The sequence below is a fragment of the Eublepharis macularius genome, chromosome 6 (genome assembly GCF_028583425.1).
Source record: "Eublepharis macularius isolate TG4126 chromosome 6, MPM_Emac_v1.0, whole genome shotgun sequence".
Taxonomy (NCBI): domain Eukaryota; kingdom Metazoa; phylum Chordata; class Lepidosauria; order Squamata; family Eublepharidae; genus Eublepharis; species Eublepharis macularius.
In genome coordinates, this window is record NC_072795.1 from 19,939,397 (window position 1) to 20,978,672 (window position 1,039,276).

The 1,039,276-nt window shown below is 43.2% G+C and overlaps 1 protein-coding gene and 1 non-coding gene across 6 annotated transcripts; one reads left to right on the forward strand and one right to left on the reverse strand.

Moving 5' to 3' along the window:
- Positions 1-4,236: 4,236 nt before the first annotated feature.
- Positions 4,237-640,060, reverse strand: NLGN1 (neuroligin 1). Of its 5 annotated transcripts, none has more exons than XM_054983053.1 (6): positions 639,568-640,060; positions 430,310-430,369; positions 408,112-408,264; positions 17,701-17,886; positions 6,491-7,280; positions 4,237-5,071 (listed from the first exon to the last, which is right to left on the reverse strand). In XM_054983053.1, the coding sequence occupies exons 1-6, from the start codon at positions 640,058-640,060 to the stop codon at positions 4,237-4,239; spliced, it is 2,517 nt and encodes an 838-aa protein (XP_054839028.1). The 5 variants fall into 5 exon arrangements, with proteins under 5 accessions (XP_054839028.1, XP_054839025.1, XP_054839026.1 ...); XM_054983050.1 differs by having other exon boundaries at positions 17,674-17,886; XM_054983051.1 differs by lacking the exon at positions 430,310-430,369 and adding an exon at positions 639,021-639,080 and having other exon boundaries at positions 17,674-17,886.
- Positions 640,061-781,374: 141,314 nt separating this feature from the next.
- TRNAA-AGC (transfer RNA alanine (anticodon AGC)) lies at positions 781,375-781,446 on the forward strand. Its single transcript has one exon. It is a non-coding gene; the product is annotated as a tRNA-Ala (tRNA).
- The last annotated feature ends 257,830 nt before the right edge of the window (positions 781,447-1,039,276 follow it).

Genomic DNA, 1,039,276 nt, shown 5'->3' on the forward strand with positions numbered 1-1,039,276 from the left:
GGTGGTTGACATGCTAATCTTATCTGCACCTCTGAAGATGCCAGTCATAGCTGCTGGCAAAACGTCAGGACCACGGCCATACAGACTGGAAAATCTACAACAACTAACATTCTCTGGTCGTGAAAGCCTTCGACAATATATTTTCTCCATGCATTTGAAATGTGCCAAAGACTTCATGATCGCACAGAAGCAGGAAGCAGAGGCAGTGTGCTTGTGTCCTCTCTCCCTCCCCATACAGTGAGTCAACGTGCAGGTGCTCCACCTGTACAGGGCCACCATTTTGACTGTATTTGAAAAGTACTTTTGTTAGTCTTCCAAAAAAATTATAAATTAAGGTGTAGGAGATTTGCTGGCTTTCCAAGTAAATGCTGATTTGCAATGTATGTTAGTGAATAAAACAACACATGCTCCATGGTTGCACTTGGGATTGCTATTCTGTTTTACACAAAGAGGGTTTCCTCTTGCATATGTTACACCTTGATCAAGTAGTTTCATACTCTCCTAGGAGCTGAGAGGCATAACATGGCTCCTTCAAAGGTTTCCCGTTCATTTCAATGGAGGAAGCAGCTCTGTGGGAGAAGCTGCTTGTAGTCCATTGAAATAAATGTGGTAGTCCACATTCCCAAGAGCTCCCTCTATGCACTGTAATACACTTTTGGCTCTATCTGGACTGGGGGAGAATCAGCAGGCCCCTACACATAGACTGGAAAGAGAAAACCCTACAGTTCATTAAAAATGGTGGACTGACAGTGATTTTTGAGCAGTTACACATATATCAACCTCATTGCCAATTGTGTGGGTTCATAGCCAATATCTTGTGAATGTATTAAAAGACAGTTATATTCATCGAATTTCATTATGATTCACACTTATAGTAGTATAATCAGCTCCCCCAAATAAACAAAAGATGTTTCATGTTCAATACACCTAAATGATTTATTTTAACTAATAAAAGAAAACAATGATCAGAGACCAGAGAGAGAGAGAGAGAGAGAGAGAGAGAGAGAGAGAGAGAGCTGTCACGAATCATATGGCCACCATTAAACTAGCATTTAACTCCATTTGGTGTTGATAATGTTAAGAAAAACACATTAACATTTCTTTTTTCACGTGTACTCTTGGCTGGTTGCCACCACTTATATTTCAGGGCTTTTTTCCTGTTTTGTTTTCATTAATCAACATAGCAAAATACAATCCTCTTATTAAACAATAGTTATCTGATGGCAAACAATTCTTTTTATTGGTTTACATTTGGCAGGTCACAGTCACAACCACGTCAGGCAGAAATTGCACATGGACCATCCTGAATTTTGAAGACTTTTTTCATTTTCAGCTTCTACGGGGAGAATTTTAATGGATAACCAGAAACACCAGTCTATGCTGTATTAGCCACTCTCAAAACAGATGCTAAAGGAAGAGCTTCCAAGTGAATATTAACCATTTTTCTGTTTGCTTCATCTAGTCCACACTCAATGTGCTAAGGAGAATTGCTTGTATAAAAGTTTATTCGCTGTATAACATTGCTTGGTAATTGTGCATTTCCCAAGATCATTTGTCTGAAGTAAGCCTGTTCTTTCTTTGTCCATTTTTAAAAGCAACTTCTTTATGACAATTCCAACGTTTTGCTAAATGGACGCCATGTTGGTCGGAAAATGTCCACCCCAATCTTAGTCATGTTTATTCGGCAGTAAGAACTTCTGTATTTAATAGTGCTTATACTCAAGGCAGTATTGGAAGGATTTCAAGTTGCTGAAATCCTAGGCCTGCATACCTTGGAGTAAGTCCAGCTGAATGCTATCAGGGCAATCCTAACCAGAATTACAACTCCTCTAAGCCCATTGACTTCAATGGACTTTGAAAGGGGTACCTCTGTTTAGGACTTCACTATCAATGACTTGCTGCTAGGACAAGGAGGTATGATTTGTATGTTCACAATGTCAGCATTTCCTCCCATAAGGAATTCAATGGTAGACTTAAACCCCAAAAGCAGGGAGACATTTTGACCTGTAGAAGGCATAGCGAAGTCTTCAAAAGCCAGAGCAGTCTCAAGAAATAACTCTTTATTCTGAGACAGTTACCATTACTTCATTTAAAAAAATGACAAAACAGCAATAAACATTTGAGCTCTTTAATGAGCAAATCTCTGGTCTCTTAGCATTGGAATAATTATGATATTCATTATCCAGATTAGCTTTATTTTTTTTTCATTCGGCGGCCAACACGACTGGCCCAGAAGTACAAAGAATGTTTTCCATCAAGTAGTATACAATTTTGCTGTGTGTGTAATAAGCGTTCAATCTTGAAAAAGAGTAACTGAAAAGAAACATTTCTGTTACTGCAGTTAGTTTGTCAGAGAAAGTTCTGCGCATTATCTTACAAACTATCAAAATTGCTAGTAATTTTTGAAAAAATGCAAAATAAAAAAAAAGATTCACATAACTTTACTCTAATAGAAATATAATACAGGAAAAGAGAGAAAGTACTCATCAGGGATGTGCTCTTTAGTCCATCTCAATTTTTTTCCTCATTTTTTATATAAATGTACATCTGATTACATATTACAAACATTTTTAAATGATTGTGACATACCTTTTTTAAAATTTGAAAATAACTGAGGGGGGTACAAAGACCTTTCTATCGTTTTTTAACCGTTCCTTTCCAATCAAAAGGACAATGTTAAAATAAAACAAAGAATTGGAACATTTCCAATGTTGACTCTTCCATTCTTCATATAGGGTTGGATTCAGCCAGCTTTTTAACCAGTCTTGCCAATTTCTCTTCCCTACTATATCCCTGTCGCATGTGGCTTTTCTCCATGCAGCTCCCTTGACACCCAGCTTAGCCATTTTGGTGGTCAAAGAGGACCCCTCTTTCCTTTGTCACCAGCTGACAAGCTGTTTGGATTCAACCCCATGGGTTCCATACCTCTATTTGTAGTCTGCAGAGCTCTCCTTTAAAGGTATTTCCCTGGCCTCTGGATATATACAGAGTAAGAAGGGAATAGCTTGGAAATACTATGAGCAAAACTTTATCATGGGCAAAATGAGATGCTGAGTGAAGGAAAGTTATAACCAATGTGAAAATTTTGGATTGGGGAGGGGAGAAACCTTCACATTTTGCAAAAACTTCTTGGAAATAAATCTTTGGATTTTTTCTTTCTTTTTTTTTTTTGAGAAATGACTAGTATAAGCCCAACAGATTGTAATGAAACCCCATCAAAATGGTAACTGCTTCATCAAAAATGCCCTATCAGCATTGTAAACACTGTAAATTAATTAGGTGGAAAGAGAACACGAAAACCGTACAGAGATGTCGTTTGTTTCCTTTTGGGATTCTTACCCACAGGTCGTTACTGCTGCACCTACAATATCATTAAACACCTTTTTAAAAACTACTGTAATGCCTTCTATTACTTGGAAAACTACCGGGAATTGCTGGGTTGTCAATTAAGGGTGTCTCCCCCTTTAAAATAAACCTCCTTTAGGTTGTGCCAATTGAGGGAAGAAGCTTCTATTGAGAAACCCAATGGGATGAGAAGAATTTTAATTACGGCTTAATCAGCAGCACAGCCACCAAGCATAATAAATTATCATGCACATCGTGCTAAAAATATCCCGTTTCCTTTATTCCCACAACGTTTATACTGACAGCGCTTACATGATAATGTCATATCTGCCAGGTTCTAAATTTCCCCCCCCCTTTTCATTGGCAGATCTCAGCATATGAGCCCATTTCTAAGGCCTTTAACAGCATCGGTGCTTTGTATACTTATCCAAATATGTAAATATGGTCTACACAAGAAAACAGTTCGAAATCAAAACTGGTGAAAATTTTCTGACATTCCATTAATGTGTCCCTTGTGCATATTGATAGAACTTTATTTTTTTTAATTTTCAGTCATCGTTTCCTTCCTGATTTTGTTGCACATGCCTAATTCCATTACGTAACTTAAATCCTCAAAAAATTAATACTTGAATGTGAATGAAAAAAGTATCATTCAGGACAATTGCTTCAAGCAATTGTAAAAAGTTATACTTTTTTTTTAAAAGTTCATTTGTATATATGTACAATTCATTTCCCCCCAAAATCCCCAAAGTTCTTGATATGTATATTCACATAATATTCCTCCATATTTAAATAGCAAGAGTCTTGTAGGTTGAAAGCCAAGCCGCGTCTTCCATAATTATCCCCCACTGTAATCCACCAAAAAATAAAAGTTTGTATCATCTTGTCTGGCTATACCCTAGTTGTTGAATGTGAATGGGGGTGTGGGTGTGGATGTGGGTGGGGATGGGGCAGAGTGTTATTCTGTCCACCGGTAAATGTATTAAATGTGTGTAGGGGCTGAATCCCTGGTATAGTGTTGGGAATCATTGTAATGGTGTTGGGGGTCATTAAGGGGATATCATCAGGTGACCGCCTCATAGCTAGTGTGTAGTCTGGGGGGCAGGTGGTCCTAAGAACCACCTCATGTGGATGGATGGACTCACATTCATGACCCAAGTCAGTGTGCTTCATTTGGAGGGACATTATTTCCTCTTCTTGTGCATGGGTAAGATCATTGGTAGTCGTGCGCTGCGGGCTACATCTCCGATGAACATCATGTCTCCTCTTGTCCTTTTTGTAATATAGAGCTGCAAAGGCTAAAATGTTCAGGAACAGCAAAGATGCTCCAACAGCAATAGTTACACTCAGCTCTGTAGAATAGTCTCTTTGATCCCCTGAAATTAGGCTTGGTGGTTGTTTGGGATCATCTTGCTTGGCTGTAGGAAAGGCTGAAGTTACGGGTACTGAATTTTTCCGTGTTGGCCTGAAAGTAATATCAGTTGATGGCACTTTAGTTGTCGTAGAGGTATACTGTGAAATGTCATTAAGATTGTGCAGATGAGGTACCAGTTCCAACCACAGGTTCACTTTGTTGGCCCTGTAATGTTCTTTCACTCGTGGTTTTAATCCAATATGAAGGTAAAGCTGGTCTTTCTGAGAGTATCTGGTCCATGCTACTTCCTCAAACCGATTTGGTTTTGTGTGAATGAACTTTGTATCTTGTGGGACTGGTTGATTTGGATCCCTGGGGAAGAAAAGCGGATATTAAATTTTTTTTTTTGAAAAATTACTCCAACTTCAAAATATGCTTTCACATGCTACCAGAAATTCACACCATGCAACATGCAACTGACTTCTGCTAAGCCCCAAAGAACACATGGAAGGCTCAGCTACAGAAATGCTATAACTTCCAATATAAGGCATATATCCTCATGTGGATGGATGGACTCACATTCATGACCCAAGTCAGTGCATTTCATTTGGAGGGACACAATTTCTTCTTGTACATAGCGTGTATCCTAAAATTCCACTGAGAAAAGTTGAATACCTGCCAGTAATTTAATGTTATGTGTAATAGGTGTTCATCCAGGCAACAGAATATAATAAAACATTGTTGTCAAAAAATCCACGTCTCCTAATTTTATATGCATACTCCTGTAGATACACTGAAGACCTTCAAAATATCAATACTAAAATTTACTGCACTCCAAGGCTGCTATCTATGCTTGCTGTTATATTAGTTGGAGAATACCACTACAAAGCTCAGTGGAACCCTTTTCACACATGCCACTTCTTGGATTGCACATGCAAGATATTACTTACAACAGACAATTTATGCACACCGTTTGTATAGCAAACTACCTATACCTCTCCTCCCTCAAAGCCTAGCCTACAAGTTATTGCTTCTTGACTTAAAGGTTTCTGTTCTTTCTTGCTTTCATTCCTCTGTCCTAGCATCTGAGCTGGTGGCTAAAACGTAAGTACTGTCCTGTAGGGTTGTGATGCCATCACATTAGAAACTAGACAATGTCTTAGTCTATGCACTATCAATGGGTGAGACTGTGGCTCAGTGTTAGAGCACCTACTTGGCATGCAAAAGGTCCCAGGTTCAATCCTTGGCATCTCCAGTTAAAAGTACTAGGTGTTACACAATGTGCAAGTCCTCTACCTGGACCCTGGAAAGCTGCTCTACTGCCAGTCTGGGTAGATAATACTGACCTCAATGGATCTGATTTAATATAAAGCAGCTTCATATGTTCATTTTGAAGTTGTGCTTAGTGTGATAGACTTAAATAGCATGCTAGTCAGCTGGTCTTGATGTGGGAAACCAGACCTAATGATGTCTCTGAAAGCATTTCTTAACCATTTTACCAATGCAGTTCTATGCAGTGTTACTCTAGTCTAAACCCATTGATTTCTATAGCCGAAACGGGAGTAACTGCATAAAATTGCACTGTGCATGTGTTACTCCTGGTATTAAACTGATTTCATGAGATACGAAAGGATAATAGAAAACGTCAGTTTCAACACATCAATATGGCAACTGCTGTCTCATTACATATTTTTTTTCCTAATGGCGCTGAGCACCGTTAGGAAGGACGGGCCTTGATTTGATCATATTCATGATCTTCATTGTGAAGCTATGTATCCACCAAGGACTTACCCAGTTTTTGCAAAGTTTGTCCAGTATGTCATCACGACTGCACTTAGCATGACATCGTTTTTGGAAAAATTACAAGGAAATAATTCAGTAGGACCGATCATTGGGATCCCTAAAACATAAGGGACTTCATCCCCGTGGGCAGCATCTGCCCACGCAGGTACCTGATCTGTTTGGCAATGATGGTAAAAGGCATAAAAATACGTGGGTGATCCAAAATTTGAATGAAGATCAGCTGTAGCAACTGCTGGCGCAACCCACTGATGGTCAGTAAACAAAGCCAACAGTGTTTTTCTTCTTGTTTCTGGATTGTGTCTATCTGCCCAGTCAGTGTACATAAATTTAATTGTTTCTCTTAGTATGTCTTTGCCTTCAGGGTATCCATATAAGTTATCGACAAAGTTTGAAACTGCAAAGTCAAAGTCACTGGCTGATATGCCATCTTCACTGTCGACAATGTTTTCAACAAATTTCAAACCTTCTCCTTGGTTGACTCCCAACATTATGTCATAGTTGAGGAATTCCCCTTGCTCCATCAATATCTGAGGGTCATCTGGTATCACATCCCCATCTATGACTGGACCAAAAGCAATGTGGTACCGGGCTGGTTGAATATCCTGGTCAACAAGTTCTCTATAAGGTTTCTTCTGCAGACATTCAACTAATTCGACCGTATCCGACACATTGCAACCAACTTTTGTTGCCAACATCCTGGCATATTTTGCCGGCTGAAAACTGACTGCCCAGCTGGAGAGTGCTGTTCCACTTTGAGCTATTGCCCGTTGGAAAAGTCCTGTGGACAGAGGACAAGATTTTAGAAAACGAAATGGAAGCAATAACTATTCGCTACATGCTTAAAATATCTGTATTAAGGCTGTTGAAAAGTGAAACATCTTACCATTAGATCACATGATTAAAGAATATACTGTTGTAGTTGTTAAGTTGACTATATAGGTAAGTCATGTAATATAGTTGTATATATATTAAAAATTAAGTATACGCAACATATTGCAAAGCAACAAGGAAACAAGGCAAGAGGATTGGAAAGGGATAGCCATATTAGTCTGTCCTTGCAAAAGGAAACAAAAATCCAGTGGCTCCTTAAAGGCTAACACCATTTATATCAAAATGTAGTTTTTGTGAGCTACAGCTCACTTAGAGTTGCCAGCCCCTACCCCCAGCCCATACCCATGCTACCGCTCACCTGGCTGGCACGGGAGGAAACTGAGGGAAATGGGGGGATTACTGGGTCACAGCAGGCCCTTCCAAGTGATGTTGTTACATCACTAGCAATGTGACAATGTTACTTCGTGTACTCCTGGAAGTGACATCAACACATCCTCTGGTATTTGGGCAAAACCCATAGAAGTTTTTCCCCCAAACCACAGAGGTTTTGCCTAAAACCAGAGCAGTTCCAGTGGGCTGGTGATGTGATAACATCACTTTTGGAAGTGCAAGGGCCCATCCCTGGACAGTTAGTCCCCCCCTGCCCTCCCACCCCCACTATTTCCTGGGGGGAGATCTGGCAATCCTGTTCACAGCTGAGGCTCATATTAAAGTTAATGTTGTCAGTCTTTAAGGTGCTTCTGGATTTTTGTTTTCTTTTGTTGCGGGGGAAAGTATCAATATAAAGACTAAAAGTCTGTACTCATATCGCTATAGGTTTCTTCCTGAAAGATTAAACTGGAGTGTGAAAAAAATTGCTCCAAAGGCACCAGAAAGAACTGGCTGCACATGAATGCTTTAGATGCCTGTGCATAGCCCCCTGAACTCTCTATAGATTGAATGGAGGTTGCAAAGGATTGCAGTGAATTGCTTACAGCATGTGATCTCATTATTTCTCCATGATGAATGTGGCTTCTTTGGAATCCAATTGTTATGCAGACTATTACTTTAGGTGGTGGGAAAACCTGACACATTTCTGCTGCCTGTATTTAATGGATGACATTCATCTCATTAGCTGCTCACTCCTATATCATGGTTTTAAAAATCATGATTTTAAAAATATTGTCTTCCCAAGTTTTGGCAGTGGCGCAGAAACAAATTGACTGCATTTGTTTAACCCACAGAAGGCTAACTGACCTCTTGTGGCATTCAATCAAAAACACCCAACCCAGGATTTGACTTGGTGTCATGCAGGCACCTTTTTCTTTTCCCAGAAAGTCATCACTGAAGTGGGCTGAACTATGTTTATTAGAAAGGGCCCCCCACTTTTAAATACCCATTCTTGCTGGGGAGAGTTTCGGTGCTTAGAGAGATTATCTGGGTACTCTCAAAAATAATGATAGAGCTTATTTTATTTTTTAAAGCAAGGTATTCAAAGCTCAAGGTTATCACCATGATACCAATTTTCCCCATAAGGTAGTACTTATAGCTTCCTATAGAAATACAGGCAATTGGTTTGCTAGTGACCACAGTATTCTATCAATATGTATATAAATAACAATATATTATTTAATACTTAACCTATATATGCTGTGACCTGGATAGTCCAGGAAGGCCACTATAATCAGATCACGGAAGCTAAGCAGACGAGTGAGCCCTGGTCAGCACTTGGATGAGAGACGATCAAGAAAGGCCAGGGGTGCTATGCAAAGGCAGGCAACAACAAACCACCTTTGAATGTCCCTTGCCTTGAAAACCCTACAGGGTCACCATAAGTCAGCTGCAACTTGACAGCACATATACACCCAACCTATATATATTTGGAAGCCAAAGTCTGTCTGTCTGTCTGTCTGTCTGTCTGTCTCTTTCTCTCTCTCTCCTGTTGCACTCCTATGAAGTGTCATTAAGGTTTATGGCAATCCCAGACAAACAGGAAAGAATAGTTATTTAACTTTTACTGACTAGTTTGCATTGCATTCTGAGTTATTGCACTCCTCTCCAAACTCCTATTAAGTATTTTACTCCCCCCCCCCTTCTTGATGTAGTGTGCATGCATGGGGTGTGTGTGTGTTATCTTGGGGAAATGGCTCAGGATGGGAAAGAGTTAGTCTCATCTACATGTCAGAGGCATGGTCCATTCTAAAATGTCTGTTCAGTTCAGTATTATCTCCAAGATCTAAGGCTGCCAGCCTCTGGGCGGCAGCTGATAATCTCCTGGAATTATGATTAATTTCCAGATGACAGAGATCAATTCTCCTGGAGAAAATGGCTGTGTTGGAGAGAGGACTCTATGGTAATATAACCTGCTGAGGCCCCGCCCTTCCCCAAACCCCACTATCTACAGGCTCCATCTCCCATATTTCCAAGAATTTCCCAATTCAGAGCAAGCACCTCTACCATGATCTTCTATCTTGTCCTTCCTCAAAGTTACAAATGAATGGCATTGTTCATTGCCATATATCATTATTTCCACATGTTATCTCTCTGGCCACCTGTCTGATCATCACCTCATTCTTTCCGGAGACTGTCTAGGTGATTAGGCAGCTATCATATTCACATAAACCAGGCCTAAATAATTTGTGACTCATCAAGATGACTTAGGCCTACCAGATGCTAAAGAATCCCTTCTTTTTCTGCAGTCCCAGACAGCTACTCAACCAGGTCTACCCTGCTGCTGAACTGCATTTGGTTAGTTGGAGCACATGGGGCCTGGCATGGTTTCCCAGGATTTCCTAGTACATCAATGTGAAAAAGGAAGTCCAAATTTTCAGGAGTTCAGCATGGTCAGCTCTCAGAGCTCTGGATTGCCATAAAGAAAACATTAAAGGATGATGCAACAGGTACATCATCCTTGTTGCTCAACTGTTCCATGACTCTGGAAGTAGTGGAAGATGAAAGAGATGTGTGGAGAAACCTCTGTGCAGCAGGACAATCCACTGGCTGGACAACAAAACAAAATGCGAAGCATACAACTTCTAGAGACAAAGTATTTATTGAGAGGAAAACAATGGAAGAGCTTAGAGAATAGGGGGAATGGAACCTGGAGAACAGGTAAACAAAATACGAAAATGAAACAAAGTAATTCAGGAACCTCATTCATACAGCTGAACATCTAGCCGATGCTGACAGCTCATCGCCTGCTGAGATTTAATTAAGTCCTGTCTTCCTTCTCTGCACAACAAGGAGAGCTTGAATTAAAGCTATCCATTCTCTCACAAAGAGGTGACCAGTACAGTCAAAGCTACTTGTTGATCAGCTAGAAGAATACAGTGCACAGCTACTGCTGAAAATGCATTTCTCTGGATCAAAGCCTTAGTGATTAGGATGGAAGCGTCATTTCCAGCAAAATAAGGAAGTGATGTGTCATGACAATGGCCAATTTTCTAAAAACTGGACCCAAATTTAGTGTTTGGGGTTGATTTTTAGAGAATCAGTTCCTGTGGAGACCCATCATTTCTTCATCACACTGGGAATGACATCATTTTCCATTGATGCGGGAGCAGGCACACCCATTTCAGCTGTGTGCCTTTCAGAAAGAGTGCATGTGGCCAGTTTGTTCCCTGTACCTTTTCCTCCCCACCAGCCAGATGAGTAGAGTCAGTTTGGTGTAGTGGTTAAGAGCATGGGACTCTAATCTGAAGAACTGGGTTTGATTCCTCACTCTTCCGCTTGAAGCCAGCTGTGTACCTTGGGTCAGTCACAGCTTCTAGGAGCTCTCTCAGCCCCACCCACCTCACAGGGTGATTATTGTTGGGGGGATAATAATAGCATACTTTGTAAACTGCTCTGAGTGGGCATTAAGTTGTCCTGAAGGGTGGTATATAAATTGAATGTTACTGTTGTTATTGTAAGAGGTGGGAGGTGGTGAGGTGAGGGCAGCTGGGTGTAGGGGATCCTCCACCCCTGGAGGTTGGATTGGCAACCTTAGAGCCAAGCCACAAGTGACGCCTGACAAAGGTTGGACTCTTGTCAGCTTCCCTCAAGTTTTGATGGGAAATGTAGGCATCCTGGTCTTGCAGCTGTAATGGAGAGCCAAGCTGTAAGACCAGGACGCCTACATTTCCCATCAAAACTTGAGGGAAGCTGACAAGAGTCCAACCTGTGTCAGGCATCACTTGTGGCTTGGCTCTTAGTCCCACCCTGAGGCTTAAAGACAGAGTGAGTTAAGTTACAAAGCAACATGCATAAAATCAACTATATTAAACAACACTTTTAGAATATGGGCCTGGCAGGGCAGTTATCATCAGGAGGTAAGTATTCAATAAGATTGATTAGGGCTGTCAAAAAATGAGACTTTTACATGGATAAATTTGCCTTTTAATATTTATCAATTAATTGTATTAAATAACTATGAGATGTTGAAGGACATATAACTGTGTATTTGACAAAGACAGCAATCAAAGCAGTTCTGCTCAAAAGTAATTTCAGTGTTCTTGAATGGGGCTTACTTCCAGGAAAGTTTATTTACTTTTCATTTATTTTATTTATAGCTCACCTTTCTCCTCCATTGGGACTCAAGTTGGCTTACGTAATTTTCCTATCCTCCATTTTATCCCCACAACAACCCTATGAGCTTGGTTAGATGGAGAATATGTGACTGGCCCAAGGCCACCCAGCAAATTTCCATGGCAGAGTGGGGAATCAAACCTGGGTTGCCCAAATCCTAGTCTGACACTAACCACTAAAGCATGCTCGTCCTTAGAATTGCAGCCAATTGTTAGAAGGTAACAGCATCTTTAGCATTTTCTTTTCCTTCCCTGTTAATACACCAATCAAATTCCTTAAAACTTGGAGCCCATGCTTTCATTCCCACTTGATGTCATCATATAGCTACATGTCACTGGCTATCATGATGATGCCCTGCAGTTCATCAAGTGTTTCCTGATTGGCTGGGATCTCCTATTTGACTGATCCGGGAAAAGAAAAAATGCAAAGCAGCAGCCAGAAACAAAATGGTACCATAGCAGCTGCTGCCAACAGAAATAACAACACCAAACAGGAATGAACAGAAATATTCACCCAGTCGCACGAATATTCTACAACAACTACACAGAACAGAACTCAGCTCAGAAATTCAAACCAGAGACTATTTGGTACATCTCTCCTTATGGGTCTTCCCACTTACTAAATAGAATCACTAGGGAGCAAATCGCTTCAATATTGCTAACAGCCTAATCCCTGGACTTTTTTCTGCAAAGGATCCCATTGATGACCACAGGGCTGCTGCTTAACTGGGTTATGGATTGTTCTGTAAGTCACCTGTTCAGAAAGAGCTGATATAAACAGCAGAGCTTGTTAAATGCTCTATTAAAAGCTGGATTAAGTTCAAAGTGGTCAAAGTCCTCAAGCCATAAAGCTCAATTCAGCTACTTTAAAGACAGAAATCTCTTTTTAAAAAATTATTATTATTGAACTGTGATAGTGAAAAACAGATGAAAAGGATGAAAGTAACGTTCCACTTCAACCTTTAAACCATTTTCTCTGAAGTAGTTCCATGGAAATCGGGACGTTATTCTAACCATTGTAGTCGTCATGCAGGAAGTAGCTGCTATTACAAAATAAAGGGCAGGCCAATTGCTGAGCCCTTCGAAGTCCCCTTATTTTCAGTAGGAAACAACTGAAATCAAGGGAAGATACAGCCAGTTCCAGCACATGTTCTCTCAACAGTGAGTCCCTGGGCGTGTAATGGGGCTTACCCCCTAACAAGCGTACCTAGAAGTGGCTGCTTGAGAAGTGAAAAGAGTATTGTGGCACTTAAAGGATCGTAAGTGCAATTCTAAAAACTTTTCTAGGCGTAAGCCTCATTGAATAGACCTGGGTAAGATTAGAATTACCAACCCCAAGGTAAATTCTGTGGAACTGCGACTGATCTTCAAACTATGGTGATCAGAACCCCCGGAGGAAATGACAACTGCAGAAGGCAGGCTGTAGGGTATCACGTCTCTGCTGAGCTCCCTCTACTCCCCAAGCGCCACCTTCACAGACACTGCCACCAAATCTCCAGGAACTGCCCCAACTGGAGTTGCAAGCCTAGATGTGAATCTGAGTAGACCTGCTTAGGATTGCATCGTAGCAGGTTTATGGCAGCACACATTTTCCTAGCCGAGAGTCCACAGCCACCAAAAGCAGATGCCACAATACATCCTAAGCAGAGTTGCACCTAAGCAGAGTTTAGATGGCTGGAACTCAGCTATGAATTGCACCGACAGTCTTCAAGGTGCCACAAGACTCCTTTTTTTAAATTTTTGCCACAACGAACTAAGACATCTTACCTTCTGAAATTTGTCTTAGAATTGCCGAATGAGGGGCTGAGCATGATTAAAGCCCGGTAGAATGCATTGTTATACATTCAGGGCCAGTAACTGTCCAGTCGTGTCTCCCTCCCATGTGCTCATATTTAAGTAGATTATTCCAGATTCCTTTAGCAACACTTTCTATTATTTAATATACTAAAATGACCTGTCATTATCAATGTTATGATTTTCAGCTCTCTGAATCACAAATGAACCACCTAAACTGTATAGCGCCGTTCGTGATTTGCACTGGATTTTGCGCCACAATCTCTCCGCAACCTATTGCATGGATTATGGGCTGATTCATATAGGCAAGTTCATCACTGGATGACTATACAGCTTTGAGTGCTGGACTGCATGTGTGAATGGGCCACTGCAGGCCAAACACCACAGGAAGGCAGAATTTTTAGGTCATCTCCCATCTCCTCATATATCAGGAGAAGGCAAATGTGTCAACAGCAGCACGCCAGACCATTTTGATTGATACTCTGCCCAGGCAAGTAAGCGATTTGCCAGCAGTGCAGAAACCAGTGGTGGGGGAGAAGGCAACAGGCATGCCCTATGCCTACGGCTGCCAACTCCAGTCTTGGAAATTTCTGGAGATTTGTGGGTAGTGCCTGTGGATTGGGGAATTGGGAGAGGGATTTCACCTAAAATCGATAGTATACCATAGAGTCTTGCTCTCCAGAGTTGTCATTTTCTTCAGGGAACTGATCTCTGTAGTTTGGAAATCAGTTGTAATCTCAGGAGAATTCCAGGCCTCACCTGGAGATTTACTTATCTACAAGATTTTTACACAGACACACACAGCCCATTCCATCCTCATAGGGTCACCAAGGCAGCTAACAAATTAAACCATGCAAATTAAAACCTCATCCTAAAAGCCATTAAAACCAGCACACAAATGCATCATTAAAACAATTTAAAACCAGAACTTCAGTTAGTATAATAGATAAAAACAATAGTTGCAACACTGGGAAGAGGGGAGGGATCATTGAGGGAAATTCCTTCTGCCTGACTGCTTTGCACTGATTGTATCTTCACTATCTTTTCTGCGTGCTCAAGACGTAGTGCAAGACGTCTGTTCTGATACCATTTCCAAACCAAATGAAATGAAAGCACGTGACCCATCTGTTGTACTTGCCATGTTTTCATATGCACATTGTTATTTTGTCTGAACTTACTGAACTGTGTGTTGCTGCAGCCCTACGGCTTGTGAAAGTGGAACTATTGCATTTTCCTTCTTGCTTGTTAACAAGTCCATTGTCCGTGTCTGGCCTTGCACATCAGCTGACAGAACCTTAGTGCACTGCAGAGATTTGAAGACTTATGCCAGGGCACATTTTCAAGGCATGTTTGGTTGCTGGGCCTCAGTCTTGCCCGCATGAGAGTGCATCCTAACTCATGCACAATGCTCTTATGCAGTCATACTTTGTAGGGGGAAACATATATTGGTGCTTAGGTAGGGAAGCTTGCTGGCACCACTAATCTCACTAAGGAATCACTAACAGAATTATCTGAAACATGGGTTGCAGAACCATTGTTCTGCAAAGGGACCCAAAATGGCCAGGATTGGTCCGCTGCAGGGTGGAGGAGTGTTCCCCGCCTGTCAGAGTCCCGATCCTGGCCATTTCAGGCCCAATCCTGGCTGTTTCAGGCTGTAAATGGGTCCCAAATGCCCCAAACCCTCCCCTGCCCTCCACCAGCCCGATCTGGGCTGTTTCAGCCCCGATCCAGGCCGTTTCAGCCCTGTTTCAGTCCGTTTTGATCCCTATATGGGGCTAAAATGCCCCCCAAACAGCCTGGATCGGGGCCGAAAAGGCCAGGATAGGGCTGTTGCCAGGAGGGGGAACCCTCCCCCACCTGGCACTGGCCCAATCCTGGCCAAATGGCCAAAACAGGCCATTTTTAAAATACATGACAACCAGTCACGTGGGTATTTTAAAGAGGTGCCAGAACGCCATTCCAGGGCATTCTGGCTCAAAAAATGCCCTGATGTCACTTCCCAGAAGTGACTTCATTATGCTGGTATGGGGCCATGCAGGTGTGAAGAGAGTCCACAAGCACCGGGAAGGTAAGCACTGGGTCCCCCGTCTCCAGCTGGGAGGGTACCCTAACAACCAGGCAGTGAGGAACAATACTGACCCTGGGCGACAAAAGATCTAACTCAACAAAAGGCAACTTTATGTGTTAAAATGAACTGTCTCAGAGCCTCAGTCTAACAAAGTGTTCCATGCCTTTCCCAAAAAAAGATGAGGGTGCCAAAATGGAAGGCCCATATGACCTCAGAAAGCATTTGCTTCCTTTTTCTCCCAGCCAACTGTTTTTCCTATTCTAGAAGTGCTAATGTTAGAAGGGGGAAATGGCACAGAAGAGCAACTTTGATGCTCTGACAAGCTTGGATCACACATGCAAAAACACTTGCTCTTTTCTTGGGTGGCACCAAGTGAAACTCATAACAGTTTCAGACAAAAGACTTCTGAACTAAGGGCTCGTTTTCTTCACAGCGGATAACAGTTTGCAACAACTCAGCCATTACATATGAAACAGAAAAGTGTGTCACTAACTTCCCCTCAGACATTCCTACTCATAAAAAAGAACTAAACAGGCTCTCTGTAATAGATGAAATACAATTGGTTTCATATATACTGTGAATGTCACTGATTCACTTTCTAAGAAAAGCACCCCTAGGAGAAAAGAGGCCCAAAATATATTGCAATGATTATAAGTTCTTCTAGCCAATGTCTAGCAATTACATGTTTTGTAACAAACTGGATGTGGGAGAGGAAGAAACTTGGGTTGTCAATCTCCTGGCGGGGCCTGGAGATCTCTCAGAATTGCAACTGATCTCCAGGCCATAGAGATCAGTTCCCTTGGAAGAAATGACTGATATGGGGGGGGGTGGACTCTCTAGCATTATACCACACTGAGATTCCCCCCTCCCCAAACTTTGCCATATCCAGGCTTCACCCGCAAACCTCCAGGAATTTCCAAACTCAGAGTTGGCAACCCTAGAAGGAAGCCATACCAGCAGAGAGCAGCTCAGGAAAATTGTCACAAGCACATTGTGGTACAAAACTTCTACATTTATAAGAAACGATTTACAAATTAAAACCATCATATCCCCCCCCACACACAATTTAGCTCAAACTTTTTAAAAAGGTTTATATTTGGTGATTACTCCAATGTAATGTAGAAGCAGAAGGAATTGTATTAAGCATTAACGACTTGGAAAAAAACAGCTGTCAGCAGAAAGTTCTGGCAAATGCAGATTTTACCTGCATTCCCTTCTCCCCATGGTCCCTGTGGACTGCTCGAAAGATCATTCCTAGAGTCACAGGACCTGTGTGGACAAAATGCCACATAGGGCAGAAGGAAGAAGGGGATGAAATGGTTTGTCCTCCTGCTTCCACCAGTAATCTTGCATTTGCAGAAGAGGAAAAATGGAATAATTCTACCTCCTTCCCTTTGCTCATGACTACAAAAGTGACTGCTGGAGTAGGCAGAAAAAAGCAAAAATCTATGCCCCTTCTATTGACCGTGTGTTGGATCTACACAACTGTTAGAAGTGCAGCTATAATAATATAATAATGTGAAATCCTGTGGGTTTTGATGTACTTTGTTTATACCTTACACCCTCTTTCCTTCAAACCAAAATCTCTCAAAATGCTTTTAAAATGTTCATCTTGATCTTAAATGGTGCATGAACAGTTTCATTTACCCCCATTCCCTTCAGCTGGGGTCCAACTGATGGCAGTGCCATAACGCTCAACACAGAGAAACAGAGCCTCCAATACTATTATTGTGGGGGAATACATGACGTATGAAGTTACCTACTGACATATTTGTGCCAGAAGTGTAGGAGGTGTTGTTGTTGTTGTTGTTGTTGTTGTTGCCTTTGGCATCCCTAGATGTAACAAAATACATATATACAAGAGCATCACATAGAAGTCATGGCGGTGGCATGCAGACACCAAAATCGTCAAAATTTGCAACCTGCAATAATACCTTTGGTTGAATTGCTCCAACGGTTACCTTCAGAATAATGGGATAAAGTCAAGAGATTGACACATGAACCGCCGGCGCCAGATCCAAAAACGGTGATTCTCAGCGGGTCCCCACCAAAGAACCCAATGTTTTCACTAGTCCATCTCAAGGCCTGAATGAGATCGAGGAGGCCATAGTTTCCTTTTGCTGCTTGGTCCCCCGTGCTCAAGAAACCTGCAAGTTAAACAGGGAGGAAAAAGGAAAAGGATTTAGAGCCTGGCTTCTTTCCCCCCCACCAGATTATGCACGTTGTACCGTTATCATCTCCCTTCTGCTTTCAAATGTAATAGGAGTTAAGTGCTATGTAAATACATTGTGTTCTTTATCCACTTGGCAACAATTTACAAGTGACTCATCATTCCCACTACAAATCCTTTGGTGTTTATTATAATAACGTTATGCATGATAAATGATGGCATACATTATGCAGGCCCTTTGAAGAATAAAGCCTGCATTTGGTATCAAACGGAATGTGAACTTCTCCCACAATCTCTTTTGCAGTAGGTTCCCGGGCTCCCAGTCCAGGCCCACAGGGATCACACCCAATGCACATGATGCATCCTGTATAGTCATCCAGTGATGACAGGGAGACCTTATTGGTTATAAAGCGAAGTCACTTTCATGGATTTGCTGAGACAGCTATGTACACCATCACGGGCACCAAGCAATTTTCTTCTTTGTTTGTAAGTCAAGAGAGGACCCCATTGGACTCAGAGCTAAGCTACAAGAGACGTATTACACAACGACGTGCACGTGAAGGGAGCTGCAATGTTAGCCAGGAAGCTGAGTTTTAAAAGAGATCAGAAGGCTTTGTCAATTTCCCTTCTCTACAGAGCCAGCAAAGATCGCTCCTCAGAGGGTTTCCTAATTTCTTCTTTGCCACCCAAAAGGTTCTGTCAGGTTCACCTCCCCTTCTAGGAGGTGAAGAGGAAATAAGCAAACCCTCTGAGGAGTGATCTTTGCTGGCTCTGTGGAGAGGGGAAATTGACAGAGCCTTCCAATCTCTTTTAAAACTTGGCTTCCCAGCTCACATTGCGATTCCCTTTCACGTGAGTGTCCTTGTGTAATTCATCTCGTAGTTTAGCTCTAAGTTGGTGACTGGTGAGTCATCTGTACATGAATGTCAGTTACTTCATTAAACAAATCTTAGTCAATAGTATTTGAATCAATCCATGAATTAAATTTTCATGAATTTGCACATGGATAGAATGATAGCTTTGAATAAAAAACACCATTCTTCTTTGCTTGTAGATGCATGCTTGTGTCTCAGCAAGCACAGTCTCAATAGAAGTATGCTTCATTGTAGCAAAGCCTCTTCCAGCAAGGCAACTGCTGTTCACAGATGTATATATGCCCTAACCTTGATCTCCAGGCTAGCACAATCGCATCACCTCTCAGAAGCTAAGCAGGATCAACCCAGGTTAGTACTTGGATGGAACACCATCAAGGATGTCTAGAGTGAGTATGCAGATGCAGGCAATGATAAACCACCTCTATTCATGTCTTGCCTTGAAAACCCTATTGAGTTGCAATAACTTGGCTGTAACTTGATGGCACTTGCACACACACCAGCTGCCTGATTCATAAGGGACACCTTTTTAATGTATCAACAATTATTGATGAATACAACCTTAGTCTTCAGTGACCGCTCTGTTTCCATGAACTTTCTATTTCCATCCTCCCCTAAAACAGAGTTACATACATGGCTGCGTCTGCTCTGTGGTAATTCATGGGATACACTCTACCCTCCTCCTAGAAGTCAAGTAGAAAACACACGGAGTGTGATCTGAGTGCTTCCGAATGCATTTCCCCAAAATACCAGTGACTTGTACCTGCAGAGAGTGCAGCTATATCCTTACATTGCAGTCCTAAGAATAGTTATATCATTCAGTAGGCTTAGAAGGGTGTTTAGGGTGGCGCTATTTGTTACTTGCCTTTTATCTCTGAGGTTATAAAGTGTTTTCCCATATTGGGAGTAATAGTTAAGAGTCTCTTATCAGTCTTAGACATGTCCAATCTCTCCACATTGGTGGCACATATCCTTGGCATCTGCTAGCATGGAAATTCCTGTATCTGAGCTTGATCCATGGAGTGGAGATGGAGGGTGCCCTCAAGTCATAGATGAGTTATGGAAACCCCTACTGGGGTTTTCATGGCAAGACTAACAGAGGTGGTTTGCCATCACCTGACTCTGTGATATATAAAGGAAGAGCTCTTTAATCCTAATTCCAAGGATTATGCTTCAGAAGCATAAAGTGACCTGCGCATTCTGACTGATGTGCAGAGCAAGCAGTCACAGGGATTTCTCTTCAGATTACAGCTGAAGAGGTTGCTCCTATGAATCTTACCACTCTTTCCCTGCATGCCTCGGCTGACCATAAAGAGAACTACTCCTTCCTGTGGCATAATAGTAAGAGTCCAGTAGCACCTTTAAGACTAACCAACTTTATTGTAGCATGAGCTTTCGAGAACCACAGTTCTCTTCGTCAAATGCATCATATGGCATATAAGCCTCCTTTTTGGGAGGAAATGGAGAATTGTGCCAACAGTGATTAAGAGCCAAGCTACAAGTGACACCTGACACAGGTTGGACACTTGTCAGCTTCCCTCAAGTTTTGATGGGAAATGTAGGCATCCTGGTCTTGCAGCTTGGCTCTCCGACTGCTGTCCAATGGACTTTTCAACTATCATTTGTCCAACATTCTGTCAAGCTGCCTAAATTTCCCATCAAAACTTGAGGGAAGCTGACAAGTGTCCAATCTGTGTTTTGTCACTTGTAGTTTGGCTCTAAGATACACTTTTCTAAAGACATACTAAATAAGGACTTTTACAGACCCTTAATTTGCAACACATAGATACAGATATATAGTTTTGGTCAACTCCTTCAAACACTTCATGGGCTCATTTTATTGTTTATTTGATCTTTTGACCCCTTTTTTTTGAAATTTTATAAATTTTTTATTTTTAATTACTAACATTAAAAACTACAAAGGGGAAAAAGGGAACGGGGGAAAGGAAAGAAACAACATATGAAAAACACACACTACATCTACAAGTATTGCATTCCCTTCATAATACAATTATTTAAAGTTAAACTTTCTAATATGCTATTAGATTGGTAGATCTTATAAAATACGAACTACAGTCAGGATCAGGTCTTCTTTCCCCCCCCCCCCTGCGTCTCGACTTCCCCGCCATGCGTCTCGCGATCTTTTGACCCTTCTCAGTTACTTGCATCAGTTATTGTATTGTAATTAACAATGCAGATATCTTATTGTTTCTGTATCATTATGAGGAGCAGGGCACTATTATAAGACATATAAATCAAGAAAACCCGGCTGTGGATAGAGTTGCCAACTCTAGGTTAGGACATTCCTAGAGATTGGGGGGGGGGGTGCCCAGAGAGGGTGGGGTTTGTAGAGGGGAGGGGCCTCAGCAAACTATACTGCCACAGAGTACATCCTCCAAAGTAGCCATTTTATCCAGGGGAACTGATCTCTGTCATCAGGAGATCAGTTGTAATTCTGGGAGATCTTCAGGTGCCACCTGGAGGTTGGCAGTTCTATTTGTGGAGAATGTCAGGAGCGTAATAGCTTTGGGTTAATTGGCTGAATGATGTTATTATACAAGGAATTGTATCATCCAGTGTGTCTGGAAGTCATAAAGCAATTCACAATCTCTTAATAATTAAGGTAGAGCCCATGCCATTGGTAAAACTCTGTTCTTATTCATAGAGTAGCCCGGGAAGACCCAATTTAAATGTCTGTTCCGCTATAAAACTCTCTGGGCGGCCATGGATCAGTCATTCCCTATCAGACCAATCTACTTCACAGTGCTGTGAGGACAATAAAGAAAAGAGGAGAATAATGTAAGCCATTCTGAGCTCCTTGGAGAAAGTCAAGATAAAAATGGACTAAAAGATAAATCTGCATTGTTTCAGCCTAGGTTCTGTTTCTTCATCATATTTGAGTTTCATGAAATGATGGGAACAGGTTTTATACATCATGCATATAGATATGAATTTTTTTGTGGCACTAAATACACAGCAGAAACTTTGTATGAATTCCTAGGTGAACACAGAATCTTGGGAAGGAGGCATGTCTGGATGGCAGAGCATCTCCTTTCCATGCAGGTCACAGTTTCAGTCCCCTACATCTTCAGTAAAAAAACAGTCAGTCAGTGTGGGCCAAGCTACACATGACGAATGACACTTGAACGGCAAGTGGATTGAGTGGAGGGCGAGTGAACAGGGAGGAATACACTTGCCGTTCAAGTGTCATTCGTCATGTGTAGCTTGGCCCACAGAAAGACAGACAGACGGCTTCCCAGGGCAATTCTTCCAGGGGTTTCCTCTTCACTGGGGCCAATTTTGGCCCCAAACAGTCTGAATTGGAACTGCGCAAAGCATGGGAACATGCTCACGGCCAGCCTGATGACATCACTTCCTGGAAGTGATGTCATCATGGCAGTGCTGGGAGTGTGTGCGCAAAGTGCACATGCAAAGAGAACACTCCTGGTAAATGCCAGGTATGTGCCAGATCCCCCCCACTCCTGCCGGAAGGGAATAGGAACCTGGCAACCCAGAGAGAGAGAGAGAGGATAATAGGTGCTGTGAAAGAGCTTGACCTGGTGCTCTGGAGAGCTGCTTCCAGTCTAAGAAGAAAACACTGACCTTGATGGACTACTGGTCTGATTCAGTGTAAAACAGCTTCATCCGTTCATGCTCTGTCGTTGAACAATTCTACCTGATATGCACAAACTTGCTTATGAATTGCAAATGCCAGTCTTTAACTTTCTCGAGACCATCTGTCAAAGCAGGAGTGTGCTTAGATTTGATCTCCGAATTTTCCAGAGGGCAACTGTCTATGGGCTGTTTTAGAAAGGCCAAAAATGCTTGAACTTTTCATTAGCTCAAAGAGGTACCTTAGTTCATTACTGGGTTTAATTACAGAAAATGGGGAAGCCACCTTTAATTAAGAGGAGGCGTGGACAACCTTTCCATACATTCTTTAATTGAAAAGTAGATGGCTTATGTACAATGCCCTTTCCACAATAGGTGATGGCAATGGAATCTTCTTAACAGGCAAAACATGTGGGGCCAATTCTGCCCTTAGCCGTCTGAAAGAAAATCTTGAGTCACTCCAGTAACTAACTGCATCACCCAAATGGCCAAAAATGGATTCAGTCTGACTTATAGCATATAAGTAATCCACAGTACAATCCTATGCAGAGTTATGCCTGTCTAAGCTCATTGACTTCAACAGCCTTTAATTGGAGTACCTTTCGTAAAGTTATGGGGTTTGGGGAGGGGGTTAGAAATAGAAAAAAATCAGAAATTCCAGTCCAGTCTATCTAGTGGTTCATAAGGGCTGTTTTCACACGCACCCCGGGAGACTCACAGAAGCACAAACTCACAGCATGAAGCGTCTTCCTAGCACGATCTCCTGGCATGATCCCCTTTAATGGCCCGATGACATCAGAAAAAGGGACATTAAACGGGATAATGCTGAGAAATTGCGCTAGGAAGATGCTTTTATGGTGTGAGTTTCACATGATCTTCCGGGCTCCTGGCCATGTGAAAACGACCAAGGCATTAATGTATGCATTCTTAGCTGGATGTTACATTATGAATACGCATGAAGGATAAGCATGTGACTCCCACAACCAGGGGTTCCCAAATTTTTTGATCCTGTCGGCATCTCTGGAATTCTGACAGGTGGCAGCTGTTGCCAAAAATGCAGTTACTTTAATTTGCACAGCCAACCAGATCTCTAGCAGCCAATCAGAAGCCCTGCTGTGCTGTAGCCCCACTTGTCTCACTCACTTTCTAAAAACTTTCTAAAGGCACTTGGCAGGGGCCAAGAAAGTTGTTGGCAGGCACCATGATGCCCACATTTAGCATGTTTGGGACCATTGCCCCAGACCAACAACTCTTTGAAAAAGCTGAAATGTGCTGGGCTAGGTCCAAATTCAGTTCCCAGCACCCTTTCAATGGGAGGTCATAGTGCTAGATGCCACTGCTTTGCTCTGTTGGATTGGGACCATGGTCTACAAGTAGTGGTGCATTCACTGAATTATTTAAGAACAGATGAACTGTCTGCTATCCTTCTCAATATTCTTGAGGGAAATTCTTAAAGGGTCATGATGATGCAGGTCCTACTGAAATAAAATTGGCCTGCAAGGACAGAGCATTTGAGGACTGCATCCTAGATCTAAAGCATCACCTGTTGGACTATTGAAAGAGCAAGCAGGAACCAAACTTTTTACTTAGTGCTGCACGGAGAAGTTTTCCAAGAGGACACACAGCATGAAGATGGAGCCTGTACTCAGAGCCGCTACATATTATTTCAGTTATGACGAAGCGATACAGCCATGGTTGTTTTTCTTCTATTGCAAAGACAAAACATCAACAAGAGAATGTTTCAGTCTAATTCTTTTTAAAGGCTGGTACTATTAATAACTGCTCCGATGCCATTTATCTGAACTAGTCTGGAAAAATAATAATGTGAGATCTAAAACAACAAACATACAATATATCTTTGCAGTAAATTGGCTGAAGGCCATATCTGCACAAGACAGATGAAGGCGGATGATGATTTTCATTAGGTGAAACATTTCCATTTCATTGTTGCATAGACATAAGAAGCCTGCTAACATTGACTGATCGTGTGTTTTCTCCTATATGCCCAGTCATATGAAGGAAGTCAAATAATCCTTCTAAGCAAACAAAATATTTTCATGCATGCGTTCAGCTCAAGGTGGTGAATACTGTCTCTTCTACAACTCATCCTCCACACAGCAATATTCTTTTTTTCTAAAATCAATACCCTGGCCCCACTAAAAGTAGAGATGGGCACAATCCGCATTACGATAGAAAAAAACTCACGATAATGGTGATCGCGCGATCGTGACCCAGTGGATCGTGATCATCCAACGATCCAGTGATCAGGAGAGGCCTGGATCGTTGCGTTCGGGCTCGGATCGGCGATCCAGACACTCAGGCGCCAGCAATCTACTCCCCTGGCAATGGAGTCAGGGGAAAGCCTGAGCTCTGTTTGCCCTCCTTCTGTCGCCCTGGAAACCCGAATGGAAGCCCAGCTTTCCTTGATCAGCAGGGCTTCCTTCCAACTATGGAGCAGCAAAGCAGTCACAAGTTGGGAGAAGACACCCACGGGAGGGAGGGGGAAGGGGGTGTTCTGTAGCCATGAGCACTCCAATCTCATCCCTGCAAACCCTGATAGGCAGCTCTGATGGCCAAACACAGACCTCCTGTGTTGCTGAATGGGACCTGAGGGGAGGCGGCTCGTCGCCGCCTCCCCATGCCCACCAGGTCCGGCGGCCGCTGCCACCACCCACCTTCCCACATAGCTGGGAATAGCAGCGTGGCCTGCTTTGGCCTCCACGATCCACGGATTGGGAACGGGAGATGCTCAGTGTGGATTGTTAATTTGGGATCGTCGCCGGTGCCGATCCACGATCAGCTGGATCGTTAATTTTTTTTGGGATCGTGCCCATCTCTAACTAAAAGTCACCATCTTGAACCAGCAGCTGAAACAGTATTAAAAAAATTTGGAATCCCATGGATCAGCTGATCAGAATGTGCAACAGGATCCTGTTCTTTCCCTATTCTCTCCTTGCATGTCACATAGCTAATCATTGAAGTTTTTTTTACAGTACAACATATCCACATTCCCATTAGTTTTACACATGTTCAGCAGGATGGTGGAAAAAGGTGACCAGCAGACGTTTGGAATTTCACATTGTTCAACGGTAAGTTCAACCACCTCCCTAGGCAGCTGATTCTACTTTTGAACTACTCTGACTGTGAAAAAGTTTTTCCTAATATCCAGCCAGTACCTTTGTACATGTAATTTAAGCCCATTGCTTTGGGTCCTACCCTCTGCTGCCAACCGGAACAGCTTCTTGCCCTCCTCCAAATGACAGCCTTTCAAATATTTAAAGAGAGCAGTCACGTCCCCCCTCAACCTCCTCTTCTCCGAACTAAACATTCCCAAGGCCCTCAGCCTTTCCTCGTAAGGCTCAGTCTCCAGACCCCTGATCATCCTCATCGCTCTCCTCTGCACCTTCTCGATTTTGTCCACATCCTTTTTGAACTGAGGCCTCCAGAACTGCACACAATACTCCAGGAGCAGCCTGACCAAGGCAGTATAGAGAGGGGCTATGACCTTCTGCGATTTCGACACTATGGCCCCTTTGATGCAACCCAAGATTGAATTAGCCTTTTTTGCCACCGCATCACACTGACTACTCATATTTAGTTTATAGTCCACTCTTACCCCAAGATCCCTTTCACATATACTACTGCCCAGAAGTGTATCCCCCATCCAGTATTTGTGCTTCCCATTTTTGTGGCCCAGATACTGTGCACTTGTCTTTGTTGAATTGCATCCTATTCACAGCTGCCCACTTCTCCAGAGTATTCAGGTCTTGTTGAATTTTAATTCTATCTTCTTGGGTGTTTGCTACTCCTCCCAATTTAGTATCATCAGCAAATTTAATGAGCAGCCCTTCCACTCCTTCATCCAGATCATTGATAAAAATATAGAAAAGTACCGGGCCCAAAACTGGTACTTGTGGTTGTGGGGGATCCTACGAGCTGAACATGCAGTGGCACCCAGGAATGCCAATCTTCCCATCTCCCTCCTTCCCCAGTAACTCCCTTTGCCCTCACCCCCCATCAGGAGATACTCATGAGGATGAAGACATGGGGGGTGGGGATGCAGGAAGGGAAATCGACTTCCTTCTTCTGCTGATGGAAGGGGCTTCATTTCAGGAAAAGAACAATCGAGATGATATCGCCTGACTCTTTCCTTTCACTGTAATCACCTGCACTTCATGGAATGTTGCCCAGGAGCTTCTCCTGACCCCCAGCCTCAGCTTGGATGCCACTGAAGGAGAAGGAGATGGAAAAGAGCTGCACTCTCTCCTTGTAGTTCATATGATCCAACCCATTAGCTTTGGGTATATATTATCTGAATGATTGTTTTGATTTTTTTTTTACAACACCAGAGGCTATAGTCTTTTCAATTGTAGCCTTCCACTTGGAAGCTCTGCATGAGTTACATTTGATATAAAGAGTGTGATTAATTTCAAAGAGCACATTTGCTTTCACTGTAGGCATCTATTCTGCGTAGAGAGCCACTCTCCAATCAGGGTTTGTTAGGTGGGTAGCCCGCCAGTGAACATTAAGGCACATATTATATTCATGAAGTGCAAGTCAGTGCCTGACTGTGCTGACCAGGGCACTTAAAAATATTAAGCATATCCTCAGCATACTATTCCATTAACTTATTAGGGATGAAACCATTGGTACATATCAGTGTATTTAAAAAAGAAAAAGCAGGAGAGTATCCAAGATCACCTGCTCCTTCACAGTTAGGTCTGTTGAATATATCATCTCACACAGCCTGCCATATCCTTTCCCTTCACCACTTCTGGATAGCACTGCCAGGCTGAACCTGGCAACTGGTGGGAGAAGTGTGGGGACATGGTGGTAAAACCATAGAGTTTCTGGAAATTCCTAGAGCTACCCACCATCACTTTTGGGTTTTCCCCGTGCTACCTTTTTAAAATTTCCCCCTACCATTGCTTGGAGCAGCGGAGGACAACAGGGGCTCCCACTGGGGGCTTGGGAGCACTGCTAGAGCCAGACGCTTTTTTTTTCCCAAAGATTTTAAAATGTTATAGAAAATACCTTATTAATGTCTAATGTTTTGGCAAGAGTAAAATAAGAGAAATAAAATAAGTCTTCTATTCATGCATTAGGATCCCTACAAAAGGCGGCACCACTGTGAGACACAGAAACTGAAAGGAAAATAGTTGTTTCTTTCAAGACAATAATTCCAGATGGATAGCCATGTTAGCAAAATACAACAGGAGTCCAGAGGCACCTAAGAGACTAACAAAATTTATTCCAGCATAAGCTTTCATGGGTCAAAAGTCGTTTTATCTGAAGAACTTCAGAAGACAAAGTGAGCTCTGGGTCACAAAAGCTTATGGTGGAATAAATTTAGTTAGTCTATAAAGTGCCACTGGACTCCTGTTCTGTCTTCCCAGACAGCAACTAAAAAAAGGCAAGTTTTACAATTAATAAGAAGCTCCCTTTGATTTTTCTAATAATAATAAAAAAGAATCTAATAAGAGTGTCACGTTGGCCGGTAAATGGTAATGCCCATTAGCAGCTTCCTTGAAGCAAGTCTCTGCCCTCTTCAGCTCAGGTGAGGAGATGATAAACAAGAACCTGGTTAAGGTTGCCAATTTTTAAACTAGTCCCTTGAGCCGCCCCTTTAATATCAGTTGCATCTGCAGGAAATACCAGGTGATGAATGCTATTTACCTCCATCCCATGAAAATGTGCAAGTGCCCATTTCCAAAGAGGACATTTTTTCTCCCAGAGAGTTAGCAACCCAATATCTGGACCTCACCAAACTTAGGCCGATTCCACATGTCCTTAAAGGGATGGCCCACTCACAGAACACTGCCATTTTTTCCCCTTCACGCCACCTGTCTCCGATTTCAAAATGGTAGCAGGCTGTTTTTTCTGTGCCTTTTCTGAGAATACTCTTTCCTGTAGTCCCCAAAAAGGTGGGGACAAAACGGAGCCAATGCCTGCTACCATTTTGAAATCTGAGACGTGGAGAGTGAAGGGTGAAAGCTGGCAGTGTTCGATGAGTGGGCAGTCCCTTTAAGGACATGTAGAAATGGCCTTAGGGTCACTTTACACATTCACATAATGGATAATTCCCATGAGATCTCTCTGTTTAGACATTTTTGCTTTCTTCCTTTTGATGTTGGTTGCATTGTTTTGTTTCCCTCCTCTTCTCCTGCCAGCCATGTTCTGTTCACACTGCCTCATTTATCTTAACCATTTCCTTAATCTACATGCCCTTTTTCCCCTTCCCCTTTCCAATTTACAGAGATTGTAGCACCTCACAGGGAGAGAACAGAAGGCATCATGAACACAGGTTATCTTTGGAACTCTGTTCCCACACTCCAACAGAAACCTGTGTTGGTAAAAAGACACAATTTTTGAAACCATGCTAATCAAATCCCACACATCCCATCCTGGAAATAATATCCTGAGAGACAATTAAAAAAAGATGTGGATACCCTTGCTCACATGTGGAACAGTGTTTATACAAACAGAACAGATATAGCTATTTTAAAAAAATCTTTTTCATTTCCATCGGTTTCAATTCACCTCGTGTTCTTTGCTAGTATTGATGATTTTGTCATTTCTCTTATGCTACTTAATGCCATTGATAAGCAACTGATGCAAAACAGTGTTGAAAAATGTGTTCATTTTGATGGGAAAGATTTGATGTGAGGAAAGAGAAGCCAGTGGGTTCATTTTCCACAAGGGAGGAAAGAAATTAAAATGGAGACATTTGAATTAAACCAGACTGCTTTTAAAATCATCCTCATTTAGCATATGGGGAAAAGCAGATCCACAAATTAGACCGAACACTTAAAGTAAAACCAGATAACATAAACCAATCCACTGTTTTTACATGGCAAAACAGGTTCAACAGGTTTGTATAGTGCTTCAAGAACCTGAAAGACTGATTTGGACAAAGTAAATAGTGAAACAAAGGGGAAATGTGTGAATCCGTGAAAAACAATTGCCTTGTTTTCAAATCTTTTAAATAATAATAATAAGATTCGATTTATATACTGCCCTTCAGGATGATTTAACGCCCACTCAGAGCAGTTTACAAAGTATGTCATTATTATCCCCACAACAAAATACCCAGTGAGGTGGGTGGGGCTGAGAGCACTCCTAGAAGCTGTGACTAGAAATAGGCATGATCCGCATTACGATCGAAAAAAACCCACGATAATGGTGATCACGCGATCGTGACCCGGCAGATCGTGATCGTCCATGGCCAATGATCCAGCGATTGGGAGGGGCCCGGATTGGGGCGATCGGGCTCAGATCGGGAAGCCAGACACTCAAGCGCCAGCAATCTATTCCTCTGGCAACGGAGCCAGGGGAATGCCTGAGCTCTGTTTGCCCTCCTTCTGTCGCCCTGGAAACCCGAATGGAAGCCCAGCTTTCCTTGATCAGCAGGGCTTCCTTCCAACCACGGAGCAGCAAAGCAGTCACAAGTTGGGAGAAGACACCCAGGGAAGGGAGAGGGAAGGGGGTGTTCTGTAGCCATGGGCACTCCAATCTCATCCCTGCAAACCCTGATAGGCAGCTCTGATGGCCAAACACAGACCTCCTGCATTGCCACCGTCATCACCCACTGTTCTTTTCTCGCCAGTGCGCTCCTCTTTGGCCTGGTGGGTGGGCACATGGGGAGTGCCACTGGCGAGCGGCCAGACCCCCCACCCCCTGAGGGGAGGCGGCTCGTCGCCATCTCCCTGTGCCCGCCAGGCCCGGCAGCGGCGGCTGCCACCCACCTTCCCACATAGCTGGGAATGGCAGCATGCCCCGCTTTGGCCTCCACGATCCACGGATCGGGAACGGGAGATGATCAGTGTGGATCGTTAATTCGGGATCGTTGCCAGCGCTGATCCACGATCAGCTTGATCATTAATTTTTTTGGATCGTGCCCACCTCTAGCTGTGACTAGCCCAAGGTCACCCAGCTGGCTTCAACTGGAGGAGTGGGGAATCAAACCTGGCTCTCCAGATTAGAGTCCCACACTCTTAACCACTACACCAAACTGGCTACATAGAATAAAAACTGATCTCACTGGACTAAGTAGACTGACTTGGTATAAGATAGTAAGGCTTGTTGATTTTAGTGAGACAGTGAGATACTTGAGAGGGGCCATGGTTTAATAGTAGATCACAGACTTTGCAACTTCTTTGCAACTACTAATAAAGCACAACACAGCTGGCCAAAGAGTCCGAAGAGCTGCTGCAAGTCAGACTAGACACTAGCGGGCTAGTTAGACCACATGTCTTGTTTGCCATACAGAAGCTCCTTGTCAGGGAAAGAGCCAGTATGGGGAGCTCAAAGCTGACAGGTGGCTAGCAGTGGCAGAATGAGCTGCTGAGGCTGCCACCGCTGCTAGGCTCAACCATCTCTTCTCACAGAGAGGGAAAGGGACGGTTGAGTCTAGCACCTGTGGCAGTGGTGGCAGCTTCAGCAGCTCCTTCTACCACCACTAGCTGCCTGTCAGCTTTGGGTTCACCTCGCTGACTCTTTCCCTCCTATCTTTCTGGCCCTGCTGCTGCTGGCCTGACTACACTTCCCAGGTAAACTTGTGAGAACCCACCATGTGTCAGGCGTCTTGTGTAGTTTAGCTCTCAGGCCTAGAAAGCTAATATGCTTTATTGTGCAATCCCAAATATTTACAAAAATAAATATGAATTCCTTTGTTGGGGTCTTTTGCTTCATTCCTTTCCCTGTACAGCTCGAAAAGACTAGTGTATTGGGGCATTTAAAGCAAAGACAGAAGCGTCCCTTCCTAGGAATTCATGAACACAATTTTTACTTTATTTTCTGTGTGTGTGCCTGTGCAGCAACAGAGGTGTAGTTACATTCTTTCTAACTCACCAGCAGAGACTGGGCATCCCAAGGCAACCAACATCAGTTTCAAAGCGATATCGATCTGGCTCACTTCAGCTGCATAGCGACCTCGTACAACCTTGCCTTCTTTTAACACAACCCAGCTTCCCTTCCCAGAGGATGTGCAGCATTGCTTTCGGAACAAGCAGCAGCTCTTTCTCTAAGAGCCTTCTGTTGTCTGGGGCTAAAGGTTTCCCCACCAAGAATGGAGGGCAAAGGTAAAACTGAAATAGAAATGTCTACATTTGGGAGCAAGGGGGAGATACTAATATCCTAATATAATATATTAAAGCCATAGATGCAGTGAAAATAAAGAAGAGTGGTATGTTGCTCAACATAAATATGTCACTGGCTCATCAGATTCCAGCAAACACAAGCAAACTACTTTAGTAGCAACACCAGATGTTGCTTTTGGCAAAATATAATGCTTTGAATGCTAGGGAAGGTCCACACATGGAATGGAGATGGTGGAGTGAAGGTCCACAAGTGGAGTGGAGATGGTGGAGTGAAGGTCCACAAGTGGAGTGGAGATTTTCATCCTTTCCTGATCTTCTTGTCATAGCAGCTCACTGAACTCCTCTGAAATGATGTTCCTGGAGGTCAGAAAGCCCTCTTGAATGGCACAGAAAGCACAGTGGGAGGGTCTACAGTGGGAGGGGAAATCAACTGAAATCACTCATCCCTGCCGATGGAAGGACCCATCCTTTGTCAGGATCAGACCATAGGACACAAGTGAGATTGCCTTGAAACCTTCCCCAAACACACCCACACAGGTAGTCGATGTAAGACCCTGGTGGACCTCAGACACAATAAGAGGTCTTCACTTAGCTGCTCTTACAAATACCACCATTGTACCACGTAACAGTAGCAAAGAGTGCCTTGCACTTCCTACCAGAATTTTTTTCTTCACTAGACACTTCCACCAGTTACTGTTTCTCTCCTCAGCTGTGTTCAACTGTCATACTCAGGTTTGGAACCCCATCAGGTAAATTCCACTGATGGTGGGGGAGGACAGACACAAAACATCTAACAGAGAAAAGCTGAAGCCTTCCCTTCATTCTTGTCCCTTTAAATCGCCCATTTCAAGCAACCACTGGGCTTTGGTTACATATTGGCTAGTAACCATGATATCACTGGATGAGTGACAAAACTTTGTTCCTTCCTCCTAGGGCAGCAAAAGTGGTTGATCCATCCCTGCCAATGTATAACCTTTCTTCCTTTGAAGTCCTGTAGGATTTTCCGATGGAGGAATACTTATGGAGAAATATCATGTCGTGATGGTAAATGCATATGAATTTTTGCAACAACAATTGCCGAGTTTGCTACTAAGCCTTGCTTTTTGCCGCCTCTTACTTGTAGATATTTGTGACCAAAAAAAAATGAGTGTGGGTTTGTCATTGTGCCATAATGTTTTCCACATGTACTCCTCCATGGGAAAAAAATCTAAACCACTGCTGTGGAGGAAATAAAAGAAAAATGGTAGTTACTAATTTTCTTGTATTGTTGTAATGGAAACTCAGAATTAAATTAAGACATGGTACAACTGAATTATAACAGTCTTACTGATGCAAGATCTCCCTTTTGTCCCATCAGTAGCCTGTGGTGTGATCTGGTTGTTGTTATTTATACTGTGTTGTTATTCATTGCCCAATATGACCAGAAAAATCACATTGTGCTAAAACAACAGACGAATCATCACGAAAAGAGTGTTCTCTCTGCCAAAGAAACTACAGAACGTGAAGGGCAAAGCAAAACCATATTTCAGCAAGCAATGGCTGACAGAAAGGAAAATAAGAATGTCTGGAACTGGTTTTTTCATAATCAACAATTAACTCTCGGGCCATTGATGTGAAAATGAAATCTTTAAAGCTTTTTACAGCAAAATTATATAGCAGTGATTCCCCAGACTGAATGCAGGTTCTTTCAGCTGCACAGCAGCTGCAGAGAATGGCTTTTTGAAAAAATAAAGGAGAGCTCAAACAGGCTTGGAATGCCATCACAAAGACAGACTTTTGGTTTCACACCTAAGTTCACTGTTGCTTTGCCTGGGAAGGAATTCATACTGATGTTTCATTTTATCTTAGGTGAAACTTTGGCAGCAATCTCTGGACAGCAGACGCATTCTCAGTTACATGAACTGTAAAAAGGAGAAAGGTGCATGACAAACCGATGCAATGAATGACAGGTGCTGGTGCCAAAAATATGTTTGTGGAAGAGGGAATTTCAGCAGCCTATCAACTCCAGGAGGTATAAGGAATTAAGCCAATATAGCAAAGGTCAGAAACTGGTAGTGCCTGGACCAAATCCAGCCCTATGAACAGTATCTTTGGTTAATGGTTTCTAGAGCAGAGGTAGAAAACAATATGGAGTGAGTCGTAGATGTGGGAAGAAGGCCATGTTGAAAGGTGGATGTTGAACTTCTAAGGTCTAATTAATGTTACACTTGAATTCTATAATTAGAACTCCACAGGAGGGCACAGCCTCCAGTTTGCAAGGTCTGAGCAAGGCCATTAATGATAGGACATTTGGAGGTCTCTCATTCATAGGGTTGCCACAAGTCGGAAGCAGATTGATGGCACTTAACACACACACACATGGACACGGACACACGGACACACATTATTTTAACCCCCAATAGCAGCTTTGGGTGCCCGATCTTCTAGTTAATGTGATATTCAGCCAAGGCAGAAAATAGTAACTTTGCCTAATGTTAGGTCTTGTTTTGTATTTTGTACTGGCTTTTAAATGTGAGCCTTTGTGATAGGGGAGATTGTGAATAAAAATGTATGCAGGCATCCCCAGCTGTATTCTTGGATATACATATAAATCCTTGACCTGGGCATGTTTTTCTTTGTGCCTTCTGGATTATATTGTGCCATAATGAATAAATATATAGTAATTTTTTTTTTATTTTGCTGAGCAAACCCTTCAGAAAAAAGCCATGGTAATATTTCTATTTCTGTGGATTAAGAGTGTGAGCTCTCCCACTTTAAAGCAACTCACCTGCAAATTTGTCTTTTATCAAAAATCTTGCCTTGTTGGCGGTTGCTCTGCTTACGGCTATTTCAGTTTTCACTTAAGGAGAAGGGGAATCACTTTTCATAAAGCAAGAGAGTAGATAAAGCATTGATTCAATTTCAGCTGCTCTCGTTTTAAGCATAATATAAGCCAAGGTGAGGCAGGCATAAGCCTCAATGCAAAAAGAACATAAAGCAGCATGGATGCTCTGCGTATAAATTATTCTCAACTTGGTCCCAGAGCATAGATTTAAAAAAAATCCCCTGAATGGGACCATATATGGAAAGGAGAGATGTATCTAGATATATAGAGGTTTATTTTTAAAAAATTCAAAACTGAACTAAAAACCCTTGAGGGGGGAGTAAAGAACACTAAAACAGAGAAGCAATGTCTGCAACTTGTGCAAATATTGCAATTCAAACAAAAGAAATGGCAACCGAGACCTCACAACATAATATATTGAGATCTTGCTGTGTTGTAAGATTTCCAAACCAACATAGCCAGGGGTGGCTCGGAGTGAGTGAGCCCTATGTGTTTTCTGCTCCAATTGCCATTGCTGGCTGGGTGTTGGCAGGTTGGACTTGAAGCAGAAAAAGCGCCAGACACAGGCCTACTGCTATACTTATCGGTTGTCTGTTACAAAACAGATTATTTCACCCGGTCTCTCTCTCTCTCATTTTCTGTGACCATGTAAATAAATACAAGATGTCAAACAATACTCCCTCATTCAGGGAGGAAGGGAGAGAAGATAAAGCTTTCGATTCCATTCCTGTTAATTGAGGCTCCAATCGCTCTTGCTACATGTATGGAAATTTCGCATTGGTGCACTTCAGTTAAGGAATAATAAGAGTGCAAAGTAATTTATACTCATAGATCAGGTGCCGTTTGTGAAAAATTACTGATTAACTCAAAGTGGGTCTCCGGAGCAATCAACAGCACAATCCTAAACAGAGTTACATCCTTATAATCCCATTGACTTCAGTGGATGTAGAAGAGTATTAATTCAGTTTAGGATCACACTGTTAGTAAGGATCTCAAGCTTGCTGGTCAATTCTGTTCCCCTCTTCCTTTCTCCTCCTCAAAGTGTATAGTTTTAATCTCCTATCGGTCCTTCCATTTTACTAAGATGGATGAAACGCAGGTCCTATTGATCGAGTAAACAAAATGTGTGGTGTTTGAATGCATTAAAAGGGAGACCTTCTATTTTCATTGGCTGTCATCATGGGGTTCATCATACCACCTGGTATGAAATCCTGGAAGCTGTAGCTCTTGCTTGTACCTGCCCAGCATCTGACTCACCAAGCGGAGTACAGTTCAGTTATCATAGACTTGTCAACTGCCTTGTTTCCTGCAGTCCCAAGCAGATAGCAAAAAACTGCATGCTGATCAAGTGCAAGATAGGTTTCCGTGCATAGCTGGCTGACTGCATTCACCTTGGCAAGTGACAAATTATGCAGGCTTGATATGGCCAGAATGGCTACATTCTTACAATTCCTGGCCTTCATCTTGTTGCCCATATCTGACCTGAAGGCACATGAAACAGAAACTTTCTTGAAGCAAAGCAGGTCTAGGTTTGTTTAGTGGAACCATATTGGTAGCCTAGAACCTTCAGTTCCATGAAAGTAAGGTGGGATCTAAATCAAATAATCATTTGCATTATCTCACACACAGTGGCATGGCACACTTTTGGGGAGCAACCCTAAACAGCTCTACTCAGAAGTAACTCCCATTTTATTGACATAAGTGTGCCAGCCTCCCATTTCTCCTGAACAGGACTAACTTCCAGGAAAATGTTCATAGGCTTGCATTTTTAGTGTACACAAAGTGTCTGCTTCAGCCACTGGCCGTTCCAAACTAGACATGGGCATGAACAGCATTACAAACAGAAAAAAACAACGAACAGCCTAATCTGCTGTTCTTGAACAAGCTGTTTGTGAGGCCCCATCCTAAAAGAACAGGTGGTCATTAAAAGCCTTGTTTGTTGCCTTTGGCAGCTGTTCAGTAAGCCAGACAGTCTGGCACCTGCTGCAATCAATCCCCTTGGCAACCAGAGGCAAGGAGGGACTGAACTCTGTCTGAACTCCTTCTGGCTTTAACCCTTCAAAGTACTTCCAGCAGAGAGTCCCGTTTTTGCCACTGTGGGGAGAAAATGACAGCCAATGGGGAGACCTGTGTATCATGCCTTTCCCGAGGTGCAATCTCTCTGAAACTTGTGGGGTCTTCAGAGGACAGTGAGGACTATGTCCCCTGCAAATTTGGTGGGTATTGGACATTGGTAAGGTCAGTTTGTGGGGTGTTTAAAGGGCCCTGCCCCTTGCACGTGGCAGGAAAGGGCCCTTTAAACCTGCCGCCTGCCAGCTGATAGTTTAAAGGGATTTTTAAAGGGCCAGGTAAGTGGGTTTGAGGGGAGGGGGGCTAATTGGGGGGGGTTGGGGGGCTCTGGCCCCCACGAACAACGAACATGTCCATGAACAGTTCATGTTCATCCATGTTCGTTGTTTGTTGTTCATGGATGGCACCGAACGACTAACAGGGTGTTCGGATTTTTTTCCCCCATTCATGCCCATGTCTATTCCAAACCAAACAATCTCAGGCAGCACCAAGAGAGAACTCCTCTGCTGATCTGAGCAGGGCTGCCGAGAGGAGAGTGGTTGGGGGTGCAAAATTCAGGGGGCCAAAATCAGCTCAAGGGCCTGTGAAGCCAGAGTCGCGCTACATTCAGCAAATGTATTTCAATTCATTTTACATTTAATGCAGTCGTGCACTGCAGCCACTAGGGATCGAGGGAAGACAGAGCCTAGTAAACAGCAGATGTATAACAAATGTCATGCCCTGTCTTTCTCCCCAATGGGGACCCAAAGCAGCTTTCCTTGTTCTCCAGTGCTCCATTTTATCCTCATGACAACCCTCTGAGGTAGGTCTGGCTGAGACTGTGTCAGCCCAGCAACCTTCCATGGAAGATCAGGGATTCGGGTATTAGAGACACATGACAAGTTGTTTAAGAGCTCTCTTATTACATCAAGATGGGTAGCTGTGTTAGTCTTTCTGTAGCAGTAGAAAAGAGCAAGAGTCCAATAGCACCTATAAGACTAACAAAATTTGTGGTAGGGTATGAGCTTTTGTAAGAAGTGAGCTGTGACTCACAAAAGCTCATCCCCTACCACAGATTTTGTTATTCTTGCTCTTTTTATGTGTTGCCTATCTTGGAGATAATGCGGCACTTACCCAGCAACTGCCCGGCAGATTTGCTGGGTGCCGGAATTTGCCCCCGCTGATGGAGGAGGAGGCAGACCTTGCTCCCCGGGCATCCGGGTTCTCAGCGGGGGGGGGGGAAGAGACATCAGCCTTAGTAGGCGTCTCCGCCCTCCGGCTTCAGTCTCTCCACGCGATCGGCCCACCCGCCTCGCCCTGTTTTAGTATGGGATTAGCCGGCTGCTTTGTGAGCCAGGTAGGAATTTTTTCCCATTCCCTAATTGGCCATATGGGTTTGGGTTTTTCACCTACCTTGTACTGTAGCAGGGAGAGAGGCTTTTGTAGGGTGGTGCTTAGTTGGTGTCATTGGCAGGAGAATAGTACGAGGGTAGGGAGCAGGCCGGTGAGCACCCCTTTTGGCAATTCCCCATAGGTGGGAAAAGGGGTCTGTCAGGAAGGAGGGTATGCTTCATGGCTACCACCACCTGTCTAGACCGCCTCCAGGGAACCCCGGGAGCAAGTCCTTCCTTCACGCTGTATGGCTGAGGCTTAAGGAACTTGATGGGGGGAACCCTTTGCCTGGCCGGCCGGGTCCAGGCCATTTCTGTAATGGCTCAAGCCCGGGGCAGCGGGGCTCACCCAGGCAGGTCAAGGCGGAGGTCCTGGCTGGACCCCGTGGCTTGACCTGTACCACAAGTTGGCCTTGCTGCAGTTTACTGTTGTTGTTTATTCAATAAAGCGGCCTTTAGTCCCAAAATGCGTGTCCGTCTCTTCCTTCCGAATGTGTGGGGCAAAGTAATCCAGGATGTTCCAATCCCTTCATTTTAGGCAATGCAACTCCCATCATCATCCCAAAGTATCCAATTTTCAAACACCTAGCATTAATTTTCAGGTGAGTTATTCCTGCCAAAAATGGACAGAGAGATGGACACATGGATCTTGTTATTATTACAGCTGCATGGTAACACGGAATCTTTGTCTGAGTGCCCAGATCAGTGCTGGACCTGAGAGCTGTGTCCACTGGAGTAGGTGACACTGGCCTGGCTGGACCAGTGGCCTGACTCATTACAAGAGAATTTCACGTGCCCAGTTTTCTGATTTTATCTGATTAGTTCATTGAGCAGAAATAAATCTTAGCTAGTTCATTAGCCTATCTCAAAAGTTCTACCCCCTGCAGCACATTGTGGCAAATGGGTTGGATTGTGTATGGATACACGTTGCTCAGTTGAAACTGCTTGTATATGTGGAAGACCCAGTGTGATGTAGTGGTTAAAGTGTTGGACTAGGATCTGGGAGAACCAGGTTAGGATCCCCACTCTGCCATGGAGCTTGCCTCCACTGGGGTGGAGGAATCCCCACCTCCAACTGCTACCCCCCAGCCCTGCTCACCTGACTGGGGGGGAAGGCATGGGAGGAGAAGTGCATGCACATGCTCCCATGCTCCCCTGTCATGCTGGTAACAGAGGAGCTGCAAAGCTTGCTGAAACCGAGCTCTGTGAAAACCACCCCTTTGGAAGCAATTTTGAGGCTGAGCTCAGCTTCGGTCCATACAGTGGTCATGGTATGCCCTGAAGGCAACCATAGTGAAAATTGCCACCAGAGGAACCATAGACTTCACAATTATGTTGCCTTACATATTATCTCTTGCTTTAAATATGTACTCCTATATACTACCTGTACTTCATGTTGTCTAATGTCAGTCCTGGAATTATGTTCTGTTTCAGCATTTCCTCAACTCTGTATTGGATCCTTGCTAATGCTACGTCTTTTTAAACTTGTATTCATTTACCCTATGACATTGTTTATGGAAATGACCTTGACACTGTGTGGAAATGCCTGCCCTTGTCCTTGCTACTGATGGTACTAATCTCACACTATGTAATCCACCTTGAGTCTCAGTGAGAAAGGCAGACTATAAATAACATAAATAAATACATACATTTTCACAAGGATCAGCTTCAGTGTGCACTACAACTCCTCCGTTGCACCGGGAGATGACATAATTTTCAAGTGTGACAGGGAAGCACAAGAGCACAGACATGGGAAGTGGGTACCCGGCTTCCCCCTGTCCTCCAGCCCCTTGCCCCCCCGGTCTCCGGGGTCCCTAGCAGCTCTATTGTTGGGCGACTTTGGGCCAGTCACATGCTCTAACCTACCTCACAAGGTTGTTGTGAGGATAAAATTGAGGAGAGGAGAATGAACGGAGCCACTTAGGGTCCCCATTGGGGAGAAATGTGGGGTATACATAAAGAAAATAAATCAAATAAAAATATCTGGTATCGATTTAAGAATTGTTAAGAAGATGAGTTAGTGTGTTAGACAAAAACAATGCACACTTGGCCATGAACAAACTCACCAGATGATCATGGCTCAGTTACTCTCTCATAGCTTGTACCTGCCACACAGGGTTGTGGTGAGAAGAAAATGGGAAGGGGGATTGTACACATTGCCCAAGCTCCTTAGACGCAAGGTGGAATGAAAATGGATATTGAAAGCCAAGCCTTCAATTGTCCAGGAAAATAGTGAAGGTTAATACCGAGAGATTAAGCAAGAAAGCAGGCTGGTGATATAAGTCCCGATTCATCAGAAACAATGCCAGGGACGCAGCCAACAAAGAACGTCAGTCTTATTTTCCTCTGGAGCAAATGGATCCAGTTGCACTCAATGCCGCAGAGCTATCCATAGGAAAGTATTGTGATATTTGTTTTGATGTATATAATTCTTAAGGAACTGTAGAGCTGGGATACTCCAAACAAGAGCCGAGGGAAGTAAAATATCATCCACTGTGCCAGCTCCCAAAATAAACTTTCCTATGTGAATACCATTGCAAAACTCATGTTTCAGGCAACTGTCAGTCCACGAGATGACCAAAGGCTGCACTAACGCGCTGCGCACGGCCTTTGGAAAAGCAAGAGGGGAGGAGGAGAGGGTGTTCTATTGCTAAAGCAGAAATTATTGTGGCTGCCCTTTCTTTCTGGACAGATCTTCCATTCCAAAGCTTTATTGTTCATAAGACGCCTAAAATGAAAAGTGACCAGTATCGTGGAGAGGAAAAGGTGAGCGTTCAGTTAAAGCTGGGAGTTGAGAGTCAGCGGCCGTATGCTTTATCAGAACCGGGGAGCCGGCAGCTCCATTGCTTAGCTCAATTTGCTCAGCCATGACAGATCAAAGACTACCGGTGGTTAGCAAATCATCCAGAGGTATCTCTTGCCTAGCCTTTTGCCCTGAACAAGATGACAACAAACCTTAAGCAGGCACGCCAGCGTTCCATACATTGCATGGCAGACGATTGTACCTGCACAACTAATGTGGCTTACATTTGCGTTCAGTGTATGGACTGTTTAGTGAAACAATGTGCAAAGTGAAAACGCAGGGTAATGAACAATTAATAATTATAAGACAATTACAAACTTTGCATTTTGGAAACTCAAGTCCCCTACCACACATGCTCATACTAAATGCGGTGTGACAATAACCTTCATGGAACCATGGTCATTTTGCATAAGCAACTTCAATCTACATATCTTATATTAGTTTGCAGGAGCATTAGAAACCTCTTTTTAAAAGCACCTGGGAATTAGAAGGGGAAATTGGGGAAAGGGGGATTAAGGACTTCACTCACCCCTAGCCCTCCCATCCGGCTGAGCAGCCTGCAGTTGAAGATTTGCACTGGAAGTCAGGTGGCAGGGCTGGTTCCATGTTTTGGGGGGCGGAGAATGCTCAGGGCCCCTCCTATACCCACTACTAGGCTCCTCTTCTTGCCCTCTCACCCATGTGCTCCACCTGCCTGTGCATCCTTCCTCTGGCCACTTGCAAGCTCTCCCACCACCTGCAGTCACAGCTGCCCACCCACACTGCCTGCATGTCCTTCTCTGGATCATGCTGGGTGGTCCAGATGCAGCTAGGAATGCTGCTGCCATGGCCACCAAGAATACAGATGCTTTCACCAGCAGTGCTAGGCGGCATCTGCAACTGGGAGCAGAGATGACAAAGCACTCACAAGCAGACAGTGGAAGGGTGTGAGTGCAGGCATCGGAGGAGATGCTTGAGTAGGGAGTCAGCAGCAGTGGGCTCCACCAGAAGGAATGGACCCTAGCTGTTGTCTTACTTCGCCATGTGCTAACGCTGGCCCTGCCGGGTGTCATTCTCTTCTCAGCGTTCAGACCAACAAGTGCGCATGGAAAACTGTAGCAGGAGCTGAATTCTCATCCCACCACTTTCTATCTTAGATACCCTTCCATTCTATTGGGGAAACGGTCCCCATTTGCAGCTGAAATGTGCTTCATGCATGAGGTGAACAATCGGCCCACTTAACTTCACCCTGTTAACCAAACACCCAAATATCCTGGAGCTAATGGAGCCTTTGCGTTGGCAGGTGAACGGAGGCGAAATTTCATCTGTGCTAATTTGCCCAAAACAGATGGCACATGAATTACAGTGTGCAAGAACTGCTCAGTGGAGTCTCTGTTTAGTCTCTTCCTCTATTATTTAGATTAATGATCGAGGCTTTCTCTCTGTCCTGCTCACTCTAAGTGAAGCACACAATTCATTGCGGCAAAGAAGAGGTCCTCCTGGAGAAATCTTATCTGCCTCATTAAAACAGAGAAGAAAGCATTTGACTGGGAGACAGTCCCTCAGTGTCAGTCTCAGAACGGCAGTTACCAACCTTCTGTAAAACAAAACAGCCAAAACATCCAAAGAAAGGGCCAAACCAGGGAAGATCTTAGAGAACCTTCATCGGGACTCCCTCTTCTCTAAATGTGGCTCAGAAGCCAATGGGAAGGTAGGATTAGGTCAAGACTACTATACGGGCACTTAAAAATTGTGCGACACTCACAGAATGCTGGAGGTTTCATGGTGCGATTTCTGACGTCAGGCAGTGATGTTTCCATTTTCGTGGCACTATGATGGCAGAAATCGTGCCATGAAGCTGCCAGCGTTCTGTGAGAGTTGCACGATTTTTAAGACGTGGAGAAACAACCATCTAATAAGCACAGTGTAGGTCAATACAATTGGGCCATACCCAAAATCATAGTTGTGTTTTTATTCACTATATACATATATATGTGCTATGTGCAGTCAAGTCGCCTCCGACCTATGGTGACCCTATGAATGGAAGACCTCCAAAATGTCCTATCATTAACAGACTTGCTCAGATCCTGCAAACTGGAGGACGTGGCTTCTTTTATTGAGTCAAGCCATCTTGTTTTAGGTCTTCCTCTTTTCCTGCTGCCTTCCTCTTTCCCTAGCATTATTGACTTTTCCAGAGAATCTTGTCTTCTCGTGATGATATCAAAGTATGATAGCCTTAGTCTTGTCATTTTAGTTTCTAGGGAGATTTCAGGCTTGATTTGATCTAGTACCCACTTATTTGTCTTTTTGGTTGACCATGGCACCACATTTCAAATGAATCAGTTTTCTTCCTCTCAGCTTTCTTCACTCTCCATCTTTCACATCTATACATAGTAATGGAGAATACCGTAGTCTGGATTATCTTGATCTTGTTTCCCAGAGAGACATCTTTATCTTTAAGGATCTTATCTAGCTCCCTCACAGCTGCTCTTCCAAGTCTCAGTCATCTTCTGATTTCTTCATTGCAGTCTCCCTTTTGGTTGATGATTGATACAAGGGATAGAATTACACAATTTTAAAATTGATGTACAATCTGGATCCTGGATTTTTCAGGGTTCTGGTCCTTGGGTACAAAATGAAAATGAACATGCATTCATTCACATTTGTAGAACCTGGATGTATGTGCATACAGTGAAACCTTTGCAAAGATCTCTAGACTCCCCCTAGGACTTCCCAATCTGCCCCAGCTAAAACCTGGAATCTGTGACTAATAATAATTGAACGTGACTCCATACATGTAGAGTGCAGTGTCTTCTGAGAGCCACAGCCAGGTCATTGGGAAGCATGACTTTGAGGTCACTTGCGAGCAATCTTGAACCTCAATACATGCCTCTTTTGCTTTTGTGCAATTCAGGGGGGAGAAATTAATCCATTTGCAAAATAAGACATCTTATACTGATGTTGTAAAATCCAAGAGAATAATTTCAGTCTTGATCCTCTTCCCATTGTGAGGCATTCAGAGAATGTATAGCTGCAGGCATTACCTAAGGGTGCGCTATGCAGGAGAGTTCATATTTCTCTTTGAGGGTGGTGAAGAAGAAATTGCTGCGGTTTTGAGCATTCCAGCTGACCTTGTAACATGTCTTTTGTTTTTCCATACATGGCTATTTCTCAAATGGTTAAATGGCCCATTCTGCATCCTTCCAATAATCTACCATGAGTTTTTGAACTTTGCAACATTTCAATATGTATTTTATAGGTATCATATACATCACGTAATCTATATTTCCATCACTCTTCCACCATGATAATTCTTATCTAAATGTGCATCAAATGCATACCCCTCCCTAGAAAAATCTGGAACATAGTTCAGAAAAGACAAAAGGAAATGCTTCTATTTGTAAAATCAAAAAGAGCCCAGTAGCACCTTTAAGACTAACCAACTTTATTGTAGCATAAGCTTTCGAGAATCACAGTTCTCTTCGTCAGATGCATGGAGGGCAAGAAGAAACTGGTCAGATACATAGGTGGAGAGGAGAGGGCGGAGTAGATGCAAACAGTAGCTTCTGATATGGAGATCAGTTTGCTTCTGTTAAGGAAGTCAGTTACTTCTGATAATGAGATAACCATTCATAAGAGACTATATCAGAAGCTACTGTTTGCATCAGAAGCTACTGTTTGCATCAGAAGCTACTGTTTGCATCTACTCCGCCCTCTCCTCTCCACCTATATATCTGACCAGTTTCTTCTTGCCCTCCATGCATCTGACGAAGAGAACTGTGATTCTCGAAAGCTTATGCTACAATAAAGTTGGTTAGTCTTAAAGGTGCTACTGGACTCTTTTTGATTTTGCTACTACAGACTAACACGGCTAACTCCTCTGCTTCTATTTGTGGAATTCATCACTACCACTGCATATAGTAATGGCCACTAGTTCAGTTGGCTTTAGAAGGAGACTGTGGAAGTTTACAAGAGAGGACCTCCCACCCAAACACATTTTGTGTTTGTCCCCATCCCTCCCAAACACCCTTCCTTTCCCCTCCAAGATCCTTTCTCTCTCCCTGCAGTGTCCCTTAACTGTTAGGCAGGCCTGGGCTGGGTCGAGGTATGTGGTCCCAGAGTCAGTCACCACAAGAGGGGTTGCTCAACCCAGCTTTGACTGGCACAGTTAGGGTTGCTGTATATGGACACCATCTGGTTCACCACAACCAGGGTCGCCAGGGCAGGGCTGGCCTCGGTCATTGTGGCCAGGGTGGCTGCAGGTGAGCCCAGCCCAGGTTGCTGCAGAGTTTGCTACGTAGAGTTTGCAGAAACATCTGAATTTTTGTGAAGTGGTCCCTGTTCTCAGATGTAAGGATTCACATACTCAACATTTTTCAACAAATACCCTTACCATATAGGGAATGAAAAATGCCAGTTTTTCAAGCTGGATTCAGGAAATGAAGAGGCACTAGAAATCATACTGCAAATTTACAACAGTTAATGGAGCATAACAGAGAATGTCAAAAGAAAACCAGGCCATGTTTTATAAATTACAGTGCAGCTTTTGACTGTGTGGGTCATGAAAATGAAAAGCTATGGATGATTTTAAAAGAAATGGGTGTGCCACAACATCTGATCCTTTTGATGTGCAACCTGTGCTCTGGACAAGAGGCTACTTTTAGGACAGAATATGGGGAAACAAAATGATTTCTAATTGGTAAAAGATGTACATTATCTGTTTAATCTATATGCAGAAATAGTTTTAGATGGTGAAACCTATATGCATATTATATCTCTATGTATATTATCTCTCTCTAGATATATTATCTATCTGTACAACCCATATGCAGAAATAATTGTAAATGGTGCAACCTAGACACAACTTGTTTAACCTATACGAAATGTATATGCAGAAGTGAGTGGAGTGAAAATTGGTGAAAAGAACATTAACAGAGTGAGATATGCAGCTGACAGCACATTACTGGCAGAAAATAGTAAATACTTGAAATGACTCCTAATGAAGGTTAAATAAGAAAGTGCCAAAGCAGGATTGCTGCTGAACTTCAAGGGAAAAAATGTCTAACAAGGAATTGCACAATTTTAAGGCTGACAATGAAGGAATTGGCAAGAGTCCAGTAGTGCCTATAAGACTAACAAAATTTGTGGTAGGGTGTGAGCTCTCATGAGCCACAGCTCACTTCTTCAGATACCAAATGAAGACATTGAAATTGTTAAAATATTTTCTATTCCTTGGCTCAATCAATGACCAAAAGGGAGACTGCAACACAAAAAAATCAGGAGATTAAGACTTGGAAAGGCAGTCATCAAGGAACTAGACAAGAGCTTATGCATTCTATGGTCTTTCTCATCATTATATATAGATGTAAAAGTTGGACAATGAAGAAAGATGACAGGAGGGAAGTTGATTCCTTTGAAATCTGGTGCTGAAGGAGAGTTTTGCGGATACCACGGACAGCCAAAAAGACAAATAAGTGGGTTCTAGATCAAGTCAAGCCTGAATTTCCCCTAGAAGTTTAAATGACAAAACTGAGGCTATTGTACTTTGCTTACATCATGAGAAGACAAGATTCTCTGGAAAAGGCAATAATGCTAGAAAAAGTTGAAGGCAATAGGGGAAAAGGAAGACCCCAAATGAGATGGCTTGACTCAGTCAAGGAAGTCACAGCCTTCCCTTTGCAGGATCTGAGCAAGGCTGTTAATGACAGGATGTTTTGGAAGTTGTTAATTCATAGCATCATAAGTTGGAAGCAGCTTGACAATACATAACATGCACTTGCCTGTTAGATATATGATGGAGAGAGGTTCGTAAGTGGCTATAAACTACATTGGCTTAATGGGACTTCCATGTATGAGGGGAATAACCTTCTCAATACTAGTAATGAGGGACAACAACAGGGAGAGGCTTTGGAATCTGTGCTCCTGCTTATAGGCTTTCTGGAGACAGCTGGACAATTGATCTGATCCGACTTAGGTATTCTACTACAAATGAGTGAAGAAAATATGCATATAGTTCAGTACTGTGACATGGCCCTCTCAAATCAGAAGAGCACAAGCCGGAGAGAATTCATACCAGGGAGTAATTTGAAAGCAATCCTATTGTGAAGTGCTGCATGAATACACAAAATGTGTGATTCAGCCCTCAGCGTATCATAGCAACATCTGTTGTGAATGTAACACTTACACTAAGTGTGATTTGTAGTACTGTCAGAAAGCAGGAATAATCAAGGATTTTACAGAAGGATTTTACAGAAAGCCCATTGCTTAGCCTTCAGTAAGTTCATGTGTATTCACTGTCATGTCATACAAGTGAGGTCCAGACCATTTACTATTATATTAAATCTTTCTTTTAGAAAACCACTCTCTTTTCTGAGGGTGATGAGTTAAGGAACGTCCATCCTCAGTGCGAGACAGACACTCCTGAGAGCCAGTGGGATTGCTGAGTTGGGCAGCTCCCTCGGAGGTCTTCCCTCCGTGTTCCACAGAGAACTCTGAATGGCATCCTGGGCATATGACCAGCAGACTCTCCTGATGTATTTTCAGATTCAGAATCTTTATTTCATGCTCACAGACCAACAGGTCATAAGCAAAACAGGTTCAATCGTTTAAAGTACAGAATAATACAATTCAATAAATTGGTTGATCAAATAGCCAAGTAATTAATTACAAAATATAAACTATGCCGCTAAAAGAGAAAATCATTAAAAATCATAGGTAAAACTTTTGCCACAGCAAGAGTTACGCTCCGTTCTGTATCTGTTAAAAGCTTTGTGACTACTTCTTGTTTCGACTCACACTCCCATTTCTGGATGTGTACGGAGATCCGTTGATCTCTGGCAAGTACATGCTTCTTGCAGTCAGTAAAGAGGTGCCAAATAGTATCTAGATTCCCTGATTTACCATCACAGAAACCGTCAGAAAAGGGGATCCCTAAAAATCTGCCTGTTAACTCTCCTTGTGGCAGAACATTTAATCTGGCTTTAGTAAAAAGTATTCTGTATTTAGGAACAGGTCTTTGGAATAGGGAAACCCAGATAGTGCAAAGGGCAAACCCTTCTTGCTCTACAGCTGGTGCTCCACTTATCAAAGTGTAACATTTTGGATTTAATCAGTTTAGATGCATTATTTGTATTTATTTAGTATATTTTCATCCTGCCCTTCCTACACAGAGTGGCGATCGTTTTCTCTCCTCCTCCTTTTATCCTAACAAAAACTATGAAGAAGGATAGGGCGAAAGGAGAGTGTTTGGCCCACGGATAGCCGGTTACCTTCCATAGCAGAGTGGGGAATCTGTAGATGAATCTTCCTTGCATAGAAAACCTATCATATTAGCAAAAATACTTTATCTAGATCCTTTTTGGTATGCTACTTTTCTATTTGCAAAGGGTTTTTTTTTAAAATGGGGAACCATTTAAATGTTCGTTGTTTGACAATCAAAAGTGCTACAGTTCAGGTGTGATGAAAAGTGAATGTAATGAACTACGTAGAATATTTTCATGTGCCTTTCCTATCTGCATGTGATTGAACTGTATGTCTACTCTTAAAAGGTTCTCTGCAGAAAGCATAAAGAAACTGACTATTACTGTTCCACCCTTACCTCAAGTTTGCAGAACAAAATGTTTTTATGCATGCGTGCATGTCCATGTGTGTATGTAATACTGACATACCAAATCAGACCGTATGCTGAAGATCAGAATATAGAGTATCATCAAGGAATTGAAATAGGTGTCAAAATATCCTCTATACTAATAGCCAAGTGCCCCCAATATGTAGGTAGTTAAACCTGTGGATTAGGGCCACTTGGGAACAAAACAGATATTTTATCAACCTTAACTCTACAGTTTCCAAAGAAAAAGGCAGTTGAAGAACTGAACTAATATACATTTCCATTCATTACACAATGCCACCCAATTTGGCTCATTTTTTACTTGCCAGTGAACCACCTAAAATTATCTCTCAGGGGTTTTTCTCACTCTGCTTCCCTCAACTTCTACAGCACTGGAGAAGGAATTAATGTCCTTCAATATTTTTTTAAGAGTGGCTCTTGGTTTTTTATTACATTTTTTAAAAAAATGGAAATCTGCAAGAAGGCATGAGATAATTTCTCCTAAAATGATTTACTTTCAGCTAAACATTAGGACGAACTTCCTGACAGTTAGAGCGGTCCCTCAGCGGAACAGGCTTCCTCGGGTGGTGCTGGGCTCTCCTTTGGAGGTTTTTAAGCAGAGGCTAGGTGGCCAACTGACAGCAATGCTGATGATGTGAACCTAGGCAGAGCCTGAGAGGGAGGGCAGAAGGGGTTACATCAGTGCTTGGTTTTTGTGGCCCCTCTTACATGCCCAGGGTATGCCGATTGCCACCTTTGGGTCAGTTAGCAATTTTCCACAGGCCAGTTTGGCTAGTGATCTTGGAGGCATTTTGCCATCTTCTGGGTATGGAGCAGGGGTCACTGGGACAGTTGGGGGGGGAGGTTTTGAAGTTCCTGCATTGTGCAGGGGGTTGGACTAGATGACCCTAAAGGTCCCTTCTAATTATGATTTTATGCTTCTATGATTCTAAGACAGTCACAGCAGAAGAAGTAAGAAAACACAGTCAGCACTATCAATTGCTGCTACAGGCTTTAGTAGTAACAGGGAAACACAGCTTGGTCTTCCCATTCCTGTCAGTCACAGCTGCGTCTTCCCTCAATATATAGAAATTGTCTTCACCTTCTGCCTATTCTCTTCATATCTAGGAAGCCCACAGCGCAAAACTATGTAGAGTTACTCCAGTCTAAATCCACTGATTTCATTCAGAGTCAATTTTGGGCAGCTTAGATCAGAGTAACTCTGCAGATGATTTTACTGCTAGAAACTTGATTTTTTAAAAAAATTGAAAACTGGCCATCTGCACCAGCTAATAGAGCAAACGGGTAGTTGGTGGCATGCCCAGAGTTCATGTAGATCCTGGCCAAATGGGCAACAGGGCAACCCTATCCTTGGGAGCCAGAAAGGGCTGCCAGAAATTTTGGAGTGGGATTCAGCTAGTGCTGACATTGTAACATTTGACCCAAAATTCACTTTTTCCCCTAATTGTTAATTTTGGCAGCCAGCACTTTGCTACCCGGCTGCCTGTAGCCTGCTATTCTTGCATCTGACTGTGTGAGTCACTCTTAGCAGAACACAGTTTGAGACTTATATTTGGGACCTGCAGAACTGGAAGAAAAAATGCTCTTGTTTCCAATTGGAAATAGACCCTTTCCCCTCCTCCAATCCCAGGGCGTCTCCTGATGCCTGCTGTTGCCTAAATATCATCCCCCCCATACATTTTATACAAAAGCCCTCAAGCCGTTTGTTCTGAGACGTGATTATTAGATTGAGGAAAGAGTTCCTTATGCAGTAAATAATTTATTATTTCATAAGCAGTCCTCTGCTTGCCCTATCCAATTATGCAGGGGAGGTGGGGAGGCGGTGAATTCATCAAGGTAGTGGTCTGCTTCATCCATTTTTAAATTAGCATAACAGCTGCCTCTGGTATCAACTATGTAGGGGGCCAAAAGAGTGAACTTTTCACCCATGGATCTTTTGGTATTCAAAACATTTTATTTCCTACCAGCCACAGCAAAAAGAAAAATCTAGCATATTTGCTTCCTCTGCAGGTACTTAATAGGGATTTCGGTATAATAAATGCATTTGGGTAAAGCTAACGTACCATAAAATCAAGTTGACTGTATGGGCAAAAATAAACAGCAATAGAGTCTAATTGAATAATTGTGAACATACATATCAACCTGTCTTCTACTAAGTCACACTGTTGGCCTATCAAGGTCAGTATTTGCTCTGATCAGCAGTGGCTCTGCAAGGTTTCAGTAAGAGGTCTTTCACATCTTTTACTACCCGATTCTTTCAACTGGAGATGCCGGGAATTGAACCTGGGACTGAGCATACAAAGCAGATGCTGTACTACTGCTCTACAGCAGATAGGGCTGCCAGGGAACTTACTGGAGCCAGGTTTAGGATTGTTGTCCCTGACTGATGACAAAACTTCCAGAATGATCTGGTTATGTTTAGTTGAGTGTTAAAGAATTGGCTCTGGAACGACACTGTCACTTCCTGGTCATGCCAGAAATGATGTCATCAGTTGGGGACAACAATCATGTGTGCCTCCATTTTGCCGCCCTGCCTTCTCCTACTGATCATCTGGGGATCAGTGGGCAGAGGCAGGGATTACTGGAAGATAGATAGCCTGCCATAAGTGGGCACCTGGCAAGTCTAACAGTAGATGCTCTAATCAAGCAACTGTCCTACCATGGTCTCATTCCAGATTGCACTTTGTGCGCTTAGTATGGGGGGCAACCCTGGTCAGTGTGCAGAAGCCAAATTTTTTAACATGAAGTTCTGGGTTCAAAGCTTTCTTAGCAACTATTCCTTGCTGATTATAGAAATGGAGTTGAGGTATCTCAATGAACTCTTTATATGCTCAGAGACACATTTTGCAAGGTCCAGGATTGAAACCATGCCATTAAAATTAAGCCATGGGCCCCTTAAATTAAACTATGGGCCTCGTTTTATTGAGTATTACTGGCCCCTTCTTCCAGACACATGTTCAGTATGGCCAGCAAGAAACTTTAAAACACTAGATCAACCTAACTTTCAGGTTAACATGATCAAGCAAAAGACAAAAAGAGCTCGAGCTCCAAATCAAAAAATCAATAGGAATACACTGAGTAGATGATCCTCAACAAACAGGTTACTGCTTTTCTTCTGAATGACCCAAGAAATAATGAGTAAATAAATAATATACCTAATGCACACTTAGAAATGTGAGACATACTATAATGGAAAATGAACAGCAGCTTGAGGCAGCTTCATCCTTTACCCAAGTTTTCATCTGGTATCTTTTCATGCTTTTAAAAATGCTGTTACATTTTCATATTTTAAACATTGACACTCACGTGTCTTTCTCTTTTTCAACCTAAACTATGTCATATGTAGGGTTGCCAGCCCAAGTTGCCTGGCAACCAGCTAGGAATAGTATTTGGGGGGTGTCAGTGTGAGCATGATGTTGTCACTTCTGGGAACTCTATGGAAAATCTGGAACTGATGTCATTACGCAGCCAACACCATTGAGTTTTTAAAAATTTTCCCCCACCACTGCCCAGGTCATAGGATTGATGTGAAGATAAGAGGAGGAAGGGATTCGTTTTCGTTTTCCCGGCCATGTCGGACGCTCCTCTCCACAGGTCCGGGAGGAAGCACCCGAGCAGCCTGACCGGGTGGTTGACCTGTGAGGGTTAACCCCCAGGACTTCCAGTGAGGGGGTCAGGGTCCGGAGCACTGCAGGAAGAGCCCCCTGAAGTCGATGCAGGGGGTAAATTGCCCGTTTGCTCCAACGGAGGCCGGCAGACATGCGCAGCACATTGCGTGCTGCTGGGCCATGGAGAACAAGCATAATACAAATTCACATCATCTGAGGATATAGTAGCAGTTCAATACATTTTTCCAAAAGTTAAAGTGCAAAGTGGCAATCTGCTCAATGGTGTCAGCCATTTATTGAAATGTCATCCATCAAAACTGTTTAAGTAACTGCTTTGATAAAGGGATTCCGGAACGGGAGTTCCTGCTGGCAACCCGTCAGCAGTTACCTTTATTATATTAGAATCTTGCACAGCACAACAAAAATTATATATTTGAATTGGGTTATGATGGATGTGGATCCTCAGATGATGTGAATTTGTATTATACTTGTATTAATGATTCTTATGAAAGTGCTTTATTAAACAAGTTGATATATTCATATAATCTAGTTAGTAGGGTGCGGTTTATACAGTTTGTTTGCTGATTCATCCCGCACCTCTCTCCTGTGTTAATTTCGGGGCCATGGAGAACGGCAACAAGCAGATTTAAGGTGAAAACCTGTAAGTAAGCGAATCTCTTCTGTTATTCCAAGCGTATGCGAAGGATTGGTGGGAGTTGAAGCTAAGAAGGCTCGGATATCTTCTCCTTCATTGACTTTTGAAACTTAGTTGGCGGACTCCCCCCCCCTAAGATGGCGACAAAAAAGCAGAGCCCGGCCGTGGGCAAATCGGTCTCGGCTGCATTGCAGGGGAAAGGAGAGTCTCTTGAAGAAGTGGTTAAATGGTCGATCGTTGAAGCTATGAAGCCCTTTGTTGATAAGCTAAATGAAATCGGTCAAAGGGTTGATACAATTGAGAACGAAGTGAAAACCATTTAAGATGTAGCGTCTGGGGCACAGCAATCTGCTTGGGAAAACGCAGCACTCATGAAAACTACAAACAAAGAAGTAAAACTTTTGGAGAATCAACTGATAGGGCTACAAGTGGAGCATGCTCAGACGGTATTGCGTCTTCAGAATGTAAAGGAGGAGGAAAATGAAAATTTAAAGGATTTGGTGTCGGAACTTTTGGCATCATTCGCAAAGGCAACTAAAGAAGAGTTAAAAAGCGATATTTTGGAAGTCCGCCAGACATCTTCAAAATATGCAATGAAGTGTCAGCTGCCTCGTGAGATTATTATTGACTTTTCATCTAAGAAGACTTGGGACACCATCTTATATAATTCGTATAATGTGGACTTGGACTTTCTGGGTAACAAGGTTAAGATATTGAAGGACGTTCTATTTCTAGCTCGGAAAAGAAGATTCAAATACAAAAGATTTGCAGCTTTTTTGAGGAAGCGTGAAATAAAATACAAATGGTTACTTCCGGAAGGCATCTGGTTCAGTTATAAAGATCAAGCCTACAAGATAACATCAGAAGCACAGCTGAGGGACTTTGTGTTTAATCATCAAGAGTTTCAGCAAGGAGAAGATCCAGAATCTGAAGGGGGGAGGGGGGAGGAGGCTGTGAGAGCAGCTACTATAGCTGTTCAGAGAGAGCTGCGACCAAGATGCAGGGGGGGGGGGGGGGAGAAGACCTGATCCTGACTGTAGTTTGTATTTTATAAGGTCTACCAATCTAATGGCATATTAGAAAGTTTAACTTTAAATAACAATATTATGAAGGGAAGGCAAGACTTGTAGTTGTAGTGTGTGTTTTTTATATGTTGTTCCTTCCCTCTCCCCTTGTTCTCCCTTTTTCCCTTTTGTAGTTTTCTGAGTTTAGTAATTAAAATAAATAAATAAATAAATAAAAAGATAAAAAGATAAGAGGAGGAAGGGAGAACCATGTACTCAAGCTCTTTGTCAGCCAGACAAGACTGCTGGGTTAATACAGCATAGAGATTGTGCTTGAAAATTTGCACATTTGTTCCCAGGTTCTATTATTTACTCAGGCACTAGTAAATTTTATAGTTTGCCTGGGAACATGGACAAGGGCAAAATGTCTATTTTGTAAGAGCACACAATGAATCCCTCCAATCTAGATCTAACAATCCAAATGTAAAGAGACTTATATCCTTCTAGAACCATTGACTTCAGTGGACTTGGTATAGCTCTGCTTAGGATGGGACCATAAAAGGACCATACTAAGACTATGTCCTACAGCCTAGGATTTAGATCATCTTGCTAAGAAATATAAAATATAAAATAGAACCAGTCCTGCAAATTCCAGAGGTTGCCATTAAGAAGTGGTGAAGAACTCTCACCTGGGATCTGATTGTTTCTGATAACTGAATTTTGAACCAATACTATGTTTTCCTAGAGGACAAAATGGCCTGCCTGTATGATCCACATTTGTTTTCAAAATAAACAGACTTCAGAATGAAGAATTTCCCTTTAGCATGCAACAAAAGATACTAGTGTCGTGGAAATAGCACAATAGGGTCCAGTCTACCATCTTGTCAAGGTGGGCCGGCAAAGTGGAGATCCATCATTAGAGAAATGGTCTTCTGTGAAGTGTGGGCAAGAATAAGTGCTCGCAGGGCTGCTCTGATGAGTAAAAAATTGAACAAGTTCCCCACAGTTTTAATTGGATTTTCCTGTGTTGTATACAACCCATGGGGCTCTGGATGGATAAATCCTACTTTTGCTTCCTATTTATTCTACATGAGTGACTCTATATAATAGACTTATCTGTAACAAAAAGCAATAGACAAAGAAAAAAATACACATGGTGTTGAACTCTTGCAGTGATCTCCAGAGACCATGGGCGTATTTTTTTTTATCTTTCCCAAAGCACTCAAGCCATTAACACACAATATTGTTTCTCAAACAACCACCTGGATATGTGGCAATAACATCTAGCCAAGTGTAAATGTTATATATAAGGGGAAGGCTGGGAAAGGAGTTTAGGGATGATTGGTAATGTTTGCTCCAACTTAGAGCTTTGTGGGATATGAACACAGAGCTCCTGTATGTGTTGAGCTTTATTGAAAATCTTTATTCCACACCTCTGCACATAACTGTATGTGAAGCAGCTAACAATACATTAAAATTACTATAACTAGAGATGGACACAAACTGGGAAAATTCTGAACCATGCGGTTTGTGGTTCATCACGTTTCATGAATCACAAACTTTCACAGACTTGCCCCAGTTCACGAACTGGTTTGTTCAGTTCATGAAAATATCAGTTCTGGGTCAGCAGAAGGTCTGCAGAGAGTCCATCCCCCCTGTTGCCTAAGAAACTGATTGATCAGTGCCAGGCTGTCTGCAGTGATGAACCAGAATACGAACCAAATGAACCAGGCTAAAATTCATCACAGTTCGTGAGAAATGAGCTCCCATGAACCACCGGGTTTGCAAACCACGAACTGATCCAGTTTGTGACGAACTTTGGTTTGTATTTCGGTTCGTGCTCACCTCTAACTATAACCAATTATCATCTTTAAAATGCCACTGTATCGCAATCTAATATATATCAGACTAAAAGTGGCATCTGAAAAAGAGATACAATCCCACCATCTAATAGATCAAAAACCAGCACTTATGATCTTCAGAGTTACTAGAGCTTAATATAAACAGCCATGGTAATTACAAACAATGACTTGTAGGGGAATAAAAAAATTTAGAGACTCAAAATGTCTTTGCTTGATGCCTAAAAGAATGTAAACTTAGAGTCAGGAGTGCCTTGGTAGGAAAAGACTTTAACAACTGGGATTTCCCTATCTATTTCAATAGAAAGGTTACAAGGAAGCAACATTCTCACCCCTGAAAGGAATGGTAGACAAGCTTTTCATGAATACTAGAATGTCTACAAGTGCCTAAGAATGCAGGAATTGGGGAAATGACTAACTGTCCAACATCGTATGGGTGATTTAAATTGGATTACCACTTTTACTGAATTTTGATAAGACAATCTTGAAAAGCACTAGATCCAATCCAGCCCTAGTCCTACTAATTCTAAGGGGAGAGTTAAGCATGCGCTTCCAAATTACCTGGTCTTGTTTCCCAAACAAAAAAACTCCCCAAAAACCCAACCCAGTGGAGATTTTTCACTTTTAAAAAAGTCTGAATTTTGTAAGATTTTTCTTTATCCAAGCTTTTCACTGAGGGGTTCCATCCAGTTTAGCTGTCTTACGATGGACTCACATCAACATTTGTTTTAAGCACTTTTATACTCTGGCTTGCTTTTATTGATTATTTTTATTGGTAATGTTTTTATGAATGTTGATTTTATTGATTATGCTTTTATTTGTTCATATTGATATAACTACTTTTTTATTGCTTTTACTGTTTTAACCATGAGTTGCCTCCAGCAAGTCTGGAGAGGCAGCATACAAATTTAAAAAAATATATAAACAGCATTGTCTTTGTGGACTTGGCTGCATTTTTTTGTCATTCTTTCAGTTCATTTCTAGCTTTTCCAGTGTACACGTGTATATTAATGTCACATTGATTGTGACATCATAGCATTGTATGTTTCCCTGCTGCCACCAATAGTAGCTAATAATGTACAGCAAGGATAGATAAATAGACATTACGATAACATCATGATAGGGGGTACTAGGGTCACCATCCACCTACTGAGGGTAATGGATCCCCCTGACCCCAGCTCCTCCTCCCCTCCTCCTCCACTCACCTGGCCAGCAGGGAGGAGGCACCTGCACACAGCGCGCACATTTTATCAGCGTGTCAGAAAAGACATCACTATCTGGTGCAATATGGAAGCTCTGGGTCATGCCAGGGGATTAAAAAAAATTGCTTGCAAACTTGGGGACAATTTTTACTGAATTGTCCCCCAGCACAACCTGCAGCTTGCATGATGCACTGGAAAATATTATTTTCCAGAGCAACTGGTGGGCATGAGAGTGCTCGGGTGCTTCATGTATGCATTGGGGTAAGTGCCCCACTGCCCTTCCACACTCACCCCACTGCCCCTCAGTTAGGGGGTGTCAGGGGGTGTCACCACCCTAGGGGGTAACAATGATGCATTTTATGGAGTGCAGGGAAAGAACCGAAGAACAGTCCATTTCTCTCTAGCCTTCAGTTCTGACCATAATTGTGAAATCCCTCCTGCTCCAGATTACCAGGGCTTAAAATCTAAAATGCCATAGACCCTTTGGACTGACTTCCGAGGAGATGCTGATGCTTGAAACAAGATCTGGAGAAGTTTAGGATTTTTAAAAAAGTTATGTGCAAAAGATGTCTAAAGAACAGCAAGACCACGAGTCACCTAGAAAACTATTACAAGATACAAAACTTTGAATTTGGAAAGTTCAGTAAGTGCTGGATAGGTTTTGGGTTACTGAAAAAGCAACCCTCAGCAGGTCTGCTTAACAAAATGTCTCATATTAGTCAACAGAATTTAATCTCAGGGAAGCATTCTAAGGATTGTAGCTTTAGACTCATCGTGGTCTGAGGATGGATATAGAAAACCACTTTTCTTTACAAGTCATCTTTGCATGACAGCAACTGAATTCATTTATTTAATGTATTTGTATGTCCATCTTTCTCCTGAGGAACTCAGGACTAGACGTGGGCATGAATGGGGAAAAAAACCTGAACACCCTGTTCATCATTTGTTGCCATCCACAAACAACGAACAACGAACATGGATGAACATGAACTGTTCCTGGACATGTTTGTTGTTCGTTGTTCGTGGGGGCCAGAACCCACCCCCACCCCAACCCACCCACTTAGGCCCCCTCCCCTCAAACCAACTTACCTGGCCCTTTAAAGATCCCTTTAAACTATCAGCTGGCAGGCAGCAGGGGGGATTCCCCCCTGCCACCTGCCAGCTGATAGTTTAAAGGGCCCTGTCCTGGCAAAAACAGCAGTGTCTGCTGGCAGCTAGTTTGAGGGGTTACAAAAGTGACCTTCCCAATGTCCAATACCCACCAAATTTGCAGGGGGCATAGTCCTCACTGTCCTCTGAAGACCCCCCAAGTTTCAAAGAGATTGCACCCCGGGAAAGGCATGATCCATGGGTCTCCCCATTGGCTGTCATTTTCTCTTCAAGTGGCAAAAATGGGACTCTCTGCTGGAAGTACTTTGAAGGGTTAAAGCCAGAAGGAAAGCCAGAAGGAGTTCAGACAGAGTTCAGTCCCTCCCTGCCTCTGGTTGCCAAGGAGATTGATTGCAGGTGCCAGACTGTCTGGCTTGATGAAAGGCTGCCGAAGGCAACAAACCAGGCTTGCAACAACCACCTATTCATTTATGATGGGGCATCACGAACAACTTGTCCAAGAATAACAGATTAGGCTGTTCATGGGTTTTTTTTCTGTTTGTAATGCTGTTCGTGCCCATGTCTACTCAGGACTCAAGACTAGTAAGAGCAATATAAAAATATAAAACAATTGGAATGAAATTGGGAGGTGGTGGGCTCTTCTTCTTTGGAAGACTTTAAGCAGAATGTCAGTCCCTGGCAGTCAGGTCCCTCAAGACCTCCACATGACACAGAGACTAGATGGCCATCTGACAATGCTGATTCTGTGAATCTAGGCAGATCATGAGGGGGGGGGACAGGAAGGGTTACATCAGTTCTTAGTTCTCTTCCCTTCTTACATGCCCAAAGTAAGGCCAATTGCCACCTTGGGGTCAGGTAGCAACTTTGCCCAGGCCAGTTTGGCTAGGGATCCCAACAATATTTTGCCATCTTCTGGGCATGGAGTAAGGGTCACTGGGTGTGTGTGGGGGGGGGAGTAGTTGTGAATTTCTTGCATTATGCAGGGGGTTGGACTAGGGGACTCTAGAGGTCCCTTCCAACCCTATGATTCTATGAAATATAGATTAAAACCACATTAAAAACAGCAAACTAAAAACATCCAATGTCCCATCCCCCAGTAGGATATGCTGATTTTGCCAGGCTCAAGGTGCCATGAAAGCTCTCCAGAAGAATTCTTTTTTACAGCTTCCCCAGTATGCTGGGACAACCCCTGAGGAAACTAACCAAACTGGATGGGTGCGGGGGAGAGGAAGAAACAAGAAAGAATATTCTGGAGCTTGACGAGAAATTATGTTGGACTCCAGGGCTGAATGGAAAGGTTATTATTATAGTCTATCGGCTTAATCAAGAAAATTTCTTGTATAGAATTTCTTAGGCTGAAGGGAGCAAGCGTTGTCATCGATCTCCTGTCACAATGTGGCTTTCTGCTAGCATGAACAACTGCAGGGTGCCACAGAAAAGTAGAAGCTGTAGTAACCTATTAGCATCTTGTGATAATTTCTGTGTGCGGAAGTGTAAGATGAGTGAGAAATGTATAAAATGCATTCCTTTTTTCTTCTTTATGTATCTGTTAGCCATTAAGGGATAGTCTCCCGGAGGCATTAAGGAGATTCTGAGGGACAAGCGTAATAAAATTTGGTGCAAACATTTCTTCTTTGTGTGCACCTCACAGCTGCTGAACAAAGTCTAAAAGTCCGGCACGTTATGGAGCTGGAGGAGAGGCCTCAAGAAAGGGAATCTGTTTCTCACATACCCTTCAGTTTTGAGCATCATCCCATTTTCATACATTCACACATCCAGGCCTGCTGATAATATTCACAGTTTCAGAAGCAATAAGGTGCTGGAAGAACCAAGAGGAGCTAGCAAACTGGGCTACGGGAGTGACTTTTCAAGCGCAGCAGTTTAAATACAAGTTATTAAGGATTCATTCAGGCAAGGGATATTGAGCAAGAAGCACACTAGAACAACAGCCTTCAACCCATTCACCTATGGGCTCACAAGCTTCTACCGAGCAGCTATTTATTTTGCTGCCTTTTGGAAGGGCCTGCTGCTGGTGCACATGCATAGAGAGTACTGGTGCCATACCTCCTGCCTTTCTTTTAATGTATGCCAAGAGGAGCAGCAGATGCTGAACCAAAATAACACAGCAGTGGAGAGATTCCTCTTCAGCAGCTTGAAAGACCCTTCCTCAAAAACTTGTGATGGAATGGGCTTTTAAATCAAATGTTTACTAAGTGCAGCACACAGAGAGTGGAAGAGAAAGGGTTAAAATACTGCCTGGAGAATGATTGACAGGCTGTTCCTCCTTCTCTGTGACTGGCCAGTGAGAAGGTAACAATTGGTGCTGACAGAATTGTTGTAGGAGTTGAAGTCTGGAGTCTGACAAGGAGGGCCAAACTAGTAACCCTCTTTGTGAGGAAAAAGTTTGCCCTAATGGGACAGCTTTAGGTTGAAAGAAGACTTTAGTTAAAGTACTTAAGCGTGAAAGCCGGCATTGATTTACACAGACAAGTTACAACTGGGGTGTGTTGTTGGCAGAGGAAGTGGAAAGCGAAAGGAGACACACACACACCCACCACCTTCAGCCAAGTGATCAGGGTTAGGTCTTCTGGAGAAGAATAATGCCTGTCCAGTGTCTAAAAGGTGGGGTTGGTTCTGAGGAGGGCCTTATGTCTGGTGTAAAGGGAAAAGAGTGCTGTAATGAAGTCGGAACACCTAAGCTGTAAAGTGAAATCTATGAAGGAACCTTGTTAAAGTAACCTAAGTCTGAAATGAAATCTCTCACTTTTAAGATCTCTAACTATTGAAACTAAGCTTTAAGAAGGTTATTGCACCTAATGCTTAATAAACCTGCTGTTTCCTTTTGAATTTTACTCAGCCTCTAATGCCATTTCATTTAAAGAAGACATAGGCTCTTGCGTCTCCAATACCAAATATTTAGGCTGGGATATAAGCCACACACACACACACACACATGTTAAAGTGTGGGACAAAATGACCTTTAAATTATACCCAGAGACACACTACCAGAGGCTGCCTAACCATCTTGACTATTTTGGAGGGAAAGATCTGCCTTCCAGTGGGGGAGTGAGTGGGTCTTACATCATACTTGTCCTTTCTTCTCTCTTCCTCCAGCCTGGCCAGCCCACACCCCATCACTTGGTCCACCAACATTCCACCCATGCTTTTGGTATGGAATTCCCTTCCATAGGGGTTAGTTCATAACATTGCCCCTGCCTCTTCCTGTCATGTGACTCTGATGTCACAGGACTGCCTGTCACATGCTTGCAATTCAGTGGGCTCAATGTTGCTGTCCGAGCTGTAAATGTGGGTCCTGCATCTGGACATACTCTAAGGACTTTTTCTTTTAACTGAGTCTAATCATTGAGTGCTAACCGTCCCAGTGAAGGATCCTTTGCAATTTAAATACATAAATTATCAAGGTAAGCAAATATGGAACTTCACTTTTCAATTTCTGCACTCTGTGGACCAGAATAAAATCTATAGGACACTTATATAACCAATGAGCTTGTAGCTGCTCTGCCCAAAATATTGTGGTTAGAACACTATTCAGCGCACCAATGATATGGGTCTTCTAGATGGAGAGGAACACTATATGTATGTATATATGTAAGTGCCATCAAGTCACAACCAACTTATGGTGACTCAGCAAGGGGCTTTCAAGGCAAGTGACAAACAGAGGTGATTTGCCATTGCCGCCCTCTGCAGAGTCTTCCATGGTTGTCCCCCATCCAAGTAATGACCCCGCTTAACTTCCAAGATATGATGAGATCCGGCCATACCATGATGCCTTACCCCTGGAGGAGCTCTTGATGACAGCAAGATGTGATGGATCAGTCACTTAACTGGCATTTGAAAATAATTACATGACTTTAGGTGGATAGTACCAACAGCTATCAGCAAATATGACTAAATGGAACCTTTCTGTTCAGAAATAATATATTATGGATACTATGAGCATAACCACAAGTGACAAAAGGCACAGGTTGGACACTTGTCAGCTTCCCTCAAGTTTTGATGGGAAATGTAGGCATCCTGGTCTCGCAGCTTCGCTCTCTGACTGCTGTCCAATGGACTTTTCAACTGTCACTTGTCCAACATTCCGCCAAGCTGCCTACACTTCCCATCAAAACTTGAGGGAAGCAGACAAGTGTCCAATCTGTGCCTTTTGTCACTTGTGGTTCTGCTCTAGATGTTTGGGAAGGAAGGAAAGATGCTGCCTGTATAGGATGTAGGTCTCCTGGGCCCATTTGGGAGAGAAATGAAAGATTAGATGGACTTTGGGACTAGCTTTGTATGTTCTTAACAATGAACTAAAAGACTCTCAGGGAAACTCCTTTCGGTTGAGAATCCTAACAGTCAAATGCAAAATGAAAAACCACCCGCAAAATCTAATGGATACACTCCCCAAACAAATAAATCTTCTTTGCATCAGATTTCTCTGATTCAGTCAGTGGCACCACAGCACAACTGATAAATAACCCTTTTGCTTTTCTTATTATTCTCATTAAAAAAAAAATTAGTGCCATCACCATCTTCTGGTTTTCCAATAACGAAGAGCTTTCCTTTGAAAAGCACCATAAGGGAGACAGTGAAAGCGGATCACTGCCAACTGCTACAGAGCCTGAACTGAAGCACATAATGGACCTCTAATCTAATTTTCCAAATGAGATTTTTTTTTAAAAAAAATCATTTCTATTTTAACAAAAGGAAGTCTATTGACACGTTTTAAATTAAAGTATTAAAATAAAGGAAATTCTTCTTGGCAAATATGGTATGCTCCTGTGCTTCAAAAACACCCCTCTTTCATTATTATATTGTAAAGGAGTTAAGTATGACTTTATAGCCATGTCAGATAATCATATTGAAAGTGTTTTGGGGGGATGATAGAGGTATTCCTTCCACCACTTTCTTCTATGTTCTGTCCTTATTAAGGAAACCAAAGGCTTCTCCCTGATTATGGAGCTCTCAAAGGGAGTGGCAATCTAGACCTTGCTTGGAGGTTATCTTTCCAAATAATTCAATGGAGAGCCAAAGAACTGCTATGAGAAATTGTTGACATGGACTCATTTTCCAGTTCTATGCTTCTCAAGAATATTACTCCCAGCTTTTAAAGGCAAGCGGATGGGGACACAAAGTGCATGTGGTGAGATGCAATCCTGCTCTAGTGGTATGCACACATTTTCTATGGATAGGGTTGCCAACTCTGGGTTGGAAATTCCTAGAGATTTGTGGATGGAGCCCGAGGAGAGCATGATTTGAGGAAGGGAGGGATCTCAGCAGGGTATAACACTATAGAATCTGCCCTCCAAAGCACCCATTTTCTCCAGGAGAACCAATTTCTGTAGACTGGAGATCAGCTGTAATTCTGGGAGATCTCAAAGCCCTACTTGGCAATTGGTGGGAGGCTTGGGGTAAGAACATGTAACAACAACAACAACCATTCCATTTATTTACTGCCCTTCAGATCGGTTTAGAAAGTATGCTATTATTATCCCAACAACAATCACCCTGTGAGGTGGGTGAGCCTGAGAGAGCTCCAAGAAGCTTTGACTGACCCAAGATCACCCAGCTGACTTCAAGTGGAGGAGTGGGGAATAAAACCTGGTTCTCCAGATTAGAGTCCCACCGCTCTTAACCACTACAACAAACTGGCTTCATTACTTCTGAGGAAAACCTGGAATTGATGTAGGATAGCGTGTGAACAGTCAACCCCGGCCTCCTTCACTTTGAAGAACACCAGTCTTGTCAGTTTCCTTGGGGAAAAATTGGTGGCGGTCCTGCTTGTTACCCCTCTCACAAAGCTGCCTCCTTGCCACTAATTCCCCCCCCTCTTACTCACAAGGAGTCCCATTCAGGTAACAAGCACAAGGCATCATAAAAATATAGAGGGCCCAGTGATTCCTAGAGCTACCCTACATCACTTCTGGGTTTTCTCCGGAAGAGACACAGCGGCACAGATGGCAGTGGCAAGTTTTTTCTAATTCTTTTCTGGTGGGCAAAGAGGGCTGCCAGTGGAGGCCTGAAACCCAGAACAAAAGCTGAGTAAACCATATTACAAACAAAAATATAAATCAATAGTTTCAAAAAAACTCACAAAATAAGAGAGTAACACAGTTGTATTTTAAATACTCTCACATATTAAAAACAATCATTTACATCTAATATAAAAATCCAAATCAAACTTTACACAGTACAATCTAACAGGTTGGCTTCAAGGTTATCACAAAATTTTAATGCAAATTTTTCTACCTTTTCTGTAGTTCTTTTGCCTTTCTCTGAGTTACAGGTTTTTTTTGTTTCTCCTTAATTCCAGTTGCGCTAGGGACATTTCTAGAATTTATGGAGGCATTAGAGTGCACTGTGTCAGAATTCCAAATGTGTCTACAGGCTTAAAAAGGTTGGGGACCCTGTCCTAGCCTTATCACTCTAGCCACAACACCATGGCTCTCTTGTGCTGTGTTATATCAAGGCACGAGTAAGAGCTGATAACATGGGGAGAAGACAACAATAAGCTAAAGGAACAGAAAATGAATGCATAATGCCCTGTAGTAAACTTGCAAATTATTTTTAAAAACCCACTTCATCAGTAGAAGATTCCTAATGGTTTGGATCCACTTTGGAAACAAAACTAGGAACTTGGAACTCCCAAATCCTCAGAGAAGCCTGCATGAAGTGCAGGAGACTACACGGGCATGAGGATAAGGAGGATGACTTATTGTATAACCAATATGGAATTGCTCCTGCCAATGCTAAGTGAAGGCTCCTAATGAATCCAGTGATGTCGCTTCAGTAACAGAATGGTGAAGAAGGGGAAAGTTCTGCTTGGCCCCTGAGTGGAACGGCTTGTCAACCTGCTCTTTGCAAGCTCATGCAGATACAGGGAGAGTAGGATTGCAGTCTCTTGGGCTTTTTGCCAATTACGATGTGCCCAACAGTTCCCAACAGCCCACAATTGCATTTAAGCAACAGCAGCAATGGCTGCGCGTCTCCCAAAGTTTCTGTTTCAGAGTCAAGTGTCCATCCACTCCCATTGATGTACAAAGGAGGCCAGATCAATCACAAGCAGAGATGCCAAATGACTTTCAAGCAAGTTTCTTCATTTATGAGCCTTTGGTGTAACAGCTCTATATCTGCAACTCAATTAAATAGCTTTAGTGTCAATTAAAGAGCTTTTTAAAAAGTGGTTATTTGGCACATGGCCTTTAAATTGCATCCTCAACAACTCTTTGCACCTCAAATGTCACACTTTAGATTGCCGTGGTTGTATTGGACAGTATTGGCAGTTGTGGCCATGTGTAAATAAAATAAAGTGAATCTGTTTAATCATTTTTAAAATCAAGTTTCTCTTATACTTTTTTAACCTACGGTAATTTTCTACAACCAACTCTAGAGCCATAGAGAAATTTTATATCAGTGATGTGATTGGTACAACTGAGGCCCTGAATTTCAAACATAGGGTGACCAAGCCCCAAACTGACTTTGGAAAAAAACAGGGCAAGTAGAAACAACTGGAATGTGCAGCCTAGTTAGCTGGAAAAATTCATTCATTCATTCATTCATTCATTCATTCATTCATTCATTCATTCATTCATTCAATTTTTATACCGCTTCTTAACAGTTCAGATCTCGAAGTGGTTCACAACAATTACAATGGTTAAAAACAATACAATAATGTAATATTCAATAAAATCACAATAAAAAGTCTAATACAATAACAAAAAAAATTCTAGTCCCAACCCCAAGCCTATAAAACTCTGTGAATAACATAAAAATTGCAGATAGATAGAAGAAGTATAGGGAGACTTAAGCCGTAGACATTAAAACTAAACCGCAGCTCCAACTACCCAGAGTTGTATATGATTTTTCAGAATTCCTTTAAAAAATTAACTATTTGTTAAAGTAGCCCTCACTTTCCCTCAATTGCCCACATTTGTCTTCAATGTAATCATCACAAAATCTGATTGGCTATGTGCATTATTGAGCCATGCATACTGTGATCCCTAATTGGGTAGGATTATGTAACTAATCAATTCACAAGAATGGAGCAGCAGCCAGAGAAGTACTGCCAAATCAGGAGCAGCTAGAAGAAACAATCATATAAAGGCAAAAATTTGCATAATCAAGGTGTTCTTTAAAGGGGGGAAATTACCCCCTCAAACCTGCTAGTTTCTTCTTAAAAATCAAGAGCGGTAAATATTCAGCAGATCTCTAATTACAATCCAAATAATGAGAAGCAAGAGCTGATCAGGCCCAATAAATGTATGAAGAATTTCCAGCCAATTAGTTTTCCAAACTGAAATCTAATCAGAGCCCTCAGCAGCTGGTATATTGACAGGGCAGCCTGGTTAACCTCCTAGAGCGGTGAGATGGATATTTCTGTCAAAGTTAATTAGTTGCAAACTATAGATGCCTATAGTGAACCTAGGAGATTTTATCATAACTGAAATTGCCAGGTCATAAGTCAGAGGTCGGGTGTCCTTGTTGTTGTTGCAAAATACAATGAGACTAAAAGCTTTCCTGTGTGACATCTAATAGAACAATTTCCGCTCATTGGGAAAGAAAAGGAAAGGACTGGGCAGGGTGAACAATGGCTGGATTGACCTCCGTGCTGCAAAGTTAAAGGATTCCACAGATAGACCAGGTTACAACCAAGCAAACTTTAAAAAATAAAATAAAAATTGTATTACTTAAAAGAAAACACCACAGTAACAACACTATAGCTATATACAATGGAAGAAGGGGAAGAGAAAACTAAATAAATTAAATAAAAGCCACTAACATATCCAGGACACAATAGCATCTTGCAAAAGGATCCATTCAAAATAACCCAGATTATACAGACTTTACTATGTCGCATGATTTGGGCCAGCAAGAATTCCTTAAATATTTGGTGATGAAGCAGATTTTCATTTGAAGCCAAAAAATCCATTCCATGATAAAATATATTGATTCCATCGCCCAGTTGTTTCCCCCCGCCCCCGTACTCCAGCTGCTATCTTTGCCATAAGCATTTGTTTCCAAAGTTTCAAATATCACAAGTCTCATGAACGGGGATCATTCTCCTTCCATTTAGTTGCAATTGTCAATTTTGCACATAACATAATTGCCACCAGGTCCTGTTTTGCCTTCAAAGATGGAGGATCTGTCCATAAGTGCAATTGTACAGCTGCTGAGATGAAGGCTAACTCATAGCCGGACATTAATTTAATTTGGGCAACTACTTTTTTCCAAGATGCAGAAATGTGTCTACAGGACCACCAGCAATGCAGAGAGGATCTGACATCCTCGCAATTTTTCCAGCAAACTTAATCAATACCATTTTTCTGCAATCTGAAAGTGCAATCTGATGGGGTGACTACAAATGACTTTCCTCACGTGGAGAACACTAGATTTTTCTCGCAAGGTTACCTGGGAAGTGAAGTCCGAGTGGTCCTTCCCCTCTCTGTTAGAATCGCTGCCTGAAGAGCCACAAGAGGGCTTCGTTTGGGGGCGGGCAGCTGCTACTTTCTCCCAGGGCATCCTGCGGGCTGCCTGCTCCCGGAGAGCTGCTCTGGAGAAAGCCACCACGTTGGTGAAGCTCCAGCTGCAGCGACAGTGGAAGGATCTGCTGCAGATTCTTCCATTGTTGCTGAGGCTGAAGCTTCACCGATGCAGCCACTTCCAGAGCAGTTCCCTGGGAGCAGGCAGCCCGCAGGACGCCCTGGGAAAAAGTAGCAGCTGCCCGCCCCCAAACGAAGCCCTCTTGTGGCTCTTCCAGCAGCGATTCTAACAGAGAGGGGAAGGACCACTCGGACTTCACTTCCCAGGTAAACTTGCGAGAAAAATCAAATGTTCTCCACGTGAAGAAAGTCACTTGTAGCTTCGCTCTGAGTTTTAATATCTATTTGACCTACTCTGCTAAGCAGAGGCTTCTTTTCTGAAGCTGGAATCAGACCAATATTAATTTAACAGGATTAAATAGGATCATTGTAGGCAAATACTGACTATGTGGGTCTTGAACACCTCAAAAGGCATTTAACAAAACATGGTAGCACAATTATTAAAATGTATATTTTTAAATATCTCTCTTTTCCAGATTTTTTTAAAGTTAGCAGGGAGAAGAAGGTGCTTTAGATTCACCCCTCTAGCTAACTGTATTTGGAGATAGGTTATAGATGATAGGAATATAGCAGAAAAATTTAACTTTGATTCTCAAGGCACTCCTTAAAGGAAATTACAAAAGGTTTCTACAGTTTAGGGAGAATATACTATGGCTGTTTTACTGTTTTTGTTTCCGATGCCCCTCTGAATAAAGCAATAAAAATGGCTTGCCAAAGGCCATTAGATGAATGTTCTCACTTTATAAACAAAGCTGCGGTGCACACAACATAGCTGCGTGGAGTCTCTTGCTTTCAAGATGGTTCGGTGGTATCAGGTGTGATCAAATGGATTATCTTCAAAATGCAATTCCCGCTGGCCCTTTTCTACCTGACACACTCAAATCCTTCCTTAATGAACCCCTGCATCCTCGGAAATGATGTCCAGGGGCAGGTAATCCTAATGGATTTGCAGGCGCTATCAAAAATAAATCTGTTTGAAGTTGAGTTAATCTGCATTTTAATAGTTTACAAGCCTGGAAAGTCAAGATTTTGGATAGTTGAAGGTAGATGGGCCTGCTAAGCTATATGGCAGTTTAAAGGCTGTACCCTTTTTTAAAAAAATGAAGTCCTGTATTCACAGAAATCAGGTGGCAGCCACAGATGTGTTATAACTCCTATGGACCACCACTTAGAGACTCAGAGGCAATCTAAGGAAGTCTAACACTGACATCTAAAGCACACTTCAGGGGATGCTCGGATCATGACAAAGTGCCGCAAAGCCCCGGGAGTTGCAATCTGGTGGGAGGTTTAGCAAAATCACCCCAGAAGTTGCAACTTGGCTTAGAATGCCACAGTAAATGATCCTTTTTGAATCCCTGGGGCTTTCTGCTTTCCTATGCTTGACACACACACAAACACACCACATTTTTCGGAGCCTTGTCCCTCCCTCAACAGCTGGCAATTGGTTGAAATCCAAGAAACCTACAATGGAGTTTTTCAGATGTGATGGGTGTGGGGTGGCTTTCTGTAGCTGGCTGGCAATAAAGAAGGCTGGAAGAAACCCAAGAGTTCCATAAAGCTGTTTCCTAGGAAGGTTTATCAATCCAGCTTTTGTGGATCACCTGCAAGGCTATAAAAATGATGCGGACTCAAAGGGTTAATGTTGGCTTTTCCATTCATATCACAGGAACTACATATTACATGCTAAAACATGTAACAAGGAAAAGCTACTTTGGGATGGGGGGAAGGGTATTAAACCAGAGTGATAGCGGGAAGGGACAAGGTGTTCCTCTTTCTCTGCTCCAACTTCCTCTCCCCCGTGATTTTGAATTAGAAATGCACTTTTGCAAAAGATTAAATGCTACCCTCCTACCCTGCTTCAAAATGTGCTTATGTCACACTGTAAATATTTATTTATGTCATTTATAGTTGGCCTTTCTCACCAAGACTCAAGGCGAATTACATAGTGTGAGATTAGCACAGTCGGTATCAGGAGGGCATTTCAATAAACAGTGCCATAGGTTAAAATAAATTGCAAGTTTACAAAGATATAACATTAGCAAAAATCTGATAAAGAGTTGGAGAAATGCTGAAACAGAGCATAAGCAATTCTAGGACTGACATTAGACAACATAGAACTACTCAGTAGGGTCATACTTAAAGCAACAGGTAGTACATAGGACACAAACTTAAAGCAAGAGATATGATGTAAAGCAATATAGTGAAGTCTGTGGTCCCTAACTCATTATTGAAGCATCTCTTTGAGACCCCCTCCTATCTGAGTAAAAAGCTCTTTTGAATAATTCAGTTTTGCATCCTTTGTGGAAGGTCAGGAGAGTGGGGTTTTTCCAGACTTCCTCAGGCAGGCTGTTCCATAGACAGGGGCCAAATACAGTTATACATATTAGTATGATCACATAGTTTGTCACAGGTACCCAACTAAAGAAAACTGATCTGCCATTCTAGCTTAAGCTGGATATTGAGCTATGGTTGATTTGTAGCTATCATTTGCTGCTGTGTGGACAAATTAATCCAATTGCAAATGATTTTGGCTAAACATTAGAAAGAACTTCTTGACACTTAGAGCAGCCCCTCAGTGGAACAGGCTTCCTCAGGAGGTGGTGGGCTTTCCTTCTTTGGAGGTTTTTAAGCAGAGGCTAGATGGCCATCTGACAGCAATGCTGATGATGTGAACCTAGGCAGATGATGAGAGGGAGGAGAAGAAGGGTTACATCCAGGGCCGGCGCGCCCATGGAGGCCAGGTAGGCGGTGGCCTCGGGCGCGTGTGCACGGGAGGGGCACTGGAGGGGGTGTTGGGGGTGGAGGCGCGCGCAGCGAAGCTGGAGTGACTGGGCTGCCTTCAGCTACTGCTGCAGCCAGCCAGCCAGCCCCTTGCTGCCGCCGCCGCTGCCGCCGCCACACACGCCAGCCGGGCACAGCCTCTGTGCGCCACTCAAGCAGCGGCTCGCGGCTTCTGCGCCCAGCTGGGGCGTGCGGTGGCGGCACGGAGCTGGCCACCTCAGCTCCGCTGCGCACTCCTCCGCCCCGGCCGAGCGCAGAAGCCATGAGCTGCTGCTGGGGCGGCGCGCGGAGCAGCCTCCGCGCGCCGCTCCAGCAGCAGCCCGCAGCTTCGGCGGTCGGCGTGCCGCCCAGCCCCCCTGTGGCGCGTGATGACGTCTGCGATGACGTCATCACGCCGCGCAGAGGCGCAAGGCACGCTGCCGCAGGCGCCAAAACCTCTGGCGCCGGCCCTGGTTACATCAGTGCTTAGTTCTCGTGGACTCTTCTTACACGCCCAAGGTAAGGCCGATCGCAACCTTGGGGTCAAGTAGCAATTTTCCACAGGCCAGTTTGGCTAGGGATCCTGATAGAGTTTTGCCATCTTCTGGGCATGGAGTAAGGTGCACTGTGTGTGTGTGGGGGGGGGGGTACTTGGGAATTTCCTGCTTTTCCCAGGGGGTTGGACTAGATGACCCTCAAGATCCCTTCCAACCCCGTGATTCTATGATTCTGTGGTTGCTACAGCACAATAATGCAATATGCAGTCATGTGGGGATACATCCTTAGAGAGTTGGATCCTTCAAAAGTGGGCACAAAGGCACTCTCATATGCATATCCTGCCCACCTTTTCCTTCCCCCAGCAGTCCCCTATGATTCTCATAAAGGGGAACCTAATGGACTAAATATCCTGGAGCACAGTGGGTTGCAAATGAGGAGGGGAATGGAACAAAACCACCTCCGCATGCTAGAATTGTGTAAACTACAATTCAGATAAAAATGATGGAAGCAAAAGACTAATTTCTCAAAGACAACTGACTAATATTACAGATTTTTACTTGGTTTTGGATTTCTGCAGTCTTAATTCTCTCTAACATGCAGAATCTTATTTTATACCGACAGCCAAGCTTTGTTTCATGAGACTTGTAACTGCTAGGTTACACAATCATGATCGGAGACAGGGGAAAGTTCACCTACCTCTGACTTCATATGTATGTTGGGAGAACCCTGAGTTGCACGTAAAATGTACATAAAACTCCAGCATTCTGCACGTTCACAGGACATTGTAAAGAATGAGCTCATCTTAGAATGAAGAGCAAGCAATGGCGTATATTGTCTTCTCAAATTTACTTATTAAAAATATGTATAAACTGCCTTATCTCCTTAGACTCAAGGCAGCTCATAGGCTGGTATCCGATCAATTATCACCGGAACACGGATTTAACTTGCGTTCCCTCCTGTGCTCCCTTTTGACCTCTGGAAAGTGGGGTTGCAGGACCCATGTGAGGGAACAGCCATGATGGTTGTGGGGCTGCAGGGAAGGGAATGAAATTCCAAAGAAGGGGACTGCAGAGCGGAGTGTAATGCAGGAACATTCTGCGTGGCTTCTTTTGTTGGCTGGATATGAGCCACTATTCTAGTCAACAGCCACAGCTTCCTAATCATAGTTAATATCAGTGTTGCGTTCATGGATGAATGAATGTCTTCAAGTGGGGAATGTGCATATTGGCGGGCGTTGTGTGAAACATTCTGTGTCCCCCCTAACATCACTCAGATGTTCCCTAACAAATACACAAAATCCTCTATAAGGGCTATTCATTTCTCCATAACATTCAGTAATTGTACACTATGCCCAATTTTTATAAACACACACATATATATATATAAATGAATGAATGAAAATGAAGCGAGAGGTCTAAGCCATTTTGCAATTTAATGGTAAAATTGAATTATAATTCCATGATCAGATGCATCACACCTTTTTGACCCAGACTGTGTCCCAGGAGTTGATAATCTTCTCCTTTGCTAATTCCCCTTGATATTAAAGTCACCTAGCTGTAAATTGGCTCCCCTCCCAGTCTAATAACTTAGAGTCCGTCTCTAAAACAAATGTAATATTAAAATGCAGACAACTGACCTAAAAATGGCCCTCGAGGGCAGGTCTGCAATTTCCTGAGCTGCACTTTCCTTATTCTCTCATTTGTTAAGTTTCGCAACATCAATTTTTATACTGTTGCTGTTTGATTCGGTCGAAATGGTTGTTGCATGGTAATGAGCTGTCTTCCCTTTGACAAATGAGTTAATGTTTGATAGATTATGTCAGGGAGGAAGAGAACAAACTGCTTTCAGATTCTAGGTATTTGTATAAGATGCATTAGCATAATACCTCTCCATTAGCATCATGACTTAAAAGAGGCTCCTGGTGATAAAGACATAGAGTATCTTCCCTTAAGCATTGGCCTTCAAGTGGTAGCTTATGGATAGTGTTGTCTGTCAACTTCCTAGTAGGCATTAGCAATTCCTGGAATTCTAACTGATCTCCAGACCTGAGACTATTTTCTGACCCAGAAGTGACATTTTCATGAACCAAATTAACCAGTTCGCAAACCAGGGGCAGGTTCGTGAAAGTTCGTGGTTCATGAAATTTGACGAACCACAAACCGCATGATTTGGGTTTTTTCCAGTTCGTGCTCATCTCCAGACTACAGACATCAGCTCCTTGGAGAAAATTGCTGCTTTGGACGGTGAACTGTAAATCATTATACCATGCCGAGGTCTCTTCCTTCTCCAGGCTACTTCCCCCAAATTCTATGAATTTCCCAACCCAAAGCTGGTGACCTTACTTATGGACCACACCTGAGATTCCATCCAATATTAAGTGGATTGTACAGAGAAACAAGTAGGATAAAGAAAGCAAGAAAAACATAGTGAGAAGTGAGCTGGTGGTTACAGAGAAGAATAAAACATTATGGAAGGGGATTGCTGAAGATGATACAAAAGGCAAATCCAAGAAAATAGAGAGTAGAAAATTCCCAATTCCAAACACATTTCAAGATTGAAGTCAATCAGTGAGAAGGGTGTAACCCTCTTTAGGCTTGCAATGTTAGACTACAAAAGGCACGACCTTTTGGAGAGACAGCTCCTGTATACATGTCTCACCAGGAGTTGCCAGGTGTCTGCTTAACTGCTGAACGATAGGCATATTTTTGTAGATTCCTTAGACACAGCGTGGGATCAGTTAAAAGTGGGGCTCCACAAGTAAGCTGCAGACCTGAAGAGGCAGAAGTGCTGTGCAACAGGGTTGTGTAAGGAAGACCCAAGCAGCAGATCGACAAGACTATAAAATGTTTTTTCCCAAAGAGAGAAATAGCTATTGTGAAAATGTCATTAAATCTATAGCGTGATCTTCCTAAGGAAGCAGTTGCCCTATGATTTCTTAATACTTGAGGAAATGGAGACCCTTTTATGATATCATTATTATTGGCCAACAAAATAAGTGTTTTGATGAAAGACAATATTAGTCAACAATATGTGTGGAACAGATATATTACAAACCATATCCATGTAGGCACATGTTAATAGAAAACCAAATATTTAATTTTTGCTAAGTGATAAATTAGATACAATTGTCAGTATGATCATTCTTTAGTTGGTGACATGATGAGGCTTTCGTTGCAATTAATTATGCCTAATCTTTATTGATATCCATATGCTTGGACTCAGCTAAACTGCAACTGATTTTGCTCTAGGAGAGACTGTGTCACAACTGTACCCTTTAAAGCTCATCAAAGCAACAAAAGGTTGCAGCCCGGTTAAAATGCAGAACACCAAGGCACTGAATTAGAAGGGAATTGTGGAAAATCCAGCGCAGTAGCAGTATGGGGAAAGCACTACAATATGAATCTCATCTGATTTGCAGGGATACAACAACAAAAACCTGCCAGATAGAAGTTCTGTTCATATGTTACAGTAAATGCATATACATCTCCCACTTACATGTGTACATGTGTTTGTAACAGCCGATGCATGTTTTCTGTACAAATGAATATGTGCACTGAATATAACATGAGAATGTATAAAGAAAAACGAAGAATACACTGTATAGATAGTACTTGAGTTCACTGCAACTTGGAAACATGATTTTTTTTTTAACTCACTAAAATTTTAAAAGGTTTAACGGCTCTTATAGCCCACAGTCCTGGTAAAATGAAGCCACTCATTCTTCCGACCCTCACTTCCAAATCTCTTAATGAAGAAAAATTCAGAAGTACAACCATGACTGCCCACACTTTGACTGAGCAGACTGAAGTGGTAGGAAGTTACTCTTGTCCTTCTTTGTTTAATGCACAAGGCGCTTACACATTTTGGCCAAACATTAAATGAGTCTGTGCATTCTAAATGACTATGCGGATGATGATGATGATGATGATGATGATGATGATGATGATGATGATGACATTCGATTTATATACCACCCTTCAGGACAACTTAATGCCCACTCAGAGCAGTTTACAAAGTATGTCATTATTATCCCCACAACAAAACACCCTGTGAGGTGGTTGGGGCTGAGAGAGCTCCAGAGAACCATGACTAGCCCAAGGTCACCCAGCTGGCTTCAAGTGGAGGAGTGGGGAATCAAACCCGGCTCTCCAGATTAGAGTCCTGCTCATCTTAACCACTACATCAAACTGATGTGCAAAAGATGATGTTGACAAAGCATGAGGATTTGTAGCCAGGCCTGGCATAAGAGTCTTTGTTGCCATAAGGGGTTCAGGACTTTGGTGCCCCCTCAATGTGACCCTAACATAACCTGGAGCCGCTGTCCCCTGGATGATCCCAATGATCTGGACACACATGGAGGCAGACAGGTAAGAAACATCACCACTAGCAAGACAGTATGGAGCCAGAAGCCACCTGTTCTTCCTCTCTCCCCCACCCTTTGTCATTGGGAGTGCAGCTTGGGGTGGGGCTGGGGCATGCCATTGGGGGACAGGGGTGAATGCAGGCCTGGCAAGCATACCCTGGTCTTCAGAATGGCTGCTGATCACATGGTACACCTGGAAGGAGGTGCTGGGGCTGGCCAGTAGGGCTGGCCAGTGCAGCCACTTGCCAGGACCTGCCCTGAGCCTCTTTTCTCATATACACCCCACCCATCCTAGCACCCTAGACAATCCCCTAGACTTGCCCAAAGAATGGGCCAGCTCTGCCTGTAGCCACAGGGCCATTGTGAGGAGTGCTGTATGTCTGAGAATGCTTGTGTGTTTTATGTGCCATCACATTGTCTGACTTACAGTAGCCCTATGAATGAATGAGTTTACTGTAAATGCAGTCTGTGGTTTCAAATCCTGAAAAGTAACTCCCTCCTTCTCAGACTATTCTGTCTGTCAGCGCCAGTCCATATTCTCTCTCTCTCTCTCTCTCTCTTTCTCTCTCTCTCTTTTAAGTGTTACTACAAGGAATGCATAGAATACAAACACCAAAATGTATGACAATGACCCTCCTCCTTACTATTCTATTAGTAAAGAACATTAGGTGGCCTAATTCATTCCCAAGCTTATTTTGGCTGCACAATAATTCCAACTGAGTATTTACTAGCACTGTATTTCTGAACAGTTCTTATTAAATACATTCCTGCTTCCTCATTTTTTATGAGCACATTATTCAATTAGTGCAGCTCTCATTTTGAAAGAATTGCCGGATATGATGCAAAAAGGCCAACTAGCTAAAATCCGAATGGAGGAATATGCAATTGGAAATGGGGTAACTGCTATATGAGTAATTGTATTGTCAAGCTAGGAAAGAGGCATTTCTCATTTTGCTTGTTACATGGGAAGGGCTGTGGCTCAGTGGCAAAGCATCCCCTGGGAACACAGAAGGTCTCAGGTTCAATCCCTGGTATCTCTAGTTAATGTTAAAGACCTCTACCTGAGATCTTGGAAAGTCACTACCGGCCAGGGTAGGCTGTCCTTACCCTGGTCTCTCTACACGAGACCTCTTACATGAGGATGTTCAAGCATAGGGAGACACAATGTTAGCCGGGAAGCGTAGTTTCACCTCTCTTCACAGATCTACACAGAGACCACCTCTAAGAGGGGTTTGTTAATTTTGTCTGATAGAGCCTTTGGAGAGGCGATGATAAAATTAACACACCCTCTCAGGAATGATCTCTGCCAGCTCTGTGTAGAGAGGTGAAATTGACAGAGCCTCTGGCTCTGTCTTTTTGAACTATGCTTCCCAGCTAACATTGCATCTCCCTATGCTTGAGCATCCTTGTGTAAAATGACTCGTGTACAAAGACAGTCAGTGTAAGGCAGCTTCATGTACTTAGGTGTACAAGATTTTTATTCTGAGACATTAGCATAGTTCAGACATGAACTGACACTATGTCTTAATTACATTAATTATGGTTAGTGTTCAAATGCAAATCACTCAACTGTAGTTAACTAGGGTGCTTCAAACCAGGATCTGAAATCACAGTTTGCAGTGGTTTTATCAGTCACCATTATAAATAAAATATTTTTAATTTGCAGTCTTTATACCCTCTTGAAGAATACATATGTTCAGACTCTTTACATTTGCTATTCCAATACATCAAAGAACTTGTCTACATATATAATTGTCCCCATACCACATTTTTAATAGTATGTTATAATCCAAATTTTATATAACCTCTCAGAAATTGTCGGTGCTTCCATGCTTTCTCTTTGCCACAATGCACATACATGCTACTATCAGCAGATTCAATACCATGTCAATGTCTTTTTACATACATTTAATATAACACAACAAAAGCCATCTTGGGGATTAATGGAATTACCTTCATTACTTGCATACAATGTTTTTTTTATGACTGGGCAAGTCCAGAATATATGAAATAGATCTGCACTTGGGGTATTACATCACCAACATAAATCTATGGGAATATTGTATATATGTCCCAGCATATATAGGGACAACACCAGCCAAACATAGCTTTATACTTTCACATGATGTGCAAATGTGGACATCCCAGCTTAATCTTTGCTTGTTACTAGCACCTCCCTCACTGCCATGCAGCACTGAATACTAGCTGGATCTCAGGGATGGAAAGAGCAAAAATATGATAAAGCATCTGTCAAGTAAAATCAGGATTTAAAAAAAAACACAAATGTCATATATTACAATGGTATTCACACACAAACCATGTATAAAACAGATACTATATGACTACATGATTTACAGTGGGGAAAAAACCAGGGAAAAATAAGACAGAAAGGAAGGTGAAAAAATGATGAGGAGACTAAGGGGAAAGGTAAAAGACTGGAAAAGAAAACGTCCAGTTCAAACATTGGCTTGGATCCCAACTAGCATTTCTGCGGACACAAAAATTTCTGCTTGTGAAGTACAATTTTCCCACCTTGCCTCCCCTGCAGGGGCCCCCAGTCCCTTCCATCCTGTTCTTAGGAGTCACCTGTTACTCAGAGATGAGATTTTGGGGGGAATTTTGAACATCCATAGGAAGGGAGAGGTGGAAAAAAATCATACTTTGCATGGGGAAGCCTTTACACCCATGGAAAAGCCGGAATCTAACCCATTGCACAGAAACATATTAATGCTGTGTAATAATGTCTAATGATATATCTTGACCATTACTGCTAAAAGTGCATCACTTTGCCTTTCCTACGATACAATATATGTTAATGAAGTTGCATTGAACCACTGTTCTATCTTGAACAAAACCATAACCTCCATTATTCCTTGCTAGGTATTCTAAAATCAACCAACAGTAATCCTTGGTATCCTATGTATGTGTCAGGGCTGGATAGTAAGGACAACTTGACCTCTCTGCCCAAATCCTTGCATAAACCTCTTTTAAAATGCTGCACGAAATTAGGCAGAGGAGGGTAAAATAGGCTAAGATTCAAACTACCAGACACACAGCTCTGCATGGAAGGGATTTTTGCCTTTTTACCCTTCTTGCTATGGCTCTATGCAACTTTCCAAAAAGCCGCTTTCAAGGATCACAGACCCAGGGCACTATGCATTATATCACCAGGGCTTTGGTATCAGATTTTAGCTAAAGATGGGCACGAACTGGGAAAAAACCGAACCATGTGGTTCGTGGTTCAGCAAATTTCATGAACCACGAAGCACAAACTTTCATGAACCTGCCCCTAGTTCATGAACTGGTTCATTTGGTTTGTGAAAACGTCACATCCGGGTCAGAAAACCATCACTTCCAGGTCAGCAGAAGGTCACTTCTGGACCAGAAGAAGGTCACTTCCGAGTCAGCAGAAGGTCTGCAGGAAGTCCATTCCCTGTTGCCTAGGAAACTGTTTGATTGGCACCAGGCTGTCTGCAGTCATGAACCAAAAAACAAACCAGCCTAAAGTTCATAGCAGTTCATCAGAAATGGGATCTGACGAACCACGGTTTGCGAATCACAAACCGGTCTGGTTCGTGCTTAATTTTGGTTCGTATTTCAGTTTGTGCCCATCTCTAATTTTAGCATCTATGTTAATTGTTTCCATTGTTTTATTAACAGGATAGTTTATGCTTAGGGATATGCAAACCTCTTCCAGTGGAATTTTATAAGTGTTACCAAAAGCTTTTTTGGCTTCCCCTTGAAATTTGTCAGACGTTTTATCCCAAAATGCTCTTCAGATGAAATCCTGTAAATACCCAGGAATGTGTGGAACCCCCCTAAGAAATTATGCTCCTCTTATTTGAAACTCTTGCTTTCCATGAAAAGTCTTCAAATGTCTCATCAGAGAGCAAATCTACAAACTTGTTTCCAGTTCCAGTTTGATGACAACTCTATTATTTTCTGTTACAAACCTTCAGTATGCAATAGTATATAAATTCCAGTAAGTAATAGTCTTAAATGAAATGAGTCAATAGCCCTTAAAACTTTCCTTTTTAGATAGAAGACTACTGGTCAGAAACCATCATGTCCTCACGTTGAAATGGATGTGAGTTGTTAAGAGCATAGCTGAATGGAAAAAGCTCTCAATGAAATGGGCCATATATCACATAACTGTTATGTCCTACACCTCAGCTTGAACACAAAGTGCAGTGCAATTTAAGCTCTCCATTTAGTTAAGGCAAAAACAGTGAGCTATAATGGACCTCAAGACCCCAGAGAGACTTGTCCTACAAGGTCGCTGGTAGTTCAGTACAGAAATGGCTTGGCATTTCATTTAGCCTTCACAGAGAATGAGGACTTCTTCATAAGTACTATCCATTTGAAGACTTTCAGGAGAACAACTTCTGAAGCTGTTTTCCCCATAAATAGCAAAAAAAAATGTGAAATATGCATCAGTGCTTTTGCTTGGACTTCCTTTGTGATGTTAATGCAAAACTGAATTTCCTAGCTGCTGCAATACTCACTAAATACTTTCTGAACTTTAAAAAATGTCATATGGCAGTTGCCCTCTAATGTTTCAAATAGGAAGAATTGTTTATTCTGAAATAGACTTTCCTTCAGTGATTTAAAAACTGCTGGGGAGAAAAGTGGGATAATAAATAAAAGCCAAGATCTGATTAAAGATATACTTGCAAACTATGCTACAATAATGAATCTCTAAAATTGCAGAGGGTGAAATGGAAGGCTGTGCCCTGTGTGAAACCCTGGGATGCCATATGTATGCATTGTAGAATTGCCAAGTAGAGTCTGACAACCAGTGGGAGGGCTGGAGGTGGGGACAAGGCAACATGCATGTGACATTGGTGATGTCAGCAATGTCATTACATCACTCATGAGTTAAATGTGGAAGTGACAAAGTGTAGCTCTAGGAATTGCTGAAAACTTTATGGTAAAAACAGAGTTTCCAGCAATTCTGAGAGCTGTCCTATGTCACTTACTCAAAAATAGTACAGAGAGGCACCCCCAGTAAGAATCGCAAAAGCCTTGGTCGTAAACTACACCTGGGGTATATATAACAAATACAATGCAAATAAATATGTATGGAAATTTAAATATAATTCCAAAGTGCAAAGTGACTAGTGCAGTAATCAGTATTCCTAAATGTTTAAAAGACATTACAAAAATCAGTCCACACCATTCTAGAAAGACAATAAATACATAAATGTTAGTTAAACAAATTACAGAGATGGCCATATATACTAGAATTACACAGTCCCATCCTAATATATCAACTGATGTTGTTCATAGTCTTTTTCTTCCAGGTAGCTGTGCCCGAGAAGAATGCTCCAAACAAGGACTATTAGTTCAACAGGTAAGTATTCCATAAATATGTTGCTTCAAAAATATGATCTGTTATTTTCTTGTATTCCAGGTGGAGTCGCGAAGATGGGGAAGGACCTGCAAGGATCCCCCAGCCCAACAAGTGGCCGGCTAGACAATAAACTTGGTTCATATATTGCACTTCATCAGGGGCCAATGAATCGGTCCACTGGACTAACAGGAGTTCACAATACAAAGCAGACAAGATTCAAGTGCATTGTTCTCGGAGTACCACAGACTTGGGCCTCATGTCCTGCCTTCATGTGATCACCAAATGGTCTGCATGGGCCAAAAACATAGAGGAAATGCCTTCACATACTCCCCCTCCCTGTGATGAGCAACACTGGGTTTGGAATGTTGCTGATCATGGAGAGAGGGTGCGCACATGGAAATTTCCTCCACATGTTCGTCCTATGCAGATGACTTGGTGAAAGCATAGAGGGAGTGGGCAGAGCCTATGCATTATAGTCCACTCTCCCTTCCTGCATGAGGAGGAAATGTGATCAGGGTGTCTTGGCGTTAAACTTTTACTGACCTGCATGAGGCAACTGAACACTGAAGAATAGCAACTTTCACAGATCACACCAAAATGTAAGATCCCTCAAAGGCCCAAATAGGGGAGAGTTTTGTGGTAGAGCACAAGGTTTGCATGCAGAAGGCTTCAGGTTCAGTTCCTAGTATTCCCAGAATCTCACATTGCAGTTGTCAGAAAAGCTCTCCCTCTGCCTGAGATCCTAAAGAACTGTTCCCATCAGGAAAGAGAAACCTAGACAAAACAATGGCTCAGTTCAGAACAGAGCAGATGTATATATTCATATAGGGGGACTGAGAATTACGTGGGACTGTGAGTGTCCCCGTTAACAGGAACAGTTGGAGCTTATAAAACTGAGGAGTACACTATCATCCTTATGCCCAAGAGAGATCTGGAGCCCACAAGTTTAAAATGATCAATAAACTCTTGCAGTCCTAAGGAAACTTGCTAAGAAGCATGTCCTACTGAATTCTGTAGAACTCGCTTTCAAGTGAACCTTCTTAGAAACATGTTGGTGGCTTACTTTCATGAGTGATTCAGAGAATGTACATTGGGGCAGAATCTAGAGACCTTCTTCGTAGGTGGCCAAGTCTTCCCGCATTCCCAATAGGACACTCAAGAAGACATTATTTTTATATTTTAACACAAAAGTGTTCATGAATCATGACAGCCTCTTGAATTTTAAAAGCAGCTTATGTGCTGTGAATACAGCAAGCTACTTTCTCTTGAAAATAAAAATCAAATGTGACTCAGGGTGCACTAAGTTTGTTGTTTGGATCATGGCCATTATACAGGCCTTTTATTAAAAACAAAATTGAATATATACAGGTTTTCATTTTTTTTTAATTCACGGGGCATCCTAGCTTTCTCACATGCCCCGGGATTCTCTCAGCAACTCTGGAAATTATTGTAAAGATGTCTTAAGCGCTGAGAGCTAGTTGCCACTATGATCCCAACAGGTCTGGGATTTTGAAAGCATGCTTGAACAAAGTCTATCTGAAGCACATTTCTGCTTGTCAGCCAGTGTTCCGATGAGGTAATACATCAACACAGTAAAGGGGCCCTGTTGATGAACTATGACAGTATATCTTCAAAGTGGCACTGTTCCCTGGATTGCACACTTTCTGTGATGCATAGGCTAGGGCTTTTTTGGTTGGAATGGGAGGCCTAAGAATAGGTGCTTTTTTTGCTGACTAGGTTAAGAGCCTGGGGGTTATATTGGATCCATCATTATTGCTGGAGGAGCAAGTTAATGCAACTGCAAAAAAACATTTCTTCCAACTCAGTTTAGCTCGGAAGATGGCCCCAAACCTTGCCTCAGCCAATCTGGCCACCTGGACCCATCCCATGATAATATTGAGATTAGATTATTATAATGCATTGCACATAAGTCTCTCCATGACATCAGCTCAGGGACTCCTGTTGGTGTAGAATGCCATAGCTCAGTTAATATTAGGAACTAGGTGGAGCTTGCATATTATTTCCATTCTGCAGTCACCCCATTGGCCGTCCATCGGTTACTAGGTTCAGTTCAAGGTATTGGCTAGCCCATACAAAGCCCTTCATGGCCTTGGACCCTCATGTCTACAAGCTGTCCTCTCCCCCTGTGTTCCGCCATGACATTTCAACTTTGCTCAACTAAGCATGGACATCTCTGGGTACTGCCTTGAAAATGGGCAAGATCAACAATGGCCCATTTACATACATTCTCTGTGGTAGCCCCCCACCTTATGGGATAGCTTGCCTGAAGAGGTCAGGAAAACACCCATTCTTCTGCGTGTGTGTAAAGCCAGTTTGGTATAGCAGTTAAGAGTGGAAGGACTCTAATCTGGAGAACCGGGTTTGACCCCCCACTTCTCTGTGTCAGTCACAGCTCTTCCAGAGCTCTCTCAGCCCCACTCACCTCACAGAGTGATTGTTGTGAGGTATGTAAATTGAATGTTGTTGTTGTTGTTAAGTGCCCTCAAGTTGCTCCCGACTTATGGTGGCCCCAGTGAGGGGGCTTTCAAGGCAAGTGAGAAACAGAGGCAGTTTGCCAGTGCCTTCCTCTGTAGAGCCTTCCTTGGTGGTCTCCCATCCAAATACTGACCTTGCTTAGCTTCTGAGCTCTGATGAGATTGGGCTGTACCATGCCGCTTTCTCTCTCACTCTCCTATCATTCTGCAATCTATGAAAACTGAATTATTCAGAAAGGCATTTTTACTAGAGATGGGCACGAACAGCAATACGAACAAAAAAAGAGCTACGAACAGCCCAATCTGCTGTTCGCGAACAACCTGTTTGTGAGGCCCCATTCTAAATGAACAGGTGGTTGTTGCAAGCCTCATTTGTTGCTGTTCGTCAAGCCAGACAGTCTGGCACCTGCAATCAATTCCTTTGGCAATTTAGGCAGGGATTGTCTGAACTCTGTCTGAACTCTTGCTGTTGCCCTGGAAACCCCAATATAAGCCCAATTTAGCTTGATAGGCAGGTCTTCCTTTCAAGTGTGGAGCTCCAAATTTGTTACAAAGGAACAAAGACCAGCGGGGAGGGGGGCTCCCAGCTCTGGCTAGTCTTTGCAGACAGTGGAGAGGGAGAGACAGCTGCTGTTGGCATTTTGATAGAGAGACAGGGAGAGTGCATTGGAGCTTGAATTTTCTTTGTGTGTGGTGGGATATGGATCTACTCCTTCAGGTTCCAGGGCTGCTGCCAGGCTCTGGGGCCAAGCTATTATTTACTATTGCCACCTTTCCTGCTGCCTGCTCAGGTAGGGGTTTCTGGGAGTGGTGCGGTAGGGATCTATCCCTTCAAGGTCCAGGGCTACTGCCAGGCTCTGGGGCCAAGCTATTTTTTATTATTGGTACCTTTCCTGCTGCCTGCTCAGGTAGGGTTTCTGGGAGTGGTCCGGTAGGGATCTACCCACCCTCAGGTTCCAGGACTGCTGCCAGGCTCTGGGGCCAAGCTATTATTTATTATTGGTACCTTTCCTGGTGCCTGCTGAGGTCAGGTTTTTGGGAGTGGTGCAGTAGGGATCTTGACCAAACTTGGATGATGGCTGGAGGAGAACTTGCTGGCCCCTACAAACAGCCCGCCATGAACATGTTCATGAACAAGGCCATGTTCGTGGTTGTTCATGAGTCCCTGTTCGTGGATGGCAATGAACAGTGGACATCATGTTCAGTTTTTTTTTCTGTTCGTGCCCATCTCTAATTTTTACACAGGTATCAGTGCTATACTACAAAAGAAAGGTTCAGAAAGATGATTTAAGGAGAAGGGACTATGAACTATACTATATAGTGCACACTATCTGTTGCTGCATGTATTATTCTAAAATGTAATTTCTGCATTGTTTAACATGTCATAGTAATACTTATGTCTTGTTTTAGGTCTATTTCAGATTTCTGCTTTGTTTAGATTTCTGCAATCCTAACTCTATACAGCATTGTTTATTGGATGTCCCATCCTTTTGACTATTTATTTGACTTTTAGCCCTCCCCCCCGCCCCCCGCAAGTGGGCTCAGGGCAGATCACAACAAAGATAACAGTAAATATAAAAATAAATACATTTCCACAATAAAACCAATAAAATCACGTCAACTACAGGACCCCAAAAATTGCAGCGCATTCTGACTTACACTATGTAATCTGCCTTGAGTTTCACTGAGAACGGTGCACTATATATAATGTAAATAAATTAAACAAATAAAATGTGTGAGCATTATTAATGCTTCACTAAGGAGCAGCATTGTTGTAAACCAGAGAAATGCACCAATGGTTTGCAGATTCTGGGAACTATTTTACTGAATACATAACTGCACCATCCAAGAGGCAATATGATTTTATTTAATTTTCACATAGAGGTACAAAGTTCAAGGTCTGTTCTAACCACATTGTATTTAACCATGAATTTTTATTTAATTCTATACTAAACATTAATGAATTAATATGCCTTGTGCCCTTGCCTGGATAGCCCAGGTAAGCCTGATCTCATCAAATCTCAGAAACTAAGCAGAGTCCATCTTGGTTAGTAATCGGATGGGAGACTTCCAATTGAGATGAGGTGGTTTGCCATTGCAGAGGTAAGCAATGGCAAACCACCTCTGACAGTCTTTGGCCTTGAAAACCCCACCAGGGGTCACCATAAATCAGCTATGACTCAAGGGCACTCTCTACCACCATTGTGACTTGTATGTATTTGTGAATGGTTTCAGTTCTTTGCTTTCTGTTGATTCATTTTTATGCATAGGCTTTTATGGATTGATATATATTTTAATTTAAGCAATTATATGTTGCTTTTTTCCCCATGAATGACAAAGTTGCTTATAATACAAAAACAAAATGTAAACAAAGAAATAGGAGAAGGAGAGAAAAGACTTCCCAGGGCAGGCTGGGGTGTGTGTGTCCCAACTAGAGATGGGCACGAACTGAAATATGAACCAAAATTAAGCACGAACCAGGCCGGTTCGTGGTTTGCAAACCACAATTCAACAGATCCCATTTCTGACAAACCACCACGAACTTTTAGGCTGGTTCATTTGGTTCGTTTTTTGGTTCATCACTGCAGACAGCCTGGTGCCAATCAATCAGTTTCCTAGGCAACAGGGGATGGACTTCCTGCAGACTTTCTGCTGACCCGGAAGTGAACTCCTGCTGGCCTGGAAGTGATTTTCTGCCCCATATGTGACGTTTTCACGAACGAAATGAACTAGTTCACGAACTAGGGGCAGGTTTGTGAAAGTTCGTGGTTCGTGCAATTTGATGAACCATGAACTACATGGTTTGGATTTTTTCTGGTTCGTGCCCATCTCTAGTCCCAACACTTATTAAGATGCCAACATCTTAATTGTTAATGGAATTAACTAGACAGATTGCCCCACCAACTAACAACAGCCATGCACCACTTCCCACAAAATCAAGGAAGAGCTATCCAGCAGTATCCCTACTCCTAGAGTCACTGCTGCCTAATCTTTTTGCATGCCCCTTCCCTAATGGAGCTGGGTGGTGGTGGGTACAGCTAGGAGTGCCAGAGTACTGATGCTTTGTGCATCACCCACATGCCCTTCTCCAGCAGTGCTATGCAGCATATGCAGCTGGGGCAGAGATGAAAAAGCACTCACAAGCAAGCAGTGAGTGCAGGCATCAGAGGGAGTCAACAGCTGTGGGCCCCACCAGAAGCCACAGGCTCTGGCAGCTGCCAGACCTTGCTGAGTGCTGCTGACACCAGCCTGGCATCCATTTAAATAAATATATACCCATACTTTCCATGGACAGGTAATAATAGTTAAAAATGAGATCTTATCAATATTTATATTAAGATCAATGAAAGATACAAATGTTATAATTATCTTATAACTATCTTTAGCAATCCATGTAGGAAGCCAAGGCAGTTAAAGCAGAGAATCAAGTGGGGCAGGAGATTTAGAATGAGAGAACCTAGGGAGGCAATTGTTTGGGGTAGGAGAAACCATCCCAATCAATCTCTCCCTCACAAAGAAACATAACCGTCTTCAATGTGCCAGGTTTAAGCCATTGTGACTTTCTCAGCAGTGAATGTTAACACAGAGCTAAGATCTTGCCAAGAATGTAATGCTAGGTAGGTAATTAAGTTCATTTATACCGTAACTTTCTCTTGAATGGGGACCCAAAGTAGCTTACATCATTCTCCTCTCCTCCATTATGTCCTCACAGCAACTCTGCGAAATAGAAGAGTAACATCCCAGGCCTGTAGCATCTTAGAGACCAATAAGATTTCCAGGGTATCGGCTTTCGAGAATCAAAGCTCTCTTTGTCAGATGTAAGTACTTCTATCTAACGAAGGGAGTTTTGACTCTCAAAGGCTTATATGTAGAAAATTTGTCAGCCTCTAAGATCCTACTGGACTCAAATCTTGCTGTTCTACTGCTGACCAACCCAGCTACCCTCCTGAAACTACCTGGCAGGTAGGTGAGGCTGAGAGTGTGATGGGCCCAAGGTCACCCAGAAAGCTTCCATGGCAGACCGGAGATCTCCCAGATCCTTTCCCAACACTCTAACCCCTGCACAATACTGGCTCTTTCCAACAAGGGAAGAAAGCTGGGTAGATTGGCAGGAACCCCCATGGGGGTTCCACACTCTAATTTACGGCAGGATTGGCCACATGGTATGATCATCAAATAAAGTATGGCTTGCAAGTCAGTTGGGAAGTGGTCCTCAGCTTGCACAATATAAAATTGTAATTAGGAAATGATGAACATGTAAGAGAGTGTGTGTACGTCTGTGTGTATACATGCAGGATATCAAAGGGGTCACCTGAGATTGTTTCCTGAAGCATAAAGTGGGAGTGCGGCACAGGGGAAACTAATGTCTGGATCATTTTTCAGTGTACTGACATGGATATACACATTTTCTGAATTTTTTCAGCGAAGCAAGGGGGAAGGTGTTTAACTCTTAACTTGCCTGCCAGCCACTCTTCTACTAGAAAGCCTGTCTGCCACTTTGCTCCAAGTAGAGCTCTAAATATAAGTTTCCCTTCACAATCACACATCTAGAAACCAACAGGAGAGAACAAGAATAGCCTCCCTGTGGTACTGCAGTGGAAAAAGTGGGGCAAGGTTTATGTTCCCCCTATGCCACTATTCTATGGTAAAATCACCCCTTCCCACTGGTGCTTTTCTCCCAAAGAAGGGTTTTGTTCACATTTCTGTGCAGTGTGTTGTTTGACAAAGGTGGAATCACATTGCAAGAGAATGACCTGTTGTGACGTTACATCCATCTTTACCCTTAGTTGATGAGACTTAAATATGCATGGCTTTATGTGATCCTAGTAACCCCAGTCTGTTATTTTACATACCCTGCCAGATCCTTAAACAAAACAGCAAGTCATCCCTAACACCACCCTGTGAAAAGGTTGCCATCATATCCACCTCCTCTGTATGCTGCTCACAAAAGCTCCATTGTCCCCTCTGACAAACGATCTGTGACAAATCGACAATACACATCCCTTGGAGTTGCTGCGGCTTAAAAAATTTATACCCTCAAATACGCTGCCTGCAAGCTAGAAGCCTAGCCTCAAAAATTCCAAATATTGCAGCCTAATAAATTTTTTAAAAGCCTGAGACCCTCTCCTGGGAACAGCTGTCAAACATCTTTTGAAAAGAAGAGATGCAAACTTCACCCTAGAGTTAGAATGCTTCAGCTTTTGGGGCGGGGGACAGGGGAGAGACACAGAAAGAGACTGCTTTCATTTTCACTGAATTAAAAAAAAACAGAATTCAAGATACGCGTTTTGATGTTAAAATGATGAGAGTTTTGATCTTCCCTCAAAGATGATGGCCTCATCCAAGCTCCACGATCCTGTTTATCATAACAAAAAGAAAGGAGAAGACACACACTAGAATATGTGTGTGTTCTTCTTAGATATCTACAGCATTGGTTGTTTGCTCTACAGAATCATATACATGCTTGCATTTTTGTTACAGAGAAGGGGTGGAGAAAATCTATAGAAATCTGTTTTAAGTTTGAACTACCCTGTTATGTTTCATAAGGGCTTGGTTGCCTGCAAGACAGAGATGGGTTCGTTTTAGTTAAGTAACACTTCATATTCCTCTGAACTTCTGATCAAACTTTGCCATAGAATTTTTGTTTGGTTTTCTAACCTTTCTAGAAATGCTCCCTGTGTGCACTGAATTAAAGCATAAAAGACCTTTGCTGAACTGCATTTTGTGGTTTCACACCTTGTTGACCCCAATGTCACTCTCTCTGCTCACTTATTTAACATTTAAATGACAGTAAAGTGTCTGACTTTATACAGAGCTGCTTTTGCTTTCTCGTATAAAAGTAAATAGCTTCCATTGACTTTTGTAGGTGAGAGTAAAATGGGGAAATGGGGAGGAGATACAGCCATGATTTGCTGCCAGTGGCAGGAATGTAGGTAAAAATTGCAGGATCTCTAATCAGAGAAGCAAAGCACTTACTGGAACCCTACCAAGGGCATTCTAAGAGGGTTTGGCTGCAGAGTTGCGGGGCCAGATGCAGTTCTGGGAACAAAGCCCATAGCAAGTCAACACAAACTACACTCCTCAAATATATAAACAGTCATACATAGACAGCCATAGGTCTTTGCTAAATGAAAAAAGTAGGCCAAGAACAGAAGAACAGACAGTGGGATATAATCCTACCTCTCAAGTACAGTAAAGCAGATACAAAAGCAGGAGAGGCGGATCAAGTGTGCTGAGTAGAGAGTTCTTTGGGACTGGTAAAGATGGAGAGCCAGACAAATAGAAGTGAACCTAGTGTCATGTTCTGTAGCTTCCCAGAACTTGAGACAGGCTCTGAAAAAGAGCCTTAATTGTTATTGGAATGAGACTCCTTGTGAGTAAGAAAGGGGAATTAGCAGCAAGGAGTAAGGCCATGTGAGAGGAGTAACGAGCAAGACCTCCATCAATGTTTACGGCATCCTCTCCCAAAGGAGACTCTCAAGACAGGTGTTCTTCAAAGCAAAAAGTAACTTTATTTGATGGAGAAAATGCATACACACAAGAAGTAATAAACTGTTGGCACAGACACATAGAGTCCTAGGAAATTAGCTTGAGGTTGGCGGCAGGAGTTGTATTTTAAAAGAGACTAAGTTTAAAGAAGTTATTACAAAAAACGGACTATTGTTTTGAATACCTGTGGTTTTGGAGCTGTGGGAAAAAGACACCATCGCGAGACCTGCTGTGGGAAGACGGGAGACAGGAAGTGCGTAACAACAATAGAGTGGCTGGAGGGAAGCGGCCCTTGCCAAGGGACAGGAAGTGGGGAATCGCCATTTTTGAAAGTGGAAGGGTCGTGGCTTCAGCGGAAGAGGAAGTAGGCCATCTTGGATTATAATAACATAGAGAAACCATAGAGAAAAGACGCCCGACATTTTGGATATAAAAAATTAATTTTGGCAAAGATTGGGACATTTGAAAAAAAGGAAAACGTTTAATTATACGCCACGGAGCTGAGGAAGAGAGCAGATTCGTGGGAGCGAGCTAAAGCAAGCCCCACGATGTCGAAAAAAGAGTGGCAATCGGCAATAGAAAATTTGGACAAAAAACTTATAGACATGATGAAAGAACTTAAGGATACGAAATTGGAGCTTATTAAAGAGGTCAAAGAAGTTACACAGACAGTAAAGTCGGAGCTGTCGGAAGTGAAAAAAGGCGTGGAAACGATTAGCAGTGAATTACAAGGAACGAAACAGAGAGTCAAAACAGTAGAAGACGCGATGGAGAATTTAATAGAAACGCAACAAACAGAGATGAGATTGGTAAAGGGGAGGATGTCAGTTGCAGAAACTAAACACATGGAGAAGCAGCTTCGTTTTCGTGGTCTGCCAGAAGTTGAAGGGAAGTCAGCGCAAGAACAGATGACTGAGGTGTTGGCTGAATACCTGGGGAAGGAGGAGGAGGAAATTGTGGCTATCCTAGATGTGGCGTATCGTGTGAACTCGAGAATTGCAACCCAGAGGAAACTACCAAGGGATGTGATCGTGCAGTTTACAACTAGAAATATGAAAGAGAGGATTGTGACAAAACAATTTCAAGATCCATTGGAGATTGATGGCAAGACGATTATTATAATTAAGGAATTGCCCAGATCAGTGTTACTGGACAGGAAAAAATATAGAGTGTTAATTCAGACTTTGAAGGACATGAACATTAGGTACAGATGGGAGTTACCGGAAGGAGTGTCCTTTGAGTTTGGAGGGGCAAAAAAGCGTATCAGATCTGAGCGGGAGATGGAGAGATTTATTAAGGACAATGAAAAAGACTTACCAACAAAACCATGAATATGGAGTGTAAAGTATTATCTTGGAATGTAAATGGACTAAACTCACCGAATAAGAGAAAAAATATTTTTCATTGGCTACTAAAACAAAAATGTGATATTGTTTGTTTGCAGGAGACCCATATTAGAAAACAGGATGTAAAATATTTAAAATCTGGAAAATTGGGCAAAGAATTTGTAGCGGCTTCCAACAAGAAAAAAAGAGGAGTGGTGTTGTATATAAAAGAGGAGCTGCAGCCAAAATTTGTTATGAGAGATGTGGAAGCTAGATTTGTAGCAGTGGAATGTAATTGGAACTTAAAGAGAGTGTTGGTAGTCGGACTTTATGCACCTAACGGTGCAAAGGAAAGCTTCTTTGAGGACTTAAGGAAGCACTTAGACGATCTTGTATATGACCAGATAATTCTTGCTGGAGATTTCAATGGAGTGACAGATTTGGAACTAGACAAAAAGACTACAAAAGCACAAAAGAAAAGAGGACTATTGCCAAAGCTTTTTTTTGAGTTGATTCAACAAGAGACTCTCGAAGACGTATGGAGGAGAGAATATCCTAAAACCAGACAGTTTACTTTTTATTCTGCAAGGCATTTTACATTATCAAGAATTGATATGATCTGGGCCTCAAAGGACTTAGCGTTATGGACTAAGGAGGTAGAAATAATGCCGATGGTAGGCTCAGATCACAACCCAATTATGTGGAAATTTGGAAAAAGGAGAAAAAGGAAAGCCTGGAGAATAAATGAGGACTTGTTACAGGAAAGTGAGAATATGGAAACATTGAGAAGAGAGACTAAGTTTTTTATACAATACAACGTGAATAAAGAAGTACCAACCAGTAAAGTTTGGGATGCGTATAAGGCGGTTGTAAGGGGCATACTAATGGACTTAAATGGTAGAGCAAGGAAAAAGAAAGAGGAGAAAAGACAAGAGATTGAGGAGAAAATAAAGGCCAAAGAAGTACAGTTAAAAAAGAGACCAGGGAAAAAGAAAATACATCAGAAATCAAAATTCTTCAAGAACAGTTAACAGCAATGAGTAATAAAGAATTGGAGTGGAACCTTAAAAGACTGAATCAAAAAGCTTTTGAGGGTGCTAATAAACCTGGGAAATATTTGGCATGGCAATTAAAGAAGAAAAGGGAAAAGAAAATAATAAATAAAATTTGTGAAGAAAACAAAACGTATTTGGAGCAGACTACCATTAGCAGAGCCTTTTATAAATTTTACGCTAAGCTGTATAATAAAAAAGAAGTAAACAAAGAATCAATAGCATCATATTTGGAGAAAACCAAACTTCCAGAGATCTCGGAAGCTTGGAGAAATAAGTTGAACAGTGAAGTAACTGACGAGGAAATAAGTATGGCAATACAATCCGCAAATCTAGGAAAGGCGCCAGGGCCAGATGGACTTACGGCTAAATTTTATAAGACAATGGCCAACGAACTGGCACCATTCCTAAAAGAGGTGATGAACGGAGTTTTTAGGGATCAAAGAATTCCAGACACTTGGAGTGAAGCGAATATATCATTGATCCCAAAAGAGGGCCAAGATCTGACTAGCGTGAAAAATTACAGGCCTATATCATTACTTAACAATGATTATAAAATTTTTGCAAAGATATTGGCGGAGAGACTGAAGGGGTGGCTCTCGGAAGTTATAGAGGAAGAACAAGCAGGTTTTTTGCCGGACAGACAAATAAGAGACAATTTAAGGACAGTGATCAATGCTATTGAATATTATGACAAGCGTTGTGACAAGGAGGTTGGTTTCTTCTTTGTTGATGCTGAAAAGGCGTTTGACAATTTAAACTGGGACTTTATGTTTGCCACTATGGAAAAGCTACAACTGGGAGAAAGATTCATCAGAGCAATTAAAGAAATATATAGGGACCAGACTGCAGCAATTGTAGTGAATGATGAACTGACCAAGAAATTGACGATTAGTAAAGGAACAAGACAAGGTTGCCCGTTATCTCCATTGTTGTTCATATTAGTATTGGAGATTCTGATGATACAAATACGACAAGACGAGGAAATACGAGGAATAAAAATAAAGGACTATTCATACAAGGTTAGAGCATTTGCAGATGACATAATGTTAATTGTAGAAGATCCATTGGAGAACATGCCAAAAGTGATAGATAAGATTAAGGAGTTTGGTGACTTGGCAGGTTTCTTCATTAATAAAAAGAAGTCAAAGATACTATGTAAAAACATGACTAAGCAGAAACAACAATTGTTAATGGAAACAACGGACTGTGAAGTAACTAGTAAGGTGAAATATTTGGGAGTTGAGCTGACTGCAAAAAATATAGATTTGTTCAAGAATAATTATGAAAAATTATGGACTCAGATAGAGAGAGACTTGATCAAATGGAATAGATTGAACCTGTCATGGTTGGGCAGGATTGCAGCAGTTAAGATGAATGTGTTACCAAGAGTAATGTTTTTGTTACAGACAATACCAATCATCAGAGACTCTAAACAATTTGAAAAATGGCAGAGGAAAATATCAGATTTTGTTTGGGCAGGCAAGAAGCCTCGAGTGAAAGTAAAAGTTCTACAAGATGCAAAGGAGAGAGGCGGAATGCAACTGCCCAATCTGAGACTTTACCATGATGCAATCTGCCTAGTTTGGCTAAAAGAGTGGATGACATTAAAGAATAAGAAACTATTAGCCCTAGAGGGATATAAAAAAATTTTTGGATGGCACGCATACCTATGGCATGACAAAGTAAAGGTCAACTCGATGTTCCTGCATCATTTTGTAAGGAGAAGTCTATATACAATCTGGAAGAAGTACAGAACTTACCTACAAGAAGGAACCCCCTTGTGGGTGGTTCCATATGAGGTGATAGATCCGAGAGCTGTGGATAATGAACAACAATGTTTAACGTACAAAGAAATAACTAAGATTGAAGTATCTAAACTTAGAATAAAGACGCAAGAGGAACTATCACCTAACTATGATTGGTTCCAGTATAGACAGATTAGGAGGGAATTGTTTGTAGTGATTTAGAAATGTGAAGATTTGCTACCTAGAGGCTCTTTGTCTTGGACTGTGAGTCAGAGACTTTCACCCCCATAAAGGTTGCAGTTCCCATATTCACAAGCCATGAACTATGAATGAGAACACCCTAAAGAAATCTCTGAGGAACCATTATCTTGTTGAGGAGAGAAGGGGCACCAACCTAAATAGTTTCAGATATGTAGCCATGTTGGTCTGCAGTTGAAGAGCAAAACCTGGGTTGAATAGCACCTTAAAGACCAACTAGATTTCCAAGGTATGGAGTTTCAAGAGTTAAAACTCCCTTCATCAGATCTGACAAAGGTATCTTGGACTCCAGAAAGCTCATACTAAGAAATCTAGTTGGTCTTTAAAAGTACTGTGGACCTGGATCTTGCTCTTCGATCTGAATAGATACACCAGCTGTATTTCTTCTTGGAAGCTGATGATCTTTCCACATTGGTCCATGCTGTGATGTTGTCCAGATTAGATTACTGAATTATGTTCTCCATGACACTGAAAAACTACAGCTGTTCAAAATGGGGTGGTCAAGTTGTTAATAGGGAGTCACCACAATGGACACATTAAGGGCTGGATATAACACAAGAAGGCCATGAGGACTGTGGACCTTTCCAGCTTTCCCCTTGCACAAGTAGTCCTTTCCACCCTAGGAAAGTTTACTCCTGGAGTTTCTGAATTTGGAGGGAGTAAAAGCCATGTGGGTTAGGAAGCCGTCATAGGGAGGAGGAAAGGGGTGACATTGGTCCCCTTTTTTCTTCTGCCATCTGCCTTTCTTTTTACTTTTTCCTATCTTCTGGGTGTCAGTCCTGCTTAACTGGATCCATGCTTTCATCCTATTGTTTATTGCTGTGCTGCCATGATCCAGGCCCTTCTAGAGACCTGAGGTCTACTTTCACAGTTGTGTAACAGTCCTCTGCAATGCATCCAGCCTTTACAGAAATTGCAGAAGCAGATTTGATGGCCCTAGATCATGAAGCCCTGGTACAAGCAAAGCATGCCAGTTCAATTCCTCTTGCAATGAAAATGACCTGGAAGAATTCCTACGATACTTCTCATATCACTGACTAATCCAAGATCACATGGAGAAATGTGTCAAGTAGGCGGCAGGCGCTGAAGTTCCAAACTCTCACCTAGCCACCTACTCGTAATCATCTCACTGTTTTCCTCTGTCACAGAGAATGTAAAACTACCCCAAGACTATTCGCTTCTGAAACGTGGGAGGAAAGTTTGAACCAACTTTTGGAATTCATATCAGTACCCAATAAATTATATCAGAGTGCTTCTTCCCTTAAAGTTGAAATGATGGCTGCCAAATACTATCTATCTCTTGCTAAGTAATAGAATAAGGCCTGCCATTTAGGGGTAATTACCAACTTCCACCTATTTCTAAAGATAGTGGCAGAAGGTTAGACGTTAGTCGTGCAATGATTCACTATGCAAGGACAGGTTGTGCCTTCCTTTTTCTTATATAACCTTCCAAAGTTGGAGAGAATGCTTTCTGCTGGTAAAATTAAAATTCTGCATTTACACAGAGCAAAGGACAGGTTCCAGAAAAAAAAATAGTGTTAACAGCTATACAGCTAGGTGAAGTGATGTGGCTTGTCTCTCACTCCCATCTTAAAATAAAAAAGCACCAAGTCATTACTGACCCATGGGGGAATGTTGTATTATGACATTTTCTTGGCAGACTTTTTGTTACGGGGTGGTTTGCCATTGCCTTCCCCAGTCATCTACACTTTACCCCAAGGAAACCGGGTACTCATTTTACTGACCTCAGAAGGATGGAAGGCTGAGTCAACCTTGAGCCGGCTACCTGAACCCAGCTTCCGCCAGGATCGAACTCAGGTCGTGCGCAAAGCTTGGCCTGCAGTACAGCAGCTTATCACTCTGCGCCACGAGTCTCATATCTTAAAATATGAAGCCTTAATTCTGGTTTGTGATCTGAGGGGCAGATACTGAATATTCCACCAGGGAATTATACTAATGTGTGGACAGGGAAAGAATTTCGTAACCAAGAGTCCAACAGTGAGCAACGCTGTGCTCTTCATAATTAATGTGTTCAGAAATTGACATACTATATTGAATCAGACTATTGGTCAATCAAGGTAAGTATTGTCTACTAAGACTAGCAGAAACTCTCCACTGTCTCATGCAGAGGTCTTTCCCATCACCTGCTAACTGATCCTTTAAATTGGAGATGCTGGGGATTGAATCTGGGATCTTCTGCTTGCCAAGCAGATGCTCTACCATGGAGCCATGGTCCCTCTCCATTACTTGCGCACTTCATAAATAATGTGTTTTCTCCCAAACCAACAATATTATTGCATTTGTTCACAACGTTGAGCAAACAGTATGTTGAATAACGTTGTCCCTGCACAGCTGGAAATTTTAGCAAGGTGCCCGTTTGGGCTGCTGCTTTTGAGCGTACGTTCACAGTTTACAGGATTGTTGGGGTTCCTTCGCCCCATGATCATTGTGGAAATGTCACACATGATCTAAAATCCACTACATTTCATATAGATGTGCTGGTTTTGTTATTACACATTGGGCAGTATTCATCACGCAGTGAAATCACCCTGCCTGCCTCTTCTGTCGCTTGAGCTGCCTTTTCCAATCCATGGTTTCTTTTTTATATATACCCACATGTCTTGGTAGGTGTTAGTATTAGTGGTAAATAATGGGGAGGGGAAAAGGTTTTGTAGTTGATGGAATAATGTCTCTAATGGTTAAAAAGAGTGACAATTGCAAATCAGAAGGATATTTAAAAGAACTTTCAGTAGTAAAATCTGGTACCTGGACTGTCTGCTTTTCAAGTTTCATGAGAGGGCAGTAGAAAGAAAAGGAGAGGAAAAATTGAGAATGACAAGGCAGTGAAAGTAGGGAACAAGAGGGAGCTAGTCAGTAGATCATGTAATTGGCAGGTACTTTGTCCAACCAAGAAAGTCATCTGATATTCCCATCAAAGCACACTGTGCTGATAGGTCTGTCTACGCAATGTTCTGCCAATGATTCCAATTTAACACTTGTTTAGGAAGGGCTCTGGCTTCTTCATAAACTAGCAACGTGGTAGATCTAAACCTTGTCATTCCCAGGCCTTACACTTTTTTAAAAAAAAAAATCACTTTTCTCCTAGCCCAGCCGACTTCCGATTTTGAAACTGGTCTGGAAAAAATCCTAATCCAATTTGTTTTTCCACACTCCTATTACCCAGACATGGTTGATGGTTTTGTAATCTGTAAAGTGTCAAAGGTCCACTAGCTGACATCACATTTAGGCCATCTCTGGCCTTTCCCCCTTTCTCATTTCTTAATGGAACATCCATTGCATGGTTGTTTAGATTGAAACACATAGGGGGAGGATTCTTCTTGACAGATGTATTTTCTTCAATGGGCTAGCATGTCGGTCAAGTTGGTTCACAAGCTATGGGCTTTTCCTGGAAAAAATGGACCTGGCTACAGTCACATATGCCTTGGCACATTCCAGACTAGACTACTGTAATTTGCTCTGCATGGGGCTGCCTTTGAAGACAGCTCAGAAGCTTCAGCTGGTTCAGAATGTGGCAGCCAGGTTACATCCAGACTACACTTTCCTTTAATGGAAGGGAGTGGAATAATTTCCACCAATTTCCCCTACTTGCTGCAGACTCCCAATACATCAGTCATGTGGTCTCCGAGGATCCCCTGATCCCCAGGAGCAACATTTCATGGAGATCAGTGGGCTGCAGTAGGTGGGGGGGAGCAGGGGTGTTCCAATCCATTCATAACCATGTCTTGGGTATACAGAAAAGTTAATCTAGCTGATCATTCTCAGAAGGTTGTACTGGGGGACTCCAGCTCTACCATGACCTAGGGAGTCCCACAGGGCTTAACTTTATCCCCCACATTATTTACTATTTACATGAAGCCAATAGTAGAGCCCATCAGGAGATTTGGACTGCATTGTTACCAATATGCGGATGATGTTCCAAACCAAATCTTGGGGTCAGTAATGGGCTGGATGAGGGTGAACAAGCTGAAACTGAACCCTGACAAGACAGAGGTTATCTGGGTTAGTAGAAAGGCTGGCCAGTGATGCAAGATCGCCCCTGTCTTGGGTAGGGTTACACTCCCCTTCAACAGTCAGGTTCAGAGGTCATATAGAAAACCAGGTGACTGTAGTGGCTTGGAGTGTGTTTGCCAAGCTTCAGCTACTGCGTCAGCTGCATCCATTTCTGGCTCAGTCAGATCCAGCACAGTGGCCGGAGAGGGGAAAAGAGGTGCGGGAATGCAGTGGGGAAGGCAAAATATGCTCCTGCAAGCTCCAGAGCCCTCCTCTGTGCCCCTCTCCAGCCAGGAATGATGTCACTCCTGGTGAAATGCCAAAGTGATGGGATGCGCCAGGGGACAATTGAATAAAAATTGGACCCAATTTAGTGTTTGGGGCCAATTTTTACTCAACTGGCCCCTGCAAAACCAATTGCTTCCATGCCACTCCAGGAATGATGTCACATCTGATGCACCAGAAGGGTGCACCCAAGTGTGTGCTTGCAAAGCCTGAATTCTCCTTAGAAGCTAAAATGTCAAAACTGAAGTTATCAAACTTGGTCACATCATGAGAAGTTAAGTAATTTTGCAGTCCCATCATCCCTAGGCTTTGCTCCTCACCTCCTCTCACCTGGCTGACAGGGGAGGATGCACCCACCACCACCACTTCCCCACCGTCCCCTGGCTTGGTATCCCAGGGGGGCATTTCCACACTACTCACCTTCATCCGGAATGGGGCGCAACATCGCAAAAAAAATGCGGAAGACAGCATCTTCTCGCACGAGTTTTGTGCGACGTCACACAAAACTCGTGCGAGAAGACACTACCTTCCGTGGTTTTTTCACGATGTTGCGCCCCGTTCCGGATGAAGGTGAGTAGTGTGGAAACAGCCAGGGACTGGCAACTCTATTCAGGAGGCAGATGAAAACTGTTTTATTTTGGTTAATATTTTAATTTATTTCAGTTGTTGTAAGGATCATGCTAAGACACATTTCCAAAAGTCTCCACAGGATTTGTAAAACTTTATTGAACTTGTCTAGTATCATAATCTTATGATGGTCATCCCAACATGGGCCGATTCCACACAGCTTACCTGAAGCCAGAACATTGCAGAACATGGCAGAAAAAACACGGAAGATCGTGTTTTCTCACACAAGTTTTGTACAACATCGCGCAAAACCCGTGCAAGAAAATGCGATCTTCCACATTGTTTCCGGCATGTTCCGCAACGTTCCAGCTTCAGATAAGCCGTGTGGAATTGGCCATGGTATTTGTTCAGAATATAAATCCCTCCCAGGCTAGTAGTCCTCCCCCCCCCTCCTCGCTGGGAACTATGTGTACAGGGGAGGATGTAGCCGCCAAGGCCACAGAGACTCCTTTCCCAGTGCTAGGAGCAGTTTAGTGAAAACAGCCAGTTCATGGGAACCTCCATCCCTCCCCCCCCCCCTGTATGGGGTATGGCAGATACTAGCATCCTGACATCTGTATTTTAACTGTTTTTAACTGCTTTTTAAAAATATTTTACATTGTAAACCTTCTTGACAACTTTTGGAGGAAAGGTAGCTATATAAATATTCTAAGTAGATAATAAATAAATGAAATAGTCTTGATCCAAGCATAGCAGCAAGCAGGGCTTTTTTTTTCTGGGAAAAGAGGTGATGGAACTCAGTGGGTTGCCCTTGGAGAAAATGGTCATACGGCTGGTGGCCCCACCCCCTGATCTCCAGACAGAGGGGAGTTTAGATTGTTTCGCGACACAGAGGGCTATCTAAACTCCCCTCTGTCTGGAGATCAGGGGCGAGGCCACCAGCCATGTGACCATTTTCAAGAGAAACTCCATTCCACCGCATTCCAGCCGAAAAAAAGCACTGGCAGCAAGCATGTCACTTCCATCCTGTGCCGATTATATGAATTGACCACAATAAGTCAGTTTAGGAGACTCGGCTTCAAATCCTGAAGTCAGTCATTGTTTCTTTCTCCCCCACACTCCAATCTAAATTACCTCATAGGGTAGTTGTGAGGATTGAATGGAAGACGGAAGAAGGACATATGCTGCCCTGCGTTCCTTGAAAGTAGGGCAGGATTAAAAAAAAATGTAACGGTTCTCTTTCAAATCTAGAATCATATACTTGGTTTCAGTGAAACAGATGAAGCAAATGTTTATCCTATTACCATTCTGCCTTTTTTTTTTGTTTGGATGCCACTAGGCTAATTCCAATACCATACATAATTAATTCTACCTCTGGAAGACTGAATTAAATACATTTCAAAAATTATGAGGAGGGAAGAAAAGAAATAAGCCACTTGTCAACATCTGAGCTAGTAATTCAACAGGATGAGAAAATCCCTATGGTGAAGATGAATAAACAATTCACAAAGAGCTGGTAAATTATATTTTAGATCCTGCTTACTGCAAAACTAGATACTAGCCAGATATGCTGAGCTTTATTGAATAATGACAATCCAGTGGGCATGAAACGAAGAGCGCTCTCCGAGGAATTCTCTCCCCTACAGAAAGGTCAGGCAGTCACTTCTGCCATCGACAGAGTCAATAAGAGGAGCAAGGTCTGTCCAAAAGGAACTGGACATGCATGGTGAATGGCTTTTAATCTAATTATTTTGTTTACTAAACACCTGCAGCCAAAGAGTTGGCTGATTATTTTGAGTCAGGAGGATCTGTGGCACTCAGCCCTCCTCAATCCTATTTTCCTCTACAACCCACCCTGGTTTTAGACCTAATGTGAAAGTTGCCCCTCATATCCCACCTGTCTCTACAGAAGCTCTGTTCCTTTGAAACCTTAAACTAATGATCCATTGCCTCACACCTTACACAATCTTATACCCTGGTTTCCTCAGAGAGTACACTGAGAGTCTCTACATAAGATGCCTCAGCACATGTTTGTCAAGTGTAGTGGGACTCAATATTAGCTGGGAAGCATAATTGAAAAAGATAGAGCCAACGGAGATCGCTCCTCAGAGGATCTGTCCATTTCACGTCTCTAGCCTAAAAATGTGTGAGATTGCAACTAGAGGGTAGTAAGGAATGGAAATGGGCTGGAGGCGCCTTCCAGAGCCAGGCTTGGACCTGGAGAGGTTGTAACAGGCTGACGTTTCCCTTTTGGCATTTCATAGCCCCTTCACACAGCTCCAGTATATGGCAAAGCCTTTGCTTTACCACCGGTGCTGTCTTTTAAAACTACCCTTCCCAGCTAACATTGCATCTCTTGACCCGTGTTCTTCATGTGCCAGATGTCTCATGTAGAGTGATTCAACCAGGAGCCGAGGCCAATCCTGGTTTTCTGGGAAGCATGCCTGGATGATACAAGACTTTATTACTTTATTAACAATGCAATACAACCCGAAGAACCCAACTAGTTCTAAGAGACCCAGGCCGAATCCACATTACCTTCGCGCGTCCCGGTGTTGCGCTAAATGTCCGCGAAACACCCGGAAGTATAGAGTCTTTCAAGCGCGATTTCAGAAATCGCGCTTGAAAGACGCTATACTTCCGGGTGTTTCGCGGACATTTAGCGCCGCGCGGAGGTAATGTGGATTCGGCCCCAAATAAATATGTAATATGTTTTTTTTATTTTTAACAAAGTGCAAGTGCTGTATGTGCAAGAACTTATAACATTATATTACTGCCGTTTCAAACACTGCAGATTCTCCTATATGTACCAATGCTATATTTTACTTTATACTTTATTAACAAACAGATCTTCATATGTCTGTGAATTTTTTAACTAAAATGAGAATTCCTATGTTAACATCTGAGAACCGATGCTTTGATTAAAATGACAATAAATAAAATGAAAGAAAAGCCATTTCCACTGGAAGGAATTTTGATATACTGGGGTGAAAAGTGTGGTATATCAACTGGAGATTCAGATACTAACCACACGCAGAGAAGGTGATTTTTTTAGCCCCTGTCAGATGTTCTGTTCGATTTGTCACTACCGGTGATGATACTGCACAATGACAGCATTAAATGGGTTACTGCGCTGTGGTATTTCACAAAGGTTCTTGTCACTTTTTATTTCAATGTATCACTTCACTACATGACAGAGCACAGTTTGATTATAGCAGGGTAGGGTATTCATATATATTATGAGGGGTGAATGCAGGGGTTATTTTTTATGTTTAAGTAAGCTCTCTCTCTCTCTCTCTCTCTCTCTCTCTCTCTCTCTCTCTCTCTCTCTCTCTCTCTCTCTCTCTCTCTCTGTGTGTGTGTGTGTGTGTGTGTGTGTGTGTGTGAGAGAGACAGAGACAGAGAAAGAGACAGAGAAAGAGACAGAGAAAGAGACAGAGACAGAGAGACATCTATAAAAAATGTTGGCCCTTACTCCAAATGTGTGGATATCCTCCATATTTTGAGAGGGAGAGCTGCCCAAGCAAAGTTAAGGTCTCTGTAAACAGTTCCTTAAACAACTCAATACCTATCTAGCACATTTTTATCCAAGCCTTCCTCCAGGGAACTTAGGCGACTTAAAGTAGTTCTCCCTGTGATTAAGCTGAGAGAACGTGTCTAACCAACAGTCATCCAGCAAGCTTTATATCAGAGCAGAGATCTGAATGTCGATTTCCCCAGCCCTAGTCTGACAGTCTAACTGCTAGTCGCATTGAAACTAAAGCTAGCACTTGCATGCTACTCATACTCTGGTTTCTCTCTTCAGATCTCATGCCTCTGACGCCACTCTATGTATACATCAGAAGCAGGGAGATGGAAGAATGTAGAGGTGGTTGAGTGGACTCTACAAGTTTAGACTGTACATGGTATTACTCCTGACTATTTCCCCATGTTATATGTAAAAAAATCTTGCAAGTAGAAAACTAATGCATCAGGGAGATGTAGTCTAAGCCAAAGTCTAAGCCAAGCTTTGCCAGTTGTTTTCTATTTCCAGGGAGTTCTTCATGTAGGGTAAAATACAAAAAAACCCAACTGCTGCATTGGTGGTCTAAAGTGGTTTTTGTTCATTTGAGAATCTCAGCATTCTATGACCTCATTCTCCTGCTCATAGGACCCAAGAATATGACAGGGGACCAGACATAAGGACTAATCAAAAGATCCTTGAAAGACGGAAGGAGACTGATAGGTTAGTCAGGCAGGTAACAACCTCCTTGATATCTTCTTAACCAAGCAGTCTTCCAGCAGTGTTGATGTTTGGTGCTTTCTGTAAGTTGTCCTTGAAAAACTAGTTAGCAGAGGAGAAACCTGCCACCACTTCTTACCATATATTACAGCTCTGTCCTGGTTTTTCACAGGGGCCTTGAAGTAGTGGCGGAACTGATCACAGGACTCGGTAGCAAGTAACTTCCATAGAACAAGCTCACAGAAACCATTCTGGGGAAATATATATGGAAGATGGCAGATAAAATAAAATAAAAATAGACCGCCCCTTATTTCATTGTCCTATCCTAGTTGTCTTATTTGATCAAATGATATTTAATGTCATCACTGTAGCTATATTGGCCATTTGCTTAGTAGTCACTCCAACAGCAGTAGTTTACATCCCCCACAAGCCTGTTAAATAAGCGGCTCCACACTATACTGAGTATACCAGAATACAAATACTAGTCACTATGGACTGTACTTTCTCTCTTAAAACCACATGGTGTTAGAGAACAGTACTTGTAAGTGCTTATACAGTCAAAAAGTCTCAGGGTTTAACAATATGTTCAACTAAGTGATACTACACTGGGACCGTTCTCTGCGAACAAACCATGACTGTATCAGCATTAGCCCTATGCAAATAAGGACAGCATCGCTGTGCCTTTAATAAGTGTACAGAAGAAGAAATTTTGTCCTATACATTCCTTGGCATGTGGTTGTCTCAGAGACAGGATATTACCACAGAAGCAAAAGACAACATGAACTTTTAAAGCTCTCCGAGTTACCATATTCCTCAGAGAAGCCTGGTAAATCTTAAGAGGCATTTGTCTTTTTAGCCTATAAGCAGTGATGGTTTTTAATTGGGTCTCCCACAGCACCGCATGTATCACCGTAATGAAATCATAATGGGCCAGTTGTGCCTTTAATGACACGGGTATAAATCTCGAGCCATTTCATAGACTTCAGAGGAGTTGCTCTAATTTATAGCAAAAGAAATGAAATACTGTCACTATGTTTCAGCATGCGTAAAGTTCTAAGTTAAGATTAAATTGTGAGGGGGAGGGGAGGCCTTCAGCCCTGCCAGCAAGCATACATTTTCCACTTTGTTTTTAGTTTCTTTTATCAGCACAATACATTTTGAGAGTAGGAAATAGCAGAGAGCATTACAGATCTTTATCAGGGGCCAAACTATTTGGGATAGTGCACGTGTGACATCACAATACATATTATCCCAGAACACTCTGTAACTAGACTTGTGCAGACTGTTCTCCAGTTTTTGGATAGCAATTAGCAGTTTGGGGAAGGTAAAAATATACAGACTTAATCATGAATGTCCGTGATGTCCATGGGCACCATAGGACCTTCCAATGGGTTTTCTGGTGCCTATTTTCTATTTCTCCAAAGCAAATAACTAGTTATGGTATACCTCCACTTCAGAGGAGCAAGAGGTGCTTCAGAAGAATCCAGGAAGAATCATTTTTGTATCTTCTGGGAGCCCCTATTTAGAAACAGCTGCCTGCACGGTAGGAGAACGCTAGGCTTTCAATCTCCCAATATATTGTGCTTCATCCCAGCATTCCATGGTAGCCAATTTGTGGTAGAGACCGCTTCTTGACCTCAAAATTCTGGAAGTGCCTACAGGTTCAAGAAAACTGGGAACCCCAGTGTACATCTTTACTACTTTCCAGTCCTGTTGAAACCAACTGTTTACCTCATCTGTTGCCACATTACTGCCAACTGCTGCTGCTTCTTCAATGTTCTGGTTTAGTCTCACCAGGGCTTTTTTTCAGCTGGAATGTGGTAGAATGGAGTTCCGGAACCTCTTGAAAATGGTCACATGGGCTGGTGGCCCCACCCCCTGATCTCCAGACAGAAGGGAGTTGAGATTGCCCTCCGCACCTTGCAGTGCGGAGGGCAATCTAAACTCCGCTCTGTCTGGAGATCAAGGGGCGGGGCCACCAGCCCATGTGACCATTTTTGCCAAGGGCAACCCACTGAGTTCCACCACCTCTTTTCCCAGACAAAAAGCCCTGAGTCTCACACATATAATCCCACCCAATGAACGATCATACAATGAACTACACCAACAAATAGACCTGGCTATGTGGTCAACATTATGCAAGGCAACTGAAACTAAGGGAAATATAAGTAAGTATTTCCACAAGGACTCCTGAACATTTTCAAAGAATACGGGGTGCTACAATACTTGTGGGAAAACAAGAACCTAATGGATAAGAAAGCTACATCAGACCAATAGCCCATCTAATCCAGCATCTTGTTTCACACAGCAGCCAACCAGATGCCCCTGGAAGATAGGTGTCCAAATTGCCCACTCCCAGTAAGAAATTCCCTGTGCCCAGCCCCAATCTCCTGCCTTCAAGAAATTGAGGAACCCCCCCCCCCACACACACACCAGAGCTGAATAGAGCTATAGGATTCATGGCCGTTTCCAGACGGCTTACCTGCCTCCGGAACGTTACGCCATCGTAACGCCATATCGCGTTACGCCATCGTAACGCCATATCGCGTTTTCTCGCGCGAGTTTTGTGCGACGTCACACGACGTCGCGCAAAACTCGCATGATAAAATGTGATATTTCACGTTTTCCCCACAAGGTGGCGCAACGTTCTGGAGGCAGGTAAGCCGTCTGGAAACGGCCCTTGTTTCACTACAAATGCTAATTTTCTGCATTTCCTCCGTGCTCTTATTAAGTTGATCACATTTTAATAATGATAATAACTGCACTTATATTCCACTCTTCTAGACAGATTAGTGCCTCACTCAAAGTGGTGAACAGTCAGTGTTATTATTATCCCCACAATACAGCCGGGGAGCTAGAGCTGGGAGGAGCGGCTTACCCAAAGCCACCTACTAAGCTGCATTGTACCTCTACATCCTAACTGTCTTGTTTGCAACATCCCTCCCACTTTCTGAATGGAATATAGGGCTCATGGATATCCAGTCCTACTTGAATCAATGAAGAGAGTTTAACTCTCAAAAGTTTATACCCTGGAAAATCTTGTTGGTCTTGGTGCTACGGGACTCAAATCTGAGACCCAAACTACATAAGATGAATTACAGGCATACAACACATGAATACACTTACACATGTTCCCCTGTTTCACTCGATCTTGTGCTTGGATTGTCACATATTTCTTCCCCATTCCTCCTAGATGAGAGATGGTATCCCATAATGCACCTTCTCTTCACACATGCACAAACCTTCCTCTGCAGCTTTTCTGAGAGGGAGACTTACTCTATGAGATGTATCAGAGGGAGGGAAAGCCACGTTTCCTGGGGGTGGGGGGCTAAAAAACCAGGGTGTTCCACACCTCTGCGGAGATCTTGCAGCTCGGCCTGCCAGGAAGGGGGGCACCTATGCAAAGGAGGTGGGCATTCCCCACTTTGGAAGCCATGGCAGCATTTCTTGCTGTCAGCCAGAATAAACTCTTTCCTGCCTGTTTGTCCCCAGCCACCTTCGATCTCCATTATCATCTTTGGGCAAAACTATGGGGGCTATCCAGGGGGATGGGGGTGGCATTTTGCAAAATATATCTACAATTTTTTTCAGGGGACCTACTGCTAACTGTCTTCTAAAGACCCCCCAACTTTCAGGGAGATTGGACCTTGGGCAGCCATTTTATGCCCCCCCCCCAAAAGGTGCCATCAGCCACCCCATTTTTTTCCTATTGTGGAGAGAAAATGACAGCAACTGGGGAAACTCATCGCTCATGCCTTTCCCAGGATTCAATCTTCCTGAAACTTGTGGGGTCTTTAGAGGACAGTGAGCAGTAGGTCCCCTGCAAATTTGGAGGATTTTTCTTGCAAAATGCCACCCCAGCCCCCTAGATAATGTCCTTAGTTTTCACATAGGGAATAATGGAGATTGGAGGTGGCTGGGGGCACCTTCCTTCAGGGCCCATAAAATGGCCCCATGAAGTCCAATCTTCATGAAACATAGGGAATCTTTAGAAAACAGCTAGAAGTATGTTCCTAGAAAATTTGGTAAAATTTGGTACTAAAATGCACCCCAGACTCCCAGAAAGCCCCAAATCGCATTTCTCATTGGAAATAATGTCCAAATTTTACTCAATTTGCTTTGTATTGCTGAGCCGAACTGGAGAACAAGTACCCCCACCCCATCCTTTTCATATTCATGTATCAAGCATGTTTCTGAACTTTTGCTCAAATGCTTAATCATGTTGCCACGATCTTTCCTCCCACCTCCTGATCGAAGATGCTGCATGAAGAGGAGGAGGACGAAGTTAAGGGGGGAGGAGGGTGCAGGAAGGAGTAGTAGGGAAGTGGCATCATCAACCTGAAAACTGGAGAATTTAAAACATGCCAAATTAAAAGCAAAACAGTTTGGGTGTAAGCCTGATCTAAGGGCAAAAAGAGGGAAGAGGGAAGCAGAAGCTGCCCAAAATCGACACCCTGCAATGATGACTCACTGATTATGACCATGGACACTCGCAACCACGACTACACCAGTTCCCTGACACGTGCACAGACTAGTACTACAGGACACATATTCACCCAGAGTAAAATGGACATGGTCAGGTAGGAACAGACATGATTCTAGACATTCACATAGCCTCATGTAATTCGCCTCGTGTAATTTGGCTCTGAGCCTCCTAGTGACACTGTAGGAATTTCTCCTAGTCTCCATGGTCATTAGCATAGATATTAAGAGGAATTCATAGAATGTCACCTGGAAGTGATATCACATCCACCCCAAACTTTCATCCTTCCCAGGTGCTCTCCCCCAAATCTCCTGGCATTTGCCTAAGCAGCGTTGGGAATCCTCCTGGAAGGCCTACAACAAAAGTGTGAAGGTCCATTCTTCTTGCTGATGTTGTACTTGTATTCAGAGATAAACAGCATCTGAACATGGAAGTGCCATGTAATTATCATGTGTAACAACTACTGATGGACCATGAATTTGTGTAATGCCCTTTTAAATTCAACTAACCTAGTAGTCATCACTACATCTTGGGGCAGTGAATTCCACCAGTTTCAAAAAATGCCAACAGATTTTACTTGGGTCTCTAATTCAGATAATTTAATGTTGATTAGTTATCTTTTAACCCACCTATTGTCTTCACCAAGTAGGCCTCAATTACCATTCAGCTGCTGATGAATTCCTCATCAGTATTAGGAATTGTAAGTGTGAAGCCAACGGTATGTCTGTGCATGTATATTTGAATTAATCTAGATTATTGAAGCAAGAGTAAAAGATGTGAATTTGTAAATGTGGCATTGATATTATAGCTCTTTGCATGAGAGATATTTACATACTGTGGATAGCAAATAATTCCATTGTTATACAGGTATTAGATGATATAAGTAGCATCAGAGAGCCCATTAAGTGTAGGATTGAAAGTTGGGTTAGGATTTAGGAGAGCAGGGTTCATATTGCCGCTCCGCCACGAAACTTGCTGGGTAACCTTGGGCCAAACAGCTTTACTTCCCCTCAAGGGTTCTTGGGAGGTAAGAAAGCAAAAGTTCATTTAAGCTGGCCTGAGCTCGTTGAAGGAAGGCTGGAGAGATGTGTTACTTAAATGCTGCAGTTTTCTATTTTATACAGACCTTGAAATTACAGACTCCTTGTCATGTAGTAAAGATGGTAATTCTATTTACTTGCTTTGAAGAGCCACATAGCTGGAAGACTTGCTTTTAGGGGCCAAGTCAGCCATGGCAGAGAGAGAAGCCTCAAACCCAACAAGCTTGGTAAAAACATAATAAATAATTGACTATGTACTACTTTTTAATGGTATCCTAAAATATGTTTCTTTAGCCTATTTAAATCCCCGGACTGGCCTTGCTTAATAGTAAATGCTGTGTGACTCCCTTGTATAGGTGAAGGAAATACGAGTCCCTGAGTCTGTGTTCTCTGTGACTGTGGCCTTGGACAGAAAAAAAACCCCAACAGCCGCTTACAAAAAGAAATCTCTTCACTTCTGAAGATTATCTCGCTGAAATATTTTCTCTGCTTCCTGGGTCTGAATCATCCTAGCACTTCCAAGTCAGCAAACATTTAAGAATTTCACTTCTCTCATCCTTCACTATGTGATTCATATTAGAGCTACATTCTCCCTCTCGCTCACCCCCCCACACACCAAATGAGCACAGACACAATTAAGAAACTCTCGCTTTAGCCCGGCGTGATGCTCCAGGCAACGCACAATCTGTGAAAAGGTCACCACTCTTAACATCCCTGTTGATGAACATGCTGGTTTTGGCAATGTCCAAGCTACCATTAAAATATATAACGATTAGGCGAGCACATCCAATTGCCCTATGGCAAATTATCTTCTTGTGCTTTTAAAAACCATATTAAGAAGAAAATTGTCTCTGATAAGGTTACTCGCTTTTGTATTGCTTAAGGACAGAGTAGATTAGAGTCTGTGCAGAAGGCCTTAGGCTCCCTATCTGGCATCTCCTAGGCAAAGAATCTCTGAGGTCAGAGTTGGGGAAGACCTCCATTTGAAGCCCTGGTGAGATGCTGTCAGCCAGATGTCATTAAGCTTTCCCAGCTGAATGAGATCCAGGCTGCGCTTCCACCCATGTGCAAGCTAGATATCTTCCACCCATGTGCAAGCTAGATATTCATTGCAGATATGTAGCTTGCACATGCCTAGAGGTTAAAGCCACAGGCCCTTTATTCGTGGCCCTGTGAGCTAGCCCAGTGGATACAGGACCAGTCCAGGAATTTTGAGTTATGGGAAGGGCAGACTTTATGTTTCTGGGCATTTGGGGGGTGGGGAGGAAGAGTCTTTGGAGTTACCAAATGGCAGCCTGGTGACCGGAGGCAGTCACAAAATGTACAAACATTAGAGAATTTCAGGGCAGATCTGCAGTATTCAGGAGGGGAAAACCTAACTTCTTTTGTTTTCCCAAAGCAAACCATCACCAGCAACCCAAAATGTAACTTGTCCTCCAGTGAGAAAATATACTGTTACCACTATGTTTTCCCTAGAAGAGGCAAATTCCACCTTTGATGGTATAGAAAAGTCAATAACATGCTCCTTTCCCATAAAGAGCAAGATGTGTGTGTGCATGAACATGAGTGTGTGTGCATGAGTGCCTGTGTGAAGGAGGTGGAGAGGCAGATGGTAATGAGAACTGGTGCTGTCCTTTTCCTTTACAGAGAAAGGTCTGCGTATGCATATGCCTTCTTCTCCTTCACAGGAAAGAGAAAGAGGAAATACCTTTAAAAGAAAAGATGAGAAAAAATTATTTACAGCAGCCCTGGAGGAGGGACAGAAAGCTATTTGACCTTCCCACGTGACCTTCTGCCCACTCCTGGACTCAAATATATTTTGTGTGTGTGCTTCTGTGTAAGCTATTTTAAGACTCTAGCGGGGAGAAAAGTGGGGCAGATCTACTTAAAACACACAGATTAGATCATACTGGGCCAATAGTTCGACATCCTATATGTTCATGACGTAATGTCCTTTTATATATCTATGCACAGCCCACATCACTGCTCCTTTATCAGAACTGGCTATCGTTTTATGGCTACCATTTTGTTTATTTTCTTTAAAGTGTTGGATTTGGGGGAAATGGCTCCACCGATCTGCATCCAGAGTGCAAAGAGGTCAAGGACCAGGTGCCGTTAATAAAATAGCTCCTGTATGATCAGCTGCAAAAGACACTCCCCAACATGAGTCCAGCCAGGTCGCAGAAAAGAAGTGGCTTGCTGCCAGAAACTTGATGGACAGGCGATCCTAAGCACTGCAACAACACTTTTCTAATTCCATTGAAATCAAAGGGCTTTAAAGGATGTTATTCTGTAAATCACTGAAAGTGCTCAAGCCTTTGCTTATGGTACATCCAAATGAATGGAGAGGTTGGCCACCAATATGTATGGTCACCATGTTGTCTGGGAAGGGAACACACACATATGTTCAGCTTAAATACCAGCTTTACCAAGCTCTGGTTTTTCAGAGTTTTGGTTCACATATACTGAAGTGCTAACTGCATGCAAAACAAGAAAGCTGTCCTTGTTCAGACCACATGACCACCACAAGTATTAAGAGAGCTGTAGGCAACATACACACTCAATACCTGTGGTTTCTAAAGTCCTGGTACATGTTGAGATAACATCTGAAAAGGTCAAACCTCTTTGTACTTTCTCAAGATCCCTTTAGCATATGGCAGCCATTGTTCTTGGTTGACTTACAGAAGTATTGGGATACACCGAGTTGGTTGTGTGAATGCTGGTGATGCACAAGGAATCCGGCACAGATTAGCCACCATCAGAAGAGAAAATAGCCATGGTGATGATAGACTAAGAACAGCATTGTGTCAACTTCAGCGTACAGTAGCAACGTTCACACACCTGACTCGGCAATTAACAGGCCAGCTATATTCAGCAGGACCAGAGTGAAAAAGAAGTTTGTAAGGATGATTAAGCCACAATGTCATTTCATTGTCTCAAACAAGAGAAATCAGTAGGAGTGCAATGGATATTTGTGATATTTTTGGGAAGGGAAAATTGCATATTTGTAACAACAGGTAAGTGTCCTGGGTTTTAAACATTTATCTCAGATGAAGGGAGATGTTCCACCCAGTGTCCCATAATTAAGCCAGTTGTACAGAACAGAGAAAGATAGTCTGATCCAACAGCCTGGAACCATGTGCAATTGCCAACTAATTAGCACCTCTGATTGGAGACGCAAGTCTATATAACGGTGCCTTCGTATGTAAGAGCCAAGAATTTTTCAGATGGAAAGTCTAGTTCCAGTAAATTAATGGTGAGAAACATAAAGAAACCCAGGCTTATATGTGGGATGATAAGCACAGGAAGAAGAAGATGTAATGACATTTTGGGGAAATAATCTTAGAATTTCAGCAGAACATTAAATTGCCCTTTCATAATGAAAATGACTAACCAAATCTTTTCACACCAATTACATTGGGGAAGAAAGGGGTTTGCAATAGCGTTCAAAAAGATTACTCAGACTCAGGTAGTGCTGGTCACCATTTCTTATTGGTTGCAGGTAGGGATTATTTTGGATTGCTCATCCCTGCATTTCTGACCTGAAAATTCTTCCCCCCGCTTCCAAGACCCCATGAGCCAATCATGGGATGAATATGACAATAAAGAAAAGCAAAGACAACTGTGCAAATCAAACCTATGAATCTTGTACCAAATTTGTCCCATAAAATGTTTGTACTTTCCATTATTTGTGCTTCACTAAATCCATGTAATGCATTATTTATATATTAGATGTATAAAAGCACACATTGTATTTATAAATACCATATAAACTGTGCATAAAAATTGTACAAACAGTGTACATGATAGAAAAGAAATGTATAGAATCAACAGCAAACATTGGAGGGTAAAAATATTGATAAAACTATAAGCAAACAGAAATGGTACATTTCACCCATCTCTACTTGGAAGTTGCATTGTAATTAGAAATGTTACTGAAAACAAGAGGTTTGTTAATGGCCAAGCCGGTGAGAGTGATCCAGCAGATGGCAGGAAAAAACAAGGCAGAAATTAACAGTGAAATTCTAAACATACTTAATCCATTCGAAGTGGATATAGAAGGGTGTAACTCTGTTTAGGATTGCACTGTTAATCTCTCCAGTCAACCTGTGTTTATGTATTATATTTTCCTAGACCGTGGTCCATAATTTCAATGGACTTCATCACTGACCTTCCCCCCTCAAAAGGACACACAGTCATTTTAGTAGTGGTGGATCTATTTTCAAAACAGGCTCATTTTATTCCCTGTACTGCAATCCCTACAGCCAAGAAACTAGCCAGCCTGTTCATAGAACACGTGGTCAAACTGCACTCCTTTCCTAACAAGGTAATATCCGTCCAAGGTCCACAGTTCGTTGCCAACTTCTGGTGGGAGCTTCTGAACATTGCTGGAATGGAACAAGGAATTAGCTCCACCTATCATCCTGAGAGCGACGGACAATCAGAACGCACAAATCAAGTGCTGGAACAGTTCCTAAGATGCTACATTAACTACCAGCAGGATGATTGGATTGATTTTCTCGATTTTGCCGAATATTCATATAACAACTCAATACACAGCTCTTCAGGAGCCACCCCTTTTAAAATAGTACATGGATATGAGGGAAAGGCCTTGCCTTTTGCTGCAACCCCTGAATCTCAATGGCCAGGAGATTTTGAGGAATGGTGAACTAATTTAACTTCCCAATGGGGAATCATCCAAAAGACTTTGGACAAAGCAAAAGAGGACTATAAAAAGTTTGCTGACAGAAAACGTTCTGAACAATGGAAACTACAACCAGGAGACTTTGTATAAATTTCCACCAAAAATATTAAGGGGGAGCAACCTAGTAAAAAACTAGGGTGGAGATTTTTAGGACCTTTTCCTGTAAAGAAATTAATCAATGAAGTAACTGTAGAAATTGAACTTCCAAATAATTTAAAACAAATCCACCCCGTATTCCACTTCAATCTTCTGAAAAAAGCTCCTCCCCCTGACCAGTGGCATCCAGAACGGGCCCCCCCACACCCAGTGCTAGTGGATGGACATATTCATTATGAACTAGAGGAAATCCTGGATTCTAAAATAAAACACAACAAGCTTTTTTACTTAGTCAGGTGGAAAGACTTTGATGAATCTTACAGGGAGTGGGTAGAACAATCCCATATGAATGCACCTAGACTTGTGTCAAACTTCCATAAACGTTATCCTGACACACCTGTTCCTTGAAGGGAGGCAGGTCTTTATGGGGGCAGAATGTCATGTCTGAGCCCCATCCATGCCAATGCTAATACTGAACCAATGTCTCATACTGTAACTTAATGTCATATTGTCGATGCCATAACAGACTTCGTGCAGGTGCTTATCTAACAGACTGTAAAAACTTTCAGTGTTCATGACCTTGTAGACCACTCACTCCCAGGCATTGCTATGTCTCGACTTTGATCTTTTGCTTTCTCAGTGACTCTACCGGATAGTACAAATATGCGAGATGTTCTCACACAAAGTGCCCATCAAAATCATGTTTATTGTTGGGAGGGGGAAGGAGCAAATGTATGTGTTAAGAGAAAGGGTTTTTCCACAACTTCCCATTCCTGGCAATTTCAGGCTTTTACTGCTTAGATGCTTACCTTGCTTCTAAGTAATCCTATGGACACATATATGGAAATGATTTGATTTCTGAATAAAACCATTCAACCAAAAGTCTGGACTTCTTGCTGAAATGGTAAAGGGATTTGTCTGCCATATCCTGTCATCCATAGCCTGGCATATTTATGCAAAATATTTATACACCCCTTAGTTCAAGGCAGCTGCTTGACCACTCCAGAAAAGGATGATGCATTTTAAGAGAAAACTTTTAATTAAAGCAGATAGCAACCCCATTGAACTAGACCATCCTTTATTAGTAGTATCATACTATGAGCTAAATACTGACTCTTGCAGATGTACAGTGAGGGCTTAGTCTTGAGAGAAGGCAGAGTGAAGGAGAAGCTATACATTACATGTATAACGAAGCTCCAACTTTTTCAGTTACTCTCAAGCCTAAAGAACAAACTACACAATGCCATTTTAATGAGTCAGATCTGGGTTCCTCAGACCCTCAAAGTTTCAAGCAAATTGGATCAAGGGATCCAGTTCTATCAGCCCCTGAACAAGTCAATAACTTGCACTTATATACCACTCTTCTAGACAGTTTATTGCTCCACTCAGAGTGGTGAACAAAATCAGTGTATTATTATCGTCACAATACAGCCAGGGAGCTGGAGCTGAGTGACTTACCCACCTACTGAGCTCATGGCAATAGTGGGATTTGAACCAGCAGAGTGCTGATTTGCAACCCAACTACTTAACCACTAGCCCACATTCCCAGCCATTCAATTTGTCTCCATTGTTTCATTTGGAGAAAAAACTCAAAGAAGCTGATAGCTGAACACATAATAACAACTACAGACCAAAAGACTCCAAATGCAAACAGAACCAACAAGCCCAGCAGAACCAATGTCAAACCTGAGAAGCCAACTTAAGCAAGGGATGCTTGAAAACCCAACAGGACCAATGTCAAAATATAGAATCCAAGCCAAACTAAACATGTTTTTTAAACTATATAAACCCCCACCTATAGTTAAATGTTATTAAAATCTAACCAGAAATTTTCTTCTAAACTTGATGCAACAATTTATTTTTTTAAAAGGAACAGGAATACCCCAAAATGCCATTAAATCACCCTCCAAAACGCACAACACAGAAAGATCTTTAAAACAACTATAGAAGAACAAGACTAAAACTGGAACCAGAAGATGCAAAAGTCTTTTTAAAACAGTAACAACTTGGAATCCCCACCTCAGCACAAACTCTTTAAAATTAAAAACCTTTTAGAAACAGAAAAAATGCAAAGTAATTTTAAAACAAGCTAAAAGGTCAGCATAAAAACAGCACAAAAGCACACAAGAAAAACTACTTTTAAAAGAACCAGAAAGAAAAAAAGGCTCTCCCTAACTACAGCCCACTCACCCACCCCAGGAAAACAAGCAGACACATACAAAATAAAAAAAATGAAATACTGCTTTAAAACAAACATATTAGAAAACCAGTCCTTAAGATGTCCCGTAGGCAGGCACAGAACATGAAAGTCTTACCAGGCAGGCAACACTCAGAGACTGGAGCACCAGCAGCAAACGTGACAGCAGCTCTTCAAAAGATCTAACCATGAAATGGAGTCCAGCTGCATGCTTTTAATCCCCTTTGCGCATGCTCAGACAGCCATGGAGGAATGAGAGAATCGTCATGACTGGTCTGATCCCATTGCCTGGGCGAGCTACCTTCCTTCCTCCTCTCTCCTGCTACCAGAAAGTCCCATAAAGTTGAAGAAAAACAGACCTAGGAACCTTAAAATGGCAGCCCTGAATATTCGCAGATACACCTGAATAGTTTCAGGACCTGGTTAAGTGGTATCCTGAAAAATCCTGAATACCATCTGGATAACAAATATACCAGGAAAATGGTGGTGGTGGAGAGTGCCTTCAAGTCATAGCTGACTTATCGCGACCCCTGGTGGGATTTTCATGGCAAGAGACTAACAGAGGTGGTTTGCCATTGCCTGGCTCTGTAGCCCTGGTCTTTGTTGAAGGTCTCCCATCCAATTACTAACCAAGGCCGACCCCGCTTAGCTTCTCAAATCTGACAAGATCAGGCTCACCTGGGCTACCTGGGTCAGGGTGCCAGAAAAACAACTTACTGGTATTTTAGAGGTATATATTTGAAACAGATATATCTGAGAGTGCATCCCCAGTAGTATTCCCTGCTGGCTTTTTCAGAACTCCCCAGCGGCTTCCCTTACCCTGAAGTTGTTTTCCTTAAAACCAATGTGGCTACTCTTATTGTGAAATTCAACAAGAGAGTGTTGGCTTAATAATTCTGACTATTATCATGGGGGAATCCATAGGGCATCCTAGAACATGTTCCAGAATCTTCTGCAATATCCAGGGCTTCCAATGAAGTTGTGCATGGATTTAGTTTGGTGTAGTGGTTAAGAGTAGACATGGGCATGGAACAAAAAAAAAATGAACCACGGAACTGGACCAGTTACGAACCAGTTCATGGGGTTTCAATGCCCCTTTCTGGCCTTAACAGCAGCAGGGGAAGGGGCATTTAACAGTTTAAATGGCCCTTTCCTGCCTTGCAAGCAGCAGGTCCCTTTAAACTGCCCAAACCCCAGCCCCTCTACCCCCTACCCCCAGCCCCACACTTACCTTATCCTGCAGCGCAGTCCTTCCTCTCCTCCCAGGAGGGGTGAGAAGGCCATTTTCAGCCTCTTCCACTGCCCTGGGGGCCTGCAGGGTGATGGAAGAGGCTGAAAACGGCCTTCCTGCCCTTCAAATGGCTGCTGCAGCGCTGAAAGCTTGAAAGCCTTGTGCTGGCTTTGCCAGAACTTGGTTGCGACTTGACAGCACATACATACACATCCACTGACCTACCTTAAAGTGTGTGTTGTAAGGTTTACTGACAGTGTAGAAGCACTCCGAATCCTAAAAACATGTTATATGAATGCTTTCTATTATTAGTAGTCCTTGTAACAATGCTGTATAGGGGATATATACATATATTATGAGTAGGGGTCATGGCTTAGTGGAGAGCATCAATTTGATGGAAAGGTGCCAGAAGTCCCTGGTATCTCCACTGGGAGCCCTGAACTGCTGCCAGTCCAAGTAGACAACACTGACTTTAATAAGTCAATGGTCTGACTCAGGGCGAAGCTACAAGTGATGAATGACACTTGAACAGCCAGTGTATTTCTCCCTGTTCACTTGCGCTCCACTCAATCCACTTGCCATTCAAGTGTCATTCATCACTTGTAGCTTGGCCCTGAGTATAAGGCATCTCCATGTGTTTATGAGAAGGAAATCTCTGGGGGAAAAGACTGTGCGTTATGTGCCAATAAGTTGTCTCCAACCTATGGCGACCCTTTGAATGAAAGACCTCCAAAACACCCTTTCATTAACAGACTTGCTCAGATCCTGCAAACTGGAGGAAGTGGATTCTTTTATTGAGTCGAGCCATCTCGTTTTAGGTCTTCCTCCTTTCTTACTGATTTCCACTTTTTCTAGCATTATTGACTTTTCCAGAGAATCTTGTCTTCTCATGTGACCAAAGTACGACAGGAGAAAGGAGAAACAATATAATTTGTCATTTTATTTTCCATTCCTTATTTCAGGCATTTACTTTCCTACCTTGTGATTTTTATTTCCTGCCAGCAAAGGTATCATGTTTGAAAGGCCAAAGAAGGGGAAGATCAAAATATTTTCATGCTGCACTTTTAACTCTCTCTGACGACCTATCCTTTGGCTTAACAGCATATTGATAAAAATCTGCAGCGAGCAAAGTCTCTCCAGGAGGTCTTGTGGAATATATTTTCCCCATTTTTTTGTATTCTAAGAAAATTGCCCTTAAAAGAAAAAAAAAAGCCAGAGTGCAATGCAGACAAAGCATTTAAGTGTCGAAGCCATTGTGTCACTGTGCTAAAACTGATAATTTCCTGAATACATGAATCCATGAAGTCACGTTACATCAAGCCAGAGCAGAACCACAAGTGACAAAAGGCACAGATTGGACACTTGTCAGCTTCCCTCAAGTTTTGATGGGAAATGTAGGCAGCTTGGCAGAATGTTGGACAAGTGACAGTTGAAAAGTCCATTGGACAGCAGTTGGAGAGCCAAGCTGCGAGACCAGGATGCCTACATTTCCCATCAGAACTTGAGGGAAGCTGACAAGTGTCCAATCTGTGCCTTTTGTCACTTGTGGTTCTGCTCCCAGACTACTGGGGGTCAATGCTGTCTACTCTGATTGGCAGCCTCTCTCCAGGGTCTTGGGTAGGGGGTCTCACATCACCCAGTCCTTTTAAGTAGAGAGATGTGCGCTTCTGTGTTTGTTAAATCACACAAGAAGACAACTGATTTCCACACATAAATAGCCTGTATTTTCATAGATAGGAAGATATCATGCAAATCCCCTTCTTCCCTGCTGAAAACCAAGGTCAGCAGTACAGGAGATGATAGCTTTTATTTGCACAGGCACTTCACTTATTTATGAAATCACAGAACATTAGAGCTGGAATTAATCAAACAAGCAACCTAATCTAAAGACCTGTCCCAAGCTATAATACTCCGTTGAAAGCTTTTCTGTTCTTTTAAAACCTTGAAGGAAGCAACAATTTTGTGAAGGCGCTTCTTTCTTTTTTTGAATGAACCAACAAAAGAATAAGTCTCTTAGTGTTAGCACAAAGGGCTTTTTCTCACTTTGCAACACAGCCACGATCCAACAGAGAACTAGGAATTTTGGAAAATCGATTAGCATAAGTGCAACCAAGTGTCCTGGATTGTAGTTCGCCGGGTTAAAGTGGCCACTTTAAACAATACCATCTGATTGAAGATCCAGAAAAGGATCCCCTACAGTTTTTAAAAGGATTTGATTTGGACTGAAGCTATAGCCCAGGAAAAGAATAGGTTAGCAGTCCCTTTCCCTGTACGAAGGACAGAGCATTGGACTGACATGCAGAAGATACTGGGTCCAATTCCTGGCATCTTCAGTTAAAAAGGATCAAGTTTTAGGTCACATGAAAGGCATATACTTGAGACCCTGCGGAGCCAGTGCCAGTCAGAGCAGGCGATACTGACAGTCCTAAATGCACCAATGATGTGTGATTCATTAGCCCTGTCCACACGTTACATGTGTACATCTGTAAGAAAGAACCAATGCGTGGTCAATTTACAAATGAAACCGTAGGACATGTGAGGTTTAGATCAAACATTCAGCTATGTATTGCATTGAATGTAACATGAGAATTACTAGACTCGTATACAAAGAATAATGAAATGTCCACTGTACACAGATCGAGCACTTGTTCACTGTAACTCACTTCTTCAGATATCTGAAAAAGTGAACTGTAACTCAAGAAAGCTCATACCCTACCACAAATTTTGTTAGTCTTATAAGTGCTACTGGACACTTGCAGTTCTCTATTGCTACATACAAACTAACATACTCATTTTGATCCAGGTACCCTTGTGGTATTTGTATATTTTCCACCTTGGGGTAAAGAGAAGCTGGAGGAAAGTTCGGACTGAACAGCACAAGTGGAGGTTTAAATTCCTCCCTTTTGACACTGCAGTCCCCATTCTGACTCATCTCAATGTGACCCATGGATGAAAACAGACAAATACTGTGTTTTCCCCTTGTGCAGAAAACAATTCAGAGACGGAAATTCCTTAATCTCTAGGAATGAAACTGACTGAAACTTGGACAATTCAATTTGAATAGTTCCCTTTCAATTTAATCTGTCTCTTGTGACAAATGAATCCATAATAACTCTTTTAACTTCACGCTCATTTCTTTCCAAGGGTCTGAGGATTGCCATCGTATGATTTACAACAGGAGGACAATATCAGTAGTTATGCCTAAACCGGAATTTGCATCTGTGAATCTCTAGCACTTTTTCCCTTTTACCCTACTCTTTTGTATAGTAAGGAACTGCAACTACCGTCCCATCAAAGTACAAATTCTTTTACTTAAGAGTCACCATAGGTAAGCCACATCAAACGACATATCTTATCTCCATTGCCTGAAAGGTTAATTCTTTCATCTTGCAGTATCTCTTAAAACAGGCTTGCAAGTGATCTTATCAAGGAAGTAGGCAAGTGAGTAAATACCTCAATCTTCACAGTTGTCAGTCACATATAAATCTGTCCTTTGTCCAACAGCCTCCAAAGACCCATTCTAGCGCCTTGATTTTGTGCACTCGGACTACCAAAATTATATCTGGAGATATACTAAAATATTCAGATCAGGAAAGGAAGCTACGGCAAATTATGCAACTCTCTGACCTCACCCTATGAGATTCCCCAGACTACACCACTTTGTGCCACTAACAGCACAATCCTAAGTAGAGTTACTCCAGTCTAAGCCCATTGATTTCAATGAGCTTAGAATGGTGTAACTCTTCTTAGGATTGTACTGTACATGCTAGTAGTGCTGGTAGATTCCAAGCAGGGCTTTTTTTTCAGTGGGAACATGGAGGAACGGAGTTCCGGCACCTCTTGAAAATGGTCATATGGCCAGTGGCCCCGCCCCCTGATCTCCAGACAGAGGGGAGTTTAGATTGTCCTCCATGCCGAGTGGCGCCACTTGGCGCGGAGGCCAATCCAAACTCTCCTCTGTCTGGAGATCAGGGGCCGGGGCCACCGGCCATGTGACCATTTTCACTGAGGATGATTTAAACTTTAAAAAACTCCCCCCTTGTTCCAGCTGACCCAAAGTGACATCATTGTGCAGTCCTGAGTTCCACCACCTCTTTTCCCAGAAAAAAAGCCCTGATTCTAAGATTTATAAAATCAGTTAATGGAAGTAGAAAATCCTATGGAATATATCTTATGATGCTAAGCAATGTTAAGGATGGCACTGGAAATGATGCTTCTCAATAGAGCTGCTGCCAAGTTCTCCCCCCTTTCACTTAATGTTTAGGCAGACTTTGGTTGGATCTAGCACAAATTTTACTCTTATGCTAGAGAACTTATGCAAGGGGAAATGCAAGAACACTTATTATATCCTTACTTGAGTTTCCAGTTGTAGAAGATATTGTGCAGCCGCTCCTGGGGTCTCAGTAAGTGAACCCAACAGCTTTATTCTCAAAATGGCTCCCCTGCGTACAATAGGACAGAAGGAGGAGATTGTTGCACAAGATCTTGCAAGTGTGTGCCGTTGTGTATATTAGCAAACTGGGACAGGACCAGGAGATGTTGCTTGAGATCTTGCACAATTCCTTCCAATAGCGGCACTGAGCTAACCAGATTTCTTTGTGCATTGTTGAATCCAGCCCATTGTTTATATCCATGCTCACTTCATATAATTGGCTGTAATTGTTATTGGCTTTAAGCATTTGGTTGGCCACCGTATGGAACAAGATGTTGGCCTAGATGAACCATTGTTTTGATCTTCCATGCTGTTGGAAGAGTAGGTGGGGGAGAACTGTGGCCATTTTCACACTGCTTACCTTCTCTCGGAACGGCCCGGAACTTTGCGCAAAAACCGCGGAAGATCGCATTTTCTCGTGCGAGATTTGCACGACATTGCGTAAATCTCGTGCGAGAAAATGCAATCTTACACATTTTTTGCGCGATGTTCTGGGTCGTTCCGAGAGAAGGTAAGCAGTGTGAAAATGGCCTGCGTATGCCATGCTAAGCTTTTTTTTAAGAAGACTAGTGGCCAAGCTACAAGTGACAAATGACACTTGAATGGCAAGTGTATTTCTCCCTGTTCACTTGCCCTCCACTCAATCCACTTGCCAGGCAAGTGTCTTTCGTCATGTGTAGCTTGGCCCTAGGACAAGCAACAACAACATTCGATTTATCTACTGCTCCTCAGGACAACATAACAGCCATTCACAGTGGTTTACAAAGTCTGTTCTTCTTATCCTCCGAAGGATAGATAGATGTAATAACTTAGGCCAACTTTCACTCTTGTATTCCATCCATCATCCTTCTTTACCCCTCTGCAGCTTCAAACCCAATGCAGTCATTTGTTTGCGGTCACCCATTTTTGTCTGGGAACAACGCTTGCAACAGAAAAGTGTTTCTAATGTTTTCTTCCATCACCTTTATTCAGGACACTGCTAAGCACAGGCATTGATTAATTGAATTTGAGAATATTTGGGGGGACACAAAAGAGTTTTGATCACCTTTGCCCCATTGCATGGGCTTTTCTCAATGCAAGAATTCCACAAGATTGGAGGGGGGCGGGCGGGCTGTAAATGGCTGTTTTCCCAGGTGGAAAGAAAGCTCAGAGTAAGCCTTATTGTCCAAAATGGGCTCATTTCATGATTCATTACCCCTCTTCTTAGACCTGCATAAGCAGACTTCTTTCCATTCCACACTGGAGACAAACAATAAGGGTGCCAAAAGTCTATGGAAAAGGTTCTACATATAGTAAAAGGTGCGATTCATTCATTCTGCAGAAGATTAAAATACCTCTCTTTTTTTTGCCTTTTAGCCCTAATTTTTTATTCTATACATAACTCTTTTTTTCTTTCTCCTTACACAAAATGACAGGATTTTGTTTCCAACAATACTAGGGTGTTGAAGATGGCTCTTATATTTGGTGCTTTCCTTTAAGATTGCTGTCATGGGCCGATTCCAGACGACTAACCTGAAGGCGCTGCATGCTGCCATGTTCCGGATCGCGTTTTCTTGCACGAGTTTGGCGCAACGTCGCACCAAACTCGCGCGAGAAAACGCGATATTTCGCGTTTTCCCCGTCGCGATCCGGAACATGGCGGCATGCAGCGCCTTCAGGTTAGTCGTATGGAATCGGCCATGGTGTTTGCATGCATTTTCCACCACCCATATTGAAGGTTTATTGCTCATGGGGAGGAGACGATGGTGTGCGAGGGAACCAGGGTCCTAAGTTGCAAGTGACCACAGGATTTGCGAATTTTATAACTGGATCACTCTTCCAGGTAGGTAGTCATGTTGGTCCATAGTAGAAGAGCAAATCCAGCAGCACCTTAGAGACCAATTAGATATCCATGGTATGAGTTTTCGAGAGTCAGAGCTCCCTTCATCAGCTACATGGATGATACGTGAATCAATGATATGTGGATCAATCTTGGCATTCAGTACAAATTTGTTTACAGATATGTTAAAGGAGGAGATGCCTCCTACCTTAGGGCTGGATGAAGTTCTTCCAGCCCAAAGAACCTTCCTCCAGTGTCTCCATAGGCTTGGAGAAGGCTTCAAACCTGGTTCAGTGCAGTGGTAGGATCGATGTTATCACTTTTTCATGGTATGCTAGATTGTCACATTATGTCAAGATGTGTCTACAGTAATGCCCCCATATGGAAGTGTTTCCCTCTCCTGGTGCAGGTATTTAGAACGTGGTCATGGCTGGGGGTGTGGCCAGAAGGGCAAGAGCCTAAAGACTCTTGGTTCTAAGCCCGTGACTCACATCTCATGGTCTTGGCCTTCACGGACTAACCCAGTGTACAACACCAAAGGATGTGTGGAGTACATTTTGGTTTTCTGTTGGTTCCGTTGTGTTTTAAGAAAATGTCTTTAAATAGTGTTGTTGTTGTTTTTGTCTGTTGCTTTGGATCCTCACTGGGGAGAAAAGCAGGATAAAAATACATTTAATTAATTAACTAATGAATTAATATTGTCCCTGTTCCTGTTATTCTAAATGTGAAATTTAAGTTCTGAATTTGACCAACCTGACGGATTTACCTCCAAAGCTTAAGGTGTCCACCTGGTGCTTTGCCTAGATGCACTGAAATTACAGGAAATTTGTCTTCAGATGATTAGTTCTCAGAGGGGTGAATCATACTGAGAGCCAATTTGTTGTAGAGGTTAAGAGCGGCGGGACTCCAATCTGGAGAAACAGGTTTGATTCCCCATTCCTTCACTTGAAGCGAGCTGGGTGATCTTGGGTCAGTCACAGCTCTCTTAGGGTTCTCTCAGCTGCACCCACCTCACGGGATGATTGTTGTGGGGATAATAATGGTAACATACTTTGTAAACTGCTCTGAGTGGGTGTTAAGTTGTCCTGAAGGGCAGTATATAAACTGAATGTTGTTTTTGTTGTTATTATCCCGTCCAAATTGTAGGAGATAGGCTCAAAAAGTGTGGAGTGATAACCACACACTATAATGTTCCTCTATTGCCATATCATATCTCCTTTAGACCATGTCCATACTCTTTACATGATAACATGTCATATCATAGCACATTCATGATGTTGGAAGATTACTCTTGAACAATGTTTATGAACATGTGATATGGTTGAAGCCATATTTATGATTTGCCAAGAAAATCATCTTGTGGAGTTGCTATCACAGGCCAAGAGAACTAATGATAGTGACAGGATCAAGATTTCAGTTTCAGGATGCTACACATTTAATATATTTAGAGTGGCCAGATTTGCTGTACCCAACCCCAGGAAAGAATTCATGGAGACTCACTGGTTGACAACCAAATTGGTGATCTGTATCAAGATCTATAATTTGTTAATATTTTCAATATTGAATTTTTTTAAAAAAAATATTTTATTGTGGTTGTAATAAATTTTAACAACAATTGAGCAATACCGGTGATCTGACATAACATTCTAATAACAAGTAGTTGAAAATAGCCATTATACATTTGATTATCAGATAAATGCTGATCTTTATACAACAATAATTAACCATGAGACATTTACAAATAGAACAAAAAAAGATGGTTTTATAATGGAGAAACTCTCCAGCCAGATTAAACAGAGTTTCAAACGATGGTTGTTTTCACACATTGTTAACGTCGTGCAACATTGTGCAACATTCACGGAATGGTGGCATTTTTATAGCACGATTTCTGACATCACCCCATCATGATTCTGTTTTTGTGGCACCATGACATCAGAAATTGTGCCAAAAAGACGCTAGAATTCCGTGAGTGTTGCGTGATGTTGGGCGACGTTAACGATGTATGAAAACGGCCTATAAATCTCAATTAATGGAACACTGGCTTCCAGTGGTGGATTATCTTACTGAAAGCGACTTGGGTGAAAAAGTCAGTCCCAACCAGTGAATATTTTATGATGCTTTAATATTGACTTTTGTACCATTTTTAACGTCTTACTCTTTTGTTATTAAAAGTGACAAATAAACCAAATTTGCCATACAGGTATTCCAGTATCACTGGGTAGGAATACACTGAGATATCAGGAACAGCAATGGTTATTTGAGTTGATCTGTTGGGGAAGGAAAGCAGCAACACTTGTCACTGACTAATCTGAGATAAAGCTCCTCCTCTTCCAACCATATACAGAACAGTTTAGAGCATCAAAGAGCTCTGCCAATTCAGCCTAAGGCCAAGCCAATTCAGTCTCCTGTTTTCAACAGGTGGTAGCCAAGATGCTTCTAGGAAGCCCACCAACAGCACATGACAGCAAGAACTCCACCTTCTTTTTGCTCCTACCCCAGCAACAGGTATTCAGAAACATATTGCCTCTGCACTCAGATGTTCCCATGGCTAATAGTCCTTAATGCCTGCTATTCTGAGAACTATGGCCCCTTTATATGGAGGTGCCATTTAGCTTTCATGGTTGCTAGTTGTTGATAATTTATCTAACCTCTCTTTCATTTTTAAAGAAGAACCATCTAAGTTAGTAACCTTTAACACACCTTGTAACAGCAAATTTCATGACAAATCACTTGGCTGTGCGAAAAACTATTCCTTTTTATCTATCCAATCAGCATCACTGGGACACCCTTAGCATTGTAGAGAAGGAAACCAATTTCCCATTTTTTTCCCTTTTCTCCTTGGACAGGGAGTCCTTCAAGGGCAGGAGCCCATCCTATTTCCTATGAAACCAACCCAGAGCCCTTGTGAGAAGGTGAACTGATAATCAAAACAGGTAAATAGGCAATTCCTAGTTGAGTTGCCCCCTGGCACCGCAGTTCTCCGACCTCCTGCATTTAGATGCTATATTAATGGGAGTTTTTATTCAAAGAGACTTGCCTAATCTTGGTTTGGTCCCTTCATTACTGAGTGGGTTTATTAGTTCTCCCTCTCATTAAACTAAGTGAAACCTCTTGTGGCCTTTGCATAGCAAATGCCCCAGGCCTGGTGCATCCTGGCAACTTCCTTATAGCTGAAGGAGCAAAATTGCTCTCCAATAATATCCAGGTCAGGCACCAAGCAAGGGCAGCTGATGAAATGTTGTCCTTGTCTTTCTTTTATGAGCATTAATGATCATCCATAAGAGGAATGCAAAAAGAACACTGCTGGCATTGCACTGGGAGGTCTATCCCCTTATAATGGTTAGAAGCAAAGTCACAACTGAACTTGAAGGGCAAAATAGGCATGCAATAATCAAGAGGGTATTACAACTTCCATCCCTCCCGTTTTTTTTCCCCCTAGGATGGGTTATTACTGAGTTTGACTATGGGATTACCAACAAGAAGTTTAAAATAAGGAAACAGAATCACTCCCTCAAGGTTGCAAACAATGAGAAAAACCTAAGTAAGCCTCCGTCCTTTTCCTCTCTTTACTTACATGGGCATGTGAACAAACCCAACTCTGATCAAATAAACTACAAGGAAAAAGAGACAAATTTTCTGGTAAGGTGAACATTCCAACTAGTGGAACGGGGTTCAGATCTCACCTCTGGATTTCCACATCATCTTCCAATCATGTATGCTGATCACATAGAAAAAGAGCCCAGTTGTCCTCTACTCATGATCTCCAAGTGCTGTCTATGCCTGGGAGCACAGAGGTGATGGGACACATGAAAGATAGCAACAGAGACAATGGGGAAAATCCTGTTCAACCACATATTCAGTCGATATATTTGGAAGGCCATGTGGAAGTACAATCTTGGACAAGCCACCTTCTCCCATTTTCAGTCCTCTATCCAAAAAGCCTTGGAACAACTGCCAACTACTACACAATGTGGTGGTGGTAATTCTGTCCACTTGCCAGTGCCCTCATAAGCAAGGGTACCCCTTTCTAAGCCCACTGAAATCAAGGGCTTAGAAGGGAATAACTTTGCTTAGGATGGCACTGCTAGTGGACTGTATGAATGACTTAATAGTAGAAGAGTCATTCCAGTAACCTTGGTACAATTACCAAAAATATACTTTAACTGATATACTTTACTACCTTGTGGTGTACCCTTTTATTTACAGGTGGAAAATGCCATATATTAGCAAATCCATTATATCTATGTGTTTGGCCTCTCATTCTCACTGGCTACCATATTTCCAGGAGGTGTGTGGGAGGGGAAAAGTCAATAAGCTAGGGTGCCCCATTCTTCCTCAATAATACATCTCTGCAGTAGCTTCCTGCCACATTAATCTTTCACCACAATACATCATTGTGCCATCTTTGCCCGAACAACATCTTTGCTTGTGTGTGGAGAAGAGGATCACAATTGTACTTATTGGCATTACTCTTAACCTTCACTTGTTCAACACGTCAGCTGAACAGGAATCAATGAAAGTAAAATTCATACTGTCCCTTTTTCCAGGTTATGGATTACTTGCTCAGACCTGGATAGGCCAGGCATCCCTGATCTGCCTGGGCTATCCAGATCTTGGAAGCTAAGCAGGGTCAGTTCTGGTTAGCACTCAGATAAGAGACCATCAAAGAAGTCCAGGTTTGCTGGGCAGAGGCAGGCAATGGCAAACCACCTTTGTTCATCTCTTGCCTTCCAGATCACCAGAGGTTGGCTGTAGCTTGATGGCACTTTACCCATATGGATCAGCCATAGACTTATGTGCAAGGAACATCTTGAACAGGTGGAGATCAAGGGCAGGGTCAGCAAGCATAATCTCAGTCGTCGCACTACATGTTGATTTGTTTGTATAGATGAAGAGCAGGCTTAGAGTATGCTGTTAAAGATCCCCTCAGGGTGGCCTTCAGGGCCAAACCAGAAGCTGTGTGGGAGGTCTGTGATCAGAAAGTCCCACTTAATTTTTAAAAAATGGTTAAAAACACAGATCTGAGCTTTAAAAAGGTTAAAAACACAAACAATCAGATCTGAGCTAAAGTACTAGGAAAAGGTTGATCCTTCTCCCTGGTAGTGTTTAAGTTTCCCCACCATGAAGCTCCTGTTTGAGCAGTAAACATGTGGGAATTATGCTGAAATTTCTATGATTTCTCTCATGGATCAGATAGCACCTTTGGGCTGCAAGATTTAAACTGGTAGAACAGCACAAATGGGACATCCCCTCACCTAGTGCCGCAGTCCCAATCCAATCTCCTCACACACAAAAGAAAGTCTGATCACAAATCTTTTAGGTGTCATCTTGGTAGGCCCTCACTCAAGTGGTAAACCTCTATCTGACCTTTTCACTTCAGAATACAGGTGTGGGGTTCCATAAATGAATCACCTTCCACTATTAAAAACAAGAATTCCTCCACAGAGATGATGGGAGGGGGGATCTAAACCAAAGGCCTTCTATCTTAGAGAGTCAGTTTGATGTAGTGGTTAAGAGTAGCGAGAGAATTGGATTTGATTCCTCATCCTGCGCTTGAAACCAGCAGGATGACTTTGGGTCAGTCACAGCTCTTCCAGAGCTCTCTCAGCCCCACCCACCTCACAGAGTGATTGTCGTGAGGATAACAACAACACACTTTATAAACTGCTCTGAGTGTGGCATTAAGTTGATATAAATCAAATGTTATTGTTATTATTATATTATTTTTATGTGGTGGGTATCTTTTGTGTGAGGATATGAGTCACCACCAGCAGTATGAAGTGATATGGCCTAGAAACCAGTTTATAGTCTCTGTGAGGACTAGGCCTACAAATCTTCCATCATCCCTTCCTACACCCATCACTCCAGTTCACCTTTTAACAACAACAACATTCGATTTATATACTGCCCTTCAGGACAACTTAATGCCCACTCAGAGCGATTTACAAAGTATGCTACTATTATCCCCACAACAAAACACCCTGTGAAGTGGGTGGGGCTGAGAGAGCTCCAGAGAGCTGTGGCTAGCCCAAGGCTTCAAGTGGAGGAGTAGGGAATCAGACCTAGCCCTCCAGATTAGAGTCCCACTCTCTTAACCACTACACCAAACTGGTTCTCTTTTAATGACTAATTTTTGCTCCTTTTTCTCCCCAGCCCCATGCGCACGACACAACAACCCTACACTTTGGCTGAATGCATGGGAAGGTAGAGCAGGCATAAGAATGCTGGCTCCATGCCCTTCCTCTAGGGTTACCAATCCCCCGCTGGGAATAAGGGATCCTGCCCTCCCACCTTCCACCTCCCACCCCTGCTTACCTGGCCAGTGGGGGAAAAGGTGGGGGAATGCCCCACCCAGGGTGCTCTTCTGGGCAGCGGCACACTGTGCACCCACGCTCCGCAGTGGGCCGATTTGAGCCCCAAAAGGGGCCCAAGCAGCACTCCCACATTCCACAGTGGGCCAATTCAGCCCACTGAGGAGTGCGGGAGCACTGCTGGGTGTGCCCTGGAGCACTTCTGCACTTCACAGCTAGCCAATGTAGGACCCAAATGGGCCCAAATTGGGCTGCTGCAGAGCATGAGACCACTCCCAGGGGTGGCACGAGGCCCTACGCAATGCCATCACTCCCAGAAGTGAAGACCACCACAGTGGGGAGTGCCAGGCCTCTGGCCTCCCACTTAGACAGTGAAGGGACCTGGCAACCCTACCTGTCTCCAAGCAATTGCCCATCATCTGCAAGACAGAAGGGGATCATGGGGTGGCAGGAGAGTTCATGCTACCACTTCCTCCACACAATCGCACACTGCAGAAAACCAGGAAATTGTGCAGAAGTGGGGGCGGGGCCAGCCCCCTCACACCTGCAGTCCCTCCCTATGCATTCTGTGAACATGTGGGGGGCTGTTGTAAGCACTAGGCTAAAGTCTTTCTCCCCCCCCCCCTGCACCACTGAAAAGGGACAGTCCTTTAGGACTGTCGTTTCTGTTCCAGGTGCCTTCCTTTTCCACATCACTACTTTAAAATTTAAAATTGCCCTGATAGCCCAGGCTAGCCCAGTCTCATCAGATATCAGAAGCTAAGCAGGGTCACCCCTGGTTAATGCTTGGATGGGAGACTACAAAGGAAGCCCTGAGCTGCTACACAGAGGCAAGCCATGCCAAATTCATCTCGCCTTGGAAACCCTACAGAGTCATCATAAGTCAGCTGCCACTTGATAGCACACACACACACAAAAAACCTTTAAAGTTAACTATGCTACAAATTCATTTATCATAAGCAGTCTGACTGAGGAAGGGGCAGGACTGTTATCTCGTTCAGATTAAATTGAGGAAAAGAAACAATGCAGAGCAAATTTGGAAGCACAGAGGGTCAGGACTCACAAGTCATTCATTCATGATAATGGGTAATGTGATAAGGATGTTACAAGCAGACATGTGCAGAGAGACCGATTTCTAGCCATCATTCTCATTCATCCTCTCAAGCAGACCAACAAACAGAACACTATTGAGTGTCCATAGCTCCTGAGTTGCTTCATGTTACTTTGCATATGGGCTACAAATTAGACCCCACTCAGGTAAGTGTATGAATAAGCCTTTTCATAGAAAACCAAGAGTTCTTCTTCTTACGTTTACTATCTTTTAGGAATTCCTACCTCACAGGGTTGTTCTTAGGATAAAATGGAGAGCAGAATGATGTAAACCACTTTGATTTAACCCACTGGAGGGAAAGGTAGCATATAAATGATAAATACATAAATAATCTTTTTTTTTAATCAATACTTCTAGATCTCAGCCATAGGAAATATTCAGTTAAGCTCCCAAATCACAACCCCCTACTAAATTACAAAGCCATTTTCCAGACTGAATTTTCTGATGTGCCCCCAAAGTTAGTCCAGAATGTTGTTTTATTTTATTTCCCTGCCAGAGCTCTGCATCCGGTAAAACAGCCCTGGGCAATGTGGCTTTTCAGTTAACCTGTGGGGCATACTTCAGGGTCGACTGAATTTATTTTACGAGGAGAAAAGCTTGGATTAATTCTCTGGTACTTCTCAAAATGTCCTTAAGGTTCTGAACTGCTAGTTCCCCTATTAGTCACCCGACAGGCTTCAGTGTCAATCAGTTTATTTTTACAAGGTTGATTGATGCTGTGCTCACTACAGCAGCTACCTGGGGGACCAAAGTTTACCTCCTCTCCTTTCTCAGTAGTGAAGTCGGAATAGCATTTAATAGCTGGATCTCTCCTGATAGAGCTGGGTCATGGAGGAATGACAGGCAGCCAGCACTGGGCTAAAGTTCTCAAGGGCTCTGAAGCCTCACCTAGAATTAATACATGTTTGTGAAGATTACATCTTTGCAGTCTCAGTAGGAGACTTGAAAGTGAGCTCAAAAAGGTGGATTCAATTAAAGATCAGTCATGAAAAGGGGGGAAATGCTCCCTCGATCACTTCCAGCAGGACTGCAAGATTTGTCTTTTAACATGCCCAAGATACCAGCTGTACTGAGGCCTGCCAAGCACGCCTCGTTTTTTCCAGTCTCAGGCAGTCAGGAGAAAGAGGTTTTTTGAAGCCCTGGTTGTGTGCTGTACCTGAGGGCCAAGCTACACATGACGAATGACACTTGAACAGCAAGTGTATTTCTCCCTGTTCACTTGCCCTCCACTCAATCCACTTGCCGTTCAAGTGTCATTCGTCATGAGTAGCTTGGCCTTGAGTAGTATGTGGCTTGATTGCTGAATGGCCAGAACCAAAAATGTCCCAGCTCATTTTGCTGGCGCTGGGGCCAATTCCCAGAACAGCAAAGGGAGCTTAGAGGTTGTTTTTTAGCTGTACATATTAGGTGAATTTTGTGCACTATCGGATTGTGAGAAGAGCACAACTGAAAAAGACTTCTGTGCTTAACTAGAAAGCACTTGTTTACAACACTATCTAGACGTTCCACCAGGAAATAAAAATTGTGCAAACAAATGCCCCCTGCCCTGCATGGATCTTTTCCCAGCTTGTCCTTTGGGGGCCTAACTCTTCTTGTGTCTTTTTCATGACATAACAATTGGTTGCTAACTGGTGTATCTTTTGGTAAATCACAGTAGTGAGAGCCAGTTTGGTGTAGTGGTTAAGAGTGGCAGGACTCTAATCTGGAAAACTGGATTTGATTCCCCACTCCTCCACTTGAAGCCAGCTGGGTGACCTCGGGTCAGTCACAGTTTTTCCAGATTAGGGGTGCCATTCCCCCACCTGGGGCAAGGGATCCCCTGCTCCCAGCCTCCCCTTGCACCTACTTACTTGGCTGGTAGGGTGGCATGCTCCCTGGGGCACCCCAAGGGGTGCAGCATACCCCTGGGCAGCATAGCACACTCTTTCACCCACAGCGGCCTGATTCGAGCCAAAATGCACCCCACAGCGGCCCATTTTGGGCCAAATCATGCCCTGCAGTGAGCTGATCCAGCCCCTTGGTGAGCGTCGGAGTGCTCGCAGGCTGCCCTTTGACCCACATGATTATGTCACTTCCTGGAAGTGACATCATCGCACAAGCCATGAGCCAGACATGGGATGCAGCAAGGTAGGTGCCAAGGTCCCAGTCTCCCGCCAGGGGAGTCAAGTGGGCATTAAGTTGTCCTGAAAGGTGGTATATAAATCAAATGTAATTATTATTAAAACCTAGAAAGGCTTCCACAATTGATTCAAAATGAAGGGAAGGTAATAAAAACACTTCCCGAGCTGGATCGGAGACCTTCAGATATTAGAGTGGGTCTGGTACACCTTTACATTTTCTTGGCTTGCTGTATCTGATAACTCTATGAGATCCAAAGGAGTACCATTTGAATCTAGAGTTGCCAACTCCAGCAGGAAAATTCCTGGAGATTTGCAAGCAGTGCAAAAAAAGGGACTCAATGAGGAAATGCTGCCATAGAGTCTGCCCTCTAAAGCTGCCATTTCCTCCAGGGGAAGTGACCTCTGTGGTCTGGAGATCAGTTGTAATTCCAGTAGAACTCCAGCCCCTACCTGGAGGTTGGCAACCCTATCTGAACCCTCGACAGACATTTCCTAAGAAGAAGTCATGCAGATTTCAATAACATTAAAATGCATTAAAATGAGTTATGAATGGTGGTTTGGGGTAGCTCAGGAGCTTCTATGTCCCTCAGTTCTGAAGCAGAATGGGGAAGGCAAAATTACACCACCTTCTCCACACCCACGAGGGGCTTTTTCTTTCTAGAGCAGACCTGGAATTTGCTGGGAAGTAGAACTCACCATTGTTCTATCATATATTCTGGTGGGAATGGAACTCTGCCCCACTCCTTGTTGCAGAGTCCTACATTACCCATGCCCACCTCCCCCAGAGCCTTGTTCAGGTAGCCCATGTCTCAAATACTCCAAACAGATGCTTTGAATCGCAGTGTGAATGGGAGGAAAACAAGATACAAACACTTTTAGAAACAAAGAAATGTAAGTACAATCGGCTGCAAGGTCAGCTGTGTTGGTATATCGGTGAAAAAAGTGATGCTGGGCTAAGCATGCCAAGATACCCAGTGTATCAGTAGTACAGTGTGTGTTGATGCCACTGTTGTCTTCCTGGGACATACAATGGTGGACAAAGTACCGTTATTTGGCATTATGATAAGAGAAACAGGTGTGAGCTGTGCATAGGAAAATCAGGACAGGCCAAGGCTAAAGACAATTCACATTCCATCTTAAAGATAGAGACATCCATACTGGCTCAGTGTTATCTCTATTCTACATTCCTGATCAGCAGGTAGTATGTGGGAAAACTATTTATGAGAGAGGGTGCACTCTGGATCCAGCCCCACAAGTAGACTAAAAACAAATAATGTATGGTGTGCATATCCCACTTTTCTTTCATCATAGAGCACATGGTGGCATATCTGGATTACACAAGCCATCTCCAGCCAGGTAGCATGCAGACCTGGACCTTCTTAGCTGCTGTAAGGTTACCGTATCATGCGCCTTCAGGTCATAACCTGGGGCAGTAGCAGGGTTAAATTCCATGGCCATCGCTGCACACTTGGTTCTGCTCTGGCATCTGGAGAGTAACTTGGTTTCAAGTAGGTACCCTGAAAACCTTGTTGGTCTCTAAGGTGCCCCTGGACTCAAATCCTGCAAGAAAGGAACTGGTATTTCCGAGGGGACCAGAGTTGTTCCTTGAGCCTGTCTTGCTTGCCGATATTAAATCCAAAGAACTTGTGTTTAGGATGAAAGCCTCTGCCTATTTTTTTTTCCTCGCTAGGGTAAAATATCAAGATCTGCAAAGCGAGGGAACAAAATCCCCAACATATCTCACTGAGAAACCGCTGGCATAAAATAATTTCCCTCTATCCCCAGAGGTTAGGAGACTTGTTCTTAATAGGAAAACAGACAACCTGCAAGATAGACAACTGGTATGCTGACCTCGATTCGGTTCTGTTTACTAGGTATACTGCATATTTAGCTGTATGCTAATGCAACCGGCTTCAAAGAAATCACACTCCTGATGATGGACTGGCAGACTTCCAAACATCTAATCCACAATGTGACTGACAGCCGTTTAGTTCCCAAAGGAGAAAGCATTTTAACACATTTTTTCTTTTCCTCTGAAGTTATCTTTGGATTCGATTCAAATCGTATGCTTTTCAAACGCGACCAGCTTAAAGAAGTTATGTTCATGTTGAAGGTTTTTGTAAAAGGTCCTTGTGTTGTTTTTCTTTCTTATCCTCATACTATGTATGATGGGAATTCTTTGCACATAGTGATGCCTTAAAACAGAGAATTAATCTTCGTTAATGTGCATTCACGTAGAACAGTCTAGGTGAAAACTTTCTAAATGCTCTCTATAGTTCAATTAAGCAGAGGTACCAGACTGCTCTACTTCGATTGCCAACTCATTTTTAGGTCTAAAGATCCAGGTACGTTGGTTTCCCCCTGCTGATTCTCAACTGTAGGAGCTGAGACAAAGGCAAGGGGCTCATTAACCCTTTCAGTCCAGTGCGGATGGCAACTGATGTGCTACACAAGTCCTCACTTCTTGCACACGTCAACAGGCAAATGAACACGTTGGATAGATAACTGAAGAAATCTGACAGCGCTTTTGTTCCTGTCTCCATTGGAGAGAAAAGGAGTTAAAGAGCCCTTTGGGTGCGTTTCAGGTCATGCAATTACTATAACACTCTTTTCCATATGGTATATCAAACTTTAGACAGTCTGGTTGCCTTTGTCAGTTCTCTGCCTACATTGACAGTTTTCTTGCCTTATGTTTGAGTTTTTTCTTGTTTACATTGTTTTCTAATTCTTTGCTGTTAGATGGAGATCTTTGCTGTTAGACTGAATTGTTATTATATTTTGTAATCCACCTTAAGTATCAGCAAGAAAGGCAGGCTATGAATGAAGTTGGTGACAATGATGATGATGATTATATGACAACAACAACGATGACAACGACAATGACGATGCAAGAGAAAGACATAAAGGGGGAGGGAGACCAGGATAAATGGCCAAGTTGAGTTCCAGATGGAAAACCTGATATAATATAGAAGCTTAAATGTTGCACTAGGACACCGAGACACAGATTCAAATATTGTCATGAAGGTCATCAGGTGATTTCAGGCTCCTCAGTGACTCTCCATCAGAATCTCACAGGGATGTGGTGGTAGGAGAGAAGCGTGTGTTCCATTTGGAGGTCTTTGGAGGATGAGTGGGATAAAACTAAATAGATCCGGTCTCATATAAACCATAAAGCCCAATTCTCCGTTGAAATGAATGGCCCCTGAGCAACAGCAGGGGTGCTGTAGAATCACTCCAACTGATTGTAATAAGCTTTGCTGAGATAAATAGACTGTGCCCACAGATGACTTTCTTTGACCTTGTTGGGCAGAGCTCATGTGAGGCTTGTCCCGGAGCATTTATTAAGCTGGTGGCAGGGTTCAAAAGCTTTGGTTTCAGTCATTTATTGAATTTCAAAGCTTGCACCGAGAATACAAGATTAGTACCTGATTCATCTGTTTTTCTCTTGTCTTTCCCCCAATCATTTTCTTAAGCAATCATGTTTTGCAGAATGCAGAAGTAGATTTGGAGATGTTCGAAACCCCCCTCCCCCGAGACTATAGACAATGAATACTGATTCTGTATGCTGATTGGGTACTGATTTTTGAGAACATCTTTGCCAAAGATCTAAAAGGCTAGACAGAATTGGAAGTGACATTGAATTATGAAAATGGGTATTATCGACAGTACACAAAGTGGGAAGGGGGAGTCACGTATCCATCTGGATTTGGACAAGGAAGATACAACGTGTCTAAGCAGTAAAGTACCGGAGAAAACTATTTCTGTGAATATCAGGGCACGTCCAACTGGACAAATTAGCTGATAGCAGGAGCAGAAAAAGGGGGAGTCTACAGAGACCCTGCCCTTCCTTGTCTTTGGATGTCTTTCTGTACCCTTTCACTGCCCTCCTGATAGGTGCAGGACCATTGGAGAGAATTATGACAATGACGTATTCTCTTTGTCATGCGTGAAGCTCTCATGTCAAAGGAAGGAAAGGCAATTAATTCCAGGGTACAGAAACAGGAATACATGAGGCTGTCTTATACTGAGACAGACCATGAGGCTCTCAAGGTCAGAACTATATTCTTGGACCAAAAGCAGCTATTCCTGGGAAGAAGTTTTTCACTTCAGACACCACCTGGCCCTTTTAACTGGAGATTCTAGGCTTTGAAACTCAGATCTTCTGCATGCTAAGTAGATACTCTGCCACTGAGCCACAGTCCTTCCCCCTAATTTATAACACCCAGTTGAGTTTCTAATGCTTTGCTCCCCTGCTACACCCTCCTTGTACAGCAACGCGCTGGCATGGAGGCTCTGGGCCAAGTTTGGCTGACGAGGGGAAAGGAAATGCTATATTATAGAGGCCCCCAACCCACGATCCTTGGACTGGGACCGGTCCGTGGCCTGTTAGCAACCAGGCCACATAGGAGGTAAGTGGCAGGCGGGCGCAGAGCCGGCTCCAGGGAGCCAGTGAGATAGGTGGTTGCCTATCACCCCCAGATAGGACTGTCTAATTGCAGGAAAACAACCTCAGGGCTCCCACGGATTCTGCATTGTTGCAAGTTGTTTAATTATTTTATTATATATTATAATGTTATAATAGAAATAGAGTGCACAATTGTATCATTCTGAAACCATTCCCCCACCCCCGGTCCATGGAAAAATTGTCTGCCATGAAACCGGTCCCTGGTGCCAAAAAGGTTGGAGACTGCTGATGTATTATTCAAAGACAGGCAAGCCAAGTGCTAAAACCTACACAATGCCTGCTTGTGATGATACTGGTGTGCTGGCAAACAAAACTGGGGAGGGAGACAAGTTCTCCCTGGGCTCACCTTGATCCTTTGGGGGAAGAATTGGGCCTGTGCCAAGCAGAAAGAGGTCATGGCATACTGGAAATGCCATATTCCTGTTTCATATATTTTTAGGGAAAGAATGAGTATGAGGGGAAGGTTAGGGTCTTCCCATATAACCACTTCTCAGGGCCCTTCATATGTAAAAGGTTACAAATATTTTAATCAACTGTTAACTATATAGACACTAAAAAGAATAGCAATTTAAGAGGAACTTTCCTCAAGGTATCAGTTCCCCATGGTCTTTTCAAATGCATTACCCTGAAGACAAACTCAAGGTCAGAATGGACATGGATTGCAGCCAACCTCCAAGAATGCCGCATACGAACCAGAGCACTAATAAACTGAATTGCATTAGGCATTACCTAAAGAGAATGTTAACGTCTAAAGAAAGATTTAGCTCAATACACAGCACCTCCTTGTCTGATGCACAGCACGATATACAGCATTCAATGCCACATGCATTCAGATAAGCATAATGAGATGGAATTTATTATTGTACATGCAAATTAGTAAATGCCTTGAAGATGATTTTTTCTTTTTTTTAAAAAAAAGGGAAACTTCTTTCTCCGGAAACTTTCCCACCCACCCCCATCCCCTTTGGAAATGAAAATCCACCACTGCAATATAACCTAAATTTATGTAATGGTGTATCTGCTAGAACAGCAGCTCCGCAATGCTGAAAGGATGATGTATTTTGGATCACTACATTCATATAGCAGTTCTCATGCCTGCACTATACTAAGGCCACAATCCAATCCCCAGTAAAATATTCTCACTTCCCTTAAGTTGAATGGGTTTATGCAAATTTAAATCTGTGTTGGGCTACTGACTAGAGATGGGCACGATCCGCATTATGATAAAAAAAACCCACGATAATGGTGATCGCGCAATCGTGAATCAGTGGATCTTGCTCATCCACAGCCAACGATGCAGTGGTCAGGAGGGGCCTGGATCAGGGCTGGATCGGGGCGATCAGGCTTGGATCGGGAAGCCAAACACTCAGGCGCCAGCAATCCATTCCCCTGGCAACGGAGCCAGGGGAATGCCTGAGCTCTGTTTGCCCTCCTTCTGTCACCCTGGAAACCTGAATGGAAGCCCAGCTTTCCTTCATCAGCAGGGCTTCCTTCCAACCATGGAGCAGGAAAGCAGTCACCAGTTGGGAGAAGACAGCCAGGGGAGGGAGGGGGAAGGGAGTGTTTTGTAGCCATGGGCACTCCAATCTCATCCCTGCAAACCCTGATAGGCAGCTCTGACGGCCAAACACAGACTTCCTGTGTTGCTGAATGGGACCCATGCTTATAAATAGCCTTGGGCTCCCAGGTTGGGTTTCACTTTCTGCTAGCAGTGGAGTGGGACAGAGCTCTTGCTTGCCACTTGCTAGCCTTTGGAGAGAGAGAGAGACTGAGAGAGTACAATTGTGCTTGGCTTTAGAGGACATGGATCTATTTAGTGGATAGGGATCTATCTGGCCATTGAGTGGCCAGACCCCCCGCCCCCTGAGGGGAGGTGGCTCGTCGCCATCTCCCCGTGCCTGCTGGGCCTGGCGGCTGCTGTTATCACCCACCTTCCTTTCCCGGTGGGAATACCAGCACGCTCAAGTTTGGCCTGGTGGGCGGGCACATGGGGGGTGCCGCCGTCGACCAGCAAGACCCCCCGCCCCCTGAGGGGAGGTGGCTCGTCACTGTGTCCCCATGCCCGCTGGGCCCGGCGACTGCTGTCACCACCATCCACCTTCCCACATCGCTGGGAATAGCAGCGCACCCCGTTTTGGCATCCACGATCCACGATCTATGGATCGGGCACGGGAGATGATCGGTGTGGATCATTTATTTGGGATCTTGCTGGATCGTTAATTTTTTTGGGATCGTGCCCACCTCTACTACTGACTGTAAGTGGTGCCAAACATTATATCTCAGTTCCATAATTGGATCTCCCAATGGATGGGAGCCATGTGGGAACCAACATGGATCTGTGCTGGAGGAAAGGGAGTTAACTCTTACCTACACAATGTTTTCCCAATCAGAAATGTCATCTAAGCTGCTTTTCATCTACCACATAAAGGAAGGAGGACAGTTACAGTACAGGTACTTGGGGTCTCACATTTGAGCTGTACTTGGGCGATGGTTCAACACTAAAATTAGTAAATTGAAGAGTAGGAAAAATTAGATGTAGCATTCACTCTACACAATACCAGATGTGTGTAAGTGTTTTTAGCTCAGGCCCATGTAGCAGAGAGTAGGGATAGCTTGGATTTAATTTTTAAAAATATTTGTATGCCACCTTTCCACCCAAATAGGGTCCCCATAAAAACAGGATTCCAAATAATACATAGAATAATCCGATAAAAAACATATAAACACACACAGCAATGCCCTTCCACCCTCTACATTGGACAAACTGGCCAGTCCCTTTGACAAAGAATTAGTGGGTCTAAGTCTGACATCAGAGACCACAACATTCAAAAACCAGAGGGGGGACATTTTAACCTTCCAGGACATTTAGTTGCTGACCTAAAAGTAGCAGTTATTCTACAGAGGAATTTCAAAAGGAGATTAGAAAGAGAGACTGCTGAATTGGACCTGATAATGAAGCTCAAGACAATGCATCTACCTGGACTGAATTGAGACCTAGGCTTCCTGTCTCATTACCAATGCTGATTTCTACACATCCGCTACCCCTCTACATACCCCATTCTATCCAATCACGCCTGCTATTCTCATTTACCGGCTATTATCATTAGACATCTGAAATCATTCCACTCTCCAAGATATAAGGACAGATGGACTCACATTCTAGCGGTATCTGAAGAAGTGAGTTGTGACTCACCCAAAAGCTCATACCCTACTACAAATTTTGTTAGTCTTATAGGTGCTACTGAATTCTTGCTCTTTTCTACATATAAACACACAAACACTCAACACCAAAACCAGGAAAGAGGGCCAATAACAGTTATTGGGGGTATGCCAAATTAAACTGGCAGAAGACAACAATAGAGGGAGACAGATGAATCTTCCTGGTGAGGGAGTTTGGCACCACAACTGAAAAGGCCTTTCTCAGGTTGCTAACTCTTTAGCCTCAGATAGTGGGGACACCCGAAGCAGGACCTCTGACTGGAGTGGATGGGTAGGTTCATATGGGAGAAGGCAGTCATTAAGGTATGCAATGGGGGAAGGCCAAGGACAAAGAGAATTTCAGCTCAGTGATGGAAGAAGCTGGAGACGGAGGTCTGGCAGAATGCCAGCAACTCTCCTAGAGAGCCCTATGACTTTTAATAACCGAAGGTGAAAGAGATGTTCAACACGGTGATGGGACAAGCTATACTGGCACAAATCCTCATCACCTTTTCAACTCTCAGGGACATAGAAGCTCACTTTGGGTCGAGAGTGGGTATCCCTTGAGGCTGAGAGGCAATGTCAGAGGCTTTATTGGTTCATCTCAAGTGTGTCCCACTGCAATATAAAATGACAAATCGTACAGGGAAAAGAATCAGGGTTACATAAAATAGATCAGAGCAAACAACTTCTTAAAAGAGCTATGCATCTTCCAGTTTTCCCTCTGCGGCTTGGCCTCTGAACCCAGAGAGATTGTCTCTATCAGGAGGAGAGAGACCAGTTTGAAGTAAACTCGCAATAAAATCATTACCTCCTTTAATGCAAGCTGGTTTTAACTAGAGCCAGTAATGGAAGCAAGTAACAATAGATTACGCAGTGTCAGAGCAACAAGGGTTTTGATATGAGGAAAAGCTAGTGGAATTCTTGATGGAGATAAACCCCAATAAGATACAATGCCCAGTGGAACTGAATTTAATAACTACAGAATAAAGGAGAAGCTCTAGTAAAGGGGAACCACACAGGAGTGCATTTGCGGCGGCTTCAAAGAATACAACACTTAGGTGCTTCCATAGATATTCCTGGCTTACGTTTTTATTTTAAAAAATTAAATCCCATAATAAGCAAAGTCTGGGAAGGGAAAACATCTATTTAAAAAAGGCACAAAAGAGAAATATAGCATAACAAATGCTATGCTTAATCTACTATATAAATAATATATTATATAAATATTATATAAATAAATAAAACATTATATAAATAAACTATACATTGTATGGATCTGTTCTATATCTACTGCAGGTTAGTTATCCAGTGTGGTAATGTGAAACCATAGTTTAATTAACGAACCACAGTTAACTGATTGTCTGAACCCATGCCACCACACTGTGGTTAGTTAGGGTACTGGAAGCTTTTCAATCACATTAGTCACAATTAGGCTTAACTATGGTTTCATGTTATAGTTGAACTAGGGTTGCCACATCCCCTGGTGGTGAAAGAGGGAGATGGGGGGGTATGGGAGAAAGTAGCACTGAGAGGTGCTATGATAACTGTCTTCAAGTGCTTGAAGGGCTGTCATATAGAGAATGATGCGGAGTTGTTTTCTGTTGCCCCAGAAGGTCGGTCTAGAACGAATGGGTTGAAATTAAATCAAAAGAGTTTTCGGCTAAACATTAGGAAGAACTTCCTGACAGAGGAATCCCTCAGTGAAACAGGCTTCCTCGGGAGGTGGTGGGCTGTCCTTCTTTGGAGGTTTTTAAGTAGAGGTTAGATAGCCATCTGACAGCAATGCTGATTCTGTGAACCTAGGCAGATCCTGAGAGGGAGGGCAGGAAGGGTTACATCAGTGCTTAGTTCTTGTGGTTCTTTCTTACATGCCCAAGGTTGCAAGGTTGCCAATCACCACTTGGGGGTCAGGAAACAATTTGCTCCAGGCCAGTTTTGCCACATTCTGGGCATGGAGCAGTGGTCACTGGGGGGTGGAGGGGGAGGTAGTTGTGAATTTCCTGCATTGTGCAGGGGGGTTGGACTAGATGACACTGGATGTTCCTTCCAACTCTATGATTTTATGATTCTAAATTGACTCCAAATACTAAATTGGAGGACAATTTTTAAAAATCAGCCATCAATTTTGTATCTGGGATCAATTGGACCCCCATTGTGATCCGTTTCATCACATTTTGCCAGGAATGATATTATTCTTGGCATGACACAGAGGTGCTCCAGAGTGTGTAAGAGCATGCTTTGCCCCCACCCCAGCTGTGTCCCTGCACCTTCCTCCCCCACCGGCCAGGTGAGAGGTGGAGGGGACGGTCAAGCCTAGTTTGGCCCTAAATCCTGCCATAAGCCTGGTTCGTTTACTGCCAATGCTCCGCATCTGCCCCGTGGATAGGGTTGCCTAGCAAGAGTGGCTCAAAAAGGAAGCTACTCATGCCTTCAGCTAGCTCTCTCTAGTGCCACGTTGCTCCCCACCCTTGTATCTGAGTCTTCCTGGGAACAAACTTCTCTCTGTGCCCCCACCTCATCTCTCATAGAGAAAAAGAAGTGGGGTTTGCATGGATCTGGAAACAAGACAGCCATATGAATAAGACTGGGGAAGCAAGCAATATCTGCTGCAAGCCTTAGAACAGAGACAGGACACTTGTGAGGGAGTTTAGTTGAATTTGCATGCAGGGGTTGCACCAAAAAACAGATAGAGTTTATTTTCCTAGGGTGTTGGTGAGGAAAGGATTAATGCAAAAGTCTGACAGATTCCTTGGCTAGCTTCCAAGGAGAGGGGCATGCCTCAGAGATTACTTGCCATTCCAAAAGTGGCTGAATATTCCCAAGAGAAGATTCCCCACCTTTAAATTGCTGACAGCCAATGGTAAGCAAATTGGTGATAAGGCTATTCTTTCCTTTGGGAACTGTGAGTCAAGCTGAGATACCAGCTAGGTCTCTGATGGGGAGGCAAAGGAATAATCGATAGGACTTGCTGAAGCAAGCCAGAATCCCCTGATCATCCAACTACAGTCTGAATCATAGTTTCACAAACAAATCACAATTAAAATAAAGAATGGTTTTGCATTACGGCTAACCCTATGTATCATGAGTGTATGCATATATGTGCCATAACACGGGTCACTCTAGCAAGCCTGATCTTGGAATTAAGTAAGGTTGGGCTTGGTTGGATGGGAGACCGCCAAAGACCAGGATTGCAGAGGTAGGCAATGGGAACTACCTTGCCCTGAAAACCCCAGCAGAGGTTGCCATAAGTCAGCTGTGACTTGATGGCACTTTCCACCACCACCATGCATATATCAGGATGTCATCCAAGTATAGAAGTTATATCCTATGAATTCCACCTTGAGTCTCAGTGAGAAAGGTAAACTATAAATAACATAAATGAATAAAAACACATAAGTACATAAAGCTGGTCTTAAGTCTTATGGCACGTTCATGAAAAAGATACCAAATTCTAAGAAGTCTCCAGCTTCCCAAATGCTTTTCTGTCCCCTAAAACCTGCCACAATTCACCTACGTCTCATCCCTCTTTAATTTCTGTTTAACAAAGAGAATTTCTACAAGTAACCATGGAACTGAATTATGCAGTTTGCCGCTCTGACTTCCTTCAGTGTCTCTGAATCTTTTTTATTGGGGGACAAACGGTGCTTTTCAAAGCTCAGCACAATGCGCTGAAAGTAGTATGAGCAGCCTCACAATACAGCACAATATGGCCAGCAGTAAGTACAACTGACAACGATGCGGTACAAGATTTATGGTCTGACATGGAGGTTTATTTTATAGCTGCCATATGAGATTTTATTTTAGGGTAGAAGCAGCATAGATAAAGAGGTTTAATTGTCTGCCGGCATGCCTGATGGTGGGGTTGCTTCATTTACTTCAATGTGAATCTCATTACTAGCCCAATTCTCCAGGCTACCCTCCATCCTAAGACCAGCCCTTAATTAGTGCAACTCTGGCAATACATAGAAATCTAGTGATCTCATGCATTTCCTCCCCTACGAATCTAATAGACTATTGATTTTCTATCCTCAAAGAGATCAGACTCCACTTTGACCATTCAATCATCAGATTAGCTGTCCATTAACTTGAATTCCCTGACCTGACAGCTTGTTGACACCTCCGAGGCCATCCAATCAGCCAATCAACATGGCGATAACAACTTCAATTATGTATCTTTTTGAAAACCCCAGTCAAGGGGTCCTCCCCTCTCCTCCAGCATGCTGAACTTTTTCCCCTACAGCCTTTCACAAGAAATGTCTCTTCCTACCTTCATTTTTTCCTGTTTAGCATCTGAATAGGCTTTTCATTTCTTAACGACTCTACTTGAAAGAAGATACAGCCTGTGATTGAAAGCACGATTGGGTTATCCGTTGGCAAGGCATAATTTTGTGCAAAGTGATTTCTACCTCTTTTTTTGCACCTGTAATGTTGAGGAATAAGCTGACACCATAAACATTTGGTGCCTGTCAAAGCAAACAAATTCATCAAGCTGAGGAAAGTTCTTTATTAATTTCAACGGTGCAATTTTTCTGCCATGTCAAAAAAGCACACAGATAAAGCGGTTCCATTCTGTTTTGTAAAATGGGATAAACAGCATAGAATAAGAATTACAATTCCAGGAGACAGGAAAACACGATTACAGACCACGGCATTTTCACTTTACTTAGGGACCAGTTTATGTGAAAACATAGCAAAGAAAAGGGTAAGGACTGACCTGATAGCCATCATTTTGGAAGACATGATGAAGCTTATTTTCTTGATTTAGACGAAGGAACTTTAAGGGATATGAACACCTGTGTATTTAAGGTTGAAATCCTGTGTCATTCCAGCCAACAAGTAAAAACTACACTACTTCCAAGATTAGGTAGTACTTGCTGAGCAGCACCATATCTGGATCAACAAAGCTGTCTCCCTGGGAAAGCTTTTTGGCTGCAACAAGCAGCTCCATGAGTGAACCACCACATGGTGGCAGTGCCAGGCAGCATGGCGTCATGTTAGGCCTAAAGCAGACGGTCAGACAGCAGGAGACAGAAGAGTCTGAGGCTTGGGCCTTAGGGAAAATCTATCAGGCAGGGATGCCCCCAAGGGTCAGGGCTAGCAGGTAGGGAAAATCCAGGGAACAGTCTCAAGACTCAAAAGAAAAATCCAGCAAGCCTGCATGCCCTTCCAAGAGTCACATCTAGCACTCAGGGAGGGAAAATCCAGCAGAGTTTCTAATATGGTTACCAAGTATGACTTGGGAAATCCCTGAAGATTTAGGATCTGTGCCTGAGAATGGCAGTGTTTGGAGCTCAGTGATGATGTCATGCCAGAAGATCCATCTGCTGCCATTTTCTGCAGGGAACTGATCTCGGAGGTGTGGAGACTAGTTACAGTTCCCGGGGAACTCCAGCCCCCATCAACAAGATGGCAACCTTAGACCCGTACCAGACCCATGAAAGGAAAATCCAGCAGGCTCACAGGCCATTATGCCCTGACGTCGGTAGCCCAAGGAAGCCCGATCACATCAGATCTCGGAAACTAAGCAAGGTTGGCCTTGGTTAGGAATTGGATGGGAGACTTCCAAAGAAGACCAGGGTTGCAGAGGGAGGCAACAGCAAACCACCTCTGTTAGTCTTTTGCCTTGAAAACCCCACAAGGTGTTCCATAAGTCAGCTACAACTTGATGGCACTTTCCACCACCACATAGGCCATGAAAGGGGTCAGATGGATCTAGCCTACCTGAACGAGTGGTAATCTGCTCCATACTCTCCATCAGGATGTAGCAAGGGAGAGATTTTGAGATTGCACTTACACGTTCAGGCTGTATTCCTGGATATAATTTTCCCCAGGGCTCCCTACAGCTTGGAGCCAGTTTTGATCAAAGCCTTCCCACAATGAACATCCAACATCCAGTCACCATTGGATCATCATACAGATGAGACCAACTAGAGCCGCTGTAGCATAGCAGTTAAGTAGTTGGGTTGCGAATCAGCACTCTGCTGGTTCAAATCCCATTACGTGCACGAGCTCTGGTCTTGGGATAGCCACTTCTCTCAGCCCTCGCTCCCCAGCTGTACTGTGGGGGAACAAGAATTGATCTTGATCACCGCTATGAATGGGGCATTAATCTGTTTAGAAGAGTGGTATATAACTGCAGTTTTTTGTTGTTGTTATAGTTCCAAAGGTTCTGTCTTGTAATCTTAGCAGCTCCAGATAAAATGCTACAGGGAAGGTCTTGGTGGCCATGTTTCTTATCCCTGCTTTAGAAAAATGTTTCTAGCCAATGTTCATTTTTGGAGCTGTGAACCGCCTCCATGTTCCAGGAGCTCATATCTCTGAGGTTACACAGGGGCAACTTGTTGTCTGATCAAAGTGAACTCTTTATGCACAGTTTACACCATTTGGCACAAAAGGCAACATGCCTTTCTGTCTCATCAAGTCTCACACTTAGGATCAACACTTTAACAAAAGAAGCATGACACATTTCTTTGCCAAGGAGAAAACAATCTATGAACATGAAGCCAACAAGACTTCGTTAAAGCTACAAAAGCTGACAAACGTTTTGTTTTCTATCTCTTTCCCCTCTTTTCACAGTGGACCATGACTCATATTATATTCTCCCAAGCTGTTTGCCTGCAAGATTTTGTAAAAGGACTAGGAACAACTTAGCATTTACGTGAGCTTGGTCTGCCACATTGCATTTTGCTCAGAGAACTTGTTGTTAAAATAAACTAATTACAAATTACTAATTACAAATAACTAATGTACACGTTACGTTTCAAATGCTGGATATTATTCCAGTTGGTTGATACCCAGAAAAAACATAAAAGTCTAATAACCTCAATTTTAAAATATGAAAGGCCAAATATGGGAAAGATGTAGTGTTTTAAAAATACTCAGTTTTCCTTTGTACTAGCATTTCCGAACTCAGCTGTAGTACCTCAAGAGGAATTTTAAACTGCAATATTCAAGTCCCCATTATGGGTCACAACCTTACAGCTTGAACCAGTGCTTTTGGTTGTTCATATTAGGGTTACCAGTCTCCAGGTAAGGCCTGGAGTTCTCCCAGATTTACAACTGCCATCAAGGCTACAGATATAAGTTCCCTGGAGGAAATGGCAGTTTCAGAGACTGGACTCTATGATATACCACAGAATCCAGGAGGAAAAAAGTTCTTGAATGACATCACATCCCCTCTGAGGTCCCCTTCCATCTTCAAATTTTGCCCTCCTCAAGCATCTCTCCCAAATCTCCAAGAATTTCTCAAGCCAGAGTTGGCAACCCTAGTTTATACTGATACTTGTGTGGAAAAATGAGAAGACTCCACCAGCCATCAGTCTTCCAACTCACAGATTTTCCTTGCAATAGCCACCACTCATTCCCTTCCTTTAAACTTAACTTCTCAAAAGGAAGTGGTGGAAGCAACATAATCTCTCTCCCTCTCTCTTTCCATACTTCATCCCCCACCCCTAGCTCCAGCACAGGAAAGACAGTGAGTAAGGTACTGACCAACCCTAGGAAATGTAGTCCTCCAGTCCTCCAAAATCAATCTTAGAAACCCTTCAAGTCAAGAGGACAGGGGGAGCAGAACGTGAGGCACAGCCAACCAGTACAAGGGTAACATCAAACAGAGAACAGCCCTTTCTTCAGAGTGAGTGGGTTTAAGGTGGCACCCTATCTAATTCTAATCAAGTCCCTATAAATGTACCATTACGTTGCAAACTAGGGTTAAAGGGGAGAGCTTAGAGCTCAAAGGAGTAATTGGCACTGATTCTTCTTCAGAAGTTCCAAATGATAAGAGTTTTTTTCTGCAGAATTGTTTTCTCCATTTCAGCAAGTGATTTAAAAAAAAAAAACTCTGCTGATTTCACCAGAGGGAGGAGAGAGAATTGCTGGCTATCTTTTAATGAAAAAAATTATACTTCATTGGCAGCCTTTTGTCATTTTCAACTACAGGATATTTCACATGTTGCCTTTTCTTTACCCCCAATTATTCAGTATAGCTTTGACTGCTCTTGCCAGGTTCAGTTTATTATTCTTAATGTGAGGATGACCATATGTGTACTTGATCCACCACCTACAAAGAACCTTCATAATTTCTCACTTTAAAATTTGCTCCGGTAATTTCAAGATTAATTTATCTCTAATGTCATGTCCTGTCCCAACTCCTCTTAAAGCTGCTACCTCCTGTACTTTGTGCTACAGAAGTCAATGTCATCCCTTGATGAACCTGCAAATTAATGCCCAGGCACCTCATCTTCCCTGCCTTTTTGATTGCGGAGAATAAAGCAGTGCTTAGAAAAAATTGCTAGCTATCATGGACTTTTGAAGAGTCTCTCTTCTACCTTCTGGTTGAAATGTTTTGCAAATATAAGGATAAATCTGGCTATTGAACACTAAAAGTTACTGTATGCTATAATATTGATCCCATTATAGCAAATCACAACAGTTTCAGCCACAGATGACTTATCAAGTTTTTAAGGTGGGGGGAGGTCACCAAAAACATGTGATCCAGTCATTCCATTGCAAGCTCTAATTGCTGCCCACATGCAAAGGTGATACACAGAGCACATTTCTTGTGAACAATGAGGAATATCCATAGGCACATCACAAATTTTAAATTTCTCATCTCTACGGTTTTGATCTGAATACCCACTTCTATTTTGCTTCTCTTTGTGCTAACCTCTTAACTCTATACTTTCATGCCATTTTTAAATTTCTAATTAAATGTACACATTTTCCAGCATTATTTGTGCATCAGTAAATCAGTGTTATACATATAGGTGACAAATACTGTATTTACAGCGCACAATACCAATGGGTCTACAGTCTTTTCCACATGGGGCTTTTTCATTGGTTCTGGCCCCATACTGCATCAATTTCTATCCAGAGTTCCGTATGTACAGCCAAAATACCCTGATTCAGTCTCCAACCCGCTTCCTAGAATCGATCTTTCCCCGGCTTTTCTGCAGCTTTTTTTCATGTGTACGTACCCCGTTTTTTTTCCCAGCAAAGTCAAACCAGGGCTTTTTTGAAGTGCAGAATGCTTACTTTGGTGTGAGGCCTGGCCCTGGTCCTACCTTTCACTCTCACCTTTATTCCTGTGCATCCTGATTGGTTGAACATCAATCAATCCAGTTTTTCCCTGATTTTTTAAAAAAAGAAATAGCAACATTGCAATGTTGGTGCCTTAAAGGGAAAAAAAAAACCATTGCCGGGGGGCGGGGGGAAGGGACTGCAATACTGCTGACACAGAAACTGCAGAGAGCCCTGAATCCCACTTCATATTTTAAAGTTTTCAGTTATGCTTCCTATACTTTTTAGTCCATTTTTTTTCTTTTTGGTATTTTTTTTAAAAAAAATTAAACCACAATGTTACAATGTTGCAACATTGATGCCATTAAAAAAGACCAAAAAACCTGACCCTTGTAAGTTTCCTCAGCCAATCAGCTGACGAAACTGACAAGTCCTCAGCTGATCAACTAACTAAACTGAGGTATCCTCAAAGCCCGCAGCAGAAATGGTATTTTTCTAGTGCAGAAATAAAAAACAGACACCACTTCTGTTTGATTCTCTCAAAGTGTAGAATTAAAGAATCAAAGCAGTACAGGGCCAGAACTGATGGATAAAGCCAATCAGATCCTCATAGGCTGAATAAACAGAAAGCCCAACGTAAAGGTCACCATGTGGAAGAGGCCTACAACTCCAACCACAAAAAAATGCAAAACTGAAATTGCTGACCCTTAAAGGGATATTAAAAAGAAACAGAATATTTGTGCATCCCTCTACATAGCATTTGACCTGATCTGGATAGCCCAATCTCATTGGAAACTAAGTAGAGTCAGACCTGATTAGTATTTGGATAGAAGAGCACCAAAAAAGTCCAGGGTCTTTACACAGAGCAGGCAATGGAAAACTGCCTCTGAATGTCTCTGGCCTTAAAAAGCCTTCGGGTTTGCCTTACGCTGATTGCAACTTGATAGGACTTTCCACTACACATAGCATTTGTAGAAGAAACTGGAAAGCCCTTGTATTTGGAGAGTGAAGAATATTATTCAACGGCTAGAAATTTTGATTTGCCTTTTCTTCCAGACCATCTCCAAAAGAAAACAAGGAATTACTCTTGGAGAAGGGAGGAGAGCTTTTCCAAAAGAGGATGACTGAAGTTCCCACCATATTTCACCAGAAATAAAATTCTAGGATAGACGTCGACATTCTCGCTTGGAATAAGGCTGTGTATATATAGGGAAATCCACACATACCTACCTGCCTCTACCTGAACTCAAAGAGACTTACTTCCAGTAAATGTTCTTAAGATCGGGATGTCAGACTTTTAAAAAAATTGTCCAAGATAAAGCTTCATCAAAATAAACCTGCACCCGGACATGTAAATAAGGGCTCAAGAAATCTACACTGAACAGAAGCTCTTAAAAGTCAAGTTCTCCATTTATTGCATAGCACTTAACTTCTTTTGCGTTACAGCCCTGAAGTTAAATGAATGACGATCATGCTCTGGGACTAGAGCAGTATGAATTTATATTAAAAATGCAGAAAGTACAGTATACACGAAGGTGCAATCTATTGACTGTGTCAGTAATAGCAGCTTTTTCATTTTCCCTTTGCAATAGAAGTCATCGCTTGCATTCAGAATGGATTCCCAGCTTTTATTAATCTCATCAAAGAAGCTGTCTTGGGTTTGGAATCCTATTGATTTTTTTTTTAAGAGACAGTATTTCTTTTTGTGGGTGTCTTGTTCACAATGCATTTCAAATCTGCTATTTGCTTCTTCTTCTTCTTCAAAAAAAGAGTCCTATAATGTATAGGGTGACTTAACCAACTTAATGATTACTGACATGTTTAGAAGTTTTAGAAACGTTCAGGGTGGAATTAGATGTTATAAGTGATGTGTGACGGTTACCAGAAACAACAGTCGCTCCATCTCTTTATCCCTATCTTTGTCATAAATTCTATATAGGTAAAAACATTCCATGTCATCAAACTTGACCTATCAGATCTGGGGTGGGACTGTGGCTCTAGGGTAACATTGCTTAAAATCCCAGGATTTATCCCTAGCATCTTCAATTAAAAGGATCTGGGAGCAGGCAATGTGAAAGACCTCTGCCTGAAACCCTGGAGAGTTCCTGCTAGCCAGAGTAGATGATACTGACCTTGACAGACCAGTCGTCTGACTCAGTATAAAGCAGCTTCCTGTGTGTTCAGATGTTATGGCGAGTGATGGAAAGAAAGATGCACATTTTGAGAACTGACTGACATCTCTTGCAACATTTGAAATTGAGGGCCAAGCTACACATGACAAATGACACTTGAACGGCAAGTGGATTGAGTGGAGGGCAAGTGAACAGGGAGAAATACACTTGCTGTTCAAGTGTCATTCGTCATGTGTAGCTTGGCCCTGAGTTTGGATAATTGAAGATCTCCTTCTGTTGTTCTTCACCAAGCACTGTGCACTGGCAAGAGTTCTTTTTACAGGTAACACAACTGCGTCAATCCAATGTGTCTGCGTGTTCAGGAGGGGAGGATTGAATTGCAGGAGCAGGCTCCATCCTTGACTTCTGAATATTCAGTAGACTGTGAGAACAGAACGTATGTTTGTATGGACACTTGTTGTGGTACTTTTTGCAGATTATTGTGATCTCGAGGAGTGAGTGGTGAGCCACAGTCCCTCCATCTTAGGCCAAGTTGCAGAACAGAACTTTCCCAGATGTTGGGGACATGCAGTGGGAACGTTGCAGAACAAGCCTGATGTACTTTACCAATGTAAAGTGCTTTTTTCTTAAAGATTTTATTTTTCACTCCCATGTCCATTGGTCTAACCATAGTGTCATGCTATTGCATTTAGAAATGAGGTATGAGAGTTTCAGGGAAGACAGTAACTCTGTTCATCTTGGATGCTTGCCAGACGCACTGCTTATCAGTTGGCCTTGCCTGCATCATCTCTCTCTCTGAAGACAGTTAGGAGAAAACAGGTACCAGGTGTAATTATGTAACTTAGTATCTACATAAGTTTTAGAAACCCCCAGCCCTGTTGAACCTCAGCACAGGCTGAACCATGGAGCAGTGCTGCAGATGCCACAATGTCACTTCAGGTGTGAACCAGAAGTGATGTTGGCACATCAACGCAGCATTTTAGAATTCACCAAGGTTTAGCTTTCATCACAGAGTTTCAGGTGAACCCTCGAGCTTTGTGCTGATGTGCTGATGGCATCTCCAGTGTGCCCCAGAAGCGATCTTGCAGCAGGGATGTGATGCCAAATCCTCCCCCCATTTTTTCCTGTCATCCTCTAAAGCACTGGTGGAGAACAGTGGGTCCACAGGACGTGAGGTCTCCTTATATTGGAACACCTGGCCACCCAATGTGTAAACGATGTTATTTTTCCTTTGTTACTTTATTTCTATAAAATCTTTAGAACTTAGGGAAATGGCTTCCATCAGTATGCATCCAGAGAGCAAAAGGTCACGGAGCATGAGCAGATTAATGACCGATTCTCAGTCAGTCTGAATTAGGAAAAAGAAGGCCTGGAGCTTGATTGAGGGCAATTGATTATTTCCTTGGACGTACAACCCCCTCAAGATCAAGTTGGTTCCTCCTAGTAGGGGCAGAATCAGTGTGTAAAGTTGAGCAGCAGAGTGGCGTCTGGTTGCTGGGGTGCTGGAGAAGAGTTTCTGAGTCCTCTTGTATAAAGAAAATGGAAAACTCTGTATGTGAAAAATGAATTTGTAAGGGTATAGATCCAGAGGAGTTAGCCGTGTTAGTCCGCAGTAGCAAAATAGCAAAGAGTCCAGTAGCACCTTTAAAACTAACCAACTTTACTGTAGCATAAGCTTTCGAGAGCCACAGCCATTCATGCACCTGACGAAGAGAGCTCTGACTCTTGAAAACTTATGCTACAATAAAGTTGGTTAGTCTTAAAGGTGCTACTGGACTCTTTGCTATTTTGTACGGGTGTGCGTGTATTTAAATTTATTATAACTGGTCTTATTGCTGTAATTATATTGTTACAGCAAGGTAATGTCTTTCAATATGCAACCAGCAGTCTGGTTATTGTGTTATCTCTTTGTTGGAACTGAATCCCTTTGACAGAGAAGTGAATTAGAAGAATCCAGCATCTTGTTATATCTGAGAAGTTTATCTTAACTCACTACTAAGTTTTGCAGGGAAGAAGCAGCTGCTTAATTGAACTCCAAGAGACCATCAGTTGCAATTCCCTGTTTACTGTGATACCTATGTGTTAGTTATATCAGTTTTTGTTGCATTGTTTTGTATGGTGGAAGGTCTGAATTAAAGAAAATTGTGTGTTGTGTTAATTTGTCTTGGAAGTTTTGTTCCTGTTTTAGACCCATAGCCCAGACTGAAATAAGTTATACAGGCCCAAGCAAAGGGAAAAGTATCCGGTACAGCAGCAAAGATGAGCACTTTAGACTGGTGATGTCCATGTGACACCTGTATTTATTCCCTTTCCCTTCAGGGCACAATTCTAGGTGATGGTTAACTTCCAAAGCCCTAAATGTCTCGGTATAAATTTTCTTTATTTATTCGGCACTAACCCAGCAGCTGCATCGCAGCTTAGCTGGGTGCCGGAGTTTGCCCCCACGGCTGGAGGAGGGGGCAGAACACTTTCCCGGGCATCCGGGTCCTTTGGGCTGGGGGGTGGAGACAGATGCCTTAGTAGTAGTCCTCCAGCTTCAGTCCCTCCACGCGATCGGCTGGGGCGGACGTGTTTCGCGCGCTCCCAGCGATCCATGGAGGTGAAGAGCGAGTGGCACCCGGCATCCAAGGAGAGTGGCGGCTTTTTGGCTGTGCGGCTCTTCGTCTGCTTCCAGCGGTCTGGAGTGGCCAGAGGACGCCAGGGAGTCGTTCGGCGGCAAAGGAGTTCGGCAGCAGCACGACGCGGAACCTGAAGGCTGCGCAGCAAGAGACCGCCTCAGGCTTGCTGCGCATGGTTTGCGCCGCTGTTCGCAGCTTCTAAAGTTTTTTCCCCTGGGTTTTAGCGGCGGCTTGCTTGCAGCGAGTCGCCCATTACCCTTGGCCTTGGGGAGGGGGGCGAGGTGGAAGAGAAGCCCCTACTTGGCTGCAGGGGTAACGACTTCTCGGCACGTCTCCGCCTTGTTCTGGGCACAATTGGGTTGTGGCTGGCACCATTGTAGATAACTTTAGTGACGCAGTTAGGTTGGGGGGACGCCATTTTGAACTGCCATTTTGTGTGGAGTTTCCTCTGGGCTATATCGTGTTTAGTGGTGTTGCTTCCAAGGCAGCTTTTAGAATGGAAATCTTAAAACGTATCTCTGCTCTTGAGTCCGCAGTTGGAGCTGGACCCAGTCATGAAGGTGAAGCTGAATCTACTGGAGATGTCGCCATGGTTGATGTGGAATCGACTGGGCAAGGTGAGGGGGAGCAAGTGGCTGTGGCTGTGCAGCCTGTCAGCATGGAGGGTAAGTCAGCCCTGCCTATGCAGGCTTGTACATGGCCATGGGGACCCTGGGGTCAGGCCACTGCCTCCGGGTCCCTAGGTCTTGCTCCACCTTCATACACAGTTAGCACTTCTACTCATCACACTTTGGGCCACCTTGGGTGGCCGGTGCAGGCTCCTGGTGGTGCCAATCAGCCAACAGGGGTGAGTCATCCCCAGCTAGCTTGGGGGGTTAGTGAAGGTCAGTATTCTGGTGCCCAGGTAGCTATTGGGCAATTGCCATCTTATTCTCCTTGGGGGTTTTCTCCGTATGTCATGTCTCCTTATGGATTGGTGCCTTACCGTGCTTTGCCCTTTGGTGACACGGCACTTCCCTTAGGTGATCATCTTACCCAGGCTACCAGGGATAAGGGGGGAGTATGTTGATGTCTTCAGCCTTCTCTTCAGGGAACTGGAGAAGAAGGACAAGGAAGACTTGGATGACCGGGATAAAGAAAAGATTAAGAGGAGGAAGGTGGATTGCAACTGGCACAATTGGCTGCCAGGTTTCCTAATTTATGCTGGGGTGCTAGGGAGAGCCAAGCCTTTATGGGCTGTTTCTCTTTTTCAGTACCTGAATATAATTTATTGATGGTACACTGACTTTGTTGGTGCTGCATGGTTGCAGTACGATGAAGAATTTAGGATGTGCGCTGCACTCCACCCTCAGTTGCCGTGGAATCAGATTCACCAGCAGCTATGGCTGCAGGTCATGTCCCCGGCAAAACCTAACTCAGGCAATAGGGCGGATAGTGGCCACTGATACATCGCCCCAGGTGACGTATTCAACCCGCTCTCAGGCGGGGCAACAGATTCAACCCCGGTTACTCTGCTGTGACTTTACGTCCAAGGGAGTGTGCAATCGTAGGTCATGCAAGTATAAGCATGAATGTCCCTCATGCTCAGGACCCCACCCCTACACATCCTGTCCTAGAAATAAACATGGAGGTGGAGGGAGGAGGTCCGGGGGTGGGTGGGGCCCAGCAGTCTGCTGGTAAAGGGCCCCAGCCCAGTAAAGGTGAGAGTTCTTGAGAACTTGTTGAAAGGTTACCCTAAGCATCACGATGCCTTGTATTTGTTGGAAGGTTTTAGGTTTGGTTTCAGGATACCGTTTCAGGGAGTTTGGGCCCCCTTCATGTCTGACAACTTGCGTTCTGTTGTCAGCATGGAGGGGATAGTTTGTGCAAAAATTTAGAAGGAATGCGCTGAGGGCAGGGTTCTTGGGCCCTTTCCTGAACTGCCCGTCCCGTGCCTTAGGGTCTCCCCGCTGGGGGTGGTCCCCAAAAAAGCCACAGGTGAATTTCGTTTGATTCACCACTTGTCGTTTCCTAAGGGATCTTCAGTGAATGATTTCATTCCTGGGGACCTTTGCTCCGTGCGTTACACCTCTTTTGACCAGGCGGTCAAGGTGGTGCGCAGGTGCGGGCAGGGAGCTGAGATGGCGAAATGCGACATTAAGTCGGCGTTTCACCTTCTCCCTGTGCACCCAGATGATTTTGAATTGCTTGGTTTCTGCTTTGAAGGAGGATACTACATGGACCGTGCCCTGCCTATGGATTGTTCAATTTCATGCTCGGCATTTGAGCGTTTTAGTTCGTTTTTAGAATGGGAATTACGTAGGCGGCTCTGCTGCCGCGACACGGCACATTACCTTGACGACTTTTTGTTCGTGGGACCGGCGGGCACTGCCCAGTGCGCCAGGCTGTTGGTGGGTTTTCAGTCCCTTGCAGTGGAGCTAGGTGTTCCTTTAGCGAAGGAAAAGACTGAAGGCCCTGCTCAAGTATTGACCTTTCTGGGCATTGAACTTGATTCAGTGCGCCAGACCTTTTGCCTCCCGGACGATAAGGTAAATAGACTTAGGGTGCATTTGGAAGAGATCAAGGGCAAGAGGAAGGTCTCCCTGCTAGAGTTACAGCAGCTGGTGGGTTATTTGAACTTTGCGTGCAGGGCAGTGGCACCCTTTTTGCGCAGGCTGTGCGATGCGATGGCATCTCTACATGCGCCCCACCACCGGCTTCGGATTGATAAGGGTATGCGAGCGGATATCGAGACCTGGTATGAGTTTTTAGGCTCTTTTAATGGGGTTACCTTCTGGAGGGAGGACCTCATGATGGGATAAGGTTTGCAGGTATCCTCAGATGCGGCTGGAACTGTCAGTTTTGGGGTCTATTTTAGGGGCCACTGGTGTGCTGACCGTTGGCCGCAGGAATGGATGGCCAGGGGATTAGGCAAGGATCTTACATTCCTTGAGTTTTTTCCCATCCTGGTAGTGGTTTTTGTCTGGGGTCAGGAATTGTCCAACCACGTGGTGCACTTTTGGTGCGATAACATGGCAGTGGTCCACGTAGTTAATTCACTTACCTCTAGATCGGCTAGGGTAATGCAGTTAGTTATGGCATTTACCTTGAGGTGTCTTCAACTCAACATATTGTTCAGGTCCAAGCATGTCCCTGGCGTTGACAACGGTTTGGCGGATGCTTTGTCTCAGCAACTGATGGACCGTTTCTGGCAGCTAGCCCCCGGTGCTGACAGGTTTCCTTCCAGAGTGCCCTCAGAGGTGTGGCAGCTTGGGAATCTGAGGTGAACAGAGCCATTCTGTTGGCCATTGCCCCCAGCATGCGAAAATCATACGGACGTGTGGTAGGATGGCTATGGGACTTTCGGGTTCAGGCAGAGTTGCAGCAATGCTGGCTTATCCCGGTTGAGCACCTGTTACAATTTTGTGTTGCTCAACGTCAGCGTGGTATGGTGGTCAAATCCATTAGGGGACAACTTGCTGCCTTTGCATTTGTTAGCAAGGCGCGGGGAGTGGCTGATTTTACTGGGGACTTCCAGCTGAAAAAAATGCTTGAAGGCTGGGCTAGGGAGTCTTTGGCTCCCAGGGATCAGAGACAGCCTATTTCCCCCGCAATTCTTAGGGGTCTGTGAGCGACTTGGGGAGCGGTTTGTAATTCTGATTTTGAAAAAAGGCCTTTTCACGCGGCTGCACTGACAGCGTTTTTTGGTGCCCTGCGGGTGAGCGAGCTGGTTGCCCAGTCACGGGATGATGATTCAGGCCGTGCCCTGCCGGCACAGGATGTGACATTTCTTGATCGGAAAGTGTCCATCCGAATTAGGCATTCCAAAATGGATCAGAAGGGAAGGGGGTCTGAGCTTGTTTTGGGCCCCTGTTCAGAAAAGTGTTTGTGCCCTGTTAAAGCCCTCCGGCGTTAGGTGGCTATACGGGGCAACAACACCGGATTACTTTTCCGTCATGGGGATCTTTCCCCATTGACGTGTTATTAATTTTGGTAGGTAACTAGCAGGGCCTTGCGGCACTTAGGCCTGGATGGGGTCAGGTTTGACACCCATTCTTTTCGGATTGGGGCTGCCTCCACCGTGGCCATTATGGGGTACCCAAGTGATGCTTTTCAGAGGGTGGGCAGATGGCATTTGTCTGCCTATCGGTCGTATATACGGCCTTTGCTGGTGCTTGGATTTTCTACTGATTGATTTTTTCCTTAGGTGTGGTGGGTCGTCCTGAACAGAAGCGGATCCTCATTGCAGGACACAGTATGGTGTTCTGGGCGGCCTTTCAAGCCAGGAAGTCCTCTGTTGGATCTCAGCTGGGGCTGAGCGACAGTGCCATTATCGAATGGTGCAGCCAGCGGGGGCTTAAATGGTCGGGGTTATTGCCTCTATTGTTTAGGGGGCAGAAGGGTCCTCCCCCGCATATTGCTGTCATTCACTTAGGTGGCAATGACCTAGGCTTATTGAAGGGCTGGGCCCTTTCACGGCAAGTGATTGCCGACTTCAGGGTAATCAAAGCGTGATGGCCAGAAACCTATATATTTTGGTCTGCAATGCTCCCTCGACGGGTGTGGAGAGAGACCCTCGGACCTAGGGGCATGGCGCAGGCCTTGTGCCGGGCCAATAGGGCCATTCAGAAAGCTTTAGCTGGGGGGCTGGGAATTTTCCTTCCGCATCCTAGGATTAAGGCCACTTCTGCCAACCTTTACAGGAATGATGGGGTTCACCTGTCTGTGGCAGGAAATGACATCTTTTTAGATGACCTGTGGCTAGGCCTCAGGTTGGCACTAGGCCACTTGTGGGGCGCAGGGGCCTAAGCAGAGGCTTGGCCGTCTGCGTTGGCAGGAGAAAGTGGGGAAGTAGGGAGCGGGTTGGTGAGCACCCCTTTGGCAATTCCCCATAGGTGGGGAAAAGGGGTCTGTCAGGAAGGTGGGTATGCTTCATGGCTGCCACCACCTGTCTAGACTGCCTCCAGGGAACCCCGGGTGCAAGTCCTTCCCTCATGCTGTATGGCTGAGGCTTTAGGAACTTGATGGGGGAAACCCTTTGCTTGGCCGGCCGGGTCCAAGCCATTCTTAGAATGGCTCAAGCCCGGGGCAGTGGGGCTTGTCCAGGCAGGTCAAGGCGGAGGTCCTGGTTGGACCCTGTGGCTTGACCTGTACCGCAAGTTGGCCTTGCCGCAGTTTATTGTTGATGTTATGTTTAATAAAGCGGCCCTTAGTTCCAAATACTGTGTCTGTCTCTTCCTTCCGACGGTGGGGGGCAATTCGGCACTAACCCAACAGCTGCATCGCAGCTTAGCTGGGTGCCGGAATTTGCCCACACGGCTGGAGGAGGGGGCAGAACACTTTCCCGGGCATCCAGGTCCTTTGGGCTGGGGGGTGGAGACAGATGCCTTAGTAGGCGTCTCCACCCTCCAGCTTCAGTCCCTCTACCCGATCGGCCCACCTGCCTCGCCCTGTTTCAGTGCAGGATTAGTCAGCTGCTGTGCGAGCCAGGTAGGAAATTTTTTCCCATTCCCTAATTGGCCAGATGGGTTTGGGTTTTTCGCCTACCTTGTACTGTAGCAGGACGAGAGGCATTTTACAGGGTGGGGCTCGCCCAGGCAGGTCAAGGCGGAGGTCCTGGTTGGACCCCGTGGCTTGACCTGTACCACAAGTCGGCCTTGCCGCAGTTTATTGTTGATGTTATGTTTAATAAAGCGACCCTTAGTTCCAAATACTGTGTCTGTCTCTTCCTTCCGATTGTGGGAGGCAAAACGGTAACCAGTAAACATAAAAGGTATAAACAATAAACAATAAACCTAAAAGATAAAAACCACATTCTAATGACATACTAACAATACATATAAACATACAAAAACAAACTAGACAAATGACTAATAATGTTAAAGGAAAAAGTTTAAAAAGATAGAGGAGGGAAAAGACTAAAACTAAACTACAAATTGAGTTCCGATTTTCTCTGCAACAAATATATATTGTTTTCAAAGTCTCACCTATTCTGTGTTAAACATACGAGCCCTCTTTTTTTCTATTGTTCGTGTTTCTTAATCCATAAATCCCAACCCCCACACACACACTTTTACACACACACATAATTGTTAACTTTGCACAGCTTCTTGGAGGGGATATGCTATAAATCAGAACAAAATAAACCGTATTTAAATCATTGACAATTTTTAAAAATGGTGTCTGTGGGTTGACCCAACAGTTCACTTCTGCTGAGGAGTCTTATTCCAACAGAGGAATTCTTTCTTTAATGGTGTGAGATTCTTCAATGGAGAGGTGGCATGCTGCCTGTTAAATGTTGCCAGAATACATTGATGAATGGACTAGCGCATTTTGTCTTTGATGTTCTGGATATGAAATAAAATTGCTTACGAAAACCAGGGGAAAGATTGCAGGAAGGCTGTGGCTCCCTAAAAAATATATACAAAGTTTGATCTTTTCTCCCCCACATTTCACTTGGTATTCTTAGATTAATTAGGTTTAGCTGGAAACAAATCTTGACTGACAGGAGATTTCCAAGAGGCATGCATCAATTATAAAGGGGAGGTGGGAATCAAGCACTCTAAAGTGGCTGACTCTTTGATTTACAATTAAAACTCAATAAGCATTTATGCAAAAAATCAGTAGTATTATCATAGGCTTGATTTCAAACTTGCTAAATATGGTGGTTAACTTCACAATGTAATCACAAGGATAGCTATCTTGTGGATGATAATAGGCAAATAATATTAGCAGGATCAGTTTGAGTGACATTGCATTCAGTCCTGGCACTGTAACCATGCATTGTAACAAATAGCTGACAACCTTCTTTTATAAATACTCTCCAGCATGCACACACCCCACGGCACAGTCTCACACAACACCTTGCACGCCCTCCCTAACTATGTAGCATGCAAATGGAGGATTCTTTTATCCTGGCCAACAACAGTCTCATTTATCACAGATCACCCAAGAAACTCAAATAAAAATGTTGGTGTGGTGGATACTTTGCAGGGTTTGGCACTTGAGCCAACGTTGCCACCATCTGCAGTTGGGCCTGCTCTTGAGCTCTGTCTGGTTCGGTGGGTCAAAGGTTGTACAGAGGCTTGGCACATGACACAATTGCTGTGTTAATCCCAGGTTACATGTGTAAAACAATAAGCATAGCTCAATGACAGAGTTCTGGCTTTGCACGCACAAGGTCCCAAGTTCAATCTCTAGTATCTTCAGTTAAATATGAGATGGTGTGAGAGACTCAAGACCCTGGAGGTTTGCTTCCAGTCAGAGTAGACTGTACAGATTCTAATAGAATTATGGTCTGACTCAACAGCCCTCTACACACATCCCCTCCAAGTGTAATGACTGAGTGCCCGGGGAGAGCAAATGGGTATGAGTGTACTGGCTCCATCCCCTGCCTCCACGTGATCACTGTGCCATCTGCGTGGGGTGAATGTCCACATGAACATTCCCTCCCCATGACTGGGGACTAGAGATGGGCACAAACCGAAAAAACCTGACCCATGGGTTTCATGAACCATGAACCACGAACTTTCACGAACCTGCCCCTGGTCTGTGAACCAGTTCATTTGGTTCATGAAAACGTCACTTCTGGGTCAGAAAAATAATCACTTCCGGGCCAGCAGAAGGTTACTTCCAGGCCAGTAGAAGTTCACTTCCGGGTCAGCAGGAGGTCTGCAGGAAGTTCATCCCCTGTTGCCTAGGAAACTGATTGATTGGCACCAGGCTGTCTGTAGTGACAAACCAAAAAACGAACCAAATGAACCAGCCTAAAAGTTTGTGGTGGTTCATCAGAAATGGAATCTGATGAACCGTGGCTCACGAACCATGAACCAACCTGGTTCATGCTTAATTTTGGTTCGTATTTCGGTTCTTGCCCATCTCTACTGGGGACACTGCTTCCCGAAATATTGCCAGTCTCAGAGCGGGAGTATACACACTTCCTCTGCACATACGCACCTTCACAGCATGTGTACAGTGCTAATATAAGACAGATTCATGTGTTTATATAAGCTATAAAAATAGAAAATTGGGTAGCTTAATTGGATTAGACATTCCTGTAAATGTAGAACTAATTCTTGACCTACAGATGAACACAACATGATAACTGATAAATCCAAAATTCTAGGATTACTAAATCTAGACGGTGGACCTAATTCATGGGTTTGGTTTCTTGTCAACCCCAGGAATCTGAATTTAGTTTCTTATAAATGCAAAACATATGCTTTACCATTGGGCTATGGGCTCTTCACCTTACACATCATGCAAGAAGGAAGAGACCATCACGGAACCAGTTGCAAAACAAAAGGCATAGTGCTTCCTTACTGCAGGAGTCTGACATATGAAAGTGGTCTCATTTTGCATTAGACCTCAGGCCCATGTAGTTCAAAACTGTCTACTCCAATTAGAGATGCCATATATTAACCCTGGAACTTTTTGTATGCAAATCATATGTTCTGTGATTCAGCTACGACTCCTTTCAAATTGGCTGCATGGATGGCCACTTGTTCAGACAGCTATAAAAAGACAATAGGCAAAGTTATAGTAGGTAGGTCTATCAGTGGTTATTAGCCATTGTGGCTAAATAGATCCATCATGTTCAGATGCAGTATACCGTGGTCTATCAGCTGCTGGAGCAGCAACAGGGAAGGAACTTTGGCTTCCATGTTCACTCTGTAGGTCTTGCAGGGACAACTGGTTAGCCGCTGTGGGAAACTGGACGATGGATTTGGTAGGCCTTTGCATTGATCCAGTAGGACTCATTTTGTGATCCTACAGGCAGTGCCATGGAAATCTGTGCGTAAAGGGAGAAGGAACTGCAAGAAGGTTTTGAAAGAAAACTATTTTGGTCAAGAGTTTAGTAAGTGGGCTTCAATGACTCATCATGCTGTGAGAAGCCTTTGTTCAATGGGTTTCCTCCACAGTTATGGGATCCAATCCATACTTTTTTTTGGTATTGGCGATATGGAGAGCTGTAGATGTTTGCAAATTTTTTATTTATTTTGAATAATTAGTTTGCAAGAGCAGAGATGTTTTGTAGAACTTGGACACCTCCCTCTCCCTCCCATCTCCTTCTGGTTTCTGAGATTTCAGGGATTGCTTACACTTTTCCAAGCCTACTTGCATATAAAGCTAGATTCTTGGTATTCCCTTAAAAAATGAAATTTGATAGGCTCACCATGCTTAATTCTGCTCTAAGTCCAAGCAGAGCTCACATGAAATTTTTTCATGCAATTAGAAATATTAGTCATTTCCACTGTACATTATGAAAATAAAACTCAAAACATTGGAAAGCAAGATGGAGTCCCCTGGCAGCTGTGTGGAAGAGGAACATTTTGGGAGAAACTAGGGCAGAGATACAACTTCAGAGACTTACAGTTCCAGAGTTCTGTCAAGATGGAATAACTCTCCGGTGAAGGAATCTGTGACAGAGGAGCTCAAAGGTCATCCAGTGCCTGACGGCAGTTAGAGCCACTGCTGAGTTGGTTTCATCCAGAACCGCGACTCAGCCCCCACAAGAATGTGCAAGGAATCAGATATAAGGATATTTCATCAGGGATGTGCTGTGCAAGGCAAGCCAGAGCATCTCAACACAGCAAGTCAAAGCATCTTGGTGAAGTACAGTCCAGCAGAGTTATAAATTAATCCCCCAAAAGCAAAGGAAAACAACCATCACTGCTGTGACCTTTGTACAGTTCTGGAGGAAGAGCACTAGGAACAAGGTTGTATTTGCACCAAGCATTCAATTGACAAGACAGATCAGAGGTCGGAGAAGAGCACCAGGTTATGTGCGATAGCAAGTTGACTGCACACTAGCTGTGGCACACAAAGAGGAGGCTGCTGAGGGGATGTGTGCAGGTGACATAGCAACTTGACTGTTGTACCAGAGCTTGTTTCTCATTCAGGAATCACAAATCAGTCGCTTTAACAAATGTTTTTGGAAAGCGACAGGAGGCAATTAATTAATGCTCCACTTTGTGTGAAAAGTAGGAATTGGAATTTGGTTTACTCTTATTAGGTGAAGGAAGATGTTTGCATATAAACATAGAGATGTTGATTGAAAGCAAGCATCTGCAATACTCAAAACTGAAATTATGCCCCATGAACTTCCTCTTCTTGAAGTTGTTTTTAATAGGGAAATCAAAAAAACCCTACAAACAAAATTTCAGGCTTCTATACCTGATTCAAATCAAAGGAGAGGCTGATCATAGTTTAAATTTCAACTGAGTGCAGCCCAGGACCATATTTGGGGGGGCACGGGGGTTGCTTGCCCCAGGCAACAACAAAGACAGAGGGGCAGGCATGTCTGCTGACCGGGAAGACATGGAGCTGGCGGCAGCAGCACAGGCAGCTGCACACGTGGGAGGCCTCGGAGACCACCGGTGCTGGCCTGGCTGCCTACTGTGCTGATGGGGCGGTCAGCTCACTGGGCACTGAGCTGGCCCTCCAGCTCCTGCAGCAGCAGCTGGCTGGGAGCACATGGAGCTGGCAGCGGCAGCATGAGTGGCTGTGCAGGAGGGCTGGGAGGCTGCTCGCGCAGCCCTAGGGGGCAGCCAGCTCGCTGGGCACTGCCAAGTTGGCCCAGCTGCTGGCTGGGAGTGCATGGAGCTGGTGGCAGCAGCATGGGCGGCTGTGTGGGAGGGCTGGGAGGCTGCCTATGCCGCCCTGGCCACCTGCTGTGTTGATGGGATGGCTGGCTCACTGAGTGCTGAGATGGCCCTCTGGCTCCTGCAGCACTGCCAGATTATGGGCGGGGAGAAGGGCGGCCTGAATTGTGAGAGTGCTCCCGGGGGTGGGCGCACCCTGTATGATGATGTAACTTCAGTGATATCATCATGCGGTCCTGGGAGTGCTCCGGGGGGGGCAGATGTGCCCATGTGGTGACAGGGGCGCCACCTGCCAGGAGTAGCCCCAAGTGCCTGCAACCCATGCTACACCACTAGTGCAGCCTCAGTTCATTATATAGGGGGCATTTCATTCTTCCACCCTCATACTTTTGTTAATTGAAACCACCACCTTCATGAGTCTTTTAAAGGAAATCAAGAAGCACGTCTGTCTTTTGCCTGTCTTGTTTATTTTAAAGAGCTAATAATAAGTGTGGAGGGGTGGCTTCAATGAGTAAAACGAAGAGGAGGGGGGGTAAGAGGGTTATGCCCTCTCTTCCCCAACCTCACATAGCCCCAGTCAGAATCAGGGCCCCACTATCTGAAATTGAAAAATCGCTGGGAGGATTTAAGCAATTCTCCTTATTCACTGCAAGATAACTGAAAAGTATGAAAAAAATAAATCTTACAGTGAAAAACAAGCTGGAACGGGTAAAGAAAGTTCTGAAATAGTTCCATCACAGGAACTAAATTATGAACAACTCTAAGAGCCGAGCGAATGAGAAGCAATTTGCAAGGACAAACTTCCCTATTCAGAGGGAGCAAGCTTTGGAATGCAATGGCTAGGAAGCAATATCAAGGGAAGACCCTGGACTCTATCAGCTGTTTCTTGGAAACTGGTTTGTAAGAGGACGTTGAACTAGGTAGAACACTGATCTGATACAACAAGGGTTATGTTCTTGTGTTATAGTCTCCCATCCTTAGAAGTATGTTATGGGGCTAAAACTAGCTACCGAACACTATATAATTGCCCAGTTCTAAGGGCACTGTCATTGTATGATATCCCCTCATCCTTAAGACACAGAAATGGAACCAGTGGCATTTTTAAAACTCAAAAATAACTAAGGAGTTTATTTACATGAATGGGGAAAGGTTAGGTGAAGTCAAGAGTAGAGATGGGCATGAACCAGAAAAAACCCGAACCATGTGGTTTGTGGTTCGTTAAATTTCACAAACCACGAACTTTCATGAACCTGCCCCTGGTTCGCAAACCAGTTCGTTTGGTTCGTGAAAATGTCACATCCAGGTCAGAAAATTGTCACTTCTGGGCCAGCAGAAGTTCACTTCCAGGCCAGCAGAAGTTCACTTCTGGGTCAGCAGAAGGTCTGCAGGAAGTCCATCCCCTGTTGCCTAGGAGGATCTGCTGAACTGTGGTTCGTGAACCATGAACCAGCCTGGTTCGTGCTTAATTTCAGTTCATATTTCAGATCATGCCCATCTCTAGTCAAAAGTTGAAGCTTGAGGTAAAAATTCAACATGTATATGTCTAGATAACTGACGTAACATTCAGAATATGCATAGACTTCAGTTTTTGGGCCCTTCATTATTACTTAACTCTTCACTGTTAACTCTTTACTGTTACTTAAGCCTTCTGTTGTTAGGCTTTGTTTCCCTTTCATCAGATTGGAGGGAGGTGTCCAGTGGGGTGCCGCAGGGCTTGGTTTTGGGCTCAGTACTTTTCAATATTTTTATCAATGATCTGGCTGAAGGGGTAAATGAGCTACTCATTAAATTTGCTGATGATACAAAATTGGGAGGAGTAGCAAACACCCAAGAAGATAGAGTTAAAATTCAACAAGGACTGAATACTCTGGAGAAGTGGGCAGTTGTGAACAGGATGCAATTCAACATAGATAAGTGCACAGTATTACATCTGGGCCACAAAAATGTGAAGCACAAATACTGGATGGGGGATATACTTCTGGGTAGTAGTGTATGCAAAAGAGATCTTGGGGTAAGAGTGGACTGTAAACTAAATATGAGCAGTCAGTGTGATGCAGTGGCAAAAAAGGCAAATTCAGTTTGGGGTTGTATCAAAAGGGCTATTGCATTGAAATTGCAGGAGGTCATAGTCCCTCTCTATATTGCCCGGGTCAGGTCATACCTGGAGTACTGTGTGCAGTTCTGGAGGCCTCCCTTCAAAAAGGATGTGGACAAAATTGAGAGGGTGCGGAAGAGAGTGATGAGGATGATCAGGGGCCTGGAGAATGAGCCCTACAAGGAAAGGCTGAGGGCCTTAGGAATGTGTAGTTTGGAGATTGAGGGGAGACATGACTGCTCTCTTTAAATATTTGAAAGGCTGTCATTTGGAGGAGGGCAAGGAGCTGTTCCAGTTGGCAGCAGAGGATAGGACTCGAAGCAACGGGCTTAAATTACATGCAGAAAGGTACTGGCTAGATATTAGGAAAAACTTTTCACAGTCAGAGTAGTTCAAAGGTGGAATAAGCTGCCTAGTGAGGTGGTGGGCTCCTCTTCTCTGGCAGTTTTCAAGAAGAGGCTGGATAAATCTTTGTCAGGGATGCTTTAGGCTCATCCTGCATTGGGCAGGGGGTTGAACTAGAAGGTCTGTATGGCCGCTTCCAACTCTGTGATTCTGTGATCTGTGATTTGAGTATACTTTCTCCTTCACTTCTGAGGTTATGTACCCCAAGACCCCTCTCTGAACACACAAGTGCTTTCCTTCCATCCTCAACTGAATCTGGAAGTCTCCTCAGGCAGTTTATCAACCACACCCAACCAAGAATTTCTCCTCTTTCTAGAGCTGTCTCCCTGTTTCAACTGGGAAGGAACAATCTCATCTCCTTTAGAAGATCTACCCCCTTCTTTTTGGCCCATTTGGGACTCTGCACTTACTATCCAAACTTCCTTCCAATGTTCCCAGTTCTCCTGCCCGTGTTGAAACTGCTTTCCCTGAGGGCTCCGTCTCTCAGCTCTCATCACAGAATCTTTCTCTCTCTCTGCCAGCACTCAAAACCCTCCTCTCTCAGCTACCCAATCAGAGGCCCTGGAGCAGCCTGCCACTCACATCTCTCTGACTCTGAGAGGGATTCACTCTTAACAGTCCTGCAAATGTGTGTGCAACCAGCCCTTCCAAGCGTCTTTAAAACATTCAGTCCATCATACATGGTCAAGATGTTGCTTTGTACATCATCAAATTATGCCCAGATCATTGACAAATGGTGCCCTTGTAACTAGTACCAACCTAGTTGGGATGATGAACAGCCATTGGAACTATTTCAAACCTGTTCAGTACCCATCAACCCAGATTCAGAGGTAGGAAAAAGTAAAGAATTATAACCTGAGTGAGCAGTCCCAGTACAAATGCCTGTTTCCCACAATCTGTTCTGACACATTCAGTGAAATTAGTGATGCTAAAATTAGAGAGAGAAAATGAAACCAAATGGGGAACAGACCCCAGCCATGATGCCAGTTCAATATGTATGCGCTGGGAATCATGGGAGGTGCTTTTTGTCACCCACCAAACCAACATGATGAGGCTCACGGTAAGTCATGAAGGCTCAGCCCTCTTCTTTACACCCAAGTGTCACTCGTGTAATGTGTGAAGCACTCAAAAGCACAAAAGAAAGAAATTTTCTCACCGTGAAAAACAAGCAGAGACGTAAGGATAGTACTGCAGCCAGGAACTAGTTATGAAGGAGAAGCAATTTGCAAGCACAATAGCCTTTGCATGGAGGGAAAGTGGCATCAAAAGACCTCTATAAATCATCAAGGTCTTTGGAAAAGCAGAAAACACATTTTTGTTCCCTTCCAAGTACCAAGCTCTGAATGAACTGCACAGCAGAGTTTCATCAATACCCAGTTATCTGAATTACTTTGTTTATGCCAATGCTGCTAATGGCACTTTAAGACCTACTAAAAGCTGCTCTAGGGGCTTTCAAAGGTCTGAATACAAAGAATGGGGCTAGCATTGACCAGCACTTCCCTATCTGCAGCGCTTCCTCCCTTGGATGAAAATCTCCAGGGCCTCTCGGTGGGGCACAATTTCCTACACGGAGTGTCAACACATGCAGGAAAGCACATGGTGGAAGTGCTGGAGAACTGTCTTGTCCACCTTAAGTACACAATGCCAGCATCTGATATGCATTGTGGCCGCCTGATCCATTTGCCCTTGGATTTTGGATTTGTCCTCCAAAGCTATCTTATCCAATTCTCCCAGTGCCTTCCCAAGTTTTGGACCCAAGAAAAAAGTCTTCTACTGATCCACTTCACTAATCCATCTATCTCAATATTGTCTATTCAGACAGCCAGCAGCTCTACAGGGACATAAAGATGAAACAGGTACAGGTCTTTCACATCACTTGTAACTTGAGCCTTTAAGTGGAGATGCTGGGGATTGAATCTGGGGTCTTCTGCATGTAACATGACTGCTTTTCCTCTGTGTCATCACCTCTCCACATTTTTAATCTAGTTGTGGTAAATGATTTTGCTCTGGAAGAGAGAATAAGTTCTGAATCACTATTGCATTTCATAGAAATGTCCTTTCTTTGTTTTCATGTGCATTCTGGAAAGGCAAAAGACTACTGTCCAGCCTGAAATGGAATTCAGGATTTCCGCCAAAGAACTGAGAATTACCTCAAGAAGAAAGAGCAACATGGCTCACTGTGCATATGCTGTAAACCTGGCCTATTAGGATATCAGGTTGGTCGGTATCTGATGGAAAGGGCCAGGAATGTTGAGCCGTTACTAGTGCAGCATAATCTGGGAAGGAGCATGAAAAAGGTGGTTGTGGATGAGCGTCAATGCAATTCTGATGTGAAATGGATGACAGGACATCTACCCCGACCTGGCTGCCATGTACCTCCCTCCCCCCGAACCTGTGAGAGATAATCCCACTCTACCCCATCTGCATACAGCAAAATACAGCAAACTCCCCATCTGGCCGGACTCACCCAATGCTGCTGTGGAGAATCCTAGAGGAGACTGCATTTCCAAATGGTGGTCCCTCCATGGCCCTGGTTCTGAGAGAAAGGGAGAGTCCAGCAAAGCAGGGTCCCTCTCAATCCTGTTCCTGGCCCACAGCTTCCTCTCCCAGGCCTTATGGGGCTCCTGGAGCCCACTGGTCCAATTGCACACCAATTTTTGGTAGTCAGGGTGAGCTCTGTGCTACCTCCAATGCCAGCAGCAGGGGCTGGCGGTACAGGGGAAGGACTGGAATGCCACTCCAGAGCTTCCAGTGGACCAATGCTGGGTAAATTCAGGGCAAGGATGGTTCAGTCCTTTCTTTTGTTTTCAAATTTAAAGAGATGGGGAGCTGACTATCTGCTGTTAGCTCACCTGTTTGATGGCACCCGGCCCCTTTAAAATTTAAAGGGCCATTATTTTCTATGACAGCAAACCCGGGTCTACCCTCATAGAAAATAATAACCCTTTAAAGTTTAAAGAGACCAAGCACTGCTGAATGCTAGACCGGCTTTTCTCCCTTTCTGCCCCATAATGTGAAACACTCCCCAAATTCCAGGAGACTAATTACCATTACTCCCAGTGTTTGGGGTATCCCGACCTGAAACAGTTTTCAGGGGTATTTTTGGCTCAGGTATATCTGAATATGCACCCCTAATGCCAATGTAATAGGGAAAAAGGGAATAGACCGTTGTGGTTAGATGTTTATTATTTATGTTATGAATGTTCATCCATTCATCATTTACAGAAAAGGAATCTTGGGAACATCCCCGACAGCTGTGTAAGATCTTGGCTGAGCTTCTGTTTCCCTTCCTGCTACCGGTATTTTAGCCTGGGTGTGGCCAGCAGTGTGAGCTCTTAGGCATGAGTGAAGGGCGAGAGTTAAAGGGCTCTTTGCACTTTAATCTTAGCTTATCCCATGGATCACGGCCTTGAGTCAGCCAACCTAACAGATCCAGGACTGGCCCAGGTGCTGAAGTTTTACTGTGCATTTCTTTTGTCTGAATTATATTTTCATTTGTAAGCCACTTTGAATCCACAGCAGAAAGAAAAGTGGGATAAAAATTTTATTTTAAATAGGATTCCTGTGACTTGTTCCTATTTTGAGAGCTCTGAGAACAAAGAAGAACAGATATTATAGATGGTGTTTATTAAGCCTTCCCACTCGTTCAATAGGACAAGGGCATCATCTATGATGGAGAACCTCCATGAAGGCAAAACAGCAAAGAACAAATGCATCTTTCTCCTCCTCCCTTCCTAAAAAGGGTTAAATACCCTGTGCAGTTATAAAGTGCAGTGTTGTTAGCAGACATTGCTGTGGATTATAACAAAGGAACCTGTATTTCTCCAACTCTGTTATAAATATATATGACCAGATTACCATACTTATGCATGGGTTACAATAGTCTCTTTGATGTACTATATGTTCAGTCCCATTGACATGGTAAGGACTGCCCTTCCACAATTTAAATAATTGCACAGCTTAAATAATGGTAACCCTAGTATTTGGTCTGAAATGAGAATCTAGCACGTTGAGAATTTCAAAAGGACATTGGAAGAAAACTTTGATCAGGCTAGAATAGACATGGCAGTAGCAGTTTTGTGCGGCTGAAGGCACTGCAACTCCTCCAGTGAAAGCAGTTTCAGCATTAAACCTCTGGTAGGCCATAGTTCCATAAGCGATTACCATAATTCAGTAAAGAAATTGCTGGTTTTTAATCAGGGAGCCAGAAGATTATCACAACGATCTGTTGCATTTTACATTGACAAATGACTTATTTTCTAAGCAATTTGCTACTTAAAAGTTTTATCAGGGAAATCTGTCTTGTTTTCTGAAGTCTGCTTTATTGCCAAATTTGGAAGAAAAAAAAAAGAGCGAGAAAGAGAAGAGAAGAATCCTCATAGTTCCAGGTCATCTCACTGCCAAGTTTGCAAGCCTCAAATGACTTTGGCGCTTTTCAGAGAGTTTTGAATAATTGGTCGCCCGTTAAGTGAACAGCTGTATGATCTTTGTTTATGCATTTTTTATAAAAATGTCTGCGGCTGCCTTCCTGAGTTCTGTCAGTCAAGGGGAGATGTGAGTGCAATTTATTTGAGAACGCCTCAAGCGCTGCAAATGAGGTTCTCTCTCTTCTCAGCGCTCTTCCTTTGATTTCTTCAGGCCTTCATTGTAAACATGGGTCCTTTGTGCGATAAGTGCGGAAATTTGAGTGATGGGGATAGATATCTTGTCACTGGAACAGCAGCTGCAATGTATTTATGGTTGAAAGCCATTTTAATAGTGCGTCACTTTGCATTACGTGCGCTAATTCCTTGATGTTAATCTGCTGTCTAGCTGAGCGTTCTTGAATCAGTTGAGTCTTCTTCATCTTGGCATATAAGGCTGACTCTTGCAAGGTCAAAGGCGCAGGAGACTTTTTTCCTCCCATATCAGCACTTAAAGGCTTAGAAAAGATTTGTCAAATGTGATACAACATCCCAACTGAAGGGATGCCCAGATTGCTTGGATGTGAGGGATCCAGTTTGACTATTTATTTATTTTAAAAAAATGATTTATTACATTTCCATTTTGGATGCTTTCAATCAAGCTGAGTGGCAAAGCTTCAGTTTGCGGGGGGGGGGGGGCTCCAGCTGATGTGGAGACCAGTGTGGGATGTGTAGTCTCAACACAGAGTGTTTATGGTTCAGCTGTGATTTGACTGAGAAGATCTCCAGCCAACAGTCTAACCATTGCACATATGATTTTTGAAACATCATTGGCACACATCATGCCTGCCTTTACACAACTATTTCATGGGGTCATAAGGCATTAAAGAGTCTAAAACAGGATCTCACTGACTACAGAAGATGGAAACAGGGCCAAACTACAAGTGACGAATGACACAGGTTGGACACTTGTCAGCTTCCCTCAAGTTTTGATGGGAAATGTAGGCAGCTTGGCGGAATGTTGGACAAGTGACAGTTGAAAAGTCCATTGGACAGCAGTTGGAGAGCCAAGCTGCAAGACCAGAATGCCTACATTTCCCCTCAAAACTTGAGGGAAGCTGACAAGTGTCCAACCTGTGTCAGGCGTCACTTGTAGCTTGGCCCTAAGACTATGAGGTGCTGTGGTGCACTGGAAACAACATACAAAAATAATAATAGGCAATCAGGAAAAATCACACATAACTCCAAGGATAGAAGAGCAAGATTATTAGACTCTTTATTAGAAGATAGTTAAGAGCTTTTGAGAGTCAGAACTCCCCTGCTCATACCCTGGAAATCTAGTTGGTCTTTATAGTGCTAATGGACTTGAATCTTGCCCTTCTACTACAGACCGACATGGCTACCCACCTGAAACTAACTCCAAGGATATGCACACTCCTACATGCAATTGGACTTTAATGTTCCCTAGTGGTTAAAGTGTTGGACTAGAACCCACTGTAGCAGCTTGTTGGATGACCCTGGACCACTCGCACACTCTTAGAGTTATTGTGAGGATAAAATGGAGGAGAAGAGAATACAAGCCGCTTTGGGTCCCCCCCCCCAAGGGAAAAAGGTGAGGTATAAATTAAGACAGACAGACAGATTTTTTTTAAAAAATCACACACACAGCTCCGCTCTCTGATCCTGGCCTGTGCTTGTTTAGCGTACAAACCTTGGCTTGGATCCAGCAATACGTAAGTGGAGATATAAACAGCTTTAGTGCCAGTCCACTTGTGCAATATCTTGAGCACCACCAGACACTTTCATCCCTATATGTTATAGTGCCCAGAAATGGGTTGCCCAAGATCTTGTGCTAGCATAGATACCCAGGGCTCATTTTGAGGGGAAATGTGCAGGAATGCCGTTCCGGCAGTTCCCCAATGAGGTCACATGACAGGTGGTCCCGCCCACCTGACTCTCAGCCATTTTGGGCCCGTTTCAGGCCTGGATTGGGGCCAAAATGGCCCGGCTCGGGCCTCTGATAGGTGGTAGATCACTCTCCCACTCAGCAGCGGCCTGATCCTGACCATTTTGGGCCCTTTTCGGCCATTTTCAGCCCCTTTTTGCCATTTTGTGCCAATTTTGGCCCTAAATGGCCAGGATTGGGTCCAAAACAGCCAGGATAGGTGACATCAGGGGGTATGACATATGCAAATCAGTTATGTTAATGACACACTGCCAGTGCTGCCAAGAGGCATGGCATATGCTAATGACTTATGCTAATGAGTTCCTCCAGCTCTTTTTCTACGAAATGACCCCTGTAGATACCCTAAGTATAACTTAGCGCAAGCAGCTATCACAGACCTTTAGTGCAAGTGAAGATTTGTGCTGGATCCTTGTGTGCAAGTAAGATTTATGCTTGTAGGCTTGTATGTTTACAGAGTCAGCTGTTTCCTGGGTTCCCAATCAGACATACAGAGCTCATGCAAACTTTATTCAAAAGGATCAGTGAATGCACTTTGAGTGGAGATGGATACTGTCGATGTGAAGTTGCTTTCACAGTCCAGGCTTATCAGCCATCGAGTGTACAAAAAAAGTTTCTCTCTGTCCCTTAAGTGCACTGGAATGGTTTTAAGTATCCATCTGTGCCTTCAATGCTCATTCCAGACCATGTGCTGGGAACAGTTTCATCACACTTAGAATGTAAGTCCTCACCCAGTGAGAACTATTGGTGTTTGCATGTGAGTGAGGGAGGCTGGTCTGTAATAGCAGCTTCAGGTCAACTAAAATTAGAGCTGCAGCTGTTGGCAACACCATGTTCTAAACCCGTTTGCCATGTGAAAATCTATTTGTGTGCAGACATCAATCCATAGTTAAAGTCTCTCAAAAAACAATTGATTTGAATTGTGCTCCGGTGGGAAATGAAACGACGGATGCTGCCATGCCGTCGTTTTTGTTTGAAACCAAATGCAACCCGATTTCCTTGGCTCGGAGTCTAATCTAATTAATTATTTATTACTCACTCATTTTTATCCTGCCAGGGCTATTTGTGGCAATGCTGCTGATTTCTTCACGGCTTCCTTCAACAGAGGAACGATCACACTGTTAATAACAGCTTCCACCACAAGAACTCTGCACAAATGGGACTCATGACAAAGTGTCACAAATATTTTAACGCTGCCACGCTCATACAAAATGTGCTGCATTCGAAGCTCTTTTAGGAGAAACCAAACACAAAAGCATTGCTCAATTAATTGACAAAATTAATTCATTAATCACAGATTTGTTCCCCATGAAATGGTAGTTTGGTGCTGACAGATGCCCCGCTGTAAAAATTCTCTGTAAATGACGATGATCCAGGAAATGTATCAGATGATTTTCCAAACTATAAATCATAGTCTGCATTATTCTTTTCCTTCTTTTTGCCAATCCTGTTCTAAGGCTCAAGACAGGTCACAATATTTCTGTCTTTTTACGTCATAGTCACACTTCTGTGAGTTTAACAAACTCTTGATGCTCTCCTTCTGCTGTCATTACAGAATAATCTTTGTGGTTATATACAGCACGTTTTTTTCAGTGGGAATGCAGTGGAACGGAGTTCCGGCACCTCTTAAAAATGATCACATGGCCGGTGGCCCCGCCCCCTGATCTCCAGACAGAGGGGAGTTTAGATTGCCCTCTGCTCCGAGCAGCATGGAGGGCAATCTAAACTCCCCTCTGTCTGGAGATCAGGGGGCGGGGCCACCGGCCATGTGACCATTTTCACCAAGGGCAATTCAAACTTTAAAAAACTCCCCCTTGTTCCAGCTGACCCAAAGTGACATCATTGTGCGGTCTTGAGTTCCACCACCTCTTTTCCCAGAAAAAAAGCCCTGGTTATATATCAAGTTTGTGAAACAACAGCTGAAGTGCTATTGTTGTACATTTGCAGTCCTATAGCTTTTTGACTTAATTGTTATCAGAACTCTTTACAAAGTCCCTTGAAGTCCCAGGTGCACCATAGCAGAAATGGACATCATGAACTTCATAATTCCTTTCATTTTTATTGCTGATATTCCCATAAAAATATAAGATGAGCCCTGTTGGATGAGACCAGTGGTCTGTCTAGTCCAGCATCCTGTTACACACAGTAGCCATACAGTTACCCCGGAGGGCCAACAAACAGGACATAAAGGCCAAGGCCTCCTCCTGACATTGCCTCCTACCACTAGTATTCAAATGTCCACTGCATCTGAATGCAGAGGTTCCATTTAGTCATCGTGGCTAGCGGCCACTGATGGACCTATGAGTCTCTCTGATTCCCCTTAAATCTGTTGATACTTGTGGTCACCTCTACATTCACTAGCAGTGAATTCCACAGTGTAATTCCCCACTGAGTAAAGAAGTAATTCCATTTGTCTCTTGAATCTATTGCCCATCAACTTCATTAGACACACTTGAGATCTAGCATTATAGCATTTATGACATTTTGTGCCATTTTATGCTATTGATATACTACATGACATTTATACACAATTAATTGAAAATAATGTTGGAAGTGTGGTTGTTTTAACGAGAAAATTTCGGCGTAACACAATAGAAAATATTGCAACCATAAAGACTCACAGGTTCAATTTGCACAAGGAAGACAGGAAACCAAAATGCTTTTTTTAAAAAAAAAAAAAGTCAGACTAAAGGAGATGAAAAGTTTGAGTGCATTCCTGCACCATACAACTGTTCTTCATCTTGAGAAAATGACTTGGGAATTCTAGAACATCTCCAAACCAACTGAGAATGTATCTAGGATTCTCGCAGCACAAGCCTATGCAGTTACAACCTTCAAACCCCATTGTCTTCAATGGATTTAGAAGGGCATAAGTCTGTTTAGGATTGCACTGTGAGAATTCTATTTTAAATTTATTCTTGCTGGCAAACATTCTCTTAAATACACAGTGAACAGAAATGTGTTCTCTGAATAAGCCATGTTAAGATACCACTCAATACATTTTAAATAGCCGATAATACAGCATAAATTATGATTTCTGCAATCGCCAACAAGATGAGCTTAATTTTCTTATGTGTTTTTTCTTACATTTTGTTTCAGTACACTGAAGTGAATGCCTGTATGTATTTTGTTTTTGTTTTGTTTCTCCATTTTTAATTCATTTCTATGTGTTTTTTTATTTATTTTAGTAAATACTTACATCATTGCATCTTCAAATAAACAACAAGCATACATATAATTCACAGAAATAGCGTAACTATTTCTTTGCTGATGGCTGCTTTTTGTGATACGGTTTTGTGCAGTGATGGTGTTGTATGTTGTGAATTGCTCTGCTGTTTGTATCAGATGATAACAAGTTTGGGTACTGCTGTATATATTCAGGGTTTCCCTCTCCCACTCTTGCATGTCAAATTAAGTTGCAATGAAGTTGTTGGTAGATGTGTCCCTTTACCAGAGTATGGCTAGAAGGCATGTGAATGTCAACTTTGGTGAAACTAAGCAGGCCTAGGTTTAGTCAATATCTGAATTGGATACCCCTAGAAATTCTATAAGTACCACCTTGAATTCCAAGATGGAAGAAAGGCAGAAAAGAGATGGAAAACATGATCATCATGGCCTGAGAGAATTCCATTTTGTTATTTAACATTAAGCCTGATGATGAGTTTTGGAGAACTCAAAAACGTGCAAACTGTTTCGAATAATTTGGGTCAATTGTTTTTGAGTTTTGTGTACCCAAAACTTTGGGTCAATTGTTTTTGAGTTTTGTGTTTTTGAGTTTTGGGAACCAACATGGCTTTAATTGTTAGCCAACTTGCCTTCCAGGTCCTAGTTCTCTCTCCCCACATATGCACTTTGCACATTACAACAAAAGGGTTTTTTGTTAGAGGATCACTCCATTAATTTTTCCTGGATATCCAATTTATTTACTCAAACATTGCAATCAAAACCAGCTTCCAACTCGTCCATTCAAGATCCATTCAAACCACTCCAAGTTTCCCATAAGCAACGACCCTCTTGTCTGTTGTGTTCCTCTTCATCTACAAGACATTAACCACTTCCAGGGGCTTTCCTGAGGAGCATAATGACTTTTCCTGTACTCTAGTAAAAATATATCCTCACAAATCAAGAGGAAGCAGATTCCGACTAAGTGGCTGAGAAGATTTACATTCTATTGCTAACCCAGTTATTACTCCGCTGAAAAGCCCACAGCATCAATATAATGAATCCCTCAACCTCTGCCGCCAGCGCAATTTTTCTTCCCAACCTCATTGGCTCCCAACTTTCTGCTTGACCTTTTACAATCTGTGTGCGGCAGAACTTCATTACAACCTTTTAATGATGCACAAATGGCACACAACACCAAGGTCACAGCAGATCCCAGGCGAGAACTTTTCAAGCGCCACTAGAACAGATTGTGACAGGACTTTGTTTAAAGAGACAGCATAACCCACGTGTAAGGATAAAACCATGAACATCTAGCAATGGTCCCACAGGCTACTAAAATGCTAGAAGATGGAGGGTTGGCTATCTGTAACAGAGAAAATGGTTGTTTGGCAGGGGAAAACAGGATTTCTCATTCTGACAGAAACTAAATTAATGCTACAGGTCATCTAAGGGAGCTCTGAGTGGCAGAAGGACAACAGATTTGGCATGGGAATATTTAAATCAACGTACATACAAATGAAGGCAAGGGGTTCTTAACTTTACATTAATCTTCTACACTTTGCAGTTCTCGTTACAAGTTTAGCTTGACAGTGACAACAATGAAGAGCAAACTTAAAGTAAAATAATTGTTTAATAGTTGAGCATTATCATTCATGCTTAAGAATAGGGTTTCCTCAATGATATCAATGAGGTTTTGCAGTGTAGTCCTAAGAAGAGTTACACCCTTTTAACCTCATGGACTTCAATAAACTAGGAGTCTCTTACACGGGGACACTCAAGTATAGGGAGATGCAATGTTAGACGAGAAGCGTAGTTTAAAAAGACAGAGTCAAGGGCTCTGTCAATTTCACCTCCCCTTTGGGAGGTGAAGATGAAAATAACAAACCCTCTGAGGAGCAATCTCCACTTTCTATAGAGAAGTGAAATAGACAGATCCTTTGGTTCTGTCTTTTAAAACTATGCTTCCCGGCTAACCTTGCATCTCCCTATACTTGAGTGTCCTCATGTAAGATGTCTCGTGTAGAGAGACCTTGGGTTGTAGATCTGCTTAGAAATGCACCATTAGGAACTGAGATAAAATGTTGCATTTAAACTATAGCTTATTTACCCTATTTACCTGAAAGGAAGACTGGGTTTTTTACATGTGCCACCAAGAAAAAGAAGGGATGATCTGCAAAGATCAAGGAAACATTAACCAACAGGAGTGACAGGATGCAAAAGTATTGGAAATATAGAAAAAAAAAGAGTGAACATGAAGCAAGATAGTTCCTTGCACTTGTTGCATTGCTCTTATATGTGGCAACACCCCGTTGCTCCACTTGCCGACACTCACTTTCTATGTGTCCGTTGTATGTTATTGTGTTTGAGGAAAAACTCAGTGGATCAATAATTTAGACTAGGAGGGGGGCTAATGGTTGATGCTGTTTTTGATTAAGTGCAAAAACAGCTGCACCAGAGCCTAGTTTCCCTGCCCTGCAAAAAAGAACATTGTGCATTTGCTCATGTGCATATGCAATGCGCCAAAATCGAAAAAGTGCATAGAAGAGCATCCTAGGGAAAACAGGAAGGGAAGGACCTCTGCAGGCTATAACAGTATGGTGTTCACCCACTAAAGCTGCCATTTTCTCCAGGGGAACAGATCTCTGTTGTCTGGAGATGAGCTACGATTCTAGGAGACCTTTGGGCCCCATCTGGAGGTTGGCAAGGCTAATGGGGAAGCAGGTTTGGGGTCCTTACTGGTGAGTAAGGTAGAAAACTTGTTTTTGTAATAGCTGTCTGAGTGCACACATTTATCAGCTAAAATTTCTTCCTTTGTGGAGATAAGAGTAAAAAATTGAGCAACTGTTAGATTGTTTTTCCAGGTTGGTTTGTTATATGGGGTTAGTGGCTCAGTCAGTCTTTCAATTTAATAAGTCCACGGTGGGGAAGGAAAGATACTCTATATGTGCTCTGTTCGTTCCTTATCGCTGGTTATCCTTGATAAGCTTTTTCTAGTGGCTTTATTGACACTACCACTGTCTATGCATCATCATTACTAAATGTCAGATCAACCCTGCTTAATTTTGTTGTGATAAAAAAAATTACACAAGTTATGACTTCACTTCTGTTCTAATTACAATTTAAGACCAATTTAAAACCAATTAGGTTCATGGTGGGTTTTCTCTCCATCATTAATAGATTTTAGATTTTACATCTCTCTCTCTCTCTCTCTCTCTCACACACACACACACACACACACTGCAATGCATCAATCTGCAGTCAAAATGCTTTCAGCGGTATCCTCACAAATTTACGAGAATAACAAAATAACTGAGTGTAAATAGGCAAGAGAAAAATAAGACCCAACTCAAAATGTCGATCAGAAAGCAATTAATCTTCATGAATGAAAACCATATTTTAAAAAGTATCTTGAATTTTCAATATTGTGCATGTACACACACACTCACACTGAGATAGATTAATAAAAGATAGAATAAAAGACAGCTGATTTCTTTGATCAATTTCCATGTTTAATACAATAAACATAAAGTTTCTACGTTTGTAAACAGAAGTCATAAAACTATAAAGCCGCTGTATACTGAATCAGACCTCTAGTCCACGTTAACTAGTATTGTCTCATCTGGCTGACAGTGTTTTTTTCCAAGGTCTCAGGGAGAGGTCTTTCCCATCTCACTATCTGACACCCCTAATTCTAGAGATGGGAGAGACTGAACTGGTGATGTTTAAAATTAGATTTCACTATTAGATGAGAAAGTTGCTCGGGATGGTTCACCCAAAATCCCCATCTTTTGTTTATGTACTTTCCCCCATCTGTTCTCGTAGAAATGCCCCCTTTTGTTTTCATCACTTACCCTTTATCTAAAGCAGCTCCTTCACTTCATGGAGCTAACCAGTCAAGGATCACACCAATAACAAGAGAACATCATGTTACTTCATAGCCAATGACCTTTGGACACAGGGCAATGCCACTGAATGGGTAAATAAAGTCCTAGGTTTGAAGAAAGGGGGAGAGGAGCATGGAACACATTGTGACTGCCCAAGCTGCCATTCCATACTAGAGATGGGCATGAACCGAAATACGAACAAAAATTAAGCATGAACCAGGCCAGTTTGTGGTTCGCGAACCACAGTTCGTCAGATTCCATTTCTGACAAACTGTTTGATTTGTTTTTTGGTTCGTCACTGCAGACAGCCTGGTGCCAATCAATCAGTTTCCTAGGCAACAGGGGATGGAATTCCTGCAGACCTTCTGCTGACCCGGAAGTGACCTTCTGCTGCCCGGAAGTGACCTTCTGCTGACCCGGAAGTGATATTTTTCTGACCTGGATGTGCCGTTTTCACAAGCCAAATGAGCCGGTTTGTAAACCAGAGGCTGGTTCATGAAAGTTCGTGGTTCATGAAATTTGATGAACCATGAACCACATGGTTCATTTTTTTTCCGTTTCGTGCCCATCTCTATTCCATACTGGGATGCTACACTGGCCATTCCATTTTCCATCAGTGCTTCAACACATCTTCTCTTATTGCTGCTATGCTTCATACAGAGTTCCATAACTGAGCATGTTCACCCAGAATGTCTCTCTGTGCACTTCATTATGGAATAAGGAGCAGTATTGTTAAAGGACTGTTTTTGATTGAATTGAAAAATCACCATGGGATCTTGTTGGAAGGACATACAGGATAAGTTATTTTTCATACTAATACCTAATAACAACTCTATCTGATTCTCTGATTCTTAGTTCAGTAATAACTTGACACTGTACTCTCTCTTTTTCTTTTCTTCCAAGCAACAATCCTAAGATGTGTTTTGATGGTCTTTTCATCCTTTCGAAACACTGACCTCTTCTATTCCTCTACACTCCAGTCTCTTCCAAACTTTGCACATTACTCATTGTAAATTATAAATCCGTCCCCAAGGCCCCTGCTTGCCAAAGAAACTAATAGAAAGAATCCTGTTAACCCTCTAATGAAGTCCCCAGATGGGGAAGCAGCATTCTGAAGAACAAAAGGAGAAACGCTTCCATGCGCTTCAGCGACGTAACATGCATGCTGATGGATTTGTGTCTTACCTTATTATAAATTATGGGTAAATTAGTCCATAACTGACAGACAAGATAGAAAGGAGCTTGAAGTGGCATCCACACTTTACATTTCCCAGTTCGCACTCCCATCACTGCTTTGAAGCAGGAACAGTGATATCTCAATAAGAGCCTGTAGTTGCAAGTCAAAAAGTGACATTAATAAGCCACTGTGGATCTGTTTCAAAAAGAGTTTTTGCCAAAGGGCAAGGGGGGGACTCTGGCTTCTGAAAATGAGGATGATTTTCAGACTACTTTATATAGGATGGTGGCTGTTTATAAACTGAAAACCCTATCCTTGACACAATTACCCTTCTCATGAAATATCAGATTCAGAGTTTGAAGGGCCACCTGGTCTCATTCCTAGGAATGCCATCGACTAGGTTAACCTGGTTTCTTTAGCTGCAGCCACACCTGGAGAAATCAGAACTGACTATTGTCACATATGCATTCACAACAATGGGTTGGACTACTGTAATGCACTATATATGGAGCTACCCTTGAAGACTTCCTGCAAACGTCAACTGGTACATAATATGGCAGCTAGTATTTTGAATGGAGCTTTTCCAACTGTCCTGGCTTCGGGGTTGTTTCCGGGTCCAATTCAAGGTGTTAGTTTTAACCAGGGCTTTTTTTCAGCTGGAACGCAGTGGAATGGAGTTCCGGCACTTCTTGAAAATGGTCACATGGCAGGTGGCCCTGCCCCCTGATCTCCAGACAGAGGGAAGTTTAGATCACCCTCCATGCCACAGCATGGAGGGTGATCTAAACTCCCCTCTGTCTGGAGATCAGGGGGCAGGGCCACCAGCCATGTGACCATTTTCGCTGAGACCAATTTAAACTTTAAAAAACTCCCCCCTTGTTCCAGCTGACCCAAAGTGATGTCATTGTGTGGTACCAGAAGCGTGCACACACTTTGCATGTGCACACATGGTACCAGGGACACCACCTCCCACCAGGAGTTGCCCCCTGTGCTGGCAACCCACTGAGTTCCACCACCTCTTTTCCCAGAAAAAAAGCCCTGGTGGTTTTAACATTTTAAAGTCCCAAATGGACTGAGTCAGAAGTCCCTAAACAGCCACCTCCATCCATACCAGCCAACCTGCTCTTTGAGGTCAATAGGGGAGGCTTTCTTGTGGAAATCATTTAGGGTTGCCTGGTAGGGGCGGGGATCCCCCACTTCCAGCTTCCTCCCCTGCTATCACTCACCTGGCCAGCAGGGGATAAAGTGCAGGAATGGGCCTCCCGGGGTGCCCTCCCGGCACTGCATGATAACATCATTCTTAGGAGTAGCATTGTGCAGGCCCCGGGATGGCCTTTTTTTGACATCAAATGACATTGAATAGGTAAGTGCCAGTCCCCCCTCCCACTGGCAGGATAAAGGGACTTGGGAACCCTGAAAGTATTACCAGAGGTGATATTGGCAAGGATTTCTGGGAGGTTGTTTTATGTAGTTCCAAAAATATATAGTTCGCCTCTCAAGAGATCCTCTAGAGAGAGCTAACAACATAATAACAACAAAATCATAAAAACATTAAAACATGTGAACAATAAAACCAGTTCTAAAATTAGGTTTAGTTCTTATTAGAAGTAAACAAATTGGGGCATAAAACCAGGGACTAGATGCAGGGTTTGGAATTCTCTCCACAAAGAAGTGAAGCTATCATCCTGTGACAGAGCTTCCAGAGTAGGCACAAGACATTTTTTTTTCTGGAAGGCCTGTGGATGGTTCTAAAACTTGCTGGTACTCATTATTCATTAAATATGTTTGTACATTGCTTTTCTCTCCAAAGGGACCCAAAGAGACTTACAACCAAAAAAGCTCTAAATAAACAAACCAGTAAAGAAGACATCAAACAAACAAAACAAGACCTTCCACCCCCCTCTTACTCATGATGAGGTATTACTGGTGATACTGAGGCACTTTAGTCTCCCCTCTGAAAACACTCAGCTGGTTCATCCTGTCTCTGAATATATTTTGGATTTTTCTTGGGCAAAACTGGATGACAAATCTAGGGAATTTCCACCTTGAAAGCATCTTCAGATGACTAGAGAGACAAGGTAGAGTTGCTAATCTCACATGACCTCACTTATTTGGGTCAAGGTATAACTTAGTTTCAAATTGTAGATATTTTTTTCATTTTGTGTATTGATTTATATGTGCATATATATTTGCTTATCCTGCCCTTCCTCTAAAGATGTTCAGGGCAGCGTACATGGTACTTTCTCTTCTGTTTTTATTCTCACAGCAACCCTGTGAAGTAGGTTAGGCAGACAGCAAATAGCTGGTCCAGGACCACCCACAGTTCTAACCACTACACCACGCATTAATGCTGGCGGTAGCTCGAAATGTATAAAAATACATCTTTGCCCCCTTCTAATTTTGTTCTGCTTATTTCCATACCACTTCACAATTCATTTCTCATTCCTGATCTTTTCTGTCTCTTCACCTATTTCCCCAGCACAGTGGAATGAAGTGATGCCTCAATGCTACTTTACTTGTCTAAAATATTGATGTTTCTCCTTTCCTGGAATCATCACATGCAATTTGGGCTGTTGGATATCAAAGAAGATTTTGTTCCATGTGTCTCTGTCCTCAGCTTTCACTTCATTGAGTATTCCTTTTCATCAGAGGCATCTGCCTTGTCTGTTAAACACTACATTAGTCTTCCAGACCTTTTCTTTAAAACTGCATTTGAGATTTGCGCTGACTCAGCCACATGCAAATTCCCCAGAAAAGGTAATGCCTCTCCCTAATGGTAGGTATCGGTAATGCCAGGTTTAGGCTATATCTTCACCTGCCATTCTTCCTACTTGGATATGCCGGGAAGCAGAAGAAAAAGTCACAACACGGCCATTTCTTATAGTGGAGAACAATCCAACATAGTTTTTCAAAGCGTGGAAATTCCTGCGGAGGGTAGGAGGCGATTGCTGCAGAATGGCTGCCAAAGCACGGTGCAGATCCCATGGAAGGTAATGGAATGACACACTACAATGTCAACATGCTACCCTCCTGCACAAAAACACTATGACAGAGATGCTATATATTGGCAGCATGGCAATCCATCCACCATACAGATCTAGGCAACCTTGTTACAATTATTGATCTGATTGCATTCTAGTTGGATTACCGCCATCTATCTAACCTAACACATTTGTATCTCAGCTTTCCTTCAAGGAGCTTGTGACAATTTGCGTAGTCCCCTTCTCATACTGGTTTACACCATCCCCTTCTCATACCTTTTTAACATTACCTCACATGTAATGGAGGCAGTTCAAGCAAGCTATCACCAGGCAATCGTCTTCATGTCGAAGGTCAAAGCATACTTCACAGAGATGCTCTTTGAGGAGGGACTGTGGCTCAGTGGTAGAGCTCAGGTGTTGCAAGCACCACAAACCAGAATGCATCACAGTTTAAGGGATCTGGGATTGGGTGACGTGAAAGACCTCTTCCTGAGACTCACAAGAGCTACAGCCACTCACAGTAGACAATGCTGATCTTGATGGTCTGATGTAGTATAAGACAGATATACACATTCAACAGCTTTCAACTTAGGGATGGCCATGGCTTAATGGTAGAGCATCTGTTTTGCATGGGGAAGGCCCCAGGTTCAGTCCCCGACATCTCCAATTAAAAAGATCAGGTCACTGGTGTTGTGAAAGTCATTTCCGTAAGACCCTACACAGCTGCTGCTAGTCAGAGGAGACTTTAATATGCTAGACCAAGGATCTGACTCAGTGTAAGGCAATTTTATATGTTCAAAAGCTAATTCTATTATCACACTTACTTGTCTTCTTCCACATTCTTTTAGTGCTTACCCTACTATACTAAACAGCGCATGACACATTCAGTGCAACAGATGGTTGCAAAATTCTTCTAAACGCTTCTGAATCCAACTTGCTGCTCAATTTTCATTCCATCATTTATTTTAATACATTTATACATCATGTGTGTCTATAATTGGAAATAACCTAAAGGCATATGAAGTCCTGAAAAGGCTTCCAAAGTCAATGGGAGTTGCAGGTGCTCAGCACTTCCCAAGATTAATGCTCTCATCCACCTGCTTGGGCCACAAAACCATCTCAACACATTTTATTGTGCTTCTTATTATTTAGGCAGTTATTGTATATTTTCCCTAAATATCGAATTCCAATGGCGGCACTCCTGACTCTAATAGGGGTTTTGTTTGTTTGTTTTTGCTAGTCAATTTGAAATCGAGATTTTTATACAGCAAGCGCAAGCTGGCCTTATAATACTGTCACAGTGGAATGACAAACTGCTGAAAGTTTTCCACTGCGATTTGCTCTCTTGTAGTAATTAGTAATGAGCGTTTTTGCTGGGTAGCATTATTTAAACTCCATTGCTTTACAGGCTGTTGCATTATTAAATCTTTATTCTCTGGGGGACTCAGTTTCAATTTCTGGTGCGACTGGAAGAAAACAGAACAGAGTATTTCTGGGTGACAAAGGGCAAATTTTGTTGAAGTCCAGTTGTGCTCATTGTGATCTTGGTGACTTGGAACATGATTGGAGTCCAATGGCTTGGAGTACAATTAGTTGTCTAGCAAGTCTGTAGATGGGAGGAAGATTAAAAGAGTCCACCATTTCATTTGGAACATGTCTTAAGGAGAAAAATCATAGATAAAACCTCTGAAGTGGCTAGATAGCCTCGTCCTCTATAATGCTAGACTGATTAATGCTATCTACATTTCATGGAGCATCACCCAGAGAGGTTAAGCTGATGTTTCCAACTAATGATACTCCACACATCAGGTCATGTACTACAGAATCTTATGACAATGAAGCCTCACATGTTGATTGCTTGTAGTGTCTTAAGGCAGAGAGGGCCAGGGGAGGCAGGAGAGTCTCTGGCTATTGTTGGTTGGTTGAAAAAATTGACAGATAAGCCAAGCGAAGGAGGCAGGACAAGGGAAGTAGAGGGGCTTATGACAGACAGTTTGGAATACAAAGAGGTCAAGAAGTATGAGGTGAAGAGCTGGGAGCCCCCTGCCCCCTGCTCTTTGCTTCCTTGTAACAAATCTGGAGCTTCACATTTGAAAGAATGATCTGCCTATCAAGCTAAATTGGGCTTAGATTGGGGTTTCCAGGGCAGCAACAGGAGTTCAGACAGAGTTCAGGCCGTCCCTGCCTCCGGTTGCTAAGGGAATTGATTGCAGGTGCCAGACTGTCTGGCTTGATGAACAGCAACAAACAGCAACAAACCAGACTTGCAACAACCACCTGTTCGTTTAGAATGGGGCCTCATGAACAGCGTGTTCGCAAACAGCTGATTGGGCTGTTCATGGCTTTTTTTAGTTCATATTGCTGTTCGTGCCCATCTCTAATAAGGAGTCTAAAGCTGACATTTTGGGATTTTACTAACTAGTCAAACTAGTTTGGGCTGATCATGCCAAATGAAAATAATACTAATGCATACTCACTGTTCTTAAAAATTCTCCCAAGCCATTATTATCTTCCCATTAAAAGGATCACAATGCTGAAAACTTTTGCTGGCATTTTGCAACCACCAGGAATTCAAACCAATGAATACTGCTTGTATTGGCCTTACCATATGAGTCTATCAATTATGCAGTGTTTCTCTACATCAGCACTGGCTGGCCTGTATATTTAGATACTCAGTGGGCTTACACAGTGGACTTGCACAACTGTCTAAGAACTATATATCAGCCACATGAGGAGCTATAATGTATGTAAACACCTTTCTTGGTGGTGATACTAGTCCTGTATCATATAGTTCACTTCTGATTGTGCACAAGTTCTTGTAGAACTAACAACTTCCACATTTCCCTTTCATCATTCACTAGGAGGAAAGCCATGAGTGGAAACTTAAGAGGTGATTTTGTCATCAATTCATTCTCTAATATAAATAAGAGCCAAGCTACAAGTGACGAATGACACTTGAACGGCAAGTGGATTGAGTGGAGCGCAAGTGAACAGGGAGAAATACACTTGCTGTTCAAGTGTCATTCGTTAGTTGTAGCTTTGCCCTAAGTGGTACATATAGGACAAAATTTAGAGAGTACAAAACAAGTGTAGAGAGACTTTGGGCCTAGCTACAAGTGACAAATGACACTTGAACAGCAAGTGGATTGAGTGGAGGGCAAGTGAACAGGGAGAAATACACTTGCTGTTCAAGTGTCATTCGTCACTTGTAGCTTGGCCCTTTGACTCAAGGCAAGCTAATTTTGGGAGGTTAAGACTTTAACAACGCCAAAGTTTACTATTCCTTGCATTTGGTAAAAATTACTAATATCTGGGCATGTATAGTGAAACAAAAATTAGTTAGAAAATACATAGATGTAAAATCTGAGGAGAAGATTGACGTGGCTTTGGGTAATATTCTATGTTCCCTTCTCCTTACATTGTTACATTGCAAACTTGGCTAAAATCGTCACCCTGCAGCCACAACACCAGCTCCCTAAAATCACCAATGGTGAATGCAGAAAATGTATGGATGCCAGACATGAGAAGCTATAAAGCAGAAGTCAGAGAGACGGGGGGAGAATGAGAACAAGAACCAATCCACAGGTTACACAGTCAACATGACCTCCCCTGAGGAGTCTGTATAGATGTGTCCTGGGGGTTCCCACCTGTGAACAATACCCAAGTGCTTCAAACAATTAAGTGGGCAAATTAAGTTTCCAATGTAGAACTCCAGATCTGTCTTACCCAATATGGATTTTGTACCATGCTAATTTGCCCTGAGGAAGAAAGACAACATACAGGCTCAGCTATAGACTTGGAATGAAAGTGGTGGGGGGATCATAGAATCATAGGGTTGGAAGGGACCTCTAGGGTCATCTAGTCCAACCCCCTGCACAATGCAGGAAATTCACAACTATCTCCCCTCGTTACCTCCCTAGTGACCCCTGCTCCATGCCCAGAAGATGGCAAAACACCGTCAGGATCCCTAGCCAAATGGCCTGGAGAAAATTGCTACCTGATCCCAAGGTGGTGGTTGGTCTTACCCTCAGTATGTAAGAAGGGGCCATGAGAAAAGCATTGATATAACCCTTCCTGCCTTCCCTCTCATGATCTGCCTAGGTTTACAGAACAAGCATTGCTGTCAAATGGCCATCTAGACTCTGCTTAAAAACCTCCAAAGAAGGAGAGCCCACCACCTCCCGAGGAAGCCCACTGAGGGACTGCTCTAACTGTCAGGAAGTTCTTCCTAATGTTTAGCCAAAAACCCTTTTGATTTAATTTCAACCTGTTGGTTGTGGTCTGACCTTCTGGGGCAGCAGAAAACAACTCTTTACCATCCTTTATATGTCAGCCCTTCAAGTACTTTAAGATGGTTATCATAGTACCTCTCAGTCATCTCCTCTCCAGGCTAAACATATCGAGCTCCTTCAACCTTTCCTCATAGGACTTGGTCTCCAGACCCTTCACCATCTTCGTTGCCCTTCTCTGGACATGTTCTAGCTTGTCTGTATCCTTCTAAAAATGTGGTGCCCAAAACTGAACACAATACTCTACGTGAGGTCTAACCAGAGCAGAGTAGAGCAATACCATCACTTTGCGTGATCTGGACACTATGCTTCTGTTGATACAGCCCAAAATCACATTTGCCTTTTTAGCTACCATAGCACAATGCAGTGCTGACTCATTTTCAGTGTATGATCTACTAAGACCCCTAGATCTTTTCGTACATACTACTGCTAAGACAAGTCTCCCCCATTCTACAATTATGCATTTGATTTTTCATACCTAAATGCAGAACTTTGCATTTATCTCTGTTGACTAGAGATGGGCACAATCCACATTACGATCGAAAAAAACTCACAATAATGGCGATCGTGCGATCGTGAACCGGCGGATCGTGATAGTCCACGGCCAATGATCCAGCGGTTGGGAGGGGCCTGGATTGGGGCGATCGGGCTCGGATTGGGGATCCAGACACTCAGGCACCAGCAATCTATTCCCCTGGCAATGGAGCCAGGGGAATGCCTGAGCTCTGTTTGCCCTCCTTCTGTCGCCCTGGAAATCCGAATGGAAGCCCAGATTTCCTTGATCAGCAGGGCTTCCTTCCAACCATGGAGCAGCAAAGCAGTCACAAGTTGGGAGAAGACAAGGAGGGGAGGGGGAAGGGGGTGTTCTGTAGCCATGGGCACTCCAATCTTATCCCTGCAAACCCTGATAGGCAGCTCTGATGGCCAAACACAGACAAGTGGCCAGACCCCCCGCCCCCTGAGGAGAGGCGGCTCGTCGCCACCTCCCCATGCCCGCCAGGCCCGGCAGCTGCCAGCACCACCCACCTTCCCACATAATACCAGCATGCCCCACTTTGGCCTCCATGATCCACAATTCACGGATCGGGAACGGGAGATGATCAGAGCGGATCATTATTTCGGGATCGTCGGTGGCGCCAATCCACAATCCGCTGGATCATTAAAAAATTTTGGATCATACCCATCTCTACTGTTGACATTCATTTTGATTTAGCCCAGTTTTCCAGCATGTCAAGATTATCCTGTATCCTGACCCTGTCTTCAACCATATTTGCTACCCCTCCCAATTTAATATCATCTGCAAATTTAATAAGCATTCCCTCTATTCCTTCATCCAAATCATTTATAAAAATATTGAACAGAACAGTTCCCAGGACTGATCCCTGAGGCATTCCACTTGTCACTCTTCTCCAAGAGGATGAGGAACCATTAAACAGCACTATTTGGGTGTGATCTGTCAACCAATTACTGATCCACTTAACAGTAATAGTATCCAAACCACATTTTACCAATTTGTCAACAAGGATATTATGTGGAACTTTATAAAAAGCCTTACTGAAATCGAGATAAACTACATTTTTCATACTGGCTGCATGAGAGTGGAGCTTTTTTGCCTACCTTGTGCTACTTGAATGGGTTGGCCTGGGTGGTGCTATAATTAGGTTTCTTGGCAGGATTAGGAGGGGAGAAATGAGCGGGCTCATGAGCACCTTCGGCATATCCCCATTTGGGGGGGAATTGGAGTCAGTCTGGATCACTGGTACAGCTTGCCAGCTGCCAGCTGAGAGGGCAGACTGCCTTGTAGCTCCCCTATATAAGTACCTCCTGCTATATGGAGAGGTGCTATAGGCTTGGAGTGGGGAGTCATTTGCCTGGCCGGCTGGGTCCCAGCCATGCATGTAGATGGCTCCAGGGCAGTGGGGCTCGCCCAGACAGGTCAGGGCGGAGGTCCAGGGGTGACCCCAGGGCCTGAGCTGTACCGCTAGTTAGGCCCTTGCCGTGCATATATGCTGTTGCCAAAGGTGTCAGTCTCTTCTTTCCACCTGGGGTGGCAAACTACATCTACAGGATTCCCCTGATCCAGCAAGATAGTAACTTTCTCAAAAAAAGAGGTAAGGTTAGTCTGACATGATTTTTTTCTTGAGAAACCCATGCTGGCTCTTAGTAATCACAGTCATCCTTTCTAAATGCTCAAGGATGGACTGATGATTTGTTCTAAAACTTTTCCAGGGATAGACGTCAAGTTGACAGAGAGGTAGTCACCCAGATCCTCCTTTTTCTCCTTCTTGAAGATGGGGACAACATTTGCCTGCCTCCAATCTTCTGGCACCTTGACTGTTCTCCAAGAATTCTCAAAAATATCATCTTGTATAGAAGGCACTGGATCACTGCTAGCAGGAAGGCTGTCTTGATGCAGCATACTCATCAAGAATAACAAGGTTCTTTTTAATGTGGGGGTGATTTAAATGTAGTTGCATCTGCTCAGTTCAGGAGATAGAAATAAGGAAACCTTCTGGACGATCTTACATATACTTCATTGTATCTCTGCTTTATTTTATTACTTTCTCAAGTGAACATCTGGAAACATGGAAGAGAAACAAGAGAAACAAAGTAACAACATCCCATTTTTTAAAAAAAAATGTGAAACAGATGCTTTGGGGTGGGTTGGATAAGCCGTGAGATCGATGTTTTAGTTGGTTAAGTGAAGCACTGGGGATTCAGGACTCAATGGTTATACTGTTTCTCAGCAGCTAAGAGAGAGCTACTGTATTTGCTAACAATGGATGTAACACCTGCGGTGTGCATGGTGCTTGACTTCTTCACATTTTTCATCACAACAAAGATTTAACCCCATTATTCTTGTGCTTTTGTCCAGTCCAAGAGGCGCTTTACTGATACAACAGGTTCTTCTGGTGGAAGAGTCTCTTGAGTTAGGGAAAGGGTCCTTGTTTCATGTGAAAGTGTTATTATCAGTAGAATAGCTCTATGGGATCCAATTCATTCCAAACTTATAATCCATCTCACCCAATTCCACTCTTTACTACAGCCTGTCCCACAAGGCTTTTTAAACATGCAGGTCGCATGATCCACAACATATCCCTTTTTGATGGTCCAAGGGAAACCCATCCTCCCTTTTTCACCAGTGGAAAAGCTGGTTTGATGTAACCCCTCATTTCCCATTGTGGAATGTGAGGGCTCTGTTCTCCATGGTCCAAAAATAACACAAGTTATTGGCAGAACAGAATTTGGATTCAATGGACAGAATTCAGGATTCATTAATAGAATTCCTTCCAATCCAGACTTTCTATGGGGATACATTAGGAAAGTCTATAAACCTGAACTATAAAATCCAGTCTAGGGTTTCCTGTGTATTAATCCTATGAAGATTTCTAGGAAAACTCCTGGATGTGCCACATAGCAGTGATGTGGGGAGAGACTGTACTTAGTGGCAAGATCCATCAAATGAACAACTCCAGATGTTACAACAACTGACAGGACACTCATCTTACAAAGGCTAGTCATGGTGGCCTCCATGTGGTGAGTATACTGTACAGATTCTCAGTTTTCATTATTGTCACATCAACACAAGTTTCTTTACACTGGAGGAAAGAACCACTCCAAGTAGGACAGATTTGCAAGATCCATCCCATTCAGTTACTACCTTGATCTGCATAATGGAATATGAGTGGGACTAAATTGCAATAAATAAAATAAAAATACATGTTAAAGTTGCTTATTAATGGAGGTGGGGGTCATAACCCCCTCTTTCCTATTCCTATAAATCACATGATAAGCAAGAGACAAATAAATCCCTCCACTTCCTACTCTTTCCTCGTGTTCTTTACTCTTTTTTAAAAGATTAGGATCTTTTAAAGCTGGAATTTATTTCATGTTCAAAGTGTCACTGAGTTACTGTTGTGATTTAACAAAGAATATTATGGGCACTGAAAGGATAATGTGGCAGTCACTAAATTTTTGTATCCCCAAACAAATAATGTTTTTATAGTAAACCTAGTGTTAAAATACACTCCACATTGGCATAAACATAAAAACTCTGTACATTTCTGTAGCACTTCCATATAAAAACTATGCACATGTTTCCCCTTAGCATTTTGTTCATGGGGAATCAATTAACAATAAAGTTAATTGCCACCTATAAAATTGCTAATTGAGTCAAATTACAAGTGATGGCTTTTTAATTTGGAGGAATGATTGGCTGAAATGGCTACCTCAAAACGTATATGAGATCCTACATTAGATTTTATGGACTGCATTCCTGAAAAGAAAAAAAACACACACACACTCAAGAATTCAAGATCTCTTAGATACTGAACATGATGCTCTGCTCATTACTAGCAAGGAGAAAAATTATAGAAATGTCCAGGTTAAAAAATAATCCTCAGGGGTTGGGGAAGAAAGGATTTATAGTAGAGGGGGTCTCTTTTCAAGAGATGCCCAAATGAAGTTGTTGGGTTTTTTTTTAAATTTCATCCAGCATACACAATAAGAAGATGAACCACAAGACAATCATTCTCGTTTTAATTTCTTGAAATACCATGCCTTCCAATGTTTATCATGGAGGCCCTATGTTCAAATCCTCACTGAACCATATGAATATATCTAAAGCTGCCTTATACCAAATTTGACCCTTGATCCAACTAACTCACTATTGCCTTACTGACTCTCCAGGGTCTTATGAGAAAAATCTTTACTAACACCTTCTATCAAAGAAGGGAATTTTAACTGAAAATGGCAGGGATTGAACCTATGGCCTTTCTGAATGCAAAATATGATATTCATGGGAAGACCTTGTGTCTGGCACACTCTCTCAGCCCAATATCTCTCACAAAGCTGTTCTGAAGATAAAATGGAATAATGTTCCTTGTCCAGACTGTCTGGGAGGAAAGGTAGAACTTAGTACGGCAAAATAATTGGACCATCTATCCCAGAGTGCTAAATTAAGATCTAGGAAACTTGAGTTCAAATCCGCACACTGCCAGGACGCTCTGTGGGTAAGCTTGGGCAATGATTCTCTCAGCCTAACCTACCACACAGGGCTGTTGTGAGGATAAAATGAGGAAGGGAGTTCCATATATACTACCTTGGGCTCCTTGGAGGAAGGGCAGGATGAAAATGTATTGGAGAGATGATGCACGTCCAATAACTCTTCTCAATTCAGGGCCCCATCTTTGAAAAACCTACAATTTTAAATAGAAACCGATTCCCTCTGCTTTCCAAACCACGTCATGCATTTTCACAAGCTTAAAGGGAAGTCTCTAAGAGCAACAGTAATATCAAAGCATTTTTAGTGGCGTCTGTGAAAGAGGTCTCTGCACTGCCCCCTCCGAATAAAAGCAAACCCCTAAGCCAGGGAAACAAGTACAGTTCTTTCCTTGCCTCTTCTGCCGTCCCAGTCCCTTGACAAAAGAAATCCACAAGCTGTGTAAAATGTGAATCCTGGAAACAGAATTGTGCAAATAATGCACATATCTTCCAAATCATGTTAATAATTTACACATCTTGCAAATCATCTTGATTAGCATCATTTCATTAAACGTATAACCCACGGTATCCCTTGGGCTTGGAACAGAATACAGTGGTGTTCCCAGAGAGAAAGACATCCATTTCGGTTCCCAAGGGGCTCACAATCTCATTAATTGAGCTAATTAAGGAGTTTAGAAAATAAAAAGACCTAAGATATTAAACATTGCAATTTAATGCTATGTAAGTTAAAAGTGATTAACAGAGTAATCCTTTGCAGAATTATTCCTGCCTAAGCATTAGAATTACTCTGCATAAGTAAATCTTAATTTTACCAAATTTACTTCTTTTATAAAAATATGTCACAGTCCTTCCCACATGTAAATTGTTTTTTTTCACTGGCTCAGGTTTTGAGTTCTACTCCCTTTTAGATATGGGCACGAACAGAAAAAAAAATGAACATGGTGTTTGTTGTTCGTTGCCATCCATGAACAATGAACATTGATGAACATAACCTGTTCATGAACATGTTCATTGTTCGTTGTTCGTGAGGGCCAGCAGGCTCTCCTCCAGCCATCAAGATCCCTACCACACCACTCCTAGAACCCCTACCTGAGCAGGCAGCAGGAAAGGTACCAGTAATAGCTTGGCCCAGAGCCTGGCAGCAGCCCTGGAACTTAAAGAGGTATATCCCTATCCCACCACACACAAAGAAAATTCAAGCTCCAATGCATTCTCCCTGTCTCTCTCTCAAAATACCAACAGCAACTGTCTCTCCCTCTCCACTGTCTGCAAAAACAGAGCTGGAAGCCCCCCTCCCCCCTGCTCTTTGCTTCCTTGTAACAAATTTGGAGCTCTACACTTGAAAGGAAGACCTGCCTATCAAGCTAAATTGGGCTTAGATTGGGGTTTCCAGGGCAACAGCAGGAGTTCAGACAGAGTTCAGGCAGTCCCTGCCTCCAGTTGCCAAGGGAATTGATTGCAGGTGCCAGATTGTCTGTCTTGACAAACAGCAATGAATGAGGCTTGCAATGACCACCTGTTCATTTAGAATGGGGCCTCATGAACAGCTTGTTCATGAACAGCTGATCGGGCTGTTTGTGACTTTTTTTAGTTCGTATTGCTGTTCGTGCCCATCTCTACTCCCTTTTCCAGTGAAAATCAAAATAAAAGTAAGATAACATTTTGGAACACCTGAAACGGCCTTATACTGAGTCAGGCTGAGTATTTTCTCTAAGCTGAACATATCAAACTGCCTGACTGTTGGTCTGTCTGTCTACCCTGACCAGAAGCAGTCCTCCAGGGTCTCAGGCAAAGAAAAGTCTTCTTCAGCTCCTGGTACTTAAATGGAGATGCCAGGAATTGAACTTGCGATATTCTGCATGAATGCCTCATTCCTCTTGTGCAAGATCTGAGTGTAGTATAACCTTAAAGACCAACAAGATTTAAAGCTCCCTTCATCAAATGTAGGAATGGAGATTTCTGCTTGTATCTGGTAAAGAGAGCTTCGACTCACAAAAGCTTGTATCTTGGACATCTTGTTGGTTTTTAAGGTGCTACTGATTTCAAATCCTGCTCTTCCGCTGCAGATCAACATAGCAACTATTCCTCTTGAGTGTGCCATTCCTGACATCCCAAAAGGACCATGGCTCTAGCAGGTTCCCTCTTGGCTGGGGCATCTGTTCTTCGGAACAAACTCACAGAGAAGGTGATGGGAATTCCCAATTTGGTCCATTTTGAAGGCATTCAGGTGGCTGAATGTATATGGCAGAAATGTCTTAGGTTAGTGTTCTGTCATTTGGATGTTTATTTTGTTTTTTTGGTTTGGGGGGGGGGTTCAATACTGAAAATGTTAAAATACGTTCAGATTTGTGTGGTTTGCATCAGTAATTTTAAACTGTCTCAAGACACCATTTCATGGGATAAACATATGTTAATTAATAAATAAGTATAAAGCATGTGTCCTACCACTGAGCCACAGACCCTGACCCACACAGCCACTCATCTATTCCCACTGTTTCCTTCACCACCAGGCACTCCAATGTCAGAGCCAGTTTGGTGTAGTGGTTAAGAGCGGCAAGACTCTAATCTGGAGAACCAGGTTTGATTCCCCACTCCTCCACTTGAAGCCAGCTGGGTGAGCTCAGGTCAGTCACAGCTCTCTCAGAGCTCTCTCAGAGCTTTCTCAGCCCCACCCACCTCACAGGCTGTTTTGTTGTGAGGATAATAATAACACACTTTGTAAACTGCTCTGAGTGTGTGTTAAGTCATCCTGAAAGGCGGTATATAAATCGAATGTTGTTGTTGTTGTTGTTGTTATTAATCCCAGCAACAATGAACCCCACAGGCTGAAATTCAAGGCTGATTATCCAACTTTCCACTTCTCGGCTTTCTAGCGCTTCACAGCCAGTATGTTGTAATGGAAGAGCAAGATCTGGATCCAATACTACCTTAAAGACCAACTAGATTTACAAGGTATGAGCTTTTGAGAGTCAAAGCTCCCTTCATCAGATACAAGGAGTGGAAAAAAGAAGGAGTCTTTATAATCCCGGCAGAGGGTGGGAAGAGTATTGTAAAACAAAGTGTCAGGAAGCTAGCTATAGTACATGTTGTAATAAGCTTGATAGAGCTGGGGGTGCAAAGTGCAGTAAATTCGCATTAGGAAAGTGATAAAACCCTGGAGAATCCATCATCTCAAATTTGCAAATACATTCAATTTCAGCAATCTCACATTGTAATTTTCCTTTGAAGTTTCTCTGCTTGAGAACTGCTACTCTTAAGTAAGCAATGGGATGCCCCAGAGATTAAAATGCTCTTCCACTGGTTTTTGATTGTTGTGATTTTTTAAAAAAATATCAGATTTACGTCCATTCATTCTTTTGTGAAGGAAATGACCTGTTTGTGCAATATAGAGAGTGGTTGGTATTCAACTAGGGTTGGAGAGACTGAGGTTCAGTCAATATTTAATTCACTGGGTGATTTTGGGTCAGTCATTATCTCAGTCTTATCTACCAAACAGAGTTCCTAGGACTATTTTTTCAGCACAGGATCCCTGCTGTTCGGATATATGGTAGCATTGAGGAAATGCAGACTATTTGTATGAATCAGTGGAAAGATAGGCAGGCACTGTTTTGGGGAGAGTATTAATCCAAATGGAATGCAAAGTGTTGATCCATTTCCCCTATATCCAAAATTGTTTCCTCAAAATATAAAAAATAAATTCCAAGGTCCCTTCTGCCTGAGCAGGGAGGTTTATTCCTGTTATTATTTGCCTTGGTGTTATTCTTAGAAAGCCTGGTTCAATGGTCCTTTATTTATTTGTTTCCCTATTTGTCTGAATCCCATTATTATTATCTGAGAATATATTTGGACAAATAAATTCCCCAAGCAGCAGAGGATACAGCCTCACCGGTCTGCTGCATTTATTCCTCACGCTTCCGCAAAGTGCCCCAGTGGATCTAATTTGCTTGAGTTTGGTAATGTCCAACTGCAGTGCTTGTTCCAACGGCAATTGTTTCAAACTGTCACAGATTTAAAGAAACAACACAGAGAGACTTAGGCTATATGCTCCCATCATGAAGCCCTTGGGTTGTTTTAACACCAAGCCTGTGGTGCCATTTCCTCCCCCCACTCTTTCTAATAGGTCAAGTTGGTGAAGAAACACTGCAGATAAAAAATGATAAACCGGGATCAGGTAATATTTACAATTCTGATTTCAATGGGCTTAGACTGGAGTAACTCTGAGTAGAATTGTACTGCTGGTGACACTCGCAGCTCTCTGCCTTGGGCACAAGAAATGAAGATAAAGAAGTGTTGTATATACAGGAAGATCTTAAGGCCAAACGATATGGGATGGCTTCCCTTGTTCTGACTTGTGGACACCGCACCACCGCCATTTTAAAGCCTAATGAGTTGATTTAAAAATGCTGATGGCCACATCCTGATTGGTCCTGCAACATGGCAGGATAAGGCACTCTTGCTTTCCCCCATTTGTGTCTTTTCAAGAGCTGAAATGGCCACACACTTGCACAGCTGTTTTGCTATTAGAAAAAACATGGGGAGAGGGACAAGAATACGCCATTCCACCACTTTGCAGGCCGAGTCAGGATCTGTCCCTCACAGCATTTTAAATTGCTTCATGATACAAAAAGAGAAGTTGTTCTCCTTCACTTCAACAAAAACACAACGGCTCCTCCCTCCTCCACACATACCCCATGCTAGAAACAGTACCCAAGGCAGAAGCAGAGATCTCTAGACATTGCAGCTTTCAGTTTAAGAATTCACATAGGAAAAACATTCACACAAAAATTCTTAGCATGTGTAACGAAGCGGATTCACAGACAGGCAGAACACGTAAAATGGCTGTTATGCTCACGGAGTTGTGCAATTTTTCTTCAAAGAGGGAAAACAGACAAGATAATAAGAGAATACTGGTAGGGTTGCCATTGGGGATGGGGGAATCCCCTGTTCCCAGGCTCCACCCCCTTGCCAGCACTCACCTGGCTGGTTGTGGGGGGGGGGGAGGTGCAGGAATGGGCCTCCTGGGGAACACTGCCGGCATGGCATGACAATGTCCCTTCCCGGAGTGACATCATTGCACAGGCTGTAGGCTCCCACATGCCAGGCCAATTTTGGCCTCAAATGGGCCATTTTTTAAAGAATCAGCCCAGCACAAAGTGCAGGACCGCTCCCATGGCCTGCATGATGATGTCACTCCTGGAAATGACATCATTGCATCACATTGGGAGTGCATGGGCACAAAGACTTACTAAAAGTGAGTGCCAGGTTCCCCCACTACCACCAGGAGGGTAAGGGGATCTGGCAACCCTAAATGCAGGCTATCAGTAGTGTCCCAAAAAACACTTATTCAACTGCATAAACAGTTATTTATTTATTTACATCATTCACACCCTGCCTTCCTCCCCAAAGCAGATTACATCAGTCTCCTTTCCTCCATTTTATCTTCATAACAACCCTGTGAGGTAGTTTAGAGTTCTGAGAGAGAGTGACTGTCCCAAGGTGACCCAGCGAGCTTCCATGACAAAACAGAAGAGAGATCTCCAAGGACCCAGTCTGATACATCACACTGGGGACAGCTGCTGGTGAAGAGGGGATTCTCCTCTCTTCTTCTTCAACGCAACACCTGCCATTCTTCAGAGGCACCAGCTGAAGCTGGCAATCAGAGAACCAGAGAGGTCAAAATGAGCAAAGGCCATTGATTCCTGTTCTCACTCTGGGATGGGGCCATCCGTCTGCTACCCAGCCCCATCCTAAAACCATCAATGTAGGCAGCCTAGAACAAGCATAGCCAATCACAGAAAGACTCTGGAACCTCGACATAGATCACATTGGAAAGTCAAATTCCATGCTGTGTGAGAAGGGCAAACTAATCTCAACCTCAATGAGCAATCTGATCTGGGAAAACTTCTCCCCTACATATTACCTTACATATGGTAATCAGACAGATCCTTCCTGAACATAAACAAAATCCATCTTCTAGATAGCCCCTTTACAATCTTAATTGCATAGCTAATCTATTCACTTACTTAATACCTATAATATATTGTACAGTCTCTAGAACTCAGTGACTCTTGAAGGAACAAACTCAGATTTCAGTAATGTGGCAAATTTCTGATTCTACGTGTTTTATGGCTGCGTTTTATGATATTTTACTGTAAGGCACTTCCCCATGTGCCTCGCCAAGCTGGCACCCGAATTTGTTCCATCCTTAGGCAGTGGTGAACCCTCTTTCCACTGTGCAGGTAACAGCTAGTGTCAACTGAGTGGTCCTTAAAAAGACTCACAGTGCAATCCTAAACAGAGTTACTCCAGTCTAATCTCATTTAAATCAATGGCCTTAGGCCTGCCTAACTCTGCTTAGGGTTGCACTATTAGTTGGTGAGATCTCTTCAAAAAATGCAGAATTACCTGGATGTTTGTGTGACATGCTTGGTTTATAATGTACATCATCTTGCAAGGCAATGGGAAAGGGTTATATTAGCATCTCCACCATGCAAGGCAGCAACAACCCTAACGGAATGCATGGGTTAGCAATGTCTGTGTTTTAGATATGTTGTGTAATATTTCAGTGTTAACTGCCAAAGGATAAGTACAGATAAGCAAGTGTGCATGTGTAAGAAGGAAAGTTAATATGTTCTTTTTATATATCTATTTGATTTGCAATTTCATATATTTTTCAAATGCACTGTTTAATGATCTGGTTCTTCAGATGTGAATATATGAAGCAGCCTATTAGATTATTGATCTACCTAGCTCCATCTACCACTTACTGGCAAGAGATGTGCAGAGACTCAGGTGGAGAAAAGATCTTTCCCAATATCTGTTTCCTGAGATCTTTCAACTGAAAATGCCAAGAACTGAACCAGGGACTTTCTGAACACAAAACATGTGCTCCAGTGCTCTCAGTGCATGTGTGTGGTGCAGTAAAACAAATGTTGCAATCAAAATGCTGAATGATTTCTTTCTGATGACTGCAACATCAGCATTTTCATGGCTAGACGGTAAGTAACTTCTCCATTATCATTTCTGACATTGCAAAGGCCATGAATTCAAATGCAAGTTTGCACAGAAGGACATAAATATCAATCCAAATGGGGAAATCAAAACGGGCCAGTTGATTTCAACATTATTGACCAATCTGTATTGATTTGTTCTCCTGAAGAGATCTAGGCCATTTTCACATGTTTCAGCATAGCGCTATACTCATGGATCGAGGGCATCTTCATCGCACGATTTCTGATGTCATCGTGCCACAATTCTGTTTTCATGGTGCGATGACATCAGAAATTGCTCCATGCTCCTTGTTCTGTGAGGGCCAAGCTACAAGTGACGAATGACACTTGAACGGCAAGTGGATTGAGTGGAGGGCAAGTGAACAGGGAGAAATACACTTGCTGTTCAAGTGTCATTCGTCACTTGTAGCTTGGCCCTGAGTCTACCGCTATGCTGAGATGTGTGAAAACAGCCCTACACACACGTGTGTTATTATTTTCAAATGTTGAAAACTTAATAACAAAACATGAAGCTTTTCTGCTGTTACAGGCCATTTGTCATGAATAAAGGCAATTGGGGGTGACATTTGGTCCCTCTGCAGTCAATTATTGCAGATGGGTGACAATTTGGGGGGTTAGTGTGGCCATGGGCATTGGAGGACAATTTATACAACTCTGAAAATGTAAGCAGGAATATCATAAACTGGAAACATTTGCCCCATACTACTGATTTATAATAATGATTAAAGATTGTAACTAAGAGGCAAGAGGAAATGCACTGTCATACCCCAGAAGGATCTGGCAGGGCATCTTGTGTTGTAGTGGGAGACAACCATCAGCTCTTGATGGGCTCTCCAAAATAAGAAAAGTGGACCAGGGTGTCTTACGCAAACCCAACCTGAGATTCTTTCTTCTTGTACCATTTCCCATTTCCTTATGCAGATTTACCCATATGTTTATTACAATTAAAAATATCACCATTTAAAACACACAACCCCTCAGGTAACCCTGTCCTCCTTCACATTTGGTCATTACACACGTATTGCACGTAAATGCAAACAAGGAATGACAGTCAGCAGTCATGTCCAGCAAAATAAAACAGGCACCCAGGGGGTCCTTAAAGACTGAGAAAATGTATTACAGCACGAGCTTTTGCGACTCAAACCTCGCTTCTTCAGATGCACGGGTGCGTAATTGTTTTACAGACACTTTTATAACCAAATTTACAAAAAGAGAGCAACACCAGTGGGAGTTGCAGTAGTGCTGTTAATCCCGTTGCAACTCATTCAAGTGAGAGTTCCTATGAAAGGGACTGAAATGGATATGGTTGTGACCCATAATATGGAAATCCTTGGTTTCAAAAGAGAGAAGCAAGGGTTTGAGATGCTCCAACCTGCCTTGGAGAATCTGTTTGGTTAAACACTCATCACAGCTGATAGGATGTGTTATTTTTCATTCAAGCAAGATTAAGATGATATCCCATGGTCTTCATACAACAGTTCTTATCTTCATGAGCAAAGAATCCCACAGTGTTTCAGTGACAGTGCAGTGTTTTTGACCATCCAGGGCGATTTGGTTTCTCTGGGGAATTTACCACAAATCTGGGCCCGGATTTTGTTTACATGACATTGTTTCCTGCCTAAGTTAAGAGGTCCTAATTTTGCAGAGGCTGTTGACTCTCTTACGCCTCACTTCAACTGTTGAATTATTCCACGGGCTGTGTAAACAAATCAAAGGTTGAAATGAGGCAGGGCCTGTTATCCGAGGATAACCGAGAGAATAAAGAAGCCCGTCGTACATCATCCCTTCAGTACAGATAATGTGGATATCCTTTAGTACAAAAGGGAAAGCAGACACATGGGTAACACATAATTAAAACAGCACAGAAGCAGAGTTTTAGTAGATACTAATTGATATGTTTGGTTCTTAATTACTAGACCAACTTGCTAGCTCTTGATTTCATGTTAGAGATTAGCATAAGAGCCTTTTCATGTACTTTAAGATTTAATCAAGCAGGGAGTGCTGAACAACCACTTTTGCAGATTGCTCTTTACTACAGTATGTTAAGCAAGACGTCTATATAGATTGGAATCGGGACTTGTGTGGATTTAGAACAGCTGATCAGAGTAGCGGTTAGAGTGTCTGACAAGGACCTGGGGGACCCAGGTTCAAATCCCCGTTCTGCTACAAAGTGCACTGACGCTGCAATCCTAAACAGAGTCATGCCTTTCGAAGCCCGCCAATTCCAATGGACTTAGAAGGGTGTACTTGCTTAGGATCAGGTTGGACATAACCTCAGACCAGTCATTCTGTCTCAGTCTAGTACAGCTCCCAGGGCTGTTGAAAATAAAAGAGGCGATTACATACACCACCGCTCGCCCCTTTAGAGAGGGGGCATGCCTCCGGGGTAGAGCATCTGCATTGCACACTGAAAGTCTCAGGTTCAACCCTCAGTACTTCCAGTAAATCAGTGATTTGAAAGACCCCTGCCTGAGACCTCGAGAACTGCTGCCAGTAAGAATAAATAATACTGATCTTGATAGAATACTACTGCGATTCAGTAAAAAACAGTTTCATGTGTTGAAAGAAGAGCAGAATAAAAATCTAAGTTGCAAACAGAAGGGTTTTTTTTTTTTTGGCACAAGCCCCCACCCCCTGAAGTTATCAAATGAGTTTTGCTCTGAAAAACAAAGATTTTCTAGAAGAGATTCAGTCGGGTTTGTCAAAGATCGGCAATTATTAACCCAGTGCGTTTTCCTGCCTGCTAGCTTCTTTCCAGTTAATAAATATTCAATATTCCACATTTTCACAAAACTGAAGATTCAGTCTTATGGGAATAATTGCTCATTGGGTTTATGTAGAAATGTCTGCAGAAATGGGCCTCTTCCATAAACCAGGCACTAATGAGCAAACAGGGAAAAAAATAAACCCCAAATAACTATTCTTCTTTTGTATTATTAGTCTGAGCTATGGTCATTGGAATGATGTCACATGGGAGAACCCGACAAGAGTGTGACCTGCTGCTCCATCTACTGACCAAACACTCCTACAGCAGTCAAAGAAAAAAAACCAGAAAAATCAATTTGAGGACCTTTTCTTTGCCCATTATATACTGTATTTAAAGCCTGTATTCTGGCATGGCTGCAACGTAGCCCAGATTTGCCACAAACGGTCTAATTTAACAGAGATGTCACAGTGAGAAATATATACTGAAGAACGTTCAATATAGTAGAGTAAAAGGGAGGCCACTGTCAGTGTTTCCAAAAAGCAAGAGTCTTGTCTCTGCTCACTCATCACAAACCATAATGTTCTAAAGCAAGGGGCATCTCTTTTACAGTGCAATGGGTACTTCTAATGCCAGGTAGCGGGTAGAAGATGGTGGCCCTGTAGTGCTATGAGGAGGGCAATTATGAGGAGGGGATTCCGCCCCCCCAAATTCACTTTTTATAGCCACTGATTCCTCTTATTGTCTCTTTCTCTCTAAGAGCAGGATTTCTCTTTCATTCCTCTCTGTAGAGAAATCAAATGAGAGCCAGTCTGGTGTAGTGGTTAACAGCGCGGGACTCTAATCTTCCCCGCTCCTCCACTTAAAGCCCTCTGGATGACCTTGGCTCAGTCACAGCTTCTAGGAGCTCTCTCAGGCCCACCCACCTCACAGGGTGATTGTTATTGTGAGGATAATGATAACATACTTTGTAATCCGCCTTTACTGTGTAATCCGCCTTAAGTCTCAGTGAGAAAGGCAGACTATAAATGACATAAATAAAATAATGAAAAAACCCTGCTTTGTGTAGATGTTAAGTCATTCTGAAGGGCAATATATAAATCAAATGTTGTTGTTGTTGTTGTTGTTGTAACGGCAGCCCTTGTAGTTGTTTTATGTCATATACCCCAGGGTGGTGCTCCAGCAGGAAGATAGGAAGGCTTTGGAATACGTGGCCTGCTTCTGAACATTGACAGAGCGGAATTCTGAAATTCTGCAGAACCTCCCTTCCGGCCCCTCCTCTCTTCAATTTCTCTTTGATCAAAAAGGAAATTGATTATAAACTGACTCCAACTTCCTAAAAATGGAAAAGGAATGTTTGAGTTCAGGGAGAAACTGGGTAAAGAGGAATTAAAAGAACGTCTCTTAACCCTAGCCATGAGCAGGGGTGTATCTCATTGCATGTACATCATTCCATGCTCTTGTGTCTGAAGTCATGTATCTTGTGCATTTTTAAATAGCTTGCTTTGCAGAGGACTGCTTTATCTAAGCCAGTGATGTTTTATTCATTTGTACAGATCTGTATACATGGCCGTGGATGAGTCATTGCAAGGATCTTTCTATGACATTTTTATCCCACCATTCCTCCAAGGAATACAACACCCATGGTTCTCCATTCTGTCCTCAGGTCAACACAGGTTAGGACGAGAGACAGCAACTGGTGAAAGATAATTCAGCAAGCTTCAAGACACAGCAGGGATCTGAATTAGAGGTGAGCACGAACCGAAATACAAACCAAAGTTCATGACGAACTGGGCCAGTTTGTGGTTCGCAAATTGGCAGTTCATCAGAGCCCATTTCTGACAAACCGCCGTGAATTTTAGGATGGTTCTTTTGGTTCATTTTTTGGTTTGTCACTGCAGACAGCCTGGCGCCAATTAATCAGTTTCCTAGGTAACAGGGGATGGGCTTACTACAGACCTTCTGCTGACCCGGAAGTGAGTATTTGCTGACCTGGATGTGACGTTTTCATGAACCAAACGAACTGGTGCTCTTATCGAGGCAGGTTCGTGAAAGTTCATGGTTCGTGGTTCGTGAAATGCGATGAACCACGAACTACACGGTTCATTTTTTTTCTGGTTCGTGCCCATCTCTAATCTGAATACTGGTCTCCCCAGTCCTCATTGGATAATTTAACCATTACACCACACTGGTTCATTCCAGCCTAGTAGAGAAGTAGCATTCTCTTGTTCTATAGTCTCCTTGGCTCCTAGCCTATGATTGAAAGGTGTGTGGTTTTCCAATTGCTACACCACCACACTTTGCATGATAGGATACCACTCCAAATCACTTCCACATTCCACAAATGACTTCCATGGGAGAAAAAAAGGAGGAGCATTCAAGACAAAGAAATTGATCAGCATGACACAAATAGCACTAAGTCTAGGCATACTCAAACACCCAGCAGTACAGTCCTGTTTACCAGTTACAAAAAGGCATCCTATGTTTTGATGGGCTGCTAGTTTGTTCTTTGACCTGTTTGTGGCTGTTTGGGAGGTTGCTTCACTGTAATCCTTTCAAACAGTACAGTACAGCACAATAGGTTTTTGATGCATGCATGTTCTCTCACAGCTTGATTGAATTCAACTCCCCCCACGGTACTGTTGCTCTGCTCGGCAAACCATTGTTTAAATAGACATGTGTGATCAGTCACAAATTATATAAATCAATCATAAATACATGCTGCTTTAAAAAACCCTATCATTTGAAGTTGCCTTAGTGGTCCTAAGTGACGTTAATAGATGCCAATCGGTTAAGATCAGCAGCATTTTTGTGCATATGGTTTTGAAAATCCCTGATGCAAACCTGCTCAGCAGGCAGTAAAGTCATTTGGGCAGCCAGTGATCAGCTCATGTCTGATCATTACATCTGAACACAGGAACTGTTTGCCATGACATTCTCAGCATCCCTAAGTCACATGGAGAGGCAGTGTGTGGCATTCCCAAATAATTCACACAAACAAAGCTGTCTTACACTAGCTCTGTTCACACGTTCCAGCAAACATCTGAGCAAAATATGTACAGTATACACTTGTTTTTCTTTACATGCACATGGAGTAATTCTCATGTTACATTCAACCCATGTACAACTGTACCTGTGATTGAAACAATACATTTATCCAGGTACTGGTCCCTGGTTTCATTTGCAAAGTGAATGCACACTTGTTCTTTCTTATAAGGAGATGCATGCACATAGATGCGGGATGTGCACTCACAGTAATGAGAGAAGAGAGCTGAGTCATTAATTTATTAAGGTCAATATTGTTTACTTTGACTGGCAGTGGCTCTTCAGGGTCTTAGGCAGAGACCTTTCACATCACTGACTGCTTTTTAACTAGAGATGCCAGAGACTGAACCTGGGACCTTCTGCGCTCTACCACTGAGCCACCACCCCATCCCCAATCACTATTCTGTGTGATTCCAATATGCGAGTACTAGGCCTGAGCAGTGAGCCAAGTGGCCTTAAGTAAGACGTTGTGCCACTTCCGTATTCTGCAGTCTGCAACATGGGGATAATAGTTGTTACAAGCCCCTTTCTTTTTCAGTTAGTTTTTTTCCTTTGACCTTCTTCTTACACCCACTGGGTAGATTACTGCCACCAGGAATTATATTCCAAATAGTAAATTTAAATTTCCCCTTTAATAACATGTCCAAGCATCAGGCTCCTTCGTGGGACTTCGGGGCCCTGAGAGTAGGAACGGGATATATAGGAATGACAGATACCCTGGGATAAAACAAAAATAAACTTTTATTTTTACAAGAAGTGTATCAGTTTCACCCTATTATATAAGCTTGATGGTTTCAAAGATAGTTCTCAGTTCTTAAAGTTTCCTCACATAGGCTCAGTCACACAGATATACATACAGTTTGCTTGCTTCAGATTTATCAATAACTCATTCAAATATACATAGACTTTCTCTCTCAGGTGCACACACAGTTTGCCTGTCAAAACCAGACAGCAAGATGAATGTTCTCTCACAGACACACACAGTTCAGGCTTCCTCGCAGGTTGCCTAAATGAACTAGAATGCGAATCCCCTCAGGCTTCCACACAGCTTGCCTGCTCTGCCCAGACAGACCCTTTCTCTGGGTTCAGTAATGAAAAACTGCAGTTTACTCCGCCCACACCCTCAGTCATCAACCAATCATCTCACTCACTCATCCCTCTCTTTCACCCCCACTCTTCATCTATGCCACGCCAAGCATTTAAAGACACACACACACTTAAAAAATCATCACAATAATGATGCTCACCTACCTTATAGGGCTGTTGTAAGATTTACTGGGATAATGTATGCAAAGTGCTTTTCACCCTCTAAAACACTGTGATAAGTGAACAAGAGGCAGAATATAAACTTGCAGTGTGATGATTACACTGTGACAGGATTTATATGCTGCTCGTAGTCGACAAAGTTCTGGCATCAGTGATCAGAATCCCATATAGCACCCAGGCCTTTGAAATGTGCATAGGGGACTCTTCTCCAGGTCACTCACCCCACTTTGCAAGACCAAGTGGATGCTGACCATGGAGGCGGACCACAGTAGCGGCACTGCATCTATCCCGTTCCTTCCCCAACAGGTATGTGACAGTGTGCGCTAACTACAAGAACCAGTTAAATGCTCCCCTGAGCTTTGTTTTAATTTTCCAGGGCTTGCATAGATTGATCTGTAGCTTGATGAATGTTTGTGGTTACTGATTTTCACCCAGCTTCATCTGTTTTGATGAGAGCTTTATCTGTTCTGTGGTTTTTCCTTCTTAGTTGAAATTTTCATTTGTTTAAATCTGAATTTTATTGCATGCTGCTTTGTGGACTTCCAAAGCAAAACAAGTGGTTTATAAACTCATACATACATACATACAAACTCATACATAAAAACTCATACACACACACACACAAACCATTTTACAATTTTAAAAAAACCAATGCTTAAATTGGGGTCCAGAGGAAAATTTCAGGAGTGAAACTTGTGAAACAATAAATAAAGAGCATGGCCAGAAAACCTTTTCCTTTCCCTGCTGGAAATTACTTTTCCCTATCCATATCTTAAAGAAATGGCCTTCTCAAATAGCTCTGGTTAACAGCTAAACAGTCTAATTTGAGTCTAGAACAGAGAAACTACAGGACTTCTAATCAAGGACTTTGGCACGTCAGACTTGCCTGACAGGATATTATGACGACAAACATATCAGGCTGGTGGCAACTCAGGCTGGGGGAGGGGGCAACAGATAGGGCAGCATTGCAATGGCACAAAACGTCACATTTAGTGCAAAACAAGAAGTGATGTCATCACGTTGAGGCAATGCTCTAGGATTTAACTTAAATTCTACAGTAAAACCACAGAGCTTTGGGTAAATCTTACAGCATCACCCCCATGCAATGGTATCATTTCTGGTTTCCCACTAGAAGGACATCACATACTGGCACGACACAGGCATGCTTGCTCAATTTTCCCCTGCCCTGTGAAGTGCCAGCAGGAAACAGAGACAATTCCTGGAATCTCTCCTGCAATAATGGGAGACCTGCCCCCCCCGCCCCCGCCCCCCCCGCTGACTGGTCATTATGATCCCCTTTGTTTCTCTAAGACACAAGTGGGGGAAATTAAACAGGAATCACTTGGAGTAAAGTTAAGTGTTGCTTATAAACTCAGACTCTAAATGCTAAGTGCTTCCGAGCATGTATGGAGCATTTTCCCCATCTAATTTTTTTAAAGAAACATGTTTAAAAAAAGAAAGTACAGAGTGCATCTGAACATGTGCTAAATGCTTAACCTCTGAAAGATGATGTCTTTTCTGTTTTAGAAGCATGTTTATGAAAACGGTGGAATCAGAATTACTGAACACAGAGAGCCAAGGATATGTGACAACAAAGCCACATTTGTTTTTTCACATTTCTGCCCCATGGTGGTGGAGAGTGCCTTCAAGTCATAGCTGACTTATGACAACCCCTGGTGAAGTTTTCATGGCAAGAGACTAACAGAGGTGGTTTGCCATTGCCTGCCTCTACATCCCTGGTCTTTGTCCGCCCCATGCATGTCTACTTTTTAGAAACACCTTAGTGTTCTCATCATTTCAGGTATTTTTGTAACCAGCCCGGCTCACTTGTTGTATTCACGCCAGTCTAGGGAGCAAAATGCAATAGAATCTGGGAAAATAAAGGTTCCTACTGGTCAGTCCAGTTAAAAATATGGCAGGATTTTAATAATAACTGAAGACTGACTACTTGAGTACTACTGGAAGGGTAGCTCTCTATATCCAGCTGAATCTCTTGAGTGTGTGTGTGTGTGTGAGAGAGAGAGAGAGAGAGAGAGAGATACGCTCTCAAGTTGCTTCTGACTTACAGTGACCCTATGAATTAACAACCTCCGAAGTGTCCTATCATGAACAGCCTCTGTCAGATCTTGCGAACTGGAAGCTGCATCTTCCTGCACTGAGTCATGCGATCTCATGATTACAGCCTGTGACCAAGACGCTAAAGCCCAGGGTTGAGCTGCACAGACAGAGGCTGGCTAAGCATTTCATGGCTTACCCTTGAAGACCCAAATGGCCCAGAAATGGAAAGGAGCTGTGGTTCAGTGGCAGACAATCTGCTTGGCACGTAGGTCCAGTAAAAAGAAGCAGGTTGTAGGATGTGTGAAAGACTTCTGCCTGAAACCCTAGAGAGCTACTGCCCACCAGAGAATACCAGCCTTAATACTGACTGGTTTGACTCAGGAAAAGACAGCTTCATCTGCATGTGACTTAAGTGTGTTGCCCAGTTACTGACAGCTTCATTAAGCCCTTTGTGTGCATCAGTTCTGGAGCATAGGGAGAAGGAAGAGGACATTTTCTCTCGCATCCCATCTGTGCAACTGTTTTCCCACTTACGTTTGCCAGTACCTACTTTTCAGAGTTTTGGGCCTATGAGGAAGAGATTGCTACTGCATCAGGCATTAGGTGAGAGACGAGATGTGTGTGTCTTTTGGATGAATGAAGACTGCCTCTGATTGTTTATAGGGCTTTTCAGATGTTACAACTGATGTTATAAGGGCTTTTATAGGGCTTTTCAGATGTTACATACTGGGGGAGTCCACAATGCATAACAAAGCCATATACTAACCACAGCCCTCATGATACCTGTGGTTGCCATGTTTTGTCAACTCAGCTTCAGTACATGCGAATGTGAATCTTGAAAAATCCAGTGGTTGGTTCACATGTTTATTTTTATTTGCTTTATTTATAGTCTGCCTTTCTCACTGAGACTCAAGGAGGATTATAGTCAATTTCAAAGATGTTTCAATAAACAACCTAATAGGGTATATAAATGCAAATTTGCAAAGATTTAAAACTAGCAAGAATCTAATACAGAGTTGAAGAGATGCTGACACAGAGCATAAGCAACTCTAAGACTGGCATATTAAACGACATAGAAACTATCCAGTAGGATCATACTTACAGAAATAGATAGTAAAATCTATACAGCAGTATTTCAGTCCAGTGACACTTCAGAAACCAACAAGATTTTCAGTGTGTATGTTTTTGAGAGTCAGAGTTCCCTTCTGACACCATCTCTTTAGTTATGCATCTCCTTGCTGTACAGCCCTCCTATCTAAATGAAAAGCCCTCTTGAAAAATTCAGTTTTGCAGTTTGCAGAAAGCCAGGAGAGTGGGAGCTTTCCTGACTTCTTCAAGTAGGCCAGTCCATAAAGTGGGGGCCACCACAAAGAATGCCTGTGTATGGGCGGGTGTTGGTTTTGCCCATGCACAAGGTGGCACCTGCAGAAGGCCCTGTTCAAATGAGTGAAGCTGCTGTGGTGGAATATAGGGAGGTAGGTGGTTCCATAGATAAAATGCACTAAGGCCATGAAGAACTTTGCTTGTGATAGCCAGCAAAGTTGTGATAGCTTGTGATAGCTTGAATTAAGCCCCATAGCTGATAGGTAGCCAATGGAGTGACTGCTGAATGAGAGTAATATTCATGCTTCTCCAGCTCCCAGTAATAACCAAACTGCTGCACTCTGCACCAACTGGAAGTCTCTGAGTTAGAAGGGAGACCTACGTACAGTGCTGTACAGTAGTCAAGTCTCTAAGTTACCATGGTATGGATCCAGGTGGCCAGATCATCCATGCCCAGGTAAGAATCAACTAGGTTTGATTCCCCACTCCTCTGACTGAAGCCAGCAGGGTGATCTTGGGTCAGTGACAGCTCTCTCAGAGTCAGGGCCGTCTCCAGCGTCACTGGCACCTGAGGCAGCTTAAGGGATGCTGCTGCTGTGCATGTGCACCGAACTGCATAATGACATCACTGCATGTGACATCATCATGCAGAGCTGGGTGCGCGCACGGGAGCCTTCCAGCCCTCCTGTTCAGTTGCTCTGCTGGCCAGACACAGCTGGCTGCCCTGGCTAGACTGAATTTGTGGGAAGCATTTTTGCTGCTGCCTTAACTTGCTTTCTAGAAGTAGTGCTGGTTCCAGTATAACTCCTAGACTCTTAACTGAGTCTACAAGGGTCAGATAAACTCCATTGAAAATGGGGAGTGCAATGTCCTTCAAGATCTCTGCCTATATGTGCTCTATAAATATTTATGTTGCTCTTGTTCATACAACATGGTGAACACACAAATCAGGAGCATACACTCCCATTATGCATGGTGGGTGGGCTCCTGGTACATCTTACTGTAATATTTGAAAAGGTCTATTCTTTAATTGCTTTTAAACGTAACTTGTCATTCTACTCTTTGAAAATGAACCACCCTGTAAAAAGTCTGCCAAGAAAACATCGTGATGCGATGTCCTCCCATGGGTCAGTACAGGGGGACTACCTTTACCTTTATGGATGAGTTGCATTACATTTTTGCTCTTATTGTACATAATCTTGGGAAATGTTATGCAACATTAACATTAATTGTGAGCCTACCACCACTGAACATGTTAATATAATGATAGCAAATGAGTTGCACTCAGGCAACAGGGGTCAGGTTATGGTTTGGAAGTGAATGCCTAGTTCTGTCTTGCTCTGTCTTTGGGAGTGGACTCAGAGCAGCAGAGAGGTTAGATCACCAAACAGATTAAGGTTCAAATACCCACTTAACCATGGAAGCTTGCTTGGGCCAGTCACATACTCTCAGCCTAAACTTCTTAATGGGGCTGTTATAGAAGAGGGGGGGATGATGTAAGCCTCTTTGGGTCCCCACTGAAGGAAAAGGTGGAGTACCAAGTAAGTCAGTCAATGGCTGCTTCCACACATGTTGGATAATCCACTTTCAATACTCTTTAGTGAAGATTTGAAACTGATTTTCCATGTGTGGAACAAAAAATCCACTTCTAAAGGATTACGAAAGTGCATTGAAAGTGCATTATTTAACGTGTGTGGAAATGGTCATTAAGTAAGTAGCAATAGATGGATTGGAAAAGGATTATAGCTTTCCCATCCTTTGTCTTCCCTCACCCATCCAGCCAGAAAAATAAACAGAAGTAGTTGTTATTTATATGCTGAAGTATTAACCCACAGCTGCAGTCGTCTCCCCACATGTCAACGTACAATTACCGATGGGGTTACTTCTTTACTGCATGTAGGTCACTCTTCATAACAATGCCACCATATTTCCAGTGACACTAGAAAGCTAATGAAAATGACTGCAGGGTGTCCTTTGCTTATTTACATATTTTAACAAGAAACAGGAGGAGAAATAAATTGCACTGAGAAATCGTTTATCTACAGGGACCGGAGATCCTTTTGTCCCACTAAACTATATCACCATTAATTTTAATTGTCTCACTTTGGTCGCAGGCACGAAGAAAACAACCCTTACCGAGAAAAGTAAGATAAATATACCGGAGGTGCAAAACTTTGCCCATGCCAAACATTGTGTACTTTTTCTTGTGCTTGCTCCTCTTGCAATCGTTTTTAAAGGCAATCGTTTTTTCTGAGAACTTGGGAAAGTGATAGTTCCCCTTCATACAGCCCTTGCATAATTGTATCTAGGGGGAGAAAAAGGATTCATTCCTGCTAACTTTAATATTATGAAGTGCTTAGCAAATTGGAGGGAACGAGAGAAGAGCAATTAACATAATTATGAATCTGGAGAGAGTGACTTATGAAGAAAGATAAGGAATCACGGATGTGTATGTTGAGCTTAGTCAGATCCAAGGGTACTAGCAGTGTTATAAACAAGCCTTTGCAGGATTCAGAGAGCATGTGAAAGGATATTATTGGAATGAATGGGCTGAATAAAGAGATATTTAATAGGCATGTTTAATAGTGGTACTTAATGACACTTTGCACAGTGTCAAGTACTATTGAGAAAAAGCAATCTAGGAGCCTGCTTATCTCGCAAGGGACTCATGTATGCTCCTCACTTGACATTTTGCATTAGGGTACACAGACCCAAGTACATAACACATTTGCCACACATCACTTCTAAATGGCACGCACACATTTTAAGTTGCTTCTGCATATGTTGCCGAGAAACGCAGCGAAACCAACTTGTGTGGTGCATTCTGGACACGGGAACCTTTGTGCTGATGGACCATCTAAGTCTAGGATTTTGAGTTCAACAACAGCCAAGCAGATGCGAGATTCGTTTTCGTTTTCTCAGCCATGCCGGACGCTCCTCTCGGCTGGTCCGGGAGGAAACGACCGGGCACCCTGACCGGGCGGCTGATCCGCAAGGATTAGCCCCCAGGACTCCCAGGGAGGGAGCCAGGGTCCGGGACGCGGCGGGAAACTCCCCGAAATCAATGCGGGGGGGGGGAATTGCCCGTTTGTCCCTATGGAGGCCGGCAGACGTGCGCGGCGCCTCGAGTGCCGCCGGGCAACGAGAAACGGCAAATAAAAGAAACAGGCGGAAGCCCGTAAACAAGCGAATCCCTTCTGTTCTACAAGCGTTTGTGAAGGATAGGTTGATCTGAAGAAGACTCGTTCTTCCCCTTCGTTGAGTTCCAGAATTTTGTTGGCGCCCCCCCCCCCAAAATGGCAGCAAAGAAGCAAAGTCCCGCTCTCGGTAAGTCAATCTCGGCTACCTTGAAGGGGGAGTCGCTCGAAGAGTTGGTGCGCAGGGCGGTGGTGGAAGCCATAAAACCCTTTGTTGACAAGCTGAACGAAACTGATCAAAGGGTGGGCTTAATTGAAAGCGAAGTGAAAACCATTAAGGCAGCAGCGGGGGGGGCAGAGAAGTCTGCTCTGGAAAGTGCGTCACTTGTGAAGGCTACAAAAAAGGAGCTGAAGCTGGTTGAGAACCAGCTGATCGGGCTACAGATGGAACGAACGCAGACAATTTTGCGTCCCCAAAACGTGAAAGAGGAGGAAAAAGAGGATCTGTGGGAGGTGGTCTCGGAACTATTGGCGATACCCGCGAGGACGACTAAAGAAGAGGTTAAAAGCGCCATTTTGGAGGTCCGTCGGGCTTCTTCAAAATATGCAACAAAGCGACAGTTGCCTCGTGAGATCATTATTGACTTTTCATCTAAAAAGATTCGGGACACCATCCTATATAACTCATACAATGCGGATTTGGACTTTATGGGTTTGAAAGTCAAGATTTTGAAGGACGTTCCATTTCTAGTCCGGAAACGGCGTTTTAAATGCAAAAAGTTTGCAGCTCTTCTGAGGGACCATGGAATAAAGTACAAATGGTTATTCCCGGAAGGAATATGGTTCAGATATAAAGATCAGGCCTATAAGATATTATCAGAAGATCAACTAAAGGATTTTGAGAATAAAAACCCAGAACTCTGCTGCACCGAGAACGAAGAAAAGGAGGAGCCGGAGGGGGGGGAGGAGGAGGAGAGCACCGCAACAGCGGTTGCACAGAGAGAACTGCGTCCGGGACCTAGAAGGGGGAGGAAAGTTTAATCAGAATTTGAAATGTTTATTCTCTGTATGATTAACCACTCCATCATTATCCTATGGAGCTATTTTTGTATTATGACAGTATGAAGGGAAACATTGAAGTGTAGTGTTTAGTGTTTGTAGTTCATTCTCCCCCCTTTTTCTTTTTTTCTTTTTCCACCCCCCCTTTGTCCCTTCCCTCTCCCCTTTCCTTGTGATAGTCTTGTGTAGTGCTGTGTAGTGTTTTGTAGTTATGAAAAATAAAAAAAATTATAAAAAACAAACAAACAGCCAAGCAGATGCCTATGAATGGAGGTAAGAGGGACATGGCTCAGTGGCAGAGATGCCTTGGTAGGGATGGGAACTAAATGCTACACTACTGGGTACTTTCTGCTGATGTAAATATGCACTTACTAGGGTGTTTCCACGCTGCTAAATGCACCATGGAAATTAGTTAGGCTGTTTCAGATAGATTTCATCTCTGTGCTTGGTTTTGTGCTTGGCTTTATGATTGTCTAAAATTGTTCTGATCCCATTCCCTATTGTATTTGTTTCCTTGAATCTCGTAACAGTTGTTCATTGTTGCACTCTGCTCAGTGAATGTTCTAGCTGTTGATTATATTGTACTTCCACTTGCACTGTGTAATTCGCCTTGGATCTCAGTGAGAAAGGGGGCTATAAATAATTATAATGATAGTAACAACAACAACAAACAACAACAACACAAGCATTTCCAATTAAAGGAATCATGCAGGAGGTGATGTGAAAGACCTCCTTCTGAGATTCCAGCCAGAGCAGACTTTGTTAGATCAATGGACTTTGATAGATTTACACCCACCACAAGGACCAGAAAACTTGCTCCTTTTGTTTGTTCCCAGCATGCCAGTAGTATAATGCCACTATATGTGGAGGTTTTGTTTAACAAGTATGGATAATAGCCAGGGCTTTTTTTCTGGGAAAAGAGGTGGTGGAACTCAGTGGGTTGCCCTCGGAGAAAATGGTCACATGGGTGGTGGCCCCGCCCCTGATCTCCAGACAGAGGGGAGTTGAAATTGCCCTCCGCGCTGAGGGCAATCTAACCTCCCCTCTGTCTGGAGATCAGGGGGCGGGGCCACCACCCATGTGACCATTTTCAAGAGGTTCCGGAACTCCGTTCCCCCGCATTCCCCCTGAAAAACAGCCCTGATAAAAGCTTTTTAGAACCATATCATCCCTGATTTTATAAACCTTTTATTTAATAAAATGATTGTTGACATTTTAAAGATTTAATTATAATATAAAATAAAACAGCCATTTCCCCCACCACCACCTCTGGCATTGGGCTAACTAGGATATGGGCAGATGTGACATCTCAACTCCCAATTCAGACACGAGAAATAAAATAAAAATACAGAACCAGTTATGCACAGATGAAATTATCTTCCACTAAAAATAACATAGAACATCCATTAACTTTCTGGTCTCACAGCAGTGAAACAGAAACTATATTAACCATTCCATACTTAACCCTACTTGCATGATGGGGAAAGAGGAATAGTAGAATTTCCCATTTGTTCCTCTGAAATGCATCCTTATGTTCTGACAGTCCCCTATTGATTAATTCCTCCAGATTAATTCATAATCATTAAAACTAAATAGAATCATTCTTTCCCTTTTAAACACTCATGACGTGAACTACAGAATGTCCAGCCAAAATGCCTGACTCTGTTTGGCAATTAGAATCAATCATTCTTACTGAACATGAGCACATATAGTGTTGGTAAGTATATTTTTCTCTCTTTTTTAGTACAAAAGGGCATCTAATGTCATGATCCAGGTGAAATAAGATGTTCCCTTTAAAAGGAAGTGCAATTTTTTTTTACCTTAAGCATTACTTCCAGTAAAATACAAATCAGGTATAGCACTTCAGGCATCTTGGCTTTGTGACCTGAGAAATCGGCATACTGGGCAGTCATAGTAGCCTCAGGGTTTGTTACTTGACTGAAGAGGACCCAATGAGGCATGACTGGTCTGACTTGCACTTTTAGCTTGCTGACCACATGATATTTCAATGCCAAGTGCTTCTTAAAGTCTCCCCAAATGCAGGTCAGCTGAAAGAACTGCTATGTCATCTGTGGAGTAGTATGCAAGGGTACAAGTCCACATACAACATCAACAATCTGTGGATTATGCAACCCCCCCCCCCACACACAAATCACTCCTTTGGCAAGGCATTACAACTAGACATGGGCACGAACCAAAAAAAAATTAATGAACCAGCATTTCGTGGTTCGGTGCCGACAACGAACCCAAACCAGCGAACGGAAATGAACATTACCTGCTGACAAACTGGTTCGAGGTTCATGGTTCATGGGCATCAGACCGGCCCCTGTTGGACTTAGAGAGCCCACATTCACAGGGAGTGTTTAGAAGGTTCTCCTCCAGCCAGCAACCAAGTTTAGTCGAGATTGCCATAGGGATCTTGGAGTTATACCCTCTCCAATCCGAGGCCACCAGGAAACTCCCATTTGATACAATTAGAGCCACCAGTTGATGTTGGCCCAGTATACAAGGGGTTGGCCATCAGAACTGCCTATCAGCATTTTCAGGGATGAGATTGGAGTGCCCATGGCTACAGAACACCCCCCCTTACCCCTCCCTCCCCTTCGGGTGTCTTCTCTCATGTAACCAATTGTAACCAATTTGCTGCTCTATGGTTGGAAGGAAGACCTGCCAATCAAGGTAAGCTGGGCTTCAATTCGGGTTTCCACGGTGACAGAAGGAGTGCAGACAGAGTTCAGGCATTCTCCTAGCTCCGTTTCCAAGGGAATTGATTGATGGTGCCTGACTGTCTGGCTTCAGGAACTGCGGGCGAACGCAATGAACTTAGCTTCCAATGAACACTGGTTCATTGGCCATGGACCCTCATGAACCGCTGGTTCGCGAACGGAAGATTGGACGGTTTGTGGGGTTTTTTGGTTCGTAATGCGGTTCGTGCCCATGTCTAATTACAACTGGAAGCTTTGTGTCCCAAGAGGTGGTTCCACACAAACATAGCTAGGCACAATAATTGTTCAGAAGTTTCCAAAGGTAACCAAGAGCTCTGGTGTGAATTCATGGATATAGGTACCTGCCTTATATTATGGGTTCATCTGGGTACATTATTGTCTACAATGATGGGCAGGTAGTCCTCCAAGATCTCTGCCAAGGCCGTTCCTGACTTTTCACTTGAGACACCAGAGATCTAATTGAAGTCCTGCTGCATGCAAGGATCATACTGTACCAATAAACAGAAAAACCCAATTGTAAACCATCACTGAAGTGTACTAGAAGTGTTTTTATCCCATATGTGGGAAACCAGCCCATAAACATTCCCTGATGTGGTAAAGTCCCATCTGGGTTTAGATCGCAAGGTCATATCCCTATTGAACACAGTCCTTTTAAGGAAAGCATTATGATTTCTAATACTAGCAAGGCTTTGAATAAGGTAGGAGACCTTTTTTGACAGATACATTTAAATCTAGTTCTATTGTGCTACAGTCCCAATCAAGTGGCAAGCAGGTGCAACAGTCTATTCTTCCACTTGAACATACAAAATGGTGTCTTTCAGCAACCATCAGGTCCAACCACAGTTCAAACATTTTACAAATAGTTCAGCTGACTAATGGTTACCCCCTTAAATGAATATACGATCCGTACGAACATTTCCCCACAAGGCAAGAAATTTGAGCCACATGTCACACATCACGTTTGCTGTTTGAAAAGTCTCAACAAGTGAATGAGAAAAGTAAACTATCAAGCAATGCATGTTATACAATTAAGGGAATGCTTCAAGAATACAGCATGGCCAGAGATTTTTAGTATATAACAATGGGATCTTGACTTCAATAGTTACTATTGAATATAGACCCCATGTACAATCTTCAGACATAGAATCACAGAGCTGGAAGGGCCCTTACAGACCATCTAGTCCAACCCCCTGCCCACTGAAGGAACAGCCTAAAGCATTCCTGACAAGTATTCGTCCAACCAATGAGGAGGAACCCACCACATCCCTAGGCAACCGATTCCATTGCTGACAAACCAGGAAAACTTCTTTCCTGTGATTCCTAGAAGCTATGAACAAATGAATGTATTGTTATTCTGGTCTTCCCATCACTCTTGCCACTAAACATAGTAGCAAAATCATTAAACCCATGGCTGTCAAATGGTGGGTTGGGGGTGTCATCTTGGCCAGCTAGTTAATTGCCTTTCATTCTAAATATTTATTCACTCATTTTATTTACAACATTTATATACTCCCTTTCAGTCATACTATCAAAGCACTTCCCAAATATACAGACAACACCATAAACATTAAAACCAGCAACAACAGATATAGACAATCAGCACAACAGCAAGTCAATTTCGAAAGGCCCTTCTATAATTCGCTCTCACATCTTTCCCCGTAAAGATTGCCAGAGGTTATGTTTCCTGTACTTCTCTACACTGCCTACTCTACAGAACTGAGGCTGCTACTGAAAAAAATCCAAGTGTGAGTTATAACTGCCCCACTTGAAGCGCTAATTCATCTTACCTAAGAGAATTTTTTTTAAAAAAAGCTTTTAAATTAGCGGCACACCAGATTCTTTGTGAAGAATAAGAGCTTTGTTTATAGAAAGAGAGATACCTCATTAAGAAGTTTATTTTAAAGGGGATCGGGCTATATCCACAAGCAAGGCTTTTTTTCTGGGAAAAGAGGTGGTGGAATTCAGTGGGTTGCCCATGGAGGAAATGGTCACATGGCTGGTGGCCCTGCCCCCTGATCTCCAGACAGAGGGGGATTTAGATTGCCTTCCGCGCCGCTCGGCGGAGCAGAGGGCAATCTCAACTCCCCTCTGTCTGGAGATCAGGGGGCGGGGCCACCAGCCATGTGACCATTTTCAAGAGGTTCTGGAACTCTGTTCCACCACGTTCCAGCTGAAAAAAAGCCCTGTCCACAAGTAGCAGAGCACCCCGTTCTCTCCTCCCCACCCACCTAGCTCTGTCAATGTTAGATTTGCCCAAGGTGGATTGTTTAATTGCACTTTCCACGGCGACAAAAGGAGTGCAGACAGAGTTAAGGCATTCTCCTAGCTCCTTTTCCAAGGGAATTGATTGATGGTGCCTGACTGTCTGGCTTCAGGAACCGCGGGCGAACGCAATGAACTGAGCTTCCAATGAACACTGGTTCATTGGCCATGGACCCTCATGAACCACTGGTTTGCGAACGGAAGATTGGGCGGTTTGTGGGTTTTTTTGGTTCGTAATGAGGTTCGTGCCCATGTCTAATTACAACTGGAAGCTTTGTGTCCCAAAAGGTGGTACCACACAAACATAGCTAGGCACAATAATTGTTCAGAAGTTTCCAAAGGTAAGCAAGAGCTCTGGTGTGAATTCATGGATATAGGTACCTGCCTTATATTATGGGTTCATCTGGGTACATTATTGTCTACAATGATGGGCAGGTAGTCCTCCAAGATCTCTGCCAAGGCCTTTCCTGACTTTTCACTTGAGACACCAGAGATCTAAATGAAGTCCTGCTGCATGCAAGGATCATACTGTACCAATAAACAGAAAAACCCAATTGTAAACCATCACTGAAGTATACTAGAAGTGTTTTTATCCCATATGTGGGAAACCAGCCCATAAACATTCCCTGATGTGGTAAAGTCCCATCTGGGTTTAGTTCGCAAGGTCATATCCCTATTGAACACAGTCATTTAAAGGAAAGCATTATGATTTCTAATACTAGCAAGGCTTTGAATAAGGTAAGTGGCTAGGAGACCTTTTTTGACAGATACGTTTAAATCTAGTTCTATTGTGCTACAGTCCCAATCAAGTGGCAAGCAGGTGCAACAGTCTATTCTTCCACTTGAACATACAAAATGGTGTCTTTCAGCAACCATCAGGTCCAACCACAGTTCAAACATTTTACAAATAGTTCAGCTGACTAATGGTTACCCCCTTAAATGAATATACGATCCGTATGAACATTTCCCCACAAGGCAAGAAATTTGAGCCACATGTCACACATCATGTTTGCTGTTTGAAAAGTCTCAACAAGTGAATGAGAAAAGTAAACTATCAAGCAATGCATGTTATACAATTAAGGGAATGCTTCAAGAATACAGCATGGCCAGAGTTTTTTAGTATATAACAGTGGGATCTTGACTTCAATAGTTACTATTGAATATAGACCCCATGTACAATCTTCAGACATAGAATCACAGATCTGGAAGGGCCCTTACAGACCATCTAGTCCAACCCCCTGCCCACTGAAGGAACAGCCTAAAGCATTCCTGACAAGTATTCGTCCAACCAATGAGGAGGAACCCACCACATCCCTAGGCAACCGATTCCATTGCTGACAAACCAGGAAAACTTCTTTCCTGTGATTCCTAGAAGCTATGAACAAATGAATGTATTGTTATTCTGGTCTTCCCATCACTCTTGCCACTAAACATAGTAGCAAAATCATTAAACCCATGGCTGTCAAATGGTGGGTTGGGGGTGTCATCTTGGCCAGCTAGTTAATTGCCTTTCATTCTAAATATTTATTCACTCAATTTATTTAAAACATTTATATACTCCCTTTCAGTCATACTATCAAAGCACTTCCCAAATATACAGATAACACCATAAACATTAAAACCAGCAACAACAGATATAGACAATCAGCACAACAGCAAGTCAGTTTCGAAAGGCCCTTCTATAATTCGCTCTCACATCTTTCCCCGTAAAGATTGCCAGAGTTTATGCTTCCTGTACTTCTCTACACTGCCTACTCTACAGAACTGAGGCTGCTACTTAAAAAATCCAAGTGTGAGTTATAACTGCCCCACTTGAAGCGCTAATTCATCTTACCTAAGAGAATTTTTTTTTAAAAAAAAGCTTTTAAATTAGTGGCACACCAGATTCTATGTGAAGAATAAGAGCTTTGTTTATAGAAAGGGAGATATCTCATTAAGAAGTCTATTTTTAAGGGGATCAGGTTATATCCACAAGCAGGGCTTTTTTCTGGGAAAAGAGGTGATGGAACTCAGTGGGTTGCCCAAGGAGAAAATGGTCACATGGCTGGTGGCCCCGCCCCCTGATCTCCAGACAGAGGGGGGTTTAGATTGCTGAGTGGCGCGGAGGGCAATCTCAACTCCCCTCTGTCTGGAGATCAGGGGGCGGGGCCACCAGCCATGTGACCATTTTCAAGAGGTTCCAGAACTCCGTTCCACCACGTTCCAGCTGAAAAAAGCCCTGTCCACAAGTAGCAGAGCACCCCGTTTTCTCCTCCCCACCCACCTAGCTCTGTCAATGTTAGATTTGCCCAAGGTGGATTGTTCAATTGCACTTACATTCTTATCATGCTTAAGTGATCTTGAAACAAATCTTCCGTCAGTTACTGCTATCACTATGAGCTTGGCAGGGTGCTTAAAGAGGGTAAAGGGTAATTTAAGGACATTGTTATTGATTTACAGAAGGTGTTCATTATAAGTAGCTTAAAGCTTCTGAACTTTAAAAACATGTCTTTATTCATTCCGACACTAGCCATTTCTAAACACTAGAATACATGCACATCTGGGCTTAGCATGAGGTTTCTAGAAGCTCCTGCTGACTATTGTTGATTCTCCATACATTTCTTTGAAGTCCCACAAGGACATATTGGAAGACAGTTCTCCAGTCTTGCAAATAATCACGTTCCAGGGAAAGTGAAGAGTAATGAACCACATCACAAAGAAATCCTTGGGTAATGTGGCCCATGCTAAGAATCAATTCACACACTTTCCAATATTTACATTCTAATAGCTATTTTGAAATTAAAACTTTAATACAAACTAATAATTTCTGTATACCATTATACAGAGAAGGTGCAGATCGGAATGTTTGGTGCTGACAATGCATATGGTAAGTATTTGGTCTTGTGATAGCCAGAAAACAGGGATGGAGGTATGGCTCACTGGCAGAGAATTTGCTTTGCACACAGAAAGTTCCAAGTTCAATCCCTGTCATTTTTTGTTGAATGGTTCAGATAGCTGGTGATGCGAAAAACCTTTTCCTGAAACCATGGGCAGCCAGCCACACACTGCCAGTTAATTTTTTTTTTGGCTCTAGAAGCCAGCTAAAATTTTTAGGAGCCAGATTCATATTTCAGCTTTCAGGATTATGTATGGCCATATTTTCTATTTATACCACCACCCCCACACACACACTTGATGCCACAAAGAAATCTCTAGGCACAATGGCAACCTGACACCTGGGATTTGCCAAGCCCTGGCTTTATGTACATGTTCAAATGAATCCACAAAAAAAAAAAGAAGTGAAAATTATGCTGCTCCAAGAGAAAATACATTTCAGCCTTATGCACTCTGAAAATCATACGCAAACTGCCAAAAGCCAACTGTGTTATTTGCTAAATATTTAGTTACAAAACACCATTTGCTTGTTCTTCTCCAAAACAACCAAATAAATAAAAAAATGTTGCTGCATCAGAGGTTCAATATCAAAAACCTGTTTTTTGAAGAAAGTACAGCTATGGGTTGTTTACTAAATCCCAGTTTCCAATCAAAGAACCATTATCTTAAGAAGGCCCCTGTACAGTTATAACTACCCTGAGATGGGCGATTAATCAAGTTGCCAATTGCGGAGACAATTGCGGTGATACTTGGAGAATCTGCACAGGGCAGGCAACCAAGATAAAAGCCTCATTACCATATTTTGTTCGCCTTCTTTAGATGCAAACATGCCTCCACCTCCCTCTGACAGTCAAAGGGGAAAAGCCATGCAAATATAAACAGAACTGTCAGGACTTTTCATACTTCTAGACTTCACTGTGTACACTCAGTCCGTGTGACACCACTATCCTGATGAACAGATTATTTATTTACTTAATTTATACCCCACCTTTCTCCCCCAAGCAGCATAACATCATTCTCCTTTCCTCCTTTTTATTGTCACAACAACTGTGCAATTTAGGTTAGGCTGAGAGTGTGTGACTGGCCCAAGGGCACTCAGCAAGCTTCCATGGAAGAGTGGAGAATTGAACCCGGGATATCCAGAGCCTCGTCTGACACTCAGACCACTACACCACGTTGAGTCTCATCGTTACGTGTGGCCTTCTAGCGGGAAGTTCCAGGTTGCGTTTGTCCGGGTAGGTTCCTTTTGGACAAGATTGCACTGGAGACTTAAGATTCTTCTGTAGTATTTGCTTTAAAAACAGATTTACAAGAAGGGCACACATGGAGTCAGAACTCAGAAGCACTCCTATAAGGCACCAGATCTGTTACCCCTCATCAATTTTCCAGAGAGTCTCTGCATTCCCGAGCGCTCCAGCCAGCTCACAGGTCTGTTTGGTCTTCTTTCTCATCTGGAAACTAAACTTTATTTAATTCTCTCTCTCTCCTTCTCTCAGTGCAATCCTAAAAAAGAGTTATTGCAGTCTAAGCCCACTGAAATGAATGGGCTTAGACTGGAGTAACTCTCCTTAGGATTGCATTGCCAGTCTCTCACTCACACACACCCTGAAGGGACCTTAGACGGAGCCATTTGTGTGTGTGTGTTTGTTTGCTTACATTTCAATATGATTTAATTGTGTTTCTATATGCATTTTAAATATTATTATAATGTTCTAATGATCTGTTGTTCCCTGCTGCGGGGACCCTATTTTTGGTGGAAAGGCAGCATATAAATGTCTTAATAAAATAGTAAAAAATTAAAAGCTATTGACAGTGTATCTACAGTCACTGGAAGTATCGCCATGGGTTCTGTCCACACCACCACTTACAGGCGAGCCTGTGCGGTAAACGAAGTCACAGCAAAGCTCGCAACAATATAAATCCAGAATATAAAGTCCAAGAATAAGGATATTTTGGGGCAGCCTGGCTCTCATGCACTAAACCAAAACATTAGCAGAGCCAAATAATGTTATCTGTGTGACACTAAGAAAGATATTCAGCCACATGCATGTAACCACTTAATTTCACTACTCGGTGGCTGTTAAATGAAGCAACGTATATGCTTACATGAAAGGCATGTGGCTCTAGTACACAAGGTAATCAAACATGTTAACGAGGGAAAGCTTCGTGTAGAAAATAGTTATTTGCTAGAATAGTATCTAATACTGCAGCCCTCAATGCTAGTCATGAAAGCAGCAAAACTAGACCACCCATTTGTGAGGAAGGGGTCTCTACTAACTTTGGAGATTCTCCAGAAAATGTGGCTTTGAAAATTAATCAAAAGAAAAAAAGGAGGGGGGAGACAAAAATGGCCTGACAAGGACTGAACAAGCTCCACAAGGCATGGGGAAAGGGGAGCTTGTTCAAGCCCTTGAAAGCTTATAAAATCTTAGAAAAGGAGATGTTCATTTATTTATTTACATTAATTATAGTCCGCCTTTCTCAAACCAACAGAGATCCATTGAAGAAATGCTGGAACGCAGTATGATCGACATATTAAACAGCATAGCACTACCCAGTAGGATCTCAGAGCAACAGATATTACCTAGTAGCATACATAAAGTCTATGGCTGCTATCTCTTTACTGACAAATCCCCCTTCCTTGCCACACAGACCCTCCTATCTGAGTAAAAAACCCTCTTCAATAATTGTGGAAAGCCAGGAGAGTGGGAGCTTTCCTGACCTCTTCAGGTAGGCTGTTCCATAAAGTGGGGGCCCGCTGTTGATTTTGTCATGTGCAAGGTAGCACCTACAGGAGGCACTGTGCGGTAGCGGGTAGCCAAATTGTTCCTCCTTTTGTCTTGTTGCAGGAAAGAACATGGGCAGGAGACTCACGCATTCCAACAATGCAGTGAGGTTGCTGGCAACACGTTGATGTCACTTCTGGATCATTCCAGAAGTGACACCATGGAATTCTATGATGCCAATAGACCCCTTCATTATCCACAGATATTTTTCACCTCCCACCCAGGTGAGTAGTGGTGGGTGGCACGGGTGGAGGGCTGGAGGCCAGCGGAAGGGCCGGTTTTCCTGACCTGTTCTGATTTCAAGTTAAACAACGAAGGGTTAATGAGCGGTGATTGACTCCTGCAGGGGATCCTGTCTGTTCTTGATGCCCCATTGTGCCAGGTGATGGCATATGAGAGAAGCAAAACAGGTAGGTTTGTTGGGATAGCCATAGCAACCTTGGCACAGGCAATTATGTGCCCCCAGTCCCTCTTTAGGCAACCCTGAATGAAGACCCCCCCCGAGACCCCCCCACACACAAAGAGACAAAAAGGGGTAATTCTTATGCTTGAATGTCATTACTAAGGAATCACTTCTTATGAAGAACCAAGATAAACTTCATAATATCACACTTCTGCATTCTTTGCCAAGGCCTTCCATTTAAACTCTGTAAGAACTCAAGTGTATCCTTCAGAAATTTTCTTTTTAAACTCTAATCATTGCTCGATCATACTTTTGCTTATTTACCCTTAGGCTCCATTATGGATTTTAACTTGTTTTTCCACAGTTGTAATTACCATATGTTTTCATTAATCTGATTCTGTTAGCTCTCCGTGTGCCTAAGCGATCACGGTGTCAATCAATTATTCTGCTAGCCCATGCGTCAACCCAATTAGGACAGCTTTTGGATTCTCTTGCTCTAGTCCTTAATGCTGAAGATTAGGTGTCTGTAAAATAATCAGCATCATTAGCGGATTTAAGAGAGAGAAGGACATTTAACAAAGAGGAAAACAGATTCCCCCCTCCCCTTCTGCATTTAAATGAATACAGAAGTCTGGTGGCAGAACCCATCAATATTGGCTCGGCTGACTAACTAAATAGATCCGCTCTGCTCCTTATTACAGGGTCCCTGGGTATGTTCGGAAGGCACGTGATCCACCAAGCATGTCAAAGCTAAGTAGAACAGGATCCCAGTAGGAGATCCTCAAGCCACCTTTTGTTCCATGACTTAAAACAGTCGAGATGGATTTTTTTAAAAAAAAATGTTTAGGGGTTAGAGAGCTGCGCTTTTAATTCATGCACATCTCCTTATTAGCATTCAAAATCATGAGGCTATGGAAGACGGACCCTGGTTTCATCCTGAAATGTCAGGTGAACAGCTTCAACAGCAATTCAGTTTGCATGCACTGAAAAATGGGTACATCACATTTATCATGGATGGTGTATGCTCTTGTGGTCAACTAACTGCATTACTGCTATTGTTGTTTGTTTAGTTGCTTATGTATTTATTTAAAATATTTCCTATAAAGAGAGATGTGTTCCAAGTAATCTTGATCTCAGATTTACTGTATGAGCAAAATCAGTGCTTAAGAATAGATGTAAGCTGCCTTGGATCCCCATTTTGGAGAAAGATGGGGGTATAAATGAAGCAGATAAATAATTAATATAGCTAAAGATGGGTGGGGGGCAGATAAAAGGTGGGCCGGTTGTTTGGTTGGTAGGAAGGATAATAAGAAACAGGGAAAGGTGAAGATTTGAGGGTTGCCAGAAGAAAAAGGAGAAATAGGGTGGGGATACAGAGGAAAGTGAGGGCCCTCCACAAGTCTTTGCAAGTTTCCTACCACTGGGCTGGGCAAGTTTCCTACCACTGGGCTGGGCCCAGTGGCATTCATTGTGCAACTGTTTTCCCAGGGAGAGCCTGACAATGGGAAGGTAAGGAGAGTAAATTGAAGACAGGGGGTAGATAAAAGTAGGTTGGCTGGTGAGTGAAATGCCATGCAAGTCCTTGAGGGTTCCCAACAACAACAAAAACAACAACAACAACAACAACCAACTCATTCTGACTTCCTTCATCCAAACACCTCATTCTCAACCTTCTGTTTCAGTGGATTTAGCATGACTTGAAGGGGCAGTGTATGGGCCCCTTCTGGTATTACCTTTGCATCTTGGCCACTGCTGCAGTGCAGATACATCCTGTACCATCAAGATAATGTCAGAAGCCCCAGGTCACAGTGGAGGAGTCCATGACATGGCTCCTACTTAGACCAGTGGTTGTTCCTAATTTGACGTTACCCGAGTGGTGCAAAAAGATGCCATGCAGTTGCTTCCATACAGTGCTGCCAGCCCTCAGTCCATAACACCCAGGAGATGTTAGGTTGCAAGGTGGGGCTGTAGTGGCTTCCTACCTCCATGGAAGGTAACACTGGAAGGAGCTCTGAGAAACACAGTCAAAAACCTCTCTTCTCATTTCCTTTTAAGAAGTACAAATAATCCCTTACTACCAAAGGATTTTACCAGCACAGTATTTCACAAGCAAAGGCCTATATCAGTGGTCATGGGGAAGCCAGACATGCAAATTGCCTTCCCCATCTCCCCCTACCTGCTTTCAACCTTCCCTGTTCCAAGTGACATATGGTATGTGCACGGGCTTGGATTGGACATTGATGACTTGAGACACAAGTGACAGAAACAATGCCTAGGGTTAAACTGCTCCCCTCCATCAGCCACGGGGTGCTAGCACAAGATCCTTTGCTCCACTGATGCTCAACAGTGGGTCACAGTCTAGCAGTGTTGCTGATGTTGTATATATAATTTTCTTACTCTTGTTTATTTCCCCCAATTCATGTTTTATGGATAGTTAATAATTTACTAATTATTGCCAATTAGCATTCATCACAGCAAATATAACAAAGACTCTGTTTTGCATAAATGAACAGTCAAAATATTTATCTTTCCATCAAGTTTTGTCCTATTTGAAAACACACAGAGAGAGATACACAACTGCAGCATGTTTGTTGTGACAGTAGCTACGTGTGTTTCTCACTGGGAAGTTAGCAACAAAATTATAGCTCAATTTAGACAATCCAAAGACTTCATTTGTTTGATGCAATTGTGCAGGGGCCAGTTCTAAGACTTGCTGGGCCAACAAATAAGTAGTAGGGTTTGAATATTTTAACCACTGAACCGGAACGCTGTTGCAAATTATGTTAGACTTGCCTGGAAGTGCTTGCACTCAGCTACTATAGACATATATGGTAAATGAAGCAATTAGAATACAGGTATAAAGCTTCTTGTGCTAAGCCAGCATTTTTCACACTAGGAAAACCCTTGGAGATCTGTGAGGGTGCTTCAGGAAGCCTGCAACATCTTTGCAAGGACAGAGAGCGAGCCCCTTCCACTCCCATCCGCTCATACATAAACACAGCCCTCTCTGTCTTCTATCAATTAGGGCAGAAACAGAGAAAGAAGGGAATGGGGTTCTTTCTCTTCTGAAATGTGGGGGCTCATACATCACCCCACAGCACTAGAAAGAGAATAAGCAGGTTGGTTGTCAGGATGTAATAGCTTAGACCGCAGAACTCCAATTGGCTAAGTGACACGAACGAAATACAGTGCTAACAGAGAGACGAATTATTTCCAATATAAAAATGAATCGGTTTTCACTCTATTTTCCACTGCAAAGGATTTTGCCATAGAAGCAGACAACAATGGCCAATGATTCCCGCCACCCCTCCCCAACGGAATATTGGGAGTTCAAGTTTTGTGTGATGCTGGTCTTTTTAAAATTTCTGTCAGATACCCTGCACATTGTTCCAGGCACCGCACCACTTCTGTTCAGTTGAGCGCTGGCTAGAAGTTATTCTTCTGGGAAATGAGCGTTTAGCTGGTTTTAATTATTAAAGCTGCTTTGAGCCCTGATGAATTGGGGAATAGCAAGGTATAAATATAAATAAATAAAAATTAACCAATAAAGAAGATTACTGAGGTCTCGGATAGAACGTCCCTACCAATCAAGGGATGAGAGAAATGGGATCAGGAGGACCTTTTTAAGCTGTGTCTATGGTTGCCAGGTCCAAGTTGGAGAATTCATAGAGATTTGGGGGGGTGGAGCCTGGAAAGTGCAGGTTTTAAGGAGGGGAGGAAACTTAGCAGGGATGTGGTACCACAGAGTCCACCCTCCAGAGCAGCCATTTTCTCCAGGGGAACTGATCTCTGTGGCCTGGACATTAGTTGTAATTCTGGGAGCTCTCCAGGTACCACCTGGAGGCTGGCAACTCTAGTCCTTATTAGAATCAGCTGTCTTCTGAGACCTGACCTTACAAGCCATACTCAGGCAACAAAAACGTTTTACTTGCTTTTAATGTTTAGATGAAGGGATTCCCCCTGCATTGTTCTGAGAATATGAGAGGCTGAAGGCTGGTGGGATGTTGCAGGGGGCTCTAGGGGGCAGCAGAGCACGATTTTCTTGCTCTCTACTTCTTGCACAGCAACTAAGCACTTCTCTCCTGGCAGCTATATCAGCATGTACAATTGGGGTGGGCTCTTCTTCTGAGCGGGGGAGGGGGGCTCAGGTGCTAGCTGCTCTTGCCAACCACTGATGCTGGTCCTCAGTTATTGCTACTGGTTCTCAGTTATTCCATCTGTCAACCAAAATTAGATACAAATTCACAGATGAAGACTTGCCAAAGCTGGTCAAAAGCAGATTTATATTCTCCTTGCCAAAGAGATGCACTGAAGACTGAACCCAAGTCATTTTTGAAGATATTGCAAGGACTTCTCTTTAGGCTTGGGCTACGACAGATTAGTCATTAGAATCCTGTTACTTAACTCCATATTTTATATGCATATGTACCCTGGACTAAACAGTATAACGTGGTGGCTACGTGGTCTATAATTTGCCAGCTGAAAAAGCAGCAGCCCTGGAATTGTCTCATTGCTCATATGAGTAGTAAAGAGCAAGAGTCCAGTAGCACCTGTAAGACTAACAAAATTTGTGGTAAGGTATGAGCTTTCGTGCTTCTTCAGATACTGAAGAAGTGAGCTGTGGCTCACGAAAGCTCATACCCTACCACAAATTTTGTTAGTCTTATAGGTGCTACTGGACTCTTGCTCTTTATTACTGCTACAGACAGACTAACACAGCTATCCATCTTGCTCATATGAGATGACAGTACACAAGTAGAAACATTAGCTTAATTCCAGTTTCTACTCAATCGATCACATGCACACAACTCTCACTCAAAGGTAACTTTAAAATATTGCAGTTTCAAGTGGGTAGTCATGTTGGTCTGCGATTGCAGAGCAAGATCTGGGTCCAATAGCACCTTCAAGACAATCCAGATTTTGAAGGTATGAGATTTTGAGAGTTAAAGCTCCCTTCATCAGATATGAGGAGTGGAAAAAGGAAGGAGTCTTTATAATCCAGGCAGAGAGTTGGAGGGGCATTGTAAATTAGAGCGTCCGGAAGCTAGCGATAATTCATGTTGTAGTTAGCTTGATAGAGCATGGGTGAGAAGTGCAGAAAATTAGCATCTGTAATGCAAGAAAAATCCTATGTCCTGACTCCCGATTCAACCCTGAGGGATCCAAGGTTATGTCTATCAAAAGCTTTTATAGTCAAGATGGTGTGGGAAAGGGCTTTGAATAAACAGATAAAATGATTTGTCGTTCTTTGCAAGTATGTGTGGGACTCCCATCCCTGTGAACTTTCATTCATAGTGAAACTGGAAAGCTATTTGTTTATTTCATTTTGTTACGCACATTATTTGCTGGTGGTCCTACAGCTATGTCTCTGTAACCAGCACCAGATTTCAAATAGGATATCTATGACATGAACAGCAAGATTTGAGTCCAGTTACACCCAGGGCTCACTTTGAGGGGGAATGCACAGGAACACAGTTCCGGTAGTTCTCCAAAAAGTTTGCATCAGGTGGCCCCGCCCACTTGATTTTGGCCATTTTGGGCCCTTTTCGCCCAATTCGGGCCCAAAATGGCCAGGATCAGGCCCAAAACAGCCAGGATTGGTCCTGAAACAGCCAGGCCTCTGATGGGTAGTGGATCACTCTCCCACTCAGCAGTGGCCCAATCCTGACCATTTTGGGCTCAATTCAGGCATTTTCAGCCCCTTTTTGCCATTTTAGGCTCAATTTCGGCCCTGAATAGCCAGGATTGGGTCCAAAACAGCCAGGATGGGTGATGTCAGGGGGTGGGGCATATGCAGATCAGTTATGCTAATGACACACTTCTGGTGATGGCAAGAGGTGTGGCATATGCAAATGAGTTGTGCTAACGTGTTATGCTAATGAGTTCCTGCAGCTCTTTTTCTACGAAATGACCCCTGGTTACACCTATTGCTGGTGAGATTCAGATATCATTCATAACAGAGTTTTATTATCAGCTTGCTTATATTTTTTTCCCCATGGTCCCAAGCAAAGATGTGTGGAACTTCCATGAGAAATTCTGCTGATCCTACATCTCCTTGCACGCATTAAAGAATCAGGAAAATTGACAGCATCGTGACAATGCTTTTTACATCTCTTAAAATCTCTTACAGGCTTAGTCAGACCAGGAACCTCTGAATGTGAAATTCCATGTCCGATGAAATTCCATGACAACTCCTTTTTTACATTCCATTTCCTTTGAAATATGTTCTAAGCAGTACTAGAAAAACCTTAAGCAGCATTACCATCAAAGCACTCTGGTCCAATGAGAAATCTTTGCCTGGCTTTTGTTTACAGGCTGAGAAACTAGTGATGCAAAAAAAAGAGATTATTGTGCAACTTCAGATATATGGTTGTGGAGGACTGGTGCGCATAATTCATGTTGGTTGCTGCAATAATGAACTACCCAGAGCACCTGCTCTCACACACAGCATACAAAGTGCATCATCTGGCTGTAAAATAGATCCTCCATGTAATGCACATGGCAAATTTCTGTACAGTTCACCTAGAAGTAGGTAGGTCCTGGTGCATTTTTAAAGACACTTAGAAAACATTTATATATATTTATATATTTATAAATAGGGACCCACAAGGACTTGCAGGTGACATCTCATTTTCCCCTCTCCCACCATGTCCTCTTTCCCTTCCCTGCCCCCCATAGCCTCTCCCCCCCTTTCCTGCTTCCTTCTCTCCCTCCCACCCACCTTTGTCTGTCCTCAAGTCTTCACCTTTCCCCCTTTCCCATCCCACCCCGCCCAGCAACTTCTCCCTGTGGCCTAGTTGCATGGTGGAGAACCTGCAAGGACTTGCTGGGAATATTTCACTTTCCCCTATATCCCCTTCCCCACACTATTTCCTGTTTCCCTCCTCCTGGTAGCCTCCATATGCTAACCTTTCCTTATGTCCTCTCCTTCAAACCCATTAAACAACTAACCTTTTATTTGCCCCCTGTCTTCATCTACATTTCTTAACTGATCTCATTTATATGCTGCCTTTCTCTGCAGTGGAAACCAAAAGCATCTCATATCATTCTCCTTGCCTCCATATTATCTTCACAAAAACCCTGAGAGGTAGATTAGGCTGAGAGTGTTCAAATGGTTCAAAGTAGGGTTGTCAGGTCCCCTTACCTTCTAAGCAGGTGGGGGGGGGACCTGGCACTCACAGGTACAATGTGATGCCCCTGGAAGTGCTCTTGCATTCTGCAGAAGGCTGAATTGGGCCAGTTTCAGGCTGAAATTGGCATACCGTGGTGCGCAGGAGCACACCGCACCACCTGGGCGAGCAGCCCAGGAGGTGGATTCCTCCACCTTTCCCCCCGCCAGCCAGGTAAGCAAGCTCAGGAGGTGGAGGGTGGGAGCAGGGGATCGCCCACCCACAGCCGGGGACTGGCAACCCTTGTTCAAAGTCACCTAGTGAGCTTCTACCACAGTGTAGTGATACAAACATGGCTCTCCAACATCCTACTCTGAAACTCTCTGCTACACTACACTGGCTTGGAGGGGCAGGGAGGCTGCTGTTGAATGGCAGTAAGTAGGCAGACCTGGGTGAGTCTTGCAGTCCATATTATAACCAGTTGCCTGGTGGTTGTTTCTGGGCCTGGCCCCAATGAGCCCTCCCTCCAAGACCAAAACAGCCCTGGAAAGAGCCCTGACCCCTCTCCTTGCCTTTTACTGACAGAAACCAAGCCTGGAATACTGGCTAAACCATTATGGTTGCCTAGTAACAGCCACTGAGGGCTTCTGCTTAAAGCTAATATTTGGAGGGGTTTAACCACCCTCATCAATGTATTTTCTATTAGTTTTTAAATTTTTCGGCAAACCTGGGGCATTTTTCATGTGTGTAGGAAGATCTGGCTTGCTTTTTCATGGCTCTAATCTCTGGATTTAAGTATCCCCATATCTTTGCCATTTGGCTATTAATATGTAAGATTTACAAAATCTTTACTGTGCCCCTCCAGAGACCAACTGAGACAGCTTAAAATTAAAACAATAAAACAAAACCATTAATGAAGGCAATTCCATTAAAACAATGGAATTAAAACAAGCTACTAAAAAAAACACACCAAGGCAATGCCATTAAAGGCATAACATGATAAAAGTCATAAACAGACATACTGGCCCACCAAAAGTCCAGAATAAGTAACAAAATTCATGTAATACCTTTTACTGATGGTAGAAAATGCTGTCAAGCAACAGCAAATAGTTTGCCATCGCTTGCCTCTATATGGCAACCCTGGGCTTCCTCCCATCAAAATACTAACCAGGGTATTATTAAGCAATCCCTGCTTAGCTTCTGAGATCTGACAGGATTGATCAACCTGGGTCATTCAGCTCAGGGACTGCTTTTTACTAGGGTCAACTAAAATGACGCAAAATATTTGTGATAGCTTTTGTGCTCATCAGAACTCTTCATCAAGCTAGATGTTACAAAAATTAAAAAATGAAGGCAGAAAAGAAGATTTTCCCAGTCCAGATCTTAAAACCCTGGCCCGTTTCATGGTGCGATTTCAGACATTATCGCAACACAGAATAAAGTCATGATGGGAAACTGTGCCATGAAGACGCTGTTGTTCGGTGAGTTTTGTGCGAATTTGCGGAGGGTTATAGACATGTGAAAACGGCCCCTGTCTTGTCAGCCTTTTTAAAGCCCACGTTTGAATGTTATTCACAGAGACACTAACCTGGTGTATAAGATGTGAGAATAATGTGACTGAATGCCATGAGGAGAAGCTGTATTTCAGTGACAAAACACATAGGAATTGCTAACAGATCTCCCATGTTCTGCCCAAGGTAGCTCCAGAGAAATGGTCTCAAGCAGTTTTACCTAAGAACATGGAGAGCCACTGCTTGTCAATGTCGCTAGATGGACCGGGTATGAGACAGCTTCATATCACACACATTGGCCTGGACTCATACTGTCCCATATTTCTCATTCCTTCTCTGATTATTTCCTTCCCCTCCATCTTCTGAGATCACTAAAAGAGGATGGGGTGGGTGGGTGCCACCATCAGCTGTGGCAAGGTTGTCATTGTCAAAACCATCCTAACCAGGTCTACTCAGAATCCAATTCCAGTCTACTAAATGGGCCTTACTCCAAGAAAATGTTCTCAGGATTGATCTATGCAAGTGGTAGCACTAAAGTGACTAGGATCCAGCTACAGAGGCACCTGCCCAGGACAAAAAAACTGTCATTAAACTGGCAGGTAATATACAGGCTGTTATTAAAAACAATATAAATATTACTGCATTGCATGTTTATTTTTAAATATGGAATAATGAGGCATATGATCACAATGGCATGTGCATCAACCAAATACATACATAGATTTTCAGGGTCTATCTCTGCAGCCTCACTTTGTAAATCACACTGAGCCACTGAATACTACTGATTGGAAATGCAATTTCCCCCCAAAAGCGAATCTATTGCACTCATGACCTCCATCTTGATAGGCAATATGCCTCTTAATAGAAGCTGCTGGGAGGAAACAATGGGAATTGCTATCTCCATCACCTTCACACCATCCTTCTGAGCTTCCCTGGCATGTCTAGCTTGATGCTGTTGAAAACCCGTACTTTGGATTGATGTACTTTGGGTTGATTCAAGGCTAGCGTTATCTTAGGTATGGAATGGGGTATTAATAGGCATTAATAGCCATTGCTCATGATCTTCTTGAGGCTCCAGACCCCTCACAAGTGCAGCATTTTGAAAGGATTTCAATCCCCTCCAAGGGTATTTTAGCATAGTTTCAGTTCTAGAGGGCTCAGCTAGCTAAAGGGATGGGTTAGTTAAAAGAGTAGCAGCTGGAAACTCATCTCTTTCACCTGTATCGCCCTAAACTACTCAGTGCCTTGTTAAAACTACAGAAGTTACAAATTTTCATCCCTTTTCTGGATTCTGAACTCTGCCATATTGTTAAACTCTTAAGGATTATGAGGAAAGCTGCCACTTACACACCAGCTCTTCTGCTAGAAACTTGAAAATGATATTTTATCATCTTGATCCATGTCTGCTCAGTCAATATTAGGGACTGAGGTGAGAAACTGTCCTGGAAAATCTGACAAAGGTCCCGATGGAGGTCAGGAATGGAGCCATAAGCTCAAAGCCAGCAGGTCACATACTCCAGGCCCAAGGGTGTATTGGCAACGTTGAGACAACAATTAATTCTCCCATGTAAGGAGACAGTGGTGTTGTAACATTTCTATTGGTTCCTTCCCCCCCCCCCCCCCCGCTCTTTTTTATGTAAAAAGTATAAAAGGTTATGAGGTGCTTCTGTGGTAGGAGACTCCCAGAGCCCGTGCACGTTAAAAATAAAGCTTTCAGGTTATAAGGAACAGAGCTGTTTCCTGTTTAGTCCACCAAGGATAGCCCGTCTTGCCTTAAAGAACAAGTTATCAGAACAAAACCTATCTGTCTCCCTTTTCTTTGCCTACTCTACACTAGAGATGGGCAAAAACCGGTGGAAAAAATGAACCGTGTGGTCCGTGGTTTGTTGCATTTCACAAACCACGAACTTTCATGAACCTGCCCCGGTTTACAAACCGGTTCATTTGGTTCATGAAAACGTCACATCCATGTCAGCAAATCATCACTTCCGGGTCAGCAAAGGTCACTTCCAGGACAGCAGAAGGCTACTTCTGGGTCAGTAGAAGGACTGCAGGAAGTCCATCCCATTGCCTAGGAAACTGATTGATCGGCGCCAGGCTGTCTGGAGTGACAAACCAAAACATGAACCAAACAAACCAGCCTAAAGTTCATGGCAGTTTGTCAGAAATGGGCTCTGACAAACCAACGGTTTGTGAACCACAAACCGGCCTGGTTTGTCACAAACTTTGGTTCGTATTTCGGTTCATGCCCATCTCTACTCTAGACCCTTAAATATGTGCGAGTTAGTGAAATTCTGATTGCATTTGTAGGTGAGTAGCCATGTTGGTCTGCAGTAGAACATCCAGTGGCACCTTAGAGACTAACAGGATTTTCATAGTGAAAGCTTTCGAAAGTCAGAACTCCTTTCTTCAGACACCTTGTGCCACTAAACTCAAATCCTAGTGAAATTCTGATGTGTGAGTGACTGCAAACACACAGGGTCAGGATGGAAGGAAATAAGGAGGAGGAGGATCGGGGAAAGGGGCAAGCACTCTGATTTCCTTTGCCTGCCCTAACCTCTCTGGTGTATGAGGATGAGTCTGTGCATCCTTCCCACCATTGCCTCAACCAGGGCATTTTTCAGGGGGAATGCGGGGGAACGGAGTTCCGGAACCTCTTGAAAATGGTCACATGGCTGGTGGCCCCGCCCCCTGATCTCCAGACAAAGAGGAGTTTAGATTTCCCTCCATGTCGCTGAGTGGCGCGGAGGGCAATCTAAACTCCCCTTTGCCTGGAGATCAGGGGGCGGGCCCACCAGGCATGTGACCATTTTCTCTGAGGGCAACCCACTGAGTTCCGCCACCTCTTTTCCCAGAAAAATGCCCTGGCCTCAACCCATTGCCTTTATCCTTATCTTAACAAGGTGAACTCTTGCAGCAACTCTAAATGGAATCTTTGATAAATTAGAAAGGCAGCTTCACCAAAAAGAAGACTTTTGAGGGAAGTAAAGAGATTCGCAAGGAACAAGGGTTTCTGTACATCTGCTGGAAATGTTATTAAGTTTTGAAAGATTGTTTATTTGAACAATATATTCACTGTGTGCCACTAACTTCTATAGACTGTGATGCCAGTTTTTCATGTATTCCTCACTAGAGAAGTAATAATGTGAACATGGAACAGAAGGGGTAAAAAAAAAAAACCACATCAAGTCAGACTAACAGAATTGACCAGCTCCAAAACATGTAAGAATGTTTATGTTTGCTTTATCTGAAGAGTAATACATGAACACAGAAACCAGTTCCACTGGCATCTTTTATAAAAAGAAAGATTAATGTGCAGGAATTGTGTATCTAGCAGAAGCTTAACTTAATATTTAGCCAAAGCAATTCTCAGGGCTTTTTTTCAAGGCAGTTCCAGCATGTCTCGAAAGTAATCATGTGTCTGGTGGCCCCATCCCCTGATCCCGTTTCCTCTCCACACTCAGTCCAAGGTGCCCGGCTCTTTCACAGCACACTGAGCCTCAGCAGTGTTGAAACAGGAGTGGGCCCTGTGCCCCAGCTTGCTGGAGAGGGGCTGCTTCTCAAGGGAGGCTTCTTCAAGGGCTTCCCCCCAGCCAGAGGCAGAAGGGAGCTTCCGCACCCGTGTGGGTGCACCAGGCAGCAGAGCAGCAAGCATGGCCAATCAGTGCAGGATATTTCCTGTCCCGGGCGCGGAGACCAGGCGCTGGCACTTCCCCTTCCCGGTGCTCCTCTGCTTCAGCCCTCTGCCCAGGCAACTTGAGCTCATGGGCTTGCTTGGGTTCCACCACCTCTTTTCCCAGAAAAAAGCCCTGCCTATTGCTGAAGAGAGAAGCATTTTTAAAGCCCTAAATAAAGGCTTGTCTCTTTGGCAGTAGGAATAGCTCCATCAAAATAGCAGGCTACACAAACAGACTCTCTCATATGTGACCATGGCTTTCTTTGGAGCCCAGCTTCTGGTAATAATCCAAACACGCAGACTCTTGCAGAAGCATGAGGGGAATGCTACTAAAGGTGAGTAAATCTTACTCTTACAGATGCTGAAATAAATCTTTCTCAGTGTAAGAGGGAAATGTCCTCAATTTCTATCCAGAAATGAAGCTCCCAGAAGTTTGGGAAATCAGTGTTCTAGTGATCATGTGTTACAGGATTTCTGCAACAGTAAAAATTCCACAGGAGAAAAAAAGGGCAACACAGAGGAATTACTCCTTGCACTTCTGTTCCTCGTCATCTCTTTAATAATGGATTTCTTTGCCCTGTTCCAAAACGCCCCAAAGTTTATACAACTCTGCATTAGGTCCTAGAAATAATAGAAGAATTTCTAGGTCATCACGCTGAATAAAACATGATCCATTGTGGATTCTGACAGGGATCATTATGCAAGTCACCTAGTCTGGCATTAGTGGTAAGAGAAAATTGTGAAATTCATACACTCACATGTTGGTTGCTCAGGAAGCATTGCTTCCTGTCCCTTTACATTCCTAGGCTTTGCATTCTGCATGCCATAAGCAAAAGGCATAATATATCTTGCAGCTAGCTATGCATAAAACACACACACCCCTTTCAGAGCACATTTAAAAAATGCACCTGGAAGAAAGATTCCAACTGGTTCAGAGGCAAAAATCTTAAATTGACACATCCCACCCAAAGGCTGGTGCTGTAGTCTGAGAATGTTTATACCTGGGATAGGAAGAGAATCAACAATGTCACCAAAGCCTATACCCATTCTGAAGACACATTTGCTGAAACTGTACTGCTCATCCGCATTACAAAAAGGAAGCCATCCCTCTATACCACTCTTTTGTTCTCCTCTGGCTTATACTGTGACCAAAGCCAGAGAATAAACCCACCTTTCCCTCTCTCATGGATGGAACACAGGAACATTAGTGCTACAGGGTAGGGAACCTTGGGAATGTAGATTTCTCTCGGGTTATGCCAAGGGGGAAAAAAGATCTGAGTCATCTTTGTCTTTTAAACAAAAACTTTGTCTTCTTTAATATCTGTTTTCAAGCTACAATTAGAGATGGGCACGAACCACAAAAAAAAAAGAACCATGAGGTTTGTGATTCGTGGATTTTCATGAACCAGGAACCACAAACTGCACGAACTGCGGCAAGTTTACGAACCAGTTTGTGGTTCGTCAGGTTTAAATGCCCCTTTCCAGCCGCTTAGCAGCGGCAGGGAAAGAGGCATGTGACAGTTTAAAGGGCCCTTTCCTGCCTTGCAAGTAGCAGGTGTCTTTAAACTATCAGCTGACAGGCAGCAGGGGAGATTCCCCCCCTTGCAGCCTGCCAGCCGATAGTTTAAAGGGACCTGCCGCTTGCAAGCAGCAGGGACCTTTAAACTGCCCAAATACCAGTCCCCAGCCCAACCCCCCAGCCCCAGCCCCAGCCCCACACTTACATTGCCCTGCATACCAGCAGCATCCTCCACCTCCTCCCACGAGGAGTGGGAAGGACATTTTTGGCCTCTTCTGCTGCTGCATGGGCCCACAGGGCAGCAGAGAAGGCAAAAAATGGCCTTCCCGCAGCTCAAATGGCGGCCACGGTGGCCTTTTGAAGGGCGGGGAGGCCGTTTTCGACTTTTTCCACCACCAAAAATGGCCCCCTGCCCTCAAATGGCCGTTGCAGCCACCATTTGAGGGGCAGGGAGGCTGTTTTTGGCTTCCTCCACTGCCGCGTGGGCCTGCAGGGTGGCAAGGGGGGGCCCACAGGTGGCAAGGGGGGAATCCCCCCGCCACCTGCCAGCTGATAGTTTAAAGGGACCTGCGGCTTGCAAGCTGCAGGAAAAGTTTATATGGCCATTTCCCTGGGGAAATGGCCATTTAAATTGCCCCTTTACGACCCAAACGAACCAGTAGACCAGTTCATGGAAGTTCGTGGAAATGAGCTTCTACAAACCACTAGTTTGTGAACCATGAACTGACCTGGTTCATGTGGTGTTTTGTGTCGTAATTCAATTTGTGCCCTTCTCTAGCTACAAGTACTAGTTCTAGTCGTATCTAGTACAGTTTAAAACATAATAGTACTTTTACTATAGTACTTGTACTATAATTTTAGTGGTTGTAGTTTTAATGTATACAAATGTGATCCACCCTGAGCCTGCCAGTGCAGGGAAGGCGGAATACAAATTTAAACAAATAAAATATAAAATAAATAAATAGTTAATTAATAGAGTGTCCTGTTCCATTTGTATCAGTGGGGATTACCTTATGTGGGTATGAATGAATTGCAATTGGAATTAAATTCTCTGGGATTGTTTTCCCTGCCTTAGGGATCCTCCCTGCCAAGTGGCTGAGAGGAGAAGTAGTTCCTGTATTATAGGCAATATACATTTATCTTGCAAAATGAGCATCAAGAAGCACAGCAACACTGGCATGTGAGTTTTCCTCTTTTCCCACTGGGCAATGAGAAGCATCTAATATTTTTTGTACAAGACTGGAACCTTGCAAGCAACAGAAGTGAAACCCTTCCTCTCTCACACATACATGCACCTTACCTTGCTGCACTTGATTAATTTTAGATTTTTCTTCCAGCCTTTCCAACTTTTTGTATGAGCCTGAGAGAGGCTTTGAGCAAAGATTTACTTACTCCTGTTCGGGGACAAAACCAAAAGTAACAAAATAGCTCATGCGAATAGAGCTTGTGTTATATTAGGATAAGGAAGTCCTCTCATAGCCACAGCGATCCATGCCTTAGTTACATATAGACTGATTACTAAAAAACAGAAATGCTGCATTCAGTGAGAAATACAGACTACAAATAACACAAACAAACAAACAAACAAACAAACAAATAAATAAATAAATAAGACCTAGTATGATCCTGTCTAACAGCAGCAGCAAACTCTTCAGGTTGGACAACAACCCTGCATTGGACATATCTACAAAGTTGCATTCTCCCCTAATTTTAACAAGGAAACTGAATGCAAACAACACTATAAGCTCCCAAAGCCCCCATGATAGCTTTGCACAACCGAGCAAGGCCTTCTGTGGGTGGCCCCTTATGAATGGGCGAGGTAAATTAATCACTGTCTGTATATGGGCATTCTTTTTGTGCCCCCCCCACCTTGTGGAATGCATGCCTAATGTGGCCAGGAAGGTGCCAGCAAAAACAGACTTCTTCGGGAGGGTATGTTTATAAAGGTAATTAGGTTATTACAAGGGGGGGTGTCCTGTGAGAATCATCCCCATGACACTGCGGCCAGTGGCAAACGCAGGGGCTGGCATGAATGCAGCCTCAGTGGCAGAGGTGGCAGGAAAGTTTTTACCCCACCCTGCTTCTCCTTTTGTTTGTTGCAGCCAGCCCATCTTCACTGCACCAGAGGTTCAGCTATGGGTTGCATGGAACATGGTCAATGCAGGCATCTGCAGCAGCCCCAAGCAGAGAGTCATCTACTCTTCCTCCTCATCTCTGTGGGTGAGAAGGTGAGCTGCCATATGGCAAGCGGAGAGGGAGAGAGGAGGGAGGCACTTGTTTTCAAAAGGTCATCAGGCCACCTTTAGCTTTGCTGCAGGTGCCTCCCTCAGCCTGGCCATGGTGGTCTCTTAGTTGCCACCATCGCTGCCTCCACTGGAGCCCTGAGTGGCTCCCGACCTTTGCTGTCTGGCCATGCAATGCTCTGAGGCTCTGCTGTTGCCAATCCCAGGGCAGCACATCTCTCAACTTTGAAGAAGAGAAGGGAAGTTGTGCATGCACAGATCATGTGTTGTTGGTTTGGGGGGTTGACTCCCTAGTGTAATGCTGCAATTTTTTCAGATTTTTTCTGCAACTCTTGGGAGAGGGGTCCCCAAGATTGCAGAAGCATATGATGTACAGGCAAGTGGAGCTGATTGGTGGATTTAACTATTCATGGGGGAGGGGTAACTTGGCTATTAGTATATAACCTACATTGTAAACCACATCAAGTGCTAAAGATGGTGGACAGTAGAGATGGGCAGGAATCTAAATATGAATAAAAAAACTGTACAAACCAGGCCAGTTCATGGGTCATGAACCAGTGGTTTGTTGAAGCTCATTTCCACGAACTGGTCTACTGATTCATTTGGTTCATATTAAAGGGCAGTTTAAACTGCCATTTCCCCGGGGAAATGGCCATTTAAACTTTTCCTGCCCCTTGCAAGCAGCAGGGCCCTGTAAACGGCCCAAACTCTAGCCCCAGCTCCCCACCCCAGCCCATACACCCCCAGCCCCACACTTACCTTACTGTTGGGGTGGTGGAGCTGCCCTGCGGGTCCGCGGCCGCCTCCTGCGAGGGTCCCTTTAAACTATCAGGTGGCAGGCAGCAGGGGGGAATTCCCCCGTCAGTTTATAGTTTAAAGGGACCTGCCCCTTGCAAGCGGCAGGAAAGGGCCCTTTAAATGATTAAATGCCCCATTTCTTGCTGCTAAGCAGCCGGAAAGGGGCATTTAAACATCACGAACCATGAACTGGTTCATGAACTTGTACCAGTTCGTGGGAGTTCATGGTTTGTGGTTCATGAAAACCCATGAATGACGAACCCCATGGTTCGGGTTTTTTTAGTTCGTGCCCATGTCTAGTGGAAAGGCAGTATAAAAGTTGAATAAAACAAACAAACAAATAAGTAAATAAATAAATACAAGATATAATAAAATGACTTATAATATCCAATCTGTCTTCATTATTGGCTAGAAAAGCGGATAATAGACAGACAGAAAATCAGACTGACTGACTGACAGACAATATACCAGTAATGTCCTTGGATGCAAGGTGACTAACAATGTAACAACAAGTTGCAAAGGCACAAAAACAACATTAGCGAGATAAAAAGAATAACTGTCAAATCAAAATATTTCTGGCTGTTACCATATGTCAGAAATTATTTTACATGAATTGCTTGTGTTATATATATAAAATAATGGAAGTTATTTAGGTCAAGTTTTTCAATGTTCATTATCTGTGTATGCACCCCAAAGCACTTGGGCAACTTAAGGAAACTACATTTCCCAGGAATCCCAGCATTAAGATCACTGACAGTGCCATCCTAAGTAATTCAAAAGACTTAAGAAGTACCCAACTCTGCTTAGAATGGCAGTGTAAAAGCCCAACTTTTTAGATACCAGGGAGCAAGAGAGAAGTTTTTGGGCACGAACCTCTTCCTTCCTTGCTGCTGGTGCTATCACACCCAATCTGGCCAGGTAAGTTTGAAAGAAAGGAGGATTTGGAGATAAGGGCATTTGGAAACCCTGTTGTGCTAACAAACAGAGTGATGAATTTTTCAGCGTGTGTAGAAGAAGTTTTGCCAGTCAAATGTTTTCAGTTCAGGCTATGGGTAGTTAACCCATTACTAAAGAGAACTCAAGAGTCACCCTGGAAAAGTACCCAATGACATACTGTAACATATATGACTCTCATCTAAAGGTAATAATAGACTAATGGTTGGCATTAGTACCCAAAAGCTACTGCTCAGGTCAGGGAATTCTTTGGAAATGCCTGGGGTGTGGAATCTAGAGGACAGACTGCAATAGAAAGGGGAAATGGGCGAAAACTGGGATCTTCCCTTGCACAATTAGAAGTTCCCAAAACCACTACTGTTCAACAAAGCCAATCTTGTTTTGATATCTGGCAAAGCTTTGACTCATGAAAACTTATACCCTGGAAAATACTTTTGTCATTAAGGGGCTGCTGGACTCCAGTTTTGTCTACTACTACAGGCTAACTCAGCTGCCCACCAGAAACTCTCTGTTTTGTCACTCCAAGTTTCCACTTGCTTCTTTGTTCCCACCACACCTTCTATCTGCTTGTCTGCCTAATCCAGGCTTTCTCGCTTACAATTTCAGCTTGCTTCTTAGGCATGTTGGCTAAAGTACTAGCAGAAAAAAGCATGGCCCTTTAAAGATCCATATCCTGCTTCTCCCATATTCTGTCTTCTTTTCCTGGGCATGGCAGTGCTATCAAAATCCACATGCAAGAATGGCCCGTCCTTCAATTATATTCTTTCTGCATGTGTTTCTCAAACTTGTGCTACACAACGTGTTTGATTGGCAGCCTGGGATATGGAATGTAAGCAGAAATACTTTGGAGTACAGTTGACCTAACTTTGGGCTGTGTGTGAAATATAACTAATGTGTAGTGTTTGGCTCATGCAGCCAAAAGGGATATGTAGCTAAGCAGTGGCACACAAAAAGTTTACTCTTCTTATGGGCAAAACTATAACCTTCACACAGAAAGGCCTGGCATACAGCTGGGAAAAGAAACAAAGATGTATTTTATCTCTTGAAACCATCACAGAGCCAGTGTGGTGTAGTGATTACAGTGTTCAAGTCAACTCCCTAGTAAGTAAATTAAAATGAAAAGGACCCAGAAAACATTATGCTAGTGGTGAAACATTTGCAAAGTAGTAGTAGAAGATGGAGGAGGAGGAGCCATCAAGTTGCAACTGACTAATGGCAACTCAGGACCATAGGGTTTTCAAGGCGTACATGTTTGTCATTTCCGCCAACCCTGCTCAAGCTCTGATGAGAGACGGTTAGTCAGGGCTAGAGATAGGCATGATCCACATTATGATCGAATAAAACCCATGATAATGGCGATCACATGATTGTGACCCGGTGGATTGTGATCGTCCACGGCCAACGATCCAGCGATCAGGAGGGGCCTGGATCAGGGCGATCAGGCTTGGATTGGGGATCCAGACACTCAGGCGCCAGCAATCTATTCCTCTGGCAACAGAGCCAGGGGAATGCCTGAGCTATGTTTGCCCTCCTTCTGTCGCCCTGGAAACCCAAATGGAAGCCCAGCTTGCCTTGATCAGCAGGGCTTCCTTCCAACCACGGAGCAGCAAAGCAGTCACCAGTTGGGAGAAGGCACCCGGGGAGGGAGGGGGAAGGGGGTGTTCTGTAGCCATGGGCACTCCAATCTCATCCCTGCAAACCCTGATAGGCAGCTCTGACGGACAAACACAGACGGCCAAACACAGATGCCGGCGGCATCACCCACCGTTCCTGTATCGCTGGGAACAGTAGGGCGCCCCTCCACTTTTGCCTCCACGATCCACGATTCACGGATCGGGAACGGGAGATGATCGGTGTGGATCGTTTATTTGGGATCGTTGCTGGCCCCGATCCACGATCAGCTGGATCGTTAATTTTTTTTGGATCGTGCCCATCTCTAGTCAGGGCTATTCAAGCTGCTAACATCAGCTCCAGTCCTGAGACAATTATCTTTGACTACAGACATGAAGAACTCTAGGGCATGTCAGCCATATATCTTGCTGACTGCCTTAGTGTGTTCAATTTGTTTGAGTGGCTTTGTAAACCCTACTGCTTGGGTTCCATCTCTGAAACCTGATGATGTGCCAGGTTCGAAAATGGTTGGTATTGTACAAAAATTAACTACTACACCAAACTGGCTCTGGCTTTTAAAAAGTCTGCCTTCAGACAATCTCACTCATCATTCTTTACCCTCGGTTTATTATCTCATTTAATTAATTCAACCTAGATTAACCTTTTGAGTATAAAAATAAATAAGAGTTTTAGGAGTTATGATGATAGCCCAGAGCATCTGGGTTAACAAGCCCTTTAAAATGTCTAGTTTGGATATGGATGTAACCGAATTTGTTGAACATGCTGATTCAGTTAGAAGTCCTAGTTACTTTTACAGTTTCTTCCCACATGGCATAAAACAGCAATCATTTTACCACATCCAGACTAATGAAATCTGATAAAAAGCTTAGCGAAAATTGATGCCAGTTTTTGTGTTAATTACATATAAATGGTGCATTACATATAAAGGGCATAATATGTTGTATAATGTCTAAAGGGAGTAAGAGAAACAAAACCAAATGGGAAATTTACCAGGATAAGTGAAGAATGAAATCAAGCCACACCTGACTTACTGTGACCCTGTAGGGCTTTCAAGGCAAGAGACATTCAGAGGAGGTTTGCCATTTTTTGCCTCTGCATAGTAATCCTAGACTTCCTTGGTGGTCTCCCATCCAAATACTGATCAAGGCCAATTCTGCTTAGCTTCTGAGATCTGACAAGATCAGGCTAGCCTGGACCATCCAAAAATACCAAAATACCAAAAAAATAAATAAACAGGATGAAAATGGTTTTCCCAAGTGTGTGTGTCCACACAGTGGAAAAGAACAAGAGTCCAGTAGCACCTATAAGACTAACAAAGTTTGTGGGTCACAGCTCACTTCTTCAGATACAGCTAGAATGTAAGTCCATCTTTCCTTATATCTTGGTGAGTGAAGTGATTTCAGATGCTGAATAACAATAACAGGAAAGTGACAAAAGCTGGTGAATGACAAGAGCAGGCATGATTGGATAGGCTGGGGTATGCAGACTGGTGGTGGTTGTGAAAAAAACAGCATTATTAATGAGACAGGAAGCTTAGGTCTTGATTCAATCTAGGAGGATGCATTGTCTTGAGCTTTATTACCAGTTACAATTCAGCAGTCTGTCTTTCTAATCTCTCTTTGAAATTCCTCTGCAGGATAACTGCTACTTTTAAGTCAGCAACTGAATGCCACCCCCCAACACACTCGCACAGGATTGGATCCAGCAAAAGTTTTGGCTCCATCTCACTGAATTTTTCTTCTTAATACAGCCCTGTTCCACAAGAGTTGTCATGCTGACTATGGCTAAGTTGGAAAACTCCTGTAGAATGGTGTGTTGGTGTCTAAGAAAGGTGGAATTTGGGGAGGGGAAGGAGCTCAACAGGGTGTGACATCATAGAGGTGAAATTGACGAAGACGAAATTAACAAACCCTCTGAGGAAAGATCTCCGCCTGCTCTATCTATGCTTCCCAGCTATTATGTCTCCCTGCACTTGACAAACATGCGCTGAGGTGTGTTGTGTAGAGAGACTCTGAGATGGCACCTCCCTAATCCTCCCTTTTCAACATCTCCGACAGTAAATGAATGAAAACACAATGATTGGGCCTTGTTAGAACAGTAAGTGACAGGAGACACTGTATCTTCCCAAGAAAATTAACAACAACAATAATAATAATTCTTTTTCTGCAGTAACGCCCCTTACTATTCCTCTAACCCTAAATTTGCCAACACTGCTCTTGTTCATTCTGCCACCATTTGATAAATTAACACACTACTCCTGCCAAGCCTGTGTACATGATCAACAATTTAATTGCAACACAGTAAATAATACTAAAAATCCATCCTGTTATTACTATTATTTAAAAACCAAAAATACATTTTGAATGGCCTGAAAGACTTCACATATTTAAAGAGTAAACATCTTTATGGCAGTAATTTATAGTTTTGCATTAGCCTCTCTGCCTTTTTTATATTCCTGACTTCTACAGAGGGCGCCGGACATAAAAAGGGTTATTATAATTGCTTCTATTTATGGACAAAGGGCAGCTATGCCTCAGATTTGTCAGGAGAAACAGTGCAGATGCTTAATGCCACCTATACAAGTTCACATTCTCCTTGAAGTTTCCACGATACAGTCCACCCCTTTTACAATCATGTGGACCTGGTCTAAAGAGGTAGAAACCAGAGTTAGTACAGTGGATTATACCATTTACCTGAAGAAGGAATGTCATTTTTGAATGCTACATTATGTAAAAAATTATCTCCAAATTAATGGCTACCAAAAACACCTTAGCAAATCCAGAAACACCATGGAGGAGCATGAAAAAATCTGGTCAGCAGTCTAAAGTGCTACCATCCATCCTACCACTGCAGGAGTCCACCTCATTCCTCCCTCATTTACTTTATGTGTACACCAGGCCGAAGTAGGGATGCAAAGTTGTATTTCACCACAGTGGAAGACCTTCCAGCAATCTCCCCCCACTGCCCACTGGCACCTCAAAGGCTGGTGGGGGAAATGGGTGAAATGAGGTGGGTGTGCCAGTGTCAGGCTGGCACACGATGTCATTTCCTGTAAAAACTGGAAGTAATATCATGATGTTGGGTTTAACCATAGTGTTTTGGTAAATCCCTGAAGTCATGAAGTCACTTCCAGTTTTTTGCCAGACATTAGCATGACACTAGCAAGCCTGTCTTCACCCCTGCTCCCCCAAAGTTGTTGATAAAAGAACAGAAATTTTGCAAATTTTAAATAAGTCAATCAGCAGCTTAGGAACAAAGAGTCAAAGATCTACCAAACTCCAAAGCAACATTTAATATTATTTTAAAGGGAATGTTTAGTTAGAGAAACCAGAGGAAACCAAAATTCAGGAATACAAGAAATCAAAACACAAAAAGCATTTTCACAAACCTAAATTAGAATTTAAAGGCTACAGGCAGGACTTCAGCTGTCCCATTTCTCTGTCACTGAATATACTGAATTAATTTATGGCAAGACCAACGTGCTGTCACTAGGAGAGGTTTATGCCACACGGACCATGTATACAGTATGGAGGAGAATTGACGGTAAATAGAGACCCCCACATACACACCTTTTGCCACTTTAGGATTAAAATAAACAGTTTTACTGTGGCACCTAGAACAATAACACAATTTCACTCTAGCATTAGCTTTCGTTGACTCAAGCCCACTTCTTCAGTTGCAGTGAGTGTATCTCACTATGTACAACTGGTCCCTATGGACCGCATATTTGTGTTGTTCATTCTAGTTGGTAAGTCATTACATCATAGCTCATGTATGAATGTGATTTTTTTTTAAAAAAAGGATAACTCAGTTTCACTTTGCAGAGAGTTGAAGTTATGAAGAAAAGTCAACTTTCTGCTACAAGTTTTAAATTTTCATCTCACAGAGGGCCAGCACTTTTCTTCTGGTGGCTCTTCCCAGTATGAGTACCAGCACCTTGTGGGGGGCTCTCCCCAGTCTTGAGGGGGGACTTGATAGAAATCAGTGCAACCATATACATGAATACCAGCACAACAAAAGAAGCATTGGAGAGGATTATGAGGAACTGCTGTGGTTTTAAAAAGTCAAAAAAAATGTATCTGATTGTCAAGTCTTCTGAAGAAAAAATATCCAGCAGATTATAGGGTATTAATGCTTTAAAGGACACATTTTACATTTCATACCTCAATCTGCCTTTGAAAAGGGCAGGGCTGTATGGGGGGGGGGGTTGCTTGCCCTGGTCACTGCCAAAGAGAGAGGACTGGGCATGGCTGCTGGTCTGGAGCGTGCGGAGGGCACACGGGCAGCTGCACAGGAGAGCTGGGAGGCTGTCTGCACCACCCTGGCTACCTGCCGTGCCAACAGGGGAGCTGCGGCCCAAATCATGGAAGCGCTCCAGGGGCAGCCACACCTTGTGCGATGACATCACCTCCCAGAAGTGATGTCATTGCATGGTAGTGGGAGCACATGCGCGCACGTGTGGTGGCAGGGGTGCCACCTGACAGGAGTTGCCCCGGATGCTGGCAACCCACGATATGGCGCTGGAAAAGAGAAATGATGCTTCTATATAGTCTAATGACTTAATGTCACTTTTTGAGCAGGGGACTACACTTTTCCCTCACAGCACCAGAGCATGTTTATGTGGGTACAGAAAAATAATTCCAAAATGCAGAGAGGTCAACTACTAGTACTGATTTTTTTTTTATTTGTCTAAAGTTTTAAACAAAATTAGATGGCTATTTGTACCTTCTCTTGCCTTCTATTTAATAACCACGGGGTCAAACATCATTCCGCATCCCTGTAAATTAAAACCTCCCTGCAAATGGATAGCTAACATCCCTCAACAGCAGGAAATAGAATTTATTAGAGTCCTTTCTTAAATGGCACTGCTGAGCCAGGTAATTGATGGTGCAATATAACAGATTATTAATGGTTCTGCCTCTGCTAATTCTATTGTATGCACATTTAAGGACTGTAGAAGTAATTCCATTTTTTGTCTTTCTTTGGGGTTTTTTTTAGTGTGTGCATATCATTTCTCTTCTGTCATTTCTATTAATGCATACTCTGGTCATTTCTTTCTAGAACATAGCAAAATACAAGCGATTTGTTAAACCATTACTTGTTTATCTTTTTGTTTCTCTAAGAAGGCCTCCCTGAAGTTTTCTTGTTTTAGCCACACAACAAGAGCAGTCTCCAAGTTTCTCCTAGAGAAAAATCTCAATGGGGGGTGGGTGGACTGTACTTTCCTGTTCAGGTAAAATATTGGGATTTCTGGGGGAAGCATGAGTGGGCTTTCAAGACTATTCAGAACAGACTTATGATGCAGTTCAGGCTGAGAGTCCACCTTCTGAGCCTCATTACAATTTGAACTTCAGTTTCAACATTGAATTGAGCTGCTGTAGCATAGTGGTTAAGTGGCTAGGCTGTGAATCAGCGCTCTGCTGGTTCAAATATCATCTTCATGAGCTCTGCGGGAGGCCTTGGGCAAGCTGCTCCTCTCAGGCCCAGCTCCCCAGCTGTATTGTGGCAATAATAATAACACTGACCTTGTTCACCATTCTGAGTGGGGCACTAATCTGTCTAGAAAAGCAGCATATATGCACAGTTGTTATTACTAGTAGTAGTAGCAGTACAAAACTAGCTCACATTAATCACAGAGGTTTTTCAGCAGGACATAGCCTCTTTCTTCCTGGTCTAGAATCTGTCATATATTTAATTTACCCATCGTCCAAGAGCAGCATGGATGGATCAGCACTGACTTTGGTGAACACTGACTTTGTTCACTGATCTGAGTGGGGCACTAAATTGTCTAGAAGAATGGAATATAAACTCAGTTTGTATTATTATTATAGCCCAACCTCTGCTTCACCTTGACCTAGATACCCAGGTGAGCTTGAACTCATCAGATCTCAGAAGCTAAGCAGGACCAGCCTTGGTTAGTAATTGGATAGAAGACCTCCAATGAAGACAAGAGTTGCAGAGGCAGGCAATGGCAAACCACCTCTGTTAGTCTCTTGCCATGAAAACCCCACCCCATAAGTCAGCTATGACTCGAGTACTAACCACCAACAACAACCTCTGCTTCCTCCTCACAACAATTCTATGATGCAGGCTAGGCTGAGAGTAACACACCCCAGGTGTCAAATGAGCTTTATTTGAACCTGGGTCTCCCCCATGCTAGTCTGGTACTCTGACCACCACATTATACCAGTTCTCTGTCATCCAAAGGGAATACGTTACATTGCCTCATGGTAAGATCAGATGAATTCATGTGGGAAAGTGATTGGTTTTTGCTTTTTTGCTTAAAACTGAGCAAAAAAATTTTTTAAACACACTTGTTTCAAGCTCATTGGGTGGGGAGGTTTTTCATAAGCAGTAGTTTCAGTATTTTAGCTCAAAATATGAAGAAGGTGATGAATGAGCCCTAAAAATCAGGAGCTGAGAACTAAACTACAAGAGACAAATTACACGAGGACACTCATATGAAGGGAGTCGCAATGTTAGCTGGGAAGCTGAGATTTAAAAGAGATTGGAAGGCTCTGTCAATTTCTCCTTTCTATAGAGCTGCAAAGATTGCTCCTCAGAGGGTTTGTTTATTTCCTCTTCTCCTCCTAGAAGGGGAGGTGAAACTGATAGAGCCTTCGGGAAGTGCAGAAGAATTTAACAAACCCTCTGAGGAGCGATCTTTGCTGGCTCTGTAGAGAGGGAAATTGACAAAGCCTTCTGATCTGTCTTTTAAAACTCAGCTTCCTGGCTAACATTGCGACTCCCTTCACATGCGCGTCCTCGTGTAACTCGTTCCTTGTAGTTTAACTCTGAGTTAAGTAATCATCAGATTGGAACACAAAGTGGCGTAGGCTTTTGTCTTCATATTAATTGCCTTGTGTATTGTGAGGCTCCAGGGCATGCCTCCACTGACGTGTATTTAATTGAATGGCCAGGTGGGCAGAATCTATTTAGTCTACCTCCGTAAGCCAATTGTTACGGTCTGAACTCCAACTCGGAGCATGATAGGCGTTAGGATACAGGCTGATTTCAACTGTCAGTCACCACCCATTAAAAATGCTGGGTACTAATTAAGCATATCAGCCTGGATGCCAGTCTTCAATAAGACAAAGACTTCTTCAGTTTGATAAGGCTCTGTTAGGAGGGCTTAAAATTAATCCGTAATTTCTTTTGTGTTTGTCATGTTTTGTGAAAATGAACTGCCACTCAATTTTTCATAAGCAGCGCATGCAAGCGGCAGAGGCTTAATTTCAGTCACTGCACTGACAGGCCTGGGTAGTTTGGTGAGCAAATTATGACGATGCACACAGATCGAGCCTCAGATAATTGGAGCAGCAACACTGAACTATCCAGCATGCAAATATTAACTGACATCTCCAAAGTCTCCCTGGGCTTGCAAGATCAGAGGAATTCCAGCTGCCTCACGTGGCTTCGCATCTGAAGGAGGCCATTATTTTGCACACAAACAACAGAGAAACCCTGTCCACCATTCAAGGCATCTCCATCTTTTATTGGTTTATTTGGAAAATGTGTGTGCTACCTCTCCAGATCAGCTTGAGATGGCTCACAACAATCAAACAAAACCAAGTATACAAGTAAAATGACAAAACAAGCATTATCAATAATACATTCCAAATTAATAATAAAACAAATTACCAATTAAAAACTGCCAAGAAAAACAAGCCAGGGCATGAAAACATACATAACAAAGAAATCTAAAATGATGTTGATAAATCAGTCCTCGCTCTAGGAGCAGACCATAAAACAGCTAAAAAAAAGATGGAACCCCTTACTTAAGAATCTGGGTAAAGAGCACCCCAGATCAAATCCTCATTTTGCCATGAAACTCTCTGGGATGACTTTGGCCCAGTGACTCGCTCAGTCTGGCCTACCTTACAGGGTAACAACAGAACATCTAAAAAAGAAGGGACCACGTATGCCAACCTGAACTTCAGAGAAGACCAAAATTCAAATTACATAAAGCATGACGTTTTATATCCACACAGTGCATCATCTCAGAGCCAATACAGACAGTTGCAGGTTTAGTCCCCTGTATAGCCAGTAAAAACAACAGAGAAAAGAGCTAGGAAAGGCTTCCACCAGAGGCCACAGTAGGCAATACAATCAGGTGGACCAATGGTAACTTCACATAAGTCCTTCCAAGTTACTTCATGGCTATCATGCAAGAAAACTAACCCATCTAGGACTACATTATGGGCTATGACCATTTATGTACACTTTATTAGTGATCAATGAATACAGTCTATGAAACAGAGCACATATTTTGCATGCAAAAGGTCCCACATTCAATCCCTGGCATTTCCTGTTAAAAGAATCAGGTAGTAGGTGAATGAAGGATTTCTACTTGAGATCCTAGACAGCCACAACCAGTCAGAATAGGTCTTCCTGACCATGATAAAACAACAGTTTTACTGTCAGTCCTAGGGTATCAGTCCCTGGCAGTAAGATCCCCAAGTCCCTCACAGCAGCAAACAGGTGCATTGGTTGAAGAAACTTTATTTAGAGATCTATTCAGTTCAGGTATTCACTCACAGGGAGAAGTTGGCAGAAGTAATTAGTTAAACAGTAGGATTACTGATATAGAGGGACGTTCTCCCCCCCCCCCTTTTGCATTCAGGCGTGAAAACCTAAAAAGTTACATGGGAAACAAGCAGTTTAGTCTAGACAAAGTACAGAGTGAAATCATTCTCTTCTGTGAAAAGATACATTTCAGCACATAGCTGCAGCTTCGGCCCAAGGCCGCTCAAAAGTGAAAGTGCATATTTCTTAGAGATAAGCAAGAGGCCGTTTGCTCCTTTAGAAATTAGTACTAGCAATCTAAATACCTTCAGATGAATTATATGAAATGCATAAGGTACAGTATGGAACTTAGGCATTATGGCAATATGTTCAACACAATGATGACATGGCTGCTTATATCATTCTCAGTATAAAATGCAATGGCATGCAAGGTAACACAGTAACGGCATATGACATATGAACGCAACAATGTCACGGATGCTGGCATACATGACATTTACTCATTATAAGGCAGCTTCATATGTTCATGTATAGAACACAGTTTATCGAGTCAAAAATAATATTTGTCATCAGTTGTTTAATTATGTTGATCAGAAATCGATCAGTTTTGGTCTGTTCTTTCTTTTCTCCAATGGGCTAGGCAGAGGATGGGGTTGCCAACCCCCAGGTGGGGCCTGGGAACCTCCCAGAATTGCAACTGATGTTCAGACTACGGCGATCAGTTCCCTTGGAGAAAATGGCTGATTTAGACCCCACCCTCTCAGGACTCATCCCCAAATCTCCAGGAATTTCCTGACCCTGGAGCTGGCAACTCTAGCGGGGGAATATTTTGTGAAATACTAAATATTGATCTACTTTTCACGCTCAGCAGTGGCAAATGTAATTCTCTTGCCCGCTGTTAGAACTTCATCACATTAAAACTGTAAGTAGAAGCGTTTATCATTCCAATACCAAACCACAACTGACGTGAGCCACAATGAAAATCAGGGCAACAATGGATTGGATACTCTTCTAACAATGTTCACTAAAAAGACGGGAAGCATAAAAATCCCTTGCTGCCCTTGTAATAGTTTTAGTAAAAGGAGGAAAGTAAAAACTCATTTTTCAACTTTAATATTACGGTGGCGAGGTGGGGGGAGGGATGTGTGAAGAGGAGGAGAGAATTTTCTGAACAGTCTCAAGGAGTTTGTTTTCGCCACTCTTTTTGCCAGCACTCCACAGACCAAGAGGCTTTCAGAGTCTTCTCATTAAGGCCTTCATGAGGCTTTGTTATTGATTGTTTCCTGTGGACCTATAAGCCTCACTGTGGCTTCACGCTAGACTGGGGAACTGTTGTGTGCAAACAGCCACAGGTGATTAGTGATCAATGAATTATTTTAGCGGACAAGATAAATGCAACTGAACGTGAACGCTGATGTAAAAAGGCTTCTTAGACTTCCTTCCTGGTACCTCAAAAGAGGATTGTTTTTCTCTAAAGACAGCAAAATAAAACCCCGTGAAGAATCAATGCAGCTTGTTGAGTTCGTTTCTGATTGTTAGGAACACTTTATATCCCGGTTCTCAATTAGAAGCCTTCTTATGCATTCTCAATTCTGATTTGTTTTGGTCTGAACTATTACAAAAGTAGGTAACATTATGAAAGAACAGATTTGCTGAGTGCTGCTATTTGATCTGTGATTACATCCTGAGGCCCAGAGCTCTGCTGTGGCACATCATATCTTTTGTCGGCTTCAACTGGTTGGCTAACTGTAACCCTTTCTGGAAGAAGGGAGTTAGCTTACAGTTATCCGTGCTCTCATCACATCCAAGCCAGACTACTGCAACGTGGTCTATGGGGGGCTGCCTTTGAAGACAGTTCTGGAGTGTCAGCTACTTCAAAATGTAGGAGAAAAATTTACTATCTAGCATAAATTACAGACCATATATTTCACTGAGATATCACTGATGTAGAATGATCCCCCACCTACCCAGAATCCTTCACGGGTCCACCGATATGTTTCTAAACAAATTAAAATGGCACATCTGTATCTAAAATCTTTCTTCTTAATGGTATTAATCTCCTACTACCAAAATATTAAAACACTATATCATCTATGCACTGTTTTTTCCACAAAAATACTCTATACATTTGTGCATGCTGTCTGCAAGGTTTGGAAACTTCTTCACGGATCGATTTGCTTCTTAGACTCTGACTGAAGACCTGCACACTAGTTTTGTCTTTTTGGGGTGGGGTGGGTGGAATTAAAATGAATCTGGCAAAGTAAAGTGGCGGAGGACTGAAAAGTTTCTGTGCAGCTTTTTGCTGACCTGCTAACAAAATTAAGCTGTTACATATTGATTGGGCCTGGAAAAGCTCCAGCCTCTCTCCATGCGGCAGCTCCCAAACCCGATTATCATCATGCATTCTCAGTCAAAGTTTCAGTCGCGGCTAAGCCTTCTCAAACAAGCTCCTTCAAAAGGAATTTGGATGACTATAGCAATACTATCTCTGTGTAACTGGCATCAGAAATGATTTGCATTTCACTTCAACCCAAAGAGGCCTCCTGTCATGACTGTGGCAACACAGGAAGGACACAGCACTGAGGCTGTCACCACCCCCAGAGGAAATACTCAAGGAGACCTACGGTCTGTTCCTCCACAGATATCATTACCAGTACCTATGCAAGGTCAGCCAGTAGAATGGACTGAACTAAAATCTGGATTCAAATCCTTTCTCTGCCATGGAAGTTCACTGGGTGACTGTGTACCTATCACACTCTTTCAGCACAACCTACTTCCACAGGGTTTGTTTTGATGATTAAAACGGGAGGAAGGGGAAACTATATGGGCTGCTTTGATAATAACATGGACAAGTCTACACACATCACGATCACTATGGTCTGGGTCTGAACCAAGTGTAACCTGATGCAGCAGCAGCACAGAACGAGCCACTGAGGTGAGCACGGGCCAAAGCTGTTTTAAGCTCCCACCCCTGCCAATGCGCATGTACATCTCGTAATTTGCAAGGATCTGCTGAACCCAAAGGCACATTGCATCCTTGGATGGGACCCTTGTTAGTGAAGGATGGGACTACCCAGTTTTGTAGAGTGAGCTTTCGTCAGAATATTGTCCCATATGGCTGCCTGTGGCATATAAGTAACTATTTGCCTTAGTCGGAATAATGAGACAGACACAAGACTTGGAACTAAAGGACTACTTTATTAAACATAACATCAACCATTAATATGGCAAGGGCCAACTAGCGGTACAGGTCAAGCCATGGGGTCACCCCTGGATCTCTGCCTTGACCTGTCAGTGAGAGCCCCGAAACCTCAGGTGCGAGCCATCCTATGGATGACTAAGATCTGGCCAGCCGGCAAAATGGATCCCCCCAACTCAAACTCCTAAGCCTCAGCCATACAGCAGTGAGGGAAGGACTTGCACATGGGGTTCCCCAAGGCAGTCTGCCCACGGAGCATGGCAGCCATCGAAGCAGTACCATCCACTCCTGGCAGACCCCTCTTCCCCATCAGTGGAGAAGTGTCTAGGGTACTCACCGGCCCCCTCCTATTCTCAAACTGTATCCTGCCAGTGACCATCCTAAGGTGGCTCCACCTTGCCAATTACCTCAAACCTCTGCAAGCAGTACAAGGTAGGCAAAAAAACACCTCTTCCCCATGCCAATTAGGGAAAAGGGGGATAACATTCCTACCTGGCTCTGTCAACAGCAGCCAGCTAATCCTGTACTACTACAGGGTGAGGTGGGTGGGCCGAGCATGCAGAGCAACTGCCAGCTGGCTGGGTGGAGTTGCCTCATAAGGCTCCGTTCACTGCCCTTCCGGCCTGAGACACAGATACTATGGAAATGCTCTGTCTCCTCCTCCTTCCAGGGAGGCAAAGTGCACCCCCCGGCCTTATCAGTGGAAGCTGCTGGCCGGGACGGCCATATTACGTACATGGGAGAAAGGAAAGGGATGCACTTGGTGATACCAATGGGTTGGAAAGCATACATCTCTTCTGCATTTGGACCTCAGTTATAGAGTAGGGTTGCCAGCCCCCATTACCTCAAAAGTAGGGGATGGTGAGGTCACTGGCAGCTGCGGAGGTGTGATCCACATTCTTCATGTGCATGCGAAGCATGAGCGCATGCTTCAGAGGCCCTGATGATGTCACTTCTGGTTGAAAAATGGAAACGACATGGTCGGAAAGGGAGCAAAATCTGCATTTTTGCTATGTTTGGGGTTAAGATCCCATAGCTTCCAGTTTTCAACCTGAAGTGCATCATCAGGGCCTCTGGAGCACATGCACACACCATTTCATTGCTTTCCCACTCCTACCCTCTTCTGGTAGCCAGCTGAGAAGGGCCAGAGGCAATATGTGGGGGTGGTAGATCCCCCATGGGGGAGCTGGCATACTTATTACAGAGTCATACCTGCTCTGGTAGAAAGGTGGAAGAACCCAGTAGCACCTATAAGACTAACAAAATGTGTGGTAGGGTATGAGCTTTCATGAGTCACAGCTCACTTCTTGCTCTTTTAGACTGCTACAGACAGACTAACACAGCTACTCATCTTGATCTATACCTGTTCCTGTTTGGGTAGCCCAATCTCAGTTCTGCTTCTTGTTCGTTCTAGAGTAAACTTGTCATTTGCACACCCATGGTGGCTGGTAAACCCTTGCCCTTGGCCCCAATCCCTCAACCTTGAGAAACTGAGGAGCAGGAGAAAAAAATGTCCAGAAAATAGCCTCCACGTGACACTCTAGGAATTTCCCTGTCGCTATATCTTACCATAGAGATTAGGGGAAATTCCTAAAGTAGCACTCAGAACTGACGCCACATCCTCCTAAAACTCAACCCTCCCACAGCAACGCTCTCAAAATCTCCCAGCATTTGCCAAGGCAGTGTTAGCAACCCTACTATAGAGTGTGTCTGATGGATTGCTGGCAACCACCTTTTCAATATATAATTGCCATTATCTATACACATCATCTATTTTATTATTTTTCAGAGCGATATAAGCAGAGAGGTAGAGAGAGGTCCCTGTCCTCAAGACCTTGCAATCTATGTTATCTAATCCAACAATATGACATAAAGGCCACCATACCTTTTGATTATATCATGTATTTTTTACAGAAGGGAGAGCCTATTTTAGAAGGTGATATAATCACATTGTTCCCCCCACCCCGGTTCATTACACCTCTGGATGCGCATTGTGGTCTGTTTGCCTGAAACATTTGTGAACTGCACGTTCTTCCTTTGCAAAAGCTCCTTCACTATCACAACTCTCCTCACTTTCGCTAAGCCAAACTCATTCTGACAGCTGCCACCAGAGCAAGCCCAGAGCTTCAGCTCCTTTGGGTACCTTAACAATTTTAACTGGGTGAGCGCTTCAAGTCAGTAGGGCGCCTTACGTTTTACAAGCCTAAATGAAGCTCATTCTAATGACACCTGCGGTTTAATTACTATAATAAAATAAAATGTAATCAGATTTTGATCCATGTGGCACATGGAATAAACTCAGCTAGATATACTGCAGACATATCTTTAACTGCATTGCTATTTGTTTTCCTGGGCACACTTTTAAACTTGGGCAAATAAAATGCCTTTCTTGCATTAACGGCTGGTTGGTTAAGTAAATTCCTTTTTATTAGCTCCTGCATTGAAAGTTTGGCAAGTGCATTAAATGGGAAGAACTAACAGTTTCCAGCACCCGACACAATATATTTGCCTAGTTAACAATCAATTCAGTCCTAACAATTTGATTAATACATTCAGTGAAGAAAATAACTCAATGAATTCAGAAGTGTCTTCTTCAGACATTTTAATCTTTAGTGCAAAACCCTGGGTTACCCTTCCACAGACGGTGGTCCCTCAGCAAATCTTGGTGAAACGAATAAAAGTATTACAGCGTTACACCTTTCATTCCCCAAACAGCATTACTGGTTATTTTATTCCACATGTTACATCCTGCTTCCTTCTTTGCTTCACTATTTCCATCTCCTGACTGGAATATAAAGGTTCAGGTATCTCCACTCCTCCTTGTATCCAAAGAAGGGGGTTTTGACTAGACATGGGCACAAACAGGAAAAAAAACCTGAACATGGTGTTCGTTGTTCGTTGCCATCCATGAACAATGAACAACGAACATTGACAAAAATGATCCTGTTCACAAATATATTCATTGTTCAGGGGGGCCAGCAGGCACTCCTCCAGCCATCAAGATCCCTACTGCTCCACTCCCAGAAATCCTACCTGAGTAGGCAACAGGAAATGTACCAACAATAAATAGTAGCTTGGCCCCAGAGCCTGGCAGCAGCCCTGGAACCTATCCCACCACACACAAAGAAAATTCAAGCTCCAATGCACTCACTCTGTCTCTCTAACAGTAGCTGTCACTCCCTGAAATCCAGAGCTGGGAGCCCCCCTCTCCCCTGGTCTTTTCCTCTTGTAACAAATTTGGAGCTCCAGTCCACACTTGAAAGGAAGACCTGCCTATCAAGCTAAACTGGGCTTAGATTCGGGTTTCCAGGGCAACAGCAGGAGTTCAGACAGAGTTCAGACAATCCCTGCCTAAGTTGCCAAGGGAATTGATTGCAGGTCCCGGACTGTCTGGCTTAACAAACAGCAAGACAAACAGCAAACGAACGAGGCTTGCAATGACCACCTGTTCATATAGAATAGGGCCTCACGAACAGCTTGTTCGTGAACAGCAGATTGGGCTGTTTGTGGGGGTTTTTAGTTCGTATTGCTGTTCGTGACCATCTCTAGCTTTGACTCTCAAAAGCTCATACCCTGAAAATCTTGTTCGTCTCTAAAATGTCACTGGACAACTCTAAACATCATTCCACATTGTGTTTTTAGGTACTGCCCCATAAACAGTCCAAAATGTGAGGTTAAAGTAATAGTCACTGCAATCCTAAGCAATGCTACACCATTCCAAGCCCATCGACCTCAGTGGAGTTAGAATGGTGTTAGTGTTTAGGGCTGCACTGAGCAAACTTCTTAAATAAAGGAGGAGGAAGAGGAGGAGGAAGTTGTGATAACTAGAACACAGATTATGCTTTAGAATACACTTTATGGGCCTGTGTTGATAGAATCCTTAAACATTATTTCTAATTAATGGTAGTATTGAGAACTTACACCTCACTAAAATTTGCTGCAGTGGGCATGAACACAGCTTGTTTCTCATGTCCTCTTGCTTCCCTAATTGTGGCTACACAATTATTACCTTAACCTTGGTTAAAATCCCAAATATTCAGACATTTGAAGAACATAGAGTAAATACATATACAGTATGTATGCGTGGAAAGGGAGAACAGGATGGCAACAGCAAGATTTAACCCAGACCTTTGCATGTTCATAGCAATGTATGCATAGGGTGTATGTATGAATAGATATTCCTCTCTCCGTGCGGTCAGGAACCCAGCTTTTTCAGAGTTTCCAATTCATACAGAGACAGGCATACAGAAGTACAATTGCAGGCAGGCAGGCTTTATGCACAATTTCCAACAAAAAATAGACCCATTCAATTCAGTTTATGAAAAGAGCTATAATGAAACCAGGAAGGAGCATTGACTCTCAAAAGCTCATCATGCCCTGAAAAGTTTTGTTGCTCTCTAAGGTGCCACTGGACTCGACTCCTAATGAAACCATGGTTTTACTTCCAAGCTAAAACCTTGTTCCTTAGGACAGGGAAGGGCCAGCAAGATACGTGCTCAAGGGCAATGCATAACCATGCTTAATGCACATCATAGGTTGAAAGCCCACAGCAAACTGTGGTTTCACATTCAGACCTTAACCATGAGAAACAAAACACAGTTCAGTATTTTGTCTTCAGAGGGTCTAGGCAGAGCTGCCCTGAGCATCAGCCTTCAACTGCTGTAAAACATGAATGCCTACTAGAGTCCTGGCTGAGATGGACCCCCAGGAGTATGCTATACCCATGTGTAGCAAAGTGCCTCTTCTTATATGGCCACAGCAATTTAGCTTCTTCTTGTACTAATCTGGTAACACTGAGATCCTGTACATAGGCTGGGGTTAGAGTTCCCAGCCTCTAGGCCACAGAGACTAGTTCACCTGGAGAAAATGACTGCTTTAGACTCTATGGCATTATACCCTGTTGAGGTCCCTCCCTCCCCAAATCCCGCTGTCTCCCAGCTCCACCCCTCAAATCTCCAAGAATTTCCCAACCTGGAGCTGGCAACCCTAGATAGACTCCAAACATGGTTATTTCCAACATCAGAGCCTTCCATAATGGAGCAAGCTAGGCTCTCACATCTATAAAATACTGGGCCAGTAAGACCACTACGGACAATTTTTCCCTTAAAAGTCTATTTTGTTACATAAAACATGGTGGTAATAACATAATGCAGTAACAAGAGTACCAATTTCCGGGCTATAACTGCACTGAGGAGAGCAAACTCTCTCTCTCAAGGCAATAACATCATTAACAGGAACGGCATAACAGAACTGTGCGCATACCTTAAAGGCCTGCAAGAATGATAGATGCAACGTGCTAATTCCTGCTGGCTAAAGAATGTTATTGCACCAAAAAGGTCATTTCTTCAATCTTCTGGAACATCCTCAGTTTGAGAACTGCAATTTAGAAACTTTAGTTACATGCTACAAGAAAAAAAATGTCAAGGACTTGGTATTTCCAAGGTTGCTCATCTGCATACACTGAAAGCATCTTTAAAACATAAAGGCTAATAACCAGTTTGTTTGTTTTTAAAACAAAATCGAAGACCTTTTGGTTTGTTTGGCTTAAAGTACTGGCAGGTTACTATAAATGTAGTTTGCACAAGTGATGGCCCACAAGAAAATTTTCATTTTTCTGTGTCAGATTATTTTATTTACACCCGAAAAATCCATATTCTCCTTTGGAAATGAGTGAATGATCATTTCCTTTTCTTGTATTTATATTTTGGTTGCTATTTTCATTTCTCAACTTTTCTTGGTAGGTACAGGTGATTTGTTTGCACTCTATAAACACGTGTTTTTAAATGTACTGCATAAGGTAGCGATACATACAGGGCTTGGATCCCATGCTAAATTTCCAATAACAGAGTGAGACTCTCATGCACAAACACACACATCCAGCTCAGCCCCAAATGCCCCCAGGCCTCAACTAGATAATATGTATGAAACAAAACAGGTTGACAGTTTCCCTTAACCCAAGCCTTATGGTTGCCAGCCTCCAGGTGGTAGCTGGAGCTCTCCCAGAATTACAACTGTTCTTCAGGCAACAGAGACCAGTTCCTCTGGAGAAAAAGGCTGCTATGACGGGCTGCTCTATGTGGCTCCTCCCCTCCCCAAACCCCGCTCCACCCCCAAAATCTCTAGGAATTTGCAAACCTTGACCTGGCAACCTTACCAACTCCTGACACAAATAACATTAGGGATGTAGTGTTCCCATATGCTTGGAGGCTGGAATTGACTCATAATTTCAGCCAGAGGGATCGAAGACCTTCAGCCTTCACTACTGCGCCATTTTTCCAAGCCAAAATGGCAGTAGTGGAGCTTGCTTGCCCCACTGTGGAACTGCACGTGTCGTAGCTGCAGCATGTGGCTTACCACATTGGAGTAGGTAGCAACCCCCCCCCAGGGTTGCTGGGCATGCCAAGCAATTGGCAGAAGAACTGTGAGAGGGGAATATGGGTAGTGATTTTCACTCAATCCCACCTACCTCACGTGGTTGCTACATACACTGCCTGGACCTCCTTACAGGAAGGGAAGGATAAAAAACAGATTGCTAAAAATGATGCCTTATCCAGTTGAAGAATCTGGCATGGCAGGGTATGGAATGACCTCAGAGACACTGCCAGCCACTGAAAACTATATTGGGCTATATGGTCTGACACAAAATAGGCAAGCTTCCTGTATGCAACTCCTCTTTATCTGCTTTGCTGAAGCACAGAATTAGCAACAAACAATGAATCTTCAGTCTTGGATTATGTTCAAGTAAATCCCACTGCTTTCAGCTAAGCTCATTAACATCGAGGTATTGAAATTGCAATACAGAGGAAACACATTATTAATATCATCTGAAGCCATAACCTGTTGTAAACAAAGTTGGGGTGAAGGCGGTGGATACACAACATAGGCTGCAGTCCTAAGAATGCTTTCATGGGAGCAAGCCCCACTGAATACAATCAGAATTACTGTAGATTAGGCCTGATAGCTCCCATAGATCTTCAGTGTTCACTGTGTCAAAGGAAACAGAAACAGTTTGCTTAACATACAATAGATTCCCTCACAACCAGGGCTTTTTTTCTGGGAAAAGAGGTGGTGGAACTCAGTGGGTTGCCCTCAGAGAAAATGGTCACATGGCTGGTGGCCCCACCCCCTGATCTCCAGACAGAGGGGAGTTTAGATTGCCCTCCATGCTGCAGCGCGGAGGGCAATCTCAACTCCCCTCTGTCTGGAGATCAGGGGGCGGGGCCACCAGCCATGTGACCATTTTCAAGAGGTTCCGGAACTCCGTTCCCCCGCGTTCCCCCTGAAAAAAAGCCCTGCTCACAACTGAGTAACTAGTTTAAGACAATAAGTTAAGTTTATTATAGAAATGTATATCCTAGCAGCCTGCTCAAAATATAGCTCTCATAACAGCCATTTCACTTTGATCGCTTCCTATATTATTCCCATCGTGATAATATTATTCAGACAACATTCACTGAACCTCATTTGCAATATAGATGAAGTTCAGGACAGAGTCCCTTATGCAGGACCCAATCCCCTAATGCTCACCAAAGCCAATGGAATTACCTTCAAGCACTCAGTTTCAGGAATAAAGCCATAACTAGTCTTTCAGTTACACACACTTCATCCGCATTTCATTTTTCAGATGACTTGACTCACAACAGCTTTTCCCTGAGGTGTACCTTGTAATTCTTTGCTGTGGAACACCACAGCTGTTGAAAGCCGAAAGAAAAGAAAAAAACCATATGAATTTGCACAGTAGGTATTAGCTTGCCTTTGGCATGTGAGAAAGAAATGGGCTTACTGGATCAGAGCCAAGCAGAAAGAGAGAAATACCACAGGCTCAGAATTCCCTAATCTTACTTTCAACAAGACATTCATGTCCTACATTCGGCAAGATTTTAATGCTATCCAGGTGAACAACGGATATTTCTCATATCTTCCAAATCTCAAAAAAGGGAAATAATAACTGTCTTAGGGAGAAGCTATTGTGAGAGTTGATTCTGCACAGATCTCCACCCACTGTTTTTCAGACAGACGTACTGTCTTCTTCATTTATCTCATGACTATCCCATATGTTGTAACTTGGGGAACCTTGAAAATTTGAAACATGAAAAGTATACAATGAAATCAAAAGTAAAAAGCCACAATCATTAACGGCAGCCCCCAAAAGATAAAACTATATGACTAAAGTAGAAAAGCAGCAAAAACAGCACAAGAAAACAGAGATTAAAGAACCCTAAAAACCCTATTAACAAAACCCCACAAGCAACGGCCATTCCCCCACCCAGCAGGAAACCCAATAAAAAAGTGGGGAACAGAGAAAAGTACCCTAGCCCAAATAACCTGGCAGTATCACACTGGGTCCAGCCCCCTTCGCAGAACATCTCTAATTGTTGGCCCTCTAGTGTTTGATCAGAGTACTGATCAGCCTAGGCTTGCCAACCTTCAGGTGGTGGCTGGAGATCTCCCAGAATTACAAGTGATCACCAGGCAACAGAGATCAGTTCCCCCAGAGAAAATGGCTACCTTGGAAGATGACTCTATGGCATTATACCCAGCTGAGATCTCTCCCCTCCCCAAACCCTCCCTTCCCCAGGATCCATCCCCCAAATCTCCAGGAATTTCCCAGCCCGGAGCTGGCATTCTTAACCAGCCCTTTTCAGGCAGGATCTTCAAAAGTTTGGTGGTTATTTGGCTAAAAAATGCCCTCTGTTGCATGATCATCAAGCTTAGTTCATTTAAGGCATGTAGAAAAGGACAGCAAAGCTAGCTTTAAGCTATGGGCTGGTTTACATGGGTAAAGGCAGTTGCTCATATCTTCCAAACTGAACTGAGCCACTGGTTCTTCCCATTTGCAAGCTGTACAGATTGCTGATTGGCTGACCTTCCTTTAGTCAGCATCAACAGGAACACCAAAACTAAAACATTAATCTTGCAATCCTAAGCAAAGTTACAGAAGTCTAAGTCCATTGGAATAAATGGTCTTAGACTGGAGTAACTCTGCTTAGGATTGCACTGTAAGTGGCTCAAATAAAAATCAGCAAAAAAAACCCCAATAAATTAATTACTGATCAGAGCGTTAAGTGACTTTGGAAAAAATAATTTTTTTAATAGTACCCGATAAATGTATAACTATTATGGGCACTGTTCGTTAGTTTAAAAAACTAGTTTAAAAACTAAAACTGTGCCTGGACAATAGGGGAATTCTGGGTTTGGAGACTGGTACATACATCTGTAAGAACAAGGAATGTGGTGAGAAGCAGGCCAGCAGAAAAAAGGTTATATGCAAAGTTGCTGGTGGAAAAATGGGTCTTCACTTGAGGTGGGCATGAACTGTGCAGTTCATGGTTCGTCATGTTTCATGAACCACGCACTTTCATGAACTTGCCCCAGTTCACAAATTGGTTCGTTTGGTTCATGAAAACATTACTTCCAGAGCAGCAGAAGGTCACTTTTGGGGCTGCAGAAAGCCCATCCCCCTATTGCCTAGGAAACTGATTGATCGGTGCCAGGCTGTCTGCAGTGATGAACTGAAAAACGAATCAAACAAACCCACCTTAAGTTCGTGGCAGTTCATCAGAAATGGGGTCTGACAAACTTCCGGTTTGTGAACCACAAATGGGCCTGGTTCGTGATGAACTTTGGTTCATATTTCAGTTCGTGCAAAACTCTAGTCTTCATTCTTTTATTTGGGGCCCCTGTTCACATTACATGTATGTCATATGGGATGCTGCTGCAAATATCCGTACACGTTAAAAGTAAAATCAGAATCCATGACTCTGTGAGAGCATTCCATGGCACAGCTTTCCTCACATCACTGTTGACTTTTCCAGAAACTGGGGCCATGCTGATATGGGTGAAAGCCACATTGTGGGCTCTTCTCTCATGGTCCTCTGGTTTTGCACTTTAACTTCATGGTGTGGGCAAAGGGCTGTATCAGTTTGCACTGTGTTGATGTAACGAGAGAACACAGCAACATAAGAACAGGCCTGCTGCATCAGCAAAAACAATTACCTAGCCTAGAACTCAGCTTCCATCAGAAGCAAACTAGAAAATCAGAGAGAAGGGCACAAAGGCAAACAGCTTTAGCATGGGTCTTAAATGAGGAATGATTTTGAATGCTGAAAATCACCCACTCCTATGCAGTCTGGTGGCAAGCTACACTTTTCTTTGAAAGTCGTTTGGTTTTAGCTATGGTCTACACATCTCAATTCATTTAACCCTACAATATTATCAACCTCAGCTTTTCGGCTGAAAACGAACATTCGCCTCCCACTCTTGTTTTGGTTTTTGTTGTTGGTCTCCTTCTGAGCCCTATTTTCTTAGCCCGTGTGAAAGAGCATCCCACCTACTTTTATTCCATTATCCTAAGTACTTAAATTTCATTTTCAATGAAGCCAGGCTTAATGAATATTTATGAGTAGGTCCTGCAGTGTTCATTCAGTGTGGAGACTTCCCCTCGCAGCAGGCTGCAGCTTTGCATTATGCCTTTTTATTACTAAAATGTTAGCCATACAAATTGATGTCATAAAGAAGAAAATAAGAAAATAACAGTTGATCCTGTAAGTTTAACACTTTCATCTGGGGAGCTTCATGCATCTGAGCCCCCCTCCAGACCTGGAGCACTCTCTAGACTGCACTTTTTTAAAAAAATAGCAAGATATTTAACTTATAAACTTTACAGTTATCCAGGGTTTTCCATTTGGAACTTCTGCAGTGGACCTTGGAAAATGCCACGCAATGTGATCTGGGAGAAGCCAGTGAGATCATCTATGATTTCTTAAGAAGACACTTTCTTTTATTTGTTATATCACAACCAAATACTTCCAGGGCTTCCAGTTACCATTTCAACAGGCATTCTCTCCAGGATACACTTTTCCAATCCTAGTTGTCCATGTTATGGAAGAAAACTGCATGCACATTCTTTTCTCTTATTTTACATTAATGTATCACAAATATATCTTTTCAACGGGCAGGGGGACACTTGATACAAATTCTCTATATGGAAGCACAAAGTACAGCACATATCAACGTGAATGAACCACCAATAAAAAAACAGACTGAAATGTAGATTTTGTGTGCATCCACATAAAAAAATTCACAGAAATTCACAGTGGATCATCAAAGAGATGCTGGACAGAATATTATGGGGCAGAATACGTGACATATATCCATCATCATTCATTGCTCAGTTGGAAAAGAAAGCTCATACATAATACTACATCCGCAGAGAAATCCATATTCTCAGAGCAAAATCCTATGTTGGATTTTCTAGGACCAGCAAAGATGGGGCAGGAAGAAGAAATATTTGTCTTATGGAAACTAGGTTTGAAACTTGAACAAGATCAATGCACAGAAAATGTATGATATTTTGAGCTGCACAGTCATTCTTCAGAGGAATAGACGATATTAAATGTAGACATTTGGAATCCCAGGCAGTTGGCTCCTCCAAAATATTCTCCTGGTAAAGGGCTGTACGATCTTAAATGGGATTATTCCTTTGGATAAACACACTTGCTGAATAACATCATAGTCTTCCCATCAAGCGCTGATGGCATCATTTCATTTTGCGGCTTCAAGTTCGAACACAAAAAAGATGTAAGGATGGCAGCTCACCATGTCATGGGAACTACCAATAACATGGGAGTTATTGGTGGACTTTGGCAGTGAAAGTACATTGTGCAATTGACATTCCCCTCCCCTTTCTAACTTTGCTCATGCAACAGCAGGGTCATTTCTTGACCTGAAAAAGGAATTAACTCCTGCATGCCTGTAGCTGATGACTCCTAGTAATGCATGCTCAATTTGTCTTGAGTGATCTCCTGGTTTTATCTACAGTACATGTTAAAAAGTGCATACAGTTTGAGACAGTGCATCTATGACCTGACTGTCCTACCTGCTCTGACTGCTGAAGAGGTATATATTTTTAATATCTTTGCTGCTGTTGAATATGGTTTTATAGTTTGAAATTGTATTTTGTACTTGGTATTGTATTATAAATTTTATACTGCATTTATTGTTATTGTAGTCTAACAATGTTGTTACCCACCCTGAGCCCATTTGCGGGGAGAGCAGGTTAGAAATTTAATAAATTAAATTAATTAAATAACTCATCCTCAGAAGATGTTGCTTCTAAAACAAGCCATGAGAGTTCCCATCAAAGAGAAGGGAGTCTGAGGTGGAAACCAAAGATCTACATTAATGGCGAAGCAAACATTTGAATGAAGCTCTTCCCATACAGACAGAAAGGGCCCCTTTTAAGGTCCCCATTAAATGTGATTATAGCAGATCAGTTAGAGGGCACATTTAAAGGGCTAGTGGGTTAACCTTTAAAGCCCTAAACGTCCTTGTGTCTGGGTATCTGAGTGACTGCTTGTGCCAATATGAAACTACCCACAGCTCATCTCAGGTGGTTGGTGTTCCCTGTGTGACAGCTCCACATGAGGTTAATTGTTAAGCACATGGGACAGGGTCTTTTCTAAATAGTCACCTAGGCTTTGGAATTCTCTCCCCCTGGAAAATTTCACTGACCCTTTCCTAAATAGCTTATGCAGACCAGTTCTGTTCCAATGGGGAGGTTTTATGCTGGTTTTATATACTCTGGTTTGGGCAGTTAGAATTTTTATTGAAGGATAAGGCTGCCAAGCCCCTGTTGTAGAAGGAATTCCCCCACTTCCAGCTCCCATTTCCTGCCACTGCTGCTGCAGAGGGCAGGAAAAAAATAAACTAAAACAATTGCTGTTAGGCAATGGCATGACATCATTTCCGAGGAGAATGGCATGACACCATTTCCATGGTATCAGTCCTTTCTAGAAATAACTGGGAACTCTATGGTTTTACCATGCCTGACAACACTATTGAGTGAATATGATTGTTGGTGGCTGATGTTTACTGCCAGTTGGTTTATTGTTGATATTGTTAATTGTACTCTTTTTATTCTTTCAAAATTGCTTCCCAGCTGTATTGTGGGGATAATAATAACAACAACTTTGTTCACCCCTCAAAGTGGGCACTAATCTGTCCAGAAGGGAGGGATTTAAGCACACTGTTGTTGTTGTTGTTACTAAAATTATTAACTTTATTGTGAGTCGTCTGAGTACATTTCTGTACCAGGGGCAGGGTACATATTTTATTAGTAAAAGGAGACAAACATATGTGGCTTAAACCTAGAGGGTCCCAAACACAGAAAGAGGAAGGGTACATTAATAGCAGAATAAGCAATCCTCTCTTTCCACTGCTGTTTTTTTTAACCCTTTTCCTAAATCCTTTTCTCCTAGCACAGCAGATTTCCAGAATTTCACCTCACCTGAGGATAAAAGTTTTGTGAGATGGGTGGCCTGAGAGAAGGCACACAGTGAATGAGGGAAGCCTCTGCATCCCTCAACTCCTACTGTGGTTGAAAACGGATCCCCCCCCCCTTTCATTCTATACAATGGGAAGAGAACTGTGGATCCATTACTGCCATTTGTAAGTTGGCCCTGGGGCCATCAAGAGAATGCTTAAATGAGCACAAGAGAAAAAAAGAGATTAGCATCAACCGAGATGTATGGGAACTAGTAAATTAGCCCATAAAATAATTTGCATAAATGCATTAAAATAAAGAAGCTGTGTAAAACTTTTCAGCAATGCCTCATTTACCATCCATGCTGCAACTTTTATGACTGAGTCCCGCTGAATATCCATAGACAACAGATGGCATATACAGAATCATAATCAGGTAACAAACTAATTAGTTATTACTGGATGGCATAATTTATTTATTTTACATTCGTAATCTATCTTACCACTAAGTAAAGCTTATTTGCCCTCAGTCTCATGCAAGCAGATAGTTACTTCACAAAGACTGGTGCAAATAATTACTGCCCCACTACAGTCAAAGAGTTCTGCTCGTATTGTACTTTTTTGCTATTCTAATTAGTTCCTGAGGTCAAATTCTCACATTACATTTTGATGGAGCAGTGTCAATAGAAGGCATCAGATTTCACAATTGTGCAACATTTCCCCAAAAGAATTTTTAATGCTGTATTTTTTTAAGTTTGTTAATTTTAAAATGTTTTAATGTTGTTTTATGTTTTACCATGTTATACTTTGTAAGCTATCCCAAGCAGGTTCCCCAGAGAGCCAGCTTAGCATTTTTCTTAAATTAATTAATTAAAGCAGATTTCAATTATTATATTTATTTCTTCACTAGCCCTAACTACACAAGAATATATTGATCTGGAAGTGGATGTTGATGAAGTTTGCTCAGTTTTTTTGCCAACCTTTATTTATTGATGGATTGATTTACTTTATATATTGCCTGACTTTCTCACTGAAATATAGGTGGATTACATGGTATGAAACATTGAAATCAAATAGCATGAGACATCTAATAGGGAATTCAATCGGACTAAGACATAAAAATTAGAAACAATGCACAAAAGAATCAGACATGATGTGTCAAGCAATGTATAAAATGGAATTTCAACAGTAGAAAACAAAGTAGTAAGAGCAGAAAAATACATACAATAAGCAGATAAAATAACAAGCAGTGCCATAAACTACAGTCCTGTTTCTTTTATAAAAGCACCTTGCTGCAACCATTCCATTAGACTACAGCCTTATCCTCTACATAAAAATGCTCTTCAAACCAATTCTGTTTTCCAAAGTTTGCAGAATGACAGAAGCATGGAAGCCTTCCAGATTACCAAATATCAATCCCATTAAATTGGGAAGATTAAGCAGTAGCGAATTTCTTAAGTATAGTTTGGAGCACCTAACCCTTCCTCCTCTGTAGTGCGCACGCTCCCTTCTTCTTTTCTATTTTAGCACAAATTATGTCTACCTAGATAGCTGTACCTCACCATTTCCCCTAGGCGTAGTTATTTCACCACACTAGGTAAAAGTGTGCAAACATCGAGGCAGTACTGACCCATGGGGGGATGTCGCATCACAACGTTTTCTTGGCAGACTTTTTGTTATGGGATGGTTTGCCATTGCCTTCCCCAATCCCACCACACAGCAGTTTGCAAATATATTCCCAGTGATGTGCAGATTTTGGATTGATGCTATCTATTGTTAGCAAAAATGCAAGTGTGGATGAAACACAAACCATAAAAGTGGATAACGGGGGGGGCAGGTCTCCTGCTATAACAGACCTCCCACCCACCCCACCTCTGGTAACCCACTGATGTCCAGTGCAGCAGCAGAAGAAATCGGGGTGGGGAGTGATGTCATAGTTGCATACTAATTTCCAGTCAAGTAACCAACAGTGATGGCACAAGTTGCCATGATGTCACGACCAGTAACATTACTACACATAATGGAGCACACTGCCTGGCCCCACCCCCAAAAGCTCCTGCCAGTTTTCCTTCGTTGGCAACCCTAGGAAAGATTGCTTGTCCTAGAAGGGAGGGTATATTAGGAGGGGCATGTTAGCCTGCAGAGAGTTCCAGTAGATTATGTCTGCACCACCATGTAACATTTTCACAGAGTGTACAGCAGCTCAAAATCATGTGTGCAATAACCCTATTTCAGGACAGATCTAGGATTGATTTCGGTGATATCATATGTCTTGTCAAAACATAAGCTCTAGATTGCACCTCTGCTCAGAGACAAACTCGTAGTGATGGTGTTGTCATGGTAATGAAGGGATTTTAAAATACTGTGGAGAGCCAATCCTGATCAGACCTGCAGTGGGGCATGCAGAGACATTTTTGTTTCCCCCCACCAGCCCCTTATCAAACACAGAAATGGCCCCAATGTCCACTCCAGCAGCCGTTTTGGCACTTGACAAGGTGGGAGGCGGGGACACACATAAGAAAAACATGTTGGATTTTCACTTTAACATGGTGGTGGTGTCCTCAAAGCAACCACAAGGATGTCGTCATGTCTAGTTTGGCCCTCACGGCTTTAGTGAAGTCCCTTCAAGTGATCCGCCGACATGTACGATGCTACTTATCGTGGCTTCAGAATTACAGCATGCCCAGCGAAGCCCTTTTTCAAAGAGGAAGCATAAGAGGAAACGCTGCCAACAACAATGATATCATCTTCATTGCTTAATCAGGATCATTTTAACATGTTAAATATTCCGGGGGAGAGAGGGAAAAGTTAATTTCAAGCACTTACTGTCAGCAAGGCTGCATAAAGCATCTTCTGGAGATAAAGCAAAGATTCCTTTTCAGAACACTGCCCTCGAGACGTTTGATTTAATGGATTACTCTATTAAACCGAGTTACTAAACATCTATCTTCCAAGCCTGTGATTTCTCTCGTGCACAATATGCAAACGTTATTTGTGTTGTGGAGTCGTATTTCCTAGTTGACAACTCCCCTGAAATAGCTTCGGGTCCCCCACTTGTACAATCCTGCACAGCTCCAGCGACTCTGCTGGGGTTCCTCGTTCCTTGTTAAGGCAAGAATTGGACCATGTTTCTCCCTCACAAGCGATGCCTTAAAAAACTCCAGGCCATACGTCGCTGAATTATTTATCAGAAGTTACTATGCAAACAAGGATTAAATAATTCTCTTTGAGCTTCTCGTGGTAAACACAGAAGCTACAGGCAGGCTGCCTATATGATATCTACATTCTTTACCAAGTTCTCAACAAATTGTACTTTTTTGCTCCCGATGGTAAGGCAGAGTTTCATTGTTTCTCATTATAAATAGAGGAGTAATAGTGTGTACCCTGGCTGACTCTTGTCTCTTGTTTCGAAGTGTGAGCATTTGACCTGCAATGGATCTTGAAGTGGTGATCTGGAAGGAAGTGGCTTAACTTGTGCCCCACCAGCCAGCTCTGGGGAGCATGAAGAGAAAAAGAAATCAAGAGAAAAATGGAGAGAAACTGCAAGAATTCCTCCTCCCAATTGCCACCCGTTGCCACCACCCTTCATTCCACATTGGAAGAGCAGATAAGCTGAGATGGGGAAGAAAGAGAGAAGGGTAATTCCAGGGAGAGCACTTAGAGCCCCAAGATGGCTCTAGCCCCAAGAACAGTTAATATTCCAGCTGAAATAAAATTAGTTTTTTGATTATTTATCCTCAAAGAAGTTCCATTGCCTACATGGGAATCCAAGGAAAGAGCTAAGAGGAGCTTGCCCATCTCTAATAGCAACCGATGTTTGCCACTTTCAAAGTGCTGGCTATGACAAAGTTCTGAAATAACATTCTCTGTGGCTAAATTCAGAGGCTTGTTTGCCTCAATGCTATCATCACTGGCAGACTTGCAACTCAGCCAAGATGACAGAGGTTTTGCTTCTTGTTTTGTACAAGGCACAGAAAGGGCATGAGGTTGTCAGGGACAGAAGTACAGGCTCTGTCCATGTAATAATTCCCAGGGATTCTCCTACATTTAATTCAAGATCAGTGTCCTGAAGAAACTGCCCTTCTCTGGTATCATTATGGCTGTAGCTAGTTTGCCATTGAAACCACCTTACGATTATCAGGGCTTTAATTAGTGTGATGCAAGAAGTCAGTTGCAAACATTACACTGCACACGAGGAGCTTGACAGTGCAGGAGCAATTTTTGACACAATGTTGTTTTTAAATGGCAAAGCTCAATACGGAATATACACATCTAGCAACAAAGCCCATTGTGGGGGGAAATACAACGGGCTCTAAAAAGGGGAGGGCAGGCAGGTGGGCATTGCCTCCTCCTCTGTGACTGATCCCGGCCGGGTGAAGGAGGGGCAGGCATTGCCACCTGTTCTGCGCCTGATTCCAACCAGGTGAAGGTGGGAGGCAGGCATTGCCACTTGCTCCACTACTGATCCTGGCCGGGTGAAGAAGGGGCAGGGATTGCTGCCTGCTCCATGCCTGATTCCAGCTGAGTGGAGGCAGGAGGCAGGCATTTCCGCCTGCTCCATGCCTGATCCCGGCTGGGTGAAGGTGGCGGGCATTGCCTCCTGTTCTGCTCCTGATTCCAGCCAGGTTAAAGGGGGCAGGCATTGCCGCCTTCTCCATGCCTGATCCCAGCTGAGTGAAAGCGAGGGGGGCATTGCCACCTGCTTGGCTCCTGATCCTGGCCAGGTGAAGGGAGGCGGGCATTGCCATTTATTCCACTCCTGATCCCAACCGGGTGAAGGCAGGCAGCAGGCATTGCCATGTGCTCCCCTCCTGATCCTGGCCTGGACTTCCCGCCACGGCACGTTCTCTGGAGGGACAGGCTACATTGCCTGGGCTTCCTGCCACGGCAGTGCTCTCTAAAGGCTCTCTAAAGGCATTGCCACCTGCTCCATGCCTGATCCCAGCTGAGTGAAAGTGAGGAGGGGGCATTTCCACCTGCCTGGCTCCTGATCCTGGCCAGGTGAAGGGGGCGGGCATTGCCATCTGCTCACCTCCTGATCCCGGCCTGGGCTTCCCACTGCAGCACATTCTCTGGAGGGACAGCTGCCTTGCCTGGGCTTCCTGCCATGGCAGCGCTCTCTATAGGTGCACCAGGATAAGAGGTGAATTGTCAGGAACATGGCTAGCCTTTTATATAATAGGATTTAAGTATTCCCATCATCATTCAATAACTACTCAAACTTATGCTCAGAAATACTTTAAGCAGGAAGAATTCATGGAACTTTTCCTCTTCTGTAGCTCCTGAACCACCTCTCATCATATGAGCCCTGGAGGGTATTTCGATCTTCCAGTAAACAGCTGCTGCTGGTTTCTGGCCCCAGGGAGGCTCACCTAGCCTCGACCAGAGCCAGGGCCTTTTCTGTCCTGGCCCCAGCCTGGTGGAACTCTCTGTCTGCTGAGACTCAGGCCTGGATAGACTTGTTATCTTTTTGCCAGGCCTGTAAGACAGAGATATTCCCCCAGGCATATGGCTGAGGTTGAGGCATGGGCAAGTTCTTCCTGCCAGTCTCCTCCCAGGCTTTCCCACCAGTTTATTTATCTTCATTTCTCCACCTCCTACTCCCCTGGGATGGGTTTAGGTAATATGGGTCTGCCATCATGAGATGTTTACTAAACTACATGTTTTTATTTATGGTTTTAAATGTGGTTTTGTTTATTGTTGTTTATCCGCTCGGAGCCTGCGTAAGCAGGGAGAGCATAATTCAAGATTAAGAAATCAAATCGAAAGCTAGGGATCCTCTTCAATAGAATGGGACATGGCTGGGGGGAGGGGTGGAATCAGCATTCAGCAACAATAATCCATTTTTTTCTCTTATGCCGTTGTTGGAAAATCTAATGCAAGAAGGTACTGAGTGTTATTTCTGTTAATTTCCTTTTTTCACTGCAGCTCTCTGCCTTGTATCCTGCCTTGCTCTTCAAAGTCCCTCCACTATTAAGAAGGACAGATGAATGATAATATATATATAATTAATGCAATGATCCTTTTGGGTTGAAAAGGGAAAAAAGAAAATCAGAAAGGTAACTGGAAAAAATGTGGATTTGTTATAAACGAAAGAAGCTGATTCTTTGTCAATGGGAAAATATTGTGATAAATTGCTGGGCACAAAGCAGTTACTGGCCAGAGAGTAGATAAAACAATCATTTTTTGTCTAAACCAAGCACAATTCTACCTTTATCACTTTACATTGCTTGTAAAGCGGAATGTAAAATTGGAGTCATGATTTTCTGAAATGAACTCCCCATGAGGATGGAGATTGCTTTTTTGGAATCCGCAAACTTCAAGCTATTTGGAAATATATAAAGAATTCCTGTGTTTTAAGCATGTTGAGACAAACTGATGGGAAACAGATGTTTTAGGACTCTTTGGTGTGAAAAAGTTGATAAGAGAGATAGAGAGGATGGTGCCATATAACATTATCTTTCAGCTAAGTTTACCCGAAGCAGGAAAAACATTTGGAAATACCCCAAACCTGAAGCGGCAAGCCACTTCGGATTTGCATAATTGAATCACTTTGGAATGCTCCGTAAAGACATGGAGCATTCCAAAGTAATTCAGCACCCCCCACTCCCAACCTCCCCACTTAGCCCACCCTCCCTATCAGCTTGAAGGCGGAAGGGGGGGATTCCCCCCTACCACCTACCAGCTGACAGTTTAAAGGGCCCTGTCCTGCCACTTGCAAGCAGCAGGGCCCTTTAAAAACCCCACAACACCCAGCCACCCCAGCCACCCCACTTACCTTTGCTTGGCTGCAGAGCGCCCGGCAGGGAGGTGCAGGCTGAAGCCTGCAGCCTCCCTGCCGCCTCATTTGCAGGCCGGTGTCGGTGTCGCTTGCCGGTGAACGGAGCGCCTGGTAGGGAGGTTGCAGGCTTAAGCCTTCAGCATTCCCGCCGCCTCGTTCACCCACTGGTGTCGGGGCCAAGGAGTTCCTCAACCCTGACATTGGCGGGCGAACAGAGTGCCCAGTGGGGAGGAGCAGGCTTAAGCCTGCAGCCTTCCCGCTGCCTCATTTGCCTGCCAGTGTCGGGGCCGAGAAGTTCCTCAACCCTGACATCGGCAGGCAAATGGAGTGCCTGGTGGGGAGGTTGCAGGCTTAAGCCTGCAGCATCTCCGCCGTCTCATTTGCCTGCCGGTGTCAGGGCTGAGGAGTTTCTCAACCCTGACATCTGTGGGCAAACGGAGCACCTGGCAAGGAGGTACAGGCTTAAGCCTGCATCCCCGCTGCCTCGTTTGCCCACCACTGATAGGGCTGAGGAGTTTCCTGGCCCTGACAGCGGCGGCCACACTCAGCCGCTCATTTGGGAAGCCCCCAATGGGCAGCTGATTCAGGGCTTTAAATGCTCCTTTCCCTTTTGCTCGCAGTGGCAGGGAAACAGGCATTTAAACCCAAAGCTTCCCGAAGCATTACGAATGCTTTGGGAAGCTTTGCTTTGGGATTTCCGAATCAGGGCCAGTTTCGGAAATCCCGAAGCTTTCTGGATTGGGTCCGATTTGGGTATTTTACCCGAATCGGATTCCCAAAGCGCACTCCCTACACACATCCTGATATTGACTGCAGGATTGAATTGGTGGGTCATCCTCAAGTTATCTGGATATCTCTTGGGAGAAATACAAGTTTGGGAAATCCCTGGAAATTTCAGGGTCGATCCTGGGGAATGCCTTCAGCAGGGAATAATGCCATAGGTTCCATCTTACAAAGCAGCCATTTTCTCCAGGGAAACTGATCTCTGTAGTCTGGAGATCAGTTGTAATTTTGGGAGATCTTCAGGTCCCACTTAGAATTTGGTAACCTTAACAGTTGTCTTTCAGAATCAGACAAAAGGTCCAGCTAGCCAAGGATTCTGTTTACCCACATGTCTCTGAGATGTTCAGAAGAAGAGCATTACTGTAACAGCCATATTTTTTTATAACCCCATAAATTAAGTTCACCACTTAATTACCTCTTTGATAACTCTCATCTTGCTAAGTTTGTTTTCTATGAAGCTGTTCCATGATTTGGTATTTTAGTGTGCCTTTCTCTGCCTTCCCCAGCTCTGTGATATTTTTCTGAGTTTAGGAAATTAGAACGACAAAAGTCTTTCTATAACACAGATTTCTTTAAAGTTATGATATTTGCTGTTTTACTTCACTAATAATTCATAATAGACTTGAGTTGCGTTTTTCACTAACACATGTATGTTTTATCAGAACACTATATAAAACCAGAAAAAACTGTTCTTCAACCAATTCCAGACGGAGCTGTGCAAATGCCCCCAAAGCCAGTTTTCAAGTTCTACAGAAGCTTATAGTTTTGAACACCCCATAGACCACAGACTCTCCCATTACTTGGAAGCAAGACTGATGTGTGTTCCCGAATTTGTCTAACTAATCTTGAAAAAAAGTCCTACCTGGCTGAGCTAAAACTTTTGCAAAATTCCTTTAAACTCTCTGTAAGTGCACATCTCTTGATGACAGATCCAGAGGAATTAGCTGTGTTAGTCTGTAGTTTCAAAATAGTAAAAAGTCCAGTAGCACCTTTAAGACTAACCAATTTTACTGAAGCATAAGCTTTCGAAAACCACAGCTCTCTTCTTCAGATGCATCTGACAAAGAGAGCTGTGGTTCTCGAAAGCTTATGCTTCAATAAAGTTGGTTAGTCTTAAAGGTGCTACTGGACTTTTTACTATTTTGCAATCTCTTGATGAGCAACTCTCATGATTATAGACAGGACAAGAGCAAGGTTGTTACCAGATACATAGACTATATTTAAGCTTTTGCTCCCTCTGGTCATGGGGTTTGGTCAAAGAAACTCAAGGACTACATAGCTTCATTGCTCCCAAGGCTCCTTCCCTGAACAGGGATCTACTTTAGGTGCTTCACAGTTCTCTGAATCCTATAAAATAATCTTTGAGAGCTTCTGTACTGCTCTGTCCGACTGGTCATTTGTGTCCAGGACTTGAACTCTCCAGAATTTAGGGCTAGTGGGGAGGGAAGATGCTTTGATGGTTCTTTTTCACAACCATAAAATTGAAAATTAAAAAAAAAGATGTTTTGACTCAACAAATACAGACATCAGCTTTTTTTGCTTCTGTGGCCCAGTTCAGTGATTATTTCCCAATGACGTTTTGTACAAAGAACCTGTTCCCTTGGTAAGGTAAATGCAAACAAATGTAAACCTTTTCTGAGTGAATCAAAATGAGAAGTTAGGATTTTTGTTTCACTATAAGCTACCTGATGTTTATTTACTTTACATCTTATCAGCCATTCTGTCACCTCCCAAATCCAGGAAGATCCTTTTAGAGATCTGCACTGTCTGCTAAAGACTAAATCACGTTTAGTATTTCTTAACTATAGTCTATAGCTTTCAAGGGCTAGTGATCCACATAAGCTCCTACAAGGAACAAGACCATTCTCTAGGTGCCAGGAGATGTTGACAAAAGGGCCCATTCTCATGTTGGATCATGGGGGCTGGGGGAGTGTATCCTATTAAGAGAGGCAAAAACAATTGCTGAGAAGTTACCCACTGTCAGAAATGGGCACATTTCCCCAAACTAAAATTCCCAGAATGTGACAGCCGCCCGGGATTTCTCCAGGATTACTACCTAGTGAAATCTCACATATGTACACATTACAGCTGGTACAGGTCAACTTGATAAGTTTATTCAGTGGACTCATCCTGAAGAACGAAAAAATAGCAACTTCTTAAAAGGCATATATAAGCTACATCCCAAAAGTTCTAAGGAAGAGAGAAAATGTCCTACTTTCCCATTAAAAGTTATTGGAATGACTTGGACTACATGTGTATCAAATTTTAGTTTTGTGCATGTTGCAAAAGTACATTGGCCATTGAAAGACCTCATCAGTAAATGGGTGACTGAAGCCTCCAACCCCCCCCCAACCATCTTTCTTTCTTTCTTTCTTTCTTTCTTTCTTTCTTTCTTTCTTTCTTTCTTTCTTTCTTTCTTTCTTTCTTTTTCTGCCTGCCTGCCTGCCTGCCTGCAATGTACATCTGCACTAAATAAAGAGATGGGTCTTATGGAGGGGGGAAATGGAGAAATCTCTCAGTGTCTACCCACCCCCTTATGAAAATATGGAGGTCACTCAATTAATTTGACAGGCAGCAGGTGCAGGACAGGTAGTAATGGAAGAAAATTAAATTATGGGATTCCTTACTGCCAGATGTGGTGGTGACCACTAATTGAGATGGCTTTAGAAAAAGGTTCAGACAAATCAATGGCAGACAGGTGTCACAATACGCTTGGTAGCTAAATGAAACCATTTGTGCACAGCTAGAATCCCCGTGATGCACTTGTTTCTCCAAGACAATTGAGTACCACATTATATGGTTGTATGGATCTAGGCAATTATCACCTGGGAGTTATTATTTGGTGTAATAGCAGCTCAGCTCCATTGACCTATCTGAAACGATAATGCTGCACCTTTGCTAGAGGTGTCTACCTTCATAATAACTGTTCATGAGCAAACCAGCTGGATACCAAGTTGAATGGCTCATTGAGAAGAGGGTTGTGCCTGCCCTTTCAAAAATTGTGACTGAATAGCATTTAAGTCCCAGTATTAAAGTGGATTGTATTAAGTCTTGAAAGTGTTTGTGGAGGCATCTTGTAGAATTATTATTTTCCCCGTATAAAGTATCATGCTGTTTTTCTTTTCAAGTACTGCTGCTGTTTATCTTCTTAGATTTTCCACACATTGTATTATGCTATTGTTGTCCCGAAGCATTCCAGTGACTTAATGTCTTTTTGGAAGGCTGAGCGTTTAAAAAGCAATATTAATTGGAACCTGAATAAGAACATGGATAAGACTGGGATTTACCAAAAAAAATCACAATATGTCCCGTTTTCCCATGTATTAGGTATATTGGGTGTAAGCAGGGCTTTTTTTCTGGGAAAAGAGGTGGTGGAACTCAGTGGGTTGCCCTTGGAAAAAATGGTCACATGGCCGGTGGCCCCACCCCCGATCTCCAGACAGAGGGGAGTTTAGATTGTTTAGCGGCTCGGAGGGCAATCTAAACTCCCCTCTGTCTGGAGATCAGGGGGCGGGGTCACCGGCCATGTGACCATTTTCAAGAGGTGCTGGAACTCCGTTCCACCACGTTCCTGCTGAAAAAAAGCCCTGGGTGTAAGCATCAGTATGCAGTTAATATGTTTATAATATTATATTTAAAAGAAAAAGGTAATCAAGGTGCTAGGAATGACGGATGAAATGAGGAAGAAGAATGATTTTTTTTCAGTGATTGCTGTGGAAAAGAGTTACAGATTTTGAAGATACAATCAGGCAGACATGTACTGCTGTTAGATTCTTACCATTAAAGATTTAGGCTATCGGTGGCATTCAAATTTCATGTTCAGATTGAGCAGCTACAAGAACTTATCATAAACTGAAAAATAAAAACACTTTATTGTTCCTTGCATGTTTTTGAAACTATGATTGATCCATATCCTGAGCATTTTCTTAAAAAATAGCAAAGCATAAATAACTATTATTGCAGCTTTCTGGGATTATTAAGAATACAACATTTATTACAGATGTGATTGTTTCTGTAGTTAGCTAAGATTCCTAATATAAATAATTCAGCCAAGTTATATGAACTATTTGCTGTTTTAAATAAATTATAGTAAAACTCCTAATTAATAATTAGAATAAAGTAACTTTTAAAAGCGTAAATTAAGAGTGGCTTTCATTGTATTAAGTATAAATTAATCTTGTTATAAAAGATAGTATGATTGTATTCGCTAGTTGGAGTTATCTGTGCTTCATAAACATTTTTCCCTGCTATTAGAGACAGAATTCTGGGTTAGACAGAACTTTTGTCTGATACAGAAATACAACTCTTTTTATGTTGTTATGAAAAGCAAAACCAATATTTTTAAAAAAGTAAAACCTTGTTTTCCTCTTCACCCCCTTCTTTCCTTCTCCCTTTTGTTCCGTTTCTGGCGCTCCACATGGAATCGTCAAACTAGTGAAGGCGAAATTAGGATTTTTGTTTTGGAATTTCTTACTCTTTCACAGGCTTTCAGATTGCCATAGGACACATGTTTAAAAAGCTACAATGAAGCGCTGAACAGATTCACAAATGAGTAGCAGAATAAAGTAACTATAAAAAATAATTAAACAGGATGTTGTGCCAGAGGCAACCCTCTCAGATAAGCATGTAGAATGACTATCAAAGCCAAAAGGAGGTATTATTTTAATACAGCCACGATGACAACTCCTACATATTGGGGCCTTGTTATTCCACGTGTGTATCTGACAGGTTGATTTGACCTCAGTGGCTTATTTGTTGTAAATTTTAAAAGAAACCTTAGTAGAAACTGTTTTTTCCCCCTCTCTCTTTGACAGAGAAGACTTCAGAAAGATTTTGGCTCTACCCACAAAGCTCTCTGCCAGCAAAAGTCTCATTCATTTCCACTGAGCTTATGCTGGTAAATTCACAGTTCCTTGGTGCACCGGCTATGAAACGTTCCTGAGAGAGAAACCTGCCATTCACAAGGCCCTGGAAGATTAGAATGGCATATAAACTCCCCTACCAATTCTATTTAATGATTGAATTCAATATTTTATCCTGTTTTTCCTCCCCAAACTGGCTCATAAAATGTGAAAATATAAGTGCTGAAAATACACGTTAAATAAATAAGCAGGAAAAAATATAGTACGTGACCACATCCAGGGCTAGTCCTTTATCAACAGGCCTAGTTCACTTAGGGTTTTGGGTTGCAAACTATGGGCTAAGGGCCAAGTAGCCAAAAGTCCTTTGGCTCTTTCCCCTTGGCTCATACCAAAGGCTTATGCCTCTGACTACATTGGACTAAAAGTTCACAAACAGAAGAGGAACAGACACTCAGCCCAGATCTTATTCAAGAGCTATAAATATAGTTCCCCAACCTTGATTGTGTGTGTGTGTGCAAAGTACTGTCAAGTCAGTGCCAAGTTATGGTGACCCCATAAGGTTTTCAAGGCAAGACATGATCAGAGGTGGTTTGCTATTGCCTGCCTCTGCATAGCAACCCTGGACTTTCTTAGTGGTCTCCCATCCAAATAATATCCTGGGTCAACCCTACTTAGTTTTCGAGATCTGATGAGCTCAGGGTAGCCTGGGCTATACAGGTGGATCTACTCTGCAGAATAATAATATAGCATTTGTTGTATCACCAATGCTAGCTCCAGGATTTGGTCAATCAATCAGTGAAAACTTCAGTCAGCTTCTTTAACCTGCAAAAGATGGGGCATGCATATTGAACATTCCTCTCACATGCCTCTGGCCTCCTTGCAAAGCCTGTGCAAAGTGAGTAATGTGCAACTCTGGGAACAATGAGCTCTTTGCCAGTCCTCAGCAAATGTCCAACTTCACCATCCCTTGGAAGCAACCTCAAGTAAGCAGAAAATGGCACCTGATCCTTCTGGTGAAAAGCTCAGTGGTTGCTCAATTAATATGCCTCGTAAAGGTATCATTAGAAGAGGCTATTTAGTTTATATGCTACTCAGCATTCTCAGAGTCCCAATCCAGATCTTCAGAGTCTCCCAAAACACTAAGCTACCTGCCATCAGGTCATTGTTTTTATTTATTATTATTATTTGTTATATTTATATTCCACATTTCTCCCATCATGAACTCAAGGTATGGCACAGAAGATTCCCCGATTTCCCATCCAGGTACTGATGTGCCCTGGATCTGCTCAGCTTCATCAAAGTTATCTATCTTATCAAGTGCCTTCCAACCACATTCAAATGGCAAGTCCCTCTGTAACATCAGTGCAACTAAGCTAATGACAAGCAAGATTGGCCATGTACATCAAGACAAATCCTCTGTTACATCACAGCAGATAAAGAGGACTGTCACAAGGAAAACTTTGATAATACTTACAGCTTATTATGCTTGACAGGCAAACAGAACAATGAAATAATGTGAAATTGTTCAGACTGCAGCATTCTATCTGAGGTGCCAATCAGTGGTTTAGTGGTTAAGTGTCAGATTAAGATCTGGAAGATCCAGATTTGAATCCCCACTCTATATGGCCACCAGCCTCTAGGTGGTGGCTGGACATCTTCCAGAATTACCACTGGTCTCCAGGGCTTAGAGATCTGTTCCCCTAGATAAAATGGCTGCTTTGGAGGGTAGACTCTATGGAAATATACCCCAATGCGGTCCCTCAACTCCTCAAACTCCACCCTCTACAGGCTTCACTCCCAGAATCTCCAGGAATTTCCCAACTTGGAGCTGGCAACCACTCTGCCATGCAAACTTGCTGGGCGACCTTAGGCCAGTCATACCCCCTCCTTCCAGGAATGTTTTGAGGATAAAATGGAGGAGAGAAGAACAATGTAAGCCACTTAGGGTCCCCACTGGGGGAAAAGGTGGAGTACAAATGAAGTAAATAAAATAAAATCAGAAATATACTTCACTTTAGTATGGGGGTAGAGAGTGCCATCACGTCATAGCTGACTTATGGTAACACACACCCCCAATAGGGTTTTCATCATAAGAGACTAGCAGAGGTGGTTTGCCATTTCCTGCCTCTGCAACCATGAGCTTCACTGGAGGTCTCCCATCCAATCACTAACCAAGTTCGACCCTGCTTAGCTTCCAAGATCTAATGAGATTGGGCTTGCCTGGGCTATCCAGGTCAGGGGCACTGCAGTATACAGTCCATTAATTTACAATTCAGCAGTTAATATATACAATGGCATCTTCTAAAATAAGATACCATTTGTAAACACAATCCAAAACAAGATCTTTAAATCTCTTCCAAATATTTTAAAATGCAGCGCATCTAGTACAAATTAGATCCTAGTTGCCCAAATAAGTACTTCATAGAGAACGTAACCTTCTCCATTCTCCTCTTTTTCCCCATCATGTTATCAATGAATGTGTTTGCCTCTATAACACAGAGGATCGGGAAAGACCCTGAATACACTGCAAGTAGCAAGCAAACAATACATGCAGCAAGTTCTAGGTAACATACGGAAATTAAAAAGAAATGAAGCAGTGAAGGGGGTGGACTAATTAGGTGGGGCAATTATGCAACAAAGAACTTTCTGTTGTGGTCCCTCAAAAACAAACAAGAAAAAAAGGATTTGTATTTGAGGTTGAGGGCAAAATTTGGATGTGTAGAGAGTGAGAATGGCATAAAGATAGAAGAACTGTATTTATTCAAATGCAATACTAAGGGTTTGAGGGTGCAGATATGGCATAAAAAAATAAGAAAAGAAGGGGTCATCTGCCATTTGCATGTAAATTGCAGTTATGTCCAAATGCTATTTTTTTGTGCATAATATTTTAAGGGGGGGGGGTCTTACATTCATGGTCACCTTCCTCTCGAATAAATATGGTGCTAGGCTAACTAGATTGCTGCTACACACTCTTTTGACTCTACACCTATGAGCCTTTTAAGTCTGTCGAAGTCAATGGGTTGCTTAGGATTTTACTGTGAGTGCTACTTTGAATATAAAATCAGGTAGTGTTGCCAGCCTCCAGATGGTGGCTGGAGATCACCCAGAATTACAACTGATCTCCAGACCACAGAGATAAGCTCCCCTGGAGAAAATGGCTGCTCTGGAGGTTGGACAGTGTGACATTATACTCTGCTGAGGTCCCTCCCCTCCCCAAAACCCGGTCCTTTCCAGGCTCCAGCCCCCAAATTTCCAGGAATTTCCCAACGTGCAGCAGGCAACACTTGGAAGTTCAAAAATGGGGAGAAACTCAAACAGGGAAAACACTGGAAGCAGTCTGGCATACTAGCAATTGAGTCACATAATGAGAAAACTGCTCTTGCGGCTACACATTGCGAGGTATGAAAGAGGTTTCTTCCGATAGCTGGCCCAGGCGGTTTTGCATCTCCAGAATTTGCGGCCTCGTCAAAGTAGTTGACATTCCTTCGGAGTAAGCAGAGAAACACATTTTTGAAGGGTGAATAAATAAGGGAGCTTTGTAAGGAGAAAAAAAAATAGGAGGGGGTGCTTTTAAGCTGAACAGAAACAAACATGGCTGAGACAAAGGGAGGCTTTCATGTGCTACAGTTTCGTGCCTTTTCAACAAGTATCAATGCTAGAGCCTTCTCTTTCACTCAGTAAACAGGGGAACCTTTACTGAACTGATAGTGAGTCAGAACCAGTCAACAGAAACTGCCTCGGGTCACATGATCACCGAGAACTGTTGTTGCCATAGCAACTGCACTATGACAAATTAGTCCTGTCTCTGCCAAGCATTCTGTTTGCCTAGATGTCTTAGAAGGTGCTGCATGCACTTATTTATTTATTTCCCCCCAAGCATTTTTCTTTGCTTTTCTTTCTCTTCCTATCTTCCCCTCCCCATTCCCCAAGCTTGTAACCTGATTGAACTTATTCGCTACGTTTGCTGACATTTACCCATCTTGCCCTGTAATACGTCTGCATCCAAACATACTTATTCCTGGTTGGCCGAGACGGGATCTTTGACTCCAAGCCATTTAATTAAGGACCATCAAAGGGGCCAGAGAGCTGCTTATATATTTAAAACACATTTGTGTGTGCGTGTGTGAACATTCTGACAAGGTCTGGCTCCTTGTTTTCAAAGCTCCTCCAACAGAGGTTAATATGGATTTATTTCAGGTCTAGTTATTTCCATATTGGTTAATAATTGAGATAAACTGCTAAACTTTCCAGCGCCAGAAGGGGGGAGTTACTGGCAACAGAAGCAGCAGAGCTTATAATGACTTAAACAGTTTCTTATAAATTAATACATCTTGAACATTTTTGCCTCCCTTTCCTTACCAATATACAGAATCTTTCTTAACATGTTATCTTTTCTTATGTAGATGAATATGACCTTTTCCGATATATTAAGAAGCATCCACATTTCTTTTTTGTGAGTAACTGTAGGAACTCTTGCATTTTTTTAAACAAGAGGATAATGAAATCAGGAAATATGCTTATGATTAGAGATGGGCATGGAACAAAATTCCGAACGGAACGGCTGGTTTGTTTTCAAAGAAACGAGTTTTGTGGGTCCGTGTTTTTTACAGAACAAATGACTTTTCCTACCGTTCCATTGCTGGTCCAGGAAGCCAGACAGTTTGCACCATTCAATCCATCACCCAGGCAATGGTGGCAGTCTTTTGGTTGCCCCCAATCTGAGGCCTCCATGCTTGATTGGCAGCTGTCCCTGTGAATGAGAGAGCTCCCACTCTGGCCCATCCAGCCAGGAAAAGGGCCAGTCCCTCAAAGAAGCTGCCAGCAGACACTCCAGTTTTTGCCACTGCAAAGAGAAAATGACAGGAAAGGGGGGGACCCACGGATCATGCCTTTCCTGGGGTTCAATCTTTCTGAATCTTGGGGGGTCTTTGGAGGACAGTGAGGACTATGTCCCCTGCAAATTTGGTGGGTATTGGACATTGGGAAGGTCTTGTTTAGTTTGGCTGTGAGCATGAAGGTGCCCATTCTGGGCTCCCTCGAACTTCGAACCAGCTCAGAACCAGCTCAAGTTTGGCTAATTCGTGGTTTGTGTTCTGTGAAAATGAATGAACCACTAACCACATGGTTCATTTTTTCCCCATTCTGTGCCCATGTCTACTTATGATACCTGAAAAATGAGCCAATATATTCTGGCATAAGCTTTAATGAACCAGAGCCGAGTTTGTCATGCTATGTGAAGTGGTCTATCTATGTATGGTCACCCTTACTATTCAAGGTGGGGTAGATGGATTGGACCTTGTAGTAATCTTAAAGTAGGTTAGATTGAGAGGGAATGACTGGGAGAGGTCACTCAGGCATGCAGAACAACTGGATCCAATTAGCTGCCATCAGAGAGCACTGCTACATATGGATTTTTGCAGTATTTCCTTCCCTTTAACAGTTCTTTCCAACTTTTGGAAAGTTGATTCCTGGTGTGACAGAACCTGCATGTACAAAGAATCACAAGGTGAGAATAGAGAAGGAGGCACTCTGCAATTAGGGTTGCCAATAGGGTTGCCAGGTCCCTCTAGTCCCCTGGCGGGGGACCGGGAACCTGGCACTCACTCTCCGTGGCATCCAGCATACCTGCTCGCACACACTCTCCTGGCGTGTGGGATGACATCACTTCCAGGAAGTGATGTCATCATGCGGGTCAAAGGGCAGCTCGCGCTTGCCGAAGGGCTGAATCGCCCCCGGGGGAGTGCCCCCACTGGCCAGGTAAGTGGGGTTGGGGGGAGGAGGTGGGAACAGGGGATCCCCCACCCTGGGTGGGAGATTAGCAGCCCTAGTTGCCAACCAGGCGGGGCAGGGAGATCTCCTGGAATTACAACTCATCCTCTGACTGCAGAGATTAGTTCCCCTGGAGAAAATGTCTGCTTTAGAGGGTGGACTCAATGGCGTTATACCCCACTGAGATCCCCTTTCCTCCTCAAATCCCACTCTTCCCAAATTCTATGTACAAATTTCGAGTGGCAATCCTAATCTGCAGAGCTGTGCTTGCAAAAGTGAAAGAAGGGAGGCAATTCTCTGACACCTTAACCCCCCCTTACTGCACCCCTCTTAACCAACTTTCTGGGGGTTGGAACAAACTACTATGGGAGGGAGAACATGACAAAAATCCATCCTGCATCAACTGGCAGATCCCTGACCCAACCCATAATGTGACTGGTACACACTCTTTGCTCATATTACATGATGAGCAGTAGTGGAATGTCTTGCATATCATCTTTTCTTAGGATTACTTTTATGGCACATTTGTGAGGACAAATCACATAAGATCTATAAAGAACTTTGCATACAAATCTGGAACCCTCATTTTAGAGCATTAAAAGTCTCCTTTGTTGTGGCTCAGAAGAACTCTCAGAAACCATGGGGGTGTGAACTCCAAAGTTAGAGCAAAATTGATATAACAGCTTTTTAAAAACTAATTAATGCTAATAGCAATTGCCTGGGGAGATCTGAAATGGACAGGGCAGCAGCACTAAGGAAGGAAGCTCATATCTTTCCTCTACACTGTTTTCTAATTTGAATTACTGTTTGTGAATTACTTATTATGGCTTGGCCTTCTAGCACAAGTGACTTACCGTGCAGGTAAAAAATTGCTCGGCATAGTACTGGAGACAAATTTTGACAAAAGACATAGAGGTGATCTAATTAGGAGGTCACCTGGCAATTGACTCTGTATCAAAAAAAGTATCTTTTGTTCTTTGGAGAAAGTAATGCTATTTAAACTGGCTTATGTCCAATATAAATTTGTCGTGTGTAGGGTTTGCCAAGCCTGGCAACCAAGCCTGGCAACCAGCAGAAAGGTTTGGGGTGGGGAAAGGGTAGGGGGAGGTATCACAGCTGTGATGACGTCACTTCCAGGCCATACCCAGGTGTAACCAAGTGCTACCCTAGGAACTGCCAGATACTCAGTGGTAAAGCCTTAGAGTTTCCACAGATTCCTAGGACTATCTGTCATCACTTCCAGTGTTTTCTCAAAAATGATATAATGGTGCACATCATGCTGGCAGCTTTTTAAAAAATTCCCTCAGCTGCAGATCTAAGTGGCTGCAGGAAACAGGACCTCAGGGCAGGGTATTCCCCACTGCAACCAGGGGAATAGTAATGCTACCTTTGTATAAGAACACATGCACACAATATTGTAAGGGGTCCCACTTGCTTGCCTTCTTCCCAAAATTGTCACATTCACCTGATCCTAAAATAGGTATAGCTGGCAAACCATATTATAACTGCCATTTGGAACAAATACAAAGATTACATGTATTGTTTCAGTTGAGAAAGCTATGTGAAATTTGTATCCTAAATCTTACAGCTTAAATGAATGCTTGTAGAAAAGGCCTGGTGCGCTTTTAATTTAAACCCAAACGTCTGATGATGCAAAGATGAACAGAGAGTAAAAATGAGATTATGATTTGGCTAGAATGTAGGGCAACCCACTCTTACCTGAAGTTTGCAAAGATTCAGAGTTACAGTTGTACAAAACCAAAGTCAAAATCCTTGTAGGAAGTATTATTATTTAAATTCAGTTCTATTTTTTGAAACAGTACTATTCTGTCATTCCATTTTTATCCCAAATATCCTCCAAAGAGCTCAAGGCAGTATACAAGGTTCTTCACTCTTTCATTTTATACTCACAATATCCCTGTTAGGGAGGAAAGAATAATTGCCCCAAGATCACCCAGCAAGCACCATGGCAGAATGGGAATTTGAACTCAGAGCTCTCTGGTCCTAGTCTTGCGCTCTAACCACTACACCACACTTGGACTCTGGGGAAGCAATTATTTCAAGGCACAGATCACTTACATTTCATCTTTGTCAAAAGTATCCTGCTTTGCTTTCCTGTATGGGTATGATGAACTGTATTTCCTGAATGCAGAAAAAAAAATCCCCACAGACCTCTTAACCGATTAACAGGTACTCACGCTTCCCACTGGCATTAACAGAAACCAAGACATGCATGTCAAGGGGGAGAATGGTAAGTGTGGAGAGCCTCTCTTAATTAGAATATTTTAATAAAAAATTACATTGACATTTGTGGAGGGGTAGCAAAAAATAGTATTTTATTGCTTTAGACAGATCTAGGACTTCATCCTAAAATGGATACTTTCATATGCAAACAGTTTCTTTTGCAGTAAATGGAGGTAGCTATTAAGTGAAACTTATCATTGCATACAGGATCAGATCCATAGACTCTAGAGCCACTTCCAATGTGCAAAGTTTTAAATACACACACATATACACATATATACACATATGCACACATTTCCATTCCGCCATCTCTTTACCATCTTTCTAGTAGGCTTGCCATGCCAAACCTGGCAATCATTGAGAGGACTAAGAGTGGGGACAAAGGGCCATGCATGTGACATCTGTAACATGGCTGATGTCACTACAGCATTTCCAGGTACAATCTGGAAATGACAAACGGTAGCTCTAGGAATTGCCAGAAACTATAATTTTACAACAGAGTACCCAGAAGTGATACAGCAATATCAGCAGTGTTGCTGGTTTCTTTTGTTATTTTTCTCTACTGCCAATCAAAGTGGCAGAGGGTTACAAAGATTTCAGGTAGGAGGCCTCCGGCAAGCCTACTTTCTACCTGAGGGTATTCACGGCAAAGTATAGCAACCCCTCCTCCCAGATTTACAAGTTAAAAACTCCTTTAAAATAAACCCACAGAATGAAAATACTGATTTCAGGAAGCTGCCTTATAGCTTTTGTCAGATCACTAGTCTGTTTATCTCAGTATTATCTGACTAATAACAACTCTGCAGAGCTTGAGCAGAGAAGGGCCTTTTCCAATACCTGCTACTTAAGATCTTTGAACAAGAGTTGCCAATAAATGAAACTCAGACCTTCGGCAGGCAAAGCATGTGCTGTACTTCAGACATAATTGTGCTCAGCCATGGCCCATTCTTTTCGATATTAAATTAGCAGTAGACTTAGGGTCAAATGACTGATGTAACAAATTATGTGATTGGGCTTAGATCATGTGATCAGGATATTTTTCAATGCTAATTAGCAATTCCTTGTGACTGATTTGAAGACCAGGGAAGGATCTTTGGAGGAGGTCATCTTTAAGCTTTATCTCTTCCATGATTTAAATAGCTCATTTGAAGCTACAATTAGCTCTACTGTAGTAAAAAAAAAAGACACTTTCAGTCAGCAGCACCAGATGTCCAATGGCATACCCAAGAGAAGACATGGCTCGGTGGTGCAGCCTCCACTTTGCGCAGAGAAAGCCCTAGGTATCTCCAATAAAAAGGATGGGGTAATAAGCTATGCAAAAGTCTTGGGATCCTGGAAAGAAGGCAATACTGACCTCAATGGTCCAGATTCAGTGTAGGATGTTTTCAAGACTCCAAGTCCCACAGATATGTAATGCTGGTACAAGGAACCTTTGTAATGGAGTAGTACAATGAATGAAGGGGTATGCTGAATGCTTTCCCTGTCTGTTGTTTTTTTCCTCTGAAAACTCATCCTTCACCACTATTACTTACTTAGCCAAGAAACCAGGAGTCACACATTCACTTTATATCATGGATAGTATCCATTTGTATCCATGCCATGTGATTCTTTCTCATGTTGATTGCATTTGAGGTCTGATCTTCTTTCCCTATAGACTGTATTGGTTTGTTCTATTCCGTTCTCTTGTCAACCATGATTTTCCCACTTCTTCCTTGTTGAGATAGCTCAATGCCCCTAGAGATTATTTGCTTCTCTAAGTTCCTGCCAAGGCTCTGCCAGTAGAACAGTGGAAGCAATTGTCCACCCAAGAGTTTTCCTTTTCAATCCCACTATCTATTCTGACAGAATTGTGATCTGACTACAGAGAGGTGTGTCAAGACTAGAGATGGGCACAAACAGAAAAAAAAAACCTGAACATGAGGTTTGTTGTTCATTGCCATCCACAAACAGGGACTCATGAACAACCACGAACATGGCCCTGTTAATGAACATGTTCATGGTTGGCTATTCATGGGGGCCAGCAGGCTCTCCTCCATCCACCATCCAAGTCAAGATCCCTACTGCACCACTCCCAGAAACCTGACCTGAGCAGGCACCAAGAAAGGTACCAATAATAAATAATAGCTTGGCTCCAGAGCCTGGCAGCAACCCTGGAACTTGAAGGGGTAGATCCCTACCACACCACTCCCAGAAACCTTACCTGAGCAGGCAGCAGGAAATGTACCAATAACAAATAATAGTTTGGCCCAGAGCCTGGCAGCAGCCCTGGAACCTGAAGGGGTAGATCCCTATCCCACCACACACAAAGAAAATTCAAGCTCCAATGCACTCTCTCATTCAAAATGCCAACAGCAGCTGTCTCTCCCTCTCCACTGTCTGCAAACTAAGCCAGAGCTGGGAGCCCCCCTCCCCCCTGCTCTTTGCTCCCTTGTAACAAATTTGGAGCTCCACACTTGAAAGGAAGACCTGCCTATCAAGCTAAATTGGGCTTAGATAGGGGTTTCCAGGGCAACAGCAGGAGTTCAGACAGAGTTCAGACAATCCCTGCCTAAGTTGCCAAGGGAATTGATTGCAGGTGCCAGACTGTCTGGCTTGACGAACAGCAACGAACGAGGCTTGCAACGACCACCTGTTCATTTAGAATGGGGCCTCACGAACAGCTTGTTCTTGAACAGCAGATTGGGCTGTTCGTGGCTTTTTTTTCGTATTGCTGTTCGTGCCCATCTCTGGTCAAAACCAGATTTTTTTTCAATTATTTGAAAGAACAAATCCCATGCTTCAAAGGAAACCACAGTAGGTAGAACAAGATCCATGTCCAACAGCAGCTTATAGACCAACTAGATCTTCAAGGTATGAGCTTTCAAGTGTCAATGTTCCTTTAGTCAGATACAAAGAGAGGAAAAAGGAGGAATCCTTATAATCCAGACAGATGGTGAAAGGGGTATTGTAGATTAGAGTGTCAGGAAGCTAGCTATGTGTTGTAATTATCTTGACAGAGCAAGGGTGCAAAGTGCAGAATATTAGCATCTGTAATGTGAGAAAAATCCTATGTCCACATTAAAGCCCAGGGGATCCATTGTTCCAGATTTGCAAATAAACCTCAGTTTCAGCAATCTCGTGTTGTAATTTTTCTTTGAAGTTTATCTGTTTCAGAGCTGCTACACTTAAATTAGCACTGGAATGTCCTGGGAGATTAAAATGTTCTCCCACTAGTTTTTGAATGTTGCAATTTTTTAATATCCGATTTATATCTATTTGTTTTTTTTTAAAGGGATTGGCTGTTTGTCCAATATAGAGAGTGGAAGGGCACTGCTGACACTTTATGACATATATAATATTGGAAGATGAACAAGTGAATGAGCCTGAGATGGTTTAGCTGGTTTATTGCAAGCCCTAGTCCCAGAGTTCATGCTCATGTTAGAATGTGCACAGTTGTGAGTGAGTTGTTTAAGGTCTGTGGGCAAAAAAAAGGTTTGCCACACAATGCCTGTGAGAGAGCAGTATCATTGTCTAGCATGGGTTACCAGTCCTTAATAATGAATTGAACTGGTTTGAGCTGGGAATTGTATGTGACTACCAGTGGTGTTTTGTTGTTGTTTTGTTTGGGCTTATCTTGTAGCAGGTTATCCCTTGGAATACAGTTCTGTTCACACATTACAGTAAATGGATGTAACATCCTGCATGTACATGCATACATCTGTTTGTAACCAATGCATGTTCACTTTACAAATGAACCTGGGGACCAGTACCTGGAGAAATGTGAGGTACTGGTGAGCCAGTTTGGTGTAGTGGTTAAGAGCGCGGGACTCTAATCTGGAGAGCCAGGTTTGATTCCCCACTCCTCCGCTTGAAGCCAGCTGGGTGACTTTGGGCTAGTCACAGTTCTCTGAAGCTCTCTCAGCCCCACCCATCTCACAGGATGTTTTGTTGTGGGGATAATAATAACATACTTTGTAAACCGCTCTGAGTGGGCATTAAGTTGTCCTGAAGGGCAGTATATAAATCGAATGTTATTATTATTAAATCACAAGTTCTATGTACATGTGTTGGATGTAACACGAGAATTACTCAACACACACACAAAGAAAAATCAAGTGTACAATGTATGTGGATTATACGTGTATTCAGAGTCACACAATAATTTTTTCTGTAAACTTTATTTTTAAAAATTAAAACAAACCATCCAAAATAAAAGATAAAAATACGACAACCAAAGAGGCAGGTCTACACGTAAGCATCTAAATACCTAAATACCTAAAAATAAGTTCGCATGCGATTGTATGCCATATGTTCAAATATTGATAAAGTTGTAAGGTTCTCAGTCCATTGAAGTACGAGAGGTGGGCATTTGTCTCTCCCGTGCTGCACTATAAATCTTTGAGCTAAGAGAATGGAGGGGGTATTTGATGCTTCCCACACATCAAATTCTAGGGAAGGTAGCATGAGCAATAAGAAGACATCTGTGGCTATCTCAGCCATGGTAATGAAACAAATACTTGGGAAATAATTTATGCTGTCTTGCCAGGTGAAAATGAGCAGAACAGGATGTGTGTGCAAAAATGAATCCTGCTCACATAGCCAGGCTAGAAGAAAAGAAGCCAGAGAGAGAGAGAGAGAGAGAGAGAGGCTGCAGAGGTATAGCAGCCAACTGAGAATTCCAGGTTTGCTACTAAACATTACCACCCTTGTCATGCAAAACTAAGCAGAGTTACAGAACTAAGCAGAGGTTAGAAAGGTGTAACTCTGCTTAGGCCTCCACTACTGGAGTGGTGGGGCAGAGACGTATGAGCAAATTCTGACTCTTTCAGCCTCAGGGGAAAAACAGTATATCCACGTTCATTTTCAGAAACTTTTGCACACATTTAAAGATGTTGCTTATAAAAATGGAACAGGGTTTTACATGCCCTCAAAGTGTTACCCTTCTACAGCCCACATACTCATTAAAATTGGATAAAAACTAAAGCAGCATTCAGTTTGACAGATTGCGCCTCTATAGTCACCTCGCTGGATAATGATTTGAGACAAATGACACAATTTGTGATGGAAGAAACTGTGTCTACGCACTTGGAGCAAATCAACACAGGACCTACCAAGGGCAGCATATAGTGACTTGTTCGGTTTAATACGCAATTGATTGAAACACTGTTAAGAGTTGAGGATTGCATGCACAGGATCTTTAAAATCATCAGTTTGTCTTATCAAAGTTCTAGGTATAACCACTGGGTTTCAGACCTTCCTGTTTCCCACTGAACTTTAGAAATCAAAAAAGGGAAAGCCCCATATTGAAAAGGATCTTGAACAGTTCCATTTTACCTAGTGAATATGGATTCATTGGGATGATTTGTCAAAGGACCTCCAGCGGAACTATCCAGAGGTAAATTTGCAAATGAGTTATCTCTAAAATTGCCGCATATCAGACTTTGCAGAGTGGGATTTCCCCACTTCCCCCTACTGCTGCAGCCCACCAAGTTCTGCAAAATTTTGTTTCTGGAGGTTAGCAAACCCCCAATAGGGAGGGGGAAAGCAGAAACTACCAATCCACTCTTCCACAAACGGAAATGCACCTATTTGTATAACACATAGCCCAAGCATATTGATTTTACAGTGAGTGAGTTCAATAGGACTTTTCCCCATGTACGTATGCAACAAAATGGACAGACCACATAAGAGGATATATACAGGCTGAATGGGGAAGGGTTGTGGCTCAGTGGTAGAGCATCTGAACTACATGCAGAAGGTCCCAGGTTCAATCCCCAGCATCTCCAGCTAGAAAGTAATGTGGAAGACCTGCTTGAGACCCTGGAGAGCCACTGAGCTTGATAGAGAGCCAGTTAAGAGTGTGGGACTCTAATCTGGAGAACTGTGTTTGATTCCCCACTCCTCCACTTGAAGCCAGTTGGATGACTTTGGGTCAGTCACAGCTTCTAGGAGCTCTCTCAGCCCCACCCACCTCACAGGTATATAGTTTGTAAATAATATAGTTTGTAAACCACTCTGAGTGGCCGTTAAGTTGTCCTGAAGGGTGGTAAATAAATCGAATGCTGGTTGTTGTTGTTACAAGGAAGCTTCATATGTCCAGTTGCACAGCATGTGAAGACTAGCGGTCTTTATGAATTCATCTACAATCAGATTCCAACCCTTCATCAACCAAGTTGTCATTGTTGCAAGATGGGACTGCAGCTGTATTCTTTTTGCCCATTTTTCAGGGACGTGCCCTGGATTGTAGCAGGACTCACTGGATACCAATTTGGATATGCATTACACATATGGGATACGTATGGAAATACTATAGAAGCACAGATTGTAACACATACACATTTTTCACTAAATAAATAAATTTTCAATAAAATGTGCACCATATGTACTCCTGCATATAAAAAGTTCACAGAATTTTGCAATACATCATCAGAATGATACAGAATGGAACATTTAACATAGGATAACTGTAGAACAAGCAAAGAACGTAATGAAAAAAATTCTTCCAAACCAAGTGAGAGAATAAGTGATGGGTACCCATTATCTAGCAGTACTCACTAGGTTTATTATTCCTTTCACCGTGAAATTCCTTGTAGCAAGTTTGAGTAAAGCAGTAGTTATACTACCCCCCTCCCCCTCCAGGTCAACAACAGAAAAGTAATGTAGTGCTCTTGCATTACTTCTTATGTACTTTTAATGGAAGGGGACTGTGCTTCAGTTCTTGCACAAAGGGGAGAAAACAATACAGATCCATTTGCTTGAAAACACTTCCCTTGCTTCAGTCTTAACTTACCAGCATGTTCCTCAAAGTTACATTCATATCTAAAATCAAAGGATGAAGAAATAACAGCCTAAGGAGGTCCACACATTTATCCAGAGTGGACACACTTAAATAACCCTTCAGTTCTGAGTACTTGCCTAGGGTGTGCAAAATTAAACAAACAAGCTGAAAACACACCTGGAAATTGCTGTTTAATTTTGTTAAAGCAGCTTCCAGAATGGTGAACCAAATCTGGGAAATTAAATTATAATGACAACCCTCACACCAAAACGTTCTCTAACAGCATTCACCACTCGGATCCCAAGGGGAGAGAGTTCTTACATTATTAATTATGTTGGCGGGAAAGGGGAATATGCACCATGCGCATGAGTGCATCTTTTTTTGCCCATCAAAGGCATTGTCTCCCTGCCAACAGGATCCTTGCAAGGGGAGACCTGTCACCACCTATCAGCTTTGAAAGCATTTGGCTGGGGAAATGTGTTCCAAAACAATGTTTATGCTGATGGAGATTCCTTAAGCAGCCATGACATTAGGCAGCATGTAGGATAGGGGCTCTTGGTAAACAAGTCAGGAACAGGAGTAGAAGTCAAGAATTGACAGTTGTCGATGGGGATTGACAGTTAGGATCAGTCAAGGAGCAGGTGAGGTAAGTGGCTCAAAAACTGCTTGGTTAAATAAATGCATTTTGAGAAAAAGACCTAGAAGTAGGCTTGCCCTCACCAGGTAGGAAAATTCCTGGAGATTCTGGGGACAAACCCTGGAGAGGGTGAGGTTTGGAGAGGGGCCTCAGCAGGGTATAATGACATAAAGGCCACCCTCCAAAGCCACCATTTTCTCCAAAGGAACTGTTCTCAGTGGTCTGGAGGTTGGCAACCCTACCTAGAAGAGGAGAGGCCAATTAGAGGGATTGGAAAAGTTGGACAGATGGTATGGAGCAGTGGATCATGTGCACACATGAGGATCAGTGGAGCAGAGGCAGAAGCATCCCATTTGATTCCTTTTCCCCCTGTGATTTCACTCTTGGATTGGTGGAGAAGATGCAAGCTCATCATTACATACAAGAGTCCGAGGAAAAGCAGTGAGGAGACTCAGTGTAGTTAAAAGGTTCGGGTTATAGTTACCATCAGAGGAGTAGAGAAGTCAACAGAGGAAGGTGTCATGAACAACCAACATCCTTTGGTGGGAGTCTCAGAGGAATCTGAGGATACAGCACTTGGATCTGAGTGAGTGTACACAATTTGGCTGGGGCAACACTCGATCAATTATAGGGCAAAATGGGCCCTGGGGCAAGAAGATGATTTCAGCCCGAAAAACAATGACTTTAATGGTTGCCTCCTGGGATAGACAAAAGGGGCTGAGGAAACTTGATTGGTATTCCAGGGTTTGACTACAAGAGCTAGAGACATTTAGATTAATCGCCCCCGGTACCAGACAATGAAACTACACTTCTGATTAAGTGTGTCTGGGGCTGGATAATGAACTTAAAGTTTAGATTAAGTTTTCCCAGGAAAAGTTTAAACTTATCAGAGATGATTGAGGGCCCTCAACTGCTGAATAGAATCTTAGTTGGGGTTTCCTGAATAGGGAAGGGAGGAGGGAAAGTCTGAGGGTTTGTTAAGGAAAATCCCTCAAGCTCCTCTATTTTCAGGAATGCTACATGTCCTGAGGCAGGGAGAGCAGGAACCAATAGCACCTAATCACTCTGCATTCCATCAACATTCTGTTCACATTCCAGTCTTCCATCTGGGAGCCGGCAATGTTTCATCCCACCAGGCAGCTTTCTACTGTGGCTTGAAGCACATTAGTGGGAGGGCTTATGATTCTGCTAATCATAAATGCATATTATACTACAGAGAGCTATGCGGACTGCTCACAGTGTGTGCAAAATAAAAAAGGAAAGGGCTGGCGCTGTGACATCACCGATGATGACATCAGTGATGAAAGTTCCAGTACTCAACAATCCCGACACATTTTGACACACTGCAGACTAAAAAGGACGGCCCCATACTAATCAAATATGAGAGGTGTGAAAAGGCTCAGACAAGCAGATTCCATGCCTTTTGGCTTGACTTTTGCATTAGTGAGTGGATGGGTGTGATAGTGAGTGGGTGGGTGGGAGAGAAATGGCTCATTGAAAAAAGGTGAATTTGCCCCCACTGTAAGTTAAGAGCAGCTTTACGAGGGAATGCTCAGAAGCAAAAGGGTCTTCATTGTTTATTACCTTGCCTTGTAATGCAATTTGAAACAAGTAGGAAGATGGGAAACAAACATGGCATAAGCAGATGCTAGGCTTGTTCATGGGCAATCCTGGTCTGGCTGGGAATGAAAAAGATGCAGGATGTGCTCCACGCAGACTCATTTTAAAGGAGGAAACATCATACAGTTGGCATAACGTGGCAACTCCAGGGAAATTTAGAGAAAAAGAAAACAAGCTTTGATTAGAGATGCATGAATGTTCCCTGTTCATTTCCTTTCTACATTTGTTTCCATTTTTGTCAGTTTGGGTTCTCTGCTTTGTGCTGTTGCTTTTGTAGATTTGTTTGTAATATATATGCATATTGTATGGTTTTCATATGTCATATATACACGCAATGCACGTCATTTGTACAGATCATATACATCCAGAGCATAATGTTGACATGCAAGTAACAATGAAATACGTGCATGCTGTACAGGAAAAAAATTGATGAAGGAAAGAGAAAATGGTGTAAAAATAATGAATCGCTGGCTTGATTTGCACAGGGGATTGAGGCTGAAAGAGCAGGAAAAGAAATCCAGAAGTTGTGAACAAATACATCCCTCGTTTGTATGTTTTCTGCATATTCCTACTTTTATGCTTCATCTTCCTCTTCCTTCCCACCCCACCCCCAACTTTTCCTCATTCATTTTTAGCTCTGATGAACATTTCTTGGTGATCAAAGACAGCCTGTATATTGAATGATGTCAAATCTATTCTTACTCCCTTATTTTGCCAGATAATTGAAAGCTTAAGCCATTTTTAAAAAAAAATGTGAGCAGAATCACTGTAATTAAAAAAAAGTGATGGAAAGTATTCACCTGCAGACCACGTTGTACTGAAGGGTGACTCTAATAATGTCCAGTTCTCATTTCTCAAGGCCTTGGCAGCATTTCGTCTATATAACATGTACTGAGTAGTTCAGATTAGAGGTGGGCACGAACAGCAATATGAACAAAAAAAGCCACGAACAGCCTGATCAGCTGTTCGCGAGCAAGATGTTCATGAGGCCCCGTTCCCGATAAACATGTGTTCGTTCCAAGCCCTGTTCATGGTGTTCATCAGCTGTTCGTCAACCCAGACAGTCTGGTGCCTTTCAATCAATTCCCTTGGCAACAGTAGGCACGGACTTTCTGAACTCCGTCTGAACTCCTGTAGCCCTGGAAACCCCAATCTAAGCCCAGGGGCACTTCACCCCCAACTCAGTCAGTTGTCAGTGAAAACCCTGACAAGGGCTGATTGCAGCCTGCTAGGGTTTAAATTTCCCTCTCCCTGCTGCTGTGCAGCACAGGAAGAGGGACATTTAAATCCCCCACTCAGCTGCTTGTCAGGGAAACCCCTGACAAGCGGCTGAGTGCAGCCTACCGGAGTGAAATGCCCTTCTCCCTGCTGCTGTGCAGCAGCAGGGACAGGGGCACTTCACCCCCAACTCAGCCGCTTGTCAGGGGTTTCCTGACAAAGTCTCCCCCCTCCCTCCAGCTGGCTGGAAGGAGGGAGACTTTGAAGGGAAGGAGGTTCCCCACGCTCTTTGCAAATGGTGCAGGGAACTTTCTTTCCTTCCAGTCTCCCCTTCCCTCCCACGAACAGCCAACCACGAACGTGTTCGTGAACAGGGTCATGTTTGTGGTTGTTCGTGATTCTCTGTTCGTGGATGGCAATGAACAACGAACATCATGTTCGGTTTTTTTTTTCCTGTTCGTGCCCAACTCTAGTTCAGATAACTTGTTTCACAGGCATTGATGTTTTCATTTCGTCTGTGCCTTGGGGAGCTTCTCCACATGACCCTGTTTTACCCCTTTCCTTTCAGTATCCCTGGCTCCAAACCAGGACAAGAGTGAGCCAAGCTGTCTCTTTCAATCTTGTATTGTGTTTAGGGAGATACAGCCTTTTTTGATTCTGTCCATTCTCTTGGTTTTTCACAAACTCTGTCAAACCAATTAATCAGGAGGACTTTTTATACAGATAATAAGGCTGTGCCATAAGAAAATGGTCCATAGAGATGCTTTGATAAAAGAATGTAGACTATACTACTGTGCACTGTCTGTTGTTGAAAGCAGGTTCCTGCTGAGTAGTTTCCACATTGTTTAATATGTCTTATCAAATTGCTTATGTTTTGTCTCAGCGTTGTATCAACTCTGTATTGGATTTCCTGCTTGTTTTCATTTACTGTAATCTATACTCCATTGTATTGACTATTTGAATGTCCCAGCTGCTGTTCATGTTGATTTACACTGTATAATTCACCTTCAGTCTCTGTGAGAAAGGGGGACTATAAATAACAACAACGATAAATAGTTTAAGAATGTCTTGGTTTGTATTCGGCTTTTCTCTATGCAGGGATTCAAACCCGCTTGCAACAGGGAAAACAGCAAATAAAGAACAACTACATCTTGGGCCAGACCTGATCATATTTCCCCTATGAATGGGGAAAGAATGAAAAGTGACTGACACTAACTACTCCCTCCTTTTTAAATATGCTTTAGTGATAACCTTGAAGAACACTGACTTAGAGTTATTGTATACATAAAGAGAGTAATGGTATGCTTGATAAACAAGTTATGGTTATGCTAGAAACTAATTTACACTAGAAAATTTATTTTACGTCTAATCGGATAAGAAATGCTATTGTATTAAGTTGATTATAAATGATTGGAGGAGGAGGAAGAGGAGGAGGAGGAAGAAGAAGAGGAAGAGGAAGAAAGGTTATATATATTCTGGTGTGCCTAGAGGACTGATGTAGCCATTTTTCTAAACTTGATCTAGTTAGGTTTAGTTAAGTGCTGAACAATGGTGCATCATTGCTAATAAAGAGAGCTCTTCAATATCATTCTGCTTCATCATTTGGAGCCCTTCCCAAGAACCCCTAGTTGGGTAAAAGAAAGGTTTCCATCCCCTGGCTGAAGACAGAGGTTGCCAGCCATGGGCTAAGAGTCTGTCGGCTCTTGCCCTTCAGGCTCACACCTCTGGTCTTGCTTAAAATTTAATAACAATAACTCCGACCATAGTATGCTTATATACCACACTTCTAGACAGGTTAGTGTGAAATTCAGAGTGGTGAACAAAGTCAGTGTTGTTATTCTCCCCACAATATAGCTGGGGAACTGGGGCTGAGAGAAGTGGCTTACCTAAGGCCACCTGCAGAGTTCATGACAGGACTGGGAGTCCTACCAGCAGAGTGCTGCTGACTCGCAGCCCAGCCACTTAACACATCAGAAGCATAGAGTAGCTGAAACAGAAAGGGGGAAAGCCAGTCCTCAGCAAAGCTGTTAAACAGCAAACAGATGTTAAACATATTCCATGCAAAACATGAGGATGGGACATATAATATTAGCTGGCTGCAAATGCGCCCACCCCTGCTCCACCACCATCAGTCCTCTCACAAGGAGAGAAGCTCCAGCATCAAAGTTCCAACTTTAAAGTACTTCCGTTGCAGAGTAAAGCACCAATGTATTCACAATTATGTTAGCACAGGGCATAGCTCCCAAACAGCGGTTATCTATTTGCATAAAAATAGCACCCAGCCTGTACTCATCACAGGTCATTCTTAAGCCCCTCCAAAGGACTAACTGATGCTCATTTGAGTTTTGCCCTTTGTGCTCCCCCAGCATTTTGTTAATGAAGTTGACCTGCTTCACAAGAGTGGAGAAGGGATTAATTAAATGTTTATAAAACTCTTTGGAAATTTTTTACATCAAAGGTAGTTTATAAATACATGCACAAGCTAGAAACCCCACACAACAGTTTGGAAAAACTCAATCCTGAGACTCACTGAGACAACAAATGGAAACTTGAAGGGGAGAAAAGGCTCTGGTATCACGAGGACATCTTAACAAAGTTGCAACACAATCTTTTGGATGAGGACAGCAATTAACTGGAAAACAATCCCTTGTAGATGAAACTAGGGTTGTCAACTCCCAGTTGGTAAACTTCTGGAGATTTGGGGTGGACCCTAGGGAGGGGGCCTCAGTGGGGTAAAAAGACATAGAATTGCCAGAGTGGTGGGTGGGGGAATAAAATAAATTTAAACATTAAAAATGTTTTCATTGATTCCTACAGAGATGTGGTATTTCTTTCTGGTTCTTCCTAGAAGTGACATCATGCTGTCACTGCTGGCTGCCCCCTATTTCCCTACTGCCAATCTTCTGCTGGTTATTAGCCCTGGCATCCTTATATAGGGTTCGCCTTTCAAAACAGCCATTTTCTCCAGGAGAACAGATCTCTGTAGTCTGGAGATCTGTTGTAATTCCTAGAGATCTTCAAGCCACATCTGGAGGTTCCTAGCTGAAAGAAAATTATCAGTCACTCGACTAAATTTCCATCGAGAGAGTACCACATGTCATACCCCAACACAAAGCTCTAAATGGTTTCAGAAAGTTGCATTAGAACAGACGTATGGACAGTCTTGTCAGGAAGAGAAGGTCATAAGTAGAGATGGGCACGAACAGCAATACGAACAAAAAAAAGCCACGAACAGCCAAATCTGTTGTTCGCGGACAAGCTGTTTCTGAGGCCCCATTCTAAACGAACAGGTGGTCATTGCAAGCCTCGTTCATTGCTGTCCATTGCTGTTCGTCAAGCCAGACAGTCTGGCACCTGCAATCAATTCCCATGGCAACTCAGGTAGGGATTGTCTGAACTCTGTCTGAACTCCTGCTGTTGCCCTGGAAACCCCAATCTAAGCCCAATTTAGCTTGATAGGTAGGTCTTCCTTTCAAGTGTGGAGCTCCAAATTTGTTACAAGGGAGCAAAGAGCAGGGGGGAGGGGGGCTCCCAGCTCTGGCTTAGTTTGCAGACAGTGGAGAGGGAGAGAGTTGCTGTTGGCATTTTGATAGAGTGCATTGGAGCTTGAATTTTCTCTGTGTATGGTGGGATAGGGATCAACCCCTTCAAGTTCCAGGGCTGCTGCCAGGCTCTGGGCCAAGCTACTATTTATTACTGGTACCTTTCCTGCTGTCTGCTCAGGTAAGGTTTCTGGAAGTGGTGCGGTAGGGATCTACCCCTTCAAGTTCCAGGGCTCCTGCAAGGCTCTGGGGCCAAGCTATTATTTATTATTGGTACCTTTCCTGCTGCCTGCTCAGGTCAGGTTTCTGGGTGCAGTAGGGATCTTGACTTGGATGATGGCTGGAGGAGAGCCTGCTGGCCCCCACAAACAGCCAACCACGAACATGTTCGTGAACAGGGCCATGTTCATGAGTCCCTGTTTGTGGATGGCAATGAACAACGAACATCATGTTCATTTTTTTTTCTGTTCGTGCCCATCTCTAGTCATAAGATCTGTGGACCTCTGAAAACATTAGAGGCAAAACCAGAGATATTCCAACAGCAGTGCCCGGGAGAACAAGGGTCTATTTGCAAAGCCTTTGGAACAAGTCATCTTTAGGAAATAAACTTTGCAGGGCTGATCAATTCAGTTTATTTCAGTTCCAGTCCAATGGCCATACACAAATCTGAATTTGTGGCTTCATATTACCTTTTTGGTACAAATTGGTACACTGATACAAATGAAAAGGTTGTATTATCAGTGGCAAAACGCTGTTGCAGTCAGTGTGCTTAAAAACAGAAGAGAGCAATTTGTTTATGTTGTAAAATCGATGATGTTTGATGATCTACCAAAAAGTTTAGAAGTCCAGGTCACCAGCAAATTAAATTGAGGTCCATAATAAAGATTGCAAGATAAGAATATGTGCAAAACAGACTCTATAACATTGGTCCTACAAGGACATACCTCCTAAGTGGATGGATTTGCTTAAATGTGCACTCCGACAAAACAAATGACAGAGCATTACATCTTCCTAAAGTAATCAGGCCAGAAGTGGGAAGCAGCATTCAAAGCATGAAGTTATTCAGGCATGGGCAGAAAAGAGTTTTATGACCAGGAGATTCATTAGAGACCAGTAGGAAAATGGAGAGAAGCCAAGTGTAAAATCTGAATGGAGATTTAGTGGACTTCCAATGAATTTGGCAGGTTGAAGCACTTTCCTGGGGAAAGGATTCGGAGTTTCACCAACTGATCTTGTGGGCCAGTCCACACACATAAGTCTTGCATAATTTCTTCTTTCACATAAATCTTACTTACATGATCACTTGGAGAAGTAAGAGTTAACCAGTCATGCACAGGGAGAGCAACCAGAGCCATTCAGTAGTTGTGGTCATACTTGTTCCAGCTACTGTTATCAAGAAAACCAATGCAGCTATTTCACAGAATAATAAACAGGCTGGATCCAAATCACAGGCTGGATCCAAAAGCATCGATTGACTCACAGCAGGGTTCCTTCTGCCAGCAAAAGGACACCATTGGATCCAAACCAGTGTTTCTTCTCTTGGTCGAATCACAATGGTGTAGAAAGTGCATGGATGAATCTGCTGTACGGCACTGTCTTTCAATCAATCCACATGAAGGGAGTCTTTATCCCAATTTATACTACTCTTCTTTTCCTTTTAAAAAATACCATGAAATTAAGACTCTATTTGTTCTTTGCTACTCAATGCATACACATGGATCTTGCAACTCTTTTTTTTTCAAAGGTCTGGTCTGAACATTTAGACGTAAATATTGCATTGGGTTTCATAACTTTCTAAAACTCCAACTCAAATGCCAGTGAATTTTATTTCTGCAGATCATTTATTAAATGTTTTCTTTCGGTACTGGTTTGGTATGTGAAACAGGGTTAAACCTTTCCAGGTTGGAAAAGGCATTGGGCAACCATAGCAGCTCTTAAAATCCAAAGATTTTGGCTCAGTGAGATCTCCTGTGTGGTGGGCATATGACTAGAGTTGCCAACCTCCAGGTTGCGCCTGGTGATTCAACATGGGCACAAACAGAAAAAAAAACGAACATGGTGTTCATTGTTTGTTGCCATCCATGAACAACGAACAACAAATATTGACGAACATGACCTGTTCACGAACATGTTCCTTGTTCGTTGTTCGTGGGGGCCAGCAGGCTCTCCTCCAGCCATCAAGATCCCTACCACACCACTCCCAGAAACCCTACCTGACCAGACAGCAGGAAATCTTCCAATAATAAATAATAGCTTGGCCCCAGAACCTGGCAGCAGCCCTGGAACCTGAAGGGGTAGATCCCTATTGCACCACTCCCAGAAAATTTACCTGAGCAGGCAGCAGGAAAGATACCAGTAATAAATAATAGCTTGGCTCAGAGCCTCGCAGCAGCCCTGAAACTTGGAGAGGTAGATCCCTCTCCAACCACACACAAAGAAAACTCAAGCTCCAATGCACTCTCCCTGTCTCTCTCTCAAAATGCCAACAGCAACTGTCTCTCCCTCACTGTCTGCAAAACCAGAACTGGGAGCCCCCCTCCCCCTGCTCTTTGCTTCCTTGTAACAAATTTGGAGCTCCACACTTGAAAGGAAGACCTGCCTATCAAGCTAAATTGGGCTTAGATAGGGGTTTCCAGGGCAAGAGCAGGAGTTCAGACAGAGTTCAGGCAGTCCCTGCTTCCAGTTGCCAGGGGAATTGATTGCAGGTGCCAGATTGTCTGGCTTGATGAACAGCACCAAATGAGGCTTGCAACAACCACCTGTTCATTTAGAATGGGGCCTCATGAACAGCTTGTTTGCAAACAGCTGATTGGGCTGTTCATGGCTTTTTAAAAGTTGGTATTGTTGTTTGTTCCCATCTCTGCTGGTGATCTCCCAGAATTACAACTTGTCTCCAGACCACAAAGGTCAGTTCGTCTGGAGGAAACGGCTTCTGTGGAGGTTGGAATCTATGTCAGTACATCCTTGATGAGCTCCCTCCTTTCCCAACCCTGCCCTCCCCAGGTTCCACCCCCAAATGATTGTTTTAATGATTTACATGCAGATGACTGCATGTAAATTATATTTACTGTGTTTTAAATGATGTAATCTGCCCTGAGCCCATTTGTGGGAAGGGTGGAATAGAAGTCTAATAAATATAATACAATACAAATCTCCAGCAATTGCCCAACCCAGAGTTAGCAGCCCTACACATGGCCTAAGATTAGACTGGGACCGGGGAAAACTCTGTGTTTTGTAAGTTTTATCTTCATTCTTCCTTATACTTTTTCATTACCTTTCTGAACACACTCCTTTTTGCCCCTTCCTCTCACAGTTTTGAAGCACTGGGGATGGAGAGGGAGATTGTTTGGCTCTAGCATTCCATATTGGACTGGATCTTTTTTGTTAAAGGCAACTTTTCCCCCAGTACAAGGAACCTTCAGCTACACTTGTGCCAGGAATGGTGTCATTTCCAGCACAATGTAGAAGCATTCCAGGGCACATGGGAGTGCACTCAGGAGGGAGGTTCTCACCCTGTTCCCCATGCCTTTCCCCTCGCCAGCCAGCTGAGCGGTGGCAGGGGGCAGAGGTTGGGAGTGGGATCCCCTACACCCACCAGGAGAATGAGATCCGACCTTCCACTGCTGCTTCTTACTGGAAGGTTCCTTGTGTGTAATTTGGGGAAGGGATCTATGAGATCCAGCATACTGCATTTAAGAATATTGTGATAAATTTTAAATACTTTGTCTAACCTGACAGGTTAGCAGGCTATGCATGAGATGCCTCAATGCATGATGTTTGAGATGTGCTGCACTTTAAACAAAATAGAGAAAAAGTTGCAATGTCCTTTTTATTTCATGGCAGGCCAGAGAGAGAGGTGCATTTGCTTGAAAAAAATGTGGTTCAGCTTCATGTACAGAGAGTTGGGGTTTACAGAATACAAAGCGAGAACCTCCCAGGATGAACAAACTGACCTCTAGCACTTTCTTTCCTTCTTCTTTTTTGTCAACGTCTCCTAAAAGAGAATGGATACATGTGGGTGAAAAAAGAATGCAGTCAGGCAGGGAGTAAGGTCAAAGAGACAAGATGGCTGCTGTGATACATTGACACACCTGCCAGTAACCTGCCATTTGTCTCTCCAGCTAATTCTTGTTGTCATGAAGCCTTGCACATGAAGCATACCATTACTGGCATTCTCTATTGCAAATGACATAGGTAAAAGTAAAGGTAGTCCCCTGTGCAAGCACTGAGTCATTACTGACCAATGGGGGGACGTCGCATCACAGCATTTCCTTGGCAGACTTTTGTTATGGGGTGGTTTGCCATTGCCTTCCCCAGTCATCTACACTTTGCCCCCAGGAAACTGGGTACTCATTTTACCCACCTCGGAAGGATGAGTCAACCTTGAGCTGGCTACCTGAACCCGACTTCTTCCAGGATCGAACTCAGGTCGTGAGCAGAGCTTGGACTGCAGTACTGCAGCTTACCACTCTGCGCCACAGGGCTCATGCAAATGACATGTTCTCAAATAAATGTCAAATTCTTCTAATTCTTTTCTTTAAGCCTTTATTCCATGTGTCCAGAGGAGTTAGCCGTATTAGTCTGTAGTAGCAAAATAGGACTGTGGTTCTCGAAAGCTACAGTAAAGTTGGTTAGTCTTAAAGGTGCTACTGGACTCTTCACTATTCCATTTGTCTGTCTGTACAGCAAGATATCAAGGGAGTACCCACATTCAGCATCACACAGGAAGAGCCTTTAGAGCTGTAGAGAGGCAAGACTGAGATTCCTGCGTGCCCAGGCATGGCTGCTGTTGACTAGGGTGCTCTGAGAACAAAGGTGACAGTGCAATCAGGCTATGATGTAGAATTTAATGAAATGCCAGGCCTGGACATGTAAGACCGTCCTCCATCATTTATTTCTGTTCTGAATGCCCCAGCCTACAGAAGAACTTTGTAATGGTCAAATATTCTGAAGAATTTTCAAAGAGCGAGTGGACTGATCCAATGAAAGACATGCTTGGCAATGCTCTTTAAAATCAGTGCAGAAAGACATATGGAGTCATCTGGGTCTTGCCAACTGGGAAAGGAGCAGGAGTGGATTAGCCATTATGGGCTCCAGGGCTTTTCCCAGTGGGCCAATGCCTTGCCCTCCCACCTTGACTGCCAAGTGATGAGAAGGATGGCAACTGCCCTGGTAAAGCCAAGTGAAGCACAGTGACAAGAAGTGCCCAGCTCTACTGAGCTACACACAGTGTGGAGACAGTGCCACTTGGCCAAGTCATGCAAAGTACAGGGACGTCAGCACACCCAGCCAAGTCATGGTGGAGTGGGCCTGCCTGGGCTGGTGAGGATTTTTCTCTCTTCCTTCTTTAGAGGGCAGGTGGGCCAAGGGGCAAGCCTTTTTGCAGGGCCCTTTCCCCTCCCAATCCACTTCTAGAAAGGAGGAGCAACAGTTGGGCACAAATGTTTAAGTTCCACTCTGCCCTCTCCCTCCCAAGGCACAAAAAAATGGGTCAAGCAGCCAAGTAACTTTCCAAGAGTTTGACCTATGGATAACCAACTTCAACAGATGGCCTCTTGGCGGAGGATGTTATTCTGGCGACTGGGGCCACAATTATTTAGATCAAGGAGCCCAGTTGTTTTGGGTAATTCTGGAGCTAGACCAAGCACAAAACATTCAGCTATGGCACACAACTGTAAATGGAGGAAAGATGGTCCTACCCTATGTATTTCTGGCAACTGCCCAAATGAAACAAAACAAGAGAGAAAATATTGAGGCTGGGGGGGGGGTCACCCCTCCCATAAGTCAGCAAGTTCTAGTGCTCCACTTCTTCTAGAATTAATATTATTCCTTTATGTACTTAAGTGCCGTCATCATCATCAGAACCAATATAGATGCAATATATAGCAACCCAAGCAAGGGGCTTTCAAGGCAAGTGAGAAGCAGAGATAGTTTGCTATTTGCCTTCCTCTGCAGAGTCTTCCTTGGCGGTCTGACCCAAGTACTGAGCCTGCTTAGCTTCTGAGATCTGACAAGATTGGGTTATACCATGCTGCCTTCCTTCCTGGAAGGTGCATGGGACAGCATTAACAACGTGTCTCTCCCCATCTACAGTCTACTCTTTCTGCTGTGTACATTGTTATTGTTATTGTCATTGTCATCATTATCGTTATTGTTGTTATATCAAGCATGCACCAGCAGTGTATAGATCACCAGGTCTGACTGTAACCCTCCACTTCCCCCTAAAAAAAATATGTCCAGCTGTTTAGCTTCTCTCCCTACAACCATGCAAACTACTGAGTAGAGTTAACAAACCAGTAGAATTATGCCTTTTCTTGTCTGCACTAAAACAGGCAGTGGGGGGCACATTTCAATGCTGCCCCCACAAAGAAAAACACCTCTCTGTGCACAGAAAATTGTGAATGACAAGGAGAAAGGTTCAGTCTAGTTTTCTTTGTACATAAAAGGGATTATTTATTTATTTTTAGGAAAGTCCAAATATGCAACCCACATACTAATCTCCCTTCTGCATCCATACCTTCAAGCGTCTATTTCTTGTGTCTACTATTTGTATAAAATCTCTCACTTCCCTGTTCAAAAAAGATGAGCCATTTCTATCCTAACCCTACATATAAATCAGCAATGTAAGGAGTCCACATATTAACAGACAAATATTATTGCACAACTGGCATGCTATTATGGCAGGAGTAAATTGTTGAATTACAGTGGTGTTTTGCTCACCCGAGGGCATCTAAGTTTTGGCATTACTGTCGGGCTTTTAAATAGAAACTTTGCCATCTTCCATTTTAACATTTTAAGACCTGAGGGCATATCCATCCCTGCATGCTTATTTAGCTAAAATCCTCTTGTTGTATTGACTTCACCTTTGCCATGGGGAAAAAAATGCTTGAAGGATAGGACTACTAAAGTGGCTGACATGGCAAAGAAAAAGGGATTTTTTCCCTTCTGACACTTAATAGTGATGTTCCACATCAAGATCAATTAGAATTTGTTTTTTCATGCTGGCTCGGTTGGTAACGCCATGTCAGGCCATATGGAAGGCGCAAAGCTTGAAAACATTGCTGGGACCTTAGATTTTTGTGCCAGCAAAAGCAAAACAGCAGTGAACATATGAGTTGGCTCCAGAGATTGCAAAACGCAGGCCACGTTCCTCTTTGATGTCCTCCGCTGGCTCATCCAGGACTGGCGTTGCGGCCCTCTGCAGGCATTTCTCCTTCACAGGCAGTCAGTTAATTACATAATTAAATGAGGCTTTTTTCATAATGAAGTCATAACTCTGCTCAAAAGGCAAGTTTAAATGTTTTTTTTCTCCCCATTTATTTTCTACACGTGTCAAGTTAAGTTTGAAAGAAGGTTCACTATTTTACTGGCCTTCATTCTGTCTCTCAAACAGCATCAATCTGGCTCACACAAAACGGAAGCAGGGGATATGGATTTGGGGTTGCCAACGCTGGTTTGGGAAATTCCTGGAGATTTGGGGGTAGAGCCTGGGGAGGGCGGAGTTTACAGAAGGAACTCAGCTGGGAGGGGATGCCATAGAGACTCCTTGCCAAAGCTGACATTTTCTTGAGGGGAACTGATCAGTTGCAATTCTAGAAGAACCCCTGGTTCCACCTGGAGGTTGGCAATCCTAATAGGATAGGAAAATCTCACCTTCTGTGTCAGGCAGAAGTTAAAAACAGAGGAAGAGGTTTAATGATGGGGTGAAAGCAACTGAAATCTCTCTCTCTCTCTCCGGCATCTTGAAATCTAAGACGGTTAGTGAACACACTTCAGCCACTTTCCTAGCAGTATTCTGTACCAGCTGGTACTGACTTACTTGCACTCCTGTTAAACGATGAAGGTGGTAGCCATGTCAGCACTCATAAGCGGACCATCAGGATCTCCCCCCCCCAAAAAAACCCTTCAGATTTTAAATATGTAAGATGATTTTAAAAAACCCCACTCTACAAGCAGGAGTGCTGGGGGAGGGGGGCAAAAGCTAGGCTCCAGCAAGGTTTTCTCAGTGCCAGATAGGAAGAGACACCTTGTTCCATTCAGCAATCAGGTGCCTGTTGACAGTCACTAGGTTATTGGGCAGCTAGGTTTTTGCAGACTTACCTATAAATAACAGTCACTTTTGAAAAAAAAAACAGCCATGAAAACAGCACAAACAAATGGGCTAAAAAATTACAGCGGCCTTGTTTACACTGTCAGGAAGATTTTTATTATCTTGACTCAATAGCCTTTTTTAAAACAGAGGCCAGGGCTCCCCTGGTGTTTCTGCCATTTCTCCTTTCTCACCAGAGTAAACTCAAGGTCATTGTGTATTTTGAACTCCACCAGTTTATCTGTACAGCAGATGATAATCATAATATTTCTGCACTGTAGACATGAGAGAAGCATGAGCACTGTGATTAAACCGCCATCTCATTACTAATGGATAAGTTTCAGTAACAGAAATTAAAACACACTGAGTAACTGCTGAGTAAGGGCGGAAACATATCCATAATGAGTCAGCATGGTAGAAAGGGTAGACTAGAGTTTAAGAAATCTGAGTGTAAATCCCCACGTTGACATAAAGGTATCCAGGCAATCTTGAACCTGGCACTAGGGTTACCAGGCCAAGGCTGGCAATTAGCTGGAGGGCTGAGGTGGAGGCATAACATTCGATTTATATACCGCCCTTCAGGACAACTTAATGCCCACTCAGAGCGGTTTACAAAGTGTTATTATTGCCCCACAACAATCACCCTGTGAGGTGGGTGGGGCTGAGAGAGCTCCAGAGAACTGTGACTCGCCCAAGGTCACCCAGCTGGCTTTGTGGAGGAGTGGAGAATCAAACCCAGCTCTCCAGATTAGAGTCCCGTGCTCTTAACCACTATACCAAACTGGCTCACCAAACTGGCACACTACACCAAACATGGCGGGGCAGCAGCATCAGCATGATGATGTCACTTTGGAGAAAATTCAGGATCGTTTTACTATAGAGTTTTTGACAATTCCTAGAACTACACACCATCACTTCTGGGTTTTCCCAGAAGTGACATTGTCATGCTAGACCCAGTGATTTTTTTTAATGTCCCCCATCACCACTTGGAGTAGCAGCAGTCACTGTCAAGTTGGGGCAGGAGATCTCCCAGCATTACCACTTTCAGCATAACCTACCTCACAAGATTGTTGTGAGGATAAAATGAGGAAGGGAGAAGTACGTAGGACTTGGATGAAGGGTTGAATGAAATGTACTAGATAAGAAATAGTAGCCTACAGCTAAAAATGGAAACTCTGTGTTTTGTTTCCCAAAACATGAAATTCAATTTATCTCATGCCCAGACTGGTTCACCGTTACCATCAGCACTAGCCACCAATGATGGAAACCACATAGCATAATGATCACGGTATATAAGGTAAATGGTATAAGGTAAATATGATGCAAGATGACATTTCTTCTCTTGCAGGGCTGTGTTTCTTATCACGTGCAACTCCAACATAACACCATTTTCACACATCACCTGGAACCAGTACGGTTGCCAAGGCATCTGCGGTTGCTTCCATACCACTCCTTGTAAGTTGTAGCCAGAATCTACAGCATGCTGTATCATCATCCAATCTGCCTTAAACACATGGTAGTGTAGAAAGAGCAGTCATAGCAGAGGTGGCAACCACACTAGGTGACATGTAAAGATGCCACAGTGATCTAGGTAAAGAGGAATGCAAATCAGAACAATGTTACAACACATCTTGGAATAGTCACCTTCCTTATCGCTCAGGACAGATCCAAACCAGCAAACTGCACAGCACAAAGCATCCCTAATAGCTGTATGGATGAGGAGGGGTCAGCACAGACTGAAGTCTGGACACACTGATCCTTAAATGAGAGCATTTTGTGTATGATCCAAAATGTTCAGCTGTTGCATGGTAGTGCATTAATGTGCATTTTTTCTTAATAAATCCAGCAAATTAAAAATCAAGCGTATTTCAGCCCTCAAAGGTGTAGTTCCCCCTCCCCAATAAATGTTATAAAGAAATCAAAGAACAGATTTGCAGGGGAAGCCATTTAACAACCATATTATTTAAGTAGCTACCAGCAACTTAGAGCAGAACCACAAGTGACAAAAGGCACAGATTGGACACTTGTCTGCTTCCCTCAAGTTTTGATGGGAAATGTAGGCATCCTGGTCTCGCAGCTTCGTTCTCTGACTGCTGTCCAATGGACTTTTCAACTGTCATTTGTCCAACATTCCGCCAAGCTGCCTACATTTCCCATCAAAACTTGAGGGAAGCAGACAAGTGTCCAATCTGTGCCTTTTGTCACTTGTGGTTCTGCTCTTAGTCAGTCTCCTAATAATAATGATGGTTTCTGTACAGATGTTTGTCTCTCAAATTAAAAATAAATGGATTAGTTTCAACATTTTTTTTACTGAAATACTTTACTTTTCAGTGGAAAGTCCAAGCAATTACTAATCAATTATTTTTGTGCTTTTTCAATTATTTCCAATTTCTGCAATCAAACCATAAAATAGGAAATTATTTTTTGTACATTTTCAGTCTCTTTTATAGGATGATTAACAAGTCTCATATTGTCACTAACTCAACTCAGCCAATATCATTAAAAGGGGAAGACTAATTGGACTATATTTCTTGGATTGGAGTTTAAATTTCCCTGATTGAACCACTTGGCCTCAACGACACCTGGACACATTGCCAATAAACAGTGCCCATAAAGGAGACTCCTGTATATGGCATATATACAACACCAGCAGGTACAGCGAGGAAAACTGGCAGAAATTTGAGAGTCAAAGACAGATTATATTGCTAGTAGGAGAATATGAAAACAAGGGGATACATGTATGGCGAAGGGGTAATGATAGCATCCCAAAACCAGCCTTCTTTACTAAGTGGGTCTGATCAGACAGGACTATCTCCAGCCAAGGGAGGAGGTACAGCTGATGTCACACCCTAGAAGGATCCACCCACCTGGCTATAAAAAGTCAGCCCTCTCCAATTTAACCCTTTAAGCAACCTACATTCATAATCATGGTAGCTTGCTTTTGCAAACAAGAACTGTTTTCCTATTCTAAAAATGAGTCCTAATCTTTAAATGGAAAATGCAATGATGCATTTGTTAAGTCTTAACACTGTTTTGAGTAAAAAAAATGCTCTAGGGAGTGATGCACATACTGGCCCCGCCCTGGCTACAGCCCTGAATGATACTCTGTCCACTAGTCTCTCCAATACTGATTCAAGGTCCAGTGACAGGGGTAAAAACATCACTTGTAAGACTCTTATCTGCTTGCACTTCTCTATATTGGGTAATCTTGGAGAAGTCACAGCAAAACACTACCTGTGGCCTGCTCTAATACAGAAACTCAGTTTTGCAATTCTCAACTTGTGTTACTTTAGGGATCCCAGGTGCCTGCCAATGGCGGGCAATCCTCCGGCAGTTTACCTGCTTGTTTGCCAGTCAGTGGTGACCAGTGGGAGGTTTCAGGCTGTTCAGCAATTGCCCACCACTAGCAGGCACCCCAGGAACACGCATGGTGCATGCGCTCCCAGTGGACATGACAACATTTCCAGAAGTGACATCATTGTGCCAGCTGTGGGAGTGTTCCTGTGCTTTGTTGGGGGCAGAATCGGAAAGCACTCCTGCAGACGATATGATGTCACTTCTGGAAGTGATGTAATTGTATCAGATCTTCCCCCTCCCCAACGGAAGGGTATGGGGACCTGAGAACTTTATGTTGGTTATGTGCCTAACTAGATTAACCAACTGTGTCCCATATTCACTCCAAAAACACCATCACTGAACCTAACAGCACCAGCTATATACCATCTCAGGCTCAGTCACTTGTTCACCTCCCAACATTATATATGCCATTAAGAGTCAGCAATGCCCTTCCTCTCTCTACACTGGATGAACAAGCCAGTCTTTTTGCAAAAAAATAAAAGGTCATAAATCTGATGTCAAAAATCACAACATTAAAAAACATTTTAAAAAACAGTGGAAGAACATTTAAATCTGTCAAGACTAGAGGTGGGCACAGACTGGGAGAAAATCATGGCCCATGGTCTGTTGCGTTTCACGGACCACGAATTTTTTCACAGACCCACCCCAGTTTGCAGACCAGTTCATCGGTCCATGGTCTGTCACACTCAGAGATGCCAAACTCGCAGCTAGTCTTCAGCAGGCTCTCCTCCAGCCACCCTCCAAGTTTGGCCAAGATTTATTTATTTATTTATTTATTTTATCACATTTCTAGACCGCCCTCCCCGTCAGACGGGCTCAGGGCGGTTTAACAACAGTTTAAAACAGTAAAAACATTATAAAAACATTAAAACATTATATCAACACAATTAAAATTGGAGGGTATAAAATATTAAAATACAGCATTTTCCTGCATGGGTGGTGGAAGGTCTTCAGTGGTATGGCCGGCGAGAGGACAGCCTAGCCCCCACCAAATGCCTGGCGGAACATCTCCATCTTGCAGACCTGGCGGAAAGATAACAAATCCTGCTGGGCCCTAGTTTCCTCAGACAGAGAGTTCCACCAGGTCGGAGCCAGGACCGAAAAGGCCCTGGCTCTGGTAGAGGCCAGGCGGACCTCCCTGGGGCCAGGGACCATCAGCAAGTGCTTAGTGGCTGATCGAAGCAACCTCCAGGGAACATATGGGGAAGGTATGCTGGGCCCAGTCTGCATAGGGCTTTATAGGTCAACACCAAAACCTTGAACAGGACCCGGTACTCAACCGGTAACCAGTGCAGCTGACGGAGGATAGGTGTTATATGAGCCATGATTGGTGCTCTGGCAACCACTCATGCATTTCAGATTGCATTTCAGATGCCCGAGTTACACAATCCCCCAAATTGGCCGCCCCCAGGAAACTTCCATCTGCTGTCAGATTTTTCCTCACAATAGGAAAAAATGGGGTGGAGGGGGGTGCCTTCTTTGAGGTGCTCTAAAATGCCCTCCTCGAAGTCCAAAATCAACCAAATTTGCAGGGGAGCTACTCCTAACTATCCCCTAATGACCACCCAAGTTTCAGGGAGATGTGACCTTAGGAAAGGCAGGATCTATGTATTTATACAGTTCCTGTCAGAATTTTCCTCGCAATAGGAACAAATGGGGTGGAGAGAGGCAGCTAGATCAGGTTGCTGTCTTCCTCCTGCATCTTCCTCGGGCAAGCTGGCTAATTAGCAAGCACACTCAACTAGGGCTGCCCCATTGTGCACCTGTTCTGGAGGGTGCCTCACAGCTCTGTGGTAAAAAAACTACAGATCAATTAAAAATGAAATCAGCTGACACGGGTTTAATTCTAGAAACTGAAAGCGCTAGCCCACCACCCCACAAACAAATAAGAAGAGAAGGGGGGGGGATGAAACAAGAATGAGCCCTCAGCCGAGGAAACCAAATAACTTATAATAAGCTTTCTCCCAGAGTGTTGCTGCAGCACAAGCTCCAAGCCTCCCTCTCATGATGTGCAATGCAAAAAACACCTCCCGCAACAAGCAATTCCTCACTTGGTAACTGTGGGCTGGAAAGTGAAAATGCGGCTCTGCCCTAAACACTCACATAGAGAATGGGAGCTTTCTGGTTGGCAGCCAGAGCTGCCTGTTAAGGTTTTCAGGGCTAAGATTGGTGTGTTCCAAAGGCAGCAAAAGGACTGCAGGTGACTCCTATGTTGCCTAGGGAATTGATTGCTCGGTGCCAGGATGTCTGCATTCACGGACCAATGGACCCATCCAAAAGTCATGGCTACATGGAAAATGCGCCTCCCAGGGGCCGCCGGTTTGCAAACACCAAATAGGGCAAATTCGTGTCAAATTTAGGTCCGTTTTCTGGTCCATGCCCAACTCTAGTCAAGACTGACCATGTATCCATGGTCTATCAAGCTAATTACAACATATATTATCCTTAGCTTCTTGACACTCTAATTTGCAATACTCCTCCCACTCTCTGCCTGGATTAAAAAGACGCCTACCTTTTCTCACTCCATCTATCTGACAAAGGGAGCTTTAATTCTCAAAAGCTCATACCCTGAAAATCTAGTTGGTTTAAGGTCCTACTGCATCCAGATCTTGCTCTTCTACTACAGACCAACACCTGACATAATCAACCCATTGCATCTTTAAAAAATGAATCCCAATATTGTTTTGGACTCTGTTCAGAGCAAAAGCCAGGTAATCTGATCTGAATTCATGGTGTAAGAAGCCTTGTGAGCATACATGGAATGCAGCTTCATAATCATGCTCACATACACACATTAAAATCAACAATTTGGGATCATGGTCATTGAAAACGACAGACAATTTTTCTGGCTCCTTTAAAAGTTGCAATCCTCATTGGACCCTGCACCTACAGGCACTTAAGGTCAATGTGTTTCCAAAGTGCAGTTTCAATAATTCATAGCAAGCTGGCTGCAGCATAGAACACTATGAGGCCACACTTTGAAATGGCACACTCTTTTGCTTTTCTCTGCATTGTTTCAACCCATCACTATGGGCTTCTCCTTTGAAAGTGTACATTCCTGACTGGAACTATTCTTTTCAACAATGGGCAATTTGTAAATGAAATTACAACAAAATGTGTGCATAATTGTTGATAATTCTTTCAAATGTCACAGAGATATCACAATTTCAAGTCTCGAGGCTATCTCATATAAATAGAATGGGGCGGGGAGAGATAAAAGTCGGCTGAACACAGAACCACAAGAGCTAGAGGCAAGAGTCTCAGATGACATGAACAAGAAGGAGAGAATGTGTAGAGTGCCTTTGGGCTGTAGAACTGGGCACGGGCTAGCAAAGGGGAAACATAACAAAAGAAAGCTACAACAGTCATTTAAAAATGTACAAGCCATCCTGTCCAGAGCCTCATTTGCTTTGCTCAACTCAGAGAACAAATCAGGAGCTAAAGCTTCCTTCAACTGAACTGAGAACAGAACCTACATGGCTAACCCAATGGCCCCTGCCCATGGGACGGTTATGTGAACACTACAGTGTTATATCATACAAATTGTGGATGGATAATCTTCTGGAATTTGCTAGTTGGCAGAGACCATCAAAATTAAGTGATCAATTTAGCTTTGGCAAAGATGGCCTTTGAAAAATAGTGATATCATGGCCAAAATTAAAACCAATGGGGATGCAATTATGAATTGAATTAAATAGGGCTGCATCAATGTTCACCTATTTTGTTTTCCCAGGGAAAAGAAACTCCCAGCCTTTGCTAGGTTCACTATTTTAATACCCATTTGCTGCAATGATTTTTTTTAGCTGGGTTCTTTTCCGGGGAATAAGGATACAAGGGATCTCAACTGAGAATATAACAACAACAACAACAACAACAACAACAACAACAAAGACAAGATCTTGTGGGATTTTAGAATACACACTGATCGACGCCTTGAATACAATACACCAGACATAACGGTTCTGGAAAATTGAAAAGTTTGGAAAACAGACATTGCAATTCTGGGGGATGCCAGAGTCGAAGAAAAATAACAAGAAAAAATTATTAAACCACACAACTATGGATGAAGAATACAACAGTAGTCCCCATTGTCATTGGGGCTCTGGGATTATTTCGAAAAATTTTGCAATTCATGTGGAAAAACTGTAGCTTTCTGTCATAACACCTATAGAATTGCAAAAGGCAGCGTTACTTGGAACAGCATTGCATCGATATCTGGCAGATACTTAGGTTTCTGGTGGAAACTCGTAGCAGCTCAGCAAGACTAATCAATGATAATATGTGATCTTTATTTATTATTGATTGTTTGGTGTGTAATTTGAATAATAATAATAATAATAATAGACCACTCTTCTAGATGAACTAGTGCCCACTCAGAGTGGTGAACAGTGTTATTATCTCCACAATACAGCTGGGGAGCTGGGGCAGAGAGGAATGGCTGACCCAAGGCCACCTACTGAGCTCATGGCAGTAGTAGGAGTCGAACCAGCGGAGTTCCAACCACTTAACCACTATGTAGTGAATGAGATGATGTCACAACAGGACGCAGCTTATCAAATGTTGCAACATGTCAATAAGGAAGAAGGGCTACCCCCCTCCAATACATTTGCCCTCTTTTGCTGCAACATTTGACGGGGAGGTCAAGTTCATATGAAACATGTCTGCCTTTGGAGTTCATGCCTTCCCCTAAGTCGCCAGCATTCTTTCCACAAAAAAGAAAAAGAAATTGATCTTGTTAAGAAAACTGACCTTTTAATGGCATCCAAAGTTCTCACTAGCTCAGGGGGGGGAAAAGATCACATGAAGCTGTCCTATGTGGCATCATCATAGCTTTGTTTACTGTGACTGGGCGCAGAATACCAAAGTCTCAGGCAAGGTTGTCTCCAATCCTGCTACCTATCCTGCAATCCTCCTAAGACCCTGTAAGCAGAGATGTCAGAGACCAAGGCTAGAACCATTTACATGCAACACATGTGCCCCAGGGCTGAGGGCCAAGCTACAATTGACAAATAACACTTGAACGGCAAGTGTATTTCTCCCTGTTCACTTGCCCTCCACTTGCACTCCACTCAATCCACTTGCCGTTCAAGTGTCATTCGTCACTTGTAGCTTGGCCCATGACTTTCTAGCAAGAAATCTTCTTTTTCACCAGCAAGTTCAATGAGTCCAGGTATTTGTGATTGGGACCCACAGTAGATCCATGGCTTCTGAATGCAAGAACCTACATACATAGGTTCTATACACTTGTTCCAGTGAAATGTACAGAGGCTGGGAGTGGAGCTTGCCATTGCAATCCCACACTCTCCTATACATGTTCATTCAATTCCTGAACAATGTCTTTTAAAAGCACTTTTGTTCACCCATTTTATTCTCCAGATGAAGAACTAGAAACATGCATGTCTTATCATTCAACACACTTTTCCAGATGCCTTTCTCTGGAGAAACAAAGAGCTGGTTCTTATTCATCACAGCCTCTTGATACAGGCGCCCATGAAAGTGTTGTTGCTGGGTTTTGGACAATTTAATGGTAGTCATCAAAATTGTTATTTTTTTTAAAATGTTCTGTGTAAAATCAGCAAAAATTACCATTGTCAATAAAAATATTATAAGCTTCAGGCTATAAAGCTAGGGAAAAGAGAGGAGAAACCAGACGCTAGAAATGTTATTGTATACTGTATCATCAGAAAGCATTTTGGCTTTATTTTTTTTAATGCTAGCTTTGGAGCAGTATCATCAAAGTTAATGGGGCTACTCTGCAATAAATGGTCTCCTTATTAAATGAATAGTGTTATCGCCTAAATTTGTATATTTGTACTTAAGTCAATCTGAGGTATGTTCATGCAAACTGGATGCTTTTCATAAATCCTTCAATGGCTCTGACCCAAAACAATCCCTGCCCCTACCCAGTTGAGCCAATTCCAACCCAGTAACCTTCTGCACAGCAGAAGGGTGCCATAATGGAACTAGCCCAGTCAAAATGCCTTGTCTCCCGTCCATCTCCATAAAATGATGGTGCATGACCCCCAATACTGCAAAGAAAGGGAAGGAAAAGGGACAGGTATGGATCTCAAGGAACTATAACCAACTGATTCTATCACACCATTAAGACTCAAGCTGAAATACTATGCACTGAATAGATTATGCTAATGTGATATATGACTGCCATTAAATTTCACCTTGACCAATAATTCTGGTGACTTTGAAGATCCCTGATTGAGTAATACTTCTAAGGAATTCCAATGGTAGCCACAATTAGGGCCTATTATTTTCCAATAACGCTAACACTTTTGTTTTTCAGGTTGCCACCAAATTAATCCTAAAGAGAAACTCCAGATGAACTTCAAAGTTCCTGCTGAGACAAATCTTCTGAGGAATTTCAAAGGAAGCCAAAAATGTTCATATGAGGATAATGACATTTCTTGGTCATATGGGAAGGTTCTGCATATTCTTAATCATGATAGAAAAGAGGGAAAAATGCACATGAGCAGAGAATGCAGCAGAGGAAGTGGGGGCATCAGGTACTTACCTTGTGCACATGTGCTCCCACGTCATCGGGAAATGACATCATTTCTAGCATAACACAGAAGTGATGGATCGGGTCAGGGGCTAATTCTTTAAAGCCTGGCTTCAATTTGGGGCTGATTTTTAGGGAACTGGCCCCAGCACAACCCATCACTTCCACATTGTGCTGGAAATGATGTCACTTTCCAGAATCATGTGAGCTTACGCATCCATGTTGGCTGAGTTCCTCCCAGGCAGAAGGCTCACTGCCAGCTGATTCCCCATGCCTCTTCCCCCACTGGCCAGGTAAGCATTGGCGGATGGGTAGCAGCTGACTGTGGCTGAAGTGTGGGAGGCTGGAAACCCTCTTTGTAAAATGCAAAAATGTCTCAAAATGCAAGTAGAACGTACTGCTGCTTCTTGACAAAACCCTCTTTCTTAAAACAATGTAAATATCAGTGCATAATGTTCATACTATATGATGAAGTCATTCATCAGTTATGGTAGCTTGGATTACCTTTCCTTCCCAGCCAGAACTATGGTGATGATCTTAGACTCCTAATATCACTGATCTCAATTCAGGGATGTAATTAACCTATCAGTTTGATTTGCTATTAGAGTTGGACATGAACTGGGAAAATACTGAACCATGCGGTTTGTAGTTCGTCACATTTCATGAACCACGAACATTCACAAACTTGCCCCAGTTCATGAACCACTTTCATTTGGTTTGTGAAAACGTCACTTCTGGGGCAGCAGAAGGTCACTTCTGGGGCTGCAGAAAGCCCATTCCCCTCCTGTTGCCTAGGAAACTGACTGATTGGTGCTAGGCTGTCTGCAGTGATGAACTGAAAAACGAACCAAACAAACTGGCCTAAAATGCATGGTGGTTCGTCAGAAATGGGCTCTGACGAACTGCCGGTTTGCGAACCATGAACCAGCCTGGTTCGTGATGAATTCTGGTTTGTATTTCGGTTCATGCCCACCTCTATTTGCTATCTATCCAGCTATTAACTGAATATTTGATAATCAGGAAAAAATAGTCATACTTCTTTGAGTTCAACATAGCAGTTTTAATACATGGTAGGACTGTTCTTTATAGGATACCATAACACCCTGAAAAAGAAAGAAATCCACATCTCTGTACTGTTTTCATGACCTTGAAGCAGCAGCGACTGCTATCCAAGAGGGACTGTGTGTGCATAAACAGTCAGCTGAAGTGTCAGATTAAGGCTCAGCAACTATAAAGGAACAGTATAAACAAGAATAGAAGGAGGGAAAGGAGGAAGAGGAATTTTAAAAGAAAATTTAACAACAACAAAAAGATTACCTGATCAGCATTAGAATTTTTTTTTAAGCTAGAAGTTGGAACAGATAGACACAAAGAAATGATGTGTTATTTCTCGGAGCATTATAATGCTTCCCAAAGGCAAGTAAGTCTTAAATAATTTACCAGATTGGATACTTGCTAGATTTGGAATTCACACTTCAACATCAGTCTGCAGCATCTGTGACTTCCCCAAAAGGAGAGAGAGGAGAAAATCCCATGAGAAATGCTTCAAATCTGATCTTGTTTTACAAAGTGAGCGCTCTGGTTTCCACGTTTTACTACCCTCTGGATACCATCACAGCCATCCCTGATGGTGTTTCCTATTGCCATGTTTAAAATTTCTCTTGCCGCATTCCTCTTGATTTCCGTCTTTCAGACTGTGTTATCCACCACAGATGATGCTGCAGACAGCTGTTGTTTAGCAACATGGACTGGAGGGTGTTTTTTATACACACTTTTAAAACACAAGCATGAAGTAGAGTCTGGCAGGTTTTATAAGAACAGCTCCCCACACCCATTTTCGAAGATATGAGTACACCTCTTGCAAATCAATGCCTCGTTTAAGGGCCAGATCACTCTGACTCCCACAACAGTACCAAGGGGCTGCTTAGGAGCTGCCAGCAGGTTCAAGGCCAGGATCCACCATACAGTGGCATCATAAGCAAGAACTGGGAATTTCAGCCATGGCAGGGCCTATTTATGCAGTGACATGATGTCACTGGTCTCAGCACTTCACTGTTTGCCAGTTCACAAACTATTATGTCTGTGTATATAACTCCCTCCCTTCAGGAGCTATAACAACAACAACAACAACTGTGCTTATATACCATCCTTCTAGACAGATTAGAATTCTGACAGAGTAGCTGGCACAACCATAAAATGGCTGCCAGAGGAGGCAAAACCAGTCACAAAATGGCTACCCTAGGAAGGGGTGCCAACCACACAGAAGAAGTCCGAGTGCAGAGGACAAGAGGGGCAATCTAAAAAAAACAACCTCTGGGAAAGAGGAATGAGAGATAAAGCCAACTATGGTGGCAGCTGTGCACCGAAACAATGTTATTTTAACCTTCACAGCCAACAACAGCAACAACAATAACAACTGTGCTTATATATCATTCTTCTAGACAGATTAGTGCCAAACTCAGACTAATGAACAAAGTCAGTGTTATTATTATCCCCACAATACAGCTCGGGAGCTGAGACTGAGAGGAGTGGCTTACCCAAAGCCACCTACTGAGTTCTTGGCAGTAGTGGAAGTCAAATCAACAGAATGCCGATTCAGAGCTCAACCACTTGAATCCAGACGTTCTTGCATGCCCCCAAAACAGTTGCTTGAGGGCCACAGCAAGCAGGAATAAGCATTAAAATAATGCAACTTCTTGATGAATTTTGCCCTGCTTCCTTATTAATGGTTGCTTAATTTTTCCTATCATCTTAGTGCCTGCATCAAATACACCGATGCCATATGGAAGCAGCCCTAGATTAGAAGCCTCATGGGCTCAGCGGGGGCCCTCCAGCTTCAGTCTTGAAGTATACATTACCATCTAAAAGAGAGCCTTCATGAAACCATTAAATCCAGAGTCTAAAATTACTTAACTGTATCACTGGACAAAAGTTCCATTTGTTTAATGGATAAGCTGGCCGTGATCAACCACGTCAAGATTGCTATAGCAGGAGAAGTAAATTAAAGGCCATTTAAAACATTCACCAAACATGTACAAGAGCAAATAAGGAAAAAAGTACAATATGACCCTCTGTTAAGGTGAAACAGGAAGCATATTATTGACATTAAAGGCAAAAGTCATTTTTACTTTCACAGGGTCAAACTACTTTTCACAGGGTCAAACTCCACACGCTACTCAGTCTTATCAAAATCACATCCCCAAGATGCTTTTTAACCATTTTTCTCCTCCAAACTGGACCTGTGATTTAATAAGGGGAATTATCTGTAAGAGGAGAGTTAATGACCCAAACCTTCTCCAAGCAATCTTCAGCTCCAAATTGCAGTCGCATGTGATTGCTTTGGTTGAAAAAAGTCACACAACTGAGATCACATGTACTTTAGATTCCTCACTAAAAAGAGTACAAGATGCTCTTCATTAAAGTATTTTTTCCTCTGAGTCATAAAAAGCAACCAGAGATATCAAATTGCACCAATAGGAGTGGCAAGAACAAGGCCGTAACAGATGCCATCTTCACCTGCTCTAGTGGCCCTGGTGTTCATTCATTTAGCTAATTTGTTTTTAAAGACCCCTATGGGGTCCCTTTTGTTCAAAAAGAAGTTGTTCTTCTCTGCAGCTTCCTTCACATTAAATCAGGGCCTGTTCAGAAGGTCTGACTAAGCTGAAAAGAAAGGAGGAGTTTAAAGTGCCCATAATGGACAGACTAGTTAATCAAATTAAGCACTTCATTAAGGGGGAAAAAATAGTTCTTTTGACTTCCTGAAGGTTTGGGGATATGAATAATGGACAGCAGCTGACGTTTCTCAAATCCCTGAAATAATTTCACCCGCATACACACACACAACACATTTGACTAGTGGTTTTACTACTGGAATACATGGTGGATTATATCTGAGGTGCTACTCTAGAGATCCGGAAAGCAATCCTAAACAGGTCTACTCATAAGTAAGTCTCATTTTATTTAAAGGACAGTGTAGTATGGATTGCAGTCCAATATGGTTTCGCCATACGTTATAAAGTGGTTTTGCACATGATAACATGTGGTGAAAAATGGATGCACCAGCATGTTCAAAAGTCTGTTTTTCTCTGCATGCTGCAATAGGTAAAACATTATGAAAGCTTGACACTCCTGAATTTCCTCTGCTAGTAGGAGAAACGGGCTACTCATTACATTTTCTGATGATACCAAATGGGGAGGAGTGGCAAACACCCAAGTAGATAGAGTTAAAATTCAACAAGACCTGAATACTCTGGAGAAGTGGGCAGTTGTGAACAGGATGCAATTCAACATAGATAAGCACACAGTATCACATCTGGGCCACAAAAATATGAAGCACAAATACAGGATGGGGGATACACTTCTGGGTAGTTGTGTATGCAAAAGAGATCTTGGAGTAAGAGTGGACTGTAAACTAAATATGAGCAGTCAGTGTGATGTGGTGGCAAAAAAGGCAAATTCAGTCTTGGGTTGTATCAAAAAGGCCATTGCATCGAAATCACAGGAGGTCATAGTCCCTCTCTATACTGCCTTGGTCAGGCCACACCTGAAGGCCTCACTACAAAAAGGATGTGAACAAAATTGAGACGGTGCAGAAGAGAGCGACAAGAATGATCAGGGGTCTGGAGACTGAGCCCTACGAGGAAAGGTTGAGGGCCTTGCGAATGTTTAGTTTGGAGAAGAAGAGATTGAGGGGGACATTATTGCTCTCTTTAAATATTTGAAAGGCTGTCATTTGGAGGAGGGCAAGGAGCTGTTCCAGTTGGCAGCAGAGGATAGGACTCAAAGCAATGGGCTTAAATTACATGCACAAAGGTACTGGCTGGATATTAGGAAAAACTTTTTCATGGTCAGAGTAGTTCAAAGGTGGAATCAGCTGCCTAGGGAGGTGGTGAGCTCCCCTTCACTGGCAGTTTTCAAAAAGAGGCTGGATGAATATTTGTCAGGGATGCTTTAGGCTCATCCTGTATTGGGCAGGGGTTTGGATTAGAAGGTCTGTATGGCCCCTTCCAACTCTGTGATTCTGTGATTGCTAACCTCCAGGTGGGGGCTGTAGACACCACCAGCGCCAGGGTTTCTGGTGCCCATGGCCACCCCTATGCACGTGCGTGCACACGCAGTGCGCGCCCATGCCCCCAGACTGCATGATGACATCACAGTGTGATGATGTCATCACACAGCAAAGCCGGCCCCATTGGCTGGCAGGTGGCTGGGACGGTGCATGGAAGGTGCCCGTGCTCTGCATGCCACCCTGGATGCCTGCCGTTCCTGGCCCGCAGCTGCTGTGCCCGGCTGGGGGTGTGTGGTGGCAGTGGCGGTGTGGGGTTGGCCAGCTGCAGCAGCTGCAGGCCAGGCACACCAGCTCCATGGTGCATGCCTCTGCCCCCAGCACCCCCTCCAGCTCCCCCCTCCGGCACCCCAGTGCCCGTGGCGCCCGCCTCACTGCCTCAATGGTGGCACCATCCCTGGCTGTAGATCCCTAGGAATTACAAGTGATCTCCAGACAACATAGATCAGTTCTCCTAGAAAAAATGCCACCTTTGGAGGGTGAACTCTGAGGTATTAAAGCCTGCTGAGGTCCTTTGCACCTCCTCCCTCCCCAAACCCCTGCCTTCCCCAAGCTCCACCCCAAATATTCAGGAATTTCCCAGTCCTGAATTGGCAACCCTACCTGCTGGGCAGCACTCAAAAGCAACGGAATCCACCCAATGAGAGGGGGGAAAGATAACAATCATATTCTATTCCCACATTTTAAAGAGAAGAGCTGCCATAATTTGATATTAAAATTGCAAACCAATCGGAAAAAAATCCATCCTGCTCTTGTGCCTTATGGATCTGGTTTTATATGTATTTGCCATATATTCAAATCAATATAATTGATTTTTAAATACCTGTTACCTCTGGTTCTGGATTTTTGAAGTCTGACCTAAAGCCAGTTTTCCTGTCACAAAGCTTTACAAGATGCTGAATTTTGGCATTTGTGTCAAGACAAGGCCTACTGTCAGTGTAATCAAAGCTTACTTTAGCTGGAGAAACTGTTTGTTACAGACAGATTATTCTAGCTGTTCTTGAAGAAGCGACTATTGTGAAGAAATCAAAAGATTTCCGTAGGTCATGCACTGATCAAAAAGGCATGTGGGTATAAAAAAGACAACAGGAACTATCTGCCACAAACTAATGTGTTAGCTACTTCAGGAGCTGAGAATACTTCCACTACAGCCCTCATGTCAGCAGAAAACATTATCCGGACATCCTTGTTTAAAAGAAGGTACACTGATGTTGTTTCCTGAAGGTTATTACATGAGTTTCTTTTATCCTTTCATTATGTTTTTATCCTCCTTCGAGGAGCTCAAGGTAGCATGAGATACATGATCGCCGTGCTCCATTCTATCCTCATAAGAACTGAGGCAAGTCAGGCTGAGAAAAAGTGATAATAAACACAAGGTGAGTTTCTTAACAGATCCAGAGGAGTTAGCCATGTTATTCTGTAGTAGAGTGCATCTGGCGAAGAGAGCTGTGGTTCTCGAAAACTTATGCTACAATAAAGTGGGTAAGTCTTAAAGGTGCTACTGGACTCTTTACTATTTCTTAACAGAGTTTCTTAACAGAGTTAGAATACCAGATTTGAATACCAGAGTCCCACAACTTATCCGACACACTAAACATTATATTATACCGACTTTAAGTAAAGTCTGCAAGACATTTGAAAATCCTCTTTAAATACAACTTCTTAAGTTTCCCATCTCCTCTCCTCAGCCAGAGAGAGAAAAAGTCAGAGAGAAAGACACAAAGAGCTCTGCATGTCAGATTAATTAGAATTTTCTGTTGGCTCGACTCTTTGAATCCTCAGTTCTATCCCTGGACACATGGGCTCCACTCCACCCTACCCCATAATCCCATACAGCACTAGAGATGGGCAAGAACTGGGGCGGGGGGACGAACCCATGAGGTTCGTGGTTCATCGCATTTCACAAACCACGAATTTTGACAAATCTGCCCCAGTTCACGAACCAGTTTATTTGGCTTGTCAAAACGTCACATCCAGGTAAGAAAATTGTCACTTCCAGGTCAGCAGAAGGTCACTTTTGGGCCAGCAGAAGGCCATTTCTGGGTCAGCAGAAGGTCTGCAGGAAATCTATCCCTTGTTGCCTAGGAAACTGATTGATTGGCGTCAGGCTGTCTGCAGTGACGAACCAAAAAACGAAACAAATGAACCAGCATAAAGTTCATAGCGGTTCATCAGAAATGGGCTCTGATTAACCGCCGGTTCATGAACCATGAACCAGCCTTGTTTGTCATGAACTTTGGTTTGTATTTCGGTTCATGCCCATCTCTATACAGCACTACCCCCTTGACACACTAGTTGTGCACCTATAGGGGTGGCCTACAGAACCGGGCTTCACCTTTGGGCAGCCACTGCTACATTTGTGCCTTCCAAGAGTTGGCAACTCCACAATGCACCCTAAACGATACAAGTGGGGTGATATTTTTATTCCATAGTTAATGATGATCTTTTAACTCGCAGCAGCTTGAAAAAATGCAGTCCTAAACAGGGTGACACCATTCAAAGCCCACTGAAGACATCAGGCTTAGAAGGGAGTTAGGAATGCATTTAGGAATGCATTTAGGGGGTTAGGAACACATTCCTAAAATGCATTTAGGAATGCATTGTTAGAATGGCAGTGGTTGAGACTGCAAAATGCAGCTCAAATTAACAGTCAGAGGATTAAGCAGGAGTATTTTCCTTAAATCATCTTAAAAATCCACACATTATAAAGGCGCATAAGTTTGCATTTCTGCGTATGCTCTTGATATAAATTCAGCAAGGTTATCAATGAGTTATTTATGTGATTACACATTTGAACTGCCACGGTTAAGTCTCTATTGCTCTGTCGTCATTCACTTGTTAATTTTCTTAAGATTTTTGGAATATTCATTCTTGGCTGATTCATATATAATTTTTATTATCGTAAATCACTTAAAGAGCCTTATGAGGCTGAATGGCCAAATGTTGGTTTTAAAATAAATAATAAATAAGATTTTACGATGATCATTTTTTAACGTTAGAAAACTAAAAAGCCATAAAACCATATGAAAATGTGAACAGTTGACTTTATGACAAAATTATAATGCAGTTGACATCTTTCATTAAATTATATTTTAAAAACACACACGGTGGGGATTTTTTGCAAGCTTCCACTGTCCAGTGTTTTGGATTTGAAACGGAGTAAATCCGATCACAGATAAGCGACAAGAGAGTATTAAAAATTAAAGATATTGTTTACTTATTTTTTCTAAACCCTGTATCATTTTTAAAGGAATCTTTTAAAAGTTCAGCCACCCTTTGGGAACTTATAGGATGCAATATCCTTACTGTAGCAACTTCTACTCTAACAGTGCAATCCTATAGCAGTAGAAAAGAGCACAAGTCCAGTAGAGTCCAGTAGCACCTATAAGACTAACAAAATTTGTGGTACGATCAGGGGTTTTTTTCTGGGAAAAGAGGTGGTGGAACTCAGTGGGTTGCCCTCTGCGGGGCAATATAAACTCTCCTCTGTCTGGAAATCAGGGGGCGGGGCCACTAGCCATGTGACCATTTTCAAGAGGTTCTGGAACTCCATTCCACCGCGTTCTAGCTGAAAAATAAGCCCTGGGTAGGATATTAGCTTTCATGAGTCATCTAAAGAAGTGAGCTGTCACTCACAAAAACTCATACCCTACTGCTAATTTTTTAGTCTTACATAAGTGCTACTGGACTCTTGCTCTTTTTTATTGCTACAGCCAGACTATGGTTATCCAACATGTTCTAGTGCAATCCTATGCAGAGTTACACCAGGCTCAGCCCATTGAAGTCAATGGGCTGCGACTGGAGTAACTTGCAAAGGATTGCACTGTAAATTGCTTAAAGCATGTTTGAACTTTACTTCCTAGCACCTCTGCACAGGGTAAGATCAGAAGCCATCCCTGGCTTCATGCACTTTGTCACTTCACTGTCAGGGGCAGATTAGGCATTAAGTGCCACCTCTGGGGTGGCCAAGCGAAGGATGGATCTACCCAGCCTCACCCTGTCCAGCTGCCTTGGCCAGGCACCTCCGCTCCAGGCTAGAGAGGCAGGCAGGTCTACTCCAAATCATATTGAAATCCACTCCGTGAAGTTTACTCCCAGGGAAGTGAAATCAATGAGCTTAGACTGGAGTGAACTCTGCTTAGAATTTCAGTGTTAGTATTTGCGTGATGCATGCCCTCTATTCTTCCATCAAGGATCACTTTGCAAGTTCTACTCACTCCCTCTGTTATTACCTATTTATTTATTTAAAATGTTTATGATCTACTGCGGAAAGCTCTTAACCACAGGCTTAGGCAGCATTCATTTACCCTGAAATAACACTGACTTAAAAGTCAAGAGGACGGTTGCTCTTTTGATTAAAGCTATACTGGAGGGGAGAAAAAAAAATAACTCACTTGGAATACATTTTCGACAGTTCCAAAGATACCACGGCAGCTGGGCTGTGTGAAATTGTGGGCTATGCTCTGTGCAGTGCTTTAGTGTTCATGATGAGCATGCATTTACATCCATTTGCAACAGAGACAAGATCCATCCACTCATGTCCTTAGAGATTCAATTTCCACAAAAACAAGTCCCAAGGAACAACATCGTAATAAACATATAAAAGCATCCCAAAAATTTACCAGGGTCAGGGACCAGAAAATGGGGATACTTGGAGAGCTGCAATGCCTAGATGAAGAGATCCTCTTGTTATTTGAAAACAGAAATCTCTCATCCCTGCCGAGCCTGTGTAGAAGCTTGGCACACCAGCGAAGTGGGCAGGCTTTGCTAGATCTGGACCAATGACTGCCGCATCAGTGTCTGCATTTGACAAAGCAAGCATTGGCTCTCAAAAGCTTATAGACTGAAAATCTAACTGGTATCTAAAGTGCTGCTGGACTTGAATCTTGCAGCTCTATGGCAGACCAACATGACTACCCCCACATAAAACTGGTACCCCATTGCAATCTTTGCCCTGAGCAGAAAGGCTTCAGCCCATGCGGATTGTTTCTGGACATTTGACAAAAGATTTAGATTATTTTCAGAATGGAATGGAGGGACCACACCCACTCCTACTTGTGTAAGCCTCACAGTGCCACGCCATGCCCACTGTCAACAGGAGTAATGAGCTCTGCTAAGTTCAGCACCAGTGGAATTTTATTAACACAGAATCTGGACCTCAGAACATAACTACATTTATGAGAGCTGCTCTTTAAATATTAACACAAGAGAACAGAACACATTGCAAAACCGCTGTTTGCTAGCAAAGCCCTAATGGAGGCAGCAGTGGCAAGAGACCAAAGACCTTGAAGCAAGCCGTAGGGCAATAGTGGGACAAGAAGAATTTCTTGCACATGCCCTGCAGCTAAGTTCACTAAGCTCCGAATATTTTGGCAGCACTGCACAGAGCGGTCACCTCTGCCAGTCTAGGAAACTTTGGGGCAATGAACAGGCTTTCTTTTTTCTTAATTCAAGCTGAAAGATCATTCTTTAACTCTCTTGTTATTTCTGGAACAGAATGGAAGTACAATATAGGACACCGCTGCCCAAGTAACCTTTCCCAGAGGTCCTCTATAGAATGACGAAATGTCGAGAGCAATCATAAGGCGGGCTTTCCTGTAAGACACGGAATGTTTGCAAACCAGGCAATGCCTGTAATTTCCCCAGATGTTTCTCTTGATGTGAGAGTCATCCATTTCAAAGCAGCACAAAATGGAGGGCTGCTGTGGAGCAGGTACCAATTCAGAAATCTGCCAGAGCAGCTGCCATTACCTGAGCCCACAATAATCTGTGCAATAACAGTGAAGCTTTAAAAGTCTTTCATGAGTGGTATGGATGGAAGTTAAATGTGGAGCATCTTTGCTTGCTTGCTTATAATTCTTCCTAAGCTGGCTAGGATGAAACCTTGCTGTAATGCAGAGGTTTATGTGTGGATGACATGGAAAACGTGTGTAAGAACTGTAGGCGACTGAGGACAGATCTGCCTGCTGTTTGGTGATGCCTCCATGTATACTAGAGATGGGCACAAACCAGGAAAATGGTGGTTCGTGGTTCATGAAAAGCGACAAACCACAAACCACCATGATTTTGCCCAGTTTGTGAACTGGTTCATTCTGTTTGTGGTTTGTCATTTCCGGGGGCTGGCAGCAGCTGCAGCAATTTTCTAGCTGTTTGCATTTGCAATCAGCAAAAGTTTTAAACTTCTCATCCCACCACTTTTTTCAGCTGAGGGGAGGAGGAGGGGAACCCGCTCCTCCCCCTCCCAATGAGTGAAAAAAGCTGTGCGGGAAGTTTGAAAGCAACACTTTTCTTGACGCTTCCAAGTGGCAAGAAAAGTGTTGCTTTCAAATGCCAGCTGCTTTTCAACTGATGGGAGGGGGCTCCTCCATCACCTGAAAAAGGTTGCTGGCATTTGAAACCAGCAACACTTTTCTTGCACGGCAAGAAAAGTGTTGCTGCTTTCAAATGCCCGCTGCTTTTTTTCAGCTGGGGGGAGGGGGGAGGAGATGATGAGGGGGAGGATGGGGATTCCCCTCCCCTCAGCTGAAAAAAGTGGTGAGCCTTTGAAAGTAGCAACACTTTTCTTGCCGTGCAAAAAAAAATGTTGCTGCTTTCAAACACTGGCAGCTTTGTTCAGCTGATGGGGGATCCTCCTCCCATCAGCTGAAAAGCAGCCAGCATTTGAGAGCAACACTTTTACTTGCTGTTTGCAAATGACAAGAAAAGTGCTGCTTTGAGCTCCACAAACCAAAAAATGAACCAAACAAACCGGTCTAAAGTTCATTGTGGTTCATCAGAAATCGGCTCTGATGAACCACTGCTTCGCGAACCACAAACCGGTTCGGTTCGTGACAAACTTTGCTTTGTATTTCGGTTTGTGCCCATCTCTAATATACACAGGCCATATTCTTCTGAGTAAAGTCATAATCTGGCAATGCAAAACTAAGCAGAGTTACACCCTTCCAAGTCTATTGAAATCAATAGGTTTTAAGGGTGTAACTTTGCTTTGGAATGTACTGTCAGAGTTCTAAACTCAGAAGGGCCCCTAGACATCACCTAGTCCTTATCCCTTCTCAATGCTGGAAATTGCAAGTTAGAGCAGATGGCTGTCCAGTCTGTGCTTGAAGACCCCTTCCCCCGATGGGTATCCTTCTCCTTCCAAATAATTGGTTCCATTAAATGCACTTACCATAAGAACGTTTCTCCTAATGTTAACCTGAAAATTATTCTTAAGCCCATCAGAGTCAATATGTTCATGTTAGTTACTACTGGGTGGCCAGGCGACAGATATTTTTGATTGTAAGTCAGGCTAGGAATGCTCCCGGAGTTGGTGGGGCTTGCTAAAGATGGATACCTGAATGAGACTGTGATAAAGAGCAGAGCTGAACCCCTGCCTTGTTGATGACACCGACCAATATTATAACAAGGAAATGGGTGTTGCAGTTCCATCCTCTTTCCCCACATTTCCTTCTGGCTGGGGCTTTCCCCTGTGCCCTGAGTGGAAGAAGCATTGCAGTTGCCATAGATTATGTAGGAATTGCTGTGAAGAAGAATAGTGAACTTGGTAGGTCATAGGCTAAACTTCTGAACTTCCAGAAATGTAATAATGCTCAGCTAGTGGGACCATGGCTGGATCAAGCAAGACAACTATGTGATGACAGTGAGGTTGTCGCTGCCTCCTATTCTTCCCCTGTGGAAAATATGTCTTACCCATCCCCAAGTTATAAAACTATCTTTGTCCACAGACACAATTCTGCACAAAATGGAGACTCTCCCATAGCCTTTCCTGCCCTTTTCTGATTTCTCTTGCCTTAAGCCTTAACTCTACTAACTGCTAGTTTCTGACACTGATTCAATTACTATGGTTAAATGCCTTCATAATGTCGGCATAATTAAATCAGGAAAAAATTATGAAAACACAGTATTACTCATCAAAAGGAGGGGTTGGGCTAGGCTGGCTTGCTGCATACTGCCAACCCCTCACTTTTTCTTGCTGCAAATGACAGACACTTCACTTTGTGTCCACTTTATTTGCTTTATCATTCCTGGTCACTTATTGGCACATTTAAGCGCTGCAGATTTTCACGAAGTAAGCAAACTGCATTTCAGAAGGAAGCTTAATGGCAAGCTGGAGGAGAATTCTATATAATGGATTAAGTATTACTCACTTAAAAGCCATTGCTCTTATGCCTTAAAAGAGGAAGTATACTTGCGAGGTAGCCACAACAAGACAAAATAAGGCATTTGGGCGGGCACCTGCAGGGATGTCAATGTTGTTGTAAAAGCAGTGTGAAAAGGGGAGAGTTGGTGCATTCTGTTTTCGATGTTCTTCTTTTGTGTGCACACTGAAAAACCTGAAGCAAGAACACAAATGCAAAATGTTTTCAAAGCCTTCTTTCACAGGTAAACACATGCAACACTTAGCTGCTACTCTGTTTATGTCACCTTCCTGATTCGCTTGCAAGGTGCTGCGGCTCAGTGGCAGAGCACCCGCTTGGCATGCAGAAGTTCCCAGGTTCAACCCCCAGCATCTCCACTGAAAAGGATCAGGTGGTAGGTTATGCTAAGAACCTCCCCCTGCGACCCTGGACAACCACTGCCAGGCTGAGTAGACTATACTGACCTTGATGGACCAATGGTCTGATTCAAGATAAAGCAGCTTCCTGTGTTCATGATGATCTAAACCCACCTTTTCAATGGACAGACATTGCCCGACCTAAGAACCATCGATCATAAATGACACTACCAATGCCACATGAAGAACTACTGTGGCTTCATGCCTAAGCAATCAAGCCAAGGAGTCCTGCTTCAAATCCTGCAATTATTTCATTGGCTAACCTTAGGAAAGCCACTCTCTTGGTCTTCATCTGCAATATAGACACAGAAAGAGTCCAAGGAGATGGGACACGGAGAGATCAGTGATCATCTCATCCTGGCATAGGGAGGTCAGGCTGATAATCATTCCACCCTGTATGGTTTTCTTTAGCAACACCTCCTTCATGGGTTTTTTGGGTGGGGGTGGGGAGTGCCATTCTATATTTCATTCTGAAGTTAGGGGCACAGGATCATGGTAGTGGTGCTTTTGCAGTCAAAACCATGCAGGATGAACATATATTAAACTGCCTTACACTAACCTGGTCAAGATGACTGGAGAGCGGGTGTGCTGGTCCCACCTCATGCAATCACCTGGTCATCTGCACTTTCTCCCTGTGACCACAGGGAGAAAGTGGCTGTGCTTACTCTTCTTCCCATGATCAGTAATGCTTGGAATGCAACGTTGCTGATCACAGGGAGGGGATGCCTGTGCAGCCACTTTGTCTGCACACTTGCACCCTGTAGCTGGCTGAGCAATCAAATGGAGGCAGAGGACAGGGCTGGTACGCTCATGCTCACTCCACCTCCCTGCATGTTTCGTAGGGGTGTGCATAACAGGAAAAATGAGCTGAAATAACAAACGAATTTTGCTGGTTCGGCTTGTTATAACGGATTCCAGAATCCTGAACCAAATTCGGGAAACAGTTGTAACGAAACCGCCCCTCTGCCTCTTCATGTGTTTTTGTGCTGGGCGTTTTGGTTCGGTGCTTATCATTGGGCTGGACAGCAGGCAGGCCAGCATCATTGTGGAAGGAAGGGGAATGAGCCAATGAAAACAAAGTTGTCCGTGGGGGGGGGGGAGGCAAGCCTTTTTTCCCCCCGCAAGCAGGAGTCCCTCCCAGGCAGTAACTGGAAATAGCATGGCAGGATGCAGAGGTAGTGCTGTGCACAAAACTTAGTGGGTCGATGGAAGGAGGACAAGGAGTGCGTTTGGTGCCATTTGGGACTCATTCTAAGCAAAGCTGGCTGCAGAGCGCCGTTTCCCTCTCCCCCCTGCCCTAGGAAGCATCATACATTTTCCCACTAGTGTGTGCACCTGCCTATTGACACTCGCTCTCCTCAGGGGCCTGTTAATGTGTGTGTGTGTGCATTCTGCTTCTGCAGAAAACTTAGTGGGTTGATGGAAGGAGGACAAGGAGTGTGTTCGGTGCCATTTGGGGGCCATTCTAAGCACAGCCAGCTGCTCCAGAACGCTGTTTCCCTCTCCCTCCCAGCAAGAACAGTTGGGGGAGTGGCAAAGCACATGCATTGCCACTGCTGAAATTTATGATATATAACAGTAACGAAACAGACAAAATCCAAAATAGCACCAGAGCAACTGAAAACAAACCTATATAAAGCTAGAAGCTTCATTCCAAAACCCCAGTTCCAAATCTAAAATGGCAAAATTAAAATTGCAAACCCCTAAAGTTTGATGCATAGGTGGGACTGTTTTATGGACCAGGCTACAGAGCCTGGCTATTGGTCCCTCTAGCACCATGTAATCTACTCTGACTAGAACGGATTCCTTGTACAATATGAGCTTTCATGAGCCACAGCTCACTTCTTTAGATGACTCATGAAAACTAATTCCCTACCACAAATTTTGTTAGTCTTATAGATGCTACTGGACTCTTGTTTTTCTTTTCTACTGCTACAGACAGACTAACACAGCTACCCATCTAGTTCAACAGGTCTCAGGATGAGATCTTTCTCATCACCTACTACCTGATCATTTCTGTTGGAGATGCTGGCGATTGAACCTAGGACCTTACACATCCAAAGCACATGCTTTACCATGAGCCATGGTCCAACCATGAAGCATTAAAACCCTCTCTTCCTCTTTACGTGCCACTTAACAAAACTGAGTCTCAATGTGGCTTTAGTTTAGCTGCATAAGATGCTAGAAATCCATTCATGAATCTTTGAGTGTCCTGTTCATTGTGATCCTAATAATAACCTACCTTAAAGAGCTGTTTAAAGGGTTATCTTGATGATCTATTAATGGGATTTAAATGTTATGAACCGCAACATGCTCAACCTCTTGCTCTGGAGACACCTTAAAACAATAAAACAACACTGGCAGCATTCCTAAACTCACATACGAATGCACTAAAGCATTAACCTAAAAAAATCTAAAACCACCAGAAGAAAATTCACTGAAAGAGCCATTCAATCAGAGCAATTAATCAAAGCCATCAACAGTGGGTAAAAATGGAATAAAAATCAAACAAAAACTTGGGTACAGAGAAAAGTGTTCTCCTGGCTCATAAAGCTAAATAAGATTGGTGCTGGGTAGGCTGTTGTGGGTAGGAAATTCTAGAGTCAAGGCATGTTTGTTGAGAAGGCCTGTCTTTAGCAGCCACTTTTGATAGCGTGCACAAACACAGCAGAGTCTCTGGTACACATCTCACTTGACAGGTAAGAATGTTATCACATCTCTCATCCTAGCCAGTTTGATTCAAAAATCTTTATTTTTTTTTCCTTTGCACTTTTTGAACCCTGGCATAGGTGGAAAGTGGGCAATATCTTGTGCCAGCCAAAACTGATCTAGGCCAAACTGTTCCTCCTGTGAAGATAATTTCAGGTAACTAGCCATGTTGGTCTGCAGTAGAATGGTAGGACTGGAGTCCAGTGGCACCTTAGAGACCAACCAGATTTTCTGGATGTAAACTTTTGAGAGTCAAAGCTCCCTTCTTCAGATGCAAGCAGACGAGGAGATTCCGGAGCCATTTAGCGAGGGGTGAAACAAAGAAGGGAGTGATGATGTTACCATACAGATGTTAATTTCTGCTCTTATCAAGCTGCATTCTTCCTTTACAACCTGACTCCTATCTTTGCTTCAATCATTCCACCTCCTGAGGCTCAGGGATTTTCTCTCCTCCCTGTATCTGGAAAAGATACCTTTGTGTAAAGGTAAAGGTGCAAGCACTGAGTCTTTACTGACCCATGGGGGGACGTCGCATCACAATGTTTTCTTGGCAGACTTTTTGTTACAGGGTGGTTTGCCATAGCCTTCCCCAGTCATCTACACCTTACCCTAAGTCTACCTTGAGCCGGCTACCTGAACCCGGCTTCCACCAGGATTGAACTCAGGTTGTGAGCAGAGCTTAGGCTGTAATACTGCAGCTTACCACTCTGCACCATGGGGCTTCTCATACCCTGAAAATCTTGTTGGTCTCTTAGATGTCACTGGACTCAAATCCTGCTGTTCCTCCTACATTTCAGGACTTTAGCCAGGCCATGGACAGAGCTAAAGGCAAAAGAGTGAAGGCTAAAGGACTGCAGCCTGTGGCCTTGAGTGAGCCATCCCAATAAATTCATCTCAGGACGTTTGAGCTGTATATTTTTTTTGTTTGCTTTTCTATATATTTCTGTTTCTTTGTAAGCCTCTTGAAGTCTCCATTCAGAAGAAAAATGAGATAAAAATTCTTAAATACATAAAAAAGCCAATGTATTTATTTGTGCACCAGTTTCTGTTTCTTTACAACATTTTTGTCAGTTGCATAGAAATGGCAGATAACATCATTGCATTAAAAATGTGTAAAAAAACTTTATAGAAGAAACATTAGGAAAACTGGAGAAATTTCAAGAAGGTCATCTTATAGTAGGGGGGGGACCTAAATTATATAATGGATTATAAATGGGACAGAACACATTTTGAAAAAAACTCTACCAAAAAGAACAGGAAGACAAAACTGCAATCCATCTTAAAAAGACATAATCTCATTGATATATGGAGGCAGCTACATGTAGGAGAAAAGGATTATACTTATTATTCTCAAAGGCATAACACATATACTAGAATTGACTTTATTTTGATTTCTGAATCATTGCTTGAGCAAGTGGTGGACTCCCAAATTGGACCATGTTTAATTTCGGACCATTCCTGGGTCAATGCATTAATAGCATCAGAAATACAAAAACAATGCCCCAAACAATGGTGCTTACCGAAACACTTACTTTATAACCACCAAGCAGCCAAAGAAATAGAAAAAATCTTAGAGAGAGTTATAGCTGATAATAACTCTGAAGAAATAAAGGCTAATATACTCTGGGATACGATTAAAACAGTATCAAGAGGGCATATTATAGCGCTCTCAGCGAGTATAAACAAAGAAAAATTAAAACACAGACAGGATTTAGTAAACTCAATTAAAAATTTGGAGGAAGAACATAAATTGACAGGAAGCAAGAAAATATACCAAAAATTAACTACCCAACGTAAAGTTTTAGAAGCGATTGACAGCAATAATGTACATAGAAGTTTAATTAAATCTAAGCAAAGATATTGGTTTAACACCCCTAAAGCCCTAAGATTTCTATCGAATAAAATAAAACAGAAGAATCTGAAAAATAATATTCATCTACTCCAAGATGAAAATAAAGCAAATTGTCATGATTCCCAAACGATTTTGCAAGTATTTAAAAAATTCTACATGAATCTGTATTCATCAACAAACCCCAAACAAATTAAGATTATGGATTTTTTACACTCACTTAAAAATGTAAAGAAATTGGAAGAAAATCATAGATTACTTTTAGAAAAACCTATCTCCCTGCAGGAAACCCTAGAAGCGATTAAGTTAGCTAAAAACAATAAAGCCACGGGACCTGATGGATTTCCATCAGAGTTTTATAAAAAATATGCTATTTTACTAGCTCAACATCTAACTAATACTTGCAATTTAGTTTTGGATGAATGTAAACTACCCCCTACTTGGAACATGGCCGATATAGTAGTTATACATAAACAAGGGAAAGACCCAACAAAAGCTGAATCATATAGACGAATATCACTTCTCAATCATGATTATAAATTATTTACATCAATCCTAGTTCGACGTTTAAACTCATTCATAAGCAAATATATTCATAATAATCAAGCAGGTTTTATACCTAAAAGAGAAATCACAGATAATATATATAAAACGTTAAATCTAATTGAGCATTGCAAAAACAACAGGACTGAAGCACTGTTCCTTTCATTAGATATCCAAAAAGCCTTCGATTCAGTTGAGAAACAATATTTAAGTAGTACCCTTCAATTCCTAGGCTTTGGTGAAAAATTTTTAAACACCATAGGAGCTATATATTTGCAACCTACAGCTAACATTAGACTGAACGGCTTACGTTCAGGAGAAATTGCAATTAACAGAGGCACTAGACAGGGTTGTCCGCTATCTCCCATGCTTTTTGCCATAGCTTTGGAACCTTTTGCAATTGCATTAAGGGAAAATGAAAATATATTTGGAATCCCCATTAAAGGTAGCTCTTATAAAATCTCGCTTTTCGCTGATGATATGTTAATCTATTTAACTAACCCAACAACCTCATTGACACATCTTCACCCCTTGCTAACGGAATTTGGTACTATATCGGGCCTGGTTGTAAATCAATCAAAATCACAAATCCTTTCTATTAATCTCTCCAAAAATACTGAAAAACTAATTTGTAAACAGTATAAATATCAATGGGCTTCAAATTATCTTACTTACCTTGGCATCAACATTACTCCCAATTTAAATGACCTCATTAAATTAAATCACCAAAGAATAGCAAACCAAATTAAAATAGAAATTATTAATTGGAACAAACTAAAACTTAACTGGTATGATAGGTTCCATTTAATAAAATCATTTATATTACCCAAATTTCTTTTTATTTTTAGAGCAATTCCAGTAATAATTCCTATAAAACTAATTATCCAATGGCAAACAATGATTAATAGTTTCTTATGGCAAAATAAGCATCCAAGGATCTCATTTTCCACGTTGAGAAGAAAATCTAAAGATGGAGGTTTTAATTATCCAGATTTGAATCTATACCAAGCAGCAATTAGACTTCTAAACTTACTCCAACTCATCTCCGTGGAAACTACAGCAGAATGGCTCACCCTCTTCAATACTTATCTAAACAAATTCTCTTTTAATGATTTAATATGGAACAAACAAATAAACAGACCCAAAAGCATTACCAAAAATATGTTTTTATCAGCAATTTTGCAGATATGGGATAAATTCAAAACTAAACTCATCCCAGAAAAATCCAGATTTTCCTCATTCCTTAATCAATCTTGGTTTCCTCCAGGTCAAGAATCAGATTTTATAAAACTATTCCAACAGGCTAAAATGACAAGGTTAATTGATATCGCTACAAATTGAGGCCTGATGGAAAAATCAAAAATTGAAGACAAATTAAAGCACAATCTGGTGTGGTTTAGATATTTACAGATTAAAAATATGATGGAACAAATAGGTATAAAATCAATAATGGAAACTCCCTTGACGGAATTTGAAATGATATTACGATCCTATACAACTCAAAAAAAGGAATGATATCCATATTATACACTGCATTACTGAACACACAGAACAAAAAGCAAATTCTTTGTCAATCTAGCTAGGCTAAAGATTTCAATGTAGAACAATCACCTCAGACATGGAACAAGATCTGGACCTCAGCTATATTCAAATCAAAAGTTACCTTAACTAAGTTCCAAACGTTTAAGATTATTCATAGGTGGTATCTCACGCCTAAGAAACTATCCTATATATACCCATCAGCTTCCCCAAAATGCTGGAAAAACTGTGGAGAGATGGGCACGTTTGCTCATTGTTGGTGGGGATGCCCTATCATTAAAAGATATTGGGAGAAAGTAATTGATTCAATCAAAACTATTACAGGATATGAAGTTCCCTTCGACCCTAAAACCCTTTTTTTAGATCAGTGGGAAGAATTACCTATACCTATGATTAGAAAAGAATTGATTGCAACTCTTTTAGTAGTAGCAAAGACTGAAATAGCGCTGGTCTGGAAGAAAGATCATGCACCCTCCATAGATTCATGGTTTGAAAAAGTATGGAATTACTTTATAATGGAAAAAACCCATAACGATTTATACATAGCTGAACAGTTTCCTGCAAACTCCAAGTTTATGGAGAAATGGCTTCCTTTTTTTGAATATGTTGATACAAATAATATTCAACCTAAATCAAAAATACTTCAAACAATTACTCTCTCTAGAACTTTTATGCTTTAATTTATATGCCTTGTCAAATTATATAATATTTGACTGTATGTACCTAACTCCCTCCTGTATCAAAATAGTTTTGTAACGGTTAATGTTTCGATTCATAAGTGTTCGTTTGTATGTTGTAATGGTTTAATTGTAATAAAAAATTATTAAAAAAAATGTGTAAAAAAACTGTAGGAAAGAAACAAACAAATTTAGCACACCAGCAACAGGAGGAGTGAAAAGGATAAGAAAACCTAAAGCGATCAAGGGGGGGAAAGGCATTTTCATATACATTCCTGTTGAAGGGCAGGTTTGTGAAAGAGCAAGTGCCCCCAGGCCATTTAGGGCTTTAAAAGTAATGCGTTGTGAAATAGCTGAAATGTTCTGAAATCCTATAAAATGTGTTGTTGTGGTTGTGGTGGGTGTATTAGCTCTTTTGCTTATCTTCAGATTGACTCATCCTCCAATTAACCTCTTGGTGACATAAACAAATCAGAACTGTAAGCAAGTTATGAGATTTCATGGAGTAAACTACTGTAACAAGAAACCTTTAGTCTGCCTCAGCTAAAAATAATTTTCTGTTGGTATTTTTTAGTCTTTCCCAGTTACATGGCTGCAACTGCAGGAAAGCCGTTTGGAGTGAAATATCTCTGATAGAGATCTGAAGATACAAAGCAATTACAGTACATGGGTTATATTTTGTAACTGCCACAAAAGGTTAGAACTGCTAGAAGAAACAGTGCCCTGACAACGATGATAAATCAACCATTTAAAAATCTGTTATTGCTCCAGTGTGAGCAGAAGTCAAATGCGTGCAAGAATGGGGTTTCCCTTTCAATGCATAATGGTGTGAGTGGGGGGGGGAAGCATCTTTCGATAAAACAAAACAATGCCTAAGGAGAAGACATTTGTGACTGTGATGCAGATCAAGACAACAGAAGATCACACTCTAATTCAAAAATGTGACAGTAAATGATAATCTGCTAAGCAAGTTGCCAATATGTACTTTTATTAGCCTATCATTCGTGACGATGAACTACAATAAATTCCCAAACTGTTGCTCATGTCTCATTTCCACAACTTAATTATTACTGCTGCATGAATTGGTGGAGCTCAAAAAGCTAACTTTTTACACTACTGAAATATGGAAGAAAACCTTTTAGAAACAAGGGCAACAGATTAGAGTATTTCTCTACGAGAGGGTAAAGACAGATGTGACATTCTTAACAGAACAGTTGCACTGAGTTCTTCCTAGTGGTGCGAGCCCAAATTTATCATTTGACATTAGGGCTCTACTAGAAAAGATGCAGAGAAATCTGTGAAGGGAATTTCAGAACATATTTCACTGGTAAATAGCAAACCATGAGATGCCTGAATTCAAACTGGGGACCTGATATTAGAGTGGGAAGATGTTTCCTGGGCTGAAACATTTGAACATTTCCTCTGAAGAGAAACTGTACAGCTTTAATTACTGTCTTGAAATCATGAAAAGCATGTGGTGGAAAAGATTAATTCTCCCCTATGCTCCATAGCATGATTACCAATTAGGCACCATAGAGCTGCTATTTTATTTATCAATAAATATGGTCAGGAAAGCCATTTATGGCTCTAGTATGGCACTTGCCTTCAAGCACCTATATTCATTTTCTATTTTTATTTGTATTTTTATTTATTTAGGGCATTTCTATAGCACCGTTTCAGGATCCTGCTTGAGGCAGCTACACACACAAACTTGGAAGTGCAGCCATGTAGGTGCTAGAAAAGATCCTTAAGAATAAGGATATATCGTTGGGGACCAAGATCAAGATAATAATGGTATTCCCCATGACTATGTAGGGATGTGAAAGCTGGACAATGAAGAAAGCAGAAGGGAAGAATATTGACTGATTCGAAATGCAGTGTTGGAGCAGAGTTTTACAGATACCATGACCTACCAAATGACAAATAAGTGGGTTGTAGATCAAGTCATGCCTGAACTCTCCCTAGAAGCTAAAATAACAAAACGGAGACCGCTGTACTTTGGTCACATCATGAGGAGGCAAGACTCATCTGAAAAGACAATAATGCTAGGAAAAGTTGCAGGCAGTAGGAAAAGAAGAAGACACAACATGAGATGGATCGATTCAACAGAGCAAGGCTGTCAGTTAAAAGACATTTTGGAGGGCACTCATTCAGAGGATCACCATAGGTTGGAAGTGACTTGACAGCACATAACACACACACACACTGTCTCTCATATGTGTGTAGACATACGAAGCATTAAGTGGTATCTTTTATGCCTGCCTTCTTTCTCAACCTGTAATATGAATACGTTTAATGATCTACATTCTCCACATTTTCAACAAATGTACAAATGGGTCGGTCCATGCTCTTCTTATATAATTATTAATTCCAACAAATTTAAAATTTTTCTCTCTACCTTTCCTAACCAGTTAGTCCCTTGTCATCATCTGCATATTTATTATTTCTGAATCCTTAAAAAAAAGCAATTATATTGTTTAAAAGCAAATGACATTTTCCAGTAAGAGAGTATACTCATTTTTGATCCTCTACAGTGACTAGCTAATGAATTTCTATAATCTTGAGTTACTCCAAGAAGTCAGCAATTCTCCTTATTCAATTTATCCAGTCTCAGTTTACTGTTTTTTCAAATTCATGAATTAATTAAGTTGTGTCCATGTTTTCAAAGTCTCTAAATTAATTTAATCCATTCAACTCTTTCAGGTTTATTGATTAACTGAAAGTCTGCTGAATAAGTATCTCATCTATGCATTTGTGCTCAGATCTACATTCTGCCTGAGGACAGGGAGAATGAATATAATACCTATACCTGGCTTGTAACTGGCAACAAAAAGAAAAGAGACAGCTCCTGAATTAATAGCACCTGGGATAAGACAAGAAGGGCAACTGAAAGATCTCTAGGGGAGGGGGATTTTCCCTTCCCTCTATTCCGCAATATTTTAGTTAATTTGCTTTCTTTCATGTTTGTCCACTCCTCTTTCTGTATGAACTCTCTATTCAATAGAACAGTAAATGACTGTTGAAATCTTGTGACAGTACCCTCATGAGAGCTCCACAGGCATTTTGAACAGCCTAGGCAACCTATGCTGTTTGGTTGCCAGAGCAAATCCAAAATGGCTGTCAATATCTTGAGAAATAAGGTTGCCAGGGGTCCCAAAGGGCAAAGCGAGGATGCAGCGGGCTGGGGAGACAGCAGAGTACTTACTGTGCATGCAAAGCAGACACACGGACCCCCGCCATGACAGAAACTAATGTTGTTTTCCAGTGTGACAGAGGAACCATGGGGTGCACTGGGGCCCAGTTAAGTAAAAATTGCCCATTTGGAGGTGATTTTTACTGAACTGGGCTTCCACACTCCCCACAACATATCTGTCACCAGACTGTCAGGGGAGTGCAGGAGTGAATACACACACTACTTTCTCCCATGCCTTTCCCCCCACCAGCCAGGTGAGGAGGGCCAGAGGGTAGCACATGGGGGCAGGGTTTCCCCGGCCTGGGCTGGGGGATGGCAAACCTAGACATAGTCTCACAAGATCTTAGCAGAAACTATTTTATGTTTTCTCTCCTCCTCCCTACCATTTTTTAAAAGATTTTTCTCCAAGTCTGGGGTTTACACTACGTTTCCAGAAATATCTCCACAGTCCTTACCTGACTCCATTGTCTGGATTTTTCATCTGCATGCCTGGGACTAGGTTCAAAGTTAGATATAAAATAGAGTTTTATGGAGTTTAACCAACTTGTGGGTGAGAAAATCCAACAGTTTCATTTATCTTCAGAAGGGAAAAGCGCAAGCAGCCTGGACAAATAGCCCTATGAGCGCCCCTGTGCCCCAGGAGAAACCTGGCAACCCTAATCCATTCCTGATCATTGAATTTTAGCCAACCTTCTAAGTAAACATGGGCACAAACTGCATTACGAACCAAAAAAACTCACAAACCATCTGATTGTCTGTTCGTGATCCAGTGGTTCATGAGGGTCCATGGCCAATGAACCAGTGTTCCTTGGAAGCCCGGTTCATTACGTTCACCCACAGTTCATGAAGCCAGACAGTCAGGCACCATCAGTCAGTTCCCTTGGAAACGGAGCTGGGGGAATGCCTGAACTCTGTCTGCACTCCTTCTGTCGCCCTGGAAACCCAAATTGAAGACCAGCTTACCTTGATCAGCAGGTCTTCCTTCCAACCATAGAGCTGCAAATTGTTTACAATTGGTTACATGGGAGAAGACACCCGGGGGAGGGAGCGGGAAGGGGGGTGTTCTGTAGCCATGGGCACTCCAATCTCATCCCTGCAAACCCTGATAGGCAGTTCTGATGGCCAACCCCTTGTACACTGGACCAACATCAACTGGTAGCTCTAATTGTATCAAGTGGGAGTTTCCTGGGGGCCTCGGATTGGAGCCTCGGATCCCTATTGCAATCCCTATTGCAATCTTGACCAAACTTGGGTGCTGGCTGGAGGAGAGCCTGTTAAACACTCCCTGTGAATATGGGCCATTCCGATGCCCACAAACCACGAACCGCAAACCAGTTTGGTAACGGGAAATGTTCATTCTGGTTCATTTGTTTGAGTTCATCGGCGGCACCGAACCACGAACCACAGGTTCATTAATTTTTTTTGGTTCATGCCCATGTCTACTTCTAAGGCTTGACTCAAGAATCTCATAGTTTAACTCTGGAAAACAGGTTCTAGTGACAAGACCCAGGTCCACTAAATTCATGAAACAGCTCTCAGAGGAAGGCTGCATGAATTCCCATGTCACACATGGGAAACAGGCTGAAACCAGCTTTCCAACAAAGGGAATGGCTGTGCATGGTTTCCCAGTCCAACACAGGGCACTTTGCTCTATGCGTCATTGTCTTACAGATCCATCATATTGATTATTATGTTTGATTTTTTTCTGATATTGGCGGTAAGAAATATACATGATTAACAAAAACACTTCAATATGCCTTGGCTGATCATAAAGCAATTCTTATGCCGGGAAATGGCTATTTCTAGAAGAACAACCCTGCCTTAGAATTGTACCCTTTCCCCTCACATATATGTTCACACATTCTGAAGTGCATTAACATTTCACATATTTTTTCCTCTATACATTTCCCCTGCCTATTTCTCCATCACTGAACTGCCCCTACATGTGTGATTCCAGTTCAGAATGAAGAGTGAACACATTTTCTCTACTGATTTTTTTTATATATATTCATTTATACTTAAATCATTGATTTTGGTTCTCTGAATTTTTTTCTGTTAATAGATTTTCTTAGATGGTGGACATATACAGGGCTTTTTTCAGCTGGAACGCGGTGGAATGGAGTTCCGGAACCTCTTGAAAATGGGGAGTTTAGATCGCCCTCCATGCTGCTCGGCCATCCTCTGTCTGGAGATCGGGGGGCGGGGCCACCCACCATGTGACCATTTTCTCCGAGAGCAACCCACTGAATTCCACCACCTCTTTTCCCAGAAAAAAAGCCCTGGACATATCCAATTTTATATTCTATACAATATACTTAATATATAAGTACAATGTTGATTTTGACAACTTTGAAAAATATTTTCAGGTGGGCAGCCGTATTGGTCCATAGTCGATTTGGGTCCAGTAGCACCTTAAAGACCAACTAGATTTCCAGGGTAGTAGCTTTCAAGAGTCAAAGCTCCTTGACTTGTCAAAGCTCATACTCTGGGAAATCTAGTTGGTCTTTAAGGTGCTACACTAATAAAGAACAAATTCGGTATGAAAATAGAAAATACTGCAAAAAAATTTCTGTGAGTTGGCTTCACAAAATGGAGAAGCCTGACTGAAAAAGGGATTTGGGGGCTTATAATAACAGGGAAGAGAAATTTGAAATCTGCACCTTCATGCAGGAATCAGCCACTAAAGAGACTCACTCCTTGAACTTTCCTTTCCCTCAAAGAAGAGGGCTACCTGGGCAGCCAACAACATAACATCCAGCAGCCTAAAATTATATCCATAAAACTGTCCTGAGACTAGAAGCAGACCATAAAAACAGCTTTAAAAGACAGAACCCCTCTGTAAAAAGCCTGGGTAAAAATAAATGTTTTGGCCTGACACCTAAAACAGTAAGGGAGGCAAGCAAGGTTTATGGAGGAACAAATTCCAAAAGTCAAATGCCAGTATTGAAAGCCAGGCAACCCTGGTTGCCTCCTGCCTCACCTCTGCATAGGGGGTAGAGCACAGGGTTTAAGAAGAGAATATTAACTGCATATATATATTATCATAGGGCTACTTTTGTAAATGGGACTGTTTGTTGTACCATCGATGGTGCACTGCACAGCTTTTGCTTAAAGGCTCTGTTAAGAACTTAGCGACCTTGTTGGAGAAACAGATGCCCGTGCTTTTTTCTAGCTACATTTAGTTAGGAAGTTGCTCCCCCTGCCATTTGCAGATGCCTCATCTGGCCACACTGATCTACGCTTCAATATCCTCAAGATCAGATTACTGTAACACCCTCTACCCGGGGCTGCCTTTGAAAATTATTCAGTAACTGCAACTGATGCATTTGTTACCTGGGGCTAGCTGTCAGAACCATGTTAAGATCTACCAGCAGCACCCTCCTTGTCTAGGACATGTTTAGCATCAGTCTGGGCTCAAGTTTTTTTCAGAGGCTGCCTCATACCTCTGGAACAGCTTCCTAGAAGAGGTCGAGAGCTTCTACCCTCTTGGCTTTCTGGCCTTCATGCCTTAAGCCACAGATCTGTTTGCCTCATCCCACTTGATTAAATGGGGCACGAGGTCTGATTGGTGGGGCTGAGGAGGCTCAGCCAATTATATAGGGGCAGCAGGAGAGGTCTCTAGCTGCCCCCTACATTCTGCAGGCATTGCCACAGAAATTGACGGGCCATTTCCACATATCTTTCCTTCACGGAAAATCGTGCGAAACTTACAGAACGACAGCATCTTCGTGGCGTGATTTCCCATCATGACTCTGTTTCATGGCACAATTGATGATATCATCGCACCAGGAAACAGGATTATGATGGGAAAACATGCCATGAAGATGCCCTTGTTCCATCAGTTTTGCACGATTTTCCGTGAGGGGGAAAGACATGTGGAAATGGCCAGGGACTGGAGCCTTCTGGAGCCTTCCCAGCAGTTTTGAGGCTTGAGGCTTTTTGAGTTGGGAATGACAAAGAAGTTTTAGGTTAGGGTTGATTGGCACTGATTATCTAGCTGCCCCCACCCTTGCATTCCCCCTCCCCAGCATCTGTTTCCTTAAAAATTGAATGAATACATAAATAAATAGGGGATAGCTGGGAGAGCAGGGGTGGGTCGTGTGGGGTCTTAAAAGAGAGAGAAGGTGGAGGGCGGTCTTTCTGACTCATGCAGTTGCTTTCAGGCATGGCTCTGACTCACCAGGCTAGGGGAACAGCATCTGCAGGGGATTCTGCTGCACCGTGTGTGGCGCCTAACTCCCTTGTTTTTCAGGAATAGGGTGGGTTGCTTAGGAGAGGTAGGGTTAATCAGCAAACCCTACCTCTTGGTGATGGGGAGTGTGTGTCCAGAACAGGCAATCAGGTGCTTTGCAGCGGCAGGCGCTGTGAAGGAGTGCCCCAGGTGCTGAGTAGCATCTATTGAAACCTGGTATGTTCCTTGCGAGCCGTCAAGGGAGGTAGATGAAGCTGGGCACCTCCCGGCACAGGAGGGCCGTGCAGCAATTTAAAGTTAAATGGTTAAATAAATACAAACTAGTCAAACCCACACATACTTGTCTGTGTAATTATTGCCTTGTGTCATATTTGGGTGCTGGAGAGACTACAGAACAGTCACTCTGCCTTTTGGAGCAGCCTGAGCTTGGGAAAAGGAGAGTACTAAGCTGGTGGGTGTATAAGGTGTTTTTAAATGGTTTTAAAATTTTGTTATTCTTTGTTTTAATGTGTGTTTTGTCAACTTGTTTTTATGTTGTTACCCACTTTGGGTCCTGAGATGCTCAAGAGAAGATTGGGCATACAAATATTAGAGAGAGAGCTATGATAGTAAATGTGGGATCTATTCGCTCTATGAGTGCCTTCAATAAAATTTCACTTAGACTCAATATTTTCAGGTTTAAATCTGACATTCAAAAAGATAATGAAAAAAGATATGAAGTCTGAGGATTACTGCAGGAATTCAAGTAAAAAGACACCTCTGAAAATTAAAGGTTTTGTGTTTACAGTAGGATAACAATCAGTGATAAAATCCATCTCTATTTTTTGCCAGTTTAGTCGCATACAACGGCACACAACATTTTATCAGAAAGCAAGCAATCTAAGTCAAGATAGTGAAAAGGGTTTGGTAACAAACAATATTGTTTTGAATTTTTATATCATTTTTTTGTCGAGCCATTAGGACCTGTGGAGAAACCAGTCTTGGAATTAACCAAAATTGGCTGTCTTTATGAAGGGGATAGAGATGATACAGTTTGCCCCCTTCTTCAGTTTCTTTGGAGGCTTCTTAATGCCCCCTGTTGTATATTGGGTATTGCTCTCCAAAAGCCAAAGCTTGGCTTTTTGTGTTTAATTTAAGGCTTAAGTAAGTCTTTAGTGAGAAGGGGCCTCTGCACATACTGGGACTGAACTCATTTAGATCTTCTTGGATGAAACTTTTGGATGGAAAGTTGATGGCCTTTAGTTAACATTAGACTTGATAAAAAGTTATGGAATTTATTCTCTGGTTAAGAAGTGTATTATGAAACTTGACTATAAAATTATTAGTTTCAGAGCATACCATGTTTGCTCTTACCAATATTTTGGTATCCCACCACCACCACCACCAATCGTCCATCATATGCATATTACTTGACTACCCCTTGATATGCGAGAGCCTTTTGCCTGGCCAGGTTAAATACTAATCCCTCTCATGTTCAGCAGAGTAGATTTATGAATATTCTGAATTCTGAACAACTCTGTCCATGGCCTCTAGGTAAGATTGACATTTCTTTTCATATTGTTCTTGAGTGTCCACTCTTTAAGGATTGGGGAGCTCTTTTTTATTACCCCCCTTTTTAGCTTGTCTTTCTGAACTTCCAATCTCAACTATTTTGTCTTTTCTACTTTGTGACAGAGACCCCCAAAATTACATTATCTGTTGCCAATTTTATCAGTTTCATCCTTTAAGTCATAACTATTTCTGCTGCTCAAGACAGGGTATTGTCTCATGGAGCTTTGATGGAAGAAAGGAAGGAAAGATGCTAAAATTGTGCAGCTTCAGGAAGCAAAACCTATATAACTGATAAAATCCTGCTCAGACATGTATGTTTAAGAGGAAAAAAAGACAGAAAACAGCTTTTTAAATGCTTTCAAACAACAAGAAGGCAAGAGAGGGTAATTAGTTTCATGTATGCTATCTGTGGAAGCCCAAACAATGTTTCTCCCGTTTGGGAGTTTTTAGACTCCCCTTTTGTTTGTTTTTTTAGTTTTTTTCTTCAGGTTTTCCCAAGTTTGTAGAAAGATCTCCCTTCTCTGTACATGGCCCTAATCTGCAGATTTATCAATCATCATTTAAAGCCATGTGGAGAATTAGATATATTGATGGACCTGTCCTTAACGAGTTCCTAATTCCCTTTTAATATATTCTTTTAGATTCCATGAGAAAAGAAGAGTATCAACAATACATACTTTGAAGTCACCTAGCATGGAAACTACTGAGGGGTGGGTGGGCTGAAAGAGTATAACTTCATGGCAGCTTCATGACAGATTGGAGGCTTGAACCCGGGTCTCCCAAATATTTGTCCAACACCTTAATCATTACATCAAGCTGATCCTAGGAAAATCAGAGATACTAGGCCCGCAGTGCCATCCCAAAGGCAAACCCCTCCAAGTCAACAGGCCTATAATGGGGCAACCCCACCCAGGATGACATTCTAATATTTGAATTCACTCATACCACATCCTGACACCAACAATATTAAGGACCATTTGGGTGCCATTACTATCTTTATTTAAGATTGGAAGTTCCAGGTTGGGAAATTTCTTGAGATTTGGGGGTAGAGTCTGGGGAGGAAGGAAGCTCAGCAGGGAATAATGCCACAGACGCTACCCTCCAAAACAGCCATTTTCTCTGGGGAACCGATCTCTGTAGTCTGGAGATCAGTTATAATTCCATGAGATCTCCAGGCCCCATCTGAAGATTGGTAGCCTTACATGGGGTTGCCAGGTCCTCATACCCCCCCCCCAGGAAGAGGGGAGGGGAGGGGAGCTAGCACTTGCCTCATGTCTTCTTTTGTGCACATGCGCCTCTGCTTGCACGATGACATCACTTCCAGGAAGTCATGTCATCATCACACTGGCCACGGGCATGCTCCTGTATTTTGTATGGGGCTAATTCTGGCCTGTTTGGGGCCACAACTGGCCCCAATGAAGCGCAGGACCATGCTTATTGTCAGCATGATGACATCACTTCAGGAAGCGATGTCATCCTGCCCCTCCAGCAGTGCACACACTGTGCATGTTTCCTGGGTGCCTGCTGGTGGAGAGTGATCTCTGCAGGCAACCAAAAACAAAGAAGATAAACCATTGGGGAAAACCTGGGATCCCTAGCCTTACATTCTCTGCAGATCAAGGTTGCTGCTAAAGGCAGAAATGAATAACAAAATTAGCATCTTCTCTCAGAGGGTTCCTTGACTGAGTGATGATCTTCGGAAATGAAAAAGTTAAACTGCTTTGCATATTAAATGTGTATAGGAACAGGAGTTTGTGGCAGGGCTGCAGATGTATTTGACCTACACAGGTGGATGCTGCCTGCTGTGCATGTTTCCTGTAACAAAACGGGGGGATAAGCCGGATCTCCCTCTAAAGAACCTCTGTACTGGCTTGAAAAGCTTGTGGAGATGAGGAGGAGTGTCAGGAAGCCTCGCCTTTTGCTAAAATCTTATATGCAGCTAGTATATATAATCTCTAAGGAGATTATCTCACACCCCGTGTTAGAAATATACTTTTAGAATATTAAACAGTGAGAGCCATATCAGAGCAATGAAGAGAGGAAAAAAACTTTAAGGCAAAAGCAATAACCTTATTTGATATGAAAAAGAAAGTCTCTTTTCAAGAAGAGATCACTGAATATTCTGTTTGAGTCATTGTTACTTTAATGAAAGAAGAGGGGGAGGGTGAACGGGAAGTGAGGAAATCCTTGGCGACTCAAAGCGATCATCAAATTTTAGTGCACTTCAGTATAATAACATCTTTCTGTATTAAAGGCACATACATTAAAAGTAATGAAATGTTCCATATTTACAAGTCACCTTCACAGAAAGTTCCCCCCTCCCATTTCTACCACATTCAGAAACGCCAGCTACATTTTAAACATTTATTTTTCTTGCTGTACCCTGCCTCCTTTCCCCCTAAGCTATATAGGCGGTCTGCACACATGCAACACCTGTACTTGGAGGCATCTTGTTTATTTTATACCTTACTTTTCACCTCAATGGGGATTCAAAGTAGCTTGCAACATTCTCCCCTTCTCTATTTAATGTTCACAACAACAACCCTATGAGGTAGATTAGGGTTAAAGTGTGTGACTGACTCAGCAAGTATCCATGATAGAATAAGGATTCGAACCCAGTTCTCCCAGATCCGGATTTATACACTACATCATACCAGCTCTTGCTGTCCAATCCGATCTTAAATTGTTGGGCTTTTACTACACTAATCTTTTCAGTTACTTCCTCAAAAAGAGTCTGATAGATTTGGAGACGATATTACATTTATTCATTGCTGCATGTGGTCCATGAGGGCATACTGGAAACAGATAAAAATTCTGACTATTTCAGATTGGTTAAACAGCACTGGAAGATTGTATTATCTGACAAATTTAATAATATTAAAAGTCTGTCTGATACTTGCTGTTATACCAATAGGATTATTGAAAGACGGGCATTTTTTCACTATGTTTTTGAGTAATATGCACAGATTCAGCCACATGCAGTTTTCATGATAAATGTATTATCAGAACTTCACTAAAGGTTGAGGGACTTAATCGTTGTAAATTACAGATTGTTTATTCTTGTATAGATTGTGTGTGTGTGTGTTAGGGTTGCCAGGTCCCTATACCCTCCTGGCAGTAGGAGGGGGACCTGGCACTTATCTTGCACTCCCCTGAGTCTTCTCTTCACATGCATGTGAAGCAAGCATGCACACATCCTCTCAGTGTTCACTGGGTTACCTTGGGCCAGTCAAATATCCTCAGACTAACCTACCTCACAGGGTTGTTGTGAGGATAAAGCAAATGAGAGCATAAGATGCTTTGTGTTCCTATTGGGGAGAAAGGTTGGATATTATGATGATCCATCTCCATGTGTTTGGATGCGATGTGTAACGATCAGGGCTTTTTTTCTCGGAAAAGGGGTGGTGGAACTCAGTGGGTTGCCCTCGGAGAAAATGGTCACATGGCTGGTGGCCCCGCCCCCTGATCTCCAGACAGGCAATCTAAACTCCCCTCTGTCTGGAGATCAGGGGGCGGGGCCACCAGCCATGTGACCATTTTCAAGAGGTTCTGGAACTCTGTTCCACTGTGTTCCAGCTGGGAAAAAAAAACCCTGGTAACGATCTTGGTAAAAATTTATCAGACACTAGGATTACAAAATTAGGACAGTCCCTGATAAAAAAGACAATTGCTGGGTATGTTGTGGATTTTGTATTAACTGGGCTAAACAGAACTGACAGACTTGTTTTCAACATCATATTCTCCATTTCTTAGTTATGCCTTATATTCATTTCTGTTCTGATAGCTTTCTTGCCTCAGTTTTTGTACAAAAGTATCTATAGCTGCAATCCTAAGAACACTTTCCTGGGAATTTGTCCAATTCAATAACATGACTTCCTTCTGAGTAAACCTGCATAGGATTGCTTCCTAAGTAATGCATCAGCCTTAAAACATCTCATTGTTCCTCACATGGTGGTTTATCGTGGTGTCATGATGACAAAGAAGTGAGAATACCATTTTAAAAAGAGCTGAAACTATAATTGAAATGAAATGGGATTTTTTAAAAGAGACTAGGGAATTTTATTATTAATATTTTTGATTTTTGAGTCAATAATTGAACAATGCAATTTGGTTACTGGGCGATTAATGTTCATTTCTGCTATTTACTTTTCTTGACATACTCAAGCAGAGCACCCACCTAGGCTAATTTCAAAATTAATCTGTAAAATAAAACAGTACCTCACAACAAATGGGCTACATCGCTATGTCTTTGCCACTCAGGTAAAAAAAATCAGAATTTTCTCCCTACCTCATAATTAGACACAAAACCATCTGCTTTCTCAAAAAAAAAACTGATATGGTTTTTTTTAAGGTTTAGGTAGACACAGGAGTTACTCATACCTCTATATACTGGGGGGAAAGCTGAACATATAAACCGAGTATCACTCCCAGGTAAATCTGCATATTGTGGGATTTGAACTCTAGAATGCAGTTCTAAATTTTAGGGTACACAGGGTAGAGTTTCACATTACAGAAAATGAGAGGGCTGCTGCCCAAATGGGAAACTTGGGTAGACTTCTCCCCCCTCCCCTTCTGTACCCCACTGTTGTCCTGTGCACTCTCCCATGCTTCTGTGCACTCTCGCTAATCTTCTTTACTGGTGACATCTGATAAAGACCAAGAAATTCACGATGTGATGGTTAGAGATGGGCACGAACAGAATAAAAACAAACATGATGTTCGTTGTTCATTGCCATCCACGAACAGGGACTCACGAACAACCATGAACATGGCCCTGTTCACAAACATGTTCATGGTTGGCTGTTTGTGGGGGCCAGCAGGCTCTACTCCAGCCATCATCCAAGTCAAGATCCCTACTGTACCACTCCCAGAAAACTTACCTGAGCAGGCACCAGGAAAGGTACCAATAATAAATAATAGCTTGGCCCAGAGCCTGGCAGCAGCCCTGAAACTTGGAGGGGTAGATCCCTATCCCACCATATACAAAGAAAATTCAAGCTCCAATGCACTCTCTCTATCAACATGCCAACAGCAACTCTCTCCCTCTCCACTGTCTGCAAACTAAGCCAGAGCTGGGAGCCCCCCTCCCCCCTGCTCTTTGCTCCTTTGTAACAAATTTGGAGCTCCACACTTGAAAGGAAGACCTGCCTATCAAGCTAAATTGGGCTTAGATTGGGGTTTCCAGGGCAACAGCAGGAGTTCAGACAGAGTTCAGACAATCCCTGCCTAAGTTGCCAAGGGAATTGATTGTAGGTGCCAGACTGTCTGGCTTGACGAACAGCAACAAATGAGGCTTGCAATGACCACCTCTTTGTTTAGAATGGGGCCTCCCTAACAGCTTGTTCGTGAACAGCAGATTGGGCTGTTCATGGCTTTTTTTTGTTCATATTGCTGCTTGTGCCCATCTCTAGTGATGGTATCAGGAGGACATGAGGTACATTTTGCTACATATCATGCACAGGGAGATGATAACACAGAGCTACCATTTTTGGCAGCAGCCCTAGCATAGCACATAATCCTGCCTTGCAGCACCTTACTGTGACGACTTCAGAAAGTACACTGTTGATGGGTAATGACTGCCCACATCTGCAAACACTTAAAGAAAAGCCAACAAAACTTATTCTGTTTTTGATGTGAATTCTTCATATTGCTAACTAGGATTTTATTTGCCTCATTTTTACTTTCACTGTCATTATCATAAACCCAAGTGGTTCAAAAAACAGGCAAGCAGCATCCACAAAAAAAAGGAAAATGATAAAGAGCTTTATAGATTGCCAATCAAATGGCAATTAATATTAAAAAAATGTTTCTTGATGCAACGTATTTCCCTGATTCTAAATTAAGAGCTATAGAGACATCCTGATGAAAACCGTTACAGTAGCAGGTGAATAGTTTATTAATGTATGTTTTTAGGAGATTCTGTTTCTGCATCTGCAGGAAACAATCTACCTTTGCTCGTTTTTTAAAGAATTGTTTTTTTAGGAAAAGGGGAGGCAAGATAAGGAATGAAGCATCATTCAGGGATAAAGAGAAGTGTCACTGTGAAAACTGCAGGCAAATGTCTGTTCAGTGCAGAAGAGAAAGAAAGTTGGAGGTAAAGCTAATGAGGATCACAGCAGCTTCCAACTAGGGTGCTGTTTCAGGCATGGTTTGGGGAGGCAGAGATTTCAGCAGGGGAAGTCTCACTGCAAGATTTAATGGCTTGCACTTCTCCTTTCTCTATTGAACTGAACTGCAAGGGGAAAGCCCTCCAGGTAATTCATGTGAAAGCCAGAAATTTGGAGGATATTGCCACCCTGCTAGGTAGAGTCAGGTGGTGGTAGAAGGGAAAGCAGTGCTGTGCAAGAAAAGTGGCATGGCTGGTATAGTGTATCACTTAAGGTCTATAAAGAGCATGGAAGCGCAGCCTGATGAGAATTGTTGGAGGACACAATGTGAGCACTGGGAACCGCCCTAAAGAGTCTTTTCTGCACCTGAGACTTCCCCCTTTCTATCTTGTAGCCAATTCTACTCTCTCTGAAAATCCCTCTCTGTCAAGAGCTGGAGTAGGAGGTCATATAGGATGACAGCCGTAAACTGTTTCTTGCTCTAAAGCCAGAATAAAAACCAAAGTAGAGGAGCTGTAAAAGAACCGTAAGTGGGATGGGTCACCTTTGAAAAAAAAAAACAAATAGCCCTCAATGGCTGCTTTAAACATCAAAACAGGCCATTCAACCTTTTATTCCCACGCCTCTTCCACACTTTAAAGAGCCTTGTGGTGCCTCACCCTATATGTAACTTCTATAGAACCACTTGGGGAAAGACATGGTTATTGGCACTCTGCTATTACTCAGAGGCTAAGCTAAAACAACCTTCTTGGGTAAGGGGGGGGGAAGGCTAAAACAACTTTCCTGGGTATGGAAAAATATTTTTAAAAACATTTAGTCAGGAATATGACTAACATAGAGGACAGCCTATTTAAGGGATTTCTATAGATAGGCCATGCTCTTGTTGTTATCTTCTAGGACCAGGAGCCTAGCATATTCCTCCAGGTAGAAAGGGTGCATAAAAATACTCACAGAAACTTATCGAGGAATAAATTCTCTACCAATTGGAAGAGAATTCATGGGCCCTGTCTGAAGAAAACATGCCTTCAGGAACTCCTAACATGGACAAAAGACAGAGGTTTGGATTCTGTTGAGCATTTGCAGATGGGGGCAATTTTGTTTGTCCCTCCCTTCCATGGCAACCCTCCCTTGTCTACCAGAAGTAGACTTTCAAGAGGGGGCATTTTAGGCTGCACTAGGATTGGTGGAGACAAGAAACTCAAGCTTTGAGACAGGATATATCTTGGAAACTGAAGCTTGGTAACTTGAAGATTAATTCACTCTTAATTTGTCAACACAGGGAGTAAAATGTCTGATCTAGGGAAAGAGGACTTGATTTATTGTAGTGCTCAGTAGTTGTTGGACATTACCTTCCTTGACTATATATTTCTTTCCCTTTTAACAACCAGGCACTTTAATTACCCATAATAATATATATTTTTAAATGAAATTGTTGTCCCATTGCACTCATTCTGCTCCACATAACAGCCAAAACTGGGCATATGTTACCAAGGTAAAAAGAAAAGTTTGGGGAACTCTTGAATTAGGCTTAGATTGTAGGTAGCCATATACTTATAACTTGCCAATCTCCAGCTGTGGCCTGGAGTTCTCCCGGAGTTAACACTGATCTCCAGATGAAAAACTATAAGTTTCCCCGACGAAAATGGCTTCCAATTGTAGACTGTATGGAACTACATCCATGCCACTCCAGAATTATCTCACCTGGAGCTGAAAGGCCAGTTTGGTGTAGTGGTTAAGAGCAGTGGGACTCTAATCTGGAGAACCAGGTTTGATTCCTCACTCCTCCACTTGAAGCCAGCTGGGTGACCTTGGGTCAGTCACAGCTCTCTGGAGCTCTCTCAGCCTCACCCACCTCACAAAGTGATTGTTGTGGGGATAATAATAACATACTTTGTAAACTGCTCCAAGTGGGTGTTAAGTTGTCCTGAAAGGCAGTATATAAATCAAATGTTATGATGATGATCATCATCATCATCAAGGTCTGCTGAAAAAAATCCTGAAGCAAGTCATGCTCTTCCTTTTATCAGGACCAATCAAAATATCTCAAGACAATGTGTTAGCTTTTGAGTTCCTCATTTCCAGGCAGGATGCCCAGTGAAAAAAGGGATCAGTAGGCATGGGCTGTTTCTATACATCCCAGCATAGCGCTAAACTTACGGAACAAGAGTGTCTTCCTTGCGGGATTTCTGACGTCATCGCACCACAATTCCATTCTCGTGGCACAATGATGTCAGAAATTGTGCCAGGAAGATACAGGACATGTGGAAATGGCCATGTTTTCAGGGTGTGATAGAATTGTCAATGTGCCTGCAGTTTCCAAAGCCTAGTTCAGATGGAAACCAGGAAATGTTGCACACTTGTTGGGATGATATGAAAACCAATTTTGGGTAGAATCAGGACTGTTGGGGGAAAGAAACAGGAAAAAATAGCCACACAGGCCTTGAGAATATTGAATCAGCAGGTTCAACTCTTCAGGCATGTGTGGTAGGAGAAGCCAAAAGCAAATGGTATCCGGAAGGACTGGACTGCCATGTCAGATAGTGGCAACTTGGCATATACTTAAAGTAGGGGTGTCAACACCAGGTGGGGAAATTCCTGGAGATTCAGGGGTGGAGCCTGAGGAGGGACCTCAACGGGATATAATGCCATACAGTCCACTCTCTAAAGCAGTCATTTTCTCCGGAAGAACTGATCTCTGCAGTCTGGAGATCTGTCACAATTCTGGGAGACTTCTAGGCCCTACCTGCGGGTTGCCAACCCTAAGTGAAACGTTCTGTTCGGGGAGGGTGGGGGTGGAAGGCATCCTGGTCCAGCTGAGTAAATTCCTCATCTCACAAAAAGGAGGCACCTGGGAGGGCAGGCGGAGCTGTCTGACTATAAGCTCTTCTGAAGATGCAATTTACTCCAGAAACAGGAACAGACAGGTTCAGGCAATTATCTTTCTCTTTTCCCCAAAGGAGCTAACTGTAGCTTCAGAAGATGTTTGGGAGAAAAAGGATAAAAACTCTTTCCCTACCATGAGCAGCTGCCCTTCCCTGATCTTCAAAGCAACTACCTGGCTTTTGATTAATTCCATTTATTTAGATATTTATACCATTTTTTTCTCCTCAGCATGGACCTAAAGCAGCTAGCATCTATTTTCCCCTCCTCCATTTTACCCTCATATAAAACCTGTGAGGTAGGTCAGGCTCAGAGAGAGTGACAGGCCCAGGGTCACTCAGCAAGCTCCCATGGCAGACTGGTGATCTGAACCGGAGCCTCCCAGATCTTAGTCCAGCACTCCAGCTCCCATTACATCATGGAAGATCCTCAATGTGGAGATTTCCTTTATTTTCTAGGGACGAGGGGGAAGGAGGAGCATTTTCTCTCACTCTCTTTAAACTACTGGAAGTATGAAGAGAAGGAACAGACCCACTTCGCAGCCTTCATGAATGTTCTTTATAAATAATATTAAACATTTTCTCTGTGTCTCAGGATGTGTGTGTGTGTGTGTGTGTTATGTACCATCAAGTCACTTCTGACAACTCTAAATACCTATCCAATGTCCTAACATTAACAGTCTTCTCCAGATTTTGCATATGGTTTCCTTTATTATCAAGCCATCTGATTTGAGGTCTTTTTCTTTTCCTACTCCCACTTTTTCTAGCATTATTGACTTTTCCAGAGAATCTTGTCTTCTCATGATGTGACCAAAGTACAATAGCCTCAGTTTTGTCATTTTAGCTTCAAACCAAATTCAGACTTGGTTTGATGTAGAACCCACTTATTTCTCTTTTTGGCTCTCCATAGTATCTGTAAAACTCTCCTCCAGCACTAGGGTTGCCACTCCCCTATTGGGGATGGGGGGGTCCCCCGCTCCCACCCTCCACCCCATGCCTCTGCTTACCTGGCAGCAGGGGAGGAATGGGCCTCATGGGTGTGCTCTCAGATGGCACAGCACTCTCCTGGGCACCACGGCGTGCAACTTGGGGCCCAAACAGTCTGGATTGGGCCCAAATTGGGCCACTGCGGCATGGGGGAGTGCTCCAAAGTGCTCCAAATTTGGGCCCAAAGTGGCCTGGATTGGGCTGCTGCCAGGCAGGGGAATGCTCCCCTGCATGGCAGCGGCCCATTCCAGGCTGATTCGGGCCTGATCTGGACTGTTTCAGGCCCAATTTGGGCCTCCTGTGGAGTGTGGGAGTGGTCCCAGGGCAGCCATGGCTTGCATGATGACATCAGTTCCCAGAAGTGACATCATTGTGCAGACCTGGGGGCGCATGCATGACTGAGCAACCCAGAAGTTAGGTGCCGGGAACCCCACCTCCTGCCAGGAGTACAGGGGGAGCTGGCAACCCTATCCAGCACCACATTTCCAATGAGTCTCAGAATTTGCTTATTAACACATAATTGTTGGGTTTTTTTAAAAAAAATTAAAAACCCTTCCCAATCTGTCAAGTTCAAATGAAACAAAGGGGGGGGGGAGATGCATATTCATCAAGCATTATTCTTTGTCAGTAAGAGCAGGCTGAGTTAAACCCGTATTTGGATTCCGCTGAGATACAATATTTAAAAAACAATTAAAATGAATAATTAAATTTCTTTCTTTTTGAAACACTTAAAGACTTTTCCTTTAGAACTTTCTAATTGTATATTAAGCATATCTTGCTGATCCAGCTGATACAAAGGGTGGAACATCATTATTCAAGAAAAGGCTAAAAAGCATTTGGGGCTTTTTCATTAAGAAAGAAGGTGACTGGGTGGGGAAAGATAACAAATATTTGCTGCCCAGCCCATCAGCTAAGATCTTCCTCACAATCCCTGTCCTGCCTGCACAGGTGAGGTTGGTGAGAGGGCATTTTCAGTGGTGGCACCTTGTCTTTGCAATGCCCTCCCCACTGACAATCATCTGGCACAAGGCCAAACTTCAGGCACCCATCCAAACTTTTCTTTTTTATTCAGGCTTTTCATAAAGGAGTTGATATTTTAAAATTGTTTTTACGCTCTGCTACTAATCTGAGAACTGTTTTATCAGGTTCACCTTAAGCAAGGAAAGATTTTGTGTGGTTTTTCTGCCCTGGTGAGGACTTTGAGGCTGAGTTTTTATGGGTTATAAATTTTACAAGTTTTGTGCTGTTTTTAAATGATTTCATCGTATTTTATTTTGTGTGCCACTTCCAGCAGGGCTCTGGAGAGGCAGTGTATACATTTTCTAAATAAACAAGTAAATCAAACAGAGACACTGAAGATGGTCTCCCTCTTTTGTAACAACTAGAACTCCGGTTAACCAAATGAATGCAGATTCAAAGAGATGAAAATATACTTCTTCATGCACAATATTTATTTTTATTTATTTATTTATTTATTTTGTTTGGCTTATATCCCGTCCTTTCTGCAAGCAGGCTCAAGGGGGCTTCCAACAAGAATATACAATTAAAACGTGGAACTTGTTAAAACAATTCGCTGCTGCGGCATCTGGTGATAAACTGCTTAGATGGCTTTAATTTCTTTAATACTTTCATTGCCCCTACAATCCAGAATGAAGACACAAGATGCCAGCCAATGGCTTCCATTTAATGGCTGATTTGCATACATGATCAATTGTTTCCCTACTTTTAGAGGAGGTTACTTTAATACCACCTCTGCTGGCTACCAATATTTGGGGCAATTCCATCCTGGCTTCAATTGGCATCACCGGCAACCTTGTTCACCCTAGCCATCAAGGAAAAACTGTGCCGTGTGGTGCCAAACCTCATTTTCCTTTCCCCATATGACATAGAGCAACTAAGGGTATTCCTGCGCTTTCTCGTTGCTACGGAAAATGACATCATTTTCCGGCATGACAGAGGAACTGCTGGGAGTACTAAAGTTGAGCTCTGGCATAAATCGTCTCCAAACAGGCAATTTCTACTGAACTTGGTCTCAACACACCCAGCAGCTCCTCCACCACTGGGGTGATGCAGGAGTATGGGAGTGCACGTATCCCCCCTGTGCCTTTCCCCCTGCTGGCCAGGTGAGCAGGGCCAGGGGGTGGCAGGTGGGAGCAGAGGTTCCTCAACCCAGGCAGGAAGCTGGCAAGCCTAAACGTAACTGACGTTGCACACACTCCATGTCTCCTCTTCCACCCTTCTACCCTACCTATATCCCATACTCCTTTGGATTTAAAAATGGATTCCTTAGTGTGGCCAAATAGAACTGAATCTTTTAGATCATAGAAAAACTGAAAGAATTTTACTTGTCTAATCTAATGGAGACCAGAATGGGTTCTTTTGTTCCTTAAAAGCCAGCAATTATTTTTACCACCCTCTTTTATGGCCTAAAGTCAAAAGTGGCTTAAAAACCAAGAATGGGTTCCAGAAAACAAAGCCATTAAAGCTTCTGCACAAATACACAAAAAGAACATTGTTTCTTTTACATTAGAGTTTTTAAGGATCAAGCTCAGCAAAAAGAACAGAAAATAAAAGGAAATAATAAGGTACCTTGAGAAATTATCAGGGGCTGAACCCACACCCCACTGAAATCAATATGAGCCAATTCACATGATCAGCTTTTCCCATCGCAACCATGTCTCATGTCATAACATTTTAGTATGCTTTCACCCTAAGAGGCCCTGTAATGAAAAAATAGGGGGAAACAGCTGATGATAAAAAATTCCAAAAGCAATGTCAATAAATGGATAGAAACAGCTACAAATAATGAGGTACCCAAGGAAAAACAAAGGAATGACTTGCTTACTGAATGGAGTGAGGGGAATCAAGGTTCACTATGAACACCTCTGAATTGTGAAAAATGTATGTTGCATTATCAGGCAGCAAGGAAGGAAGTCCTGAATGTAACATCAGACATACCCTCTTTCTTGCCCTCCAGGATTTTCATGGAAGTGAAACAGGGACAGTGAGCTCTCTACAAGGAGACATTACAGTTCTCTCAAAACAGAGGCTGAGCCACTCCTTGTGAGGGGTGTGGGGCACACTTTGTCCATACCATAACAGGTCTCCAAATGCAGCAATTTTATATGCAGCCATTCACTTAGATCTGACTTAAAGCTGTTCCCCTTCCCTCATGAACATCCATTAAGATTCAGGATTGCAGTTTGTACAGCCATTCTGCTTTAATCTAAGTAATTCCAACTCTTTGCCCCGGACATCTAGCAATGCTAGGACTGCCAATGTTTAAAGCAGCTTTGGCAGCTGAGCTGTTAACAGTGGCTTAGTCTGAGGCAGGAAGGGTTACATCCGTGCTTAGTTCTCATGGCCCCTTTTTACATGCCCAGGGTAATGCCGATTGCCACGTTGGGGTCGGGAAGCAATTTTACCCAAGCCAGTGTGGGCATGGAGCAGGGGTCACTGGGGGTGTGGGGAGGGAGGGAGTTGTGAATGTCCTGCATTGTGCAGAGAGTTGGATAGATGACCCTGGAGGTACCTTCCAACTCTATGATTCTATGATTCTAATTAGCCATCCCAGTGCTGTGGAAATCTTGACCTATTTTCCTGAAGATTAAACTGTTGTTAAAGCAACAGTAACAGAGGTGGGTTCAAAAGTGGGCAACTTTAAGGTGCTGGAAGCTACAAATAAAGAGAAGCAGGAATGGGTTGTTCAACAGACTTTGCTTTGCTTTTGAGAATACAGGTGTTAAAAGAATATCAGGAAGAACTTTGTTAAACAGACAGAAGAAATTATACTGGGCAAGACCAGCGGTCAGTTACAATACAGACGGGCATTTAAAGATAACTGTTTTGGCAGGTCTTTTATCACAGACTGACAACTGGATTACTTGTTGAGAAAATGTATAGCTGAGTTCATGTGAAAGTGCATGGACTTTGGCCTTTAATTCAAGATCCAACAGTTTGGCATAAGAGTAATTTATAATTGCTTATATCGTTGTCCAAGAACGTGGGGTTATTGGATTATTTGAAATAAAGAGAAAGATTATTTTAAATAAAGGGAAAGATAATGGCTGATCAGTGTTGTGTCTGTCCCAAAATCTCCATTTCGGTTTAGCTTCTGTGTGAACTGAACCCATGGTTTTTTGTTTTTCATTCCAGTATTCTCAAACCAAATTTTCCACATAAAATGTACATATTTTAAAACATTTCTTGCACATTCATAACACATCCTATGTATAAACAACATACAGTACAATCCTAAGAACCCTTTCTGGGGAGTATGTCCCATTGAACAGACATCAGCAGCATTCTAGATGGACCTAAGAATTGTTCTCCCAGACCGCACATATTAACTGCACATAAAACCCAAATAATGAGCATGAACAATACAAATAAAACCACAAAAACTCAGAGCTCAATGTAGAGTACCAAAAACAGTTGAAAAAAATGGCAACAAATACAAAGACAAGAAGCTACCTTATAGTGAGTCAGAGCATGTGTCTATCAAGATCACTATTGTCTGCTTGGACCTGGCAGAGACTCTCCAGCGTGTTGGGAAGAGGTCTTTCATGTCACCTCCTCCCCAAACTTTTTAACTAGAGATGCCGGGGATAGAACCTGGGACCTTCTCCATGCAAAACAATGAGAAAGGGAAATGAACATTTACTTATCCGAGTGGTAAGCTGCAGTACTGCAGTCCAAGCTCTGCTCATGACCTGAGTTCGATCCCAGCAGAAGCCGGGTTCAGGTAGCCGGCTCAAGGTTGACTCAGCCTTCCATCCTTCCGAGGTCGGTAAAATGAGTACCCAGTTTCCTGGGGGTAAAGTGTAAATGACTGGGGAAGGCAATGGCAAACCACCCCATAAAAAGTCTGCCAAGAAAATATCGTGATGCGACATCCCCCAATGGGTCAGTAATGACTCGGTGCTTGCACAGTAATGACTCGGTGCTTGCACACCTTTACCTTTTACTTTGCCCTACTGAAAGTACACTAATATCAGCAATTCACAGTAACTCGAAAAACTGTTTGTGTTCATGCTCTCTCTTTCTCTTGCTCACGCTCTCTGCATTCCTGCCAAGCTTAAAATCAGAACAGCTCCCTTCCTATTTAACCCGCCCCCCCTGACAAATCTCACGTTTTTAACAGGCAGGATGTCAAAGGTGCAGTTTAACAATCAAGTATGCTACCTAGCTGAGTGACTTGTGATTTAAAACCCTCCTAGAAGCACAGCACTTCCATTATGCCGCTTCTGCCAACTCCCGTGCCTCCACTTTGCGACTTAGAGGGGGAAGGGGTCCCGCTGGGGATGACTCTCAGCTTCAATATATTTGACAGGTTCACCTGTTAGTACTCATTACGGTCATTATGAACTATTACTGTTCATTATGGTGTTACGTAGGTGACATCCAGATTAGCTACACTAATGGTGAAAAGGGAGGCAGGATAAAAATACCCTACAGACACATGCATACAATCCAGAAAACCAAGGGGAGGTGCCATTAATTTCTGGTTTTCCTTTCTGAGAACAGACATCATTTTTGCAAACTTCAATTGGTCTAAAAGGTGGTGGCCCAGGCTGTTGTCGGGGACTGGGCACAGGGTCCTTATCAGTCTTGTGCCGAATGATCTGAACTTGCTACCCACCTCTTTCCAGGCACAATTCTAAGTGCTGGTTCTTACCTTTACAGCCCTGAATGGCTTGAGAGTCAGCTACCTGAAGGACCTACTCTACCAATATTGTTCAATACACCTGTTAAGATTTAACTTTGAAGCCATGCTCTCCATGTTCAGTGTAGTGGTTAAGAGTGGCGGGACTCTAATCTGGAGAACCAGGTTTGATTCCTCACTCCTCCACTTGAAGCCAGCTGGGTGACCTTGGGTCAGTCACTGCTTCTCGGAGCTGTCTCAGCCCTACCCACTTCACAGGGTGTTTTGTTGTGGGGATAATAATGATATACTTTGTAAATCACTCTGAGTGGACGTTAAGTTGAGCTGAAGGGTGGTATTTAAATTGAAAGTGTTGTTGTTTTTGTTCTACCACCATTCCCTTCAAAAGTGGGACCTTGCCTCTAGTATGCCTTCTTCTTTTTGACTTGCCCAGCCCCTACCTTACCCTCTTTTAGGCACCAAGCCAAAACATTTCCTTTTACCCTGACTTTTAGTGACAGGGTTTGATCTTTTAAAATTATTTTTTGTATTCTACTTCTAGCCTGGCATCTGTTTTACAAATATCACTTATACTGCTGAAAGTTGTTTTATGCCTTGGCGTGGTTTTACAGCTTGTTTGACTAAAGCACTATGAAACCAAATGTTGAAATATCATCAGGACAGGCAATGTATATAATAAATATACAATACAGATCATTTCAGGGTAAGGTTGTTAGGTCCCCTTACACTCCTGACAGGAGGGGAGGGACTCGGTACTCACCAGGAGTTACATCATCAGCCCCAAGCAAAGCATGGGAACATTCCCACGGCCAACACAATGATGTCACTTCTGACAGTGATGTCATTGTGCCCCGCTGGGAGCTCGCATTTTGCCTCCTGGACCAGTTCCCCGCATCCTTTCCTCCCACCAGGTTAGGGTGAGAGTGTGCGACTGGCCGAAGTCCAACATGCTAATCAGTATACCACATTGACTCTGTATGCACATACAGACACGACAAAAAAACACAATCATGATGTGATCTAATGCATGACTGCAGTTTTCAGCGCTCCTGATCACTAATAAAATATCAGTCTGACTGATAAAATTGTACCTACAATCACAGCGAGACTGTTTTTGGATTGCTGCTTCAAAGTGCATGTGAACATTGGCCCAGAAGAAAACTGGGAGCTGTACCAAAAAGATGAAATAAAATGCATTGCGAGGGACTAATTATACCAAATTCATTTATAGTTAGCCTTGAGTCTTGTGAGACAGGTGGACTTATAAATGAAATAATAAACAAACTACTTTATTATCTCCTATATAGGGATAGTCAAGAATTCCCAGATCTATCTAGATATTTTCAGGTGGGTATCTGTGCTGATCTGCAGTAGATAAGCAAGGTTCAGGTCCAGTTGAACCTTAAAGACAAACGCTGGAAATCTGAACATTTTCTATACATTTTTATCTCACCCCTCTAAGAGGAACTCAGAGCTGTGCACATGAGGAAATATCATCATCTAATAGAAAAGGCTGGTGTGTGTATGTGTGTGTGTGTGTGTATTTACCAAGATTTGCAAACTTAGTAGTCCTGAATAGACATGGGCACGAACAGCATTATGAACAGAAAAAAACCATGAACAGCCCCTTCGTCTGTTCACGAACAAGCCGTTTGTGAGGCTCCATTCTAAACGAACAAGTGGTCATTGCAAGCCTTCATCAGCCATTCGTCAAGCCAGACAGTCTGGCACCTGCAATCAATTCCCTTGGCAACCAGAGGCAGGGATTGAACTTTGTCTGAACTCCTTCTGGCTTTCCTTCTGGCTGTAACCCTTTAAAGTACTTCCAGCAGAGAGTCCCATTTTTGCCACTGTGAAGAGAAAATGACAGCAAAGGGGGAGGACACATGGATCCCGTGGTGCAATCTCTCTGAAACTTGGGGGGTCTTCGGAGGACTATGTCCCCTGCAAATTTGGTCGGTATTGGACATTGGGAAGGTCTGTTTGTGGGGTGTTTAAAGGGCCCTGCTCCTTGCACGTGGCAGGAAAGGGCCCTTTAAACTATCAGCTGGCCGGTGGCTGGGGGGAATCCCCCACCACCTGCCATCTGATAGTTTAAAGGGATCTTTAAAGGGCCATGAACAACAAACAAAGAACATGTTAGTGAACAGGGTCATGTTCGTTACTGTTTGTTGTTCATTTTTCATGGATGGCAATGATCAACGAACAGCTTGTTCAGGTTTTTTTTTCTGTTCATGCCCATGTCTAGTCCTGAACCAGTTCACTGGCTCAGTTAAGACAAATCACAGTGGCCTTCAACATATCATTCCATTCCAATTTTACTATATGTACTGCCAACAGAAAGGGATGGGGAAAGAATAGAAAATAATGGGGGAAATAAATGTTTGGAGAATTTTTTAGAATATGGAAAACAATTCCCACAGTGCAATGCCCTCCAAGGAGAAGCATCAAAGAGTGAATGGTTGTTCATCAGTTACCAGGTTCTGTTCAAGGTACTGACTATCACATACAAAGCTCTGTATGGCCTTGAACCATCCACAATACCACCTCTACTGCTGTGCTCCACCGTGACATCTTTGCTCAACTGAGCAGGGCCTTCGGAAGGTGCCACACTACAAATGGGCAGAATCAACAACCACCTGCACATGTGAAATCTCTATTGTGGCCCTACCTTGTGGAATGGCTAGCCTGAGGTGGCCAGGGATGCTCCAATGCTTCTGTCTTTCCCTAAACTATGCAAAACAGAATTGTTCAAGAGAGCATTTTGTAAACAAAATGGAAGGCACTTTGATAAAGGGAGTTTTGGTGAGAAAGGCAGACTGTAGAGACAGACAGATGTGACATCAGCAGCTGTTAGACCAATCCCTGCATTCTGCAACCTCTGAGGCTATGGGGCCAGGCTGGGGGGTGGGGAGAGGAGAAAGACTGCACGTTTAGTTAACAATTTATCACTACTACTACTACTACTACTACTACTACTACTACTACTACTACTACTACTACTACTACTTATTATTATTATTATTATTATTATTATTATTATTATTATAGGATTTCAGCATACTTAAAATGTTTCATAGTAGTATTCAATCTTTACCACAACGCCAAGTAAAATGTGAAGCTGAGTCGCAGTAGCTTGATCTTAGTGTCATCTGGTTTGTTCACAAGGGAGACAAAATTTGAAGTATCGTTTTCCTTGGGCAGAGACTGATATATATATATATATTTACATTAAATCAGAACTGCATCTTTTGGCCCAACCTTCAGTATTTATCAGGTGCTGGTTTCCTCTATTTAAATCTACACCCCAACCTGAGAATCTGTGTTTTTATAATGGATCTTCAACAACAACAACAATAAAAACACAGTTCCATGGCCAACCATAGCAAAAGCCAGACATCCTTTCAGCCTAGCCTGCTTCAAAGGGACATAACATGTATCAAGATGATTCCCCCCCCCAAATTGTAAAGTAGTTACAAAAGAATGGCTAGAAATTTGCTCAACATACAGACTTCCCAACCTTCCTTATTCAAGATCATGATGATTAATCTGAAACCACATTGTTCTTTGATAGCTCAATAAGTGATTGATACTTAGTAAGGATAGAGTTTTTTATGAACTGTGGAAACCAGTTGTGTATAAAGAGACCTTGGAAAACAGGCAGACTATATTGTAAATGTACAGCCCTATATTCCTTTTAAAGCTAGCTTATTCTTCTCTTGCAAGTATTGCCTTTCTTAACACTTTCCCCCCATGACACACAATTCAACACAGCCTATCAAGGTCTGTGACATAAAATCCTAGATTACAGTCTCAGAGGCCAGCATGGGATTGCAATCTTTTTTGGGGGGGGAGGGGGGTGTTCAGTATTACACATTCTCTAGTGTACAATATAAATCGGGGTGGGAGAGGCAGGGAAAAAGGAAATACACTGCTGCTACACCAGTACAAACCAAGGAAAAGAAACAGCAATATCTCACCTCTTCTGACAGTTCACATTCGGTGGACAACCACAGAAGCATTTTAAGAACAGGGGGGATGTTGCTAGGCTCATACTGTGCTACTCTCTGATCATTTTATTTTAACTTAGTGAGCTGTCTCAAGCGAATGTGTGGACACTCATTTTCTAAATAAACAAATAATAATAGAGTTCAATCCAGCACCTTCACGTGAAGGTAAGACATGAGAAGGTGAGAGGAGCCATGCAGGATCAGAGCAATTGTCCACCCAGTCCAGCATCCTGTTACACACAGTGACCAACCAAATGCCCCCAGAAGGCCTACAAGGAGAGCATGGAGGCCAAAGTTTCCCCTTGTTCTGGCTAGGGATGCTCGAACACCTGCAATTTTGGCTCACACCCTATTCTCCAGTTGCAAACTGAAAGAAACACGATTTTTTGACAATCGGTGTGATATCTCATTGATCTGTTTGTGAGGGTTCAATAGGTTGTTAAACTGTATCCCTTCCTAAACATGCAGTACAGTGCAATCGGCTTTTTGCATATACACATCTCACACAGCCAGTTTGGTGTAGTGGTTAAGAGCGGTGGGACTCTAATCTGGAGAACCAGATTTGATTCCCCACTCCTCCGCTTGAAGCCAGCTGGGTGACCTTGGGTTAGTCATGGCTCTCTGTCGCTCTCTCAGCCCCACCCACCTCACAGGGTGTTTTGTTGTGGGGATAGTGACAGCATACTTTGTGAACCGCTCTGAGTCAGCATTAAGTTGTCCTGAAGGGCGGTATATTATTATTATTATTATTATTATTATTATTATTATTATTATTATTATTATTATTAAAGTTCTACTACCTCCCCATCCTTGCTGCATAATTGTTCTGCTCAGCAGGCAATTCTTTAAATACACAATTTAGATCCTTCACAAATCCTATAAATCAGTCATCAATAAATGTAGAGTTTAGGTAAAATCCTGCCCTTCGGTGTTCAGCTAAGTAGTTCTCATTGATGCTAATGAATCAGTTTGAATCTTTGCACATGCAGAGTTTTGGGGAAACCCAATTCAAATGGTTCAGCAACCATTCGCTGCTGCTCGGCATGACCTGTACAGACCCGAAGATGGGCTCACATCTGATTGCCATCTTCCAACACTGTTAGTTCAACCATCAAACATGTCTACAGTGAAATTCACAGCTTCCCTCCGTCCTCACCCCCACTACTTAGCACTAGCTTTGCATATGTAGGGTCCATTTAGTTTTCTCACAAAACATAGCACCACTATTCTTTGCATGCTCACTTCTCCTGGGATGAAAGAACTGAGTCAAAATTTCCACTAGGCCTTCGTGAATCTCCTTAAAATGGATTCCTCCTTTCACTCACTCTATGAATATGTAAACAAATCAGAGGTTGAAATGGTCACCACAATAAAATTAAAGGAGCACAAAGAGCACCTGAAGAGTTTCTGCTTCCCTATATTTCTGCTTTTCTTTCAACTATCATATTCTTTATCTATAAGTCTCTTTGCTTCAAGGGTAGGTAGCAACTATTGTATCTGAAAGATTTCACTAAAAATTTCTGTCTCCAAAGAGTTTGTAGTTTAGCGGGGGGCGGGAGAGAAAGAAATAAAACCCAAAGAAACAAAAGAAGGGGAAAGAAACTAGCAGAATAAATGTAAACAACTTTCATGGTATTTAGGTTTTTAACATGGTTGACAGGGAGGGGCTAGAAACAATACAGAAACATAAGAGCACAAAGGTAGGGACTTTACCCAAACCACAATCTTGTCCTTGGTGGTGGTAGAAGAAAATACTCTTTCTAAAAGATATTTGGGGAGCAAGAGGAACCGATATTCATGGAGCAACAGGGGAATATACTGAAGTTTATCACCCATATGCTCTGGTCAAAGTATCAAAGAAGCAAATTAGATTATACGAAGGGCTCCATAAATATTAATCAGCAGAAAATGACAAAATCTGGGCAAAAGTGAAACTTTTGTTTCCCTAGAATTTTGATAGCCAATTTAAAATACAATAATCTGATTTCTTACATTGAAATCTATTATTTAAAAAAATGTTTTTGCCTTGTAAATTGTATGCTTTGAAGATATCCATTTAGAAAAAGGACTTTGGACAGATCTCTACAAGAATAATTAGGATCTATATATTTTAGCTGAAGGAGAAAAATCCATCAAGGACAAAATGTTATTGCATTTGAAATATGATTCCAGGCACCATAATATATATAGTCAAGTCAAACCACATTAAGAACATAATTAAAAGATATTGGCACATTTGAGAAAGTGATCCAAGTTTTATCAACCGTATGCCATTGTGGATCTTCTTGATAGAAATATGTGTATATCAAGGGAGAAATTTTGCAATTAGGAGATCATAGCTGTGTTGAAGTGAATTTTTCTACTTTGAAGAAATGAACCTTACTTTAAAAAAACAACAGAAAAAAGGCCAATGATCCAATCCTAGACCCTGCTCATATGAATAACTGGGCAGAGATCTCAGTTACTAGCATCTGCTACTAGCTCACCAAACTTAGCATGGTTATGCCACGTGGGAGTTGGAGTACTGGAGGGCAAAATGTGATGCCCAACTCTTGGCATAACCTAGAATCTGAGGCAGATTACAAGACCTGAGGCTAAGAATATCCTCTTATCGAATATGACTCAGGTGCGATGTTCATAGTCTGCTTGGGACAACTGCTAAGTTGCTCCCCTTCCTTTGCTAATATTTGATCTGGAGAACATTTGGAGAATGAGAACAAAAGAGCAACCCATCTTGTCCAGAGAGCCAGTGTGGTATAGTGGTTAGAGTGCTGGACTAGGTTCTGGGAAACCCAGGTCTGAATCTTCACTCTGCCTTAAAATGTGCTGGGTTACATTGGGCCAGTCACATACTCTCAGAGTAACCTACCTCATGGGGTTGTTGTGAGGATAAAATGGAAAAGAAGAGAATGATGTAAGCCACTTTGAGTTCCCATTGGGGAGCAAGGCAGGGTATAAATGAAGTAAATAAATAAATAAATCCTTGTTTCCACAACGGCCAGGCAGAAGACCAGAAGGCTTACATGGAGACCAAGTCCTATGAGGAAAGGTTGAAGGAGTTTGGAATGTTTAGCCTGGAGAGGAGACGACTGAGAGGTGATATGATAACCATCTTCAAGTACTTGAAGGGCTGTCATATAGAGGATAGTGTGGTTGTTTTCCACTGCCCCAGAAGGTCGGACCAGAACCAACGTGTTGAAATTAAATCAATGGAGTTTTCAGCTAAACATTAGGAAGAACTTCCAGACGGTTAGAGCAATCCCTCAGTGGAACAGGCTTCCTCGGGAGGTGGTGGGCTTTCCTTCTTTGAAGGTTTTTAAGCAGAGGCTAGATGGCCATCTGACAGCAATGCTGATTCTGTGAACCTAGGCAGACCATAAGAGGGAGGGCAGGAAGGTTTACATCAGTGCTTAGTTCTTGTGGCCCCTTCTTACATGCCCAGGGTAATGCCAATTGCCACCTTATAACAACAACAACATTCAATTTATATACCACCCTCGAGGACAACTTAATGCCCACTCAGTGTGGTTTACAAAGTATGTCATTATTATCCCCACAACAAATACCCTGTGAGGTAGGTGGGCCTGAGAGAGCTCCTGTGACTAGCCCAAGGTCACACAGCTGACTTCAAGTGGAGGAATAAGGAATCAAAAACCCGGCTCTCCATATTAGAGTCCCGCCACTATATCAAACTGGCTCTCTTGACCTTGAGGTCAGGAAGCAATTTTCCCTAGGCCAGTTTGGCTAGGGATCCTGACAGTGTTTTGCCATCTTCTGGGCATGGAGCAGGGGTCACTGGGTGTGTGTGGGAGAAGGGAAAGTAGTTGTGAATTTCCTGCGTTGTGCAGGGGGTTGTCCAACCCTATGATTCTATGATTCTATGCAGGGCCAGGATCTTAAAGCCTCCCTTTGTGCTTGATACCCATAATTATCTTTGAAAGGACATTAGGGATAACAGCCATTGATAGTTATCCCCCACCAATCTATCTACTCCCTTTATAAATGTAGTGTTTCACCCTACAATATTGCATTGAGTTCCACCAGATTTCCACATTGTATAATTTCAATTTACTTGTCTAGAATCTCCAATTAGGTACCAATGTTGGACAGTCTTGCAGTTCATAGAATCTGTTCTTTAACACCAAGAAAGGGTTTGAATCAGAATCCATCCTTTGTTCCAACCCTAACCCCAGAGTGGTGCCATTTTTCTCCCACATAAAACATACTGGATTTTATATTTCTGTGGATTGTATTGTCGAAGTATTGTCGAAGGCTTTCACGGCCGGAGAACGATGGCTGTTGTGGGTTTTCCGGGCTGTATTGCCGTGGTCTTGGCATTGTAGTTTCTGACATTTCGCCAGCAGCTGTGGCTGGCATCTTCAGAGGTGTAGCACCAAAAGACAGAGATCTCTCAGTGTCACAGTGTGGAAAAGATGTAGGTCATTTGTATCTCCTCAGGAGGGGTGGGGTTGAGCTGAGTCATCCTGTAAGAGTTTCCCAGGGTGTGGAATGCTAATGGCGGGAGGCTTCACTGTATCCTGAGGAGGTTCTTTTGCATATGGATTGGTACTTGATGTGCTAATCTTCTCTGCAGGGCTATTGTCGGGGATAGAATGTTTTGTTAGCCTGGTGTTTTTCAGAACTGGAAACCATGCTCTGTTCATTCTTAAGGTTTCTTCTTTCCTGTTGAAGTTTTGCTTATGCTTGTGAATGTCTGTGGATTATTGATTACTCCTCCTAACCCAAATCAGGTGGTCTTCATTGATATTCTGTAGGCCTGCGTGCTAGCCAGGCGAAACACCTTCCCAAAGGGGATCTTCACTTCACACTTCACTTCTTTGTGAAGTGTGTATACACCTTATTTCCCGTAGGCAGACCCCTCTATTCTTATACACTAAATTGAGGATCCACATCTATAGTTTTAGGAATAATGGTCCAACCACAAAACTCCAGCTCTTTCTGTATCTGAACATATGACCATAATATCATATCTGGATTTTCACCAACTTACTGTTTGAGGGTTTTCTGAAGACACATTGGCATTTGGCCTAAATTCTTTACATGAATACAAGCAAATCCTTTGTGTCTCAAAAGTCCCATTTCATGTGCCAGGTCAAGTCAAAAAGTCCTGGTCTCATATCAGGTCACAGGAATAGCTGATTCAAAACTATTGCTAGACCATGATTTAGCACAAGCTCAAAATGGCTTCCAGGAGGAGCCATTTTGGGAATCCACAATATGAAAGTTATTCCTAATAGTCCCTATCCCAGTAGAGGCTTTTTAATGGTTTATTAACTAAATTCACTGAATGTGAAACAGAAATTGACAGAGTTTATTCATAGGATGGATGGCTATAAAGTATGAAAATCTTGTAGGCACAGAAGGGAGAATGTGTTCTTTTATACAATCCTAGATTCCATTCAGAAACAGTTACTGTCCCACACAGCTTTTGACTATTTCTTTCTGAAATCTCAGACAGCAGAAAGAGATATCTATTTATTACCTTAAAGATAGCATTTAATGTAAAGGGGATTCCATCTCCACTCCCCAGGACTGTGGCTTAGATTTTAAATGTCTCTGTATAATTGTGAATGTTTTCCTTCAGCGGGCCTCCAAGCCTAGCTGCTCTCTACCTAGCTGCTTATGATTCTTCTTAAAGTTCCTAAACATACATGTATAGTATATACAGTAAAGTGGGAAAAATAAGTTTCTTTTCCAGGTTGCTCACCTTCCTCCTTTTCAAACTCATTTAGGGAAAATATATGTTTAAATTACCAAGAAAACAAAGCATTTTCATAGCTCAAAGAGCCCCTCATTCTAAATTGATCTGATTCCCAAGTCAGCATTTCAGCTGGACTGTGACATGCGTTTACAGAGTAAAAGTGCTAGTCAAACGTTGACTCTTGGCACTGGAATGTGTCTCTGGGTCCAGTGTCAGTCCTAGCTGAGAGCCTTCCTGGACAGGCCTCAACAGCCAGCAAACAACCAGCAAGGTATGTTCTGAAAATTCTGATTTCATCTATATGTTGGCCTATACTCCGTCATCTAAAAGTATATATCAAAGTTCTGTATCTCCATCTCCATACTGCAGCCTTGGTGCACAATATTCTTAACCTTTCATCTCTATCTGCTGCATTTTAAGGAGCATCAAGAAATCTATCACAGAAATGGTCTAGAAAGACCAATTTCTAGGAAAAGGCTTTTGGTTTTTTGCAAACACCCCGAACTAGCCTTTTGCCGGTCGTGGTACTTTCTATAGACATTAATGACGCTAATTCATCCTTCTTGCAAAATGAGCAGCTTAATAAGCAGAACGAGCTTGGGAGAAGAGAGTCAAGCTACACTTTAGTTGGGTTCATTTGATCCATTTTGTCAACATCTGTAAGTACATTACCATTAGTGGGAACACTTAACAGTATATTGTAAGCTTTTATCACCCAAAGTGAAGCTTTTAAACTTTCCCCCCTCTCTTTCTCTTTAATGTTTCTATCCATTTGGAGGAGGACTTGAAAGGCAGGTATATTAAGAAATGAAAATGTAGAGAGACCTATGCATATCATATAACTAAAATGGAGAGACCTATGCAGATGTGTATGTGTATGTGTGTGTGTGTGTGTATGTGTATACACACACACACACACACACACACACACAAAAGCAGGGCTTTTTTCAGCAGGAATGAAGCGGAATGGAGTTCCAGCACCTCTTGAAAATGGTCACATGGCTGGTGGCCCTGCCCCTGCTCTCCAGCGGTGCGGACGGCAATCTAAACTCCCCTCTGTCTGGAATGCAGGGGGTGGGGCCACCAGCCATGTGACCATTTTTGCCGAGGGCGATTTAAACTTTAAAAACCTTCCCCCTTGTTCCAGCTGACCCAATGTTACGTCATTGTGCGGTCCTGGGAGCATGCGCGCACTTCGCACACATGCATGTGGTACCAGGGGTACTACCTCCCACCAAGAGTTGCCCCCTGTGCTGGCAACCCACTGAGTTCCACCACCTCTTTTCCCTGAAAAAAAGGCCTGCATACAAGTGGTCTCTGGAGAGGGGTGGGGGGATCCACTATTCCAAAACGTTCATTGACTCATGAAATCAGAGCTGAATTTCCTTTATAATAGCAAGGGTTGTAAATACCAGCCCTGTGGGTTGTATTCTACCTATCTTAGTTGTATCTTACTTTCTTCCCTAGGCTAAAGAGCCCTGAGGTGCTGCTTTTTAACAAATCACTCCCATAATGATGGGGAAGAGGGAGGGGTCTCAATGAGTGGATGAAAAAGTGGTGCTGAGAAGAAGGGTTTATATGGAACTTCCTATGGAACTTTCTGGGACATGCTGCATCAGTACCAAAGAGACAGACTGCACTTGAACCAAAAAGGAACGACACTGTTGGCACTTAATATCAAAATGGTGGCTCTGCAGCTTTTAAACAAATCCCAGGGGGGAAGCTGGCAAGAGCTGGGGAGCTTCTGGCTTGGGACTACTCAGTCCAAAGGGACAATAACAGTGTAAACACTCAGAATAATACTGGTAAGAGGCACAACAGAACTTTGGAAGTTGGGAGTGAGAGTAGGATGACAAAAAAGGGCCATGTGCAGAGACAAATAGGCCAAGGTTACAGGTGTCAATAATCCAATGCTAGAAGTGTCCAAGACAAGATGGAGGAGCTGGAATGCTTGCTGAGAAATGGCAATTTAGAAATAGTAGGTGCCTCAGAAACAGTGCAGTGAGGAAAATCAATGGGATACAGTCATGCCTGGGTATTAATTAATTATTTATTTATATTTATAGTCCGCTCTCCCCATGAGTCAGCTCAGAGTGGAGCACAACTTATAAGTTCTATAAGCAGGACAGGAAGAGACGTGTTTGGGATGGTGTAGTACTGTATATCAAGATGGCATAGAATCAAATGAATTAGAAAAAATAAGGGGAATGACCTCCTCACAAGAAGCAGTATGGGTGGAAATAGTGAGCCCTATGAGTTACTTAAAAGTGGAGGTATACTATTGCCACCTGAACAACCCTTGAGGCTGATGTTGAGATGGAGAAGGAAATAAGGGAATGACTAAAGCAGATAATATGGTGGTACTGAGTGACTTCAACTGCCCTCACATTGACGGGGTAAACAGGTGTTTGAGTAGAAATGAGATTCTTATGGTTGTGCCCTGGAACAGTTGGTTACAGAGTCAACCAGAGGGGCAGTGATCTTGGACCTGGTTCTGAACAAGGCACAGGGATTCAAGACCTGGTGAGAGATGAGGTTGTTCCACCAATTGGGAACAGAGACAACAATGTTATTAAGTTCAGCATTCATGTCAAAGTCCAAAAGAGTAACAGGATTTCAAAAGAGGGAACTTTACAAAAATGAGGGGACTTATTAAAAGAAAGCTGAAAGGGAAACATTAAAGAGTCAGATCTTTAGAGGATAATCAGAAGCTATTTAAAACCACATTAACTGAAGACAAGTTAGAATTCATTCCCCAAGTTAGGAAAGGTATTGCCAGGTTTAAAAGAATGCCTGCATGGTTAATGATCCATGTCATGGAAGTTATAAAAAGCACACCAAAAAGAAAAGCTTCTTTTAAAAAGTGGAAGGTCCATCCCAATGAAGTGAACAGAAGGGACCACAGGATCTAGCAAAAGAAGTGCAAGTTAATAATTTGGCACACGAAAAGAGAATTTGAGGAGTGCATTGCTAAAAGGAGTAAGGCAATAAACATTTCTTTAAATATACCCAGAGCAGGAAACTGGGGTTTGAAGAGCTTACGTGCGCACCAGCACTTCTTTGGTTTCCCTACGCTTTCTCCTAACCTCTGCTACTCACACTATATAGGAAACCATTCCCCAATTCCTTGTGTTGGTTGGCAGCTTATTGGACAGCCCAGGATTGGGGTTATGGTCCCATGGTGAAATCTCAAAAACCACACTGCCTTCCCATAGCCCTCTAGGTGGCCCTTCAGATCCAAATTCTGTTCTTAGTTAGAATTCTTTGTCTTGGAATGCTTTCAAAGGCAATGGCAAAACACTAAACTTTTACCACATTTCTTTTGAAACAGCCACAGTTTGAGTAGACAATCAAGTACTACAGGATCTTCTTGGGGGACATTTGAACTAGACATGGGCACGAACCAAAAAAAATTACCGAATCAGAGGATCGTGGTTCGGTGCAGACCACGACCTCGAATTCCCGAACAGCAACAAACATCTCCCATTCCCGAACCGAACCGTGGATCGTGGAGGCCACAGCAGAGGGGTGCCCTGCTGTTCTCAGCGAACCAGAGGAGATAGATCCCTATCCACCAAAGCCAAGCTCAATTGTACTCTCTCAGTCTCTCTCTCCAAAGGCTAGCAAGTGGCAAGCAAGAGCTCTGTCCCATTCCACTGCTAGCAGAAAGTGAAACCCAGCCTGGGAGCCCATGGCTATTTATAAGCATGGGTCTCATTCAGCAACACAGGAGGTCTGTGTTTGGCTGTCAGAGCTGCCTATCAGGATTTGCAGGGATGAGATTGGAGTGCCCATGGCTACAGAACACCCCCTTCCCCCTCCCTCCCTTGGGTGTCTTCTCCCAACTTATAACTGCTTTGCAGCTCCGTGGTTGGAAGGAAGCCCTGCTGATGAAGGAAAGCTGGGCTTCCATTCGGGTTTCCAGGGCGACAGAAGGAGGGCAAACAGAGCTCAGGCATTCCCCTGGCTCCGTTGCCAGGGGAATAGATTGCTGGCGCCTGAGTGTCTGGATTCCCGAACCAAGCCCGAACGCCCTGAACCGGGACTCTCCCAACCGCTGGATCATTGGCTGTGGCCGATCACAATCCACCGGGTCACGATCGCATGATCGCCATTTTCCTGGGTTTTTGATGTTCGTAATGTGGTTCGTGCCCATCTCTAATTTGAACCATAAGTATTTCAGTTTAAACAAGGGGATGCCATGGGTGACTTTAACAAATCTTTTCTGGACAGTGGATGAGACAACAAACACTCTCCTCTGTCCTTGAGCCAGTTTGGTGTTGTGATTAAGAGCGGCAGGACTCTAATCTGGAGAATGGGGTTTGATGCCTTACTCCTCCACTTGAAGCCAGCTGGGTGACCTTGGGTCAGTCACAGCTCTTTCAGAGCTCTCTCAGACCCACTCACTTCACAGGGAGATTGTTGTGAAGAGAGGAAGGGAAGGTGATCGTAAGCTGCTCTGAGACTCCGAGTGAAGGGTGGGGTCTTTTTCTTCTTGATACTAGAAGTTTTGAAATTGCTGACTCTCATATGTAGTAATTTTCAATCTTCATTTGCTTGTGAATTCTCCATATTCTTGGTCACCAATATCATAGTAGGGTAGTCTATGGTATCCATTGGAGGTACGTTCCACTAGATCGACAAATGTGTTAAAAGCTGTTGTCAATGGAGTGGAGCCAGATTGGCCTCACTGATTGAAATAACTCTCTGACTTCAATCAACTGTGGAACAGACCATCAGAGAGCCATCGCACCAGTGATGGATTCTGCAAGTTGCTAAGTGCTAGACATATTCAACTTGCTTTTGGGGATGGGTGGGTGGGGAGTTCCTTCCTTCTCGCAAAATGTCTCACTACCTTATGCATCAAATGAACTATTAAAAGCCTGCTTTATGAATGTCATTTTCAAAATGCTATCAACTGTAACTGGCCAATTTAATTCTCTCTGCTCCCCATTGATGTTGCATTAAGTGGCAACCTTAACATTGTGAAAGATGTGTTGCAAAAGGTTTACCATTTTATTAATGTGTTTTAAGTGAGCATTTGCCTACTGCACAGGCAGATTTCAGATGGGATCTTGCTCTTTTCTCATCCCTCACCTACATCCATATCTTTCACAAGATATAAATATCCAAGGTGTTTTGAATCAGAAAAACAAAGTATTGCAAAGTAGGGGCAAGACCATAGTTCAGAGATCCCCCAAGCATCAGCAGAAGAGATAAAACGTAGATCTGTGGCATTCCTGTCCTAAAGAAAAAACTCCATGTCTTCAGTAGTGGATAAGCAACCTATGTACACAAAGAGGCTTCCATGCAGTTAGCAAGACTCTGCAAAGAAAAAGGAGAAGGAGAGAAGCAGCTTCAGGGGCCTGATCCATAATGGGGAAAGATGCTGAATTCTGCTTGGTATCAGAACTACGATGCTATCAAATAATACTGACTACCAAATAACATTGAATATACTAATAAACTATAGCAAATGTAATACCAAATGAATATAAAAAATGATAATGTCGAATAATGCTACTGGAGAACTGTCCTGATCATGTGGTTTCTTATTTCAATAACATAAAATATGTAAAAAAAAAATAAGGAAAATTCATAGATCATTAATACTTTGTTAAAGACTCACAAAGGCTGGTAAAGATCTGTGCTGGGCAGCTTCTGCCTGCCAAGTGAGATGGCACCAGACAAGCAGATCGTTGGTCTGAGATTGTTCTTTGTAAGCAAGCGCATCAAATAAAAGTATCAATGGTTTGGCGGAGAAAGCCAAATGATATGATTTAGGGTGAACTGGAAAGGGGGCAAATTGATTATATAGCCTAATAAACTAGTCAAATACAGTTCAGCCTCCACATGGCATGGCTAGAGGGGGTTTGGTACTCATGTTACAATTAGAGAAACACAATGCACTAAAAGAAGAAAGGACCATGGTTTTGCATTCCTTTGATTCAGGCAGAAGAAAAGCCTCCCCCCTCCCCAAACACACATACACAAACACACACGCACTTAAAGGTCCAGAATCAGAAAACACCTGCTGAAAGAGGGTGGGTGCTTCCACACATGTTGGATAATCCACTTTCAATACTCTTTAGTGAAGATTTGAAACTGATTTTCCACGTGTGGAACAAAAAATCCACTTCTAAAGGATTACGAAAATGCATTGAAAGTGCATTATTCAACGTGTGTGGAAATGGCCGGTGTCTCAATTACAGGCTCACACAGGCAGCAGGCAGGGGAAAGTTCCCAAGTTGTCAGAGCAGGACAAATCACAATTCCAAGGTGCAGGCACAGGTTAGACAACACTCACAGCTTCGAGTCCAAAGGGATATTCCAGAATCAAGTCCACAATAACAGGTTAAGGTCAAAGATGAGGGCTTCCATTCCAAACACAAGCAGCAAGACCAGTAGTAAGCAAACACATGGCTTCCCCACAGCTAGTCTTTTCTCTGCTGCTTGTCAGCCTCAAGTTGCACAGCCACCTGTGCTGCTGCCAGCTGTCTCAGTCCTGCTCCTGAAAGCACTCATCATCACTGTTGATGCTGGGCCGGTGCTGAGCTGCTAGCCTGGCAGTGCACCTTCTGGCTTGGAGGGCTCTCCTTGCCCTCCTCTGACAGCACTCCTGAGACTCTGGTGATGAGGGGGGTGAGCTGACCCGTGCCTGGTTCTCTATTGCCAGTCCAGGGCTGGGAAGCTGAGGGGAAGAGCTGGCTGGAGCCTGGCTCTCTGCTGCTGGACCAGGGCTGGGAAGCTGAGGGGCCGATGTGCTGGGACCTGGCTGTGGATCCATGTCTGATCCTTCAGAGACTGCCTTTTCCTGCAGTGCCTTTGCCACTGGCCATGGATCTGGGTCAGGTTCACCCGTTGCCTCTTCCTCAGAAGAGTCCTCTGTCTCTCTCTGCTCTGCTGGGCTGGGCTGGTCCACGGCAGAGGGAAATACAAGCTAGCAGGGTCCGTAGCTGAAAGGGTAGGATACGTTTTGCAGTCCGAGATGCAAACTAAGGCAAGCCAGGCAGGGATAGACTTCTCTGCCTCAGAACATTGACAGCTGCTGCCAGTCAGAACTGGAACTCAAAGTGGACAAAGAAAGGAAACTAGATGGTTCATTTGAAATTAGGCCAGACTCCGTTTAGCCTGTGGTCCATTCACCATATTTGGTGTGTTATCAATGCATAAACTATTTGCCAGTAAACTTGAATTTTGTATTCTGGTTTCAAAATCATTAATCAGTTATTTATAATTCATTATCAAGAACAGACTTAGTATACAGCCATTAAAAATGGTCCAATATTAGACATAAAATACCATCAGAAAAAGTTTCCAGATGTTTTGGGTAAATCTAACTAATCGTAAGTTGTTAACTTTGGAAGGGCACAACAATATTTTTGGTTGGCATGCTTATTTATGGTATGACAAATATAAAATGGGATGGTATGTTTTTACATCATTATATAAGAAAAAGTATTTTCTCTGTATGCCTGAAGTACAAAACATTTTTGGAAGAAGACCTTTATGGATTGTTCCTGCAGAAGTCATAAAACCGCATTCGGAATATCAAGGGAAGGAATGGCTAACTTATAAAGACTTGTTGTTAATACATGGAGATATAGTTAAAACGAAGAAAGAAGAGGACTTAACTTTTAAATATGGATGGCTACAATACCGACAAATTAAAGACATATGAGTCAGATAAAAAGAAATTTGGTTTTAGAAAGGAAAATTCAGAAATGGAAAAACTTTTATTAGGAGATGATAGAAAAATGATTTCAAAATTTTATAAACTATTATTGAAATGGTATACAGAGGATGAAGTGGTTAAGGTTCAAATGGTGAAATGGGCATTGAATTTTAATAGATTACAATGGAATCATGGGAGTATTTATGGAAAAATGCCCTGAGAATATCCACGTGTGTCAATTTGAAGGAAAATTGTTATAAAATGATGTACAGATGGTATTTAACGCCGAAAAAATTAGCAAACATGAATAATGTAATGTCAAATAAATGTTGGAAATGTCAGGAACATGAAGGTTCCTTTTACCATATGCGGTGGACTTGTGATAAGGCAAAACAATTTTGGTCTTCTATTCATGCTGAAATATAGGAAATTTTTAAATGTAATTTGCAGAAAAATCCTGAAATGTTTTTGTTAGGACTTAATTTAGAAAATAGAAATGTAAGGGATAGAACATTATTATGGTATATGATTATAGCGACAAGATTGCTGTATGCACAATATTGGAAGCAAGACAAGATACCAGAAGTTGATGAGTGGATACAAAAACTTTTGTATATGGTGGAAATGGACAAATTAACTAGAAAGCTAAAAGAACAAAGTTCAAATGATTTTCTGACAGATTGAAGAAAACTGAAAGACTATCTGGAAAAGAATTGGGATGTAAAAGACCAATTGTGGTCTATGGGTAATTTTTGATGAGTATTATGTAATTTGTTGAATTTAGTATTGATTGTAACTTTACCTTTGAAGATTATGGAAAATAATAGAGGGAACAATGTATGAATTATAGGGTATAAATGCTGTTGGAGGTCTGACGGCGGGGAGGGAAAGGGTGGGTTGGGGATAAATTTGTACTCAATAGGAGAAAGAAATAGTGAAATGTATATTTTTTTCTTTTATGTTTGTTCTCAACCTATCCAATAAAATGTTTCTTTAAAAAGAAAAAGTTTCCAGATGTTCTTGTTGTGAAATTGTGTGTGTACTTCCTCACTACAGTGACAGGGCAGGGCCAGCAGATCTCGCTTCCATATGCCTACCTTTTGCATAGACACAGGCCCATAGTTCGTAGACTTGGAGGAGGCAGGTTGGTGCTACAAAGCAGGCACTTGAAGAGACAGCTGTTGGGGACTTCAGTCGTTGAAGGAGGAGAAAGTTGTCTCTCCAAGTCAGGCTTCTCTTCCCACACTGGGAGTGGGGGGTGGGGTCCCCCACAACCAGTGGGTGTTTCCCACCACTGCTCAGCTGGCTGGCAAGGGGAATGGTGGGAAATGGGGAGAGGGGACACTGATTGCATCCTGATGTGCTGACATCACTCCCCATGCACTTGGAAGTGACATTAGCATGTCGCTGGGGGATGCCAGGGCACTCTGGTCCTTGGGCAAAACTCTATCGTTAAACTTTAGACTTTTGCCCAAATGCCAGAATGTCCCCAGCATTCCCTGGTGACATGGTGGTGTCACTTCTGGGCACACAGGGAGTGATATCAGCATGTTGTCAGCAAAACAATGATTTGCCAGAGAGTCGCACTTGACCTGTTAAGTCCCCCCACCCCTCACTGGTTGACAAGGGGGACCTGGCAACCGAACTTCAAGTGGCTGTCTCTGCAGTGCCTGTTATCTCCAGGCCAATTCCACAAATAGCTCCGGCCTGGGCAAGTCTAGATGCTATAGAAATGAGCCTATCACACCAAAGGCAGCTTCATCTTCCTCCAACAGCTGAAGTTCCAAATTTAGCAGAGGCTGTTTTTTAGCTACCCTTGCCCACGCAGGTGTGTGCACAAAAAAGAAAAATCATGGTGATTTTTCTCAATAGTGATCCTATGCCAATCTATCCCTGGATGGTTTCCATCCATGAAAAAAACAGTGTGGCAGAAAAATGTAAGATGGCATACCACTCCACCCTAACTCACTCTGAGCATTACACAGAATACTGTGCACTGATCTGGCTCCACACCAGGCAGGTTAAATGGAGTATGCTCAGGTACAGCAAATCTCGAGATAAATAGAGAACCGGGTAAACATACCATTAAGAACACGTCTCTTTTTTACCTTCATTAGCACTTGTTAATATATATGGGAAGTGGCCAAGTCCAGGAATAAACTCTCTTACCCCAGCACAAAATTAAACATGGGGTTCCCCCATCCCACATCCCCTTCCTTGCATACCCAAGAATTTTATTTACAAAATGACATAAATAGCTCATATCAGAGTGATGGGCTTGCAGATCAGGCCGGGTCCTGATAGAGTACAACAATTTCCTTACCCCTATACATGCTTGGATTACCAGAGTCCCATCATTGAGAACTTACACACACACACCCAATAGTGGTCTCATGAGAGTTTTAAGATGCTTTCAGCAATTGAGCAGTATGTGAAAATGCACTTTCATTGGTTTTAAAAGAGCTTTAAGGCATTTAAAGGGCTTTTATTGCCCAAGTGTCAATACTCTCTTAATTGAGGTTTGACCATTCCTTTAAAAGGGCATATGGGGAAAAATTCTTAGAGCTAGAGAGCATGATAATCCATCTGAGTTTTAAAATTCTGATTTAAAATGGTTCAACTTATTTCCCATGGGTGGTTGCAAACATCTACCAATAGAAGGCCCATAAGACATGAACTCATTATTTATTAGGAATATCTAATGGTTTACCCTGATTTCTTTTTTTAAAGGAATAGCCCTTGTTTTACTTAATAAAGATACACCTTCTCAGGCATTGCAGTCTTCCTGCACATTGTTGATTGTACACATATTATTAAGAAGCTGGCTGGTGTTTGGGGCACAGAGGGCAAAAGTAGTATTTGCATCTCACTCTGCCATATAGTAAAGAGTCTAGTAGCACCGTTAAGACTAACCAACTTTATTGTAGCATATGCTTTTGAGAGCCACAGCTCTCTTCGTCAGCATGCATCTGAAGAAGAGAGCTGTGGCTCTCGAAAGCTTATTCTACAATAAAGTTGGTTAATGCTACTGGTCTCTTTATTATTTTGCTACTACAGATGAACACGGCTAACTCCTCTGGATCTACTCTCCAATATGTAGCATAGACTATGATAGTAGATTGTAGATCTGTCAGTCACCCCCATCAATAGCATTGGGTAGTGTTTGGTAGTGGCAACAATCAAGCACAGGCTCCACTTCTCTTTCAGCACCAGCTAGAGCCTACCAAGCTGCTGTCGTGCCAAAGCGAGTAAGCAAAACATTCTGCCCCTTCACCTAGAGCCACAGCACCAGAAAACAGGGTGTCAAGCCACCAGGAGCCATTGTATATATAGAATCAAATCCCTTCCCATGACACCAAGCCAGCAATGTGATAGATATAAGGCATTTGGAAAGAAAAACCACTCAGCACAAACCTCTTTGGTGGAAAGTTCTACATAACACTGTCAGGTAAATAACCCTGTCAGTTAAATATCTGCTGAGACACTTTCTTATTACTCCTCTTCCACTTAAAGCACGATGGTCAAATGACAGAAAAATAAACAAATTCAAAAGGTACATGAATATTATAGTTATTAATTTTTTATTTCATATTAAGAATAGGTCTTTATTTTTTGTTTTCATTAGTTAATATCCAAATGTACTTTTCCACATCTGAAAGAGAAAAATCACAGCTGTATTCTACAGGAGAACGAGGGAAAGTTCTCATTACTGCTTCAACTATGAACATGGGAGAACCTATATCAAGGCCACCACATCCTCATATCAGTAGAAATTATGTACTAACTCTTCAAAAGTCATATTACTGATGATTTGCCAAAAACAGTTCCAGGTGAGGTTCAATGTAATGAGCAAATATTCTCTATTTCAAATCTTTTTGTATACATTTTTGTCAACTCTTTGGTTTTCTGCTTTTCATGCCGAGTTTTGTAGATTCGTTTGCATTGTGTGTGCATATTGTATAAGTTTGGCTCTCATTTTGTATGGTATTCACACTTTTAAAATGTGCACCATTTATGTGTATAATATATCTCTACTAGGGGTGGGCACGAACTGCGAAAAAACTGAACCGTGCGGTTCGTGGTTTGTGCGTTTTCATGGAACACGAACTTCCCCAAACTGGGGCAAGTTCGTGAACCGGTTCGTGGTTCATGGTTTGTGGGGTTTAAATGCCCCTTTCCATGCTGCTTAGCAGCAGCACAGAAACAGGCATTTAAACCCACATATCAGCTGCTTGCCGGGAAGATCCCTGACAAGCAGCTGATCATTTAAACAGTGGGGCTTGGCCAGCCAGCCAAGCCTCACCTGAAGTTTAAACGGCCATTTCCCTGCCACTCGGGAGCAGAGTTCCCAGCCGGCCAACCAAGCCCCACCCGCAGTATAAATGGCCATTTCCCTGCTGCTCCGAGTGGTGGGGAAATGGCCATTTAAAGAGCGGGTGAGGCTTGGCCAGCCGAGAGTTCCTGGCCAGCCAGCCAAGCCCTGCTGTTTAAATGACTGGCTACTTGTCAGAGATCTCCCCAACAAGCAACTGGTCAGCAGGTTTAAATGCCTATTTCTGTGCCACTTTGCAGCGGCGCAGAAAGGGGCATTTTTTTAAAAAAAAGAACAAAACAAACCAACATATCAGTTCAGAAATTCGTGGAAAGGAGCTTCCATGAACCGCTGGTTTGAGAACCATGAATTGGGCCGGTTCGTGGTTCTTTTTGGTTCATGCTCCATTTTGTGCCCATCTCTAATCTGTACAACTCATTTGCCCTGACCTGGATAGCCCAGGCAAGCCTGATCTCATCAGATCTCAGAAGCTAAGCAGGGTTAGCCCTGGTTTGTAATTGGGTGGGAGACCTCAGGCAAAGGCCAGGGTTGCAGAGGCAGGCAATGGCAAACCCCCTCTGTCAAGTTCTTGCCTTGAAAACCTCACTAGGGGTTTCCTTAAGTCAGCTATGACTTGATGGCACTTTCCACCACCACTCATTTACTGATGTGCAAACAACTAAAAGGTGGACATTTGTCAGGAAAAATCCACTGCAAGCAAACAAAAAATTACATGAAAATAAAGAATTGTGTGTTCAATTCACATGAGAGAGAAATCAAAACATGGAATTTTCAGGACCGTATACTATACAAATCTATTGTGGTATATTGGTTACAGTGTTCTGATTAGGATCTGGAAAACCTAAGTTCAAATTCCCACTCTGTATAGGCAAACCCTCTCTCTCAGCCTAACCCACCCCACAGGATTGTTGCATGGTTGTTCTAAGTTGTGGTGGGAAAAATGTTTAAAAAACTGCCAGCATTGTGTACGGTGTAGAGAATTCTGGGGATATCGTACCACTCTAGGAATTGCTGGAATTCCTAAACTGCCATGACATCATGTCCATTTTTTTCCAGAAATGATATCATGCCACATGCAGCACTAGACATAGAGGGAGCACTGGGTTGCCAACTCCAGGTTGGGAAAGTCCAGGACATTTGGGGGTGGAACCTGGGGAGGGTGGAGTTTGGGGAGGGACATCATCAGAGTAGAATACCATGGCGTCCTCCCTCCAAAGCTGCTATTTTCTCCAGACGAACTGATGTCTGTGATCTGGAGATCAGTTGTAATTCCAGGAGATCTCCAGGCCCCACCTGGAAGGTGGCAACCCTACACCAGAGGCCTTCCCATGTCCACGCCCCCAAAGCTCCCACTGGTTGCCAGGCAACCCTATATTGTTGTCAGGATAGAAAATAGAGAAGGGAGGGCAGTGTGTTCGATGCAGGAAAGGTGGGGTAAACAAGTGATAGAAAGAAGTCATCCTCAGTTCAGTGCATGGTGCTGATTTCCAAATGACTAGGACAGACGGATGCTACTGAAACTTAACCTGGTTTTGGTGATCACTACCACAGGCCTTGAAAAGCTACCAAAACGAAGATGAGAGACGTTAAAACAAGCACCAAAGGGATAGAAACATACGATGTAGTCCCCACTTCCAAATCAAACTAAACTAATTGCAGCAAAGAAAAATGCAGCTCTCCCTGTTTTGTGGAGATCTGAGCTCACAGCAAGCTTGTGCTTCCTGTCTAGTTAAAAGCAATGTAAAGTGCAAAAAGGGGAAGGTGTTTTTCCCCCTGCTCCCTTCTGAAAGGTTATGTAATACTAAAAGACCCTTATTATAATAGCATTAAGAGGCTCCTGGGTGTTTTTACAGCATCATTAATATAGTATGTGGGCAGTTGAAAGTACATGGCCTTTGGCCTTATGTTTCCCAACACACATGAGGCATGCATTAATGGCTCTATAAAGCATGCCTTCTAATGTCCCTGTGCCTTCATAAACACTTCATGCTCAAATGCTCAACTACTTTCAATTACGCAATAATACCTTCCATATAATTTTGTGCCACAACCACAAATGGAAAATATACTTTCACCTTTAAACACGGATTTATATTTATGGATGCTTTCACACATGTGAGCATGGCAAAACCCTGCCCCTGCCCCCAAAGGGCTTTTCATAGCTGTGTCACAGGGAGACGTCTGTTAATACAATTTAACACTGCCCAACTGCAATAAAAGGAGACCCATCTGCATCTTTGTTAGGAAATTCAAAACCTGCCAACTAATATCATATAGGACAACGAGCGCTCCACCCCACATGCTGAAACTACTGAAACACAGGCGAATAACATTGGGGCAAGCATTCTTCTTCCCTAACAAGCCCGGTCCTATGATCTATGGACAAATCTACAGAAATATGAACAAATCTACTAAACTAAGAGCAACAAGCAAAGAACTTGAACTCTTCACAAAAATATAAAGAATATAAAAGGATATTAAAAGACACTAAAGATATTAAAGGATGATGGGATATGGAAACATTTGCTTATCCCAGTCTATTGACTAATTAAACTCATTCATTCTTTATTTACAGTCATTTGACCAATCATATAACACTGTTACACTAAAAACAAAAGTTCAGAGCATACAATAAAATAAAACAATTTGAAATTAAGATCTAGTTACAGTACAATATATTTTCCGAGACCTGAATATCACCAAACAGTATCTGGCTACCTGATAGGTAATCCTGGCATTCTTATTGGATAGAAAATAGTCAAGTCTAGCTTTTTTCAGTGAGACCAGAGATTTTACTTAGTAACAGTGTGATCTTCTCATCCTGTGCTTCCTTATAATATGGGCAGCAAAAAAAAATGTGCTCTATAGTTTCCATCTCTTTTAACAGACAGGAGCAAAGCCTTTCCAAATAGGGGATTTTATTGTATCTGCATTCCAATAAACCAGAAGCAAAACTACTTCAAGGCATGGTTGTTGCACTGGATCCAGGATCTGGAGAACCTTCACAAGCTATCCTTCACCTGCTATAGGCAGGGTAAGTGACCCAAGAAGTCTCTTTTGCCACCTCAGACTTTGAAAAATACTCTGGGTGGCTTCATCTTTAGCCAGAAAATGGCAGAGAAGTCACCCTGACAGTTGTCAAATACATATCTGTGGTAGGGTTTCCAGTCCGGGCAACCAGTGGGCGATGTCCAATAAAATGACTGCATTGTTTTACACTGTGCAATCTGCCTTGAATCTTGAGAAAGGAGGACAATGAATGAACGAAGGAATGATGGAATGAACGAATGAAGGAACGAAAGAACAGAACGAAGAAACTTATAAACAAACAAACGTGATGTTCACTCATATGATGGGACTCTTAGGCTGGTTCCGCACACATTGGATAATGCACTTTCAATGCACTTTAGCAATTGTTTGGAAGTGGATTTTTTGTTTCACACATGAAAAATTCAGTTCCAAATGATCTCTAAAGAGGATTGGAAGTGCATTATCGAACATGTGCGGAATCAGCCTTAGAAAACAAGTCCTCAGAACTATCAAAAGACATGGTTTTCTTTCCTATCATTTTTTTAAAAAATACAGAGACTTGGATTCAAAAGTCCTTTTCTTAAGGGCCACACTAGATATGACAGTGTCCTTGTTTCTGCCACAAGGATGTTGCTGCCAATTTACAGTCATTTCAAAATACTGCAAGGGGCTGATTTGGACTGCCCAATTATCAATGTGGCAGTCTGAGAGCCAAGCTACAAGTGATGCCTGACACAGGTTGGACACTTGTCAGCTTCCCTCACATTTTGATGGGAAAGGTAGGCATCCTGGTCTACCAAACTGCAAGACCAGAATGCCTACATTTCCCATCAAAACTTGAAGGAAACTGACAAGTGTCCCCGTGTCAGGCGTCACTTGTAGCTTGGCTCTCAGTCATTGTTGTCCTCCCTCCACACCTTATCAAGTGCCGAAATAGTTGTTCCAGCTCTTGAAAAGGCATGGGGGGAAGAAGCACACCACACTGTGAGTCCAATCAAGACTGTGCCCTCTCAAAATTTTAAAATGGTGGTGGTGTCCCCGTGGCAGCCACAAGGAAACCTTCAAAACTTCTTCGGCCCTAAGTTTTCTATCTTTCTCCGATGTAATTAGTCTTCTTGTCTGTTGGACAAAGTCTCTGACTGTCAAAGGAAGACGTAGCAGCTGAATCCAACATGGTGAAGCAAAGTCTTTGGATCCAGCTCATACAATCAGAGACCAATGGTGAATGTAGAGACATACTGTCCTCAGTCTCCTTGCAATAAATGCTCTGCCATCTAGCACCTCCCCATTTTGCATTTTGTAAATTCACACTAAATAAGGGGAAGAGGGTTGTATTATCCCTAAATTAAAAGAATGAAGCTTAGTTTCATAATAGCGCTCTCTCTCTCTCTCTCTCTCTCTCTCTCTCTCTCTCTCTCTCTCTCTCATTTTCACTGAAGTGTTTGTTCATGGCTAGCATTTCCATCTGCTCGTCTCACGACGCTGCAAGTCTCCTTCAATAAAAACATTGCTGTTTATCAGTTATACTGCATTCCATGCAATACTGCTAATGTGAAATCCTTCACCGTAAGCAGTGCTGGAAGGAGGTGGGGGATAACAGTTTGTTGAATTTCGAATTAGTTTAGGAAATCAAACTTGCTGTCAGTGATAGAAACACACAGCAGGGAAAGCTATTTCTTGTATCAGAGAGGCTTCTGTATGTGAAGTAAATCACTCAGAAAAGAACTGCTGTCTCACCATATTTTTATGCACTCTCTTAGGAGCCCTGATATATAGGCCAATAACAAAAACAACAACTTTAGTATAAAATCCATTGATTCAGCAGCCATCATTGCTCTTCCTAAGCATCACTAAATACCGAAATGATTGTATTCCGTGTTTCTGCGATTCACATCTTGCAAGTACGAAACCTGCATAGGAAAGAGTCCAGCTTCTGGAGGGAAGTCATATTTCATTAAAAAATGTTATATTTCATTTTTTAAAAAAGCTGAGGCCCACCATGACAGACTCGAAAATGCTCTCCCGAAAATATAATCACGGACAGCTTCTCGGTCTTTTGATTTTAAGCTCAATAGAATGCAGAATATTCCTTTTTAAGCATTTCAAATCATATCGGGCCTATAAAAGATGATAAATAACCACAAGCTAGACCAAGATGTGTGATTAACCTTAACTTGTCTCTTATTGCTGATGTCGCTTTTAAAAGAAAGAAAGAATCAAAGATCCTGTGCATTGTTTTGGCTAAGTAGCTTTTAGCCTTTCGCTGGTCAGGGTAGTATTATCCAACTGATCTTCCAAAAGCTTTTTTTTTTTAAAGCACAAAAATTGCAAGTGTTAGTGCTTATTATGTAAATAAGCCTGGAGGCAATTTTCATAACATGCAGTAGAGAGACTCTTAAAAAAAAAACCATTCACATAATTTACCCCACAGACTCAAATGAATTCCTTCATATTCTACCAGCCTGCCATGTAATTATACATTTAAGGTCACTTCCAAGCAAAAAAGTGTATTATTTTCTTGACAGGAACTGGAGGGGTACAAGTTAAGAATACAATATGTCAAAAAATTGCAGACCTGTTTATTCTCAGCTGGAGTTTAATGCAAATTGCTCCTATTATGCTGTACAATTTTCTCTCCTTGGCTTCTACAGCAGACAGATACCCAGGGACCACCCATCAGAATGAGGCAAATAATTCAGGGCTCTGTTTTGCCCTTAGCACTGTCAAGAGAATTTGGGGTCCTGGAACTTATGAATTTACTGTCTGATATATTACTTGTTTGAAGCCATTAAGAGGTATTGTTATTGCCTGTAATGTAGAACTGGCCTTAAAACAGACACCACCCTGACCCAATACTTCATAATATGTCTGTATTTTCTACAGCTAAAGTATGGAGATATTTGTCCACATGGGCCTTACAACCCCAAGGATCAACATTAAGTGTGATAAGGAAGGACTGCTGGCCAGAGGAGAAAGCAGGGTGGCCAGGTCCCCTTATTCTCCCGGTGGGAGGGAGAGACCCAGCACTTACCTTGGGTGATCTCCTAGAGCACGTGCAAAGAAGGCGTGCTCCCGGGAGGTGCAATGACATCACTTCCGGAAGTGATGTCATTGCACGCAGTGGCAGGCATACTCCCATGTTTCACATGGGCCAATTTTTGCCTCCTAGACCCTTTCCCCAGGTCTCCCCCCCCCATCGGCCAGGTGAGTAGCAGCGAGGGGCAGAATCTTGGAGCAGGAGATCCTTGTTCTCACTGGGGGACTGGCAGCCCTATGGGAAAGCGATAAAACCCACAGCCTTTAGTATACACTGCAACTCCACCCCTGGATCCAATACAAAGGAAAAAGGAGGAATGTAGGAGTGAAATATAGTCTGAAATATACTGGGTTTAAATAATTTGATTTTTTAAATTAAGTATTGGTGCTATAAACTGGGCCTGGATATTTGCAAGGAGCCAGCACATTTCAACTGCAATAGGGTGAAAACGCTTTTGAGGTTCAGGCATGCAAGCTACAGTTCTGAGCCATTTTTAAAGGTAGCACCACCAAGAGCTCCGTGATAATCTAGACTAGAAACAAAATCCTGACACAGTTTCGGATTAGTGATGATGGTGAAAGACAACAGAACCGCCATCTATTATTCATAGGCCTTTGATCCCTGCTTCTCTTTTCAATTATGCTCCTGTCTTTGATCAGGCAACTACGGCCCCTTAGATGAAAACAAGTTAAACCTGGAAAATTGTCTCTCTCTCATTTATCAGAGGAAAGGCTGTGCCTGCATGTCTTCAGAGCCAAAAGAAAAATGGAAATATCCAAGTTTTATAGCAAGGCAATCCAAATTTGTACTTTGCATATTTTTTTTAAAAAAATGAATTAATTTTATTTCTATACAACTCACACACATGCAGTTATCAACAGGTCATCAGGGCGTTTTACACAAAACTGAATGAATAAGTTCATATCCAAGGATATTTTAGAGCTATAGCAAAAGGAAAAAGAAAAGAGAAGAAACCAAACTGGAAGCGAGAAAATTATATACTCGGGGAAACAAACTGTCCATATAGACTAAACATAATTGCATACATTGGTTTAATTTGCATAATTTGTACTGCTTCCAAAACCAAAGGCTTGAATCACACACCTGTGGCAGATCCATTTATTTAAATCTGGATCTTTCCAAATAACATATAAAGCATAGGGTGGAACTCTGGTTTTATTTATTTATTTTTATTTATGTTATTTATAATCTGCCTTTTTCACTGGGACTCATGGTGGGTTACACAGTTTAAGTCAATACAATCAATGGCTGGGACACTCAATAAATAATACAATATGATTGGATAACAGAAATTTAGAAAACAGAGATGAAAACAATGCTGGAACAAAAACATAAGCAATTTGACTTATTTTTAGATATGAGGGATTGAACTGTCTCCGCTCTCACCATTTTCTTCCCTATAACCTCCACCTAGTGCAGGTTTCCTTGTTAAGAAACAAGTAACAATAGTTGGACAGACTGTGTGAAAGTTAAACAGTAGATGGAGGAGCCCTATCTACTACATGCCCTCTTTGTTCCATAAAATGCAATCCCATGACCTGATTTATGCATGCGACACACATTTAAAAAAAAAAAAACTGTTCAGCTGACACACGTAGATCTGTGAATGGATTTTCTGTAGTTCTTTAAAAGCAGGGCTTTTTTCTGGGAAAAGAGGTGGTGGAACTCGGTGGGTTGCCCTCAGAGAAAATGGTCACATGGCTGGTGGCCCCACCCCCTGATCTCCCCTCTATCTGGAGATCAGGGGGCAGGGCCACCAGCCATGTGACCATTTTCAAGAGATTCCGGAACTCTGTTCCCCCGCATTCCCCCAGAAAAAAAGCCCTTTTTAAAGTAAATAGTAGTGGTGGATAACCAAGTTAGATGGATGGGAGTAGGGTTACTGATGCCCCATTGGGTTGATGGTGTGACATCACTTCTGTGGACATTAGTCCTCTCTAGGAATTGCCAAAAGCTCTATGGTTTTACCAAATAGTTCCAGGTGATTCACTTATGGGGTTTTTCTGGAAGGGATGTTATGGAATTACGTGCCAGGCAGCCATGTCCCCACCCATCATCCCTCACAGGTTGCCAGGCAGTCAAGATGGAGTTCAACACCCATCCACAACCACTCTTTTCATGTGTTTAGTAACTGTTCAGAAGTTTCTGAGCATTCTTTCAAGGTACACATTAGTAACTGGGCACTTGTGATCCAAATCTCCATCTATTCAGTCACCAATATAAGAGACAGAAAAGATATGGAGGAGATAGCGTGTATATTTCTACAGAACTTGATGAAAGGCTAGTTCAAGCAGGGAATGAAGGACTAAATCTTTAATCCTTAAAATGTATGTTTATAAAAATGAATTGTTCACTGGGGCAATAAAGGCTAGTTCGGTTGGCAGGAGTGGAGTGGGGAATTAAAGCTAGGCCCTCACTAGTCCCCCTACCTCCAACCTCATGCGAGAGGTTGGAGACCCAGCACCTACCTTTTGATGTTCGTCTCACTTGCATGCAGAGCACGCACATGCTTGTGGACTGCGCAATGATGTCACTTTTGGGAAATGTCATTGTGCAGGCCACGTTCCACAAAGGGATGAAATCAGATCGAATCAAGCCCAAATCAGATTGAATTGGACTGCTGCTGAGCTCGGAAGCACTCCTGCCGAATTGGGTCTGAATTGGGCCACTGTGGTGCACAGGAGTGCCCTGCGCCATCCCGGAGCAAGCTCTGGGAGGCGCATTTCCCCCAGCAGCCAGGTAAGCGGGGGCAGGGGGTGGAAGGTGGGAGCAAGGGATCCCTCGACCTCAGTGAGGGACTGGCAACCCTAGCCCACACACAATTTGGAACCCATCAACCTGAAACCAGCTTGTAGCCTTATAATACACCTGGGTTGTTGTTGTTATTTTTCCCCATGTGCCAGGTTCAGTCCCCAGTATAGCCAACAGAAAAGGCTCTTGAGCATTGAGATAAGGTACTAGAAATTGCAGGATGATGTTGTTAATCAGAATAGACAATGCTGGCCTAGATAAATCAGTGGTCTACCTCACAGTAAGGCACCATCTTACATTAACAGTGCAATCCTAACCAGTGTTACTCGACCATAAGCCCATTGATTTCTATGGACTTAGACTGGAGTAACTCTTCTTAGGATTGCACATGCCAGGCAGGGCTAATTACAGCTGATTGTCTTAGAAGGCCAAATGCTGTTCTAATGATTTGATGCTGAGAACTTTGCTAGCCTATATAAAGGATGCTTGGCTGTCCCCAGTAACATCCAGTAAAAGTATGATATGAGGCATTTCCCCATTGCCTGCAAGTATCAGCCAATAAACTGGAACCAGGAATGGGGAGATGACCGACATGATGGCATCTCCTCATTTCTCCTTTGCACTAGCTATTATCATGGTGGCAGCAGCTGTTGTTCTCTGCGCTATTTAGTTAGATCGTAAAGTTGCATGGCAACCACACAGAATGAAGCACAGGCAGATTCGCCATCAGAAGAAGCCTTGATAGGGCTGCAGTAGGACCCTTTCTATGGCATGACTCCTGTATTCTACAACTCTCCTGTCCCAAACCCAATATAGAGCCAATGGGACAGGTTGCACAGTTACATTAGTGTGCAAATAACTGAGAAAAAGCTGTAAAATACCCTATTTAAGGAATCCCCAGATAAGAACTATAAATTGCATTTGCTTTTTGTTCTTCTAAAGCAAGGAACTCAAATAAGACAACGTCTGCCAGTGCCACATTTCTGATGTGTTTTGCTATTAATTTCCCATCTTTTCTTTCTCTTTAATGTACCTTTAATTAGGCAGTAATATATAATCTTCTGTCCATTTATCATCTCTGCTCAAAACAGGGGGTGGGGAACCCCCTGGGTAGCACTGGAAAGAAAAGGACTAAATAAAATGCCAGCTCTCGACAGCACCTTTAATGTGTCATAAAATATAATGGATGTGCCAGTCTTTCACATGTTAATGATTCAAATTTTTTTAAAGTTTTACTTTGTGTTATACTATGAACAGTAAAACATAGGGGAGGGGGGATTCTGAGGCAGTGCCAAGTACAGGAATAAAACCTATTAGCATAAGGGTGCCCCAATAATATTCATTGATCCTTAGCATATTCTGTGCATGGAAGGAAAATTACTGATAACCTGCTCATGAGACTGTGGTGTAAGATCTCTTCCATATGCCTCAAGAAGGGGAAGGATGCCACAAGCTTTTGCAGAAACTAGAAACCCCAAGATCCACGGTGCATCCTAAAGGAAGCTATTTGGGAACTAGACAAAAATCAAATGCCAAGAATCAGGAATGCTGATTTGTGACAACTGACATGCAAGGAAATCTGCATCCTTAAAACTGCTGAGGCTGCATTGGGTTAGGGGTGGAATTCTAATTCAAAAATAAGGGAGGGCCCGCAGATAGGATTGCCAACCTCCAGGTGGGGCCTAGAGCTCTCCTGAAATTGTGACATCGCTAGAATCCTGATCCTGAGTCCGACTGTCAACGAAGCGCAGTTAAGGTCATCATCAATGATAAAGAGCCTGGGTGTGTTCCTGGATGCCATGCCTTCCATGGAGGCCCAGGTTGCAGCTGTTGCCAGATCTGCATTTTTTCATCTTCAGAAGGTCAGGCAATTGGAGCCTTATCTCTCATCCCAAGACCTGACTTTGGTCATCTATGCAACAGTCATCTCCAGGCTGGACTACTGTAACTCACTCTGTGCTGGGCTGCCTTTGGGCTTGACCCAGAAGTTAAAACTGGTCTAGAATGTGGACCACGGCAGTTGTTGTGAGGATAATTATAAGATACTTTGTAAACTGCTCTGAGTGGGCATTAAGTTATCCTGAAGGGAAGTATATAAATAGAATGTTACTAATGTTATTAGGATCTACAAAGGTTGTTTGCATAGCAGTACATCATGGTTTGAAATCATGTCTGAACTAAGCCTCTGAGATATCTGTTGCCTGTCTCCATCCCAATCCTGCCTTAAATATATTGCAGAGATAGACAAATCTATCCTTTTCATTCTTTTTGCTTACAGATAATGTCATAGTTAATGGCTTTGAGCTCTCTCCCATCTGTATTGTTGGTCTTGATTAGAGATGGGCAAGAACCATAAAAAAACCAAACCATGTGGTTCATGGTTCGTCACATTTCACGAACGACAAACTTTCACGAACCTGCCCCAGTTCATGAACTGGTTCATCTGCTTCGTGAAAACATCACTTCCAGGCCAGCAAACCACCACTTCCGGGTGAGCAGAGGATCTGCAGGAAGCCCAACCCCTGTTGCCTAGGAAATTGATTGATTGGCACCAGGCTGTCTGCAGTGACAAACCAAAAAATGAACTAAACGAACCACCCTAAAGTTCGTGGCAGTTGGTTAGAAATAGGCTCTGATGAACCGCTGGTTTGCAAACCACGAACTGGCCTGGTTCACGATGAACTTTGGTTTATATTTTGGTTCGTGCCCATCTCTTGATGATTTATTTGGTTCTTTCATCCAATATGTATAATATTTACATGCACAACCTATGTCATTTATGTATGTATAATGTGATTTATTTATTTATTTATTTATTTATTTTATAATTTTCATTTCGGTTAATAAACTCACAAATAAAAAACATAAACTATAATCATACAGTCATCTAAATCATACATCTACAATTGTCCGCTACTAGAATTATCTACAATCATCTAAATCATACAAAACTCCATAAAACATAAACTCCAATAATTGAGATCATATCATTATCAATTAAATCATATATCTATCTAGAACTTGCTTATATATATATATATATATATATATATATATATATATATATATATAATTATATATAATTATATATATAATTATTATATATTATTATATAATTATATTATAATAATTATATTATAATAATAATTTATTATATTTATAATATAATATATATTATATTTATAATAATAATAATTATATTATAATTATTATATATTATTATATAATTATTATTATATAATAATATATAATAATTATATATATAATTATATATATATAATTTTCATTTCTATTTAAATATATTTATTCTCTCTTTTCCATCTATCTTCATATCTAATAATAATTTTATTACAAACATATATTGCCAATTTTAAAACACTGTGTGTTCTAATTTAAGTTTATTCTTAATTATTCTTAATTTTCACCTATATAATCAACAAGTACTTTCAATTTTTCTTTAAATTCTGTGATCGGCCTATTGAGTATATAAGATATTAGTGATTTATTGATACATAAACAACATTGAAAAATTTGCACAACTCAGGAAAATTTGCATCGGGAAATACAAATTGTAAAAATAAAGACATGAGAGTTCAATACACACAAGAGGGAGACAAAACTCAAGTGCAAATATTTGATATGAGCCAGCAAGCTTACAAAATTCAATAGTAGCCCTAATGTGTTGGTATCTGCCTTTCTCGGATTCAGCCAGAAAGCCAACAGAGGGATCAAGATACTAAGAGCGTCAGAGGCAACTATAGAAAGACATTTCATCCTTGCTTTTATCCACAAGGAATAAAACATTGGATTTGGCTTTTACCTCAGAGTATCCACTCTTCACAACTCTTATCATTCAAGAGCTGACTCTTAAGTATATGGTTTGAAAATAGCACAGAACTTGTGGGAAGTCTACTTATTGAAAGCAGATATTCTGCTTATTCCAGAAGAAACTTTAACAAGATGAAACACCCCCAAAACTGACAGAGGCATCAGTCAAGAAGCATTTTGTAAACACATGCCGTGCTGCGGTGAGATTAGATCCAAATAAAGTGCTCCTCAGGAATGAAATACTCCTTCAGACCTTATTAACCAGCCAACACTCAAGGCCTCCCGGGTTGCCATATAGAAAATGAAGCTTCCTAAGAGCTGTTTGCTCATTTCATCAAGCACAAAAACACTGGGAAAGCAGTCCAGTGGCATTTCAGGAAATCAGAAAACGGTAATATCTTCACAGGCTATTTCCTTTTGCTGTTCATTAATATTAGCATAAGCAGTCTTTTGAGGCATCCTGTTAAAACCAGACTAGAAGACAGCAAGCAGTGTTTGAGCGTCTTCCACCCTTGTGGGAAGGTGGGTGCTCAGAATGAGCTGGATAATTCACACTGTATACTTAATAATCAGAGAAAGCCCAGAATATGCTTTGCAAGATACACTGAAGAAAAAAAGAGGATTTATCCCTTGGTGGGCAAATGAATTTTTTAACAAGGTTTATGTTTTGAATGGAGAATTAACAGGCCAGGTACACTGGCATCACCCACTGACTCATGGCCTCAGCAGGGCTTTTTTTCAGGGGGAACGTGGGGGAACGGAGTTCCAGAACCTCTTGAAAATGGTCACATGGCTGGTGGCCCCGCCCCCTGATCTCAGACAGTTTAGATTGCCCTCCTTACCACACCAGCAGCACGGAGGGCAATCTAAACTCCCCTCTGTCTGGAGATCAGGGGGCAGGGCCACCAGCCATGTGACCATTTTATCCGAGGGCAACCCACTGAGTTCCACCACCTCTTTTTCCAGAAAAAAAACCCTGGGTCTCAGTATCCAAAAGATTCTCCTTTAATGTCTTCTTATATAGAATGAACAGAAATCCGTATATTTGGGGGGGGGGGGATGCAGTTGAATCTTTGCAAAAATGTTTACTGGCTTGCAGGAGGGGGTGGAAATCCAAAACCAATTCATGAAATAGCACAGCATTTGCAATAAGAAAATATTTCCATGAATCTTCCCCCACCAGTAACCCCATAGCAATATATAAAGGAGCTGGAGAATTTTTTTTTTAAAAAAACCCTAAATGTTTCTTTTTTGGCCCCTTTGAGTCCCATTAAAGTTTTTCAAAAGAAGAAATTCATCCAGGAACTTTTTAAAAGGAAAAAAAATTCCCCAAAGGAAGAATAAATGTGGAACTGTCAAGAGCAAAATGAATCTCATTGGCAAGGGCCAGTTGGGTCAAATGACAGTGCACGACAATGAAAGATAACAAAACCCTTTCCCCTCTTCTGATTACTTCGATTAAAAATGGAGCGTGAAAACAACATTGCCAATAGCAAATTATTTGAATTATTATTGGTATAAGAATGGACACCTCCCCATGTATCCAATTTAACCTTTTCCGAATGCAAGAAGAGGCTCTTCATTTGTAATATCTGAAGGACAAAAATAAAGCCCTACCTCCTCACCCTCTAAAATTCCACTCTAGTATAGTTGAAATTGGAAAGAAGCCACCTAAAGGGCTTCCAATGGTTGACCTTAGAATTTCCCCCCTTTTCAGTATCAATGCCCTTTTGCAAGTCATTTCTATTTAAAACAAAAATAAGCCATAAAACCCTCTTAACTCTTAATGCCGAGCTTTTCTTCAGAGACCAGGAGAGTTCAAGGATATCAGACTTTTCCATGTACTATCCATCACTGAAACAGACAGCTTGCACAGGACTAGCATTTCAACAGAAAGGACCGGTCACAGAGGCATAAAAAGGCATAATTTTCATTTGCTTCTCGGCACGGCTCCTCTGGCAATTGCCATGGGGTGGGAGTGGGGGGATGAGCAAGAGCTAAGAACCGGGAACAAGCTTAGAAAGCTTAAGTGAATGGAAACCAAGCTTTGAAATGAAGGCTACCCTTTTGCAAGGGTGGGGTGAGACAGGATCCATTTCTGTTCCTAAAAATGCCATCTGCCTGCCTTTTACGAGCCACAACAGTTTGGAAGAATGCACAAAGCAGGCATAGGAGGGCAGTTGGCATCTTCATGATGGTATTGGTAGCACTTTCCAGTCGTATCACTGGCACAGATCCTGGCTCTGGCACAAATGCCCCAATGCTGTTACTCTGCCACAATACAGTCGTGATACGTAAAGGCACAAAGAGGAATCTGGCAGAGCAGAGCCACAAATAGTTCTCCCACACAACAGGAACTGCAGATACTAACATTACTAGCTTGAAGGAATTTGGAGAGTTGGGTCTTGCCTTTGGCCCTGTCTTGCTTGCTAGGAACTGGATCCAGCTGCAGTGCTTGCAGTGCAAGGCACTGTTGATTGTATTTGCAATTGAAACAAAATATGAGACTTGTAGGATCCAGTGATTTCAGTGGGATTTAAATAGTCTAGAAAAATGCAAAGTGAGATTCCCCTCCTTGCCCTCACTCTTCCACTCCCCTCGAGCTCATCTGAGAATTAATTATTCAGAGCACCCTCTTCATCACAACACACTTAGAGGAAGTGTTGTGGACGCTCTTGGAAAAAATACTTAATTCTTTAAGAAAGCTCAGAACGCTGGCACATTTGGGGGAACTTTGGCATGGATTGGGTCCGTTTTGGCACGGATTAGGCCCATTTTGGACCCCTGTGGAGTGTGGGAGCGTTCCCTCGCTCTGCAGGGGCCCACAACGGGCCCAATCCACGCCAAAATGGACCCGATTCATGCCAAAATGGGTGCAGATTGGGCTCATTTTGGCACGGATTGGGCCCGTTGTAGGCCCCTGTGGAGCGAAGGAACACTCCTGCGCTCCACAGGGGCCCCGATCCAGGCCAAAACAGGCCTGATCCTGGGGCTGCTGTGCGCAGGGGCGCGCAGCACCGCAAGGGGGTGCGCATGGAAGGTGCGTGCCCCCCCCGCTGGCCAGGTAAGTGGGGGCGTGCCAGGTAAGCGGGGGATCCCCTGCCCCCACCAGGGGTCTGGCAGCCCTAGGAGAGCAATGTCAGCCATGTCACACTGTTTCTTCTGGGGAAAACCCCATGTCACTTCTGGGTTTACCCCAGAATTGACACTGCGACATAGCCAATGTCACTGTTTCCCCGCCTTCCCACAGCCACTTGGAGAGGTAGCAGGCCAACAAGACTGCTGACAGGAGGCCTCCCGCCATAGTCTGAAACCCCTACCCCATATCACCAGTTTCCACTCTTCACAGAACTAAGAGCAAGAGTCTAGTAGCACCTATAAGACTAACCAAATTTGTGGTAGGGTGTGCGCTTTCGTGAGTCAGAGTTCACTTCTTGGTATCTGAAAAAGTGAGCTGTGACTCATAAAAGCTCATACCTTACCACAAATTTGGTTAGTCTTATAGGTACTGCTCGACTCTTGCTCTTTTCTACTGCTTGCAATGAGACCATGACAAGCTGAAGCCAAATTTCTATGAAGATGTCTCCTGCATGAAGAAGCATCTTTGAGCTAGACATTACGAGCCCTCATTTGAACCTTTGGCTGCACTTCTACTTTGAACTGGGACCTGATCACCTGGTTAGGGAAATCAGTGCTGGTCGAGTGAGTTGCTGACTTTGCCAGCCTCTTACTTGGGTGCTCAGTTACCACAGCCCTGATCATCAGGAAACGCATCCTCTGAAATCATAATGAGTGATACAATCAGCAAACAAGAGACATTGATTTTTTCCCCCTTTTAATTTAACTGTCCAGGCAAAGGATTAGGAATGCAGAAGGTAAATGGATCCACCACGTGCACACATGTGTGCACACACACACTAGAAACAAGAAACTTATGCTAAACAGAAAGATGATATTGCATACCAACTACAACAGTAGATTGTAAATTAATGCACAGCATTGCCCTAGAGATTCCAGGTCAATAGTTAATTGTCCTGAGAAAGCAAAGAAGATGCCAGGTAGCTATACAAAAGGAATTGGATACAAATCAAAGCAAGGTCTGGATATTTCACATTGTGCCATGCACAGCTATTGAATTTCCACTTCCTCCCTGTGAAAGAGAAAAGGTAAAGCAACAAAAATGTTCCATATACTGTACTGCATTCAGAATCAATGACAATCAAGACCCAAGAAGTAAAATTCATACCTCTACAAAGGCATCCATTTTCTTACAATCATAAGGTTTCAAAACAGTAGTTGGTTCCCTCACCCCACCCCCTGCAACTGTCAACAGCAGGGAATTCACTGAAGCAGCCATAAGACAAACATCAAAAGCTCAGAGGAAATTATTTCTGCACAGAACAAGGGGATAAATCTAATGATCAAGCAGTCTTCTTTAAGTGCTAAGAGCACTTAAAGGACGTATAAGGTGAACCTCTGCCTATGAATCACATTGCCTCTTGCCTAAACATTTCTGTGGCATTACAGGTAGGCACTCCTCTTAGCATTTCATTAAAAGTTTATAAGACCAGACTCTAGGATTCAATATATTGTGTAATGTTTTCTGCAGGGACTATTCAGAAGTAAACAACAGAACACAACAAACACACCCTTTTCCCAAAAAACACAGCTAAGAAATATTTGTTCTATGCTGCAAAAGAACATTGCTGTATATCACATTTCAGAAACAGCAACTAACTAGACTCACTGGGGAGGGCAGGGCGGGGGAGAGAATGTGTTCACCTGTGTTGCATGAAACAGTATTAGCACACTGTATTTCTCCGAGACCAAATCTAGAAAAGATTCTTCTCCCTTAACTATTTTGCCTTATCCTAAATCTCTTGAACCAGATTAATATCTTGGGAGGGGGGTGTTTTGTTTTAAGACACCAAGCTAAATATAAAAATATACATATTTCTCAAACATTCATACTATCCAGAAGTCCAGAGAAACATAATGCACCTGGCAGCACAATATCCAAGTTTTTGTATCACTGTGAACAAAAACACTACATCCGAGAGAGAAAACTTGCCATTTGTTTTAAATCCCTCTACAATATGTAAGACTAATTACTATAATGTTAATACAGGATACTTGGAGACAACAAAGCAGTGTATCATTCTGAACATCTGCACTGTGTTTCTGTGTCATCTAAGTGGAGTATAATTTCAGGTTAGTCTGCATAATAACAAATTGAATTCCACAGCATACAAACCTCTTTTTTCACACAAAAGAAGCCTTTTTTTTTCTTAAAAGCCACCAGAATCTGTAAATAGTGTTGTGATCAATACAAAGCGTATCACATAAGGCAACAACGAGTTAAAATCTGATTCTCTCTTACCAAGTACCCCAAGCCGGTAGTTGACGGTGATGACTATCACATTGCCATAACTTGCCAGCACACTGCCATCATATAAATTTCCAGTGCCTTCCATGTAGGACCCTCCATGAATATACACCATCACTGGTTTGGGCCCCCCACTATCTCGAATGTCTGGAAGAAAAACATTGAGAAATATATTATCCCCAAAATGTTGTGATGCAAGCAAGATTCCTAGTTTTATCCCATTTCTTTCCCAAGCTGTATTTTAAAAGTGTTTCCCAAGCAACACGTGTGAATTACTCCAGTGAGAAGAGTTACACATCAAAGTTAAAGTTACTGAAAATCATGGCTTTGATACAGTTAAAATGAAATCACCCTATCCCATCTTGGCAATACTCAAGAGTTTAAAGATGGTGAGATTTTCAAATAAACTCCGAGTTTGCTTCATAATTGTTCTGGCTTCCTTTCACATGGTCATTTGACTATGGGGTTATAATGATCATATAAATTCTAAAGCAAATATACAGTTGACTTCTTCATACATGTCTGACTTATTCAGTCCACTATTTTTAGGGCTGTGATCCCCTCAGTTAAAAGGGGAGGAGGGTCTGAGTATGGCTGATGAGATCTCTCCCCCCCCCAACCTGGCACCTTGTCACTGCATTGCTTTGATGCTGTTGACAGGGACCTTCTGTGAATGAAAAAGTTGAACCAGCCAAGTAAAAATTTGAGCTCCAGTTAGAGCAGAAGTTTTTTTGAGGGGGAGGGGAGAAAAAGAGTTGATTATCCAGAGATGAGAGATTAAAAGACCTCTGACTAGCTCAATAATTTAAAAAAATTGAGTAATCCGCTGGTCCTATAAATATGGTATATTCTGTTTCTATGAAGTGACCTGCTGTTGAAAGTTATTGTTGTTCGTTTCTTTTTTATAAAATCTGTAGTGATCATGATAGTTTACAGAACAGTATAATCAAATAATAGAGATTCCTTGTTTTTAGGAGATAGATTTTAACAGTATGGGAGATAACCAGGAGATGAAAGAAAGAAACAAAGGGTGACTGAAGAACAAATGCATTCAGGTTTTGTTTTTTGTTGGAAGCAGAAACAAAGATCAGAGGTTTCAACTAAGCAGTGGGTTTTGTGGGAAATATGAATGGAGGGGGAGAGAAGTGGGTCCTTCTGTGAAGGAGTTACAGAGTTACTGTAGGGATGCCAGGTTCCTGCTGGGGGACCTGCCCCCAGTTCCTATTGTCTGCCACTGTTCCAGAGGCCAGCAGGAGAAAAGAAAAATTTTAAATGACCATTAGCATGACAGCATTACATCATTTCTAGGGAAAACCCAGAAGTGACAGCACTCTGCTCTAGGAATTGCCAGAAACTCCATAGTTACCATAAAGTTTCCAGTGATTCCTAGAGCAGACTGCTATCACTTCTAGGTTTTCCCTGGGAGTGATGTAACATTGTTGCATTGATCGTGCCTCATGTCCCTGCCTGCCACCCCCAACTCCTGACCAGTGCCAACAACCCAAATAACAAGCAATAAAAGGTAGAGCTGTTTTAAACAGGAGCAGGTGTGAAGGCAGCTGAAGGTTACAGAGCTAGAACTTTCTCCACTTTAAAAAAAAAAACATTAAGGCTGAAAGGGTATTCTATGATGTTAGGCCTGCTTTAAATATGATAACTGCAAGGCAAAATTATTCATGTGTGACCTTTCCCTACCACAGTTTATTGTTTTCAATGGACTGGAAAGAAGGTAGGCATGTTAGTGAGTCCGTAGCAGTAGAAAAGAGCAAGAGTCCAGTAACACCTATAAGAATAACAAAATTTGTGGTAGGGTATGATTCACAGCTCACTTCTTCAGAAAGAAGTTACCCATGATTCCTCAGCACACCAGAGGCTGGCACAGGCTGGGTAGGTCTCACATGGGCAGGGGTCATTTCATAGAAAAAGAGCTGCAGGAACTCATTAGCATAACTCCTTACCGCTGGGATCGAGAGCCAGTTTGGTGTAATGGTTAAGAGGGCAGGACTCTAATCTGAATAGCTGGGTTTGATTCCCCACTCCTCCACTTGAAGCCAGCTGGGTGACCTTGGGCTAATCAATTCTCTGGAGCTCTCTCAGCCCCACCCACCTCACAGGGTGTTTTGTTGTGGGGATAATAATAACATACTTTGTAAACCGCTCTGAGTGGGCATTAAGTTGTCCTGAAGGGTGGTATATAAATCGAATGTTATTATTATTATCATATGCCACCGCCATTGATCGGGCCGAAATGGCTGGGATTTGGCTGCTGCCAGACAGGGGATCTTTCCCCCACCTGGCAGTGGCCCGATCTGAGCCATTTTGGCCACAATCCAGCCAGAAACAGGCCCAAAATGGATCAAATCGGCCATTTTGAGGGGCAGCTTTTCTCGAAACGAGCCCTGCACATGGGGCATATTAACTAACTGCTTTGCGTGGCAGCCCAGTTTAATTGAGACATCATGGGAGGGGAAGGCCACACGGAGAAACGCCTTTGTTCTCCAGCATCATGTTCAAATCAGGCCTCAGCTTCCAAGACCAAAATTCAAAGGGCCCCTTTGCGGTCCTTTCCATGCTTGCCTACTGATGGCTATTTACCCACTGTTTGGCTGCTTGTTTTTTCCGAGCCCTGGCGCAAGCAGAGGAGCAGATAAATTATTAATTTGAAATCACTAAATGACTGTTCACAGCAGAAACTGTACACGGCTAATTGTATGCTCGAAGGTAGCACAGGAGGAGATTGTTTAAGAATTCATCTTTAATTAAAATTACATAGAATTACAGAGCACCGACTGTGAATAGTAATGAAATCTTAGTAGCACAGTTCAGATGATCTGGGCAAAAAAAAAAAACTGGGGTATTTTGAAGAAATGGGGCAGCTTTTCTTAAGAGCAGGCAGGAAAAAAAAACCTAAACCTTTACATTTCAATGTAAAGCAAAGTTCAAGGTATAAAGGATTCTTCGAATAAATGCAGCCTATATAATGCCTTTTTTATGACTTCCTTCTGAATATTATGCTCCAAAAGGTTAAGGACAGGCAGTACTGCAAACTCCTCTCAATTTATCCACATGCCACAGCAGATAAGAATAGAGATGATATACATTTTCTCTACACTGCATTGTCAAAGATCTCAGCACTGACCTAGAGGAAATCCACTTCTTCTGTGAACCGAGATGCAAATCGTTCTGCTTAGCAGCTGTGAATGGTGAGAACTTAACTCTAAGCATTCCATTTCCACAAAGTCCAGAAGGAATAGTGATCATTTTCTTAAATGAACATTCCTCATTTAGTTTCTTTACTGGTTTGTTTATATTTTAGTGAATGGTTTAAGTTCTACACTTTTTGGAGTTGATTCTGTAGATTTGTTCACATGCTGCATGTTTTGTTTTTAATATGTATTTCATCTGATGCACAATATATGTCATACATATGGGCTTGGAGACAACAGAAAATTTCCCATAAGAAAAGGGGGTGACAATTTCCACTGATTTCGCCAGCTGCTGCAGTCCCCCCTGACTCCCTCTTTATACTGCTTCTGGGTCCCCCAATCCTGAAGGAGCAGCTTTGGGGGCATATTTTGGGATGCAATAGGATAGGAGAGACAAGGAAGTCTACTCCACTGATAAAAATTCCTTCCATCAGCAGAGATTTTCTGCAGGATCCAACTATAAGCATACACTCAGAAAGGATAACATTGATTTAACCAACAAGGTTGAAAGTGTGTGTACATTTTATAGAGAACAAAAATGGGTGCAAGGAGACAAAAGGGTACAATTATTTTTTTTAAAAAATGGATTCAGTTCATGGGATGAGGAGGTCTCTGGCTCAGTGGCAGAGCATCTGCTTGGCATGCATAAGGTCTCAGGTTCAATCCCCATTAAAAGGGGATCAGGTAGTAGGTGATGTGAAAGACCTCTGCTTGAGACCCTAGGGAGCTGCTGCCAGTCTGAATAGAGGACCACTGGACTGATTCAATGTAAGGCAGCTTCACATGTTCATATGAGTATTCAGATGCATCAAGGGAGAAACAAAACAGGACAGAGTTCTTCAATATGAAACGGCAGGGCATTCCCTCCCTCAAAGGGCTCACACAAGGGCCATTTCCAGACGGCTTACTGGCCCCCGGAACGTCGCGCCACGTTGCGGGGAAAACGCGACATATCGCATTTTCTCGTGCGAGTTTTGCATGACGTCACATGACGTCGCGCAAAACTCATGCGAGAAAACGCGATATTTCGCATTTTCCCTGCAACGTGGCACGACGTTCCGGGGGCCAGTAAGCCGTCTGGAAACGGCCAAGGTTGCAGCCACTTCCAACAAAATGCCAATGAATTTCATGCCAATGGAACTGGGGTCAACCATGGAAAGAAACTTGGGACAGAAAAACCAAGGGGGAAAGTGCTTGTAAAGCACGACAGCTGGATTTCCTACTGCAGCCGCATCCTCAAGTATCTGAAAATTGGGAAATCAGATTTTGTGAACATTCCCCTATGCTTTAAAAATGCCTTCGACTATGGCTGTTTCCACATGCCCTTAAAGGGATGTTCAACTCCCTGAACACTGGCGGCTTTCCCCCAGGAACCCAGATGTCTCCATTTGCCAAATGGTTGCGGGCTGTTTGCTTCCATTTTTTCAGCACCTTTTCTGGGAACACACTTTCTGCGGTCACAGAAAAGGTGCCGAAAAATGGAAGCCAAACAGCCCGCAAACATTTTGCAAATGGAGATGTCGTCAGTGTTCTGTGAAGGGGCTGTCCCTTTAAGGGCATGTGGAAAAGGCCATTATCAGGGAGAAAGATCTGTGCACACTAATCTAATTGCAGGGAGCAACTTTACATGGCTGCATTCTAAAATGTGAGCCCTCCACTGCACTGTAAAGTGGTATAACCTGCACTATCATTCATTCTGTTGTGCATTTAAATCTGATCTAAGCCAGTCCCTCTCCAAGACACCTGCAAGATCAACAGCAGAATCTTGTTCTGACAGGTGTCCAAGCTAGAGACAAACTGAAGATCAAGTTAAACGCATCTGCATTTTCTACTAAGCAGCAGGAGGGAACACATCCTCTGAGTTCTTTGTACATTCAGGTAACCTTGTTAATATTGCCAAGTGGCCAAATTAGATCAGGGCTCAAGCACGCAAGCGGGCAGACAGATACATTTTACCTGGGCCTGATGATCTAGGACAGCCCAGCTGTACCGCAAGCCTATTCGAATATTGTCTATTTGTGTCTTCTTGGGGGGGGGCAGAAAGCCTCTTTGCTTTTATGACTCATAGAATTATATGGAATTGAGGGGTACATAGTGCCATTTTGCTTCAAGTGCAGAGAAAATCTGCTTGGCCCCATGACGTGGTGCATTGGCCAGCTTCACTGGGTTTCTGGGGATGGTTGTTTTGCCCTAAAAGAAAGACTGGTGAGCCTTCTTTCAACCACAAGTGAGAAAATTCACTATTAACAGCCCAAAACCAATTTAATCAGAATGGGAGGGGAAAGACATTTGGTACTTCCCCATGTAACCTGTAAAGTAATCTCACAGCAGATTTTTTTTTAAGGGTAGGGGGTATTGATTACATTTTATCCTACTCTAAGGAGCTCGAGGTGGTACACGTGCCTCTCCCCTTCTCATAACAACTCAGAGAGGAAGGTAAGGCTGAGACACGGCAATTGGCCCAAGTTCGCCTAGCTTTATAGTTGAGTAAAGATTTGAACTAGTCTCTCCCAGGTCATAGTCCAACACTCCGACTATTATACTTTCTGTCTCAGGGTATATCTTTTACACATTAATATAATGTTGATATTCCCACTCTCTCTCTCATCCAAGTCTGTACTGATGGATGCTCTCAGGAACTACCAGGATTTGAGGCAATAGCTCAAGACTTCTTTTTATGTGGTACATTGCAAGTTTCTGCTCTTGACATTTGAAAATAAATTTCCAAGGCATTTGGTGTAATTAGAAGCCTGAAGCCTGTATAACTGTAATAGAGCTTCTTCTTGCCAGATTGTATGTCAGTTGAGGTCCAGGAGACCCCAGATATTTTCATCTTCATTTTAATAGTCACTGGAAATCTTACTCTGAATACTCCCATTAATACTGCATTACATGACACCTTTTAGAGAGGCACAAGATGAAATCCTAGATATCTTTAAACCCGCTGCTTACTCCTGCACATTGTATGCACACACACATGCCATCTCCTCTAGATGCAAGCAACTTGGGGGAAGGGACCTGTCCTTTTAATATGTCAGCTTGCTTTGCATCTTACGTGGCAATACTAGCACTATAAAGAAGAAACTGATGGTGATATTGTTATGAACTCCCGCCACCACCACCGCTTACTCCAATCATCTAAGCCCTGCTCATTTGGCCTGTGTCTTCTAACTTCTTCTGTGTCCTCTATGTCATGGATGGATGGATAGATATCCCAAGCTGCTTGGTGGCTGTGGAAAATAGCCTACTCATGGGTAGACATGGGCACGAACAGGAAAAAAACCCAAACATGGTGTTTGTTGTTCGTTGCCATCCACGAACAATGAAAAATGAACATTGACAAACATGACCTGTTCATGAACATGTGCGTTGTTCATTGTTTGTGAGGGCTAGCAGGCTCTCCTCCGGCCATCAAGATCCCTTTCACACCACTCCCAGAAACCCTACCTGAGCAGACAGCAGGAAATGTACCAATAATAAATAATAGCTTGGCCCCAGAGCCTGGTAGTAGCCCTGGAACTTGAAGGGGTAGATCCCTACTGCAAGGGTTGCCAAGGGAATTGATTGCAGGTGCCAGATAGTTTGTCTTGATGAACAGCAATGAAGGCTTGCAACGAAGGCTTGCAACAGCTGATTGGGCTGTTCATGGCTTTTTTTAGTTCGTATTGCTGTTTGTGCCTATCTCTACTCATGGGCTTGCATCCTATGCAGCATGAGCAGAGCAGAGCTGTCTCTCCCCCCACCCCCAATCTTCTGTTCCCTACAAAATTGCCCCACCTTGGATCCGGGGGCCCTCAGGAACATCATGGGGGGGGGTCAAACTTGGGGCTGAAATGAGAGAGGAAAATGTCCTCCCCCTCTTCCACAAGTAGAACTGCGTAGCACAAGAGGAAGGGTCGTTAGGATCTAAGCCATGGAGTGCTGGCTAATGTAATGCTTGAAGCCATGTTTTGAAAGGAGCTGCCATGAGAGCAGATTTTTATATTTGATGGTTACTGCAGAGTCTTCGGCATTTGAAATTGGGAGTGAATTTATAAAATCAGAAAGTAAAGACTGGTTTCATGCATCACACTTTTCACGGGTTTGAGCTTGCTAGAGGCCAAGGCTTACCCGGGGAGATACATTTGTTCCAGATCATCATGGGAGCGGCCCTGCAGATAGGCTTGCTTTGCGTACACTCTGATACTAGCCCCCAAGGCAGCAGAGATAATGAATGGGCGGAAGGATTGGAACCAGTAACCTGGCTATGAATCTGAAGTCCTTCATTCTAGTATCACTTGTGTCATGAGCTTGCCAAGCATCAGTACTAGAGTCTCAGTCAGAGAGCTTTCTATCTGCAATGGGGGACTAACAAGACCACCCTGCTTTATAGAGTTGTTTTCAGGATTACTGAGATAATGTATATGACACAAACTCAACTCTCAGGAACACTCCTACTCAGGGCTTTTCTTCAGCTGGAATGTGGTGGAACGAAGTTCCGGAACCTCTTGAAAATGGTCACATGGCTGGTGGCCCCGCCCCCTGATCTCCAGACAGAGGGGAGTTTGGATTGCCTTCTGTGCCGCTGGGTGGCGCGGAGGGCAATCTAAACTCCCCTCTGTCTGGAGATCAGGGGGCGGGGCCACCAGCCATGTGACCATTTTCTCCGAGGGCAACTCACTGGGTTCCACCACCTCTTTTCCCAGAAAAAAAAGCCCTGCTCCTACTTATATTGTTCTTGTTGTAAGTAAGATGTGAGAGATACTTGCAGGATTGGACTGGGAAAGCAGTCTCTTTCTAGAATAGAAAGAGAGCATACAGGAAGACTGGATGCAAACAAATAAAATTAGGAATATCATGTCAGCTGGAAACCGGGATGAGGAAGGGCGTGGAGCACCTTTCATATGAGGAAAGGCTGAAGAGTCGGGGGCTTTTCGGTTTGGGGGGGGCATGACAAGAGGGAACACGATACCAGTTATAAAAAGATCCATGAGGAGGTAAAAGTGGAAAGAATCTTTTCTTCCCCCGTAATACTAGTAATGATGAAGCTGGTGGAAACAGATTCAGGACAGACAAAAGGAAACAATTCCTTATTCAGTGAGTAATTAAATTGTGGAATTCAGTGACAGTGGATATAATGAGGTCCAGAAGCATAAATGTCATTATATGAGCATTAGACAATATAACAGAGGATAGGTCCTTTTGTGGCTACTAGCTGTAGTAACTAAGGGAAATGTGCATATTCAGAGGCAGATAACCTCTGAATACCAATGCCAGGAGGTAACATCAGGGCCTCTATGCCATTTGTTGGCCTTGAAGGACAGCTGGTTGGACACTGTGTGAAACAGAAAGCTAGATGGACTACCAGGCCTGCCAATCCCATGCCCACAGCTTCCATGCACCTGGCTGGTGGGGGGAAGGCATCCAGGGGGAGGCACACATGCAAAGCACACATGCACTTCTGCACTGTGCTAGAAAATGACAACATTTTCTGACATGGTAGGTGGGCGCAGGAGGCAAGTATCCACTGTCCCCCTGCCCCCTGGTTTAGCCCCTGGGGGGCCCAGTAACCCTATGGATCACTGATCCATCTGCAAGGCTCTTCTTATGTCTTCTTATCCACAGCAGACTCAAGGGAGAGATTCTCAAAGGATCAAAAGGAAATGGAAGCAAAGGACTAAAGTCAAGTAGGTAGGCAGAGCTGATCTAAAGGAACAAAGCTAAGATTTTCAGCAAAGTAGCTTATCAAGGGCTTATTTCAGGAGCTGCTGGGAAATTTTAGTGAATGACACCAGGGCAACCAAGCTAACCTCCAGTTCTGCCTTGGGCTGGCCTTTTAGCAGGTCAAGAGAATGACGAACTTATCAATTAAGCACAGCTAGAATGTGTAAAGATATATGGCTCTGGGATTTGGCCTTTTGTTGGGATACATCATCTACTGTTGTTCTAATAATTGTACAGAATAAACCTGAATGGTGGGATATGCAATGGGAAGTTTTAGACTTTTAAAAGGGAAGCAGCTGCAGAAGTTTCTAATTAAAGCAAGACGAGAGCTCTCATATAACTTACCTGCTACTGGAAATGTGGGCTAGACAATGGAAACGCTGACAGCCCCTTCATTGCATATAATTATATGGGCGCTTTTCATGAAAGCTCCATCAGGGTTTCTTCTTCCTATATTTTCAAGTGTTACCAATACTATTATGATAATTCAGTGCAAGCTCTCTCTTTGTCTAAAGGGAAATGTAGCTAATGGCAAAAATGAAAGCACAAATAATTTGAAATTTTAACTTGGATGTTTTCATGGTCGTAAAATGAGAGACTTAAGGCTTTTTTGTGTGATCAGCTCACATAATAAAATAGACGCTGGAAACCTGCAGCTGAAGAACTGGCTGTCAGAATGCTGCAATGCCAATGAAAGCCACAGGAAGGATTCCCTTATCAGTGTCTATTCTCTGGGTGCGATAAACCAGTATCTCCAGAGCATTTTGGGGAAATTGTATTTTGGTATTTTATGTGGACCACCTGGGGTCTCTTTGGGGAGAAAAGAAGCAAACAAGTGCCACAAATAAATAAAATTGTTGTTCTCCTCTGTAGGGCTTTTTTTCTGCGAAAAGAGGTGGTGAAAGTCAATGGGTTGCCAGCACAGGGGGAAACTCTTGGCGGGAGGTGGTGGCCCTGGTACCACATCAGATAGCAGATAGCATGCTCTCCCAGCAGTCAGATAGCATGCTCTCCCAGGGCCAATAACGTGACTTTGGGTCAGCTGGAACAAGGGGGGGCATTTTTAAAAGTTTAAATCGCCCTCGGCAAATATGGTCACATGGCTGGTGGCCCCGCCCCTGATCTCCAGACAGAGGGGAGTTTAGATTGGCCTCCGCGCCGCTGAGCAGGGCAGAGGGCAATCTAAACTCCCCTCTGTCTGGAGATCAGGGGGCGGGGCCACCAGCCATGTGACCATTTTCAAGAGGTTCCGGAACTCCGTTCCACCAAGTTCCAGCTGAAAATAAGCCCTGCTCCTATGAAGATATACATTTTCTAAAAAGTCAATGTTTTTACGCTTTCTGTTTGGGAAAAAAAAGTGATACCTCCTGCATTTAGCACATGTGTAGGTAAACTGTGATTGGAGTGTGAAATGTGGAAGCTCAAGCGGTAGCTTTTTTAGGAACTGGTTGCAAGCAGAGATAACCGTTTAAGTCCCTTCACAAACTACAGTATGCTACGATATTTTGACCAATGTAAGCAAGCTTTAAGCAGTCAGATAGCATGCTGGGGACCGTATCCTGTTAAAGGCAATAGGGTTTGGCTGAGTGATTTAGCAACAATAATGAAAAGTGTGCTTCTTGAACTTCTGTCACACACATAAAGTCTGGTGCAGAATTTCCTGAATGTCTTCAATTATGAAAGGCAGAAAGGGGAGGGGGAAGCTGTCATTGCTGAGACTGCTTCAACCGACAACACATACCAAGGAGTTGGGTGTGTGCACTCAATGAACATACAACCCCATGTCTGAATTACATCAAGTACAATTTGGAGCTACAACCCCATGTCTCAATTACATCAAGTACAATTTGGAGAAGACAAAATGGCACTCCCAGGGTGCGCTTGCGCACACACCGGGTGCCACCATTTGCCCTCTCGCACGGAGGTAGAGAAGCCAGCTTCCCTGGCGTCTGGGTGCTTGGTGGGGGCATGGACTGGCCTGTTTTAAGGCCAGCCCGCCTCCCCTCTGGTGCAGTTCTGATTGCAAGCTCAACCCACCCTCCTCGCCCTATGTTACTAAAGTTCAGGAGCAGCCGGTCGCTGGTTTTCAGGGCCAGGTAGGAATTTTTTCACCTCCCACCAGATTGGCCGTTGGTGAGGGGTGTTTTTCGCCTACCTTGTACTGCTAGTTTAGGTTTGTGCATCGACTTCCTGGTTGTAAAGTTCATGGCAGGTTCGTTTGGGTAGGCAGAGACGGCCGGTGAGCACCCGGCGGCACCTCCCCATTGGTGGGGAATGGGGGTTTGTTTCAGATCGGCTGGTGGGTTTTACGGCTGCCAGCTGAGAGGGAAGACTGTCCTTGGGACCCCCTGGAAAAGGCCTTCCCTCGGGCTTTACGGCTGGGGTGTATGGCGCTTTAAAGGGGGGAACCATTCGCCTGGCTGGCTGGGTTACAGCCGTGCATTGGATGGCTCACACCTGGGGCAGGGGGTGCTCGCCCAAGCAGGTTGAGTGGTAGGTCCAGGTGACCCCTTGTCTCGACCTGTACTGCTAGTTTACCCTTTTTTTTCTTTTTTCTTTTAAAAAAAAATTTACACTAGTTTGCTGTTATTAAGCTCTTTCTAAGTTATAGGTATTGTTGGTCAATAAATGGCCCTGTTTTCACTCAAGCCTTGTGTACGTCTCTTCATTCCAAATGGGAGGGCAAACGGACCACTGCAGAAACTGCAGGGGCTATGCAGTTTAGACGGATGACTTCTGGGAGAAAAAACGTAGCTGTTGATTCTTAGGATGAATCTTTCACGGTGCCAGTTGAGTACTGAAGGTCCAAATGGAGGGTGTGGGAGAGTGACATGTCTTACCTCAAGTACAAATTTTAAGGAGCATTCAGATCATCTTGGAATGGATCACAGTGTTATCAACAAATTTAGCTCAAAGGCGGAGTGGCTAGGAGGCAATGCGGTGCCTGCTGCGCTGACTTTTCTGCCATAAACCGCTATTTGCCTCCATGTGGAGATTTCCTGCAAAAGCCTGAAGGCTCAAATGCTCACATACAGCTCATGCCCAGTAAGTCTTTGCCATGTGTTTAGAAAGAAGGGAAAGCTCCACAAATATATTTGCAACAGAAAGTGCTTCCTCGATTTGTACGATGGGTTAAGTTCACATAGGAATTCCATTGGCCAACAGTTCTGTATTAAGAGGACTTTTGTAATAAAATGTAATCATAATGTCTGACATTTAAAAGTCTGACTTCATATATATTATGCCAATGAGTTTTGAGTAAGTTCAAGGTTTGCATTTTTAAAAAGCTAGTTCTACATTTAGGGATGTTTTAAGCTTAATGTAAGAGCTGCTCTGTTAGATCAAACCACATTTAATCCAGAACGCTCTTTCCAGCAGCCGCTAACCAGATGTTTCTGGGAAGCTGACCAGCAACAGATTTCCTCCTGATATTTGCCCCAAATACCTACTATTCAATGATATGATGTCTCTGAGCACGGGAGTACCCCAGCTTAGATGGCTTTTAAAAATGGTTAGACAAATGGATGGCTACCTATGCTGACAAAGCAGGAATTGTATGTTCAGTATATCACTGGCTGCCAGTTGCTGAGGGTGGAGGGTAGATTTTGCACCCTCCTACTAGGCTTCCAGGGGGCATCTGACATTGCAGGAAACAGCTTGCCGGATCAGATGACTTTTGGTCTGATCCAGCAAGACTCTTCCAATGTTATGTTCAATGAGTTACAACAATGAGTAATCAATCACCATTGACAATATTTTCCAGGAACTAATTGAATAGTACTATATTTTCTGGTGGTTATGTATTTATGTAAACTATAATCTTTTCCAGATGTTCTCCAGGAGAAGAATGAATACACATGTGGGAGGACCAGGGTCAAGGAAGCAAGCTACACTCCTGACCTATATGGGTTCATTTGAAAATAATGAGAGTGCCTGGAGCTTTGGGCGTTGGGTGTCATCGTTATGCAGATGACACTGAGAGCGGGACCACAAGTGATGCCTGACACAGGTTGGACACTAGTCAGCTTCCCTCAAGTTTTGATGGAAAATGTAGGCATCCTGGTCTTGCAGCTTGACTCTCTGACTGCTGTCCAATGGACTTTTCAACTGTCACTTGTCCAACATTCCGCCAAGCTGCCTACATTTCCCATCAAAACTAGAAGGAAGCTGGCAAGTGTCCAACCTGTGTCAGGCGTCACTTGTGGTCCCGCTCTCAGCTCTATCATTCATCATCCAGATGCATCCATCTTGATCCTGAACTGGTGGCTTTGAGGCTCCGGTGAGGTGGCTAAGGCAGAGCAAGTGGAAGCTAAATCCAGGCAAGACGGAGGAGCTTCTAGTTGGAAAGGCTGATGTTTTAGAGGGTTTGAAGATGTAGATTCTAGAAGATGTAGACTCTAGAAGATGTAGCGGAACTGACATTTGCAAAGCAGGTTAAGAACCTGTGGGTGCTTGAGTCCAGCCTTGCTGTTTGAAGAGAAGGCTGACGAAACGGCAAAAAGTGCCTTCTATTATCAGCATCTGGTCTGCCAACTTTTTTCTTTTTTAGATTCAGCCCAACAGGCCACACTGATGCATGGTTTTTTAACCTCACAGTTGGGGTACCGTAACAGTCTCTATGTTGGGCTGCTCTTGAAAACAACCCAGAAATTAGATCCAGAAGAGTTAGCTGTGTTAGTCTGTAGTCGCAAATTAGTAAAGAGTCCAGTAGCACCTTTAAGACTAACCAGCTTTACTGTAGCATAAGCTTTCAAGAACCACAGTTCTCTTCGTCAGATGCATCTGACAAAGAGAACTTATGGAACTCTTGAAAGCTTATGCTACGATAAAGTTGGTTAGTCTTAAAGGTGCTACTGGACTCTAACCCAGAAACTGCAACTAGTCCAGTATGCAGCAGCCCATTATTGGCAGGAACTAGCCAATGGGAATGTATCTCACCTATCCTAAAGCAATTACATTGGCTGCTAATTTATTTTTGAATCCAATTCAAGGTGCAGGTTGCAATCTTTAGAGCCGTTTATGGTTTAGAATTCACAGATCCAGAGGGCTGTCTCTTCCTATATGCTCCTGTGCACCAAATGAGATCCTCAGGCTATCATTCATTGGCTACTCCCCCACTTAAGGCAGCCCATCGAGCATCCAGCAGAACCTCCCCCCCCCTATTTTAGCTCCCACTCTGCAGAATGTCCTCCCTGAGGTGGTAAAGAGGACTGACCTCACTAAAAATCTTTAGGCAAAGCTGCGTGACCGTTTTATTTGCCAAGGCTGTTTATGGTGTGGTGATGGAGAATGCCCTCAAGTCACAGCTGACTTATGGCAACTCACGGTGGGGTTTTCAAGGCAACAGCCTAACAGAGGTGGTTTGCCATTGCCTGCCTCTGCAACCCTGGTCTTCTTTGAAGGTATCCCATCCAATTTCAACCCTGCTAAGCTTCCAAGATCTAATGAGATCTGGCTGTCCAGGTCAGGACATTAATGGTGTAAGCGGCAGGTATTTCATAGGGAGGGAGGGTGTGGGGTTTTTTTGAGGTTTCATTTTGTATGTTTTGAATTATGCAGTCTTAAATTGTAATTTATAAGGCACTTTGAGTCACAAGGAAAGGAGAGATTACAAATAGTTTCATAAACAAATTAATAAATACAGATATTATGTGTGTGCAAGTACAGATGCATATTGTGTATGCTGCAGTGGCTACCCAGAATGGAACCAGAGAAATTGGGTTCAAATCCCGTCTCAGTCATAAAGTCCCCTGAGTGGCACCAGGTCAGTTACTGTCTCTCAGCCTAATATACCTCACATGAGTGTTATGAAGATTAGATGGAGAAAACGGTAACTGCTGCCCTCAACTCCTTGGAGGGAGGGAAGGATTTCTTTTAATGTACTTGAAAGCAGTAGATATGGCTTCCTCTACATATTCAGGAAGCATGGGTCTGCTCTGGATACACAGTTCAATCCAGCCTAGGCCCATTTACTCTATCCTAAACCCATTAACTTCAATGGATTCAGGTAGGAGTAACTGCATAGGAATGTTCTACCAGTGGGTTATGCAATTAGACTCCTTGCAACTACTCAAATTAACACATGATGGGGAGATTTTGCCATTTATAATCCTGTTCCCCCACTTAGATTAGCTGTACCTCCAGAGAGCATCTGAAAAGAGCTTGTGTATTGTGTGAGGGGAGTTAATCCATATATCTGCTGGTATCAAAATTCTAACCGGGCTGCTATCTGCTGGTACAAAAACTCTTAACAACTTTTTTTTTTACAAGACGTATGCTACCTCTAATAGCTAATTGTTTACAGTTTCATTCCTCTGTAATAGATCGGCATTTATGAATTTCTTTAGAAAACACAGTAATAAAACCCTTTCGATAGGCGAAGAAATTGATACAGCTATTTTGTACATTCATTTTGGTTACAAAACGGTAACACTAGAGATCATTAGCCTGTAATGTGCACTAGGTGCCTTTGAGTCTCCAGAAAACAAAATGAAAAATGAGCTAATTAGGTCTGGCTCAGTGGTAGAGCCCCGGGTTCTGTTTTTGCACCTTGTTATTTGGATTAGGGAAGGCTGGATATGGGGCAGTGACCAAAAATAATATCAAAAGAGGGCACTGGAAGAAATCTGGTAACCCTGTTATTATTATTATTACGGCTCTAGTTGAAGGATAGCTCAGATGTTGCTCTGAAATGGGCTGAAAATATGGTTTCTGAGTGGTCTAGGGATATGAATTTTATTACAAAGTTGGATTTATGTTCCTTGAATTTGCTAAGCCATTTTAGTTAGTTTCCCTTCTGTCATATTGTGATTTATTAGGCTGGGTCTCATTTCTTTTCGGAAGTCAGGAATTCAACTTTCAGGTACATGTCAGCTGCCGAAGAAGGCAGCTCCACCTCCTTTTCTCCCCCATAACATCAAGTTAAGTAAAACCCAGGGCACAAAAGTTGCATCCACATATGCCATGGGAATACTGTGCTACTGTGTCATCATAGGATTGTGTCCTGTGAACAAACTGATCCACTTGCACGTGATTACTATAGCACAATATCTAAGGACACACGGGCACAGTCGAATCACAGTCCCCTGCCCCCAGAAGCAGCACCCAATAAAGTGCTATGGGAACAGGGAAATCAGAAGCCCAGTGATGTCACATGTTTTTACAGCTCGGACACTGCGGTTTATACTACCTCTTCACTCAGAAAAGTGTGGTGCCTTCCTTCCATGCAAAGATCCTTCCTCTGGAAGAAGAAAGACAAAGAAGAGCAAAAGACAAAGCCTGCTGTTTTCAGTGGCAGTGACACACCTCTCTAGGGTCATCATGAACCAAAGATATGTAAATAAGGGGCTATCATGCATAGGGATAAAGTTATAGACCCATTTGCATTTATTTTTGGTTCCATACTTTGTCATTGTCATCAGTTTTGATCCACCTCATATTTGTTATTGTTTCTTTTATGCCACTTTTAATCCATTTCTATGCTATTAATGTATGAACGATACTGTAAATGTGAACATTTTAATGGGAAAGATTTGGTGCAAGGAAACAGAAAATGATACAGAATGAAAGAGTCACCACTTTATTTTTCAGAAGGGAAGAGGGTAATCAAAGCAGGGATACTCAAACTGAACTTGCAAAATTTGATCTTCTTGTTCACAAGCAATATTAAAGCTGCCAACTTTCGTCCACTTATTTGGGAGTCAACTCAGTGACATTTTTCATGCTCAGAATTGTTTTGTATAGATGCCTTCTTTTTAAAATTGGCTTGGGTTTTGATTAGTTTTAAAATAAACAATCATATGTATATTATTAATTCAACAGTGATCATCAGAAAGTTATTTTTAATCAAAATGTTTAAAATATGCAACTTCATTTGGATGTTCTGCAGCAAGATCACTTTCCTCTTCTTGTGAGGAGACACAGATCTAAAGATTCACACCCACACTAGAACGCAGCAGAACAATATTGAAAGATATTAATATTTGAACATGCATAATGTGGGACTGTGAGATATCATGATGATGCAGCTGCAGGAAATAATGGGTAAGCCACCAAATCCTAAACGAACAAAGCACCATCCACAGATGTTGAGATCTGCCACAGCTTTGGTAAATTTCAAAGAGATGCACAGATGCCAGAGGGAAGGCAGTTTGGTAATGCAAGCAACGGGCTGGAATTTAGGACAAAGAAAGGGTGGTGGGGCTGGTTTGGAGGTGGCTTCGCTGCATCCAGATCAAACATACCTTCTTGTTTTCTAGGTTGATGGAGGAGGGAGGCTATTTTGCAGCGTTTCAGACTTACTAAGAAAGCTAGGGAGAATGGGTGCCCAGTAGTGATTATGATGTCACATCCTGCCTCTAATTCCAGGAGCGGTTTCATAAAATTTTAAAATCCCCCCTCCCCTCTTTTAAAAGAAAGTGATGATTAACATATACGTGAATGCATTCACATCCTTTTTTTTTAAGGTGAAGCATGGATGTAGAAGGAAGACTGACAGCTAAACCAGCATTTGATTTTGTGGTATGTACATCTGTCATGTAAATTACAAAACCAGGAGGAAGCCAGGCTCACACCCACTGTGACTATGACTTCAGTTTAAATGTTACATGTGTCTCCTTTTGGGTTGTACAGTGCTTCTGATAGCAAAGCCTCTGACATCTATTAGCTGAGGTGTTGATAGCATGAAATGCTACTGTACATACCGTGTGTGTGTGTGTGTGTGTGTGTGTGTGTGTGTGTGTGTGTGTGTGTGTGTGTGTGTGTGTGTGTGTGTAGGGGGGAGCTAACAGAATATTTGCAGTCCAGTTTCTGTGAGGAAAGGGGAAATTGTTGATGCTTGGGTTTAATGCTTCGCAGGAAGGAAGGAAGGAAGGAAGGAAGGAAGGAAGGAAGGAAGGAAGGAAGGAAGGAAGGAAGGAAGGAAGGAAGGAAGGAAGGAAAGTACACAACAGTCTGAGAAAGGAAAAGACAAGAGAAAGAGGTTCAGGACAGTTTGATGTAGAGTCACTACTTCAGAGGGGTCTGAATTTCCTTTGCCCTATCCGAGGGGAAGTTAAAAGAACTCTTAAATCTTCTGCAAACTGCAACTTCCAATCCAAGCACATTAATATAAACACAGACAGTTACTTCTCTGTGTTTGTAATGATAGGCTGATAACTTTGATCTGCAAAATTCAAGTCTCATTCAAACATAGCCTGTCTATACATATAGCAGAAGGAGTTGAAAATGAAGTGGTATAATACTGAGGCTGTAGAACGGACTGTACCATTTCAGACAGCAGACGAGGAGTGACATTTTATCAAAGTTTCTCTACATTAAAAGTTATCTAAAAATGGTGAGCAAAGGGCCAAACTAGCCATTACATTTTTTAAAAAACAATTCAGGTGCAGTTCTAAAACGGGCCAAGTAAGCTTCCCCCTCCTGAACATTTCAGGTTGGGAAAATATTATGGCAGAGGGGTTGAAGTGCCACCCAATATATCATGGTCCCAATTCAAATCAGGCTCCTGCAGCAATTGAAGAATTTGTTCCCAGAAGCTGCTGTCTGGCTGCAAGGAAAGTGAGTAGGGTACCAGAGTGGCTAAGTGGTTGGGATGCAAATCAGCACTCTGCTGGTTTGACTCCCACTCCTGCCATGAACTCAGTAGGTGGCCTTCAGTAAGTTGTTCCTCAGCTCCCCAGCTGTACTGCAGGGATAATAATAACTTGGTTTGTTCACCACTTTGAGGGTGGCACTAATCTGTCCAGAATTGAGGTATATAAGCACACTGTTGTTATTATTTATTTGTTTAAAAAAAACTTTGATATTGTATTTACAGGGAGTTTTCCCATAGAGAAGCATATCTATTTGGATTTTTTAAAATACTCCCAGCAAGCTGGAAGTTAGTACAGCAAGGGCAACACTTCTACCTGCTCTCTTTGCTTGTGCTGGTTTTCTATTTGCAAGATCTGTTCAAGGGCCAAGCTATGAGAAGCTACAAATAAGAAGGAGGAGCTCAAGAAGGAAGACACTTTCTGAATCACAACAGGAAGAAGGGGGGGGGATTCAATGGTTTGCCACATCCATTCTTCACACACACACACCCCTGCTCTGTGATGCTGAGACTCAAAATGAGTCCTCCTGGTATCAGTGGGTTTAATGGTGTGGCTAGTTATCCTTCAAAAAATGGAATAGATTTAATCAAACTAATTCCATACAAGCTACTGGCACATTCTCTGACAGTTTCCATTCTGTCACTACCGACTAGGGCTAGATTTGAGCTGATATGTTTGAATGTGTTCTGATTTTTTTCCCCCAAAGAGTGAAAGGTACTGATTAACTCGACAGATTTGTAGCTATTAGCGCCTGCCCTGGCAATTATGTGGCAAATTAGGAAAGCCACAAAGGTCTGCTGTGTGAATAGCTTGGATTTGAAACTATTCCTCAAAATTGTCCATAAGTAGTATAGGCTTTCCCAGTTACTAATTGAATAAAAACTGTACTCATATAAGCTTCTAAGTATAGCATTCTGCAATATTCTTTCATTAATTTCTGATAATGGCTAGAAACGGGAGAACCACTATTCAGAAAGGACTTGATGCTCACAGCTTTGAATGTCAGTTTGTTCACAAAGATAGCTAACAACTAGATACGCCAGGCCTCCCGCTATAGTGTGAGACCTCCCAGTAATTGCCTTTGATGCCCACTAATGGGTCAGGCACTGATGGGAGGATTTGGGGAAAGGGGAAAAGGCCTGGCATGCTAGTGTCACTCTGGCACACCAATATCATTTTTGGCTTAAACTGGGTGATAAGAGACTCTCTAGCATTCCACAAAGACTCTATGGGAAAACCCCAGTGTTTTTGTGAAATGCCAGAGCACCCCTGGCAATGCTGCATAAATCTGAAGTTTTGAATGTCTCCAGTTCTCTGTAGCATAGTGGTTAAGTGATTGGGTTGTGAAGCAGCAACCTGCTAGTTTGAATCCCACGACTGCCGTGAACTGAGCAGGTGGCCTTGGGTAAGTCACTCCTCTCAGCCCCAGCTCCCCAGCTATATTGTGGGGGCAATAATTACAAAGACATTCACCTCTGAAAGGGTACTAATCTGTCTAGAAGAATATATATTAGGGTTGCCAGGTATACTGTTTTCATCTGGACAGTCTGGTATTTGGGGGGACTGTTTGGAGGAAACATTCACCAGATACCAGGCACCAGGCCCCTCCTCCTTGGCAGCTCCCATGGCCGGCCAGCCTCAGCAGCTGGGAGTGGGGTTGGCATAATGACATCACTAGAAGCATTTCAATAAGATTTACAGCATATTTTTCTGAAGGGATTTGCATACCAAAACTCATTTCTCTCGTTCTTTTCATCATTATTATTTTGAAATCTATATTTTAAAAGAATTATTTTTTAAAAGCAGTGATCCATGGCCAAGCAGCTGGACATCTCAAAGACCACCTCTCTTGGTATGAACCTGTACATCATCTTTGATCTACATAGAGTTGCTGCCGCCCGTTTTGTTTGCCTAGCCTCTGCCAGAAATTGGGCCTTGTTCTTATCATTGAGATGTCCTCCTGAGTCCTAGAAGCAAGTCCTGTTTTCTTTTAAGAGGGTTTGTAAAGTATTTATTGTTCAAATGGTATCCTACTGATGCTGAAGGCAATGAAACGTTTATTTTCCTGGTGTCTGTATTATGGTATTGTAGACAGCAAGTGGGCCCTGGAGATGTCTTGGAATTATAATTGGTCTCCAGTCCAAAGAGATGAGTTCCTCTGGAGAAAATGGGAGCTTTGGAGGGTGGACTCCATGTCATTATACCATGCTGAGGCCCCTCCCCTCTCTAAACCTTGCCTTCCCTGGGCTCTACCCCTTAAAACTCCAGGAATTTCCCTACCCAGAATTTCCCCAAATTCTAGAATTATGGAATATGGATTAAAAAGAGAACAAAGAAGCATCTCCTGTGTGATATTGCTGCAGTACCCACAGCTTGGGTGCCCTTGCAGTATTATAAAAAAACATAGGAGGTGGGATTTACAAATGGCGTATTGTGTCTTACTGGGGTGTCAGCAGTTGCTTTATGGAAGCTTTGTAGGCCCTTGCAAGTCAGCTGCAGAGAGTAAGTGGGGCTTGGAGATCTTTCAGAATTACAATTGATCTCTAGACTAGAGATTGGATCCTTGGAGAAAATGGCAGCTTTGGACGGTGGACTCTATGGCATTATAACCTGCTGAAGCTGCTCCCCTCCCCAGGCTCCACCCCTGAATCACCAGGAATTTTCCAACCTGTTAGCAACCCTAGAGCCAAGCTACAAGTGACGCCTTACACAGGTTGGACACTTGTCAGCTTCCCTTAAGTTTTGATGGGAAATGTAGGCATCCTGGTCTTGCAGCTGTAATGGAGAGCCAAGCTGTAAAACCAGGACGCCTACATTTCCCATCAAAACTTGAGCTAAGCTGACAAGTGTCTAACCTGTGTAAGGCATCACTTGTAGCTTGGCTCCTAGTTGAGAGTGAACGGTGCTGTGCTGAGATTTTGTGAGTTATGTTTATTGTAGTTTAGGGAATCATTCTTATATAACTATTTTTCACAGCTGCTCTGAGTCCTTTGGAGATAACTTGGGTTTACATCTTTTGAATAAATAAATAAACCATACCAAATGCCATGTAGATATTTGCTATTCAGAAAGGGGCAAGTGATTTCATTCCTTGTTGCTCTTCTAAGAAGGCTGAGCAGAGTCTAGGGATCATTATGGGATTTGAAGATGGGGTAGCCGCTTGCAGTAACAAAAAAATCCGGTTGCTTGGGATACACATTTCTACCAGCTTTTTTGTTCCTTCTTCATCAAGCACAACATTTCCATAATTATTAAAATGGAGAGATAAGTGGAAGACAAATAAAAACAATATTATCATCATTTGGTGAAATATAGAGAAACAGAGGTTAGGAAACATGCAAGAACGTGTACAGAGAGACTGTTTCAAAAGCGTGTTAGTTATTACGGACAAGATTCAAGTCGAAAGTGGGATGCAACATATCAAGAGTTCGTTTCAAGGAAACAAAAGCAAAACACCCTCTTTTTAAAAAACACTGTTATCGTAGAACTTAACAACATTTTTTTTTCTTTTTAAGAAAAATTAAAATATGTAACAACAAGCAAGAAGACAAAACACATCAAAAATGGGAATTAAAAAACAAATCTTCAAAAGAAGACAAGAAGTAAAAAAAAAAAATAAAAAGAGGGGAGAAAAAAGATTTTTCAAAGGGATCCTTGTCATGCAAATCAGTTTGGTGGGGAAAAAAATACCTTCGTCCTCCGCACCTTCATTATCACCTATATCATCTGTCTGTTTCTTTGTTAGGGGACCTAGGATTGAGAACGGAGAAAATGGAGGAAAAAGACAATTCAAGAATATACAAGACTGAGGAAAAACACAGTCAATATTAAACTTCCAAGGACGTTTCAAGAAAAACACTTGGTGGGGATGAAGCATAAGTATTTCTCTTTGTTCTTGAAAAAGGATTTCCAGCAAAATGTACCCTTAGGGATCTCTCTTTCTTTACAAATATCTAGCATAAAAAGCAAATCAACACCCTATACATTACATGAAGAATTCAAGAACTAGCATCTATCTTCTGTTAAAAAACATACCCATAATGTGCAAAAAAATAATCAGGGAGTACTGGATCTGCTTAGCCTACTGGCTCATCTTCTAAAATTTATACCGATTTGAAAAAGTTTAGTTCTCCATTTTGGTAAAAGAAAATTTATGCTTTCTAAAAATTTGCCTTTTGATCCATTTGCTTACCTAGGAATATATTGTGAAATAAGAACTGACTTTTGAAACCCAACCATGTTGGCTAATGCTTGCCAATGAGAAGCATGGGTTGGATTTTGATCGGTTCGTCCTTTAGTTCATCATTTAAACACAACCGTGAACAGAAGACTGCTTTGAAACCTTTGACTACCTGCTCACATATTTGTTGAAAAATAAGAGGTCAGAGGATCCAAAATTGGATGAAAACCCAGATATTAAGAAGGGTTGCTTTCACAGAGTTTATTACAGTCTCAGCAAGCCAAGGCATTATATCATACAATCAGTTCGTAAGAATTAATACCATTCCATGCCCAGGATAGTTACTATTAACAAGTGTTAGAAGAGTAATCATTCTTTGTAGAAGAAAATGGCTACACCTGTCTCAAGCACATAGCATAGTCAGAAAGTCTTTTTAAAAAGGCTGCAGAAGGGAAGCCAAAAGCCATCACCAAACTACTTCCATATGCCATGTATCTTCACACTTTAAAGCACAAACAAAAACCGCTGAAACTCAGCATTGCATTTCTTTTTTTTTGTTTCCTAGAACTAGTACATTTCCATGACATTCTGTAATCTGCATGCAATACACACACACATGCCCTCCCCCTACTGAAATCAGTACAACCATGGAAGTTTTTTTTTTAAAGGCAGCCAAGCACAAGAGTTGAAAAGCACAAATAAAATAAGAGTTTCTCATGCATAAAATAACAGAAAGAGGAAAGAGGGGTGGAGGAGATGAAAGTGCATGTCAGTACCTAGTGGATGGGTAGGCAAGAATCATGCATTGGCTCACACAGCAGTGTTGAAACATTTGTATTTGAAAGCTCTGTTTCCTTAGTTGTGTGACTGCACCATAGAAATAAACAATATAGGAATAATAGGAAAGAATACTACCTTTCTGAATAGTGAGCTATCCAGAAATCAGAGTACCAGCCTTCTAACAGGCATTTAAGAATTTGTATCCAATCCATAGGAGATCCTGAATTTTTCTTATAAATAAAAACAAAACAGTCTCCATAATTAAAAAAAAATCAAATAAATTACCTTTAAGTCTCCAGAAGTCTCAAAGTTGGGAATATGGCAGAGATGAATCTTACTCTCTGCACCATCATGGAAGCTCGTAAAAGGTCTGTCCTTTGCTGTACTTTAGTATCATTACTGGCAGGATGGTGGTATTTCAGTTAACAGCGATTTTTTTTAAAAAGCCCACAGAATTCCATTTGATCCTAGCCTGGTTCCTTGGTCTGAACAATTTGGCGTTTCGGCTCTAATGAGTTGCCTTCAGATAGCCAGTCCCTGCTTACCTGCTTGACCAGCTGCCTCTTTTCCAGTTGTATTGCCACTTTGCTTCCAGATCATCAGCCCTGACAATACCTTACAGTGGATCCAGTGGGAGTGTCCATTCAGACCAATCTTAAACTGATTATACTCATACATTATATATCATGGACTAGTCTCAACCACCACCAACTGTTCTAACAATTTTTACAAGAAGTACTAAATGAAAAAGATGCCCCAAACAGGACACATCAGAAAGCTAAAGTACTCAGAAATGGACCATGGGAATAAACTCACAGACAACACTAACAACTAAATGTCTCTTTTAAAGGGGGGGGGGTCCACCACTTCACATGAATCTACTTCATATTGAGTCAGACCATCAGTTTATTCTGTTGGGCAGTGACTCTCCAGGGTCTCAGGTAGAGGTCTTTCACATCATCTACTACGGGTTCCATTTAAATGGGGGTGCTATCACCTGCATATATAAAGCCACAGACCCTTAGCACACCTCTAACTTCAAATAAAGATGCTCATGCTCAGACTTTGCTAGATCATTGGCAGAAAGGAAGCTGTGCTTTTCTTGCTTTACGCTACAATTATCTAGCTCTCATTTCACAGTTTTCACTTTTTTTGCTATGATAGATCCAGCCATAACCCTCCCGGTAGTAAGGACACCACGTATCTCAACACTCAAACTATAATATGTTGCTTTCCTGACAATATGGTTCTCCCTCCACCCTTCAAAAGTTTAGTTGCCACTTTTTATTGGTTGGGCTTCTGTTGCCTTTCTCAACTGCAAGATCCTACAGATGAAACTTTCCCCTCTCTGTAGTTGCATGCCCATTCAGCGGCTGTGAAAGGCACAGGAGCCTTTCTTTGGACAAAATGGCAACATTAGGCTTTGCAAACACACAGAGGCACACACAGCCCATTCCTTGGCCCATCCTCATGGCTTTCGAAGCCCATCACACACCCTTCCCGGATAATTAATTCCATTTCAGTTAATGAGGCTCTTATCGAGTGTACTTCTTCTGATGGGAACAGAATAGAAAGAGCAGGATATCTGAAGTTTTCAGTCTCAAGAAGTCTGAAAGAAAATAAATTTGAACACCTGTATAGGTTATTATTAAGGGCACCAATAAAATCAGAGAAAATACACTTGATTTAACGGTCAATAGAAACGTTGTTGGAATAGCTATAGGCCACATCCAGATAACCTGCGTTTATGGGAATGCCACCAAGTTGAGGGTGGTAGGAAGGAACTGCTAATATAGTTCGGGACCTGAGAGGTTACAACTTCTGGTTGGACTCTTTGTTCATACTTTTGGGATATGGGCAGGATGCTGTTAACAACAAAAAAAGAAATGAATAATCAATATTCTTCCTACTACCAAGGCAGAGCTAGTACCTACAGGGACATCAAATAGTTGAAATATGGGTTGTAAAAACATGGAATAATCTGTGATTGGTAACACTGGTACATACAGTTAAATATAGGAAAGGGGGTGATAAAGAAATAATAGCTTTCAAGAAAAATGGATCCAGTTTTCCTTTTTTTAAAAATTTCTGGAACAAACATTAGTTGAATGGACCTTCCAGCTTCTTTTTAAACAGGGTTGCTGACTGCCCAGAGGGGGGAAAATGTCCTGTCCCTTCAACAGAGGCTTAATAGGATGTTATTTACCAGGTGATGTTACTTACCTCCTCCATGCCACGGAAAATTTTCATTTGTCCATTTCTACACATTAAAGGGGCTGGACATTTTTCTCCAGACCTGTTGGCAACCCTCATTCTCAAAAATAAAAAAGGAGTTTCGACTATCAGTAAAGACAACTCGTGCAATCCTATGAACACTTTCCTAGGAATAAGCCCTATTGCATAGAGCTGAATAGGATTCAGCACAGACCTGGTTAAGAGTGCTCTCTAAGAAATCTGTTGAAGCATATATTTTTGTAGGCTACAGCCCATTCACCGCATGCATCTGAGTGGATTCATCTAGGGTTGCCAACTCTGCACTGGGAAATTCCTGAAGATTCTGAAACCTGGGAAGAGCGAGTTTGAGGAGGTCAAGGACCTCAGTGGGGTACATATAATGCCATAAAATCCACCCTTTGAAACTACCATTTTCTCCAGGGAAGCTGATCTCTGTCATTTGGAGACAAATTGTAATTCCAGGGGATCGCCAGGCTGTACCTGGAGGTTGGTAAACCTGTTTCAGGTGCCACAAGACTTCTCTTTTAATATGCTTAGCAACAATTTCATGGAGGGCAGCCATGCACTGATCCATTGTCCTTTGGTCATGCTAATTATTTTTTAAAAGGAAGTAAAAGTGATTGTGCCAGCTGCTGCCTCCCCCTTCACAAAAATGGATATTCTACCATTTTTTATAATGTAAATATTATATTAAGCACCAGTAAACTAAAAAAAAGGGAGGAGTTAAATAAATAGAAAGCCAGTTTGGTGTAGTGGTAATGAGCAGCAGGACTCTAATCTGGAGAACCAGGTTTGAGCCCCCACTCCTCCAAATCCAGAGCATCCCCAAAAGACGGCTGTCCTCCCTCTCCCTGATGACCTTCCAGGCAACTGGTTCTATCATCAAACTGCTCTACCAAAAGCAAGTTTCTTCTCATGTTCAACTGAAATATATCTTCGTATAACTTGAAGCCCATATGATCTAATCTTGAGAGCCAGTTTGGTGTAGTGGTTAAGAGCGTGGGACTCTAATCTGGAGAACTGGGTTTGATTCCCCACTCCTCCCCTTGAAGCCAGCTGGGTGACCTTGGGCGAGTCACAGCTTCTTGGAGCTCTTTCACCCACCTCACAAGGTGATTGTTATGGGGACAATAATGACATTGTAAACTGCTCTGAGTGGGTGTTAAGTCATCCTGAAGGGTGATACATAAATTGAATGTTATTATTATCATCATATTATTATAAATAATACAAAGACTTGGAAGCTCCACAATGCAGACTCACAAGTTATATTTTCCCCCCAAGTGAACCATCAGGTTTCCACCCTCGCATCATGGTACACGCATTACTTACTCTAATTAGTGCTAACTAGAAGCTAGACCTACATGTGTGGGCGGGGTGGGAGAAGCAGCAACAGAGGTACCATACTGCATGTTGTCTGTCTGTAAGACAATGAATAGACATTTTACAGAAACAAAAAGGCCACTGTATGTGAATGGGAAACACCTAATAAATTCTGAACTCCTTTCCTTTCAGCATGTTTGGTCTACTGTTACCAAAACTATAATTCCATGTTTCTCATTAAAGTAACTGATGTTAGAAAGAAGGACATGCCGCATTTTAAGCTCTCAATATTTGACCATAGAGCTTGAAGGGAATATATTTAACTGCTTCAATCAAATGGCAAAAGTGGCAGCAACGTGGATGGGTTTTAATTATTTCAGAGCACATAATTGGTTTCCATTTAGCTTTGTAGCAAAACTGGTTTTTTAAAAAAATACTTTACAAAGAATGAAAGTCTTGTTCAAAGCAGGGGCTGATTAGATACAGAAATGCTAAAATGTACTAGATCTTTTCTAATGTTACTTGCTTTACACCAGAGTAGTCCAACAGGAGCTGTTCTAATCCAGACTTCTCCCTGACACACAACTGTCGATTCCCATAGTTACAGTGAAATGCTAAACAGAGTTATGCCAATCTAAGCCCATTGATTTCAATAGACTGGAGTAACTCTTCTTAGGATTTCAATGTTAATGTAAAAATCAAACTAGCTTTTACAGTAAGTTGTATAACTTTTACATTTCAGTTACTCCAATAGCTAAAATGAGCAGTCAGACTCACAGAACCAGGGAATGGCCAAACGAAAGCAATGAAAAAGGAAAAGTTCTCAATAGGAGCTATTTTTAAATTGCTCAACCCAGCTCTTTTGATCTTTTTATATTAAGTTATCATCCAGTCTCTACCACTGACTGTTGGATTTGTATATTTAATTGTATTGTGTAGGTATGTTATAAATAGTTTTTAGCTGCAGCATATAAGATATGTATTATGCTGATTTATTATTACAAAAATCATGATGGAAAGGCATGCATTTGACAAAACAAGAGTGCACAGGGAAAACAAATGACATTTTAAAAATCACTGGAGAAGCAAAAGTGAAATGTGTATTTTCAGGGTGAAACAGTATGGATAAAAAATAGGAATATGTATTCCATAACAATGTTACATGCAATGCAATGTACTCAGCTGTCACTTGGATTGCATACCCGGCATAAAACAATTGCCAACAGAGCTTATATCCGGATGACAGGATATAAATATGTTGACTCAGTCATCCCTCCCAGGAAGTCCTACAGCTTTAACACACACTACTAATTTCGCTAGCCATGCCATGCACATATGGGCCAGCTTCTCCAAGCACATAATGTAATTCCATTTTCCATTTATTATACTACTCTCCAGTGAACAAACAGCATATTTGCACACCATGGACTTAGAGCTGTTTAACCATCATTCCCTCTCTATAAGAAGGTGAACTGGAAACTGTAGTTGTGTGGATATTGTGAACAAAGAATTCTCAGCACAGACACAGTTTCTGGGATTTTCATATGAAAAATTGTTGTGCACATCTAACAATTAATCAGAGTTGTATGTGTAAAGTGCTGTCAAGTCACAGCCAATTTATGGCAATCCCCAAGAGTTTTGAAGGTAATAGATATTCAGAGGTGGTTTGGCATTGCCTGCTTCTGCATAGCAACCCTGGTCTTTCTTGGTGGTCTCCCATCAAGGTACTAAAAAAGGCCAACCCTGCTCAGATTCCAAGATCTAACCAGGCTACCCTGGCCCATACCTCCCTTCTAAGTCCACTGACTTCAAGAGACATGGAAGGGGAAAATTCTACTGACAATAGCATTGTTAACCAGTTATTTGTACATCAGTTATACATATAATTTATGGATAATACTCTTTTGCTGATGTAAAGATAACATTTAAAACACACACAATATATTTTACAGGAAAAATTCAGCATGAGGAAGCAGAAAAATGATATGATCATAAAGACTTGAGGATTCTGTTCGACAAGGGAAAAACAGATAAAAATATGGATATTCAAACCAAACTAAACTCATGGAATTAGAGTGCACCTTATTAAATACACCTCCAACAGAAACTTCTCTTCAACACAACCATGAGCCTGAGACTTTGATGCTTTTGTCTCCAATGACAGAAAAGGTTTGTTCACAGATGGTTTAGGCACAAAAGCAGCCACAAGCTGCAACCCATAAGTTCCCAGAGCAGCTTATTTACCAACGCATGACCTGTCCATGACCCTGTAGCTCAAGCAGCTTCTACAGGGCTTCAAAAATAACCCACATGAAATCCGAATAATGGACCTCTCCTCTCTTGTCTAGTTCGACCCAAAGAGAGCAATACTCAGACCCTCTTAAATGTGTATTGAGCTGACTAAGCCATTGTTGAGAATCTAAAAGTGGGACATCGTTTGAAAAACATTTTCATGCCTCTCAAAATTGTTCCACTTTGGAGGATGTGCTCTTCTTCCGTGCCTCTCTTCACAGATAGGCAATTTGTGCTCAGCTACGTAACTATGTAGTCAACTAAATCTGGCTGCATGGAGACATGATGGCCTCATGCTCAGTACACGATCCCGGATTGGCTGGATCATTGAACAAGCCAGAAACAACCGTTTCAACAAGGTATTGGCCTCAGCGTAGCTATCAAAAGGTTCTGTGAACAGACATCAAATGCAGCAGAAAGGTGGGCTGAGGAAATTTCAAAGGCCATTTCAGCCCCCACAGAAATGTTCACTTTCAAACATTTGACACATTAGCTGACTCTCAAAAGCTCATATCTTTAAGGTGCTACTGGACCTGAATCTTGCTTTTCTACTACAGACCAACATGGCTCCCCACTTGAAACTAGCTGCTGCTATGTATAATTACTTTAACATGACCTTTAGCAATAGCCCTGGGGAGCTGTTTTTCAACAATATGCTCTCAACATAGCTACGGAGTGCCTTAATGTTGCTGGGTTCTTCTGATTCTGAAAAATAACACCTGCTACTTCCTGTTCATCAACCACTTGTTAAAACACAAGTATGGAAGCCAGTTGAAAAGCTCGTAACTTTGGAAGCCCTAGGCAAGCTATCATTGTCTCAGTCATTCCACTTGCAATACGGGTCTATGGACCAATCTACTAGGGTGCTGTATGGATTATTTCTTTAGATTACTTATCCATACAACACTTTTGTCACTAATGGGGACCAAAAGTGGCTTACAATGGCATTCTCCCTCCTCTATTTTATCCTCACAACAAACCTGTGAAATAGATTTAAGCTGAGAATGATTAGCCTAGATATAGTGGTTAACAGCATCAGAACTCTAATCTGGAAAGCCAGGTTTGATTCCCCACTCCTCCGTTTGAAGCCAACGGGGTGACCTTCGGTCAGCCACAGCTCTTCTAGAGCTCTCTCAGCCCCACCTACCTCACATAGTGATTGTTGTGAGGATAATAATAACACACTTTGTAAACCGCTCTGAGTGGGCATTAAGTTGTCCCAAAGGGCAGTATATAAATGGAATATTATTATTATTAGCCACTAAGCTTCCCTAGTAGAGTAGGGATTCAAACCTGGGTCTGCCAGATCCTACTCTGGAATCTAGTCACTATAACGTACTGGTGAGATAATATATATGGGTGTTAAACAAAAGCTTAGTATCCCCATTATCTGGTATCTCTTGAAGCTCCCATGATGAGAGATCACTGTAGATTAAATTGAAACTCATATGCTATGTTGCTCACCCAGATAGATCGGTGGGGGTGGGGAGGGGGAGAATCGGCACTCCATAGCAGAATGTCATATTTGATCTAGTAGTTCAGAAATTGAACAGATAATGGACAGTACTGAAAACTTCCTGAAATATCTTAAAAACAGAAATAGTAAAATAAGCTTAGGCCCTTTTAACCTTGCACAGGTGGTAGTTCCATAGACGGAGTTTAAACTGTAAGTGTATTTAGCTCTCCCAGGTTACTACTTTTCCCTCCCACTTGCATGAGCATTTCAACCCATTATTAGAGTTAATTAAGTTAATTGCTGACTGTGACAGAATTAATTCACTAAGCTTTGCCCCACCCAAAATATATTTTCCCCCAACTAGCAGCAGAAGAATAAGCTGTAAAGAATGAGCTGTATTCTCAGAAGCATTTAAATGCCGAGAGAGAAAATAAGGATTAAGGTAATATTGGGGAGCACAGGTTCAGCAGTAGACAAGGGCACAAAACAGAAAAAGCCCAAAACGAGAGTTTCATGTTTTGCTGTGATCCACAAATCGCGAATCATGAAATTTCAACAAAATTGACATGTTTGCCGAAATGATTAGTTAATTTTGTGATTCATCAGAACCCAGGGCATTTCAACGGCCCCCTTCATGCCCAGAGATGCCAAACTCGCAGGGAGACTTCAGCTGGCTCTCCTCCACCCACCCTCCCAGTTTGCAACACATTGATTGGGAAGATCAATGGGAAGGGTGGGAAGGGAAGTGCTGACAGAGTGCATGACTGAAATGGGGACTGAGAGGAGCTGGATCAGAGGAGGATGAAGGATTGACCGTGGTGTGGAGCTGGGCCAGGAAGACAGAGTGAGGGGTGGATGGCAGGCAGGGATAGTCCCGAGAGTTTGGTATGTGGAGGACAAGCTGGATGTTTCTCCAAAACCCTGCCATTCATCCCGAGAACAGGAGGTCTGTGGTTGGCTGACAGACCTGCCTAACAGGGTTTGGAGGGGTATTGGTGTGCCCATGGCTACAGAAGGCCTACCTCCTTGGTTGCCTAGGGGATTGACCCCCAGCTCCTGGCTGTATAGGGCAGAATGGAAGCTCTCCAGATGGCTAGGAGAGCTACCAATCAAGGGTAAGTGCACTATGATTGGAGTTTCCAATGGCAACAAAAGATCTGGGCCCATTGTTGCCTAGGGAATCAATGGATTGGCCCCAGCCTGTCTGCAATTACAAATCGTTCATGAAGCTAACGAAACAGGCCCCAAAGTCATTAATTTCATCATAATTTCGTGATAACTGCAGCCCCACAAAACGCGGTTTCAAGACAAATGAAATGACCCATTTCATGATGAAATTTGCTTTGTATTCCGATTCTTGCCCATGCCTTGCTTCTACTTGCTTTCTGTACAAAGCTTGCTTCTAGCCTGACAGTCGAGAAGCAAGCTTTGTACAGAAAGCAAGTAGAAGTGGGTACTTGAGTGACTTGAGCATGCACATGTTAAAGTCCAGCAGGGGCACATTTTCCTGCATTCAGATGTGTAGTCTATCTTACTTATATGCATTTCATCATGCAGGAAATGAATAGTGGGCCATAGCCCAGTATTACAGCCTCTGCTTTGCATGCACAAGGTCCAAGGTAAAATCCCCAGCCTTTCCAGTTTAAAAGATATGGAAGTCAAAGGCATGAAAGGCCTCTACCTGAGACCCTAGAGAGCTGCTCCCAGTAAGAGTACACAATACTGATCTCAATAGACAAATGGTATTTTACATAAAGCCAGTGTCACCATTATACCATAAACATCAAAAGCTCAAAAAACCTCACCTGGCCCCACCTACTTTCTAAAAACGCTTGGTGGGCACCATGGTACCCTTGGGCACTGGGTTGGGGACCCCTCTTGTACATAGTACCATAAATGTGCAATCTACTGGACCTTCAGTTTCACTTGTTCATCTGAGTTCTGCACCACCACCTCTATGTTGCCCTCATGCACTGATAAACCACTAGAAAAAGGTAGATATATGGTTTCATTGTGATTTTTTTGCTTGATGTTTTACTAACCTATAAAAGGATGTATATACATCAAAATAACATGCATGTAATAAAAATGAATCCAGGAGTCTATGAAGTGTTGAAGATACTATACTAGATACTAGATACTATGGGGAGTCTTGAAGCCTCGATACTAGATACTATGACTTCAATGATGCGCTCCTTGCTTCTGAAGAAGTGGGCTCCAGTCCCCAAATATAAGTCTTTAAGGTGTCTACATTGGAGTAATTTGGCATAGGATTCCGCTGCAAAAGTCCACCTCCAAATGCTTAGCTGTAATATGAAACCGGATACATTTTCTCCTGAAATAGTTCTCTAACTTATTGTAGAAAATTTGATCTTGTCGTATCTCACTGTGGGATTTCACTGTGGATTTCATTGTGGGTCCTGCCACAATTCACTATGGATATCACTATGCCAAGTGTGATTTTCTCACTTCCCCATTTCCACAGCAGCCCCAAGTGCTGTTCCAAGTGTGCCCAAGGTGCTGCTCCCAAGGGACAGAGGACCCCTGGAACAGTGTGATGGGGGAGTTGGAGAGCTACAGTAGATGGGGGGAAATGGTGAAGTCCACCCCATGCACGTGGACCTGTTTGATGAAATCCAGCACATAGCTGCATAAGACTCTGTACATGAGTGTTTGGCAGACTAGGAACCTAGAGCCAAGAGCTTTCTCAGTGCTTATGCAGGAGTTCTTTTCACTTACACTCAATGAGAAATTCATTTATTCCTGTGAACTCATGTGATCAAATCACAGAACCAAACATCCTTTTGTATCCATTTGGGTCAGCTCCCCATTGTTTCTTGCAAATAGTCTATGTGCTTGTTGTCACCCTAAAACCAGAACATTATGTATGACAGGTATATGTATGGTACCATATATGTACCATGATTATCAGCAAGGAAAGAACTCAGTGGAAACAGATTATCTCCTCCCCCCTTGTCTTTGCTCATGCACATGCAATGGCATGACTTCCAGGGAGTGATGTCATTGTGCAGGCGCAGGAGTGCTTGCGTGCTTTGCAGAGGGGCCAATTTGGGCCCCAAATGGTCTGAATTGGGACTGTTTGGGGCCCAAATCAGCTCGCTGCAAAATGCAGAGTGCTCTTGGGGCAGCGAAATGACATTAGTCCCAGGAAGTGATGTTGTCATGCTACCCCAGGAGTGCACCCGGGAGGCCCATTCCCAATCCTTTCCCTCTGCTGGCCAGGTGAGTGGTGGCAGAGGGTGAAGGGTGGGAGCAGGGGATCTCCTATCCCCTCCGGGGGACCTGGGAGTCCTACCCCCTGCCATAGAGCATGCTTTGGCCCGCTCTACAAAATGCAGACGTTCCCTGGCACAATGGTAGCTATGGGAAGTGCTCCCTAACACTATTCTTAAAACTAATCAGCACATTGAAAAAAGTTAAGCCAAAAAGCATCTTAGAACATCAGCAAAACACAAAAGCAACGTGTTTAAGATTGGAAGTCTCTGAATACGTTTCCTAAATAGGCATCTGTTTTTCTGAGATGTTTTCAACATGAATACGACGTTTCTTTTGAAAGAATGGCTGGATTGTTGAGCTTGTTGTATTTCACAGGGACACACAGATACTTAAAGCTTTTGCACTGAGCGAAGCTTAAAAGGAAATCAAGCCGAGCAGGGCTTTGTGAATGCAGCAGCAAAGCAAGGACAGAGAGTCCGAGACCATGCCTTTCCCACAGCTGCACTCCCATGCTAGGTTCAATGCGCACGCTGATTTTTCCCAGTGGAAAATTTCATTCCCCCACAGTTACTATTGAACAATTGACAATTTAAAAAAACAAAGCCTGTGAAGACAAGATTTAAACAAAATACCTCTGCAGCCTGTCACGTTGATGGGTACAGGCTTTTTTTTTTCCCCTAAAGGAAATTTTTAAGAGCAAAATGTCAAATCAGCCCTTATTTCCAGCTTATTAGGTGAGAGTTGACAGCCTGGTAACAACAATGCTAACATTTTTGACTTTTTATTTGGTCGAAATATGAAAAATAACCCTAGAGGTCATGGATGGTGGAAGAAAACACACACTTAGCATGGCCAATAAACTAAAAGGTCAGAGACAGAATGCTCCGCAGGAGAGTGGCTTGGACTTGGTGTATTGTTTTGGACAAAACAGATATACAGGAAGACCAAAGACAGAGCACAGGGGAAAACATGGGGAAGGGATTCCTGCTGAGGTGGAGAGCTCTTACCCTTGCAGGAAAATATTGGGGGAGGTAAAAACAATCCCCACCCCACCCCCACTATCTGCACAAATATCTCCACCAATTGGGAGAGTTCATAGTCATATTTCTTCCTGATATTAGGGAATATCGCCAGTAGCTGAAGATTGTGTTACCACCTGTACACTTAACAGGGATGGGGGATTGGGTTGGCTAAGTGTGATCTTCCAACATGAGAAGCTGCAGATCTCTCCACCCAACGTTCTCACCAGAGATGCTGAGAGTTCCCCTTTCTCCAATGTAGCTTATGTGGTCAACGTGGGAGGAAAGAGGAAGAAGAGAGTAGACAGAGACACTGTGCTTTTTTTTTTGGTGCATTGTTACTATCCTGCCAATTCCTTACCCTAATGGTTGCCTGAGAGAGGAGGGGGGCTATATATCAAATTAATTGAGGGGAGCAAAGTGTTCTCATGTCCTTCTTTTCCTCTGGTATCTAAGGATCATTTCTCTTCTTACTCAAAGAGTCATCCCCAAGGGAATGTATTTGAGAAAAGTTCATCCTCCCTCCTCCAGTATTCTCACATCCACTCTGCCCTGCAAATACTGCAGTTCACAATTCTCTATCAAAAGACACCCCCCCCCAAAAAAAAACCGTTGCCAAGATTACATTTTATTCTCCCAATAGTTGGTCACATTACAGACCAAGATCCAGAATGGGACACGTGCAGCCAGGAGCAGCTGCCTTGAGTCGTCATGGCTGGAATCATCAAGGCAAGGAATTAGGTTCACTTCTGCCATAATGACCCCCACCCCCCTGCGCGCGTGAAAGACCACTGCTTTCTGACATTCCTGCTCATTTATATGGAGAGATAGAAACCGCTGCACTTTGGGGAAGAGCAGGATGGAGGGAGGAGAAACAAATGGAAAGGTGAGTGGATGGGTAGGGAGCAATGTGCTAAGGAGAAAGAAATGGTGATACTACTCCAGTTGGTACAGCATGCTACAGCCCACAAAGCAGAATGTTCATGTCATACCCATGCTACGGACACTCCTTTGGTTACTGATTAGTTACCAGGTTCCATTCAAGGTTCTGATTATCATATACAAAGCCCTTAATGGCCTTGGGACCCTCATACCTATGGGACCATCTCTCTTGCTATGCCCTGCTGTGACAACTTTATTCATCTGAGCAAAACCTTCTAAATGAATCCACTGCAAATGGGTAAAATCAGCAACTGCTCATTCACATGCTCCCACCTTGTAAAATGGACTGCCTACAATGGACAGCAAGGCCCCTATATTACCCTAAATGAGGGTAACATAGCTCCAGGTTGGGAAATTTCTGGAGATTTGGGGAGTGGAACCGGGAGAGGGCAGGATTTGGAGAGGGGAGGGACTTCAGCAGTATATAACCGCATAGAGCCCACCCTCCAAAGCAGCCATTTTCTCCAGAGGAACTGATCTCTATGGCCTGGAGATCAACTGTAAGTCAAGGAGATCTGCAGCTACCACCTGGAGGCTGGCAACCCTATTTTCTTCCCTAAAACCTGTCCTCCCTGGGGTCCACACCCAAATCTCCAGGAAGTTCCCAACATGGTGTTGGCAATGCTAGTCACAACAACTATGCAAACAAGGAAGAGAGGCCTGGTCTATTGCCCTAGTAAGCAATGCAACGGGGGGGGGGGTGCATTTATTTAAAACCTTTAAAAGGACCACCTTTCTCCTCTCAAGGGAGCCAGAAAAGTTTGTAACACAAAAACAAAAGCAATAATACAAAGTAAGAAAGCCATGAACAGTGCAGTCCTAAAAAGAGTTACATGCATCTAAATCCATTAAAGCATAGAAGTATGTAACCAGGGTTGCCACCCTTCAGGTGGAGGTTGGCAGTCTTCCAGGAGCCAGTTTGGTGTAGCGATTAAGAGCCCAGGACTCTAATCTGGAGAGCTGGGTTTGATTCCCCACTCCTCCACCTGAAGCCAGCTGGGCAACCTTGGGCTAGTCACAGTTCTCTGGAGCTCTCTCTGCCCCACCCACCTCACAGGGTGTTTAGTTGTGGGGATAATAGTAACATACTTTGTAAACCACTCTGAGTGGGCATTAAGTTGTCCTGAAGGGCGGTATATAAATCGAATGTTGTTGTTATTATTATAATTACAATTGATCTCCAGATTAAAGATATCAGTTCTCCTGAGGAAAATGGTTGCTTTAGAAAGTGGACTCTATGGCATTATACCTTGCTGAGATTCCTCCCCTCCTCAAATCCTCCCCACCACTGGCTCAACCCCCAATTCTCCAGGTACTTCCCAACTCGGAGCTAGCATCCTCATCCAGTCTTATTAGAAAATGTGGGGGTTTCTTTTTATACTTCCAAATATTTTGATAAAGTACAAAATAAAATAATTCTTGGCTGCCAGAACTCTGGATTGTTGAATCCAGAATGGAACTGAACAGAACTGGATTCTGGATCTTCTAAATCCAAAATGACATCAATCTATGATTAACAAAGTAAAATTTGGGTTTGGTAGCTGGCCTGAGAAGGGCATCAGAAGGCACCAGAGGAAATTGTCACTGCTAACAGAAAAGATCTGCACACCCAACCCTTTGTACATGTTAGCTTGATGTCTCGTGATCAATTTGAAAGACTTAAAAGCAGAGCTTTTTTTCTGGGAAAAGAGGTGGTGGAACTCAGTGGGTTGCCCTCAGAGATAATGATCACATAGCTGGTGGCCCCGCCCCCTGATCTCCAGACAGAGGGGAGTTGAGATTGCCCTCCGTGCCGCTCCAGCAATCTCAATTCCCCTCTGTCTGGAGATCAGGGGGCGGGGCCACCAGCCATGTGACCATTTTCAAGAGGTTCCAGAACTCCGTTCCCCCATGTTCCCCCTGAAAAAAAGCCCTGCTTAAAAGTGTGGGTCTGAAGGTCCCTTTCTGTTCACCGAAGAAAGAGGGAAAGCCTGGCCAGTTCTCCCTTCTCACAGCAGCCTCCCCACTATAAGCCACATAAGTATCTTGGGCGTCCGCTGACATATTGGAGCACAGAGATAACTACAGCAGGAAAGGGAAGGCAAGAAAGCAACCTTCAAATACCATACTCATGCTTCTAAAGAATGTCTCAATCCAGGTCATAGGCAAACTTTTCAGTTTTAAGTTTGCACCTTTTGCAAAGCATACAACAGAATGGACTTCTTTCTGTATGCACGCTTGGCTCATCCGTGAGTTCTGAACATTCTTATCTGATCCACTCCTTCCACACAGCAAAGGATCCAAGCGCCATATCCTGGTTCTGCTCTGTATTCAGCAACCCGCTTCACAGTTTCAGAGAGAGGCTTCCAACAAGTTGATAAATAATATCAGAATATTACTCCAGCTGCAGCTACAGCTGAGGTTTACTATGTACACAGGTGGCACAACAAGGGAACAGTCTTTTTTATAGAATATACAAAAATCATGCACTTACAATTACGTTGGGGTTACGGATACATAGCCCAGCTAGATTTGTTGACAATTCCAAGGCCCTGTTCAGTAAATTGTTGCACAAGGAAGCCACATGCTTATCACATGCCAACCACTTACTGAGTGAAAAATATATTCTGCTTGAGCTAAGAGGTTAAGGATTTCAACTTTTCTTCTAGAACTTTGCTTTTGAAATGGTTCCTCTGTGGGAGAAAAAACCACCCATTCCTATTGTTCTAGCCCAGCAAGGAGTTCATTTGATTAAAACAGCATTAGCCGCCCTGAGTATTAGCTAGCCATATGATCTGCTGATGTCTCCTTTTATTAAAGAAAACTATATTAACACACCATGAGGTAAAAGAATTACTTTATGTAATAACTGCAGACATAAAAGCATTAAGCACATCATTAATAACCATCTGTCTTGGAAAATGGTGCCCAGGGTAAAACTGGAATATCTTCTGTTTAGTACATAACCCAATCAACACTTTTCTGAAGGAGGTTTTGCTTTAAAAGGATATCCCTCGAGGGCTTTATCTAGGAATGTAGACAGTTCTGATGGTTTTCTGTATTCTTTCACCTGGGATCTTTATATCTGTTAATTCAAACTGCTATATGCACAATCTCTTGGGCACAGGGCTGCTAGGAGGGAGAAGGCAGAGGAAGCACATTTCCAGACACCTTAGACACTCTGGGTGTACATGGAGGAAGTTGTTCCATGCCATTGGTTTTCAACTTGATGTTGGTTGTGCTGACTGATGTGATTGGGGGGGGGGGAGTTGTCCAGGACAGCATCTTTGTCTGGAGTCTTCACAGCCCTGCCTGAACAAAGAGGTGAACCCTAAGCATCTCAAATAGAGGTGAACCCTAAGCATATCAAACAGAGGTGAACCCTAAGCATATCAAATTGCAACTTGCTCCAACGCCACCAAGGGCTGAAATCAAAATGGATGGCATCCTGTCTCACCTAAATTTTCAAAGTATTTATTTTATTTAGTTCATTTATACCCCACTTTTCTACTCAAGGGAAACGCAAAGTGGTTTACATCACTCTCCTCTCCTCTATTTTACCTTTATTCATGACAACACTAGGAGCTAGTTTGGGCTGAGTGTGTGTGGCCAACCCAAGGTCACTTAGCAAGCTTCCATGGCAGAGTGGGGTTTTGAACCTGAGTCTCCCGGGTTCTAGTACAACACTCTAATCACCACATATGAGAGATTGCAGAGTTGCTATCATGCCATTTGATTTACCCCAATCCATCCACACCTAATTGGCTCCCCCTGGAATCACTCTTTTTCATCTGCTTTGTGCATTAGCCGTTGTCTCCTGCCTTCAGGGGGTTCCGCAGTTGGCTTCATATATTTATTTCATCTGCACACAAAAGGCTACTATTCATGATCCCTGCAACTGTGTGAGATCCACTCCAATGGGATTGCATATCTGATACTGTCTGTCACATTGACAGCCCAGTTATGAGAGAATGGTTCCATGCTTATGTTTTCCTTTCCAAGTCACCACTGCTCTGGGCTCCAATATTAACAGTATGATGGCTGCGAGCCGGACAATAAGTAGTCCCAAAATACTATGGATCAAGACATGGGTCTTAGCACAAAGAGGCTGTTTCCAGTAGAGCGTGATAGCTATGATAGCTTGTGCTTTGGCCATTGAGCTCAGAGCATGAAGCAAAAATCTATGCAATGGGTTTCATGGAGGGAGATGTTTCCTGACCTTCCTGTTCAAAACCACCACACTCAAAACCTTGAATTCTGCCAGAAGAACCATGGTCTCAGAGCAGAACCACAAGTGACAAAAGGCACAGATTGGACACTTGTGTGCTTCCCTCAAGTTTTGATGGGAAATGTAGGCATCCTGGTCTCGCAGCTTCGCTCTCTGACTGCTGTCCAATGGAGTTTTCAACTGTCACTTGTCCAACATTCCGCCAAGCTGCCTACGTTTCCCATCAAAACTGGAGGGAAGCTGACAAGGGTCCAACCTGTGCCTTTTGTCACTTGTGGTTCCGCTCTCAGACTACCTTTACTGGCAGGTTGGTTTGGTTTTTCTTCTGGTACATCCATGGCTGGTGCAAAGAGCACCCATTGTTACACCCAGCCATTCCACCTGAACCAGTTAAAGAATCTACCAGTGCTATCTTTTAGTTCTACCATCGTCCAGACAAACCAGGAGCTAGAGAGCTATTTAAAAGCCGGCTATTCCAGCCAATGCTAAGACTGCAATCCTTCTTAGGAGTAAGCGTCACTGAATAAAATAGGACTGACTAGTGAGCAGACCTGCTTTCAGATTGCCCCCAGAGGTTAGCAGTGTTATCTAATGTTAATGTATCCTTTCCTTTAGTAAGATGTTTTGAGGAACTTTTCTAAAGTTGAAAAAACGATAAACAACTGTATATAACAAATAAATAACAATCATTACAACAGATGTACCTACTATGATTTGATGGTAACTTTCTAGCAGCAGCTGAGTAAGATCTGGCCCTATCTTTCACCCTCCCCTTTATCCCCCTGCATCTTGATTGGTTGAATAACAACAAATCAATTTTTTTTCCTGAATTTTTTTAAAAAAGTCAGATAGCAACATTGCAAGATTGGTTCCGTAAAGGGGGGGGGAACCCTTGCAATTACTGGGGGGGGGGGCTCTGCAGAGAGCCCTGAATCTTGCTTAATATTTTAAAGTTTTCACCTGTGTTTCCTGTACTTTTTGGTCCATTCTTTTTTGACTGTTTCCATTTTTTTTAAAGTGCAACGTTGCAATGTTGGTGCCATTTAAAAAGACAAAAAAAAAACACCTTGTAAGTTTTCTCAGCAGATCAACTGAGCAAACTGACCTGTCCTCAGGTGATCAACTGAGGAAATGGAGGTGTCCTCAGCCAATCAGCTAACAGAACTGACGTGTCCTCAAAGCCCACAGCAGAAATGGGGTGTTTTTCTAGTGCAGAAATAATTTTTGTTTAAAAAGTCATCACTTCAGTTCAACTCCTTCAAAGGGTAGAATTAATGAATCAGTCTGGGGCCAGAACCAATTAATAAAGTGAATCTGATCTTCATGGGTGGAATATGCAGAAATCCTGATGTAAAATTCACCATGCAGAAGAGGCCCTAGGTACAAATTCCAACTCTGCCATGAAATCCACACAATGACCTTGGGTCATTCATTATTTCTGATGCCATCCTATCCCACATAGGGTTGTCAACCTCAAGATGGTGCCTGGAGTTCTCCTGGAATTACAACAGATCTCCAGTCTACAGAGATGAGTTGTTCTGGAGGAAATGGCAGCTCTTGTGGGCAGGCTCTATGGCATCAAATCCCAGCTGAGAGCCCCCCCCCCCTCAAAACTCCACCCTCCCCAGATAGCAATCTCAAATCTACAGGATTTTCCTAAACCAGAGTTGGCAATCCTAATCCAACAGGATTGTTGTGAGGAATACATAGGACAGAAAGGAGGCTATGTAAACAATAATTTGATGGAGTGGTTAAGAATGGCAGAGCTTGGCGCCAGCTAAGTGATCCTGAGTCAGTCACAGCTGTCTTAGAGCTCTCTCAGCCCCACCCACCTCACAGGGTGATTGTTGCAAGGATAATAATAACACACTTTGTAAACCACTCTGAGTGGGTGTTAAGTTGTCCTAAAGAGTGGTATATAAATAAAATGTTATTATGTTATCATTGTTATAAACCACCCAGAGATCCTTGGAGAAAAGATAAAAATAAATAAAACTTATTGTAATGCATTTTTGTGTAGTTACTTTTTTGGTTGTCCTTTAATTATCTTTTTTTTTCCTATCATGTTGTGTCAGTTTCAGGGTATTTTTTTCCCCCGGAGAGATCAAAATTATGTAATTCTGCCAAGAACCATCATAGATTGCTTTAAACTGTTTCTTGGAAAGAGCATCTGCAATGTTGATTATGTGTGGAGTGGAAAGAATTATTGAACACTATCAACTGGCCAGCTATTATGCTTTATTTATTTGAGACTACTTAATGCTCTTCATCTTATTGCGGCTACATCCGAGAGTACCCTTGATTTATACATCGATGTTTAGGAGTGGACAGAGCTAAGCAAACACAAAATTTACTGCGCTGTCTCCGTGAACTTCAGTTTAGTTTAGATAAGGATTTGAAATCTGTGGCACAGACGGCAGCCTGTGCAGCGTTTGAGTGTCTCTTTGCCATCTTCTCTAAAAGATCCAGTTTGAGTCATCTGAACAGGAAACATGAAGACTCCACTGATCTTACAAATACAATTTTTGAACTGCACAATGAATGACAGAAAAGTCTGGTGGCTTGTGAATTCCCAAGGAAAATCCCACAGGCTTCTCACATGGTACGCTGAGTACTGAACTGAAAAGCCGGGTTCTGTCTAAATCGGGTCTTACAATGTTCCAGCAGTTGCTTTGCAGCAGTTTTCAACACTGCAAAGCAGCCAAGACAGACTGTTTTCAGTTTCAGCCAACTGGATACAACCCTCTTAGGAGCATGTTAAGCCTGGAAGCAAGGAGCACATCGATAACTATTTGTCTATTTTTAACACATTCTGCCTGAAACTTGTGGATAGTTTCTTCCGTTAATAAATATTATGTATTTAATGATGGACGAGTCCATTGTTCTGTTGTTCTTATACTACAAGAGGATCCTGGCAGAGTTAGAATAGGGATGTTGCTGAAATGCTCGTCCAGATTTCTCCCCAGATTATTTAAGCTTGTTTCTGAAGCATAGGGAACTCATAAGGAATCCTGCACTGCTATTTTTTTTAAAAAAATCAAAACTTGTACAGAGCTCTGTGCATGCATGGTTTATTTCATTTTCCTTAAAGTTCATTTTCCTTTTTACACCATTATTGATGTGCAGTGCACATATAATTAATAAATACATCCATGTGACAGTATGTGTGGTTGCCACAAAATTTTTGAGTGTGGTGTTTTACCAGTTCAGAGGGGTCTGCACGCACATCAATAAAAAACCGCACGCAACAAAATTCTTGATGCAATTGTAAGTGTGAATGGATCATAATTCCTCTTTTGCAGTATTTCATCGGGATGTGCAGAATGAAACCAACGAACCAGAAAAACACAGAAATCGCTCTTTTGGTTCAATTAAAGTGGCTTCAGGAATGGTGAACCAAAAAAGGAAAACCAAGTCATAGGGAACACCCTCCTACCAAAATGTTTGTGTGTTTCAGATCTAAATGCACAGTGGCAGCAACAAGCAGGTATGAACTGGGCTGGCCGTATTTTGTTATCCTTAACAGCATTGTCTCCTGCCACTTGGATCCAAAGGGAGAGAGAGATTACATTAAACCACCTAATTAACTTTGTTGGTGGGAAAGGGGAATGTGCACCTGAGTGCACTTTTTGGGTGGGGGGCAGTGCTACCTGGGCAATGGGGAGAGAAGGTGTGGAATAACTTGACCTCATCCAGTCTTGGAAGCTAAGCAGGATAATTACTTGGATGGGAGACCGTCAAGGAAGACTCCACAGAGAAAGACAATGGCAGCTACTTCAAACTTCCCACTTCCACAACAAACAATCTAGTTTTCTCTTCAGGTTTTTCCATCCTACTGTAACACCTCACCCTCCAGCATCTGCCCAAAAATTCCAGTTTAAGTCAAGCTCCTCCAAGCGATTTGCCTACTCTACTCATCCAAAAACAATCCTGTCTGCCCACAGCAAAAGGAAAACTGATTTTAAAAACATAGGTCTGTTTGGGGACAGGACGGGAATTCAGACAATTGTTCTGCCTGTCTGTCTGCCTGCCTGCACTTGGGTGATGGAGATTGGCAGGGATTAATGCAAGTACATATATACATCCCATGTTGCAATGGAACGCTGAGAATCAACGGGAATGGTTTGCCCTTCATCATGGGAATGAAACTGCAAAGCATAAGGAAACATGGAAGCAGCAGGGAGCAAAGATAATCATTTATTGGCATTATCATCAGCAGGGAAAAGATGCGACGGCAGTAGAAATTTCAACAAACTGCTCATGTTCTCCATATAAATGTAAAAGCATAAAACTAAACATGGGAATGAAGACTTTTTAATGGGCTAGTTAGTTCCAGTATGGAGACAAGACCCAGTACCTCATGATTCCAAACGCCAGGAAGAAATTCAGACGAAGAGAATTTCAGAAGTATCACTCCATTATAGACGAAGACAGATGCTCCCGTTTACTATAAAACATCTACTATGGAAAATTTATTGATGATGGATACTCAGCCTTATCTTACAAACCTCTAAGGTAACAAGATTTCACAGATTTTCAAAACCTCTCATCAGTTCTTAAATTCAGAAGCAGAGGCACGCGAGATGTACGGGAAATTCACCTTCCTTAAATTTTTAGCCATTTAATGTAGGAAGAATGAACGCACCAACAAATATATTTCAGCTGGTACATGAATATGTATTTCTCAATTTGTGAATAGAGAAATTTGAATGTATTGCTTTCTCTGCTCTGCTTTTTCTTGGTTCCCAGTGGAGTCATACCCACACACAGATTCTGTTGTATGTTCAAAAAATTGTGCATATCAATGGAGCTTGTCACTGTAATACCATTCCCATTAGTTCTACAGACACTGAACAACTGGAAAAGCTACTGAAAAAGGTACCGAGTTTTGTCTTTGATAAATAATCAGGAAGAAAGCACTATCTATTTTATGGCAACCTACTGAACCTCAAAAATGTTAATTCCCTCTAAAAAGTGGGAGGGGAAGTTCATCCCATGAAATCTGACCTTCAGAACCCTTTGTTGTTTAGATACTTTCCAGTTCATCTACAGCATACTAAAACCAAAATGATTCAAAAACCAGACCCTAGGAACACAGTATACCATATTTTCTCAAAACGAAGATGACACTAAGTGTAAGATGACCCACATAAAAATGTTATACATATAAAAAAATTATTGAACATAACTGTAACTTTTTATGGTGTACTTGTGAAAAAACTTAGTTTTGCATTTGATCAAATAGTGCAATTAGAATTCTGATGTTTGTAAGAGGTTTGTAAGAGGTCATGCCTTGGATCATATCTCATTAGGATTGCGAGACCTGTGAGGCCAAGTGGGAGATGGGGGGGAGGAATAGGGGAACCTCAGTGATGGCATGATGTCTCTTCTTGGAAAACACAGAAGTTGCACCACAGCTTTCTAGGAATCCCCAGAAACTCTATGGTAAAACCACAGAATTTTTAGTGATTCCTAGAGAAGACTGATGTCTCTTTGGCATTTCCCCAGAAAGTGATGTCAGTTCTTTCTAGGAATCAGTGAAAACTCTGTGATTTTAATTGCCAAAAACTTGGTGGTTTTACCAGAGTTTCTGGCAATTCCTAGAGACACATAATGGCCCTTTTTTCTCCTTGTGCTGCTCCAAGTAGTGGTGGGAAAGGAGATCTGGGGCTGGGGAGATAGCATCCCTATGTCTCACTAAGATTCTAGAGGACTCCATATTGAGTTCCTCTTCCTGGCACTGATGCCTATGAAGAATAATATTGAAAGCTGTATTTGGTTTAAGGCTCTGGGACCAATGGAAAGACGACTGTGCCTGATAAAGTACTGGATGATAATTGTGCTGGGTTGGCTCCCACGAATATGTTATGCCAGTGTACAATGTACAGTCGACTCACCTTTTGGAGGTAAAAAGACCCTAGCTTATTGTGCTGTATCACTTGTCTTGCATGCCTAAGGATCAAGGATCAATCTAACCCAAAGCACATCAACCCAAAGGTTCCATAAGGATCAAGGCACATCTAACCCAAAGGTTCTCAGGAAGCACCTCTGAGAAGGATGTTTCTGCCCTGAGGTCTCGGAGAGTTGCTGCCAGGCCAAATAGACAGCATTGACCTAGATGGATCAGGGTCTGACTTGGAATAAGACAGTTTCACACCTAATTAGGATCATAATGTAAGATTTGCACAAGGGAGAAAAAAACACTATGTTCATGATGAATCACACTGAGTCTGAATGCCTGTCAGTAAATTTATTTTGAATTTAATTTTACACAATGCATGTCTTGCCAACAAAATTTCTAGAAGATTAGGTTTTCCAATGTATAACTCAATGAACAACGGCATGTATCAACGATCACTATGTCAGAGTCAGATTATGGAATGAAGAAAGGGGGGAATTATGGGTATGACAAGCTGACTGGACACTGTCAAATTCTATTCTATAATAGAGTACATATTCAAAATAAGACCTTCAACCCTGTGAAAATCTATAAGGAGCTGCCTTATGCAAGTCAGACCTGTGACCTATCTTGTCCAGTATTCTCTATGCCAGCAATTCCAAATTGTCTGCAGTGGTGCTGTGCTATGAGAGAACAGCTAAAGTGGCATAAAAAGACAGATTTGAACTGCTTCTCCTATGATCTGTTAGACTAGAAAGGACAGAACTGGACCAAGGACCGTATGTGTATTTTTGGTGGGTTGCCATGTTGGTCTGCAGTAGAACAACAGAATTTGAGTCCAGTGGCAGCTTAGAGACCAACAAGATTTTCAGAGTGCAAACTTTCGAGAGTCAGAGTTCCCCTTTTCATGTCTGAAGAACGGAGCTCTGATTGTCAAAAGCTTACACTCTGAAAATCTTGTTGGTCTCTAAGCTGCCACTGGACTCAAACCCTTATGTATACTGTTTAGGGCATTCTACCAGCTACTGCCCAGGATATGTATTTTAAGAGAAGTTAAATAAACTGCCACACTTGCTTCTTGATAGGCCATTACTAAACCTGGCCTCAATGCAAATCTCATACTCATGCCAGTGGCTCACACAGGGTTCTTATGCAACATTCACTTGAATAGAACCATCACAGTCTCCGTGCCTGACAGGTGAACCGGTTCCTGAAGTTGTCCCTTAGAAGACACAGTCTATTTTACAAAGTAGAAATTAATCTTCCCAACAATGTCACATATGCTCATACAATTTCAGCCGAAGATCCTGCAAAGTTAGCTAATGATTGAATAGACCCCACAGAACCAAAAAGTTACATGGAGAAGATAAACTTTTAGAAGGGATCTTAAAATAGAAAGCAGTGGAAATAGAAGTTTGGAAGGAAGTAAGCTCATATGTTCAGCATAGATTTCCTAAGCAATACTCTTTGGATAAAGATCACATGACACCAGTTGATAACTCAAGTTGATCCAAGCAAATGAGCTATCATTAGAGGGCTAATAGTGTCAGAAAAGAAGGAAGGAAAGAAGCTGAGCATAATTAAAGAGAGCCTTCCATTTGTCTGACGTGTCATGTGAAGGTCCAACAACCGCTTTTCTGTTTTCCTGTCTCTCACATTTTCTTGGAAGACACCCCACCACTAATTAATACAGTTCAGACACTGCATTCCTGCATGAATCTCCAGAGAGAGATGATAAAGAAGTATGCAGTTCAAGTCAATATCTTGGCCTCACACCAGATCACAGTAAGTCCACACACTTTGATGGCATGCCACATTATACAGCGCAGCCTTAGGACTTCATCAGACTACAGTACAAAGCAAAGCGAAATGTCAAACTCAGAATCCACAGAACAGCAGCTGAGACAAAAATTAAAAGCTGAGCAATTTCTGCCACTTTCACTTATGGGGCAGGAATAGGTTTGTGAGCTTCGGGTTGGGAAATTCCTGAAGATTTTGGGAGTGGGGCCTGGGGGAGGATGAAGTTTGGGGAGGCGAGGGACCTCAGTGGTGTATAACGTCATACAGTCCACCTTCCAAACCAGCCATTTCTATAGGGGAACTGATCTCTGTGGCCTGTAATTCTAGGAGATCTCCAGCTACCACCTGGAGGCTGGGAACCCTACAAGGGAATGAAGTGCTACTCCTAACGTGTTTTGTTGTACTTGGTTAGCTATTCCATTTCTCTTATTCTAAATCATCCCAGTGATAAGTGGATTCAAATACCCGGGATTTTGGAAGCAGGCAGCCACAAAAGTTGTACTTTGAGGGTGGAAGTCCTTGCAGATATGGAAATATAGTATTGGATGGGTCCACCCCAACATCAGGGAGGGCTTTGGTCTCCATGTCTCTATGGAGCTTGGGTGGGTAGGGTTGCCAGCCTCCAGAGGAGATCTCCCAGAATTACAGGCCAGCGAGATCAATTCCCTTGGAGAAAATGGAAGCTTTGGAGGGTGGACTATAGCATCACATCCTTGCTGAGCTCCCTTTCCTCCCCCAAATCCACCCTCCCTAGGCTCCCCCCCCAACCTCTAAGAATTTCGCTACCTGGAGTTGGCAACCTTATTGGGGAGGGAGCTCAAAGGGGATGTGATGTCACTCTAGGATTCCCGAGTCTTGCTTTCTGTTCTTCAAAGCAGCCATTTCCCCCAGGGGAACTGATTTCTGTAGCCTGGAGATCAGCTATAATTCCGTGAGAACTCCAGGCTGCCCCCGGAGGCTGGTAACCTGGCATAGATTTCAGTGGGAGAGCTATGCATGAGCTTGTGCCTCTTCCATGAGCCAAAGGTTGTGCAAAGTGGTTTTTTTCTCAGCAAGAAGTATGGGGGGAAACATGCCACTGAAGAATTGAAGCACCATCTCAGCAAATCCACACTCCAAGCTCGCTGCCTCGTTATTTCAGTGGTTAAGCAGCAAGTGAATTAGTCAAAAATTTTAATTAGTATCTGTATAAGGAAAACGGGAGCCTTTCCAGCGGCATTTTGAAATCTGTTCTCCTCTCCTGTTTTAATGATTAGAAACCACATTAAGGTGACTAATAAAAATGTGTTATAGATTTTGTTTCCGTGCAGGCCGATAGTAATGATTGATATATTCATCAAAGAGAAATTCAGAATTTTTATGAGGTTACACTCATTTGTCCTTTGGTCAAATTTAAAAACAAGCAAGACAGGTACTTATTGGTAGGTACAGAGCCTCTAAATTATAAAGTAGCTCCTGTATTTTTTGTTTTCAGAGTGCTAGCTGCTGGATTGCCATATATTGCTACATTTCAAGAGTTACCAGCCCACCAGAAGGGGCAGGGATCCCCCACTCTCAGCCTCCACCTCCTTGCCGTCTCTCACCTGGCCGGCAGTGGAAAAGGCACGAGAAGGGGCCAAGAAACCCCTGGAGTACAGGAGCTCACTTTGGAATGCTTTACGGTCTTGCTGGGAATGACGTCATTTATCACTTTGATAAAAATAGGCCCATCATGCCCTCCCACAAGACCCCTATCATTCCTCCCACTTTGAGTCCTGGGGGACTTGGCAACTGTATACATTTCAAATCTTTTGAATTATTACATAGTATCCTAATTTTTCTCCATGGAATTCAGTACAAGGTCCTGCCTGCTTTTTCCTCTCAACAGCCCTATTAGGTAAGTTAGCTTGACAGACAGTGATTTGTTCAAGGCCCCTGAGAGCCAAGCTACAAGTGACGCCTTACACAGGTTGGACACTTGTCAGCTTCCCTCAAGTTTTGATGGGAAATGTAGGCATCCTGGTTTTACAGCTTGGGTCTCCATTACAGCTGCAAGACCAGAATGTCTACATTTCCCATCAAAATCTGAGGGAAGCTGACAAGTGTCCAACCTGTGTAAGGTGTCACTTGTAGCTTGGCTCTCAGTAAGCATGAAATATGACCTGGGATTTGAACAGAGGTCTTTCTAGTCAAAGCCTAGCACTCTGTCCTCTGTACTACCTAGGGTTGCCAGAGGGTTGGGGGGCAAAGACATGGGAGGGGCAGTGTTGCGGGTATGATGACATCACTTCTAGAGATCCAGAGGAGTTAGCCATGTTAGTCTGTAGTTGCAAAATAGTAGAGTGCAGTAACACCTTTAAGACTAATCAACTTTATTGTAGCATAAGCTTTCGGGAACCACAGCTCTCTAAGGTGTAATGTATTTATTTATTTATATACTACAAGCATAGTTGAAAAATTAAGAACAAGGTGAGCCATTAAACAAACAATTAAGCATAGTCCAGGACTTATCTGAACATATCCTTACTGCACCAGACTGCTTTTACACTTTGTATCATAGTACAGTGGCACAACTACAGGCAGAAATCTCAAAGATAAATTAATGAGAAATCAAAGACAATTCCTCATTTGAAAGAGGAAAATAGAATAAGATGAACCAAGAAAATTTCAGAAAAAGAACACACACACACACACCCCATAAATCTTTCACTGAAAAGAGAACTGGTAGACCTGGCCTCTGGAGTCCAGATGCTTGCTTTACATCCATTGAAAATGGTAGTGGTAGTGCTGGCCTCTGGATGGGACTAAGGGCTGCCATTCCCTTGCCCAGGGCAGGGGATCCCCTGCTCCCATCTCCTCCCCCCAACCCCACTTACCTGGCCAGCGGGGGGGGGGCGCCCCCATGCCCCACCGCAGCACGCTCCCACACACCACAACGGGCCCATTTTGGGCCAAATCGGGCCAGTGGGGGGGGGGTGATTCAGCCCTTTGGTGAGTGTGAGAGTGTACGCCAGGCCACCCTTTGACCCACATGATGATGTCACTTCCCAGAAGTGGACAGTCTACGGAGACTGCCAAGGGTGAATTCCAGGTTCCCAGTCCCCCACCAGGGGACTCAAGGGACCTGACAACCCTAATGGGACTACAGAGAACTGATATTCCCAGCCCTCCCCCAAATGACCCCCAAGGATTTCTGAAACAGCATCAATACTCCAAAACTTTCAGGGTAATAGTAATCATGCCCTTTCTGAAATAACAAAGTGAAATTAAAAGTTTTGAAGCACATGGCCCTAAGGAAAACCACCAGGCATAGCAGGACACAAGGTATGGTGAACTGGATTCAGACTGGTAATCCACAACAACTCATGTAGGTCTATTAGAGGGATTTTTAAGACATGTTAAAGCAGGAGTGACCAACCTCTTCTTTAACAAGAGCTACCTCTGAGTAATGTCCTAGGGCTTGGTTACTTGTGTGTGTGATTAGGGGAAACCCCAATGCTACATGAGTTTAACACACGTCAACTTAAAAATGGTTTTGGGAAGGGGAAAAGGACTCCCATGTGCATGTGGAGGCAGAAGCAGCTTCCCACTCAGTGCAGTTTTGCAGATAGAAAAGAGCTGTGGAGGGTAGGCTCTTTCTCTTTGTTTCTTTTCCTCATGTTTGCCCAAGAGATGCATGGTAAGAGAAAGAGCTTGCCCCACCATGGCCATTTTCTATCTGCAAAAGTGTGCTGGGTGGAAAACAGGGAATGACAAAGCTGCACCTGCATGGACACATAGGAGAATCATATAATCATAGGGTTAGAAGGGACCTATAGGGTCATCTAGTCCAAACCCCTGCACAATGCAGGAAATTCACAACTACCACCCCCCCCCTTTTCTTTCCCCCAAAATCATTTTTACGGTGAGTGCAGTCATATGTTAAACTCAAGCAGAGTTGGGGTTTCCCCCCAATCACACACACACACGAGTTTAACACATGGGTGACCAGGCCCTTAGTAACTGAAGTAGCACAGAGGGGGGAAATCCGATAAAATAAAAAGCTTTAAAAAGTTTATAACAGGTAGGGTCAGGTAGTGGCCGGAGATCTCTCAGAATTATAACTGATCTCCAGGCCACAGAAATCAGTTCCCTTGGAAAACATGACACCTTTGCAGGATAGACTTTATGATTATACCCCGCTGAGGCCCCTCCTCTCCACAAACCCCGCTGAGGCCCCCTCTCCAGATTCCACCCCCCAAATCTCCAAGAATTTCCCAACCCTAACAATAGTTCTTTTTTCCCCCATAATCTTTTCAATATCTTCTAAGGGATGCATGAGCTACTCTGCAGCATCTGGTGAGCTAACATGACCTCATGAGCTACTGTTAGTGACCCTTACATTAAAGAAAATTATGGACACAATCAAACCAAACTGAGCAAACTTGTAAAAGTACTGAAAACCGCAGCTGGGGCTTTTACAATGGCATCTCTCTTTCATTTCAACAACAGCCAGGGGCAGTAACACTTTTATGATAACTTTCCCGGCCTTCCCTATAGCTACTGATAATATTTGACGTCCTGTTTGCAGTTTTGGCAAAAAAAAGAGTACATGAAGCATATTGCAGAGTCTGAAAATATGCAACAGATGTGAAGCAAAGTGACTCAGGGCTGGGAATGTAAATGAGAACAAAACTGTTCTAAAACTAGAGCCTATACATTCAGGAACAGAAGGCTAATAAGGTATTTGATACAGGCGAGAAGAGGCAGAGAGATGCCAATGAATGTTCCAAACAAAACCCGAGTCCAAGTCTGGTGCAGAACTCCAGGGGCTCATGAAAGAGCTCCCAATCGCTGGTAGAACATCATCAGCCCCAGTTGCCATAGATTCACCAGTACAAGGTTGGTGGTGCCCATCTTCATCATCCTCATTAAACCTGTACAATAGTACAACATAGTCCAACAGAAATTAAATAATTATTAGAATGTTGGACTAGGAACCTGGAGGCATGGGTTCAAATCCTCTCTTGGCCATAAAGGCTGCTTACATTGAAATTCTATGCAGACTAAGTCTAAGTCTAAGCCCATTCAACTTTGCCTAGGATTGCACTGTTAGCAGCCACTCTCTCTGAGTGTAACCTAATTCCTAAAAGTGTTATCATGAAGATAAAAACTGTAATCATGTACACCACTATGAGATGAAATAAATGAACAAAATATTTTTTCTCTATTCAAGCTGTATTTATTATTTGTTTGTTTCACTTATCCTCATCTTTGTCCCCCATGGGGACCCAAAGTGGCTTTCCCCATTCTTTAGTTGTTGTAGATTTTCCGGGCTGTATGGCCGTGGTCTTGGCATTGAAGTTCCTGACATTTCACCAGCAGCTGTGACTGGCATCTTCAGAGGTGTAGCACCGAAAGACAGAGATTTCTCAGTGTCAATGTGTGGAGAAGAACTTCTGGACCCTTCTACATACAAAAACCTAAAACAAGATCCAACCCGCAAAATCACCAGGCTAACAAACGCACTGATCAGGAATTCCTCACTTCATCCCGACACGCACAGAAAATTATGCAAGACAGAAGCACAGCCACCACGACTATATGGACTCCCTAAAATTCATAAGGATTCAGTCCCACTCCGACCCATCGAGAGTGCCATTGGTTCACCGACATATGAATTAGCTAAACACCTGACCAATCTTCTACAGGACCCCATCAGAAAAACCACATCTTACATCAAAGATTCAGCACATTTCATCAACAAAATCAGCCCTCTGAAACTCAATCCACAGGACATACTCATCAGTTTTGATGTTGTATCCCTTTTTACTAAGGTTCCAGTAAAAGACACAATCGCGCTTATTAATCAGATTTTTCCAGAGGATGTAACAGCCTTATTCCACCATTGTCTGACAACCAGTTACTTCCAATGGGATAACGAATTCTATGAACAGATGGATGGGGTGGCCATGGGAAGCCCTCTCAGCCCAGTTATAGCAAACTTCTACATGGAACATTTTGAAAAAACAGCTTTAGAATCAGCACCCCAGAAACCTACAGTCTGGTTCTGGTTCGTGGATGATACCTTTATCATTTGGAGCCATGGTGAGGAAGAATTGATGGAGTTTTTAAACCACCTCAACAATATCCACTCGAACATACAATTCACCATGGAAAAAGAAATCGAGGGTAAACTTCCATTTCTAGATACCTTTGTCATCCACAAAGCAAACTTTTATTAAGGTCACAAGGTCTACAGGAAACCAGCTCACACAGATTGGTACTTACACAAAAATTCCAAACACCACCCTCGACATAAAAAAGGCATAATAAAAACATTAGTAGACCGTGCAAGATGGATATGTGAACTGCACTTTCTCAATGAGGAAATTAATCATCTAAACCACGCACTTCAAGCAAATGGCTTCTCCAGAAATGAAATCAGAAGAGTGATTAAACCAAGGATAAATCAAACAACTAAGGAAAAACAGTCCCCCACAGGAAAAGTGTTTTTGCCATATATCAAAGGAATCATTGATCAGATGGGAAAACTTATGAAAAAACACAACCTACAAACAGTACACAACTACCATTTATAGTATGAAACAAACATTGGCCCTTTTTAGTCACATTGCACAGGGTGAGTGTCTTTTCTTGCAGGAATGGGGTGGGAGTGAGATGCATCGCATTGTAAAGCATATACAGACCACCGAAGCAAAAGCAAACGTTAATGGCGATCAGTTCCATCCCAAGCACGTGGGGACCATAAAAGAAACATGAACATTCAAACCAAACAAGTGTGATGACAAAAATAAAACATAATAAATTTAATTGTGTCCCACTGGTAAGATTTCAAACCTCCTACCACACAGACAGAACTCAAACACTACCACCCTAGTAATGAAAGGGCCCTTGAAGACAGAAGCCACTGCTAAGTTGCTGCAGGTGAACATCTTTGGAGGGAATGGAGCCCAAGCTTTCCAAACGAATTCTATGCCAGGTGGCAATCCCTAGCTGACCCACTGGTCTCTTCCCTGTCATGGATACTGAGGACTAGTATGCTCAACCTGGGAGAAGCCACATGGCTCTTTGATGTTCAGGCTGCTGCTGCTGTGCTACGCGCATTTTATGGAACATGCACTTACATGATGCATTGGTTTTGTAACCAGCTGGATGTGTTTGCACTAACCTCCTACCATATCACAACGGTTTAGCAAAATACGAGATTATTTAATTTTTGATAAGATCTTGGATGATTTTATCTTGTTCAGAAAACCACTATGCTCAATACAGCTTATTGGAAAAATGGCAACCAATACTTGACAAACTTTTTGATAACTCTTTAGACCCTACACAAACCGATACTCAGCATGTACAAGAAGTCTTTCTATATTTTTAAACCAATATTTCATATTTGTTCTAGAAAAGCCTTAAATAATGTACACACTGTCATTTACCTTTAACTGAAATCAAAATTTGAACAGATGTATTCTAGATGCTTACCCTTGTTACTGTTATATGAATTTTTGTTATCTTTGTTATGTAACTTCATGCTGCAATTCAATCATTATCAATAAAAATGTTAGATTAAAAAAATAGAAACACAGCACAATTAAAATGTCAATAATTAAAACCACCCTATCAAAAAAACTCATCCAGGATATAAAAACAACAAGCAGCTTAAAAGGGTCTCAGTTCTTAGGCTAAAAAGCAGACTATAAAAATGATGTTAGGTGAGTGGCCCCTTAATTAAGAGCCTTGGTAAAAAGAAACATTTTCACTTGATGCCTGAAAGAGAGCAGCACCAGGCGAGTCTCAAAGGGAGGGGCATTCCAAATGCAAGAGGCCTTGGCCATTTTCATATGTCTTACTGGACGCGCAAAATCACGCAAAACTCCCAGAACAACGGTGTCTTCCTGGTGCGATTTCCCGTTATTTCTGACATCATCACGCTATGAACCGGAGTCATGATGGGAGATCATGCCAGGAAGACATTGTCATTCTGGGAGTTTCGTGCAATTTTCCATAACCGGTAAGATGCGTGAAAACGGCCCTTGTCTCTGGCTGCCACCCACCTCACTTCTGCAGGCAGGGGCACAGAGAGCAAGGCAGCAGGGCTTCTGTAGAAGATCTTAGCTAGAGGGCTGGGCAGCATGGGAGGAAGTGGTCCTTCCCGTACCTGCTCCCCCAGCCTTTTAGGGCCTTAACTATAAACTTGCTTTCCGCTGAAGGTGTAGCTATGACCTAGGGCCCGCATACTTGAAGGGCATGCCTCTTCCCATATGGGCTGACATGACTACTGATAAGAAGCCAAGCCTTGCTGATGGCCGTATCCTGATGGTGAGAAGAAGTCATTATGGTATGGAAAAGAACACTCTTGGAGGATTCCCCTACCCTACAGAAATATCATGCTGAAGAAGGAAGGCAAACTTGTCTACTGAGTGTGTACAGGTATGGTAAAATATTCCACTTCAAACTGGCTTTTCATCTCTAATCTGAAGGGTGAGATGTTTTATCGAGAATTTTTTGAGGTGAAATGTTGCTTTTATTGGGAAATTGTTGGAGGGAGCATTGCTATAAATGTTTTTGGGGTTTTTTTAACCACTGGTACTGAATTTTTTCTTGTTCGTATTGTTGGCTTTTACTGAAAGCTGCATTTCTTGCTTCATGCTGGTTAGCTGTCTTGAATGGAGAAAGTTGGGATTTAAGCCTTATATAAATAAAAGCTATTCTTAGATGGCCTTGTGTTGAGCCAATGGGGATATTGTTTCCTAAAGCCATTTGTGTAAACTGCTCTCAACAGTATTTCCAAATTAGATTACCATTACATTGTACAACAGCGAAATTACTGCAGTGCTGCAAAGGGTGTTGATTTTTGTGTATTATTTTATGTGTACCTCTCAACTTGTATCTTCACTATTGGATAAATCCTTAATTCTCATTCACCTTGAAGTAAAATAAATGTTATACACCTCATGCAAAATAAACTGCTACTCTCCAAGCAAGGATTTGTTCTCTGGCTCGAAACTTCATTATCCCCGGTATCTCTAAAGCAAAATGAGTTTTATGAAGCCGCTAAGACTTAGCAAGGTGAGACGAGAGGCCTTCAGTCTGTTCTTCAGAATTTCATGTCTCTTCTTCTACTTCTGGCTCTGTTTCTACTGTCTGAGAATAGAAATCCCAAAAGCCTGATACTTTTCTTTTGAAATACATAAAGTCACAATATTTAAAATTAGGAACAGGCAAACTTAGCTTTGGAGATACACCTCTCCCCTAAATTACGACAGCTGGTGTGAATATGTTAGATTTGCAAGGCTGTACTTTGGTATATTTGTTTGCTGAAATATTTATATCCCACTCCAAGGTGAGAAACAACCACCTATTAAAATAAGCAGGACTTATTAAAATCCAAAACAAAAGCAAAATGATTAGAATACAAATGAATAAATCTTCAGAAATGGCATGATCCAAAATGGCACGATGCACCTAGCGATCAACTTCTGCTCTGAACAACATGGCCTTCATCATGGCCCAAAAACCCCAGCAGATGTGGAAAAAGGCAACTGTTCCTTAAGAGCGAGTCTCAGTGCAGGGCTGGATTGATGGGGGGGCAGGGGGTAGTCTGCCCCCAGTGCCATCAAAGAGGGGGTGCCGGGCACAGCTGCCAGCCCCCATTAGCGTGCAAGCAGCTGAGCAGAGAGCAGTGGGAGCCTGCCCGCGCCATTCGCCTTATTTCATTACTATCAGAAGTCTGTGTGTGAGTGGACAGTACCGACTGTAATCTGACATCCCTGACCCTGCTGGTTCCTGGCGTCAGTTCAGCATCTCATTGATCTGCTGGTTTTCCATAAACCCAAAGTTTCCCATGTGGGGAACACAATGCAAGCCTGACATTTTATAACTCCTGGAGATCTTTATACCACATGTCCTGTTTGTTCTGGCTTTCAGCAGATATCCTTGGGAAAGTCATTCACGTCCACGTGGGTAACATGGAAATTATACATGCACAGGACTGTAGGATGGATGAGTGAGATTCAAGTATCAGAGAATCCTAACTCTATGCTATGATAACTTAGCAGGTTGCCTATCAGGTTTCTTTGCACACTTAACTGTACACTTAGAAATCTTAGGTATGAGAATAATGTAAGAAGAGCATAATGTAAGAATGCAACAGACAGGCATTTGAAGCAGGGAGCCATGTATAACATGTATAACATATAAGATAGTTGGGACTGGTGAATTAAATTCATTTGCACCTTGTTCAAACCTGAATACAAGTGTTTAGGGGAGATGTTGGAGAAAACAGACGATAGAGCATTAGTTCCAAAGTTTTAACAGGTGTGCTCTTAATCTGTAGCCCCACCAACTAAAATTTGCCTTTGCCAGATTAAAATTGATCCCTGGTGATTAATCAGCAAGTGCTTTGACTGATCAAGCAATTAAGATCTGGCAAAATTTCTTTTCCTTTGAGATCAGATGTGCGTCCCCTTCCTTTGCTCCTCTTCCCAATGCTGGGCCAATCATCTTCCAAGTATGACCTTGTGAAAGCCTTTTCGTCCGGCCTCGTGTTGTTCTCCTTTTCTCTGTCTAAGCCCCTAGGGAACATGCTGTCTTTCACACATCCTACCTTATGTCCTTCAAACACTATAAAGCAAAATACCATATTTTGCATGGCTTAGAGATGTCACAGCTTGTTCTGTTCCTCCAAGACCATTGGTGGGTGGGGCAGCAGGGAGAAAATGATGTAGATAATGAGACTTAAGTCTAGGTTTTATCAAAACAACCGAGAGAGAGCCCTAACCCCTCACCCTCCTGACAGAACAGTCTCTTTTTTTTTCTTGGTTGGGGGTACGGAGCCAGCTTCAAAATATTCAATTTCCTCTATAAAGCAAGAGGAAAAAAGAATCAGAGAATCATATGTTTGGGTTTACTTCAAATTCTTCTGTCTATTCAAGGTCTAAATTTCAAGGTGAAATACAAAGTTCCCTTTAAGGAAAGGCAACTTTCTAAAATTATGATAGGTGATTGGCAAGAGTTTATATATAACTCTATGGTTAAACTCTTGCCAATGATACTGATAGTATAGCTGTTCTTCATCTCCGCCCCCCACCTCCAATGAAAGCCTCATATCAGAGGCTGATTCCGCACACATTGGATAATGCACTTTCAATGCACTTTATCAATCGTTTGAGGTGGATTCTTTGTTCCGCACATGAAAAAATCCGTTCCAAATGATCTATAAAGAGGATTGGAAGTGCATTATCCAATGTGTACGGAATCAGCCAGAGAGAACTAAAATGGCTTGGTTGATTGTTTCTACTATTATTAGCTCTGCTAAACGTGTATGTTCTGGCTTTGTATCATTTTTTCAATGAGGAAGAGTTTGGTATCATGAAATATTTTTATGAGATTCCTAGATGCTATAGAATGATAGATGAAGAATCGGGAAGGCTTTTCAAAGGAAGAGGAAGTCAGGCAAGGCAACAATCAGTTTGTGTATCTCCAGGAAGTCAGGAAGTCCAGGAAGTGGGGGGGGGGGGGCTCAGTGGTAGAGCATCGGCTTGGCAAGCAGAAGACCTCAGGTTACCAATCTCCAGCATCTGCAGTTAAAAGGATCTGGTAGGTGGTGAAAGACCTTCTCCTGGAATCCTGGAGAGCCACTGCTAATCATAGAGAACAATACCAACCTTGATGGACCAAAGGTTTGAGTCAATAAAAGACACAGGCAGTTTTATGTGTGTTCTGGTAACGACATACCAAAATTGTCCTCTATTCTGACTTCCAAAAGGAAAAGTTTCTTGTCTTTACAAGCAATTGGTGGAATGGGTCTTACTCCAGTACATTTGTTGCGACAGGTGAGTGTTAGATGCTTTTAATTGCACCCATGGGACTCAAATCTCGGGGAAGAACACTCTCAGGGAATTGCCAGCTAAGCAGAGATGGGTTTCATGCAAAGAACAGGAAGAACACGTTTTGTCTAAATGCCAAGAAGGGGCAAGGTGGGTGGCAATTTGGATGATCTGAGTGGGGCAATAAAGGAGGTAGACATCCTGAGTGACCCACTTCCCAAACTCAGGATTGGGTGAGGGGAAATCCAACCAGACGGGGCAGGAAGGGTTAAAAGATCTGGACACCCTATCAGAAGAGCTCAACCCAGATCAGATAAGAGGGAGGAAACAGGAAGTATCATCCGCCTCTAGTTCCAGAGTTCCAACAGGCTTGTGTCCATCCCAAGGAGAGGATACCAAGGCAACATCTGTGACTCCAAAGCTTAGACTCGGGTTTTTTAATTTTCTTTCTCAATTCTGCAATATTCTGTAGTACTGTGATGGTGTGCCTTTTCCCTATACACACAGGCTCTAGAGTGTAAAGCTGTGTTATAGTGAATAAAGAGCTTTCTCTTTTAAGAACTCAGACTGTATTCACAAAACCTCCCCTGTGCATCTGACCATTTTGTCCATGCATATGTTACAACCTCCTGGCTAAGCGGGGTTGGATGCCAAAGAGGAAAAACGGGGGAGGAGGAGGTAGCGAGTTAGGAGCAACCACACTCCTCTCACACAACATGGAGCCCCACCAAGTGTCCCAAGCCACTGGGAAATGAGAGAGGAGTAACTCTACTTGTGTGGTGGTGACCTGAAATACCTAGTGGGAAGAGGGGAAGGGCAGACACCCTCACATATGTATGCATACAGTGCCCTGCTTGCTGTGACAAAATCTACATGAACAACAATAGAAGATCAGTCCAGTATGGACTTCTCTTTAAAGAGTTATCTATATTACACCCATGACATTTAGCCTGCCATATTGTACCTGCCATGGCAAAGAGGCCAGGAACAAGTTTCAGGTTCTCATGTTCCCTCCTTAGAGCTGATCCCCTCCCAAGAGCAAAAAATCCACTCCCCTAGTTTTAACTGTGATTAAGGAACAGAACAGCACCCATCTTAACTGCTGTTAAAGCCAGGTACATTCTCTTTGACAAGGATTCCTAGTACATTTCAAACCCTGGCGCAAAAGCAAAGAACGCTGATTAGCCTTAAATACAGCCAAAGTCAGCTGCCGACATCGTCCTTAACAGTAAAAGCCAGAGCGCCCTTCAACCAGCTTCCAATTTCTTAATCACCATCAAGAAACCTGAATATTATATTTGTGCAGGTGTTTTGGGTTCTAGTGCAGAATATGTCAGCACTGGGCTAGCTGGACCAACTGTACCATTCAGTATAAGAAAGGGTTATTTAAATGTCTGTCTTATTGGCAAGTGCAGTAGCAGGAGCTGAGAGAATCGGGTCAGGAAACTGATAACGATCTCTGACTAGCAGCACCGGTAACCGTTGGCTTGTGCTTCATGAGTATGCTGGCTGTCTTTCACAATTCAAAGACAGACTCTGCGAAAGAGCGAGAGGTCGGTGGGGTTACCAGGACAAGGGGAAGCTTTTGCTAACAGGCCAGCGAAGCTACAAGAGTGCAAATTCTCTGGAGACGGAGCAGAACGTGGGTGGTATGTGAGCTGGAATTTGTCAGCTTAAAATCACACTCGTAGGTGGCTACCCAGATCATTTTTCTGCTCCTAGCCTCTTTCCTGCACACACACACACACACACCACAACCACTTTGGCTCAGCTGCACTGGGGCTGGGTGAGTGGGAAGGAGAAAAGCAGCTGAACATAATCTGCCTAAATATGTTCTTGATATTAGACACTTCCACATAGATTTGTTAGAAATAGGATAGGGAAGGAATAATAATAAGCTTATATATTTATCTGACATTCAGAAAGGGCTGCCTGTCAGAATCCATTTGTCATTTTGCCAGTTACCGCTTAAGGTGCCTTTTTATCATTGTGTCCCCCCTTCTCACTTTACCTACTTTGCCTTGCGGGTGGAGTAATTGTGCAGACATTACAGGCATGTTTGTAATCGTGCACAAGTCTTAAACCTTAATTAAGATGCATCTCCATAATGCTCACCACGTCAGTGGCTCAGAATCCTAGTGATGTGCTTCGGGCAGAATGTTGGTAAGAGGTTTTTAAAGCCATGAACCATTTGCTTTCCCAGATTTGACGGAAGTCCACTTGAGTATTGCTTTGTGATTGTTGTTGTTTTGTGCTGGAGGTTTCAAGTACTCTGTTTCATGGACTTGGTTTAATTTTGCTCTAAAAATAATCCCGTAAAAGGAAATTGATATTTTAATAACATCACAGGAACGCACGCTAAAACTGATACTGATACCATTCTACATGTTCAGTCCACTGAATTCATTAATAGTGGCTTGCATCCACCACAAATCTCCATTGGCAGAAGGGATTTCTATCAGTGGAGCATAACATCCCAGCATTTCTCTCGCTACAGCCCCAAGTGGCCCCCAAATATTGCCCCTGGGGACAAGCCTCCAGGAACAGCATAAGTGAGGGACGAGGTCTGCTGCCTGAGGAAACAGGTAAAAATCACCCGCCTTTCATCCACAGAAACCCTTCCCTGGATCCAACCTATTCAGCTGATTAGAAACTGATACACAAAATATTGGAGATCTTGATCAGATCTCCCATCAATTTCTATTAATAGTAGCTGTTGAGAAGAAGGTTATTTAGATCGGGACTGAAATGCTGAGGTTCTGAAGAGCAACTTTGAAAGGAGCAGGACAAGGGAAGAAGTTTATCCCACCTTTTCCAGCACTATGGTTCTGATCCAGAAGAACTCCCACACTTTCTATTAATGGACATTTAAAGAATCCTGAGAAGAACCACTATTGTTGATGCCTAAGAGTGTGATCCTATGCATACTTACATTGAATTTAACGGGAAAGAACTAGACTGTTAATTTTCCAAGGCTATAGAGGATCTTTGTGAGCTATTGGTCCATTTCATGCAACACAGCATCATGAAGACTGCCTGAACTATCGCCACATGGCAGACATTTCACACGGGACAATTTCATCTTACCACAAGGGCAGGTGGGGGCATCAGACAAATCTAGTCCACTGCCAAACATTCTTGAAGCATAGACAAAATAGTCCTCTCATGGAGTCATTTTAAAACCAGCAGTCTCCCCATGGTGGCCAGCAATTACAACAGAAGAAGAAGGTAGGCTCCCATAGATAATATGAAGCCACCACTATCAGTCTGTAATAACCCAGGCTATTAGAAAGTTCCACAAGCACAAGAAAACAATACTTTGATTAAAATCAAAACATAGGCTGAAGTTTAATATTCTGACTCTTTCTCTTGTTTTCTGTTAATACATATGAAAGGTTAAATGAAACCACAAGGTAATAACGACTAGATAGGGAGACTCACCATCGAAAATAACTAGATAGACTAGCTCCACCCTGAATTCTACCTCCGAGTCTCACTCAGACTCTCCCCTTAACGTTTAGGTATTACAAAGACTTATTTCTTCACCCATTGTCCCCATTACTCTACAAGTAGTTTACATGAACAAGTTTAAATGAACTTTTAAATATGACTTTTCTGACAGCTCCAGGTTTAAGCCATGGAGCCTGGAGAAGGCAGGGTTTGGGGAGGGGAGGGACCTCAACAGAGTATAATTCCATAGAGTCCACCCTCCAAAGCAGCCATTTCCTCCAGGGGAACTGATCTCTGTGGGCTGGAGATCAGTTGGAATTCTGGGAGATCTTCAGCCACCATTTGGAAGTTGGCAACCTAGAAAGAGACCTCAAAACTGGCATTAGGGTTGTTACGGGGTGGACAATTTCTTTTTCCATAATTCACTTTTTTAGATACAGCTGTTGATTATTCTTACTCAGGGCTTTTTTTCTGGGAAAAGAAGTGGTGGAACTCAGTGGGTTGCCCTCGGAGAAAATGGTCACATGGCTGGTGGCCCTGCCCCCTGATCTCCAGACAGAGGGGAGTTTAGATTGCCCTCCGCGCTGCAGCGCGGAGGGCAATCTAAACTCCCCTCTGTCTGGAGATCAGGGGGTGGGGCCACCAGCTATGTGACCATTTTCAAGAGGTTCCGGAACTCCATTCTACCATGTTCCTGCTGAAAAAAAGCCCTGCTCTTACTTCTCTTTAAAGAGTAGGATTTCTCTTTCATTTCACTTCAAAGATAAATGAAGGCACATCTTTGTAACTTCAGCCCTTGCAGTTATGTTATACACTCCAGGGTGGTGCTCTAGCAGGAAGACAGGAAAGCTTGAAAGCTTATACCCTGTTAACCTTGTTGGTCTTAAGGTGCATTTGGGCTCAAATCTGGCTTTAAAGGAGTGGATCAACATTGAGTTCAGAGATATACAGGCAATTAGTGCAGCTGTTTTGGAGCAGGTGTAATCTATACTGTCGTATCTCATTAAGTAGACACGCTGGCACATATTGCACTGGTGGAAGCTTCTGAGATGTCTCCAAAGTCAGTTCCAGAGATAATGTGTTACAATAACCCAAGCTAGAGATTACAAAACATGGATCAATGTGGCCAGATCAGCCAAACCTAGAAGGGAAGATAATAAGAGAAGCGAGTACCCTAGCATTATTCTGCTTATCTGCTTCGATCAGCAGATAAATGTTTACTGGTGGTCCCCAGCCCTAAGGAAGCCCGCCTCGCTTCAACCAGGGCCAGGGCCTTTTCAGTCCTGGTCCCAGCCTGGTGGAACGCTCTGTCAATGGAGACCTGGGCCCAGAGGGACATATTATCGTTCCGCCAGGCTTGTAAGACAGAGCTTTTCCGCCAGGCGTTCAGTGGTTGAAGGGGGCGGCGCCATGTCGGCCTCCCACCTTTTTTTGGGGGGGGGGTTCTCCCTACCATTTCACTTGGTTAATTTATTTCATTATTGTTTTGTATATTGATTTTAGTATTGTTTTCTTGTTTTTATTGATTTTAAACTGTTCACCGCCCAGAGCCCTTGAGGATGGGCAGTATATAAATTGAAATATAATAATAATAATAATAATTTGCAAGGCTGGAAGAGAGTGCACCCCCAAAGCTTCTTAGGTGGTCTACTAAAGACAACCTAATCCTGTTCAGAACTGGTAGCTCAACCCTTCAAGAGCAGGTTGGAAACCCTTTTCATGATTCAGTTTCTGAAGTGGAACTGAGGTATTCAGAAGGTGATTATCTGAAATTTGTTCAGAGCATTGTGTGTGCAAAGTGTACATTATGCCTTTTCCTGTTCCTTCATGTCTATTTCCTTAGCATATGTTAACTTTGCTAAAACACTACAAAAATAATCTTAATACAATGGTTTGTAATATTCTTTTTGTACAGTATTTTTAGTAGTTCCTGTGTAATTGGGCACAGCTATAAAAATATGTTTGTAAATGCTGTCATGTACCCTGACCTGGATGGCCCATGCTAGCTTGATCTCTATGCATCTCAGAAGCTAAACAGGATCAGCCCTGGTTAGTACTTGGATGGGAGACCACCAAGGAAATTCAGAGTCACTAAACTATGTTTATCTCTTGCCTTGAAAACTCTATGGGGTCACCATAAGTCAGGTGCAACTTGATGGCACTTTATCTACACAGAGAGAGAGAGTAATGTGAATAGAGTTGCATCAAAATTGTTTTTGTGTCATGTTTCACTGAACAATTATATATGAACAATTTTGATGACACCACCTGCATGATCACATCACAATTGCTTTTTTGCGGTGCTTTTGTCAATGCACATATATGCATCCATAACGTAGAAGATAAAATATACATGTGAATTGCAGGAACATAATATGTGCATGCTCCAGTTTATTCATTCAGAGCATTTTAACTGCTCCAGAAATACCAGTAATTGTTAAAATTATCCCGTTAAATCAAATTCAGGAAAAGTAGACCACAGTCCACTTACGGAACAAAAGAAGAAAAATGGAATGGGGAAAATCTTCTCAGTGCTAGCCAAAACCCAAGCATGGTGTTAAAGCATAGCCTAATTAGTATACTAGTTTATGAACCATTCATGAAGATAATGATTACCGTATTGGCAACTGCTCTTAGATGCATTTCAGAAAACACTGTGGTAGGAAGATATATTGACTCTCTTATTTAAATTGAGCATCACCATGCATGACTTGTATTTCTGTTCCAGTTTATTCTGAATGATAGGTGTGCATTTCCCCCCCGATTTATGTTTTCTTGCTTCTAAACACCTTTCATTGAGATGATCCAATTTTTTTAGTCATTTTATTATGTTTGGAGAGAATAAAGCACTTTTCAAAACCATTATCTGAAAAGCTTTTGCTGCGGTCTTCTATTGTGAGGCTCTGAATGCAGCAGCTACCAGAATGCAAGACCCTTCCCTCCTCCTCCAAAACACACACACAAAGAGCAACAAAATTACGGCAGGGGACAAAAAGTGGGGCTTTGTACTTCCCTGCAGACAGTTAGTGTAATCTGAAGCTGCACAGAGGATGAATATAATGGGTCAAATCTTCAAATTTATATGAATTTTAATGTCCTGAGTTCAGCTAAAGCTGCCACCTTCTCTTTTCATGGCAATCTTCCATGAAATCCAAGAATGCCCTCTCAACTGTTACAACCACTTGCCAGGTTCATCATGCAACATCTGTTTATGAAGAATGGGTGCCCCACAACTGTGGAACCCGCTTTACCTGGAGATTTGCCATTAAAAAGTTCAGCAGGTGAACTTAACATAACTGAAGATACCAAATCTACTGAGCTGATGTGGAGATTAATTGTGGAGGCAAATCTTTGGGTCTCCTTGTAAACGTAACCCTGGCAAACAGCACTTGCAGTTGAAGGTAATGGACATTGCAAAGCTACAAATAAACAAACAACTGGATTATTCACCCTGGATGAATAATGGTTTTAAGGTCTACACAAAGGGAGCAAACAGGGTCGACCCAACTCGTCGCCCACACCCTTCGTTTCTGCAGTTCTGTTTGGCAGATGCATTGTGTTGACTGTCTTTCCCCGGTTTAGCCGGTTGGACTCATTTACGGACTGCCGGCATATGAGCTTATTCAAGCCTTGCTACAGATGTACTGATCTTGCCTCACATTGGCTTTTTGTATTACATCCATTTTGTATTTTGTATTGCATTCCTATTGCACCCATATTGTATTGTATTATTGCATGGATTTTTGGGATTAACAACGGAAGTATTCATATTGGTGCCCCTTGGTGTTCTTCCTTGAGCCTGGTGGCTCTCTGTTTTCTGCGCCCAAGATCTGGAATGACAGCCCCCAGAGTAGAATGGAATGACTGCTTTTCCAGGGCAGTTCTGGCCCCCCAATCCACAATCTAAGCTGGCCTACTCAGAGACACGTCTCCTTTTATTTAATGAGCTTACTCCCATATTATGCTCATTTCCATATTTTTTCTTGGAAATTGTTCTTAAGTGCAAGCAGAACTGCAGTCTACAGCTTTTATTAGCAAATGTCTATTAGCACTAGGTGTACAAAATAAAAGTACAAAGTTGAGAGGGAAGGCTAAGTGAGGGCCAAGCTACACGTGAACGGCAAGTGTATTTCTCCCTGTTCACTTGCCCTCCACTCGATCCACTTGCCGTTCAAGTGTCATTCGTCACGTGTAGCTTGGCCCTGAGTGGCATGACCTCGTGGATTGCTGTCCTGCCACCTTCTTCAACTAAGGAAGATGGGATCGTGCTGGTTGTTTTGGCCTCCCGGTGCCTCTTTAAGCGGATGAAGGACCCGGCTTCATTCTACTTGTAGAGGCACTATTAAACCCCTTCTCTTGTTCTTCCAAATCCATTCCCTCCTTTCATGGGTTACTATAGCCACTATGCTAAGCTCCTTTGCAAAGCAGCTACATTTATTTATCTATTTATTTATGTCATTTATAGTCCGTCTTTCTCACTGAGACTCAAAGCGAATTACACAATGTGAGATAAGTACAGTCAATATCAGGAACATTTCTATAAACAATGCTATAGGGTAAATAGACACAAGTTCACAAAGACACAGTGGTGAGTCTATGGTTGCTAACTCATTAGCGGATCATCTGAGATTCCCTCCCTACAATACAGCCTTCCTATCCGAGTAAAAAGTCTTTTGGAATAATTTGGTTTTGCATTGTTTGTGGAAAGCCAGGAGTGTGGGGGCTCTCCTGACCTCCTCAGGCAGGCCGTTCCACAGGGTAGGGGCCACCACGGAGAAAGCTCGTGTATGGGCTGCTGTTGATTTCACCCATGTGCAGGGTGGCACCTGCAGGAGACCCTTTTTGGAAGAGGGAAGCTGCCATGTTGTAAGAAATAAAATCATGCTGCCCAGCGATACTCAGAATTCATTAATAAGAACAACAATACCTAGAATCCACTTTATAGCTAACTCGTTTTGAAAGACAGGTCTAAACACTGTTGCAGAGAAAATAATGATGCATGTGTAGTAATGACAGCAGGATCTAAGAGACAACATGTGTATCTGAAAACAGAGTACATGGAAGTGCTATCACCACCCTCAAGCAAACAGACAAACAGCTTCGATCAGTCAATAAATCAATGGCATATTCACACCTGGTGATTACAAGTCAATCAGAACCCACGGGAGTTCAAGTACTTTCTATATAGAAAAGTATTCAGTCATAAGAGAGTGGCATAGTTGTTACAGAATCGGTGTATGATCTGGGAAACCACGGTTGCCAGGTCCACCCAGCTCAAAACTGGGGGATGCAGGTATGACAGGTCAGAACCTGTGTGTGGAAACACCGTTTGGGGCCAGTTTTAGTGAATCAGCTCTCACATGACCTGTTGCTTCCAAGTCACATTGAAATGATGTCATGGCCGGATGTGGGCACACCCATACCCCCAGGTTGCATCCCGTTCTTCCTCCCGTTTCTCCTCCATTTCCCTCTGCCAAAGAGGTAAGCAGTGATAGGGAGTGGCAACTGGGGGTGGGGGATCCCCTGCCACCAGTGGTGGCTGGCAACTCTGTGGGAGACCCAGGTTCAAATCCCTCACTCTGCCCTGGAAGCTTACTGGGGAATGTTGGACCAGCCACACACTCTCAGCCTAACCTAGTTCCCAGAGTTGTTATGATAAAATGGAGTAGAGGCGAATGATGTGAGCTGCTTTGGCTCCCCATTGGGAAGAAACACAGAGTATAAGTGAATAAATAAATAAAATCTGATCTCCTGCACCCACGTCCTGAAATGGCTGGACTCAGTGGTATACTTCCTCTGTGAGAACAAACCTTCAGAAGCCTTTACATCATTAACCTTTTAAAGAAAGAAAACTCCCCCAAGACATATTTCAGCCACTTTGCTTGCATTGAAGGAATCCTGTTGCAGCTTCTTTCACTGCCTTTCTACATAGATCACAGCCGTCTAATAATCTCTGCGATTAAAAAAGGAGAATGAATGACAGATCTCCTATGTCACTGCTAGGTGGCTGCTAGTAAATCTCCCTTTAAAAAGTCAAAGCACCCAATATCTACAGAGGTGTTTAGAGAAGCTTTAATCAGATGCTGCTTAAGGTCGGGCTCATGGCTTAATTGCTCTCTAGGAAGCCTCTCCTGGATTAAAGTACTGTGCCCATCACAGCTAACAAACAAGGTCCTGCTCTAAATACCTTCGCTCATCTATCCCTGCTCAAAATGCTCCTTTAGAAATATTCCCTGCACCAAATTCCCCTGCAATAAATCTTTGTGCCTCAATTCACTGCGTTGGGGGACAGGTGGCATGAAGAGACCTATGGATGCCTTCGTGGTAGAGACAAGGGGCAGGGGAAGATTTATAGAGCCTTCAGCCTCCGGGACAAGCAACCCTGAGAGATTTATATCAGGCTTTCCTGGGAGAACGGGCAATATGGGGAGATTTATCGGCACCTTCCCAACAGATGAGGAACCGCCACTACAAGCACACTTAGTCAATCTGCAAAATGGAGTGGCGGGCCCCGGACTCTGCTGTCAATTCATGACAGCCACAAGCTGAACAGTGCAGAAAAGAGAGAAGCAAAGATGTTCTCTGCAGTCCGGACCTCTGCAAGGGCTCGTCAACACAATGGTACGATCGTGTTCTTTATTCCCAGAAGGCTTTCCTTCACCCTAGTTCTCAAACTGCTGATGCTAAACTTGGAAGTGGCGTGGTCCAATCAACATTTTCATCTTGTTTCCCTTTGTTGCTGGCCTGTCCATTCTTCAAGGCTTCATTTTTAAAAATCCTTATTGGCCTCTGCTGGTACCATATCCCCTTCAACGAATTTTTGGAGTTCATCAACATAATCTTTGAACACCCCCTCTCTGGTTATTCGGTGCTTTTTATAAGCAGGAGTCATTTCATAGAAAAAGAACTGCAGGAACTCATTAGCATAACTCATTAGCATGCCTCATTAGCATTTGCCACACCCCCTGACATCACTGGAAGTGTGTCAGAAGGCAACACCCACCCCTCAGGCCCCTTTCCCCAAAAATCTCCAGGAATGTCCTGAAAATAAAAGAGAATGAACTCAAAGCAGCTTACCCTCCTCTGGAGAGACACCCCAGCAGCCCTACTTACATGGACAAACTCACTCACCAGTCATGAATGAAAATAAAGCAGCAGAATGAATTGAAGCAGTTTACCCTCCTTTGGAGATACAAGCCCAGCAGCGCAACTTGCACTCACTCACTCACTCTCACTCTCTCTCACGAGTCACGAATGAAAATAAAGCAGCAGAATTAATTGAAGCAGCTTAGCCTCCTTTGGAGGGGAGGCAGAGCAGAGGAAAAGGAATCATGTGGGTGGGGCCAAAACCCACGTGACCACTTTTCAGCTCTACCGGAACACTGTTCCTGCGCGTTCCCCCTCCAAATGAGCCCTGTTTATAAGTAACATTTAAAACTGTGCCATGGTGTGTGTTTGTAATTTGCATGTGCAGTTTGTGCTGCTAGCTGCAACACACCTGTGCATTTTTCTTGTGTTGCTTTGAGTCATATCCCATGAAATCATAAAGCCTACATAAAGAGCCCTGGGTCGTAGACAACACTAATGCCACCTTCATCCCCATATTCACTCCAACAACACAATCTCTGGACCTAACAACATCAGTTATACCATCAATTATACATGTCATCAAGTGTCAGCAATACTTTCCTACTCTCTCTACATTGGACATTGCATAGGTCAGTCTCTATGCAAAAGAATAAATGAACATAAATTTAACATTAAAAATCACAATGCTCAAAAACCAGTGGGAGAATATTTTAATCTTCCAGGACATTCCATTGTTGACCTGAAAGTGGCAGTCCTAAAACAGAAGGTTCAAGGGAAGATTACAATGAGAGATTGTTGAACTTGAGTTCTTTCACAGATTCAGAACGATGGAACCCCCAGGGCTGAATAGAGACATAGGATGCTTACCTTACTACAGATGCTAACTAGAGATGGGCACAATCCGCATTACGATTGAAAAAAATCCCACGATAATGGTGATTGTGCGATTGGGACTAAATCTAGTCCCGATTGTGCTCGGGCACGGCCAACAATACAGTGGTCGGGAGAGGGGCTGGATCAGGGCTTAATCAGGGCGATCGTGCTCAGATTGGGAAGCCAGACACTCAGGCACCAGTAATCTATTCCCCTGGCAACGGAGCCAGGGGAATGCCTGAGCTGTGTTTGCCCTCCTTCTGTTGCCCTGGAAACCCGAATGGAAGCCCAGCTTTCCTTGATCAGCAGGGCTTCCTTCCAACCACGGAGCAGCAAAGCAGTCACCAGCTGGGAGAAGACACCCAAGGGAGGGAGGGGGAAGGGGGTGTTCTGTAACCATGGGCACTCCAATCTCATCCCTGCAAACCCTGATAGGCAGCTCTGATGGCCAAACACAGACAGCCAAACACAAACACAGATGCCACTGGCATCAGCCACCATTCCTGTATCACTGGGAACAGCGGGGAGCCCCTCCGCTTTTGCCTGCACGATCCACGATCCACGATTGGAAATGGGAGATGACCGGTGTGGATCGTTAATTCGGGATCGGCACAATCAGCTTGATCGGTATTTTTTTTTGATCGTGCCCACCTCTAATGCTAACTTCTGCTGTAGTCAGGCTGCATTGTACCTTTGCATCCTGACACTCTTCTTTGCAATGCTGCTCCCACTTAAGCAAGATGCATCGTACCTTTGCATCCTGATGCCCTTCCTTATAATAGCCCTCCCACCTTCTAGCTGGGATATAATGGTTCAGGGATCTCCTTTCCTACTTATATCTGATGAAGGGAGCTTTGACTCTCAAAAGGTCATACCCTGAAAATGTTGTTGGTCTTCAAGGTGCTATTGGTCTCGAATCTTGCTGTACTAATGCAGAAGAGTGTGATATTCCAGGTTCACATGAGAGGCATCACACATGAATGATGATCAAAACTGTAGTGAGGGATATTTTTTAAAAAACAAGAGAAAAAAATCGATGTGCAAAGCCCAGATGACACCCTGCTTAGTACGAAGACTACATCAGATCCTGCTGGAATAACCAGGAAAGTTTTTTTTAAAAAAAAGAGTGAAAAAAGAGTAATTCTTCTGCTTCATACACCACAACAAAGAGAAGAAAGGGGAATGTGCTTTAGAGAAATGTGTTTTAATTTCATTTCAGTGTCTTAGAAAGGGCATGAATACTTTTACCCCTACATTTTGTGAGTATTTATATCATTTCAAAAACATGTTATATGTCATTTTTTCAGGTTCAGGAATGTCAAGTGTTGGTAGATCTGACCTCCACATGGAAGGCAAAGCTACTGCCGTGCTTCAATGACTTGTAGACAGAGTTGGGAAATACCTTGAGATTTGGGGTGGAGCATGGAGGGGGTGGGGTTTGGGGAGGTGATGGACCTTAATAGGCTATGATGCCTCATAGTACATTTTCCAAAGCAGCCATTTTCTTCAGGGTAGCTGATCTCTGTCAGCTGGAGAGCAGTTGTCATTTCAGGAGATCTCCAGTCCCCCCACCAGGAGGCTGGCAATGATAGTTGTAGACCTCGGTCGTTTCCACACATCCCCGCATAGCGCTAAACTCATGCAATGAGGGTGTCTCTCTGGCATGATTTCTGATGTCATCATGCCACTATCCCATTTTCCAGGCACTAGGCCTGCTGCTACTGTTTTCAGTTTGATTTCCAGAGGCCTCATCAAGCCAAACACAAAGCCCTTCGGCTTATTTTGTTACAAACCGTTATTCAGATATGGATAGCTATTCAATCAAATGTGGACATATAATTACCGGTGAGGAATCTCCGAGTGAAATATACCCACCTAAGATAAATTTGACAATAGTACCACTAATCCACTATTGCTGCACAGTGACAGAGATGAACACAGACCTATAAAAGAAGCCTAAGATAAGAAAACTCCAGCAAGTGTCTCCTGGGTACTTAAACAAGCCCATTTGCATTCAGTTCATTCACTCTGTACTCTTGTTAGGTATTATGATTTTAAATATTAACATAGACGTAAAACATTAATGAGAAAAATATATTCAATTAAGACCTCAGAAGACAATTGTCAGTTTTGTACTGCAGAAGGAAGAATTTATTTTCTAAATGTATTTTTTAAAAACATGAAAATTATAGTTTGGATCTAAACTAGATGTTTCCACAGGTACAAGGATTCTGACCACAGAGCCTGATTTTTCTACCTTCCCCCGCCCATGGCAAGCTCAAAATTCTCCCCAAAATCCTGGTTGCGGGGGGGGGGGGGGCGGGAGTAAGGAGACACTGAGAGTAAAACCACATGAGACAAAAATACACTTGAATTACGCTCGAATTACACTCAAATACACTCTAATTACCCGTGTAATTCGAGTGTATTTTGTCTCATGTGTGAGACCCTGAGGAACAGAATTTGGGGGATATTTGTGGCTTCCATTAGAGGGGAGGTTGGGGAAATTCTACTCCATGAGCAGAAATCTTTGCACTCACAGAAATTTTAATCTGAATCCAACCCTAAGCCATTTTATACGTGTGTGTGTGTGTTTTTATGTATATATTACAGGCCTCTACCAGTCAGAGTAGACAATGCTTGCTGACCTTGATAGATTACTGGACTAGATAAAGCAGCTTTACATGTTCATGAGACCATACCATGAAATAGCAAAATCAAAAAGACTCTTTTTGATTTTGCTACCACAGACTAACACGGCTAACTCCTCTGCTACCATGAAATAGAAAGTGAAGTAATCCTTTCTGCTGGCCGATGACATGCCTCCATTTAAAATAAGAGAGAGAGATCTCAAGAGACCTATGAATGTACTATGGATTGCTGCTGACTCTACTGCAATCACTTATGAGCAGTAAACCATTGTCCTTTCCTACTATTCTGATGACAATTAGCAGAAAGCAAGCTAATTTGCTAAACATGCTGCAAACCTTTAATTCTGGGCTGTAATTACCTATTATAGGCTGCTGCTGTGCCAAGATGAGTGCAAAGCAAATATGGCAGTCAACCACAAATGATTTAATATTTATTTTATTTTAACTTAGAAACTGTGGAGCTAAATAAAAAGTCTGCTACTTTTACTATATATACTAAGCATGTATGTTCTGGTAAATTAGCTGGAGCTGATTAAAACAACAACATTTGAATGTCATGAGCTAAAACTGGATTTCAAATTACTATTAATTATTGACATATTCCAATTTCCCTGAAATCGATATACTTTCATCCTGCACTTCTTCCAAGGAGCTCATGGCAGTGAACAAAGTCTTCCCATCGCACATGGATATTGTCCTCTCAAGAACCCTATGTGTGTGTGTATGTGTCATCAATGACAATATGGCAACCCCAGCAAGGGGCTTTCAAGGCAAGTGAGAAGCAGAGGTGCTTTCCCAGTGCCTTTCTCTGCAGTCTTCCTTGGTAGTTGCCCATCCAAATATTGACCCAGCTTAGCTTCCAAGATCTGATAAGATTGGGCTATACCATGCCACCTTCCCTACCCAACAAACCTATAAGGAAGGTTAATCTCTGAGAGAGAGAGAGAGAGAGAGAGAGAGAGGGAGGGAGGGAGGGAGGGAGGGAGGGTGACTAGCCAATAGGGGTGTGAGCTTGGGGTTTCTGATTCGGAAAAAGTGCCCAAATTGGACCCAATCTGTAAAGCCAGCGATTCGGGAGGCTTTGGGGCCCTTTAAATGTCAGTTGGCCCACGAGCTGCCACGGTGGCCATTTGAGGGGCAGGAAGGGCCAAAGGGGGCAGCTCTAGCCTTCCCTGCTGTCCAGCTGGCCACTGCAGCCCGCAGGCAGTGGCATGGTAGCAGAGGAGCTGGCTGTGGGCTGCCCTGGCCCTGCGAGGCCCACCGCCGCCCCGCCCTCCCGCCACTCAGCTGATCAGCCTCCCCTCTCCCTGCTGGACAGGTAAGTGGGTGGGAGGTAGGGGGTTTGCTCCCCCTCACTTCAGTATGCTACAAATCTTTACAGAGCATACCGAAGCGAGCTAAATACCAGATTCTCGAAGCAGCTTGCCGCTTTGGGGTTCTGGTAATTCTGGATTTTTTTCCTCCTTCAGGTAATCCCGAAATGGGAAACCCGAATCTTTTGGGGGTGCACACCCCTACTAGCCAAAGTTATTGGGAAACTTCATGGCTGTCTGGGGATTTGCACTTAGGTTTCATAGGGTCCTAAGATACTTTAATCACTATACCACAATGGCTCTCATATCAGAGTCAAAATCAAAAGAAAATGTGCAAAGGCATCTACACATCTAGTGGCCTTTCACTGCTTAACTTTTCCAAGTGGTGCTCCACCAGCATCATCATAGAGACCACTCTCAAGGTCCTCTGTCTTTCAGAGAAGGCCGCAGCCAGTGTATCCATGTGGGCAGGTGATTATCTATAGCAACTGATAAGGCAAGGAAGCCAAGCATACCAAACAGTTACTTCTGCATGGAAACAGCAAGACAGCTGCATCATAATGAATTCAGCTTCACCATATGGACAGTCACTACTACAGATAGCCAACTCCCTCCATGAGTGCAGCAGGAACATTGCAAGTAGCCTTTGGTGTAGAGCCTCTGTATAGTGTTCTACACCATCCTAAATGACTTCCTTTTTCATATTTTCAAGTGTTACCAAATATCAACAATAACTCCTAAGGCTACCTGCACTTCCAAAATTATCCTGCAAATTAGTCACTTTTGCAACTTTATCATCTGTTAGCCATTGTTTTGTCAGTAGAAAGTTGGAGATCACAGGGTTAGTCTGGAATATGTGGCATGCATGACCCATTTGCTTCATCCAGCTTCATCTAGCCTGGAAAATAGCCCTGTACCTTGCAACATGGATCCATGCTACAGCTACCTCAAGGCTAGACTACTGTAATGCACTCTACATGGGTTTGTCCTGAAAGACAGCTTGGAAACACCACTTGGTAATCAACATAGCAGCTCAGTTTCAATCAGCCGCTAAGTGGAAAACACATTTCACACACACTCTGCAGATACTTCATTAGTTACTGATCAGTTACCTGGTTTAGTTTAAGATGCTGGTCACCACCTGCAGAGCGCTTAACGACTTTTGTACCCACATACCTGCTGGGCCACCTCTCCTGCAACGCTCCGCCATGATAGCTGTGCTCATGTGAGAAAACCATCTGAAGTGCCACCCAGCACATGGGTAAGATCGGCAACTCAAGCACATTCTCTGAGATCAGGAATGTCCCCACAATCCTATCATTCCACAGTATGTACAAAACAGAAATGTCCAGGAAGGCATTTTTCTAAAGGAATTAGAACTCTAGTAGACTGGAAGAGCATCAGAGGTTACCTTACAAGAGTATGTTTGTAGATTGTTGCACAATTTTTTGTAAGTATCACCATCCACTTACTGTACTGTCTTCTGTCTTTGTTACCTATATTCTGTATTATGGTATGTGATGCCTTAAGCAGTTCCCCCTCCCTTTTTTCTTGTGCTGTGGTCCAATTCTGGTATCCTAGTCCTACTGCACTGTTAATTCGAGCTCATTGCTGCCTGATTGTTTTATATTCTTCAATTTGCCTTGAGTAACAGTGAGAAAGGCAGGCTATAAGTAATGTAAATAAATAAATAAAGGCTTGGATCCAAACTATGTTTCCCACTGGCTGTTTTGTGCCAATTCCCTCCTCCCACTGCAGACCCCAACTTCTCCAAGCTCTGCTTCTTCACATGGCCCCTGACCCTGTGGGAAGAGTTTCTTGAGATACAGGGAGCTACAGTGGGAGAAAACAGATAGGAAAGCTCTGTTTCCTTTTGCTGAGCTCCATTTGTACCACTTCAGACCCAAGCTACTGTCCTGCATCACCCCTAGATTGAAAAATGTTCCTACAAGCAGCAATGTAACAAGCAGGATAATTAAGTTGCCCTTGGGAGTGTATTAATAAACAACAAATGTCCTTGCAAACTACTTTGCTTTCAGTTCTGTCGTATATTTCCTCCCGTAACTCTGCATTATAATAACAACCAGCTATCTACACCACTCACAACCATGGCTTGAAAGTGCATCTGCCAGAATCATCTTAGGCCTACATAGACTATGTATCCTAGGCAACCAAGTAATGGCTAAAGCACCACCGTTTTTGTGAGAAACGTGATGTGGAAAATAATCAGAGGGGCTTGATTTCAGAGGAAATTCCTTTTCAATGTGACTGCTTCTTTGTATTACTCTTTGTCCCACTCTGGTTTTAGAGGTCCTGCAACTTGTGTCAGGAACGTGTGGTTTTTCAGACATATTCTCTGAGAATACACCAGCATGTTTGTGCCAACAAGATCTGAAGAACATACTGAAGACACTCCAGTACAAAACCCACTACACTAATGTTGATGGTTTTCTACAACCAGAATGACCCTGGGCGAAAAAACTGGCAACCATTCTGGGAGTAACGCCAGGTTTGTAGCCAGCTTTTGTTACTAGGTGGGGCTGCCATATTTCTTTTGACTCTGATCAAGTATTCAAGTATGTATTTAAGTAGCTATACATTGTTCACATACAAGATTAGTAAGTATTGTTATTAAGTTCAGAAGTTTTAACCTGCTTATAACAAACACCTTCCTTAAATCAGTAATAAAGGAACCCCCCCCCCAAGGTCAATTAAATATATGCTACCTTGAAAAAGCTACCCTGAGTTGAGGGCAATTACAGCTGGGCAGTACAGAAGGGTAGAGTCTGACCACTTGGGAGGGAGACACCAACACTCCCACCCCCCTTAATCAGAAACTCTCTTATTCTAAAATCAAGATCTCTGTCTTTAAAGGGAAACTGCCATGTCACAATTTCCCCTCCAAAAAATTCTTAGGTGGAACATCATATCCACCTGGACTACCCTGGATATGAGCCTGATCAGCACGCAATTACTGGATCCAAAATGCAACAGTTAATTGTACGAACTACAATTGCAGCTGTAATCAGCGGGGCTTATGTTCAGCCAAACTAGACAAAGTGGAGATCCTAAATCTCCCAATATGCTTTTAAAGCTAGGCATCAGTTATGCAGGATTCTAATTCAGAATGCAGACCTGCCCGAGTGTGGTGGGGTGGGAGAAGTCCAAGAGGAAACACCTATCAGATCTGCACACTATGCACCTATTAGAATGATAGAATCATAGAGTTGTAAGGGGTCTTACAGACCATCTACACCAACCCCCAGCCCAATATAGGAATATCCTAAAGAATCCCTGACATGTGTTTGTCTATTAGCCATAGAAAGAAATAAGATACGCCCTTCCCCCTCCCAGAAGGCTAACAGGAAGTCAGTGAGTAGAATCTATGCAAGAATGGGCTTATACCCAGTTCTTATATGTACCCAGTCCAAATCAGGCCTGAGAGATTCTGGGACAGCCATGGTTTCCTGCTCTCTGGTGTTGACACTTTGATGAAAGATGGCTCCAGCCATTTATCTCCTGAATAGCAAATGTTGCCATCAACCTTCCGTAGTTTTGCCACTTCTCTTTCCCCCTCTGCCTTGATGATGTAGGACCAGCTCCTGTCTACTTAAGGCCAAGAAACAGAGCTTCCGATGGCCATTTTAATGCATTTATTTATATTTATTTATATATTATTTTTATTTCAGAGTGGCAGAGGGAAATGGGAGCTGGGGCAGGGGATCTCCTGACCCAGCCGGAGAACTGGCCACTCTAATAATGACATAGCATTTCAACAAGAAAACTAGCACTCCCAAATAGTAAATGATTCATATTCTAGGTAATTTACAGTGCAATCTTATGGTGAGTTACTCTAGTTTAAGCCCATTGAAGTCAATGGACTTCATAATGCATTTGTGCTGTCCAAGGCCAATTTAAATGTTCACCTAAGGTGGTACAGTTGTTGTTGGTACTACTAAAATTTGGTCCATGGGGTCCCCTGCCAGGGGCAAGTCAGAATTTACAGATGCTGATCGTTTTATCATCTTTTCCCTTCTGGGTCATTTGTGAACCTTACATAGGATTTCCTGTCTCCTTTCCTTAAGGGCATTTGCAGACAGTGTGATCACTCATCTGTATCCTCTACTAGCCCCCTTTCCTTTGCTGCATTAGTCCACATTTCAGCAAATTCATATTCTTCACAGTTTCTGATCTCTTTACAGTAATCTAATAATTTTCTAATTTTATCCCGTTTAAAGAAACCTGTCATTGGCCACCTTGTATTATATGTATTTTGGCCATTTCTCCATACAGTATGTCATCAGTTTTTCAACTGGATACTGCTTTGCATCTTTTCCTACTCCAGCCACCTTGTTCAAATTTTGAATCATTTGTTCTAATGGGGAACATGGGACAACCGCTGCTGAACGTTGACTTTTCCGGTTACCCATTTTCCCTTCTCGTTCTCTCTTAAGTCACAAAACAAATTTCTTTATTTTCAATTCACTTTCACCCCCTCTCTCCTTGATTTCATATCTCAGCTCAAAACAATCTTAACATATATATTACTAACAAATTGTGCCAAAGATGAAAGGAGGGGTGGGAGGTGCCTTTGCAACGCACTAGGTTAGACCAGATGGTCTTCCACCAAGCACTCTGCCCCGAATTTGTTTTCTTGGAGTCTCCTGCTCCCTGTGAAAATGGGCTACCGCAGTGTCTCCGAGAGTGTCCCCCAAACCCCACTGGCAGACTACAGCATGTCGCTTTCCCCTTTCAGAGAAGCGTCATACCGGTTGCTTTGGCAAGGGAAAGGGTACTGGGTATGGATTTAAGGTCCTACCGGGAGAAGCATGAGACACCCCTTCAGGTTGGGGGTGGGTGGGATCTGGGGATCCCTGCCATGGTGTGATTATATTTTTGCTTGCATGAAAATTCTTTTTTGTGTGTGACATTTCACTGATGTGCAGATCCACTTCTGTGCACTGATAAAACAGAAACACAAAAACTATCTTCCTTCAACTATATTTGAACATTTGGCTGTGAGAAAGGCAAAAAAAAACGTGTGCAAAAATTCGGTTTCACAATCTGTGACAAGTCATTTAAGAATTTGACACTTATATGGCAGTTAAATCTTCTGTCAAGTATACCTTCAGTGGAGGATAAGGGATTGTCCATTGCAGGGAAATGCAGGGAAATTTCCCCTCAGTCTGACACATTTGTTGCACACAGCCTGGGAAGTTTTATTCTTGGATATTGGACATGTCAGAAGAGCAAGAGGGAAACCTTTCCAGTCCATTCCCTGCATCTGAACTCTGCTCCTAGTTCTTCATGTATGTGAGTGTAAAGTACCATCAAGTTGCAGCCGACTTATAGCACATCCATGAAGGCAAGAGACATTCAGAGGTGGTTTGCCATTGGCTGCCTCTGCATAGTGATCCTGGACTTCCAAGTACTAACCAGGGATGATCCTGCATAGCTTCCAAAATTTGATAAGACTGGGTCAGCCTGACCCAAATGCCAAACACAACACCCACATGTTTACTGGGAACTATCTGTACCTTTAGCATCCCTCCTCCATTCCAAATGGTCAGAGACAAAAATCCTCCTTTCATTGTTATGTCCAAAATAAGGTCTTCGAAAGAGTTCAAGGTATTTGGGGCTCTCAACATTGATATTGTCCTGATCTGTTTCGGTTCAAGGATGCTGCTTCATGTGCCTTTGGGCTGTACCCATGAGCTTCTGTCTTGTACTCCCAGTTCCTGGGATGCCACAAAAGAACAGTTCCCTGCATTTGAAGATCATCCTTTACTATCCTTTACAGCCCGGAAAATCCACAACAACCATCCTTTACTATGATCCACAGGATGGGCATATTAGAAGAGTTTGGGAACTTAAGAGAGTCTAAATTTATTGTCCAGTAGTCAACAGCTGTATCAGTTCAATAAACTCTTCAAAGAAGCTATGAGCATGACAGAATGCTGCAGAAATGCCTCTTCCACGTGAGCAGTCCTTATGTCTCCAAGTAACCTTCAAGGTGTTAGAAAAGGGAAATTATAAGAAGGAATGTGCAGGTGTGTTCTTTAACGAGTTTATTATATAGATGTGCCATCTGGCATATTCAGGTATATTCCAAAGCCAGAAAACATTTTTGAGCACATTTGTCCTATTAGAGATAAAAGGCAAATGGGATAAGAAACGGGGAGGGAGAAAACACCTTCCATTCCATCCGGCTATTGTTACATGAGATTGCTTGGTTGACATATGTTTCATTTTACCTGACTTCCAGCTTAAATTGCAAATTTTAAGGAAAATTGTACATGTGCAATTTTGTGCAACTTTCCATTAATCTCTCGTGCTTTTTTCCTTAGACATCACCGAGTTGTAGGAGTGCTTGTATACATTGATTACAGGCCTTGGTGCGTGTTCTGTTTTTCCCCCAGTCTGGTTATAGGCATGTTCTGGGAAATCAGCGGATCCCAGATGTGCAGGGACCATGGTGATTGGAAGGAAGAACTCAGACATCCCCATGCCATTTCCTAACCTGAAGGAGCCCTGAGGAACTGCTCTATGCCCCCATTGGACTGATATGGTTACATGCTAGTTTTCCCAACCGGGTGAACAGTGTTTCCGCAGAGCCATTTCAGGGCAGGAAAATGTCCTGGAAAGAAATGTCCTGGAACCCTCACTTCCTTATTACTATGGTTCCAATCTAAATCAAGCCCCTGCAACACCTGGGAAGCACTAAGTTCCCTGAACACCTGTGACATGAGGACATACCCAGGTAAAACATAATGTGTAATTTGGCCCTGAAGTGTGAAAAGGAGTCACCAGCTATTTTGACCGGTGGAACTGGACAGTGGGCTGTATTCTACCATTCTGATCAGCTAAGGTCAGAGCTTTTTTCCGGTAGATATGGATCTTCCTCAAGAGGAAGGCTCTACTAAATTGTGTGACAGGGTGATACATCAGTAAAACATAGACCACCCAACCTGCATCCAACATACCAGGCCAGTGGATCAGATGAAAGGCTGATATGCAAATAGAGAGAAGCCACCTGAAGCATCATTCCTGGGATGCCACTACTTTGAATCAAAGGTGGGGGAAACACATGTTTGATCTTTCCTGTGGAGACTTTGGTGTAACCTTGTTATTCCCATCTCCTAAAAAATTAAGATTAAATACTTGTATCTACAAGAAATTCTTCATTAGTTTCTCAGCACCTTCATTTCATTTCTTTCTTTTCTTGTCTATTCCCTTTGCTCTCTCTCCAGGGCAAGGACCTATTTTCTTGAATTCTGACAAATGCATAGGGTTGCCTGGGATCTGGAGTCCCTCGACAGGGGATCATCAGGTCCCTGTAGTCTCCTGGCGGGGGATTGGGAGCCAGTACTTCCCCTGGCTTCTTTTCTCTGCATGCGCACAGCATGCACACACTCTCCTGGATCACATGATGATGTCACTTCTGCAAGTGACATCATCACACGGGGGTCAAAGGATGCCCCCGGGTCAAAGGGGGTCCTTGTTGCCACCGCCACCCGCTCTCGCTGCAACCACGGCCCCTCGCTCTCGCTGCCACCGCCGCTCATTCTTGCTGTCGCCACGACCTGCTGTCATTTGGTGTACAGGGGCCACAGAGGCAAGAGGTGGTGGGAGTGAGCGTCAGTGGTGGCAGCAAGAGTGAGTGGTGGCAGCGGCAGCGAGAGCAAGCAGCCGTGGTCATGAGAGTGGCCTGCTCTTGCTGCTGCCACCACCTGCTCTCGCAGTATGGGAGTGTGCCCCCCACCAGCCAGGTAAGTGGGTGCAGGGTGGAAGGGTGGGATCTGCGGCTCCCTGCCCCCGGCGAGGGAATGGCAACCCTACAAATGCCATGTACAGTAATAGCACTAATAGTAATTTTTTAACATTCTGCCTGCACACATATAGGCTTGCTAATCTCCAGGTGGGGGCTGGAGTCCTCCAGGAATTACAACTGATCTCCAGACTTCAGAAATCAGCTTCCCTGGGGGAAAAAATGGGAGCTTTGGAAGGTAGACTCTACAGTATACTACAGAGTCTAGGAAAAACAAAAGTCCTAGAGTTCCATCACATCCCCACTGAGTTCAGTCCCCCCAAACTCTACCCTCCCCAGGCTCCAACTCCAAATCTCCAGGAATTTTCCAACCTGGAGCTGGAAGCCCTACATATAGAACATACACTGGCAAGGAAAAAATGGATTCTGCCATTAGGCAGATGAACAGATTTCTCTGCATGTGCCGATCAGCCACAGTAATTGAAGCAGATTTGCATATGGCTGCAACTGAAACACAATCCTAAGTGCTTTAAAAAAAAAGAACTTAGGAATTCACAGAGGGAGCACTGGCAGCCTCTCAGCTCCTGGAACTCAAGAACCAGGACAGAGAAGAGGAGCATCCAGCGGCATCATAAGTTATATTTTAAACAGATGATGGTTTATGGAACCATGACAGTTCTGCCAGTTCTCCCAACTGATGCACAGAAGGACATGAAGAAGCCTTTGCTATTTTAATTGTAAATTGTTTTTTTTTTATCATAGAGTAAATCAGCTGTGGTGGAAGGAGGAGGCGCTAGGCTGTCTGTGCTGGCACAGTCCTCTCCAGATATTCTTGCTGCTGCCCAGCACAATGTACTCTGGCTCAACGAGGCTCCAGGCAAAGGTCTTTACAAGCTTTGTTCCCTTGGATATTTGTTGCTCGATATGGTAAGGATGAAACCAGGGTTCTTCCGAAAGCAAAGCACATGTTCTGCCTCTGAACTACAGTCACTACTTAGTAAGCTTCTGTTCAAGTGCAATATTGTGGAATTAGCCACTGGTTGTATCTTGATAATAATGGGTTGGATGTAAACCATGGAGCTGAATCCAAAGAATGCTCTTCTATGAATCCAAATCGTCTTCCTGTGAGCAGAACCATACCTTTGGACCCAACTGCAGCATTTGGATCCAGCCCTGTAGGATTTGTGCAAACATATTCACTGCATCTAAATCTTAACACAAAAAGAGATGCTAGTTACAAAAACCATGCAAATATCTTTAAATGTTTCTAGCTAATTTGAATATGTTATCTTACTCATGCTAAGCACAAAAACGGGCACATTTGTCAAGATCTTTAGGTATATGTTTTTCTTCTTTTTTGTTTTTCGAACTTGATAATTGGAACATTCACTCATTTTTAATTAGCCCTATTATAGAAGTAAGAAATCTGTTTTGTCCATGTGTGCATTTGAGAGAGTGAGAGAGAGAGAGAGAGAGAGAGAGAGAATGAGGGAGGGGGGAATAAGGCCTTATATTGATGTACATCTGTCACAATCAGTACAAATCAGAAATGCAGAGCGCATTTGCATTTTCTTCAGTGACACCCTATACGCAGAAGAAAGGAAGGCACTATTAGCAGATTCCAAACAGCATGTGGATTGCTTTTATAACATAGCTTGATTGCCTGTCTTTTACACCTACACAGCTTATGTTCTTAGCCAAAGCAATTTAAAGAATAAAAAAAGCCCTTAGGATTTCAACTCCTAAAGACAAACTTCCTGAAAATAACTCTGCAGTCGGCACCGCCAAAATTATTGGGAAACAAAAAGCTTAGGTTCTCTTAAACACAAATGTCACACTTTTAATAGGTTTTTGCTTCTCATGGCTCAGCCCCAGGACTCCTTGCATGCGTAAATCCGCTGCAAAGATGGGGCAGAACCGCCATTGTGTTGATGTTCAGTCATGGTGACCTTTTGCAATGTGAATGTGAAAGAGATGGTTATAAATATGGTGTCCTCTCTCTTTATTGTCTCCCAAGTAGGATGGATGAGCAAAAGATGTACTTCCGCCACTTGAAGAAGGGGTGTGAAGGGCGAGATCTTCTAACATAAGCTATTTGGCCCTAGCTATTTAATAAAGTCTTAAGGCCAGAACTCACTGTTTTGGGTCAGAACAGGTTTGATATATAGGGCTGTGTCATAGGAAATAGCTCAGACATATGCTTTGGTAGGGACAGGAACTACATGCTATGCTATTGGATACTGTATGCTGATGCAGATATGTGCCAGTTGGGAGTTTCCACATCGCTTAACATACCATGTAAATTAGTTATTAGTTGTTTCAGAAAGATTCGATCTCTATGCTTGAATTTATGCCTATTTTCAATTTTTCTGCTACTGTACCCTATTTTTTCTGTTTCACTGGATGTCCTAACTGCTGGTCACTATTGTATTTGCTTGGTGAATGTCCTACCTGTTGATTGTATTTTATTTTACTTGCACTGTGTAATCTGCCTTGGATCTCAGTGAGAAAGGTGAACAATAAATAAATAAAATAAATAAAAATAAAGGAACCAATTGTTCAAACATCCTTCCAGCTGCTTTCATCCTCTCCTGACTTGGATGCAGCTTATTAGCCATTTCCATTTTTCAGCAAACTGCAGTTGGCCGTTACATTCAAACTGAAAAAAAATATATGGATTGCGCTCGCACTGCAAACCAGGATTACAAACAGAATAAACTGCTGCTTGCAGTCACAGCTTACCATCTGTACAGGAGAAGACCTGCTCCCCCAGAACCAGATGGAGGCTTGGCATTAGGGGTGTGCACAGCCCCCAAATTTGGGGTTCCTGCTTTGGGTTTACTTGAAGTGGGGGGGGGGGAGAATCAGGAACTACCAGAATCCTGAAGCAGCTCTAGTATTTAGCTCACTTTGGTATGCTCCACAAAGTTTTGGAGCATACTGAAGTGAGGGGGAGCAAACCCCCCACCCCCCCAGGTCAAACTCACCCTCCCCACCCACCCAACTTACCAGGTGGGCAGGGAGGGGAGGCCAAGCAGCTGTGCGGCGAGGAAGCTCAAAGCCAGCTCCTGTAGGGCCCATGCTGCCTCTTCCGCCGCTGCAGCAGCCAGCTAGATGGCGGGGAAGCCAGGAGATGGCTCCTGCAGGGCCCACACCTCCTTCTCCACTGCCTTAGCGGCTAGCTGGGCAGTAGGGAAGCCTGGCACCAGCTCCTGTGGGGCCCGTGCCGCCTCCTCTGCTGCCACAGCAGCCAACTGGGTCGTAGGGAAGCCTGGAGCTGGCACCTGAGGGGCAGCGGCACAGAAAGGGGCCTTTAAACCACCCCCGTCAGGATCAGTTGCTTGACAGGGAAATGCCCCTTTCCATGCTGCTTCTCAGTGGCACAGAAAGGGGCATTTAAAACCCTTGACCTGAAGCTTCCTGAAGCGATACGAATCACTTCAGGAAGCTTTGATTTAGGGTTTCTGAATTGGGCCCAGCATGCTGGGCCTGAATTGGAAATCCCAAATCATTGTGAATCGGGTCCAATTTGGGTACTGCCCGGCGACGCCGGCCTTTTGTCCACCCTCACCACCAGCCCTGCAGCAGCAGGCACCCCCTTTAGGCCCTGCAGCACAGCCTCTGGCAGTACCTCAGTTGCAGGAGCCCCTACAGGCCTCCAGGCCTCTCCCACCCTTAGGCCAGTTGCAGCCGACGCCCAGGCACAACTCTGGGGAACAGCCTGCAGCCACTCAGCAGACTCACCTATCTCCTGCAGTTGCCCAGATGGCTACATTTCATCCAAGCTCACAGGAGGTTGCCATCAGCACAAGGCAGGCAGGCGCAGGCTCCAAGATGCCAAGGGAGCCACTGGGGAAGGTTCAGAAGCAGCAGGGGCGAGCCAGGCAGAGAGCAGACCAAATGCCACACCCTAGGTGGGGATGGAGGGGGTGGAGCCAGGAGACTACAGAGTCTACCCAGCCCTCCTATCAGATAGGCTGGGAGCAGGGCCAGTCAGGGAGACGGGGTGATGATTGGGGCCAGAGCCAGGGAGGTGGGGCCAGGGGAGGCCTTTAAATTCAGGTTCCTGTGAAGGCCGAGGAGGATTTTGCAGGGAGAGACAGCTGGAGCGTGCTGCTACTCCCAGGGCAGGAGAAGGAACAAGGTGGTGCAACCCCCTTCCCTGCCCATCTGAGGCCAGAGGACACCTGCCTGGAGAGTTGGTAGGATGGCAGGCCATCAGGAGAGGGTGCCAGTGAGGGAGGATCCTCACAGGTACTTTACCCAAATCCGAATCCCAGATCGCACACCCCTACTTGGCATTATGTATGAAGCAAGCCACAGTCGCTGAACCATTTCTGGATGTAGGATGCCTTGACAGTTTAAGTGACTTGCTGCTCAGATCCATCATACAGATGCACAGGAGAATGATAAGCATCTCAGAGCACAGAAAAGAATTCTTCTTACCCCTCCTCAGACATCTGAAAGAAGTCATCAGTAACCCATCAGTCTGAAAATATGGAGATCATATACTGAGTCGGACCATTAATCTATCATGGCCAGCATTGTCCACTCTGACTGGCAATAGCTCTCCCAGATCCAAGCACAGGTCTTTCACATTACATGCTACCTGAGATCTTGTCAATTGCAGATGCCAGGGATTGAATCTGGGGCCTTCTGCATGCAAAGCAGATACACTATCATGGAGCCACAGTTTCTGTCCCAATACAAAGTCTTGAGAACCAACAAAGTGAAACAGAGAACTCCACACTGCTGTCCAAACCATTTTGATGTGTATCAACTAGAGGTGGGCACGAACCACAATATGAACCAAAAAAATGTACGAACCTGGCAGATTCGCGGTTCATTAACATGTGGTTCTTGCGACCATGTGTTAACGAACTCCCATGACTTTTTTGGCCCGGTTCGTGCAATTTGTGAGCAGTTTGTGACCCCAGACACGCTGGTGCCACTGAGGGGTGTGTAAAACTGACAGCCCCATTCCTCTGCTGCCAGCGAGCAGCAGGAGAAGGGTGCTGTCAGTTTCACACACCCCGCACTGGCTTCAGCCCATGGGCTGAAGCTGGTGCGGGGTATGTGAAGTTGACAGCCCCGTTCTCTGTCCCCTGGGTTCAGCCGGTGCAGGGTGAGTGAAACTGACAGCCGTGTTCTGCCGCCTGAGCAGGAGGAGAACGACAGCTGTCAGTTTGACAGGCCCTGCACTGGGTTCAGCCCATGAGCTGAACCCCATGCGGGGTCTGTCAAACTGACAGCTCCCATTCTTTTGCCACTTGGGGGACAAGAGAACAGGGGTGTCAGTTTCACGTGCCCCTCGCAGGCTTCACTCAATCAGATGAAGCCTGCGCAGGGTGTTTTGAAACTGACAGACTTCTGCCACTTCAGGGCAACAGGAGAAGGGGGCTGTCAGTTTGAAACACCCCACACCAGCTTCAGAAGCTGGCACAGGGTGTTTGAATTCCACGAACTATGAACCATGAACCAATTCATGAACTGGGAAAAGTTCATGGAAGTTCGTGGTTCCTGGCTCGTGGAATAGCAATGAACCACAAATCAAGTTGTTTGGGGTTTTTTTTCGGTTTGTGCCCATGTCTAATGCCAACTGCTTGCATAGTTCTTTGGACTTTGGGGGCATTCCTGGAGTGATGCATTCTGAAGGGCCATTGTTTCCTCCTCAGCTCAGCTATTCAGATTTTTTGGTGGGGGAGGCAGGGAAGGGTAGAGCCAGTTTGGTGTAGTGGTTAAGAGCACCAAGACTCTAATCTGGTGAAATGGATTTGATTCTCCACTCCTCTGTTTGAAGCCAGCTGGATGACCTTAGGTCAATCACAGCTTCTCGGAGCTCTCTCAGCCCCACCTACCTCACAGGGTGATTGTCGTGAGGATAATAATAACATACTTTGTAAACTGCTCTGCGTGGGCCTCAAGTTGTCATGAAGGGCAATATATAAATTGAATATTATTAGAATGAATTCAGTGGGAAGCAGAAGGATTGCAGCAGCAAGTTCCATCCGCTCTACATGCATTCATTTAAGTGTCTGTATAGGGCTGGTGTGCATGCACAGGGACCCTGAAAAAGCAAGGGCCCACATTGCATGTAGAATGCAGAATACATACAGGCTTTGTACGTATATTCGAATAATGTACCTACATGGGGGCAGAGTTTGCGGCCACAATCCTGCTCCCTCCATGTACATTCATATTTCGTTCTACCTATCTGAATGTCAGAAAAGATCTGTAGTCATGGTTACAAATATGTTCCTGAAGGGAATGGGGGAATGAATTGTGGAGGACTCTGTCTTTGGACAGGCAATTAGATATTTTGACTTTCTGGCCCACTCCAATCGCATGACTCCAAGTTATATATGACATCTGACTTACTGCCATCAATTTTTGATGCCCCCCCCATATAAACCATTTGCAAACTTTGATTGAAAGAACCAAAAGAACACACTGGTGTTTTGCAAATAAAAAATATGTTTTTATCCTAAGCCAAGACATAAAGCTTCTCTGTTCCTTTGGAAAGGAGGTAAAGCCGATACAGATGCTTCTGTGCAATAAATGTATCTTTTATTTTCCGTTCTCTGTTACTGTACATTGGTTGCTATTAATTTTAAACTTCCCTTGCATTTTGTAGGCAATAAAAAGAGCAATAAAACTGTTCTTTTCTGCAAAATGTGCAGTTCTAAGGCCCTGTTTTTAATACAGACCTACATGCTTTAAGAGGTACATGCAACTATTTCCCAGCTTTTAAACGCAATTGTATGGAAGCCGAGACAACCACGTCTCCCAGAAATGAGAGAGTTGGTGCATTACGTGGGCAGTGCTGCATTCAGTTATGCCTAGCAGAGTTTAGTAATTGGCAGTACAACATGGATGAGCCAACACAATTCCCGGCCAAACAGTTAAAGCAATTCAAGTGTGTAAGGCTGGACTGACTCAATGTAGCAGGAAGGAGGAAAGCAGTCACCGGGAGATTTAGACAACTCGGATACCATTCAGGCAGCATCAGCTCTGTTTCCCACTGGCTACTGAGTGGAATCTTTGCTGTGGTCCTGGTTGGAATGAAAGATGGAACGGAAGACCGCTGACCCATAAAATGGTTGTCGATGATACAAAGCTCAAGTTTTTTAAAAAAAATTGGAGCAGAAGCACTTTTAAGAAGCACTTAAAAGCCATTTCAAGTGATAACTTAACAACAACAACAACAACAACAACAACAACAACATTCAATTTATATTCCGCCCTTCAGGACAACTTAATGCCCACTCAGAGTGGTTTACAAAGTATGCCATTATTATCCCCACAACAAAACACCCTGTGAGGTGGGTCGGGCTGACAGAGCTGCAGAGAACCGTGACTAGCCCAAGGTCACCCAGCTGGCTTCAAGCGGAGGAGTGGGGAATCAAACCCAGCTCTCCAGATTAGAGTCCCACACTACACCAAACTTAGAACATTTTATCCTTTTAAAATGGGAAATCTTGAAGGAATAGCAGTCCCAACATGCCCTGTAACCTTGGGCTTTTCCCACTCTGGGCAAAGGGAAAAAACAGGTAGGTTGTACAACTCAGTCCTTTTTCAAAGAAGTGACAGGAGGGAGGAAGACAGGGAGGAAGTTACTCAGCGGCTATCTGTGTGTTTTCTCTTTAGCCTGGGAAGCAGTGCCTCATGGCCAGAGCTTTTTTTCTGGGAAAAGAGGTGGTGGAACTCAGTGGGTTGCCCTCGGAGAAAATGGTCACATGGCTGGTGGCCCCGCCCCCTGATCTCCAGACAGAGGGGAGTTTAGATTGCCCTCCACGCCACTCAGTGGCATGGAGGGCAATCTAAACTCCCCTCTGTCTGGAGATCAGGGGGCGGGGCCACCAGCCATGTGACCATTTTCAAGAGGTTCTGGAACTCCGTTCCCCTTCGTTCCCCCTGAAAAAAAGCCCTGCTCATGGCCTTGAAGTTTCTAACACATCCTCTCTGCCTTGTCCTGCTGCTCATCTCTTGAACTTAACTGTTTCCTGAAGGGGGTATGGACTCTGTGGATTAGGCAGTGCTTAGAATACTATATATGTTATGTGCTTGTAGCCGAGTTGGGGGAGATGAAGGGGAACATGTATACCTTTATGAGAAATGTCCAGGATTTCCTGTGGGTTGCCCTCCAACTTGACCCAGGAGGGGGCCAAGGTGACAGTTCTGACCGAGCAGCCCCACGACCAGGGGATCAGCAACACCCCTCACCCCCAGATGGGTGAGGAGCCCAAGTGCCTCCAGATGAGCAAGGAGTCCAAGTGCCAGTGCAGCCACCAATTCTATCCGTACCCCCAGGCAGAGGGCCGCCTGAAGGAGTCCCGTTACCACCAGCAGGAGGAGTACCGGGACCTCAACTTCAACAGCTTTTGGAGCTATGCAAGCTGGAAGCTTGCTTTGAAGGGGACCCTGAAGAGTTGGGGTACTTCCTAGTGCAAGTGGCAGAGTTCCTGAGAGAAAGAGGCCACATCTTCCCCGATGAAGCCAGCCAGGTGAGTTACCTGAGTTCCTGGTTGGGGGGAGTGGCAGCAAAATGGTATGTTACTCTCTACACAGCCAGCACGCCAGAACTTCAGAGTGTGAGAGCCTACCTGCATGCACTCAAAGTGCAGTATGAAGGATGACCCCCCCCCCCCAGGAAGAGAGGGAAAGGATCGAGCTGAAGTGCATGAGGCAAGGGAATCAGTCAGTGTAAGAGTTTGCAGTGAAATTCCGGGCACATGCAGCCAAGGTGCAAGATTGGAATGAGTCGGTGAAGGTAGATTTCTTCAGGGCTGGCTTGAACTCAGACTTGGTGGCCAAGGCCATGATCCAAGATGACCTATGCATCCTGTAGGGTGGATTCAGTTGGCATGTGAGATTGAAAATAGAGAACAAGTGGTGAAACTGCTTTGTCTCCAGCATCAGGTGGGCCAACAGTGGGGGACAGCAGAATACCAAAAGAGAGAGGAGCCGTGTCCAAGAGAGCTGACAGCCCTGGCCAAAAAAGAGAGGAGTATGAAGTAAGGACTGTGCCTGAGATGTGGGGTCACCGGCCACTTCGCCAGCCACTGTCTGCTCAAGAGAGACCCAGGGCCAGACAAAAGGCACCCAGAGCTGGTGGCCCTGCCTCCTATCATGTTTGAGGGCCAACCACACCATGAAGTTGAACAAATACTGGACTCTAAATGGAAAAGGGGCATATTGTTTTATCTGACTCAATGGAAGCATTTTGCAAAAAAACAAGCTGAACGGGTTAAGTCCACTGATGTTAATGCTGATAAATTAGTTAAAGCCTTTCACAGGAAATACTTGGACAAGCCGGGGGGAAATTGAGCTATGGGGGGGCAGGATGTAAGGATGTCCCCTGTCATACTCTGCAAGGTCCTGTGTACTGCTTGTATTTTACAAGGCCCTGTGTACTGTGTGAATCTACTGACAGAGGCTGAAACTGTTCTCTGACTGGATTGTGAAAGCCTGTGAGGGAGGGGGTTACTCTGTGGCTATCTGTGTGTTTTCTCTTTAACCTGGAAAGCAGTGCCTCATGGGGGAGTGGAAGGGGGTGTGGCTGACAGGTGGAGCAGGGAATTGGTGGATAAAAGAGAAGTCCACCCACAGAGCAGGGTGGGTTGTGGAGAAGTGTGGAGGAGTTGAGAGAGAGGGGGAGGGAGGGAGGGAGGGAGGGAAAGGTGGGGGGAAAGGTGGGGGAACGGAGAGTAGAAGCAAGATGAAGGGAAGAAGGAAGAGTAAGTCCAGAGGAGGGAAGGGGCCAGCTGTCATGGAAGGCAGCCAGGACTTTGTCAGGTTGAGCGGGCCTGCGAGAGGTGTGAGGGTGAGGTATACCCCCCTCCTTCCACAGAGCAGGAGCCCGCATAATCCCTGATGGTACCCATGGTCCAAAGTCAGGCATGCCGGCGCCTCACAGGGCGATGCCCAAGGCAGAACCTGACACCTTCCTTTTCTCACGCTACCCGAGCTTATATAAAAGTGGGGATTGGATGCATGCTTCTTCAGGGAGAGATTTGCATCTCCCCTTGTTGGACAAAGAAATGGAAGTGCAGAGAGCCGATGAACAATACCCAAACTGACCTCAAGAGGGTAGCCTTTAGCTACTGAAAGTTGCAGAAGGCTTCGAGGACCAAATGAGAAAATGGGAAAGAGGAAGTCCTGATGTTCATTTAGATGTCTTCCCCCCTCCTCCTACTTCTCATGTATTTTTTTCCTTTGTATTGTAAGCCACTTTGGGTCTCCACTGGAGAGAAAAGTAGGATACAAATGAATAAACAAATAATGGGAACTAAAATGGGTTGAAATAAATGGGTATATCTAAAAGAACAATGGTTACTGACAAAAACCACCAGAAACTGGAATACTAAAAGCCCAGTAAAGGATATATGAATATATGTAGCTGGGCTATAAAATTCAACAGCAACTTTATTCCTCAAGCAGACTGCCTTGTGAAATGTATACTATGAGCCCAAACTACCCACCCACACAAGTATCTTCACGCTGTCTTGTCATTGGTGTGATTAAATAACCCAGTTGTTCCCAATGAAGGGATGCAACAGAATTACCCTCAAAGGAGGCTTGGTTTTTCATCCTTGTGAGAGACAATGCTTCTGGTCTGGCCTCCTTCCACACAATAACCATAACCAATACAGTTACCCACTCAGAAATCCAGCGTTTGGGCTCTTGTTACAGTGGGTATATCTTAATCCAAAAAAATTCCAAGAAAAGAAAACATTTTTTGAATGGAAGGGTAAGTTTGAAACAAACAACAAAGATGGGATGGATATAGCTGCAAGCTCAGTCTTTGTGGCTTTCACAGGCACTTTCCCTCGTATTTTTTTATCTCCAACATTTGTGAAAAGTGTAAGGTAATCAGTATGGCTTCATAGGACATTCTTATAAGTATTATGCAAACAGATGACTCTCTGTTGCTGGGACTGAAAGAATGTTACAACATTAATTTGTTTAGCCTCTCATTTGTGCAACACGGAGAACCCTTCTTGTAAATGAGTCTGGAAACACCCAGTGCTGAAAGCGGTTTGAGAAGGGCTTAACTTCCCTTAGTATACACACATGATCTTCACTGTCACCTAGACTCATAGCTTTCAAGTCTTGGAAACAATACATAAACATGAACACTCTATTTTCTACTGGCAAACGAGAGATAAGTATATTCATGATGGGTCAGCACAAACTCTATTAAACAAATAGTGAACCTCCAGTCTTAAACAAGTAAGAAAGACAAGTTGTGATATCTTCAGTGGGTAGCCATGGCCATTTTCACATGCCTGTTAATGTCTCTAAAAAATATCGCAAAACTTGCAGCACAACGGCATCTTCATAGCGCGATTTCCCGTTTAATGGTGTGATGACAACAGAAATCGTGCCATTAAATGGGAAATCGTGCTATGAAGACATCGTCATGCCATGAGTTTTGCGTGATTTTCCAGAGATTTTAGGCATGTGAAAACTGCCCATGTTGGTCTGTAGAAGAACAGCAGGATTTGAGTCCAGTGGTGCCTTAAAGACCTACAAGTCTTATAGGGTATAAGCTTTTGAGTGTCAAAGCTCCCTTTGTCTGTTGCATAACGAAGGAAGCTTTGAGTCTTAAAAACGTATACCTTAAAAATCTCGTTGTCCTTAAAGTGCCACTGGACTCAAATTCAGTTTGTGAGATAGCACTTTTATGAAGTATGTTCTCCTTAAAATACATATTATTTGGGTTTACTCTTAGCTCTTTATCCTTCTACACATCAAAGAAACCAAGGAGTTCCACTGGGAACCAAAAATAAATATGCAACAAAACCAGAAAATTGTTTAAAGAACATGCTTGATCTGTATTGTCATATCCAAAGTAACAAACAGTAAAGTATATTTGCTTTTACCACTCTGTTGTTGCTGTTGCTTTTTTATTGGAAACAGTTTTACAAGACTAGAGATAAAACTAGTCCAGATTACTTTAAGTTCAGTTAATGAACAAAGTTCACCCAAGGTGCTCTGTAGTAGTAAGAATTACTTTGATGGTCCAAAGGGGGAGAAAACATTGGAATTGTGTTCCTTAAATCTACTTTCACTGGTGGCAATTTTTTGCTTAATCACCTGCTTTTCAGACTAATGCTATGGGAGAGTGGGACTAAAGAGTGGTTCAAGCCATCTGTTCACCAGCAGTCATTTAATAAAAAAAAAGTAACTTGCAGCGATAGCTGGAGGGGAAATCAAATACCAGAAATGAATTCCGACCAGCAAATCGATGCAGCAGTTTCATTAACGCCCATCAAAACAAACTGCTAGACTGTGGGCCTTTGCATTCATCACCTCCTCAGTTCCTCTGCAGTAGATGGTGGCCTCTGAAAGGCACTAGGCAATGGAATCAACTAAGATTCCGTCCTAGGCAATCTAAAAGGCTCTTGATATGTAGTTCTTAATAACTATGGGAGGGGAAGAACATCTTGAAACAGGGCGAGAGTCTGTGGGATCCAGCCATTTTTTTCCAGCCAATCTCACCCAATTCCAGCCCCCATCCCACATGGTTTTTTGCATACAGGTGCCATGATCTTCAGCATAGCCTTTTTTGATGGTGAGAGGACCCCTTCTTCCTCTTTCATCAGTATGAAAACTGGCTGCATCCAGCCTTACATCAATAACTTCAGAATGCTCTTGGGCGGATCTTACGGGTCTTAAAGGCATAGAGCACACAGTTTGACTGATGAGACTATCTAGACCTGTGGTCTGCATCGATGGAAGACTGCATGGAAGCCATAATAGCACCTTGGGTGAAGACTTCAGAAGTTAATCACAGAGTGAGGAATGGATGCAGTTTGTCTCTAGCATGCAGGCCTGCAAGTTAAAACTGCCTGCCGTTTCACCCTCTTCAGCTGCTGAAGTAGATTTTTCCAATATTGATAACTTACTTATTCTAGGATAATTATATAACAAGAAAAAAATACTCTTGTGTGACAGACTCCGCTTCAAATGCTGGGATTGCCGGATAGTAAAAAGGGGAGGATGATTAACATGTCCCCCTGCCCCTTGTGGCTAGCCTGAAATGGCAGTTGGTGATGAAATGTTGAGGTGACAGTTGGTGCTACCAGAGGGAGGGTTTGACAGTTGGAGAAAACTGAAGAGTGAAGGAATTGGAGCCTGGCTTCTGACCAGAGAGGGTCAGCCAGAGAGTCCTCAGTGTGAGGAAGTAAAGGGAAAGTGTACCTTTACAAGAGAAATCATAACATTTATGAAGCACTTTTAGTCCTTGGACTAAAGTGGGACAGACAGCACTAACTTCTGTGTAAACACAAGAGATCTGGAAATTATGGGCCAAGGAAATGGGTAGAAAAGAGTCTCCCCTTCGGCCAAAAGAACAGAGTTATAACTTGGGCATAACTATAACTCCTGCCCAGTATCTAGAAAGGGTGTTATTGACTCAGTGGAGTGCCCTAAGTTCTGCAGAAGAGGGGAAGTAGTGCTGTGTGTGTGAGCCAAAACACACGAGAAGAAATACCTAGATTCAGCACATGTTCTCTTACTTCAAGGTTTGCCGGGATCTGTAGGCGTCCTGGAAGCTTAAAGTTTAGCATTTACAGAGCAGCAGGAAGGGAAATACAGGCGCCTGTATTTCCCTTCCCTTTCCTGCTGCTCTGTAAATGCTAAACTTTAAGCTGCCAAGACACCTACACTTCCCAACAAACCTTGAGGTAAGAGAACAAGTTTAGCATTTACAGAGCAGGAGGAAGGGGAAGGGAAATACAGGCGCCTGTATTTCCCTTCCTGCTGCTCTGTAAATGCTAAACTTTAAGCTTCCAGGACGCCTACAGATCCCGGCAAACCTTGAGGTAAGAGAACACATGCTGAATCTAGGTATTTCTTCTCGTGTGTTTTGGCTCTGTGTGTGTGTTAAAAGTGGAGCACTAACTTGTGAAGGAGTGTCATCCTCAGAAAGAACTCACTTTAACAACTTTAAGTCTGATAACACCAATCTCTCTCATCCAAGTCAGCAACGTAAGAAGTACTAGTGTTTTGTGCCTCACACCAGTGAAGTGTTCAGTCCAAAAATATCTAAGTTACTTCAATTTTAAACACCTGCCTACATGCCTTCTTATTTTACCTACCTGTAAACAAACCTTGTTTCATTTTGAATCTCCATAAGCTTCTTGTGCCCTCCTGAACTGGGGCCATTTAAACTGTCAAATGCCCCTTTCCCTGCCGCTGCTAAGCGGCTGGAAAGGGGCATTTAAACCCCACGAACCATGAACTGGTTCGTAAACTTGCCCCAGTTCATGCCAGTTCGTGGTTCCTGGTTCATGAAAACTCACGAACCTCATGGTTCAGTTTTTTTGTGGTTCGTGCCCATCTCTTGTAACCATACCATTTTAATGTTCCTTAAGGGTGGGAGAAGAAAGCTGAAGCTAAACTGCAACAACACTACTAAAGTCTTCCCAGCCCAGTATTCAGCTTCATACACTTGGTGAGAAGACATTTTACCTCAAGGTAGAGGAATGTCAACCCAAGCCTGAGTTAGACGAGGGTTTGTGACATCTTGCTTTTAAATCAGTTAAAGACCAACTAGGATGAACAAAGCAGAATTTTGGTAAGGTCCCATAGAAACTATGGCCTTGGGTTTAAAAAAGATATATAAGGCATTATTATAATAATGACAATATGTTGATAAATGTTAGACTCGGCTCACGGAACCAAGTAAAGAGCAAAGTATCATTCAAAACCTCCCCTTTCACCTCTGTAGTTACAGATATACTAGATAATCATGGTCTCTTTTTCCTCCGCTTAAGAAACTGGGAATTGACTGCAACAAACAAAACAGAGATTTGATAATGAACAAACTGGTGATATCATATAACAATGTTAAAGATGTTAGTATTTTGGTTTTTGAATATCAGCAAGTCAGAAGTTATCTATGTGATATATAATGGATATATAAGGAAATATTAACTTCGTGTGAGATACACCTTTTCTCAAATCTATATACAATTTCATTGGATGTATTACTTAATCCTGATAATAGTTTTCTTATAAAAATCTGGAAGTGATGTAAACACACTGGTGGGATGCCGGCATGCCAGGCCCTGCCCCCAATTCCTCCCAGAAGGGCTTGCTAATGCAGACTGGAAACCCTATCTATGAAACTGGCAGTATTAAGTACTGGATTGGCAAGGCAGAGAAGGCAGACATTTCCCCCCCCCCCCCAAGTGGTAGAAATGTAAACGGGCAACAGATTACTGGAACTAAGTGATAGAAAATTACGTCAGTCATATTGGAGAGGCAGATTCCCTATAAACCTAGGGACTTTACTGTTAAACTGTGTGGCGACAAATTGTACGCCCAAAAATCTTCAAGCTTTTAATATGATTTATTACAACAGCCAAATTGGTCTTTGCTAGGATCTGGAAACAAAAACAAACAAAAAAATGAACATAAAAGAGACTTGCACCCTGGCGAAACCAACGGCCTACCAGAGATACTTCCATATGAGACTCATTGTGGTTGAGGGTTGTGCAGAGAATGGAACCTGCAGCAAAATGTGAGAGAGTTTTCTTAATTTTACAGTGGTTTTATGGTATGGGTAGACAAGTACACCTTGTAGTTGTTACGTATACTCTTTTTGTTATGCGTATCTTTTTACTGTATCAAACCTATTTCTTTTTAAAAATCAGTTAACGACCAACCGCAGAACACAACCTTCACCAATATGTAGGATTAGATTCCAGAGAACCATTCTGCTAATGCAGGGGTCCCCGAACTCTCTGGGCCTGCAAGCACCTTTGGAATTCTGACACGGTGTGATGGGCACAGCCACAAGATGACTGCAGTGGGAGGCAGAGCAGGTCACAAAATGGCTATCGCAGCTTACTTGCAGTCACACAGTGAAGATCCTTGCGCTGTTGGCGGCTGGTGCTAGAGCAATGTTTTTTTTAAAAATCTGCACAGCTGATCAAATCTCCAGTGGCCCTTGCTGGGCAAAACTCCCACCTGGTTCCATCCACTTTCTAAGAACACTTGGCAGGCATCAGAAAAGGTGTTGATGGATTCCACTGCACCCACGGGCACCACATTGTGGACTCCTGTGCTAAAGGCAGCACTCTCCTCTGCTGCAAAGTGCCAGTGGAAGAGCCTCTTGTATCAGCAAAAAGTTCTTCACACCAAAAAAGCCTATGTGTAAGTGATCGCTATCTTACACAAATTCACTAAACAACACAGACCAGAATTCTCATTATTTACAGGGGAGAGAGAGAGTAGTGGGTAGATCTGTATATTTTCATAGACAGCTAACTTCTTTCTTACTTGTACAAATTATACTTCTTGTTTTAGAGTGAGAATTTTCGTTAAAGGGGGAAAAAAACCTACCATAATTTCAGAGCAGCATCAAAGTCCACTGCCTTTTGGTAATTAAACTAAGTAAAATATCCCTTCCAGAAAAATTAGCCCCTGAAAATGCAGCACTTGAATGCTGTTTGAGAGCTTATTTTTGCACTACACTAATTCAATTTTTCAAAAGGAGAAGAACAATTGAAAGACTTTAAAAGATTTTTGATTAATATTCATGTGTTCTCTGTATAAAACTGCCCCAAAAGTCAGACACTAATCAGGAGATGCGGAAAAATCTGAACACGTTCTATGGTGTTATTCATCTAAAGCAGGAGTTTCCTACTCTGTGTCTATTTCAAAGACCATGAAAGATTTTGAAGTTGTAACCCCTGTTATTTTTACCTGAAACTCCCATTTTGATTATGCTTTTCCCTGTGCGAATCTAATCTATGATTTCTTATTTTTGTATCATTTTTGGTTCCTACCATTAATCAAGGTTGTGCACCAAAAAAACCCCCAGGAAATCCAGATCAAGGTTTCAGGGATCTCAAAAAAAAATCAGAATTCCTAAAATTCGAGAAAGATTCTCTGATACATTTAAGATAGGTCAGAGAATCCCATATTTATTCAGCCATTATTCCCTACTGGGAAAACTATCTGCGGGCTATCTGGGGAAATGGGGAGGGCCATTTTTTCAAGCAAACTCCACCACATTTTCAGGGAACCTACTCCTGACTGTCCTCTAAAGACTCCTCTCAAATTCCAGGAAGATTGGACGCTGAGGTCCAATTCTATGAGCCAGTTTAGTGTAGTGGTTAAGAGCGCGGGACTCTAATATGGAGAACCGGGCTTGATTCCCCACTCCTCCACTTGAAGCCAGCTGGGTGATCTTGGGCTAGTCACAGTTCTCTGGAGCTCTCTCAGCCCCACCCACCTCACAGGGTGTGTGTTGTGAGGATAATAATGACATACTTTGTAAACTGCTCTGAGTGAGCATTAAATTGTCCTGAAGGGCGGTATGTAAATTGAATGTTGTGATGACGATGAGGATGACGATGACGATGATAATAATAATAATAATAATGGGCATCTGGAAAAGGGTCCAGCCACTCTCCATTGTTTCCTATGGGAGAAACATTTCCAAACAGGCTCTCAGGCAGAAACACATGGGGGCAAGGCTGCCAGTGGCCAAAGGCACACTCCTGAATGCAAGAGGAAGCCCAACAGAACTAAACTGAAGCAAGGGAATGGATGGAATCCACCAAGAACCAAAGTGAATCAAGGGACAAACATCAAACCAGAGAATCTTATCAAAGCAGAGAATTCCACTCAAACCAAAATGAAGTAAGAAGAATCAAAGTAAATGAAGAGAATGAAGAGAACATCAAACCAGAGAATCATGTCAAAACAGAGAATTCCACTAAACTGAAGCAAGAGCCACTGTTGCAACTTAGCCCAATTGAACCAGTGTCACTCAAAGAAGCCAGGCAGACAAGGAGATCCAGAGGCTGATGCCATGTTTCCTGGATTTACCTGGATCTACTGGGCGGCTCGATTCAAAATTGGATCCCAGATCTGGAATACACACCCTTATACCAAATTTTCCTTATAAAAATATGCAGTTTTCAATGTTATTCATGTATCAGTAAATCAGCATTATACATTATGTCCATATACCCAATTGCATATTATATGTATTAAGTACATCATACATATAAATACCATATAAATTACATATATAATTGCATATACAACAATAAAAAGTAGGAGACCAAAACCATAAGTATTACCATAAACATGACAAGCAGGAAAAGAGACAACTCATCCCTAGCAAAGAAACTGATCAGCAACAGGAGATATAATACAGACTAGACAGTAGTGGTGAATTGGTGATTGGCCACCATATTGACTATCCCACTACTCCAATCTCAGACAAACCTGACAGTGCTGGTGTGGTATAGTTGTTAAGAGTGCCCGAGTAGGATCTGGAAGTCTCTGATTTGAATCCCCCGCTTGGCCTTGGAAGCATGAAGATTGACCTTGGGCCAGTCACGTACTTTCAACCTGACCTATATCACAGGGTTGTTGTGAGGATAAAACAGAGGGGAGAAGAATAACATGAGCCACTTTGGCTCCCCTCTGGGGAGAAAGATAGGAATGAGGAATGAGGAAAACAAACAAACTGACCATTGCTGGAAACTCAACAGAGCTGGATCATAATGTTTAACATCATGAGTCACAAAGGTAGCAACCCTAAGCAAGTCTAATCAGAAGTAAGTTCCATTTTATTCAATGGGGTTCACTCTCTTAGAATTGCAACCTATACAAATTCACTATCCAAACCCAGTATTGGCTTACAGCAGAAGTGTTCCAAGCGGCCACTGCAGTATCATTAGCATGGGCAGTAATAACGAGTGTGGCTTGCGCTTGAGCAGGAAGAACTCTAGGTATTGGGCCTTGTTTCTTAGTTTGTCCTAGTTTGTGTCATGGAACTGCAACTCCCAGGATCCTTTAATGAGATTAGGGTTGCTGGGAGGCTGCCGTCAGTAACAGCACAATGTGACTTCTGGAAAAAAATAAAAGTGATGACAAGCCAGATTCCTAGACAGGACTAATGCCACTCCCAGGTTTCCCTGGAAGTGACATCACACCATCAGCCTGATGGCCATTTTTTCTCCCACCACGAGTGCCGGGGTGGGGGATCCCCTGCCTCTCTGCTGGGGGCCTGGCAACACTAGATGAGAGCTATTATAGCTGAAGAGGTCTGAAACAATTTTAAACTTGTTGTCCATGTCTTCCAGCACATCCACAGCTGAGAGAGATCTCAGAGTTCTAAGTCCAATATAAAACTAGGACTGTACTAACGGTGCAGGATGAGCGGAATATGAATGAATGAATGAATGGATGGATGGATGAATGAATGAATGAATGAAAGTAACCTGAAACTATGGAGAGACCTACACTCTTTCCTAGAATTAGGGATGCAGAAAACTTTCCACTAAACGTGTTTGTCAGATGGGTATTATTTGTCAGACATGATCACACAGGGGCTAAGCACTGAATCCACCTATCTGGCCACTATTCAGTTCCAACAGTGTGCCAAATAACGTTGGGGCTGTGGAAGAGCTAACTTTTATTTCTTTATAATGTGTGACTTTCTTTGGTGCCTGCACAGTAGAAGGGCTCCGTCTCCCCTAAGGCCACAGTTGGGCCATGTCATTCAACTGCACAGATCAAAGTTTGCCTATATCTTGCACATGTGCAAATGCTTCAGATCCAAGCAGATAAGCAACCATTAATGCCACTAATATGGACACAGATGAACACCAAATGGTAACATTCCTCTTAAAAAAACAGTATTTACAAATCACAGACTGACTGGTTTGTTCACTGTTTAACAAACTGGCTCCAGGGTGGCACATAGAAACAGGGTTTTTTTGGGGGGGGATCCCCAAATTCAAACTCCCAAACCAATGGGTAAAATCAGGGGCATTTCTGATGATGTCTTTGGAACTGTCACAGACATTTCCAAAGCCTCCCTCAACCACCACTGCAGTAGCATAGTGGTTGTCAGCAGGGCTTTTTTCTGGGAAAAGAGGTGGTGGAACTCAGTGGGTTGCCCTCGGAGAAAATGGTCACATGGCTGGTGGCCCCGCTCCCTGATCTCCAGACAGAGGGGAGTTTAGATTGCCCTCTGCACCATGGCACGGAGGGCAATCTAAACTCCCCTCTGTCTGGAGATCAGGGGGCGGGGCCACCAGCCATGTGACCGTTTTCAAGAGGTTCCGGAACGCCGTTCCACCGCGTTCCAGCTGAAAAAAAGCCCTGGTTGTCAGGCTGCAAATCAGCACTCTGTTGGTTCAAATCCGACTATTGCCATGAGCTCAGCAAGTGGCCTTGGGTAAGCAGCTCCTCTCAGCCCAGCTCCTGAGCTATATCATGTGGATAATAATAACACTGACTTTGTTCACTGCTCCAAGTGGGGCATTAATCTGTCTAGAAGAATGGTATATAAGCACACTACTATTATTATGGTGTTATTATTACCACCCCAACTTATTTTGCTGCAGCTGTAATGATGGCCAACCAGTAAGCTATGAATGGTGAGGGAAGAGAGTGTCTCTTTCTCTTGCCTCCCTTCTCCCTCCCAGTATCTTGGAGGCTGCCTCAATTGTATCCAACGTACCAGGCACACCTGAGAAATGCCATCCTTAGGTGTTTGACGTGAAGAGGGACAGTACACAGTACACCTGAGGGGAGAGGAGGCAAGCAGTAGGAGAAAGGGAATGTCTTCTGTCCTCTTCCTCAGGATTTCTCTTCCTCAGGATAACTAATCTAATGTGGAAAAAGATGCAAGGCCTTCATAGTGAAAGTAAGGTCAATAACTTCCATGAGATAAACTGTTGTGGTCCTTTAAAAGACACTTAATGGAAGGTTATTTACGAGGAGGTTATTTCCCTCCATGCCATGAGAATAACAACAACAACAACAACAACAACAACATTCAATTTATATACCATCCTTCAGGACAACTTAATGCCCACTCAGAGCAGTTTACAAAGTATGTTATTATTATCCTCATAACAAAACACCCTGTGAGGTGGATGGGACTGAGAGAGCTCTGAGAGAGCTGTGACTAACCCAAGGTCACCCAGCTGGCTTCAAAGTGGAGGAGGGGAGAATCAAACCCGGCTCTCCAGATTAGAGTCCCCCACTCTTAACCACTACACAAAGTAGGATTAGCAACACTTAAAATATGTTCCTTGGTGGTTCATAATGTTTCAGTCAGTGTAGCTATTGCCAACAAGCCTGGAAATTAATGGCCTGCCTGTTTAAGAGAGGTGTATGAGAACATGGGCAGTTGAGAGTGTTGCTAATCCTACTTTGCATTTCCCCTCTTTCTCTTCCCCTCTTTCTCTTCTCTTCTCTTCTATCGTCCTGTGTACGACACCTGCCTTCTTTCAAGGGACAACGTCTCTCTAGAAAACCTGCCTGTCCAAAACCTAGACTAGGTTAGGAGCCTGGCTTTGGCAGACATGCGCTGAAACAAGACAGATGCTAATTCAGCCCAATGTTGCCTTTCTGTGAGCCATCTGTCTTTCAAGTGCTCCATGCATTTTGTATACATTCACCCTTTGCTGTATTTTTCAAAATAACAAATGCAAGTATTTAAAAAATATTTACAAAACTACTCTTTTTTTTCATTGTGAAAAAGCCTTCGTAACTGGCTTTTCCCCAATACAAGCTGAGCTATGCTGCAAACTTGCAGAGGCAGTGTTTGTGAGCTCCAGGAGAGAAAGATGCATTTCTGCAGACTGTGGTGAGAGCATTTTAAAAGCAGCCCCGATAATCTCTCTCAGTTATTTTAGCCTGCAGTTTGGATTAGACATGGGCACGAATGGAAAAAAACCCCAAACACCCTGTTCGTCATTTGGTGTCATCCACGAACAATGGACAACAAACATGGATGAACATGAACTGTTCCTGGACGTGTTCATTGTTCGTTGGGGCCAGAATCCCACCCCACCCCCAAACTCCCCCCACTTAGCCCCCCTCCCCTCAAACCCACTTACCTGGCCCTTTAAAGATCCCTTTAAACTATCAGCTGGTAGGCGTCAGGTGGGGATTCCCCCCTGCTGCCTGCCAGCTGATAGTTTAAAGGGCCCTTTCCTGCCATGTGAAAGGGGCAGGGCCCTTTAAACACCCCACAAACTGACCTTCCCAATGTCCAATACCCACCAAATTTGCAGGGGACATAGTCCTCACTGTCCTCTGAAGACCCCCCAAGTTTCAGAGACATTGCACCCCGGGAAAGGCATGATCCATGGGTCTCCCCGTTGGCTGTCATTTTCTCTTTGCAGAGGTAAAAACGGGACTCTCTGCTGGAAGTACTTTGAAGGGTTAAAGGGTTAAAGGGTTAAAGCCAGAAGGAAAGCCCGAAGGAGTTCAGACAGAGTTCAGTCCCTCCCAGCCTCTGGTTGCCAAGGGGATTGATTGCAGCAGGTGCCGGACTCTCTGGCTTGCTGAAGGGCTGCCAAAGGCAACAAATGAGGCTTGCAACGACCACCTGTTCATGCAGGATGGGGCCTCATGAACAGATTGTTCGAGAACAGCAGATTAGGCTGTTTGTTGTTTTTTTCTGTTCGTAATGTTGTTCGTGCCCATGTCTAGTTTGGATTGCTGTAGCATGGACCTGTATACAGTTTTAGTTGTTACAGAGTCTTAAACCTGGGTGGTGTCAAGTATTATCTTTTGATTTGCAGCATGAAGACCATTTAGGGTTGCCAGTCTCCCAATGGGGGTGGAGGATCCCCCGCTCCCAGCCTCTGCTTCCTGCCATCACTCACCTGGCTGGTGGGAGGAAAAGACCCTGGGGGAACACAGCACACAGCAGGTACACTTCCCTCGGGCACAGGGACATTCTGCTGGGCATGATGCTGCCACTCCCAGAAGTGATGTCATTATGCTGTGCCAGGAGCATGCATGTGAGGGATCTCAAAAGGTGAGTATGGGATCCTCCCCCTCCCACCAGGAAGGTAAGGCGACCTGGCAACCCTACAAACATGCTATTTAGAAAGATGAAATGCTTCTCAACACAAAACCCTACTTTCAAGAACATTTCACTTCTTTCACACCTATCTCAGCCTCACCCCAGAATGGCTGCTCTGCACCTTTCTAGAGTTTCCTCCTCTTTCACTGTGTGATCCAAGCCAGTCAGATATTGTGTTGTACATTATGATGTCATGATACTGTGATGCCCAAGATTTTGGTTAGGTGCTGATGACATCACAGGCAGCGTATTTAGGAGAAGGCTAAAGGTTCCTAAACAGGTCATACAGATGATCCTAGTCGAAGTGTAAGCAAACAAAACCTGGTCAGGGCAAATGCCTAGAGGTCCATGAAAGATCACTTTTAAAATTGCAATTGTTCATGAAAATCACCTATCCTTTTCCTTTGGTTTTAGCCTAGTGACAAGCGTTGCAATTCCTTAGAATATCTAAAGCATTCAGAGTGTTGTTTGCCCTGTGCCAGCAAATGTTGAAAGATTTTGGGAGTGGTGCCTAGGGAGAATAGAGTCTCAGGAGAATGTGGCATCAATTGTGAGTGATGTTTTAGAAATTTCTCCTATCTTTATGTTCTATGTCATAGAGATTGGGAAAATTCCTAGAGCAGAGGATATGATGTCACTTCCAGGTAGAAGATCAATGGGCATGACATCATTTCTTGGTAATGCTCTAGGAAACTTAGAAGATTAATCTTAAGAGTATCACCCTCAATGCCATGCCCATGCCCATTTTATCTCCCACTTCTCAAATAAATAAGGATGGGGGCCTGATACTAGAGTTGAAAGGTGGCCTGCTGCTACCAAGCAAATGGTAAGCCTAAGCAAATGCATGGTATCTTAAGAAAACAAGGAGTTTATGCTGATATTGTAGCACAGATTGCACGCTTGCCAGTGCAGTTTTTTCAGCTTTTCAATAAGCTAAAGAACAACAGCGTCACATCTATTATCCATGAACTGCATATTAATACATAATTTATAACCAGAGCCCTTTATTTCAAAACATTACCAATTAACTAAACAACCGCTGCATTTGCACTTAAACCACAGCCACCACAAAAGTGTCGAGAACAAAATTACTAACACGATAACCTTTAGAAAGGCTTAATGTATATGTCTATCTTTTAAAGGACCACAAAGGAAGAAAAGAGAAAGATGACATAAAGGCAGGGGAACCCTTAGCAGAATAACTTCCGACATTTGTGGATATTCTACAGAACTGCTGACAGTCTCCTCAAAAAAGCAATTTCTAAGCTCTTAATGTAAAATATATGAGCTTCGATTTCACACCCCACAGCCTTTTAAAGAAAAGGAGCATAAATGAATACTGTAAATACAGTACAGCAATAGCAACTGAGCATCTTGATAGCTCCAGAACTCAACAGTACCTTAAACAAAATGGAGATTTGATATCTTCCACTATTATTGCTTGATAACTCTTTCATGACATAAAGCGGTGAACTAGGGCCTGGCAAGTGATGGCACTCAGGCAAGTGAGGGCTGCAAGGTGTACTTAGGTGGGGTGCTGTCACCACCACTGAAAATCAAGGGGGAAAGGCAACAGGGACAGAAGCAACTGGCTAAACTTCCAGTTAATCTTTAACGGGTAAGGAAAAGGAAACTGAGAGCTAACACATGAAGTTGCCAAGCAATGCTATTCCAAGATTAAAAGAAAGCAATAGATGACACTAGCATGTCCAGCAGCCACACAAATTATTCCCTTTTTCCTCCTGCCCAGGTTTAACTCTTTCTCCTCCTAACTGTCCAGAGGAGGGTCTATGACTCAGGCCAAACACACTATGTTTTTCCCAGGGATGATCCTAGGTCAGGTCACAGACATGATCTGGGAGCTGTGTTGTTCCTAGGCACACAGGGTCCCAATTTGGATGGCCCCAAGTTGGATTAGGATCATAGTGCTTGGGGAGAGGGAACTTGGACTTTCCTCCCTGTGTACTTTTCCTGACCTGAAATGGACTCATAGTGAGGGCTGCTATTTGTATTGTTGGTGAAACTGACATGTAACTACATCACGTCTAAGCAGCTGGAGGGAGGGTGGCGTATTGGCACAAGGCAAGATCGGGTAGTCGGTGGCGTGAAAGACCTTTACCTAAAATGATAGAAAATCTGCATGTTTTGAAGTCATGAAGCTGCTTTATATAATGGAAATCGTAGGAGACTGCTAAAGAAATATCTTTTCAGCCCAATGAGGTCTTAAACACCAGGAATTGTCTTTAAAACCAGATGGAAGAATTCAATGCAAGGAAGAATTTTAACAAAGAAATGCACAGTTGAAATTACAAGAGGGCATTCCATCAGCAACAGCAATGGGAGCTATACTAGCCATGCAGGGAACAGTAATCAAGCAGCACGGCTTCCATCCATGCCCCGAGGTAAGACTTCTAGGCCAAGGAAGAAGAAAACAGAATCCAAATCCCGGGGCATGTGGAGTTTTGTGTCTCAGCATTTGGGCATACTGCTTTGTCGGCAAGGAAGACAGAAGGACGCTGCCAACTTCCTGAACGCAGCAGTGTTATTTACCTTACTGATGTGCATGATGGACAACACATTTCAGCCTTGTGCTTAGCTAGGGGCTATAATATGGCATTATTCACACCTCTTCTGATGACTAGGCTGGAAAAAAGGGAATATAATAACTCAGCAGTGACACAAACAGCTTAATCCTATCCCCTGCTGTAGCCAGTGCAATGTAGGCAGATCTCAAGGAAAGAAAACTAACGACAACGAACTGGATAGCATCACCATCACCACCAGTCTAGTTCCTAACCACAGCGCAAAGGGAGACAATGTAGAGATCTTGGGGCCACTCTAACAGGCCTTAAAATGGAGGTGCCTTCACCTTCCTTTCCATCCCTAGCCTGAAGATAATTTCTTTTTAGGATCCCTCTGGTGAAAGGCGTGGGCTCTTTTCCAAGTATGATGGGACAGTTTTTTCCTCCCTGGTATTTTTGGCAGATATGAGCATCAACAGTGTTGTAAGTCACTACTGATGAAATGTCACAAGGCCAGGCAAATTAGTTGTGGGGGAATCAGGCAAAAGTTAAACTCTAATGGTCAATCCAAAGGAGGGGGACCATACTCATTATACTACGTCCCTTTTTAACACCAGACATTGACTTTTTTTCTAACCCCTTGGTTAGATAGCGGATATATATGTAATTTAAAGAAATAAAATATATTCATTTTCCAGTATGGATTTATAAGCAGCAGCTCTGGTTAATTATATATATTTTATAGTTCCAGTGACTGCCTTCTAACACATAAACTGATTGATTGATTGCAGGGCTTTTTTTCTGGGAAAAGAGGTGGTGGAACTCAGTGGGTTGCCCTCGGAGAAAATGGTCACATGGCTGGTGGCTCCGCCCCCTGATCTCCAGACAGAGGGGAGTTTAGATTGCCCTCCGCACCGCTCGGCAGCACGGAGGGCAATTTAAACTCCCCTCTGTCTGGAGATCAGGGGGTGGGGCCACCAGCCATGTGACCATTTTCAAGAGGTTCTGGAACTCCATTCCACCACGTTCCTGCTGAAAAAAAGCCCTGACTAATTGACTGATTGATTGGTTGTTTGGTTGATTTAGGATATTTCTATGCTGCCTTTTCAGAGTCCTGCTTGTGGTGGCTTACAATTAAAACCACATCACAATATTAAAAACAAGCTATTAAAACCAAGTTATTTTATTTATCTTGTAAGTTGCCTTGAGTTCCTGCATGGTAGAAAGGTGGCTAATAACTAATCTCAATAAATACAGAGAGAGAGGGGGGGGGGAGAGAGAGGGAGAGAGAGATGCTACTGGACATAAGTCACATAAAAACTATCTGTAAAAGAGAAATAGACCATTAAAAAGCTGGTAAGACAAAGCCCTTAATTAAAACACTGATAAAAAGATACGTTTTGTAAAGTGCTGTAGGAAACAGGCAAGCCTCAAGGGAGAGGGTGTTCCAGAGGCAAGGTGCCACCACAGAAAATGCCCTGTATCTATTTGCCACCTGCCTCACCTCTGAAGAGAGCAGGGCTTGAGAGACACATCTTAACTAGCAGGCTGAATAGCAGGACAAGAGACGGTCCTTCGGGTATCCTGGCCCCAAGCTGTTTGGGGCCTTAAAAGTAAGAACTGGCACTTTGAATTCTGCCTGGAAACAGAGGGGTAACCTGTGCAGATCCTTCAGGACAGTTGTGATATGATCCCTCTAACCAAGCCTGGCCCCCACATTTTTGGACCAACTGAAGTTTCCAGGCCAATTTCAAAAGTAACCCCACAAGGAGCACATTATAGTAATCTAGCTTGGACGTGATCAAAGTATGGATCACTGTGTTCAGATCTCTCTCCTTGAGGAACTGCTACAGCTAGCCAACCAACCAGAGTTGAAAAAGGTGCTACATGCAACAGAGGAGACCTGAGCCTCCAGCTCTACGCCAGGATCCTGTAGCACTCCCAAGCTATGAACATGTTTGTTCAAGGTTAGTACAACCTCCTCTATGATAGACTGGGAACAGTTACTGAGCAGCTTCTCCATTGACCAACAACATCTCGGTCTTGTATGGATTGAGCTTCAGTTTACTGGCCCTCATCCATCCCATTACCATCTCCAGGCACCTATTCAGGAGTCAGGAGGACATCCACCTGGCTTAATTGTTAAGGAAAATAGAGCTGGATGCCATCCACATATTGATGACACTTCGCACCAAGTTCCTGGATGACATCTCCCAGCAGTTTCATGCAGATGTTAAGAAACAAGGGAGAGAAGGTGGAACCCTGCAGGACCCCACAGCATAAATGCCATCGATCCAGTCAGCAGTCCCCCAATACCACCTTCTCACGTCAGGTAAGTGTAGATCAAGATGGGTAGTCAAGTTATAATCTGTAGAAAAGAGCAAGAGCCCAGTAGCACCTATAAGACTAACAAAATTTGTGGTAGGGGATAAGCTTTTGTGAGTTACAGCTCACTTCTTCAGAGGTATGAGTAGAACCACCAAAGCACAGTTCTCCCTACTTCCAGCCCAGCTGGCTTCTCCTGAAGGATACTATGAGTGATAGTTTTGAAAACCACTGAGGGGTCACGGAGAATTAACAGGGATACACTCCCTCATTACTCTCCACGTAAAAGTCAACCATCAGGGTGACCAATGCCATTTCTGTACCAGGCTGGAATCCAGGTGGATAATCTGTCTCCTCCAGAACCACCTGATAAAGACTTTTCCTATTGTGAAAGACTTTCTCGATGGTCTTCTTCAAAAAGATGTCTTTCAATGGAACTCATTGCAAGAAGTCTTTTTGCCACAGAAGGGAGCCTTTCCCATAAGTCTTCTTTCCTTAAATGGGAAAATAAATCATTGGCTCCAACCCATGAGTCACATGTTTAGGATGGGCAATTTGTAGCTTACATCCATTCATCACGTTTTGCTCAAGGACAAGGAAGACCTCCTCCTCCCCCTCCTCCTAAATTTGACCTCTGTCAGGGGTGATGCAGTCAGTGGTGGCAAACACTGGGGGGCATGGCACTTGTTGACGTGGTGGTGGTGACCTTTTAATGCTACTGCTTTCACTCGGGCAGCCGATTGTGTCAAAACCCTTCTCCCTCACTTCCCCTTGCTCAAACATGGCCCTTTAAAGTTATAAAAATGTCATTAGACCTGCATAAACTGAAGTCAGTATTTTATTTACAATATTGCACCAACAGCGTGCCTGGGTCTTTACAGACTAGCAAAAGAAACTTGCCCCACCAATACGTTTACTTTAAAATGGTTCTGTATCATCCCCATCTATGTGAGAGCCAATGGTAAGAGTGTCGGACTAGGACTGAAGCAACCAGGGTTCAAATCCTTACCCAGCCATTTTAAGCTCACGCCAGCACCATCATAAGCAAAATTACATCCTTCTAAGTCAATTGAAGAGACTGAAATGAGAAGGGTGTGATCTCTGCTTTGGAATGGCCTGGGGGGGTGACCTTGAAACAGCTGTTGTCTCTGAACCTGGCTTTGTTCATAGGGTCGTTGTGAGGATAAAATGGGGAGGAGCTTTGATGGAGAAATAATGGGATAAAAATGCAACAGAAATATACATTACACATATGTTTGTGTCCGTGTGAAGTTAGTTACAGCCCTACTCATTCACTGTTTCAATGCCCTTGTGATGCATGTTCCCATTTTAAACACACGAAGCTGCCTTATACTGAATCAGACTCTTTGTCAAGTTCAGTACTGTCAACTCAGACTGGCTGCCACTCTCCAGGGTCTCAGGATGAGGTTTTTCACATCACCTCCTATCTGGTCCTTTTTAATGGGAGATGCCAGGGATTGAACCTGGGACCTTCTATATACCAAGCCATGGCCCATCCTTGAGTTGTGAAGTGGAGGCCCAAAGAAAGAGAATTGCCAACTGTCACTTGGACAAGTCCCAGATAAACTACAACGTTAAATCTGGCCTTCAAGATATTAGCCCTGTTCTATAAACTACGCAAGGTGTGTGGCCTCCTTGGTGCAATGGACTAGGAGACAGGAAGAGACCCAGGTTCAAATTAGACATAGGCACGAACAGCAATACGAACTAAAAAAAGCCATGAACAGCCCAATCAGCTGTTCGTGAACAAGCTGTTCGGGAGGCCCCATTCTAAACGAACTCTAAACGGAAGGGTGGTCATTGCAAGTCTTCCTTGCTGTTCGTCAAGCCAGACAGTCTGGCACCTGCAGTCAATTCCCCTGGCAAGGGAGGACTGTCTGAACTCTGTCTGAACTCCTTCTGGCTTCCCTTCTGGCTTGTAAGTTAACCCTCAAAGTACCTTCCAGGCAGCAGACAGTCCAGTTTTTGACACTGTAAACAAAAAATGACAGGAAAGAGGGAGACCCATGGATCATTCCTTTCCCGGGGTGCAATCTCTCTAAAACTGGGGGGGTCTTCAGAGGACAGTGAGGACTAAAGGGGGAGAGCCATGAATCATGCCTTTTCCTGGGGTGCAATCTCTCTGAAACTGGGGGGGGGTGTCTTCTGAGGACAGTGGGGACTAAAGAGGGAGAGCCATGGATCATGCTTTTCCTGGGGTGCAATCTCTCTGAAACTGGGCGGGTCTTCAGAGGACAGTGATGCCTATATCTCCTGCAAATTTGGTGGGTATTGGACATTGGGAAGATTCTCCCGGGTGTGAGAGGGACAGGGAGAATCTCCCCACCTCTCTCGCACTGGGCAGGCAGCCTGGCTGTGCGACTGCTCTCCCAGCCCTTTAAACTATCAGCTGGCAGTCCGCGGGGGGAATTCCCCCCCTGTCACCTGCCAGCTGATAGTTTAAAGGGATCTTTAAAGGGCCAGGTAAGTGGGTTTGAGGGGAGGGGGGCAAAGTGTGGGGGTTTGGGGTGGGGGGTTCTGGCCCCCACGAACAACGAACATGGGGAACAAGTCATGTTCATCCATGTTCGTTGTTCAAGGATTGCAATGAAAATCCCCACTCTGTCATAAAGCCTGCTAAGTAACCTTGAGCCAGACACACTCTATCTGCCGAACCCACCTCACAGGGTTATTATGAGAGCAAAATGGAGGAGGGGAGACTGAGCTCCCTGGAGGAAGGGCGGAATCAAAATGAAGCCAATGAATAAACACATTTCCAACATGAATTCAACAAGCAAAGAAAGTGCTGCATTTGTGTGTGTTTTTTCTTTCAATATCAGATAAACAAATTGGCAGACAGCGTTACTTTAAGGCTAGAATTTGTCTTTGTAATAATGTCTCAGTCTCTCTTGGGCACAATGCCAGACAAGCCAGTGAACTAAACTGAACCTTCTCAAACTAAAGTTAGTAACAGGCTGCAGGCTAACATCATGTCCACAGCCTCCATCAACATGCAGTTGACGGACGTGCTAAACTGATGACAGATGATTACACTACCTCTCATCCTCAAACACCCATTTGGCCGGAGCAGGGATATGTGTTGCATTCCTATCATCTGCACCATGCCAGTCGCAGAGGAGAGAGCCTTGAAATCCACACGGAAAGCAGGTTGCACCATGTGGCCAAGAAGCCCAAGAGCAGAGGATTCAGGCTCATGGGATCTGACATTTTGGGAATGAGGAGTCAAAACTAACAGACATCATTCAGTGACAATTATATTTAGTATTTGCAGACTACTTTACAGGTGGCAGGAAGCACTTTGTTCACATTTGCTGTTCCACCAATTCCTTTTATTTAAGTATATTGGTCTTGCTTTTCTCTTCACTAGCAACTCAATGCAGCTTTCAAAGAAGTGCATTCATATAATTTAGACATTTAAAACTCCTGGGATGGATCCATTGGCCTGGCTCACTGTGAGCCATGGTCTAAGAATTAAGGGCAAAGAGCCCTTCGGACCTTGTCATTCAGTTTACATCAAAGGCTGGCACCTCTGGTCACACCCAGGCTAAATAACTGTGACTCAGAAGTAACAGAAGTTCAGTCAGATGTCATTTCACTGGCAAAAAAAAATTGTCCCCACTGTTCTTCCCCTTATACAAATATTCAGGGCTTTTTTCCAGGGGGAATGCAGGGGAACGGAGTTCTGGAACCTCTTGAAAATGGTCACATGGCTGGTGGCCCCGCCCCCTGATCTCCAGACAGAGGGGAGTTGAGATTGCCCTCCACGCCACCGAGGGCAATCTAAACTCCCCTCTGTCTGGAGATCAGGGGGCGGGGCCACCGGCCATGTGACCATTTTCTCTGAGGGCAACCCACCGAGTTCCACCACCTCTTCTCCCAGGAAAAAAAGCCCTCCAAATATTTATAAGCCCATCTTTCTCCCCGGACAACTGGGACTGCAGGTGGGTAAATGGAATAACCTTGATCCATATAATCAAAGATAAAAGAGTAAAACACTAACCAATAGCTCTTAAAAACTGACCATTGACCATCAATCTACCCACAGTCTACCAGCAGTTATCAAAACCTACATCTTCTTGATCCATGACAGCCCCCAAGCTCTCTTTGGTTTACAGCCTCTAGAAAATTGCAGCAGAGTTGGGGACGTCCTGTGTTCCCCGGGAAAGCTATTCCAAAGGACCAGGGTGACTATGGAAAAAGACGGTCAATGAGTAGCAACTGAACGAACCCTCAAAGGGGGATTAGGGTAGGACAACCAATAGATGTTGCCCTGCACAACAAAGTTGCAGAGTTGCATAATTGGCTCATATTGAGAGAGTAATCTTTGTAATAGGTCTGTAAACTCTATGGCCATTTAGTACTGTATCTATTGGTCTGACTCACTAACTCATACATGCATGCAGTTATTATGAGCGCTGAGAAGCAACCTGCAAGGGTTGTATTAACTAAGTAAGGACCAGCCAGCAGGGAGTCATTTTTATTTCTTCTTTCTTGGTTTTGTACGGTGACACAGTTACTGGTTTTGGGCCACTTCCTTTGCATTGCTGCTGGTGATAACTAATGTTTTATGACTGCACTAGTTTTTAATGTGTGGCTGTATAATTTGACATGATTTTTTCTTGTAAATCATTTTGAGCTTTTAAGGGAAATGGCAGAAAATGTCTTTAGAAATATTCTTGTGTTTTCTTTTATGCCCTTTATACGTACGCCAAATTCCACACGCCCCCCCATCCCCACCATTTATACACCACTGATACACAATAGCACTGAAAAATGTGTAAATCTCACGTGGGAAATTCAGTGTGAGGAAGTAGAAATCTGTGCAAAACTACACACTCCTAAGAGAAAAAAATAAATCGAAGTAGGGATATTGAAATCAAATCAACGAGCTTGAAAGATTCAGTCTTGTCTCTAATAATGGAGAATATCTTCTCCTATGGGCTTTTGCCCATTCCCAGAGCAGGTTTACACTAGCAAGCCTGAATGGACCTTCCACCAGTTACTGGCTACAACAGGTTTTTGATTGCCATTACAGTTACCTGCAGATGAGCCCCCTCCACTTCCTTCCCATTAATGGAGACATTGACCAGCTTACACATTCGGCTTCAGGAAATGCCACAAAAAAGTGGTGGGCACCTCCCACATCCATCTGCGCTGGTGCCCCCAGAAGCGAGAGACACCTGGAAGGTGAGCAGGCAGGGCAGTAGAGGCAGTAGAAGTGCTGTTGAGGGATGAAATGAGACTGTCTACAAGTGGCTGGAGCAGCTGCCAGAATCAGTAAGTGCTACAGTCACTTAAAGGCTTCTCACAACATGGAGAACCATTGAGGAGCCTCGGTATGAACTGGCCGAGAGAATAATTGGATCTTGTTAACTTCAATAGTCTGAATCATGTCAGCATCACTGCTTTATTTTTTTAATTTCATCTGGCAAAATAGATTTTCCCTTCCCAAAGGACACAAGGAGCATAAAACACCAAGCATTTTCTTTGCCCACACCCACTCGATTCATTTAATGAAGTCAACTCTTGTCTTTGAAAGCTCCTACTGGAAGAAATATATTAAGTTTTTCAGGTGCCAGAGGTGACTGGGGTTGTCTAGTGCATGTGTGTGTATGAGAGAGAGAAAGCGAGTGAGAGAGGGGAGTAGAACATCGTAAAATAAAAATCATGTTTCATGTATTTCTTTTAAAAAAAAAAGGCAGATTCTGAATAGTTGCTTTTCCCGGTCAACAAGTCATTAAAGGTGCTTTATCAACATAACGGTAAGTCATGTACTACCATAGAAGTAATTGCATTACAAAAGCATTCTCCAATGACAAACCGTATTGCTGGGATTATTTTATTTCTAAGGGCAGGTGGCAGAATCACAGTAAAACTCACCAGTGGCGGGACAGTTCAGCAGCTCCGTTCCAAAATTATCTCACACCCCATTGGCTTTGGCATTGGCAGCCTGCAACGTGCAATTTTGTAGGCTGCTAATTAAATTTATCCATTAATTTAACTATTCTGTCATATGGGTGAGATCTGGTTTGCTTGTGTGCCCCCCCCCTTTGATTCCCTTTATGGAGTGTGTGCGGTCGATACATTAAGCAATCCAGAAGCACAACAGATAGTGGGCAGTTACTGCCTCCAGTTTCACTGCAGACTGCAAAATTCTGTATTGTAAACCAACTACATTCTTCCAAACCCAATCTACCTTTTGCTCAGAGACTCTCATGGGGAACAAGCCCCACTGAATAGATCTGAACAGGACTCTGAGTAGACCTGGCTGTCTCAGAGTTTCTCTACACGAGACACCTCAGTACATGTTCAGCACGTGTAGGGAGATGCAATGTTACCTGGGAAGTGTAGTTTAAAAAGTCAGAGCCTGTAGAGATCGCTCCTCAGAAGGTTTGTTAATTTCATCTTTGCCTCCCTAAGGCTCTGTCAGTTTCCCCTCTCCAGTCTAAAACTGGGTGGGATCGCAACCAGAGAGGAATGGAAATGGGCTGAAGCTGCCTTCCAGAGCTGTTCTTGGACCTGGAGAGCTTATAATGGGCTGAAGTTTCCCTTCTGGCATTTCACACAGCAAAGCCTTTGCCCAGCTGCCAACTCTGTCTTTTTAAATACCGTTCTAGGCGAACACTGCATCTCCCGACACAGGTTCTTCACATCTCAGATATCTCATGTAGAGAGACTCTCAGTCAACTTTATGCTGCACCCAAATTAACCTGATTTTGGTACCCTGAAAAGCTAGATTTCTGCATACCTGTATTTATGATGTCAATGTTGAACATGGACATATCTACTTAGTTTTTTCAGCAAGACATAGGGAGACAGCGTCCATCCAGTGTAGGATGGGCCATAGCTCAGTGTCAGAGCACATATTATGTACACAGAAGATTCCAGGTTCAATTCCTGACATCTCCATTTAAAAGGATCTCTGAGAAAAGATGCTGTAAAAGTCCCTCCCCTGCCTGAAACTCTGGAAAATTGCTGCCAGCCAGAGGAGAAAGACCTAGATGGAGCAGTGCTCTGACTCAATAAAAAGAACCTTCACATGTTCATTCCAAACAAGCCTCCCACATTGTTCTGTATGCATGGGCAATCAAGTCATAACCAGTTTATGGACTCCCCATAGAAACATAGGCTGGAAGGTCCCCCAAGGGTCATTTAGTCCAACAAAGTAGGAAATTCACAGCTACTTCCCCTCTTACTCCCCCAGTGACTTCTCCTTTATGCCCAGAAGAAGGTAAAAAACCTCCCAGATCCTCATCCAATCTGTCCCAGAGAAAAATTCCTTTATGACCCCAAAGTGGCAACTGGCATTAATCTGGGCACATAAGAAAGGGCCACAAGAACTAAGCGCTGGCGTAACCATTCCTGTTGATATTTAGCCTCTGGTTAAAAACCTTCGAAGAAGAGAAGCCCATTCCACTGAGGAACCTCTTTAAGCCTCAGGGAGTTCTTCCTAATGTTTAGCCAAAACCTCTTTTGGTTTAATTTGAACCTCTTGGTTCTGGTCTGAGCCTCTGTGGCAACAGAAAATAACTCTATATATTGTCGAAGGCTTTCACGGCCCGAGAACGTTAGTTGTTGTAAATTTTCCAGACTGTACGGCCGTGGTCAACTACAATGCCAAGACCACGGCCATACAGCCCAGAAAATCTATAACAACTAAAGAAAATAACTCTGTTCAGTTCTGTATGTGACAACCCTTTGAATACTGGAAGGTGGCTATCATGTCAACTCTCAGTCATCTCCTCTCTCCCCTAAACACACCCAACTCCTTCAGCCTTTCCTCATAGGACTTGGTCTCCAGACCCCCTCACCATCTTTATAGCCTTCCTTTGGACCTGTTCCAGCTTATCAGCATCCTTCTTAAACGGCAGTACCCAAAATGAAACCCAGTACTCCAAATGAAGTCTAACCAGAGCTGAGTAAAATGATGCCATTTCTTCATATTATCTGGACACTATACTTCTGTTGCTGCAGCCCCAAACTGCATTTGTCTTTTTAGCTATCACATCACACTACTGACTCATGTTCAGTGTACTAAAATCCTTAGAACTGTGACAAAGTCCTTTTCTGGATCCTTGTAGATTAATTGTATGTTATAAAAACAATGATTAAAAGCCTGACGTTTCTGAATTGAATAGAATAGCTGTCATTCATAGGGCTTCTGCCCCTCTATATCTGAGAGTGACTGGCCCAAGGTCAACCTGCAATCTTCATGGCAGAGCAGAGATTTGAAGCCAGGTCTTCGAGATCCTAGTATGACAATGTAACCACAAACTACACCACAGTTTGCTGCACATAATTTAAATGGATGTGTGCTGCTATGCCACATTTCATGTATGAGATCACATCACGACAGTTACTTAGAGCCAAGCTACAAGTGACGCCTGACACAGGTTGGACGCTTGTCAGCTTCCCTCAAGTTTTGATGGGAAATGTAGGCGTCCTGGTTTTACAGCCTGGCTCTCCATTACAGCTGCAAGACCAGGATGCCTACATTTCCCATCAAAACTTGAGGGAAGCTGACAAGTGTCCAACCTGTGTCAGGCGTCACTTGTAGCTTGGCTCTTAGTGTGCTCAATCAGTAATCGAACAGGGATGCTATGCTGACATCATCAGCTCTGCAGATGCTTCATAAAGAGCAGCAATGTTGCTGGTTCTAGTTCTATCTCAGACTCTCAGAAAGAAGATCAGAAAAAATAATACCAGCCCACTTTGCAGGGATGATGTAAAGGTTATAAGAAAACAGTACACAGAAGTGCTTTGAACACATTAGAAATTCAAGGGAGTATTAATTTTGTCGTCCATTCCTTCTGTGTCTAACTTTCATTAAACCGTGTACTCAAAAACTTCTTGGATCTCAAAAAGCAGGTTTCATTTTTCCAAACTGTGCCAGATATCTACAGGAATCATGCACTGCTATCATAGTGATTACTTATCAGGAGCCACTCACTTCCTCAGAAATACTACTGCTACTTTACACACACAAACACAGAGATGGTGGGGAATTGGAGAAAAAGGGAAGGTTGAAAACGGCAATGCCACAGTATGTGTTTGATTTAAGGGAAAGTGCCAGAGCTGCTGCTAATTGCTCTTAGGATTTGCATTGGGAAAACCATAAGACATTTCAACAAAAGACTCGATGCAGGTAAGACTATAAAACCTAATTATTTCTCACAAAGCAGGCCATTCCACTTAAAATAAAAGAAAGCTATGAGCAATAAGGCCGTGCCATTAACAATTAGTCTTCGGCACACATGATTAGACTTGCAGAGATAAAGCAGCCTCTAAATTTAATGACAAATCCCATATTTCTGGCTAGGCTCAATAGTTTTTGCTAATTATGTGGAAAGACCTTGTGCTACTTTTTTAAAAGTACCAAGACTGCAAAATATGACAGCCATCTCCTTAGATTCACTGTTAGCACTTAACATTTTACACTGGATATTTTTTTTAAAAAAATGTGATGGGAATTAATATCTGCATTCAGGGGTGTTTTTGCTGCCCCATCCTCCTTGTCTGTAGACCAGTATAGTTCTGAGAAGTTTTGAGTGATGTTGTTCCAAGAGCAGTTTGCTAATGAGGATCTTCTCAGATATAGGCTAGGTACACATATTGCCCTAAATTAAAACCATGATGGAACATGTCACCAAATGAACTCTGTAAAGAAAGATGGAGAAGAACTCAGAAGCTACAAGATGGGGGATTTGCAGAAGACTGACAGCAACAAACAACAGCAAGTGGCAATTCTGACTAATACCAAGTGAATAGATAAAGAGAACAGGCTGAGGGTCAAAACGCAGGAGCTGATGCCTGACTGGCAAAGCAAAATCAAGACAAGGGTCCTCATTCACAGCCCATGAGAACGGTTCTTCCATCCTTGACACTCTCCACAAGACTGGGAAGGGGGGGGTTGCCTGTAGCCAGCTCACTAGTTCTACACCCATATTTATGATTAAATAAAGCTATGTACTAAGTGTGCATTCCAGCAAAAATACTTTTGCTTTTTTTTTTTAAAAAAAAGAGGGGGTAATTATGTTATTAACATAGCAGTCCTAGGAGAGTTGTGACTAGAGATGGGCACGAACCGGAATATGAGCCAAAGTTCGTGATGAACCAGGCCGGTTCATGGTTCATGAACCAACGGTTCGTCAGAGCCCATTTCTGACAAACTGTCATGAACTTTAGGCTGGTTTGTTTGGTTTGTTTTTTGGTTTGTCACTGCAGACAGCCTGGTGCTGATTAATCAGTTTCCTAGGCAACAGGGGATGGACTTCCTGCAGACCTTCTGCTGACCCGAAAGTGGCCTTCTGCTGGCCCGTAAGTGACATTCTGCTGACCTGGAAGTGATGCTTTGCTAACCTGGATGTGACGTTTTCATGAAACAAATGAACTGGTTCACGAACCGAGACAGGTTTGTGAAAGTTCGTGGTTCGTGAAATGTGACAAACCATGAACCGCACGGTTCGGTTTTTTTCTGGTTTGTGCCCATCTCTAGTTATGACTAAGGGACAAACCAGAATACTGTGAATGAGCGCCCAGCTTTTAAATTTTATTTTAAGAGACAGACGTGCTAAGCACCAGTTCAGACCAGGAAAGATGGCACAAGGAAAAGGAGACTGAAGCTTTCCCCTGTAATATTTCCTTGACCTGAAAGGGCCCCACAGAGGAAATATCTCACTGGGAACTTATAAATGAAAAACTGATGTTTGACCACTGAGCCACCGAGTCCCTTCCCTAACTACTATTCTTAAGATTTCAGTCCCTGTACCTCAGGTAGCCATTTCTGCAAAGAGTACAGATCTTCACCACATCGCTGGGCCTCGCCCAGCAGCTGACACCATGCAACTGTTTTTCCTGGGTCAAGACTGCCAGGGGAAGGAAAAGAGAAAAAGCTGAAGACAAGGGGGGGGGATAAAGAAAGGAAAGTTGACTGGTAGGTGGGAAGGAGAGAAGTAGGGAAAGGGAAGGTTTTAAGGAAAGAAAAAGGGGAAATAATGGAGGAGGGAAATGAGATGCCCCCACAAGTCCTTGCAACTGCCCAACTTGTACATCCTGATTTTTCACATATTTAGGTTCTTTCCAAACCATTATACATGGAACAGGTTTTTATAGCACAAGACACTGCATGCTTTCAATTTGTGTGTCCAGCAAATGCTTTCTTGATGGCATATCCATAAAATAGGGTTACCAGGTCCCCTTACCCTCCTGGCAGGAGGGTGGGGGGATCCGGCACTTTTTCTGGTTTTCTTCGCACGGGTGTTCCCAGCACAATGTGATGACATCACTTCCAGGAGTGACATCATTGTGCAGGCCCCAGAAATGCTCGTGGGCTTTGCGCCATACTGATTTAACCCCCTGTGCAATCACGTCACTCCTGAGACTGACATCGGCACATTGGGAGCACACCCCAGGAGGCCCATTTCTGCCAGCCAGGTGAGTGGTAGCAGGGGGAGGAGCCTAGGAGCAAGGATATGTCACCCCCCAGGGAGAATGGCAACCCTACCACAAAACCTCTGTGCCCTTCACACCCTGCACAACCGCCTGTCAAGATTCTAAATAGCATTGCTGCATGTGTTCGATTTGCTACTGTTACAGAAAGTAGAATATATCCATAGTGAGATTAAACACTTTGGGGGAGGAAATTACGGATAATCTTACTAACTTTCCTGCTTCAGAAGCCAATGGAGCAGAGGTTATTGCTGAATAAGTAAACACAGGTTATACCAGGCAAAGAAGGGCTTTCAGCAACTTACAATGAAAAGGAGGATCTGAAAATTGGAGCTCCATATCACAAGGGAGTTCCAGTTTTCATCTGTACAAGGTTGAAGGGAAACCAAATTATCACACAGTAGAATAGTCTACCGATATGGTTATTATTACATATAGATGCACTTATTGCTTTTGCATTACGGTATGTATTTTAAAAATAGACAAAAACAAACAGTATAGTTGATGCAATTAATATAATTAAAACTTTTTAAGCCAACACATCAAGGAGACTAAAATAGCAGCTACATGATTAAAAAAAATCCAGTCAATCAATACCTAGGAAGCTTTGCAGAAGGCAGAACTCTTTGGGCAGGTGGATGCAGATAGTAAGGGCCACCACCAAGAAAGCCCTGCTCAATGCTGTAATTCTACTCCATCCCCTCAGTCAAAAGACCATTGACTTTCAAAGAGAAGGAGAAACATATATGAACATATAAAGACGCCTTATCCCAAGTACAACCATTGGTCCACCTACACATAGTCATACCTGTGACTAGCATCAGCTCTCCAAGGACTCAAGCAGAGAAAGATGTTTCCTAACACGGGTTATGCAAAATCTTTTAAAGTTGAGATGCTGAACATGGGGTGTTTTGCATCCAAAGAGCATGGCCTTGCATTGAGCCACAGGCCCTTCTTCTAGGCCCTGGCCTCTGGGATTTTAAAAGTGCAGCTACTGGTGGCCACCAACAGCACACCTTTGGATGACTTCAAGGAAGAAGGAAAAGGTATGTATACGTTTTAAGCAAATCCTGCAGCCACAAAATAAATCCCCGATGTAATCCTGAGATGTAAGCATGAATAAGCTATAACAACGCACAAATAAAATACCAGAGCCCTAACACAAGCTTTGCAGAAAACCCTGCACTTTGATAGCAGTTATCTAAATGTTAATACTACTCTAGTCATGCAATACGTTCTACTCTACTGGGAGTAAAATTGGAAATAACTGCTGAATGGTTGAAGAATGTGGTTGTATAGCCTCCCACATCAACAGTGCAATCCTATGCATATTTACTGAGAAGTGGGGCGATTACTCCCAATAAAGCATCTCTAGGATTGCAGCTTGACAGTGCCATCCCCTACAGAGTTAGTCCAGTCTATGACAACTGAAATCAGTCTAACTAGATAGCTGTGTTGTTCTGCAGTAGGGCTGCCAGGTCCCCTAGTGGGGGGCGGGTAATCCCCCACTCCCAGCCTCTGCCCCCTGCTGCCACTCACCTGGCTGGCAGGAGGTAAAGACCCTGGGGAACAGGTTGGGAGGGCAAAAATCCTCCTGGGCCAACATGAAATGGGCATGCTCTTGCCGGCCATGACAACATCACCTCCTTAAGGGACATCATCATGCCCAGCAGCTGGCATGCTCCCACCCCTGTGAAGAGTGGCAGCATGCCTACCCCCTGGTGTGATGACATCACTTCTGGAAGTGACATCATTGCGCCCATTGGGAGTCTGTGCACACTGTGCATGGACATGAAAACAGCTCCAAGGAAGTGTCAGGTTCATCCGTGCTCCCGCCAGGAGAGTAAGGAGACCTGGAAACCGTAGTCTGCGGTAGAACAGCAGGATTTGAGTCCAGTGGCACCTTAGAGTCCAACAAGATTTTCAGGATGCACGCTTTTGAGAGTCAGATCTTTCTTCTTCAGCAGGCTGAGACTGGGGTAACTCTGTATAGAATTTCACTGCCATTCACTACTAAAAAATGGCACTTACGGTCAAAGGAACCATGTCATAAATGAACAGGGTTATACAATTGGTTCACATTGTTTCATTTTTATTGATTTTACTGCGAGCCGCCTCAAGAGCCAATTTGGCTAAGACAAAGGTTTAAGGTAAACAGACACAAAGATAAGTCGGTAAGTCTGACAGCTTCCACTTTGATACTGAATTATAAAATTCCAGCAGAAATCCTGCTAAAATTCCTAGCCAATGTATCTAAATTCTATCACAGCATCAGCATTTTTAAAGAGCCCTTAAAAGGTGCAGGGGGCATGTCACATGGAAAAGGCTGCTTTTACAAAATCTGAGATACCATCAGTAAATGCCTTTCTGATGTATTGTAGCAATGTATTGTCGAAGGCTTTCACGGCCGGAGAACGATGGTTGTTGGGGGTTTTTCGGGCTGTATTGCCGTGGTCTTGGCATTGTAGTTCCTGACGTTTCGCCAGCAGCTGTGGCTGGCATCTTCAGAGGTGTAGCACCAAAAGACAGAGATCTCTCAGTGTCACAGTGTGGAAAAGATGTAGGTCATTTGTATCTACTCAGGAGGGGTGGGGTTGAGCTGAGTCATTCTGTAAGAGTTTCCCAGGGTGTGGAATGCTAATGGCGGGAGGCTTCACTGTAACCTGAGGAGGTTCTTTTGCATATGGATTGGTGCTTGATGTGCTAATCTTCTCTGCAGGGCTATTGTCGGGTGTGGAGTGTTTTGTTGGCCTGGTGTTTTTCAGAACTGAAGAGCAAATCAAACCCAGGATGAATCAAACAACCAAGGAAAAACAGTCACCTACAGGAAAAGTGTTTTTGCCATATATCAAAGGAATTACTGATCAGATGGGAAAGCTTATGGAAAAGCATAACCTTCAAGCAGTATTCAGACCCACCCGAAAAATACAACAGATGCTACGATCAGCAAAAGACAGCAGAGACCCCCTCACCTCTGCAGGAGTATACCGTATACCCTGCAGCTGTGGACAAGTTTACATCGGGACCACAAAGCGTAGCATCCAGACAAGAATAAAAGAACATGAAAGACACTGCAGACTTGGACAGCCTGAAAAATCAGCAGTGGCTGAACATAGCCTAACTCAAACAGGGCACAGTATCTTATTCCAGGACACCAAAATACTGGACAACACTTCCAACTACTTTGTCAGACTGCACAGGGAAGCCATTGAAATTCACAAGCATAAGCAAAACTTCAACAGGAAAGAAGAAACCTTAAGAATGAACAGAGCATGGGCTCCAGTTCTGAAAAACACCAGGCCAACAAAACACTCCACACCCGACAATAGCCCTGCAGAGAAGATTAGCACATCAAGCACCAATCCATATGCAAAAGAACCTCCTCAGGTTACAGTGAAGCCTCCCGCCATTAGCATTCCACACCCTGGGAAACTCTTACAGAATGACTCAGCTCAACCCCACCCCTCCTGAGTAGATACAAATGACCTACATCTTTTCCACACTGTGACACTGAGAGATCTCTGTCTTTTGGTGCTACACCTCTGAAGATGCCAGCCACAGCTGCTGGCGAAACGTCAGGAACTACAATGCCAAGACCACGGCAATACAGCCCGAAAAACCCCCAACAACCAACTATTGTAGCAATGCTTACCAGAATCAGAAACGGTATGAAGGGTTACCAAAAACAGAGCAGACGATCCTGTTAATATGGGATTGCAAAGAGTCTTTCCACTGAAAACAGCTGAGTATAACTTTGTCAGTTAATTTATATGGCATGTTTCTGACTCTGACAAGTGCCAAGGTAAGGCTAGGAATCTCTAAAACTGTGATATTTAATCAAAACTTTGAAAGCATCACAAAACAGCAATCCGCAAGATCTCAGGTAAATCAACCAACCAATTTCCTTCACACGCCCTCCAGAATAAATGTATCTTTCATCGGAATGCTTGTAAGGAGGGTACTAATTCTCCCCTCAAGGAAGGGAATTCCACAGTTCAGGAAAACTCCGCAAGAGAGAGATTTTATAGTTAACGATATCATATATTGTCTTTAACGCAGTCTAATGTTCTTTTTGGGGTGGGGGATGAATCAGAAACATATTCCATTTATCTGCTACAGATCAGGATTTTTGCCTCTGCTATGCAATAAATAATATTAAAAGGTAGATATTACAACATCCATATTTCACTGGCTGTTGAATTTTATCCAGTAAAAATGCTCTACAGTGCATCACACACCTCTGCTAACTTAGAAACATCAGTATAGAAAATGGAATAAAGAGACTTACTGCACAAAAGAGGAAATGATGAAATAGGAAAATCTCAACTTTACTAGGAACTTGGTCAGTTGCTTCAGGCGAGGCTGTCTCTCTCAATCTCAGCCCTCACCCCTGCTCCCATCTTTAATATATGGACCCTAATTGTACTGATCTACCTTATGGAGGTTGCTGTAAGGATAACTGGAGTAATGCATGCCAATCATTTTGAATGCTTGCATTCCAAACAAAATACTACAGAATTTTCTATAGAATTCTACACTAGAAATTTTCTATAGAATTTTACACTAGAAATGATGTAATCTAATATTCTGTTCCACAAACATGTATTTTCATTTCTTCTGCCCAGTGGGTTTAGGATGAGTGTTTTATATTATAGGCATCTCAAGAATATCTCGTGGCTTCTGCTTTGGTTTATGATACCATACAGAAGATTAGCATCATTCTACAGAGTGGCACAAACCTAATCTTGCAATGACCACATACGAAGCCTGTCTGATTTATCTGGCTTGGAAAGTGCAGTCTGTTATGACCTACATTTCTGACCTGATATTCTGGCTCCCAGGTGCCAAATAGTGCTGCCAGATGTCCTGCTTTATTTTTTTTTATCAGGATTTAGTTCTCAAAGTTGCTTTCCCGAGGATAGCTTTATGTGCATTGTTGAAAAAAAATGGCAAGGATGGTCAAATCCTTCATGAGCTTCCCTCCTTGAGGTCCTCATAATATTATTTTCCCCCATTTCCTAAGCGTTTTAGCGCACAAAGATATTTACAATCCTTATTTCATTTATCATCACAACAGTCATTAATATTTCCATTTAGACTAGGAAATGAAGCGGAGAGAAGCGGGAGAGAGCTGTCAAGGCCATCCAGTGATTGCATGCCTGAGGTGTGACTTGAATGGAAGAGCTCCAGTCCCAAATGCAGTGCTATTCGCTACATTACTCTAACTTGGAAAGTCTATACAAAAATCCAAAACCTTCATGCAACTTTGTTTGGACTCAAGTGGAGATCAACAAATATTCCCTATTACATGAATTTAACACATTTTGGAGTTGGTTTTTGGTAGCTGGTTTTGGTTCCCTGCTTTTTGCTGTTGCACTTATATTTTTGTTTAGATCGTAAGGCTTTTATATGCAATTTATACATATGATACGTATGATACGATGATTGTTATTTATAAAGATATTCAAAACAACAGCAATGAAGTTCATTATACAGAGCTTTCAAAAAAACAAGCATCATCTCTAACTCCTTTATAATAATTCTAAAACAATAGTACACGAGATATAATCTTGGTCACCGCGCATCACAAGGATCATTTGAAGAGATGTGCTACTAACAACCCTCAAGTATTGCTAACAGCAAAATGCTGCAATGTGCTAATGTAAAAGCTTTCCAATAGTTTGGTACACTTAAGGTTTTTATATAGTTTGCACATCTTTTAAGTACTGGAAAGCTGAGATCCAAGGTCAAAGGTAAACAAGGTGTCCTTGACACCGCATGCATATTTTGGTAATCTGCACTGTAAATCCTTTGCTTGAGTCCCAGGCCTAAACTAGAGCAGCAAACCCAGCACTATTAATTTCTTGGATTATAACTTTCTTCCACTTTCTCAGAAAATGCATCTGAGGCAAAACTAGAGGCTGGATCTTGATGGCAAACAGTCTATGTCAAAAGTCATATATGGCTATAATCTTTGAAATAAACAAAGATAATCCCATTTCAAAATATGTATATATCCAATCGTCAAATTATGTCCCCACTGTGGATTAAAAATTCCACAAGGAGGGGCCACATAGAACTTTTAGATATATCAGCAAACAATTAGAAACCATGGGCTTGCAGGAATTTTTTTTTTTAAAAATGGAGCACTAAACCCCCTGAAAAAGCAGAGCATGTGCAGGTGTTCTGGGGGAAAAGAGAATTCTCATGGGCATTTTATGTTGCCCAACTAGAACAGAGGGGAGAGGAGGTGATTTGGGGGAAGGATGCAGGACTGGAAGGAGGCACTGTAGGGCAGGAGGATAAAAGTGAGCACTAGGGACAAATAGACAAAAGACCCAGTGGGTGCCTGGGCAAGGGGACGAAGAAACACGTGGAGGGGAAATGGTGCAAGTAAACAGAAAATAGCTTGGAGATAAAAGTAGAGATGGGCACGAACCGGAGAAAAACCGAACCATGTAGTTCGTGGTTCATCAAATTTCACGAACCACGAACTTTCATGAACCTGCCCCTGGTTTGGGAACTGGTTCGTTTGGTTTGTGAAAATGTCACATCCAGGTCAGAAAATCATCACTTCCAGATCAGCAGAAGGTCACTTCCAGGCCAGCAGAAGGTCACTTCCAGATCAGCAGAAGGTCTGCAGGAAGTCCATCCCCTATTGCCTAGGAAACTGATTGATTGGCACCAGGCTGTCTGCAGTGACGAACCAAAAAATGAACCAAATGAACCAGCCTAAAGTTTGTGGCGGTTCATCAGAAATGGGATCTGATGAACCGCTGGTTTGCGAACCATGAACCGGCCTGGTTCGTACTTAATTTTGGTTCATATTTCGGTTCGTGCCCATCTCTAATAGAGTCAGAGGTTTCATATGCGCAAGGGAGAAGAGAAATCGAAACAGGGACGATGCCAATACATTCTCTAACAAATCTGTGAGACAGGTAATGGCCTACTTAGTTTTACTGGTAAGGACATGAACTCTGGTATCCCCAGGCCAACTCTAACATGATTGTCCACAACACTCCAGTATGCTTGCTAGAGGCATCCCAGTGGGGCTCCAGCCATCCAACTGATTTGAATATCAAGCTAAACCGTTACGGAGGACAGCATCCTCAGGAGCATTTTTTTGTTCAACATACTTAGGTTAAACATTCAGCACAGAGGCATTCAGAACAGCAGGAGCTGTGATCCCAAAGTCTCACGTGGCTGTGAACACAGACACAAACACACTGCCCCAACACACACTTCTCCACATTGTCAATATTGCTGGGCAGTGTGATTCACTCATCACTGTCACTGACGAGTGCCATCCAATCACAGCCTTCCATGACTTCTCTCACTCATATTACCTCAATTACAAAGTGAATTTAATAAATAAGGAAATCAGCAAAAGGAAATTTCATTGCTTGGAAGCTCCAAACGGTTTTCGATCATTTTAGCATGTCTCTAATGTATTGTTTGTTTTATTCAGCGGGATTTCCTATCATGTCTCATCACATCACAGAATGGCTTTTAAAAAAAGATGCAGAAGTGTCCATGGTGAGGTAGAAGGAAATAGTGGAACCATGGAATGCAATCAAATCAAGCTTAGTTCAAAGGAACTTTAGTAGAAGCTGGATTTTTTTCTTCTGCCAACATTTTGCGGAATGTCTTACCTAAGACAGGTCTTCAAAACTCCACATCACTGTCTTTCAGAAAATCATGCAAGTACCCAGTTTTCAAAGGGCTTAACAATAATTTATGTGTTATTAAATGTGGTGGAAAATGTTGTCAAGTCATACATGACTTGTGGTGACCCCTGCTGATATTTTCAAGGCAAGAGACTAACAGAGGTGGTTTGCCATTGCCTGGGTCTGCAACCCTGGTCTTTGCTAGAGGTCTCCCATTCAATTAATAAACAAGGCCGACCCTACTTACCTTCTGAGATCTGACTGGATCAGGTTCACCTGGGCCATCCAGGTCAAGATGTGTTATTAAATACAGAGGATTGTTTTTTTAAAAAAAAATACTGATCTGGAAATTTGTTCTGGGTGAAATTTGACTGTGGTTCTTGTATTTTATTTGCGCGGGGTTTTAAATATACATTTGCTGTTTCTCAGACAACTGTTAACTTTTAATGTGTATTGGCATTTTGTTGTAAGCTACCCTGTGCCCTTCGGGGGAAGGTCAGGGTACAAATATTCAAAATAAATTAAAGTTGCCTTGAAAAATTAAAATAATAATAATAAAAAAATTTAGCTATCTGGACCATCCGGGTTTCCCCCCAAAACATCGGCTGTTTTCACACATCTTTATATCGTGAAAAACGCACAAATGAGGGCATCTTCATGGCATGATTTCTGACGTCATCGCGTCATGAAAACGAAATCATGACGGGGTGACGTCAGAAATGGCGCCATGAAGATACCCTCGTTCTGTGAGTTTTCCACGATATAAAGACGTGAAAACGGCCATTAATTGAATCAATGTTTTGTTGTTATGGTTTATTGTTCTATGTATGCTTAGAGCATACTTGTGTATTACGGAATGGCAGGTTATACGTGTCAAATAAATTTTTAATTCTCCCTTACAGCTCATGGAGTCTTCCACAGGATTCTCCAAAATTAGGTCTGCTTGCCACCAGCAAGGTTGCTGTCTCACACACTCCAACCACACCTATGTTTCAAACATACATTGTCTTGACCCAGTGTAAATTTTGTTTGCTTAGTTCATTACTTTAAAAAAAATCCTGGGATTCAGGAAAGTTCTACTGCACACCTATCATTCAAGCAGGGAGTGACTTGAGAAGCTGCTACAGCTTTAAGCTCAATGGGGCTTATATAGAAGAACTTCCCAGAAGATTGTCCCCAAAGGGCAGCAGAAAACCATACTTTGTCTTATGCTTAAATTCATTTTTGACAGGGAAAAATGCTGGGGCTTCATTGGTGATTAGAGAGGGGCACGAATCGAATTACGACCCAAAAAATACATGAACCAGGCCGGTTCATGGTTTGCGAACTAGTGGTTCGTGGAAGCTCATTTCCACAAACTGGTCTACTGGTTCATTTGGGTTGTAAAGGGGCAGTTTAAATGGCCATTTCCCCAGGGAAATGGCCATATAAACTTTTCCTGCAGCTTGCAAGCCACAGGTCCCTTTAAACTATCAGCTGGCAGGCATCAGGGGGGATAGTTTAAAGGGACTTGCCACTTGCAAGCCACAGGGCCCTTTAAACTGCCTAAACCCCAGCCCCCAGCCCTACACTTACCTTGCCCTGAAGCAAGGCCCTTTAAACTGTCAAATGCCCCTTTCCCTGCCGCTGCTAAGCGGCCAGAAAGTGGCATTTAAACCCCACGAACCGGTTTGTAAACTTGCCCCATTTTGTGCCATTTCGTGGTTCCTGGTTCATCAAAACTCATGATCCACGGACCTCATGGTTCGGTTTTTTTGTGGTTCATGCCCATCTCTATTTGCGATATCTTATTTCTGCACAATGCACTTTCCTACCTATGTGTATCATTTTTAGCAAGAAGGAAGATGTATTTTTATCAGATCGCCACATCATTTATATGCTCACTGTACATATGCAAGGTGCTGGTTATCCTTGCTCTGCGGTTCATAATACTGCAGGTGTACAAGCCACTCTGCAGGTCTTTGTTGCTTAATCCCTTTGCTGCAAAAGAAATCCAAGGACTTTGCAGCGGGTCTTGCAGTTAATTGTATTTATTAGTACTTTGCAAAACGTGTGTGTGTGGCGGAAAGGCATGAGTTATTGACATAGTTATCTAGAGTTAATGCGGTAGCAATAATGTGAGTCACCAGAGAGCAAAAGCAGCATCACGGACTGTGCACGTACACAGCCCTTTCTGCCTCTGTGATTTTGTTAAAAATAGCAGTGGCCTTGGCCAGGCAAAGTTAGGGTGAGGCTATGAGCCTGAGAAGGATGCAGTCATAAATAATGCACACAAACAAATGGGGGCTTACAACCAAACTAGATGTTCCCCGACCAGGCCCAACTTGGGTTCCTAGCAGCCACACAGCAGCTGTAGAAAATAGCTATTAAAAAATAAAGCAGAGCCTGTTTGGGCTTGGAATGCTGCTGCCTCCCAGCCATTTTCCAATGCCAAAACAGAGCTGGAAGTGGAAGTCATTTCTCTGCCTTTGTTGGTCTGCATGTACAGAATATTTTGCCTGGAGTGGCAAAAATGGGAAACAACTGCCCATTCCGTCACTGCTTCAACACGGAAAATGGCTGGGGATGAGGTAGCAGCCTTTCCTCTCCCTGCAGCAGCATTCCAAGCCCAAAGAGGCTCTGCGTTATTTTTAATGGCCATTCCCTGAAGCTGCTATGTGAACATCTCATTTGGCCCTTAGTGCATGCTGGGATGTTGGCTGCAGCCCTGGTGCCAGGGTTTCTGGCGCCAGAGGCCAGCCTCACGCGCATGCCCCGGACTGTGTGATGACGTCATCACGCAGTGCCACCGCCGGCTGGCTGGGGCAGAGTGAGGAGGCCTCCTGCACGCCACATGCCTCCCCGGCCACCTATCGTCTCTGGCCCGTGGCTGCTGCGTCTGCCCGGGGGTGGGCAGCAGCAGCGGCACGGGGCTGGACGGTGGCGGTGCAGGGCTGGCTGGCGGTGGCGCAGGACGCACGCCTCCACCCCCGACACCCCCTCTGGTGCCCCTTCCAGCCTCGCAGCCCCCGCCTCATCACCTCAATGGTGGCGCCGGCCCTGGTTGGCTGTCACAAACAATTGTAAAGTCTGCAGAACATATATTTAACTTCCTTGAACCTTATCCCACCAAGACCTCTGACAGATCTAATATCACTTGTTTTGATCTGAATAGAGACCTTGCTTGGTTAAATTGATATGAAGGTAATTCTCAACCTGTTTGTACCCAAAGTCTGATGAGATCAGGAAAGCTCCCATACTCTTGGCATGGCATACTGTTTTGAGTGTTAGGTCTCGGACCTGGGACATCTGGCTATGAATCCCTTCTCTGCTGTGGAACCCAGTGAGCTTGGGCCCATCACAGCCTAACCTACCCTCACAAGGTTGTGAGGATGGAGGAGGAGGAAGTTAAAAGCCACTCTGGGTCCCAATTAAAGAAATAAGTGGGATATAAATTACTAAGTAATGAAAGTAAGTATTCCACATAATGTATAACAGCTAATTGCTCAGGCGAACGTTGTTATAATCGGGCATTAGGTTATTTAACTTCTGTGCAATTTAGTCAATTTTCGTTATGAAAACATATAATACTGACTTTAGTGCGTTGCTTTCTAAATTTGTAACTCAGTTTTTTTTTCAAATCTCTGTTGGTTGTATACCTCTTTAGCCATTTCCACAGGTCCCAGCAGAGTGCTATACTTACGGAATGAGAGCATCTTCCTGGCGCAACTTCTGATGTCATCACGCCATGAGAATGGAATCTTGGTGCAATGACATCAGGAATCGTGCCAAGAAGACGCTCCTATTCCATCAGTTCAGCGCTATGCTAGGTCATGTGGAAACGGTTGTGGTTTGTTCTTATTGCCTTCAATTGTGTAATCTGCCTTGAGTTTCCGGGTAAAAGGTACACTATAAATGAAGTAACTATACAAATACTATTGCTGGGATGTCATGTAAAACGTGCAAGCGTGCAAGGCTTCAGGGGTTTGGACATCTCTCGACGGGTTTGCTCACCCCCTAGCAACTGAATCTCAGGAATATCAAGAGGTTGTTTCCAGTCCAGTTTTTTTCTGCACATCTGTTTCCATTTTTAACCTTAACCTTGCAAAACAGTTTGATGTGTGCCCCTGCCCCCCTTCATTTACTCTTTAGTCATTTACTTCATGCAACGGACAAAATGGGTCACATCCTAGGAAAGCTTATGCCACAATAAACATGTTAAGGACCAGAACACTCTGTTGTTTTTCAGCATAAGGCTAATACAGCTAACCTTTTGGAATTCGTAGAACAGTTGGACACCTGACATTTTTTTTAAAGACTACATTCTGCAACATATGTTGGAATTTTAGAGCAAGGGACATCGAGTCTACAGCAAGGCAAGAAAAAATGATAATTGAAAGATAAAAATGTGTAGATCTGCTGGGAAGAGACTTGAAAAAAAGATGAAGTTAAATATATACGTTCTGCTTGCACACGGTCAATTAGAGAGAAAGCATTTTGTCAATAATTTAAAGCAGAAGATGTTCCTGTGATATTTAACTCCAAGTACAGATGACTAGTTTATGGTAAATCTGAACAGGAAAAAAGATCAATTCCCCAGAATATGAAGGATAACATAAGGATGTTTTACTAGCCAGACAAGTGTGGCTGGCAGGCAGCATTTGGACATTAAGCATGTTACTCCAACTGGCTTGTGGATCACAGCCAAATTTCCAAGTTCTAGGAAAGGTTATTGGGGCAGTGAAATCAACAGCACCATGAAGTTCAATCACAGTAGCAGAAGATGGGAGGACAAGGAAGGGACTGTTTAGGGAGAGGAACGTAAACTCTATTCCATGCACAAACCAGACGACAGCATACAAGTGTTCACGGCTTTCCTGGAGTGTAGCATTTCAGACTGCCTGCATAGATGGGTGTCTCTGCCTCTAAACCCTCCTTGCATGTAGAAATCTAGCATATCATAAAAGTTCAAATTAGCCTTCTGCTGGCAAGCTATTTTTTTTAATGCACACATTATTTACAAACGTTGACCTGCAGCCTGGCAATTGATATATATTTCAGGAAAAGCTTTAACACTCACTTCTGCTGCTTATAAAATAAACTGGTTTAGGAACTAGAGGTAAATAATAATCTTGCCATAGGGATACCACAAGGACAAACACTCGGAGGTAAAGTAAAAATACCTACACATTCCTTAAGTATTTACAAATATATTTTTGAAAGTGCAAACGTGCTAATGTGCTCAGTTAGAGAAGTGTAGTAGTGTACTGTAAACCAGGAAAACAAAATGCAAAAATAAATAGTAGGCATTAAATATTATACAATAAATAACAATAATTAAATATCCTTAAGTTATTCATTAAAAAATCCCACAGGGACACCACAGCATGTTCTCTGCTGCCATGCTGTACAAGCTCTTACAGTAGAAACTGGAACCACAATTCGATAACAGTGTCAAGAATATAGGCCATAAAAGCTGATTCCGCACACGTTGGATAATGTACTTTCAATGCACTTTATCAGTCATTTGAGGTGGATTTTTTGTTCCGCACACACAAAAATCCGTTCCAAATGATCTATAAAGAGGATTGGAAGTGCATTATCCAATGTATGCGGAATCACTCAACGAGAGCCTCTTCTGGCAAGAAGTTTTAAAAATCATCCTGGGTGCCTGTTCATTACAGAGGTGCCAGCATTTCTTAGCAGCATTCCTTGTAGCAAGAGAAGGGTGACTTCTAGCTCATCCATAAAGTACAGAAGATGACAGGAGTACTCAAACCACTTACTAGGAATTGGCAATTATTACTTGATATTGCTTTGTAATTGATTATAAATAGGTGCTCCAAAACACGGTCATAAAAAGCGTTACACACAACTCTTGTATACAAATATCAAAAGCAAACAGGCGGGGGTGGGGACTGAATTTTAGTGACAAAATGTCTGTTTGGAATTCAGCAATATGGTGCATGTGGCATAGTCCAAATTGGAGGAATGCCAGAAAGAACCCTGCTTAGTTAAGTGTCCCATTTTTATGGGTAACAACACTTCCGATGCTCAAACATCCCACAAAATCATAGGAAGTTCCCAAGTTGATGTGCTTAAAGAAAACTAGCTTTAAAAGAAATAAATACAACAAGGAGATTGAAAAGGTCCTTTGAGGATCACCTGATATGGCTCACACTTGATCCATTGCTGCAATATCGCTTTCAAGATATGCAAAGTGTCTGGTGGAAACGAATCCCTCTTTTACCCAGACTACAAAGCTGCAGCATGTAAGCATTTCTGGCTGCAATCCTAAATATACTTATCCCCAGGGCTCATTTCGAGGGGGAACGCACGGGAACGCACAGGAACGCAGTTCTGGCAGTTCCCCAAAGAGGTCACATTCACGTGGCCCCACCCACCTGACTCAGCCATTTTGGGCCCGTTTCAGCCTGGATTGGGGCCAAAACGGCTTGGATTGGGCCTCTGATGGGTGGTGGATCACTCTCCCACTTAGCAGCGGCCTGATCCTGACTATTTTGGGCCCCTTTTCAGCCATTTTCAGCCCCTTTTTGCCATTTTGGGCCCAATTTCGGCCCTGAATGGCCAGGATTGGGTCCAAAACAGTCAGGATAGGTGATGTCAGGGGTGTGGCATATGCAAATCAGTTATGCTAATGACACACTTCCGGTGGTGGCAAGGGGTGCAGCATATGCTAATGAGTTATGCTAATGAGTCCCTCCAGCTCTTTTTCTACGAAATGACCCCTGCTTATCCCAGATTTGCTGCCTAGTATACATGCTTAGGAGCACATGTATTTGACAGCTCTGCCCAATGTTCAAGAATTTTGCAAACAAGAAATCCAGGTAGACTTGCAAATTAACTTCTACAGATCTAGATGTTATATTATAAGGTAGTTTAATATTTTATTAGATATTTCTATAAGTGAAATCATATTGATATTATTTTTTGATAACTGGAAGGGAACTGATCATAATCCATCAGAAAAATGATACCTAATTAAGGGCTAGAAAATGAAAAATATAAGCCATTCTTGGCACGATACATTTACATTCATCATTTTTGCAGTATGGTGGAAGACTTTACCAATATGGTGGAAGACTTGTACCATTACTAGAATAGACCTACAAGAAACTGAGTGTTATGTCTCTTAATAAGGAGGAGCATTGATTAAAGAATGATACTTTTATTGTTCTAATTCAGATCCTTCGCTTATTATTTTGATGATGTAATGTTTAACCAGAAAACTGAACATGTAATTCAATATAGTATTACAAAAACAAACGGAAGGCTTTCTTCAAAATCAATTTGAACAAAATTCATGTCCAGTAGCACCTTAAAGACAAACAACTTTTTCTAGGGAATAAGTTTTTATTAATCAAAGCTCACTTCATCAGATACAAATAGAATGAAATTCCATCAACCATCAGGTGGGAAGGGTGTTACAAAGGAAAGCCAGCTGGAGTAAGGATGCACAGGTACCATGCAAAATGTAATCAGCTTTATTAGAGCTAGGATATATGCATAGAGGGGGGAAATGCAGAGAATTAGCATCTGTAATGGGATAAGAATCCTATGTTACCATTCAGCCTCGGGGAGGAAGTGTGTGTTCCATTGTCCTGAACCTGTTAATGAATTCTAGTTCAGCACTGTCATCTAAAAATCAATAAACTCAAAATACCCAATATAAACTAAAAGTCTTAGAAACGGTCCATACACATTTGCTTGACAAACCTTACAGCAGCTATATACAGGTAAGCCCATATGGGGAGAGGGGAGAAGGTGTTCGGGCATATAATAGAGCGCTTTTTTGGATGGAAGGACAGAAATGCAGCATTTCAGGGGCATTTGAGGATGCAGCTGGATAGGGGAGGTGAGAAAAAGCATGCTCCGTGACAAGGAATTGTTCCATTCACAGCCATACTCTGGTGGATCCAAGCCAATGTTTTGCCTCAGCAAGCTAGTAAAGCTGAGTCAGAATTAGAACAGGATACATCCTAGCTTACACTCTTAACCACTATGTCCCACTCACCAAGTCAAGGAATGTGTATTCCAGGATAAGCCAAATCACTGCATACAAAGTAAGCACACTCCCTTTAAAACAATTCATGCATATTCTGGCAAATTACAAAGGGGCACATCATATAATTTTAGTGCTAGAATAATTTTCAAATGACCGTCAAATGTCCCACTTATGATGCAAACATCAAAACTTCCCCTGGACACCTTAAATTCTCAGTATCATGCTTTATATCATACAAAACTGGACTCCATCGCATAGTCAGATGCAGAAGTATTAGAATTAAAAATACTGCCTCATTCATGCACCTCACTTGAGCCCACCTGAAAACACTGAAACAAATCACACTTTGGGGGCACTGTCCCTTTAAGGCATCCAAACTTCTTGTAGTTCATTGGAAGAGGGATCTCAGATTTGTATACAGACATCTTGGCACGGCAAAGCAAACTGCCATGAAGACTCTCTGTCAGTTTCAAACATTTTTTGTTTTCAGTGTTTTGCGCCCACACTTGTGGATTCAGGAGGCAGCCTGAATCCACAGAGGATAGTCTAGAGGATAGTCTACTTATACGTGAATCAAACAGGTAAAAGAGAACTCAGAAGAAAACTAACTTGGCTGCTTTCAACAATACAATCAACAACGTAAGTTATATCCCTGCTTACGAGTCCAGCAAACTGTGTATAGGAAACAGCAAAAAATTCTTCCAACATTATCTAGAAAATCTCAGAGCAGAAACTATCAGAGCACTTAGATTTCTTTATTTAAAATATTCATAAAGTGGCTAACAAAGCAATACCAAGATGGTCTTTTTGCTTGACACTAGAGTGCAGGTAGATCTGAATCTTTCCCAATATAAAAATAATGCAAAAATAGCATGTCAGGGAGAAGGCAACACACACACACATTTTCTGATATACCAGTTTTCTGCAACAGATCATCACCACTTGTGGATTTGTTTGTGACTCACAGTTTCATGTATTTGAGGTTCACAATGCAACCATGTGATGCAATCGGTCCTAAGCGCATAATTCCTCATGTTGGGTTTAGGGAGAGCAGGAACGTGCATGCTGGCCCCATATCCTGCCTCTGCACCACAGCTGGCTTCTCAAAACTGTGCCTATATTGGGAGGAACCCGTGTGATGAGTGAGTTTTATGGCACCTACCTTGCCTGCCCAGCCAAGCAACTCAAGTGGCAGAACCCACCTCATGTGCCCAGCTGGGTAACTTGTGTGGGTTGCACCTATGGTTGCCAGATCAAGGTTGTGAAATTCCTGGAGATTTGGGGGATGGAGCCTGAAGAGGGCAGGATTTGGGGAGGGGAGGGACCTTAGTAGGCTATAATGCCACAGAGATCACTCCCCAAAGCAGCCATTTTTTTTCCAGGGGAACTGATCTCTGTTGCCTGGAGATCAGTTGTAATTCCAGCAGATCTCCAGCCACCGCCAGGAGGCTGGCAACCCTAGTGTGCCATTTGCAGCACCTGCATCCAGCCTTGGCGGATTTCACCATTCATGGTTCTTTCAGGAACAGAACTCTTACAAATCTGGTGTGTGTTTTCATACACTCAGACAAACCTGCTCTCTCCCATGCTACAGCCCAGGAATACACTTGCTCCAAATGTGTTATCTTTCAACTGAGATCATCAGCAGCTGAGCCAGGTTCCAAGGACTTTCTCAGCCTCCTTGTGAGTGGCCTTCCTGCTCCCAGACTATCTTATCCTGCAAACTTACAACAGCTTTCCACCACATAGCCTGCAACATTTCCTAAACTGGCTGCACATATTTACTGCACCAGCAAAAGGCTGCTAAATCAACGCAATGTACATCTACTGCCAACTGTTCTCTGGGCCATTTTTTTACCCTTCCAAGATGCCTGTGTTTGCCTCCTATTTTGTATGTTATATTCCTGATATCACTTTTCTAATATCTCTGCCCTGTAACTCACTGTTACCCTGCCTCATTTGTGACCTGAAACTTGTATACCAGTTAGAGACCATGAATTTAGATTTGCTCTTCAATTTCAGTATTTTTTTTTCCAATGGAAGTGGGTCAGCCAAACAATAATCGTATATGATCCTCAGCTATATGAACCTCAAACTGTTTGCATCAGACAACACCATTTTTTTCTACCTGTAACCTACATTTTGCTACATTCACATCCATTAACTTCTGAGTTTGTCCTGTTTTCTGTTCTTTTACATTGATCTGCTTTTTTAAAAATCCTCTCTTCTTTGCAACAGTGTTAAGTTGGACAGAGTCCCACAGCAGACAAAGAATTCTCCGTCTCTTTCTATTTAAAGTACGAGAACATTTCTCAGTAGCATTCCCTGTATTGCAGGTGGAAACATTGACCGATGGTCACCTCCTCAGATGGAGACTCATGCTTTACTCAGTGTTTGACAATGAGGAAAAGTAGAGGAGCAGTCTCTCTGTCATCTTTGGGCTGTGCTCCATAAAGTTCCACAAAATTAAACAGAAGATCACTGAAGCAAAATCCCAAAGTTAAAAATAGAATTAATTCTAATCAGAACAGAGCTGGACAAATCCTCTTATCCTAGTTTTTTACTAAATGTTGTAGTTTTACTGGTTGTACTAGGACTTTTACGTTTTCTAAGCTGCTGTAGGGGCATCCTGTTCCAAAATGTAGGATAAAAGAATTTCAGCAACAAAACAAATCTCCCACCCATAAGAAAGTTTTAAGTACAGAACTCAGTGTGGTTCACTAATTTATCTGTGCTTCATTCTCATAGTAGCACAGACTCTCTTTATATGGAATATTGATGACACAAGTTTTTTTAAGGATAAGATACCAGGTTCTACGCTAGTGTCTCAAGTTCAAAGAGTTTTCAAAGACGGAATTGGGAGACAACTCTGCCAGAAACACTGGGACGCTGTGGCCAGTTGTACCCATGAAGCTTCGTTAGTCCAAGTAGGACCAGGGCTTTTTTTCAGGGGGAACGTGGGGGAACGGAGTTCCGGAACCTCTTGAAAATGGTCACATGGCTGGTGGCCCCACCCCCTGATCTCCAGACAGAGGGGAGTTGAGATTGCCCTCTGTGCCTCTGAGCGGGGCAGAGGGCAATCTAAACTCCCCTCTGTCTGGAGATCAGGGGGCGGGGCCACCAGCCATGTGACCATTTTCTCTGAGGACAACCCACTGAGTTCCACCACCTCTTTTCCCAGAAAAAAGCCCTGAGTAGGACCATGTTAATATCCATGCTTCTAGCATTTCTTGTCCATTCAATACAGAACTTATCTTCATAAAATAATAACCCTGCCTTTGGTTTGGTCACCCAGCTGGAAAAAGCCGCTGTGCAACACTGCTTATATATAATTTCATTATTCATTTTTATATTAGAATAGGAAAGCAAAAACAGAAGGAATAAAAATGAATTCTTTACAATATAAAAAAAATTTCAGAGCAAATTTTCTTGTTTACTTGTGCCAATTGTTTTTAAAGAAGCAGCAGGAAATGTGGTGTGTCAAAACAGAGGCTAGCAAAGCGTCTTTACATCTGAAATCCCATCACTGCACTTTGGTTAACTGCAAAAGCATCAGAGGCCTTTTGCGGAGTTCCTCATCTTGAAGGTCTCCCTCTGACTGGCAAGTCATGTGCTGAGCAAGAGAAGATTGCACATTGAAGAAATGAAAAAAAGAAATACTGGCATCACCATCTAACATGGCTTCCTGCAGGCTTTAGCTTCAAAGCTTCGTCTCTGGAGAGACCGAATGGCCTGTGAGTAAACTGGAGTGGCAAACATATATCCCATCACTCTAGGGAAGCCCACTACACCTCACGGCTCAAGCAGAGGGAAGCATATTAAATGAATTCTGAAAGTGACTGTCAGTTTTATACTCCTCAAGCTGCTCTGACACTTACAGAGTGTAGGTAATACTTTACACCTAATCTGAGGGAGCAAAATAAAAAGGGATTTTGCTTTTGGGTAATCCATACTGTCCATCATGTTGCATGGAGCAAATCCATCTCTTGCAGTCTGCACATGCGGGCATCTCTGTCTGATACCAGTTCCCTGCAAGGCTGGAGTTCCTCAGGCCTCAGACCGAGGATCGATGGGTGGTGCTGAGGCTCAGATTGGGAACATGCAACTTATTTCTGTCTTTATCCCACCCATCTTTCTGAGGAGCTCAGAGCAACGTGCACGGTTCACTTCCTCATGCTAACCTCTGAGTAATCCTGTGAAGTCGGTTAGACTAAGAGGAGAATGTGGCTAGTCTCTGGTCACCTGATCCACTTCACAACTGGGTAAGTTTTCAGTCCTAGTCAGACACTCTAACTACTATGCCACACAGACTTATGATTAAAGTAATCATAAAAAGCACCTCTGAGCATACATAAAGTGCATGTATGCCCACAAGCATTTCAGAGCGCTCTCCAAAACAGGGACAGAAGCATACCGAAGAAAGATACTAGAAAACAAGAACTGACCCTGATATAAAAGAACAGGGCAGCATGCAATGCTGATCATCATTCATTGCTTTGCAAAGCTTGGGTGAACAAGACAGACACAGCCTGCAGACAGAACAAGAGTTGCAGTGGTACCAGGCTAGGGATGCTAGACACCTGCTGGGGGCAGGAAATCCCTCGGCCCCACCCCCCACCCCTGCTTACCTGGCCAGCAGGGGGAGCGTGCCCTTCGAGCGTGCTCCCCTGCAGCACTGCACGCCGCTGCCACCCAGATTGGGCCTGTTTTGGCTCGGATTGGGGCCACTGTAGAGAGCAGGAGTGCTCCTGCCCTCCGCAGGGGCCCAAAATGCGCCCGTTTCAGCCCAGATTGGGCTCATTTTGGGCCTGTTTTGGCATGGATCGGGCCTGTTTTGAGCCGCTGTGGAGCGTGGGAGTGCTCCCGCGCTCCACAGCGGCTCAAAATGGCCCCAATCTGTGCCAAAATGGGCCCGGAATGAGCCTAATCTGGGCCAAAACGGGTGCATTTTGGGCACCTGTGGAGTGTGGGCGCGCACCCACAGGCTGCGTGATGACGTCACTTCCCGGAAATGACATTGCCACGCTTGCGGGGGCGCTTCGTGCACGTGCACCCCCCACCGAAACAGGTAAGTGCCAGGCCCCAATCCCCCGCCGGAGGTTAAGAGGGCCTGGCAACCCTATACCAGGCAGATATATGGAAGGAGTTCCATCACTGAGGCAGCACCACAGGAAGACTATCCCAAATACCCTGATGAAGATTTTAGGTGATGGACCAGTTCACATAGGAGAAGGCAATTCTTAAGCTATCTGGAACCACACCATTTAGGGCTTTAAAACCAACCCTTTGAATCAGGCCCAGAAATGCCTGGGGATCAAGCAAAGATCTTTAAGTAAGGTTAAGAACACTCACCCTTGCATTCAGCTTGTACAAACCTGCTATGAGACAAGAATTGTTACCATTTTTCCTGATATGATAATAGTTATCAACGTGGGGAAGATTTGTTAATGATATTGAATAGCTATCGTCTAGGCTAGCTACTATGTACAAAGCTTTACTGATTTTATCTGCACCGTTCTGAAATTTTGGAGCTGTAATATGTTTTGCAAACATTTATGCTGCAGGATCTGAATTTGATGATCATAACTGGGCTTCAGTAAGTTGATTCATCCAAGCCCCAGAATATGTCTTATAGGATAGAAACTGCTGCAGGCTTAACAGGATCTGGGTGTTTTTTTTTTTGGATTCGGTTTCGTTTTCTCAGCCATGCCGGACGCTCCTCTCGGCTGGTCCGGGAGGAAACGACCGGGCACCCTGACCGGGCGGCTGACCCGCAAGGATTAGCCCCCAGGACTCCCAGGGAGGGAGCCAGGGTCCGGGACGCGGCGGGAAGAACTCCCCGGAATCAATGCGGGGGGGGGGGAATTGCCCGTTTGTCCCTATGGAGGCCGGCAGATGTGCACGGCGCCTCGAGTGCCGCCGGGCAACGAGAAACGGCAAGTAAAAGAAACAGGCGGAAGCCTGTAAACAAGCGAATCCCTTCTGTTCTACAAGCGTTTGTGAAGGAGAGGTTGATCTGAAGAAGACTCGCTCTTCCCCTTCGTTGAGTTCCAGAATTTTGTTGGCGCCCCCCCCCCCCCAAAATGGCAGCAAAGAAGCAAAGTCCCGCTCTCGGTAAGTCAATCTCGGCTACCTTGCAGAAGGGGGAGTCGCTCGAAGAGTTGGTACGCAGGGCGGTGGTGGAAGCTATAAAACCCTTTGTTGACAAGCTGAACGAAACTGATCAAAGGGTGGGCTCAATTGAAAGCGAGGTGAAAACCATTAAGGCAGCAGCGGGGGGGGGCAGAAAAGTCTGCTCTGGAAAGTGCGTCACTTGTGAAGGCTACAAAAAAGGAGCTGAAGTTGGTGGAGAACCAGCTGATCGGGCTACAGGTGGAACGAACGCAGACAATTTTGCGTCTCCAAAACGTGAAAGAGGAGGAAAATGAGGATCTGTGGGATTTGGTCTCGGAACTACTGGCGACACCCGCGAGGACGACTAAAGAAGAGGTCAAAAGCGCCATTTTGGAGGTCCGTCGGGCTTCTTCAAAATATGCAACAAAGCGACAGTTGCCTCGTGAGATCATTATTGACTTTTCATCTAAAAAGATTCGGGACACCATCCTATATAACTCATACAATGCGGATTTGGACTTTATGGGTTTGAAAGTCAAGATTTTGAAGGACGTTCCATTTCTAGTCCGGAAACGGCGTTTTAAATATAAAAAGTTTGCAGCACTTCTGAGGGACCATGGAATAAAGTACAAATGGTTATTCCCGGAAGGAATATGGTTCAGATATAAAGATCAGGCCTATAAGATATTATCAGAAGATCAACTAAAGGATTTTGAGAATAAAAACCCAGAACTCTGCTGCACCAAGAACGAAGAAAAGGAGGAGCCGGAGGGGGGGGGGAGGAGGAGAGCATCGCAACAGCAGTTGCACAGAGAGAATTGCGTCCGGGACCTAGAAGGGGGAGGAAAGTTTAATCAGAATTTGAAATGTTTATTCTCTGTATGATTAACCACTCCATCATTATTTTATGGAGCTATTTTTGTATTATGACAGTATGAAGGGAAACATTGAAGTGTAGTGTTTAGTGTTTGTAGTTCATTCCCCCCCTTTTCTTTTTCCACCCCCCCTTTGTCCCTTCCCTCTCCCTTTTCCTTGTGATAGTTTTGTGTAGTGTTTTGTAGCTATGAAAAATAAAAAATTTATTAAAAAAAAAAAAAAGGATCTGGGTGTTTTTACCTTTGCTCTCATGGAACACCCGAATATATATATATATATATATATATATATATATATATATATAAGATTTCAAGATAGATTTACAAGATCAAACCAGCTTTGGAAATGATTCTATGGCCTTGTGTATTGGCAGAACTCAGTCTTCCATCCTTTATGACAAAGTCTTGGAATAGAGGCTCCTCAGTGTGCCTGGACACTGGTGTATGTCTGTGTGTGTGTGCACGTGTGCGTGTCTGTGCATGCATGTGTGTGTGTGTGTGCGTGCGTGCTATTTTTCCTTTTGCACTAGAACTAGGCTGTGCATAATTGAGCAAGATGCTTCTCTCTGATTCCTCCTTCTTTTTCTGTGCCTTTGTTCTCTCTCCCCTCATTGTCTTGCAAGAAGCAAAACGCTTCTGCAGAACCCTCCGTGCAAGCATGCCAGAGACATACCCATGCTCTCATTAGGGCTGGGAAATTGCTAGAGATTTGGGGGAGGAACCTGAAAGGGGAAAGGTTTGGGAAAGGGAAGAAACTCTGCAGAGTATGACACCATAGAGTTCACCGACCAGTGCAACCATTTTCTCCAGGTGAACTGATCTCTGTTGTCTGGGACTCAGTTGAAATTCCCAGAGATCTCCAGTAACCATCTGGAGGCTGGCAAACCTAGCCCTCATACTTCCATTCACATGGAGCTGGATTAGCTAGCCACTCGTAACAGGGAATTCGGCTATTTAGATTAGATTTCTATTTTTCTTCTGCTACTACATAAATGCAAGTGAATGAGAATCACCTTTGATAAAAGTAAATTTTATCTGTAGAAATATAATGGCCTGAAAAGTGTTTCACCACATGTGATTCCACACTTCCATAACTGTGCCACTTTGCTATATTAACTAACAAATATGCCCAATAATAGGACATTAGCCCTGTTTAGTTGTTCAAACAATTGACCACTCCATGTGCATAGGACAGAGTCCATTGTCTCAGTCACGTCTTCAGGCTATGTATGTGTGATCACAAGCATTGGGAAGAAAAACAGGGGCCTGGCTGTGCATACAAATCCCATGTACACAGTTGTACATACTTAGGGCTCCCGGCAACTGGTGCACAAAACTAAGTGAGGCTATCAGGCACAATCTTGCTCTTGTCTACATGTATGCACCCTTTGAAAGGCTGTAATACTTGTATATGCTAATAACACCACTACCACCACCACCCCAGTAATTTGAATACATCGGGAAATTTGCATGTCATTGCTTAATTTGCCTGGTCTGTTCCAACAGCAAGATTTGGCTTGTCAGGCATAGGATGAGTTAGAGCTCTTGCCTGATTTCTGAATAAAAAACTATTGTTACATTCTCATTGCAGCGTATTCTTTTCCACAAAAATGGTGGCGATCGTCACACCACATTTCGCAGCTTCCATCAATGTATTATTTAAAATTTAGGTCCTCTTCCATTGTTATCTACTGTCGCAGTGCCTACAAGAACAAGAAATCGAGAGAATGTGGTGGAGTGAGAATAAGCTATTCCTCCCATTTCATTTTGTCTAGGAGGGCACCACTACAGAGTGGGGAGCAGCCGTATCACTACGTTTCAGGCCACATGTGTTTATATTCTTCTGGAATGCCAATATTTCTGGCCAGCTCTTTGGTTCTAGAGGTAAACCACTTCTGGATGTTCTAAGAAATAGTAAATGCACACGGATGGGGGAGTGGAATTGCAGCTGCTAGCGTCACTGAAACCTACTTGTGTTCATTTGAATGCACATTGAGAGTTTATAAACCTACAAAAACACACACACAAACAAACATACTACTATTATCTATATGCATACAACTATCTATCTACATATTTATATCAGGTCTCCTAATAATGTATGGTCAAGTGTGTCAACATATATGCACATAGGCTGTACACTCGCATTCCAATGGACACATGTGGTTTCCCTACACTGGACAACTTCAACACAGATATGATCGTTAGGTGAACTTGCCTTGCTTGAACTGCCACAATTAAATGCAAGGTGAGCTCGTTGATGTTCTTTGGCAAAGGTAGTCTCAAGCATAGCCCTGGGCAAGCAGTTTTGCACCTGCAGAGTGTAACTACAGGGCCAGATCACATGACTGTTTTTGCCCTGCCTGAGAACTAAATCATCTCATTTATCGGAAGAGAGGTAATATTTCTGGGACCTTGGTCAGGTCTTTAAAACTGACCAACTCTTATTCTAAAGGATGGAATTGCAGATTGTCAGCACGTTGCGCCTGCATGGTGCCATCTGTTTGAGAAGGACTCATGAGAAGCAACTACAAGTTTACCTGGATTCATCAGCAGGCACAAAAGGAATACTAACAGTGCATTCCTAAGCAGAGTTATTCCACTCTAAGCCCATTGAAGTCAGTGAGCTTAGACTGGAGTAACTCTGTTTAGGACTCCACAGTAAGACACCCAAGTAGCCAGCTCAGTTCACAAATCTCCAATGAAAGGTAGCAGACAGGTGTTGGAGGGATGTTTGCTATGACAAAACATTATAATCATACTAATCAGAAGTATCTGAATTCTTTGTGATGCATCTTAACTGCTTGCTTACAAATTATATAGGGGTTTTTTTACCACAAAGCTAAGGCCTAGAACTAACCATAGTTAGTCTGATGAAATATTGGTTTTGTATGATGTCATACAAAACCAGTATTTCATCAGACTAACTACGGTTAGAATGATTTCTGAATGTGGGCCACTCTACTAACTATGGTTCGTTAAGGTATGGCAAGCCAGGATCTAAAATTATGATATAAAGTTGATTTATTAATTTCTACCAAGTCCGGGCTGTGTCCCCCTTGTGTTTCTGTAGATCAGATGAGCCCATTCTGGACACTGAAGCTTCATTTCATTGGGCAAACATAAGGATTCTGTGAAGTGTCTAGATGCATAATAACTCCGCTAATGCCACTAACACATTGACAGTTTTATAAGGCTAATTTCTTTTTAAGTGTGTTGTTTATTTAAATAACTTCCTGGCTGTGCACGGCTTTGAGTATATTCAACAGAAAGATGATGAATAAGTTATGAAACACAATAAACTATTAATTCCGCATTACCTGCTTTCTGAATTAATCCACATGAAGGTTCTAAGACAGGAAGGAAGATTTTGTAGTGCATACCTCTTAATTTCTTCCAGTTATTTTAAACCCTGTAAACAGCAAAACACATAACGGGTTTTCTCTTCCAATAGTCAGTAACCTTTCCTTCTCCGATCAGGTAGGCACAGTAGCTTGGAGCTTCATGCAACGCATCACTGAGCGAGACCTGAATTTAAATGTAGCCTTAGGTTTTCCATTTCACACCGGTATGTCAGAGTGAGGAATATCATAAAGCTGGTGGTTCCAAGCCCCTGGCTAATGGGGAATGGAAGCCCATGCAATGCTAGTGCATGATTTAAATACAGTCCCTCCAGCACCTTCTGCACTTAACTGTTGTGGCTGCTTTGCAGAACATTTTGAGAGTCTTTATAACAATATATGTGTATATATATTTTGGACGAGGACCCAAAATTGCTCAAGCATTCACCCAGTTGGTTCATGTCCTGCTTCCCAGTTGCAAACAAGCTCTTTGGGGGAGTCCAAATGAATTAGGATGTTGCCCATTTGCATGATTACATTATTTTCTAACATGATTAGACTCCCACCACTATGTGTCCAACTGCTGATCTGCTGCAGCCTCCAGGTTTTAAAAGGATGTATAGTAAAATGGAAGGAAACAAAAACAATTTGATATTGGCTGTATTTAAATATCACCCACAACTGAGAAGGATTTGAGTCCAGTGGCACTTCAGAGAACAACAGGATTTTCAGGGTGTAAGCTTTCGACAGTTGGAGCACCTTTCTTACACCCTGAAAATTTTGTTGGTCTCTGAAGTGCCACTGGATAGTTTAGGTGGCTAACCATGCTGGTCTGTAGTAGAACAGCAGGATATAGAGTCTCTGTACATGAAACTTCTCATACGGGGATGCTCAAGTGAAGGGAGATACAACGACCATTTTCACATGCGCCCCGGGAGATCGCACAAACTCATGGCATGAAGCGTCTTCCTGGAACAATTTCCCAGCACAATCCCCATTAATGGCCTGTTAACATCAGAAAAAGCGGCATTAGGGATCGTGCCAGGAAATCACACTAAGAAGACACTTTTATGCCACGAGTTTTGCGTGATCTTCCAGACGTGTGGCTGTGTGAAAACAGCCAATGTTACCCGGGAAGTGTAGCTTAAAAGGACAGAAGTGAAGGCTCTGTCAATTTCCCCTCTCTACAGAGCCGCAATGCTGCTCAGAGTGTTTGTTAATTTTCTCTATGCCTCCTCAAGGCTCTGTTAATTTCACCTCCCCTTCAGAGAGGTGACCAGGGAATTAACAAACCCTCTGAGCATCTGAATTCAGGAAATGTAACAATATGGATTTGGTTTGTATTTATAGACTAGACTCTAAATCATGGCTTAACCCAGATTTCAGATACCAGTTACTGAAAATGAAACAAACCCAAATTTGTTAAATTAGCTAAACTGAGATGTCCCAAAAAAGCAAAGCTGAAGACTTCTTAAACCAGGAAACCATCAACCTCAGTTCCATGTATGATGGGAAGAAAAGCAAAAGCTCAATAATAAAACTCATCTAATTCTTGTAGACAAACCCTGTTTTCTTTTTCAGGTCTGTTTCTAGCTCAAGCGTAGGCTACTAACTGATCCTAAATTATATCTAACAACCAAACAGTTAAGTTTCTAAAGTATTGACAGAATCAACTGAGCTATTTATTTGGTGGGGGAGGCAACTTAAAAGATAATTGTTTAGAATGACACCTAAGGTAAACAGCATTGTACATTCATTCCTGTTTTTTCAGAAAATAGTTTGTTGTGCTGGAAGGTGAAGCGGGGGGGGGGGAGGGGGAATCTAAGTGTCAATTATTATCCATCAAGACATCAATCTCTTTCCATTCTCGTTTCAAAACTTTAAAGACAGGCCATAAAAACGGTTTATGTCACCTTGCCGGGAGCTAAAGTCTGGTGTTTTCATTTATTTTCTTGGCATTTTTTTGAAATCACTTTGGCATATCAAACAGAATTTCCTGATCTCAGTTGTATAGGAAGAAAAGGATATGCTAAGTCTATCCTTCCCAACAAAGCGATCTGAAAGACCTTGTGCTGAAATTGCCCCTACCATTATTACTCCTGAAAATAAAATCTTTTAGTGCAGAACAACATTGTAAGGATTTTCCACTGGCAGCTATTAATTTGCGTAGATTGAGCAACAATTGTCGCAAAGGTTTGTTACAGAAGAATTCCTCAGGATGCGCAGGAGTTCCAAAGTGGAAGTATTTTTCAGGCTACTTAACTAGCATTAAGTGATCATAGTATCCAAGAATTATGAACTGCTTCACATCTCTCTCTTTTTTGTTCTTTTTAAAATAGAGAGGCGGCTCCTTTGAGTCAAATCACTGCTTCATTTAGCCAAGGATCATCTATTCCAATTGGCCACAGCTCTCGAAATACTTATGCAGAAATCCTGCCCGGCTGCCTGAGATCTATTTAACTGGATACTGGGGTTGAACCTGCAGTACCGTACATGAAAGGGAGGTGTCTATGCTCTGATCGCTCTCTGCAAATGACGTGAAACCTGATAAATTCCATTTCTATATAGCAGAAGTGAGCCTCAGAGTTCCAGCGCAGAAGAACCTGAGACAAACCAGCCGACCAATACATTCCCAATATGTTATGGATCTACTGCATCACATTAAAACTTGGCAATCTTTTGAGTTACACAGATCTTTTCTTCAAGGTGAAAAGAGGAGAGCTAGAGATGCTACAGTGAATTACATGGTAGCCTTCTTTACAAAACGAAGTCTATGTATCTAAAATGAGGGAACAGGGTAATGAAGAGATCACTCCCCCCCCACCCCACAACCCCAGTCACTATCCTCGTTGTTCTAGCCATTCATGAACATAGAAGCAGGCCTGATCAGACTGAAGATCATTTACGTTCTCTCTTCATGGGAGCCACTGAGCACCGAGACATCCTCCTATGTGCACAGCCCACTCCATCATGTGGATCTACTTTGTCAATCATCCTAGAGCATTGCAAATGGGCTTACCACCTGACTCCCCTCCACTTCAACAACTCAGCAACACACACAGGAAGCTGCCTAATACTGAATCAGTCCATCAGTCCATCAAGGCCAGTATCGCCTACTGAGACTGGCAGCAGTTCTCGAGGGTCTCTGGTAGAGGTCTTTCGCATTGCATCACATCACCTACTGCCTGGTCCTTTTAACTGGAGATGCCAGAGACGGAACCTGTGACCTTCTGCATGTAAAGCAGAGGCTCTTTCACTGAGCAACAGCCCCTCCCCAAGTGTAGTTTGGGAATGGATTTTGATGATGGTGAGTTCATTCCCCCTCTCCTCCCACACCACAGTCCCAATACAATTCAAAACTTGCACTTGCACTCTGGATTCCTAGGTCAGAGTATCTTGCTGCTGTGTGAGCCAGTATTTCTTTCTTCTCCCCTCCTTGTGTCATCATGTACATTGTTAAGACACCAAAGTTCTTTGTGCCAGCAAGACATGTTTAGCCTGAACTCATTTCCCCTTGTTTGCTGCTAGCAGAAGCCAGAGGAAAGGTGTCTTGGAGCAGGTAAAAGAGTGCAGATCCAGTTACTGAAATTCTAATGTGAAATTCTGGGGTGTATGGTATTTCTTGACTCCATGACTATTGGCTTCCGGTTTGCATCAATCTCTGCCTGATCGGCTTGCTGGTACAGGCAACGAATGAAGATGCATACTGTAAAACAGGCAGTGCAAAAGCACTACTGTGCACTACTATGCCTACAACTTTTCCTGTTTGCCAACCTGGAGCAGAGATTTTTTTTTCTCCTTCCGAATCACTGGACAGTTAAAGACAAGGCCTATAGTTCAACAAAGAAGGCCCTCTTTTTATTCCTTAAGAGCAGAAATACAAAACCTGGTAAAACTCCCCCCTCAATCTGGGAGAACCTGGTTTTGAAGTGACAGAGAACGTAAAGCTAACACATAAATTCCTGTCCTGACCCCCACACAAACTCTCAGGTGGATCTTCGCAGAAACAAACAGAGAATGTCACCCAGGAGTGAGCAACTCAACGGTACAATCTGTTCCCCGGCCTTCTGTCATTGCCTTTCATTGTCATTCTGTTTGAACCTGTATATAATTCAGCGGCATTAAAAACTAAAGCAAGCTTCCTTCACCTGCCTGCTTATTAGCAGACCCTGAAACCTTCTTCCTGCCTGTTAAGGTCTTGTGACATTTTAAATATCAACCATAATGATGAACATCTTTCCTATATGCTAGGAGCTAAAAAGCAGCAGGCAGCCACCTACGGTGACACCTTTAAACATGCAAACACTCCAGCAGCTACTCATTTTCCAGCCCAGTACCTGGATATGGCATTTATGACAAGACAGCCAAAGCACTTGCTAAATCATTTGGCAGTTCAATATATTAAGAAGCCACATTTAAATTCAAGCACAAAGCTTTAATTCAAGCATGCAACGCCATCCCAGGCAGTGCATTTTGCCATATAGGACATAGAATGATTCAGAAGCGTTTGGGGATTTTCAGTTTACTTCCTTCCTTCACTTATAGCTCATCTTTCTTGCTTAGTCTTGTAATATTCATATAACTCGATTCCATGTTTTATTACATTCCAGTGGATCAGATTCCTGATAAGGGTGCTGGGGGCAGAAAGAAGGAATGGCATCACCATTTAGACACAAAAACCTGGAAGTGACGGCACAGCCCTCCACACTGCACAACACTCTAGAAATTCCTGCAATCTCTATGGTCTTTACTATAGAGATCTGTGGAATTTCCAGAATGTTGTGGAGTGGGGTGGGGGGCTGTGATGTTACTTCCAAATTTTTGCCCAGAAATGACATTACACTGTTAATGACATCATCTTCCAGGGCCCTGCCCCCAAAGTCTCCTGGTGGTGTCATCATCAGCAGGCTGATAAATCTAGTCCCAAATGAGGTTTTACTAAGGTTGCCAGCTCCAGGTTGGAAAATTCCTGGAGATGTGGGGAGGGGGAACCTGGAGAGGGCGGGGTTTGGGGATGAGAGGGACTTCAGCAAGGCATAATTCCACAGAGTCCACCCTCCAAAGCAGCCATTTTCTCCAGGGGAACTGATCTCTGTCACCGGGAGATCAGTTGTAATTCCAGAAGATCTCCAGCCACCACCTGGAGGCTGGCAACACTAGGTTGTACTTACAGCTCTGGATAAGCTGGTTCTAGGCAAAGTGTTTTGATGGATTCCAGTAGACCTTGTGCTTCTTTCTTGGTTACATGCTTTTTGATTATGTATAAAGTTATGCGCTGTTTACTTAAGAAGACCCTCAGCATATTCCTGAGTGACAAGATTTGGTTAAGCCAGTGGGACGGGGACCAATGTAATGAAAGCAGTACACACAATGAATGAAAAGATGGTTTAAAAAATCCTGAAATGTATAATACCTTCTATTACAACCAACCACAATATCACTGAGACTCAACATAAATTGTTTGCATCTTGTGTTGCTAACTGAGGCCTGGTCAACACACGCTGATCAAGGAGGCAGCAAGGTACAATGGACTGAACCACGTCAGACTGCAGGTGAGAGGTTACAGTTTTCCAAGTTCACCTAGATCAAATATTCTCTGTAGGCTGAAAAATAGTACAGCACACAAACAGGCTAGCACACAGCAACGTTAAAATTTACAGAGAGCTTTAACATGAGGGAACATTAAATATATCACTCCTCCACCTGCAACCTGAAGTGGTAAGGCCTCTTCTACCAGGTCAAGGTTCTACCACCTCATTCTGCTGCACGTGGAGACTAGGGTTGCCAGGTCCAGGTTGGGAAATTCCTGGGGATTTGGGGGGTGGAGCCTGAAGAGGGTGGGGTTGGGGGAAGGGAGAGGCCTCAGTGGGGTATAATTCCATAGAGTTCATCCTTCAAAGCAGCCATTTTCTCCAGGGGAACTGATCTCTGTTGCATGGAGATCAGCTGTAATTCCGGGAGATCTCCAGCTATCACCTGGAGCCTGGCAAGCCTAGTGGAGACACCAGACTTTAGAGTAGTTTAGGTGGTGCAGTTGGACAAGAAAGAGGGGGGAGCCAAGAGCAAAATGCAGTGGAGTGCTGAAGGCTATCTGGCATGTTCACTGTTGAGATAAAATTTAAATCAAAAGCTTCCTGGCTTACACCTAACACTCTTAGCAATTATGTCACATCACACAATATGAACAAACAGCTCCCTATACAAAACTCTTTACAATTCCTTTAAAAAATGGCAGGAAGGAACATGAGACAATCCTATGTCCTTGTGATAAAATGGAGGAGAGAAGGATACAAGTCCCTTTGGGTTCCCACTGGGGAGAAAGGCAGGGGATAAATGAAGTAAACAAATAATCTCAGATTGGTGCATTGCTTACTGCTTATCTAAAAAGGGGAGCTACCCTGACTTTTCAAATGAAAAGGGATATTTGGAATGTCGCCCTTTGAGTGCTGATACTTCTCACTCACAGCCTCCTATGGCTGCTTTTCAGTCTTAAAAATGCCAAGTTTATATTACCTCTCCACAAAGTCGAACTGATGCCACTGCAAACAGTATAATCAACATAATCAAACTTCTGAAATGCCTATTTCAGTGGGGGCTGTACAAATGGCATTCAGGTTGCCTTTGGAAATTTCTGGTTATAACCAGTATTGTTGCTCTTGTATTTATACTGATTTTGAGTTATTTCTGTATGTACTCTGGCCCCTCTAGGTATGTCCAAAGTTCAGAATTTACCCATAATATATGCATGGAAGGGGGGGGGGCGTGTATTATAATCCAGAAATACATTGTTTCCACCTCAGAAGTACTGTGTATTTCTAAGAGGTGCCTAGGCATTTCTGTGATTCTCTAAGTTGTGGGATAGGCTCATCAAAAATACATATGTGCTACTATTTCAATGACTGCATATGCGTGTTGTGGCATAATTTAGTCTGACTGCTCACAAAAAGATATTATAATAATGTTTGCAGCTGCACTGTCCATCTCCCTAGGAATTTCATTCTGCTATTTTTAGGACATCAACTAATATTCTTTGTGAAAATGCCAGAGATCAAAAGAGATTAGTATTACAAGCTCTCCTTGGAGGGGAGGAGAGAAATAACCCCCTCAACTCTCATAACATAAAAATAAGTCATTTACATCTAAACCACAAAATTCAGGCTCAGGAAAATGTATGATAATGAACTTGATCAAACTTGACATTTTTAGATAATGTATAGTCTACTTTCTCGGATCCTTAAGAAAAGATGTGAGTTATTGTATGTCATAATGGGTTAGATCCAGCCAGCTTTTTCACTCAATCTCACACAGTTTCCCTTCTTGATAAAGTTCCCATCTCACATGGCACATTTGTCCGTATAGGCTGCATGAACCCTAGCAAAGCCTGTTTGTGGTGGGCCTCCTTTTTTGACCAGAGGGGAAGCTGGTTGAATCCAATCTAAATTATAGCCACGTTTATTTTGAACGACAATGGTGCTTATATTTCTAGACTGCAAATGCTAGACCTTCTTTTGACCAGCTGCCAACTATATTTAAACATTCCAAATTGGGAATACTGAGTGGGGAGAAGAGAAGAGAAGAGAAGAGAAGAGAAGAGAAGAGAAGAGAAGAGAAGAGAAGAGAAGAGAAGAGAAGAGAAGAGAAGAGAAGAGAAGAGAAGAGAAGAGAAGAGAAGAGAAGAGAAGAGAAGAGAAGAGAAGAGAAGAGGATTGTTATTGTAGCTCATTTAAAATTTATCACCAAACTATGTTCTGCTAGGGGAATTCTACACCACTGAATTTCAATACTATTAAACAACATTACAAAATGAACCTTAAGATACACGCTTAATTTATCTTTGTCTCCTTTTGTATGAATGTTATTTTTAATACTGTCCAATACAGGGCTCAAAGCATTAGTCTTAATTGGTCCTATTCATCAATTAATGCTTTAAAATAATATGTTCACTGAAGAGTAAAAATACCGATGAATTATGCGGTATAAAACTGTATTTATGTTCCACCATACTTTATATAATTGATTTATTTGGTCAATTAATTGTCTGAATGCAATGCAATTAATCAGCAATGGCTACAGGTCTCAAAGTAACTTAATCTGGATTAATTTTGGAATATTCACATCGATCTAAGTGTATTTTGAAAACATGGTCCGAGGACTTAAGTTTACGTCTTTTAATTCCTTAGTTTAAAGTGCAATCCCAAACAGAATTAAAACAAGTGTAACTCTGTTTTGAACTGCACTATTAATATCCTCTAAACAAATCAGTACACAAGTGTGGCACAATAGTAAAATGGCCAGAATAGGACTGGGGAGACCTAAATTGAATCACCTCATCCATGAGAATCACTGGGTGACTTTGGGCCAGTCACTAACTTTCAGTCTAACCTCCCTCTTGCAAATTTCTTTTGTGGCTATAATGGAGGGAGGAATGAGGAAGGAGAGGATCTGATAGATCCCCATGATCAATTTGTTCTGGTCTTGTCAACATCCCAACAAATTTCACAGATGCTATTCCTGAATTGTGAGATTAGAGTCCAGTGGTATCTTAAAGACGAATGAGGTTTTCAGGGTATAAATTTGCAAGAATCAAAGTTCCCTTTGTCAGTCGCCATCTGATGAATATATGATAAAGGGAATTTTGACTCTCAAAAGCTCTTACCCTGAAAATCTTGTTGGTCTTTAACAGGCCACTGGACTCAAATATTGCTGTTCTACAGCTACCAGTCTGAAACTATTCCTGAACTGGAATGTTTAGATTTGTTCATTTTGAGTGAAACTTGATTACAATTTGGGGTTTGGGGGGTTGAAATAGAGGGATGGCAAGTTTGAAATCATTTGTGCATTGAGCTCTGGCTACGAATGACATAATTAAAACCTTTGCATTATGTCCAGAATGTTCATGTGTTTCTTAGACTACAATCTATTTTATGGAAGTGTTGCCCTTGCTGACATTTGTTGTGTGGTCACTTAGGGCTAGATTTGGGGGACAGTTATGGAGGACTGATTATTTACTCAAATGAGCAAGTATAGCTGTCCAAGTAGACTAAAATCACCTGAATTAGTTTTTAGTTCATCTTTAAAAAAAATTCAACAAAGGCCCTGGCTCTGATCCTCAGCCAGAGCCAGAGGCTTTTTGGTCCTGGCACTGACCTGGTGGAACACTGCTTGCGAAAACTCAGGCCTAAGCAGACATATTATCCTTTTGTTGGGCCTGTAAGACAGAGTTGTTCCGCCAGGCATATGGTTGAGGCTGAGGTGTAGGTGTGCCTCCTGCTAGCCTCCTATCTGGGGGGGGGACCCCTCCGAGCTTTCCATCAGACCGGCTGTTCTCTCCACCTCCTGCCCCTTGAATGTTAATGGGGCAGGGCATATTTTGGGGACCACCATCTTGAGTTTTATCATTGTAGGATGTTATGGTTTTATGTATGTTTTAATGTATTTTATGTATGTTTTAATGTAGCTGGTTGTTACTCCGCTCTGAGCATGTCATGGGAAAAACGGACAAAAAAAATCAAATAAATGAATGAAAAATGAATGAGATTCTTTGGCACTGTTAGGCTTCCTAAATCAATCTCTTGCCTTCTATGAAACTCTGATATTCTGAAGAGACAACATTTCAGCAGAGAACATCCCTCAAAATGAAGAACATCTGGCAATCGCTGACATAATGCCTAACTCTATTGATCTCAACTCGTGTCACATTACAGATGAAGATCTAGCCTGCCAGTTCAGATCAGTCTCCGAAGCCTTGCTTTCTGAGCTCTTCGTTTCCAAGGTAAGATAACCTGCTGTGGCATAGTGGTTCAGTGGTTAGGTTGCGAATCAGTTTTTACTTTGTGAGCCACTTCAAGCAGGTCTCTAAAGAGGCAGCATTATATATCTTCTAAATAAATACTGAAGAAGACATGGGTTTAACTTATGGAGATTGCTACATTAGCTAGTGCTGAAGATTAGACTAGGTGGAGTCTTGGTGTGATCCAGCTACAAATAATTGTGTGTCGTACAACTGTGTTGATACACTGGACATTTCTTGTGAATGCAGTTTTGCTACATTCCTACCCCTCAGTTGAACACAATCCATCTGTGATGAAATGTAGATTTATCATTCCTTACCTAAAATTATTTCCTTCCATAGGAAATACTGTAATTTCCGCCTGCTTTAGTTCCAAACTGTGGCCTGGTGAAATGAATTTTGTTTAAAAGGAAGACAATTCTACAGATCAAAAAGATGTGCAGTATTTTGCATAGTGAATGCAATTACTTATTAATAAATCAGAATGTTTCAGACGACATTGCTCCAAGCAACATAAAGCAAATGTGGAGCAAAAACCCATCTCAGTGCCACAAAAAAATCTAAGCCAAGCATGCTTGAAAAGAATGGATCCTTCAGACGCTATATAGCTATGCTTGTAAGAGGTACTTTTTAAACCTGGCATTGGGGGGGGGGGGAGTTAATAAATCAACAGAGATTAATGCAATGGAGACTCCTTTCCCCCAGAAAAATAAGAAAATGTATAAAGAAAAAGAAGGAGAACTATGTCAGAGACAGCATCTGGGGTCTGCAATGACACCCAGTGTTAACTCCTATACATTCACATGGACCCTAATATTTTACTTAGGACCCTTCACATGGACCCTTAATATTTTACACACCCGCGGAGCATCCCGGTGTTGCGCTAAATGTTCCCTAAACACCTGGAAGTGTAGCGTCTTTCTAGTGCGATTCTATCTAATCGCGCTAGAAAGACGCTACACTTCCGGGTGTTTAGCGAACATTTAGCGCAACACCGGGACACTCTGCGGGGTGTGTGGATTCAGCCTTATTAATCAGATATTTGAACATAGTACAGACATCAGCAATGACTGAAACGTTCATATTAATTTGGATGAATCTAGGAATACTGCTATTTATTTAAGTTTGATGGTAAGACTACGTGTTACATCGGGGATTCACAATCTGGGGCCAAAGTGCTAGGGGGTGGGACAATGTTTAACCCCTTTATCCCATATACTTTCCCCATAGATAACACTCGCAGCTGCTATTACCCACAGTAAGAAAAAAGGCAGCTACTCATAATACCTCTCTTCTCCTCCCCCCCACTGCTGCTAATAGCAGTTTGGGGATATTTTTACTGAGAACAAGTGCAGGGAATAAGGCATCTGCACTACCACTGAATGGTCCAACTTGGAGGACAGCAGACACTGCTGCCTTTTAACTCTAAAGAAAACATCAGGTGATCTAATCAGGGTCTCCTACATAAAAAGTATAGTTTGACCTGGAGACTATTTTGAAAAAGTGCTTTGAAGACTCTAATATTTTCTATAATTAACACAGCAATCTGTATTAGGCATATTACTCTTCAGCCTAAAGCTATATTTAAGGGCATGGCTCGGTGGTAAGTGCAGACGATTTGCATGCATATAAGGTCCCAGACTCAGTTCTCTTGACATCTCCCGTTAAAAGATCCAATGGAACAGACGTAGGGAAAGTCCTTTACTTTTTTGCTATACTGGAAAGTCATGGATAATCTAAGGAGAAAATACTGGCCTATAAGGACCAATGATCAAACATGACATACAGCAGGTAGGAAAAAATAAAATACTGAATGATTAAAAACTCTTTATCTTAAATGCTCCATGCATTAGCAATTGTGTTGCTAAGTATGTGTTTTACCAAACTGTGGTCATATTAACCTCTTCAGCTGGGGTTTAGCTTACTCCTTTACTTTCAAATCATACATTTTTAAAAAAAATAATGAGAGTATGCACCGAAAGATCCAAGATTCCAATTTTCCAATTACCCATTGATAATTCTTTGCAGCTACAAGAGGGTCTCAGGTATTAAACTCATATTCTATGTATTTCTACAATGCAACATTGAGTGCCAATGTTTATGATCAGGCAGACAGCAGTGACCAGTAGCCAGACAGATAATAGTACAGAACTGGGAGCAAGTGAAAAGAATGTGGGTGTGCAGTCAACCCAATCAGTATATAGGTGTGCAGACAATCCAAAGCAGTTCAATAGATACCAGCTCAGAAGATCATCTGTACAGCACAGCAAAGCAACAGCTCCCTCCCTTAGTAGTAACATAGAAAGAAAAGGGACCTGGTCCCTGGTTTGAGATACCTGGCACATTATATGGAGGTGGACATAATTAAGGCTCATTGATTTGGGCCAAAAATGCCAAAGCTGTGTACTGGTTGTACCCATGGAGTTTTAATAAACTTTCACTGAAATTCTGAGAAGAGTTACTCCAGTTTAAACGTATTGAAATCAATGGGCTCAGACTGGAGTAACTCTTCTTAGGATTGCACTGTTTGTATCTGGAGTGAACCAGGATGATAAACTTGACTTCTAACCATCTCAGTTCAGAACTAGAGATGGGCACAATCCAAAAAAAATTGCCGATCCAGCTGATCGTGGATCGGTGCCAGTGACTATCCCAACTAAACGATCCACACCGATCATCTCCCGTTCCCGGCCCGTGGATCGTGGAGGCCAAAGCAGGGCGCGCTGCTATTCCCAGCTATGTGGGAAGGCAGGTGATGGCGGTGGCCACCGGGCCCGGCGGGCACGGGGAGACGGCGACGAGCTGCCTCCCTTTAGGGGGCAGGGGGTCTGGCCACTCGCCGGCAGCACCCCCATGTGCCCACCCACCAGGCCAAAAAGGAGCGCGCTGGCGAGAAAAGAACGGTTGGTGATGCTGGCGGCATCTGTGTTTGTGTTTGGCCATCTGTGTTTGGCCGTCAGAGCTGCCTATCAGGGTTTGCAGGGATGAGATTGGAGTGCCCATGGCTACAGAACATCGCCTCTCCCCTGGGTGTCTTGTCCCAACTGGTGACTGCTTTGCTGCTCCGTGGTTGGAAGGAAGCCCTGCTGATCAAGGAAAACTGGGCTTCTATTCGGGTTTCCAGGGCGACAGAAGGAGGGGAAACACAGCTCAGGCATTCCCCTGGCTCCGTTGCCCCAGGAATAGATTACTGGCGCCTGAATGTCTGGCTTCCTGATCCGAGCACGATCCAGCCCCGATCCAGCCCCCTCCCAATCGCTGGATCGTTGGCTGTGGCCAATCACGATCCGCTGAGTCACGATCGCACGATCGCCATTATCGTGGGGGTTTTTGGATCATAATGCGGATCGTTCCCATCTCTACTCAGAACCCCCCCAAAAGAGAGTCCACTTTGTTCCAATAAGGACAGGGTACCACAAGTCAGAGAATTTACTCACATCCTGGCAGTTGTATGCCTTCAGCAATTAACACAGAGTGGAATTTAATTAAGAGGAAGCTGATCACATCTAATTAGCAGAAAACTAAAACATAATCACACGTTTTTGGCATTTATTATGCCCTTTACCCCTTACAAAATTGGCCACACATCAATTTTACATTAACCTTCTCTTATTACTAAAAACACAGGTTCAGTGCTTTAGGGAGATCACATTTGTGGGAATAATCTCAATGACTTCACATTTTTTTTCCATTTTAAAACTTATATAGATATATAATTATTGTGATAAAGTAGTCTCTTAGCATGAGTACTTTCAAAGGAAAGTGAACTGTCTTAGCAAGGAGACAAATGCATGAATTACTACATTTGAATGATGGAATACATATCAGGAAATGGATTATTAAAGTACTAATAGTGCTAATTTTGTCTTTCAGTTCTTCCAAATCGGCATGCGACATTGGTTCTTATCTTGTGACAGAATAACAAACTCTCACACATGGATTTGCAGATAGTGGCATACCTGGCCAAGATGAAATAGGACAAAATCTAGGTGTTGAGTCCTCCTGACCTGGAATTTCCTTAATATTTACAAGCCCGACTAGATTAATACATCTCCCAAGTGTTTTCATTGGTAAACAGCAACTGAAGCCCTCCCCCAATTCAGGCTAGGGCTACTGAGCCCAGAGGTTATCCCTTTCCCAAATGCAGTTTTCCCAACTTCAAATGTCCCTGTTTCCAAAATTGCCATATGTTTCTCCTAACTGGGCTAATATTTACTTACTTTCTTACATCATACTCCACCTTTCTCCTTTATAGAGACCCAAAACAGCTTACATCATTCTCCTCTCCTTACCTTTATCATCACAACAATCCTGTGAGGTAGGCTGAGATTCCGTGACTGGTCTAAGGTCATCCACCAAGCTTCCATGGCAGAGTGGGCACGTGAACCTGGGTCTCCCAGGTCAGAGTCTAACACTCTAAGCACTACACCAGACTGATTCTTAAGTGGGCATTTCAACAGCAAGGCCAAGAGCTGGAAATAAGAGGCTTCTTTCAGTCTTTTTAAAGCAGCAGCAGCCAAAAGCACAATCCCAAATCCTACCACACACTCTCCCACTCCAATCCCAGCAAAATGCTGACATAGATCAGAACAGGAGGTCTGTGGTTGGCTGACAGACCTGCCTAACAGGGTTTGAAGGGGTGAGATTGGTGTGTCCATGGCTACAGAAGGCCTGCCTCCTTGGTTGCCTAGGGGATTGACCCCCAGCTCCTGGCTGTAAAGGGCAGAATGGAAGCTCTCCAGATGGCTAGGAGACCTGCCAATCAAGGGTAGGTGGGCTATGATTGGGGTTTCCAATGGCAACAAAAGGTCTGGGCCCATTGCTGCCTAGAGAATCAATGGATTGGTGCCAGCCTGTCTGCAATTACGAATCATTCATGAAGCTAACAAAACAGGCCAAAAAGTCGTGAATTTCGTGATAATTCCGTGATAATCGTGGCCTCACAAAATGCTGTTTCACGACACACAAAACGGCCTGTTTCATGATGAAATTTGCTTCATATTTTGATTCGTGCCCATGTCTACTTCTTATAGCTATACAGAGAGTTATTGCTATCAGGCAATTGTGGGCTTTTTGTTTTAATTCTTTAAAATTTGCTGACACAAGGGATAAAAATCCATCATTACTGAGGCAGAGGAAGGAGCACACAGGACAGAGCTGTTCCACAGTCATGGTCTAGTCAGGGGAAAATGGGCAGAAAGTGGAACGAACCAATAAACAGGGAACATTAGCCATGCAAGCAGACCCAGCTCAAATTCAGCTGCTGATAAACAACTAGGGTAAAAGTGGTTCCCAAGAACCAGCAGGGGGAAATGGGGAAAATGTAAAGTGAAAACTAATGGCTCAAAAAACGTGAAGAAGATATAAGATAAACTGAAGCAGTATGGAGCCAGAAGCAATGCAGTAACACAGTGCAGAAAACCCCTAAGTCATGCAGGCTTATTTACTCCACAACATAGTCTTGAATAAGGAAAATGGTCTTTGCATTGATACAGTTTTAAACATCTATTTTAACGCCATGGTGCTCCATGTGTTTCAGGAGGGTAGTCATGTTGGTCTGCAGCCAAAGAGCAAGAGTTGGGTCCAATAGAACCTTAAAGACCAAAAGAATAATAAACTGACATGGAAAAGTTAATATTCTCACCCTGTCAGAACTAACCAATACATACACCACAGGCAAATTACAAAGTGAAATTTCTCTAAAAGACACACTATGAGTGGAACTACAAGTGACAAAAGGCACAGGTTGGACACTTGTCAGCTTCCCTCAAGTTTTGATGGGAAATGTAGGCATCCTAGTCTTGCAGCTCGGCTCTCTGACTGCTGTCCAATGGACTTTTCAACTGTCACTTGTCCAACATTCCGCCAAGCTGCCTACATTTCCCATCAAAACTTGAGGGAAGCTGACAAGTGTCCAACCTGTGCCTTTTGTCACTTGTAGTTCCGCTCTGAGTTAATGGAGTATAATTTGATGCCCGCGGCCCCTTAAAGACCAACTAGATTTCCAGGGTATAAGCTTTTGAGATTCAAAGCTTTTTCTCTTTCTCAGACACTATAAATAACATGTCAGTTTGGACTTGACCTTGAGTCAGTCACAGATTCCCAGAGTTCTCTCAGCCCCATCCACCTCAGCCCCTCCCATTTCAACCCCACCTACCTCAGCCCTACCCATCTCACAGGGTTATTGTTGTGGGTATAATAATAACATACTTTGTAAACCACTCTGAGTGGGTGATAAGTTGTCCTGAAGGGCAGTATATAAATCAAATGTTGTTGTTGATGGCAAAAGCATTCTATGTAGAGATCTAGTGTGGCACTGCAACCATCAAGAGGGGGACATGTGTACAGTCTCTTTTTACTCTAGCGTTTGCTGGGTGGCATCTGATGAAGGGAGCTTTGACTCTTGAAGCTTGTACCCTGAAAATACTGTTGGTATTTAAGGTGCTACTGGACTCAAATCTTGCTCTTTTGTAATACAGACCAACACAGCTAACCACCTGAAGTAGAATTAATTAGCTTGCCAAACCTTCAAAGGTGGAATCAGCTGCCTAGGGAGGTGGTGAGCTCCCCCTCACTGGCAGTTTTCAAGAAGAGGCTGGATAGATATTTATCAGAGATGCTTTAGGTTCATCCTGCATTGGGCAGGGGGTTGGACTAGAAGGTCTGTATGGCCCCTTCCAACTCTGTGATTCTGTGATGTCAGAAGGACATATGTGCCCAACTGGTGATCAAGGGGGCTTGTTTATTTCTTTAAAATATGCTGACTTGCCAAACCCATTTGAGGTGGTTTCCAATATAGTACAAGTCACAATATCATAACATGGAACAAAACACAGACAGGCAGGGATGGATGCATTTCACGTCCCTAACACAAACGAACAGAGCCAGTTCTCCATTGAAGCCAACCCAGCAAATGCTTGCTGTAACACAACAGGGGCACCTCAGTTGTTCAACTTGCTCGCAACCATTTGTGGCACAGGAGGCACTAAGCATTACCTCCTGAATTTGGACTGCCACCAGACAGGTCCAGGATTGCAGCAGTACAGGAATCTCTAGGTGCATTTTGTGTGGGTAACCATATCTTGAACTGACCCTGTCAACTAATAAGGTCTAAATAGCCTTTCAAATGATTCAGCTATATTCCTTTCTGATAGTGGCAAAGCTGTTTGTATAGGAAAGTCAGTACAAACGTTTTGTCTAAGTCCTGACAAATGGAAAGGTCATTGCTCAGCCATGATGTCCGCAATCTATCCTTGTTAGATAAGTGGTCTCCTCCAATTGCTACAATATCCCCCAGCAAGCATTTTGCAGGCATCAATAGGAGCTTAGAGAGTGATTCATTGTATATTGCTCTGCATTCTTCTGGTTGCCCTTAAAGAGCAGGAAGGACAAAAGTGCATATAACAAGAATCCTGCGGTGGGTTTATATTGGTTACCTGGTACAACTATCAGGGTATCAGGCAAGCTCTTGGAAAATGGTTACATGCCAGCCTTTTCCATTATAAACCCGCCCCCCCTCTCTGCAGTCACTAATGTGTGCATGCAAGGAACAGAGGTTCTCATACACAAGAAAGAAAGCCTTTGTCATTAAAAAAAGAAGCACAATACTCCACTAAACCATCAGGAAAAGCTTAACGCAGAAAGATCTTGGCTCACAGTCAATAAAGTATACTTCATCCTATCACTTTGGCGGGGGGGGGGGGGAGAGAAAGTGAAAGTTGAAAAGCAAGAAAAAGGAAAAGAAAGCCTTTGCTTTCCTATAACATCTGATTTAGTCACTTGTCAAGGGCTTAGGTGGTGCCATAAAACAGGCAAGCAACTGAACAAACACACCCTGCAAAGACCAAAAATATTGTTCTTCCAGGTCTCATACATTTTCGTATTGGACTTTGGGACACTGCCGTCAAATAATCCTAGAGATGTAGCTCGGTCTACATCCATCTATATAACATAATGTCTGCACAGAGATTTATCATAGATCTTTCCATTTCTACACTTATATGAGTTCTATTTATCCAGGAAAACAAGGAAAAGGGCAGAGAAATAAGAGAAGGATTCGAGGGAATGCAGCTAATGTATACAGAGGCCCAGTTCAGACATTCAGGAGTGCAGTTATGGGAATCGGGACCAGGTCTTCGATTTGCATTTGGCAGTACCATGTAACAACTTGTGCGAAGCAGATGATGAGAGGCATGCATGAGCATTCCAGTCCCTAAAAGGCTTTAAAAATTCATGCAAATCAGGGCATTGCTGATATGTTTTTGTAAAATCACTGGACTCTAGGGTTGCCAACTCAGGGTTGGGAAATTCCTGGAGATTTGGAGGGTTGGAGCCTGAGGAGGATGGGGTTTGGAAAGAGGACCATTATAATGTCATAAAGTCCACCCTCCAAAGCAACCATTTCCTCTAGAGGAACTGACCTTTGCGATCTGAAGATCAGTTAATTTCAAGAGATCTCCAGGACCAACCTGGAGATTGGTAACCCTACTGAACTCACACAAGTTGGCAGTCAATCTACTGTAGTCTTATGCTTTTAATGCTACAGCCCTATAAGGTATGGTAAGCTGAGAGCATATAACTATGCAGATCAAAGTTCTTCCCAATCAGACCTGAAGTTCTCACTGGGTGCGTTTGGGCCAGTCCCTTTCTCTCAGCCTACTTTAACACATACATGGCCCTAAGATTTCAAAAAGGGCATGATTACTGTTATCCTGAAATTTTAGGAGTACTGATACCATTACAGGCAAGTTTTTCAGGATCAGAAATTTCGGTTATCAGTAGATCTGGCATCTAGACTTTATATGCCAGCTCTGCTGCCACTATTTTCAGTAGTTGGTAGACTGCCATCCTGCATCTGGACACCACTGAAAACAGCTAAAATAAACTTGGGGAGGGGATCTAAATTTTGGAGTATCAATTTCAGGAATTCTGAAATTTTGAAACTACCTTCCGCCATTTTGCATATCTCCATGCAGACCCAAAGCAGAATTTTTGGGATATCATTTTAATTTAGGAAAATCCAAATGCATACCCGTAGTCCCACCACCACTGCATAAAAACGGATCCCACAGGCCCAAAGGAATGAGCTACATCTTCTTAGGTTTAAGTGCCTCTCTCTATGTTCTTCCTTTGTTCACACTGCATCTCCCATTCCTCTTATTTCCCCACTGTCCAATGTTAGATTGTGCATGAGAGATTTTCTACTACGTTCTCCCCCACCTTTCTCATAGTGGCATGTGTGTTCTCCCTTCCTGTATTTTATCCTCACAATCAGGGCTTTTTTTCATGGGGAACGTGGGGGAATGGAGTTCCAGAACCTCTTGAAAATGGTCACATGGCTAGTGGCCCCGCCCCCTGATCTCCAGACAGAGGTGAGCTGAGATTGCCCTCCATGCCACTCAGCAGCACGGAGGGCAATCTAAACTCCCCTCTGTCTGGAGATCAGGGGGCGGGGCCAGCAGCCATGTGACCATTTTCTCCGAGGGCAACCCACTGAGTTCCACCACCCCTTTTCCCAGAAAAAAAGCCCTGCTCACAATCATCCTCTGACTGGCCGAGGTTATCCACAGGACTTTGTGGTCAAATGGGGATTTTAAATTGGGTCTCATCACTCTGATACTCTAATCACTACTATACTACAAGAAATCTACATTTTAACTCCTTGACTTCTTTCCTTAGGCTGTAAAGCACCATGACCATTAGTGACGATACAACAATAACAACAGTTCTCAACATTCAGATTCTTAAACGTGCATGGGGCTCATTGTCATAAATGCTTCAGTGCATGGAAGTCATGGGAAAATCTTGCGCATGCTGGTGCATTGTGATGCAGCAGCAAAAAAGGCTAATGCGATCTTGGGGTGTATCAACAAAGATGTAACATCCAAATCACAGGACTTCATTGCCCCACTATATATCGCATTGGTCAGGAGTTCTGGAAGCCTCATGTCAAAAAGGATGTGGACAAATTGGAACATGTGCAGAGGAGAGCAACCAGGATGATTAGGGGGCTAGAGACCAAGCCCTGTGAGGTAAGACTGAGGGACCTGGGAATGTTCAGTTTGGAGAAGAGGAGGTTGAGGGAGACATGATTGTTCTCTTTAAGTATTTAAAAGGCTGTCGCTTAGGGGAGGGAACTTTTCCTGTTGGCAACAGAGGATAGGACTCGAAATAATGGGTTTAAATTACAGGAGGGAAGGTACTGGCTGGACATTAGGAAAAATTTCTTAACATTAATAGTAATTCAACAGTGGAATCAGCTGCCTAGGGATGTGGTGGGTCCCCCCTCATTGGCAGTCTTCAAGGAGTGGCTGGACGAGTACTTGTTGGGTATGCTTTAGGCCAGGGGTGCAACAATCAAGAGGCAAAAACCCACAACTCACCTAACCGAACTAGTAACAAGAATGTGAGCGGTGTATATGTACTCTATAATACAGGTGTTGATAAAAAGGTTTTTTTCTTTTAATTATTACACAATGAACAATAATTCACTACAAAAGATGCATGTCAATTCTTATCCAATGCAATAAACAGTGAATCACTACAGTATTCAATCCATAGATACAGCAGAGTGAAACACAACTATATAGCGTAAGTGTCCTCAAGCATGAAACCAGTTCTGTGTGATTCTTATGAGTGTGTTCCGTATATCAATGCCGAGGACACCTGCTGATGCTTGTCGGGCGTAGGAGCCCCCCTTGGGGGGTTTCCGGGCAGTTCATCCAAATACCCACCTGAGGACAGCATCATCTCCTCCCAGAGTTGACATCTTCTTTCCGCTTCTCCCCCGAGGGATATTGCATTGGTGTGAATAACATCAGCGGGTGTCCTCGGCATTGATATACGGAACACACTCATAAGAATCACACAGAACTGGTTTCATGCTTGAGGACACTTACGCTATATAGTTGTGTTTCACTCTGCTGTATCTATGGATTGAATACTGTAGTGATTCACTGTTTATTGCATTAGGCCAGGGGTGGGCAAATTGTGGCCCGCCAAGACAGTCATTGAACTGATTCTAAAATTAAATGTGCTTGCAGCTATAGATATGAAATTAGCACAATAAATAAATTGAATAAAACTACCACTATTTTATTTAATTTATATTTATTGATTTTTATGATACAATTTATACCTTTTCTGAAATGCAAAGTTAACTAATGAACGCTCCCTGTCCTGTGGGGCAAGCAAATGGCAAGGCGGCCTCCCAGCCCTCCATGCCATTCACCTGCCCGACTGAGAGGGCGGCCAGCTTGCCACGCGCTCCCTGTCCTGCTGGGCAAGTGAGTGGCACAGAGGGCTAGGAGGCCACCTGCGCCATTCTCCTGCCCCGCAGGACAGGGAGCGTGCGGCAAGCCGACCGCCCCCCTCAGTGGGGCAGGTGAGTGGCGTGGGCGGCCTCCCAGCCGCCCGCGCTGCCGCCGCTCTGCTGGTGGCATGCCCGCCCTGCGTGATGACATCACAGAAGTGACGTCATTGTGCAGCGCCAGAAGCATACGCACGCGTGCAAGGGCAGCCAGGCTTATCCTGGGTGCCAGCAACCCTATATCTGGCCCTGAGCTTAACTCGAATGAAGCATTCTGACTGCCAAAAGGGCAAATTTCACCTGTGTTGATACTGTGTTTGACGATTCGATTATTAAAGTAATCTGAAGATTTAATAACTAAATTAATCTGATGTTAAGTCAAGTCAGGTTGGGCACACTTCCTGCAGAGACAAGTGTCTGGTCTACAGCAATTCTGTCCCTAAAGATCTGTCAAACATTCATTTTAAAGGGATGCTTTGGGGGAGGTGTGTGTATGAGCTCTTGCTGGAAATTGTTTTTAGGTAAAGTTATTTTTGAGATAGATGGTTGGACATGGTCTGTTTGACAGTAGTTAATGATTTGTGAAAGAGTCTCGGGAAAGGTGACTCAGGACTCTTTCAGGGATTGAAGTCCTGGTATTTTAGTGGCTACAGAAGAGCTAAAGAAGGGCAACATGACCCAGCACTGAGGCCCAGCATCAAAAAAAAAGAACATTGGCTGAGAGGAATCCATGCGGAATTCAAGTTTCTAGGATGGATAATGACTTATTGTGGCGAAATCCCAGGCTAAATGACCTTAAATACTCGGAAGACCTCAACAACAAACTGGTAAAAATCCAAATTTGCCCAAGATTATTGTTTGCGACATTTCTTTGTCAAGTGAGCTTTGTCAGGGGTTGGATAGCTGAAATAAAATAGATGAATAATATTTGGGTTGTGTCCAATTCCTTCCAAGTCGAATTATGTGGGGTGGGGGGGTTTGTGCTAAGGATAAAAGATCCCTTGTAAATGAAAGTTAACAATGCCACCTTTCTCCACATTCTGAAGCGACTGAAGGGCTGTACCATGCGCTTCTCCAGAGCTACTGATAAAGTTCTCATTTCTGCTCTGCAACATGAGATCAACAAAGAACCTACTTTGCTTCAGTTTTGTAAGACCGGGATGCTTGAATGCCCACCAGTTATGCTCATGTTCTATTCGCCAGTGTGAACACAAAGCCAATTTTTTGACAGATTGTTAATTAACTGGTTTGTGGCTGTTTGATGGGTTGCTTCACTGCATGCCTTCCTAATACTGCAGAACAACACAATCGGCTTTCCCAACATCTGAGTTCTCACACAGAACAACTGAGTTCTAACTTCTAACACCCCACCTCACACACACTTTTTGCACTACTGCTTCAGCTGGCAGGAAATTATTTCAACAGACATTTTAAATCAGTCTCAAATCATATATATCTGTCATAAATAAATGATATCTTTTAAAAAAAAACTCCTACTGTTCAGTATTTTTCTAAGTAGCCCTCGGTGAGATTAATGGATGTCGATATGCTTGGAACAGCAGCATTTTTGTACATGCACAGTTTTTTTTGGGGGGGGGGGACCCGATTCAAATCTGTTTGGCAGGCAAACAAGCCATTCAGTGCAAACTCAACAAACTTGGTGATCAGTTCATGTCTAATCATCAAAGCTGAACATAGTAAGGTTGACTACCAAAGGTGACTGCAGCACAATTCTAATTAAGATGCAGTTAAAAGAGCTAATCAAAACAATCAGTAAATTATATATCCATAATATTATATATATGCATACAATAGGGTTGCCAGGTCCAGGTTGTGAAATTCCTGGAGATTTTAAGGGTCAAGCCTGGAGAGAGTGGGGTTTAAGGAGGGGAGGGGCCTCAGTGGGGCATAATGCCATAGAGTTCACCCTTCAAAGCTGCCATTTTCTCCAGGGGGACTGTTCTCTGTTGCCTGGAGATCAGCTGTAATTCTGGAAGATCTCCATCTACCACCTGGAGGCTGGCAACCCTAGTATACAAGCACCATATGAAATAAATATATTATGCTCCAGAACAGTGAATGATTAAATTACCACCACAGGATTCCTCCCTGTCCTCCTCTCAGTAAAATGTAAGATTGTTGTTGTTGTTAAGAGGAAGAATTCAATAAAACTAATATGGGTGATTTTAACAGTTTCCTTCTCAGGCTTTAAAAGTTCTTATACCTGGTATTCATCAATAGTCTTCTTTACTCTTTTAAAAATGGAAAGGTTTCCAGCTCAGCAGGTAAATAAACAATATCAGCAGGATACAGAGTTGTACCCTCAACACTACAGCATCTCATATCTGCATAGCCCCTAAGGCCTGCCTGTTGCTTTCAATTTCAAAGCAAGGATGAGGAAATATTCCCAGTTTCTTTTTATGTTCATTTAGATGTTTGTTCTCTGCTTTGGCTTTGTAAATTCTGTTGTATTCTGTCCATACATTGCATGGTTTTTATATGCAGTTTATTCAGCATTGATACATGCTATGTACATCACTCTATTTATAATAGTGACAAACAGATACACAAATAATGCTGGGAAATTGTTATATTTTATAAGAAAAATCTGCATGAGGAAACAGAAAACGGTGCAAGAACAAAGAAGGAAGAGTAAAACTGGAAGGGAGTTTCATATTGAAAGGAGGAGAAATTCAAAATCATCCCTAGTTAAATACTTCAGTATTTGGCTGGGGCTAGGGTAGCTGAAGAACTTTCTCCTCCCCTACTATCCTTCCCACCAGTTAAAATCTGCCTCTCATGCCCTGCTTTTTGTGTACCCACCTTCAGAGTTGAGGCAGGCAGCAGCTAGAGAACAGGGCATTTTCTGTGGTGGCACCTCACTTTTAGAACATCCTTACCCTTGAGGCTCACCTGGCTCCCACTTTAAGAGGTGGGTGGAACAGCATAGCATATCCCAATCTCATGGAATTTCAGAAGCTAAGCAGAGCCAATGCTTAGATAAGGGGTCACCAAGGAAAGCAGGAGTTGCTCTGCAGAGGAAGGCAATGGCAAAACACCTCTGCTTCTCACTTACCTTGACAGCCCCTTGCTGGGGTTGCCATACATATATGTAGAGATGTGCAATGGCTTGTTTTGAATGGCTTTTGTAATATTGTGGTGATATTAAGTGTAAGCTGCCTCAAGCAGGACTCTGAAGGGGTAGCATAGAAATATCTTGACTAAATAAATACATGCATACGTATTTTTGCTCTCTCTTAATTAATTGATTGTAGAAGATACATAGATAGAAGACATTCATGGCACAGGCCTGAGATCCCAGATCCAATCCTGGTGACCTTAAACAGGATTTTCTACTGTCCAACAGTTTGTGCCTGAGAATGGGACATACTTGCAAGACCATATTCTCATACTAAGAATTGTTTCCCAAGACCCCGCACCAGCATACATAGTGAAGACTTTGAATTTTATCTCTATTCTGCAGTTGCTTACCTTGCACCAATTCAAAGGTCAGGAGAAGGGTTTTTTTAAATTAAACAATGTATTAGAAATACATTAATTGTCCTGCAAGAGGTGACCAATTGTTCAAAATATATCTCTGCATCTGCAATGTATGTAAAATGGCAGGCTGTATGGTGCCTTAGTGGTCATGAGCACGCATTAATATCGGAGAAGATGCACTCATCGGAAAGATCCTAGAGAGGGAACTAAAGTCTGGAGGATAATAATTCCAGAAACTTGTGCTAAAGTTTTTAACATGTTATCCTAAAATTCAATAACAGGGAGTGGTTTACAAAGAACTGTTACCAAAAACGGGGACCACATCTGGTGAATAAGCCTTATCAGGGGAAGAAGGTTTGAGCAGGATGATTCAAAGTGCTCCTAAATAACCAGATTCGGTAAGTCTTTTACAGATATTCTAAGGAAAGTGGGATAATGAACACACAGAGGGGAGCTGGATTATCTCCACCCCTAATATATGCATGTTCCTTAGAAATCTTGAATGGCCTGTGTTCATGCATGCGTGTGCACATCTGGCTTTCTCTGGGTGATCAGGAACCTTGCTTTTTCAACATCCCCAATCACATGGAGAGAGCCCTATGTGCGTACACACACATACTTAGACCCTAGACTTGTGTTTTTTTAATTAAAGTGTTTATTAAAGTTCTTATAAAAGAAAAAAATAATTAACAAACAACAAAACTAAGAAAAAGTAAATATATATATATATATATATATATATATATATATTAGTATGTATACTAATGGATACTTACTAATATATATTATTAGTAATATATAATTACTAATTATATATTAGAAAGAAAAGCTCTCTTGTTTCTATTGTCCAAATTCCGTATTCATCAAACTCACTAATAATCAAATCATTGGTTGTTGGGGGTTTTCCGGGCTGTCTTGCCGTGGTCTTGGCATTGTAGTTCCTGACGTTTCGCCAGCAGCTGTGGCTGGCATCTTCAGAGGTGTAGCACCAAAAGACAGAGATCTCTCAGTGTCACAGTGTGGAAAAGATGTAGGTCATTGTATCTACTCAGGAGGGGTGGGGTTGAGCTGAGTCATTCTGTAAGAGTTTCCCAGGGTGTGGAATGCTAATGGCGGGAGGCTTCACTGTATCCCGAGGCGGTTCTTTTGCATATGGATTGGTGCTTGATGTGCTAATCTTCTCTACAGGGCTATTGTCGGGTGTGGAGTGTTTTGTTGGCCTGGTGTTTTTCAGAACTGGAGCCCATGCTCTGTTCATTCTTAAGGTTTCTTCTTTCCTGTTGAAGTTTTGCTTATGCTTGTGAATTTCAATGGCTTCCCTGTGCAGTCTGACAAAGTAGTTGGAAGTGTTGTCCAGTATTTTGGTGTCCTGGAATAAGATACTGTGCCCTGTTTGAGTTAGGCTATGTTCAGCCACTGCTGATTTTTCAGGCTGTCCAAGTCTGCAGTGTCTTTCATGTTCTTTTATTCTTGTCTGGATGCTACGCTTTGTGGTCCCGATGTAAACTTGTCCACAGCTGCAGGGTATACGGTATACTCCTGCAGAGGTGAGGGGATCTCTGCTGTCTTTTGCTGATCGTAGCATCTGTTGTATTTTTCGGGTGGGTCTGAATACTGCTTGAAGGTTATGCTTTTTCATAAGCTTTCCCATCTGATCAGTAATTCCTTTGATATATGGCAAAAACACTTTTCCTGTGGGAGACTGTTTTTCTTTGGTTGTTTGATTCATCCTGGGTTTGATTGCTCTTCGGATTTCATTTCTGGAGTAGCCATTTGCCTGAAGTGCGTGGTTTAGATGATTAATTTCCTCATTGAGAAAGCGCGGCTCACATATCCGTCTTGCACGATCCACTAATGTTTTCATTATGCCTCTTTTCTGTCGGGGGTGGTGATTGGAGTTTTTGTGTAAGTACCGATCAGTGTGAGTTGGTTTCCTGTAGACCTTGTGACCTAACTGAAAGTTTGCTTTGCGGATGACCAAGGTATCCAGGAATGAGAGTTTTCCCTCACTTTCTTTCTCCATTGTGAATTGTATGTTCAGGTGGATGTTGTTGAGATGATTCAAAAACTCCATCAATTCTTCCTCCCCATGGCTCCAAATGATGAATGTATCATCCACAAACCGGAACCATACACTGGGTTTGTGGGGTGCTGATTCTAGAGCTGTTTTTTCAAAATGTTCCATGTAGAAGTTTGCTATAACTGGGCTGAGTGGGCTCCCCATGGCCACCCCATCCATCTGTTCATAGAATTCGTTGTCCCATTGGAAGTAACTGGTTGTCAGACAATGATGGAATAAGGCTGTTACATCCTCTGGGAAAATCTGATTAATCAGTGCAATAGTGTCTTTTACTGGAACCTTGGTGAACAGGGATACAACATCAAAACTGACAAGTATGTCTTGTGGATTGAGTTTCAGAGAACTGATTTTGTTGATGAAATCTGCTGAATCTTTGATGTAAGACGAGGTTTTCCCGATGTGGTCCTGCAGGAGATCTGCCAGATGTCTAGCTAATTCATATGTCGGTGAACCAATGGCACTCACAATGGGTCGGAGTGGGACTGAATCTTTATGTATTTTGGGGAGTCCATATAGTCTAGGTGGCTGTGCTTCTGTCTTGCATAGTTTGCTGTGCGTGTCGGGATGTAGTGAGGAATTCTTGATCAGCGCATTTGTTAGCCTGGTGATTTTGCAAGTGGGATCTCGTTTTAGTTTTTTGTAGGTGGAGGGGTCCAGGAGTTCCTTAATCTTCTTTTTGTATTCCTCCGTTTTCATGATCACTGTAGCATTGCCTTTATCAGCTGGTAGAATGATGATGTCTGGATCTGCATTGAGGGTCTTGATGGCATTTCTCTCCTTGCGTGTTATATTGCTGGTGGGAAGCTTTGCCTTTCGTAGAATCCTGGCTGTCTCTCCTCTTATTTCCTCAGCTTCCTCTTCAGGTAGATGACGGATGGCAGCTTCTACATTTGCAATGATGTCTTCCACAGGAATTCTGGTGGGGGTGACTGCAAAGTTTCCTCCCTTTGCCAAGATGGAGGTTTCTTCTGGTGAGAGTTGACGGTCTGTCAGATTGATGACAATGCGTGCATTGTCGAGCATTGGGCTTGTCTGTCTTTTTTCCTGTAGTTTGTTAAACTTCTGCTTCTGTCTGGATGTGTGGTTGGTAAACACTTGTTCCATCTTCCTGTAGGTGAGATTATCGACCTTGTCCCAATCCTGACTTCTCATTTTATGGCTGGTGTTGATATGCAAGCAAAATAGCTCCTTGTCTGTGGCAGCAAGTTCTCTGCGGGTAGTGTGGATTCTCTCACGTAAGAGGGCCTGTTCTAGACGGTCATAAATGCGGTTCGCCTGTGTGGTTTTGAAGATTCTTTTAGTTGTGAGAAAGGATGGAATGGTTCTTGTGTCCCTGCAGCGTAGAAGAAAGGTCAAAGAACAGAGTAGATGTGCTTTCTTGTTCCGAAGTGTTTCCAATCTTCGGGTCTGTTGGAATGTTTCCTCCCCGTAGAGGTGTTCGATGTATTGTCGAAGGCTTTCACGGCCGGAGAACGATGGTTGTTGGGGGTTTTCCGGGCTGTCTTGCCGTGGTCTTGGCATTGTAGTTCCTGACGTTTCGCCAGCAGCTGTGGCTGGCATCTTCAGAGGTGTAGCACCAAAAGACAGAGATCTCTCAGTGTCACAGTGTGGAAAAGATGTAGGTCATTGTATCTACTCAGGAGGGGTGGGGTTGAGCTGAGTCATTCTGTAAGAGTTTCCCAGGGTGTGGAATGCTAATGGCGGGAGGCTTCACTGTATCCCGAGGCGGTTCTTTTGCATATGGATTGGTGCTTGATGTGCTAATCTTCTCTACAGGGCTATTGTCGGGTGTGGAGTGTTTTGTTGGCCTGGTGTTTTTCAGAACTGGAGCCCATGCTCTGTTCATTCTTAAGGTTTCTTCTTTCCTGTTGAAGTTTTGCTTATGCTTGTGAATTTCAATGGCTTCCCTGTGCAGTCTGACAAAGTAGTTGGAAGTGTTGTCCAGTATTTTGGTGTCCTGGAATAAGATACTGTGCCCTGTTTGAGTTAGGCTATGTTCAGCCACTGCTGATTTTTCAGGCTGTCCAAGTCTGCAGTGTCTTTCATGTTCTTTTATTCTTGTCTGGATGCTACGCTTTGTGGTCCCGATGTAAACTTGTCCACAGCTGCAGGGTATACGGTATACTCCTGCAGAGGTGAGGGGATCTCTGCTGTCTTTTGCTGATCGTAGCATCTGTTGTATTTTTCGGGTGGGTCTGAATACTGCTTGAAGGTTATGCTTTTTCATAAGCTTTCCCATCTGATCAGTAATTCCTTTGATATATGGCAAAAACACTTTTCCTGTGGGAGACTGTTTTTCTTTGGTTGTTTGATTCATCCTGGGTTTGATTGCTCTTCGGATTTCATTTCTGGAGTAGCCATTTGCCTGAAGTGCGTGGTTTAGATGATTAATTTCCTCATTGAGAAAGCGCGGCTCACATATCCGTCTTGCACGATCCACTAATGTTTTCATTATGCCTCTTTTCTGTCGGGGGTGGTGATTGGAGTTTTTGTGTAAGTACCGATCAGTGTGAGTTGGTTTCCTGTAGACCTTGTGACCTAACTGAAAGTTTGCTTTGCGGATGACCAAGGTATCCAGGAATGAGAGTTTTCCCTCACTTTCTTTCTCCATTGTGAATTGTATGTTCAGGTGGATGTTGTTGAGATGATTCAAAAACTCCATCAATTCTTCCTCCCCATGGCTCCAAATGATGAATGTATCATCCACAAACCGGAACCATACACTGGGTTTGTGGGGTGCTGATTCTAGAGCTGTTTTTTCAAAATGTTCCATGTAGAAGTTTGCTATAACTGGGCTGAGTGGGCTCCCCATGGCCACCCCATCCATCTGTTCATAGAATTCGTTGTCCCATTGGAAGTAACTGGTTGTCAGACAATGATGGAATAAGGCTGTTACATCCTCTGGGAAAATCTGATTAATCAGTGCAATAGTGTCTTTTACTGGAACCTTGGTGAACAGGGATACAACATCAAAACTGACAAGTATGTCTTGTGGATTGAGTTTCAGAGAACTGATTTTGTTGATGAAATCTGCTGAATCTTTGATGTAAGACGAGGTTTTCCCGATGTGGTCCTGCAGGAGATCTGCCAGATGTCTAGCTAATTCATATGTCGGTGAACCAATGGCACTCACAATGGGTCGGAGTGGGACTGAATCTTTATGTATTTTGGGGAGTCACCCCCAAAATGCCTTTGCAGTCACCCCCACCAGAATTCCTGTGGAAGACATCATTGCAAATGTAGAAGCTGCCATCCGTCATCTACCTGAAGAGGAAGCTGAGGAAATAAGAGGAGAGACAGCCAGGATTCTACGAAAGGCAAAGCTTCCCACCAGCAATATAACACGCAAGGAGAGAAATGCCATCAAGACCCTCAATGCAGATCCAGACATCATCATTCTACCAGCTGATAAAGGCAATGCTACAGTGATCATGAAAACGGAGGAATACAAAAAGAAGATTAAGGAACTCCTGGACCCCTCCACCTACAAAAAACTAAAACGAGATCCCACTTGCAAAATCACCAGGCTAACAAATGCGCTGATCAAGAATTCCTCACTACATCCCGACACGCACAGCAAACTATGCAAGACAGAAGCACAGCCACCTAGACTATATGGACTCCCCAAAATACATAAAGATTCAGTCCCACTCCGACCCATTGTGAGTGCCATTGGTTCACCGACATATGAATTAGCTAGACATCTGGCAGATCTCCTGCAGGACCACATCGGGAAAACCTCGTCTTACATCAAAGATTCAGCAGATTTCATCAACAAAATCAGTTCTCTGAAACTCAATCCACAAGACATACTTGTCAGTTTTGATGTTGTATCCCTGTTCACCAAGGTTCCAGTAAAAGACACTATTGCACTGATTAATCAGATTTTCCCAGAGGATGTAACAGCCTTATTCCATCATTGTCTGACAACCAGTTACTTCCAATGGGACAACGAATTCTATGAACAGATGGATGGGGTGGCCATGGGGAGCCCACTCAGCCCAGTTATAGCAAACTTCTACATGGAACATTTTGAAAAAACAGCTCTAGAATCAGCACCCCACAAACCCAGTGTATGGTTCCGGTTTGTGGATGATACATTCATCATTTGGAGCCATGGGGAGGAAGAATTGATGGAGTTTTTGAATCATCTCAACAACATCCACCTGAACATACAATTCACAATGGAGAAAGAAAGTGAGGGAAAACTCTCATTCCTGGATACCTTGGTCATCCGCAAAGCAAACTTTCAGTTAGGTCACAAGGTCTACAGGAAACCAACTCACACTGATCGGTACTTACACAAAAACTCCAATCACCACCCCCGACAGAAAAGAGGCATAATGAAAACATTAGTGGATCGTGCAAGACGGATATGTGAGCCGCGCTTTCTCAATGAGGAAATTAATCATCTAAACCACGCACTTCAGGCAAATGGCTACTCCAGAAATGAAATCCGAAGAGCAATCAAACCCAGGATGAATCAAACAACCAAAGAAAAACAGTCTCCCACAGGAAAAGTGTTTTTGCCATATATCAAAGGAATTACTGATCAGATGGGAAAGCTTATGAAAAAGCATAACCTTCAAGCAGTATTCAGACCCACCCGAAAAATACAACAGATGCTACGATCAGCAAAAGACAGCAGAGATCCCCTCACCTCTGCAGGAGTATACCGTATACCCTGCAGCTGTGGACAAGTTTACATCGGGACCACAAAGCGTAGCATCCAGACAAGAATAAAAGAACATGAAAGACACTGCAGACTTGGACAGCCTGAAAAATCAGCAGTGGCTGAACATAGCCTAACTCAAACAGGGCACAGTATCTTATTCCAGGACACCAAAATACTGGACAACACTTCCAACTACTTTGTCAGACTGCACAGGGAAGCCATTGAAATTCACAAGCATAAGCAAAACTTCAACAGGAAAGAAGAAACCTTAAGAATGAACAGAGCATGGGCTCCAGTTCTGAAAAACACCAGGCCAACAAAACACTCCACACCCGACAATAGCCCTGTAGAGAAGATTAGCACATCAAGCACCAATCCATATGCAAAAGAACCGCCTCGGGATACAGTGAAGCCTCCCGCCATTAGCATTCCACACCCTGGGAAACTCTTACAGAATGACTCAGCTCAACCCCACCCCTCCTGAGTAGATACAATGACCTACATCTTTTCCACACTGTGACACTGAGAGATCTCTGTCTTTTGGTGCTACACCTCTGAAGATGCCAGCCACAGCTGCTGGCGAAACGTCAGGAACTACAATGCCAAGACCACGGCAAGACAGCCCGGAAAACCCCCAACAACCATCGTTCTCCGGCCGTGAAAGCCTTCGACAATACATCGAACACCTCTACGGGGAGGAAACATTCCAACAGACCCGAAGATTGGAAACACTTCGGAACAAGAAAGCACATCTACTCTGTTCTTTGACCTTTCTTCTACGCTGCAGGGACACAAGAACCATTCCATCCTTTCTCACAACTAAAAGAATCTTCAAAACCACACAGGCGAACCGCATTTATGACCGTCTAGAACAGGCCCTCTTACGTGAGAGAATCCACACTACCCGCAGAGAACTTGCTGCCACAGACAAGGAGCTATTTTGCTTGCATATCAACACCAGCCATAAAATGAGAAGTCAGGATTGGGACAAGGTCGATAATCTCACCTACAGGAAGATGGAACAAGTGTTTACCAACCACACATCCAGACAGAAGCAGAAGTTTAACAAACTACAGGAAAAAAGACAGACAAGCCCAATGCTCGACAATGCACGCATTGTCATCAATCTGACAGACCGTCAACTCTCACCAGAAGAAACCTCCATCTTGGCAAAGGGAGGAAACTTTGCAGTCACCCCCACCAGAATTCCTGTGGAAGACATCATTGCAAATGTAGAAGCTGCCATCCGTCATCTACCTAAAGAGGAAGCTGAGGAAATAAGAGGAGAGACAGCCAGGATTCTACGAAAGGCAAAGCTTCCCACCAGCAATATAACACGCAAGGAGAGAAATGCCATCAAGACCCTCAATGCAGATCCAGACATCATCATTCTACCAGCTGATAAAGGCAATGCTACAGTGATCATGAAAACGGAGGAATACAAAAAGAAGATTAAGGAACTCCTGGACCCCTCCACCTACAAAAAACTAAAACGAGATCCCACTTGCAAAATCACCAGGCTAACAAATGCGCTGATCAAGAATTCCTCACTACATCCCGACACGCACAGCAAACTATGCAAGACAGAAGCACAGCCACCTAGACTATATGGACTCCCCAAAATACATAAAGATTCAGTCCCACTCCGACCCATTGTGAGTGCCATTGGTTCACCGACATATGAATTAGCTAGACATCTGGCAGATCTCCTGCAGGACCACATCGGGAAAACCTCGTCTTACATCAAAGATTCAGCAGATTTCATCAACAAAATCAGTTCTCTGAAACTCAATCCACAAGACATACTTGTCAGTTTTGATGTTGTATCCCTGTTCACCAAGGTTCCAGTAAAAGACACTATTGCACTGATTAATCAGATTTTCCCAGAGGATGTAACAGCCTTATTCCATCATTGTCTGACAACCAGTTACTTCCAATGGGACAACGAATTCTATGAACAGATGGATGGGGTGGCCATGGGGAGCCCACTCAGCCCAGTTATAGCAAACTTCTACATGGAACATTTTGAAAAAACAGCTCTAGAATCAGCACCCCACAAACCCAGTGTATGGTTCCGGTTTGTGGATGATACATTCATCATTTGGAGCCATGGGGAGGAAGAATTGATGGAGTTTTTGAATCATCTCAACAACATCCACCTGAACATACAATTCACAATGGAGAAAGAAAGTGAGGGAAAACTCTCATTCCTGGATACCTTGGTCATCCGCAAAGCAAACTTTCAGTTAGGTCACAAGGTCTACAGGAAACCAACTCACACTGATCGGTACTTACACAAAAACTCCAATCACCACCCCCGACAGAAAAGAGGCATAATGAAAACATTAGTGGATCGTGCAAGACGGATATGTGAGCCGCGCTTTCTCAATGAGGAAATTAATCATCTAAACCACGCACTTCAGGCAAATGGCTACTCCAGAAATGAAATCCGAAGAGCAATCAAACCCAGGATGAATCAAACAACCAAAGAAAAACAGTCTCCCACAGGAAAAGTGTTTTTGCCATATATCAAAGGAATTACTGATCAGATGGGAAAGCTTATGAAAAAGCATAACCTTCAAGCAGTATTCAGACCCACCCGAAAAATACAACAGATGCTACGATCAGCAAAAGACAGCAGAGATCCCCTCACCTCTGCAGGAGTATACCGTATACCCTGCAGCTGTGGACAAGTTTACATCGGGACCACAAAGCGTAGCATCCAGACAAGAATAAAAGAACATGAAAGACACTGCAGACTTGGACAGCCTGAAAAATCAGCAGTGGCTGAACATAGCCTAACTCAAACAGGGCACAGTATCTTATTCCAGGACACCAAAATACTGGACAACACTTCCAACTACTTTGTCAGACTGCACAGGGAAGCCATTGAAATTCACAAGCATAAGCAAAACTTCAACAGGAAAGAAGAAACCTTAAGAATGAACAGAGCATGGGCTCCAGTTCTGAAAAACACCAGGCCAACAAAACACTCCACACCCGACAATAGCCCTGTAGAGAAGATTAGCACATCAAGCACCAATCCATATGCAAAAGAACCGCCTCGGGATACAGTGAAGCCTCCCGCCATTAGCATTCCACACCCTGGGAAACTCTTACAGAATGACTCAGCTCAACCCCACCCCTCCTGAGTAGATACAATGACCTACATCTTTTCCACACTGTGACACTGAGAGATCTCTGTCTTTTGGTGCTACACCTCTGAAGATGCCAGCCACAGCTGCTGGCGAAACGTCAGGAACTACAATGCCAAGACCACGGCAAGACAGCCCGGAAAACCCCCAACAACCATCGTTCTCCGGCCGTGAAAGCCTTCGACAATAAATCAAATCATTATCATCTATTTCATGCAAAAAGTCTATAATGGCTTTCTAATCAGCAATAAATGAACTTATCTTTTTTTTCTAATCAGTGAAGTACGTTTAGCCATCGCTGTGAGTTCCAGCACTTTCACCAACCATTCCTCTATTGTAGGCATTATTGAACTCTTCCATTTTTGCTCATATAATATTCTTGCTGCCGTTTGCAATATATAAAATCAAAGTTCCATGACTCCTTTCCAGTGGTGTGTCTATTAATCCCAAAAGGAAAAGCTCTGGTTTCCACTGACCCTAGACTTCTGTTGTAATGAACACACGAAGGTAGCAGCAATCTCCACTTCACCTTATGTGTGTTCATTATCCCGCCCTTACAACAATCAAAAAGAACCACTGCTGTTTCACCTATTTAACACATGTTCAGAGCTCTGTTTTCTGAGCAAATTTTAAAACTTAAGCTTTTTATCACATGTTCTTCAATCAGCCTGCATGATGGGCAATGGGCTATTCACAGTTTGTGTTTGTTTTAATTTAAAGAAATTTCTCTACCTCCCACTTTTATCATCAGAAATGTTCACAGAAAAAGCATCACCTAATCTTGCAAGTACTTTGCGAAAGCGGAAATCCCTTTCTTGGGCAGTGAGTACAAAACACCAGCTGCACAGGAAAGCAGGAGACCATTTAATAAGTATCGATGACAATCTCCAATGGGATCAATGCCCTCACAGACATATCTGTGAGTCCTCAATAGGCGAGTCAATATATACTCTCATGTGTAGAACTGTAGATAAAATATGGAATCAGTCGATATCTAATTCTGTTAAGTAGGAGAAATCCTTTGTGGTAGTGGGGGATCACACATCATTGTTTGGTATGTTCATTTCTTAACAAACAGCTATTTTTTTAACAGCTGCAAACTGAGCTAGTAGTTAGACCATGCAGTTGTCTTGTTTTGTTTAGCTTTGAAACTACTCTAGATACATTAGGGAAGATCAGAATTAAGGGGCCTCTTGGCCTCTTTAACCCAACCCAATATCAAATGTAGATGGGAAAGTCAGCCAGCTAACAGCCAAAAAAACTGAGGAATGATAAAAGCAATGACACAGAACCAAAACTGCTTTATTGTGAGATAAACATGACTAGGAAGGCAACATGGTATAACCGAACCTCCTCAGTACTTGGATGTAGGGCATTGGCCAAAAGAACTGAAGCAAAGAAATGCCTGGTGCTTGTGACTGGGTTTGGTTTGTGTGGAAAATGACCCTCCCAAGCCCACCAGATAGCTCCCAGAGTGATTTTCCCATAGAAAACACGGCTGAATTTTATCGAAACTTTACTGAAAATTCAAATTTTACTGAAAATTTGGTAAAATTTGGAATACCTATTTTTCGTATTCAAAATACCTGGATTTTACCAAATCAGCCAAAATTTGTTATTTCAGTCCCAATTATGAACTGAACGGCACACCCCTACTTGGATAGTGATCACCAAGGAAGTCTGGGGTAGCTATGCAGAGAAAGGTAAGGGCAAATCACCTCTGCCCTCCATTTGCTGTGAAAACTCCTTCACGGGTCTCCATAAATCAGTTGCGGTGATGGCACTCATATTCATACAATGCTCCTGTATATGGATTTGGATCCTATTAGTGTGCAAGTGAAAGGAGCTTGCACAAGAGGAGTTTGCATGAGAGCTTGTATTTCCTTTCCTGTAACAGCTCCCTGAAAGCCACAAACTCTATAATGAGGATTAAAGGACCCTCATGAAGGCAGTGGTGCATGGCACAGTGGGCTGCATTGAGAAGTAGGAAGTTGGGCAAAATGGCTCCATCTCACTCTTACATGAATACAAGACTCAAACCAAAAGCAAAATTTATGGGGAACATGGAGAATATGTAACCTCCCCATCTCGTCCCTGACTCATGTTATATCTACTAGGTTCAGAAGCATAGTTATGATATAACATCTGCATTGGCCATTAAAAGTCATTGTCTTATTTTCATCTGTCTGTATGGAGAACCCTCAGGACAGTGGTGTGGACAGTGTTCATGCAATTATGGCACAACATGTGATGTCGCATTAGTTTTCAAAACAATGCAAGCAGGGTTTGAACTTTCGTGTACACTCCTGAACCAAGATTGCCAGGCCCTCCTGGTAACCGGCAGAAGGCGGTGCAGTGGGGGAAGGTGGGGGGGACCTACTGGCTCATGGTGGGTCCTTGCCAGCAACATCATGGATGTTTTGGGCAATGTGCTGACATTTATGGAAGTGGCAAACTCATGTTGCCAGCCTGCCAGAACCTCTTTGGTATTTGAGTAAAACCCCTATGGTGATGGCTTCACTTGGCACTTCAGGGCATACAACAAGTGGAATCATTGTGTTGCTGACAATGTCACCCAGAAGAGCCCACTTTGACCCGGTAATTCCCCCTAGTTCCCTCCCCTGTTTCTCCCCCCACTGGCCAGCTGAGCAGTAACAGGGTGTGTGGGCGGGGGGCAGGGAAATCCCCACCCTCAGCAGGAGACTGGCAACCGTATCAAATTTCATTCTATGTGTCCATGATATTGCATTACAAAAATACACAGCAGCTACTAGGAGAATGCTAAACCACCAAGCTAAACCAGCTCATCTTCCTCTTGGCCACCAGGGGTCCCCCCTTGGCACCAGACCACAGGCAAGGTTGCCAACCACCAGGTGGGACCTGGAGATCTCCTGGAATTACAACTGATTGCCAGACTGCCAGGATCAGTTCTCCTGGAGAAAATGACTGCTTTGGAAGGTGGGCCCTATGGCATTATACCCTGCTGAGGACCCTCCCCTCAAGCCCATCCTCCTCAGGCTACAGGCTACACACCCAAGGTTCCAGGAATTTCCCTGCCCGGAGTTGGCAACTGTACCCACAAGAAATCTGCCTAATAAGTTGAAGGGCCTATTAGAACTTGGAATCTGAATCCAGCTTTGCCACCTCACCCCCAGCTGTTTCTTTTGCTTTATTTATCCCTGACCCTCCCTAAATCTACTTATTCAGCCCCACTGATCTAGTTATTTTGTTCATGTTGTAGTTGATTCCCTTACAGATCATCAAAATCCTCGGGCTTACCCTGGCCTATGATATGTCAGCTGTGCTGGGCACATCTTGAAAGTATGAGCCAACCATAATTACCTACCCATTAAGGCCAGCATTCACTAGCCATCCTAAATCATATTTAAAGGCAGGATTTGTCAGTAGCATGGTACATTTAAGAGGTAACAAGACAGGGTTCATGGAAGAGCTTCATCTCTTTTCAAGCTAAAAGTGTATGTTGCTTGCAACCTGTCTCCCCCTCAAAAGCCATTACAGAAAGATAACCCAAAAATATTCACTGCCCCTAACACCAGAAAAGAACTTTGTTCCCCTGAGGCAGCCGCCAAAGTGGTTTTCTTTTAGCAGTGTCATGCTTTAATGCCTATATCAATGGGAATAAGTGTGCATTCTCCTTTCACTGGACAAGAAAAGTGAGATCACATCAGAAATTTAAGCTACATCAAAGTGACAACACGGTAAGGTCAATTCAGGTTCAGAATAGAAAGCAAACATTAGAATGGGGAAAGCAAAAAAAAAAGAAGCAGCAGCAGCTGCAAATGTTTCTCAGAATACTGCAGCCTACTCATGGGTTATATCTCAGCATCCTAAGAGCTCTAAGATTTATATCATCCAGTCCTCAGTAATACAGAAAGAAAAGTAGAACAGATCTCCTTGGTGTTCTATTAAGTTTAAATTTTTAATGTATATTACATTGCTACCTGGAATGAGATGAGCTGTCTCTAAGAAACGAGCAAAGGGCATGAATTGTAACAGTGGAATTTGGAGACAAGTATGCCTGGTTAGTACAGTTGTCAACTCTGGGTTAGGGAATTTCTGGAGATTTAGGGGTTGAACCTGGGGAGGCCGGGGTTTGGGCAGAGGAGGGACCTCAGCAGAGTATAATGTGATACAGTTCACCCTCCAAAACCACCATTTTCTCCAAAGGAACTAATCTTTGTAGTCTGGGGACCCATTGGGAGATCTCTAGCCACCACCTGGAGGTTGGCCACTCTGCTAGTCAGACTGGAATGATGTGGTCTAATTCTGTACGTTTTCACTCAGGCCTACACATTCAGAATAATGAGGTGGTAAATTTCATGTATGTATTTAATTAATTCCTTTCTCCCCCAAAGGGGACCCTAAAGTGGTTTACCTTGTTATCTTCTCCTCCATTTTAATCATCACACCCACTCTGTTGTTGGTTACTTTCTGGCAGAGTGGAGGTCCAAACCTGAGTCTCCCAGATCTTCTTGATCTAACAGTGCAACCACTATACCACACTGGTTGTGGAGTGCAGGGTGGGTGGGCAGAACAGACTTTATCACAGAAGCTGATTCCACACACGTTGGATAATGCACTTTCAATGCACTTTAGCAATCATTTGGAAGTGGATTTTTTGTTTCACACACGAAACATTCAGTTCCAAATGATCTCTAAAGAGGATTGGAAGTGCATTAGCCAACGTGTACGGAATCAGCCAGAGTGATAAGTTAGGGTGCTCACTTTAGACAACAGGGAGGAAGAACAAGGAGGTATTCTTGATGGTTATTGTTGGTGGTTGTAGGAGCCTGTTGTCTTCTAAATGCTTGCTAAATCAGTAGGTCTGTTGTGGTGAGACTGGTAGCTGTTTAAAACAAATACTTGGAAAATGTCAGTGTGTTTACCAAAAGTGTGCCTGAACTGCTCTAGATGTATTAAAGTCCTCAGCTGGGGAAAGTGTCTCTACTTTTACTGTGCCCATTGCAGGGCCAGATCGACCGGGGGGGGGCAGGGGGGTAGTCTGCCCCCGGAGCCACCAAAGAGGGGGCACCAGGCACAGCTGCCAGCCCCAGGAGCGCGCAGGTGGCAGGACAGGGGGTGTGCTTGCTGTGTGCCCCTGTCCTGCGGGGCAGGCAAAAGACAGCGCGGGTGGCTGGGAGGCCTCCCACGCCATTCACCTGCCCCGCAAGAGAGGGGGCATGTGGCAAACTGGCTGCCCTTTGTCCTGCAGGGCAGGTGAATGGTGCGGGCAGCCTTCCAGCCACTCGCGCTGCCGCCACCAGCTCCGCGGCACACTGGGACAGCCGGTTTGCCATGGGGTGGCACGCGCCACCCTGCAAGATGATGTTATGGAAGTGACATCATCACGCAGTGCCGGGAGCACCGAGTGGACGGTCTTCGGTTGCCCTGGGCACCGGCAACCGTAGATCTGGCCCACTGAGAAAAGTGCAGGGAGCAGAATATAACATATTGTTGCTTGTAAGGGCTCTGGATAGTCCAGGCTATCCCAATCTCATCTGATCATCATATCTCAGAAGCTAAGCAGGGTTGGCCCTGGCAAGCACCTGGATGAGAGATCACCAAGGATGTCCAGTGTCACTATGCAGAAGCATAGTTTGTATCTTGCCTTGAAAACCCTATGGGGATGCCGTAAGTCGGTCACAACTTGAGAGCACCTTGCACACACAACAACAATTTAATTTCTATGCACCAGTGGCCCTAAATACTCTGGGAAGAAACTGTTATTGCTTAGCTACTTCTCAATCTTCAGCATAAGATGAGAGACAACCTGGAAAAAAATTAGCAGGCTGAGTTAGCTGTTTTGCGGATAGGTCTGTTATCCAAACACCACATATCAGCCTCTTTAAGGATCCCCAGAGGCATAAGATATCCAGTTTCATGCTCTTTAACAGCTGTTGGGATTCAATCAAGGGCATGATGGATGTTCTACAGCTATCAATACTAAATAGCAGTATAAGCACCAATAATGCTGATCAGCTGTTAGCTGCCAACTGTGCTGATCAGCTGGTAAGTGTTCTCCGTAACTGATGTCAGTATTCAAGCCTCGACCCGGTTTCTGCCCAAGGCTAATTGAGTTGAACTTGGGCAGTATGTTTTTGTTGTTCAGTATGCAAATGCAGTGTGTGCCCAGATGCTCGCAATACCAAAGTCCTGCAATTTTGGACAATTTTCTCGTTTTCTAAAGACCTCCGATTACTAGGATTAAAGCATGTTTACTTTTGTACTTTGTGCAAGAACATAAATATGTGTCTCGGCATGAGTCAGCTTCCCCAACAGGGCCATCATTTCAGTCCCAAGCATGCTTATTAGGAACGGAGGGCATGTTTTCTGGACCACTGCATCCTTCAGCCCATGGTGACTTTCAACTTTTTCCCCCCCTGGCAGGGATCTTAACCTTTGCAGGCAGAAATTCAGGAAGTGCAGCTTTTCCTAGCAAGGAGATGCACAGATGGGAAAACTTTCTGAATGTTTTCTGCACTGTAAATACAAAAAGGCACAGGAGCCTTCCCAGAAAAGGCACAGCAACTGGGTCTGCCAACTTTGCAACTACCTCCTGCCACTGTGTATTTAACGGAGGCTTGGGCAGCCTCCATTCAAGACTTTTCTGGCTTGGAGATCAGATTTCTCACTTGCTTATTGCTACAGACCAAGCATCTGTTAAAGGCACAGCAGCAGCGGCTGGCTGAAAAGTTGAGAGCTGGAGGGAACAAACTTTGAACAGTTTCTCACATCAAATCATAATGGAACAAGAATGTTGCGAGGTGGGTGCCTGGTGACCTTTTTGTTTGCAAATTGAAAAGTTTTGTTTCCCCCCTCCCAAGGTTATAATACGTTTAAGGGATACAGTTCAGTTTGGGTCAGGTGGGAAAGCCACGTGGCTTTTTTCACCATCATAGCCCAGCCCATTTTGCCTAGTTGGCTCAACATTCATTCAAGGAAGAACATGGCAAGTTAAACGAAATACCTTGTGCCTAAATGATGTTTTTCATTATGGCTTTCCCCATTCCCTCATTGATCTATATAATGCACTTGGCAGGATTAATTTACAAAAGAAATGCTTTTGTTGGTTGTCTCAAGCCTGCAAACCACTACCCTCTAAAATCCCAGCTCTATGCATTTTAGTCACCTGATTCTCATATGTGGTTTGATCCAATTCTAAGCATGATGCAATGAGTATTGCTGACTTGATTGATATTACCAATGGCACAGGTGCAAAAGCAGCACAATCCACCAATGTAGTTCCTTCATGATCTACATACGTAGTCCACGTAAGCCTGTGAATGGGCAGTGTGTGGCTAACCAGTCATTGCCACATCAAACATGGCCACTGCAAAGGCACAAAGCTATTCAAAATACTGTTCATTTTCCATTATGAGCAGATCGTCAACATAAAGTGCATACTCAAAAGAAAACCAGCATCATGAACAAGGCAAGCTTGATTTTCAGAGAGATATTTTATGAACTTCAAATCATTCCTAGCTGAGTGGGACTAGAGAAACTGGGCTATTGTTGATTCGACACATGAATAGATAGAAAAAGAACTGAGACATTTTCTCACCCCTTATGCCAAATTCACTGTACCACACACCTCTAAAATCAGTGCTGGAACCACTAGCCACTTCACCAGGAATACTTAATTGTCCCCCAAGACCTTATTTTAAAAAGTAGGCTATAAATGTATGACATGAAAGCTTCCATTTAAAGAATGAAGACTTATTATTTTTAGAACTGGAACGTTGGGGGATTTATAAAAATCAGTGCTGGCTGGAACACACACACACCCTCCCCAGAAATGTTCCACATCCCACCTTTGGCCTTCCCAGTCATAGTTCACCTTGATCTAGCATAGATTTTTCAAGATAAAGACCACTCTCATGCTTTGTGATCTTGGAAAAATATCCTCCTTTAAACTGTGTCAGCTTGGAAAGGAGCTATGAGAGGATAAAGGGGTAATTCAATAATCTTAATTGTTTAAAGAAAGGAGTTTGTTAAAAGCAGGTTAATCTTCTGGACTTAGAAAAAAACCTTATTCATCATGTGTTTTGCATGAATAGTTCTTACAAACTAAGACACAAAGTAGGGCTGCCAATCCCTGGTGGTGCGGCGTGCCCCCAGGCGGTGCGGCGCACCCCTGCACCCCACTGCAGCGTGTTCCCATGCCCTACAACGGGCCCGTTTCGGGCCAAATTGGGCCTGCAGAGGGCAATTCAGCCCTTTGGTGAGTGTGGGAATGCACGCCAGGCCACCCTTTGACCTGTGTGATGATATCACTTCCAGGAAGTGACGTCATCACGCACAACAAGGACAAGAGATGACAAAGAGCACAGACGGTGAGTGCCATGTTCCCATTCCCCTGCCAGGGGACTCAAGGGACCTGGCAACCCTAACACTTAGCCAGAAAACTTACTGATGTTTCTTACAGTTATGAGTAGGGCTGCCAATTTCCAGGTGGTGCCTAGCATTCTCCATGAATTAATCTCCAGACTAAAAAGACCAGATTCCTTTGGAGAAAATGGCTGCTTGGGAGGGTGGAGTCTATAGCATTATAACCTGCTGAGGCCCAGCGCCTCCCCAATCTCCACCCTCCTGAGGTTCCATCCCCAAATCTTCAAGAATTTCTCAACCTGTAGTTGGCAACACTAGTTATGAGTCACTGATTCTCCATTCATTTCTTAACTTATTATTTATTCATTTATTATTACTGGAAACTGGGCAGCTTTTCCTAACACGAAAAGCTAGTTACAACCCATCCTAAACTGAAAAATTACAGAATCTCACAGACCCAAGACCTAGATGCAAATTTTCATCTCATTTGAGAAGAAGAAACAATGACAGGGGCACTTTTAGCAAAACAGAAATTAAAAAGAAACTCCTTGTCACAAGATGAATAAAAGTGACATATTATCTCATTTGGACACATTGGGCTGAAATGTATTCCAACGTGTGTATCTTCCCAATGGATTAATTTTAGTGCTGTAGCTAATTATTCTTCATAAATCCTACTATTTAAGATTGATTGAGCTCAAACCATTTCCATAGTAACCAGTGTTTCATAAGGCATATATATACAGACCAAGCATTACTTTAAAAGATTATTAGTAGGCTGTTATCCGCTTCAGTAGAATGTTCACTTGCATTTATATCTCTTTGTGCACTGCCATTCGTCTTCATAATGGAAAACAATAGGTCCATGCCCTCAAGGAGCTTGCAGTCTTGACACTGTGGAGAGACAACGGCAGCAGAGGAAGACTCTGAGCAACCAGTGCATAATATGCATAAACTGCAGCTCTGTTTGGAAATTAAGGGGAAATCTATGCTAGGCTGTCAGCTAGCCTTGCCTCATTCATTAAGCAAATGAAGCCTAAAGGGCTGGAAAGTGCATAGGGTTGAGAAGAGATGAGACAGCTATAGCCTGGTCGCACATGTTATAAGCACGTATGATGAATTTTCCTGATAGGGCTGTGGGATCCCACTGGCAATCTTCACCTATATGCATGCACTAGAATGCAAACATCCATACATCCACAGGGCTCTCTCCGTACAGTCAGGGAGCACTGGTCACTAGGATTCCCAATACTGCCCGGGCAAATGTTGAGAGATCTGAGGAGCAATGCCTGGGGAGAGTGGAATTTGGGGAAGATGTGATGTCACTTCCTGGTGACACTCTAGGAATTTTCTCTGATCTCTGTGATACACACGACAGAGACTAAAGGAAATTCCTAGAGTGTCATGATGGCAGCCATTTTTTTCTCCTGCTCCTCAACTTCTTGAGGGTGGGAGATTTGAGCTGGAGGTGAGGAATTCCCATACAAGTCCAGGCAATTGGGAAGCCTATTGATCACACTGAGATAGATGTACTCACATGTGTAGACAAATCTGTCCCAATAAGCTTGTGTAGGCCAAGGGGAGAGCTTGCTGCTATGATCCCATTATCACATCCCATCACCATTACCCTAGTGAGTTCTTCTTGTATGCTTAAAATATCTGGAAAAGACTTGTCATCTCCTCCATCATTTACACTTGGAATTTGTGAAAAGAGCTACTGCTAACACCATCACTACATATGAAAAAAATGCACAGCTACTATCAAAGCAAGCAACAGAAGGAATAAACTACTAAATAACACAAGCCCCCCTGCGCCCCCCCCCAGCAAATGAGACATTATGTACAATTAAGTTATTGGCTTGTTAGTTACCTTTAGATTTGGAACTCTCGGCTTTGGACTACATGCCATCAGTTATGATCTTATGATTTATTTGGAACGGTATGACTAAAATATTATTTATACATTACATATTTTGGGCCCATCATCCCCAGTGGGTCACTCCTTCCACTTCCTTGTTCAGATAGCCTCCTTTCTGGTAATGCAAACCTCTGTTAATGCACTACTTCTTATGAAGACTGCCAAATGATCCATTTTCCATTTTAACCTTTGGAATCAGCGCATCCATGAGCAGTCCTTAGTCAACACACACACATACACAATAAAATCACTTTACCAATCAGTAGTCCATCCAGTAGTACAGACGTTTCCAAGCTATCCAGCTGTCATGATGTGTTGTTTAAACCCGCCTTGTTGACTTCAAGAGGAACGCTATGCCTGGTCTTGTAGCCCTACCCTACCACTTCTCCTTTAACCATGCCCTTTTTGCAACACTTCAATCCATTTGGGCTCATGCCCCTTCTCTAAAGAAATGGGGTTTTAAAGTCTCACTGAGGCACATTCTGAGTGCCCCTCTCAATCATGGAACAACTACAGCCTATCACGATACAATACTTTTTCTTCTTACTTCACCGACATCTGATTAAATAAACTGGCCCTCTTCAAAAGCTTATGGCACATTGAGCAAAATTACACTGAAGATGCAATCTACAACCACTAAAATTAACGGCTTGCATCCAACCACTCCACTCAGCCTTCTTCCAGCCTAAGGGCCTTTACATGGCTTCTCCTGAGGATAAAGAGTCACTGTGAGTAGAAGGAAGGCAGACTGGAGGAAGGCTTCAAGCTTTGCTGTGTGGAGTGGTACAGAAATGGCCAGTACAGTGGAGTTGTCCAACCCCTATGCAGTCTGAACTTACGTATGTTTACTCAGAAATTAGCTCTTCCTGTGTTCAAGGGGCTTAGAAGAGCATATAGAGAATTATAACACTAGTCTTTAAAGCCCTACAAACACTTGGGGCATGGAGATGGAGGGAGTGAAGGCAGGAGATATCTAGGCTCAAAAGTCCCGCTCAAGCATTCATCTGGGTATATATTAAAGCATACAGAGAGCTGATTGAAATCCTGACTGCTGCTCACATTCACAGTCTTTATGTGTTCAAGGGTTACACCTGCAAAAGGCTCACACACACACACACACACACACACACCAATCCAAATGCATATGCTGTCCAGGGAACACGATTGCTTGTGTGGGAAACATGAGCCGTTTCTGCACGTCCTTATAGGGATGGCCTGCTCACGGAACGCTGGTGGATTTTCCGCAGGATTCCAGATGTCTCTGTCTGCAAAACAGCTGCAGGCTGTTTAGTTTCCATTTTTTCAGCACCTTTTCTGGGACCACAAATGGAGATATCTGGGATCCTGGGGAAAAGCCACCAGCATTCCATGAGCAGACCGTCCCTATAATTACGTGCAGAAATGGCCATGGAAAATTTGGGAGCAAGGATGCCGGGAATGGTCCAGATCATTCTCTTGCTCCATGGATTCCGCACACAGCCAGCTTTTTTTCTCATTCAAATATAAAATAATTATGAAGAGTACATAAGAGAGCACAGCATTAAAAACACACATACACCAAAGAGAAGCAAGACGATAACATCCCAAAGGCAGCCGGCCAGGCTGCACAAGGAAGGTAAAACCATAAAAGAGGAACAAGTAAATGTAGCAGAAACATTTACAGTAGGTTAGTGACTTTAATTTATTTATGGTCCTTTGTTTTTATCATGCCTCCTTGGCAGACATCCAATCTTTCTGGAGTTTTTGAGGGAAACAATTCATTGACTATTTTTGGGTGTTTGGTGAATTCAGAAACTAAAGTGATTTAACAACATACTTCAAGGCAGCAGAGAACCCTCCAAGGCCTGAGCGTAGAGTAGCATTGTGTGGTTTTCACTTTGGTTTTTTGATGTTATTTATCTTCCCCCTTTTAATGGCCATTACGGGTAGGATGCTGAAACATTATTTATGGAGGGCAAAATTTTGGTAAGATGATACCTCTTTTTGATATAGTCATCCCTGCAGCAGTGGAAGTAGGGCTTGTAACATACCAATTCTCTCACCAAGGGTCAGTGTCAGAGCCCACAGTACCTCCCATTAAACATTGCTAAGGGCTCTTCTCAACATGCTATGCAATGCATTCAATTACTTGACAGGATCCTACCACATACTGCCATATAAAGAAGGTGCATTTCCCCTTTTTTTTATTTATCCCTCTCAATTTGATTCTATAAAAGTTTTGACTTGTTTGTGGAGCAGATGAAACTTAAACACATTCAGTCATATTTATTGTCTGGCTAAGAAGCTGGGGTGGGTGGGAGGGGACTGATAAATGAAAATAGTGTAAACAGTGGGTTTAAAATCTCACACAAAAGGCAAAATACAGAGGGTCTCTTTACATGTGCACTAAGCATGAATTTTATGGGAGGAAACCCTAACTAAACTTGCTTTTAACATATGCCTATTAGATGGGGCTGGCCAGCCTCACCAGAATATTGCAATGGATGGATTTCTGCCCTCACTTTCTCCTTCCTGCTGCCGACTAAAATTCTCCTCAAATACTTTGAAAAGTGAGGGAGCATTTTGGACTGTAGTGAGGAGGCGGCAAGAAAACCATGTTCCACAGGTAGAAATCCTTCTGTCCATGGAAACACGCTGGGGGACCATCATGACTGGTGGTGCACACTGTAAAGTCAGTAGCACAAGAGCTTTGGTGCACACTATTGATGCTGCTCTTATAACATGGACACCCCTCATTCTATATTTTTGTTGCCGGCTACCCATATCAAGTCCCTTTCTCTTTCACCATTTATAAGTTTCATTCTTCAAGCCTTTTGAGTTGAGATAGTGAACAACTCTACATAATACTGCTATTTAGTCAAGAAGAGTTCTTTCTTTCGAGGGTATATCCATATATCCATACAGATTTTAATTTGTTCTGAATACTTACACCAAATGATAGTTTAAAAGTCTGCTGTCATCTTTACCTGTTCTCTCAGGCTATGGGATGGATATTTATTTATACTCCATTTTTTCTCCTCAATGGGACCCAAAAGGGTTTATCAGACTGTTCTTCCCTTCACCACCTTATCCTCACAACAATTATCGTATGAGGTAGGCTTGGCTTAGAGAACATGACAGGCCCAAGGTCACCCAAAGAGCTTCCAAGGTAGGGGGAGGGGTTGAACCTAGTTCTCCCAAATCCTAGTCTGGCACTTTAACCACTACAACACATAAGCTCTCATGGAGGTCATACTCAGCTTGATCTCGAATCTGGAGCTTCCTGATCTACACTACTTTTTGGGTGGTGGAAAGTGCCGTCTAGTCATAGTGGATTTATGGTGACTTCTGCTGGGTTTTCAAGGCAAGAGACTAACAGAGGTTAATTTGCCATTGCCTGCCTCCGCAACCCTGGTCTTCTTGGGAGGTCTTCCATCCAACTACAAACCAAGGCCGACCCTGCTTAGCTTCTGATATCTGACAAGATCGGGCTTGCCTGGGCTATCCAGGTCAGGGCATGCTACTTATTTAGAACAGGTATATTTTGCTTTTTCAGAGACAATGGTTGTATGCTACTTTGAACACCAACAAATAACAAAGAATGGCTGCCTTAAGAAGAATCTGGAAAAGCAGAGAATAAATATTTGAAACATATAAATGATATTAATCATACAATTAACCGTTGGTGCCATGTCTTAAAAATGACTGCAACTCAGCAGTAGTTATCCCAAGAAAAGGAAATAGTTTTCACTTGGCACTGTACATAGGTCTCCCCTACAGGTCTCAGAAATCCTAGTTAGTGCAGAACATGGCAACTCAGTTATTATCAGAAGCCAGGAGAAGCATGAACATTACTCCCATTCTGCAGTCACTTCATCGGTTGTTTCAAGGTATTTGGCTTTTTTCAGCCTTAGACCATCATATGTGTGGAACCACTTCTTTCTCTATGTTCTTCCACTGCAGCTTTGCACATCTGCACACAGCTTTCTGCAGGTGCCATCTTGAACACGGGCAAAGCCAACAACCGCCTGTACATGTACATTCTCTGTGGTGGCCCACACCTTATGGAACAGCCTACTTGAAGAGGTCAGGAAAACTCCCGCGCTCCTGGCTTTCTGCAAACTATGCAAAACTAAATTATTCTAGAGGGCTTTTTTTACTCCAATAGGTATGCTGTACTGTAAGGAGGTAGTCTCAAAGAGAGGCATCAGTAAAGAGATAGGGGCCATAGACTTCCCTGCTATGTATTGTCTGTTGCTGTACGTATGATCCTACTGGGTAGTTTTTGTGTTAATATGTCAATCTTAGAATTGCTTTTGCTGTTTCAGCATTTCAACTCTACTGAATTCCTGCTGGTTTGAAACTTTGCAAACTTACATTTACATACCCTGTTACTTTGTTTATTGAAGTGTCTCTGAAATTGACTGTACTTTTTTTTTTAAGATTTTTTATTTTTTTTTTATTAACTACATTAACTAACAATACAAAGGGAAAGAAGGGGGGCAGGGAAAGGAAAGGAAAAAAAACAGCAACATATAACAACACTACACTACACATAATGCTTTCCCTTCATACTGCCATTATTAAAGAATTAAAACTTTGTATGATATTGATGGAGTGGTTGACCTTGCAAAATACAAATTACAATTCAAATTAAGTCTTCCTCCCCCCCCCCCCGGGCCTCAGACGCAATTTTCTCTGAGCAACTGCAGCCGCAGTGCTCGTTCCCTCCCCCCCCTTCAGACTTCGCCTTTTCTTCTTGCTTGGTGTCTTGCTGAAATTCTTGATTTTTGTCCTCAAAATCCCTTAATTGATCTTCTGATGTTATCTTGTAAGCTTGATCTTTGTAACTGAACCAGATACCTTCCGGAAATAGCCATTTGTACTTTATTCCACGTTCCCTCAGAAGAGCTGAGAGCTTTATATACTTAAATCTTCTTTTCCGAACTAGAAATGGGACGTCCTTCAGTATCTTGACTTTATTACCCAGAAAGTCCAGGTCCGCATTGTATGAGTTGTATAGGATAGTGTCTCGGATCCTTTTAGATGAAAACTCGATGATGATCTCGCGAGGCAGCTGACGCTTCGTTGCATATTTTGAAGAAGCCCGACGGATTTCCAAAATGGCGCTTTTTACCTCTTCTTTAGTTGCCCTCGCGGGTGTCGCCAATAGTTCCGAGGCCAGACCCCATAAATCCTCATTTTCCTCCTCTTTCACGTTCTGGAGGCGCAAAATTGTCTGTGTTCGTTCCACTTGTAGCCCGATCAGCTGGTTCTCCACCAGCTTTAACTCTTTATTCGTTGCCCTCACGAGTGACGCATTTTCCCGGGCAGACTTCTCTGTCCCCCCCGCTGCTTCCTTGATGGTTTTCACTTCGCTCTCAATTAAGCCCACACTTTGATCTGTTTCATTCAGCTTGTCAACAAAGGGCTTTATGGCTTCGATAACCGACCTTTTCACCAAGTCCTCGAGCGACTCTCCTTTCCCCTGCAGGGCAGCCGAGATTGACTTGCCCAAAGCAGGACTCTGCTTTTTCGCTGCCATTTTAGGGGGGGGGGGCCGCCAACCAAATTCTGAAACTCAGCGAGGGGGAAGAGCGAGCCTTCTTAGCTTCAGATCCCACCACTCCTTCGCGTGCGCTTGTAGTAACAGAAGGGATTCGCTTACTTACAGGCTTCCGCCTAGTTCTGCTCTTTGCCGTTTTCCATGGCCCGGCAGCACTCAAGGTGCCGCGCACGTCTGCCGGCCTCCATAGGGACAAACGGGCAATTTACCCCCTGCATCGATTTCAGGGGGCTCTTCCTGCCGCGTCCTGGACCCTGCCTCCCTCACTGGGAGTCCTGGGGGCTAATCTTCGCAGATCAGCCGCCCGGTCAGGCTGCTCAGGCGCTTCCTCCCGGACCTGCGGAGAGGAGCGTCCGACATGGCCGAGAAAACGAAACCGAATCTGAAATTGACTGTACTGACTCACACTGTGTAATCCACCTGGAGCCTCAGTGAGAAAGACAGACTATAAATAATGTAAATAAATAAAAAAATAAAAATAAAAATAAAAAAATAAAAATAAAAATAAAAATAAAAATAAAAATAAAAATAAAAATAAAAATAAAAATAAAAATAAAAATAAAAATAAAAATAAAAATAAAAATGATGATGATGATGATGATGATGATGATGATGATGATGATGATGATGATGATGATGATGATGTTGGCACCACCAAGAGAGTATCTTTAGGGAGGGTATCCCAATTTATTTAATTTATTACATTTATATTCCACCCTCCCCGCTTCAGCAGGCTCAGGGGGCAAAGGGGTAATACCACCACTGAAAAGTAGCGAATAGGACATGCAGAAAAGTACCCTATCCCCAGGGAATACCTTAGTAAAGTAACAGGATCATATAGGAGAAGATCCAGGAGTTAGCTGTGTTAGTCTGTAGTAGCAAAACAGAAAAGAGTTCATGGAGCATCTGACGAAGAGAACTGTGATTCTTGAAAACTTATGCTACAGTAAAGTTGGTCGGTCTTAAAGGTGCTACTGGACTCTTTTCTATATAGGAGAAGATGGTTCTTTAGATACCGTGGACTCATACGAGGACTTAAGACCTGGGCTGCTTCCACACACATTGGATAATCCACTTTCAATACTCTTTAGTGAAGATTTGAAACTGATTTTCCATGTGTGGAACAAAAAATCCACTTTTAAAGGATTACGAAAGTGCATTGAAAGTGCATTATTCAACGTGTGTGGAAATGGCCCAAATCAGCACTTCTACTTCTGCACAGAAACAAACTATGTCATCCTTTCAGCAAAAGCAAGCTACAGCAGGACCCTGTGAATAAGCAGTGACAATCTATAGAAGCATGCCCATAGGAGGGGATTCTTAAGACTAAAAAGTGGAAGAGGAAAAGACATCATTGTATTCTCTGGTCCCAATCCTTAACATGTATTTACTTCAAGGAGCCAAGGGCATAAGGATGTCATTCCCCCCCCCCACACACACACGCTGGATGTGGGAGACCCTCAGCTCCTGCCTCCCTTCTGCTCACTTGGCCAACGGAGGAAAGGGACCTGGGGGGGTGGTACACGGAAGCTTCCTTGTTGCACTGGAAAATGACATCATTTTCCAGCATGATGGGTGAAATGTGCACTTTGTGCATGCACGAGAGTAAATTCCCACCCCCTGAGTTGGCCCTTAAGGGACCTGGAATTCCTACGAGAGCAACATGCATTGTTCTCCCCTCTACCACAAATCTGTGAGCAGAACAAGCTGAGACAGAGAGAACGACTGTCCCAAGCTCACCCAGCAAGCTTCCATGGTAAAGAGGGGATTTAAACCTGGGTCTACACTCTAACCACTACGCCACAGAGGCTCTTGGTCTCACTCCAGCTCAAGCATTCAGCTCCATATGTCACAAATAGTGTAAGTGTAGCCTAGGGCCTGCTGTGATTGCTCCACACAAGCCCAGCCATCACTTTTGAAAGGCTCGGGGCTGCTGTTCTATGTGGTATACCATCTCCCAATGTTTTCTGGGATTGAGCTGCCTACTTTGGTGCTGAAGGAAGGACACAAGTGCACTGCCAATGAATAAACATATTAGCAAGAAAGCTAAACTTTTCATATAAACACATTCGGCTTTATTATCCAATATTGTAATTCAGCAGGATTGGAATAAGGCTAGACAAGTAGAGTAATAAGGTGCTGAGTTTTGTTTCTTTTTTAAAATAGAGAGGCAAACCTTTGTCCCATCACATTTGCTCACCAAAGCTACATACAACTGTGTTGGTCAATATTGTGAGGCAGTAATTTTACTGCAGAAATGATTGTAAATTGTCTTCGTTCTCCAAGGCAACTCTGAAAATTGAAGTACTTTGTCACTGCAATCTTAGTCTGAGCAAAGGGAAAAAATCAATAAAATACAAATTTTGGGAGGGGAAGGAATACTTCAGGCACTGCAGTGTATCCATTATTTTTATAAGCTTTGTTTATAGTTCTTCCCTAAGAATGTCACACACACACACATCCATCTAGTCACTTATCTTGTATCAGTATCATAACCTCTGCACAACGGTAGTTTAGCCGAGGGCATACATATTATGTTCTCCATCCCATGTCAAGTTCTTTATGATGTGCCACGCAAGCATGCCTGCCATGTGGTGACGCCGTCATATCCTGAATTCCCAAGTGGTGCCAACTGATGACAGTAGAGCATTAGAAGATTTAATTCATTCTCTAGCACCTCGAGTTAAAATGATCTCATTTAGAGGACACCTTGCCCACCTCGTATTCGTTCAATTTAAATTAATTTAAAATATTTATACCCCACCTTATCTCCTTAGACTCAAGGTAGATTACAGACGGTACTGAGCTACACAGAATGCAATGCAGCGTCACGTACTCTTATGGCAGAACCGCACTAACAAATATTCTGACATTTTTAGCAAAAAAGGGAGAAAGGATTCGATTGCAGGGAGGCAGTTTTTACCATAATGAAGAACTGGAGGTAAATGCTTTGGATTCATGGATATCTCAATGGACACCCTTATCCCCCTCTGATAATCAATTACAAGAACAAAGGACCAAAAGAAAATCTGTAACATATTTTTACATACAATAGTACATAATGTCCCAGTGGGTACATCGGGCTCAGCAGCTAAGTGTGTACTGCTGAGGGATTTCCTTGTGGCTTGTTATCCTCCCCCGCCCCCATCTGACATTCAAAAGCAGCGTATCAGATCATTATAGGAGACAGGGGATCTGTACAGACTCCACTGTCCTCACCTAGCTAACCACAGCCCACTGGCCATATATTGTAGCTCCTCCCCAAATTCTACCATCCCCAGGCTCCACCCTCAAAATCTCGAGGTATTTCCCAATCCAGAGTTGGCAACTCTAGCCGCAAGCTGTACACATCATGTAAAATACAATGAATTAGCAGTCTGTCACTTTAAAACCAAAAGCAGAACAAGAGATTTTAAAAAATTAGATGTACAATGGAGGCAATTGTTTATTCTGCTTCATCTTCACCCCTTACCCCCCTCAAAAAACAAATTTCTAAAAAAATAGCTTTGTTGTCTATATTCTTGGGGGGACAGGAAAGTTGATATATTTTACCTAATTTTCTGCAGACAGTTTACAGTCCAAGATCACCATTTCTGACATTTCCATTAAAGTAATCCACAGTACTTCAGAACTATACCAACTTCAGCCATGCCTGTTTATTAAGGATTTTTGCAATGTGCTCCAAATACATCATTATCACCTACAATTATGCTATAATTGCAAATTTTAATGAAATAATTATGGGTAAACCACAGCAGATGCATAGATATAATTACAGTAATTGCATAAATACCTGATTTTCAGCTAACAGTTACTTATAAGGAGCCTCTTGCAAAATGGGTAAAATGTCATCTACAGGAGCTTGCCAGCAACTGAATGATATACAATTAACATTTATTTATTTATAGGTGATGTGATTTCATTCTATTAAGTCACCCAGGTAGCTTCAAGCCCCAAATTTCTGTTACTGGAAAGATTTAGGAACAAGCTGTCAAAATCATACTGAAATGTCCATGCTCCATAGTTACATGAAACCTCCAGTCATCTGCATCTGATCTTCCTTTACAACCTTATGAAAGTCTAATTAGATGTGATGCTGGGTTGGACTTCAACATTGGTTTCCCCACCCCCACCCCCTTTAGCAGCTAATAGCTTGGGGGACTACACACCAGGGGAACTGTTCTTTATCCTCACTAGACATGGGCACGAACCAAAAAATAATACCGAATCAGAGAATCATGGTTCGGTGCAGACCACGATCCCGAATTCCCGAACAGCAACTAACATCTCCCGTTCCCAAACCCGAACCGTGGATCATGGATCGTGGAGGCCACAACGGAGGGGCGCCCCGCTGTTCCCAGAGATACAGGAATGGTGGATGATGCCAGCGGCATCTATGTTTGTGTTTGGCCGTCTGTGTTTGGCCGTCAGAGCTGCCTATCAGGGTTTGCAGGGATGAGATTGGAGTGCCCATAGCTACAGAACACCCCTTCCCCCTCCCTCCCCTGGGTGTCTTCTCCCAACTTGTAACTGCTTTGCTGTTCCATGGTTGGAAGGAAGCCCTGCTGATCAAGGAAAGCTAGGCTTCCAATCGGGTTTCCAGGATGACAGAAGGAAGGCAAACAGAGCTCAGGCATTCCCCTGGCTCCATTGCCAGGGGAATAGATTGCTGGCGCCCGAGTGTCTGGATTCCCGAACTGAGCCTGAACGCCATGATCCAGGCCTCTCCCGACCGCTGGATCGTTGGCCATGGACGATCACAATCTGCCGGGTCATGATCGCACGATCGCCATTTTCATGGTTTTTTACATTCATAATGTAGATCATGCCCATCTCTAATCCTCATCCCTCCACACCCATGCACTCACACCATTCTGTTGATCTGAAATGGCCCTTATGGCTGCTATTTAACCCATTAGGAGAAACATACAGGGTGCTTCCCAACAGGGCAAAGAGGTATTCGGCAGGAGAAAAGGTTATCCCTCTCCATTGCAGATGTATTCCTGAGCTGAATTAGGGCCCTGAGACGCTTACAAAGAAAACACATGGAAGCTCCAGTCTCTCAGCATTTTTTCTCAAGTACAGAAGCCCATCAGATACATTCTAGGGAACTTCTTGGTTCACACTATGCAAGGATGAGATTCCCACATTCAGAAATTCTATAGCAGGGAGGCACTGACCAGCTCACAATAAAAAAATCAAGATAGAAGGATAACCAAGCCCAAGTGATTCCCTTTTAAATAGCATTACATAAGAGCTCACTAGCAAAGTTAGCAGCTGCTTCTCTTTCTTCCTGGTGCTTAATATGATCTAGCACATTTGTATTCCATACACGGCATACATGGTCTTCCATTTCCCAATGTATCCTCACAACAACAGCCCTGTGAGAAAGGTTAGGCTAATAGGGAGTGACTGACCCAATCCCCACTCAGCTTAATCACTGAGTGGGGATTTGAACCTTGGTCTCCCGTCCCCTACTCAGATTCAACCATACTGGGTATCTATCACTTGTTCTTACAGGGTGGTTGTAAGATACACAGTTTGAATTTTGAGGTGTACCTTTAACATTTTTATGGGTGTAGAAAACAATAAGCAGTGCTTGACTAAGCTCTCTTGGAGGCAGGCTCTGGCTTCTCTCTGCCACTTGTTGCCAGTTTGTCAGATGCATCTGGCGGGGAGGGCTGTGGTTCTCGAGGGCTTGTGCTGCAGTGGAATTGGTTGGTCTTGGTGGTGCTGCTGGACTCTTTTTGATTTTGATACTACAGACTAACACGGCAAACTCCTTTGAACCTTTACACAAGCAAACTGATCCCCACACCAAAAGGAGCTGTCTGCATCTCCAAATCAAAGGAGTTGTTTACATCCCCCCTCTCCTCCTCCCCTCCCCTCTCCTCCTCTATATTTGACCAGTTTCTTTCTGCCCTCCATGCATCTGACGAAGAGAACTGTGGTTCTCGAAAGCTTATGCTACAATAAAATTGGTTCGTCTTAAAGGTGCTACTGGACTCTTTTTGATTTTGCTACTACAGACTAACACAGCTAACTCCTCTGGATCTTTATTATATGGAAGCTAGAGCCTGTCTCTGGACTCCCAAGACTGCTCCCACATTGCAACAGAATGTCCAACACACGAGGCCTGACTTTTGCATGCAAAGAGACACTGGAAAGGAAGAATCTTCTCTAAATTTCAGCATCCACTTCAAAACATAGCATGATTGATGCAGTTAACCAACTATTAAAAACATCTCACTCCCCATAGGAATGCTTTAGTTCCCCAGGCTACTCTTGTTTTACAACATGACCACTGCCACTCTTTGCCTCTGCCTTGTCTTCCCATCTCTGCCAAGCTAACACATAAATTAAACCCAATATTATAGTCATAACAACTTGTTGGGGAGAGTATGTCCTTCAAGTGAGAGGACCATAAATAAATAAATACTTTCACTGAACCAGGTTTTCTCTAAAGAAGAGTTTGAGAGCACACTTCAAATACTAGTTTTAAACACAGTTAAAGATGGAAATCTAGTTTTGTATTAACCATGGTTAGCTAGTATACCATTAAACCATGGCTAAAGATTACAAGAAAAAGGAGAATAGGGATGGGTGAACAGTGAACATTTTGAAGACTGGTTCTTACACTGTCAAACTGTGATTCAACAAGTAAGTGATCGGTTCAGTTCAGTAAAACCATGGTTTGATTAGACTATGTTTAGTGTGATCATCTGAACACTGGTGACTCCACTAAGCTTAGTTAGGGTCTGTCAAACCAAGATAGAAATAGGGTTTTGTGAAGTCGCCTTGCCTCGATCAGGGCCAGGGCCTTTTCGGTCCTGACACCAACCTGGTGGAACTCTCTGTCTGAGGAGACCCGAGGTCCAGTGGGACCTGTTATTGTTCCACTGGGACTGTAAGATGGAGATGTTCTGCCAGGCGGTGGTTGAGGTGGGCAAGCCACCTGACTGGCCTCCTGCCAAGGGGGCCGTATGCCCTCTGGCCTCGATCATCTGATAGCTGGCCACCCAGCCCCACAGGTTTGCTGACTGTGAAGGGTTGTGCAATACATGCTCTGCATCAAGAATGCTGTTTTAATAATTTGTATTACTGCTGATTTTAATAATTTATATTATCATTGTCTTATCCTTATGTATTCTAGTTGTTGTTATCCGCTCTGAGCCTGCTTACAGGGAGAGCAGTTTATAAATCTAATCAAATAAATAAATATTAACCACGGTTAGTCTTAACTATGGTTTCACATGATGTATGAACATGGGCACCCTTGCTTACTCCTGGCTTGCTCCATGGCAACTCCTTCCTGCAAACCCCAGCCACTAAGATGCTTGGCCAGAGCCAAGGTGATGATTCCAAAAGTTGTTCAGGTGGGCCAGGGTTTGAAGGGTCACCTGTGAGCCAAATCCTAGTTTCACAAACTGTCCTTAGTAGTAGTAGTAGTAGTAGTAGTAGTAGTAGTAGTAGTAGTAGTAATAATAATAATAATAATAATAACCATGGTTTAGCATTAGGTCTGAATACAGTGTGCCGCAAGAATAAACTTTCCTTATATTGGGCTTAATAAAGCAGTGGGTTTTTGAATACAAATTATGACTACTATCAATATCAAAGCTCCGGGAACAGTAAGCCCATAAAAAGCAGGGTAAAATATGTAATCTGACAACATAAAGTATGTCTAAGTGAAAGAGCAAAAGAACAAGCAGATATATTTTCCTCTGAAGAAAAAAGAAAGAAGGATTTTGTGGCATTGGTTAAGCTTTAAGTAGATTAACAACAACATTTTAATCAGAGATGTACTCAAAGAAATGGCTTATTAGAATATTTAAAACACATTCCTATGAACATGTTAAAAAAACATCAAGAACAGTATTTGGCCGCATGGATATAACAAAGTAAATTAAAAGTGTAAATTTGGTGTTTATTATTATTAACAAAGCATGTCTTAAGGCAGAGGTTAAATGTGCATAAATCCAGAGTATAGAAATGATTAAATATATGTGCCTCGGTGCAGAAACATAGTTTAAAAAAAAAATCTAAGTCATTTTCATTAAATGGCTGCCTCAAGACAGAAACAGACAAGCATCCAAGAAGATAAATCATCTTTATATTTTCAAAAGGACTTTTCGTTGGTCATCATAGCTTACAGAGGGAGGGAGCATTAATTCTATAATGTAATCATGCAGGTAAAGAATGGTAACGGCAACAGCCAAAAAAAAATAAATCTGGGGAAATGGACAATATGTATGGAAGGTGTTTTTCCAAGGGCAATGAATCTTTCCTTTCCATTACCAATATATTTATCAAGATTCTAGTGCCGACACACTCAATCGAAATAGTTGGAAGAATGTTTGTCAACATTCTCTTACACCAAAGAAGCCCATCCAGTGTGAATGAGCACTCATAGGGATCATACCAGCTTTTTGCATAATATGCATATATTAGGAGCATGGAAACTCGAATACAAACACTCCCCATCCATAGTTCTAGGTACAAGACTGCATTTTTGAGATAAGTCAGCCACAAGATATGTAGTCGAAACGGGAAAGACGTTAAACATGGCTTCATTCAGTACAGATGGAAAAGAGAAATGGGTGACATTTTCACATTTAGAGTCTGGCAGCAATACTATCAAGCATTACCTTTCCCGGAAAGATGACTCTACAAAAGGCTGAGAGTGTAAGCATTTTATGTTATTTCTGAAATGTGACATTAAACTATCTCATGTCTTTGGAAAATGCTGCCAATTGATACTAACAGCTCCAGAATGTGAAAGGATGGAAAGGCCTGCCCAAGACAATGTCTGGTTCATTATCTTACAGTGTGTATTACTAGCAGAAAAACCCAATAGGGAAGAGCCTCCGTGGTATTTAAACAATGAGAAAAAAAAGAAAAGAAAGAAGCCTGGAACAAGCCACACTTCAAAAGAGCAACAACAAAATGAACGAGCTTGGTAGTTCACAGCGGCATTGCAGAAGATTACGAGTCCAAATTTATTTTTATGGTGTTCCAGAATGCATTTGGCTTCAGAGCTACAAAAAAGAGAAAAAAAACACACACAAAAGATGACTGTACAACTTAAAACAATGTTGGGTGGAAAATAGAGATGCCCCAGTGATCTGGCCACATGTTTGCCTTTGAAGGGGAGAAGCAGTAGAGAGGAAGGGACCGCTTAACAACATTTTCCTGCCTGCCATTTGCGCTCTGAAAATTCTACTTCATCACCACCACATACAAAGTTCTTCCCCACTTAATGAAGAAGCTTCATCTGCAGTCAGACATTTCAAATAAAAGTTTGTCCATGAACAGACCTTGTCCTCATGCTCACATGGTCCCCTTTCTCATCCTCAAGTGCATGAAGCCCAACTGAAAGCTTCCTGGGTTATGAAGATGTGAATAAAGCATTACAATCATGCATATAGGATGCCTACTAACTGTGTGTAATGGAAATGTGTGCTACCTGAGATCTTCACAATATGTACAGTCAATGTGTTGCATGTGTAACCTCTTTTTATATGAGTACTATGGGGCTAAATTAGAAACCAAACATGCAAGACAAATGTAAATTTAAAAAAGCCTTTAAATCAAACCTTTCGATAGTCAGACCAATAGAGCTAGATTTTTATAGCCAAACACACAGGTGCAACAATGAACAGAAACTTGCAGCCAATAGTGTCTTTGAGTTAAGCCAAGTGGTTCTCTCTTGGAACCACTTCAGGGTGAACAAAATCCAACTTTTGGGTTCACCAAGTGCCAGGATCCCTTGCTAAAGTCCTCTTGATTATGGAAACAAACTGGAACCCATAAGTCTTCAGCTAATGAATTACAAGCCTGCAATAACAACATGATTCCAGTAACAATATTACACTAAATTTACTCCCCCTCCTTTTATTTATTTATTTGATTTATAGCCCTCCCACCCCACAAGCGGGCTCAAGGCAGGTTACAACAAAAATATCAGTATAACAATAAAATCACAATCTTACAATACAGCACTTCAGCAATTCTCCTGCTCATCATGTATAAAAAAGGTGAAGGTGTGGATTGGTATCCTTTGCTGCTCATACGTGAGGGGCAGGGGGTATCGGTGTACTTGGAACTGCAATGGTGTGTGGAGTGAGGGGAGATGCCAGTGGACATCCATAGAGTCTAGCCCAGGATGAAGAAAGACCGAAACGGGAATTGGAAATAGCAAGCTGTAGCCCGTTGGCTAGGTGTCTCTGGACACGTCCTTTTTCCACTCTTGGACATATGGACATTTCCTGTGTGCATTCTTCCATCTGTCTACACTCTCCCACCACCAGAATATTCATTGTATATAGAAATATATTTATTGTCTACCCGATAGACTACCTCTTCTTGTATATATATGCACTTTAAATCTTGTTTGGTATATATTGCACCTCTGCACTGTTGCACTTTGGATTTAATACAAAAATTTATATCAACCTTGCATGATTATTTTTGTGACCCTGGTTGTTGTACTTGGGTTGTCTGTATAGCCAGGGGGTTCCTTTTGTTGGTTTGCTCATACATGAGGGGCAGGTGACCATTTGCAACCCCAGCCGGAAGGAAGAGACAAACACAGGCTTGGAATAAAAGGCCGTTTATTAAATGACCATAAAGGTAATGCACGGCAAGAGCTAACTAAGCGGTACAGGTCAAGCCCTGGGGTCAACTCCGGACCTCCGCCTTGACCTGTCTGGGCGAGCCCCACGCCCCCGGGTGTAGGCCATCCTTTGAATGGCTGCAACCCGGGCTGCCAGGCCATGGATCCTCATTGAAGCACCTGTTACACCCCAGCCGCACGGCATGAGGGGGAGGCCTTGTGTTGAGGATCCCCGCAGGCTTCTGCCAGTGTATGGTAGCCGTAAGCAGGCATACCACCCTTAATGGCAGCCCTGTCCCCATTCAAGGGGAAGCGCCACAGGGTGCTCACCAGCCCGCACCCTATTCCCAAAACCTCCTGCCAACTACTAACTAAACAGCACAACCCAACAATAACTCAGAACACTGCCATTAGTGCAAGGTAGGCAAAAAAAAAACCCTTCCCAAAAGCCAATCAGGGAAAAGAGGGAAAAATTCCTACCTGGCTCTGGACCCAGCAGCTGGCTATGCCTGCACTAAAAATAGGGTGAGGTGGGTGGGCTGAGCACTCAAAGAGACTGCAGCTGGGAAGAGAGGAGCTGCCTGAATCAGGCTCTTGGCTCCGCCCCCCGGCTAAGCCCAGGATGCCTGGGAAGGGAGCCTGTCTCCTTTCCTCCAGGGCGGGGCTGCAAAGGACGGCTCCCAGCTTGAGCTACATTCTGCTGCTGCTGGGAGAGCCGCATACTCATTAGTTTTCATATACAATGTCATTCCAGCTATCTTATTCAAGGTGATAAGAGCTCATAAAATGTTATTAAGTTCCCCTACAACCAGCTTTCTCCTTGGCTGCTCAGCTCCAGATGCTGACTGTGTCCTGCTGGGCTAAACCAACTAGCTCATGAGGGTTACACATGCTCAGGGGAAAGCTGTGTATTTACCACGTGCATACAGCCTTGGTACCCATGAAGATAAATCCTGAAAGACCAGTAGTCAGTTCACACATATTGAAGGTGTACACATGTGGTAAATATGCACACTGCCCTTGTTCACACAACATAGCAACTACATATATTAGGAAGATTGCATGTAGCTGTTAGTGAATTATAACATGGAGGCCGTGAGAAAAGCACAGCAAGTTTACTTCCACTATACACTGAAGGTTAGGAATTGTTTATATCTGGAGATATTCAGCCCCGGCCTTGGGCATTATCTCCCAGTTATGTTATGAAATTAATGGTGTTGTCCAGGAATGGGGTTTTTTTTTACTGTATTCCTTTTAATTGTGGGCTATGATTTGTCAATCCACCCTGTTCAGAAGATCACGTACCTTGACTTGTTTGTAAGAACTGGCTGTTTGTTTACAGAACTGTATGAGATCTTATACAATTTTTTTCTATGTTGATTGAAAGATATAAAATACAGGTACTGATGCTCTCCTGTATGCATTCTGTTACCATGCATCAGGCTTATTACTAAATAAACCTTTTACTTCTATGATCACAAGTTTGAAGCCTTGATTTATTATTCAGACAAGGAGAGAAGGGGGACCTCAAATTGGCAAACAGAGGTAATAAAAGTTTCTCCCAACAGTGGTGCATAGTCTTGTTATGCACATTTGGTAGGATCCTGGTATATATGGTTGTACAATATAAAAAGATCTGTAGAATCTCAGTTTGAGGAGAGGGATAAACTCCTCTCCCGCACTTTGATATGATGACAGATTAGAACTTGACTTATAGATCTGAGAGACTTCAGTCATGGGACAAGAGGAATAGGAGAACAATACAAAAAATGAGTTTCTGCCCATCTGGGCAAACCTCCGTTAATAAAAATATCAGAATTCACCCAGAGTCTTGAAGCCATGCTGCATGGGGAAGGGGTGATTGTGGAGGAGAAGGGGCAAGTGAAAGGTTAAACATCTGTCCTCTTGACCATTGCTCTCACTGCCAAATCCTATCCTAGTTTTATTTTGCACAATAGAAAGAAACATACAATAGAGAATGCCATGTATGGCGCAAGCCCCACTCCCCCACTGTGAGGCAGATTTTCTCTTCAAAACTGTCAAGATTGCTTGTTGTGGTTGGGCAGCCTCTGGTAGTGTGTCTCTGGGTATAATCTTAAGTTCCTTTTGTCCCACATTTTAATATATATATATTTATGGCTTAGATACCAGCCTAAAATATTTGGAAGAGGAAAAGCAAGAGCCCATGTCTTCTTTAAAAGAAGCCAGTTTGGCCAGTTTAAAAGAGAGCCAGTTTGATGTAGTAGTTAAAAATGTCACGGGACTCTTATCTGGAGAACCGGGTTTGATTTCCCACTCCTCTGCTTGAAGCCAGATGAGTGACCTTGGGTCAGTCACAGCTCTCAGGAGCTTGCTCAGCCCCATCCACCTCACAGGGTGATTGTTGTGAGGATAATAATAACATACTTTGTAAACTGCTCTGAGTGGGTGTTAAGTTGTCCTGAAGAGTGATATATAAATCAAATGTCTTTATGGCACTGGAGGCTGAGTAAAGCTCAAAAGGAAACAGCCGATTTATTGAACAGGCAGGATTGGTATGTAGCAGGCAGGGGAAGTAAAGCTGAGGAAAACTTTGATTGTAGAACAGAATAGGCGCAATAATCTTCTTAAAGCTTAGTTTCAGCAGTTACAGATCTTAAAAGTGAGAGTTTGGTACTTTCAGACTTAGGTTACTTTAACAAGGTTCCTTCATAGATTTCACTTTACAGATTAAGTGTTCTGACTTCAATACAGCACTCTTTTTCTTTTACACCAGACTCAGGGTCCTCTTCAGAGCCAAAACCCCATTTTTAGACTCTGGGCAGGAATTATTCTTCTCCAAAAGACATAAGCCTGATCACTTGGCTGAATGGGAGTATCCTTTCACTACCTACTTCCTCTGCCAATAATACATCCCCAGTTCTAGCTTGTTTGTGTAAATCAGTGCTGGCACTCACACTTAAATACTTCAACAAAAAGTCCTCTTTCAGTCTAAAGCTGTCCTGGTTAGGGCAAACTTTTCCTCACACACTGAAATCCAAGCCAAATTGATGATGTTGCAGGAATAAATAAATTTAAGATCTTAATCCTAACAGCAGAGCTAGTTTGGTGTAGTGGTTAAGTGCAGTGGGACTTTAATCTGGAGAACTGAGTTTGATTCTCCACTCCTCCACTTGAAGCCCACTGGATGACCTTGGGTCAGTCACAGCTCTGCCAGAGTTCTCTCAGCCCCAACCCCAATCACAGGGTATTTGTTTTGGGAATAATAATAACATAATTTGTAATCTGTTCTGAGTGGGTGTTAAGCAGTCCTAAAAGGGACATATCCCACTAAAAACAGTGGGATTTATAGCAGATAGGCTATGGGTTAGTGGTAGAGCACAAGCTTTGCCTACAAATGATCCCAAGTATTCATTCCTAGCATCTCCCATTCAAGTATACCCTATAGAAGGGAATACTGTTCTCTGGCCAATATCCTGTCGAGCCTCTACCTGTCAGACAAAAATAATACTTAGCTTCATCTGTTACATGTTTAGTCCATCCCTGTGAATAATCATCAATAGAAATCAATTGGCTTAGACTGGAGTAACTCTTCTTAGGATTACACTGTTTGTGGCTCTCCTAATAGCAGATCATGTCAAGAAGAATCTTTCAAACAAACCTTTCAAACAAACGGCTAAGCAAACTGCACAAAGAGGGAAAGTACTGATTTGCTCTCTTTTAAGAACCATTGTGGTATACTGATAGGGTTGTCAGGTCCAGATTGGGAAATTACTGGAGATTTGGGAGGTGGAGCCTGGAGAGGGTGGGGTTTGGGGAAGGAAGGGGCCTCAGTTCCATAGAGTCCACCCTTCAAAGCAACCATTTTCTCCAGGGAAACTGATCTCTGTTGCCTGGAGATCAGTTGTAATTCCGGGAGTTCTCCAGCTATCACCTGGAGGCTGGCAACCATAGGTTAGAGTGTTCGTCTAGGATCTGGCTCAGTTCCCCACTCTTCCATGGAAGTTTGTTTAAGCCAGTCACACTCTTTCTGCCTAGCCTACCTCACAGCATTGTTGTGGAGATAAAATGGAGGAGAGGAAAATGGCATAAGCTGCTTTAGGTCCCTATTGGGGAGAAAGGTGGGGTATAAATTAATACATAACTGGGTACTAAATCACTGCTCAGGAAAAACCTCTGGAAGGTCAATTTTTAAAGGGTAATGAATGGGTAATTCCACAACCAAGGAAAAATCTTCCAAGTCTGTCTGACTGCAGGTGGGGCTATTACTATTCACTTGGGCCAAGGAGAGTGCTTACAGAAAGGACATAAAGAAGAACTCTGCCTAAGCTGTAGCCCAACTGGATCAGGGAGCTCCCTCAAGCTTATTCAGACCAGCTCACAGTTACATATGATTCCTGCTCCCAAGACTTGAAAGATTCCTGTTCACAGATCCCTGGAGCCTTCAGGTAACCTTCGGAGATTTTGTATACTTCTTACTTAGCATGCAGGTCTTCAACAAAAAGTAGACAATATTGAAGGAGCAGTCAGAAGCACAGCAAAAGACAGAAGCACATTTTAATGAATGCAAAATATTGGCTTAGGTCAACATAACCCTTACCTAGGCATGGACAACATGTGACCCAGAAAGGTGGCCCATCAGCTCTGCAAGGTGGCCCACCAGATGCCTGACCCCAAGACAGGGCACATGGACTTTGTTCAACCTGGTTAGGGTTGCCAGGTCCCTTGAGTCCCCCGGGGGAAGACTGGGAGCCTGGCACCCCACACCAGCTTCTGAGTCTTGTTTCGTGTGCGTAGCATGCATATGCGTGCACACACTCCCAACATGTGTGATGATGTCACTTCCGGGAAGTGATGTCATCATGTGGGTCAAAGGGCAGCCCAGGAGTGCTCCTGCACTCACCAAAGGACTGTATCGCCTCCCCCATGGGCCCAATTTGGGCCCGAAACGGGCTCATTGCAGGGCTGAATCCCCCCTGCAGACCCAATTCAACCTGAAATGGGCCTGTTGTGGGGCGTGGGAGCATGCTGTGGCGGGTCACAGGGGCACACTGTGCTGCCCAGGAGGGTGCCGCACCACCCAGGTGCCACGCCACTCGGGGGCACCCTGGGGGGCATGCCCCCTGCTGGCCAGGTAAGTGGGTGCCAAGGGGAGGAGGTGGGAGCAGGGTGGATCACGCTACTTGCAGGTCTAACATGCCAGTAACACAGTGAATGTCCTGCAGTAAATTAGTAGTAAACAACCAGTGCAAAAGGAATCAAAGAAAGGCTGACCAACATGGGAATCATGCCGGGCTGCGAACTTTTGATTTAAAATGTCCTTTTGTCATTTCACAAGGATTTGCACAAGGCCATGTCATCTGGTTTGCCATCCCCCCCCCGCCCCCGCTTCTTGCAACAGCAAACTGAAGGCCAGTCTACACACTGTTATTTTCATGGAAGGAGCATTCCAAAATGGCAATTCTTTATGTGGGGCTAGGAGTTGAAGCATTGCTTGCCAAGTAGATATACCTGCTTTCTATGGAGCATATCCATGTATTACCACTTGGACAATGCATTTATTTATTTATATCCTGTTATTCTCCTCAGTTGGGAATTCAAAGTGGCTTCGAATATTATTCTCTCCTCCTCCATGACCTTGTGATGTTGGCTGAGCTAAGAGTCTGTAACAGGCGTAAGATCACTCAGTGAGTTCCCATGGTAAAAGTGGGGATTTGAACCTGGATCTTCCCAGTTCCTAGGCCAACATTCTATCCACTATCCTGCTGCCAGCACCATGGCAATATATGGTGTTCCAAGAAGTGTCTACTATTGGCAAGAATTTTCCCACTAACTTTATAAATTTGGCCTGTTCTTTCAAAGGTCTGTATATCCTTCATATGTTAATACAATCAATCTAAGACCAGAGATGCATAATTATTCATTTTAAAATACAGACCTTGCAATATATCTAAAATGTTTTAAAATCCAGTATTTATAAAACCAAGGCATCAAAAGTTCTAGTAACTAAAATCAGTAAACAGATGACAATAAATCTTTGCATGCATACAAAGATATATTATAGAAGCATATAAATATGTGTAGAAACACATACAGGTAGATTTCCAGATTTATTGGGGATCAATCTATCAGTTTTCAGGTATTCCTTTCAGTTTCATAACCAAAACTGTGAGATCAATGATGGCTAAGCACAGACTCTGATCATAGGGAAAGGCATCAAGAGAGGATCTTGGGAAAAGTGGTGCTCTCAGACATATCAGAGTTTAACAATGCAATCCTAAAAGTGAAATCCTAAACAGAGTTACTCCAGTCAAATCCTATTAATTTCAATGGGCTTAGACTGGAGTAACTCTTCTTAGGATTTCACTATAAATAGAGTGACACCCTTTTAAGCCCACTGAAGTCAATGAGCTTAGAAGGGTGTAACTCTGCTTAGGACTGCATTTTTTAAAGGATTGCACTGTAAGTAATTTGGGGTTTTAGAGCTTATCTTCACCCATGTTAAAATTACAAGGATGCAAATCTGGCAAATGCATATCAAGGTGTTATGCAGGCAGGAATTTAAATGAGCTGGTGAGACGTATTAAGCAGAAAAGCAACATTATCAAAACATTACATGAACTCCCCTGCATGACAGTCAGGGAACATAATAGACTATGACATATTCACCAGACCGTTTTGGCTAATGACAGTATATCAAGAGGTGCCAAGGAATGTAAAAATCAACAGGGTGGTAAGCAGGCACTCTGCTATCAGGGAGGATGAATGGATTTTGTGCTGCCATTCATGGCTAGGAATACTAACCTTCCTGTCAGATTTACATTAAGGCCAAACACTGTCCCCTTTTCTGCGGCTAAAGTAATTGCTCTCAATTTTACCCCAGGTTTTCGTAACGACATAATTCAGCCACACAGAGACATTGTCTAGAACATTTGACTTGAGCAACTTCTACTGTGATTAACAACACATCCCCCCCCCCATGAACAGCAATACAACTGAAGGTTGTTGTGTGTTTGTTTTATTTCATTTTTACCCTACCTTCCTCCCCAATGGGGAGCAGCTTACATCATTCTTCCCTCCTCTATCTCCAGGTATCTTTAAAGGGAAGCACCACAAGCCACGCCTACATGCCTACATGCCCAGTGGGGCTTCTGGAATTCTTGAAGTGCTGCCTTTAAAGACACCTGGAGAACGAGAAGCAAAGAAGCATTCGCTGTTGCGGCTTGTGGAGGTGAGGAATGACCACAGGCAACAGCAGCCTCCCTGCCAAGCCCCTCATCCACAAATGCTGCCTCGCCTTGTCTCACTGTCGACACTGCTAATTCTGCACTCATGAAATGTGCGTCTCATGTGCATCTGTCCACCCTGACCTGCCCACAGCCACAAGGCAACTGATTTTGAAACTGAGAGGAATTTCAAAAGCAACTGGTAATGCAGCAAGCTGGCCTGCCGTATGACAAAACAAAGTTTTTTTAAAAAAACTTCTGGCCTCACTTACAGCAGTATTTTGGCCTTTTCTTCCATTCTCTGTCCTTCTACCAGTCCATGGGTTTTGCCAAGAAAGCTTCCTATAATAAAAGCCCTGGCAGATATTCCATATGGGCGCATGCATTGGATTTTTATTATACCTTCTGCTAGAGTTACCAGGTTCCCCTATTGTCCCGGCAGGAGGCAGAGGACCCAGAGCTTACCTTACTGGTGTTGCCGTGATGCTTTTTGCATGCCTGCACAATGACGTCACTTCTGGAAAATGATGTCATCACGCAGGTGCAGGGTCTGTGTGCTTTGCTGTGTGCCAATTTTGGCCTCAAATTTGGCCTGTTTGGAGCCAAAATTGGCCTGCTGCAAAGTGAAGAAGCACTCCCAGAGCGGAGCAATGACATCACTCCTGGGAGTGACATCGAGCTGCCCTGGGAGCACGCCCAGGGGGACATTCCCATGCCTTTCTCCCCCGCTTGCCAGGTAAGTAGAGGCGGGGGACAGAGGGTGAAAGCAGGGGATCCCCTGTCTCCAGGGGGATGGGATCCCGACCTCCTGTTACCATAAACTGTGGCCTCAAGAAGGCCTGGTCACAACCAACACTCCTTTTTTCCCCCACACACAGAGCTTCAGGCATTCTCTACACAGGGATCCCAAATTCCTGGCCGTTTCCCCCTTTATCCATTACCCACATGGTAATTGACAGGAAGCGTCAAACGGCCCAGAGATTGCTCACCACCGGCAGACAACCCAGGCAAGCGCACAGGGGGTCCACTCCCAGTGGGGAGTGACGATGTCACTTCTTGAAGTGAGACTAGGGGGACCTGGCCACCCTCTCTCTGTATTACCCAGGCCTTTTACCTCAAGAACATCTCCCCATGGGTGTTTGAATACTACTACTAACATCATCTGTGGTGTTTTGCCTCTTTGCGTAACTTATATGTTGCTACCTCCCTGACTCCCTCAGTGTTAGGATTGCCAGGTCCAGGTTGGGAAATTCCTGGAGATTTGGGGGTTGGAGCCTGGATAGAGTTGGGTTTGAGGAGGGGAGGGGCCTCAGAATGGTATAATACCATAAAGTCCACCCTCCAAAGCTGCTATTTCCTCCAGGTAAACTGATCTCTGTCACTTGGAGATAAGTTGTAATTCCAGGAGCTCTCCAGCCACTGCCTGGAGGCTGGCAACCCTACTCAGTGTGTCCCAAGGGGTTTTAGCTGCTACTAAAGGGTTTTGCCTTAGATCTCTTCCATGTCACTGAAACTATAAGAAGACCTAGTTACAGACGGCAGTATGAAACAACTGTCAATGCGGGGAAGGTGGACTGTGAAGTAAAAAAGGGATCCTTTATTCCAGATGAAACAAGTGGTTTGCATAACCAGAAATAGAACTTATAAGTACATATGTGTGACGGTTGCAAAGTCTGGAATGGATAAGCAAACTGGTTTCAGATTAGGATGGTGGTTTCAAAATAGTTATATATTCTGAAAGGTATATTTACAGACCCAGTCACAAAGACTAATTTTCCATACTCTCAGAACAATTCTCTTCCCTCATCCACACAGATACAGACTTTCTCATGCTTCCACACAGATTGCCTGACTGAACTAGTCTTTCCCTCTGGGCCACTTAGGCTGTGTTCGTCCACAAAGCAGAACACTGCGACTTCCACACAGATTGACTGAACTAAAAAGATTGAATGAACTAGATAGAATGACCTGTCTCTGAGATACACACAGTCTGACTGAAAAACTTGCCCTCCAAATCAGACTGAAAACTGCAGTTCACTCTGCCCCCAAGCTACCATCACTCACCCATCCAGCACCCCTCTTTCTTATTTCAGAGGCCTGCACTTCTAATTACAGTAAACGTAGATTCAAAAACCCACATTAACCAGCAGAAATAAAATACAAACTATTTACATGGCAAAACATTACAGGCACCCTTGTATGCATAGTGGCAGTGAGCTCGGTATTGTGCCTTCCAGCTCCGTCCCCTCACTGGACCTGACTTCTACCATTCTGTGGTCCTGTCTGTACAGAGGTGTTGTGTTTAGACCATGTGTGGCTAATCTATATCCTCTATTTTTGCAGAGTACAGAGTCCAAGCTTAAGTGAAGCACAGCATACACAGGGAGATCCCTTTCAATACAAGAATTGACCTCAGAATCATCACTTTCTGAGTGTTTCTTCCCAGCTCATTTACAGAACCATGTTCACCTTCTTCCATACTATTCTGCCTGCCAGTTGGATGGTAACAGAGGGAGATCTTTGTAAGTCTAGTTCTGTCCAAAACTGCTAGGTCTTTGGATTATTAATAAATAAATAAAATTAGCCTGCCAGCTAAGGTATTCATCTCAAGCTTTACTCTGGCTGCTTCCACACGCCCTTATAGGGATGGTCCACTCACAGAATGCTGGCAGCTTTCCCCCACATTTCCAGTTGTTGTTTGCAAAACACTTGCAGGCTGTTTGGTTTCCATTTTTGGCACCTTTTCTGGGACCGCACTTTCCCAGGTCTTTTCTTTTGCCACAAGCTGACGGAGCGCTTCTGCCTTCTTGGGCATGTGAATGGCTAAGGGGCTCTGAGGAATCATCCAATCACAGCCCAGCTCCTCCCCTGAAGCTCTCAGCATGCAATCATGCATGTGCAGAGCAAAACAACAACAAACAAACACATTTGAAAAGCAACAATGACCAAAGTGCCCGGCCTCCCCTCTCAAACCGCAAGTTTTCAGAGTGACTCAGCAAAACACACACAAAAAGCAGGCAATGGGTGGGAATGGCCAGCTGTGTGAAAACGGCCTCTGTGTGCCCTCACATAGGAAAGTGAGGTGGTTGGTAATTAAAAGGCTTTTTAAGCTATGGTGCCCCATGTGTGAAACGTTCTCCCCTGGCAGCTACTCTATTGTCTTTTAGGCACCAGGTAAAGAAAATTTTATTTGCTTGGAGTTTTAGTCAAGAGTTTTTATTGGTCATTTTACTACCTGCTGTTACCTTCCCTGCATCTTACCTTCACCCATTTCCTTTATTGTGTTATTTATTTTATGTTGATTTTGTTTGTCCTACAGTGCAGTCCTAAACAGAGTCAGGCCCTTCTCAGAGTTAGACCCGGACTCAGAAGAGTATAGCTGAGCTTAAGATTGTGTTTTTTTCTTGGTCTTTTTGCAGGCTGCGTGTTGTGGAGTTTTTTTACTCTTTTTTTAATGCTGTTTTTAGGCTCTTTTGTGAAGAAGTGTGGATTGATGGTTCTCTATTATTTATGTTGTTTTAAGTTGACAAAATAAAATTGTCCAGCTGTCACATGCAGCAGAATGGATAAGGAAGGCAGGGCTGCAAGCTCCTGGGAGGGTTCCAGATATGCTCTATCAACACCCTATATCAACATCAACACCCCCAAACTGTTGACAGATTCCCAGTTCACAGTCTTAACCGGGATCTGAATAATTAATTATTTTGGCCAAATGTCATCTGGAATCCGAGCAGCAAAGCAGACACGGGAGAGTAATGAAAAGCCATGTTTCTGCCAGCCATCCAAGCGGAGGAGATCTTTTGAGTTTATGAACTAGTTCCTGAATATATTTGTATAATAGAGCTGTGATAATGATGTAACTGTCAGAACCGTCTGCATGATATCGCTGATGGCTTTTCTCTCTGGCCACCCCCCAGCCTTTATTCCCTATCATCATCCTTTGATATACCCTATATACACATTAACTGGGGCTGTGTAGACGAGGTGGTGTTTGTCTTTGGACATCTAGTATCTTTGTATTTATTTTCAAATATTCAGGACAACAGATTATCATAAAGAAACCCAGTACTGGTGCAGTTCTAGTATCCACCTGTCTCAAATGCTGCCATGATCTCCCACTGTATGCACATGGCACGGAAAAACTGTCACCAAACAGGGTATTAGTACCTATCTGGGTCTAACCTGAGTCTCACCAAAACTTACAAGCACATACATTCTCAATACTCATCTTCATTTTGCATTTTCTTTATATTCTTTCTCTCACACATGCATCATGCAACCCAGCAGCGCACACAAACAATGCAAAAAAGGTGAGGGCTGGGTCTCCCATCTCCCACCAGGAGGGTAAGGGGACCTTACAACCCTGCCCTAACCATAATTGGCTTAATTAAGCCACAGTTTCATATGACAGCTGAACCTAAGCCCTAATAACACCCCTGCAACTTTACCAAAACTACACCAGCTTTTAACAAAACAAGTAATGTTGAGGAGTTATTCCTATAAATACTGTTTATTCTAGTGTGAACATATATAGGAACATATGAATCTGCATTATACCAAGTCAGTCCGTGTAGCCCAGCATCATTTCCTGGCAAGCAGCTACTCCCTCGGATGTCATGCAGAAGAATTTGCTAATACCTGCAACTTACTGTGCAATCCTAAGCAGAGTTACTCCAGTCTAAGTCCACTGAAATCAATGGGTTTAGACTGAAATAACTCTGTTTAGGATTACACTGTTAGTTCTTTAACAGGACTGAATTTGGAAACTTCTTCATGCAAAGCTTGAGGTCCAGCTCGTTCCCAAGATAATAGGACTGAGAAAGTCCTCTGTGTGAGACTTGCAGTGGATGTCATTCAGTACGGTCAGTACCAAAGTGAGCAACCATTTGGCCTCTTCCCACCCACAGCCCCAAATGCTCAATCATGCACCCATGAAATATCTACATGCACACACAATGAGCAAACAACAAATATTCATGGACATAGTTGTTCGTTGTTGTTCTCTTTTCATAAGAAATGAAATGAATGCCTTGCGCATGAAGGCCAAAGCATGTCTCTGAAAAACCTTCAGTTCATCTTGCCTTTAGCTTTAAAATGGGTTGGGGGGCGCAGAAACAGCAACTAAAAAAACCACTAATGAGGGCAAGCTATTTGGGGGGAACTTAATACATAATCTTTTTTGTCATGCTTTGTCTTAAAACTGAAGTTGAAATAGGGGGGTAATAACGATCCTTTAATGCTCTCTTTTCCTGTTCTATATTTCACATTTCAAATAAGGAAGAAAAAAGGTTACCCATAATTATACTGTGGTTGCAACAGGCACCTCAATCTCCTGCTCACCTTACCCAACAGATGCAGTGAATGAATGACAAGTGGGGGTCTCTACTCTGCTGCCTTTCACTTGGAAATCCCATATGTGCAGGCACCTCTAGTCATTTCAATGGAGCAGGAAGCAGTTTCATGTGCACAAAGGCATGCACAATTCAACAATACTGACCACCCCCTGGAAGTAAATTGGAGGACTCTTATAGACAATGGAATGGCATCAAAATCAATGGTTAGAATCACAGCAGTGACCTTCAATGCTACATTCCCTCTTCAGCTTTCTAGATTTCATAGGACTAAATACAACTCCAACTAGTTAGGGACCAGATAGGAGAAGAGTGTTGAGGTCTAGAATTGGAAACCATACGGTCCCCGACTTCCTGAATACAGAAAATGCAAAGCTAGAGCATTCCCAAACAAAACAGCTGTCCTGCCTCTCCCTAATGACCTCCCAGGTAACTGGCTCTATTGTCAAACTGCTCTACCAAAAGCAAGTTTCTTCTAATGTTCAACTGAAATCTATCTTCCTATAACTTGAAGCCCATCACATCTAATCTTGAGAGCCAGTTTGCTGTAGTGGGAGCGGCAGGACTCTAATCTAGAGAACCAGGTTTGATTCCCCACTCCTTCACTTGAAACCAGCTGGGTGACGTTGGATCAGTCACAGCTAGAGATGGGCACGAACAGCAATACAAACAAAAAAAAGCCACGAACAGCCCAATAAGCTGTTTGCGAACATGCTGTTCTGAGGCCCCATTCTAAACAAACAGGTGGTCTTTGCAAGCCTCCTTAGTTGCTGTTCGTCAAGCCGGACAATCTGGCACCTGCAATCAATTCCCTTGGCAACTGGAGGCAGGGACTGCCTGAACTCTGTCTGAACACCTGCTGTTGCCCCGGAAACCCCAATCTAAGCACAATTTAGCTTGATAGGCAGGTCTTCCTTTCAAGTGTAGAGCTCCAAATTTGTTACAAGGAAGCAAAGAGCAGGGGGCAGGGGGGCAGGGGGCTCCCAGCTTTAGTTTTGCAGACAGTGAGGGAGAGACAGTTGCTGTTGGCATTCTGATAGAGTGCATTGGAGCTTGAATTTTCTTTGTGTGTGGTGGGATAGGGATCTACCTCCTCAAGTTCCAGGGCTGCTGCCAGGCTCTGGGCCAAGCTATTATTTATTACTGGTACCTTTCCTGCTGCCTGCTCAGGTAAGGTTTCTGGGAGTGGTACGGTTGGGATCTACCCTTTCAGTTTCCAGGGCTGCTTCCAGGCTCTGGGGCCAAGCTGTTATTTATTATTGGTACATTTCCTGCTGCCTGCTCAGGTAGGGTTTCTGAGAGTTGTTTGGTAGGGATCTTGATGGCTGGAGGAGAGCCTGCTGGCCCCCATGAACAACAAACATGTTCATGAACAGGTCATGTTCATCAATGTTCGTTGTTTGTGGATGGCAACCAACAACGAACACCATGTTCAGGTTTTTTTTTCTGTTTGTGCCCATGTCTAGTCACAGCCCTCTCAGCCCCACCCACCTCACAGGGTGATTGACATGAGGATAATAATAATACACTTTGTAAATTGCTCTGGGTGTGGCACTAATCCGTCCTGAAGGGCAGTATATAAGCACAGGGTGGTTGCCCTCCAGAGGAAAAAAAAACAGTCATTGCTGTCTTCTGTGTGGTAGACCTTTAAGTACTTGAAGACTGCTATCAGGTCTACCCTCTGTCTTCTCCTCCTAGAGGTGTGGGGCATGGTAGATGACAGAGAAAGAGAAGCCCTTCTGCTCAAAGATAAGCCCTTCCGGTCAAAGTTCAACTGCTAATAACCTTCTGGCCTAAATGCCCTCCTCCTTTTCAACCATCCTCATTTCCCTGTTGCTTTAGGACATTTTTTTTATAAGGGGAGAGCCTGGTATACTTTGTACATTTAAAAGAGATGGAACCCTGCATCTTTATTTATGACTATGTAAAATCAATTCCTGGTAATAGAAGGCGAAAGTCACTCAGCTAATTACACATGCTTGATGAACAGCATAACAACAGCCACTGCTACAGTGCACGTTAGTCAAGGCATGTAAATTACTGCAGTTATTCTCATATGAAGGAGGTATGGGAACACAAGATAGTGTTATGCAGAAGAACACCCTAATTTCCCCTGATACACATTAATTTGGGGCTCTGCCTTCCAGGGTCGAGATGAATTACTTCAGCACAACATTGGATGTAAAAGGAAGGTCTGAACAATACAAGTTTTGCAGAACTGTATACTGCAATTCTACGCATGTATACTCAGAAATGAATCCTACCAAGCAGGGTGCAACTGCCCCCTACTGACTGTGGTCAGGGGCATCTTCATGGCCTTGATCCGGCATATCAATGGGAAAGCCTCCCTCCCTATGTTCCTTGTTCATCTGAACAGAGTATCCTGCAGGCGCCACCCTGCACGTGGGCAAAATCAACAGCAGCTCGTACATGAGTTTTCTCTGTGGTGGCCCCTATCCTGTGGAACTGCCTCCTGAGGAGGTCAAGAGAGCCCCCACTTTCCTATCTTTCCACAAATGATGCAAAACCAAATTATTCAAAAAGGCTTTTGTAATGCAGGGAGGGGGAGGGGTCTCAGATTCTTCATTAATGAGTTAAGGACCATAGACTTCAGTACTATGTTGCCTTACATACCATCTGTTGTTTTAAATATGTGCTCCTATGCTCATACTCTGTGCTTCATGTTGTCTAATGTCAGCCCTGGAATAGCTGATGTTCTGTTTCAGCATTTCTTTAACTCTTTATTGGATTCTTACTAATGCTATGTCTTTGTAAACTTGTGTTTATTTACCCTATGGCATTGTTTATGGACTCCTTGATATTGACTGTACTAATCTCACACTGTGTAATCTGCTTTGAGTCTCAGTGAGAAAGGTAGACTATAAATGACATAAATAAAAAATAAATGTTATCTTGCTTGTATGCTGAAGTCCACCAATAATAAACCCTAATGTAATGAACCCTGGCTTCTGTTTCTAAAACCAGAATTGTACATGTCAGTAAAGGAAAGACTGAGGCCCAGTTCACACAAGAGACCTAAGAAAAGCCTCCACAGGGTCAGAAGCCTGCAACTGGCTGTAGCAGCTATCAATTTGTATAGGTGCTACCAGCCTGTGGAGAAACGCCATTCTGGTTGTGGAGTTAACTTTCTGTGGGCTGCAGAGGCCAGTTCTGGAGTAGAATGTGATTGGAGGGATAGCGAGTCAGTTGGTAGAGGGGAGTTGGAAGTTGACAGTTGGTGGCTGGAGAGCAGAGGGAGAGATGGCTCTGATGGGAGAGGTAGATCTAGTGTAACCCCAGGTATCAAAAGATTGGGCCTGCCCTACACAACATCTAATTAGGGCATGAGGGAGATAGAGTAGGGGTTTCTGTTTAGGTTTTATTAGTCTTTCCATTCACTGTTTATTTACCTGTGTATAGTTAGCAGTTCAATAAATGAGTTTTGGAATTGATGACGGAGGAAAGCTCTTCTGTTCCACATAGTCCCCCAACTGCTTGGGCCCACAAGCAGAGGAGGAGGGTTAGAAGGCTGTCCCACCTAACCAGGACCCCATACAGTGACAGTGGTGGCAGCGAGTACCCGGAGACAGGGAAGGGAGACAGCCCCTTCAGGTGCCTGGCCAGAGGTAGAAAAGGAGGGGTAGGCAGAGCAGGGTCTACCAGTGGGAGGAAAGGCCCCGTTCCGCCACATAGCCAGTCACGGAGCCATATCTCAGTCACCTTATCATACCTTTCTGACACTGCAAGAAAAATATCCAAAGTGCTAAAAGTAAGCATATGTGCAAGCAACAGCAGGATAGAGGATGAGGCTAGAATGGGAGAGTCCACCAGACTTGTCAGAAGCTACTGCAGTACACTGGAGACTTCTCACCAAAAGGAGGCTCTGTTTATGGACCTACTTGTTTCTCTTGCATCTAATGGAAGGGGGGGGGGGGAACCCAGAATCTTCAAATGTTTTAGAACCCTTCAAAGCCATGGATATTTTATCACTGCAGCCACTTAAACATTTAATATATGGCAGCGCCAACTGCATGGCGACCCTACAGCCTGTTGGCCATACATTAAACAAAACCATCACCATGTCCTTTGCTTCCCTGGATTTTAATATAGTTGTGAGAGAGTAATGCTTCAGTTGCCATGTGGGAAGAGTGGAGGTTCTCTATGCAACTATCAAGCCCAGCCCTACAATTAGGCAGGGTAAGGGAGCTTAAGTTAGGCAATAATTTGGAGGGTATCATTAAAATGGCAGCCATTGATCAGTTATACTTTTACCACATTGGAGAACATTAGGGATTTTTTTTGCCTCAGGTACCAAAATCTCAAGGGTAGGGGTACCATTCCCCCACACAGGGTGGGTGATCTCATGCTCCCAACTTCCCCCCCCATGCCTACTTACTTGGCTAGTGGGGGCATGCTACCTGGGGCACCCCCTGGGCCACACAGCACGCTCCCAGGGCAGCACGCTCCTGTGCCTACAGCAGCCTGAATCACACCCCACAGTGGGCCCGTTTCAGGCCTGTTTCGAACTGAACCATGCCCTTCAGTGAGCATGGGAGTGCCCTTTGACCTATGGGACCACCCTTTGCCCCACATGATGATGTCACTTCCCAGAAGTGATGTCATCATGCAAGCTGGGAGCGTGCATGTCCAACACGCATGCATATGTGAAAAAAGAATCCAGGGACACAGCAGGGTAAGTGCCAGGCTCCCAATCTCCTGCCGGGGGAGTCAAGGGTCCTGGCAACCCTACTCCAGGGCCATATGGGGATGCTACAGCAACCACGAAGTGCCTATAAATCACACAAATATTTGCCATATTTCGAATAGGCCCCATAGAATTCTGACACACTGAATTGCAACTCTTCAGCATGTCCCTAAGCAAGTTGGGAAGGGAGATATACATCTTTTCTTGGAATGCTCCAACATGACCCCTGGAAATTATTTGCATGAACTCCACAGCCTAAAGTAAAGTTGTGGGAACCCTGTGTTGTGTATCCAGAGGCTGGGAACTAATAGACTTCAGCCCTGGAACCCTTCCTTATCTATGATAAACACAGAAACAACCTCCCCCCTTTGCCATTTTGATGCACACATTAATTCAGCAACATGTAAACACCAAGAAGGGTTATTCAGAAAAGACAAAGGCCAGAGTACAACCATTCTTGGACTGTAGCACTCTATAGTGTGGAGGAGGGAGGAACTTACTTCTGAGTAAACATGCATAGGAGTGATCCATAAGTGCTCTGGGCTCAGTCAGGGCCGGCGCGCCCATGGAGGCCAGGTAGGCGGTGGCCTCGGGCGTGCGGGCATTGGAGGGGCGCCGGAGGGGGTGTTGGGGGCGGAGGCAATGATGTCATCACGCAGGCCGTGGCGCGTGCGCAGAGCGCGTGCGCGCCGCCTCAGGCACCAGAACCTCTGGCACCGGCCCTGGGCTCAGTCTGCATGATGAACAGAATGGTAATGTTTCTGAAATACAGTAGATATCTTGTATAGTGGGCCTTAATGGCTTCATTCAATGAGTAATTAGGGTGAAGATGACCCCCCTCTACTGAAGGGAATGGACAGATGAGTGCGAGTGCATGAAATAGAAAAATAGGTTGGGTGCCATAGGCAGACAAGCTAAGAGCCACAGCTGTGAGTTAGTTGAAACACTTTGTGCTGCAGGATCTCTCTCCTTGCTACCCTGTAGGAGCACCTCTGCCTCCTCCTTTGCTCTGCTTGTACATTGATAAATAAAACACATACTATAAAAAAGGGCATAGGTCTTCCATGCTCTTTCCTAGAAAGGGAATAACCAAAGTAGGCACTGCCTTAGAATTTGTCAGGTTCCCACCAATGGAAGGCAAACTCTTGGTGGCTGAAGCCTTTGCCCACTGGACACTGGCAATCAGCAAAAGAAGGCAGTCTGCCTGGAGATTGTCCACCATGGGTGAGAATCTGGCAAAGAGGCGGGGGAAATGGGCATGAACATGCCTTCATCCCTGGCTGATGATGTCATTTTCAGTGCAAAATATGTTTTAGGTCGATTCCTAAAGAATTGGCTCTGGTGCAACACTGCCACTTCCAGGCCATGGAGCAATGCAAGAAAACCCATACAAATGTAGAATGTACCAATATGACACAAGTGGAAGAACAACTTTAAATCAGGCAGGAGGAGTGTACCATACAGACTGCCATTCAGCAAACAAAAGGAGGAGGGGACGTCTGCAAAGCCTGGGCAGACAAGCCCAACTTTGCCTGAGGCCTAAAGGATAACTTAGGATTCCTAGTGGGAGGAAAGGAATTCTATAAATAGGATACACTCATAGAAAAGCCCCCTACCTACCACCACCACCCATATCAGAAGGTACAGAAATTTAGAGCAGGGTCTCCCAAAGATAACCTCAAAAGATTAAAGATCTTTGGTAATGTTCCTGTCCTAACAGGGAAGAATGAATCATAGGAAAAGAAATGACTTGTAGCAGAAAGAAGTAATTCACAGATACGCAGAGGAATCCTAAGAGAAGTTACTCTTTTCCATGTCCATAAAGATCATAACTGTTTAGATTGCATTGTTAGACCCTAAAAACTCTTTCCTGAGAATAAGGGTCACTCTGAACATCACTTCCTTTATGAGTTTGCCAAAGAGGGGAGGAAGTTTTCCTATTTCAGTTTTTACACATGGATGTATTGTGTGCATGAGTGGCAACAGAAATAGGAAAACTCCCTCCCCTGCACTGTTTTTACATGGGGGGAAACACTTGGGACAAAGGCAGGAGCTCTCCCTCCTCCATCTGCAGCTTTATGAGCCCATTTGCATGCTCCTTTTGAAATAGAAGCTATCCCCCCCCCGAGCTGCTGTGTGACTACATCAAGCACAGGTTGGCTCCACGATGAACTCATAAAAGAAGTAACATTTAGAATGGCCTTAAGTTCCACTGAATAACATGGGACTTACTTCTCAGCAGACCCGCCAAGGCTTGCTGCATTAAAAGGTCAACTTAAGAGTGCCTACTCAGACTCCTACTCAGGTATTCAATGGAGTTAACACCCAGGAAGGTGCCCTTAGAATTGCAGCCTTAGTCTCCAAAACTTAGCATACTTCCATGTAATTCCCAAGTCCCACTGAGCTAAATTGTATTTACTTCTGAGTAAACATTCATCGAATTGGCCTGCAATGTGTCAAGATGACTAGGTTGTTTTGCAACAAATTATAATATAATACTGTTTCTTACAAAATAAAACATAGTTTATACATAAAGTGTCAATAAAACTTTAGATGGATACCCCATTCTCAGTTCATTGAGTTGACTCCTCCTACCTTTTCCACAGGAGCAAGAAGGAAGAGGCCCCTTCCCTGAAAAGATGGTGGTGGTGATTATGGGACCACAAGGGGAAATCTGATGACATCCCTCCTCTTGCATCAGTGAAAGAAATGGTCAGATGCAATGCAATGCATTCCTCAACCACATCTACATCAATACTTTTAATGGCAGTTAGTTATACCCTAAGTGGGTAATGCTAACTATATGGAATTCCCATCAGGAGTATCCAAATAACCAAGTACCACCATACTTTGAAGCACAGGGCTGATGATAATTCCCCTTCAGCTGCAATCCAGGAAAAAACTAATCTACTTGCATTTCAGGATCAGAATTCATCCTTTGATTCCATTGGTGGATACAATTTTCTGCAACATAAATGCTTTTATTTTACTGAATGTTAGATTTTAAGTTCTGCATCCTGAAGCAGAACTCACAAAGAACTGGTAAATATATTCTTCTAAATGTGAGTAGATTCAAGTTCCAAATCTGCTCTGCAACTCTGGAACAAACCCTTAAAATTTGAAATCTTCACTGCATTTTTAAGTTATGCACCTCCGCAAGTGAAAATTCTTTGCACAAGTATCTACCTGGTACAGCCATGACTTAAGAGTAGAGATGGACATGAACTGCAAGATGAACTAAAGTTCGTCATGAACTGCGCTGGTTGTGCTTCGCGAACCAGCAGTTCGTAGAAGCCCATTTTCCATGAACTTCCACGAACTAGTCTGCCGGGTTGTTTGGTTCATGTTAAACCCCAATAACCCTTTCTGTGCTGCTGCTAAGTGGCAGGGAAAGGGGCATTTCTACCCCCGGATCAGCTACTTGTTGGGGATCTCCCTGACAAGCAGCTGATCCAAGCCTGCCAAGGTGAAATGCTTCTTTCCATGTTGCTGTGAAGCAGCAGGGAAAGGGGCATTTCAACCCCTGGATCAGCTGCTTGTCAGGGATCTCCCCGACAAGCAGCTGATTCAAGCCTGCAGGGGTGAAATGCCCCTTTCAGTGTCACTTCGTAGCAGCAGGGAAAGGGGCATTTCTGCCCCCAGATCAACTGCTTGTCGGGGATCTCCTGACAAGCAGCTGATCCAAGCCTATGGGAGTGGAATGCCCCTTTCCGTGCCACTGCAAAGCAGCAGGGGAAGGGGCATTTCAACCCCCGGATCAGCTGCTTGTCAGGGACCTCTCCACCAAGCAGCTGATCCAAGCTGGTGGGGTTGAAATGCCTCTTTCAGTGCCACTTCACAGCAGCATGGAAAGGGGCACTGAAACTCCAGGAACCACGAACCAATTCATGAACTGGGGCAAGTTCATGAAAGTTTGTGCCCACACCTACTTAAGAGAGTAATCTAAGCAGATCTACTCAGAAGTAATTCCCACTTTATTCAATGTGGCTCACACCCTGAAAAGTTAGAACTGCAGCCTCACCGTAGTTTCATATTCCATCAATACTAATAGTAACGAAGACCTTTTTAAAGTATTGCCACTAGTGCTATATAAATAACATTTTTAAGAAAACAAACTTCATGTAACTCAATATAATTCCAATACAGGTGTGTATTTTTTTCTCCCAAATGGAAAATAAACTATCCTTTAACCATTTAACCAGCTGAATCGTATGAGCAGTGATTGATCATACATGTACGAGCCTTTATGGTACACAGAAGTTACTAGGAGACTTTTCTTCCAGTGCCATGCCGGGGGATGGGGGTGTCATAGTATTTTACATGGACTTTAAATGCTCCTGTGCATTAGAACCTGCTGCACGCCATATTCTCACTGGGTCTACATACAAGGAAGCACAAACCACACTCAACTCCTATCAAACCATCCTGCAGACAAACTCTTTAATCAACCTATACACAACTCTAGTGAAGAGAGAGCAATTCAGTCTTTATGCTTCAAGTGGGGAGAGAAGTTATCCTCCCAATTATCTGCTTTGAAACTACCTCGTATTTAAACTGGTTTCCAAGCTATTTCTTCTGCCTGCACTTCAATCACCAACAAAGTCGCTTGATTTTCTTTTAAAGACGCGTTCTTCCTCTGTATTTTTTAATTTTTTTTCCAACCCAGGTTTCATTTGGTGTCCACTTTATACATACCTCCTTTTCTACAAATTTTCTTGCCGGGTTTTCTGGCACATTCCTTGGATATTCTTTTGACTGAAAAATGAATAGAAGACTAGAAAATAACATGGAGCTCCGTCACACACAGTAGGAGCATGCAATTCCACTAGCTAACTTCAAGATGACCTCCTTTTTTTTTGGTTAGGTGTGGAAGAGTCCCAACTGCTTTTTTAAAAAATATTTTTCTGCCTATCCATGCAATGGATCGAAATATTGATGCGTCCTTCCGAAAATTCAATGAGTGGGAATGAGAATTAGATACCAATTTTGACCTAAAAATACACGTGCTGAAGGACAAAATAAATGCATCTAGACAAGAGAAGAAGGAAAGACATAAAAGCTAAGAACTGATGCATACGTAGAAAAGCCACATGCTTATATGTAAAAAAAGAAAAAGAAAAGAGAGCTGGCATGCAGACAAGAAAGCCGTGCTGGCTACCAGTACACATGAATTAATAGTAAAGTTCAAATAGGAATGTAAAAAGAAAAGAAAATCTCCTTGCTTTTCCTGGAAATCACTCACCATCTTCAGTTGGGACATATATATTTAAATACAGGCAGTCTTCATTCTGATCTTGTACGTACGTTGAAACTATATCCAAGTTATTAGTAAACCAGACAGGAAGCATAACTTCAGGTAACCTGCCCTCTATAATGTTCTGGGGACACACTGGAGCAAACTGTGTCGCATTTTTGATATCTGGCCAGGCAGATGGTGGTTCAGGAGGTTGAAAGCGACGCTCCCCAATGGGAGGGGCAGCATATGGAACCCCAAGAAACTGAATGACCGGTCCCAAAATTTCATTATTTAATTCCTTCTTCATCCCTCTGACTTTGCCAAAGCTGGTCATTACCACTGGGTCAGTATCATCCAATTTTTGCGATGACACTGCGGCAGCGTGAAGTAAGAAACCAAGTATGCAAAAAGTGAATGTGGCATCCAAACCCATGTGCAACAGGCGGACTAGCATCGCTCTCCACATGCAGTTCAGCCACATGGATCTTGGAAAAGCCATGTTCCCACATCAGTTGTCTCACGATGGCCAAAACAATTTTATTTGTATCCGCTTGATGGGGAGGGGAAGAGGGTCAACCAGAACTTTCTTCAAGGGGACCAGGGAAATGAAATGGATCAACTTCCAAAATGTGAGCGGGTCAGAAAACTTGCAAATAGTTCTTCACATGACACGCATCTTCCATTGACTTCATTCTCGCTGAGGCTGCGTCTTCACTCAGCCCTATTTATTAGATGATGTTCTATTGACACTTCCGTTTTCCATAGTAGCGATGTGAAGAGAGCAGCCATTTACTGTAGGTTCCTCATTTATAAATCAATTCCAGTTAGATGCAGATCTATATCCTAGAGAAAATGAAAAATAAATCATTAGTATGAAAGCACTAATCTGGGCAGAATAATAAGTCGATCTTTTACAACTTATGGTACATATATTAATAGTTTCTGAAGCCAAGTAAGTAAAATGCTACAGTATGTAGTTTATGGTTCTACGAGATGACAGGTCAAAATATACGATTGCCACGTTATTTATGATGTCACCTGCTGAGTTTATACACACATCATAGGAATTAAACATTCACACGACTGAGTCTAAACCCATGGATTCAAAGGCTGGATTGAATATGCTTTAATGTTGCTTTTTTATTTGTCTCCAAAGGGCTTGCAATCAATTTTAAATTTGTTACTAGAGACCTATTTAATAGGAACCACCAATCAATTATAATTTTATACAACCTTAAAATATGCAGTAAATACAAGATGAACTGCAGATTTCCAGAGAGAGTGTATGTCACAGTGACCTGAGGAACATTCTGAGGTTGTCAAGAAGAGAGGCACGGCTGAATTCTTTCTCCACATAGCTGTTTCAGGGCAATCTAGCGGTATCCTAAGCAAAAGACACCCTTCTAAATCCATTGAAGTCCTCCGATAGTCTCTTAAACCATGACTGTGCAAGTAGAGAATGAATCCTGTGTAATAGCACATGAGTTCATGATTCATGATTGCATTAATCTCTCTCTTTCTCTCTCTCTCTCACACACACACACACACAGAGGGAGGGAGGGAGAGGGAGAGAGAGAACAAGAATTGCAAGACATGAACCACACCAGAGGGAAGTGGCTTCCGTGCCATTTCTTTATTGTTTATTATTTTTTCCAGCTTTTATCATATATAAATGCAAGAGTTAAATCAGCTGTTTTAAGGAACATTAATAGTGGTAGTAACATTATATTGGTCTTTTGGTAATTGTCACATTCAGAGGGTTGCGCAAGTTGTTGATAGATCGCTTAAGTCTTGAAGTTTGGATGTATCTGATGAGTTTTCAGGAAGTTGAAAAGTTACAGGATGTCCCTTGTTTTCAAATGGATATTGTGAACTTAATATCTAACAGGAATGAGAAAAGCAAGGAGCCACAAAATATCAACCTTCCTGGAAAAAAACTCTTTGAGGGCCAGACTATCAGTATTAGGGCTAACTTAATCCTGGCTAGTTTTTATCTTCTCAGCCTTCTGGTAGGGTGTGCCTTTTAAACCAGAGTAGTTGATTCATGCACTGAAGATGCTTCATTTCTGCACACAGATGCATCAGTAGGGATTAAACTGCCACTTGCACTTTTCACTTTGCCTCCCCCTGCCCCCGAGAAGAAAGCCATGGACAGCCGATATTCTTTTCCATTGAAAATTCAGCCTTAGTACAGCACTGCAATCTCTGTCCAGCATGACAGAACTAGTTACTGTCTGTTCCAGAATCATCAAAGGAGAAGGCAAGATAGCTAGTATCCTAACAACTACCTAGCAAATGCTTAGTCACATTCAACACACAAATGCCAGCTTGGAAATACGCAAGTCATTCGTGATGTGATGTGATCGTTGGCTTACCAAGAAACACCAAAACGGAATGGACAAGTTGCCTCCTACTCATCTGTGACATTTTAAGCAGCTGGACAATGGAACCCAGTGTACAGATTCTTCATAATAAGCTGTACGGTCCATATGACTAAACGTTTACAACATGTCAATTACACTCATCTTTGTCCATGCTCTTGCAAAAGATCGGTTAAGCCATTGCTGTCTTCACTAATGCCCACCCTATTTCCTGACCATCTGGAAATTCTCCTTCCTTCACCTAATGATTCTTCCACCCCAACACACACACTTCTGCCCTCTCCTGCTCCACCTCATCTTGGCCAGCCTCCTTAGGGTTTCTAAGCCTTCAGCATCCCATGGGGCATTGCACATAACAGCAGGCCTGTTTCTTAATGGTTGGGTCTCTCATTTATATTTCCTCCTGGATCTGTGAATGGCTGTCATTCGTTCCTAAGGGGGAAAACAAAGTGCTGCACTGGGGCAAAAATTGCTCTCCTTCTGAATATGGCATTGTTGAGACACCATGCAGTATGGGAGGAAAGAACAGTGCCCCTCCTGTGCATTCCAAAGGTAACTGCAGAATTATAAGGAAAGGGGGAGAATGCATTTATGCAGCTTCCCCACTTCCCCTTGAAGAAAAACAGGGGCTACATTTAGGAATAAAGAATCACAGAATCACAGAGTTGGAAGGGGCCAACCCCCTGCCCAATGCAGGATGAGCCTAAAGCATCCCTGACCAATATCCATCCAGCCTCTTCTTGAAAACTGCCAGTGGAGGGAATGCATAGTGTTGCTCATCATCTCAGGACCAGAAAGCAATGATTGGTTTAGAAGAGACAGGTAACTGGGCCAGGCTCTGGGAAACCCTGTCCATGCACATTTCTTTTCCATTCCTCCCTCCACAGTCAAATTGCACAAGTCTCCTGCGCAAGTGTATAAATATTATTCATAGTTGCCATAAATCCTTGCCACTCTCCCAATACTCCGCTACTCTCTGGCATAACTTACAGTTCAATTTAACACAGAATGGTTTTAGAATGGTGCAACTACATAGGAAAGTACTCTCGATATAGGCTACAAGTTGGGTTTATGCAGACAATCAGGGATGGTCCAAAGTAGTTAGGGGTTTACCAGGGCAGATATCAGGTTTTGCTCCCTTATTATCTTTGAGTAACACCTTTAATCACTCTAATTTGTGAATGGCTACCACGGGGAACAAAGAGCATTTGGTGACAACAGACAAGAGTTGCAGAGGGCTGCACTGAATTTGTAGGGCAAAAGGCACAGACACACATAGCGTGTGTTGACTCAGAGATGTCCTTGCAACAAACAAGTCCCCACTCCACATCCTGCCTGCCCATCATAATGACTGGCATTTTGCTAGTTCATTATCATTACTGAGATTACAATCTAGAACACGGGCAGTCGATTTCTGCATACTCAAGGTCCACTCCATTAAAAGGGAGAGATAACATATGCACGGCTTGTCTGTTCTTACAATCCTAAAACGTTTTTTCTTTTGCAGGTGACATCACGAATGAACTTCTAAATCAAGGCACGGGATAATGCAGGAAGGCCATTCGAAGCTAAACCCACAGAACAATCCTAGAAATAGTTACTCCAGTCTAAGCCCGCTGAAATCCTAAGAAGGAACTCTGAGGATTGCACTGCAAGTTGCTTTGAGAGGCTGCATTCAGTCTCCAGCCCCTCAGTTCGTCATCCTGTGATCTAAAACTCTTGACGAGAATTCCAAACCCCATTTTTGTCCCCACACTGGAATGAAGTAAATCTAATGCAGTTCTTTGGGGAACATTACTCAACACGCAACATGGAGCACCCTCTATTAATCATAATCACATTTCCCAGCCCAGCTTTACAACTAGAGTCACGTGAATTTTTCCTGTTAATGGGGTGATGGGGGGAACTCATGCAACTTGCTTGGATTTGGCATAGTTCATCTTTTCATTAAACATTGGCTTTTAAAAAGGAAAGTTAGCAGCTTCTAACGAAACGTTATTGTATCATTTCCATCTATTAAGTTTCAGATGGGATTTTAAAAACTACTGCTTGGTTGTCCATCTGCCTGGCTGTATAGTTGTGGTGTTTTTTTTAAGGGTAGAGAGATATTTTTCAATACGACAGAAATGCTAACCATGCGCCATATCACTTGCTGTCCTCTACAGCTATCTCACAAGATAATAAGGAGATGGAGGGAGTTTTTTGACAATTTCACTCAGGCATAATCTCTCTTCTAATTTTAATAAAAATCTTTGCAGGGAAACCATATTAAGGCAAGCTTATGCCCTTCACTCTTCTTTAAGAATCTTTCAACTTCTCTGCGAAACACAAGGATTTCACTGCACAAAATCTTTTATTTCTGCAAGTTAGGATATGCATTTGTATTTAACCTAGGTTGCTTCCATACCAAAGCTCTTTTGTGATGTGAAAGTATTCCTTTTCTACAATCAGCTGTGAGTAGAAATGAAATGGGAGTTCCATATTGCACTTAACAACGTGCGGTCATTTTCAATGACTCTAATGCTCTGGACCCTTTTCAGTCTGGATTCAGATCAGTTCATGGGATAGTTATGGCTCTAAAACTTTTAGTGGATGATCTCTGTCTAGATATAGATAAAGGCTCTGCTTCATTATTGTTCCTCCTGGATCTATCTGCAGCGACACAGTAGACGATGCAGTCTTGTTGAGATGTTTGGAGGTAGAAGTCGGCATCAAGGGATGTGCCTTGGACTGGTTTAAATCATTTCTCATGGAACGGACTAAAAAGGTAGCTCTCAGGTATCCGCTATCTCCAGAGTAGGAATTATCTTGCGGTGTTCCAATCTTATCTCTCATGTTATTCAACCTCTATGTAAAGCTTTTAGGACAGCTCATTCACAGCTTTGGAGTGGGATGACATCAACATGCAGAGGACACTCAGCTCTATATTTCACTATCCAAATCACCACAGGATGCAATAGAAATCTTGGGTTGCTGCTTGACAGCTGTGGTCAAAGGGCTGAAAACAAATTGAAACTGAACCCAGACAACATGGAAGAGATCTTGAAGGACATTACACCCCCCACTTTCAATGGACTCAGTTAAGAGCCTAGGGGTTATACTGGATCCAGTGCCACAGCTAGAAAGCAAGTTAAGGCAGATGCAAAAATGCTTTCTACAACCTCACTGTAGCCTGGAAGATGGCCCCCAACCTTATCACAGCCGATTTGGCTGCCTGGATCCATGCTATAGTAACATCGAGACTTGACTATTGTAATACACTATGCATAGGTCTCTCCTCTAAGTCAACTCAGAGACTCCAGTTGGTGCAGAAAGCTGCAGCTCAGTTATTATCAGAAGTGAGCAGAAGCACAATATTATTCCCATTCTGTAGTCACTCCATTGGCTACCACTGGCTCCCTATCAGTTATCGTCTCAATTCAAGGTATTGGCTATCACATACAAAGCTCTTCACAGTCTTGGTCCAGCATACCTATGTTCCTCCATGGCAGCTTTGCTCATGTGAACATGGCCTCCTGCAGTTGCCACCCTGCACATGGGCAAAATCAATTTGCCTATACATGTGGTGGCCCCCACCTTATGGAATGGCCTGCTTGAAAAGGTCTGGAGCACTCCCACTCCCACTCCCACTCTCGTGGCTTTTGCAAAACTGAATTATTCAAGAGGGCTCTCTTAGATAAGAGGGATATACAGTAAGGAGGAGTACCAAAGAGATGCTTCTATAAAGAGAGAGGGGCCACAGACTTTGCTACTCTGTGCTACTCTGTACTATCTGTTGCTTTAAGTATGATCCTACTGGGTAGTTCTATGTTGTTGAATATGTCAGTCTTAAAATTACTTACGCTCTGTTTCAGCATTTCTTCAACTCTATTTGATTTCTGCTGATTTCTGCCTGCCTGCCACAAGTATATGCCACAAGTATATGCCCACCTGCCTATGCCTTGTCCTGTTGTCCATTTCCCATATTACCCTTTCACCTAGAATGCCTACTCTGCTGTAGACCTTTTGCCTAATTAGAAACTCAGCAAAAAATTTTCCTATCCGTCACAATTGTCTAAAGCCTTCTGCTGTCAAGCAAAACTTTAAGGATAGAGCACTTGACATCTTTCAAATTCACATTTATATATCTTATCACACTGTTTATTGGAACATCTTTGAAACTGACTTTACTACTCTCACCCTATGTAATCCCCCTTGAGTTTCAGAGAGAAAGGTGGACTATCAATGACATAAATAATAAACATGTTCCTTAAAAATCTAGCTTTTCCCAATGGCAAGATCCCTCTACTGTGCTTATGTCCCACTGAAATACCCTGCTTCTTTCTGCAATTGTCTCTTTAAATGCAATTGTCTCTTTAAATCTAAAGAACCGGGTTTGATTCCCCACTCCTCCACTTCCTGCTACTTCTGCTGCCCTGTGCTTAATTAATAACTTCCTCTTATCACCAGTACTGTAGTGTTGCTAAATGGATCCTTAATCAGTCTCTGCAGCGGGGAAGGAAAGAGCAGTAATAGGTTTTCTCCCCTTTGGTTACAAAATGTGCTCATTTGTTATTCTTTATTATCATAATTGTGCAATTATAGAAAGAAGAAAGATAAGGAATAGGTTCTTTCCCACCTCCCAACAAAGGGAAAAGCAGTAAGCCCTCCTTCATCAAGGGAAAAGGAAGTGATTAGGGAAACATTCAGGCATGGACAACCACCATGAGTGAGCAAGCAATTAATTAAGCACAGAGAAACTGAAGCTGCTTTAACTGAGCAGAGGTAAGAAGGATTTAAGGGACAGAAGCCAATCTACACATGGGCAGCTGGCACGCCAATTGTGTTTTAAGTGAACATCTCTACAAATCAGTTCTGAAAAAAAGATGGAACACATATTAAAAACAACAACAGCAACAACAACAAAATATTGGAATGCAATTTTTTCCTTATGAAACAGCTAATTTGGAAATACTCTTAAATAAACTATTGCATGTTCAGACTTTTTAAAAAAATTCATCCATTTTTCAAAAGACAAGGAACACGTTATGGGGAAACAATGTCTCATGATCTATATTTGGATCTATGCTTGTTTGCAAATTTGTGCAATCTACGCCTTGCTGTTCCAGCCATTGATTGAACATCTCAGTCACTAATACTACTGTATAATCCGCCTGGTGTCTCAATGAGAAAGGCGGACAACAAACAAACAAATACATAAATAACATTCCAGATTTTTGCAATGTTCTTGAGCTTACTCTAAGCAGGAAGAGTCCCTTTCTATTGACGCAATCTCACACCAACCATCTGAATTCAGGAGCCACATGTGCAGGGCCAGTGCAGGGTTCATCCTGCCCAATAGTTATCTTACCAGTTACCAGAGAGCCAGTTTGGTGTAGTGGGTCAATCACAGCTTCTAGCTCTCAGCCCCACCCACTTCACAGGGTGTTTTCTTGTGGGGATAATAATAACACACTTCGTAAACCGCTCTGAGTGGGTGTTAAGTTGTCCTGAAGGGCAGTATATAAATCAAATGTTGTTGTTGTTACTACAGCCCTGACTGGGTAGCAGTGAAGGATCCATACCAATGGTCCAACTCACACCTTTTCTGGATTCAGATACTTACCACCCTAACATAGAATCACCACAATAAGGCAACACTCCCATGCCGCTGATGGCAAGTGTTTAGAAGGCATCCAAAACAGAACCCAAAGTAGAACTACTTAAATGGAGGATTGGTAGGGCTGCCAGGGCTCCCATGATGCGGGGAGGCCTCACTTGAGCAGCCGGCTTTGTTCACCGCCACTCCAACATGACCCAACTGTTTCTTATATATACAGTCTATGTTCTAAAGCTCATTTTCATTAGTTGAACCAGAAGCATACATTTCAGGTCTGTTGCTGGACAAGGACCAGAAAAGGTCTAGTATTTGTTTAATGCACAGTAAAAGGTTTAAGATTACAGGCATTTACCTCCATTTGTACATTCTCAAGTATTTTTCCAAAATAGGAAGTACTTAGACTCGTTTTATTGTTCCTGATTCCTGCTCCACACACACTCCTTTGACACATGGGACCCACTACATTATGGCACATATATAAACATCACTAAAAAACAAGGAAGTCTTTCTCCTTGGAGTGCATGTGCAAATGTCAAAGGAAATTCTGAGCCTGGTTTGGAATGCAATGCCTAGCTAAGGAGAATCAAAAAGAGTCCAGTAGCACCTTTAAGACTAACCAATTTTATTGTAGCATAAGCTTTCGAGAATCAAGTTCTCTTTGTCAGATGCATGGCTCTCTGCTGGCTAAGGAGATGTTCCCACATTTCCATTTTTTTAAAGACATAGGGTAGAAATAGGGTCACTAAATACTGGAGATTTGAGGGTGGAGCCAGAGGAGGGCGGAGTTTGAAGAGGGGAAGGATATAATGCTAGAGAATCTATCCTCCAAAGCAACCATTTTCTCCAGGGGAATGGATCTCAGTCTTCTAGAGATCAGTTGTAATTCCAGGAGATCTTCACACACCACTGGAGATTTGTCCTCCGAGTCCCTACTTATATTCAAAGGTTCCCCTCCCCTTCAATCTCTGAAAGTATCTTTTTTAAAAAAGGATATCTATTTACTAATGTTTACGTGTCTTTGATTAATTTTCCCCCATTTGTCTTCATTAAATACTTAAAAAAAAAGAATACCATACAGTTGTCCTTACAAGCAAGGCAACACTGCAGCTATTAAAATGGGAAAGGAATTGGCTTAATTAAAACTTAAGCATTACTAAATAAAAGCCCAGTCTTTCTCACTAAGATATTTTTGAGTAATCTTTATTTTTAAACTCACTGCAAGGAAACAAAAGCACAACAGAAAGCACAACAGAATTTCTTTTCATCTGGGGCATGCCTTTGTGCTAGCAGGAAAACAGACACGCTCCATAAACTCTACGAAAGAACTTTTGTTAAGAGTGCCTTACTCTGGATACAGCCGGAGCCTGATGTAGTACAGCAGCAATGGAAGGAAAGACAAACCCTTCCAACTTGACCTTCATGCCTCAAAATTGGCTTTCCACGAATCGCTTAGGCTGGCAAAACACAGCTCACGAAAAGCCAGTATGTTAATGGAAAACCAATACGAATGGCAGCGTGAAAACTGCCAAAGCCATTTCACTTCATAATTCAGACAGGGTTTTTATTTATTTTTTAAGAGAGAAAAAGTCTTGCTTGCAGGAGGCTCCACCACTGTAACTCTCCGAGAGCAGAAGCTGTCATACTGAAGGGGAAGAAAAACCAAGCAAGGGAGGCTTTTCGGGAACAGAAAGAAACTACAGGCGGTGGGCGACAATTCTTTGAGGGAGGAGATAGAAGAAAGCGGCAGCTGACTTTTCTCCCTAGAAAAACAGGCTTTTCTGAAGGGATTTTACAAAGGTGACATGAATGGGAAGCACACAACTGCAAGAAAGCCTGAGTTGCTCCCACCTCTCAGTGGGATGAATCCAATGTGGCATATTTACAAGGACTTCCGTCAACAGAATGTGACTTTCTCAGTGCCCCTCTGCCACAGCAGAGGGGCCCCTCAAATCCTGCTCTTGAGGGTGCCCCTCAAATCCTGCTCTTGAGGGAAAGGGAAGCCCCAAGATGGGGGAGTATTTTCGGCTGCCAAGGGAGGAAAAAGCTCAGAAAGTTGTGCTCTGTGGGCAATGCTCCTTAAGCTTGCAGATGTACTGTCTTGTATTCAACTGATTCTCTCTTCCCCAAACACCTTCCTTCCTTCCTTCCTTCCTTCCTACCTTCCTTCCTTCCTTCCTTTATAGTCTTCCTTCCTCACTGAGACTCAAGGTGGATTACACAGTGGCTGTTTTCAAACATCTTTAAAATACCGCGATACCCATGGAAGTCTGCCGGCTTCCTCACACGATTTTTGATGCCATCCCTGATGATGGCACTTCCGTGGCTGCCTGCCACGAAATTTGTAAATGGATCGCATCAAAAATCACGAGTAAGCCAGCATCCTTCCCCTTCCATGAGTATCATGCTATTTTAAAGACATGTGAAAATGGCCAGAATGAGATTAATACAGTCAATATCAAGGGCATTTCAATAAACAATGCCAAAGAGTAAATGCAAGTTTACAAAGACATAACATTAACAAAAATCCAACACAAAGTTAAGATATGTTGAAACAGAGCATAAGCAATTCTAGGACTGACATTAGACAACATAGAAGTACTCAGTAGGATCATACTAAAAAAACAGGTAGTACATAGGAGAACATACTTAAAGCAACAGATAGTATGTTAGGCAAAATAGTGGTGAAGTCTATGGTTCCTAACTTGTCAGTGATGCATCTCTTTGAGACCACCTTCTGTGCCCTGACCTGGATAGCCCAGGTGAGCCTGATCTTGTCAGATCTTGCTATGAAAACCCCACCAGGAGTCACCATAAGTCAACTATGACTTGAGGGCACTCTCCACCATCACCATATTTGGTTTCTGTTAGTTATAAACCTTATGAACAGTTGACAAATGGAGTAAAATACATAAAAGCTAAATAACAGAGAGCCACATTAGCTTTTCTTTCCCATCACCTTTTAACTGATCCTTTTAACTGGCCCTTTTATGATCCTTTTAGCTGGAAATGCTCCGGACTGGACATGGGACATTCAGCATGCATTAGATGCTCCACTTCTAAGACAATGACCCCGCCCCATTGTTTAAAATTTGTTACAGTTTTCGTGTCATTTCTGGACAATTATTTTTACTTAATAAGTTGCATTCAAGATCTTGCATTTCTTTTAGAATCTCTCCAAACAAAAAGAGTTCAAAACTAACAACAACAATACTGAGTTTGTTCACGGGGGAAACAACACAGCCTTTGTGTATTTGTTCACTCACCCTTGTGTTTAGAACAGAGATTGTAGTCTCCTGGCTTGAAAGAAACCAATATGTTGTGATGCCAGAACTGGGCACTTTATATGGTATGTTCTTGTCTACAAACCAAGATAAAACCATGGTTTGGAATCCTTATCTGTAGACAATAAAGAAGCCACAATGTGGTAAAGTGCCCACTTCTGCCATTACAAGAAAACTTTGGTTTCATTCGAAACAAGAAGTCTTCAAGTGATCAAGAAGTCTTTCTCGGCAAGAGAGAAGCACCTAAGCGCAAGGATATTCTGGCTTCCTCTCATCACGAACAAACTAGAGTTTTGCAACCAAAATTTCACAATGAGACTCAAAGTATATATATAATAGCATCATTTCATTCTCAATAGCATCCTTTATTAAAGCATCATTTCAATTTCCTTTAAAACATCATGTTGGCTACCCACAGTAATTATTCATATTACTAGATGATATTTATTTTCGCCATTCTCTAACATGCTACATAACTGTGACATTTTGCCTAGTAAGTAAGTAGCAAAAACTGTGATTTCCCCAGTAACAGAAAGAATGGATAACTCTTGTCACTTAAGCACAAAGTTTTAGACAGCTAAGTAATACAGATTTAAATTAAAAATGACAGATGCGCTGGCTTGGAATATAATGGGTACTGAAGTGAATGTTTATTCCTTTTAGCAGTTTGTGGTTAACTCTTAAATGGTCCTAGCCAATTTTCAGATTTATAACTGTGCAACTGTAGCCGAAATATAGTCTAGATCGATGTGTGTGTATAGTAATACTGCTCCTGGACATAAAAATATGGAGGGTGATACAGAAATATAGACAGGTTTTTATTTTTTAAAAAGCCCTCTTTGAGAAAGGAAGAAATAAATTGCCCATGGTAGATTGAAGAGTTTGTGAGTGCTTGGCTATGAATATACACCTTTTTTTTTGCATATCTTTTTAATTTTCATGCATTATTGAGAAGAACATTTTCATCCTGCCAATTTATTTGCCATTTTCATTCCCCCTCTTGCATTCTATGCCATTTTTATTCAATTAACAAAAAGGTGTCACTTTTCACAGCAATATTTCTGTCAGATTTTGTTGCCAGGGGAAAAAAAATGATCCGCACAGTTTCATCTTGAGTGCGGAGAAACCATAAAAGAAAAATGAACTTTTTAATCAAACTAGAGTTGTTACAAAATTTGGTATCATCCCCAGTTTTTGTGTAAGGCAAAATCCAGCTTTCACTACACCATGCTGGGTATATATGTAATTCCTGGCAATCTAGAAATTCGTATCTTGTTTTCTTTAAGACTCTTTATAGTTTTCTAAACTTTATCTGATAGATTATAAATGGAGACAGCAGGTCCTGCTTCATGACCTCCTACAAAGGTCATGACCCCCCCCATAACTGGGTCCACTGTCAGACTGTTCTTACCATAAGAATGTTGTTCCAGTCCTAACAGCAAACCTGGGCTTGCTAGCATGTGATGTATGAAATGGCTTTTTGTTGTAGTATGGGAAGACCAAGGCTTAGTACAAACTTCAACAGCGTTGCTCCCTTCTTTGGAATTACCACCAAGGAATCCCATTCTACTTGCTTCCTTGATGGTCAGCCAGAGATCCTAACTAAGCATGTTTGCCATTATCACTTTTGCAGATACCAAACAATACTCGCACAAATTTATTGAGATGGTGAATGCCACTGAAAAACATTCCTGTCCAATGTGGTTTGGACCCAGCAGGCCAGTAAAGCACAGTGAACACACATGTACACATTGGACTTTAGCAAAGTATCTTACTTCACTTTGATGCAGGGAGCGCTTGTGCACATGTGGAGCTGCCTTTTCCCTGGAAAAGCATGAGGAATCTCCAACAGCATGGCAGTTCTGCATAAGCAGTTGGATCCTCCACCCTCTCTCTCTCTTGTTCATACACACTCTTAATCAGGCACCCTATTGCTAAAAGGATGTCTAAGAGTCAAGAAGTCCCTTGTCCAAATTTTGTTTATACCATGAACTTACTAGGTGGCAGTCTTCAGTCAGCTCTCTCCCCCCATTTGCAATATGGAGATAATCTTAGGGTACCTTACCAAGTTCTGGTAAAAATTACAAGATTGTATGATATGCTTTGGAATTATAAAGTGCTTTGTAAGTGCCAATTATTAGTTAAACCACTGTCAACAGTGGAAAAGAGGAAGAGTCCAGTAGCACCTATAAGACTAACAAAACTAGTGGTAGGGTACGAACTCCCATGAGCCACAGCTCACTTCTTCATATACAGCTAGAATGTGAGTCCGTCTGTCCTTATATCTTGGAGAGTGGAGTGATTACAGAAACCAAATGAGAATCGCTGGTGAATGACAAAGGCTGGCGTGATTGAATAGGGTGGGGTATGCAGAGGAGTAGTGGGTGTGGAGAAATTAGCATTGGTAATGAGACAGGAAGCCTTTGTCTCAATTCAGTCCAGGTGGATGCATTGTCATGTGCTTCGTTTTCAGTTCAGCAGTTTCTTTTTCTAATCTCCCTTTGAAATTCCTCTGCAGGAGAACTGCTACTTTTAGGTCAGCACCTGAATATCCTGGAAAATTAAAATATTCCCCCACTGGTTTTTGAATGTTTTGGTTCCTGATGTCAGACTTATGTCCATTAATTCTTTGTCAAAGGGACTGGGCAGTTTATCCAATGTAGAGAGTGGAGGGGCACTGCTGACATGTGATGACATAAATCACGCTGGAGGATGAGCAGGAGTATGAACCCAAGATGGTATGGCTGATGTTACTGTGTCCATTGTCAATAGTATTTATTTAAGGTGTTTATTAAATAAACAAAGAATAAGAGTTTTTAAAACTTTTTTTAAAAAATCCATCAACAAGAAGCACTAAAAAAGAAAGAGAAAATTCAAGATCACGATAAAATGCCCATGCTACTTACTTACTTTTAGGGTTTCTTAGGGAAAAAAAAGTCGTGCCCTTTTAACAAAGGTTTAATGGGACATTATTTACTCCCCAATAGGGTTGCCAGCCTCCAGGTGGTAGCCGGAGATCTCCTGGAATTACAACTGATCTCCAGGCAACAGAAAACAGTTCCCCTGGAGAAAATGGCTGTTCTGAAGGGTAAACTCTATGGCATCATATCCCACGGAGGCCCCTCCCCTCCCCAAACCCTGCCCTCTCCAGGCTCCACCCCTCAAATCTCCAGGAATTTCCCAACTTGGACCTGGCAACCCTCTCCCCAGATGTCATTTACCTCCACACAACGAAAAGCTTTGCCTGCCCATTTCCACACATTAAACCACCATTAAAGGGAAAGGACATTTTCCCCTGGAAACTCTACTTACTGTTTATATCAGCCAAAGGAAGCCTGGATCTGCAAATACAAAGGTACTGTAAACACGAAGAAACTGTACATATTTATTTTTTAAGTGTGCTAAAGCTCCACCTGAAACTGAATTCCCACGATACTTTGGGTTTAGGAAGAACTAAAGGTATTAATTGCTCCTGAAGAATCTGCTCCTTATGCTCATGGTTTATCTACTTTTTGATTCCCCATCTGTAGCTGCAACTTAGCTCACATGCGTGCTCCAAAAATGAATTTCAAGCTTAGCTTGTTTTTCTTAATTAAAACTTCCTTTTAGCTGCCTGTATTAGAAGTATTATTAAAACTCATTAGTCCCATTCACTCTTGACTGTCATTTCTAGCTTTGAATTTATATAAATGCATCTCTTTCGAAACTTCCTGGTTGCTGTATATAGAGAGAAAATTAAATAATAAATATGAGAGCCCAGAACATTTTTATGAGTTTCAGTATGAGAAAGTGCCCGAAAGGTCCAGGTTTCACGCAAAAAAGCATTACAGCCAAAGCTAACATGCTGACACATCACTGATCTATAAAGTCTGCCATGATGACAGCGGTAAAATGTTGTGCCCACAGACCGGGGATTTTCCTTCTACTGTGAAAACAGAAACAGGTATAGCAGAAACTATATTTGTTATTGCGAAAAGAAATAAATTCAAAATGTTTCCTCAGACCTTTCGCACAAAACATCTACAGTGATACACTATTCTGAATTTGCCTTTAAAGCCTATTATCCAATTGGCTACCTTGGTTTGTTTAATTCTTGGGTGACCAAAGATTCTGTTTTAATGCTCCAGATTGACTAATCTCAGACTTCCTTTGATGGTTGGTCCCAGGGCTTTTTTTCAGGGGGAACGCGGGGAAACGGAGTTCCTGAACCTCTTGAAAATGGTCATATGGCTGGTGGCACCACCCCCTGATCTCCAGACAGAGGGGAGCTTAGATTGCCCTCCATGCTGCTGAGCAGCACAGAGGGCAATCTAAACTCCCTTCTGTCTGGAGATCAGGGGGCGGGGCCACCAGCCATGTGACCATTTTCTCTGAGGGCAACCCACTGAGTTCCACCACCTCTTTTCCCAGAAAAAAAGCCCTGGTTGGTCCAATAGTTAACAATGCTTACAGAAAGCAAGAGCAGGGCTAGGGCTACTTTTGGAATTTATAGAGTCATTCTTATGTAGCTGGTAACTTGATTTTATAAAAAAATAGAAATCTACTTTTTGGCAATGCAGTGGTTCTTTTACAGTGAGCCAATATAATGGCTACAAGTGGGAGTTTGGGTGTCTCTAATAAATGACCTTAGGCAACTCTGTACCTTCAGCCTCCGCAGGAATGCTTCTGCGCTCCGCAGCACCTCAAAATGGGCCCAATCTGCAGGTGCGTTTTGGGCCGCTGTGGAGTGCAGGAACGTTCCTGCGCTCCCCAGCGGTCCCCAACATGGGCCCCTGTGGAGCATGGGTGCTTGGGGGGGGGCACACTGCATGATGATGTCACTTCCTGGAAGTGACATCATCGCACTGTGCGGGAGCGCCACGTACCCCCCTCAGAATAGAGGTAGGAGCCGGGCCCCGATCCCCCACTGGGAGATTGAGGGGGTCTGGCAACCCTAATTGGGAGGCAAAACTTTTCCTGCCAACAGACAGCTCCTCCTAACCTTAAACATCTCCTCACTCACAACAAAGCCTTTCCCAACATGGACACAAACTCTGGGACCTGGGCCTGCAATAAACCAAGATGTTAACTGTGTCCCCATATTCACTGTGTCCTCATATTCATGGACCTAACATCACTGGACCTAACACCAGTTATACCATCTCAAGCTTATTCATTTGTTCATCTCCCAGCATTATATATGCCATCAGGGCTCATTTTGAGCGGGAATGCACCAGAACACGATTTCAGAACCTCTGAAAAGAAATCTCGTGGGTGGTGATTCCTTTTCCTCCCTGGAGCCGGCCCTGCTGCCAGCCGGGCCATTCAGGTCTATGCGGCCCGTCCTCCCAGCCTGCAACCGGTCAAGGCAGCACGCGACCCGCAGCAGCCTCCAGAGCTGGCCCCGCGGCCAGCCGGCACCACTTTGTCCAGCACAGCCCGTCCTCCCAGCGCGGCCCGTCCTCCCAGCCTGCAAGCCGTGGTGCTGAGTGTCTCCCCACCATTGGTATGTCATATTTTAGGAGCCTTTTGGGGGTGGTATTATGTTCTAGTCTGTAATCATAGTCCTATTTTATTTAAATCTGCAGAAACTTTTGGCAGCTGTTGTTAAGTTACACAATAACTAATTTTTTTGTTCTCCTCCTGTGGGATGAGGGTTGCTGTTTATGATTTAGGTTGTAAAAACAGTAAGAAATAAAGTCCTATGTTTGGGGTGGAGCCTGAGGGGTGGGTGTTGCTTTCTGACACACTTCCGGTAATGTTAGGAGTGTGTGGCATATGCAAATCAGTTATGCTAATGACACACTTCTGGTGATGTTAGGAGTGTGTGGCATATGCTAATAAGTTATGCTGATGAGTTCCTGCAGTTCTTTTTCTTCAAAATGACCCCTGTATGCCATCAAGAGTCGGCAATGCCCTTCAACTCTCTATATTGGACAAACAGGTCAGTCTCTTCGCAAAAGAATGAATGGGCAAAAATCTGATGTAATAAAATCACAACATTAAAAAAAAAAGAGTAGGAGAACATTTAAATCTTCTGGGACATTCCCAAGAGTAGCAGTTCTCAAGCAGAGAAACTTCAAAGGAAAATTACAACACAAGATTGCTAAAATTGAGCGGGGGGGGGTAGTTGTTGCAAATTTGGAACAATGGACCCCCAAGGCTGAATCAGGACATTGGATTTTTTTCAGACCACAGATGCTAATTTTCTGCACTCTGCAACCATGCTCTATCAAGCTAATTACAACATGTATTATAGCTTGCTTTCTGACACTGATTTGCAATACCCTCCCACCCTCTGCCTGCATTATAAAGACTCCTTCCTTTTTCTGCTCCTTGTAACTGATGAAGGGAGCTTTGCCCACCTCATCTACAAGACAGAAATGGAAGAATGAACACATATGGAGCGGTTGCTAATGTCCCTTCTAGGGTTGGCAGCACTCAGCTTGAGGCACTCAACAAGATGGTTTTGCTGGGCCCAGATGCCCTGGCTGTTAGTTGCCTCCTGCAACTAACAGCCAGCTGGTTGTTTAAAGAATGCTGGCTGGGGAAACAGAGTTGCATCAGAGAGACCTATACCCGCCCACACAGAATTAGCAAAAGAAAAGCTCAGGACTTAAATGCTTAGTGAGTCAGACAGCTGCAGGAGCTGAATTCAAGACATTCTTAGACTATGGGTTTAATCTAAAACCTAATACTACTTTTTTTTTTAAATGACATTACCAATAGGTATGTATTTAGTTATTCTAGTGCAGACTATATATACTGGATAACGCTTGACGTCTTTTGCTTATCCGTTCATTCAATTCATATCTAATGCCATGTCATCTTTCTATACATTTTTAACCTCCCTTTCATCCAAGGAGATAGATCAAGATTTATCCTTGAAATTCAGGGTGAGACCAAGATGAGTAGCTATGTTATTCTGTCTGTAGCAGTAGAAAAGAGCCCGAGTCCAGTAACACCTATGAGACTAACAAAATAGAAAAGAGTCAAGTAGCACCTTTAAGACTAACCATCTTTACTGTAGCATAAGCTTTCAAGAACCACAGTTCTCTTCATCAGATCTAACTTTGTCACACTAACACGGCTAACTCCTCTGGATCTATAAGACTAACAGAATGTGTGGTAGGGTATGAACTTTCATGAGTCATGACTCACGGAAGTTCATACTCTACCACACATTTTGTTAGTCTTATAGGTGCTACTGGACTCTTTCGTCCAAGGGGGTCAGGATGGCTCATATGATGCCTCCCATTTTACCACATAGCAGCCCCGAGAAGCTGAGAGAAAATGATTGGCCCAAAGTCATCCAGGAATGAGCAGGGATTTGCATTGTGTTCTCTCTGGTCTTCTTCTGATCATTATACCACACTGGCTGTCAAGCCTTGATATGGCATGATAGATATAAATCCTGTGCTCTTAATGCTCCTTCCCGCACTTGTTCTTAGGAGTGACTTACCGACTTCCAATTTAGCTCAAACCATAATCTGCCTTGTTTCTGAACTGGCTGGCTGGTTTATATTTTATCCAAACCAGGACTGCAAACCACGATCTGAAGTTTTGCAGTCTTGGACTGCAGCAGAAAGTGGAACCTCTAGTTCCCCTGTTGGGATGCATGGCAGACTATAGTTTGCTCAGAATGCGGGGTGGTGCTGGTCAGGAGCAGACAAGCACAAGGTTCATAGCCTTCGCACATCACCATGATTTGCTGCTATGCGCGAACCAAACTGTTTGCAGGGAGGATTTTGAATTTCTCAGGCCTGCTGTTTTAACTTCCCACAATCCTGTGCAATATGGAATTTGGAAATGCTAGATTCAAATCTCAGCACAGCCACAGACTGAAGTCTGAATCCCTCAATCATTTTTAAAGACAATGAGATAAAAATGACTTAAGATCAAGACGGTACCTGGGTAAAAGACAACCTGCATTCAGTGTCTAGATCAGGCTACCATAATGTGTTCTACAGGAGGATGCTCTGGGACAGTGTTTGGAAATTCCAGCAGACCTTGAACCTGGCAGCCAGGCCGTTGACTAACGCTAGACCACATAAATACCAGTATTTCAGGAGCTCCACACTTAGTTCCCAGATTCAATGCAATGTGCTGGTATGTAGATTTAAACCACCTAGGATCCCTGTATTTGAAAGACTGCCTTGTCTCCAATGGAGCACCTCCATCCCCTCCGAAGGTCCTCAGAGGATTCCCTGACCCAGACAATGGCTCTTGCTGTTGTAAAGGGGATGGCAAATGGGAGCCTTCGTTGTAATTTCTTTTTGCAAAGGGAGATAAGGGAAGGTGATATATATATTGGTGCTTCTATTACTCTCTTATTGAGATGGGCTAAAACCTGGACTGTGTGGCTAGCTCTGCAGATCTCCAGCTTCTGCAATATTGCCTGAAGCTGAAGTGCACAGAATAGCATTAGCTACTAAGTCAATAATTATGAAAAGCAGAGTGCGTGTTGGAGAAGCATGTAGATCTTCCAAGGCAGGTGCACTGTTGAGTCATTAAGAAGTCTACACAATTTCCTCTCAATACCAACAATTTGACGCTTGGTGGTGAAGGGATTTAGCCCAGAAGTGTGTCATGGAAGTGGTAGGAAGGCTGCTCCGGGGGCAGCGGTTGTTGCACCTGTGCCCATGATAGCATTCTAGTTGTGCAGAAACACATAATGAATGTGTGACAGTTGGAAGCAGATGGGAGGAGATGCAGCTGAATGTGTAAGAGCAACCCTGATGGATCAGACCAATGGTCCACTGAATGTAGAGTCCTGTTTCACAGAGAGGGGCTGTGGCTCAGTGGTCCAACATCTGCTTCGCATGCAGAAGGTACCATATTCAATCCCTGGCCTCTCTAGTGAAAAGGGCCAGGTGGAAGGTGACATGAAAGACCTCTGCCAAGAGACCCTGGAGAGCCACTGCCAATCTGAGTAGACAATACTGACCATGATGGATCAGTGGTTTGATTCAGCATAACGCAGGTCCAGGTGGCCAACCAGAAGTCCTGGAAGATCTACAAGCAGGGCGCAGAGGATCATGGCCTCCTTTTATGACTCCCTCTCCCCCAGCAACTGATACGTAGAGGCCCACTGCCTCAGACTATGTGGGAACCATTTAGTCGTCATAGGTTGGACCCTGTGTATCTGTTTTGCTATGGGGAGACTTTGCTGCGGTGGAAAGGTCCTTCCTCTGAGCCAAGAGGCTTAGGAATGCCTCTTTGCGTTAAGGTGAAGACTCCTTCCTCCAGGGGAGAGTACTTCGGATAGTGGAAAAGATCTGCAGGGTCCAGCTCTCTGACTGATAGCAATTAATGGACCTATCCTCCATGAATGTGGCAAAAGCAGTGCAGACAGACTGCATCCTTAATCAGTGCTCTGCTAGCTCCATGGATGGTGCCTCCTTGTTCATGACATGACATGAGCATGCATGCCTATTTCTGTGTGCATCTAGCTGAAACAGGCCCTCTCACACTTTCCAATAACTTCCTTTTTTCTCTTTTCTTCGGCAAATTGCCAGAGAATTCTAATTAAATTATACATATCTCCCCCCACAACACACACACATAGGAACCCATGTGTTTCTTTAGCACAACTCTGCCAGAATAGCAGCATGTTAGTTTGATTTAAAGCTTTTAAAAACTCCTTCTTTAATACCTAATCCTTTCCTTCAGCACAAATTGTGACAATACTGGATTGTTGTATGAATTGGTAAAGTACTAAACAATAGGACTTGATGCTGTTTACCAGGAAAGCTTAAAATGTATTTGCATGGCTTCTGGTTGGTTTTTTCCCCCTTTAAAAGGAGAATAGATATTTCACTCATAATATGTAATAGCAAATCCATGGCCGTTTCCAAACGGCTTACCTTGTTCCGGAAAACAGTGAAATCTCGCGAGAAGATGCTGTTATCACGCAAAATCATGCGAGAAGATGCTGTTATCGCGTGAGAAGACACGATAACAGCATGTTCTTGCGAGATTTCGCTGTTTTCCGGAACAAGGTAAGCCGTGTGGAAACGGCCCATGATTAAATATTGCTGCAGTTTCAGTGACTCTCCACGCTATGCCTTATACAGTATTAAAGAGTTTTCTTTTCGTGTGCCTAATGAAAGCCAATCAATAGGGCATCTGACAAATTGGTCAAAGGGACCACAGCAGTGAAAGCTCTACCTAGGAGATGTTGCATGCTTACTTTTTAATAAGGAAATGCAATCTTTCCCCCCCTCCAGTTATAAACTAATATCATTTCTTGCTGCTTGTTTCTCCATTTTCCTTGTTTTCCTCCTGCCATGGACTGTGGTCTAACCAGGGCCCCTTCTTGCTGATGAGAATAGCATTAACTCCATCCTCTGTCTATTTTCAAAACAGTTGCTCAGCTTGGCCTATTTCTGACTTCAAATCAGTCCCCTTTGGGATATTTGTCCACCTCTAGCTACTTAAGGACGTTCTCTCCCACCCCTCAGAGTGTTAGAGAAACCTAAATATAAGATGATCCAATCGTTATTACAACTTCTATTTAATCCTTGCTATTGCTAGCTCTCTCCATTTTGGTTAATCGTTCCACACAGAGGCCAAAAGCATCATTCCAACACACTTAACGCTATTATCCCTAAATTCATCCTTCTTCATGATCCATGTTCTGCATAAAATCAAATCCCATGTATTAGGATAAAGAGGACGTGTTTTACTTCGCTTTTCCTAAGGCAAGGCTAATGATGCAGTGAGAGCCAGTGAGGCAGAGTGGCTGGAGTGTTGGACTGGGATCTGGGAGGCCCAGGCATGAATCCCTGCTCCATCACAGAATGGTTGTCAGGATAAATTAAAAGCAAGGAGAATGATGTAAGCTACACTGCCTTCCCAATGGGGAGAAAAGTGGAGCATAAATTAAGTACAATAAAAAGGTTATGCTTGCTGTTAAAACAAGGCACGCTTGTCTATGCACTGGTACTGCAGAAATGGAAGGTCTTTTGGTCACAGCAGCACAACAGCCGTGCATTTGCGGACTGGGATCTCAGAACAAAAATGGCGCCTCTGTTTTAGCCTAAACAGCTAAGCAAGCCGTGCGGGGGGGGGGGGCGGGGGGAGGGAAGCACACAGTATTATGGACTTAAGTAACAGTGCAATTTTATGCAGACTTACTCCACTGTATTGAAAAAGCAATGGTGTAACTCAGGGAGTAAGCCCTATTGAATAGACCGGAATAGGATGGCTTTCTTCATCAACTATTCTTCTTATCTCCTTTCTCACCAAAAGAAACACTATGCAGGCAAGGGTGAAAGGCCATTGGAGTACCTAATACAATACAAGACAAAGGCTGTTTCTGTCCACCAGCCAACAGAGGTCTCTACTTACAGTGCAAGGCTAACTGTGCTCCCTTGGCAGTCTAATTTTGCATCCTTAGACTACTAAAGATGGGACTGCTGATAACCACCTGGAGGCTGATATGACACCATTATATCCCCCCTCCGACATTCTTCCTACTGCCCTTTTGTCTGCTTGTCACCTACCCATTACTTGGCAAACAGGATGCCACGTATGCTGTACCTTGGGCAGAGGAACACTGGAAGACAAAACAAGGGGGAGTAGAGAGAGAAGCCATACCTAATGAATGTTTCAGAGTAGAATATCAATCTCTTGGTTGCTTCCTGGCAGTCCTTACTGTTGTGAGCAACAGCATAATTCATCAAATGGATGCAGACATTGCGAAGCATATAGCCCCACCTGGACCTGGACCTTAATATGCCTTGCAGGATATCAACAGACCAATCAAAACAAGTCCCTTTACAAGACCAGAGGCATGTTGTAAATTAACGCAGACAAAGTTTGCTAAACATCTGAACTGGTTTCACTGGCACCTTAAAAAGAGCAAGTTAGTTCGTTCCTACATTTGCTTACCGATATCCTGACAGCCAATATGCAATTCCATGTTTCTAAAGAAGGAGAACTTTCTGAAGAAGGTGAACGTACTAGTCCTGATCAAATGTCACAAGGAAGACTTCCATTTGACTCAATTCAAAGGTGATACTTGTAAATGAAACCAACTGATGTGTTCAATCATCAACTCTTGAGTATTCAAAGTGGTGAGAAATTATATGCATGCATGTGTGAACCAGCTCTTTGAGTCTCGGTGTCAGAGGGATATGGATAAAATTGAGCAGATCATCTAAATTTAAGGATGTAATGTTTAGCTAATCAAGCCAATTTACTCACGAAAAATGTTAATCAGTTTAAAAAGCGTCCCTAGTTAACTGAACTCACTTTCAAAAAAATTAAAAGAAAATAAGTGGCAAGCACCATCTTAGGAGAGGCATTCTTTCCTATGCTCTCACACGCATGAGGGAATGCCTCTTCTAAAAGGGTGTTTGCTATGATGCTTGTATCACCTAAAAAATAAAAGAATGTTCTTTTCCTTCATTGCTCTGCATATTAAAATATCCGCAGATTTAACTAATCATATGAGTTTTAGTCAATCCACTAACGTTTAACGGGGACAGTCCTCTTTAAACTGAAATCGTTGCGTATCTGGGGACTATAGCTTAGAATTGACAAGGCCACCTTACATATTGCATACCAGATTAACTAGAGTGATTTTTTAAAAAAAATTAAGGAAACAGAATAGGTAAAATCAGTTATAATGGCACCAAGAGAGGCGCTAAGGCAGGGATCACCAACTTTTCTTTAAAAGGAACTACTTCTAAGTAATGAAAAAATATTGCCAGCTATCCTCCTTCCTTCCCCTCGCATGTTACTGAGTTTTGTTCTGTCCTGGAGCACTAGAAAGGAGCACTAGAAAGGAAGCTATGAGATAAAGAAAATAAGAAAATCTTTCAAAAGAAATGCATTTTTTATAAACAAAAGAAGCCTAAAGCAGATTTTTTCAAGATCTTTTCCTGGGTTTTCCAGGGTTTGCATGAGCTACTCTGCAACCATATGGCGTGCTACCTACTGGTAGCACACAAGCTTGAGGACCCCTGCTTTTAAGCCTTTAGATGAGGCCTAAGCATAACTCGTCTGTGTTAAACACTGTATTTCTCCTTCTTGGGATTTTTTACCTATACAACCAAGCTACACAAATGCATGTATGAAATACACTGATCCCTTTTCTAGGGCACTTGTTGATGCTACCCGAATTAAACAGAGGCCATGATGGAGAACCCGCTTTGTAGGAAGAAGTTCCCCACTCAGCTGCTGGCACCTCCTATTCAAGAATCTCAGGCTGCAGGAGTTCCAAATGACCTCTTGCTGCCTGCTGTCATGGAGAGCTACAGCAAGACTGAGCAGTGTCTTACTTTGCGATAGGGCAATGTCTTATGAAGCATCAACTAGCATCATTGGGTAGGCTGAATAGAATAGAATAGAATAGAATAGAATAGAATAGAATAGAATAGAATAGAATAGAATAGAATAGAATAGAATAGAAAAAGTTCTTCCTAATATCCAGCGGGTACCTTTGTGCATGTAATTTAAGCCCATTGATTCGGGTCCTACCCTCTGCTGACAACTGGATGCCAACTGCCTCCTCCAAATGACAGCCTTTCAAATACTTAAAGAGAGCAATCATGCCCCCCCTCTTCTCCAAACTCAACATTCTCAAGGCCCTCAGCCTTTCCTCGTAGGGCTCAGTCTCCAGACCCCTGATCATCCTTGTCGCTCTCCTCTGCACCCTCTCGATTTTGTCCACATCCTTTTTGAAGTGAGGCCTCCAGAACTGCACACAATACTCCAGGTGCAGCCTGACCAAGGCAGTAGAGAGAGGGGCCATGACTTCCTGCAATTTCGACGCTATGGCCCCTTTGATACAACCCAGGAATGAATTGGCCTTTTTTGCCACTGCATCACACTGACTGCTCATATTTAGTTTACAGTCCACTGTTACCCCAAGATCCCTTTCACATATACTACTGCCCAGAAGTGTTTTCCCCATCCAGTATTTGTGCTATAGAAAATATGTTCTTGAGCACCCTGCCTTTCTGGGGACCAAAGAGAACTGCAAAGACCAGGCAATGATTTCATAAGGCTTTCTGAACAGCATCTCGTCATCGTCGTTGTGTCAGAGCCACACCCTTCTAAGTCTGTTGACTTCAACGCCCCTGTACACTTTAATATCTAAACCACTTTAAATCTTGTAGGGCTCGTACTTAAAAAATCTTGTTTCTAAGATCTATGACCCAAGGTTTTGAGATAGTGTTCTGCCTCAAACGACTGCCCCACTCGGTGTTTCCTTGGCCAATGGTCATTTGGAAATTGAGGCCATTTGCAACGGACAAGCAGGAGACTTAACCCCTCTCTATTTTGTCAATTCTTGGTGCTGCCACCACATCACCAGGTTCCAACAGAAGAAGAAATCCAGCTGCAGAAAAAAAGTTGCTTAGGGGACACACTTGTAAGAGAGAATGGGGATGTGGGAAGAGAGCCAGTTTGGTGTAGTGGTTAAGAGCAGCAGGACTCCAATCTGGAGAACCAGGGATTGATTCCCCACTCCTCTGTTTGAAGCCAGCTGCGTGACCTTGAGTGAGTCACAGCTCTCTCAGAGCTCTCTCAGCCCCACCCACCTCACAGGGTGATTATTGTAAGGATAATAACAACATACTTTGTAAACAGCTCTGAGTGAGCATTAAGTTGTCCTGAAATCAAATGTGGTTATTATTATAGTCTACATTCCTGCCTACTGAGATTACTCTGCATATTTTTCCCCACCACCACCCAAAAAAACCCTACTGGTTTATCTCCCTTAGCACTATCTACTGTAATTAGAAGTGGCTCCCCAAAGTTTCAAATTCAAGCAGGAATAGATCTAGGAATGAAGATCAGATACTGTTTGGTGGCATTAATGCAACTCCGTAAGTGATGGGTGTTTGTGAATTTTATAAGATCTCAGAACAGTTCTTTTCCTCCAAATTAATTCATTTTCTTGACATTCAATTTTAATAGCAGCTGAAGCGCTTAAAGCTAGTTTAAGAAAACCCAGTAAATCCAAGGCCAAGTAGAGATTGGATCCCACATCTCCGCAATCCATGTCTAACTCTATATTGTTGTTGACCAATCTAGCTACAATTATCAAGCAGCCAGATGTTCAAAGGGCTTGAATTGTGGTTTGCAATCTGTTCACAAATAAATGTTTTCTAGTGTGAATTACCTGCGCTTGTTTACAGGGAACAGGCAGCTGTATAAATGTAAAAAAAAAAATTAACAGAATGTCATTGCCTTAGAAAACATTCTCTGGATGAAATAGGAAACTGTTTACTCCCAACACCCTGAATGGTCTCAAAAGAGGTTAAGGCTTTCTGTTTGACACTGATGGCAAATAAGGATTTGAGACATTGACTGAATTTTTAAAGCCAGGACTTACATACAAGCCAGTTCTTTTTTAAGAATAAAAAGAAGTTAAAGTGGAATCTTCTTTTGGAAAAAAAAGTCTGAAAGGATTAGTGGTGCTTTATTAAGATGATATTCCCTGAAGCTAGAAGAATCCCACAGATTTTCTTAAAATGAGCTGTTTAAATAAATCATTTTAACTTAATTGCTCTACAACCATATGCACCCTTAACATGATTTGAGAGAATGCCCTTTCTCCAGATTCTAAGGTAACTTCTAGCTTTTAATTAAAAGTCATTTAATATTAAGTAACCTGACTTATTTTAATTAAACCTCCTGAAAATAGATTTTCCTTCAGCTAAGCAAAGATGAGGTTCTAGTACAATCTCTCATGGAAAGAAAAACAATATTAAGCACTTAAGTTACCAATGTAAAATGATGTCTTTTTAAAAAAAGTTCCAGACATTCTATTTATAATGCAAAATATCAGAACCCTGGTAATCTAAAAGGCAGACATGTGCAACAAGGTCGTAAGACATGTATTTATAGAGGTTTATTCCTTTTCTTCCAAGAATTCAAGATTAAGTTTATAAAGGCTGGATTCAGTGTGATTTACAAGCATGGAAATGCAGTCGCTGTTAAACCCCATCTTCTGCATGCTTACTCAGAAGTAACTGCTACAAATTTAAATGGAATTTGCTTCCAAGCAAGTGCATATAAAATTACAGTCTTACAGCCGAATCTGATTTGTATTTACTCATCAGTACTTTCAAAGGGGCTTGTTTCCATGTAAGTTCACAGCCTGAGTATTAAAGTCTTAGATATTCTTTTTCTTTGCTGTGTAAGATTTCCAGCCCTGATTTTAAACTTTGCTGATTTGCAAGGAAACCCCACTCTGATCTCTAAATAGATTGCTAAACCATTTTGTACTCATGACTTTTAGGCCAATCTTATAAATTAGAAGCAAGGAGGTCAAAGGGAGGGAATCACCACCCCAATAAGAATTTCAGTTGCTGGCCTTGGTGCCTCCGATTGACAGGATTTTAAAAGCATTCCTCTTGGGTCTTTTTGACCTGTTGCTACTTTCCTTGGCTCCTTGGAATCTCGTTTCCATTTCTCCTTGACCCTCCTAATTGTTCTGCAAAGGAGAGGGAAGCATTATCTCCCTCCTGTGTGTATGTAACCTCTGAGCAGCTCCCCTTCCCTTCCGTGACCTGTGAGCGTTCCCCATCTATCTACCTGCACTTAAGAGCCCCCCCCCATTATCTTCCCAGTACACAGGCTGCGTTGAGTACCGTGGCCTCCCCCTCCCCCCTAGAGCATTACACGGGATTTCATCTGGCGCGTAACAAAAACAGAGTCCAGCGAAGGGAAGAAACTGACCAGCTTCCCTGGATGGGAAAGCCACTCCCCAGCGTCTCCTCGGGACCCAGAATCAGAAGCCAGGATGAGCCTATGCAGATGAAGGGGCGGGGCTAAGGAGAGAGGCGGGGCCGGTGCTCAAGAGCTGGGGCAGCCCGGGCCGGGGAACAGGCTGAGAGCCTCTTTCAATGCACACGCATCCCGGCGGCGTCCCCGAGCGCGCCCTTTCACTTTTCTATCATAGAAATGAATGGCAACCATTCATGTCTACTGCGGGGGACGGGAGGGGGGACGGGAGCCTAGCATTGCACTGGGGGTCGAGAGCCAAAGCTGCCTTGCCTCTCCCTCGACAGTGAGCGCCTCCCCAGCCCAGGGAGGGATCGCCAAGGGGGGGGGGGGTGCCTGCCTGCCTGCACACACAGACGCTACGATGACGGGCCTTTCCTTCAGAGCCTCCATCCCCGCCCGGCTGCGGCCCCGGCGTTGCGGGCGGCAAAGTTAGCTGCCTCTGCACCAAGGATAGCAACGCGCCGAGAGGCCGGCGCCGCAGGAGCTGCCCGGTTCCCCCCCGCGCACATCCAGCCTTTGCGCCCCCCCCCAAAGCGGGTGTCTCTTTACGAAGCAGCCCGGCTCGCCTCTGCTCCCCCCGCGCCAGGAAAGATCTCTCCAGCAGCAACAGAGCCCGGCCAGCCCGCCACGATCCAACCGCCTGGCTGTCGCTCGCTGGTCAATTTCACGCACACGCGACCTCGCGCAGACACAGGCAGCGCTTGGGGGCGGCGGGGGCGGATGCGTGGGGATCGAGCGCCTCGACCTCCGCCACGCAAAGTTGCGGGCCAGCTGATGTTCTCCTCGCCCCCCCCCCCTGCCCGCAGCCGCCCTCCGCTCCCACCTCCACACACGTAGCGCCAATGTTTTGCAAGTCACAAGCACTGACCGGCTGGCAGATGCGCACCCCCCCCCCCCACACACACTATTCTGATCGGAGAAATTATATCGTATTTTCAACACACACACACCCCAGCCGCCCTTGATCTTAAAGCTATATAATCCTCCCTTTCTAAAAGAAGCCGTAACTACCTGCCTCCTTCCAAGATTCCTCCTTTTCTATAATACAAGGAGTGACTCTCTTTCTATAGCAGTATTGCAAAAGAAATACTCACACGCGAGGGCGGGGGAAGAGAAAAATCAAAGTATTTACCAGTTTACGACGACTCTGTTTTGTTTTTGTTTTTTTAAAGAAAAGATGCAAGTCCACCACTAAAGCCGAAATTCGCTGGATTCCAGGCGTTATCCCTCTTGAAGCAGCTGTAACCCCCCAGCTTCTTAAATCAACCCCTGGACACTTCCAAATTGTATTGATTTATATAATTTTTTTCCTCCTCTTCCCAAGACTGCGAAAAAAAAATTCCCGTCCGGAATTCAGCAGCAGCCGCCTCTGAACCAAGCTACCGCCGCCGCCACCTCCATTTAAATCCGACCATCAGGCAAGAACTAGAAATGATCAAACGGTACTTCTTTTCGGCTGCAATCAGATAATCCTCCTAATCCAATAGATTTATCTCGATTTGAAATTGCCCTCCAGATGAATCCCCTTTGCTGGATGTCCAGTTGTGTGATTTCCACAGCGCACGGTGACTGAAGAGGAGGTTGTATCTGTATGTGTGTAGTTTTTTTAAAAAATCTTTTTTTTTTATCCTGGATGCACTGCTCGCTAAAAGAAAAAAAAATGCCGAGAACCTTGGTTTTCCCCTATTATAGGTTTCAACTCCAAATTGCTGCGAGATGAAAAATGGTACAAAGATACCCCTAGTGGCCAAGAGGTGAACTACAAGGTATCCCACTTTTTTCTCTCTCTCCCCCTTCCCGCCCCCCCTCCGCTTTATTCTTCTTTCAAGACAGCCTGCTTACAGGAGTCGCTATAAGGTGGCTGTTCTGCCTTCTTAATTAGCCGTGTCTCCGGATAGAAGAATAAACTTTAATAGCACCGAGCCTGGAGAATTAGAATCTGCAGGTTTCTCTCTTGCTACCTGGATGTGCAGCTAAAAACATTACACATTGTACATAAAAGCTAGGAACTAATTGAAAAGCTGCAGCCCTAAGTCACCAGCAAGGGAGTAAATTATACCTGCAGTAGAATGGAGAGTTAGAGGATTAAGCAGACCGTACTGTTGCAGTATATAAGTGTGGCAATGTGTGCTTAAATGCTCCTCCTATTAAAAACAAAACAAAACTTTAAACCATGCAAGTCTAGCTTTCTTCCTATCCACATACAGCAGAGTATTCCAACATGTAACACCTAGACTTGCCAATGTAGGCTTGGAAAATTCCTGGAGATTTGGTGGGAGGGGGGTGGAGTCTGCAGAAACTGGTTGGAGCTACACATTGTTGGATAACCATTCATTACCATAATTCACTTCCTAGATTTTCTTGTGCAGGCACAAAAATGATGAATGAGACCAATGGGTACAATGGATGTTGACCCAACAGCATGCGGTCTTGCCTGTGAGAAGGTCAGGAGAAGGGGGAAGTCCAAGGCCCTTCCCCAATGAAGATTAATTCAGGGATGGTTCCTCTATATTTCGGTTTCTTCTCTAAATTCACATCTCACAGGCTTGCCCCAAATCCATCAGAGGTTGATTCTGGCCCCATATTTTTCCTGGCAGGTGCACAATTTACACAATATCATCGTAGCTGGAGGAAGTCTTATGATTTTAACAAAAAGGGAAGCAAATTTTAAAGACTTCAAACTGATAAGCAATCATGTTTTTTCTTAAAAAAACAAAAACAAAATAGCCCTGACGGGAAATAGTTACAAATGTATCACGTTTACACAGTATTTACATTTTTGAAGAGAGGTTATAAACACGCTGCTTAATGCAAAAATATCCTGGCATGAAATATTTTGTATGTAATATAATAGGATTGATTTCAAACCCATTAAAATATATTATCCATGTTTATATAATTAAATGCCGAGAGATTGTGGCGAGAGAGCTCGTCTATGTTGATTTTGTTGCATAAAATAATCCAGCGTTTATAATGGCTTTTTTGAGCTGATCCTAAGCATTTTAAGTTTGAAAAAAACCTTCCAAAGTACAGTGCACAGGTTTGATGGAAATGAGGCAGGGTCAGTATATTGGGGCAGCTGCTAAGACCCTGAGTCCAAAGAAAGCCTAGAAGCCTCTCCTGGCGGGCAACCTGCTGGGGAAGCTCGAAGACGCCCACGCTCCACTGCTGCCCCCTGGCATCCCTCCCAGCTGGAAATGAGAGGTCACTCCAGAGGCCTCAGATATATATTAACATACAATCCTTGCAAAAAAATGTAAATAAATGCTGAATGCTTGTGGGAAGAATGCTTTTTACCTTTTCACTGCAAGCGGAAAAACTGGGGAGGGATAAAGCTTTAAGGAGAAGGCAGGTTCCTAGAAGTTCTAGAACGTCTCAGGCTAGAAATTTATTAGACAAGTTGCTGGATCACATTTCCCCCCCCCCCAAAGGTGCTGAGCCTTTGGGGATGCTTGCTTATGTCTTCTGGAATTTGTGTTTTATTGTAACGCCAAACATACAAGCTCGTCTACTCCGCTGCCCTCAAAATGCACAACCAAAGCACCACCACCCATTTCAAGCTGAAGGCTGAGTGTTCCTACAGTGGCCAAACTCTAGGCTGAGACTTGAGTTCTCCCACAGTTACAACGAATCTGCAGACTACACAGGCGTGTTCCCCTAGTGGAAATGGCATCTTCACAAGGAGGACTCTATGTTATACCATAGAGTTCAAGAGGAAGGGATGACCTAGAGCGACATCACATCCCTGCTGAGTTCCTTCTGTCCCATGAAACAAGGGCAATGAATATACCAAGTCATTAATGGACTAACAGTTTCCATCTTTGGTGATAAAGATTCAGAGCAAGACCAAGGACTGCTGCCTTGGCACTGTACAGGCCCCGTAGTTGTATAAGCGGGCATCTGCATTGCAGGTTGTCAATGTCAACATCTGGGTTTGTGCTGCATGTTGCTTCCTACTCAGGAGCTATAAGCCAGCACACAGGATCCAAACAGGGGTGTGGAGTGTGGGTGCATTTCATCACAAGCCAGGGTCCAAGACAGCCAGCATGGTATAGTGGTTCAAATGCCCAACTAGATCTGGAAAACTTGGGTTTGAATTCCCACTCTGACATGGAATCTTGTTGGGTGTCTTTGGGCCAGTCACACACTATCTGCCTTTCTGCTGTGGCATAGTGGTTAACTGGTTCAGCTGCGAATCTGCACTCTACTGGTTCGAATCCCACTGCTGCCATGAGCTCAGCAGGTGGCCTTGGGTAAGCCACTCCTCTCAGCCCCAGCTCCCCAGCTGCATTGTGGGCATAATAATAACACTATTTTTTTCTGGGTAAGGCACTAATCTGTCTAGAAGAGCGGTATATAAGTGCAGTTGTTGTTGTTGTTGTTGATGTTGTTGTTTAAGTGGTTGGGCTGTGAATTCACACTCTGCTGGTTTGAACCCCAGTACTGTGAGATGCTCAGCAGGTGGCCATGGGCCCATTGGATCCACCATTCTGTTTTCAACTTGCTGTGCTATTTTTTTAAAAAAATGGCTGGGTTAGCTCAGCTGTCAGGCTTTTCCTTGGAAGCAGCCAAAGTAAGCATGCTGGTATATTTGGTGGAGGAGCAACATTACAAGCAGCAAGAATGGGGAATGGAGGATATGGGTGTGATTTTGTTCACCACCTTGGGCAGCAAAATGTTGGATCAAAATCTGCCCAAGGAAGTCTGAAAAGGCAATAGTCTACCCCTGTTAGTCCCCAGTATCTGACATTCAGAGATCATTGCCTCTGAACATGGAGATTCCATTAGCATTCATGGCTAATAGTCATTGAAGACCATGAATTATCTAATCCATTTTCAGAGCTATCTATTTCATGCTATGCTTTAAAAAAACAACTCTTCATTTCAGAAAGTCAGCCCCCATCATACCCCTTATTAATGCTCTAAGTAACAAATGTCTGGACAAAACTACCTGACTTCAAAATATACCTATTTGAATGTATTTCTTTATTTAAAATATTTATATCTCACCTTATCTTCTTAAAGGCAAGGTGGCTAATAAAGCAACAACACACAGAAAGGAACCTCCCTCCAAGAAAACACTCCATGCATGAGATAAAAATACCATAAGACAAAAATGCCCAGGTTGAATATGCAGCCATGTTTGCCAAAACAGTTTATACTTCATCCTCTGAATTGGAACCACTTTATGTGCCTTTCTGAATGTGTTGTGTAAAGGCATCCTCCACACCCACTCTGCTAAGCTGCCAAAGAAAAAAACTGTGACCTAACTGTGGCCTTACTGACTATCCTAAGAGAGGGCAACACCAGGAGAAGGCTGTCCAAAGAACGTGGTGGGTGCATGGAAGCATACAGGGAAATGTGCCACCCTGTACATGGGCAAAATCAGCAACAGCCCGTACACGGGCTTTCTCTGTGGTGGCCCCTACCCTGTGGAATGACCTGCCTGAGGAGGTCAGGAGAGCCCCCAGTCTTCTAGCCTTCTGCTAACAATGCAAAACTGAATTATTCAAAAAGGCTTTTGCATTGTAGGGAGGGGGTCTCAGATGCTTCGCTGAAGAGTTAGGGACCACAGACTTCACCACTATGTTGCCTTAAGTAACTATTGTTTTAAATATGTGATCCTATGAGCTACCAGTGCTTCATGTTGTCTAATGTCAGCCCTAGAACTGCTTATGTTCTGTTCCAGCAGATCTTCAACTCTGTACTGGATTCTTACTAATACTATGACTTTGTAAACGTGTTTATTTACTCTATGGCATTATTTATGGAAATGTCTTTGAAATTGACTGTACTAATCTCACACTGTGTAATCCACCTTCAGTCTCAGTGAGAAAGGTGGACTAAAAATGACATAAATAAAATATTCATTGGACACCTCTAAGGGATTCCTAAATCTACTGGGTTCTGAGCTAAAGGCAACGATCTGATAATTTTTTCTCTCCCTATGATTCAGTGGTAGACAGTTGCAGATGACTATGTAAGAGAGGACACAGGGTTTTTTAGTCTTTGTCAACTCTTTCTGAAATACAGAAATTATGACGCCCTGCATGTATTTGAAATTTATCACGTTCCACTATATATTGCATTCCAGAACTGGTCTGTGTAAATGTGGAAGCATTAATAAGGTATGGAGATGAGCTCTTGCCATGGTGCTGAAAGCAGTTTCTGCAGTAATCAAGAGAGTCGCACACGCCTCCTGTTGGTAACACTGAAAGGGAAACTGTGCAACACAAAACACAAAAACCTCTTTGAAACCCAGCAGGCAGTTCGTGATGGATAGGCCACTGAATCCAGCTTTGGCAATTTTAAAAATTTGTTTAAATATTTGTTCCTCACCTTTCCTCATGGCTCGAGGCAGCTTGCAAATAACAAATTAAAAATATACAAAACAAACCCCCCAAATTGCCCTTTCCCACCTAAAAGATACATCCAATCTATTCATCCTGGCTTACAGTCTGGCCTGGCAGCACCTCCCAAAAATGTCCAGAGATGCCCCTGTCAGCTCCTCAGGCCATCCATTCCACAGAACGACTGCTACTTGAAAAGGTGGGGGCTCTAGTTGATGCCTGGTGGACAACCCAAAACCAATGGCAACCTGAGATCGGGAGATACGACTTATTGAGAATTCCTTATCTAGATTTTTTTCCGAATGGTGTCCTCCACATTCTACATGTTCCCTTCATCTTTCTTATTTCATGGCCCCAACCCTGGCAAATCGCCACTTCTGTTTTGGACTTCTGGGGATGTGTTGCTGAAATCTTGTAAGTATGGTTTGTTGGTACAGCGTCACTCTTCAGGGTTCAGCTTCTTCCCTAGAATCCCTAGAAGCAAAATATTTGGGCTGGCAGTGGGGTGGGTGCATTTTGAGCATAGCACACATGCATCTGCAGTGTGCATGAGCACTAGGGAAGTGCATGAGTGCTAAGGCACCATGCACCAAAGAGCCTGTCATTTCACACTCTACCGCTGCTGAAGTAGTTTCTACCATTGTTCATGTACCATAAGACCAGGGCTCATTTTGAGGGGGACCACGCAGGAATGCAATTCCGGCAGTTCCCCAAAGCGGTCACATGTCAGGTGGCCCCGACCACCTGACTCTCGGCCATTTTGGGCCCATTTCGGCCTGGATTGGAGCCGAAATGGCCCGGAACGGGCCTCTGACAGGTGGTGGATCACTCTCCTGCTCATCAGTGGCCTGATCCTGACCATTTTGGGCCCCTTCTCAGCCATTTTCAGCCTCTTTTAGCCATTTTGGGCCCAATTTCGGCCCTGAATGGCCAGGATTGGGTCCAAAACAGCCAGGATAGGTGATGTCAGGGGGTGTGGCATATGCAAATCATTTATACTAATGACACACTTCCATTGATAGCAAGAGGCGTGGCAGATGCTAATGAGTTATGCTAATGAGTTCCTGCAGCTCTTTTTCTACGAAATGACCCCCGCATAAGACAATCCTGTTTATCAAATATAACTTTAACTCAAAGGACATGATTGTAAATAACAGAACACACGATTATTCAGCTTGACAGTCTGTGTGACGAATCAGCTAGCTCCAACCTGTGGACTACTTCATGTATGGGAATTACAGACAGTCTTAAGAAGAAAGGAACTACTCCTGTAACTGAAACAAAGGACCTCTAGTTATCACAGCAAAGTAGACAGGGGGAGGGACCTTCATTGGCATGCAAATGGTGCACACTGGACCACACTGAAAAGCCATCATAATACCCAGTCAGAGGCATTCCAAACGACAAGCAACCTCACACACTCACACCTTCCCTGCTCCCTCTACTAGGCTTACTTGCAATTTAAAAAGATGCGTGCATATTAAAATTACATCAGTCACTCATTAAAATCAAGAGAGAGTACCGATAAATAAGTATATCTTCCCAGTGCCCAAATTTTAGCACTTTGGGTACTAGCAGAATATTATTTATGTCATTTATAGCCCACCTTTCTCAATGAGACTCAAGGCAGATTACACAGTATGAGATTAGCACAATCAGTATCAAGTACATTTCAATACAGTATCAAGGACATTTCCATAAACAATGCCATAGGGTAAATAGATACAAGTTTAAAAGACATAGCATTAGCAAGAATCCAATACAGAGTAGAAAAAATACTGAAACAGAACATAATCAGTTCTAGGACTGACATTAGACAACATGGAACACTGGTATATATATATATATATATATATATATAGGAGTATACATTTAAAGCAACAGATAATACGTAAGGCAATATAGTGATGAAGTCTACGGTCCCTAATTCGAGACCCCATCCCTACAATCCAGCCCTCTCATTTGAGTTAAAAGCCTTTTTGAATAGTTTGGTTCTGCATCATTTTTGGAAAGCCAGGAGAGTAGGGGCTCTCCTGACTTCCTCAGGCAGGTCATTCCTCAGGATAGGGGCCACTACAGAGAAAGCCCATGTACAGGCTGCTGTTGATTTCACTTGCATGCAGCCTGGCACCTGCAGGAGACCCTGTTCAGATGAGCAAAGCTGCCATGGAGGAATATAGGGAGGGAGGCGGCCCCATAGGTATGCTGGACCAAAGCCATGAAGAACTTTGTATGTAATAATCAATACCTTGAACTGAGCACAGTAACTGATGGGTAGCCAATGGAGTGTGGGCAGGATGGGAATGATGTTCATGCTCCTGCTTGCTCCTGACAACAGTTGAGCTGCAGTGTTTTGCACTAATTGGAGCCTCCTAGTTAACTTAGATGGGAGACCTATGTATAGAGCATTACAATAGTCAACCCTTGATGTTGCCATAGCATGGATCCAAGTAGCCAGGTCAGCAGTATCAAGATAAAAAGGCATCTTCCAGGCTAGAGTGAGGTTGTAGAAAGCATTTTCCCCTCTGCCTTAACTTGTTTTTCTAGTAATAACACTGGATCCAGTATAAACCCTAGGCTCTTAACTGAGTCTGCAAGGGTCAGACAAACTCCATTGAAAGTGGGGAGTACAATGTTCTTCAAGATCTTTGGCTTCCCAACAAGCATCACTTCAGTATTGTCTGGGTTCAATTTCAATTTGTTGTTTTTCAACCATTTCACCACAGCGATCTAAGATGACAGTAAACAAGCAGGTTTGTATGGGAGTAGGCAGCCCTTGAAATAGTTGTAAGGATTTTTGGGAAGCCCTTTGAAACTATACAGCACTGCATAAATGTGTATTGTTATTCATCTCTTTCAAGCGGCTCCAGTGTAATGGTTTGAGGTTATCCTTAAGAAGATCAAACTTCCAATAGACTTGGAGCTTCAGTTTGCCAGCATGGCGAGTGGTGCCTACAAAGTCAACTAGATGAGAAACCAAGTCCCATCTTGTATCTTTATTTAAGAATCAGACTGTATTTTTATCTTCCCTCTTTTCTCCTCCTGCTGAATTTTCCATCTGGACAGCAAAGTTTGGTTTCAACAATTAAGGTTCTTATTGGCACTCAAGGACGAGAGAGACAGAATATCGTTAAAATGTTCTCTCTTTTTTGGCCCAATTGTGGTTGTTTAAAATCTGAAATGCTAAGCAAAATCAAAGAAAAGGCATATATATATATACACATATGCTTTTGTAAAGAGGAAGCAAGGGAAACATATGAAGAACAGCACTTGAACAGACACGTGGGGAGCAGGGAGACTGGTTTTGAAGTATGCTAGCTGCAATCAACAAGGAGGACTCAAATTCTGGGAAGAAAAACCTCTGGCCTTCCCAGTTTACTATCAAAGTCATCCAGATTGGCTGACACCTATGCTATCATAATGGCAGCCCACCTCACAGTTCCTGCATTAATTTTGCAACTGTTTTTAAAATGGGGGGGGGTGAATGAGTAATACAAATAAAAACAATAAAATACTTCATTTTTTAAAAAGAGGCCACTGGGTTAGCACTGCATAAAATAGCTATCTTGCATTCCATAAGAATGTAAGAAGAGCCTTGCTGGATCAGACCAATAGCACATCTTGTCCAGTATCCTGTTTCACAAAGTTGTCAACCAGTTACTCTGGAAGACCCAGGGCCGGCGCGCCCATTGAGGCAGGTACGGCCCCCACCTCAAGCACTGAGGCGCTGAAGGGGACGCCGGACAGGGCACCGGGGGTGGGGCACGTGCCACAGAGCTGGTGTGCCTGACCCACAGCTGCTGCAGCTGGCCAGCCCCATGCCACCGCCAACACATGCCCCCGGCCAGGCGCAGCAGCTGTGGGCCAGGTGCGGCAGGCGTCCGGGTTGGTGTACGGAACCTCCTCAGCCTCCGTGCGCCGTCCCAGCCACCCGCCAGCCAATGGGTCCGGCTTGCTGCATGATGACATCACATTCAGTGATGTCATCACACATTCTGTGTGTGTGCGCGCATGTAGGGGCAGCTGCGGGCACCAGAAACCCTGCAGCTGCCCCTGGGAAGATCAACAACAGGACACTGCATAGAGTTGACAATTCTGGGTTCAGAAATTTCTGCCAATTTGTAGGTGGAGCGTGGAGAAGGCAGGATGTGGAAAGGAGAGGGGCCTCAGTGGGTTATATTACCATAGAGGCCACCCTTTCAAAGGGGAACTAATCTCTGGGGATCAATTGTAATTCCAGGAGATTTCCAGGTCCCGTTTTAAAAGTTTTTAAATAATGAAGAGGTAGCACTCTGTACAGTATTACTTAAGAAGGGAAGAAAAGAGTTTTATTTTTGATCCCCTATGTTAGAACTGCTTTTATATAGTAAACCAAACATCAGAAAGAAGGCTACACTAATTAAACCTGATGTGTTAAGTGACCTCATGCAGGAAGATTTTAATTTAGGGATTATTTTTAAAAAATGTGTAACGTAAAGTGGTAAAGCTCAAGCACACTGCCATTTCATTCTACCACCTCATTCTGCATAATTCAGGTGTAGTCTAGACAATACAGGCATCACAGGGACATTACTGTTTTCATACAATAAATGCATGCACTTATAAGGCTTGTCATGAGCATTTGGCATGCTGAGTCAGTACCTTGCTACCTCAGGAATCCATCTCAACAATTTTATGTTAGTTTCCCATGATCTTTTTGGCCCCTAGCAATTAGAAAACTGGCATTATACTCATGGGGAAGGAAGCTTTCATGTACGACTAACTAGAGATGGGCACAAACCGGAAAAAAACTGAACCATGCTGTTTGTGGTTCATCACATTTCATTAACCACGAACCACGAACTTTCACAAACCTGCCCCTGGTTCACGAACTGGTTCGTTTGGTTTGTGAAAACATCACATCCAGGTCAGAAAATCATCACTTCCAGGCCAGCAGAAGGTCACTTCCGGGTCTGCAGGAAGTCCATCCCCTGTTGCCTAGGAAACTGATTGATTGGCACCAGGCTATCTGCAGTCACAAACCAAAAAATGAACCAAACGAACCAGCCTAAAAGTTCATGGCGGTTCATCAGAAATGGGATCTGACAAACTGTGGTTCCCAAACCACAAACCGGCCTGGTTCGTGCTTAATTTTGGTTCGTATTTCGGTTCATGCCCATCTCTAATTCTAACCATTTGAATGAATGGGGATTATCCAACTGTCTGTATCTATGGCTCTCCTTTCAGAGTACCTGTAGGCATTTTGCATTGGCTTACAGACTAGGAAACATTCAAAGCTCCAGGAAAAGTTTTGTTTTTTTTTAAAAAAAATACTTTACACCACACAAGACAAATTAACTTTTTTCAACCGTCTTCACATGGGGTGAGTATTTTTGCCCAAATCACATTAGTGGTCAAGAAGACTGTGGTAAATATAACATTTAGACCAGGCTTCACAGAATAGCTTTCAGTTTCATTGGATGATTCTCAAATCCTTTGATTATGAAAGGGAACAAAACTCTCTATCCACTTTTCAAAAAATGTTCATAACGTTTATAAACATCTATTGTTTCCTCCCATCATCCAATTTTCTAAACTAAAAAGTCCTGAATGCTTTTTCCATCATCATCACCATCATTATCTTATATAGTAATAGCCAAGTGACCCCTGCTCTGTGTATACTTAAATCCAGAGATTAGAGCCATGAACGGTCAAGAAAGATCTTCCTACACACTTGAAAAATGCCCCAGGCTTGCAGAAAAATTTGAAAACCAAAAAAAAAAAATTAAAACCCCCAAAATGATAAAAGGAACACCTGGCAGCTTTAACCAAATGGCCTCAGTGGCTGTTGCTAGGCGGATTATAACAGTTTAGTCAGTATTCTTGGCTTGGTTTTTGTGAGGAAAAGGCAGTGGAAAGGCTGTTTTGGCCTTTGAGGGAAGACTCATTGGAGCAGGCCTAGAAGCAACCACTGGGTGACTTGATACCACATGCCTTGCATGGCTCACCCAGGCCTGGTTGTTTTCTACTCCCACAGCAGCCCCCTCCCGAAAAGCCAGCATAGTGTAGTGGTTAGAGTTTTAGAGGAGGATACAGGAGAGCTAGTTTCAAGTCACCACTCTGCTGTGGAAGCTCACTGGGTGACTTTAATCCAGTCACACACTCTCAGCCTAACCTACTTCTCAGGGTTGTTGTGAGGATAATATTTAGGCAGGGAGAATGATGTAAGCTGCTTTGGGTCTCTACTGTGGAGGAGGGCAGTATATAAATGAAATAAACTAACAACTGAAGATAAGTTGTTTAGTAGGTTTGAAGGAGAGAAGGACGTAGGAAAAGATGGGGCCTTCCAGGAGGAAATAGTGTGAGAAAGAGGATACAGGGGAAGTGAAGTACCTCCCCGCACCTGAAGTCCTTGCAGGTATCCCTAGGCCCAGCTCAGCCAGCATCATGCAACTGGGCCATAGGGGAGGGGCTGCTGGGGATGGGGGAAGGTGAAGAAAGGGGGCAGACAAAGGTGGGTGGGAAAGAGCTAAGGAAAAGGGAGCGAAGCTATGGGGGAGCACGTAAGGAAAAGCGGACATGGTGGGAGACGGGAAAATGAGATGTCAGCCACAAGTCCTTGCTTGTTCATTGCTAATAGCCAAAGGCCTTTGTAATCTTAACATAGAAGATTATGCACACACCAACATAAAAATTTATATTAAAATCTTACGTTAAAAAATGTTAATATTAACATTCATATCGACAATCATATCTGTTTAATAGTGACTTCCTGGACTCGGCTCGTTGGCTTTAGAATAATTACACCGGACCACAAAAACCTGCATCCCGCAGTATTTCATCTCTTCTGTTAATTGTTTTAATAAAGTATCTTTGTTGGTTTTAATGGATTTTAAGATGTGACTTTATTATGTTTTAAATTTGTTAGCCACCTTGATGGTCCTGATGAGAGCAGAAAGGTGGGATATAAATTTTGAAAAATAAAAATAAATAAAACAATTTTACCAGTACAAAAGTGTTCCAACCCCACGATCGTTTCGCTTGCCCTGCTCTGATATCCTTGGCCGATTCCACACGACCTTACCTGAACCCGGGACGTTGCGCTACATTGTGGATCATGCCGGGGAAAATGCGAAATACCGCGTTTTCTTGCACGAGTTTTGCGCAACATCGCACAAAACTTGTGCGAGAAAACGCGATATTTCACATTTTCCCTGGCATGATCCGCAACGTAGCGCAACGTCCCGGGTTCAGGTAAGGTCGTGTGGAATCGGCCCTTCTTATATAATCTTACAGTGTAATCCAGACTTACTCCAGTCAAAGCCCATTGATTGCACTGTTAGTGTAGAAGAACTTCAAAGTCCCCTATGTTATATTTCTGTAAGGCATAGCATAAACTTTAAAAACATAGACAGGGCATCTACAGAGTTTCATTTTGGAAAGCGGTTTTAAATCTTCAGAATTAAAAATGTGTAAATATCACGTCTGAGTAATAAATTACCTTAGAAGCAGAGATGATTTTTACAGGAAGAGTCCGCTGTGCAACATCAATAAGATGCTTAATCAAGAAGGAACAACGAAGCACTTGGCTTGTATTGATTGTCAGGTAGAATTCTCATCTCCCAGTGCCAAATATTCTAGGTGTCCCAGTATGTGCCATTGGTTACCAACAGATGCTGAAGCTTGTTATAATATTTCTTTGGTAAAAGAACTGTGTTTAAGTTTTTGTTTAGAAACAGTGAACAGCAGGATTTTTTAAATCATCCTTCCTCAGTATTGTCACTTAAAGTTGTCAAAAAACCCTTTATAATTATGCTATTACAATAATCTCTTTCTCTCTCTCTGTATTATTTATATATGCACACACGCAAACTCTAGTGTGACCAGAAACCGGAACTCTAATGGCTATGCCGATGAACAGGTAGGTAGGGGCTATTTTCTTAAGCACTGATTTGACTGTCAATGTATCTCGTTTAGTTCTGCAGGATCTCGGGAACAGCACCAATCCAGACCCTCCTCTCAAACCTATCTGCAAGCCTAGCAACCAATAAAACTCATAATAAGGGAAAGACCAAAGACTGGCCATTGCTTATCAAGTCTGGAAGGAAAAAGACAAGAATCTCCTCTGTGAGGAGAGAGCAACAAAGAGGGCTGCTGCTTCGTACACATTTCCACAACTTGGTGGGCACTTTGATAGTATCCAATAAATTCTGTTGGATAAAATATTCATCTTGGTGCTTTATTTAGCTTGGTGATGAATCATATTTCAAAGTTCATGTGGTGTTACATAACAAACTCTTAACAACCCCTCCCTAACCTCTTAATGTCCACAGATGCATTATGTAAACATGTTTTGCTATCTTTTGCTTCATACCAGCTGTACTTAGCAGGCACAGGACAAGTCTCCATACGAGCCTACACTGGCTGAACTATCATGGCTTCCTTTCCAACAGGTCCTGGGAATTTTACAATGTTGCTATATATTTCTAACAAAAAACCCCTACCGTTCCCAGATTTCTATGGAACAGGTTTAAATGCTAATGTTATTGAAGGGAAATTATTATTGTCTGAAAATATGTGGAGGTAGAATCTTTATTATTTAGCTTTTCAATATTTAGACCATGTCAAAATATTAATAACAAATGTAGTTGGCAAACTGGGAGGGGGGAAAGCAGAATTAATTTCTATCAAATTAGGCCACATTTAGTTGGAGTTAATTGGAGCAGTGGAATCGGCTGCTTAGGGATATTGTGGATTCACCACCATCACTGGCAGTCTTCAAGGGGCGGCTGAATAATTGTCGAAGATGCTTTAGGTTGCATTGGTCAGGGGGGTTGGACTAGATGGTCTGTAAGGCCCCTTCCCACTGTATGGTTCTATGATTCTATGGTTCTAATTTAGCCTATGGTTCATTCACCATCTTTAGGTACCTATATGCTGCACAAACTATTTGATTGAATGAGGTTGTCACACTTTTAAAATCATTACAGAGTTATCAAATAATGACCAAGAATAAGGGTACTATAAATGAAGTCAAAAACATGGTCTAATATGAAGCATGACATACCTTTAAAAGAGTTTCAAGACATTCTTGCTGTGCAAGGGCAGAACAGGAAATGTAATCAGCAGGACAATGTCCTTTCCCCAACCATATTAATAATTTCAGCAAGCCCATAACACAGCCAATTTTCATCTTCTTTTATTGCTCAGGATAGAGATGACTGCAAAACTAGGAGGGGCAGGCACTGCAAAGGCAGAAACTTGGAGTAAGTTTGGCATTTGCTAACTGAGGACAACTGCCTGCTCTCAATAACTTGAGGATCAGGAGAATTAATGGGAGGAAGTCTTGATGGTGATGCTCTAGAGTTCCCCAAATCTATATATATAAAGACAAGTGTCCTGACTGACTCATCAATGCCCAGCCCAAACCCCTGGATGTAGAAACCTGAAATTTGGGGAGAATGTTCCTTTTGTGATGAAGAGGCTCACTAAGAAGGGATTTTAAGAAATTCACCCCCTAAGGGGGTAAAAAGGGGTAAAATGTGTTTTCCCATAGGGATACAGCTTCCTTGTGTGGCTGGCAAGTGGATACCTGCTCCCACCCCACAACTGCCAACTTGGCCACTCTTCCCTGATTGGGCTAGCTTTCAAAGTCATTTGCATATATGGCCTGATTAGGGCTCAGCCCAACATTCTAAACAGTATGCAGTTGCTAAGAGAATCATGGAATGTGTCCTGAGGTAAAATGCACCTCCCAGTCTTCCCCTAAAAGTTCACTAGGGCTGCCATTCTCTCTGTGGTATAGGGTTGCCAGCCTCCAGGGGGTGGCTGGAGATCTCCTGGAATTACAACCAATCTTCAGGTGACAGAGACCAGTTCCCTTGGAGAAAATGGCTGCTTTGGAGAGTGGACTCTATAGTATTATACCCTTCCCTCCCCAAACCCCACTCTATCCAAGCTCCACCCCCCAAATCTCTAGGAATTTCCCAACCTGGACCTGGCAACCTTACTGTGAGGCCTGAATGCTTGCACCCCCCTCTCTCTGATGGGTCAACTGCAGAATTCTGTGTTTTGAGGTAAAAATCAGGTAAAGGAAACTGCAGACAGTTGAAGAAAGACAGTACAAGATTCCAGAATAGGGATTTTATATAAAAGTCAGTATGGCAACTAAGTTTTTAAACGTTCATGAGGAGATGATGTATGACCTTTCTGGGGGCCATTTCAATGTGAATCTCTTGCATGAACCTGCCAAAGTGCCCACCACACCACCCTTCCCTCAGTCCAACTCCACCTCACCCCTCTTGCAGCCATCACCTCTTACTGCCACCAAGAAGACCCCTCGCAGACATTGTGCAAGATATACTGATGCTAAAAGAAGGAAGCAACTTAGAGATGCAGCTAAGAATTATGCACATCATACTCCTGTGGTGCACTGAGCAGAAGTGGCCAAGTACCAGCAAGTCCCAAGTCCAAGGGAAAGGTGACCATCCCTGCAGGCCTGGGCTCAGTAGTGACGACCCTACCAGACCTAACAGCCAAGATATACCCTGATATCGGTGCTATCACAGAGAAGTCCATGGACTGGCTGTGCAAGCGTGCCATTCTGATCCCCAAGAATGACAAGGCTGCCATCATTAATGAAACACTTAACTCCCTCAAAGGGGTAGAAATGGAGTACAGATCTGTGGACTCAGTGGTGCAAATGGATGACGCGGTTCACTACCCCATGGAGTTCCTCAACACGCTCAACCCTCCGGGCTTCCCAGTCCACAAGCTTCTCCTCAAACTGGGGGCTCCAGTGATGCTGCTCCAGAACCTCAACCCTCCCAAACTCTGCGAGTGAAAGCCCTCCACAGGAACATCATCGAGATCACATTGTTCACCAGCAGTGCTTGGGGTGGGGGAAGTCAGAGTTCATACCACTCATACCATCAGAGAACCTCTCTGCAGTTCCCCCTCAAGGTCTGCTTTGCTATGACGATTAACAAGTCCCAGGGGCAGACATTGAAGGTGGCAGAAATTGACTTGAGGGAGGACTGCTTCTCACATGGGCAGTTCTACGTGGCCTGCTCCAGAGTGAGCTCACCCAGCAGCCTAGTGATCCTAGCACCTGAGGGGAAAACCACCAGTGTAGTCTACAAAGAGATCCTTCAGTAGAAAAAAGCTCGGTTGTTCGTATTTTTCACTTTATTTCTTTCACTAAAATCTTTTCCTTTTTAAAAATCTATTCAATAAATGTTACATTTTGAAATTCACTTCAATGGTTTTCAGTATCAACACATTTCACTTTATTCAAACACTTCTATGAAGCTCGGGTACTATGCTATTATACTACCATACCAACTCAACCCCCCCCCCCCGCCCAAACCAAAAAAGTTACATACCCATAAATATTATAACTGGATTTAAAGTAGTTAAATACCATAGCGAAGCATGGGTATCAAGCTAGTCTATATATATAAAGACAAGTGTCCTGACTGACTCATCAACTCCCTGCCCAAACCCCTGGACCTAGAAATGTGAAATTTGGGGAGAACATTACTTTTTGGATGTAAACACCTACTAAGAAGGGATTTTGAGAAATTTGCCCCTGAAATGGGCAAAAAGGGGTAAAATGTATTTTCCCAAAGGGATACAGTCTCCTTGTGTGGCTGGCAGGCTGCTGCCTGCTTGCGCCCCTGCCCACTGCCAGCTTGGCCACTCTTCCCTAATTGGGCCAGCCTTTCAAGTCATTTGCATATGTGGCCTGATTTGTCCTCACCCCTCACATTCTAAACAGTATGCAGTTGCTATTGGGAGTCATTGAATGTGTCCTGAGGCAAAATGCATCTCCCCATCTTCCCCTGGAAGTTCACAAGGATCGTCAACTCAAAAAATAAAAACCTCACAAACCAAAAAATATTATACAACTGTAAGTATTATGACTGGATTTAATGTAGTTAAATACCATAGTGAAGCATGGATATGAAGGTAGTCTATGATAAATAACATAGAGTTTGGAGGAGTTCCTGCAGCATCGTCTGGAAGTAACAGCACATCCCCCATGATGCACTGGGAATTTCCACAGACTCTATGGCCTTTACCATAGAGATTGCAGAAATTCCTAGCGAATCACCAAGGATATGGCATCACTTCCTCTGAAACTCCACCTTACTCAGGCACACACACACACACACACATCTCCTGGTATTTGCCAGTGTAGGGTTGGCAGCCCTAACTTGGAGAGACAAATTCTTGGAGCTTCAGTGGTTAGAGAAAAATACAACTGTCACTCTTAGTGCTGCCTCTGCAGTGTCGGTATCTCCCAGACCCAACTCTATAAACTTGGTTGGAGGAAGACTATATAGAAAATGACCCCAGTTGTTCCCCCCATCCTAGCCTTGCCTAGGACCACCTTCATCTTCAAGCCTGAAATTCAGCACAATCTGCTTCCAGCTACCCTGTCCCAGAGAAGCATGAGCATGAAACGTTTTCTTAATGACTCTTAAAACTATTGTTGTGTGACCCTGCACCATCCCCAAATGGTTCTCATCCATTGAAAAAGAAATGTGATGGTTTTAGGTACATTTGAAAACAAGCTGGATGGTATCCCATCCCACCCTATTGCAAGCCCTGAATGAATGGGGATTTAGCACTGAATTGTAACAGATGTGGATCACACCCTGCTATTCCATTTTAATTAACATCCCCCCTTTTTTCCTTCTCCTGGCAAGAAAAGGGCTTTTCCTCAGTATTCAGTTCTTGAGAAATGTAAGCTTATGCAAACGATTTGGCCCTCGCCCTCTCTGCATTGAGAAAATCTCTCACATTCCCATTTTTAAAAGACAGTCTTATATGACTTGGCAAAGGAAACCTGGTTTCATTTCCAGTCTCTCTGCCTCAATTGGAATCTATTGGTCTCCAGTAACGAACCTACTGACCTCCCTCATAAGCCTGTCTGCCATCGTGGGTCTAGTCCAGAATGAGTAAAACACAGCTAATGTTTCAATGTTCTTATTTTAAATGTACCTCTAATCCAAGTCTTTAGACTGAGCAGCGGCATTCAACTGTACATGAGAAATGTAGGCATATTTCTCAAAAGGGCTAAAGATTGACAGCAAATACCCAATCACAATATATGCTTCCTAAGTACCATACATGGCAAAGACTTGGGGATGAGCACTTCAAATATTTTTGTTTAGTTTCAGGTCCCTGCTTTTCCCTGTTGGTTTTGTTGACTTGCTTGTATTGCAAACGTATTATAGATACAGCATACATCATTTCTACTTATGATATGCACCGAATGCATGACAATTTATTGGCAAGCAATATTGAAAAACATTGATTACAAGAAAAAATGTGGGGCAAGGAGAAAGAAAGTTTCAAGAGAATAAGAAAATTGTAGGTTCAGTTTGCGCAAGGGAGAATCAGAGTCAAATGGGGATCAGAAATTCAAAATCACAGGCAGGTCAAACCCCATATCTGTTCCCATACTGCTGGTTGTTCAGTTCCACTAGGTCTGGACACACAACTTTTGTGCCACATTGTGCCAACAACTTAACAACACGATGCACCTCATCTTTTTCTTCCTTCAAATTCCTCTTCAAAACATCTTTCCCCATGAAGGCTTTGCCTAAAATCAAACCAAACCATTTCCGTTGCTTAATATAATAAGGAAAAGTTTAGCGATCTTCAAATATGTTAGCTGTTCTGGTACCTAGCTGTCTGGTTTAGAGTTTGCAGTAAGCAGATATGTAGATCTTGCCACCAAAGAGGACAGGACTGATAAATATGACTTTCCAACGTATCCAGTTGCAGTCACACAGCTGACATACTGGCTTGAAGAAGAAGCAGATTCTATATAAGCAGTATTTCTGACAGTCTCTCTACACAAGACATCTGACACGTGAAGAACATGTGTTGGGAGATGCAATGTTAGCTGGGAAGGGTAGTTTAAAAAGACAAGAGCCAGTGGCAGGGCAAAGGCTTTGCTATATACTAGAGCTGTGTGAAGGGGCTGGGAAATGCCAGAAGAGAAACTTCAGTCCATTATAACCTCTCCAGATCCAAGCCCGGCTCTGGAAGGCAGCTCCAGCTCATTTCCATTCCTCACTGCCCTCTGGTTGCAATCCTACACAGTTTTAGACTGGAGAGGTGAAATTTGCTGGAGGCAAAGATGAAATCAACAAACCCTCTGAGGAGCAATCGCCATCGGATCTGTCTTTTTAAACTACACTTCCTGACTAACATTGTGTCTCACTACACTTGACAAACACATGCTGAGGTGTCTTGTGTAGAGAACAACTCTGAGTTATCCTGTTATCTGGTGCTGAGTCTGCCAGTTGTAGGGGCGAATACTCATCCTGTTTGCTCATGCCACACAGGTAGCTCTGCAAACTGAGGCAGGGAGAAAGAGGTTAATTATCTCATGCTAGACGGCAGTGTAGGCTAGAGAGGAACAGAGGGCAAAACTTGCACTCACCCCCTCCCCCATGAACACAGGAAATACTGCAGAGTGGGAGAGATAGAAAGCAAATGTTCCCCATGACCCCACTGCTGCAATGTTAGTCAGCATCTGCCATCATCTCCTAATAAAACATGTGCGCTACAGTCACTTTCCTGTATTATACACACACACACCAGCAATTTTGGTTATCTGCTTTCTAATGTTAATATTTCTAAGGTTTGTTTGTAGTATGTACACATACTGTACTTGTTTCTCATCATACGTGGGAAAATTAAAACACTGCACTGGGGCTCATGGTACAGTGGGGGCAAAGTTATTCTGGTGAGAGGTGACCTGGCCTCCCACAGTATACAAGCTCTTGCATCATACACACTACATCCACCTTAAACAATGGCATTATGTGAGAAGCACTTGGTCGAGGGAGTGCTTACTCCGGGAGCAGAATGGCCACTTCCCAGAAAAATTCCTGGTGGGTTGCTACCCTGGACATCCACTGGCAGCCAAGTCAAAGCTAAGCCAAACCCCAGAAGCTCTGACAGTGCAGACAGGCTGCTTGGCTTGGCCCAGCTCAGCTATCACAGTGTTTAGGGTCGGGTGCACTTGGTGCCTTCTCCCACATTGCTTCCACCTGGTGGCAGTGCAGAGGACGCAACGGGTGAGCTGCTACCTAGCGCTGATTTCAGTCATCCAGCAGCCCCTGCAGTGCTGGGTGGCAACATCAGCTTGGCTTGCTCCTTGACTGTTTCGTCTTCCCGGTGCATCCATTTCTATTTTCCACTCCTACTCCTCCCCAAGTCATTTCTCCCTTCTATGAAGACACATATTTCAAAAGCTTCTAACCAGTATATTTTTATCCCATTCATTCTCCAAGGAACTCAGCACAGCATACACGGCCTCCTCCTTGAAGCCTGCCTGATGTTCAAGGCCAATGCATTTCCTTTTACCCAGGCTTGTAGCTGAAGTGTTATATTTTTAGCCATTTTTAATGGTCTATTTCTAGTCTGTCATTTGTTTATGGCTGGGTTTTTTATGTAATCTATTTTTAAAACAGAGAAAGGGGTACAGTAAAGAAAAGGGAAAGGGGAACAAAGATTTAAAAAGAAAAGATTACAAACTATGCTTTTCAGAATACAATGATCCTATAAGGTTTAAAATATGCTTTTTTCAAATAAACAACACAAGCAAAAAACTCAAGTGTACATTGTTTGTATGCTATGTCTTTTTATGGCTTGTTTTTATGTTTTGTTTTCATATTGTTGCTTTTTATGATTTTATCGTACTACTATCAGCCACCTCAAGTAGATCTCTGGAGAAGTGGCACGCACGTTTCCCCAACAAATAAACAAAATGCAGCCATCCACACTTCACGTTATCCTCAGAACAACCATGTGAGATACTTGGGGTCAGTTGCCCTAACAAAGCCTAATGTCACTCAGTAAGCTTCATACTAGAGTGAGATTTGAACTTGGGGCTTCCAGGTCTAAACCTGCCAGTGGCCCTCACGGGCCAAATATGGGACTGTGCAATGTGCGCCGCTGAGGATGCATCTGTGAATTGTATCTGCTTTTTTATGCTGCCGGTTTTATCTGTTTTATGTCTTTTAAATTGACGTGATCTGCTCTGAGCCGGCTTGCGGGGGGAGCAGACTATAAATTTAACAAACAAACAAACAGCACTCTAACCACTGGACTGCACTGGTTCAGTAAACGTATATCTGGAATCTTGCAGGCAGGAGGAAAGCAGGCTGGGATAAAGCATTAAAGAAGAATGGCTGCAGGCAGGGGAGGAGTGAATCACACACCCCACCTCCCTGTGCAATGTGGCACTTTCCAAAAATTGCTTTGCATCAAGAAAAGTGATTTTCAGGGATTATATGACGCGTGTTCCATGTAACATACAGTTCTACCATGTAAGGTCTGTGTGTCAAGGAATGGATTAAGCTAGGGGCTTGTTATACCAAGTGAGGCTTGCAGCATTAACTTTCTTTATTCTGAAAAGGAAGAGGTTGTGGAGAAGGAAGACCAGCAGAAAGATTCTATAGTGACATGGAAGAATGCCATGAGTTTTGATGACAGGTCCAGTGAAACGGCATTGTTCCTTGTGCAATATGGCTGCATTGCAGCCTGTGTTAAGGGCATTTTCAATCAGCTATTCTGTTCCCCTCCTTGACAATCACTCTGCCGGAGGAGCCTTAACAATGAAACCAGCAGGAATGCTTTTATAATATAGATGTGTGACTAAAATGGCTCCCACTTCCAGAAAAGGCGTGACTGAATCCTTGCATTTAATTTACAAATCTTTTGATAGAAGGTTTTGGCTGTGGAATAACATTTTTTAAGGATACTAATTTCCGTGGCTCACATTCACTCCATAAGCGCGCACGCACACTCGCAAGCCTTGGCAATGTGCATTAAGGATGTTGCACGATGCTTTGCCATCCTTTTAGGAAGCGTAGCTGTTTGGACAACCAGCGCTCCAGAAAACTGAGCCAGCCACTGCCTTTTTTTCAGTGATGGTTTTTAAGGCAGAACAGGAGTTCAGGAAGACTGACAAATATATCGCATTTTGTATCCTTAGTCAATACCCTGTTCTCCAGCAGTACAATCCTAAGAAAGCTGCCCTGGAAGTAAGCAAACTGAACAGACCTGAGAAGTATTCTTAGAAGACCTGCTTAGGAGGGCTTTCCTAGTCCAGTGAATCCCAATCTTTTTGGTAAGATGACCCATAAATCCAAATTCATTTCGTATGGTGACCCATCCAGGGCTGGCCCAAGAGACTGAGAAGGCATTGGGGAGGTGCCAATTTGAGGAGATGCATGAAGGCGACAGATGTGGGCAAACAGTTGGGTGGCAAGTGGCTCAGTGCAGTGCATCTCACACAGCAGACAGAGAGCAGTGAAGCACTGCAGGGGGCTGGGCAAGAGGTTGGGATACTGAAGGAGCAGCACCAAGATAAGGTCTATGCTCACACACACCTCCTCTCACTTTCCCATGCTCTGAACAGTTCCCATCCACTCTCCAGCCTTCCCCTTCTTTCATCAACTATCATAAAGTTACAAGTTGCCTGACAGCTGTTCCCCCCTCATTATTGTTGCAAAGAGGGAGGGTGGGGCAAGAAAGTGAGACACTGTCAAGGAAGAAGAGAGAGAGTGAAGGGTGCAAAGAGCACGAGCTGCCATTAGGCTGGCCTGCGACCTACTTTCAGAGACTTCATGACTCGTGTTTAGGCCCTGATCCATAGGCTGGGAAGCACTGACCTAGGCGGTTTCCACACGTCCCGGCATAGCTCTAAACTCAAGGACCGAGAGCGTCTTCCTGGCATGATTTCTGACATCATCATGCCACAAGAGTGCTCTCATGGCGCGATGACGTCAGAAATTGCCGCAGGAAGATGCTCTCAGTCCGAGAATTTATCGCTATGCTGAGACGTGTGGAAACGGCCCTAGTCAACTGTTGCTCTTATCTCCTTCCTCACCAACAGAAACACCATGCAGGCAAGGATAAAAGGCCATTTGAGTATCTAGTGCCAAATAAGACAATGACTGTTTCTTTCCATCAGCCATTAGGTCTCCCTGTCACCTACCCATTACTTGGCAAGCAGGATACCATCTATGCTGTACCTCAGGCAGAGGCACTCTGGAAGATAAAACAGAGGGAAGCAGAGAGGGAAGCCATACCTAATGAATGTTCCAGAGGCAGAATATCAATCCCTTGGTTGCTTCCTGGCAGTCCCAGTGAGAGCTGAACTGATTTGAGGGAGAGAAGGAAATCTCCAGCTTATTTAATTTTGACTTCAATATGCATAGAAGAATTCAGATGTATCATCCTATAATTCACACTTTCAGCATTTTCATTTTGGGGTGCTATTGGACCTAGGAAAAATGCCTCTTCTCTTAAGTATCCATCTACTGACTTGCAGCAATTCATGCCTCTGTGTATGTTGTGGTCTAGAAATCCATTTCAAGGCTGCTGATGTTGATGATTTGTGTTCTGGTCACTTGACTTGGGGGGCCAGTAAACTTTGGACACTTGTAACACAGGAGCCCCCATGCTGTGCCCAGATCCAAAAGGTTACTGGTTCAGATCTCATAGATTAGCTCACTATATGGCTCTAGGCAAATTCCCTCTCAACCCCCCGCCCCCCGCCCCACGAAATAAGGGGAGTAATAATGCTGGCCTATGTTACTAGACTGTTGTAAAGATTTACAGGGTAAAATGCACAAAATATTACAGTATAAATGCTAGGTATTATTATTGCTGGACCCCATAAAAATGGGTTTGGCTAATTTGAAGCACTCTCTGAACAAACTCAAATTTCCATTTATGACAAGACTGCACCATCCACTAAACATAAAACACTCAAGAAAAGTGCAGTGGTTCAGCAAGAGAGCACATGCCTTACATCTCTGGTTAAAGGTCTACCAGTGCGATCCTAAGCAGAGTTACTCCAGTCTATGCCCACTGAAACTCTGCTTACAATTGCACTGTCCAGGTGGTAAGTCATCTGTCTTCTTGAGACTCTGGAGAGATGCTGCCCTTCAAAGCAGGCAATGCCGAGCTAGATGGGCCAATCATCTGATTGGGGTGGACCGGTCATTAAATTGGCTGTGAAAGTCCCCAGTGGGCCACTGCCCTGGAGGAGCAAACAGAGTCAAGCTCCAATAGTTCTGCCAGCTCCGCATGGGCCACTCAGCCTGTCTTTTTCCTGGGCCATTTAAACTTTTTAAGTCATACCTAAGTTTGATTTAATAGAAAGCAGTTTTCTAAGTTCACCATCATGCTTTGTAGACAGTTTGCTTCTTCCTCCCCTCCCTTTTTTCAGAGCCAACAAAGGTAGCTTTTTTTCGAGCTACCATACATAACAAGTGGGCTGTGTTAGCAGTTCACAAGTTGTGCAGGTCTGATTTATGCGAAGCTTGTTTTCCGTTCTTGCACTAAATCTTCTGCATTTAGCAAACAAGCATTCCTCTTAAGGGCAGGCACCGTTTTTTATTTTACATTTAATACAGAATTATCATTGCAAATATTTCTCTTTACACAGACCCTGGATGCTATATATAAAGCTACAGTAATCGGCACTAAACTTTTATGGCTCTTCCTAATAAAGTATTTGAAAAGGCTACACACCTGATATACTGAGCATGGTGCCAGCCTTCTGCGGTGCTGCTAGGCATGCAGAATTTTTTATCTTGCACAGGATGCTGGCAAGAATACAGCAGTGCAACCCAAAGAGAGTCCAGTGCAACGAAGGGCCATTCAGTTCAATGGGATCTCCGCACACTGTGAAGCTAAAGAGACAAATTTAATTTTAGCTTCTATTTGTTGTAGACAAGATTTGTGGCTTCCTTGGTTTAGAAGCTGGACAACTCAGTTTTTGCAAGTTGTCAGAACTGGTTATGAAACTGAACTTGGAGAAGACTATTTGTTGCAAGTTTCTGTACACATTTATAACCATAGTTTAGGGGGTAGCCTTGTTGGTCCGCAGTATTTGAGTCTAGGGGCACCTTAGAGATCAGGAAGATTTTCAGAGTGTAAGCTTTCAAGAGTCAAACCTCTAAGTCTCTAACACGCCACTGGACTCAAATATTGCATTTATACTCAGGAGTTTAGTTGTGCTGTTCTGTATGGTGGTGAGTTTTAAATTAAAGAAATTTTGATTTATAGTATGCTTTGCCTTAGATAGTTTGTTGTTCACATAGTTCTCTAATTCTGTAATCCTAGTCATATTATATTGTTCATTAGTTTTCTTATACTGTTGGATTACACAGTTTTATATCCTGTAATCTGCCTTGGCCCTGACCTGGATGGACCTGGCTGACTTGATCTTATCAGATCTCAGAAATTAAGCAGAGTTGGCCCTGAACATGGATGGAAGCAGCGTTTTTTTCCAGCTGGAATGCGGGGGAATGGAGTTCTGGAACCTCTTGAAAATGGTCACATGGCTGGTGGCCCCACCCCCTGATCTCCGGAGACAGGGGAGTTTAGATTGCCCTCTGCGCCGCTGGAGCAGCACGGAGGACAATTGAAACTCCCCTCTGCCTGGAGATCAGGGGGTGGGGCCACCAGCCATGTGACCATTTTCACCAAGGGTGATTCAAACTTTTAAAAATTCCCCCCTTATTCCAGCTGACCCAAAGTGATGTCATTGTGTGGTCCTGTGAGCGTGTGCACACTGTGCACGTGCATGTGGTACTAAGGGCACTACCTCCCAAGATTTGCCCCCTGTGCTGGCAACCCACTGAGTTCCACCACCTTTTTCCCCAGAAGAAAAGCCCTGGATTGGAGACCACCAAGGAAGACCAAGGTTGCTATGTAGAGGCAGGCAGTGGCAAACCACCTCTGTTAGTTTCTTGCCTTGGCTGTGTTGACAGGGGAGGGGAGCCGTGAGTGTCAGCAAGAAAAGCAAGTTATAAATAACTTGAAAAACCCAGCAGAGGTCACCATAAGTCAGCTATGACTGGACAGCACTTTCTACCACCACACAAGGAAGGCAAACTGAACATACAAGAAAGAAGGTTGAAATGCATTGGACAAGATTTGGGGGGGGGAATACAATTAAGACTCCAAAGCCCTCCAACATTATTTTTGTGAGAAGTGTCATTAATTTTGCTCCAAAGCAACCCCATTAATAAAGACTAGGAAAATTGTCAGGTCTTGATGCTCATTTTTACATAATTTATGGTAGGTGGAGAAGCACACAATGTGCTTTTGAATCATAAATTACTGTTTAAGATAATTAATCAGACTCTTTACATTCCAAGAGAGAAAGTGACTCACAGATGAAAAATTGGGACAACAGTATAAAATGGGGAGGAGTCAGACATGCTAATCATTAAGGGAAGTTTAAATCATGCTAGCAGAATAAAGCAAAAAAAACCCCAAAAATTCCAGGCCTCCCTTTTGTGCAAGTTTAATGGCTCTCTGGCAAGGTATTTTCTCCCTTGGTGTCTCCAATTAAAAGCATCTCAGAGAGAAAGTAAGAGAAGGGCATTCACTGCCTATCAATCTTGGGCCATACAGGCTAAGACAACGTCATACACAGACTTTTTAATAGGTTAAAACACAGATAATTGATTGGTAAGTATGAACACATTTGCATGTTACCAAACTTCAATATAAGTTTACTTCTGCTTTTACATAGTTGTTGTTCCTCTGAGACATCCACACAAGATCAAGGTACAAGAATGTGAGCATAAAGCAGTAGATCACTGTGCTTGTATTCTTAACCAGATGAGGAACTACGCAAAAATAAACGGCTCTCAAATGAGTGGCTAGGGTTGCCAGCTCCAAGTTGGGAAATTACTGGAGATCTGGGGGTGGAACCTGGAGAAACCTGGACAAAGTAGGGCTTGGGGAGGGAAAGGACCTTGGCATGGCATAATTCCATACAGTCCACCCCCCAAAGTAGACATTTTCTCCAGGTGAACTGATCTCTGTGGCCCGGAGACCAGTTGTAATTTCGGGAGATCTCCAGCCACTACCTGGAAGCTGGCAACCCTATGAGTGGCCCTTTCTCCTCCATTCCAGCTGCTAAGGCTCAATGGACAAAGCCATGGCTTGAAAAATCAGTGATAGTGCTGCTAGATTTGGGGAGAGCCCTACGGTCACCACTCAACTGAGGGGGGGGGGGCAAAATGGCGTCCTGAGCAGACACACCAGCGTATCGCTCCTGCTTTTATCTGGCTTTAAGATCAGTGTCTGTGCTGAACTTTGTATTTTGATAAAGCCGCAGTTTGTTTGGATTTTTCACCTTCAAGGACTCTTTCCCAGGGAACTATAGTGCATTTCTTATCTCCCTCCGGCCGTCTCGCTTCCCCCTGGCAGAAGTGCTGAGAGCCCACGGCTGGAGAGTCAGGCGGCACTGCCGAATAAATCAGGATGATGCTGACTGGTTTTTAACTGAAGAACAGAAGCCTTCACTTTGAGCCCAAGCTGGCAATTTGAGGCTTCCTTCTGTCTCTTTGCACTGGAGCTAGTGGGAGTTTCGCTTTCCAATAATGGGAGCGTCTAAAAGAGGCTGTGACGTAGACGATTTAGCTTCCTCTCCGGCATGTAAACACCACTCAACTGACTGGACCTACTCTCATTTGGGAAATTTGTGATTTGGGGGTGGGGCCCCCCTGGGGAGGGGAGGGACCTTGGCAAGGTATAATGCCATAAAGCCATGTTTCCCAGAGGAACTAATTGCTGTCATCCAGAGATCAGCTGTACTTCCAGCAGATCTTCAGGCCCCATGTGGGGGTTGGCAATCTTAGGACCTACACATGTACGGAACCCTGTCTCCATCAGAGTACTAGTCTTAAAAGTCAATAAAAAAAATTAACCTCTGCTGCCCTGAACTGAGGGGCTGTATGAATTCAGCGCAGCGAGCATGTGGGACAGTGGTGCCCCCCCGGTTTTGGTGCTCTCTCTCCCAGGGAAGTGCATTTAGCATCTTCACTTTTGGCCTTCTAGGGACTGGTAAAGACCTGACTTTTTCAGAAGGCCTTTGATGGAAGCTGAACCCAACCTCACCCTCTTGATCTTTTCACTGTTGACTGATTAGGGTTGCCAGGCAGTGACTGGAAACTGATGGGAGGATTTGGGGAAGGGGTAGAGGCCAAGGAGAAAAATTAAAAGTAAAGCCTTGCCTACTTACAGGAAGTTATCATAGAGTTCTGGCAATTCTGGAAGCTAGGGTCTCTAGGCAACAGAGATCTGTTTCCCTGGAGTAAATGGCTCCCTTGGAAGGTAAACTATAGCATTATACCCAGCTGAGCTCCCTCCCCTCCCCAAAATCTGCCCTCCCTAGCCCCCCCCCCCAATAATCACCAGAAATTTCCCAATCTGGAGTTGGCAACCATATTAGGAATTTTTCTTTTTAATTTTTCTCCCACCACCACTTCCACCAGTGGTGGGCAACAAGACCTTAGGAGAAGGGGATTCTCCCACCCCTACAAAGCGCTTGTGTAACCCCTATGAGGTAATTGGTTTAGCCCAGTACGGCTGAGTCAGTAGCTAGAGCCAGGCAGCCGAGGAAGAAGCTGTTTGCCGGGGAGCTTAATAATAATTAATAGGCTCTTATCACCTTGAATAAGGTAATCAGAAATGTTGTATGAGGACAATATGACTAAAAGTAGTGTTTGTGTATTGTGTTTGGTTGATGTTACTGGGATTATATTATTTTTGCAGGGCTGTAATCCCCCAAGAAGAGGACAGAAGCCTGGGTTCCAGTTGCTTCAAACGGGAAAGATTGTTAAAAAGGACTTGTTGGGATCCAACCAGTTGAATTGTTTTCAAAGACATTGTTGGCTGAAAGTTTCTGTATTGTTGCACTTAGGAGTTTAGTTAAAGGAAAAAAATAGTTGTATTGTATTTATTGTTAAACTGTTAAACAAGCTGTATTGTTAAAAAAAAATATTAACTTACAATTTTGTGGAAGTTTGCTTCTTAAGCCCCATGGAACCCATACAAAGAGAAGTTACGTTTGGCAGCCCTGTGACTAATGGTTTTATTATTGATTTGATTCTACGAATCTGATGCTCTGAATGGGTCTGTTTGAATTAGCTTGGATTCTAATTACTGCTTTACTCTTAATACTGCTTTATCATTGCTTAGGGTTCTTATGTTCTTACACTGATGGTTCTTTGTTTAGTAGGCTTTAAAAGGTTATTAGACAAATTGACTGAGGACAGGTTCATCGGTGGATAACTGCCATAACAACTAAATGGCAACTTCATATTCAGAAGCAAAAGCCCTCTGAATACCAGCACAGGGGAGCGACAAAGGGGATGTAAAGGCAAGAACAAGGGCAGGCTTTGACTCAGTTTTGTACAACACTCTGTGCTCTCGTTTGGAAGGTGTTTCTATACCAAACGGACAGTAAATAAAATGCAAACAGCCCAGTGGAAGAGAAGCCCTGCATTCAACAATGGTATGATTGAGAAAGAGAATTTGCAACTATCATGGAAACCTCAAACCTAAACTCCATGTGACACCCAAATGTGTATAATGGTACTTGCACCTCCTGCTAAGATCAGAAAAGACCACTTCTTTTAGAAGCCACTTGGTAGGGAAAATCAGAGGAGAGGAAACTTTTCCCTTGCCTGCTTTCCCCACAAATGTTGTTAAATATAGAATCAAAACTTTGTAAGAGGAAAACTGCTTGGGGAAGGGGAGGGATCTGGGGTAATGGACTAGTAGGCAGGGAAAGTGTTAAGGACTCTTCCTAAACACACATACACACGTGATGATTTGTCACCACTGAATTGGCCCTAATTGAATGGGTCACCACCAGTCTGTTATAACACATATTTGTGTGTAATGTGTAGTTTGGGCTTGAGACTGAATGAAGGTTGAAGAAATGATGGAAAGCCTCAATGAACGGGCAGACCGACACAAGATGTCTCTGTACTACAAGGTCCCTTCTGGCAAACCTGCCTGGACAAGAGTTCATTTTTCAGGTGGATAATGATCCCAAACCTTGTTGACAGCGCTGAGAATAAGTTTAGCAAAAAAAATAATAAAATAAAAAAACAAGGAGCCTGGGGAACTAATTAGGATGAAATAGCTCCTCCTGAGATGTCCAGAGTAGAATCCTACTGAACTGACAATGTGCATAAAGATGTGAACCCATTGTAATCTGTATCAGGGAAGGTCTTTTATGTGGCACAAGTTAGGAGAAAATACGGCATGGAGAGGAAGGGATGCAGAAATCTGTGTCTCATCTGATTTGTTTGTTTGCAAGCTCCTGGCCTGATGGCCATGCCTTTGACAACTACACCTCTGAGAGAAAGTCGAAAGCCAAAGTTTGTCATTCTCCCACAATTCTACGGTTTTTCATGACAACATCTACCACTATCCAGGCGCTGAGGGCACAGGAGTACCCTGCAAGTGAGAACTTAAGAGACATTATTACCAGACTAGGAGAAATATTCTTCCATTATGTGGCAACATACCCTACTCTGAGGGCAGGAAATACCCAGGAAGTGAGAGATTATGACAGCACAATATCCATTCATGAGTGGACTCCCTCTGTGTCTCCGGAATATTGATTCACTGCTTAATTCAGGTCATCATTTGAAATGAAGAGCCACTGCTGAATGTATTATACGTTATCTTCATCGGTAGGTAGTTCATAATAGTTCATAATAGATATTTATGGTATTTTCCCAATACTGATACCACAGTGAATTTTTGCAAATGGAAGTAGGCTTGCCAGCTTCAAGTTGGGAAATTCCTGGAGATTTGGGGGGGTGAAACCTGGAGAAACCTGGAGAAAGTGGGGTTTGGGGAGGGAAAGGACCTTGGCATGGCATAATTCCATAGAGTTCACCCTAAAAGTAGCCATTTTCTCCAAGTGAACAGATCTCTGTGACCTGGAGACCAGATGTAATTCCGGGAGATCTCCAGCCACTACCTGGAGGCTGGTCACCCTTAATGGAAGGCAGGTGATTTTCTACAGGAAAAAAAGTGGCTTCCATGCCTCTGATATAACATCTCAAGGATACGGGAGACCACAGTCAGATTTCAGATCCTGGGTTAAAGTGAGAATTCTGATTAGCCCTAACTGTAGCCAGTAGCTTGGATTCAGTTGAGTACAAGTGGAAACATAAACCAACTTCACTTGCACAAGAGCCAGTGCAACAGTTTGCACTCCCTCCCTATATATCAAAGTGATGAGAAAATGTTTGTGCAACTAGAAATACAATAAGTTTGAGTTAGTGCAAGTGGCTACCATAGTCTTCTTGTTGTGTTTCGGTTTGCTCAAAAGCTCTAGTGCAAGGGGAAATTTTGTACTGGATCCAACCTAATAGCATTGTTGATGTAAGTTAATTTAACAGTTAATCACCAGCCAGCCCGGCGGAGGGGAAATTCATGCTGCAGGAGGAAATGGAGGTAATACATGATCTTGCAACCTGTTCCCAATTTCTTCTTCGTGGTTAAGCAACTGGCTTTGTTACATTTGCACCAACCCATAGCGATTTGGGAACAAAACTGTAGCGATAAAAATGCCCACATTTACAACCTCTAAATATGAAAATATGCACTTTGCATTGTAGGGAGATGTAAATTGAGAAGAGGTTAATATTTCAGAAGTTTCTCAAGCATGCTGCCATATCCTGTAAAAGCTCATTTGGCTGCTGACTCTCAGATGACGAGTCCCTTGTTCACTTAACATAAAACCAGGGTGCTTATTTTCATCTGTCAAAAAGGGAGGATATGCTATTATTTCTTTTCAAGTCTGTGCATTTCTAAATAAAAATATGTGTAAAAGCATCCTGCATTTCCAATGTTCTCACCTCTAGAGGAAACAGACACTGGAAAGTTTCACCTGAACATCAGGAAGAGAGGACATGAAACAGTTCAGTGGGTTGGATCCTGTGACTCCATTCTATTAGCAGCAACAATTTCCTCTTGCATCTTGTATTGGGGAAGGCTCTGCATGCCACAGCAAATGCCACCACTAGTGGAAAAGATACACGGGATCTAATCCATTTTTTAAAATCCTTCTGATGTACACATAACACATAACTTCTGCTTCATACCCTCAGCCTCAAATTAACCTAGACATACAGAAGGAAATTTAAAAGAAAAAAAAGCCTGTGTTACATGAGATATGCATAATAAAAAGGCTAAATACAAACATATGTGTTGGCCATAGCACATGGCAGGGAGAACGACTGGGAGCTTCCTTGCTTCCTCAAAGTGTCTGGTTAGGCTCTATTCCATGTTCTTTTCTCTCATGAAGTTAGAACCACTAATGGACAGAGCAAAGCCTTTTCGGTGGTAGCAACCATACAGGGGAATAATCTTTCCGGAAATGCCAGCCAACATTCCTCGTTGGTTACCTTCTGACAATTAGTGAACACATTATCTGCATTTAAAATATACTTTTCCTGCCACTGTTGCTTTATCAGGCTATGTCATGGTCTGTATTGTTCATTTTTAAAATTGTTTTTATTGTATTGTTTATTTTGTACTAGGAAATGGCTCATAACATTGTAAGGGCCAGGGCTTTTTCTCTGGGAAAAGAGGTGGTGGAACTCAGGACCGCACAATGAGGTCACTTTGGGTCAGCTGGAACAGGGGGGGGGGCATTTTTTAAAGTTTAAATTGCCCTCGGTGAAAATGGTCACATGGCTGGTGGCCCCGCCCCCTGATCTCCAGACAGAGGGGAGTCTAGGTTGCCCTCCGCACTACTGGCACGGAGGGCAATCTAAATTCTCCTGTCTGGAGATCAGGGGGCAGGGCCACCGGCCATGTGACCATTTTCAAGAGGTGCCAGAACTCCGTTCCACCACATTCCTACTGAAAAAAAGTCCTGGTAAGGGCTAAAGACAGAGCACAAATGCCCTTCTCTTTCACTCCAACTGCCCTTCCACAATCCAAAGACATTGCTGTGACTCCCCCACCCCAACAAAATTCCCCTGGTGTCTCCCCTCTCCTACCACCATGCTGCATTTCCCTAAGAGCTATTTTAAGAGAACTGAAGCTCTTCAAAGGGAGGGGTTGTCACGTATGAGACCTCATCAGCAATATTCAAAAGGTATAAGCACCAAAGGCAGAAAGTAATTTAGCACATTACTTAAAAGAACAGGAAAAATAAATAACCCAACAGAAATTTCTGGCTGATTATGAGCAAAGGCTTCCTATAATGAAATCTGTTATTCAGTGTAATAATCTCCCAAGGGTAGGGTGGAATCCCATTTCTTCAGATATTGAATAAAGAGAATTGGGGGGGGGAGTTAGCGGATAGATCACAGAAAGAATGTGGGTAAAGAAAGAACTATGATCAGGTTCAACTCTCTCTGGGCATGATTCTTCTCATCAAGAGGACCACGGTGTGCATGGCTCTTTTTTCCAGTATGGACTGGGATGTAAAAAGACTCTGCTCTGGGCAAAACACAATGTCCAAAGGCATGCAAATTGAGTAGTGATAGACCACATTCCCAATCACATTCCAGGCACTACTGAAGGTGTCACACAACTTTTTCATTAGAAGCAAACTATAACCTGCACTGGTGGGTGGGGGAAAGAACACAGTGGCCAGCCACATGATCAAGTGTCAGGTGCAGTGTGTCTCAAACCCCGTCGATCAGGCACTTTGTCCACCAATGAGGACAGGTAATTAGAAGAGGAAGTTGCAGGGAAACTAAGCCAGAATCTTTGTACATCCACCAAGAATCCTCCTTGACCAGCCAGTGGAGTAAACCAGAGGCCCTATCCTGTCCCATGGTCTGATATTAGCATCTCAAATCTCTTTCCTTCCTTCTCTTGTGATAATGTGGTACCAAGAGAGGATGCCAGATTCTCCTGCATTCAGACTAATGGTTCATAGCCCATCTGTGGGACTTCTGCACATGCAGCTGTCATCTGTTGAGTGTGTATACTTAACATTATTACCAGGTCTGCTTGAGACATCTTGACTGAAAAGTTCTCACACTGTAAGATATTTATATGTGTACCACAAAATGTGAATGGTTTTTCTCCGTGATGCTGCACTTCGATTCGCAAATGTTTAACATAAGAACTGCCAGTGCAGTGTGGTATTTGGGGTATCAGACTAAGGCTGGGTAGACAGGTTCAAAACCCTACTTGGCCATGAAGTTCACTAGGTGACCTTGGGCCAGTTGCTTTATCTCAGCCTGATTTCGCTTCACAGGGTTGTTAGAAGAATAAAGTGGAGGAGGGAAGAACCATGTATACCACCAAAATTTTCTTGGAGGGAGCTTGAGATTTTTAAAAAACGTGGAAAATGACAGATTCCTGTAGTTTGCTACATCCATTCAAGGAGATCTTCAGAAGTCCAACTGGACCCATCAGTTTGTGCAGAAGATTTTCAGATCACATTCATTTTTTTGTTGTGACAAGAGTGCAGTAGACTTTACTCCCACCAACAGATCTTCATTGAAGAAAAATTCTGTTGAGTCAAAATCTATACCAAAAAATGAAAATCCAGATTTAAACCACTTGGCAAAAATCGCATCTCTCGCTAAGTATTCCATATACCATTGCTCTGTGGTTCGTATGAGGATGAATGCTACTAAACACCTTCAAATACTCTAAACTGAAACTGGTAAAAGTTCAGCCATCATTCATCAGCCTAGGAATGGAGACTTATATCAGGTATTTCGTACTAGTGACAGAAAAGGCCTTCAGAAGATGGTGATTGGCAGGGCAATTTTCAGGCTAAGGAGAGCTTCATATGTTGACCTGATATATCACCTTGGTATATTACTTATAAGCTCCACATGGAACATCAGTCATCACTAATGATCTATCTGAGGCTACCATCTTCCTACAAACCATTCATCAGAGCCATCTTATGACATTATTATTGTTCCTTTTTGACCACAGATCTGTTGGCCATCCAAATTCATTATTGTCAAATCTTAACAAGTGCGGTGCTAGTTACCAGAAAGTAAAGGTCTCTTAAAAGCCTGGAGGAAGAATGATGGAGTTGCACCTTTCATTGCAGTGGGATCAGAGTAATCACATTCTACTTGTAATAGACCTTCATCCAGCTAGGTGTAGGGTTTTGTCGTCATTGTTGCTGCTTGAACTTTTGTACTGTGCTCTTTAAGTTACAGTTCATATGGAGCCAAACATACTTGATTTTCACGGCCATGGGTGCTGCCTTGTCTTTGCTATTACCCTTCTCCTATTTCTAATGCTTAGTATGTTACCTTTTTTGAAATCATGTATATTTTCAATAAACAAAGCATACCCACTTAAATTTTATGGTTAACGTACTGGCTAAGTGCTGTAATAATAAAGAGAAATAAAGAGAACAAAGCATACCTCCTATTGTAACTAGTCATTCTGTTTACAGGAATATTTGCCTTTCTCCTTTCCTACAATATTACTCTGAGAGCAAATTTAGGTAAGACAACATGCAGATACTACAGCTTGGCTCACATATGCAGAGAACTTCATGGTGAACACAATCGCCAAGCAAACATTCCTTGATCAAGGGCCATGCCCTACATTCAAGTTGAGCCTTGGATCAGTTCATCCCATCTTTCCTGTACCCCATCGTCTCAACGAACCTGAATACAAACCAAAAAAACCTACGAACCAGCCCGGTTCATGGGTCACGAACCAGTGGTTCATGGAAGCTCATTTCCACGAACTTCTGCAAACTGGTCTACTGGTTTGTTTGTTTCATTTTAAAGGGCAATACCCCTTTCCGTGCCGCTGCAAAGCGGCAGGGAAAGGGGCAGTTTAAATGGCCATTTCCCCGCCACTCCAAGCAGTGGGGAAATGGCCATTTAAACTTTTCCTGCCACTTGCAAGCAGCAGATCCCTTTAAACTATCAGCTGGCAGGCGGCAGGGGGGGATCACCTCCCCACTCCAGCCCCCCACTTACCTTGGCTCTGCTGGGGTGGTGGAGGCCATGGCCCAGCAGCAGCGGCTCCAGCCTTCTCCACCATCCTGCGGGCCTGCGGCCTCCTCACCCCTCCTCCAGCGAGGGGCGGGAAGGGTGTTTTTGGCCTCTTCCACTGCTGCGTGGGCTTGCAAGGCAGCAGAGGAGGCCGAAAAGGGCCTTCCTGCCCCTCAAATGGCCACTGTGGAGGTGGGCGGTGGAGAAGGCCAGAGCTGCTGCTGCTGGGCCACGGCCTCCACCACCCCAGCAGCAGAGCCAAGGTAAGTGGGGGGCTGGGGAGCTGGGGCTGGGGTTTGTGGGATTTGGGCCGTTTAAAGGGCCCTGCCACTTGCAAGCATCAGGAAAGGGCCCTTTAAACTATCATATATCCATTTCCCTGCCACTGCTAAGCAGCTGGAAAGGGGCATTTAAACTCCACGAACCGGTTTGTAAACTTGCCCCAGTTCATGAGGGTTCATGGTTCCTGGTTCGTGAAAATGCCACGAACCATGAACCCCATGGTTCAGGTTTTTTTTGTGGTTCATGCCCATGTCTACTCAACACCAGGCTGGGCAGCTGTGGTAGGTAGGTTTCATTTTGCTGCTTTTGCTCCTTCTGACACTAGGGAAATCAATCTCCTCCCCACAGTTAATATTGGATCATGTCACTGAAATGCTCAGTTTTCCCTCTCCTTGTTATCTGCATTGGATTCATTTGCCTGCTATTGGCAGCTGCAAAGTGGTGGTGTCTATTGATCACAAGTTTGGTCATCTTTCTCCATTTTTTTTTCCAAGCAAAGCATCCAGTACGTGAAGGCATCCAATCAGTTGCTCTTGATCATGATGCAGTAAGTTGCATGAAAAATCTTCAGGAGGCAGTACTCACAGGAAAATCAGTAACTGATCTAGGCAGTTGCAAGGCTTTTAGTTATGCACAAGGCATCTCTTTATTTCACATTTAAAGTGTTAATGACACTGTTTTTATTGATGCAAGGAAGAGGGGATAAACTACAACTCCCATAATATTGTGAAAGGATGTGCATGCATGGACTGTTTCCAGCAAACCGTATTTTGCTATTACATCTGAACTGGCACTTTTCAATTTGCTCTGCAAACTAGGACAGCACACCCTGGGGTTTGCAGGGAAATCACAAAAAAATGACTATAAGTTCAGAAGTATTGGTAAAGTATGATTTGTACAACACACACAAAGTGACTAATTAGTTCAGGGCTCATAGGGAAGGGGAAGAAAAGCAAGCGAGTTCATGGATCTCGCACGCTCAATCACATAGCAGCAAACTATGGTTTGGTACCACAAGTGAACTCTACCTATGGATGAAGGAAGACTGAAGAATGGATGACACCATTTTTAATCCCTCTCCCAATTAAAATAAAACACACCAAGGAGAATGGTATTTTCCCAGCCCGTTCCCTGTCATGCTGGTTTGTGACTTGCAGGGATTTTAAGCAATTTTAAACAAGCAAATTAAATTCAAATGTGAAATTCTCCCACCTCCATTCCGAAGTGATACAGTCCATTCTGACATCTCTGACTGTTTGGCCTGATTTGCAGTTCATTCTGCTGTATGTGGATATCAGGTTGAAAAAATGCTGAGATAAATGAAGTGCCGATATTTGTTGTGTTATTAACCGTTTTATGTTACAGTTAATTATATGCATGTCTTATCTATCACTTTTAACGTGCATATACACACAATATCTAGAAATACAGCATGCCCACAATAAATAATTTAAACACTAACACTGACTTCTCTACTTGCTATCTGATTACCTATCAACATAATTCATAAGCAGAAGAGGATACTAGTGGAAGGAAGCCTCGTACATTATGATGCAAAGCATTCAAAAAATGCTGACCAAGTGGGTTGAAATTCTAATTTTCCCTGCTTGCCGAAAACTGTGTTCCCAAGAGGCTAATGTACACATTTTAGAAATCCCTGCTTGTGTATCAGGAGGGTATTTGGTTTTTCAATACCTTAATGCTGATTTTCTTTGCAACAAGGAAGCCTCAGTGAAGTTAAAGTGGTTGTTGCTATTGAATTTTTCATTCCTGTTGTTTCAAGTCTCAACCTGAAAATCCTCGTTTTGAACCTGCTTCTCCCTTGTGTGAATCGTATCCATGAGTCTTTATTTTTTTCCCTGTTTTCTCATACCAATATTTCATGTAAAATGTGCTCGTCTTTCAGCTCTAGTTAACTGTGTTAGTCTGTTGCAGCATGAGAAAGCTCAATGGCTAACGCGTTTTTATTCTAGCATAAACTTTGGTGGACTATATTCATCAGACACATGCAGATACTTCACAACCAATATGTCAGCAAGCATCTATAGGTATTCTTCATAAGTTTGTATATATAGGCTTGCTTAGTGAGGACATGCATTACATGCATCTGATGTAGGCTCTAGTTCAATGAAAGATTATGCTAGTATTTTAAAAAATATATTTTTAAGATGCCACAAGATTCCTATTCATATCTGTACCAATAAATCAACATTATACACATTACAAATAATATTTTATGTAGAAATTATGTGTACTGTATATATAAATTGCATATTAAAAGCATACAACATGTATATACAGTACAAGGAAATCTACAAAACCAACAGCAAGAAGCAAGGAACACTGAGAAAAATATCAATGAACAGAAAAAGAAAAAAAAATAGCAAATTTGACTCCTTCCTACTGTTTATCAAGCCACCCCGATGTTCCAATAAAACATGCCAAGAATGTGGGGAAAGTGTACAGATAAAGGGATCCAGCTCCTACCTTTATCTTGTCCCTTTAGCGAGTGCACACCCAGCTTGCGTGATGATGGCACTTCCAGGAAGTGACATCATCGTGCGTGTCCTGAGGTGCCCTGGGAGTGCTCCTGCACTCCCCAGGGGGCTGGATTGGGTCGCTGCAGAGTGCGGCAGTGCTCCCATGCTACACAGTGGCCCGATTCAGGCCGAATCCAGCCTGAATAGGGCTGCTGCAGCATGCAGATGCGCAGTGCACTTCCCGGGGGCACGCCCTGGGAGGAGCATTCCCCTCCCTGCTGGCCAGGTAAGTGGGGGTGGGGGATGGAGGATGGGAGCGAGGGACTGGCATTGGCATCCCTAGAGGAAAGTGATAGGTGTTGGCACAAGATCTTACCCAAGCAGAATTATGCTAGGTTTGTATATGTTTTCACTTGAACATTACTGGATCCAAGCTAAGTTGACTTTCAGGAATATTGAAGTTCATCTCACGCACTGACCTTCTTGTGATGGAATTCAGCTACCAACAAAAGAAAAATTCTTTTAAAAAATCTCTGATTTTTCATCACTTAACCCCTATGCATGGTCTTACTATAGACTGGTCATCATGAGACTGTGCACTGGAATATTACAAAATCCATTCTGACTTGAATCCAAATAAATTAAAGGGTAGCCTCCATGAGATAACCACTGAGCAAAGTATCATGGGATCCAATAAATCATAGTGCCCTATTGAAGGCTAAAAGGGGAGAAACGCTTTTACACCTCTCTGACAAAGGAGGTAAAATTATGTGACAGGTATAATTAAGTGCACATTTTCATTGACATTTGAACAGAGTTATAATTAAATCAGAACCTCGTCAAAGGGGGATGGGTAGATTGTGTGTGTCAGAAAGCCTAATAAATTTTATGGCAGACATTTTTTTTAAAAAAAACAATCTTTTATTCTCTGAATCCATTGTCAGCAAATATCTGTACCAAGACTGTGTAATATCAGTGTAACCAGTGATATTAAGCAACAGAAATGTGAGTCCATTCTCAAGACATCCACTCTGCTTGAAGTTATTTTTTCCCCCTTTTGTTTTCCTGTTTCCTGACCTGGTTGTTAGAACAAGGGATGAGCTAATATGACACCATTTTCTTGGGGAAAACTTGGCAATGTTGAATGGCTCACATTGCTCTTGGCACTCCTTTTGAGAGTCTTCACGTGCTATCTGAACCTAGGCACATCCATTCAGAAGTAAGCCAGAACAAGTTAAATTGTTCTATGTTGGGAGGACTGCGGCCTTTCTTGTTTTCAATTATGCTCTCATTCGGCTTCAGTTATGTCATTTAATGGGATTGTATTTTTACTGAAATAATTAATCACCCATATGTTAATGAATTTATCCCTTCACTACATGATTTCTGGTTGGGTAAGAAAGTGTAGATGACTGGGGAAGGCAATGGCAAACCACCCCGTAAAAAAGTCTGCCAAGAAAAGTCGTGATGCGACGTCCCCCCATGGGTCAGTAATGACTCGGTGCTTGCACCTTTACCTTTACCTTTAAGATCAACTTTGTGACTAATTCTGGAAGAATGGAGGGAAAGCCCAGGGAATAAATCAGTCTGAAACAATACACAATGATGTGAAACAATTCATTTCAAAGTATTTTTCACTGAAAAATTGTCTAGTTGAAATTAACCCCAAAACTGAAACTGAATAATCTTCAGTTAGAATCCCTGTTGTTCTGGAATCACTCCAGGAGTATGGGCAAAAAACTGATTTATGAAATCCTAAGAAGAGTTACTCCAGTCTAAGCCCATTGAAATCAATGGGCTTAGACTGGAGTCAATGGGCTTAGACTGGAGTCACTCTGCTTAGGATTTCACTGTATGTTACCTATTATTCTATCTGAACTGACCAACCTGAGCTAACCTGAAATACTAATTCCTCTTACCTAATATACCAAACACATACTCAATAACCTCCAAATAAATGTAAGTGATGCCTATAAGATTATTTAGAAATGGAGTGCTATAGCAAGGGAGAGGAGACACTAGTCCAACTCTAAACATTACATTCATAAGTTGACTGAAGCACAAAATTCATGACCCTCCTTATCAATTCTGAATGTTGCACAACCGTGAAGTTTGGCTCATGCCCCATTAAAATACTTGGAAGTAAAAGAGTGGAACCCTTTCCAATTAAATTACTTTGAACCTATCCTTTTCTTGTTGCTGGTTCCATGTATTTTAATATATTAAATTTTACATTCTGTCTTTCAACGTGCTGAGATGCATGTTTCTTATGTACGCAGGCATCCATATAAAGTATGCCATCGAGTCACTCACAACTAACTCTTGGTGACCCCATGAAGTTTCGCCTTATTGGGTTTTCAAGACAACAGATCAGCAGAGGTGGTTTGCCATTGCCTTCCTGGGGCACTTGTACCCTATCTCAAAATGTGAGTTGAGAATCCACCCTCAAGGAACATAGGACAACTTTGCTCAACTTAAATAGAATATAATAGTGTAGATCTAATTATAGCAGCTGCTGCTAAGGCAACACTTCTACAAAGAGAGACTTTTGTTTATAAGAACGTATTGCTATGACTTAAACTTGTGCAGCATGGCAGAAGGTGTACTGGAAGGCAAACAAAATGTTCTGCAGGTAGAAATATTTTCTTTTATGTAAGGCTGAGAACCCATTTTAAGCAGATCTGTAGCCATCTTCAGCTGGAGACACTCAAGAAGGGCCAGTGAGGAACAAGGGCCAGACAACAGGCCCAGAACACAGATTCTATGTGTGTGTGTCTCCCTGGGGTTGCAACCAACTTACAGCGACCTGAAGTGAGGGGCTTTCAAGGCAGGTGAGAAGCAGAGGTGGTTTTCTATTGCCTTCCTTTGCAGAGTCTTCCTCGGTGGTTGCCCATCCAAGTACTGACTCTGCTTATCTTCTGCAATCTGAAAAGATTGGGCTATAGCATGCCGCCTTACCTCCCACACAGATTCTAGAGAACTACAATCACATACAACTTTGTAGGACCAAGAGACACAAACAAGGAAGACAGAGGTTGGTACAGCACAGTCCAGAGCTTAATCGAACCTTTATAAGTTTCTGATAGCCAGAGTATTTACAAAGCATAAACTGTGGTCTGAAGCTTCCTATTGACCAGCCATTAAATTATTCCAGGCTGTGCTTTCTGTTTGTTGAGGACTCCCTGAAAAATGGATTTTCTAAAGGAGATGGTAGGAATGCTCAAGTGCCCACCGGTTCAAGAAGCCAGTTGTTCAGTGGACAGTTTAAGCCTGTTTGCCAGGTCATTTTCCACAAATACATAGTGCACATTAACCTTCACCCACCCATGTATCCCTGGAACTGTTTAAAAAGAATGGAAAAGAACAGTCATGAATAAACAATCACCATGTAATTTCTTTACTATCTAATCAACCTTGATGGCTGCCATTTTATCTGAATCTACAGCAGTGCCCATCTTTGGACAACCACAATTTCCCACTCAGTCTCTAGGCATCATTTAATTACATGGTGCAACCATCTGTAACCTCAAGGGGAGAGTGACTTCACCAGGAATGCACCTAGCCATAAGGCAGAAGGAAATGAAACTCCACTTCCCTATCTAGCACTCAGCTGTAAAGCTACTGGGCATAGTACAGGAGTTGGGTGCTGAACAGTGAAAGTTGGAGGAATCAATTCAAGGCTCGGCTTATGCATGTTCATGGCTGTCAAAAACTGTATGTTTGCCTGCCAAACATGTTTGCCATGAAGTTCTCAGCATCCCCCTGGAAGGTGGCCCCAAACTGGTTCTGAAAAATCAGAGAAGCAGAGAAAGCCTGGGGGCTGGATCACAACAAGATGTCACACTGAAAAAAAAGCCTTTTTGTATATAAGGTCCCGATTGCATGTGTCACCTGAACAGCAGCTAAGCTGCTGCCAGGGATACACAATATTAACATGGAGATGGTGCACACAATTACAGAAATGCACAGAGTAAGAAGCTTTTAAATGCTTCATTCACAGCACGGAGCACCACCAAAAGGCTCTTCTGCAGCAACCATGCAGAGATCACTTAAGTCCGTTCTGAGCTTAAACATAGAAATACAAATCACTCTGGTTGTTGTGGATTTTCCGGGCTGTATAGCTGTGGTCTTGGCGTTGTAGTTCCTGACGTTTCGCCAGCAGCTGTGGCTGGCATCTTCAGAGGTGTAACACCAAAAGACAGAGATCTCTCAGTGTCACAGTGTGGAAAAGAGGTTGGCAGGTCATTTATATCTACTCAGGAAGGTGGGGTTGGGCTGAGTCATCCTGTAAGAGTTTCCCAGGGTGTGGAATGCTAATGGCGGGAGGCTTCACTGTATCCTGAGGAGGTTCTTTTGCATATGGATTGGTACTTGATGTGCTAATCTTCTCTGCAGGGCTATTGTCGGGATTAGCATATTTGAGTGTTTCTGTGGATAAGGGAAAAGGCCATCAGTCCAAAGCCTTGACCAGCCACAAATACAGTGATGAGCACCATTTTGGGGAGGAAAGGGGGAAGAACATGGCCTACAAAGAGAAGTACTTTTGGCAAGTGAGGTTATCCTCCATCACTGCCTCAAGCGGGGGGGAAGACCGGCACAAGGACACAGAAACTGCCAAAAAGAAAAAAGACTTGCCATTTTGATTCAAACAATGGAAAAGTGAAATCCAAATGGAGACTTCAGGTGGAAACAGTAGGGACAAGCTGTTCAAAAAATCCCTATGGCTGGCTTGACCCTCTTGAGGACAGGTCCAATTTCCCTGTGTTGCATTTTTTTGGAATTCCCTGAACTGTAAGCCGATGACAAGATTTTTTTTTAGAAAAAGATAAAAGAAAATAACGCTATGCTATCCCAGACAATGATCAATACTGCAAAGCCAGTGTAATAAACGGTATGTCCTGCCCCCAAGCAAAGGTTGCACCATTGTATTTTTGCTTCCTGATAAAAGACGGAAGGAAGAAAAGAGAGAAAAGACTGGCCCTACTGTTATCCCAAACAGCTGGCAATCTGGGGAACAGTTAATTTCACTTCTAACAAGGTGATAGCTATGCCAAGCCTTGCCTTTAGGCAGACTGTCTGCCCTCTCTGTTTCTGAAAGGGCTGATGGCAAAACTCCACTGTCTTTTATCACAGCTAGAGAAGTCCATGGGTGCACCTTTGGATTACACTTCCCCCTGCCTTGTTAGCTGAGCAGAATTGCTCATATTTACTGTGTATGACAGCTATGAACTCCCTAGCAATGCAGGTCATGAAAAGCTGCTGGACCTTGGTGGCTGCAGGCAGAGAAAGAGATTGCCTTGCGACCGTAGCAACAGCATGGCTGCATAACACACCACTGACAAAGACCAACTGCAGACCACCAGCTGTGTTTGGTGGCCAACCAGGTACTTGTCAGCCCTTCTGTTTTTTTAAGTCCATGGCTGAACAGAACTGCAAGTTATTGAGACCTCAGGGGGCTGCATGCATAGGGTTGCCACATCAAGCCTGGCAACTGGCAGAAAGGTGGAGGGACATGGAGTCGGGAGCAGCATTGCCAGCACAATGACATCATCTCTGAGGACTACCCAGAAGTGACAACCGTAGCTCTAGGAGTCACTGGAAACTCTATGGTAAAACCATAGTTTCTTGCAATGCCTAGAACTACTGCCATTGCTTTCAGGTATTCCTTGGACATGAATCATGATATCATTTCATGGATGATGCCAGTGAATTTTTAATTTTTTTAACTTCTTAATTTATTTTAATGTTTAATTCCCTCCTCCCCCACCCCCATGCTGCTGTGTGTGACTTTTATTTATTCATTTAAATAGCAATTGCGCAATTTCCCATATACTGGGCTGGATCCAGTGAAATTTTTTTACCTCCGCTAGACCTCCTGAGGAAATGCAAGAAAAAGACCACAGTAGCCACTTGTGCTAAGTTAAACTTATTGTCTCTCCACCTGCGTTTCTGCTTATACAAGATCTTGTGCAAGCAATTTCTGAGCACTATAACATATAGGAAGGACAGCACTGGGTGTTGCACAATAGCACTGGGTGTTGCACAATAAGTCTGTTTATGTTTCCACCTGCACATTGCTGGATCCAAGCCAATGTAACTGTAGCACTTTACATCAATGTAAACAGAAACAGAATAACAGAATTACAACAAAACAGAATAAAATCCACCATCAATAGCAGATAAAACATAAAAACAGCTAGAGCAGATAAAGAGTTGGCTATCACAAGGCACTGTCACATGTGCAATCGCTCTTGCACAAGCAGTGGCAGTAAAAATAAACCCTGCTGGCTACTCGTACTTACAGTATTTACTCAAAAGGAAGACAATCCTGAATGTAAGATGACCCCCTCTAAATTTTTTAATTTATTTATTTACTTTATTTATACCCTGACTTTCTTCCAAATGAGACCCAAATCAGCTTACATCGTTCTGCTCCCCTCCATTTTATGCTCACAACAGCCCTGTAAGGTAGTTTAAGCTGAGAGGGTGTGAGTGGCCCAAGGTCACCCAGCGATCTTCCATGGCACAGTGGAGATTTGAGCATGGTCCTCCCAGATCCTAGTCCAACACTCTAACAACTATACAAGGCTGTTATACAAAAAAAGTTTTCTTATTATTGGACATAACTTATTCCTAGACATATGCGAATATAAGGCGACTCCCTCTTTTTTATAACATACCTTTAAAAAGCTGGTCTTGCATTTGTGTAAATACTGCAAAAAGCACTGGATCTAAACAGATTCTTCATGCACAGGGTATTTTTTATTGGGTCAGTGCTGCAGTGAAGCATCAAGGCTTGCTCTAGGGCTTGTGCTATTGCTTGTGCTAGCAGAAGTACATTTTCCTTTCCACTCACGCTTGACTGGATCCAAACCACAATCATCAACACAAGAGGTACAAGCACAAAAGGTGACCAACAAACCAGTTTCAAAATAAAAATCTTTAGTATACAGATGATCCCAGACATTAAACACCTATTAAAACTCCTTAAGACCAATCACAACAGGCTCTGGGATACAGAAAAGCTTGCAAATTAGACACCCGATAAATCTCTGAGGGAAGCGATTTATTGGTGCTACAACAGATAAGGCCTTGTCTTTGGTGCACACCAATTGTACTTCTGCCTGCAGGGGCATACAGTAACAGAGCTTCCTGCAAAAGTCTCAACCAGTAGAGAAAAGTTTCCTGCATGAGAATCTTCAGGCATCTTGTCTGGGTAGGGTTGCCAGCCTCCAGGTAGTGGCTGGAGATCTCCCGGAATTAAAACTGGTCTCCAGGCCACAGAGATCAGTTCACCTGGAGAAAATTTCTACTTTTAGGGGTGGACTCTATGGAATTATGCCATGCCAAGGTCCTTTTCCTCCCCAAACCCCGCTTTCTCCAGGTTTCTCCAGGTTTCACCCCACAGATCTCCAGGAATTTCCCAACTTGGAGCTGGCAACCCTATGTCTGGGACTACAGATGAGTTTTATACAGTATGTGACATAGGCCGAATCCACACTTCCTTTTTGTTTCCGTGCGTTTTTCGCAACCGCAGCACTGTTCAAGCAGATAATCACACGCTTTCCCATTCCACGTGTCCCCCGTCATCACCGTGCCACAATTGCGCCTCCTTTCCGTACCACGTGATAATAGCGGAAATCTGTTTTTGTCTGGCCCTTTTTTTTTTTTTTAAAGGACTTCCATAGCGCATTTGCACAATAAAGAAAGGTCGGTATACCGGAAAACCTACTTTGTGGGCAACAGGGTTTCTGGAGAATGTTTTAATGTGACAAATTATTTTCAAATTTGCCCGGCATAACAACCAGCCACTTGTTAGAAAGTGGTCCGTGACAAGCAAAAAACGGGCCAATCAAAGTTGAGGAGGAGGGGACCTTGCCATTTCTTAAAAGTCAGAATATCGGTAGAGTGCAAAATTAACTTTTTTTTTTTTTTAAGGGAAGTGACGTGCACCGTCAACACTGACGATGGAGGAGGGAACCGCCCACTATAACGCTTTACTCCGTGGCATGTGGAGAACTGATTGCGCCATGAAGACGCACTGGGAGGGTGAATGTGATGATGCACAGTATGGTAGCGGAATGAACCCAACTGCCATGACTGCGCAAGATAAGCGGACGGTGAGTGCGTGTGGATTTGGCCTTAGTGGGTCAAGACAAGATTCTGTCCAAATGGCATTTCAGCTGCAATTCTGGCATGGCCCACATTTGCAACCTTGTTGCAATTCTGGCACGGCCCACATTGTCAGAAAGGTGGCACTGAATCTGTGGAGGTCCTGAAAGAAGCACCAAAGGAAGCTCATAACAGGGGGCCTAAAGGTAGAAATACCCAGAGAGAATTTTGGAATGTGAGAAGGAGTTGACTTGGAACCTCTCAAACCTCTTACATAGCATCTGATCGTTGTTCATATGTAAGAGACCACAGAAGAAAGGCACGAGCATTGTAGCTCATGTCCACTCGACACCTGCAATTAAAAGTCTGATTGAAGTGAAAGCCACTTTAAGCCTCATGGGTGAAAAGTGCCCTCGGAAGATGCATTCAGCATCAGCAGAAAGAGAGTAAGGATGGTTGGAGATACGCCCCAAACTAGGGATAATTTCAACTTTCTCGTTGTTTTCATTCATGCATCTGCATTTTCATTACCCCTTGTGCAAATGGAACTTTAAAACTTTTTAAGTTTTCTTTCTTCAAGACAATTTTTTCCTGTAAGATGTATGCACTTTTAAAACCTTATTTTTGCAGTAGTATTATGCATTATGTGTATATTATCATATAAATGGCATACATTGAAGATATAACCATATATAACCTGCATATAAAAACTGTACATCATATGCTCCCAACACAAATGATCTACAAACTTTAACCATAGGTATAGTATCAATAGTGTATGACTTTGCCCTTGCATTGCCAAGGTTACAGCATGTACCACAAGCTGGCCTCACCACCATATAGATCCACGGGGGGCGGGGGGCAGGGGTGGGGATGCTGGCAGCAGGGCTAGTCCCATTCAGCTGGCAAATCAAGCAGAGATTGATGGCTTTCCCAACTCAAAATGGAAACCAAAGGTCATTTGTTACACCAATATTTCTACTTCTATGCATATTCCTCCAAACTGTACCCAAATTCTGTCCTGATCCTCAAAGCTATCTGGTCATTAGCGGTATAGTGATCTGGCATGAAACTGGGGCTGAGGAACTAGCATTGTTACCTGGAGGAGAATTTCTTTTTCTGATTAGTAAAGAGTCCAGTAGCACCTTTAAGACTAACCAACTTTATTGTAGCATAAGCTTTCAAGAACCACATCTCTCTTCGTCAGATGAAGAAGAGAGCTATGGTTCTCAAAAGCTTATGCTACAATAAAGTTGGTTAGTCTTAAAAGTGCTACTGGACTCTTTACCATTTTGCAATAACAGACTAATACGGCTAACTCTTCTGGATCTTTTTCTGAAGTTCACTTTTTGAGAAATAGCCACTGATTCCTCCTATTATCTTTCCCCCCGCTCTTTTAAAAGAGGAATTTCTCTTTGAAGAGAAATCAATGCACCCTTTTTAAACTTATGCCCTTTAAGTTGTTTTATGTTACACACAACAGGGTGATTCCCTAGTGGGAGGATACGAAGGGTTGGAAAGATATTGCCAGCTCTGAGCATCTGCAGAGTGAAATTCTGCAGAACCTCCTTTCTTGCCACTTCTCTCTTCAAATTTCTCTTGGATTAAAATGGAATTGGTTAGAAACTGACTCCAAATTCCTAAAAAGAGGGAAAGAAATGGAATGTTGGATTTTGGGGAGCAACCGGGTTAAGAGGAATTAAGATAATTTCTCTTAATGCTATGAGGAACTACGTGAACCATTTTGGTCTATTTTTGAGTTACGAGGTAGAAAACTTTCTGGTATGTCACCAACATAAGCATCCCCCCCCATTGCCCCTGACCTTAACAGTGAAAAGCAGAGAATCAAAACGACCGACAAGAACAGAAATAAATATAAAAATAAGCGTGCTTGCATAATTTGAGCTAGAACCAGAAGGGTTCTGGGCACATTCCAAAGAGATAGGTGATTCCTGTTCATCTCCAGCAACAGGCTTCAAAGTTTCATTTTACTGAAGAAAAGCCACATTTGCATCCTTATGTATTATTTAATGCAAATCATTTTGAAGCAATGTGTGAGAAACAGGGCCATTTCCCCCCCTAAATAAATAAAATGACAGCGATCCAGTGAAAGCTAGAGTAATTGTATCAGACAGCCCTGTTATCATCTTTGTTTTAAAAAGCATGCAGTACCACTGGCAAGATGGTAACTTCTGTAGCCTCAACTGGATGTAAATTCAAGTCTCTAGTGCTAAAGAGCAACTGTAATTGCTACTTCATCTCCATTTCAGTGATGTATTAGGAGAGAGGGAATGTCACAGGTCTAAGTTCAGACAGCAGAAAGAGGCTGCTCCCAACTTTTTGAGCTGCTCCCTGCAATCCCCCCTTAGAAATCCCAGCATATGCTGCTCTCAAAGGTAACAGGGTCCCTCCTGACATTACATTTAGTGGTGTCAGTGTCCATATGGCATAGTTCTTTCCAGTGTGGTGTAATGATTAGAGTCCTGGACTAAGAGACCAAGATTCAAATTCCCATTTGCCATGAAATTTATTGGGTTGCCTTGGGCCAGTCATTCTCCCTCAGTCTAGCCCACCTCACAGGCTTCTTATGGGTTCTGCCAAAGGCCAGTATCAAACCCATCCCACTCTGAAAAGTTTGAAGCCTTTCTCTAACCTAAGGAAGCCTTCCTATAAGGATAGGGATGCAAACCCCCAGGTAAGATCTGGAGCTATCCCCATATTACAACCAATCTCCAGACTAAAGAGATTAGTTCTGCTGATGAAAATGGCTGCTTTGGCGAGTGGAGTCTGTCACTATATCCTACTGAGGTCCCTCCCCAGGCTCCCCCCTCCCCCCCCCCCAATTTCCAGGTATTTCCCAACCCAGAGTTTGGAACCATAGCAAAGAAAGGGCCACATAAGTTAGAAGAAGGCTCCTTAGGCTAGAGGAAGGTATGACTTAAGCCTCACTCACTCCCCCACTGTGAGGCAGATTTTCCCTCCAAAATGGTCAATATTTCTTGCTGGGGTTGGGCAGCCTCTGGTAGCGTGTCTCTGGGTACAATCTAAAGTTCCATTTTGTACCACACTTTAAAACTTACATATTTTTGGCCTACATCCCAACCTAAAAATTTGGTAGGGAAGAAGAGCCCACGTCTTCTTTAAATGAAATGGCACTAGAGGTGGAGTAAAGTTCAAAAGGAAACTGCAGGCTTATTAAACAGTCAGGATTGGTAGTAGGCAGGGAAAGTAAAGCTGAGGTAAATTTTGACACTTCACAAGAATAAGGCACAATAATCTTCTTAAAGTATAGTTTCAGTAGTTACAGATGTTAAAAGTGAGAGGCTGGTAGTTTCAGACTTCGATTACTTTAACAAGGTTTCTTCACAGATTTCACTTTACAGCTTAGAATTCTTTTCCCCTTACACCAGACCTAGGGTCCTCCTCAGAGCCACCACCGCCACCTCTTTTTAGACACTGGGCAGGAATTATTCTTCTCCAAAAGATATAACCCTGATCACTTGGCTGAAGGGGAATCACCTTTTACTACCCACTTCCTCTGCCAATAACATACCCCCAAATCTAACTTATCTGTGTAAATCAGTTCTGGCTTTCACACTTAACTCCTTTGACTAAAGTCTTCAACTCCTCCAACAATTCTGTCAGCACCAATCGTTACCTTCTTGCTGGCCAATCACAGGGGAGAAGCCTGTCAATCATTTCCCCTTCAGGCAGTATTTTAACTCCATTCTCTTCCACACTCTGGGTGCTGCACTTAGTAAACCTTTCATTTAAAAGCCCATTCCACCACAGAAGGCTTCAAGTTTTGTTAAGTAGAGTGTTTGCATAGAGACCAGTGTTAGGGCACTCATACCAGCATAATTTCCCCACTGAGTATAATCAGCATGCCACATCAAAATGCTCCCTGCTGTGCAGATTTTTTCTCCTCATTTTGATGCATTAAAATGATGTGTTTAATATGTAATTAGTTGCCTATTTAGTCCTGTATTTATTAATGGGTCTCTTGATTAGATGCCAGAACACACAGAGGCCTTTCATTTGTGCAGCCTGGAGAGCAGCAACTGATCTTATAGGCCAGTGTTTCATAGCCTCCCATCTCATCCCCAAACACACACACACAAACTAATTGGAACAACAGGAGCAGTCCTCAACATGTCTTCACAGAAGTTCCATTTTATTCAGCTGTGCTAACTCCTAGGAAAGTGTTCGTAGGATTGCAATTTGTGCTCCTTAAGCCAAACACATACGAAATGTCATACTGTAAGTGGAGTAAAACTTACTTTCAAACACATACTTTGAGGTGAAATGAAAAATAAAAATAAATTCTGAAGAAAGGAGCAGAAGACCACAGGAACTGAATGTATACATAACCACAGAAACAATAATGCAATTGTTACCCTAAATGAGGGGCCTCCTTGTGAGCTGAGGGAATTAGCGTACAAGGAGAAGCAGCAAGAGGGGGTAACTAGCAAGATCTCCACCTATGTACACCACGATCATTCCCTTAGAGAACTCACTAGTAAACAGGTAGGTGTACAACAGGAAAGGTTTCTTTATTAACAGAGAAGTAAAATGCAAGTATACAGAAAACACATACAGCATACACACAGCTAACTAGATAACAAGGAGGAAAGTAGGAAGAGTAATTGGGATGGGGTGATATTTACCAGACCTGGAGAGAGAAGAAGGTCCATGGAAGTAGCAGTGAGGATGACCAACGCCTCATAGAAGGGGGAAGAGGGGGCTCAGATGCAATCTGAGGGTGCATGGAAGGGTCCAGAACACACACTAAGCAGACAGCTGAGAGCCCAATTATACCACCAAACGTATGCCGGGGCAAAACTGATGACTTGCTCCCAAAGACAATCACTTGATGGCTGTTTCTGGAGGTGAGGCAATAAAATGGGAATGGCTTGGTTGTGTATACCTGGGTGGAACTATAGGTAACAATAGTGTTTGATGACCTACAATTGTTGAATAGGAAGCATTATTAACTCTGATGATTAACTCTGATTAGGGAGGAGAAAGGGTGAGAAGATCAGCAGGTGTGGGTGATTAATTCAGGAACTCCTGGAAGACTTCTTTGTTTTAGATCTTTGCACATCGCCAGGGTGTGGGGCTGATAGTTAAGTCTTGCCTCATGACTAACATTCCAGTATTTTTCCATCTCCAACTGGAGTTTGGAAACATTCTGCTTAGCCAGGCAGCATGTCTGGTGCTTGAAGCACATGAGGGGAAAGGCTTATGATATGTCCATATCCATAAGCTGTTCTTTCAATGTGAGGGAGGGTATGACTGCTAACACAACGGAGCTTTCCTTTTTATATGTGGCTTTACCTGTAGAATTAAACATTAGGACTTATTTACAAAGATGCCCTGTAGGGCTTTTTTATGAATGAAAAAGGTAAGTCACATAAAAGAACAGTAACCGTTTTACTCACCACATACTATTCTCTCTCTACAACCTGGCTGTGACTGAAGGTGGTATCCTTCAGAGTTTTAGTAGTAGAAAAGTATTCACCTTTGCAAATGCTCCTGGGATGTAATTCAATTTTGAGATCTGGGAAATACTGATAAACTTTGGTACTGTTCTCCACCATTTGCTCTAAACCATGATCCAACAGCCACCAGCCTCTTTCCTTTCAGTCACTAGCACCTCTCGCTACTTCCTCTCTATAGGGATGGTTTCAGATCTTCTGCTGTTTTGATCTGAAAACTCTCCATTCCAATTTCTCTTCTCTTTGTATGAGTCAGCTTCATGATTCCTTAATTCCATGCCATTTTCGGTTGACTCATCTTGAATGTTCTCCATAAAATGTATGTATTTTTTCAATGTTGTTGCTGCGTCAATAAACCAGCATCACACATTACATTAAACATATAGTATACACACAGTCACAGATAACAGAATTTCTACCCAAACATTGTGGTTTTCTCACCGCCCTCCTCCTGCAGTAACCCCAAATGTCCCCCAAATGCTGCTCTTAGGGGTCCAGCATTTTGGGATGCATTTTGGGCTATGGCAGAAGGGAAAAAGTGACAAAGTTGCCCTGGCAGAAATGCTTCCACCCACAGAAGTGATAAACTAGAGCCAAGCAAATATATATAAACGTCATCTATAAACATTATACAATTTGTTTTTAAGTTGTAAGAAGTGTCAATATAATCCATGAAGTTGGATCCCTTATTTTGCAACCTTGTTTCGGTAGCACTCAGGGCTGATGGCCTTGATGCTCTCCCTAATTATAATACTATATACAAAATATTTCTTTTTGTCCTAGATGAGTTTTGCTTGCTCCAGTTCATCAGATATCAGACATCCTCAAGCAGCCCACTCCGGTCCATCGATCTCAGAAAAGCAGTTAGCCTCTTGGGTCAAATGAGAAACGAAAATAAATCAAACAGTGTGACTTTGCAGTTGCCAGCTATAACAGCTCGACAATCCCTGGAACCACTTGAATTTTATCCAGTGTTTGCTGATCTTAAGCCATGGCGCAGAGCCTTCTGCGACACCAGTAAATATTATAGCATGTGGGGGCTGGCCGTTAACTCCGGGTAATAACCATATCCTGAGATGAACCAATTGTGGGGAAGGAAGCCAAACTGATCCTGGCCGTGATAGAGGCAGACAGGAACTTTATGTTACTGTGGCACTGGAGTATTTAATTAGGCATTCAGACAGAAAAGCAGAGGAAAAATTAGCTTTAGAGAAGCAAATGAAATACAATCCAGTTTTTCCCATGTTTGTAGAACCAAACTGGATTCCACCATTCAGATGTAAAGCAGGGAGTGAAAATGGAGTGCATAAATAAAAGAGCAAGGAACACCTCTCAATTCACCTCACAGCACTTCATTGTCTGGGGTATTTTTGCCCCTCAGCCCAAAGCTCACTTCTAGTATCATTTATTTATTTATTACCTTTTTAATTCTGCCCTTCTTCCAAGGATCTCAGGTGAGTGTGCCTGGCTCTCCCCTCACCCCCTCATTTATTCTTACAACAATCCTTCTGAGACAGGCCCAAGGTTATCCATTAGGTTTCATGGCAAGTAGGGGTTTAAACCCAGATTTCATTGGTTTTAGTCTGACATTCTAACTGTCATACCACAATGGCTCTCTACAGTTGTGGAGAGGAGTGAGAGAGTCTTGTGGTAGCAAGCTCCTCCCAGATCCTCTGCATATTCATTTCAATGCATGAATAGAACCGATGTGCATACAGGTATGCACATCACATACCTATGCATACAGGTATGCAAAGAGCACGCTTGTGCCTAACAGCCACTTTTTCCGGGTATCTAAAGAAGTGAGCTGTGGCTCACGAAAGCTCATACCCTACCACAAATTTTGTTAGCCTGATAGGTGCTACTGGACTCTTCCTCTTTTCTATTGTTACAGACAGACTAACACAGCTACCCATCTTAATCAGTCAGCTATAATGACATTCAGGAGCCTCCACCAGTACCAGAAAGCATTGGGAACTACACTGTAACTTTCCACTGGAACCACTGGGTTTTTTTTCCCCTTTAATATTTTGCTTTAGGTGGCGAGGACGGGGGGGGGGGGGAGGGGGCTGTGCCAAAGAGATGCATATTATAAAACAGAACAAGAGTAAAGCATTACAGATTCCAAAATTTAAGAGATAAGTATCTAGATTTAGTAAAGATGAAAGGAAGCACTGGATCTTAAGACCTTAATGCATTTTTAATTCCAATAACTATATGAGCTAATACAAGACACCGCTGTGAAAGAATTCAGATTAATGATTAAGTCTGGCCAATAAGACAATATGGGTGTTCTCCCAAGTAGGAAAAGATGGATGAGCTGTAACTGAATAATCAGTTGGTTTAATACTGAAGATCAGACCCCATTAATTGTCTAAATTTCCAAAATAACCTCATGCAAGTCCTTTGTTGTGACTTAAGGATATGACAAACTTGTAATAAGAACCGCTAGGCATTAATTTTCTTCCTTGTAGCAAGGTATGTTTTAGCTTGATGTCTAGTTTTTCTGCGGATATGTTAGATAGAGTGATGCCCTAGTCACCTGGACCATCAATTGGGGCAGTTCTTGAATAGCTTTTTAAAAATTTCCATTAGAAGCTTTCCATGCCTCACAACTTCCTCTGACTTCCACTTTAGAACTCTGGCTGCTTCCACACACATTGGATAATCCACTTTCAATACTCTTTAGTGAACATTTGGAACTGCTTTTCCATGTGTGGAACAAAAAATCCACTTCCAAAGGATTGCTAAAGTGCATTGAAAGTGCATGATTCAACGTGTGTGGAAATGGCCTTTGTCTCCATTTTCAAAAAAGCAGAAACGATTACATTAATTTACACAGAGCTGTAAAAAGGGAGAGCACTGATCTATCTAGTTCGGATTCCTGCTCGCAGTGGTAGGGTTTCTCCAGACCAGCCTCTACCACCTGATCCTCTAACGGGGGATGTCAACAATGGAACTCAGGACATTCTGCAAGTAAAGCTGGTGCTCTGCTACTGAGTTAACTGTTTCTCCTCAATGAATACATTTTATTTACAGAGTTAAGGGAGCAATCTTAAACTCTGTATCTGAATATCTTAGGACACTGATTAAGTTCTGTGTGGGCTTAACACCCAGGTACACCATGTTATTTTGAAGACATGCCAAGACTCAAGCACCCGTGCAGAACTGGGCACTGCCAGGTAATTGTCAGGGGAGGGGGAAGGCTTAGTTGAAATCCTAAGCCTCTCCAACCTGGGCCGAATCCACACTTCCTTTTTGTTTCCGCGCCTTTTTCACAAGCGGCGTGCTATTCATGCAGATACACGCTTTTCCATTCCGCGTGTTCCCCGCCATCACCGCACCACTATTGCGCCTTCCCTTAAAACCACGTGATATTGGCGGAAATCCGTTTTCTCCCCCTTTTTTTCCCACAGTGCATAAAGGTCAGTATACCGGTAAACCAACCGTAGTGAGCAGCGGTTTGTGCGGGAAAAGAAACGGTCACTGGAGTCAAGATATAGGTAGACCGGATAATTGACTCTTTAAAAAAAATGCAAAGTGACTAGCGCCGTCAATTCTGACGGTGGAGGATGGAACCGCCCACTGTGATGCTTTACTCAGTGGCGTGTGGAGAACTGATTGCGCCATAAAGACACAATGGAAGGGTGAATGTGAAGATGCACAGCATGGTAGCGGAATGAATCCGATTGCCACGACTGCGCAAGATAAGCGGATGGTGAGTGAGTGTGGATTCAGCCCTGCTCCCTGTTCCCAGCACAGCATTACCCCAGTGACAGCCCTGGTGTAACTGGGGAAAAAACCCACAAAAGTCATGGAGACTGAAAATACGACTGCATCTTTCCAACCTCTCATCATGCTTCCAAGCCACGGCACAGCTTAGGACACAGACTAAGCCTAGAGCCAATCACAGCTCTCCCTATCACTATATAAACTCCATCTCAGATGAAAGTGTGGGGCTACATCTCTCTGGCCTCAAGCTGAGCACACAAAGGCTAAGAGTCCAGGAACAAGTTCTGGGCGTGCGAGATAGTCTTAGCTATGAAGGGTGCTTCCCCTTGTGCCAGCACTTCCTTTTGCTGATGTAACACCCCTCCCTGCAAGTGTTGTCTCTTCCCTCTGTGTCTGCCTGGCAAGGGAGGCATGGCTGAAGGAGGGGTTCTTACTCTTCATGCAATGGTCCACCCCATAGTGTGCTTGTGGAGGAGGGCTGTGGTCCTTTCATTCCCTCCCCTGATGTGTTGTGCATGAAAGCAGCAGAGAGTTGATGTCAGGGAGGCAAGCAGACATCGGTGTGTGCTGGTTGGTTGCTTCAATACATGTCTGACATAAGCGGTATTAGTCAGCACGCCAATTCATGATCAGTAGGTTGTGGCAGCATTGCTTTGGCCTCTGGTGCTATTGCTATTCTCTCTGCACCTTGCAGTTGGGTCTTTGGGTACATATTTTCCCTCTGCAGAGCAAGTGTAGAATATCAGCTTATTTATTTATGGCATTTGTACGTCACCTTTCTTCCTGTAGGAGCTCTAACCAGAAAAACACAAAATCCAATCAATTTCAACAAATAATACAATAAAATATAATAGAAGCTGGGCTATTCCTGGCTGATGCTGCTCCCTTGCAAAGGCCCAGGCAAAGAGTCAAGGCAGGTCAAGAGCCCCTTGAGTCTTGCCTTTAGCTTGTGCCTAAGGGCTTGTGCCTCTGGCCCTGCCCAGGGGATTAGTATTTGCAGGAAGAGTGGGACAATTTTAGCTGAGATGTAACTGTTCCCAGTAAGACATTCCACACTTTTCCCCTAACCTAGCAATACTGGTACTGTACCAGCAATGTACCGGTGCCAGGTAGGGTTACTAGCCTCCAGGCATGGCCTGGTGCTCTCCCAGAAGTACAAGCATACTTCAGACTACAGAAATGGGTTCCTCTGCTTCCTGTGGTAGCTAAAAAGGCAAATGCAGTTTGGGGCTGTATCAACAGAAGCATAGTGTCCAGATCACAAGAAGTGATGGTATCGCTCTACTCTGCTCTGGTTAGACCTCACCTAGAATACTGTGTTCAGTTTGGGGCATCACAATTTAAGAAGGATATAGGCAAGCTAGAATGTATCCAGAGGAGGGCAACGAAGATGGTGAGGGGTCTGGAGACCAAGTCCTATGAGGAAAGGTTGAAGGAGGTCGGAATGTTTAGCCTGGAGACGAGATGATTGAGAGATGATACGATAACCATCTTCAAGTACTTGAAGGGCTGTCATATAGAGGATGGCACAGAGTTGTTTTCCGCTGCCCCAAAAGGTCAGACCAGAACCAACGGCTTTAAATTAAATCAAATGTGTTTTTAGCTAAACATTAGGAACAACTTCCTGACAGTTAGAGTGGTCCCTCAGTGGAACAGGCTTCCTCGGGAGGTGGTGGGCTCTCCTTCTTTGGAGGTTTTTAAGCAGAGGCTAGATGGCCATCTGACAGCAATGCTGATTCTGTGAACTTGGGCAGATCATGAGGGAGAGGTCAGAATAGGTTACATCGGTGCTTCATTCTTCTTACATGCCCAGGGTAATGCCTATTGCCACCTTGGGGTCAGGTAGCAATTTTCCACAGGCCAGTTTGGCTAGGGATCCTGGAGGTGTTTTGCCGTCGCCTGGACATGGAGCAGGGGTCACTGGGGCAGTTGGTGTGTGTGTGTGTGTGTGTGTGTATGTGTGTGTGTGTATTTCCTGCATTGTGCAGGAGGTTGGACTAGATGACCCTAGAGGTCCCTTTCAACCCTATGATTCTATGAAGGAAACCCAAGCTTTAAAAAAGCAGACTCTACAGCATCACATCCCCACGAAGCTCCTTCCATTCTCCAAAATCCACCCTCCCCAGGCACTACCCCTCCCCCAAATCTCCAGGAATTTTATAACCTGGAGATGGCAACCCTATGCCAAGGCATAGGTTTGGGCTGCCACCTACCAGCCTTATCAGCATTAGTACACAAACAATTCCTGATGATAAACCTGAAGAAGAGAGCTAAGCAGTCAGTACAGATGGCTGGCCTCTGCACTAATACATGATTGAAAGCAATAAAAATCACTTTTTAAATGCAATCACTGATTATTTTTTTGCTGACATGCAAATGAATTATTAAAGTGTAGCAACCTATTACACGTTGAGGCATACAAGGCATGCCTAAGAAGTCAGTCCCTGGAACATTTTCAAAGGAAAACAGCACCCCCCAGTAGACTTTTTAATAGGCTGTCCCTTATTCCCCTTTCCCAAGAAGTGAGGCTAAGAAAATGGATATGAAATAAACACAGTCTTAAAGCCAAGTGCAATAAAAAGAGAGTATTACAATCTCTCCTTGTCCCAATAAAATATCTGCAGTATTCTTCACAAAAGGAAAGAAAAAGAGTCAATAGATGAAAATGAAGAAGGAAGAAAACTATATCAACGATGAAAACGAGAGCATTAAAGAGCACCCAGGATCGGGAAAACAGAAGGATTATGTAAATGACGACGAAAGCCTGAGGCAATCAGAAAAATACTTGAGGAAGCCAAATTGAAAAATAAGCATCAAATAGGCCCGAGAATCTCAGCTAATACCAAAGAACATTTTAAGCATAATTATACACCAAGCAACTGACAGTAGGAAAGAAAAGCGGTGGACTGTAAAGGAACAAGACGGCTCCTTTATAAGTGATTCTTTCTGCACCTGTCTTTAAAAAACTGAAGAGGGCAGCTGTTTGCCTAAAGATGCAACATGCAGATATGAATGAAGAATTAAAGAACAAGCAGAGCTGAAACCTGCAATTAACTAGATTGTTCTCTATAAAGCAGATAAAATGCAAGAAGCAAACAAGTTTCTCCAAAAAGCACTCAAAGTGCACAGGAACAGAAGGAGAGGGAAGACAGACGTAGCGTTTTTTCGGAGTAGCGACTTGCAAGGCTGCTCTGGAAGACCTCTTTCTATGTTCGTTCTGTACAAACTTTTGGCATCTCTGGTTGGGCTGTAAACATTTTCTGTAATTTTGCAACAGAAGCCAGCTATGAATGGGGCTGGTGAATATCTTTAATACTTGTTCTAGGATTTGCCTCAGTTGCAGTTCACAGATGTGGTATCAGCGTGTCAGACTAGGAGATGCAGGTAGGGATGCGCATTTAAAAATGGTATATTTTAGTTTTGGGTATTGGAAAGGCCATAAATATCGGTATTCTCCCATTGTATTCGGATCCATCACCCCACCTCACCTCCAGATTCTGAACAACTGGGTCAATTATTTGCTGGGGGGGGGTGCTTTTCCAGGGGTGTGGAGAGCTGTTTTTCATGTAAATTACCCCAAAATTGTGTGGAATGAGGGCTGCCTGTCCTCTAAAGCTTCCATAAATTTCAAGTAGATTGGATCACAGAGTCCACTTCAACAGACCCCTGAACAAGGTACCCCAACTACTCTCCACTGTTTCCTATGGTGGAAAAAATCTAATGCTTTCTCCAGGGCAAAGGAGCCTTAGCCAGAAACACAAGAGCAACTGCTGACCAAAAGCCTCCCAATGCGAAAAGAACCAACGAAATCCAACAGATCAATGTAAAATCAAAGGATCCCAGCAAAACCTATGCCAAACCAGAGAGTGCCAGCAGAACCAACCTGGCAGCAGGCAGAAGAAAGGCACAGACAGACCAGACCAGCCAAAAGCACACACTCCAATACATATTAGCCTGAAGCTGCAGCCAGAGGAGGCCAGCTTGAAGGCTATGAGAGAAACACTGTGATTGGATAGACAGTTGAGCTCCCTCTAACATCTGATGCCATTCACCTAACAGCCTCCTCCCCGCCCCTCCTTTTGACAGGGAAACCTGCACAAGGAGGAAAACAAGCTGCTGTGACCTTTAAAATGGTAGCCCCAGTTATTCCCGAATATTTCTGGAGTTAATCAGGATAGGAATACTGGTATATCTGAGAATCCCACATATGACTGGGATTCCTGAATATACCCCCAAAATATTGATAAAATAGTTTTCTGGTATATTTTCGGATTGGATATACAGACTCTCAGACCCCTAGATCCAAGTTCAAATCCCCATTCTGCCATGACGTTTGTTGGGTGCCAGTCACACACACTGCTTCACCTATCTCACAAGTCTGTTGTGCAAATAAAATTCTGCATTCTGCCCTCTGCTCCTTGGGATGAAAATACAATAGATACATTTGTGTACTGGCCTAATAACTACCTCTCCCTGCTATTATTGCTTTCACTATGTTTAGAGGGCAGAACTGTTCTACAGCTAAGAGTCATCATGGATTCTTGACAGGCAGACACCCTAGAAAAGATTTCCTTCTGTTAACAAGTGTGCAGAAGCTATTACAGGAAACCACATAAGTGGAGAGAATCAAAAAAGAGTTATGTCCCCGTAAAAGCGGATTTGCAAAATGACTCTGTGTGCATAGATGACGGCTGCCTCTGCTTCTCTTTTGAGTTTAGATCAAATGTTACTCATTATGGACAAGTTGTCTGAGATGCAAACGGGTGAATTTAAGAGTTATCATCCCTGTACTGGTGAAGTTCTGGTTTACTAAATTGTACCCCAGGCTTAGGGCAAACAGTGGGAAGTTACTGTTTGCTATGAACAAAATTTTGCTGGGTTAACAAATCACATGCGGCCAGCTACACACACAGTTTTCGCAGCAAGTGGTCCTACCTTAGATTTCACTGACGCTTTTACTGTCTGAGTTGGCAAAGGGATAAATGTCAAATCCATTGATCATTTATATTGTCAAAAAACATTTGGCAAGCTAGGAGGGAGGAATACGTGATACAAACTCTGAAGGCTCTTTAATACATTTTTCAAAGCTTTAAAATTCATTTATTCAATCTAATTACTTCAGAGAATGGTACCTCCCATCAAGATGACAGATGAACATTAATAGTGGGTAAGTAGATAGGTAGGTGGTTACAGAAAAACATACAGCACACAGAGAGGCCAAAAAAGGGCCGCACCAAACTTTCACTGACAAAAATTGGTGTGTATGAAAAAGTTTTTTTCTTCATATACTGTTCCCTACCAGTGTCATTAAAAAGAAAAAAGAAAGATGAGCTTAGCCAATCAGAGATCAAACAGGTATCTTGTTTATGCATTCAAAGTGACTCCTGCTGTATTCAGAGAGAGGGGAGCAGGATTGTGCCCACTGCAAAACTCCTAGATGTCTGTAGCAAGCTCCTACCGACAGACACACTACTTCCATACAATTGGAAATGTGGTGTTTTGCAGCTTCATATAATCAGCTGACCATGCATTCATTTGGGCTGGGGCTGATGAGCATGCCCCATTCCCTTCACAACTCCTTCTAGCAATTAGTCATACCCTGGGCACAGGTGAAGCTCAGCCACTCAGCAATCAAACTGCTTAAGAGGCACCTGGAAGCCAGCAACACCTTGGACTTTCTGAAATGGTGTGAAATAAAGGATCCTGGTGTTTTATGGGTCTTGCTTGGCCATTTTAGCCAAGTAGTGAAGAAAGACATCTACCAATGTACACCTGTAGTTTGCTATTTGTTTCCTGTTTCATCATCGCTTTATATTGCCTGTCTTTAACTAAGCTGCTTTGTTATCAATCTGTTGTTGCTGTGGGCCCATGGAGCCCACAAGTGACTATAGGATCTCCTTGGACCCCATCTGTTCCAGTGGCTATGATCGCAAAATAGCCTCCATTGGTGCTCACTGATAGGTTGCTCTGTCCCTAAAGGAATTTGATGACAAATCTGAAAAAAAACCCTGCAGGCTCCCAATTCATTTTACTTGGAAGTCTCATTAAGGGCAAAATAAAGAGAGTGCAAGTTCTCTTCACTGGGACACTGCTGTCTTTTCCAGGATTACGGCCAGGGGTCCCTTCCCATGGAACAAGCCTGCTGTCCCTGAAATCTCCCATCCTGATTGGCATGCCCAAGGACACTGCTGGATCACTGCTTCAGGTTACTCTGCCACTTCTTGCTTATTAGGTGATGGTTTAACTGGGAAAAACAAAGCTGCTATCACTGCAGCTATGCTTCAACTCTAAAAGGCTGTATCTACAGTTCACAACTAAATTGCTAAGTTACAGAAGTCAAAAGAAGGGTGGCATTAAACTCTTGCAACCAACATACTGCCCTTGGATGTGGTGGTTTACAAAGCCCTAGAACAAAAATGTTTAACCTTTTTGGTAATTCTCCTAATATACATATGAGATAAGTACCATTCCAGCATGCGCTACAGGACAAATGTAGCTTTAGTTTAGCTAACGTGGTTTAGCTAACATACTGAACAAGGGGAGAAGCAAAAGGGCATCAAGATAGCAAAGGTAGAAAATATGAGCATGGTGTTATGCTATAGATATGCGAAGCAGCTTTTCTGCTCTCACAGCTGTGCCACTAACTCCTAGTGCCACCCATGGCCAAGGAAGCCCCTCCTCCCAGAATGTGGGTTTCCCAAGAACATTCACAACAGGAAAATCACCTTCCTGACCACCTTAGAGGGTTTGAGGGCCAAGCTACACATGACGAATGACACTTGAACGGCAAGTGGATTGAGTGGAGGGCAAGTGAACAGGGAGAAATACACTTGCTGTTCAAGTGTCATTCGTCATGTGTAGCTTGGCCCTTAGAGGGACCAGGCAACCTGGCTGCTGCTTGTCAGCCGCTTGTCAGCCGACAAGCCGACAAGGAAGGAGAGGGGATTTGGCATCACTCCAAATATGTGACATCACTTCTGACATGAAACCAGAAGAGACATCCTCACAGCAATGCAATGCTTCATAGGGTTGCCAACATTCAGGCGGGCCCGGGAGATCTTCTGGAATTACATCTCCATACTGCAAAGATCAGTTCCTTGGAGGAAACAACAACTTTACAGGCAGAACTTTGTGGCATTATATCCCTCTGAGGTCCCTTCCCTCCCCAAACCACCCTCCTCAGGCTCCACACCAAATCTCCAGGAATTTCTCAACCTGAAGTTGGCAACACTAATGCTCTAAGATTTACCCCTAACTCTATGGTTCAACCATAAGAGTTTTAGGTGAGCACTAAAACATAACCCCAATGCAATAGCATCACTTCTGGTTTCCGCCCTGAGCCTGTGAAAGCGGGGAGGGCGGAATATAAATATAATAAATTAAATTAAATTTCATACCAGAAGTCACTTTGCACATCGGCACAACACCGAATAGCTTGTCCCCAACTCTCCCACCAGTGTGCCAGAGAGGGTTGGCAACTTCACATGGGCTAGAACCAAAAAAGAAAAGATTGCCTAATCTCTTTTAGAAAATTATCCAACCCCTTTTTGTACCAAGTGAAGTTCCAGGGAGAGTGTTCCAGAACAGCTTCCAAGATAATAAAATATATCAATAAAACCAATAAAACGATCACAATATCAAAAATGGTTCCCCATACCAATATATTATAGCAGCAAATATAACAGCAGGCAGCTTTTATATTTCCTGAAAAGCATGCCAGAATGAAAGAAAGCCATTATAAGGCTTTTTTCTTCCAAAGCTCACCAGGAAGTGCACGCAAACCAAAGTCTTGAGACCGCTGCTGAGGACCTCTTCTGTTCCATAGCTATTTTGATTTCTTTTTGTAATGGGATCCTGACAGGCTTTCAGGCCCTGACCTGATGCAGTGATGCACTGTGACAGCATTGGGAGAAATTTTCAGGCATAATCTCAGCTGGAGTAGTATGGCAGGGTCAGCCAGAACTGTGGCAAAGCTGGATCAAAATCAAATGTGGGATGGACACATGGCTCTTCCTGACACAGGTCCTCTGGAAATGTTGTGCAACAGCATGACAAATGTCACCAAGGACTCTGATGCCTGATCTAAGATCCAAATTAGACAAGACCCTGCGAGATCTAGGAATGGATCTCCCAGATATGGGGAGGGTTAGTATCCATGGTGATCAGCTGCTATCTGCCCTGCTGGGGGAAATATACAAGTTGCCTCCCAAGGTTTGGTTTGCTGTTGCTGCCACAGCAGATATTTTGTGATGGCCCCTACAGTATGGCAGCCATTTTGTGTTGGCACTCCCTCACCCTCCTCAAAATTCCAAAAGTGCTCACAGACTCAACAAGACAGAGGGCCTCTTGCAGGGCCAGTGCCACCACTGAGGCAGTGAGGTGGGCTCCGTGGGCACTGGGGCTCCGGAAGGGGCGCCGGAGGGGGGGCCTGGGGGCGGAGGCTCATGCCACGGAGCTGACGTGCGTGGCCCGCAGCTGCTGCAGTCAGCCAGCCCCGCGCCGCCACACCCCCCCAGCTGGGCACAGCAGCTGCCGGCCAGGCACGGCAGGCATCCGGGGCGGCATGCAGAGTGCGGACAGCCTCTGTGCGCCATCCCAGCCACCCGCTGGCCAATGGGGCCTGCTTTACTACATGATGACATCATCACGCAGGCCGGGGGCACATGTGCACACTATGTGCGCATGCACATGGGGGCAGCCACGGGCGCCAGAAACCCTGGCGCCGCCCCTGGCCTCTTGAGAGGATTTCTGCAACAACTCCAGGAATCTAACTAAAGTCTAGATATTGTAGACAGCTGCCTAAATCGACCCCCAGGAACTGATGTAAAAATGACACCACTCTTTAACAAGTTCAAGATTGTTATTCTGATTTATATCAGCTAGGCCCAATTTCTTTTTAAATTTAGGACCATTGTATTTTTAAATTATGCCAGCATACCATGGAATGGTGATGTGTAATTCGTAATGAATCAGTCATATCGTATGAGCTCTCTCTCTCTCTCTCTCTCTATCTGTGTGTGTGTGTGAAAGAGAGAGAGAGAGAGAGAGAGAGAGAGAGAGAGACAAAGGTTAAGTTAATAATTCAATCCCTTGACAGTTTTATTGCCTACAGAATCTCTAGCAGTTTGCATCATAAAACATGGTTTTCTCCTTGGAAACTAGTAAGAGGACCAATATATGACTGTTTGAGCCATTTATGTGACTATATTAATGCACAGTGATTTATGATATGAATGCTTATCTTACCCATTCTTATTTAGACTAAAACCAAGTAAATGGGGCAAATTAATAAAGCTTTTAAAACATATGCCTGTACAGTATCCAGGACTCCCTTCTACTTTATAATATTTCATCACCACATCTCAGAATAATGGGTTGGAAATTGTCTGTTTAGCATAAGGATCCCTCTGCCTTCCTTTCCCTTTGCAAGGCATGTGTGCCTGGAAGCAAATGAGGACTGGTCTTTATGTAACAAACAAATTAGTTCACTCACAAAAGGCAGAGATTTAATCCTCTAAAATGTGTAACAGGTGCCCATAAATCATTGTTCAATTAATTTAAAAGGATTTATGGGTCTGTAGTGTGATCTCTCCTGTTTTATTTTATTTTTAAGTTAAGTATGGCTCATATAGCCATAGGACAATAGCTTTTGCACTGAGTTCCTCCACCAGACTAACTAAAAACTATTAAGTTCCATCTCCCGCTAGTGGCTCCACCCCCAAACTCAGAGCCCAACCCAGAAACTAGAATATTTGATTTCAAAGGATGACAAGATCACGCCCCGTTTCAAACAGTACAATCCTAAACAGAGTTACGCCCTTCTAAATCAATTGAAAACCATTCACCGAGAGTCTCTCTACACAAGACATCTTACACGTGGACACTCAAGCGTAGGGAGCCACGTTAGCTGGAAAGCATAGTTTAAAAAGATGGAGCCGGTGGAGATTGTTCTTCATAGGGCTTATTAATTGACAGTGTAGTGGTGGAGAGTGTCCTCAAGCAATAGCTGACTTATGGTGACCCCTGCTGGGGTTTTCATGGGATCATCATTGCTAGAAAACAGAATGTTTTGAATAACTACATAGACACTTATTTTGTCAGGTGCTTTTAGCTTTTCTAGCAAAAAGGAAAAGGGGATGTGAATTTTATAAACGCTTCAGATACTCAGACTCAAGACAGTTCATCACAATCCATCACGTTAAGCACTTTATAAATTCCTATTCGTTTTAGAGCGAAAGGTTTAAGCATGTGCATGACAACGCAATCCTATGTACACTTACATGAGAGGAAGCCCCACTGAGTATAGTCCAACTTATCTCTGAGCAAACCAGCAATCCTAAACACAGTTATACCCTTACAAACCTGTTGGGTTGGATCAAGACTAAGTTTTCTACTAACGGAAGGGAAGGTGGAATTTCCACCGATTCCCTCTTCCGGATGCAGGCTCTTGATTTGCCTCTTATGTCATTACGGAGGGTCCCCTGTCTCCCAGGAGTAGAATCCCAGGGAGAGCAGTGGGCTGCAATGGAAGGCGGAGGCAGGAAAGTTCTGTTCCACTGACAGTAGTTCCTTCCTCCAGTGAAAAATGTAATCAGGATCTCACCCATTCATTTCAATGGACTTGGAAGGATGTGACTGGATTGCATTGTAACTCTCCTACGGAAACCAGCTACATTTGCAAAGCACTTAACTATGAATGGGTCATTTCAAATCTTTACATGAATGAGAGAGAAATACTATATACCGAGGAAAGCTGAGAAAGAAGACAACTATGATAACATACAAAGCTGCTTTATGGTGGGCTACTGACTCACCTCATTCAGTGTTATCTACATTGACTGGCAGAAGATCTTCAGTCGCTAAGGCAGAGAAAATCCTTTCCCAGCACTTGCTATCCCAGATCCTTTCCAGTGGATATAACAGCAGTTGAGCCTGCAGACTTCTGCATTCAACGAATATAGTCTACCACTCAGCCATGGTACCATTCCGCTATAAGAATGTATTGAAACTGCCTTATAACAAGTCAGACCGTTGGTCCACTTAGCTCAGGAGGTGGGGCTTCAGTTTCTGTTTGTTAAAATTGGGCTCCTCATGACATTATTAGCAAGGGGGAAAGAGGTTTCTTTTTAAAACTCCCCCCTCCTTTAAAATGCGGAGAATAGTGCTAAACAGGAACGAGCTCCACAAATTGGGCACCACAACAGAAACGCCTCAGTGCTGCAGCCTCTCAGAGTCAAACTAAACATTATGGATGAAATGCATTATTAGGCCTTCTAATGTTTACTTTAAATAAAGATTAACCAATATGGCCATTTCCCTCCCTTTTCCAGATGCTGTCATTTTCTATCTCTTACGTTTTCATTCCTTCCTTCCTCCAAGCAGTTCATAGCGTAGGAGTTACTGACCACAAGGTAGCGCCTGGCATTCTCCAGAATTGCAATTGATCTCCAGACTACAGAGATCCGTTTCCCTGGAGGAAATGGCTGTTTTGGAGGGTGGATTCTATATGGCATAACATCCTTGCTGAGCTCCCCCCGCAACTCCACTCTTCCCAACCTCCATCCCCAAATCTCCAGGAATTTCCCAATCTAGAATTGGCCACCTTATAAGAGCAGCATATAAGCTTCTCCTTTTTTCATTATTGGAACTGTTGTAGGCTCATGCTTGACTAAATTTACACCTAGCCACTGATGGCCATCCAGGCTAGTGGAGCACTGGAAACTTTCCTGGTAAATTAGAGCCAAGCTACAAGTGACGCCTTACACAGGTTGGACACTTGTCAGCTTACTTCAAGTTTTGATGGGAAATGTAGGTGTCCTGGTTTTACAGCTTGGCTCTCCATTACAGCTGCAAGACCAGGATGCATACATTTCCCATCAAAACTTGAGGGAAGTTGACAAGTGTCCAACCTGTGTCAGGCGTCACTTGTAGCTTGGTTCTTAGAAGGCCAGTCCACTCCTGCCAGCTCCCACCTCCCATTGTTAGCCGCTACATTACAGCAGCTCTCTAGATGGTCATGATACTACCATGTTGATGATGAGCAGGGCTTTTTTTCTGGGAAAAGAGGTGGCGGAAGTGAGCGGTAGAACTCTGGACTGCACAATGATGTCACTTTGGGTCAGCTGGAACAAGGGGGGGAGTTTTTTAAAGTTTAAATAGCCCTCAGAGAAAGTGGTCACATGGCTGGTGGCCCCACCTCCCGATCTCCTGACAGAGGGGAGTTTAGATCACCATCCGTGCCAGTGGCATGTTGGGCAATCTAAACTCCCCTCTGTCTGGAGATCAGGGGGTGGGGCCACCAGCCATGTGACCATTTTCAAGAGGTGCCGGAACTCCATTCCACCGTGTTCCAGCTGAAAAAAAAGCCCTGATGATGAGTGCTTTCTAGTATCAAATAGATCATACTCCAACAATAACGTAGCAAAGAATGCTGAAGAATGTGACGCAAAATCATTCTTGGCACAGCCGTTAAAATCTTCTCCCTTCTTCCAACTTTAAATGTTTTCATGAAGTTGTCCTGAACGTATTGGATAGAAATGTGAAAAATTAACACAGTTACATAAATGAATCAATATTCTGAAGCTAATTCTGGCCTTGTGAATCAATGGGATGAGATGCTGCCAGTCCTGAGAATGAATACAGTAGCCTCTGGAAGCAGAAGTGTGTTCATATAAACTTTAAAAAAAAATCCCAGGGCGTATTTTAAGTCTGGAAGAAACCAGGCATACCTATCACTTTCTCCCCAAAGGAAAGATTTAGCTCCAGTATTGTTCAATATGTAAATTCTAGTTACAGTCTAATGAGATTCCTACAAAATATCCTATTAACACTAAAGGCCCTGTGAGAAGCTTGTATTTAAGGCAGGTTGCTTATCTCTTACTCATCAGGGATCTTTTGTGCTTTTTGGATGTGTCACTCCATGAAATCATCCCCAAGTATATAAATTATGAGGTTGCTTACCTGCGCTTCAGAGAGATTAGCTCCTGAAATTCTGCAGCACCTTCCTGTGCTCTCCACAGCGATGCAGAAAATGCTACTTAGCTGATGAGACATATACAAAGCCTGTCCTTCTTCGAGGAAAATGCTTGAACACAGGGCTTTTTTCCAGCTGGAACACGGTGGAACGGAGTTCCGGAACCTCTTGAAAATGGTCACATGGCTGTTGGCCCCGCCCCCTGATCTCCAGACAGAGGGGAGCTGAGATGGCCCTACACACCACTGGAGCGGCACGTAGGGCAATCTAAACTCCCCTCTGTCTGGAGATCAGGGGGCGGGGCCACCAGCCATGTGACCATTTTCTCCGCGGGCAACCCACTGAGTTCCATCACCGCTTTCCCCAGAAAAAAAGCCCTGCTTGAACATATGAAGCTGCCTTATTCTGAGTCAGGCCATTTGTCCATCTAGCTCAATACTGTTTACTTTGAGTAGCTGCACCTCTCTAGGAGGAAGGAAAAGGCTTTCTCATTTAGGGATTTGCCTTCATATTCATTAAGAATTTGCTACTAGTCTGCTACCAGTCTGGCTTTCCACAAATGATGCAAAACCGAATTATTCAAAAAGGCTTTTTTTACTCAGGTAGGAGGGCTCCTGTGTGCTGCCTGTGCTTCAAGTATGAACCTGAGCAGATCATAAGGGGGAGGGCAGAATGGGTTACATCAGTGCTTAGTTCTCGTGGTCCTTCTTACATGCCCAGGGTAATGCCGATCACCACCTTGGAGTCAGGTGGCAATTTTCCTAGGGATCCTGGAGTTGTTTTGGCATCTGGGCATGGAGCAGGGGTCACTTAGGGAGTTGGGGTGGTGGTGGTTGTGAATTTCCTGCATTGTGCAGGGGGTTGGACTAGATGACCCTAGAGGTTCCTTCCAACTCTATGATTCTATGAGTCTATGTTTCTATGACACCTGGTAGCAGAGATCTTTTAACAGAAGATGCCAGAGTCTGAATATTCTACAGACAAAGCAGATAATTCAACCATTTATTTGTTTGTTTGTTTGTTTGTTTATTGCATGTCATTTCTAGACCGCCCTCCCTGTCAGACGGGCTCAGGGTGGTGTAACAGCATACAATTTGTAACATGCAGTTTAAAAACAATAAAAACATTATAAATAAACATTAAAACACTGTTTCATATACAATAAAATTTCTCAATTGGCAGATATAAATATTAAAATACAGCATTTTAGGCGCAGGGCTTGGCTCTTATATTATGCCCTGCACCACACTTATGAGCTCCTGCATGAGTGGTGGATGGTCTTTAGTGGTATGGCTGGCGAGAGGACAGCCTAGCCCCCACCAAATGTCTGGCAGAACATCTCCATCTTTCAGGCCCAGTGGAAAGATAACAAATTCCGTCAGGCCCTAGTTTCCTCAGACAGAGAGTTCTACCAGGTCGGAGCCAGGACCAAAAAGGCCCTGGCTCTGATAGAGGCCAGACGGACCTCCCTGGGGCCATGACTTACATCCCTTCAGTCTAAGGATGGTTGCTAACCAGGCAGGGCTGAATGTGAGGTGGAAGGCGGACTTGTCATCTACATAATGTTCTTAGACTAGCACAAGAATAGGATGCTTTTGTGCTTGACCATTGTGTTTGTTTTTACTAAGCTATCTGGAAAATCCAAGGGAAATGTTAGACAGTGCAAACAAACTACAAAACCCTTCTCTGTTTCCATTTGTCATCTTCAGCTTAGCTTTTTCCGCTGTTCTTTATTTGAAAACAGCTAACTGGCTGTAAGTAAGGACCAAACTACACAAGACTTTTTTTAATGAGTTGAGTTAGGGTTCCCACATACACCAAAGAAAACGTAGAAAAAGAATGAAAACACAACCCCCAAAAGAAAGGTAACCAATTAAGTTGAGACAAAGAACCCAAAATTAAGTGAATGCTTGAAATGTACAAATAAATAACCAGTATAAAAATTTGAGTCGAATAATAAACCATACAACGTGGTTAAAAAAATAGCAGTGTGGTTCAACATATTAGTGCCATATCTGTGTATACCCGTGTATTTGTAAATATTGGACCATATCGTAACTTACATCATAGGCATGTAATATAATATAACTGCCCACAGCTACCACCCTCTTCCCCGACAGAAGGAGAAAATAGAGAAAGAGCTGGATGGCCACATCTGCCCACCACCTCTGGGGTCTGAGCAGCAACTGGTCAGTTCAGCAGTCACAGCTGCCCACTACCTCTGAGACTCAAGAGGATCCCCGCTTTCTTGAGTCTGGGGAGGCTCAGGGGGAAGACAGTGATTCTAGGGCACCATCCTAGACTTTTGCCCCAGGGCCTCAGAAAAACTAAACCCACCCCTGTAAGGAACCAGATCATAAAACTTACTTTTAGTGACAGGCACACATTGCATCACTTTGTCAGGTACTGCATGCAGCTGTGTGTGTGTGTGTGTGTGTTATGTGCCGTCAAGTTGTCTCTGACCTATGGTGATCCTATGAATGAAAGACCTCCAAAACATCCTATCTTTAACAGACTTGCTCGGATCCTGCAAACTGGAGGATGTGGCTTATTTTATTGAGTCAAGCCATCTCATTTTAGGTCTTCTTTTCCTGCTGCCTTCCATTTTTTCTAGAATTATTGACTTTTCAAGAGAATCTTATCTTCTCATGATGCAACCAAACTACAATAGCCTTAGTCTTGTCATTTTAGCTTCTAAGGAGAATTCAGGCTTGATTTGATCTAGTATCCACTTATTTGTCTTTTTGGCTGTCCATGATATCCACAAAACTCTCCTCCAGCACCACATTTCAAATGAATCAATTTTCTTTCTGTCAGCTTTCTTTACTGTCCAACTTTCACATCCATACACGGCAATGGGGAATACCATAGTTTCGATTATCTTGATCTTGGTTCCCAGAGAGACATCTTTATCTTATCTAGCTCCCCTTTATCTTATCTAGCTCCGTCCCTTGGATAGCCTAGGTGAGCCTGATCTCATCAGATCTCAGAAGCTAAGCAGGGTCAGCCTTGGTTAGTAATTGGATGGGAAACCTACAAGGAAGACCTGGGTTGCTATGCAGGGGTAGGCAATGTCAAACTACCTGTCTTTGTCTGTTGCCTTGAAAATCCCACCAGAGGTAAGTCAGCTATGACTTGAGGGCACTCTCCAACACTGTTAGGTGTTATGTTAAATTGGAAACCAATTGGAATGCATAGCAAGAAAGGCAGTATATACATTTATCGGATAAATAGCCCACCTGTGTAACTAGTCTAAAAATTGAATCATTTCTACCTTATAGATAGAATATTATATATAGTTTGCTCTCAACTTTTTGTGGCAAGACACTTCAATTTTTCTATGACCTCTACCCCCTTTCTGAAATATGTAAGCTCCTGCCCCTTAAATGCCAAGTTTCCCAGAGGCATTTGAGTCATTTGAATAAGACAGGCATGCAACAAATCATCTTTTCCTCATTGTATTGCACTGAAAGACAGAAATCCACAAAATGATTGAAAAGCAAAAAGGTCAGGCAGCAGAATTAAAATGACAACTCTCAGTGATAACTGAGGGAAAAGGAACCTGTAGTATCCAAAAAAGAAAAACCACTCCCAGTTGATACTTCTCATCACACTACATTTTCCAAAACAATAACAATAAAATAATAGTTATTCTCTTCTAATTCTAACAATAAATATGCAAGGTTGTAGACTACAAAATCTGACAAACCTTATTTCAGTAGCTAATGGATGTGGTAAGGTACCTTAATAACTGCAACATTAACTCTGTTGGGCATGATGGATTAGTTCAGAGTCCTCAAAGTGTATGCCAGGCCACCCAAGGCTGCCAACAGCCACCATGCAGGCATCCCGACAAAGGCATCTTTGGGCTCCCCATCACTTTAGAATAGAGGTGGGCATGGACCAGGAAATGGCCACGGACCACTGGTCCGTGGGCTCTCATGGACCACGAACCTTAAAACGGACCGGCCAGGTTCGCGAACCAGTTCACAAACCGGTAAATGATTTTAAAGGGGTGGTCCCATGTTGCAGAGGTGGGTATTGATGGTGGCCGTACTCTCCTTGCAGGGCCCCCCTCTCCTTGGACAGGGTGGGTTGAGAGGGGAGAGGGCAGCCACCACATGGTAGAAGTGGGAGTCGATGACGAACGGTCCCTCCCTGAGGGGGCCCCCTTCCTGGGGACAGGATTGATTGAGTGGGCACTGGGCAGGCAGAGGGTCTGCGAGTAGGTGGAGTCAGAGAGCAATAGAACACACCAGGAACCCAAATGCAAGAACCGAAGCCCAAGAACCAAAGGATTTAAAAGCGGAAAGAAATTAGAGTTACCCAGTAGCACAATAAAGGATTTTTTAAAAAGAGCTCAATCAAGAATTGAAAGGCAAAAAAAATTAAACAGGAATGGAGGGAAGAGTAGCTTTCTTGCAACCAAAGCCCCAAAGCCCCTTGCTAAGGCAAGCCGCTCTCGCAACGTGCAATGCAAAAGAAAAACTTGCATCAAGCAGTTGCTAACTCGTGCGCTCCCACCCGCAAATTGAAGCCATGCTCCGCGTGCTTTCTCTTATATAGGAAATGCTGCAGAATAGTAGGTGCTCTCTGTTTGGCTGATAGAGCTGCCAATCAAGATTTCCTGGGCTGAGATTGGTGTGTTCCAAACAGGGAAGGTGACTCCACACCGTTGCCTAGGAAATTGATTGAGCGGCAATGGTGGGAATCTTGGTATAACCGGCCAACGGACAGAACACCCCAAAGTTTAGCACATTGGTTAAAAAACCGCACCCATGGCCCATGTGTTCCCGAACAACAAACAAGGTAAATCCATGGGGAAATTAGGACCGTTATCTGGTCCATGCCCACCTCTACTTTAGAACACACACTGTATGTTTGATTAGAATATCTGTGCTGCTGCACCTTGCCTCTAGGTACCTTTTAAATGCCAAGTTTCCCAGAGGCATTTGAGTCCTTTGAATAAGACAAGCATGCAATGAACCATCTTTTTTTTTCATTGTATTGCACTGAAAGCCTCCCGCCAAAATTGTATACCTCTAGTTCCTCCTCTGTCCTGATCTGGATGGTCCAGGCTAGGTTGATTTTATCAGATCTTGGAAGCTAAGCAAGGTTGACCCTGTTTAGAATTAGGATGGGGGATCATTAAGGAAGTCCAGAGTTGCTATGCAGAGGAAGGTAATAGCAAACCTCCTCCATTCGTCTTTTGCCTTGAAAACCCTACTGCGTCACCATAGGTCAGATGAGACTTGACAGCACTTTCCACCACCACCAGTCCCCCCCCTCCCAGTCTCTGTGGGACCACCTCAACAGACAGACAACAGTTGCTGCTGAAGGAGCATTCTATTCCCCAAACCCCGATTTCTATTCCAGTTTTTTGCATGACCTGATTGATCCGAAAGGTTGGATGCTTCTGTGCTCTCATAATTGCAAAGATGACAACATTCCACAACACTTCAACAGCTGAGCCACTGATCAGGAGGGCTCGTTACAATCAACTGAAGCCAAAGTTCTGATGTCCAGAAGCTATGGAGGTTCCAAGAGCTCCAGCCTTTGTTTATTTCAGGATTTTGTTTTTTTCTGTTGAGTTTACCTGATTCATGGGTAACTGCCAAAATTCCCTTTTTTCTGTGATTCTGACTTCTCTGCTTTTGTTCCTCTCTCTCTCTCTCTCTCTCTCTCTCTCTCTCTCTCTCCCTCCCTCCCTCCTTCCAACCACAGTAGGTGCCCAACAGTAATCTTGACTTCATAGAACTGATTTCATTAATACATATTGTTTGTATCATAGCCTGTAATAGTAAAGTCCTGGCCCCCATGCAGATAATGAAAGCAGCACAACAGGACACAAAATGAAAAGAAATCTTCCACATATCAGGAGGAACCATGAGGTACTCAGGAAGAAGAGTTACTCTTCCCATTCACCTCCAAAGCAAAGGATACAAAACAGAGCCATTTTGACCTACTGCAGCCATTTGGAGAAGTTCCCTTACAGTCATTTGACCTACTGTCTTCCTTTTAGGAAGCGCTCATAGCTTATGCTTTGCAAGGTTAAGGATCCTGAAGACCTACTTGTGACCTTGGAGATCCAATGCCAATCACAGCAGACAACAGGGCTCAAGAGAATTATATAGGAACAGAATGAAGAAAATCTGCATATTCTTACACCCACAACCCTAGACAGCCTTTTGAGAATGATGAGCACGCCAACATTTAGGAAGTTTTAAAATGTATATCCTCTAGTGGTTCTTCTGTGTATGTTAAGTGCAGTCAAGTTGCAGCCAACTTACAGTGACCTGGTAAAGTTTTCCAGACAAGAAACATTCAGAGGTGATTTGCCATTGCCTACCTCTGCATAGTGACCCTGGACTTACCTGGTGGCCTCCCATCCAAATACTGCACGGGGCCAACCCAGCTTAGACCTAACAAGATCAACCTAGCCTGGGCCATCCAGGTCAGGGCAGTTCTTCCATACCATTGCCAAATCTTATGCTGGTACCCGACCTTACCCATTTACTTTCTTTGTTTTGGAGTACTAATGCTGTATTTAACCTATCGGATTTCCTTCTGGCAGCTCCGAAGCCAAACTCTCAAACTGCTTTTTAAAATTCATAGATATTTAAGAGCAGTTTGAGGAAGGAGCTGCAGAAAGAAGACATCATAACAATAGCTCCATCAGTGTTGGAATTGCAGCTCTTAGCTCCAGTCAATTCAACAGAATGCTACACTTTTTTTAATGTATCATCCCTTTATTATCCACATTTCCCCTGTAAAAAAATTCTATAAACATAAAATTAGCTTCTTTTTTCCCTTGTGGGGGGGGTATACACAATACTATATAGAAGTTAAGACATATCAGCAAAATCTAGTAAATCCTTAAAAGGGTGAGGAAACTTGACTAAACTCTGCTGAAATTCCCATTTATAGCATGCAAACACTGAAGTTTAAGTCAGCAGCTATGAAAAACGGGTATCAGCAGAAAGAAGTTTGGCTTTGCTACGCTTTTTATTTGAGAAATCTCTGAGATAAAAAGTCACCCAGTAGCACTGTTTTTAGCAGAGTATATAGTGCACTGGGACCTCCGCTCAGTGGCAGAGCATCAGTTTTGTAAGCAGAAGATCTCAGGTTCAGTTTCTGACACCTCCCGTTAAAAGGACCAAGGAGAGGGTGATTGTGAAAGACTTTTGCCTGAGAACCTGGAGAAGTGTTGCCAGTCTGTGTAGCCAGTATTAATCTTGATAGGCCAATTATTTGACTCATTCGCTGAAATCAACACACTCAGAGGGGGAAGTACATTGATTGACAAGCATGTGGGCTCCCTTCCCTGTGGTCGAGAACACTGCTTTTTCAAACCTTCACAGTCATGATGAGAGATCCTACATATGTATATAATTCCTACACAGCTAGGCTCCATGTTTGTGAACTAGGGTTCAAGAGTAAGGGGGAAGATTGGCCTGTATGCTGGTGCCCACCCACCCCCATATGAATTGATTCCAATGTGAGCAGTATGATCATGTGTGGAGGGCTAGTATATCGCTGATTCATATGAAGTTGTCACCTACATTTAGCAAACAATGATCCCACTTACAATTTACAGTTTTCTTTCTGTAAATAGAAAAAACTACCTGGGATATAATCTACTGATCTTCCAACTGGAGTGGTTTCTTTGTCCCAGCCAAGTAACATGAATTTTTGCAAAGAAGACTGGTTCTAGGTCTAAGGAAGCACAGAAGATACATGCTATCGTGGTCTGTAGGTTGGCAAAAGAAATGGACTTAACTGAAGAACATCATTTGACCGACAACAGTTCCATGCTTGGGGTAGAAAAATAACCAACTAATTAATAATAACTTCTATGGGTTAATAATGATATATGTTTTCCTTCACAGCTGATGTTAGTTTTCTAGGATCTAAGCATCAAAATACAGCCTTTGTTGTTTCAAATTTAGAACATAAAGGAACAAGCAAGTTACTCAATATTAGGAGTGTGCAATAATATCAATATTTTTATATACTAATATCAGCATACATTTGGCACTCCCAGTATTCAAGTCCAAAAATACCAGTATAATATTCCAATTCCAGTTTTATTCAGAATTCTGAATATATTCGGTTCTTTTATGAGGGAATATTTCTGGGGGGCTGGAGGAACTATTTTTCAAGTAAACTATACTAAAATTGCAGGGAACCTAGTCCTGCTGATCCACTTAGACCATGCAAGTTTTAAGCAAATTGGACCCAACGGTCCAGTTCTATAGGCCTCTGAACAAGGGCCGATTCCAGACGGCCCTCCCCGTCCCGAAACGTTGCACGTCGTCGCGCAGAAAACGCGAAATACTGCGGTATTTTGCGTTTTCTGCGCAACGACGCACGACGTTTCGGGACGGGGAGGGCCGTCTGGAATCGGCCAAGGTGCCCCCATCCACTCTCCATGGTTTCCTATAGGGAAATAATCCAAGGACACAGGAAGCCTTATCCAAACACACAACAACAACCACTGACCGAAAGCCTCCCAATCCAAACAGAATCAACACAGCCAAAGAGAACCAATGTCAAACCAGAGAATTGCAGAACAACTAATGCCAAACCAAAGAAACCTCGCAGAACCAAGCAGAAGGGACTTTGTTGTAAGCCTAACAGAACCAGTGTCACTCACATATGCCAGGCAGAACCAGGGCCAATGTAAGAGCAACACAACCAACATCAAACCATGGAGTACTAGAACACAACATGGCAAGCTAGTATTACCAAGGAAGCCAGCCAGACCTGGCAATGGTATCTAGAAAGCAAGCAACACTAACAGGCACTCATGTTGTAATGCTGCCTCACCCCCCGCCCCAATGTTGCCTGGGAAACCTGCAAAGAGGGAAAAACAAGTTGCTGCAATCTTAAACAGTTCCCAGATATTTCTGATATATTCCCAAATATATCAGGATTATTCAGGAATGTAAATACCAGTTTCTTCAAATATACCTGAATCTGGATATATCTAGATACACCTGAATAATATCAAAAAGGTATTTTTCGGGTATATTTTAAAACCAGATATACCAAATTCCACATCCCTACTCAAAATTTACTGAAATAAAACATTCCCGTAAATGTGAAAGTGTACTGCTAGCCTCTGGATGTTTAAAACAGGTTCTGGGTAGGGTTGCCAGCTTCCATGTGGGGGCTGGAGTTCTCCCAAGATCACAACCTATCCAGACAACAGAGCTCAATCAGTTCCCTTGAGAAGATGGCAGCTTTGGAGGATGGACTTTATGGCATTAATCCCTGCTGAATTCCCTCCCCAAATTCCACCCTCTCCAGGCTCTATTCCCAAATCTTCAGGATGGTCCTATCCCAGAGCTGGCAATACCTTTTCTAGGTATTGTAAAATGCACAGAATTCCACCACCACAGATGGGGGTGGGGGGTGGATTTTACTATTCCATACCGCCATTTCCTTACAAACCTACCCGGCCACTCTGGTCATCTTTTGAGGTCCTGTTTCGGGTGCCTCCCCACTTCTGAGATTAGGCCTTAGATTGGGAGAGGGACTTCTCAGTTGTGGCACTAAAACTTTGGAACTCTCTCTCCAGGGAGATTTGTTTGTCCCCTTCTGTTGCCACTTTCTGCCAGCTTTTTTTGTGTCATCTGGCAATAGCGTCTTCCTGCCCGGTTTTAATTGTTTTCATTTTATATGTGTATTTTAGCTTAGTTTTAATTGTTTTACTGATGTGTTTTTGTTTGGTTTTAATCTTTGTTTGGTTTTAATGGTTCTTAAGATGTTTTTATTATGTATGTTTTTATGTCTCTTAGTCAGCTTGGTGCCCCAGATAAAAGCAGAAAGGTGGGTATAAATTTTGTAAATAAAGACTGGAATTAAGTGAATAAAACCTGAATTACAGTTTTGGTACATTTTCACAGTTTTTTCCAAAGAGAGCACCTAAACACCATTCTAACAGCACCTGTCACGATTTTACAGGTTACAAGTAGAAAGCTCATTAATGTCTAGTTTATTAATTAGACTAGACATTGTGGCAGTGACAATCTCATACCAAAGGAAGGTCTGGGCCACTGAGAGCTGAAATCTAGTTTAGTCCTCTGCACCAGCCACGGTTAACTAAGTGGGGGCATACTGCATCTTAAACCAACCGACATCTAGAAAATGCAATTATTATTAAATTTACAGTGCTGAACAAATTCACACCAGAATATGTGCATTGATCATATTTAGTGAAAATGGGCAAACACTCTGGCTGCATATATTGGGGGACATTAAGGCAGCTCATGTCAGAGTACGACGCTGAGTCAGACGTTTTCCTAAATAAAATAAACTGCTCACAGTACACCATCTCGGCTGCATGGAATGTAACTTAATTTATATCCAACACACCATAATACCCATGATATTACAGCACAGAGGCTGTTACTGCCTGGAATCATTTCACTTTGCAAAAAATGTCCCCACTGAGTCCAAAACACTGCTTCTGTAAATAAATGGAACTAAAACTAGTACTCAAAGAAAATGTCCTTTATAGAAAAAACATGGCCAGGATAAATTGCTATATTGTGTAAAAGGTCATGAATAAAGCTGCATTGTAATATCTCTCACGGTTCATCCTTGAGCTTTCAGTTTGTCATAAGATCAGAACTGTCTGTTCTGAAAGGCCAGGGGATAATAATACAACTTATGAACCAATCAGGAAATGAGTAAAGTACAGCAAGTTTTCAAAATACGAGTCTCGCACACAAATAAAATAATGGTACCTTTTATACGTCCTGATGATTCTTGGAGGCACACCTTAGTTGGTGTACCATGAAAGTCTATTTCTCCATTCTTATTCATCAATACATTTCTCATGTATCATATGTTTAATGATGGTATAAATGCACCCTCTTGGGTGCATTTATGGGGTAGTCACAATTTTCAGGCATTGAAAATGGTCAGCCCCTGAAATCTGTCATTGTACCTCATTTGATTTCTAACATTATTGTATGAAATTTCTGTAAAATTAGATCAAGAGGAATGTGCACGGGGTTATGTTTCAGAGATACAGCTCATGCTTTTCAGGGGTATAGGCAAAACACATGGAGGGCATAGCTCAGGGTCAGAACATATACTTTTCATCAGGGCTTTTTTTCTGGGAAAAGAGGTGGCGGAACTCAGTGGTGGAACTCTGGACCGCACAATGATATCACTTTGGGTCAGCTGGAACAAGGGGGGGCAGTTTTTTAAAGTCTAAATAGCCCTTGACAAAAATGGTCACATGGCTCGTGGCCCCGCCCCCTGATCTCCAGACAGGGTAGTTTAGATTGCCCTCCGTGCCAATCTAAACTCCCCTCTGTCTGGAGATCAGTGGGCGGGGCCACCGGCCATGTGACCATTTTCAAGAGGTGCTGGAACTCTGTTCCACCGCGTTCCAGCTGAAAAAAAGCCCTGCTTTTCATGCATAGCCTGCAAGATGCTTGATAACCTTCATGATTTTGCAGTCTCAGGTGGGCAGCAAAAAGCATACAAAGCCCTTTGTGAGCTGCCATGAACGGCTGGTGGGCTGTGTTCACCTAGAAGACTAGTTTACTCAATCAAAGCACAAATTCACATTTCCGGCTACTGCAAATGGTATGTTGCACTGGTGCTATAATATGTGTCTTTAAACACTCATGTATCTGCGCCTCAAAGTCCTGATTGACGGTATGTTTGAAGATGTGTGTTTGTCAACCACACTTTACAATATTTGCTGCAGGAAATACTGATGAAACATCGTTTTTGCCTCTTAAAGAGAGAAGCTGCCCTAATGTTAGGACTTCTGTTGTTTTTGTTTTGATCAAAAAACTAGTCCCTGAGTGAAATTGTAGCATATTATTTTCTGGTTGTAAAAAGGCAGTTTTGAATGCAGCTTGAAGCTTCTGATGCCATGTACCTCAGAAACAAAAATAATATGCTAAAATAATAATTAACTAGGTGCACTCTAGTGCTTCACTGCTGGAGAAAGCTTCAAGCACAAACTGAGTTCTTGGGGTTACATTTTTTGTGCACAAATCCCCTGTGTTCTCCCACTGACTAGCCTGCTCTTTCCCATCTCCCTGTGATCTATCATCAGGGAGTTGGCTGTGTACAGCCGGCCATGTATCAACCAGGGGCCAAACGCAAAGTCAATGATGACTCATAAATTTCACACAATTGGAAATTTATGCAAAGTAGATTCATCTCCCTGCTTCATCCACATGGGTTCCATCAGGGCAGAGAGTGCTGGGCATGTCAGATGCTCACCTAATTGATTCATCTCTTGCTGTGCTTTTTTAAATTATTATTTGAAAGAGTGAGTCAAGTCACAAAGTCAGAGATTCAGTCCATACTTTCAACATCTCATTGGCTGGAAAATTCAGATTTAGAGAATGAATTCTTGTCTCAAACCCCTTCCCCCACCTCCATATATAATTTGCTTAAAAGGTTAAAATGGGTGTCATACCTGCAAGCCTAGATAGGAAATGCAGGTCACTCCCTGGAAATTTCCCTGTACCTTGAGAAAGCCACAGCTCTTCTATCCTTATTTGTTTGTTTTGCTCAGCTAACAATGCAAGAGTATCTGTCTGTTTTCTCTTCTCTCTCTCTCTAGCCCTGCTGGTGGTTGTAGAATGAAGAAGGGGCTTCTCAACTGGAGCCTGAACCAGGCACAATGAAAGGGTGCCTAGCTGCTGTCTTCTACTGGTCTCCGTGAAGGTAGGTGGGAACTAGGAGTAGGGTTGCCTAATCCAGGATGGGGAATTCAGGAGTGGATTCTAGGGAGGGTGGGATTGGTGAAGGGAAGGACTTCAGTGGTGTATAATGCCAAAGTTCGCCTTCCAAAGCAGCCAGTTTCTCCAGGGGATCTGATCTCTACAGTCTGGAGATCAGCTGTAATTCTGGGAGATCTCTCTGTTTTCAATGTGGAATTTTTCTTTATTTAGACTATAAACAATAACATAAAAGCTATAGACAACAAACATAGAAGATAAAAAAACATTCTAAAAGGAAAAAAAACAACAACCTTAAACTAAACTACAGATTGAGTTCCAATTTTCTCTGCCACTAATATGGATCATTTTCAGTCTTCCTTATTCTAAGTTAAACATAAGAGCCCTCTTTTTTATTGTTCATGATTCTTAATCCATAAATCCAGATGTCATCAAGTCCTTATCCAGTTCATGTAAAAAGTCTATAAATGGTTTCCATTCAGTCATAAATGTAACTGTCTTTTCCCTAATCAATGAACTAAGTTTTGCCACTGACACAAACTCCAACACTTTTATCTGCCATTCCTGCACTGTAGGCAATGTTGGAGTTTACCACTTTTGTACATAGAGTTTCTAGTTATTCCTAAACAGGCATTACATCACTTCCGGGTTTTTCCCAGAACTGAATCATGCCATAGACCCCAACAGTCATTTTAAATGGGCATTTTTTATTTTTCTCCCATCACTGCTCAGAGAGGTAGGGGGAAAGGGGAGCTGGGGGATCCCCTGCCCCCACCTTAATTTCTCCACAGTTGAAAAAAGTTGTATGTGTGCACATGCACATTTATGGTCTTAAATGACCACAGATGGGGATTTTTTCCAGCATCTAAACTGCTGATCACTCACATGTAGCTGCAACGGCTTGTGTGCAGAAGACATCTTTTTGGTGGCTGTTTCCACAATTATAACAAGCATGTATTGCTTTTGATGATCATTTGTTGTTACCAATATTATTGATTACCAATTAAATGTATTATGGATGTAGGACCATACAAAATGAATTTAGAAACTAAAAAAAACATAAATCAAGGAAAGAAGAGCAAGATCGAGCATGCAGCATATGTTCATCACAAAGATGAAGAGACAATTGGTGCAGAGGAAAGGAATCTTTAATAACTGGACAACCTCTATGCATTTTGCAGACTCTGCTAAAGTGTGTACAAGGGAAAGGAATTAAAAAGTATTTGGAATATTCCCCCAGTTGAAGCTGCACGTGAAATGCATAGGGGTTGTACAATTTTTAAAGATTCCTTTCCTCTGCACCAATTGTCTCTTCATCTTCATTTTGCCTTGGTGTGGCCCCTTTTCTTCTTAACTGCATATGTTCATCACCCACCAAGTACCTGTTTTGGGCACCAAATGAACACAGACAGCATGGAAGGAGGCACACATCCTTGTTCATTTGCTGCTGTCATTGAAGTAACCAGGGCAGACTTGCAGATGTGCTTGGGATGGCACATCTGTTTCCAATCCATCTAACCATCCTAGAATCTAATCTACATTCCTCCAGTTTACTCATCAGAACATCATGAGGAACTCTGTCAAAACTTTTACTGAAATCCAGATAAACTACATGGACAGCATTCTCACGATCCAGTAAGAGTCCTCCATGGATTTTCTAATACTTTTTAAAAGCCATCTGCTCTTCTAATCATCTTCTGCTCAGCTTTACCTCATGCTGGCTTGTTAGAACAGCCAGTGATGGATCTCAGACTTTTTGGGTGATGATAGGCACCTTGTTAAAGAATGGCCTTCCTGAGAATATCAAGGAAGTACTCGCTCTCTCGAGCCTCGATCTTTTGGAAGCTGTTCAAGGCTGAACCATTCATGAGGACATATGCAGCTGTATGTTTTTGTCTGGGAAGTTTCTGGCTGTTGATATTGTTGTAGGATAATGGCAGATTGTCTTGGTTAATGTTGTTTGTTAAAGTTGCTGAAAGCTCTTTGGTTCTTAAATATCACTGTACTGCATACTGGCTCGAACTACCCGAGAAATTTAACATAAACAGAAAAGGCAGGGAGTTTACAATCAAAATTTCAACAGTGGGCACGAAATGTCTTCCAAGCGCTCATGCGTCATTTATATGAACGCCTGATAACATAAAAGAAAAAGTGCGAGAGAGGCATTTGTAATGTGAGTTTATCTACATTACAAACCAGTAAGAAACCATTACTGGTTTCAAGAGTGAAAATCTGAAACAGCTTCAACTCTGCCTCCTGAAACTTTATCAAGTATGCCTACTCATTTTCTAATTTATGTTTTGGAATTTATGGTAGGATACACTTATGTGGGTCGTACATCCATGCAAACACACATAAAACTGGGCCACAAAGGAACGTGCTTGGTTTAACAAATGACAGAGGATGGTGAATCGTTATCTACTTCTGTTCTTTTAACCGCACAGGGCAAACAGCACTGGGATAAATCACTTTCTCCTAAACAGCCCTTCCATAAGTGCTAATGCCTGTTCATTTATCTTCAAATGAGAGCAATCCTTGCCACTGGCAAACAGCAGAGCTTGACAGGAGGACCCAAAGAAATTGGTGGAGCCCTTGCTTAAGGTAGCCAGAAGCAACAATAAATGTAATTCTGACCACCAGCAGGAAAAGCCTCTCCTCTAGCTGAAAGATGCCCACAATACAGGGAGGCAGACACCATCTTTTTCAAAATGGTGCCAGGATGTATCTTGTGCAGTATCACAGGTCATGTGTTGGAGGGAACAAGTTACTGCAAGTTCACACGCACAAAATACCTGCCAGGGCTCCCTTGAAAAATCCATTCAGTAGGATGCAAACTCTAAGCCTCAAGGGAGCAGGACATAAATTATGCTGAATTTCACTGGCTACTATAAACAGTGTCTAGCAACCAAGCGGAGGCAAAATTCATGGAACCCCTTCCTCCGACCATGCCCCCAGGCTCAAGCATCACAAAGATTGGACACATCTCATGAATCTGCAGGTAGGGATGTTTGACAGGATACAAAATATCTCAAAGGACTGGGGAACGTTTGGCGGCATCAAGATTCTCTGGGGCTGTCCTTATGTTCCTGAATCAATTACCTTTGTAATTGTCAAATTAAAATTAATTGCAAATCAAATGCTCCATTATAACTGCAGTCTCTAATTTTCCTGCCATATTCCAGATTTGCAGCTGTTAAAAAAAAGTGCTGTCTAGCAGCTATTAGCAGTCAGAACATGTTGCTTTTTATGCATTTGTTTTCAAATACTCTAATATGGATTATCTTTCTCCAGTTAACCTCAAGGCTGTGTTTACATCTTCCTAGAACACTGGCTGTCTCCCCTTTGCCTAAGCGTATATGGGTATCTTTTCTTTTCCTTTTTAACAGCACTGGGTTCATACTAACAGTTTAACTGTGTACATAGCCTTATTGAGAATTCACAAGTGTGTTCTACTTTATTAGCTCAATTTGTCTTCATTGTAATCCTACTCTGTTGACCAATAAGGTATATGGCACCATCTGGTGCATAAGCACCAGTGAGGGTACTTGGGGCCTCATTCATTAGTGTATTGGACACCATTTACAACCATGTGCACAGAAGACAGCAAGAGGGACCCAAAGGATCCAAATGCCCCAATTTTACAATGCACTGAAGACTTTTTACCCTGTAAAACAATCAATAACTCTTCCATTAACTACTAACCAGCAATGCCCAAGTCTATTGAGGTTGCTGGTGCAACTATCACTGTAGATCCAGCCAGGACGAGGTTATATGCTTGATACCTGCACAAACGTCAAGTTTACCCCATGGGAAACCAGTTGGAACATGCTGAAGAGGGAAGATATTTCAGCTTGGTTCTCTAATAACCCCTCAAACCTTAGGTGAGTTTTTACTCAGCATAATAAATATGGATGGGATGGAACGTTCTGTCAGGTCAGTAGGCCATTTGCTTTGGAGTTCAAGATTTACTATTCATTCTTGTGTCTTCCATGAAAGTGATGCAATGGAAAGAGAAGTAGATTTGGTACATGAGGCGCTGCGCTTGAAGTCCTCTTCCTGCCGCAGACTGTCGTTGGCCAGACACTCTTTCAGCCTGTTTTCGTTTGCAAAACAGAAACCACTGTGATCTACCGCACAGGCCCATTGTAAAAGCAAGGAAGAATAAAAATAAGAAACTGCATGGGCCTTTATCTAGAAACATATCGTGCCAAAAAGATCTTATAAGAAGCTCATCCCAAAGGGTTAGAAGCTAAGCAATTTATTTATTTTAAAAGATTTCTATCCTGCTTCTCTTTACACTTGAAGCAGCTCAGTGTTCAATAAAAATGCTACAGTGAAATAAAACAACTATGACAACACTGGAGCTCAGCTGAAATGCTGCAGAGATTTCGATGCCCAAATTACCAACAAATGAAATACATTAGCCACAGTGAGACAGAATATTCACTGGGTCATATAGAAAAATTTGAAAAGCCATAACCATCCAATTCAGTTATGCAAAGCATGCTAGAATAGGACTGCCTTAGAAAGTTTGCAGGACCGATCTACGGAATGGGCTTTAGGCATCTCTTATGGAAAGGTGATTTCACCGAGACCAAACAGAGTTCCCAAGAGGAAAGGACCTTCAACAACTGTTGGACTGAATGAAGCTGCCTGGCAGGTGGGTGAACAAATAAATGAGGTATGTGGGTTCTAGCACTAAAACCTTTTGTTAAAACCTGCGGTGGCAACTGCTTTTATACACTGTCACCCATCCTAAACAACCCTTCACAGGTTTGGGGGCTTCCCAGGCGGTAAAGGGCAGTCACAACACACCAGCTGTCGAACCTCTATTATCAGGCAGAGAACAGTGACCCAAATACACACAGGACCCCCTCTCTCCTCACTCAGACAGTTCACTTTGTTTACATCCCCTCACCAAACTACAGCCCAAGACTATTGGGGAAAGGGAACTCGGTGCTTACTTTGCGTTATATATACTGCCACCACTTACTTTATATATATTGGCCCATTGGTCTTGACCAGAGTGTTTGAGGTTCATGGCTGTGCGATATTTTCCCTCAGCCAACAATTTCAAACCAGACAGTGTTAAAACAAAAACAAAACAGAACTTTTATTTACAAAATAGAACATAGGAGTGAATGGCCGTTTCCACACCGTCTATAAATAGCGCAAGACTCGCGGAAGGCTGCAGGCTTCCTTGCGCAATTTTTAACACCATCCGACTACAAAACGCCATAAATCACCGTTCGTGGCGTTTTGTAAACAGATGGCATCAAAAATTGTGTGAGGAAGCTGGCAGCCTTCCGTGAGTCTCCCGCTACTTATAGACAGTGTGGAAACGGCCAATGTTTTAAAAACTTATATGTATTGTAGCTAAACAAGGAATGATTACTATGAAACAGATTTACAGCCAGCCATCTTTCTGCTGCCACCCTTTGCAGGGTCCAAAAAGTTTCCCTTCTCCCTCTTATTCCCTCCAATAGAGTCCAACTGTCACTGGCATAACATTCCATCCACTCTCATTGGTTGTTTCTAAGAAGAAGCAGAGCTGGAGCCAGTCATATCCATCAAATCCGCATCTTGAATTATGCCCTGAAACTGTTCAGCAACTAGTAGTGTTATACATGCAAACCAAACAACCAACTAACAAACCAAACTAACAAACTGTGTTCTGCATAACCTGAAATCTCTAACAGTGCAATCCTAAACAGAGTTAATCCAGTCTAAACCCATTGATTGCAACGGGCTTAGACTGGAGTAACTCTTTTTAGGATTGCACTGTAAATTATCCTCAATCACATCCTCACATGTTACAATAATCCAGTCAGGGAATGGTGATTCTACATCCTGCCACCTATCCACCCCCACAAGTCAATGAAGTTGGGGAGGGGCCATAGCTCTGTGGGAAAGCATCTGCTTGGCATGCAGAAGGTCCCAGGTTCAATCCCCTGTATCTCTCATTAAAAGTATCAGGTAGTAGGTGATGTGAAAGACCTTGGCCTGAAACCATGGAGAGCTGCTGCCAGTCTGAGCAGACAATACTGATCTTGATGGACCAATACATATGATGTATAAGGCAACTTCATGTGTGTTCATGTGAGTTAAAGTTATGGAACTTTTCACAACTAACAATTCTAAGGTATTAAATAGTCTGCCTGTTCTCAGAAGACATTTCCTTCTACATGAAAATAGTTCCAAATCTCCTGACTGTTACCAAGCAGGGCTGGCACCAGAGTTTCTGGTGCTTGAGACCGGGGGGGGGGCAGCTTCAGGACTGCTCCTGTCCCCTCGTGCATGCAGAGTGCACGTGAGCACCCGGACTGAGAGGTGGTGGGCAGCTGGGCAGGAGAGCTGAGAGGCTGCCAGCCCAGCCAGACATGGTGAGTGGCTGGGGAGGCATGCATGCGTCCTCCCAGCCCTCCTGCTCCATTGCTCCACATGCCACCCTGGACGCCTGCCACGCCTGGACCACGGTTGCTGCTCCCGGCCAGGGGCACAGCAGCAGCATGAGAGAGCTGGGAGGCTGCAGTAGCTGCAGACCAGGCATGGCAGGCAGCCAGGGCAGAGTGCAGGCAGCTTCCCATCCCTCCCAGTCAGCTGCTCGCATGCTGCTGTCGCCAGCTCCACAGCGCATGTCCCTCCCCCTGGCCTCAGCGCCCCTTCAGGCGCCTCAGCACTGGAGGCGATCACCGGGCTTGCCTCAATGGAGGTGCCGGCCCTGTTACCAAGTATAAGTTTGCACTGATAGTGTGACTTGAGAACTTGGAGATTAAAAACCCAGTACCCAGAAATGCCTACAATGGTGGCAGCTGAAATATGTGATTGCAAAAAAATTTGCCAGCTGCAGCCCCAATGGTTCTGTTCACACATTCATCCATGCCAAGTCCAAATGCTTATGTGCATTCTTTGATCAAATCTGTAGTCTTAGGCTCTTAACAACAAAGAAACTTTGAAGCTCAAAGCATATCAGTGAGCAATCTATTAAGTCCACAGTTGACTGCTCTTCCTTCCTGACAATAAACAATTCCATTCTCTGTTGTTATATTACATTGTAGGTGTCTGAAGCCCATTGACTTTTTAAGACTTGTTTAAATTCTGGAAATGAATTTTAAAGCCTCTGATACTGCCAAAATGATAATCCTTGCCAGACTAACACCAACTGGGCCAAGAACAGCCCCCCATTTACATCAATGCAAAATGATTACATTAAAATTATACCCAATACAATAGATGAGGTTGTAAGGGCAAAGTTGGAGACATTCCTGTCCTCTAATGCCAAGCAATTTCTGGGGTTTAGTTATGAACCTCAGTTATTCCATTGGCACTACTCCATGTTCTCAAATATGCTACATGAGGTAACTGCACAATGCACCAGCTCTATTCTCTCAAAGCATGTTGGGTTTTTTACACTTCTATAGAAATAGTAAACATTCTGCATAATAGAAAGACAGAGATCAAGGTCAAGTTAACAAAAATGATTAATGTTAGGATTTGAAAAGGGGTGTTAAAAAAACTAGATCCAAATGAGAAGCTTCCATTCTAGACCTCCCTAGTCAAGGTCACAATTAGAGGTGATTCTGAATTTCTCATCCTTGCCATTTTGACCTGAAAATCAATTCTCATTTTTGCATCATTTTCCATTTGTTTACATCAAGCTTTTCTTCTAAAAAGAACACATTTTCCAATATAATTGGTGCATCTGTAAATGGGTGTTTTACTATATTATCAGTTGGGTGGATCCAACCAGTTTTTCTGTCGGTGAAAAAGGAGGAAAGGTCCCTTCTGACCACCAAAACAAAAGCTACATTGGGGATCATGGGACCTACATGAGCAAAAGTTATATGAGTTGGGGGCTGTAATAAGGATAATACACTATTAAGTGTATTGTCAATTTACAGAGAAACATGGTACAGTCTTCTTACAGGCCCATACTACCTCAGCATTCATGTTTTCTGATAGCTTAGATGCCATACCTTCACATGCATAGAAAGTTAACATTACAAGAGAAAGTTAAACTTTGAGTCTTAAAAAGAACATCCACTGTGCTCACCACGAGACAGTCAAGCCAGACAGTCTGGCACCTGCAATCAATTCCCTTGGCAACTTAGGCAGGGATTGTCTAAACTGTCTAAACTCCTGCTATTGCCCTGGAAACCCCAATCTAAGCCCAATTTAGCTTGATAGGCAGGTCTTCCTTTCAAGTGTGGAGCTCCAAATTTGTTACAAGGGAACAAAGACCAGGGGGGAGGTGGCTCCCAGCTCTGGCTTTGGAGAGGGAGAGACAGCTGCTGTAGGCATTTTGATAGAGTGCATTGAAGCTTGGATTTTCTTTGTGTGGGGGGAGGGGTTAGGGATCTACCCCTTCAGGTTCCAGGGCTGCTTTCAGGCTCTGAGCCAAGCTATTATTTATTATTGGTACCTTTCCTGGTGCCTACTCAGATCAGGTTTCTGGGAGTGGTGCAGTAGGGATCTTGTCCAAACTTGGATGATGGCTGGAGGAGAGCCTGCTAGCCCCCACAAACATCCAACCACGAACATGTTTGTGAACAGGTCATGCTCGTAAGTGTTCATGAGTCCCTGTTCGTGGATGGCAACGGACAACGAACATCATGTTCGTTTTTTTTCTGTTCGTGACCATCTCTACTCACAACCTAACTACTTAACCATTATACTACAGCAGCTCTCAATAGCAGATGACATGAAAGAAGGACTGAAGGAAAAGAGACCTCCAGAAGACCATACCCCAAAATTTTCACAGCTAGTCACCCTCTAAGCTGAATTCAGCCCACCAGCCATGTATTGTAGTGTTTGACAACCCCATTGTTTTGTAGTCCTCAGAAGGAAGAAATAAGGTTTGCTTACTACTGTTGGGCTACCATACATGACTATGTGGCGGTGTAAGTGACAAGTTGTGCAGGCCTTCCTTAATAGTTTTGTGGAAAAGGGAATCTCAGCAGATGCCACTTGTCACATGGGTGAGAAAACCTATGCTTGTTTTAAAAAGAACTGTATTCCTGTATTGCAGTTATACAAGCTACATGAATTCTCTGCTACTCTGCATATGGTCAGTTTCTCTACTGTAACATCCCTGGAGCTCATGTGATTTACAGTATGCTTAGGTTTCCACGACAGATTATATTTGAAGATGGGGAAAAGTGAATGATTAGCTTAATGCATCACAAAAGATTTATCTTTTCCAAGACAGCTTGTTTTCTGTTTACTGTCTTCTAGATGTTTAATGAAGTGACAGTCATATCGCACAAGATGTTGGGTTAAATTTATCAAAAGCAACCTAACACTTCATTTCCCCCCTCCTGTAACTTCTGTTCATTATGTAATTGTAAAAACAACAAAAACAAGGTCTATAACTGCAAAAGATTCACAATGTTTTCTTTTCTGCCTGAAAGTCAAAGATCTTGGCGGAGAGAAAATAATGATCAAAATGCAACACACAAAGGAAGTGGCAATAATTAACGGCAACTTTGATCTCACGTGTAGATTATTTGCTACACTGAAGAATGCTGCAATCTGTCATTTCTATTCCATCACTCCATAACCAAACAACTGTAATTAAAGGACAGCTAAAGCAGATGCTAAAACTCTTTAAGGCTGTGAATAGGTTATAGATAATATTAGGCTGAGCACCTGTTGTGAATTTCACCAATCTGGGCAACACTTTTTAGAACAAAAATGTCTAAAGTAAAGCCAAATGTTTTTCGACCACACGAGTCATTGGGGGGATGCAAGAGAGGCATCACACTCAATTATCCTATATTGGAAGCATGAACCGTTGATTCTCATAATGCTGAAGGGCCACGAAAGCCATAGGCTGAGAATAGAATTCTAAGGAGAATTACCTCCTTCTAAGGCCACGGATCAAAATGGACTCAGAAGGGTGTAACTCTGCTTAGGATCACAGTGTGTGTCCACACCCTGGATATCTGTGTGTGTTTCAGAATAGAAAATTTATCCAATTGAAGATGAGAATGTATGACCTACATACAAAAAGATTTGAATTTGTTTTGAAAAACAACTTTTTATCTGCGGATAGAAAGTCTTGAACCTGTGATGGCCACGTGCTGAAATAACCACAGCAAATAAAAGTCATAAGCTTCACAGAGCCTAACCAACAGCCCATCACCATATCATACACTGCGGGAAAGAAGGATGGCAGGTTACACACACACAAAAACCTGATGAGGGGCTATGGCCTTTTCCAACCTCATAACTGTCACTGTCATAAGATTGTACCAAGGCAATGCTGTTATTCTCTCATCTACAATGCAAATTTACACCGTGAGAACACAAACCTCAGCACTTCTTGCTCCTGATATATTTATGGACAGAGTTGGAGCATGATGCCCCTTTGACCTTTCAAGTGGCATGGATTTGCTGATTCATTCCTGGCCCCATTCTGGCTTCGTGGGGCAGAAAATGCTTGTCCAAAGCTACAGATTAAAAATGGCTAGTGTAGGCAAAAAGCTCCACTGTCATTCTGCACGTTGCAGCTCAGAAGGTGTCCTAATTAAGTAACAACGTGTTCATATTCCCTTCAGGCTCCCTGTGTGTCTCTAGGCTGTCTCATTCTGAAGCAAAATAGTACCTTGCAATTGGGTAGACAGTCTGAACATGCCAGGGGCTCCCTCCCAGGCATGGTTCCTCTCCCACAGCTCAAGCAGATAAATCAAAATTGATTTCATAATACAGTTTTCCCCCTTCCCCCCCTTGCTTTCAGTGCCTTGACACGCAAGGCATGAAGGATGGGAGAACCACAATGGGTACCAACCGTATCCTAATCTCTCCCCACCCACCCCCTTCACTGTTACATGTCAAATTCATGTAAAGTCTAGTATGTTGGAAAAGGTCAGTGAGTACAGTTTTGATGCCTGAAAGGTTCAGCATTTGATTTAATTTTTAAAGAAATGCAATGTCAAATGTGTGTGTGTGTGGGGGGAGGGTGGATCTCATGTACATTGGCATAAACAGAGCAGAGTGTCTTTGCTTAGAAACATCCAGGATACACACCTCATTTAAAATGGGCATGTTTTCCCTCTCCTAGTGTTACCTGAAGTGGTCTCCCTGCAATAAATATGAGTTATGGGGGAATTAGCTAGCAAGGAAGATGGCTATACAAGAGGCGGTAACTGGGATCTGTCACCTTTGTATACCAGGTCTCTTCCTACAATAGAACAAGCGAGTCTGGTGCTTAATATCAAACAATAACTTTTTATTGAACACAACTTCATGCACATACACACCAATTACTGGGGAAGATAATTACACACACACACTGAGTCCAAGGAAATGTAGCCAGAAATTGGGGATAGCGAGAGGGAGTAATTATATCTACCTATCCTGGAGAAAGAGGTCTACTCCATGCAGGAAGAGAGTAGCTTCGAATGCCAGCATCCTCGGCCAAGAGAGAAAGAGACTTAGGGAAGTGACCCTAAGGGAGAAGCCAGAAAGCTTGCATGATTTGAATGGGGCCAGAGCTCTACCTTTATAGGTAAAATGTGCCCTGAGGTGGAGGAGAGTCCTCCTAGCAGTTAGGACAGAGTCCAATGGTCAGTTCCTGGGTGTAACAAAAGGCTTGAGTACTTTGATTGATAGCTACCAGGGTGTGTGAATGCAGATGCAAAACTAGTTCTAGCACTGCACAAAAAGGACAGTTTTTCTGATGAAGTACACCGGAGCCAGGTTAAGTGTTTTTAGGGAGGGTATAAATTGTGCCAGGAATGACTGTACATACTTATGAAGGTCATTTGATTAGTTCCTCAATCATGGACAGGAGATCTCATCACAGAAGGAGGAACAGGAATGTGCTAAGTGGGGTTGATGCTGTGAGTCCTTTGTTACTCTGGGCACCGGCAGGGCTGGCGATGGCAGTAAATCCAACCAAGCCGCAGTCACTCCGCATTCCAGAGCATTCCATGCATGCCATGTTCTCCCGGGCAGGATTTAGCAACTGCTGGAGGTCCTCTGGTGGCCAAACAGCAGCCATTTTAACTCCAAAGGCCTGTACACTGTTAATATCACAAGCAGCCATATAAAAACTGCTGTTAAAATGGCGGAGGCCGGGCTGACTGCTTACACTAGTACATGAGATCAGCTTAGGAATGAATTAATCTTCTAAGGCAGTGGTCTTCAGTCCTCAAGTGGGCTGCAGAATCCCACAAGCCCTTACAGAGCCACCATATTTTTTGCTACTTTGGGAAAGGACCTGATCCTAGTGCACATGAGTAGAGTGCAAAGGTGCCTACTTTCCTGCATCCCTTTGCCTATACACTGAGAGGAGCAGCAAGACAATAAGAAGTGGTCACTCAATGTTGGAAAAGATTCTTTTTTCACGTAAGTTAGATTCTGGTTCCTTATCTCCCTGTCACATGACTCTGTTACCTCTAGAGTTGACCATCCAGGAGCATTAGGAGGGGCCAAGACTGGGGGAAAACAATGTCATGAAATGCCATAGCATAGCACAACATCTAAGGAATCCCTCCAATCTCCATAGTACAAACCACAGAGATTAGGGAATTCCTAGAATGTCGCAAAATGTGGTGATGTCATTTCCAAGTACTCACTGGTGTCATGCAACATTGTGTCCCCCCTAGTTTTGATCCCATTCCGCCATTAAGCAAAGGCACAAATCAGAGCAATGGGGCAAGAGGTTGCTAGGCAACCTGGTATGTCCAGTCATCTACTTGTAATGTCATGTGATTTCTTGTTACTTAGCTCAGTGTGTCTCATAAAGCAGCTGGGGGAGATCCTGGGTCTGAAAAGTTGAAGACCACTGCTCTAGAGCCGCCATTTTCTTTGCTGCCTTTTAGAAGAACTTGCTGCTGAGGACCATAGAGAGAGAGAAAAGGTAGCAGAGTTGCCCCTTCTCCTTGCATGCAGAATGATAGAAGCAGCAGAGCAGTGAGACAAGGTCATTTAGTGACTGAGACGATTCCTCCCTGTCTCTGATCTTGATTCATTTCTCACTTTCTGGCATTTAGCTTGTGTTTCCTGACCCCAGCTTTCTTGGCCTGCTGTCCAACATTCTGGACGTGACTGTGTGTGTGTTCTGTGCCGTCAAGTTACCTTTGACCTACGGCAACCCTATGAATGAAAGACCTCCAAAACATCCCATCATGAATGACTTGCTCAGATCCTGCAAACTGGAGGACAAGGCTTCTTTTATTGAGTCAAGCCATCTTTTTTTAGCTCTTCCTCTTTTCCTGCTGCCTTCCATTTTTTCTAGCATTATTGGCTTTTCCAGAGAATCTTGTTTTCTTATAATGTGACCAAAGTACAATAGCCAAAAACATTTCCCAAATGCCAGACATCTGGCCCAGCCCCTCCCCGTCACCCAGCCCAGCCTCCCAGCCTCCAGGTTGGCAAGCAAGTAAACTGCTGGGAGATTGCTCACCATAGGTGGGCACCTGGGATCCCTATATGTCCCCAGTCTTGATCAGCCCCATTCAGAGAGGCTGAGGTTTGTCCAAGGCCACCTCCTACTGAGTGCTGGGGAACTGTGGTTTACTCTGTCCTATGCCATTTTCGCAACCTTCTCAAGGATGCCTTTAGTTCCAACCAGGACTGAAAAAAAGAGGTTTGATGGCTGTTGCTTTTTCCCTATCAGGCTAAAAGAAGCTGGGCACAGAAAAGATTTGAAGTGGACAACTCCTGATCCACAGTGTGGCTGCTTAGCTGCCATACTACTAGCTTGCAGGGGAGATACACAGGCAATGCATGTTGCTTGAGAGTCTTCAGCTGCCTCCAAAGATGAACATACAATGCTGCCTCATAGAGAGTCAGACCACCAGGCCACCCACCTCTTTGTGATCTGAGTTTTGCCAAGGCCTCAGGCACAAGAGATTTTTCTGCTGCTTGAAGTCCTTTAACTGGAGCTCCCAGGAACTGCGCCTGGGGCCTTCTGTGTGCAAAGCATTGGTTCTATCACTGAGCAACAGCATCTCCTCTAAGATCTCTATAGGCTTCAAGACAGGTGAGAAAAGCTAGGAGTGATCAAGGAAGCCCTACAGATTTTAGTAGGGAGGTAAAATCTATCCAAGAAGGGCCTTTGGATAGTGTTGAATCTTGCACTCTTGTCCCTGCTCCTGAATAAATGTAAGACTGAATAAAAAAAAGGTGTTTTAAAAAACATTTGTTGTAGTTTGATTCACATCACAATACTGTATATTCTGTTTACATGTATAAGCTTAAGTTTATATCGCATAGAGGGTACGGTCAGGTGGGGGGGGGCTTACAAGCTCTAGGCACACTCCGCACCCAGCTACATATTTATTTATTTTATTCAATATATTTCTTCTCCTGCTTTTCTCTCCTCAGTGGGGACCCAAACAGCTTACAAAAAAATACAAATGTAATTTAAATACATTTATGCTATACAAAACATAGCATAAAGAACACACAAAAACAGAAGTTATATAAACTTCCTAGGCTGCTGGTTTCCACTGGGTTAATCCATCAAAGCTATGAGCAATTTGGGTTCATACTCCCCAGCCACACCCAGTCTTTAAATACCAGATAGAGGTTGGGGCCTGCAACCAGTTTTATTCATTGACCTCCTAATAGCTTTCTCCATTGAATAATGTATCCATTGCAGCTTGGAGAAGGTGAGGTGCCTTGAAGCAATTCTGGTTGGATGGCAGGTTTTGTTCTGTTTGCATCCAGCTCAGATGCAAAGCCAATCCAAGTGATCATTTGTAGTAGTGCAAGATCCAAATGAAGCGCCATAAAATCCTTTGCACTGTCGAAGAGGAGCTTGGCCAGGAGCTATGAAGAAAACGTGTGAGCTCCCCACTGATTCTCTATAAACAGAGGATGACGCAACAAGGCACTACCATTTGATATGCTAACATTATCATACAAAAATAACATGCCAGGAAATACTCGATTTGATTGTCAGGTAATCACTTCTTTATAATATCTCTCCTTCCCCAAATTTAAGGAATAGCTCAAAACAAAATAAAATGTCAGAGGCTATTTCAAGACACCATTAACTCCTACTTTCCAACTCTCCTGGTAAAACAGAACATTAAGAACAGAAGGCTAATAAACAGATGCCAAAAAGATTTAACAAGCAAGAGCTGGCAAAGAAGGAAAACATACCAGAAATTTATGGCCAACTCATCTGAGATATGTATTGCCTCTCTTCAGGATATCACTTTCCTCCACGCCTCAAACAGCTCTTAGTTTTCATCTAATCATGGACCATACATAGACATCAGTATTTCTAAGAAAATCTCAGTTGACATGGATTCTCCCCCCGGCCCCGTCTTTGAATAAAGCATTGTTTCCTTTTCACCCTTATGTGAAAGCCAGACTGCTACTTCATAGTATCTGCAGAGCCTTCGATGACAAGATAGTCTTATAGGGATAGTCCAACAAAGTAATTAGTAAATATCCCACTGATCTTGTTTTACTTCCTGTAAGGAAAACATGAATGAAGCAATGTTAAATCCAGCAGCATCATAACACATTATCAAAAGCTTCATTACTAAAACAATCAAGCAACACTTATCCAAAAAGCTCAAGGCGCCAGATAAGAGACTGAATAAGGAAATGGAAAAGTGGTTTGCATGCAATAGCTATCATCACCAGATCTCAAGATTTCTCGCCAATAAATTACAAATGCTTATCGATTTTGCTTAGAAGTTACAAGGCAAACTTTCATTATCAGCACTGTAACATGTTGTACCATCATGTGTCATAGGTTAGAAGTCCAAGAGAAGACAGAACATCTGTTTAACAGTGTGTGTAAAGTGTCGTCAAGTTGTAGCTGACATATTCAAGAAAGCAAGAGATATTCAGAGGTGGTTTGCCAATGCGTCCCTCTGTGTAGCAACCCTAGACTTCCTTGGTGGTCCCCCATACAAGGATTAACCAGGGCTGACCCTGCTTAGCTTCCAAGATCTGATGAGACAGGGCTAGCCTGGGCCATCCAGATCAAGCCTGTTTAACTATAGGGGTTTTTAAGGAGAGAGATTTAACTATACACTTGCTAGGAATCACTCTTCAACTCTCTCCTGCCTATCCTACCAAAAGAGTATAGTAGTACGAACCATTCCCAACAGTTAAAGAACTAGCAAAGTAACTACCTGAATAACTTGGGTAAACCTGTAGTAACTTGTGGTGCTAGAAATTTTCCAGTCAACATGTCTGGTAGGCTAACATATTTTTGACAGCTGCAATCACTTGTGAATGAAGCCTTGGGAACTACATAATCTACATGATCAAGTGGAGCGCAAGTAAACAGGGAGGAATACACGTGAATCTGTTCACTTGCCGTTCAAGTGTCATTCATCACTTGTAGCTTGGCTCTTTTACATCTGTGCTGTAAGTGAAACTGATTTCCCCTCAAGGTTCAGTCAGTCATGGTTGGTTCAGTCAGGGAATTAAATGCTGTTTGGAGATTAAAAAAACTCCAATTCTAATGGAGATAGGCAAAAATATTTGTGAACTGCTATAGATCCAGACAGATTAGCAAATAAACACCAAGCAGTTAACAATTTTTTGAGAAAGATACTCAATGTTTATTTATTTCTAGCAACTGACTGTTCTTGTTATTCTTCATTAAACTATTGGAAACAGACCACATTGAAACAATGTGTATACTGTAACTGAATAAGAAGTGTACATGTGGGGAGGGTGACAGGCATTGTGTATACATGGAAAGTAACTCAAACAGCTCCTAAGCAATCCAAACTGGTCAATGAACAACTGGTTTCCTGTGTCAGGAAAGCTGGGTATGAGCAAAACCAGTTGGTGGTTGGGCATCCTTGGTAATGAGGGACAATTACTATTTATGTGCACAGCTCTGATTTGTCATATTTTGCTTGCTTTAAAAATTATTTTCATTGTGTTATGAGTAGCAAAACAAAAAGAGAAAAGGGAAAAGCCAATAGCAAATGAAAAAAAAATTCATGCACCCATATAACAGTGTAATAGGCAGGCATTAAAAAACAACCAAAATCAATAAGCACAAGAAAAGTCAAAGATATCCACTAATTTCTCTTCCTATTATGAGACAGCAGAGGGGTCCATTTTAGTCTTCTGCAGTCCAACCACTCTGTTGCAGTAATTAAGAAAAAAGTTCACACTGCCTTTACAAAGGGCCTGTTTTCAAGCAGACATTCTAAGATTTCTATTAGGTATCTTTCACCTGTCTGATACTGTATTAAATGCATTTATATAGGGCAACAAAAAAGGGGGAGAAAAAAACACAACCCTGCAAAAGAAGGGTAACCAAAGAGGTTAGAACAGAAAAAATGAATTAACTATAACTACAAATGTAATACAAATGAATTAAACACTAGTATACATGATTTAATTCAACAAATGAAGGTGCAAAAGTATGATTAAAAACAGCAACAGTGTGGTTCAACATATAAGTTACCATACCCTGGTATATACACATAGTAAACTTACAAATATACAGGAACGCTAGTGCATGTTCAGTGCAAAGAGTTACCCCAGACTAAGCCCACTGATTTCATACCATACCCTTCATTTCAACGGGCTTAGACAGCAGTAACTCTCCTTAGGATTGCACTGTTTATCTCTATGAGCAGAACCACAAGTGACAAAAGGCACAGATTGGACTCTTGTCAGCTTCCCTCAAGTTTTGATGGGAAATGTAGGCATCCTGGTCTTGCAGCTTGGCTCTCCGACTGCTGTCCAATGGACTTTTCAACTGTCACTTGTCCAACATTCCGCCAAGCTGCCTACATTTCCCGCCAAAACTTGAGGGAAGCAGACAAGTGTCCAATCTGTGCCTTTTGTCACTTGTGGTTCTGCTACATGTTCAGAACCAGAACCAGAACCAGACATGTTTTGGCCCAAGGACCTTCCTCAGTGATATATATTCATACCAAGCACTCCATCAATACAACTAATAAATCCACACACACACACACACAAACCTGACCCTGTACTCAATAGACCTAGTAAGAAAAAAAAGAATTAAAAAAAATGATGTCTAGATATTTTGTGGGGGAACAAAACTAATTGAAAATGTAAAATGTGTATGATTATGATAAATGACATTTACTCACACAAAGTGAGTAAATAAATCACACACTCAGACAAAGAGGTTGTATAAAACAGTCACGGAGTCATGGATTTATTAGATAAAAATGGACTAATATATTTCTAGGTTTACTATGTGTATATACATGGGTATGGTATGTTGAACCACACTGTTGCTGTTTTTAATCATACCTTTGCACTTTCATTTGTTGAATCGAATTATATACCAGTGTTTAATTCATTTGTATTACATTTGTAGTTAATAATATATTTAATTCACTTTTCCTTTTCCAGCCTCTTTGGTTACCCTTTAATTGCATGTATAGCCTCCCTTTTTCCATCAAGGAACTCAAGGCAGCATAGGGTTGCCAGCTCCAAGTTGGGAAATTCCTGGAGATCTGGGGCGTGAAATCTGGAGAAACCTGGAGAAAGTGGGGTTTGGGGAGGGAAAGGACCTTGGCATGGCATAATTCCATAGAGCCCACCCCCCAAAAGCAGCCATTTTCTCCAGGTGAACTGATCTCTGTGGCCTGGAGACCAGTTGTAATTCCGGGAGATCTCCAGTCACTACCTGGAGGCTGGCAACCCTAAGGTAGCATATCTAGGGTTCTGAATCCTAAGAGGTCACATTCCTGACCCTCCTTAGCTTCCATAGGGTTAGCTGAATTATGTGCTACAACTAGGGTTGCCAAGTCCAAGTTGAGAAATTCCTGGAGATTTTGGGAGCGGACCCTGAAGAGGGTGGGATTTGGGGAAGGGAGGGACCTCAGTGGGGTATAATGCCATAGAGTTCACCCTTCAAAGCAGTCATTTTCTCCAGGGGGACTAGTCTCTGTTGCCTGGAGATCAGTTGTAATTCCGGGAGATCTCCAGACACCACCTGGAGGCTGGCAAGCCTAGCTACAACCCAGTGGTTGAATTTTTGCCTTGCAGTCAGAAGTTTCTTATCCCTGGCATTACTGTTTAACAGGATCAGGATATATGAGAAAGCGATTGATTGCCTGGCTGAGTAGACAATACTGATCTTAACAGACCTGCATTTTGACTCATAACAACAACAACAACAAGAACAACCGATTTATATATCGCCCTTCAGGACAACTTAATGCCCACTCAGAGCGGTTTACAAAGTATGCCGTTATTATCCCCACAACAAAACACCCTGTGAGGTGGGTGGGGCTGAGAGAGATCTGAGTGAGCTGTGACTGAGGCCGTCGTCACACGGGCTTTTATTTAGTGCTAAAATGGCGCTATTTCCCGGCAAACACCCACCTTATTCCAAGACTGTAGCGATTTTCTCTCTTCTGCTTTGTGCTTGATAGTCGCGTTATTTTGTGCCTCAGTGTGAATGCCTCACATCGATGTATTTCACCTTGCAATGTCCTATGCCCTCCCTTCAATCCCAGAATCCATTTCTTCCTGCGACTCCCCTTTTTTTTATTTTATTATGTCCTTATAACGCCATAACGACATAACACAATGCAAACTTTCTGCTGAAGTAAAAATGACTCAATTGCCATGACAGAGTCTTCAACGATGGGGATCACGTCAGACAGGGGGTTTTCTGTGGGCAAAGGGCTATTTATATAATTTCAAAGTTGGAAAAACAAAAGGGTCGTAATGTTTTGCTCTAACGGAAGGTTTATATGCTATTATTCCGTTATAGCGGAATTAAACGCCAGAATAATAAAAAAGGGGGGGGGAGCTGCTTCTGCTCGGTTAGAGAGAACAGAACAGAGTGCTTTGGTGTGGACAGCTGGTCGCGCGAAGAGCCGTTAGGTGACCCAAAGAAACGTTACTGTGCCGATAACAGGTAGGACGCTATATGCTGTAAATTTAACGGAAGAGATGCCCGTGTGACGACGGCCTGACTCAAGGGCCGTCGTCACACGGGCTTCTATTTAGCGCGAAAATGGCGCAATTTCCCGGCAAACACTCACCTTATTCCAACACTGATGCGATTTTCTCTCTTCTGCTTTGTGCTTGATAGTCGTGATATTTTGCGCCTCAGTGTGAATGCCTCACATCGATGTTTTTCGCCTCGCCATGCCATAGGCCCACCCTTTTTTTCTCTCCTCAATACCAAAATCCATTTCTCCCACAACTCCCCCTTTTTTTTGTAATAATGTCCTTATATCGCTATAACAACATCACACAATGAAAATTTTCTGCTGAAGAAAACAAGTAAAAATGACTGAATTGCCATTAGAGAAATTTTTATTTTAACCCAAAACCACACCTCGCAAAAAATTGCCGTGTTCAGTCATTTTCCGTTTTTTTTAACATTACGATGTTATAGCGATATAATGCCTTTATTTTTTTGCGCGGGAAAATTTTAAACTCTGCAACCGTTCTATCCGACTTCCGCTTTCAGTTTTGCGTTACCGAGAGAATCTTAGGCGGGGAAGACTGCAGCCTCATCCAGCTGACAACAACTTCAGTTGTGCACACGGATTTCAGATTATTCAGGAAACAGCAGTAGATTAGGAAGGTGAGAAAAGAGTGTTTATCTAAAGTTATTCCGTTACAGCGAAATTAAACGCAAAAAAAAATGTAAAAAAGGGGGGAGGAGCTGCTTCTGCGCCCATTAGAGAGAACGGAACAGAGCGCTTAAGTGTGGACAGCTGGGAGCGCGAAGAAACGCGAGGTGACCCAAAGAAACGTTACTGTGCCGATATCAGCGATGATGCTATATGCTGTAAATTTAACGGAACAGATGCCCGTGTGACGACGGCCAAGGTCACCCAGCTGGCTTCAAGGGGAGGAGTGGGGAATCAAACCCAGCTCTCCAGATTAGAGTCCCAAGCTCTTAACCACTACACCAAACTGGCTCTGGAAGGCACATGCATACATGAAAGCTGCTTCATGTATGCACATGCCTTCCAACTGTTAGCTTTATGTTTCTCTGCAAGAATCCATATCTTCAGTTTCTACAGGGATGGAGACTCCCACTATAAAGCGAGTTCTACTTTTTATTCATGCCAAGCATGCAGAATGAATTTCATTACACAATCCACAACTTTTAAAAAACCTAACTATAACATCAAAGGGTCTAAAGGTAAGTTGTAGCCCATTACGTTTCTGATGATATTGATTACTAGCTTCTGCACTATTTGTATCTTGTGACATACCCAACTGCAAGGTTAGTAATTTGTACTAGGCAGCCAGATATCCAGCAACAAATGGTAGCATTATTGATTTCTTTCAGTCTCTTGAGATTAGATACCTTCTTAACATAACTACATGAAAATTTTCATTCATAATTGGATCTGTTTCCATTGTTTATAATAATATTCCACTGAATGCCTGTAATTATCCCCTCCAAATCTCTTTCCCAGTTTTCTTTAATTTGCCTTAAAGGGTCTGTTATCGGTACTGAAGATAAAATATCATGTCACCCTTTTCCCCAGTGCATTTTCCCAATATTGATTCAAATTTTGTCAAGGAGATTCCAGCTGAAATACATCTCTGTAATAACATGAAAAACTATCTTGTCTGCAGGTACTTACAGAAAGCCCTGTTCTAGTGCATATATCTGGACACTGATCATTACGTCCATCTTTCTATAGATCACAAATTCTGCTCTTTACTCTGTTCAGAGTTGAAAGTCCTGCAAAATTCCATTCAAATTAAAATTGGAAGGATGAACCATGGAGGTAAGTGGAAAGAAATAGAGAACGAGAAATGTGACTGTTCTGAGTTCATACTGCTACATTTAGGATTGATTTTATTTTATTTTTTCCTTAAGGGGCTTATCTTGGGCGGGGGTCCATGGAAAAGCCACTAAGGGCACATCCATCATAACTTGTTCAATAGCATAATCTACTGTTGGTTGTCTGAATTATCCATGACCCTCACTAAAGCAAGTAACAATGATTTATGTACACCAGAACTGGAGCACCAAGTTCTCCTTCATTTTCCCTCTTGCTTGCAAAGTTTATTAAGTATTCCTTTTTCCTCCTCCTGCATCCGAGAGATGAATTTGTCCATCATACCTTGCCACTGACATTGAAAGAAAGAAAATTATCCTTACTGGTAGCGTTCAGACAAACCATGTTAAATGTACAATTTTTCTGAGTGGTTTATCTTCGCTTCTAGAGAACATTATTGATAGGAGAGAATGATATTTGTACAGATGCTGTCATGAAGATCACCTTAACACTCAAACACTTGATTTGGGAGTGCTTGTTAATGGTTCCTCATCCTCTTGGAGAAGAGTGAAAAGTGGAGTGCCTCAGGGATCAGTCCTGGGACCTTTTCTGTTCAATATTTTTATAATTTATTTGGATGAAGGAATAGAAGGAATGCTTATTAAATTTTCGGAATGATACTAAATTGGTTGGGGGGTAGCAAATACAGTAGAAGAGAGAGTCAGGAAGGATACAGGATGATCTTGTTAGGCTGGAAAACTGGGCTAAAACAAATAAAATGAATTTCAACAGGTATAAATGTAAAGTTCTACATTTAGAGCTGATTCCGCACACATTGGATAATGCACTTCCAATCCTCTTTAGAGATCATTTGGAACTGAATTTTTTGAGTGTGAAACAAAAAATCCACTTCCAAACGATAGCTAAAGTGCATTGAAAGTGCATTATCCAATGTGTGTGGAATCGGCCTAGGTAAGAAAAATCAAATGCATAATTATAGGATGGGAGAGACTTGTCTTGGCAGTAGTATATGTGAAAAGGATCTAGGGGGTCTTAGTAGAACATACACTGAACATGAGTCAGCAATGTGATATGGTAGCTAAAAAGGCAAATGCGATTTTAGGCTGTATCAACAGAAGTATAGTGTCCAGATCTCACAAAGTGATGGTATCACTCTACTCTGCTCTGGTTAGACCTCACTTAGAGTACTGTGTTCAGTTTGGGGCACCAGAATTTCAAAAGGATATAGACAAGCTGGAGCGAGTCCAGAGGAGGGCAACGAAGACGGTGAAAGGTCTGGAGACCAAGAGGGGACAACTGAGAGGTGATATGATAACTGTCATATAGAGGATGGCGCGGAGTTGTCTACTATTGCCCCAGAAGGTTGGACCAGAACCAACGGGTTGAAATTAAATTTAAAAAGTTTTCAGCTAAAAATTAGGAAGAATTTCCTGACAGAGCAGTCCCTCAATGGAACAGGCTTCCTCAGAAGCTGGTGGGCTCTCCTTCTTTGGAGGTTTTTAAGCAGAGGCTAGATGGCCATCTGACAGCAATGCTGATGATGTGAACCTAGGCAGATCACGAGAGGGAGGGCAGGAAGGGTTGCATCAGTGCTTCATTCTTGGGGCCCCTTCTTACATACCCAGGGTAATGCCAATTGCCATCTTGTGGTCAGGAAGCAATTTTCCCCAGACCAGTTTGGCTAGGGATTCTTGACAGTGTTTTGCCATCTTCTGGGCATGGAGCAAGGGTAACTGGGTGTGTGGGGGGGTGGGGGGTGGAAGGGGAGGTAGTTGTGAATTTCCTGCATTGTGCAGGGGGTTGGACTAGATGACCCTGTACATCCCTTCCAACCCTATGATTCTATGAAGATCACATTAACACCCAATCACTTGATTTTTTTTCCACTAAGAGGGATATTACTAACTCACTCTACTTCACATTCGCTGAGTTGGATCCTATGCCCTACCAATGTAAGACCTTGCAAGACCCAAAAATATAATGCAAGTGGAAGGAGCTGTGAGGATAACTATCAAGATATCACAAGAAGCCACAGTAAGGCGGTAGAATCAGGCAAAAATACCCATTTTATTTCTTGTACCAGTAGAATTATCACTGGTGGAAGAGGCTTCATTGACTACAGAGGGGGAAATTTTGCCCAGTTATTCTCCCTGCTACAACTGCTTGTGTTGCACTTGTGCATTTTTGTTCAACCCCCCATTTCACCATTCCAGGACTCACAGAGAATTGATGAGGCAAAAAGGAAGCAGCCAACACCTTCCACCGCTGGTGCATAGGACTGAGGGTTACAAGCTGAGCACCGGCAACTGGAAGAAGGCTGGAGGGGTGGAGTGAGGCTATCTTAGAAAGCCTATTCCTAAAATTACCATCAGGGCACCATTATACGCTTTCACTAAAATTCCATGGTTTTACCATAGAGGTTCAGTGGAATCCTAGATCATTGGCTGGATGTGATGACGTCACTTCCAGCATCACACTGGAAATGGTGGCATACTCAGACAACATTTTTTTTCCAGCACGCTTTCCCCACTGCTCTACTAAGTTGTGGTGATGAGGGTCAAGGGATGCTGGCAGGGGATCTCCTTCTATTGAGACCTAACCCAATGAACAGACGGAAATGTAAAATAAAGTGGGTTTAATGGTAAATTCTGATTTTGAGGGTTATTTTTGTATCCTCAACTTTTGTCATATTTACTAAAGGACCTAATTTAAATAAGGCTTTTAATTGCACCACACCACCTACAAAGATTTGTTTTATTAGGATGCCCACCCCATGCAAACCAGAAAGGCTAGAATGCATGAGTGAGGAGGCTATTTCAGCTTCAGCTTTTATACAGTTCAGTATGATAATAAGCAGGCTTGGTGCATCCATGGAGGCGCTGCCGGTAGCTGCCTCAAGTGCTGAACTCTGAAGGAGGTGCCGGGCCAGCCCCCGACGACCCCCACCCCACCCCAGCACCAGCACAGAAGCAACCAGGCAGACTTGCTGTGCCTGTTGCCTGTGCCTGTTGCTTCCACTCGTGCGCATGCACCGCCTGGCAGTTCCCTGCCCAGCCACCTGTATGTGACTCCCCCCCGCCGCCCCCTGGATGTGCGCCTCCCCCCCCCCGCCCCCTGGATGTGTGCGCACACTGCCTCCTGCCTGCCGCAGATAAAGACATGGAGAAGGAACTCGACACCAATGACCACCGCCCTACTGTTGCCCCTCCCAATCACCAAGAATACTAAAAGCAGGCTGGAAAAGCTGTAAAAGGTATAATTTTGGAGATGTATTCAAAATTCATTATTTTTAAGCCTACAATATCAAGTTAACAGCTGCCTTAGGAGTAAATCCCACTGCTCCACAATGCTGCAAGAGAGACTAATTGGTTTGGCAACAATCTCAATTGAACACACTGAAGCATCAGCACTTGACCTGAAGGAATTGGTGAGAACATTTGCAAGAGAAAAAGCACGCAAAGTCAGATTTTGACGTGCCTGAAATGAAAACATGCAAGAGACATAATTTTGACATCACAGTTCACAGGTTTATTCAAAGTTATTTGTGATTTGTTTTCTGTTTCCTGTTTGAGAAAGAAAAACAAAGATTGTTGTTATTTATTCTCACACTTACTTTAAAAAAATACAATTTAAAATTTAAATTAAGAAATAAAAATTAAATTAAAAATGTAAACAGTTTCAAGTTTTGTGCTTTTCATTTGTCCCACATGTCTTCTGTTTTTTAAAATTGGATGCTTTAGGCTGATCCTGCACCAGGCAGGGGGTTGGACTAGATGGTCTGTAAGACCCCTTCCAACTCTATGATTCTATGATTCTAAGTAGGCATCTCGCCTCAGGTGCCAGAAACCCTGGCACCGGCCCTGATAATAAGCATCAACAATTTATATCACAGCGTCATAAGTCTGAGGTCATTAAAAAGTATCAGATCTAACAATACCATGTATATCAACAGAAGTCAAGCAGAAGTACTGAACACATGTAAGCATCTTAGATAAGAGATATGGTAAGGCTGGATACCTTCAAGAGTGGACCGTCCCTTCTAGGATGAGGCTATCTAGTACTGTACTAGTTATCACATATTAAGCAGAGAACAAGCTTGGTCAGCAGAAACTAGGGTTGCCATCCTCCAGGTAGTGGCTGGAGATCTCCCGGAATTACAACTGGTCTCCAGGCCACAGAGATCAGTTCACTTGGAGAAAATGGCTACTTTGGGAGGTGGACTCTATGGAATTATGCCATGCCAAGGTCCTTTCCCTCCCCAAACCCCACTTTCTCCAGATTTCACCCCCCCAGATCTCCAGGAATTTCCCAACATGGAGCTGGCAACCCTAGCAGAAACACATAATAAGAAAGATCAGAAAATGGGGGAGTGAGTTCCTCCTATTGAGCTCATGATAAGGGAAATATTTAATATGATAAATGGGGTATTCAGTATTCCCTAACAGACTGCCATCCCAGTACCGACTCTACTTAGCTCCTGAGATCTGATCAAATCAGGCTATACCAGGCTATTTCCCTCCCATTCTGCTTTCTAACCAGGTGAACAATATAAATATAAGAAAAAGAGATGGTATATGTGCAATTCAGGTATTTTTATATATTAATTCACACCACAAAACAACATCATGAGCTAGGTCATCAGATGCATGGATGGAATAACAAACTATCAGGCTCTGTTGCCAGAATAAGAGAGATGTTATCTCCAGTGCTGATAACACTAACAGGACTCTGGACATAAAGAGATATTCAATATTTTGAGTTCCATTAAAAGGTAACAATTTTTTAAAATGCCATTTAAAAAAATGGGAGGGGCAAGTCACTGGTAAAGTTTTACACTTCAGAGAATGAATTACATACAAAAGTGAGGATGATGAAATAAATTTGTTCATAAGATGACAGTGTTCCCTGTTTGATACACTTACTTGCTGTACTGTGCAATATAAAGAAATTGCCCTGGTTGAGTGATCAAGCATATAATTGCTAAAGCCAAACAGCATTCCAATTGAGGGTGGGATTCCGTCACAAGACGATCTCCTTGCTCAGACAATCGAATAGTACAAATGTAAATCTACAGAACAGACAACCCAATCTAATAACAGAAGGGTGTCGAGGCCACATGGCTCAGAGAATGGATGGTTGCCACTGGATCAATCTAGTAGACTTATGGCTTTACCAGTGCTTGGAGGCAGTTTTGTGATGCATGACAGCTAACAAGCTGGAAATGAATTCCAAGAAAACAGAGGTGCTACTGATGTGGAGGGGAGATTTGACCCAGGAAATGGAATATGTCCTGTTCTGGACTCCCCCTAAAGGAGCAGGTCTGTAGCTTGAGAGTGCTGCTGGACCTGGGCCATTTGTTGGATAAACAGGTGGCAGCAGTTGCCAGGGGTGCCTTTCACCAGCTTTGGCTGTTGATCCAGCTGTGGCCCTTCTTGGTTAGGGGAGCTCTTGCCACTGTGGTGTGTGCTCCGGTAACATCGAGATTAGATTACAGCTATGAGCTCTTCATGGGGCTGCCCTTGAAAACTGTCCAGAAGATAGCTGGTACAGAATGTTGAGAACAGAATGCTGAGATGAGAATGTTGCCTGGGTCTACTAGGGTCCCATACATCATCAGGAGAGTTCAAGGGTCTAAAGACCTCACTAAAATATATCTGATATTAATAAACTAATTAATCTTTGCATGCTCAGAAAATACGATAATTACTCTTTTAAAAAAGTTGTGAAGTAGCCTTCCTGAATATTTTAGAAAGTTGAGTTGTCCACTTCCTTATATTTTTGCAATTAATGAAAAGCTGAACTTCTCAGGAGGGCTTGGGGTGGGGGGACAACCATCATCAGGATCAAGAGGCCATGAAATGCAGGAAGTACAGGGTAAAACATAATCATGCAAGATTAAAATCTAACCAAGAAAAATATAAAGGCCATTCACAATTTAGCATCTGTACTGAGTGGGAGCACCAGATATTGCTAAAGTTAATTCTTGGGATACTGTGTTTTTAGCGGACATTTTTATATCTTCGTAGGTTTTTAATTTTCATTGTAAACCACATAGTTTAGTAACCATATAGACAGAGTTTAGTAAACCATACAGATAGATAGTTTAGTACACCATATAAATATAGATAGACTACCATTGGAGAAAGGCAGATTAAAAATGACTTAAACAAATGAAAAAAAATTCATGGGTATCTACCGCTTTTCCTCATTAGGATCTAAAGCGATGGAAGGGGGAGCATATTGACTCGAAAAATGGCACAGGGACGAAAAGAGCTGAAAAACTCTTTAAATTCAGGGGTGGAGCCTGGGAAGGGGTGTGGTTTGTGAAGTAGAGGGACCTCAGAGGAGTAGAAGGCTATAGAGTCCACCCTCCAATGTTGCCATTTTCTCTGGGGAAACTCTCTCTGTAGTCTGGAGATCAGATGTAATTCCAGGAAAACTCTAGGTCCTACTTGGGTGTGCTAGCCCTAATTGTATTGAAAATGTAAATTCAAGCTAAACATTCAAGAACATTTAAAGGGAAACAAAAAAGAGTATTTAGTAAGATATAGAAATGTCCACATATTTATTTATTTAGTGAACGGATTTTAAGAACTGAAAATGTATTTGTTTAACTGAAGTAACTGTGCATGAATTAAATATGCCTTGGTTACGCCAACCCCAGCCCAACATAATTATGCTGAATGATTATCATCACGCACAAGAATGAAAGGATTCATCATAATACGCTTCATTTTATGGGATCTATTCTTTTTTCTCTTATGAATTGTACCACATGTGTTAAGTTAATCAGTGTAGGCTCTTTAGCCAAATTCTGCATTGAATGACAAAGTCCATAGTGCTCAAACTCTTTTATAAAACTTAAACAAAACTTGAAGGGAAACAAATTAAAAAAAAATATTTGGATTCCAAATAGACGGGAAGATTTGGTGATGAATAATGCCATTTTCTTTTCATTCTCTTTTGTTTTCAAAGAACAATGTAGCAGTCTCAATAGGAGAGGAAATTGCCTTCAAGTTTAACTCTTATGAAGAAACAAATTGAAAAGCACTAAGTATGTTCTTAAATCTGTTTTTTTGCTTTACACTTTATAGATTATTTCTCACTTTAACAAGAAATTAACATTCTAAGGCTAATAGTTTAACACACAAGCATCCGTAGTGTATTACCAATCAGAAGTTGCAAGACATCACAGAACGGCTGTTCCTCTATTAAGTGCATCTTGCTATGTCAATACAGGCACTCTCCTTCTCCCATTGTGCAGTACACTTATATGAAGCCCCCAGATTATGGGGCACATCTTGAGGATGTTTCATCTTCTATCAACATTGTCAGTGGTCTCAACAACAAATCAAAACCCAAGACAAACAGAAGTTTCACTTTACTTGCTTTCCATATTTACAATAGCACATTACCATTCACCCTGTAGCCCAACTGCTTCCACCCAGACCCCAGGTCCACTTTCTCAACATGAGCCCTTCAGCCTGTCTTTGTGGCTCCTGCCTCAGGCCACTAAACTCTTCCTGAATTGTTAAGCCACAAAGTAACTAGACGGCCCAGATCAGGGGCTGGTGCTACTTGCTGCACTGATCACCAAGAATGTTGTCTGCCTGGTCTGTGAGAGGTGTGGGTCTCTCCAGACTGTAGTAACCCCAAGGCAGGCAGGCTGGCTGGCTGGTCTCCTTCCCAGCTCCTAGCTGGTCCTCATGAGCTGCCTTCTCCCTTACCTCCTTCAAATTGACCTGTTATCCCCCTTTCCCTGGCCACTTCCAGTTTCTGCCTCCCTGTGCTCATTGATGATAGATCCTTTTTCCTAAGACTTTTGAAGTCTCAGAGGAGAGCTGTTTTGTATATACGGAGCTAGTGCTGGTGAGCCTTCTGCTGTGGCTTCTGCAGACCCCAAGGGCTCTTCTCTTTGCTCTGCCTCCCTTAGGGATGTGCCTCAGCTCCCCCTTTTCTCCCCCATGGCTAGCATACTCAGTGGTATGAAAACTTGCCACTCGGGCTCAAAGTTTGCATGGACATTAGCCACCATAGGCCTAATCTGAATTATTCACTCACAGTGGGAGAGCTCTGAAGATGGAAAGTCAGGTGTGTGGTATCCTCTGAGGTATGATGGATAGATATAAGCTTACCTATCAGATCACCCTTGAATTCTGCTGAATAGCCAGCATGCAGGACTCTCTAGCAGCTTCAATAACAGGCCACTTCATTGCTTCAAAGTGGGAGAGAACACATAGATGGAGAATACTAAGGCACATACTGAAAGACTGCAACCAACCCAGGCCCTAAGGAAGTTCACCTCACTTCAACAAGGACTAGGGCCTTTTCAGTCCTGGCCCCAGCCTGGTGGAATGCTCTGTCAATGGAGACCTGGGCCCAGCGGGACATATTATCGTTCCGCCGGGCCTGTAAGACAAAGCTGTTCCACCAGGCGTTCGGTGGTTGAAGGGGGCGGTGCCATGTTGGCCTCCCGCCTTTGAGGTGGGGGGGGTTCTCCCCACCATTGCACCTTAATGTATTTGGTTAATTTACTTTATTGTTGTTTATTGTATGTTGATTTTAGAATTATCGTTTTCTTGTTTTTATTTATTTTAACTGTTGTTCACCACCCAGAGCCCCTGAGGATGGGCGGTTTATAAATCGAATAATAAAATAAAAAAATAAAATAAACACACTCAAAGAATAAAACCTAAGTTCACTTAGGTGAACTCCCTCCCATACAAGACGAGAGGGGGTGGGAACTAGCTCCTGAGGGGCTCGCTAAAAGGTATAGACACATTTATGCATCACAAGATGGTGGTGGAGTGTGCTCTCAAGTCATAGCTGACTTATGGCGACCCCTGGTGGGGTTATCATGGCAAGAGACTATCAGAGGTGGTTTCCCATTGCCTGCCTCTGCAATCCTGGTCTTCGTTGGAGATCTCCCTTCCAATTACTGACCAAGGCCAACCCTGCCTAGCTTTCGAGATCTGATGAGATCAGGTTCACCTGGGCTATCCAGGTCAGGGCATGCATCACAAGAATGTGTTTGGAAATGGCAACAAAATGCTAGCAAGAAAGGGGATTGGACAGTACTAGAAATTCCTTCTTCTTCCCTATCTAAAAGTCAAACATTTGGATCAATACCAGAGGTGAACTACGTGACCATCAAGTGACTGACCCTCTGACTGGAGGAGAGGGGCTGTGGCTCAGTGGTAGAACATCTGCTTAGCAGGCAGAAGGTCCCAGGTTCAATCCCTGGCATTTCCAATTAAAAAGACCAGGTGGCAGATGATGCAAAAGACCTCCCCGAGACCCAGGAGAGCCACTGCCAGCCTGAGTAGACAATACTGACCTTGATGCACCAACGGTCTGATTCGGTATAAGGCAGCTTCATGTTACTGATCAGGAGGAAGGAAAGTGGAGGGTCTTTCCTGCACAGGAAATCCTTCTCGGCCTTCTCTTTCCACCTCTTTGCTTTCAGCTTCCTGTCTTCCAAATGTAGGTTCCACGCTGACCCCTCTCTAGTTTTAATACTGCCAAATTGTACATTTTATTTGGATTTAAACACATTTTTTGCTTATCCATTTTCTGATGCTGCCTTAAGTAACTCTTTTTTCTGGTTTACTATGAAGACATTGAGATCAACACAAGACTTGCCAAATTCTAAGCCGTGCTGATGCCCTGCCTTTGCTTTATCGACATGAAAACAAATTTTGTTCATTGGCCCAAATATTGGTTAACATGGAGATGATCCTCAAACCTTGCACTGCATACTCCACAAAAGTGAGCACAGTGGCTAGCGACCAGAGATGGTCCTGTGATGGCACCATCTGTGGGATGCTTTCCCCCTGGAAATTCGCCTGAGAGCTACTCTGCTATTGTTTAGGCACCTAGTAAAGATTATTTTGGGGGTTCAAGGCAGCATGGGATAGCCCAATCTTGTCAGATCTTGGAAGCTAAGAAGGATCAGTACAACTCGACTGGGAGACCACCAAAGGGGACTCTGCAGAGGCGGGAAATGGCAAACCACCTCTGCTTCTCACTTGTCTTGAAAGTCCCTTGCTGCAATTGCCAATTCATAAGTAAATTGTAACTTAATGAAACTTTACACATATAATGATTGTTTTATTTGCCCAGGCTTGGGAGGGGGAAGAAGGGAGCAGTGATATGACAATTCTGGAAGATTCCCTAAAGCAAGGCATTCCATTGGTTCACACCAGGCATATGGTAGGGCAGCTAGAAATCTATAAATTAGCGGGAGGTAGGAGTAGAGATGGGCACGAACCTAATTACGATCCAAAAAAAACCACAAAACAGGCTGGTTCGTGGTTCACGAACCAGAGTTCGTGGAAACTCTTTTCACGGAACTTCCATGAACTTTATACTGGTTTGTTGGGTCATATTAAAGGGGCAGTTTAAATGGTCAAAAAGACATTTAAACTGCCCCTTTAAGGGACTTGCAAGGGCAGGTCCCTTTAAACTATCAGCTGGCAGGCGGCAGGGGGGAACCTCCCACGCCGCCTGCCAGCTGATAGTTTAAAGGGACTTGCTCCCGGCAGGTCCTTTTAAACTGCCCAAACCCCAGCCCCCCTACCCCCCCAGCCCCACATTTACCTTAAGGAGGCCTGCGGCATCCTCCCCCTCCTCCTGTGAGGGGTGGCAAGGCCGTTTATGGCCTCCTCCACCCCTGCGCAGGCCCGCAGAGGGATGGGGGAGGCCAAGAATGGCCTTGCTGCCTCTCAAATGGCCGTGGTGCGGTGCGGCACAGCCATTTGAGGGGCAGCAAGGCCATTTTCAGCCTTGCCACCCTGCCACTGGCCAGTCTCTTTAAACTATCAGGTGGCAGTTGGGGGAATCCCCCCCACTGCCTGCCAGCGGATAGTTTAAAAGGACCTGCTGCTTGCAAGGCAGGAAAGGGCACTTTAAACTGTTAAATGTCCCTTTCCCTGCTGCTGCTAAGTAGCCGGAAAGGGGTATTTAAACCCCACGAACTGGGTCGTAACTGGCCCCAGTTCTGTGCCAATTCGTGTTTTTTGGTTTGTTAAAATCCACAAACCACAAATCTCATGGTTTGTTTTTTGGGGGGTTCGTGCCCATCTCTAGTCAGGAGTTCTGAAGAGAGGTCTATAAATATTTGAATGAGGCACCCCCTGTATATCTACCACAAGCTATGTGCTGCTAGCCTGAATGCTCTGCTACTGCTCAATTAATTGCTCGTTTATTGCCAGCATCACTCCAGCATGCTTATATTATCATTCCAAAGCCAGGCAAAGACCACACTCAATGCACAAATTTTCAACCTATTTCTTTGATGAATGTGGACGCTAAGATATTAACTGCCATTCTTGCTAACAGACTTAAGAGAGTTATTACAACTTTGGCGCATGTAGACCAAGTAAGATTTATACAAAGTTGAAAAGGATCTCTTACACTGGTTGCTGATCTGACTGCATTGAATAGAAAGTGATCTGATCAAGTTGCTATTCTTTCCATTGATGTTGAAAAAGCATTTGACAAAATATATTGGAAATATAGTTTCTCTACATTGACTAAATTTGGCTTGCCTCATGAATTTCTGGAATGGAGTAGAATATTTATTCATCCCTAAGATCAAGGGTAAAGACCAATGGAATTTTTTTCTGAACCATTTCCTCTTGAAAGAGGTACTAGGCAAGGTTATCCTCTTTCTCCTCTCATTTTTGATTTATGTTTGGAACTTCTGGCTTGTGCTATTAGAAAAGTAATAATATGGATTGCTTTCTAGAATTTAAAAGGATTTTGTATGCAGAAGATATTTTATTATTTATTTCACAACCTCTGTCTTCCATTCCTGAATTAATAACATTGATTAATAATTTTGGTGATCTGTTTAGTTATTCAATTAATTGGACAAAATCAAAATTTATGCCATTGGGAGATAATATATCACAGAATGTAATTATTGAGGGACATCTTTTATGGTTCTCAGATGCTATTAATTATCTTGGAATATTGATCCCAAGGAATATTAAGGATATGATTTCATTGAATTTTAAGAAACTGATCTCGTATATATCCTTGGATTTGGATAGATGGGCAACCCTAAACTTGTCCTTTTGGGGTAAAGTAAATATACTCAAAATGAATATTATACCTCGAATTATATGTTACATATGCAATTTATCTGTCTTTTAGATATATTCATAAAATTAACGATGACGAGTTCTTGTTAATTTTCCAACTGACATCTAAATACAACTTGCCAACTTCTGCTGAATGGCAATATTTACAATTGCAACATTTGTTGGTGTCCAAATATGGTCCGGTAGCTTTGAGTGCTTCATAATCTCCCCCACTTCTGGAAATTCGTATTGAATCAATACAGAAAGCAAAATCTATAATATTTGTATATAAATATTTGAGGTTGGTTAATAAATATGATATACAGAGCCTTAGAGATTAATAGAATAATGATATGGAGCATCCAATTTTGCTAAAGCAATGGGATAAGGTCTCAAACCATATACCTATTGCGACTATGGATCTTAAGTTGCAACGTATTCAGCAAAAAAAAAATGTTTAAAGCATACAGGACACCACAACATCTTTTTACTAAATGTTTAAGCACAGTGTTTAACTGTTGACTATGTAATTCGCAAAATGCATCTCTTAAGCATATGCTTTGGACATGTTTAGTCATCCAGCACTTTGAGGAGGAAGTTATTAGTCATATTAATTTTATGTTAGAAAATTCATCTATTTTTGAAGTTGTTAATGTACAGTTAAAATATTTGCCTGTCTCTTGGAATCTAACCAATGGTCAACTGAAATGGACTCTCCATGCCCTGACAGTTGCTAAAAGACTTTTGTGCCTAGGAATGGCTGCAGCTGGCTAACCAGTTGAAGTTGGCAAAAGGCACTCCTGGCCACAGCTGTCATCTGCTTATCCAGCAGTAAACCTGGGTCCAAGATCACCTGCAGACTATGGACTGTTCCTTCAAGCGAAGTGCAACTCCATCCAGAACAGACGACAGCTTAAATCCTGAGTCAGACCTTCCATTTGCTTCCATCTTGTAGAGACTGGGCTTCAGTTTATTGGCCATCCACTCCAAAATCAATGTGTTGTTATATTGTGCAATTTATGCTGGGTTTGTACTGTTTCTTGTACTTATTTCTTGGGTTATTTTACAATGTTGACTGATTGCTTTTATTTATTTATTTAAATTTGTAGTGTGGTTTTGGAGAGAGGCAGTTAACACACACACTCTAAACAATCTTAGTAGTAGAGCTAAGGTGCACTACCATTACCGGACCGTAATGTAAAGTTCTGGTACAGGCTCAGCTCCATGTTTTTAAACGGCTTCTCCACATAATCCTCACAGGAACATTCAGTTATGACGATCATCATGGACAGCCCTTTGCTGGTGTTCTTGGAGAATGAAACTTGGAATGCAGCAGCTCCCACAAGACTTCCATTAGCGCTAAGACGAGACTGAGATTATGAGAGATCAAGGCTTCAGAAGCAAATGGTTACAGTGCAGAGAAGAACCCCCCCCAGTCCTCTTTATTTGGAGATTATGCAGTAAGGGGGGGCAGTGAATCTCAGAGACTTGAGTTTAGTTGGCTTTCAAACAGGTCACTAAGCTAAACAATACCACAACCCTGAGTACGCCACGGGGATGTGGCAACGTTTTAGAGCCTTTTTTTAACATTTAAAAGTGCCATGGGGATTTAATCTAGCTGTGCAGCATGGTGTGGGGGCTCCTTTCTCCCCGCTGCTGCTTTCAAGACCCAAAGGCCATTTCATCTCCTGAAAACGGTATGTGGGAGGCTCTCATCCTCCACGTCATGGTCCCCTTAAGAATCAGGCCCCGTGGTGATTAATAGTTTTTTTAAAGGCTCTAACAATAGGCCTTTCTTATCACAAGGTAAGAATCCTCCATTATGGCCTTTTCCTATCCCCTCTTACTGTTGACCTATGACTCCTAGGATGAGTCATAGGTCAAGGGCAGGGCACAAGTTTTCAATGCAGAAAGTCTGCTGTTCAATTACTGGCATATCCAATCAAGGGAACCACAGAGTTGGGAAATACCAGAGTCCCTGGAGAGCTGCTGCTGACAGAACTTGAAAACGTAGCTCAATACAACACAGCTTCACATGAAGAGTGGTGTCTTTCTTCTTATTCTTCCCTTCATAAGTGACATCTGGGTATGTCAAATTCAAATGGTTTTCTCAGATGAATGGAGTTTGCACATTTCTTGGGTAACACAGAATCTCTCATCAGTAAGTGATACTCTGTATAACTCAAAAGTTTGCACAGCCCTTTGGGTGGGTCTGAAATATACCAGCTCACCTGGTTTTTAGTTTGCTGTTTTATGGAATCAACAAACAAAGAACTGTCTATATAGAATTTTGAATGAGGAAGAATTGTCTGTCCAAGTTGTACATCAGGGAGCATTTATTAGGTTGGTGCACTAAAGATACATTCAGCATAGGAATTCAAGCTTGACCCGGGAATGAAAAAAGTAGCCAAGCTTTATCCTGGGTGCTTCTGGGAGATGGTGATATGAATGCAGCTTCTCCCAGGCAGAGATTACTGTGAACTGACATTCCTAATTTTCTGAAATAGGAAGGCTGCCACCTCATTAAAGGGAACACTGTGTTATTAGTCTCTTGGCGTTGCACCAGCTGTGGAAAATGCAGCGCGCATTTCCCCATGACCACAGGAAAGATGCTGAAAAGAAGCTGTCAGATGATTATTTCTTGAGGGAGGGCACAGGGAAGTTTTTCAGTGTTCCTGAGACAACTGCTTGATATGAAAACCTCCAGGTTCACAAGCTGTCCCAGACCCAGTGGAAAGGGCTACTTAACCCTCCATGACCCTAATTCCTGAGATCTTTTCTTTCTTCTCTTCTCTACCCTCCAAATATTTGAGAATCCAAGGCATTCAGCTGTCATTCTTACACTGGAAAACTTTGCCAGCCCAACAAAAGAGACATAGAATATCACAAAATATGCTGAAGTTTCCTGATAATGGTAATGCACACTTCCTTCTGAAGGCACACAAACACAACCTTTCTAACCGATCCCTACACATCAGCTGTCCACAGAGAAGCAACAGCTAAAGGGAAGGGGAGATGGGAAAGACACTTCTAATCTAAGCATCTTTTTTTTTTCAAGTCTTCATCATTTTCAACATTTTAGTACTTATCTTCCAGTCTACCACAGGAAACTAATCCTCCCTGCCTATCCCCCTTGTTTAAAGCAACCCAACAGCCAATCGTACAAGAGAGATGAGTTCATAATATATTCTTTGAAGTTTTCTTTGTCCTCACTGGGAAAGTTCAGATTCTCTTGCTGGGTCAGCTCAGTTGCCCTAAACGTTCTTTAATTACTGGCCTATGTCACCTACAATCCAACCTTGACTTTTCTGATGCTCTACAATAAAGATCAAGGGACACTTTGCCTCTCCTTTTCCAAAGATGCAATTTTCCATTTCCCCCTATATTGGTTCCCTCATTTAAATCAGTCTCTTTATCACTAGCCAGCAGCAGTGGCATTGGGAGACTTGAGAAAAAGCTCCAGCATTCTTAACATGTGTTAATTGGCATGTCATACACCTTGTTTCCATTTCATGTGAAGGATTACTCGCAAATGGAATGGATCTGAAATGAATGGCTTTGTTCCATCAGTGTGTATGCTGCCCTTTTCAGAAGAAACAACTAATCTTAAAGATGCATTGTGTCTATTAGGGCTTACAACCTAACATTATCTAATTAGTCATGAAATGTCATCCATCATACTACAGCCCTCGAGAAGACCCAGTCAGAATAGACTGGAGGGAAGAAAAAGAAATCCCAAACAGCCTGTAGATGAGATTAAAAGTTCGCGGCTACAATACGGCATCACAGAACCCTTACCTATCCCCAAGAATAACATTCCCTGATTTAATTGGATCTTTCAGCACCTGTAGAATTTGGCCCAGTGGTTTTTTTTTTTAGGGTGACTGAAGATCAGAGAAGAGCCGAATCAAGTAGCCATGGCAACTGAGACTTTTGCAAAATTCATTATGTCTTCATGCTAGAGAGAGTTTAATTTTCTTTGTGTTCCTACTCAAAGCATCCTACACTGTTTTAATTGATCATTAATAATTACAGCAACAGTGGTAGAGCTGTGCTGTTAATTAGTTTAAAAATATCAATTAAGAAACTGAAAATTACAAGGGCCCTGGTTTTGAAATGCCAGCTTAAAAATGGATGGGATTAAAGGTTGGTAATCGGGTGACAGAAACACTCCCTGTCAGGTCTGATCAAACCCAACTGTGGTCCCTGTATTGGCAACTGTTGGTAGATTCCATTAACTGTAGAGACTGTAGTGTGTGGCAGTACTAGAAAGATGTCAACCAGGCTAGTTAAAAATTGGGCACAGAACTTGAGCTCTCTCATCATCTTTTAAATTACGATTGAATTTGCCCACATGGCCAGAGATATGGATTTAATGATGTAGGAATATGTGTGGGGAAAGTCGGTGCCATATTAACCCATGGCTGGACCCCTAGGCTTTCAGGTATTTTAGGCCTCCTCTGGCACTTCAGTCTTTCACCCCACTACAGCAGACAGCCTGACCTTGGTATGGTAGGTACTAGTCCACAGTACATAGCCCTATATCCAATTCAAGGGTGTCCTGAAGAATTCTATTCACTTTTTAATATATATTTTCATTGCATGAGTAGAACTCTTCCGGACAGCACATTTTGGAGGTGTAATTGTACAATACTGTAATATTTTGAAGTGAATAAAATTGTTATTATTTATTTAAAAATATATAATTTATGAATAATTGTTTTAATATAAGAGACAATTTGTTTCATGTCAATAAGGAAGCAGTTAATTATCTTATTAATAGAGTTTATATAAGAGAATCAATTAATTGCGATTTTTGTGGGGGTGTGCCTCAGCAAAAAAAAAAAAAAATTACAGGCCCCCTAGTCCCTGCGGGGCCCTTAGGCTTCAGCCTAGTCAACCTTATAATAATACGGCCCTGGGTAAAGTGCAATCAAGTCACAGGTGATTTATGGTGAACTCGTAGGGTTTTCAAGACAAGTGATAACAGAGGAGGTTTGCCACTGCCTGTCTCTACATAGTGACCCTGGATTTCCATGGTGGTCTCTCATCCAAGAGCTAATCAGGGCCAACCCTGCTTAGCGTCTGTCTATAGATACCATCCTGTAGTCGGGCAAAATCAACAGCTGCCTGTATACATGCTTTCTTTGTGGTGGCCCCCATCTAATGGAATGGCCTGCCTAAGGAGGTCAGGAAAGATCCCACTCTCCTGGCTTTCCACCAACTATGCAAAACTGAATTATTAGTAAAGAACCAGAGATTACAGACTGCACAATTGGGTACTGTCTGATGATGTAGATATGCTCCTACCAGGAAATTTCTACATTGCTGAAGATGTCATGTTAATTATTTATACTTTGTTTCAGAAAGGCTTTGTGCTTGTTTTCAAATTTTCTGCTATCATACCCTATTTTATCTGTTAATTGGATGTCCTAACTGTTGATCATGTTGTATTTTGCTCTGCTGTTGATTATACTGTATAATCCACCTTGGGTCTCAGTAAAACAAAGAATGAGATCAGGCTAGTCTGGGCTGATGTATGAATATACCTGTTTCCTTCCTTCCTTCCTTCCTTCCTTCCTTCCTTCCTTCCTTCCTTCCTTCCTTCCTTCCTTCCTTCCTTCCTTCCTTCCTTCCTTCCTTCCTTCCTTCCTTCCTGTCATTGTGAACGTTTTTTCCCTTTTCACTTACTATTGTTCCTAGTTTTTCCAGTCAGGTTGTTTCTTTTCTACCTTATACGCCAGTTATACACAAAAATACCACTAAAATACATACAATTAATGGGAACATCTTGATGCAAGCTAACAGAAAATGGCACAAAATAACAAAAGATTCAATTCACACAAAAGAAAATAAAATTAAAACAGGAATTTTTGAGTTGAACCAGAGGAAAGTAAGTTTTTCATCTACAGTTCATCAGATAAAATGGTAGGTAGCTGAGGATTTTGGTTGTGAGACCAGTTAATATGTTTTGTTTGACAGCAAGGCTTGCTTGGGATTCTAGTTCTGATACTTAAGTGTTTTTCTTGCTGGAAAGATTAACATCATGGTATCCCTGCCACTGGGACAGATTATGCAAAACCAAAATGTTATTCCTTTAAATCATATGAGCCAAGTCTTTACCACCATGGTGTTAGGCCAGCTAATTGCATAAATCCTAATTATACTCTGGGAACTCAGGGACCCTTAATTCCTTTTTGAAGAGAAATAACTAAAATGTGAGGAAAATCAAATTATTAAATGTGTCCAGATTAAATTAGGCTACAGGTTTCTAAATCTCTCCCAGAATTGAACCATGTTTCTGTACTTTGAAGTGGAAATTAGCTAAAAATCGTCAGTTTGTATGTGTGTAGGTAAGAATGTTATGAAATGCTCTATACTACACTCAGTTTTCAGAACAGAACTGAACATACTGGTGTGAATTTTTATTAATCTTATTATTAGCTAGATTATATATTTAAAAATGTAAAATAAGCATGTGGCTGATCAGTGATGATCTCCCATTTTGTCTGGCTCGTAACAAAGTGAATATAAGCAGAATGCTTCTAAAGAGTGTGGCAAAGAGTTACTATGGGTGATACAGTTCAGAAAAAAATGAATGTTTGGAGGCCATCAGCAGAGAAGAAGATACTGTTATTTGTTGTTGTTAAGATGGCTGCTGGAGCTGTTGCACTTAGGGCGTCTAGACCCACATTGTGTAACAGGTAAATAAATCTGTTGAGTTCCTTCACAAGCAGCTAGAATCAGTTCTTTGGGGAATGTGAAGTATCTTTCTAACAGGACAGGAATTTGTTTAAAACATAAAGTTTGGTTTTCATACCTGATGGGGAATAGTATGTAATTTTAAAGAAATGTGGTGGGGAGAACTGACATCTGTTTTTTCTCCTTCGCCTCCTACTTTCTAAAAAGCTAGCCTCAAAGCTTGAACACCGTTTTGTGTCATTTTGGTTCGTCCTAATAAAAAATATTGCATAGCTTTTGGTTTGGGATTTTGCTTCGGACCAATGCAGCTACCTGCATGTCTTCTACATTTCTTAGGGCTGCTAGTTCCCTGGTGGAGGCAGGAGATCCCCTGCTCCCAGCCTCTGCCCCCCACTGCTACTCACCTGGGGGGGAAGGCCCAGAGAATGGGCCCAGGAGGCAAAAAACCTCCCGGGCCAGTGCACAGCATGCAAGCTCCCACTGGGTGTGATGTCACTTCCTCAAGCGATGTCATTGCACAGAGCAGTGGGCATGGTCCTGTGCTTCACTGTAAGTGTCATGCCCACTGGGAGAGCCGACACATTTTGCACACATGCAAGATGATTGCCCACAGTTAGTGCCAGGTCTCCCCCCATTATCGCCACTGGGAGGGGAGGAGGGCCTGGCAACTCTAACATTTTTACATTTTAAACTGTTTATTTCAAATATATATGTCTCTCATTTTACTTATAGCATTTGCAAAAAGCCCAACTTTTTTGCTTATCCTTGACTCTGTTGATTTTTCAAAAACTCTTCCTGTCCAGTTTAGATTACAAGTTTATTGGAATAGGGGTTTGTCCTTGATAGTACTCTTCAATATGGTTGCCAGTCATTGGCTGGCAATGGGCAGAAGAGGGAGGGGACACTTCTGGCCACAGGGGTCAGGAACAGGGGGAATTATGTTGCAATGGCAGTGCATCATTGTTTCCAGTGAAAACCTGGAAGTGACATCAATGCATCAGCGTGATGTTCTAGGATCCCTCCAAAACTCTCTGTGATCTTAGAGTGTCACACTGACATGGTGACAGCACTTCTGGGTGTTTGCTGGAAGTGACATTGCACAGTTAGTGTAACAACTTTTCCCCCTGCATTCCCCTACATCCTGAACTGTAAGCAGAGAGAGAGAGACTTGGTAAGCCTATTTAAATACCATATACACTGAAGATGCTACATCAACTTCACTTCTATTGTTTATAATAATAAAACTACTATAACTACAAAAATAAGATTTATCTTTCACATACTCTAGCATTCGGCCCAAACTCTATGGTTTATCTAAATGATACAGCATTTCTGGCAACGCTCTGACATCACTTCGGATCAAGCCAGAAATGATGTCAGTGCATCAGGATACTGTTAACCAATGACAAGGTTTCCTTGCAAGTTGGGGGAATTTGCATGCACGAAGAGGCAGCAAGGGGGGGCAAATTCAGGATCTCCACTTGTGTATGAGGATTGTCCCAGCTACAGAACTCTTTCAATGACCAGACAGATGTTGCAATAAAAAGGGGGGTTTATTGAAAATAACAAAGATCAACAGCATGCAAGACACACATAATACAGTCAGAGCTAACTGGAAAGCAGTGGTGAAAATTGGATAGAGTTTGAAGAATTTGGTTTATAGTTACCATTCAGAAAAGGGCATCTGAGAGAGAGTTCATTGAGCAACCGGCATGTCAAGGTAGAGGAGCTCAAATGGAGGTTCAAGGGTGGATTCTGGATCCAAGAGCAGGAACACAACTATGGCAGAGGAGTAGTCCAATTATACTGTGAAATGTACCCAGGGACAAGATTGCATCTTCTGCCCCAAATCAATAACTTAATGATTGTTCCCAGGGTATGACAAAGGATTAGGAAGCTGTCTCTGGGGCAAGACAATGAACTAGTGAACGGTCTTCAAGATGAGACAATAAACTTGGAAGGTCTGGTAAGGTCTTCCTGGGTGGAACTAAAGTTATCAACGATGATTGACAACCTGCAATGGCTGGATGAGTGAGGCTATCAGAGCCCTGAATCACTTGTGAATAGGAGAGTGGATAAGGGAAGATAAGTAGGGTGTGTTGCGGTCATTGATCCAGGAACTCTGGTAGGACCCTTTGTCTTAGGATCTATGCACAACTCCAGGGCGTGGGGGTTGAGAGCTGGCCTCGTCCATGCTAACGACATTCCATCTCCCAGCCAAGATCTGGCTTCCATATTTCTGCCTGATTGGGCAGTATTTTGTGTTTGAAATACATTTAGAGAAGCGGCTTATGGCATAGCCATATTCATAATACTTGAGAGCAAGTCCGATTGCTAACAATACTGGAGATCACTTCCACCCCATTTCACCCCCGTTTTTCTCCCACCTTTCAGCTGAGTGGCAGTGGGAAGTGCCCACTGGAGGCAGGAAAATGGCAACACTAGTGAGTTTGTAAGGAGAGTTTGAGATGAGAGTTAACACTCTTGCAGATAACAGTCCGTTCTCTTAGGACAGTGATGCTCAGTAGCTCAAGAGCTACATGTGCCTCTTTGGCATGCTACCGGTGACTCTTCTGAACACCATTTTCCAATGTGACACCCACCACATTTCAGGAAATAGGGAAAGGCATTGCCTGATGGAGCTTGTGGTGGGCAGGTGGTTCCCAACTTGAAACAGGCAGTGTTGAAGGGACTGGAGGATGGAGAAGATGTCAGCCTTCCTGAGCTGCAGGCCTCTGCCAGTGATGGAAGAACAACCCCAACAACTCCCCAAGGCTCTCTGTAGTGACATTCTGTTTATGGAACGTCTTACAGAACAACACTCATATAGTCCTTATTGGACTTCAAGCACAATATAAAGACATTTTTTTTATTCTCTGGGAGCCTTCAGTCAGTGGATGACTGGCCCTTCTCTTTTTTCTTCTTGCTTCTGCTATTTTGACAATTGTCAAAAAGAATTTTATTGTTTTACTATTTTATATTCATATTTCATTTACTTGTGTTTATGATTTTTAAATAACTCATACTGAAAAATGTTTTAAAATGGAAAGGTGAAATATATATATTCTTTCTCACCCACACACAACAGATGCATGATTAAAAGGCCTGTTTTTATTCAACCAATACCTGGCTGCCTGTTTCTATATATTGCCTCTGGGCTTTGCACAGGGGGCTGATAGATGCCCTGTTTATCGATCCTTTTGTGTGCCCACTTTAGGGCCGGCTACAATCTGGACCTAACATAACAAAAACCCATTTACTGAAGTGAGCTGAAATTCAATTACAGAATTAATCCACTGGAGCAGGTGGTTTCTGGCGTATCCACTGCCAGAAAGAGAGTTTTGCAACCAGGTAAAAATCTTACTCCTGGTGCCAAGGAGTTAATCAAAATGCTATTACAACTTATTACGCGTTTAATTCTGGACCCACAAAGCACTGTAAACACTTCTGCACTATTTATGACACCCTCTCTCTCTGTTCCAACATTCAGGCAATAGGAAAAGGCATAAATGGGTTGCAAAAAGGAACCTGGCATTCCACCCAAGTGAAACAAATATAAGTGAATCTAGAATATTTTTACGTAAAAGGGATCAAAAAGCAAGTTGCTATCTGCTAGAAGATTCTGGGCAGAGTCATGGTAGAGGTCCTAAAGTTCCTCATTCGGGAGACAGAAAGAGTACTAGTCACGACCCAGTACTCTCTAGCTAAAATGCAGCACACTGGGCAAGTCTGATTTCCCATTCCCCCATCCTGGTTTCTAGAAAGTTCTCTTCCTTCAGCAAGCTAGTCATCTTTGCTACAGCTACCAGTTGAATTAGCTGCTCCTCCCCTAATAAAATTTTAAAGAATACCAACAAATTGCTGTAGTTTCAAATCTGGAAATAAAGTTTAATAACATAAAAATTGGCTGGATCTAACCTTGTTCCCTGTGAAATGCTGACAAGAGGTGTGTTTATTCTTCGTAGACCCATGTCCAAGTTGAAATTAGCAAACATGGCCCCAAAGCCCCTCCCCCTTCTCCAATAGTACAAATCCTTGAGCATTTGTATCGGCTGCTGGGATTCAGCATGTAGCTATGGATTCTCAGACTTTGCACATTTTGCCTTCTTTCTCTCTTTGTCTTTCTCTCTCAAACACATTTTATCTCCACATATTAGACATCCCCAAAGCACTCATTACTATAACATATAGGATTTCACTAGGAACATGATGGCTTGTAGTAAGCACTTGAACAGCTCATAACCAAATACTGCGCTGAGTTGATTGAATAAAATTTGTTTAAAATCCATGAACTTGTCATCTGAGAAACAGATCTGTTAAATCGATATCTTTCGAAGAAATATTCACCAGAAGCATTTTTTTTCATTCCTCTCTATCTGATTAACTTCTGTGTGAGAGATTCCCATAGTCATTTCAATTCTTGTTGTCTGAAGCAGAAATGGAAAAAGAAAGGTACAAAGCTCTGAAGACGACTTGATGGTACAGCGGTTTGCCAAGCTGTCTTCTTCTGGAACGGTTTACGGACACTTTATATTCCATTCACAGAACTTTTGTGCAAGTAAAGAACTGCAGTGCTAAAGCCTGTGGGAGGGCATTGATGCTATACAAAATGCACAGTCACTGGTGGTAACAGAATTGGGTTTGGGAGCAAAAGTGTGGAACTTCAGCTCCTTTCCCTCAACAAGGCGGCTCCAAACACTAAAGATGACCAAACTTCCTCAAAGCCAACTCCATCTGTGTTTATTCCCTCCACTCTCTGTATTGTGAGAATGTAGGCCTCAAAAAGCCTGATAATTGGTGGTGGAAAGTACCATCAAGTTGCATCTGCTGTAGCACAGCGGCTGCGAATCAACACTCCACTTGTCCAAATCCCACTACTGCCATGAGCTCAGTCAGTGGCCATGGGTAAGCCACTCCTTTCAGCCCCAGCTCCCCAGCTGTATTGTGGGGATAATAGTAACACTAATTTGTTTGTCGCTCTGGGTGAGACACTAATCTGTCTAGAAGAGTAGTATATAAGTGCAGTTGTTATTATCCAACATAAGGCAACTGATAGGGTTTTCAAGGCAAGAAGGGTTTGGAGGTGATTTGCCATTCCATGCCTCTGCATAATAACCCTGGGCTCCCTTGGTGGTCTGCCATCCAAGTACTAATCAAGATCGACCCTGCTTAGCTTCCAAGATCTGACAAGATCAGGTTAGCTCCAGCATTCAGGAAACTACAATTTCTAGAATAGACTATGAGAATTCTCTCTGCTTCTGGCTTCCTGGTCCCAAACAGGGCAACTAAACTGGAACAGAATGGAAGAGGGGATGGGCAGGTAAGGGGGTGATTCTTCTCTGGCTTGGATTTGCTATCTCTCAGATTAGTCAGATCTCATGATGAAGAGTGAGAAGTCATAAAGATCATAAAGTCCAGGGTTCAAAGCTACCTAACTGTAGCACTGCACACAGATGCAGCTAAAAATACAGCTACATTTTTTGTTTCCCCTCTCCTTACTTGGTCTCCGAAAAGTCAAAGATCATACTACTCAAAGTCAGAAATCATACTAGTGCCCTGCCTTCATAATGTATTTTCCTACATACCATGGTAGCCAGTGGCATTGAAGGGGCATAGCTTACTTCCTTCCTTACATAGTTACTTCATTTCTATCCCATCTTTCTCCACAGTAGGGACCCAGGGTAGCTGACATTATCCTCTCTGCCATTTTTATCCTTACTACAACCCTGTGAAGCTGGTTAGGCCAAGAGTGTGTAACTGGCTCAGGGTCACCCAGCAGATTTCCACGACAGAGTAGGGATTCAAACCTGGTTCTCCCAGATCCTAGTCTGACACTTTAACCACTACACCATGCTGGCTCTCGATGTTTCTCATCCCCTTCCAATATCAGTAGCAGACTATTGGCTCAAAACATAGATCTTCACATGTAGAAAAGATTTTCATGCGCACGTAAAAACCATGCAAGTATTTCTGTATATTTCTCGCCTGCAGAAGAGTTGGTTGGTGCTGAGGGCAGAAGATAACGACCCCCCCAGGAAAGGGGGGTTGAAGAAGTTTGTGAATCACCATTCTACAAGCTCAGAACCTCCCTGCTTCTTGCTGAGAAACCACAGGCTTTCCCCCCAAAAAAGCCTTTGGGGGAAATCCATGCATAACATTCACTAGTTTCTTTGTGTACTGTCATTCCTCACCAGTTACATAGATACACTTGGAAGTGATGATACTACCAGTCCTAGAGTCATCTGCTGTTGACAAGGAAATATTGCAACAATGCAACAAATGCTGCAACTGTATTGCAACAATATTAGCAATATTGCAAACATTACAACGATATATTATCTATGAATATGAAACTACTAAAGCACTGATGCCCAGACTATGCACTGGCGCACACTAGTGTGTGGTAAGTAGTCTTTAAACATTAAGCTCCTGGAATATATCCACGGAACTTGCAGAATAGGAAATTCCCACTTCCCCCTTTCACTGATGCCCACTGAGCCTATTAAAAAAAAATTCGGGTGTGTGTGTGTGTGTGTCAATGGTCGCATAAAGAGCAAAGTGGGGGCCTGTGGGGGGAATGGACAATTGGCAGAAAAAGCCAGCCCCTCTTCTGAAGACTTAAGTGCTCTTCCATCTTCAAAACTTATGGTTGGATCCATACCACTGGGCTGAATGTCCCACCGTTACTGGACAGGGGGAGAATCACGCAGTATTATGCACCCCCAATCTGAAACAACTCCAGGGAGCCTCAATGTGCCCTGTTGGGTAAAAGAGGGTCCAATTTTAATCCAGGAAAAAAAACCTTTTCCCCAGATATAAATATTTGGGGGAATACTATGATTAATGCAGAATTGGAACATTCACTATACTATTTTTTAAAAATTGCATAGTAAAAATATTTCTTAAGACATTAAGGAAGGCATGGGCTACATCAAACAGAACCAACTGTCAGTGATCCATGGACCAAAATCAGGGATGCATTTGACTTACCCATGTTTGCGTTCAGAGCCAAGACATCAATGAAATGGATAAGGGCTGTTGTATGACTTTCTAGGCAAAGATAAAAATCACAAGGAAGACAAAGAAGATGAAATGGAAGGAAAGTCTATTTTGAGACCTGTCTCTTTTGTTCTCTTCACTCTCTGAGAGGGAATTCTTGGTCTTAGTCATTTAAATCTGGCAGCACAACTTGCAAAGTCTTGAGCTGAGGAAGCATTTCATACTTGATTTAGCCCAAATATATGAAACTGGCAAGCATGCGTGTCCATTTCCAAACTCTCTGCAGAGAATAAATTAGGCAATTCTGATTTCTCTTATCAAATACAACATAACCAGGACATTCAGAGGGCACTGGAGTCTATCAATATGGTTTCAGCTCTGCTCCACACTACTAAAGTCGGTGACAGCCTCACCAATGACGCAAGAGAGCAAAGAATTAGGGGAGAGAAAGAGATTTTTCAAAGTATGCAGTAGTCACTCTTGTGTTTCCTACACACAGGGATTGTTCCAAAGAGTTTGGCATGATGGGTAAATTGTAACATAGCAATTTTGAATGTGAAAATGAAGGGCTTCCAGTTTGTTTGGGGGGACAATTCCAAATGCTATTTTGGATCTTTAGAACCCTAAATCAAGGATTCCCAATGCGACCCCTGATGGCAATCTGGCACCCACTTTCTTCTTTCCTAAAGCAAACAGCCTATCATGGCTTTCCTCCACTTCAATGGAATAGGAGATACTTCAGAGGAGCTCAGCAGGTAGCATTAATTTAGAAACACATACGTTCATCATAGGAGGATACTTGGCTTGGAACCTCCCAACATTTTGTAACGGGCTGCAGTTCCCGTTGTCATCATTTTGATATTGGCCCCACCTCATGTCTGCTATTTTGTGGTGATTCCTATTATCTGGTCTCAAAATTACTAAAACACCCACAAGCTCAACAAGGTTGGGGAAATGCTGCACTGATCAGTCTTGGTACATTAACATTAAGAAGTAATTAAACTCCCTCCCCAAGGAAAGTCACTTCTCTTCACTGTTTTTTGCTTTCAGATACAGGCAAAAGCACCCTGACTTGGATAGCCCAGGCAAGCCTCAGATCGCAGAAGCTAAGCAGGGTCCGCCTTGGTTAGTAATTGGATGTGAGACCTCCAATGAAGATGCAGGCAATGGCAAACCACCTGTGTTAGTCTCTTGCCTTGAAAACCCCAGCAGGGGTTGTCATAAGTCAGCTATGACTTGACAGTTCTCTCCACCACCCAGGCAAGGGCACTTTTATTCCAGAAATCACTCAATATCTGGCACTTCTGTTAAGTTACAATGAAATTTCTATTAAGTCTCATGAAATTAGTCATCCACAAGTATGTTGCATTGCATTTTCTCATATACACACATTAGATTTCTAACGACCCTGTCTTCCTAGATATCCCTCCTAGTATACATTAATGCTTGTTAAAACATTTGCATAACACAATTGCATGCACTATTTTATATACATTTGAATAAAGGGTGTGTGGTCCATGCACAAAAAAAGGCTGCTGCTGACAACAAATTACCTATAGTCATTCCAACCCCTGGATCCTTTTGACCTGATTTCCTGTAGCTGTATAGTACAGCTAGAAGAACAGTGCAATGTGCCCAATGAAATGTTAAAGAACAATGTCTTTATGTACTCAGCATTCAGCTCCCCAGCATGCAAACTTGGTTTTAAAGAAAGGATACGCAGACTGTCCACTTGATTAACTTTTGTAATTTATTATTTGTCAGTTGCCATCACAAAAGTTTTTTCTCTTGCCAAGAGGTGAGTGAGTGGCTCCCTCTGGTGCCAAAAGCTCTATCCATTTCATAGAATTTATTCTCTTGGTTTCCTTCTGCAATGCTGGCACTGGGTAACGGAATCAGGGCCACGCAGAAAGCTAGAAAATGTCATGCCATCTATACTCACAGAGCTGTGAAAACTGCACAGGAAGGCATCCTGCTGTACTTTGTTATCAGAATCTTTCTCATAGAATCTGGGTTTTTAAAGGTTGTATTTAAAATAGGTTGGTGTTGTGGCAAAACACATTTGGTATGGGGTAGAATCTAAAAAATGCCAATTCAGCCTCAGGATATTTTCATGTTTTTTTAAAAGAGCTAACTCTGGGGTTTCCACAGATGCGGAAAATGTATACTCTCTGTTCACCTCATCTGTACACATTCAGGTGTAAGCACAAAAGGGAGAGTTCTCATAACACAAAGGGCTGCTTTTCATTATGTGTATTACCAGAGAGAAACCCTATCCCACAGGTGAATAATAAATAAAAGTCCATGCATTTATTTACAATATTTTAATATCCATTTTTCTCTCGGGTATCCCAGGATGCAAGGTATCTAACAACAATGTAAAACAATATAAAAGCAACTTAATAAAACAAACATTAAAACAAGACTGAAAGCAACATACCCCAACCAGCAGCAAATCCCCCTTTGCCCAGATTCAGGCTGCCCCAGGACCCCTCCAGAATAGCTCTGTTTTGCAACCTTGCTGGAAAGCCAGTAGGGTAGAAGCCCACCTGACCTCTTCCTGGAAAACTGCTCCCGAAGCATGAGCCCGATGAACATGCCATGAACAGGGGAGGTACTGACAGTACCTGCTAGGAAGAACAAAGCTACCACATGGGAACACTAAGGAAGCGGTGGGCCTTCAACTATGTTTAAAGCACTCCTCATAATGAAGGAGTTATAATCTTGTGACATAGACCAGTGTTACTATCCACATATTGCAGATGAGAGGCTGAAAGTGAAAACTGGGAGCAAGAGCAACAATGGGCATGATGACCTCACTTCCAGAAATGACGTCATCACACCTGTCAGGAGCACGTGTACACAAAGCGCACATGTGAAAAGACCCCTCCACAGTAAGGGGACCCCTCCACAGTAAGGGGACCTGGCAACTCTGCACAAGAATCTCATCAAATGTATGCCTAAAATCAGTATATTGTATGCACATAAAAACAACAGTGTCTTGTCTGGAGTGTTGTTTTTATGCCCTTTTGTAACTTGAGGTTGTGGTAGCATTCAACGATAATGTTGCATTGCTCTACTACCTGTTTTAATAAATACAATTAACAGTCTTAGACATCTGCAAATTCAGAAGATTATATTCTTATTTACCACTTTCTAAGCAAAATCACAAACACTGTTAGACCCTTCTGGCTTAATCTTAATGAAAACTAGAGATGGGCACGATCCGTATTACGAACGTAAAAAACCCACGAAAATGGCGATCGCATGATTGTGACCCGGCGGATCGTGATCGTCCATGGCCAATGATCCAGTGATCAGGAGAGGCCTGGATCGTGGCGTTTCAGCTCAATTCGGGGATCCAGACACTCAGGCGCCAGCAATCTATTCCCCTGGCAATGGAGCCAGGGGAATGCCTGAGCTCTGTTTGCCCTCCTTCTGTCGCCCTGGAAACCCGAATGGAAGCCCAGCTTTCCTTGATCAGCAGGGCTTCTTTCCAACCATGGAGCAGCAAAGCAGTCACTAGTTGGGAGACGACAGCCAGGGGAGGGAGGGGGAAGGGGGTGTTCTGTAGCCATGGGCACTCCAATCTCATCCCTGCAAACCCTGATAGGCAGCTCTGATGGCCAAACACAGACCTCCTGTGTTGCTGAATGGGACCCATGCTTATAATAGTCATGGGCTCCCAGGCTGGGTTTCACGATCCACAAGCCACGATCCGGGTTCGAGAACGGGACATGTTTGTTGCTGTTTGGGAATTCGGGATCGTGGTCTGCACCAAACCACAATCCTCTAGTTCTGTAAATTTTTTTGGTTCGTGCCCATGTCTACTGAAAACAGTGCCAGATTAAATGAATATGCCTGATGTCTGATAAGTTTCCAAGCCTTACATTAAAATATTAGAGTGGAGAAAGGTTTCTTACCATAAACATTAGTGTTGCACATACCACACCTGTGATGCCTGAAGATGTACCACCATTTATTGTACAATGAGATCTTAAAACAAATTACAGAACAGAAAGTCAACAGGAAAATAAAATAATTCATATACCATCTTGTTCCATATACACTCCTGAGAAAGTTCAAATACTCATTCACCAAGATGTAAGATTTTTTTTTTAAAAAATGAAAGCAGTAATGGAGAAAGATGTTCAATTTGGTTGAAAGCAGCCACCAACAAAGAAACTAAAAATGACCAAACTAAAGCTATCACACTTTGGTCACATCATGAGAAGACAAGATTCTCTGGAAAAGTCAATAAAGCTAGGAAAAGAGGAAGGCCTAAAACGAGATGGCTTGTCTCAATAAAAGAAGCCACATCCTTCAGTTTGCAGGATCTGAGCAAGTCTGTTAATGTTAGGATGTTTTGGAGGTCTTTCCTTTATATGGTTGCCCTAGGTTGGAGGCAACTTGACAGCACATAATATATACACAGGAAAACAGTAAAAATCCAGTGTCTAATCGAGGCATAGATCAAAGACTAAATGAGGTCTAACCTAGTATCTACGCCAAATGTAGATCAAGTAGTAAAAGAATGGGTTTGGTAGTTAATGTGCTGTGTAGAAAGTAGTGCATCTTATCATATATGTATAATGTTACTAATATCTTATATTGGTATCTTTCTTCTATTTGTTTTAGCTTCATGTAACCTTCTAGGCACAATCTGAAAATATTCATTTTATGAAGCTCTACATAACATGCATCTTATAAAGCTTAGAGGGCATTTCCTTTTCCGTGTCCCCTTGTGACCATTAAAACTGATTAAAAGTATCCATTTAAAACTATCTTAAATCAGTTTGGGTGGCTGCCCTAATCCCTGAGTACTTCTGGATATACTATAAGTCATTTTGACCTCAGTTACCTTCCCAGCTTTCCTTCCTAGCAGGTCAAATGTCTGAACTGACTCAACGTCAGAACTTTTCAGGGAAGGAACGGTGGATACAGAGGCTTTAAGTTAGCAACTAGCTTAGGTTTAGATCAAGCAGTGGCTAAAGGATAAAGAAAGTCAGCACTGAGGTAACAGAAGTCCAGCACAATCAATTCTTCTCTTTTGGCTCAGAAGGAACAGTTTCAAAGACAAGCACCATCTCAGGAGCCCAAGAAGAAACAGAATCAATATCCACAAAGCTCTATACAAATGCCAGATACAGGGCAAGAACTTTCAGTGTTTACAAGGTAACTGAATTCATGGAAGAGGAAGAAATGGGCATTCAACTTTTTTCTTTTCCTAGGAGCTTACTGATCACAGTGCTGTATGACTGGGTCATACCAATATGTTATTGATAAATTGCTGCCTAATTACTGAGAATACAAAAGTTATTTAGTGGCGGCGGCGGAGTGGGCCGGGAGGGATAGGAGGCTGCAGCTCTGTGGCGCGCACTCCCGCACCCCGCGCCTCCTCTGGCACTCCCTCCGGCACCCCGTGCCTGAGGCCACCGCCTACCTGGCCTCAATGGGCACACCGGCCAGGTCCCCTGACTCCCCTAGTGGGAGATTGGGAGCCTGGCAATTACCTCGCTGTGTTTGTTTCTTTGTCTGCGCATGCGTGCACACTCCCAGCTTGTGTGATGATGTCACTTCTGGACATCATCATGCAGGTCAAAGGGCAGCCTGGGAGCACTCCCATGCACACCAAGGAGATGAAGTGGCCCACTGTGGGGCATAATTCATCTTGAATTGGGATGCTGTGTGCATGTGAGCGCGCTGCCTAGGGGCACACTGCCCCAGGCGGGGGAATGCACCCCTAGGGGGACATGCCCCTACCCTGAACTGATAAGAACAGATACTAAAGCCAATCTTAGCCAAAAGGCTGAGACACAATAATAATAATGACTGCACATACATACCATTCTTCAAGACAGATTAGTGCATATACATCTGGATCCATCTGGATTTATGGATTAAGAAACAGAAACAATAGAAAAAAGGGGTTTTGTGACTAACTTAGAATAAATGGGACTCTAGAAATGACATATACTTGTGGCGGAGAAAATCAACTCAGTTTGTACTGTAATCTAGGTGTTTTTTATTTTCTTTTTTCTTTTCCTCTTAATTTTATAGATATATGTATTGTTAGTGTGTTATGTTTAGAAATGTGTGTTTTTTCTTGTTCTCTATGTTTGTTGTTCATTGTCTTGTGGTGTGTAGTTTACAGTTTAAATAAAGAAAATTTTAGAACTAAAGACAGATTAGTGCCTTACTCAGAGTGGTGAACAAATTCAGTGTATTATTGTCTCCACAATACAGCCGGAGAGCTGGGGCTGAGAGGAGTGGCTTACCCATGGCCACTGACTGAGCTCATGGCAGTAGTGGGATTTGACCACTAGAGTGCTGATTCACAGCCCAACCACATAACCATTAGGCTACATTAGTAAGAGCAAGCTGTCCTTTATTTGCCATCGCTCAATGACATCATCATACAGTCAAATCTGACTGGCTAGATACCAACAAGCCATAACGCCATTTATTACATGATCTCCCTTGTGACTCACGAAGGAAGATTTGCTCTTGCTCTCAGTTGGCTTTGCTTGCCATCAGTGATGCTGTCACAAAGCCAAATCTGATAGGCTATGTAATGTGATGAAATCATCCTGTCACCCTGTGAATTCCCAGAATGGCTAGAAGTCTACTCAGTGCTCATGCCAGGATGGTGTGGATGCAGTAAACTGAAGAAAGAAAATGGCATTGAAGCTGCAGCAGAAAAGAAGTGGGGGGAGTGGGATTACAACAGGCTTCATTAACGATTTAACATCCCACAATTAAGGGCTTTCATATAAAATACTTCAGCATCCCGCCTCCCCACAAAACTCTGTTAAATGTTATCCTGAAATAATACAATTTTTTTTCACTTAAAATTACTTGTGGGCTATTTACACGCTTTCAGTGTACCTTTAGGGTATTTATTACCTCACCATCTCTTAGTATGAAAGGGCCCTCTTCAGTGGAGTAAACAGCATTAGGTATCTGCACACTACTTAGCCTGGTGATTTGATGAGTTTTAGAGCAGCCTACGAGTGCCGCTGGAATACGAGCCATAACCAACCATACGCTCGGTGGAATGGATCTAAAAGCTCGTCTCCCCTAACCAAGTGACTTTTCATTTTCACTGTACCACCAATTTAACAATAAAAATTGCCAGTCAGATGCAGCTTTCTCTGGAGTTTCATCAGCAGTTAAGCCCCTTTTAACTTTAATTTCTAATAAATATGCTTAATTAGAAGCACAGAGGGGGGTTTCACCCCTAGTTCTTTTTTAAAGTTTAAAAAAAGTTAAACATCTCTCAGCTGGAGGTGAGATATTTATTGAAAACAGCCCAATAAGTTCATTCTGCAGGAGAAAATGTGGAACACAAAAGAGGCGACAAATAGCCAACATCAAACACGACCAGCCAATCTGCAGCCCTTAAAAAGCGTAATTGCATTAACTTGTTTTTCATCTGAACTTTTTAAGTCTACTGAGTTACAGAAAATTAATGACATGAAACTCTAAAGAAAAAATGGATGTTACACATTCAGTTGGGTGTCACTGAATAATATTTTTGTCAACTCCCATAATATTTTTGTCAACTGCATACCTCCCACTGACTTTAAAAAGAATGAGGCTTGCTGTTCAATAGCCAAAAGGCCTGTGGATACCTCCCTTTTCCTATGAAATACTGTTTACATTAAGGAGAGAAGTCTGGAAAAGAACACATCCAATCTGTAACTCAAGGAAACCCTGGCTGTATGTGACAACAGCATGCTGGAACTAAGGTTTCCAATCTCCAGGTAGGGGCTTGAGTTCTCCCAGAATTAAAACTGATCTCCAGACTACAGAGATCAGCTCCTCTGAAGGAAATGGCAAATTCAGAAGGTGGACTCTGCGGCATCCCAGCCCTACAGAGCTCCTTCTTCTCCCCAAACTTCGTCTCCTAAGGCACCAACCCCAAATCTTCAGGCATTTCCTAAGCTGGAGTCAGAAACCCTAGCTGCAACTGGAACTAGTGTTACCAACCTCTGTTCTGACAACCCACTGTTTGGGGTGGAGAATTACCCAGCCCAAGCTCCCATAGAGAAAATTTTTAAAAAACTCACCGGCATTGTGAGTGTGATGATATCACTTCCGGGGGGAAATCAGCAGTGATAGCAGTAGCTCTAGGAATTGCTGGAAAGTCTACTATAGATTTTTCGGCAATACCTAGAGCTACTACCATTGCTTCCAGGTTTTTCCTGTAAGTGACATCATCTTGCTTGTGATGCCCCTCCTCCATGTTGTGGGCCCCAATCTTCTTGTTGGTAGTCCTCTTGCCCCAATGCTGCCAACCTCAAGCTAGTATCTGGAGTTCTCCTGGAATTACAACTGATCTCCAGACTACAGAGATCAGTTTCCAGGAGGAAATGGCAGCTTGGGAGGGTAGACTCTATGGCATCATATCCCCCCCCAAAAAAACTTCTCCCTCCCCAGACACTACCCCCCAATGTCCAGAAACTTCCCAAGCTGGAGTTGGCAACCATAACTGGAACTCCTGGCAGGTGATTTCAGTCTAAAATGTGGAGTGGAGAAGCAGATCTGGTTTGAGACTCTGACCATAACAAAGAAGAGGTTTTAACTCTTCCACCCCCATGCCATTTCCCCGGTTGAAAATGGTCTTCACAGCCTACTTTTAGCCCAGGTAAGGGGAAAAAGAGAGTCATCCCTGACATACCTTCCTTTTCCGCTTAAGCAGCCCACAGAGGAGCATGGGGAAGGAATGAGTCAGTTTGGTGTAGTGGTTAAGAGCAGTGGGACTCTAATCCGGAGAACCAGGTTTGATTCCTCACTCCTCCGCCTGAAGCCAGCTGGGTGACCTTGGGTCAGTCACAGCTTCTTGGAGCTCTCTCAGCTCCACCCACCTCACAGGGTGATTGTTGTTGTGGGGATATTAATAATAACATACCTTGTAAACCACTCTGAGTGGATGTTAAGTTGTCCTGAAGGGCAGTATATAAATTGAATATTATTATTTTATCTTTTATTATTACCTTTCCCCAATACTGTGATGTCAGTACATATTGGGACCTGCTGAAGCTGTTTTATAGGGCCAAGTAACACATCAGTTCTGTTGAGCAGGCTCAAACATCTACTAGAGTTTGGTTTCTTTTTTTAAAAAAAATATTTTATTTGTAAAGAAAAATAAAAGATAAAAATAAGCCTCAGACGTAATAGAAATAAATATATGATTACAGTGAGAAATCTACACACAAGCATCCATAAAAGGTTTCCAAATATCTAAAAATAAGTCCATCTGCAGTCGTTGACTATATGACAGATGTTCAAATACAGATAAAGTTGTAAGGTCTTCCATCCATTGAATTATGGGAGGTGGGAATTTGTCTCTCCAATGTTGTAATTTAAGTCTTTTAGCTACCGTAAGGGCATGGAGGGTTCACTTTCATTGACCACCACTTAGACTGCAGGATATGGGCAAATAATTAAAAAAAAAACATAACCACCCTCAAAGATCAATGAGTATTCTAATACAAAAATTCCTCCCCAAAAGGTCGAATAACTGGTCATAGTTAGAGCATAGATTTAAGCGATGCATCTTTTAAACCATAGTGCCAGCAAATAGACACTTTATGTAGTTCTTTATGGTCAAGATGCTGTGGTGTCCAATATACCTTAGTTTGGTTTCTACGCAACATTTTAACAGGAGTAGAATAAACCTTCAAAGCTGCCTCATACTGAATCAGACAGCTGATCCATATAGATCAGTATTGCCATGCCTTAAACAGCACTTTCTCTCTTTGTTTATTTGCATTTTTGTCCGATTCTGTTATCCTAGTCCTACTGAACTGTTAATTTAAAGTCTCAGCTGATTGATTGTTTTATATTCTGTAATCCTCCTTGAGTCTCAGCAAGAAAGGCAGTCCATAAAGAAGTAACTAATAAATACTCTAACATCAGGTGCCAGGCAGAGGGGGAAAAAATCTTTCCTGACATTTGCTCCTGATCCTGAGACCTCTTAACTGGAAATGCCAGGGACAGAACATGGGGCTCTCTGTAAGCAAAGCATGTGCTATGATACTGAACCACAGCACCTCTCCATGGTTTGGAATAATAAAGGTTTGGGGTCAGGTAGGAATTTTCCCCAGGCCAGTTTGGCTAAGTATCCTGACAGCATTTTGCCATCTTCCAGGCATGGAGCAAGGGTCACTGGAGGTATGGGGCGGGAGGTAGTTGTCAATTTCCTACATTGTGCAGGGGGTTAGACTAGATGACCCTTGAAGTCCCTTCCAACCCTATGATTCTATGAATAACAACAACATTTGATTTATACACCACCCTTCAGGACAACTTAATGCCACACTCAGAACAGTTTACAAAGTGCGTTATTATTATCTCATGACAATCACCCTGTGAGGTGGGTGGGGCTGAGAGAGCTCTGAGAGAGCTGTGACTGATCCAAGGTCACCCAGCTGTCTTCAAGTGGAGGACGGGGGAATCCAACCCATTTCTCCAGATTAGAGTCCTGCCATTCTTAATCACTGCACTAAACTTTCTCTCAGAATGGACCCACTGAAATTATAGTCACTAATATCCGAGTTTTCAAATAGCAAGAAAAACACTGAACAGTTTTGAAGTTTCCCGACCTGGGATAGTTTAGCCAGCTGTCAAAGTCCTCTAAAATATTACAGGAATCCATCCTTCCTTTCAGGCCTTCTGGCACTAACTGAAAAAAAAAAATTATGCCAGAAGACCTTTATTTTTGTTAATTTTTTCCTTGTTAATTTTTTTCTCTGATATCTTGAACTGAGTTAATAGCTGCTGATTGCTATAAGTTTTGTGTTAATTTTGTGTGGTTTTTAAAGTATTTTGTAATCCACCTTGAGTATTTACCTTTATTTGAAAGGCGGAATATAGATATTCTTAACAACTAAAATAAATAAGGATTCACGAAAGGGTCTATACTACATCAGACAACAGGCTTCCAAACATCAGTAGCAATTAAGCAAACCTTCCATGTACTTAGGGCTGCTAAAACCCCAGGTCTCGTTGCCCTCCACTACTTGAAGCAGCAGGGAGAGAAAAATTAAAAAGAGAAATAAGGCCTTGTCTACTTACAGCAACCTCTTATCATAGAGTTTTGACGATTCCTAGACCAACCTGCAAGTTACAAACAGAAGCTCTAGCAAATCCCCTGTGTTAAAGCCAGATGTTCATACCATACTTCCAGGTAGCTCTAGGAATTGCCAGATTTCTATGATAAGAATTTCCTGTAAGTAGACATGACCCTGTTTTTATTTTTTCGGAAATCCTATCCCCGCCGTTATTTTTTCTTGGTGATGGCAGCTGCGCCAAGCATCCCATTACCACCTACACATGAATCCCTACTGCCTCTTTAACTGATTTACCAGTTACATGCCATAGTGGATAAATCAGACCTCCATGTTTAAAGGCAACATAGCTCTGATTACCAGTTTGGGGCCGGGGGGGGGGGGGTAAACAAGTGAATGACCATTAACCTTTATGCCATTCCTGTGAGTTTCTGGCGGAATGTGACTAGCTGCTGATGGAACTAGATGGACCCTCAGCTGATCTCAGCAGCTATCAAAGGCTTCACAAACCACGGATATAAAGTAAGTATTATGAAAGTCAGCTATTAACCAGCAATGTAACTTTGATATCCTTATGCTGATATCCCTGTGCTGCTGAGAAATTAGACAAGGGACAGACTGGCCATTAAATGTACAAGGAAACTTCCGGGCAGGCCTAAAGGGCCACTGGTAGCCAGGAGAAAGCACAATTTTTCCCAAGCCTCAGGGGCTGCTTTATCCAGACTCGAGATGGGCACGAATAGCAATACAAACAAACAAACAAAAAGCCCAATCCACTGTTCGTGAGCAAGCTGTTCGTGAGGCCCCATTTCCCAGCAAACTTGTGTTGGTTCCAAGCCCTCTTTGTAGCGTTTGTCAGCCGTTTGTAAAGCCAGACAGTCTGGCGCCTTTCAATCAGTTCCTCTGGCAACATAGGCATAGACTGTCTGAACTCCTTCTGGCTTTCCTTCTGGCTTGTAACTCCTCAAATTAGCTTCCAGCAGACAGTCCAGTTTTTGCCACTGTGAAAAGAAAATGACAGGAAAGGGAGGGACCCATGGATCATGGCTTTCCCAGGATCCAATCTCTCTGAAACTTGGGGGGTCTTCAGAGGACAGTGAGGACTATTTCCCCTGCAAATTTGGTGAGTATTGGATATTGGGAAGGTCAGTTTGTAACTCCTCAATTAGCTTCCAGCAGACAGTTCAGTTTTTGCCACTGTAAAGAGAAGATGACATGAAAGGGGGAGATGCTTGGATCATGCCTTTCCCGGGATGCAATCTCTCTGAAACTTGGGGGGTCTTCAGAGGACAGTGAGGTCTATGTCCCCTGCAAATCTGGGGGGTACTGGACATTAGGAAGGTCAGTTTGTAACTCCTCAATTAGCTTCCAGCAGACAGTCCAGTTTTTGCCAATGTGAAGAGAAAATGACATGAAAGGGACACATGGACTCTCCTTTCCCCAGCTCAAGTTCAGCTAAGTCCCAAGGGGGGCTTTCTGACTCCCACGAACCTCAAACTACGAACATGTTCGTGAACATGCCATGTTTGTGGTTGTTTGTGAATCCCTGTTCGTGGATGGCAACAAACAACGAACATCATGTTTAGTTTTTTTCCTGTTCAGGCCCACCTCTAGTCCAGACCTCTCACAAACAACAGCAGCTGTGGTCAGCTCACCATCTGGTTCCTGCTGCACGGCTTCCAGTTTGGGAAATAATGCAATAGGTGAGCAAATACCCATCACTGGCTCTGCTGACCTGACAGACCCGACAGTGCTGGCTTGCAGCACAGCAGGAGCCATTCGGCTCGACATGTTCCAGGGCCATTTTCACTTCCCAGTCCCCTCCTGTAATAGGTACTCCAATGAAACTCTCAAGTATGACCCATGAAATCTGGTACCATGCATTCATATTAGTAAAAGTAGTAATATTAGTAAAAACATAAAGAAAATCCTGATGGGTCAGATCTCTCCAGTATCCTGTTTCTCACAGTTGGGAAAGCAGCTGTCTCGGAGAAATCCACAAACAGCCAATTAGGCAGCAGTTCCCCTCTGCTGCAGCTCTCCCCAAAAAAACAGTGCTCAGTGGCTAATGGTTAATAGCCATCAATAGCTCTCTTCTTCAGGAATCTGTTTAAGCTTGTTATCATCACTGCATCCTCCAGAAGTGAATTTCATATCCAATGTATAAAGCGAATAATCAAGTGGAAGGTTAGAACAGATAGGTAACTAGACAGAAACACAAAACTGGGGCAATGTCCCGCTTAAAGGAAAGTAGCTGAAGCACATTCTTCTCCCATTGAAATCTGAATTATACCCATCTTTCTTAGATTTTTCATTTTTGCACATATCCCAAGTTTCAAGGTGCTATTAAACTACAGGCTACAGGCTACCAGAAACTCTGTAGAACAATGAAGGGTGGGAAACTTCATCGTCATACTATACATCTGACGCTTTTCCTTGGACATTCAGAACTGGCCACTGATAGAAATTGGATACTAAGCAAGATGGATTAAATATACCTCAAAGACACAAGCCCATTCTCCAAAGGCGCAAGTTAATTAGTTTCATAACAAAAACAGTAGTTCCTTGGGCCAGACCAAGAGTGCATCTTTACTCCATATCAGATGCACTAGTCCCTTGAGTTTGCTTTATTGATTAGGTAGCGTAATCCTTTCCAGGTCCGATTGTATTTATAAAGGATGCTTTAACAAACAGCCTCTTGGTTCCACTCCCACTTTCATTTTCAGTCTTGGAGAAAGGTACCAATCTCTTCATTACCGGTTCATTACCCGTCCAGGTGTGTAGCTCATTTTATCCAAGGCACTGGGAAGGTTAAAATGCTTAAGCAAAGCCTATTATAATGATTCCTATAATTGAATAAGTTTTTTTAAAAACTCCAATCTCTATTGATTTCAGCACAGTCGCTATCAAGCTGAACTAAAAGATGCAGTTGCCCAATCCTAAAGATTGCCACAAAGCGTAACTGTACTATCATCCTTTAGGTATAGAAGGCCTAAGCCAGCTTTTTTGACAATGTAATACATTCAGGAAATCATTTTCATGTCCATTTTCATGTTTAGAAGCCCTTAGATCTGTTGAGGGATTTTTAAGCATTAAGGCACACAAGTCTTGATTTATACAAGGTATAAATTTAAGAAGCCATTAGGGTTGCTAGCCAATAGGCAGGCCTGGAGTTCTCCCAGAATTACAACGGATCTTCAGACTACTGAGGTCGGTACCCTTGGAGGAAACAGCAGCTGTGGAGGGTGTACTCTATAGCATCACACTGCCAACAAGCTCCCTCCCCTAACTCTGCTCTCACCAGGTATTCCCCCCAAATCTCTATGGATATCCCAATCTGAAGCTGGCCCTGCTCTGTTTATCCCCTCTGCTTGAAGCAGGATTCCCACCTCCAGCTTGGGAAATTCCTGGAGTGGTATCTGGGGAGGGTGCAGTTTGCAGAGAGCAGAAAGCTTAGCAAGGATGTGATCAACCGCATCTGCCCTTGGGGAACTGTTCTATTTAGTCTGAAGACCCGTAGTAATTCCAGGAAAACTCCCTGAACCATCTACAAGTTGGCAGCCCGAGTCCAAAGCAAAATGCACCCGAGGCAGCCCCTCCTCTGTTGTGCTATCGAAATTCTGGAACTCCCTCCCCATACAGGTCTCCATGGCACCAAATCTGTTTTCTTGTAGCCTCCAGCTTTCCCCAAATGTTTAGCTAATTCCCCATTGTTAACTTTAAATCATCCCTTTTTAATGGGGACCGGGTAATTTTTTTCTACCCAGAAGAGTTTCTTTTTCACTGCTATATCATGTATTCATGTTTTTGTTGTTGTTTAGCTGGTCGCTCTGCTATTACAATCTGTTCTTTTTTATTTGGTCATGTTGTTTTAAAACTAAAATAACAACAGTAATAACAGTTCATTTGTATGCCGCTCTTCTGGAGAGATGTGCCCACCCAGAGCGGTGAACAAAGTCAGTGTTATTATCCCCACAATACAGCTGGGGAGCTGGGGCTGAGGGGAGTGGCTCTCCTAAGGCCACCTGCAGAGCTCATGGCAGGAGTGGGATTCTAACCAATGAAGGGCTGCATTAAGGCCCCATTACTTAACCACTATCCCTTAATCTTATTTAAAATTTGTCTACTGAATCTGTTTTGTGGCTGGCTTTGCGTTTGTAATGCTTTAAATTTTTAACTGCATATTGTTTTTAGTTATCTGCTCTAAGCAGCCTTAAACAGGCAAGCACATGACACAAATGATTTAAATGAAAAAAAAAGGATACAGGCAGCACCAGCCAGGTCTCTTTGGCCTCCCTATAACAACAACAACAACATTTGTTTTATACCACCCTTCAGGACAACTTAATGCCCACTCAAAGTGGTTTACAAAGTTTTATTATTATCCCCACAACAATAATCACCCTGTGAGGTAGGTGGGGCTGAGAGAGCTCCACGAAGCTGTGACTGACACAAGGTCATCCAGCTAGCTTGAAGCAGACGAGTGGGGAATCAAACCTGGTTTGCCCCACATGAACTGAAAGTGCAACTCTGAATGCCGCTCCATGCTGTAGGGAGAGATCAATTAGGGCTACCAAGTCCCCCATTAGGGGTGGGGGATCCCCCACTCCCTGCCACCACTCATCTGGCCGGTGGGGAGGAAAGGTAGAGGAACAGGCCCCCCAGGTGAGCTCCCAGTGTGGCATGATGACATCATCTCACAGTGCTCTTGGGCCATGCATGATGACATCACTCCCACAAGGGGAGAAGAATGGTGAGTGCCAGGTCCCTCCCCTGCTCCTACTAGGAGGCTAAGAGCGCCTGGCATCCCTACTGTAAATATTGGTGAAACAATCTTTCCATGCCGGCCATTACTGGTCTTCTCATCCAGGGCCTCTTCTAAGGGACTCTGCAATTCCTAGGTACATAGAGCTAAAACACACAAGACGAATTACAAGAGGACACTCAAGTGAAGGAAGATGCAATGTTAGCCAGGAAGCCAAGTTCTAAAAGACAGGCTTTGTCAATTTCTCCTCTCTACAGAGCTGCAGAGATGCTCCTCAGGTGGTTTATTTCATCTTCACCTCCCTGAAGGCTTTGTCAGTTTAACCTCCCTTTCTGGAAGGCAAAGATGAAATAAACCCTCTAAGGAACAATCTTTGCAGCTCTGTAGAGAGAGGAAATCAACAGAGCCTTCCGATCTGTCTTTTAAAACTCGGCTTCCCAGCTAACACTGTGTCTCCCTTCACATGAGTGTCCTCGTGTAATTCATCTCATGTGTTTTAACACATAGCTGATGGCGCTTATCTGTAGGAATCAACAGCAGCATCTAGAACAGTGCAAAAGTCAGCCCATGTAGATAAGAACAGTGCAGTTTACTTAATGCATCTAGGTTGTAATTTCTTCATCAGTAAGGCAACCGTCCAATGACATTTACCCACAACTGCAACAGACTTTGAAAGGCTTATATAAAAGGTACCACTTCACAGCAAAACATCATCCATCCCAGTCTGAATGACACTGACAATTCCATAGGTGAATGAATGGGTGTGGGAGAAGCTCTTCTACGTGGAGCGATGTATTACTAGACTACTTTCTTTTAAAACTTAAATCCCCATATCACAGGCTTACACAACTGCTTACAGTCCACTAAAACAAACACAACCAGCACACAGCCATGCATGGCACGTTGCCACTCTCAGGCTCAATAAATTCTTGATTCTGCTGCTTGGCTACAAAAACAAAGGGTATGTGTGAGACCAAACATTTAGCACAAATTCAAGACTGGTGGGCTACAGTTAGCTCAGTGGGCCAAAAATTGTTCAGGCCTTCTATAACGAGGCCTTTTCTGGTCTAAAGAAACTTCCGCTGCCCGCTTAATCATAATAGCAAACAGGGGACTTGTATTTTACCTCTACCAGAAGTTACCTTTACAAGATTTAATTTACCATACACCTAGATCAGCAATGTTCCCAATGCAGTAATGAATTGCTGAGTTGACCTTATGAACTCTAGCATTTGCTTGCAATTCACTGTCATTTAAGGATCTTTTGGTGTTGCAGCAGTTATAGGCACTGAAACCTCAGGGATTTCATCTTTTAAGGACCAATTGTCTTAAAGAGAGCTGAGTAGGCTCGATTTGAAGGGAGAAAATACAAACCCTGTTGTGCTCTTAACAGTGTCCTACTGATATCATTGTTCTGCCAATATCAGGCACAGTTTCTCTTCCCTCCCACTCAGCATGTCAGTGTTTGTAATGCAAAGAGCACATGGGGTTTGCTTACTGAGGCAACAGCATGGAACATTACTTGGGCATGTTTAATGGAAACGCTAAGGAGCAGCTCAACAAGTGAACATACTTCATAGGTTGGCTATGGAACCTTCTCCCTGGGGAAGTTATAAAGGAAAGCTCAGGCAAGCACCTGTCTGGAATATCTGAGGCTAGGGATGGCTACTTCTGTATACTTGGGAACCGCTCTATCCCCTATATAGTAGAGAATGCACTCCAGCTACCTTTTGAGAGGGAGATCAGGCTTTGTAATAAAAATCACAAACAGTTGAAGCACACATGCACACATAGGGGCTCAATCCAGCACACAGCTTAGGTGCGCAAGTGGAGGCTATTCCTGCTAAGAATGGGGAGAGATCAACCTAAGCCCAGGCTGCTTGATGTCTCCAGGTGGGCAGCAAAGTTTACGAAAGTGGAGTTCCCCTGAACAGAACAGCTTGGCTTGGCTGTTCTCCCATTTCCCCTTTCATTTGCCACTCACTTGCCTAATCAGGCCTTGTTTGCCAAGTAGCAAACAGGGAAGGAGCTCTTTGCCCTTACTCTCTCAAAGAATTTCCTGCGTCTGTCCTCCAGGTCAAGTGAGTAGGAGGATGCCCTGAGCTATGTTCACAGGCACGTGCAAAACGTAAGCACTATCTAGATTTCAGAACTTATTTTAGAACTTGTTTAATATGACAATCCTATGGTCAACTGTAGCCACTCTCCTATCTCTTGATCTAGATGTTCCCACAACAACCATCCTGGTGATTAATAGGATGGAAAGGGGATGCCGAGACCTTTTCCCACCCATCCCCTGTCTTCCTGCCAAGTGGCATAAGGGGAGGGCCTGACTTGGCCTGTTGCCTGTTACCATGCGCTGACTCTTTGTAATCTGCCTTGAGTCCTAGTGAGAAAGGCAGACTATAAATAACGAAAGTAAGTTGCTGAGTATACACTCTTTCCCCTTTGGCCGTGCAATGAAAGGCAACCAACTGCTTAATGGGTTCTAAGCCTGCTTTCCGCCCTGGGTGTCTGCTTATATTTGCATAGGCCCTTCCTGATTTCTGTTGGTCATGCTAGAATGTGACAGAATATTGGAAACTGCCTTTTATAGATCTACAGAAGATACTGAAGGATGGAGAAATGTTGGTTTACCTACAACCACTTGGTGAGTTCATGGCAAGAGGTGAGATTTGAAACAGGGATTTCCTGATTGACAGCTCCATAAAAAGAGATTCTGTGCCAGAGTAAACACTTTGTAGACTACTGCCCACTTAATATGTACAGATTAATTCCTGAGAGCTAAGTATCAACCATTCTGTTCAGGCAGAATAGCCCCTGACCCCACGAGCAGCTCTCCTAGCTATTATCAGAAGCTACATAAATATTTCACAGAAAAGCTACAAGGTAATTCTCTAGTTAAGAAATTAGTTTCATTGATTAATTATATTCAATACTCAGTGGCCTGGAGAGCTCACGTGATGAATGGAGCCTACATTTCTAATGATGTTTTCCTACAATGAATGATTTGTCAATACTGTTAAATGGAACTCCAGCCCAAACATGGTGTGATATATTTAAAACAAATGATCAGAGGTAATCAGATGTACAAATGTTGTTGCTAGGATCAGCTACAGAGTATTTTAAAGAGGCAACAGAAGGGGAGGGGGAACTGAAAATGCAATCCTAAAAAGACTTTCCAGGGTGTAAGCACCATTGACTAAAACTGGATTTACTTCCAAGTGGACTTGCTTAGGATTGCTCCATTAGGCAGGTGTCGATTTTTTTAACTGGGCTCTTTCGTTTTGCGGGGAAAAGACCACCCAACTGATACTCCACCATCTGCTGCTTTCCCAGTTTGTCTAAATAGCAACATTCAATTACCTGCCCCCCCTCCATTTTCTTCTCTAAATGTAAATAATGGACTTTTTAAAAAGGAGTCAAACCCATTTACAAAGAAAATATGAAGACAGGCAACAAGGATGTAATATATATATATATACACATGTGTTTATATGTTTACACGTCCATACAAACACACACAGATATTAAAGAGCTCTAGCATCATCACTTCCCCCAGCACTGCAGGAGCATTAAATACATTCTGCTGAAAAACTGAGTGCCACAGCTCCTGTTTTTATTTAAGAGGATTGCAAAGGCTAACGATGGAACCACCAGGCTTGCAACAACATTGCACTCTCCCCTCCCCCCCCCCCACAGTCATTTAATCAAAACACAGAATGAGACAATCCGAGTGCTGATTCCACTTGGGTTTTTTTTTTGCACAAGTCACTAAAGCAGTCTTCCAAGTGACTTAGCTCTTCGTCGGAGCCAAGGACAACATTCATGCTCAGCACTCCCCCCTCCTCTCCCCCGCCAAGTGTATGAGCATACACAATCACATTTATTCCTAATCATCATACACTGTCCCATCAAATGGGATGTGTCCTCCTCGCTCAGGTTCCTGTTGGTTGTCCAATGACATGACGTTTAAAAAAAAAAAAAAAAAGAGCAAAACGATCTGTGATCAGATGCCATCCACCATTTCTTCCTGACACCTTTATGACCAAGAACCTTTCAGTAATTGTTCACAGCAATTAATCGTTTGAGAAAGAGATACATTAAAAAGGTTAACATTTATTCATAGAGGAGCAGAAGTCATTTGTGATGGGAGCTGTCTGCTTTATTAGCCAAAAGAGACTTTATTTCAGATGTCGAAAAGGACTCCATTAAATCCTACAAAATGCAGAATATTTCTGCAATTAGCTATTTGCTGAAAGTCTTGCTCTTTCCTAAGTATGAACCTAAGATATAAAATGTGGCTCAAAAAGCACGCAGATGGCGACCAAAGATCTTTACTGTTAGGAGGCAGAGCCTGAATTCTTTTTGTCACCTTTCCCTTCTTTCAGCTCTATAAGATTTCACAGTTTATAGTTCTAATCCATAGAAAGTTAATTCCAATTCAAATTATTTTTTCCAGTGCAAGGAAATTTCATCCAGGTGTTTCCCATCATCCCCTTCTCCTCCTGCCTCTGAGTACATGCCTCTTACCCACTCTGCAGTTCACCAGACAGGAGAAGGACTTATGACTGTATTTCAGTGCTTTGGATGCTCTCCAAGTAGTCTAACCAAGAATATAGCTGCCTTCTAATAATGCAGAGCAGAGGAAAACTAACCTTAGAAACTAACCGGGAAGAAGTTATTTCTCTCCTGGGAGAGAAATTCTTAGGAAAATACAGACATGCCTGTGCTGATGTCTATCAGATAAAAGCACAAAATAGAGTGAATGCAGTTTCTTTGTGTGTATGCTTTAACCTGTAGCCAGCTTATCCATGCATGCATGCACTCACAGGGATATGCACATATCCTTACTATCTATCTGCTTCCAGGTAATCAACTGACAAACCTCATGCTTAGCCAGATAAAACTGTAGATCCATTTCATTTTAACTGCTTGTTCCCCAAAGGCACGCCTGATGAAGAACCCTGTGTGGTTGAAAAGCTCACCAATCGTTTTTGTCCAATGGAAAAATAGCATGTTTATTTCATCCAACCTTGGCAACCGTCGTCGTCCCCCCCTCCCCGCTTCTGACTTGTTGGAGCCCTCTGTAATTTCTCCATCCTCTCTTCCTTTCCTTCCCCACTCATCCCTTCAGCCACCCATAACTAGCTAGCACTCTGCACAGAGGGTTCACCACCCCAGCTGCATCGTGGTATTAATACCCTCTTGGATTCTCATTCAATTGTATGCTTCTCTCTGCCAACACACGACTTTCCTCTACCCTTCCCTTATTGTGGAGCTCTTCACTTAAGTGTCAAATCTAGGTGAAACACAGCACAAAGATTGCACTCCGAGGACCACTGGAGGAGACAGGTCAAGAATTCAAGCATTTCAAAGGAAGGGAGGGAAACAGAAGGCAAGATAAAAAACGGTTACGGGTTGGATGTCATCACGAAGCTACAGAAATCTTCCCTGTTTTAATGAATGCTACTCCCAGGTTACTGGAGCAAGGATGGGCCTCTGTGAAATGCATCCAGAGCCCCCCCAAACCGACAAAGCCTTAATCAATCAAACGTTACTCCCTTCTATCCAACTGTTTTATCCATCCTCTAACCACCGAAACCACTCTCCTGAATGCATGTGCTTCCCAAGTTATGAAGATTGGAGAATGCCTTGTTGGTTTTTTAAAAAGAAAATAATACTTTTTAGCTCCACTTGTCAAGTTCTCCTGGAGGCAGGGGGGAAAGACAGGGTTGTGGGGAAGCTTGGGGGGGCATGCTTTGTGTGTGCACAGACTACTGGGGAGTGAGAGGAAGCACACCCCCAGAAAGGGGAGAGGGAAGGAAAGTCTGCTCCTTGGACCTGGGCTCGAAACCCAGGTCGCCCAATGTAGACAAAACATGTGTGGAGCAGACAGAAACTCCTGGAATAGGAGGGAGGGGCTGGGGGTGAATCAGATGGCGAGGAAAGCAATGGCATTCGGATGGCAAAAGCACAGAAGACGGGGTGCCCCCAGCCCAGCCTCTTTGGCTCCAGAGGACGGAGGTGGGGAAGGGAAGAAGAGGGCACAGGAGTCCGACTGCCAGGCGGAACATGCAGGAAGCGCTGCCTTACCTCCTCCGGCTCCCCGTCCTCCGAACCTGCTCTGCAATCATAAATACTTGGGCGCCGAGGCGAAGTTGACGGGCGGCTTCGCAGCGCCAGGCTCCGTCTTCAGCGGCCCCGCTTGGGAAAGCGACCCGCGGGCAGGAGGCTGGGGCAAGCGGGCTCGCGAGTAGCCATTAGCTCCGCAGAGGATCCCGAGAGTCTCGCAAGGAAAGCGGGAGGGGACCAAAGGGGGGGGTCCAAGCCAGAACGGCGAGCCGGGGGCGTCTCTCCACGCGCGGAAGGCGCTGCCGGGGGAGAGCCGACCCGGCCCCAAGGAGCGGCAGGCGGGGATCCCCCCCCCCTCCGCGAAAAGAAAAATCCCCCCTCCGCGTCTCGCTACAAACTTGGCAAGACGGGCGCATCCGCGGGTCGCTGTGGCGAAAGCGAGCGGCTTAAAAACGTGCCCGAGGGGGGTGAAATATGCATTGTTATACGTGGAGGGAGGGAGGGAGAGAAAATTCCCAGGGTGGTGCTTTTTTCCGAGGGGGGGCGGCAGCGAAAAAAGGCACCACGCGCCGCCCCAGAGGACGGAGCCGGCCCCGCCGCCCAAGGCGCGACCTCAGCGAGACGTCTCCCGGCGAAGCGCGCCCGGCCGCCGCCTCCACACCCGCGCGAGGGCTCCCGCAGCCGACTTGCCTCTTGCCGCCCCCTTCGTCGCTGCTGCTGCTGCTGCTACCTGTAGACTGAAGAGGCAGGCGCGAGCACGCTCCGCCGCGCGCACACGCGCACACATGCTCCTCGCGCGCACCGAAGAGTCTCGCAGCTGTGCAGGGCGCACGCGGGCGCGCCTGTGCAAGCAGCAGCGGCAGCAGCAGGAGGCGGCGGCGAGGCGGGCGGCCAAAACGCGCGCGGAGCGAACGGGCCTTTTCGGGTTGCCTCCCACGCTCTTCCCCTTTCATTCAGGATTTGGGGCAAACTTTTCAGAGCCCGGCGGTGAGGTTGCCAACCTCCAGGTGGTGCCTGCAGGTCTCCCGGAATCACAACAGCTCTCCAGCTGGCAGAGACCCGTTCCCCTGGAGAAAATGGATGATTTGGAGGATAGAAGCGATGGCATTATACCCCGAGGAGGTCCTTCCCTTCCCCGAACCCCACCTGCCCCAAGCTCCACCCCCAAATCTCCAGGAATTTCCCAGTGGAGGTTGGCACCCTGAATTAGGGGATCCTTCCTGTCGTCTGAGCATGTACGTGTGTGCACGATCCTCCCCCCAGCTGTTCTCTGTCACAGAGAGAGAGAGAGAGAGAGCTTGTCCAGCAGCAGTGTGAGGGCAGCACTGAGAGTGAGAATGGGTGGGAGGGGGAGGGGGGAATAAACCCCTCACCAATAGGGCTGCCAGTTCTCTGGAACTACAACTGATCTCCAGGCATCAGAGATCAGTCCTAGTAGAGGAAATGGCTGATCTGGAGGGGGAAGGCTATGGCATTATTCCCTGCTGTGGTGCCTCTGTTCCCCCAGCCCTGCCCTTCCCAGGCTCCACCTCCCAAATCTCCAGGAATTTCTCAACCCAGCTCTGGCAACCCTACATAGAGAAGGAAAACCTGAAGATGCACGCACGGGGGGAGGGGGGGCAGGTGACTGTAGTTCGGTTTTGGACACACACAAGCACCCTATGAACTGCTTTAATTAAAAACTACTGTTTTTGATTTTTCATCAATGTATTCATTTGCAACATTCTCTTCTAGTGATCTCTCAACTGCGCTGCAGGAAAGGTGTTGGATGGAACTGGGAGAGGAAGGAAGACGAGGGCAGCCAAGGAAGTGCCCAGGGTCCCACCCCCATGTAGGGCCCAGGGCAGTGCTGAAGAACTGGAGGGGAGGAATAACTTTTCAAAATTTGTCGCAACCACCTTGCAGAGCCTGTGGAGACAGATGAAACCACCAAGAGGGTCAAGCATACGGTTGGTGTATAAAATAGGAGAATCGAGATAAAAGCTAGCACCCACATGGGGCAGCGTTACGCAGATTCAGACTACTGGCCTTTCAAGGTCAGTATTGCCTACCCTGACTGGCAGCTGCTCTCCAGGGTCTCAGGCAGAGGCATTTCGTACCACCTGCTACCTGATCCATCTAGCCAAAGATGCCGGGGATTGAACCTGGGAACTTCTGCATGCAAAGCAGATGCCCTGCCACTGGGCCACGGCAGGATTCTGTCATATTCTGTCTAAATTTGCTTAGGATGGATATTTTTCTTCCTTTCTCCTGTCAAGGTATTTTTGTATTTGTTTGTGACCTGCTTGTTGTTAGTTTCAGAACAAATTTCCCATGGCCCAATTTAAAGATGGTGGAGGTCCCAGAGCAGCACTGTGTTTTAAGATCACTGTACTCTCTCCCACCTGCCTTGTCCCTCTTTGGAACACAGAGACGCAAAGTCAAACTGTCTGCTGAAACGAAATGATGTCTTGATTTTGCTTGCTTCCATTCTACATTACACTCTCTGTGTAGCACCTACTACTGTGCCGTTTGGACGTCTCCTTTTGTATTCACGACCCTTAACATGTCCTCCAGCAGTCTCTATGGCTATGTTCAAAGTGCATTGCAGTTAAATGAACGTCATCAAAGTGAACTGAAGTGCATTAGATGTGTAATTCTTTTAACCGATGGTCACACCATTGCTCTGCTTAACTCCATTAAAAAAACACTTGTGGGAAGAACAGCAAGAAACCCTTTGGGGAGAACCCTCAGACTCTAAGCATCTGCCTGGAGGTATTTTATAGGTTACTGGCGAGAGGTCTCTTGTTATCAATGCCAAGAGCCTGGAATTCAATCCACAAGGCTCTTATTGCTTGTAGGTTGGACTCTGACCTGCTATTTGGACATCACTGGCTCTGAGTCGATTTACAAATCTGTCTGTGATCCAGGTTCCTCATTGCCCTTACAGATCTATGCCAAGAACTTTTTAGGAGGAAGGCGAAACAGCCTTACTGTTCAATCAATGGAACTGGATGAACAGACGGAACAAAATGTGGTATTCTTTAACAGTAGTAGGGGATATGAGACAGCCTGGTCATTCAACAGAGATTCCAACAAGATATCAAAGCTTCCATGTGGTCATGTATTAAACCCTGGAGTCCACAAAGAGGAGGCACCTCTAAAGTAGACATCTGGCCAGCTTTGCGCAAAATGTGATGCCTTTTTAGATGGCCGGATTTTTTTAAAAAAGCGATTTAACACCCAAGGAACTCTGTCCTCTTTAAATGCCAACTTCTAATTGATTCACAAATAGGGTCAGACACTCCATCTGCTCTAGAGATGAGGGGGACTGAAATGCACAGAGGATGGGGAGGCTTCTTATGGGATACATTTTCAGAAAAATAGCTGAGGCTTTTCTTCCTCATACTGGTGGCTCTCGGCCTCAGCTCAATTCTCAGCAGACACCCAAAGAGGACTTCTGGGGTTTTCTTTCTGAGTTATTTCTGATACTGCAAAGTCCAGGATGCTAGGACAAGAAGATGCCTCAGAGCCAGTTTGGTGTAGTGGTTAAGAGTGTGGGACTCCAATCTGGAGATCCGGGTTTGATTCCTCACTCCTCCACTTGAAGCCAGCTGGGTGACCTTGGGCTAGTCACGGTTCTCTGGAGTTGTCTCAGCCCCACCCGCCTCACCTCAGGGTGATTGTTGTTGTGCGTATAATAATGATATACTTCGTAAACCGCTCTGAGTGGACATTAAGTTGTCCTGAGGGGCAGTATATAAATTGAATGTTGTTGTTGTTGTTGTTAGGGCTTTTTTTCTGGGAAAAGAGGTGGTGGAACTCAGTGGGCTGCCCTAGGAGAAAATGGTCACATGGCTGGTGGCCCCGCCCCCTGATCTCCAGACAGAGGGGAGTTGAGATTGCCCTCTGCGCTGCTGGAGCGGCATGGAGGGCAATCTCAACTCCCCTCTGTCTGGAGATCAGGGGGCGGGGCCACCAGCCATGTGACCATTTTCAAGAGGTTCCAGAACTCCGTTCCCCCACGTTCCTGCTGAAAAAAAGCCCTGGTTGTTGTTGTTGTTATTTAAGTGCTACCCATTTCTCATGGATATGGGTAGAGAGCCAATGGGGTGCAGTGGGTAAGGTATGGGATCTGCACAGTTTGCAGCAGTTTGATCCCGGTCAAAGGATGAAGAGGAAGGTGATATGAAAGCCCCAAGACCCTGGAAAGCTGCTGCCAGACAGCACTGTCCTTGACGGGCAGTATCAGGCAGCTTCATGTCTTCATCCGGACTACACCCACCTGGGTTTCCCTCTGTACTTAGGCCCTTTTCAAATGTACACATGTAGACTTATGCCACGTGTTACAATGAAAACTTCTTTGGATGCTATATTTGGAGTATCCAGCCCTGTGTTGCAGGTGTGTGCACTACTTGCTGTTCTCCCAATAGGCAGGGTTACCATTTTTGTCTGGCATGTATTTTTCTGTTTCGGTTCATGCTACGCAAACCCCTCAAAATCAGTGTAGTGCTTACTCAGACTGGAAAGTACATATAGAGCCCTTTTCAGAGAAAATGGCAACCATGTGCGTTGGGAAGATAACCCTAAATATTTGAAAAAAAATCTTGAATATTTATGTGCGGGGGCGTGCAATTTACTGCCATTATCTAGCTTCCCTTACTCTAATGTGTTCACTGTATGGACCTAGAATAAAGGCTTTGACTTGGAAGTTTGGCCTTGAGCAAACCATCACCTTGTGAGGTAGGTTCTCTGCGTATCCTACCTCACAAGATTGTTGTCAGAATAAAATGGGAAAACTCACTGCCCTGAGTCCCTTGGATAAAAGGAGTATAATTCTGATAAAATAATACATGTGTCGTCATCATCAATGGATGCTGTTTTACAGAGGAACTTTTTTTTTAAAAGGCAATCTCAATTTTGACAGAGCAGGAAAAGGTGGGGGGAGGGGCTCGAGGAAAGAAAGGAAAAGAGAGCCAAGAACCTCTCCCTCTTCAATAAAAGGACTGCAATTCAATTCAGGAGCTAATAGCAACTTACAAGGACGGCATAAAGTCATTCTCACTGCAAACAGAGCCCAGTTTCAGCCAGTAATCACAATTCTCTGTGCTACCCTGTGGATCTTTCCGAGTTTCTCAATTGGTGAAACCTCACTAGAATTCAGAAAGGATAATGAGAATTAATTGCCTGTTTTAATATCCGAGGGAGGGAGGGGGAAGGCTTCTGAACTCATTGTAATCATTATCTCCACTTTCAAATGGTGGCAGGGCCACATGCACACCCACAACACAGAGGGTGATAGAATAATAAGCATTCTAATAACGTGGCCTTTTTACGGCAATTGTTCAACGGACAATGAAGGCTAAACATTCACTACAGTGGAGAATCTTTTTTTAAAAGGAAAGGAAACTTGTCTTTAATTTTGGGAAATGTATTGGTGGGCTCTATAAATATTTATGCAAAGCTTTGGTTTGGTTTTGGTTCTATCTGTCGATAGAATAGCAGTATTCTCTTCGCCTTCGTAAAGAGAAGAGTTAAGAATCAGATCATTTTTGCCTTGCAATGGACCCTGCGAGATAAGTTAGATTGAGAGCAAGAGAGACTGCCCCAAGGTTATCCACACAACTCCGCAGCAGCATGGGGATTTGAACCCAGTCCCCCCTGTCTTAGTCTGATGCTTTAACCACTACATGGTCATCATGCCAAGAAAGGACAACTGGCTTGGAAGATATCTTGGGGGGGGGGGTAAAAAAATCCTCAAGTGAAGATTGAAGGAGTGCCAGCTCCAAGTTTGGGTGGGATGGTCCAAGAGGATCCCTTTGCTGTCTCTGGAAGGATGTGACCAACAAGGGATGCAAGGAAGCCTTAGGAACACAGAGCGGCACAGACCTCACACGCCTTCCAGCCCGCCCCATCTCTGGTGCAGCACAAGAACCAGTCCTGTACCCCAAATATGGCAGCACTACAAGTGGACCCATCAACCAAGTCTGGGGCTTCAGCGAATGCCCATCACTACCAGCCTCTAGCTCCAGCACTGAGGAGGAGTTCTATGGGCTCAAGGAAGTGAATAAGGACGTTTGGGGAAAGGAAGAAACAGAGTGTCAGAGACTGAGGTGTGTGTAGATTTGGGGCAATGGATGCCTGTGTGCTTGGTGTAGAATCTTTGCTGCAGGATACCCTGCAATGGACTATGTGGCATACTGGGTCTTTTCTCACTATAATCTATGCTCATCTTACCATCATCACATTGTGTGCTATCTCCTCTTTATGGCATGTGTTCAATGTCTTACAGCCTCATCAGTTCTCTGTTGTGATTCTGACAACTGGTCAAACTCACAAATGGAAAGATCAGTGATCTCTAACATGGACATTTCTGTTCTAGGAGATCTGCCAAAGTCCAGGCCTGATCTTCTTCGGATTTACATTTTTCATGTTTGGACTGGTTTTGTTTTGTTTTTTGAGTGCCTTCAATCTTGGTGTATGTAGATCAGCAGTTCCCAACCTTTTTGGCACCGGGGACAGGTTTCATTGAAGACCATTTTTCCACGGTCCGGGGGAGGGGGGGGAGAGAGATGGTGTCGGGATGATACAATTGTGCACTTTATTTCTATTATTACATTATAAGATATAATGAAATAATTATACAACTCACCACAATGCAGAATCAGTGGGAGCCCTGAGCTTGTTTTCCTGCAACTAGACGCTCCCTACCTCACCTGCTCTGCGCTCGCCCACCACTCACCTCCTGTGCGGCCCAGTTGCTAACAGGCCACAGACTGGTACCGGTCCAAGGACCAGGTGTTGGGGACCCCTGAAGTAGATAACGGTGGCTAGTGACACCAGGAGGCCTAGACAAGGACCTGGAGTTACACTGCTTTGCTCGAGGCTCATCTTTCATGGCTTCCCTTCCTTCTCCCCCTTTCTTACTAGGGCTTGTATTACTTCCCCCCTGCTTCTTACCCCGCCCCCCTTCTAAGATCTCCCATTGATTGGCTAGCTCCATTGCCTGCCTTCCATTGCCAGGATACGTAATGCTGCACTTCCTAGGTGGATAACTATCTTAATTTCTTAAGTTTGGAATTTTTATCAGTGACTTATTTTAGAGGTATTTTCATGTGCTGATTTTTTAAAAAATTGCTGTAACCTTCATCATGCCTTTGGAATAGGGCAGGATGACAAATTCAGTGAACAAATGTGCACACATTTAGATGGTAGAGATACTTTTCTAATTGTTTTATGTTTAACAAATATTATTGTTATTTCTCTTCAAGACTACTGTCAGAAAAGATGATTGAGCAGATGGGATTCATTTGTAATTAAAACTTGGAAGACAGCTTTATAGCACAAAAAAAGAGTAGTGTTAAATAAATCATATAACTACAGCAGATTTTTAAAAGCAAAGAGCCTTTCTAACACTACAAGTCTGAACTGAAAGTTTGCTTATATACAAGGGTCTTGATGGAATTCCTCTAAGAATCTCTTTACATGAGACATCGAGGCGCATGTCCATCAAGTGTCAGGAGATGAAGTGTTAGCTGGGAAGTGTAGTTTTGAATGACAGAGCTGGTGGAGATCACTCCAGAGAGGATGGATTCTCTCACAGCCACCTCTGGCATGCTGGACTCTCTCCCCTTCCAGAGCTTTTACCTTGCCACCCTTGCTGCTTAAAACTTTGAATTAACTGAGTCTTGGCAGGGCAAAGGCTCCAGAAGGGGAGACACCAGAGGCAGAGGAGGGCTATGAGAGAATCCGTCCCCTCCGGAACGATCTTTGCCGGCTCTGTCATTTAAAACTACGCTTCCCAGCTAATATTGCATCACCTGACATGTGAAGAACACGTGTCAAAGGTATTGCGTAGAGAGACTCTAAGCTGCATTAGAAGTAAGTGATCCTGGCTCTGTTCATTGACTTTGCTTATGGGAAAATAAGAGAGATTTATATTCAAGATGTATATTTACCAGACATGAGGATTACAGTCAATTACTGGGCTCAACCAGAACCAGATGGTTACACAGCTTTACATTTGGAACGGAGTTTGCAAAAGTGCAAGAAACCAAAACTTGGTTGTTGTGGATTTTCCGGGCTGTATAGCCGTGGTCTTGGCATTGTAGTTCCTGATGTTTCGCCAGCAGCTGTGGCTGGCATCTTCAGAGGTGTAGCACCAAAAGACAGAGATCTCTCAGTGTCACAGTGTGGAAAAGATGTTGGCAGGTCATTTATATCTACTCAGGAGGGTTGAGGTTGGGTTGAGTCATCCTGTAAGAGTTTCCCAGGGTGTGGAATATTAATGGAGGGAGGCTTCACTGTATCCTGAAGAGGTTCTTTTGCATATGGATTGGTGCTTGATATGCTAATCTTCTCTGCAGGGCTATTGTCGGGTATAGAGTCTTTTGTTAGCCTGGTGTTTTTCAGGACTGGGAACCATGCTCTATTCATTCTTAAGGTCTCTTCTTTCCTGTTGAAATGGTGCTTATGCTTATGAATTTCAATGGCTTCCCTGTGCAATCTGACGAAGTAGTTGGAGGTGTTGTCCAGTATTTTGGTGTCCTGGAATAGGATACTGTGTCCTGTTTGAGTTAGGCTATGTTCAGCCACTGCTGATTTTTCCGGATGGCCAAGTCTGCAGTGTCTTTCATGTTCTTTTATTCTTGTCTGGAAGCTACGCTGTGTGGTCCCGATGTAAACTTGTCCACAGCTGCAGGGTATACGGTATACTCCTGCAGAGGTGAGGGGGTCTCTACTGTCTTTTGCTGATCGTAGCATCTGTTGTATTTTTCGGGTGGGTCTGAATACTGCTTGAAGGTTGTGCTTTTTCATAAGCTTTCCCATCTGATCAGTGATTCCTTTGATATATGGCAAAAACACTTTTCCTGTGGGAGACTGTTTTTCCTTGATTGTTTGATTTATCCTTGGTTTAATTGCTCTTCTGATTTCATTTCTGGAGTAGCCATTTGCTTGAAGTGCGTGGTTTAGATGATTAGTTTCCTCGTTGAGAAAGTGCGGTTCACATATCCGTCTTGCACAGTCTACTAATGTTTTTATTATGCCTCTTTTCTGTCGAGAGACCTTAAGAATGAATAGAATGGGAAACTCTTACAGGATGACTCAGCCCAACCCTACCTTCCTGAGTAGATATAAATTACCTGCCAACTTCTTTCCCACACTGTGACACTGAGAGATCTCTGTCTTTTGGTGCTACACCTCTGAAGATGCCAGCCACAGCTGCTGGCAAAACGTCAGGAACTACAATGCCAAGACCACGGCTATACAGCCCGGAAAATCCACGACAACCATCGTTCTCCAGCCGTGAAAGCCTTCGACAATAAACCAAACCTTGTTTCTTGGAATGAAGACAACCCATAATATTTTAGCAATTGGGATAATCTGAAGGCAACGCTACTGTGTTTAATCCAAATGCACCTTTCTCTTAAGTCTGAAAATCTATTGGCTTTATGTGTTTGCGGCAGAAGCCAGCTATGAGTAGAGCACTGTTGGTTAGTCCTAGAGACATCATAAGAATGCATGAAGCTGCCTTCTGGGTCGAACAATTGGTCTGTCACAGTCAGTATTGCCTGTTCAGACTGGCAGCTGCTTTCTGGCGTCTCATGCAGAGGAGTTCCATGTCACCTGCAGCCCGATCCTTTCCACTGAACGTGTTACAGATTGCACCTGGGACCTTCTGCATGCCAAGCAGCCGCTTTCCCAAGCAGCCTCAGCCCCACCCTGGCATCATAAACCCATCTGGCCCCCAGAGTAGATTTCACGTTCTTTTAAATTGTTTGTTTTCAAAGTGAAGCAACAAATTGGTTTCTGAATGAATAAAACATCCAGTAGGGGCTTTCGAAAAAATAACAAGGCAGCCAAGCTGAAGCAGGGGAGAGGCAGGAGGCCTGACAGCTGAACCGTCCTTTGATTCCCTGGTATGCACTTCTGTCATTTCGGTTGTGAAAGGAGGGGAAGGCTGGGCTCCAGCTGCCGCTGAGATGGGCTTTTACGCAAGTCCTTTTCTTGTATTACATCCCCCTCCACCCTCTGAGAAAGTGCCCTTTTAAGTGCAGCACCCACAAAGGTCAATGTAAGATAGTGGAATGCGACGTCAAATCCATTTTGCTGCAGATTTCTTCACAGAGGTGGACGATAATGAGTACTTTGCAAGGTCAGCAGGAGTTTGCATCCCCTCTGTGATACCAGAAGTTCGGCACCTGATAAGAAGGTTCCTTGTGACCGGGACTTTTTTTCAGTGGGAACGTGGTAGAATGGAGTTCCGGCACCTCTTGAAAATGGTCACATGGCCAGTGGCAACGCCCCCTGATCTTCAGTCAGTTTAGATTGTTTAGATTGCCCTCCGCATCACTGGAGCAGCACGGAGGGCAATCTAAACTCCCCTCTGTCTGGAGATCAGGGGGTGGGGCCACCAGCCATGTGACCATTTTCTCGGAGGGCAACCCACTGAGTTCCAGCACCTCTTGAAAATGGTCACATGGCTGGTGGCCCCGCCCCCTGATCTCCAGACAGAGGGGAGTTTAGCTTGCCCTCCACGCCACACCAATCTAAACTGCCCTCTGTCTGGAAATCAGGGGGTGGGGCCACCGGCCATGTGACCATTTTTGCCGAGGGTGATTTAAACTTTAAAAAACTCCCCCCCCTTGTTCCAGCTGACCCAAAGTGACATCATTGTGTGGTCCTGAGTTCCACCACCTCTTTTCCCGGAAAAAAAGCCCTGCTTGTGACCCGTATAGAACTCAACAGGTGAGGTCTCTCTGCATCTTTCTGTTGCAGGTATTTTAATGCATCTATTTTAACGGGGGGGGGGGGATAATCCTAAATACAACTTAATCACATGTCCAGCTGTCCCATTTTTCCAGAAATGGTTCCCTGTTCCCCTCTATTTTCTGTGACTGGGAAATCACAATTTTCCTTGGGTTTTTGGGAGAGATTTTAGAGAATGGCTTTTTAAAATGTTATTTGCACACCCGTGTGTGCTAAAGTTGCCATTCCACACGAACACTAACGTGTTCCACATAGGATTGCACTAATCCTATGCAGAGTTACTCCATTCTAAGCCCATTGAAATGAATGGGCTTAGACTGGAGTAACTCTATTTAGGATTGCATTGTAAGGCGTTATCTAGCATACAGTCCACCATTTCACATGTTGAGGGAGATGAGGTCCATTTTGTGCCAGCTGGGTTAATTTTTAAAGCATACCTTTAGTTACAATCTGCACTCAACCTTGGAGCTTATTGGTTGACCATATACCTCCATGGACTGCAGTGCACATAAAATGGAGAACTGTTCATGCTGCCCTACCTGTATTTATTTTCTGTAGCTGTAGCAGAGTGATGAAGTGGTTGGGTTGCTAATCAGCTGGTTTGACTCCCACTACTTCTATGAGCTCAGCAGTTGGCCTTGGGTAAGCCACTCCTCCAGCCCCAGCTCCCCAGCTGTATTGTGTTGGAAATAATAGCACTAACTTTGTTCAATGCTCTGAGTGGGGCACTAATCTGTCTAGAAGAGTGGTATATAAGCACAGATTATTGTTATTTGACAGCTGCAGTAGCATAGTAGTTAAGTGGTTGGCTGTGAATCAGCACTCTGCTGATTCGACTCCCACTGCTGCCATGAACTCAGTAGGTGGCCTTGGGCAATCCACTCCTCTCAGCCCCAACTCACCAGCTCTGTTGTGATGATACTAATAACCTTGGTCACCACTCTGAGTGGGTCACTAATCTGTCTAGAAGAGTGGCATGTAAGCACAGTTATTATATTGTTACCTGATTTATTCCCTGCCTTTCTTCTTAACGGGAACTCAAAGCATTTTGCATTGTTTTCTCATTCTCCATTTTATCCTCACAGCAATCCTGTGAGACGGATTAGGCTGAAAATGTGTGACTAGCCCAAGGACACCCAGAAAGCTTCCATGGCAGAGTGGGGATTCGAATCTGGGTCTCCTAGAGCCTAGTCTAGCACTCTAACCACTGCACAACACTGGCTCTCTAGGAGGAAAGTTAGGATAAGACTGAACACTGCCAAAGAAATGTAGTCAAAGAGATACAGAATGCTTCTTTGCTTGTATGGGTAGGGCCATGTTAAGAGCCTCCTCACAAACTGTGCCTCTGTGCCCCCACCTACAGAGGTAAGGGCAGGTGGCAGAGACAGGGCTTTTTAGTGGTGGAATGCCCTCCCTCAAAGCTTGCCAGGCACCTAACCTCTTCTCTTTCAAGCACCAGGCGAAAACACGTTTTTTTAAAAAACCAGACTTCAACTAAGGGGTTTAAAATTGTTTTTACAATTGTTTTTACAATTTTGGCCAGTTTGGTGTAAGACTACTCCTCCGCTTGAAGCCAGCTGGGTGACCTTGGATTAGTCACAGCTCTCTCAGCCCCACCCACCTCACAGGGTATTATTGTAGAGATAATAATAACATACTTTGTAAACCGCTCTGAGTGGGCATTAAGTTGTCCTGAAGGGCGGTATATAAATCGAATGTTATTATTGTGCCCATCTGCTGAGGGTGATTTATGAGGATCACTTTAGGCCGCTAAATGTTTTGTGTTGTTTTTATGCACTGATTGGGTTAGTTTTTTCAATACCTGGTTTTCCTAATTTTAATGATTTTTTTTTGCTTTTTTAATGATTTTACCATCTTTTACTTTCTGAGTCACCTTGAGCAGGTTTCTAAAGAAAATGTGTAAACATACACATTTTCTAAATAACATAGCTTGGTTGACTCTTTCCTGGTTGTCTTAATACTTTAATTAAGACAATCGATTATTTCCTGGTTGTCTTAATACTTTAATGCACTTGTCTATTTTTTATTTAATTTAATTTATACCTTGACTTTAATGAGAACTCCTCAAAGCAGCTTGCGTCATTCTCCTCTCTCTATTTTATCCTTACCACAATCCTATGTTGCGAGTGCGTGACTGGCCCAAGGCCACACAGCTAGTTTCCATGGCAGAGTGAGGATTCGAACCTGGGTTTCCCAGATCCTAGTCTGACACTCTAACCACTGTTCATTTTGACAAAGGTTTATGGTCAGAAATGAGGCATAGAAATTTTTAATAATAACGATAAAAAGAACACTTTCCCTTCTACCTCATTCCCATATACTTTCCTATCCTGATAGTGTTGCCAAATGTTTTTGAATTGCAGTTGTTCTATAAAAATAAGTATGGTCAGATTCATTTGAGAGATTCACAGCAGAGTTATTCCATCCTAAGCACATTGATTTCAATGGACTTCGACTGGAGCAAATCTGCATAAGGTTGCATTATAAATGTTCTTAATATTAAAAACGTATAAAACTTTTTAACGGTTTATTGTTTACTACTAGCTCAACTAGTTCAGAAGCCAACACAAGACAAACTAAATCTGAGGATTAGCTATATGCTGCATCATTCTCATGTTTCTCCCACCCGTTGGCCCCAGTCCTGTCACTCAAATGTGAGTTGGAACTTCTGTGCTCAGAATTCCATTCCCAGGTGGGAAGTTCATTCCCAGAACTCCCGGCACACTTCTGGTCAATAGGACTGAGTGGGTGGGTGGATGTGTAGTTAGGCCCTGAACGAATATATGACATAGCAAGTGGAAAAGAGAATCTCAAAGTAATGATGTCTAGGGTAGCAGGGGTTGGGGACTCTGCCAGTGACCCTTGGTGCAAGAATAAAGGTGACAGACTTACACTTGAGTGCCGGTGACATTTCATCTGTGAAATCTGGGAAGGTACAAAGGCAAGAGCTTATCAGAAAGAACCCTTTGCGAAGCTTGTGTTATCGAGCGATAGCATCTGTTATTGCATAAAAACTGCAGTGTAGCAACCCGGCCTCTTAAGGAAAATCCTGACACATCTGTGTGGTAAGAAGCACTTGAAAACCAGAGGCCTAACAGAGCTTCCGAATGATAATACATTCTTAGTCTTTAGGATTCTGTTCCTTCCTCAGACATCCTCTGCTACCACATGTCTCATTTCCATATCTGAGAATTCCAGATCGGCTGGATGTAAGGGAGATTTGTGATTGTCCTTAGACTCTGTCTGACATTGCTATTAATGCTTTGTACTTGCCACCAGTGCATTTGTGAATTTTCATCCTTTTAGCAGAAATGGCGCATAGGGAAGCTTTGAACATTCAAAGCATCTCTAAAAGCACATGAGTAGTGATTATGTAATCCCCTCATGGTGGGCTGGGAGTCTTGCTTTCTCTACGGAAATACAAGAGAGTCTGGTGATGCTATAAGCCTGCAGTGTGATGCATTGTTCTCCTCTCTGGCCCATCTGGTTTTAAGCATGATCTCCTTCCATGAAAATGGGGCTGCCATTAGGCCAATGCATCCATTCAGGGGGCATGATAATGAGGACAGTTATTCTCAAGCTGTGAGCCAGGGCATACAGAGGACTACTAGTCTGTCCTGGGAAAGCAATGCATTAAATAATAGGAGTGTGCATAACGGGGAAAATGAGCCAAAATTACAAACAGAAATCGCTGGTTCAGCTCGTTAAAGCAGCTTCTGGAAAGCTGAACCAAATCTGGAAACTAAATTGTAATGACTCCCACCAAAAAGTTTGTGTGTTGCATTTCATACCTTCCAGCAGCAGGCAGGCACTGGGCTCACCCCACAGGACAGAAGCTTGTTTTCCTGAACAGCATCAATCAGATGCCAAGGGGAGAGAGACCTTGCCTTATTAATTAACTCTGTTGGTGGGAAGAGGGAATGAGACCAATGAATGTGTGTACACCTCCCACATGCACACCCCACAGCTACCCAGGAAATTACATTCTTTGCCACCTTGCCAATCTGATCCTCACAATGGAAGACCCCTCCCCTCCCCTCCTAGCAGCTTTGGAAACATTTGGAAGGGAGACTTCAATTATAGGCTGCAATTCAAAAGACATTTCCCTGAGAGGGACTTCCATAGTCTTTCAGGGCTCTGTTTTTCTGAATCAAATGACAAACAAGTACATACTCCCAGCTTTCAAAAACAAACCTACGTGCTTCCACAGCAAAAGGAAAACTTATGTGAAAAACATAGGTCTGTTGGAGGGGGGAATTCAGCCAATCATTCTGCCCGCCTGCCTGCCTGCCTTTGGACGATGAAGATGATTTGCATAGAGAATCCCATTTTGCAGCGGAACGCTGAGCATCAAAACGAAGGATTTGGATTTGCCCCTCATTGTGGGAATAAAACTGTAAAGCACAAGGAAACAGCAGCAACAGGCAACAGCAGAGTGCAAAGGTAATAAATCCAGAGGAGTTAGCCGTGTTAGTCTGTAGTAGCAAAATCAAAAAGAGCTACTGGACTTTTTTTGACAAAGGTAATAAGTTATCAGCACTATAGAAAAAGAAAAAAGTGAATGTGAAGCAGGATTGTTTTTAATGTTGCTGCACTGCACTGTTTGGAGAGCTTTCCTACTTGGGAATGCCCTACTGCCACTGCTCTACATACCGATACTTGCCTTTTACGGGTCCATTGTTCTGTGTGCGTCCTATTGTGCTTGAGGAAAAACTCCATGGATCAATGGTGGAGGGCTAATGGGTTGATGCTGTTTTTGGTTAAGCATAAAAACCGCTGCCCCGGAGCCTCACTTCCCCACTACCCACTGAAAAAAACAGCATGTGTTTGTGATTGTGCAGCCAACGTGCAAGCAGTGGATTGAAATTCATGAAAACAAAAAAAAAAACCCAATGGATCAGTTCCCAAGCTGACCCAGCACAAACTAGTAATTGAACAGAATTATTCTGAAGCCCCCCGGAACCAAAACAGAAACAGAAACTTCCTTGGTGCACACCCCTATTAACTAACTAAAGGTCTATGTGGACCTAAAGCACCCACCCACAGAGGAGGTTGCATTAGAATCTCTGCAAGATTAACCATTTTGGCCTTTCCTTTGTCCTATCAGCCTCTGAAGTGACCAAGTAATTCTGCCACTTCTGTATCACGAGTTATAGGAATTCTCCCCACATAGAAACACAGCAGAATTATCCACATTTGTTGCTTCTCTGTATGAATCACTATTCTGATGAAGGTTGGATTTTCCAAAGATTATACCCTGGGAATCTTTTTGGTCTTTAATGAGCCACAAGACTCAAATCTTGCTGTTCTACTAAGCACAGTGTTCGAAAGTACTTCTGAATTCAGAAAATTTATTCCATTCCTGCCAATTCTCAGGGAGTACGATGATGATTCAAGACCCCGTAGAAGTGAATGAAAATTTCATACAAAATATACAGCCTTTTCCTCTCCTCCTCAGATAAGCGTGCTAAACTTATTAACTTACCTAAACTATGGTTCAACCAAAGGTTGAACCTATTCTACTGCAGACCAACACAACTACCCACCCGAAACTCTCCCAAATCTCCTTCCAATCATCTTCTGCTTGGGCCAGGGGCTTCTGCCATATCTATCTAGTACATTTTTATTCTGCCATTCCTCCAGGGAGCTCAGAGTGATGTACATGGATCTCCATTTCCCATTTTATGTGTGTTCTAAGGTTACCCAGAGTGCCTCATAGCAATGTGGGGCTTTGACTCTGAGTCTCCCAGGTGGTAGTTTGACTTGCTAGCCACTACACCACACAAGATCTTCATTGGGTGTGTTTGATACCATCAATCACTCCCACTGCAGGGACACAGAAAATTTGCCCATTCTCAAAGAAGGCTGCCTGTTGCATCTCTGAATGTCACTGTATATCCCATCAGGAGGGATGGCCCCAAACTCTAACTCGTTCAGATAGAGTTGTTAAATTCCTGAGTGCCAGTCATTTTTAGCATTTTTTATTCTAAACATAAACTTTTTAATAAGAAGAGTAAAGTATGTCTCTAATTTTTAATTCTGTTAAAGAAGTGCTTCAACTTTGAAGAGGCTTACAAACAAAGAATTCAAATAGCAATCCCAGTGTGGCACCCTGAGCCCCACAGCACCAACTGATGTGTGTTCCTGACACCTGCTTGCTTCTCCCCCCCAAACAGAGCCAATCCTGGCTTTCCTCTGCTTCTTCAGAAGAGCTCTGATGAGCTTCAGAAGAGCACAGGAGGCATAAAGGTGACGCTTCTGAAGCTTCTGTAGGGACCACCTGTATTGAGGCAACTACCTCCATCCTAGGAAGATGCTTGGCTCGGAAACTTTCAACGTTCTGTGGAGCCACCTAACATTTTGTGACGGTCCCTCCTTCCCATGGCAGCCATTTTGTGGTGGTGTCCACTATCTTTTCTCAAAATTCCAGAAGTGCCCTCAGGCACAAAATAGGATAAGCAGATGTAAAAGCCTCTCCCACTTTGCCAGATCTAAGGGAAGTAGTTTTCTCACAAGCAGGGCTCATTTTGAGGGGGAATGCGCAGGAACGCAGTTCCGGCAGTTCCCCAAAGAGGTCACATGTCAGGTGGCCCCACCCACCTGACTCTCAGCCATTTTGGGCCCATTTCGGCCTGGATTGGGGCCAAAATGGCCCAGATCGGGCCTCTGATGGGTGGTGGATCACTCTCCTGCTCAGCAGTGACCCAGTCCTGACCATTTTGGGCCCCTTTTTGGCCATTTTCAGCCCCTTTTTGCCAATTTGTGCCCAATTTCGGCCCTGAATGGCCAGGATTGGGTCCAAAACTGCCAGGATAGGCGATGTCAGGGGGTGTGGCATATGCAAATCAGTTATGTTAATGACACGCTTCCAGTAATGTCAAGGGACATGACATATGCTAATGAGTTATGCTAATGAGTTCCCCCAGCTCTTTTTCTACGAAATGACCCCTGCTCACAAGTATTGGCTGCTCTTCTCTATTTGCTTCTTTCCTCCCCTCTAAGTGAACATGCTACAGAAATAGTGGCTTTCAGAGTAATCAGAGATGGAATTTTTAGTAGGTACATCACAGGAAGAGAAAGATTTAAGTACATCTGTGGGGCAATGGGGCTGGCAAGCATCCATTTCTGCCCATTGTAGGAATGAGAAAGTTATTCAGCCAATCTGTGTCTGCCAGGTTCCACTTCTCCACCCCCCTCCCCTCTGTTATTGCCTCCATCAAACCAATTTTAGGAGTTCTGCTCCACATGAGGGTTTTAGATCAGGATCCCCCCCCATCCACCATTTTGCTCAATAAAGGTGTGCATCTCCATCTCTTTTTCACACTTGCTACCATGGGGACCAAAATATTAGATAAGCACTGTAAGTAAGCAGGGCTTAACCACTATCCCTTTCCTCTTATTGCCTCTGTTATGTGTGGACCACCAAACAGGGCTTAACATGTGTCACAGAGGTCAGACTGACTACATTAAAAATGAAAAGAAGTTTAATGAGAAAATTAAAAGCACACATCGCTTTTCCAAACACAACAGCCTGAGCAAGGATAAAAGAAAAGGTGATCCCTAACTGTATACATACTCCTACAGTTGGTAATGCCCTGACCTGGATATGCCTGATCTCGGAAACTAAACAGGGCCAACCTTAGTTAGCAATTGGATGGAAGACCTTAAAAGAAGACCAGGGTTGCAGAGGCAGGCAGTGGCAAACCTTCTCTTTTAGTCTCTTGCCTTGAAAACCCCAGCAGGGGTCAGCTATGACTTTACTGCACTTTCCACCACCACAGTCAGTAATAAGGGATAGTCTCTGTAACTCTTGGAGTTGCAAGCATTTCGAAATCATCCATTACTTTGGTTTCAGTATCTAGGGGGTTATTCCTTGGTGAGCTTAGGATCATGTGCTCATAGACAGTTACTTTCTGGAATCAAGAGAACTGTTATTAGCCCTTTCCCATCTTTGTTGTGTGTTTTTGTTGAATTGTTCTTTATACTATTTTAAATAATTTAATTCTTGATTGTTTTAAACTGTTGTTTTAAACTGTTTTTTCGTATTTTCCTGTTTGCTCCCTTGGGAATCCTATTTGGATAGAAAGGCAGCATACAAATGTTTTAAATAAATAAAGATGGATTCCTCACCGCCCCCCCCCAGATGTTTGTAAAATAGAGCCCTCTTCTTCAACATGCTCAGGGATTCTTAGCTTGTCCATAGCAGAATGTCCTTCTCTTCCTGTCTGCCAAAAGGTCCCCTTTTCATTTTGGCCTCCAGAAGTTCTATAGCTCAGATGTGACTATGGTTTATGTGTGACTGCCTATTACCCTATTCTGGCCCAGGGTAGCCTGCATTCCTATGGCACTGGGTGGCAGTCTGTGTTTAGGAGGTGACATATAACCATTCATTCATCCTCTCCCCCCCACCCCCCGCCAGCCAGCAAAAACCACTATATAAACTCTGAGCCTGTATAGAGTGCAATCCCAAGAATTATCCTTTGGGGCTGCAAACTTTGGCACTTAATCCTGCAGTATAAGGCATTTTGCCACAATCCTTTTCTGCTGCTCTTCCAGTTACAGCCTTTTGAGATTGTTTTTCACTTGAAAAAAATCAGGGGACAGTTCATGCATCTCCTCCATAATGTCTGGCTTGGCTCACAGTGCTAGGACTCAGCCTTGCCAACTTTTCATTTGGACACCGTAGCTGTGCCTCTCACCACAAACTGATGGGCAAACGTTAGCTGTTGACAGTGTTTATCTTCAGGCTGTGGAGAGCTTTGTCTGCTGATTCCTGCACATTAAGTTGCTGTTAAAGGCATAAGAACAAGCCAAGCCAATTCTTTTATGGTCAGTTGGCACTGCTAGCCAGGAGAGGAGGAGAGATAACAATGAAATGGATTTCTATTAGGTCTGACAGGAGTGTCGCTCTAGACACACTTCAGGCTTCTCATGCCTGCTATCAGTCCTTACATGCTCCCTTTAGCAAACTAATTTGGCTTTTCAGATTTGTTTGGTTTTTTAAAAAATCATCCCAGGTTAGAATTCATCCCAGGTTTCCCACCCTATTTTACCATAAGCAGGAGAGTTTTGGAGCTTCACTATATGGCGGAAGTGAACCTGGCAAACTGTCCATTTATCATTAGTTATGTTTATAAATTAGATGTGACCCAAACAATGCCACAAAACAGTAGAAAAAAAGGAAGTTCAACTGATCCTAATTAATCAGGGGCTATTGAATATGTCCTCTCTCCTTTCTCTTTCCCTTCCCATACATTGTCACTGTGACTGTTTGGGTCTATCTATTTATTAGGCTGATGTTGCCATTGTAAACTGAGCCAGTGTGGCAGCTTTAGGGGGCTGGTCTGAGACTCGGGGTGTGGGGGGACCAGATTCTACTCTCCACTATATCATGAAGCTCGTTGGGTGACCTGGAGCCAGCCACTCCCACTCGGCTTAACCTGTTCTACCAGGCTGTTTAGGAGGGGCTGTGGCTCAGTGGCAGAGCATCTGCTTTGCATACCGAAGGTCCCAGGTTCAATCCCCGGCATCTCGAGTAGAAGGTGATGTGAAAGACCTCTGCCTGAGACCCTAGAGAGCAGCTGCCAGTTAGAGCAGGCAATACTGACTTTGATGGACCAAGGGTCTGATTCAGTGTAAAACAGCTTCACGTGTTTAACTCCTCTTCTGCCCCCCCCAGCAATAGATGCATACATTATGCTGTTTACTTCTAACACTGGGAAAGGTTGAAGAGTTTATGGGAACATTTTATTGCAAAAATAAAAATCCATTGGTTCAATTCACAACCAGGGAGAATCAAGATCAAGATACAAATATTCAGCTTGAAACCCAAAACTTGTGAAATTCAAAAGCATCCTTATGATTGGCATTTAAGTATGATGGAGTTTTCTTCCATTCAACCTTTCTTTTGCCTGGAATATTGTGTGTCTGTTGGCACACACATGTTGGGGATGTGTGCCTTAAAACGAACTTGCTGTGATGCAAATGAGGGAAAGAACATTTCAGGGGGCGTGGGCAGGATAAAAAGCAAAGCATTAATGGTGAGCAGTGGCTTAAATGAGGACTGTCGGGGATTTGTGCTTTCAGGCACAGGAAGCTTCCCCACAAATTAAGTCCAGTTTCCTTTCTGAACTGCAGCAGAATGACAGTTCTGACAGGCATATGGGTTGTTTACAGTCCTAAAGGCTCTTTCCATTGTAAGCACTCTCAGAATTCACTCAGCCACACTGTGTGATGTAACCACTTAGTCACTGCCACCTTTGACTGTTAAAGGTAGCACCTCCTTGGACTGCATGAATGAGTATAATTTTAAAATCATATCAGGGACTTCACCCAGGTCACCCAAGCCAAAGTCTGGGACCTATCAAGGCAAATCCAGCCTACTTAGCATACTTACCATGTATGGTAGACTTCTGTTTTTGCTGGGACCTCAAACGCAAGGAAATGTCAAGCATTTGGTAACCCATACACAATGCATGGCCGGTGGGTTGTGTTTGGCTTGGTGGCAGTATCTCTTGGACTGAAGGAGGTCAATTAAAGAACATGGCCTGAATGACAGCCATGTTGGCTTGGAACAGAGCAAAGATAGAACCTGTCTTGACCTTGAAACGAACGGTGCAGCAGAACCTCCAAAATCCCATAGCTTGCCCTTTTATTCTCCTTGCTGGAACATATAGGAGTTTAGTTCTGCTTCACAGCAGATAATGGAGGCAGGCTAATGACAAAGCCCAGGAAAGAATGTGGCAAATGGTGACCAGTACAAGTAAAGATAATATAATAAGCAAATTTTGGAAAGGGACCACAGGTGGCAACTCTCAGGGTCATGGCACCTGCCATACTCTGGGAGTTTGGAGTTCACTGTCAGGCTGTAGACCTGATTTTCTGTGACATACTTTGAGAGTGCTATTAGGGCCCTGTGTATTAAACTTGCTGGAGAAGCGGCTTGAGAAACTGTGAGATACTTAGAAGGAACGCGGTTATCAGCTTTGCCAAGGAGACATGGCCAGATGGCTTGAGAAGGACTGGATTCCTAGTCATAACTAGGGGTGTGTGCTTCGGATGTCTGATTCGGGTAAAATACCCGAATCGGACCCTATTTGTAAAGATTTGGGATTCCCAAATCAGGGCCAGCATGATGGCCCCAATTCAGGAATCCCGAATCAAAGCTTCCACGAAGCATTCGGGTTGCTTTGTAAGCTTTGGGGCAACTTTAAAAGGCCACATGTAAGCAGCAGTTCGCTTTAAAGTATCAGCTGTTAGGTGGCTGGGGGAGTCCCCCCTCCACCGCCTAACAGCTGGTAGTATAAAGGGACTTGCCACTTGCAAGCGGCAGAGCCCTTTAAACAGCCCATCCCCCAACCCCCACCCCTAGCCCTGTCATTTGAAATGCAGGAGGGCCCTTTGCAGCCTCCTCCGCTCCCCACACGACAGCGGAGGAAGCCAAAAAAGGGCCCTCCCTCACTTCAAATGACAGCTGCAGCCGAACATTTTCGGGCTGCACACCCCTAGTCATAACAATTCCACTTTCTTTCACTTTACTTTCTTTTGCTGCATAGATGGGAACCTAGCTAAGGGGAGTAGAGTGGGTTGTTCTTGAAGGGTTTAATATGCCTAGGAGGGGTAAGGAAAAGTTATTCCTGACAAGAAATATCTGCGGTGCTATGCTAGTAGATTCTAAATAAAGCTGTAACTCATGGGTCCAAGGACTCATGCAGTGAAGTTACTGAGATCTAAGTTGGCAGTCCCTGACAGCAACCTGCTAATAACCTTGGTAATAATATAGTATTATGCAGGCTTACTCTAATTTGTTTCAGTGGGCCTTATTTTAATGGGCTTAGACTGAAGTAACTGCATAGGCTTGCACTGTTAAGGAATTAGTCAACAGGACAGGGTCCATGCATGTTGGAGAGAAAGGATGCAGGAGAGAGACCAGGATGCAAAGGTCTAAGGGGACTCAGACCTGTAAGCCCAGTACTATGATGACACAACCTACTTATGAAATTTCAAGAATAAAATAGAGATAGTTTTTTTTTTCTTTCATGAGTCATGAGATATATGGGATGAGCTTGAGAAGAGAAGGTGTATTAGAGTTTCATGCTGAATGTGAAGAAATGACGTACGGACCCTAGCGAGAGAGGGCAACATTTTGGGTGGCTGAGGTAATACAAAGGACAAGGAGAGAGCCAAGAGTTCTGCCAAAGATGATAGGCAGTTTTATGAGGCGTACAAAGCCACACCTGTATGAGTGGCTGCTGAAGAGACCTGAACAGAATATAAAAAGGCAGGTGGAGGGCCTTCTGCGGTGGAAGAACTTGCCTGCCACCCTCCCTAAGTCAATTACAAATGCGGATAGCAGCAGGTAAAATAGTACCCATCTGAGGCCATTTTTGGGGACTGGTGAAGCAGGAAGGCTGAAGGCCTTTTATCCCCCTACGCTTCAGTCCTGGTTTGAATCAGGAGGACCCCACATGACTGAGACATGCAGCACGATGGATAATTGACTGCTTCAAAGTCCAAACTGGAACATGTCTAACGAAGGGGAACCCCAGTATCCCATGTCAAAGATTGTAATGTGTGGTTTGGCCCTCCTGAGGCATATATTGAGCTCTCTGAATGTGGAAATGCCTCAGGAGGTAGAGATGGGAATATATCACAGAATATTTATGCTATTGTTGTTGTTATAGCCCCCCCCCCTTTTTTGTCTTTCCTTATACTCCTCTTTGTTGGACTTTTCTCATCCGTCTTGTTGTGGTATATATTTATCCACATAGGTACTTGATAAGTTTCCCTCTTGCACAGGTTATATTATATTGGTGTCAGCCCACAAATTCAGCATGAAGAGAAATAATCTTCTCCCACTGACACCTTCCCTTCAGCAACAGGTGCTTAAAAGCACGCTGCCTCTCAGCATGGAGCTTCACTTAGGATAGAATATGCAGTTGTATGAATCTGTTCCAGGAACTCGATACCATAACACCTACCAAGCAGATAACATAGAAGATCATAGTGCAAAAAGCTGAATACTCTCTGGTTTGTCATGCCACAGAGAATCAACACAAGTTACATTGTGATAATCTCTCTCTCTCTCTCTCTCTCTGCATTAGTTTAAATTTCAGATTTTGCATGAAAAACTGATTATGTGAAGTCTCCATGACTATTACAGAAACTATTACAGCAAACTATTTTAACACACACACAAATCTTCCATTGTTACATCTGCCAGCAGACTCCGTTCATTCCTCCGCTCTCTCCCTCTCTCTCATTCTCCCCTACAGAAATGTATACTACACAGTCCAGCTACATACAAGTTTGTTCCACACAATTTTGATCTAATTTATTTCATCCAAATGGCATAGTGGAGCACATAGAGATGACAGAATCTTTTGAAGGGGAAAAAAACACACACACACACCATCCCATCGCCACTTCTACTCCATAGATGAAGCACGATGAAAAGGTTCCACATCCGGGAAGGCAGATTCAAAGGATGTTGAGAGAACAAAAAGGGAATTACACACACACACACCCATTCTTTTCAAATTTAAAAATATCTTTTGCATGAGCAACAGCCTCCTGGGTGTCGGTCCCTGAAGCCACTTAAGAAAGGAAAGACTTCTGTTATTTGCGGTGGATGCGGCAACATTATAGGTCTCTCTTTCACATGAAGCCAAATGGAAAATATGCTTACATCTCAAGGCTGAGGTTTTCACTCACAGCATGCCGGTAGTAAAGATTTTCCCCATACCCTCTTCCATGGGAACGAGATGTTTATTCCTTGTCTTTTATGCAGCCTCCCATTGCTAATTAATAAGTAAAATAGGACAATTGTTTCTTGTCCTCTGCTTCCCTCAGGGATGTGAGAGGTTTTAGAAAGTGAAGGCTTCTACAAGGGTTTTCTGTGTAAAACTCTCATCGGATAAAAATAATTATAAGTCACAGGAACGGTTAAACCTGAGCCTTTGTGCAACTATTGATTGATTCAGCTTAAATGTTTGGCACCCGGGCCTTGAATATCTTCCTATTAAGGCCTCAGAGGGCAAGGTGGCTTTGCAAGGTATTTATCTGAAAGATCTACAGTTAAATCCCTATTTCAGAGAAGAAAACGGCTATGCGGTTAGAAAAGGTTTGACAGTGTTGATTCTTCTATTAGTTGTTTGTGAGTTCATGAATGTCATGACTCCCCAGGGCTTATTCCCCAAAGGCCAAAGCTTAGACCATGGCACAAAAACACAGCAATGTGTGCCTCTAAACATGCAGTAAATGCTTTGGTTTCTCCACCAAGTCAGCCTTGGTACATCCATAGTTAGGAACAAGGCTGTCATGAAATCTTGGTAATGTACAACCCGGAAGTGAAGGTGGTAGCTCTAGGAATCCCTGTAACTGTATGGTTTCCAGTGATTCCTTAGAGCTACCATTGTCACGTACAGGTAGTACCCAGAAGTGACGTGCTGCTTGGGGACTAAGCCAGAGCCTTTTTTTTCTTTGTTTCTCCTACCACTACAGTTTCCAGGTGCCTGCCAGTGGCGGGCAAACTCCTGGGGATTTGTCCACTCATCCGCCCATCACCCAGCAATCGGCAGGTGGTGGCAAGCTCCTAGATGTTGCCTGCCACTAGCAGGCTCCTCAGGAATATGCACCATTTGCACGTGCTCCCAATAGGTGTGGCAACATTACTTCTGGAAGTGCCGTCATTGCCAACCGTGGGAGCAACAGCAGCGCCAGTGTTTTCGGCACCTGTGGCCAGCTGGTGGACAGGGAACCCGCCCGCACACACACACACATGCACCAGGCTGTGAGCACACACCCCGCCAGCCTGATTGCTGCAGCGGGCGGCTGGGACGGCATGCAGATAGCCTCCGAGCTCTCCCGCTCGGTTGTCCTGCGCCACCGCAGACGCCTGCCTGCGGCTGCTGTGCCCAGCCGGGGGCATGTGCTGGAGGCGGCGGCGGCGCAGGGCGGGAGGGCTATTAGGCTGCAGCTCCATGGTGCATACTCCCACCCCCCGTGCCTCCTCCAGTGCCCCCTCCAACACCCTGCGCCTTGAGGCCACCACCTACCTGACCTCAATGGGTGCGCCGGCCCTGTGTGAGAGCATTTCCGCACTTGGGGCTGATTTGGGCCCCAAACAGGTCAAATTGGCCCCGTACAGAGCACAGGAGCGCTTGCATGGTCAGTGTGGTGATGTCACTTCAGTGACATCATTGCGTCAGCCTTGGGGCGCATGCAGGATCCTCATGGATGGCACAAAGTGAATGCCAGTTTTCCCTACTGTCCCATCGGGAGGTGAGGGGGGACCTGGCAACCCTACCTACCACTAATGATAAGCTGTGACAGGCAACAGACTGTAAAGGGATTTTTTTAACCTTTTAGCTATATGAGCTCTTATTGAAGCTGCCCTCTTACACAGGAGACAATTTCTGCCTTGATGGGTAAATTCCTTTGCTCAGATTAAACTGCAGGTCGCATTGAACTTGCAGTGGGGAGAGACTGTTAGCCGTTTCTCCTGTTTTCATTTCTTTGCAATCAGGAATTAACCTTGGAAAAGGCAGCCTCTTAGGTTCTATAGTTGGGCTCCAGACACTTATCATTTTATATTACAATAAGATCTGACTGTCCTGTCAATAAAAAATAAATCGTGGAAACCCACAGCTGGGAGTGGATACTATAACACAATTCTCAAAATTGTTTTTTATAATTAAATAAGTGCAAAGTGTTACGTGTTAAGTACATATAAATACAGTATAAATACATTTACAATAAATACCTAAAAGACATACAAAATATCCACCATCCAATAAATACAATATTACAGCCAACTTAGTTGTATTTTTATGTACTTAGCACATAGCACTTTGCACTTATTTAATTATAAAAAGCAATTTTGAGAATTGTGTTATAGTATCCACTCCCAGCTGTGGGTTTCCACGATTTATTTTTGGTCAGTCTGACTGGGAGAGCTTCCCTTTTGGTTGTGGTGTCCTGTCAATGAGGCATATTCGGTGCCATATATCCTAGAGACTGTAATCCTATTCGTATTAACCTTTTGATCTTTTATTCTGTAATCAAATAGCAATTATCTTGTAAACAACCATTTTTGAGAGTATATAAGATTCTCTGATTTGACTAATCTTTATTTTTACCAATGTGTCATGGGCTTATCAACAGAAATAATTTGATTTGGGTAAAGTCAGTGGCTGTAAGGGGAATATGAATAAAATGCAGAGTACTTCAAATAAAACCCTTTTACACAGACCAAATTACCAAGAGATCGTCTGGCATAAGTGTAGTGGTAAGAGAAAATCCAGAAGCAGGTTGTGGACAGGTGACACAATCCAGTAACTTCTATGGCCTTGCCAGATATGATGTCATGGTGACAGCATGATGCCAATTGCACAATCACCCCCAATGTCCACAACTATTCTTCCCCGGGCACCTAGGTGGGCACCAGGAAGCAGCAGCAATAGGGGGGCGGGGCTAGGTCTCCTGCCGAAGTAGGAGATCTGGTCTCTCCAGTCTTCAAGCTGCCCGCTATTGCTTGTTCCCCTGCCTGGCATAAACCAAAGCTTGGGCCTTATCCATCACAGTCCTAACTGTGGAATGGGCTTCCTGAAGAGATGAAGGAAGTTCCCTCGCTGGAGATTTTTCAGGTTTATTTGCTTGCCAGGGCTTCTGATATTGTTTAAACAGCAGGCATGTGGGTGGTAATTTGGACTTTTTATTCTGTTTGGTTTTAATCTGTAATGTTTTAATTATTACTTGTAAGCCACCTTGAGCTGAGAGGAAAAGTGAGGTATAAATATTTAAATAAATATCTACAAAAGGAACACATTACATTGCCATTGTCTAATCCATAGTAGAAACACTATGTTAGACAGTCAGACCCCTTTTCATGCTGAGAGGGTAGTTTATAGATGGAATATCATACCCCTCCTCCTATTCTATAAGCACAAGGCACTGCTTTACCCAAGGCAGAATGGATGCCAAGCGGACAGGAGCCTGGAAAATTACCAGGAGGTGAATCAGAGCGGCTGGCTGACCCCCTCTACACCCCGGAGATGTATAACTTAAGACAATGAGGCTTCCAGGAAGTTCCTGCCTCATCCCATCAACACCAAATCTTTCTTTCCCCCACCTAGCTATCCTAATCAAGCAATACCCAAGCTAATCAGCAAACGTGGTACCTTTTCCTATCTGGTGCTTACTAGAGATGGGTATGAACAGAAAAAAACCCAAATATGATGTTCGTTGTTCATTGCCATCCATGGACAGGGACTCACGAACAACCACGAACATGGCCCTGTTCATGAACATGTTCGTGGTTGGCTGTTCGTGGGGGCCAGCAGGCTCTCCTCCAGCTATCAATTCAAGATCCCTACTGCACCACTCCCAGAAACCTGACCTGAGCAGGCACCAGTAAAGGTACCAATAATAAATAATAGCTTGTCTCAGAGCCTGGCAGCAGCCCTGGAACGTGAAGGGGTAGACCCCTATCCCACCACACACAAAGAAAATTCAAGCTCCAATGCACTCTATCAAAATGCCAACAGCAACTGTCTCTCTCCCTCTCCACTGTCTGCAAAGTCAGAGCAGGGAGCCCTCTCCCTCCGGTCTTTGCTCCCTTGTTGTAACAAATTTGGAGCTCCACACTTGAAAGGAGGACCTGCCTATCAAGCTAAATTGGGTTTAGATTGGGGTTTCCAGGGCAACAGCAGGAGTTCAGACAATCCCTGCCTATGTTGCCAAGGGAATTGATTGCAGATACCAGACTGTCTGGCTTGACAAACACCAAGATGAACAGCAATGAACAAGGCTTGCAATGACCACCTGTTCATTTAGAATGGGGCCTCATGAACAGCTTGTTCGCAAACAGCAGATTGGGCTGTTCGTGGATTTTTTTTTGTTCATATTGCTGTTCGTACCCATCTCTAGTGCTTACCAGGTCATCAAGCAACATTTTCACCTATAGTCTATCCCACCAAACCTCTCCCTACTTATTATTCTACCTCCAGCCAAACTGTTAAGCCACTGTTTTTGAGAGTAAGATGTCAAGCTTGCCCCAGGGAACATTTTGCCCTATAATTGGGCTCTCTAGCTATGTGCTGTGTGGGTGTGTTCTGGCACCCATCCACACACATCCAAATTTGATTGGGCCTTCTCTTCCCTCTTCTTCTCTCTGTGAAATGCTGACCATTTTGCTGCCTCTGCAGACCTCAGCCCTTCGAGACTGGTAACTATTGAACTTCCTGAAACTGCTTTCTCCCATATTCCTCCCAGATTTTCTTAGTTAGCTGTATATGTGCGCTGTGTGTATTTGTGTTATCGCCCTTCTTATTTCTCTTTTAATAAAAAAGATTTTCCTGTTAAATATCTGCCTGATTTATTTGAGAGTTCTCTAAGAGAATAACCCCAGTAAACATTGGTGGAGATTCCTCATTACCTCCTCTCAGTAGTCTCCTTTAATGCTAATTCCCCCAGCCAATTAAGGAGACCTCCTATCTGAGTAACAACTATACCTGGACAAAGAGTTCAAGTGTCTAACAGTCCTTGTAGCCCCTTATATCCCCCCCTTTTGGGGGGATGGGTGTATGCATAGAAAAGGTAATAATCCTTTAGTGATTCCTCACCATGCGGTTAGATTTTTACAAGAATTGTTTTTTTAAAAAAATAATGGCTGTGCTGAGTTCAGTAGCTAGATGAAGTTTCACAATCTTCAGCACCAGATTGTGGGGAAGGGAAGTCTTCAGCATTAAGGAGAGAGGCAGCTGATTTTGCACCAGTGTAGAGGCTCAGGAATCCTTGGCAGCTGGCAGCTGGGAGAAGCAGATGGGAGAAATACACAACTGAGAAGGAAGAATTCCCCTGCACTGAACAACATATTTGTTTTGAGGGTATTTTTGTTTAGATGGTACTTTTTCCCCTTTCTACAGTGCTGTTGAGCAAAAGATGTTACTGTTTTCAGCTGCTGGGGAGGAATCCAGGTTCGCTTCATCAGGTGCAGTTTGTGGAAACTGGCAGGATATGTTGCAACATACATCACTGTGATCTGTGGGACTTGCGGTGGCATTTTAAGCACAGTGACGCCCTTCATGGAAGGCAATAATCCTATTCTGTGTAGGGTGGTACTGCAGGTGACTAAAAACGGTGAATTTAGAAGTTTTCCATTTGCATTCCGCCTTAGGAATAGAGGTTGTAAAATAAGTTGAAATGAGTTTGACAAACATTTGAAGCTACCAGGACTGAATTATTTATCTACAAAAGTTGAGACCCTACCAAATCACCATGTTTGAGGTTTAAATTAAATACGTCATCAATCAGCTTTGGGCTGATGAAGCACTTTCTGCAGGGCCGTTTCCACACGGCTTACCTTCCCTCGGAACAACCTGGAACATCGCGCAAAAAACGTGGAAGATTGCATTTTCTCACGCGAGATTTGTGCGACGTCACACAAATCTTGCGTGAGAAAACGCGATCTTCCACGTTTTTTGCGCGATGTTCCGGGTCAATCAATCAATCAATCAATCAATCAATCAATCAATCAATCAATCAATCAATCAATCAATCAATCAATCAATCAAAAGCCGTGTGGAAACAGCCCAGGTTTTGCTGCATAAGTTGCCGTGCAGTTGCCAACTGAATGAGAGGGCTTCTTCAAAAGGACTTCAGCTCCCATGAAGCACTGCAAGAATGTGTATACACTAATTATTCCTGTTCATATGCAATGAATGAATATTCGTTGAATATTCCTGTTCATTTGTGACATCGTGCAAATCTTGCTCGAGAGAACACGATCTTCGGCGTTTTTTGCGTGATGTTCCGGGTCGTTCTGAGGGAAGGTAAGCCACGTGGAAACGGCCCAGGTTTTGCTGCATAAGTTGCCATGCAGTTGCCAACTGAATGAGAGGGCTTCTTCAAAAGGACTTCAGCTCCCATGAGGCAGTGCAAGAATGTGTATACACTAATTATTCCTGTTCATATGCAAACTATTCAAACAGCATGTGTAAACTGTTCTAAAAGCATTCCACACAAGCCATAGAGGCTGAACAAATTAGGGCAGTCACATGTGAAAACTGAAGGTTCACCAGGATAACACTTTGTGGCGTCGCATATTTCTGTTAGATGCCACCTAGTGGCCAAGTGTCAGACTAGGCATGTAAAAGATGCTGCCATTACTCAGGAAAAAGCAGAGGGTCTTCTTAAGAATACATGTTATAACAAAGAAAGGAACAGAAGGTTTTCCTAGCACTTTCCATAGCCAGCTTACCCAGAGCCCTAAGTAAAGCCTGGTCTGAAATGGCTCCAAAATCTGGTACCCTGAACTATAATAAGGCATGAATTGGACTTCTAAATATTACAGCATGTTCCCAGGGAAGATGGGGCTTGTGGAATATTTCCTAAACTGGATGCCTAGCTGAGGCCTTTTGGACTGTGACAAAAATAAAGCAAAGTTATTCTCTTGGCTTGCTAGTGTGGACTCTAAACATTATGTGGATGATCCTTCTTCTCCCTGGAAACCTCACAGTTGTGGGATTAATCTTTCCTAACAAGAAAAGCAGATTGGTGTTGAACTTGGACCAAGGGGACTCATGTTTAATCCCCAATACCTGTTTAGTTCCCTGTTTAGTTCTGGTGACTTCATCTGATAAAGAGTACTGAATGGATGGGAAAGGCCCTGAACATGGAAGTCAAAACGATCAAGGAGAAGCACCGTCCCTATGAGGAGAGCTGAAAGAATTTGGGGCTTTTTTGTTTAGAAATAAGATGACTGAGGCAGCCCATAATACAAGTTTATTAAATATTAACTAATTATTAACTAATGCGTAGTATGGAAAAAGAAGAGAAAGAAAAGGGTTTTTTTGCTTTTTCAAAATACTAGCAGTTCCCGTTGAAACCGATGAACAGTAGATTCAGAGTGCCTGTTTAATACTGATGGGATCCCTGTGAAAGGCAGGTGCTGTGAGACATCAATGGGGCCACGTTAGTCTCTGTGCTTTTGCACGTCAATCTTTGGGTGCATCTGCTTGTGCACGGTGGGAAAGAGGAGGCTGAACTGGATGGGGCACACGCCTGATCCTGCAGATTTGCATTCTTATGTAGCTACTTCCCACTTACGGTTTCTTCACACACTACATGTTGCAGGTACCCATCTAAGATAGTTTAAGTGTGCATCTAGAAATCTTTCAAGTTGTGACTGTGCTTGAAATTTAGGGTTGCCAACTCTAGCTTGAAAATTCCTGGACATTTGTTGGTGTGGACTGGGAAGAGTAAAGTCTAAGGAGGGAAGGGAGCTTGGGGGGAATGTGATGTCTCAGAATTTGCCTCTGAAACTGCAGTTTCCTCCAGGGAAACTGATTGCTGAAATGTGGAGCCCAGCTGCAATTCTGGGATAAATCCAGCCCCCACTTTGAGGTTAGTAACTATGTACATACTTATGAGAGAGCGAGGATGGGCTATAGTTTCCTCTTGAATTATGCTCTGTGACAATAAGGGGTTTGTTTCTGTGTAATGAGCTAGTTTGGTGTAGAGGTTAAGAGCGGCAGGACCGTAATCTGGAGAGCCAGGTTTGATTCCCCACTCCTCCGCTTGAAGCCAGCTGGGTGACCTTGGGTCAGTCACAGTTCTCTCAGAGCTCTCTCAGCCCCACCCACCTCACAGGGTGACTATTGTGGGGATAATAATAATATACTTTGTAAACCTCTTTGACTGGGTCTTAAGTTGTCCTGAAGGGCGGTATATAAATTGAATGTTGTTCTTGTTCTTGTTGTGTGACGTGTGAAAGCAGTGTTTAATCATCTCACTCACAGAGCTCTGAGGCAGACCCCATGTACACTGACCTAACCTATGTGAAGGAAAGATAAAGCACACATGAATTTTTTTCTCCCTGATATATCAATAAAAGCCTCAAGACAGAATCTGTGAGCCTAGAATCTGGAGTACAAACCCTGTTCTGATTTCTCAGTCAGGGCCTTAGTACTACTGACCTGTTTCTATCGAAGAAGTCTTAAATGATTAAACAGAAGTAGCAAGAATGAGTAGTTCTTCAGATGAATAGAGCTTCAGATTAAGAACTCCAGAGTGTGGCACCATTGCTATTTTCTTTCTTAAATACTGCTGGCATTTATGTTGATCTCAGAAGCTCTGGGTCAACATGGAAAGCATGCTCAGTGTTTCTAAGCAGTCTGCAAGGATGGTAGCCTGGCAGGTCAACATTGGTTGCCAGAAGGGACAGGAAATGGCTTCCCCGACATGTGTCTGTCTGTTGCTAAGCAGGTGTGTAGACAGGGTATTAAAAAAAGAGCACTTGAGATAAAATGCAAGAAATCCCAACTCCGCAGTTCTAAAGACTATATTGCCTTGGGAATAAGTGACATGTGCATGCATTATGATATTTAATTATGATTCCTAAGAGGGTTTTTTAAAGCAAAGAAGAAGAAAAATGAGCAGGAAAAATTCAGTAGCAAATATAAATGGTTCAAAATAGTCTATTAAAGCAGAATGCTAAGATGATCACTCAGTAATGGAAGATTGAGCTGGAGATGGTCAAATGTAGATTAGTAATGGAATCTGGATGCTTTAGAGAGCTCTCATGAAAATACCAGCACCTGTCCCTCTTCGAATGAAAGGAAACAAAGGGAAACACAGATATTTCCTTGAGCTTTGCATGAAGCGTAGTTTGATTTTTTTTCCCGAGAAAAGCATTTGAAAGTGATTGTCCTACTTACTAACGTGCACACACTCATTTCACTTTCACTGGAGAGCAAAGTTTTGGGATAATTTGCAGACTATTTCTCAACAAATCCCCATTTCAATTCTGCTTTTCCCCTGTGCAGACAAAACGTGATTTTCCCCCCATCCCATTTTCTGTTTCTTTGCACCAAATTTTTCACACCAGAGATACACTTTCTTCTGGACTATTTGTGCATCAGATCAGTGTCATTATATGCATATATCACATACATCAGGCTGGATTCAAAGGAACATTTCTGCTGATGGAAGTAAGAGGCAATTTCTGCCCATCCTCCTTTCCCACTTCAGATTTCTAACTGTCCCCTTATGCTGTTCCAGTACCATCCCATGCACCCCCCCCCAGCAGAATTTTGGGGAGCATTTTGAAACACAGTATGAAGGGAAAATAGAGGAAGTCTTGTTCCACTGATAGAAATTCCTTCCATCCATGGAGATTTTCTTAAAGACTTCTTTAAGACTAACCAACTTTATTGTAACATAAGCTTTCGAGAATCACAGCTCTCTTCATCAGCATCTGACGAAGAAAGCTGTGGTGCTCAAAAACTTATGCTACAATAAAGTTGGTTAGTCTTAAAGGTGCTACTGGACTCTTTATTATTTTGCAGCTACAGACTAACATGGCTAACTCCTTGGGATCTGTGGGATCGAAGACATTGTACAGAAAAAATTAATAAAAAATATATAAAAAACAATACATCACGGATGCACAATACAAACTAATCTACAAAGCCAATGGCATAAATGATTTCTTTTTAAAGGGAACATTTGCCCATTGTTACATAAACTCGGCTTTAGGGATGTGCGTTTCGGCATTCTGAATGCCGAAAGAATGCCGAAACAAAAGTGTTTCGGCATTCTTCAAGAATCCCGAAACGTTTCGGGGAATGCCGAAACGTTTCGGGATTGCCGAAAGAAAAACCCGAAACGTTTCGGGATTCTTTCGGCATTCTTTCGGCATTCGAGAATCGCCATTTTGATTTTGCTAGCCGTTTGCCTTAGCAAGCGGCTAGCAAAATCCTGCTGGAAGCAAAGGCTTCCTGCAGGCTCTTAGAAGAGGGGAGGGGGGGAGAAGGAGTGAATCACTCACTCCTTCTGTCACCCCCCACCCCTCTTGCAAAGGAGGATAGGGAATCCTGCTTTGCCTTGCAAATGCAAGGTGCAAGCATTGCATTGCACTTTGCATTTGCAAAGCAGCAGAGATTCCCGCCAAAACTAACAGGTAGGGGAGGGGGAGCAGGAGGAGGGTGGCTCTTGGAGTGTGGGTGGGGAAAGGCAGGGGACTGGGGACTTTAGGAGTCACCAATCCCACTGCTGCATTCTCATGCCAGCCAATAGATTTAAATCTTTGGCTGAGGCTGCAGCAGGGGATTTAAATTTGGAGCAAGACTGTCTGGAACACTTCTGTTGCTGCTGCTGCTGAGCTGTGACCGAGAGAGGAGAAGAAGAGAGACTGCACCTGGAGCCTGGAGGACATCTGCCTGGAGGATCAACTGTGCTGGACATCCTGAGAGGACACCTGGTAGGCCTTTTTAAAATTTTTGTAAATTTTTTTGATGCCGGGCAATGTGCTGCTGTGGCCTGCCTCTGCAAAAAGGTGTTGCAGTTTATTCTTGGCATGGCCTGGGGGACAGGTTGGGCAGACAATCTTTGATGGTGGGGGGGGGGGGGTTCAGCATTGGTTGTTGTGCTTGCCTTCTTTAAGCTTGATCCACTGTTTTAAGATTAAAACCAGAGTGTGCCAGCTTTGGGCCTACACAGGCCAGAAGCCTTTCTTCTGGCTGGCTCTCACAGTTGTGCTCCACAATCTGGAATGGTGTGGCTTGCCTTTCTGTGTCTGGTCCCCTGCTAGCAAGGATTCCCAACAGGCTCCGTCCTGATCAACTGTGCCAGCCTGTGGGCCACACACAGGTATGGCCTGGGGGACAGGTTGGGCAGACAATGTTTGATGGTGGGGGGGGGGGTTTCAGCATTGGTTGTTGTGCTTGCCTTCTTTAAGCTTGATCCACTGTTTGAAGATTAAAACCAGAGTGTGCCAGCTTCGGGCCTACACAGGCCAGAAGCCTTTCTTCTGGCTGGCTCTCACAGTTGTGCTTCACAATCTGGAATGGTGTGGCTTGCCTTTCTGTGTCTGGTCCCCTGCTAGCAAGGATTCCCAACAGGCTCCGTCCTGATCAACTGTGCCAGCCTGTGGGCCACACACAGGTATGGCCTGGGGGACAGGTTGGGCAGACAATCTTTGATGGTGGGGGGGGGGTTTCAGCATTGGTTGTTGTGCTTGCCTTCTTTAAGCTTGATCCACTGTTTGAAGATTAAAACCAGAGTGTGCCAGCTTTGGGCCTACACAGGCCAGAAGCCTTTCTTCTGGCTGGCTCTCACAGTTGTGCTTCACAATCTGGAATGGTGTGGCTTGCCTTTCTGTGTCTGGTCCCCTGCTAGCAAGGATTCCCAACAGGCTCCGTCCTGATCAACTGTGCCAGCCTGTGGGCCACACACAGGTATGGCCTGGGGGACAGGTTGGGCAGACAATGTTTGATGGTGGGGGGGGGGGTTTCAGCATTGGTTGTTGTGCTTGCCTTCTTTAAGCTTGATCCACTGTTTGAAGATTAAAACCAGAGTGTGCCAGCTTCGGGCCTACACAGGCCAGAAGCCTTTCTTCTGGCTGGCTCTCACAGTTGTGCTTCACAATCTGGAATGGTGTGGCTTGCCTTTCTGTGTCTGGTCCCCTGCTAGCAAGGATTCCCAACAGGCTCCGTCCTGATCAACTGTGCCAGCCTGTGGGCCACACACAGGTATGGCCTGGGGGACAGGTTGGGCAGACAATCTTTGATGGTGGGGGGGGGGGGGGGTTTCAGCATTGGTTGTTGTGCTTGCCTTCTTTAAGCTTGATCCACTGTTTGAAGATTAAAACCAGAGTGTGCCAGCTTTGGGCCTACACAGGCCAGAAGCCTTTCTTCTGGCTGGCTCTCACAGTTGTGCTTCACAATCTGGAATGGTGTGGCTTGCCTTTCTGTGTCTGGTCCCCTGCTAGCAAGGATTCCCAACAGGCTCCGTCCTGATCAACTGTGCCAGCCTGTGGGCCACACACAGGTATGGCCTGGGGGACAGGTTGGGCAGACAATGTTTGATGGTGGGGGGGGGGGGTTTCAGCATTGGTTGTTGTGCTTGCCTTCTTTAAGCTTGATCCACTGTTTGAAGATTAAAACCAGAGTGTGCCAGCTTCGGGCCTACACAGGCCAGAAGCCTTTCTTCTGGCTGGCTCTCACAGTTGTGCTTCACAATCTGGAATGGTGTGGCTTGCTTTTCTGTGTCTGGTCCCCTGCTAGCAAGGATTCCCAACAGGCTCCGTCCTGATCAACTGTGCCAGCCTGTGGGCCACACACAGGTATGGCCTGGGGGACAGGTTGGGCAGACAATCTTTGATGGTGGGGGGGGGGGTTCAGCATTGGTTGTTGTGCTTGCCTTCTTTAAGCTTGATCCACTGTTTTAAGATTAAAACCAGAGTGTGCCAGCTTCGGGCCTACACAGGCCAGAAGCCTTTCTTCTGGCTGGCTCTCACAGTTGTGCTTCACAATCTGGAATGGTGTGGCTTGCCTTTCTGTGTCTGGTCCCCTGCTAGCAAGGATTCCCAACAGGCTCCGTCCTGATCAACTGTGCCAGCCTGTGGGCCACACACAGGTATGGCCTGGGGGACAGGTTGGGCAGACAATCTTTGATGGTGGGGGGGGGGGGGGTTTCAGCATTGGTTGTTGTGCTTGCCTTCTTTAAGCTTGATCCACTGTTTGAAGATTAAAACCAGAGTGTGCCAGCTTCGGGCCTACACAGGCCAGAAGCCTTTCTTCTGGCTGGCTCTCACAGTTGTGCTTCACAATCTGGAATGGTGTGGCTTGCCTTTCTGTGTCTGGTCCCCTGCTAGCAAGGATTCCCAACAGGCTCCGTCCTGATCAACTGTGCCAGCCTGTGGGCCACACACAGGTATGCTGCTTTGGCCAAGGTAACCCTTTTTGGTTGCTGGCCTGGCACTCACAGTTGTGCTCCACAATCTGGAATGGTGTGGCTTGCGTTTCTGTGTCTGGTCCCCTGCTTGCAAGGATTCCCAACAGGCTCCTTCCTGATCAACTGTGCCAGCCTTCGGCCCACACACAGGCCTGCTGCTCCGGCTTTGGTAACCCTTCCCGTTTGCTGGCCTGGCACTCACTGTTTTGCTTCACATTCAGGTTGTTTATCGTTGGTGGACCTCTTCTGGACTGGACTGCACTTGGTGGACATCGGCCTGCAGATCTCTGCGTGGAGGATCAACATTGCTGGACATCTGCACTGGTGGACTGGTAGGGTTGTTGTTAAATTTGGTTTTTGAGCTTATGTCTGCTGCTGTGCCTACCTGCGAGCATATGCTTTGGCTCTGTCTTTATGGCTTGGGCCGGGGGGGGGGCATTTTCTGGTTGGGCAAGAGGATATTGTTTGGGGGTTAGGGGGGCCAGCATTGATCGCAGTGCCTGCTTTCTTTCATGTTTCATTTTTCAAGTTTGAGTGTGGGGTGGGCATGAACTGCTGTTTCACAGGACTAAAAAATGAGTGTGCCAGCTTCTGGCCTGCACAGGCCAGAAGCTCTGCTGGGTGGATGTGTTTTGTTTTGCTGCTGGTTGGCCCTAGCCTTTAAGGGGGGGGGCTGACTTGGCTTGTGCAACGGGGCCTTGAATTTTGGGGTTGCGTGTGCGGCGTGTGGTGTTGACTCTGCTAACATTTCCAATTTTCTTGACAGCATCGTGGAGGAGAGGAGGACCAGCTGCAAGACCGCCTGAACATCGCTGGACTGCAGGACTGGTGTTAGTGTGAGCGAGTCCGGGTTCACATTTGGGTGGCCTTGGGGGTGGGTTCTTGCTAGCTTGGGAGGGGGGAGGCTCATCTTCAAAACACCACATCCACACCCCACACCGACATACCACAGATACATCGGTCCCGCTAAATAGTGTCTCTTAGGTAGGTAGGCCAGTTGGTAGGTGATCAGTGGATAATTGCCCTCAACATAATTATTAGGGAAACCGAGCCTAGTTTTTTTTAAAAAACTAAATAGGGACTCAGCAGGGAAAGCATTAGTGAGTGAGTGTTAGGTTTGAATTCTATATATATATATATATATATATAAAAATTTGTAATAGCTGTCAATAGGCTTCCCATTAGTGCCCCCATAACTAGGGTTCCACTGCCCATCTCTGGCACACGTGGTGGTGCCAGGCCGGCCCGGGCATACTAGTGTGTGAGTGTTTAAGGCTTTGTCACCTGTTATTGGGGTTTAGGGCCAGCTCAATTCCAGAGGAATTCAGCTGATTGGCAGGCTCAGGTTCCCTGACATAAATAGGGTTGCTTAAAAAGGCACTTGATTGTTCATCTCCAAGTCACAGAGCCACTAGAAACACAGATTTATAGCAGGTTAGTTAGGTCTTGAAAACAAAGTTGACCTTTGTTTTCTAAATCTTTTCTGATTAGTTAGGGTTGAATTTGGGAGGGGAAAGTATGTCAGAGAGGAAAGCAGAGAGGGGACCCGGGGGAAAGGCTAGGGAGAAATCTAGAGGGGAGGAGGGGAGGGGGAGGGGGACTGCTGCGGCAGCCCCTCCATCTGAGCGGAGGAGGCCCTCCCCTGCGCTGCTGCCGTTCACCAGCCTGGCTTCTGGTGACAGGAAGAGGGTTCGCAAGACTCTCTTTCCTGAGGCAGCTGCTGGAGGGCCACCCCCAACCCGGGTGCGTGAGGCAGGGGCTGGCACTGGGCAGGGGCCTGCTGCTGAGGCTCCTCCTCCTCCAGTGGTTGCGAGCCAGCTGCTGGAGGAGGGGCAGCATGTGGTGTCTCCTGGGATGGGCGCGGAGCACATGACTTTCCCTGCGCTCCCGCTCACCCCAGGAACCCGGAGGATGTTGGAGGAACTGCCCGTGAGACCCCCCCTGGGGCGGTCCACCCCAGTTTCCTCTGAGGCCAGCAGCAGGCCTCTCGCGGCTGTGCAGGAGGAGAGGACGCGGGAGGAAGAGGCAGAGACTGTGGTGGAAGAGCCCACATCTCTGCCCCTTCAGCCTCGTCCATCCCCACCTGCCCGGCCGAGAGTGGGACACGGTGTGTCCGGCCAGAGCACCTCACAGGAGGTGCCGCAGGGTGGTCCCGAACGCGCTTCTCCTGGGAAGCGTGGGATGCCCTTTTCCTCCGAAATCTGGAAGCACTTCCAGACAACGGAGGATCCCCGAGCAGCCCTGTGCCTGCATTGTAGGCAGCGCGTCAGCCGTGGCAAAGATGTGTGGCATCTCTCCACGTCTGGGATGAGGTACCATATGAAGAGGCACCACCAGGCGGTGCTTCTTCGGGAGGAGGGTTCGAGTGGCGCCGCACGGCCGCCAGCTAGCCAGAAGGAGGCAGGCTCCTCTGGTGCTCTCCCCCCAAGGGTACCTGCAGGAAAGGGACGCCAAGCCTCTCTCCCGGAGATGCTTGGTATGCAGGGCGCTAGTGTGCCCAGAGAGGGGATCCGGAGGGCGAGCAGGCGCATCACGCGCCACATCGTCAACATGATAGCAGTGGATGGGCAACCGTATTCCGTAGTTGAAGACTTCGGCTTCTCAGGGCTGCTCCAAGATTGCTTTCCCTGGTACGCCGTCCCTGCTCGCACGTCGTTGAGCAGATCGGTGGTGCCCTCGTTTTACAGGGCTGCCAGGGATCATGTGAAGGCACAGCTGTCCCGGGTTGCCGGGAGAACTGTGCACTTCACATCGGACATCTGGACCTGCCCAAGTGTGCAGCAAGCGTACCTCTCGCTTACTGCTCACTGGTGGGAACCCGAGTCGGTTCTGGGTGGGGGCCGGGGGGAGGTGCCTAGCACAGCTAGACAGGGAAGGATGCGAGACCGCCAGGCCGGCTACTGCAAGGCCTTGCTTCACGCCGAGGTGCTCGACGTGTCCCACACGGCGGAGAACATCGCTGCCACCTTAAGGAGACAGTTGGACGAGTGGATAGGCCAGGGACCCGCCACCGTGGGATGCATGGTGACGGACGGTGGCAAGAACATGAGGGCAGCGGCGCATCTAGTGAGCCGAGAGAGCGTCTACTGTGCCGCTCACAAGCTTCACCTAGTGGTGAGAGATGCGCTGGGGTTGGGCTCCTCGAAGGAACCCGTGGATACCCGGACCCGTGAACTCCAGTTACTTGTCCAGAAATGTCGGAGGCTCACGGGTCACTTCTCGCGCAGCGTGAAGGCCACGCACGAACTGCGCCAGACACAGGTCAGGACAGGTGTGCCAGAGCACGCTCTGATCACTGACGTCAGCACTCGCTGGAACTCCACCTGCGCCATGCTTGAGCGCTTGGTGGAGCAGCAGGCCGCACTCCACGCGTGGCTCTCCGAGCACCGCGGTGCGAGTCAGGTGGGTGAGTTCAACCGGGAGGATTGGCTCACCATCACCCAGACAGTGGAGGTCCTGAAGCCCTTCAAGGACTTCACTGTGGCGGTCTCGTCAGACACGGCGACCCTCGGTCTGGTCATTCCCCTGGTGCACACGCTCCAGAGGAATCTGGCCACCCTTGCAGACCGGGTCGCGCCCCGTGCTGACCTTGTTCCAGCGGTGCGCGCATTAGTGAGAAGGCTGCAGCAGGGCATAGCTGCCAGGCTAACTCCTCTCACTAAGGAAGAGTCATACATGTTGGCGACCATGTGTGACCCGCGCATAAAGGGCACTTTCGCCGAGCGGGACGGGAACCTCACCCAAGCCAGAGACGGGCTCTGCTCTTGGGTGAGGCGCAGGCAGGCCAAGAGGGGACGCCTGTCGACAGGGGGGACGCAAGAGGGGCCCTGCCGTGCGGGTCCCTCTGACGCCCCCTCTGCGCAGGCCCCCCCCGAGGCCACCACCGGAGTGCCGATGGAGATGGAGATGCTCCGGTGGGCCCTCGTCCCCTCTGGGGTCGTGAGGACCGTGAGAGAGGATCCGGCGGAGGCGATGGTCAGGGACTACCTCGCGGAGCCCTGCGAGTCGCTCTCCACCGATCCGCTCAGCTACTGGGCCAGGAAGGAGTCGGTCTGGCCGGACCTCTCCCTCGAGGCGCAGCGGCTGCTCTCATGCCCTCCGACGAGCGTGGAGAGCGAGCGCGTCTTTTCACATGCGGGCGACATTGTCGGCCCACATCGCACTCGCCTTCTCCCATGGAGAGTCGAGCAGTTGACCTTCCTGAAGGTCAACTCTCGCCTCTTCGATTTCTCAGGACTGGACTTCCAGAGTGACTGAGGTGAGCCCAACTTGTGGCCTGCATCCTCTATGAGTCCAATCCTTTGGAATCGCGCTCTCCCCTGTATAAAACCCTGTATATACAGTTAAAACCGGCCAGTAGAGGGAGGGTGGTTAGGAACCAGTGGCAAAGGGAAAACACCCAGCAATTTGAAAGCCCCCCCCCCAGGGTATTCAAAACATCTCCCATCACTGAGACATACCCTGTGGGACCAAATTTATTATGAAAAATAATGCCCCAGAAACATGGATTGCTACTGGAGGGAGAAACAGGTTAGATAGGGATTGCTTAGGTGTTTTTATCAGATGAAATCATTGTAAAAAAAATTGTAGAAGAATTGTTGTACTGTTTTTTGAAAGTTGATGTTCTGTTCATGTAAAAAAAAGGAAAAAAAAACCAAAAAAAAATGTTGTGATTATGTTTTTTAAAAGTTGATGTTCTGTTCATGTAAAAAAAAGGGAAAAAAACCCAAAAAAATGTTGTGATTATGTTTTTTAAAAGTTGATGTTCTGTTCATGTAAAAAAAAGGAAAAAAACCCAAAAAAATGTTGTGATTATGTTTTTTAAAAGTTGATGTTCTGTTCATGTAAAAAAAAGGAAAAAAACCCAAAAAAAAATGTTGTGATTATGTTTTTTAAAAGTTGATTGAATGTTCATGTTTAAAAAAAAAAATTTGATGTTAATGTTGGGTTTGCATGGTTGGGGGATGCGGGAAGAGTGGTGGATGGGCACCGGCCAATGATGATCTCTCACAGATGTTCCCAGGTAAATTCTGAGGCTGGTGTGGGGGTGGGGGGAGACCTCTGCAGAACTGCTCCAGAAATACCATTGTCCAGTGCCTTGGAAGTGCCCAGTTCAGCTTTGTGTGTCTGAACTGAAAGCACAGCCACAGGAAATGACATAGGTTCTGCTGGACCCTGTTGCAGTGGTTCCCCCCCATTAAGTCGTTTTATGGAGGGAGAGTTGTATTAGGCTGGTAGTTATTATGATCATCTTGTGTTTCCATGCCCTGTTGTGCCCGCTCACTATGTAACCTGTTGTAATGTTCAAAACTTTACTGTTTGTCCATTTCAAAAAAAAATTGTGTTTAAGATTCTCTGATGTGTAGTTAATTGTGTTGTGTTGTGCTATGAGGGACAATAAGTGTAATATGTTGTGATTTGTTGACCACTTGTAATTTGAAAATGAGAAAATAAAGGTTTTTTAAACTTAATGATTGTGTGTCTGTGTTCCCTTCTTTGATGGGAGGTTGGTTCCCAGCATAGGGAACAATGGGGCAGGCTGGCCAGCCTGTTCCTGGGGTACTCGGTGTGGGGCAGCTGAGGGTGGTTTTGGTTCTGAGAGGGGCTGAGTGGAGGATTTGGGTCTGTGTGTGGCAGCTGGGGTGGGGGAACTGGGTTTGTGTGGGGCTGTAAGGAGTGGACTATGGGGGATGAGAGCACTGGTCGTCCCTTTTGCCCAAGTAGGCCCCTGCTACTGTCCTGGTGTGGGCTTCCATGCCTCTATCAGTTGCTGGCCCTCCTTTGCCATCTTTTTCAGAAATTTTCCTAGGGCTGCCAAACTCCTGGTTGGGCTTGAGTTCAGGTTAGAGAGAGTAGTTCCCTACAGATAAACTGGCTGCTTCCAAGGGCAATCTCTTTAGAGGGCAAATGCGGACCATGGATTCTGGGGGAGATCCCTACTCAGATTTTCCTTTCCACAAGTCCCACCCCCAAATTGCCAGTAACTTCCAAGGCCAGAGTTTGCCACCCCAGAGAGATCCCGTTCCCACCCTCTTAGCCTTGGCATGAAAGTTGTAGCCCCCATGGAACGCTTCCAGGTTCCTGATTCCAAGCCCAATGACACCAATGTAAGACAATCCAGACCTCCATCAAAAATGGATTTTAAGTAGCAGTGGGATTGGGCTGCATTTCAGTCATTCACATATCTGGTTGTGTTCCCAAACATTTAGCTTATGGTTTTTTAAATCGGCGTATGGCACTTAAGGACACTTTTAAATGGTTCTAAAAACATATTTTTATTATGAAGTATTTAATGTGGCATTGATCAAGGGCAGGCCTTTTGGCCAAATGAGCAGTATCAGTACAGTAAAATTTAGACAAAGCTCATAGGAGGAAAAAGCATTCACACTGTGAAGTGGGAAGAAAGTTTCAATTTACATGTACCATGGACTCCGAAAAAGACATGTCCAGACCAAATCAGGCCTGCTTTCTCCCTTGAAGATATCAATTGATGATAGTGCTTATGTCACATCATGAGAAGACAAGGTTCACTAGAAAAGACAATAATGCTAAGAAAAATTGAAGGCAGTAGGGAAAAGAAGAATACCCTAGATGTGGTAGATTGACTTCGGTTTGCAATACATGGACAAGGTTTTTGGGATACTGTGGAGCTCAATATAATTCTAAAGTACACCACAAGTGATTTGAATGCATAAAACATACAGACACATACACATAAAATGTATATACCCCCTCCCCACCAAATTAAAGGTTTATCTTATGCCCCGGTTTTCTCCCCCATGGGAACCTAGAGTGGTTTACACATTGCTGTTCTCCCTTGATTTGTTTCACCCTCATCACAACCAGGCTAACAATAGACAGCTGCTCCATGCCTCACATTGGAGTGACTCCACCGATGGCCTTCTTAGTTGTATGAGGGGGTGGAGGGGGGGGAGGAAGGAAACAACGCACTCCTGCCCACTCTATCTGGGGCCTAGGTTACCAAATTGCTTGGCCTTGGCAAGGAGCCAGTGGTGGGGCGGCACTGGTTCTGGGGCCCCGTCAAGAACATTTGTCCAGGGCCCCAAAATCACCTAGACTGCCTCTGGAAAACACAACACAATTGTTTACTTAGGCTGAGCCAAGAACATCCATCAAGCCTACAAGGCACAGAATCAGAGTCTGCCAGATTCTAGACCAACTCTCTAGCCATTGCACTACAGTGGATATCTAAAAATTGTTCATACCCCCACCAGCAACTTGAACATTTTTCTCCAAAAGGCACACAACTTGGCTGGGTCTCAAAAAGGACTATGATGCATGGGCCTGTCAATGCATACTGGTACTAAGGCTCTGGCCGGGGGGAGGGGGGCATTGTGCCAATGCCACCCTGGCTTTGGAAGGGGACAGTAAAATAGAAGAAATAATCTAGTTTCAGTGCCTCCCCCCCTTCTCTCTCTCTCTCTCTCTCTCTATAATGTGAGTGAAAACATTACTATACCATCACTGAAGCCTACAGGATACTTAGGGTCTGTTCACACACGCATGATCATTTAATGGCAATGCTCTGGCATGATGATGTCTGTTCTAGGAAGTGATGTGATCATCACACAAGGCTGGGGAGCACGCACAATTCACAGCAGGCAGATTTGGGCCACAAGGGATCCTGCTTTGGCCTGCAGGGCCCAAATCAGCCCACTGCAAAGCACAGGCATACTCTCAGGGCAGCCAGATGACATCAGTGACATCACGGCAGCAGCCCCTGGAGCGTACCTTGAAGGCTCATTCACTGACTTTCCCTCTTCGGGGTGATAGGTGAGAGTGGGGGATCCCCCACCAAGGGGAAACGGATCCCTAATTGTGTCTGAGGTTGTGGAAATCAAATGGGTCATATTGCTTCTGTCTTTGAGGGACTTACATGCACATTATATTTAACTCCAGATTTCTTGATTGTCAAGGAATGCATGTGGTTGGGGGTGGGGGGAAGGGTGGGAGAAGGGCCCCTGAGGGTGAGGGTGGCATTTGGCATGCAAAATGCCACCCCTGGCAAGACAAGCCTCTCCCAGCTGTCAGTGGTAGAGATGAGAGCAGAGCACCCACTTGGGGAGGCCATGAAATGGCCCCCCCAAGTGGGAGCAGGCTGAGCCTTGGTGGGGGGATGGGAGGAAGGGTGGGAGAAGGGCCCCAGAGGGTTGGGGGGGGATTTTGTTGCAGTGGTTCCCCCCCATTAAGTCATGTTATGGAGGGAGAGTTGTATTAGGCTGGTAGTTATTATGATCATCTTCTGTTTCCATGCCCTGTTGTGCCCGCTCACTATGTGACCTGTTGTAATGTTCAAAACTTTACTGTTTGTCCATTTCAAAAAAAAAATTGTGTTTAAGATTCTCTGATGTGTAGTTAATTGTGTTGTGTTGTGCTATGAGGGACAATAAGTGTAATATGTTGTGATTTGTTGACCACTTGTAATTTGAAAATGAGAAAATAAAGGTTTTTTAAACTTAATGATTGTGTGTCTGTGTTCCCTTCTTTGATGGGAGGTTGGTTCCCAGCATAGGGAACAATGGGGCAGGCTGGCCAGCCTTCTCTGCGGGTGGTGGGGGGGTCAGGGGGGTGGTTGTCTGTGTGCCAGGGCAGGTGCTCTTTCCCAGGGACGATTTGGCACTGCCACCATTGTGGCACCCCTTGTCTGTGCAGAACTGCCCTGGGAAAGAGAGTTTAGGGGTTCCCAAAAGGGGAGGGCAGGCCAGCCTGTTCCTGGGGTTATGGTGGGTGTGGGGCAGGTGGGGGTTGATTTGGGTCTGTGAGGGGCTACTGGGGGGATTTGGGTCTGTGTGTGGCAGCTGGGGGGGAATTGGGTTTGTGTGGGGCTGTGAAGGGTGGACTTTAGGGGCTGAGAGCACCTACTTGGGGAGGCCATGAAATGGCCCCCCCAAGTGGGAGCAGGCTGAGCCTTGGTGGGGGGTGGGAGGAGGGGTGGGAGAAGGGCCCCAGAGGGTTGGGGGGCATTTTGCATGCAAAATGCCACCCCTGGCAACACAAGCCTCCCCCAGCTGTCAGTGGTAGAGATTAGAGCACCTACTTGGGGAGGCCATGAAATGGCCCCCCCAAGTGGGAGCAGGCTGAGCCTTGGTGGGGGGTGGGAGGAGGGGTGGGAGAAGGGCCCCTGAGGGCTGGGGGGCATTTTGCATGCAAAATGCCACCCCTGGCAAAGGAAGCCTGCTTCTTCATTTTTTCCCCATAGGAAATAATGAAGAAGATGCTCCTTTATGGGAGGATGGGGGGACCTGCTTTGGGGGGCCATAACATGGCCCCCCAAAGTCCAATCTGTCTGAAACTTGGGTGGTTGTTAGAGAAGGGTTAGAGGAAGGTCCCCACCAATTTTGGGCTTATTTGGTGGGAAAATGCCTCCTCCAGGCGTCCTGAAAGACGGAGGCATTTTCCCAGCAAAAAAACCCGAAAGAATCCCGAAAGAATGCCGAAATAATGCCGAATCCCGAATCCCGAAAGAGATTCTTGTTTCGGCTTTCGGCTAATGCCGGTAGAGAATCTTGTTTCGGGTAATCCCGAAACAAGAAAGCCGAAAGTTTTTTCCTTGCACACCCCTACTCGGCTTGACCAGATATAAAAGGGTTGGTTTCTTCACGGGAAGCAAAGCTTCCCTCAAACCACATTCAAGTATTTTAAAAATATTATGTCTGCAACCACAGAATCTATTCAACATGGAAGAGACAAATGGTAATTTTTATTGATGTGGCACTCTGGTTTTTGTGTCTTTGTTTATGTGTTTGCTGGTTTTGTGGCTGTTGCAGCATTTTAAGGATTTTAAATTTTGCTATTTTATCAGAGTTTTGCTTTTAATTAATGTGTGTTGCCATCAGCACCTTCTGGCAGAAATAGCAAGTCACAATTAAAATAAACAAACAGAACATTATAGGGAAGGTGGGCACGAATGAAAGTTATGAAATAAGAAGAAGAGCCACATTGCTATAGAATTACAGAATTCTTGCCAATAATGTTCAACGAGACCTAAGTAACGTGCAGTTTACAGCTGTTCGTATTATTCAATTTCCACGGTCTCAGAATTTTCATCTGAAAGATTAATACGTGGTACAAAATCTCAATAGGGGAACAAGTCAGCTGTCTTTTAAAAATGGATGTTAGGCTTTGTTTTTTTACAAAATCATATTTGAAAATATGCAGGCCTGCCAAAGAATTTATGGAGGTGGAGACCACGTTGCCTTGCATGGCTACCTCTCCAGTCATGGACTCAATTACAGGAGGGTATATGTTTTGCTGAGCATTAAAAGAAGCATCCTGATTGTAAGAGCAATTCAATAATGAAATTGATGGCCAGCGAGATGGTCTTTCCCCAGATGGAGATTGTCAAGCAGAAAGTGGGCAGCCATTGAGGGTGTAGTTTGGATTTCCTGGAGGGCAGGGGGCAGAGTTTAGATTATAGGATTTCCAACTTCAGGATTATGTTTCTTCATTATTAAGCTGGCCATGACTTTTGAGAAGGATTAAACAAATTCATGGAAGACTATCTACCAATGACTATTAATCATAGAAGTGAAAAATGCCTGGTAAGAATAACAGATAGGAAAAGACATTTTTCCTAAAACCAGGTTCACGGGTTCTTTTACAGCCTAAACAAACCTGAATTGATGGGGGAACGGAGAAGTCAGAATGATAAAGATCCATCTACTTCTCTTTCAAGGCCAGAAGCGCTTGATGGATTTACTATGAAATTTGAGCAGACAGGTTAATATTTGTAACAGATTTCAAGCTACATAAAACTGTAAGGTTCAAGTTGAAACGAACTTGGCAAACCATCACAACAGCTTCTGTTATCTAGAACAACTGTGGGCCTGATGAATGCCATGGACTTGGATTAAATTGGAATCAAACAAGCTAAAGCCATGTTGCAAGATGGGGGGGGGATTAATTAAGAAAAGGGTGTATATTATTACCACCCTGGCCACAGTCCAGAGAAGGTTAGGCATGGTGGATCCTATAAATTCAATGGAGTTGATCCAATGGCATATATCCCAACTTAGGCCAGCGGGAATTTTCACATCCAAAAGAGCCTTCCTCCAGCTTCTCCACTGGAGAAAGAGCCATTTACACTTTTTTCCAGTTGAGTGGTAGGATGCATGTCAACAACTCCCTTCTGCTAAATGAGGAGGTCTTTTCCCTTGTTGTCACAAAAAAAGACTTTCTCTGTTCTCTGTAGGTTTCCTTCACTAAGCAGAGAACAGTCACTGGATCAAGCTCCATGTCACCTTAGCACATGACTCTCAACTTTTCCCAGGAGTTTTAATGAGATTTAGGGATGCTGGACTTTCTCTGGATTGCACCCATTAGGTAGAATCCTATGAAGAACCACTGGCAGATGCTGGTGGAAGTGGCTCTTTTCTGCCTTCCCTTCTCCCAGAAGCTAGGCTGTGAGTAACAGAGATTGGGGAGGGGGCACATAGATGCAAGGGTGGCCACAAGAAGGAAGAGGAAGTGGTTGAAATGGCCACTTCTGCTTCTCCTTTGGGGCAACATCTACTGCCTGAGGAAGGCTTCTTGGGCTGGTGAAAAAGATGCAAAGGAACCAACCATGATTGTTTTCATTCTTAATTTAACAATGCCAAGTAGTCAGGGCTTTTTTTTAGGGGGAACGCGGGGGAACGGAGTTCCGGAACCTCTTGGAAATGGTCACATGGCTGGTGGCCCCGCCCCCTGATCTCCAGACAGAGGGGAGTTTAGATGGCCCTCTGCGCCGCTTGGCAGTGCGGAGGGCAATCTAAACTCCCCTCTGTCTGGAGATCAGGGGGCGGGGCCACCAGCCATGTGACCATTTTCTCTGAGGGCCACCCACTGAGTTCCACCACCTCTTTTCCCAGAAAAAAGCCCTGCAAGTAGTTATATTCTGTCTTGTGTCCTGATGGAATGAGTAGTCTTCTCTGTGCCCTCAATTCCATTAAAAGCAACTCTCCTTTCTTTCAGATCTAAATAGGTTATCGTGGGAAGGAAGGCAGCTCATGGTGTATGGTCAAAAATTGCTATTGGTCTCTGTTGTGTATTGATTTGCTTCACTAAGGGAGAGGTAGCATTTTTACAGCTCAAAGGTTATCATTTCAATCCAAAACAGAGGTGACACAAGAAAAACCATGATCGATATTCACAGCATTTTGAAAAGTTGAATAGCTGCCACAAGGGACCCTGATTCAAATCAGGGTTGTGGCACGGGCAGAGGGGGTATAACCTACCATTCTTCATGTGGTTTCACTGGTTTTGGAAAGTGCTGTCAAGTCATAGCTGATATATGGCAACCCCTGCTGGGGTCCTCAAGGCAAGAAACGAACAGGTGGTTTGCCATTGCCTGCCTCTGCAACCCGGATCTTTTTGGAGGTCTCCCATCCAATTCTTAATCAAAGCATCCCTGCTTAACTTCCAAGATCTGATGAGATAGGGCTTGCTGGGTCAAGGCACAGTTTCACTAACTGACAGTATGACTTGTTGGTTTATTTCACTTATATCCTGCCTTTCTCCCCAACAGGCACCCGAGGCAGCTTTCATCATTGTCCTCTTTTCCATTTTATTCTCACCACAATTCCATGAGATAGAAAGATATTTATAGAAATATGATATTTATTGTGGTTTCAAATGATGTGATCTGCCCTGAGCCCGCTTGCGGGGAGGGTAGAATAAAAGTCTAAATTAATAAATAAATAGGTTAGGATGAGTGTGTGACTGGCCCTAGATCACCCAGCCAGCTTCCATGGCGCAATGGGGATTTAAACCTGGGGCTTCCAGGTACTAGTCTGGTACTCTAACCAGAACACCACGCTGGCTGTCTAACTTACCGATCATGCTGTTTTGTCCTAGAAAGGAAAAAAAGATAAGGCATTCCATTTGTGCTCATCTCGTTAGCCCTTCCAGAGCTACACAAAATGTGTGCGTTGGGAGCGGCATACTTTGAAATACGGATTCTTTCTTCCCATCTGCCTGTTGCCTGACTGGTCACCCAACCACGTACTTGTCAGCTGTTACGACTTTTTGTTATGCACATTCACTTCAGTGATTTAATTCTTCTTAGGATTGTACTGTTCGTCCACAGTAACAGAACAGTAAGCGCAATTGAGAGTGGGAAGAAGAAAGAGGGAGAGGAGAGGCTTGAATAATCAGTCCAAGCCAGAGAAGGCTTTGTGGCCATGATGCTCAGTTTCCTTTTTAAAAGTGAGCATTACCTGGGCTGATTCCAGACGGCCCCCCACCTCGCGAAACGTCGCGTGTCGTCGTGCAGAAAACGTGAAATATTGCGTTTTCTCGCGCGAGTTTTGCACAATGTCGCGCAAAACTCGCGCGAGAAAACGCGATATTTCACGTTTTCTGCGCGACGACGCGCGACGACGCGCGACGTTTCGCGAGGCGGGGGGCCGTCTGGAATCGGCCCAGATGTTGAGGCTTAGATACATTATATTCCTGAGCACAGGGAACGTTCAGCAATATCTTTCATTGCGTCACAAAACAGATTCTGTCTCTTCCTGTTATTACAAAATGAGCTACAGTTCAAAGCAGAGGTGACTGAAGTGTTCAGAATTTGTATGAACACACAAAGCGTATCTGCACCAATTGTCTTTACTTTCCACCAAAAGACACTACTTTCTGGTACTAGACTCTAGTAAATTACCAACTCTGTTTCTGTATTTTGGAAAAATTGTGAGGGTGCCTTAAAAAAATAATAATGAGCACCCACTTAAACCCACTTCAATGGCTATTTCTGAAATTTCCATCACCCTGAGTTTTCAGAAATTAGCAGTGGAATCCTAAACGTACATGTGTGTGTGTGTGTGCGCATAGGAGCCATCAAGTCACAGCTGACCTATGCTGACTCCATAGGGTTTTCAAGGCAAGATACATTCAGAGGTGGTTTGCCATCCAAGTACAAACCAGGCCAACTCTGTTTCGTTTCCAAGATCTGATGATATCGAGCTGGCCTGGACCATCAAAGTCAAAAATGTTTACTCAGAAGTAAACTTACTCCTACCGATGGAAAGCAACCTTTGTCGGTCACTGCTCTGTACATTCTCAGGTATGTGTGACAATTCTTTGTATTCTTAAGGGCCTTACGAGAAATGATATCAAGTGCTACCTTTTCATCTTCTGGCCTGGATTTTCAGTTTCATTTACACTCTTTCTTAGGCCTTGGGAAAAACAGAGCTGTCTCCTACAGCAAGGGATCTGATATGGGGCAGCAGATCAGCTGCTGTCCTCTAAGGCTTTGCTTCTCTTTTTCAATAAAGCAAACATTTTAAACATTCTGTGCTTCTTGTTCTCTGTCTCACCTGAAAGAAACTCAACATGATAGCAGTGCTACTGAACCTCTTGGGAAAGTGAGGAGCACACAATAGCATATAACAAGCCAAGTATCGAGTGATGGGAAGGGGTGCCAATGTGAGAACAGAAGGGCTACAAGTTCAAAAGACAGCCCCTATTGCCATCTATGAAATAGTAAAGGCCATTGGAACTGCCTTATAATGAATCAGACCCTTGGGCTATCAAGTACTCTGTGGCTGAAACTGAGTGGCAAAGGTTCAGCAAGGTCTTTGGCAGTCTTGCAAAAGAATGTTACATGTCTGCTCTTGAACTGAAACTCTGATGATTTGATGGGTTCTGTTAAACTCTGATGGGTTCTGTTAAGCTGAGGGACGAAACTGCTGCTGCTGCATAGACATGGGCACGAACCGCATTATGAACCAAAAAACCCCACGAACTGCCTGATTGTCTGTTCGCGAATTGGCGGTTCATGAGGGTCCATGGCCAATGAACCAGCGTTCATTGGAAGCACAGTTCATTGCGTTTGCCCGTGGTTCGTGAAGCCAGACAGTCAGGCACCATCAATCAGTTCCCTTGGAAACGGAGCTGGGAGAATGCTTGAACTCTGTCTGCACTCCTTCTGTCATCCTGGAAACCTGAATCGAAGCCGCTTTAGGTGTGTGTTTTGCTGAGTCGCTCCGACAACTCATCCTCCACACACGCTCCCCATAAGTGCTTACCTTGCTGTGTGAAGTCGCAGGACAGCCTCCAAACAGTTCCTAACAAAAGCGGTTTTGGAGGGGAGGTTGGGAACTTTTGTCATCGTAGCCTGAAATTGGCCACCTCCCTTTCAATTTTTTTTTTAAACTTGGCACCTGCGCAATTGCGTTCAGCTTGTTTTGCAAGGAGGTTTCTGCAGCTGAACTGAAAGGGAAACAGCTTCAGGGTAGGAACTGGGCAGAGATGGGAGGATTCTTCAGAGCGCTTTAAGCATTCATATGCCAAAGTACAGAAAAAAGACGCTCTGTCTATCCACAGCAGAAGAAAATATTATAGAAACTGCATTCCCAGTAAATACGTAGAAAAGGTGGTAATGAAACAGTGTACATACATTTTGCAAACATAGATGTGAGGAAGCCAGAGGAAAAAACCACCAGAGTTCTGTGGGTGGACCAGCAGATTATTCTTTTGTTATGTGGATGACTCAGAATGGTCTGCTAATATTTCTAAACGAGTGTTAAATTCTGCTTTCATACATGCTGAATAATGCACTTTAGCTATTTTCAAGTGGATTTTCCAGTTTCACACAGTAAAATCCAGTTGCAAAATACATTTATTGGGGGGAGAGTTTGAAAAAAAAAAGTGCATTTATTCAGCACATGTGAAAAGAACCAACACAGAGATTACTCCCTGATTACTGAGTTAAGGTTTCTCAGACATTTTGGAAAGGACTTGGGGCCACCTGGAAAAAAGGGAACTCAACAGTATGGAAATATTTGGTTTTAAAAGAAAGCACTTTGCACTCAGCTTGAGATTTTCTATCCTCTAAATAAACTGGTGTCATCCACAAACTTTGCTGATGCAGTTTACACATCAGGAGACATTGCAGTGAATTGGAAAAGTGATAAATGGTAAAAATGATTTGAGTAAAAGGACAGAAAACAAATGTGTTTTGCAGTGCAATCCTAAGAAGAGTTACTTCTGTTTAGAACTGCATTGTCAGTCAACTCAAACTTGGTGAAACTGACAAACTCTTTTTTTTAAAAGGGAGGAAGAATCTGGAGTTAACACTTAAACCCTAAAAGAACCAAAATTGACAGAGTAGTGTATTGCTAGATAATTTTTAGACCATCAAATTGTGTGTAAGCCATGTAAAGTGCCTACTAGTAGGGACAACATGATCTGGACTTGTTTCTTCTTCATGCACTATGTTATAATTGTCACCAGTTTGGGTTGACCTCAGTAGTATTGCTGTTGATGATGATTCTTTTAACAGATGAATAAAACAATGTTTACTTTGAAGGAGAAAATTCAGATCACAAACACAAGTTCGCTTGGACACAGTTGTGACTAGAGATGGGCATGAACAGAAAAAAAAACCCGAACATGATGTTCGTGGTTCGTTGCCATCCACGAACAGGGACTCACGAACAACCACAAACATGGCCCTGTTGATGAACATGTTCGTGGTTGGCTGTTTGTGGGGGCCAGCAGGCTCTCCTCCAGCCATCATCCAAATCAAGAGCCCTACTGCACCACTCCCAGAAACCTGACCTGAGCAGGCAGCAGGAAAGGTACCAATAATAAATAATAGCTTGGTCCCAGAACCTGGCAGCAGCCCTGGAACTTGAAGGGGTAGATACCTACCGCACCACTCCCAGAAACCTGACCTGATCAGGCAGCGGGAAAGGTCCCAATAATAAATAATAGCTTGGCCCAGAACCTGGCAGCAGCCCTGGAACTTGAAAGGGTAGATCCATATCCCACCACACACAAAGAAAATTCAAGCTCCAATGCACTCTCTCTATCAAAATGCCAACAGCAACTGTCTCTCCACTGTCTGCAAAGTCAGAGCTGGGAGCCCCCCTCCCCCCTGCTCTTTGCTCCCTTGTAACAAATTTGGAGCTCCACACTTGAAAGGAAGACCTGCCTATCAAGCTAAATAGGGCTTAGATTGGGGTTTCCAGGGCAACAGCAGGAGTTCAGACAGAGTTCAGACAATCCCTGCCTATGTTGCCAAGGGAATTGATTGCAGGTGCCAGACTGTCTGGCTTGACGAACAACAACGAACAGCAATGAACGAGACTTGCAACAACCACCTGTTCGTTTAGAATGGGGCCTCACGAACAGCTTGTTCGCGAACAGCAGATTTGACTGTTCGTGGCTTTTTTTGGTTCGTATTGCTGTTCATGCCCATCTCTAGTTATGAACAGGAAACTGACAGCCAGTTTGGTGTAGTGGTTAGGAGCGGCAGGACTCTAATAATTCATTATGAGAGCCAGTTTGGTATAGTGGTCAAGAGTGGCAGGATTCTAATCTGGAGAACCGGGTTTGATTCCCCACTCCTCCACTCGTAGCCAGCTGGGTAACCTTGGGTCAGTTACAGCTCTTTCAGAGCGCTCTCAGCCCCACCCATCTCACAGGATGATTGTTGTTGTAGGGATAATGATAATAACATACTTCGTAAATCACTCTGGGTGGGTTGTCCTGAAGGGCAGTATATAAATCGAATGTTATTGTCATTGTCATTGTTTGTTATTGTTATTTAGTGAGCTTTTTGTTTGTAAGTCCATGTTGCATGATTACCCCGCTTATTTGCAGCTGCTGCCGCCTACCACTTATCAGCCAATTTTATAAAGAAAGAAATGAAATTTTTGAGATGGGACTCATCACTTAAGTGTGCCTCCCCTGACTACCCATGAATCCAACCAATTCTGCTATCACTTCATTATTAGATGATGATTATTTTTTTTGGTTTTATTTATGTCCTGCTTTTTCTCCCTGATCGGGATCCAAATGAGCTTTTCACATAAATCTCCTCCCCTCCTCTTTATCCTCGCAACAACTGCCTTGTGAGATAGGTTACCCTGAGGGACTGGGTGGGCAGGGTTACCTAGAGAATTTATCTAGCGGAGTAGGGATTCGAACTCAATAATCTCAGGTCCTCCTCTGACATTCAAACCACTATGCCACATCAGCTCTCTGCTGAGTATGCGAGTGCCAAAAGCTGGTGACATATTCTACCCGATGCTGGTCATTTCAAAGACGCATCGTACCTCACATGCATAAAGTCGGGGGAAACATCGAGGATTCTATGCTTTCTACAAGCCAGTCCATTTAACAACCCTAAAAACTGTGACCCAGGGGGGTGGGAGAGGGATTACTGCCTCTTCTCTAGTAAAAAACACAATTTAGTTCTTGGACTGGGCGAAAGCAGCCGCAACCTGTGACAACAAATGGCACCAGCTACTGGGCAGGCGCATAGGTGTTTGACACAGTGCTGTGCTTGCAAGGAACTTCACCAGGGAACAGTGTCGATAAAATCAGGAGTTCACCTTGGATGTAATCGATGGTGCTCAAACAAAGTATGTTCACCTGGTGAGCATATTATCTATGAAGTTCTCAGTATGCCTTACAGAGATTCACTCACAGGTTAATTTCTCACAGTGGAGAAAAGAAATCAAATGGGAACCATCTGAACTGCTTTGAAAATCTGGTCTCTTCCGTATCTCCTGTTGCCTGCTATCTCCAGTGCTTTTGCGCTCTCTGGCAGCTGTATACATCTAACAGACTCAACTTATTGTGGTGATTCACTGACAATGTGTCCTTTTTGAGAAGCTACATAAAGATATTGCGGATGTATATTTTTATAGTGAAACTGACCAAGGCACAAGGAATAGGGCACAATAGGAATAAAACAATTTTTTATGATTATTAAAGATGGTTTAAGCACAAGGGCAGGGACCTGGTTGATTTTATTCCTGTACAAATGCCTAGAATGATAGAGGTGCGTTTATATATAATAAGAGTATAACATTGGCTCTATAAAAGTTTGACTGTATTTAATTGCTGCTTAATGTGTTGGTCTGAAAAGAGCTCCACCTTTGCAGCTGTTACAGCCAAAAAACCTACCAAAGCCTCATAAGTCCCATAAGCAGTGCCTTGAATCACTGTATCCCAACTCATATGATCATGTTAGGACCATTTTGAATGGAGCTGAGTATAAAAACTTAAATGTGTCACACCAGGCAAGAAGCACATCCATATATGTATAAAACACCTGTCAGAGAGAGCCACTTTGGTGTAGTGGTTAAGAGTGGCAGGGCCCTAATCCGGAGAGCCAAGTTTGATCCCCCATTCCTCTCCTTGAAGCCAGCTGGGTGACCTTGGGTCTGTCACAGCTCTCTCAGAGCCCTCTCAGCCCCACCCACCTCACAGGGTGATTGTTGTGAGGTTAATAATAACTCACTTTGTAAACAGCTCTGAGTGGGCATTAAGTTGCCTTGAAGAGCGGTATATAAATTGAATATTATTATTATTGTCATTTCATGAGATAAATAATATAGCATAGGGTTGCCATCCTCCAGGTGGGACCTGGAGATCTCTCAGAATTACGTCGAATCGCCAGACAACAGAGATCACTTCCTCTGGAGGTTGATCCAGAGAAGTTAGTCGTGTTAGTCTGTAATCGCAAAATAGTAAAGAGACCAGTAGCACCTTTAAGACTAACCAACTTTATGGTAGCATAAGCTTTCGAGAACCACAGTTCTCAAAAGTTCTCCTACATGCATCTAATAAAGAGAACTGTGGCTCTCGAAAACTTATGCTACCATAAAGTTGGTTAGTCTTAACAGTGCTACTGGACTCTGGAGCAGCAAAAACATGGAGCAGCAAAAACCGAGACTCCTCCCTGCTCACTCTTTTGGAAAATGAAGGGAGAGAGAGGAGCCCTTCTTTCCCTTGTGTTGGCTCTCCTTTATATTTTTAACAGCCATTCCCCATAGCTGCTGTGTGGCTGCAGGGATCCTAAGTTGGGTCTGGAGAACCAGGACCCAAGTCTCTAAAAACCTGCCCATTTCATTTGGCCTGAAGTCAGTCTGAAAGGTGAGTGGAAGGAGGCTCAGGCAACTTCATTGCAAGGCAGGATACGGAGGGTGTTTTGGAACAAGGCCTTGTCGTGCTGTTGAGGCTGTAAGATAGGGTTGCCAGCCTCCAGGTAGTGGCTGGAGATCTCCCGGAATTACAACTGGTCTCCAGGCCACAGAGAACAGTTCACCTGGAGAAAATGGCTACTTTTGGGGGTGGGCTCTATGGAACTATGCCATGCCAAGGCCTTTTCCCTCCACAAACCCCACTTTCTCCAGGTTTCTCCAGGTTTCATCCCCCAGATCTCCAGGAATTTCCCAACTTGGAGCTGGCAACCCTACTGTAAGATGATCCCAGGGATGTAGCTACTGCCTGTGTAATTGTATTGTCTTTGTTTGCTTTTATTAAAACAACCCTTGCATTTGACAATACCTTCCCTCTGTGTTCTCATTGGCCTTCCAAAGTCCTAAAACAACCTCAAGACAGTCTCCAGGCTTCCCCTCCAAATCTCGAAGAATTATCCAGCCAGGAGTTGGCAACAGAAAGCATCCAGTCCTTTTCCTTGCTGAATAACAGACTGTACAGGCCTAAGTTTAAAAGAACTCCAGTACACTAGCCAATAACATTTCTGACAGGCAGTAGCTGTCCACATTCTCAGGCAAAGGTCTTGCTGAGATCTCGTACCAGTATCCTTACAAGTAGTAAGAACTGAACGGTGGGGTTTCTGCATGCAAAGCATGCGCTCTACCTCTCCGCTATAGCTAGTTCCTCATCAAAAATTAGATTTTGAATCCTTGGGGGGACACAAATCCGTATCATAAACAAAATGGCTGTCGCCTGACAGCCTTCCTGAGCCAGAAGAAAAGATCAATGACATAAATGACATAAATAAATAAATAAATTTGAAGTAGTCTTTTCCTCTCTGCCTGGAGAATTTTGTCACTTTGCCTCTGCCTCTGCAGTGTGTGCTTTTTGCTCTTCTCCATGACAAATTGATACAAATAGTTCCCAACAGCAGGAGCTGCCAGACATTCCCTTGTGTGGCTGGAAAGAAAATCCCACCCACACTTCTCTGAAAGGATCACCTCTCTGAAAAGCTCCCATTAGTCACCTTTTGTGGAAGATAAATAAGGCTGGGGTGGGTGGTAGGGGGGGCCTGTTCATCACGTATTGTTCATACTGGTCAATGTTAAGTATTTACCTGAAATGGAAGGCGGTGAGCTAGTACTTTTGTTAGGGGTTTCAAAGGACCATAACCTCTTCCACAACGCTTTAGCTAATTGCAGATGTTGCAACAATGTAAGTGTGAGCTGGGGTATAATCTTAGCAGGAAGGTAGGCTGGGAGAAATGGATGCTTCACAGGCAATTGTACGGGTCAGTGCATTGAGAGAAGAAACAAGCGGACAGGAGGATATAAGTTGATTTTATTATAATTATTATTTTTAAATAAAATTACACTAGAAACATGATAGGTTCTTGTATACTGGACTGTATACACCTCCTACAAAGCAAAGCACAGCCTACCAGTCCAGTACCATTGGGGTACCAGTCCAGGCCGGCACCAGTATGGGAGATTATCAATCACCTAGTGCAGGGATCTTCACCTGGTAGCTTGTGAGCTACCAGTAGCTCGCCGGCTGTTGTGCATCCATTGGAAAACCCCTGGGGAAGTCATCAAAAGACCTGCTCTACACTATTTTTTCCCCACAGGATTTTTCTCTGTGCTGTTTAGCTGATAGCTTCATTTCTGGTGCTCTTTTTTAAAGATCAGGTTCTGTTTCTCTGATGGAACAAAACTTGGTAACATGCCGGCAGCAGAAGTAACTTGAGATGCTTTTTGTTACTCTTCCTCCCATTAAAGAAAAGATTGGCCAAGTGGGTTGTTGTCCTTAGCCTGGGAGGCAGGCTGGGCTGGCTTTGGTGAATCACTAGTTTATTTTATGATAAAATGCACTGAAGAAGTAAAGTTCTGCTCAACTAAAGGGTCCCCTCCCACACACACTGTAATACTTGATCTAAATCCATTGACACTCATTCATCAGCCTTTTCATTCATACACTCCACTCACATATATATCCTCCATTTGGACACATGGACCGCAGTCAAACATATAACTCTCTTTCGCTCCCTGTTGTGCCTTCATTCACACAATCTACTCATACACTTAGCCTACAAACATATTGCTGCTTTGATCATGCTGTCTCTGAATTTCCTCCCCCTTTTATCCCCAGTGATTCTGAAAAGTGGCACTGAAAGTACTCATGAACATCTCATGATTTGGTTGTTGTGGATTTTCCAGGCTGTATAGCCGTGGTCTTGGCACTGTAGTTCCTGACGTTTCGCCAGCAGCTGAGAGATCTCTGTCTTTTGGTGCTACACCTCTGAAGATGCCAGCCACAGCTGCTGGCGAAACGTCAGGATCTACAATGCCAAGACCACGGCTATACAGCCCGGAAAATCCACAACAACCATCGCTCTCCGGCCGTGAAAGCCTTCGACAATATATCTCATGATTTACCCCCCTGAAGGTCACCAAAAGGTCCAACCAGAGAAACAGGGTGGGATTTTTTCCTATTTATCTGAAGGTGAACGTCAATGGACTATGACGGAGAGTGCAAACTCCAAACTGAATGAAGAAGACCTATCAAGGTTCAACTAACTAAAAAACCTCATCCCCTGTGACTGTGGAGAATGAAACCAGCATCCTGGTCCTATGGAAGTTTATCATGGAATCACGGCTATGCGGCAATGAGAACTTTGATTTGTTTGCTTAAAGTCCACCTTTCTTGCCAAGGCACAAGGCAGATCACACAGAATAAGCCCATAAAATTAAAAGGATGGGACAGCCAAAAGGTAATTCAATAGGATTTGACTAGGTTTCCTTTTAGTTAACACAATGTTGTGGATTATGTTGGGGTGATGTTGGGAGGGAGCTACACCTGGTTTGGCACTGCTGAAAGCTGTGGTGGTCCTGGAGGGTGGTAGCAGTGGCAACATTATGGTGGGGGGCAGAGCAGTTGGAAGGGGGAGGAATCCTATTACCCTGGCTTACTTCCCCCTACAAAAGATCCTACCGTGTTCCTTTCTCCCTTCTTTCAAAAGATCCTACCTTTTTTCTTTCTTCCCTCTCCTTACCCATCCCTTCCAAAACAGCAGTACCCTTTCCTTCCTCCCTGGAAAATACCTATACTTCCCTCTCTAGCAAATACCCCATTTCCCCTGCCTCACAAAGACCTTGACCCCCCCTCCCTAGCAAATACAACCTTTACCCCTCCCAAACACTTACCCTTCCCTCTCCCTCCCAAAGAGCATTACTGTCCGGGGTCACATATGTGATTTATCCCGTTCCTCCATACACCTGGAAGATTAGCACATCTGCTGCTTTCAGTCTCTCTAATAATGAATGTAACGAGTGAGGTAACTGTATTTAGTGCACCCCAAAGTTTAAACCTAAGTCCGCCTAAGGCCTTAGGCTGTGGACTGTAAGCTTTTGTGGGCAACACATGTTGCCGACGCATCTTTTCATCTCAGAACATTATCAAACAGAAAGCCCGAAAGAAGGCTGGCTTGGCCATTGCTGCCAATGATGTCTACGCTGAATCATTTGCTCATCTCGTTTTCGAGTTTGTACACTGCACTTACTTAAAGCCTTAATGATGTTAATTATTTTTGTTGGCACACCCTGACATTTCAAGATGTTCTGTAATGACTCATGAAGTAGGCAATTGCATACTTTTTTTTTTGAAATCTATGAAGTGGCTGTTGCTATTTAGTGGCCTCTTGGATGATGATCAGGCCTTGATTAAAGGACACTTGCTTTCTATACCCAGTGATGAAAGTGGATAATATATTTTCTGGAACTCCAGTGTGTTTTGTGAGTACTTGGTATGTATAATTTTCTGCTCACTTTACCAATTCCTTTTATGAGTTTTTGAGCCATGTATAGACTGCTTCCCATTCATGCCCTACGTTCAATCTGAAGAGAGCACCGTTGCTCTTCTCCTCACGCTTCGTGCTTTGGATTAGGGCCACATGTTTTGTTTTTTAAATCAAGAGCTGGATGTAGACTTGGCACTGAATCTGAGCAATCCGTAATTGGACCATGCTCTATCACTCAACATGCACCAAAACTGGGAGGGAGGAGACAGATATACATATCCCTACAGTTTCTACAGATTACATCTGCTTCTGACTGCAGATCATATCTTTTTCTCGGCAATGGTATACAGACTCAATATGGTATCATGATCACAGTTCATAGAATCATAGAATCATAGAGTTGGAAGGGGCCATACAGACCATCTAGTCCAAACCCCTGCCCAGTGCAGGATCAGCCTAAAGCATCTCTGACAAATATTCATCCAGCCTCTTCTTGAAAACTGTCAGTGAAGGGGAGCTCACCACCACCCTAGGCAGCTGATTCCACTTTTGAACTACTCTGACTGTGAAAAAGTTCTTCCTAATATCCAGCCAGTACCTTTATGCATGTAATTTAAGCCCATTGTTTTGGGTCCTACCCTCTGCTGCCAACTGGAACAGCTCCCTGCCCTCCTCCAAATGACAGCCTTTCAAATACTTAAAGAGAGCAATCATGTCCCCCCTCAATCTCCTCTTCTCCAAACTAAACATTCCCAAGGCCCTCAGCCTTTCCTCGTAGGGCTCACTCTCCAGACCCCTGATCATCCTCGTCGCTCTCCTCTGCACCCTCTCAATTTTGGCCACATCCTTTTTGAAGTGAGACCTCCAGAACTACACACAATACTCCAGGTGCAGCCTGACCAAGGCAGTATAGAGAGGGCTATGACCACCTGTGATTTCGACGCTATGGCCCCTTTGAAACAACCCAGGATTGAATTGGCCTTTTTTGCCCCCGCATCACACTGACTGCTCATATTTAGTTTACAGTCCACTCTTACCTCAAGATCCCTTCCACATATACTACTGCCCAGAAGTGTATCCCCCATCCAGTATTTGTGCTTCCCGTTTTTGTGGCCCAGATGTAATACTGTGCACTTGCCTTTGTTGAATTGCATCCTATTCACAGCTGCCCACTTCTCCAGAGTATTCAGGTCTTGTTGAATTTTAATTCTATCTTCTTGGGTGTTTGCTACTCCTCCCAATTTGGTATCATCAGCAAACTTAATGAGCAGCTCTTCCACTCCTTCATCCAGATCATTGATAAAAATATTGAAAAGTACCGGGCCCAAAACCGAGCCCTGCGGCACCCCACTGGACACCTACCGCCAATCTGATGAAACGCTGTTGACCACCACTGTTTGGGTGTGGTCCTCTAACCAGTTCCCTATCCACCGAACTATCCTATAGTCCAGTCCACAGTCTTCCAGTTTGCCCATCAGAATATCATGGGGGACCTTATCAAAAGCTTTACTGAAATCCAGATAAATCACGTCAACGGAATTCCCCCAATCCAGTAAGCTGGTCACTCGATCAAAGAAGAAACCAGGTTGGTCTGGCAAGATCGGTTAGGGACAAAACCATGCTGACTTCCCCAGATCACTGAGTGGTCCTTCAGATGCTTACAGATTGATCCCTTTAAAATCTGTTCTAATATCTTCCCAGCCACAGAAATCAGACTGTAGTTTCCTGGGTCATCCTTCTTCCCTTTCTTAAAGGCTGGGATAACATTCGCTCTTCTCCAATCTTGTGGCACAGCCCCAGTCCTCCAGGAGGCCTTGAAGATGATGGACAGGGGTTCTGCAAGTTCTCTAGAAAGTTCTTTCAGCACTCTTGGGTGCACACCATCCGGCCCAGGGGGTTTGTATTCATCCAGTGCAGCCAGATGCCTCTCCACAACCTCTCCAGTTGCCCTGCCTCATAGACTTTGCAGTACTTTGCAATCTATGCATAACAACCAAAAAAAATGTCTACACGTGGGGGAATAAAACAAGATACAGTATAGGGTTGCCAGCCTCCAAGTGGTGGCTGGAGATCTCCCAGAATTACAACTGATCCCCAGGTGACAGAGAGCCGTTCACCTGGAGACAATGGCTGCTTTGGAGGGTGGACTTTATGGCATTATACCATTCTGAGGCCCCTCCCCTCCCCAAACTCTGCCTTCTCCAGGCTCCACCCCCCAAATCTCCAGGAATTTCCCAGCCTGGACTTGGCAACCCTAGTGTAGTATAATATAAATATAAGGTATACAATGAAGAGCCCCGTGGCACAGAGTGGTAAGCTGCAGTACTGCAGCCCAAGCTCTGCTCGTGACCTGAGTTCAATCCTGGTGGAAGCTGGATTCAAATAGACGACTCAAGGTTGGCTCAGCCTTCCATCCTTCCGAGGTCGGTAAAATGAGTACCCAGTTTCCTGGGGGTAAAGTGTAGATGACTGGGGAAGGCAATGGCAAACCCCCCTGTAACAAAAAATCTGCTAAGAAAATGTCATGATGTGATGTCCCCCCATGGGTCAGTAATGACTTGGTGCTTGCACCTTTACCTTTAAGGTATACAATACAAGGTATTGTATAATATAAATATAATGCATCATACAGGCTCTCATACCTTCAGACACGTCTGCTTTGCTCACTATTGGACCACAAGTTTTGTTGTATATAGTAGATTGTGAAGATTTTCTAATAGATCAAGAACAGAAATCATGTTTGTAGTATGTATTTCAGAATAAGAACTGATGCTTATCTAGTACCTCTGAAAATCTAGTACCTGTGAAAACACTCCCACCCACAAAATATGTATAGCCAAGCTTTTTGAACTATTTGGCAAACTGAGTTCTTTTTGTAATTTCATCTTTGTATGCACAGGTAAGCATACATCTGAAAATGGCTTAAGCTCTGGACTGCATTAATTAATTATCTGACAGCAGATTAATTAATAAGGACAGCAGATGCAATGTAATTTATCTGCAAGTTTCAGGAAATCCTTGATAAAGTTCCAGAAAGTCGGTCATGCATAAACCAACGTGTCCAGGATTTACCGTTAACGAATGGAAGCAGACAGAGAACTATAATCTGGTTTTAAAATGCAAAGTAATTTTAAAATCTACATCACCTCATATATTTTATTCATATATCTTGCAATGAAAACATACTATATAATAAAGAAATTGGAGGTGTCTTAAATTCATACCAACAGTACATTTTACTACAAGAAATAAATGGATACCCAAATATTCAATGAGAGAAGAAAAATGGGAGGAGATCAGAGGAAATTCCAGCTTCCCTTTTCAAGCCGGGGTCTTTGTCATCAGAAAAAGACTGTCCATTTAACTTGCTCGGAACATTCCCAGTGGGCCTTTGCCTTGGAGGGCTACTGGTAGTCAGGGTAAGGTTGCCAGGTTCCTATACCCTCCCAGCGGGACAGGGGGACCTGACACTTGCCTCATGTTGCTTGTGTGGTCGTGCACAAACCTGGCACTTGCATGATGACATCATTTCCACATGTAATCTCTCTGGCCACAGGAGCACTCCCACACTCTGCATGGGGCCGATTTGGCACTTTTGAGGATCAAATGAAGTGCGGGAACACTCCTGCGGCCAGTGCGACAATGTCACTTCTGGAAGTGATGTTGCCATGCCTCCCGGGAGTGCACACACTATGCATGTTCCTGGAGTGCCTGCTGGTGGCAGGTGACCTCTGGGGAGCTTGTAACTTCCTGCTGATCGCTAGCAGATTGACAGGCAAGGGGGCAAATCCCTGGGAGTTTGCCCACCACTGGCAGGCACCTGATTATGCCTAGCTGAGCCTCAGTAGCACTAATAGAGGCAGAGAGGCCACTCCCTTCTGCCTTATTGTCGTGACTGTTCAGATTAACTTGCTCTGGGGCCATTTTAGTGCCCCAATCCACCCCCTTCTCTGTCCTCACAGTAGGAGCTGACAGCCCTGTGATTTGGCGATCCTCCTAATTGGCTATAAAGCCCAACCATGCAATGATAACAGTATTTACTTAAAAGTGACTCCCACTGAAACCAATAGAAATTGCTTCCCAATTAAAAAACAAACTTCATAATAACTTCAAGCCCAGATTACTTTGAGGAGGAGGAGGAGGCCTTATATGAAACTTTTTTTGAAATAGTAATTTTATTCCATCATTTAATGGAGCATGAACATGCAACATTTTTGTTCTTGATGTAACCTATGTTCACAAGGCATAGCAGTATCGCAAACTTCCCCACTACCAAATCCAATAACTATTTAAAACTAATTAAGAACATGTGACCATGTGATCATGAGAGGGAGGACAGGAAGGGTTATATTAGTGCTTAGTTCTCGTGGCTCCTTCTTACAGGCCGATCGCCACCTTGAGGTCAGCTAGTGATTTTCCCCAGACCAGTTCCTGATGGTGTTTTGCCTTCCACCCTTACCATGGAGTAAGGGTCACTGGATGTGTGCTTGGGGCAGGGGGAAGGTAATGGTGAATATCCTGCATTGTGCAGGGGCTTAGACTAGATGACCATGTAGATCCCTCCCAACCCTACGATTCTACGACCATGTTGGACCAGATGTAGGGTCCATTTAGACTCAGAACCTGTTTCCAGAAGTTTTTGTTGGCTGCCTCCAGGAACTCCATAAGCAGAACATCTGGTCTTCAGAGATAAACTGCCTTTGACCAAGGCAGCCTCAATTTAGCTGTCATGGATAATTGCCATTTCTACCCACCAGGAATTTGCCTGATCCTCTTTTGAAGCTATCTAAAACAATGCCCATCATCACGCCTCGTGATAGTGCATTTGATACGTTAATTAAGTTTTCTAGGAAGAAGAACCGTCTGCTGCCTCTCCTGAAAGTGCTGCCAATCAACTTAATTGGATGACCCCAAGTTCTAATATTATGAGAGAAGCTTTTCTCTCTATCCATTTTCTCCAGGCCAAGCATCATATTGTAAACCTCAGTCCTGTCCTGCCTCAGTTGCCTTGTTGGCCTTTCTTTATAGGCTAGGTGGTGCTCCAATCCCTCGCTCGGTTTGATTGCCTTTTTCTGTACCTGTTCCATCTCTGTGGTTCACTTCTCATCCTAGGTCAACCCAAACTCTACATGGTACTCCCAGTGTGGCCACAATGTAGGTTTCTGTATAGGCATTATGAAACTATTATATTTTTAATCCTTTTTTACCTCAGCTTCAATGACATTTTTATTGAGCTCTAAACCATAAGCTCAAAATCTCTTTTCTGGGTAGTCTAAAATCCTAAAGAGCGAAAGATTTCTGTTAATAGTTCTGTTGACCAGGACTGCCAAGAGGTGAGCCTAAGGGAACATAATTCTCGGGCCCTTGTCACACTGGAGGTCATTGGAGCTGGGCAAGTCACATGATTTGTTTGTATATGATGTTCCGATTCGGCCTACAGGAAATCTTTATTGGGGGTGGCTCTCATTACCCTTGCTGTTAACATGTCATGTGAGCCTAACCAATCAGTTGCACTCATAAATTTTGTTATGAAGTTAATGTGCAGCAAACAAAATGCACACATGACGCTTGGAGCACTTGTTCATGTTTTACCATGGTACGGTCAAACCCAGTCTCAAGCATAGTACGTCGCATTAAGTTCAATTGTAATCACTGGAATTTCCCTGTAATTGAAGCCCCACATGTGCATGGAGCTCCATTACACATTATGGCTCTGTGAGTGCCTCCTCCTCCTTTGTGACCAACAATGGAAAGCCCCATGGGCATATGTGAAGCTGCCTCAGTAGATTTATCCAATTTGTTTAGGATTGGGATGAACATTTAATAGTTGGGTTGATTTTTTAAAAGAATGTATACCCTTCTGTTTCTTGGAAAGTTCACAGTGCCTCGCATGAAGCTTCCAGCAGTTGTACATCCATATTTGTTTCAGCCATGATACAGCAATAACAGTTCCCAACCATTTGCCGGCTCTGCCAATTAATCTAAGGACTTTAGTTCTAGAATGTATGGCAATTTAATCCCCACATTTCAAATAAGTAGCCCATCCTGTATGGGGAGGGTGGGTGGGTGGCTCATGTTAAATAATGTCTGCCACCTGGAAGAACTGAACCAGCATTAACTTTGAGAGAAATTCTTTTAAGAGACATAAACTTCCTTTCCAAAGTGCATTATTCAAATTCGGTTTGCAAAATTTCCAATACTATAAATTTTGTTGATGTATTACAAGAAAATAAAGATTTCAAAAACTAGCACAGTATTTGAGCACAATGAACAGCGCACCCAGGAAAGCCTTATGGCCCAGCTCTACTTTTAGCAGTAAACATTAGACATTTGTATTTTATATTCCAAATCTTAGATACAAAGTTGTTTTTTAAAAAATGTTTTTGTGTAGCATTTTGTCACATCAAAGACAGCAGTCCCCAGCTGTGTCAAGGAGGCAATGCAAGGCCGGAGGAATCTTTTCTCTACAGATGTACGAAACTAGATTCTTCAGAGAATCATAAACATTAAGCAGCTGCTGATGTCTTACTGAATATCAGACCTTATCAAACTTTCCCAGTTTACTGTCTCATCCCAGAGACAGTTCACCAGTTCATTGTCCCATCCCGGAGACAGCTTCCCAATCCTTTGTCCCACTCTGGGAACAACCATTAAGTCTTTGTTTGGGGGCAGAAGATGCAATCTTGCATCTGGGCACATTCCACGGTATAATTGGACTGCTCCTCCACCATAGATATGCACATGCCTTCAGATCCAGCACCCACCCTCAAACTTTTGTTTGAGTTCTTCCACACTGATGTGCTGGTTGCTCAATGCGCTCTCTCCCAGATGCCGTCTTCTGGATGGCAACTATCATCCAAACCCCTCAAACGCTATCCAGTTTTCACCACTGCTTTCTAGTTGGCTCTGAGTGTGTATTGTGTATGTTCTGCATGTTGTTGATCTTTATAATTTTCAATTAAAAAACACCTTTTTGATTGAAACATCTGTCTGGTCATTGAAAGAGTTCTCTAGCCAGGACAATCCATGTATACACAGGTGGAAATCCCAAAGTTACCTCCTCTCGCTGCCTTCCTTGCACGCTAATTCCTCCAATTTGCAAGGAGATTTCATTGGGTAACAAGTTGGGGGGCAAGGTTCTGACTAGAAGAGAAGCACACATACACCCTTTAAAAAATGTGCATGCTTATAACGTTATATCGATATAAGGCTGAATTTTTAAAAAAGATTGAAAATGAACGCATGGGGAAGTTTATGCATGGGGAAGCCCATACCTAAGTCCTGCCCATGGTCCCAACTGAAGAACCCCACCTAGGCTGACCCAGAGCTTGGAGGCAGAGGACGACACTGGTGGGGCAAACCAACCTCTTTTGGGATAGAGCACAGAGAAGCAGCAGCTATGTGATTTTCAATGTGTGCTGCTTTTTCTGGTGCCAAAAGTGGGCTGCCAGGACTTTTGCAATTTTTTTAAAAAATCATCATTTTCATAGTGTTATATTGATGTACTGTTGTAACAATACATGCAGCAGATTCTCTGAATTCCCAGCTTTCATTAAAAATATTAGATCTCTAGCTCCTTCCTTTGCAGAGCGATAAGGGAAAAGGCATATCTCTGTAAGGAATGGGCTAGAGACTTATTTTTTTAAAATGAAAGCTGGGAATTCAGAGAATCTGCTGCATGTATTGTTACAATTCTAGGTTGATATAAGGCTATGGAAATGAAAGTTTTTTAAGAAAGAAAAAAAAGTCAGGAGGGAAGGAAGGAAGGTGGGGGGTGGTGTGGTTCGATGATAATGAACATTCATGTATTGAGAAGTAGGTTGGAGGTGGGTGGGACAAACAAAACCGGAAGAAACATTTTGCACAAGGAAAGAATTGACTCAGAACTGGCTTCCAGAAAAAGACTGGGGTAAAAGTGGTCTCAAAAGAACTGGGGAAAAGAGGGGGGGGGACCAAAAAAACCGAAAACAGAAATTAAAGGCAAACAACAACAAAAAAGTCTAGAAATCAGCAGATAAATCAAAGTAGTATGGGGCTGGAGCCGATGGGGGGAAACTATGTGGTAAACCCTTCTGTAGATAACCTAGCTGAAAAGCACTTTTACCAACAAGAAAAGTTAGCAGATGTTTCCAGCAAGGAGGAGCATCTGCCAAAGGCATTTCTGTGGATGGTGTTTCCACTTTCCACCAGTCATTGCACTATTCCTACTAGGGTACTTTCCATACATACATTACATAACAGTATCTCTGACTTAACATTTCCATCCTGTTCTACCCTGCTCCAGTAAACAACAAAGGGTTTCCATCTCTGGATAAATACCATCTGCATATGATTCTTCTTTTCCCTTAATTGTTTGTACATTGTGATTTTATCCAACTAGCATATTGAACCGTTTTCTGAGCCAGCTTTCCAATGAGGGCATTGCCTTTAGCCTGTAATAGTTTGCTAAATGTAATCTAGCTGCCACCATTCCATTTGTGATCAAGCATCCATGTTTCTTTTCCAAGTTTTTATTCATCTAATCAAACAGCTTCATGTTTTTTAACACAGCTGGTTTATTAATAATTCAATATAATGCATGACACGTATGACAAATTTATAAATGATGTATACTTTACCTAGAAGCACCATGTTAAATTGCATATAAAAATGCAGTACACAATACAAATCAATCTATGGGTTGGATCCAGGGCTCATTTTGAGGAGGAATGCACAGGAATGGAGTTCCGGTAGTTCTCCAAAGAGGTAACATGTCAAGTGGCCCCACCCACCTGATTTTCAGCCATTTTGGGCCCCTTGTGGCCTGGATTGGGGCCGAAATGGCCCGGATCGGGTCGGTGCCAGGCGGGGGAACCCTCCCCTGCTCAGCACCGACCTGGTCCCAGCCATTTCAGTCCTGATCCAGGCCCAAATGGGCCCCAAATGGCCACTTGCAGCCATTTTGGGCCCAAAACAGCCAGGATTGGTCCCAAAATGGCCCAGATCGGGCATCTGATGGGTGGTGGATCCTGACCATTTTGGGCCCCTTTGGGGCCATTTTCAGCCTGTTTTTGCCATTTTGGGTCCAATTTCGGCCCTGAATGGCCAGGATTAGGTCCAAAACAGCCAGGATAGGTGTGTCAGGGGATGTGGCATATACAAATCAGTTATGATAATGACACTCTTTCGGTGATGCCAAGGGGCATGCCATATGCTAATTAGTTATGTTAATGAGTTCCTGCGCTCTTTTTCTACAAAATGACCCCTGGTTGGATCCAAACAAAATTTTCTATTAGCAGGATGGAACTTCCCCTCACAGTCACTGGTCGAATCCACACTACAGCTTTTTTCCCCGCATTTTTCCTACCTTTTTTGCGCATTTCTGAGCGCCGTTCACACCACCTTTTTAACGTTCCGATTCTCTCCCACATTCCTCTCGGTTTTCATTTTACAGATTTCTTGCGCGATTTTCACGGGGGATATGAACGCCTTGAGGCGGATATCTCGCGCCTTTTTTTTTTTTTAAACCACCTCCACTTCCATATCTCTGGCCGTTCCCAGAATTCCTATTGGCTAAGTCTCCTCCCAAGTGCTCTGCAGTCCATGAACGCTGATTTCCCATCCACTGCTTAATTCCGCTCCAATAATAAATCGGATACTTCCGAATTCGTAATTCGTTCACGGGTTAATGTGTTTTGATAAAACAATCCTTGTTGCTGGTTTTTGCACCCTCAATTATTACAGCACAGCAATATCTACAGTTTCTGTTCGTGGAAAATATACAGTGAAATCCTAAACAGACTGGAATAACTCCGCTTAGGATTTCACTGATAGTTTCAATCCAACCTTATGAATTCATCAATAAAAAGGGGAGAACCAAAAGCACTATTGAAACAATATAGGGAGCATTCACTCGTCATCAGTATCTGGGAGTTGGTTGAGAAAACACATACATATCTTTTTGAGTGCAAGAGTAAAAGATGATTGCTATTTTAATCCAAAATAAAACCTACTATGCCCCAGATACCAAATGTTTTGGAAGTACAGTTGTAAACTGATTGAGAGACAAATGGGCTTTTGCCAATGCAGGAATAGCAGCAACAAAGTCTCTAATGGGAAGTCAACCTGGGCCGCCTCCAAAATGTTGAAAACTTGGATGCTTCTATCGTGCCGGGGCCTTTCCACCTGTATACTCAATTTATCACTGTTCCTTGGAACTGTTCCATCAGAGTGAGGCAAAGTGAATGCTCATTCCAGAAGAGATGGGAGACGCAGCTTATTTACAGAGCTGTCTCACTGTGCCCAATGGTTTCTAATACTGCTGCAGCTTTAATATTTCAAGTTAAGCTCCATATTGGCCATTACTTCATTTGACATTTTTATTCAGATGATTTCATGGAACAAAGGAGAGAGAAAAGGATTACATTTGGAAGGAAGGCTTATGGTTGAAAGAATTAATCTTTCAGCTTCACTAATTGTTCCTGTATGTAAAATATCTGGCCATTTTTGTCGCACCCTTCCTCTAGGGTGCCAGGGAAGTGAATGCAGTTCTCCCCTTTGGTCTCTAAAACAACCTTGGGAAGCAGGCTTGACTGAGAGAAAATTACTGCCTCAGGGTCATCCAATGAGCTTTGTGGCTAAGTGGGGAGTTTGAACTTGTTCCCCCTATAGTCACAGTGGTCCTCCAAGAAGTTTAAATATCATCACATCTAATTCTTGACTGAGCCATAGATTGTGGATAAACAAAAATCCATACAGTGAAATCAGGGCCATACAGTGGGTGTTTTTCTACAAGCCTGGGAGAAGTCTTAGGATGACAGTAAAATTAAAATATAAAAGGTGTGGGGTTGTCATGTCTGAGCCCCATCCATGCCAATTTTGATTCTGTTGTGCTGAACAAAATGTATCCTGCTGTAACTCAATATCACTTTGCCAGTGTCATAATAACTATTTCTTTCTCAGGCTTTCACAGGTGTTTATCTGTTGGACTGTGACAGCTTCCAGTGTTTATGACCTTGTGTTCCTTCCCAGACTGTGATATGTCTCGCTTCCTAGTAACTCAGCTTGATATCACAAATATGTAGAACGTTCTCACACCAGGAGAGCGCCAAAGCCTTGTTTATGGTTGGGAGGGGGGAAAGGAGCAAACTCAAATGTTAAAAGAGAAATTTCTCTCACATGATGTCATTCCTATCAACTTCTACTCTTGCTGCTTAGATGTCTACCTTGCTTCTAAGTAGTCCTATGGACATATATATGGAAATGATCTGATTTCTGAATAAAAGCCATTCGACCAAGAACCTGTGTCTTGCTGCAATGGTCCAGGAATCTCTCTGCTGTATCCTGTCATCCATAGCCTGACAGGGGTAAGAAACCCCCCAAAATCAAAGGACCATTCTCTGCTCCTTTAACTAAAACATGGGGGGGGATAAAAAGTTAAAAGGCAGGAGGAAAGAAAGATAAAGCTGGAGGGGGCAGAGTGAAAAGGCTAAAACTGAAGATGAAGGAGGAAAAGGTGTGAGTGACAGAAAGGGAGCAGAGATGGTTGGGGAGAGACAGAAAAAAGAAAGATGGGAAGGTGGGTGGAAAAGGAGAAAAGGGGAGAAGCTATAAGCACTGCCAGGGAGAGGGAAAGAAGGGGCAATGCAGAAGTGAAATCCCCGCACCAAATCCTCATGGGTCCCCCTACGTGTATGCTGTAATAGTATGTAGGAGCGCCTAATTTTTTTTCTGTATTGTCATATGAGCATATGAAGTTGCCTTACAGTGGGATTTGAGTCCAGTGCGCCTTAGAGACCCACAAGATTTTCAGCGTATAAGTCTCCGAGAATTAGAACCAGGGCTTTTTTTCAGCAGGAATGCAATGGAACGGAGTTCCAGAACCTCTTGAAAATGGTCACATGGCTGGTGGCCCCGCCCCCTGATCTCCAGAAAGAGGGGAGTTTAGATTGCCCTCTGCGGTGCAGCGCGGAGGGCAATCTCAACTCCCCTCTGTCTGGAGATCAGGGGGCGGGGCCACCAGCCATGTGACCATTTTCTCCGAGGGCAACCCACTGAGTTCCACCACCTCTTTTCCCAGATTAGAACTCCCTTCTTGTGTCTGAAGAAGGGAGCTCTGACTCTCGAAAGCTTACACTCCGGATATCTTGTGGGTCTCTAAGGTGCCACTGGTCTCAAATCCTACTCTTCTACTGCAGACCAACAGGGCTACCCACCTAACTTGCCTTACAATGAGCCAGATAGATGTTCATTTAGTACAGTTGGTCTAGGATATAAAATTATTATTATTATTAACAACAACAACAACAACAACAACATTTCTAACCCGCCCTTCCCACAATTGGGCTCAGGGCGAGGAACAGCAGTTATAAAAATATAATACAAATATTAAAACAATTCATAAAACAACAGTTCATCATAAAATCAACAAACAGATAATAACCAAGACAGGGTCAATTCCAGATTCCTGCCCATCAACATACAGGGGGAGGGAAGCGGACAGATAATGTACTGCAACCCATATGTGAGCCAGCAAACAAATGGGCACTACGTAGCCCTGTGCTGTACCCATATGTGGGGCAGCCAGCCAGTGGACACTGTATAACCCCTCACTTAGTGGGAGGCTGGTGGGAGACTCAGTGAGGATCTCATGCTGGCCTCAACCATATGCCTGGTGGAACACCTCCGTCTTACAGGCCGCCCAAATGATAGAAGATCCTGATGGGCCCAAGTGTCCTCAGACCGAGAGTTCCACCAGGTTGGGGCCAGGACCGAAAAGGCTCTGGCCCTGGTTGAGGCCAACCGAGCCTCCCGGGGCCCAGGGACCACCAGCAGATGTTTTCCAGCTAATCAGAGCGTTCTCCGGGGCACATATGGGGAGAGGCATAATAGATACGTAATAGACACTAATAAATACTATGCAGGTTGTATCAAGTGGAAAAGCCCACAGAAGAGGTTGGCAGAACAGCTCTTTTCCCATTTCCCCTTCCCTAGCAGGCTGCTCGTTGACTTCAACATCCTATCTGAGCATTGAGGTAACATCTGCTCTACACCATTACGAAGGAAGTCCAAGCACACCTGACATATCTGCATCCAAACTTCCCTTTAGACCCAGGGCAAGTTACTTAAATTATTACTGGGGGATAAAGCCGGATAAAGATATAGGAATCATGAATGGACTGTCTCTGAAGTTTGGACATGTCTGTGTGTGAAGGGAGGAAGGCAGTATTCAGCAGAGCTTCTTGCAATTTGTAAGCAAGATGCTTTCTGCCAACAAAACTGTACACATTTGTTGCTTCTTGGAGATGAACAGACCTGCTGGTATCCCCCCCCCAACTTTGTCTCTCAGAGCTGATCTAGAAGGTCATATATTGATTGTTACATGCTTGCAAACTCCTGCAACTCATGTTAGCAGCTGAGATTATGGATGTAACAGTTTGTTCATAACAATGTCAACTCGTTCATAAAACTGAGAGTAAATATGCAGTTGGAATTAGATTCTGGAGTGCTTGCCTGACATTTTTTTTTAATGGGCATCAACAAAAATCAGAAGCAACCCCACGGCAATTACTGCCACACGATCGGCGAGAGGGAAGAGTCAAGCTTTTTTAAAAAATTGGCAAGGAAAAAGCAGAGACAATCAGGACAGATGCTGTTTCCCCCCCTAACTACGGTATGTTACCAACCCTTTTAAAATTTTGATTTCACTTATACTTTTGGAAGCTACTTTGTTCTAGGGAATCAGTTCCAAGCAGTTTGTTTTGTTTTGTTTTTTACATTGTACCATCAAATCCACGGGCACACTTGAATCTGTTCTGCATCAAAAGCTTCATGTAACTTCTAGGGAAAGCCCCATGGGACAGAGCACATGCTTTGCTGGGGAAGATCCCGAGTTCAGATCTTGATACTGGAAGATATAGAATCTAAAGTAGGAGAGAAGGACATAAAAACAGAAGAGCAGCCCTGCTGGATCAGACCAATGGTCCGTCTAGTCCAGAATCCTTATCACACAGTGGCAAACCAGTTTGCCTAGAGGGCTGACAAACAAGGCATAGTGGTCAACATCTATTTTTAACCTTGCCTCCTAGCAAGGGCTAGAAAAGACCTTTGCTTAAGATTTTGGAGACTGAGCTGGACAAGAGCTGGATACATAGAAGAGCATTCGACTAGCACCTTTGTACGTTCACCACTCGCTTGCACACGGATGCCATCATCTAGATGTTGAGGATACTGGGTAAAAAAACATAGTAGCCATTCTACTCGATGCCTCTCAATTGGGGATCAATCGATAAATCACGAAATTGCATGATATATTCCAAGCACAGATTTACTTTGATGCCTCATGTTTATGGAGCATTTAATGTGCTCTTGTATTGCATTCCTGGTGTTGGTATGGAAGAGTTCTATTATTTCCTCTTATTTCTATTTTTTTTTAAAAAAAAAGATTTCACTGCCATATTCAAGCACTGTGGAGAGAGGTGTCGCTTCTCTTGACCTTGTCGCAGGCGTGTGTATCAAATATGGATTGCAATTTTGCATCCACTAATGCATCCGAACACATTATTAAGCATCCATTTACAGGCTCGTTTTATCCTCGGGAGACTCGGTACACAACGCGAGTGGGAAAAACCATTCCTGATCCCAAAGCAAGCAGCCTATTAACCCAAGCTCTTGTGCTGAACTGTTAACACTCTGAAAAAGCAGCCAGCGTCCCAGATTATTGGGAAGCACTTTGATACAAATGCAAAAAAACATATGTAAAAACACCGCTAGTTTAACTTCAAATTAATGTATGTAAAGAATGGCCCTGAATGTTAAACACCTTTATTGAAGATGAATGACAGAGGGCTTCCCTCCCTACCCGTCTTCTATTCTCCTAGGGAATATTTTACATCTGTTGTCAAGTTGTTGCTGAGATACCATGTTAATATGGTGTTCATACTGTGATTTATAAAAAGAGACATATTCTGATTGCATTATCCTTGATTGCCTGCTCGACCCTCTTGAGCTATTTACATGTATTGTCTACGCTGAAGCTCGGGAACAACTAAACAAACTGGAGTAATGGGCCCATGATTGTATTCACTATGGATAACATTACAAAAATGGTTTCTGTCTGTTGTAGAATTACATAAGGACAGGAAAGGTTCATCAGGTCTCACCATATCTAATAGTAAACTGGCTGGCCTCTGTGTGGATAATAATAATAATAACATTAGATTTATATACTGCCCTTCAGGACAACTTAACGCCCACTCAGAGCAGTTTACAAAGTATGTTATTATTATCCCCACAATGAGGTGGGTGGAGATCTCCTAGAAGCTGTGACTGACCCAAGGTCACCCAACTGGCTTCAAGTGGAGGAGTAGGGAATCAAACACAGTTCTCCAGATTAGAGTCCTGCCACTCTTAACCACTACACCAAACTGGCTCTCTAATGAAAACCGCGCAACTGGGCCACCCACAGACAAGGTAGATGTCTCTACTGATGTAAACAGATCTCCTCAGATTTGCAGGAAAATGTAACTTGTACATGAACTGAAAGGGAAAAAAACTAAAACGCTAGTCCTTTCTGTCTAGAAAGGACAGAATGCTGTGAACAAAAAAGAAAAAAGGGAGAAGGGGAATTTAGCTACTAAGCACTTAGAAAATCCTAGGGAGGGAGATTTGAAGGAAAGGGGTCGGATTTCCGAATTGTTCCTCCCTCCTACAATTCATTGCAATTCCCCCAGTGTGTAGAATCTTACTTAGAACATTTGGAATGAAAGCAGAAAAGAGACATCAGGACACCCATGCAACCATCTGTGTATCCCATTTATGTATTTATTTATTTATGTTATTTACAGCCTGCCTTTCTCACTGAGACTCAAGGCAGATCACACAGTGTAAAACAGTGCAATCGAAGAGCATGAGATGTCTAATTGTCAGGTGCTCAGCACCCCCTGCCATGCTCAGCAACACTGCTATGACTGTAGGCATGCTTAGGGTTAAATGCTGAAACCATTCTTTATCTGCCACTGTTAATGGCTTTGCTTTACAGACCAGCGATGTGAACCTATGTGAGAGGAAGAGGATGTACTTGCTGTTATCTGCATACTTCTTTGAACTGCACCATGTAGTTCCCAGACATCCCCGACATCACAACTAGAGATGGGCACAAACAGAAAAAAACCCAAACATAATGTTCGTTTTTCGTTGCCATCCACGAACAGGGACTCACGAACAACCACGAAAATGGCCTTGTTCAGGAACATGTTCATGGTTGGCTGTTCGTGGGGGCCAGCAAGCTTTCCTCCAGCCATCATCCAAGTCAAGAGCTCTACTGCACCGATTCGTTTTCGTTTTCTCAGCCATGCCGGACGCTCCTCTCGGCTGGTCTGGGAGGAAACGACCGGGCACCCTGACCGGGCGGCTGATCCGCAAGGATTAGCCCCCAGGACTCCCAGGGAGGGAGGCAGGGTCCGGGACGCGGCGGGAAGAACTCCCCGAAATCAATGCAGGGGGGGAATTGCCCGTTTGTCCCTATGGAGGCCGGCAGACGTGCGCGGCGCCTCGAGTGCCGCCGGGCAACGAGAAACGGCAAATAAAAGAAACAGGCGGAAGCCCGTAAACAAGCAAATCCCTTCTGTTCTACAAGCGTTTGTGAAGGAGAGGTTGATCTGAAGAAGACTCGTTCTTCCCCTTCGTTGAGTTCCAGAATTTTGTTGGCGCCCCCCCCCCCAAATGGCAGCAAAGAAGCAAAGTCCCGCTCTCGGTAAGTCAATCTCAGCTACCTTGAAGGGGGAGTCGCTCGAAGAGTTGGTGCGCAGGGCGGTGGTGGAAGCCATAAAACCCTTTGTTGACAAGCTGAACGAAACTGATCAAAGGGTGGGCTTAATTGAAAGCGAAGTGAAAACCATTAAGGCAGCAGCGGGGGGGCAGAGAAGTCTGCTCTGGAAAGTGCGTCACTTGTGAAGGCTACAAAAAAGGAGCTGAAGCTGGTTGAGAACCAGCTGATCGGGCTACAGATGGAACGAACGCAGACAATTTTGCGTCTCCAAAACGTGAAAGAGGAGGAAAAAGAGGATCTGTGGGAGGTGGTCTCGGAACTATTGGCGATACCCGCGAGGACGACTAAAGAAGAGGTTAAAAGCGCCATTTTGGAGGTCCGTCGGGCTTCTTCAAAATATGCAACAAAGCGACAGTTACCTCGTGAGATCATTATTGACTTTTCATCTAAAAAGATTCGGGACACCATCCTATATAACTCATACAATGCGGATTTGGACTTTATGGGTTTGAAAGTCAAGATTTTGAAGGACGTTCCATTTCTAGTCCGGAAACGGCGTTTTAAATATAAAAAGTTTGCAGCTCTTCTGAGGGACCATGGAATAAAGTACAAATGGCTATTCCCGGAAGGAATATGGTTCAGATATAAAGATCAGGCCTATAAGATATTATCAGAAGATCAACTAAAGGATTTTGAGAATAAAAACCCAGAACTCTGCTGCACCGAGAACGAAGAAAAGGAGGAGCCGGAGGGAGGGGAGGAGGAGGAGAGCACCGCAACAGCGGTTGCACAGAGAGAACTGCGTCCGGGACCTAGAAGGGGGAGGAAAGTTTAATCAGAATTTGAAATGTTTATTCTCTGTATGATTAACCACTCCATCATTATCCTATGGAGCTATTTTTGTATTATGACAGTATGAAGGGAAACATTGAAGTGTAGTGTTTAGTGTTTGTAGTTCATTCCCCCCCCTTTTTCTTTTTTTCTTTTTCCACCCCCCTTTGTCCCTTCCCTCTCCCCTTTCCTTGTGATAGTCTTGTGTAGTGCTGTGTAGTGTTTTGTAGTTATGAAAAATAAAAAAAAATTATAAAAAAAAAGAGCTCTACTGCACCACTCCCAGAAACCTGACCTGAGCAGGCACCAGGAAAGATACCAATAATAAATAATAGCTTGGCCCCAGAGCCTGACAGCAGCCCTGGAACTTGAAGGGTAGATCCCTATCCCACCACACACAAAGAAAATTCAAGCTCCAATGCACTTTCTCTATCAAAATGCCAACAGCGACTGTCTCTCTCCCTCCCCACTGTTTGCAAACTAAGCCAGAGCTGGGAGCCCCCTTCCCCCCTGCTCTTTGCTTCCTTGTAACAAATTTGGAGCTCCATACTTGAAAGGAAGACCTGCCTATCAAGATAAATTGGGCTTAGACTGGTGTTTCCAGGGCAACAGCAGGAGTTCAGACAGAGTTCAGACAATCCCTGCCTAAGTAGCCAAAGGAATTGATTGCAGGTACCAGACTGTCTGGCTTGACGAACAGCAATGAACAAGGCTTGCAATGGCCACCTGTTTGTTTAGAACAGCTTGTTCTCGAACAGTAGATTGGGCTGTTTGTGGCTTTTTTTGTTCGTATTGCTGTTCGTGCCCATCTCTAATCACGACCTTGGAAGTCTCACACATCTATTCTGCTAGTTTCCCGATTAAATGTTTTCCCTCTGACCTCACCGTTAGATTGAGGGGGGGAGGTTCTTAGGATTTCCCGTGTTCTAGAACCTATGTATGTTTGATGCTTGCACATTAACATTATTCCTGGCAAAGATGGAGTAAGATCCTGATACTGGCAGCTTTTACTGCTTCAGTGGAGGCTTTTTGAGAGTTGCTTGGCAGATCCTTACACTAATAAGCAATGGAATAGGACTAGGATTACAAAAATTAGAAACAATGTAAAAAAAGGATTAGATATACTATGTTGAAAAATGCAGAAAATGGAATTACAAAGTTGAAAACAATGTAGTAGGAGAAGAAGCATACAATGAGCAGTGGCACAGACTACAGTCCTGTTCTTTTTATAAAAGAACTTTTCTGAAACCATTCCTTTATAGTCAAGCACCAATTACCTTTATAAAAATGCCTTCCTGAACAACTTCATTATACAGTTTGAGGAATGCCAGAAGTGTAGCTTTCCTAACATCCTCAGGCAGGCTGTTCCACAAGGCGGGGAACACAAGAGAATGTGTGTGTGTACAAGGAGTGGCAGGGTGGCAACTTCAGAAGACATATGTTGGCTTCAGAAGGCTTTGGGGTTGTAGCACAGTAAGGCACCCATCGCGAAACCCTGATAGGCAGTTCTGACAGCCAACCCCTTGTACACTGGGCCAACGTCAACTGGTGACTCTAATTGTATCGAATGGGAGTTTCCTGGGGGCCTCAGATTGGAGAGGGTATAACTCCAAGATCCCTATTGCAATCTTGACCAAACTTGGGTGCTGGCTGGAGGAGAGCCTGCTAAACACTCCCTATGAATATGGGCTCTCTAAGTCCAATGGGGGCCGTTCTGACGCCCACGAACCATGAACTTCGAACCGGTTCATCAGTGGGAAATGTTCATTTCGGTTCGCTGGCTTGGGTTCATCATTGGCACTGAACCACGAACCGCTGGTTCATTAAAATTTTTTGGTTCATGCCCATGTCTAATCCTTACCATTAAATTCAGAGCTTCCTCTTTGAGCCTTTGTGTAGATAGCACTCCTGTTTGTGGTGTGAGTGCAGTATGTGGTCAGAATGTTGTTTCTAAATGTAGAAGGCATGTTCCTTGGGTGGCCACAGGCAAATTGATAACTCTCAACCTAATCCACAGTTTCAATTTGTGACCCACTAAGCTGAATGCAGCATATCAGACAGGTAGGCCAGCTCCCTCCAATTAGATAAGCCTCCTGTTTAGGGGACTACAGAGAGAGGGGAGGGAACTGTTGAACACCTCATAGCCTTTAGCTTGGTAAGCCACATGCGGTGCTGAACTAGCTTTCCTACTAAGTTATTGAAAGAATAAACAGAATTCATAAGTGAAAACAGTTGTGTTAGCTGGTACATTTGTTATTTTGAGATATTCATATTTTGTACTCAACACAACGGCACGGATCTGAAAATGGGCACGTAGGCTGAGAATGTGAACTAGGAAGATTATCAGGATCAGCATCATACACTGAGCTACGTGCTGATGTTCCACAGCATGGACAAAGAGCATTCATAGAGGAGATAAATCTGCATCCACTTCCAACCTCTGTATGTTCCATAAATAATCTGCATACAGCCCTATGCAATAATCTCTTCCATAGGAGCTGGGCATGTCCATAAATAAAGGGCCACGTGTATAGGGTCTACTACACACACACAATAATTATTCACAATTGTACACTAAACTCTGTCACCAGAAAGACAGCTGAACTATAGATGCAGAGGAGTTAGCTGTGTTGGTCTGTAGTAGCAAAATCAAAAAGAGTCCAGTAGCACCTTTAAGATTAACCAACTTTATTGTAGCATAAGCTTTCGAAAATCACAGTTCTCTTCGTCAGAAGCATGGAGAGCAAGAAGAAACTGGTCAGATATATAGGTGGAGAGGGGAGGGAAGAGTAGATGCAAACAGTGTCCTTTGTAAGGTTTTGCAGCCCGAAGGCAGTAGCAGCGAATTTGATTACTAACACAGCCATTTAGGCAGATGTTCATGTAGAAACAAGGTTTCTCCATAGTTGGCTATGGAAGGAAGTACTCTCTAGCCAGCAAGGCTTCCCTATGCTTGCAAGAGGCTCTGGATTGCAAACTCTCTGTGTGCCACTGAATGCTGACCACCACTGGAATCAGAACACAGGACAAGATCCGGTTGGAGTCTGATCCATCAAATGTCTTGTGTCATATTTTTGGTCCTCTCTTTTTTTGTAAAAAATAATAATAATAAGATGTCAGAAGATGTCAATGTCAGAAACTTGTGACAGGTAGTTCACATTTACCAGCAATTCTTAAGTTTTTAAGAGGCCTGGTGGGAAATGTCAGAATGTTTGTGCCCCGAGACCTGTCTTTTTTTCTTTCTTTTTTTTTACATTTCCTACTTGTAGCATGGAAAATATACTTCCCTAGTAAATCATGGAAAAGAGGATGACACTTGGACATTTACTAGAAGGCACTCAGTTGTCTTTGACATTTATGATAAATACCATTTTTTGATATTTGGAGCTCTTTAAATCTTAAGAACTCTCAGTAAATGTCAGCACTCCTTATGTTTACTGTAACAATGACATGTTTCAGGGCATGAATATACGATATGATGGAAATTCAGCAGATAACTACTAATATTATTTTGGTGATGTAAAACAACGTCACATATTCAGTTTGCTGTTCAGAAATCCTGTAAAACGGAGGCACTACTTAACAGGAGACTAAGCCAGTTTGCAGTTCATATAGTAGAGGAGGAACCAATATTTCTACCTTTGTTGTCACTCAATCAGTGTACAATCACGTGTTTGTATATGGATCCAATCAGGGTCATACTTTGGAAATGCAAACCAATCGTGGGGCATATTCCATGTTCAGAAATTAAGTCAGTCTTCTTGTATGACCAGTGTCCCAGCACAGATGGTATTTAGCAGTTTGTTCACCAAGGATTTTTGCCCCCCAGTTGGAAGAACGAGACAGACACAAGGTATTGGAACTAAGGGCTGCTTTATTAAATACATCGACAACTCTAAATTGCAGCAAAGGCAAACTGGCGGTACAGGTCAAGCCACGGGGTCACTCCAGGACCTCCACCTTGACCTGCCTGGGCGAGCCCCACTGCCCTGGGCATGAGCCATTTTTGGAATGGACCCAGCCAGCCAGGCAAAGGGTTCCCCCTCAAGCTCCTAAAGCCTCAGACATACAGCATGAGGGAAGGACTTGCACCTGGAGTTCCCTGAAGGCAGTCTGCGCAGGTGGTGGTAGCCATGAAGCATACCATCCCTCCTGACAGACCCCATTTCCCCACCAATGGGGAATTGCCAAAGGAGTGCTCACCATCCTGCTCCCTATTCCCCAACTTTCTCCTGCCGGGACAACCTACAAGGCTCCACCTATAAATCGCCTCAACCCCCTGCTGCAGTACAAGGTAGGCGAAAAAACCCCTTCCCCCACTTGCCAATTCAGGAGAATGAGGTAAAAATTTCTACCTGGCTCCAGAACGGCAGCTGGTTAATCCCATACTGAAACAGGGCGAGGAGGGTGGGCCGATCACACGGAGAAACTGAAGTCTTGGGGGCGGAGATGCCTGTAACGGCACTTAGTTCCGCTGCCCCCCCCCGGCCAAAAGCCCGGATGCCCGGGAAACACTGTCTGCCCCATCCTCCATCTGCTGGGGCAAACTTCGGCCCCTGGCTCAAGCCACTCCACGGCTGCCGGGAAGGGCCGCCATACCCAAGGAGAGTGCTGCAGAAACAAATGAAATTTTATTAATTCTGACAGGTTTTTCGAGCTTAGATTTTAGTCAATTAAAGGAGACCTTGAACTAAATCAGAAGTCACTAGGATTGCATTGCTAAGACATAAAATATCTAGTCTGCTCCTCCTTCTACGTAGGGTTGCCAACCTCCAGGTGCGACACACTACACAACCAAAAAAGCTCACCCCAGGCGGAAAAGTGCAACTTTAAGCAATTTAAATGTGTAATACAAAAAATACAAGGAACATTAAGTAATTCCAAAGAACAGTAATTATACAATATTATTGCCAATAATAGCTGAGGCTAGTATAGTCCCCAATTGCATAGAAAGGGCAACGGCCCTAGTAGACATATATAACAGCCGTAGTCCAACAAGCTGTCCCAGTCCAATACATGTAGAAACCGCTGAAGGTAAGCAAATTAAAGCCACTGAGGCAAAAAACGTCCCGGTCCGACGCTTGTAGGAGCCGCTGTAGAATGAGCGGGAACAGATGAGTAAGGCACTGGGCCAAACACAACAAGCCGTCTCAATCCGACGCTTGTAAGAGCCGCTGCAAGGTGAGCGGGAACGGAGAGCTGAGGCAACGAGCATAAGCCGGCCAAATCGTTCTCTTTATCTGGTTTCAGACCTAAATACGTCTTTCATCAGGCCATAACATAACATAAATTACAATTGTGAACTCCCAGGAAATTATCCAACATATGCGGAGTATATTTACTCCGCATATGTTGGATAATTTCCTGGGAGTTCACAATTGTAATTTATGTTATGTTATGGCCTGATGAAAGACGTATTTAGGTCTGAAACCAGATAAAGAGAACGATTTGGCCGGCTTATGCTCGTTGCCTCAGCTCTCCGTTCCCGCTCACCTTGCAGCGGCTCTTACAAGCGTCGGATTGAGACGGCTTGTTGTGTTTGGCCCAGTGCCTTACTCATCTGTTCCCGCTCATTCTACAGCGGCTCCTACAAGCGTCGGACCGGGACGTTTTTTGCCTCAGTGGCTTTAATTTGCTTACCTTCAGCGGTTTCTACATGTATTGGACTGGGACAGCTTGTTGGACTACGGCTGTTATATATGTCTACTAGGGCCGTTGCCCTTTCTATGCAATTGGGGACTATACTAGCCTCAGCTATTATTGGCAATAATATTGTATAATTACTGTTCTTTGGAATTACTTAATGTTCCTTGTATTTTTTGTATTACACATTTAAATTGCTTAAAGTTGCACTTTTCCGCCTGGGGTGAGCTTTTTTGGTTGTGTAGTGTGTGGCTGAATTGTGGCTAAGCTCTCTACCCCCCCTTTTTTGCATTTTTCAACCTCCAGGTGCGGACTGAAGGTCTCCCCAGAATGACACCTCCTGACCACAGAGATCAGTTCATCTGGAGAAAATGGCTGCTTTGGAGGGTGGACTTTGTGACATTATGTGTTAGAAGAAGGGAATGGCAATATCTCTTGCTCAAGCCTTTAGGATTGCCAGCAGAGAAGAAGGAAGGCAACAACCATAGAATCAGTTAGATAGGCTGCTATCAGACTCCTTCCTGCCAGGGGAACTTCCTTCCCTTCTCTCCCCCTCCTCTCTCCTCTTCTTCCCTCCATGTACCAGGAGATGCAGTGTGGTGTCTCCTCCTGAAAGAGATGGCCTACTTTCAATCTAAAGCCATCCTAGCTAGTTAGATCAGTTACTAGTTCTTTCTCTCCACTAAACTTATGTAAATATATTTCTTTAGATAAATAAACAGTTATTAGTTCTCTAACTTGGATGAGTGCTTTCAGCATGCAGTTTGTTTAATTAACCTGCCTTAACTAAAACCCAATATTATGCACTGCTGAGGTCCCCTTCTCCTCAAATTCCACCCTCTTCAGGTTCCATCCAGGAATTTCCCAAACTAGAGCTGACAAACCTACTTCTGATTAAATGTTGATGGAAGGAATAGATAGCTTAAATTTGATGAACACCACTGTTAGGGATGGTTGTTTCTTTGCACCTGACTGGGGATGTCTTCTGGTGAGGGAAAGGTCACAGGAACTGACTTGCACAGTTGTAATGGCTTAAACGACTGCTGGGCTTTTGCAGGAGAGGAAATTCTCACAAAAAGCTGGCATGAGGTGAGTGAAGCTGTCAGCCCCCACTGAAGCCGGTGCGGGGTCTGTCAAACTGACAGCTCTCATTCTCCTTCCACCCTGGGCAGCAGGAGAATGGGGGCTGTCAGTTTGACAGACCCCGTGTCGGGTTCAGCCCATGTGCTGAAGCCAGCACAGAGTGAGTGAAGCTGACAGCTCTAGGGGTGTGCAAAAAAATTCGGGTTTCCCCCCCCTGCTTATTTCACCCAATGGGAGGGGGAGGAAGGAAACCCTTCCTTCCCCTCCCATTGGGTGAAATAAACTGCAAGGGGGGGAAGTTCAAACCCCACCTAGCAGATCAGCTGCTTGGTGGAGTTTGTTGCTGGCCGTTTAAACTCCATCTGGGTCACGGGGGAAACCCCCTGCAACCCAGGTGAAGCACAAAAGGGCCCTTTCCAGCTGGAGGAAGCGGTGCGGGGAACCTTCTTCCCTTCAAACTCTTCCCCTTTCCAGCTGGCTGGAGGTGAGCCCTTTCCAGCTGCCTGGCCTGTGCGGGGTGAGTGAAGCTGACAGCCCCGTTCTCCTGCCGCCGTCAGTTTGAAGGGAAGAAGTTTCCCCGCACCGCTTGCAAGCCTTCTTCCCTTCAAACTCTCCCCCATTCCAGCTGCCCTGGGTGGCAGGAGAATGGTGCTGTCAGTTTCACAGACCCCGCACTGGGTTCAGCCAATGGGCTGAAGCCAGCTTGGGGTGTGTGATAGTGACAGCCCCATTCTCCTGCCACCGTGAGCAGCAGGAGAGGTGACTGTTTCAAATGCCCGCTGCTGGCTTCAGCAGCCTGCGCCAGGCATTTGAAATTCCACGAATGAAGAACCAATTTGTGATCTGGGAAAAGGTTGTGAAAGTTCATGGTTTCTGGTTCGTGGAATGCAATGAACCACAAATCATGTGGTTCTTTTTTTTTGGTTTCTGCCCATGTCTAATTATAAGTAGTCAGCTAATTTGGCTGCATGTGAGTGGGAGTATGGGTTTGTCTCTTGCAAGCTTATACAGGAGATCTCTGCAGAAGCACCTTGCTTCTTGCAAGACCACAAGGAGGGAGAGAACTAAAGGCACAGTAAGAGGAGCCGGAGAGAAACTTCTAGCTCAAAGAGAGGCATTACATATACATTGACTAGTTCTATTGGTAAAGGAAAAAATATCACCCCAAGTGTCCAAGCATGCTGAGTCACCTCTAATCCAACAAAAATTGCTGAATTTATTTTCGTGGGGCCAAGGAGTACCCAACCAGCTCCCTTATTCAGGCAGCACAGGGCAGGAGCCAAAGGCAGAGGAAGATAAGAATGCTCACAAACCTCTCTGTCCTCACAAACCTCTTTGTCTGAGGCCCCTTGAATATCAGTGAGGAGTAAGGGTGGGGGGCAGTCTAGCTGGAGCAGCTAGTTCTTAAAAGAAAAAACCCTTCTCTGTCTTTTTCAATTCTCCCTCAGCCTCCTGTGCCCACTGAAAAGTTTCTCCTGACAATCAGGAATGAAAAAGTGGGACGTGGCATAGAGGAGACTGAACAAAAGAAGAGGGGATTGGCACCCCTCCTCCATTTTTGCATAAAGAGCTCATGGAAGAGAGGAAGGTTTACTTCTTCTGAGGACTCCCACACTTCTCCCCGCTGTAGCCTACTCTTTTCCTGAGGATTCTCCACGCTTCAAAATAAGCTAGGGTTGCCAGGGAAATTCCTGAAGATTTTGGGATGAAGCCTGGAGGGAGGGGAGTTTGTGGGAGCGGGGGAACCTCAGCAGGGTATAATGCTATAGAGTCCACCCCTCAAGGCAGCCACTTCCTCCAGGGGAAATGGTCTCTGGCACCTGGAGATGAGTTATAATTCTGGGAGATCTACAGCTACCACCTAGAGGCTGGCAATCCTAAAATAAGCTTTTCAGAAGGCAGGGGACTGCACGGAAGGAAGAAGGGAGGAGATCCATTCTAAGAATTTGTTCTGTTCACGGAGCAATGCATCCAATCCATTTATATATTTCACCACAGGAGGCTCCATTTTTGAATTTCTGCCTCAAGAACGAAGATATCTTGGGTCCACTCTGCTTATAAAACGCATTTCCCTTCCCAAGCTTTTGATAACTTCCCTCTGCACAATGGCCCATGTATTTCTATCAATTCTTAAAAGCCACACGTGGATTGTCTTTGACAGTCCTTAAGGCTTAAAACTTCCTTTTTACACAAACAGATGTGTATAATTTGTTCCAAGTATCTCTCAGATATTTCTAAATTACTAAGGATCAATAGTTTTCATTATGCAGGATGAGAATTATTTTTGGTGCAGCCCTTCAACAATTTGGTTTATACAATCTAAGATGGGAGGCAGCAATTTATCTGGCATTTCAAAGCTTATTTCTACAGCTATTTTGAACAACTGCACTTTAAGCAAAACAGGACAATGCAGTTTTCATAAGAGAAGGTGCAACAACGTGGAAAAGTTGTGAGCTCAGACTCAAATCAATGGGATAAAATTAAGGCTCTTGGTGAGGATGGAAAAGATTTTCCGCATAAAATGCATTCCACCCATTACAAAATAAGCTTTGATTGCTACGGACAAAATGAACACATTTTTCATATGTATTTTGTTGCTGAAAGCCTCAATTTCAACAGCTAATACAAGTTTTCAGTAAGAGCATTTATAGAAAGCTTCATGACAATTAACCCTCCAAAAAAGTTGTTGCCCACGGTGAGGGGGATGAGGGGACAGGGAACTGGGGTAAACATAACATCTCAAAATTTGGGCTAAGCCTAGGCTGGAACCCAGACTTCCAGCATCAAGCGACCCATTAGTAATAGACTCACCATAGGCTCAGCCCTGAAGGGTCTGAAGGCAGCTTACAAAAATATATTAAAAACAGTATCACCAACATTTTGGCATTAAAATATTTAAAACACGGAGAAAAATAGCAGCAATAAAATAAATACACAAGATTTAGCAGCATTTCAATATCATTAAAACTGCATTCTAAAACAACAGCAAGCTAAAACCAATTTAATACATACGGGGAAATTATTCAAAACAAATCAGCAAATGAAAATAACTTTGGTTGTTGTGGGTTTTCTGGGCTATATTGCCGTGGTCTTGGCATTGTAGTTCCTGATGTTTCGCCAGCAGCTGTGGCTGGCATCATCAGAGGTGTAGCACCAAAAGATAGAGATCTCTCAGTGCCACAGTGTGGAAAAGATGTGGCAGGTCATTTATATCTACTCAGGAGGGGTGGGACTGAGCTGAGTCATCCTGTAGGAGTTTCCCAGGGTGTGGAATGCTAATGGTGGGAGGCTTCACTGTATCCTGAGGAGGTTCTTTTGCATATGGATTGGTGCTTGATGTGCTAATCTTCTCTGCAGGGCTATTGTCAGGTGTGGAGTGTTTTGTTAGCCTGGTGTTTTTCAGAACTGGAAACCATGCTCTGTTCATTCTTAAGGTTTCTTCTTTCCTGTTGAAGTTTTGCTTATGCTTGTGAATTTCAATGGCTTCCCTGTGCAGTCTGACAAAGTAGTTGGAAGTGTTGTCCAGTATTTTGGTGTCCTGGAATAAGATACTGTGCCCTGTTTGAGTTAGGCTATGTTCAGCCACTGCTGATTTTTCCGGTTGTCCAAGTCTGCAGTGTCTTTCATGTTATTTTATTCTTGTCTGGATGCTACGCTTTGTGGTCCCGATGTAAATTTGTCCACAGCTGCAGGGTATACGGTATACTCCTGCAGAGGTGAGGGGGTCTCTACTGTCTTTTGCTGATCGTAGCATCTGTTGTATTTTTCGGGTGGGTCTGAATACTGCTTGGAGGTTATGCTTTTTCATAAGCTTTCCCATCTGATCAGTAATTCCTTTGATATATGGCAAAAACACTTTTCCTGTAGGAGACTGTTTTTCCTTGGTTGTTTGATTCATCCTGGGTTTGATTGCTCTTTGGATTTCATTTCTGGAGTAGCCATTTGCCTGAAGTGCGTGGTTTAGATGATTAATTTCCTCATTGAGAAAGTGTGGCTCACATATCCGTCTTACACGATCCACTAATGTTTTCATTATGCCTCTTTTCTGTCGGGGGTGGTGATTGGAGTTTTTGTGTAAGTACCAATCAGTGTGAGTTGGTTTCCTGTAGACCTTGTGACCTAACTGAAAGTTTGCTTTGCGGATGACCAAGGTATCCAGAAATGGGAGTTTTCCCTCGATTTCTTTCTCCATTGTGAATTGTATGTTCAGGTGGATGTTGTTGAGATGATTCAAAAACCCCATCAATTCTTCCTCCCCATGGCTCCAAATGATAAATGTATCATCCACAAACCGGAACCATACACTAGGTTTGTAGGGTGCTGATTCTAGAGCTGTTTTTTCAAAATGTTCCATGTAGAAGTTTGCTATAACTGGGCTGAGAGGGCTCCCCATGGCCACCCCATCCATCTGTTCATAGAATTCGTTATCCCATTGGAAGTAACTGGTTGTCAGACAATGATGGAATAAGGCTGTTACATCCTCTGGGAAAATCTGATTAATCAGTGCAATAGTGTCTTTTACTGGAACCTTGGTAAACAGGGATACAACATCAAAACTGACAAGTATGTCTTGCGGATTGAGTTTCAGAGAACTGATTTTGTTGATGAAATCTGCTGAATCTTTGATGTAAGACGAGGTTTTCCCGATGTGGTCCTGCAGGAGATCGGCCAGATGTCTAGCTAATTCGTATGTCGGTGAACCAATGGCACTCACGATGGGTCGGAGTGGGACTGAATCCTTATGTATTTTAGGGAGTCCATATAGTCTGGGTGGCTGTGCTTCTGTCTTGCATAGTTTTCTGTGCGTCTCGGGATGTAGTGAGGAATTCTTGATCAGCGCGTTTGTTAGCCTGGTGATTTTGCAGGTGGGATCTCGTTTTAGTTTTTTGTAGGTGGAGGGGTCCAGTAGTTCCTTTATCTTCTTTTTGTATTCCTCTGTTTGCATGGTCACTGTAGCATTGCCTTTATCAGCTGGTAGAATGATGATGTCTGGATCTGCATTGAGGGTCTTGATGGCATCTCTCTCCTTGCGTGTTATATTGCTGGTGGGAAGCTTTGCCTTTCGTAGAATCCTGGCTGTCTCTCCTCTTATTTCCTCAGCTTCCTCTTCAGGTAGATGACGAATGGCAGCTTCTACATTTGCAATAATGTCTTCCACAGGAATTCTGGTGGGGGTGACTGCAAAGTTTCCTCCCTTTGCCAAGATGGAGGTTTCTTCTGCTGAGAGTTGACGGTCTGTCAGATTGATGACAATGCGTGCATTGTCGAGCATTGGGCTTGTCTGTCTTTTTTCCTGTAATTTGTTAAACTTCTGTTTCTGTCTGGATGTGTGGTTGGTAAAAACTTGTTCCATCTTCCTGTAGGTGAGATTATCGACCTTGTCCCAATCCTGACTTCTCATTTTATGGCTGGTGTTGATATGCAGGCAAAATACCTCCTTGTCTGTGGCAGCAAGTTCTCTGCGGGTAGTGTGGATTCTCTCACGTAAGAGGGCCTGTTCTAGACGGTCATAAATGCGGTTCGCCTGTGTGGTTTTGAAGATTCTTTTTGTTATGAGGAAAGATGGAATGGTTCTTGTGTCCCCGCAGCGTAGGAGAAAGGTTAAAGAACAGAGTAGATGTGCTTTCTTGTTCCGAAGTGTTTCCAGTCTCCGGGTCTGTTGGAATGTTTCCTCCCCGTAGAGGTGTTCGATGTATTGTCGAAGCAAAAGACAGTAGAGACCCCATCACCTCTGCAGGAGTATACCGTATACCCTGCAGCTGTGGACAAGTTTACATCGGGACCACAAAGTGTAGCATCCAGACAAGAATAAAATAACATGAAAGACACTGCAGACTTGGACAACCGGAAAAATCAGCAGTGGCTGAACATAGCCTAACTCAAACAGGGCACAGTATCTTATTCCAGGACACCAAAATACTGGACAACACTTCCAACTACTTTGTCAGACTGCACAGGGAAGCCATTGAAATTCACAAGCATAAGCAAAACTTCAACAGGAAAGAAGAAACCTTAAGAATGAACAGAGCATGGTTTCCAGTTCTGAAAAACACCAGGCTAACAAAACACTCCACACCTGACAATAGCCCTGCAGAGAAGATTAGCACATCAAGCACCAATCCATATGCAAAAGAACCTCCTCAGGATACAGTGAAGCCTCCCGCCATTAGCATTCCACACCCTGGGAAACTCCTACAGGATGACTCAGCTCAGTCCCACCCCTCCTGAGTAGATATAAATGACCTGCCACATCTTTTCCACACTGTGACACTGAGAGATCTCTATCTTTTGGTGCTACACCTCTGAAGATGCCAGCCACAGCTGCTGGTGAAACGTCAGGAACTACAATGCCAAGACCACGGCAATACAGCCCGGAAAACCCACAACAACCATCGTTCTCCGGCCGTGAAAGCCTTCGACAATACATCGAAAATAACTTTAATGATAAACCAACACCTTCCACCAGATTCCATTAAAATTCTGGGTAATTTTTTAAAAAGTCTTAAATTGGTGCTGAAAATTTAACGGGTTCCGTACCAGGTGAAGTATTATGAGATGAGCATTCTTCGACGGAGGTGCTAACACAGAGAAGGTCCTGTTTCTTGAGTGTATGTGAAGTGCCATCAAAAATGCAGCCAACTTATGGCAACCCAAAAGAATTTTCAAGGCAAGAGATGAACAGAGGTGAAGATTGCCACTGCCCGCCTCTGCACAGTAACCCTTGAATTCCTTCGTGGTCTCCCTTCCAACTTCCATGTACTAACCAGAGCCAACCTTGCTTAGCTTCCAAGATCTGATGAGATCAGGCGAGGGTACTGGCTCCTGTGCCCCCTTTATCAATCACTACACATGGAGCAAGGCTTCTAAAAATTATCTCAATAATCAGGCAGTTTTCTATAAAAGCAGCCAGTCCAAAATAAGTCCATTAGCAATCAGGCTAATAAAAAGCAAAGTGAAAGCCAATAGTCTTGTGGTCCAGAAAGGACCTGATGGATTCCCCTGGGTGATGTTTCCCAAACTGAGGCAAGTCAGCATATTTGGGTACTAATGCCCTCAGATTAGCAAGAGTAGAAGTGGGGGACCCACAAAGACTTGCAGGGGGCATCTCATTTTCCCTACATATTGGTGTCGTGTTTAAGAGCGGCAGAATTTTTATCTGGAGAACTGGGTTTGATTCCCCACTCCTCTGCTTGAAGCTAGCTGGGTGACCTTGGGTCAGTCACAGCTCTCTCAGAGCTCTCTCAGCACTACCCACCTCTCAGGGTGATTGTTGTGGGGATAATAATAATAACATACTTTGTAAACTGCTCTGAGAGGATGTCCTGAAGGGCAATATATAAATCAAATATGATTATTATTTTATCCTTTATTATTACCATTTTCCACTAACTAACCCAAGGTCATCCAGCTGGCTTTAAGTGGAGGAGTGGGGAATCAAACTCGGTTCTCCAGTTTAGAGTCCTGCACTCTTAACCACTATACCAAACTAGCAAATTGCATCTATACCGGAGTCCTGTGAGTACACTGACATTGGTCAGCGTACTCACCCAGGTAGCATAACAGTCATTTGCATGGGGCTAAACCCGTTTGTCCAGGATACTTTTATACTGCCCTTCAAGATGCTGAAGGCATCACATACGATTCTGACACCTTAGTTGTGCTCTTACCTTTGAATTAGTGGTTAAAAGCGGCAGGACTCTAATCTGGAGAGCTGGGTTTGAGTCCCCACTCCGCCGCTTGAAGCCCGCTGGATAAACTTGGGTCAGACACAGTTCTCTCGGAGCTCTCTCAGCCCCACCGACCTCACAGAGTGTTTGTTGTGGGAATAATAATAACATACTTTCTAAACCACTCTGAGTGGGTGTTAAGTTGTCCTGAAGGGCGTTATATAAATCGAATATTATTATTATTAACATTTTCCTTCCTGGCAGCCGTCATAGCCTCTCCCTTTTCCTGTTTCCTTCTCTCCTTCTCACCCACCCACCAAGCTACCTTTTATCTGCCACATCACTATAGTAATGATTTATTTACTTAATTTATATACCAACTTTCTTCCTAATGGAGACACAAAACAACCTACATCAGTTTTCTTTCCTCCATGTTATCCTCACAAGTCCCTTGTGAGGTAAGTTAGGCTCCGAATACGTAACTAGCCCAAGGTCATCCAGTGAGCTTCCACGGTTGAGTGATTAGTCAAATCTAGGTTTCCCAGATCCTAGTCTGAACACTCTTGACGTCTTTGGAGGCCTTACTTCAGGTGCTTCCACCACCTGAGGCTAGATGGGTGGTAACTATAGGCAAGTACAAACCCAAATACGAACCAAAGTTCATCACGAACTGGGCTGGTTCATGGTTTGTGAACCAGTGGCTTGTGGGAGCTCATTTCTCACGAACCGTGACAAATTTTAGCCCAGTTCGTTTGGTTCGTATTTTGGTTTGTCACTGCAGACAGCCTGGTGCCATTCAATCAGTTTCCTAGGCAACGGGGGGATGGGCTCTCTGCAGACCTTCTGCTGACCCGGAAGTGACGTTTTCACAAACCGAACAAACTGGTTCATGAACTGGGGCAAGTTTGTGGTTTGTGGCTCATGAAACGTGACAAACAACGAACCGCACAGTTTGGAATTTTATCAGTTCATGCCCATCCCTAATGGTAACCCAAGGAAGGGCCTTCTTGATAGTGGTGCCCAGACTTTGGAACTCCCTCCCCAGGGAGAGTCATCTGTCTTCTGTCATTGTCTTCCACCAACAGGTGAATATTTTTCTGTTTCGTTTAATGTACCCTCAGTAAACTCTTATTGCCCTCCTCCCTGGTTGTGTTTGTTTTTACTGTACTGTTAAATATTTATACACACATTTAAAATGTTGTTTTAATGTTTTAAATGTTTTAAACGCTTTGATATTTGCCACCTTGGGGCAAATTTGGATGGAATGATGGCATATCAATATTTGGAAAGAATGAATGAATGAATGAAATCCTGAGTTGGAAGAGTGGACTGTATTGCAGCTGTGGAACTCTGTTTGTCAATTTTTTTGCATGTAAAAAGAAAATTCCACCCTACAAGCAAAAAAATTAGCACAGCAAGAAAAATGGTTCTAGCTCAGCCTCTGCTTCTGCAAAATTTCTACTTGCAGGGAGGTTTTAATGTAGGGGAACATTATAAAGGGGAACATTATAAAAGGTAATTCCCCCCACCCTCACTTGCATTCTGAATTCATATAATCCATTCTAGCACCTCAAGAGGCTGCATATATATACCTGGCCAACAATTATACAAATCAACCCCAAACAACATAACTATGAACATCTTATATTTTGCCAACTCAGGCTTCTTTTTAGTGCACAAGCTATTTTATAAGAAAGAAATTGAGAATACAGATTCTGAAGTTTGGTGCAATTTACATTTCTTTGCTTTGTTAAACGTCACAGTGATTATGAATTACAAACTCAGTATGCCATGCAGATATTTATTAGGGAAACATTAGCCTGTACTTGTCCTTCATTCATCCAGGCAAATTGGAAATACCCTAATCAGCCGGGCCCACGGGTTAAAAAACAGGAAAAGCAGCCTCATTTTTAGCAATAAGATAATAATCAAGTCATTTGGTTGAATGTAAATGCAACATGCATGTTTCTTCAGTATTATCTTCACATTGGATATGGGGGGGATGCGGGGGGAAGACGCCCCATACCTAGACATGGCTAATCTGGCCACTTGGACTCATGGCACAGTAACATCAAGACGAGACTACTGTCCTGCACTCTACATAGGTCTCCTCTCAAAACTGACTTGGAGACTCCAGCTGGTGCAGAACACTGCGGCTCATTTACTCTCAGGAACTAGATGGAGCATGCATATCACTTCCATTCTGAAGTCACTCCATTGGCTTCCCATCTCTTACTGGGATCATGACTATCACATTCAAAGCCCTTCATGGCCTTGGCCCCTCACACCTGTGCAATCACCTCTCTCCCCATGTTCTGCCATGGCAGTGTTGCTCATCTGGACAGGGCCTTCTGCAGGTACTGCCCTTCAACTGAGCAAAATCAACAGCTGCCCACACATGTGCTTTCTCTGAGCTAGACCCCACCTTATGAAACAGCCTGCCTGAGGAGGTCAGGAAAGCTCCCACTCTCCTGCCTTTCAACAAACTATACAGAACTGAATTATTCAGGAGGGCTTTCTCCCTAGATTATAGGACTGTGTCATAAGAAATTGCTCAGAGAAATGCATTAGTAGGGGCAGGGACTATATATGGGTACTGTCTGCTGATGTACACATGCACCTACCAGGGAGATTCCACGTTGCTAAACATGCTGTGTAAATCAGTTATGCTTTGTTTCAGAAAGATTTCGTCTCTGTGCTCGGCTTTATCTTGTTTTGTCTCTCTTTCACTGAATGTCCTAACTGTTGTTCATTATTGTACTTTGTTCAGTGAATGTCCTAGCTGCTAATTATATTGTATTTTCATTTGCCCTGTATAATCCACCATGTATCACAGTGAGAAAGGCAGAAATCATCATAGTCATCTTCATCGTCAACATCTTCATCACCATCATCACCCCTTCAACAAAAAGTCAACAAGTTTCCCAACAAAAAGCCATTACCAGAGCAACTTCAGCTTTTCATTCTGTGATATCCCAGGCAATCTTGCGCAGAGCTTCTCCAATTGTGACTTGCACCCTTGTAAAACCATAGAGTTTCCAGCTATGCTTAGAGCTTCAAGCTGTCACTTCTAGGTTTCCCCCAGTAGTGGCGCTATCATGCTTGCAACACTGCCAGGTCTTTTGAGTCCCCACCCTGACCCCAAAGCCACTTGGAATGACAACCCTATGAATTAATGACCTCCAAAATGCTTTGCTCACTTCTTGCAAACTGGAGGCCATGGCTTCCTTTATTGATTCAAACCATCTGAGCCAATGTTACCCTGATTTTTAAAAAAGGGACCCAGAGGGGAAGCAGAGAATTACAGGTCTGCTGGCCTAACATCACAAACAAATCAATAGAAACTCTAATCAAAGACAGAATTATTAGGCACATAAAAGGACAACACCTGCTGGGAGAAAATCAGCATGGCTTCTGCAATGGCAGGTCCTGCCTCACCAATCTTTTGGAGTTCATTGAGAAAGTGAACACGCATGTAGAGAAAGGTGACACAGTAGACATTATTTATTTGGACTTTCAAAAGGCATTTGACAAGGTACCTCACCAAAGATCTCTCAGTAAGCTTAATAGTCATGGTCCTCTTATGGATTAAAAATTGGTTAAATGACAGGAAGCAAAGAGGAGGAATAAATGGACAGTTCTCATAATGGAGGAAACCAAGCAGTGGGATCCCACAAGGATCAGTACTGGGGTCAGTGCTATTTAATTTGTTCATAAATGATCTGGAACTGGGGGTGATCAGTGTAGTGGCCAAGTCTGCAGAAGACACAAAACTGTTCAGGATGGTGAAAAACAAAGCCAACTGTGAAGAGCTCCAGGTGGATCTCCACAAATTGGGTAAGTGGACAACAATGTGGCAAATGAAGTTCAATGTAGGAAAGTATAAGGTGATACACACTGCAACAAAAAAATCCCAACTTCAAGCATATGCTAATGGAGTCTAAACTTGCCGAGACCAAGAGTGTAAGAGACCTTTGGGTCGTAGTGGATAGCTCAATGAGAGGGTCAACCCAGTATGCCACAGCAGTGAAAAAGGCAAACTCTTTGCTAGGAAAGGCATTGAAAATAAAACTGCCAATGTTATAAAGCCCTGTATAGACCTATGGTATGGCCTCATTTGGAATAATGTGTGCAGTTTGGGTCCCTGTATCTCAAAAAGGACATTGGAAAAGGTACAGAAGAGGGAAATCAAGATGATTAGGGATTTGGAGCACCTTTCCTACGAGGAAAGGCTGAAGCGTCTGGGATTTTTCAGTTTAAAAAAGAGAAGACTAAGGGAAGACACGATAGAGGTTTATAAAAGGCATGGAGTAGAGAGGACTTTTTCTCCCTCTCCCACTATACTAAAACTCGAGGGCATCCAGAGAAGCTGTAGATTCAAGACTGACAAAAGGAAATACTTCTTTTCACAATGAGTGATTAAGATGTGGAATTCACTGCCACAGGATGTAGTGAAAGCAACGGGCACAAACAGCTTTAAAAGGCGATGAGATAAGAGTCGTGGAGGATGGTCTTTCAGTGGCCACTAGCCATGGGGACTAAAGGGAATTTGCACATCCAGAGGCAGCAAACCTCTGAAACCCAGTGCCAGGAGGCAACATCAGGGAAAGGCCTCAGCATCTATTCCCTGCTGTTTGCTCTCTATAGCAGGGGTGGCCAAACTGTGGCTCGGGAGCCACATGTGGCTCTTCTAGGCATATTGTGTGGCTCCTGGTGGTCTCTGAGTATCACAATGGCCATACATTTTAGTTTAGTTTATTCCCCTCCCTCCTTTCCACTCCTTTCTTTCTTTCTATGTCTTTCCCTCCCTTTTCCTTTTTTCCTTCATTCCTTCTTTCTTTCCATGTCTTTCATATTTTCAGTAAAAATGTTGGGGTTGCCAGGTCTGACTCAGAAAATGCCTGGGGACTTTGGGGGTGAAGCCTAGCAAGGACGTGACATCACTTCCAAGTCAAAGGTCAGGTGATGGCTCTTCCCAAGCTCCATCCCTTCTGATGATGTCACTTCCAGCATACTGCACCAAAACCCCACCCTTGCCTGTGATGTCACTTTCAGGACACTCCCCCAAACCCACCTCTTCATCTGAAGTCACTTCAATGCATCATGTCTTGTGGCTCTCAAACATCTGATGTTTATTCTATGTGGCTCTTACGTTAAGCAAGTTTGGCCACCCCTGCTCTATAGTATGTTGGCCACTGTGTGAGAGAGGATGCTGGACTAGATGGCCACTGGTCAGATCCGGCAGAGCTCTTATGTTATTTTGGGTCTTCCACTTAACCTACTGCCTTTCGCCTTTCTTAGCGTTATTGTCTTTTCTTCTGAGTCTTGTCTTCTCATGATGGCACCAAATTATGATAGCCTCAGTTTTATCATTTGAATGTGAGAGTATGGCAAAATTGCAGACCAATTGGCTTAATCATATCCTATGCCTGGGATGATATTTCCAATGTGTATGCCAATTTCTGTTTTGTTCTCAGCACTGGAACTTACTTTCTAAATGCAGCAATTTGGCTGGCCTAATACTGCTTGCCTGTCTTGGGTACAGGGTCTCACCATCTTGCTAGTATGAACATTTTTTCAGTTCTGAAAACATTAGTACTTTGAGAATGAAATATTATGTGACAATAAAAATGTCAGCATGTATAACGACTTAGTGTGAAAAGGTGCTCTCTGGCTGGAAAGTAAATTAATGTGCATTTTGAAGTTGGTAGTGGAAAGTCTTTGGCGAGGCATTCCATTTGACCTGACTGACTCATTTGGCTTGGTTACCACAGAATGGATATCTTTATTAATCAAAAATACAAGATTGTATTCTATCAAACAGTAGAAAACATGTTATCGCCCCACTCCTCCACTTGAAGCCAGCTGGGTGATCTTAGGCGGTGGTTGTTGTTGTTGGTTGTTGTGGGTTTTCCGGGCTGTATTGCCGTGGTCTTGGCATTGTAGTTCCTGACATTTCGCCAGCAGCTGTGGCTGGCATCAGGAACTACAATGCCAAGACCACGGCAATACAGCCCGGAAAACCCACAACAACCATCGTTCTCCGGCCGTGAAAGCCTTCGACAATACGTTGTTGTTGTTGTTATCATCATCGTTATCATCATCATCATCATCATCAGTGGTGTCAATTATCTGTTCATCTAATTTCCAAAAATCCAAAGTCCCTGTCCAGACCTTTCTAAGACCACCAATAGTACTTGAAATTCTAATTTGCTGGCCAGGGCATCTGCGTACCTTGTCATTCCCAAATGGGCCCCATAGTTAAATTCCAGATACATCTATATTGCCTCCAACACTGAACATAGGCTTGTCACACCTTTTTTGCATACCAAGAATCTCATTATAAGCCTCACTCCCTTCAATGTGTTGCTGAAGGCTGCATCTTGCCTGCTGTGCTCTTCTTTATATTTACTCAGAAATAGCCTGTCATCTAATTGAAAATTGGGGGGACAGGGACAGCCTGGATCTTATAAAGCTTCCAGCTTGACTAGATGTTCTTCATCCCAAATAAAACAATTTTACTGTTCGAGGGGCAACCAAAGTGCCTTTGCTGCAATCAGAGTATTTAACGCCAAAACATTATTGCAAATCTTCTACGATATTCCCATTTGGATTAATGCTTTTAATTGGAAGGTGGAGGATATCCAGGCCTCTTTTCTTAGGCAAATTTTGGGAGTGCCTAATTGTGTTTCATATTTTGCACTTTGTTCAGAAACGGGTCAGTCCTTGTTGGAAACAAAGACGTGGATCGTAACTTTCAAATTTTGGCTCAAAATTTATTTTAGAGCGGATCCTGGTAGCTTATCTAAAAAGCAATTTATACAATGCAACTTGGCTAGCCGGAATTATGTCCAAACTCAACCATATCGGGGTTGCAGTAGAGGATTTATTCCTGTCAGATGAATTATATAATTTCAGATTTATCAAGCGGCGACTTTTAGATCTGGAACTTTCTAAACTCTGCCCTGTACAGCGTTATATATGTTCTCCTGCTTCATTGGATATAGATCCTCGGCCAGGAAAAATGTCTCACTATTTATACGATCTTGAGATTCCCCTTCAACATTGGGCTTTTATGTTGGCCAGATTGAATGCATTCCCTTCTAATGTTCTCTGTGGAAGATACCAGCAGGTCCCTTTCCATGAGCGGCTCTGCCCTTGTGGAGTGAATCTCCCTGAATCAATTCAGCATATAATGCTCGACTGTCGGTATTATGCAAACCTAGGTAGGAATCTGTTTGATAGTTTGTCCCAGGTAACAGCCTTTCAGAACAATGTGATCAACTGTTGGTTCTTATTGAGTGATTTGGTAATGGAAATTACCAGAGAAGTTGCAAAATTTTGGGAGGAAATACTTAAGATCAAATCCAAATATGCTGCAAAATGAGGCCTTATGTTAATTTTATGTTTTTATGTTATGTATATGCAGGGCTTTTTTTCAGGGGGAACGTGGGGGAACGGAGTTCCGGAACTTCTTGAAAATGGTCACATGGCTGTGGCCCCGCCCCCTGATCTCCAGACAGAGAGGAGTTTTGATTGCCCTCCGCGCCGCTCAGCAGCGCGGAGGGCAATCAAAACTCCTCTCTGTCTGGAGATCAGGGGGCGGGGCCACCAGCCATGTGACCATTTTCTCCAAGGGCAACCCACTGAGTTCCACCACCTCTTTTCCCAGAAAAAAAGCCCTGTGTATATGATTTCAACTCCTTATTGATTGTGAATGCTATTTTATGTTTCTATTATGACAATAAAGGTATTATGATAATGAAGGCTGCTAGCTTGTAAGATCCAGGCTGTGTTTCTCTCCTTGCTGTTGCAGGCACTTACAGCCTGAGCTCAGCTGATGGTGTGAACAGAAGAGCAAGTTTCAAAGGACTTTGGGCTCTTAGTCCGTGGCCTATTGTTCATTATACTGTCTTTAGATGGTATCTGCATTTTTGTAAGCTGGTTTGAGTCTCCACTGGGACACAAAACTACACAAAATAAATTAAAAATTATAATCCTAATAATTTAAAAAATAATGATGGTTGTTTTGGTAAGAGATACACTATAAAAACATAGTTGTGCCCTGTTATTGACAATCAAAAATCTATGTCATCAGCTGCAGTGTATAAAGTGGAAGACACTACCCTGTATGATGTCTTTGTATAAATAGGCATGCATTTGGGGCATGAGCAGTAGAAATAAAATGCAATCCACTTTCTCTCAGAACTCAAACCACAAGAACCATAACTCTAGTGACTCACGCAAACATCTTCAAAAAGCAAAAATAGAGACAACACAGGGAAGCGATTTACTAGGAAGAAGGGCCAGAAAATAGGCACTGTCCTTGGTACATCAGGATAGTTTGAGCTCAATTCACTCCATCAAAAGAATTCCTTCTTCTGAGGATTGATATCAAAACTGTAACCCTGTTAGGCAATTTCAGTGAGAAAAAATGAACAGGTGAAAGTGAGAGATATCTTTTATCAGACTGGTTCTATTGCAAAAGGTGTGAAAGCTCCCAGAAATAAAGAAAAGCTTGTCAAAATGCAATGTCTTTTCACCCACTCTCCCCGACAGATGTTGGATCAACTAGGCACTGTCGCTTGGTACAGTGCAATCCTAAGAAGAGTTACACCAATCTAAACCCATTGAAACTGGAGTAACTCTGTTTAAGATTGCGCTGATAATGCAAAATCTTGGCTTAACAAAGTGAACAAAGGTTATTGTGATCATCTAAGATACAAAGGCTACTCTACAAACCAGGGTTAAGTACACTCTGGAGAACATGATCTGGAACTGTAATTTGAAGTAAGTTTGTTAACCATTATTAGGCTTAATCAAGGTTTTGTGGGACATAGGAAGACGACTACCTCAGTTTAATTCTGCCTTGCTCCTCATCCTCACACACTCTCCAGGTACAGAGATGTTTGGTCAAAGCAAAGGTGATAAAACCAGCATCTGTCAAGACAAACCTGGGTTTGAGTAATAGCCTGAAAGTCAAAACCTGGTTTCCCAAACTAATCATATCATAAACCATTCTTTCACATTATGTCTGAATCAAGCCTTTCTTTCCTTCATTTCTTGGACCCACTATCAGACATACTGGTTATATTTTCACAGCAAATTGTTTTCTTCTACTTTTGCAGTATTCCCATAGAACCTCTCAATATTGTCTCATTATTGACACTGAGAGATCCCTGTCTTTCAGTGCTACACCTCTGAAGATGCCAGTCACAGCTGCTGGTGAAATGTCAGGAACTACAATGCCAAGACCACTGCTATACAGCCCGGAAAATCCACAACAACCATTGTCTCATTATTGCTAATGAACTTGTGAGTGTTCCATGTGTTTCACAGTTCATTTATTTTCAAGTTCTATGAAACGGTTTAGGCTGAGAAGTCAGATGCGCCTACACTGCAAACTAATATTGGTTTTATACCAGTGATGGGTTCTCCCCAAGGAATCCTGGAAGGTGGGCTCAGAAACAAACTGGGAATCAGGCAAACTTGTTCTAGATTGAAAAATTGTAGTTTCTCCATTAGGTATACCTAGCCCACCCTTTGAAATATATTTCCTGGGGAAGGGTTAAAACTATTGAACAAATAGGGTTAATAGTTATTCTCCCTCCCTAGGACACCATTAAAATGGTGCAGATGCATCCTGAGAGCCAAGCTACAAGTGACGAATGACACTTGCCTGGCAAGTAAACAGACTCCCGTGTATTCCTCCCTGTTCACTTGCCATTCACTTGTGCTCTACTTGATCAAGTGGCACGCAAGTGAATGGCAAGTGAACAGGGAGGAATACACAGGAGTCTGTTCACTTGCCAGGCAAGTGTCATTCGTCACTTGTAGCTTGGCTCTGGGTGTTCAGTCCCAAGACAATTCAGGATTGCCCTAAGTTGAATATTCTTCTCATGAAGAAACCTTTTCCCTTACTCACAAGGAAATGCCAGAAGCTGCCCAAGAGGCCATGCTGGTAGGGAGGGCGTCCCCCATTCCCACATCAGTTCTTCAGTCTACGAGCTCATTTCTGTCCCCACTTTGAGCTCTTTTTCACACTCTTTTGCCCATCTTCCTCCAGGACTCTCCACTCCCTCCCTTGCAGAGAAACATCCGCTTTCTTCTCTCTCTCACTCTTCTAGCTTACCACACATAGCTGATGACCACACCAAATGGACACTGATGTGTCTTCCTTTAACAATAACAACAACAACATTTGATTTATATACCGCCCTTCAGGACAACTTAATGCCCACTCAGAGTGGTTTACAAAGTATGCCATTATTATCCCCACAACAAAACACCCTGTGAGGTGGGTGGGGCTGAGAGAGCTCCAGAGAGCTGTGACTAGCCCAAGGTCACCCAGCTGGCTTCAAGCGGAGGAGTGGGGAATCAAACCCGGCTCTCCAGATTAGAGTCCCGTGCTCTTAACCACTACACCAACTGGCTTTAGCTAACAACTTGGATGAAGTTGAACACATGCAACTAGGGTGTGTGATCTATGCTGATCTGACAAAATCCAGCTATGTCAGTTCAAAATAGAGGATCATGGATCAGATCTGGGAAGCTGGATACAGATGGGCCAGATTAAACCAAGTTTATTCAGTTTAATCCAGCAAATGCTGCAGGCTGGCTTCTCCAAGATTTTTTTCCCCTCAGGCATGGGGGCAAGGCAAGACCAATTCCTTTAGCCGGTGCCCTCACCATTCCCCATGCTCCTGGCTGGCTCTGCTCCCAGCCTCTCTTCCTGCTGCCTCCTGTCCCTCACTGGCCTCATGCAGCTTTGCTACCATGGAGCTTGCCTCAGCACTTCAAGCCACTTCACACTGTCACTCTCTTGCTGACTGCTGCTCCACCTCGGCTGCTGGCTTTTCTCCATGAGTCCCATCCCACCTCCACTCCCGAGCTCCAAAAGAGCCCTTCAAGCCACTTCTGGTGGCATTTTAAATTGCATATCTTGTCTAGCAACCCTCACCCCCTCCCCTGCATACTTCAGTTTGAGATTCTCTGATTTGACATTGGGATTCTCTGGTTTGGTTCTGTGGGGCTTTCCTGGTTCAGCTTGCACTGAGAGTGGGACTTGAACTGGGACTGGATTGTGGATGAAGATTTCCTTTGTTTAAGATCCAAAGGAATTAGGCGTGTTAGTCTGTAGTTGCAAAATAGTAAAGAGTCCAGTAGCACCTTTAAGACTAATCAACTTTATGGTTGGTTATTGTAGCATAAGCTTTCAAGAGCCACATCTCTCTTCATCAGATGCCTTTGTTTAAGGTTTCTCTTTGCCTGGAAAGCCTTGGAAATGTTTCCCTCATAGGAGACAATGGAGGGTGGCTGGGGGCATCTTGTTCAGAGGCCCATAGAATTGGACCCCTGAGTCCAATATTCCTGAAACTTGGGGTGGGGAGGAGTCTTTATTGGACAGGATGGAGTAGTTTCCCAGCAAATTTGGTGGGATTTTCTTGAAAAATGACACACACACCCCGACTCCCTGGTTAGTTCTTCCCATAGGGAATAATGTCCAGATATTTGGGATTCTCTAATATTACCAAACCAGATTAGATAATGTGACCTGTATTTCAGGGCAACTGAATTTTGTTGTAGCCTTGATACCCAGATCAGGATTGAGCCACATTTTGGAGAGGGGTGCACGCTCCTATATGCAACTGCCTTGTACTAAGTGTGAGGCTATGGATCCCTTTAGCCCAGTATGGATTAGCAACCACTCTCCAAGATCTCAGGAACCAAGAATCTTTCTAAACATTCCCATCTAAGCTTTTCTCCTAACTGGAGTTGCTGGGGGTTGAACCTGGAATCATATATGTGCAAAGCATTCCCTGTGCCTCAAACTTATGTCTGCTGTATTTCATTCTGTTGTTCTTTACCCTTTATCACTGATCTACAAGGCAAATTCAGTCTGATATTAATACCTTCTTATGTGACAGGTCTTCATTCTTAAGCCCAAGCCATTCCTGGTTTCTATTTCATCTCTCTTGCCAATTACCCTGATATTCTCCCTATTGTTACCCTGAGAAGGTAATTTGGCCTTAGCAATTCTTACCATTTAGCCATTTACCATTACTCTTTTTTAAAACACCTTCAGCATCACTCCTTTTATTGTAGGTATTTGTATTTTAGACAAACTCTTCTCAACCCAGCCAGCACTATGCTTCAAACTCCAGGACAGCACAAAGTCGCCTTGAACTCTGTGAAACCGCTAGAGACTCCTGTTCCCCAGAACCATGCCTTAGGCACTTAACGAAATACAGCACTGTCCCTGAACTAGTTGTAAAGGTTTGGTTAACAATTAAAAAACAAAACACTTGTGCAATCCCTGAAGAGAACAAAAAAGTATATAGTTTCCACTTTCAAAAACATTGATTTGATGTAACAAAATGAAGCCAGCATGTAATGCTCATACTTTAAATGATTCCATTCCGGCTTTCATAGCAGGGTGGAAGGCAGTTGATATGAGAAGGCATTACAAAATCCCAAAGGACCACAAGGAAAGGATCACTTCACTTCTCTTTGGTGCAATTTTGATTCTCGTTGTCTACACTGCACTTGTATCTAACCATTAGATGGGTAGCCATGTTGGTCTACAGTAGAACAATAGGATTTGAGTCCAGCAGCACCTTAGAGACTAACATGATTTTTACAGTGTCCGCTTCCAAGAGTCAGAGCTCCAGTCTTCAGACACACTATCTAGCAGGCTTCTTTTTACGGGTCCCATATTAGAACCATATCTGATTTCCCCTAACTGGCGTCCAGGCCTTTTCCAGAAGCCAGTGAATCAGAACCTCAAAGAAGGATAGACATGGGCACGAACAGAAAAAAACCCGAACATGGTGTTTGTTGTTCGTTGCCATCCACGAACAACGAACAATGAACATTGCCGAACATGATCCTGTTCACGAACATGTTCATTGTTCGTTGTTTGTGGGGGCCAGCAGGTTCTCCTCCAGCCATCAAGATCCCTACTGCACCACTCCCAGAAACCCTACCTGAGCAGGCAGTAGGAAATGTACCAATAATAAATAATAGCTTTGCCCAGAGCCTGGCAGCAGCCCTGAAACTTGAAGGGGTAGATCCCTACCGCACCAGTCCCATAAACCTTACCTGAGCAGGCAGCAGGAAAAGTACCAATAATAAACAATAGCTTGGCCCAGAGCCTGGCAGCAGCCCTGGAACTTGAAGGGGTAGATCCCTATCCCACCACACACAAAGAAAATTCAAGCTCCAATGCACTCACCCTGTCTCTCTAACAGCAACTGTCTCTCCCTGAAAGCCAGAGCTCAGAGCCTCCCTCCCACCTGGTCTTTCCCTCTTGTAACAAATTTGGAGCTCCAGTCCACACTTGGAAGGAGGACCTGCCTATCAAGCTAAATTGGGCTTAGATTGGGGTTTCCAGGACAACAGCAGGAGTTCAGACAGAGTTCAGACAATCCCTGCCTGAGTTACCATGGGAATTGATTGCAGGTGCCAGACTGTCTGGCTTGACTAACAGCAACGAACAGCAACGAAGGAGGCTTGCAACGACCACCTGTTCATTTAGAAAGGGGCCTCACGAACAGCTTGTTCACAAACAGCAGATTGGCCTGGTTGTGGGTTTTTTTCAGTTTGTATTGCTGTTCCTGCCCATCTCTAGAGAAGGATACAACTAAGGCCACGGTGCATACACTAGAAGAATAGGAGTACTGTGTGTAATTCTGGAGGCCCCACTTCAAAAAGTATGTGGACAAAATTGAGAAGGTGCAGAGGAGAGAGATGAGGATGATCAGGGGTCTGGAGCCTGAGCCCTACAAGGAAAGGCTGAGGGCCTTGGGAATGTTTTGTTTGGGGAAAAGGAGATTGAGGGAGGACATGATTGCTCTCTAAATATTTGAAAGGCTGTCATTTGGAGGAGGGCAAAGAGCTGTTCCAATTGGCAGCAGAGGATAGGACCCGAAGCAACAGGCTTAAATTGCATGCAGAAAGGTACCAGCTGGATATTAGGAAAAACTTTTTCACAGTCAGAGTAGTTCAAAGGTGGAATTAGCTGCCTAAGGAGGTGGTGAGCTCCCCTTCTCTGGCAGTTTTCAAGAAGAGGCTGGATGGATATTTGTCAGGGATGCTTTAGACTCATCCTGCATTGGGCAGGGGATTGGACTAGAAGGTCTGTATGGCCCCTTCCAACTCTGTGATTCTGTGATCTATGATTCTGAGGAGGGAAGAGGATAGAGTTGTTTGGTCCATGAGGCTCTTTCAGAAGCATTGCAAGAATCCTTCTGAAAGCTTGTCAGTATTCAGCCCACTCTTTGAGGTGGAGGTCTAATATTTGCTTTGTTTTATCTATTCAGTGTTTTGGTGTACTTTTAATGTACTGTCATGCTTCAGGATTACAAAGTGCACATGAAAGATCCTGAAGCATTCAGTTCCAGCCACTGTTTAAAATTGGAGAGTTAGGCATGGTGAAGGCTACAGAGGAAATCCTGTTTTGCATTTCATTTCCTCCTCTTGAGCAGTAACTTTCCATTCTGGCACTCAGGTTTGGGCTTCAGCCATTTGCCTTTCCATTCTTTCAATGTTGTCCATTGCTCATTTAAATTAAAGGTGCAGTTTTCATGCAAGCATATTTTGGTGTGCAGTTGCACTGCATATGAGGTTTTGTAGTCTTAAAATAAATAAGCATACCTGAAAATGAAGATGGTTTAACAAGAAGCAGTTAAAATATTGCAGGGGGTAGAAATAGACTTACAGCCTTTTAAATATATTGAAGCCAATGGGCTTTACATTTGATTTCTCCTACGCAGGCATCCCGATCTTTACCAGAAAGTGAGAGGGGTGTTGCAAAGAAGGGAATCAGAATGCAAATGTACAATGCAGCTTTGCATCCTGAGTTCTTTCTCTGCAACACCCCTCCAACGTTCTAACTGGGATATGAACTGTACTAAAATGCATAGTAAAGAGTTAACTGGAACCTGATTATGGGATGGAGGAAAACTCCACTCCCTAAACTGCTCTCTTACTTACTTTCCTTTTCTATGTTAGTTCGTTGTTGGTTGAGAATAAAGCAGAGTGTCACATTCAGCAACTCCTGTGAGTACAGAAGTTTATAGCACTACCACAGAATGTGAAAATCTTGCTGGTCTTTAAGGGGTCCCTGGACTTGAATCTTGCCAAACAGTGACATTTACCTCAAATCACAGAATTCATAGATTATAATGAAGAAATCAGAAGAAGACTGAGACTTGGAAGAGCAGCTGTGAGGGAGCTAGATAAGATGTCTCTCTGGGAACCAAGATCAAGGTTATTCAAAGTATAGTATTCGCCATTGCCATGAATGATGTGAAAGTTGGACAGTGAAGAAAGCTGACAGAAAGAAGATGGATTCATTTGAAATGTGGTGTTGGAGAAGAGTTTTGCAGATACCATAGACAGCCAAAAAGACAAATAAATGGGTACTAGATCAGATCAAGCCTGAATTCTCCTTAGAAGCTAAAATGACAAAACTAAGGCTATCATACTTTGGTCACATCATGAGAAGACAAGATTCTCTGGAAAAGTCAATAATGCTAGGTGTTTTGCCATCTTCTGGGCATGGAGCAGGGGTCGCTGGGGCAGTCGGGGGGGGGGGTAGTTGTGAATTTCCTGCATTGTGCAGGAAATTGTGCATCATAGGATTGGACTAGATGACCCTAGAGGTCCCTTCCAACCCTATCATTCTATGGTTCTATGATTCTAAAAGTAGAAGGCAGTAGGAAAAGAGGAAGACCTAAAACAAGATGGTTTGACTCAATAGAAGAAGCCACGTCCTCCAGTTTGCAGGATCTGAGCAAGTCTGTTAACGATAGGTGGTTTGGGAGGTCTTTCATTCATAGGGTCGTCATGAGTTGGAGGTGACTTGATGGCACATAACACACACACACAGTCTCTTAGTGATAGCATGTACATTTCATCACATTATACACCTAGATTGTCATTCACATCCTTGTGAATTAGATACAGGTTAGACACTGAATTAAACATGTTGGCTGCTGAGGCTGTCAATGGCTCACCAGGGTCTCAGGTAGAGGTCTTTCACATCACCTACAGCCAGATCTCTTTAATTGGAGATACTGGGGATTGAACCTGGGGCCTTCTGCTTGCCAAGCAGATGCTCTACCATTGAGCAACAGCCCCTCTCCAAATAGGGAGAGGCAGCTCATGATAGGGAGATCATCTTTATGATCTCAGGTTGCTTTTTTAAAAAGCTCATAAAAACTACAGAAACACCTACCAATGTCCCTGTGCCAATACAGAAATACGTACCAACGTCCCTGTGTTCCAGTTCACATCATAGTTGCTTCATGCGATGGTGTGCCTGAGTTTCCAACCTTGTGGGGGAGAAAAAAATGAAGCATCACTTGTTTGTGTGAACTGGCCCTTTCAAAAAGAATAGACAGAATTAAATGGATGGCTGGTCTGACCTAGCACAGCTGCTCATCAAGAAGGTATCCTCGCTGTGATGAAAGGGCCAAATCAACCATCATTTTTTAGCAGGAAAAAGAGTACACTTTAATGTAATTAAACAGTGAACTCTGGGTTTTTTCCCCCCTCAAAAAGGATCAAACAATCAGTCCCCACAGATGCAGGGAACGTTTTGTGACCACCTCAAGCTTTTTCATCCTGGTGTTATTAGTGGAGTTTCATCTGCTGGTGATTTGTCTGCTCAGATGGAAGGACTAGTAGAATGGCACAGAATGAAGGTGAATGATCTTGATGTGGGTGGATTACAATTAAGTTTCAGTCATTACGGTCTAAGAAAATATACACTGAGAATTGCCCTGTCACTTGTTTCCGAGAGTATCAAGGCCTTTGAAGTCAAGGTCAGTGCAAAATTGCAGACTGAACTTTGCTTGAACTACAGAACTTGCTTGCATGTATTTCAGGCAGCCCTGTATTTCAATTGATATAGAATGGCATACCCTGAAACTTCCATATAATTTAAATTAATTGCACCACATTAATTGACCTTTATAAAAACCACAGCTGGCTTGTTGTTCCATGACCATTCCCAGTATAGAACAGAAGAAGACTCACGTTCTGGGCTTCCAAATCTTCCGTTTCTGTATACAAGAGCCTTAATTTATACTATCCTACATCCAAGAGTAGCCACAGGCAGAGCAAGCTCCAATATACCCTCCCTCCTCAGAGCCAAGCTACAAGTGACTTTTTTCACATAGAGAACACTTGATTGTTCTCGCAACTTTTCCTGGGAACTGAAGTCCGAGTGTCCTTCCCCTCTCTGTTAGAATCGCTACCTGAAGAGCCAGAGAAATCCAGCAGCAGCAACAGCTTTTGCAAATCGTTCCTCCAGTCACAAGCCTGCTGGACAAGAGGGCTCCCAATGATAGTTTGGGGGTGGGCAGCTGCTACTTTCTCCCTGGGCGTCCTGCTCCCGGGCAGCTGCTCTGGAGAAAGCCGCCACGTCGGTGAAGCTCCAGCCGCAGCAACAGCAGAAGAATCCACTGCTGCTCTAACATACCCTTCCCCTGCTCCTGAGCTCCTGGAGAAAAACTGGAATGAGGGCATGTTAGAGCAGCAGCAGATTCTTCCACTGTCGCTGTGGCTGGAGCAGTTTAGGGCTGCGAACTCTGGAACAGGAAATTCCAGGAGATTTGGGAGTGGAGCTGAGGGAGGGCAGGGTATGGAGAGGGGAGGGATAATGTCATAGACCTCACCCTCCAAAGCAGCCATTTTCTCCAGGGGAACTGATCTCTGTTGCCTAGAAGTCAGTTGTAATTCCATAAGAGAGCAACTCTAATGCAGCTAGAGAGGGCAAACAAATCACAGTGATTTCTTGTCATTGCTATTACCTTGCTCAACAACCAAATCCCTCCCCCCAAAAAACAGCTGTACAATGAGCAGCCACAATATACTCCCCTTCCCACTCCCTCTGAGGGGCATTTCGCACACCCAACTTGCTGCAGGTTTTGTAGATGCTCAATTTGCAACATTCTGAATCGAAGTAACAACGCTGTCACTTTTTTTTAATAAAAAAGGGAGAACATTGGAAGGAAAAGCCATTGTGAGAATTGTCTTCATAGCAGGTGCACAAAAAGAATGTAGTTTTAGTGGTTGAGTGAGGACGAAAGGGGGGAAGTGGGCAGCTGTACACTGCTTGACCAATCAGGCCACTGGAGGGGGCGGAGGGGAGGGTGAAAGACAGGGCCAGAGCATACACTGAAGAATACATTCTACGCTGGGGGAAAAATGGCTTAACTGGAAAAAAATCAGGGTATAACCGCAGGGAGAAAAGCCACAGATAAGTCAAGGATCGATTGATTGTGCAGCAGTTGCAGCTTTTTACCATACGGAACTGATTCAAGAATGCAAATCACCTTCAGAGCAACACCGAGGGAATTTGACCACGTGGAATACCCCTGAGTGGCAGCTGCTGTGGTTGAGTCCCTTGAGCAAGTGAGCAGACAGTGGCTGCCCATGTGTCCCTGCTGCTTGTTCTCTGCCCCTCTGGAGGGTGGAAGAGAAGGGGCTGCTGCCTCCACCTGTGGTGCTGCTGACATGCATGGGGGAGAAGTGGACAGGGTCAGCCCTTTATTTATTTAGACATCTGTGTGCCCCTTTTCTTCCCAAAGGGACCCAAAGCAACTTACAGGAAAATACCAAAATACAATTTAACAAAACAAAGAAATAAACACTCCCTGGACTGGTCCTCATCCACCAGGCTGCAAATTATGGGCTGAGGGTTATTAACCTCCAGATGAGATCTGGAGATCTCCCAGAATTACTACTGGTCTCCATACTACAGGGATCAGTTGGCCTGAAGGAAACGGCAGCTTTGGAGGGCAGATTGTATGGTATTGTGTCCCCACTGAGCTCCCTCCCCTCTCTAAACTCCACTTTCCCCAGGTACCACCCCAAATTCACCAGGAATTTTACACACTTGGCAATCCTAGAGCCAAGAGCCACTGGCCATGCCTAGGCTAAGTATTTGCAGGAAGAGGAGAAAACAAGCTCAGCCCAGAGGGTATTGAAAGGACAGAGGAGGAAGCTCAGCCCATATCTTAATCAACTGCTGCTGGCAAAGTGTGCCCTAGGGGTTGGTTTGCCAGGCTTCTGCCCTAAATCCCTGCAAGTTTTTGTGAGTGGGCGTTGGAGGGGAAGCATTGACTGGCATCACAACACCACTTCTGGTTTTCACCTGGATTTCACTTGGAAATGATGTCATAATGTTCTAGGAATTCCCCAAAACTCTATGGTAAAACTATAGAGATTTGTTGACTTCCCAGAGCTTTGTAATGTGAGTCCCTCCCTCCCATTTTCTTCTCGCCACTCATTCAAGCAGCACCAGGGGTAGTGAGGTGATAGGGTTGCCAGTTACCTGCTGGGGACAGGAGATTTCCTGCCCCCATCTCCTATTGCCCTCCACTAGTCCAGTGGCTGGCAAGAAAAAAATAAAGTAAAAAAAATCACTCTTGCCGCAATGATATTACATCACTTCTGGGGAAAATATGAAAGTGACATCATACCACTCTAGGAACTGCTGGCAGCTCTATGGTTTTATCATATTTTATACCGCCCCCATGTCCCCTCCTCCACCAGACTCCCTCCATTTACCAGCCCCCTAAGAGGAGGTGGTGGGAGATATCCCTCTATACCAGGTAAGCTGGCAAGCCTACATAGAGCAAATTGTTCCAGAAGAGCTCAATGCTACCTCTTCCACCACTGAGAGAGAGGGACAGAGAGAGAGAGAGAGAGAGAGAGAGAGAGAGAGAGAGAGAGAAAGTATGGGCTGTGATCACTGTTGGCAGGTCCCTGAAGCCTCAGCTGCCTCCCAACCATGCTAATCCCTGCAAATGTGACAATCCACTGGTGTGCTGAAACCCTGGTGGCTATGCAGTTTCAACTAAGGCCCTCCTACACCTTTAGAGTGTCCAGCACCACTCTTTGCCTCAAGGCCTTTCCTAGTCTATTTGTGTTTCTTCTGGGAGCATCCAGAACATGGAAGTCTTGGGGAACAACCTAGCTGCTAGAGATTCTACTGTGAGGTGCCCACACAGTCATAGCACACTGGGGGCAGGGAGTGAGCAGAGCCGGATTTAGATGAAGAGAGGCCCTAGGCTACTCCACTTGTGAGGCCCCTCCCAATCCCCCACCTCACGACTAGAAGAAAATGGAAGAGTGTTATAAACAAAACTGAGTGAAGCCAAGGATGATGACGGGTATTTAAAAATCTGCAATTCACAATTTCTCCTCTAAAGGGCATAAGATGTTATTGTTAAATACCATAGTGATTGTAAAAAAAATGCATAAATGTTAAAATTAACACTGAAAAACCTTTGCAATAACAGAACTTTGTAAACCTTTTGTGGAAAAAGCATTAATTTTTAGGAAAATGAAGTTGTAATGTTATTCTTAAAAAAAACACCTTGAGTTTACAGATTATATTGCCTGGGAAGTGTAAATAATATGATCATGATTACCTGACAGTGTGGCACTTTTAGAATCAACTTTATATGGGATAAGTTGGCCAGAATGAACATGAGCCCAGACTACTCTTTTTAGTTAAAAAACTTAACACTGACACAAGCTGTCAGGTTAAATTCAAACTGTCAGGAAATCTAACCCCTAAAATTCCAATTTGCCAAGGGGTCAAACAGGGCTGCATTCTTGCCCCCTCATTGTTTAATCTGTTTCTAAACGATCTGGCCCCTACCCTGTCCGAAATTGACGGTCATTTTCCCAAAATTGGCCACTGCCATATTCCAATTCTCCTATATGTGGATGATGCCGTCTTATTATCATGCTCTCGAGTTGGACTGAAGCGACTTCTACATCAGTGTTTGACCTATTGTAATAATAACAAGCTAACTTTGAACTATAAGAAAACAAAGATCATAGTCTTTGCTAAAGCCTGGAAACAGTTTGCATGGTCAATTCAAGGAAATCCTATTGAGCAGGAAAAAACTTTAAATATCTGGGGATTAACTTTTTCTACAAGGGGGGATGGGCTACACACCACAAAGGTGTTACCAATGTAGCAAGAAATAATGCAGCCGCTATCACCCGATTTTTCTATCTGAGAGGCAATAGGTACGTTCCCAAGGCTTTAAAAGCCTTTAATGCCAAATTGAGCTCTCAACTCCTTTATGGAGTGCCCATATGTATTAGTGGAGTCAATCACTCAATAGCGGGGGTACAATCTTATTTCCTACGGAAAACTCTGGGTCTTCCTAACTGTGTCCCATACGCCACAATCTGTCTTGAAACTGGACAGATGTTGTTGGAAACTCGGGCCTGGCTTCTAACAATCAAATTCTGGCTTCGCCTTCTATTTAATTCCGACTCAAATTCCTTTACTTTTCTAATGCTCTCAGATTTCCACGAATCCAAGTGTTGGAACTAATCCACAGAAAAGTTAGGTGTATGGGTATATCTTTAGAATCACTTCACCTTGCATCTGCTCCAACGGCATTTCAGACAATTAAACAGAGGCTCTTAGACATCCAATTTCAGCACCTGACTGAGGCAGCTAGGAAAACCTGTTCTCCAATTCACTTGGGACTGCCTCTGTCATCTGGCCAGTTGGCCACCTGTTTCTGCTCTCTAACTGATCCCCATCAAAGAAGGGCACTAATGCTGGCCAGATTCAACATACTGCCTTCGGCCATTTTCATTGGCAGATGCCAAGGGACCCCTTAGGAACTCAGAAAATGCCCTTGTGGCCTGGGTATCATTGAATCTGTTTCCCATGTTCTATTATACTGTTTATTTTATTCTAAGATCCGAGACAAACTTTTGAACTCCCTTCTTTATTCATGGTGCGGCCTTTCTGATAATGTCAAGGTCCAGCGATTACTATCTGGTCACAACCTTTCTAGAACCTCTAACGTGGCTAGTTTTCTTCAATCTGCAATCTGTATCAGGGAAGCTATCAACTAATTTTAATGTACCTTTTTTCTCTCTGACATGCCAATAAAGGTTGCGTTTGTTGAATCAACTTTATGTTGTCATTAAACAGTCAGTTTTAAAATACATATTAAGAAGTAAACTACAACCATCAAATACAGTAAGACTAAAAATGTTTTTTTCTAGCCTTCCTCACAGCAAAATCATCCAAAACTTCATCAAAATTTGTTTGTCTAAATTTGTCACTTTTATATAATTTGTATATAATTATTTTTTGTGGCTCTTTAGCCTCTCTCTGTCCAGTAAGTGACTCTTGAATTAGTTCTATATTTTCAGTTTGAGCCAGCATCATGGCTGCTTCCTCATAATCAGCTTGCTGTTCCACACCCTGCTTTACTGTTTCTCTTTCAGGGAGGTTTTTGTCTGGTTGCATGCTAGTAGTTGGCTCAGGCTGGATAGCTTCACTGCTGGCTCTTGTTGCTTCAATGAGTGGTTGATGCACGAAAGCAGTGATTGGTCTTAACTTCATTACCATAGCATTTTCAAGTCTCTGTCTCTTGCGCTTGCTAGCACCACTTTCAAATCTTTTACTCATGCTCAGATTAGAATCTAAAAATTAAAATTAATCTTCAACTGGATAAATACATGGACCAGAGGTCCATCAGTGGCTATTGGCTCAAGGTATAGATGGTTGCTGCTGAAGGTTTACAGAATTCAGTTTGACACCTGCACATTTTTGGGCTTTTCCCCTCCCAGGACCCTTCTTAAGGCACTGGTAGCGGGCAGAGCAGGGGAGACTCCGTGATCAGAGCACCAGACTGGGGTTTTAAACAAAGAACAAAGATTTTATTGACTATTTACAAGTAACAGGATTTTAAACACAAAAAGGCACTTTAAATCAAACAAAGAAAGGAAAACACCACCGGGCACAAATAAAATAAGACAAAATGCAGTTCCTCTGTCCCTGAACTGATCCCTATACTTATTTTCCCTTGGGATGAGGTTCAGTTACCAACCTGCAGCCTGGCCTCCTGCCTTCTACAGGTAGCTCTGGATCCCTCCGAGGATCTCTTCCCACTGCTGCCTTCCCTGATCCCCAAGGCCTCTCTCTGCCTGTGGGCAATCTGCAGCAAGAGCCTCCTGGCCTCTCTGAGGGATGCAGGATGACTCCCCCCTCTCAGGCTGGATGGAGCATTTATATCTTCTGACTCCGCCCTCTGGCTTTCCCGCACTTTTTGGCCATAGAGGCATCTGAGATTTGTAGGCCTACCCTGGAGTTTTGCCCAACTTCCCAGGGTGGGTGACCATTTTAACTTAACTAAACAACCTAAATTAAAACAAACACAAGATGAAGTCTATTCTGTCACATCCAACAAGCCCAAACCTATAGCACAACATCATTTTCCATTCTAAACATTTTCAAAAGTTTATAAACTCCCAAAATTGCCAAAAGGATTCAAAATAATTTTCTCCAAGACACATGCATTTAGGAGGCTTTGAAATGATGCAAAAACATAGGTTAATAATTAACTAGAATTTCTCATCTAATAATTCCAGCAGCAGCAAACACCAGGCTCCCATCCAACAATCAATACTAGCCATTTAAAAGAGCCAACTGCCAAAAAATGTTATATAAAATAAATATGTAAAACTTTGATTAGATTCTGCAATGGCTTTAGAACAATTTATCTACTATTAATGTATGAAGCAGTATTGTTTGGATTTATTGGCATGACAATTGACACCATCAATATTTCTTTTCATATCCAAGAAGTTCTGAGAAAGGGGTCACAAGTGCCTGCTGCAGGTAGGGCTCTGTGAAGTGGGAAAGACAGACTTCCCTGCCTGGGAGGGGTGAGGCCAGTGCCAGTCACATGTGCTTACCTTGCTGTGTTCAAGCCAAGGAGGAGGGAAGGAATGGAAGGGACTTGGGAGAGCTTGCTTGCCTGGCCTATCTGCCCTAGCCGGCCCCCCACTCGCACTCTCCCCCTGATTAAAGTGCAGCACGTACCACTACTGACCTGACCCTTGAGCTGGGGAAGGCTGTGCAGCTGGTTGTTGACTCTGGGATGCTGGTTCTGGAGTCCTGGAGTCTGTACTCTGAATAGTGGCACCAGGGACCTAGAAGGGGCAGCGCTTGTCAGACCAACCCCTGCACAGTCTCATCAGGGCTGGCCTTAAGGTAATTTTTTTTCTCTTTTTAGAATATAAATGAGCGCTTAAGTTAAGCAACCGGTTGCTCTTTATAATTTTAAGACTATGAAAATTCAAGTAAGAGGGCAGATGGTCAAGATAAAGTAGATGAAGGACCCAGTTTTCCTTTCCCCTTGTTTTTTCTCTTTTTTATAAAAAAAAAAAATGGGAAATTGTCTTCTAGCTTGGTAGTTTATATAGACATACCAGCCTTATCAATATGAAAATACAAGCAAACAGCTCTGGCTGGAGTTTTTTTCTCTCTCTCTCTTTTTTTTCTTTTGAACTAAATAATGGTTGGCCTTTCCACCTTTACTATTATGAAAATCTAAGTATATTGGCCTAGAACAGAGGTAAGAAAGAGGAAAACTATTTTTAAAAGGTTTCCTTCTGATATAGATGTTATACCATTTTCTGAGTATTATTTTGTGTTTTACTATTCTCACTCTTTGCTCTTAGACTGACTCATCTATAACATATACAACTTAATTCTCCCTTTCTGGACAGATGTATCTGTCCTGTGGTGAACCTGTTAAAGATTGATTTCTTGCTGTATCCCCTTCCCCCTTATTATAAAAGCTCAATAAAAATTGATATATATATATATATATATATAGGCAATTGGAGCAATTTGGCCAAATTGGGCCCTGTGGGCCACTCCTAAGGGGGGCCCCGCACCAGGGTAATCTAGATGGATTTTATTTATATCTCTAAGATTCTGCAGACTTTGGCTGTGAACTGGGCCCCACAAAATTTTTTCAAGTTGGGCCCCAGAGTTTCAAATTGCGTCCCACTGGCTGGCCCCGAGTCTCATAGTTGCTGGGCCTGAATTGCCGGCCCCTGCCCTCGCATGAAGTCTTGGGTTTGCAATTTTGGGAGAGGGGAGACTGCCCGCTTGGGGGGTGGGCAGGGCTGTGGAGGCCCCCTAGATTTAGAGGCCCTAGGCTTCAGCCTACTTAGCCTATACATAAATCTGGCACTGGGAGTGAGGTTACATTGAAGCCTGCTCTCCACTTGCACAGAGTTCAAGAATGCAGCCAAGAATTTAAGATACAAAGCTGGATAGTATTGGAGCTGGTCCTCAAGAGACCTGAGCCGAAAAGCCGCTTTATGATGAATTCAGTTCCTAACACAGAACGAATGTCTACTTCTCAGTTTCAGTTTTCCTTCGTTAATGCGGGACTTATGAATAATCTAGTTTAGAGGATTGCTGTGAGGTTGTCTGACAGCATTACACTGTGGCATGAGGCAGCCCACCTCTTGCTTTGTCTCCCCTGAGGGCTTTCAGTGTTGCGATGCACCGTATTGCTTTGTGAGACTCGCACAGTTTCTTTGCTTATAAAAGATTTATGAATGCAAGAAAATATCTACAAGGTCTGAGGAAACTTAGAAAGTGTAAAGAAAACAAACATTTATCTATGCTCAGTTTGATTTGGGGCCTAGCACTCCCTCAAGTACCGGCTGCACAGGATCGTCACTAACTCTCTAAACCAAAAGCAGTCTGTCTCTGCAGGTGACTTGCGAGTGCCTACAAAGCTTCCATAAAGCAACTGCTGGCACCTAGTAAGACACAACACAACATTTGCTCGCAGTGCTTGCTAATCCCACCTCCGATGTTTCCTTACAATACTGCAGGGGCTCCCAAGCTGTGTGTACTGTAGCAGTGTCACACAAAAGATGCTCCTTCGTTCTCATTTTTCTCCATCTTCCATGATACTAGAACTTGGGGAAATTCTGGGTTGGCAAATTCCTGGAGTTCAGGGGGTGGAGCCTGGAGAAGGCAGGGTTTGGGGAGGGGAGGGACTTCAGCAGGGGTATAATGCCATAAAGTCCGCAATCCAAAGTAGCCATTTTCTCCAGGTGAACTGATCTCGGAGATCTTCAGCCACCACTTGGAGTCTGGCAACCCTTCCAATGAAGCTGGTGGACAATCAGTTCAGAATGAACAAAAGGAAGTCTATCTTTACTCAAGCGATCACAGGCTTTTTCTTTGGTAGGTCCAGTCCTGCAAAATGGTTGGCCAGAGCAGGTGCAGAGGGTGCCTACAGTCTCTGCATTTAGGAAGGTGTACAAGGCATTTTTATTTCTTTTGGTATATACTGTTTTGTAGGTTTAGCTTTGTTTTCAATTTGTTCATTCTTTTTTGCTGTGTAGCTAATGGACTCGGGATTTTTTGGGGGGTGTCCTTAATTAAAGAAATAGATTGTAGAATTCACTTCCTGAGGATGATCTGGTGATGGCCAAAAGCGTAGCTGCTTTTAAAAGAAGATTAAACAGATTCATGGAGGAGAGGTCCATCAGCGGCTACTAGCCATGATTTAAGCTTCTTTAACCCTCTGGATGCCAATCTCATGCATCTGACGAAAAGAGCTGTGGCTTATGCTTATGCTACAATAAAGTTGGTTAGTCTTAAAGGTGCTACTGGACTCTTTACTATTTTGCTACTACAGACTAACACAGCTAACTCCTTTGGAATGTGAAAAGGTAAACGCAAGGTTTGGTCTCTATGTCCTGTTTGCTAGGCTTCCTAGGCAACAATGGACCACGGGTCAGATCCACCAGGCACCTCCTCTGGTCTTCTGTTTGCTGCTGGATGCTTTAGTAATTTGCATGGTTCTGAGTAAAAGGCTGCACTTCAGCATCTGCTTGTTAACTGATGGAAATATTAACGGAAGGCTCGTAAGAGAATTAGGAATGAAAATTATTTCCTCTGCCAGGATGAAGATTTGAATTCAACTCTTTAGTACTTCACTCAAAGCCACTGATCTATGGGAACACCAGGAGGCTCAGATAATAGGACCAGGGTCACCTTAATGTCTGCCCCACCTTGCAAGGATCTAGAAATGCTAACCTGAGCTTTGCATTTCTCATTTCTGCTTTTTTGACTCCCCAAACTCATTTTGATTTCACTTCTCCCTCACAAACTTGTGATTGTTTTTCCACCATTTCCCAACATTTTCTCTTTCCTTGCATAAAATTTCCATCATGAAGGGCATGTTTCTCTCACATTATTTATGTGACTGTAAATCAGCGTTATGCATTTTTGTAAGTGCATGAATGATAGAGATTATGTGTGCATGTAATATATTTATACAAGGAGGGAACTGCATTTTCCCATGTACCCCTTTCCCCACACTATGTCTTTTTCCCCTTCTCCTAGCAGCCTTCATATCTACCCCTTTTCCTGCTTCTCTCCTAGTCTCCTTCCAATCCACCAACCCCCCTACATTTTATCTGCCCTTCCATCTTCAGCTTTCTTGCTTTCTTTCTTGCTTCCTTCCTTCCCTTTCTCCTCAATGGGGACCCAAAGCACATCATTCTGCTTTCCTCCATTTTGTCCTCACAACAAGCATGTGAGGAAGGTTACACTGAGAGTAGGTAACTGGCCCAAGGTGACCTATTTATGGCAGAGGGGGGATTTGAACCTGAGCCTCCAAGATCCTAGTATGAAAGTCTTACCACTATACCTCACTGGCTGTTGTGCAGTGGCTGCTGTCAAATAGTGCTAATTCACCAAGTGGTTGTTGCTGGGCCTTGCTGAAGCATGAAAGCTGTGTGGTAGTGAATCATAAGGCGGTTGCTGCCAGGCCTGGCCTTGATGACTCCTCCCTCCAGGGCACTGGGGAGGAAGCAGGTGTGGCCTGCAAGGCCAAAACAGCTCTGGAAAGGGCACTGTCCTCTCCCTGCACCTTCTTTTGACAGAAACCAAGACTTGAATGCTGGCAATATTGTTGTGGTTGCCAAGCAACTGTCAGGGTCATGGCCCCTGACATAAGCCAAGCTTCATGGTTAGCCCCTGCTGTGCTTTAGACTTAATGTTCTATTATTTTGGGTTTTGATATTAATTGACATGCTGTTTAAAATCCTGTGTGTAAAAGATTCTGTTAGCTGACACTGTTCCTTATCTGCAGGTAGGCAGAGAGACTATGTTGAACTTTCACCAAGAAAAGATCTGTAAAAACATTCTTTTAGCTCACATTCCTGTAGCTATCTACTGTAGCTAGATTCCTAGATAAACTCAATGTAGATAGAAGGCAGGATGGGGCTGTGCTTAAATGTCTATATATTCTGGGTATTGAGAACCAGACTTTATTCCTAACAAAGAATGTTTTGGGATGCTGAACTGGGGGTCATCAATAAATCTTTAACTCATGCAGTTTTGGACTCTTGCAGTGATTAAGATTCAACTGGCAGATCCTTACAGCAATGCTCACAAATGTCATTGAATCTGAGAGATCATACATTTCTTGAAGCTATAAGTGATGCTTCTGTTGTTTGGTTTTTTTTTAAACCCTGTTGTTATTTAGATTTCAGATTTTTCTGCAAACTTGGGGCTTTTCAAAGGTTAGTAGAAATGTTAGCCAAACTGCCTCAAAGATGGGGAATTAGTAGGCACTTGGTGTGTATTAAGGGAACATAACCTGGGTATACCAGGGTCAGAGTTTCTGGAGCACACACAACAAGAGAGGAGACTAATACTTCAATGAATCAAGGCTTTTTACTTAATAATGTTTGAGCATACAGAGTCTAAGAATTAGAGATGGGCACAAACCGGGGGGGGGGGACCAAACCATGTGATTTGTGGTTTGTTGCATTTCACGAACCACGAACTTTCATGAACCTGCCCCAGTTCGTGAACCGGTTCGTTTGGTTTGTGAAAATGTCGCACCCAGGTCAGCAAATCGTCACTTCCGGGCCAGCAGAAGGTCTGCAGGAAGCCCATCCTCTGTTGCCCAAGAAACTGATTCATCGGTGCCAGGCTGTCTGCAATGATGAACCAAAAAAAATGAACCAAACAAACCAGCCTAAAGTTCATGGCGATTCATCAGAAATGGGCTCTGATGAACCGCTGGTTTGTGAACCACAAACCAGCCTGGTTCGTCACGAACTTTGATTCATATTTCGGTTCGTGCCCATCTCTACTAAGAATCATACACACATTCACTACAAGGTTAGGAAATAAAGGTGGGAAAATTATAGAGACGGTTGCATTAGCAGGAAGATCGTTAATAGGTGATATGCACCTCTCTTCTGAGACTCTCTCTCTTAAATACCCAATTTCTGTCCTCAGGTAATACCCAGGGTGGGTTTCATGCTCAGTCAAATGATTCTCAGGAAATTTAACAAAAACAATTAATGTGCCACCTTGATGGGATAAAGGAACTTTGAGATCCAATGTTTGTATCTGTGACACCTCAAAAATAACAAAAGGGCAGAGAGCAAGAGAGGATGGGAAGTGATGGGGTTTTATGATGGTGACACTTCGGGAGGGATGAAAGGATAGAGAGGAAGAGAGGAAGGGGAGTGATTGATTCTTATGATAGTCCCATGCTTGATGGGTGGAAGCGATTATCTTGATGTGGGATCAACAGAGTCCGGGAGGTGCCTTGCTTCACGGTCTCTGCCCCTGGCATCTGCATATCAAGAGGCACATGTGGGAAGCAGTTTGTGACAAGAGTGCTGGCATGTCATGGCCTCCACAGGAAAAAAGCTGTCCTTTTAAACTGCTTCTGGAACATGGCTTCTCTCTTTCTCACTACTAGCCCTCGTTCCTGTAGGAATCTCAGCAGTGGCTGGCATCTTGGCAGCAGGCATGTTGATCTGGGTGCAGAGCGGCTACTCCAGAGTAGTTGCAGAGAGGGTTGCTTGTGGGTACTGGCTCGGGGGGTGCTTTGTCAGTCTCATGAAGTTCTCTCCTCATGCATAGTATTGGCCTCAGTACCAAGTTGTGCACAATTCAAATAAAACTCATGTTCAGGTTCTGGGGGTGGGGGAGGTTCCAGGCAACAGAAATATCCATTTTTTTCTGTCCATAGTCCCAATCTCTAGATTTAATATCCAAAGATGGGATGACATTGAGAACTGTCTATCTATCTATCTATCTATCTATCTATCTATCTATCTATCTATCTATCTATCTATCTATCTATCTATCTATCTATCTATCTATCTATCTATCTATCTATCCATCTATCCATCTATCCATCTATCCATCCACTACAGCATATAAATTGGGAACAAAAATTGTATGACAACAGCTGATTCTGTTGAAAAAGCACAAACATCTATAAGAAGAAACAAAATTTGGGCCATTCCCTAGTTAGGCTTTAGTGCCACCACTCCAGATTGCTGGGGCGGGAGGTGTCACACTGCAGCTTCCAGCCTATCAGAGATCAAGTTATATAAAGAGTTATAGAGTCATGTCTGGCACTATAAATCTGCCTAGAGTAGTCTGGTTCCCGGGTCTGACCTAATTGTCACTCAGGAGCAAGCTAACTGAATAGTACCTGAATATTCCCCTGCCTATATAACAGACTAGCTTGATACTTGTGCTTCGCTACAGTATTTAACTACTTTGCATCCAGTTATAATACTTATGTGGATGTAACATTTTTTGATTTGTGTGTGTGTGTGTGTGTATAGTTTTTCGTTTGTTTGTTTTTTGAGTTGCAAACTCTAGTGAACTTTTAGGGGAAGACTGGGAGATGCATTTTACCTCAGGACATATTCAATGACTCCCAATATCAAGTGCATACTCTTTAGAATGGGGGGGGTGAGGACCAATCAGTCCACATATGCAAATGACCTCTGTGTTTCAATTGTCTTGGGGGTGGATGAGGTATGGAATGTTGTGACCCCCAATCAGCCCACATATGCAAATGACCTTGAGAGGCTGGCCCAATCAGGGAAGACTGGCCGAGCTGGCAGTGGACGGGGGAGGGGGGAAAGCAGGCAGCAGCCTGCCAGCCACACAGGGAAGCTGTATCCCTTTAGGAAAACACATTTTACTCATTTTACCCCCTTAGGGAGTGAATTTATTAAAATCCCTTCTTAGTGGGCGTTTACATCATAAAAGGAATGTTCTCCCCAAATTTCATGTTTCTACGTCCAGGGGTTTGGGCTGGGCATTGATGAGTCAGTCGGGACACTTGTTTTTATAGAGAGAGAAGATATAACATTGGATCCTGCAGCTTCTAATCCCTGCACTTCATACTGGTCATGGTCCAGGACTGCACAGAGTACATGGGAACAGGTTAAGTGTTGCCAGCAAGTAGAAGGGCAGGAATCTGTGTTGGAAATATGTCTCTTTAACTAGTAGGAGTCGCTCTGAAAAGAACTCGAACATGTTTAAGTAACTCTTAAAGAAATTACCCTCCCACGTCTTCAGTTTTCCAGTTCCCTAGGAAACCTTGAGGGCAGAAGTTTCTTGTTTCCTAGTGTTCTTTTCTTTCAAAGTCAGTGCAAGAGATAAACACCCGTAAGACACTGGGATCACTGGAAAAATAACATTCTACATTTTTCAGTGGTTCTGGCCAAAATATGAAGCGAGGGATATAAATCACATGGGGATTTCTGGAAGGAGAAAGTAAAAAGACGTGTTAAGAGGGAGGCTGGCTCATTAAAAAAGCAAAAGTCAGAGAGCAGATGGACACATAAAGCTGCCTTATACTGAATCAAACTCTTGGTCCATCAAGGTCAGAGGTGTTTGTTCATACTGGCAGCAGCTCTCCAGATTCTCACGCACTGGTTTTCTGCATCACCTACTATTTGAACCTTTTAACTGGGGATGCTGGGGATTGAACCCAGGACTCTCTGCAGGCCAAGCAGATGCTCTACCACTGAGCCATGGCCCCTCCCAGATGGGCAGCTGAAGATTTAGTTTCACCAAATAACTGTTAGCAACTGGATGTAAGAAAGCCACGTTCAGTTCATCCTATCTGTAACTGAAAATGGTATATAAATTATATCGGTATATAAATATATAAATTGAATGTTGTTGTTGTTGTTGTTGTTGTTGTTGTTATATGTTATGCTAATCTATGGTCAAGATCTCCCTTCATTGTTTTCCTCCGAAGTGGCTAATTAGAAAAACCTTTGGGAGGAGGCTTCAATGTTTTTTCTCCCACATTATTTACCTGTTCTAAATCGCTCCCTCAACCTACTATTAGCTATGCTGTATTAGTATCTCCCTCTGTGAAATGAATAAGACTATGATGTATCCTCGGCAAACACCATTCTCCTTTCCTTTTTTTTTATCCTCACAACAACCATGTGAAGTAGGTTAGGCTGTGGGAGGCTGGCCCAAGGTCACACATGGCAGAAAGCAATTCAGACCTGGATCTCCCAGATCCTAATTCGACACTCTAACCACTATACAGAGGGGGAAAAGTTGTACAGTCATCTATCCAGTCTTTCTTCCTTTTTTTTACCTGACAGAAGCTGGGTTATCTAGTTCTGGTAACGGATGTCATTTACATCTTGCTCAGCTTAGTTTGGCCACGGAACCACAAATGTTTCATCTGGTTTTACTGAGGTGGCAGAGTTCCAGTTTTAAAAAGAAGTAGGATTCATCAAGAACTCTTTCTTTTCTCTGTGGGTTTTATTTGATGCCTGACTCTGAGACACGGAGGGCCTAGAAACTGTAAGCAATACTACCTTCCCACAAGATGGCCACCAGTTTAGATGCCTTAAAGGGGGACAGAAACATAGTGGAAAGATTTGTCAGTAACTGTAGATCATGTTGGCTAATGCTGAGAGGCAAAGTTGGGCTTGTTTCATGGGTTGACAGTGCCTCCAGGGCTGTCATGGAAATCAGTGTAGATGGTGATGGGGGGGAAACCAAGTCTGGTGCATCTAGAATAGCCCAACCCTGCTTGATACTTCTACCTAATCAAAGCATAAGTCAAAGTAACTTGTTCAAAAGAAACTTTTGATGGGGTTAATGCTACACTTACTTGAGGGATTTTTTTTTGCTCTATGTTCAAAATATTTTATTAGATAAGTGATTGGTTTTAGATATAATAGCTTGAATAGACAGACTAGCCTGATCTTGTCAGAGATTGGATGCTAAGCATGTTTGGCCATAGTTACTAGGTGGATGGAAGACCACCAAGAAAGACTGGGGCTGCTATGCAGAGGAAGGCAATGGCTAAAACCACCTCTGCTCATTCCCTGCCTTGAAAACCCCATGGGAGGTTACGATTAGAGATGGGCACGAACAGAAAAAAAACCCCAAACATGATGTTCGTGTTTTGTTGCCATCGACAAATGGGGACTCATGAACAACCACGAACACAGCCCTGTTCACAAATATGTTCATGGTTGGCTGTTCGTGGGCGCCAGCAGGCTCTCCTCCAGCCATCATCCAAGTCAAGATCCCTACTGCACCGATCCCGGAAACCTGACCTGAGCAGGCACCAGGAAAGTTACCAATAATAAATAATAGCTTGGCCCCAGAGCCTGGCAGCAGCCCTGGAACTTGAAGGGGTAGATCCCTACCGCACCGATCCCAGAAACCTGACCTGAGCAAGCAGCAGGAAAGGTACCAATAATAAATTATAGCTTGGCCCAGAGCCTGGCAGCAGCCCTGGAACTTAAAGGGGTAGATCCCTATCCCACCACACACAAAGAAAATTCAAGCTCCAATGCACTCTATCAAAATGCCAACAGCAACTCTCTCCCTCTCCACTGTCTGCAAACTAAGCCAGAGCTGTGAGCCCCCTCCCCCCTGTTCTTTGCTCCCTTGTTGTAACAAATTTGGAGCTCCACACTTGAAAGGAAGTCCTGCCTATCAAGCTAAATTGGGCTTAGATTGGGGTTTCCAGGGCAACAGCAGGAGTTCAGACAGAGTTCAGACAATCCCTGCCTATGTTGCCAGGGGAATTGATTGCAGGTGCCAGACTGTCTGGCTTGACGAACAGCAATGAACAGCAATGAACGAGGCTTGCAACGACCACCTGTTCATTTAGAATGGGGCCTCACGAACAGCTTGTTCGTGAACTGCAGATTGGGCTGTTCATGGCTTATTTTTGTTCGTATTGCTGTTCATGCCCATCTCTATTTACGATGACTTGGTTGAAACTTGGGCGATTTGGTATACCTAATGGAAAAAAGAGCTGAGAATACACACAGAAATAGCTGATTTGGATCATTAAAACAGCTTCTAGAATGTTGAACCAAATCTGGAAAACTAAACTATAACAAGTCCCTCCCACCAAAAAATTTGTGTGTGTTCATTTAATTCTGTACCTTGCAGCAGTAGGCAGGCACTGGGCCTGAATTTTGTTTTTCCTGAAAAGCATTCACTACTTAGATTTCAAGGGGAGAGGGACCTTACATTATTCTGTTGTTGGAAAGTGTGAAGGATGCCAATGCACATAGTTGATTCCCGCCCCCCTCCATTGCTACCCTGGAAATAGCATTCTCTCCCTCCCTGCCAATCATGTCCTTGCAAGGGGAGACCCCTCCTCTCTCCTCCTATTAACTTTGGAAATATTTGGAAGGGAGACTTCAATCATAGTCTGCAATTCAAAAGACATTTTCCTGGGAGTAAGCACTGTTGAATAACATGGGACTTACATCTAAGTAGACCCGTTTAGGATTGCTTCCATAGTCTTTCAGGGCTCATTCTTTTTCTTAGTCAAATGGTACCTACTCCACCCTTTCCAAAACAATCCTGCCTGCCCCCACAGCAAAAGGAAAACTTATGGAGAAAACATGGGTCTGTTTGGGCAGCAGGGGAGGAGGAATTCAGCCAATCATTCTGCCTTCCTGTAGTTGGGCGATGCAGAAGACTGGCAGTGAGAACACCCGATTTTGCTGCAGAATGCTGAGCATCAAAAGGAAGGATTTGGAGTCACCCCTCAATATGGGAACAAAACAACAGCACAAGGAAACATAGCAGCAACTGGTAACAGCAGAATGCAAGATAATAAGTTACTGGCACTATAGAAAAAGAAAAAAGTGAACATGAGGTAGACTTATTTTTAATGTTGCAACACTGCACTGGTGGGATTGCTGTCCTGCTTGGGAGAGCCCCACTGCTGCTGCCCCACCTGCTGACACTTGCCTTCTACAGGTCCATTGTTGTTGTGTGTGTGTGTGTTGTGCTTGTGAAAAAACTCAGTGGATCAATGGTTTAGACTAGGAAGGGGACTAATGATGGATGCTGTTTTTAATTAAGCAGAAAACAGCTGCCCCAGAGCCTTGTTTCCCTAACCACCATCCCCAAAGTACAACATGCATTTGCACATGTGCAGTCAACACATGCGCAAAGGGCCAAAGTTCATGAAAACAAACCCTCCGAACCGATCAGTTCTGAGCCAGCACTAGCCCTCCCAAAACAAACAGTTATGGACTGGAACAATTCTGGAACTGACAGAAAACTGAAATGGAAATTTGGGGGGGGGGAGCACACCCTTGATGGCATTTGACTACTCTGCTCTTAGGTTATGACTTTGCTCTTTTTAAAAACACCATGGACAGGCAAGTCTCAGACCTTAAGGCAACTCTATCCAATGGCTTGTATTTATTTAAGGGGAATCTATAAGGGAAGCTTTCTTTTGTTAGCAGAGTGCATCCGACGAAGAGAGCTGTAGTTCTCGAAAGCTTAAGCTACAATAAAGTTGGTTAGTCTTAAATGCACTACTGGACCCTTTACTAGTTTGCAACGGCAGACTAACACAACTAACTTCTGTGTATCGATTTGTTAGCAGAGAGTCCTTCCCAGCCAACATAGTTAATGTTCCTGCAATGTCGGTTTAGACCAAACCAACATGCTCTGTGATCCATCAAACGTCCTGAATCTGCAGCCTGCCCACAACTCAACAATTGGCGAGTGGAAAAGCATGTGGGCAAGTGGACTGCATTTAACACAAGTGGCGTAGCAGTGGTGTGTTTTCCGGAAAGTGATGTTCTTCTTTAATGGAAGAAAAAGCCCCATAAATGAAGCACTAATCAGAGATTATGCCCAGGATTTAATGCCAACTGCATGAGCTTTGGATGGGATGTTTCCTGGGGAAATAGCTAGTTCTGCAAACATACTCTAAGGACATTTTCTACACCAGCACTCCCTCTACTGAAACTTTCCGCCTTTTGTTTTGGTTCGGTTTGTCCCCAATCATCCCACTGATCCTTGTGTTTTTTGCCATCCATATGTGCTCTCCTCTCAAGATAATGAACTGCTCTTTTTGGCCTGTTAAGTAATGCTGGGTGCGCACAGCTGTGCACACACACACCAGTAATTGCTGGGGTGTGAAGTAAAAAAAAATGATGTGAGAGAAAACAGCTGGTGGGATCAACTTCCTGTAACCAAAAAGAGCACGGGATTTAATATCTTTGTAATATTGGAGGTAACCATTTCAACACACTCGTATGCTTGTCAAGTTATGAAGGGATACGTGGAGGAAGTTTCCAACACAGAGACACATCCAAAACAGATGTAACGTCGGGCTCCAGTGAATTATTCATTGAACATGAGCAAGTGGCAGAATGCATTGTCGAATATGCTGAGATACCCATATTTATATACAGTGAGCATTTATATCAAATTTGTCTATCTAAATGAGGTTATTTGCAGGTATGACGCACCTGATGTTGAAAGAAAGGGTTATTTTAGGGATGGGCTGCGTCAGGCACAGGCTATTTTAGAAGGCTCCTCTGTCACAACTCGAGACTGATGTGGTGTGTAAATGCAGAAAACAGCTTGCAGTAAAGCAGCGCATGGAACAGCTAAGGAAAGGATGAGTTCCATGCATTCACATGGAGGAGAAGAAAGAGGGGGAAGAAAGAAGGAGAAGAAAGAAGGAGAAGAAAGAAGGAGAAGAAAGAAGGAAAGGACCATGGCTCAGCGGTCGAGCTCCTGCTTTGCATGAGGAAGGTCCCCAGAATCTCCAGTTAAAGGAGGTAGTGGGTGGTGTGGAAGACCTCTACCTGAGACCCTGGAGAGCTGCTGCCTGTCTGAGTAAACAATATTGATTTTGATAAACCACAAGTCTGACTCAGTATCAGCCACTTCCTGAGTGTTCTTAAATGTCTGTTAAGCGTTGCACACATGAAATATTGGTGGAATAGTGTAAGAAAATATGGAACACTTACAGAGTCCCTCTTCCTGCATTGAGGAATGGTGGGGGAAGAGGGTAAAGAAGATGTGCAGACTAATTCAATGAACTGAGGAGGGGACATCAGGCTAGCTGTGGGGGCAGTGGACTTCCATGTCTTTCTGGCTGCTAACTGGAAGCACAGTGCATGAGGCTGCTGCCATTGGCTCCAGCCCTCTCCCCAGCCAGGTTAAGATTTCAGAATATGGTCTAAGACACAAAGGACATCCGCAGTTTAAGGAAGAACACTCTCTTATGTGTTCAAGGTTACTCGCATGGCGGGAGGGAGCAAGACTGAACATATTGCCCCCCACCAAATGCAGAATAGAGTTTGTTGGGCTCAATCTTGCCTGCACATGTTTACCTCCATGACAGCACAGTTCCGATGTGTGTACAAGTTAAACAAGCAGAGGCTTCATCTCTGCGAACAAGAATGCTGCTTTTCGAATATTTGCAAACGGGAGCGAAGGCTGCACATGTCATGTACATATGCTTAGGCACTTTGCCCACATCAGGTGAATGTACATAGGCAGGGACACAGTGAGTACCTTCGATCCCATCCCCCACAAATGTTGTCCCTGTATACCCATGCCATGTGTACAGGCTTCTAATTAAACCATATACAAGTTAGCAGCCTGCAAAGAATTGCTGGAGGAGAATAAACAAATGGGAAATTCCTCCTTCCTACACAAATCCCCTCCTTCAAAATACTATAATCTGTTAAGAACTTAAGTGAACCAAGTTCTCCTTCCCCTCTTTCTTCTTCTTCTTTAACTGACACTCAGCTGCCTGGAGCATTTTATTATTATTATTTTCTTTATTTCAAGAAGTATTGTTTTCCATCATACCTGAGCTGTCCCTCAGGTGTGCAGAAATTGCTTTAGCAAGCAATACTGTTGTAATAGATACTCAGCAATGAAGTTTGCTATTACAGCAAACATTGTGAGGCTCACAAGGAATAGTTGGGGAGGGGAACTCCCCAAATCCTCCCATCAAGGTTTCTATAATGGTTCAAAAGTTTGAGCGGAAGAATTTCTCTCCCCCCACCCTCTACCACTTCAACATCCTGCACTTCCTGGAAGATGGGTTTTCCTTGATTTACAAAGTCATGTGTTTGACATACCTAGGAAGTCCTCCAGAGGATGCAGAAGTGCATACTTTGGTTGTGAGTGGCAGGGTTTGTGGCTTTTATTATTGATGTAGGCCATCCACTTTCCTATAATAACACTTCAATATAATGTTGCTACTTAATAAAAAGAATTATAATGACTTTAGCATCATACAAATATATCCCATGTCTTAAAATACTATCTCAAGTAGGGAAGCTCAAACACTTGCCTGTTTGGCTGATGTCCTGTTCACCAGCCACAAACAGGGAGCTGAATTTTTGACAGACTGTTCATCTGTTCATGGACTTATTCATGGCTAATCAACAAGTTGTTTCAACTATTGATCAGTCTCAAATGTTCCATTCTTGAACAAGTTGATTGAAAGGGTGGTGGCTGGAAATCTTCAAGCCTTTCTGGTTGAGATAGATTGCCTAGATCCTTTACAATCTGGTTTTAAGCCTGGTTATGGGACTGAAATAGGCCTGGTTGCCCCACTGGATGACCTGTGCTGGAAGATGGACTGAGGGGGTGTGACTGTTGATTCTCCTGGACTTCTCAGCAGTTTTTTTAATGCCATTGATCATAGTATCCTTCTGGGTCATCTTTCCAGACTGGGACTGGGACTCACTGTTTTGTAGAGGTTCCAGTCCTACCTGGTAGGTAGGATTCAGAAGGTGGATCTGGAGAATTGTTGCTCAGCCCCTTAGCCTGTGGACTGTGGAGTTCTGCAAGGTTCCATCTTATTCCTTATGCTCTTTAACATCTACATGAAACTGCTGGGTGAGGTCATCAGGAGATTTGGGCTGGGTTGTAACCAATATGCAGAAAATACACCAGGCCAGCTACTGGCAGGCTTTGCTCCATGCTGAGGTTCTCGACAAGGCGCATATGACAGACAACGAAAAGTCACTAATGAGAGGAAATTAGTAGGGTGGGTAAATAGGGACATCACCTTAGGATACGTAGTGTGACTGATGGCAGCAAAAACATCCTGGCTGTGGCAGTGCAAGTGGACCTCAAGTGCGTTTACTGAGTGGCCCACAAACTTCACCTCAAGGTAAGGGGTGCACTGGGTCTGGTTCTGAATCCTGAGGATCCCAGACCGGACACTGTGACTCATGAGTTCCAGTGTCTCATCATGAGATGCCGGCACATCACAAGTCACTTCTCGCTCAGTATGAAGGCTACCCATTAGCTGTAACAGGAACAGGTCCTGGCAAGCTTTCTGGAGCAGCACCGGATCAGGTACATAAACACCTGCTGGAATTCCACCCATGCCATGGTTGAGCATTTGGTGGAGCAGCAGGCTGTCCTCACAATTTGGCTCTTGGAGAGTGACACTGGGAGAGGGGAGAGTCAGTTCAGCCAAGAGGACTGGCTGACCATCTCCCAGACTGAGAAGATCTTTAAGGACTTCACGGTCTTGTCTGACATGGCACCCCTAGGTCTAGTCATTCCTTTGATCCAAATGCTCCCAAAGAAGATGGTTGCCTTTCTGGACCCAGGTACAGGATGTGCAGACTTCATTTCAGCAGTGCATGAACTCATGAAAAGGCTGCAAGAGGGCATCAAGTTCCATTTGCAACTTCTCATCAACAACAAGTTGTACATATTGACAACTATGGGCCAGTAACCTTACCAGCTTGAGAGACAATCTCTCTTGGTGGGAGCAACATATCTAGGCCAAGAGAGAGACCTGGCCAGAAGAGGCAGAGGAGAGGGAGAGCAGCTCTACAGTTGCTTCTCACACTTTTTCTTCTGGGCAGAGTTCCCCCACGGCCCCTATGTCCATGGAGATGGAGGCTATCAGGGAGGCACTCAGCCTCTCTGAGAACATGAGGTTCATGAGTCAGGAATTGGCAGAGGCGATAATCAGGGACTACCTTTTGGAGCCCTGCGAGTTATGTACCACCTGTCCTCCGAGCTACTAGGCCAAGAAAAAGGCAGTCAGGCCAGACCATTCTCTTGAGGTTCAGAGGCTATTCTCATGCCCTCCAATGAGTGTGCAGAGTGAATGTATCTTCTCCCATGCAGGCAACATTGTCAGCCCTCATTGCACTCTCCTGTTCTCCTGGATAGCTGAACATTTGGTCTTCCTCAAGGTCAACTTGCTGCTCTTCAATTTCCCAGATCTGGACTCTGAGAGAGAATGAAGTGAGGACATCCCTGCGCCTGCATCCTCTGTTAGTCTGTGCTTGGGGGGGATGGGGGGAAATGTCGCAATAACATAGATTAAAGCACATTGCAGTAAGCAGTATAAAGCAACACACTAGTGTTCTAGGTGTTCTAAACTTTGCATGAACTGTCTGTGTGTTTTTTTCAGAATGTTAGGTAACCAAAACAGGCGTGCTTTCATCTTGGACAGCCAATTAAAAATAGTGGACTCTATCTAGATTAATGTTCCTTTATCAGAGAAGAGACCAAAAGTGATCTACCAACTTAACTCTGTCATTCCTCACAGATTTATAGTTTTGTTTTGCAAGTTAGATATAACATCATTTTTTGGCTAATTAGAACGTTATACAGTAGAAATTATGAAAGTATAATGAAGCATCAAGCCAATAATAGTTTGTTTATGCTGTCACGTGAAAAGAACTTAGATACTTGCATAAGATAACCTATAAAACATGCAAATTCAGATAGTATTCTGAGTTCTGATTGGAAGAAATCTCATGAGAATCTAGGTGAGAATTTTATCTTTGCATTGTATGCTATGGGAATCTTAATGCATTTCATAGAAACTTTGATTGTTTTAAACTTAGAGTTTATTAGGAAATGTTAACAAACCTAATTCATATTCCCTTTCTGTGTTCTGTTTTTGTAGGATTTATATGAACAACCATATACATTTTGATATCTTGCTTTGTTAAAAAAAACTAGGGTGTAATTTCAGTAAAGGAAATAAATAAACTCTAGAAAGATGTCTGTATACTTTGATGAGAAGGGGCATACCAAATAGGACCCTATATAAATAATTTACTGATAAGCAAAATGGTTTCAAAGAACAATCTTATTTGACAGGCCTTACTAATTGCTGAAAGCTATCCAAGAGTCAAAGATAAATCTTTCTTTTGAGATAGTAGGATCTTTGGCAAGGCACAGATAAGAGAGTTTGTTACAAAATACTTTTCCCCAAGTTAAAACTTAAGTAGAAAGCCAGCAGGACAGTTAACCCAGTTGGCACACTATATAAAATCCACATTTCATAGAATCATAGAATTGGAAGGGGCCATACAGACCATCTAGTCCAACCCCCTGCCCAGTGCAGGATCAGCCTAAAGCATCTCTGACAAATACTCATCCAGCCTCTTCTTGAAAACTGCCAGTGAGGGGGAGCTCACCACCTCCTTAGGCAGCTTGGAATTCAAAATTCTAAAAAAAAGTCCTCAAATAACCCCCTTCCCCCCCTAAAAAATGACAGGGTAGCTTTGTTTTTTTTTTTTAAAGAATTTTTTATTGGATTAGAAACATATAATAACAATTATTGGATTAGAAACATATAATAACAATTATAATCACATTCTTTAATTTTTTCTAATTCTAACCCCCTCCCTTTCCCCCCTCTTTTTGTTGACTTCCAACAGTTTTCCAACCCCCTATCCACTTTCCCTCTACTCCCTTCATACTTATTTTATGTATTTGTTATAATATACTTTCAGATTCTTCTAAGCACTATTTCCACTTCCTTTCACATATAGATTGTCATATAAATTGTCATATAAATAAAATCCTCTTAATCTATCTTATTCATTAAAACTACTAATAATATTCATTTTGATAACCTATGTTTTATCTTACTCCTTCTATTCTCTTCGATATGGGACAAACAATTTGCCCCCCTTTGTACATCAATTCCAATACTGCTATACACATACTTATTATACACACTTATTATCAATTACTTAAGCTTCTATTCTATATATTGTTCTTTATCTATTCATATACCATAAGTCTAACAGACCTGTCTTTAAATTTACGTATGTATGTATATATTCACTCTATGTTATACGGTTATCTTTCCAAAAAATATAGATTAGTTAATTTCTATCCCAATAATTCTCATAATATCAACACTATTACTACTTAATATAATACTTAAAAATCATATAAAGTTGCTTAGAATTTTTCCATTAACTCTCCACCCCCTCGGTATAGTCACTTCTCTCCTCCTGTGTACCTCAATAGTTTTCAAACTGCCACAGTTCTCCTCCCACCTCCCATTTTTTCACCAGATATTGTTTCAGCTTTCCCCAGTCTGTGTTAAACTGCCCTGGATCAAGGTCTCTCAGTTTTCTTGTCATTTTGTCCATCTCCGCCATGTACAGCAATTTGTAAATCCAGTCCTCAGTAGTTGGCACTTCTTGTACTTTCCACTTCTGCGCATACAAAAGTCTAGCTGCTGCCGTCATGTAAAATAACAATGTCCTATGTTGTACTGGGATGTCTTCCATTCCCAAGTTCAGTAGCAGGAGTTCTGGGTTCTTATTAACTTGAAATTGTAAAATCTCACTCATTACTCTTATTATTTCCCCCCAGTACTGCCTAGCTACCTCGCAAGTCCACCACATGTGGTACATTGATCCCTCATGTTTTTTACATTTCCAGCATTTATTGGACATATTTGGGTTCCCTAGCGCAATCTTCTTTGGCGTCAGATACCAGCGATAGATCATTTTGTAAATATTCTCTTTAATATTGGTACATGTCGTGATTTTCAATGTATGTTTCCACAAGTATTCCCACGCCTCCATTGTTATTTCTTTGTTAAAGTTTATAGCCCACTTCACCATTTGCACTTTGACTATCTCATCTTCAGTATGCCATTTTAACAACACTTTGTAAACCTTGGAAATTTCCTTTTGGTCTTCTTGTAAAATTACTTTCTCTAATTCTGAGTCCTCCATCCTTATCCCTCCCTTCGCACAGTCTGAGTAATAAAGATCTCTAACTTGTCTATATTGAAACCAGTCGTAGTTGGGAGACAACTCTTGTTGCGTTCTTATTCTTGTTTTAGAAGATTCTATTTGAGTTATCTCCTTATACGTTAAACACTGTTGTTCATTGTCGACCGTTCTTGGATCTATTACTTCATATGGAACCACCCAGGAGGGAATTCCTTCTTGTAGGTATTCTTTATACTTCTTCCAAATTGTGAAGAGGCTTCTCCGAATGTAGTGATGCAGAAACATAGAATCTGCTTTTACTTTATCATACCATAGGTATGCATGCCATCCGAATAATTTTTTGTATCCCTCTAAGGCCAGCAGTTTGCGATTTTTCAGCATGATCCAATCTTTCAACCATACCAGACAGATTGCATCATAATAAAGTCTCAAGTTGGGCAGTTGCATTCCCCCCCTTTCTTTTGCATCCTGTAACACTTTCATTTTCACTCGAGGCTTCCTGCCTGCCCACACAAACTCTGATATTTTCCTCTGCCATTTATCAAATTGCTTGGAGTCCCTAATAATTGGTATCGTCTGTAACAGAAACATAACTCTTGGTAACACGTTCATCTTGATTACTGCAATTCTTCCCAACCATGATAAGTTCAGTCTATTCCATTTAATCAAATCATGCTCTATTTGAGTCCATAATTTCTCATAATTATTCTTGAATAGATCTATATTTTTTGCAGTCAATTCAATTCCCAAATACTTCACCTTACTTGTTACCTCACAGTCTGTTATTTCCGTTAATAACTGTTGTTTTTGTTTGGTCATATTCTTACATAAAATCTTTTATTTCTTTTTGTTTACATAAAAACCTGCCAAATCTCCAAACTCTTTAATTTTTTCTATTACCGTGGGCGTGTTTTCAATTGGATCTTCCACAATTAACATTATATCATCTGCAAACGCTCTGACCTTATAGGAAAAGTCTTTTATCTTTATACCACGGATTGCATTGTCTTCTCAAATCTGCATCATCAAAATTTCAAGAACCAAAATAAACAACAATGGGGATAGCGGGCAACCTTGTCTTGTACCCTTTCCAATAATCAATTTTTTAGTCAGCTCATCATTCACCACAATTGCTGCACTCTGGTCTCTATAAATTTCTCTCACTGCTCTTATGAACCTTTCCCCCATTTGTAGCTGTTCCATGGTGGCAAACATAAAGTCCCAGTTCAAATTGTCAAATGCTTTTTCAGCGTCTACAAAGAAGAAACCAACCTCCTTATCACATCGCCTATCATAGTATTCTATGGCGTTGATAACTGTCCTTAGGTTGTCTCTAATTTGTCTATTTGGTAAAAAGCCTGCTTGTTCTTCTCCAATAACTTCAGCTAACCATCCCTTTATTCTCTCCGCCAAAATCTTTGCGAAAATCTTGTAGTCATTATTGAGTAAAGAGATAGGTCTGTAGTTTTTAACATTAGTCAAGTCCTGTCCTTCTTTGGGGATCAATGATATATTTGCTTCACTCCAGGTATCAGGGATCCTTTGGTCCCTCAAAACACCATTGATCACCTCTTTTAAAAACGATACCAGTTCATTGGCCATTACCTTGTAAAACTTAGCTGTAAGTCCATCAGGCCCTGGCGCTTTTCCCAAGTTTGTTGACTGTATTGCCTTCCTTATCTCTTCTTCTGTTACTTCGCTGTTTAGTTTAACTCTCCACTCCTCAGAAATTACTGGGAGCTTCATTTTCTCCAAGTATGCGGCTATCGCATCTTTATTCACTTCTTTCTTATCATACAATTTAGCGTAGAATTTATAAAAGGCTCTGCTAATAGCGACCTGTTCCAGGTGTACTTTATTGTCATCACATATTTTATTTATTATCTTTTTCTCCTTTCTTTTCTTCAATTGCCATGCCAAAAATTTCCCAGGTTTATTCGCCCCTTCAAACGACTTTTGATTCAGTCTTTTAAGATTCCATTCCAGTTCTTTATTATTCATAGCCGTCAACTGCTCCTGAAGGATTTTAATATCCTGATATATTTTCTTTTTCCCTGGTCTTTTCTTCAGCTGTATTTCTTTGGCTTTTATTTTTTCCATAATCTCCTGTCTCTTCTCCTCTTTTTTCCTTCGAAGTCTTCCATTTAAGTCCATTAATACACCTCTGATTACTGCTTTATACGTGTCCCATACCTTATTGGTTGGTACTTCTTGATTCATGTTGTACTGTATGAAGAATTTAGTCTCCCTTCTCAACATTTCCATATTTTCTCCCTCTTGCAACAAATCCTCATTTATTCTCCATCCTTTTCTCTTAATTCTTTTTCCAAACTTCCACATAATTGGGTTATGATCTGAGCCTACCATGGGCATTATTTCTACTTCCTTAGTCCAAAGTACTAAGTCCTTTGAGGCCCAGATCATGTCAATATGCGATAAGGTAGAATGTCTTGCAGAGAAAAAGGTATATTGTCTGCTTGTGGGATTCTGCGTTCTCCACACATCTTCCAACGCTTCCTGTTGCATTAATCCAAAAAAAGTCTTTGGTAATAGTCCTCTTTTCTTTTGTGTAGTGACTGATTTCTTATCCTGTTCCAAATTCGTAACTCCATTGAAGTCTCCTGCCAGTATTATCTGATCATATGAAAGTTCATCTAGTTGCTTCTTTAAATCCTCAAAAAAACACTCTTTAGCTCCATTAGGTGCATATATTCCAATCACCAACACTTTCTTTAAATTCCAAATACATTCCACTGCTATAAATCTGGCTTCCCCATCTCTAATTATCACCTTTGGCTGCAGCTCTTCTTTTATATATAATACCACTCCCCTTTTTTTCTTTTTTGAGGCCGCTACAAATTCAATGCCCAATTTACTTACTTTAAGGTATTTTACGTCCTGATTTCTAATATGAGTCTCTTGTAAGCAAACTATATCACATTTCTGTTTTAATAGCCAGTGGAAAATACTTTTTCGCTTATTAGGTGAGTTGAGTCCATTTACATTCCACGATAAAACTTTGCACTCCATATTCAAAGCCTTGTTGTTGGTAAGTCTTTTTCATTGTCCGTCATGAACCTTTCCATTTCCAATTCAGATCTGATGCGCTTTCTTACTCCTCCAAATTCAAAAGATATCCCTTCCGGTAATTCCCATCTATATCTTACTTTCATGTCTTTCAAAGTCTGGACTAACACTTTGTATTTTTTCCGGTCCAAGAGCACCGATCTGGGTAACTCCTTCATAATGATAATTGTCTTGCCATCAACTGTCAGTGGATCTTGAAATTGCTTAGTCACTATCATTTCCCTTACGTTCCTTGTCGTAAATTGCACTATCACATCCCTTGGTACCTTTCTCTGGGTCACGAATCTGGAATTTATTCGGTACACCACATCCAGGAAAGCCACAACCTCCTCCTCCTCCTTTTCCAGGTATTCAGCTAACACTTCAGTCACCTGTTCTTGTGCTGTCTTTCCTTCTACTTCTGGCAAACCTCGAAACCTCAGCTGCTTCTCCATGTATTTACTCTCCGCAACTGCCATTCTTCCCCTCATTACTCTCATGTCCGTTCGCTGCGTCTCTGTAAGATTGTCCATCGCCTTCTCCACATCGTCAACTTTTTGCTGCGCTGCCTGCAAGTCGGTTTGTATCGTCTCCATTCCCTTTTTTACTTCTGCCAGCTCATTTTTAACTGTCTCTTTGACATCTTTGACTTCTTTCACCAACTCCAATTTTGTTTCTTTAAGCTCCTTTAACATTTCACAAATTTTTTTGTCCAAGTTCTCTATGGCTGCTTGCCATTCTTTCTTCGACATCGTGGGGCTTGATTTACCTCGCTCCCACGAGTCTGCACGTTTTCTTAGCTCCGTGGAGTCCAAATTGATAATCCTTTTAACTAATTTAAAAGTCCCGGTCCTTTAAATAAACAAAAATCGCTCCGAAAATCCAAAATGTCGGGCGTCTTTTCTCTATGGTTTCTCTGTACCCTTTTGCAATCCAAGATGTCCTACTTCCGCCCTTGCTGAAGCCAAAGCCCTTCCCTGTTCAAAAATGGCGATGCCCTTCTTCCTGTCTTCCAGTAGGGGCCGTCTCCTTCTGACGACTCTATCACTATTACGTACTTCCTGTTTCCCGACTCTCCGCTGCAGCTCTCGCGATGGTAGAAACTTTCCCACAGCTTGCTATCGATTCTCAACCACAGGTATGATAAACAAATGTCCCTTTTCTTAAATTACTTCTTTTTACTTAGTCCTTTTTCCAATCTAATTCTTGCCGGATTTCCCCCTCCTTATAATAAGTCTGTTGCAGTTTAAAAAGTCCTTTTAAAACTTCGTTACTCTTAACAGTCCATCCCAATTCAGGAGATAGTGATCTTTACCTTTTCAAACGTCTTTCTGGGTTGTAATCACTGCTTCAATCTTAAGTTCTCTTTCCGTTTGTTTTCCCCCTGTTGAAGCTTGGGCACAGAGGTCTTATGCCAGCCGCACTGGCCCCGGGTCTGCCGCAGAGATCTATGCTGACCTGTCAAAGGGTGGGACCTCAAGGGTCGAGAGAGAGTCCTTAGCGCAGAACCCCCCCTCGCCCGAGATCAACGCACCCTGAGGTTCTTGAGCGTTCTTTGCCTGTTCTCCGCCTGAGAGCAGGTGGCCGCGGGCTATTTTTGCCCCACCGGCCGCTGAAACGGCAGCCTGGTCAGCTCCACGTTTAGAGCTGCGTTAGACCTCCATGGATCCCAAACCGGAAGTCCCAAACAGGGTAGCTTTGCAGTGTCTCCTATGTACCTTTAGAGGTGTCACTTCCCTCGCCTTCTTAACGAGCCCATTCATAGGGTGGGAGCTATCACAGAAAAGGCCTGAGCTCTAGTTGATGCCCAGCTGGTTGCCCTAAAAGATGGAAAAACTAGCGGTTGGCAGCTTAAGAACCACAGCAGAAGAACGAGGACATTGGGTTGCCAGAAACTAAATTCTAAATAACTTTCTACATCCTGTACAGTGACAACTGTAGACTATCAGAACAATGTGTTGGATCTAGACAGCTTTTTCATTCACTCTCCTCCAGTTCCTCTCCTCGTTGCAGCTCCCATCTCATGTGACTTTTGTTCATGCAGGATCTGTGATCTCCCGCACAATCTTTTTGAGTGGTTGCGGGGAACCCTTCTCCCCTTTTCTCCAGCAGAAAAGGAGTTTGGATCCAGCCCGCTGCCTTTTTTTTTAACACTTAAAAGAAATAAATGAGATTTGGCAACAAGGCTAGCACAGCTGCCCCCTGAATAGGCCCTTTCTTTCTAAAGGAAATGAACACTTAAAAAATACAGCTTTCCCCCTTTAAAAGGTGCATTGCTTTTATATCCCTCATCCCACCATTCTAAAGCCATGGCTTTTTTAAAAAGCTTATTATCTAGCAAATGTTCCTGTCATAGGTAGCTGCCTTAAACTATTGGACCGTTAACCCAGTGCTGTTGACTTTGATTGGCAGCTGCTCTCCAAGGTCTCAAGCAGGGAAAGGTCTTCTCCAACACCTGCTACCTGAGATCCCTGGAGATGTCGGGGATTGAACCTGGGACCTTTTGCATGCAAAGCACATACTCCATCATTGAGCTATGGACCCTCCCCTGACAAGGTTAGCTGTCTTTCCAAAGTCATCTATGGCACCTGATGCATCTATTTGCATGAAGAGGGCATTATGCCAGTCAACATCTGTGTTCTCTCTCATAGTAGCAGTTCTGTTTCCCATAATTAGCCATCAATTCTGCTTCAAAACATGCAAAGTATCTTAACTGAAAAATACATTCTCGACATTATTATTTCATCTCTCTTCCCGAAATCTAATCAGAGTTAGTTTCACCATATAGAAGGTGTTCCAACCCCTATTCAACTAATCTTTTACTGAAGGACTATCCACATATATTCATTTAGTAGCCAGCTTAGTCCTTGCAGACATTGTTGTATCCCTCATCTCATAAAATTTCAGTAGGTACACTGACTGAAATATTTCTGCAGTTAAAAAACTGATCTCTACAGTAAAGGGCCATTTGGATTTTATTTATGGGGAGGAGGAAAGGAGAGACTGTCATTCTATACCCTCCCCCCAATCCTTCAAATCTCATTTTTAAAAGAAAAAGGTATAAATGTTCCCTCTAGTTGGAAACCTGCCCAGTAGTCAATAAAGGTAGGCATGGATCTGAAGCCAGGATCTCTGAGGTCAATTCTATTGTGTGAGGTCAATTCTATTTGAAAGGGTAAGCAATTACTGTAACTGGAGGCCAAAACTGCAAGTAGAAAACCAGTATGCAGAGAAGGAAACTGAGGCAAAGGGAAGGGACAAGGACCACAGCAGGGTGGAACAAAGGAGAGTCCAGAGTTAAATCAAGTCATCTCACAGGCCAAATGCACTAGTCCCTCTTTACTAGGAGCAGTCAAAGCCAGATCCACTTTATGGGATCCTGGGTAATATGTACTCACCCACTGCTGGCCCAGCATCATCTATATCTGCCTGGGGTAAATTGGCCATTATGGCCACTAGGAAAAGTCCCAGTGGCCTGATTGGCTGGGTGGCGGCTCTCCTGGGACTAGGGTTTCCAGGTCCCTTGACTCCCCCAGCAGGAGATCAGGGGTCTGTCACTTATCTTGCTCTGTTCCTAGGTTCCTGTTTGAGTGCATGTTCCCGGCTTGCATGATGATGTTACTTCCAGGCAGCGACATCATCGCGCAGGTCAAGGGGTGGCCTGGGAGTGCTCCCACACTCACCAGGGTGCCGAATTGGCCCTCTGCATGAAACAATTCAGCCCAAATTCGGCCTGCTACAGGTGCAGGAGCACACCACACTGCTCGGGGGCACGCTGCACCACCTGGGGGGCCAGGAAGCACACACACCCACTGGCCAAGCAAGTGGGGGGAGGGGAGAGTGGGAGCAGGGAATCCTCCATCATGGACAGGAGAATGGCACCCCTACCTGGGACTCCCTGCCCAGCCCAGTTGAGCATGAGCCACCATCAGTCATGTGGCATGAGGCCGGTTGGTTGAGTCATATGGTTGCCTCTGCCTCACTCATGTTGGGTAGCAATCGTCACCTCACCTGCCCAACCAGTAAACTCAGTAGGAAGCTGGGCACCATATGCAATGCACCCTACCAAGCTTCCTCCATCATGGAGGTGTGGGGGGAGAGAAGGAACATGGCAGGAGAGTGTGCAGGGGCATTTCCAGAGCTATTTTGGCATCCCAGCCATTTCCAGGGCTGTTTTTCCATCCCAGTCTTCACTGATCTGTCATTATTCCCCCCTCCCATCACCATGTGCATAGAACAGGAGTCCCCAACATTTTTGAGTCTGTGGACACCTTTGGAATCCTGACATAGGGTGATAGGTGCAACAACAAAATGGCTGTCACAGGAGACAAAGCCAGCCACAAAATGGCTGACCCAAGAGGCAGAGCCAACCACAAAGTGTCAGGGAGTGAGGTAATGCATAACTCTAATAGTAAATCTTCAACATTCCAGTCAGTAGCTGTTTAACAAAATACGTTTTACAATGAATATATTGTTTAAAAATATTCTCTTGCATACACACAGCTTACCTTTAGCCATGCATTGAAGATACTTGTGCTGTGGTGGCAACTTTTACCAAAGCCCCCTCCCCCACATCTACTTTCTAAAAACACTTAGCAGGCACCAGGAAAGAAGTCAGTGAGTGCCATGAACCCACAGGCACCACCTTGGGGATCCTGGCCTAGAATATACACATAGTCAGTGCCAGCAAGGCTAAATAACAACCACAACATTTCATTTATATACTGCCCTTCAAGACAACTTAACATCCACTCAGAATGGTTTACAAAGTGTCATTATTAGCCTCATGGCAATCACACTGTGAGGTGGGTGGGGCTGAGAGAACTCCAAAGAGCTGTGACTGACCCAAGGTCACCCAGCTGGCTTCAACTGGAGGAGTGGGGAATCAAACCCAGTTCTCAGATTAGAGTCCTGCCACTCTTAAACACTACACCAAACTGGCTCCAGAGAAAGTTACTGCTCCATTCATTCAACCAGTGCTATAATCAGGAAATAGAAGATGGTCCCTGAGACCTCTTTGATGTCACAAGGGCCTCTAGTATGAGCTTCCACTTTCTGGTATTAGCAAATGGGCCAAGTGTCTCTGGGGCAATCGGTCTTCTGTGAGGTAGCAGGCAATGTTGGGGGTCTATAATGACAACAGCAGCTCATGAGGCAGTAGCTATGATGAGTACCACTGGGGCTTCATTACATGTATTTCTTGGTCCCTCAGGTCTGCATTATATGTTTACCATTCACAACACTCTTTCCATCCACCTCGGTAGGAATGTCCTGAAATGGCTTTCTCCCATTATTTCCTCAGGTTAGACATTTATGCCATTATGGGAGCACTATGGGTAGAAATAATGAACAAGAATCCCAGAAATAAATATAAGGTAGACCATCGACAATGTTAAGCCATTTCAGTCCTGTATACTTGAACGTAAAAGTCAACAAAACTTGTAAGAGTGCATACATCTAAATGCAACCCCCATTGAGAGGTCTGCATTGACTGTATTATGGAGCATTTATTGCTCAATGGGTCTCCCTGATGTGATGAATACAAAACCAGGGAAGCGCATTAATGCAAAAACTTTCCTCCATGTGGGTTTAAAAAAAAATAGATCCAGCCTTGAATTTCAGGCTATTACCCTCTATCCAGTCTGAGATCGAAAGACTATTAAAAATCAAGGCATCAAAGGAGGTAAATATGGAAAATGAAGCTGACCGAAATTATTTCGAGTCATCGTGGCCTGAGTCATCTTTCATTATGTTGAATTTGTTGCCACTTGAAGAAAAGAGAGGGAACCTGAGCAGAGTCCACTGGACTTTAGCAAAGCTAGTAGTGCCATGGAGAAACTTTGTGGGCATCATCCCCATACATTTAAAAAGGTGTTGCTACAGACAATTAAAACATTCAGACTATGGAAGAGAATAGCAGCCGTGACATCAGCCAGCTCTGTTCAATTTCTAATAATGTTTTCATGGCACTTTTAGTCCATCACTTTCCTGCTGGGGGTTAAGCATGCTATGTAAAAACTAATATAAAACACCAATAAATATCAGTAAACAGTAAACCCAAAAGCTCTGGACTGAGCAGACATTGTTCTAACCTGTCTGCAAAGCAGAACCTTTAGTCTGCCTTGATCAGCAAAGTGGAGCAGAGCTGATGGAGAGGAGTGTACTGGGAGAGGAGGGCCTGCAAATGTTTGACCATAGCTTAGGAAGAACTTGGAAACTAGTAGGAAACAATGGAAAAGTCTCTAAACAGATATTATATTTATTCGTTCAAAGAAATCTACATAGCACATGGAGGGTTTTTTAGATAAAATAATGCAGAAATTGTTAAAACTTAAAGAAAATCCCAAAATGTAAGAAAGAGAAATAAGATATCATATATGAGCTCCAGTCGGTAGGTGAGTAGCCGTATTTTACACTAGCTAAAGTCTTTAAGGCAGCCCTACATAGAACATGTTACACTAGTCCAGTGTCACGGCTATTATGGCATAGATCAGCATGGCCAGTCCAGCTAGATCCAGATAAGGGGCCACATTCTGTGCTAGAGGATGGCAGTTTTAACTGCTGTTTATTAGTTTCTCCAATAATGAAGAAGTCTCTGACATAGCTTCTAAATTCACTGAGTCTAATAAAGCCAACTGAACCCCATCAAATGTGAGCAGATTGATACCCTCCAGGACCTCAGCCTTACTGACCAACTCCCATCTTGTCTGGATTCAGCTTCAGTCCTTTCATTCTTGGCCACTTTACCACTGCTGACAGACTGGACTGCCCAAGACAGAGACAGCTGTATCTGGTGGCTTAAACAAAGACTTAATGAGTGGTGTTTCATCAACATATGGATGACACCCAGCCCCAAAACCATGAGTATTTTCACCTAATAATAATAATAATGGCAAATTTGAAACAGGACAGTAATTAGCTTCCTCTTTCTTATCTGAATAGGTTTTTTTAAAATCAAGGCTAGAGAATTGCGGGGGGGGGGGTCTTATCAAGGAGCTGTTAATTATGAATGTCAGTGACTCACCTTTTCCTTGCTAGATTTTAACACCCGGAAAGGGCAAATATCAAGCCTTCACAACACCCAGATCAAGCCTTCCCTGTCAACATCTATCAGGGAAACTAAGCCAAAACTATCCATAAAAGGACCAGATGGTTTTCCAGACACCTCTGCTTCCTGATCTATGACACAATTGTCATCCATGTTAGAACAAATCTGAGAGATTTTATTAGTTTTTAAAAAGTGCAAAAGTACCATAGCTGACTGCCAGAGTTTTCAGATCTATTAATCTATTAATCAATAAAAGTTGGAACACCCTAAACTTTGCAAGGGAAACAACTTAGCTGGCACCATGTTGCAAAGGAGAAACATCTCTTTGCCACTATCACAACTGCCTCATATTTTATTCTTTTATCTATTTTATTTAAAATGTTTCTCTGTTGCCTTTTCACCCAACTCAGGGTCCCCAAGGTAGCCAAGCATTTAAAATATAAAAAATACAACGTTTTTATAAAAGTAAAAAACATTTATATAAAAGATTTAAAACAATTGAACATATAAACACAAATGTTGAGGAGGGCTAATAAGCATTAGTGAGGAAATACCAAATAAACCAACGTTTTTTACCAGATGGCAGAAGATAACAACAACAACAACATTCGATTTATATATCACCCTTCAGGATGACTTAACACCCACTCAGAGCGGTTTACAAAGTATGTTATTATTATCCCCACAACAAACACTCTGTGAACTGGGTAAGGCTGAGAGTGGCTTCAAGTGGAGGAGTGGGGAATCAATCCCGGCTCTCCAGATTTGAGTCCCACGCTCTTAACCACTACACCAAACTGGCTCAATGAGAGAGGAAGACAGATTAATCTCCCTAGGGAGGGAGTTCAAAAGTTTCGGTTCACCAACAAATCAGATGCTTTCTCAGGTTGCCTCAGATGGCAGGGGCACCTGAATCAGGGCCTCTGAAGATGACCAGAGTGGTCAGGGGACCATGTGGGAATAGCTGGCCCTTCAGGTATGCTGGCTTTAGACAGTATACGGCTTTAAAGATCTATACCAGCACCTCAAACTGGGCCCAGAAGTAAATTAGGAGCCAGTGTAGATGGAATAAGACTGGAGTGATATGATTCCCACATACTTCCCAATGAGTTCTACTGCATGCTCTGAGTATGAAGTGGCAGTGATTGGTTGGATGTTTGCTAGAGACCTGCTCCCATTAACCATCCTCTGCTGTGTCACACTAACTTTATTTTCTTAACTTCGCAGAGGGAACCAATGAAAGTTGGAGGCAGCATGAGAAGATCCTCAATTAGCATGCTTAGCTGCTTCCAAGTTGAGAGGGCCCACTGAGAAGGCTTCGCTCACAGGCTCCCAAAATCCTGGAGCCAACACTGACAAAAATGCCACTAGAAATCCTTCCTGGAAAAAAAATATGGAAGCAGTTGTCTGGCAATAGACCTGTTCAGATAACACACCTTGTTTGCTGCTCTCACTTTTATATGGTTGTGATGGGCAACCGTCCCATGACATCCAGTCTTGTGATAACAGTCATCATAACATTTAGCCTCCTGGCAATATTTCTCTTAACTGCTGGAAGACACTAAAATTCATTCTGTTGCAAACACAATTGTTCTAGTGCCAGGGATGATCCACAAAGCAGAATGTGTTAGTAACCTGGATTATCTTCCCATCTGCTAAGTGATTTATGCCAAATGAAAGCATGAAGCCTGGATTTCTGCAAAGTCAATTCTAGCTTTTATTTAAATGTATCAAATAGCTGCACATGTGTATTTGTATACATAGGGGGCTATCTATTTAACGAACCTGCATTTTGCACAAAGATAAAGAATAACATCAGAAATTTCTTGGTGTTGTGTAAACCTATGGAGTTGCCGTATAGTGAGTCAGATCACTGATTCACCAAGGTCAGTATCATCTACTCTGAATTACAGTGGTTCCGCAAAATCTTACATAGAAGTCTAGGATTGAACCTACAATTTTCTGCATGCCAAGCAAATGTTCAGCCACAGTTGCTCCCCCTTTGAAGGCCATAACGAGATATGTTAACATGGATAAGAAATGTAAATACTGAAAGTCCCTTTGAGTGTTGCTACCCAATTGGAGAGTTTGTGGGTGATGAAGAAACCTGTGGTGTTCATTGATGAAGTTCTCTTGATGGCTCTTCAAGAGTTAGATGACCTGGTTCTGAGGTGGGAATAAACACAAGCCTACTTAACTCCAGGGAGGTTTCAAGGAGTAGCAAATGGCAACAACGGGAACCAGATGGCAAGTTCTCCATTGACATCAGTTCAAATTCTGAGCGGGCGTTAAGTAGTCCTGAAGGGCAGTACATAAATCGAATGTTTACAAAGCATGTCATAACAATCACCTTGTGGGGTGGGTGGGGCTGAGAGCACTCTGAAAGAGCTGTGGCTGACCCAAGGTCACCCAGCTGGCTTCAAGCGGAGGGGAGGGGAATCAAATCCAGCTCTCCAGATTAGAGTCCTGCTGCTCTTAACTACTACACCAAACTGGCTCCTGCATATTATCAAGGAACTTTGGGAAGATATTTCTTTTGTTCTTTGCGTCATGAGATTTCACGGTGTTCAGTTTCCTTAGCTGTGGTGGGATGATCAGAGGGAAATCAATGTGTTATATGGGGGGAGGGGGTTTGTTTGTTTGTTTTTTGAGGGCTGAGTGAATCTTTGCTATTGTCTTTCTTCTTATATTTCTTTGTGTTTTGACAGCTGTTTTAGCTCTTTGCTTTCACTGTTGATTTTGTAGAGTTGTTGGCATTGTAAAGAGTTGTTGGTACTTCTTCACACAGTGCAGTTAAATTCTGGAACTTGTTGCCACAGGTTGTGGTGATGGCCGTCAACCTGGAAGGCTTGTGGACAAATTCATGGAGGAAGGGACTATCAATAGCTACTACCAGTCATGATGTCTGCTAGTCATGAGAGTAGTTTCAGGTGGGTAGTCAAGTTGGAATGTAGTACAAGGGCAAGATTCAGGTCCAGTAGCATCTTAAAGACCAACTAGATTTCCAGGATATATGCTTTTGAGAGTCAAAGCTCTCTTCGTAAGATATCTACTCACTCCAATACCACACATGATATGCCTTTTTATAGCAATTGCTATGTTTAGTAAAATTTTTATTGGAATTAGAATCATTTGATTTCACATTACAATCAATTCCCATTTCCCAATTTCTAACCCCCTCCCTTTCCCCCCCTTTTTTTTGACTTCCAACAGTTTTCCAACCCTTTGTCCCTTTTCCCTTACTCATTTTAAATTCATCTATCTAACAAACATATACTTTCCCTTTAATCTAAGCAATAATTCTTTAACTATTTTTAACACTCTGTACCCTATCTTTAAGTCCCTTCTTCATATTAGACAAACAATTTGTCCCTTTTTCCATAATTTCATAATTTCCTGGTTTCAAATATTGCTATAAACCATATACCATATAAACCATATAGTCCATGCATTCATATAAGTCAACCAATTTAACTTATATTCTGTATATTACTTTTTCTACATATCTTGTCTTCATTCTACTTTAGTTATATTTAGTTATATTATTAATTTCCTCTTTCTTTAATTATACATCTATATAACTATCATCAAAAATTATCAATCAATTTGATCCATATGTTTCTTCAGGTAGACTTATTCAATTTAACATGTTACACGTTTATACCAGAAACAATATTAATTAGTTGGTCCTTATAATTAGTTATTTTCTATCCATATTCTATATATTTTTCTATATATAACAATCTAACAAGATAACTGCTTAGACATTTTCATTTCTCTCTCTACCCTCCGGTAAAGTCACCCCCCTCTACATTTTGTCATGTTTCAATAGTTCTCAAACTGCCACAGTTCTCCTCCCACCTCCCATTTCTTCCATACATATTGCTTCAGCTTCTCCCAGTCTGTGTTGAACTGTCCTGGGTCCAGATTTCTCAATTTTCTTGTCATTTTGTCCATTTCGGCCATATACAGGAATTTGTAAGTCCAGTCCTCAATAGTTGGCACTTCTTGTACTTTCCATTTTTGCGCATACAAAAGTCTGGCCGCTGCTGTCATGTAAAATAGCAATGTTCTATATTGGGCTGGAATGTTCTCCATTCCCAAGTTCAGTAGCAGGAGTTCTGGGTTCTTATTGATTTGAAATTGTAGAATCTCACTTATTACTTTTATTATTTCTCCCCAGTACTGCCTAGCTACCTCACACGTCCACCACATATGGTACAGAGAGCCCTCATGTTTTTTACATTTCCAGCATTTATTAGAAGTGTTCGAATTCCCTAGCGCAATCTTCTTTGGTGTCATGTACCAACGATAGATCATTTTATAAATGTTCTCTTTAATATTAGTACACGTTGTAGTCTTCATTGTGTTTTTCCACAAGTGTTCCCATGCCTCCATTGTTATTTCTTTGTTAAAATTTATGGCCCACTTCACCATTTGTACTTTAACTATTTCATCTTCAGTATACCATTTCAACAGTACTTGGTATACCTTGGAAATTTCCTTCTTATCCTCTTTTAAAAGTGTCTGCTCTAGTTCCGAATTCTCTGTTCTTATGCCTCCCTTTGCACAGTCCGAGTTGTAGAGATCTCTGATCTGCCTATACTGAAACCAGTCATAGTTGGGTGATAACTCGTCCTGTGTCTTTATTTTAAGTTTGGAAGATTCTATTCGGGTTATCTCCTTATATGTTTTTATAGCAATTGCTATGTAGCGCAGGAGGGAGGCTGCTGCATGTGGGCTTCCTAGAGGCAGCTGGTTGGCTGCTGTTTGATAAGATTGCTGCACTTAATGGGCCTTTGGTCTAATCCAGGGTGGCTTTTCTTATGTTCTTATATGCCCATGTATGGAGGATCCTCCCCACCTTTCACCACCCTTGCCACCCATCTTAAACCTCCCTTCACAGATTTGGGGCTCCCAAGTAGGTAAAGGCTGTCTAGATGCCACTATAGCAGGCAGAGAGCCTGCCCCTGACCCAAAGCCTCACAGAGTCCCCTGCCTACTTTTCCAGAGGCTCCACCAGACAGGCAACCCATTCCCTGTATTTGCCTCTCCATGGCCAGGGGTATGGGGAAAAGGACTACTGTCCAGGACTATTGAAGAAAGGGAATTCAGAGGTTGTTTTCCCTATATACTGCCCAGGGCTATTGGGGAAGAGGAACTTATAGGCTATTTTCCCTAGATACACTGCCATCATTTTCTTCACTTGGCCCATGTAACGTGACTACAGCATCTGAGGTCTTTCCCTCAGCCAACAATTCCAAGCCAGCCAGGGTTAAAACAAAACAAAATTCAACTTTATTTACAAGATGGAACATAGGCGAGAATGAGTTTAAACTCAAAAACATACTGGGGTTAAACAGGGAACATTTCAAGGTATCAGAACAGGTTGAACTGCCAGCTATCTCTCTGCTGCCTTCTCTCTGCACTTCCAAAAGCCTCCTCTAAGCAACTTCAATGGATGCCAGCTCTCATTGGTCCAGCATTCTTTCTCCTTTCATTGGTTGGTTTCTCAGGAGAGGTGGAGCTGGAGCCAGTGCTGCCTGTCAGACTATCTAAATTTTTTAATACCACACACAGACAACAGCAAGGGAGGCACAAGAGGACTTATAATGAGAGAAAAAAAATCCATTTTCCCCATCCCTGGCATTCCAGATTTGGCTTGCCTCTGCCTCCCCTCCTGCTTCCACACATACCAGTTTGTCTCCCCCCATTCCAGCTTGTCTCCCCATTCCTTGACTCCTCCATTCCTAAGGGTTGCCGCTAGTGGTGGGCACAACCCCAAATATGAACCGAAGTTCATCATGAACTGGGCTGGTTCATGGTTCACGAACCAGTGGTTCATGGGAGCTCATTTCTCATGAACTGTGAAAGCCTTCGACAACACAATTTTAGCCTGGTTCATTTGGTTTATATTTCCAATCAATCGTTTCCTAGGCAACAGGAGGGATGGGCTCTTTGCAAACCTTCTGCTGACCTGGAAGTGATGTTTTCATGAACCGAACGAACTGGTTCGTGAACCAGGGCAAGTTCGCAAAAGTTCGTGATTCATGAAACACGATGAACCACAAACCGCACGGTTCGGAATTTTCCTGGTTCATGCCCATCTCTAGTTGCCCCGTCTGCTGTCATCTCCTCCTGCTAACAACCACATTTTTGCATTCTAAAACGCTCCCCAAATTGCAGCAGGTGTTGTTTCTTCCTTGTAACATCTGTGCATGTGCAGAGGAAGATATTCACCTAGGATAATTATCCCCCTGAACTAAGATGTTTCTGTAAACTTGGGGATTCCTCTGGATTTGCAAAGCCTGACATGGTACCTACAGCTGGCCCCACTGCAGGGATTTGCTGTCCTTATGTGGGTCAGTGCTTTGCTCTTAAACACGATCATGTTCATAGAATGCTGCATTATTGATATTAAACTATTTTTTAAATGTTTGTTTATGGTGGTGGGGATGATTGCTGCGAGGAAGCAAAAAAGGTGTCAGAAAAAGGGAATTTCAAGTTTAATTTGCACAGCGGAGAAGCAAAATCAATTGGGAATTTTTCAGGATGAAACTGCATGGATAAGAAATTTGAAATCCTTCCTTAACATATCAGGAAGACATTTCTGTTGTCCACACAACTGGACAATGTGATCCCACTTTCCAGATTTAACCATGTCTCTCCAGATAATAATTCTGCAATATGCAGCCTGATGGCCCAGCTTGCCAATATGAGTCTAAGGGTTTCAAAAATGCAAATAGGAGAGTGTAAAGAGGGACAGAAGGGATTGGTTTGTTGGTTCCTGAAACCATAATAGCTCAACTGTGCACTAAAGGAGCTCTTTCTTAGGGAAGGAGACATTCTACCTGAAAGCATCCCTCTGGTCTATCTTTCTGACGAATACCGCAGGAGCACATGTATAGATTTGCATTGTCTCACCCAGAGACAATGGAAGCGTTATAATATAGGTGACCAAGGTGTCTCCCCTGCCAGGTAAGTATATAATATAGATTTAGATGCTCGCAAAATATTTTCTTGGCCCCCTTCCTGGCTCTCTTGCTGGAAACAGCACTATAGGTTTTAGTATAAATTGAATAAAAACACAGACGTAACTTACTTTTTCAAATGAACTATCTCCATCAGAAGACACTGAAGGGCTGAGGAGGAGGAGGAGAAGAAATACTGGAGTGGTGAGGTCAACAGCTTGCTCATCTGCTCATCAAGGAATCGCATAACAGCATTTACTGTTCTATGAGATGTTTGGAGGCAAATTATACTTGGTGAGTTGATGTCAGCTACTGTACTCTAGTTTTTACTTTATTGTGTGTGTATAAAGTGCCATCAAGTTGTTCGGTTAGACACAAATATCTTCTCTCTCTTCCAAGGTCTTGTTCAGTTAGACACAAATATCTTCTCTCTCTTCCAAGGTCTTGTGGTGGAGGGGTGGGAGTTGTGACAGGTACTTTGGTGATCTTGGTCTTTTCCCTTTCAGCCGTCCATGTTTTGAACAAGAAAATAGATTTCTTTTGCTGATATGTGCTTTTGATTGACCGTGCCGCAGAAGTGTGTGACACGGTTTGGGGGGTTTTTTTTGAAGGAGCCAATTTTCAAGGATTAAACGTCTCAGTTGAGTGGAAGTACAGCTTCAATTTTCTCCTTTAAATTGTGCATCAAATCACATTGTCTTTATCCTCCTTGGCCAGCATTTTACTGATTTTGCAGTCTGCCCGTATTTTGTTGAGAATTCATGCCCCTCTCAAGTGTCAATGATCAGATTTGATTTTTTTCCTATCTTTACATGCCATAAAGATACACAGTTAAGTGCCTTCTGTCAGAAAGAAACCCAAAATGTGCCCATTTGCTTTGAATCAGGTGAATATCTGTTCCCTTACCTGAACCAAAAACTGTATATTCTCATATCCAGAGTATTGCAATGGAAACATACACAATGTCAGATTTAGTAACTGGTGCCTGTGAATTTAAGATTGCATTAGATATCTGAATAATCTGGAGAAATGATTCAAATTATCTGGAGGGTAGAACAAAGGTTTTTTAATGTAGCAGAGGTACAATCTTTGGTATTTCCATAGCTACGAGATTCATTTGCTGTTATTTCCACTTGAAAGGATCTTAATGTAGCAGAGCAGGCCAAATAGCTTGCCAGACACTTGTAAGGGGACAATTTCTGGGTGTTCTGTGTATGTTAAAGTGAATGTCCAAAGTGAATGTCCAAGATTTAATAAGTACCTAAGAATTTCCCCCTCAGACTTAAGTGTCTGCCACTCGATTTAAATGGGTCTAGTGTGTGTCACAGCCATCTGAAGAGCTGGCTTTAATAGACAGGAGAAAGAGGAAACCTTATTATGAGACTATGATTTTCCTTCACACTTGTCTAGAGCCTAGTTCTCACTGGGAGGATGAATTTTGGAACATGTTTGAGTGAAGCTGCCTTATATTGAATCAGACTCTTGGTCCATCAGGAGCAGTCCTGTCTACTCAGATGAGCAGTGGCTCTCTGGGGTCTTAGGTAGAGATCTTTCACACCACCTATTACAATTTATCTTGATATGCTGGGGATTGATCCTGGGACCCTCTGTGTGCAAAGCAGAGGTTCCACTCGCCACAGCCCCTCCCACAACATTGCCACAATAGAATGCAGCTAGAGGCTCACTTAATTGAATGATTCTCTACTAGGGTTGCCAGTCCCCTGCTGGGGGTGGCAGATCACCTGCTCTCACCCTCCACCTCCTGCCTCTGCTTACTTGGCTGGCAGGGGGGGATGTGACTCCTGGGGTGTGCTTCCGGGCCATGCAGCGCACTCCCACACACTGCAGCAGCCCAATCCAGGCCCAAATCAGCCCAAATCAGGACCAAATTGGCCCAGATTAGGCCCAATTCAACCCTCTGTGGAACACAGGCTGCACAATGGCATCTCTTCCAGGAAGTGATGTCATCGCTCAGGCTGGAAGGGCAGTGCTGAGTCTCCCACCTCCTTCCCAGGAGATAGGGGGACCTGGCAATGCTATTCTCCACCCATCCACACACACCCCCCACACACATGACTTGTGTAAGCCTGTACTGAAAAAAGGGTTTGGGGCCTAGGGCCTAGGTATGATTAGTAGACTGCAGATACTTAGATAGACCTTAGGCCAGACCAGCCTAGCAGGTAACTGATATGTACATAGATTTGTATTAATTTGCATGATTAACAAAGGCTCATGGGGCATTTGTTTGAAAGCACCACCATGCCTAGGAGAGGTGGTATAAAGCAGGACTGGGCTAGCTGAAAAGACTGGGAGAGGGAGAGGAGTGCTGAATGCAGTGTTCTCTGAGAGGCAAAGCTTGTTTCCAAGCTTTGGATCCAAATCAGACACAGAGCTGAAACTGCTAGGCGGGGAGGATGAAACACTTATCCCTGGGAGAGCAGTGGTGGCCCAGGAATTGCTAACAGCTGAACTCTTCATTGACTGCCTGAGAACAACTAGACAGGCACGAACGAAAAAAACATGAACCATGAGGTTCGTGGTTCATGGGTTTTCACGAACCAGGAACCACGAACTGGCACGGAACTGGAGCCAGTTATGAACCAGTTCGTGGTTCGTGGTTCATGGGGTTTAAATGCCCCTTTCTGGCTGCTTGGCAACAGCAGGGAAAAGGGCATGTAACAGTTTAAACGGCCCTTTCCTGCCTTGCAAGTGGCAGGGCCCATTAAACTATCAATTGGCAGGAGGTGGGGGGGATCCCCCCTCACCACCTGCCAGCTGATAGTTTAAAAGGACCTACCAGTGGCAGAGCCCTTTAAACTGCCCAAATCCCAGCCCCCATTTCCTTGGGGAAATTGCCATTTAAACTGCCCCTCTCCAAAACCAATATGACCCAAAAGAACCAGTAACCAGTTCGTGGAAAGGAGCTTTCACGAACGGCTGGTTTGGGGGGGGGGGGGTTGGGTCGTATTCAGGTTCGTGCCCATCTCTAAGAACAACACCCTAGTACAGAGCTTTCTTACTTTGTCACACCAGGAGGAAAGGGGAACTGCTCCTAGGGCAACGAACATGCTCAAGGATTCATCCAGCATCTTCATAAAAAGAGTTCCTGGTGTTGCAAGAAGGCCTTCTGGATATTTGGGATGCTGTTCCTGGCACGGCCTCTGGAAGAATCCACAGTACTGTCTATGCCCTCTACAAAGTAGATTGTGAGTAGGACTCTGCTCTGGGGATACGGGTTAGTGAACCACTATTGATAGCTTTGGGAACGTTTTCACCAATGTGCTCTGTTATATTTCAATAAATTGGATTTGCATTTTCAATTTGTGAACATTACTCTGGAAATTGAACCTGGCCCTCAGGACTCTGGGGGTTACACTTGCACACAGAAAACCAGGTATCAGGATGGAAACTTGGCTAGGACGTTTCCCAGAAAAGCAGGGAATTTTTTAGTGGGGAGAGATAACTACTGAGGATGGTTCAGTCACAGCACTCCCCACTTAAAGCCTAGACTGGTACAGTCCAGAGACAAGGGTACCATCTCACTGAAATCTATATATAGGACATTTGTGCATGTTGTATGAGAAAAACAAGCATCAAATCACATTGTCTTTCTCCTCCTTTTTATCGTGTGAATCCAAGCAGTGTGCTTAATTTTTTAAATGGGCCGTGACAACCTTCTTCCACCCAAGTCAAGTTCACAAGGTGCCTGCTTTGCTTTTCTCCTAAGCCAGAGTGTGACAGCTGTTTGAGAGATTTCTTGACTACTTCCACAGGTGCAGATTTTTAAATACTACCTCAAAAGTAGGACTTCCTAGAGTTTTGGTACCAGGAGTTTGGCTAGGACTTCCTAGAGTTTTCATACCAGGAGTTTGGCTAGGATGCTGCCCATGCTGAAAAATGACAACTGTAACAACTGTGCAGTTTTTCCCCCCTACAACAGATCTCGTTTTAAATCAAATGTAAGTTAGTGTTCTGATTTATTGTGCGTGGTGCATCCTGCCTCCCCACCCTCACCCTTGCAGCTACTTCTGATGAACAGACTGGAACATGATTGCAGCTGCCATGTTGGAAAAGAATAATTCAATTCAGCAGCTGTCCCGCCTGTCACTCCCAGTTTCTCTGTCTCTTACACTCAAATTGGAAATGTGCTCATGAGAGCAAGTCCTTGTTGATCTATACTTTATACTTTCCTGGAAAAGCCTCTGGCATGCATCAGTCCCGCCGGCCTCCTCAGAACATAGTAGTGGGATGGCAGATGTGCAACCACAAGAGTCTCTCCCCTTCTGCTGCCCCAACTGCCACTCTTCTCACAGTACTAGAGTTGCCAACTCCAAGCTGGGAAAATCCTGGAGATTTGGGAGTGGATCAGAGGAAAGTGGGGTGTGGGGATCAGAGTTGAGAAGAATGCCATAGAGTTCATCCTCCAGAGCAGCAATTTTTTCTCAGAATAACTCTGATCTCTGTCATCATCTGGAGATCAGTTGCAATTCTTAGAGATCTCCAGGCTCCACCTGGAGGCTGGCAGCCCTGTCTCCCACCCACTGTCTCTTCCAAACACCCATAGTGAAAGACTGACTTGTTCCCAGCACTGTGTTCTGACTACAGGGCAATGAATGGTTGCATGCTTAACTACGATCTGGTCAATATATGCAGCAAGAGGAAGTGGTAAGACCCTGAGGCAGTACCATAATCTATGTTGCATTCCCTTTAAGATACTGTTTTATTTCTGCAAAAAGTTAGGGAAATGGCTCCAACTAGTTTGTACCCAGGGAGTGACGTTGCACCCCCTGGGAGTGCACACACCATGCATGTTACTGGGGTGCCTGCCGGTGGTGGGCAACATCCAGGGGCTTGCCACCTCTTGCCAATAGGTGGTAGATCAGCAGACAAGCCCCTGGGAGTTTCCCCACCACCAGCGGGCATCTGGGAATCCTACTGGCCTACTGGGAACCCTGCTCCCTGAAGTGATGTCATTGCGCCATCCCGGGAGTGCTCCCGGGCCCTGCGTGATGACATCACTTCCCCAAGAAAGGTGAGTGTCAGGTCCCCCCATCCTGGGAGGGTAAGGAGACCTGACAGCCCTAGAGTGGAGCCTGGGGAGGGGAGGGTTTTTGTGGAGGGGAGCAACCTCAGCAGGGTCTAATGCTGTAGAATCTACCCTCTAAAGCAGTCTTTTATCCAGGGGACCTGATCTCTGGGAGATCTCCAGGCTCAACCTGGAGGTTGGCAATATTAGCTCCATGGCACGACTGCAAGCTTCTGCTGTGCAGAGTCGCTTCCAGAGAAGAGAGCTGATTACAAATATTGACAACCAAGTGGAGGGTCTCCTTCACCTGCCTGGCCTGAGGCTACATGAACCTGCAGCTTGCATGATGTGGGTGGAATAAGATGCACGTTCTTCCTGTCATCTATTTGAGCCCTCAATGATCAGAGAATTATTGCCTTAGTTGTATTCATGTCCTGTTGGAGTGGACCTGTAGCTCAGTGGCGCGGAGGGCAATCTAAACTCCCCTCTGTCTGGAGATCAGGGGGCGGGGCCACCAGCCATGTGACCATTTTCTCCGAGGGCAACCCACTGAGTTCCACCACCTCTTTTCCCAGAAAAAAAGCCCTGCAGGCAACGTATATATGGATGGACATACAATTCAAGCCCTACATTTATTCAGGAACTGGTCCCTGTTTTTATTGTTAAAGTGGTTGTGTTTTGGCTCTTTCTTACAAAGATGTGCATACATATAAAAGCAGGATATATGTGCAGTCGGTGTAACATGTATACCCTAATATAAGGTGGTTTCATGTGGTCACTGGAATCAGCTGAGTTTAATTTAGTAATAACTGAGTTGTTTCATAGATTTGAATGCAAATCAGTTTAGTGTCAATTTTTGATCCAATTATAACTAAGAAACCAACCCTAAAGGGCAACCTCTGCTTGGCGAATGGAGTATGTGCATTCACACACAAGCTGAAATGAGTTTGAGAGAAAATAAAAATTAAGCAAATCTCCTAGATCTAGTTTGCTTACCAAAGGTAGCATGTTTTCCTAATTTGAACTTCTTTCAGCACTTCTAATTAGGGAAGATGTTGAATTTGAAGACTGAGGAGTGGAATTAGGTGTAAAAATACCAATATTAAATAAGCAAAATTAGACTTCTTGGTCTTCCTTGGCCAGCATTCTAGTATTTGATTACAAACTGCAAGGTCAGGAAAGGTTCAGCTACAGTTTTCCTGAGAGTACATACATCAGCCAAATGCTACCCAAGAGATGTGCTTTGAGTCAAACCAATGCAGAAAAAATGAACCTATAGGAAGATTTGTATTTATGATGAAGATCTTAGCTAGCCACGGGGAATAGGAAAAACACACCAACATATCCATTGTACAAAGTACAGACCCCAGAGTCATGCACTGAAATCTGTTCTGGCCATTGAAACAACTTGGGGTAAGGAAGCTATAATCTTCATCTACAAACTGAGCGCTTTAACAAATTGTAGTTTGTTTCTTTTTTATAAACCAGGATTCTACATAACTGTTGATTGAGAATCCTGGTTTGTAAGTGAATAAACAAACTGCATTTTTGTTAATGCACCCAATTTAGATGTCTCACACAACAAACGGTGCTTTATTGAAGATGCCCTAGTTTGCCATTTCAGTGTGTTGTACACAACTGGTACGTTCAATGTCCCTTTAGCCAATCATGATAAGAGACATACACGGAGTCCTGTAGATGAAGCAATCTATAATTGTTTATTAAACAATGGAGGAACAATGGTTACACAGAGAGTAAAAGGTCTCCTCGTGCCCAAAGCTCATCAGAGTTACAATAGCAGTACAAAGCAATTAATACCTTTTGGTTAATTATAATATTTGACATTCTATTGGCTCAAAGAATCCAGTGCCCCCCCATTGGAGAAAGAGGGTGACCATCTGTCATGATACAAATGTCTAGCAGTATTCTGATCAGAAGAAACAACCTAGGTCAACAGCCTAGTTACAGCATTCCAAGAAATTGCGAGATTGCAGTTTCTTATCTTATCGGTCCTTGGTGTTATCTCTGGAAGGAACATCTTCCTTCTGTTCTCACACATCTCTCTCATAGACTTTTTATTCATGTCTATCCCTTTGGTCAATGTAACATTTAATAACGGCACCCCGGTGTCACTTCTTGCAGCCTTGGGGGGCTTCAAGCAAGTTGTGTTCCGTGGGTGGAGAGCTGCTCTCCTCTCCTGGAATGTGCTTGTGATTACATTAAGTCCCCCTCTCTGCTTTGTGGTTTCTCTTTCTCATCCTTGAAAGATGTTTCTAATCTTAGCTTGCTTTTCATTGCAACATTTTGCATGGACAGTTTCACAAAGGGGATTTCTGTATCAAGTAAGTAACTGGTGTCAGGAATCAAACAGGTGCTCCTTAAGCTTATTGAGCGCAACCTACTGATAGCAAGCTTCACAGTGTTTTGATCTTACATTTCACAGTGATTTACATGTGTAACATACATTCTGCTTTGGACTTTTGTTTCAAGTTTCATTTTCTTGCCATTTGCGTTACAAATGCTACATTAGCTCCTGAGAATAGTAAAAGTGCGTAATACTGAAAGGCACATAAAAGGTATATAAAGTCTTTTTCATTAAATCAATTTCCCACAAGTGGAACACATGAATGAAGAAGGGGGAGAGGAAGACAGGTGTAAACCCAAGGACTTTGGTTCCTTCTCATAACAAGCAAATGGAAGTTTGCTTCTGACATCTGAATGTAGTCCCAGCTGTGTAAACTGCTGCCCAACTACTGCAAAGGAATGGCTAAAAATATAAGACACAATATTACAGTGCAATCCTAAGCAGAGTTACTCCAGTCTAAACCCACTGAAATAAATGAGCTTAGACTTTGCTTAGGGTTGCACTGTTAGAATCCCTGCTCGTGCTATGAGGTTTTCTATTTACATGGAGCTTTATTGGGGCAATATTTAATTATGCAATGGTCCCCAAATGCAGTTAAAATTGGGGCACTTTTACCATGTGATTGTTTTGGGCTCACCATATCTTGAGGACTAGAAACATCCATAATCCTGGCCTGTTGGGGAGGCGAGGGAGCACTCCTTCCACATAACCACTGCTGCGGACCCAGTGAGGCATTGACATCAACAAGAAAGGTCAGGAGATGACATAAGCTGTCACGGATCTCCTGGCACCTCCCAGCCACCCGCAAGGGTTCTGAGAGTTGGGCGTGGTTGGTGCTATCTGCTGAGTGCTGCATGCCATCTTGTACTCTGAAAAATGCCCGACCTTCTGAATGATCCTGAATTTTTAAAATGAGGTAGATTTTTTTTTTCTTGCTAATTTATTGCTTTAGCCAACGTTGACAAGGACTATATTTGAGTATTTAAAAAAAAATATTAAAGACTGGGTAAATTAACATGCTCTTCACTGGAGTCTTAGTCCCTTCTTGATTTATTTCCCCAAAAGAAGGTGATTGAAGGATTAAACTTTTGAGTCAGGTTGCCTAGTGATAATATGTGGGCTGCAGTTCTAAATCTGTCTACGTTTCTGATGTCAGGAAGTTGCTGTATACAGTTCTACAAGGGAAAGTTCCTTTATTTGGAAGGCAGATGAACAAATATGATTGTGCTGGATGACAATGAGTACCAGCTGATGCACAAGCCCCGCCAAAAAGAGCTGCCCCAGGTCAGCCTGACCCAGAGCCAGAACTGAGTTTCAGTGAGGACTACACAGGAGCAAGGGGGCCTAGTATAGCCAGTGAGGACTCCTCAGAAGTAGAGCTGAGTGTAGCCATGGACTACTCAGGAGGAGGGAAGTCCCAGGCAAGCAACCCCAATGCAGTCGACACCAGCAATCAGGGAGAACAGCTGCCGGCAGGGCAGAGCTCACCAGCAACAGCTGAGGTACCGACACCCTCAGGCTCACACGCCACTGGTGAAGCCCCGCCCAGGACTTCCCACTCTCCTAGCTCAGCCCTGCCCAGGGAAAGCCGCAGGCAGCAGCAGAGGATGAAACTGCAAGAAAGGTGATGAAGCGCTCGCCTCCTGATCCAGCGCCATCTGCTTCTAGGGAGTGATGATGAATAAGCAACGAGCTCTCACGCAGCTGGCTATGATCAGCACATTGACTGTAAAAGGCAGCACAAGAGCGCTGCAGGGCATGGAAGCAGCAAGTCTATACTCTTGACACTGCTGCAACCACTACCTAAAACCTTGCCTGAATTGTAGTGACCTTGGACTGTGTTGACCTAGCTCTTCCCTGATTGTTTGGACTTACTGCTATTGGACCCTCTGGACCTCCTGACCTTGCTTAACGGACTTGCCCTGAAACAACATTCCTGTCAGCTGGATTTCTGTACCTTGACTTCGGACTGACTCTTGACTACTCTCCCACAGCCTATGCACCTGACCACCTCGCTCCATTTCAGGCAAGACCACTTGCACCGGTCCGCCCTCCCCATGACAGGAGCATCATAAGATTGCCATTTCAGGGAGGCTTGCATAGAACGTACTCTTAGATTCTGCCCTTAAATGTAAGTGTTAGGAATAGGGTGGGGAAGACCATCAGGAGACCAGTGGTGGCGGGGACATGAGGTGGCTCACAGGTTGACAGCATGACATGACTGCTGGGGCAATATGGAAGTGATGTCATGCCTCTCTAGGAAATTATGTGGTAAACCCATAGAGTTTCCAGGGTTGGAGGATTGATGTAGTTTCTGCTTTTCCCCAGAAGTGACAGCAGTCCTCTCCAGGATTCTCCAAAAATCCTAGAGAGTTGTGACATCACTTCCGGTTTCCCCAGAAGTTACATCATGCTGTCAACCCAATGGCCATTTATTATTATTTTTATCACACCACTACTCAGAGCAGAGATGGGGAAAAGGAGGCAGGGGACTGGCAACCCTAATTAGGAGTATCAGCTCATGATCTGGGTGCCCACCAGAGCAGAGACCAAGACCTTTAACAACTGTGTTGAAAAAGAAAATGTAAGCAGTTTTCTCACCTCTGCAGAACAAGCTGCACTTGTCAGAATCCTTCTTTTCTAGTATTAAAAATACCTTCTTCCTTTGCATGTGGTAGTACTAAATATGATACACCTGGAGGGTGAACGCCTTGTCCAGGAAAAGTTCATGACCGTGCTATGCTGACTCAGCTCCACCCCCACTTTTGCCACCTTATAGAAACACCCTGTGGTGCTTGGTCACAATTTGGCAGGCCGCCAGGCAAATTTCATTGAAACCCAAGACCTAGGAGGTCCCAACCCATGCTATGATCTACTTATGCCATTTCAAAAATAAAACTAAAAATGTTCTTTCATGACTCATGAAATTACACATATGGGATGAAATTATAGGGAGGGGAGTGTTACAAGTTTATACTGAGGCCAGAGTGGTGCTCAGTATAAACTTGAATGCTGTGACCTCCATGGCAAACATATTCGGCAGGCAAACGTATCATGTTTGAGAGTCACACTCATCCATGAGCTGAACCTCTGATTAGAGATGGGCACGAAGAGCAACACAAACAAAAAAAGCCACGAACAGCCCAATCTGCTGTTTGCGAACAATCTGTTTGTGAGGCCCCATTCTAAATGAACAGGTGGTCGTTGCAAGCCTCCTTCATTGCTATTCATCAAGCCAGACAGTCTGGCACCTGCAATCAATTCCCTTGGCGACTTCAGCAGGGATTGTCTAAACTCTGTCTGAACTCCTGCTGTTGCCCTGGAAACCCCAATCTAAGCACAATTTAGCTTGATAGGCAGGTCTTCCTTTCAAGTGTGGAGCTCCAAATTTGTTACAAGAGAGCAAAGACCAATGGGGGGGGGGATCCCAGCTGACTTTGCAGACAGTGGAGAGACAGTTGCTGTTGCCATTTTGATAGAGAGACAAGGAAAGTGCATTGGAGCTTGAATTTTCTTTGTGTGTGGTGGGATAGGGATCTACCCCTTCAAGTTCCAGGGCTGCTGCCAGGTTCTGGGCCAAGCTATTATTTATTGTCGAAGGCTTTCACGGCCGGAGAACGATGGTTGTTGTGGGTTTTCCGGGCTGTATTGCCGTGGTCTTGGCATTGTAGTTCCTGACGTTTCGCCAGCAGCTGTGGCTGGCATCTTCAGAGATGTAGCACCAAAAGACAGAGAGAGATCTCTGTCTTTTGTTGCTACACCTCTGAAGATGCCAGCCACAGCTGCTGGCGAAACATCAGGAACTACAATGCCAAGACCACGGCAATACAGCCCGGAAAACCCACAACAACCATCTATTATTTATTATTGGTACCTTTCCTGGTGCCTGCTCAGATCAGGTTTCTGGGAGTGGTGCAGTAGGGATCTTGACTTGGATGATGGCTGGAGGAGAGCCTTCTGGCCCCCACTAACAGCCAACCACGAACATGTTCATGAACAGGGCCATGTTCGTGAGTCCCTGTTCGTGGATGGCAATGAACAACAAACATCATGTTTGGATTTTTTTTCTGTTCGTGCCCATCTCTACCTCTGATGTGTTCACCAGATCGCCACCTGCCTCAAACAGCTGCCAAACAGCTTTGCAGCTGTGCAGTGACTGTAGAGATGGCGATTTAGTTCCTTGCCTCATGGAGGCTTTAGTATCTGTGCAATTCTACCCAGGTCAGGTAATTAAATGACATGCAGGGGATGGGGAAGAACTATGTTTGCCATACAGTTGTGTTTTCAAATACATGAAATAAAATTAATATCACGGACTCAAGTGAATACCAAATGGTAAGACTTTTTTTTAAAGAGCAGTGTTTATTTATAATCTCTTGCTGACTGATTTAGATGCCTGCAGTTTATTTATTAGATTGGCTGCCAAGCAGCATGGAGGTACAACAGGTCAGTGCAGGAGGGGCTATTAGAAATAGTTATGTTTTATTTGGTAGCAGAGTTACCCAGTCAGAAGCATTTTTCCCAACGTGCAGGAAGTAATCCTCAGGCAATTAAATTGTAGAAAAAGATAGACCTTACAGTATATTGCGGCAGATTCCATTCACGACAGTTACTTGTAGACGAAAGAAACCATCCTAATCCTTAGAGGCAGTACTTTCCCTATAGCCATGGCCTGCTAGTTCAGCACTGGGGCTGCATGAGTGTATGAAGGAAATTCCCCATAGCAGGGGAGTGAAAGATAGATGCAACTGCTATATGAAGAGTGCAAGACAAGAGAGAGAATCTCTCTCAGGGGAGACAAGGAGAGAGGAGTCGGGAGGTGTTCCCTAATTGACAAAGGTCAATTAGGAAAGTAACACAGAGAAACAGATGCAGTGATCCCCACTGTCTAAGGCAGGCTGAGTCACCTATCTCAACTCTCCCTCTCAACTTTGCATGCCACCAATGTTCACAGTGTCCAGGTTGTCTTAGCAGCACCTTGGTAAACACGTCCAAAAATGTTCGCAGTGTCCAGGTCGTCTTAGCAGCACCTTGGTGAACACGTCCAAAAATGTTCGCAGTGTCCAGGTCGTCTTAGCAGCACCTTGGTGAACACGTCCAAAAATGTTCGCAGTGTCCAGGTTGTCTTAGCAGCACCTTGGTGAACACGTCCAAAAATGTTCGCAGTGTCCAGGTTGTCTTAGCAGCACCTTGGTGAACACGTCCAAAAATGTTCGCAGTGTCCAGGTTGTCTTAGTAGCACCTTGGTGAACATGTTAAAAAATGTTCGCAGTGTCCAGGTCGTCTTAGCAGCACCTTGGTGAACACGTCCAAAAATGTTCGCAGTGTCCAGGTTGTCTTAGCAGCACCTTGGTGAACACGTCCAAAAATGTTCGCAGTGTCCAGGTTGTCTTAGTAGCACCTTGGTGAACATGTTAAAAAATGTTCGCAGTGTCCAGGTCGTCTTAGCAGCACCTTGGTGAACACGTCCAAAAATGTTCGCAGTGTCCAGGTCGTCTTAGCAGCACCTTGGTGAACACGTCCAAAAATGTTCGCAGTGTCCAGGTCGTCTTAGCAGCACCTTGGTGAACACGTCCAAAAATGTTCGCAGTGTCCAGGTTGTCTTAGCAGCACCTTGGTGAACACGTCCAAAAATGTTCGCAGTGTCCAGGTTGTCTTAGTAGCACCTTGGTGAACAAGTTAAAAAATGTTCGCAGTGTCCAGATCGTCTTAGTAGCACCTTGGTGAACACGTCCATTATCATTTCCTCAGTGGAACAGTTGTATAGTTTGACAACTTCTTGTCCCTGCAGGATCTTTACGTACCAGGGTCAGATTGCAATGTGCTTTGTGTGTTGGGTGTTGTTTTTTTCTGGAAGAGAGAAAGAGACATAACTCTGATTATATTCTAGCATTTTAACTAAGGTATGCTGAGTCATCTATCCCAACAGGGGGAAAGTCAGACTCCCACTGAAACGTGTGTATAACCACCAAGAACTAAAGCGGGGATAGAGTCAATGTATGGCCTTAGCTGCAGGGGAGAAGGTTGAGGAGCTTGATAAAATTTCTGGGCTCTTATCACCTTGTATAAGGTAATTTCAAAACTTTATAAGTGAAAGTTTAGTAAAGGGGAGGTAAACTAACTGAATCATAGAACTGGACCTTACAGACCATCTAGTCCAACCTGATGCCCAGTGCAGGAACAGCCTAAAGCATCCCCAACAAGTATTTGTCCAGCTGCTCCTTAAAGACGGTCAATGAGGGGGAAGCCACCCCAACCCTAGGCAGCTGATTCCACAGCTGAATTACTCTTAACATGAAGAACTGTTACTATTGTAGTAATTATATCGTTATTGAAGATCTATATCTTTCAAACTGCAGGTTGCAGTCTGGTTGCTATGTTGTTCACTTTGTCAGAAGAGAATCCTTTTGAAAGAGGAGTAGATGAGAAGAATCCTGCACATTGGTGGACTTGAGAAGTAGGACAACTCACCACAGGGTTTTGCCAGAAAGAACCAGTCGTTTAGTTGAACTCAAGGAGACTATGTATTGCATTTCTGTTCACTGCTATATTTTATGTGTTAGCTACATCAGTTTTGTTGCATTGCTCTGTATGGTGGAAAGGTTAAGTTAAAAAAAAATATTGGTCTTGCAAGTTCTGCTCCTGAATTAGCCTCATGGAATCCACATAGAAAGAAGTTATATGTGCATGTAAGAAACATTGCTGTTTGCTCTGTACTGCATGATACTGTTTGAATACCTGAAGAGGAACCTGACAAATGGACCTCAGCTGTCCATAAACAGCTGAACTGATGGAGAAAAAACGGGCTGCCTGTTTGCAACCAGTGAACAGACCATGAGCTGTCCTGACCGAGAGCTGAGCATCCCCAATGGAGGCTGCTAATTACTATCCCCCACACCACTTCACTGTTTTTTTGCCTGCACTTTCTGAACGGGGAGAAAACTCAGAAGAGAACCCTTGAAACACCACATTGAAATTTGAAGGAGGAGTTAATCAGAAGAATTCGGAAGAAAACCTGAAGAGGCCAAACGCGGCAAAAATTGCCCGTGCAAAAGAGGCCTATTTTTTTAAAAGTCAGGATGCCAAAACCAGAATCCAGAGTTACAAAATAGTGAAGAGTTTGAATTCCAATGTTTAATACTGGTGAGTCACTGTTTGTGTGCTATGATGGCACTTGTTTTGAAACTGGTGTTTCTACACATTCACCTTCTGTGGATGAATAATGAGTGACTAAAACTAAACATTACAATTTGGAATAATCATGTAGCCAACCTTTTTTCCTTTACATGGGCATGTTCCCCCCCCCCCAATAAAATCTCCTCTCTAATAAATATTTTAAAATGTACAGCTGCCAAAAAAGAGATGATTTAGCATCAGGCAGGTGTGGTTTCTAAGAGCCATGCAGGTGTGGAAAAATATGCTGGATTCTAAAACAATACACAGCTAGTAGCCTGTAATTTATAGTTACGCTGTCACTGATTCTCAGTTTTGATCTCTTTTTAGCTTTCTGGAATGGGGGGAAAATCAGTTCATCACATTACTGATTACCATTTGGAAACATTACCACAGCTTGATTCTTCATTAAAGTATCAATAATCTTCCCAACACCATTTGCCCCAGAATTTCCCATTAAATCACAGCTTTAATTATCTGCCTTTTTTGATGGATAGGTAAAATGCATGTGTGCAGAATCTGCAGAAGTAGTCATTGAGAGCATTTGCTTCCTTTGAAATTTAAGGATCTTGCCGAAATTTTATGACAGCTCTAGTTAGTTTCTAAAGTTCAAATTTCTTTTATGGTTTCTCCACACCTAGGATGAAACTTCAGCTGTCATTTTTTCCAACCATGTCAACAATATTTGGTAGAGAAAGTGGGCTCTATCTTCAGGTATCTTTCTTCAACCTAAGAAGCTTTCTTCCATCTTAAGTTGGAAAGAAGCCTTCCAAATTTGCTTAGTGGAGTGGTAGAACATGGGCTGGTGCTGTTAAAATGGATGCCATTTTTTTTAACCATTGCAGATAAATGGTGTAAAATGGCATATCTTATATAGTTCTGAGAATACGTAAATCTGGAGACTGGTTCCATGAACGGACAAAACAGATCTTCCTACACATCTGAAAAAAGCCCTAGGTTTGCAGAAAAATTTGAAATCTTAAAGAAAATACATTGGGGGCTTTAAAAAAACAAAATGATAAAAGGAGCACCTGTAGCTTTAACCAGATGCCTTCAATGGCTGTTGCCTGGCAACCATAACAGTTTGGCCAGTATTCCAGGCTTGGTTTCTGTCAGGAAAAGGCAGGGGGATGGGGAAGAACCCTTTCCAGGGCTCTTTTGGCCTTTGGGGAAGGACTCACTGGGGCCAGGCCAAGAAGCAATCACTTGATACCCCATGACTTGTATGACTCACCCATGCCAGGCTGCTTGCTATTGTTAAACAACAGTGCCCCCCCTCCACCAAGCCAGTGTAATGTAGTAGTTAAGTTTCAGAGCAGGATGTTGGAGACAGACCCAGGTTCAAATCCCTACTCCATTGTAGAAGCTCATTGGCTGACTTTGAACCAATCACACACTTTCAGCCTAGCCTACCTCTCAGGGTTGTTGTGAAGATAATATGGAGGCAAGGAGAATGATGTAAGCTGCTTTGGGTCCCCATTGCGGAGAAAGGCAGTATATAAATGAAGCAAATGAAGAAATGTAAATAAAGATAGGCAAATTAAATGTAAGTTGTTTAGTGAGTTTGAAAGAGGGAATGAAGTAGGGAAAGGTGAGCACGTGGAGGATACCAGGAAGAGGGAAAGACAAAATAGTGTGGGAAAGGGGATACAGAGAAAAAATGAATTACTCCTTGCAAGTCTGTGCAGGTTCCCCACCATGCAACTGGACCCAGCTCAACCGGCACCACACAACTGGGCCATAGGGGAGAGTCTGCTGGGAGGTGGGGAAAAGGTAAAGATAGTGGGGCAAACAAAGGTTGGTGGGAAGGAGAGAAGGAAGCAGGAAAAGGGGGAGATGCTTTGGGGGCAGCGAAAGGAAAGAGGGCATGGTGGGGGTGGGGAAATGAGATGTCCTCCGCAAGTTCTTGAGGGTCCCCATATAGAAATGGCATACAGTATAGAAATTACATTAAAATATTACAAAAGAGGAAATAGGAAATTTGCCAAAGAAAATAGTTTGGATAAAAATGTTCTTCTCAACCGTGCTAAAAAATTAAAAGGAATGAAAAAAAACCCATACTCCTCCATTGATACCAGCATTACAGTAATGACTGGAATTGTTATTTGCTGTGCAAGCGGCAGACATGAGACTTAGCCCCAGCTACAGCCTAGGCTAAAAGGCTTTCCTATTGGCAGCTAATTCCCTTGGCCAATCTGTTACCACTTGACTTGGTATTGGCTCACTTGCTCAATCATTCAGGCTTTTGAAGCCATTTGTCATGTCTGCATCCCTGCATCCATGTCATTGTTTTAAGTGTTGAACCATTGCTAATACTGTGCCTTGATTTCAGGTTGCAAATGCTCTAATGATTTCAGGTTGCAAATGCTCTAATCATCACTTTCGTTTCTCTCCCTCTACCAGCCTGAGAACACAGCTGTGTTATCTCTTTCTTTGAAGTTCACTGAAATGACCTTGCACTGTCTGAAATGTTGCCATTTCTTTTTATGCCTTTTTGTCTTGTCTAGCTAAACTCCAGAAGAAGTTCCCAGACTCCTTCCCGTGCAATTCTGTGGTCTAGCTGACGGGGGCGGGGGGATGTTTGCGTATTTAGAACTGTATTTTCCTAAAGTCTCTATTCCTATCAAGGAAGCGTGTACTGTTTGGACGCTCTCTTGCCTCTGAGTAAACCTATGGACATATATATGGAAAGAACTGGATTTCTGAATAAAAAACATTTAACCAAGAACCTGTGTCTTGCTGCAATGGTCCAGGAATCTGTCTACCATATCCTGTCATCCATAGCCTGACACCATTCCTAAAACATAGATCGATTTTTGTTCCATTTGTATGTTCGACCGGTTTGATCTTCAGAATTTAGTTAAAAATTTGATCATTATGCTCATCTGCCACTGAAACTGAAATCTGGAATTTCCGCACACCGCAGCTTGGATTTTGAAGACATTATCCGAGCAGAGGTTTGTTTGTTTTTAAAGAACTGCTTATGCCAGATTTCAATACACGCTGGATGAATGCTGAGACATTTTCGGACGGTTTCATCTGGCTTACAGCAGCTTGTGCTCAATTATATCTCTCGGCTTGTTCCTTTTTATTAGGTTTCCTAATGTTTCTGTGCTGTTTTTAATTAAGGAAATTTTGATTCCTTAACAGGCTTCTTAGCAATGGATTACATGAAATATGAGTCTTTCTTCTGATGTTCCATGCCTCAGCTTATACCAGCTTTCTAAGTCAGTTTATCCTTGCCAGTTACCTAGCAATGCCACTGGGAATGAGTGAGAAATGTTGGGATAGTCAGAACTTTATAGTCATTAAAATAATTCTATTAAAATGTAGATGTTTGTTTTCTACTGTCATCCTTGCATTTTCAACATGCTTGCCTTTACTTTCTTTTTAATGGGGTATGCCTACCTTTTCTTAGAGCGAGACCACAAGTGACGCCTGACATAGGTTGGACACTAGTCAGCTTCCCTCAAGTTTTGATGGGAAATGTAGGCATCCTGGTCTTGCAGCTTGACTCTCTGACTGCTGTCCAATGGACTTTTCAACTGTCACTTGTCCAACATTCCACCAAGCTGCCTACATTTCCCATCAAAACTTGAGGGAAGCTAGCAAGTGTCCAACCTGTGTCAGGCGTCACTTGTGGTCCCGCTCTCAGAAGCATGTCAATAGAGATTTTCAGCTGAAGTACATCAACTATCTTTGTGTCACAATTCAAGCACCAAGTGAGCCTTGAACTGATGGGCTTGCAGGTGAGAATAAAGTGCCATCAAGTTGCAACCAATTTATGGCAATCCCTCATGGGATTTTCAAGGTAAGAGATGGGCAGAGGTAGTTTACCATTGTGTACCAGCCCTGATCTTCCTTGGTGGTCTCCTATCCATGGCCAACTCTGCTTAGTTTCTGAGGTCTGACAAGATAGGGCCAGCCTGGGCTATTCAGGCTGCTATTACTACTATGGGCCAAACTACATAATACATTTTTGATAAGCCAGGTCCAGGTTCTCAGGAATGTCATTTTTAAAACCTTTGGGAGCCCAATTCAGCAAGGAATTCTGGCATGGGGAAAGGAGGGGCTCCTGAATCCCCACCCACAGATTTTCCAGAGCCAAAACATCCCTGGCAGTGAGTTATATGTTTAAGTTTGAAGCCGCACATGGAATATTCAGCACATGAACTGTGCATCTCCAAAACTATGCAAATAGCTCCCCCTTGGGGTTTTTTTTTTTTGAGAGCTGCTGTAGCACAGTGGTTAAGTGGTCTGGCTGTGAATCAGCACTCTACTGATTCGAATCCCACTACTGCCAAGAGCTCAGTAGGTGGCCTTTGGGCCACTCCTCTCAGCCCCAGCTACCCAGCTGTATTGTGGGGATAATAATAACACTAACTTGTTCACTGCTCTGGGTGGGGCACTAATCTGTCTCGAAGAGTGGTATATAAGCACAGTTGTTGTTTTTGCAGACAACTTATGGTGATCTGGTAGGGTTTTCAAGACAAGTGAGGAGCAGCCTGCCTCTGTGCAGCAACTCTAGACTTCCTTGATAGTCTCCCATCCAAGATCTAACCAGGGAGGTTCTCAGCCAAATTGAGCTCACACAACTTTTTAAAATTACATTCCCTGAGGCAGCTCTGTGGCTGCAAGGGAAAGTGCTTCCAGTACCCTGGACCCGACTTGCCAAAAAACATGTCATGTAGTTTGGCCCTAAGTACTGGCTTTAGAAAAGACCTGCTGAGACATATTAACAGGGAAGCCTCTTTTACCCAATGAGCCACAGAGCAGATGGTTTCACTTGGACTTTTCAAAGGGTTCAAGGGCTTAATAGGAAATTCTGCTTTTTCTCCCTTAGGCCATTTCCACACATCCTTAAAGGGATGGACCACTCACCAAATGCTGGCAGCTTTTCTCCTTCGCTCCTCATGTCTCTGATTTCAAAACAGTAGCAGGCCGTTTGGCTTCCATTTTTTCTGAAAATGCAATTTCCTGCACTTTCCTGCATTCTCAAAAATTGGAGACGTATGACGTGAAGGAAAAAAGCCAGCGTTCGGTGAGTGGGCTGTCCCTTTAAGGACTGGTGGAAACAGCCTTGGTCAGAACAGAAACTTTGGGCTGATTTTCACATTTCACAACAGTGGATTTGCTGCTTAAAGTAAATGAAACCGGGAGCTGTAGCCAGTCTGGGCTCCCTGATGAGTACATCTGTACTCATGCAGCATTCATTTGCCATATTCATACTTTAGGTTTCCAAGTGTTTATTTAAAAGCTTGGGGGTACACCTAAAAATGTACTGTGTAAAGCAGTCCTTGGATTAAAGTACTTGTGAAAGGAAGAGTTGGGAGTATGAGGTTATACATTCAAGAAAAAAATATAAAGATGTGCTATAAAACAGAGGGGGGGGGGAACTGAGGTGCATCTTAACCTTAGCATATGTGATCAAGAACACTATAATCACATCATAATTATGTATAATACCTGAGAATTTTCTATTCATCCTACTTAGAAGCAATGCAATATGAGTCACTAAAATTATGAAACTAAATTGCCGTTTTAATTCTAGGATATTATTACTTCAAGTTGCACAGCCTGCAGAGATTTGACTAGGAATTATATTTTTAAACACATGTTTCTATTTATGCGGGCTCTCAAACGGGAAAGAAAGGATATGTAAAATCATTTAACATCTCATTGTTTTGAAGATGGTCTTCATGTATCAGAATGCTGGAGATTTGGGCACCCGATGGTTCTTTTCTTCCCCATCTGCTCTCTCTTGCTCTCGTTCTCTTCTGATTTCTTGCCAGTTTTCCCACGTGATGAGACTGTGGTGGAGGTCGGAATCCAGCGATCTGAGTGGGTGATATCTATCAATCTTGCACTGTGCACAAGCATTATTGCTAGGCAACCGGAGGCTGCACACCACCCACATCCTGCAATTTCCTCCTGGTGATTTAGTCTTTCACTCTTAATATATTAATTATACCAAACTTTCTTTTGTATACTTTGGGTGCCAACTTCAATAGATAATAGTCTTTGCACTGAGAGTCCTTCCCATAGCAGAAAGCAATTAACGGCTTTACTATAAAGGATGCAAGATGCATGGTGAATGACGCAAAGTGCTTCATAACATGGTAGTAACTGGGATGTCCAGCAGGGGTGACAAAGAGGCAGATGAAGGGGAATAACTTTTTGGCAGAGAAACTCGGTTCACTTGGCCACTGCCTTCCCCAGCATTTCACCTATTTTGACTTATGGACTCTTCCAGATTTTAACCTTGATTATAAACATATTGTCATGGGACCCACTTCCCAGCAAAAGATTTCCAAGTCAGACCTTCTTGTTGGTCTGAGTATCTAGCAAATCTTGTTGCCCTGTGTGCTGGCTATACACACCATTTGTATTGCCAGGTCCCCAAACTGATCAGCGCTGACAGCTTTATTTTTCACATGATTTGGTATTGGAATATCCTTTCCTACAGAATCTCATTAACTTTCTTAAATCTTCAGTTGCCAGAAGCTAGAAAATTAACCCTATTGTTCCTATAAAGTGTGGATCTGAAATTTTAAAAAGCTACATATTTTGTTACTTGAAGCAAAACTTGAGAAAGAGAGCAACATGATGGGCATCTTACATCCAGCAGAAGGACCATTACCAACCAGAGATGACCGGCATATTGACTTTCATCAGGAAAAGGGAGATTGTCCCAGAGGTCTATCTGACTTCAAAGGTGTCTGATATTATCTGTATTTTTGGATCCAGTCAACTTTTTTGCTCAATCTCTCCCCATTCTCCTCCTTACTACAGCTCGAGCCCCATGGCTTTTGCCCATATAGGTCCTGTGATCCTCAGCATAGCTTTTCGGGTGGTCAAAGGGGATCCTTCTTTCCCTTTTTTATCAGCAAAAAAAAAAAAAAGGTTGTATCTCACTCCCTGATTGGAGACCGAGGGAATGGAGCACCCAGTCTCTGGTTTTCCTTTTTGACAAGTCAATGGTGATGTAGTGGTTAGAGTGTTGGACTAGGATCTGGGAGACCCAGATTTGAATCCCTGCTCTGCTGTGGAAGCTCGTTGGGTGGCCTTCAGGCTGTCACATGAGCTTAGCCTAACGTACCTCACAGGATTGTTGTGAGGATAAAATGGAGGTCAGGAGAACAATGTAAGCTGTTTTGGGTCCCCATTGGGGAGAAAAGTGAGGTATGAAAGGAAGATGGAGTTAAGGAGGAAAAAGTGACAGTGGTATACTTAGTTGGGAAGGAATCAGGATAGGTAGGCTGGCCAGGTGCCCACTGGTGGCGGGTGATCTCCTGGCAATCCCTGTCTCTGCCTGCCAGTCCCTAACTGATTGGTGGAAGTGGAAGGCCAGCAAAATGGGGAGGGGGCACGATTATCATCCCTGGCTAGCAATGCCACTTCTCGAATGAACCAGAAGTGATGATGTTGTGCTAGGGCTGATTCTTTAACACTCAGCCAAAACCATAGTGTTTTGGCCAAAAACACTACTATTTTGGCAGAGTGTTAAAGAATCAGCCGTGTCACGAGGTCACTTCCAGGTCATGTCAGAAGTGATGTCATCAGCTGGAGACAACCATTGTCTGCATTCCCCTGGCATCCCCCCACCTCCCTCTGGTTGCCAGGGGGACCTGGCAACCCTAACTGTAGAGCGTCTTGCCTGTGACCTCTTGAATCTGGAACTGGCCCTGACTTGAACCTTTCTTTCAAAGTCTATAGTTCTCTACAGGAATATAGAAATATACTCCCTGGTTTCTCTTCCCAGAATTGTCCTCTTTCCTACTTGTCCGGTGGAGGGCTTTGGAAGTACTGTTTTAAAATCAGGACCTTCTAGAATTCTGGCTATAATCAAAGACTAGAGCTACCATGAATACACCCAACCTGGTACTATTTTGTGTATCCCAAATTTCACAATAAATGACATGTAAATCAAATCCTAATCTTGGATGGCTTTAAAGAATGCAAACTATCATGGCAGGAGTTCCAGACAGGGAATTGCATGTCAGCTTTTTAAAAATACCCGTACAACACTTATACCTGGCTTTAGAACCAGGTTGTCATAAATAAACAATCATTTGGAAAACTCCAACATAACTCCTGGAATGCAGCACTCAAAGAGAAATCAGTGGTGTTTTTTTTTAAATGTCCACTGAAATCACAGAATCTTCACACATTATTTGTGTTTCAATAGACTGCCTGTTCTTTTTATTGAATTATTATATTGTAGCCACTGCCTGTTGCAATTACATTGCATGTTTTTCTTTAATAGATTATTCCATGGCTATCATGGCTAAAGAGAATTTCCCTGTTTAGGGGCAGTATACCCCTGAATCAGGGCCTTTTTTCCTGGGAAAAGAGGTGGTGGAACTCAGTGGGTTGCCCTTGGAGAAAATGGTCACATGGCTGGTGGCCCCGCCCCCTGATCTCCAGACAGAGGGGAGTTTAGATTGCCCTCCACGCCGCTCCAGCAGCGCGGAGGGCAATCTAAACTCCCCTCTATCTGGAGATCAGGGGGCGGGGCCACCAGCCATGTGACCATTTTCAAGAGATTCCGGAACTCCGTTCCACCGCGTTCCAGCTGAAAAAAAGCCCTGCCCTGAATATCATTGGTTGATGTGGTGGGAGAGGCTCTTTGTCTTCCTGTCTAGATCACGTTTCTTGGAAACATCTGCTTATCAGAACTTAAGAACTTATCAGAACTTAATGTCATCTCCAGTCCCATCTAGTACTAACATGATGGTATCCAAGCACTTTCAGCTGTGTTTTAGCAACTTTCTTTGCCATGAACATATTCTGTGCAAAATCCAGGTTTATATAAATCATTCTCAGTAATCTGGCTTTCATGCTGCTGCTGTAGGTTTCAGTTCCTTGTTCAGTATCCCTTGGAATTACTTACCTCCATGTAACCTTTCTTAAAATACTTGGTTTCTATTGCAAGTCACTATCATTACAGTACATAACCTGAATATTCAGTATGTCTCCTTACTCTAGTAGGCAATAGGCATCCATGTTAAAGTTCATGAGTTCAGCTTTAATTAAAGCGAAACTTTAATGGAAGAGAGCAGTTACTTACCATCCATACATTTAATGAATATACTTATTCTTCTGCAATCTAGCAAATGAAAAAGAACTAATTTGTCTGGGCTAGCAAAAGAATTGAGAGAAATCTAAGCACCACAAAAAGAAGAAAAAATCATGGTTGTGACTTCACCGGCTCAACTAGATACGAAAATCTAATATATTTTCAAGTGAAAAGACCTACCTTCTCCCAGCACTTCCCCCCAAAACTTGAACCTCTAATCCCAGTAAAGCAAAACCCATCCACTGCCTGCTTATCAGAGATTCTATAGCCACAGATACCTTTCTAGGTCTAATAAGATTTTTAAGAAACATTTTAGCAAGCAGAACTTAGGGCCAAAATATATCTGATTGACCAAACCCATGTGTTCAAATGTATGCCTGTCCCATCACATGGAAATTGGGAGGAGGGATACAATTTCAAGTGCAAATAAAGCATTGCCACCAGCGCCAAATGAACACATCTCAAACATTGGTTTGCCAAACCTAAGTAGTACTGGAGGAAGCGGGGAAAGCCCTTGATTTCCTTAAGGATCGACAGCTGATTAAAGAACAGGAAGCACCAGTCAGACGGTGAAGCACTCCAGAACAACTTCTCCAAATGAGGTGGATGGTAATCAAATGGGCAATAATTCCAAAAGGACAAGTCTGTTAGCTTGTTGCAGTTAAAAATAAACAAACAGGGGTCTTATGGTTGCCAACCTCCCAGTAGTGGCTGGAGATATCCTAGAATCACAACTTATCTCCGGGAGACGGAGATCAGATCTATTGGAGAAAATGATCCTCCTGGAAGGTGGACTATGTAGCATTATACCACCCAGCTGAGGCCCCTCCCCTTCCTAAACCCCACCCTCCCCAGGTTCCACTCCCCATGTCCACCTTCAGTACTCAGTTCACATCTTTGTCATGGAAACATCCCACCGCCGTCTCCTGACTGGTTTTCTGGTGCATTTAAAGAGCTGTTTGATATTTCGTTTCTCTCACATGGTTTATTTGTTTGCCTTATCAACATCCATATGCTTTGTTCCTCTTTATATGATTTTTTGCATTAAATTCTTGCTCTGCTAATTATAAGTGTTTGCTCACCAGCTCACCGTTGTTTCTGAGTGTAATTTATCCACTGTTATGAGGTTTATGCAGATCATCCTCCCCGCAGGATGACTTATTCCAAACCCTCACTGCTTCTGATGGGTCTTCCCCTCACCCATTAGTCAATTTCAAAGCTGTTCTACATCCCTTCGCATTTTAAGCACCAAGTGGTTGATTCCGTCCATACTGTCTCTTTTGTGCAAGCTCATCTGGTCCCAGATTTCCCCAGTGCTTAACAAACTCTTCCAATAACACCATCTCATCCACTTATTAAATTTCTGCAGGTTGGACTGCCTTTTGCATGGAAGAGGTAGCAATTCTGAGGTTCTAGACTTGGAGGTTCTAGACTTCCAACATGTTCCAACGGGAACATCTTACCCAGTAACCTAAATTTAGCTACAGGACCTCAAAACTCTCTTTGCCAATGACAAATCACTGAGCGCCGCTCTACACTCTCATTCTAGACTGTATGTGGTATCTTCTTCACCCTTTGTATTAGGTAGGCAACATATCCATCACAGCAGGAATCAACATAACCATTGCAAGTTTCCTTCCCCATGTTTCTAATAACTGAATATCCCACTACAAGAATTCAACCACTACCCACTCCACAGGTATATTTTGAGTATGACATTATATAAATGCATCACCTGAGAGATGGGTCCCTTCTAAAATATTATTTCCTACTTCTTCATTATCATATGATACCATCCTGCACCAAGACCTTTGTATTTTCACAGAAATGGACTTCTTCTACTAGATACCTGAAGATCTTCTGCAATGGGAAGGGGGGGCAGAAGAGGGTGGAATGCTAAAAGGCAGGATAAAAAGTGTGCACGTGGAAACAGCAGACTGGGAAATAGATTTTTTAAAAAATCGTTGTATAAGCACTCCCAGGAAAGTTGTGGAAAAGCCGTATAGTGGCCGGAATAACTACTCATGGGGCAAATCGAGTGCAGGGTCACCAAAAAAAATCCCAAATTGGCCAGTGCAGAAGCGGGTTTCATTGCTCTCTTCCTTTTTTATTTTGTCTATGTTGGCCTCAAAGGACAAATTCCCAAGAGCCAGGAGTTCATTGCACTGAGCACACCCATGTAGTTTTTGCCCAGCAGGCCAATCATCATACGCACAACACAGCATCCGAAACACTGGATAGCCCATGTTGGTTTTCTATCTTGGTTTATTTTAATCCCTTGATGCTACTTTTTGAAAATAAAATGGTCTATGGTAATCTTTTTGCTTGTTCCTTAAGAATGCTTGTTTGAAGGTGATGTTGGGTTGTGTAGGATAACACTTGACATTTACTGCATTGGTCTCATTATAGATCCATTCTCCCAGGCATCGTACTCGCACGGTCCCCTCATTCTACCACTCTCCCAGGCATCAAGCTCCCATATTACTTGATGAGTCTCTGCTCTTGTGGTTCTTTCTCCCTGTCATTTGGGCATCTCTGTGTATTCATGCACCTTTTGTCAGAGCACCCACTTTGCATTTCAAATCGTACCACCCACCCACCTACTCTCCTCTACGTGTGGTCGGGCAGACCCACATTTAAAGACCCACAGGGTCTGCTTTTGTCATAAACAGTTTGCCCTTACAGCAAACTCGAAGTCTTTATTAACCAGCACATATTGGAATAAGCTTCATTTCCAGATGCTACTTTACCATATGGTGAGCTAAGCAGGAAAGCTAATGAAACTCCAAGCGCACATTAATAAAACTGGAAATGTAATGTGCATTTTCACAACATCTAGAAGCACGCAGGGAAGAAGAAGATGCAATAACAGTCACTATATAAAATCCAGTGAACTTTGGGTGAATATATATTAACAGGTCTAATCCATAAAAAGAGCATGGAAGGGATTTTTTTTTTAAGACCTGATACTAGGATGACTTTTTCCAGCCAGTGTCTTCTTGTACACAGGAATGAATCTCTATGGAAATATGGCAGCTTTAGATTAATGCGATTTATGGCCTGGTTCCATCGCTGGAAGACATACCTTTCCTCACCTCTGAATTCCACTGGCCCTGCAGAGTTACACAGGCTGACAGCATCACATAAAAATCTGGATGGCTTTTTTATTATTAGATGGTTCCCTGCTGCACATTTTATGCAGGATATGAGTCTCATTCGGACCCAGAAAAGCCTGATACCTTCCCAAACTCCTGCCAGCTACCTAATGAGAAAATGACACTAAGACTATCCTAATTCCAGAATCTTTTTGCTGATTTTTTTTTAAAAAAGAGGGCTCTTTGTGTCATGTCTGGGTTGCCAACTTTTACTGTCCCTGCTCCGAAGCCATTAATGGCATCCTGTCACACAGAAATGATACCAGGGAAGTTTGCCCTGGCATGAAGAAAACAAGAAAAGCTTAGTTACTACCAGGACGGACTACTGAACAGGTCTGGGAACAAGCCCTGTGTAAAAAAAATAAAAGCAAGCTTGCAAACCAATATGTATGTGTTCTTTATTTCTGTCCGTGGTTCAACAAAATGCTTGGAAAAATTGGGGTCATTTCCGCACAGCTCATCTGTTCTGAGTTCAGTGCTTTAGGGAAGTGGTTTTTTTCTCTGCTTCCTCCCAGCATCACGGTATATTGGTGTACCTGTGGGGGTCTCTCCTGGACACTGCTGGCACCAGGGTTTCTAGCATCTGCAGCTACTCCCCTACGTGCACACAGCGCGCACGCACCACGGACTGTGTGATGTCATCACGCGATGATGTCATCACACAGCGCAAGCCGGGGGCATTGGCCGGCGGATGACTGGGGTGGCGGGTGGAGGCTCCTCCGTGCTCCGCACACCGCCCCGGCAGTGGCTCGTGGCTGCTGTGCCCGGCTGGGGGCGTGTGGCGGCGGCACGGAGCTTGCTGGCTGCAGCAGCTGCGGCCCAGCCACGCCAGCTCCACGGTGCGCACCTCCGCCCCCAACACCCCCTCCAGCACCCCTCCAGTGCCCTCGCACCTTGAGGCCACTGCCTACCTGGCCTTAATGGGTGCGCCAGCCCTGTCCCAGGCTTTTCTCTGATCTTTCTCAAATCTGCTTTGCTCTGAAGTTGGGAAAGTTCCCAGTGAAGCCTGCCTGGCTGATGTGTGGGTGGCATATTTTGGATTTTCCAGCCCACATGGCAGCCATTTCCCCTGACCCTGTCCCCACAGCAGCCATTTCCTCCCCCTGCCACCTGGATGCCTTTTAATCATTTTTTTAAAATCAGCACTAGAATATTGTTATATCAATATACAGTAGTAACAATAGGCATAGCAGGTTCTCTGAATTCTTAGCTTTCGTTTTTTAAAAAATAAGTCTCATGCAGAGTAAAAGTGCAATCCTAAGAACATTTTCCTGGGAGTAAGCCCCACTGAGTAGACTTCAGTAGGCTTCTGAGTAGACCTGCTCAGGATTGCACTGTAATGAAAGCAGAGCCCTTGGCAGTATCTACGAACTGGGGTGCAGCAGAATTCTGACAGTGATGCTTAGTATGAAAACGGAGGGTTAGAAGGACATTCTTGTTTCATCTGTGAAATATAGGAGAAAATAGACACATTGCTATTAAAGGGGAAAATATGAAAGTTCATATTCTCCGGAGTGTAAATATGCCATGCATACACAAGAGGAATAAACGTATCACTAAATGTATCTTCATTTTACATAGGGCATTGCTTCATATTTTGCTGAGCAAGTAAAAGCCTTGATTACTTCTGTTTATTACTTGATTACTTGTGCAATCATGGCTTTGATTGGGACCTTCATATTAGAGCCTAATTGTGCCATTATTGTATACAGCTCTTTCCCAGGAGGGACAATTTTTAAAAAACAAAAAATGAGGGAAGGTTATTGGAAAAGCATTTGTACTAAAAAAAAATTCAAGGAAATTAAGTATAACTGAGAACATGTAGAGAGCTCTAGGGTACAAGATCTCCCAGATGCCATGACTTTCCATTCATTTCAATGGAAGGAACTGATCCAGTAGGGTTGCCAGCCTCCAGGTAGTGGCTGGAGATCACCTGGAATTACAACTGGTCTCCAGGCCAAAGAGATCTCCAGGAATTTCCCAACTTGGAGCTGGCAACCCTAAGATCCAAACACACACATTTGGCTCCATCTATTTAAATAAAGTTGTGTGTCATGACAGGGCTATGGTGTGGTGTATAGAATCGTAGAATCACAGGGCTGGAAGGGACCTCCATGGTCATCTAGTCCAACCCCCTGAAAAATGCAGGAAATTCCCAAATACCTCTCCCCCACACACACACGCTGTGACCCTTACTGGGTCAAACCAGTGGCCCATCTGATCCAGCACATTGTTTCCCACAGGAGATAACCACTTGCCCTGGAGGGACAGAAAATAGCCCAAAAATAGATTATGGGTCCAAGGACATCTTTCTAGACTTGGTGGTACTTTTCCTAACTGAGATATGCCTGGGCCTTGAATAATGGCATTTTAAATACCTTGCAATGGCTTGAATCAGTAGCTTCATGTGTTAATGGAGGTCCCTGTTTGTGCAAGAAATTTGTATGAGCATTTGAGCTCACCTGGGTTCCTCTGTCAGGGCGAGAGCGTTTAACATTCCAGAGCTTTATAATCTTGAATACAAGTCTGTTCTGGAATATAAGTTAAGGAGTGCAAAGATATTGCTTCAGTTACTTAGACTATAACATTTGTGAAGTGTTTTCACTTTCAGTTTTGTTCTAAATGCTTATTGTATTTGACAAGAGACTATAAACAAAATTTCATTTGTCTCCTTAACTGTTGCACCAAGAAAGAATATGGGATAGCTTCTCATCTCAGAGTGGTATAAATCAGGTGTAAATGGAGTCATATTTCCATGAAACCAGTAAAATTAAAAGGAGAATTGAGCATGTGTTTTTTCTTCTGTTCAGGGAGAACAGAAATAATTCTTCATAACTTCTCCAAAACTGCAACCAATATTCTAATCAAACACTTTTGTGTATAGTTTAGTGCTCCTTTTCTTTATATATAGTGTATAGTATAATGCCTATTTATTTACTTTTATCCCATCTTCCTCTAAGGGGCCTGTGTGTGTGTGTGTAGGAAGTGGTGTTCTCCCTTTCCCCATTTTATCATACTCTGAAGTAGGCTAGGTTGTGAGTGATTGACCAAAGATTGCCCAGGGGTCTTCTTTGTTAGGAATTTGGATTTGGACTCAAACCTCCTCTTCTTGTTGATTTATTTGGGATAGTTGCTAGGGTCTCCCGGAATTACAAATGATCTTTAGGCCATAACAGGGCTTTTTTCTGGGAAAAGAGGTGGTGGAACTCAGTGGTGGAACTCAAGACCGCACAATGACGTCACTTTGGGTCAGCTGGAACAAGGGAGGAGTTTTTTAAAGTTTAAATTGCCCTCAGCGAAAATGGTCACATGGCTGGTGGCCCCGCCCACAGATCTCCAGACAGAGGGGAGTTTAGATTGCCCTCCGCACCACTTGGCGGTGCAGAGGGCAATCTAAAATCTCCTCTGTCTGGAGATCAGGGGGCGGGGCCACTGGCCATGTGACCATTTTAAGAGGTTCTGGAACTCCGTTCCACCATGTTCCCGCTGAAAAAAAGCCCTGGGCCATAGAGATCTTTTCCTCTGGAGAAAATGGCTGTTTTAGAGAGTGTACTTCATAGCATTATAACCTACTGAGGTGGTCACTTCACTCCCCAAACCCCTTCTGTTCCAGGCTCAACCCTCAAGATATCCAGGAATTTCCCAACCTGGAGCTGGCAAACTTAGATGTTTCTATGCCACCTCCACAGAGCCCTGCTCATTTGTAGTCCAGCACTCCAACCAGTTTGGTGTAGTGGTTAAGAGCAGCAGGACTCTAATCTGGAGAACCGAGTTTGATCCCCCACTCCTCTGCTTGAAGCCAGCTGGGTAACCCTGGGTCAGTCACAGCTCTCTCAGAGCTCTCTCAGCCCCACCTACCTCACAGGGTGATTGTTGTGAGGATAATAATAACACACTTTGTAAACCACTCTTGAGTGTGGCATTAAATTGTCCTGAAGGGCGGTATATAAATTGAATGTTGTTCTTGTTGTTGTTATCAAGAATTACATTTTATCCCTTTGCGTATCTTGTAAAAATTTTGCATCTGAGTCATGGTAGCCCAATTTATTTATTTATTTTTAGTACATTTTTATAACACCCTTTCTCCAAGGAGCTTGGGTGGTCTACACTGTTTCCTGTCCTCCATGTTATCCTCACAATAACCCTGTTAACTAGGATAAGGTGAAAGAGCATGACTGGCCCAAGGTCAGTGAACTCCATGGCAAAGAGGGAACTTGAACGTGGGTTCCTAGATCCTAATCCAGTACTCTAACTGCTATACCACAATGGCTCCACAAATGCACTATGCTCTCAAACATGCTTGGCAGGTTTTTTAAAAAAAAAGCTGGAGTTGCTGTGATCTTTCAGAGGCCAATGCAGACGTGTTGGAAATGTGGAAGGGTTTCTAGAGTTGGGGAGAACGAGGGTAAAAATTATAGTGAGTTCCCCCCTGGAGATCTGACTCCTCCAGTTTTGAAGAACAATGCCGACTGGTCTGGCATCCCAAGTCTTCTCCCAAGTTCTATTCTAGTGAGATTTAAACAGCTCCTTTCATCCCTGGCCAACTCAGCCATGTGCATCCCTTCCCCCTCAGGTTGTCCATAATTGGAAAGGACTTGGGTGTCTTCAACCAACACCATCCCACCCCAAAGTTCAGTGAACAGAGGGATGCCCTCTGAGGGCAGGGGAACATCAAACCCAGGGTCCAGGGGGTCCTGGAAGTACCTGCTCAGTCACTGCTTTCTTCCACAGGTTGTTTTATTGGCAGTTGACCAATCCAAGCACCTGAAGGTTGGGTTAGTTTCACAGACTTCAGGGTTACAATGCATTGCAAGGGAGAAGAGCCACGCTGTAGTGTACTGGGAGCTTCAAGCAAAAGGCTTTAGTAGCCAGGTTCCATACAACTGCATTCCAATTGGCCGTGTTGTTGTTATGCACCCCTGTAACCTGCCTCCTTGCCTGGGATTCTCCCTGAGATCACAATGACAATGATGGTGATGATGACGACAACCCCCATCCGCATCCTCCCCCTGGCTGGCTTTTCCCTTTCTGCCTCTGCTCCTGTACCCAGTCCCTCTAGCCAGCCTGTCCCTTTTTCCACTTCCACCCTGTTTACAGCCCCAATCCCACCCCTGGTCTTTGTGCTAAGCTCCACCCTCCTCTTCTCTATTCCCTGCTCCTTAGCCAGTTCCTCCTCTCCATAGGCAATCCCGGCCTTAAGCCACCTAGGCCCAGAGAGCCTTTGCTCCCTTATGCAGGCTCACCCACTGCTTCCACACCTTCTGAGTCTCCCTGTTGCAGACTTCCAAAATTGCCCTGCAGCTGAGGCTCCCCTGGCTGCTCTCTTCTGCCCCTGGTCCCTCTGCTCCACCCAAGTGAATGTACAAGGCAGATCATTGCCAGGTAGCCCACCACATGTTTAGTGAGAGACTTCTGTTTGGGGAAAAAACTGGAGATCAGACAAGAAGAAGTGGGGGAAAGATCATAGATGGCTATGCATATGACAAAGATGTGGGAACCATTATTGTAACACTAGGGGGGGAATGGTAAGTGGTAGGCTGGCTTCTTAATAATCACCAGCTTGCGAAGTATTTGCCTTTATTATTGACTTTTATTGAGTATTGACATTATTACATTTGAAAAGTCTTAAGACAATCAAGTAAGAGGGAGGAAAAAGGGAATTTGCCTAACAAATGCACCTTGTTGCTTCTCTTCATGTACCTCTAGCTGCCACCACCTGTCATTCTGTCCACAGTATTTAGATCTGGGGGGGGAGGGGTGGCCACTTTTTGTAAACACGTTGCAAGTGTTACTGCAAAGAAGCGAAAATATTCACTCCAGGTCAGACTGCATACTCTCTGATGTCAATCATTCTGACTAGGATATGAGTCAGAGCAGAGTTTCACGCCTCACTGTGGCAGGGAATTTGTGTGGATGAGCCCACAAAACGATTTATGCAAACTCAGCAAACAGCAGACTGTCTAGCTGTGCCCTCCTTCTAGCTGGCTCTCCTGGACTCTGTCTGGGTCTTACCTTTCTCTGTTATAATTCCTATGTTCAAGAACAGATGCATGTAAACACCTCCATCTCCGGCTTTCCATGGAAAATATGTATGACAGTCTTATTTTATAAGATGTTCGGCAAGCAGTATTTTTGAAAGTTCTAAGTTCATTTTTTTGCTTTTTATGCTTTTTGATTATATGATCTGTGGATTCTTTCCTTGTTGTTCTTTTTTTTTTAAAAAAAAGACCTTTGGAAACAGGCACACTATACAAATAATTCTTGTACATCTCAAGAACATACCCATTTTCAGCAAGATCCCACCACTGTGGGGAATCGAGCAGAACCATTAATAAGATCTTTTGAAGTCATGAGAGTGTTGATGCCTGAGGGAGAAAGAGAAGCACTGGTGAGTCAGAGAGGCTGAGGAATACCCACGTAATGAGGCTGACCATTCTCTTCAGGGAGTTTTGGCAAATGAATAACTCTGTCGAAATAGGTTCTCAAAGTTTTGAAATTGTCAGGAACCCCCAAAGGACAGCAGCTTGGGTACACAATGTGGCTTTAAAGCAATACATTTCTAAATTTGAACAACATTTCTATGTGACCATGGGGGGGGGGGCTTTCTTATTTAGCTGTTAGAGGCCTCAAAGCACAGACCTTTTCATTTTCCATGAAACCGGCTCCTGCCTACTTAAAAAATCTGAGTCACTGAACACACAAACACTGCAAGCTGCCTTATACTGAAGTCTGTCAAAGTTAGTATTGTCCATTCAGACCTGTAATGGTTCTACAGGATTTCAGGCAGAGATCTCTCCCATCACTCACTACCTAAATCACTATTTAAATGAAGATTCCAGGGATTCCAGGGATTCCAGGGATTCTGCATACAAAAAAGGAGCTCTGCCCCTGAGCCATGGCCCTCCCTTGGCCCTGTGTTATATATGTGATATAGTTCTATGTGTGTGCAGCCTTTTGCAATGGTGTGCTTGTTAGATTGCTACCTACCTTGGCCCTGTGAAAACTGTGTTACTCCAAGCATAAAGGTAGGTAAAGATAGTCCCCTGTGCAAGCACCGAGTCATTACTGACCCATGGGGTGACATCAGATCATGACGTTTTATTGGCAGATTTTTGGTTATGGGGTGGTTTGCCATTGCCTTCCCCAGTCATCTAAACTTTACCTCCAGGAAACTGGGAACTCATTTTACTGACCTCGGAAGAATGGAAGGCTGAGTCAGCCTTGAGCCAGCTATTTGAACCCAGCTTCCGCCAGGATCAAACTCAAGTTGTGAGCAGAGCTTGAGCTGCAGTACTGCAGCTTACCACTCTGTGCCATGGGGCTCCTTACTCCAAGTACAGATTTCCTTAATTAATATAATTCTAAAATAAATCATATCTTTCCATGCTCTAAAGATCAAAGCCGATTACAAACACCTTCAAAACACTCTGATATATTGCAACGATGCCCTGGCCTGGATAGCCCAAGCAAACCCAAGCTTATCAGATCTCGGAAACTAAACAGGGTCAGCTTTGGTTAGTAATTGGATGGGAGACCTCCAACAAACACTGGGTGGCAGAGGCAGGCAATGGAAAACCACCTCTGTTAGTCTCTTTCCCAGAAAGCTCCTGCAGGGGTTGCCATCAGTCAGCTATGACCTGACAGCATGTTCCACACCACCATATAGCAACAATACAATAACCCCAGCATAATAATACAATATGCCATTACACACAGTTTGGTCTAAAATATCAAATGCAAGAGCAAACAAGACAGATATTCAATAGGGAGAATGAAAATAAATCTCCAGAAGCCTCTTCCCCAAACCCTATAGAAGAAACTGGTCATCTGTATCTAGAGAGCTGCTAATATCTGCCAGACCATTCCACAAGGTAATAGTAAAGACATGCTATGAGTAAGCTCTAGTGTTGTGGACCACCTGACAGCATGCTGGATTGAACTACAGGTCCCAGTTGGCCATGCAAGGATCCAATTTAGAGCACCTCGAAGCCAGGCAAGAGAAGTGGACAAGGCTGGAAAGAGAGACATGCCATTGCAAGATCAAGAGGCAACCAAAGAAAACACATTTCTGTAAGTGATTCTTTTCTTTTTTTGTCCAATGGGTTGTGTGAATGGTGGACCGGGTGGGTGGACCACAGGGGCAGTTGCAGGAAAGCAGTGTGAGAACATGAGTATGCCAAACTGTTATAATTGGATTTACAATAATTTTGAGCATTTTCTAAAAAGCAAATTATTTTAAAAACACAGAGTGTGTTTGTGTGTGTGTGTGTGTGTGTGTGTGTGTGTGTGTGTGTGTGTGTGTGTGTGAGAGAGAGAGAGAGAGAGAGAGAGAGAGAGAGAGAGAGAGAGAGAGAGAGAGTGTAAAGCCTTCTGCCTGATACTCAAAGTAAAATTAACACAAGGTGACTTTGTCCTGTTATTGTTGCTTGCATATATCTATCCACTAGATGCAGTATTTCTTTTGTCTTATGCTACACAACTTTAGTTTTAGATGAGCTGGCAAGTGCTACAAGTGGTCTATATTGTATAATAAATGTGTTCTGCTCTGTCCATTCAGGAAGGGACAGGCACTCAGTTCTGAGCTATGGGGAATTTTCATCTAACTTCTAGGCTAGATTACTGTGTTAACCTCTATGAGCCAAGCTACAAGTGGTGCCTTACACAGGTTGGACACTTGTCACCTTCCCTCAAGTTTTGATGGGAAATGTAAGCATCCTGGTCTTGCAGCTGTAATGGAGAGCAAAGCTGTAAAACCAGGACGCCTACATTTCCCATCAAAACTTGAGGGAAGTTGACAAGTGTACAACCTGTGTAAGGTGTCACTTGTAGCTTGGCTCTGAATGGGGCTTTTCTTGAAGACGTCAGAACTGTCAGTGCAAAAGTTAGTCATCTTTTTGCATGAGATGCTATGAAACTGTTACACCAGTTTGGAAATAGCTAGACTGGTTGTCTCCATGGTTCCAGGCTCCATTCAAGATGGTGATACTTACCTTTAAAGTTCTTCACATTATGTAGCTTACATAACAGAAAGACCACCTGCAAACCCATGTTCCTTATAATCAGGTGGTACATGAGAACTAAGCACTGATGTAACCCATTCTGCCCTCCCCCTCATGATCTGCCCAGGTTCACAGAATCAGCATTGCTGTCAGATGGCCATCTAGCCTCTGCTTAAAAACCTCCAAGGAAGGAGAGCCCAGCACCTCCTGAGGAAGCCTGTTCCACTGAGGGACCTCTCTAACTGTCAGGAAGTTCTTCCTAATGTTTAGCCAAAAACTCTTTTGATTTAATTTAAAGCCCTTGGTTCTGGTCCAACCTTTTGGGGCAGCGGAAAACAACTCTGTGCCATCCTCTATATGGCAGCCCTTCAAGTACTTGAAGATGGTTATCCTATCATCTCTCAGTTGTCTCCTCTCCAGGCTAAACATTTCAAGCTCCTTCAACCTTTCCTTAGACCCCTCATCATCCTTGTTGCCCTCCCCTGGACATGTTCCAGCTTGTCTTTATCCTTCTTAAATTGTGGTGCCCAAAACTGAACACAATACTCTAGGTGAAGTCTAACCAGAGCAGAATAGAGTGATACCATCACTTCGCATGATCTGGACACTATGCTTCTGTTGATACAGCCCAAAACCGCATTTGCCTTTTTTGCTACCACATGAAACTGCTGACTCGTGTTCAGTGTGTGGTCTACTAAGACCCCTAGATCCTTTTTGCACATACTACCGCCAAGACAAGTCTCCCCCATCCTATAATTATGCATTTGATTTTTCCTTCCTAAATGCAGAACTTTGCATTTATCTCGGTTGAAATTAATTTTATTTGTTTTAGCCCAGTTTGCCAGCCTGTCAAGATCATCCTGTATCCTGACTCTGTCTTCGACTGTATTTGCTACCCCTCCCAATTTAGTATCATCTGCAAATTTAATAAGCATTCCCTCTATTCCTTCATCCAAATCATTTATAAAAACAGAACAGGTCCCAGAACTGATCCCTGACAAACTCCATTTGTCACTCTTCTTCAAGAGGTTGAGGAACCATTAACTGGCACTCTTTGAGTGTGATCTGTCAACCAGTTACAGATCCACCTAATAGTAATAGAATCCAAACCACATTTTACCAACTTGTCAACAAGGATATTATGTGGAACCTTATCAAAAGCCTTACTGAAATCAAGATAAACTATGTCTACAGCATTCCCCTGATCCAGCAAGGTAGTAACTTTCTCCAAAAAAAGAGAGATAAGGTTAGTCTCACATGACTTATTCTTGTAATCACAGCCATCCTTTCTAAATGCTCAAGGACTGACTGATGATTTGTTCTATGACTTTTCCAGGTATAGATGTCAAGCTGACGGGTCGGTAGTTACCTGGATCCTCCTTTTTCTCCTTCTTGAAGTGGGGACAACATTTGCCCGCCTCCAATCTTCTGGCACCTTGCCTGATCTCCAAGAATTCTCAAAAATAATGGACAGAGGCTCAGAAATTACATCTGTGGGCTCCTTTAGTACCCTTGGATGCAATTCATCTGGCCCTGAGGACTTAGTTCCACTTAAAGAAACTAGGTGTTTATGTACTACCTCTATGCTGATCCTAGGCTGTAACTCCCTTTCCCCATCATGTGTTGTGTTATTGCCATGTTGAGCACCATCTCCCTCACAGGAGAAGACTGAGGAAAAGTAGGAATTGAGCAGTTCTGCCCTCTCTTCATTTCCTGTTACAATTTCACTTCCCTGTCCCTGCAATGGGCCTACCATGTCCTTGCTCTTTTTCTTACTTTGAACATAAGCAAAGAACCCTTTTTTGTTGTTTTTAGTCTCTCTTGCTAGCCTAAGCTCATACTGAGCTCTAGCTTTTCTAACACTCTCCCCACAAGCATTGGTTATTTGTTTATGTTCATCATTAGTTATAAAGCCCTCCTTCCATTTCCTAAATGAGTCTTTTTATTTTTCAATTCATTAGAAAGCTGTTTATGAAGCCATCTTGGCTTCTTTAAGCTCCTCCCATTTTTCCTTCTCATAGGAATCGTTTGTGATTGTGCTTTCAATATTTTGCTTTTAAGAAACTCCTACCCCTCTTGAACTCCCTTCTCTTTAAGTATTTCTGACCATGTGATTCTACCCAGCATAGCTTTCAGTTTGTTAAAATTTCCTGAAGCCCAACCTATATGTTTGACTACATACAGCTTTTCCATTCCCCAAGTCTGTTAATTCCAAAATTACATGGTCACTGCTACCCAGGGTGCCCACTACTTTCACCTCATCAACCAGTTCTTCCCTCTTGGTGAGAATCAAGTCCAAGATAGTAGAACCCCTTGTTTACCTCTGTACTTTCTAAAAGATGAAGTTGTCAGCAAGACAAGTCAGGAATTTATTTGACCTTTCATTTTTAGCAGAGTTAGACTTCCAACAGATATCGGGGTAATTGAAATCTCCAATTACCACTGTGTCCCGTCTCTTTGTGAACTTTATAATTTGTTCTAGGAGTTTCTCATCCAAGTCTTGTGCTTGGCTTGGTGGTCTATAGCATATTAGAATAGGGAATGTAACTCTTTAGAATAGGATCTTTCCCCTTCTACTACAAGATATTGCTATGGAAGAAATCTGCTACAATAAAACCGTAAGTTATATCTTTTCTTTGATTTTCTCTGAAGACTAATTAATGCACGTCTTAAGGTTTAAACGCTTCTGCCTAAATAACTCTGCTATGTTACTCTGCTATATAAACTAAACCAAACCAAATATATATTTCCAATATAGCAGACCCTCACCATAGTATCACTATTATTACTTATTCCTTTTATTTTTTACCCAGAGACTCTCAACTGACTTTCCATGCTCAGATACACGTATTTCCTCACAAGTATATACATCCTTTACATATAATGCTACTCCTCCCCCCTTCCTTAGTTGTCTATCTTTTTTAACAAGTTGTATCCCTTAATCCTAGTATTCCAGTTGTAAGTTTCAGTAATGCCTATTATGTAATTGTAAGTTTCAGTAATGCCTATCATGTCATAGTCCCCTTCCTGTATTAGTACTTTAAGTTCCTCCTGCTTGTTTCCCATACTCTGTGCATTAGTGTAGAGACATCGGAAGCCATGAGTTATTTGTTTCTGTGCTTACCTGCGAGTTAATGTTTCCTAGCATATGTTCCACCCCCTGCAGGTCTTCAGTGTTCCCTTCTCCAGTTATAGGCTTTGAATTTTTGTCTTTCCCATAGGATTTAGTTTAAAGCCCTCCTTATCAGGGTTGCAAGGGTCTTACCAAACACGTTTTTTCCTACCCTCGTGAGGTGCAAACCATCTCTCAACAGAAGAGCTTCATCTCGAAAGTGTAAGCCATGGTTCAAAATGATACCATCTATGTAGCCAGTCATTTATTTGCAGCATTCTTCTTTCCTTTCTTAAACCATGGCCTATGACAGGAAGAACAGACGAAAACACAGCCTGTGCTCCCAGGTCCTTAATCTTTTTACCCAGAGCCACATAGTCTCTTTTAATATGTTCTGGACTGTGCTGGGCAATATTATTTGTTCCCACATGTATCCGGAAGAAGGGATAATAATCTGTGGGTTTAGTAAGTCTTCCTACCCTTCATGCGTTCTGTCCATGTACTTTTCACCTTCCCTTATTAAACTGAGTGTGGACAAGTGTACCTCAAGTTCCTGTATCTTCTCCTTGAGTAGGGCTACCAATTTACACTTGCTTCAAGTGTAGTTGCTGTTACCCTTAGGTAAGAATACAAACATGCCACAGACTATACATGTCACTGCCTCAGCTCTCTCACCAGCTATGCTGCTTCAATCCATTTCAAAGGTAGTTCAGGGTTTATGGAACTTCCCTGGTAATTCCCCTGCCAAACTGCCTCAGAAGACTACTTGTGAAAGGCTGGCAGAAGGGGGTGGGGGAGTCTAACACCTATGTCAGAGATACTCAGCTTCTAACAGGGCCTACAGGCTAAGAGCCAAAAGGAAGAGTGAGGAAGGGTGCTGGTCATCACCTTTAAAGCACTTCATGGTCTGGGACTCTCATATATTTGGATCTGCCTCCCCATTGTGAACCTGCCCCCCTTACCTGCTGTGTTCATCTTTGCAGGGCTTGCTGGTGGTTCCTGGCCCCAAGGGTGGCATGACTTTCTTCCTCCAGGAAGAAGGCTTTTACTATTGTGGCACCGTCCCTTTGGAATGCACTGTCAGAAGGCATTTGTGCTCAGCAGGACCTGCTGATATTTCGGAAACTCTGTAATCCAGAACTATTCCAACAGGCCTTTGATATCTGAAATTCTTTCATTAGGCAGATCAACTTGCAGTGCATTTTTATCTAATGGCAATTTTTATGTTATTTATGTTTAGGTTTTATTGGCTGGGGTTGAAACTAGAGTGGTTTTTAATTAGTGTATTAGGCTGTTTTATTGTGATTTTATTGAATATTATATTTTTGTATTGTTTTTAACCATTGTAATTGTTGTGAACCACTTCAAGGTCTTAACTGAAGAGAAGCAGTATAAAAATTGAATAAATAAATAAAAATAAATTCTTAACATAAGACAACTATTGTATTTCTACTGCACAGAGGGAGGAAACCCTAATTCTCCCTCATTCTGCTTCTAAGGAGAGACACATGTTTATAATCTGGAATACACATTGCCGCATTACTGAACATTACTAATTTTCCAAACAGATTTCTTATCACGAGAAGGTACAGACAACAAACATTTAATGAACCAACAAGAGATTTCTCAGCAAAAGCCAACATACTGGAGAGTTTGACCCATCTTTAATCTCTCCCTTTTTTTTCAAAATCTTTGACGTCAAGATGGCCAAAAATATAACAAGTACATAAATTTAGGGAAGAAATAATGACTCTATCGATATGTCCAGAGTAATATCCTGAACTGCAAGCATGATTGACGATTAGACCAGCTGAGGTTATCGCCTGATGCTTCTCAATGGATTGATTCTAGGATAATTAATTCAGCTCAAATGCCTTTCTCCAAGAACCACGTTTTCAGCACAATTTCAAGCTCTGTTTCAAACTCAGGGAAGCCTGTTAGAATCTCTAGAGTGTTCGGAGTTTTGACACATAAAATCTGCAACTTGGGTTGAAATGATTCATACTGCAACCTGTTGCTGGCCCAGCCATGGAAATACGCCAGGCAATTTCTCAAGTTCCAGAATTCTACAGGCACCTGTCTTGACTATGTTCATGGTTTGGAGATTATGCTACTGCCAGCTGTATTGGAAGGAGCACAGAAAGGCTGCTGAGCTGCTTGCCGACTGATATCTTCTGCAGTTCAGGACATGTGAATGAAAGTCTTCTGACCTCTGCTGGCTACCTGGGCATAGGGAGACACTATACAGCTCTGTGATGGGAGCTCCAGACATGTTATTTGCCCCCAAAATGCAGCAATGAAAGGGGGTCAAATATGTATTTGGGGATGCAGCACTACAGAAGGGGCAATCACTGCTTCTCTCCCCCCTTGTCACTTCCTCCCTCAGCTCCCCCCCCCAGCAGCTACCATGGCTTTCCCGGCTTCTTTCCATTCCCCCCCCCATTTCCCTTTCTCTGTTCCCCTCCTTCTCATCAGCTGCTTTCCCTCTCATCCCTCTTTCCCTCCAACAACCTGGCAACCATCAGGAGTCTGAAGGGGCATGGATATGGGAGCTCTGTCTATGATGATGCAATGCCACTTTTGGAGAAAACCTGAAAGCGACATTCTCTAGGAGTCACCAAAAACTCTATGGTAAAACCAATGGTTTTTGTGTATTTTTCTGCTGCCACCACTTTGAGCAGTGGTGAGAAGAAAGAGTTCATAGCAATTGCAGCCTCTGTTCTTTCCTTGCATACTTCCTTTCCACCCTCCCTCGATTCTCCATCTTTCCCATTTTCCACTTTTTCCTATCCTTTCTCCTTTGATTCTTCTTCTTGTACTGTTCACATCCCCCCTACCCATCTTGAGTTTCAAAATGAAACTTCTGAGAGATCTTATGTGATCATGGCAGCCATTTTGGATAAACTATGCAGTGAGACATTGTCTGTAGTTACAATAGGTGATCCAAAATGGCTGCTGAGATCTCACAAGATCATTCATTTCCAATAAAAAGAAGGAAGCATGTCGGCTATAAATTATCAGAAAACCCATGACAAAATAGACCAGCTAAATTATATGTACCACTATACGAGAATTCCTGTGTTCTAATGGCAGGTTTCGTACAGAAATGGTGGGTTTGTTCAAGGATAAAGAATTAAGTTATTGGACAGGGATAATTAAGATAATTAAAGTTATCATCGGACATAAATTGTCTAATGAACTTGAAACATGCCCTCCAAATAACCTAAAAGAAAGCTATAATATTGAATTTTTCACAAATGTAGTCGGTGCAGGCAGCATCTATATTGTGGCTTAATTGGAAAGATAAGAAAACTCCTACTATTGATGATTGTCTGGAAAATAAGTAGAATGTAGAAAAATGATCAAATTGTCTAATTGCATCAGTGTGAGTGAAGTAAAACAGAAACAGACAACGGGATTACATTGGCTTACTTTTGGAATATATTGACAACATTCAAGCTTCTTTGGTTTTTTTTAGCTGTAGATTGCATTTTTTTCTTTATTTTTGTACCATTTCTAGCGACATATTATAATAACACTGGGATTAACTATTGTTCATTTAATGTGCTACTGTTACAGAACTCAGTGGGTTTACATAAGAGACAATTTAAATCATAGCTAATTTAAGCCTGAAAATGACATTAAATGATTTTTTTTAGTTATACTTGTATATCCAACCCTTCCTCTAAGAGATCAGAGTAGTATGCAAACATTTTCCCCTCATACCAACCTTGTGAGGCAGGCTAGGCAGAGAGAATCTGCGTACACACTGGACCTACAACATGATTGCCCAAAAGTGGGGGGGGGGGATGTCCAAATTGCAACCACTTTTAAAAGTGATTGCTAAAATCCATCTTTGATTCCTCAGTGTCACTCTTTCTTTCTCACACAGAAGAATTAAAGCCTGATTCCATCAACCATTTGGGTTGATGGATTGTGTGACTGTACAGAAAAGGGGGAAACTCAGACTACCTCCGTGAGACCCATTTTGCCCCATCTCAGCACGGTTGTGTGAACTGGTTCCTACATACTTGCATGATGAAACAGGTACGAGATGGCCCTCACAGGCTGAACATTCATATCATCTGACATCACCTCAAGGACAATGCTCTTCAATCCAATCGATTCCTCTGTTCAGCTGAAGAATGGAATGATGGGAAATAATGGACCTTCACATGCAAACTTGGCCTAAGGCTGTAAGACTGGCAAGCTGAGAGTATCTGTATACATGGTGTTTATCATCTTAATGCCTATGCTGATATCTCCCTCTAGTGGCAAGCCTTCCTCATCTACTCACAGATTCTTGGTATTACATTATACATCACATACAAATTAAGTAAATACCACACACACACACACACACATACACACCCATGCTCATCGGTTTAGAAATTATTGCATCATGATCGAGCCAAAACAAGACACAGGACTGATGAAAGAAATATGATCACTGAACCATTCTTCAAAACTGGAGGAGTCAGATCTCCAGGGGAAAACTCACTATAATTTTTACCCTCGTTCTCCCCAACTCTAGAAACCCTTCCACATTTCCAACACGTCTGCATTGGCCTCTGAAAGATCACAGCAACTCCAGCTTTTTTTAAAAAAACCTGCCAAGCATGTTTGAGAGCATAGTGCATTTGTGGCGCCATTGTGGTATAGCAGTTAGAGTACTGGATTAGGATCTAGGAACCCACGTTCAAGTTCCCTCTTTGCCATGGAGTTCACTGACCTTGGGCCAGTCATGTTCTTTCACCTTATCCTAGTTAACAGGGTTATTGTGAGGATAACATGGAGGACAGGAAACAGTGTAGACCACCCAAGCTCCTTGGAGAAAAGGTGTTATAAAAATATACTAAAAATAAATAAATAAATTGGGCCACCATGACCCAGACACAAAATTTTTACAAGATACGCAAAGGGATAAAATGTAAGTCTTGATAACAAGAACAACATTCGATTTATATACCACCCTTCAGGACAATTTAATGCCACACTCAGAACGGCTTATTATCCTCATGACAATCACTCTGTGAGGTGGGTGGGGTTGAAAGGGCTCTGAGAAGCTGTGACTGACCCAAGGTCACCCAGCTGACTTCAAGCAGAGAAGTAGGGAACCAAACTTGGTTCTCCAGATTAGAGTCTTGCCACTCTTAACCACTACACCACCTGGATCTCAGGCATAAGCATGTGTGAAGCTGCCTTCTACAAAGTCAGAGCACAGGCCCCTCTGGTAGTAGCTTTTCCAGGTGACAGGTAGAGACAGTTTTTTCCCCCAAGAAATTGCTAACTGAGATCATTTCACTGGAACTACCAAGGACTCAACTAGGGTTGTCAGTCTCCAGGTGGGGCCCAGAAAGCTCCAGGAATAACTGATCCCCAGACTATAGGGTTCAGTTCCCCTGGAGACAAGGGCAGCTTTGGAGGATGGATTCTATGGCATCACATACTTGCTTTGCTCCATCCGCTTCTCAAACCCCACCCTCCCCAGGCATTGCCCTCTAATCTGGAGTTGGCAATCCTAAACTGAACCTAAAGCCTTCCACTTGCAAAGCAGAAACTCTTCCACTGTGCTGCATACCTTCTCCTAACACAATGAATTGGCTGCATTCAGATGTCCGGAATAAACCACAAGTTGTTTGTGCTGTGAACAGGCCTGAAATTTTTATCCCTGTCTTCCTTCATCCCCACACTTGTACAGCAAAGATCATAGGTTGTGTCTCTTCCATGGACAGAATTAAATTGTGGTTTCAGATTCTAGTATTTAGGCAAAAAACCTCCCAAGCTCTCCCTTTGTTAAAGCATCCGTATTTGGACATGACAATAAACCAGGAAGCCTTTAATCAGCCTTTAATCTTGGTTCTACGTGCAAGGGGAGAAAGGAAGGAAAGGCATAGGGTTGCTGATCCCCTGGTGGGGGCGGGGGATCCCGTTCCCAGCTTTCTCCTCCTGCCACAACTCACCTGGCCAGTGGGGGGGGGACACACAGGAACGAGCCTCGGGGAGGGGATTCCCAGCGTGGCATGAAGACATCACTGCCGGAAGTGATATCATTGTGCAGACCCCAGGAGTGCTCCCGGGCTTCACACAAGGCCAATTTGGCCCATTTGGGGGCCCAGATTGGCCCAGCACAAAGCCTGGGTGCATTCCCGGGGCCTGTGTGATGCTGTCACTCACATTGCACCACATCGAGAGTGCGCACACAAAGATGCCCAAGAATATAAGTGCCTCATTCCCCGCCCCTTCCTCCAGGAGGGTAAGGGGACTTGGTAACCCTAAAAAGGCATGAATGGACTTAGATGTGCCTCCACTTCAAGTACAAGAAGTTTTAATAAAGGTAGCAACATTTCTCACTTAGGATAAAGGAAAATTTGACGTGCATCTGAAAATTCCTCCTCAGATAAAATGTCTGATGAATCTCAAGGCAAGAAAAACCCCATCTTCAATAAGATAAGGGCAAAATTCCCAAGGATTTACACATCTGTACCTAATACCAATCTTGGCAGTGTCTATTTTAATTTCCCACCTCCCAAGAATTATGCACTCCTAGAACTTCCCAGTGGAAAAGCAATTGTCTCTTCGATTTGTTTGAGAGAAACGAACACTCTGTTTCCCCTCATGCAGGCCGCACAGCAATGCATCTGTGAGAGAAAGAAAGATTTATTAGAAATCTTCGAATTGACCTCAGTGGAGTTCAAGCTTGGAAGTATTAAAACATTTATGAAAAGCGGTTATGGAACAAGAACAGTATCCTCTCTTAAACATTAATGCTTAGGTAATATTAAAGGTAATTTGTTTAAAAATGGGGAAGTAGCCTGTCTGGATTAAGGCCTAAATACCTGCCAAGGACTATTGGTCTTTTATAAACCTGTCACAAAGACAGAAAGACCAGTCATAGCTCAGGCATTGAAGGAAAGAAACAAAAATAAAACCCGTCAATATACTGTGTGACAATGACAAGAGGGGCAAGTTTTATAACAGAGAGGAGGTAGAAATGAATGACAGAAAAAATCCACACTCTGCCATCACAGTTGCCCTAATTTAACTGTGTTCTCAGTATCATTCATGCAAATTAGAATATCCACTTCACCCATACACATCAACTGGAAAAAGTGAGGTGAAAAACCTAAATCTTTATCTGACGTGATGGGTTAATGGCGGGGGTGGGGGTGGGGGTGGGAGGGAGAATACAATGAGCTATGGGACATGAATGCATCCTTCCCCTATGGAGCTGATCTGATAAAACAACCTTCCCCTATGGAGTTAAGAAAACAACCATAAAATAACCATTCACAATTTTTTAGACAGTGCCTTTTCTCATATGATTGCTGTCCTGTGGCTACTCAGTTAGATGGCAGGGGAAAATGTCAGAGAAAAGGGGGGGGGTGATTGGTGTGAGGTTGATTCCATGACATTACTTCTGGCAAGAACTAGAACTGACATCACATCAGGGAACACTAGCATTTGCCCAAAACTCTATGGCTAAGCTATAGAATTTGAGGTGAATGCCGGAGTGTCACTCACTGCAGCATGTTGACATCACTTCTACATCATACCAGAAGTAATGTCATGGCATCAGCACAACATCAAAAAGGTAAATCCCCACCCCTGCAAACTCCTACTGGTTGTAACCCTATTAAGGACCATACACCATATTCATTGTTATGAAGAGTACTGGCATCTGCATTATGGCCTTTTTGGTGATTGCCCCAAGTTTGTGAACAATCTTCTTCAGGGGGTTCAGTTATATACATAGCCCCTGATCTTCAGAAAACAGTACAAAACTATCATATATGTGAAGGCTTCTAGGTAGTGAAGTTCTGGGTTCCTTGAGGAGCTGCTGATATGTCTGACGATTCTTTGATGCGGCTTAGTTTTTTGTGTGGTTTCTATTATTCTTTTTACTGGTTTCACCTTTCTTATTATTAGCTATTGAGTGATGTTCTGTCAGCAACATGAGCTTCTGCAGAGGCAGGATAGAAACCGCAAACTGCTCTGAAAGCTTTGCAATGTAGCGGTATAGACATATATTAGATGTGTTTTAAATAAAGAAATTAAATAATAGGGGAGTTCTTTCCTTCCCTATTGAAGTCTACCGCTTTGAGGAGATTAAAGGGCTATCTTGCAGTGCATCATACAACAGAAGCTTTGAACTACCTGACTCCCGTATAAAAGCAACCTTTTTATGACCATCTGAACCTGTTCTCTCTCTCATACATTCCAGAGTGCAGGGAGAGTGGACGGTGGTAGTTGGAATGTTTCATTTCAAATTCAAATCCCTCATGGAAGTTCTGCCAAGCTCAGCTTCATGAAGTAAGACACCTTCCAGTTGTGTTTCTGGCATCAAGGCAAGAGTGAAAGGCTCAGAGACTCATTGGCTGCATGAAGGCTGCTGCTCCTAGCATAGTGAGTAACCTTTCTTGTCTGAATTCATTCTCTGGCTGAGAGAATACGCTGATTCTTGCCAATCAGATAGAATTACTGTTAACTCTGAAAACTCCACACAGGTTTTGCTGATTGTTAGGTTCAATCTGGGTTCAAGAATTTGGAAATCCTACTTCCACCCCCCAAAACTCCTTTTCTTCCAGTATTCTATGAGGTATCAGGGATTTAAGAAGGCTAATTTCATTTTTTTTTCCTCCACACACCTTCTACTTACCTGACTCTCCATCACTCCTGTGCCTCTTGGAACATGCTCAGTTCTCACTTGCTGGTTTTCTTTGGGAAGGTCTTTTTCTTTCAATTCATGTACAAAGTCACATTTTTCCTGCTTACCTGGGGAGACTCCTGAGTATATAGAGATATCCTTTAGTCAGTTTGTAGGCAGTCCCATTGTGCTGTCTCTTTACTTCTTAACAGGGGATAGCCACTTTACTTATAGGAGAAATGATACCACCAAGTCAAACACAGTCCAACAAGACTGTGGTTTATGGTTACCAACCTTCAGGTGGCAGCTAGAGTTCTCTCGGAATTGCAACTGATCTCCAGATTCCAGAAATCAGTTCCTGTGGAGGAAATGGCGGCTTTGGAGAGTGGGTTCTCTGGCATAACATTCCTGCTGAGCTCTGCCATCTCCAGGTTCTACCCCCAAATCTCCAAGAATTTCCTAGCCTAGAGTTGGCAACCCTACTGTGGCCTCAATGCCAGTCCATCACCACAGGGTGCCTCAGGCAAGAAGCAGCTTCCAGGGCCCCTGCCCACTTGATATATTATGTTTATTGCTTTTTGCTCATTGTGTGACTTTGAATGCATGATTTATCCCAGTCAAATCAGATGACCCTTTGCCAGTGTGGTGTAGTGGTTAGAGCTGTGGAAGGCAAGTTTGCTGGCTGAACTTGGGCCAGTCACACTTTCTTAGTGTACCCTACATCACAGGCTTGTCGTTTTAAGAATAAAACGGAGGAGGAGAATGTTGTCACCCATTGAGGGGGAGAAAGCAAGGCATAAAATAAATGTGTGACATATATATTCAAAACAATACATTAGATTTGATACTTACAAATTTTAATTATTGTTACGGTGCTGATGAGATCACAATCGCTCACGTGCACATTGTTTGTTGAATGGGTGCTGAAACTGTAAAGTTGGGGGATGGAGAATGTCAACATTGGTCTGTTTTTGTAGCCCTGCCATACCATACATCAGTCCTAACATTTTTTTTTTAAGCAAACCCCACCTATATTCATTTCCTTGGATTTTTCTCAGCCCTGCTCCTACTGCTGAACAGTTTACATATCTTTGATGGGGTACTGGGAGGCAGATATTTCTATGGCTCTAAGGGCCAAGCTACACATGACGAATGACACTTGAACGGCAAGTGGATTGAGTGGAGCGCAAGTGAACAGGGAGAAATACACTTGCTGTTCAAGTGTCATTCGTCATGTGTAGCTTGGCCCTAAGAGAAAGCGGTTTAGGACTCCCCTGGTTAAAGAAATATTAGTTGAATCATTGTGTGAGTTTTAATAGATGGATGGCTTAATCAGTTTGCTGTGCATAAATTAGCATACAAATAGAATAACCAATCATTTTGATGGTGAAACAAGCATACCTGAGGGATGATGCATACATGAGTTAAAGAAGGCATCATCTAAGAAGAGGCATTCCCTCCCGTGGGGGTGGGTGGAGAACAAGACCACCTATTCTGTTTGCGTGAAAATCATTGCTTTTCTGAAAAGTATTCTATCCAATTAATTGGTGGGCAGGAACCTTTAAATACAATAATTGATTAATATAACCAGCTAGTTGGCTTCAACATATTCATCATGTCCTCATATTTAGGAGGGAAATTCAGGATAGTTTAGGTCTACCTCATTATCTTAAAGGGTGAGCCCAAGTTATTTAATTATAATTATCTTGTGGTCTTCTTTAACATTTTATTTGTGTTATGTTGACAGAAAACAGTAAAATATTTAAAGAATACAGAATCACAAAATCACAGAGTTGGAAGGGGCCATACAGACCTTTTAGTCCAACCCCCTGCCTCATGCAGGATGAGCCTAAAGCATCCCTGACAAATATTCATCCAGACTTTTCTTGAAAACTTCCAGCGAAGGGGAGCTCACCACCTCCCTAGGCTGCTGATCCCACCTTTGAACTACTCTGACCGTGTAAAAGTTTTTCCTAATATCCAGCCAGTACCTTTCTGCATGTAATTTAAGCCCGTTGCTTCAGGTCCTATCCTCTGCTGCCAACTGGAAAAGCTTCTTGCCCTCCTCCAAATGACAGCCTTTCAGATATTTAAAGAGAGCAATCATGTCCTCCCTCAATCTCCCCCTCTCCAAACTAAACAGTTCCAAGGTCCTCAGCCTTTCCTCATAGGGCTGAGTCCCCAGACCCCTGATCATCTTCGTCACTCTCTTCTTCACCCTCTCAATTTTGTCCACATCCTTTTTGAAATGAGGCCTCCAGAACTGCACACAATACTCCAGATGCGGCCTGACTAAGGCAGTATAGAGAGGGACTATGACCTCCTGTGATTTCGATGCAATGGCCTTTTTGATACAACCCAAGACTGAGTTTGCCTTTTTTGTCACCACATCACACTGACTGCTCATATTTAGTTTACAGTCCACTCTTACTCCAAGATGTATGCAAAAGAGCATATACTACTACCCAGAAGTGTAATTCTGAGAGATCTCCAGCTACCACCTGGAGGCTGGCAACCCTAAGTGTAGTAGAATTCCACATTTGAAAGGCAGAGCAAAGGATTCTACCTATCTGCTAAGCTAGGGTGGAGAGAGACTGAAGAAAGCATCTCCAGCCTTCATGATGGACAAAAGGAGAGAGAGAATGAGCATTTCTCTACACGAGACATCCGACATGTGAAGAACACGTGTCAGGAAATGCAATGCTATTTGGGAAGGGCAGTTTAAAAAGAGAGCCGACAGCAGGACAAAGGCTTTGCTATATGCTGGAGCTGTGTGAAGGGGCTGTGAAATGCCAGAAGGGAAACTTCAGCCCATTATAACTACTCCAGGTCCAAGCCCAGCTCTGGAAGGCAGCTCCAGCCCATTTCCATTCCTTGCTGCCCTCTGCTTGCGATCCCACATAGTTTTAGACTGGAGAGATAAAATTGACAGAGCCTTTGGGGAGGTGGAGATCTGAGGAGTGATCTCTGCCTGCTCTGTCTTTTTAAACTACGCTTCCCGGCTGATATTGCATCTCTCTACACTTGACAAACATGCGCAGAGGTATCTTGTGTAGAGAGACTCTGAGAGAAGGGAAGTGACCTGAAGAAAAGAAACCCTAAGAATAGCATTTTGAGTAACAAAAGAACAGTGCAAGATTGAACAAAGGAAAGGTCAGGGAGTAGCCTATCTAGCTCCTTACTAACTTTCTACTGCCTCTCCTGAGACTCTAATATCTGTGCTAGCATTAAGCAACATTGCATTCCTTCCAACCTCCATGAGTCCTAAGGTAGGGGCATAGGAAACAGCAACACTAACAAAACAAAGCAGGTCTGAGCAGTGTCTGGATATTAGACCCCCTTCCTCCAAGCACCCTTGAATATCGTGTCAGGCTTATCCAATAGGTAGCTCATGAGCTACTAGTAGCCCACTAGCAGCTGCAAAGTAGTTCGTTCATCTCCTGGAAGACCCAGAAAAAGATTTCAAAAAGTCTCCTCTGGGCTTTTTAAAAAAGCTTTTATTTCATAGGATTTTTCTCTCTACTGCTTAGCAAATAGCTTTGTTTCTGGTACTCTTCCTAATTCATGTTCTATTTCTAGGGGCAGAACAAAACTTGATAACATGTCAGGTTGCAGGGTGAAGTAAGAGGATATTTTTCATTATTCAGAAGTAGCTCTTCTTAAAGAAAAGATTTGTGACTCTTACATTCTGTAGTGGAAGAAAGGTGTATTCTAAATGTAACCAAATATAGTATTTACTAGGGGTATACATAAACGAAATCCTGAGCCATAAAAATCATGGGGAAACCTGTTTTCGGGCCTTAATTCCATCTCTCCTGAATGAACACGCTGATCAGGGTTGCTTGGAAGGGTCAAACCACACAAGACAAAATACACTTGAATTACACTCCAATTACACTCCAATTAATACCCGTGTAATTCAAGTGTATTTTGTCTCATGTGGTGAGACCCATAGTCACGGGAACTTTTCCCCAAACATTGGCCGTTTCCACACCTTACCTTCCTCCGGAACACCGAGGAATGTCACGAAAAAAACACGGAAGATAGCATTTTCTCATACGAGTTTTGTGCAACATCGCGCAAAACGTGTGCGAGAAGACACTATCTTCCGCGTTTTTTCATGGCGTTCCGGAGGAAGGTAAGTAGTGTGGAAACGGCCATTCTGTGATAGTTTTCAATTTGAGTGCTTTCAGCTGTGCAGCCTCACAATGCACAGGTGCTTCTCGGTTTTCGCTTTCTCCCCCAAATCTTTTTCCCCAGGCAACTTTCCTTATTTTATTCTTCCCTGAGACACAGGGAAGGAGTAGGGGGCAATGCGTATGCACCTGCATTCTGTCTCAACGTGGCGGTGGGATGGCGAGGCTGCCACAAACGCTCATGGCTGCATTGCAAATGAGGGAGGAGGCTGGTTGTGGCAATGAATATAGGACATTTTATCATAGAAAAAAAAATCAGAGGCTGACAAGGAAGCCAGGGGCTTGTGCCTGCGTGAGCTGATCAGTATAACATGCCCTTCAGGTACACTTAATCGGAACCACAGTAACTGCTGAGGTGTTGTCTTGAGATTATTGCTGCTGCAAAGAAGCTCCTTGGTTGCTATTTGTTCTGCATTGGAATCGCACTAGTTGGAATCGTGCATTTTGAAAGACGAACTTTGTATTTATATGTGTTGGATGGACTATATTCCATGCATTGGGGCTACATACGTGTAGACTGATAGTCCCCAGTATGTTTGGAGTATATACATTGGAAGACTTACCTTGCACTATTTGCACCTATTGCATTGGCACTTTCATTAAAATTGCATTCTTGTTATTATCTATCAGGTTTCTGTAGACCGTTTGGTCCTTGTTTGGTAACATTTAGTTTGAAACCTGTCCCTTCTTGATTGTGATGTTCTGCATTGGAGACAAATATGCCACTGAAGCAGTTAGTGTTCCACAGGATGAATTGATCTGGTTGACTATGGTCTTGTGCAACAGCACAAACTGCAGACATCTTCAGTGTTCAACACAGTGTTAATGTAGTCAGTCAGAGAGGGTAGCTTTTGCCAGCCACTCAATGACTCTTGGGAAAAAATAGCTTTAAAAATTCAACTTCTTTCTCCTCCTCCTTCTCATAGCCTCCCGCCATTTTTGAATCAAACATACCGTGCCTGCCAACCTTCCCAACTAAGACACATCTCTCTTTTGCTGTTGGGTTGATCATCAGCCAAGTATCTCTTCCAACTGTAGGTGCAAACTGACTATACAGCTTTGTAGGAGGAAAAAGTTAATGCACAGACCCTATCCCCAAAACTTCGCACTTTCTGTCAGTCTGATTCACAGGAGTCAAAGGAACACCACATGGTGGAACAGGTGGATACATTGTTGGACAACACAATGATTGTACTTGCATGGGGCTTTGTGGCACGATTTACATATGGGAGGGAGCATCATTTCTGCGGCCTTGCATTGCGGGGAGGAAAACGAGGCAAAGATTGGTATAAATTTGATGCAAGAGGCCACAAAGAAAGTCAACTCATGGGGAGATTTTGTCCAGCCTGTCTTTGCAAGACAAATTTATTTTTTTTATCTATTTATTTATCTTTGATTTTTATTCTGCCCTCCCCACATTTCCAGCAGGCTCAGGGCGGATTACAGATACATAGAGGTTAAAATATATAAAACAGTTATTATAAATTATCAACCATAAAAACATCCAAATTTACACTGTTGAAAATACATATATAAACATCAACATGGCAGCAAAGTTCCACTGGCCAAACTTAGATCATCTTCAGAGCATCTTTGCAGTAAAAAGACTTTTAAACAGGGGTATTGGTGGTGAGGAGGGCCCACTCCATCATCAACCGGCCAGGCAGGCAGCCTGTGCCAATCATAACGGTAGAAAAAGTATTTCTCTGAAGGAGCTAGTGCACAGGAAAAAAATCACCCATGACAATTTCAATCCATCCCTAAGGGGCTGGTTGGATATAAATGGTGAGCTTCATACAGATGTCTCAAGGTGTGCAACTTGTTCGCTTCACCTATGAGATCAGATCACTTGGCGCAGGCAAGGCTCAGTCTTCAACTTTCACTCACCTTAACATCTTGGGAGAAGGTGCTGACCAGTGCCTAGTAAAGGTAGAAATAAAGGAAAAGAGAAGAGACAGCTTGTCTCGCATTCAGCACCAGCTGGAAAGTGACAATGCCACAGAACGGAAAAAGAATACCCATTCCCAACTCTTCGCCCTTTGCTAAATGTGCCTCCAGTATGCTGACAGAACAGCCAACACACACACGGTAAGAAGCTGAAGTTCGGCGACCTATTTGAGACAGCAAAAATTCCCTTTGTGTCAAACCATTGTGGCCAGCAAACCCTTTCTATGTGCTTTTACACACAGAAACATATCAGATTCTTTCTGTGCACCTTTATGCACAGAAAGTAGAGGGGCCAGTGGCGTCTCTGTGCACCATGGGAGGGGTATCTCCTCCCTGCAAAACCGCAAAGGATCATGTTATGCAAATGACGGTAAATTTGGAAACAAATGACTGGCTTTTAAAATGGAGAGAGAGCCACAGTGATGGCTCAATGCACTGCAAAAACAACTGCCCCAAAGCCTCCAGTTGCCCCCCCCCATTGAAAAGAATGGCCATGAAAATCATGAGAATGAAAGAAAACTAATGAATTTTGAGTCCAACTCAGTAGCACCCAACCGGAAAACCATTCAATAACTGTAGACATTTCATTCTAATAATTCTTGTAGCGAAAAGTTGCAAAATCTTCTTGACCTCATTAATTTTTCCCTTCTTTTTTTTCTTTCTGTATCCCTTTTTTCACTTTGCTAAAATAAAATAAAATAAATAACTGGACATTTCACTCAACAGCCACAGATCCAAAAACAAAATGATAGTTTTCAAAATGCATGCCCCCTAATAGTTATTATGCCTGTGCAAGACTAGGCCTTTTCTCAGGTCTTTACTCAGGTTAATGGGATCATTAACAAAAGGGGGTGGGTCATCTTACATTTCCATACTAGTTACAGTTATGTCCAATAATAATTTTTGTTTGTGTGTATAACATTTTTAAGGGGTGTTGTCTTACATTCAGGGTTGTCTTCGGCCTTTACCACGTGTGTTTCCCTCATGGAAAATCACGCGAAACTTACAGAACGATGGCATGTTCATGGCACAATTTCCCATCATGACTACATTTCGTGGCACGATTTATGACATCATCGTGCCAGAAAACAGAATCATGATGGGAAATTGTGCCGTGAAGATGCTGTCGTTCCATACGTTTTGCACGATTTTCCACAAGGGAAAGATGTGTATAAACGGCCTTCCTTTCTAGTAAATAAGGTATGTGCTGGGAGAAGATGGATCAGGTGATGAATAAAATAAATGCACCAACTTTATCTAATGCTTATTTTTTGTGTGCAATTATTTTAGCCAGTTGTTTTCATTCTCTAGATAACGCCATGTCTTAAATCCCTCTTATTCCCATTTTACAGATAAGAAACAGAGATTCAAAATAACACATATGAAACAGCCTTAAACTGAGTTATTCTTTGGATATATCAAGATCAGTATCGTCTATTCTGACTGGCAGGAGTTCTCAGGGTTTTTTTAACTAGAAACACCAGGGACTGTGGTTGCCAAGCTTCAGGTGGGACCTGGAGATCTTGTGGAATTACAACTGATCTCTAGATGACAGAGATCATTTCCCCTGGAGAGAATGGCTGCTTTGGACGATGAACTTCATAGAATTATAGCTGGCTGAGGTCCCTCCCCAAACCTTCCCCTCCCCAGGCTCCACCCCCAAATCTCCAGGAATTTCCCAATCCAGAGCTGGCAACCCTATCAGGGACTGAAACTATGATGTTCTGCTACCACATCATGTACTCTGCTACTGAGACACAGCCTTTCACCTAGAGGTTGTTAGAGATATGAAATTTCATGTCCACCTCCAGCCACTGAACCATACTACTAACATTTCATCCATAATATGAGAAACAGTGCTGGCTGCAAACACCATGCCTGTGGAGATAAATCTTTCTCCCCTGCCAAGAGCTTTGATTTCTATCTGCATAAGCTTCCCTTATTTTCCCTTAGCTAATTTAATAATGTGTAATGTATCTAATTATCCAAGCTATAGCTGGCTAGTCTGTTTTTTTATATTTAGAGAAATACAGAGAAAAGAAAAAGTGCAACTCCCCCCCCCACCCCCCTAAGGCAAATTTGGAAGCTACATGCCAACAAATTTTAAAATATTGCCACTTATTGTCATCTTGTTTACAGGGGGAAAAAGCAATCACATTATAATATCCTTTCCAGTAATCTCATCTTGAATTAGAAGAAAGGAGCTTTCTTGGACTAAGGAATGAAGATGTATGATACTTTCCTGTCTGACAACTCATCTGGATGTGTGTTTGTTTTTTTGGAACAACTGAGATGGTCTTTAGGATTTAAAATGCTTCTATACAATGGCTTCCCCAGCTATATCGGGGGGGGGGGACTACAGAAGGATTTTCTCAGAGCAAGTCTGTATCTTAAAAGAGGTGCCTCGCTCATATAGCAGATGCTTTACATGCAAAAGCTTCCAGGCCCAAATCCTGGTACCCCTACCTAAGTTCCTCAGGTGGCAAATGGGGGGAAAGACCTTCTTTTTTTGCAAGAGGGCCACAGCTGGGATAGACTTGCATTTAACTTACTGGGAAAGTTCCTGATTGGCCACTGCCCTGTAGGGCCACTGGGGTCCAAGAACAAGCACCAGCCACACCAGCACTGCAGGAGTCACCTGGCTCAGGCTGAATCCACACGCCCTCGGAGTGTCCCGGCATTGCGCTAAATGTTCGCTAAACACCCAGAAGTATAGCGTCTTTCTAGCGCAATTTCTGAATCACGCTAGAAAGAAACTATACTTCCGGGTTTTTAGCAAACATTTAGCACAACGCTGGGACACTCCGAGGGCGTGTGGATTTGCCCTCAGTCCTTTCAACAGCAACAACCATCAGCTCACCAGTCGCCTGCCCCTGCACTGCCACTGCAGGAAATGGTTTCAGATGGGTAACTATGTTGGTCTGCAGCAGAAGAGCCAGAATCGAGTCCAGTAGCACCAGGGCTTTTTTTCTGGGAAAAGAGGTGGTGGAACTCAGTGGGTTGCCCTCGGAGAAAATGGTCACATGGCTGGTGGCCCCGCCCCCTGATCTCCAGACAGAGGGGAGTTTAGATTGCCCTCCGCGCTGCTGGAGCGGTGCAGAGGGCAATCTAAACTCCCCTCTGTCTGGAGATCAGGGGGCGGGGCCACCAGCCATGTGACCATTTTCAAGAGGTTCTGGAACTCCGTTCCACCATGTTCCAGCTGAAAAAAAGCCCCCAGTAGCACCTTACAGGCTTCAAGGTTTTCCAGGGTATAAGCTTTCGAGAGTCAAGTTCCCTTCGTCAGATATCATGGGCTGGCAAAGGGAGTGTCGACTCTTGAAAGTTTATACCCTGGAAAATCTTTTTGGTCTTTAAGGTGCTCCTGGACAGGAACCTTGCAGGAAATGAGTGAGCTGGTGGCCATTGTTGTCACTGCCAGCTACATCTGAGCTGTACGGCCCCTACAGTGGTGGCTCATAGCATTGCAGGGGCTGCTCAGCTTAGCTTGTTCCTGGGCTGTTTAAACTTTCCAGTCTGCACCTGCTGCCAGTGGGAGTAGACATTATTATGGACTAATGGGCTGATTCAATATAAAGCAGCTTCATATATTTCGTGTTACATAGAATGAAGGCTAGACTAAGATGGACTATATTTACATTTCTAATGCCCCACCATGTTATTTTTTTTAAGTCCACCTTTGTTTAAATGAGTAAATCACAGTGAAAAGCTTAAATGCATTTAGACTGCATATTTTTTATTTCTGAGTTCTCCAGACAGGTACCAATCTTCTTGTTCACTCTAATGCATCATGCATATTACAATAATAAATAATAATAATGTGAAAGGTCACTGAAATGACTAAGGAGCAGATGATTAATAACCAAAAAAAAAAACTTTTAATCGGGTGACTGGCCCTATTAATAGTTTCCTCCTTTTTCAATTAAAGTACAAGGCAGTCACCAATTTTTTGAGGCTAAATACCAGATTCCTAGGTTTAAAAAAAAGACAACCCATTGGGCACAGACCCTCTGTACCCCTTTATGAAGGTACAAATTAAAACAGGAGAACGTAGTTTTATGGAAAATTTAAAGGGCAACTTAGATGCCAGGGATAAAAGAGACAACCCGTGTAGCTTCCATTAAAGTGGCAGCAGAAGTCTGAGTCACCTTGCCGCGCATTGAAATTCTGGTGGCAACATCCTGTACCCTTTGAGCCTTGTGGAATTTTCTTGGGAAGGTCATAAAATGAAACATTACTGCATGCTAACTTAAAGGTTACAAAATCATGGGCTTCAGTGGAAGCATTAGTCTGTGACAACGCTGGCGCCCTTCCAGCTGTCTGCAGGAGATGAAAGGGAAGGGAAGGCTGAGGAGAAAGAATCCTTAAGTGAACATCTGTGGCCAGACACAGAGTAATCTTTCCCCCCCCCAAAAATATGATACAACAAAGGTGTTGATGCCCATGGAGAGCACAAGCATAAAATCTTAAGGCCAGCCCTAGTGCTTCAGGCCAGAGGTCCACGTAATCTATATCTAGTGGTGTTACCGAAATTGGTCCCTGTGTCAGGCAAGGCATAGGAAAAGCATTCTGTAGACATGTAGAACTAAACAGATTCTAGGGCTAGGATTTTTTTAGTCTAGTGTATCATTGAATCCTGGCTCCAATAAATGTACTCTTTGCACATGGAAATCTTCAACTCTACCATCTTAAATAGCTTGGCTGTATCCTGAGGTACAGCACCAAAATTAAAAGTGTTTATGATTTGGTTCTTCTTCTCTTCACATACGTGAAAGGCTGTTTCTAGCTGAGTGAGGAATCCTTTTTCTTCAATAAAACCATTCCAGTCTGACAGCAGAGACTCAACGTTCTCCTTGGTCCCATATTTGATGTGCCAGAGGTTCAGCTTTGACGTCAGTTCCTCTAGGATAGCTGCACACAACATGTGGTGGTATTCCAGCAGGACGTTGACATCTGTAAGCTGGATGTTGCTGAATCTCCTGTTCATTTCCTCCAGCTTTTGAGGTGGGACCAACAGTGTGCCCATCTTGTCTCTATTTGGGAAGGACTGCAGGGTCTCCGAGCGTTCTTTGAAACATTCCATCAAGCTCTGGAGGGATCTCATTTTGTCCTCAAGGGCAGCTATTGCTTTGCAGTGGTCTTGAGATTCCGGGAGGTCTTTTGCCAGCTGCTGTTCTATCTCTTGGAGCCTAGCTCCCAGAACAGCTGTGTCCCCTAAGAATAGGGGATCAGGTACTTAACCAAAAAGTAACTTTATTGATACAGGGTATAGAATAGCAAAGGGAGAAGCAATGCCAAAGCTGTACAAGACAGCGAAACTAAACTCTCTTCACTGTGAGGGAGATTCTGAGAAGGTCAGTTATTGTCCAGCAAATTTGGGTCATTGCCAGGATGTGAGGAGTTTTGGGAGGACCACCCAAAAGGGCCCTGATTAATGTGCCTCTGAAGTTCTCATAGCAGCCAAGCTACTACCTCTTGAAAGCCCCTGAGGAAATTCATGCCTTAACTGAGATACTCTGACCTGATATAAAAAGATAGATGTATCTACGCCTCTGACTTCAAGAGGCCAGAGGATTTCATGGCACAAAAAGACACAGATCTCAGGCAGGGGGCATAAACACAACAGGAGAGAGACTGCATTGGTTGGGCCCCACCTGGACTATTATGGGCAGTTCTGGTGGCCTTAGTTCAAAAGAGATGTAGACAAATTGAAACGGGTACAGAGGAGAACAACCAGGATGCTCGGGGGCTGGAGACCAAGCCCTATGAGGAAAGACTGAGGGACCTGGGAATGTTCAGTTTGGAGAAGAGGAGGTTGAGGGGAGACATGATTGCCATCTTTAAGTATTTTAAAGGTTGTCACTCAGAGGAGGAAAGTGAGCTGTTCTTGTTGGCAACAGAAGATAGGACTCAAAACAGTGGGTTTAAACTATAGGGGGAAAGGTACCGGCTAGACATTAGGAAAAACTTCTTTACGTTAGGAGTAATTCAGCAGAAGAATTGGCTGCCTAGGGTTGTGGTGGGTTCCGCCTCATTGGCAGTCTTCAAGAAGTGGTTGGACAAATACTTGTCAGGAGTGCTTTAGGTTGTTCCTGCATTGGGCAGGTGGTTGGACTAGATAGTCCATGAGGCACCTTCCATCTCTATGATTCTATGAAAGAGAGCACTTTTTCTCACTCTTCCATAATACTTGAGGTTGACCACTTATTGTAATTTGTGGGCAGCAGATTCAGGACAGAGCCACAAACTCTTCATGTATGGAATTTGCAACCATGAGGTTCTGGCTTAGTTTGTATTAAAATGGGGCTCAATGAACTCATGGAAGACAGATGTACCAACAGCTATTAGCTATTTCAGAGACAGTTTCCAGTTGCTGAAAGCAACAACTCAGGGCTTTTGGGGGGGGGGGGTAGTGTTTCAAAACCTCTGCAAAAAATGTTTGTCACTTTGGCAAGAATTCCTCTCTCATACTATCTTCAACTCTCTTAAGGACTAATCTAGGAGGGCACCTTTAGAGTGGAATTCGACTTCTAAAATGACTATTCTAGGTATTGTACTGATTTCACTGCATAGTCCTCTGCCTTCGTAATTCCACTTAACTACATTGTTTATAATATACTTTGCCTTGTTGTTCACATTGTCTTCTAATTCTGAAATCCTAGTCCCAAGGCATTGTTCAATGGACATCTTGTGCGGTGTTAATTTCATTCCGTAACCTGCCTTGAGTCTCCGTGAGAAAGGCAGGCAATGAACGAACGAACGAAAGACCGAACAAATGACCAAATGAATGAATGAATGAATGAATGAATGAATGAATGAATGAATGGTTTGTGATTCCAGCCAATACAACTGTATACTGCATAAGGAGCAAACCAAGAAAAAAAATACGTTCCGCTGTCTTCAGTAAGGATGGATGACTTCTGCCAAACTTATTCTTGTAGGATACAGGCAACTTTTGTCATCCCTCTGTGCGAGTGTTGTGCTAATGAGGCTCAAGGTATGGATACAGTGCTTGCATATGAATATACACAAATAAACGATGGCTTCTTCTGTGTTTTCATAAAGGTGGTATCATTACTGATGCCTTTAAATTGAGGCATCAGGGCTCCTTTCTGATTGTCTTTCCAGTCCTTCTCAAACAGACGGTAACTTGTGGTTTCAAGGTGGCTTTTAACAGTATAGTAAAAAAAAAAAAGGCAGATAGAATGGGAAACAAAATGACAGTGGCATTAAATGAACTTTAACATTTTGGTTTGGAGAGAGAAATTCAGTGTTTTTATCTTTTTAAAAAGATGCTGGTACACATGATTATCACTGCCTTTGAGGTAGAAAGGCATGCTGGTTCTGCGGAAGGAGGTGCCAGTACTGTGTACTGGTACATACCACCAGAAAAAAAAAGTCCTGAAGAAAACAAGCCAATTTTCACATGAGGTTACATAGTTGCTGGGAGTGAACTAATTATACACATCCCAAGACTGGCCTACAGGAGTTTCTCAATCTATAGAATCTAGAAGAAGATCCAAACATTTTAAAACTCCCCATCCCTTCTCTGCTGTTCTTTTCTAATTCTTCAGAATATGTGGATATTTATTTATTTATATACACAATATATATAAAATTTATTTTATAGTTAGGAGACCATCTTCCCAGAGGTCTCCTGAAAACAAGAACATAGCAATGTGCCTCCAACAGCATGTACGCTCCTCCCTGATAGATACGCCTTTAAAGAAAAATGCTGATTGGGTCCCAGCTAACCCATTTTGGTTAACTCATTAGTTTGTTGCAGCAGCAACAGGGAAGGTTGTGGAAGCACATTAACTGTCACAGTGAAAATAAGGGTAGAAAACACTGCAGTCTTTTCTCTTGGCAAGATAGAGCCGGCTTCCTTCCACCAGCTTTGCTATGATTGGTCATGCACATTGCTAATTATGTCTCCGTTTCCTCCTCCCCTTCCGTGAGTGGTTTGCAATGTTTTACTTTTAATATTTTGCTTGTTTTAAGGTACCACATAAAAATTCATGTGTTAACCCGTTCGTTACACACACTTTGCTTTTTGTGTTCATTTTTAAAAGTATTTTCTAAAATGGTTGAAAACTGCTCCTAAGAGGAACTGACTGCCAGCAGCAGCCAATCCGTACTGCAAACAGCTGACTGCCAGCCAATCAGCAGTGTGCAAAACTTGTTGTCAGCCAATTAGGGTAGTACAAATTGGCTCTGCTACGCATCCTGCAAATCCTGAAAGGGGAAATGTATGCCAGACAAAAATATAGTGAGTGTGCTCACAGAGTACAGCAAATTTCTTCTGATGTATGTCCCTGTGCACTAGGGCTGCCAACCTCCAGGTGGGGCCTAGAGATTTCCTGGAATTACAATTGATCTCCAGTTGATGTCAAAGATCAGTTCCCCTGCAGAAAACAGCTGCTTTCGACGGTAGATTCTATGGCATTATACCCTGTTGAGGTCTCTCTGATCCCCAATCTCTGCCTTCCCCAGGCTCCATTTCCAAATCTCCAGGAATTTCCCAACCCAGAGTTGGCAATCCTGCTAGGACTGTCATTAAGATGACCAGGAAGGTTTATAAGGTTTATATATTGCCTAGAGGGCCCTTGTGAGTTAATACAATCTTGCAACCCCAACAAGGATAACGGTCAGTGAGGGCCAAGCTAGAAGTGACGAATTATACTTGAATGGCAAGTGAACAGACTATGGGCCAAGCTACAAGTGACAAATGACACTTGAATGGCAAGTGTATTTCTCCCTGTTCACTTGCCCTCCACTTGCGCTCCACTTGATCCACTTGCCGTTCAAGTGTCATTCTTCACTTGTAGTTTGGCCCTCACGTGTATTCCTCCCTGTTCACTTGCACTCCACTCAATCACATATCAAGTAGAGTGCAAGTGGAGTGCAAGTGAACAGGAAGGAATACACGTGAGTCTGTTCACTTGCCATTCAAGTGTAGTTCGTCACTTCTAGCTTGGCTCTGAGAACTAGATGGGGAGGATTGTCAGGGACAGAGGGCAGATCTGTCCTTTCCACAACAACATCTCAAAATGCTGCCCTTTCCTGTTTCCCACAGACTGGAACAGCTGCCATTCAGTAAAATAGTATACTCAAGGATACTGCTGTGGTGGTGGGCAGTGCTGATGCTCCTCCCTGCCATCAGGGGGTCAAGAAATTTCAGCAGCTGAAATCCAAGCCTTTTCTGGATACTCCCATTCACCCTGCTTCTATTATTTGGTCGTCCTAAAATGGGATTGAACTTTGGCAACTGAGTTTTACAAAGTGCCTTCTCATCTTGGTGAGACGCCCACATGATCTTTTAGCTAATTCTTGCTGGCTAGCCTGAAGATGAATTTGGAATGTTTCAGGGATTTTTACCCTTCTGCTTCATGCCACTGGGAAATTCCAGGGCTGGGCGGTTTGGGTGGGTGTACATCTGATTACTCTACATGCATGAACGCTTCAGTGCCCTCCCACCGGTTATCACTTAGATTCCTATTAGGCAGTGTAAGCCGAGCAGAAGAATCCCAATGCTACCTTTAAGGATCACCTGAGCGGAAGCTTCCAGGTAAATTGCGTTGTGCTCCGTGTCCTGGCATTCTATGCAGCTAACCTGTCAGAAAAGTGCTTAATTCTGTGGGCTGAAGTGTGGAAGGATTATGGGGTGTGACACGGCCTGTCTATTTCTTTTCCTCTGTGAAGAAATGAACCTCTGATCACAGGAATTGGCTTCGGTTACTGCAGAACTCTCCTTCTGGAGAGTCAGCCGGGTAATCTCTGGCTTGAACCAAAGCTCTGCAGATGCCTTTTTCTGCTTTCTGCATATTCAGTCTGTCTTCCCTCTGTTATCAACAAGCTCAAAGGGGCCACAGTTCAGTGGTAGTGCACAAGAGTTGCATGTAAAAGGTCTCAGTCCTTAGTACCTGCAGTTAAACAACCTCAGGACTGGAAAAGACCACAGCATGAGACCTTAGTGAAATATTGCAGATATACTTGGGACAGGTGGATCAGTGGTTGGATCCTCTTTTTGAGATAGTTTCATATATTAATAGAAAGCTACCCCTATACAAAGCATAGTTTAGAATGTTTATTTTACTTATTTATTTAAAACATGTTAATGCCTCCTTTCCACGCAAAAAGGGTCCCCAAAATAGTGAATGTTTGAACATTAAAACATTTGAACATTAAAGCACCATTTAAAATAATATATGAAACAATTCAATAAAAACATATAAAAACACTTAAACACCCAACGCCAGAACCGTGGAGGAGGGCCAATAACAACGACTGGTGCTATGCCAAACAAAGCAAAAATGGACTTGCCGTACAGCTTTTCTCTAAGGGTCATTTCATCAGTGCTACACGCTGAGGTCCAAATTGCATGTCATGCTGGAGATCCATGCTCAGAGCTCCAGACGTGTACCTTGGGGGCAAAAAGCAGCCACTTGAGAGCCAGGGGCTATGGCTCTGGGGAAGGAAAGCTCCTCCCGCCCTGCCACTGTGCCATTTCCAATCAAAACTGCCCTGCCAGAGGCTGCATTAAACCCTGACCAATCTGTCTCTTCCAGAGAGTTCAAATACACCTATATGTGCAGTGGTGGGCTGTGCCTTAGTTTCCATGTGTCTGCATTTGTAAGCATGTGAACCCCTCACTCTAAAGTTCTAGGGATTTGGGGAAAGGAGTGTAGGGTTGCCAGCCTCCAGGTGGTGGCTGGAAATCTCCTGGAGTTACAACTGATCTCCAGGCAACAGAGATCAGTCCCCCTGGAGAAAATGGCTGCTTTGGAGGGAGACTCTAGGGCAGTGATAGCGAACCTTTTTGAGCCCGAGTGCCCAAACTGCAACACAAAACCAACTTATTTATTTCAAAGTGCCAGCACTGCAATTAAACCTGAATACTGAGGTTTTAGTTAAGAAAAAACAACTCATACAGTTGTCCCTCCCAACTAATTAACATATCTCTCTCTCTCTCTCTCACTCATTCACTCAGGAGCCACGACTGAAAGTAAATCAAGTTAAATTAAAGCAGTTTGCCCTTCTTTAGAAAACTAGCCCCAGCAGCCTGGCTGCTGCCTCCGCTTCCTGCTGCTAAAGAGACGGGCAGCAGGGAGGCAGCCTTGAGGAAGAGGAATCACGTGGGTAGGGCCAAAACCCATGTGATCTCTGCTCAGGGCTACTGCAACGCCATTCCAGGCGTTCCCCCTCCAAATGAGCCCTGGACCTAGCGATGGGCGACTTGGCTCGTGTGCTCACAGAGAGGGTTCTGCGTGCCCGCTGTGGCACATGTGCCATAGGTTCGCCATCGCTGCTCTAGGGCATTATACCCTGCTGAGGTCCCTCCCCATTCTAAAGCTAGGTGCATCCACATTTAGGAAACTCTATGGTAAAACCGTATGCTGCAATGCACCCCACCATCCTCACCTTCTTCCTCTCCTGCTGGTTATCAGCCAATGGCTGGCCACCCTACGAACTGATTGGCAATGGAAGCAGAACAAACTAAAGAAAGCAGCTCTGGGCCAATCCCCCTCTCCATCAACACCCACTGGGACAATTTGGGTATTATTTCCGCTCTATTACATGTACAGTCTGAAAGCCTATGCTACTCTTTTCCCCATAAGTGAAGCAGTTTTTTATATATACCACTTTTAAAGGTGTTTTTTTTTAAACAAATGGAGCGACATTTTTTTTAAAGGTCACATTACAAAGAGTGTGACAGGGTCACTCTTGATAGCCCCATTTTACAACAGGGCCATCAGACGTGTCAGCGTGACTTAGCTGCAGGTACTCTTTTAATATGACCCTGGTCTTTCGTGATAAGAAAATGTACTGAAAGCAGAGCCACACTCGCTCCTGAATAAAATAGGCACAGGAGCAGTGTACAAAATGTAGCCTGAAGTGTGGAAATGCTATATAAGGGTTCTTTTTTACCTTGGGGCCACCCCTCCCCCCTTACAGCAAGAACGGAGCATGCGGCAACCTAAAATTAGATTGGTTCAAAAGGTAGGAACATAGCAGTAGCATTTTATGGTCCCTTCCCTATTTAGTTGAGGCTTTTCCTTCTTGCCACTCCACAACTGTCCCTCCAAACGAAAAGAAAATATTTCCAAGGGAACAGTGATCAGGATGCCTGATTGTATCCGCCAACTAAAGCCACTTTGGAGAGCGCACAAAGTCAATCTGGAGAATTTACTATGTAGAAAAAATGGTTGATTACCATCCCGTAAGTCCAGCCCGGCTGTATAATGAGCATTATTTCCTGGGGGTGGGGGAGCGGCAGGGGTGAGGAGAGAGAATTATTTCGGTAACATCTCTCTTTTTGTATATCTTTTATTTTTTAACAAAAGTGCTTGGGAAACTAATTGTGCAGCAAAGACAATGCTTATAATGGAATAGGACTGTAGTCCACCACA

Coding starts and splice junctions, on each gene's coding strand:
- NLGN1 (XM_054983050.1), bottom strand. CDS start 640,060: ATGGCTTTTCCAAGATCCATGTGGCTGAACTGCATGTGGAGAGCGATG. Junction 7,281..17,673: donor TTGGAGCAATTCAACCAAAG/GTATTATTGCAG, acceptor CTCTGTCCACAG/GACTTTTCCAACGGGCAATA. Junction 5,072..6,490: donor ACAAACTTTGCAAAAACTGG/GTAAGTCCTTGG, acceptor TTTCTTCCCCAG/GGATCCAAATCAACCAGTCC.